The sequence below is a fragment of the Macaca mulatta genome, chromosome 4 (genome assembly GCF_049350105.2).
Source record: "Macaca mulatta isolate MMU2019108-1 chromosome 4, T2T-MMU8v2.0, whole genome shotgun sequence".
Lineage (NCBI taxonomy): Eukaryota > Metazoa > Chordata > Mammalia > Primates > Cercopithecidae > Macaca > Macaca mulatta.
The window spans coordinates 169,503,473-170,656,905 of NC_133409.1; the positions used below are offsets into that span (position 1 = coordinate 169,503,473).

Here is a 1,153,433-nt window from a genome sequence, read left to right on the forward strand (position 1 = left end):
GTTTCAAGGCAGGGAAGAGCCATTGCGCTGCCCTCCTCGGCTGGGATGGCGAGACAGGGCTGGCACGGCTCACTGTCCAGTGCTTAGAAAACCGGTAATAGCGGGTCCGAGGCGCTGCTCGCCGCAGTTTTTTGGCCCTGGGTTCCGTCAGGTGGATCCAGCTTATCAGTGTTTGTAGATTTGGCTGCGTTCGCTCCGCACTTCGGAGGAGATGGCGTTTCATGGGAAGAAATGCGCTCTAGCAGATGGCCGCCGTGGCCAGTCAGCCCTCCTGTGACGGACGAAGACGCTGGCCACAGACCTCGGCTCTAAAGAAATTTGCACAGCCCGGCGCCCTCGGCCTGCCCAGCCCCTTAGCCGCGGCGAGGCCCGTTAGGATGTGGGCCCTGTGGGAGCGATGCCCTTCCTGGTTCCTAACCCACGGCCTGGAGCAGCAGCTGGCCCGTGGCAATGCTGAGCAAATCTCCTGAAGGAATGGCTTCGCCGGTCCCTACAGAATGCACCCGAGTTTTGTCGTATATACACATACGTACTCTTTTTTTCCAAGTATATTTTATTTCTTGGCAAACATGGCCCTTTGTGATCGCCGTGTTTCTCTCCTCCCATCCATTATACAATACTAAATGATCCATCATTCTTTGAACAAATCAAGCCGTTTCACACCTGCAATGCAATTGTACCGACCGTGCTCTTCCCTCTACTGCTGCAATCCCCCAGGCAGAAGTCCTTTTCATACTTCAAAAATTCCCACCCAGGCAAACTTCAAGCACCTTACCCCCTACCCCATCCCACTCTGCCCACCTCTATCTGCTGTGGTCTGAACCCGCACAAATGTCTATGTAGTTTCTGCGCTGCGTAACAGTTTGTATGACAGTTGCTCCAGCCGTTCTGTGAACTCCCGAGGGGAAGGACCAGGTCTTGCTAGTCATTTTATTTCTAATGTCTATCATATGGCAGATGTTTAATAAATGCTAAGTTGAATAATTCTATCTCACACATATATTGTGTTTTTAATTCTCCTTTCATGTCTTCTGTTTTAGAAGCAGTTCCCAATTTAAAAACAACAAAACCAAATAGGAACAAAAATGGTAAAACTTAAGAACAACAACAAAAAAAGCTGCCGAACCAGAGGTTCATTATGAGAGGAATTGCAAAGAACAGTTTGAAATCTGTAGGCCTTAGTCTAAGATAGATTACAAATCAAAAATATAATCAGACTCCCTGAGATACTGTGCTAACACTAGGAAAATGAATACAGTTAACTTGGAGCAGCCCAGGAACAAACTTCTTATAAGCGCATGACGGTATTTTATGTGCAAAACTGCTTTATAAGTACTATAAGACTATTACAGGTATTACCAGTGCCCTCAGTGTAAACTCCTTGGCCCACCCATGTAAAGTGTAAATCGAGCCCTCAGGGTCCCTGACTAGTTCTCCAGCCACCCCATAGGCTATGAGCATCCCTCTTCCCCACAAAAAGTACCATTGGGATTTATTAAAGGTTATGCCTTGTAATGCAGTACAAAGTTTTATATGACAGTGTCTTGTTGCCTGTTTCTACAAAAGCCAAGGGTGTAACATTAAATGCAATTTTGCAAGGGGCTGAGGTGATGTGGTCCAAGTATGTAATCACTTCAGGGAGCCCACTGGATCCAAGGGACCCTGTCATGTATGACCTTCATACACTGTTGATAATGGCCATGCCTCCCAGTCAGGCCTCTGACACTTGTTGGGCAGCAGGCATTCCAAGGCCCCTAAGCACTGAGTTAGCTGGTAAAGGTTAGGGAAAAAGCTGTATTCTTGCTACTTTACTCCAAGGTAGTAAAGTGTATGGAAAATGTACCTGACGGAAATAACTTAAGCATTGCCTGAGAATGACCCTGTATGGCAGATGCATCTGACAGCAATAACTTAAGAAATGAGGTTTGCCATTGGAGGTTGCTGCGGGGAGGGTGCTGAGTGAAAGTGCTATATAAACTGCATGCTTTTTATAAGTGGTTGCAGTTCTGTCCAGCCCGCTGCCACTGGACCACCCTGTAAAGTTCCCCAAATATACCCTATGTTTCCTTCACTGGCTCCAGGTCTCTTCTTTGGCCCCTTGAACCTGGTGCCATCCCTACTGAAGTTAACAGAGGTCTGGCCCAACATAAGGGCATCAGTTTTTAAAGTCCCATGGAAAAAACTCCCAACAGAGTTCAGTGTCTGGGAACGGTTGGCAGGTCCCACAGGAACCATATGCTTCTGCATTTGTGACGATGAGAAACAGTCCACTGTTGACTCTTCCCCCTTCTAAGGGAGCCAGAGCTAAATTTTAGGCAGCTGTGTTTATCCTGGGGGTTCACATATTTGCATCGTTCTTTCTTCTCATCGTGATGTTCTACCTTGTTGGTACTATTCTCTTCCTTCTTTGCATGAGTTCCTGTTGTGAGCTGCCTCTTGTTCACTGAGGTAATGTAGCCAAATAAGGTTAAAAAGCCCCCAGTAAGCCTGGCGCGGTGGTTCATGCCTGTAATCCCAGCATTTTGGGAGGCCGAGGCGGGCGGATCACCTGAGGTTGGGAGTTCAAGACCAGCCTGACCAACATGGAGGAACCCCATCTCTACTAAAAATACAAAATTAGCCGGGCGTGGTGGTGCACGCCTGTAATCCCAGCTACTCAGCAGGCTGAGGCAGGAGAGTCTCTTGAACCCGGGAGATGGAGGTTGCAGTGAGCTGAGATCGCCCCATTGCACTCCAGCCTGGGCAACAAGAGTGAAACTCTGTCTCAAAAAAAAAAAAAAAAGTCCCCCATAAAGCCATATCCTGGGGTAACATCTTTATATAATAAATTACCTACTATAGAGTGTGATTTTATTTTCCACTAAAACTTGTGCAAAAATCAGAATTAAATAGTAGGGTTTTTACCCCTCAACTTCTACCTTGCCCAAATAACAAAAATATGATCAGGATAACTATATTTTTTTAAGACAATCTAATTTACAAAATTTTTCCCTCCCAATAACCAACCATACACATCCAAGATATCTTACGTTTCAGTTCAGACCAAATAATACGCATTAACTTTACAGTTCTGTGACTTTTGAATGTGGGTGCTCTTTGCTACTTCTACGCCCCCATCGCTTATCAACAGGTTGGATTCTAGCTAGGGAATCAGAGGCTATTTTTAGATTGTTCAATATTCAGCTCACCACCCGTAAGACCATTTCTCCTCTGCATGTGGCCTAGTTCTTAGATATACTCTAATTTCTTTCTTCCCCAGGACACTTAAGAAACAGTTTCATTTTCATGACGGGCAAGGGCTTCAGGAAGAGTCGTTCCACAGGGTCCCTGGAAATGAAACCTGAAAAAGAAGCAGCAAATACAGCAGTTATGAACTACGGGTTAGCTAAATGAATGCCCTACTTCAGCAAGCACTTATTTCTTAAGTAATACCCAAAGTAAAACCCAAATTCTCATTAATATGGTATTAATTCGTATGCCCACTTCTTTCATCTAGTTTCTAACAACTCTAGTTCCAACACTTCACTATGGGCTGGCCTCTGTGACTATGGGAATTTTGAGAAGCAAATGTCTAGAATTTATGTGCCATAAAGAAGAAGTTTATTTCAAGGCGTAAGAGACATGATTACAAAGTGTATTTTGTTTGTTCTTTTCAAATCCTGAGAACCTGTGCAAGTAAAGTGTATTTTGGGACTATACTGCCAAACTCATTGAAATTTTAAGTATAAAATATACATATATGTGTTATGTATGTATTTTATATACATACTTTTTTTTTTTTTTTTTTGAGACGGAGTCTTGCTCTGTCGCCCAGGCTGGAGTACAGTGGCGCGATCTCGACTCACTGCAAGCTCCGCCTCCTAGGTTCACACCATTCTCCTGCCTCAGCCTCCCCAGTAGCTGGGACTACAGGCAGATTATTTGAGCCAGGAGTTTGAAGCTATGATTATACCACTGTACAGACTCCAGCCTGGGTGACAGAGGGAGCCCCCATCTCTTAAAAAAAAAATTCCCTTGTGCCCAGAGTTTAGGTGGCCCAGGTCTTTCAGTACTTACATCTATAACAAACAAACACTGAGGATTACAACTGACATTGAAAAAGTAAAATGTAGCTTGGCTGGTCAAAATCTGCCCAGCGATTCTTTGGATCGGAATAAAAGACACAGGTAAAGCCAGCTGCAAAGTTCACAGGAAACTATCTATTTTCCCCAAGGGTAAGCTGCGAAGTGTCTTAATTCCATTATTTGAGTGACTACTGCTTTTGGATTTTGTTCCTTAAGATTATAAACTATTGGAAACTTTGCTATTTGAAATTATAGCAGTAAAGAATGAAATATTCCTCTAGCCTTGAGGATCTAAGTCACTCTGATACTGAGAAGCAGCCTGGATTTCCAACCCGGGTGCAGAGCTCCAGATAAGGTATTTCTGGACACAACATTCCACATTGATCTAAACTTTGTATTACAGTTTCTGGGGAAGTGGGACCCTGGCCTACTTCACCAGCCAGACATGATGTTGACCTCTTTACACTGTACAGCCCTGCTAGTTGCTTGAGTCTATCAAAAACTACTTCATTTAAATTTCACTTAAACTCCACCCTCCCACCAATTGCTTTAATAACTCTACCTTTCCCTTGTTGGGAAACACACTTCTCAGTTCTGCTGGGGTCTGGTCTCCCTCATGGCATTAAATCAATAAACCTGATCTGGACAGAATACTGGTTGGTTTATGGTGAGTACAGGAGGATTGGGCTAGAACAGGAGGAACTGTCTCCTTCCAACAATATGTAACACTCAGCCGTAGATACATGGACCAATTCAAAGTTTATGTCCCATTCATCTATTAAGGATGTATTTCCAGGCCGGGTGCGGTGGCTCATGCCTATAACCCCAGCACTTGGGGAGGCTGAGGTGGGCAAATCACTTGAGGTCAGGAGTTTGAGACCAGCCTGGCCAACATGGTGAAACCCTGTCTCTACTAGAAATACAAAAATGAGCTGGGTGTCGTGGCAGGCACCTGTGATCCCAGCTACTCGGGAGGCTGAGGCAGAAGAATCGCTTGAATCCAGGAGGTGGAGGTTGCAGTGAGCTGAGACTGCACCCCTGCACTCCAGCCTGGGCATCAAGAGTAAAACTCCATCTCAAAAAAAAAAAAAAAAAAAAGAATTTCCAAAAAAATTTTACTTGTTTAGAATTATTAATCTAAACTTATATATAGTTTTTGTTTTTACAATTATGCACTGCAGATTACTATAGTGATAATTCTATCTAGAAGTTTTTTAGTAAAACATTTTTTAACATTTTAAGGAATTTGAAAAAGTAAATAATTCATATGATATTTTGCTGTAGAAGTATAATAGGATAGTCAGTAAAATATTTTCTTTTCTTTTTTTCTTTTTTTTTTTTTAAACACAGAGTCTCACTCTGTCATCCACGCTGGAGTGCAGTGGCACGATCTCGGCTCACTGCAACTTCTGCCTCCCAGGCTTTAGGGATTCTCCCACTCAGCCTCCCGAGTAGCTGGGATTACAGTTGTGGACCACCACACCTGGCTAATTTTTGTATTTTTAGTAGAGATGGGGTTTTGCCATGTTGGCCAGGCTGGTCCCGAACTCCTGGCCTCAAGTGATCCTCCCGCCTCAGCCTCCCAAAGGGCTGGGATTACAGGCATGAGCCACTGCACCTGGCCAGTAAAAGATTTTCATGCATAAACACATATTACGTTAGTATAAATTCTGTAGTAGTGATAGAATGGAAATACAAGTTCAAAGAGAAAAGAAAAAATGTGAAATTTCCAATTGTTAAGGAAGGGCTGTATATTTATTTTGTAAATGGATGGTGGTGTGTACCAGATAGTTATAACATTCAGATTGGACTGCATACATTTAAAACCATGATATGGTAGCTTTTATTTTAAAATGTCAGTGTTTTGGCCACACGCAGTGGCTCATGCCTGTAATCCCAGCACTTTTGGGAGGTCGAGCTAGGCAGATTGCCTGATGTCAGTAGTTTTAGACCAGCCTGGGCAACGTGGTGAAAACCCATCTCTACTAAAAAAATACAAAAAATTAGCCGGGTGTGGTGGCGCACGCCTATGGTCCTAGCTACTCAGGAGGCTGAGGCAGGAGAATTGCTTGAACCAGGGAGGCAGAGGTTGCAGTGAGTTGAGATCGTGCCACTGCAGTCCAGCCTGGGCAACAGAGCCAGACTCTGTCTCAAAAATAAATAAATAAAAATAAATAAATAAATAAATAGTCAGTGTTTCCAATGCACTTGGAATGACATCTCCAACTGTAATATTTTTGATTAAAAAATCCTTAGATGTCAACTTGTAAAATGTGAAAGGCATACATGAACATTGTTTGAAAGCCTCTTTTCTAGCACATCTGTGCACTTTGCCTGCCCCCACCAGTTGCAGGACAACCAAGACTACAGTGTTAGTTCCACATCTGCTCATGCCACTTTTATTGGTTAACGTAATCATCTCGCTGAATTTAAAATTATGTAATAAACTGCAAAAATAGAGCTGTTAAAAGAGAGTTATTTCTAGGAAAACTAGCTGAATGCTTGGGAAAGACATACTGAGTCACTAAATATAATTCTGTTAAATTAGGTGTAGGTGTAAAAGACGGGGGAAGACAGCTTCACGTGTTTCTTTTCCTAAGTTCTTGCTCTCCTTTAAAAGAAAAAAACAAAACAAAACAGACAAATATCAAAAAACAGAAGTTGTAATCCAGTGTTTGCCAAGGTTTCTTGATAAGAATCACCTGGGTCATTTGCTAGCTACATAAACAGGCATCCCCCTGGAAATTCTGATTCAGGAAGTCTAGGTGGGGGGCCTTGGGATCTGATTTTCCTGGTTGTCTGTTTTTTTGTTTTTGTTTTTTTTTTTAATAGAATAAGGGCTGGAGTCATTCATATCTTCAGGGATATTTGGGGAACACGAGGAAGATTATGGATACGATTTATGTAAGAAAGGTGAGCTCCAATCAGCAGATCCCTACTCAAAACAAAAGGCCTTTAGCTCTATTCCAAAAAAAAAAAGCAGGCCAAGTGCGGTGGCTCACGCCTCTAATCCCAGCACTTCGGGAGGCCAAGGCAGATGGATCACTTGAGGCCAGGAGTTTGAGACCTGTCTGTCCAACATGGTGAAATCCCATCTCTACTAAAAATACAAAAATTAGCCAGGTGTGGTGGTGCACGCCTGTAAACCCAGCTACTCGGGAGGCTTAGGTGGGAGGATTGCTTGAGCCCGGGAGGCACAGATTCCAGTAAGCCGAGATTGTGCCAATGCACTCCAACCTGGGCAACAGAGCAAGACTGTCTCAAAAACAAAAAAAAAAAAGAAAAGAAAAAGGAAATGAAGGTACATTTATGCTTTAAATCAAAATGTTTAAAGTATGTATGTGCCCTTTTCTATTAGTCTTGTTTTCAGTGGCTTTTTGAATGAACAGACCAACTAAGCCCTGACTGCATAGACTAGGAGGGCTTCCCTACTCGCCCTTGACAGCACAGCCAGGGAGAGCGCTAGACCTCCCTAACACACACGGTCAACGATCACTTCAAAGCAGTGACCTCTTCACACCCTAGATAGGTAACTATATAACCACAACAATCTATAAAGCTCTCTTCCCTAACAATTCCTTAGACTTCTAAACTCCACCAGCAGATAGCCTGGGCATCTTCCCTCCCCAGGGCCCCCAACTCCATTACTTTACTGCTCGCCTCTCCTGGGACTTCTTCCTCACTCCACTCCAGCCACACTGAGGGGCCTCTGCTCCAGGTGGTCCCACTGTCTGGAAAGGTCTTATCCCAGATCACCTCTTTGGCTGCCTCCTTCACCTCCTTGAAGTGTTTGCTCAAATCTCTTCTTAATGAGGTTTGTGGTCTACCCAACTGGATCCTGCAACCTGTCAGCCCAACCCCCTCACATACAACTCCATCTTTGCTTTGTGCGGTCTCTTAGCACCTGCTCACATGCTGTAGAATGTGCACCTTATGTTCACTGCTTACCTGTCTGCCTCCGCCACTAGAATATAATCTTCCCTTGGGAGATTTTTGTTTTGTTTACTGCTATATCCCATCCTAAGCACTTAGAACAGTGTCTGGTACATAGTGGATACTTATAAATATTTGTGGACTTTGATTAAATTCCAATGTTTAGAGAAATTCAAAGATCAACAGGGCACAACATAGTGGCTGCAGGGCACGGTGGCCAGAAGGTGCTTTGAAGGCCCTGCGTACCAGCTCCCTGCAGCGACAGTCCCATTTTTGCCTCAGTCAATGTACAAATCCCAACAAGATAGGGCCCCCCTGGGGTTAACAGTCAAAACACTGAGGTTTAAATTCAAAAATGCCTAGGGTTTACTGGGATAGTCAGGGTTTATCAGAAATCATCCGATACAAGCATCGGGCATGGGGAAAATGACAAAACCAAAACTGGAACTAATTAACACCTTGAAAATATAAATACATTCCTGTGGGAGGAGAATTCTATGCCTTTGTCTCTGGATTAGAACTGGGGCAAAGAATCTGAACAAATTGTGCAAGGCCTAAGGTGTTTTGTGAGATCCAAATCCTTATCAAAATATAGGCAGCATTCTAGCTGCCTATTTAGGTAACAAAGAAAATCAGGTTAAAAGTAGCAGGGAACATTATTCCATTTTTTTTTCTCATTAACCTAGAGCAGGGGTTAGAAAACTTTTTCTGTAAAGGGCCACACAGGACAGATTTTAGGCTTTGCAGACCAGCCAGTCTCTGCTATCACTATTCACCTCTGTCATCCTAGTGCAAAAGCAGCCACACACAATATACAAATATAGGGCCACAGCTGTGTTCCAATGAAACCTTATTTACAGATACAGGTGGTGGGCAAATTTGGCCCACAGGCAGTAGTTTGCTGACCTCTGACCTAGGGTAAAGTTCAACCAAAATCTGTTAAGCATGAGATATAAAATTCTGCCATTGTTAAGCTCTGTGTTTAAACAGTCCTCTTAGTTGCTCCAGGGTTGGTTTGTGCCTTTGAAAAATTGAGTAGGAAGAGATGACTATCACGAGCATCTCTTCTAAATGTCTGCTTTCATGATGCCAAGAAAAAAGCATTGCTGGCTTCATTGATCAGTTACTCCTTCATTGATCAGATGACAGTTCCTGTGATCAGTCTGGTTGATAAGGAGCTTGTCAAATTGATAAGAATTTCTAACTAGCAAGTAGCCTGTTTGTCAGAGACAATCATAGGTTTTCAAGACAATATGAAGCTGAAGAATTTTGGCTGAAGTAGCAGCTGAAACAGGCCTGTGGTTTTAGGAGGCTTGACTTGTGCAATGATATATATTACATGACAAGAATCTCTTCTGAACTGGCAGGAAAAACCACCAAGTTCAGTTTCTTTCACATGAAAACACAGCCACCATATGCAAGGGATGCTGGGCCCCTGCTGGTCAGTCCATGGCACGGGAGATGGGGGCCAGCTTTAAACCTGGGTTGTGGAAATACTCCAGTTTTATTTTCTTCTTTTTCTCTATCTGCATTTTCTTGCTTTTCTACAATGGTGATTTGTTTTAATTCTTTATAATAATTAGAGATGAGACAGAGATCAAATGACTGAAAAGAAACCATATTAGAAGAACCAAACTGGGGACATAGCTCATGTCCTGCTTCACAAAGTTCATCCTGTCCCACTCTTTGAGTTTTCTGATGGTCTTTCAAACAGACAGGAGGCTTGAGCTACCTAGCTCTGGTATTACTACTCTTAGTCATGCTAAGTGGCCCAGCTGCTACCCATAGGTGCCACAACACAAATCAGAGGGAGGCCTAATGTGCATTTTTCAGGAGATAAGTTAGAAGATAATTTAATTTTTTATATAACAGCTTTATTGAGGTTTGATTCACATACACTCCACCTATTTCAAATATATAATTCAGTGTATTTTAGTGTATTCACAGAATTATATGACCATCACCACAATAGACTTTAAAGCATTTTTAACAACCTCGAAGAAACTTGTTCTCATTAGCACTCACTCCCCATTCCTCCCTACTCCCAGCCAAAACAACCACTCATCTACCTTCTCTCTATTGATCTGCCTATTCTGGATATTTCATATAAATGAAGTCATACCATATGTGGTCTTCTATGACTAGCTTCTTTCACTTAGCATAACGTTTTCAAGGGTCATCCATGTAGTAGCATATATGGATACCTCATTCTTCTTATGGCTAAAATATAATTCATTGTACAAACATACCAAATTTTATTTATTCATCCTTCAGTCGATGGACGTTTGGGTTGTTTCCACTTTTTCCATGAACAAGTTGCTATGAACATTTGTGTACAAATTTTTGTGTAGATGTATGATTTCATTTCTAGGACTATATACCAAGGAGTAGATTTGCTAGATCACATAGTAACTCTGTATTTAACTGCCACATTGTTTTCCAAAATGACTGCCCCATTGTACATTCCCATCAGCCATGTATAAGGGTTCAAGTTTCTTCACCAACACTTGTGATTTTCCTTTATCTTAAAAATTATAGCCACGCTTGTAACTATGAAGTGATATTTCATTGTGGTTTTATGATATTGAACATCATTTCAGTATGCTTATTGGCCATGTGTATATATTTGGAGAAATGTCGTTTCAAATATTTTGACCTGGTTTTTAATTGGATTGTCTTTTTATTATTTATAGTTGTAAGAGTTCTTTATATATCCTGGATACAAATCCCTTATCAAATATCAAATATTAGACTTACAAATATTTTCTCCCATTCTATGGGTTGTCTTTTTACTTAATCGACGGTACCCATTGGAGTATAAAAGTTTTAAATTTTGATAAAGTCCAATTTACCCTTTTTTCTTATGTTACTTGCATTTTTGGTGTCATATCTAAGAAAGCTTTCACTAACCCAAGGTTACAAAGATTTACTCCTACATTTTCTTTTGACATGTTATACTTTTAGTTCTTACATTTAGGTCTATGATCCATCTTGGGTTATTTTTTGTGTATGGTGTGACAGAGGGCTCCAAGCTCATTCTTTTGCGTGTGGATATCCAGCACTATTTCTTGAAAAAGACTGTATTTCATCAAATTGTCTTGCCACTCTTCTCAAAAATCAACTGACCATGAATGTGAGGTTTTGTGTTATTGTTCTGTTTTGTTTTTTACTGGACTCTCAATTCTACTCCACTGATTCTATATATCTATCCTATGCCAGTGCCACACTATCTTGATTACTCCAAGTTTGTAGTAAGGTTTTTTTTTTTTCTTTTGATGGAGTTTTGCTCTTGTTGCCCAGGCTGGAGTGCAGTGGCGCAATCTCGGCTCACCACAACCTCCACCTCCAGGGTTCAACTGATTCTCCTGCCTCAGCCTCCCAAGTAGCTAGGATTACAGGCATGTGCCACCATGCCCAGCTAATATATAGTAAGTTTTGAAATTGGGAAGTATGAGTTCTCCAACTTCATTTTTCATTTTGTTTTGGCTATTTTGGGTCACTTGCATTTTCATATGAATTTTAGAGTAATCTTTTCAATTAATTGCTGTAAAAAGCCAGTTGTGATTTTGATAAGGACTGAGTTGATTGAGCCCTTAGATCAATTTGGGGAGCATTGCCATCTTAATCATATTAAGTTGTCCAATCCATGAACATTGGATATGTTTCCATTCATTTAGGCCTTCTTTATTTCTTTCAACAATGTTCTGTAGTTTTCAAAGTATAAGTTTAGCATAGGAGGCAATTTTTTTTAGGCTATCTTCTTAGTTCCTACTACTCACACACAAATGAAGAACTATGGATCAAGAACACAGGCTATAGCTGATCAAAAAGACACATGGAAAAGAAGAGGCCCAGAGCCAGTTCACTCACCTGAGGAGGGGCCTACTTAAGTGTCTGTGGCCCCTTTTCTTTTTTCCTTTTTTTTTTTTAAATCCCAGCAGAGACTTTGAAGAGTGGTTCCTATCCTGGCTGCACACTGGAATCACCTAGGAAGCTTATCAAATGATGTCTGGGCTGCAACTCAGAGCAATGACACTGAAATTTCATGAAGTGGCCCCCAGGCATCAGTATTTTTAAAATATGCAGCCAAGGTTGGAAACTGCTGATTAAAGTAATGACAAGATGTTTCAATGAAGTTTTCTATTTTATTCATTTATATTCATTTACTACTTATTTATAGTCTAACTTATTCAAAAGGAATTAACTAGATGGACAAGAATAAGAAGTAAAGGCAAAAAAAAGTTGGAGTGAGAAAAAAGACAGAAGGGTGAAGACATAAAACAGACCCAGGAATAAGACTAAAAATGCATACTATGACAATCTACACTTCCCACCTAAACTTGGGAAGCAGGATCAGTGTCATAACATGGCCACAGATACAGATAACCTTGGCGATTAGACCAAAGGGGAATCTGCCAGGTGGCCTCCCAGTGAGAACGGCAGGTGATGAGGTTCTGCAAGGGCGTCTCCCAGGCTTACTTGCGGAGCATCTGGGTAACCTACAACTAAAGGCCATCACTGAGTCTAGCTTAAAAATGTAAGGGAAAGCAAAGCCTAAGGAATCAAAGAAGAGCTTTCAAAATGTGAACAAACAAAAGTCCCATGGCAAATGTCGTGTACAATGACAGAGCTACCCTACCTTAGTCTACAGTGAATGATTTTGTTCTTCCATAAAAGCAACTGCAGATCAAACAAAAAAACACAAACCCTGTGTCTTTTTTAAAAATTAGAGGAGTAGGTCAACTATGTTTAGATGACCATGTCTGCACCTGCCTCCCACATCGCCCTCTCCCATCAGGGTATCCCAGTACCTGAATCTGTTCGTAGCTGGGGTGGTCTCCGTATTAAATTCTGCCACTGGCACGCCCCTGGCAGCCACCTGGGGGGCAAACATGGCGGCTGGGTACACCACAGAGGAAGTGCCCACCTACAAGGCAAGCACATGGAGATGGACAAACGGCCACACGACAAGAAGGAACATTTTTTCAGAAAACCTTACACAAACTCAGATAGGTCTGTGGTTGCAGGTGTGAGAAAAGCCAAACAGGATGGGATAAAACAGGGTGTCCAAGGGATGAGGGAAAGTGAAGAGCTGTCCTTTGATCAATCACTAGAATCGACAAGAATATGTGACATGAAAAGGAGAGTTAACAAAAGAGTGACTTAGAAGTGACTCAACATGTTTTGGGGGTAGTTCTGGTTTTGTTTCTGCTTTAAAGTTAAGCAAATGATCCATAACTTTTTAAAACATATTTTCTTTTTGTTAAAGGTAGAAAATACGAAGAAAAAAAATAGATATCATCAATAATCTTACCCCAAGATAACCACTGTTAACATTTTCATGTATGTCCTCTTAGGTTTTCTCTCATAAATATTTGCTTATAAACATTCTTTGCAGGGATGGGAAGAGCATGACTGGTTTGTAAACCAGCTTTTCTCATTTAACAATCCATCATCAACAGTGATACTATACTCGACATTGGAAAGCATTCTTTAAATACTGGCTGAATGAATATGCACCACAAGAAAGTGCCTCTGCTTTTAAAGATGTGTCCAGAAAAATTTGAAATATGCATACAATCTGTCCAATTAATCCCACTTTTAGGAAATGTGTCTTAAGGAAATCATTTGAAGAGCATGGTAAGATTTCTATCTAAGGATATGTACGATATCATTGATTAAAATATCAAAATTTGAAATAGCCCAAATGTCTTACAGTAGAGAATTAGCTAAATATATCATTCCCTATCCATATAAAACACCATACAGTCAACTGAAAGATGATATTGATTTAGATGTACTGACATGGAATATGCTAAGTGAACTGCTGCGTGAATAAAGTAGTTTCAAAACAGAACATATGTCATGAAGTCAGTTTTGAATTTTAATTAATATGTGTACATCTGCATAAGAAAAGGTTTAGACCAGAGGTGGGCAAACTTATTCTGAAAAGGACCATAGAGTAAATTTTTCAGGCTTTGCAGCCATTCAGTCTCTGTCACAAGTACTCAACTCTGCCACTGTAGTTTGAAAGTAGTCATAGTGTGTGGAAGAATGAGTGCGGCTGAGTTCCAATAAAACTTTATTTACAAAAACAGGTAGCAGGCCCAATGTGGCCCAAAGGCTGCTGTTTGCTCACTCCTGGTCTAGAAGAAAATATACTAAACTGCTAATGGTAACTATTTCTGATTAGCAGAACTATGGGCGATTTCTAATTTCCTCTTTATAATGTGATAATTTTTGCATGTTCTCAATTACATTTAATCATAAGCACGTATTATTTTAAAAACCAATAGTATGTTCTTTTTTTTTGGTGGGGCTGGGGGAGAAGGCTTTGAGATGTCCAAGACATGCATGGTTTCCCATTTTAATATAAATTCTTATTCATTGTTTCTCAGTTTTTCTATAGGATGCCACAAAGACCTCTCAACATACATTTTAAGGAAAGGAAGAAGGGGAGGGGGGAGAGAAGGCGGGAAGGAAAGAAGCAAGGGAGCGAGGACGGAAAAGGGGAGAGGGGGAAGCAAAAAATAACTAACTCCAGTCCTGCTTGGGGTCAGGGAAAGCCGTGACCCACCACTAGACATAAATCACAGCGGCCGAGCTCTTTGTCAACCTCCTCCAGAATGGCAGGATCCAGGTTTTCTCCAAACCACACGACGTGAGGGCGCAGCAAGCCTCCGCAGCCTGCCTCTTCACACCTGGAAGAATGGGATCCTTGAGCCAACCCCGAGCAAAGTCTGCCCAGCTGGATCGGAGGGCGGCCAGGGGCTACCCCAAACCCAGTACGTCCAGATGGTTCACCTCTGATGCCTCTTATTCCCTACACTCTCCTCCCAGCCTATATAAAGTTGCCTTGCATGTGAAGCATCAGGTGTAACGGTCCTTTTTTTTTTTTTTTTTTTTTTAATTTATTTTTTTTGAGACGGAGTCTCGCTCTGTTAGCAGCCCAGGCTGGAGTGCAGTGGCGTGGTCTCGGCTCACTGCAAGCTCCGCCTCCCGGGTTCACGCCATTCTCCTGCCTCAGCCTACCGAGTAGCTGGGACTACAGGCGTATGCGACCACACCCGGCTAATTTTTGTATTTTTAGTAGAGATGGGGTTTCACTATATTGGCCAGGCTGGTCTCGAACTCCTGACCTCATGATATGCCTGCCTCAGCCTCCCAAAGTGCTGGGATGACAGGCGTGAGCCACCGCGCCCTGCCGAACTGTCCTTGTTTTTTATCTTGTCTCTGTGTACTTGATGTGCTGACAGATTGTTTCAGCTAAGCTTTCCCGGTTCCTTCATTATGCTCACACTTGTGCTCACAGCCACCCAGACCTGGGAGTCATACTGGACTCAGGTTTGCCTCCCACCCCAAGCATCCCCTAATTTCATCGATGACCTTTCATGTGCTCTCAGGTTCACGTCTCTCTGGTCCCGTATGTAGTCAGCTTTCCTGTATCCATTACTAAAAATCTCTTTCTTTCACTCCCTCCTACCTCAGGGTCACCTTCTATACACCTCCTAAAATCATCCCTCAAACACCATTTTCATCATCGTAATCTCCTGCATCATAGAAGTCCTCCAGGTCTCCCTATTCCTTCAGAAGAAAACTTTAATATTTAGCAATTAAAACCCTCATAAGGAAAATTTAAAAGGTTCTGTGGTTAAATAAGTCAGTAAAGCATTAACATACATTTTATAACCACTTTTTAGAAGGCAGCAATGTGGAATAAATGCTCTGAAAAGTCCTGCAGTAGAGCAAACATATTTTAACTTTGTTTAGTCTAACATTTCTGTAATTTGAGTGCCTAACATGTTTTTATCAAGTAATGTCTCTCAACGTAATATTAAATTAATATTCTATGAAACACTTTTAGAAGTGCTGTTTTATTTTACCTTAAAAACACTCTAATCCAGCCAGGCGCGGTGGCTCATGCCTGTAATCCCAGCATGTTGGGAGGCCGAGGTGGGTGGATCACCTGAGGTCAAGAGCTCAAGACCAGCCTGGCCAACATGGCAAAACCTCGTCTCTACTAAAAACACAAAAAATAGCCGGGCATGCTGGCGGGCGCCTGTAATCCCAGCTACTCGAGAGGCTGAGGCAAGAGAATCATTTGAATCCAGAAGGCGGAGGTTACAGTGAGCCAAGATCGCGCCACTGCACTCCAGCCTGGACATCAAGTGAGATTCCATCTCAAAAAAAACCCAAAAAAACAAAAAAACCCGCAACAAAAAAACCTCTGATCCAATTACAGATTATAGAAGTGCTGTTTTAATGTCTGGTTTTGAAAAATTGGCATCAAAATCTTCCTTTTTTTTTTTTTTTTTTTTATCTATGAACATTCTGTTGGGTCCTGTAACCTCTCCTATTCACGTCCTTTCATTGCCTCCTTATTCATTGCCTCCTTAACCATGGATTAATAATGCCAGTGATGTTATTTGACCAGTTATAGGTCAGCCCATATGCTTTCTGTACACTGGGTAACCACCTGTCACACAACAGCTTCAGAAACTTTCCCGACCTGAAATGATCCCGCCAGAACACAAAGCAAAAAGGGGTTGGAAAGAAATCATTTTTTTCATCCTACTTTGGTTCATCCTTTGTCCTTTCACTTTTGGTCTTAGAGGTCAAGGCTAGTTTTCACATTTGTGCATTTGATTTAAGAGGCATCTTGCCAAATACATGTTTAGATTTTGATGTCTATTTTTTTTGTAACCAGGAACACTGGTACAAATCAGAGCTTTTTACCCACCGGGGAAGTTTCTCAACTGGGATGCTGGCATCTTGAGTTCCAGGTTCTGGAGCACTGAAGCAAATAATATTAGAAAAGAAAGATTGTTATTGGCATAATAAAAAATAAAGAAACAACATAACTCAGTTTGTATATTTGCCTGGTAGTATGTGGTGTAAAACTCCTAATTAATACATGCTCACTTGGAAGGGCATTAGAAGGAAGGACCCCAGGCCATTAATTACCAGTGGTACTGGGCATAGTGGCTCATGCCTATAATCCCAGCATTTGGTGAGGCCAGAGTGGGAGGACTGCTTGAGGCCAGAAGATCAAGACCAGCCTGGGCAATATAGTGAGACTGCATTTCTACTAGAAATACAAAAATTAGCTCAGTGTGGTGTGTGCCTATAGTCCTAGCTACTTGGGAGGCTAAGGCAGGAGGATTGCTTGAGCCCAGGAGTTGGAGGCTGCAGTAAGGTGTGATTGTGCCACTGTACTCCAGCCTGGGAAACAGAGCAAGACTCTGTCTCAGAAAAAAAAAAAAAAAAAATCACCAGTGGTTGTACTGCCAGTGAGAGAATTCCTGTGTAGGGAGGGCTGGAGTAGCTGGGTGTGCTAAGAGGGAACTTCATGTTTACCTTTATACATCATCATCATTTGTATCCTCTGCAATGACATTATACATTCCTTGTATAATTTATACTGTTTTGAAATGGAATTTTCCTCAATATTGTGTCTACCCTCAAATGTTTCCCTTATTGTAATAATAGTGCTTGTTCATCATAGAAATGTAGGAAAATTCAGAAAGATATAAAGAAGAAATTAAAAATTACCCATAATCCCTCCACTCCTGATATTCCTTGTTAATATTTTGTTATATTTTCTTCTGGTCTTTTAACTATATGCAGTTATACAAACTCATGTGTGTATAAATTCAGGACCCTGTGGTTTTCACTTAACACTGTAAGTTGTGAGCAAAATATTTCTTTTATCACAAGGCTATATTTGTTTTTTTTTTTTTTTGAGACAGGGTCTCCCTGTCACCCAGGCTGTGGTGCGGTGGCATGATCTCAGCTCACTGCAGCCTCGACTTCCCAGGTTCAAATAACCCTCCCACTTCAGCCTCTCTAGTAGCTGGGACTACAGGCATGTGCCACCATACCCAGCTAATTTTTTTTTTTTTTTTTGTAGAGACAGGTTTCTCACTATGTTGCCCAGGCTGATCTTGAACTCCTGAACTCAAGCAATCTTCCCACCTTGTAACCCCAAAGTGCTGGGATTACAGGCATGAGCCACCGCACCCAGCCTTGTATTTAGTCTTATTTCTCATATCAATGGGAATCTTTGATGAATGTTCAATTTCCTCACATTTATGTCCGACCTAAAGGAGAAAACAACATATACTTATTCTGTAGTGTGGTATAATTACCCTTTTCCTGATAAAGCTGGACAAATTGGACTCTTGTAATTCTCAGCCACAACGCCACAAGAGGTACATCGAGTTTTAAATAAGCTACCTGAAAAATACATATGAAGGAAATCCAGAATTTAGTCTAATCAAGAGCAATCATCTCCACATCTGAAAGGGTGTAAGATACTTCACTTTCCACACTTCATTTCATTTTCTGGTCTCACCCAGTTACCCCGGCTGGAGTATAGTAGTACGATCATAGCTCACTGCAGCTTCCAACTCCTGGGCTCGAGCGATCCTCCTACCTTTGCCTCCTGAGCAGCTGGGACTATAGGTGTGCACCGCCACACTGAGCCATACTTCATTTTAGCAAATGGGCCTACCCTAGCTTTCATGGGAAACAGAGGCATGCAGTACTCTTAAGCCAGTCAAGAACATATGCCCTCAAGGACTTTATAATCTGGAGGAAAAATAACTAACTCCATGACTAACGTGCCGTCAGATGACCTTGGAGTGGTGTTCAAGTGGGCAGAAGTGGCCAATAGGGTAGAGGGAGCTCAACGTAAATCTGAGGGCATGATTTATTGATATGACTGATAAAGGTTCAACGGCATGGGATATGTTTACAAAATCTTAACTTTGATTTCAGAAAGCTTCAATCTTTTATACAAAAGCACCTCAATAAATAAGTAATCAACTACTAAGTGAAAAAAGTAATTGTTAATACTAATGACTACTTATTGAGCTGAAGGGGGCCAGAGTTTATGAAATGGGTACTAGGCACCTGGTACCATGCAGAGCACTTTCAACCACGGTGGACATGCGCTGCTCCGTTCTGCCCCCGAGTCCTTCCTTCGGGACCACCATCCCTGCTCTCTCGCGTGCTGAGCCAATAGAGCTGTGGGTCACATCCCAAATACAAGTTCGGCCACATGCTCCACACGGCCCCCATGTGGGGCCCATCCCTCTGCAGTCATGTTTGGTCAGAAGGGTGGGCATGTGGACCAAGCAAGCCCACCCAGAGGTTTATTTTCTGAGCCGGTGGCTGAGCTGGAGAGCCTGGAGCTGTCGGAGGCACTCTCCCCTGGCACGTGGAGGCAGATCAATTGCAGAGGGAGAAGGGAGGCCACCTCAAAGAGTGAGTAAAGCTGAGAGAAGGAGGGGGCCAGGGGCCAGGAGGAAAGATGACACAAGCTGCACCCCCAGGCTCCTCGGTTTTGTCAGTTTTAGTATAGACGTTTTTCCCCATTTTCACATCTCTGAAATTCAGATGTGTCCTGCAATTGCTACTAGCCAGATGTGAGTGTGACATCACCATCATGCTTGCACAGACTTGCTGAAGGAGAACACTGAAAAGTGGGGTGACTTGGTTGTTATTCTCCATGGCCTGACCAGGCAGATTCAGCCCCTGGATCCTTCCACCAACAAACCATTCAAGGGCCGCTTCAGGAAGGAAAGCGGGTTTTGGCTGTTGTCTACAGCCTTTCCACTGATGGCCTCTTGGTAAGAGTATGTCAGGCCCAATAGCGAACCTGCGGAAGGTATGCCAGGAGCTTGCACGAGAATCGCAGCTCTAACAGAGGGGCATTCTCTCTGGAAAGGCCGCATCATCCATGTCCTGAGGCACAGAGCATGAAACTGCATGGAAAACACAGACATCCATGCTCTGAGACACTCAGAATTCAGAAGAGCTAGATAATGAGAAATATTTGGACCAGTTTATTATACTCATTTTAACAAGCTCTCTAAGTATAAAATAACAATTCTAAGGGATAATAAAATAGTATATCATGGTTTAGGCAGACTATATTCTAAATGCCACATTAAAAACACGATGCATCTTAAAACACCCTTCATCAGACTGAAGATGCCATTGATTTTTTTTTAACCTAAGTTAGAAGAGAGTTCTCATCATTTGAAACTAAAAAAAGTCCTAACACACATATATGATCTTATTTAATCCTTACAACAATTCTGTAACATAGGCATTGTCATCTCAGTTTTATGCTGATGACATAGGCCACATTCTGACATTGCAGGGAAATAAGCAGAGGCACGTGGAAAGTGGCTCAGACCCAGTAGATGTAGGTACCAAAAAGATGCTCAGTTAATAGATGGCTGGCTGTTCCTGGCAAACAAAAGAGAGGCAGAGTCGAAATAAGTAATGCCTCGCTTTCCTTATCAGGGTGACCTAAGTAAAAGCAGGCAGCTTTACCACACACACGCAAAAACAAACATCCCCACTGGTGCACTGCCTCTGGAAATGCTACACTTAGAAATGCATTCTTGGCTGGCGCAATGGCTCACGCCTGTAATCCCAAAACTTTGGGAGGCTGAGGAAGGAGGATTGCTTGAGGCCAAGAGTTCGAGACCAGCCTGGACAACATGGTGAGACACTGTCTCCACAAAAATTTAAAAAATTATCTGGGCATGGTGGCATGTGCTTGTAGTCCCAGCTACTCTGGAGGCTGAGGTGGGAGGATCCCTTAAGGCCAGGAGTTCAAGCCTGCAATGAGCTATGATCGAGCTACTGTACCCCAGCCTGGGCAAGAGTGAAACCCCCATTGCTAAAAAAAGTAAATTAATTAATTGAATAAAATTAAGAGAAATAAATGCTTAAAAAATACGAAATGCATTCCTTGAATCTGAATGCAGACTCTTTAAATGCAAATGGCCTTGGGAGAAACCCTAGTTTGCCCATTATGACTGTGGACAGCTGGATGTATTAGACTTGTGGTGACAGTAAAGAAGGGAGGAACCAGAAGACAAGAGTGAAGGAGTGAGGGGTCACCCAGGACAGAGGAAGGAGCCCAGAGGGACCCCAGACAAACTCCACCGACATCACAGGCTTGGTGGGTTTGGTGGTGTCCAGCACTGAGCTGGCAGCTCTCTGAGGCTCCAGGGCGGGGCGGAAGCGCAGCCTCAGTGGGGAGTGACCACCAGGATGAAGGGAGAGTGACAGGAGACCCCAAGATGCTGCAGTCTGCCCCTGCCCAATCCTGCTCAAGCCCTGGCTGTCCAATGAGCCAGGCCTCCTGTTCCTCGGCTCATTGAGGCCATTGTCTCACAGCACCGTGCCCCTCCACAAAGGAAGGGGTCATGCAGCTGTGCACCCCAGCGTTCCTCCAGTAGCACACCAGCCACCTGGGCTCATGGGAAAATGCAGATTCTGATTCGGTGGGTCCTATGGGGCCTGAGATTCCGCATTTCTAACAAGTTCTTGGGGGACGCCGAATGTCGCTGGCTCTCAGACCATACTGAGCAGCGAGGATGCAGGAACTGCTAAGTAAATAATGCTATGGGTCAGAGGCTCCTCCCATGGCTAAAGGGAGCTGCCCAGGTGCCACGGGGCACTGACATGTCTCCAAAGGAAATGCCACAGCATCCTATGGGAACGGGACAGGTGTCCACCAGGGAGGGAGGGAAGGCACCAGGGGTGATGCTGAAATGGCAGGACAGGTGTTTTAAAGTTGGTTCCCTGAACGTGAGGCTGGGGGTCTCTCACCATGGATCTCCAGAAGGTTCTTGGTGCCAGCCTTGCGGTGCAACTCATCGATGTTCTGGGTGATGACCACGACTCGCCGGCCCTGCTTACCCAGCCGGGTCTCACACTCGGCTATGGCGCGGTGCCCGGCGTTGGGCTCCTTGCTCCCCATGACCTCCCGCCGGTAGTGGTAGAACTCCCACACCCGGGACGGGTTGTGGGCAAAGGCCAGGGGAGTCGCCAGGTCCTGGGGGTGGGAGAGGAGGCGGGAGTGAGGGAGGCAGGGGCAGCCAGGATGCTGAACTCTGGGGCACAGGCCCTTCCTCCCTAAGGTAGAGATAGGCAGCGTCAGGAGGGTGCAGGCTGGAGATGGCAGCACTAGGTTCAAACAACAGGGCAGATGCCAGGCAGGGCCTGGGTACCAGCCTACGTCCCCATCCTGGGACTGCCCAGGGGTCTTGGAGAAATCAGTCAATTTCCTTAGTGACAAAGCAGGGACGATGCAACCTGTCCCATTTATCTCCCAAGTAAGCTGTGAAGATGAAGTAAAATAATATGCAGGAAGGTATTTTGGGTCGAATCCCCTTTTTCATGGAGCCCTAAAACATATGAAGTGGATCTCATTTTGACCTACACCCAGGGAAAACATGAAATGCGAAATGCCCATTGAAGTCTAATGACCATGGTTAAGAAACTCAGTTTTGATAACTATAGCTATGGCTATACACACACACATACAACTACACACATCTACATCCACACACATCTACACACATACAACTAAACACATACACACAACTCAACATACATACACACTATACACATCGACACACACAACTGCACACACATACATATAACTAGACATACACACGACTATACACATCTACATCCACACACATCTACACACATACAACACACACAACCACACACATCTATACACATACAACTGAACACATACAACCACACACACACAACTCAACATACATACACACTACACACTGACACACACACAACTGCACACACATACACATAACTAGACATACACACGACTACACACATCTACATCCACACACATCTACACACATACAAATAAACACATACAACCACACACAACTCAACATACACACTACACACATTGACACACAACTGCACACACATACACACAACTAGACATACGACTACACACATCTACATCCACACACATCTACACACATACAAATAAACACATACACACAACCACACACACAACATACATACACACTACACACATCGACACACAAAACTGCACACACATACACACAACTAGACATACACACGACTACACACATCTACATCCACATACATCTACACACATACAAATAAACACATACACACAACCACACAAACTCAACATATATACACACTACACACGTCGACACACACACAACTGCACACACATACACACAACTAGACATACACATGACTACACACATCTACATCCATACACATCTACACATATACAACTAAACACATACACACAACCACACACACAACTCGACATACATACACACTACACACATTGACACACAACTGCACACACATACAACTAGACATACACAGGACTACATACATCTACATACACACAACTACATACATATAACTACACACACACTAAAGATATACACACACAACTACACACATCTACATCCACACAACTATACACACATACACACAACTACACACACAAACTAAACACACACAACTACACACATCTACATATAAACTGTACACACACAGCTAAACACACATACACTACTACACAAACTACACACATCTACATACACAACTGCACACACACACTACACACACAGCTAAACATACACACACTACACACATACACACAACTGCATACACACAACTAAACATATACACGCAAGTACACACATCTACATACACACTATACACACACAACTAAACATACACACAACTACATACACAACTATACACACAACTAAACATACACACAACTACATACACAACTATACACACAACCAAACATACACACAACTACATACACAACTACACACACAACTAAACATACACACACATCTACATACACAGCTACACACATCTACATACACACAACTGCACACACACAACATACAATTACACAACATACACACAACTAAATATACACATATACAACCACACGTATCTGTTAATATGCACACAACTAAACATACACAATTATACACATCTACATACACACACCTACACACAAAACCACACACACCTACACACACAGAAATACACACATCATACATACACAGCTACACACATACATGCAACTACACACACAGCTAAACACATACACGGCTACATATAAAAAGTGTATATTATATATAAACAGAATAGATAAAATACATATACTTTAAATATGATTCTGGGAGAAACAAACCTCCTTTCTGGTAAAGGAGCCGAGTAGGGGTTGTCTGGGGCCGGAAGCTGGCAGGGAAAGGCACAGGGAACTTTCAGCGATCACTGAAATTTCTGTTTCTTGACAGTGGAGGTGGGGGTGTTATGCAGGTGCATGCACCTGTCAAAACTCATCAACCTGTACACACAATGCACGTGGGTGCATTTTATTCTAAGGAAATTCTGCCTCAATAACATTAATTTTAAAAAGAAGTATGGCTTCTCTATCAAGGAGACGCTTCCTACATTGAACACATGTGCGTTTCATTCTACTGTAAAGGCCCCTCTGCTTGGTGGCAATGTCAGTCTTTGCCAAATGAGGGGTTGGCCCACACCGACCCTGCTCTCCACCTAGAACACACGGCCTGGAACAGTTTATAGGCGGCACAGCAACATGTCCACAGGTGTCCCTGGGAGGGTACTGGAGTCAAATGCATTCTATCGACTTCTTTGCTTTGTCCACAAACTCTGAGCCTTTTTGGACACAACTAAGCGCCCCTCCTCCAAGCTCCTCCCACACCTTCTGACCTCCCACCCTCTGCTGCTGCTAATCCAGGGAATGCCCTGTGGCCCCTCTTTCTTCCTGGCCCCTAATGTTCTCTGCTCTCCTTTTTCCTCCACCTCACCTTTAAGGTGATGACCCCCACCCTTCACCCAGAGGGCAGCAGGCAGGAGGCAGAGCACCCAAACATCTGCCAGGCTCAGATGTTCAGGAGAAGAAGGAGGGGGCAGGTTCATGAACTCTGCGTTCAATGAGAAATGAGCTACTAACCATGGAAGACATGTATTGCAGTACTTATTTATGACTGCTTTTGTTCAGCCAATGAAAATCCATTAAGCACTGATAATGTGCCAGAGTTCTGGGAGCTGGAGACAGTGCAATGAATAAAACAAACAGAGGCCGGGCATGGTGGCTCATGCCTGTAATCTCAGCATTTTAGGAGGCCAAGATGGGTGGATCACCTGAGGTCAGGAGTTTGAGACCAGCCTGACCAACATGGTAAAACCCCATCTCTATTAAAAAATACAAAAATTAGCTGGGTATGGCGGTGCATGCCTGTAATCCCAGCTACTAGGGAGGCTGAGGCAGAAGAATTGCTTGAACCTGGGAGGTGGTGGTTGCAGTGAGCTGATATCACGCCATTGTACTCCAGCCGGGCAGCAAGAGCAAAACTCCGTCTCAAACAAACAAACAAACAAACAATTCCTTGTCTTCCAAAGCTAGGGATTTCCTGAGCCAGTGGGACGGGAGAGCACAGACTGCAAAGGGCCATGAAGGAATATTCTAGAGGGACAGAAATGTTCTACACTGTGATTATGGTGCTGGCTATACAACTATGTCCATTTGTTAAAACTCATTAAATTGTACACTTAAAACTGGTGACTTTTACTTTATGTAAATTAGATCTCAATAAAAATTGAATTTAAAAAATCCGCACCTTCACAGAACTTACATTCTGAAGGCTTTCCTATAAATTTTTGAATATCAAATCCTAACCCTTCAATAATCAACATTAGTTTTAACATGAAAAGTTCACAGAAACTCTGTGTCATACTTAAGTTCAATAACTTTAGAAAAGTAATGAATGATGCTAACGAAAGTTTTCTGATTTAACTTTAACACAATTATTCGGAGAAACTGTTATCTGAATAAATGCAATCCATACATATCTAGAAAGGAAAGTGGCAGCCTTGCTTAAATTTTGAACTTAATCATAGGAAATTTGTGTTTATGCCAAAAATCAATGAGACAATAGGGTCACAGTTAACTTAAAAACATTTCCCCGGGGTTTCAGGGATAGGAACAGGATTTGAGTTAAACTCTGTTACGGTTTCATTCGACAGAAGCTTTTCATGTTCTGGAAACATTACAAACCTGGGCTTGCCATTTTCTCCAGTAACCTCCAGCTCCTCTGAAAGTCGGAACACCACTTTCCGCACTAACACCTGCGCCTGAGATGATGACTATGTGCTTTGCTTTTGCAAAACACTTCCGAAAATCTGCCATACCTAAACAGAGTAAAATCTTTATCAATCCGGTGTACCATTTGGACATTTGTATCCCATATCAATTGTCTGTATCTTGAAACTTGACCCAGTGTGAAGTTATACTTTAAGATAAACAAACATCTTTCCTGTACCATGAAAACACCATCCCATGTGACCTGCTGGGTGAGTGTACAGTGTTTTAAAGAAGTAGGGGCTTTGGGCACACACAGCTGGCTCTGCACCGCAGCTATGCCTCCCAACCAAATGTATGATCTTATGCACATTATGTACCTTTCTCTGTCCTCACTTTCCTTGGCTCTTTGAGGTGCACAGTAATGCCTTTCCTAGAGCAGGCATATTACGAAGATTAAAAAAGCCTAGTGCGAAGGAATCCATCTTCCTTCACAAAAGTAAAAACAAGCCTGTATGTTTGTGTGAGTGCTGAGTTGAGGCCCACTGGACCCCAAAGCCTACCCTTCCTCCCCAAGTTCACCTTCCCTTTGCGGATCGTGCTAATTTCAGCTTCCCTCAGCACAGCGACTGAAGGTGAGGGCAAGGACACATGGCCTTCTCCTTGACAACTCAAATAAGAGCCAAACTTTTCAACAGGACACTGCCAGAGACTTGGGGTAGCAAAGGGAACTGAAGACAGAGAATAACACGAGACAAAGTAATTGTGGACACAGACCATGGCTCGCCCTCCCGTCCTGCAATTCCAGGCAGTTCTCCTGCCTGAACATAGACCCACAGGGACAGCAGCTATGGTGGTGAGGGCTCCCTGCACCCCAAGTGCTATGCCAAGCACTTTACATGGATCACAAGGTAGGAGTTTTTCCCCTGAAACAAATGTCCTCATCCTAGGACAACAAGCAGGAGCCAGACTTGGAACTCATGATGGGGTCTCCTGGGCAGCAGAAACTGGGAAAGGGAGGTCGGCTGGGGACACAGCTTGTCTCCCCTTCTCTCCTAGGCGCTACAGCTCTGCAGGCCCTCGTAAGGTCAGCAGCATGGCCCTGGAAAGCCAGAATTAAGGGGTATAACACTGAACATAGTCTGCCAGGAGGAGAAGAGAGAGCCCCTTTTCTGCCCTCCCCCTGGAGAAGCAAATGCTGCACCTCACTGCCCACTGCAGGCCTAAGACACTGAATGAAGCCAGGAATGCCCCACCCTGGATATGGAGATCTTTCAAGGATGACCAACCTGTATTAAAGCACTAAGGATTCCAGCAAATGTGGAACTGAATTCCTCAGCTCACTAAGCAAGCTTCCTGACCTTCCTCTCTTGAAGGAATGGCAACCAAGGCTAACCCTTGGATGGAATGAATGAGGGGAGGCTAACCCTCCCCTGAGAGATGGAACCGGGGACAGGCAGGAAGCAGGCAAGGAAGAAACATAGTGAGATGGGGGCTCAGAGATAGTGAGCTTGAATATTAAAGGGAATGTGGCCTCATTTTGTATCCCAGCTGTAAGGAGCATCCTACTGGCTTCTCATGTATGGCTGACTCTCTCTAAGCAGGGAAGGGACTTCCTCATCCTCATAAGCCCAGAGCCACACACTACGCCCAGTCGAGGATAGAGACTATCAATAAAGGCTCAACCCCTCCTCCCCTTCCTTTCCTCTCTTCCCTGCCATGGACTCCTGATAAAAATAAACTCAGAAGAAGAGTAGGCTTTTTCCTCTCTGGCTCTATTCATGTTTTGGCAGCACAACGCTGAGAGAAATTAAGACGGTCACAATGGAACAGAACAGAGTCCTCAGAAATAACACCACCCATCTACAAACATCTGATCTTTGATAAACCTGACAAAAACAAGCAAGGGGGAAAAGATTCCCTATTTAATAAAGGGTGCTGGGAAAACCGGCTAGCCATATGTAGAAAGTTGAAACTGGGTCCCTTCCTTACACCTTATACAAAAATTAACTCAAGATGAAGTAAAGACTTAAATGTTAGACCTAAAACCATAAAAATCCTAGAAGAAAACCTAGGCAGTACCATTCAGGACATAGGCATGGGCAAAGACTTCATGACTAAAACACCAAAAGCAATGGCAACAAAAGCCAAAAATAAACAAATGGGATCGAATTAAACTAAAGAGCTTCTGCACAGCAAAAGAAACTACCATCAGAGTGAACAGGCAACCTACAGAATGGGAGGAAATTTTTGCAATCTACCCATCTGACAAAGCGCTAATATCCAGAATCTACAGAGAACTTAACCAAATATACAAGAAAAAAACACCCCATCTAAAAATAGGCAAAGGATATGAACAGACACTTCTCAAAAGAAGACATTTATGCAGCCAACAGACACATGAAAAAATGCTCATCATCACTGGTCATCAGAGAAAGGCAAATCAAAACCACAATGAGATGCCATCTCACACCAGTTAGAACGGCGATCATTAAAAAGTCAGGAAACAACAGATGCTGGAGAGGATGTGGAGAAATAGGAATGCTTTTATACTGTTGGTGGGACTGTAAACTAGTTCAACCATTGTGGAAGACAGTGTGGCGATTCCTCAAGGATCTAGAACGAGAAATATCATTTGACCCAGCCATCCCATTACTGGGTATATACCCAAAGGATTATAAATCATGCTACTATAAAGACACATACACATGTATGTTTATTGTGGCACTAGTCACAATAGCAAAGACTTGGAACCAACCCAAATGTCCATCAGTGACAGACTGGATTAAGAAAATGTGGTACATATACACCTGGAATACTATGCAGCCATAAAAAAGGATGAGTTCGTGTCCTTTACAGAGACATGGATGAAGCTGGAAACCATCATTCTCAGCAAATTATCACAAGGACAGAAAACCAAACACCACATGTTCTCACTCATAAGTGGGAATTGAACAATGAGAACACATGGACACAGGGTGAGTAACATCACACACTGGGGCCTGCCTGGGGGTGGTGGGCTTGGGGAGGGATAGCATTAGGAGAAATACCTAATGTAAATGACAAGTTGATGGGTGCAGCAAACCAACATGGCACTTGTATACCTATGTAACAAATCTGCACGTTGTACACATGTACCCTAGAACTTAAATTATAATAAAATATAAATAATAAAAAAGTTAAAAAAATAAAAAAAAAAGGAATAACAAAAGGCAGTCACAACACGCCATTCTTGTGAGGTGCACCCAACCCAACTACACCCCCAATCACACTAAAGCTCTGCCTGAACTCACATCCCTTCCAGAGATAGGCTGCTCTCTATCAGCAGATAGATAAGGCCTACTGCAGGCAGACTAACGTTCTCCAAACAGGAAGCATTTGGAAAAATTACAAACATGATCTGGGTGGATTCCAGTTTCTAACCTGATGTAATTTCTTGAAAGAACAAGATGCTTAATAAAAAGCGTGCACATAGTTTTCTAGGAACTATCTGTATGAATCCTGGGCTCAACCCATAGGAACATCCTTAAGGACTTCAGAGTCTACCCCTAAAACTCCCTCCAGCTCCAAAGGTCTTTCCTATCCCAAATGGAAACTGTCATCCTCCTGATGAATATATTTCTAGATCAGAGTGACTTCTATTAAGGTACTCCTTAAAGCAACTTTTAGAAACATATTTAAAAAGTCAATGTATATTTGGTTTTTAGGAAACAGGATGTAAAACATAGTAATGTTAATGTGGTGTGAAATCTTAAAAAAGAAAAAAAAAAGGCCAGGCATGGTGGCTCATGCCTCTAATCCCAGCACTTTGGGAGGCTGAGGTGGGCAGATCACCTGAGACCAGCTTTGCCAACATGGTGAAACCCCATCTCTGCTAAAGATACAAAAATTAGCCTGGCATGGTGGTGGGCACCTGTAATCCCAGCTACTCTGGAGGCTCAGGCAGGAGAATTGCTTGAATCTAGGATATGGAGGTTGCAGTGAGCCAAGAACGTGCCACTGCACCCCAGCCTGAGCAGCACAGCAAGACTCCATCTCCAAAAAAAAAAAAAAAAAAGAAAGACAGACATTTCCCAATGGTTAAAGGAAAACACGCCAGCATGTTTTGTGGTTCCAGCGTCAGCGGCCCACTTTTAACCAAGGTCAGGCACACACTTCTGAATCCCGCCACAGACTCTAGCAGCCTGCTCTGCACGCTGGGAACACCAAGGGGTGGCACAGTTGAGTGGAACTGGGTTCTTTGGGTTCCTTTCCATTCCTGGGGCAAAATGGAAGCAGGAGTTATTATTCCTGAACAGAAGAATTATCCAAAAGTTGAAAATGAAGCAAAAAGAATTCAGCTTGGCCTTTCAGTTTCATTCTGAAGCACTGTTACACAGGCCCACCTAAGAGTCACTGAATTATAAACACTTGTTAGAATTTATATTCACTATAGACTAAGGGCCCAGATAGGTTAATCTGTAGGTTTTTGCCACATAGAGCTACAAAGTATTTCTGTCCAGGAGAAAATTTAACCTCATACTGCCCTGTAGGACAATACTAGTTTTCCTCCCCTGCAGAGAGATAAGGATTTTAAAGTACAAAACATGTGTAAAAAGCTTAAATGCAAATATTCTGGCAGAAGCAACAAAATGTCCTAGATGGACTTGAGTATAAGGATATGGGCTCTTAAGGTGCCACAGAAGGGGTTACCTAAAAGGGAAGAGGACAGGCCGAGCGCGGTGGCTCATGACTGTAATCCCAGCACTTTGGGAGGCCGAGGCAGGCAGATTACGAGGTCAAGAGATCGAGCCCATCCTGGCCAACATGGTGAAACCCCGTTTCTACTAAAAATACAAAAATTAGCTGGGTGTGGTGGCACGCACCCAGTAAGTATACAAAAAGTAGCTGGCCTGTAGACCCAGGTACTCGGGAGGTTGAGGCAAGAGAATCGCTTGAACCCAGGAGGCGGAGGTTGCAGTGAGCCGAGATCGCGCCACTGCACTCCAGCCTGACGACAGAGCAAGACTCTGTGTCAAAAAAAAAAAGAAGAGGAGGACAGAGTGGCTTTCTCCAAAACCTTGTCCAATACCTAATTTGATAGAGACATCCCCCTCAAAGTGTAGGACTTTCAGGTACTTCACATTTGGCTGCAGGTGAGGCAATGGGTAAGAATGACTTACTTGAACTTGGCCGAGCCATTTTCAGGCAAATCTGGTTTCGTGTGGAGGCTGGAGGCTTCAGGCCACAATATAGCTGGGAAATCAATCGACTTGGGACAATCTGGAGAGGTCGCATCAGGGTTGTTTGTTGGTAGTTCTAATGCTTGAGGTGGCCTTTAGAAAAATCACAAAAAAAAATATTGTAGAAGCAATCAGCAAATAGTTTTATATATGGAAATATTTATAAATATATATATTTTCTATATTATAGAAACACATCATGTATATTATATTATACACACATGCACACATACACGAACGTCCTTTAAAAAATCTTTAGTACAGATCATCCTCTAAACTGGCTGTTTTCCATTTGTATTCTCAAGTGTTCCTAGAAGTACAGAGGTGCCTTGGAGCAGTGCTTCTCAAAGTATGTTCCCTAGACTAGCAGCGTCGCCATCACCTGAAATCTTGTTAGAAATGCAGCCTCTGGTTCCTCAGCCTCAGATCTACTGAATCAGAAACTCTGGGGGTGGACCCCATCATCTATTTCCAGGTGATTCTAGTAACTACTCAAGTTTGAGGACCACTAAAATGCACGAGAAAGGGTTAGATGTGAGAATTCATTTGAAAACTTGCTGCTTTTCAAAAGGTATGAAGCCAGGTGCAGTGGCTCACGCCTATAATCCCACCACTTTGGGAGGCCGAGGTGGGTGGATCACCTGAGGTCAGGAGTTAAGAGACCAGCCTGACCAACATGGTGAAACCTTGTCTCTACTAAATACAAAATATTAGCTGAGAGTGGTGGTGCATGCCTGTAATCCCTGCTACTCGGGAAACTGAGGCAGGAGAACTGCTTGAACCCCAGAGGCAGAGGTTGCAGTGAGCTGAGATTGTACCATTGCACTTCAGCGTGGGCAACAAGAGTGAAAACTCCATCTCAAAAAAAAAAAAAAAAAGTATGAAAACCACCACTAGTCTCTCAACTTGTGGTCAAAGTACAGTTTCTTTCTTTTATTTCAGACAGGGTCTCGCTCCGTCACCCAGGCTGGAGTGCAGTGGTGTGCAGTGGCGTGATCACGGCCCACCACAGCCTTGACTTCCTGGGCTCCAGTGATCCTTCCACCCCAACCTCCCCAGTAGCTGGGACAACAGGCACCCGCCACCACGCCCGGCTAATTTTTGTATTTTTGGTAGAGACAGGGTTTCACCATGTTGGCCAGGCCGGTCTTCATCTCCTGAGCTCAAGCCATACACCCACCTAGGCCTCCCAAAGTGCTGGGATTACAAGCATGAGCCACCGCACCCAGCCCAAAGTACAGTTTCTATGAGAATGTAATTTCTAACTGAGAACTAAACTCTGAAGGGAAGAAGTGTACGGTGACAATAGTATTAAGATGACACTGTGTCAAAGAAACTCGTGGATCTTAAGGCACATTCAGTAAATCTTTGTCTATACCTGAGGAATGTTATAAAAGGAAAACAAACACAGAGAAACACAACATTTGGAACAATGACACTGATTATCCAACAAAACTGTGGGGGCAGAAAACATAACAGTGGTTGGCAGAAAGGGGAGGAGTGAATAAAAAGTGGCATGCTGGAACTTTTTTTTTTTTTTGGTGGGAGGCAATGGTATTGTTATATATCTTGATTACGGTGTTAGTTACATGATTGTATCTGTCAAAACTCATAGAACTCAATACTAACAAAGGGTTAATTTTACTAGACACAAATTTTACTTAAAAATAATGAGTGTAGCGCTTCAGTTTTAGGAAATGAGTTCAGGGGATGAGCTGCACAACAATGTGGTTGTACTGAACTGTACCCTTAATAATGGTTAGAATGCTACATTGTGTTACATGTGTTTTACCACAATTGTATTTTGTAAGAGAAAGGCAAGGGGATAAAAGAATATACCTCAACTCCGGTGGTAGGGTCTGGGGAAGGGGCAGCAGGCGCCATGTCCGGCCATGAAGGTGGCATGAAGAAGCCACTGAAACAGCCCAACAAGCAGGCCAAGGAGATGGACGAGGAAGATAAGGCTTTCAAGCAGAAGCAAAAAGAGGAGCAGAAGAAAGTCGAGGAGCTCAAAGCAAAGGCCGTGGGGAAGGGGCCCTTGGCCACAGGTGGAATTAAGAAATCTGGCAAAAAGTAAGCTGTTCCTTGTGCCTGAGGAGATGGTGACCCTTTATTGCATCCGTATTTAAACATCTGTATTCCCTGCCATAACATCGTCTGCCACCTATAGCTGGAATTAAGTGTTGTCTTCGGGCTGTTGTACATTTAAGAAGAAACTTTTGTAAAAAAAAAAAAAAAGAATATACTTTAACTTTCTTGCATTTGCTGTTTAAAAAAAAAAGAATTCACAAAAAATTAGTAAAAAGAATTGAGTACAGGGTGGGAAACGCTATGTAAGGAGATTAGAACTGAGCAAGGATTTTCAATATACGTGTTTATATATTGTTTGGATTGTCAATGCCTTCCAGTCCAAGGAACACACTTGTACTCTCGAGCAAGTTGCAAGAGACAGAACACGCCATGAAGTACTGCAGCATCTGTTAGGAACCTGGAATGGATTGATCAGAGGATTTGGGCTTGTGTTGGATCATGTTGGGGAGAGGTTCACGGAAGTGGGGCTTTGTTCTGGATTGGATGCTGTAATGGATCTCATCTAAAAGGTGGAAGGAATGAAGTGAGGCTAAAGCTGTGAGTGGCCAAGAAGCAGGAGTCCCTCACGTTAGCGGCATGGGAGGATGTTTTGTCATTTTTGTGGTTTCAACAGTGTTCTAGTTTCTGCCCGCTCTGACGGGATTACTGAGTGGCCTTGTTCTTTCTTGTCTTGGCCCATCGTGGTCAGAGTGGCCCTGTCTGATACTGATGCTCTGTGACATGGTTTATGTTCAATAGAACACCAAGGCCTATCAGACAGTGCCAGGCCCAAGACTAGAAGCAAACCAAATGTCCATCAAATTTATAAATGGGTAAACAAAGTGTGGTTTATCCATGCCATGAAGACTCTTCAGCCATAAGAAGAACAAACTGCTAATACATTCAACAGCATGAATGAATCTTTAAAAGTGTTATGCAATAATAACTCTATAGTAGGAAACCTGGCAGCTACCACCTTAACCAAGTGATCAAAGTTAACATCACCAGTAATAAGACATGGCGACTCCACCTACCTCCTCATATGATGCAATGAGAAGGGCAAAGCATCACCTGTGTGGCATTCATGACTGCAATTTAGTTATAAGAAAACACCAAACTCAAGCTGAGGGACGTTCTACACACTCTACAGCAAAACTGGCCAATACTCTTCAGAAAAGTATCGAAGTTTTGAAAGATAAGAACTGGAGAACTCTCCCAAGTCCTAATGAGACATGACAAGTAAATGCTACATGGGATCCTCAGTTGGATTCAAGATCTGAAAAGGGACATTTGTAGGACAAATGGCGAAATTTGAATGAAGCCTGTAAATCAGTTACTAGTACTGTATATGTAAATGTCTAGGTGTAATACTTGTCCTGGTTTAGATCATTACACTCTAGTTAGGTAAGATGTGGACATTAGAGGAAATTGGGTAAATGGTATATGAGAACTCTGTGTACCATTTTTGCAACATTTCTGTAAGCCTAAAATTATTTCAAAATAAAATTGCTTAACAACAAGAAAAAAAAGGGCCAGCCATGGTGGCTCACACCTGTAGTTCCAGGACTTTGGGAGGTTCAGGCAGGAGGATCACTTGAGCCCAGAGTTCGAGACCAGCCTGGGCAACAAAGTGAGACCCTGTCTCAACAAAAGAGTAGCCAGCATGGCAGTGCATGTCTATGGTCCCAGCTACTCATGAGGCTGAGGTAGGAGGATCACTTGAGCCCAGAAGGTTTGAGGCTGCAGTGAGCCATGATCGTGCCACTGTACTCCCTACCTGGGTGAGTGAGACCCTTTCAAAGAAAGGAGAGAAGGCCAGAGCAAGAAGCAAGAGTGAGGGAGAAACAGAGAAAAAGAGAGGAAGAAACAGAGGGAGAGGGAAAGAGAGAGAGAGAAAAGCATTATGCTAAGTGAAAGAAGCCAGATATAAAAGGCTACATAGTTCTGAGACCATTTGTAAGACATTTTGAAAAGGCAAAACTGTTGGTACAGAAATCACATCAGTGGTTTCCAGGGACAGGGGTCGGGGAGTGAAGGGGAGCAGAGAAATTTTTAGAGCAATGGAAAATTCTACTATATTTTTGTGATTTTTTTCAACACTCATAGAATTGTATAATAAAAAGGGTGAATTTTATAGTGTCTAAGGAGTAATATGATAAATCTCACCTGCAAATAAGCAAGCAAGTCAACACGTTTTCAATGTATCCTGTCTCTTCTGCAATCAAAAAGACTGCAGAAGAAGATTGACACTGAAAAGAGAACAGGTTAGAGAAACATGGTGTAGTGTCTCCAGAACAACCTCAGGGGACAGGGCTGTCTGGCTGCCTAAAGTCATTTCTGCAGGGAAGGCAGGCAGACTGGCTGCTAGAGGGAAGTGAACAGACTCATGGGCCCCAGCAGCTACTCTGGTGAGCAGCTCCGAGACTCAGTGACAATGGTGACATCCAACCAACATGAATATCACCCCAGTGCTTGATTTAAAAAAAGCTTGGGGAAAATGGATTGCCATGACCTTCAACTAGCATGGGCACGATAAACTTTTAACAAACTTCAATTTACCTGGAAAACTCAGTAAGGAACAAATGAGGTGTTACTATAGTTTGTGGGTTTTTTGTTAAAATCTGGAAAAACTTAAATATATACAAAAATAAACAGTGTAGTATAGGGAACCCTTATATTCTCATCACCCAGCTTCAGTAATTAGGGGCATGAAGTTTTAAAAATATCGTTACAGATGACAATTATTAAACTTGCATGTCTTGAAAAGTGTGAAGATTAAAACTCTGAGTACTGCCTAACCGTAACTAAAAGCTTCTTATACGCTGTGTGAAGTTACTTAGGCTATCATCTTGAGCTTAATACATATCTTTAATTATTTCTCCCAAAGATGAATATGGTTGTCTCCACTGCTGCTTTCTAATATATTTGAATCTGGAGATAACAATATAATACAGACTTCTAATTTGATCCAGAAAATTATTTTCTTCTTCTGTAGGTTTTTTTATTTTAAATATTAGAAAACATTTCCACTTACTGTAAAAGAATTTTAAAAAACTACTGAATAAACTGTCATATTTTTTATCAGGCATGAAGATAGGATTGTAAGTCATTAAGAATTTAAAAGAAATTAAGAACAATGATGCCTGGAATTATTCCCAAGATCATAAATGTTCATAACATAAAACTATTTTCTTAGTCTTTATTTGTGACTACAAAGTATTTTAAGACTAGACTAAAAGTCTAAATACATTTTAGTATTTGCTACTAAATAGTCTTTTAAGATACTACTACAAAGTCTTTATTGAAAACATCCTTTGTGCCAACATGTATCTGCTTTTCTAGGGGGTCAGGGCAGGCAGTGGTTCTAGTTTCCACAAGGTTACAACCCTGTTCAAATTTAGAAGCAATGTCAGAAGGGTGCCAGGGCATCACTGTAAGAGTTAGAGGAGAGGGGACTCAGGTTATCCAGCCCACTAGCCTCAGGGGTGAAAACTACCCTGGGTGAAGACTCCTGCCTTGATTTTATCTTCCAGGTGGGAAAAGAGGCCTTAGGGGAGGAAATAAACTCATTGATCAGTCATTGGGAGCTTTCTGGATGCTAGGCAGGTTCTTATAAACTGACATTAATCCAAGTAATGTCATTTAATGATGCCTTTTCATGAAATCTGCAACTCGCCTAACAGATTTTTTTTAAAAGCCTGTATGTTCTCTGTGAAAAAGGGGGACACCCTACCAATTCTAAAAGACAGAAGTGAAATATTATATCAGAAATTTGAGAGAAAAAAATTTACAGAAAACTCAGGACCTGACGGCTTCACTGATGACCTGAATTCTACCAAATATTTAAAGAAGAACTAATACCAATTCTTTTCAAACTCTTCTAAAAAACTAAAGAGAAGGAAATACTTCTAAACTCATTTTAGGAGGCCAGTATTACCCTGATACCAAGGACGTTACAAGAAGAAAAACTACAGACCAACATCTCAGATGAACACAGACGAAAAATCCTCAACAAAATACTAACAAACTGAATTCACTGACACATTAAAAGCATCATTCATCATGATTAAGTGAGATTTATCCCTGGAATCCAAAGATGGCTCAACATACACAAATCAATTAACGAGATATACCATATTAACAAAATGGAGGACAAAAACTGTATCATCACCTCAACAGATGCAGTAAAAGCATGTGACAAAATTCAACATCCTTTCATAATAAAAACTCTCAATAAAATAAGTGCAGAAAGAAAGTACTGTGACACAGTAAGACCAAATATGACAAACTCACAGCTAAATCATACTCAACAGTAAAAAGTTGAATGCTTTTCCTCTAAGATCAGGAACAAGACAATGATGTTCACTCTCACAATGTCTATTCAGTGTAGTACTAGATGTCCTAGCCAGAGCAATTATGCAAGGAAAGGAAGTAAGAGTCACCCAAATAGGAAGGGAAGAATTTTTCTATATATAAGTTTTCTACATATAAGATAGTTATCTGTATAAAATATAGATATATAAGATGTATATAAGATATACAGAGAGATATATAGAGATATATAAAATATATAATATACAGAAACATAGATGTATAAGATATATGAGATTTCTATATATAAGACCATGTTATCAGCATGATCCCTGTTTGATGATAATATGATTTTATATACAGAATACCCTAAAGATCCAACCAAAAAAAACTGTTAGAACTAATAAACAAATTCAGGGAAGTTGCAGGATACAAAATCAACATATAAAAATCAGTGGTGTTTCTATACACTAACAACAAACTCTATGAAAAAGAAAATAATAAAACAATTTCATTTATAATAGCATTAAAAAAAAAACTTTAGGTAAATTTAACCAAAGAGGTATAAGACCTGTACACTGAAAACCATAAAACATTGATGTGAGAAAAGAGACACAAATAAACGTAAAGGTATCCCATGTTCATGGATTAGAAAAATTAATGGTTGTTAAAATGTCCATACTACCCAAAGCAATCTACAGATTCAATGTAATCTCTAGCAAAATTCCAATATTTTTCACAGAAATAGAAAAAACAATCCTAAAGTTCATATGGAATTGCAAAAGACCCTAAATAGCCAAAGCAGTCTTGAGCAAAAGGAACAAAGCCAAAGACATCACACTCCCTAATCTCAAAATATATTATAGGACTATAGTAATCAAAACTGCATGGCACTGGCATAAAAATGGGCACATCAACCAATGGAATAGGATAGAAAGCCCAGAAATAAGCCCAAGTATTTACAGTCAATTGATTTTTGACAAAGGTGCTAAGAACACACAATGGGGAAAGGAAAGTCTCTTTAATAAATAGTATCAGGAAAACTGAATATCCACATGCTGGATAACAAAATTGAATCCTTATTTCACACCATATACAAAAATCAACTCAAAATAGATTAAAGTCTCAAACGTAAGACCTGAAACTGTAAAACTAATAGAAGACAACATAGGTGAAAACTTCGTATTAGTTTGGGCAATCATTTCTTGGATAGGACCCCAAAAGCAACAAAAGCAAAAATAGACACGTGGGATTGCATTAAACTAAAAAGCCTCTGCACAGCAAAGAAAATAATTAACAGAGTAAAGAGACAATCCGCAGACTGGGAGAAAATATTTGCAAACCATGCATCTGATAAGGGGCTCATATCTAAAATATATAAGAAACTCAATAGCAAAACAAAACGAATAACCCAGTTAAAAAATGGACAAAGGACCTGAACAGGTATTCCTCAAAAGAAGACATATGAATGGTCAACAAATACATGAAAAAATGCTCAACATCGCTAATCACCAGGGAAATGCAAGTTAAATCACACTGAGCTACCACCTCACGCGTGTTAGAATGGCTATTATAAAAAGGATGAAAGACAACAAGTGTTGTCCAGAACGTGGAGAAAAGGGAACCCTGGTACACTGTTGGTGGAATGTAAATTAGTACAGCCATTTTGGAAAACAGTATGGAGGCTCCTCAAAAATCTAAAAATAGAATTACCATATGACCCAGAAATCCTACTTCTGGGTATATATACAAAGGAATTGAAATCAGTATGTTGAAGAGATATCTGCATTCCTGTGTTCTTTTCAGCATTATTCACAATAACCAAGATACAGAAGCAACTAAGTATCTATCAACTGAGGACGGGATAAAGAAAATGTGGCACATATATACAATGGAATACTATACAGTCTTAAAACAGAAGGCAATTCTGTCATTTGCAACAACGTGGATGAACCTGGAGGGCATTAGGCCAAGTAAAATTAGCCAGGCAGAGAAGGACAAATAGCATATGATCTCACTTATATACTTGGGGTCTAATAAAGTTGAACTCATAGAAGCAGAGTAGAATGATGGTTACCAGGGGCCTGGGGGAGGGCAGATGGGGAAGGGAGGGATGTTGGTCAAAGGATACAAAGTTTTAGTTAGATAAGAGGACTAAGTTTTAGCGATCTACTGCACAGCATCGTGACCACGGTTGATGACGTATTGTATATTTCCAGGAGAGTAGATTTTCACCACAAAAAATAAGTAGGTGAGGTGATGGATATGTCAATTAGCTTGATTTAATCTTTCTACAAATGTATACGTATATCAAAACACTACATTGTACCCTATATATAAATTTGTCAATATTAAATATATAAATATATATTTACATATTTATATAAAACATAATACATGCTAAGTATAATGCAATGAACTGCAAAAAGTTGTACAGCCTCCGAATAAATACTTTTTGAACGCCTATGAGCTAAATAAATGCAATACATCAGTCCCAGGTGTCTCTACTAGGGGGCCCCACTCCCGCCCGTTCCATCATCTGCTTTCCTCAAGGTCGTCTCCACCCTCCTATCTGCTGACAGCCGGCCTCTGACCCAGTTCATCACTTTCCCGGGTTTCCGGGCGCCACCCCCTTCAGGTTTTCCTCCTACTCCTCCAGCCCTGCCTCTCTGGATCTCCCATCTTCCCAGCGCTCCAGACTGCATGCGGCCTCCCCGCCCCCTGGGTCCAAGAGGCAGCTTCCACTCCACGCGGGCAAGCCTGAGCTCCAGAGCCGTCCTCAAGCCTCCTCCTCCCGAAGCACTGGGGCACCATCCTCCCGGCTGCTACTCGGGCCCAGGGACTAGGCCCTGAGCCTTCCCTTCTCGTACGCCCCATAGCCAAGCTGCTCAGCAGATCCCGACGGCTCGACCTTCAAACTACGTCCGGAATCCCACCCCTCTCCACGCCCACTGCCTCCACCCCGGCCACCTTCCTCGGTCATCCTGGCTGCCGCAGTGACCAGGGTGACCTTTCTGAAAAGGGAGGCTCTGTTCGGAGCCCTCGTGGAGCTCCCCAGCACAGCGGCCTCGCAGGCCCACCCGCTCGGGTGGGATTACTTTCCAACTCCGTTTCCTGCCCCCTCCCTGATCTCCAGCCGCAACGACCCCACGCAGAGCCCGGATGACCTTGGGCCCCGCACGTGCTGCCGGCCCGCTAAGAGCTCGGGGTCCCCCTGGAGCGCGCCTTCCAGGCTTTCTCCTAGAGGCGCTTTGTCCTGACCGCGCACCCGACCTGAGGCACGGCTCACCTGGGGCAGCTCGCGCCCCCGAAGACAGTCTCCCACGCCCCGCCCCCCGGGGTGCCTCCCTCCCAGCTCTCCGTACCCACCCACCATCCCCCACATCCCCTCCTCCAACCGCTACCCAATCACCAGCCCAGGACCGCAGGGCAGAGGCCGGGCTGCGCATGCGCACCGCGGACCAGCGCTACCTCCGCCCGCCAGCCCGCGGCCGGCCCTGGGCTGTGCGCGCAACCCCGGGAGAGCAATGCGCGGTCGGGACCCAGTAGCTGGAGCCAGAGCCGGAGAGGCCTCGGAGACCCGGGCCCGGCGCGGGCAAGGACGCACCTGCAGGAGGCGGGCGCGGCGGCTGGAGAGGAGGCCGCGGGGCGGAGCGGCTCAGCGTTCTGCTCGGCTGCAGCGGCCCCTGCCGGAGACCCGGGCGCCGGGGTTGTCTTTATAATTGAAGGATTGTCTGTGCTTTATTTGGGGTGGGGGTGGGGGTGGGAGTGGGAGTAGGGGTAGGGGGCGGCGGGTCGGAAGAGGCGCGGTGACTTTCTTCGTCTTTGTCACCTTCCAGGGTTCATTCCACTGCCCAAATATGTAGTGAGTTACTATCGGCTTTGCTTCCTCCTTCAGCAAACAGCTGGATCACACAACTTCAGGACAGAGGATTTTAAGTGTTGGGGTCATTTTCCCTGAAACGATTTCAAATGATGGTGAGTTGGTTCCCAGGCCAGCCCACCTAACCTCGAACGCAGTGATGAGTGCGCTCTGACTGCTGAGCTGAGAGCCCCGGTGACTCAAGTGGCTCCGCAGGTCCCCGTTCCCTTAAAATCGGAGTCTTTCCTTTTCTTGGATTTGGGCTTACCACCAGCACCTCTTGGCAGAATGGAATTGCTTGCGGGCATGTCAATGGACTAGAAAGGGAAGTAAGTGGTCTGAGAACTTGGGGGCCAAAAATGTTACATTAACATTTTTTGCCTACCTAAAATCTCAGCCACTTTCCACAGTTTGGCTGGAAATTCAGCCCATATTGAAGCCCCTCTCACTCCTGCAGGTGTTACCAGCAACTTAGGGGTTTATGGAGTAACGAAATTGGGGAGGGCCTCACATCCCGCTGCTTTTTTTTCCCCTAACGTGTATGGTGCTTACTCTGAGCCAGACACTTTTAAGAACTTCACATTATTAACCAATTTAAATCATACCCACCACCTGATGAAATAGGTACTGTTGTCCCCACTTTATGGGTGGGGAAACTGAGAGCCAGGGAGGTCAAATAACTGCTCAAAGCACAAAACTGTTGAATAGTAGTGTTAACTAGGGCAGTCCTGGAGAAATCGCTCAGAGGGCAAAACAGAGTTCATTGTTTTCTTAAACAGTAGACAGCTGAGAATGCTCGTTTCTTTTTTTCTTTTTATTTATTTTTTATTATACTTTAAGTTCTAGGGTACACGTGCACAACATGCAGGTTTGTTACATATGTATACATGTGCTATGTTGGTGTGCTGCACCCATTAACTCGTCATTTACATTAGGTATATCTCCTAATGCTATCCCTCCCCCTCTACCCCAAAACAGGCCCCAGTGTGTGATGTTCCCCTTCCTGTGTCCAAGTGTTCTCATTGTTCAATTCCTACCTATGACTGAGAACATGCAGTGTTTCGTTTTCTGTTCTTGTGATAGTTTGCTGAGAATGATGGTTTCCAGCTGCACCCATGTCACTACAAAGGACATGAACTCATCCTTTTTTATGGCTGCATAGTATTCCATGGTGTATATGTGCCACATTTTCTTAATCCAGTCTGTCATTGATGGACATTTGGGTTGGTTCCAAGTCTTTGCTATTGTGAATAGTGCTGCAGTAAACATACGTGTTCATGTGTCTTTATAGCAGCATGATTTATAATCCTTTGGGTGCATACCCAGTAATGGGATGGCTGGGTCAAATGGTATTTCTCGTTCTAGATCCTTGAGGAATCGCCACACTGTCTTCACAATGGTTGAACTAGGCTCATTGTTTCTTAAACCGTTTTGTTTCTTCGTTGTTCGTTTGTGTTTTCCTAGTCTCTTTATCTATAGGTAACCTAGCTTAAAGGAACTGCGGTTGGCCCAGGAGCTTCACTGCCCTTTGCCAAGTACCAGAGAAAGATAAGGCCTACTAGGAACCAGAGAAAACCAGAACCAGCCACCCCTTGTTATTTTTAGATCATTAATACATCATTATATGCTCAACTCCCGACCCACAGAAGAGAATCACCGCCATTTTCTGACAGTGCATTGTATGAAGAGGCATGTTTATGAAATGCACCTGTGCATCTAGAGTTCCCTTGCACACCTCCCCACTCCACATCTAATGCCTTACAATTCCCCAGCTTCCCAAAGCTCTGGAAGAAGGGGGTCTTTAACGTGAAAGTTTACTCCTTCTCCATTCCTGGCGAGGAATGAAACCCGCTTGCCTTTTTTTCCAGTTGATGTTCTTTCTTCGCAACCGAGACAGAGTAGGAAAAGAACGCAATTTACCAGTAACAGTAGAGCTGGGATTTGAATCTAAGTGCTTTGACTTCAAAGACAAGGTTCCAAGCTGCTACACATACCTCTTCTCATGAAAGTGTATTCCATTTCTTTTGTGCTTTCATATTGACCATTGTGAGTTAATCCTTTCAGTTGGAAGAAGAGGGAGACAGTGTCCATTACTGCAAACTTTCATGGTCCACAGGCCCAATATGTAGCCTTCACCACCCACAGGTTCTGCCACTTCTGGGGCATTGTATTCCATCAAGATCCAGGCACCTGCCATCCACATACCAGCCCTGGAACTCATCCCTTCTCCCAGGCTTGGAAACGCCAACTCTCCCTGACCAGTGTCGAGCCACGTCCTCATCTTGATACATCAGCCACTATCCTTTCCATCTTTCAGGCAACTCCAGCTTAATTTCTCGATGGCCTTGCCCTTCTGAAACAAAGGCTGTTCCCTTTTCCCAGAATGACTTTTCCTACTCCCTCCACATTAACTCCCCTCATCCTTCCAGTCTCAATTCATTTGTCCCTTGGTGGGGCAGGGGGACGGGCAGCCTTAAACCCTCCTCCCTCCCAACTAGGTAAGGTCCCTTGTCTCTAATATAAGCACCTGTAGCACTATGGCACTTATCCCAGTTGAGATTTTAAATGTATTTCTGTGTATTTGATTAAAGTTTCTCTCCTCCACCAGGCTGTGTAGGTGGCTTCTTGTTTTGTTTTGCTCCCCGTGGTATTCCCAGCACCTCAGGATCCCTTATAGTAGATGCTGAATTAGTAAATACATATTAAATAAATGAATGAACAATCTCACAGGAAAAGCAGCCTCAAACTCAGAAGATAATGACTTGGCTATCTTTACTAAAATTTAAGAGGCAAATGACCTTTTCTTTCTTTCTACTGATGAGTCTGTCTATAGCAGGACAAAACAAAAAATAAATAAACAAGATAGAGTTCATTGATAACGCCATCCTATTTACAGAGGTTTTCCTGGGACAGATGAGTAGGTGATAGAGAAGTTCAGAAGCACATACACGATAAAATAATTTTGCCTATTTCCTTTGGTGAAATTCAGACATGTCAAGCTTTAACTCTGGAAAGAGAATCTCTCTCCATCCTGAGTTTTACATCCTCTTGGGATCTCTCACTTTACTAGTTATCACTTCCGTCTTTCAGGGGTGAACTGTCCTCTTTAAGTTTCCAGTGCAAATATAAATATGGAAATAAATGCCTAGGGATGGCTGACACCAAGAATGACCCTGCCCTGAGATGGAGGGTCACACACAGCACCATGAGTTGTGACTCTAACCTCCATCAGTTGGTCAGTGCATCTGCATGTAACATGTAGCCACAGCATTCTCCCAAACCTGCTACACAGAACAACATTGCACACACCACATCTTCAGAAATAAAATTGACATGAATAACTGAGATGTGGCAGACAGGAAAACGGGGATTGCAGAGGTTTGCATGCTCTGCAGTGAGGAAAGCTAGGTTGTCAGGACAAGTCTGCAACAGAAGGCAGTCTGGGGCCATGAGAACCAACACACTGTCTTTCAATGGCTGGATGGTTGGATGATGAGCCCATATTCTTTTTTTGGGGGGACAGAGTCTTGCTCTGTCACCAGGCTGGAGTGCAGTGGCGTAATCTCGGCTCACTGCAACCTCTGCCTCCCGGGTTCAAGCGATTCTCCTGACTCAGCCTCCCAAGTAGCTGGGACTACAGGCACCTGCCACCACGCCCAACTAATGTTTTTGTATTTTTAGTAGAGACGGTTTCACCATGTTGGCCAATCTGGTTTCGAACTCCTGACCTCAGGTGATCCACTTGCTTCAGCCTCTGAAAGTGCTAGGATTACAGGCGTGAGTCACCATACCCAGCCAATTAGCCCATATTTTTTTTTTTTTTCCTTTTTTTCTTTTTCTTTTCTTTTTGAGATGGAGTTTCACTCTTGTTGACCAGGCTGGAGTGGAGTGCAATGGCACGATCTTGGCTCACTGCAACCTCTGCCTCCTGGGTTCAAGCGATTCTCCTGCTTCAGTCTCCCTAGTAGCTGGGATTACAGGCATGCGTCACCACGCCCCGCTAAACCTTTTTTGTATTTTTAGCAGAGACGGGGTTTCTCCATGTTGGTCAGGCTGGTCTCGAACTCCCAACCTCAGGTGATCCGCCCGCCTCGGCCTCCGAAAGTGCTGGGATTACAGGCGTGAGCCACCGCGCCTGGTCCCATATTCTTAATATCTAGGAGCTCTGTTCTTCCTTTTTCACATTTATACCACCCAGTTTGTTGTTTATGTTTGTTTTGGTGGAGGCAACCACGTTGATCTTTTGAAAATATTTAATGGAATAATGACAATGTGTCCCCCACTGCCCCACTGGAACAGAATTTCTCAAGTGGTCTTTTTTGTTTCCACCTTTATCAGCAGATGTGGTTCTCCTTTCATATCTGCTATGGTTTGAACGTGTCCCCTCCAAATTTGTATTGAAACTTAATCCCCATTATGGTGGTATTGAGGTGGGGCCTTTTGGAAAGCGATTAAGTCATCAGTGCCCCGCCCTTGGGAATGGGTTAATGCCCTTATAAAAGAGGCTTCAGAGAGAGTTTACTTCTCTTGCTCTTATGCCTTCTGCCAGTGAGGATACAGTAAGGCACCATCTTGGAAGCAGAGAACATCCCTTATCAGACAGCAGTGTCAGTGCCTCCTTGATCTTGGACTCCCCAGACCCCAGAAATGTAAGAAATTTCTGTTTTGTTTGTTTTTTGAGACAGAGTCTCGCTCTGTCACCAGGCCGGAGTGCAGTGGCACTATCTCGACTCAACTGCAACCTTCACCTCCCGGGTTCAAGCGATTCTCCTGCCTCAGCCTACCAAGTAGCTATGACTACAGTGCCACCACGCCCGGTTAATTTGTGTATTTTTAGCAGAGACGCAGTTTCACCATGTTGGCCAGGGCGGTCTCAATCTCTTGACCTCATGATCCACCTGCCTCGGCCTCCCAAAGTGCTGGGATTACAGGCGTGAGCCACCATGCCCAGCTGAAATTTCTGTTCTTTATAAGTTACCCAGTCTGTGGTATTTTGTGACAGCAGCACAAATGGACTAAGACAGTACCCCAATCCATCTCCAATTAGGTGTCCAAGTTCTCTACTCTCCCTAGTGTTTACCGTTGGATGGAAGGTTGTCCATAGTTATTGGGTGGGGGTAGGAGAGAGTTTAATGGGGAAGGTCCATGCTTTGGGACCTCTTGTCTCTGATACCTTTCCACCCTGGTCCTTGGTCTCTACAATAGTTCAAGGATAAGGATCAAAGTCCTAGCAGGTTCCAAATGCTGATTTTCTCTCTGATGAGAGACTCGTGTAGTTTGGGGGGATTCTTTTAACCTTAGCTCCCTTGACATTGTCTGCTTAGATTCTGCATCTTGGTAGGTTTGGATCTTTTCCAGCAGAGGGCCCTTCTCTTGGCAGAAAGCTGGTAGAACAGGATTCTTTCCAAGAAAACTAGAAGCCAACTCCTTTTCCCATGGGGCCACATCAAGTCCGTGGAAAACGTGCCTGAATCTTTTCACTGCTGAATCCTGGAAACAGAGGCATTCCTAACACAACCCAAACTCTCTTGGGTCTGTTCCCTCAGGCCCACCTTTCCTGTGGGCTTTCACAGGTACATACCAGCTACCAGTCCCTGAGGTCCTCCAGCTCCAGGGACACAGGTCAAGCTCTCTGGGTGGCTTTCTGAAGCCCTCCTCGCTTGCCTTGAGGTGTAGGGAAAAGCTCTGTTCTGCTCCCCAGGGAGACATAAGAAACATACCTGCATTTTAACAACGATATCCAGAGAATTTTTTTCCTTTTACGTGTCTGCGGTGAGCGAGGGGCTAATAATGGCATACCAGTAATGATGGCTAATGTTCGCTGAGCTTTAAGCACCAGGCACTGTTCTGAACATTTCCCATGGATTATTGTAGTCTTCAGTCCTCACAATGACCCAGTGAGGTAGAGGCTTTGACTTTCTTCATTTTACCGTGTGGACAGATGAACTAATCTGCTCCTGGTCACGGAGCTGCTAAGTGCAGAGTCAGAATTTGGACCCAGGCCTTCTGGCTCCTGAGCCCATGCTGTTGGCCACTGTGAATAGTCTAGCACCTCTCTTTAAAAGGTGCGGGTGCTTGTCACCTCTTTTCTTTTTCTTTCTTTTCTTTTTTTTTTTTTTGAGACAGAGTCGTGCTCTGTAGTCCAGGCTGGAGTGCAGTGGCACAATCTCGGCTCACTGCAAACTCCGCCTCCTGGGTTCACACCATTCTCCTGCCTCAACCTACCGAGTAGCTGGGACTACAGGTGCCCACCACCACGCCTGGCTAATTTTTTGTATTTTCAGTAGAGACGGGGTTTCACTGTGTTAGCTAGGATGGTCTCAATCTCCTGACCTCATGATCTGCCCACTTCGGCCTCCCAAAAGTGCTGGGATTACAGGTGTGAGCCACCACGCCTGGCATACCTCTTTTCTTCTCAGCCTTCTGAACTTAAGCAACATTTTGAGGCAAACAGGGACATTGCATATAATATCTTGGCACATGAAAACATATATATAATGTTGTACATTGTGTGTGTGTGTATATATATAAAAAACGTGCATTTTCTTCTTTTGCTCCCTACATTGTCTCTATTTTCTCCTGCTTCCTTTTGTGTTTGTTTTGGTCTCTCATGTTGGAGACTTTCCCCAAGTATCTGATGATCTTTGACTGTCTGTTCATAGTAAGACACCAAAAATGGATAGGATGATGCCAGGTGGGGGTGGGGGTTGAGGAATGGCTCCACTGTTGGGCAAGGATAGAGCTAGTTCATTGGAGGACACAAAAAATGTCAGTCTTTGAGGCTTTCAGGTATTTAAAGAAGCATCATACAGTATCCTGTTGGTGGAAGGTATTTGCCTGTTGGCCAGAGTTTTCCTGACTGAGTTGTGGAAGAGGGTTTGGGATATGGTGGGATATTAAAATGTAGACTTTCTCTTAGTCCTTTTGTTTTTTTTTTTTTTTTTTGCAGCATCTCTCCCTCACTCTCCTCTGCTTGCCGTCCCCAAGTTGTCCCCAAGAGTGGTGCAGTTTTTCAAACGAAGAAACCTTTTGCTTTGTACAAGCATGTGGGGAGGCGAAGGAGAGGAGGAGATGGGAGGGAGGGGGAAGGAAGCAGAATTTTTTAAAAAGCTATGCAGCTCTAGAAACTGAATCCTACTGATATTTTTGAAGGGATCGAGTTAAATGTATCAATCGCTTTAAGGAGAATTAACAGATTTATGATAGTGAACTTTCCTATTTAAAAACAATGTTTACCTTTCCATTTATTCAAGTCATCTTGTAAATCTCTCAGGAATGTTTTCAACTTTCTTCATATGAATTTTCCACATTTCCTATTTAATTTATTCCTAAATGTTTTATAATTAAAATTAAGTTGTGGAAGTTAACCAAAAGATGTGTTCATTTTGAAAAGTCATCTTTACATGAATAATTGAACAAAACAAAAGATAGTAGGTCATAAGCTAAGAAACATGAGAATGAAAATCCAGTATTCAAACTGACTGGGTAGATGCGGCCACCTCTAGTTTAATCTCATCCATCCATCCATCTATACATCCATCACGGCATCCATCTATTTATATAGTCATTCATTTATCTTTTATGTGCCAAAAACTGGCTAAGCCTTCAGTGTGAGCTCTGTATGAGTACTGATAATATTAGCAGTGCATGGATGAAATAATAAAACTTTGCTATTGTAGCAGGACGAACCGCAGACAAAACTCCTCAGACACCGGATTAAAGGAGGAAGAGGTTTTTCATTCGGCTGAAGGCGTTGGCAGACTCGTGTCTTAAGAGCTGAGCTCCCCGAAAAAGAAATTCTTGGCCTTTTTAAAGGCTTACAACTTTAAGGGGTCCATGTGAAAGGGTCGTGATAAATCGAGCAAGCGTGGAAAACGTGACTGGGGGCCACATGCATCAGCTAACAGAACAAAACGTTTTACAATGCTTTTTTCATACAGTGTCTGGAATTTACAGATAACACAAGTAGTTTAAGTCAGGGGTTGATATTATTACCTTTTTTTTAACTCCTAGGGTCGGGTGGTGGTGCCAAGGTTGTCTGGCTATTTATTTTACTTTTGTTTCTTTCTAACTTTTTGCTTTCTCTCTTTCCTCATGTCTTGTGAACTAGGCAAGGTGGGGGGAGGAGGGCAGCAGCAGTAGCAGTGATCTCCTTCCTTACTATCAAACATACTCTATTTTTTTCTCTTTAGCCCCCCTCAAAACTTTAAATACTGAAATTTAGTCTTTGCTTTTTCGCCCTTCCTTTCTAATACAGAGCTCTACAGGGTACCTGTTGTAAATGTTAACATTTTCCTTAGGCACATAAAGCATTTAAAATGTTTTTTCATTGGTGTCTTTAAGAAGTTTAATATAATCCAGTGAGAGGTCAAGGCAAAAGATTGAAGTTGAGGCAAAACTAGTGCATCGGCACTGTCCCTAATCATGACACTTTATTAGAGCAGTAGGAACAAAAAATGCCCTCAGGAACCACAAAGAAAAGAGCTTGAGTTTTAGTCTACTTCAGCGGACATTTGTCCATTTTATTACATATTTGATCTGTATTTATTTCATAAACAGATGTGATCACTTACTCCACTGAGTGTGTGATAAACACTGGAGGGCATGTAGAAGTGTGTTGTAGGCAATGTTCTGTGGGGCTGAAAAGCACAGGATTTAAGAATCCAGTCTTCACCAATTCTGTCTTAGCATCTTGAACCTCAGATTTTTCACCGTTCAGATGGTGCTAATAATGCTCATTCTCAATGCATTGTTGTAAGGATTAAATGAAATAATGTATGAAGAGTATTTAACATAGTGCCTAGCATACAGTACCTCCCAATAGGCAGTTGCTGTTCATTTACTACTTTCCAGGACTAGGTTATGAAATTACTTTATATATTTCACTTTGAAATAACATCTGAGTAGTTATTAGCAACTATCAACCCCCTCATCTTTGTACTGTTTCATCAATCTCCTTGAAAAAGAAACCATATATCAACCCTCTTCGAAAGGCATAAAATGAATATTAACCAGATTCTGAAATTTCCGTCATGTCGAACAAGTGTGATTCTAAAACCAGCAGCATCAGCAACACCTGGAAGTTTTTTAGAAATGCTGAATATAAATCCCTACTCTAAAATGCTCCATCAGAATCTGCATTTTCAGATCCTAAGGTGACTCTATGCACTTTACGGTTTGAGAGTTGCTGCCCTTGTTTACCTACCAGTGGAAGTTCAAGAGGGCATTCACCTGATGATTTTTGGAAGCAGAGGAGGAGAATTAGACATAAGATGAGAAAAAAGCAGTGGAAACTCTTGGGACTTACCATATGTCCTGGCCTCACCCGGGTCCACAGTCCTTTGAACTTGCTTATCCTCCCCATGATGGATCTGCGTGGTATGAGATACAACCAAGAAAGGCATATCTGGTGAACTGGCAGGAAAACGGGGAAGGGGGCTCTCTAGAAGACACAGCACAGACTACGTGCAATAACACGACATAATCTGATTAGATCCTACCATGCGGTGCACACCAAAGGTTGATCAGTTTGGATCCTTAATCCTGCCACACAGTGCTTTGAAATCCACGTTTCACTATCCCATCTTAAGACTCCCCTAGCAGTTAAACACTTGGTTCCACATGGCCTGCTCAAATTGTGTCCAACTTGACACCATTTGGTGCTTGGTCTCACTAACAATTGAAACTGCCAACCATCTCAGTGACTCTTACAAATCTTAACGTCAGCTGTCCAGGGTTTAGTTTCTTCAGATGTGCTTAAAACTTTATTCTTTCTGGTAGGGTTATGTTATCTACACTGACAAAAATTAACCTACAAATCTTCCTAATGAGTGTCACAGCCGTAGCTTTTAAACATGGGGCGTCTGAAACTTAGTTCCTCCCAACGGTTTTGGGTTCTGCACTGAATACTACAGATCATACACACAAATGCCAAAACACACAATAAGTCACTACAAAAACCAAAAGTAAAGCTCACCCACAAACCACTAACTTATCAAGTCCTCGCTGTGCCGCTGGGCAGCCTGCTTTTATTCCCTTATCGGACCCCACCCACATCCTGCTGATTGGTCCATTTTACAGAGAGCTGATTGGCTTATTTTACAGAGAGTTGATTGGGCCATTTTGCAGAGAGCTGATTGGTCCGTTTTACAGAGAGCTGATTGGTCCATTTTGACAGCATGCTGATTGGTGCACTTACAATCCCTGAGCTAGACACAGAGTGCTGATTGGTGCGTTTACAATCCTTTAGCTAGACACAGTGCTAGACAGAAAAGTTCCCCAAGTCCCCACTAGATTAGTTAGATACAGAGCACTGCTTGGTGCATTTACAAACCTTGAGCTAGACACAGGGTGCTGATTGGTGTATTTACAATCCCTTAGCTAGACATAAAGGTTCTCCAAGTCCCCACTAGACTCAAGCCCAGCTGGTTCATCTAGTAGCTCGCTCTCCAGGGCTCCAGGCGGAGCTGCCCGCCAGTCCCGCGCCATGGGGCGGTCGATGGGACCGACCGGCAGCCACGGAGTCGGGGGCGGCTCCCGTTGGGGAGGCTCGGACGGCGGGAGCCCACCGCAGTGGCGGAGGGGTGGGTGGGGGTGGGTGGGGGTGGGTGGGGGTGGGAGGGGCAGCGGGGTCGGGCATGGTTGGGCATGGTCGGGCATGGCCGGGCATGGCGGCTTGCAGGTCCTGAGCTTTGCTCCGCGGGGAGGCAGCTGAAGCCCAGCGAGAATTCGAGCGCAGCGCCGGCGGGTCAGCACTGTTGGGGGACCCGGCGCACCCTCCTCAGCTGCTGGCGTGGGTGCTAAGCTTCTCACTGCCCGGGGCCGGTGGCGCCAGCCAGCTACTACGAGTGCGGGGGCCCTCCGAGCCCACGCGCACCCGGAACTCGGGCTGGCCCGTGAGTGCCGCGCGCAGCCCTGGTTCCCGCCCAAGGCTCTTTCTTCACACCTCCCCGCAAACGGAGGGAGCCGGCTCCCGCCTTGGGCAGCCCAGAAAGGGGCTCCCAGAGTGCAGCGGTGGGCTGAAAGGCTCCTAGAGCGCGGCCAGAGAGGGCGCCGAGAGCGAGCGAGGGCTGCCAGCACGCTGTCACCTCTCAAGATTATGTCACCTTCAACTTGGGAGTCTATGGTTACTGAAAAGCAGTTTACAGCATTGTTACATAAAAATTGAACCAGAGTAGTCTAATATTACAATGCCTGTTTCACAGAATTAAATAAAATGACATCTAAAGCATTTGCTACGTTCAACACATAGTAAGCTTGTGGTTATTATAAAGTTATACTAACAAGTAATTTTAGTATTATAACTCATTATTTTTGGCCTTGCTTCAAAACCCGTAACTATCTAAAGATATCAGTCTATTTTGGCAAGAATTACTAGTAAATTTAGACATGTATAACTAATTGATGTAGCGTTATAAGACCCTACATAAGTGAAAATAAAGTTTAGAAGTTTGATTAATTCTGATTATATGCTTCCTACTATTTTCTGGTGGCCATCTTTCTGTTGGAAGTACTACCTATCTTTTGCCCTATTCCACTTTTAAACTTTTTTTTTTTAATGTCATCTTCCTATTCTGTCGATGAGTGGCCCTGACCCCAGGGCAAAGCTCTGGTCTCTGGCTTGTGTTGGTAACGATTTTCACCTGTGAGTGAGGATTTTGGCACAGCCTCTTAAGCCCTCATTTCACTCATTCTTAATTCAGTTTGAGTAACAAGGTTGTCAGACACGGAAGGAGACACTTAATGATGATTTATAATTCAAACCATGTATGTTCAGTTTTGAAGCAAAACAATAGACATCAGTCAAGACTTTTCCCGTTTCCAAACTGTAGCTCTTTTATTCCAAAGGAATAGCGATGACCTCTGTCATGAGATTACTCAGATATAAGGTGACCCAGAAGCCAGGCTTACAGCACTGTTCTTTTTATTAGTCTGATTTTTCTTGGGAGTGTTTTAAGGACTGGAGAATGTATGCTGTTCTTAAAGAAAAAGGGGAATACCTTAATCATGTCGAGAGTTTACATATAGGATTGTCTGTTGATTTTTAAAGATATATTGTCTTGTGATAATCAGTTTCATTAATAACAATATGTTATTGTTGAAATCGGTTAATCTTCAATCCAGTGTCAGGTTGTGAGCCAAATTAATTCCTCCCTGTGCCTGGCACTCCTGTGCCTGACAGCCCAGCTCTGTCCCACCCGTTTCCTGCAGCCTGCTGTCTGCATCTCAGCCTGGATCTCTGCCAGAGGAAAGCAATGCCTAACAGTCAGCCACACCACTTCTCCCACTGCTTTTGTGTGGGCCAAACTGTTGCCAAGGGTGCTACCAGCCCACCTCTGGGAGAGTTCTGGGGCAGGGGTGATAGGAGGACAGACTCTTGTCTGTCTCAGCTTGGAGACTATACTTCAAGAGGACCTTGAGCACCTGGCAGCGCCTGGAAGGAAATCAGAGAAATACAAGGATGATCCAAGGGGTTAAAAAAAGAAGATGAAAAGGAAAAAAACAAATGGTTGGGTCAACCGTGGTGGCTCACACCTGTAATCCCAGCACTTTGGGAGGCCGAGGCAGGCGGGTCACTTGAGGTCAGGAGTTTGAGACCAGCCTGGCCAACGTGGTGAAACGCCGTCTCTACTAAAAAGACAAAAATTAGTTGGGCGTGGTGGCAGCTACTCAGGAAGCTGAGGCAGGAGAATGGCTTGAATCCGGGAGGCAGAGGTTGCAGTGAATGGAGATTGGGCCTCTGTACTCCAGCCTGGGAGACAGAGTGTGACTCCCTCTGAAAAATAAATAAATAAATAAATAGTTGTTAGCTCACTTGGAGAAAAGTAGCCCGAGAGTAGTTCTAATTAGATATTTTAAATATCAACTTTAATAAAGAAATATTTATTAAGAGCCCACCATGTCCTGGGCAGGTGTTATACATGAAGAATCGTCACCTGGAAAACAATGCCTAGCCACTCTGTCTCTGCTGAGGATGGAACAAAAGCAAATAGATTTGCATAGCAGAATAAGAGTTTCAAATTAGCTGTAATGAAGAATTTTCTACATCACATAATGAGAGCTATTAAATGCTGAATGGCTTGCCAAGGGAATGGAGCAGCCAGGAGGGGGCCTGGGGCTGGCTTTGCTAATCAGTTCTGGGTGGGTTGAGACCCACAGCTCACAGCAATAAATCGTTTAAGTAAAGCTGGGGTTGTGTTGTTTGTCTCTCTGTATTATTTTGAACTATAATTTTTACAAATACTACTGAGTAATCTCTGAGAAGTGTTAAAAACAGGTTACTCAGAGAAAAGAGAAATGAATATCTGAACTCTAGGTGAGAAATCTCACAATAAAAACAGCAAGAGGTTTCAGTAAACATTTTCAAATATGTAAAAAAAAATGTTAAAGGGAAATAGCAACTTGAGGACAATACTAAGACTGTAACAAATGACAAATATTTGCTATCTATCTAATTCTTCATTCAAATTGATTAGAAAAACATTAACTCCCCAATAGATAACTGTATTAAAACAAAAACAATCCATAAAAGGAGACTTAGTCTGGCCAACAAATGAATGAAAAAAAATTGGACCTGATTACTTATAAAATACAATTAAGTCCAAACAACTCACTAATTCTTGATTTTAAAAACTATATTTTTAAGTAATACTTTTTATTGCTGATGAGGATAGAGAGAAAGGGGTCTAGATGGACATTAGTATGACTCTTTATATGTAAAGCTACTTGAAAACATTTATAGCAATTCCATTTTCATTTTTGGAAATCCGTCTATCCTAAAGAAAATCTAAATCTAAATATAGTTTTGCTCAAAGATGTTCATTGCTTTATCCACAATCACAAGAAAAGTTCAATATTATCTACAACCAGGAAAAATGGGAAGTAACCCAAATGTCCATTAATAGGTGAATGATCTCATAAATTGTGATAAAGCATCTCAAAACATTGGACAACAGCTACAATTATGTTTAAGTAGAGTTATTATAACATGGTAAAGGTCACGTTCAATATTAAGTGAAAAATGCATGATATGCCTGGTTGTGCCACTTTCTAGCTCTGTGGCTAGTAAGAGACTCCATTTCTCATCTGTAAAACAGGAAGTAACAAAAGTGTCTTTCCATCAGTTTGTTTTGATCATTAGGTAAAATTATCCCAGCATTTTGGGGAGCTGAGGCAGGAGGGTTGTTTGAAGCCAGGATTTAGAGATCAGCCTGGGAAACATAGCAAGACCCTCTACAAAAAACAAACCAAAATACAAAAAAATTAGTCAAATTGGTGGTGCACGTCTGTAGTCCCAGCTACACAGGAGGCTGAGTTGGGAGGATCACTTGGGCCCAGCAGTTTGAGGCTGCAGGGGGCTATGATTGTGCCACTGTACTGAAGCCTGGGAAAGAGTGAGATACTGTCTCTAAAATATATACTTATATAGATATATAATTATGTACACAAAGTGCTTAGCAAAATGTCTGGAAAATACCCAGTGCTCAATACATTATAGCTTTTTTTTCTTCTGAGATGGAGTCTCGCTCTGTTGCCAGGCTGGAGTGCAGTGGCACCATCTCAGCTCACTGCAACCTCCGCCTCCCGGGTTCAAGTGATTCTCCTGCCTCAGCCTCCCAAGTAGCTGGGACTGCAGGCAAACGCCACCACGCCCAACTAATTTTTGTATTTTTAGTGAAGATGGGGCTTCACCATGTTGGCCAGGATGGTCTCGATCTCTTGACGTCGTGATCCACCCACCTCGGCCTCCCCGAGTGCTGGGATAACAGGCATGAGCCACTGTGCCCAGCTAGCTTTTTTTTGTTTTTTTTTGTTTGTTTGTTTGTTTTAAAGTGAGATATAACCTTGCATTTAAGGAGTCATCACAAGTATTTAAATTCAAAAACTAAGCCTACAGGAAACCTTAGAAAGAAACAGGTCAGAGTCAGGGGTGGTGTCTGTAAGTGAACCTAACTATAGGTTCAAATATGGTTCAACTATTATATTCTCTACTTTTTCCTTTTTTTGAACTTTCAAACTTTTTTTCCCCCTTCTGTATCTCCACTACTTGTATAATGGATGAAAAAAGACAGGTTCTTTTCCTTCTTTTTAAAAAAATTTAGTTAAGTTTTTAACAATAGTTTCCAAGGATGAGTGGCAGAAATAGCCACTAAAGTTCAGGTAGACATTACAAACATTATTTGGCAGTAAACTCAGTGACTTCACTGGTCATGGAGAAGGGAGGGGTTGCCACCCTCAGGCCCCCAGCTCCTCTCCCCCTGCTCTGCTATCTAGGCCATGCCAGGACACAGCTGAGCCTAAAAAGGGCTTTTCTAGTGTTTATAAAGCTCCCTCACGGCCTGTCTTCTTCTGCTTCTTGCATTCTTTTCTCCCGCAAGCAGAGAACTGCAAAGACAGATTTTCCATAAAAAGCTGAGCTTTTATATAACCAAAAGCCTGATTCATCTTGCTTTACTTAATGAACGCCCAAATGGATTTTTATTTTTATATCCTCAAAAAAAAAAAAAACTCCCTTCTTTATCCTTGAGTTAGACGTAAGTGATATTTTTGTTTTTGTTTTTCAGTTGTCATATTCTTTATTGAAAAATAAAATATAGGGGAAAACTCTGCTAGTCATTCTTTTCCCAGGGCCATCGTCTACAAACTGGGGGGATAAGGGTGCATGCTCACTCTGTTTGCACAATCCTCACAGGTGTGGCGGAATAAAGGGATCTGTGGGGAGGGAAGAAAATGGGGGCAAGTCATTGTAGAAAAGTCACGATCATCCCTGAATTCTAATGTTCTGGTATTCACTTCAAGGACAACCGTGAATAAGACTTGGGATAAATATCCTCAAATAACCTCCCATGAATTTATACACATTTCATAACCAGAAAACATTCAGAACTTTCTCCACCCATTGCTTCCTTCCTCTCCAGTCTTTTTTAAAGTTGTTTGATTCACAGCCATGTCATACTGTCCCCTCCTAGCGCTGCCTGCTCCCCTCTACCCCGGCACCTGCAAAGAAAGCGGCTCTTCATGGAAAGGCAACTGCGTGTGGTTTCCCTCCCTCCCATGGGCTGGGAAGGTAGGACTCCCGCCTGGAGGAGCTGGGCAAGCCTGGCGCCAACCCCATCCCCAGCCCAGCTCTTCCCAGCTGCTTGGTGAGGCAGGCTCTGAGCCTGGGATTTACCAGGAAAAGGCTCAAGGAGCATAGGCGGGTTGGCCTTCATGCCCCTGAACTTGAGATAAATGCTGTCTCCTCTTGACCAGCACTTCCTTGGAATGCCTGTTAGATAGGGAGGAAAACTAACAAGAAAGGCTATTTCAGTATCTGCTGTGACCATGGAAAAAAGATCCTGCTGAGATTTAAAAAATAGATGAACGTGCCCCAACCCAGACACAAGAACTTTGCCTTAGAGTGGGGTTTCTCAACCTTGGCACAACTGGCATGTAGGGCCAGATGATTATTTGTTTTAAGAGGCTGTTCTGTGTGTTGTGAGATATTTAGCAGCATCCTTGGCCTCTACCCACCAGATGCCAGTAGCAACCCCCACGCCAAGCTGTAACAACCAAAAACATCCCCAGACATTGCCAAATGTCTTCTGGGAGGCAGATAAAATACAAGGTGCCCAATTAAATTTGTATTTCAGATAAATAATGTGATATTTGGAACGTACTTATGCAAACACATTTTCTGTTGTTTTCTGAAATTTAAATTTAACTGAGCACCGTGTATTTTTATGTGCTAAATCTGGCAACCTTACCTGGGGAACAAAATCATTCCCGGTTGAAAACCACTGCCTTAAAGATACCAGGAACTGGGCAAAAGTCTCGGGGCTTGGGTTTCTCATCAGGGGGATTGATCATCTGCTCAATCTAATGATTCTGAAAGCCGGGGATTGGAATAGTCTGACCCCTGAGCCCCTCCATCTTGCATGCTCCCCAGCCTCCCCTGCCCCAAGGCAGACTTGCAGGGAAGAATTTCTCTCTGTAGAAACTGACTGGGGACACAGAAACCGCCTCAAATATTAGAATATATATTGTATTTGGGCTGAGTGTGGTGGCTCACGTCTGTATTCCCAGTACTTTGGGAATTGATATTTGGGATTCTGCAAAAAAAGAGGGCAGACCCTCTGGTTGATCAATCTAGCAAGAGGTCTGCCCTGTGGTAAGCCTCGCCCAATGAAAGATTGCTTCCCACTAGCAATTTTTGATGCCTCACTCCTGGATAAAAATGGACAACCAGTGATTTAGGAGGGAAATCCCCCAATATGACGGACATAGACTGTAGCCTATCCTGCTGGTCTCGTTTCTTTGTTTTAACAAAGCCCTAAATATATTCAAGGTAGTAATGTGCCCAGTTCTAGATGATGAATCATCATTGGGTCACGCCAGAAATGGCTGGCACTCCCTTTTCCATTATTTTTTCTTGCTATGAATGCAGATATGATGCTTGGAGCTATGGCAACAATATTATGGTCATGAGGAAAAAGCCAAAAGTACTCTAGTGCTACCAGCCAATATCTAGTTGGCATTAACCAATGCCAACATCTACCTATTACTGAATTTCTTGTGATAAGAGAAAAACAAACTTCTTAACTGATACAAAGACCAAAGTGAATAATTCAGGACACAGAAAAACAAAAAAATGCACAACTTACTCAAATCTATGTAACATCCTTAGAGAAATCAAATATTGTTTAATTATTCCTCCAAAATAAGTATTTTTATGAGTTTCTCATTTCTAGTATTTCTTTAAGTACAATATATATTCCTTTTTTTTTTTTTTTTTTTTTTTGAGACAGAATCTTGCTCTGTCACCCAGGCTGGGGTGCAGTGGCACAATCTCAGCTCACTGCAGTCTTGGGCTCAGCAGTTCTCCTGCCTCAGCCACCCAAGTGTCTGGGACCACAGGCATGCACCACCATGCTTGGCTAATTTTTTTTGTATTTTTAGTAGAGATGGAGTTTGGACATGTTGGCCAGGCTGTCTTAAATTCCTGACCAAAAGTGATCCACCCACCTCGGTCTCCCAAAGTACTGGGCATACAGACATGAGCCACCACATCCAGCCCAAATACAATATATATTCTTATTCCCTCCTTTTTACACTAAAGGTAGCATACTATATACATTCAATCAAATAATATTCTGTACAGTGTTCTGAATTTTGCTTTCATCTCTTAACAATACAGTCTGTGATCTCTGCATCAGCATGAGATCTACCATATTTCTTTTTACAGCTCCATCAAATTGGTGTACCCTAGTTTGTTCAGCCAGTATTTGACTACTCGATGCCTGGGTTGTTTATAATCTTTACATTTTGCATATTATGCCACGATGAATAGACTCGTACATATGTTCTTTCATACTTATGTACAAGATTGTGTAGGATATATTCTCAGAGCGGAAAATATGTCTGTATTTTTGGTAGCTAGTGCCAGATTCCCCTCCATAAGGAGTTGTATGATTTTGCAATAAGAAAATACAAGACCAGCCTGGCCAACATGGTGAAATGCCATCTCTACTAAAAATACAAGAAGTAGCTGGGCATGGTGGTGGGCACCTGTAATCCCAGCTACTCAGGAGGCTGAGGCAAGAGAATCGCTTGAACCCGGGAGGCAGAGGTTGCAGTGAGCCGCCGAGATCATGCCACTAAACTCCAGCCTGGGTGACAGAGGGAGACTCGGTCTCATAAAAAAAAAAAAAAAGAAAGAAAGAAAGATAGAAAAAGAAAATACAAGACTGCCTATTTCTCTTCAGCCTTCCCAACAAAATGTGATGTCAAATATTCAGGATTCTTTTCCCCCCCCCACCATATTAGGGAAAAAATGGCAGCTTGGTATAGTTTATATCTATATTTTTCTTATTATAAGTGAAATTGTTCATATTTTTATATGTTTAAGGGTCATTTGTAGTTCTTTCTTCCATGAACTCTCCATTGCTTCTGCTTTTTATTTTTGTCTCGATTTCTAGGAACGCTATAAAGGGAGATTAGCCCTTTGTGATACAATTTACAAATGTTTTCCTACTCTGTCTTCTGATTGCACTTTTGATGTTTTTGCCATGTAAAAGTCTTTGCTATTTTATGTGGTTATCAATCTTTTCTTTGATGACTTCTGAATTCTGAATCATAATTAAAAATGCCTTCTCTGTCCCTTAAAGAGGAGTTTACCCTATTCTCTTTTGTTAGATATTCATATATTTTGCAGTTTAATTATTTACATTTAAATATTTGATCCATTTTGAGTCTACCTGGCCATATGGTGTGAAGCGTGGATCTAGCTGTATCTTATTTCAAATGGCTGACCAGTTATCCCAATACCTTTTGCTAAAAAGTTGGTCTTTATTCCATGGATTGGAGATGACACCTTTGTCATATATTAAATTTCTCTGTAAAGTTGAATCTATCTCTGGGCCTTCCATTCTACTCCATGTATCTGTCTGTCTTTCATGCATAATATCATACTGCTTTTATTATTAAGGCTTTGTGTGTTTTAATATCTGATAGGACTTGTCCTCTCTCAATATGTTTCCTCTTAGAATTTCTCTGGTTTTTCTTGCTTATTTATTTTCCCATATGAATGTCAAAATCAACTTCAATATTTCCAGAAAAAAATGGTTATGTTTACTGAAATAACATTAAAAACAAATTAAGAATGTTGGCTGAAATAAGAAAATTAATGATGAAGTTTGAAAATAATCAAATAAATCTTTCAGAAAAAAATGGACAAAAAGAAAATTTCAGAGAGAGAAAAAATATCTGAAAGCTCAATTCAGGAGGTCAAATGATCAACTGGTAGGCATTCCAGAAAGTGAACATAGAGAAAATGAAAGAAAGGAAATTATTAAGGAAATAACTTCATAAATGTTTAACATGAGTTTCCTGACTAAAACAGCCCAGTATATTCCCAACATATTCCCACAATATGTAAACACATATTCTCTCTCCCTACTTATTCCCACCCTCTCCCCAGGAATAATTTGAAAATACCAGAGGTAAAGATTATAAAATCTTCCAGAAAAAATAATAGGTCACAATCAATTTAATGAAAATTACAACAGCATTAGGCTTCTCAACAGCTGCACGGGGTTCTTGAAGAATCTCTAAGAACAACACAGGATTCTTGAGCAATGCCTTAAAATTCTGAAGAATAATTATTTTCCACATAAACTTCTATGCAAACTACTAGTCAAGAGTAAGAACCAAATAAAGACATTTTAGTTAGACATTTAAGGACTCAGAAAAATTTATATCTGATGCACACATCTTTCTGAGAGGGTTACTGGAGGATGTACTCTATCAAAGTGAGGAAATAAACCAAGGAATAGTGAAAGATAAGGAAGTCAGTGGCTACAGCAGGCCACAGCAGGCCTCAGCAGGCCTTATGGTTCTTAGATCTGGCTGTACATTAAAACTGACTGGGGAAACTTATTAAACATATGACTATATCCCTCCCCATCTCCAAATTCTGATTTAATTTCTCTGGAGTGGATCCCAGGTATAAGTGTTTCTTCAAAGTTTCCCAGGTAATTCTATTGAGCCTCAAAGGTGAGAAACACCAAATTATGAAGAAAAGTATCTTTCTGTATACAGACTTTTAGTCATTATGGATGGAACAACCATTTTCTGCTTTTACTGTGTTTTTCAGCCAGATCTGTAGGTCAGAACTTTAAACCATAGGTGAATTCCATGTATGTTACAGAGTGTTTATGTATTAACTGCTAGCTTTAAATGGTCAATACTCACAGGGGAAATACAATATGTTTTTAGAGTTTTTCAATGTATCAGAGAAAAAACAAAAAAAGGTAAGAAGGCTGGATGCAGTGGCTCACGCCTGTAATATCAATACTTTGGGAGGCCGAGGTGGGAGATCATGAGGTCAGGAGTTTGAGACCAGCTTGACCAACGTAGTGAAACCCCATCTCTACTAAAAATACAACAAAGGTAGCTGGATGTGGTGGCGGGCACCTGTAATCCCAGCTACTTGGGAGGCTGAGGAAAGGAGAATCCCTTGAACCTGGGAGGCAGAGGTTGCAGTGAGCCAAGATGGTGCCACTGTACTCCAGCCCAGGTGACAGTGTAAGACTCCGTCTGGAAAAAAAAAAAAAGATAAGAATAAGATGCAGTGTTTTGGGGGGCAGTTTGTAAATTTCTAACCTTTGTAAGAAAGTAGGGATGTCTTGAATTCTACTCTTTAATATTCTTTAAAAGAGCACACATAAGTAACCCCTCTCCTTTGGTAAATAGAGTGCTGTCATTAATTTCTTGGCAGGAAGATTCTCTCAATTAAGCTAAAGTGCACAAGTCACAGATCCTGTAAAACTAGGATTAACTAGTTTTTGCCTGGTGTGGCCGACACCAAGGCTTTTTCTGCCTTCTCCTGCTCCACTCAGCTATCAGTGTCTTTGGCAACACCAAGGTATCGGTTTCTAGAGCACAATTTTTGCCTGGATAACTAAGGGCCAGGGCCTGACTTGGTTTTTTGTCTTGCCAATTAATAGATACAGGACCAGTGCCTCTTGTGAACACTTCAGATGTTCTAAAAAGTGATAGGATGAATGATGTTTTTGGGCATCCTGAAGGAACATGACCATCCCAGGCCGGGCTTCTAGAGGAGCACCTCCATCTGCCCAGGCACCACCAGCCCTCTGGTGGGAAATGAGTAGAAGAAATTGGGGAAGATTTTAATTTCTTTTCTTTCCATGTTAGTTTGTTCTTGCACTGCTATAAAGAAATACCCGAGACTAGGTAATTTATAAAGAAAAGAGGTTTAATTGGCTCACAGTTCTGCACGCTATACAGAAAGCAGGCTGGGGAAACCTCAGGAAACTTACCACTGTAGTAGAAGGCAAAGGGGAAGCAGGCACACCTGATATGGCTGGAGCAGGAGGAAAAGAGTGAAGGAGGAGATGCTGTTACATATTTTTAAACAACCAGATCTCGTGAGAACTCACTCATTATCACGAGAGTAGCAAGGGGTCAGTCCACCCCCATGATCCAACCACCTCCCACCAAGCCCCTCCTCCAACACTGGGGATTACAATTCCACGTGAAATTTGGACGGGAACACGAATCCAAATCATATCTCTTTCTTTCTTTTATTTTTTTAGAGATGGAATCTCACTCTATTGCTTAGGCTGGTCTCAAACTCCTGGGCTCAAGTGTTGCTCCCCTCTCGGCCTCCCAAATAGTTGGGAGAGCATGTGTGTGCCACCTTTATTTTCATTTTTAGTTAACCTAAGGAATTTGGACTTTACACTTTAATTCACAAGGGTAAACATATTGGATTAGTTCCTTTGATCTGTAACATAAAATTCCTGGACTTTAACTTCTTTGAGATTTTAATCTTTGAATCCATGGTGACTTCATGACAAGAGGCATGTGTTGTTGGCATTTTATTGTCATTATGGTGTCATTTGAGCTCACTGCAGAACCTTTGGTAGGCTGTCCTGAACAACATGGTGAACTAAATTTGAGATGGAAAATAGAAGAGGAAGTAGATGTATAACTTTTTAGTACCTTAGAGTTAATTTGATTAATGGGGGTGGGGAGGGATCTAGATTTTGTGAGGCCTGATGTGTATACAATATGAGGGAAACTTTTAAGAACCAAATTATGAATATCAATTAGATATGAAAGTGAATATTTGTTTAGATTGAAAAGAGAAATCACAACAAATTATGATTTTATAAAACTGACAAAGACCACAAATACTGTACATCTAGAAATTAACATATTATTATTTTTAATCAAAACATATCTTTATTAAATACATATTAATAAATATTGTCACTCCTCTACATTATTTTGAAAGTTTGTTGGAGATTCTAGCAGGGGAGCGCAGCTACTCGTATACCCTTGACGGAAGACCCGTCCTCTATCGGGGATGGTCATCCTCTTCGGCCAAGCACGCTGCTTTGGGAGGGACACACACAGAGCGGTAAAGGAGGAAGGGGACACCCGCCTACCCAGCCAGATCGGCCGAATCAACCCTGGCGATCAATGGGGTGACATGTTGCAGCCAGATCGCCCTCACATCCTCTCTACATTATTTCGGCTGCATTCTCTTTGACTACCCCTTCACAAAACAATGGTTTTATAATATCATTTTGTGTAGAAAGAATAGAAAGATAATTCAGTCTTCTAGCATGGTTAAATAAAATTTTCCTCAATTGCACAACGTTTTTCATTAGCAACAAAACTTTACTTGGAGATCTTGAGCTTGATCTTAAACCAAATATAAAAGAGATGATGACTTCTGTATAACTCATTTCCCAAACAAAAAGGCACAAAGGGATTACCTGTATCAAATGCACCACTTTGCTGAATGACTTCTCTTTCCTGAGAATCAATGAGGAAGGCGTGGCAAGACCGTTTGGGAAAAAAAATTCCTCTTCACAGAACCAGAAAAATGGAGTTAGAGGATTCTCTCTCCTACTGTCGATGAAAAAAATTAAACTGTAAAATATTTGATGGGATTTATTATGAGCCAAATATAAGTGATCAATAGCCTGTGACATAGCTGTCAGGAGATCTTGACAACATGAGCCCAAGGGAGTCAGCCTACAACTTGGTTTTATACATTTTAGGGAGACATAAGACATTAATCAATACATATAAGATGTACATTGGTTTGGTCCAGAAAGGCAGGACAACTGGAAGTGGGGGCTTCCAGTCATAGGTAGATTCAAAGATTTTCTCATTGGAAATTGGTTGAGTTATTATCTAAAGACCTGTAATCAATAGGAATGTCTGGGTAAAGATAAGGGGTGGTGGAGACCAAGGTTTTATCATGCAGATGAAGCCTCCAGGTAGGACCTTCAGAGAGAATAGATTGTAACCATTTCTTATCAGACTTCTATCTCTTCTATCACCCTTAAGATGTGTTTTAATGTTACTGTTGATCAGATGTGTCTGAATTACAAAAGGGAGGAGGGAATAATGAGGCATGCCCAACTTCTGCTTCCTGTCATGGTCTGAACTAGTTTTTTCAGCTTAACTTTAGAATGCCCTTGGCTGAGAACAAGGGTTCATTCAAATGGTTGGAGGGCTTAGAATTTTATTTTTGGTTTACCTTACCTTCCCCAGCATTTTGCTCCAATAACTTTTTGGGCATAACCATTAAATCTATGGTCAAAAGAATGCTGTTGGTCCCTTTGGAGGAGAAGACCACAGTGGATCAGGGAGGTCCTGCTCCTACTTTCCTTCAAAACCAGGCCCTGCTGTTTTGCAGCTGATCTTGGCTATATTGGCAGGCAGCATTGATTTTTGTCCTCAGAAAAGTTCTCAAAGTGGCTCAGAAGCCCAGAAGTACATTTACTTTAAAGCAAATGAAATTTAAGTTCTAGAGCTCCTCCATTGTGCAGGCCTCTTCAGAGGCTCACTGTATTCCATAGAGAAAAAAGCTAGGTCTTTATTGCCTTCTGCAACATCACCAAAGATCTGAGCCTCAGGTGGCTCAAGCTGTCTATCTGCCTGGGGAGAAGTGAAATTTGTTACAGAAATAAGGCAAAGAGAAACATAATTCTCTGCTTCTGACATGGAAAACAAGATTATGCAGCAAGATTTCAGCCAGGGGAGGCAGGCTATAGTGTTAAGAAGGGATTTTCTAAATGCCTTTATCCACCTTCCTTTTCCCTCACCCTGAGACCAAGCATGTCTTTTTCCCTGCTAAATCCCTAGTGCTTCCAGAGCTCCTGGGACAAAGTTGGCACTCAATTAATACAAGTTGAATGGGTCAGTGAATATATCCAGAATCAAATCCTGTTATGCATCAGAGGATACTGTCAAGAGAGTGAAAAAGCAACACACAGAATGAAAGAAAATATTTGCAAATCACATATCTGATAAGGGATTTATACCCAGGATATATAAAGAACTCCTACAAAAAAACAAAAGACCTAAATTTATAAAATGGGCAATGGACTTGAATAGGCATGCCTCCAAAGAAGACACATAAATGGTCAATAAGCTCATGAAAAGATGCTTAACATCACTAGTCATCAGGGAAACACAAATCAAAACCACAGTGAAATGCCACATCATACCCATTAGGAAGGCTATTATGAAAAAAAAAAAAAAAGGCCAGACACGGTGGCTCGCACCTGTAATCTCAGCACTTTGGGAGGCCGAGTCGGGTGGATCACGAGGTCAGGAGATCGAGACCATCCTGGCTAACACGGTGAAACCCCACCTCTACTAAAAATACAAAAAATTAGCTGGGCATGGTGGCAGGTGCCTGTAGCTACTCGGGAGGCTGAGGCAGGAGAATGACTTGAACCTGGGAGGTGGAGCTTTCAGTGAGCCAAGATCGCGCCACTGCACTCCAGCCTGGGCGACAGAGTGAGACTCCATGTCAAAACAAAACAAAACAAAACAAAACAAATAAAAACACCAGAAAATAACAAATGTCGGCATGGATGTGGAAAAGCAGAAACCTTCTGCACTGCTGGCAGTAATGGAAAATGTGAAGTACTATGGAAAATAATTTGGCAGTTCAAAAATTTAACAGAATTAACATATGATCTAGCGGTTCTACTCCTAGGTGTATACACAAAGCAATTGAAAGCAGGGGATGGAACAGATACTTGTACATTCATGTTCATAGCAGCACTAGTTACAATAGCCAAAAGGTGAAACCAATGCATGTCCAACAACAGATGATTGAATAATCATCATGTGGTGTATGTATATATGTATGTAATATAACATCATGTGGTATATGTGTATATATGTGTATTGTAATATGTATATAATTAGACATATATGTGTGTATATATATACACACACAACAAAATATTATTCAGCCATAAAAAGGAATGGAGTTGTAATGTTAGCAGAGGTGAATTCATAGGGGTCTACAGCAACCTCGATTCTTGCCTCCTCAGAAGAAAGAATTCAACCGAGGGGCATAAAGCAGAGGGAGAGACTGAGGCAAGTTTTAGTGCAGGAGTGAAAGTTTATTAAAAAGTTTTAGAGCTGGAATGAAAGGAAGTAAAGTATACTTGGAAGAGGGCCAAACAGGTGACTTGAGAGACTCAAGTGCGTGGTTTGACCTTTGACTTGGGGTTTTATATGTTGGCATTCCACATGTGCAGTGGCCTGCCAGCACTTGGGAGGGGCTGCGTGCACAGTGTGTTTACTGGAGTTGTATGCATGCTCACTTGAGGCATTTTTCCCTTACCAGTTGAATGTTCCTAGAGGAAGGTCATATACCGGTTAAACTCTGCTATTTTGCCTTTTAGTGCAAATGCTGGAGCCCCATTTGCCTAACTCCTGAGATCTTATTGGGAAGCTGCTGATCACAGTTTCAGGTATTTCTATCTATTGGGAGACTGCCGTTCCCTGCCACCGGTTGTGACCCATTATTATTTTAGAGAAACAGTATGGCAACTGCCTGGCCATTGCCTGCTGGTTCCCTGACATTCCTGATGGGGGTGGGGGAGCCCTCTGCTGCCCTGCTCATGTCTACCTAACAACCTACTCTAACAGTGACACATGCCACATGGATGAACTTTGAAGACATTATGCTAAGAAGCCAGACACAGAAAGATTGTATAATTCCACTTATATGAGGAACCTAGAATAAGTATATTCATAAAGACAGAGAGTAGAATAGAGGTCACCAGGGGCTGGAGGAGGAGGAATAGGGATAGTTGTTCAATATGGGTAGAGTTTCTGTTTGGACAGATGAAAAATTTCTGTGAGTGAGTGGCAGTGAGCCAATGGTGTCAATGTCCTTAATGCCTCTGAACTGTACTCTTAAATATGATTAAAACGGTAAATTTTGTGTTATGTGTATTTTACCACCAAAAAAAAAAAAAAAAAAAAAAACAGAGAGAAAATCTGGGAGGCCTCTGGGGGAAAAAAGTCCAATCCTATTGACTTGACTTACATCTCTCTCAAATAGCTGTGCTCTTTTCTGTTCTCACTGCTACGGGCCTAGTGAGTCCAGCTCCCATGGCCTGTACCTAGATTATTGCAGTGGCCTCCTCATCTGTCTTCTGTGTTCATTCTTGCCCTTTCTAACTGATTCTCTGCAGAGCAGCCTGTGGGGACCTTCGAAACATAAATGGATCGTGTCAGCCCTCTGCCTAATAAGTGCAGGATGCTGGAAGGTTCAAGCCAGGAGTGCCATGACTAGATTGACCCTATTAAAAAAAACCGCGGCTTCTGTAGGGACATCAGATTTATAAGAAACCAAGAGAAGTGGTTCTCAGACTTTAGTGCCATCAGCTGGAGGGCTTGTTAAGACCCAGATTTCTAGGTCCCACCCCTAGAGTTTCTGACTCGGTAGGTCCGGGGTGAGGCCTGGAAATGTGCCTTTCTAACAAGCTCTCGGGTGATGCAGTTGCTTCTGGTCCTGGAACCACATGCTTTTTTTTTTTATTATTTTAAATTTTTATTTATTTCCTTTTTTATTGTATATACTTAAGGCATATCACATGTTTTGATGTACACATACATGGCAAAATGATTACTACAGTCAAGCAGATTAACATATCCATTATCTCACATGTTCTTTTTTGTGTACATGTGGTTAGAACACCTAAAATCTACTCTGTTAGCAAATTTCCAGTATACAACACATTATTATTAACTATTGTCCCCTGTGTGCAATAGATCTCAAAACTTATTCCTCCTGTCTAACTGAAACTGTTTGTTTGTTTTCTGTTTTGAGATAGGGTCTTGCTCTGTCACCCAGGCTGGAGTGCAGTGGTGTGATCTGGGCTCACTGCAACCTCCACCTCCCAGGTGCAGGTGATTCTCATGCCTCAACCTCCTGAGCAGCCAGGATTACAGGTGCCTCCTATGACACCCGGCAAATTTTTGTATTTTTAGTAGAGATGGGGTTTCACCATGTTGGTCAGGCTGTCCTTGAACTCCTGACCTCAAGTGATCTGCCCACTTCGGACTTGCAAAGTGTTGGGATTAAAGGCGTGAGCTTGAAACTTTGTCCCACTTGACAAACATCTCCCCGTTACCACCACCCCACCTGCCTAATTCCCGGCCCCTGGCAACCACCATTCTACTCTTTGTTTCTATGTATTCGACTTTTTTAGATTCCATATGTAAAGTGAGATCACGCAGTATCTGTCTTTCTGCACCCGGCTTGTTTCAGTTAGTATAATATCTTTTAGGGTCATCCATGTTTTCGCAAATGGCAGGATTACCTTCTCTTTAAAGGTCAAATAATATGACATTAATGTACATACCATAATTTCTTTATTCATTTACCCAACGACAGACACTTAGGTTGATTCCATCTCTTGGCTACTGTGAATAGTGCTGCAATGAAAATGGGAGTGCAGAGAGCTCTTCAATGCACTGATCTCAATTCCTCTGGATATCCATCCAGGAGTGGGATTGCTGCATCATGTGGTAGTTCTAGTTCTCATCTTTTGAGGAACCTCCAAACCATTTTGTGTAGTGACCAATTCACATTCTGGAACCACACTTTGAGAACCATTGTCCTTACATGTAAGCAGGGAGAGCGCAGCTCTTTGTGACCTGGTCTTACTGTCTTAATTCTTGCCCTTCTCTCCCTCAAATAGAATATTTGCCAACATATCCATTTTTTTTTTCATGTTCCCCAGGCCTTCATCTAGTAAGTTCTGTCTGCCAGGAACACTCTTCTTTCTCTATTCCTCCAATCTCCTCTCTACCCCCGTGTTCTGCCTGGTTAATTATCATTCATCCTGCAGGTATCTATCTATTTGGGTGTATGTTTGTGCATCTATTTTTAAAAAGCAAATGTATTGAGATAGAATTCACATCATACAATTCACCTGTTTAAAGTACACAGTTCAGTGGTTTTCGTAGAGTCACAGATATGTGCAGCTATCATGATCGTCAATTTTAGATGACGTTCACTGCCCTGAAAATAAATCCCTTAGTCTTAAGCTATCACCTCTCTGTCTCTCCCTTTTCCACTCCCAACCCTAAGTAACTACTAATCTAGTTTCTGTCTCTCTAACTTTGCCTGGTTAGGTTGTTTCATACAGACGGAATCTTATAGTATGTGGTCTTTTGTGACGGGCTTCTTTCACTTTGTATAATATTTTTAAGGTTCATCCTTGTTGAAGCATGTATCAATACTTTATTCCTTTTTATAGTGGAATGATATTCCATGCCACATTTTGGTTCTCCATTTGTCCATGTGTAACCATGGACATTTGGGTTGTTTTCATCTTTTGGCTATTACAAATAATGCTGCTGTAAACATTCTTATTTTGAGATGGAATTTCACTCTTGTAGTCCAGGCTGAAGTGCAGTGGCACGATCTCGGCTCACTGCAACCTCCACCTCCCAGGTTCAGGCGATCCTCCTGCCTCAGCCTCCTGAGTAGCCGGGATTACAGGTGCGTGCCACCATGCCCGGCTAATTTTTGTATTTTTAGTAGAGACGGGGTTTCAGCATGTTGGCCACGCTGGTCTTGAACTCTTGACCTCAGGTGATCGAACTGCCTCGGCCTCCCAAAGTGCTGAGATTACAGGCATGAGCCACTGCACCTGGCCCTGTAAACATTCTTGTACAAGTTTCTGTGGGGACAGATGGTTTTATCTCTCCTAGATATATATCTAGAAGTGGAATTGCTAGGTCATATGGTAACTCTGTGTTAATCGGTTGAGGAACTGCCATCTGTTTTCTAAAGCAGCTGCACCATTTTACATTCCTACCAGCAGTGTGCGAATGTCTGATTTATCTACATCTTGCTAACACTTATTATTATCTGCTATTTTAAAAATCATAATCATCCTAGTGTGTGTGAAATATTATCTTATCGTGGTTTTGATTTGCATTTCCTTGGTGTCCCGTGATGCTGAACATTTTGTCATGTGCTTTTTGGCCACTTGTATGTCTTCTTTGAGGAAGAGTGTATTCAGACATTTTACCCATTTCTAATTGGATTGTCTTTGTAAGAGTTCTTTAAATATCCTACATACAAGTCCCTTATCAGATGTATGATTTGCAAATATTTTCTCCCATTCGGTGGGTTGCCTTTCACTTTACTGGTGGTGTCCTTTGTAACATAAAAGCTTTTAATTGTGATGAAATTTAATTTATCTATTTTTTCTTTTGTTTTTCATGATTTTGTTGTCATATCTAAGAATCTTTTGCCAAATTTAAGGTCATGAAGATATACCTCTATTTTCTTCTAAGGGTTTTATAGCTCTTGCTTTTACATTTAGATCTTCGACCCATTTTGAGTTAATTTTTTGGATATGGTTTGGGTAGAGGATCCAACTCCATTCTTTTGCATGTAGCTATCCTGTTATCTCCAACACCATTTGTTGAAAAGACTGCCCTTTCCCCACTGAATGATCTCAGCACCCTTGTCAAAAATCAGTTAACCATGGGTGTATGGATTTATTTCTGGACTCTCTATTCTGTTCTATTGATTATACATGTCTCCGTGTGCCAGCACCACATCGTCTTGATTGCCCTTTCTGCTTAAATGTTGTTACAGTATTTCATCAAACGCATTGTGATCTTGGAGATGTTAAAGTGTAAAAAGGGAGGATCAGTGTTTATTGTATCCCAACGCCTGAGATGGTAAGGTCTTAGGATTGATTAAATGTATGTGTCTGGGAAAACTTTCTGTATCCTCATAGACTAGATTAATTTTCTGCTCTGTGCCCCTGTTTCACCCAGGACTCATCACAGCATTTATCATACTATTGTGACTGTTCCTCTTAAAGCCAGCAGTTCTCAAAGTGTGGCCCGCAGACCAGCAGTATCACCTTCACTTGGGAACTTGTTAGAAATGCAGACTCTCAGGCCTCGCCCCAGCCCACTGAATCAGATACTCTGGAGGTGGGGCCCAGCCATGTGTATCTTATCAAGGCCTGTGAGTGAATCTGACACACACTGAGGTTTGAAAGCCCCTTGATTCAGAAGGTCTGTGAGGGTAGGAAGCACACCTATCTGCCCACCATTGTGTCCCTAGCACCTGGCATGGTGCCTGGTATGGATTAACAATCAATAAATGTTGAATAAATAAATAAATGAAGTGACGTGATTTGCCCAAGCTCACATGGACAGTAGGGGAAAGCTGAGAGCTAAGTCACCTCTGTCTTGGTTGCCGGGCTTATGGTGTGAAGTTGACAGGAATATCCTAATTCATTCAACAAGCATTTGTTAAAGAATTACTGTGTTCTCAACATTTTGCAAAATTTGGCCAAATGCTCTAGCTTTGGTAATAAAATGTGAAGCATCAATAGATAACTTCGTAGGATCATTAGAAGCACTTCATGTTCAGAAAGAATTGGGGAAAGTTAGACCTTATTAAACAGCAGGGGGAGCTTTGTGAAGAAGAAAGCAGCCCACGTTGTAGGGCAAGCCAACCCAGCATAAGGACACTTACTTCTTTATTTAAGAATAAATTGGCTCGAAGCTGCTTATACACTGAATTCCTATAGACAAACCCTTCTTCCTACTGGATTTCATTATCTGGACATTCTCTTTACCTAGGCTTAATAAAATCACTCTTAAGACAACAACAAGCCGGGCGCGGTGGCTCACGCCTGTAATCCCAGCACTTTGGGAGGCCGAGGCGGGCGGATCACAAGGTCAGGAGATCAAGACCACGGTGAAACCCCGTCTCTACTAAAAATACAAAAAATTAGCCGGGCGCGGTTGTGGGCGCCTGTAGTCCCAGCTACTCGGGAGGCTGAGGCAGGAGAATGGCATGAACCCAGGAGGCGGAGCTTGCAGTGAGCCGAGATCGCGCCACTGCACTCCAGCCTGGGCGACAGAGCGAGACTCTGTCTCAAAAAAAAAAAAAAAAAAGACAACAACAAACCTTTAAAGAACATATTTGTGAAAAAAAAAAATATTCTAATATTCTGAAATAATAAAAAATTCAGTTAATCACAAAATAAATGCATGTCACTGGAGTTATATATGTTTTGCCTAATAGTTTTAAGTTCTAATGAGTCAAAAAAGGTGAAAGGTTAACTAAACAAAGGACATTGTTCTCCTTGATTTTTGAATCGTTATATGGATTCTGAGGATGTGATTTAATAATTATTAGAACATCGATGCTTTTCTTTTAAATCTTTGAGAGTATTTAAAGTGCATTCTAAACAATATTTGGCACAGTAGTAGGAAACCACTCCTGTAAATTTCATTAGATTGCTTTGGGAAGGTACAGGTTATCAGAACAGAGGAAACTGAGTTACGCAGAAGACAAAACACACTGTTTATGGCCAACTTCTGCATCCCCACACAGAGTCTCATTACTAAGCAAAAGCCTTCCTCAATCATCCAACTTTAATTTTACAATACTGTTTTAATAGAAATCCACATTGTATCCTGCTTTATTGGAAGTGGATCTCATTTTGGTGGAGCCAGTACTTTGCACAAGGTTTACCCTGAAACCTCCTGAGACTTTTATCAGTGTGCAAAGGAGAGAACCTACAGCTGTTTTGTGTGAATTGGCTGCTGTTAAAACAAGACAGGCAATAAAAAGAGAAGGCAACTTTAAAGCTGTAAAGCAAAGACTTTGAAATCAGAGTGCAGTGCCAGTCAGTCATTCTGGAAATATTTTAATCATTCAGTAAGAAAAAAAGGTTTTCTCTAGAGTGAATGATTCTACAAAACTTTTCAACTATAAGCTTTCAACTTCAATGGAGATGGAACAATGAGTGTATTTATTAGTCATATGACTTCGAACAAGTTACTTAGCCCATCCATGCCTGTTTCCTGATTTTTAGAATGGGGATAGTGATCAGTAGCACTTACCTTGCAAGCTGGTTGCAAGGGCCACACATGTACAGAGCTTTGCAGAAAGCCTGGCAAACATTCATCATCCAGTAGATGTTCGCCACTGTGTGCAATTGTTTTCTTTGATGCTCATGTTCACAATCCCTTATCTGCATTTCCCAAATCCCAAAAAAGCTCTATAAACCCCAAACTTGCTGGTACGATCTGTTCTGAATTGACAGGAGGCTGATGTGAGGCTTTTTCTTTTTTTTAAATTCCATTTGTGATAAATATTTATATGTTCTGCAGTACAGATATAAATGTATTTACCCTTCTAAAATCCAAAATGTTCTAAATTCCAAGCCGCTCTAGCCCCAGAGGTTTCAAATACATCATTTAGAGCCTATTTCTACAAGATGCCAATGCAACTCAGAGAAAAATGAACAAACGTTGGATTCATAGATACCTGGATTTGAATCCAGACGTGGTCATCTACGTTGTGGCCTTGGGCAAGCGACTTAACTTCTTTAAAGGCTCAAGTGATTGATAAACAATTCCTATTACAGCACAGGGTGCAAACTTCTTCAAATTCTTGCACCTCCCCTTACAAAGGTATCTTTCCCTTCATTCATCCTTACAACCAACCACTTTTGGGGATTGCCATATGCCTGGCTTGTTCAAGGCCACTCTCCCACTGCACCCTTAGCTAACTATACCACAGGTAAACGGCGTATGAGCCAATGAGAAAGTTCTGTGGATTCCAAGAATGGAGGGAATGATTCAGAGGAAGGAATTGGGTTGATACATTTCTGATATCAGCTAACAATCAGCTGGGATAAATTCCCAAAGGGCTGCTGCCCTACAGTTAATTTGCACCAAGGTAAAAACGGTTAACAGCTCAAAGTGGTGATGGGTTTAATTCACTTGCAAATTAAGAAGGGAAAAAGTAGAGTTTCACCTCACCCTATCATTGCTGGCTGCCAAAAGATTGGAGAATGGTGGAAAGGCAAGATCCAGAGGTGGTTCATTGGCCTGGACTGATTTATTAGAGAGGTCACTTCAGGCCAGAGAACCTCAACCCTGACTGCACAGTAGACTCCTCAGCCAGCACCTTAAACAATGCCCATCCAAGGCGAGCAGATCGATTGAGCCCAGGAGTTCAGGGTCAACCTGGGCAATATGAAACTCTATCTCTACAAAAGATAGAAACTCTATCTCTACAAAAAATACAAAAATACAAAAATTAGCCAGATGTGGTGGTGCGTGCCTGTGGTCCCAGCTACTCAGGAGACTGAGGTGGGAGGATTGCCTGAACCCAGGGAAGTCAAGGCTTCAGTGAGCTGTGATTGCACCACTGCACTCCAGCTGGGGCAACAGAGTGAGACCCTGTCTCAAAAAAAAAAAAAAAAAAAAAAAAAAGGCCAGGTCCCTGTTCAGATCAACTGGATCAGAAGCTCTGGCATGGTGTGTGCAGAGGTGGTGGGGGTAGGGGGTGCGCTGGGGGCTTGCAGGCAGATGTCAGTAGTGTAAAAAATCTCCAGGTGATTCTATATTCAGCTTGGTTGCTACCTGCTCACTGAAGACACCTGGGAGTTTTAGGCAATAAATATCCCCCAGAGATGCTGAGCCAACTGGCTTGAATATCAATGGCCTGGAGTGTGATGGATCATCAGGATTTTTTTTTAAAGTCCAGAGTGATTCTCAGTGATCCAGGTTATCTCCCAAGGTGCAGTATCCATTTCGCTTCACAACTAGGTTTCTTGGAATTTTTATCAAGAATTCCAGCTACCGTAACAATAATGTTCAGAGAATACAATTTGAGAGTTTATTTGGTTCCTTACTAAAAATTCACCTTTTCAGGAAAAGATTTAATTTTTGAAGTGCTTTAAATAGGTTGGGCATATTCTAGTGAAAATTGAAAATACAACTGACAGTCATTGAATTGATTACCTGCCTGGGTACTTTTCTCATTACCAAGAATCACTATAATCAGATGAAGGAATGGAAAGAACTGGGCAATACAGAACATGATTCATGATTGTTTTAAGTAAGTCTGCAAGGTTAGCGTGTATCACCTACACGACGTACCTTTACATATTACTATATATTTCATATTTGAGAATGTCTTATTTTTCACTGGCGCTAGTTTATTGACATCCTTGCCTTTATGGCACTTCACCGGGTACCTGAGACTGCTAGAAGTGAGATGACAAACCCTGCCTCTCAGAGCTGAGCAGTGACTAAGCAGTGGAGACTGAGCTCACTTTCTCTGCACTTTCTCATCATTCAATGACTTTGCTTTGCATCTACTGTTGGCAGCTGGAAGGGCCAAGGGTCCTTGCATTGCCTTGACCTTCAAGGGCTCCAGATTTCCTGTGAGAGATGTCCGAGCTCCTTATCTGGGCATGTATGGCCTCGTTGCATCATCAGCCTCTTCTCCTGCCAGCCCCAACCATGCCAGCCACGTCGGGCTGCCCCCTGCTCCTCCAGGCCTCTCCTGGCCCCTGAACCTTTGCCACTCTCCACATATGGTGCATATAAATACCTCTTTGGGGAAAATAATAATTAAAGCCCTAGTCCCTTTATGATCCAACAGAAGTGTACTCGTTTTGCTTAAGAGAGCCCTGGTTTGTATCAATATATGTCGGCACTTTAACTTTCCTAGCACAAGAGTGTTTTCTATTTATTTTGATAAAAACATAATTCAGAATATTAGGTGAGCCTTTTAGGAAGCTTCGATTTATTCAAGGCATTGGTGAACTCCAGAGTTGACACAAATATGCTCTTTTGGGTGAGAACTCATCCTGCCTCTTGTTTACAGGACCTAGTGAGATAGAATGATAATGTAATTTCTTATTTTTATTTTTATTTTTTTTTTAAGATGGAGTCTTGCTCCTGTCCCCCAGGCTGGAGTGCAATGGCATGATTTCGGCTCACTGTAACCTCCACCTCCTGGGTTCAAGCAATTCTCCTGCCTCAGCCTCCCAAGTAGCTGGGATTACAGGCACCCGCCACCATGCCTGGCTAAGTTTTTATATTTTTAGTAGAGATGGGGTTTCTCCATGTTGGCCAGGCTGGTCTCAACTCCTGACCTCAGGTGATCCGCCCACCTCAGCCTCCCAAAATGCTGGGATTGCAGGTGTGAGGGCCACTGCACCCGGCCAATGTTTTTTACATATAAGAATCCTTTCCATCCCGTCAAAACTCTAACACTGACTGAATGGTCATTGTGGAGTTTGAGAAGGAAATCCACTTAGAGGATGAAGGACTGGCCTGATACCCTGGGCCTTCTGATTTCTGGTTTGGAGACATGTTCTTTGCAGTGAGTACTCACTCTTTCCTCTGTCTTCTCCTTGACTTTATTTCTCTCTGTGGGCTTTATGCTCACTAGGTCAGTCTCCAAAATCCCCAGATATTGCTTTATTTTAAAAATAAAACACAATTGGTGGTACACATGAACATAAAGATGGAGAAAATAGACTCTGGGGACTCCAACAGGCTGGGAGGCTGGGTTGAAAAATTACCTACTGGGTAAAATGTCCAATATGTGGGTGATGAATACACTAGAAGCCCAACTCCCACCATTATGCATGTAATACCCATGTAATGAACAAGCACATGTACCTGCTGAATCTGAAATAAAAAAATAAAACACAATTGGTATTTGACAGGCAGTGTGGTCAGAACACAACTGGTATTTGACAGGCAGTGTGACAGGCAGTGACAGGCAATGGTAAGCACACAGAGCTGAATTCAGCCAGTTTGGGTTCACAGCCTGGTTCTGCCACTGACTAGTTCTATGATTGTGGCAGTGAACTTAATTTCTTTTTGCTTCAATGTGTGTGCGTGCGTGTGTGCGTGCATGTATGTGTATGTAATGTAGGTTTCAAGCTCTATGCTCTAACAAATTGAAAGTTCCCAAGGTGGGGAGTGGCTAAAGGCTTGTCTTTCTGGGTTCTGAAATCGTGCCTGGTCCATCACTCACCTGTCCCAAGAGACACACCACCACCAGGTGCTCACTCTTTATTTTGAAACCTAGCTCCTGCCCTGAAACTCACCTTCTTTCTCACCTGGTGATTGAGTTGAAAAACTAGAGCAGCCTGAGATGTCCACCTACTGGTTCCTTACTGGGGGTCCCAACTGGATCTCTTTTGGTTCCTGAAAATACAAGTCATTCTATATCCTGAAATGTACTTCCACCCTACAACAGTTTTCAAAAGACTATTGCCAAAAAATCCTTCCCTAATGTCTATTAGCTGTTATCATATGTCTTTCCTTTCAAATGTCTTACCCTCAGCTCAATCATTCATTCATTCAACCAACCAACCAACCAACCAACACACCCAACAACCCACCAACTAACCAGTATTTCCTGAGTTCTAGGCACTCTGGGAGAAGCCCATTCCCATTTGAAGTTAGGTATAAGTGATATAAGTTATAAGTTAGTAGGAAGCTCTGGTGACCTGGCAGCCTGGAGGAGAGACAGTCCAGCTGAAGGGTAAAGGGATAGCCATGGCAGGCTTTCTACAAGAGGTCACTTTGAGCTGAGTCCTAAGGGCAAGTGGGAATTAGTCCTGGGAGGGGCTGGGATATGCAAGAAAGGCTTTCCAGGTGGAAGACAAAACAACCAGGTTGGGAGAGGTTGCTGCAAGCCAACTCCCACGGCTCCTTCTGGGAGCTGCAGAGCCTGCAGAGGCTGAGTTCAAAGCTTAGTTCCACTCCTTTCTTGCCAAATGAGCTGAGGAGTGGAAGACAGAATAATGGCTCTCCAAAGATGCTGCCTCATCTCTATATCCTGTGACTATGTTACCTTACCTAGCAAAGGGATTTTGCAGATGTGATTAAGTTAAGGATCTTGAGAAGGGGAGATTATCCCGGATTATCTGAGTGAGCCTAATGTAATCACAATGGCCCTTAAAAAAAAGGAAGCAGAAGGTCAGAAAGCAGAAGAGGAAATGGATGATGGAATCATAGGTCGAGTGATTGTAGCCTCGTGGCAAGAATACAGGCTGCCCTAGAAGGTGGGAGCGGTAAGAAAATGGATTTGCCCCTAAAGCCTCCAGAAAGAACGCAGCCCTGCAGGCACCTTCATTTTAGCTCGGGGAAACTGACTGTGGACTTCTGACTTCAGAACAGTAAGATAACAAATCTGTGTTATTTTAAAGCACTAGCTTTGGGCCGCGTGTGGTGGCTCACACCTGTAATCCCAGTACTTTGGGAGGCCGAGGCGACAGATCACTTGAGGCCAGGAGTTCAAGACCAGCTTGGCCAACATGGCAAAACCCCATCTCTATTAAAAATACAAAAATTAGCCGGGCTTGGCGGTGCACACTTATAATCCCAGCTACTCCAGAGGCTGAGGCAGGAGAATAGTTTGAACACAGGAGGCAGAGGTTGCAGCAAGCCGGGATCGTGCCACTGAACTCCAGCCTGGGCTACAGAGTGAGACTCTGTCTCAAAAACAAACAAACAAAAATAATAATAACAACACATAAATAAATCACTAGGTTTGTGGTAATGTGTCACAGCAGCAATAGGAAACTTACATATGGACAAGATGAACATTCCAGCGCCCCATTGCCTCTCGTATAATGGGGCTAGAATAGCATTTCCATGGGAGTGCTGTTCTGAGAGGTAAGTTGAATAACACAGTAGATGGTGCTTAGAATAGTGCCCTGCATGTGGGAAGTACTAAATTATCATCTCTTGCTAAAAAGTTTGCCTTTTTATTCCACAGGAAGTAACGCTACAGGAGCATTTTAAGCAAGAAAATAACGTGAGGAGATTTGCATTTTAGGCAGATCCAATGGGAGGGTGTGGAAAATGGGTGCAGGGGGTGAGAGAGAGCAGGAGAGAGCTGCTAGTAACTGGAAAACCAGTCAGGGGGCTCCTGCCGTAGCCCCAGGCAGTGGCAATGGAGACAAGATCTAGGGCAGCCTTTCCCGAGCCCTCCGTCTCATTACCCTATTGGGTTTTTAAATGCCTTTTTAGTGTTGTCAATACCGTTGGCTGCCAACCCAGAATTTGTTTCCCTCTTCTTCCTCCTTAAAGGAACCCTAATTCTGGTCAGATTTCACCTTCCTACATACCTCCTTGGGGCAGAGACTCCATCCTGTCTGATCAAAAGTTAATTAGATTCCCTCCGCCAGTTTTTGGTTCTGGGATGCGCAAGTGACCCAATTCTAGTTAAGGAGACATGAAACGAAGTCTGTGAGATCTTTTAGCGAACAGTCCCTCTCTCCTTGGGGAGCCGTAGGAAGAAAAGGCCTTTTCTCCCTCTGGTCCTGGTTATACCTGAAGGGACGCCTGGAGCTCCTGCAGCCATCTTGCTTCTAATCTTAGGTTAAAGCAAAACAAGAGAGGTGGAAAGAACTCCAGTCCTTGATGACATTTTTGAACCACTAAGCATAACCCCTTGTAAGTTATTTCCATAGCTAGAATTAAGCCAGTTTCTTTTACCTAACAGAAAAGAGCAGGCTTCTGTACAACCTGAAGCAATTTTATTTATTTATGTGCTTATTATTGTCTCCCCTGACAAGATTGGAAACTCTTTGACTGTGAGGCCCTCATGCCTGCAACCCCCGAGTATCTTGATTGTGCTTGGCACATTGTCCCTTCACGGTAAATTTTTTTTTTTTTTTTTTTGAGATGGAGCCTTGAGTTCACACAATTCTCCTGCCTCAGCCTCCTGAGTATCTGGGACTGCAGGCGTGCACCACCACGCCCAGTTAATTTTTGTATTTTTAGTAGAGACGGGGTTTCACCATGTTGGCCAGGATGGTCTCGATCTCTTGACCTCATGATCCGCCTGTCTTGGCCTCCCAAAGTTCTGGGATGAGCCACCGTGCCCGGTTGTAAATATTTTTTATTTGACTTTTAAGACAAATCTGATGACTGTTGGATACGGAATGGTGAGGAAAGGGAAGAATCCAAGATGACTTTGTGGTTTGGGGCGTGAATGAGCAACCAAGTTGAAGAGTGTGCCATTAGCAGAGTGAAACTAGAGGTGGAATGGCCCAGACCTATGACCCCACTGGGCATTTTTATGGTGATCCTTTTGACTTCTATCTCTACTGAGTCCCTGGTTGTTACCACGGATGCTTTGTGAAAACAGTGAGTAAGGAAAAACATGTGGGACCCCAAAGACAAGGCTAAGAAACAGGGATTTGGCCATTTACAATTCCTCATCCCGCCTTTTCCCATACTCCAGTGTTTTGGGGACACACTAGTCTTTAAATACGGGCCTCATCCTGATTTGGCATTTTGTGAAATTGTTCTTCACTTGAGAGCAGTTCTTGTCAAACAGTATCAGGATTTTGATGTTAAAGGTGCCTTGGGAGATGAAGCTGACTGACAGGTGATACAGGAAGCAGGAAAGCCTCCCCACCCCATTCCAGTTAAATAAAACCCATTTTTATTGCTAACTATACACATAAATTCCTCTTCCAATCTGCCCCCCTCCCTTGCCTGCCCAAATGTTACAAAGCAGTTGTCACTTGGGCTTTGAGAGTCCGGGTCTCCTAAATGGCCTAGCAGGCTGGGAGGGCCGCCCCAGGTTGCTGTGGGCCTCATGGTTTGGCCATAAGCAGGTCCTCCATTGCCTGTATTGTTTTGGGGCCCTGGAGGTTGCTTTTTGTTTTCAAGCTTGCTTACCCCTACTCTCTGTTTTCCTGATTATCAGGAGGGGAGAAAGCCCTTCCTCTCCTCCTTCCATGGTGACAGCCTGAGCTGTGCATGCATTTCCCGCCCTCTCCTTTCCTCCTTTCCCACTCTAAACGCTTGGCAGGCAGACACAACTCCCTATCAGAGGTGTTGGTGCAGAAGTTGTCACCTCTGCCTACGTTGACAACTAGACGCTGTCTGCTCCAGGACTGTGTAAGCACAGCCGGTCTGGAAATTGATTTGCTCTTTGTTACTGCCTTCTTCTTGAATTACATTTTTTTTTTTTAAAGAAAAGTGAGAGAAGCTAACAGTAAAAAGACAGATGCAGAAGAGAAATACAGCTCTCAGATCTTGCTTTGACTCATCTTTCTTTTGGGAGAGGGGATTTTTTTTCCCTTGGCTTTATTGAAATATAATTGACAAATAAAACATATGAATTAAAGGCATACAACATGGTAATTTGATATAAATATATATTCTGAAATGACTACTAGCATCAAGTTAATCAACACAAATGTCACCTTATATAGTTACTGTTTCATTTCTTGTGTGATGAAAACACTCTACTTGCTCTCTTGGCAAATTTCAAGTATATAATACAGGATTATTAAATATAGCCACCAGGCTGTGCGTTACAGCCTCAGAACCGATTCCTCTTACAACTGCATGTTTGTATCCTTTGACCAAATCCCCATCTCCCCTCACTTCCCAGCTTCCCAAACCCCATTCTACTCTGAGTTTGACATTTTTAGATTCCACATATAAGTGAGGTCATGCAATATTTGTCTTTCTGTGTCTGGCTTATTTCATTTAGCATGATGTTCTCATCTATGTTACAAATAACAGGATTTCCTCCTTTTTATGAATGAAATATATATATACATACACATATATATAGCACTTTTATATACAAATTTTTAATATAAATTTAAATATATATATAAAAAAATGTGTGTGTGTGTCCCATTTTGTTTAACCATCCCTCTGTTAATAGGCACTTAGATTGTTTCTATATTTTGGCTACTGTGTGACTAATGCTGCAATGAACACAAAGGTGCAGATATCTCCTCCACACCCTGATTTCACTTTTTGTGGATATATACCTAGAAGTAGGAATGCTGGATCATATGGCAGTCCTATGATTATTTTTTTGAGGAACCAACCCATTCTTGATCAAGGTGGAGGAACCAAGAAGGAAGTCCTGTTTAATATATGAGGCCAGGCAGTAAGGCCCTGCAGTCACTGATTGAATGCCACAAGAAAGGGAAGACGGCACAGCCCCTAGGAAAAGATATTGGTGCTTCTTTTAATGTTTGGTGTGTCTAACATAGTTGCCTTTTTTTTTTTTTTTTTTTTTTTGAGACGGAGTTTCGCTCTTGTTGCGCAGGCTGGAGTGCGATGGTGTGATCTCGGCTCACCGCAACCTCCGCCTCCCAGGTTCAAGCGATTCTCCTGCCTTAGCCTCCTGAGTAGCTGGGATTACAGGCATGTGCCACCATGACTGGCTAATTTTGTATTTTTAGTAGAAATGGGGTTTCACCATATTGATCAGGCTGGTCTCCTACTCCTGACCTCAAGTGATCTGCCCACCTCAGCCTCCCAAAGTGCTGGGATTCGAGGTGTGAGCCACTGTGCCCGGCCCATAGTTGCATTTTTAGAGAAAACATGAGCCAGAGTATGTTGATAATGAAACAACTAGTGCTCAAACACTGTGTGGCTTTGGCTAAAGCCCTTGTGTGGGCAGGGTCAGGATGAGAGGGGCCATCCCCATTCATTCTCCACCTCTGTCTACCCTGACTGTGGCCCAGGAGATGCAGCTCTAGGGACAGCTTCACCAAAGCTCTTTGCCTGATAGCTTCTGGGTGTTCCTGACTAATGGGGGCACCTGGTGGGGATGGACGGGAGCAAGGCCGCCCTGGCAGTGGCTTTGTCCCACAGCTCCTGGGAAGCAGTCCCTCTCCTAGTTCTAGTGGTAGTACTGGGCTGCGGTACTACCTTCCATCCCTTTGCCCCTGCAGTGTTAGAGGGGGTAACCACTCCCAGCGTTTGTTGTCTCTGGTGCCACACCACCCCTGGTAGACTCCTTTCATCCTGCCTGCACTTCTGTAAATAGTCCCCTGATTACATTTTTTTTTTTTCAGTTGAGCAATTTGGAGTGTGCCATCTGTTTCCTGCCCGGCTCTGGCTGATACTGTGACTAACCTTTTCACTGAGGCTTAAAATAGGTTGGTGACGCCTGTTTACATGGATTTAGTAGCCAACACCTGCAGTTTGCTGTTTTAGGTCTGAGCTTGCAAATGAGCCCCTCTTGCCAGGGTCTTAACTGTTGACTCTGTACTTTCCAAACTTTTTTGGGGATGCTTATTATTTTGTTTCCTAGCCTGAGTTTGTGGTTTGCAGTGAAGTAGGAATAGCTAAAATATAGGAAGCTATAGGATAGAGTGGTATGGTTGTGTAACCTCAGCAATTGCTTAACTTCCTCATGCCTCAGTTTTCCTCATCTCTAAGATGGGCATAATAATATCTCAACCTTATCTTATAGGCTTTTCCTGAGGGTTAACTAAATTTAAGTGTGTTAAGTACATGGCATAGGGCATGACATAGTAAATGCTCGAAACAGGTAGCTCTTATTATTTTATTGGAGGAAGGATTTTACTCAGAATTATATGATAAGGTTAGAATCCCAGCTCTGCCATTGAGTTGATGGGTGACCTTGGAACTATTGCTTAAACTCTTAACTTAAACTCTTAAACTCTTCGAGTCTAAACGTCTACATGGGATTAGTAATACTTGTCTCACTTAGTGGTTGTCAGACCAAAATTTGATCATGTGTGGGAAAGGTCTTTGTAAATTTTTGTTCTGTTTTGTTTTGTTTTGTTTTGAGACAGGGTCTCACTCCAATGCCCACGCTGGAGTGCAGTAGCACAATCTGAGCTTACTGGGTTCATTCAAGTGAGTCTCCTGCCTCAGCCTCCCGAGTAGCTAGGATTACAGGCATCCGCCCCCACGCCTGGCTAATTTTTGTACTTTTAGTAGAGACAGGGTTTCACCATGTTGGACAGGCTGGTGTTGAACCCCTGTCCTCAAGTAATCTGCCTGCCTCAGCTTCCCAAAGTACTGGAATTACAGGTGTGAGCCACCGCGCCCAGCTGGTCTTTGTAAATTCTAAAGCAGAAATATGAAGTATAAATTGAAGATAATCTGACCTACATATTGTAGAAGATTCCTTTTTGTGCTGCATGGGTCTTTGCTCTGGTTCATAAGTTTGGACGGTTTTCTAACGGAAAAATGGGTGTTTGTTTCTCATCTAATCATTATGGCGAATGTAGTTTTATCCAGGGAAGACAGAGAAAAGCAGTGTGGTGATTTTGGAGGGAATTAGTCATGGGGATGGAGGACGAGTGAGCTTGTGTCAGGGAAGTATAATTTCTTTTTCAGCTTTCTGGAAGCATGATGCTCTTCAGAAGCCTGAGGCCAGCACTCCCTGGCTAGTTGGCAGGCATGCCTAGAAACCTGGGTGACAAGGAAGGATAAGGCAGGAGAAGACCTGTGTTAAAAGGAAAACTTGCGCCATGTTGGTGAGGCTGGTTTCGAACTCCTGACCTCAAATGATCCACCCGCCTCAGCCTCCCAAAGTGTGGGGGTTAGAGATGTGAGCCACCACGTTAGCCGGGCATGGTGGTGGGCACCTGTAATTCCAGCACTCAGGAGGCTGAGGCAGGAGAATCGCTTAAGCCTCGGAGGTGGAGGTTGCAGTGAGCAGAGATCACGCCACTGCACTCCAGCCTGGGCAACAGCGCAAGACTCTGTCTCAAAAAAAAGAAAAACTTTAGACAGGGTGAATTTATTGGAGTTTAATGGAGCAAAGAATGATTTGCAAATCTGGCAGCCTCCGAAATCAGAAAAGGTTTGGAGAAACTCTGGCAATTCCGCATGGTCAGAGAGGATTTAGGGACAGAAAAACGAGAGGGACAGTGACTACCGAAACAGCCAGATTGGTTACTGCCTGGCTTCTGCCTTATTTGCACATGGTGTGAACAGCTGGCTGCTTGTTGTGGTTGGCTGAGACTGCACTACTTCTTCCTAGAGTAATTTACAGTCTGTTTATACTTCTAGTTGGGTTACAGTTCACTGTATATGGAGACACCTTTAAGCTGAATGTAAACTATGTAAGGAGGCAACTGAGGCTAAACTGGAATATTCAGCCATGAGAAAAGAGTGCAGCTGGGGTGGAATGGACGGAGAGTTCATTCTGAGTCCCCTCTGAGGGGCTACAGAGACCCCTGCCGCTTATCTGAAGGGCCCAGCCTGGGAGGGGACACTAGACTGCATGGGTGCCGAAGGCTGTCCCGGGATGTTTGTTTGCGCGTTTCCTCTGAAGTGGGCCTCTCTCTACAGGAGCTGGTATATGGGACGCTGCTTAGATCGATCGTGCTCCCCACTCCCAAAAGTGGTCCTTGTCCACGTCTCCAGCTGTTTTTGGTACAGAGGTGCAGAAAAAAGGTTGCTGTTACAGTTTCCTGCTCTGGGATCCAACCGCCCACATATAATTTGCTCTGGTCTTCTTGCCGTAGGTGATTTCTGGAAAATCCTGCCAGCTCAGCTCCTCTGTGATCCTGCTGACTTTTCACAGCATGGCCTGAGGCCCATAGCACGCTCAGAGCCCGCAGCCCTCCTTGAGCATGGCCAGCTAGCCGCGGGACCTTGGTGGCCGGACACAAATGCTACCACTGGCAATGACTCAAAGGCCATTTATGAGGCTCTCCAAGCAGCTGTCTCCTAAAGGCCATCCTGCCAGCATTTAAGTGACTCTCATACAAGTTTTCTTCATCTCGGGGCTCTCCTGCCTGCTCCTGCTGCCTTTTTTTTTTCCTGGCAAACCTATTATTCTGTGACTTTCTCCTGATTGACACGGGGTGATGGGATGTTTCTATGCTCCTATTTGGGTATTTTTAGAAGCTGACTGCCTGACCTGCTCCTCCTTCCCAGAATGGTTTGTTTTTGTGTGTCACTTGGCAGAGACACTGCAGGGCACTGTGTGGCATCTGCCTGGTCTGTTTGTCAAACACCGGCTCGGGGTCACGGCTGTCAAGTCTGGAGGACGCAGAGCCCGGGCAGCCTTTTCCTGCAGCCCAGATGAGTTGACACGGGACCTGGGCTCTCGCCCGGCTCAGCCCACACCTCTCAGAACAGAAGGCGGTTGGAGGAGTGGAACAGCAGACTGAAATGTTACATCAGGGAGCCCCGAGGTTCTCTACCAAAAAATTCACACACCCTGATTCCCAATTTCACTTAGAAACAATTCTACTTAGTCTCGTCTTTCAAGCCCACTGGCCGCCACCTATGAACTATTAGGGGCACCAGGCAGATGAGCGACTTTCTTTCTGTCCACTTCAACATGTGACCCAGCCCTGGCTGGGGTGAAATTTTTAAATGATTTTTTCATTTGCATATTTCAATATGGACTATGAGATTCCTGAAAATGCCTATGCTTCAAATAATGAAAATGGAGAATTAAAAATAATTAAAATGCTTCAACCTTCAAGAGTGCAGTTATTATTAGATAAAAAGGCTCCCATTATTCTCAAGGAAAAAAATCAAAGATCCAAAATAACAACTTTGGTTTTGGTTGAGATATATATATATATTTTTTGTTTGTTTGTTTGTTTTTGAGATGGAGTTTCATTCTTGTTTCCCAGGCTGGAGTGCAATGGCACAATCTCAGCTCGCTGCAACCTCTGCCTCCCAGGTTCAAGAGATTCTTCTGCCTCAGCCTCTCAAGTAGCTGGGATTACAGGCATGTGCCACCATGCCTGGCTAATTTTTTTGTATTTTTAGTAGTGACGGGATTTCACCATGTTTTTCAGGCTGGTCTGGAACTCCTGACCTCCTACCTCAGGTGATCCACCCTCCTCGGCCTCCCAAAGTGTTGGGATTGCAGACATGAGCCACCGTGCCCGGCCTGATATATTTTTCTTTTTTGTTACAGGATGCATATGATAATGTGGTACACTATCAAGGTCTTTGGAAGGCAAATCTCAAAACAGGGTTTCAGTTGCAGAAAACTGTGAATGACACACTCTGCCGTAGGAAGGGAATTTTTTTTTTTTTTTTTTTACAGTATTCTTCCCACTATGTGATTTGATGATCACTGCAATGAACCGTATGTCCTTGAGTCATATCCTAATGAGAAATCGCTTGCTGACTAGGAAAAAGGAAGCTGCGAATCAGAGCTGTACAAAAGTACTTTAAAATTTTTATCATGAAAACATTAATCTTCCAAGGATACTTGGAAGAGGATGTATGAATTCTTCCTGTCATTGATGGGTTGGAACACGATGGTCTTGTGAATATTTATTTTAAGTGGTTTATGATAGAAAATTTCAGATGATAATGTGATGAAACTCCACCAATCTGTTGACCAATTTTAACAATTATCAACATTCTGCCAATCATGTTTCATCTACCCTTCTTGTTTTGGTGTGTGTGTTTTTTTCCCAGTATTTTAAAGCAAATCCCAGCCTATATAAATGCTTTTAAATGCTTTGATATGTATCTCTAACAGACAGGGGCCTCAAAACAAACAAACAAACAAACAAAAACAAAAAAACCCAAAAACAACAACAACAACAAAGAAAAGACTTATGCACAATTATACCTAACAACATTAACAGTAACTTAAAATATCATCTAACACAGATCATGGTCAATTTGTTACATTTGTTCAAAAAGTCTTTTTATCAATTGGTGTGTTTGAGTCAGCATTTAACAAGATCTACACAGAGCTACATATTGTGTATGGTCGAAATACTTCTTGAGTATTTTTCCCTTCCACTCCTTCTTGCATTAAAAAGATTTTTTATTATAATGAAAAATTTCAAACATACACAAATGCAGAAAGAATAGAGAAGTAGAGCCCCAAGTGCCCATAACCCAGTTTCAATTGTTTTGTTTTTTCTATTAATCATGCCACATTATTTTTAATTACGTACAAAGATCTAACATGTCACCCGGGGACCACTTCACCCACTGCTCTGTTTGGCCACCAGTCTTTTGTCTATCTCTTCAGCAATGGTGAGGTGGATACCCTTTCCTCAGGGAAGAGAAATCCATGGTTTTTTGCCCTTGCCAATAACAAAAATGTTGGAAAGTCGAGTGGCAAAGCTGTGGCCATTGGCATCTTTCACGTGAACCACGTCAAAAGATCCAGGGTGCCTCTCCCTCTTGGTGATCACACCAATTCTTCCCAGGTTAGCACCTTCAGTCACCATACACAGGTTACCAGTGTAACGATGAAATCAAGTAATCTTGCCAGGTCTCCAAATCAATCTGAATGGTATCATTCACCTTGATGAAGGGATCAGGGTAGCAGATGGTACGAGTATCATGAGTCACCAGATGAGGGATTCCTTTTGTGCCCACAAACATTTTTCTCACTTCGCACAACTTGTACTTGGCTTCCTCAGGTGTAATACAATGTTCAGCAAAGCAACCCTTGGTGTCATACATCAGACAAAAATTCTCTCCCATCTTGTCAATGCTGATGACATCCATGAATCCAGCAGGGTAGGTTATATCATTTCGGACCTTGCCAGCGATCTTAATGAACTGCTGCATGCAAATCTTCTTCACCTCCTGTCAGGGGATACTTAAGTCTGTTCCTTAGGAAAATGATGAGGGGGAGACACTCTCTCAACTTGTGTGGACCGGCGGATGGACGATGAGCAAACACATCAGTCAATTTATCCAGTATCCAATGCTTTGGAGCTGCTACCCACTTCAGATGCTTCTTGGGACCATGAGCCATGGCTGCGTTAGGCAAGGAAAGATGACCTCGGTCTTCCGGTGCATGTAGAAATTCTTTTTTTTTTTTTTTTTTTTTTGAGACAGGTTCTCATTCTGTTGCCCAGGCTAGAGTGCAGTGGTGCAATCACAGCTCACTGCAGCCTTGACTTCCCAGGGCTCAAGCAATCCCTCCAGCTCAGCCTCCTAAGTAGCTGGGACTACACGTCTGAGCCACCATCTCCAGCTAAGTTTTTATATCTTTTTTAGAGATTGGATATCACTTTGTTGACCAGGCTGGTCTTGAATTCCTGGTCTCAAGTGATCCTCTCACCTCTGCCTCCCAAAGTGCTAGGATTACAGACGTAAGACACAGTGCCTGGCCTTCACTAGTTATTGATATATGGATGATCTGGTTTCATCTATATCTCCTTTCCAACCTCTACTCCTACCCCTAATATGTTATTTTAAAACAAATCCCAGGCTTTATATAATTTCAAAGGTAAATACTTTTGTATGTATCTCTAAAAGATAAAGAATTTTAAGAAAGCAACCACAACATTTTTGTTACATCTACAAAAAATTAATGATTCCTTAGTATCATATAGTATCCAATAGGTGGGACGTTACCATTTCCCTGATGAGGCTAGGTGTAGTGGCTCACAACTGTAACACCAGCACTTTGGGAGGCCAAGGCAGGAGAATCACTTGAGCCCAACAGTTTTAGACTAGCCTTGGCAACACAGGGAAACCCCCTCTCTACAAAGAAAAAAAAAGAAAGAAATTAGCCAGGCCTGATGGTGTGTACCTATAATTCCAGCAACTTGGGAAGCTGAGGTAGGAGGATCACTTGAGCCCAGGAGTTTGAGACTGCTGTGAGACAGCCCTTCAGCCTGGGTGACAGATGAGATCCTATCTCAAACCACCACCACCACCACAACAACAACAAAGACAATTTCCCTGATTGTCCCATAAATGTCTTTTTACAGTTGGTTTCTTGCAAGCAGGATTCAAAAAAGGTCCATACATGGCATATGGCTGATACACGCTATGGACTGAATTGTGTCCCTGCTAAATTCATATGTTAAAGTCCTAACCTCTAACATGACTATATTTGGAGATAGGGCTTTTGAGGTCATAAGGGTCTTAATCCCATAGGATCGGTGGCCTTATAAGAGGAAGAGGGACAGAGAGATCTTGCTCTCTCCACAAGCATGTGCTGAGGAAAGGTCATGTGAGCACGCATGAGAAGGCAGCCGTCTATAAGCCAGAAAGAGAGCCCTCACCTGAACCCAACCCTGCTGTCACCTTGAGCTCAGACTTCTAGTCTCCAGAACTGTGAGAAATATATTTTTGTTGTTTAAGCCACCCAGTCTGTTGTATTTTATTACGGCAGCCAAACCAATACAATATGCTTCTTAAGTCTCTTACATTCCCCCACTATCATGCCCTTTTTATGCCATTCATTCATCAGAGAAACTGGATCACTTGTCCTATAGAAATTCCCACATTCCAGATTTCACTGGTTGTAAACGAGTCATTTAACTTGTTTCTCTATCCCTGTATTTCTTGTGAACAGGTAGACAGACCTTGGTTTGATTTAGGTTCATTCTGGTAAGACATAAAGGTGGTTTGGTATGCATTCTGATTGTATTATATCAGGAAAAATATGATGCCTGATTTTTCTATCCTTACAGGTTTAAGCTGATGGGTTAGTGCTAGATGTTCTCAACCTGATCCATCCATAATAAAAATCCTCATCAACCTATCATCTAATGGTCTTTGCAGCCATTGCAGTTCATTGCCAGAATCCATTAATTCAATAGTGACTTGGAACCGATAATTTTCTAGTTCTGTTATTTCTTTTTCTTAGCTGTGATCCTTACATAAAGAAGAAATTTCTCATATCAACTACTCAGTTATACTGAAATACAGCTTATACAGAAAAAGGCAGAATAAGATCCTTTCCTTTTATTTATCAGCCTGTCAGGAGTTGGTGCCCTTCCAATCTCCATAGGTGACCATGGATTTGTTTTTAAATAATCATTATGTGAACTATTGGATTTGTATATATTTGATGTGTTCCACTCTATTATCTTTTTCCATGAAACTGACGCAACTATGGCCAGAGAGAACCCCTTCAAGTTGGCCTTTGCATTCTTTGGCTGTCATCCCAAGATTCTTTCACAGTGCCTTTGCTTTGGGGCATAATAAGATGTTCTAGCCTTATATCGAAAAACTCCCGTCCCAGATCATGACTCAGTTGTTTTTGCAAGGATCCCTGGTGTCTTTTTAGTAAGAGGTAGTATTTAGAAGTCATATCTGGTGCTAGGATTGCTCACTGCTGCTGAATTGTCATTGCTTCTAGGTCTGATGGACAGTGCTGAGGACTGCAAATGTCTTCCATCACCAGTGAAACTGTAAATAGCTCTTTGAAACTTAGTAAATTGCTCAAAGACTTTTTTGTTTTGATTCAGGGTCTTACTCTGTTGCTCAGGCTGAGTGCAGTGGTGTGATCGTGGCACACTGCAGCCTTGAACTCTGGAGCTTAAGTGATCCTCCTGCCTCAGCCTCCTGAGGTAGCTGGGATACAGGAGTGTGCCCCCATGCTTGGCTAATTTTTTATTTTTTGTAGAGACAGGCTCTCGATGTGTTGCCCAGGCTGGCCTCGAACTCCTGGACTCAAATGATCCTCCTGCCTCTGCCTCCCAAAGTGCTAGGATGACAGGCATGAGCCATAGTGCCCCATCAAAGACTTCTTAAGAGATTTTTCATTTTACTAAGAGGAGAGGGCCAGGCATGGTGGCTCACGCCTGCAATTCCAGAACTTTGGGAGGCCAAGGCAGGCGGATCACCTGAGGTCAGGAGTTCGAGACTAGCCTGACCAACATGGAAAACCTAATTTCTACTAAAAATACAAAATTAGCTGGGTGCATGCCTGTAATCCCAGCTACTCAGGAGGCTGAGGCAAGAGAATCGCTTGAACCTGGGAGGCAGAGGTTGCAGTGAGCCGAGATCGCGCCATTGTGCTCCAACCTGGGCAACAAGAGTGAAACTCCATCTCAAAAAAAAAAAAAGAGAAGAAATAATAATTGAGAAAATTGAGCACTGGTAGAAAAATAAGTACTAAAAGATAGTCAAAGTATCACCATGCAGAGATAAATGTTGGATACAAATGATGGCACAAAAAGTAAATTAAAATATATGTTACTGAATATTATATTTCTTTTCATGTTATTTTACTCTTTCTAATAATGATGGTTTATCCAATATATAACAAAATATTATTTAAGTATTTATACTTGTTAGTAAAGGCCCAATAATGACAGTTAAATGCATGAATGACACTCATAAATCAGGCTAAAGTTCTTTGTCAAGCCCTGTGTTCTGATTTGGGGTTCAGACATATGCTTACCTCTAGTGGAGAATGGTGCGTCAAATGACCATAGCTGGAATATTTGACTGGTAGCCCTTGTTCTAATGCTTTACTCACACATTAACCTTTTGATCATTATTTGCATTCCCCTACAGATTGCTTCATAGGGAAATGCATTGACCAACAGACTTGAATATTTCAATCTGCTAGGCAGTGGTATTTCCTGTGTCAAAACTATACATAGGCATTTTGATTTATACATCTGTTTTCTGTGACTTTGGTCAGTGTGAGTCAATACTCTGAATCTAATTGACCAGATGAACTGGAAAAACTGGATTTTCTGACATTCTCAAATCAAACTCTGGACTGACAACCCCATCAAGATTCCACCATCCTGGATAAGTGCTGCGTATGAAGCCAGCCTGCCTCTCTTTTTAAGGTAGTACATTACTTTTGTCCTTTTAGGAGAGGGTGTGGTCACCATTTAGAACAATGGATGGAGCATTAGCTTTGTTTCCAATCATGCTGACCGTAACTCTGTGTGCTGTGGCCCTGCATTATTCTGCCTCATTCCTCCATGGTTCTGCCTCAGTCTTTGCACTGCTTTCTTTGGCCTGGAGCCAAGGCCACCTACAATACACACTGTAACACAGCCACCTCCTGGTCATTCTCCAGGTCTCGACTCAATTATCCCTTCTTGGGGAAAACTTCCCCAACCCTCAGACTAGGCGACGTTCTGCGTTCTCATGGCACGCTGCACCTTTCCTTCCCACTGCCTGTGACAACTCATCATTAAACATTAATGCATGATAATTAGATTAGGGTTGAGAGATAGGGACTCCCTCTGTTGTATGAACCTTTTATCTTCTGTGCCTATCATAGGACCTGGGATGACAGTAAGTGCCAATTACCCATGTCAGTACCTGAATGAATGAATGACGTCTGCCCGAGAGAGGCCAGTGACGAGAGGCCAGTGAATGTGGCACACTGGGAAACCAGCTCATGGGGGCCCACATGAGGGGGAAATTCAGCCTCACCCATACTCTCTTTTCCTCTCCTGTAGCTCAGCAACTCTTAAGCCTGGGCCAGAAGTTCATTAGCATCCTCAGACCCACCGGCTGGCTTATCCACGGGGCGTAATCCTTCATCCTAGTTAGTCCTGTGCTGAGGCTGGGATCGAGTGTGTTCTTGGAGTACTATGCTCACTACTCTTACCTCTGCCGTTTTCTGATAGTTCCTTCCTTAAATCCAGTGTTCTTCCGTGACAGGCACCCTGCCCCAAACGTCAATGCACTAGATGCTCTGCTCAGCATCCTCTCTCCTGTTCCTTCAGGGGATTTCTCCACCATCATGGGACTTCGGTTTTAGTCTGTCCCTTATTTGTTGTGTGATCTTGGACATACTGCACTGGCTCTTGAGCCCTTCGTTTCCTTAATTAGAATACCGTATAGGGCTTATCACGTGCCATTCTACTACCATGCCCTGGTGCTTGAGGAACTAACTAGATAATAAAGACAGCAGCACTTCTTTACTGAAGGTAACAAAAGAGTGCCTGGCCAGTCTAGATTTGGGGAAAGCATCTCTAAAGAGGTCACCTTGGAGGTGAGAGCTGAAAGACAAACAGGAGGTACTTTAAAAGGTGTGAGGTGGCATGATGACAACTTAATCCTTTTCAACAAGTATTTAATGGAGCAATTTCTGTTTCTGGAATTGGGTTATTAGTCAATTTAGAGAAAACAAAAAGGCACATTATACTCCTGGGCTTCCTGCTGCTGACAACTGAGCTCTAGAGACCACATATACACACAGACCCGTGGTTCTCAGCCACGGGGGGTTTCTGCCCCACATAGGAGGAAAATCTGGAGACATTTTTAGTTGTCATAGCAAGGGTGGCATGCCACCGGTACCTAGGGGGTAGAGACCAAGGATGCTGTTAAACATCCTGCGATGCACAGGACAGTCCCCCATGACAAATGTGAAGTGTTGAGAATTAGAAACCCTGACACAGCCAAAGCAATGAGCCAAAATCACAATACCGAACATCAAGGGCCAAAATCAGGGCTGCAGACATTTCCACTCCTAAAAATGTTTACTCATTTTCAAAATTTGTCTCAGATATTCTCTCACCCTTGCAGCCACCCCCAATGCCCCCTAGTCAGCCTTCCTAAGGCCCATTGTTTAAGAGCACAGGGCTTGAAGGCAGACACAGCTGGGCTCACATCCCAGCTGCACAACTGATTGACTGGGTGGCTTTGGGTGAGTCCCCTCATCTCTTGAAGCCTCTTTCTCATCCATAAAACAGAGGTAACAGCACTGGTAGTACCACAGTAGTAATACCACAGAGTGTTCGAGTGGCAAGCACATGTTAAGTCATAGCATCCGACGCCCAGTGTGCATCCAAGAAAGGGGACAATTCTTTTCTTTGTATTCCCACAGGGGCTTTGCCTGTAAGCTGCTGAGGTGACTTGGCTAATTTCACCGTGTACCAAGTATTGCTCTACTGCTTAACGAATTTTAATCCATTTAATTTTTATAACAACTGTTTGTGTTCCCCTCCAAATTCGTATGTTGAAGCGCTACTCCCAATATGATAGTATTTGGAAATGGGGTCTTTGGGAGGTCATCAAGTTTACATCACGTCGTTAGAGTCGAGTCCCCATTATAGGATTAAGAAGACGAAGAGACACTAGAACTCTCTCTCCTCTATGTGAGGATTTGGCAAAAAGGTGGCCATCCTCAGACCAGGAAGAGAGCCCTCACCAGTTATCAAATCTGCCAGCACCTTCATCTCGGACTTTCAGTCTCTAGAACTGTGAGAAATAAATCTTTTTTAAAGCACCCAGTCTATGGTTTTTTCATAGCAACATGGACTAAGACAACAGCCTCATGAAATGGGAAGCATTTTTATACCCTTTTTACAAATACGAAAACCGACGGCAGGAGAGTGTGCGTGGTCTCTGACCTTCAGCTGAGAGAGCTGCAGGATTATAGGCAGGACTCTTCCTTTCATTCTTTCAGGAACCTTTTTGAGCATATGCTATTTATCAAGGACTTTAGTAAGGATTGGGATATGGAATCAACTGAGACGCTTCCAATTTTTACCATCTAGTCACGGAGTCATGCAAATAATGATCACAGGATCTTGTGACAATTCCAAAGCTGTCACACACGGAGCTGCGGGGTAGCGGAGCACGGAGAGTTAGGTCATAGGGCTATGGGATGGGTACAAGACAAAACCCGGCTTTGAATCTCACCTCTGCCACTTACTAATGTTTTGGCCTTTTGTGAACCACTTAACCTCTCCAAATTTTGGTTTCCTCATCTGAAGAAAGGGCATAGCACTTACTGGCACCTGGTGAAGATTAAATTGAATTTTGTATGTGGGACTCCCTAAAATGCCAGTGAGAGCCCTGTGGCACCGCGTAGCCGGGAAGGCTTTCTGAAACATGAGACGTGCGTGTTGGGTTTGCAGTGAAGCGGTTGCTGTATGAGGACAGCATCTGGGTCTAGAGGGTTGTGGTTCATAACAATTCAATCACTAGTCTTGAGTTGAAACTGCCTCTATGAACTGACACGGTTTAAGGTGGCCTCACTAGCCCACAGCTGGGCACTCTTCGTAATGCATCGTCCCTTTCTTTCGCCCAGCAGCTGTGGTAAGCTGGAAAGCATTTTCACCTGGCTAATGTAATGAGGAAAGTGGCAATAAATTGTTGAACGTGAAAAAAGTTAAGGGCCTGCCCCTGTGGCTCCTGCCTGTAATACCAATACTCTGAGAAGACAAGTTAGGTGGATCACTTAAGGTCAGGAGTTCAAGACCAGCCTGGCCAACATGGCAAAACCCCATCTCTACTAAAAATACGACAAAGTCAGCCAGTTGCGGTAGCCCATGCCTGTAATCCCAGCTACTCGGGAAGCTAAGGCAAGAAAATCACTCAAACCCGACAGACTGCAGTGAGCCCACGTTGGGTCCAGAGTTGATAGGTTCTTGATCTCACTGACTTAAAAAACGAAGCTACTAACTCTCGTGGTGTTACACTTCTTAAAAACATTACATCTCAAGTTTGTTACTTCAGATATTCACTTCTTAAAAATACCACACCTAAAGTTTGTTACTTCAGATACTCAGATATGTCCAAAATTTTTTTTTCCAGCGAATTTGGGACCTTGCTTGCCTCAAAAATAAAGCTGCAAACCTCAGTAGTATCACATTGCAAGAACAGAGCACGTCTGAAGTTTTTCCTCTCTCCTGGCAGTTTCACTGCCTCAAGAAATAAACCCACAGACCTTCGCGGGGAGTGTTACAACTCACGAAAAAAATACTAACCCAAAATACAAAGAACCGTCACTTCCACCACACAGAAGAAAACCGGAAAGATTTGCAGGTGGCAACGCACGTGGCCGGCTTTTATTCCCTTATCTGGCTCCACCCACATCCTGCTGATTGGTCCATTTTACAGAGAGCTGATTGGTCCCTTTTACAGAGAGCTGATTGGTCCCTTTTACAGAGAGCTGATTGGTCCCTTTTACAGAGCGCTGATGGTCCATTTACAGAGAGCTGATTGGTCCGTTTTGACAGAGTGCTGATTGGTGCATTTACAAACCTTTAGCTAGACACAGGGTGCTGATTGGTGCGTTTACAATCCTTTAGCTAGACACAAAAATTCTCCAAGTCCCCACTCATCCCAGAAACTCAATCGGGTTCACCTTCCGCTGGTACTTACGTGTGGACTTTGTGGCACGTAGTCCGGGGACTTTTGGCAATGCAGAGGGAGCTCAACCTAGATAACCAAGACGAAAAAAGGAGAAGCGAGAAAAAGAGGGAGACCCACTGTCGTGGCCAGCGACCCCGCGAAGAGGGAATGACGGTCCACGCACGGGTCTTAGACTCTGATCAAGCCCAGTAGGTGCCGCCCGCACCCCTCCCGCGCCTCTCTCTCCACATCTTCCTGGGAGCAGAATGAGCCGGCTCCGGCCTAGGCCAGCCCTAGAGAGGGGCCACCACAATGCAGCGGTGGGCTGAAGGGCTCCCCAAGTGCGGCCAGAGTGGACACCGAGACCGAGGAGGCGCCGGGAGCGAGCGAGGGTTGCTAGCACGTTGTTATCTCTCAAGATCACGCCACTATACTCCAGCCTGGGAGACAGAGACTCCATCTTTTAAAAAAAACAAAAAACAAAAAAAACAAAGAGGAACTAAGGTTTCTGCAGCACCAGTGAGGCAGGCAGCCTTGCCCCCACTGGTCATCAGATGACACATTGCCATCGCGTGTTGGCCTTCAGAGTCCAGCCCTCTTCAAGATGGCTCTGGATGTTGAGCTTGTGCAGGAGGTTCCTCGCAGTGGGAAATAGCGCTGGGCCCACACAGTGACATTTTGCCCCACTTGGACTTCAGGAGGGAGCCTGGGCTTTGGAGCAGATGCTGGCTAGCTGCCTAGCTCTGGGCAAAGGTTAAACATCTCTCTCTTTTTTTTTTTTTTTTTGTTTCAGAGCTGGGGACAGTGTTAGCTATTTTGAGCGTCTGTTGTAAGGACTGGAGTTAATCTATGTATCGGACCTAACACAAAGCCCAATACACAGTTGTTATGCCGTAAAACGGTAACCGTTCCTGCTAAAGATTTGCGGAGGTATTGTGCTCCTGAGCAAGGAATGAGCTATCTAGTATTCTAAGCTGCTGGACGGTTGAAAAAAAATTCATGCTTATAGTCAGCCCACACTTTCCTCTCAACAGCAATCTTTTTTTTTTCAGAATACTAAAGTCTGTCCGGGGACGGTGACTCACACCTGTAATCCCAGCACCTTGAGAGACCGAGGCAGGCAAATCACCTGAGGGCAGGAGTTCAAGACCAGCCTGGCTAAGATGGCGAAACTCCGTTTTTTCTAAAAATACAAAAATTAGCTACCCAGGAGGCAGAGGCAGGAGAATCGCTTGAATATGGGAGGCGGAGGTTGCAGTGAGCCGAGATTGCACCACTGTACTCCAGCCTGGACGACAGCGGGAGATTCCGTCTAAAATATATGTATATGTCTATCTCATAACAGAAAAGTGCGCCAGTCATCACATACATCACGCAAATATCACAAACTGTTACAAAATAAATACACTCCTGTGACCAATATGCAGATGAAGTAACAGAACACGACCAGCACCCCAGAAGACAAGCTCAAAACCCCTCCCAATCAACCCTTCTTTTAGCACACGATTCTGACCTGTGCCGCCATAAATTAGTTTCCTATAAATGAAATCACACAATATGCGCTCTTTCGTGTTTGGCTTCTTTCACTACGTATGTGAGGTTTGTCTATATCATTTCTAGTAGTTGTAGTTCATTCGTTCTCATTGCTACGTAGTATCCCACTGAGTGAATATACTTGTTTGTTTATCCCTTTTAATCACAACTCTTAAAAAACATGTTTAATGTGAGGTATCAGGATAATTTTCTTAACCGGCTATTTAACCTTGTATTTAAACTTGTACGTACAAAAAAGTTAATGTCTTAATCATGGGACCTTGCTAAACTTGGCATGAAATAGGTTAAGTAACCCAAGGGGTGCTGGTGAGCCCATTCTCTCACGATCCTGCCAGAGAATAACTTCAGAGCTTTACAGGGGTAATAAATACAGCTGTACACGGAAAAATCAAGTTTCGGTGGGGGGAACAGCACCAGTGGGTATTTTAGTATCTTTTGGAAACCTTACCCACTGTATTTCCAATTACAATTGCTTATTTCATATCAGGAAGAAGGAAGCTTCCAACCTTAGATACTGTGGTGGTTTATTTTTTATTTTTTTAATCTTCAAACCTGTCCTACTTCTTGGTGGAACTATGGGAACTATGGTTATATTTAAAATGTTTGCTTATTTACTTAAGCTCTAGTGAGTGACATTGCTTGACAGTGGTGAGTCTAGCGTCTCTCAGTGTTTTGTTTGTTTTATTGAAATCCCCAAGATACGAAAAACTCAGAGGTTGTCCAGCCTAGCTGTGAATTATTTGAGCTTAACATCTGGAATTCCTTTTCAGCTATTTTGGCAACAAGGAAATCCCCAGTGTATTTTGCCCCAAGCACTTTTGCACTTCTTTTTTTAAAAAAATCTGTGGTTTAGAAAGTAATTTAATCTCGAAACCTCTAATTATAGTATTTTAAACTTACTCATTCAAATGGTGTTTGTAAAAAGATACTTGTTCCAAGAAACCTGTAAGACACTAAAAATCCTACTCACTCGACTTTCCCTTGCCAGAAATAGAAAGAGTGACTGCCAAGAATAAATGAAGCTGTACAACCACTTTGTAAAACTATTTGGCATTATTTCTCAAAATTGAACATTCGTACAACCTATGACCCAGCAATTTCATTCCTGGGTATCCACCCAAGAGAAATCCATGCAGAGATACGCACCAAAAGACATGTGCCAGAACATTCATCCCAGCACAATTTGTAACAACCTCCAATTGTAACCAAAGCCGAATATCTCTGAATAGTAGAATCAATGAAGAAATTGTGGTTTAGTCATATGATGGAATATTACACAGCAATCAAATAAATGAACTGCAGCTGTGCATAGCACACTGGCTGAATTTCCAAAACATCATGTTGAATAAAGGAAGTCGTATGAAACAGAGTACATATTATATCATTCCATTATATGATGTTAAAAAAAAAAAAAAAAAAAAACCTTTGTCATTAGAGGTGAGAATAGTGGTTGCCTTTGGGGAGAGGAGAACACATAATGATAGAGGGGCTGGAAGGGAACTTCTTGGGTGCTGATAATGTTCCATTTCTTGACCTGGAAGGTGGTTACACAGATGTGAGCACTTTGTGATAATTGACGAACATCACTTTTGGTTAGTGTACTTTTTAATAAACAAGTCTTTAAAAGTAAAACAGAGAATAAATGCATGCTAAACCTCATGAATTTTAATATTTTTGAACACCAATCTAACTCTGAGAAAATATATGTATTTCACCCCCACATCTCATCTTCTTTACTTCATCTAATTAGAAGGTAGCCTCCATTATAAAGTACATAGTTGTGTGCCTTAATCATTTGCAATACCCAAATGAACCGTCAGTATAACAGTGTAGTTATGACAAAAATAGCTCATCAGTTGGTCTCCTGATTGGAGCAGATCAAAGATCCTTACAGCTCTCTTTACAAATAAACCATGGTTTTCTTATAATTCATTGAAAATAATTCTCTATTAGTTAAAAAATAAAAACTAGAAAGAATTCCACTATAGACAGCTCATCTCATTTCTAGAGCAGTATGGTTTTTTGAATCGTGACACAATTTTGACATGGGATTATATGTATAGAAATACATGTGTAGAAACTTTCCACGTCTCCAGATGATAAAATATATTCTGTGCATTTCATTTGCTTCCTGATGAGTTACAGGCTCCTGCTAAGAGTAACTGTGAATTGAGTTTTGAAGGATTAAAACCAACCACCCAGATTTTCCTTCAAAGCTGCTGGGTCTTTGGTCAGGTTGTGAATATTAATGAGGTTGGCATAGTGTCCAGCATAGGTATATGTAGGTAGTTAGGTCTCCATGCAGTGGATACAGTGATAAGTGCTTCCACTGTTCTCAGAGAAAAAAAAAATGTGGCTATTGCATTTTGGAGCCAACTTTCAGGGAATGTTCTGCTTAACCACAAAGCCTGGGCGCACACAGGTTTTATAAAGAATATGCGATGGTTAGAGGGAGTGAGAGGGAAGAAAAGCAAAGCCAGGCTTCTGCGTTCCAGATCAACATGTGGACTGATCTGAACTTCCACTACGGACCACTTATTTCTGTGTACTTTTTTTTTTTTTTTTTTGAGACAGAGTTTCGGTCTTCTTGCCCAGGCTGGAGTGCAGTGGCGTGATCGTGGTTCACTGCAACCTCTGCCTTCCGGGTTCAAGTGATTCTCCTGCCTCAGCCTCCTGAGTAGCTGGGATTATAGGCATCCGCCACCACGGCCAGCTAATTTTTGTATTTTTAGTGGAGACGGGGTTTTACCGTGTTGGCCAGGCTGGTCTTGAACTCCTGACCTCAGACGATCTGCCCGCCTCGGCCTCCCAAAGTGCAGGGATTACAGGCATAAGCCACCACGCCCAGCCTTATTTCTGTGTACATTTTTAAAATATTGATTGAGTCAGTGACTTTTACAGTTTCTCTTTGCCCCTATGGCACAAGCTTGGATTTCCAAAATAGTCCAGCATGGTACCTGGCAGGTATTTACTCTTCATGGAATGAATGGATACAAGGCAGGGGATACTGGGACTGGCCGGGACCTTGGGCACCCACTAACATTTTCAGATAAGGAAACTGCGGCCAGAACAGTCTTGAGGGTAACTGGACATAGAGGTGCAGAGAGGCTGCAGGTTTCCCTGCTTCTTGTCTAGTTTTCTCGCTGAGCCCCTGCCTGGTAGAGTTGGGCATATGTCTGTTACCCTATTTGGCAGAACTTTGGGTCGGGAAGCCGATCAAAGAACCAGGACTTTTCTCCCCAGCACTGGGCACAGTGTCCAGCCCATACTAGGTTCTCAATAAACACTTGAGTAATGAATATGTGGGGGCTTAAGAAGCACATTCTTGGCCAGGCTTGGGAGCTCATACCTGTAATTCCAGGGCTTTGGGAGGCAAAGGTGGAAAGATTCTTGAGGCCAGGAGTTTGAGACCAGCCTGGGCAACATAGCAAGATGCTGTCTCTACAAAAAGTTCAGAGAAATCAACTGAAAAAAACAAAAAAATCTCCAAAATACAACAACAACAAAAAACTTAGCCAGATGTGGTGGTGTGGGCCTGTAGTCCCTGCTACTTGGGAGGCTGAGGTGAGAAGGTCACTTGAGTTCAGGAGTTTGAGGCTGCTCTGAGCTATGATTGTGCTATGGCACTCACTCCAGCCTGGGCGACAGAGTAAGACCAGGTCATATATATATATATATATATATGTGTATATATACACACACACACACACACACACACACACACACACACAAATTTGTTCTAACTGGTTAAGGTCACAGCACAGGGTTTCTCAGCCCTCGGCGTCTGCCACCCACTCATACTTGGTGTTGCTGCCTTTAGAAGCTTCTTTTTTTTCTAACTTTTATTTTAAGTTCAGGGCACAAGTGCAGGTTTGTTACATAGGTAAACTTGTGACATGGGGGTTTGTTGTACAGATTATTTCATCACCCAGGTATTAAGCCAAGTACTCACCAGTTGTTTTTCTTTCCTCTCCCTCCTCCCACTCTTAACCCTCTGAAGGGCCCCAGTGTGTGTTGTTCCCTTCTATGCGTCCATGTGTTCTCATCATTTAGCTCCCACTTATACATGAGAACATGCAGTATTCAGTTTTCTGTTCCTGCACTAGTTTGCTAAGGATAATGGTCTCCAGCTCCATCCATGTCCCGGCAGAGGACACCATCTCGTTCTTTTTTATAAGAAGCCTGTCCCTGTGGTCTCACACTTCCATCCCAGGGCTCTAGTCTGTGCGTCTATTTCCAAAGCTTGGCTTTCAAGTCACTGTCTCAGATGTTGCCAGTAAAAGTCCTACACCCTTATCTCTACTGAGCATTCTAAATAGATGCTGTGATTGCCATTAGACTTTGTACCCAGCTTCATTCTAGTGAGTGTTTTTTCCCTGCTACTCTTAACTATTCTACTGACTCTTCTACAATAAAACCGTGACCTCGTTGTGTTTCTGCAACCTGGGCAAGAAGAGATAGGTCACCTGCTTGACACTCAGTCTGAACAGAATCCTTCACAAGTTGAAAATTGAAAACAAAACTTATCCAGAGAAGGAAGAGATTCTGAGCAGTTGAAGGGCCAACTAATTACAAATAAAACTGGTGCTTCTAATTCTGGAGTCCCTTGAATAAATAGCATGGAACGCCACTGCTGGAGCAAGCTCCAGCCTTTAGTCTGGGGGCTCAGTGGTCACTGGTGCATAGCCCTGGCAGGAGCCAGGCCAGGTAACTTACACAGAGGCCGATGTGAACACCTGTATGTCCCGTGACCTCCACAAATGCAGGCCTCATTTCAAAAGGAGCCAGAATTTGGTTAGCAATTCTGGGTGCCTTCCAAGAGTGATGGAAATGAAAATATGTGGCTCCTAAACAAGAGGAAATTCCATTAGGCTAAGGAGAAATGGGACCTTAGGACCATTGAGAACACATATAATTAACTCAATACACATTTACTCAATACATATCCATCCATTCTTGAAACATATGTATGTTATAAATATAAATTAGTATTTTAAAGATTTTTCAGGTTGGTGTTGGTACAAACAAAAACTATGTTATTGATTAAAGATTTGAGATTTTATTAAGAATTCCAGGAAGTTAGATGTTTCCTGGAGGTAATACAAAAGCCGCAGAGATGTCTGTCCAGATAGTGTTGAAAGGTCTAGTTTTTGGTGTTGGCGAGGGTGTGGGAAAGTGTAAACTGGGACAACCTTTCTGGAAGGGAGGGTAATTTGCCAGTGTGTTTCAAAAGTGATTAAAATACAGCTATTCTTTGATGAAGCAATTTCACTTTAGGAATCTATACTTAAGGAAATAAAAAGATAAAAACGTGTCTATTTGAGGATTTTCATTGCAATAATATTTGTTAAAGAAAAACCCAAAAAACAAATCTGGAAACAACTAAAATAGCTATAAATAAGAGAACGGTTAAATAAATTAGACTTCAACTATTCTCTGAAAGACATTATTCAGTGTTTCAAAATATTGATGTGGAAAGATGTCTGTTAAGACTGTTTAAAAATTATTTTAAAATTATTATTATTTTTTAGAGACAGGGTTTCTCCACGTTGTCCAGGCTGGTCTTGAACTCCTGGGCTCAAGCAATCCTCCTGTCTTGGCCTCCCAAAGCGTTGGGATTGCAGGCATGAGCCACCGTGCCTGGCCTTGCTAAGACTCTTGATTGCTAAAAGCAGGCTATAAAACAGCTATTTTTATAAGGTGGAGGGAGTATATATATATATGCAGATGTGCCCTATGTATATGTAAAGAAAAGGTCTAGAAATATATACGCCAAAATGTCAATAATTTTGGAATCATGAGTAATTTTTACTTTCTGCATTATACTTTACTTTCTGAATTTTGTATAGAGAGCAGTTTATTTCTTTTTGGAGAAATTTCAAAAATAGAGAAAAGTATGAGGAATGATATAACAACAGCTGTCAATCCACAACCCAGAAATGATTATCATTAGCACTTTGTTACATTTGTTTCAGTCTTTTTAAATTATAGAAATGAAATATTGAAGTTTTAGTGGCCGTTCCCATTCCCCTTTCCTTATCTGAAGAACCAATTGCTACTGGCTATTTAGTGTATGTACAGAGGACATACACTGAGATTGGTCAGGGTTTCACAGAGGGGAAAAAGAACTAGAACTAATGTAACATATATACATTATATATACTAATGTATATTGTACATATAATTGTCTATACTAATGTGCAACGTATATACATTATATATACTAATGTATACTGCATATATACTATATATACTATGCATATAACACATATAATACTCCTAATATATACTACATATATGCTACTAACATATACATCTATAACTGTAGTATATTATTTTACTCTGGTATTATATATACTAATGTACTAATATACTCTGGTATAGCATATGCTTTTACTCTGGTATTATATATACTAATGTATATATGTTGCACATTAGTATATATAATGTACATATACATTTTACATTTGTTAATTTTTGTCAGTCTGGTGGATAGGAAATAGAATGTCACCCTGGTTTAATTGGCATTGCTCTTGTTACTAAAGATGGCTTAATGGTCATTTAGGTTTCCTCTTCCATGGATTATCTATTTATTTATTTTACTTGTTTTTCTATTGGGATGCTTATCTTTTACTTAATAATGGATTCTTTTTATGTTCTGGATATTGTATGATGCAAAAATACAATATACTAATGTATATATAGTGTATGTATGTTGCATTATAATGAATATACATATATTATATATACAAATTTACTAATGTTATATGTATATTTTATAGGTAATATCACATGATTATGCAGGTGAGAAAGTCCTAGGACCTGCAGGGTGAGCTGGCAAGCTGGAGACCCAGGAGAGCTGATGGTATAGTTCCAATCTGAAGGTGGCAGGTTCTGCACCCAGAAAGTGGTGATGTTTCAGTTTGAGTCCACAGGCAGGAAAAAAGCCAATGTCCCAGTTTGAAGGCAGTCAGGCAGGAGAAATTCTCTTTTACACAGGGGAGAGCTGGCCTTTTTGTTCTAATCAGGCCTTCAAGAGATTGGATGAGACCAAGCTCCACCTCTACCAGAGTGAAGGCAATCTGCTAAATTCAGTCTATGGATTCAAATGTTCATCTCATTAAATGGTATTCTATTATTCAAACATCTACAATAATGTTTGACCAAATATCTGGACACTTTCTGGCCCAGTCATTTTTACATTTGACATATAAAATTAACCACTGCTGTCTTCCCAGTCTATTTTTTAAGCCGTGTATTGAAGTTTAATTTACATATGGCTTTAGCACACAGTCCTATGAGTTCTTCCAATTTATTTTAAACAGACAGACACACACACACATGCACACACACATATACATTCATTAAAATGTAGAATTGTTTGCATGTGGTTTTAACATCAATATAAAAGTAATCACATTTTTATTTTAATCAATGTTATGTTTCTGAGACCAATGCATATTGAAATCTATATTCTTTTAGTCTGGCATAGTATTGCTTTAAATATACTATCTTTTTTTTTCTTTTTAAGTTGTTCTTTTTTTGAGACAGAGTCTTGCTCTGTCACCCAGGCTGGAGAGCAGTGGTGCAGTCTCAGCTCACTGCAACCTCTGCCTCCTGGGTTCAAGCGATTATCCTGCCTCAGCCTCCCAAGTAGCTGGGATTACAGGAATGTGCCACCATACCCAGCTATTTTTTTGTATTTTTAGTAGAGACAGGGTTTCATCATGTTGGCCAGACTGGTCTTGAACTCCAGGTCATCTGCCTGTCTCAGCCTCCCAAAGTGCTGGGATGACAGGCGTGAGCCACCGTGCTTGGCCTTAAATATACTGTATTTTATTTATTCATTTTATAAATGGGCATTTAGGTTGTTTCCAATATTTCTCTACTGCAATCAATTCAGCAATAACTACCTTGTATGGGCCTTCTTGTGCTATTGTGCCAGAAATGCTCGATGGAATCTCTGGAACTGCTAAAAGTGGACTTGTCAGCTCACAGAGTATGTACATATTCGGTTTAACTACATACTGCCAAATTGCTTCCATAATGGCTGTAACAATATGTATTCTCACCAGCAATGTCTGAGAATTCCCATTTTCCACATCCTGATCAACCCTTGATATTTTTATATTTGTTAACTTTTGTCATTCTGATGCATGGAAAAGAGAATCTCACTCTGGTTTAATTGGCATTGCTCTTGTTACTAAAGATGGCTTAATGGTCATTTAGATTTCCTCTTCTGTGGATTATCTGTTTATTTATTTTACTTGTTTTTCTATTGGGCTGCTTGTCTTTTACTTAATAATTGATTCTTCTTATATTCTGGATACTGTAGGATGCAAATATCTTTGCCTTGTTTGTCATTAATCTTTTAACCTTGGTCATCGTGTCTTTTTCTTTATTGCATGTGTCTATTGTATGTGGATATGTGTCTGGTTTAAGAAATATTTTCTACAACCACAGATATTCTCACTGCAAGCTCTGCCTCCTGGGTTCATGCCATTCTCCTGCCTCAGCCTCCCAAGTAGCTGGGACTACAGGCACTCACCACCACACCCGGCTAATGTCTTGTATTTTTAGTAGAGACGGGATTGGGATTGCAGGCATGAGCCACCGCGCCCATCCTCTTATTTTATTTTCTAAAAAGTTTTAAAGTTTTTTGTGTAAGGTGTGATCCAATTTTACTTCGTTTTAGGGATAAGGCATTATATTAGTTATCTACTGCTGCATAACAAACAATCCCCAACCTAGCAGCATAAACATTTATTATCTCATAGTGTCTGAGTGTCAGGAACCTGGGAACAACTCAGTGGGTAGCTCTGACTCAGCAGTTAAGCTGTGGGACAGAGCTGCAGTCATCTTGCTGTGGACTAAATGTTTGTGTCCCCCCAAGTTCATGTGTTGAAGCCTTAATCCCCAGTGTGATGGTGTTTGGAGGTGGTGTCTTTGGGCAGTGATTAGGTTTAGATGAGGTCATGAGAATGGAGCTCTCATGATGAGATTAGTGCACTCATGAAAAGAGATCTGCTGGCATCTTGATCTTGGACTTCCCAGTCTCCAGAACTGTGAGAAACAAACGTCTATTGCTTAAGGCATCCAGCTTGTGGTTGTTGTTGCTGGTTTTTTTGTTTGTTTGTTTGTTTGAGAAAGAGTTTCACTCTTGTTGCCCAGGCTGGAGTGCAATGATATGATCTTGGCTCACTGCAACCTCTGCCTCCCAGGTTCAAGCGATTCTCCTGCCTCAGCCTCCTGAGTAGCTGGGATTACAGGTGCCCGCCACCACACTCAGCTAATTTTTTGTATTTTTAGTAGAGATGGGATTTCACCATGTTGGCCAGGCTGGTCTTGAACTCCTGACCTCAGGTGATCCCCCCGCCTTGGCCTCACAAAGTGCTGGGATTACAGGCGTGAGCCACTGCGCCCGGCCTGTGTGTGTGTGTATATATATATATATATATATATATATTTTTTTTTAATAACAACCTGAGCAGACTAAGACACATCTGAAGGCCATGCTGGAAGATCTGCTTCCAAGATCTTCAAAGCTGCTGGCTTCCCCCAGAGTGAGTGAGGCAAGACAGAGGGAAAGTGTGAGTAAGTAGGAAGCTGCAGTGCCTTTTATGACAGTTTCTAGAGTCACTCACTGTCCCTTCCACTTTATCCTGTTCATTAGAAGTGAGTCACCAAGTCTAGCCCACACTCCATGGGAGGGGAATTACACTCCATATCTTAGAGGGAGGAGTATCAAAGAATTATAGCAGTTGAAATTCATCATGGGTACAAAGTATCATTTGTCCCACCCCTACTTTTAAAAGTCTACCCTTTTCTTGCTGATGTATAATGACACTTCTTTCATCAAGTTTCCACATATGCAGACATGTTTTGGGGTTCTCTGTGCTGATCCATTGACTGATTTATCTAGTCTTGCACCAACACTACAATGTAACTTTACAAACACTACACTATACTGTAACTTTACAAATCTTGATGGGTGATAGGCCCCTGGTGGCAGATTCAATGATGAGCACACCTCCTGTATACAAACCCTTGGTAGTCCCCTCCCCTCAAATCTAGGTTGGCCTTGTGACTTGTTTTAATCTTAGGATGAACTAGAAGTAATACTGTGTCAGTTCCTGATCTAAACCTTAGGCAAGGGGCCGGGCCTGGTGGCTCATGCCTGTAAACCCAGCACTTTGGGAGTCCGAGGAGGGTAGATCACCTGAAGTCAGGAGTTCGAGACCAGCCTGGCCAACATGGCAAAACTCCGTCTCTACTGAAAAAACAAACAAACAAAAAAATTAGGCGGGCATGCTGGCAGGCACCTGTAATCCCAACTACTAGGGAGGCTGAGGCCTGAGAATCGCTTGAACCCAGGAGGCAGAGGTTGCAGTGAGCCAAGATCGTGCCACTATACTCTAGGCTGGGGGAGAGAGCGAGACTCTGTCTCCAAAAAAAAAAAAAAAAAAAAATTAATAAAAATAAATAAATAAAAATGAAAAATAAACCTTAGGCAGGCCTTGCACTCTTGGAGACCTGAGCCACCATGTGAGTAGTCTGGCTACCCTGCTGGAGAGACCCGCAGGACGAGACCACAGGCCCTGAGACTTGCTAGGCAAAGAGAGGAGCCCAGCCATCCTAGCAACCCAGACGAGTGGTCCCCAGCTAACTGTGGCCACCTGAGTGACTGCCTGCAAGCACACTAGCACTGCATAGCTGAGCCCATTCCAGACTGCAGAATCACAATGGTTGCTTCAAGCCATTACGTTGTAGGAGGTTTGTTATACACCAATAGATAATTGAAACAACTCTTTTCCCATCCTTGTACTTCTTTTTCCAAATTACCTTTATTGAGCTATTGACTCATCTGGGGAAAGAGTATTAAGCCTTTCTTTTTATTCATGTATTCAGCTTTTCTTTTTCCTTTTTCAGCAACTTTTGATATTTTCCCTATAAAGCCCTGAACGTAATTTGCTTAACTTATTCTCAGGATCAATATCTTTTCTGTTGCTATTGTGAATGATAATATTTTCTTCACTGTGTTTTCTAATTGGTATCAAAGAATGCTGTTGATTTATATATGTTGATCTTGTATCCAGAAACTTTGCTGAATCCTCTAACAGTTTGCCTGAAGATTCTCTTGGGTTTCAAGTAGACAATCTGAAAATAATAGCCATATCAGTCGGCGCGGTGGCTCACACCTGTAATCCCAGCACTTTGGGAGGCCAAGGCGGGTGGACCACCTGAGGTCAGGAGTTGAGACCAGCCTGGCAAACATGGAGAAACCCCATGTCTACTTAAAATACAAGATTAGCCGGATGTGGTGGCACATGCCTGTAATCCCAGCTACTCGGGAGGCGGAGGTTGCGGTGAGCCAAGATCAGGTCATTGCACTCCAGCCTAGATTAGGTCATTGCACTTCAGCCTGGGCAACAGGAGTGAAACTCTGTCTCAAAAAAAAATGGCCATAGTATCTTTTCCTCCAAGATTCTTCTGCCTTTTCTTTTCTTGTCCCTTTTCATTGGGAAGAACCTCCAGTGTGATACCAGGTAGTAGGAATGATAATGAATACACTGGCTTAAGTAGAAATGTGTTTGAAGTTTCATCAGTTATTGTAACATTATTACAGTTTCAAAAAAAATCTTGATCAAGTTAAAATCTCCACGTATTCCAAGTTTGCTAAAAGTTTTACTACTTTTTTAAATAAATGGGTGTTGAATTTTATTGCCAACAATTTATGGCTCTCCTCCCTTTAATATCTTCATATTTTAAAGTAACTTAATATAGTCTTCTAATGTTGAGTCATGGATATTTTTATAGGATAAACCCCACTGTTATGATTACTTTTATATACTGCTAAATTAGATTTGTAAGGTTTTTATTCAGAATTCTTTATATTCATAAATGATATTGGCTTATAATTTTCTGTTGTTTTTATTTAAAAATACATACTTTTATGTCTATAGTAACCTCAAAAAATGAGTTAAATAGCTTTTCCCTTTTGTTCTATTATCTGGAACTGCTTGCCTAAAATAAAATTGTCTGTTCTTTGAAAGTTTGGTTAAACCTGCCTGTAAAGTTGTCAGAACATACTGCCTTGCTTGAGGAGAGGTATTTGACTAGCCATTCAATTATTTTAATAGTTACTAGCATATTAAGGTTTTCTATTTCCTTTTGTGTCCATTTTATAATTTCTGTGAAGTTGACCATATCAGGAAAGTTTTCACAATTATAGGCAAAGATTTGTTTATAGTGTTTTTATCCCAAATATTGTTTTTAGCCTTTTCTCTTTTTTCTAATCGGTTTTTCCAGAAATTTGTCTGTTTTATTAGTCTTTTTTATTAACAACCTTTTGGTTTATAAATAATATTTATATTCTTGGTTTTAGATTCTTTTTATGGTTTTACATTTATTTCTCTTTTCTTCTAGTTTTTTCTTTCTAGATTCTTTATTATTATTTCTTTCTAGATCATTAAGTTGAATGCTTAATTCCTTAAATTTCAAACCTGTTTTGTTATCTAAAAAAATGAATTTAAGCTCCAAGTTTCCACTCAGGTACAGTTTTAGCTGTACCTAATATGTTTTTATGTGGGTGCTTTTATTGTGTTTCATTTCTAAATATTTTCTATTTTCATCACGGTTTATTTTCTAATCCAGAACTTACTTAGAATAATATTTTTAATTGTCAAATTTATGGGGTGAGGGGATACGTTCCTACTGTTGGTTTCTATTTTCAGTGCCCTGTGGTGAAAGAACATGACCTAATTACCTCATTCCTTTGGAATTTTTTGTGATTTCCTTTGTGGCCCAATAAATTGTGTGTAAATGTTCCGGTTAAGTTTATAAAAAATGTGTATTCTTTGTTGGGTAAAGATTGTTTTTTTCTAAATATCGATTATTGTTTCTAAATATAATGTAAATTTATTGTTTGGAAAAGAGGAAGAGAAAGAGCCTACATCTCAGGAATCTAGTCTTATCAGAAAGGGAAGAAGGATTGCAGAAGCAGAACTTGAATAATATCCTGGGAAACCAAGGGAGCTAATGGTTTGCAGTGTGTGTGTGTGCACGCGCATGTGTGGAAGAGAAACAGAGAGGAGGCTCCCATAGAACTGTAGCTTACCTCTGTGATTGCACTTCTCACACACTATATTGCAGTTATCTGTTTAATTGTTTGATGCACAAAGCCATGAGCTCCTTAAGGGACAGCTTAAGGATGGAGCTTTTAGCTCTGTATTCTCAGTGAGTATCTCCAGGACTCAAACACAGCAGGCAGTAAATGAACAGAAGTGGAAAGAAGGTAAGGCTGCTGGTCAGCTGGTATACGCATATCAGATATGATCGTGCTGCTTGGTGAAATATTCAGCTGCTGCCCTGAGCTTTGAGTACCGCTTTGCCACCCACTGCCTTGACCTCTTCCCAAGATTCCCCCAAGCCTTACTGTGATCTAGTGAACGAAAGTGTTGAGGCTTGGTCTAGCAAGGAACCTCCAGGACTCTGCTCCAGAAATATAGATATTTGTTCTGATGGTTCGGTACCCATGGCATATCAGTTGTTAAATATTTTTCTATAAGCTGTGGTTGAAGAAATGAATAGTCTTGGTTTCCTTCTACTCCTTTCTTGCTGAGTTGTGTGATGTGTTCTCTCTGCCATCCATCTCCCAGGCTGCACTTTGGCCCTGGTTACTTCTATACAAAAACAGACCCAGTGTCTTTCAGCCTTTTGAGCGGCTTTCCTTTGGACTTCATAATTACAAGGCCACAGCCTATGTAGGGTGTTACTGCCTAGATACTTCTAGGTCAAGTGATCTATCTTGGATTCTGCATGTTGCATCTATTAATAAACAGGTGAGATGAGGCTGGGCGCGGTGGCTCACGCCTGTAATCCCAGCACTTTGGGAGGCCGAGGTGGGCAGATCACGAGGTCAGGAAATCGAGACCATCCTGGCTAACACGCTGAAACCCCGACTCTACTAAAAAATACAAAAAATTAGCCAGGCGTGGTGGCGGGCGCCTATAGTCCCAGCCACTCGGGAGGCTGAGGCAGAGAATTGCTTGAACCAGGGAGGTGGAGGTTGCAGTGAGCTGAGATGGCACCACACCACTCCAGTCTGGACGACAGTGTGAGACTCCGTCTTAAATAAATAAATAAATAAGTGAGATGTTTGAAATGGAGCATGTATTGTTGTACGTATCTACTCTTTAAACCAGAAACTAAGGGCATAAAATAGTGCTCTTAATTTGAATTGCAGATGTTATGTCATTCTCCTCTCTCAATTGGAAATTAAAAATTTGAATAGTATTTACTTTCTTTTTTTTTTTTTTTTGAGACGGAGTCTTGCTTTGTCACCCAACCTGGAGTGCAGTGACCGCCCAACCTGGAGTGCAGTGGCCGGATCTCAGCTCACTGCAAGCTCCGCCTCCCGGGTTTACGCCATTCTCCTGCCTCAGCCTCCCGAGTAGCTGGGACTACAGGCGCCCACCACCTCGCCCGGCTAGTTTTTTGTACTTTTTAGTAGAGAGGGGGTTTAACCATGTTAGTCAGGATGGTCTCGATCTCCTGACCTCGTGATCCGCCCGTCTCGGCCTCCCAAAGTGCTGGGATTACAGGCTTGAGCCACCGTGCCCGGCCAATATTTACTTTCTGCCAGACTGTTACAAAGGTTATTTTTCTGGTGTGCTAAATCTGTGTGTATAAGCAGCGTGTTAATGACTTGGGATGCTAAATAGTTTTCCTGTGTGCTTATTGATCTGCCTGGAAAGGGCACCATCCTTACTGTCTGCTTATTTATAGCGCAATTATATCATCTGCCCTACACACCTTAATAGGCTGACGGAGGCAGCAGAAACATCCGCTGAACGGCATTACCCCAGAGAAGTTGTGTGCATGAAGAGGCCAAGCACCTGAGAGCTTCACACACCAAAAAGAAAAGTTCTGTATTTTGCACAGAAGCTTCTGGAATGCCTAAACTCCTATGCATTGACGTAAGCGCATTCCCACTCTCCAAGAGCCATGGATTGGCTGGTGGTAAGTCAAAGAGTGTCTAGGCTTCTCTTGGCCTGGTGGGTGACACAGATAAGGAACGTGTTGCAGTACAACCTAGTTGAGTCAACTATTATTTTTGGCATTTCAGAGGACTAGTGACTAGCTAGACTCTTTTTTTTTTTTTTTTTTTTTTTTTGAGACGGAGTCTCGCTCTGTCGCCCAGGCTGGAGTACAGTGGCCGGATCTCAGCTCACTGCAAGCTCCGCCTCCCAGGTTCACGCCATTCTCCTGCCTCAGCCTCCCGAGTAGCTGGGACTACAGGCGCCCGCCACCTCGCCCGGCTAATTTTTTTGTATTTTTTAGTAGAGACGGGGTTTCACTGTGCTAGCCAGGATGGTCTCGATCTCCTGACCTCGTGATCCGCCCGTCTCGGCCTCCCAAAGTGCTGGGATTACAGGCGTGAGCCACCGCGCCCAGCCGACTAGCTAGACTCTTTTAGGTCTTGACAAATTCATGTACTCAGAATGGGAGAGGAAAGAGATACTTCAGCATCTGACCAGAACTGTTAGTTCACTTGCACATTTAAATGATTTCTTTTCCTTATTGTGACTGTAAAAAAAAAAAAGGAAAAACCAGAAATGTAGATAAAGGTGTATTACTTTTCATTTTATAGGCTATTTATTCTTAAAAATTTATAGTTGTATGCACAAGAATGTGAATTACTTAATGTCACTGTACAGTTAAAATAATTAAGATGGTAGCTTTTGTCTTATATATATGTTATCATAACACAAAGACAAAAATATGTGGTCGTGATCATATTATATATACAATACTGACTGGCCTTGTAACCCCAATATCATGCTATAAGCATTTTGTCATGCTATTACATGACATTAGAAAATGTTCTCATGGCCAGGTGCAGTGGCTCACGCCTGTAATCCCAGCACTGTGGGAGGCCGAGGCGGGCAAGACCACTTGAAGGTCAGGAGTTCGAGACCAGCCTGGCCAACATGGTGAAACCTTGTCTCTACTAAAAATACAAAAATTAGTAATCCCAGCTTCTTGGGAGGCTGAGGCAGGAGAATTGCTTGAGCCTGGGAGGCAGAGGTTGCAGTGAGCCAAGATTGCACCACTCACTGCACTCCAGCCTGGCCAACAGAGCCAGACTCTGTCTCAAAAAAAAATTTTTTTTTCATGCCTGTGTGGCTAATTTGTTCATCTAACAAGTATATATTATTAGTGAGGTACCGAGTACTGTTTTAGGCCCTGGGATATAGCAATAAATAAACCAATTGATCCCTTGCCCCAATAGGCTTACATTCCAGCCAGGGGCCAAGGAAGTGAACTCAAAGCAGACTGTGGTAAGTGCTGTGAATGGAATTAAATGGGGTGGTGTTGGAGAGCAACATCAGGGGTTTGGGAAGAATGACTACCTCAATAGGCTGGGAAGGATGCAACATGTGAATTGAGCCCAAATGGCCTCTCCTTCCAGGAGAGTGAAGGGCTGAGGGAAGAGCACTTCCCAGAAGAGAAAACAGAAAGTCTAAGTGTCCTGAGACAGGAAAGATCCAGGCAAGACCGGGGAACCAAGGGGAGGGGAGTGTGACCGAGGCAGAAGGGGCATCAGGCCAAGAGTGGGTGGCACTAGAAGTGCAGACGACAGAGCCACCTGGGATATGCTGAGGGGTTTAGATGGCATTGTCAGTGCAGCGCAGCGAGCAGGGGAGGGCTGTAAACAAGTCAGTGTCATGAGTGATGCTTTTGAAAGCTCTCTGATTACCTATGAATTGCAGAAGTCAAGAGAGTGACAGTGAGTCCTGATAGAAGGCTACTGTGGTAGTCCAAGGCAGAGATGATGGTGGCCGATATTGTCCCATGCCTCTGTCCCCGAGGAGCAGCACCACAAGCACAGTGTTGCTTTTCCTGACCTGGACGGCAGCTCTAGTAACCCCCTGCTTAGGGAGCCTGTTGACCTGTGTTAGAAGGGGAATTAAGTGTGCTTCCCTTCCCTACAGGGACCAAGTGCTTGCAGGGGAAAATAGGGGCTGTGGTACCCTATTGTACCCAATGTAAGTTCAAGGGCAACATGCTCAGTGGTCACATACTCTGATTTTGAAGTCAGGTGATTTAGTCCAAATGCTTGCCTTTATGATCGCAGGAAAATTACTGAACTTAAAAAAAAAAATCTATCAGTTTCTTTTGTAATAATGGGGATAATTGTATTCTCCTGAAAGAGCTAAATGTAAATATATGCAAAGTGCTTAGCTTAAATACAAATTGGGCCTGGTGTGTTGGCTCACACTTGTAATCCCAGCACTTTGTGAGGCTGCAGCGGGAGGATCACTTGAGCCCAGGAGTTCAAGACCAGCCTGGGCAACATAGTGAGATCCCATCTCTCAGAAAAAAGAAAAGTGCTTAGCTTAGCACCTCATGTATAATGAACACTTAGTAAGTGGCACCTATTATTAACAACAAAAAGAACAAAGAGTTGAATGTATAATGATGAATGGGTGCTTTTAAAACTCTCCTAATGAAAACTAGTTCTGGAACATATCTCAGTGCTATGAATATTAGACCTGTTTATAGACCTGCTTAAAGATCTTCAGCAGTCATAACTATTCAAGTTTCTCAACCTGACAAAGCTATAATTCCACAAAGAGCAAAAGTATTTCACTCCACAGATATTAAGATTTATAAGAACACTGGGCATTTACAGACAGTCAACTAAAAAGAAAGCCTCTTTCTACTTTGTGTCATAAAGAACAATAAACAAATCTAACTAAAGAGCAAAACCTTTCTATTTCATTGAAATAGTAACATATTTCCAATATTGTGGAAACAAGTAAACCAAACTATTTACAGTGGCTATGTAAGGATAGAATGATTAAGGCTGACTTCATCTTATTTTCTAAAATGTCTGTAATATGTACAAATGACTCTTACAGTGAAAAATACTATAAATTGTTATTAAACTAAATTAGTATAAGAAGAAATTCCATTTTATCATCATCTTAGAGATAGGAATAAAATTATTTCATTTATTTTATTTCATTTTATTATTATTATTATTATTAAGATTTGAGACAGGATCTTGCTCTGTCTCCCAAGCTGGAGTGCAGTCAATCATAGCTCCTGCAACTTTCAGCCCCTGGGATTATGCAATCCTCCTCCCTCAGGCTCTCAAGTCAGTTTCATGAGTGAAACTCTCAAGTAGCTGGGACTACCAGCACACACACCATTCCTAGCTAATTTCAAAAAAGTTTTTGTAAAGACAGGATGTTTTTAAGTTGTCCAGGGTGGACATTTATTTTTCATGACATTCAAATGGGCCTAAAATCTTCACATAAATGCAAATAGTAGAGGCTGGGCAGCTAAATCATGGATGGAGGGGAAAGACAATTTTAGGCTTATTTTCAGAACTGTTTTAAAACGTCAAAACCTCAGGTTGTGTTACAGGTTGGGATTCAGGATCCACGGTTTAAGAGGGTTTCACATGAAGAACTTGAAGAACAAGACTGTCTGTGGGGACCATGTGCACAGGCACTGTATGTGCAAAGGTCTGTGTCCTCAGAACCTTAGAATAGATGCATGCTCAGAGTAATCCTCCCGTGCTCAGGACGGATGAAGCAAGACCTGTCTAACTAGTGAGGACACAAGTGCACACCCAGCTTCTCCACTAGCCTCAAGCTGAGAAGTCACGCCAACGTTGTTTTACTCTCCTCCCATGTCCAATTAGCTGCCAGGCCCAGGAGACTTCATCTCCTTGTTATCTCATGATATTTCTGTGCAGGTATCTTCATTCCCATAGCTGCCACCTTTCTTAGTCCTCTTTCCCTCACTTTGGGGTCACTGTAGTGGGCTCCCTGCAGGGCTGGGTCTAGTGGCCCCTCACAAGACACCTTCCGTACTAGAGGTTGAATAATGGCTCTAAAACACCAATCTAATTATTCATTCTCCCCACCATGTTCTGGCCTCCACATACACCTTTCCACCTTGAGTTAGTCTGTCCATAGCTTTCCTCTGTCTAGACTATTATTCTCTCTTTCTTCTGGCTAACTCCAGCAAATCTTTCAAAATCTGGGCCCAACCCACTTCTCTCAGTGCATGTCTTCACAATCTTCCCATTCAGATTTCAGAACCCTCCTCTGTTCTCAAATCAACCCATGCAGACCAGTCTTCCGGGTGTGTTATGCTGTGTTGCCATGGCCAATTCATGTCATCAACCAACGGGCTACCAGGCATAAGCAACGTGGGTGCAGGGACTCTGTCCTTCTCCACTGTGCATCTCCATTGCATGCGCCATTCTTGCACATGGCACTTGGCATGGTTCTGATGACTGACTTTATAAATATCAACTCATAACAGCACACGTTTGTTAGAAGAATGTGCAAACATTTATTCAACAAATGGGTACTGAATATCTAGCAGGTGCCAGGCACAATTTTAGGTGTTTGGGACTCAGAAGCGAATGAGACACCCAAACTTCTTATCTCAGTGAGTTTGGAACCTGTCAAGGCAAATGAATGATAAACAGATAGGCAGGCATATAATATAATGTGAGGCAGTGACAGGAGGTATAAAGAAAAATAAAGCTGGACAAAGGGATGAAATATGACAGAGGTGTCATTTTAGAGGAGATGGTCAGGCCAGGCAGTCTGAGCAGAGGCTTGAGCAATGTGAGCAGAGAGCCCCATGGATTTGTGTGTGTGTGTGTGTGTGTGTGTGTGTGTGTGTGTGTGTGTTGGGGGGGAATGAGGTGTCAGGCAGATGAAACAGCAAGTGCAAAGGCCCTGGGGCAAGAACAAACTCAGCCTGTAAACGGCATAGCAAAGAGGCCAGGGTGCTGGAATGCAGGGTATGGTGCGCTATGCAATAGGCTATGAGATGCAAGGCGCTGTGGGTTAGGCCAGATAGAGTCTTTCAGGCATGCTGAGGCCTTTGGAGTTGATTCAAAGTGAGATGGGAATTCACTGGCAGGTGCCAAGCATGATGGGAGATGATTCAACTTATCTTTTATGGGATCTATGGACTATGAGGGGCATCACTGGAAGCAGGGAGACCAGTAAGGACAGTGGTCCTGATAGTGATGATGGTGACTTGGACTCCCCAACCATGGTAGGGAGAGGTGGGCAGACTCTGCATGCATTCTGCAAGTGGAGCAGACAGGATTTGCTGATGGTTGACTATAAAGGATATGAAGACCAGATGATTCCAAGGCTTTTGACCAACTGGTAAACTGATGATTTTATTTGTTGAGGGAGGAATGGCTTGAGAGTAAGGTTGGAAATGAAATGTTCTGTTTTAAACCTTTAAGTTGGACTTGCTAGCAGGACGTAGTTTTGCCTTCTATGAAATGGAGATAATAATGTTTATTTACAAATTTTAATGAGAATAAAATGTGATCACTTTCTTTGATGTTATATAGATGGAAGTTCTCTTTTATTTTCTTTCTTTTTTAGAGACAAGGTCTCTCTCTGTCGCTGAGGCTGGAGTGCAGTGGCATGATCAAGGCTAGGCCCACTGCAGCCTTAAACTCCTGGGCTCAACCCCACCTCAGTCTCCCGAGTAGCTGGGACTATGGACACATAACACACCACCATGCCCAATGAATGTTTTAATTTTTAGGAAATGGGGTCTTGTTATGTTGCCCAAGGTGGTCTAGAACTTCTGGCTTAAGCGATACCCCTGGTTAGGCTTCCCCAGTCAGTGGGATTATAGGTGTGAGCCACGACTGCAGGCTTAGAAGGTCCATTTTATTCACATTCAAGCTAGGGGTAGAGTTCCCTTTAAAAGAACACAAACAAAACTCCATCTTATTAGCTAGATATTGCTGCACTGTACAAGGTTCTCTCTCATCAAGAAATGACATCGGTAGCAGACCCATTTTCTATATTTATTTATTTAACATTTATATAGAACTTACTATGTACCATGCCTTATTCTCAGGACTTTGTAAATGTTAATGAATCCAATCCTCTAAAACCCCTTGTGGTATGTACCATTATTACCCACCCATTTTACAGATGAAACTATGCTGCAGAGAAGTGATTTGCTCAAGGTCCTACAGCTAATAAATGGCAGAGCCAGAAGTCAACGCCAGTGGCTCTGGCTGTGCTCTGACCGCTACTGCACATCCTCGGCTCCCTGAGAGCCTGGCCTTCTCTGACATGTGACAAGTCTGTGATGTATCCAGTCCCTTGGGTCCGACACCACTGCCTGCTCCTGTGCCCAGATAGGCGTTCCTGCCTTGGTTCTTACAAAACCCCTGCTCAAAAGAAGCCTGTTAGTGTTGAGGTCAACACCCCCTTTGTCTCTCAGTCCTCCCCAGGCTGCTGCCAGCCACCCAGCACCGTGTCCTTTGTGCGTTTCTTCTAATGCCCTAGGTCAGCCTCCACTCCGCATTGCCACACACAGCTTTTTTGATATCCTGCTCTCTCCACGCGCGCCCCGCCTCACTGCCAGTTGTTACAAGTTGTTTTAAACGCTTGCAAGTATCACGTTTTCCACTCGTGTTGCGGCAGACATTGAGCCCAGTGCTGAAGACAGGAGATGAACATGACCTGACCCATGACCTCTCCAAAGACCTTCAGCTAGAAGACGTGCCTTTCAATTTTTAGTCCCCGCTCCCGGCATCAAATGGGTGCGAAGCGGGCATTCGATGAATATGCATTCATTTATTTAGCAAATGTTTATTGAGGGCCTACTACATACAGGCAGGCAGTGTGCCAGGTGCCAAGGATATGGTGGAAAACCAGACAGACGCAGAGTCCCCACGGCTCCAGAGGTGCGGGGCCAGCCTTGGCCAGTTCCCCTCAGTCCCCCCTCAAGGGCCTGACAAGGGTGCAGGGGGGTCGAGGTGGGGGCAAGCTGGGAGAAGTAAAGGCTGCTGGAAGTGGCGATGGCAACAGGAGCCGAAGCAAGAAGCGGGCGTGGCATCTGGCCAGGGCGACATATCCGTCTCGAAACCTAGACACGAGACGCACGCGCCGCAGCGGCCTCGGAGACCCCTGCGCCGCTGCGGCAGTCCAGACCACAGCCTCTACGCGGCGGCGGGCACGGGCCTAGGGGCAGGGGAGGTGGGAGGCAGATGGGAGCCCGCCAAGACTGGACTGTCTGGGAAGAAGGCGGCTGAACCGTGCGTGCGCGGCCGGAGCGGGGGCGCGCGATTGGAGCAGGCTAGCTTGGAAGGGGACCGGAGAAGTCTGCGGTTCCATGCCCAGACTCTGGGGCCTGGATTCCAATCGCAGGCCTGTTGCTTACATATGTCACCTTGCGCAAGTCCCTTAGCCTTCACTGGGACTCATTTACATCACTGGTAAAATGGGTTTCCAATAACCTTAGGTTGCTGCGAGGACTAAAAGGGACAATGCCTGGAAAGGCTTCAGTATGATGCTCAGCACGCAGGTAACGCTCCGGGGACCGAGGTTGTTAATACCGGCTGTTCGCACCTCGCCGGGTCCCCTCACTGCCCCCAGGCCAAGGCGCCCACTGCTCTCTTCCAAGGGACAGGCGACTAACCTATTGGGGCGCGCCCTGCCTAGATAGATTTATTTGCTTGCTTGGGGCGGGGTTTGGAGTGAAGCAGGGAGGAGAAGAAGATGGTGAGGGCAAAGAAAGGGAAGAAGCGGAGGGGCAGGAGGCGAGCGAGGCGGGGCCGGGGAGGAGCCGGGCTGGGCTCCCAGGGCCCCGGCGCAGCGCGCACCCGGAGCTGGCGGCGGCGGGGGCGGGGGCGGCGCGCGGCGGCCAATGGCGCGCGGCGCTGCGGTGAGGGCGGTGCAGGAACACCGGCCGCTGACAGCCAAACTCGCCAACTCCGCCCTCGTCCCCGCGGGATCCCGGAGCCTGAGCCGGCCTGGGGCCGAGGCCGCCCGAGCCGCGAGGCGAGCGAACATGGCAGCAAAATGAGGAGGCTGGCGCCGGGTCGTGGCAGCCGCTGCAGCGCTGCAGCTTGAGATCCCCGTCCGGCGCGCTCCGGGCCGCATCCTTAGCCGGCCTCCTGGCGGTCGCGGGATTATTTCATTCCGAGCGGAGGGCGAGGGATAAAGGAGACTCCCCAGCGGAGCGGGTCCGTGCCCAGACTCTGGGGCAGGGTGTAGACGTTTGTGTGTGCGATTCGCCGGCTGCGCAAACGACGCGGGAGAGAGACGGTCCCGGGCTGCGGCGGCGCGGCCGCGGGGATGAGCCGGCCATGGAGCGGCCTTGGCTGGGCGCACGCAGCGGACTGGCGCTGCCGCCCGAACGCCGCCTGAGCCGGGGCTCCAGGGGGCTTCGAAGCCTCCGGCGCCCTGGGGGGGTCCCTGTCGCCGACTCCGGGAAGGACGCAAGCCCCGCGTGGCGGACACTGCCGCAGTCACCGTACTGAGGCGCCCCGAGCTTGCTCCGCCTGCAGCTCGGTGCGCGCTGGGCACCCGGGCGCCTTGCCCGGTGCACGGCGGCTGGCGCACAGCGGCTAGATTGGCTGCAGGAGCCGGGTGCAGGACTAGCTGGAGGTGGGTGTGTGCGCGTGTTGGACTGGAGATCCGAGTAGAAGCAGAACCAGGCGGCTCTGAGCAGCCATGCTTCCCGGGGTGGGCGTGTTCGGCACCAGCCTCACGGCCCGTGTCATCATCCCGCTGCTAAAAGACGAGGGCTTCGCGGTGAAGGCGCTGTGGGGCCGCACGCAGGAAGAAGCGGAGGAGCTGGCCAAGGAGATGAGTGTCCCCTTCTACACTAGCCGCATTGATGAGGTGCTGCTACATCAGGACGTGGACTTGGTGTGCATTAACCTGCCGCCGCCTCTCACCAGACAGATCGCTGTCAAAACCCTAGGTGAGCGACCCCTACCCTGAATCCTCCGTCCCACACCCGCCCTTTAACCTTCCCTGGGTTCCTTCCCCGCTGCCTTTCCCTTTCCGTGTCCCAGAAGCTTACCCTGCATCTACGCTGCCCCAGGGATCTGAGATCCCAGATCCGACTCAGAGCTCCCTCCTTCCTTGTCCCGGGCCTTCCCCACCTTTGCACTTCCCTCCTGCCTCCTGGCACCACTTGGACGCGCTTCCCCACGTGTGTGGCTGGCAGGCTGGAGGAGGAGTGTGTTCCGGGGATCCGAACTAGGAAGATCAGATGCCGATATCAGGGGATGGGGTGCTCCGCAAGAAGAGGAAAGTTAGTCCTCAGCTGTGTGTGTCGTGTACGTGTGTGTGTGAGTGTGTGTGTGTGTGTGCGCGCGCGCGCCTGGGAGACGCGAGTGCGCGCCCAGAAACGCCTGAATAAAGGGCCGCACACGTGTCTCGGGGTTCTTGGGTTCGACAGAGGACCTGCCCTTCAGCAACTGTGGCGCCCTGTTGGGGTCGTTTGTTTCTTTCTACTGTGAGTTAGTTTAGCGTGACATTGGAGGTGTGACCATCGGCTGGAATTATTTCGTCTGCGCTGGAGGCAAGGATGATGGGAGTGGTTGGATGGGGGTGATGATTTAGAATGTTTTCAGAAGCGTCATAGGTTAGTAAAGACTGATTTGATAAAACCAGGGGTTTTAACTTTTGAATGCAGCCTTCCGGGAAATGTCTTCTGCCACAGTTTGGAGTAATCGATTTTAAATTTTTACGGGGATGGGCGCAGTAGCTCCAGAGGCATGGACGCTTTGCATCAGAAAAGGCCCTCGCTAATCGCCTTCAGGAATAGTTTCTGAAGGCACAGTGTTGACCCGCGGGGGCCGGAGATGAGTTCAGGGTGCCTCACCATCTGGTCCCTGCTCCCCTCAACTCCCAGGCAGTCTGAACAATCTCTGAGCACAGAGTAGCAACCTCTTAGCCCATGCTCAGGGGAAAGAGAAGGGCATGTTTTGTTCATCATCAGTTCTTACATATAACCTAAAACAATCCCAGGAAGCTTGCTTGATCTTACAATTCCAAGAAAATTAGCAGCTCACCTTTGAAAGCTGAAGTTTCTATTGGTGAGGAAAACACAAAGCTTATAACAAGAACAAAGCTTATAACCAGATGAAGCGAATAGTAGAACAGATTAGAAGGGAGGAACTGCCAAGGAACAGAGACCATCCAGAAACCAACCGGAAGTTATGTAGTCTTGGAAAGACTGTTTTATTTTTTAAAAATAGGTGTGGATTCAGGGTGGGTGAAATATATATATGTGTTTTAATTCTGCCTTCGAAGAGCTCTGAACAGAATGTAGAAACTCTCCATAGAAAGGCATTTTTATCAGGCCATTTGGCTGTTGACTCAGATGCGACATCTGATGGAATTCCTAAGGAGGCTGCTCACATTGTCAGTTTTAATTGTCAGTTAATTTTATTAAGTGTCTGCCCTTTGTGGCCTGTTTCTTTGGCCTTGAACTGAATGCCATTGAGTCTGGCCAATATTTATTTTCTGTTTGATGGAACATGTGTATTGGGTGGATAACTCCCTGGTTTACATTGGCTATTTGCATATTAAATATTTTATAACCATCTTGTGGTATAATTCTATTGGTGCAGTTTGTACAAAACTGGTCCCTCATGAGCCCTGGGTATACTGGAGAGCTTAGGACTGGTCATATCTGAAAGACCATGTTGTAACTTCGTTTCTCCACCATAGAGATGGTGGTTCCTGTCCTGGGTACAGACCCACAGAGCAAACCTAGAGCAGGAGGGTGGCGATTTGGGGAACAAGGATGACCTTGTTTTCTGGCTGTCTCTGGGAAGTTGGCCATGAAAGTATCTGGGGGCTCTGGTTTCAAGAGATGTGACACAAATTAGACATTTCTGGATACTTCTTCTGTTCTTATTTTTCAAATATCCCTGTGACTTTTCTTTAATTAACAAGACATGTCTGTTATCTCTTCAAAGCCAATGATAAGAGGCATAATAGACCTAGTTGAATAATGGTGATGACAGAATAGGGTTTTGTTCATGTTTTTAGGGTAGGTTTTGAGCTTCTTTCTTCTTTCTTTTTTTAACTCCTTCTTTTGCAGGCTGCCCCTGCGAGTGCACAGTGGGGTGGTCGTCTTCGTTTGCTTTACAGTCACTATTGAAGGTTCAACACATACAACACAGGAAGTGAAAAACCCCAAACAGTTACCAGGCTGGTCTGGCTGTTGGGAGTGTATAGATACGAGTGTTTGCCTGGACTCTGACTTGTCCGAGTAAATTGTCCTTTTAGCAAAGTCCTGGACTTTGGCTTGCTTGCCCAGTAATGGTGACAGGTCTGTGACTCTTGATCCACACTGATAACTGGTCACAGGCCTGTCAAAGTAAGGGGCTGGTCTAGGGACCACAGTGAATAGAAACTTAAGATCAATTGAATCACACACGTCCTCCTTTAATTTATTATTATTATTATTATACTTTAAGTTCTAGGGTACATGTGCACAACGTGCAGGTTTATAACGTGTGTATACTTGTGCCATGTTGGTGTGCTGCACCCATCAACTCGTAAGCACCCCTGTCATTTACATCAGGTATAACTCCCAATGCCATCCCTCTCCCCTCCCCCTCCCCATAATAGGCACTGGTGTGTGATGTTCCCCTTCCCGAGTCCAAGTGATCTCATTGTTCAGTTCCCACCTATGAGTGAGAACATGTGGTGTTTGGTTTTCTGTTCTTGTGATAGTTTGCTGAGAATGATGGTTTCCACCTGCATCCATGTCCCTACAAAGGACACAAACTCATCCTTTTTTATGGCTGCATAGTATTCCATGGTGTATGTGTGCCACATTTTCTTAATGCAGTCTGTCACTGATGGACATTTGGGTTGATTCCAAGTCTTTGCTATTGTGAATAGTGCTGCAATAAACATACGTATGCATGTGTCTTTATAGCAGCATGATTTATAATCCTTTGGGTATATACCCAGTAATGGGATGGCTGGGTCATATGGTATTTCTAGTTCTAGGTCCTTGAGGAATGGCCATACTGTGTTCCACAATGGTTGAACTATTTTACAATCCCACCAACAGTGTAAAAGTGTTCCTATTTCTCCACATCCTCTCCAGCACCTGTTGTTTCCTGACTTTTTAATGATTGCCATCCTAACTGGTGTGAGATGGTATCTCATTGTTGTTTTGATTTGCATTTCTCTGATGGCCAGTGATGACGAGCATTTTTTCATGTGTCTGTTGGCTGTATGAATGTCTTCTTTTGAGAAATGTCTGTTCATATCCTTTGCCCACTTTTTGATGGGGTTGTTTGTTTTTTTCTTGTAAATTTGTTTGAGTTCTTTGTAGGTTCTGGATATTAGCCCTTTGTCAGATGAGTAGATTGCAAAAATTTTCTCCCATTCTGTAGGTTGCCTGTTCACTCTGATGGTAGTTTCTTTTGCTGTGCAGAAGCTCTTTAGTTTAATTAGATCCCATTTGTCAATTTTGGCTTTTCTTGCCATTGCTTTTGGTGTTTTAGACATGAAGTCCTTGCCCATGCCTATGTCCTGAATGGTATTACCTAGGTTTTCTTCTAGAGTTTTTGTGGTATTAGGTCTAACATTTAAGTCTCTAATCCATCTTGAATTAATTTTCGTATAAGGAGTAGGGAAAGGATCCAGTTTCAGCTTTCTACTTATGGCTAGCCAATTTTCCCAGCACCATTTATTAAACAGGGAATCCTTTCCCCATTTCTTGTTTTTCTCAGGTTTGTCAAAGATCAGATGGCTGTAGATGTGTGGTGTTATTTCTGAGGGCTCTGTTCTGTTCCATTGGTCTATATCTCTGTTTTGGTACCAGTACCATGCTGTTTTGGTTACTGTAGCCTTGCAGTGTAGTTTGAAGTCAGGTAGCGTGATGCCTCCAGCTTTGTTCTTTTGACTTAGGATTGTCTTGGCAATGCGGGCTCTTTTTTGGTTCCATATGAACTTTAAAGCAGTTTTTTCCAATTCTGTGAAGAAAGTCATTGGTAGCTTGATGGGGATGGCATTGAATCTATAAATTACCTTGGGCAGTATGGCCATTTTCACAATATTGATTCTTCCTATCCATGAGCATGGTATGTTCTTCCATTTGTTTGTGTCCTCTTTTTTTTTTTTTTTTTTGACACGGAGTCTTGCTCTGTGCCCCAGGCTGGAGTGCAGTGGCGCGATCTCGGCTCACTGCAAGCTCCGCTCCCCCGGGTTCACGCCATTCTCCTGCCTCAGCCTCCCGAGTAGCTGGGACTACAGGCGCCCGCCACCTCGCCCGGCTAATTTTCTTGTATTTTTAGTAGAGACGGGGTTTCACCGTGTTAGCCAGGATGGTCTCGATCTCCTGAGCTCATGATCCGCCCGTCTCGGCCTCCCAAAGTGCTGGGATTACAGGCTTGAGCCACCGCCCCCGGCCATTGTGTCCTCTTTTATTTCACTGAGCAGTGGTTTGTAGTTCTCCTTGAAGAGGTCCTTTACATCCCTTGTAAGTTGGATTCCTAAGTATTTTATTCTCTTTGAAGCAATTGTGAATGGAAGTTTATTCATGATTTCGCTCTCTGTTTGTCTGTTACTGCTGTATAAGAATTTTTGCATGTTAATTTTATATCCTGAGACTTTGCTGAAGTTGCTTATCAGCTTAAGGAGATTTTGGGCTGAGACGATGGGGTTTTCTAAATATACAATCATGTCATCTGCAAAGAGGGACAATTTGACTTCTTTTCCTAACTGAATACCCTTTATTTCTTTCTCTTGCCTGATTGCCCTAGCCAGAACTTCCAACACTATGTTGAATAGGAGTGGTGAGAGAGGGCATCCCTGTCTTGTGCCACTTTTCAAAGGGAATGCTTCCAGTTTTTGCCCTTTCAGTATGATATTGGCTGTGGGTTTGTCATAAATAGCTCTTATTGTTTGGAGATACGTTCCACCAATACCGAATTTATTGAGAGTTTTTAGCATGAAGGGCTGTTGAATTTCGTCAAAGGCTTTTTCTGCATCTATTGAGATAATCATGTGGTTTTTGTCTTTGGTTCTCTTTATATGCTGGATTACGTTTATTGATTTGCGTATGTTGAACCAGCCTTTGCATCCCCTGGATGAAGCCCACTTGATCATCCTCCTTTAATTTTTAAAAATTTCCTCGAAATTCCTACCTTAGTGAATGAGGCATTCCTCTGTTATAGAGGCATTTCTACCAAGTGTCTACACTGTCCAAGGCTGCCTCTTTTAAGTACATACTGTGTGCCAGGCAGCATGATAAGTGCTGTGTATAAAGCATTTCATTTCATGACTAAAATAATCCTCTAAGATAGATATTAACTCCATTTCACAAATGAAGCAACTGAGATTCAGAGACCTGAGTCACATTGCTCCTGGCTAGAGATTTGAACCCAGCACTCTACCTCCCCCTGAGTCATTTCTTCCTCTTCCATCAGCTGTACCTGTTCCTCTGCCATAGATCATGGCAGCCTAGGTGAGACTGTTGGAGTTGTCCTTTGTTCCTTTTTCATCCCAGTCCTGGAATCGGTTCCCAAACCTGGTTGATGCCATCTGAAACTCTCTGTGTCTGTTCCCCATAGAAGTCAGGTCCTTACGTAGTTTTGATTTAGGTTCCAGTCCACCCCACCCAACCCTGCCTCTAGCCACTATCCACACTGCTGCCAGGTATGCTGGAGTGCTAGAGACCTGGTCGTATCATTGTTTCCTGTTTCAGGAAAAGCCCCAGCTGATTGGCATGACATGCCCAGCCTCACGTCCTGGTGGCCATTCCCGAACCCAGGGGCTTCAGCGAGCCCCCACACTGCTGGGGTTTCCTTGAAGGGGCCCTGTTAGAGCACATATCCGGGTCTCTGTCAGGAACGCCCCTGTCCCTTGAGGTCTTCTTCCATGTTTGGCCTTCAATACTCAGCCCAAGTGTTACCGCTTCCTCTCCCTGAAACCCGTCACCCTACATACCCTTCTGTCGTCTCTACACTGTGTGCCGCCATCTTGCCCAGCACCTATTTTAAGGCATTCATTTAACATTTAAATTTTATTTAGTTATTTTGAATTGCCTATATATTCATGCGGTACAAATTTCAAATGCTATAAAAGTACACATGGAAGACCTTATGTCCCCCAGTCCCTGTCTTCGGACAGGAGGCAATCGTTATTACCAGTTGTTTATGTCTCCCATTCAAGGCCATATATATATGTCTATATAATGTATAATATATACATATATTTTACATATACACAAATACATGAAACTCTGAATGTGAAAGTATTATTGTTCCTATTTTTGGCTACCTAGTGTTTCATTGTATGGATACATCAAAGTTTATTTAAGCAGTTCCCTGTTACTCAACATTCAGGTTGTTTCCAATTTTTGCTTATACAACCATGTAATGAATAATCTTGAGCATATGTCATTTTGCACACATGCCAGCCTGTTTGTGGGATAGATGTGTAAACTGCTGGTCAGAGAATACATGCTGATTACATTTAACAAAGATATTGCCTCATTAACTGGCACCTAAAATGACACTGTATTTTTTGTCAATTTCCTTGTTGCCTCTCCCAGCAAGCGTCCTGATGGTCAGGATACAGCCAAGGCAAAGGAACCTCACTCACCTTTGTGTCCCCAGCAGCGCGGGGCTCCAGGCCAGCACAGGCCCAAGCCAACCTGCCTGGGTCCAGTCTTGTTTCTTATGCAGTCTACTCTGTACAATGGGGAAAGTGAGCACATGTGCACACACGTGTGTGTGTGTGTGTGTGTGTGTGTAAGGTGTCACTCTTCACTTTCAGTGGCTCCCATAGCACCTGAAATAACATCCACGCTCCTTGCCATGACTTTCTTGGCCTGAAATGGCCCTGCCTTGTCCATCTCTTCCACTTCTTGGATGGCTTCACACATTCCTGGACTCTCTCTATTCCGGCCACTTGGCCTCTTTTCTGTTCCTCAGATGCCAATCTCTTTCCTGACTCTTGGCCTTTGCACCAGCTCATCCCTTTGCCCAGAAGGTTCTTGCCTCACTTTTTGGAAAGGCTAGCTCATTTTACTTTCAGGTCTCAGCTTACATGTTACTTTGGGCAAGAGGCCTTTCTGGATCCTCCCCTCCCAATTAAAAGGTTCTCCCCCAACCTCAGTCCTGCCTCTGTCATCCTCTTTCTCTTCCTGGTAACACTCTTCACGGTGTGTGATGATCTCTTTCATTTGCTTGGTTGTTTTCTTGCTTGCTATTTGTTTCCCCAGCTAGAATGTGCATTATTGGAAGGTAGGACCCTTGTCTGCTTGGTTCATCAGGGTACCCTTATCTCCCTTAGACAGTGCCAGACACTTAGTCACGTAGAAGACACACTATAAATATTTATTGAATGACAAATGAATGCATTTTCATTGAATACATGTATGCCTGGGGGAAGGCAAAAGGTTCTAAACAGAATGTGTGAATTAACACATAATATTCTTATCCTCCTGTATGCAGTAGCTGAATGCCTCTCAAACTTTCAGATGTGGTTGCATCACCTGGGGATCTTATCAAAAACCAGATTCCAGGTCAGGCACAGTGGCTTACGCCTATAATCCCAGCACTTTGGGAGACCAAGGCAGGAGGATTGCTTGAGCTCTCGAGATCAGCCTGGGCAACATAGTGAGATCCTGTCTCTAGCCAGGCATGATGGTGCATGCCTGTAGTCCCAGCTACTTGGGAGACTGAGGTGGGAGGATCACCTGAGGCCTGGAGGTCAAGGCTGCAGTGAGCCAAGATCATACCACTACACTCCAGTCTGGGTGACAGAGTAAGACCCTGTCTCAAAATAAAATAAAAAACAGATTCCTGGGTGGGACCTGAGATTCAGAATTTCTATCCAGCCCTCAGGCAGTGTGGATGCTGGAAGAGTCAGACACTAGAGATGAGATAGCTCTCTGCCTTTGGGAACAGAAGACATCCCCTGCTGTGAGTAATTAACCTGTCAGGGGAACTGTGCTGAAATGCCTGTTGCCTTGTGTGGAATGTGATGACATCTGTTTTCACGATCCCTGTATTTGGAGACAGCAGTGCAGACTCTCTTGGTGAAACTTCTCCATGGGAGTGCAAGGCTCCTTTGGGATGGTGAGTAAGGCCATAGGTTTTCCTTGAGCTTTGATCTTGCTGCACACTGATCTTGTCACAACTTGTTTGGCATCATCAGCTGAGGACCTGGAGCAATTGGCCCTTTTCTGTCCTTCTTCATGGTGTCAGCAGTTGCTTCATGTTGAGGAGGGCTGCTAGGATCATGGGTGAGGGAGTGAAGAGGAAATGGGGTTGAGAGAGGTCTTTGCAAGCCAGCATTGCCACACCAGTAGAAATAAGGCTGCAGATAATGCTCACAATGTACTTGACAGCAGACATTCTGACATCCTAGCAAACCCTGCATTTCCAGTTCTTGCTTGAGATCTCTTCTGGATCTATTCCTGTCTCCACACTGTGTGAAAAAGGTGATTGCCTATTTCTCTTTGGGTTCCTGCCCCTGAGCACTGAGTGAAATGATTTTTGGTCTATCAATTTGTTGTAGGGCCGAGGAAGCCCTTGGGCATTACGTAAATGAAAGAAATTACTCTATTTATCGTTGGGAGAAGTCAAGCCTCACCAATCTCATTTCATCTAACTGAAATTAGGTGCAGTTGAACGATTATTTTGTTGATGATATCTGGCTTTGATAATGTGCAATTCTGCAGAAGTTTCCATTGGAGTGAGAAGAAGCTAAATGAAGAAGCCATTTTGATATCTTCATTTTGATATCTTCATTTTGATACCTTAAACTGGGGAAGAAGAACAACAAAAAGTGGAAGTCAATAGCATGTTTTAAGAGTTTCACCAAGAATGAAATATACAGGCACTTAATTATATATTTGATTCAGGGCAATCATAGCCCAGTAAAGAGCATCATTATATAAGATGTTGTGCTTCATAACACTCATCAATGAAAGGAAAGGTTGACAGGTTACTACTGTGTGACTTTGGGAGTCATACCCATCCTTCCTGAGCCTCAGTCTTCTTACCAATAACACACAGCTAATACTATCATATAGGGTTGGTGTGACAACTAAAATGAGAGGGAAAATATAAGGACCTACCCTGTGGCTGCCCTCAGCTATCTGCATCAAGCTCAATAAACAGTAGTTTTTACTTTGCCCTGATGCAATGAGTTCTTTTTTTAAAAAAATTAAATTTTTAAGTGAGTAGTTCTTTAGCCTCTTCCAAATGGTGCTTTTGAAGATTTTTTAAAAATATTTTTTGAAGAGATGATTCCTTCCTGCAAGACTCAGAGAATGTATTTAATTTTTTTGTAAAGGGACGGTACCTAAGCCAAGCTTCAGGTGTCATATTTGCTGTGATTCCAATACTTGCTTCACAGCTACGTGATCACTCAAAGGTACTGATGGGGTTACCAAGAGCTCACCATGCTGCTGTGAAGATTTACTATCCCTTGCAGTGTGGGTGCTTAGGGGGGGTCCCACATGACGCAGGCACAGGGCTGCAGCAGGGGCTTTAGTAGACACCTGGAAAACAGAAATCCTCTGAATTTTATTCTGCTTCTCTCCGTGTGTCTGCTTCCTCATCCACCCCTCTCTACACCAGCCTGCTCTGCTTCACAGGCTCATGTGGTGGGTGAAAAATTGTCCACACGCACTCCCAAATATGAACATGACAGGTTCAACCACCTGAAAGGTGCAGCCCTGCCCCCGCACCCAGCTCTCCCTGCTTGTACCAGATGCTTTCTCCCGGCTCAGTCTTTCCTGTGGTTACCCACAGTGTGGGGGATACATCACCAAATGCTGCTGAGACCACTCTGCTGGAGGGGTGGAGGGATTGTTAAGAGCAGTCATTCTGATCTGGGCTGCACTCTCCAAAAAAAAGTGCTGATTCTAAGAATATAGACAGTGGAAGTTGTTACAAATGTAGACTTTGGCCGGGCGCGGTGGCTCACGCCTGTAATCCCAGCACTTTGGGAGGCCGAGGCGGGCGGATCACAAGGTCAGGAGATCGAGACCATCCTGGCTAACACGGTGAAACCCCGTCTCTACTAAAAATACAAAAAATTAGCCGGGCGCGGTGGCGGGCGCCTGTAGTCCCAGCTACTCAGGAGGCTGAGGCAGGAGAATGGCGTGAACCTGGGAGGCGGAGCTTTCAGTGAGCTGAAATTGCGCCACTGCACTCCAGCCTGGGGCACAGAGCGAGACTCCGTCTCAAAAAAACAAAAAACAAAAAACAAAAAAAAAAACAAATGTAGACTTTTCGGCCGGGCCTGGTGGCTCACACCTGTAATCCCAGCACTTTGGGAGGCTGAGGTGAGTGGATCATCTGAGGTCAGGAGTTCGAGACCAGCCTGGCCAACATGGTGAAACCCCATCTCTACTAAAAATACAAAAATTAGCAGGGGGTGGTGGCGTGCACCTGTAATCCTAGCTACTCGGGGGGCTGAGACAGGAGAATCACTTGAACCCGGAGGTGGAGGCTGCAGTGAGCTGAGATTGCACCATTGCACTCTAGCCTGGGCAACAAGAATGAAAAAAACTCCTTCTCAAAACAAAACAACAAACAAAAAACCAAATATAGACATTTCTTGATTGTGTAGGTAGGGGTTTTTTTTTTTGATTTTTTGTTTTTGTTTTTTTTTTCTGTTTGTTTTTTAGATAGATTCTCACTCTGTTGCCCAGGCTGGAGTGCAGTGGCTCCATCTCAGCTCACTACAACCTCCACCTCCCAGGTTCAAGTGATTCCTGTGCCTCAGTCTCCCAAGTAGCTGGGACTACAGGCATGTGCCACCACGCCTGGCTAATTTTTGTATTTTTGATAGAGATGGGGTCACCATATTGGCCAGGCTGGTCTCGAACTCCTGGCCTCAAGTAATCCACCCACCTCGGCCTCCCAAAGTGCTCATAGGAGTGAGCCACCACACCTGGCCTGATCGTGTAGGTTTTTTATCTGCTTTGTGAATTACACACTTGGAATTTCACTGCTTTGATAATAACCATAGCAAAAAAGAAATAATAGATGTGATGATCTATTAATACCAACGTTGTTATTATTATTATTAAATTATTAAATTTAAGACATATATATTTTGAAGAGTGTGTTGGAGAGTAGATAAACATGACCAACTGCATGGAGTTCTATGGTCTTGATAGGTTTGCAGACCTTTACCAAGAGCCTCTTGGATAGCACGTGCAGCAGGTCGCAAGAGTGCCATGAGACATAGTCGCTTTCTGCTCAAGTACTGTCTTAAGGGCTTGAAGGAGCCAGGAGTCAGGAAAAGATTGAGGGAGATGGATTTCTGCCTTCAGACTGCCTTTTTACTGGAAACTGCAACATCAACTCTTCCCTGGGTCTCCAGCCTGCCTGTCTGCCTGCCTGTCCTGCACCTTTTAGACTTGCCAGCCCCACAATTATGTGAGCCAATTCCTTAAAACAAATCTCTCTATCTATATATGCACACACACACACACACACACACACACACACACCCTATTGGTTCTATTTCTCTGGAGAACCCCCGACTAATACAGATTTTGCCTGGATCAAGGCCATCTGGCTAGACAAGCTCAGAGAGGAGACACCTGGAAGACGCTCCAGTGGAGAAACTGCTCTGGTTAGTTCAGCTGGTGGGTGTGGGGCCCTAGGAGAGCAGCAGGCCTCTGAGCACTTGTCCTCAAAGCAGGAGACCTGGAAAGCCAGCGTTCGTTCTTTTGGGTTCACACTTGAGCTAGGTAGAATGTTGGGAAAGAGGCTGTCACACCGCTGAGAGCCACAGTGACACTTCACCCTGAGCAATTCTATACCCACCTACAGTTCTTTGATTCTAGGGTTTGGGCGAGTCTGGGATGCCTTGGGGTTTAGACCTTCCTTGAGAATTGTTAATATCCTACAGTGGACAATTAAAAAGTGCAGGAAAATAACTTTACATTAAAATGTTATGATTTAAAGAAATTTTCCAGTCTCTAATTTTAATAGCCCTCAGAGTATTAAGATGCTTCTTTGATTAATGTCCTTAAACTGAAACTATAAATTTCTCCAAAATTTTTAAAGCTCCAATTAAGTTGGTTTGTAGTTTTAACACTACTTTTTTAAAAATAGCTTTATTGAACTATATATACCATACAATTCTCCATTCTTTTTATTTCGCAAGATTCACCCATTGTAAGTGATTCCATTACTTTTAGTACATTTATATATTTAGAACATTTTCAACACACTAAAACGTTTCCTCATGCCAATTTGTAATCAATCCTCACTCCCACTTCTGTCTGGCTCCAGGTAACTACTAATCTACTTTCTGTCTCTGTAGCTTCCCTTTCCTAGAACTTTCAATTAAATGGAATCATGAAGTATGGAGTCATTTGTGCTTGAGTTCCTTTACTTAGCATAATGTTTTTGATGTTCAGCCATGTTGTTGCACGGATAAGAAGTTCATTTATCTTTATTGCTGGGTAATATTCCATTGTGTGGACATACCACATTTTGTTTATCCATTCACCATCTGATGGATGTTTGTATTGTTTCCGGTATTTAGTGATTGCTAATAATGCTGCTGTGACCATTTGCATATAAGTCTTGTGGAGCCATGTTTTCATTTCTCTTGGTTAAATACCTGGGATTGAAATTGCTCAGTTGTATGGTGTGTATATATTTAACTTTTTAAGAAACTACCAAACTGTTTTCCAGAGCAGTGGCACCGTATTACATTCCCACCAGCAACGTAGGAGAGTTCTAATTTTCTGATATCATCAGCAACACTTGGTATGGTCAGTCTTTTTTTGAGACAGTTTCACTCCATTGCCCAGGTTGGAGTACAGGGGCATGATCTTGGCTCCCTGCAACCTCTGTCTCCTGGGTTCAAGTGATTCTCCTGCCTCAGCCTCCCAAGTAGCTGGGATGACAGGTGTGTGCCACCATGCCCAGCTAATTTTTGTATTATTATCATTATTATTATTATTTTTGAGACAGAGTCTTCCACCGTCACCCAGGCTGGAGTGCAATCGTGTGATCTTGGCTCACTGCAGCTTTCACCTCCAGGGTTCAAGCAATTCTCCTGCCTCAGCCTCCTGAGTAGCTGAGATTACAGGCGCCTGCCACCAAACTCGGCTGAATTTTTTTTTTTTTTTTTGTATTTTTAGTAGAGATGGGGTTTCACCATGTTGGTCAGGCTGGTCTCAAACTCCTGACCTCGTGATCTGCCCGCCTTGGCCTACCAAAGTGCTGGGATTACAGGCGTGAGCCACTGCACCCGGCCTAATTTTTGTATTTTTAGTAGAGATGGGGTTTTGCCATGTCAGCCAGGCTGGTCTCGAACTCCTGACCTCAAGTGATCTACCCACCTCGGCCTCCCAAACTGCTGGGATTACAAGTGTGAGCCACCATGCCCAGCCTTGTCAGTCTTTTTTATCATAGCCATTATAGTTGGTGTGTAGAAGTATCTTGTTAGGACTTTGATTTGCATTTTGTTAATAACAATTAATGATGTTGAACAGCTTTTCATGTGTTTATTAGACAGTCACATTTTTCTTTGATAAAATGACTGTTCAAATCTAATACCCATTTTTAAATAGGGTTGTTTGTCATTTATTGATTTGTAAGCATTGGTTTTGTGATTTTCTGATTTTGTTGAGGTAGCAGACTTCACTTGGGGAAGGGGTAGAGTTTTTTTTTTGTTGTTGTTTTCATATACTTCCTCTTATTTTTGATTTTGGAACTAGTACAGCAGAACTACTTCTCCAACCCAAGTAAAATTCATTTTGCCAAGTATTCATTGAAATGGTTCATGGAGTAGAAGAGCAAGACTACCAGGTGAGGGGGTGCTCATGCCTGGGACTCTGGCATTGCCCTGGGCTGTGAGAATGCACTGAACCCTCTGCCAGGGGCGTTTCCAACTTGAAGATTGTCTTCCAGTAGGGTTTTCTAACCACCTGTTCTGCCTAGTGTCTGGAGAGTGGTTTTTTGTTTTTGTTTTTTTTTCATTTATTTTTAGTTAGTAAATGCCTTTTGAATCCCTGTAGCAGTATGTTAGCTGTGGTGAGAAATGCCCTATCAAGTAAGACATAGTCTTTGTCCTTGAAAGAAGAGTGCACAGGCAAACACAGAGCAATGCAATGAGATACATGACTTAGTGCAGAGTGAATGGTTATATTGCAATGCCAGGAAGAGTTTGCTGGAGGCAGCTGAGTAATCCCTCAAAAACCATTATTGGATTAAGGGTCAGTCACCTGGGTAGGCTTCCCGTGCCAGTCTACAAAAGGCACTAAGGCAAAGGGAAAAAAATGGCATTTAAATTTAAATTTTATTTTATTTTATTATTTTTTCCCAAGATGGAGTTTTGCTCTTGTCACCCAGGCCGGAGTGCAGTGGTGCGATCTTGGCTCACTGCAACCTCCGCCTCCCAGGTTCAAGCGATTCTCCTGCCTCAGCCTCCCGAGTAGCTGGAATTACAGGCATATACCACCACACCTAGCTAATTTTGTATTTTTAGTAGAGACGGGATTTTTCCATGTTGGTCAGGCTGGTCTTGAACTCCCGACCTCAGTGATCCACCCACCTCGGCCTCCCAGAGTGCTGGGATTACAGGTGTGAGCCACCGCGCCTGCCTGCAGAAAATGTTTTAACAGGATCCCCCTCATAAAAAGTGTTGTGTGTTTGAATGAGACACTTGCAGCACAACGGCCTGGAAGGGGCTTCCTCTAAGAGCTGGTGAATTATTGCTTCCAGTTTACTGCTGCATATTTGTTTTGTTGAGTGGGGAACATGAACTTGACGTCAGAGATAAAATGAGTGGGGCCAGTGAGAGGGGCCCCACTCGTCCCAGACGCCCTTCCCCTCTTTGGTGGGTTACTGAGAAGGTGGCACTACAGAGAGTGGATGCTGCCTGAAAGCTGAGGAAAGGGGTGTTCTGAGAGCTGGAAGGGTCCCGGAAGACCTCTTGGAAAAAGTGAGTTGGTCTTCAACTGGGCCCAGAAGAGGGGGTAGGATTTAAATAATTGAAAAGGAAGACGTGGGAGGCTCTGTGATGTAAAGTCCTCCTCAAGGAACCACTGGTTCTGCGAGATAAACTGTGTGGCTTGAGTTGACCTCCTAGAGCAAAGTTAGAATGGTTTAAGAATGTCTGAAATTCTACAAATACTTTTCTTCATCAGCAGTAAGTGTCAGTTGCATCTTTCCCTTCATATCTCAAGTGGTGACAGCCACAAATGACAGAGCTCTGGGGTCAGTTAAGGCAAACAGCTTGCTGGAGTGTTGGAAAGGACCCTGTTGAGAGGAGCCCAAATGGCCGCCTTAGAGGGCATGGGAAGAACTGCAAAAGTTGATTCAGCTAGTAATGCTGTCAAGACAGCTCTGTGTGTGATGGAGTCAGGGGCATGCTATGGTAAACAGAGTCAGCTGAGGAGAGGATGCCTTGAAGGGTGCCCAGCCCCTGGTTTGGTGCTTACATCTGATGGTGGTGGGAGCACATGTTCTCTTGTTATATAACTGAGCCCTGATGGTGCAAGGGTCAGGGCTGGCTGCAGCTATAATTTACTAGATGAGCAAGGATGCAATAATCTCCTTGGAGAAGGACATTTGCGTATGACATGTGGACATGCCTCTCCCATCTTTCATGGTGGGAGGGGCTGCAAACTCTGGATTTGGGTCACTGGTGTTTCAAATCCCTTTCTCACCTCCCTTTCTCCTCCCTTTCTCACCTCTCTGCATTCAGAGGTGAGAGCTCGTGGACATGATGATTGTGAGGCTCTCTCAGAGTAGTCTGCCATCTTGGGAGATGGTTTGAGGGGGAGGCCACAGTGGTGGAATGAATAGTTAACTCTTGACTTGGGACCCAGAAGTCGGACAACAGAGCCTTGCGAAGTTACTGCTCTGGCTAGACTTTTAAAAGATCCCTAGATGTGACAACAATTGTCTATCTTCATTTTTTTCTATTTCAAAAGGAAAAGTTCCTTGACTAATTTGATGTCATTGTGGTGAAAGTAAAGTGATGCTCCTTAAGGATTTTTTTGGTCAATGGAAAAGGTAGTTTGAAGAGGCTGTCCCATCAGACTACAGAAAGCTGGAGGCATGCAGAAATGGGTGTATGGGCACAATCCTTGGCTGGCCGTGTGCTATGTGGCTGTGGGCTCCTTACTTAACTATTTGAAGCCCCAGTTTCCTTATCTGTATAATTGGGATAACAGAAGTACCCATCTCAGAAGGTTGTTGACCTAAACAGGGCTTTGTTTAAAATGAGGACTCAATAAATATGAGAATCCTATTTGATCAGAACTTATTATGGTGAACAACTGTCCATTTATGTTTTTCCTTGAACAAAGATTTATTGAGTGTGAGCTACATACCAGAGATGCTCTCTGGGTCTGTGCTATGCAGTACGGTAGCCATTAGCCACATGTGGCTGCTTAAATTTACATAAAACTAAATAAAATGAAAAATGCAGTTTTGATGTGGTTTGGCTGTGTCCCCGCTAAAATCTCAACTTGAATTTATCTCCCAGAATTCCCATGTGTTGTGGAAGGGACCTGGGGGAGGTACTTGAATCATGGGGGCTGGTCTTTCCTGTACTATTCTGTTGATGGTGAATAAGTCTCATAAGATCTGATGGGTTTATCAGGGGTTTCCACTTTTGTGTCTTCATCATTTTCTCTTGCCGCCACCACGTAAGAAGTGCTTTTCACCTCCCGCCATGATTCTGAGGCCTCCCCAGCCATGTGGAACTGTAAGTCCAATTAAACCTCTTTTTCTTCCCAGTCTTGGGTATGTCTTTATCAGCAGCTTGAAAACAGACTAATACAGTTTCCTCAGTTGTCCTAGCCACATTTCAAGCACTCAAAGGCCACGTGTGGCTGACTGGTAGCTACCATATTGGACCGTGCAACATAGAACATTTCCATCATTGCAGACAGTTCTACTGGACAGCATTAATGGATATAGCAATGGGCAAATCAGTCACTTATGTGAGATCCAAACATGGATTTTTGAGCAACCCCAACTTGTGGGTGTGTTTCATTTTCTCCTGGGAATGTGTTGATAGCCTCCACATTGGGCTATGGACGTTTCAAAACTAATTAGTAGAGGTTTAACAAGGTCTGGGTGCTGCTTTCTGGATTTATTAGTAAGGACTCTATTATTAATGGGAAGAAGATGTGCTGTGGGAAGTTTCCTAAATTCTTTATTAGACACAGGGACTGAGCAACGAGATAAATGACAGTGCCCCTCCCTGCTCCACCCGCCTTCCCTCAGGTTTATTACAGGACTTTAGGTAGCAGATGGCACGGACCTGGGGTCCGTGGGGTGATTCCAGGGCAGGAATTCTGCCTTTGCTCACAGGTAGCGTCTTCCTTAACCCTCTCAGCCATCCTCTGGGGGAGGTAAGAAAGACATTTTCCCTCCTCAAAGCACCAAGAAGCAAAGGGTCTTAGTAGATGGCCCAGGAAGGTGGTGAGGGGAAGGAAATAGATGCCAGGCCTCTTTGTCCTGCAGGAACCTTCGAGAACACCTGGCAGCTAGCTCCTGAGGACCTGGGCCAGGGCAAGGAATTTTGACTTCAGAGTAAGGTACTTTCTGCCCTACTGCCAACATGCTGTGCACTTCCATGGGCAATGGGCTTTCCAACTTTCTTCCTCCTCTCTCCACTCCCTTGTCCTTTCCTTCAGCCGAGGGGAGAGGCTACATAAATACGAAAGCATGAAACCTCAACTGATACATACTTACTGTTTTGCTAATTATTATTGCTTTTTTTTTTTTTTCCTTCTAGTCCCATTAATGTTGTGAAAGCCACATCCATCTGTGTGAGCAATCTTTAGGGAACTGGGACTGCTAAGTTCCAGCTTGTGGGGCTTGGAGGGAGAGGTGAGTGTGCATTTGTGAGGGTGTGAGTGCACACACACTACAGTGTGCTGCCCACAGAATGTCTCTTGACTGTAGTCAAGGGCAAAGTGATGATTTTAGAGTACTTGTTATTTAAATGTGTCCCTGGCAGACTCTTCTCATCTCCCACATGAATATGAATAATCAAAAGTGGGTGGTGGAAAATGAGATGTGTTCCTCTTCTCTGTCTCTTCTCCCTTTCCAACAGAACCGGGACATCAGAGGAAGAAAATCAGCAGGCAGAACAATATTGGGGGAAAAACAATGCCACGTGGTTCTGTTCAGCTGAGCTTCTGCTCCCTCCAGCACCCCCACATGGGACGTTTGTTTACCCCCATGATGCTGCTCTTGGAGAGTCCCAGGGGACAGGTTTAAGCCCTTGGGGATGCAGCCTGTCTAACTTAATATGCACAGCCGTTCACATCCAGGGCACAGAGGCAGCCTGGCTTTCCCCGAAGGCCCACGGGGACCACAATGCTGCATTTGTCTGTGGAACTGAGATTTAGCCGCAGGTTCTTGCCTGAATGCAGCGGGCCTCCAGCCACAGCCTGCCGGCATGGGGGATTCCAGGAGGGATGTGCTTCATGACCCGGCATTTGCTCTTCTTTCCAGTCCCCAGACCCAGCCAAGATTATAGATAGATGTGCTCATTACATGCAGGTGCTGGGGAAGCCAGTGGGACATCACTGGCTACATCCACCAATGGGATTTTCCAACTTCAGTGTTTATCGGTTTTTCAAACAAATTCATCATCTGTATTCCTCACCCATTTACTGAATGGCTACAATATGTAAGGCAATATTCTCGATCATGGGGAGTTAGAAAAGGTCAAATGCATATAAGATATGGCATGTACTCTGAGATAACTCATAATCTATCCAGAACCTACTCATCACATTTGGAAAGGGAAGAGAAACTAGCATTCTGTGGAGTACTTACTATGTGCCAGATCTGGAGTGAGGCATAGTACAAGTGTTACTCATTTACATCTCATGGCCAACCTCCAATGTGGACATTTAGCATCTCCATCTTACAAGTGAGAAATTTCACTGTAGAGAGATTAGATATCACATGTCATTGATTCTGTGACATGTATTATTTTCACATTGAACACCTGAAATATAGATATGTCTAAAAGGGCTTTTCTTTCTTGGTAGTAAGATAGCTGTAGGTCTTTGCAGTGGTGTCTTAGATTCTGTGAAATATGATATTTTGGCAAGTGTACACAGCTAAGAGCAAGTGGAATCAGAATTCAACTTAAGTTTGCCTGACTCCAAAGCTTGTGTGTTTTCCAGTATAACGTGGTGCAGTATCAATGGTCTGTATGAACAAAGGCCATATCATTTTTATTGACAAAGTATAAAAAGGGGGAAATGGTGACTGAACTGGAACTTGCATCATCTAATTCCATAACTGAGGAGACAATAGCCTGGGGACTGCATGTATCCCACAGGATATTAAAAAATTGAGAAAATGTTATTTCATAATCTTTACTTCTCTGTTGATTATAACTTATTTTTGGGAAACAGGATAGTCACAACAAGGCATTAGAGTGGCATCCAACAGCTTTTTTTTTTTTTTTTTGAAATGGAGTTTCACTCTTGTTGCCCATGCAATGCAAATGGCACAATCTCAGCTCACTGCAACCGCCACCTCCTGGGTTCAAGCGATTCTCCTGCCTCAGCCTCCTGAGTAGCTGGGATTACAGGTGTGTGCCACCATGCCCAGCTAATTTTTGTATTTTTAGTAGAGATGAGGTTTCACCATGTTGGCCAGGCTAGTCTTGAACTGCTGACATCAGGTGATCCACCTGCCTCAGCCTCCCAGAATGCTGGGATTACAGGCGTGAGCCACTGCACTTGGCCTATAACTTATTTTTGAAGAGGCCAAAATAAATGGCAAACTGTCAAATGGATAAGATATGAAAGGCGAGTGTGATGTATTCCTCCATCTGTTCTGCTGTGCTCCAGGCTAAGTGTGGTGCTGTTACCAACAGGGATTATTTAGGGGATGTGACCAGTGGCCTCTTTACTGTCCTGGAGGGGCTTGATAGGAGACACAGGCCGACTCCCTCTCCTACATAACTGAGTTCTGGGAGAAGTCGCCAAGAGCAGGCGCATGTGTGTTTATTATTGTCACAGTGCCCTGTGGCCAGCACTTGCAGAGAAGAAGCAAGGTCTGTTGAATTCCATGGATGACCTGGATTCAGAAAACAGTGGCAAGGGCTCCATAGAGGGGTAAATAGGCAATCCTGCTGCTGGCTTTCGCACACCACAGGCTTGATCTGCTTGGCTCCCACATGCTTAACACATTTGGTTCCATAATGGGCTTTGACTAAGTCATTTTCCTGAGCAGCTGATGTGAAAAGCAGAGAAGTGGAAGGGAGATTGGTTAGGGGCCTTGGTATCTCAGATGGGCGGCTGTGGGGAACAGTGGAAAGAGAACACCACTGGTAATCAGAACACCCAGGACAGGCCTGGAGCTCCCCTCTCCTAACACCCAGGGGAAACCGGGTCTCAGAGGAAGTGAGTGGCTTATCCGGGTTGTCACAGATGATCACTGACAGCTAAGTCAGGACCAAACCCAGGTCTCTGGAGAGTGTGCCTATTACCTTATCAGGTTGTTTAATCACTGGGGAACTGTGTTTTTCCAGCAATGAAGAAAACGAGGTGGTTGACTTCTTAGAAGTCTCTGAAGGAAATGACCTAAAATAACAACAATGAAAACACCTACATGCACAATAGTGTTCAGTGAAGCCTTATTTATGATTACTGAAACACTAGAAACAACCAGAAATGTTCCACAGTAGGAGAACAGTTAGGTAAATATGATAAATATAATTGATAAAATACTAAATAGCTGTTAGAATTATGTGTAGGAAGACTGTACCAATATAGGAAATTTTCTTATGATATAGGTAAAGAAAAAGGACACAGAAGCATTTGCATATTATGATGATAGCCTTGTTTAAAATACACACACACACGTACACACACACACACACACACACGCCTAGAAAATTAAAGTCTGGTAAGAAGCCCAAATCCTAATGATGTTTGTTATCAAATAATGGGATTATGAATTTTTTTCTTCGCTAAATTTCTTGTTTTAAAAAATATCATAATGAAAAAATGTATTTTTCAAAAGAAAGAGACAATAAGATGGGAAAAAATGGTTTGGTTGGGGTGACTCTCCAGTTCTTATATTCTGTGATCCTTTGGCTCTGGACTGGCTGTTCCCAGCTGGAGGTACATGTTTTTCATGGGGCAAAAATGAGTTTAGCCTTGGCCAAAGGAAAAAGGCAGTCTTCTAGGAAGTGGAAGTGATTGAATAAAGGTCTAGAGACTCTCCTGTTATTTAGGAGAATAATTGGACATGACTCTGAATTGGGGGAGAAACCATAGACTCTTGGCTGCAGGGCAATTTATTTGTATTTCTAACCTTGTGTGCCCAAAACCCAAACATGGCAGAAATAGCTGGAACGCTCCTGTCATTTTTCTCTGCCTCCTGAATTTGCCCCAGGGTGGGAAGTGAAGCTCTTGTTGGCTTCATTCAGCCTTCCAAAGAAAATGTACAATTGCAACGTTTCCATTTATTATTTCCCCTTTTCTTTGCAGGCAGGTTTCTTTTCGGTCAGACCTGCGTTGGTTTAAATGGTTAGCAGTTTTAGAACCCTGGGCCTGAGAAAATTCATCACCATCTGCTTGAATCTCTTTATGGGCGGCGTGTGTGGTGGTGTGCAGCCAAAAGGGTGTTGGCCAGAGAGCCTGGACAGGCGGTTCTTGTCCTGACACCATACTAATTAGCTGTGTGACCTTGGGCAAGTGACTTCACCCTGCTAGACTTTCATTTCCTTACCTATATAACGCAGGCACCAGAGTCCATTTTTGAGAGTTCCTTTTAGCTCCTGCCTTTTATGTTTATTCTAATAACTCACTTTAAAAGCTTGGTATTGACTTAGCCAAATTATTTAATTTGGTAAATGTTTTTATGTGCTGTTTTATTACAACTGCTGTCATATGGTTGGTTCACTTGGCTTCTGCTATTGCTTCTTCTTTTTTTAAAATCAGTTACACAAATATACATAGCTCTCCTTTATACCAGGAGGCATTCTTCCTTTTATCTGCAAAGGAGATGTATTCCAGGGCAAACTAGCATGGCTCATTGTGGGTTAGTGGGACGGCTGCTTGCCAGTAGTGTGTGTGTATGTGTACGTGTGTGTATGTGTGCATATGTGTATGTGTGTGCCCATGGGTGTGTGTGCACACCTGCCCAGTGTGTCGTGCCTTGTTTTTTTACCCCTCTTTAATGGCACTGCTGAGAACACATCTGCATGAATAACTGCTAATACCAACTGTCAAGCTTGCAATTCCGTGGGGTTGGGTATAATTTTCTAGCACAAATTTATCAGCACAGTGGGCGTTTGGGGTTAGCTTCTCCTGCAGATGCCTCATGAAGCAGGTTGTGGTCCACTGCACCAATGAAAGATGTAGTTTTGCCAGAGAAGAAGTACTGCATCGTCAATAGCAGATCAAGGGGATATCCGTCCCAAGCAACTGCAGGTCAGAAATTGTATCGTGGACAGTTCACAGGAGGCCACAGGGAGGGAGGTGATTGAGAATGTCACCCTGTCACACTTGAGTCATTGGCAGGTACAACCACTTTTTATGTGGGAGCCTGCCACTGACAGGATCCCTCAGCATGTAGTCACCCTTCTTCAAAGGTAGAGGATGTGACATTAATCATCTCTCTGTGGGTGGAAAGCCTGTTGTTACTGGTTATAACCCTGATGGAAGAATTAGTGGACCTCACCAGGCCAGTATAAATGTAAAACCCAGAGAGGGTCTTGAAAGGAAAAGAAATCTGTTTACTTTACTTCTTTCATCTTTTCTATTATCTTCTAACTCAGATCAAAACTCCATGCCATATGGCAATAAAAAGAAGCCACTATATCATCATCTTGTACCTTCCAAAGAAGTTACATAACCAAAGCATCCCAGGCTCAGCAGAGAATGAAGGAGCCAGTGGAGACTTGCCTGTATCCACATGGGACATTTTTGGGTCACGCTAGATCAGGGGTGGCACCCATCTGCCCTAGCAGTAACTTTACCCTTGGTGTAAATTTGTCAAATTTGGTCTTTGACAGTCATTTTAAATGAGAAGTGTTCCTAAGATCTAACCTAGGCTGAGTCATTTCTTTTCTTTCTAGAGAATCCTGCTGGTTCCTCCCTACAGAGGAGATATTTGGTATGATGACAGTTTCCTGTGTCAGCTGGGTGTTGGATGACCCAGGTTTCATTATAAATTTGCTGATAGTGCACATGGATCTTTGTCCTCTTTCCTTAAAACATTTTTAGGGAGACAGAAAACCTTAGTAGGATTCTCATTCCTGATACTAACTCACTTTATGACCTTACAGGGGTCCCTCAGCTTCACTGGGCTCAATTCTCCTTCTAAGACAAGGGGTTTGTGACAGTGGTTCTCAAGCTTGGCTGTGAGTTAGGAATACCTGGGAAAGTGGCGAACATCCTGAAGCCCAGGCCGCACCCCAGACCAGTTACATCAGAGTCTCTGAGGGTAGGAACTAGGCATATGTATTTTTTAAAGCCACTCAGTGTTAAGAAGCACTTGTTTACAGCAGTGCTGCTTACGTTTTAATGTGCATGCGAATCACCTAGGCATCTGTTAAAATGCAGATTCTGATTCTGTAGGTCTAGGGTGGAGCCCGAGATTCTACATGTCTAGCAAGCTTCCAGGGCATACTGATGCTGCTGGTTCACGGACCAAGATTTGAGCCACAAGATTTAGAATCCAAGCTTCAGATCAAGCTTGTCCAACCCCTGCCCGTGGGATGCATGTGGCCTGGGACAGCTTTGAATGCAGCCCAACACGCAATAAACTTTCTTAAAACATTATGAACATTTTTTGCCTTTTTTTTTCAGCTCATCAGCTATCGTTAATGTTAGTGTATTTTATGAGTGGCCCAAGACAATTCTTCTTCCAATATGGCCCAGGGAAGCCGAAAGATTGGACACCCCTGCTTTAGATGATCAATTAAGGATAGTACAAAGCATAGTAATTGTTTGCAAAAATGTGGCACAAGAAATGTACTATAAGAATGAGCACAGAAGAAGGAGCAATTATATCTGGCAGAAGAAATCAGGTGTGGCTGCACAGAGGAGGTAGCATTTGAGAGAGTCTTGAATGACGAGGAAGGTAGTAGTCAAGGAAGCTTCTGTTTCTTCAGAGAAACAGAACCAAAAGGATACACACACACATACATACACATACACACACACACACACACGCACACACAGAGCAAGAGGAAGAGAGGGTACAGGGAAGCCCTGCAGGGTAGACCTGGCCAGTGGGCTAGAGACCTAGAGAAGAGTTAATGTTGCAGTTCAAGTCCAAAGCAATCTGCTGATGGAATTCCTCCTCTTCGGAAGAAATTTGTCTGTTTCTCATAAAGCCTTCAACTGATTGGATGAGGCCCAGCACATTATACAGGGTGTCTGCTTTGCTTAGCATCTACTGCTTTAAATGTTAATCTCATCTAAAAAATACTTTCACAGAAGCATCTGGAAAAGTGTGTGACCCAATATCTGGCTATTGTGGCATAGCCAAGTTGACATATTGAAATTATCCATCACAGTGAAGGAAAGAGTATTCCAGTTTCTTCTGACCTCTGAGAACTGTAGAACTATAGCTGGACAGGGAGGAGCTTGTGGTCCCAGGGAGCAAGAATGATTTCTGGACACTGTTGACATTCCAACAAGTCTTTGTTCTCTGGTAAGGATAGAAGAGCAGGACTTCACAAGCCCTAGCATGGATGCCAGCTCAGCTGTGGTCTCCCTGCCCACTGCCTTGTGCCCTTACTCGTGCTGGGGGCACTGGAACCTAGATGAGCGTCTGCAGCCTTCCAGTTGCCTGGCTGTGTGCCCAGAGGAAATGGATTTACAGGGAAGAGTGCATGGAAAAGCAGGTCTGCAGGAAAAGCCATGTGTGGCACTGTGGAGCAGGCACTTTGCCTCCCTCTCTCGTGATCTGAGTCATTTGGGAAAGGGGAGAATGACTGGGGGTGAAATCACCCAAACATCTGCAGGCCAGCAGAGTAACTTTTTCTGACCCTGACTTACAGGGAGAACAAATTTTCTACTAAGATCCAGTATATATGTATAGATGGTTTGTTTTTTGTTGTATGTTGTTCGTAAAGCCAGTGATTAAGTTTGAGGTTTGGCAGATAGGATTTGTTTAAATTCCAGCAGATGGAACTAGAAAAGACCCACGATTTCACTGACCTCAGGACCCTACTGGAAAGATATATATTTATCTTTGTATTTATATACTGAATCATAATTAATATTATATATAGTATACATATGTAGCATATATATACTGTATCAGTGTTAAAAATATTTACAGATAACCTACATATGTATGTATGAATATAAATAAAAATGAACATAAGGTTTATGACCTGATACTTACCCTTGTTTCATTGGCTTGTGAAATGCTATTGTATTTTCTTTCTTTCATTTCATTAACAAGAGAAGGAAAAGCTGGCTGTGACCCACTGAAATGATTTCACGATGCTTAATGGATGGATAACTGTGGGTAAAGAAAAGACCCACACCCTGGTGACGTGGAAAGAGCTCGTGATCTGGAGCAGTCCTGTCCATAGAAGTTTCCAAGACAATGAAAATATTCTGTTTTGCGCTGTCCAACACGGTAGCCACTGGCCCCGTATGGCTACTGAGCATGTGAACTGAGGTCAGTGTGAATGAGGAGCTGGATTTTAAATTGTCTCTCATTTTAATTAATTTGTGGCTCCTGTGTTGGACAGCACAGATCTGGGATGCTGCCCCTGCGCCTGCCCCTAACTCGCTAATTGGCAGTGAGACCCTTTTTTCCAAGGGCAGCATCTGTAAACTGGGAGGCCAGACTCAGTCACCTCCCCAGGGGCTGACAGCCCCACTCTTCTGCATTCCGGTGGTCTGGAAGGCCAGGCTTTGGGCTTACACTGGGCATGGAGTTAATTAAGTACCCTGGGCGGTGTCACAGATAATGTGCTTTGCATTTTTAAATGCTCTTTAAGAAGCCGTGTCCTTCTTCCCTTTCAGTTGCTTAATTGCTCACCTGTACGCCTTGACAGTTTGAAAAGAGAGCCGCTCTCTGCCTAGTGAAATCTTAGCAGCCCGTCTTCGCTGACTTGCTGAGCTCTGAGATGGCATTTGCAACCTGAACAGGAGATGCTTCACTTTTCTCTCTCTGTTGCTTTCTTCTCAAGGATAAGAAAGCTCTCAGCAGAGAGGCGGAATGTTCCGAACGAAGATGACAGTGGGAGTTTGGTGCATAGGTTAACCATCGGGTTGAGTTTGGTTTGTTTTTGTTGTTTGTTGTTTTTAAAGTCAGTAATTCTATTGGAGGTTTGGTGGATAGGATTTGTTTAAATTCCAGCAGCTGGAACTAGAACGGACCTATGATTTCACTGACCTCAGGACCCTGCTGGGAAAATTAAGGAGCCCAGGAAAGGATGGGGGAGGGCTGATTTCTTCCTCACTGTCAGTAAGAAGAAAAGTAATGATAGTCAACCTTGACGGAGGAGGTGGGTTTGGCAGAGTGTATCACTTGGCTTATTTGACTTCTCAGAAAGCGGTCCCTTCTCCCAGGTGCTCACAGTTGACCCGACTGAAGATGAATTGGGTGTGAGGCTCACAGCCCACTAATTCGTGCTGAGCCCAGAAGTGATCTGAGACGTTCTGACAATTCCTTGTGGCTCTGATGGGTGGGGTACAAATAGGGGCAGAAATCCTAGGAAGAACCCTAATTTATGACACTCACAGATTTGGAACAAAAGTATCCATCCCCTGATTAGAATGAAGCGGTCCAAGGTTGCAAGGACCTTGTTTGCTGCTTATTATCTCTGTATAGAGATAATGAGGGGCATTTTAAAAAACAGTGCAATAGCATTGAAGACACGCTATATCAGATCCTTCCGCACCCCCGACATAAATGCAATCCCATGGTATTTGCCATGTGCCAAGCATCTCACTTAATTCTTACCACTGCAGTCTGAGGGAGTGACTCTTCACTTGCAGATGGAGAAACCGAGAGGTTAAGGACCTTGCCCAGCGTTACACAGCGAGGAGCTGGTGGTGTCAGAGCTTGACTCCCAGCATTTGTGCTGTTGCGCTGCTGTGCTGCCTCTCCAATTGAGGCCTGACCAGCTGGAGGTGGCCTACTGTGTCCCAGGGTATTGGTGACTCATTGCACCATGCTTGGTACACATGGTGTGTACCAAGAAAGAGCTGAGCCTGGGCTGAGGTGGGATGATGGAGAAGGAGCCTCCTTTCTCTCTGAAGTCAGAGGAAAGGAGATCATGTGAAGGAGAGTGAACCCTGGTACACACCAGCTTAAGGGAAAAATACCAGCACACCACTTCCAGATGCAGTTGGCAGCAGACAGCCACGGAGGCAACCGGGCAATGTGGGGGCAGAGTGGTGCTGCCCTGCTGCGGAGGGTGGAAGGTATGAGCTGACAGTGGATGTAAAAACAAGTGGGGGCTGGCGGCTTGGGCTCAGCTGACTGAGGCCACGGTGATGGTGACAAGGCTGCACTGGAGGAATTCCAGCTGTGGTAGCTGACTTGGAAGCCTCAGCACATTTCAGATGGCATTGGAGCTAGGCCAATGTGTGGGGCTGGGCCTGTAAAGGCTGGATGCCTCCCTTCTCCTTCGAAGCCAGCGTCCCCCCTTCTCCCTAGCAGCCCTGGCTCAATGATACTACAAAGAGGGCCGAGGGCTGCTCCTGATCAAGACAGCAGCGCACTTACTGAGGGCCCACCATGTACGAGATACCTCACCAAGGGCTGTGAGGGAGACTGCAAACACGGTGAGGTGGACTCTGGGCTTCTAGGGAGTCAGTGTGGAAGGTTAAAAGTAGACAGTACACACTCTCATAACCCATGCCAATGGACAAAGATACATCTTAGACAGTCTTGTGCTACTGTAACAGAATAGCACAGGCCAGATAATTGATAACAAACAGAAATGTATTTTTCACAGTTCTGGAGGACTGGAGTCCAGGACCAAGTGCCTGCATCTAGTGTATGCTGAGGGCCTTCTTGAGGTGTCCTCACATGGCAGAACAGGGCAAAAATTGGCAAACTGTGTTCTCACACAGTAGAAGGGCAGAAGAGGGTGGACCCACTCCTGCAAACCCTTTTAAAAAGATGTTATTTTAAGTTCTGGAATACGTGTGCAGGACGTGCAGATTTGTTACACAGGTAAATGTGTGCCACAGTGGTTTGCTGCACCTATCAACCCATCACCTAGCTATTAATATGCATTAGATATTTATCCTGCATGCATTAGATATTTATTCTGATGCTCCCCCTTCCCTGGCACCCCCGACAGGCCCCAGTATGTGTTGTTGCCCTCCCTGTGTCCATGTGTTCTCATTATTCAGCTCCCACTTACAACTGAGAACATGCGGTGTTTGGTTTTCTGTTCACAGGGATAGAAGTTTGCTGAGGATGATGGCTTCCAGCTCCCTCCATGTTTCTGCAAAGGACATGATCTTGATCCTTTTTATGGCTGCATAATATTCCATGGTGTATATGTACCACATTTTCTTTATCCAGTCTATCATTGATGGACATTTGGGTTGATTCCATGTCTTTGCTACTGTGAATAGTGTGGCAGTAAACATATGCATGCGTGTGTCTTTATAACAGTGATTTATATTCCTTTGGGTATATACCTAGTAATGGGATTGCTGGGCCAAATGGTATTTGTGGCTCTAGATTCTTGAGGAATCGCCACAGTGTCTTCCACAATGGTTGAACTAATTCACATTCCCATCAACAGTGTAAAAGTGTTCCTATGTCTCCACAGCCTTGCCAGCATCTGTTGTTTCTTGACTTTCTATTTTTATTTTTATTTTTTGAGATGAAGTCTCACATTGTCTCCCAAGCTGGAGTGCAGTGGTGCAATCTCGGCTCACTGTAACCTCTGTCTCCTGAGTTCAAGTGATTCTCCTGCCTCAGCCTCCCGAGTAGCTGGGATTACAGGCACACACCACCATGCCCAGTTAATTTTTATATTTTTGGTAGAGATGGGGTTTTACCATGTTGGCCAGGCTGATCTTGAACTCCTGACTTCAGGTGGTCTGCCCACCTCAGCCTCCCAAAGTGCTGGGATTACAGGCGTGAGCCACCGTGCCTGTAATGAGCCTCTTGACTTTTTAATAATCACCATTCTGACTGGCTGGAGATGGTATCTCATTGTGGTTTCAATTTGCATTTCTCTAATGGTCAGTGGTACTGAGCTTTTTTTCATGTTTGTTGGCTGCATAAATGTCCTCTTTTGAGAAGTGTCTGTTTATGTCCTTTGCCTACTTTTTGATGGGGTTGTTTTTTTCTTGTAAATTTAAGTTCCTTATAGGTTCTGGATATTAAACCTTTTGTCAGATGGGCAGATTGCAAAAATTTTTTCCCATTCTGTAGGTTGTCTGTTTGCTCCGATGATAGTTTCTTTTGCTGTGTAGAAGCTCGTTAGTTTAATTAGATCCCATTGGTCAATTTTTGCTTTCGTTGCAATTGCTTTTGTCAGTTTCATCATCAAATCTTTGCCCATGCCTATGTCCTGAATGGTATTGCTTAGATTTTCTTCTAGGGTTTTTATGGTTTTGGGTTTTATATTTGTCTTTAATCCATCTTGAGTTAATTTTTTGTAAGGTGTAAGGAAGGGTGCAGTTTCAGTTTTCTGCATATGGCTAGCTGGTTTCCCCAGCACCTTTTATAAAATAGGGAATCTTTCCCTATTGCTTTTTTTGAACAGGTTTGTTGAAGGTTAGATGGTTGGAAATGTGTGGTCTTATTTCCGAGATCTCTATTCTGTTCCATTGGTCTATGTGTCTATTTTGGTACCAGTACCACTGCAAGCCCTTTTGATAGCAGCATTAATCCATTCATCAGAGCAGAGCCCTTGTGGCCCTGGCACCTGCCATTAGACCTCACCTCCCAACACTGTTGCGTTGTGGATTAAATTCCCGAAATGTGTATTTTGGAGGGGACACAAACATTCAAACCACAGCAAGACAGGACAAAATCTCTGGATCCTTTCTGCATGTGCCTTTCTTCTTGCTGTCCACCTGCCTTTGATGAACAAACACAGGCATTATCTATCAGTTACCATCCTGGCTGTTCTTCAGGCTTCTCTTCTCACTATTCCATCATCACTTCTTACAAGAAATCATGCCCCAAATTCTCTTCATCCCCCTCTCACTTATTATTTTTTTGCTCAAGGGGAAATGGAGTATTTTGCTGGCTGCCTTAGTGACAATACCACCTGCACAAAGCCCTTTCATATCATCTTATTTTTGTCCCAACAACCCTATAATGCAGGTATTAGTACCATTTTGTAGAAGAGGAAAATGGGGCTTAGAGAGTTTAGGTCACATGTTGAAGGTCACACAGATAGTACAGGAAGGGCTCTGGGACTGAAGTCAAGGTCAGTGTGACTCCTCCACCATGCGAGATCACCTGATGAGTTCAGCGGACAGCATTATTGATTACCTCTTCATTTCAAAGGGGTTTGGAAATAGTTTGTAAAACATTGTATAATACAGGCCGGGTGTGGGGGCTCATGCTTGTAATCTCAGCACTTTGGGAGGCCAAGATGAGTGGATCACGAGGTCAGGGGTTCAAGACAAGGCTGGCCAACATGGTGAAACCCTGTCTCTACTAAAAATACAAAAATTAGCTGGGCATGGTGGCAGGCGCCTGTGATCCCAGCTACTTGGGAGGCTGAGGCAGGAGAATCACTTGAACCCGGGAGGCAGAGGTTGCAGTAAGCTGAGATCGCACCACTGCACTCCAGCCTGGACAACAGAGCAAGACTCCGTCTCAAATAACAAGAACAAGAACAACAACAACAACAACAAATCACTGTATAATACAAAGAGGGTTTAAAATTATAGATGAGGAAAACAGGGCTAAGGGACTAGGAAAAAATACTTTTGCATTTTAATTGTCATTAGTTCAAATATGAGTTTTTGGATGAGGTGAGACTTCTGGGTTGATGAGAAGGAATGAAATAATCCTTTTGAGCCACTGACTCCAGTCAGAACCCCAGGCATCACACTGGGACCTGTGCCGTTGGCTGGATAGAAAATGCTTCTTGATTTCAGCTGCAGGATCCTGCTGGAACTGGCCAAGTGAATGATGAAGAGCACTCTGAGCCAAGCCAGCGGAAGCCCCCAAGTTCATTTTTCTTGCAAGAACAGGCCGACAGCCACTTTCAAAGAACATTTGTCATAGAGTCCAGTTTAGAACTGCGTTAAGGATGACTTGCTTACTCTGAATCACATCCAACTGCAGAACTTTGTTACAGATGGTTGTTAGCACTGAGAGAGAAATACCTGGTCTCTGTCAATAATGAGTCGTGCTTTGGCACAGGAGAAGCAGCACTGAGTGGGGCATTATCCGACCATGTTCTAGTCCCAACTCCATCATCCCTGGGTGTGTGACATCACAGGATGAGTGTCTCTCAAAGTGTATCTGAGGACCACTTCAGGAGGACCCTGGGTTGGGGGTAGCAGGGAGACTCTAGGTCCTGCCCCAGAATATTGGGTGCTCCTGGTGCTGTGGATCCAAGTTTCTTGGTTGGCTCTCTGCTTGTGGCAGGCTGATTTCTTATCATCCCCAAATGTGTATTGAGTGCCTGTTATCTATAGGGCACAGTTTGGGATATTGTGGAACTTTCTAGACACCTTTCCTCCATTTTAGACTCTGGAAAATTTCGGAAAGTCCAGGTCACCTCTCAGATCCCTGGCAGGTGCCCATTTGCTTCTGGCAAGGTCTGACTCAGGATCCGCAGGAAGGATTGTGTCTGGGAAGGTTAAGTTCCCTTTGCAGTTTGTTTTCACTTTCCATGTTGGGCAGATATGGAGCTGCTCTGCTAGCTGTGGGCTGTGGGCAGCATTGCCCATTTGCTTCCTGTTTGTGAGAGAAAAGCCCCATCTTTGATTTTCCCAGGTGGGCCACTGAAATCACCTGAATGCTCTGAAACTGTCCCTGACTTCTTTGCTCAGGTGCCCCCGAGTTGGGGAGTGGCTTAGCTCAAAGCCTCCCACAAGGCACCACAGTCTCTATGAGGTCTCTTGTTCTTATTTGAAAAGTTCATGTGAACTTTCTGTTCTACTCAATAATGTCCCTGTGATTATCTGAATAGGAAGGTTTTCATTCCCAGGAGACTTAGACCTCCTGACTCCCAAGACAGATCTGTGCAGGGCCAAGACGAGCAACATGCAGGCCGCCCACTCTATACGGTGCAGCGCTAGGAGACTGTGTGTCATGACCTGTCATCTGTTCAGGCTTAACCACCTGCAGTAAGAGAGCAGCCCAATCTGTCTATATATTTATTTAGATTCTTGCTTTGGTCTAGAAAGGATTAGAGGTGACCATGATGGGTAGTTCAAAATTTAACCTGTATTTAATGAGGAAAAGAAAGTGGAATAAGTCTGCATCTGTAGTCGTGACAATATTCATGAGAAAGTTTAAAAAGCTAAAGGAAGCCGAGCGTGGTGGCTTACACCTGTAATCCCAGCACTTTGGGAGGTCAAGGCGGGTGGATCACTTGAGCTCAGGAGTGTGAGACCAGCCTGGGCAACATGGCAAAAAATACAAAAATTAGCCAGGTGTGGTAGTGGATGCCTGTAGTCCCAGCTACTCGGGAGACTGAGGTGGGAAGATCGCTTGAGCCCAGGAGGTGGACACTGCAGTGAGCCAAGATCATGCCACTGCACTCCAACCTGGCATGAGAGAGGGTGACAGAGCCAGACCCTGTCTCAAAAAATAAGGAAAATAATAATAACAATTTAAAAACATTAAAAAGAAGGAGTCTCTTAAAAGCCTCATTTCCTTTCAAGCCTCTGAGATCTTGCTTCGAGATAGGGCTATTCCACTTTAAAACCGACCTCTGAGACCCACGTCCTTCTTCGAATGATGGAGCTTAGCCAGATGAGGAGACAGCCCCCAGCCTGTCGGGCCTGCTATGGCAAAATCATGCCCCGCAATCTTGTCTGAATAAGCAGCAGTCAAGACCGAGGTATGCATCTAGTAAACTCCCATCCTTTCTATTGGACAGTGCAGTCCCAAGAGGGTTGACGAGGCCAGTGATAAACTGTGACCGACCGGGAGTTGAAGATGCTTCGGGTAATGAGTCCCCCTCCCTGTTAGCAGAGTTCCAGTAGGTGGGTGTTCCAGCGCCTAAGTGCAGGCAGGTCATGGGGCAAGTTGACCTTCTGTGCCTGTCATGATCTAATAGAGCTCTTTGTGTGGGTGTCTGTGCTTAATTTGGCTGAAACGTTTATTTCTCTTCTGAATGGGCTTCCTTGTTTCACACAGAAAGTTGGCCCATGTGGGGTGCTGCTGACAGGCAGTAGCAGGGCGTCTGGTGGGTTACCGTTTTGGCTTAATGTGACTCCTTTGCCTGCAGTTTTAGGCGTCCCTCTGTCAAACTGTCAGCTCTTGGTGAATATCTTAGGATTTTCTCTTTAGAATAACCTGTGTTCATGTCCCAGGTGTTTCTGTAACTCAGTTCAAACCAATGACAAGGTGACTTTCCCATTCATGGTAGCCATCCTGCCGGGGACCATTCCCCACGGTTTCTGTGAGTCCAGGGTTGGCTTCACTGTCAGGAAACAAAATCCCTGATGGGCATCTGGAATTACCAAGGTGATTTAGTGATAGGGACTTCTGAAAGAACTAACCCCTAGCGTAAAACTCAGTTGGGGTTGGGTCAGAAACCTGACCCACCCTGCACCTCTCTGGGTGTATCGCTCACTGCCAGTTCTTTGGGGATCTTTCAGGAGGTTATGTTCTTGCAGGGACGGGAGCCAGTGTGTGTGTGTGTGTTTGTGTGTAGAGCCCTGGTGTGTCAGGCACACGTGCAGAGAGATTTCGATCAGGAGACCTCAGATGCCGAAACCCTAAACTCTAGTGGAAGCAACTGCATCAGATGGTGGAAAATCTCATCCAAATGCCTGTACAGTCTATTTGAGGTTTTTGATATCAAGGCAACCAGAGATTTGCTGTGAGTGACAGCCAGAGGGTGACGCTAATATCCTGGGGTCTGAACATTCCTCCCCTCCCTCTACAAAACTCTTGCTCTGGTGTCCATTTGTGGGGCCACCTCCCTCTCCCTCTTGCAGCCCACAAGAGGACTGGGAAGCATTGACAGCGGTCCCCAGCTGCCACCTGCCGTCTCTGACTCACGCGCTGTCTGTGGGAGGGTGGAGAATATCGTCAGTGGGTTGCAGGGCAGAGAGTGGGAAGTGTCTGCTTTCTGGCTGATGTGTGAGTGTGGGAACGTGTGTGCTCCTGGACGGGATTGGTGGCGTTGCTCATTCTGAGGCGCTGGTGGGTAGCATGGAAATGTGTCTTCACTTGGTTTTTTGGGTTTCTGGTTTCCTTTTTTCTTTTTTCTAAGACATAGCTACTGAAAGGCCAGGAAGTAGGACTTGGGGGCATGCCAGTGAGTTAGAAGCCCCATTAATGTCCTGTATCTTTGCTCTTCAGTCCAGCAAGGGTACGATTATTATGTTATGCACGTGCCTTCTGCAGGATTATGTATTGGCATTGCTGATTCTAGCTAATTTCTTTTAGCAGTTTGATGGGCTCATATTAGTTTCTAGGAGTTGCTGTAACAAAGTATCATCAGCTGGGTGGCTTAAACAACAGAAATTAATTTTTTTTCAGTTCTGGAGGCTGGAAGCTGGAGGTATCAAGGTGTGGGCAGGGCTGGTTCCTTCTGAGGGCTGTGAGGGAGTCTGTACCAGCCCTGTCCTGGCTTCTGCTGGCCTGCGGGCAGTCTTTGATGCTCCTTGGCCTGAGGATGCATCACCTCATCTCTGCTTTCATGTTCAGTGGGGTTCTGCCTGTGTGCGTGCCTGTGTCTGAATTTTTCCTTTATATAGGTAGGAACACCAGTCATATTGGATTAGGGCCAACCCTCATGACTTCATCCTGACTAATTACATCTGCAACAACTCTGTTTCCAAATAAGGTCACATTCACAGGTACTGGACGTGAGGACTGTGACATCTTTTGGGGAAACACAAACCCATAATGAAGGCAAAAGGAGGCTTTGTGTTCCTTTTATGTGAGAGGCCATGTGATCATAGGTTATGGAGGCTGATGGCCTGGGATTGACAGCTGCCATCTACTAGCTGTGTGTCTTTAGGCAACTTGCCTGTCTTGTTTCCATATCAGTAAAATGAACAAATTTTAAAATATGGTTGACAGGTTATAATTTAATACACATAAAGTTCTTTAAAGAATACTTGGCATATTGTAGTTTTCACTAAATCTAAGTTGCTTCTGTCACTTTTGCTGCTACCTCTGTTTCACTTGCTTGTTTAGAATTATGGGAATGTAGTTTTATTGGGGATAATTTAAAAAGGGTGAATTGAAAGGAATAAGGACATTGCCACCTGAATTTTTAGATTTATATATCTTCAAATGACTCACTCTAGGAAATCTGCAACTGTTCATTGTGTTTTGAATACTGAAAAGAAATTATCTTTGAAACCACATTTATTCATTTGATAAACATTTATTCAAGCCTTGCAATACATGAAGCACTTTGCTAGGTAGTGAGGTGCATACAAAAATGACTGTGATGATATCTCTGGGTTTTAAAGAGCTTGTAGCCCAGTGAGAACCAGAGACACAGAGCGATGCAATAATGGAAGGTAACAGGCATTCTTCAAAATGCTGCCCCTGGATCGACCTGGAAGCAGGATGGGATTTTCAAAAGAACCCAATGAGATAAACACAGTTCCTTATCTTCAGTTCCGAATTTAAAAAACAAAACAAAATGAACCTTTGAAAATTGAATTCTTTCTTTGATAGGTTTGATGCAAACTCAATTGCTTACAAAACCTGAGCTGAACTGATGCGAGGCAATAGTTTTATCTTCTTTCCTAGCATGTGAATGTTTACCAAGTTTGCTGAAAAACACCAGGGATGATACGTAACATCCAGTAAATGCATCACCAGATTCCCTTTCACATCTGGCCCAGAATCCTGGAAAAGGGATGGCGGGCCTGTCTAACTAAATATTTTACAGCCAAAGAATACTGAGCTTCAGAAGAGCTGGACGGTGTGCTCCAGTCCCAAAGCTTGGGAGCAGTGCGATCGTCTCTTTAGTCTCCTTTTATCTGGAACACTTCCACAAGCTTTATTTGTCATAAAGAGTGACGAAGCTAAGTCTGCCTGCCTGGCTCAGGCGATCCTAATGGTAAATGTTAGGCCTGCTTTGCTTTCAAGTAACAGAAGCCTGCTTGAGGAGTAGACAGAAAGGGGGCAGGGTGGGTAAGGTATGATTAGGATATGGGGTGCTCTGGTTGGAAAGTTTGTTTCTTCACAAAATTTATATGTTGCTGTGAGGACGCAGTGAGAAGGCACCCCCTGTAAACAGGAAGAGAGCGAGCCCTCACCAGACACCGAATCTGCGGGCGCCATGATCTCAGACTTCCCAACTCCAGAACTGTGAGCTACAACTGCCTGTTGTTCATAAACCACCCAGTTTATGGCATTTTGTTATAACAGCCAGGATGGATGTCATTAGTCCGTCCGTTTAGTCTGAAATACTTCAGGTGTGTGGTTCCTCAAGAACTGGGATGTTTTCTTCCATAACCACAGGAGAATGATCAACTTTAGTGATTTTTAATATCGATGCAATGCTTTTATCCAATTCAACATCCATATGCCAGTGCCTCCAGTTGACCCACTACAGCCCCCTTCCCCCCTCAATAGGATCCAGTCTCGAGTCAGGTATTGCATTTGGTTGGATCTCATGGAGCCCCAGACAGAGCCATGGCTTAGCCTCAGGAAGGATCAGAATCAGGGACACAGGGAACCTGGGAGTTTTCTTCCTTTGCTTCCCACCTGAGCATCTCTCTTTGACCATTCACTTTTTCTGCTTCCCAGTGCACGTGATAGAAAACAGCTGCTACCCGCCAAACCTGAGTTTTTATCTCTCAAGTTAAGACCGTGCTGAGCTGAACTGGAGTCTTTTAAATCCAACCCAAATCCCCATGTGTCTGCTTCCCTTTTGCATGAGGATGGAAATTGTGGTGGTGAGTGGGGCCCTAGTCAAAGAAAACAGGACACGGACCACACACATGAATGCAGCGGAAACCCTCACTCCCGTGGTGCATTCGACCCAGGATCATTCATTTGCCGACCTTAACCTGGTGTCCAGCGTGTCTTTGGGGTGAGCATTCCCAACTCTGGTTCTTACCACTCAGGCTGCCACCTTCTGCAATTGCTGACTTGCCCGCCTGCTCCCCTGGTGCATCCTGTTTGCCTGAGGCCTTTGGCCTCCCCTCTCCCCCAAGCTACTGGTTTCAAATTGATGGACCCCTAGAGCACCCACGCCACCACCTGCTTGACAGCTGCTTGGAGGGCTTTGCTGATGAAGTGTCAAGATACCGCAAGGTGACCGTGTGTTGATCAGAGTGGACTGACCCTGAGCCTGTGTTCTCTGTGAGCTCTCATGCATCATGACTGAACTGCTGGCGAGGTCTCCTTGACCTCACCAGGCCTGGTTGCACAGCCAGACCACTCCCTAGGCTTGGGCCTCTGTGTTGCTGGTCTGTTTCCCTCCTCTCAGGCCTGTGTGTCATGGATGAGGGCTGTGGATGAAGACCTCATCAATATCAAAGCCCTTGCCATATTTGGGGCCAGGAGAGTCTGGTGAAAGAGGAAGGTTTTCAAAGCCAGATTTAGTCCGGGCAGGTCACTAAACCTCGCCACATCTGTATCCCGAGGGGAATGAACCAAATGTTCTTTCATGGCCTTGTGGCTCCAAGAAATTCTGTGATGTCACTAAAAACTCCAGCAGGAGTTGCCCAGAGTGTGCAAAGAATGAGCAGCATTGCATCACATGGGCCAGCCCAGAGGTGAGGGCTACTCTTAAGGCGTGGTAGGAAACCTTAACAAGGACAACCAATCACAAAGCAGCTGAGGCCTGGGATTTACATACCTCACCGGAGTCTTGGTTTGTTCATTGTGCAGGCCCTAGACTGCTGTCCTTATAAGGGCCTGCCTGCAAAGTTGACCCTTGGCTGGTGTCTGGCAACTTAACTAATAAACAGTTTCCTTCACCAATATACAATTGTCCTTAAATCATAAGATGGGCTTGCTGTGCCGAAGCAGTTTTTGCAGACGGTATGATTTATACTGAACACTTGCTTTCCATCTGGGAGTCTGGAATTTTGGGACATGGTAGGCAGAGGCTGCCTCCGTCAGTAGCCCCACAATAAGGTCCCTGGGTGATGAGTTTCTACCAAGCTTCCCTGGTTGACAACGCTTCACATCTGTAGCCACCGCTATTTGCTGGAGGGGTTAAGCACATCCAGTGTGATCCACTGGAAGAGGACTCTTAGGAGCTTGTGCCTGGTGTGCTTCAGTCTTCATCCCATGCACCTTTTCTTTGCTGGTTGTGCTTCATCCTCTTTCACTGTCATAAATCTTAGCCATAGGCACAGCTGTATGCTGAGTCCTGCTACCAATTCGCCTCTTACCCAACCTGGGGGTGATCTTGGAGACCGCAAACACACTCATAGATTTTCAAAGTGACTAAGAGCAAGTGACGATAAGCCTGGTGCAGTTGGTACTAATTCATGCTACAGAGGATCCGGCCCCTCTGCCTGTGCTAAGAGGAGCTTTAGCTTAGTTGAAATCTGCAACTGTGGCGTCATGATTACTTATGTCCCCCTCAGCCCCACCTAGAATCCAAATGTTGTGCTGTCCATTGAGAGGCCAGATCGTTCATGGTCCAGGAGTAAAAAACTCACAGAAACCTTGGCCTGGTTTGACATTCTGGAATATGGAGGAAATTCTCAGGAACAGAACTTGGCTGGTGTGCCTCTCACCTGGGCAGCTCTGGCAGCGTGCTTCAGGAAGAGCAGCAGCATCATTCCTTAATTGAACAGTGGTGACAGTTCTCCAGAACTAAGTCAGGAAAGCTAGTTAGTCTTATAGAAGTTGGGAAAAATTACTGCTGGGGGAAATATTATTTGAAAGGAAGTACAAGGTCTTAACCTTAGTGTATTAGTGTGTTTTCATGTTGTTGATAAAGACATATCTGAGACTGGCTAATTTATAAAGAAAAAGAGGTTTAACGGACTCACAGTTCCACGTGGCCGGGGAGGCCTCACAATCATGGTGGAAGGCAAAAGGCACATCTTACATGGTAGCAGGCAAAAGAGAATGATAGCCAAGCAAAAGGAGAAACCTGTTATAAAACTATCAGATCTCATGAGACTTATTCACGACCAGGAGAACAATATGAGGGAAACCGCCCCCATGATTCAATTATCTCCCACCGGGTCCCTCCCACAACACATGGGAATTATGGGAGCTACAATTCAAGATGAGATTTGGATGGGGACACAGCCAAACCATATCGCTTAGCATATTTAGACTGTTTCTATAGAAATAGAAATAGAAAACACATAACTTTTTCTGAATGTTTTAGGTACCCATAGAGTTCTGTTCTGTGGAGGTAGAGTTTTTGCACCCTTCCTAGCAAGAACTGTGGGTCTGTAACTAAGGAGAGGAGAGTATGCACTGTCATGCTTGGCTGTCACATTGTTTATGGACCATGAGAATGCAACAAAAGCTGTTGTTTGGTTTTCTTTGAGATAGGGTCTCCCTCTGTCACCCAGGCTAGAGTACACTGGCACAGTCATAGCTCACTGTAGCCCCAACCTCCTGGGCTCAAACAATCCTCCTACCTCAGCCTCCCAAGTAGCTGAGACTGTGGGCATGTGCCACCATGCCTGGCTCATTAAAAAACTTTTTTTTGTAGAGACGGTGTCTCACTACATTGCCCAGGCTGGTGTCAAACTCCTGGTTTCAAGCGATCCTCCTGCCTCAGCCTCCCAAAGTGCTGGGATTACAGGCACCAAATCAGTTTTTGTTTTTTTGAGTAGCCCTTTCTTATTCTTGCAGTTGCCCTGGGTTGCCCAGGTGGCTCTCCAAGGGCAGAGGGAGTCACTCCACCTCTCTGTATTCCAGCATTAAAATTAGCCGCTGCTTTAGAGAGACTTTGGCTCTGTCTCCAGAGCTAGGGCTAGAAGTCAGCAGCTTTAAGAACAGAGCATCTCAGGAAGTACAGCCAGATCTCTGTCCACCAGGTTACCAGAAGCATGACTCTCAGAGGCTGTTTTGGAAATGTCTGTAAGTTCTTTGGTAGTTTAATGGTGCGAGACACTGACTTTAGTTGTATGCCCAGGAGCTGCTGCAAACAACATGCAGGGAGTAGGCAGATATTGTGCCTCTGTTGACACTTATGAGGAAGACTGAGTGTTGCAATGGCATTTGGAAACTTGCATTATCTTTTCAAAATTGTTCACCAGATCCTTATCAGGTGGAAGACTAATAAGAGCACAAACAGCAAAGGGGACCTGAGACTTACCCTTTCCTTGAGGCTGAAACAAGAAAAGGAAACCATTAGCCAGCCACTTTTGTCAAGCACTTCCTTTGTGCAGAGGACGCACTGTGCTCTGTGCCTTATGGGGGTGGAGGATAAACAATTGGGAGGAGGGGCTCCCTTCCAGAGCATCCCATGGGCTGCATGAGAGGGCGACACTGAAGCCCTCACCATCATTTGCAAGAAATGACTGATGGGCACTTACAAAACAACAGGTAAATGAACGCATACATTAGCATTCCACGTATATGATGATGGTCCCCAGAGTCAGTTGTGGCCAATTAGAGAAGTTGCTAAGAATGAGGTTTTTGAAGGAACTGCCGAAGCCAGACCTTTATAACAAGCATCATCTTGTTCCCTGCTGCGTCAGCTTGCTCCACTCCTTTCTTCCCTGCCTCTGTTCAAGGCACCACGAGTGCCCCCTCCATCCCTCCACCCAGGCACACACCAGATACTTGGAAGCCATGCTAGATGTCCACCTCCCTCCTCCCTCCAAATCCACCCCAAATTCTACCCCCTCCATTCTCTCCATTGTGGCCAGTAATGCCCAATGCTTCCGGTGGCTCCATTTCACCCTTAGAATACAGTTCCAGCTCTCCTCAGCCCTCTGTGCCTCTTTCATCCTCACCTCCTACCCTCAAATGTTTGAGGCTTTATACCTCTGTTCTCTTTACTTTCTTGATTGGAGTACCTTTTCCCTAAAGACTTTGACCAGAAAACTCCCTTCCTTCCTTCCTTCCTTCCTTCCTTCCTTCCTTCCTTCCTTCCTTCCTTCCTTCCTTCCTTCCTTCCTTCCTTCCTTCCTCCCTCCCTCCCTCCCTCCCTCCCTTCCTTGCTTCCCTCCCTCCCTCCCTCCCTCCTTCCTTCTTTCTTTCTTCCTTTCTTTCAGACAGAGTCTCACTCATTGTTGCCCATGCTGGAGTGCCGTGGCACTATGTCAGCTCACTACAACTTCTGCCTCCCAGGTTCAAGTGGTTCTCCTGCCTCAGCCTCCCAAGTAGCTGGGATTACAGGTGCCCACCACCATGCCTGGCTCGTTTTTCTTGTTGTTTTTAGTAGAGACGGAGTTTCACCATGTTGGCCAGGCTGGTCTCAAACTCCCTAACCTCAAGTGATCTGCCTGCCTCGGCCTCCCAAAGTGCTGGGATTACAGGCATGAGCCACTGCACCCGGCCTCAGAATATCTTAAGTTAATATTTTAATATCTTAAAGGTAAAATGAGTTCACTAGGGCCCTGATCCACCACATCTGCTGTTCTTATAAAAAGGGGGAAGTTTGGACACAGACACACAGAGAGAGCACCGGCACCTGGCTTGTAGGCTGAGGCATCTACCAGCCAAGGATTGCCAATGATTGCCAGCAAACTACCAGGAGATAGGAGAGAGGCCTGGAGCAGATTTTCCTTTCCAACCTTAAGAAGCATCCAGCCCTGCTTCTTTGAGCTCAGATTTCAGCCTCTAGAGCTAAGACAATACCTCTGTTTTTTGAGCCACTTGCTTTGTGGTCCTTTGTTATAGCAGTCCTAGGATGCTAATAAACCTTGCAACACCAGTCTTCTCTGATCTTTAGGGATGGTGGTGAAATCAGTGGATTGTTTATTTTAACATCTAGGAGATCAGACAGGTTCCAAAAGCATCCCTTACAGATAAGCCCATTTTTGCCAATACTCTTTGTTACTTAGAGCTGGATGGACTCAGAGTTGGGGAAGCCATCTCTGTTCTGGACACCTAGAAGATGGGCAGAGAAATGTCTGGTGGGGATGAAGGATGTGTTGCTGCCAGTTGGTAAAAGGAGAAAAGGCTCAAATATGTGCTTCTGATGTCTAAAATCCCTTTCCACCATCAGCAGGACAGATGAGTGGGATCACATTGGCCCTTACCCTTTTTCTTGGGACCCCTGTTTCCGTGCAAGGCTCACCTTACTGTAGCTGGCGGCCACGTGCATACATGTGCTTGGGGCAGTGGATGTGGCCTACGCATGTGATTCTGCCAGTGTCAGGGGTGTGTTTGCTGGCACTGCTTGATAAGCCACTTTAGGATTAGCAGGTGGCCAGAGTGGGCCTGGTGTAACCCTTGGCCGTTGCTCAGACTCTCCCGGCTTCACCATGTCCTGTGTCTGAATCTCAGGCTCTTTCCAGGCTTTTCAGGATGTGGATCCTCCCCATGCTGTGGCAACCTCCAACTTAGAGATCACAGCCACCAGTCAATATAATTGATGACCCCAGTGGTCCCCAGGGCTCTAACACGTGCAGTTCTCTGTCTTGTTGCTTTCCCCCTCATTCTCCTGGGGCAGCCTGGGCATGCTGGTTCTTAGGATTCAGTTCTGGGAGTTGCAAGCGAACAGGCCTGTGTTTGGAGGTTTTAAAGGTGATTTGAAACAAATTCCATTTCATGATGTGGCTGTTTCAAAAGCCTGTCCCTGTCGTGTTAGAATCCCCAGAGCTGCAGCTTTGTTAACTTTCCGTTTGTTATTGGGCTAGGAATGAGCTGTGATTATTAGCAAAGTGGACAGAACGATTGGTCCAGACTCCAGCATGGTGGTTTTGAGATCCCTTCTCCCTCTGCTAGTCTATTTTTGACCCTGTCAGCATCACTTTTTTCCTTTTGAGGTTGAACAAACAGACATTCTCTAACCTTCCTCCTGCCACCCAGCGCACCCCTTCTAATCCAGGTTGATGCACTTAGGCCACTCTGGGGTGTGATGCTCTGAAAAGATCAGACCTACATTGTGGCATCCACCCGAGAGGCATAGGACAGCCGAGGTTGGACATCTGGACTGTGCAACCCAGCAGAACAAGCCTGTGCCACACATGGCTGGAAGCTATTGGTCTCTTAAAGATTAGTCCTGAGTTTTACTTGGTTTGTGTGTCTTCTAAGTGGGCGGCAGTATTAAGCTTTCTTGTTTTAGAGCAAACCTCTTGATTCTGCAGAAATGAGGGGAAAATGTTGCCTTTCTTTTGAAAGCAAGCCTGTTAGGAAGAACAGAGATGCCAGACCCAGCTGTCGTTTCCTCCTGGTTCTTTGGCTGTAAGAATCTTCTTCCCACTTCAGAACCATACTCGGAGGGGAAAGGAGCCAGGCATTGCCAAATGACGAGATCTGTTTGTCCTTGGCTCTGGAAAATGTGAAACAAGAGCTTGTTTCCCTGAATAGTTTTAATTCTATGGCTATTCTGATAGGGACACGGTGGGATTGGATCTTGGTCTCTTCAGACTGAGGGCCCAGTACAAGTACAGAACATTGTTACTGTGATCAGTAGGAGATTATAGCCATGGGCAGTCTCTGGAACTCATTTAGATGCATATTATTTCCTTAGTATTCAGATATGAATATGAGAAGTGGTGCTCAACAAGCACCAGGAAATCTGGCTTCTGATGAAGACAGGAGTTGGTGAACATCCGCAAGCTTGGAAGGCTGCCGGCCGACACCTTCACCGGAGTGCTAACTCCTCCCTCCTCCCTGTTCAGCCTCGGCGCCTGTGGCTGGCTCCTGAGCCCTCTTCCTTTGCCGTGTTTAGTCCCCGCCAGTGTATGCAGAAGTTGGTGTGTGACTGATCATTAATGTGATGTTATTGCCAGACTGGTATTTGTATTCTCAATCAATTTCCTTTAGAAGGGGATTCATTTACTACTTAGAGGGGGTTGACTTTTATGGTGGAGCTTGGGAGGTGAAAAGATACATATTTAATTTTTATGTTTTTAATTAACAAATAAAAATTGTATATATCGATCATGTACAATGTGTTGTTTTGCAATATGTGTAGGCTTACCCTGGAGAATTGTGGGTGCGGTTCCAGGCCACTGCAATAAAGCAAATATCACAATAAAGCAAGTCAGACACATTTTTATATTTCCCAGTGCATATAAAAGTTATGTTTACACTACACGTAAGTGTGCAGTAGTATGATGTCTAAAAAACAATGTACATACTTTCATTAAATTTTTTTTTATTTTTAAGTTTCCAGTTACTTAGACATCAAATGTTCTATGTTAAATAATTGAAATTCAATTCCAATAAAAATATCAAACGTAAGTATAAAGCACTATCTTAGATGTGAACATATATTTTCATTAGGATAAAGAATTTTTCAGATTTTGTTTAAACTCTAGGGAAATGTTCTTTTTTTTTTTAACGGGAGCATATGTAGATTTGTTAGATAGGTAAACTGATGTCACAAGGGTTTGTCATACAGATTATTTTGTCACCCAGATACTAAACTTAGTACCCAATAGTTACTTTTTTTTTTGCTTCTCTCCCTCCTCCCACCCTCCACCCTCAAGGAGGCCCAGGTATCTGTTGTTACCTTCTTTGTGTCCATGAATTCTCATCATTTAGCTTTCACTTGTAAGTAAGAACATGTGGTATTTGGTTTTCTGTTCCTGTGTTAGTTTACTAAGGATAATAGCCTCCAGCTCCATTCATGTTCCCGCAAAATACATGATCTCTTCCTTTTTTTATGGCTGCATAGCATTCCATGGTGTTTATGTACCACATTTTCTTTACCCATTGTACCACATTTTCTTTACCCATGTCATCGATGGGCATTTAGATTGATTCCATGTCGTTGCTGTTGTGAATAGTGCTGCAGTGAACATTTGTGTGCACGTATCTTTATGGTGGAATGATTTATATTCCTCTGGGTATACCCAGTAATGGGATTGCTGGGTCCCAAATATTTTAATTTGCTACAAAATGTAACGATCATCTGAGCCTTGAGCAAGTTGTAATCCTTTTGCTGGTAGAGGGTCTTACCTTGATGTTGATGGCTGCTGACTGGTTAGGGTACTAGTTGCTGAAGGTTGGGGTAACTGTGACAAATTTTTTTTTTTTTTTTTAAGACAGAGTCTTGCTCTTGTCGCCCAGGCGGGAGTACAATGGCGCAATCTCAGCTCACTGGAACCTCCACCTCCTGGGTCCAAGTGATTGTCTTGCCTCAGCCTCCCGAGTAGCTGGAATTACAGATGCCTGACACCACGCCCAGCTAATTTTTGTATTTCTAGTCGAGACAGGGTTTCACCATGTTGGCCAGGCTGGTCTTAAACTCCTGACATCAGATGATCCACCTACCCCGGCCTCCCAAAGTGCTGCGTTTATAGGCATGAGCCACCACTCCTGGCCGGAAATTTCTCAAAATAAGACAGCAATGAAGTTTGCAGCATTGATTTCCTTTCAAGAAAGATTTCTCAATATCATGTGATACTGTTTGATAGTTCTACCCACGGTAGAACTTCTTTCAAAATTGGAGTCACTCCTTTCAAACCCTGCTGCAGCTTTATCGACTAAGTTTATGTAATATTCTAAACCTTTTCTTGTCATTGCAACAATGTTCAGAGCATCTTCAACAGGAGTAGGTTCTACCTCAAGAAACCACTTTCTTTGCTCATCCATAAGAAGCAACTTCTCATCCATTCAAGCTTTATCATGAGATTGCAGCAATTCAGTCACATCTTGAGGCTCCACTTCTAATTCTAGTTCTCTTGCTATTTCCATCACATCTGCAGTGATTTTCCCCACCAAAGTCTTGGATCCCTCAAAGTCATTCATGGGGATTTGAATCACTTTCTTCTGAACTCCTGTCAGTGTTGAGATTTTGACCTCCTCCCTTGAATCACTAATGTTCTTAATGGCATCTAGAATAGGGAATTCTTTCCAGAAGGTTTTCAGTGTACTTTGCACAGATCCTTCAGAGGAATCACTATCTGTGGCAGGTATCATTTTACAAAGTACATTTCTTAAATAGTAAGATTTGAAAGTCAAAATTGCTCTTTGATCCATAAGCTACAGGCATGAAAACAACATTCATTTCCTTGGATATCTCCATGAAAGCTCTTGGGTGACCAGGTGGATTGTCAATAAGCAGTAACAGTTTGAGAGGAATCGTTTTTTCTGAGTAGTAGCTCTCAACAGTTGGCTTAAAATATTGTACTGTCATCCAAGCTTGGTCGTTCCATGTATAGAGCACAGGCAGAGTAGATTTAGCATAATTATTAAGGATTCTAAGACTTTTGGAATGGTAAATAAATTTTGGCTTCAACTTAAAGTCACCAGCTGCATTGGCCCCTAACAAGAAAATCAGCCTGTCCTTTGAAGCTTTGAAGCCAGGCATTGACTTCTCTCTAGCTATGAAAATCCTAGATGACATCTTTTTCCAAGAGAAGGCTGTTTCATCTACATTGAAAATCTGTTGCTTAGATCACTATAACACCAGTAATGAAAAAGTCTGAAATATTGTGAGAATTACCAAAATGTGATAGAGAGACATAAAGGGATCACATGCTATTGGAAAAATGGTGCTGATAGACTTGTTTGATGCAGGGTTGCATAAACCTTCAATTTATATATATAAAAAAAATGCAATAGCTGAAAAGTACAATAAAGCAAAGCACAGTAAAGTGAGGTGTGCCTGTATATACTGTGGAATGGCTAAGTCAAGCTAATTTACATAAGCAGTACTTCACATACAATGTTCAGCATACTTTCATTATAACGATTAGAAAAAACATTGATTCCCGGCCATGGCCACTGTCTGTGTGGAGTTTGCATGCTCTCCCCATGTTTGCTTGGGTTTTCCCCAGGTGCTGTAGTTGCTTCCTACATCCCAAAGCTGTGCCTATTAGGAGAATTCGCGTGTCTACACGGTCCCCATCTGAGTGAGTGTGGGGTGTGTGTGTGTGGGTGTGTCTGGCCATGGGATGATATCCTGTCCAGGACTGGTTCTCTCCTTGTGTCCTGAGCAGCCAGAACAGGCTGCAGCCACACTTGCCCCTAAACTGGAATAATTGGGTAAATAACTGTCTGACTTGTTTTTATTAATCTTTCTTAAATATGTATCTATCTATGACATTTACTTCAATATTTAACATTATAAGTGTTTTGGGTGTTTATTTAGAAGTTTGGTGATATTTTTGTGACCAGAAATATGCTGTAGGAACATAACTCTTGTTTATATCAATTAGTCTATGTCGAATTGGTTTCGCGTTGGTATATTGTTATACCAATACAATATACTCAATATACTTCAAGTGCAAAGTTGCAGTTGCCAAGAACGTATTGATGAAGGGAGAACTTACTATATGTACCATTTATTTTTGCAGTGAGAACAGTTGAAAATCTACTATCTTACCAATTTTCAAGAAAAGATACATTTTTTTTAACACTAAGTATGAGATCAGTGAGAACTCTAGATTCAGTTATTTTCTCCTTTGTGTTGGGTAAGTGTTTATGTGATGTGTAAGCTACGTGTGCCACATTTCATTTGAAAGAAATATATCACTTGCAGTGATCTCAGATTTGTCATTTTACAGGGAGCTTTTCACCCCGAATCCCACTCATTTAGAAAGAAGAAAAGTCAGAACCCATAGGTGTGTGGTGGCAGCGTGGATGTGGGAGGATGAAGAAGGGCAGACATCCGTGGTAGACCTTATGCATCTTCAGAGCTGGAGGGAGGTCTCAGATTCCAGAAATAAACTTGGGCCCAGTGTGGGCACAGCACTACCCTAGCTTTTGTGGGAAGGGCTGGGGAAGGAGATCTTACCATTAAATGCTTATTGTACCAAATTCTATCAACCTTAGTGGATGTGGACTGTGTGATGACTTCTTCACGATGATCTGATGGACTTTTAGGTTAGCAGATGAAGTAATCAGTGTAACAGGCCAAACCCTATTCTTTTTATTCCCATCCGTCTGAATACGCAGCAAATTGCAGCAGTTCCTTCTGTCTGTGGGGAGGAACAGTAGGAGAAGAGCAGTGGAGAATGTATCCAGAGCAGGACAGACACACACCAGGGAAATTCTGGCAAAGCTGAGGCTTTAAAAATAACAAAATAAGCACTATTTTAAAGTATTTAAAGAGCTCTGCATTTCTTGAAGTGAACTAGGCATGTTAGGGTAATTACCCAAGTACTGTTTACATTGAAAGCTGTTCTCTGATTTAATAGGAAACATATCTGGTTTTGATTTCTGAAAACATTTGTTAGCAAGATTGCTGCCAGGAGACCCAGCCAGTCCTGAAATGGGAGGAAGTCTGAACTCTTGGTTTTCTAGAGATGAGGAGTGCTGCCCAAGAATAGGGCTCTGAGAGCAGTCATTGTAGATGGACTGATTACAGTCCAGGAGGTGTACATGGTTCACAAATAAAGAATTCATGTTGGTCACACTCGGTGGCTCATGCCTGTAATCCCAGCACTTTGGAAGGCCAAGGCCGGCGGATCTCCTGAGGTCGGGAGTTCGAGACCAGCCTGGCCAACATGGTGAAACCCTGTCTCTACTAAAAATATACAAAATTTAGCTGAGTGTGGTGGTGGGTGCCTATAATCCCAGCTACTTGGGAGGCTGAGGCAGAAGAATTGCTTGAACCCAGGTGGCGGAGGTTGCAACCAACTGAGATTGTGTCATTGTACTCCAGCCTGGGTAACAAAAGCGAAACTCCATCTCAAAAAAAAAAAAAAAAAAAAAAAAAAAGAACTAATGTTAACCCTTAAATGGAAAGACCTGGCACTCGATGGAAGAACTGGGCAGCCTGGAATGCTAGGATTAGTCAAGCTTAGATTTCCTATAACAATTATCATTGATTGCCAACATCCAGTGTTCTCAATTTCAGCTTTAGGGCAGTATAGGGCAAGCAGTCAAGGTCTCAGGTTCTGGGATTAGAGAGGTCTGGATTCAAATCCTGTCTCCTCTACTGACTTGCTTTTGTGCCATGGTTCTTAGTCTTTGCTGCACATTAGAATCGCCCGTGAAATTCTTAAAACTCTGGATGCCCAGTCTGTATCCTAGAGCAAGGGTGTAACAATCTCTAGGGGTGAATCATAGACATTGGTATCTTTGAAAGTATTCTCCCTTCTTCTCACCCTGGGAAAACATGTTGAGAGCTACTATTTAGTAAGACTTGAAAAGTTTCATAGCTCTATAGTGGGGTTTCATTGTCTAGAAACTGGGCATAGTATTATCTAACATACATGTTTCCCATGAAGATTAAAAGAGATAATACATGCATGGTGATTAGTCCACTGCCAGGACATAGTAAATGCTCAATAAATGACAACCAACATCCCTAGCTCAGCTTCTTGAACTCCTGGCCTCAAGCAGTCCTCCTGCCTAAGTCTTCTGAGTAGCTGGGTTACAAGATGAGCTACTGTGTCCAGCGAGCTCAGTTTCTCTACCTGTAAAGAAAACTTCTGAAATGCCAATGTGGTGGTTCCCACATATGCTAGAAGGGAGGCACAGGAGTGCAATTCTTGCATTTATTTGACAGAGACAGTCAGATACTCTAAGCCTATGGTGTTGTTGCAGAGAAGCATTGAGGGAAATGGCTGAGCCTCAGAGCCTCTTCTGACAACTGTGCCACTTTCTTAGACCTGCAGGTGCACCCAAATCCACTTGAAATTACAGAATCTTCTTTCAATTTTCAATTGTTTGTTCCCAGATTCTCCTTCTTATTATTTTGATACGTTTTTAAAATGTGACTTTATTGTAGTGTTAGACAAGGGGCAGTCTTGAGAAAATTAAATGTGAGGAAGGTTTGGGGAATATATCTCTAATCTTCTATCTAGCACATCTAGACCAGTTAATTCCTGAGTACCCTGATTGCAGAAATGAATGTTTCTAGAAGTCAATAATGCAAATTGGCTTTCATTTCTATGATTCTGTTCTCATTCGCTGGTATAAAATCATGTCTACTTGTAGGATATCAATTTCTGTCAATGTTTCATAAGCATTAATTATAAAATCCATTGTGTCTGGATTAACAATTCTGCTCTCAGAACATTACCAGCTAACACCTTCACCTTAGTACCAGCTCCAATACACATTCACGTATTCAGGGGTTTTCACTGGCATTTATTAGTGTTAGGATGTTCACCATGGGCTGGGGTATGGACTTCAGACCTCAGAAGGTCTGGGTTGAGTCGTAGATCAGTACTTGGTCACCGAACCTTGGTTTCTTTATCTATAAAATGTTAACAGTGGGTGCTCATTTTACAGGGTGATGGGTGATGAAGATTAGAGATGTTATAAATAATACATATGTCAGGTCCATTATAAGCACTCAGCAGTGTAGATTAATATATATTACTATGTTACTAATTGAGAGACTAGTCATTCATGTTTTCAAATTTAATTTTTTTTCATTCATTTTTGAGAAGGTATAATTTTACATTCCGAGATGGTACTGAATTTTCTGTGAGGCTTGGGAACTACTCTTGAATGGTTACAGGCTATAGTAAAACTTTGTGTGTGATTACAATCGGCTTTCTTTGTAAAGAGGGTAATTGCATCCTCAGTTCCTCAACATTTTTGTTGCCTTCTTGCCTTCCATGTTGAAATAAACTTCCCTTTTTGTTCATTCTTATGTAAACACAATGCACACAGCTTTTGTATTCTAAGTTTTAACAGAATGATCACAACTGTGCACTGGAGTTATTCAGGGCTGGGCTCATCAATACTAAATCTTCAAAATCTCACTTTGGAATGGAAGAGGAGGCTCAAATCAGTGTATGCTCTTAGACGCTCCCAGAGTTCTTTGTGGATAGCCTAGTAAACCCTTAATCACATAACATGGCCATTTGGCATTTATATGTCTCATCCACTAAATTAAATAAATGAAATAACATGTTAAAAAGTGCGCACTGAATGCTAACCACATAGTTGTATTTTTCTCTCTTTCTCTCTCTGTCCATATTTTATTTATTTTATTTTTCTTCCTTCCTCCTTTACCCATTTTCTCCCTCAGCATTTTATTTCTCTGTAACCCCAGGGCCCAGCACAGCAGAGCTGAAATAGATGTTTGCTGAGCAAAGAATGAGTAAAGTATCTTTACTCTTGCAAACTCAAGTACACCAGTAATGATTTCTGTCTGGTATATGGCAGTGTGCTGACCAGACATAGCAGTGACTGCCAAAGGTCATGATCAGTATTTTGGCCCATTGTGTATGCATTGCTGTATATCTATACACATCCATCTGTTACATGATTGCTAGAGGGTTGGTTTGTCTTTTTGAATGGGCTGATTGTAAGAGGTTTGAACTAAGAAGGCACCTATACTTTAAAAACAATGATAGCTGCTCTGCCTAACACAGTAGCCACTAGTCACAAGCAATTATTTACATTTAAATTAATTAAAAGAAAATGAGATGAAAAATTCAGTCCCTCAGTTGCATTAACCACATTTCAAGTGCTCAGTGGTCATGTGTGGAGTGACTTCTATATTGAACAGCACAGATAAAGAGCAATTCTAGCCTTGCAGAAAGTTCTATTGGCTGCATGTGAGGGACTGTGAAGGGATTTCAGAGTGACTTTTAGAGTTGAGAGGGTCCTACTCAAGCCTGTCTCCTGAATTTACTGTGGTTAGAGAAAGGATGATTTCAAAGATAAAATCTTCAGAGAGGCTTGGTATGTCATCAAGGGAACTCGATGATGGAGCAGGGAGAGGCAGAAACCCAATACCAGTTTGGAGCTTTGAAGGTGGAGCTTCCTGGCTTTTCATCATTGCCTTCACCAAGACCCACCTCATTTGGGTCAGCCTTTCCCTTTTTCTCATACCTTACTCACACTTTCCCTCTGAAAGTGATTTTAGGAGGTAAACACAACTTGGCCATGGGATGTCCAGGCCCTGCTTTTCGAGGGCCTCTGAGGCTGATGCTGTTGGACAAGCAGCTTGGCCTGGAGCTGTCCATATGAGCTGGCTCTGCACAAAGCTCTGAATTGGAGTTCTGAATGAACACAATGCCTTTGACCGAATGTCACATAAAATGATCTCGCTTCATATTTCTCAGGCTAGCCAAGCCTTTTGTAGGAGTAATCCGATAGCTCGTCAATACTTTTCTGATATACGAAATGGAAAAAATAAAGCCACAGAATGATTGTGTGCCCAGCAATTCAGCAATAGTGGTCAAGGTGAAAATCATCACCCTTCACCTTTGCAAATCTACTTGTGGGAATTCATTTAGCTATATTAGCAGAACTATTTATTGCAGCATTGGTTATAATATTGAATAACTGGAAACACTGTATGTGTCTATGTTAATGGAGGAATGGGTTAAGTGAATTGTGTCATATTAATACAACACACTGTTATGCAGCCTATAAAACCATAATTTAGATTTGCATGTGCTGATATGGAAAGATCTCTAAGATACAGTAAGTGAAAAATTAATATATGAAATTGAATGCAGAGCATAACCCATTTGTGTTAATTATATTTAAAAGATAGATATCCAGGAGAATATACAAGAAACTTTTACAACCATTTTATTTGGGGAATGAACAGAAGTTGGCAAGGGAAACACTTAATTTCATTTTATTTCCTACTGTAGTGTTAGACCTTTTTTTTTTTTTTTTTACAAGGAATATATTCTTGTTTTACCTTCATTTTAAAATTAAATTTTATTTACGTACTTTCAAAGTTTAATTTTTAAAAACATGTTTGTATACTTTTAGCCCAGGTAATACACATATGCATTCAAAATTCAAAAGTACAAAAGAATAAAGAATGAAATGTTAATCTTCCTGTTTCTCCATCCTCTGGTCACCCAACTCTCCTTCTTGGAGAAAACACTGTTACTCCCTGAATTCAGAGATTAAAGTTTCTAGAAGTCAAGAATGCAAACTGGCTTTCATTTCTATGATTCTGGTATCTTGTAAATCCTTCCAGACATTCTACTAATGTAAGGTAAAATTCCTTTTAGTTTCTAATTATATGTGTAAACATGAATGTGTGCTAAAATCTCCTTTGACCGTCACTCCTAACCCCTCTCCTCCATTCCTATATTTAAAATATTAGAGTTTTAAAAACATAGCTAGCTGGAGAAGAAACCCAACTTTTCCAAGTTTATTAGTCAAGAACAGCAGGCAAAAGTTCAGAGTTCCCGGCTAGCCTGTTACTTACAGCCAACACTTTGTGCACAGGAAATGCTATGAAACCATATTATAAAGAGTCATCACATGGTTTGGATCGAGTCTAGCTTCTGGGGAAGGCATGCAGTAGGCTTGGAGCAGTAGCTGTTTACCAACCAGCACAGAAGTTTCTCAACAATGCAACAAGCTGCTTGGATGTACTGGGGGTCTTACTGGAGCAAACCCACCTGGAGGGATGGTGCCCATGACTGGTGCAGCCTTGTTTCTTTGGAGCTAACAGTCTAGTACAGGAAAACACACCATTGATTATTTAATTACAATTAAGAGAGATGAAGGAGAATCAAGAGCATATGCCAGGGATCTGAAGTAGTTCATGAGTAAAGGAAGTCTTATTTGAGAGGAGAGTATGAGTAGGAAATTAACTCAGAGAGGGAAGAAAAGTGTATTCCAGGCAGAGGGAACAGCATGTACAAAGGTAACTTGTTCATGATGCAAGTAGGGAATTAGCGCCTCTACCACAACCAGCATTTCACAAGTCAAAGACACATTCTTCAAGTGTTCTCTGCTGCTCTGTGTTTGAGTTCCATTGCTTGTCGTTTCTCTATTAGCACTCTATTCCCAGGTAGGTATATAGAGACGGCAGTTGTAGCTCAAGGCTGCAGTTCCCAAAACCCCTTCTGTAAGGACACGAAGGCTGGGATGTTCGTGAGTATAGCACAGCATGTGCTTGGAGGTGCTCAGAAAGAGAAAGCTCTAGAAAGAGGCAGGTCTACGGTTGCCCTGGAGGTGTTTGGTTTGAGACATGTGCCCTTCAAGATGTACGAGTTTGTGCGGTGACCTTGCTGCTGCAGGTGGCCTCTTGAAGCGAGTCAGATGCTGGTTGAACATGTAGCAAATTCTCTAGGCCTCTTATTTTCCAGCCACATTTTGCCTTGCTGTTTTTGGTTCTTCTGCTGTGTTCTGGCCTGTAGCCTGCTGTTCTGAAAACCTACTATGCTTCTATTTACTCTGTCTTCAAGGAGTACCTTCCCTGTTTCATGTCGGGCTGATTTTTACTGGTCTTTTATGTTTTGCTTTTCTGGATGTCTAATTCTCCTTCCAGTTCAAGAGTTAGGTGCTTGACTTCTGTGCTCCCATGTACCCTGTACTTAACTTTTGTGTTGCCATAATGCCCCACACTTGACTTCTGTGTTCCCATAAAGCCCTGCACTTGACTTCTGTGTTCCCATAATGCTCTGCACTTGACTTCTGTGTTCCTGTAATGCCCTGCAGTTGACTTCTGTGTTCCCATAATGCCCTGCACTTGACTTCTGTGTTCCCATAATGCCCTGCACTTGATTTGTGTTCCCATAACGCCCTGCACTTGATTCCTGTGTTTCCATAATGCCCTGCACTTGACCTCTATATTCCCCTAATGCCTTGCACCTGACTTCTGTGTTCCCATAATGCCCTGTACTTGACTTCCCTGTTCCCATTGTGCCCTCCACTTGCCCCACACAGGCTGTAACACTGGCTGTGACTCTGATGCTCTCATAGATCATGGTGCTCCTCAGGACTGTGCTTACTTCCTCTTAGTATTCAGGGGCCTGATGCAGGCCTTACAAGAAGACTCTGAAAATGTTTGTTGAGACAGTAGTCTGCAGATAAGTGCCTTTGGGAACTGGAGCAGGTGATCTGTGCGGGCTGAGGGAGCCTTGATGGAAGAGTCGGCTCTCTGGCTGACTCTCATGGTTTGGGCAGAGGAGAGAAGTTGTAGGCATTCTGGGTGAAGGTGTTGGCAGTGCACTGAAGAGAGAGGGAATGCAATGTGGTGTGGTGGAGGACAAAGAAAACTCCCCACCCCCCAACACCACATGAAAACTCCCCTCAAGGCTTTCTTCCATGGAAGTTCTCCTTTAGCTTAACCCAGTGATGTTCAACTGGGGAATATTTTGCCCTCCAGGGAATATTTGGCAATGTCTGGAGACATTTTTGGTTGTCCCAATTGAAGAGCTATCAGCATCTAGGAGTAGAGGCCAGGGATGCTGCTAAATATCCTATGATGCACAGGACAGTCAGCTCCCTACAACAAAAAGTGACCCAAAGGCCAGGCATGGTGGCTCACACCTGTAATCTCAGCACTTTGGGAGGCTGAGGCGGGCAGATCACCTGAGGTCAGGAGTTTGAGACCAGCCTGACCAACATGGTGAAACCCCATCTCTACTAAATAGAAACAATTAGCCAGGCATGGTGGTGGGTGCCATGCCTGTAATCCCAGCTACTTGAGAGGTTGAGGCAGGAGAATTGCTTGAACCCTGGAGGCGGAGGTTGCAGTGAGCTGAGATTGCGCCATTGCACTCCAGCCTGGGCGACAAGAGCGAAACTCCATCTCAAAGAAAAAAAAATAAACAGTGACCTAGCACAAAATGTCAGTCATGCTGCCGTTGAAAAACCCTAAATTAGGCAGACTGCGGCTTAGCCGAATGTTGATCATAGACTAGGGCTGCATGAGTAAATGTTGGATGTTTCTAATTAACTTGTACATGTGACCAGCGATGTTCTATGGGCAGTGTTACATGACCAGAGATATAGGAGAGGAAGTTGGTTTGGGGCAAGTTGCTGCTTTGTTTATTGACACTCTGTCTTCTCTCACTGCGTGGATGAAGGTTTGGTGGGATATGCAGTCGGGGTGTAGGAAGGGGAGACAGATGCACAGGAGACAGAGCAACATGTGAGGAGAGGCTACAATAGCCTCTGTGCTGCCCACTCAGGGAACAACCATAGTGATATGGCAGGATGTGCACAGGCCACAGGCTGGAACCTCAAGGGAAACCAGGTAGCTGGGTGTTGTGATAAGAGGAAAGTAAGGGACTGGATGGGATTACTTTCTTTTTTGATGCGCTTTCCTGCAGTTTTCTTCTAGCAGAAGTGTCACCTTTGGCTGACATGGAAATAGGAATTTTACCCTGCCTTTCTCTTCTGTATTCTTCCTAAGGTTCTTGTCTGTTTAGAATATCATGAAGCTGGGCATGGTAGCTCACACCATAATCCTAGCGCTTTGGGAGGCCAAGGTGGGAAGATTGCGTGAGCCGAGGAGTTTGAGACCAGCCTGGGCAACCTAGTGAGGTGCCATCTCTACAAATAATAACAATAATAAAAACTAGCCAGGCATGGTGGTACACGCCTGTGGTCCCAGCTTCTTGGGAGGTTAAGGTGGGAGGATCACTTGAGCCCAGGAGGTTGAGGCTGCAGTGAGTCATAACTGCATGACTGCATGCCAGCCTGAGTCCCCATCTCAAAAAAAAAAAAAAAAGAAAAAAAAAAAAGAAAAGAATATTACTTAACCAGGAAGAAATCTGGTGATTAGTTGTGTGGAAAATGGCTGTCTTCTGTTTCTGAATGAACCTGTGCCGTTACACCTGTTGGTTTGTTGTTTTGATGTTTGCCTGCTCAGAGTGGGTTCAGAAGCTATGTGGTGTGTGACTTGGGCCATGCTTGGGCTGAGTCACTGGGTAATGAGAACCCTCTCCTCCCTGAGCTGTGTTAACAGAGTAGAGGCAGAATGCTGCTGAGGAAATGGCCCCTTAGTGATTTTCAATACCCAGGGTGGAGAGAATTGCTTTTTTCATGAAATCTGCCATTAGAGGCACAGGCTCTGAACAATCAACTGTTTCTGCCAAGCTTTGGATTTTGAAGGCAGGCAAAAGGAAGGAGGGACTTTGGGAAAATGAGTTTAATTACAGATTTTTAGCTGGTGACATTTCACACTTGGTGGCAACCTGGGAACTAAATGTAAGCGGTCATTTAAGTTTGTATTGAGGTGCTGGGTGCTTTATTGCTTTGGGTTCTTTCTCATCACAGATGAAAAGCTTCATTCTTAAAATAAAATTTGCATAATGCTAATTAGAGTAGGGCGGTTCAGAGAAGAGAGTGGGTGCAGTTTTTTAGTTAGAAAAGTGCCACCAAGCTCTGTAGCTAAAAGGGCATTTGGCCCTATTGGTGAGTGTGGAATTATCTGGAGGGAAGGCTCTTTCAGCATATGACTTTAAAGAAAGATCACAGAGAAAATGAAAGTCCAAAAGAACCTGTGTGAAAGTGTGGCTAGTCAAGACGAGGTGGGACCATCGTGTTCCTTTTGGACGAGGAGAGAATATGAGTGGTAGTGTAGAAAGAATGGGAGGTCTAGGATGGAATCTTGACTCTGACTAAATGACCTTGGAACAATTGCTTAACATATCCGAGCCTCAGTTTCTTCATCTGCAAAATGGGCAATGATAATAATCTTACTTGCCTAGAGTGGTGAAGACTGGACACCACGACTGTGTGGTACACAGTACAGACTGTGGCAGAGCAGGTGCTACCATCATAGTCCCCACCACCACTACCTTCAGGCCCACAGATTTCAGTTTCCCTTCTCCAGCTCATTCTTCTTTGCAGAATGTAGCATAGTGATTCAAAATAAGCAATGCAAAATTAAATGGCCCTCATTCAGTCCCAAACCCAAACTTATTAGCTGTTTGACCTGAGATGAATGCCTTCACTGCTTTCTTCATGCCTTGGTTTCCCAATGTATAAATATGGCTGTGAATATCAAAAGAGATGAAGCACATGTAAGGCATTCATATGATGGCTGGACTGTAGAGAGGGCAGGGGAAGGTTACTTGAAAAGTTGGAGATGGAGAGTCCTCAGGTAGGTATCCTGACGAGAGGGAGTCCTGGAGACAGAGGATGTGAGGAGTAGAGTCTGGTAGCGAGCCTGACAGTAGGAGGAGGGAGTGGGGCAGGCCACCCAAGACCCACAGATAGCCCTGGTTTCCACTGTCTGGAGGCTGTGCTGGAGGCCACAAGGATACTCTTCCCCACCTGCTGTCCCAGTACTCCTGCCGTAGGTGGACTCCAAGAGCTTCTTTTGTTTCCTTTCATTGAGTCTTCCCCATTGTACACAAGTTGCCTGTCTCTATGGGAACCCCATAATAGGAGTGTTGGGAATATGGATAACACCGTGGCCAATCCCTTCCGTCTGTTTATACTTGATGGACAGCATCCCATACCATATGTGGCTTGGGTTTCTTCGCAGCGCAATGGCTGGATTTTATTTTTTAATTTTTATTTATTTATTTTTTTGAGATGGAGTCTCATTCTGTCACCCAGGCTGGAGTGCAGAGGCATGATCTCGGATCACTGCAACCTCTGCCTCCCAGGTTCAAGCGATTCTCCTGCCTTAGCTTCCTGAGTAACTGGGATTATAGATGTGTGCTACCACACCCGGCTAATTTTTGTATATTTAGTAGAGAGGGGGTTTCGCCACATTGGCCAGGCTGGTCTTGACCTCCTGACCTCAAGTCCTCCACCTGCCTCTGCTTCCTGAAGTGCTGGGGTTAGTTACAGGCATGAGCCACCGTGCCAGGCCTGGCTGGATTTTAAAAGCAAGCATTCCTACAGAGTGCAGCTACACAGAAGCTGTGATCAGCTTTTACAGTTGACCCTTGGAAGTCACATGGTGCCATTTCCACTGCATATTTTTTCATTAAGCTGGTGCCAAAGACCCATCCAAATTCGAGGGGAAGGACATATATTTCACCTCTTCGTCAGGAAATGGCAAGGTTCTGGAAGAAGATGTGAGATGAGAAGTAGTGTGATCACTTTTGAAAAATACAACCTGCCATACCACTCTATACATGCATGTGTGTGTATATATATTTATGGTCGTATATTTGTATAATAATGTATATATTACATACATCTATCTGTATATAATATTCATACATAAGAATATATAAAACTTAAATGTTTTACAAAATAATGGAATATATAAAACTTAAATGTTTTACAAAATAATACTTCCCTTATTACATAGGGTACACTCTGTGTCTTCTTCTATTCTTTTAAGAAAGATGCTCTTTGCCAACCCACTCAGTTGATTTTCCACCACACTATTGTGTTGCGCCCTGTTCTGTTTCTTCCAGATAGCCTTGGGCAAAGGGCTGTTTCTTAGAGCGCCAGTGTCTGGGCTGTGCTCAGGGCACTACCTGACTACGTTTCTGGCCAAGCTTTATGACGTCAGCAGTTCCTGTCGCACTCCTAGTTTTTGGCTAGCAGTAAACCCAAACTTTTCTGTCTGAGAGGACCATGGAACTCACCCTCTCCCTGTCTCTGAAATCCTCTGAGGTCTTTGCATTCAAGTGCATTCAACAGTTGGTCATTAAAGCAGCAAGCTGACAGAACATCCTGGTTGATGGTATGTAAACAAACCAATTCATAAGTACAGCCATCATTTCATGTTGGGGCCACACAACCCTTTGACAGCCAGTGTCTGCTGCATAGGGGACCAGCTCCTCCAGGCAGCCTGTGGGGCTGTTTCCCTCTACAGGCAGCTGTGCTGTGGCCAGCCAGGGCTTCTCAGCCCCCATTGAGATAGTCCAGTGTTTTCACTCTCATGAAAAGAACAGATCCCCACCCCTCTTGACTTCTGCTGGGGTCTTTCCTCTTTGTGCCATGTGGGAGCCACCTGGGAGCACATCTTTGTAAATATATGACCTGGGCTTATGTTTGTAGAGTCCTTTCTGAGCATCCAGCAAGCTGGCTCACGTGCTTAGGGACTTGGTACCAATTAAGGTATTTATTCCCACTTTTCATGTGATCGAGAAGATGTATGTCCAACACAGTGCTTTTAACTAGGTCAGAGAAAAAGCAGGCGGGAAGCTATACATTTTACAATACTTCGTGGACCTTACTGGAATTACTGAATGATCAGAAAGTCTGCTTCTGATGGAGGGCCAAAGGGAGCTCTTTCAGCTCACAGCCGGGCTGTGGTGTTTGGGGAGGGAAGTGGGAAAGTGGCCGTAGAAGTACAGATGATCAAAAGCAGTACTCTTGCCCCCTGCCCTGGGAGGGGGCCTGGACTCCCTCAGGGAAGGCTTTTTTGGTGCTTTGGGTAGAGAAGCTGGAGACAGCAACTGTTGAATTTCCCCAGGCTTCATGATTTAAAGCCCATAGCCTTTTTCCACTGTTGGTCTTGCAGAGGCCTTTAATGTGCTGGGTGTGAAAGGGAGTGGAAATGAAAAGCCAGCGCATCGCACTGGGGGCCTGAGATCAGAAGGCGATGGAAAATGGAAATGTCAAGTTTGTGTTTCCACTGCTGGCCGCAAGGGCCTCAGGCAGCACCCCTCCTCCCGCCTCGGCTTTCGCATCCTTCTCACTTCCTCCCCAGCCCCCCAGTTTTCACACGGCCCAGGCCTAGTGACGAGTGTCACTCTGGGCTGAGTGAGGCTCACGGCTTGTCAAAAGAGGTGCTAGGACGAGAACAGAGAAGTTCAGCATGGGCTTGAGAGGCACAGAAAGGAACTGGCCTTCTAAAGACACCGCAGAGAGACTGCAAAGTGGGTTGGTTTTCCTTTTCTAACACTGAGAAGAAAAGGAGTTCAGAATTCACACGTGGTTCATGGAAAAGGCAATCTGTTTCCATGTGGACCCTCCTATCTCTGTGGTGCCCAGGATGCTTAGACCTGTGCGTCTTTGAACCCAGCTTGTGTTGATGTAGCTCGGGACACTGTCAGGCCTTTGTGCCCAGCCAGGCTTGGAGGTGTTTGAAAAGAGAGCCATCAACACCTTTCCATCGGGGACTTGCCGTTTTTCTCTTTTGGTTGAGTCAGCTTTGAAGTTTAGTAATTCCTTCCCACACTTGGTGGCCACAATGTCACGAGGCTCAGCCTGGTGTCGTGGGTCTGCTAAAGATTCCGTAGAGGCTGGAAAGGTGCCTGTCAGGGGCACCAGGAATTATGTACAAGTCTAAGGAAGCTCCAGGCATAGGAAATAGTGGGATAAACCTTCCTTTATTATCGCATGCGATAATCACATTTGTCAAATGTAGATGTCTCAAATTTATACAAATTGAATTCTGAAAAGCATCAGAAAAGTTTATTACGAAGCCTTTTTTTTTTTTTTTTTTTTTTTTTTTTGGAGACAGGCTTTTACTCTGTCACCCAGGCTGGAGTGCAGTGGTACAATCACAGCTCACTGTAGCGTTGAACTCCTGGGCTCACGCGATCCTCCTGCCTCAGTCTGCTGAGTAGCTGGGACTAGAGGTGCACACCACCATGCCGGGCTAATTTTTTTGTAGCGATGAGGTTTCACCATATTGCCCAGGGTGGTTTCAAACTCCTAGGCTCAAAGGATTCGCCTGCCTTAGCTTCTCAAAGTGCTGGGATTACAGGCATGAGCCACTGTGCCTGGCCGGCAAAGTCCTTTTTTATCATCATGTTTTTAATTCTTCACAGTTTTCTATGTCTGTTATTTCACTTGAGCCCACTTGGATTTTTGTCTATTTGGATCACAGTTACTGGATTTTTCTGGAAGTCTCTACATGCATGTTCTGTGTTCAACGGCTTGAGGTGGACAAATTATGAATGACCTTCAGTTTTGGGAAGACTCTGTATGATCCTGATAAATGTAATTTCAAGATGATTATATCAAACTGAAAAAAGTGCATTGTGATCCTCTGTTACCTTAGTTTTGTCCTGTGAGGTCCAATCACATAAAACATTGGAGCCACTGCCAGCTTCCTTGTAGTTTACAAAAAATGCTTTGCCATGCTCATCACAATAACTGTGAGATATGATTCTATTTCTGCTGTACAGAGGAGAAAACTGAGGTCCAGAGAAGTTAAGTAACCTCCCCCAGGACACAGATATGAGAAAGAGATGAGACTCAAACCCCAGCCTTCTAGCACCGGGGGTGTGCCCTTCCACCAGTAGACACTGACAGCCGCGGCCAGAACAAGAGAAAGCTGGGCAGAAGTTGAAACCTTTGGCAAAGGGCTCCCCGTCCTCTGGCCTTGCTGGTTCTCAGCCCCTCTTCCGCTCATAAGGTCCTGCACTATCCCTTGCTCAGGACTGCCTTGCGGTGGGCCTGGTCACTCTGCTTCCACATCCTCAGGGGGATTGTTCCTTCTGCTTGTCCCAGGCGCTCCCGGGTGCCTTCAGAACACCAGCAGGGGATTCACTCATCTTCTCCAGGGGCAGAGGCCATTTCCCAGGGTTTTAAGGGACAGGCAATGGAAGTGAGATCCTTGAGAGACCTAAGGACAGTGAAGGAGAGGTCATAGTTACTTTCCTGGGAACAGGGTAGGTTTGTGTCTGGTTCCTGGTCGATCTCCACTTCACTGCTCCCATTTCCCTTGTGACCCAGATGACACAGTAAGAGCTGGAGTCTGATGAATCTGGGGTTGTGTGTGGGACACCAAGCCCCATTGATGGCTGTTTCTATGGCTTCCTGGCCTCATGTCTTCTGTATTATAGGACTAGGCAGTCTGGGCCTGTGGCCTGCCTAGGGGCGTGTGTGGCCTTCTTGGCCCAGAACTCCCCCTTAGGAGGCACAGCCAAGCCAGGGGAGAAGGGAGGGAACTGGAGACTGAACCGTAGCCTGACTAACCTGCTTCCCATGTCTGCTGGCTGCCTAGAAAGCTCTTGTGATGTCTGCATCTCGCATCGTGTGCCCTGGAGACTTAGAGGTAGAGCTACTTCACAGCGGGCAGAAAGCTAACTGGCACTCCCTGGCCTGAGCCTGCTTCTGTGTGAGCAGCATGGCAGACCAAACTCGTCCCACCTGCAGCCCCGCACGGCTTTCAATATGGCCCAACACAAACTCATAAACTTTCTTAAAACATGAATTATTTTCTTTTTGCGAGTTCTTTCTCTCTCTCTTTCTTTCTCTCCTTCCTTCCTTCCTTCCTTCCTTCCTTCCTTCCTTCCTTCCTTCCTTCCTTCCTTTCTTTCTTTTCTTTCTTTCTTTTTTCCTAGCTCATCAGCTATTATCAGTATATTTTATGTGTGGCCCAGACACTTTTTTCTTCTTCCAATGTGGCCCAGGGAAGCCAAAAGAGTGGACACCCCTGGCCTAGACCCTTTTCCTGAACCTCACTGTCATCATAATTTCTGTCAGTGCTGCGTGGAGACTATTTTTAGTTGGCTTTCTGGGTGAGATTTGACAGAGGCCAGGGTGGGAGATGTCAGACTGTGTACACTGGTGAGGAAGCTGCATGGGATGAAGATCTTGAAGCTTTCAGATGTGAATGAGGACTGCCAATTCTGGTTTATCTCTCTGAGCAACCCCATGAAGGACTTTAACAAGCTCACAATTTTCAGATAGGTTTTTGAGCCATTTCCCAATCTTCTAATCCCGTCTATTTTAGCTCTGGCCTGGGGAACATCAGCCCCAGGGTAGTGGCCAAGAACACAGGACACCTGGGGCCAGACTGCCTGGATTTAAGCCTGGGCTCTTCCTCTTACTAGTTCTGGGACCTGGAACAAGTGACTTAATCTTTCCGATCTCAGTGTTCTCATCTTTAAAATGGTGGCAACAATGGTAACTGACTCAACAGGTTGTGGTAAGAATTAAATGTGTTAGGCCAGGCTCAGGGGCTCATACTTGTAATCCTAGCACTTTGGAAAGCTGAGGTGGGAGAATTGCTTGAGCTCAGGAGTTTGAGACCAGCCTGGGCAACAGAGTGAGACCCCCATCTCGACAAAAAATAAACAAAAAATTAGCCCAGTATTGTGGCATGTGCCTGTAGTCTCAACTGCTTGGGAAGCTGAGGTGGGAGAATAGCTTGAGCCCAGGAGGTCAAGGCTGCAATGAGCCTAGATTGTACCACTGCACTCCAGCCGGGACTACAGAATGAGACCCTATCTCAAAAAAAAAAAAAAAAAAAAAGAATTAAATGTGTTAATATATACAAAGCCCTCAGAATACTGCTTGGCATATGCTAGGTGCAATATACATTTTGGAGCTGCTACAGTTATTGTTATTACTATTATAATGTTTATATGATTTGTACTCTCATGACACGTTCTCTAGATTGAATGGATAATTCCAAATTTGTTTTTAAAACCTTTGCAAAATTTCAAAATGATACAAAAATATAAAAGGAAGACTTTTTAAAAGAAAAAAAGCCCTTGTATCAATGAAGAATAACCACTATTAATATTTTTGCATTTCTTTCTATATTCTATATATTTTTATATGCACACAGTTCTTAAAACAAAATAATTATCATACTGTTTTTCCAATTTTCTCCTTAAGAGCATGTGGGTATCTTCACATGGTATAGAGTCTTCTTTGAAACCTGATTTTAATAGTTTTATGATGTTCCATTGTTTAGGGTAAGTCTTAAAGTATTCTCTTTTGTTCACCTCCACATGTCCAATATGTACTCGATGGGGTGTTAAGTTTGAGAGGGAACCCCTTGACATATGGCTTCTCTGTTTAAAGAGGATTTAAGATAAGCATTGATGTCATCACCATGGTCACCATCATCGTCATCATCATCGTCTTCTAACGTTTGGCAAATCTGTTAAAGAAATGAGCACACCCAGAACCAATGCATCAGGGTTATGTGAGGGCAGCCTCCAACCCACTGTAGAAGCAAAATTTTTGGCCACTAGACCTCAGCTCAGTGATGGAGTAGTGACTCTCTGAGCCCATTGTAATTATTTAAAGAAAGGGTGAATGACCTGGCCAGGCACAGTGGCTCACGCCTGTAATCCCAGCACTTTGGGAGGCCGAGGTAGGCAGATCTCCTGAGGTCCGGAGTTCGAGACCAGCCTGACTAACATGGAGAAATCCCGTCTCTGCTAAAAATACAAAATTAGCTGGGTGTTTTGGTACATGCCTGTAATCCCAGCTACTCGGGAGGCTGAGGCAAGAGAATCACTGGAACCCAGGAGGCAGAGGTTGTGGTAAGCCAAGATCACACCGTTGCACGCTAGCCTGGGCAAGAAGAGCGAAGCTCTGTCTCAAAAAAAAAAGAGAAAGGAAGGGTGAAAAACGATCTGCTGAGGATGCTCCTGCTTTGGGTGGGAGGTGGATCAAAGAGGATCTCTAAGGAAGGACTCATCTCTGAAATACTTCAAGTGAAGGAACTTCATGTAGGGTCATGTAGTGGGAAGAGGATGCCTCCCATATCAAAGTGAGCCCAGCCCCCATTCTGCTGCTGACTCACTGAATGCGCTTGGCTCAGTAACCTGCATCCTAAGCACCCTCCTCCTCTGTATGGTAAAGTGGACCTGACCACATTCTCAAGGCGACCTGTGACAATCATGGAGAGCGGCTTGCCTCGAGCTTTGCACATGGCAGGTGCTCAATGAACAGAACTATCATATATTTCGGAGTGTCTGTGTGAGTGTCATTGTGCATGAGTTTCATCTGTCATTGGAAATCTGGCCTCAATGCTCGAGTGAGGAGTTTGGGTATTTATACGTTGCTTTCTGTGTGCCAGGTGCTGTGTCAGGCGCATTATACAGATAAATGCTCCTTGACCTAAGATGGGGTCAACATGCTAATGAACTCATTGTCAGTTAAAATATTTTTAAGTTGAAAATACATTTAATATCCCCAATAAACCCATCTTAACGTCAAAACATTGTAAATCAAACTGTTCTTAAGTAGGGGACTGTCTATGTTTATCTTGAAATCTAATGCTGTCTGGGGTTTCATTCCCTTATTGTCTTTTGGAAATGAGACAGACTTTCAAAGGCATTCACTTGGCTGGTGTTCAAGAATGTGTTCAGTAACCCAGCTGCAAGGGGGTGTCTCTGCCACCCTTGGACATGCAGCACTTTGTAAGTGCCCTGTTCATTCCTCGGCTTGCTCTTCTACCTGGAGGATGTGTGTGTAAAATGAGGTAGATGTAGGAGAAATAGCCAATTAAAGCAAGCTGGGTTTAAAATAGCTCCTTGGGTGAACCTGCTAGTCACACACATTCACACAAAGCCTACCTCGCCACACTGAATTTCCAGAATTGTCAAACCAGGCCAAGACATTCCCACCAGGGCACTTCCTGTTTCACTAAGAAAAAATTCCTGCTAAGAATTCCTGCCTTCTGGTTCCCTGGAGCTTTCAGGAAAGCTTTTGTTTAAACAAAAGAACCAGCCTACTGGTATCTGGGTGAACACAGGCTTCCTACTTAGAGGGAAATGATCTGAATGGAGGGGGACATGGGTTTCTTTTTCCTTTCCTTTTTTACCTCTCATCCACTGAAAGCTAGTGACTTAAAGGATTGGAGTAGAGACACGTAAAAGACACCTTGACTTTTGGGGAAGTGACTTTCTGCTTCTGTCTGACATCATTTTAAATAAATTGAGTAAGCAGGAAAGTGGAGGGTGAAGGATTTGTTGAATGACATTGAAGCTGGGGAGAAAATAGACACTCTCTGTGTAGCATCTTGGGGATGCTAAGTGTCACTTGGTGGACCCCAGTTTCCTCCATAGGGTGGATGGGGTCTCAAGCCCTCTCCGGCTATGCCATTTTCTGCATTTGCAGAGTCAGATTTTCTCTCCTGAGAATCCGTTTGGGCAGCACGTGTTTTAGGGTTCTTCGACTCCACTTGGGGTTTTTGCAACACAACAAAACCTACAAATGAGCTTCTTGTTCATTTTGTTGTCACCAGAACCTAAGGATTGAATGTCAGCCTTAATTGGAAAAGGGCATGATTAGAAGAAAGGGAGAGTGTGTGTGTGTGTGAGCATGTGTTCTTGTCCTGTGTGTGCGTGTGTGTTTGTGAGTGTGTGTGTGAATGAGGGTGAAAAAGGGGAGGGGACCCAACCAATCCCTAGTTTTCTGAAAGCCTGTTGATGTATTTTCCTCCTTCCCTGTGGATATATTTCTCCCCCAAAGGAATTATATAGCTCGTGATTTCAGATTTTGGCTCACTGGTGCTTTCCAGATAAAAAATCCAGCCGTTGCTTTATTCATCACAGATTGTTGTGCCTGTTTGATTTATAGCCCCCGGGAAAGGCCTTGCATGCCTGGCAAATCCTCTGCTCCCTCACTAGAGATCCTCCGTGGGTGGGATGAGCTTCCGGCCTGATCTTCTCAACAGTCCCTCCTGTGATGTTCATCCTAGTCAGGCCTTAAAACATAATAGATCCTAAACATGCTGATTGAATTACAGAAGATTTTTTTTTCACTTGCTTCTGGGAGGGAAGGCTAATAAAGATTGCAGTGGTAGAGTGGAGAGAGTATCTGGTGGGTGGCATATGCCTTTTGTGCAGTTGTCAAATATAGAGGTTGGGATAGCATAGAAATACTGATGGTTTTTTGTTAAATATGGATGGATATCCTGCAGAACGTGTAATTTTTTAAGCTTTTCTTTTCTTTTTTTTCTTTTCTTTTTTTTTTTTTTTGGAGACAGGGTCTCACTTTGTCACCCAGGCTGGAGTGCAGTGGTGTGATCATGGCTTACTGCAACTTCCATCTCCTGGGCTCAAGTGGTCTTCCAACCTCAGCCTCCCGAGTGCCTGGGACTACCAGGAGCATGCTACCATGCCTGGCTAATATTTGTTTTTAACTTTTTATAGGGACGGGGTCTTGCTGTGTTGCCCAGGCTGGTCTCAAACTCGTGGGCTCAAGCGGTCATGCTGCCTCCACCTCCCAGAGTGCTGGGATTATAAGCATGAGCCAACATGCCTGGGCAGTTTATGTTTTACTCACATTTTTATATGCATGTGATAACACCAACAGAAAAGCAAAAGCTTCAAAAATATCCATCATAGAAATGTACCATACTCTCTTTAATTATTCAAAATGACAATGTTATATCTACCCCTTATTGAATACTCACTGTGTGCCGGGCACTGGCTAATAATTTTACATGCATTATTATTTTTAGACATTTAGGTGGTTTGTGGCTCTCCCTCGCCACTATAAATAGTGCTTAGATGAATATCTTTGCAGATAACATTTTGTCTGATATATGACATCCTATTTAGAGTGAATTCATCTATGTACAACTACTGGGCATGGAATTTTAAAAAATATACTTGAAACACAGCACAACCTGCTTTAGTGCCATGTTATCCTCCCACACAAAGGAAGAATGTGCCCAGGCCTATGTCCTCTCAAAGACCCGAAAAAAAATCAGTCCTTTGTTGAAGTAGAGCCATTGGCCTGCTGGATAACTAGAAGTCTCGTGAATTTAAGATAAATACCTGGCAGTTTATTCTAGAGACTTAGGAAAAAAGACGGTGGCTCTTGACTGGGTTTTCACTGGGTGCATTTCGAGGTACTGCACAGGAAAGAGAAAACGCGTACCTTTTGTCTCAGGGAGGTCAGGAGTTTTCAGGAGGGCTCTGGGATCCATCTCGGTTGGTGACAGTTTTTCTCTTTCCCCTGCTTTTCTATTCCATTCCTAATTCCCTTAGTGTTCCACTCTCAAGCTGTCTGTATCTAGGAAGTGGGTGGGATGAGCTCTTCCTTGGAAAGATGCCCAAGAATTGGACTACGCTTGGGATCTGAGAGTAGGATGCCCTCTTCCTGCTGGAAGCCGACGGCTCTTCCCTCGCCCCCGGACCCCCGCCAGGCCTCCATGTGATGTGTCCTGAGGCTTGGTTGTCACTCTTTAAAACAGGGCTGCATGGATAGATGGGAGGATATCTATTTGGAAATGAACCTGTGTATACAAAGAAACTAGAGGGCCCACTGGCCTTGGATTTTCCACTACAAACTGTGTTTTCTCCATCCAGACCTCATTCAAAGGCACGGATCCCATGTGAGCCAGAAGGTATGGACCGAGCCCCTTCTCTGTGCTGGCCATTGTCCCAGACACCGGAGGGAGACAGGGCAGTGAACAGGCAGACCACAGCCTGCCTGCATGGAGCTCATACACCTTCTCGGAGGGGAGAGAGATGACTGCATCCCCTCAGCAGGTGACAAGCACACTGCCCCAGAGCTCAGCCGGCGGGCACAGGGGTGATAGGGGTGAGGGGTGAGCAAAGTGCCAACCTCCATGGGGTGGACAGAGAAGGGCTGTCTGAAGAGGGGACGTTTAAGTAGAGATTTGAAGGAAGCAAGGGAGGGAGACATGAACATTTATGGACAGCAGGTTTCAGGTGGAAGCAACAGTGAGTGCAAAAGGGGTGGGAATGGGTTTGTGTGTCCCGCAACGGTGAGGAGGCAGTGAGCTGGAAAGAAACCAGCAAGGGGGAGAAGTCAGAGGAGCGGCGGCATGGGCGCTGTGGAGGAGGAAGCAGATTGTGGAGGGCCCTGCAAGCCACAGGGGTGACTCGGGGTTCTAGATCAGATGTGTTCAAAGCCATCGGAAGGCAGGTAGCAGGGCAGTCACAGGATCCAATGCCCTGTTTTGAGGTTGGCTCTGGCTCTGGTTTAGCCATCAGCAGGGATAGAAGCAAGGAGACCAGCAGCCATAGTCCAGGAGAGAGAGGATGGTGGTCTCTGTGGGGAGTGGAAGTGGCCCATTTAAGAGCACATATTGTAGGATGATCAATGTCATTTGCTTTCACTCATCCCTTGGGAGGAAATCTGTGCCCTTTAGAGGCCTCTGGCATCCTTCCTTCCCCCAGGGAAGAGTAGAAACTTTAAAAATAGTCTGTTCCCTCTTTGGAATCTTGATCTCCAGATCTCAGTCATAGTTTTTAATAATCCTTGCCTCCATCTCCTTTTGGAAAGACGCTCACCTCTCAAATGGGCATGAATCTTCCACGTTCTTTCATCAACAGGAAATGCAGTGGAAGTCCAATATGGCAACCTGGACTTCAGCAAGAACCATCTGCTGCTTCTCCTCATGCCAAGCCTTCTGCTTAATGGGAACTTGAGAAAAACACAAAGCCAGGAACCACCTGGTGGGGCTCCCAAACTCCATGGTCTGACCAGGAAACGCCGACCGGACAATTGGCAGGATACATTTGAAATCTGTTAGCTCCAGCACCTGTTTGACTTCCTTCTAGGGCTTTGCATTATTGATTATATTAATGAAAAGGACTGACAAACATTTCCCAGTGTGGCAGGAAGGCTCTCGCTGGACCAGTGCTCGAGGGACCTTTTTTTTTTAATTCAAATTCTGTCGTTGGCCAGGTGGGTGGCGACAGGCACCCATCCTTGCTGGGACTGCTTCTTTATCTTCAACATGAGTCCCAGACAGCTTGATTTCTAAGATGTGTGTCAGCTTTAACATCTCACAGTTCTAAGCTAAGAGTATGAATAAGAAATGAGGAGCAGAGGTGACAGATGACACCAATACTCTGGGCTTCTGGTGATTCCTTAAAGTGGTGTCTCAGGTTCAAGTTCAGAGCAGACTCCCATGTGTCACCTTTTAGGCCTCTGCATTCATGATTTTCACAGGCTGCATAACTTAATTCATTCCATTAAAGGAGACATGAGCAAACAGAAGGCTGAGATAAGAAAATAAGGCTTCTTCATGCAAGGAGAATCATCCCTGATGGCTGCATATTCTGCAAATGGACCTAGTTTGATCAGTCATGTGTCAATCAGACCGTGTGCCCAGATTGGATTTTTGCAGCTCCAGTGGGTAATTAATGAGAATGGGACAATTCCCCATCCAAGAGGTGGCTGTTTCCTCCAGTTCCAGCCTTCAGTTTTCTTTTGTCCCTTCTCCATCTTGTTATGATTTATAATCCTGCCTGTCCCCTGCAGTGGCTCCGGTGTAAGATTTTTACTAAGTAGGTGAATGGCTAGCTTCCAAAAATGACAACCTTTGTCCAGGTCTGGGACTGAGACCAGGTCAGATAAGCGTGATACCTGTCTCTCTTCTTACCTGCAAGTTAACACATTCTTTCCAGGTACAGGAGGATGACAGACCCAAGGCATTCAGCTTTAGAAAGTGCTTTTCTCCTCTCACTTTGTTTTTGTTTTCTCACTTGGACTGCTGCATACTGTTGTGAAATTCACCCATGCATGGATGACAATGGCCAAGGTTTTCCAGAATGCCTGCCGGAGTATACGTGTTCTCCATGGTGAGGGGTGGGTTAGACCCTTTCAGCTTAATCTTTTCCCAGCAGGTTCTGAACCCAGACATGCATTATTGTTTCCACCAAAATGTGGCAACTGATATTGTTATTCATGCTATGGTTGAAAGAATCCATGTTTCGGGAATTATTTTCCTGCTCTACTTATGAGAAGCCATTCCTGGGCTCAAGGCTCTGTGACTGTTTTGAGCCTGATGTTGTTCTGCGTCTCTGCCTGACAGGCTGTGTGACGTCGTAAGAAGCCCTTTGTGCTTGGTTACACTGACTATACTAGCAACACTGTTGTAGTTGGTAAATAGCACTAGGACTTTGGTTCTCTAGTTTAATTCTCTGATTTTGTCCTTGGAGCTGATTTAAGTCCATTGGCTCATTGAGCAATTGTCAGGCTCTTTTGGAAAATATTTCTAGACTCAGCCATTGGAAATAGGTTAATAAAAAGTCCCCAAGCATGGAGTACTAGAGTTCTCTAGAGTACAGAATAACTTCGCGTGTGCTTCTTACTGAGCACATTGTGCAGTGTTTATAGTGGTTTTAAAGAAGCTGGCTAATTGATTTAATCTTGTCTTGTTCTTTGGTTAAATGATAGTTCTGATAGGGAGATGATAAGAATGATGATGATGGGATAGCTTGAGAAGCCAGTGGCAGTGTCTGAGCCGGGCTCTACCCTGGGTCCTCTTCACTCTGCCAGCAAAGCCTGACCACTTTCTTTTCCTTTATTCACTTCTCAAATCTCTGCACTTTTCTCCATCCCCATCTCCATCACTCTAGTCCCCATTGCTACCATGCCCTGCCTGAATAATGCATGCACAATTTTTAGCCTAGAACCTAGCACACAGTAAGTGCTCAGTAGGAGTCAACAGGAATTTTTATTGTGAATAATTAAAGAAAGTCTGGTACATCTATATGAGATACCCTCTCCTGTTTAAAACCTTTCAGAGACTTCCTGTTACCCTTAGGATAAAATTTAAGCTTCTTACCAAGGCCTACAGACCTACCCCTGCTCAGCTCTTTCCCTCACCAAATGACACTATCCCTTTTGTGACAGCACAGCAGCCATACTGACTTTTTCATTTCTTGAACCCATCAAGCCACTCCTCTCCACATGGCTAGCTTCTTCTCGTGGTTAAATGTCACCTCAGAGAGGCCTTCCCTGACTGCCCTATCTAAAATAAGTTCCTTCTTGTTATCCTCTGTCACAAACTACATTGGTTTCTTTCATAGCATTTTCACAACCTGAAATGATATTTCTTTCTTTCTTTCTTTAATTGTTTTCTGGCTGTCTCCCTGTATTAGTCCATTTTCATACTGCTATAAAGAACTACTTGGGACTGGGCAATTTATAAGGGAAAGAATCCGTTTATAATTGACTCACAGTTCTGCATGGCCGAGGAGTCCTCAGGAAACTTACAATCATGGTGGAAGGCAAAGAGGAAGCAAGGACCTTCTTCACAAGGCAGGAGGAGAGAGACAGCATGAAGGGGGGACAGCCAAACACTTTTAAACCATCAGATCTCATGAGAATTCACTCACTATCATGAGAGTGGCATGGGGGAAACCACCTCGTTTATCCAGTCACTTCCCATCAGGTCCTTTCCTTGACATATGGAGATTACAGTTTGAGATGAGATTTGGGTGGGGACACAGAGCCAAACCATATCACTCCCCAACTAGACCCTAAATTCCTTGAGGGATGGGACCACGTTTGTCTGTTACCACTGTGTGCCAGAAACATGGTTGATGCTAGAAAAAATATGTCAATATTCGTTGAATGAATGAATAGAAAACTAGACGACAATCTCCATAGCCATATAGATAATAACGGTGGTCAGTTAGGTGGATGGCCATCATGGCTCAAACTCTATGTGCTTTGCATTCATGATCACGTTTAACCATTTCCACATACCCATCTGATGAGTAAGTGGACCATCGAAGAGGTCAGCTTGCCCAGCTAGTGAATCCGGACACACAGAAGGTCTGCTGTCACTGGATGCTCTGTAGAACTTAACCCAAACATCCCCCTGACCCAGGACATGGGCAGATGCCTCCCCTTAAGGAAAAATGAGGGGTAGGAAGGCTTCTGAAATCTGCAGCCACCCCCAGGACTGGACTGTGCCCAGTAGCATCCACTTTTTGAGAGCCGTGTTGTATTCTGATCTGGAGTGGCCAAGGCAAGGTGGTTAGAGGAGGTGGGGATGACTCAACGACCCCTCCTTCGCTCCCATAACGACAATGCCCTCCCTCAGTGGGGACATTGATGTTGAAAGGAAGGGGGCAGAAGGGCAGGCCAACTGGAAGGCAAAGAAAGACTGTGCTTTCCACAGTCAAGCATGTTCTAGAACTGTCCCATGAGGAGCCCTGTGTGGTCAAGTTCTGGAAAGAGTGGAAGAGGGGAGGGGATTGGCTTTAGGAGGACCTGAGAAAAGTTGGGTGTTGGTGCCTAGTCTGTGAGGAATATTTTAAGTGTCCTCACCACACAGGGCATGAGGGCTGGGGAGGAACCTGGATATAGCAGTGAAGGATGAAGAGGGGGTCCTGCCAGCAGGTAGCTGGGCTTGTGCCCTGTTGCTAGCTGTTCTGGGATATTATGGCTGATGTGCTTTCTCACTGGTGCCTAATTCCCTTCCCTGCTTGGATACTACAGCTGCTGTTCCCTGGCAGGAAAAGCAGGCCTCATTCTGTTTCTAGCCCTTGCATTTGTTGGGATTACAATGGCCTTTACCTTGAGTCACAGTGTCTTTTGACTTATGCCATGTTCATAGGATTCTAAGGCCTCCTCCACTACCACCCAAGAAAATCTAATTTAACATGAAAATTACTTTGAGCTACATAATCTGTCTTTTGACTCAGAGTGGATATTCTGATTCCTGCCATAAACAAAAGGGAACCCCTTTAGAAGTTCAGGCCCAGGATAATAGCCAACATTTATTAAGCATTTCCGACATGCCAGGCACCGTGCTGACATTTTTCCCAACAAGCCCATGATACACATGCTGTTTATTGGTCTCCATTTTACAGATGGGCCTATGGAGGCACAGAGAGATCACATGAGGGACCTAGGTGGCCATGCCAGGAATTGAACCCAAGCAGAGTAGCTCTTGGACTTGATCTCATCAACTCTGTGCTGTGCTACCTGCCTGGCCAGAGATAGCTGTATTCACCCTGGGCTACCAAATGCATCACACTCCTCACCTAAGACAAACAGCTCAGCTTCTCGGCCTCTTAAGCCTCTGCTGGCTAGTTTTGTTCTGTTGGTTGGATTTGCAGGGGTCTGGCTGACTCTGCCCAGTGCTTCCAGCACTCACAGACCTGCATCACAAGCCTGGCACTCCAGCCAGTGTGACTGCACTGCCATCTCAAGTCATCTCCAAATATGCACATCTTTTCTCACCACCCGCATTGCAAGATGCTAAGGAACAGGGCCCATGCTTTGTTTGTGTCCAGCTTCCCCGGGCTACCTAGCTTGTTAGTGGGTACTTAGAAGTGGTTTAATGCCAGTTAGCCTGACTGGGGAACACAATAGACTCTGCTGAAGAGGCAGTCTACTAATAGTAGATAAAAACCTGCCTTTGACTGGTATGAGCAAGCCCTTATCTGTTTTTAGAATAAACGTGGTTTGCTTTGGCAGTTGTAAAGCAGATGGAAAGCATCATCTGTAGAATCTAGAAACTGATTTCTGGGAGAGCCTTAGGGGCTTGGCCCTGTTACGCATTCTATATTGGCCTCTAGAATCAGGCATCTCTGTGCCGCATAATTCCTAAGGTGACTGTTGCTCCCATTAACCTGTGCAAGGGACAGAAGCAAACTAAGCTTTGAGATTGAACCTGGTTTGCTTGCTAGAGCCTTGGGGTCTTATGTGCCAAGTTGTTTGTTTGGCTTTGCTGTGGGTTGCTTTGCACACATGCTTGTTTGGACAAGGCAGCACAGGCTGTCCCATGGTCCAGGGGATGGTAGCTGGTGCAGCCTTGGAGGACAGAGTGAATGCTTGCTTCAGAGTGGTGCTTTTTTTCCCATCTGGCCAGGGAACGCTCATACATTCTTTTCAGGCTGCCTCACCCTTGGCTTACCTTAGGTAAGGAGAGTACAGAGCCAAACCACAGCCAGCTGGGAGTTCCCTGCCCTTCTAGAGCTGAATGCCACTGTGGGGACCATTCATTAGAGAGGATCATGTCGGTTTTTCTTGGATCGGACCTCTTCTTTTGATTATCCTTTGGACGAGGCATGTGTGCTCATTACTTGTCATTGTGCATGCTGACTCCGGCTGTGCTGACATGCCTTGGTGGCAGGAGAGAAAACTGGAGGCCAATGACAGGCTGAACAACCCCTCACAAATGGGTGGCCTACTCCCCATAGTGCCAGTCCCCAGGTAGATTTTTAAGACTGGCAGGTCATCTCCGTTCTTTCTTCCTGCTACCCAGGAGAGTGTGGAAGGGTCAAGGCCCTGTGGGCAGATTCAGTGACAAATTGTGTGGCTGGTAACTGAAGAAAGAGGGCAAAACATCAGGTACAAGTGGCCCCTAAGTCTAGGGTGCAGGCACTCCAGGGGAACATGTAGGCAAAGGCTGACTCAATGGCAGAGCCAAGAGAGTGGGCCATCTGTCTGGGCAAAACTTCATTCCCAGTTCAGATTTCCCTGGGCCTCTCATGTATACAGTACCTGCCGCTGAGACCACTTGAAAGACTGAATGATGCTGGGCAAACAGGATCATGCTTATCGCCATAGCAACACACATACTCTGAGGCAGACAGGATCCCCAAGGCCTTCTCAGATGAGCATTTGATAATAGCTTTGCTCAGAGGAGCCCCCTCCACCCCATCACTACACTTGGTCATTACAACCTTTGTGCTTCAAAGTAGGGTGGGGAAAGCACTCAGAGCACAGGACATGCTGCGTTGTGTTAGCCCAGAAGGGAAGGCAAGAGGAGGGAGCAGAAGGCAGGCCTGTTGCCGCTGATTTCTGCAGCTCATGCTGGTTCTCCCATCCCAGGGTTGACACCCCTGGAATAACACTAACGAATGGGGGAAGGGAGTGGACGTTAAAGGTATTTGAAATATTTCATAACTGATACCGCCAACTAGAAGTGACATTGGCTCTGCTTCCACACTGGTTGAATATCAGTTCTGCTAAAAATACCAGTCAGCCTTTGTATTCGTTTGCTAAGGCTGTTTACGCTGGGTGGACTAAACAACAGAAATTTATCTTCTCATAGTTTTGGAGGCTGGAAGTTCAAGATCAAGGTGTCAGCAGGGTTGGTTTCTCCTGAGGCCTCCCTCATTGCCTTGTAGGTGGTGTCTTCTCTGTGTCCTCATAGGGTCTTCCTTCTGTTGTGTCTGCATGCACCTGTCATCCCAGCTACTTGGGAGGCTGAGACAGGAGAATCACTTGAACCCAGGAGGCAGAGGTTGCTGTGAGCTAATATCACACCACTGCACTCCAGCCTGGGCGACAGAGTGAGACTCTAAAGAAAAGAAAAGAAAATGGACAACTGATGTCTTTGTGGATCTTACTTGGTAATGAAGGAGGCAGGCCCTGGAGCCAGAGGTTGGAGTCTACACAGCTGGCTTCTCTGTTCTCCTCTGTGTTTCAAGGTGTCCCTTTGCCTGGAGCCTTCCTTCTGTTTTTTACCCTTCTTTCTGACAGTCTCATTTGTCCTATAACGCAATGACAGCATACTCAAAGGTCTGCATACGTGCTGGCTGTTTTCAGGAACTGGGCTCTTCCTGGTGAAAGTTCAAGTTTACCATACAATTATGTGAGGCTTCCTTGTTACTTTGAAAGCTTTCCCCCTGCCTCCAAGAAATTAAACTCTATTTTGCTGTGTGAGTAATTATGTGGCCCTTTCTTGCTGAGGCAGAGGGTGAAGGGTGAGGTGTAGGGGCAGGTAAGGTGTTGATTCTCAGCATTAGTGTAGGGAGTCAGGTCTCTCTCCTCTACCCTCCTTCCTTTTTCTCCTCACTTTTTCTCCTTCCATCCAAATTGGTCAGACCTATATTGGTCTGTCCTGGGATCCCATGACACTGATTCTGAGCTTACAAATTGTTCTCTACTTCTTTTCTGCCAGCATATTGGGTAATTAATGCTCTTCTTTCCAACTAATTTTCTTTCTCTCCCTCTCTCTCTTTTCTTTCTTTCTTTTCTTTTCTTTTCTTTTCTTTCGGACGGAGTTTTGCTCTTCTTGCCCAGGTTGGAGTGCAATGACACTATCTAAGCTCACTGCAACCTCTACCTCCTGGGTTCAGGTGATTCTCCTGCCTCAACCTCCCGAGTAGCTGGGATTATAGACATGTACCATCACCCCCGGCTAATTTTGTATTTTTAGTGGAGATGGGGTTTCGTTATGTTGGTTAGGCTAGTCTCGAACACCTGACCTCAGGTGATCCACTCACCTTGGCCTCCTAAACCTTCTTTCCAACTTTCATTGTTTCATTGTTCCAACTTTCATTTCATTGTTACAAAGCATTAGGTAGAGTCTCCTTCCTATAAAGATGAGATAACCTATCCAAACACAGGAGCAAGCTAGCTGCGTTGCCAGAGCCAGGGCTCCCAGAACACAGATTCCAGAGTAGCTTGCTATATTTATCTGAAGTTAAGGAATCTTCCCAGAGTGCCAAAGAAAACATTTTTTCATCATCTGGGGCCTTACTTCCTTCTGGTACCTGCTTTTCTGATGTCGTTTACCTCAGTTGGCCTTAGAGGGTACCCTGCCAATCTTAAAAAAAACAAAAAAAAACAAAAAAAAAACAAACTAAAACTCTGTATCGTTTTATAAATTCAATAGCAGATCCTATTTCAATTCACCTTCCTCCCTCCCTACCTCCTTTCTTTTCCTTTCCTTCCTTCCTTCCTTCCTTCCTTCCTTCCTCCCTCCCTCCCTCCCTCCCTCCCTCCCTCTCTCTCTCTCTCTCTTTCTTTCTTTCTTTCTTTCTTTCTCTCTCTCCCTCTCTCTCTCTCTCTCTCCCTCTCTCCTCTCTCTCTCTCTCTCTCCCTCTCTCCTCTCTCTCTCTCTCTCTCTCTCCCCCTTCCTTTCTTTCTTTCTTTTTTGAGACGGAGTCTCGCTCTGTCACCCAAGCTGGAGTGCAGTGGCGTGATCTCGGCTCACTGCAACCTCTGCCTCTCGGGTTCACGCCATTCTCCTGCCTCATCCTCCCAAGTAGCTGGGACCACAGGTGCCCGCCACTATGCCTGGCTAATTTTTTGTATTTTTACTAGAGACAGGGTTTCACCGTGTTAACCAGGATGGTCTCGATCTCCTGACCTTGTGATCTGCCCACCTCAGCCTCCCAGAGTGCTGGGATTACAGGCGTGAGCCACCACGCTGGCCTGTGTTAATTTTTAAAAAATGAATTGTCATTTTTCTAAAAACAATGCAGTCATTCAAGATAAGTGACTATAGAAGTGAACAAATCTATCAGCCCGACTCTTCCCTTAACAAAGCTGTGTTACCCGGGTGAGCACAGAGTGCCTTCGGACATGAAATTGCTGAAGGTAGAGGGCCCCAGGCAGCAGGTGATCTCCTGTTCATTAACTCTTTTGTTTGCTCGTGGCTGGATTTTATTTCCACCCACTAGCCTACTTTCCTCAGGTGCTGAGTTGTTCACCTGAGCTCCTCATTATCTTTTCTCCCTGCCAGGTCACATGGGGAGGTCCTTGCAGGCAGACATTTTTACTAGAATAGCAGCCATCAGTAGAAAAGCTATTCTCACTTCACAATTAATGTTTTTTTTAAGCAAAATGTGCCCCTCCTCAAAGTTCCACTGGGAACCACAAGGAGGAACAAGGGGAAGCTTTTCCCTCGATGCCCAAGATAAGGAGCTTGCTATATTGTGCGGAAAATTGAGTTAGGCAAAGCGAGACAATTGGAACTAGGTCCTGCCCTAAGAAGGAAAGGAAATTAACCTTTGCCTGTCATAGCCGGGCCCAAGGTCACATTCAGTTGTGTTCTGATCAGGCAGCGGCTATTGCCTGAGCCGGAGAGATAAGATGTCAGTTCATAAAGACTGTCTTTGTGGAGGACAGATGCTACCGTGGCCAAGCTCTCCGCCACGTTCTTCTGCAGTGTGTAGTAGGGAAGGGCACATTTCTCACATACCTTCACAAGAGTATAATTTTCTGGGAGCAAAGCCAAGTGCTCCCACCTTTGGGTGCTGACCCAAGAAGAGATATTCTATGAACTTCTGCTCTTTGGTTGGGCAATCACCGAGAGTCCGTTGGGTGAGTACCAGGAGGAGGGTGGTTGAGATGGAGTCACCCTATTTATTTCATCACCGTCTACATTAAACAAAGGGTTTGTGTTTGCAGTTCTCTTCTGATGAAATCCAGTGGCTCAAGAAAAGCCATCTGACTGAGGCCTGTTGTAACAGTTGATCCTCTGAGCCCCATTTGATCTTAATTTTACTCCAAGTTTGCTACATAGAACCTCAAAACTGGGCAGATGATGATGTTTGAACAAAACCCCATTCCTGCTTTTGATTCAAAGATAAGCCCTTTGAACTTGGCCATCTTAGGCAATTTTCTCGGCCATTGTAACAGGGTGTTTTGAAGACACTCCCTAGAGACATAACAAAGGGCTCTATTTTAATGTCATCCTTTATTCCAACTGTCTGGGCCATTCCGGTCAAGGAGTGCTGCTCTGTGCCAGCCTGGGAGTAGGCAGCATACAGAAGGAAGTGGGGACAAAGAAAGGCGAGGAGGAAGATGTAGTCTCCAAGGTCCGGGAGCTGGCAGGGATGTAAGATTCTTCATCAATAAGAAAGGTAGGAAGAGCTGAGGCTGGCTTTTCAATGTGAAAGCCAAATGGTGGGGTCATCTATTTTAAGGGTATCCTCCTTTCTTCTCTTCAGCAGATAGATCCCAAGCATGCAATTTCAGCTGCAGTAACCCAGATCCAAAATAAAAACTTCTACCTCCCATAGCAGTCCCTCTGTAAGCAGTCTGGCAGCTCTACAGCGTCTGGGATCCAGGATTCTCTGTCTTGTGCCACCATCCCTAGAGTATTGTTTTTGCCTACATGGCCCAATATGGCCTCATGCTTGTCACACAGGAAAAGGGAAATGGAGGGTGCACCATGGGAAGTTTACACAGCTCTTCCATTCACATCCCATTGGGCAGAACTTAGTCACATGACCACACTTAATGGCAAGGGAAACTGGGAAATGGAGTTTTTTATTCTTGGCAACCATGGGTCTAGCTGAAATGAGTGGTTCTGCTGCTGGAGAAGAAGGAGAGAACTGACAAGGGGAGAGGAAGGACAGCCAGAGGTCTTTATACTTGCTCTCACACTGTGTACAAAATGCCAACATGGGGATAAATACAGGCAGCCAACCAGAACAGGACTGTCAAAGAAGGCTTCCCAATCACCTACTGTCAGACATTTTAAAGGCCCAGTGGATGAGAGTCCACTTTCTTAAACCCCAGTTTCAGCTGGACCTGTATTTCCCCTTCTTTGTCAGGGTAACTGAATTTGGAGGTTGAGGTTTGATGAGCTACTCTAGATCTTTGCACTTAGCATCAAGTAAGGATATGGAAAATATTCCTGGAAGCATGAATTTAAAGCAAATAGAATTCTTCTCTTCTCACTCTCGATTGTGCTCTTGCTCTCTTCTTTCTGCCTTCCCCTCCTGTCTGTTTAGGATTAAGGAGTTGTACGATCCTAACATGTATACAGGTGCCCTTTCTGAAGCCATGTTACCTTGTACTTGTAGAGCGCTTGCAGGCTTTGCACAAGCTGTCCTTCAGAGGGTTTCAGGGCAGGGGTCAGGGGAGGAGGGGTGGTACAGAGAGCTCTTATGTAATGTGGTAAACAAACAGCAAACGGTCGTTTCATTTTCCATTAGCCAGAGAGGCATTTTATTTCCACTAGAAATGGGAGCAGACGTGAAAGCAATTAGTGTTAGTGGGTTTACAGTGACGTCCCTGGAGCCAGCAAAATCCTGGGGCCAGATGTCTGTACTTTACTGGTTCCTTGTTCCGAGAACATTCGTGGGTTCTTTCCACCCCTGCCCATCTCCACCTCCTGCCAAAAGGACCCAAAATATCACAGTTTGGAGAACATAATATTCCCTGAATAGAAGAGGCAGGAGGCCTGTTCTTTAGAGATAGAGGATGCTGCCTCAGAAGTTGAGGTGGGGAGGCCAAGAATGGAAGGAGAATCCTTGCCAGTGTCCCCAGATTCCTTCTGGCCCTGGAACCCTTCAAGCCACTGGTGAGTTGAGGCCGGGGCTTGAAAGTGTCTCTCAGGAGTGGCAGTCTCTCAATTCCGTCGTTTATGCTGCTTTGTTCACTTTGTCTTCAACTCTGGCCCCATCCCACCCACGATACACATAGAGTGGGAAAGACGAAGGAGAAACAGCAGCAAAAATAGAAGCCGTGAATGTCCTCCCCTCCTCCTCTATGCTGGACTAATATGATCTAAGTTTCATTCTATCTCAAGCTTTACCATAGCCATGGTCACCAGCATGACCACCAAAGCCCTGGAATCTGCCACTTACGTGTTTTCTAATGTAGAGGTTCTCTTCCTGTGTAACCTCACATCTTCTTTCAAGGCCTCATATTGGATGATTTATCACTGGTCATCTCAATCTGTGCTGTCCCATTCAGAGCCACTAGCCGCTTGTTGGCTATCAGCACTTGAGCCAGTCCAAATTAAGATGTGCTGTAAATATAAAACATACACTGGATTTCAAATACTTCATTTGAAAGAGAAACGTTTATACTGATTACATGTTAATACAATTTTGGATATATTGGGTTAAGGAAAATATATTATTAAAATTAATTCCACCTGTTTTTTCCCCCTTAATTAACATAGCTCTTAGAAAATTTAGAACTATGCAGGTGGCTTGTATTTGCAGCTTGTATTTTTCTCCTATTGGGAAAATACTGGTCTATGTTATCTTTTAAAATATTTTAGTGCTTTTTTAAGTTATGGAAAATATTTAAATGACCTTTTAAAAACTTTCTAAAGCTTGAAAGGACTTCGAAAGAAAAGAAGATGCTCTGCAAACCTTTATAAGAGGAAAGTTGGATAGCCAACAAAGAGATTTCCTAGCATTTGAGATAGAGTCTAGAAACGTAATCACCTTCAGGGACCAGGTAATGATGTAAGGTGAGATGGGGTTGAGGATAGACAACAGAGAATGGTGGGGCTTGTGGTGTACTGGGTAGAGAGGTACCCTATATAGAGACATTTAAATTCAAAAATTTTTAAACACTGGATGCCCCATAAAGCAATGGTGGAATTTGACCCAAAGGTGGAATTTGGCACAGAGGACTCTAGCATGTTATTCTTGGAACCTTTAAAAGCAAACTATTTTACATGGCAGATCCCATGAAAATTACTCATGCAGACAACTCAAACCAGGTTTTGTAAATGAGAATTTCCTCTTTACATCTTGAAATGACATTACCTTAAATTTTGCACCCAAGTCTGCATGCAGGCTCCACTGTGTAGTTCACATGTTCTTTTGCTAAGAGCGCAGCTAACCTTTAATCCACACCGAGTTTCTGTTCTGGGAGATGCTGGGATAGTGTTGCCTCATTTAGTTCTTGTAACACCCTTTTGAGGCTGGTGGTATCTCATTTTTATTGAGGCTCAAGGAAATGAAGCCACACACTTGGCCGTAGCGAGAAAGTGGCAGAACTGAGGTCCAAGCTCACATATTCCACATACTACAGTTGTAATCCAAAGCATTTACAAAACTTCATCATACACATTGTCTCACTTGATCCTTAGAAGAATTTTATGAAAGGCAGGAACCTTAGGCAAATTCCTCAGTCTTCCTGGCTGGCTGCAGTTTCCCTCAATTCTAAGAAGGGGCTGGACTAGATGACTGCTTGATGAGTCCACGGCTTTGTGACTTCCTAGTGCAAGAAAAGGCCAATCCTGGGTCAGACTTGGTCCCTTGGGACCCCTTAAATTGTTCCCCATCTCAGAATATTTTGCAAACTCTTTTCCGGTAATTTTCTATGTGCATTAAAATGATAGTCAATATTTTAGACATCACAGAAATATATTACAAGTTTCATTTAAAATTAGGCTGATTTCAAACTATTGTTGTTTACTTTTTAACTTTTAAAAATATATAAACATTCAAACATTTTGATATTAATATTTCATTTGTAACTTCCCACTTTTTTCCTGCCAAAAATGCCATGTATTCACAGAGTTGTACAACCATCTCCATAATCAATTTTAGAACATTTCATCACCCTAGAAATAAACCATATATCTGTTAGTAATCACTATTCCAACATCCTTCCACTGCAACCTTAGGCAACCACTAATTTTTCTGTTTGGATACATTTGCCTGTTCTAGAGATTTTATATAAATGAAACCATAAAATAAGTGGTCTTTTGTGAGACTTCTTTCACATGTCATAATATTTTCAAGGTTCATCCATGTTGCAGCATGTATCAGTACTTCATTCCTTTTATGACTGAATATATTTCATCCTATGGTTATACAGTCCTGTAACAAATAACAATGTTTCAGTTAATGATGGACCATATATATAATGGTGGTCTCATAGTATTATAATATAATTTTTAGTATACATTTTTACAGATACACAAGTACTTACCCCTGTGTTATAATTGCCTACAGTATTTAGTACAATAATGTGCTATACAGCTTTGTAGCCTAGGAGCGATAGGCTGTACCATATAGCCTAGGTATATGGTAAGAACATAAAAACCTACCATCAGGCTGGGCACAGTGGCTCATGCCTGTAATCCTGGCACTTTGGGAGGCCGAGGCAGGCGGATCACCTAAGGTCAGGAGTTTGAGACCAGCCTGGCCAACATGGTGAAACCCCGTCTCTACTAAAAATACAAAATTAGCCGGGTGTGGTGGTGCTTGCCTGTAATCCCAGCTACTCAGGAGGCTGAGGCGGGAGAATCGTTTGAACCCAGGAGGTAGAGGTTGCAGTGAGTTGAGATTGCACCACTGCGCTCCAACCTGGGCGACAGAGCGAGACTCCATCTCAAAAAACAAAAACATACACACGCAAAAAAAGTACAAAAAAACAAAACAAAGCAAAAAAACCCTACCATTTAGGTTTGCGTAAGTACACTCTATAATGTTTGCACAGCAAAATCGCCTAATGATGCATATCGCAGAACATATTCCCATGAGAAAATGATGCATGACTGTACCACCTTTTGTTTATTTGTTCATCAGTTGATGGACGTTTCGGTGGTTTCCACCTTTTGGCTATAGTGAACAGTGCTACTATGAATATTTATGTACAAGTATTTGTTTAAGTACCTTTCTTCATTTCTTTTGGCTGTATACCTGGGATTAGCATTGCTGGGTCATATGGTCACTCTATGATTAACTTTTTGAGGAGCTGCCAGGATGTTTTTCAAAGTGGCTACACCATTGTACATTCTTATGAGCAGTGTTTGAGGGTTCCAATTACTCTACAACCATGCCAACACTTGTTATTTTCTGTCTTTTTTATTATAGTGATCCTAATGGGTATAAAGTAGCATCTTATTGTGGTTTAGATTTGCATTTCCCTAAAGACTAATGACGTTGAGCATCTTTTCATATGCTTATTGGCCACTTATATGCCCTCTTTGGAGAAATGTCCATTCAGATCCTGTCTCATTTTTTATTTGAGTTGTCTTCTTATTGAATTGTTAAGTTATTTACATGTTATAGATACTGTTTTTCTTCTCACACCTGTGATTTGCAAATATATTTTACCATTCAGTCGGTGGTTTTATATCTTCATGATGTCCTCTAAAGTACAATGTTTTGTTTTGATGAAGTTCAAGTTATGTATATTATATATAGTCACTTGTCTTTTGGTATTATATCTAGAGAAGGCTTTGCCTAAACCCGAGATGTCAAAGTTTTACTCCTGTGTTTCCTTTGAAGAGTTTTATAGTTTTAGCGTTTACATTTAGGCTTTGATCCCTATTGAGTTAATTTTTGCCTATGATATGAGGTAGGCCTCCAACTTCATTTTTTTGCATGTGGATAGCCAGTTATTCTAGCACCACTTGTTAAAAAGACTATTCTTTTCCCATTGAATTTTTTTGGCACTTTTGTTGAAAATCTGTTGATCATAAGATGAAATTTATTTCTAAACTCTTAATTCTTCTCATTGATCTATTTGTTCATCCTTATGCCAGTAGTACACCATTGTGATTACTGTAGCTTTGAGGTAAGTTTTGAAATCATGAAGTGTAAAAGTAGTTTTCCTGCTACTTTTAAAGAGGATACTCTTTCAAGATGATGTTTGCTATTCTGCCATCCTAGCATTTTCATGTGAATTGTAGGACCAGCTTGTGAATTTCTACATAAAAAGCAGCTGGAATTTTGGTAGCAGTTGTTTTGACTCTGTAGGTCAATTTGGATAATATTACTGTCTTGTCAATATTGGGTTTTCTGATCCATGGACACAGGATGTCATTCCAGTTATTAAGATCTTCTTTAATTTTTTTCAAATATATATTTTAATTTTCATAGTACATATTTTACACCTCTTAAATGTATTTCTAAGTATTCTGTTTGATACTGTTGTAAATGGACTTGTTTTCTGAATTCATATTCAGATTGTTCATTTTTCTGCAAAATCTTAAAGTAAATAGTGCCCCATTATCCATAAATACTTATATGACATTCCATCTGTAAATACCATAGCTAGAATCTCTAATTGATAAGGACTGGTTCCTTCCCTTTTTCCCTTTTTCTCTTCCCTTCCCTTCCCTTTCCGCTACTGGACCCATGAAAATTAACAAGAATTCCCTGCTCTCATCTACTATGCGGCTCAGATTCAGATATCCTGGATTATCTATAAAATGTCTTCTCGTGGTTGGTCTTCTGGAATAGGGATCCAAACAGGCCCACACCTTATACCTGGCAATCAGACCTTTCAAGTCTCCTCCATTTTCTAAGAGCCGCTCTTTTTTCCTTTTTGTGCTTTAAAGGTTTAAATTCATCTGTCACCTCACATAGGCTAACATCTGTAGTCAGACATCCTCCTTAAATGGATCTCAGCTCTCTCGCACCTCACTTCATAGAAAGGGATTTGAAACATAGACTTATGGTCTTCATAAGGGTGTGATGCTGTTGTTGGCTCTCCAGGCACCTGTTGAGGGGAAGTAATCCTTGCTGAGGATACTGACAGAACATCGTTGTTTCCTGTCCCCACCCCCTATACTTGAGAGTCAGTGACTAATAGTTATAAAGAATGGTGGAGAGGACTCTTGTGCCCCTTTCTTTAATAGGGTGGAAAACCAGTCTCTCCTGCCCCACAGAACAGTTTGTCATTCAGAGCCTCCTGTGTTCCCTCACCATCTTTACTCTCAGTTACCTGATATGGTGTTCTCTCTGGTCTCCCAAGACTCTTCCCTTTTGCTTTAAAATGTTCATCTGCATGTGAGACATAAGTCTGTGACTAGGGTCAAAGCAGAGCTTAAAAGTGGAAAGATTCTCCCACTTTTATGTATTTTTCTATGGGCAGCACTTCATTCTGATGAAATGTGTGCTCTTTTGATCACTATCTGCTTTCGAATTACTCCTAAATTAAATTGTTCTCAGGAGGAGTGCGACATCCGAAATATCTTTTTATTGAGTATGACCAGTCACCAACCTATCAACACAGAGGTGCCTTGGAGCTGGAGTGGGATCTTGTTGGCTCCCGCTGTGGTAGCCACCAACTCTTCAAGTTGCTGGACTTTGGAGAGATAGGAAGGGTTCCTGGATAATGGAGACATATTCAGGCATCTCAGGGCAGTGGCTACTTACCAACTGATAAATAGATATCTTAACATTTATCCCACTTCCAATGTGACTGCCATTGTGCTGGCTGAATCCCTGCCCAGTTCTGCATGTCTTAATGTGTTGGCCTGCACTATGTCTATTTTAGAGCTTTTGCCATCCAGGAAGTCTTTACTTTCTCTTCAATGTATCAGGAAGCCAGAGATCTCTTTAAAAATAAAATAACATCAGTATCCCCACAGTTTTATAGATTAAAACAGCTTCTCAGTGACTGTGTGACCACGTGGAGGATCTTAGGAGAAAGAAATGATGTATCGGCCTCCCAAAAAGGGAGCACCCCTCAGAGACATCAGGTCACCCTTCTCTTTCTCCTTGCTACTTTTGTTGAGGTAATTTACATGCAATAAAATGTACCTATTTTAAATGTTGTATAGCTTTGTGAGTTTTGGTAAATGTATATACCTGTGCAATGCCACTGCAATTTCAAGATACGGAAGTTTTCATCATTCCAGATAGTTGCCTGAGTTGACTTTTTGGTGCATTCTCTACCCTCCCAGGCTCAGCCTCTGTCCCAGCCCTGGTAACCACTGCTGTGCTTTCTGCCATGATAGCTCGCTTTGCCTATTTCACAATTGCAGGTAAATGGAGTGCCTGCATCCTTTTGCCTCTGGCTTCTTTTCACTCCGCATACCATTTCTGAGATTTCTCCATATTGTTTGCAGGTCTCAGTAGTTTATCTTTACTGCTGAGTAGTATTATATTTTATGAAGGTATCACGATTTATTTATCTATTCAGCTGCTGTTGGATGTTGAGTTGTTGCCAGTTTCTGGCAATTGTAAATACAACTGCAAGGAACATTCACATTTGGTTCTTTTGTGTAGATATATGTTTTCATTTCTGTCTGGTAAATTTCTAGGAGTGGAATTGCTGAGCTTTAGAGTAAGCCTTTGTTTTGCTTTATTAAGAGTCTGTCTTGCTGGGCGCCATGGCTTGCACCTATAATCCCAGCACTTTGGGAGGCCAATCACTTGAGTCCAGGAGTTCGAGACCGGCCTGGGGAACATGGAAAAACTCTGTCTCTACGCCCCCCCCCCCGACCCCCACCATCCCCACATTAATCCAGGCATGGTGGTATGCTTCTGGAAGCTGAGGTGAGAGAATCACCTGAGTCCAGGAGGTCAAGGCTGAAGTGAGCTTTGATCACACCACTGCACTCCAGCCTAGGTGACATAGTGAGACCCTGTCTCAGGACAAAACAAAAAAACCTGTTTTCCAAAGTGGTAAAGTGCTTGTCTAGCACCTGCCTTTTAAATGCCCAGTGTTACTGTAACTGGCTTATGATTTGTGCTAGAAGAAATAACAATAATGAGTCAAATCAACTGGTATCTGTGGCACCCTTGTCAATAGAGAGCTTTCAAAAGCAGCTGAGTCCCTGGATGTCCCTCCCTACCTCCTCCTCTGGGATGCTGCCTCATGGTGGCCACTGGCTGGCCTGAGCCCTGACCTGCAGGAAAGTGGAGTCGCCATTTATTGAGAAGACCAGGAGGCTGAGCAGGCGGCAGTGAGGTGCTGATGGCTCAACAGAGCCCCTCTCTGCCTGCGGGCAGCTGGGATCCTAAATTACCTCCTTTCTGAGTCCAGGAAAGCCCATTAATCAAAACTAAACACCCCATGTGAGCTCCTTGGATGCTGCATTTGAGCACTGGGCTGCACATTCTGGGTTAAATATACAAAATAGGTGTTTAAGGACAGAGGAGCAATTTTTTTTAGAAACAATGTTTTATTCAGGTAAATTTACATACTGTGAAATAAGCAGATAGTAAGTGTATACTTTAATGAGCTTTGCTAAATACATACACTCAAATCACCACCAATCAAGATTTGGAACATTTCAAAAGGATAAACTTGAAATGGAGGTCCTACTTGGTCTTGTATAAGCATTTTCCTGATCCCTGCTAAGGAAGTGAGCCTCGTAACAGAACCAAGTTAGGTGTCTGTGAATGCTGTTAACAGTAACAACTGACTAATATGTGCAAGGCATGTACATACCTGATCTCATTTTATCCTGAGAACAGCCCTAGGAGGTAATAGTTCTCATTGCCATTTTGAAGATGAGGAAGCCGAGGCCCAGAGCAGTCACTGACGTAGTACATAACATAATCTGTGGCATAGTGCAGTAACTGACATGAAACAGCTCGTGCTGGCAGCCCCCGGAGTCAAACCCAGCAGCAGAGGCTCCAGGCTTGCCCTTTCCCCTCTATGCAGCTTCCCAGACTTCCTTCTGCAATAGCAGTTAAGGACAGGGGAAGCAAGACGCATACTTTGGAAGATAGAGGGAGTATCTGGGGATGTGGCCTGTAGTCGGAAATGTCTTCTTTTAAAAATTAATGCAAAATTTGTTTTCAGTTCCAAATGTGCCAGTGTTTATTTTCATATAAAATGTGTTACACTTACAAAGGTTTGCCCCTGCCCCCATTCAAATTGTTAGTAATAGAATGTGCCAGGATAATGCCACGTGGGCTGTGTGTTATTCCTGGTATGCCCACTGCAAGACACTACCATCTTCTGCTCATTCCTAAGACTGACTTGGTATTTGGCCAAATATTTGTCCCGTTCCTCACCCTGCTCTCCTGTTTTGCATCGGCTTCTAATGTGGAAGCAGGTGGAGGCAAATATCTTCCCTCCCAGGTGGTAGCAGGGCCTTCTGTTCTCCCCAGTGGGCCAGCCCCTAGATTTTATGATGCAAGGCTGGGCCTCCACCCTTCCAGGTTATGGCAGAGGCTGCCCCAGAGATGATAGAGGGCCTAGAGGTGAAAGAGGAAGTGAAAAGTGAAGATGCAGATCACTTTCTAACGGCAGGCCCCAGTCCTCAAATGGAGAGACAAGGGGCCTGAGCTGGACACTGCTTTTCATTTTGAGGGTGGCTTCACATTTGGATCTTTTGTGTAGACATAGGTTTCATTTTTCTTTGGTAAATTTCTAGGAGTGGAATTGCTGGGCTTTAGAGTAAGACTTTGTTTTACTTTATTAAAAATCTGTCTTGCTGGGCGCCATGGCTTGCACCTGTAATCCCAGCACTTTGGGAGGCCAAGGCAGGCCAATCAGTCCAGGAGTTCGAGACCACTGTGGGCACCCACAGTGGGTCTGCTTCTGCTCTGGGTGCTCTTGTGCCTTCTCTGAGCACTGTCTCCAACATCTGGCTTCTCTGTGGCTCTGAAGGTGTCAGTTACTGCACACCTGTGATTGCCACCACTCAGGAAGCCCTACCTTCCTCCTGGGAGGTAAATACCCCTTCCTCTGACTTGAAACATCCCCAGGTATATGAGTTTCCTTTGCTGTTGTAACAAATTGTCACAGATTTCGTGGCTTAAAACAATACAGATTATTCTCTTCACAGTTGTAGAGGTAGAAAGTCTAAACTCAGTGTGCTGGCAGGGCTGTGTTCTTGCTGGAAGCTTCTGGAAAGAATCCATACCCTTGTCTTTTCCAGCTTCTAGAAGCTGCCTTGGCTCATTACCCCTTTCTCAAGTCCCTCCAACCTCTTGCTTCCAGGGCACATCTCCTATGACCCATTCTGATCTCCTGCCTCCTTGTAAGGGTGATATGCTTACATCCCACCCACCTGGCTAATCCAGGATAATCCTCTAGCTCATGATCCTTAACTTCATCCCACCTACAAAGTCTCTTTTGCCATTCTATAAGAAAACATTCGCAGGCTCTGGGGATCAGGATGTTGACATTCAGTCTGCCACACAGGAGTACTCAGAATCCTTGGCACCAGCTCCTAGGAAAAGGCCACCTGCCCTGTAGGTGATGATGTTATGGGCACAGCTCTCTGTGACTCAGTGTGGCACTCACTTCAAGAGGTGCACTGGAAAGCACATGGCCCCTCAGACCCAAGTTCAAATCCTGACCCAATTATTAGCTCTGTTGACGTGGCACAGATTAAATATGCTATCTCAGAGCCTCCATTTTCTGATCCATAAGATGGAGGTAGAGATCTGCAGGGAAGATTGAAGATAAAGCATCTAGTACTGTTGCTGGCAAACAGTAGGTGCTCAGCAAATGATGGCTATAGTTGTTTGGAGGATTTCTAGTGAGCTACATAGAGGCAGAAGTGACACTGTTTCTCGGCTTAGTTTGCATGGGTAATTACATGTTTTCTAAAAACAAACAAATGAAACATGTAAATGCTGTTCCCCAGGCCTCCAAATTCTAAAACCCAGAGCTACAAGTTTGGAAAGGGCAGATGACAGTGACCTGCAAGGATGACATTCCTACATCCCCGTCTGCCTGCCTTCTGCTCGTCCCAGGCTCAGATCCCCCATGGAGTGAACAAAGCACAGCTAGACTAGAATCGCGCCAGTGCCCTGGACCGGGGCTACCATGGCCTGAGTGGGACTCTCAGAGGCAGGTCCTCAGCTTCTGTGCTCATGGCTGGGAACTAACTGGTGCACGGTGGAGTGGCCGTAGCATTGATGCCAAGGAAGTTTCTTCAGTGGGAACAAAGACCAGGGAACTCATAAAGCCTCTGGGCTCATTATCTCAAGTGGAAAGGGGCTAACATTTCTGACTGAGTACTCGCAGCCAGTTACTTTACATAAGTTATCTTGATTTGATCCATCAGGATATTGCTGTCTACATTTTACTGATGAGGAAGCTGGAGCACCAAGAGCTTAACTCCCTTATCTGAGCTCACACAGCTAGGAAGGGGCTGGCATCTGTCCAACCAGCCTATGACACAGCAGTATCTGAATTTCTGGCTAATTTACAAATCTCTATTGTATTGCAAGAAAGGAAAAACAAGATTCCCTTATCAGAGGCAAGGCAATGATATATGAGTTTTATCGGGTGGTTTATAGGCTCTTTATCATGGATCCAGTGCCTCTTGGGAGACGGCCATGCCAAGGCCATGGCTGTCATGCTGATGGATGTGCCATTCCTTGTTTAATCCAGCCTGCCCTTCTCTCCTGAAACATTAGCCCCCATTTCCGATCTAAGGTACATTGTAAGGGCATATTTTTTCATTTTTAAATACAAATTTTAATTTTATCTATGTATTTTTGAACTGGCAATGTAGTTACCTTGTTCAAAATTAAAATAAGCCTGGGCAACATAGCAAAGCCACAGTCTCTACGAGAAAAAAGAAAGAAACCCAGCCAGGCACAGTGGCTCACACCTGTAATCTCAACACTTTGAGAGGCTAAAGTCGGGGGATTCTTTGAGGCCAAGAGTTCAAGACCAGTCAGGGAAACACAGTGAGACCCTATCTCTACAAAAATTTTTAAAAATTAGCCAGGTATGAAAGGCCAGGCACAGTGGCTCACGCCTGTAATTCCAGCACTTTGGGAGGCCCAGGTGGGTGGATCACTTGAGCCCAGGAGTTCAAGACCAGCCTGGCCAATATGGTGAAACCCCATCTCTACTAAAAATACAAAAATTAGCCAGGCATGGTGGCATGCACCTATAATCCCAGCTACTCGGGAAGCTGAGGCAGAAGAATCACTTGAACCCAGGAGGTGGAGGTTGCAGTGAGCTGAGATCGCACCACTGCACTCCAGCCTGAGTAACAGAGCGAGACCGTCTCAAAAAAAAAAAAAAAAAAAAAAAAAAAAAAAAATTGCCAGGTATGGTAGCATGCACCTGTAGTCCCAGTTACTTGGGAGGCTGAGGCAGAAGGATTGCTTGGACCCAGGAGTTTAAGGCTGCAGTGAGCTATGATCCCCTCACTGCACTCCAGCCTGGGCAAAAGAGCAAGACCCCATCTCAAAAAAAAAAAAAATTATAAGAGTACAAAAGCAGATATGCTGAAAAGCTCCTTCCATCCTCCTCCCCAAGACACCCATTCTCCTGCCCAGAGACAACCAAAGTTATCAGTGTTCCTTCCGAGAGATATTTTACATAAATTCAAGCAAATGTATATTTATTCTTTTTTTCTGTACAGATGATAGTATACCATGCACATTCTTCTGCATCTTGCCCGTTTTTGTCTAACTTGTTATATAATACATGAAGAACTTTCTCATTTTTTCATGTGAAGCACAAATTTTATATAAAATTATGAAAAAGATAATGTGTGACTAAGAACAAGGTACATGTTTTTAAATGAGTCTGCTTATCAGTTAGCTAACTAGCACAATAACTATACATTATTTAAGAAATTGGCCAAGGAAAATAATGTACTATTTTGTAGAGTCCATACCAATTGAATAGGCAACAACTTCCTCTCCAAAAAAAAAAAAGTTGTTTGTAATCAGTGATTTTTTTAAAAAAATTAAAAACTCAAGCACTGGTTGGCACTATTGAAAAGAAATGTTTCAGCAAGTTTTGTTATCACCAGACTTGAGAAATGAGAGGAGGAGACTCTGTTTTCAGGAACCCCTGTTATATACCCTGATGGAGAGCTCTGCAGGAGCTGCCCTGTTGCTGTGAGTACAGGGTCTCTCTGGACTGGTTCATGGTCCTTTCTACAAGGATGGCAAGCAGGGGAAGGGGCATGACTACAAAGGCTTTTGTCACATCTTCTCACTTCTTTTCCTTTCCTTTCCTTTCCTTCTTTCCTTCCTTCCTTCCTTCCTTCCTTCCTTCCTTCCTTCCTTCCTTCCTTCCTTCCTTCCTTCCTTCTTTCTTTCTTTTTTGTTGTTGTTGTTGTTTTTAAGATGGGGTCCCGCTCTGTTACTCAAGCTAGAGTGCAGTGGGCGATGCAACCTCCGTCTCCCACGTTCAAGTGATTCTCCTCCCTCAGCCTCCTGAGTAGCTGGGATTACAGGCATGCACTAGCATGCTCAGCTAATTTTTATATTTTTAGTAGAAACAGAGTTTCACCATGTTGCCCAGGCTGGTCTTGAAATCCTGACCTCAAGTAATGCACCCACCTCGGCCTCCCAGAGTGCTGGGATTACAGGCATGAGTCACCACACCCAGCCCTTTTCCTTTTTTAGATAAGATCTCACTCTGTTGCCCAGGGTGGAATGCAGTGGCACAGTCATAGCTCACTGCAACCTTGAAGTCCTGGGCTTAAGCAATGCTCCTGCCTCGGCCTCCCAAGTGGCTGGGGTTACAGGCACATGCCACAATGCCTGGCTAATTTTTATTTTATTTTATTTTATTTTATTTTATTTTTTGTAGGGACAGCATCTTGCTATGTTGCCCAGCCTGGACTCAAACTCCTGGCCTCAAGCGATCCTCTTACCTTGTCCTCTCAAAATGCTGGGATTATAGGTGCGAGCCATTGCACCTAGCCCTTCTTACTTTTCTTCTTCTCTAGAAATCTTCCTGACTTCTTTGTTTCTATCTACCCAGCTCATCTGCTTATCCCCTCTCTCCCAATATGAAATGACAAGAGTCAGTTATCTGAGAGGATCAGCAGCAGCAGCTACAGGCCAGCTCCGGCAGGCTCTCTCTCCATCAGGGTACAGCAACAGGGTCTGCTGAAGACAGTCTCCTCCTCTCTCATTTCTCCCGTGTGGTGATACAAAAACTTGCTGAAGTATTTGAAATACCAAAACTCTTTTCAATACTGCCAACCAGTGCTTGAGTTTTTAAATTAAAAAAAGATAATTAAAAACAGCTTTTTATTTTTTGGTGGGGGAGTTGTTACCTATTCAAAACACACTGACCAGAGGAAACAAGTTTTCTGGGTTTTTTTGTTTTGTTTTGTTTTTTTTCTTGAGACAGGGTCTGGCTCTTTCACCCAGGCTGGAGTGCAGTGCAACCTCAGCCTCCCGCATCAAGTGATTCTCCCGTCTCAGCCTCCCAAGTAGCTGGGACCACAGGTGCACACCACCACACCTGGCTAATTTTTGTATTTTTTTAGTAGAGGTGCCATCTTGTTATGTCACCCAGGCTGGTCTTGAACTGCTGGGCCAAGGGATCCATCCACCTCAGCCTCCCGAGCTGGGATTATGGGCATGAGCCAACCGCATCCAGCCTAGGAAGCAGCTCTTAGCGCGGCAAGAGGAGTCGGGCTGTCTCGTCGTGTCCACCAGAGTAGTCCCTGGTCTACAAATTTCAGAACCTTGAGTAGTTCCCTGTTATGCCATGGGCAGGCCTGTTCACCAACTGTCTACTACAAGTAACTGTTTATCAACTGTTTTAAAGAAATAACCCACAACAGCCATTGGTAACAACAACATTATGACCATCGGTAGAATTGATTGAACATGGACTGTGTCCCAGACTCTGTGCTAAGCTCTCAGGATGGTTCTCACCACTCCAGTGAAGTTGGTACCCTTATTATCCCCATTTAACAGATGAGGAAATTGAGGATTAGGGAAATTATTTGTCCAAATACGTGGTAGAGCTTTGAGGTCAGACTCAGCCCTTGGTCTGGCTCCCCTGCTGGCATCCTTTCCCAGTATTCTCTACTGAAGCTTTCTTTTTTCTTTTTGAAAAGAAAAAAGGGAGTTATTACCTATTCAATTGATATGGACTCTACAAAACAGTACACTGTTTTCCTTGGCCAATTTCTTTTTTTTTTTTTTTGAGATGGAGTCTCACTCTGTCGCCCAGGCTGAAGTGCAGTGGCACAACCTCGGCTCACTGCAACCTCCACCTCCCGGGTTCAAGCGATTCTCCTGCCTCTGCCTCCCAAGTAACTGGGATTATGGGCGCCCACCACCGCGCCTAGCTAATTTTTGTATTTTTAGTAGAGACGGGGTTTTGCCACGTTGGCCAGGCTAGTTTTGAATGGCCAATTTCTTAAATAATGTATAGTTATTTTGCTAGCTAGCTAGCACCGTCAGATAGTTCGAGCCAGGATTACTGGAATTGAAGTCCATTTCTCACCTTCTGCTTTCACCCAAACAAAAAAATCTAATGTTCACCATCCACTGTGAAATAACCAATCATATCCTTGAAAATAAGTGTCCTATGAGACTTTCCTTCTCTGGGCTTCTTTCTTCCTTTCCCTGTTATGCTAACTTCAAGCAACAAAGGTTTATTGAAGATGGTCATTGTGCTGGGCCAGTGGGGGACACCAAGAAATAGGTATGATTCCTGGTTGTGCTCAAGGGTTTCAGCAGCTGGTTAAAAAGAGCTGAGCTAGTGTTTATTCGGCACTTCCTGTGCCAGTCACTGTGCTAAGTAGCCTGCGTGCATTGCCTCATGTAATCCTCACAACAACCTTTTGAGATCGATACTCTTATTTTCCTTCCTTTCTTCTTTCTTTCCTTCCTTCCTTCCTTCCTTCCTTCCTTCCTTCCTTCCTTCCTTCCTTCCTTCCTTCCTTCCTCCCTCCCTCCCTCCCTCCCTCCCTCCCTCCCTCCCTCCCTTCCTCCCTCCCTTCCTTCCTTTTTTTTTTTGACAGGGTCTCACTGTGTCACCACGCTGGAGTATAGGGGTGCTAGCACGGCTCACTACACACTACAGCCTCAAACTCCTAGGCTGAAGCAATCCTCCTGCCTCAGCCTCCCTAGTCGCTGGACTATAGGCATACACCACCACATCTGGCTAATTTTTAAATTTTTTGGTAGAGATGAGGTTTCGCTGTGTTGCCCAGGTTGGTCTCAAACTCCTGGGCTCAAGGAATCCTCCCACCTCAGCTTCCAGAGCTGCTAGGACTACAAGTGCATGCCACAGCACCTGGCTATCTTTTGTATTTTTGTAGAGACAGGGTCTCACTGTGTTGCCCAGGTGGGTCTCAAACTCCTGGGTTCAAGTGATCTTCCTGCCTCGGCCTCTCAAAGTGCTGGGATTACAGGCCTGAGCCACCATGCCTAGCCCCTATTTTATATAAGCAACAACAACAATAAAATGGAAGCCCGGAAGGTTTGGAGGAACTACCGCACTGTAATAGAGTTCACAAGTGGTTGGGGACCTCAATATTCCACAGGAAAATATGCCTAAGAGTTCCAGATGTCATATGATTAAGGCTCGGAAAGTCATAACTGGCTTAGGCAGCAAGTATTAGAGAAGGAGAGATAACCCAAGGCTTGGGGTCCTCATGGGGGGATCTCCCAGAGGAGGTGGGACTTAAGTTGGACCTTGGAGTGGCACAATGGGGACTGGAGAGGCAGGGAGCAAAGGAGGGAAGGTGGGAATATGCATGGGGGCCTGAACCTGTTTGAACTTGATGACTGAGTAGAGGAAATGCAGGGGGTCCTTTTGGAGAGGTAAACCATGGTTGACACGGGAAAGTAAAAACTGCATATCATGGGCAATGGCAAAGATTAAGTTCTAAACAGGAGGGATGTGCATGTGTGTGCGTGTGTCAGTATTGGGAAAAGATTAATAATATGGTAGTTTGGAAAGGGGTGTTAGTTTTTTTTATTATTATACTTTAAGTTCTAGGGTACACGTGCAGAATGTGCAGGTTTGTTACATAGGTATACAATGTGCAGGTTTGTTACATAGGTATACAATGTGCAGGTTTGTTACATAGGTATACGTGTACCATGTTGGTTTGCTGCACCTATCAACCCATCATCTACATTAGGTATTTCTCCTAATGCTATCCCTCCCCCAGTCCCCCACACCCCAACAGGCCGCAGTGTGTAATGTTCCCTGCCCTGTGTCCATGTGTTCTCATTGTTCAGCTCCCACCTATGAGTGAGATCATGTGGTGTTTGGTTTTCTGTCCTTGTGATAGTTTGCTCAGAATGATGGTTTCCAGCTTCATCCATGTCCCTGCAAAGGACATGAACTCATCCTTCTTTATGGCTGCATAGTATTCCATGGTGTATATGTGTCACATTTTCTTAATTCAGTCTATCATTGATAGACATTTGGGTTGGTTCCAAGACCTTGCTATTGTGAATAGTGCCTCAATAAACATACGTGTGCAAGTGTCTTTATAGTAGCATGATTTATAATCCTTTATATATACCCTGTAATGGGTTCACTGGATCAGATGGTTTTTCTAGTTCTAGATCCTTGAGGAATTGCCACACTGTCTTCCACAATGGTTGAACTAATTTACACCCCCACTAACAGTGTAAAAGCATTCCTATTTCTCCACATCCTCTCCAGCATTTGTTGTTTCCCTACTTTTTAATGATCGCCATTCTAACTGACGTGAGATGGTATCTCATTGTGGTTTTGATTTGCATTTATCTGATGACCAGTGATGATGAGCATTTTTTCATATGTCTGTTGCCTGCATAAATGTCTTCTTTTGAGAAGTGTCTGTTCATGTCTTTTGCTCACTTTTTGATGGGGTAGTTTGTTTTTTTCTTGTAAATTTGTTTGAGTTATTTGTAGATTCTGGCTATTAGCCCTTTGTCAAATGGGTAAATTGCAAAAATTTTCTCCCATTCTGTAGGTTGCCTGTTCACTCTGATGATAGTTTCTTTTGCTGTGCAGAAGCTCTTTATTTAATTGGATCCCATTTGTCTTTTTGGCTTTTGTTGCCATTGCTTTTGGTGTTTTAGTCATGAAGTCTTTGCCCATGCCTATGTCCTGAATGGTATTGCGTAGGTTTTCTTCTAGGGTTTTTATGGTTTTAGGTCTTACATTTAAGTCTTTAATCCATCTTGAGTTAATTTTTGCATAAGGTGTAAGGAAGAGATCCAGTTTTAGCTTTCTACATATGACTAGCCAGTTTTCCCAGCACCATTTATTAAATAGGGAATTCTTTCCCCATTGCTTGTTTTTGTCAGATTTGTCAAAGATCAGATGATTGTAGATGTGTGGTGTTATTTCTGAGGCATCTGTTCTGTCCATTGGTCTATATATCTGTTTTGGTACCAGTACCATGCTGTTTTGGTTACTGTAGCCTTGTAGTATATTTGAAGTCAGGTAGTGTGATGCCTCCAGCTTTGTTCTTTTTGCTTAGGATTGTCTTGGCTATGCGGGCTCTTTTATGATTCCATATGAACTTTAAAGTAGTTTTTTCCAATTCTGTGAAGAAAGTCATTGGTAACTTGATGGAGATAGCATTGAATCTATGAATTCCCTTGAGTAGTATGGCCATTTTCACGATATTGATTTTTCCTATCCAAGAGCTTGGAATGGTCTTCCATTTGTTTGTGTCCTCTTTTATTTCGTTGAGCAGTGGTTTGTAGTTCTCCTTGAAGAGGTTCTTCACATCCCTTGTAAGTTGGACTCCTAGGTATTTTATTCTCTTTGTAGTAATTATGAATGGGAGTTTACCCATGATTTAGCTCTCTGTCTGTAATTGTTGTATAGGAATGCTTGTGATTTTTGCACATTGATTTTGTATCCTGAGACTTTGCTGAAGTTGCTTATCAGTTTAAGGAGATTTGGGGCTGAGACGATGGGGTTTTCTAAATATACAATCATGTCATCTGCAAACAGAGACAATTTGACTTCCTCTTTTCCTAATTGAATATCCTTTATTTCTTTTTCTTGCCTGATTGCCTTGGCCAGAACTTCCAACACTGTGTTGAATAGGAGTGGTGAGAGAGGACATCCTTGTCTTTTGCCAGTTTTCAAAGGGAATGCTTCCAGTTTCTGCCCATTCAGTATGATATTGGCTGTGGGTTTGTCATAAATAGCTCTTATTATTTTGAGATACATCCCATCAATACCTAGTTTATTGAGAGTTTTTAGCACGAAGAGCTGTTGAATTTTGTCAAAGGCCTTTTCTGCATCTATTGAGATAATTATGTGATTTTTGTTGTTGGTTCTGTTTATGTGATGGATTACATTTGTTGATTTGCATATGTTGAACCAGCCTTGCATCCCAGGGTTGAAACTGACTTGATCATGGTGGATAAGCTTTTTGATGTGCTGCTGGATTTGGTTTGCCAGTATTTTATTGAGGATTTTTGCTTCGATGTTCATCAGGGATATTGGCATAAAAATTCTCTTTTTTGGTTGCATCTCTCCCAGGCTTTGGTATCAGGATGATGCTGGCCTCATAAAATGAGTTAGGGAGGATTCCTTCTTTTTCTATTGATTGGAATAGTTTCAGAAGGAATGGTACCAGCTCCTCTTTGTACCTCTGGTAGAATTCATCTATGAATCTGTCTGGTCCTGGACTTTTTTTGGTTGGTAGGCTATTAATTATTGCCTCAATTTCAGAACCTATTATTGATCTATTCAGAGATTCCACTTCTTCCTGATTTAGTCTTGGGAGGGTGTATATATCCAAGAATTTATCCATTTCTTCTAGGGTTTTGTTTGTTTGTTTGTTGTTTGTTTGTTTTTTAGAGGACTTTTTGCTCTTGTTGCCCAGACTGGAGTGCAATGGTGCAACCTCCGCCTCCAGGGTTCAAGCAATTCTCTTGTCTCAGCCTCCAGAGTAGCTGGGATTACAGGCATGCACCACCATGGCTGGCTAATTTTGTATTTTTAGTACAGACGAGGTTTCTCCATGTTAGTCAGACTGGTCTCAAACTCCAACCTCAGGTGATCCACCTGCCTTGGCCTCTGTTTGAATTTGGGAATGGGCTATTTGCATGCCTGAGTGCTAAGATTTTTCCTGAGTGGCTTACGGACACATCTCACTTCTACTCATTCAGCTTTAAGGTGTGTGTGCAATGGGGTGTGGGGGTGGGTGGCACCCGCTCCCCAACATGTTCTTAAGGTGCTTTCACATCCCCACCTGCCTTGAACTATAGCTTCTAGAATTGCTATGAGTTCTAGATATAGAGTGCTATTCTCCCTTGAGGTCATGTGCAGGCCCAGCTGGTGGGACCACGGATAGCCCTAACTCAGCACCAAAACCTTGCTGGCCCTCCTGTCCCTTCTCTGCTCTCATGCCCCTGAAACAAATGCAGAGTGTTCATTTAGTTAATAAGGTGGCATTTTATGGAGAACAGATACCATGGGATGTTATACTTGGAAGGACCCTATAGAACATCCAGTCCAATCACTATCTGCCTTTTTCTCACGAGCATTCTCTCCAACATTCCCTTGACTATGAAAAGGAATGGTCAGATCATCTGGGCATTGCTCTATGTTGCTGCTTGGATGCTCATGTAAACATTAATGGCTCTGAGAAGTATTAATACTGTGCTGCATTAGAGAAACCTCTTCCATGTGGGAAAGCGGCTTGCAATTCAGTTTCTTGTGCGCATGCCTATGTAGCTGAGTGTTTAAAATTGCTTCAGAAACTATCAAAACAGAAGCACACGGAAGCACACCTATGAGGCGAGGGTCTTGTTGGTCTTATCATCTGTGCTGGGACTGTGAGACATGAGATGGAGGCTGGTAATGGGATGGAATGCAGAATGGATGCTTTTTAACATTTTTCGCCAGCATTTCCCAAACTTCTCGACCCTAGCTTCTGTTTTTTAATGCATGGCACCATCTTGAATCCCCTTTATGGCCGGTGTTCCTCAGAAACGCTTCGGAACAGCTGTTGTAGTCCCGTCCCCTTGCTTTGTCAATGAGAAATGGAGCCCGAGACCACACAGATGGTAGCTGAGTCAGGCCTGGGAAATGGGGCCAGGGGTGCACATGAAGTCTACACCTGCCACATGCCCATATGTGCTGATTATTCAGCCTCTGAAAGTAAAAGTGTGTGTTGAGGTGAGCACCACCCATTGAAAGCCCTCAGGAAGAATGGCAGAGCTTTGTGCCATTCTGTTGGGGAGCAGAGCTTTGTGGGCAGCTGAGCTCTGTGGGCAGCTGGTGCTCACTGGCATGGGAGCCAATGATGGCTGGGAAAAAGAGATTCTGCCGCAAACTCTAGGCCACCTGCCTGCCCAGGCAAGTGGCACTTCTTCTGACTCTGGCTGCTGGCAGGGATAGTTGCTTGTACCCCGAGGTGCGCGAGATTCCTCCGCAGTCAGGCCAGGTGCTACCTGGAGTCAGCTTTCACCCATGCGGCATGTATCCAGTGCACAGGTATATCAGTTTGCTTGCTTATATATGAGAAGGGGAATTTTGACCTGATGGATAGGAGGCTCCTTAGAACACCTCGACATCATGTTCCTTTAGGATCTAGAAATACAAGGAGAACCAAGGATTCTGAACACTGAGGCTGTTGTTTTAAAAAATAAAGTAATTCGGGAAACTGAAGCAGGAGAATCACTTGAACCTGGGAGGCAGAGGTTGTGGTGAACCTAGATCGTGCCATTGCACTCCAGCCTGGGTGACAAGAGCAAAACTCCGTCTCAAAAAAAAAAAAAAAATGGAATTACCCAAATTCCCTGGCCTGGGGCAACAGATAGGATAAGGGCATGGAGTCTTATAAGCTGGTGATCGAGGGAAAGAGTAAGGGAATCTAAAGGAGAAAAGAATTGCGTAGACCTGAGTACTTTTTCTGTGCTGAGTACTTTTTCTGTGCTGAGTACTTTTTCTGTAGAGCAGAGAGGGGACTGGAAGGGAATAATTCAGTGGCTTTATCCTTAGAAGTTGGGATTTAATGTACTCTATCAGTGCTTTGACTTCCACAGAGTACATTCTGTGGACTTTAAGCCCTTGAAGAAGGCAGGTAGCTTTGTTTTAGTCACTGTGTTTTACCTATACCTCACTTATACTCTATTTAAATAAATACTTACATTTCTTTTTATTCTTCAAATAGAAATTAACCTGCATACAAAAATTGCTCGATGAGCTAACAGAATAATTTGGCAAGTTCTACTCATAAAACCCTTGATGATTGGCTCGTCTTGCTGCACTGAGAAAGCAGAAAAATGATTCTGTGGTTTTCTTCCCTTGTCTAGCAAAAATACAGGACGAGAGTTCTCTTTGGACCCACATTCCTATCTTCTGTCCCCAGTACAGCCGCTTGTTGCAGATTGGTTGGTCTTTAAGAGAGGCTCCCACCATAACTATTTGCCAATGCTGAACGACAGTTCCATTAGCTGTGTCACATGGTTCCCAATGGCACTTTTACGTTACGGATGTCATCTTCCAGTTTCGTGGGACCAGAGCTCCATGGGAGCAGGTACCTGGGTGGAATCTCTCCTGCCTGTCCTGTCTTGAGATACCTACACAGAAGGCTGGCGCATGCCCCAGATTAGACTGTCAACTTCACACCGGACACACACCTCCTCTGCTGGCCCCAGTATTGGATGGCAGTGGTTGCCAAGCAACCGGGTTATCTGCACTCTCCTGGTCAGTGAGCAGATACAGAAGACAGGCCTGCAACTCTCATAGGCAGGGTCCAGCTGTGAGATACCCCAGGGGGCTGGAACTTGAACTCTGCTGCCACCAGCTAATCTTCCCCTGTGACCTAAGGGCCTCTGCCGTCTGGATCTGTAAGTCTGCCTTTTGAGACTGGAAATAACCATCTAAATAGATGAAATGATAATAGATTCAAGCTTCAATAAAACGGAGCTTCAACCTCATGGGCAAGGAAGTCTCCTAAATCCAGAGGAGTTTAAACTGATTTATAACTAAATTTTCTATCTTCATTTGTATGCAAAAGCCCACTAAGAGGCAATTGATTATTTTACAGTACATCAGAGAGCTCAGAAAAATGGATTTATTCTTGAGGTCAGAAAGGCACTGTGCGCATCTCTGCTTCCCAGCCTGTGGAACCGGTGAGTTAGTGTGTCAGTGGTCTCCCTGTAATCACTCACACCTCACCGTGCTACTGTGGATCACCGAGGGCCTCTCATGGCCACATTCTACTGTAAATCATCAACAAGTACTAAAAAGTCTCTATAGCAAGTGAAGTATGCTGAGGAAAAACCGAAGTATTGACCAGTATGAGAAGGCTCCTGCTTTTCAGGAACTTATAATTATGGTTGGGAGTAGGAGGACGCGGACATTCTGGAATAGACGTGCCCAAACATTCTCCATGCACAGCGCCTTTAACATCTCAGTAATCTTTTTCATGGTGCTCCTAGGCCAAAAGAAAGACTTCACAAGTTCATAGAGTAGGTGACTAAGTCCAAATAATAAGTATTAATCCTAATAACTTAGCAGGTGCTTTAAAAAATAACTCATAAATCGAAAGAGTAAAGATATTTTTAGTTTAGTTTAGTTTAGTTTAGTTTAGTTTAGTTTTTGAGATGGAGTCTCACTCTGTCGCCCAGGCTGAAGTGAAGTGGCGCAATCTCGGCTCACTGCAACCTCCATCCCCGCGTTCAAATGACTCTCCTGCCTCAGCCTGCTGAGTAGCTGGGATTATAGACGCCTGCCACCACACCTGGCTAATTTTTGTATTTTTAGTAGAGACGGAGTTTCACCATGTTGGCCAGACTGCTTTTGAACTCCTGACCTCAGGTAATCCACCTGCCTTGGCCTCTCAAAGTGTTAGGATTTATAGATGTGAGCCACTGCACCCTACCAATATTTTTATTTTATTCTTAATCACAGTGTTAATGGTGTTAAAAGATAAATATAGGCCCATTAACATTTTAAAGCACTTACTTGAACATTCAGCAATTCGTGAATCCAGCAGTACCAGACCAAAAGTGGTTTAGTGCTCCACCCAGGGGTGTGAAGAAGCAAGTCAAAGAAAACATTTGATTGGTTAAAGTGGAAAGTCCCTATTAGATGTTAGTTGGCATTTCTAATTGGTTAAGCTTAAGTTTCATTTTACTATTTATATAGGGTTGAGTTTTGATTTGCTTACGTAGGAACCCAAGGCATGAGAGCCATCTGGCCTTCCTAATGGCCTTCCCATTAATTATTTTGACAATGAGATATGTATGCCTGTGGGGCACTGCACAACTTCTCAAACTTGGAATCAGATAGAACTCTGCCACCCACAGTTCCATCCCACATCTTGATTTTTTCCTGGTGTGTGTTTGTTCTAATCATAGCAACTGCCAAAAACTCAGCTTCACAGAGATAGGCTGTCACTGAAAGGAATCCCGTGTAACCCAGTGTTGAAACTGTGAACTTTCTCCAGTTAGCAGTTCCTGCAGTATCCAATAGATGTCAAGTAACAGAATGTTTCCCTCTAAATTTTAAAACACACTACAGTTACCCTGAGTTCACCATGGGACCCCTGGATGCCTTAGGTTGGGAACCATGGTTCTAAAGCACGGAAACTAGTTGTGGAACATACAAGACTTGACGGCAACCTGGGTGACCTCCCATCTCTTCTCCAGTAGGCTCTTAATAAATGTTTATGGGATTACAAAGGAATATAAATCATTCTGTTACAAAGATACGTGCACACATATCTTCATTGCAGCACTGTTCACAATAGCAAAGACATGGAATCAACCCAAATACCCATCAAAGATAAACTAGATGAAGAAAATGTGCTACATGTACACCATGGAATACTCTGCAGCCATAAAAAGGAATGAGATCATGTCCTTTGCAGGGACATGGTTGGAGCTGGAAGCCATTATCCTCAGCAAACTAACACAGGAACAGAAAACCAAACACCACATGTTTTCACTTACAAGTGGGAGCCAAACAATGAGAACACATGGACACAGGAAGGGGAACAACACACACTGGGGCCTGTTGGGGAGTAGGGTTCGGGGAGGGAGAGCATTAGGAAAAATAGCTAATGCATGCTGGGCTTAATACCTAGATGATGGGTTGATAGGTTCAGAAACCACCATGGCACACATTTACCTGTGTAACAAACCTGCACATCCTGCACATGTACCCTGGAACTTAAAATTAAAAATTTTTTTAAAAGTCTGTAGGGTCGAATGGTTACATGAAAATCCACATTTCCAACTTGTATTAGTCTGTTCTCACACTGCTAATAAAGACATACCTGAGACTGGGTAATTTATAAAGGAAAGAGGTTTATTGACTCACAGTATCACATGGCTGGGGAGACCTCACAATCATGGTGGAAGGTGAAGGAGAAGCAAAGTCACATCTTACATGGTGGCAGGCAAGAGAGTGAGTGCAGGGGAACTCCTCTTTATAAAACCATCAGCTCTCATGAGATTTATTCACTATCACGAAAACAGCACAGAAAAGAACCACCTCCATGATTCAATGACCTCGCACCAGGTCCCTTCCATGATACCTGGGAATTATGGGAGCTAGAGTTCAAGATGAGATTTGGGTGGGGACACAGCCAGACCATATCACAACTTGATTTCTTTGCCATCATATTTGACTGGCTGCCAGATTGCATTCAATGTTGTAATATAATCAACATGAGCACAGATACACAGAGCCAGATTGTGGGGGTTTGGATCCTGGCTCAACCACTTACTAGGATGTGAACTTGGGCCTTGACTCTTGAGGGTTTGACTTTGTTTGTGAAATGAGAATGACAATAACCTCTTCAGGTTTTGGGAGGATTCAGTGAGATGATTCCTACAAAGCACTTCGCAGGTACTTGGTGGTAGTAACTGCTTCCATCAGTAAGAGTGTGTGTGTGTGTGTGTGTGTGTGTGTGTGTGTGTGTGTGTGTGTGTTTCTCTTACTCCAGGGGACACTTTTAGACTTCAGTGTGATTGAGCATGGTGACCTGTCTCAGGAGGAGGTGTTCATGAGAGGAGGGTGGTTGAGGGCTGACGGGGAGGAGGAGGGGAGGGGATAAATCACCTGTCCATGCCCCTTCCCACTGGAGCACAAAGCAAGCCACACCTGGACTTCTGTCCTTGTTCTCTGCATCTGACACACCTTTAGGGCATTACTGTGTCTGAGACATCTAGACATCTCCCACGTGCTCCACCCAAGTCCTGTGCAAGTGTGATGAGTGGCTGATTGTCCAGGAGCCCCAGGCCAGACTTGTTCCAGCACTGTCTCCATGCAGAACCCTTTCCTGGGACTCAGTGAGTCCTTTCCATATAGAAGCATCCCCAGGATGTACAAGGGAACCTTTTCAGCTCTGCTGGGACCCTTTTCTCAGGGGCTGGAGCCTTTCTTGCCTGTATCCTGGCCTCTTCTAGGGCCTCACGTTATTATGTGGAAGAGAAAGTATGAAAACTTAACTCCCAGCCCATTTCCTTGTCTGTAAAATGGGGCTTCTGCCACCTGACATCACCAAGCAGGCTGTGGGCTTCCAGATTTTCAGATTTTGAACAAATGTTGCTGGGGCCGACACAGATTCAGGCGCGCCCAGTTTTCTGGGAGTTCTTGCCAACTAGGTTTCTGTCTTCAAAAACAGTCTGCATTATTTTTGCATATTGTTGCAAAAGAAAACAAAGCACCAGGACTCAGCCCAGCCAGCACCCGGGGCAGCATGACTGCTGTCCACCCCCAGGAGTGAGCAGTGTTTCAGCCTTTCAGCCTTGGATGGCTGGGCTTGTTGACACCCCCATGCCATTCAGCTCAGCGGTAGTCATGGGGTCCCTAGGTGAAACATTAAGCACTGTCCCTTGGAGATAAGAGGTTGTAGGAGGGAAGAAATCTGCTGGCTTCTGGGCTGCAGGAGGAAAGCTTGGCTCTCTGGGGTCAGATGCTTTGTAAACATTCCCTTACACTCCCCACTTCTGTGTCTCGCCTTGCCCATTTCTGAGGTTTCTGAGCTCTGTTGATAAGACTAATTTCTCAGCGATCCTCAGCCTAGTGAGGATGGTAGCATAGACCTATGAAAATATCAGCTTGCAACCAAGAGTGAGGTTTTGTGATTTGGAAAGAGGAGTTTTAATGTGCAGCCTTCCATATAGCTAGCTAAGCCTTCCTTATTTCCTGGGAGCAGTTAATAATGTGTGCAGCTAAGTCCTCACGCAACCTCTACCCTCCATTTTTCCAGCCTTGACTCCCTTTGGCCACCCCAGCCAGCCAGCAATGCCAACCCAGGTCTCCGCCAGGGGTGTGTGTATGGCATAAATTGAACTTGACATTTGCTAAGCTGTTCCCGCTAGCACCCCATCATGATATTCACGTGGGCAGATCTGGGGGCTGCAGTTTTGCATTTTGTTTTCATTCATAAGAGCATCTGCCCAGGGATCCCTGGCAGAGAGCGCTACAGTAAGTGTATTCTTTGGTTTTATTTGTAACTACATCTCAGTAGTAACTTTCTTCTTGTGGTAGGCCTATTCCTTCCAGCAAAGTTTCCCATGCACTATTCATTTCATACTGTCAGCAGTCTTAACAAAGCTGGCAGGACCGGATATCAGCTCTCTTTCACAGACGGTTTTTGCACATGGAATGAGTGGCAAAGCCAGATCTAGAACCCACGTAGCTTTCGAGTCTGTATCTTTCCCACCCCCTGTGCTGCCACGCACTTACCTGCCTGCCACCAACTTGTTTTGAATTCTTGCAGCTCTAAGAGCTGACCTGTGCAGGTTTTATTTGGGTCTGTTATTGACTAGAGCAGACATTTATAAGCACTTTCCATGGGTCAGGACAGTGCCCATCTGTCCTTTCATCCTCAAAGCAGCCTTTTGAAGAAGGCGTTATTATTCCAATTTTATAGGTAAGTGCACTAAGCTTCTTTGGGTCACATGGCTTGCAAATGCCAGGTGAGGATTTCAGTCCATATCCCCTGACCCTCATTTCACCTCCTGTCTGAAAAATCACACTAGATCTTGGGCTGCTTTATTAATAGGCACTCAGAGCTTCCTCCGTGTCCAAATCAATCTTTTCAGAAAGGGGTCCAGAAAGCTTGGAAACCTGTTGTACTCAAGAGGCATTTAAATTGCCAACAACAGAAACTAGCTGGCTGATTTTAGCAGAAGGGAATTATCTGAAAGGACCTTAGTTCCTCACAGAAATGTACGAGAGGCTGGGGAAGTCGGCTTGAAAAACACAAGGAACAAAGAAAGGCTTGGCAGCGGGAACCACTGTCCGGATCACACCAGAGAACCCATCTGGTGTAGACAGACTCGGTTGCTGGCAGTGGTGCTGGCGCTGGGTGATAGAAGCCGTCATTGCATCGTGGGCCTCACAGCCCTAGAAACTAGATGCTACTACCCCTGCTGCCAGCACAGATCTCCACCTTCCTCCATTCTCATGTTCCAGGCCCGGGTGGTGTCCCTGGTTGGCCAAACCCGGGTGGGTGCCCATGGCTTTGCTGCAAAGGCTGCTGGGAAAGCAAACAGCCGGCGTGGCTTCTACGGGGGGAGGCTGTACCCCACCAAGACTCTCAGGTGGGGAATTTCCCAATCACAGCAAGGAGACTCAGGGGCTGGGCAGCTCCCCAGAATCACACATCTCTACTACCTTTCCTCCCACAAACACACACACACACTCAATTATTGCCCTGTAGGTTACTTGTCAGTTGCTACAATTACTATCTTCCCACCACTCCCTGGGCCTTGGCACAGACTGCGTCTACCGTGGGGAGCTGGTGCAGGTGAAAGTGCTCTGGGAAGTAGCATGTTAATCATGTTCACCACCTGCTGGGGGTGGAGCCCTGGAGCTGGTTTGCCTCCTGGCTGCAGGAGGGGTTTATTGCCTCTGTTAGGCCACACCAGCAGCAGATGGGGTTCGCATAAGCTGATTGTTTCCCTCTGCTTCTGGCTGAAGCAGGAGGATCTCTTGTTTCTTGGGGAGGATGCGTGGAGCATTGGGATGCTTTCCTTTCTTGGGCAGGCTTTGGCCACTCTCAGTGTTTTTATCCCTCCAAGGACGTGCGTTACTAGGCTGCAGGAGGCGGGGTTAGCATGGTCCCGCAGTGGCTTTCCTTCTGGCACCTAGGTTCACAGAAGTGGAGTATGTGGCATGCCCGTCACTGCCTGGTTCCTTTGGCTGAGATGAGAGGTGCCCACTTGCAGAAGGCTGGGGCCCTGGGAAGGCTTCCTTTATTCAGCTGTGGGAATCCCATAGGAACCCCAGCACTATAATGGCTGGTTTCCCCAGCCTCTCTCTTTCTCGATAATAATCTTTCAGTTGTCCTGGCAGGTTCACTGCCATGGATGTGGAGAAACCAGCTATTCACCTTCAAAGAGAAGAACCACTGTGTTCTCCCATGTCAAGCCTCCAGCCCTTCTTGCTTTCCAGTTCTTTTGTCTTCAAGCTCTCGACTCTGCCCTCCTTTCATTGCTTTCCCAAATCTTCTCAATACAATGCTGGGACCTGGTGGGGCGGGGCCTGAGGGGTTGGTGCTTCATTTATTAACCCACCTGGTAGTTCTGAGGCTCAGTCGTTTCATCCTATCCCCCATTCTACTCATGTGAAAAATGGAAAATGCGGGGCTTTGGGACCACAGAACTGAATTTGCACCCTGGATCTGCACATATCTCTGACCTTGGGCAATTATAATCTCTAAGCCTTAGTTCCCCATTTTCTACAAATGACGGTGCTGGAGTGGTGCTTAAGTGAGCCAAAGGGAAGCCCCTGATGCCACGTGGATACATAAAATTTTAGCTCCTCTTCTCTTCCCTGTGCTCTTTTCTGCCCCAAGACTGAGGCTGTGGCTCTGCCCTGCACCTGTTTCTGTTGCTACTGCCTCCAGGGAGCCCAGAGCTGGGGGACACAATCTCATGATAACAAGGAGACTAAAAAAGATCTTAAAAACCCTAGAGCACCTCACCGAGTCTTTCTTTTTGATGGAGTAAAAACTACTGAAGGAACTTAGAAACAAAGAGAGGTTTGGAAGGAATGTAGACATGTCTGAGAATACTTGAGACTCTTCCTCTGTGGGGGTTTCTAGAGTTTGCAGGCAGGTAACACAATGAGTAGACGGGGCTGGAGGAACTGTGAGAGGTAGAATTCTAAGAGGACCTTTGCCACTTGGTGTTACTTCTGTGATTAGCTCTATGGCAAAAAGGGGATCATCTGGGTGGGCCTAATCTAATCACAGGAGCTCTTGAAAGGCAGCAAATTGTCTCTTGCTGGTGGCAAAAGAGGAAGTCCAAGAGCTTCCAAGTATGAGAAGGATCCAACTTCCACATGCTATTGCTGGCTTGAAGATGGCAGGACACATGGCAGGAAAGTGGGCTCTGTAGAAGCTGACAGCCAGCAAGGAGATGGGGACCTCAGTCCTACAGCCACAAGGAACCAAGTTCAGCCAACAGCCTGAATGAGCTTGAAAGCAGATTCTTCTCTAGAACGATTTTGTGAAAACCTAATCAGGGACCCAGCTGAGCCCACCTGAACTTCTGATCTAGAGAACTGAAAAATAGTAAATGGATGTTATTTTAAGCTGTTCAGTTTGTGCTGGTTTATTATAGCAACAATACAAAACTAATACAGGACAGCAGTGCACCGGGGACTGGTGAGGACTGTGGTATTCTGCAGATGTACATGCCATCTAACTGTGGAAGCCACTAGACAGCTACAACTGAGTGTTGTCATGCAGGAGGTTCTGCAGAAGAACCCAGTGTTTCTGAATTTTTGCATTTTTTGAGACCAAAACTTCAGACTGTGTGAAATATCTTGACTTTAAAAAAAAGACAAAAAACATATCTGCTGGGTAAATGCACTTGTGATCTCGTCACTAAAGCACAACCTGCCTTGAATGGAGAATTTCCTACATTTATTTTGAGATGTTGCCTAGTTTAAAGTCTCTTGCCTTCCCACTATACACAGTGAGGATAGTGTTTCTTTTGAAGTATTGACTTGCAATCAACAAGGAGATTCTGAGGTTTGTTGGGGACTGCGTGGGGGTTTTGGGAGATGACAAGAGGTTCCCAGCCTTTTGGATGTGTGATGAGGTTTCACACCATACTTGGGAAGAGAAAGCCTAGATTCCTTTATTTCTCAACAGCTAGGCTGACCACCATTCTAGTCCTCCATCCTGTTAGGTGGGTGGGCAGGAAATAGAATTGTAGTTCAACCCAGCAATCTCACCCAACCCAATCATTTGTGTTTTCTTGTAAATATCTCAGCCTCTTTTACATGACTCTGGTGACCCAGTGTTTGACATTGTGCTTTTTCCTCTTCCACTCCAGAAATTGACTCTTTCTATGGGGACAGTGTGGCTTATGAGACTCTGGCTATGCCCCTTGGATCCGGGGGGTACACCCTGAATCCTGACTTGTCCAAGCATGGAATGGTGGTGTAGGCTCAAGAATGGCTGTTCTAGGCCACTCTCTAGAATAGTGACCACTGAGGTATAGTGGATGTCATTTGGCTATTTTCGACCAATATAGTAGGACTCAACTGCTGGAGTTCACAGTCCTGGCCATTTTCCTCTGTCCCCAAGTCCCTGACCACTGTGCCCACTGTATCAATTCCAAGCCTCTGTTCTCCCATGGGCCCTCTTGCCCTCTTCCCACCTCCCTGCCCCCTCACACTCTGGTCTGTATGTGCCACCGACACGAAGGGGAGGGCTGCCCCAGGCCTCCCTGCATGGGAAGCTGGCCACTAACTTGGAAGGTCTGTTGGTGCTACATACCTACCTGTTGTTTCTAGACCTCTACCCTTGGTCTCCCTTGGGCTGGAAGTAGCAAGCTTTTCTTTTCTCTCCTGGAGAATGGCCCTGCTGGAAGGAGCTGGCTAGTGACTCCCCAGTATCATATCTGCATTCTCAACTGTAGCCTCAAATATAAGCTGTAGAGATGGAGATGTTTGGGATTTACCAATAAGGTAACAGAAATTGGAAAGTGTTTCAGGAGTGAATGCTCATTACACATGTGATAGTTTCCATCATTAGATGACCAAATGCACACAAAGAAATCTGAGAAAATCCCCATGCTGATGGGTGTTCCTGGGCAATAAAAGGGCCCAGGTAACAGGCTAGAGTCATGGGGGAAGGTCCACAAAAGGGTTGGTGGGATAGGAGCTGGGCCTTATGGGTGGGTTGAATGTAGAAAGCACTTGAACAATTAATTCAGTTCAACACCAAGTCCCATCACCATCAGCCATCCTGACTTCCTTTCATTGGCTGTGACCCTCTTTCAGAGCCCACTAATAGCCCCAGGAGCTTCAACACAGGAGCTGAATATGGGTCACTCTGACCCACTTCCGTTTCAAGTGTGAAATTAGGATGGAAACTTAATCAAATTGCCCTGAGACTTCAGATGTCACCCAGCTGAACATCGGGCCTCCCACCCCCACTGCCCTGGTTTCTGAAGCTCACTGCAGTCGGTTGCATGATTGTCTTCAGAGCCCTCCTTTTGTGCTGTGTGCTGCAGACATTGCACATACGTGCACAGGCACGTGTAGCCAGCAAGAATGGGAGCGCGTATCTCTGGGTGACATGGGTGCAAAGAATAACCTCGCCAGCCTTAAGAGAAGGGTGGTCAGAAGGCAGTAAGAGTGCGAAAGTTAAGATCAGACCCAAAGTACAGCTTGATGGGAAGAGTAAGTCCTAGCGTTCTATAGCACTGTAGGGTGACTGTAATTAGCAACAATTTATTGTATATTTTCAAATAGCTATAAGGAGGATACTGAATGTTCCCAACACAAAGAAATCATAAAGATTTGATTTCTTTGGCATGGGCGCAGTGGCTCACACCTGTAGTCCTAGCACTTTTGGAGGTTGAGGTGGGCAGATCACCTGAGGTTGGCAGTTCGAGACCAGTCTGACCAACATGGAGAAACCTCATCTCTGCTAAAAAAAAAAGTACAAAATTAGCCGGGGTTAGTGGCACATGCCTGTAATCCCAGCTACTTGGGAGGCTAAGGCAGAATTGCTTGAGTCCGGGAGGCAGAGGTGGCAGTGAGCCAAGATTGTACTATTGCACTCCAACCTGGGCAACAAGAGACAAGAGTGAAACTCCATCTCAAAAAAAAAAAAAAAAAAAAAAAGATTTGAGATGATGAATATGCTAATTACCTTGATCTGATCACTGTACATTATATGTATTGAAATATCACTTATATACCCCAGAAATATGTGTAAATATTATGTGTCAATTAAAAAAACTTATTTTTGGCTGGGCTCACACCTTTAATCTCAGCACTTTGGGAGGCCGAGATGGGCGGATCTCTTGAGGTCAGGAGTTCAAGACCAGCCTGGCTAACATGGTGAAACTCTGTCTCTACTAAAATTACAAAAATTAGCCAGGTACATTACAGGGGCATGCCTGTAATCCCAGCTACTAAGGAGACCGAGGCAGGAGAATGACTTGAACCTGGGAGGCGGAGGTTGCAGTGAGTCAAGATTGCACCACTGCACTCCAGCCTAGGCGATAGAGCAAAACTCCATCTTAAAAAAAAAACAAAAACAAAAAAAAAAAAAAACCATATTTTTAAAAAGACTAGGCTGGCTTTGTGGCTAGACAATCTGGGTTCAAATTCCAGATTTGACTCTACTGCTATTGAGTTGTGGAATCAGAAGCAAGTTGCTTACGCCTCAGAGGCTCAGTTTCCACATCTGTAAGATGGGAACAGGACAAGTACCTGGTTGTGTAGACCAAAACATGAAAATGCATGCAAAAAACTCAGCCTCCTCTGGCACAAAGTAAGTACTCAATAAATGACTGTTCTTGCTATTTGAAATTGTGCCATTTGTACTATGAGCAGATCAGACTAGTCTTTTGAGTTGGGAAGTTGTATTTATGTTAAGAACTTTCATGGGGATTGAAAATCGGGGATTTAGTCTCTCCAAATGGCCTCTTTTAATGTATATGGAGGAAAGGACAGAGGGAAGAGTGGGATTTAGACAAGTCAACCCTGATGATACTTCTACTTCTCTTACAGTTTGTAAGTTCAAAAAAAAAAAAAAAAGTGTAGTGTGTATGTGTGTGTGTGTGTGTGTGTGTGTGTGTGTGTTGGGGGAGCAGGAAGGAGATTAGCAGGAAGAAAAATAAAAGAGGAAAAAGAGCTGGGCTAAATGGAGTGTTGCAGTAAGTGAGTGAGAGAGTGAAAGTAACTAAATGTCCCATGTCTCAGGGTGCAGGGATGGAGGGATTATAAATAGCCCTGTCCGTTCATATGCTTAGTTCTGTTGAAACCAGAGATTTGTCTTTGACCTGGCTTTTTTCTTTTTCTTTGGTCTAAATTCCAATTCTGCTTAATCTTTCTTGAATCACAGATTATTTTAAGATTCTAATGAACCTCTCTCAGAAAATTGTGCATCAGCATATACACACAACAGTTTTTTTTTTTGAGATGGAATCTTGCTCTGTCGCCCAGGCTGGAGGGCAGTGGCACAATCTCGGCTCACGGCAAGCTCCACCTCCCAGGTTCACACCATTCTCCTGCCACAGCCTCCCGAGTAGCTGGGACTACAGGCCCCCGCCACCACGCCCGGCTCATTTTTTGTATAGTAGAGACGGGGTTTCACTGTGTTAGCCAGGATGGTCTCGATCTCCTGACCTTGTGATCCGCCCACCTTGGCCTCCCAGAGTACTGGGATTACAGGCGTGAGCCACCGCGCCCAGTCATACACACAACAGTTTTTATAAACAGTCCAGTATTAGCAGTTCCCCGATTCCACATTAAACACCATTAATCTTATTTTAGACCATTTTTTATACCTGACCCAAACTTCTAAATGATGAATAGTCAAGCTCCTATGCATGCTTCAGAACCCAGCTCAAATGTTCTCTGTCCAGCAAAACTTTCTTCCATGCCCAAATTGGTTGGGCAGCCCTTCCTTCATGGTTTCATTGTTTATCACTTTCTGAGATCTGCATCCCATAATCGCCCCTTTCCCGATTGGTCTCCTCTACTAGACTGTGAGCTCGTACTCATCTTACTCATTTTTTGGTTCCAGTGCCTAGCACAGAAATGTTGAAGGAACAGAGTATAAATGAAGATAATGAGTTCCCTACTTGAAATGTAAAGCAAGCCGTCTCTACCTTCTGCAAATGCGAGGAAAAAATAGGAAGCCGTATCTGATGGGACTTCTTTCAGGGGCTCTGCCAGTCTGCTGGGACAGCTGCAAGCCAGCCTGCAGAACTAGCATCCGTTTTGGCTTCGAGAAGATAAGGGGCTGTCAACACAAGTGGAATGATGGGGAGGAACCGGTGGGAAAGTAGCATTGCCTCCGAGATTTCCACCATGATTAGATCAGGGAGTGCATGATTGGAAACGTGCTCATGGGGAGGGATGCTTGAGGTTCCAGGCTGATTATGTTAGGGAACAGCCCTGGTCCCTGGGTGGCCAGGTGTCAGCCATCCTCCAGGTACCCAGGGATAACTTCCCTGATGAAGGGCAGCAACAGGTGCCTGCTCTGTGGGACAACAGAGCTCCGTCTTTCCCTGGAGGTGTGAATGGGAAGCCCCTTGCCCAGACTCGTGGGGGTACCATTTGGATCAAGTGTCAGTCCCACCAGAGCTCTGATCTGTCCTGAGGTAGGAGCAGAGACTCAGCCACAACTTGGAGACCCTGAGCTTGGAGGATGTCAGGGGAGCAGCTGCCTGAAGGGCTTTAGGGTCTCTGGGCTGGAAACTCTTCCCTATAGCACAGATTTCTCAGGAGGGCCGTGAATGTTTTGGCTCAGTTACAGAGAGCACATTCAGCAGGCTTCGGAGGGAGCCGATTTTCCATTTCCCTATGAAGGATCTCAGGAGGGCAGTAAAGCTCCTTCTGAAATTATTTAACTTAAAAGCTTCTGACGAAGAGCAGGCACACTGCCTTGCACATAGCACTCTCACCCGCCAGAAGTTTCCCACGGATCTCATTTTGTTCCGAACTGCAGCACGGCGATAGAGGTCGGAAGGTGCCTCTCAGCTCCACCATTTTAAGGACAGATAGCTTTGCTTTATTTGCTGCTGAGAGGATCTTGTCTTAAAAATTTAAGTTGGTTCAAGCCCCAAAGCCTCCAAAAGACCTAGGTTTAGCTCTTTGTTCTCACACAAAGGGCTGCCTGGGCTTTGTGGGGTGAGTTGTAAAGTCCTCCCCAGAAGACCCAGGCCAGTCCCCGTGTGCTCTCTGCCACTCACCCGTGGCCAGGCTGCATCACATTGACAAATGCGGCAACCCTCCAAGACAGTCATTTCTGGATGCAGGGACAGGGCCCTCACTGGAGCTGAGCATGGAGCCATGGCATGATGGCTCACAGTCCTGGATGGACGCAGCAGAGTGACCCTCATCCATCATACCCGCATGTGCGCAGAAAGCCCCTCCCATTCCTCTACCATCATTGTGAGCACCAGGGGACTTTGCCAGACCTCTCCTACCACTCGGGAAATGTTTGGGGCTTGGCAAAACACAACACATACTTTCTCAGGCACTTCTTGTTTTCATATTTTTCATTTTTCGCTGCCTGTTAATCTGGAGTGAAATAGAGTCCATATGTTCCAAGTCCCTTTGCCTAATTCTCTGCAGCATGATTTTTATCTCTGAAATTGTTTGAAGTCCCAAAGTTTTTGATCTTTTGCCTTAGAAACAGGGCACCACATTTTGCCACGAAAGGATGTAAACCTGAGACCTAAAGAACGTGTGTTGGCCTGGTGCCCCCAGAGGCGTGTGGATGCAGCATGGGACAAGTGGCTCCCTCGTCCTTTCAGGGAAGTTGTTCACCCAGGAGTGAGAAAGTGCAGATGGCCTCCTTAGGCTGTGCGGAGTGACCTAGGGCAGTATTCTTTTCTCATGGCAAAAGGAGGAAAGCCTTTGTAGGTTTCCCCATTAGGAAATTAGCCATGGCTGGTAAGGGGCTTATAAAAAAGGGCCTCTGCCTCTGCCTGAACCCCTCATTTTCCAGCTCCCTGGTAGAATCTATTTACCATCAAGTCAAAGAAATGTCATAGCCATGTGCTTAGGGAAGAGTGCAAGACTGCCTCTACTTATTTCCTACATTAAATGGAGAGAGAGTGCTTTTCTCTAAAGAGCCATTTTGGTGCTTTCTCTGGGGTGGAGAGAGAGGCACCATGCTAAGAGAGATGATCGTCATGAGGACATCAAAGACCTGTGGTATTTGCTGGAGGCCGAACCCAAAGCCCAGGCTGACAGACAGGCAGTTTGCAGAACAGGTATCTGTGTGCTTTTTTCAGGAGAAATCCCAGCATACGGTGAATGGCATCTGACACACCCAGGATTGTGGGGTATGTCAACCACACACTCAGATAATGCAAGTTCCCTTTACATTGCAAGTGGTTTCAGGGATGAGAGGAATGCTCTGTGTCACACTAATCCACCTACACACACACACACGTGCACACACACACACAGACATACAGTGTCTGACTAGAAGTCTATACTTAGAATTATGCTCCTTTAGCAAGAAACTTTTGATAGGGAATATTTGGGTGGGGAAAAGCTGGGAAAAAGAAAGAATCTGAGGATCTTGAGGATCCCAGAGTGGGCTTTTCAGAAGCCCCCTGAGAGAGGTAGGGTAAGGGAAGACTGTCCAGAATGCAGAGAAAACAAACTTCGCTTAGCAATCTGATTAGTAGGAGTGGTTGGATTAGTAGGATTATGATTGATTTTCTTTTCTTCACTATATTTTTCCACATTTTCTAAATTTGTCATTTTATGGTCAGAAAAAAAATGCTAATTTAAAAAATCCACAAAGAGACAGGAAGATCTTTGAAGGGCAGCGCTCACAATCATGGGAAAAGGGTTCTCCAAAGTCTAGGGGAGCTGGCAGGTTCCAGCTCTCATGGGCCCATCCCAGTCAGTTCCTGAGCCCCGGAGAGCTGGTAGAAGGCTCTGCTGACCCTGAACCTTGAAAGCTTCAGAGGCCTGGGCTCTGCATTTTGGGTTCCTTTTGGAACTGGAAGGATTATCTTATTTTTGTGCCACATATCTTAATATGTGCCAAAGGCTTTAAGAAGTTACTGTGCAATGTACGATGATGCCTGGGTCTCAGAACCGGAGGGGATCCGTGCATGGGCTTCAGGTTGTGGCGGAGTTTTGTGCATCTGTCTGAGTTGCATGTTTCAGAGAGAGACTCCACAGCTTTCACTAAGAATCATAAAGAGGTCTTGAGCAAATGGAGCAACAAGACCTGGCAACAGAGCCCAGACCTCTGAAGCTTTCAGGGTCAGCAGAGCCTTCTACCAGCTCTTCGGGGCTCAGGAACTGGGATCAGTTAACCTCCTAGGGTTTTTCTTTTCCTTTTGTCATTTTAGAGAGAGTTGAGATCATATATGTCTATGAATAGAGCCCTTTTCATTTAACATTACATCATAATCATCTTACTTGCCATTGAAAGGTCTTCATAAGCATCATTTTCTATGTTTGCACAATATTCTATTATATGGCTGCATGACAGTTGACTTACCCCTTTTTCTGTTGTGTATTTGTGTTGTTCACAGTTGTTTGTTTTTTGTTTTGAGACAAGGTCTCACTGTCACCTAGGCTGGAGTGCAGTGACCCAATCATAGCTCACTGTAGCCTTTAACTCCTGGGCTTAAGTGATCCTCCCACCTCAGCCTCCTGAGTGGCTGGGACTACAGGCATGCATCACCACACTTGGCCTTTTTTAAGAAATGGGATCCTGCTCTGTTGCCCAGACTGGTCTCAAACTCCTGGCCTCAAGTGATCTTCCCAAAACTCTGGAATTATGGACGTGAAGCCACTGCATCCAGCCTCTGTTCCCAGTTTTTTGCTATAATAAATAATGCAGTCAAAACTATCTTTGGGCAAGATGCCATGCTTGCATATTGGATTATTTCTTTATGATAAATTCCTAGAAGTCTCGTTTGACTTTTGAAGATGCTGTGTGTTAAGGTGTTGCTGAGATTCATCTGTAAAGCGTGAATGTTGCAAAAGACTGTGGGCAAAGAGGTGGGGCAGGCAACAAGGTTTGCTGGGTTCCTGTTGCACATTGGATGCACCACAAGGTGCTGTGGGTATTAATGAAGACTTAAGCATTAAAAGACCCAGCCCTTATCCTCGAGGACCTTACTGTATAATGTGGAGCCATATCATATGTATTAGGTTGGTGCAAAAGTAATTGCGGTTTTACCATTAAAAAGAGGGCACCACAATTACTTTTAATGGCAAAACCGCAATTACTTTTGCACCAACCTAATAAATAGCCTAAAGAGACGTCTGTATCTCAGATCCCTGGGGAATCCACACGGGAGTCTAGGGATGGAGTTGCATTTTTGTGTATCATGTCATGTTCATGTTACATTTTCTGAAGCTTTCATCAGAATCTTTTTATCTATGGAGCTGCAAAGAATTCCATGCAATCATTATTTTGGGTGTGTAGGGAAGAGGTGTGGATCATTTATCTCTAATTATTCTTTTCTTCTTTTGTTATTTTATTTTATAGTTTTTATAATATAAAAAAATAAACTTTTCTTAAGTACCATTAATATGACCAATAGCGTATACTGAGGAGATGGCAGTCAGGGTCCTGCTTTTGGGGACCTTGAGGTAGAGTGTAGCAGAGGCCAGAGCCTATACCAATGGCTGTGAGGCAGATTTCGGCAGTATTTGTCACCTGTCCCTGCAGTGACCTACCACTCTATTTACATATAAATCTGTTCCTGGTAGCATGAGCCGGTTTTAGATGAGCTTCATGCCTACAGGATCATGTTGTCAGAACATAGTGTTACACGGGTGTGTGAGACTTTTGGTGATACAAACCAATGTTATCTCATCTCTCTGCCGGAGCCTCAGTCCTCACCGGGTTGCTAAGCATTAAAAGAGCTTCTCACTGCTATTTGATGCCCATCAGGGGGACCAGCCCAGCTCTGCCAACACAGAAGAAAAGGCAAGGAGGTGTGGTCATTCTGTAGGCTCCAGGCTTTTCGCTTAGGGCCAGAACTGGATGTGCACATGGAAACTGACAGCCATCGTTTGTATTTCCTTTCTCCAATCTGCACTGACCATTTCTAGGATGTGGCTAGCTCTTCCAGTGGGAAAATGAGAAAGCCATGTGCCAGGCCGTGGCCCTGGACAGACATCTGCAATCGCACAACTTCTACAAAACCCCATCTTAGCTCAGCATGTTGTAAGGGTTCGTGGATTTTGGCAACTGAGTGGCTGTAGTCAGGACAAGTGGGATAGGGTGGGGTGTGTCTCATTACCCCATTTCTCTTGAAGTCTCTCCCACATCTGTGACTGGAGTGCCCAGGTCTCCTTTAGAGGGTCTATGGGTGAGCATGCCTAGACCACAGAGACCTGCCCCAGGACAGGTGCTTTGACTCCCAAGTCTTTTTGCCTAGCATCTATTTTATCTGACTTGCTAAGAAATCTGTCATTTTTTTTTTTTTTTCCCTCAAGTTGGCCGTTTCTCCAGGTCTAGCCGAGTTGTTTTTCTTCTTCCTTGACTCTCGGCTTCCATGGAATAAATCTCTTTCTCATTTCCCTGTCACTCTCCTTTCCTTTGATCCTTTGTTTTCCCCAGACCCAGAACCACTTAGTCTCCTAAAGGGTTCAGAGAGGCACTTTGGTCTCCCTGTAATTTATACACACATTACAGTCATCACGTAAGAGTAATTCTTATTTGGCCTGACCTCCACTGGCCAAAAGCAACACACCCCACCCTGAAGCAGATGGGGGTCGGGGAGGAAACAGGTACTGCCAACTCCTCAGATTTAGGTAATATCCGCTCTTTATAGGAAAAGAAAAACTTTAAACAAACACATCTGTGACCACTGCCAGCCCTAATCCGGAATGCAAAATAAACAAGCACGATAATGCTCAAAATACAATCCTGGGGAATCGTCGGGGGCAGAGAGGGGAAGACGTCAGCCAAAAGCTTAGACCTTCAAAGGGTATCATTAAGAAATTCTTCACACTTAATTAGACTCACCTTGGCTAGGATTTAAGCTTATGTATTCTGATTCTTCCAAATACAGATACTCTTCTCCTTTCACTATGTGATTTTTAATAATAATATATTTTTACTAAAAATGATATTTTAAATATAAAATACAACATATAAAACATTTTATATATAAGATAACTGTAATGATATATTTTATATGTAAAAAGATTATATCATATACTTTAATAGTACTATCTTATATTTTGTATTTAAATAATATAAAAGCAAAATCTATTTCTGTTTAAAATGTTATAGATTTATATACATAAACTATAAAATGAAGCATTTTATACTACCTTAGCAAATATTATTAAACATTTCTAAAATATAGATTACTTAAATATCTTAAAATAAATCTTACTATTTAAATCAATACCAGATGTTTAACATTAAAATTAAGTAATTAATTGCCTTTTGGGACCAGGACACCTGTAATCCCAGCACTTTGGGGATTTAGGGGGTAGGGGACCACTTAAGACCAGGAATTTGAGACCAACCTGAGCAATATAAGGAGACCCCTGTCTCTTAAAAAAAAAAAAAAAAAAAAAAATTGGAGACCCCATCTCTTTAAAAAAAAAAAAAATAGCTGAGCATGGTGGCTCACGCCTGTAATCCCAGAACTTTGGGAGGCTGAGTTGGGCGGATCATGAGGTCAGAAGTTTGAGACTAGCCTGGCCAACATGGTGAAACCCGCCTCTACTAAAAATACAAAAATTAACTGGGCATGGTGTCAGGCGCCTGTAATCCCAGCTACTCAGGATGCTGAGGCAGGAGAATCGTTTGAACCCAGGAGGCAGAGGTTGCAGTGAGCCAAGATGGTGCCATTGCACTCCAGCCTGGGTGATACGGTCCATCTCAAAAAAAAAGTTTAGCTGGGTATGGTAGCACCTACTGTCTTAGCTACTCAGGAGGCTGAGACAGGAGGATTGCTTGAGCCCAGAGGTTTGAGACTGCAGTTAGCTATGATCGCACTACTGCAATGCAGCCTGGGGAACAGTGAGATTCTGTCTCAAAAACAAACAAAAAACAAATTAAGTAATGCAACATAAATATTTAAAGTAATATTGAAATATATAGACTATCTTCTTTTTATTTTCATTATTTTTTAGTTTTTGAGACAGAGTCTTGCTGTCCCCAGGCTGGAGTGCAGTGGTCAGAACATAGCTCACTGCAGCCTCGACCTCCTGGGCTCTAGTGATCCTCCCATCTTAGCCTCCTGAGTTGCTGGGACCACAGGCATGCACCACCAGCCCGGCTCATTATTATTATTATTATTATCATCATCATCATCATCATCATTATTATTATTATTGAGACAGGATCTCTCTGTGTTACCCAAGCTGGCCTCCAACTCCTGGGCTCAAGGCCTCCTCCGGCCTTGGCCTCCCAAAGTGCTGGGACAACAGGCATGAGCCACCACAACTGGCCTTCTTTTTCTATTAATGTGAAATATTTTAAGATCTGACCCAGGGATGCGCGCTCAGACATGGTCCCGCCCCGCTGACCGCTGTCTTCCTCCCACCCGCAGGTATCGGCAAGAACGTCATATGCGACCGCACGGCCACGCCGCTGGACGCCTTCCGCATGACCTCGGCCGCGCACTACTATCCCAAGCTCATGAGCATCATGGGCAACGTGCTGCGCTTCCTGCCGGCTTTCGTGCGCATGAAGCAGCTGATCGAGGAGGGCTACGTGGGCGAGCCGCTGGTGTGCGAGGTGCAGGTGCACGGCGGCAGCCTGCTGGGCAAGAAGTACAACTGGAGCTGCGACGACCTGATGGGCGGCGGTGGCCTGCACTCCGTGGGCACCTACATCATCGACCTGCTCACCTTCCTCACCGGCCAGAAGGCCGTCAAGGTCCACGGGCTGCTCAAGACCTTCGTGAAGCAGACTGACCACATCAAGGGCATCCGCCAGATCACCAGCGACGACTTCTGCACCTTCCAGATGGTGCTGGAGGGCGGGGTGTGCTGCACCGTCACCCTCAACTTCAACGTGCCCGGCGAGTTCAAGCAGGATGTCACTGTGGTGGGCTCCGCCGGGCGCCTGCTGGCCGTGGGCACCGACTTGTACGGGCAGCGCAACAGTGCCCCGGAGCAGGAGCTGCTGGTGCAGGACGCTACGCCGGTGAGCAACTCCCTGCTTCCGGAGAAGGCCTTCAGCGACATCCCCTCGCCCTACCTGCGCGGCACCATCAAGATGATGCAGGCGGTGCGCCAGGCCTTCCAGGACCAGGACGACCGGCGCACGTGGGACGGGCGGCCCCTCACCATGGCCGCCACCTTCGACGACTGCCTGTATGCCTTGTGCGTGGTGGACACCATCAAGAGGTCCAGCCAGACGGGGGAGTGGCAGAACATTGCCATCATGACCGAGGAGCCGGAGCTGAGCCCTGCCTACCTGATCAGCGAGGCCATGCGCCGCAGCAGGATGTCCCTCTACTGTTAGCACAGACTGAGAACCTCGGGGACTTGAGCCTTCTGCAGGGGATATCCACAGAGAGGGAAAGGCCGAGGGGAGAGTGTGGCCATGGGGAACGTGGGGATCAGGGAGGTGAAAGGACACTGTGAATAAATGGCATGTAGGAAGGTAAACTTCAGTCCCGGTGACTGATCCCAAACCAGACTGTTTGTGGGCTGAGCTCCTAGCCTGGAAGCATTTAGGAGAGCCTGCCATTCCTGGGATGATCCTTGCTGGGTATTTGCACGGGAGTGGTTTGGTATAGCTGCCTCTGCTGCCCTTTACTGTGACAAGCAAGGAGGGGTTGCTTCCCTCCCTACCTCATGCACCCGACACACCTTGGCCTTCTGCAAGCCAAATGGTTCTGCAGGGTCAAGACACTAGTACCAGATGGCAAGCTCAGTGCCCGGGACACCCACTGCTGGCAGGAGAAGGCCCATTTTCACAGTCCGCATAAGCCTGTTAGGCTGGGGTTGGGGGCGGGATGGGCTGGTGAGAAAGTTCAAATTCCAGGAAGCTACTTTTATTGGATGTAAGGTATCTAAAGGCAAAAGTACTTAGAAGCGAAGTGGCCACCTTTTGACTAATTGGGCTTCCTTATAGGAAGAACTGAGGGTGTGTCTTTGCACTTGGTTCATTGCCCTTCACCTGGTGGAGAAAGAGAGGTCAGAAATAGTAAGCAAAAAGCAGGACTCCCAGAAGCCACAAGGAAGGAGCACAGGCTGCACCAAAGCAGGGGCAGCGGAGAATAAAATATCTCTTTGAACTTGTCAACAATTAAAAAACTGAAAGGAGTCACCTTATAACACTATTTCCAGTAAAGGTGGAATTGAGTGTCTGAGGGATTATTGAGGTGTTCAGGTAGCCTTGCCACATGGCTCTCCAGGCAGGGCCGAGGAGATAGCACAAAGTATGGGTTTGACCATAAGCTCATATGCTGCCCCCAAAGACTGGGAACGGCTGTGTGCCTCAGTGTTACAGTGTGAATTCCTAAACAGGGTAAAGTGAGCCTAGCTAGGGAGTTGTCTGGGGCTCCATCACCCATCTCTCCTACCAAGCTGGGCAAGAGCTTTTAGGAAATCCATCCAGCTTTGTGGATTTAAAAAGGAAGCCTTCAGATCCAATTAGAATCCCCTTTCCTTAAAAATCAATCAATCAATAAATAAGTATTTTCCTTAGCTCCAGCATTTGCTTTCAGGATTCTGACACCTGAGAATTTGGGGGTAGGTATTAAGCAAAACAAAAGGACAACAAGGAACATTATTCCTAGTGTTTCTAAAATAGGGGTTTAGAACCCCCCAAGGGGCCATTCTTAGGCTTGAGAAGGCTAACGTTGGAAAAAACATATTCTTCTCATTGGTCTCCTGTCTTGTCTTTGCACACTCTGCTTACAGAGCTTTTGTTAGAGATGCTGAACTGCAGGCTGGGAGCAGGCAATGCCAAAAGGGAACAGACACACACACATGCATATACACACACACATAGATTTTTGAATGCTTGCTGCCATCAAATGTCGCTTGAAATCATTCTTTAAAAATTCAGATCTGGTCTTGAAAGAAGTATCAAATCAAGTACATTCAGAGAACAGGGAATTATCCTTTGTTATCTTTGCTTAATTCTTCACCCTATGTAATTATCTTTGTTATCTTTGCTTAATTCTTCACCTCATGTAAGATGTTTGTCAAGGGTGGACGTGGAAGCCATTCCTTGTAAGTCTATGTAGCTTTTGTTCACAGGCTCACTGAAGTCCAACAGGTGTCTTTACATGCAACTGAGGTTTAGAGTTCTTTTCAGATAGCTGCCATTAGAACTAGAAGGGAATCTAGGAGGCCTGGAGTCCACCCCCAGCCTGGGTAGGCAAAATCTGAGAGTGAACAGCCCAATCAATTGCATCCTTCATTGTCCTCCCTAGGGTCAATATTCTTTGAAGCCCAGGCTACTCATAGGTGCAAGTGTGGTGGTCCAAATGCTAGGGGAATGCTGGGCGTTTTCTAGAACAGAGAAGTAAGTACTGCCTTGCTGGAAAGAGTCACCCTCCTTCCTGAGGCTTTGCTACAGTACTGCAGGTTGGCTCAGCTGAAACTCCATGCTTGGTTCATTGTGGTCCCTGACCTGTTGCTGACAGACTTCATGGTCAGCATTCCAGCTCTTGGCAACTATCAGTTCCAAACCAGAGATTTGCTGGAATGGAAGTCTCCCAATAATAGTTTGAACAGAGGCCCATGTCACGGACTCCTTTGCTTCTCATTCTTTTTTTTTTTTTTTTTTTCGAGACAGAGTCTCACTCTGTTGCCCAGGCTGGAGTGCAGTGGTGGCACCATCTTGTCTCACTGCAACCTCCGCCTCCGGGTTCAAGTGATTCTCCTGTCTCTGCCTCCCAGGTAGCTGGGACTGCAGGCGCGCGCCACCACACCCAGCCAATCTTCTGTATTTTTAGTAGAGACGGGGTTTCACCGTATTAGCCAGCATGGTCTCAATCTCCTGACCTCGTGATCCACTCGCCTCAGCCTCCCAAAGTGCTGGGATTGCAGGCGTGAGCCACCGCACCCAGCCGGTTCTCGTTCTTCTAAATTGCTCTCTGGGAAAGTAGTTTTTGTGGAAACATTGGAATTATTGTTATTATTATTTTGTAGCTAGCCTGAAGGGCTCTGATGAAGGATGAAGGGAAAGCAAACAAAATTACTCTGTGGGTTTCATTTTTCTAAGTCATTCATAACCTAAATAGGGATATTCCTGGGGTTTCAATTGTATGTTTCTGTACTAAACCTTAATACTTGGGAAATCTTTTCCCAATACTTGGGGTTTTGGAGAGAGGTTCCCACAAAGGCCTCTAAGCTCTGTAATAAATATTTAATGTCTAAAACAAAAATTCTCATTTGAAGCTGTGGTATATAGAAAGAACATATACTTTTTAAAAGAGGCATGAAAAAATAGTAAGTGTACTCAAATTTTATCTACTGAAATGCATGTAGTAGGTAGATGAAGGAACAAGAGAAAGAAAAGAGCTAGATAGTTCATTTTCTTTAAATATAAAATATAGCAAATGGGTTTGAAATACTCCTTTAGTGCTGCACTTGCCCCTATCCCAGCACATGCATTTGGGGTAGCTATATGAAGCTGAAATCTCTAGCCTTCAACAGCATTCTGCAGAAGGACTTTGTTTCAGCCCAGCACCCTTCATCAGCCCAGCCCTTAGGGGTTTGGGTACCCACAGCTGACTTTGACCTAGGACTAAAACCCAGCAATGGCTCCTTTCTGCTTTGTTTAATGTGTTTCAAGGGCCTTGATGTAAGGAGGCAGTGCTTTAAGAGTCTTCCCGTTTAGTTCCCGCTTGCCTGTTTTGTTCCCATCAATGTGTGAATGGCCTAGATTCCAAGTTCTGAGGGAGGGTGTGGGTTAGGGTTCTTATCTGGTATCTAAAAATGTTTGGGAGTTCCCTGGGCCTATTTGAAAAATTTTAATCTGTGATCGCTCTCAGCTCCTCCAAGACTTCTCTCAACAGACAATTGCATTGGAGGGCACCCCAGACCCACCTTAGCCTACATGGCAGCAAATACCACTGTGCCAGGTATATCTGGACTCTAGGGTAGTCTTGGCCGACTCCAAGACTGGCCAACTCCAAGACTTGTCCACTGTGGGCAGAGTATTTTAAGTATGTTATCTCATGCAATCCATAAAAACAACCCTATAGTGTTGGGTATTGCTATTTCTTGTATACACATGAGAAAATGGAGGCAGTAAGAGGAAGAGGAACTTGTTCAAAGTCACACAACTGTTAGGCAGAAATGAGGTCATTCAAATCCATAATCTTCTCCTCCAGACCACACTGCCTCCCAAGAAGAGATGTGGGCACCTCCTGCTCTTGCCAGGCAGGAGATCGCTCCTTGTCAACGTCTACAGGGGTCTGCTCTCACACCCCGGAAGGACTGTGACAAACATGGACTGGCCTGCAGCTCCACTCAGCCTGCTGTCAGCATCCTCCCGTTCAGCAGGATGTGACATCTGATGTTCTGCCAGGAGGCTATAGAGCTGCACATACAAGTAGCCAGTGTTGCTTCCTCTTCCAAAATGGGAATATCACTCAGTCTCTTTTCAAATTAACTTCCTAAGTTGATTTTGATTGTAGGTGATGCAGCAAGCCTCAGGACTGGGAATTTTCAAAATCTTGTTGGTCGACTATTATAGATGGCCTTGGAATTTGCTCTTGGGGGTCTGAATATAACATAGGAAAATGTCCTTTCTCAGGGAGTGGGGCTTTAAAGTTCGTTTGTTTGTGACTCAAATTTTAGCTGCGCACTGCACCTTGACACTCTTACTCTCTTTGTCTTGTCTTTTAGCCACAGCTATTGAATTTGACCTGTGATCGTAAGTTGGGTTTCTGATCTGATCTCTTGCATTCTGATGGGTACTGGGGGCAGAATCAGCTTTGTTAATGATTTTCTGGGCAGAAAGTAAATTCAGCTGCATCTGAAGGGGCTTCACAGTCCAATATATGCTGTCCCTTTGTTTTACATAATAGAGTGATGGTCAAGGCCACCCACATCTTTAGTGGTAGAGTCAGGATGAAAAGTCACGTTTTCTGCATCTTAAGTCTCATGCTGCCTCACACAGCACCTCCAGAGCTCTAGAGAAAGGAGGCTCAGAGAGATGAAGTGACTTGTGTGAAGTCCTGTGGCTAGTGGGTAGAGAAGTTGGAATTAGACCTGCATTTGACCTGGATTCCCTGAGCAGTTGCAGGGAAATCTGGAAATCCTTTTTTTTTCTTTTGAGACCAAGTCTCACTCTGTCACCCAGGCTGGAGTGCAGTGGTGTGATCTCAGCTCACTGCAACCTCCGCCTCCCGGGTTCAAGCGATTCTCCTGCCTCAGCCTCCTGAGTAGCTGGGATTACAGACACGCACCACTGCGCCCAGCTAATTTTTGTATTTTTAGTAGAGGCAAGGTTTCACCATATTAGTCAGGCTGGTCTTGAACTCCTGCCATTGTGATCCACCCGCCTCGACCTCCCAAAGTGCTGGGATGACAGGCGTGACCAACCGTACCCAGCCGGGAAATTCATTTTTTAAAATAAACTCAATTATGTCTTGAATGTACTCAGAAAACGAGCTGTTTAAAATGTCCCATTGTGATTGTAATGTGAACAATGATCTCTAACTTGTATTTTATTTGGCAAGGATGGGGGATGTGCATCAAATCTTCACCTCTGGGATTTCCTGAGACTTGCTCTACTTGGATCACCCTCCACCCATATCCCCACCCCACTCCTAGATATTAATACAAATCTAGCCCTGACCATTGCCTACTGCTCCACCACCGCCTACTTTCTTTGGCCATCAGAGCTTTGGAGTTTACAGAGCAGAGGCCATGACATTGGGGAGCTTGTTTAAAAATCAATGATCAGAGCCCCACATTTTAATTTCCTTTTAGGGAGAGAGAGAAGGGCCATGGAAGAACAGGGGTGTGCAGCTGGAGTGTTATATCAGCCTTTCTCAGCGGCAGGCATGCCGGCCCCTCCACCTTCTCCCCGCCAGGCACAGGAGCCAGCAGCTGGACTGTCCTCTGAGTTTCAGGGGACCCCCACCCAGACTGACTGGGGCTTCCGGGACTTCTCATAGGAGGAGTCAAGACCTCCTGCACTTCTTTAAAAGGCAATGGGCTCAGTGTTCCCATTGGCGTCTGGAGGTGAAGCTGGTACTGTCTCAGGAGTGGAAGGCAATGGCCCACTGGCCTTTTTCTCCCCAACGTCACAGTCCCCATTTGCTGGAGCCCTTGAGGGGGCCACCAAAACATGTGGCTCTCATTCAGCCTCCTAAAGTGTTGCACTACTGAATCCTCCTTTCTGTTTACACCAGCAGTGAATAGAGTAATGAAAAGAACATGTTATATGCAATGGCTTGATGCTTAGTGTGGCAATCAAAAGCTTGCCTGGGCAGATGTAGGCAGGGGCTAGAAAATAGTCATGGAGTCGTCACCAGGTTGCTGTCTCTGTCCTTCCCCTTCCAGGTCTCTACTGTCCCCTGCAGCCACCACAAGGGCTAAGCTGATCAATGAGCCCCTTGGTTTTTCCTTATAAATGCAATGACTTATTTGTGATTCTTAGTCTAATCCCAGGCTAAGAAACAAAACAAAAGCTTGTGACCTGACCTATTCCTTTGCCGCCTTCCTTCTCTTTCAGGCACCTGGACGGTTTACTATTCTGCCCTGTGCCTTGCCCAGGGGAGGGAGAAGTTTCTAGCAATTATGGCTTTCTGTCTGCTGCCTGGTGCTTTTATAGTACTTCATCTGCTTTTTATTGTTGTTGTTGTTGTGTTTTTTAACCAAAACGGCATTTGTTTGGCTGTCATTGTTAAGTATATATTTATTGTGTCTTACAAACATGAGTATATATGTATGCATATGTATATAACCAAACATATATATAAGAAGTCAAGGCATGTATACTAGATATTTTAAAGAGTTATTTATCACGGGAAAAAAGATGTGTGTTATAAAGTAAACAGAGTCTATATTTTCTATATAATGTAGATAGTCAAACATAGCTTATAAATTATAGGAGGTTTTGGTTTTCTTTTTTATTATTAAAGGAAAAAAAGAAGAAAAAAAAAAGACAATGAATGCAACTGTTCTTAGTGTTTTTAAGGCCAAACTACTGTGGGAGCTGGGAGGCGCCCTCCCTGCGGGCCTGCAGTGGCCCTGTGTCTATCGCTCCGAGCTCCGGAGCTGATGCCCATTGTGACCTCTGCGATGCTCGATGCTCGGGGCCAGCAGTCAGCATCACTCAGCCAGCTGGCCTGTGCCGCTCTGACGTGGCTTCCAGCTGTTCTCCGCAATTTGCATTGGTGGGATAAAGGAATGAAAAGGATAAATAAAGATTTAAAAGAAAATACAATTCCAGCTCTTTGCCTGTTTTTTTTTTTACACCGTGCCACTCTCAATATAGGCGCCTGATCAGTTTGTGGGATCTGAAGCATGAATAGGTGCATCCAAGGTAGAGGGGTGTGTGTGCCTGTGGTGTTTGTGCGTGTGGTGGGGGAGGCTGTTCGTGAGTCAGCATCCGTGAAGCTGAACAATAGAAATCAACAGACCTACAATTTTGATTGAAAATCAGCGCATGTGAGAACTGGAGGCACTTCAAAGCCATCTGGTTCAAACCCTCATTTTGGAAATGTGAAAATGAAAGGGAAGCAACCTACTGATGGCCTCTTGGTATGTATATATGTGTATGTGTGTCCAAAGCTAGTGTGGACAACAAAAGCTAGTGTAGACAACAAGAGGATGAGAACATAGCTCTTAGATTGGGGGAGCAAATTTTAGAATTCTCTAGTATTTTAACACTGTAACCTAATACTTCACACCAAGCACTGGAAGACACTTTTTTTTTTTTTTTTTTTTTTGAAACAGGATCTTACTCTGTCACCCAGGCTGGAGTGCAGTGCCACGATCATGGCTCACTGCACCCTCTACCTCCTGTGGCTCAGGCAATCCTACCATTTCAGGCTCTTGGATTGCTGGGACTGCAGGCACATGCCACCACGCCCCGCTATTTTTTATTTTTTTTCTGTATTTTGTAGAGATGGGGTTTCATCATGTTGCCCAGGCTGATCTCGAAATCCTGGACTCAGGCGATCTGCCTGCCTCAGCCTCCCAAAGTGCTGGGATTACAGGCGTGAGCCACCATGCCCAACACTGACCGTTTAAAGGAGCATCTTTACTTACTTCCGTCTTAGCAGTGTTAAGGGCAACCATCTAAGATTGAGCTCAGCCTAATTTCAAATTTGCATGACATAGAGTGTTTTATGGAGGGGCTGGCCTTTCCTTTCTATCTTTTGCGGAGTCAGAGAATGCTCATGAATGTTCCTTCTGGTCTATGGTTTCCCCTTCACTTAAAAATAAGATTTAATACTACAAAATCTGAAATCTCATTCACTCCTTCATGAGCAGGTCCTGATATAAATACATCCAGAATTCAGTCCGTCTATTATGATAAAATTGTAGCAACCCCCTGTATCCACATAGATTATTATCTTGAACATATGACATTCTCATACCATATGATTCTGCAGTAAATCTAAGAGCAGTTCTAAATAAGGCCAAAAAGGAGAGTGCTTGGTCAAAACTAAAAGCACCATCTACCCAAATGTCAAGTGTCATCATGATGGGATCCATTCCCCTAAGTTTCTTCCAGCAAAGTGACCTGAGAACCAACCCTCAATGAAAACTCAAATCTCCTAAGCAGTTATATAAATTTTTAATCTAGGAGCTAGTTCTTCCTTCATGGGTTTTGGATTCTCTTTGTGATGTTGTTTGTCTCAATTTAGTCCCATTTCTTGCTTTGTAAACCTGGGATTATATGCCTCCTAGTAAATCATAGGATATGATCAACACCGCTTTCATAGTCTCTGAACTGTTGCTTAAAAAGAACAGATATAATTGCATGGTAAGTCGTTCAGGTTGCTCTTTACTGGTGAAATGAAGAGAAACCTGGGTGTCCTCCAATGTCGGTCTACACACCCCACCTCCCAGATTCACAGAACCATTTTCCGGTTTCACTTCCTGCTTCTTTTATCTTGTGCATTTTTAGCACCTGTTGTGACAAGCCTGGGTGACTCGATCTAAAAAATGAAATGACTGCTACAATTACTGTAAGAATGAGTTACAGATACATGATGTATGCAGAACTCTGTATGGAAATGAAAACAAAAATAACTTCACCTCACTCTAAGTCATAGGCTCCCATGTTATTGACCCTTATTTACCTAACTTTTGCTTAAGCAGGAAAGATCCCTCTACCTAGACATCCCCTAGGCTTGGCGCCCCCCGCCCCCCACCCCAGCCCTTATGCATTTTGCAGTAGCAATGGCCCCTGGAGGAAATGTTGTCCAAGAAGTCTAGATGATAGAGATGAAGAAGGCACATCACTTCACGAGTTTGTGCCAAGTCACCGCCAGAAGCTCAGTGTTACAGTTTACTTGAGCCAAGACTGCTACAAAAAGCTGATGCAAATGGAAACTACTCAAAATCCTTTGCCTTGTGCATTCAAGTTGAGGCTTCCTTTTGAATCCTATCTCTGAGTCTACATCTGCTGGGTAAATTCCTGAACGATGACTTGAGCTGGGACAGCTTTCGTAGCATTGCTGTGGTCCAACCACAACTCTGTCAGATAAACTCCAGCATACCTAAGCTGGTTGTTGGACTTCCTCTAAAATGTCATTCTAATTACAGAAACACCTTTCTCTCCTAATTTTATACAGATTCTAATCACCTTAACTCCTTCTCGTCAGCCATGAATGAAAGTGAAAGATTAAGTAACTTTTAGAAGCCTTCTTGGGCAATTAGATTAATTAATTTCTCACTCATTGAAGGGACTCAATCCTAGAACAGCAGTCTGGAATACATGTGTATGTATGTCCCTTTGTCTCTGACCTACTCATCATTGGCCATCAATGCCCTGGGAAGGAGGGACCCTAGGAAGGCCTGAGGGACTGCAGCTGATGTGCAGACCATGTGCACAGACCCCACAGGTTCAGGCTCAGCATTGAACTTTCCCATGTCACTAACTCCCTTGTAGAAAGAACGAAAGGGTCTGACTCAGGTTTAAGTCAGACATAGGCCGTTTGAGGCTCCCGTGGGAACGGCAAATCACTCCAGACTCCCCAGAAGCAAAGGCCAAGCAGGCCTGAGAGCTAGTGAAACTCCAGGGAAAGGAGCAAGACCTCTTGCGCTTTCTCAGCTTCCCAAACCTGCCTGTCTTGGAGAAAACAGATGAGGCTGACTCTTCAGAGTTCTAGGCCAAGGGATCTGGACTTGACAGTCAAGTTTCCGCCATGAAGCAAAAGACAGAGCTAGCCTCGAAAGAGCAGCTCAGCATCACTCTGGCTAAGTGCTAAAACTCTACATCTCCCTGAGGAAACAGGAGAGAGGAAAGGACGGGGAGAAAAAAAAGAGAGGAAGGAGCTGGCATTAATGGACCAGCAAGGGAAGGAGAGGGGAGCAGGAAAAGTGGTAGTTCATGTAGGGTAAATTAGATGAAGGGGAACAAACAGACGAAAGGTCAGAGGGCTCTGCACTTAAAATAAGGAAGGTTGTGAAGATAAGTAAATGTTGCCTGAGATATCTGAAGTATGGTTCCTCTTTGGCTGACAAGCCTTAATCTGCACTCTGGAAACAGCTTGTATGAGGAGGAGGATGGCAGACAAGGAGGCATGAGGGAAGAATTCTTACAGGAACCATCTGGCTGAGTCACTTTTAGGGCTGTTCAAAGCTATCAAACTATTGACATTTCCTGGAAATTCTTTAATGCCAACAACTGTGTTAAATGAGCAACATCCCTAAGACCCCAATTGCACTTTGGATCCCCTCCTCCTTTCTTGTTACTTTTGCGATTTGCAAATCCCCCAAACTTGAAGTCTTCAAGGATTCAGCATCTGCCATTTCCCCATGTGTTAGTCCCCTCCCTTGGCCCCTTCAAACACACTCTCCACTCAGAAATCTACCATTTAGCCTTATTTATTTATTCTTTTTTTTTTTTTTTGATGCACACACAGGCTTCTCACTCCTCCTCATCTTTCAAAGAATCCACCCACTAGGCTGTCACTTCAATCTGCTGTCTCCTTCTGCAGCACAGAATTTCTGAAGAAAGTCCCCAGGTGAGCCAGCCTGGCCAGCAGAAATGGATGCTCACCCACTCCATCTAGCCCCTGGCCTCTGCTCTCCTGGACTCCCTGGCTCAGTCCTCAGATTAGTTCCAGATCTTCTCTCCTTAGGTTTCCTGTAACATCTGGGTTTCTCCCTTACTTGCTTACAACAACCTCTTGCTTTCATTCATCCATTCATTCACTCTGAGGCCATCTGAAGAAAGCTTCCTTACCTGTTTTCCTGATGACCTAATATATGCTGTACCCGACTACTTCCTCTTCCTTGCATGGGGAAACCAAGTCAGAGGGAAAGATACATCTTTCGCTTCTAAAGCTGAATCTCATTCCTTCCAAGCCCACTCTCATTCTCCACCTCCAATCTCTCTGTGTCCATTCTTCTCTTCCTTTCATCTGTCAGTTACGCCAGTGGCTTCCAGCCTGGAGTATGAATTTGGGGCCATCTAAGTCTCTGAACTTAGATGGGAAAAAAAATGCGTCTTGATTTTCACTAACTCTAAGGGAAATTTAGCATTTTCTTTGATTATGACAACAAATCACAATTATGTAAGCAATATCTGTGACTTTATCATCAATAGAAATCACATCTATTTTCATCTTTTTTTAAATTTTTTTTTAGAGGTGAGGGTCTTGCTCTGTAGGAGTGCAGTGGTGCGAACACAGCTCACTGCAGCCTCAAACTCCTGGGCTCAGGCAGTTCTCCTGCTTCTCCTCTTGAGTAGCTGGGACTACTTATGTGGACCCATGCCTAGGTAATGTTTTTAAAAAATGTTTTGTAGAGACGAGGTCTTACCATCTTGCTTAGGCTTCACATCTATTTTCAGATCTCATCACTGGTTTTGTGATATCTTAAAGTGGCATTTACACTCATTACTCCTCTGAGATTATGGAAATCAGTAGACCACAAACAGCTTTTGTTATTTAATACTTCAATGAAGGGCTTATACGTTGTTTTATTGATAATTTTTTTTAAAATTTGGAGAACTATACATCAATATAATTTATTATTTTATACTTATATACATATTATTTTGCACACTTAAAAACCTTATTGGAGGCCAAGACAGGAGGATCCCTTGAGGCCAAGAGATTGAGATTAGCCTGGACAACATAACCAGATCCCATCTCTCCAAAAAAATTTTTTTTAATTAGCCAAACATGGCGGTGTGTGCCTATAGTCCCAGCTACTCAGAAGTTGAAGGTGGGAGGATTGCTTGAGTCCAGGAGTTTGAGGTTACTGCAAACTATGATCATGCCACTGCACTCCAGCCTGGGTGAAACAGCAAGACCCTGTCTCAAAAATAATGGTAATAAAAATCATTTCTTTAAGAAAAAGAACCTTATTGGGCAGGGAGGGGGACCATTATTCCCAAAATTGGTCATTAGCTTCACCAGATTGCCAAAGATACATTTCTTAGTCTGTTTTGTGTTACTGTAACTGAATACCTGAGGCTGGGTAATTTATAAAGAACAGAGATTCATTTCTTACAGTTCTGGAGGCTGAGAAGTCCAACAGCATGGCACTGGCATCTGGTGAGAGTCTTCTTGCTGTGGCATAACCTGGCAAAGGTCATTACACTGTGAGAGGGTGTATTAGTCAGGGTTCTTTAGAGGGACAGAACTAATGGAATATATGTGTGTGTGTGTGTGTGTATATGTATGTGTATATATACACATATATAAAGGGGAGTTTATTAAGTATTGTTTTTATAAGTGTATATATGTGTATATACATAAACACACACACATGCAGATTTCATTCATTCAGATTTCATTCAGTGAAGTCATTGAAAAAGAATGAGATTGTTCTTCTGTGCTGATGTGGACAGGTGTTAAAAATCCTTATTAGAGATTTAGAGAACAACAGCAAGCCACAGAACTATGTGTGCTTATATATATATAAAGGGGAGTTTACTAAGTATTAACTCACACAATCATAAGGTCCCACAATAGTCTGTCTGCAGGCTGAGGAGCAAGGAGAGCCAGTCTCAGTTCCAAAACTGAAGAACTTGGAGTGTAATGTTCGAAGGCAGGAAGCATCCAACACAGGAGAAAGATGTAGGCTGGGAGGTTAAGCCAGTTTCTCTTTTCACATTTTTCTGCTTTCTGATTAGATTGTGCCTACCCAGATGAAGGGTGGGTCTGCCTTTCCCAGCCCACTGACTGAAATGTTATCCCTTTTTGGCAACACCCTTACAGACACACCCAGGATCCTTTAATCCAATCAAGTTGACAGAATTCACCATCACAAAGGGCAAGAGGGTTTGTGCCAGCTCAGGGCTCTCCTCTTTGTCTTATAAAGCCACCAGTCCTGACATAAGGAGCCTACCCTGATGAACTTCTCTAATCCCAGTTACTGTCCAAAGACCCCAACTCCAATCAAAATATGAATTTGGGGATTAAGTTTTTAACACATGAAATTTGGAGGACACATTCAAATCATAGCAGTAAACATGGCACACAAAAAGTTAAGAACCCCTGCGTATAGTAGAAGTCGCCTTGTCTTGATCCTTACTCCCAACTATAAAATTTTTCCCGTGTTTATTGAATACGATTTGAATAATGACACAATTCATTTAAAATAGATATTCTGACACCAAAGACCCCTCTGGGCATCCAAACCTTTGTCTGGAAGATCTTGTTACAAAGCGATGTTTCTAAACATAGCAGTGTGTCAGAATCAAAAAGGCATCCCAACATGAACAGGTCCTGAGGCACTGCTCCATACTATCTGCATCGATTTCAGGCAGAATAGGTGGCTGGAAAACTTTTAAATGTGAACACCACAGGCATCTATTAAAACGCTTAAACTGTACCAAAAAAAAAAAAAAAAAAAGTATACAATGAAAGTTAAAATTCCTTCCATTCCAGAGCTTCACTCCCATTTCTAGAGGTAATCACCATTAACAATTTGTGTTCTCCTCCTGAAGTCATCTGAGTGCATACACACCCATTACATGTACTATACACACAGTTCTGTGGCTTGCTGTTTTTCTCTAAATCTCTAATAAGGATTTTTAACATCTCTCCACATCAGAACAGAAGAACAATCTCATTCTTTTTCAATGGCTTTACTGAATGAAATCTTCATTAAAAAATTATAATTTAAAATATTTGAAGTACTGGGCAAGGTGTGGTGGCTCGCCCTCGTAATCCCAGCACTTTGGGATGCCAAGGTGTGCAATCACATGAGGCCAGGAGTTCAAGACCAGCCTGGCGGACGTGGTGAAACCCCATCTCTATTAAAATTATAAAAATCAAAAATTAGCTGAGTATGGTGGCACACACCTATAATCCCAGCTATTTGGGTGGTTGAGGCATGAGAATCACTTGAACCCAAGAGATAGAGGTTGCAGAGAGCCAAGATCATGCCACTGTACTCCATCCTGGGCAACAGAACAAGACCTATCTCAAAACAAAACAAAATAAAACTGAGATTCTAGTGATCGACAGTGGTCATGGTTGCACAATCATGCGAATGTACCAACTACTACTGAAATGTACACTTAAAATGGTTAAAATGGGCTGCCTGCAGTGGCTCACATCTGTAATCCCTGCACTTTGGGAGGCTGAGGTGGGTGGATCACTTGAGCCCAGGAGTTCGAGACCAGTCCAGGAAACATGGTAAAACCCCATCTCTACCAAAAATATGAAAATTAGCCAGGCATGGTGGTGTGCACTTGTAGTCCCAGCTGCTTGGGAGGCTGAGGTGGGAAGATCGCTTGAGCCTGGGAAGCGGAGGTTGATGAGCCGAGATTGCACCCCTGTACTTCAGCCTGGGCAACAGAGAGAGACCCTATCTCCAAAAATATACAAATAAATAAAATGGTTAAATGGTAAATTTTATGTTACATACATTTTACAACAATTAAAAAAACAAAAACAAAAACAAAAAATATTTTTGAAGCTCCCCAGGTAATTGAGCTGCATTGCTCCTCTCGCCCCTGGTCCAGTCACCAGCCTGACATTTTGGAGACGCCTACTCTCATTTTGCCTCTTTTGCCACCATTCTGAGTCCGCTTATTCTAGAGAAATTAAAAGCAAAAAGACGAGTTGTATTTCTTCCTGGAAACGATTCCCTCCTCTCCACGGGCGGCTGCTAACATGGAGCTGTAGTGGCACGAAAGGCACCTTCCTAAGCCTGTCAGGAGTCGGCAGACGGCTGCTATGCTGTTGGTGCCACCGACAACCCCAGTACTGCGGGAGGACAGAATCCCTTTCAGCTCCGGAATGCCTTTCATCCTCCGTGTTGAAAAGCTCTGTAGAAATTAGGCCAGAGCTTGTGAAGCGATTCAAGCCCAGGCCCAAACAGCCCAAAGAGTCTGCTGTGGCAGAAGTCTGCATGGAAACCTTACCCTCCCTGTCCCTGCTAAAGCCTCCTTGTACTTTCTTTCCTTGCATTTCCACATCCTTGACTCAGCTACAGGTCTCGGAAAAAGTCTTTTCATACATGATATGTTCAGATAAGTTAAATCCCCTGAAATTCTGTGTGATGTGGTGTATCTGTGCCGTTTAGTGTCATTCCATTGATCCACAGACTTGGGAGCAGTTCAGATCTGAGGGAACAAAAGCTGGTCCGAGGACATCATTGTCAAATCTTCAATCCACAGGAAGGCTCTCCTAGCACCTCGGGCACTCTGTGTCACGGAAGTCCATGCAAGTACTGCCTTGGCTACAGGTAGACACTTCACAAAGAGGATTTTGTGACCTGGACAGGTTACTGTGGTGCACAAAATTCTTGCATCTGCCTGTTAAGGAATCACTTGAATGTCTGGGAGGATCTGTCTTGATATTTTCCACATTCATGCAGTGTGGCTCAAAGGTCTATCCGAGGCTCATTGGTTGGGTCCTGGCAGGGAGATGACTCCATTGGAGACCCAGAATTTTCCTCTCCCTGGCTGTTTACTCCCAGGTCATTGTACATACCAACATTCCATCATTTCATAGAAGTTTTCTTAGGTGTGGTGAAGCGCGGCTCTGACCTCATCTCATAGGTTCATTCGAGATTCCTCTCCATTTTCTCCTTCCTACACAGCAGCCACTATAGTAAGTTACTTCACTGGAGCCTCTCACTATGCACCACTGCCACCCACTGCACTGCCAACACTGTCCACGCACTCAGGAACTGTCCCTTTGGTTGGGTTTTTACCTGCTCAAACATCATTCCTTTCAGCTATGGTGGCCTTGCCTGTCAGGCCTGGTTCATCTTTAAGAAGTGGAACCCAGGGAGTGGTGAGACCTGGCTGTTCTATTTGAAGAACTGGGGGCCACCACTCTCAATGTGTTTTCTTTTTCCTGCTGCCTTCTCTCTGAGATCAGACGTTCTCAGACTCCATCCTACGGTTGAAATCCTGGCAATTGCCCTATGAGGTGTGGGAGTTGGGAACATGCCCTGTGGAGGTCAAAACAGGCTCCCAAGCTCCTGGAAACTGGGTTTCCCAAGATAAAGGTCTTGCTTCTGGTTGCTGGCTTGCCGTGGTGCCAAATAGCCGCTTTACAGCCTTCTTATGGCACGGCTGTTTTCCGAACATTAACCAGTTCTAGTGTGCATTTCTTTTTCTTTTTCTTTTTTTTTTTTTTGAGACGGAGTCTGGCTCTGTCGCCCAGGCTGGAGTGCAGTGGCCAGATCTCAGCTCACTGCAAGCTCCGCCTCCCGGGCTTAGCCATTCTCCTGCCTCAGCCTCCGGAGTAGCTGGGACTACAGGCGCCCGCCACGTCGCCCGGCTAGTTTTTTGTATTTTTTTTTAGTAGAGATGGGGTTTCAACGTGTTAGCCAGGATGGTCTCGATCTCCTGACCTCGTGATCCGCCCATCTCGGCCTCCCAAAGTGCTGGGATTACAGGCTTGAGCCACCGTGCCCGGCCTAGTGTGCATTTCAAGAAACTCTACTTTCAGCACAGGAAACAAATATCAGCATCTCATTCTGGTTTTCACGCTCTGGGTTGCTAGCTGGTAACTTTTACCTGCCCTGAGACTCCTGAGAGATGTCACACCCTCCACCACCAGAGTTGTGTGTTCTGTAGTCGGTTTCACTTGGATTCTCAATCAGAGCTACCATCTTCCCCACCTGTGCACCCCAAGTCCACCTGAGTGATACAGCAATCTTTAAGGATGGGAACTGGACAGGTGTGGTGTGGCACGTTACCTCTAGGTCAGCAGTTCTTAAAGTATGGCCCCTACTCAGCAGCATCAGCATCGCATAGAGAACTTGTTGTAAATGCAAATCCTCAGACCCACCCCAGATGTGTCGAATCTGAGGCTGGATCCAGCAAGCCCCCCAGCTGAGCCTAATGCATGCTCACTGGGGCCACATCTCTCGGTGAGGCTTTGTTTGCCCTCCACCTGTCCCTTATCACAGGGGTCTGCAACCTCCAGGCCACGGATGGGTACTGGCATTATACTCTCACAGGAATGCAAACCCTATTGTGAACTGTGCATGTGAAGGATCTAGGGTGCATGCTTTTTATGAGAATCTAATGCCTGATGATCTGTCGCTGTCTCCCATCACCCCCAGATGGGACCATCTAGTTGCAGGAAAACAAGCTCAGGCTCCTACTGATTCCACATTACGGTGAGTTGTATTATTATTTCATTTTATATTACAATGTAATAATAATAGAAATAAAGTGCACAATAAGTGTAATGCACTTGAATCATCCGGAAACCATGCCCCCTGACCCCTGGTGCATGGAAAAATTGTCTTCCACAAAAACCATTCCTGATGCCAAAAACGTTGCAAACTGCTGCCTTATAAGAATCACAGTTTTAGGCTGGGTGAGGTGGTGAAGCCTGTAATCCTGGCGCTTTGGGAGGCTGAGATGGGAGGATCACTTGAGGCCAGGAGTTAGAGACCAGCCTGGTAAACATATCAAGACCCCATCTCTAATTAAAAAAAAAAAAAAAAAAAGAGTCACAGTTTTAGAACAGAGGCTCTCAGCCCTGGCTGCATCTTAGGATCACCTGGGGAGCTTTTATAAAGTATAGATACCCTGACCTCACACCCAGAGGCTCTGATTGAATTCATCTGCTTGGTCATAGCTCTTCAGGTGATTCTAATGTTCAGATAGGGCTTTAAGAACCACTCACGGTCAGGCGCGGTGGCTCATGTCTATAATCCCAGCACTTTGGGAGGCTGAAGCGGGTGGATCACCTGAGGTCAGGAGTTGGAGACCAGCCGGGCCAACATGGTGAAACCCCATCTCTACTAAAAATGCAAAAATTAGCTGGGCGTGGTGGTGCACGCCTGTAGTCCAAGCTATTCTGGAGGCTGAGGCAGAGGAATTGCTTGAACCTGGGAGGCAGAGGTTGCAGTGAGCTAAGATCACGCCATTGCACTCCAGACTGGGCTACAAGAGTGAAACTCCATCTCAAAAAAAAAAAACAAAAACAACAACAACAAAAAAACACCCACAAGATTCTCCATGCAGAGTTTGGCAGCCTTGCAAGTAACCACCCATTTGTTCCTCACCACCTCCTCCCAGCATAGAAGTAATTTATGTTTTGCAATTCATCATGATCACTCGTCAGCCAGAGAGGTAACAAAATGTAGGACAGAGTATTGCCAGGTTCAAGGAGAGACCTGGATTTCTAGCCCAACCCCTCACTGGCTGCAAGCCTTTGGGAAAATTAAATCATCTAATCTGTCTAGGCCTCAGTGGCTTCCTCTATAAAATAGGAATTATATGAACATTTATTGGATAGTCTCTTAAGGTCTTTTCCAGGAAAAAAATAAATCTTTGGTTCTAAGAGCTTCTGAAAGATCTGAACTTGTCTTCAGCATAGAATTGCTAATATTGAGTTTTCATCCTTCAGGATGAGCAGAAAATATTGTGAGCCAGTCCATTTTGTGTTTTTTTCCCCAGTATTTACAAATATGGGCCAAGTCTAAAAGAGACTGGCACTCAGCACCCAGATGCCAAGAAGGAAGCCATGACCGTGGTATGTTTGTACTCCTGCTCCGTGCCCTAGAATGTTCCAGCGGGCGCTCAGCCGCTGAGGAGAGAGACTTCCACGCTTAGTATGCCCCCCACTGCCACCCACCATGTTCACAGACATCCTCATCCCTTCACTGCCACTTAGCTAACCACCCTTCCTCCTGACTCCTCTTCATTTTCCTTTTTTTTTTTTTGAGGCAGAGTCTCACTCTGCTGCCCAGGCAGGAGTGCAGTGGTGCGATCTCGACTCACTGCAACCTCTGCCTCCCAGGTTCAGGTGATTCTCCTGCCTTAGCCTCATGAGTAGCTGGAATTACAGGTGCCCGCCATCATGCCGGGCTAATTTTGTGTTTTTAGTAGAGATGGGGTTTCACCATGTTGGCCAGGCTGGTCTCGAACTCCTGACCTCAAGTGATCTGCCCACCTCAGCCTCCCAAAGTGCTGGGATTACACGCATGAGTCAGTGCGCCCAGTTCCTCTTTGCTTTTCTTTTTGGCCCTGGAAAGACTACAGTAATCAGCCTGTGATTATCTTCACGGAGCTCATCCATCCAACCCTACTAACACAAAGACTCCTATGAAAAACAAGTCCAGTGTTCCAGGAAGGAGAAGGTGAATAGGTCAAGTGTTTCCTGAGTCAGTTGCTTAAATTAAACAACAACAAAAATTTTGCATATTCACTTTCTTCCCTGAAAACAAAATAGTTTGGTATTCCCCTCCCTCCTATACCCCCACATGAGGAAGTAATGGGATTAGAAGGCTGAGAGAAGATGGTAAGTTGTTTCAAATTGATAGAGTGTCCTTAATACTATGTTAAAAGTCAAGTAAAACTGTAATTTTTAGGAATCTCTTCACAGACAGAAAAAAAACTACACAAGGACCCCAGGAATTTGGCTAAAGGACACAGCCAAGCCTTCCCATGGTCCAGGTCACCACGGAGAGGCAGGGATGGTTCCACATGCTGGTGTCCCAACTTCAATTCTTCTGCCCACTCTGGACTCCATTTCTGTAATCAGGGAACACCCATCCCTTCTCTGGAGGACCGGTGCAGTAAAGGGCTTCGACAGGCACTGGGCTGTACAAGTTCTAGTCCTTTTCCCAGCCTGAATTTGGGAGACTCAAGTGCAGTTGGCCAAGAATGACAGTTATGCTTTTTATCCACAGGGGATTAGGTGTGTTCTGATCAAGAAGAGAGGCTTTTATTCTCTTTTCCAGATCCTTCCCTTGCTACTGGCAAGATTTATGCATATTCCGGATCCCAGGTCTGTCGTCCCCTCACGCCATGTGGAAGTTTCCCAGGAATATAGAGAAACGTTCAGATGTGCAGATGCCACACACTAATTCTCAGAGTTTCTACAGCCATTATGATTAAAGAGATTTTTGTATAGTGTTTACTTTTTTGGTTGGGTCTTTGTTTCACTTTTTTTTCTAATTGAGGGGGATTTTTAAATTGTAGCCATTGTTACACCCTGAGCAGACACAGTACCTTCAAGACAACTTCTCCATCCTTTTGGTTTTATCATATGTGCATTCTAAGGCACCCTTTTCAAAGTTACTCAGGTGTCAACCTCACTGTACAATTCTACAACGAGTAGAACCTGCATCACAGTGAAATAAACTGGTCCAGCTGGTATGATTCAATGGTTCTGGCATTTCCCAAGCACAATATTCCTCTCTTCCATTCTGTCATTCATACCTGAAACTCCACCCTACTGATTAATGACATATCCAGCCTAAAGTACAAATATCCCAGGAGAAAGCAGCTCATTGATGTTGCGTGAGTGATACTTTATTTATCAGACTCTTCAATGCGGCATCCGCTTGAGAGCCGGTTTACAAAGTGGGGAAAAGTGGGCAAGAGCATGGTTTATGCAGAGACGGCCTGAGATAGGGCCCTATTTGGCCAGGGAAGTGTGACCATGCCCTCATGTAATCCTCACCACCATAGCAGCTATTGTTTAATGCCTCCCCAGCCCCCTCTTTTGTTTTTTTGGGGTTTTTTCAAATTCAAAGCTCAGAAAGGTTAACTAACTTACTAAGAGTAGCACAGATGGCAAATGATAGAGGAGGTGTCTAAATCCACATCTCAACAGGAAGCCAGATTCCACCATGAAATGCCAGTGAATTCTGACACAATCCTACCTTTTTCTTATAACATCACTTATCTAATCAATGTCGAGAGTTTCCCACTGTCCTGGTGATGAGGCAAAGGGCCAAGAAACACGGAGCTCCATGCAGGACCTGAGCGACTACAACCAAGGAAAAAGTACTCAGTGATCCAAAGAAAAGAAGCCTCTGTGAGATCTCCAACATGCAAACTGCAGTTTTGTATTGTTTCTTTAAAATAATTAATCAGGTCAGTGTGGCTTCCTATTGAACTTACTTGAGGTCTGTAACGGTGCTAATGAAAGGAAATAAATGAATGTTTGAGGATGAAGAGGACATGCTGGTGCCCTAGCATGTAGACTTCCAGAAATGTTCTAAGTCCTAAATTAGTTTTCCTTGATGGATACCTGCCAACTACCTGTTTGAAATTAGACTTTAATTTTTTATATTGTGTTGAAATTCTGATTCCATCCTATGAAGAAAGAGTTTTTCCCATGATCATTCATGCTTTGCACTTGCAGGGGCGGGTGTCTGTATAGGTTAGAACCTGGTATGATCCCTGGAAGAGAATAAATAAGAGCCTAATCCATGTTTGTGGGGAGAGGAAGACAGGCTGAACGTGTATTAGGAAAAAAATGTCTGTTGGTTTCAGAAATAATTTGGGGGCCCTTCTGGGAACTACACACCAGAGGAATCTAATCCAGAATAGTGAGAAGATGCAGAGGAGGAAATGAGTTGAAAGTTTTTCAGGAGACCAGAGTTGAGTTTCTTCTGATTTAAACTCAGGATAATTGAGTCAATTATAAGAACTGAGGAATGGCTGGGCACGGTGGCTCACACCTGTAATCCCAGCACTTTGGGAGGCTGAGGCAGGTGGATCACAAGGTCAAGAGATCGAGACCATCCTGGCCAACATGGTGAAACCCTGTCTCTACTAAAAATACAAAAAATTAGCTGGGTGTAGTGACACATGCTTGTAGTCCCAGCTACCAGGGAGGCTGAGGCAGGAGAATCACTTGAACCTCGGAGGCAGAGGTTGTAGTGAGCCGAGATTGCGCCACTGCACTCCAGTCTGTCAACAGTGTGAGACTCTATCTCAAACAAAGAACCAAGGAATTATATTGTGTTGCAGGCATTTTGAAGGTGAGTTGGTGGCAAGATAGCTTAGGCATGAGAAGAAGAATGAAGAAAGTCTACGTTTCTCAATGAAGAAGGGAGACAAGGATGAGATCAAGAATGAATGTAACAGGACCAGAAGGCCAAAGGTGCCCAGGATTGTGGGAGCAGGGCCTCTCATAAAGTCTGTTTTTCTTAATTGGCGAAGAGCTGGGCTCTCTGCCCTCTGCAGCTGCACTTTCCTACGAATGTAAGATTGGCATCTTTACATCTGCTCACATCTCTGTTCTAGGGGTTTCATGGCATTCAAAGAAGTCCTGCAGGCATATTTTTATGGAAATCGATATTTTTTTTGGATATAAGTTTGGTTGCATAAAACAGAGTCTCAAAGTAATAGAAGCTTAATCAAGATACAGGTCTCCTTCTCCCTCATGCAGCAGGGGAAGCTCAAATGGCGGCTGTTCTGACGAGCTGCCCGGGGCTGGACTTACCTATCTGGTTGTTCCATTTTTCCTATGGAGTTGTCTTTGTCTGGATGGTTCTGAATGGCTCACCCCTGTGATTGTATTCCAGCCATCAGGAAAAAGGGCAAGGGAGGGTCTCTTCCCTTGAAGAGTATGACCCCAAAGTTTCACATAAAACATTCCTTTCCCATCCTTTGACCAAGACTTAGTCTCATGGTCACAGAAACCTGCACGGGAGGCTGAGAAAAGGGGTTGACTTGGCTCACGGTTCTTCAGGCTGTACAGGAAGCACAGGGGCATCTGTTTCCGGGGAGACCTCAGGAAGCCTTTACCCATAGAGGAAGGCAAAGGGGGAGCAAGCCACTTCACAAGTCCCGGGTAGGAGGAAGAGAGGGAGGGGGGAAGTGCTACACGCTTTTAAACAGCCAGATCTCACGATAACTCACTCACTCACTATCATGAGAACAGCATCGAGGGGATGGTGTAACCCGTTTATGAGAAACTGCCCCCATGATCCAGTCACCTCCCACCAGGCCCCACCCCCAACACTGGGGGTTACAATTCGATACGAGATTTGGGTGGGGACACAGATCCAAACCATGTCACCCTATTATACCCACAAGAGGTTTCCCTACTCTAGGCCACTTTGACCTAAACTTCTACGTTCTCAATTGTTACCATACTTGACTTTCCATTTAGATCGCTCCCTAAAGACCCAACTTCAGCTATCCTAGTATAGAAATGGACATATCCCCCTTAAAATTTTTTTTCTTAATTCATATAAGACATTTTTGAAAAAGGAAACGAGGCCGGGTGCAGTGGCTCATGCCTGTAATCTCAGCACTTTGGGAGGTCGAGGCGGGTGGGTCACTTGAGGTCAGGAGTTCGAGACCAGCCTGGCCAACATGGTGAAACCCCATCTCCACTAAAAATACAAAAATTAACCGGGTATCGTGGTGCACACCTGTAATCCCAGCTACTCAGGAGGCTGAGGCAGGAGAATTGCTTGAGCCTGGGAAGCAGAGGTTGCAGTGAGCCAACATTGCGCCACTGCACTCCAGCCTGAGCGATAAGGCAAGACTCCATCTCAAAAACAAAAAACAGAAAACACACAAAAAACAAAGAAAAAGGAAACTAAAACTAAGGGAAAAGCAACATTAAAAATACTAACTGGTATGATCTAGTGCTCATTATTTATATAGTGTCAGCTACTGTTCTACATGTTTTAGATACTTAACTCATTTAATCCTCACAACAGTCTGTGGTGCATATGTAATAATTATCAAGATTGTTCTTTATAAGTGAAATAGAAAGAAATCAAGTTTTTGTTTTGTTTTGTTTTGTTTTTATCCTTTGTCATAGAGCATGTGAAAGCAGAGTTGTGATTCAATCCCAGTGATCTGCTCTGGAGGTTGTACTCATTCTCCAGGTCTCCATTCTCTGGGTCTCATTCTCTCCCCGTTCACCAAAACATGAAGACAGGCACTCACGGGGCATGCTTTCCTTGGCTAAGCTGCCTTGTTAGTAGCTGTAGTTGGCTTGGAGGGCATGGCTTCCTGGCAATTCTGTTCCATTCCCAAGTCACACTTCCCATTGTCTAGGCTGTCTCCACCTTTGGATAAGCCCAACTTTTTCTTCGGTTGTTTCAATCTGGCCCTCGGGCAGACCTCGGAGGCCCGGTGTATTATCCCTTCACTTGCACTCCTGATTCTAGGCCAACCATCCTCTACTCAAAAATGAGGCTCCAGCATTTCTCCCCCTTCTTGCCATATCAGCAATTATTCCTTCGCTACTAGACCATTTTCATAATCTCAGAAACGTGCAGCTTCTTCCTCTTGGCACCACCTCCTTATGCCCCCACACCCGGCTACCACCATTTATTTGCTTTTCTTTGCAACAAAACTTCTCAAAAGAATTTCTGAAGGTCTCTATCTCAATTCTTCCCCTTCCATTCTCTCTTAAAAACACCTCCATTAGTCTTCTTCCTCACTGACCTTGTCAAGGTCACAATGATGTCCCATGCTCATCTCTCAGAACTTTTACTTGATGTATCAGCAGACTTTGACATGGTGGATCACTCCCTCCCTGATACACTTTTTAAACTTGGTTGCCAGAAAAATCTCTTGATTTGCCTCCTGCCTTACTGTTGCTCCTTCCCTGTCATTTAAGCAAATTCCTCTTTTTCTCCCTGATCTTTTAATATTGGGGTCTCTTTTTTTCTCCTCTTTCATCTCTCCACTCCATTAGTGATCTCATGGCTCCATGTGCCTTTATTTTCTGACAATTCCTAAGGATATACATTCTGCCTGAAGCTCTCTGCTGAACCCCAGATATCAGCCAGGGTCCACTCAGGAGGCAAAAGCCACAGAGTAGTTTGCACAGGAACAGTTTAATATAACCAGGGACTGGAGTAATGGATGATGGGCTAGCAATTGGTAAAGAAAATGCCAAAGGATACATAAATAGCAGATAAAGGGAGCTTCTTCCATCCATAAGGCTGAGATAGAGTGTTCAAGAAGAGAACAAATCTGGAAGAGGAGGACCTCCACTCATACTCTAGGGCTGAAATCCAGACCTTATTGGAAGGGGTGCAGCTGTGGCTCATGGGAAGGTGGAAAGGTTTGCTGAGCTGCTACACTGATGGTACGAGAATTGGCCCTCTCTGTTGCTGGGGGAGCTGCCTGCTGGTTGGTGCTACATCTTGGAACTTGCTGTAAAGTCTGCTGACTGGTGCTGTGCTTTGGCACTTGCTGCAAAGGTATGGAGGGAAGCCATCCATAAGAGGTGTCTTATGCTGCCAGCTGCCAGGTACCAGCTGCAGCTCACTGCAGGACTTGGGGGCTGCACAGACTATGCACACTGCAGGGGCCTGCCACGAAGCATTCCCCAGGATTGGGAAGATAATCCTTTCCTCCTGCAGCATCCCTCCAGCGCACTCTGCTGAGAAACTTTCACATCATGCCAGAGGACAAAGTCAAGCTATTACACGGCCCAGCTCCATTTTCGCAGAGCAGATAATGAAAGGTGGATCTGGAGCTGAGAGGTAGTTAATTGATAACTGGTGTACTCCAGAGTTGGACCAGCCATCTACTTGACCCTTCTACTGGATATCGTATAATCTCAGAAGCGCCAAGTCCAAGCCTGTTCTACGTACACCTTTTGCCATTCTTCCGGTTGCTTAGGTTCGATAAAAGAGGTCACAGTTGACTCCCATCTTCTCTCACATCCCACCTGTAACTTGTGGGGAATGCCTATTGGCTCTACCTTAAACATATATCTATAATCCCACAACTTGTCACTCCACCCACTGCTGTCCCCTGGTCCTGGTCATCGTCATCATCCCTTGCTTGAATTGCAGGAATAGCTCTCTGTCTCTGTTTCTTTCCATATGCCCTGGCATCTATTTTCAACATAGCAACAAATGCAGTTCTTTGAAAATATGAGTCATATTATATCAATTCTCTGCTCAAAACTCCACATTTCACTTAAAGAAAAGGCCAAAGTGCTCACAGTGACCAAAGTGATCTAACTTCTATCTCTCACTCTGTCACCTTTCTGCCACTATACATCTACTCTCTCCTTCTGTGGCTCCAGTTCAATACTGGTCCCCTTGTCATTCCTGAAATAAACAGACATGCAACCTTACCCGCAAATACCGAATCAGCATTTCCCTGATCAACTCTTTTCTTTCTGAAAAATAAATGTCCTTATTTATTACATCCATTGTTCGTTGCCTGTTTGCCCCACTAGACTATATATCCCTATCCTCCATGGGGCAGGATGTTTTTTATGTATGCATTTGGGCATACCCAAGCACTTAGAAAAGCCCCTGGAACATAGTGGGAACTCAAGAAACATTAAGTGAATATCGAAGATCTAGCTCTGCGTCCTCAACAGAGGATGGGGTCCCATGGCCACACCTCCTGCCAGCTTCCTACGTGCCTGAAGAAAGTTACTTTCTCTTCCTATTAAAAGCTTGTGTTTCTACCGAAGCCTCTTCTCAAGTACCTGCTTCTGATCTGGGAGCACCTTTGTTCCATCCCTCTGTCAGTGGCTCCAAGCTCTCTCTGCAGACCCATTCAGGTGTTCACATGCTAGCTACTTCTTCCTTTCAACCTTCTCATCCCAGGCCCTCTTAGGCACAGTGAGAGAAGAGGCCTTCCCACCCGCAACAGCCCCTCAGGTCATCAAACCATCGGGTGTGGATTAGCAATCAAAGTAATCATAGGTGCCTTATGGGTTTATTTATTTTAATCCTCATGATAACCTTGCGAGGCAAATAGTGCCGATATGCCCATTCTACAGAAGAGACAAATGAGGCACTGAGAAGTTGAGTATTTTGCTTAACTAGCACACTGAGGAGCTGGAATGTGTCTGTGCCTTGTTGCCAAAATGCAGTTTTATGTCATGAAAATGACAATGACAAATTTGGAGGGAGCTAAATCTGACTTGAACTTGAATTAAACATTGGTTTTGAGCTGAAATGTGAAGGGATGGAAGTCAAAATGTGATTTTCCAAAGTAAACAGTCCTTAATCAGTCTTAATAGGCTACAATGGGAGCCAAATCAGAACAGCCTGACATCATCCTGGGCTTCGTGTCCATACCCCCAAGACTGGGTGGTGTGCAGGATCTCCGGTTCCTATTTTTATGCCAGTTGTGCCACCTCCTGGCATTATCTGAGCAATTGCTTCCCATTGCTCTGAAATCCTCCACGTATGCATTAGAAGTTAATTCTTTCTCATTTTCTACTACCTCTCACATCTGAATGCATTCTTCTCTAACCCTTAGGTAACCACCTACTGTGTACATTAAAGCGTTGGATCTCTGCATGGTTTTCTGGATTCACTCACGTCTCTTTCAGTAGATTACAAGCTCCTTGAGGGTAGGGGCGTGAGTTCCCAGTGCTTGGCATGTAGGGACTCAAATGTTTGCTGAAGAAGGAACGCCTGGAGCCCCCTCCAGTCCCCTCTATCCCTCTTATCAAATCAAGCTCTCTGGAGAGGATCTGGTAAACTCATACCAAATGATCCATTTGGTTGAATGTATTAATCCTTCCAGGATTCTTTGGCTTTTTAATAGTGAAGAGAGCCTTAAGCCAAGGAAATGGTATTAAATACAGAGGAGGGGCAGGGAAGAAAGATTTGGGGGCAACTGGGGAAGACTGCCTGGCAAATCATATTATATAGTTGGACATCTCCTTTATCTTTGCGCACTGCAAAGCAAGTACTCTTGAGTCTAAACCGAGCCAGTCATTTTTCAGTTTACATCTTCAGAGAAAGAAAGTGCCTGCAAGTGAACAAACAATGCTGCTTCCCCGACTCCTTTACTCTAACAAACTCTCCCTCCCATTTTAAAAGTTTACATTTGCCGTGACAAGTTCCTTTATTGTTTTGATTTTTGTTTTCCCCTAAGACATGCTACTTCTCCTAAAAGAACTTTTTTCTTTCTTATTCCTAAATGGCGATCTTTTTTTTTTTTTTTTTTTTTTTTTTTTTTTTTTTTTTTTTTTTTTTTTGAGACAGGGTCTCACTCTGTTGCCCAACTTGGAGTGCAGTGGCACAATCATAGTTCATTGCAGCCTTGGCCTCCTGGGCTCAAGCAATCCTCCCATCTCAGCCTCCTGAGTAGCTGGAACCACAGGTGTACGCCACCATGCCCAGCCAATTTTTTTGTATTTTTTGTAGAGGCTGGATTTCGCTATGTGCCCAGGCTTGTCTTGAACTCCCGAGCTCAAGTAATCTGCCTCCCTTGGCTTCCCAAAATGCTGGGATTACAGGTGTGAGCCGCCTCATCCCACTCTTAATGGCGACTTCTGACTTGCAGCTTGTTGAAAATCAAGTATTGATTAGTATAAGTGAATGGAATCAATGAATGTGGAAGCCTAGCCTAGTACATGGACTTCAGGATAATTTGCTGTATCAAACGTATATGCAAAAGGTGCAGCAGTCATATCTAAGAGCAGGGTTTTGTTTTGGTTTTCTTTTTAGAAAAAGTATTCCTTATTCCATTTGCTTCTTTTTAATTTTGTGCTTTTCCTATACTCATCGCAGTGACGTGGCCCAAGTCCTCCTGCGAGAGTTGTCAAGACTGTCCCTCGAGTTCCTCTTCTCCCATTCCTCCCTCTCTGCCACTTTCTCCCTCTTTATTGTATTTTAATCTCGACAATCAGTGAAGCTGTTGGAGGATTTAGAGGAGCAACTCCTCCCTGTCTTAATAATTGTGCAAGGCCGGGCGCGGTGGCTTAAGCCTATAATCCCAGCACTTTGGGAGGCCGAGACGGGCGGATCACAAGGTCAGGAGATCGAGACCATCCTGGCTAACACGGTGAAACCCCGTCTCTACTAAAAATACAAAAAACTAGCCGGGCGAGGTGGCGGGCGCCTGTAGTCCCAGCTACTCCGGAGGCTGAGGCAGGAGAATGGCGTGAACCCGGGAGGCGGAGCTTGCAGTGAGCTGAGACCCGGCCACTGCACTCCAGCCTGGGCGACAGAGCGAGACTCCGTCTCAAAAAAAAAAAAAAAATAATAATAATAATAATAATTGTGCTGGGTTTCATTTCCCCTGTGAAAGGAACTAGCTAAAATCCTCTAGACTTTTACATGTGTGTTATAAACTAAACTGCAGTGCTTCTCAAGCAATCCTGTGGGCAAGGAACTAGCCTCAAATTACTAGAAAAACCAAATGAAAAAGACATGTAAAATACAAGCCCACAATTTTTATTATGAGATTCAATAGACATAAAATGAATCTGTCAAATTGCTATCAAAGTATCTAAATGCTCTCAATTTCTGTGCTGACCTCACAGGTCCCTGACCAACAGCTCATGGACAGCACCAGAGAGGGGAACACACTTGAAACAGCACTGCTCCAGCAAAGTATGTTGTTAATGCCTTACAGTGTTTTGGTTTAAAAGAAGAGATGAAGACTGGGCACAGAGGCTCATGCCTGTAATCCCAGCACTTTGGGAGGTGAGGTGGGTGGATCACCTGAGGTCAGGAGTTCGAGACCAGCCTGGCCAACATGGTGAAACTCCGTCTCTACTAAAAATACAAAAATTAGCCGGGCATGGTGGCGGGTGCCTGTAATCCCAGCTACTCGGGAGGCTGAGGCAGGAGAATCACTTGAACCCGGGAGGCGGAGGTTGCAGTGAGCCAAGATTATGCCATTGCACTCCAGCCTGGGCGACAGAGCAAGACTCTGTCTCAAAAGAAAAAAAAAAAAAAAAAAAGAGATGAAAAGACGCATAAGTTCTTCACCTTTCCGCAAAATCTAAATAAGCTAACAAAAACTCTGTGTGCACCAGAGAGCATGTGTGCACGTACACACACTCGAATAACAACACTTTGTAGACAGGTAATACAGTGGAAGGGTTAATTAAACCAATGGACTCAGGAGCAAGATATCCACCATCTATAAGTTGCTTCTACTTAAACTTATTTACAATAAAATGTGGATAGTAATAATAATGCCAGCTTCTTAGTGTTGTTAAGACAATTAATGGCATAGCATGCATGCAGCTCTTAGAATAGGCACTTAATACCTTGAACTATTCTTTTTTTTTTTTTTTTTTTTGGAGACAAGTCTCAATCTGTCACCCAGACTGGAGTGCAGTGGCACAGTCTCAGCTCACTGCAACCTTTGCCTCCCAGGTTCAAGCAATTCTCCTGCCTCAGCAGCCCGAGCAGCTGGGATTACAGGCACACCCCTCACACCCGGTTAATTTTTTGCATTTTTAGTAGAGAGGGGGTTTCACCGTGCTGCCCAGGTTGGTCTCGAACTCCTGAGCTCAGGCAATCCGCCCGCCTTGGCCTCCCAAAGCATTAGGATTACAGGCATGAGCCACCGTGCCAAGCCTATTATTATTCTTTTTGCTTGGTGGAATAAAGAGATCCCTGTTGCTGGAATAAAGAGATCTCTGTTGCTTTGCTTAGAGTTTCCATCTGGAAGGTGTAGATGAATCTGCGGTTTACTTGGCAAGCCAGGGCCAGTCATCTCTTCCCCAGCATCTGGAAACATCTACCGTCAGTGGGTGGAGGTAGAATCCCAATTCTCACTGAGGAATGAAGTTTCCCTTAACTTGGTGTGAGGAATATCCCAACCGTCTACTGCTGCTGCCCTCTGCTGCTACCACTAAGAATTACACTAAGCCAAGTTTCTGCCATAAGACCAGCAAAATGTAACCACATATGGAGGGAGTTGGCAATACGGGTTGGGTATCCCGTATCTAAAATGCTCGCGACAAGATGTGTCTTGGATTTTGGATTTTTAAAGATTTTGGAATACTTGCATATACACATTGAGGTATCTTGGGGATGGGACCCAAGTCTAAACATGAAATTAATTTATGTTTCATATATACCTTGTTCACATAGCTTGAAGGTAATTTTATGCAATATTTTAAATAAATTTTTGCATTAAACAAAGTTTTGGCTATGTTTTGACTGCAACCCATTGCATGAGGTCAGGTGTAATATTTTCCACTGGTGACATCATGTCAGTTCTCAAAAAGTTTTGGATTTTCTAGCATTTCAGATTTCCAATTTTCAGATTAGGGGTGCTCAAACTGTATGGACTTTGTTTAGGATTTCATTGAATATCCGCAAATTCATTTTTCACAGTGACTTTAACATAATAGCACTGCATTTTTATAATCTATAACTGTTTCTGGACATTTTCATGGAATATTTTCTATTTTCAATTTTTAAAATATTCTATTATTATTTTAGAGACAGTCTTGCTTTGTCACCCAGGCTGAAGTGTAGTGGCACAATCATAGCTCACTGTAACCTGGAACTCCTGGACTCAAGCAATCCTCCTGCCTTAGCCTCCCAAGTAGCTGAGACTACAGTCATGCAACTACCACACCCAGCTAATTTTTTTATTGTTTGTAGAGACAGAGTCTCACTCTGTTGTTCAGGCTGATCTCAAACTCCTGGCTTCAAGTGATCCTCCTGCCTTGGCCTCCCAAAGCATGCTGGGATGCGCCACTGTGCCCGGACATCAAATGTTGCTCTATGTTACCTCAAACAGGCTTCTGAACATGGCCAATTCTCAAAGCTACTCTTCTCTGACTTTCTCATTTTGGTTTTCTGTACCCCTGTATCCCAGACACTTACGTCCCCCAGTAGCTGTGACCTCTCTTTTTTTCACGTCCTCTCAGTGGCTCAAACCAATCCCTCCCTCCCTCTGCAAGAGCTTTTAGCACCTCAAGAGAGGCACTCCTGCCTCCAAGCCTCTCCCTTTTACAGGTCATGGAGATCCATCGTTCAAAAGCTCTCTCTGCTCTGAGTCATCTCTCCATAGCCCGTGCTTGGCCCACGCTCCTTGGGCCTCCTGCAACCTACCCTGCCAGCTCCAAGCCTGATCTCTCATGACCCCAACACAGCTGCCAGGCCGGCTCCCATCATCCACATACACACTGTCACTTCCTGCCTCTGTAGTTTAGTGATTGCTCTTTCTTGTGTTGAAAAGGCACACTTTTCTACAAAAATTATTCACTGCTCAGCTCAAATGCTATTTCGTATATAGCGCCTTCTTTAAGCACTCCAGGGAGTACCTTAACTTCTATGACATTTCTTATGTCTTACCTGGGTTGCCCTTATCAAATGCATTGTTACTTGGGCACATTACTTCTTAAAATTTTTTCTATTGTCATATGACCCAGCAATCCACTACTAGGTATCCACAGAATACCATATATATATCCACAGAAATTGAAACCAGCATGCTGAAGAGCTGTTTGCACTCCTATCTCCATTGCAGCATTCATTACAATAGCCAATGTATGAAACAACTCAAGTGTCTAGCAACAGATTAATGGATAAACACCTACTGTCAGTGGGTGGAGGCAGAATCCCAACCACTGTTTAGGAATGAAGTTTTCCTAAGCTCACGGTGTGAGAAATATCCCAATCATGGGTAAAGAAAATGTGGTCCACATATGTACAGCCTTTATAAAGAAGGAAATCCTGCCATTTGCAGTAACATGGATAAACCTGGAGGACTTATTATGCAGAGTGTAATAAGCCAGGCCCAGAAAGAGAAATCCTGCATGATCTCACTTACATGTGGAATCTTAAAACATTGAACTAATGGAGCAGTGAGCAGAATGGAGGGTATCGGGGCTGGGGTGGGCAGGTGTTGGAGAGATGGTGGTCAAAGGGTAAAATATTTTAGACAGCAGGAATAAATTTAAGAGTTCTATTGTCCATAATGGTGACTAAAGTTAATAACAATGTATTGTGTTCCTGAATTTAATGCAATACATTTAAAAACTTAAGTGAAATAGAAAAATTTCTTCAGAGACCTAAACTACCAAATCTTTTTCTGTTTTCTTTTTGAGACGAAGTTTCACTCTGTCGCCCAGGCTGGAGTGCAGGGGTGCGATCTCGGCTCACTGCAAGCTCCGCATCCTGGGTTCATGCCATTCTCCTGCGTCAGCCTCCTGCGTAGCTGGGACTGCAGGGGCCCGCCACCACACCTGGCTAATTTTTTGTATTTTTGGTAGAGACGGGGTTTCACCATGTTAGCCAGGATGGTCTCGATCTCCTGACCTCGTGATCTGCCCACCTCGGCCTCCCAAAGTGCTGAGATTACAGGTGTGAGCCACCGTGCCTGGCTTTTTTTTTTTTTTTTTTGAGATGGAGTTTTGCTGTTGTCACCCAGGTTGGAGTGCAATGGTGTAATCTCAGCTCACTGCAACCTCCATCTCCCAGGTTCAAGTGATTCTCCCACCTCAGTCTCCTGAGTAGCTGGGATTACAGGCAACTGCCACCGTGCTGACTAATTTTTTTTTTTTTTTGAGATGGAGTCTCACTCTATTGCCCAGGCTGGAGTGCAGTGGCACGATCTTGGCTTACTGCAAGCTCCGCCTCCCGGGTTCACGCCATTCTCCTACCTCAGCCTCCCAAGTAGCTGAGACTACAGGTGTGTGCCACCACGCCCAGCTAATTTTTGTATTTTTAGTAGAGACGGGGTTTCACCATGTTAGCCAGGATGGTCTCGATCTCCTGACCTCGTGATCCACCCACCTTGGCCTCCCAAAGTGCTGGGATTACAGGCATGAGCCACCACGCCCGGCCAATTTTTTTTTTTTTTTTTTTAAATTTTTAGGATAGACGGGGTTTCACCATGTTGGCCAGGGTGGTCTCGAACTCCTGATCTCAAGTGATCCAACCACCTCGGCCTCCCAAAGTGCTGGGATTACAGGCGTAAGCCACCGTGCCCAGCCCTAAACTACCAAATCTTAATAAAGAAGAAACGTATCTCCTGACCTCTATCTATTGAAGAAATTGCATGTGTAGTTTAACACCTTCTCACAAAGAAAACTCTAGACCCAGATAGTTTCATTGGTGTATTCTACCAAACATTTAAGGAAGAGACAATACCAATTCTACACATACTATTCCACAATACAGAAGGGGAGGGAACACTTGGAATCTGTCCACTTTCTACCAGTTCCATCGCCCTCCTTCTTCTCTTGCCTCCAGCTCCATGACTGGGAGTTCCCGTGCATGTGTACAGACATCCCAGACTGCAGGTCCAAGCTTCAGGCACAGGCCCTGCAAACAACTGCCACACCCCCCAAGGCCAAAGGGAGAGCCCTCCAGTGGCTTTGAAAATGGGAAACTTACCTGGTGCTGTTCCATTCTCCCAAAGCTCAACATCCCACAAGAATCCAGCTGCTCTCAGTTACACTAAAACACCTGCAAGTATTTGCTTTTTATATGTCGTCCGGATTTTATCACTGTTATCTTCAGGAGAGTGGCCTGTTTTTTGCATCACAGAATCTAACTTGGTTGTGAGATGCCCTCGTCACCAGCCTGGTTGTTCTATTCCCAAGACTGCACACAAAAGAAATGTATATTGCTTCTCAAGGTAAACCCCTCACCTTTGAGAAGTGTGTGTTTTGCTGGCTATTTCTGAGATGTGCAGCTTTGGACCTCTCTCTCTCTCTGCCTTTTCCTACACGTACCCTGCTTGGTTTCCACTGCTTTTGGAAACTTCTTCACCTACTCGATATATTGTTTTCTAGTTTCGCTGCAAATAGCGTTTGCTTTTATACCCTGCTGACTGTACCTGTTGTTTTGACACTAGAACTATCAAAGATTCATGCAAAGAAGACAGGGCCGAGGTCAGACAATTATCAGTGGTTAATGGAATCATTATTTGTTAAATGACCCCATACGCACTAGGAAACCTATGGCTGTAACCAGAGGTTTCCATATACCAGGACAGTATTGGAAGTCTATAATCACATCTACATAAGACGTATGCCACCCGTTTTGACAGGTGAACCAATGTTTCCTCTCTGTAACAGGACATTTCTGGGGTACAGTTATGCATGCTCAGAAAGGGCCATGAAAACACACCACTGTGTTAAGTGATACAGGTATAAGTTTGGGTTTATTAGAGGAAAAGCATACAAGCAGAAAGTAGTAGAGTGCATGCCATCCCTGGAATCGAATTATCCCTCAGCTGAGGCCAGGCATAGAGGTTTACACGCACTGTGACCAACATTCCAATAAAGACTGATCTCCATGCCCTTAATACTGTAAATATCTATAGCAATGAGGTGGTTCTGCCTATTTGACTAACATGGACCTGCTGAGCCAGTTTTCTGCCAAATTACCAAAATGGAGGAGGAAATGAGTGTCCAGGACCATCCAGATTTGTCTCTCTTCAGCTGTTTTGGAGATGTGGTTTAACCTATGAACTATCTGAATGTTCTTACAGTTCTCATGTTCACCAATTATGCTGTGATGGGATTTTTACTACGTTCACTTTAATGGCTCCTTAACGTGAAGATAGTTGCCCTACAGCCGTAACCTCACTCCATCTCCATTTCCTTATCTCTAGAAAACGAGGCGCAAGGATCGAGGCCAGTGGTATGTGACAATTACTATTCTGCCAAAGTAAATTTAGAAGCTGAAAGATAGGACGCCACTTCTAAAGCTATGTGGCTGTTTTTATGCCCTGAAGCTTAGCTCTCTGCGCCACATTTAATGAGACTGGCTGACCTTTAAGTCCCTTCTAACCTTGAGATTTGATTCTGTAACTAACAGTACAGTGTAATTAAAAAATAATAATAATTTAGCAAAAAAGGCTAACCACTAGAGGGCAGAAATATTACAAGTCAGAAAGGAGCGATGGCTGCTACAGTGAAGTACACCTGTGACTTTTACAATTCTTATTTCAATTAAATCCCACAAAAATTTTATTGCCTGCCAACTCTATTCTATAATTTGTGTCATGCTAAGAGTCCAGTGACTAATAATGCTAACAGTTCACAACTCAAATATGCAACTGTAAGAACAAATGGCCACGTGGTAACCCATTTCTTTTGTTTAGAAGTCTATATTAAGCACTTACTGTGTGCCAGGTGCTGTTCCATGGACTCAGGATATATCCACTACCAAAGCAAAGATCCCTAACCTGTGAAACTGACATTCTGGTGGGAGGACATATCCAATAAAAACTAAAATAAGCCAAGTGCGGTGGCTCACGCCTGTAATCCCAACACTTTGGGAGGCTGAGGCTGGCGGATCACGAGGTCAGGAGATCGAGACCATCCTGGCTAACACGGTGCAACCCCATCTCTACTAAAAATACAAAAAATTATCTGGGCGCGGTGGTGGGCGCCTGTAGTCCCAGCTACTCGGGAGGCTGAGGCAGGAGAATGGCGTGAACCTGGGAGGTGGAGTTTGCATGAGCCGAGATCGTGCCACTGCACTCCAGGCTGGGCGATAGAGCAAGACTCCGTGCAAAAACAAAAAAACAAAAACAACAGAAGAAACCCTAAAATAAATAAGTCAATGATGTAGTGTGTTAAAAAGTGATCAATGCTAGCCGGGCACTGTGGCTCACGCCTGTAATGCCAGCACTTTGGGAGGCTGAGGCGGGTGGATCACCTGAGGTCAGGAGTTTGAGACCAGCCTGGCTAACATGGTGAAACTCCATCTCTACTAAAAATACGAAAAATTAGCTGGGTGTGGTGGTGGGTGCCTGTAATCCCAGCTACTCCAGAGGCTGAGACAGGAGAATCGCTTGAACCCAGGAGGCAAAGGCTGCAATGAGCTGAGGTCGCAACATTTTGCACTCCAGCTTGGGCAACAAGAGCAAAACTGTCTCAAAAAAAAAAAAAAAAAAAAAAAAAAAAAAGGATCAGTGCTGTGGAAAAAGGAAAAGGTAGAACTGCATACAGGGGATTGGGATTCGAGTAAAGTGTTGCAATTTTAGGTGGGGTGGGGAGAGTAGCCTCTGGGAGGGGACATTTGATCACAACTGAGGTAAGTGAGTGGCCCATGCGGCAAGCAGAGGGTAACGTGTTGCAGGCACAGGGAATGTGAGAAGGTCCTAAGGTAAGGCAGTCACTCATAGTAGCTGAGATTGAGGTAAGAGAAGGTAGACCATGAGAAGTGTTGTTAGGCTGTTGTGAGTACTTCAGTTTTTCCTGTGAGAGAAATGGGGAGCCACTGAAGGATTTTGTGCAGAGGAGGGATATTTTTAGATTCATTCTGGCTGCAGAGTTGACCAAAGTCTCAGGGTGTTATCTCTTAGGGAAGCTTCCACATATTCTGTTAGCAGCTCATCAAAAAACAGAATGAAGGGCAGTTGAAGGCACCAATATTGCTGTCACCATTCAGTGAATAGCAGCCTTGAAAACTGATTATATGAATTGGAGTTATCTTGTCATACCCAGATAAATTAGAGTCCAGAAATGAGGGAGAAGAGAAAGTATTTGGGGCACAAAGTGCCTGCCCAGGAATTATATTGAAAGCCAGCTGCCAAGGTGACCTGCTATATAACCTGAAGACCAGTTTTACCTAGTAGCTGCTGAAACTCTAAGACTAGTTTTACTTACCACCTTCTCTCACAAATTAGAGCTTGCCTGCTCCTAAAAACTTTGCTTAGGGTCAATGAGCTATCTTTCAAGGCAATACATAACATTTCTCTAATGAAACCTCCAACCATCTCTTTGTTCTTCTGAAGACCACCCAAGTCTGTGTGTATGCCCTGAACTGCAATTCTGTTTTCCCAAATAAAATGATTTAGAGACTCATCTTTGTATTTTTAATTGATCTTGACACAGCCAATTCACATATATCCCTACTGTGCCACATGCCAGGCACCATGCCAAGTACATTACATACTTTCTCATTTAACCCTTCCCACCTTCTATATAATCACCACTATTGGTGATGATTTTATTCTATTATTATTTTTTGAGACGGAATTTTACTGTTGTTGCCCAGGCTGGTGCCATCTCGGCTCACTGCAACCTCCGCCTCCTGGGTTCAAGTGATCCTCCTGACTCAGCCTCCGGAGTAGCTGGGATTACAGGTGTGCACCATCACGCCCGGCTAATTTTGTATTTTTAGTAGAGATGGGGTTTCACCATGTTGGCCAGGCTGGTCTCGAGCTCCTGACTTCAGGCGATCCGCCTGCCTCAGCCTCCCAAAGTGCTGGGATTACAGGCGTGAGCCACCGCGCCCAGTCTTGGTGATGATTTAAAGACAAGAAAATGAAATTGTAAAAGTTAGTGACCGGCCCAAGGTTTAGATCAAGTAAACGGAACCTGTGTAAGGTAACTTGAAGAACTCTGCTTACTCATGTGAACACTACCCAAGTAAGGTTTAGTACCCCAGTACTGAGGAACTAAAGATGGTGGTGGTAAGGGGGTGGGGAGAGGCATCAGTGTTTGAGTTCAACCACCACACGTTTCTTTTTTTAAGTTCTGTCTAGCCATTATACCACACATTTGTCTGCACTATAACCGGACTTCTGCACTGTTGATAGTCCTAAGTTTCCTCTAAAGCTTGGCATCTGTGTGGTTTATTTGGTAGAGATTTGGACTTTCAAAGGGACGATACCCATCACTGGGGATTTCTCTCAAACCCTGGCGGTTTAAAAACCTACTTGGGCACTGCTGCTCAGCCGGTGGACCAGTGAGGCAAGCACAGAAATAGAAAGCAAGCATTTGTAAGCGTTAGTAGCTACTTTAAAGAGTAACTTTGTTCTGTTAGACCTACTAATAACAAATCGGAGCTTGTATTTAGCACATATATATTTTTTTAACTTTCATTTTTCTCCCATTTTATAGTATTTTACCTGAGAGGCTGAATATACTAAGACAATGGCCAAACCTAATATAAAAACAGACCTCTAATCCACAACCTGCAGCAACCTGCCCGGAAAACCAGTCCGTTATCTACAATAAGCAACCCAGGGAGCCTGCCTGCTCTAAATCAGACTTGCAGGAAGCCAGATTGCCGTCTCTAGCAACAGTCTAGGAAGCTGAACAATAACTTCTGTAACAACTGGGCTCCAGTGGCCAGGACTTAATAACTGATCGCTTTCTTAATTTTTGTCCTTGCTTCCAAGTTAGGACCGACCAGAGAAAGGCAACTATGCCCCCTAACCAATCCCTGGGATATTTCACTTCTAGGGAGCTGCCTCCAGACTCCGGTCTGCGCACACCTAAAGCCTTCCCTTTTGTCCACCCTAAAGCGTCCCCACTCCTCTGTCTGCCTTTGCGTCCCTCCCCAAAGGCAAGGGACAGTGGCTGACGCCTTTGCTCTTCTCGTTCAGATGGTCTTCCATTTATTCCCACACACCCGGGGCGGGGAGGAAATTAGCAAAAGCAAAACTCGGGTCCTGCACGCAGGCAGCTTAAGTATGGCCCTAGGGCTCGGGTCTCCCCTAGGTAGGAAACTCGAGGGCCGGAGACGGCAGTGCAACCCAGGCACGCGCCTTCGGACGGCCGGAGTAAATGGTCGCGAGATTTTGCAGGGTAGCAAGGGCCCGGGTGCCTAGGGTGGGAGAAACTACACAAGCCTGGAGGCGAGTCTAGCCCTTTATCCCGTCGGGTTTCACCAACGAAACCCCGAGCTTCCCGGAGTGAGGGTGGAGCTTCCTGCGCGCGCCCTCTGCGCATGCGCCGGCCCAGTGCCCGCCCCTCGACCTGGAGTTGATGTCACATCCGGCGGCGGCGGCGGCGGCGGTGCTGAGTTTTGTCTCCCGGGCCGTCGGGGCGCGCACGGGTGTCCCAGGTGTCCCGCCATCTCCCTCCTTCCCGCAGGACTCGCCCCTCCTGGCCCTGGGCTCCAACGGTGCCCGCCTGCCCGGCGGTCAGTCAGCGCACAGGGCACGGCTTCCTCTGCTTCTCCGGACCACTTAGTCTCAACCCGGGCGTGTTTCCACTTCTAGAGGTGAAGCATCCATCAGAGAGAGAATGGGACCTGGGGTCTTGGACCACGGTGTTTTTACTTTTCCCATCAGGTGGACGCGCATGGGCAGGAGATTTTATTTGCAATGTTTCCTCCTAGAGGATGCCTTTGTCATTGTAGTGCAATCTAAGAATGGGTGTCCTTAGACAACAGGGACCGACCGAATCGTCATGCAACTGTTTGGATGCCTTAAAAAAAAAATAAATCCCCACACTCATTACGCGTTTTATGCTGCTGACTTTTTTATTTTTAAGACATCTGCTCCCGAAAGCTCAGAGCCATTTAGCATTTCATTTACTAAACGAATCCTAATCTTTCCTGTGACTGGATCAGTTCAGAGGATATCTTTTCAATAAGGAAGGAAGCCCTCCCCTGCTCACTGGGGACGTCTCAGGATGTTTAAACCTGAAGATTTACTCTTGTGCACAGAGCCTGGAAGCATTTGCGTGAGGCAGTGCCGTGCTTTTTTGGGAAATGCATCACATCTTTTCTGTTCTTGAAACGCCAAATCTAACTTGGTCTTTTTTTGGATGAGTTACCTCCAGTATTATGAAGGTTACTATGAAGGAACCTGAGACCACTGAACTTTTTGAGTTCTTGCGATAGATTTTAAATCGTTTTTCTGGCTTCAACTCTGACTTTAGGATCACTGTCAATCGGCTACATTCTTTACTCTCTTCTCCTTATAATTTAATGCAATTTATCTGTTGTAAGTTTTGAATTTTGATAGTTACACTTAATAGAATTGTGTTTAAAAGAAAAGTGAGGAACTCGTGGCTTTTTACTTTTATATAACTTAATTTTTCATTTTGCAAAATGCCCATTTAAAAAAACAACTAAGCTAAAGAAAGGAAATTAAAATCATCTGGAATCCTACTACCTAAAGATAACCATTGCTAACATTTTGGAATAGAGTGTTAATTTTTAAAATACATGAAATTTGTAAAAAAACAATGAAATCATAGTGTATACTGTTGGAGTATAGTTTTTTTTGACATATCTTGCCTGGCTTCCATTTCACTTATTTTTTTTTCTTTGCACATTTATAATAACTACAGAATGTTCTATTGTGCTAGGCATTCATAGGTATAGTGGGAAACCTAGTGCATAAACCTTGTGCCATGTATTTTAGCAGCTCAGAGAACTTTTAACGTATATCTTGGGTTTTGGCCAAGATGCATAGGTGGATGGTTGTAGAACTGAGTAAAAGGAAATCTTTAATATTGGGTCCTATGCAAGGGTACATCAGATTTATTGAAAAGGTGGAGAACATCATTGAAAATTATTCTAATTCTTGACTCATTGTTTCTACATTCACTTTTCTCCTTCGTCTCTCTCTCTTTCTGTGTCTCCTCCAAGAATGAAATATGACTGACGACTCTCAGAGAAACTTTCGTTCAGTATATTATGAGAAAGTGGGGTTTCGTGGAGTTGAAGAAAAGAAATCATTAGAAATTCTCCTAAAAGATGACCGTCTGGGTGAGTGCTTTTTAAAATTAATCTCATTGGTTCTCAGTCATTCCACATGTTCTTAAGTAAGTATTTTCTTAAAAGACATCCAGAAGCATTGGTTGTTTGTTGTATTTTTTAGTGATGTGTTGAAGCAGAATGGTGTATTTTGAGAAAAGTTATAGATTTTTCAAATTTATATTTCACTGAGGGTCAGAAGTTTTTGAAAGGTTTCTTAAGAAAGTCGTTAATATTTTTTCTTTAATTGAACCTATATGTATTATCTAGGTAAATTTGCAATAACTCTGGTCATGATTTTTTTCTTCTTTTTTTTGAGACCGAGTCTGACTCTGTTGCCCAGGCTGTAGTGCAGTGGTGCGATCTGGGCTCACTGCAACCTACACTTCCTGGGTTCAAGCGATTCTCCTGCCTCAGCCTCCTAAGTAGCTGGGACTACAGGCATGCGCCACCATTCCTAGCTATTTTTTGTGTTTTTAGTAGAGACAGTCACCATGTTGGCCAGGCTGGTCTCAAACTCCTGACCTCAAGTGATCCACCCACCTCGACCTCCCAAAGTGCTGGGATTACAGGCATTAGTTACCACGCTCAGCCCATGATTTTCTTCTATGGAAATACTAAGAGTGCATTGTATATTGACATTTTAGTTTATTTTAAGCCAATCTGAATAAGGTCTGTTGTTGACTAAAGTAAAATAAACTGAACCATATTTAAAGATAATACTTTATTTGCATAGAGTACTTTTAAAGTTTCTGAAACACTTCTCACCTTATCTTTGATCTTCAACTGTACAGTCTTTGCTTTAGTATGTCTGGTATTCTCCTTTGATAAGTAGAAGAATTGAGGGTCAGGGAACTAACTGTAATTTACTGGAAAATGTAGGGTTTTGAAGGTGGACTGCACCACTTACTAGCTGTGTTAGTTTGATCAAATCATTTAACTGCTTTGAACTTCAGTTTCTGCATTTTTAGAACAAGAACTACCTAACAGGCTTGCAATGTGAATTAAATGAAATAACCCTGTAATTAATAACTACCACTGTTATAGGGAATGTAGTAATATATGCAAAATGCATCTCCAATGCTGTAAAATGCAAATTGTTTTTATTTTTATTATTATTTTTTAAGACAGCGTCTCACTCTGTTGCCCAGGCTGGAGTGCAGTGGCATGATCTTGGCTCACTACAACTTCTGCCTCCTGGGTTCAGGTGATTCTTCTGTCTCAGCCTCCTGACTAGCTGGGACTACAGGTGTGTGCCACCATACCTGGCCGATTTTCGTATTTTTAGTAGAGATGGTGTTTCGCCATGGTGGCCAGGCTGGTCCCAAACTCCTGACCTCTAGTGATTTGCCCGCCTCAGCCTCCCAAAGTGCTGAGATTACAGGTGTGAGCCACTGCGCCTGGCCGCAAATTGTTTTTAAATAACTTAGTTGGCAGAAGTCTTGGGCTAGAAATCAGACTAGTATTACTTCTTCTAAACTTACTGACCATATGGTAGACATCCCCTGAAGAAATGTCTTAACTATTCTTTCAGTTTTAAAAAATGAAATGTGCTTTGACATACTGTGATCAGCATGAAAAGCTTCTAACAATTGTTTTCTTCTTCCTCTAGATACAGAGAAACTTTGTACTTTTAGTCAGAGGTTCCCTCTCCCGTCCATGTACCGTGCATTGGTATGGAAGGTGCTTCTCGGTATGAGACCCAGGAGTTGGAAGATTTATCTTCAAAAATATTGAATAATGGAATCATTTGCTATCTTATCAGTCAGAAAAAGGAAAATTTGTTTAGGCCTTTTATTGAATGTTGGATCTTCCCCAGGAGGTTCAATTACCGCTCATTATTTTCTGTTCTATTAATGATACTATAGAAGAGAAAATAGTGTATGTTCCTGAGACAAGATCTGGGAAGAGCACTGGACTAGGAGAAATGATAATTGGTTTAGGCTTTGCTATCAGCTGGGTAACCTGGAGGAAGGCAACCCCTCTGGGACTCATTTTTTGCATCTATAAACTGAGACTTTTGAGCTAAATTACTCCTAGTTTTTAGCTCTAAATTTGTAATGTTTTGTGATTCTCAGCTATAGAGGTATAACTTCCTAATGAGTCAAAGAGGAATTGGAGACTTAATACTCCCTAGAAGTGTGAATGACTAAATTCCAGCGGTGTGAGTGGCTGAATGAGAAGGAAAACTGATCTTACTTAGTTTCTATGGAGGAAAACATGAATTAAGTGCCATGAGTAACTGGCAGCATCCCTTCTGAGCCCAAGATTTTCTTTCCCCTACCATTGCTAAGCTTGCTGGAGCATATAATTCCTATCCATTACCATCCTCCTTTTCTTTCATTAAAAAAAAGTATTTTTGGCTGGGTGCAGTGGCTCACACCTGTAATCCCAGCACTCTGGGAGGCCAAGGAGGGCAGATCACGAGGTCAGGAGATTGAGACCGTCCTGACCAACATGGTGAAATCCCCTTTCTACTAAAAATACAAAAAATGAGCTGGGTGTGGTGGCATGCGCCTGTAGTACCAGCTACTTGGGTGGCTGAGGCAGGAGAATCTCTTGAAGCCAGGAGGTGAAGGTTGCAGTGAGACAAGATGGCACCGCTGCACTCCAGCCTGGGAACAGAGCGAGACTCCGTCTCCAAACAAAACAAAACAAAACAAAACAAAAAACAAAAAACAAAACTTACAGTTTGTTAACTGTAACATAGTGGTGAGGACTAAATTCCTTGAAGAATATAAACTATGATTGCTCCTTATTGGGCATCCCTGTGTGCCTATCAGTAGGCTGAGTCCTTTACACAGATTGTACAGAGTAATCCTAGAATCCCCTGTGAGGTATTGGTATCCTAATTTTGCAGGTGGGGAAAAAGACTCTCTGAGGCTAAATAACTTGCCTAAGGCATTATAGCCTGTAAATGGCAGAGCTAGGATTTGAGCTTACGTTTCTGAAACTCATTTGAAGGTAAGATAGATTGTGATTCTCCTGCCTCAGTCTCCCAAGTAGCTGGGACTACAGGTGCGCACTACCATGCCCGGCTAATTTTTTGTATTTTGGTAGAGATGGGGTTTCACCATGTTGCCCAGGCTGGTCACGAACTCCTGAGCTCAGGCAGTCCATCCGCCTTGGCCTCCCAAAGTGCTGGGATTACAGGCATGAGCCACCGCACCCAGCCCACCTTCCTTTATCATGTCATAGTTATTTTTTGAGGAAAAGGCACTGGAAGTTTAGAGCCTGCCACGCTGTGTAGGACACAGCCTGACTCTTCCTAGCCCAGAGTTTTGATTATTTAGGGATCTTTACTTCAAATGCCTACTTCCTGATACTATTTTAGTTAAATATCAGAAAGAGGGTTTTTAGGACCAGCTCTTAGAATACAGGTTTAAGGGTTAACGTGCTGCCTCTACAAGTGTGATGAGGGTTTGGTCACAGCTGTTTAATCTGTATTAATCGAGATGTAGGAGACTCTTTAGCATGTTCCCTTGGCTTTTCTGGAAGCCTGGCTCACAGTCTCATAGCAATGATGAGTTACAGATTTATTTCAGGGAAAAGAACATTTAAGCAAGTCTTTTTTCTAACATTAACATGGTATCATATTAGCTACTATTGTTTTTGTTTTCTGGGGTATTCTTTAGAATACTAAACCTGTGGCATTTTGCACCAAAGAGGGATTCATAGTCAAATGTACTAGCTCACACTTACACTAGCTTAGTGTTTGCCGAGTACTCTCCTGAATGCTTTGTGTATATTGATCTGTTTATTCATCTCAACAACTGTATGATATTAGGTATTGTTATTCCCGTTTCTCAGATGGGGAAGCTAAGACATAGGGAGATAAAGCGATTGCTAGAGCTCACCACCCAGCCAGTTAATTGTAGAGCTGGAATTTAAACCCAGCAACTTTGATCCAGAGTCTGTGCTTCTGTGGAGCCTCATTAAGTTTAATGAGGCTCGAGTAAATAAAATGTTTTTTTGTTTTGTTTTGTTTTCTTTGAGACAGGGTCTTACTCTGTTTCCCAGGCTGGAGTGCAGTGGTACGATCACAGCTCACTATGGCCTTGACTTCCCAGGCTCAGGTGATCCTCCCACGTCAGCCTCCTGAGTAGCTGGGACTACAGGCATGTGCCACCGGACCTGGCTAATTTTTCTGTAGAGACAGGGTTTCTCAGAAACCTTCACTCAGTTGCCCAGGCTGGTCTCAAACTCCTGGGCTCAAGTGATCTGCCTGCCTTGGCCTCTCAAACTGCTGGCATTATAGGCATGAGCCACCATACCTGGCCTAAAATGTTTTTCTTTATGGCAAAACTTAGAGCCATGAAAATTCATTGTCACCATTTCCCAAATCTGTTTGACGGTGGCGTTTTGTTTTCTCTTGGGGTTAGCATTCTGTGGAGAAGCATTTGGTGAATGCTTATCCCGTTTCCTGCCTCTGACAGATGGGGAAACAAATGCCCAGAAAGACAAACACATTTGAGAGTCCTAGTATTATCCAGTCTGAGTCTAGAACCCGGATGGCTGGCCTGTCTAGTGGTCTTTCCACTGTGTTTTCTCAGAGCCGTTTGTTTGTAAAAAAGATATGACACCATGTTTAAATGGGTTAATGAGCTTAATGTGTCATAGAAATGTCATGTAAGGTGACCTCACCAATGAAGGTTAAGGTCTTTTGTGACCTGGAGGATAGGATACTTAGTGAGCAAGTTTTAACTGTTGGGGAAGAGAAGAATTCAATGGGCTGTGGGTGGTTCTGAGATGTAGGGGTCAAGTACAAAGACTAGGGTGAGACCCTCTGGGAGCTAAAGGCAGCCTGAGGCTGCCATAAATTAAATTAAACCATTGTTATGATTGATGTGGTTGTTAATCTTGAATGTATGCGGCACACTTATTCAAGGGCTTTGCCAGTGTTCTTATATCAATGATGCCTCAGCATTCAAACATTGATAATATTTCACATTTAAAATTGTTTTATAGTGAGAATTTCTAAAAGAGATTCTATATGGTACTTAAATATCTGTGTGAATTCTAGCCTAACCGTGTTGGGTCGCTTCTCACAGCATCCTCTTTCATAGATGAGGGATTTGGAGTGATGGCTCAGTATTTTGTCCTTTTTTCGTTTTTTTCGTTTTTCCTATTCTCTCCAGGAATCCTGCCTCCACACCATGAGTCCCATGCCAAGGTGATGATGTATCGTAAGGAGCAGTACTCGGATGTCCTTCATGCCCTGAAAGTCGTTCGCTTTGTTAGTGATGCCACACCTCAGGCTGAAGTCTGTCTCCGCATGTATCAGCTGGAGTCTGGGAAGTTACCTCGAAGTCCCTCTTTTCCACTGGTTAGTGGTCGCTTTTGTTGGACACTAAACTCAACTCTAGACTGTTCCATCTTGCCAGCCTTTGATTACATCATGCTTTGCCTTAAAACCTTTCGGTGGCTCCCTATTGTTATTAGTATAAAAGTGACACATCTTTACTTGGCATTCATGGCCATGCACATTCTGACCCAACCTTCCTTTTTTTTGTTTTTTTAAAATACGTTTTATTTTGAAGTAATTTCAAACTTCTAGAAAAGTTGCAAGAATACTACCAAGAATTTGCATATACCCTTTACTCAGATTCTCCAGTTGTTAACATTATGTGCATCTGTTTTGCTTTGTCATTTTAAGACGTATTTTTTAAGCACATTTTTTTTTTTTCCTAAATCATTTGAGAATAAGATGCAGACAGGGTTCCCTACTACCTCAAATTCCTTCAGTGTACACTTCCTAAAGACAGGACACCCCTGTAGATAGCCATAGTACAGTCCTCAAAACTAAGACGTTAACATTGATACAATAGTAACATCTCATCTACCAACTCCATTTGAATTTGACCAATAATGCCTTCACAAATAAGCAAACAGTCAAAGTTCTGGGTGAGGATTGGATCCTGGTTTAGGCTTTGCACTGGGTAATCATGTTGCTTTAGTCTTCTTTGACTTGGGACAGTTCTGTCTTGTTTTAATCTTTCATGGCTTGGACATTTTTCAAGGACATAATCAGATGCTTTGAAGAAAGCCCCTCAATTTAGGTTTGTCTGGTGCTCCCTCCTGATTAGATTCAGGCTATTCATTTTTGGTGGGGATACCAGGTGGGTGATGCTATCTCCTTTTCTGTGACTCTTATCAGGAGACACATAGTGTGGATTTGCCCCATAAGAGGTAGTGTTAACTTGGATCACTTGGCGAGGGTGGTGCCTGCTGGAGTTTTCCACTGGAAATTGTTTATTTTTCCCTTTTTAATTACTGTTTCTCTTTGTGGGGAGACACTTGAAAACCGCTATGTAAGTATCCTATTCCTTATTGAACTTTTGCTCATGAGTATTCTCACTTGACTATTTCTAAAAAAGTTTTATTTTTTAACTTTTAAAATAATGTTGGATGTAGAAAAAAGTTGCAAAAATAGTAAAGTGTTCTCAAATACCTTCTCCCAGTGTCCTCAAATGTTACATCTCATACAACCATAATGTAATGATCAAAACCAGAGAGTCACAATACTGGGAGCTACTCTGTAGGCCTCATTGGGATTTTGCTGATGTCCCACTGATGCTCTTCTTCTGATCCAAGATCCAGTTCCAGATCACACATTACATTTAGCTGCCACGTCTTAGTCTTTAATCTGGAAAATTTTTTTTTTTTTTTGAGACGGAGTTTTGAACTCCCGACCTCAGGTGAGTCACCCGCCTTGGCCTCCCAAAGTACTGGGATTGCAGGCGTGAGCCACTGTGCCCGGCCTGGAACAGTTCTTCGGTCTTTGTCTTTCATGACCTTGACACTTTTGAAGAGTCCTGGCCAGTAGAGCATTTCTCAGTTTGGGTTTGTCTCATGTTTCTCCATGATTAAACTCTGGTCACGCATTATTGGCAGGAATACTACAGAAGTATGAGACTCATTACTGTTGCTGCTAACTGTGATCACTTGGGTAAGATGGTGTCTGTGGAGTTTCTCCACTATAAGGTTACTATTTTCCTCTTTGTAATTAATAAGTAACTGTGGGGAAGTACTTTGAGACTTGTAAATAGCCATCCACTAATGGTTCTTATTCTTGCCTGAGCCAGTTTTTACCATGCTGGTTGCCAAATGGTGATCTAACTCCCTCATTCTTTTTGCATGTATTAGTTGGCATTCTTCTCTAAGGAAGAGTTTTCCCTTCTCCTTCTTTATTTCTATCAGTATGAAATTGAAGTGTTATTTGTTTGGCTAAAACAGTGAATTGTTCAAATGGATTTGCTGGAACACTCCTATTTTACAAAATTTATTTTTATTGCATAGCTTATATTTTTTGAAGTTAATGATGGGGTATCCATGGACAAACCTTAGAGCTAATAAAGATCATTTGTATTTATTATGTTTATCAAGAGAGAGAAGGTCCCTAAAAAATAATTGGAATAATTTAAGCAATCATCTTTAAATGTCACTTATTGGCAAAGGGAAGTTGATAGTACTACACAAGTTCTTAAATTACATATCAAATTAAATTAGATCATCTGTTAGTTCAAGGAACTGAGATGACAGGGTATAGGTTCCCCCTCACCGCTACTCAGCTTGTCTGTGTTCCAAGCTGAGACACCTTTACTGCAGCCTCAGGCAGACACGCTTCTGAGTGAGTGTTTTGGACTCTGCCACCCCACGTCTCCCCAGTCATGGTCCTCATTGTGTTAGTCTGTTTTTGGTTGCTTATAACAGAATACCTGAAATTGGATAATTTATTTTAAAAAGAAATTTATTTCTTACAATTCTAGAAGCTGGGAAGTCCAGGATTCAGGGGCTACATCTGGTGAGGGCCTTCTTGCTGATGAGGACTCTCTGCAGGGTCCTGAGGTGGCACAGGTTATCGCATGGTGAGGGGGCTGAACGTGCCAACATGCTCACCCAGGACTCTCTTCTTCTTAGGAAGCCACCAGTCCCATTCCTGTGATAACCCGTTAATCTATGAATTGACCCACTGATGAGGGCGGAGCCCTCATGATCCAGTCACCTCTTAAAGGCCCCACTTCTCAATACTGCCACATTGGGGATTAAATTTCAACGTAAATTTTGGAGCGGACAGATGTTTGAACCATAGCACCTACTTAGCGCCCACTCTGCCTCATTTTTTAATTCATTAATAAGAGGGTGCAGCAGTGCTCGGCACAGGGCCAGGAAGGATGACCTGGGTCCTCTTCTCTTGACCTGTCAATGGTCAGGAGCAGTCAGTGATATGCCACCTTTGTGGGTGCCAAGCACAGTGCACAGAACTGCACGGGAGTCCAAGAAAGGAGATTTTTCCTTTCCCTTTTCTTCCTACTTATTTTCCATTCTCCTCTGACACATTAATAAAATGCTTAGAGAAAATTTATTCCCTATGATTTAAATTCTGTTTTTCTTGACATTTTATAGAATGTTAACAAGTTGAAAGAAGGGCTTAGAATGAAATAATACATTAAAATGACAATTTTGATTTAAGTTGGTACTTTTTAGGGGAAACTGTGATACTTCTTAGTTTCTTTTTAACATTAAAATCCTTCAGCTATTAAATCCTAGATGAAAATGTAAAGCTTTTTGTATACGATATGGTGTTTGAAAACAGAAGAGGTTTTCAAATAAGGTCCCAGTTTTTCTAAGATCTCTCTGTTGAAATTTCCCTGAGAGTTTACTTTCGCATTCTGAGTATTGACACAAGGTTTGAGAAATGCCATTTTTTGATTCCCAAAATTCTGATTCTAGGAACATTTTAACTTTTTTACTGCTTAAGATGGAACAAAATTCTGAAGGTATGCGTGAATGCTTTGAAATAAAGCAAATGCTTTATTAGTCTTTTTTGGAGCTCTTCAGTATTTGCAAATTACTGTGCTGAAAAATGTCTCCAGTTACTGATGGTGCCGTTTGCTACACCCTTTTCAAAGACATTCTCACCTAGTACTGAGGATATTTTTGGGTGGAGAGAGTCAGTGACTTGCTTATCATTTATGTTGACTCTGTGAGGGGCTTAATGTTAGAAGCTGGAGCATCTCTGTATACTCAGCCTGAAACCTGGTCATTCATAAGCAGCACTGACCCTGTAGTTACTCATCCTTTTCTCCCCCTTGCTCCCTTCTTCAGGGATGGACTCTGTGCTTTTTGATCCCGCTTTGATTTATTAATGTAGCCTTTTCAAAATTTAGGGAGCAAGGTTTCATTTTTTATTAAAGAAACATGTATTCCTCTCTTTCACTGCCTTCCTCTTGAGATGTATTATTAATCTTTCAGGAGCCAGAAGATGAAGTATTTCTTGCTATAGCTAAAGCCATGGAGGAAATGGTGGAAGACAGCGTCGACTGTTACTGGATCACCCGACGCTTTGTGAACCAATTAAATACCAAGTACCGGGATTCTTTACCCCAGTTGGTGAGGACTTTTTTTTTTTTAGGCTATTGGAGAGTGAACAATGGTATTGGGGGTCTTCAGGGAGTGCTCTTACCTCCTGAGGCTGCTACAATTATGAATAACCCTTTACAGTAGGACTCAGCAAGTGTTTTCTGTAAAAGGCCATATAATCTAAATATTTCCAGCTTGGTGGGCCAGATGGTCTCTATTGTAACCACTCAACTCTGCTGTTGTTGCACAAAAGCAACCTTAGACAATGCATAAAATAATGTTCCTGGCTGGATTTGCCCTGCTGCAGGCCATAGGTGGCCAGTCCTGCTCTATAGTATTCCTTATTCTGGTCTATTAATCCGCTGGTCTAGAGTAATCCATCTGTATAAGTTAAGGTTTTCATTTGGCTGCATATAATGGGAAGCCCAAATACCAGAAGCTAAGAATCCAGGCAGTGCAGAGCTGGTGCTGCAGAACCACAGTATGGAGAGGGCTGCAGACTCCTGCCATTCTGCTCCAGTATTCGTAGGCATGATCTTTCCCCTCCTGCTCACAAGGTGGCTCTTGGACCAGTGGCCATGACATTTGTGTTCTGGACAGAAGGAAAGGGAAGGCAAAGGTAAACACAAAGGAATAAGAGGGACAGGCCAGCCAAGTCTGTGGCCCATTAGGCTTTCTCTCTGCATGTACAGCTGACCTTTGAGTAGTGGAGGGTTAAGAGAACTGACCCAACCCCAGCATAGTTGATACTCTGCATATAACTTTTGACTCCCCCAAAACCTAACTACTAATAACTTGCTGTTGACTGGAGCCTTACTGATAACATAGACTGTCATTTAACACATATTTTGTACACATATTTTGTTTCCGTTTGTGTTTTTTTAAGATGGAGTCTCATGCTGTCGCCCAGGCTGGAGTGCAATGGCGTGATCTCAGCTCACTGCAACCTCTGCCTCCTGGGTTCAAATGATTCTCCTGCCTTAGCCTGCCAAGTAACTGGGATTACAGGTGTCTGCCACCATGCCTGGCTAATTTTTGTATCTTTTTTAGTAGAGACAGGATTTCATCATGTTGGTCAGGCTGGTCTCGAACTCCTGACCTCAAGTGATCCGCCCACCTTGGCCTCCCAAAGTGCTGGGATTTACAGGCATGAGCCACCACACCCAGCCACATGTTTTGTTATATGTGTATTCACTATATTCCTGTAATGAAGTAAGCTAGAGAAAAGAAAATGTGAAGAAAATCCTAAGGAAAATGAAATATATTTTCTATTTATGAAGTGGAAGTGGGTCATCACAAAGTCTTCATTCTCTTTGTCTTCACGTAGAGTAGGCTGAGCGGGAGGAGGGAGAGAAAGATGGTCTTGCTGTCTCAGGGGTTGGCAAAAGTGGAAAAAAATCCATGTTTAAGGGGACCTTTGCAATTCAAACCTGTGTTGCTCAAGGGTCAACTAGATGTTAGTGACCAGGACTGTGTCACTTGGCTGCCTTGTCTACAGTAGAGGCTGGGAAAGGTGTTCTTTTTTAAAAAAAGCCGTGTGATCTCCTACTAAACCAGGGGCTCTGTGAGTGACATGGAAGGAGCACATGGGAGTGTGGCAGGCACGAGCTGTTTCTGTCATAGCCTTGCTTGGGAAGGCAGAGCACTGAATGGTGCTTGCTGCATCGCACAAGCTAGTCTTCCTTTGCCATTTTCTTTTTTTTTTTCTAGTTTTTTTTCTCTTATTTATCTCATTTATAAAAATAAATCTGTTTATCTTAAATCATTGGGTTATTTCTTTTTAAAATTCTACTGAAAGTGGTAATTGTGGTATAGGGTGAAAGACCAGATGCGGGGCAGTGATGATGGTTGAATGGGCATTGAGGATCACTGCAGTTAATTGTTAATAAGGCAATGTGCAAGACTCTTCAGCTTCTGAGAACACTTACAAGAGCAGTTTTTATATATTTCAACTAAGCAAAATTTGATTTTTAAGAGTTTGAAATTTGATCCACTTTGTTGATTTCAGTAAAAATAATTTAAGCATGGAAATGGAGCTTATGTAAATATATCAGTTGCCTAATTAAGTGAGGAGGTCTCAGTTTTATCATACCATGATCTAATTAGCTTTTCTTATTTAATATTTGAGTAAGTCAGTAGCATTTTGATAGTTTATGCTATTCTTTAAAAATTCATCCTTTATTTTTCATAACATAAGCAGTGAATGCATTCTCAAAAGAAATTAAGCAATTCAGATGAATCCATATTTCCCTAGACCTGGACTAACCACCCGATCCCTGCAATTGCCCACTTCCCCTTCTAAGAAGTAAACATCATTTGTCATTAGCTTTTGTGTATTATTCAAGATTCTCTTATGTGCATGTATATATGATTTTTCTTTTTCTTTTTTTTTTTTTTTTGAGTTGGAGTCTAGCTCTGTCACCAAGGCAGGAGTGCAGTGGTGTGATCTCGGCTCACGGGTTCACGCCATTCTCTTGCCTCAGCCTCCCGAGTAGCAGGCTCCCGCCACCACGCCTGGCTAATTTTTTGTATTTTTTTTTTTTTTTGAGACGGAGTCTCGCTTTGTCACCCAGGCTGGAGTGCAGTGGCGCGATCTCGGCTCACTGCAAGCTCCGCCTCCCGGGTTCCCGCCATTTTCCTGCCTCAGCCTCCCCAGTAGCTGGGACTACAGGCGCCCGCCACCACGCCCGGCTAATTTTTTGTATTTTTAGTAGAGACGGGGTTTCACTGGGTTAGCCAGGATGGTCTCGATCTCCTGACCTCGTGATCCGCCCGCCTTGGCCTCCCAAAGTGCTGGGATTATTCACATTAAGTAGTATACTGTTAATATGGCCCTATGGTTCTATTTTTGTTTTTAACTTACTGCCTTGGAGAACTTTCCAAGGCAGTATAGACAAATCACTAGTTTTCAGTCCTGACTTCCTATTAGTACCACCTGGGAGCTTTTAAAAATTACCATCACTGGCCGGGCGTGGTGGCTCACACCTGTAATCCCAGCACTTTGGGAGGCCAAGGTGGGCGGATCACAAGGTCAGGAGATCGAGACCACGGTGAAACCCCGTCTCTACTAAAAATACAAAAAATTAGCCAGGCGAGGTGGCGGGCGCCTATAGTCCCAGCTACTCGGGAGGCTGAGGCAGGAGAATGGCGTAAACCCGGGAGGCGGAGCTTGCAGTGAGCTGAGATCCGGCCACTGCACTCCAGCCTGGGGAACAGAGCGAGACTCCGTCTCAAAAAAAAAAAAAAAAAAAAAAAATTACCATCACCTTTCCTCTACCTAGACAAGTGAAATCTGAATCTCTGAAGGTAGGGCCCTGGAATTCTAAATTCTTAAAAGCTCCAGCCAATTCTGAAGTGTAGTTAAAGATTGGAAGGCATTCGTTAAGAACCACCTATTAAAAAATATTTACTCCTAGCATTTCCTGTTACGAATTTCCCGTATTTAAACATAAGAGATCCATGCTGAGAGTAAGCATGCCCTTGTACAGGCTCCCTGTGTGTACGCGTATCTCTTTAGGCTTGGTACCTATGAGCAGAAGCAGATGCTCAAGCGGAGGGGAGACATATGTAAAATCTATTCATTAATTTTTGTCATATTTAAAATTTAAACTGCCTGACTGCTCATCCAAAGACCATATCAATTTATGCTCCCGCCAAACAGATGATGAGATTTCCCATTTTCCACCCCATTGCCAATATGTGATAGTATCAATGTCTTACATTTTTCTCCACCTGATGGTAAAATGGTATCTCATTTTAATTTACCTGTCCTCAGTTTCTAGTGAAGTTGAGTATGTTTGCATATTACTATTGTTTTGTTGACATTTTTCTTTGTAAGAGTTACTGGTATATAGTCACTCTGTGTAGGGGATTAGTTCTAGGACTCCTTGAAATAGTAAAATTCATGGGTGTTCAAGTCCCTTACATAAAATGGCATAGTATTTGCATATAACCTACACATCTCTTCTTGTATACTTTAAATCTAGATTACTTATAATACGTAATGCAATGTAAATGCTATGTAAATTGTTATACTGTATTATTTAGGGAATAATGACAAAAAAATCTTTGTCTGTTTGGTACAGACACAACTATCCATTTTTTATTTCCCAAATATTTTTGGCCCATGGTTGGTTGAGTCCATGGATACGAGGGTCGACTATACCCTGGATATTTATCCTTATCCCTTATGTTTGTTGAAAATACTTTCTGTTTGTTGTACAAAATTTTAGGTTTTGATACAATGAGACTGGTCAGCATTTTTTTTTTTTTTCTGCTTTTTTGTGTCTTACTGGTTAATTAACCCTTTCCAACCCCAAGATTAAATATATATATATATATATATATTTTTTTTTTTTCTCTCCCTTTTTTTTTTTTTCTAAGATGGAGTCTTGCTCTGTCACCCAGGCTGGAGTGCAGTGGTATGATCTCGGCTCACTGCATCCTCCGCCTCTTGGGTTCAAGGGATTCTCCTGCCTCAGCCTCCTGAGTAGCTGGGACTATAGGCACGTGTGTGGCACCATGCCTGGCTAATTTTTAAGAGACAGGATTTCCCTATCTTGGCCAGGCTGGTCTCAAACTCCTGACCTCAGGTGATCCACCCCCTCTCGGCCTCCCAAAGTGCTGAGATTACAGGCGTGAGCCACTGCACCCAGCCTGTTTTTTCCTAACTTTTAAAAATGCTTAAACATTTTAAATTTAGCTCTTTGTCAGGGATTTATCTTTCTGATTGGCATCAGACACATATTGGATTTCACTCTTACACTCACCTGCAACACCACTACTTCTACCAACACGTCACTCCTCCTCCTCTTCTTCTCCCCTCTGGTTTATGTGTTACTGAGAATGTACTTCATATCAGGCAGTGCTGAATTTATATTGTTAGTGAGCTGCTTCATTCAAGCATATTATCTTTGTTTTTACAGATGAGGAAACTGAAGCACAGAGAAGTTAAGTAAGACCAAGGTCTCAGTAAGCAGTAGAACAGCACTTACACTGTGAATTTGTCAGTTCATCCTTTTTCCACAGATTTGAAATGCCACCTTATCATATACTGGATTTCCATATATATTTCCATATGTGTGTATATATATGTGTGTGTGTGTATATATATGTACATACATATATACATACATATATACACACACACACATATATATATTTATGTCTCTTTCTGGACTCCTTTTTATTCCATTGAGTTATTTGTCTATTCCTGGGCCAATATCACATGATTTATTTAGTACAACTTTCTAGCGTATTTTGATAGCTGATAAGGAAAGTCTGTTATTGTTGCTCTTTTTAAAAAATGTCTTGGCTATTCTTGAACTTGCCTTTTTCTTTTCAGAAATGAATTTTAGAATCAGCAAGATACTTCATGTCCCTTAAACCTTAGTTTCCTCATCTTTAAAAATAGGGCTTCTTTTAGTGTATGCATTACAGTGTCTAGCACGTAGTTTTAAGTAGTTATGAAGTTTTAAAAAAAGTCATCCAGAATGTATAAAAAACTTAAATTTCCTTTGTCTCGCTTGCTGTTTGATTTAGGCATTAAGTGATTTGCTTAAACTTTTCTCTCTAGTGAAACCGTCTTTAGTCTATCTTATAACACACAGTTTAGGTTGCTGCTTAGTTCTATGGAAATGTGTGTATGGTGGACAATGATAGGCTCAGAAGAAGATAAGGATACCCCTGAGTGATGATGTGTTTATTCTACCATACTATTCTGATTCCGAGGATTGCATCATAGCCTCTCTCCTTACAAACTTTTCATATTGAATTCTGCTTTTTTTGACAAGGTCTCTCTTTGTCAAGGAGAATAGAGGCCAACTTCAATTGTGTGGCATGGAAGGTTCCTATTAAACCATCTCAAACTTAATTGTGTTAATCATTAACGTAAGTGATCTTTGTTTTATTGCTATAGACACAGTTTTTTAAAGCTCTGCTAAAGAGGTTTTTTTTATATTCACTATTAGCAACTTCTTCCTAAGTTTGATATAAATTCCTCTCAGAGTGATTAAGTACCTATTTTTGTCACATTTTTCCTTCTGTTGATGATGTGTATTTATTGTCTTCATAAAGTAAGAATATGGGGGTCATAGAAATACTGAAAATAACCTAAATGTTTAGAAGTAAAACATAATTATGGTTATAATAAATTACATCTATCTATTATAAATCACATCTATGGTATCTATCATTTGCTAAGTATGAAAAAGGTCAGGCAATATAAATATTAGCTCCTTCCATTAAAAAACATATATACACGTATGTATTTGAATTCACCTTCTTTCTTAGATGAAGCAGTAGCATACAGTACACATTCTTCCCATCTTGTTCTTTTTACCTGCTATATGCTGGAGATCATGCCATATTAGTATACAGAGATACTCCTCATTCCTGTCATGATTTCATACTACTGTCCTGTGTACATTCTTACACAATATTCTTTTTTTTTTTTTTTTTTTGAGACGGAGTCTCACTCTGTCACCTAGGCTGAAGTGCAGTGGTGTAATCTCGGCTCACTGCAACCTCTGCCTCCCAGGTTCAAGTGATTCTCCTGCCTCAGCCTCCCAAGTAGCTGGAATCACTGGCACATGCCACCACGGCCAGCTAATTTTTGTATTTTTAGTAGAGACGGGGTTTTACCATGTTGGCCAGGCTGGTCTCGAACTCCTGACCTCAAGTGATCCACCCACCTCAGCCTCCCAAAGTGCTAGGATTACAGGTATGAGCCACCACGCCCAGCCTACACAATATTCTCAGGTTAGTATATTCATACTGTTCTATTGTGAATGTAGTTTATTCAACCCGTCTTTTATTGTTGGCTGTTTGGGATGTTTTCAGTCTTTTGCTGTTATACACAGTGTTACTGGTAAATAGACTTGTGCATGCAGCTTCTCATGTGCTTACTAGTGTATTGAGTTGGATTCCTTAAAAATAGATCAGCTGGATCAAAGGGTAAATGCATATATTGCTTTGCTAAATATTGCCAAATTCCCCTTCATAGAGCTCATGGTCTTTTGCATCCTCAAAACCAGTAGATTGTTTCCCTACAGCCTTGCCAACATGGTATGTCATTAGTCTTGAATTTTTGCCATTCTGATAGGTAGGAAGTGATACTTCAGTGGAATTTTATATTGCGTTTATTCTGTTGTAAGTAGGTTGAGCATGTTTTTATATGGGTAAGAGGCAGGTGCATTTTTTTTTTTTCCTATAGAGTTCTTGACTTTTTTCCTTCTCCACTTTAAAAAGCTCTCTTTTGGTAGGGATATTAACCCTTTAAGATTATTCATTAACCTGGGAAAATGTCCACAATTTGTTGAGTGCAAACAGAAAAATACTAAATCATGTATTCAGTGTGAGTTCAACTAATAAAAGAAAGAGAAGTGTGTCTGTATGTATGCAGGATAGATGCACTATAACCTAAGTATTACCAGTAGTTATCATTGGGAGTGTGATTATACTTGATGTCTATATGCTCTTTATTCTTTCATATAGTTTCAAGATTTCTTATAATAGGCTATAATAAACCAGGAAAAAGTTTAAAAAATTAATTAGATATTGGCAAAAAGATGTACATTGAGCAATTGTTAAGATGTCGATTGATGTATTCACAACTTTATATTAATTCACGGTATTGATTTGTTCACTCAACAGTTATATATTGAGTGCTTACCATGCCAAGTGATGTGCTAGGTACTGAAGAACCAGCAGTGAACAAAACAGATACAGTACCTTCCCCCTGTGAGCTTATTGTCTGATAAAGGAAAAAGGCAATACATAGTTTTAAAATGTTCACACATCTCCATCTTGTCTATTATTTGTACTGACTTTTGGATGAAATTTTCTTTCCTCTGAGACATAATATATAACTCTGTGTGTGTGTTTTCAACCGAGTCACTTTGCAAAACCAACCACAATTCCTTGTTTGGGAAGTTGTCTGCAGTGTTATTGAGAAACTCTAGGAACTGTTGGGTAGTATAGGGAGGTTGGATAAACAGGAAAAAGAGATATCCTGAAAAAGAAAGGGGAAAGCTGGACCAGATATTATGATATGGGCCTCTCTTTGCCTGGCTAACTCCTGTCCGTTCTTCAGAGGTCAGCTCAAATGTCACCTCTCCTGAGAAACTGCTTCTGCTTCCTACAGCCCAGGTTAGGATTTTCTCCTGGATGTACCCAACATCTTGTGCTTGTTCCCATCATAGCATCACAGTATTACAGTGTATTGTAGTTACCTCTTTACTTGTATGTCTCAAGCTGTAAGCTCCTTGAAGGCAGGGATTTTCTCTTACCTTTCACTTTATTCATTGTATGAAATGCAGTCTCTGACTATAGTGGCCCTTGTAAAGGTGATGAATTTCCTCTTTGACAGAAGCAGAGAGTTATAGATATTGAGTAAAATAAACGTTTACATTTGCTTAAGTGATGCGGGCTCTGGTTGTACTCCTGCAGATAGTGAGTGTGGACTTTAGGGTTTGACTCTTAGACCCCTTCTCAGCCAGTGGACCCTAAATATAGCAGCCAACCTAAATATAGCAGCCAATGCAAGATGGATTTGGTCAGGTTTGGGGAGCTGGCTTTATTAGCTCTCCAGTCCTCTAGTGTTGGCTGCCACCTGGCCTCATGAGACAGAGGCTACCAAGTGGAATCCAGGTGCTTTGTTCCCTCTGAGTTATCCCTTGAATTCTAAGAAATCTTAGTCACATTTGTGTTGAATACAGAGTTCACCCTCTGGACATCCCTGTTGTGGGAGCCTGCTTGGCACTGGTGCACAGTGGTGCTCAATCCAGGGCAGTGTATGGATGGTTGGTGACTGGTCAGCCCCTTCTCATCAGCATCACTTTTTGTCTTATTCTTCCTAGTGCCCTCTCCCCACTCCAATCCCACTCTATTTCTTTGGTTTCACCTTTCCTCTTTCCCCCTTTTTTCCTTAGTATATAATCTGCTGCTCGTTAGACCAGCCAGTAATATAATGGGCCTTCCTTAGCTCCTCAGAACAATTGGATTTTGCTTTGGACTTTTGCCTTAGGTTGTTGAATCTGGCTAGTGAGGTTAGTATTAGGGTGACCAACCATTCCATTTTGCCTGGGACCGCCCCTGTTTTAGCACTGAAAGAGCCCTGTGTCCTGGGAAACTCCTCAGTCTTGCATGGTTTGTTACTTTAGTTAGGGCTGACCTAGGAAACTGCTGTGTCACAAGTGACTTGGATAATTCTGAAGTTTTGTTTTCTAATACTTCCTTGAATTCAGCATGTAATTTTTTTTTCCATCAGAGACTATAATATCAGATGATGCTATGACACAGGAAATGAATCATCTCTGTTCTTGCTTAATCTTTAGCCAAAAGCGTTTGAACAATACTTGAATCTGGAAGATGGCAGACTGCTGACTCATCTGAAGATGTGTTGCGCGGCGCCCAAACTTCCTTATGATCTCTGGTTCAAGAGGTGCTTTGCGGGATGTTTGCCCGAATCCAGTTTACAGAGGCAAGTATGTCTTTCAAAGACATATTGAAGGCTTGGCATTAGAGCAGAGTTCTGGCCTTTCATGCGGTCATCCCTCAGAGTATAAATTTGCTTTAGAACGATACAGTAATTTGAAGCTCAGTCCTCCAGCAGCTACCATAACAGCACATGATTATGCTTATTCTTGAATATATAGTTAGAAAAATTGAGGGCCCTCAGTGCGTTAGATGCCGTGAAATAGTCACACCTAAAATGGTCTCCACCAGTTTATATAAGCGTCAGCTCCTCTTTTCCAGAAATGTGACAAATCCTCCTCTAGCAGAAATCTGAGTATTAGTTTCATCATGGTATCTTTAAAGAAGCTGAAGGCAGTCAAAGATTTGAGACTCAAACCAAGTTCTTCCAGTCAGTTTCAGACATGTCTGGGTATTTCGGAGTCCAGGTGCCACCCATTAAGACTTTGTGTTGTAGTAGAACAGTAACTCTTAAAATAAGTTATGGCACTGAATAGTGCAGTACACAGAGAACATTATAAGGTAATATGTAACTAAGTATATCAAGTAGAATACCAACTTTTAGGAGTTATGGGAATGATCAGAATTATTATTTTAGAGTGGTTATAGATCAGTAACTGGCTCCTTAAGCCCTTAGAGAAGTTTAAGGAGTCTGTCCCCAGAATCACTGGCAATGAAACTGAATTTATCTCATTTCATGTACATCTTTTGTTGTCCCTTAGTAGGCTATAATTATAGCATTACGGAATATTAGCAGAATATATACCATTAGTTTAGGATTTTGTTTTTCTTCCTCAAAAATGTCAGGTTCACAACATGAGGGAGTATGATTTTGGTGGATACCTAGTGGAGCAGTAATTTTTAGTGAACTTCCCTTTTTCCTTCTAGTGCTGATTGTATCTAGAATAGATTTCAAATGGCTTCTGTATTTTGTTCTTGTTTTGATGATTATTTCATAAAAGTTGTTCTTTGAAACTTTTACTTAAAATTGGAGCAATTTGATTTTATTTTGTAATTTGAGATGTCTAGGCTAAGCATATTCTCAAACTCATGTAATTTGATTATATCTCCTTATTTTTGTAGGGTTTGGGATAAAGTTGTGAGTGGATCCTGTAAGATCCTAGTTTTTGTAGCTGTCGAAATTTTATTAACCTTTAAAATAAAAGTTATGGCACTGAACAGTGCAGAGAAGATAACAAAGTTTCTGGAAAATGTAAGTGTGCTTTGATTTGATTTTGAATCTGGAAATGAAGTTATCTTAGCAAGTCAGATTTTCCTACTACATTAGATTATTTCAGAGAAATAATAATTAGATTATTTCAGAGAAATAATACCTTAGACTGTTTCAGAGAATAATTATAATAATGATTATTTTAGAGAAATTATTTAAGAGAAATAATAATTTGATTTGATTTTGAATCTAGAAATGAAGTCACCTTAGCAAGTCAGATTTTCCTGTTACATTAGATTATTCCAGAGAAATCATACAGTATATTTTTACATTATAAGAAACATTTTTCCCTGAAAAAGTTTGGCCTAAAGTTGGCCTGAGGATTAGTTTGCATCCTGTCTTTGGGAGATGATGGTCTGAGACCATCTTGTGAATGTGTCCACTTAGAACCAGAGTCTCATCCTCCATGTGACTATCATCAGTCATGTCAGGAAAAGGAAAAGGTGAGATCTGTCATTTTACAATGAGTAATTTTTGTCAGTTCAAAAGGGATTCTGTATTTTGGAGGATTTTGTAAGCCATTTCATTTCTGTTACTGTCTCTGGTGTAATCCCAGTTGGGTTTATTAATATACAGTATTAACCTGGCATATTGCTGAAAAAGGCAATGGTAATGAAATTAACTTTTCCCTCCCTATGTATCTTGGAATACCCTTTACCAGGCAAGAAATAGGATTAAAGAGACTTGTGCCTGAATGATTTTCACAGAATCACAAATCTATTCATTTTTAAAATAGTATGAACATTTGAATAATGGCCTGGTAAATTATAATAAAGTACTGAGTCAATATGTGTTGAATAAACGAATAATCATCATTATAACCAGAAGTGGCTAACAGTGCCAGGCCTGTGCTAAGTGTTTTCCATGGGTTATCTCATGTCATAGTGTGAACAGCTCTGCGAAGTCGGGCTATCATTTCCCCCATTTTAGAGATGGGGATTTGAAACCCAGGTAGCTTAGGTAACCCGCCTGGGGATGCACAGTTAGTGAGCAGTGCAGGATTTGAACCCAGGCGGGCTGACATTGGAGCCCTTTCGTGTCCTCAGGTAGCATGTGATACAGCCTTTTATGCTGTCACTTTCTGAAAAACAGTGAAAACTCCCATGGTAGTGAATTTTATGCCACAGCGAATGAGGGAAGACACTGAAGTTGTCAACACTACAATTTCACAAAGACTGGTTTGCTTGTCCACAGATTCCCCAGGACAGCTCAGACGCGATCGTGAGCAAGGCCATTGACTTGTGGCACAAACACTGTGGAACCCCGGTCCATTCAAGCTGAACGCACCTGCTGGTTGTGGACCGTCTGCCAGGCCCACCCTGAGCGTTGTGTTCTTGGCATGTGATCTGGGAAACTGATTGAATAATACACTTTTCTTGCTCTGGTGCTCACAGTGGTTTTTTTTTTTCCCCCAATAAAGTTATTTAATTGAAATGCCTGGTGTTGCTGTGTTGGGGAGCAGCATCTTGCAGTGACATAGAAATGTAAAGTTCATCTCTGAATAGCATTTCAAAAGGGTTGTTAGAAAATAGCTCCCCGATTTTAAAGTGGTTTAGTCAGGGCGAGTGGGTGTGTTAACCAGCAGTGCGTAAGTAAGCTTGCCCTGCCTCTAATTGGCACCAAGCTAGTTACTTTTAAGGTCTATTTCTAGAATAAGAGTGACTTCCTTTTGTTGACACCTCAGATTTGGCTTTTGTTGATGCAGTACGTGTTTAAATATAAGCCAACTGCCTTCTGAGGCTTCATCTTGCTAAGCAGGCTTTAAAAAATTCCTTACTCTTTTTTCTCTTTGGGCCAGTTGGAATGAAACCATTATTGAACAAAACGTGTTTGAATTGCTCCTAGGAGCAAGTACTTGTTGGATATTTTGCTGCACTCCTGTTTTACTTGATGGGGCGTTAAATGTGGGATGTTAGGGAGCACTGTGCCACACACTAAAGAAGTGAGAGAAATGACCAGTGAAGGTGAACAGCTCATCACCCCAGGCCAGCTTGTGCCGCGTAAATGGCATGGCCGCTCTTCACTGGCTAGTTCCCGGCTTTGGGAGTAGTGAGTGAAAGGGGACCCTGTGTTTCACACGGCTTCAGCCTTCAGACCTGCAAGAGCCTGAGTGGTGAGTTGGATTTTCCACCCACCCCCTGAAAGAGGAGGGCAGCTATGAAGTTATAGAGGTACAATTCTGAGAATTCAGGCCCTCCCTAGTATGTGAAATATCTGTTGAAAAAAAGTTCAGAGAAAGTGTGAGTTGTTGAAATCTGCTGCTTCTGAATACTAACATATCTAAGAGTATTTAATTTTTTAAAATAAAAATGCACTCCAAAGAAAAACCTTTTAAAGCAAAATTGCTGCCTAGAGTTAAAACTTTAATAAAAAATGACTTATCGCCAACCATTTATGCCAGAGCCAGGCAGGAGCGCTGGTACTCTTAGGGAGCAGGAAGGCTTAGGGGCTGAAGTTCCTCTGAGTTCGCTGTTTTGGCTGGAGGCCAGCTGATCTGAAATGGAAGACTTACTCTACTGTGAAGGGATCTAAAAATAAATATTCTGCAAGTATATTCTGTCAAACCCAGTTTGGTAAAATCTTTCTGGCTCTAGGGTGTGGGGCGGCGATATTTTCTGGAAGTTAGTCAGTCTGAGAGTTTTTCCTTATTAAAACACTGGTTGGAGGAATGATGTTTTTAAGGCCCACCATGAGAAAGTGGTGGAGAGGATGAGCATCCAGTTTCGCTTTCATAGCAGAATTTCACTTCGCTGAGAGCTAAGTGTTTTGAAAATGTTTGTGCCTGCTGTCTTGGGTAAGGAGCGTAGTTCCTGATAAAAATACATTCATATGCCTTTTCTTCAAAACATTTTGTCAGGATACTGCAGAATTTTTCCTTCAACCTACGGTTCCTGTCACAAACTATTGTGGCTAAAATGTGGGATTCTTCCTTGCCCTTGGAAAGCTGGAATTTAACATGATCACATGTAGTTTCTGCTCTTTCCCTTCTAGAGATTTGTCTTAAACACGAATGAGAAAACATCTCAGTCCTTTTGGCCAGGAGAAAGGAAGGCCAAGGAAGGTTGGAGAGTGTGTGTGTGTTGGGGGTGTGGCTTTGGTCTGCTGACAAATCGAATGGATGGATTGCGTAGAGGTACAATTGTGTAGAGGATTGTGTGTACACAGGCTTGTGTGCAAGGCTGTTTCAGGAAATAAGGTCAGGGTTCATGAGAATGAAGCACTTTCTTTGTTAATGGAAAGTTCGCCTCAAAATTATGGGGCAACACTGAAATCATATGATGCGTTGAAGGAGCTCCGAGGACCTTCTTCCACTGTAGCTCTGGGTATGACAGGCACTTGCCCTCTCTTGAATTGCGTAAGTTCCCTGTCATGTGGTCATCACCTCCCCATGGTGACTCAAGGTTATGATGTTTTCCCTCTGAAAATGAAGAACCTGGAGGGAAGCCAGTGGGGATGAGGAGGGTAAGCAAAGAGCTTAGATGTCCGGGACCAGATCCTAAAATGAGTCGCTGGCTCACGTGGCCCAAGTGACAGCACCTGCTCCTTTTCTGTGACATAAGCAGCAGAGTGACATACCAAGTTCTCCAGCCAAGGCAGCCTTTGGGGAGCCTGGTGAGGGGTGTGGGGTGTGGACAGTGAATCTGCCCGGGTCACATAGGGTCAGCAGCTTTTGTCTTTAGCTGGGTGTTTTGGGTCTAGAAGGGCCAGAAGATGCTTTTCTCTGCCCTTGACAGAGAGGGAAAGGAGTGTGGGAATTTGGGGAGCAGGAGTTGATGGCATTCCCTCTGTTGGTGGAAACAAAGAGCCATTTCTCCTTGAGACTGTGTGCTAAATGAAACTGCCTGTGGCTCTTGGCACAAGCTGTGGCTCCTAGATCAGCTGGTGTTCCTCCAGAGCTGGCGCCGGTTTGAGTAGGAGGGAGGGGTGAGGGATGGTGGAAAGGAGAACAGAGGGCAGTAGTGATTTCTGGGGGACCATGGCGGGGGTGCTGACCTTTCACAGCTTTCCTGACCAGTCGCCTTTTCCACTTTGGTCCCTCTGTCAGCCTTGCCTTGGGGACGTTAAAAAGTGAGTAGACAGTTGCTAGATGAGGTGATAACTCCCCATAAGGGGAGACCCCGCCCAGGGACTGATTTTACTCCGGGACAATGACAAAGGGAGTCAGTGTCATCAGAGGACACACGAGAATCCTAGAAGCTCATCCTGACTAAGCACAACTCCAAATTGAATATCGTTGCAAGCGCTTAAGGTTCACACCTCCAACTCACACCTAATACTGACGTTTTCCTTTGCAGTTTACCAGAACTTACACGGCAGGCACTGGAGACTGCCAGAGCTCATGCTAAGCACTGGCTTTATCACAGAGTCACTTCCTGGTCTCTATCACCCTTTCCTAGAGTCTTAATAAGTAGCAACCTGGTACTTGCTGGAAATTTTAGCATCTCTTTTCCCTGCTTCTGCCTGCCCTCTGGACATAATACTAAGAAGATTTGGGAGAGGGGCAGCAAAGAGGAGAAGCTTTGGAAGATTCACTGCTAAACATCAGGTGGCTGCACGCTACACCACAGTGGCCCTGCGATCCCACCTCCCATTTCTCCCTCCTCTGACCAATCTGTTTGGTTCACTTGTCCTTTTATTTGTTTTCATTCAATCACGAAATATATGTGAATACACTCTTAATTCTGGGCCAGATGCTGAGCTTAATTGCGGAACAAGACATGGTATCTGCCCTCTTGGAGTGTACAAGCATGCAGGGAGGACATATTAACAGATACATGGTTTGTTCCAGACGTCTTTAGGAGAAACTCTCAACTCCTGTGCTGCCACACCAGGGAGAAATTAGACTGAGTCTGTCCAAAAGCTCCAGAGGAAGGATAGAACTGCTCTGAGATGTGTGATTCTGTGTCCCCTTCCCTTTATTAATGGAAGAGGTGACAGGAAGAGCCTTGGATCAGGGAGGGGGCATGAGCATCTGCCCCACTCACTAGTTTCGCGAACCAAACCAATCACTTAGTCTGTGTCTTGGTTTCCCCATCATCAAACAGCAATTCTGTTACATCCCTTCCTCCTCAGCATGCTTGTGGGCATCACATGAGTTGGCTGTGAAAGCACTTTTAGAAGCATGGAACTCTGTGGATATTTAATATTTTCAAGAGCATCATTTGCAAGAGTGTGGCTGGGCACTGTCTCTATTTGAACCTACTCTATGCTTGGAGGCCTAACTCAGCTCTACCTGCTCTGAAAATTTGTTAACTGCCAAGCTCAAAGTTCATTTTCCTGACTCTGAGCTTCTGAGACATTTCAGGGACCGCTCATTTAGCAATAATTGTTTGGAAGTCTCTTGTTCGGTTGTCTTGAACTTTTATTAAGTGTTCCATGTGGTTTCCCTCTAAGATGCAAGATTCTTGAAGCCAGGGGCTGCCTTTAGCACACCCGAGGCACTGGCAGATTCAGCGTCTGGGGAGGGCCCTCTGTGTGGTTCATAGATGGTGCCTTCCTGCTGTGTCCTGGTGGAAGGAATGAATTCTGGTCTTTCAGCCCCTTCTAAGTGTCCTAATCCCATGCATGAGGAACCACCCCATGACCTCACCCCTTCCAAAGGCCCCACCTCCAAATACCATCACCCTGGGGGCTAGGATTTCAGCATACACATTTTAGGGGAAGACAAACATTGAGACTAATACATTGGTTTAGAATGATCTGTTTACATCCCAGATTTATGAGCCCTCCTTGAGATTAGTAATAATGACGTACTTTTTTTTTTTCATTCCCCCAGTGTCAAGCACATCTCCTAACCCATGTGGGCTCTTCATGAATATTTGTTGAATATGGGAAGGCCTGGTTCAGCATTAAGACGCCTCCATTGACAAGTAATAGAGTTGTTCTGAAGCAGGCTTGCTTATAGGAGACTTTATTATAGGATGCAGGGGTGAGGCTGAGAACCTAAAGAAGGAGGGCTTGGAATCTGGGATGGGACTAAAGAGACCCTGGACCCTCTCGTCCTCTTATCTATGATCCACATTGTGTGTGGGCTCTGTCTGGAGTCTGTGTCTCTGCAGTCTGGATCGCTCTGGTAGAAGATGTCCCACCCTAAGACACTAAATGTATATGTTACAGGTCCAGCCTCTGGAGACAGAGTCTTGTGGCCCAATTCCTAAATCCATGGGAAAGAGGCTGTGGTCTGGCCTGGGGTTCGGGCTGCCTATGGGCCATTCACGTAGAGCTGAGTGGGTGGAGGCATCCCACAGCAGATGCAGGGCCACCAGGAGCCTCCCTTGTGACACTGCAGTGCAGGGAGTGGTGAGCAAGGGGCTTGGTGGACGGGTCCACTGTGAACTGCGAAGAGACTCTCAAAGACTATCTGCTCCACTTAGATCTGTTGACCAGATAAGTGCCCTCAGAAGTGCCAGGGGGCAACAAGAAGCCGTCTGCCTCCACTAGGTCTCAGTGACTTTTCCTGCACCACTTCTTTCTGGTTTCTGCCAGCCAGTCTGTAGGTGGACAGCCAGCCCTTTCCGATGGGGGCAGGCAGAGGGGTAATATCACACCAGCAGCCTTGGTGAACTCATTCACGTGGCCAGGTGCTTCCTTTGTGAACTTTCATACCAAGTCTAATTCAGTCCGAAAGTCTACAGGAAGTCGACTTTGCCCGGCTCCTTGCCCTCCACCTGGGTCAACTCGGGGGCTTCGCTGGCAGCAGCTGTGTTTGTCTTTGATTGCTCAGGAGGGTGTATAGTTTACTCGCAGGGTGTCCAACATCTGGGTGCCTAGACCAAGTTGGGCTGTGGCCAGACTGGGTGGCAGTTGAGTGAACCTGAATACAGCCAGTTAGGGGAGGCAGCTGCTAAGGCTGACTGATTTTCAGATCATACAGAAGGCATGTCCGGACCCGAGGAATGTCAGAGCTGGAGGGGAGCTTGCATATCACCCCATATACAGATAAGAGAAGTGAGGTTCCAGGTGGTCTAGTGAGTTATTTATACAAGGTCACAGTAGCTGAGCAAGCTCTGGAACCCAGGCATCCCAGCTACCTGTCCAGAGTATATTTCACCAAGCTGCTCCCTCATTCGGAAACACTGACCCATCTTTCTCTGAACCTTAAAATCTCTCCATCTGGGCAAAACATTCCAGAGAGGCAGAATCTGCTTGGACCCATTGCTGGCTGGCTGGCTGGGTAACTCAGCACCACGTCCTTATCTGCACCCCAGGGGAGGGGATGAGAGTAAGAGCTCCCACTTCACAGAGTGGGTAGAACGATGAGCTACAGAAACAGATATGAAATCCTTAGACCAGTGTCTGGCACAGAAGTTGGTAAATACTAGGTATTATAGTTCTACAAGTGTTTTAATGTATATTCTCCTCAGAGAGTGGCACCGTGATGCAGAGTCTCACCAAAGACTAAGATTCCTAGAGCACACTGCTTCCTGAGAAAAGGTTTTTAGGAGAGCGGAGTCCCATTGCAGACTCTTTAGGGCATTGCATTGGAACAGGGCTTCTCAGACTTGAATGTGCACTGGGAGCCCCTGGGGTCTTGGTGAACTGCAGATTCTGTCTGTGGGTCAGGGGTGGGCATGACTGTCTGCATTTCTAACAAGGTCCATGACGATGCTGATGCTGCTGGTCCAGGGGAACCACAGTTTGAGTAGCAAGGGCCCAGGGAATGTAGATTTCACCTAATGATGAAAGGTTTAACGCTGATTGCAAAAGAAAGAAATATGCCACTTGCCTGTGCCTTTTTTTCATTTTTAAACTACTCTGACCTCGTTTCTAAGCTATTGCTAAAGTTTATAAAACACTTCATCACACCTGGAATAAAATCTCGGTACTGAAATGTGAATGTTTTCCACAAATTGTTCCCTTTCCATGCTAGGAAGTGGTGTCAAACTTTATTACCAATCAGCTCATTACCAAGGACAGCTCTGTGGCAGCTCACCAACCACCAACTACCTCATAGTTGCCTATGCATTCTTCATCCTCTCCTCTTCCTTACTAATGAGACCCCAATTTTATTTGAGGCAGGAGTGTGTTCACATAACCTTATTCCCCTGGCCCTCTTGCTAAAGGCAGGACCAGTAAGATGGAAGGTTAAAGTCATTAGGTAGGACTTGCAGAAAGGGTTTTTAAAGAGAATTTAAAAGCTGGCAGGTAAATTTTCTCTTCCTGGTATTTCCTGTTACTTTCTGCCTGGAACACATACATAATGGTGGGAGCTTCAGCAGCTATCTTGGAATGTGAGGCAACATCAAGAATGGAAGCCACATGATAAGGATGGTGGGGCCAACAAATAGAGCTATACATTGATGGTGTCACTACCACACAAGCTGTTTTCTGCTTAATTCCAGACTGCCTTTACATTTTAAAAAATCTCAATTTGTTTCAGCCACTTGTTTTTGGTTATGTGAAGACTGTTGGATCTAATGCTAACAGACACTATCAAAGCAGATGCAGTTTAGCAAGGCAGATATGGGTTTTAATCTATGTCTAAAACTATCATCTTTCTGACTGCCCTTTCTGGGATTCACTAGTGGTGTAGGGTCAAGGGAACTGGATTGAGAGTTCTTTGCTCAGCTCTGCTATTTCCTAGCTGTGTGATTGTTTTTTCTTGGCCTCAGCCCCTTCATCTGTAAAACGGGGATGAGAGATGAAAGTGACCAGCACAGTGCTGGGGTGCAAAACTCATTCCACTGGTGCTGGGGGCAGGGTATCTCAGGATGATGGTGTGGGGATGTGATGCAGGGGCCAGTGCTAATGCAGCAGGGAGGGGCCTCGTGGGGTGAAGCTTGAGTGCTGGCAGCAATGCAGCTTCTAGTCCTTGCTTAAAAAAAATTTTTTTTGAGATAGGGTCTCACTGTCTCACCCAGGCTGGAGTGCAATGGTGTAATCACAGCTCATTGCAGCCTCAAGATCCTGGGCTCAGGTGATCCTCCCACCTCAACTTCCCCGGTAGCTGGTAGCTGGGACTACAGACACATGGCCAGCTAGTTTTTTCCATTTTTTTTTTGTAGAGATGGGGTTTCGCCATGTTGCCCAGGCTGGTCTCAAACTCCTGGGCTCAAGAGGTTCACCCATCTCAGCCTCCCAAAATGCTGAGATTACAGGTGTGAGCCACTGCACCCCACCTTCTAGTGCTTTCTTTAGGGGTGTCCCCCTTGGTGTACTGAGGGCGGCAGAGCACCTTCCTCTGTTGTGGCCAGAAGGGTTGGACCAGGTGACCCTTTTAGCATGAATGGTCTTTGGTTTTGTTGGGAGGGAGCTGGGGGCAGAACAAGCAGCTTTCCACTGGGCTCGAGAAACCTGCCTTGCCGTCTTCCTCCACCAGCTCCTAGGCGTGACACTGAGGCCTGGGAGGCAGCCCAGGCAACGTCTTGCCTCCCCGCACAGCTTTGCTGCTGAAATCTAAGTGACTCTACCCCAGCTGCTTGCTCTGAGCCGGCCGAATGTCTGGTCAACAAAGAGCGTTTGTGCTGTCCTGTTGACTGTAGCCTATAGTAAGATTGAAACCACAGCAGAACTGTGCACACCTCTGCTGGCCAAATCAGAGATGCTTTTTGCTTCTAATGTGACTCAACTACTCTCCAAACCTGAAGCCATCACTCTTTGTCCTTCCCCTCCTCCCCACTCCAATCAGTTACGTTCGGCACCTGCACGGTTTCCGCTCACGCATAGCTAGCTGATTCCTGGAGGGCAAAAACCATGTCTTTACAGTGAACTAAAAATATCAAGAGATGCACTTACCTCCCCGCACAGAGGGGGGTCACCAGGGAGACCTGAACTAGGATGGCTCAATTGGAGCCTCTCACTGTTTGGCCCAGTGGGTCTCCGTTTTTCTGCCCAGCTGCTGGACAGCCTGAAACATGCCTGCCTTTCCTTACTGTGGCCGGTTCCTGGATTTTAAAATTGGACATGATTGAAATAAGGTCTGTCTGGGTGTGCATGTTACACACAAGTTGTTTCCCTGTTCATGTTTTGTCCTATAAAAGGCAGCCAACCCTGTGTGTTCTTTCTGGTCTTCTTATTTAAAAAAAAAAAATTGTAACTAAATTTTTTGATGGAAAAGGAACATGTGCCAATAGAGGGGAAGGGCAGCCAGGATAAAAGGGTCTGCAGTGACCGGTGGCTGTTCTCCATGTCCCAGCCCCAAGGACCCTTCCTTAGCACCAACTCCTGGGAGTCTAAAAATGAGCGTGTTATTTCAGGTACTTTTCTAGGAAGAAAGAAGGGCTTTGTCCTGCCTGCTTTGGGGCTGTCGTCACCAAGTCAGTGAGATGGAATTGAGGAGAACACAAGGTGGCTCAGCTGCCACAGGGGCTCCTGCCATGATTGCGTGGATGCTGACGAGTGGGCTGGGGGCATGGAGGGCTGGGGTTGGCCCAGGTGGCAGCTCACATTGTTATGGTGGCTTGGTAAATGTCCCCACCACCCCAGCAACAAGGCAGCGCACAGTCTGAACAAAGCCAGCCTCTTGCCAGATGGCATTTTTGCTATTTTAACCCCAGGGCCTTGCAGAGCCAGTACGCTGGGGCTTCGGTGAGGTGGCCAAGGCCTTCCAGGAGGCTCAGGTGTTGAGCCATAAAGCCCCGGACGTGCTTCATGCATGACGGCCTCGGTCAGCACAGTGGCAGGCCTGCCGGACTGCGGGGACTGGCCACAGGGTTGCTGCGTGAGACCAAAGCCTTTATTCTGATTCCGTCCCTGGTCGGGACTGAGATAAGAAGTTCAGTTCATGTGTGAAGTATTTTTTTTTTTTAACCTGTGTAGCTGGAGACTGGCTTGTCCTCTTCTGGGTGGAGGCTTTGAATGGACCCCAGGACCATGGACCCCAGGGACCCCCCTGCCCCACCCCCACCACACTGGGACAAGGTGTCAGTGGCCACTCCAGGTTGGTGATTGGTGATTAAGGAACTGACAGCATTTTCCTCCCTCCCTCTACCATTTCTGTCTGTTTTTTTTTTTTTTATTGTTGGTGTTTTTAAATTTTTTATCAAAGGCAGAACAGCAATGGTATCTCCACACAGGAAACACCACGCCTTTGTGACCACATGAGACGCAACGTCTTCATCATGGATGAGGAAGGGAACCAGGTCTGGAATTCTGGCTCAGAGTAGATGCATCTTAATGGAAGAAGAATTAGTCAATTCTGTTTCCATGGTTTACTCTTCCTGTCTCCTGCAGATGAATTCATTAGTTTAATTAATGAGAGCCTTTTGCCTTCTCTGCAGTGTTGCCCATGGAAATAGTGGATGATCATGTCTCCCTATTATGAAATGTGGAGAGCATTGTTTGATTAGGACCAGAACCCTTTTAACCCCCAGAAAATAGCTTCTAGGTAAGGGACTGGACACTCACACACGATGAAGACGTGAGTGTCTGGTGTTCTTCCCTCTCATTAGGCAGCATGCCCTTCTCTTCCTGCCTTTGCAACAGCTCTAGGTAGGACCACACGGTACAAGTGCCTCGTGTGTGACTTCTGCTTCCCTTGCAGGAAGTCATAAATGTTGGCTGACTGTCAGATGCTTGTGGGAGGTCCCCATGGTGTGGGGAAGGGGGAGACTCAGCTTAACCACAGACAAAGGTGTGCATGGGAGGCGAGGAGGAGGAGCTGGGAGCTAGGGCTTGAAGGCAGTCGGTGATCTTTCCCAGTCTACGATCCTCGGTGTCGGAAGACTATGTAATCCCTCAGGACAGGCAAATGGGATAACTGGATGGATGCTGCGGAAGTGTGAACTCAAGAAGGTAGAGAGAAAGCCACAACACATCGGCGTAGCAGGGAGGTTAAGGGCATTGCCTTAGAGTCAGGCAGTCCTGGGTGTGGAAGCCCCTCCACCACTTACCATCTGTGTGACTTTGCCCACGTTGTTGTTTGGGGACCTGAGTTTCCTCATCGGTGACCAAGGTGTTGTAAGGGTTAAGGAAAATGGTGCATGACGGTGGCCTAACACAGTGCCTGGGGTATGCAAAGTGTTTACTGTGTGGGAGCTGTTAGTGGTGCTACTGGTAGGAATCAAGTGACCAGCCAGCCAGAGTTAGACCTCAGGGCTGCCACCTGCCAGGAGGCAGAGGAGACAGCTATTTATTCATCCTTTTTTCGTTTTGTATGCTCCTCATTGTGTTCCAAGGTTGCCTACGTGAGACCTCTCTTGGACTCCTTTCAGGGAAGCTTCATTGCTCAGTGCCCGAAGACCCTTGTTAAAAACCCTGGTTGTCCCTGAGGTGGTCACCACAACATGGCCACATCAACAGCGTCCCTCACAGGACTCCCAGACCACACACACCAGAAGGGTCTGCCCGGGAAGCCTGAGCAGAGTGATGGAGCAGGGGACGGGAGGTGAGGCTGGCAGAAGTGAGCAAGGACCACAGTGTCACTGCGGATGCCACACTGCAGAGTGGAGCTTGACGGGTAAGATTGTGGGGGCTGCTGCAGGCACCAAGCAGGAGGGTGGGGTGAGCCCATCTGAGTTTGGAGACATGACTCTGGCGGCAGGGACTGGATGCTGGGGCCGCAGGCAGAAAGACCATGGCTGCCGTTATCCGGGGGGGAGACACTTTTTCAAAAATTAGTATATCTGTATTTTATTATTTATTTATGTTTCAATAACTTTTCGGGTGGTACAGGTGGCTTTTTTTTTTTTTTTTTTTTTTTGGAGATAAGAGTTTCGCTCTTGTTGCCCAGGCTGGAGTGCAATGATGTGATCTCAGCTCACTGCAACCTCTGCCTCCCGGGTTCAAGTGATTCTCCTGCCTCAGCCTCCCAAGTGGCTAGGATTACAGGCGACCGCCACCACACCTGGCTAATTTTTTGTACTTTTAGTAGAGATGAGGTTTCACCACGTTGGCCAGGCTGGTCTTGAACTCCTGACCTCAGGTGATCCACCTGCCTCGGCCTCCCAAAGTGTTGGGATTACAGGCATGAGCCACTGTGCCCCGCCCTTCAAGTGACTTTTTGTTACATGGGTAAATTATATAGTAGTTTATTCTGAGATTTGTGCTCCCATCACCCGAGTAGTGTACATTGTACCTAATGTGTACTTTTTATCCCTACCCCCCTCGCACCCTCCCCCTTCTGAGTCCCCAAAGTCCATTATATCATTTTTAGGCCTTTGTGTCCTTACAGCTTAGCTCCCACTTATAAGTGAGAACATATGATACTTGGTTTTTCACTCCTGTGTTGCTTCACTTAGCATAATGGCCTCCAGCTCCATCCAAGTTGTGGAACGTTCTATGATACCCTGCTGCTTTTTAGAAAACCTGCGCCAGGGGCTCGGGACAGATCTGAGCTATAGCCATAGACAGGGAGTCATCTGAAGCCACATGCGTGGAGGAGATCACTTAGCACCTGTGGAGAGTGAGCCAGGGAGCGCTTCCCGAGTCAAACTTGTCCTTCAGATTAACAGGTTAAGTAGCCACATCCGTGGAGCACCCTGAAACCTGCGATGCGTAGGGGACAACGCACTGTGTTGTAGACATCACCCCCAACATCACCCCAGGGTGTTTTGCGCAAGGGCAGGGGGAGGCAGAGGATGTCAGATAACCTGATTGATGGCGGCTTCGGGATGAGGCCCCACAAAGGCACTTGGGAGGGTAGGTCCCAGGGCCACCCAGCTCTCCAGGAGGGCGGTGCGTGGCAGGGAGGGACCGCAGGGAGAGATGGCAGATTTGTGGTGACCTGAAGGAGAGGAATCTAAACTGTTCGAGAGACAGACCTCAGGAGGACTTGCTTTAAAGCGAACTCTTTCTTAACAACTAAGTTGAATGTTTTAAAAATTTCGGCCGGACACGGTGGCTCATGCCTGTAATCCCAGCACTTTGGGAGGCCGAGGTGGGCAAATCATGAGGTCAGGAGATCGAGACCATCCTGGCTAACACGGTGAAACCCCATCTCTACTAAAAGATACCAAAAATTAGCCGGGCGTGGTGTCGGGCGCCTGTAGTCTCAGCTACCTGAGAGGCTGAGGCAGGAGAATGGCGTGAACCCGGGAGGCGGAGCTTGCAGTGAGTGGAGATCACGCCACTGCACTCCAGCCTGGGCGACAGAGCGAGACTCCATCTCAAAAAAAAAAAAAAAAAATTCCGATATTCCCAAATCGTGGGCAAGCTGATGCTCCAAAGAACATTAGGAACATCTATTTCAATGTCTCTGTTTTCCAGATGAGGAAATTGAGGCCCAGATAAGCAGATGCGATGGACACACCAGGCTGCCCCTTCCTGCGGAGAATGTGTAGCCGCAGCCTTTGTTTCCTTAGGAAAGGGCTCCCTCCTCAGCAGGATTATGACCAGTTTCCTTCCCTCTTGCCAGACAGTCTGTTTGGAGCTTTATCGAAGCTTTTTCTTTCTAGTCCTTTCGCTGCCCTAAAACTTGCAATCAAGTTCTCAGATTAATTTATCACAAGTTAGAGAGCGGCGGGCGAGGTGGCTCAAGCCTGTAATACCAGCACTTTGGGAGGCCGAGGCGGGTGGATCACGAGGTCAGGAGTTCGAGACTGCCCTGACCAATGTGAAACCCTGTCTCTACTAAAATACAAAAATTAGCCAGGCGCGGTGGTGCAGGCCTGTAATCCCAGCTACTCAAGAGGCTGAGGCAGGAGAGCCGCTTTAACCCAGGAGGCGGAGGTTGCAGTGAGCTGAGATCGCACCACTGCGCTCCAGCCTGGGTGACAGAGTGAGACTCTGTCTCAAAAAAAAAAAAAAAAAAAAGAGAGAGCTCTGGAAGGAAGGGGTTCTTCTCACAGCCTTTGAGACTCAGAAGTGGGATTCCTGGACCAGCAGTATCAGCAGGCCCTGAGAGCTTGTTAGAAATGCAGACTCCCAGGCCCCATCCAGCCCTACTGACTCAGCACCTGCATGTTAACAAGACCCCCAGGTGATTCCTAGGCAAGGTGGTTTGAGCAGCACGGTGCGAGGTTGCCCTTTCCCAAAACAGCCTTTCTACACTGCTGGACCAAGGATATGCTACCCAGCAATGTCACCCACCTAAAATGCAGCCCCTCTGCTTCCCTCAAAAGCCTTCAAAGTGACGAATTAGTAACCAGAAGGTTATGCAATGAAGTTCTTTGCTTTATAGATCAAATACTCAGGCTTTTCAAGAACGGAGATAGAGGCCAGGCACAGTGGCTCACACCTGTAATCTCAGCACTTTGGGAGGCCGAGGAGGGTGGATTGACTGAGGCCAGGAGTTTGAGACCAGCCTGGCCAACATGGTGAAACCTGTTTCTACTAAAAATAAAAATACAACAACAACAACAAAATAGCCAGATTTGGTGGTGCACACCTCCAGTCCCAGCTATTCAGGAGGCTGAGGCAGGAGAATCACTTGAACCAGGGAGGCGGAGGTTGCAGTGAGCCAAGATCTCCAGCCTGGGAGACAAAGTGAGATTCTGTCTCAAAAAAACCCAAAAAAACAGAGATAGAGATTAGGACGAGAAGGACTCAAAAAACAAAGTAGTCTGGGGCTTTTCTTTAGGGGCAGTGACAGTCCAAAGGCCCCCAAGGCATTGCTATTCTAAGACTGTCTGATACCTGACACTACAGAGATGACCCTGAGTGATTTCACAAAAAGTTAAATTTATGTTCATTATTCCTGGATCATTACAAGGAGAATTGACATTTTAGATATTCTTATAAAAATGTTGAGGAAGGCTGAATGCAGTGGCTCACGCCTGTAATCCCAGCACTTTGGGAGGCTGAGGCGGGCGGATAACGAGGTCGAGATCGAGAACATCCTGGCAAACATGGTGAAACCCCGTCTCTACTAAAAATACAAAAATTAGCCAGGTATGGTGGCATGTGCCTGTAGTACCAGCTACTTGGGAGGCTGAGGCAGGAGAATGTCTTGAACCCGGGAGGCAGAGGTTGCAGTGAGCTGAGATCGCGCCACTGCACTCTAGCCTGGTGATGGAGCAAGACTCCGTCTCAAAAAAAAAAAAAAAAGCAACAAAAACAAACAAACAAAAAAAAACAACAGTTGAGGAAAAAACTCCTAGTACACAAAAGTCTTCTAGAAAGTTAATGTATGTGCTACAATACTTCCTTCCCCCAATAATACCAGAGACATGCGGTTGTCCCGTATGTCCACTCACTCTCACTATGTATGTTGCAGATGAGCTGACCTCTCCCATTCCTGAAACCTCCCTTTCCCAGTCAAAGTATTTTGGGTGGTTTCTGCTGCTGGTTGATAAAACACACAAGAGTCAAGAGGTTTTTTTTTTTTGACTTTTTTTTTTTTTGGTTTGTTTTTAAAGAAACTGCATACATCATCAGAGACAAACAATAATTTAAATGCCATGCAGTTTCTGTATGTACAAAACCTAGGCCACAGAGATCCAGTTTAATTCGTATTCTCTATTTACATCGTTTTCCTCATACAGCCATCATCTGTTAAATTAGAACCCGGGAGATCAGGGGATTGACGGTCACCACACTCACTCCTATACAAAGACAAACTATGTACAGACACCCAGGAAGCAACTGGAAAATGCAACCGGTCTGGGGATTAACAGACAGATAGGGAGAAAAAGTCATTGAAGGTGACCTTTGCCCACCGGCTGTGCACAGGGAGAACCTGAAATTCCATTCATCGAAGCAACACACCACGATTTTCATTCGGCAAATAAAAATACATGTTGATAAGCGGGAGAAAAATAAAATCAGAGCTTTTCATCACATTTACCGTCACGTTGTTTGGTTTCTCTAATCTTACATAAAGGCTAAAGTTTTAAAAGTTTTACAGGGCTTTGAGGGCCTCTGGAGATGAATATATCAGCCATTTTAAAAAAGCTAGTAGGCTGATGGCGATCTCTTCTGTCATTGATTGGGGGCAGGGGGCAGGATCGGGCAATGTCTAATCTTTAGAAGGAAGCATTTGATTTGAGACATTTCACATTTTTCCTCTCACACTAATCCAAATGCAAAAATGCTCAACTGGGAATTTATACACATACAATAAACTTTGACTTGCCAGCTGCAGCTTTTTCAAAAAAGAGATGCATTTTAAGTCATCTAGCTCACCCTTTTATTTTTTCCCTTAATTAATGTCAAATTGTCATCTTGGAAAGTAACACAAATTGCTACAGTCGTCATGATGTTGTAGCCGAAAAAAAAAAAAGAAAATTGAATAGGTCTCTAGAAAGACCTTAAGGTTTTAAGAAAGGAAAGAGACAGCAGAAGGCCCATCCTGCAGGCCACAGAGGTTGCTGAGCCTGTGTAAGAGCCACTTAAAACAGGCTTGAAAGAGCCCGTCCTGAAGGCGCAGGACCTGTCAATGGCAGGGGAGGTGCACCCCTCAGTCTGAGCAAGTGACTTCTGGAGAAGAGGACCTGCAGGAAGAGCAGTGGAAATTGTGTTCAATATCTTCCATGCACAAAGTGGACTGCAACACGAGGGCACTTTGGGCGGAAACCCTGGGCTGTTTGCTGGCTGGCTGCAGGGAGATCCACTTGGGCCTTATATCCCCAGGGAATCTGAAGGGCCAAGAACCAAGGCCAGCAGAGAAGCCATGGGCCTATCATGGGAGGGAGTCCGGTCAATGGAATGAATTTCCTTAGGACTCGCTCCTGGCCAGGGAGGACCACCATGCCAGGGCACCGCGTGTGCCAGGAACCCAGCTGCAGTTAGAGGAAGTTCAGACTCAAAGCCTGGCCGGCAGGCACCTCCACCTGGAACACATGCCCGCCCGCCCGCCGTAGAGAAGTTCAACGAAAGAGCCCTACATCTTTCGTCATACCATTTGCACATTCAAACGTCAGTAAGCCTTTCGGGAAGACTGTGTTTACAGCCACACTAAAATCCCGATCACATTTTCCCTGAACAATACCTCTCCCCACGGCAGGAACTATTCAGATTCAAGAGTTAAAAAAAAAAAAAAAAAAAGGATCTAGTGATGGCACCCTCCTTGGGTTGGGCAGAGGCGTGCTGGCTCCAGGTGGCAAGGCAAAGCTGCAGCTGGAGGCACCGCCCAAAGAGCTGCCCTGAAGAACTCTCCCCAGCAGTTGTCCGGCTCCTTGGTTAGTGCCTACATGAGAGCCGTTCATGCCTGCAAAAAAATGCAATGGCCTCGTTGACAGGTGTGCATCCTAAGAGTAACCTGCTCCCACAGGGTTCGTGGTGGGAGACTGGTTAACTTTTTGGAAAGGCCAAGCTGGCATCTTTCTAAATGGCATGTGTGGTGGAGAGTGTGCCACCACCTAGAAAGACTGGGGTAACGATGGAGTCACTCCAGAAAGTGAGAGAACTCTGCGACTGAGGGCCTGCGAGCTCTGTTAGGAAGGAAAACGAAAGCTGCAATGGGCCTCATTAGGATGCTTGTTAGGGTTTAGGAAGGTCCTGGCCTCATTGCACACCCTACCCTGGGTATCCCAGTCAGAGACATACCCACAATCATGCTTCCCGGCATCATGAGGGAGAGGGAAGAGCTCTCTGGATCAACTGGAGCAGGAAGGGGCACTGTGGGCAGGTGTGGCTGGTGTTGGCCTGATTCTGGCACATGCCCAACTCCGGGGCTCCTTCACAGAAACTCTTCAGTGCAAAAACAAAAAAGAGAAGGCCATGGAGTGTTTCTGGAGTACCAGTCCCTCAGTGGCTGGAAAGCCAGTCCTATGGGAAGGTTTCTGGCCTGTATGCACTGGTCCTATACACAGAAGGTAGGAACTCCCAAGCCATGTAATCACCGGCTCCAAGACACACAGAGAAAATAAATGTCAGCCAAGCAATTTCTGACCCCACAGGGTTCAATAGGGTCCTCCCACTCAGACTTATAAACAGCACAGGAGTACCTTAGCAATGGCTATGTGTGTGCGTGGGTCACTCATGACACTGGACTCTCTGAACACAGATGGGTTGATTATTTGAACTGAGCAGATGACAACTTTCCCCTTCTAAACCAGAGCTTCCCAAAAGGCAGCTCAGCTCAGGCAGAGGGGGCAGGATGGGTGCTCAGTGCCAGCCTTCGTAGCCAAGAGGCAGCCAGACTCCCCCAGAAATGGGCCCTTCCCTTTTGTTCACTGTGTGGGTGGTGGCTGAACGGACTGAAAAGCCAGGGACAACTGAGAAGTGCTCCCTCCTTCTTGGCATCAACTTCAAAGGGCCCCCAAACCAGATGTCATGTCTGGAGCCAGCACATTTGGCCAAGTGTAGGAGTCCAACCAGATCATTAGCTTTGCGCAGTACCCCCCAAAACAAACCCACCCCTTCAGCTTTCTTTGGACTCAGGTGACAGACACTTGTGAGGAAGAGGTTTGCTGGAGACTTCATGAAGGCAGTGCCTGCTGGGCCTGGCTGGAGAGAACAAGGACCATTCCACCTGCTGGAAAGTCTTCAGTCAGGGCCCTGCCGGTGCCCTTGGCACTGCTGGGGTTTGGGATGCATTTTGGTGTCAGAAGTGGGACCAGCAGCTCGGACCGCCGAGCCATCACTTTTGCGTTTTCACACATAAAATCCTGATTGTGTTTCCTTGATTTTTCTTCTTTTTAAAAAAAAAGGCAGTTCAGAAGATTTACATCATAATGGGGAAGTGAATAAATACCAGCACTTATGGTTCTTATAAATTTATGTTTTGAAGACAGCATAGCACTCAAGAGGAATTCGACTGTTAAGGTCGGTGAAACCTAAGGAAACAAATAATTACATCAAGACCAAGGGGCTGCCAAAGGTGCAGGATTCAACAGTCCAATCTCCCATCCTCAGGGAGTTTCTTGACCGTGAGAGGGAGGGGTGAGCTTCCCACCATCATCCCCACAGGAGCGCCACTGAACACACACCTGGTTTTGAAATAGTTTCATCAGGGGCAGCCCTGGTGGCCTCCACCTCCTGCCATCAGCCTGGATCCAGCAGCAAGGTGCAGAACCCAATCTGTGTCTCTGAGTCTCTAGACTAAATACTTGCTATGTCCTATTTCTCTAAATGTTCCCCTCAAAAGAAAGTCAGAATTAAATCAATAGCACTATTGCTAACTAGCAATGCAACCTTATATAAGTCTCTTAATCACTCTGTGCCTCAGTTTCCCCAAATATCATCATCATGCTGGACTGTCAGGGAGAATGTCAGGGAATAACAGAAGTGGTCCACTTTGGAAGTCCCACATGGACTTGGTATTTTGTTCAGGTTTGGCCTCTGCTGACTGGTTGCAAATTGGCAACAATCTTTTCTCCTTGACTTGAGTTTTCACGAAAACTCACCTTGGAGTTGTTGGTAGTCTGGTGCTTATCAGACCTTTAGTTTAAATGAGTGAACCTCAGACTTTGCAGAAAGTTGCTTTTAGCCCGGGCCATCTGTGTTCTGCTTCCTCATTTCAGTAACCTAAAGTGGAACTGCATGCCTACCTTCCTATTATCTTCCCTCCCACGGCACCCACCAACCCATTCGTAACCCACAAGTGGGAGAGTTTCATTTGGAAATAAATATTGCAACTTGAAGGAAAAAAAAAAAAAACCCTCAATACTAACCTTGTTAAGTGTCTACTCAATTCATGAACTTCCATCTCAGTGCTTTTGAATTCATTGAGCTCCTTTCGGATGGCAGCCTGGAATCAACAGAAGCCCATCAATGTGCAATGGGAGAGAGTCAGAAAAAAAGTCCCCTTTCAGTTCATTCCTAACAACATGTTTTTCTTCTTCAACAAAGACAAACAGGTTTAAGATGAATTCTTTCATTGGGAGGAAGAAAAATCACCTGAGATGTCCTTTAAAACAAAGATTCCCCTCCTTCCCTAAATCTAAGTTGCAAATGATGGCAGGCTATTGCCCAAAGTGTGTTTTTTCTTCTTCTTTTCACAGAGCTGTGGCATTGAGGCATCAGTGGTGGTGTACGCCTACCCCACACTCCTGGGGGCCCAAGAACACATTCAATGTCAACCTCTCATCTTCCGTAAATAAACAGAGCTCAGCACAGGCACACTGATGCCTCGAGGTGGAGACCTCAGAAGGCATGGATCAAATTCTCCAACCAAATTAGGGGGAAAGGTGATGGCCAGCTCCCTACCAACCCTTTGCTTTTGCTCTTTTACAACTTGCCTGACTCTTCAGTGATGTATTTCACCATGTAAGATATGTTTTGAATAACCTCACATGTTCTGAGATGATCCCAAATCACTCCCTCTTTACAATACTGCCACTGAGGAGGCAGGGCCTGGAATCAGACAGCAAAGAGAGGCCATGAGAGAGCAGGGGAGGAGGAGGGGCTGGTAGAGAAGGCAGCTGGGGCCGGAGACAACCTCACTCCTTCCTCAAGGGTGGAAATCGCAAACGCGTGCCTTCTTGCACAGCTCTGTCTACGGCCAATACCTGCTTTGATGGGAATATCAAGGCCCCAGGAGTTTGAGAACAGAAAAGTCTTCATGTAGGATTAGAATGGCCCTCCCCAGGAAAAGAAGGCTGGCTTAGGTTTAAGTGCCTGGGGAGCAGCTGTGGGGCGGGGGCAGGGGTCACCCCGTGCTTCCTGTTTTTTGTCCCCCGCAGCCATTGAGAAACTGGATATGTTTTCGGCCTAAGAGCTACTCAGAACTCTATGAGGGTGCAAGTAGAGACGTCTGTGGTTTCCTTGCACACTTGCGAATATCCTTATCCTTGCACGCATACCACAGTGAGAGTGTGGACAGGAGAGGACAAGAGCGAAAGCTCCTTCCTCTTCGTATTTAGATGACACACTCCTGGGGAGCTGGGTTTGTCTGTCTGGGGCATGGCAGTGCCAGTTCCTGGGTTGCTCTCACAAATTCCCTTGCAGGGAAGATGTGAATGCTGTGTTGACAGAGGAGGGCATAGTCTTCCACACATTGTGTCTGTGGGTTGACCCGCCACAGGCGAGGTCATCTCTGGAAGTCTATCTGCCTCTGGCTGCTTCAGTCCCACCCGAGTGCGGCAATGTGCCTGCATCCATGTTTCCTGCAACTCCTGGATCCAGGGTTGGTGATAATGTAGCCAGCCTGGGCCGTAGATGACTTCCTGCTGAATCATATAAGAAAACCCCAGGTCCCTGAAACGGACAGAGTGAAGGCAGGACTGTTGAGACTGTTGACTTCTATCGTCACCTACACATTAGGCTGAATCATTATTCCAGACTCTCTCTCTCTATATATATTATATATAATAAATATATATATTTATAAATATATTTAACAAATATACATATTTGTTATATATATAATAAATTTATATATATGTTTGTTTGTTTGTTTTTGAGATGGAGTTTCACTCTTGTCATCCAGGCTGGAGTGCAGTGGTGCGATCTTGGCTCCCTGCAACCTCCGCCTCCTGGGTTCAAGCAATTCTCCTGCCTCAGCCTCCCGAGCAGCTGGGATTACAGGTGCGTGCCATCACGCCCGGCTAATTTTGTATTTTTAACAGAGATGGGGTTTCATCATGTTGGTCAGGCTGGTCTTGAACTCCTGACCTCAAGTGATTTACCCGCCTCAGCCTCCCAAAGTGCTGGGATTACAGGCGTGAGCCACCGCGCCCGGCGCACAGACTACATTTTACAAAAGGCCCTTAACCCTCCAGCTCCTCATGGTGACCAGACTAGAATCAGAGAGGATTACCAAACAGAGGTTCATTCTGATGCCTCGTCTAGTGGACAGAGAAAATGATTTCTCATTGGCATCACTGCTTTTCCTAAAAAACAAACTGAACTTCAGATTATTCTTTTTGTTTTCTGAATCGGCGAGGGTCTAGTGCAGTGAGATATGTTTTGCGACGTCTCTTTGATTTGTGCCTATTTCTCTCCTGAGGTTACGTGTCCACTTTGTCTTTTCTTTTGGTTTGGTGAATCCCCCGTTGGATGCCGGCAGCAGTGTCCCCTACACGGAAGGACTGTGATGAGCCCAGAGCCTCGTGCCTTCACCTGTCTACGCCTATCCAGTGCTATTCTCGTTCTCTGGGCACAGCCTCCTAGGCTGCTGCTCCTCCTCCTGTAAAACGGGCACAGTATTATGTGCCTTGTGTTTTCTTCGATTCAGCAGCCTTTCTGCAGATTATCTGTGGCCCCTGGGGAAAGGTGTTGGGGTCCCAACACTCCATTACGGGAACTGCAGCTGAGGCCTGGATGCGGGTCTCCCTACACACTCCCCAGCGGTGAGCCCGGCGGGACACCCAGCAGATGATCTTGCCTCCCACTCTCCAGCACTCCCCTCTGCTTACTTTGTCTGCAGCAGTGAGGCGGGTCCACGGCTTATCTGCCCTGCGGTCATAGTCCTGAGCGTCAGCCACCTCCACGTAGTCACTGAAGCGGATGAGGATCTTTCTTTCCCGAAGCTCTTCCACGGTGGGCCTTTGACTGAGCTGCAGGGAGGGAGAGAGACAGACCCAGTCAGCCAGACGGGTTGACCATGGCACTCGGTCCTGTCTGTGAACTTGCAGGTGTGGAAAATAAGGTTCAGTGAGGCAATGGATGCGTTGCATAGTGAGTGAGGGGCAGGGGCAGGGGGAGGGCCGGGGTAGGGGGACCCAAGTCTCCTGACTCTTGGGACCGGGCCCTTTCTCAGTCCTAAGAGAGAGCTTTGTTATCCCTTACATACCCTCTAGGCCAACCTCTATCTTTTTTTTTTTTCAACTTAAAAAAAAACTTTTATTATGTAAATTTTCAAAAGAAGGAAGGAGACTAATATCATAAATTTGGTGTACTATCACCAACAATGATCGACTCTTGACTACATTCACATGTGGATTTCTTTGAAACAAATTGCAGGCATCATATCATTTTACCTGTGCATATTTCAGTATAGAATATAAAAAGATCAGGACTAAAGCATATTCACAATACTGTGTTTACACCTATACAAATCGATAGTAAACAGTCTCTATCTTCATGACATTGCTGAGTCCCAGTCGTTACTAGAAGCTTGTCTTTCTGTTTGGCTGTGGGCTCCTGTTGTGGATTTCTTCTTATCTGTCCTACTCCCGCCAGGTGACAGGGATATTCTACAATGATTCTGTCTTATTTTGGATTTGCAAGTCCACATCTGTGTGTCACATTGAATGCCTTCTGCAAGATGGGTTTGCAATACATTTTGTGTGTATTTTAGATGCAAAAAAGCGTATGTGAAAATGGTATGCAAACTCGGGGTATGTGGGATGGGAATCTGCTGGCTGAAGAGGTCAGCCCAAACGTTGGTGACAGCCCTCTGCAAGAAGTTCAAGGGGAAGGTCAGTCAACAAATGCGGAGCTGAGTAAGTACAGAAAAAGGCCACATTTATGCCAAAGGTGACTCAGGACCAGCCCTTTGGATGGTCCCTGATGAAGGACTGCAGGAATGAGAGATGAGGCAAGTAAAAGGAAGATTCATATGTATTTTGCCATCTCCCGATATTAGCCATAAGGACCCCTTCCTCTACTTTAGCAACACAAGGCTGACATTTCTATTATCTCTTCCTGTCACTAGGTTTATTTCTCCTGGAGCAACACAATTGCTGTCTTTAAGATGCTGTCAACTGATGTTCAACCAGTGCTACTTAAAAGCAATTTTCCCTCCAAGCCCTAAACGCTGTGTAATTCTATTATTAGAAGACACTGTCTCATAGAATCTTGCAACTCAGGCCCATAAAACAAACACAGTGGAGTCCAAACTACCCTGGCAGTTTCAACTCTGCAACAGGCAGCTTCCAGACACCCTTGGCTGGTGCGAGAATGTTCCAACTTGCTCCCATGCTGGCAGAGCACAATTAGAGGATGGCTGGCAGGTATCAAATAGATGGCTGGCAGGTATCAAATAGAGTGGTGACAGATCCCGGACAGGGCCAAGGCAGGCCTGCAGCTCCCTCTCAGCCAAAGGCAGGAATCTCTGGGGATCAGGGGCTCAGCCGCCTCTGGTGCCGTCCCCCCTGCCTAGACTGCACGTAGCCCTCCCTTGGCTTTCTTGGGCAGGACAACGTTCTGGCACCAGTGTGGGCCTGTCGCGAGAACCCACAGGCTTCCCAGGCTGTTATGGCTATGGTCACCGTAAACAAAAACAGCAGTCATCCTGGCTCCAAAACGTGATCTCCACAATGTGAGTGCAGGGAGATTTTGTGCTATAATTAAAATACATAAAGACATGCAATATTTGTCATATTTCCTCCAGCTAAACAGACTCCTACTCAGAATCCTGTCTGTGTTCCTCAGGACTTGCTGGGTTTACCCCAAGGGGCTGGACAAAGTGTTATTTTCTTTTCTTCATTTTTCTTTTTTTAGATGGAGGCTCACTCTGTTGCCCAGGCTGGAGTTCAATGGTGCAATGAGCTCGGCTCACTGCAACCTCCACCTCTTGGGTTCAAGTAATTCTCCTGCCTCAGCCTCCGAGCAGCTGGGATTACAGGTATGCACCACATTGCCCAGCTAATTTTTGTATTTTTAATAGAGATAGGGTTCACCATATTGCCCAAGCTGGTCTCGAACTCCTGATCTCAAATGATCTGCCGTTCTCAGCCTCCCAAAGTGCGGGGATTACAGGTGTGAGCCACCGAGCCTGGCCCAAAGTGGTATTTTCTAAGTGTGCCATGATGTGAGGAAAATTGTTAAGCCCTGACTTTCAAATTTCTCTTCCTGGAAATTATGACCTGGATTTTACTAATATGCTATCTATGGCAGGATCTGGAGTGAACTGAAGACTAAGCATAAACGCTGCCGGTCAGGGGCTGTTTCTTGTGCCTGAAAATCGTGGGGCCTTGGACACCGCCTTTCCAAATCAAGATGGCACTGCACCCAAGTGCTCAGAGGGAATGAGTGAGGATGCAGCTGGCTGCTGCCTCTGAGAGCCACAGTTGGTGCAAGGACCCCAGCACTAACAAACGGCCACCAGGACACTCCTCCGTGTGCATGGGGTTATGCCCCTGAGCACGAAGGGCTCAGAAGATCCACCTTTGGCCTGGTGCTGGCTGTAGCCCTTGGGGCATCTGGAACCTGAAGTGCTTCCTTGAATGCTGCAAAAATAATCTTTGCATTCAAAGTCAGGCCCGCCTCGGCCTCCCAAAGTGCTGGGATTACAGGCATGAGCCACTGCGCCTCGCCGCAGGCATGTTTTTTAAAAGGCAAAGCATGTAATTTTTATATTAGTCTCAATTTGGTCAAAGAAAATGACTGATCTGTTGCTATCAGCCTCAGTTACTACGTTTTATTTTTTAGTTTTCTTACTAGTGCATTACAATGAAATAGAACTTTATTGAAGAAGTTCTTGGGCTGAGGGCAAGTCACTGTAAAGCAGCCACCATCACTGGCATCTGGTCTTGGTGTGATAAATGCTCAAGAGAAAAACCTACACAGGGCCAGGAAGTGATGATGTAGGTTCCCTACCTGCCGGAAGGCACCACATCTCTGCCCACAAAAGCAGATGTGGAAGTTGCCGCTCTGTTCTTCCAGTCTTTCTCTCTCAGAAGCAGTTGTCCCCCTCAAGCTCATTATTTCTAACCCCCTCAGCCAGTCCCAGGGGAGGGTAAATGCTAAAATTCCAAGGCCATTTCCCGGGGAGAAGAAAGGAGAGGTGAGCAGGAACAAAGTTAGGTAATTATTTGATTGTGGAGACTTGCAAAACCTATGAACTATTTGCGGTCCCCATCCCTAGTGTTACCCACCCTAGGGAGATGGGTGTGGAAAGGAAGACCCTTTACTCACTCATTGCCAAATCATGCCATTAGTCAAGTTCTCCACAAAATCATACCAACTTTGTTAAGAGATAGGAATTAAGTAAATGTCTAAGTATTTCTCTATGACCTTCTTTAACAAGCAACCTTTAAAATTGGGGGAATCTTGGGGATCCAGCAACCAATTCTGAAAAATCTGATGAAAATCTGATTTAAACGGTTTTTTTTTTCCTAAGTTTCTAGACCTTTCCATATCAGAAATGAAGGTTTATCACAGTGTCTTTTTGCAAGCCCCTGTCGTTTCAAGGACACGATGAGAAAAAGCTAATGCATCTCCCCTGCTCTTCTCACTACCCAAGCTCAGGAAAAACTGCACCCTGCATCCAGAGAGTGGGTGGGCGTTAGGATGTAAAGGGTCCAACCTTGACGGGTAGGGCAGCGACTGGCTGGTGAAATCACTTAGCTCTTGCTCTAGTCTCCGCCAGGGTGACGCCAGCCAGTCGTCTGACCATTCAGGCACTTGTTTATCCTGCTCTTGCTAATTGGGTTGGCATTTGGCTTGTCACCAGGTATCTGGGATGCTCGCAGGGAGAGAAAGTGTTGAGAAATACAAACCATCTCCTTAATAATTGGTATGATATTTCAGGATCTCTGAATTTCTTCCTTTGTGTGATATTTCTGGAGAGAAAAATCCAGTAATAAACCTTTTTACAATGAATGTTAATGGACCTCTTAACTGTCGCTAAGATATGAGTATCTTTCTCTCAAGATGGTCACTGTAGGAGGCTGATTAAAAACACTTTGACTTCGTCAGACAGAAGGTAGTATTATATCTTGCATGTCATCAATTAATTAAACTTTTCAGCATCATCCAAGAATAGCCTTAACAATGCATTTGTTGTTAAAGAGGACACTCGTGTGGAATGAGATGCATGCGAGGCTACAGTGCATTGCCAAACCATCTATTTTTGGGGTTAAGAATATATTAAAATTCCAGTTTTATGACTTTTATCTATGTGCTTCTCAAACATCTGCTTTAAATTTGTCAGCACTTTCATAATTTAGCCTAATAAAGTTGCATAGTTCTTAATTCCTAGGGAAAGAACAGTGTCAGGGAAGCAAAAAAAAAAAAAAAAAAAAAAAAAAAAAAAAAAGTCTATACTTTCCCAGGGTCATAGCAAATAATTGTGTAATATTTGAACTAGTAATTTTTCTTTTATTTTGAGACAGTCTTGCTTTGTTGCCCAGGCTGGAGTGCAGCGGTGTGATCTCGGCTAACTGCAACCTCTGCCTTCCTGGGCTCAAGCAATTATTCAATCTCAGACTCCCATGTATCTGGGACTACAGGTGCACATCACCACGCCCAACTAGTTTTTGTATATTTACTTTGGCAAAGACAGCATTTTACCATGTTGCCCAGGCTGGTCTCGAACTCCTGGCTTCAAGCTATCCACTCACCTTGGCTACCCAAAGTGCTGGGTTTATAGACATAAACCACTGAACCTGGCCTTTGAACTACTGATTTTGATTATGAATTTCCCATTGCTTAATGGGATTATAGTGAATTTTTAAAAACAAAACATTTAGTGTGATCAAAAATATAACACAATAGCCATCAAGTTATTTGGGAGTAGGTGGGTGTCACAAAATTAAACAACATTGAATGTCACCAGCTCAAAGGACTGAGGGTCATGAAACTGAGTGGAGAGGTCTTATAGAGTAAGAGAGTGGCGCTCTCTGACACAGGAGGAGAGGAATCAGGCAGCGGTGAGGCCACTGAGGCCAGCAGAGGTGTGGCGGGCAGCCCACCCTCGCCTGTCCCAGCTCTTGGCATGGAGAACCACCTACCTTTCGGGTTAGCCTCCTCTTGATCTCTCTCTTCTCCTCCTGTTCCTCTTGTTCATTCCGAGCTGAAAGAAATATTTAAGATGTTTTTTATTTCAGTAAACAGTGTTGTATACAGGTGCATCCTCTGGACCTTGGCAGGCTCTAGGCCAAGCATTGCAGTTTGAAAAAGGGAAGAGAGAGCTCCTGTCCCCTCCCCCAGCTGCCCTTCTCCTTATGGGGATTGCTTTCCAAACTACCTGCGTTATTTCCAATTGCTACTGAGCAGGTCGACCTTATCATTCTGCCTTCTTTACATCACATGGGGTTTCAGGTCTCCAGGCAGAGATGCTGGGGTGGAGAAACATGGCTACAAGGAGGGTAGGCTTTTTTTTTTTTTTTTTTTTTTTTGACAGGGTCTCATTCTGTCTCCCAGGCTAAAGTGCAGTGGCACAATCACAGCTTACTGTAGCCTGGAACTCCTGGGCTCAAGTGATTCTCCTACTTCAGCCTCCTGAGTAGCTAGGACTTCACATGCACGCCACCACACCTGACTAATTTAAAAAATGTTTTATTGAGATGGGGGTCTCATTATGTTGTTCAGGCCGGTCTTGAACTCCTGGCATCAAGCGATCCTCCTGCCTTGGCCTCTCAGAGTGCTAGGATTACAGGTGCAAACCACCGAACAGCGCAAGGAGGTGGGTGGGAATGTTGACGCAGGGACACAGGCATTTGGGGAGATGTGAGGATCCTTTCTTTGGATAAAACTGGGGCTCACTCATTCTCTATGGAGCCTCCCAAACACTGAAGGAGGCTCATTGTGATGTAGTCCTTGTGTCTGGTGCCCTGTGGGGGTAGAGAGAGCAGAAGACCGACCTCAACCTGCTGCAGGAACAAGACAAGGCAGGAGGAATTTCAAAACGCTCACCTTTCACAAGCCCTGATTCCATCGATTCTTTGAATCTTCCAAGAAGTCCACAGAGCATGGGTGAGGCCAGAGTGTGGGATACAACTGCCTGCATGTAGACTTTTTAGGAGTGGCTCAGAAGAGTAGACTGCAGAGCCTAAAAGCTCTTGGCTTAATACATGGGTGATTTACTCAGATTTTTAAAGAGCTGTATATATAAGAGAGTCTGGGGAAGGGGGCAGATATTTGAAGGGCAGAGAATCTGGGCTTATTTCTCCTTTTAAGCTAACTGGATGACCTAGGGTAGAGCATTTCCCTTCTGAACCTTGGAAGAATTCCTTGATATCTGTGGAAGCACAGACATCAGCGTAGCATTGTTGGACTTGAAAAAACTATGGAAGTCAGCTTGTATCAAAGAAGGCCTGTGATTCTCAGCTGTTACATTTCAAATGGTGTTAGTAAAAGGAAACACGTTGATTTCTGGCATAGGGTGCATCATGACTGCCTGGGACACTAGTTGGCTCATTTTGAAAATCACAGTTGTTGAATTATATTTTGGTAACTTCATTAGTTTGTTGTATTGGAGCACACATGCAATTCAGATATGGTTGCTTTTTGTCTTCATATGGGACAAGTCTTTAAAGGAAGGAAACCCCCTGTGCCTAGAAAGGGGTGAGGACCATCTGATAACTGTGTCACCTTTACACTGAAGGTGACTATACCTCCCACTAGCACAAGTGGTGTGAGGTCAGAGCAGAACTCAGGCCCTTGAGGGCCACCCCCACGGGCCTGATTTGGCCCCCCGACTGCCTGTGGGCATAAGGCTTTGTAGAAAGGCAGCACAAGAAACAGCCACATCTTGCTGTGGGCTGAGGTCACCAGAGGTCCCTGCTCCAGCCTACGCTACAGTGCCTGAAACCATCACCATGAGTGTGCTTTCCTTTGGATTAGAGATCTTATCTCCCACCCGGAGTGTGTTTTTTTTTTTTTAATGCAAATTTCTCTTGAATAAAAGCCCATTAAACTAGTCAGCCATTAATAGCTCAGTATGAATTAATCTAGCAGAGATAAACTGGGGGGGCAGACAGCAAAACCGGGAAGCAGGGAGCCCCCAGACAGTGACATTTGTACAAATGCAAATTTCAGTGGGATAAAACCTATTAAACCGGTCAGCCATTAATATCTTAGTATGAATTAATCTAGCAGAGACAAATGGGGAGGCAGACAGCAAGAACCAGAAGGAGGGAACTCCCATTTGGAGATGTCTCAGGTGGGAGAACGGATGGAAGGAAAGGTGGTCTGGATGTTGGGTCACTGGGGACAGCTAGAGGGCACACGGTGAAAATTTACAGAAGCACAGAATACCAGGGCCATGAGGGGCCTAGTGACCACCTCATCTACCACCACTGGTTTATAACTGAGGATCTGAAGGCCCAGGGGTGTTAAGTGGCTAGTCACACCCTACCTGGCTCAGTGGTTACACAGAGGGGCTTTTTCCTGTGGTCATGTTTTGCTTGGGGCCGGCTCTACTCCTCATTACTAGCCTCAGACTTCTGATCCTACAGGCCTCTTCGGAGCCGTGAAAGCAGGCATCCTGTGACACAGCTGACAGAGCATGGAGCCTTCATCTCCTATGTGCATTTCTTAGGTCACTCTTGGGGGTGGGGCCACAAGCTACCGCCTACGGAATCGATACCTTTAGTTCAAAGCCATTGACCAACTCAGGTTCATGAATTTTCAGGCAGAAGGTACCAAGACAACCCCATTAGGCAACTGGGAAGACAGGCCAGGAAAGGCCTACGATGTCATCATTACAGCTGCCACCATCAGAGGGTTCATTATGTGCTCAGAGGTGCACAGGGCCTCACTGGCTGCTGGACAGAACAGGGGCTGCTCCCAGGGCCAGGCAGGGTGAGGCTGGAAACCAGTCCAAGGCTCTCAAAGCTCCAGGGCTGAGCCATGGCACCTCTGTGCCCTGTTCCCCACCACCCACCACCGAGCAGTTCCTCAAATGGCTGAAAGCTCAGAAAATCAGTTTTAAAACAAACTCTTGGAGGATGTTTTCTTATATGACTAGACATTTTTGTTTGTTTGTTTGTTTAACAATCGCGATAGATTAAATTTAAAAAAATATTTAGGAGAACATAGTTCCAGAATACAGGGAAAAATAAGAACCTATGGGAAAACAGTTGATTTCTGAAAAGTTTCAAAACTATGAAATGATCCATCTGTTTGAATTGGTCAAGTAGTTCTTTAACTTGCAACTGGGTGGCCGGGACAAGTGGGATTAGGGAAGAGAATAAAAGAGAACCATGGGAACAATCTTTCACAACTCCTTTTTGGTTCCCTGAATCTAAGTTCCCTGCTTGATGGCGGTGAAAACCCAAGCTCAAAGGACCTGTGGTCTCCCAGGGATCTGGACAAGCCACAGAGGGGATCTGATGCCTTTGAGAGAACCCAGAGCTGAGCTAGGGGATTTTAGATCTCTTTGCAGAAACCGTATTCCCGGTGTGATAAGCACTATTTTCTGAAACCTAAATAATCCCCGGAGGCTTTTAGCTTCTTTGAGTTTAGGCCTCAGGTCAGAGGCCACAAGTACAGCAGGGGGCTGTGAGTAAGTTGTACCAGCTCACCTGGCTGTTTATCTTTCTCTCCAACAACGAAGTTTATAATCGCTCAGGTACCAGATTGGGGCAGAAAGGAAGACATCATACAGGCCAAATGCTTCCCTGACCTTGGAAATCCTTTGAAAAAGCTCTAAATTCATTCTATAGAATATTAAGCTTGGAAACTTTGAAGGATACCCCTTGGGCAGAAAAAAAATAAACGCACATTCCTAGAGACCTAGGCAATGCTTAGGGTTCCCCGAGGACCGAGGAAGGCCCAGTCCTGAAAATAACTTCCACTGAGAGTTGAGGAAGTGGTGGCTGGCATGGGGATGGGAGGCAAGATGTTGATAAAGGCCGGGTTGACATAAACGGACATGCGGGGGTGTCGGGTGGGGGTGGGTGCTGTAGGCAACAGGCCTCCCCATCAGAGCGGAACTCAGCACCGACCATCAGCAGACTACGAAATACCAAGCAAGTCACAAGGCCACAGTGAGCACGGTAGAAAGGTAAAGTCAAGAATATTTTAGTGTGGTTACAGTGGAAATTCCCGGCAAACTCACACTGCGGTTGCATATGATTTACTGGGCACGGGGGGCGGGGGAGCTGGGGGAGGCGAGGAGTCAGTCTGTATACCATAGCATTTCTAGAAAACTCTGCGTAGTATATATCTTTCTTTTCTGGAGAGAAATTAGAAGTGTGTTGTGGGGTAGGGGGAACAGGGTCATGAATTAAGCCAGAAATATTTGTTCACTATCTTGAGGCAATGTTGGTGAGAATGGTAGCAATGACTGAATGGAATGGTTTGATTTTTAAGTTATTTAATATCCACCACTAAACTGACGCATACTGGTGTCCATCAAATGCTTGATCTGTTTTAGTATTTTGTATCCTTTTTTTTTTTTAAAGCACCAAGTGGATCCTCTGTACATATTCAAATGTCTCTGTGTCTTAAACCAAACAAGGGGCTCATTTATATTTTTCTGTCTGCAGCAATGGTGAAAGGCAGTTTTCCTCGAATGAGACCATCAGACAGGCATGCCCGGGACCAGCTGTGGGAATCCTGAGAGACAGACATGAAGCACTCCACTTGGAAATGCTTTCTTAGTCTTTAAATTTAACGTTCAAAGGGATGAGGGATTTTTATCAACAAGCAGCCAGCTGCAATGCAAAGTCATGCTTTCTTGTCTCAGTTCAAATGGCCATTAGCCGCCCATATCACAGTCTCCATTTTCAAGCCAATTTTGGTTTAAAGGTGACCCTACTCTCAAAAATCATTAAATAATAAGTGGTCTCACTCTAATTTTTCAGCTTCTCTCTGACTTTGCAACTCACTAAAAGGAAGGCTCTGCCTGCCGCCTGTGAGCTTCTGAAGTGGAATAAAATTTGCTTTCTCTTTGGGGAGGTCGTCTTTGGTGTTCTAACACACACGGAGGAAGCCTCAACCGTTAGAAAGGTTTTCAGTGCTTTCCGCACAGGCGCAAGGTAGAAACCTCGTGGCCTACCATTAAATAATAACAAAAGCCGCCACAAAACATCAGGGATTGCCATGGGCTTAGTCACTTACGTTTCAAAATGTTCCTCTGTTCCAGTTCTTCCGCAGTTGGCCTCTGGCTCAGCCGCCTACGGAAAAAATCCAGGAAAAGTTTTTGGACCATATCATAGCCTCCTTGGGTCATTAATCTCCTCGGCCCTTGCAGATACATGAGACAGAGTCAGTGGCTGGAGTTCTTGTTCCATCCTGTGCTCTGAAAGACTGACTCTCGCCACCACCGCCTCCTCAGTTCCTCAATTTCAAGCCCAGGAGAGGCACGTGCGTCATGTCACAGCCGCTGACCCCCGCCCTCCTCCCTGCAGCGGCCCCTCCCCAGCCCCGTCTCCTCCAGTGGCCCCAGGCAAGTGGACTGCAACTTAGACGGGACTCTTGTCTTCACAGAAGTCCTTTTCTTTCCTTGTGGCCTCCTAACTTGGGGACTGTGGCCTCTTGCCTCTCCCTCCCTTGAGGCTAAAGCCTGTCTTGTGCGTCTTCTGTGCAGACTCAGAACATAAAGAGGCCTGTGGCCTCGGGGACATGTGAGAGCGTGTGTCTGTCTGCAGAGAACAACGGCTGCTCTTCTTTTGGTCCTGCTCCTCTTATTCCAGAGCCTTAGAGGACATGAGTGGCAAAGGCACAGAAATGACACTCCTGTGGCCAGGCATGAAATTTAGCCACCGTAAGTGAAGCATCATAGCCAGGGCATGAGCCTGCAATGATGCAATGCGTGGAGGCAGGGACAGGCAGTGGATGGCACGTAGTGACAGAAGTAGCCAGGGAACGGGCATGGCATCCGAGGGGGGAATGCCTGCATTAGGTCCCAGGAATGACTGACACGGACTCAGGAGCCTGAGCAGGAACAGAGACGTCTGTACCTTTGAAGTTTTGGTAATTATTTAACAACGCTGCAATTATCCAGCATTCCACTTCACCCACTGGGATGAGGTGTGTGAGACTGAATCATTGCAGAGGAAATTTTAGGCTTCTCAGACTCCTCTACTGGGATCTAAGGGATAGAGAGGATGCTCTCCTAGTTACGGAAGTTGCAGTTCCTCCCTGGGTATTAGAAACTGGTGTCCATAGTTGGCAAGATGTTCACATCTTAAAATCTGAAGAGAGATCCTAGAGTGAAAATATAAGTCAATGAAGTCTCCAAACATAACTACAGTTGGTTCTCTGTATCCATGAATTCCACATTCTTCGGTTCTACCAACTGCAGATGGAAAATATTTTAAAAATACAAACAAAAACAATAGTCTAATAATTACTGATACAGCATTTATCTTGTATTAGATATAAGTAATTTAGAGATGATTTAAAGGATATGGGAGGGTATGCGTAGTTTTTTTGCAAATACTAAGCCATTTCATACAAGGGGCTTGAGCATCCTTGGATTTTGGTATCCAAGGGAGTCCTGGACTCAGTCTCCCAGAAAGGACTATATTTTTAATTCAAAGCTTGTTGTCATTTGTGTTTTTCTTTATTGCATTAGGCCAGAATCAATTGCTTCTGTGACATTCCCGTGTCACTACCACATATCCTATATAGGGAATGGGCTTCAATGTCTCATATAGTTTGGATATTTGTCTCATGTTGAATGGTAACCCCCATTGCTTGGGGTGAGGCCTGGTGTAAGGCGCTTGGATGGGGAGCCCTCATGGCTTGGTTCTGTCTTCTTGACAGGGAGTTCTTGCAATATCTGGTCATTTAAAACTTTGTGGCGAAACCCTGTCTCTATTAAAAACACAAAAATTTGCCGGGCATGGTGGCACATGCCTGTAATCCCAGCTACTTGGGAGGCTGAGGCAGGAGAAGTGCTGGAACCTGGGAGGTGGAGGTTGCAGTGAGTCGACATTGTGCCACTGCACTCCAGCCTGGGCAACAAAGTGAGACTCTGTCTCAACAACAACAACAACAACAACAACAACAACAACAAAAAGCGTGTGGCAACTCCCTGCCCACTCTCTCTCTTGCTCCTGCTTTTGCCATGTGATGTGCCTTCCTCTCCTTCACCTTCCTCCATGATTGGAAGCTTCCTGAGGCTTCCCTAGAAGTCAAGCAAATGCCAGGGCCATGCTGCCTGGATAGCCTGCAGAACCATGAGCCAATTAAACCTCTTTTCTTTATAAATTACCCAGTCTGAAGTATTCCTTTATAGTAATGCAAGAATGGCCTAATACAATGTCAGAGAAAGGATTTTTTTTTTTTTTTTTTTGAGACGGAGTCTCGTTCTGCCGCCCAGGCTGGAGTACAGTGGCCTGATCTCAGCTCACTGCAAGCTTCCGCCTCCTGGGTTTACGCCATTCTCCTGCCTCAGCCTCCCGAGTAGCTGGGACTACAGGCGCCCGCCACCTCGCCCGGCTAGTTTTTTGTGTTTTTAGTAGAGACGGGGTTTCACCGTGTTAGCCAGGATAGTCTTGATCTCCTGACCTCGTGATCCGCCCGTCTCGGCCTCCCAAAGTGCCGGGATTACAGGCTTGAGCCACCGCGCCCGGCCAGAGAAAGGATTTTTGGTCATATACCTGCCTGTCAAACCTACAGTACCCTGAAACTGTTGGAAATTGCATTCCAAAGTGTTTTTAAGAGTATAAGAACATTTTCATATTTATTATTCCTTTTCAAAATATCCCCATGGCATAATATAAAACATTTGTTTTTGACCCAGTTCCTATCACAGAGCACCTAAAATGCTTGGAATTTCCGGAGTGTCAGGAGTGTATTTTGTTACTTGGAATGAGTCCCTTTGGATCACACCAGAGTTTGTGCCAATTAGGTGACTTAGGATGGGGCTGGCTACTAGAAAGACTACATGGTTAGAGGCGTGGAGCTTTCAGCTGGGAAGCGGGAGGGTAGGGGGCTGGAGGTGAAGTTCTATGGAAATTCTTGAACCACAAGATTAGATGAGCTTCCTGGTGGCTGACCACAGGGCTGGGGGCCACTTCTGGGAGGGTGGCACCTGGACAGTGCACAGAAGCTCTGCCTCTGTCCCCCAATACCTTGCCCCATCCATTTCTTCATCTGGCTGTTCATCTGTGACCTCTGTAAGGAACTGGTAAAGTAAGTGTTTCCCTGAGTTCTGTGTGAGTAGTCTTAGCAAATTATTTAAACACAAAGAGGGAGTTGTGAGAATCCCAATTTACAGCTAGTGGGTCGTAAGTATCGGTGACAACCTGCGACTTGGTATTGGCATCTGAAGTGGGGGGCAGTTCTGTGGGACTGAGTCCTTAACCTGTGTAATCTGACGCTATCCCAGTAGAAAGGGACAGAATCAAATGGAATTACAGGACGCCTAGTTCGTGTCTGCTGGAGAATTGCTTGGTGTATGGGGAACTGTGTCACACAGAAGTGTGTGGGGTCACGCAAGTGTGCTAAGTGTGAGAGTAGAGTGAAAAAAGTTGTTGTTTTTTCCTTTTTTTGAGACGGAGTTTAGCTTTTGTTACCCAGGCTGGAGTGCAGTGGTGTGATCTCAGCTCACTGCAACCTCTGCCTCCCAGGTTCAAGCGATTCTCCTGCCTCAGCCTCCTGAGTAGCTGGGATTACAGGTGCGCGCCACCATGCCCCACGCTAATTTTTTGTATTTTTAGTACAGACAGGGTTTCACCATGTTGGCCAGGCTGGTCTTGAACTCCTGACTTCAGGTGATCCACCTGCTTCAGCCTTCCAAAGTGTTGGGATTACAGGCGTGAGCCGCTGCACCCAAAGTTTGTTTTTTTTCTTTGCAATCCCATTAAGACATTTTTCATCCCCATTGACAAGGGCCAGCTGTGTATTTGGAAATTCACAATATTAGAGGGTCTAAATTTGGACGCAGCATCGTTTGAGTCCTTTCTAAAATAGCATTCTCATGCTGCAGGAGGAAAATGGTGATTATACAACTGAGTGAGCCGGTGTCAGAGGTCTGGAATGCAGCTTACCGACTCCACGTTGAAAGATCTTAACAGCTCTTTCTCACCTGCCAGTTTATTTTCCCTAAAAATACTTGCTGCTTTTATAAGGGATGGGAGCCACTTTTATGGAATGGTTTGGTAATACCCAGGCTTTAAGTCGAGCTAAGTTTTGGGGGCACTATGTTTTGAGAAAGCCTTGTAAATGCGGGTGGCGCCTACATCTTGGAGGTCAGGCCAGTGTTTCAGAGTCTTATGCAAAGTGTCTGCAGACTACACTGTTTCCTCATCAGCTTTGACGGTGCCATCCCATTGATCTCATCACTGAACATGACAACTGGCTCTGTAGTGGCCCCCTTTTTTTTTAAATGGGTGGTCATATTTGGAGGGGGTGAAACTGAGTGACTAGACTCTGATCCGAGAAAATTCTGTTATTAACTAGGCTGCTTTATAGTCAAACACCCATAATTTCAAATGAGGTCCTCTGTTTATGTTTTATTTCTCTGGAAAGCGACTGAGAACATCAAGACTAATCATCACTATAAAATGCAGCTGAGCGCGCCAGAAGGGCCTGTGCTATAGTTAGTTTGACCTTGAAAATGAGATTTGGGAAGAAAATGATATGGTGGCATTGTAATGACAAAGCACTAAGTAGCTCAGGAGCTAGAAGATTTGGGTTCTAGTCCTGGCTCTGCTCTGAACTTATTTACCTCGGACAAGGTATCGGATCCTGCTAGGCCTGTGTTCTTTTCTCTGCAAATAATAAATACTAATTTAATAAGCTAAGGCTGATTTAATGCCTATAATGTAAGGGTGTGGTTCCAAGCACTGTACATATGTTCATTCATTTAATCTTTATCTCAAGATTTTTAACCGAATTCCAGTTGCAAAGTCTCCTTTGCCCTGGAAGGTTACATATTCATAGATTTGGGGATGAATATGTGGACGTCTTGTGGAAGGGTAGTCAATATTTTGTCTGCCATAACCACGGTACTTTAAGTCAGAGGTTGCAAACTGATGTCTGGTGCACTGGATTTGACTCTATCAGTTCTCTTTGGCATGCTCAGAGGTTACACTTTTTCTCTCTTTTTTTGAGGCGGAGTCTTGCCCTGTTGCCCACGCTGGAGTGCAGTGGTGCAATCTCAGCTCACTGCAACCTCCACCTCTTGGGTTCAAGCGATTCTCCTGCCTCAGCTTCCCAAGTAGCTGGGATTACAGGTGCGTGCCACCATGCCCAGCTAATTTTTGTATTTTTAGTAGACATGGGGTTTCACCATGTTGGCCAGGCTGGTCTCAAACTCCTGACCTCAAGTGATCACCCACCTTGGCCTCCCAAAGTGCTGGGATTCCAGGCATAAGCCACTGAGCCCAGCTGGTTTCACTTTTTTTTGAGCCTGAATGCCTTCAGACAGAGTGTGTGTGATCTAATTAGCCCACTCCCCAGGCCTCACTTAGATAGTACAGGTGAGCATGCTCACATCTGTCCTGCTTTTTTTTTTTTTTTTTTTCAGATCATTCCTGGACCCCCGAGGGCCTCTGAGTTTGAGACGCTGGATGAGATCATCAAATGATAAGAATTCCAATTTTTGTTTTCCTAAGTCTTTCATCCGCCAATCTACCCAACAGGAACCAGGGGCCACCTGGAGGCCAGGCACGTTTTTAAGATGATCACAGCCCAGAGGTGCACATCGGTGATTACAATGTACGAGGTAAAACTGGATCAGCAGTTTCCAAGGACTGGCGTGTAATAAAATATCCTCAAAACAACAAGCAAGTTGGGCATGACTTAGACTTTCACTGCCCATGTGGAAGGCACTGTTCATTCTTGCAGCATCTCAGTTGGCCATCAAGAGCTGAGTCAGACAAAAACCATTCAGCAGCCACACGGAAGTGGGGCTGGCTGGGCACAAGGCAAAACTGTGAAGGAGATAAAGTGTCTGTGGTTCTGCCTTGACTCTACTCCCTGGAGTCCTCCCCTCTCGAGTTCCTAGAATTCTGTCATCACTCTTGCTCTATCTCATTCCTGTCAAGACTTGTTTTAGAAATGGGTGCCAGAGACTCAGCTACATTCAAATGTAAACCCATTCATTCATTTAGCAAGTTACTTATTAGTGCCAGTGCTGTGTCAGGTTCTATGTTAGGTACCAGGGTACAGTGATGAGCAAAACCAGTCCCTGCCCTTCTGGAACAGAGAAGATTGGAAGAGGATGGGGGGTAGCCATTAATCAAACAGTCACAGAAATGAGTGTAAAATGTAGCTGGAGTAAGGGCTTCCATGGTGAGGTACTTGGTGCAGGGATCTCTGGATCTGACCAAATCGGAAGGTCAGGAAAGGCTTCCAGGAGGAAGCGACACTGTGCTCAGAGCTCAGGGATGGAAGAAGGACGCTCTCTCTGGGCAGAGAGGAAGGAGAGAAGGTTGGTGGGAAGGAGGGCAGGGGCCAGATGCTGTGGGTGTGATTTGGATCTGTGTCCCCGCCCAAATCACATGTTGAATTGTAATCCCCAGTGTTGGAGGTGAAGCCTAGTGGGAGGTGATTGGATCATGGGGGGTAGTTTTTCATGAACGGTTTAGCACCAACCCCTTGGTGCTGTTCTGGTGAGAGTGAGTGCATTCTCGCGAGATCTGGTTGTTTAAAGGTGTGTAGACCCTTCCCCCTTGCTTCTGCTCCTCCAATGTAAGACACCTTGCTTTCCCTTTGTTTTCCACCATGACTGGAAGCTTCCTGAGGCCTCACCAGAAGTAGATGCCAGCATCATGCTTCCTGTACAGCCTGCAGAACTGTGAGCCAATTAAACCTCTTTTCTTTATAAACTACCCAGTCTCAGGTATTTCTTCACAGCAGTGTGGGAATGGCCTAATACAGCTGCTTCTAGGACTTTGATCTTCTTTTTCTAGGAGCAATGTGAAACCGCTGAAAAGTTTAAGTTTTAGGGTGTGGGAGGGGAGGAGTGAATGAAATGATCAGACTTACAGTGGAAAAAGATCACGCTGGTTGTTATACAGAGAAGGGATTGGAGGAAGCAAGAGGCAACCTGAGGAGAGGCTTCGGGAGGCTTGGCACACCTGGTAAGAGATGGTGGAGGCTTGGGCGAGGCCGTGGCGGTGACGTGCAAGCTCTTAGGAAGTCATGTAGCCACAGCATACATGAATGGACAGGAAGAAGCAGGTGTACAGGATATCTCCTTAGGTTTTCTAACTATTGCGACTAGATGGATGGGAATGCTGTTCACTGAGGCAGGGGCACTGCAAGAGAACCAGGGCATTTGTGAAGGAAGAGTAGAAGAAAATAATGAATTTGAGTTTGGATCTCTTATATCAGAATGCTCCTGAGACATGTGAATGAAGCTGTCATGTAGGCAGCAGGATACGTTTAGCTCAGTGGAGAGGAGAGGACTTGGCCAGTGATAGAAATCTGAGACTAGTCTGCAATATAGACAATATTTGAAGCCATGAGTATGGACAGAGTAGAGAATGGGAAGAGGAGAGGGCTTGGGATGGAACCTTGCAGAACTCCAATATTTAATGCATGGACTAAGGAGGATGAACTTGCCATGGATTCTGGGGAGGGGCAGTTCTTGGAGATAGCATAAGGACTAAAATGTCATATCATGGAAGCAACGTAATGGGAAAGAAAATATAGTTACTAATGCTAAGGCTTTCTGAAGTGGAGTCAAAGAGGATCACACTCACACCTGCTGAAGGTCAAACCAGGGGATGTTCCAGTAGACTCGGTGAAACAACTGAAGTCAGCATCTGCTGGCCTTCAGCACCTCAGCTGAGAGTACCCTCATTAACTAACCAATCACAACGGCTTTGTGATTTAGGATTTCTGCCTGGCCAATGAACTACTTCTGAAGATAACTTTTTGTGACAATCCTCTATTTTAAAAATTCTCTCCTGCAGCCAGCTTTGTGGGGCACTCTTCAGGGCTGCCCTGATCCGGTGGACCCCAACTGCCATTCTTTGTCTCCCAAATAAGTGCTATGTGCTTTGACCTGTGTGTCAATCTTTTCGTTAACAGTAAGACAATAGGTATGGCCCACAAAGAGTGCTGAGAGCTGCTGTAAGGTTAGATGAGGCCTGAAAAAAAATGCCCACTGGGTTTAGCACCATGGAGGCTGTTACTAGAGCCCATTCAGTGGGGTGGCAGGAAGAGAAACAAGATTGGAGAGGGCTGAGGACAGGAGTGGGAAAATGGATGCACCGAAGGTGAAGGACTCGGCCACGAAGCCTGGCTTTGAAAGGGGTGAGAGAAGTAGAAGTGAAGGAGGCTGTGGTGGAATTTTATTTTATTTATTTTATTGTTTTTTTTTTTTCAGAGATGGGGCCTCACATGGTCACCCAAGCTGGAGTGCAGTGGCACCACCTTGGTTCACTGCAGCCTCAACCTCCCGGGCTCAAGTGATCCTCTCACCTCAGCCTCCTGAGCAGCTGGGACTATAGGCATGCATCACCATGTCTAGCTAATTTTTAATTTTTGGTAGAGATGGGTCTTTCTATGCTGCCCAGGCCAGTCTCAAACTCCTGGGTTCAAGCTGTCCTCCTGTCTTGGCCTCCCAAAGTGCTGGGATTACTGCTATAAGCACCACACCTGGCCAAATTGTATTGTATTTTTATCTCAGACGAGGGTTCACTCTGTGTCCCAGGCTGGAGTGCAGTGGCACCATCTCGGCTCACTATAACCTCCACCTCCCAGGTTCAAGTGATTCTCCTGCCTCAGCCTCCCGAGTAGCTGGGATTACAGGGACGTGCCACCACACCAGCTAATTTTTGTATTTTTAGTAGAGATGGGGGTTTTGCCATGTTGGCCAGGCTGGTCTCGAACTCCTGACCTCAGGTGATCCACCCAACCTCAGCCTCCCAAAGTGCTGGGATTACAGGCATGAGCCACCGCACTTGGCCCAAATTTTATTTTTTAATGGAAGAAAATGGGGCATGTTTAATGGAAAGAATCCAGATTAGATGGCGGGGGGTGGAGGGAGAAGCTGAATACATAAAAAGGAAGAGGCCCACTCGGGAGGCTGAGGCAGGAGAATGGCGTGAACCCGGGAGGCGGGGCTTGCAGTGAGCTGAGATCCGGCCACTGCACTCCAGCCTGGGCAACAGAGCCAGACTCCGCCTCAAAAAAATAAATAAATAAATAAAAAGGAAGAGGCCCAATTGATAGTGCATGAGTCCTGAGAAGGTAGGAGGGCTTGGGATCCAAGGGATGGGGTGGCGTTATTTTTGAGTAGAAGAGGAACAGCTCTTTCTACTGGGACAGTGGGGAAGCAGGACAGAGTGGGTTGTATGTAGATTTGCAATGTTCAGTATTGGAATTATAGAGGAGTTCCAAATTGATAGCTTTTGCTTATTCATTCAAGTTGAAGATGACTTATTTTAGTTTAAAATTTTACTTTTCATTGGGAGATTTGTCTTTGAACAGAGACAAATTTACAAACCCAAGGCATAAAGCTCCAGCTTTGGAATTCTAGTCATCAAAGTTTTCAGGGGACACCCAGGGCATCTTGCCGTCTTCACCAAGCAAAGCAGCCATCTGTTTGGCTCATTTGATGATTGATGTACCTGGTGCATCTATTAAGTATTGGTTAACACAGAAAACTGAGCAGCAGAGCACAATGACGTGGTCACCTGTATCAATCATCCCAAGGAGCTGATAACTCCAAGAATCAAAGTCAAGACGCCTTCTGAATTTACTGTATCTCCTTTGTTCCTATCTTGCCAGTAGATTTCACTAGTTGTATCTGATTAAAACTAACATTAAATTAAAAACAATTCCTGACTATATATCTAAACATGATCACTTTGCTAGGTGTCAAAGGCAATGATTTTTGGAGATAAATTTTTATAGAAAATGAATCATCCAAAATTAAATGTTTAATGTACTTTCAAGTGATCTTAAGTAGCTTTGCTACTACTATATATGTGACCCTGGTTTATAAAATATGTCTGAGCGGCAAAATGGTTTCCATGCCTCAAATGGTTTTTTCTTTACCATGGACTATGGCTAAATGATTCTCCATTTACAGTGAACTGAAAAATCTCTGGGTTCCTGTTTAAATGCCACGTGCCATCAATTGCCATATGTGAGCCTTCTATTTTCTTTAAAAATTTAAGAATGGATCTTGCCTTTTTTTTCAGTCTGAACACTGCTGTCTCTACTGCTGAGCATAAGAAATAATCAAATAAATTGAAGTTTTCTTTTTTGCATAGAAAGACTGAAAACAAAACAAAACAAAACAAAACAATAAAAGCCCAAAATAAAGGACACTTCAGTTTTGACCTTGGAAAAAGAAGACTGGTAGAGAATGCAGTGGCAAAATGCTTTAAATGTATGCAGAGCAGGTAGCATTGTCTTTGCATATTACAGCATCTCCCTAGAGAAGTGACAAAACCCTTGTAGGTTTTGTTGGTCTGGCTTGTTGAGGCCGACAGAGATTAGTTCTGCTGCAGAGAGCTAATGGGCTTTCTGCCAGTTCCAGAACACCAAGGTCACAGCTTTCATTAGCATTTACAACTGCTTATTGTTTTGAGGGCCTTGATTTTAAAGTCTGGATCTCTGAAACCGTATCTGCATTTCAGGACAAAGGAAACACAGAATTAACTTGGGTTTTCTGCAACTCAGCACCAGAGGAAGGTAACTGCATTTTCAGACAGATGGAAAGAGGAAATGCAAAAGTCCTCATGGAGAATGACAGAAAATAAGGTCCTCTCTCTAAAAGTAGGAGGAGATGGGGTTTTCTAAGAGGTATCCTAGATGGAAGACTGAACAAGCGTAGATGGACTTGGTGGGATCAGGGGAAAGGGAGAAGCGCTGAATTCTATCCCCTCTATATCCTTTGGAAACTTCCTCCTGAGAACCTGTGAGTTCCATGAGGATTGGGGCATTTCTGTCCAGCCTTGGTTATTACCACATCCCCAGTTCCTAAGAGAGCATAGAGAGCATAATAGATGCTCATTTAGTAGCTATTTAACCCAGATCCCACCAGTTCAGATGCCACACATGCTCCTTGGATGATCTCATCAACACTCGTGACTTCCAAAGCATCAATATGCTCATGATTCCAAAATCTAAACCTCCAGTCATGTTTCTGAGTTCCTGGCCACCTTCTAACTGCTGTCTTGTACTCCTATGGGCCATCAGACTTCAAGGGTCCCAAATGAATTAATTCATCTTCTTCCCCCATACGTCTTCCTCTCCAAGTAGTCTTGCATGGAGTCCCAATGAGATGTCCAGGCCATGAAACTGGGAATCATCCTCTCTGAACTTCACTCTTAATGGTCAATCAACTACCAAGAGTCCTGTATCCACACCATCTCTGATTCCATCCACCACCACCTTGGGAAAGCAGCCCGTCAGCATCTCTCCCAGTTGCTGTCAGCCTATCCCACTCTGGTCCTCCTCCAGCCCATAAAGAATGATCTGTCTAAGGGACTGATCTGATCATACCACTCTGTGCTTGAAAAGTTAAGTATGCCTTTACAGTGCTCACAGGACAGAGTCAAAACACTCAATGTTCTGAAAGATTCTTCATGATCTGGCTACCTGTCAAGAACCTGCCCATCCTGTCCTTCACCCAGAACCATCTCTTCTTGGTTCCTTCCAGATTTGCATGCCCTTCCTCATAGCCTTACCATTCTTTTCCTTCCTCTCTGTCTGGCTAACCGACAATAATCCCGAACGTTACAGCTTAAAGCTTCAGTATCACTTCCTCTGTCTGCTAATCTCTTGGTTTAGGTGTGCTACAGTGTGCAACAATATTCTTGCATGTTCCATACCCCAGTGCTTGTTACACTTCCATTTATTGTCTATCCTGTTCACCAGACAATGAGGCTTATGCTCCGTGAGGCCAGGGCCACCTCTGCCTCACTCACAACCAGGGATGGCTTCCTGTGCATAGGATCTGAGCAGGTGCACAGAACACCCTCCCACTCCACCCCTGCACAGAAGGGCTTCGTGCTTGGGGTTTAATGCTCCGTTGCCATTTCAAACTTTTCAATATTTTTGATTTTTTGAACAAGGAACCTCTCACTTGTTCACCATGACATCTGCAGAGCCTGGCACAGGGTCTGGTAACTGGAGATGCTTAATGTTTGTGAAATAATTAAATGGATGCTACTCCGTGACTTTCCCTTACCTTTAACCTTTACCTCTTTCTTGCTTCTTTCCTTAGGGCAAACAAATATATTCTCCATTAGAAATTAAACTCATTAAAACAATAGCAAATGAACAAAGCTGTCCTCTTACAACCAGCCTCCTTCTCCAGCTCATGCTTCTCACTTGTCTGCTTTTGGCTGCCAGACCTCTCGAAAGGGTGGTCCAGGTTTGAGGCCTCAGTAACCCTCCAATCTGGCTTCTGTTCACACAGCTCTACTGTGCTGGTCCTCAGCAGGGGCGGTTTTAGCTCCAAGGATCCATTTGGTAATGTCTGAATTGAGAGGGTGCTATTGGCATCCAGTAGATAGAGGCCAGGGTGCTGCTAAACATCCTCCAATGCATGGGACAGCCCCCACCGCAAAGATCATTCAATCCAAAGCATCCACAGTGCTTAGATTGAGAAGCCCTGCTCTACTGAATCAGTTCTTGATAGGGTCATCAATGATTTAATTGTCTAATCCAGTGGCCTTTTAGAGCCCTTATTTTACTAAACCTTTCTCTATTATATGATACCTTTGACTAATAGTCTCCTATTTTCCTCTTCGTATTTCCCAGTTTCTGCTACTTAGCAGATCTCAGGTGTGATAAAAAGCCCAGGGGTGCCCTATCCTTCAGAGTGGCTTTGGGCAGTATGATGCATGCCCGTCACCAGCTTGGGTCAGCCTGCTGTTTAACAAGTGTGAGATCTTGAATGAGATGGCATTCCTCTCTAAGCCTCAGCTTTTTCATCTTTGTGTGATGGAATAAAGAGAATGCTTTAACTGCCAGTCCTGGTCAAACTTCCTAGTATTTTAGTGCTAAGAAGGGGCAGAGGAGAAGTTGGGAAGCAGGGAGGACATAGCTTGGTTGTTTTATTCCTCTGCTAACAGCCTTCTACCACCTGACATTGCACTAAGAATAATGCTTGAATTCACTCCACACCACACCCTGGCCACAATGCCTCATTTACCTTCACTCCCTTATGCACAGTAGGACAGCCCAGTAGCACATTCACTGTTTAAGGAAGCTGAGATGCCTCCTCTGATTCTATCAGGCAGAGGTAGTAGTTCTGTCTATGGAGTTCCCCATTTTGACGATGGCCTTATCCATTACATTGATGATACCTGTGTACATGAAGATCTGCTCAGTTGGACTATGAATGCTCCAAAACCACAAATTACATCTTATTTATCTCTGTGTTCTTAGTACTTAGTACAGCGGCTGGCACATAATAGGGGCTCATTTGATTTTTTATGTTAAACAAATTAATAATCTCTCACGCCTGGAGTCGTGCCCATGGGATGAATGAGAATGCTGGGCTTATGGGAAGGCATTCCTGCTACAGAAGAGGGGCTGCTGGGAGGGCTGAACAGCAGTTTTGCTTTTATTCCTCAGTACTATGCCCTTTTCTCTCTGCAAACTGAGCAGAACAACTCTTAATACTATTGATCCGCATGCCCAGCTCTTCCCAGGCATTTCCATCAGTGATTTTCAAATTTCTCTCTGTCATTGCCCTCAAGCTAGGAACAGTTAGCCTGGCTAAAGGAGAGAGCACAGAGAGAGGAAGATGGACTGGGGCCCTGAGGCCCGCATCCTGGCCTGCCTGCACCACTCAACAGCAGGTCCCTTGAGCGCAAGTCAGCCCCTTACCCCTCCACACCCAATTTCACTAATGACAAATGGTCGTAATGACATCTAACCCGCCTGCTGTGTAGGACAGTCAGGAAGATCAAAGGAGCATTAGATGTGAAAGTCCCTTTTAAAAATAAGCACAAAGCATGAAATACTATTTTTGGTAACTTGAAAAAAATCCCTTACCTGAAATAGGTAAACAGGTTACGCTTGAAAGAATATTTTTGGCTTTATTCTCTGGAGGCTATGGCCCCAGTGCAATGGCCTGTGGCTAAGATATGACACTGTGAGATAATAATCCAAAAAAGCATTCTAACATTACTGGTCATGTTGAGTGAAAATCACTTTTGGAGTAACGATGGGATTGTGTGTATTGCTAGGCATCAAATCCATTACAAAACAAGACAGTAAGACAGTTGAGAGCCTGCACAGTGAACACTTTCAGTATTATTAGGATTATTGGACATAAACCCCATGTCAGGATGATTCCACTTTGAAAGAGTATCTGAGTTGTTATAACAGAAATTAAGATAGTTAATTATAACAGAAATTAAGATAGTCATTTCAACAAGGCTATTTTTACAAGAAGAGTCAATCAAAATGAGTGCCAAAACAATGTGATGCCAGAAAGCTAAGAAATACAGAATAAAAGACAAATGTCCAATGCTCCACCACTTTGAAGTGACTAAGGAGATTTGGTCACCTTTAGCTTAACTCATCCAACCATCCTTGCATGTATTAGATGCCAGAAATTGGGCTAGACCTTCAGTGAGAGCTATATATAAAAACAACATCAGCAAGAATGGCCATGCACAGATGGTTTAAAAAGCTCTGCCATCAAATACATACCATGTTTTATCTTTTGCTGTTAGCTTCTCCTCACACCTTAAAAACTAAAATTTAGCCTTTGCTTTTCCCTGCTCCTTTCCAATAAAGAGCTCTACTAGGTACCTTTGGCAAAAAATTAACCTTTCTAGGAGCACAAAGTATTTTTTAAATAACCTTCTGTCAGAGTCTTCGACAAGCTTAACATGATCTGATCAAGGGAAAAGACTGAGATTGAGGCAAAACTGGTGCAGGGACACCACTGCTAATCATCACACTTCACTAGACTAGTGAGAACAAAAACCACACTGAACTTGTAACTTGGAACCCATCGCTTGTCCTCTTCCTACGGCCTTTTGTCTCTTTTCCTGATCTCTGCTGTTTCCCATGGTCTCTGTGTCAGTGGTTCTCAATCCCATAGCACCTTAGAATAACCTGTGTTACCTTAAACCTGGGCCGCATTCTTAATCAATTAAATCAGAATGTATGAAAGTAGAGCTTAAGCAGTTTTCTCTTTTGACAAATGGTCAAAATGACACTGTTTTCTCTTTTCACTAATGACAAATGGTCATAATGGCATCTAACCCGCCTGCTGTGTAGGACTGTCAGGAAGATCAAAGGAGAATTAGATGTGAAAGTCCCTTTTAAAAAGAAGTACAAAGCATGAAATACTATTTTTGGTAACTTGAAAAAAACTTTTTTTTTCTTTGATGGTGTCTCTCTGTCACCCATGCTGGAGTGCAGTGGCACGATCTCGGCTCACTACAACCTCCGCCTCCAGGTTCAAGCAATCCTCCTGCCTCAGCCCCCCTAGAAGCTGGAATTACAGGCATGCACTACCATGCCCAGCTAATTTTTGTATTTTTAGTAGAGACAGGGTTTTACTGTGTTGGCCAGGCTGGTCTCGAACTCCTGACCTCAGGTGATCCATCCGCCTTGGCCTCCCAAAGTGCTAGGATCACAGGCATGAACCACTGTGCCCAGCCTGTTGTATTTCTTTTTTTTTTTTAAGCTTCCCAGGTAATTCAAACCTGCAGTGAGGATTGTGAACAATCCCAAGTCAGTGCTTCTCACAGCGTGGACCCCAGCATCAGCATCACCTGGGTGCTCTTTAACCTGCAAACCACTGGCTTGAATCAGAAGGTCTGAGAGGGGGGCACAGCCATCTGTGCTGTTTTTACAAGCTCTCTCCAGGAGATGCATGTGCATGCTAAAGTTTGAGAACAACAGCTCTAGATGCTATCATAAAATGTTGAAGGAGGCTGCTTCAATAGGTGGGTGGACATGCAAGCAGGTGTAAGGTTAGAGAGAGGTGAAGATTTGGAGAAAGCCTGCATATCACTCTACTGAGAAGACGGAGGTCACTGAGCAATAAGGAAAGAAATAGCATGCGCAAAGTATCAGCCTACATCTACAGGGGAAAAGTGAGATTTGTCTTCTCTCCTGTGGAAATAAGAAGATCCCACAGGAGTCGATAGCTATAATTTAGACCAATGGGTTTAACATTTATTTAGTATTCATTTTATTTCAATTTTACTCAATTCAATATGATTTAAGATATATCTGTTGAATGTTTTCCGGATTAGGTGCTAGATGGGTGGGAATTAGAAAGATGATTATGATGTGTAATAAAGCTCTATGAAGTTAGGGATTGATATGGTTTGGATCTGTGTCCCCACGCAAATCTCATGTTCAGTTGTAATACCCAGTGTTGGAGGTGCAGCCTAGTGGGAGGTGACTGGATCATGGGGGTGGTTTCTTATGAATGGTTTAGGACCATTCCCTTGGTGCTGTTTTCCTGATAGTGAATGGGTTCTCACAAGATCTGGTTGTTGAAAAGTGCGTGGCACCGCCTCCTCTCTCTCTTGCTCCTGCTCTTGCCATGTAAGATGCCTCAGTCCCCCTTTGTTTTCTGCCATGATTGGCAGCTTCCTGAGGACTCCCCAGAAGCAGAAGCTGCTATGCTTCCTGTACAGCCTTCAGAACCAGGAGCCAATTCAACCTCTTTTCTTTAAAAACTACCCAGTCTCAGGTATTTCTCTGTAGCAGTTCAAGAACCGACTAATGCAGAAATTTGAAACTGAGGAGTGGGGTATTGCTACAAAGATACCTGGATATGTGGAAGTGACTCTGGAACTGGGTAATGGATAGAGATTAGAAGAGTGTGTAGGGCTCAGAACAAGAGAGGAAGATGAGGGAATATTTGGAACTTCCTAGAGACTGGTTGCATGGCTGTGACCAAAATGCTCATAGTGATATGGACAGTGAAGGCCAGGATGATGAAATCTCAAATGGAAATGAGGAACTTATTGGGAACTGGGGCAAAGGTCACTTTTGTTATGCTTTAGTAAAAACTTGGCTGCACTGTGCCCCTGCCCCAGGGATCTGTGGAACTTTGAACTTGAGAGTGATGATTTAGAGTATCTGGCAGAAGAAATTTCTAAGCAGCCAAATTCAAAATGTAGCCTGGCTGTTTCTAACAATATATGCTCACCTGCATGAGCAAAAAAAATGACCTAAAACTGGAACTTATATTTAAAGGGGAAACAGGGTAAAAGTGGAAACTTTGCAGCCTGGTCATGTGGTAGAAAAGAAAAGCCCGTTTTCAGGGGAGGAATTCAAGTAGGCTGCAGAAATTTGCATAAGTAAAAAGGAGCCAAGTGCTAATAGCCAAGACAATGGGGAAAAGACCTGAAAAGCATTTCAGAGACCTTCACAGTAGCTCCTCCCATCACAGGCCCAGAGGCCTAGGAAGGAAGAATGGTTTCATGGTCCAGGCCTAGGGCCCCACTGCCCTGTGCAGCCTTGGGACACTGCTCCCCGCATCTCAGTCACTCTAGCTCTAGCCTTGGCTCAAAGGGGCCCAGGTACAGCTCAGGCTGCTGCTTCAGAGGGTGCAAACTGTATGCCTTGGTGGCTTCCATGTGATGGTAAGTCTGTGGGTGTGCAGAGTACAAGAGTTGAGGCCTATACTTTAGAGGATGTATGGAAAAGCCTAGGTGTCCAGGCAAAAGCCTGCTGCAGGGGCAGAGCCCTCATGGAGAACCTCTACTAGGGAGCACAGAGGGAAAATGTGGGGTTGAGCCCCCACACAGAGTCCCCACTGGGGCACTGCCTAGTGGAGCTGTGAGAAGAGGGTCACTGTCCTCTAGGCCCCAGAAGAGCCATTGGCAGCTTGCACCCTGTGCCTAGAAAAGCCTCAGGCACTCAACATCAGTCCATGAGGGCAGCTGTGGAGGCTAAACCCTGAAAAGCCACAGAGGCAGCATTGGCCAAGGCTTTGGGAGCCCACCATCCACACCAGTATGGTTGGGATGTGGGACATGGAGTCAAAAGAGATTTTGGAGCATTAAGATTTAATGACTGCCCTGCTGGATTTAGGACTTACATGGGGCCTGTAGCCCCTTTCTTTTGGCTGATGTCTCCCTTTTGGAATGGAAGTATTTACCCAATGTCTATACCCCCATTGTATCTAGGAAGTAAATAACTTGTTTTTGATTTTACAGGTTCATAGGCAGAAGGGACCAGCCTTGTCTCAGATGAGACTTTTGAGTTAATGTTGGAATGAGTGAAGACTGGGGATTGGTGGGAACGAATGATTTTATTTTGCAATGTAAGAAGGACATGAGATTTGAGAGATACCAGGGGCAGAATGATATTGTTTGGATCTGTGTCCCTACCCAAATCTCATGTTCAATTGTAATACCCAGTGTTGGAGGTGGGACCTGGTGGGAGGTGACTGAATGATGGGAGTAGTTTCTTATGAATGGGTTAGCACCATCCCCTTGGTGCTGCTCTCCTGATAGTGAATGAGTTCTCATGAGATCTGGTTGTTTAAAAGTGTGTGGCATCTCCCCCTCACTGCCTCTTGCTCCTGTTCCTGGCATGTATGACACCTTGCACCCACTTTGTTTTCTGCCATGATTGGAAACTTCCTGAGGCCTCCCCAGAAGCAGAAGCTGCTATGCTTCCTGTACAGCCTGCAGAATCAGAAGCCAATTCAACCTCTTTTCTTTATAAATTACCCAGTCTCAGGCATGTCTTTATAGCAGTGCAAGAATGGACTAATACAGAGATGTGTTGGTTTCCTGCCTTGGGCAGCTAAGAAGTGGGTCTTTCTCAGTTCAGAATTTATGTCCTCTCTTAACTTGTTGCATATGAGAATTTCCTGCCTATCTATAATGTCTTTATATAAAAATAGATAAGTAGTCTATTGCTTTCTTGGCTCTTAGGGAAGATGCAACTAACAGTAATCTACGAGTCACACTGAAAAACAGGTACAGTTCATTTGTCAACTCTGGTTGGTTGGTTAAGGCAGCCTGCAGCTCTGTGTTGAGAAGGATTCTGAAGCCTGCCCACACCTTTATAATTAGTTCTGTTGTAAATAAGCCCTCCTCAGGTTATCATAATTAGGAACCATCTGTTTCCTGCTGGAACCTTGACTGATGGGAAGATCATGATAGAGAACGTCTTCCTTTTTGATGAAGGTATTCAGATTTGAGACACAAAGGATATCCAAAGAGGAAGGAGACATTTGCTTTGATAGTCATATAACCACATCAATCCTGGCAATCAACAGTGACAGATAATGGCAATCAGATTAGATGATCTTTGCACCATTTCCCTTTAAGGGTAGAGAGTTACACTAGGCCCAATATTCCAACTAAGAGGACTAAGCCAAAAAATATTCAGATGACTTACAAATAACAATTTTCCATGTCACAAAAATGCATAACCTGTAATGTTTGCAACGTATCTCAATTAATTCTGGGATATCCCAGTTGTTTTTTTAAAAAAATTATTTTATTTTATTTATTTTATTTTTGTAATGGAGTCTTGCTCTATTGCCCAGGCTGGAATGCAGTGTTGCAATCTTAGCTCACTGCAACCTCCACCTCCCAGGTTCAAGTGATTCTCCTGCCTCAGCCTCCCGAGTATCTGGGACTACAGTCATCTGCCACCATGCCTGGCTAATTTTTGTATTTTTACTAGAGACAGGGTTTCACCATGTTAGCCAGGCTGGTCTTGAACTTCTGACCTCAGGCTATCTGCCTGCCTTGGCGTCCCAAAGTGCTGGGATTACAGGCGTGAGCCACTGCACCCAGCCACCCCAGTTGGTTTTTAATGTGTGCCCCAAATCAAGTCCTGCCATTATCAAATGGCATTGGGCATTTTCCTCCTTTACTGTCTTAGCCCTTCAGTGAGGTCTCCTGACAATGCCTAATTACTGCCACTGCCCAATGTGGAGGCACAGATGTCCACGTCCATGCAGCTGACCTCCTGCAGGAAAGGAGACTGCTGGTGGACCCAGGATACACCCACCGAACATGCCCACCACTGTGGGCATGTTTAGGCTCTGCTGAGTCTATAGCAGGTCTTTTGCTGAGATTCAGATGGTGGTGGGCATCCAGATTTCCTTTCCTTAACTGAAGGCTTACTCTGGGTATCACTGTACTTACTGTCCTTACTTCTCTAAGCAGTGTGCTTCTGATGATTACAGCACTCTGGGGCAAGGACAAAGAGTGATCAGATAAAGAGAGGAAGTTCTGGCGTTTGCTACTGAGAGGGACTGTCATGGGCAATATTGTGGTTAGGTTGATATGCACAGCCCAGACAACAGGAACATGTCATCATTCATTCATTTATTCACAAAGTACCATGGTTCTAGATTTCTCCAATGCCTGGGCTTAGTTGGGACTCAATAAACAACACGTGCGCCCACCAATCATTGTTCAAAGATAGGCAAGGGATGAAACGTTAAAAATAGGCAACAAGGTGCCTCCTTCCATGTCTTTCTCTGACTGCAACACGTGGATTCCTCCTAGGAGCTACAGAACATGTGCAGCTCATGTTTTTTAAATGTCACCCACAAAGGGCCAATCTCTCATCTTGGGGTTATCACACTTCCCAAGGAGAGGGCTGAGGATAGAGGGTGGGGAAGAAGCCAGGAGACGGGTGGCAGGAATCCCGATCCTTTCCTTCCTCATTCAATGGGGCCACAGCTGTTTTCCTTCCAACTGTTTCCCAAAGTCTCTTCTGAACTTCTATTTCTGGAAACAACCACAACTCAAGTTCAGATGAGATCTCATGCTATTTAGAAACCTGGAAATGAAAACACGAAAATCCCAAGAAGTCTCAGGTGCTCAAGTCGGGGGGGGGTTTGGCTGCATTATTCTGCTAAGTTTTCTATAATTCTCCTCTAATAAAAGTCTCATTTTCCCTACTCTTTCCTGACCCACGGTCCATAAATTTAAACATAAAGCTTCATTTTTAAGCCAATAGCCTCGTAGCCCAAAGGAATGGTATGAATATAGATACTCTCATTAATCTCTAAGTGTTTTCCTGCGGCCCAGTCCTCTTTCACAAAATACATTTTTCTGCAGATGTGACGCAACAACAAAGAGACCCCTCTCCTCTCCCTCGAAACTTTTTTTTTTTTTTTTTTTAAACAGCAGCATGGCAGATTTTAGGAACGTCTAACCAGTCTAGATTTGTATTTTTCCGTTCTTTGAAAATTGGTTAATTATAATGAGATCAGGATAGATGGAATTTTAATGATGGAAATAATGGAATGAGTTATTTATCCGGGAGAGGATCTATTTATACAGGAAAGGGAAAGAAGGAAAAGAATGGAAAATGGAGAGTAAAATGGAAGTTTCAAATAGACTTTATCCTTTTCTTTTTCTTTTTTAGACTTTTTTCTTTTTCTTTTACTTTCTTTTCTCTTTTCTTTCTTCTTCTTCTTCTTCTTCTTTTTTTTTTTTTTTGAGACAGGATCTTGCTCTGTTGCTCAGGCTGGAGTGCAGTGGTGCGATCTTGGTTCACTGCAACCTCTGTCTCCCAGGCACCTGGCTAATTTTTTTTTCTAGTTTTTGTAAAGGCAGGGTTTTGCTATGTTGCTCAGGCTGGTCTAAAACTCCTGGGCTCAGGTGATCTGTCCACCTCAGCCTCCCAAAGTGCTGGGATTATGGACATAAGTCACCTCACCTGGCCTTTTTTTTTTTTTTTTTTTTTTTTTTTTTTTTAAGAGGCAGGGTCTTGCTGTGTTGTTCAGGCTGGAGTACAGTGGTTCAGTCACAGCTCACTGCAGCCTCAAACGGCTGAGCTCAAGTGATCCTCCCACTTCAGCCTCCCCAGTAGCTGGGACTATAGGTGTGTGCCACCCTGCCCAGCTAATGTTTTAATTTTTGTAGAGATGGGGGGTCTTGCTATGTTGCTCAGGCTGGTCTTGAACTCCTGGCCTCAAGCAATCCTCCTGCTTCAGCCTCCCAATCCCCTTATCATAGATATAAATTTAAATGATGTTCCACTAATTCTTCAGCTAATCTACTCCATGGCTTGAGAGAACCCTTGAGAGTGGAGATAGCTGCTTTCAAATAGGAGACTTAAAGAGAGGCTGAATTTAGAGCTCGTATCTGCCATTAGATCTCAGCCTAGTCCACATTAGCCCATGTTCTTTTCCCTTCCTTATGGTTTTTTGTTTTATTTTCTCACATTCTGGTCACATCAAATACATTCAACACACACATGCACTGTGTATACATCCTCACCCTCCCCTATACAAGGCCAGACAGACATCAGAGGCCCCAGGACCCCCAGCACATGGGCAGGCAGTTTCTTGATGCTGAAATGCCACAGCTGGAGGCCAGGGAAAACCTGGACAGATCCTATTTGCAGCCCTGCACCCGTGATTGTAATGTCCCTCTCAGGGAGCACCAGCCAAACCAACTCCTGCAGTGAAAATAAACACCCACCTCCATCCCGAGGGGATGATCGATTGTGTGACATTCCCCTCGGTCAGAGGAGCCATCGCCTCCTTCCAGGAGAGTGCCCGCCGATGGCCGGCATCCCACCTGATGTGTCTCTAACAAGAGGTCACTGGGAGGCTGGGTGTGCCTGGCAGGCAGAATCCCACACACAGCAGACAGGGACACATGGCCACTCGGGGTCCTGAAAGTCGCCCTTCTCAGGTGGCTGCCACTCATGGGAGAGGCACATGGACCACACACAGGGACCATTGTCAGTAGCTCCTTTCACTGATCAGAAGATCGATTGTGTGTGTGTATGTGTGTGTGTGTGTGTGTGTGTAAAATGGATATGTTTTCTTCATGCAATAAGTGTCGTGTAGAGGATTTGTCAGCCTCTCTTCACCACAGTGTTACACACATTCCAAGCATATTCTACAGTTTTGCAATTTGCCAGAGCTCTTGCCGCATCTCTTCCTATCTGTGTGACACTCCATTTGTGTACCACCTGTCTTGAGGCTAAGCCTGTCTTGCGCCCAAGGAGTCATGTTCTAGTATCTGGCTCTTACTCGTTGGCGACCCTCCTTCCAGCCCCCACCTTTTCCTGCAGGACTTGGCATCTAGCTTCAGCTGCCAAAACAGGAACATATTTCTCATACCTGCTGATATTTATTTTCAAGCTAAGCCTGCCTGGCGTGGCTGTGGCCTTCCTTTCTTGAGGACAACACACATTTTCTGCTTACACAGATTCCTTCTCTCAGTCTGTCTGCACAGCCAGCCCCTTCTTAGCTGGCCGACAGCTGAGCTGAGCTGCTTTCAATGATACCTGGTTGTCCTTGAAGTAGCTTTTCTAACTGCTCAGGTAATAAATCAAGTTTGAAAAACTGGACCATATTCCCAGCATAATCTGTATGCTACATACAGGCGGATCTGGACTAAGAAGTAAAGGTAAATGGGATCATTCTGATGATTAGAGAAATGAGTACAAAGAAAATCCTTATGTGTGTGAGGATGAATTCAGTTTCTCTAATGGAGATATTTCAGGCACATGCATTTTCTAAATAGATCTAGGATCAATACTGTGAGAGCAAGGCCACATTCTCTAATGTCCTCACTCTAGGTCCTTAAATGTCTCATTTCTTTCTTCTTCAAAGAGACAGATAGTAAATACTTTGGGCTTTGTGGGCCATACAGTTTCTGTTGCAGCTATTCAACACTGCCATTATAGTGTGTAAGCAGCCACAGAGAGTAGGTAAGTGAATTAGTGTGACTGTGTTCCAATAAAGCTTTACTGACAAAGATAGGCAGTGGAGTGGGTTTAGTCTGTGGGCCACAGCTGGTGGGCTCCTACCATGGAGTGTCACCAATGTCTGAAAACTACTTTCTTGAAGCATCCATGGAGCAGAATCACACAAACGGTCATAACTTATAAGATGGAAATTATTTTGGTTCCCCAGTGAAAAATGAAATGGGTGATTCTTTACTCACCATACTTTTTTTTTGTTTTCTTTTTGAGATGGAGTTTTGCTATGTTGCCTAGGCTGGAGTGCAGTGGTGCAATCTTGGCCCACTGCAACCTCCGCCTCCCAGGTTCAAGCGATTCTCCTGCCTCAGCCTCCTGAGTAGCTGGGATTACAGGCACCTGCCAACACACCCGGCTAATTTTTGTAATTTTAGTAGAGACGGGGTTTCACCATGTTAGCCAGGCTGTTCTTGAACTCCTGACCTCAGGTGATCCACCCGCTTTGGCCTCCCAAAGTGCTAGGATTACAGGCGTGAGCCACCGCGCCCGGCCTAGTCACCATACATTTTAGTGTGTAGTTCATAACCCTGACCAGAAAGATGTAATCTGCTGGGGCCTTTAACACACTAGACCAGCTGTCCCCAACCTTTATGGCACCAGGGACTGCTTTCATGGAAGACAGTTTTTCTATGGATGGGGGTGTGGGGGGAAGGTGGTTTCAGGGGTAGGGTGACTCCACCTCAGATCATCAGGCGTTAGTTAGAGTCTCATAAGGAACGTGCAACCTAGATCCCTCGCATGGGCAGCTCACAACAGGGTTTGCGCTCCTATGAGAATCTAATGCCACCACTGATCTGACAGAAGGTGGGGCTCAGGCAGTAACGCTCGCTCCCACCACTCATCTCCTGCTGTGGGGCCTGTTTCCTAACAGGCCACAGACTGATACCAGTCCACCGCCTGGAGGTTGGGGACCCCTGCACGAGCATGGCCAGAAGGCTACAAAGAATAATGCTGATAGGCCACGAACGGTTAATCAAACCTTTAAGAATGGTAGAGTTTGGAACTGTGGCTGGCCAGTGAGGACGGAAGGCCTAACTTCTCCTCCTCTTGTTCTTCATCACCCTCATCATCGTGAATAAAATATCTAGAAGACATTATAGCTTATGCATTGGCTTTGCTTAGCTGGCACACGATTTTGATATTTGCAGAGTGCTTTTTATGCCAACTTCCTCTCCGCTGTGGCTTCCAGTCTTCTGTCCCTTGCTTGTGCTTTACCCCACACATGCGGATTAGATTTTTGGTAGCTCTGCAGTCTGATCAGAGCTGCTGGGATGTGGCTGCAACTATGAGTTCCTCCATTTATGGCAGCTAAAGGCATGCTTCTCCCAATATGAGTTATTGCCCTGTCTACTAATTGGCCTTACAATGATGATTGATCTCCTCTAACAGGGTCCCTCAGTTTGGGGCTTTGTGATCACCTCAACATGAGGATAACCGTGATCACACACAAGAGACCAGAATTTCCCCCGAAATCAAGTTTATTTGCCAAACAGGCAGTTTGAAAGATTTTATAGAAATGACAAGTTTTCATGTTCAAAACACGTGCCATAGAATTTTACAAATACCTCGATGCTATATTATAAACAAATTAGTGCATAGAGATCACTTAATATGTGATCTACATTTATGATACATTTTAACTAATTTCTTAGGTAGCCTGCAGCTGACATGATACAATGCTTTTCATTGTTTTGTTTTGAATGAATGAGCTCATTTTATTTTTGCCTAGACAAAGCTATATGCATTTACGGTTTCCTACTGGGAGCTGCCTGAGCATATCCCAGTGGCTCTGTTTGCTGACTGTGTGAAGAGAATCAGATTTCACAGGCTGTGGCCGCAGATGGCTCTGTTCATTAAGAACTGTGAAGAGATTGGGAAATTTGACAGGGAACCACCACAGAGCGAGGGCCAAGGCTGCTCTGCAGAAATGCTTCAAGGATGTGCTGGACTGATATGGCAGGCTTTAGGGAGAAGCTGCTCGCTCACAGTTCCATGAATATAAAGGCAGTGCTGAGTAACTGAAGGAGGATGTGCTGGGGGCTTCACCTGAAATGCCACATTAACCAGGCTTCTTTGGGTAGAATGGGCAGGTGGTAGATTCATTGGTTGAACCAAATTTGTAGACGGCAGCTCCTTTATAATGTCATTTAAAAGTTTGGTTATTTTTTTAAAGAGGCAGGGTCTCACTATTTGCCCAGGCTGGAGTGCAGTGGCTATTCACAGGTGTGATCATCACAGACTACAACCTTGAAGTCCTGACCTCAAGTGATTCTCTAGCCTCAGCCTCCTGAGCAGCTGGGGCTATAGGTGCATGCCTAGCTTCCACAATGTCATGTTAATGCACAGGAAGATGCAATTACCTGTCTTGGCATCTTTTAAGAGGGAACTTGGGCTGGGCACGGTGGCTCACACCTATAATCCCAGCACTTTGGGAGGCTAAGGCAGGCAGATCACCTGAGGTCAGGAGTTCCCCCAGCCTGGCCAATGTGGTAAAACCCTGTGTCTATTAAAACTACAAAAATTAGCCAGGCATGGTGGCGGGCACCTGTAATAGCAGCTACTCAGGAGGCTGAGGCAGGAGAATCGTTTTAACCCAGGAGGTGGAGGTTGCAGTCAGCTGAGATGGAGCCATTGCACTCCAGCCTGGGGGACAAAAATGAAACTCCATCACATACACACACACACGCACACACGCGCACACGCACACATGCAAAAGAGGAAACTTAATAAGTTACAATGTGAAGATGAGCAAAACAAGGAAAATCCTAACAGTCAAAAGGAGGGTTGGATTTACAGGAGAGGCGAACCTCTTTTCAATACACCGATGACCTGTCTGCACCCACTGTTTATCTGTCTACCTATTTCTTTTCAGAGGAACTAAAGAGGCTGCCCAGTTTGAATAACTACTGTTTTAATGAGTTGAAGGGCACAGAAGATCAAATTTTCATTATCACACTTCCTAAAATAGAAGTGTATTCACTTATATTTCAAAGGAATTGCTTTTAGAATGAGAGGAAAAGCGATTTTCCAGGGTTGCATCTTTGGATGCTTTTCCGTGTTTACATTCTGCTTCAAAATTACTATTTAGTTAGGCATGTATGCAATTTTTGAGGCCATTATAAAAATCTTGGCATCCCAGGAGGAGTGAAATGAACATAATGAAGATAAATAAAATGAATCACTCCTATTAGCATTTTGCATGAGATTCGAGGTGTTTTGCCAGTAAGCAAAGATACATGGGGACACATGAAGAACAACTGTACTGCAAATTTCTCAGTTGTAATCCCATTCTGCTCTTTCAATATTCAGGTCCATGTGCAAGCTCTGTATAGGGGCTACAGAAAAATCATATCCCATCAAGCTTGAAGCCACATTTGGTGGGTGAGGGAGAAGGAGCACTGTATGCAATGGAAATTATAGATGGAAATGCCAACTTCACCACTGAAACAAAGAACAGATAATTCTTAATAAGTATAGATGATTAGAGTTTCACTTATCATTTGAAAGACAGAATCACAAGAACAGGCCAACTCTAAATTAAGGTACCGGCCAAAGAATTTTCTAGAGTACCTGCCTAGTTTTCAAAATGATTAACGAGACTTTGCTCGGCTGTAATGAACCATCAGCTATCCATATAGGGAAACATCTTTCATTGACACATTTAATTTCAGTGGTCTTTTGGCTAAGTGGGATCAAGGAAGATAATGCTGGCTGTGAAAGAACGTATCTATGGGAGAATTCAAGGATTCCTTTTACTGATTTTTTTTTTTAAAGATTTCACTCAAAACCTCTACATTATTTATTTTTCTTTTGAGAAAATCAACTAAGGTATATGATTTGTTATGGTTGCTAACAAACAACTGGCCTGTTTCTTCTGGTAAAATGTGATATATTTCTCCCTTTTTTGAGAGATATTAATTTTAAGCACTGGCTGGGTCAGAGGACTTTATTTTAAATCCTAGTTGTCAGAAATTACTATGTGAACTTGACTAGTAGCGTAGCGTCTATCAGCTGTTTACCTGTAAAATTAAGGCTAGACACAGTGATAGTAAATGTCCATTTAAGTTCTAAAATGTTCTATTACACTCTCAGATCCTAATGATACAGTTGTGAAGTGGGTGAAGAAATGCACGAAAGAGCTGGAATAACTGGCTGGCTATATGCAGGAAATTGAAACTAGACCTCCTCCTTATACCATATACAAAAATCAACTTGAGATAGATTAAAAGACTTAAAACCTAAAACTATAGAAACCCTGGAAGATAACCTAGGAAATACCATTCTGAACACAAGACCTGGCAAAGATTTCATAAAGATGCCAAAGGCAATTGCAATGAAAACAAAAATTGACAAATGGCACCTAATTAAACCAAAGAGCTTCTGTACAGCAGAAGAAACTGTCAACAGAGTAAACAGACAACCTACTGAATGGGAGAAAATATTTGCAAACTATTTGTCCAACAAAGGTCTAATATCCAGCTCTATAAGAAACTTAAATTTACAAGCAAAAACCAAACAAACCCATTAAAAAGGACATGAACAGACACTTTTCAAAAACAGACATACACGTGGCCAACAAACATGAAAAAATGCTCAACATCGTTAATCATTAGAGAAATGCAAATCAAAACCAAGTATCACCTCACACCAATTGGAATGGCTATTATTAAAAAGTCAAAAAATAATAGATGCTGGCAAGGTTGTGGAGAAGATAGAACATTTATATGCTGCTGGTGGGACTGTAAACAGCCATGGTGGAGAGCAGTTGCTATTTCTCAAACACCTTAAAACAGAATTACCCGTCGACTTTGCAATCCCGTTACTGGGTATATACCCAAAGGAATAGAAATCAGTCTACCATAAAGACACATGCATATGTGTGTTCATCACAGCACTATTCACTGCCCATAGTGAAGACATGGAATCAACCTAAATACCCATCAACGGCAGACTGGATAAAGAAAATGCAGTACATATACACATATACACCATGGAATACTATGCAGCCATAAAAAAGAATGAGATCGGCCGGGCGCGGTGGCTCAAGCCTGTAATCCCAGCACTTTGGGAGGCCGAGACGGGCGGATCACGAGGTCAGGAGACCGAGACCATCCTGGCTAACACAGTGAAACCCCGTCTCTACTAAAAAGTACAAAAAACTAGCCGGGCGAGGTGGCGGGCGCCTGTAGTCCCAGCTACTCAGGAGGCTGAGGCAGGAGAATGGCGTAAACCCGGGAGGCGGAGCTTGCAGTGAGCTGAGATCCGGCCACTGCACTCCAGCCTGGGCGACAGAGCGAGACTCGGTCTCAAAAAAAAAAAAAAAAAAAAAAAAAGAATGAGATCATGTTCTTTGCAGTAACATGGATGGAGCTGGAGGCCATTATCCTAAGCAAACTAACACAGGAACAGAAAACCAAACACCACATGTTCTCACTTATAAGTAGGAGCTAAACACTGAGTACACAGACACAAAAAAGGAAACAACAGGCACTGGGGTCTACTTGAGGGTGGAGGGTAGGAGCAGGTTGAGGATCAAAAAACTACCAAACTACCTATCAGGTACTATGCTTATTACCTGGGTGACAAAATAATCTGCACACCAAACCCCCGCTATATGCAATTTACCTCTCTAATAAACCTGCACATATACCCTTGAACCTAAGTTTTTTTTTCTTTTAAAAGAAACTCATCAAAGAGTCTCCAACAAGTCATAGGCCCAAAGTCCACACAGTGACAAAAATCTCGGAGCCAGTCTGAAAGGCCTAGAAGAGATATTTGAATATTCCATGCAGTAAAATTGCCTTTTAACCAAGGTTTAGACCATTATTTGAATGCTTCATAAAATGATTTACATCAGAGTTTATTCACTGCCTCCTGGTAAGTTCACAAGTGACTAAGAAATCCTTTCATGGTAAATTTATGAGAGAAATGACACATCTTTGTGGCTGTTATAAGCTTATAAGTGGTTAAAAGGTTGTAGAAAAGACAAGAACATCTTGCAAAAAAAAAAAAAAGTGGTCTGACAACTCAAGTTGAAGTTGTTCACATTAATGCACAAGTTTAAGAGAAAAGAACCTCAGAAACAGATGTTTAGATTATTCAGTGTTTACATGATCAGAGCCCTGACTCATTTCCATTCTTTTGGGGACATTTTAAAGGGAAAAAAAATGGCGAGAGAAATAATCTAAAATAAATTTGCACCCATGAAAGAATTTGCTACAGAGAGATCTGCACCTTCTTCATGGAACTTGCTGCATCTTTTCTGGATGAAACCAGAGAACAGTAAGCACACCGTGACTCACTCATCTAAACCTTCTGAGAAGCATAATTATCTAGCTGCCTTTTAAATAACACCCACTACAGAGCTGTGAACACGGTTGGTGCTTAATCAACAGTTTCCAATTGAATCAACTGGCTGAAGCTGAGGTTCCCATGGTCTCCCTTAGTAACTTGTTTCCCTGGAAATTTAACCTTAAACTCATATAAAACAAACTCACTCAGGTTCAAAGTCTACTGTTCCTTTTTGTGATTTCTCAGTTGTAGTTAAGCTAGTTTTTCCTTTAAGCAAAAGCAATGTTGATTTTTTTGAGTCTGTTTTTTCTAATTGAGATAATTTTGATTTCCATAAGTTGCTTTACTAAACTTAACCTCAGGCGCAAATTCATTGATACAGACCATGGGTATTAGTGACCTCCATATACTGGCCCCAAGACAGACCCCTCTGGCAATCCACGTGATATGCTCCATTCAGATGTACCTGGTGCCCCTGAATTCCAACTGCTAACTGTGAAAAGTCTTAATCAAGTCTCTTATAGCTGTGACAGTCCCTTTTACACAACTGCAAGAACCATGACCTAAAGACCTATGTGGCAACTGTAGGCTCAGTGGAATTGTGGAAAAGGTCCTTTATGTTCTTCCAACACTGCGTGTGCTTCTCTATGTTTTCCACACTCCCTTGAAGTGAGATTGGGTTCTGATGAATGGACTGTGAGCAGAAGTGATGTGTGTGCCTCCTCTACTTGCTCTTCCCTTGAAACTGAGATTGGAGCCATGTGTTCTAGAAGTATGTAATAGCTACCTGAAGGATCAAGGCTACCAGATCCACATTAGGCTTAACTCCAGTGAGAAATAAACCTTTGCTGCTTTAGGTGACTGGGATTTAGGATTTTCCTGTTAGGGTAACTAGCATTCCTTATTCTTTTTTTTTTTTTGGCCCAGACTGGAGGAGTGCAGTGGTGCAAACTCAGTTCACTGCAACCTCCATCTCCTGGGTTCAAGCGATTCTCCTGCCTCAGCCTACCACGTAGCTGGGACTACAGGCCTGTGCCACCACACCTGGCTAGTTTTTGTTGCATTTTTAGTAGAGATGGGGTTTTACCTTGCTCAACAGGCTGGTCTTGAACTCCTGATCTCAAGTGATCGACCTGCCTCGGCCTCCCAAAATGCAGGGATTACAGCTGTGTGTCACCGTGCCTGCCCAGCATTACTTATTCTAATAAGAGTCTAGCATGATACAGTATTCAAACTCACCAGGAGAAGGAAGGAACTAGCATTCATTATCTACTACAATTGAAAGTCTTACTCATTTGGTGCTCTGGATGACCTTGTGTGGGAGGTCCATCTTACAGACGTGGAAACTAAGGCTTGACAGGGGCCCAGTTAGTAAATGGTGAAGAGCTTTCAAGTTCAGGTCCAGCTCCAAAGTCTTTGATTGCTCTTCTTACTAGCCCACTGCTTCTCAAACTTGAGTGTGCATCGGAATTATGCTAGTTAAAATGCAGATTCCTGCACACCACCCCCGTCCCCAGCCCAAGAATTTCTGATTCTGAGTCTGGGGCGGGGCCTGACAATATGCATTTTCAACAAATTCCCAGGGGAAGATGATGCCATTAGCCCATGGGCCACACCAGGAGAACCACTGCATCGAACCTCTGTTCCCCACATTGCAACAGGCACAGGTATTACTGAAATGCAATAAAAAGCCCAGTTAAGCCCGAGATAGAAGAATATCTCCTTTCCTCTTCTTCATTCCATGCCTTATCTCTCCCTTGAGGACATTTGCATGTACAAGCTTGACCCACTGGTCTAGAACTTTACAGTCCACCAGGATACCTACTAAACCACAGGTCCTTGGGAGGGAAGCTCTGTTCAACATGAAAACTAAACCAAACTAAACATTTTTTTCCAGTGGGTTTGCCAGAAATAGGAAAACCCTGGATTTAGAAGATGTGCTTCTCTTTGCCCTTTATCATCTCTAAGATAATTGGTTCTGTTTCCTCATCTACAGAATGGGATTCCCAGTAGCAGCCGCCTTGCAGGGTTGCATGGGGATTATTAGATGAGGTGCTGACGGGGAAACACTTTATCTACAGCAACAGGCTTTAAAGTTATATATAGCATGTGTCAGGGACCTTCGCCCTGAGAGGTCTTTAAATGTAGATGGGTTGATTCTTCTTTCACTTCGCCAAATATCCTGGCTGGTTACAGTGGCTCATGCCTGTAATCCCAGCTCTTTAGGAGGCTGAGGCAGGCGGATCACTTGAGTCTAGGAGTTTGAGAACAGCCCGACCAACAGGTTGAAACCCCATCTCTACTAAAAACACAAAAATTAGCCAGGTGTGGTGGCACATGCCTGTAGTCCCAGCTACTCAGAAGGCTGAGGCATGACAATCACTTGAACCCGGGGAGGTGGAGGTTGCAGTGAGCCAAGATTGTGCCACTGCACTCCAGCCTGGGCAACAAAGTGAGACTCCATCTCAAAACAAAACAAACAAAAAAATCAAAAAACGACAACAACAATAACAAACCACAGCGAATATCCTCAGAAACACAGCCTTTCTTTCTGCCATCTGCTTAGATGAACAACAAACAAGAACAATCATTACAGATTAGGGGAAAATCACCTGAGAACAAAAAGGGGCTGTGAGTAACAAACAGCTCAGTCTTTGAAGCTTCCTCTTCATCTACCCTAAGAGGAGCCTCTTAAAATGTGACCATGCAGCCCAGAAGATTCCTCCATTCCCTGCTTAGTCTGCAGTTGAGTATAGCTGTGCTCTCCCCACCCCCTGCACCCAAAATTTGAAATGCTGCTGGAATAATCAGTCATTTAAAACAGCTCTGAAATATAAAACAAAGTAAGACTCACAACCTCCAAGAATGGCCACTTTTTTTTCTTTTTTTTTTTTAAAAAAAGAACCTGTGCAAGTTTAAACACTAAGATCGATTGTGTTCCCACTGGGTAAAAGGCAGCTCTTTGTCCACCACACTTACTATATCACTGAAAAATGTATAGGCTGCCGGGGCAGCCGCAAGTCACAGATGCAGAGAACTAGCGGTGCTCCCCAAGATGTGGCTCTGCTCCTCAACATGCAGACCTGGGCTTGCAGGCTGGGCCTCCTCTCCTCCTGACACACAGGCATGCACATACACACACAGAGTCAAGGCTTAGAAACTTTGTCCTAGCAACAGGATGTCAAGAGTTCAGTCTTTGCTGCAGCTCTTAACAGCTAGAGGCTGGAGGGAGAGAGTAAGAGGCCATGCACGTCCCTGCAAGGGCTCTGAGACATGTTCAATGGCTGTACGGCCCTGTGATGGCTGTGACCCATGGCTCAATGCCAGAACCTCTACATGTGTGGTTTTAAAGTTTTCTTCTACCTCCTTCCAATGCATCTTGCACAAATCTTGTTATCCAGACAGCTTTCTCACCTTCCATTGATTTTTTTTTTCTAAAATAAGCCCCAGTGAACATGTGGTTTCTTTAACTTTCTATCAAACAGGTAGTGCTGTAGCCTAGGTTCATCTGAGCACCTTTCGGAAGATGTCAGTATTCCCGAAGGACTCTCAAAAAGGATTTTCTACTGTGTGCAGTGAGTTCATAAAAGATGTCAAATTATCTGAAAGCAGCTTAGCTCCTCTAAGAGTCCATGCATTTGTGGTACAAATGTTGTAGGACTCAATAAATACATTCAAGTCATGCTCACCCTGACCTGACTTGTTCCCAACACACAGTTTCAGTTTGGTGACTGGCGTCTTCCTTCGGTTTTATGGGAGGTCTCAGAATCCTCCTAGTTTATGGGAGGTCTCCCTGGCCTGAGCCACTCCCACCCAGGCTTTGTGGATCTGAAGATGAGCGAATACCAGGGCCCTGTTTCCATTTCTCTTCTGTGCTCTCTAAGCTGTGCCCCACTCCCTGCTCCTCCACAGCTGAGATGAGGATGATGATGATGAGGAGGAGGAGGATGATGATGATGGCGATGATAATGGCACACAACTGCAAGGGCTAGGCCTACAAGCATGGCCTCCAAAACTTCACTCCAGTCTATTTTCCTTCCTTTTTTCTTTGCAGTGGTAATTCACAGTGACATGTATCCAGGGACACTGAGTAAGTCCAAGTTGAATTGAATTCATAGAGCCTTTTATTGTTATTCCTATTTTTAGAAAGTGTTTCTGCAGCAGAAGAAATTACCTAGCCTGGGGAGATGCCAGCTCACACTCAGCATTAGTCCTTAGATTCCTGGGGAGACACTATTTGGCACTTTGGAGCTAGGTGTCGGTGTGTCAGACTCACCACACCAATTTTCCCCAACCATAAACACTACTTAAACTACATTTAGAAGTCGAGATTACTGTATTTTATTGGCTGTGCTACAAGCATAAAAAATGGATTTCAATTTTCTCTCTTGAATACTGTATCATGATTTAAAGCAGCGCATAATCCTTGGTACATATTATTTCATATTCTGCTTGTAGCAACAATGGTGTAGACTACTTAGGAGTATAGAATACAGATTTAGGATACTTTTTCTATCTAGCATATTATAAAATTCTAAATAAGGCAGAGTAACATACTAGGTTTCATGGAGATGATCAGACTATTATCTCACTATCTTATTCACTATGCCCCACTTGCCAGCCTTTAAAGTCATGGTAATGATAAAGTAGTGAGGAGGAGAGAAAAGAGGAAGAATTTTGGCCATTTACGAAGGAGAAAACCACATCTGATCTACCACGTGGGGCTTAGTGCCAGTTTCCATGCCTTAAGTGTAGATTCAAGCTATCAGTGTCACTAGGTGCTTTAACCTTAAACCCTTCTGATTCCCAGGCTGTGGGTGTTAAGGAAAAGAAAGCAGGGAAGCTACTTCACCAGCTTCATCCAACTTAATGTGTTCTTTAGGAGTCACTTATAGACATTCTGCAGCAACCTAACTGAATTCCTAAAACAAAGACCTGGAACAAGTGTTCATTTTTAGGAATATGGCATATTGATTGAAGATCAATCCACACAAATGAGCAAAGTCACACACCTCATAACCACCTTTTGGTTAATGGACTGCATATGGGACTGTGGTCCCAAAATAATATAATACTGTACTTATATTTTACCTTTTCTATGTTTAGATGCACAAATACCATGTGTTATAATTGCTACAGTATTCAGTACTGTAACATAGCATACAGGTTTCTAGTCGAGGAGCAATAGTCTCTACCATCTAGCCTAGGAGTGTAGTACACTCTACCATCTAGGTTTGTGTGAATACACTTCATGATGGCCACACAATGACAAAATTGCCTGACACATTTCTCAGAATGTAATCCCATCATTAAGCAATGTATAGTTACATTCAAACTAATTTGAATTCTACAGATGCTAATTTTAAATTGCTACTGATAGACACATACACATGTTCACATTTACATTTACAACACACCTACTATTCCTGTCTCATTGTCTCCTCGGCATGTGCAGTGCACGAACAAAGACTTCATGAATATACTATAAACAGAATAAACTACACCATCCAGGTCCAAGATTTAAAATAGGTGGCCCAGGACTGAGATGGAGTCATTGCGCCGAATTCAGTCTACAAATATATATTTTTGCCTATCTCAGTTAAAGAGGGGTCTCATTCTGATGCTCAGGTTAGAGTGCAGTGGCACAATTATAGCTCACTGCAGCCTCGACCTCCTGGGCTCAAGGGATCCTCCTACCTTAGCCTCCCAAGTAGCTGGGACTACAGGTGGATGCCAACATGCCCAGTTAATTTTTAAGAATTTGTTTTGTTATCATGGGGTCTATGCTGGTCTCAGACTCCTGGGCTCAAGTGATCCTTCCACTTTGGCCTCCCAAAGTGCTGGGATTATAGGTGTGAGCCACTGTGCCAGTACTATAAAGTCTAAAACAATTGAAATTGTCATTTTAAAAATCCAGATTCTTTTCTCAGAAGAGCTAACAAACTAGTCCTTCATTTTTGCAAAACAACATGGGGTTGAAGCTGAACAGCGATGGCCTCTTGATGCAAGGGTGGACTTTTCATCTTGCCCCTGTTCCCAACACTCCCTCTTTATCTCCTCACTGTCTGCTTCACTTCTGTGCAATATCTCTCTGTCTCCACATGCAACTGGGGTCATGGTCCCTTCTCTAGGTAAACCCACTTGACACTTCTCCAAGTGTTATGGATTGAATTCTGTCTTCCTAAAACTTCCAGGTTGAAATCCTAATCCCAGCACCTCACAAGGTCTTTACAGGGATAATCATGTTAAAATGAGGTCTTCAGGATGGGGTGGTGGGCCCTAATCCAGCATAACTGGTGTCCTTATAGAAAGGGGAAATCTGAACACAGAGATACACACACAGGGAGAGCATCATGCAGAGACGAAGGCAGAGATTGAGGTGATGCATCTACAAGCCAAGGAAGGCCAAAGATTCCCAGCAAACACAAGAGGCCGGCAGAGACGCCCGGAACAGAGCCTCCCTCACAGCCCTCAGAAGGAACCAACTCTGTTGACACCTGGATCTCAGACTTCCAGCCTCTAGAACTCTGAGACAATGCATTTCTGTTGTGCCACTTGATTTGTGGGACTCTGTTATGGCAGCCCCAGCAAATGAATACACCAAGTAGCTTAAATGAAGTCAGTATCTTCCTTTGATCATTGGGAATAATCATAGGTGAGTGGTCTGCATTAGTGGCTATGTCTAGCTTAGGAAAAGGACATCACAAGGAGAAATGTTCTTTCCCAAACCAAGTGGCCAGGCTTCCAAGAGCTTCTACATAGAGATGCATCCGACTAGAAGCGAGGGGTCTGCCTGCTCCAGCTCAGTTGATGAAAAAATTCTGGTCAACTCTGACTGCCAAAAAAAAAAAAAAAAAAAAAAAGCCCATAGTTCATTCCTGAGTAGGAGGGTGATATTTTAAGGGTAAAGGGATATTTTAGAGGAAGGAGTATGTCAGGGAGGTAGACGGCCCCAATCCTCATTTACTCCTGTGCTCACTTTAGATGATAAACTCCTGTGTGTATGGTGAGGCACTTTCCATTTTATTTTTCTTTTGCAGGCTTTTTCATCTGGTCCAAACAACCAAGAGGGTATGAGTGGGGACAGAGGACCGCAGTTGGAGAGGACTGGGCCAGTCGATCCTCTGTTGGGTCTGAAGAGCTAGCTGTTCCCTAGGTGAGGTCCCAAGTAGACTGGCTGTTGACTGACCACAAATAGGTCATGTTTTGGAGTCTTAATCTCCTTCCTTTAAACATGAGTAGCCCTATCAACTTACTGAATGACTCACTTTTTATAGGATGTTTCAGAATCAAAAGCACAGCTTGTTAGGCATCAGGTTTCTCTTTAGTTCCAGAACACCCCATAACTAGTGATCCGAAGCTCCAACCTCTGGGGGTTTCACTTCACCAATCAGTCAGTGCCACAGGCTGGAACGTGAGGAAGTGCCAGAGCATGCTGGTTCTGGCTGATCACGAGGTCGCCCTGACAGGGCACCCTAACTATGAACTTTGAGAAGCATGGCTCCATGTCTAATTTTTTTAATACTGATATTTTGGGGTAGTATGTTCAATTATATTTCAAATAAACAAAATGGGGTCATGAGGGAACATTACTCTTGTGGGAATAAAAAGCTTGACAAATGAACAGAACTAGAAGTAGATATGATGGCTAAGATCCCATAGTCAGGGCACCTCCTAGGGTTCAGGATGTGGAATCCCAAGAGGAGATGTAGAGAGAACACAGAATGGTTTCTCATGGGGCAGGGTAGGTGGGGCGAGGGATTGCCCTGAGGTCTCTGTGTGTCCACTGGAGATGAAAAGTGTTACTCACGTAGCACTGAGAAGTGACCCTCAAATCAGGGGACTCCAAGAGAACTTCATCAATACGAATCTAATCACATGTCCTCATATGTACCATTTCTTTTTGTATAAGACACAGGTACTACTGCAATGATACACCATGCACAGTACAATCCGGGCACAAATAACCATGTTAAAAAGGATGACATGAAATGAATGTAAACAGAAGCTCTACTATTTTCACCTGGCACCCCAGTGGATGGCATCATTCACCACTCCTTGGTCCTCTGTGCCATCCCAAAGTTCAAAGTCTGTATACATATGGAGGAGGAGCCACAGGAACCCTGCTGACCAACCTTCATGTCCCTAGGGTAGTCCATACGTTTCCAATGGCAGTTAATTGAAATAGTTATTTCTTTAAAAATCCAGATGACTTGCTGACTGAGACTTAGGAGAGTCTGCCCAATAGCCTCAACAAGTAAACGTTTTTGGAAGCACAGGGATTATTCTTAGAATGCTGCACATTGTGGTCTTTTTTTTTTCTTATGTTACTGGAACTTTCAGGCTAAAATTATGTTTTCTATCTTGCTGACTCCATGAGGACCACAGACTTGGCCACATGCTTTTCAAAGAGCCTAACATTTCCAGTACATTAATAGCCAGAGAATGCTGCGGCCTTGTAGCTTCAGAAATGTCAACTCTACAGCACACGTCTGCATTCCTTTAGTTGCTTTTTGTGATCATAAAGCACATGGTTTACACATAGTAATCAGATGACCTAGTCTAATGCCCTCAGGGCAAATGACTAGGAAATGAAAGAATCAGAGCTAGAACCCAAACTCCTGACTCCAGAGTAGCTCACTCTCTACCACAGTCACTTTTTGGTTCTCAGATTTCCCCTTCATTCTTCCCTGGCTTCAGGATGAATGGGTGGCTGGAAGCACAGAGCTGAGCTCTCAATTCTAAAGGGAATAGTCCCTAAAACTCTTTGGGTCTGCATTAATGGCTGTGCTACCTCAAAAATGGCCTTGAGGTATAGATATGACCTATCTGCCATATGGAGACATGTGCTAAGCTCTGTACAACTTTGCCAATTTGCTAGACATTCCTGACAGTCTGTCCTTTAGGCACAGTCCCTGCAATCTGGCTAGAGCTTCCAAGGGTCCTACCACAAAGAAAGAAACTCCCTAGTTGAAAGAGTGAAGGACAAAGTGGGTTCAGAGGAAGGACGCAGGTCATCTCAATCGCTTGAATATGCTGCCTTCTCTACTTTGTCTTTCTGTCCCTAGTTGACGTGTCTTCTTCTGCTGATAAGGTTTGGTTCTGTGTCCCCACCCAAATCTCACCTTGAATTTAATCCCCATAATCCCCACATGTCAAGGGCAGGACCAGGTGGAGGTAACTGAATCTTGGGGGCAGTTTCCCTCATGCTGTTCTTGTGATAATGAGTGGGTCTCATGAGATCTGATGGTTTTATAACTGTCTGGCATTTCCCCTGCTTGCACTCATTCTCTCTCCTGCCACCCTGTGAAGAGGTGCCTTCTGCCATGATTGTAAGTTTCCTGAGACCTCCCCAGCCATGCAGAACTGTGAGTCAATTAAACCTCTTTTCTTTATAAATTACCCAGTCTCAAGTATTTCTTCATAGCAGTGAACTGAATAACACACCTGCTATCGGCCATAATGAAAGAGGGCTGGGAACGAAGTATACTATGGTAAACGTTCAGTGGATGTCACAAATTCCAAGCAGTATTTAAGCATCCTTATTAGGGGAAGAGTTGGGAAAGGGCTGATTTACCAGAATAAGATTTCAGATACAGAGAACCTCTTTCAGGACATGGATGGTTTGTCTCTTCCCACCTCTGGGTTTTGCAGCTGCCTTTGCTAGCCAGTCATGGTGGTGGCTTGTGGATATGTATTCAGGCAGGACAGGCAGGGGTTGTCTCTCTTTTTAGGAGTATGCTCTCAGACAACGGTGCCCTTTTTTACTGTGCTAGTCTAAACCAGGTGCAAGGACCCCACAGTGAAAAAGCAGGTGGCCAGGCTCACAGGCCAACTTCCTCTGCTTCCCATCTCTCTCTCACACTTGCCAAAGAAGAAGTCACTCAGGCAGCCAGATGCTCTGGCATCTCACTCCCACCTGCAGATAAATTTTCATTTGCCCCTCACATACCTGGGGCTCTGCTTGTACTGTAGCAGAGCTGGAGGAATGGGAAGTGAGGGGAAGGAGCTATGATAAAAGATCTGCTCCTTCTCTTTTTTCTAATCCCCTAGAGGATAATGTGTAAACTTGAACAAGCTGGGTCAGGAGTAGCCCAGAACCCTACCCACCCACCCCAACCAATCTCAGAATTGACATATGGTTCTATGTAATGTGAGAGAGATCAGGGAGGCCAGGATCATTATCTTCAAGTATGCTAAAGCATGCCGTGTTACAGGGGATGAAGGTGCAGAAAACACAGAATAAGACCAATGGATGGGAGTGGCATGGACAGATTTCAGTTCAATATTGGAAAAATGCCTAACAATAAGGCTCTCCAACAATGGGACAGGCTCTCTAGAGAGCTGCAACTATCACTGAGGTATTAAAAGAGAAGGCCGTGTTACTCCAATCAATGAGAGAAAGTATGTATGTGTGTGTGGCAGGTGGTTAGATGTTTTCATTCTATGACTCTAAAGACTGCATAATACTCTGTCCAATCATCCATCAGTGTTGACCATTTTACAAAGCCCTGTACCATTACAACATCCTCCAAGAGGAAACCATGTTAATTTTGGAAAAGAAGCTACCCTTAGGTAACAAAGTAAATCAGGTGGGAGGGAAGAATACTGGCATACAGTTGGATGATGCCTATGTCTACATAATCTCTATGCACCACCTTCCTCACTTGTACATTGCAAAGGTGATGGTAACAACAGGTAACTGATTGCTTGCTATGGGCCAGACACTGTTTTAAATACTTCTATTAACTTGCTTAATTTTCACAACTCACTCTTTTACTTATGCAGCAACACAGAGAAGAAACTAAGTGACTTACTTAAGGTCATACAGCTAGTAAGAGGGAGAATCAGAAATTAAGCCCTGGTAGACATCCACACATTATGTCCAGGCACTCACAACAGTGTCTGGTACAAAGTAAGGGCTCAAGAGAGAGAATTCCAGAGCTGTGCTGTGTGACATTATGCAAAGCAACCAAAGTTCTCTATGCCTGGTGTTCTCATCTGTAAAATGGGTGTACGAATGTGTATCTTATAGAGAGGCCCAAAGACAAATGATTTAATACATATAAAATGTTTAGAGAATGGTGGCAAATAATAAGTAATCAACAAAGGTTACCTAATGTCACATAAACATGCCCTTGATTACAAATACATAGATAGGTGGTTAATATCTTAACATAATATAAAGCTATGCCTATGTCTGTAATATCCATACATAAAGGGCAATCACTCAAAAAGAGTCCCAGTGGAGTAATGAGGCATCACTACCAACCACTTAACCGTGTAGCAGAAAGTTTGTTTATCTGACTGCTTTGTGCTTAGTCAAACCACACCTTATCTCTCCATAGGTCAATTCTATTACATGATGGAGGCCTTCCTTTCCTTCCTTCCCCTCCCTTCCCCTTCCCCTTCCCCTCCCCTTCTCCTTCTCCCTTCTCTTCTCTTCTCTTCTCTTTTCTCTTTTCTTTTTCTTTTTTCTTTCTCACTCTGTCACCTGGGCTGGGAGTGCAGTGACATAATAATGGCTCACTGCAGCCTTGACCTCCTATGCTCAAGCCATCCTCCTGCCTCAACCTCCCATGTAGCTGGGACCATAGGCATGTGCCACCACATCTAGCTAATTTTTTATGTAGAGATGGGGTTTTACTTTGTTGCTCAGGCTGGCCTCAAACTCCTGGGCTGAAACAATCTGCCCTCCTTGGCCACCCAATATGTTAGGACTACAGGCATGAGTCACCGTGCCTGGCCAGATGATGGAGGCTTTTCTACAGATGATTATTCTCCCTGGAAAACTGCCTCTCAATTTCTCCCTGAACCTTGAATCAAGTGAATTTTCCAAGATTTGTATAAATGAAAGAGAGAGCACTATCGAAACAACCTTGGAGACAAAATGGGATGTTTTCCATTGCATCTTTTTTTTTTTTTTTGAGACAGAGTCTTGCTCTGTCACACAGGCGCAATCTCAGCTCCCTGGAACCTATACCTCCCGGATTCAAGTGATCCTCCTGCTTCAGCCTCCTGAGTAGCTGGGATTAGAGGCCACCATGCCTGGCTAATTTTTGCATTTTTAGTAGAGATGGGGTTTCACCACGTTGGTCAGGCTGGTCTTGAACTCCTAACCTCATGTGATCCACCTGCCTTGGCGTCCCAAAGTTCTGGAATTACAGGCATAGGCTACTGCGCCTGGCCGAGAGTGAATTCTTTTGCTAGAATCTGGAAAGCTAAAGGCCCACTGCCAGGGAGGCAGAAGGTGCCGCTGTCCTACCTGGTGAGCTTGGTGCCAATCTGTTGCCTCAGCTCCAGCCGCTCCTCATCTGTCTGCCTGGGAAGGATGTTCTTTTCTTCCAGCTCTCGCTTGGAGGGCCTGTTGCTGAGTTTGATGGCTAAGGAGTCCTTCCTGCAGACCTTCATGGCCAGGGAGCCTATAGGAGAGAGAAATGAGTCAACTAAGGCTGACGTATCTGCCTGGGCTCCCACAGGGCCAACCCTGGGCCATAAGATCCAAGGCAGGAAGGAAGTCATCAATGCTTTAACACCTGAAAGTGGTTAAGGCCTCAGTTCCTAGAGTTCCTGCCATTGCCACACACTCTACCCCCCTAGCACTGTGTGGGGCACATGGACAGCACACGGGGAGCCTGTGATTGGGTCTCTGCTCTCCAGGAACACCTAGCATGCAGGTGACATCACAAAGGAGGGCAGGACTGGCTGTGGGGTGCAGTGGACTGCAAAGGGGGAGACAGGACAGCAGCTTTTAGCAATTAGGGGAAGTTTCACGAGGAGGAGGGGCTGACACCTGAAGCAGAGATGAGAGTCCAACAGGCAGCAGGTGGGCGGGGATCTGTGTCTGCAAAAGTTCAGGGGTGAAGGCTACACCAGGAAATCTCAAGAGACAGAAAAGATCAACTACACTGGAGCTGGGGGCATGTGAAGGAGAAAAAAGGTAGGTGGACGAAGTGGGGCTGGTTGGGGGTGGGAGTGGAGGTGAGGGCTTTGAAACAGGCAATATCCTGGGGTGGGTTTTTTCTTTTTAACCCCGGGGTTTCTGAGCAGCTGAGGCAGGGCTTCCCTACATCTGGTATAAATCAGTGGTTCTCAACCAGTGGTGATTTTGCTCCCCAGGGGACACCTGGCAATATCTCAAGGCATTTTTGATTGTCAAAACTAAGGTGCCAGGCAGAGGGTGCTACTGGCATCTAGTGGACAGAGGCCAGGGATGCCTGTAAACACCCCACAGTGCACAGTATGGCCCACACCAAAGAGTTATCTGGTCCCACATGCCGGGAGTGCTGAGGTTGAGAAACCCCGTTATAAAACATTCAGTTCTCTGGATACTGAACAGCAAAACAGGGGCTGAGCAGTTGCTCCCTCCATTCATGGATCATTGAGGTCTTTGGCTGCCCTGTGTGGTTCTTTCCTTGACATCATTTGGATCCCTTCATAGCTTGCCAGGTCTCACACGGAGCCAGCTATTTGAAGCCTGGTAAGTAGAGAGCAAGAGAAAATGCCAGCAGGCAACAAGTCTGAGGATGCCTTTGGGCTTTATTGTGTAGTGCTTTTCTTCTTTCTTCCTCCGCTGGTTTTAGAACATGGGCTTTAGAATGTGACAGAGCCTGCATCAAACCCCAGCATTGCCCCTTAGCAGATGTGAGGCCCTGGGCCTGTGCCTTGCTTCTCCATTTTCTGCCCTTATCTGTAAAATGAGGCAATAGCATCCATGCCTCAGGGTTGTGAGATGTAGGTGAGAGATTAAAACCATAGCCCATTGTCAGGCACACAGTACATGTTCAATGCATGGTTGCTATTCTCGTAAGTTCATTTATTAAAAAGTTGGCCAAATATCAGGCTGTACTCACGTAACTAAAATTTATTTACTGTTCATGGCTAGAGTGATAGGTTTTGAACTTTGCTTTCTTCATTTCTTCTCTTGTCTCTTAGCACATTTAAAGGTCATAAATAAGAAATTTAAATTGAGGCCTTCAAAGTTGCTGAGGTATGCTTAAAAACTGAATTTGTTGCATATACAGTGGGTAGTATTTGAGTGTTTGCTAGACAGACAGAGTTTTAAACTTTTTTTTTTTTTGGGTCGTGGGAGAAGTTGCATCCTAAGGGAAGCAACAAAGAATAAGCCGTTTAAAGAGGTAGGAGGTGGTGGTAATTTTTAGAGCTAGGAGGGCATTTACCCTCTCTTCTTACTGATGTAGGAACTGAGGCCCCAAGAGGTAGAATAAGCTGCCCTACGACCCAGGACCAGTCAACACCAGAGTGGGGATTAGAACCCAGAATGCTGGGCTGCTGGGTCCGCTCTCTGCTCTCTTTCCACAATAGCATGCTTCCCCACCCCTGGTGAAGAGTTAAGATGAACGCACTGGTGTATAATGAGCTGTCATCGTCTTCGTCCTCCTCCTCTTCCTCCTCTTCTCTTGTGTACAGGCAAGAAGAGTCTTCGTAGTCTGACTCGTGAGGCACATTTTCTTTATTGTCATCACATTCAATCACAACAGTTGGCACTTGTCTTATTTCTGGAAGGCCCATAGGTCCTGCTTTGGTGACCCCGTCACCCGAGTGCAACCCAGAGCTGTGGTAAGAAGTGGAACAGGGGACCCGCTGCTCAGAGCTGTTTAAAGACAAGGAGGAAAGAGGAAATTCATTTTGGCAAACGTGCTCTATAAATGCATCAAAACTATTTTAAAACTCAGTTGTTTAGTCCTAAGAGACAAAGGGTCTACTGGGCAAGTAAAGTTCCACTGCTCATCTTACAGGGAATCATTTTAAGACGGCACCATTTCCTGATGGGAATAGAAAATAATAAATGCAGCTCCTCGTGAGTGGTGTGATGGTTGCACAATGATGTGAACGTACTTAATGTCATTGAACTGTATGCTTTAGAATGGTTAAGATGGCAAATTTTATGTTTTCTGTATTTGCCATAATTAAAAAAATTAAAAGCAAAGGTAAAGCATTAATCTGCTAGTGAAGCTTCAGTTTCAGGAGAGAAAGATAATAATTGAGGTTCTAGTTTTCTAAAGCTACACAGGGCGACTGATAGGGACTAAGTGTGTGAAAGACTGAAATGCTGTGGCTGGAGATGCTGAGAAAGGGAAGAGGGGGATGGACAGAAGGCTGGAGACCCATGCATGACATCATCAGCGATGACCTACAGAAAGTTATCTCCCACAGGGAGCCACAGGTAATGCCAGTCTGGATATTTTGCAGGTCAATTTTCTAAGAGGCATCGAGGATGATGTTTTTGGTTCTACTTCTTAAGTTGAACCAACTTGGATCAAATATCTTTATTAACTAAAAAAGCTATACTGCTGGGCGTGGTGGCTCATGCCTGTAATCGCAGCACTTTGGGAGGCCAAGGCAGGCGGATCATGGGGTCAAGAGATCGAGACCATCCTGGCCAACATGGTGAAACCCCGTCTCTACTAAAAATACAAAAATTAGCTGGGCGTGGTGGCACACACCTGTAGTCTCAGCTACTTGGGAGGCTGAGGCAGGAGAATCACTTGAGCCTGGGAGGCAGAGGTTGCAGTGAGCTGATATCATGTCACTGCACTCCAGCCTGGCAACAGAGCGAGACTCCATCTCAAAAAGAAAAAAAAAAATCTATACAAGTTTGTTGTTCGAAAGTTAGTAAATGCATGTCATCAAAAATAAAGAAAATAATTATTTTCTGAATCCTCTAGCTGAGGATTATGTAGTAACTTAGAACCCTTTTTATGACGGGCTTTGCATGAAATCTAGCAAGTATCATAAGAATATGAAGCCAGAAACCACAGTTAAATTTTGTAATTCTTTTTCAGATTAACTGGAAGTGGAATTTATATCTTTCATTTAAGGAATTTCTAAACACAGGAAACTCAATGCATTTTACCATCCAAAAGTGTTTGACATGCATAAGGAAAATGGAGCATGAGGTTATATTATATATCAGTAAGTTCTACATTTGAATATTTTATCCAAAAGAAATCTGACTTAGGACATATGAATACATGCCTCTCCTCTGAAACTTTCAATTATGCTTTAAATTATTGCTATGCCTAATGTAAATTCAATTAACTTCCTTCCTTCCATTGTTTCCAAAGAGCTGTTTTTCTCTTTGTAGTTTTCACATAACTCTTCAGTGACACAAATGGAAAAATCTAGTTAACACATTATGAGCTATGATGTTCAATGCAATGAACTAAATCAACTTAAAAAAAGCCAACTACTGAATAGTATTAAATCATATATTTATAAAAATGCAGCATCTTATTAGTGGTTTACCACATTAGTGGTTTACGTCGGTCCATTTCCCACCTAATTTAATACAAATGACAATGGGAGCAGGAGGGTGAAGTCCCCAGAGTGGCAAAGGGTGATGGGAGTGGGGCTAGGGACTTGGTGCTCACCCTGCAAAAGCAGCCCTTTTATCAGTGACAGCCACTCCATTCCAACTGTGCTTGGATTTCCACATTGGGTATTATAGGAAGTAAGGATGGAAGAGGCAAAAAAATGTAATTCCACGGCTCATATTTTGCCCAAATCCTGTCTTTCCTCTCTCCACTTTCTAATTAGCAATGGTTTAATTAGCAATGGTTCCTATAAAGGCACAGAGCTAGGGATAACAGAAGCCGGGAGCTGGGGATGAAAGCAGTCAATAGATATTCTTGTTTGGTGGGAAGAATCTTTTAAGGAAAAAAGTTGGAAACCAGAAAGCATGAGTTTCCTTAAGGTAGAAGGCTCCAAGTTGATTCAAGAAGATAAAGAAGAGCGAAAAACGCAAAGGAAGATAAGAAACTCCACCTCATAGGTAGTGTGTGATCAACGAGAGGCTGTGGTTTCTTCTCTTTCAAAGATACATGGGCAGCGTGAGACCTTCTTCAATAGGATGGGATTAAATGGAGGGCAGCTGGCTACTTTGAAAGGTACCAGGTACCATGCTACTGGGTTTGTCAAATAGGGATTGGTCAAGTGCCCAATGACTGCCTGTTGGGGCACTAGAGAAACAGCTAAAGACCTCTGGGACCAATCAGGTCATCTTCTTGATGTGTGAACCCTAGCATGTTCTTGAATGCCTAATTTTCCTTAAGAATGAAGGAGGTAGTTTTCCAGGAAGCTACGTGAATCCACCAAAAGAATTGTAAAACATTCTATTAATAAATATCCACTGAATGCCAACTACACATCAGGAAGAGTCCTGAGAAGAAGACAAATGCCCCGATAAACCCACCCCTTTTGTAACTATGGAGAACCACAGGAGAGCAAGAAAAGAAAGGAGAGTACAGGAGTTAGCTGAGAAGGAGGCTGGGAAGGTTAACATGTGGCCTCAGTTTGGGGAGTCAAGACAGATCTGGGTCCATGTTTTGCCACTTACTGTCTTCTTGACACTGGTCACATTGTTTAACCTCTGAATCTTGGCTTCCTCAACTGCAAAACGGGGTAAATCATGCCTTTTTTGTAGGGCTGGTGCATGTGAAGTCGCCTGTTGACACGGCCTCAAATGAGACCCTCACTGGTTATTGACAGACATGGCCTTTCAAGTGGTTTCACAGCATACTCAGTTTCAGTCCAGTCTCCAGAGCTGTTGGAGCGACTTTCTAAAACTCGGATCTAAGAGCCTCACCCAAGAGAACTTTGAAAGCCTCTCAAGTCTACAAAACTACTGCTCTGGGAGTGATGCAAATGAAAATTCAGTTAACGCATCATGAACTGTACTATTTGAGGCAAAGAACCAAATCAACTCAAATGCAGCATCTTATGACACGTGGCCTCTGTCCCGCTGGTGACGGACACCCAGCAGAACATCAGTCTCTGTAGCACGAGTTTTATATAATATAGTTATCCCCTAGATCTGCTCTAAATACAGGCTCTAATTCCAAAAGGAAGGTGAAAACCATTAGCCTGCAAAGAGTAGCTTAAACATAGTGTCATGTGCCTGCCACACCCTACATAATTTGGCCCAAATTATTAACACAAACTCATTCCCACTTCTTTACTTCTGTCTCCAAACAACTAACCCCTTGATCACCTGCAACTATGCATTCAATGCTCTTGCCCTGGAATGTGTTCCCAAACCATCTTCACCTCATTCATTCCTATTTCTCAATACTTGTCTCAGTCAATGCCTTGCCTGTGTTTACAGGAGAGTCGTCAGGTGTGAAAACCATGATCATCTGTTTGCTTACTATCTTCTCTTCACCACCCAAGGCTGTAGGCTCCTTGGGGCAGAAGCCATGTCTTCTGTTTGTATCTGGGGCAGAAGCCATGTCTTCTGTTTGTATCTGGTACCTATTACCATGCTTAGTGCCTAGTATCGTGCCTGACACAAAATAGATGCTCAGTAATTGTCTATTACTTTAGCCGAAGGAAAGAAATACAGGCTGGAATGACTGATGTTTAGGTACATTTGTAAGCAGTTGGCAAAACATGTTCAAAAGGTATTAACTAAGGGATTGTTTTTTAATTTTCAGAGAGGCATCTAGTGGTGTGCTGCAGGGATGTGGTGCTCTAGACTTGGTTAGCATCTTTATCAATGGCAATGATAAAAAGGGCATCCTCAATGAATAAGTGGAAGAATTGAAGGAGAGAAGGAAAGAAGCGAGAGTGAATAGAGAGAACATTTACTAAATGTGTAATTTTCACCCACAGTGTTGCATTTCACCTTTCCAACAACTGTACAGGACAGGTGCTGTTCTCCCCATTTTACAAAGCAGGAAATTGAAGCTCTGAAAGGGTAATTGAATAGGCCCACAAGGACACAGTTGGTAAAGGAAGGGCTTGAAATTTGAACCCACTCTATTACAAATTCTGCATGCAAAAGTTGAACTGTGATACTTATGAGATGTGTTTTTTGATAAAACACAAACCCCACTAAATGTACCCATGCAAGATGGAGGAAATATCATGCCTTGTCAACGTGTGTGAAAAATGGGCATTATTACTTTATAACTATTTTAAGTCCTACTAACTAGTGTTCTACCCTGCCATGACCAGGCCACTCCTGGGGCACTGAGTTTAATACTCAGGGCATTCAGGAGACCAATCCATTCACCGATCACCTTGGCTGCTTTTGCACCAAAATAGCAGAGTGGAGTAGTTGCAACAGAGCTGAAAATATTTACTATCTATCTGGTTCTTTACAGAAAATGTTTTCTGAGCCCTGATCCGAACCAATGTTTTCTAAACCTTGATTATACTCCTACCTCCTTAATTTTTTGTGTATGGCATCTTTGAAGTCCATTTACACTACTATTTACTTTGTAATTTTTTAAGTCAGTGTGGTACTTTTAAAAAAACTTAAACACTATTGTAACCTCATCCTAAGCAAATGCTATCTTTGTAATAACAGGTTTTATATGTAAATCATATAGGTTTATAACATGTTAAGATATATTTTTATATTTGTAATACATATATTTTCAATACTGATATATGCATAAGTGCATATAATATTCAATAAAATATTAAAACTAATAAAAGGTTGTCCTAAACTCATTTTCTGTACCACCAATGATGCAGGTATCCCATTTTGGTTAAATGTTGGTCTAGCGCAGGCTTTTTCAACACAGGCATGACTGACATTTTGGGCCAGAAAATTCATTGCTTTGAGAGTTGTCCTGTGCATTGTAGTATACTTAGCAGTACCCCTGGCCTCCACCCACCGGATACCAGCAGCACTTCCTCCAACTGTGACAGCCAAAACAATCTTCAGACATTGCCAAATGTCCTCTGGGGGACGAAAATCATCTCAGATTAGGAGGCACTGGCCTAGAGCATCCACAGTGGCTTTGCTGCTTGCTGCATTCTCAGCACTATACCATGTGAGTCTCCTCAAAAGCCACTTAGGTATTATCAGGAATCTGCAGCATTCGCTGAATGATGAAGAACTGTCCAGATCCTCTCACGTGAGTTCCTGACTTGTCAGGTCTGAGGCTGGCACTCTGGGGGCTGTACCAAGACGCTGATGCTCTTGGGGTTCTACTTACTCAGCTACTTGCACGCCTGCTTTCAGTTCCTGAGCTGTTACCTCATGAATGCAAGAGCTCCAAGCTGATGCTTGAGTGAAACAGGTTTTCTCATTCTGTTGCCCAGATCAGTGATTTACTGAATGACACTCAGTGGCCTGAGAGTCACATCTTCCAGAGTACCTATCAACCTCCCTGAGGAATTGCTGACTCGTGTAATAAGATCTATTCTAGACCATTCACATCAAAATTCTTTGGCATTAGGCATTTAGTTGGCTTCAGATTCAAATGGACTTCATTGCATATGGGTTGTTTTCACCCTCCCTCTTCCTAAGGGCTAACTAGCTTCTAAAACCACAGGTAAACGTGAAGAATCTCATCCTAACCTCCGAGATGGAGCCTTTGTTCATTCTTTTTTTTTTTTTTTTTGAGACAGAGTCTCACTCTCACCCAGGCTGGAGTGCAGTGGCGCGATCTTGGCTCACTGCAACCTCTGCCTCCTGAGTTCAAGCAGTTCTCTGCCTCAGCCTCCCAAGTAGCTGGGATTACAGGTGCCCACCATCAAGCCCAGCTAATTATTGTATTTTTAGTAGAGGCAGGGTTTCACCATCTTGGCCAGGCTGGTCTTGAATTCCCGACCTCGTGATCCACCTGCCTTGGCCTCCCAAAGTGCTGGGATTACAGGCATGAGCCACTGGGCCCGGCCACCTTTGTTCATTCTAACTGGATTATTGCAGATGATACCAGAAGTTAACATTTCTAAATGCTCACACTGTCCCATGTGTTGATTTACTTGAGCTTCACAAGGATCCTAAAAGATAGGTACTATTGTGATCTTCCCATTTTAGACGGGAAAACACAAAGGCACGTGGCCAAGGTCACACAACCAGAGGGATGCAGACATTGAATTCAGGCTGTCAGACTATAGGACCTGATCTACTGATGTCACTATACTACTGCCTATGTAGAGGCAGTGGTCCCCCAGTGGCTCCAAACCTTACTCTCCTTCTAGAACCTCCCCCTCCGCATCCACCCAGTCCACCCTCTATTCTGCTGTCAAACCGGTCTGATCATGTAATTCTCCTAATCAAAAGAGTCAGGAAAGGCCTCACTGTAAACTGGGTCAACGCCACCCTCTATAGCATGGACTAAGAGGTGCTTCACGATCTGACCCCCCAACTCCTTTCAATCTCATTTGTTATAATTCTTTACTGTCTCCCCAGTGTTCCAGCCACATCAGACCACGTGCCACTGCCCAAGTACAATGTGGACTTTCTTGCTTCCTCCCTCTGCTCCTGCAGTTGCTCCACCCCAGAACTCACCCTTCAGGTTTTGGCCTAGAAAGAGTATCCTGCCTATCCTTCAGGGATGGCTCAAATCTCATTTCATTTGAGCATCCTTTTCTGATTTTTAAAAATGGAAATCAGTCCCTTCTCTGCACATCCATAGCCTCTGTTCCCAGCTTTGTTACAGCATCTGCCACATTAGGTTATAATTACAGGCTAAGCATTTACCCCCACCCCCATTAACTGCGAGCCTCTCCAAGACAGAGGCTGATGATCTTCCTGCCTCAACCTCATCATGGCACGTGTGTTTGGAACTGATGGATAAGTTGATCAAATATTTGAATTGAAGTCACACGCAATCAGAGTACATCACATGACATTTCCAATTACTTAATTTGCTAAAATTAGGATCCCTGACCCTTAGATAGAGTCTTGCTGTTGTAGGGAAATTCTCTTTGTGAAAGGAGCATTAGGATTTTGGGAATAGTGCTCTAGAGTTCTTTTGCCTAAGAAGACAACTCGAGGAGCAAAGGCACAGAGATCTATGCAAGCAAGAGCACGTTGGTATGGTGTGGCCTTCATTCCAGGACTGTGTGTCCACAGAAGAGGTAACAGAGAGAGCTTATGGTATTCCAGTTTCCAATTCTATACTCACAGGCCCTCAGCCCACTTCAATTCAGACTGTCCAAAGTTAGGCTGCTTTGTAAGGTGACGTCATTGAGCTTGATATGATCTATATGGTTTCTTCTTATACTAACATCCTATAATGAATTTAAACAAAGACCAAAGGCCTTAAATTATTTTCCAGGGGAAAAACAGATGAATTTCTGCTCCCTGTCATCTAGGTAGCACTCAATAACGTCATTTTCTTGACAAACATAAGAGGGATGAACGTGCAGAAACTAAAGAGCATTCCATGATGTTCACAGGATGTTGGACAGATGCACCATTTCAGAATATTCCCACACAATGTCTTACAGATACCAGCGGGTTCCACAGCTCAGGATGAAGGAGCAGGGGCATCTTTCAAAACAACCACACGGCAACCACAGATGGTCCTTTAGTGTCCCATGAAAGTGTGTTGTAAATGTTCATCATCTCATTTAATCGCCACAAAAACTTGCAGAGTTAAGAAGGGTATTGTTATTATCTTGATTTGCATGAATGGGCACATGAAGTCTCTGAGAACACAAGTGATCTCTCGGTGGTGATCACAGCAGGATGTGAACTCAGGTCTTCCCACCCAGGCCCTGTGTTCTTTCCATGAACCACGTTGCCTTCTCCTGGAGAATCAGCAAAGCCCATCATTTTTTTCCATAGATGTATATGCTGACTATGAAATGCAATTTATACTGCAAATTTTAAAAACCATGGAATATAATATTTTTATAACAAAAAGCAAGGATAACAGATGTTCACACAATCCAGCTACTCTCTCGCTATGAATTTTGCTGTGAAGAGTCCCATGATGAGGGCTATTGTGGAACACGTAGGGAGGGGGTTTGAATTCTAGACTTGGGGATACAAGTTTTGTGTAAGTAGTACACGGCTGAGGGTGAGTAGGTGTGCAGAAAGAATAGGCGACAAGAGGGAGGACAGAATAATTACCAGGCTGGATAATCCAGCCTTGCACAATGGAGCGCTGGTGATGAAAAGGGGCATGCGGTGGGTTTCGTGTCTATTGTGGCCACTTTAATGACACATCTCCTGGAGGATAGAGAGGCATCACCACCACACTCCTCCCAGGACCCTGCATGATGGTTCTTCAGTGCCCTGTCCCCGCCTGACATCATATTACATATTCATAGGCTTATTACCTGTTGCTCCCACTAATGAGTAAGCTCACAAGGATGAGGACGTTGTTTCGTCCTTATTTTCCCCTAGAGGATGGAACAGCTTAAATGAACAGAAAAGAATGAACAGAAGTATCCCTAAAACAGAAGGCTTGCTATTTGCACAACACTGAAAAGAGATGTATTTGGAAAGCTTGAGAGGAAAATGGCAGTCCCGAATCGATAAAAGGCACACATTTAAAACTGCCTTCCTCTCATCACATCTACAGGACACCTTAGGGAGGTGAAAAGCTGTACTCTCTTCACCTGGTCTTGTTCACACCAAGAATGACCTTTACCAAGACTTCTTCTTGGAACACTCAACTCTTCTCTTTGACTCTGTTAAACTAAGTAGGAGATGCACAGGTTGAGAGCCCAGGCAGATAACCATTTCTGTCTCCCTTCCCTTTTTCTACCACTTCTTTTCTTTTCTTTTCTTTTCTTTTTTAATAGCTCATTGCAGCCTTGGACCTTTGGGCTCAAGCAATCCTCCTGCCTCAGTCTCCTGAGTAGCTGGGACTAACAGGTGCATGTCACCACACCTGGCTAATTTTTTGATTTTTTTTTGTAGAGATGGGGTCTCGCTATGTTGCCCAGACTGGTCTCAAACTCCTGGGCTCCCGAAGTTGTTAGGATTACAGGAGTGAGCCACCGTGCCTGGACTTTTCCTACCATTTCAATGGCTGAATGTTTTTAAGGGTTCTCTAGACTTCAAAAATGAAGAGACTGACTTACCTTTCATGTTCATTACTGGATAAGGGTAAAGCACAGACCTTACTTTCAGTCATTCATACAGGAATGAATGCCAAGACATCTACCGTGAGTCCAGGTCATTATAAGAGTCACTCCCTTTTCAAGGGAGCTTTGTAATAATCACTTTATCTCCATTCCATGGTACAGGCTGATGAGTAGGAAATCACTGTGACCCATCCATGGGAGGAGAATTACTGGCTGGCAAACACCTTTGAAACTGTTGTAGGGAATCAAGTGCAGGTCATAAAATTGAAAATCATTGTCTCTTTTAAATCCTTAATCTTTCTCTAAAGTAGGTGGGATCCATTTCACTATCATTTCTAAAGAAAAACATGTAATAAAGGGAATATTGCTTTCTGGTATCTGATTTTAAATGCATCCATTGTTAAAAAAAAAAAGACATTAATCTCCTCAAAGGACAGAGAAAATTTATAATCTACAAATATGACACTGAAAACCAAATTAAACTTCAACAGGAACAGCTTTTGTAATTTAATCTGCACGAGTTAGGAAGTGAGTTTTCAGAGGAGAGAGAGAACAATCAGCCACTTTCCTCCTGGAGACCAAAAATGTGTGAGAAATTATGCTGCAAATTGCAGTGCCTGAGGCTGAAAAATAGCAGAAATAACCACTGTAGCCCAAGAAAATAGTTAATCAGCTTCTTTTTAGGAAAGCAGGCATACATCGTGTGGTTTATCATGGCCTAGGATTGGCCTTCTAAGATAAGACATGTAACATTAAAGCTTTTGTTTTTTGTTGAACTTTAGTCAGCAAGAAACTATGCTGTTCTATATATAGACGAGGGCACTGAGCCTTCCTGAATAGAAAACGTATTTTGAGTTTTTTTTTTCCATCAGTGGTAATGGATTTAAATTAATTTGTTCACAGCCTCTGTCCTTTCAGGGACCAATGAATGACCCACATTTCTGAAATACTGTCTGGGATTGGGATGTGATGAACAAAACCATAAGACACACAGAGTCTGACCAACAGCCCATCCCTCCCAGCATTCTCTATTTCTGATGGAGAAACCGGCGGTGGCTTTTCTATTTGACTTTGTCCCTAGATGCTGGTGGGTGTTCTAGCATGCTTGGTTGAGCATGGGTACTAAAAAGGCAGGACACAGAGTCAGCAGGACTGCGCAAGTCCCAGTTGGACCATTCGCTAACCTAGTCTCTTGGTCTTTGGCTCCTCATCAGTTAAATGGAGAAACCTAGGTGCCCACCTCACAGGCAATTGCGAAATTAGAAGGCAATGCTGGTGCAGTGTGCTTCCTGGACATCAACGCTGAGAGCTGCTGTTTTAACTAGGAGTGCATGTCAACACCAACAATTTATCATAAATTAGTCATTATAGATATTATCCGCTAATTTATTAAAATATTTCCTTTAGTATTTTAATAGTTTTGATTCACAAAACTTTCTGGACAACGGTTTCTAAGATCAAATAATCAATATTTGTGCACTGGAAAAGGGCAGGATTTCTATTGAAGGAAACCAAAAAAAAAAAAATCAAAAGCAGATTCACTTTCTTTTGAAAACACACTTCCTTTTTTTTTCATCTTTTTAGCCTTAAAAAGGTGTTAATGGTTTGTACGGTCTCATTTTAACTTTCCTTAAACAATTAACTTAGGAAATTGGTTAGACAGTTTCCTTGCCAACCTTATAGGGAAGGACAGGTCTTGCTCATAATGACATTATTTTGCACTAAAACCACATCTGTACCTTGGAATAGCAGTTAAATCTGAAAAACAACATGTACGTGTAGCCAATTAAAGATGATAAATTTAGGCTTTAAAAGCAAATAACTGACCTAAAGTAAGAGATTGACAGTGCTGGCTTCCAAGGGGCAAGGACAAATGTCTAACTGGAATTGTGTGAGATGCTGAAGAGATGATCATCACCATAAGAAGAGAATCTTTCCCTGGAAACATATTTCATTTAACAATGTAGGCCATTTGTTATGTCATGAAGAAACACGGAACTTCACAGCAACACCACTTCACAAGCAAATAACACCTAGGTATTCAGAGTTTCATTCTTGCTGAGGCACTGATTCACATCTGTGTATTATCAGGGAACACCCTAATTAGCAGGTGAAACATTACAGACACAAGCCAATACAATAATTATGTTAGACTGTTAAGGCTAAAAGAAACCCTAGGGATCATCTAGTTTAGCAGCCAGAATTATTCTTTAGAATTTCCTGTGACCTTTGAGGCAACATGAAGAAAAGTAATTGTCACCATGAAATGTATTTATCCAAGGATTATAAATTGTATTACACTCTTTGAAAGGCCTAAAAATAATCATGGGATAATAGAATTCTAGAGCTTGGAGGGATTTCGGGGTCTACTGATTTCAATTTCTTCTGTCTAATGTAAAAACTATTCCTTTTTCAATATTCTTGACAATCTCCAGCTAATATGTAAATGCAAAAAGGGGAAATTATAAGAAATAATAAACTATTTGTATGAACTTATCAATGTCATTATGTTAAAGGAAAGATTGCTTTGTCATTCTGTGCCTATTACAATGCTTGGCATGCAGTGATCAATGGGTGTTGCTAAGAGTTCAAGACGATTCTGGAACTTTCCTGCATCTAGTTGACCATCCAGATTGGACTGGCTTATCCATGCTAACACAGATGTACATCAAATATGCCAGCAGAGGTAAAGCCATTCTATTTCTCCAAAATTTCACATGAGAGTTAACCTACTTCAATATATCTAATCTGCAGTTACAGAGTTGAATATGTCCTTAGCAGCTGATCCCACCTGTATGTTTTTTCTCTACATAAATACATGAGTAAACCATTTGGGACTCCTGTTGGCCTGATTTTTCTTAAAAATCTTCAGTGTCGGGGGGCGGAGCAAGATGGCCGAATAGGAGCAGCTCCAGTCTCCAACTCCCAGCGCGAGCGACACAGAAGACCGGTGATTTCTGCATTTTCAACTGAGGTACTGGGTTCATCTCACTGGGGAGTGCCGGACGATCGGTGCTGGTCAGCTGCTGCAGCCCGACCAGCGAGAGCTGAAGCAGGGCGAGGCATTGCCTCACCTGGGAAGCGCAAGGGGGAAGGGAGTCCCTTTTCCCAGCCAGGGGAACTGAGACACACAACACCTGGAAAATCGGGTAACTCCCACCCCAATACTGCGCTTTAGGAAACAGGCACACCAGGAGATCATATCCCACACCTGGCCGGGAGGGTCCCACACCCACGGAGCCTCCCTCATTGCTAGCACAGCAGTCTGTGATCTACCGGCAAGGCAGCAGCGAGGCTGGGGGAGGGGCGCCCGCCATTGCTGAGGCTTAAGTAGGTAAACAAAGCTGCTGGGAAGCTCGAACTGGGTGGAGCTCACAGCAGCTCAAGGAAACCTGCCTGTCTCCGTAGACTCCACCTCTGGGGACAGGGCACAGTAAACTAAGACACACAGACACCTCTGCACAGACGCAAACGACTCTGTCTGACAGCTTTGAAGAGAGCAGTGGATCTCCCAACACGGAGGTTGAGATCTGAGAAGGGACAGACTCCCTGCTCAAGTGGGTCCCTGACCCCTGAGTAGCCTAACTGGGAGACATCCCCCACTAGGGGCAGTCTGACACCCCACACCTCACAGGGAGGAGTACACCCCTGAGAGGAAGCTTCCAAAGCAAGAATCAGACAGGTACACTCGCTGTTCAGAAATATTCTATCTTCTGCAGCCTCTGCTGCTGATACCCAGGCAAACAGGGTCTGGAGTGGACCTCAAGCAATCTCCAACAGACCTACAGCTGAGGGTCCTGACTGTTAGAAGGAAAACTATCAAACAGGAAGGACACCTACACCAAAACCCCATCAGTACATCACCATCATCAAAGACCAGAGGCAGATAAAACCACAAAGATGGGGAAAAAGCAGGGCAGAAAAGCTGGAAATTCCAAAAATAAGAGCGCATCTCCCCCGGCAAAGGAGCGCAGCTCATCGCCAGCAACGGATCAAAGCTGGACGGAGAATGACTTTGATGAGATGAGAGAAGAAGGCTTCAGTCCATCAAATTTCTCAGAGCTAAAGGAGGAATTACGTACCCAGCGCAAAGAAACTAAAAATCTTGAAAAAAAAGTGGAAGAATTGATGGCTAGAGTAATTAATGCAGAGAAGGTCCTAAACGAAATGAAAGAGATGAAAACCATGACACGAGAAATACGTGACAAATGCACAAGCTTCAGTAACCGACTCGATCAACTGGAAGAAAGAGTATCAGCGATTGAGGATCAAATGAATGAAATGAAGCGAGAAGAGAAACCAAAAGAAAAAAGAAGAAAAAGAAATGAACAAAGCCTGCAAGAAGTATGGGATTATGTAAAAAGACCAAATCTACGTCTGATTGGGGTGCCTGAAAGTGAGGGGGAAAATGGAACCAAGTTGGAAAACACTCTTCAGGATATCATCCAGGAGAACTTCCCCAACCTAGTAGGGCAGGCCAACATTCAAATCCAGGAAATACAGAGAACGCCACAAAGATACTCCTCGAGAAGAGCAACTCCAAGACACATAATTGCCAGATTCACCAAAGTTGAAATGAAGGAAAAAATCTTAAGGGCAGCCAGAGAGAAAGGTCGGGTTACCCACAAAGGGAAGCCCATCAGACTAACAGCAGATCTCTCAGCAGAAACTCTACAAGCCAGAAGAGAGTGGGGGCCAATATTCAACATTCTTAAAGAAAAGAATTTTAAACCCAGAATTTCATATCCAGCCAAACTAAGTTTCATAAGTGAAGGAGAAATAAAATCCTTTACAGATAAGCAAATGCTTAGAGATTTTGTCACCACTAGGCCTGCCTTACAAGAGACCCTGAAGGAAGCACTCAACATGGAAAGGAACAACCGGTACCAGCCATTGCAAAAACATGCCAAAATGTAAAGACCATTGAGGCTAGGAAGAAACTGCATCAACTAATGAGCAAAATAACCAGTTAATATCATAATGGCAGGATCAAGTTCACACATAACAATATTAACCTTAAATGTAAATGGACTAAATGCTCCAATTAAAAGACACAGACTGGCAAACTGGATAAAGAGTCAAGACCCATCAGTCTGCTGTATTCAGGAGACCCATCTCACATGCAGAGACATACATAGGCTCAAAATAAAGGGATGGAGGAAGATTTACCAAGCAAATGGAGAACAAAAAAAAGCAGGGGTTGCAATACTAGTCTCTGATAAAACAGACTTTAAACCATCAAAGATCAAAAGAGACAAAGAAGGCCATTACATAATGGTAAAGGGATCAATTCAACAGGAAGAGCTAACTCTCCTAAATATATATGCACCCAATACAGGAGCACCCAGATTCATAAAGCAAGTCCTTAGAGACTTACAAAGAGACTTAGACTCCCATACAATAATAATGGGAGACTTCAACACTCCACTGTCAACATTAGACAGATCAACGAGACAGAAAGTTAACAAGGATATCCAGGAATTGAACTCATCTCTGCAGCAAGCAGACCTAATAGACATCTATAGAACTCTCCACCCCAAATCAACAGAATATACATTCTTCTCAGCACCACATCATACTTACTCCAAAATTGACCACGTAATTGGAAGTAAAGCACTCCTCAGCAAATGTACAAGAACAGAAATTATAACAAACTGTCTCTCAGACCACAGTGCAATCAAACTAGAACTCAGGACTAAGAAACTCACTCAAAACCGCTCAACTACATGGAAACTGAACAACCTGCTCCTGAATGACTACTGGGTACATAACGAAATGAAGGCAGAAATAAAGATGTTCTTTGAAACCAATGAGAACAAAGATACAACATACCAGAATCTCTGGGACACATTTAAAGCAGTGTGTAGAGGGAAATTTATAGCACTAAATGCCCACAAGAGAAAGCAGGAAAGATGCAAAATTGACACTCTAACATCACAATTAAAAGAACTAGAGAAGCAAGAGCAAACACATTCGAAAGCTAGCAGAAGGCAAGAAATAACTAAGATCAGAGCAGAACTGAAGGAGATAGAGACACAAAAAACCCTCCAAAAAATCAATGAATCCAGGAGTTGGTTTTTTGAAAAGATCAACAAAATTGACAGACCACTAGCCAGACTAATAAAGAAGAAAAGAGAGAAGAATCAAATCGACGCAATTAAAAATGATAAAGGGGATATCACCACCGACCCCACAGAAATACAAACTACCATCAGAGAATACTATAAACACCTCTACGCAAATAAACTGGAAAATCTAGAAGAAATGGATAATTTCCTGGACACTTACACTCTTCCAAGACTAAACCAGGAAGAAGTTGAATCCCTGAATAGACCAATAGCAGGCTCTGAAATTGAGGCAACAATTAATAGCCTACCAACCAAAAAAAGTCCAGGACCAGATGGATTCACAGCTGAATTCTACCAGAGGTACAAGGAGGAGTTGGTACCATTCCTTCTGAAACTATTCCAATCAATAGAAAAAGAGGGAATCCTCCCTAACTCATTTTATGAGGCCAATATCATCCTGATACCAAAGCCTGGCAAGGACACAACAAAAAAAGAGAATTTTAGACCAATATCTCTGATGAACATCGATGCAAAAATCCTCAATAAAATACTGGCAAACCGGATTCAGCAACACATCAAAAAGCTTATCCACCATGATCAAGTGGGCTTCATCCCTGGGATGCAAGGCTGATTCAACATTCGCAAATCAATAAACATAATCCAGCATATAAACAGAACCAAAGACAAGAACCACATGATTATCTCAATAGATGCAGAAAAGGCTTTTGACAAAATTCAACAGCCCTTCATGCTAAAAACGCTCAATAAATTCGGTATTGATGGAACGTACCTCAAAATAATAAGAGCTATTTATGACAAACCCACAGCCAATATCATACTGAATGGGCAAAAACTGGAAAAATTCCCTTTGAAAACTGGCACAAGACAGGGATGCCCTCTCTCACCACTCCTATTCAACATAGTGTTGGAAGTTCTGGCTAGGGCAATCAGGCAAGAGAAAGAAATCAAGGGTATTCAGTTAGGAAAAGAAGAAGTCAAATTGTCCCTGTTTGCAGATGACATGATTGTATATTTAGAAAACCCCATTGTCTCAGCCCAAAATCTCCTTAAGCTGATAAGCAACTTCAGCAAAGTCTCAGGATACAAAATTAATGTGCAAAAATCACAAGCATTCTTATACACCAGTAACAGACAAACAGAGAGCCAAATCAGGAATGAACTTCCATTCACAATTGCTTCAAAGAGAATAAAATACCTAGGAATCCAACTTACAAGGGATGTAAAGGACCTCTTCAAGGAGAACTACAAACCACTGCTCAGTGAAATCAAAGAGGACACAAACAAATGGAAGAACATACCATGCTCATGGATAGGAAGAATCAATATCGTGAAAATGGCCATACTGCCCAAGGTAATTTATAGATTCAATGCCATCCCCATCAAGCTACCAATGAGTTTCTTCACAGAATTGGAAAAAACTGCTTTAAAGTTCATATGGAACCAAAAAAGAGCCCGCATCTCCAAGACAATCCTAAGTCAAAAGAACAAAGCTGGAGGCATCACGCTACCTGACTTCAAACTATACTACAAGGCTACAGTAACCAAAACAGCATGGTACTGGTACCAAAACAGAGATATAGACCAATGGAACAGAACAGAGTCCTCAGAAATAATACCACACATCTACAGCCATTTGATCTTTGACAAACCTGAGAGAAACAAGAAATGGGGAAAGGATTCCCTATTTAATAAATGGTGCTGGGAAAATTGGCTAGCCATAAGTAGAAAGCTGAAACTGGATCCTTTCCTTACTCCTTATACGAAAATTAATTCAAGATGGATTAGAGACTTAAATGTTAGACCTAATACCATAAAAATCCTAGAGGAAAACCTAGGTAGTACCATTCAGGACATAGGCATAGGCAAAGATTTCATGTCTAAAACACCAAAAGCAACGGCAGCAAAAGCCAAAATTGACAAATGGGATCTCATTAAACTAAAGAGCTTCTGCACAGCAAAAGATACTACCATCAGAGTGAACAGGCAACCTACAGAATGGGAGAAAATTTTTGCAATCTACTCATCTGACAAAGGGCTAATATCCAGAACCTACAAAGAACTCAAACAAATTTACAAGAAAAAAACAAACAACCCCGTCAAAAAGTGGGCAAAGGACATGAACAGACAGTTCTCAAAAGAAGACATTCATACAGCCAACAGACACATGAAAAAATGCTCATCATCACTGGCCATCAGAGAAATGCAAATCAAAACCACAATGAGATACCATCTCACACCAGTTAGAATGGCAATCATTAAAAAGTCAGGAAACAACAGGTGCTGGAGAGGATGTGGAGAAATAGGAACACTTTTACACTGTTGGTGGGATTGTAAGCTAGTTCAACCATTATGGAAAACAGTATGGCGATTCCTCAAGGATCTAGAACTAGATGTACCATATGACCCAGCCATCCCATTACTGGGTATATACCCAAAGGATTATAAATTATGCTGCTATAAAGACACATGCACACGTATGTTTATTGCAGCACTATTCACAATAGCAAAGACTTGGAATCAACCCAGATGTCCCTCAGTGACAGATTGGATTAAGAAAATGTGGCACATATACACCATGGAATACTATGCAGCCATAAAAAAGGATGAGTTTGAGTCCTTTGTAGGGACTTGGATGCAGCTGGAATCCATCATTCTTAGCAAACTATCACAAGAACAGAAAACCAAACACCGCATGTTCTCACTCATAGGTGGGAACTGAACAATGAGATCACTCGGACTCAGGAAGGGGAACATCACACACCGGGGCCTATCATGGGGAGGGGGGAGGGGGGAGGGATTGCATTGGGAGTTATACCTGATGTAAATGACGAGTTGATGGGTGCAGCACAGCAACATGGCACAAGTATACATATGTAACAAAACTGCACATTATGCACATGTACCCTACAACTTAAAGTATAATAATAATAAATAAATTAAAAAAAAAAAAAAAAAATCTTCAGTGTCCTCTCTGTTGGTTCTTCCTTATATCTGATTACAATGTTATGTCATCAATCTCATTCTCTATGCTACGTCTTCTAAAAACCTGGAGAATAAATGCCAACTTCCTTTTCTTATTAAAAACCTCATTCACTATCTGGAGATAGTATATCACCCCTTCCTCTAATCTGCCTATATGTTCTCTCATTCCCTTTCTCCTCTCCATCTGGTTATTCCTTTCTTTTAGCTTTTAGTTTAAATGCAGTTCTTCAGAGAAGACAACTCCGAATTTCATAGACCAGTTGACATTCCTGTTGTCCATTCTTCTCCTTCCCTGTACTCTCACGGGTACTGATCTGCCCAGTCTATACTCCCAGCAGGTTCTAAGCTGCACTGAGGGTATCTTCTGTATTTTATTCACTGTTACATCCCCAGTGCCAAGCACGGAGCCTGGTCTAGAAAATGCACTGAGCAAAGAATTGGTGGATCTTGTTTGCTAAGCAAACACAGGTACCATCCTTTCTTTTCACAGGGCCTGTTTTCATTCAAGATTTACAAGTCAGTAATTGCCTGAATTTTTTTCCTAGCAAATATCAGAGCTTTCTTCATCTAGCTGCTCAGGGACTTTGGACAGGAAGAGGTAGATAAAGAATGAATTTATTAGAAACGTATTTACTTTTTCATTTATAAGGCCCATAGGTGGCAATTTCCATCAGAACTAAATGTATGATACTTAAAATTTTCCTAAACTAAAACTCACTGGGTGTAAATAAGGCATCATTAAAAATATCTACTGATATTTTGCATCAGTTGATAGCATGCATGAATGATACTAGTAGCAAAAACTCATTCATATTTTGCCTTTTTAGATCAAACTCAGAGATTTCAATTATTCTTCCCATGTGAACTCACCTGGTCTACCAACACACTCCTTCCTCTAATCCGTCTAGGATGTACCAGCATTGCCTTTCTCCTCCTTACATGATTGCTCCTATTTTTGAGGTCTCAGCATAAAATGCTGGAAGTTAACTTTCAGGTTTAGTTTGAGGACACCGGATAGAGCTGGACTATCAAATACGATTCCCTACACCTTAGCAATCTTAGCATCCCTACCTTAGCTGAGGATGATAACCTCTCTCCCATTTTATCATTCATTAAGGATTTGCTCCAAGAGAATTAATAAGAAGGGAAAATGTACTTCAATGATGACTTAGGTTCATAATCAAAATTATAGTATCTGGAGCTCTAGTTTGATATTACCAGACATGACAAGCAAAGACCTAGGTTTAACTTGAAGGGAGGAACTTTGTATGTTGCTTCTAACATCAAACACAACACAACAGGAATGGCCCAACTGGGGAAGCAGGAGTGGATCCACACAAAAGCCTGTTTCTTTTCTTCCTTTGTTTTTTTTCAGGGGAAAGCACGAACACAGTCCCCCACTACCACAAATTATGCAGTCAAGTTTCCCACATTTGGGAAAGTCACAGGGGTCAGCACATACGGAGTGCAATGAATAAGCCTGCTTGGGAAAACGACTTTTGTGATCATGTATCTCCACTGCCAGATAAGTATGCAAAAGCCTGTTTCTATAATTGAGACAGTTTATAACAAAACATTGATCGTAATAGTAAGATATTTTTCTATTTCAAAGATTAGAGTAACTTTGAATGAAACCCACTCCACAAATAGTTTCACAATACTTCCTACATGAGAGGTACTATGGCAGATTAAGGGTCGAGAGCCATTGTGGCCCATTTGTGCTGCTATAATAAAATACCCGAGACTGGGTAATTTAAAAAGAACAGAAATGTGTTTCCTCACAGTTCTGGGGGCTGGAAAGTCCAAGATCAAGGCGCTGACAGGTTTGGCTGTCTGGTGAGGGTTGCATCCTCCGGCTGGGAGAAATGCAACATCCTCCCATGGTGGAAGGCCAAGAGAGCTTTATGCTGCTGTTTGAAGTCCCTTTCACAAGGGTCTTAATGTCATTCACGAGGGAGGAGCCCTCATGGCCTAATCATCTCTTAAAGGCCCCACTCATTAATACTATCACATTGGCCATTAAGTTTCAACTCCTGAATTTTGGAAGAGAGATACTCAAACCATACCATATGGGCAGACAAGGATGGTTCTTGTCCACATTAAAGAGAGAATATCTAGAGAAACACATAACCTGATGCAAGCATGCAAAAGGGGTGTGTGCAGGAGGGCAAAGCTCTGTATAGGAATCTGAGAAGGGATCACAGAGGACCTGGTATTTTAATAATGTCTTGAAGAACAAGAATTTTTCTTTGTGAAAGAAGCTGCTGTGGGTAGTAGAGGATGGGATGGAAGAGAATGCATTCCAAACAGAGGGAATAGTTCAAATTGTTAGAATAAAGAAAATATAAAAGGTTAAAGACCACTAATACTGCTTAATATTTATATAACATATGCCTTGTGAGAACTCAATCCATCGATAGGAAGCAGATTAATAAGCGAAAGAATATCACTGTAGCTATGAGAGGCTCTCCATTCATTCAGTTATTTTTTCACTCACCCACTCACTCACTCACTCACTCACTCACTCACTCACTCACTCACTCACTCAAACCTATAAGCCAGGCCCTGTTGTAGGCACTCTGGATACGGCCATGAACAAAACAGTTCCTGCCCTTGTGGACTGTATGTTCTATTAGGTGAGAAGAGCAACAAACTGAACGAAAGGCAAATGACACAAAATATTAGATGGTGAAAAATGCTTTGATAAGAATACAAGGAGCTGGGGAACAGGCTGGGTTGCGAGGACGGTTGCCATTTTGAACAGGAAGGGCCTCGTTGAGTACGTGACATTTGAGTAGAGACCCGGGGCAGGTGAGTGTAGGAGCCCTGAGGATATCTGAGGGAAGGGCAATCCATCCAGGGGAACAGACGGTGCCAAGTCCCCATCAGAAGGCATCTAGCATGTCTAAGAATGTGCGAGAATAGCGGGAAGGTTGCTGTGTGAGGGAGGAGGGAGCAACACAGAGGGGAGCCGATGAAGCGAGGGAGACCACAGGGGCAGTCCATTAATACTCAGGTTTCAACCCCTGAATTTTGGAGGAGAGATGCTCAAACCATAGCAGGTGAGGAGACAAGGACGGTTCCTGTCCACATTAAACAGAGAATATAGAGAGAAACACATAACCCAATGCAAGGGTGCAACAGGGGTGTGTGCAGGAGGGCAGAGCTCTGTACCAGAGTCTGAGAAGGGGTCACAGAGGACCTGGAATTTTACTAATGTCTTGAAGAGTAAGTAGATTTTTCTTTGCAAAAGAACTGGGAGTGGGAGTGGGCTTCTGGGTCACGGGGAGGATTTCGCTTTTTACTCTTAGCGAGCTGGATGGTAACAGGAGTATTTTGGGCACAGCCATTGTTAAGAGCTGAGCTGTGTCCCCAGATAAATTCGTACGTTGAAGTCCTAAGTCCCAGTGCCTCAGAATGCGACTGTATTTGGAAGCAGGGTCTTTAAGGAGGTGAGGGAGTTACAATGATGTCACTGGTGTGGGCCCTAATCCACCATCACTGGTGTCCTTATAAGCAGAGATGAGGAACAGCCACACACAGAGGGAAGACCACGTGAGGACACAGAGAGGAGACATCACCTCTACAAGCCAAGGAGAGAGGCCCCGAAGAAAAAAACCCTACTGACACCTTGATCTCAGACTTCGAGCCTCCAGAACTGAAAGACAATAAATTTCTGTCATCTAAGTCACCCATTCTGTGTGTGTGTGTGTGTTTTTTTTTTTTTTTTTTTTTTTGAGATGGAGTCTTGCTCTGTCACCCAGGCTGGAGTGCAGTGGCATGGCCTGGGCTCACTGCAAGCTCCGCCTCCCGGGTTCATGCCATTCTCCTGCCTCAGCCTCCCAAGTAGCTGGGACTACAGGTGCCTGCCACTATGCCTGGCTCATTTTTTATATTTTTAGTAGACGGAGTTTCACCGTGTTAGCCAGGATGGTCTCGATCTCCTGACGTCATGATCCGCCCACCTCGGCCTCCCAAAGTGCTGGGATTACAGGTGTGAGCCACCATGCCCGGCCGTGTGTGGTTTTTTTGTAATGGCAGTCCTAGCTGACAAAGACAGTCACTATCTGACTTTCTCAAACCCTGTCTCCTGGGCTGCTGTGGTGGGGACAGGCTGCAGAGCAGATGTGGACACAGAAGAACAGGTGGGGGAAACTGCAGCAAGCCAGGCAAGGCCAACTGAGGTTCAGGCCGGGGAAGCAGGAGCACGTGGAAGTGTTGATCTTATCCCTGTGTGTGTACAGTGTGGACCAGATAGGATTTGCAGATGGTTAGATGTGGGGGACCAGAGAAAGGAAAGGGTCAAGGGTGACTCCAGGTTTTTGGCATGAGCGACTGAGAGTATGAAGTTGCCTCTAATTGAGAAGGGAAAGACTTCTTTAAAGTGCAGTCCATTAAGAATCTTCCTAAAATTCTTTCAGGGTCAACATGGGTCCACATTCCACCTTCATTTTACTAATAGGAGACTAGAACACACAGAACAGAGCAGCCGAATTAAGATCAGAAAGAAAAGGAGTCCTGATTAGGACTTTACATCTGACTTCTAGGATCAATGCCAACTAGATCATGGAGCTTACTGCAGATATTTAAAAATAAAAACACTGCATCATCTTTGAAATGATAACAAAGGCATAAAAATGATACAATGGACGCTGGGGACTCAGGGGGAAGGGTGCGAGGCAGGTGAGGGATAAAAGACTACACATTGGGTACAGTGTACACTTCTCAGATGACGGGTGCACCCAAACCTCAGAAATCACCACTAAAGAACTTATCCATGTAACCAAACACTACCTGTTCCCCAAAAACTATTGAAATAAAAATAAACAAATAAAAGGTCTTTCCACAACGGGGTCACTAAATAACCATGAATTCAACTCTTTAATGACTTTAAGAAAAGCTTGTTTCTTAAAAACAAGAGTAAAGGCTAGCAAAGATTTAAGTACAAAAATGGGAAAAAATGCAGTGTTATTTATTAGAATGGAAAGTTGAGGGGAAATCTAAACGCCAAAAAAAAAAAAAAATTTGAAACGATAAAACATCACCTTCAAAAAGATGTGGCTCACCACAAAAAGTGTGAGGGGAATGAAGATAATCTAATTTGAGGAAACTTACCCAAACAAACAAAAATCTCCAACAAGTTTGGATCAAAACCATTCTAGCGTCACTGAAGACAAATTTTCCATGCCGGCTAATGTTCAACACCATTTGTTAGCTGCTTACTGTGTGACATGCAATAACCTCACTGATTGGATTCATTAAATAATCTGATCCTCACAAATGACCCTAATGAGGCTGCTGGCATTATGATTATCTTTATTTTACAGACAAGGAATGAAAATCAAAAAGAGGTTGAGCTACACGCTTTGGGTCACACAGCTAATACGTGGTGTGTCTAAGATTCAAGCTCTGGCAGTTAATTCTGGAACCCACATACTTGGTCCTGAAGTAGGGGTGGGTGATGTCACCAGCTTGGCCCCCACTGCCTAGGGCAGCCCTGTGATTCTGAATAAATATGACCCTTTAAATTTGCTTCAGGTGAACTCTAGCTCCTTCCCCCAAATTTTGTGAGGCAAAGCTGTAAATAAACACACCATTGTTTAGTGCCATCAAGCAGGCTTAGGCAGGGTAATGTCTAAGAACTTCTCTGCAGGTGTGTGCCATGGCTTACACCTGTAATGCCAGAACTTTGGAAGGCTGAGGCAGGAGGATCACTTTAGACCATGAGTTTGATGCCAGCCTGGGCAACATGACAAAACTCCATCTCTACACAAAATATAATAAAAAATAATTAACTGGGCGTGGTGGCATGCGCCTGTGGTCCCAGTTACTCAGGAGGCTGAGGTGGGAGAATTGCTTGAGCCTGGAAGGTTGAGACTGCAGAGAGCCACGATCATGCCACTGCACTACGGCCTGGGTGCCAGAGTGAGATACTGTCTCAAAAATAAAAAATATAAATGAAACAATATCTTCTCCATATAAATCAGAGCAGATTTGGTATAATCTCAGGGGAACATAAACAAGATGGCATAAGATCTAGAGAAGTCCTTAGATGAAGGGAGTGGTAGCTATCTTCAAAGATTTAAAAATCTTTTACAGGAAAGGAAGATTAGAAGTAAGATCAGGAAGGGGCAGATACAAATTTCAATAAGTAAAACTTTTAATAGAGAGGGGACTTTGTACAGACCTTCTTGACAATGGAGCAGGCTATGTTGGGAGCTGGGGAAGGTCCTGTTGGAGAAGAGACCAGGGGATAAATGGTCAGGAACACTGCTGTGGGCAGTGACCTGGATGGTCTTCAAGGCCCCCTTCAGTGATAAGAGGACTTGTGCAAATGTACAGTCCAGTGTCAGGCATTGATGCTGTTTAATTCACCATTCAACTTTTTACATTACCTATAACTTTTTCATCAGGATTGGACTGTCTGTCTGGACCAATGACCTATGGTGACATTCTCTGAGATTTCAGGGGGCAGCAATGGCACAAACGGGGGTCGGTCCAAGGAACTCTGAAGGCAGGATGTCTGAGTGTTTGGTAATGCCTCTCCCTTCTTGCAGAGTTTTTTTTGGGGTCACTGGAAATTGCCAGGAGGATAGAGAAATGATTCTTCCTTTCTGTATAAAACTTGGTTAGAACAAGAATGAAATCATGTTGACAGGCAACAGGGAGAATTTTTAGGTAGTAAAAATCAGGGGGAAATTACCCAGGACAGCTAGTGATTCCCTCCCCACACTGAAAAGTGTGGCCTGTGACCTTGGCCTACTCTCAGACTCTTCCTGGAGATGATTGGGGACACTCAGAAAAATCTCTCCAATCTTTGTTTGGGAGGAGGGCCACTCTTTCTCTGGGGTGGCGATCTTGTCAAACTGATGCATGCATGAATCTCTGCATCCTGGTTGATCTGTTAGGACAACCGTATGCTTTGACCTCTAGTGGGAAGTGAAGGAGATGGAAGGAGGAAATGAATCTGGGTTGGGACAAAGCACAGAGACTGCCTTGGCTCTGCAGCTGAGATCATGCTGCATATCCAGCCCCCCACAAAATTCCCATATCCCACTAGATCTACCCATTGGTCTAAATTAAACTGAAATATCCCACAAATACGCACAGGTATTACAAAACTTGTCAGTTAGCATCTTTAACTAAACCTTTTAATATGGTGTTTGTTTTAAGTGGAAGCATATTTAGCAATATCTTATTAATATACTATCTAAGTATCTTTTCTGATGATTGAAACTCATGAGTGATATGAAAACTTACTGGGTGCATGTAGACATGGGGTTGGGGGCGGCGGCAATGACATTGGCTGCTACTTGTCCTTAGGAAGCAGCTGTGTGTTAATACAAAGAGCTCTGGACTTGGAGAGGCCCAGGCTGGAGGCTTGGCCTCTCAACTTACTACCTAGGGTAGTGTTTTCCAAATGTCTACAGGGAAGAAACAGTTCTTACTGTTTAGTTCTTTCAATTTTCAATCCATCACAAACTGATGCTTTTGTAAAATATAACACAAATATAAAAATAATGAAGCCCTTTATAATGACAAGATTCAAAAGACATGAAATTATTCTGTCATATTGCTATAAGAGTATGTAAAAGCTTGTTCTCAATGTCTGCACTTACATGGTTGCAGACATGAGATAAGCTATTTGTGGGCCACCCTTTGAGAAGGTGGCTTTGGGGAACTTAGTGAACCTCCCTTAGTTTCTCCATCTGCTCAGTTTCCGTAGGTGATGTGAGGATTAAATAAGATGACAATGACAGTGACAATAATGTGTATGTGTAATAGATTAAAAGGTACCACCCACATTTTAAATTATTATTGTTCTAATTAATAAAACGAATAGTTGCAAATGATAGCAAGGGGCCAAATTAAATTTTGTGTTTTTCCTTTTGCAGCAAGGGCAGGTGTTAACAACAAGTAATCCAGTCAGAATTCCTAGACACGGCAACCTCCAGATGAATTGCTCCTTTCCCAAACGCAGAGCACTCAGCTGACAGGCAGGAGTAGAGAAAGCTGCCCAGAGTCAGGAAAACACAACCTGAAGCTCCCGCCTGTGCATCTCACTTTTGGCTCTCTGGTGATTCGCTGGGACCTCCAGACTGCCATTTTCCATCCATAGGACCCAGTGGCCAGCAGCCACCACTCCAGGACAAGCATTCAGCTCCCAGTCAGACACATCCTTTGCACCTCATAGACACACTCTCTTTTTATCACACCAGGGCACTCAGTCAAGCACTGTGCCTCAGAGCCCCAGTGGGAAATCCCAGTCCCTTCTTGGATGAGAGGTAGGTGGCGGTATTTGAACACACACACATGATCATGCGTGCACACACGATCAAGAGTAATTGAGAACCAGTTTGAAAGATCTCCCTAGGTGGTGGTGAGTTAGGGTCGTGGCTGCAGGCCTGCCTGTGGGGTCGTCTTTGCAACTCTCCCAGAAGAGCGATTGGAGGCAGATTCTGGTGAAAGAGGGAGCTGCCTTGATAATGGCCAAATATTAGTGGCACATGCGCATATAATCAGAGCCTGGGACTCTGCTTCCTCCATCAGCAAGAACAGGGTGTATCTTCCCACCTTCCCCAGCCCTCCTGTTTCCCTCCAACACCTGCCAACCCTCATCTTTTCTTATTTTACATTTGAATTCTTTTGAGTATCATAAAAGTCATATTCACAGAATTAAAAAGTAGTATAGAAAGATATGAAATATAAAAGTATTTTCTCCCCATTTCTCCACCCCAGGAATAAATGCTATTAACGACTATGTATACATATTTTCACAAAATGTTAATGCTTATAGAGACGTAATTTGTGCGTGCATGTGTGTGTGTACACATGTGTATATGTGTATACACTCACATGTATGCAAAGATGGATATACAGCAGGTCCTTGAATAAGGTAATTTCGTTCAATGTCATTTTACCATAACATTGATGAGAAAAAAAAAAACAAAAAAAACTGATTCCCAGCTTGGGCCATCGTCTGTGTGGAGTTTGCACGTTCTCCCCACGACTGCATGGGTTTTCTCCATGTACTCAGGTTTCCTCTCACATCCCTAAGATGTACATGTCAGGTGAAACGGTGTGTCTACACTGCCCTACGTCTGAGTGAGTGTGGGTGTGGGTATGGGTGTGAGTGCGCCCTGCGAGGGGATGATGTCTGACCAGGGCCAGATCTCGCCTTGTGCCCTGGGCTGCTGGGACACGCTCTGGCTGGCCACCACCCTGAACAGGAATAATTGGGTAATCACCTACCTTGTTTTTATTAATCTTTCTTAAACATACGTACAGCTCACATTTATTTCAATGTTTAATATTAGAAGTGTTCTGGTCTTTATTAATAAGTTTGGTGATATTTTTGTGACCAGAAATATGCTGTAGGAACTTAAGTCTTGTTTGTATCAATTAGTCTATGGTTAAATTGGTTTTGTGAGATTTTATTTTATTGAAGTTGCAATTTTCATGAACCTACTGATGACACTGAGGACGGTGTGTATATATAAGCATATACATATATATGAATGTTAGTTTTCTTTCGGATAAATGTGATTATTCTAGAGCTTTACAATTGGCAACATTTTTCTTCTTCCACACTTTGACTTTCAGTTTTTTGTCTCATTTTACTTTCAAATATTTCCCCCCCAGTGGGGATGACCCCTTGTTCACATTCCTAAGTCATGGTCCAAATCCCTAAGCCCCCCTCCCCAGCCAATCCCTCTCCTCCCGTCTTCCCTCCTGGTGCCCACTTTTACCTTTCCAGCCTCTGCATGGTCATGGCCAGCGTTTTGTTGAGCTCGTCTATCATCCTGCAGCCCGAGGGGTGCATGGGGAGGGAGCCGGTGGTGGAGGGGAGGTGCTGGCCATGGCTGCCATACTGCAGCTGGTGCTGGATCTGGGAGGGCAGGACAGTGTGGTGATGCTGGGCCACGCCCTGCTGGCCGCTCTTCTGGGCTGTGTAGGACACCAGTGAGAGGTCTGGCCCCCCCACGGGCATACAGATCATGACTTTCTTTGGAGGTAGCGGAGGCGACAGTTTCACTGGCAGACAAGGCAATTTCACAGGGGCGCCAGGATCTACGGCAGAAAGAGGGTGAGAGGGGGACGTGAGTTAGGGGGCATCAGAATAAACCCAGAACACCAGATGCGCTCACCTGGAAACTGTGGCCACTGAGGTGGGCCTCTTAGGTAAAATGTGTCAACTGGAGACACCAGCATGATGAGTGCTATTCAGCAAGCATCCGTTGACTCTTGTTTCCTACTCCAAGTGCACTTGCACTGGCCGTTAGGGCCTTCAGGAACCCAGACATTAGTGGTGTCTAATGCACAGTATGTCAAACAGAGACTTGGGAGCAGCCCAGATAGTGAGGCAGGAGCAAGGAGGCATGTGACGAGCTCTTCTGCTCATGGACACCCATGGACCATCAAGGAAACCTTTGCTAGGATATGCCAAACTATGGTTTGGATGCAGTTTGTCCCTGCAAAAACTCATGGTGAAATTTAATTGTCAATGTAAGGATGTCAGGAGGTAGAACCTTTAACAGGTGGGGCCTAGTGGGAGGTGCCTGGGAAACGGGTGTGGATCCCTCATGAATAGGTTAGTGGTGGGTGTGAATGAGTTCTAGCTCTCCCAGGAACGGATTAGTTCCCAAGGGAGGGTGGGTTGTTAAAAAGAGTCTGGGTTCCTCAGTTTCTCTCCTTTGCTTCCTCTCTTGCCATATGCTCTCTGCACATACCAGCTCCCCTTCCGCTTTCCTCCATAGGTGGAAGCAGCCAGAGGCCCTCACCAGAAGCACAATGTTTCTCATAATTCCTAGTCTGCAGAACTGTGAACTAAAGAAATCTCTTTTCTTCATAAATTACCTAGCCTCAGGTATTGTTACAGCAACACAAAACAGACCGAGACATGCCAGTCTACAAGATATGTCTACAATTTTGCCAGTATGATGTGAACAGATCCTTTCAAAGCTGGAACTTCCCAACAGGGACGGGATTTAAAGCCAGCCCTAGGGTCAAGTCCACCAACACCATGTCACTCTGCAAGTGCCTTTACTGCTGCCAACCTTAATTCCCTCTTCTGTCACCTAGGGACGACCATCCTGCCTTGAGAGGATGCTTTGTGAAGATTAGCTTTTGCAGATCCTGGCTTGGGTGCACGACTGGGGCAGGAGTGACAGTGACTGCTGGAGAGGTGGGCCCAGGCAAGTGTGGGCTGCTGAAACAGTTAAGGAGGCTCCCGCAGGGGACTCTAGGCTGCTGGACTCTAGGACCAACTGCTGGGTTCCATGACAATGCCATTGAGCTTCCTAGAGATCCTCCACGTTTGAGGGGCTCAGGGTCAGACTAGACCCCAGGGTATTTTTGGGAAGATGTAGTCTGCCGCTGTACCCCACATTTCTGGAAATCATCTAGCACCGGAGGGGAACCTGGTTGAACCCTGTGGATTGCAGGCTTGCCTGGGAGAAGCATGGTCTGGAAAAGCACAGCAGGGAGGAGTGGAGAGTCTCAGTGCTGCACTGGCACTCCCTGCTGGGGAGCACCACACAGTTCTGACTCTCCATCTCAGAGGATGTAATGATCTATCTGCCTTAAACGTGGACTTCCTCCAGTCTAACTCACAGTCCTGCCAAAATGACATTCCTAGAGCACAAATCTGATCACGTTGCTCCTCAGTTTAAAACCAATCCACGGACTAAACCTTCCTGATACATCATTCAAGGCCTTCCATGGGCTGGCTGCTGCTTGGTTCATCTCTTCATGTCCACAGTATACCTCTATGAAGTCTTCTCTGGTTCCCTCAGTTGGAAATAACCTTACCCATGGCACCTGAAAAGCCAGAGCAGAATCTCTCCTATGGCCCAGATCACTCTTCTCCTGTGGATTCTACTTATTTGGTGGCCCATGGATTCAGGGTCTCCACCCTCAACAAAGTTGACCAGGTGGCCTTGGCCATTCTCCCAAGAGCTGCTGCAGTCTTCCCCAGCTTCTCCAGGATCCTCACCTTCCAGAGATGCCTCTCCCTGTCACTAAGGAACTGAAGAGAAGCACTCACGGCTTCCCCACCTCCTTTTTAGTTCCAGCCCACTTTTCTCACCATTACCCATACCATCCACCCTCACTCCTGAACTGCTGAGTTTCCTAAACTGCCTGATATTTCCATAAACCTAGGCCTTTGCATGTCACTTTCCCTCAGTTTGGAATATTCTCCTCTGTTTGTCTTCTTGGTCAATTACTAGTCGCCCTTCAAGATCCAACTCACAAATAATCCCCCCTGAAAAGCCTTCCTTGATCATCTCTCTTCCCCCTCTGTGGAAAGAGAGTGGGAACGTGGATGTACATTATGTCTGTGTTAATTATGTTAATGATGATAGCAGGAATGATGAGTCATGATAATCAAGACTTCTATCATGCTTACTATGTGCCAGATACTGTTCTAAGGGCTCTTTGTATTCCAACCAGTTGAATCCTTACAATGATTCTGAGGTAGATGCCATTATTATCTCATGTTTGCAGATGACGAAACAGGGTCTCTGAAGACACTATGCTGCACTTCCTGTTTACACAACTGTCTCCTTTCCTGGAGAACAGTGACGGTGTGTAATTTATTATTGTATCTCAAACCTCAGCATCTTTTTCAGTGCCCAGCTCACATCACAAGAGACGCAAAACGTGTTTACAGAATGAGCCAAAGTTACGATGCTCTGCTGTGGGATGAATTCACACCTTCCCCAGAAATAGATACTCTAGGAGGGACATATGAGCCTGAAACGGATTACAATTTTAGGATCACGCAGTTGTGGCGTATGGACTGATCCTACAGCTAAGACACAGAAAATTCATGTGAAAAATCATTTCAGGGGGCCTGATAAGATTGCTCCCCAACACCAGAATGCAAACCAGTCATAACCACAAGGCTTCCGCATATTCATTCCCAAGGGCTTATCCTGTTCATTGTGACCCCTCATGCACATGGTGCAAAGTCACCACATTCAGGAACTTAACAGGCAGTGCTAGCTAGTTCCAAAGTGCTGAGACACAGAAAAACTCAACACCATTGTCCAGTTCCTCTTACTGAAGGATCCACTTACACGGCTCTTAGAAGCTTCAGTGCAGGTGGACACAGTGGTCCACGCCTGTAATCCCAGCACTTCGGGAGGCCGGGGCGGGTGGATTACTTGAGGTCAGGAGTTCGAGACCAGCCTGACCAACATGGTGAAACCCCATCTCTACTAAAAATGCAAAATTAGCCAGGCATGGTGGCAGGTGCCTGTAATCCCAGCTACTTGGGAGGCTGAGTCAGGAGAATCACTTAAACCTGAGAGGTGGACTTTGCAGTGAGCCAAGATTGCACCATTGCACTCCAGCATGGGTTAGGGAAACTCTGCCTCAAAAAAAAAAAAAAAAAAAAAAAGAAGCTTCAGTGCAAACCTAGCAAATGCAATATGTCCTGAAGTGTTAAGGATTTTGCTCCAGGACCCTTAACCCATAGTCCTTCATTTGAAAACTCTGGTTCTCTAAGGCGGGTAGGTGCTCATTTGCTTGGTCAGGAGAAAGAACCAGGAGGGCAGAGTGGAATTCTCTGCCTAGGAAGGGGCACTGATTATACTGAGTTCTGCCCATCTTGTTAATCAATAGCTTCTTATAACATTCCACCACTTCTTGTGACTACTTCCATAGCAAAACCTACTTGGTTTAATCACTAGAAAATTGGCCAAGTGAGCCCCAGCAATTCTATGAAAACAGGCAAGAGAAAAAAGGCCAACTGGACCAAGTTAGTGGAGATGGTTATTCTTATAGTTCCAGGAAAGGCATGCTGGGGCCGTGGAGAACCCGCCTCCTACTTTCCTGCTACATCTCCTTTCCGGTTGTTTTGATGCACATGGCTATGAATTAAAGAAAGGCAGAGAATAAAAGTGAATCATTTAAAATCATTTTTGGCTTAGTGGATTTCATAAAATTAACGAAAGTGAGGAAAAGGCTAAAATCAGGTGGAATTACCTGCTTTCTGTGAATTAGCCATGCAGTCCCTATCTTTCCCCAACATTGTGGATAACTGAGGAGAGGCTGGGCAGCTCATGTCTTTGTTAGAGCGGCAATGCCTATTTGCATATTTTTACAAAATCTTAACACCAAGTCATTCCCCATAACATAACTAGTGGCACGATTTGGAACCAGCTGCATCTTATGTCATTCTGAACTTCCATCTAAGCTTTTATCCTCCTTTCCCACTCAAACTTCTGTATTCTCCGGCTTCTTGACCACTACACCAGCCTAGGACACTCATCTTCTCTTATCATGTGGATAATGTGGTCTCTTTATCCCCATTGGGGACAAAACCCTCTGATCTGTCCCCACTCTGTACCAGATATCTATCTCCCTACAGTACCTGCTGGGCATGCGTGAGGTCCATGATGGCTCCACGCTCAGTCCATGTTGCAGATCCAAGTGCGACTCTGTCTGAGCTCTACTAAAAGTCTCCCACTTACATCTCTCTCGTCCACTCTGGCCTCTGGGTTTCCCTACACCCATGCTCCTTCTCTCTTCAGGGCCTTCGCTGTACTCACCTCCTGAAATGCCTTCCTGTTCCTTGATTATAAAAACTGCATTTGCCCTTCAAGCAGCAAACCAAGACTCACTTTCCTCTGGCAGCCTCGCCTCCTTAACTTCTACAACCCAGGTGGTCGGCAACGCCAGGGAATTTGGCTCTATTTTGTGCTAGTTACTGCCGGCTCCATTTGGGTCAGCCTTGTCTTCCCAACTAGGTCCCGGATGGCTCCTTGTACACACGCTGCAGCAGGATTCTGAGACTGGGCAGTGATAGAATGTGCTCACTGCCCTGAGGTCCTCAGGCCCAGGGCTGGGGGCGTGCCTCAGAATCACACGGACGCTCATTCCTCTTCTTACGGATTCTAGATTGGGTCCAGCAGTGAATTTCTTTCTTTCTTTTCTTTTTTTCTTTTGAGACAGAGTTTCGCTCTTGTTGCCCAGGCAAGAGTGCAATGGTGCAAGCTCGGTCCACTGCAACCTCCCCCTCCCGGGCTGTTCAAGTGATTCTCCTGCCTCAGCCTCTGATTAGCTGGGACTTCAGGTGCCCACCACCACGCCTGGTCGATTTTTTATTTTTTTAATTTTGTTTTTATTTTTAGTAGAGATGGGGCTTCACCATGTTGGCCAGGCTGCTCTCAAACTCCTGACCTCAGGTGATCCACCCACCTGATCCTCCCAAAGTGGAAGGCCACCCTGTCCTGGCCATCTGGCCCAGCATTGCATTTCTAAAAAGCCACAGTCAAAAATAACTCTTGGCCTCTTACTTTTGCCCTTTTCTCTGAAGAAAAGGGCGCTATTTCTTAGAGCAGAGTCCTTGGAACACCTGTAATATTTGCCTGATGCAACTTCATGTTCCTGGGCTTTACTTTGGACCTACTGAACCAGAATCTTTGGACCAGACATTTGGATTTAAGATGCTTCCTGACCAGGCACAGTGGCGGCACATGCCTGTAATCCCAGCACTTTGACCCTGTCTCTACTAAAAATACAAAAATTAGCTGGGCGTGGTGCCGCACGACTGTAATCCCAGCTACTCGGGAGGCTGAGGCAGGAGTATCGCTTGAACTTGGGAGGTGGAGGTTGCAGTGAGCCGAGATTGAGCCACTGCACTCCAGCCTGGGCGACAGAGTGAGACTCTGTCTCAAAAAAAAGAAAAAAAAAAAAAAAAAGAAAGATGCTCCCCAAATGCTCAGCCCATACAAGGAGCTGAGAATCATTGGCTCAGGGTGCTAAACTGCTTGGTGTATGGTGCTGCCTGAGGGAGGGATACTGCAGCACTCGAGGTCAGGATACATCAGTTCCATCCAGCGTCTGGACCAGTGTCCATCCTGGGGGGGTCACTGGGATAATTTCCAGACTCTATTTCTATGCCCCCAACATGTAAAAAGTAAAAGACCAATTTTTCCTAAACCAATTTACTAAAAGCCAATTTGCCTAAAATCTATTCACCTAATGATTATCTTGTCCACATTTAGAATGTGCAATTAAAGGATACTTCTTAAACCAATTTGTCTAATGGCACTTCCAATCGAGTTTTATAAAAATCAGTTGTCACTGAGCCTTTTGTAAATGATAAGATGTCTAAAACCCTTGTGGGTGAATTTTTCTATTTTATTTCTATCTGTAGAAATAAAATCTTTTATTCTATTTCTATCTATATCTTGTCTAAACTTTAAGGATGTTTTAGACAAGTTTGCAAAAAGTCTTTCTTCAAAATTTTGTGTCAAGCAATAAGTACTTCATCAAGTGATTAGCTTTTCCTACATATTGATTCAATGCATTTAGGTTCTTCTGCCTTCTTTCTGATGTTTTATTTACCCTGTGTGTACTCTGTACGTTTACTAAACAAACCAAGAAATATATCCCTAGTACCCATTTCTGTTTAGTGAGGCTATTACATTTTTATAATGAGGATGACAAAGGGAATTGGGTAAATCAGGATTCTACTGCATGACACCCACTTTTCAGGATGTCAATTTTTTTTTTTTTTCAGATCGAGTCTCACTTTATCACCTAGGCTGGAGTGCAGTGGTGTGATCTTGGTTCACTGCAACCTCCACCTCCCGGGTTCAAGCAATTCTGCTTCAGCCTCCCGAGTAGCTGGGATTACAGGCACATACCACCATGCCCGGCTAATTTTTTGTATTTTTAGTAGACATGGGGCTTCACCATGTTAGCCTGGCTGGTCTCGAACTCTTGACCTCATGATCTACCTGCCTTGGCCTCCCAAAGTGCTGGGATTACAGGCATGAGCCACTGCTCCCAGCAGCCAATTTCTTAAAGTAGCATTTCATCAGTCTTATTAGGGAAGCCTGGGAGAGGCAGATTCCTGGGCCTCACCTTCAGAGTTCAGATTCAGTAGGTCCACAGTGGTGCCCAGGAATCTGCTTTGTAAACAAACTCCCAGATCACTCTGATCTACCTGGATGGAAATGACACTTGGTGTTGCAAGTTCTTATTGGGCACAGAGGCATAAAATCGTTACCAAAATTTATTGGGCTAAAAAGTATAAGATACACTATAAAATCATGCACCGATTCAGTTCTGTTGGCTTCAGCAAATTGCTTAATCTTTTTGATGTTCAGTTTTCTAATCTGCGAAATAATGTGTTATGGCAAGGTTGTCCAACTGGCAGCATGCATGCAACCCAGGACGGCCTTGAATGTGGCCCAACACAAATTCGTAAACTTTCTTAAAACATGATGAGATTTATGCATGAATCTTTTTCTTTTCTTTCCTTTTTTTCTTTCTTTCTTTTTGCTCATCAGGTATCGTTAATGTTTGAATCTTATGTGTAGCCCAAGACAATTCTTCTTCATCCAGTGTGGCCCAGGGAAGCCAAAAGGTTGGACACTCCTGTGCTGCAGGACAATTGTAAAATTAAATAAAGTACATAAACTGTGTGGCATAGCGTCTGACACTCCAGACACTCCAGACAGTTATTCCACAGAGAGTAACCGTAATTCTTGATGCTATCACCATCCTCATTATTAATTGTCTCCTTCAGGAAGCCCATCCTCCCGAGGCTGGCTGAGGCGCCTGCCCACAGGACCCCCAAGGCCTCATGCTTTCCTGTGTCACAGCATTGCCTCTTGAGTCAATTCATTCCCTTTCATTTTTCTTAACTTGTTGCTGATTTTTCCTTGCAAGGGGTATGTGTGATGTCGTAATTATTAAATTTCACTGAGCGTGGCTATTTCCTCCCATTTTACCTGCTAGAATGAACTGAGTCTAGTGCATAGTAGATGCCCAATAAACACTTCTTTATCTTTTCATCATGTCTTCAGGGCAATGGGAAAAGGTGGAAATTAGTGACGGGTTTCTGCTATATTAAGGGTCTGCTAGTCAAAGTGTGGTCCACGGACTAGCAGGAGCCACATGGCCTGGGACCTTATCAGAAATGCAGATGCTCAGGGCCCAGCCCAGACCCTCTGACAAGATCCCCAGGGGACGCTGATCTATCAAGTCTGAGAAGCACCCCTGAAAGAGGCATTCCTTTCTGAAGAGGCTACTCCCTCCATAGGCAAAATGACAAATGCCTAGAGCCTTCTGGAGGAGGAGATTCATCCCAGCACTGCTCTGGGAGGGCTGGGATGGAGGTGCAGAGGCTTCTGCTGTGGGCCGGGGGCAGAATGTCCTGGTGAAACCACCACTGGCTTAGAACTCAGAAGAGCTGGGGTTTAAGTTCAGCTCCAAGACCAAGAAACTTTGTTACTCTTCCTAACACATTTAGGTTTCCTGAGCCTCAGGTTTTCTCATCTGTAGAAAGGGAGTATTGTCTACAGTATAGATCTGTAAGGAGAAGTAAATAGATTTATAACTACACGCTCCATGTAAGGTGCTGAGGGGAACTTAGGGTTGAAATCTAGCTTGAGGCCTGCCCTGGCACGGGGCTGAGTCACTCTAGAGGAAGGGGCATCTGCTACAGGGCACTTTTTCTAATTTTACAAAGTCTCCATATAGGTTAGCAGAAGGCCTGAGAATAAAATACCCCCAGTACACTCCTTGATGCACCACAGGAGTTCAACAAATGTAGTCTTGATTCTGAGACAAACATCCTAATACATTCCCCACCTCTGCCATAGCTTGTTTGGAGGGTCAGACAGGATCACGTGAATATGCTTTGTAAATTGCAGAGTACCTTATATAGCTGCAGTGTTGCTAATAGGGCTTTCACCACACTTCTGAAAATCCACCTATCCTGATGCTTTCCAGCCTGGGGTGGGAAGGTAGAAGCCAAAAAAACAACAGAGTGTTTAACATGTGGTGGTAGTATCATAAGTAGGCAGTGGAAAAAAGCAGAGGTGATTGGAAAGTGAATCGATAGTAGAGCAGAGAGGCTTGCAAAGGACTACCACGGCGGTTCTCCAGGCTTCCAACAAAACACCACCACGAAACGCTCCAGCAGAGGTTTCTAGATTTCAGTGCATTGTTCTGATGCACACTGCACTACATCAGTATTGAAAACTAGTGAATGGGGCCGGGTGCAGTGGGTCAAGCCTGTAATCCCAGTACTTTGGGAGGCCGAGGCAGGCAGATCACGAGGTCAGGAGTTCGAGACCAGCCTGACCAACATGGTGAAACCCTGTCTCTAAAAAAAGTACAAAAATTAGCTGGGCGCAGTGGCGCATGCCTGTAGTTCCAGCTACTTGGGAGGCTGAGGCAGGAGAATTGCTTGAACCCGGGAAGCGGAGGTTGCAGTGAGCCGAGATTGTACCACCGCACTTCACCCTGGGCACAGAGTGAGACTCTGTCTCCAAAAAAAAAAGAAATAAAAACTAGTGGGTGACCTAGAAGTCTGAAAACCTGCATGCTTTGCTTTTAACTACCTGAGGAAGACATCTAACCTTCCTGGGATTTAGTCTCTTTACCGCTAAATATCCTGGGATAAAAATACCTCTTTTCCCTTGATAGCACCTCCCTGAATAAATGGTTTTGCATCTATCAGATGCATGATATTTATTAATTGTTGGAGTACACGCGCTACCTCTTGCCTTTCTAATGATGATGGTGGCTGCTCCTGCCAGGACACACGCAGAGCTCTCTGCTTGCTGACTTGTTTCGGCAGCCAGACTGATTGAGATGCAGTGTATTCATAAAACTGTCTCTGTTGATGGAGTAGAAGAAGCAAAAACGACCAGTTGCAGAGAACAAGGAAAATAAACCCAAACCGTGAATGTCACAGAACCATAAATCCCAAGAGGGCTGTATTTCCAAACGTGACACAGCCCTGGCTTATGACTTCAGACAAGGAAAGAAAAAAGCAAAGATGACTTCTAAAGTCGGTCCTCGTGCCGTATGGCTGTAGCCTACACATGGAATAAGTGTGGGCTAAATAAATACACCTCTAGCCTCTCTTCTCACCACCGCAAATGAACTTTTTTTTTTTTTTTTAATTGAGACGGTGTCTCTCTCTGTTGTCCAGGCTGGAGTGCAGTAGTGCGATCTCGGCTCACTGCAACCTCCGCCTTCCGGGTTCAAGCAATTTTCATGCTTCAGCCTCCTGAGTAGCTGGGACTACAGGTGCTTGCCACCACGCCCAGCAAATTTTTGTATTTTAGTAGAGATGGGGTTTCACTATGGTGACAAGGCTGGTCGCCAACTCCTGACCTCAGGTGATCCACTCATTTCAGCCTCCCGAAGTGCTGGGATTGCAGGCGTGAGCCACCACGCCCAGCCACAAATGAACTTTTTAATCAGCACCTGCTGTAGAGGCCCATTTGTAACTGCTGCTGTATCGACGGTTACTTGTCAATGAGCACAGCACTTAGTAACTAATGAATAAACGTGATGCAAGATTGTCTCAGTCATTTGCCAACTGATTGCAGTGATGGGAATTACTTATCTCCTTTAATTACTTAACCTTAGATATAGGTACTGCACCTGAAGATATAAAGGGCCTATTGGCAGTATATTTGGAACAGAAATGAGAGTCCAGCATCACTAATCTACTAAATCAGATTCCCCTTGGTTGCAAAAAAGAGCTCAACAGGGGATCCATCAGTTCCTTCAGAACACCAGACCTGCCTAGGGATGATCACGTTGCCTGGCGTTTTACCTTGGTCGAAGGCAAAATGTGCTGACTGACCCCTTGTGGTGAGAGGGATGATGTCGAGGGAAACAAGAGTAATGAAAAAATGTTATTTTTGTGAAATGTCCCAAACCTGGCTTTCCCTTCCAAGCCAGGTCAGCATGTGAAAACCACAGCAGACACCTGGTCTTTGTGAGGACCGTCCTCAGATCTGGAATCATAACCTCAAGGGCCATGAGAACATACACAACCCTGGCACCCTCAGCTGACTTAGTTTCAGAGCCACTTTCCACAAAGAAACATTAATTTTTTAAAAAACATTTTTACTAGACAAATAATAATTGTAGCTATTCATGGGATGACATTTTGATACATATTTGTAATGTGGGACGATTAAATCAGGCTAATTAACAAATCCATCACCTTACATACTTACCACGTTTTGGCAGTGAAAACATTTAAAATCTTCTGTCTTAGCAATTTTGAAATATACAATGCATTATTAAATGTACCCTGGGAAGATGGCCATGAGTAGGGAAGGACTATAGATGACAGTCACTCTCCAGCTAACAGTCATTTAGGCACGTCACCCTTGCAGGGCATGTAATTCAGTTAGTTTTTTTTTTTTTTTCAATAAAATTACACATTATTAATTGCCAGGGAATTGCTCTCTTTGCTTTTTTCTTCTTTTCTTTTTTTTTTTTTTTTTTTTTTGAGACGGAGTCTCGCTCTGTCACCAGGTTGGAGTGCAGTGGTGTGATCTTGGCTCACTGCAACCTACACCTCCTGGGTTCAAGCATTTCTCCTGCCTCAGCCTCCTGAGTAGCTGGGACTGCAGGCATGCGCCACCATGCCCAGCTAATTTTTGTATTTTTAGTAGAGACGGGGTTTCACTACGCTGGCCAGGAAGGTCTCGATCTCTGGACCTCGTGATCCGCCCACCTCGGCCTTCCAAAGTGCTGGATTACAGGTGTGAGCCACTGCGCCCAGCCCAGGGAACTGCTCTCAAAGAGTCAAAATGGTAGATGTCCTTCTAATCATGGAACAAACACCTGTTGAGAGGATCCGTAAGTATTTTGTAAGAAATAATAAATCACCTATATAAAAGCACATCATACTGTTTATGTCTGCAGCCATGAACTGGTGCTGCTGCTCCTAGGGAGACCGGAAGAGAAGAGTGCCCTTCAATTGATCACTGTGCTGTTGAACCTGGGCCTTCTGCAGGACAGGTATAAAGGAGGGTGAGACGTGCAGAAATGGGGAGATGAAAGGAACATTCATTCATCCAAGAGGACAGGGAATCGAATCAAAGTCACCACGTCCTCAGGGTGAGCATCGACACATTCATCTGCTCTCAAAACAGGCAAAACAGGAGATACATATATGAAGTTTGAAAGTAAAATGAGATCATATAAAAGAAAATACTGAGCTGGGTGTGGCAGATCTCACCTGTAGTCCCAGTTACTTGGGAGGCTGAGGCAGGAAGATTGCTTGGGCCCAGGAGTTGGAGATCAGCCTGGGCAACATGGCGAGACCTTGTCTCTAAAAAATTTTTTAAAACTTAGCCGGGAGTAGTGGTGCATGCCTATAGTCCCAGCTACTTGGGAGGCTGAGGTGTGGTGGTCACTTGAGCCAGGAATTTGAGGATGCAGTGATGTGCCACTGTACTCCAAGCTGGACAACACAGTGAGACTGCATTTCAACATACACTCCCCCAAACCATATATATATATATACAGAGCTATTAAGAGGTAGAATATTCATGGTGACGGTGTAAGTTCAAGCTAGATCCATAAATACTTTAAAGGAAAAACAAGGATGGCTGCAGCTCATCTCTTACATTGCATCTCTTGGATGCAGGATGGTATTTATTCACTGTTGGAGGTCACACTCGTATGTTTTGCATTTACAATAATGTTAATGGCTGGTCTGTCTTTAGTTGGTGTGTGTAAGAGCATGCCTGTTTCCTTTCAAAATTCTTAGTGCACAGCCTGAGACCTAGGGCTGGACCACAAGTTTGACCAATATGGGTGACTGTCATGTTCTAACTGCTACTCTTAGAAGGGGTTGCTTTTACATCTAGGTTATCACTCTTCCTTCAAACACTACAGAACACAGGGGAATAGGTTTCATTTACGGCAGAACTTAGAACGGAGAACATTTTGCTAACTCCCCTAAAATGCAAGTATTCTGCTATGAAGATACAGGCAAAAGACCATCAAACTCCTCCTTCAGCAGCAAGGCTTCTCTCCCTGCATTAGCTAAGGACTCAGCAGGGAACACATCAGATTAAATCCCTGCCCTCATGAAACTGACCCCTGGGATGTTTAGAAAAAATCCAAGAGGAAGGAAGCTTGGTGCCCTTTGCAATTTCATGTTGATGTTGGATATGCCCCAGTTAATTTATACATCCAGTTATAAATCTATCCAACAGCATTACTGTCCATCTTATTCACAGGAACATTGAGGAGACATGCTTGGCTGAAATCAAGCAATTGCTGCTAAAAAGTGCACAAAAGATGCTCACTTCCTCCTACAAAGTTATATGGTTATATCCTTCCTCGTGGCATGCACGGCTCTCCACAGTTTCACCACTATCCACTTTTCAGGCCTAATTTTCCTTACTACACCACAAGAATCCTACATCCCTGCTGACTGGACTATTTGCTATTTTTTGAACATAATGAGCCTTGTACCCATGTCCCTGTGTGTCCTTTGTGTCTTGTTTAAAAACAACCTCCTCCTCCAATCCTACCTGTCAAAATCCTACTCATCTTTAAGGCTTGTCTTAAATAAATCCTCCTCAGTAATGCTTTCTCTTGATTCCTCCCAAAGGATTTGACCTCTTATACTTGAATTTCTTTAGAGCCATGTTTACATCTCCTCCTATTAAACACTTTCTGTAGCTTATCACAGCCTGCAGCTCCTCCCGCTGATGGCCTTAACCATTTTTGTTCATTGTATGAGGGCTGGCAGAGCACCTTGCACATAGCAGGCACTAAAAACACAAGTGCCGAGTGAATTAAATCTCCAACCTAACAGTGCTAAAAAAAAAAAGACAGGTATTTTGCTACGATCTTTGCCCAGGTTATAGAAATCAGAGCAGAAAGCATCCTTTAAAAAGTGTTTTAATCAACAGATAGTCCTTGTATGCACTACAGAAAAAAAATCTGCATTTTGAGAATAGAAACAAGACTGGAAAAACAAGGAGAAATGGGTAGAAAAGTGAGTATAAAAAGTAAACGCAGCTAACTCCCCCATTCTTTCTGTGTTGTTTCCATTTTTTATTTTTCGTATGAGTTTTGACATCTTAAAAACCTTTCTGGCTGGGGAGACTGTCCCTCCCGGGGCTGGCCAATTCTCAGAGTTAGCAAGGGCCAAGCCAGGAGCAGCCCTCTGATATGCAAATGAACCAGTCCAGAGCCAGACTTCCTCTATCAGGCCTGTCCACCCCAGGATACATTATTCCTCTGCCTTAATCATCCCATGGCCAGGTACCTGGCAACTAGTATAGCTTAGAGCCTGCTGACACTATGCAAACTAGCCATTCCTAAAGTGTTCAGTCTGCCCTGCTTTGCCTTTCTGCAGAAACCCCAACAATGGCTCTGGCCTCAGCTTTCCCCTCTCCTTGCTTTCTGCCTCCTGACCACCCTGAGGCTCCCCACGCACCCTGTGTGGTGAGCTGTTTCTCCCGTCTCTAGGGCCTGTGATTATAATAAACCTTATGGCCGCACTTGACTCACCATCTCATAAAGAACACAGAACACCTTCAACGTATCAGTTACCAAGAGAGTGTAAACTTTAAACCTCTGAGACTTCTATGCAAACTTCATTTTTTTCCATTTAAAGGCATAAAGTCCAAATTCACAGTGGTCTAATCTTTGGTTTTACTGCGCTGGGATTACTGGGAAGGAAGGCAGGGGCAGAGGCAGAAGTAGCCAGGTGATTCTGGAGGGTTGGAGAGGAGGACGTGGAGGGTGGGGAATGTGGGGATCAATGGGGGTGAGAGAGCATCAGAGAAAAACAGAGACACATAGTGAAATTACACAGCAGCATGTGACTGTAGAACAGTGAAAATGCCCACAAAACTAAAGAGATGGCTATAACCAGGAATATTGGTCAAGCATGGAGACAGGATCCTCACGACACAGGTACACATGCTGGAGCTGAAAATAACACAGGGCATGGACACCATTTGTCAGGCAAAGTTGTGGTAGCAAATACTTTGGTAATACTGAAATGAGCAGACAACTAAGCTCTGAGAACATATTAAGTTTCCTTGTGTTTTGAATTCTAACCATTGTGCAAATAAGTCCTGGGTAGGTGTGTATTATCACTTGTTTTTGAGGATAAGCCGCAGTTTCCTTTCTTTGCTGAAGTGTCAGTCATCTCTAATGTGGTCAGATGCTTCCCACGTGGTTTGCCCCGCCTCCTGACTCTTACACAAACTGTCTCCTTTGGGTCTGTTCTTTGAAACCCGACCCAACTGAACTCAGATCCTCCTCTTTATAACCAAGTGCCTTGAGTATATGACTAATTTTTGAAGAACTAGATAATTTTCGTCCTTGAGTCACGCTGTTGTGTCCCCCCACCCCCTAAATTCATCTGTTGAAACCCTCACCCTCAATGTGACTGTATTTGGAGTAAGGAAGTAATCAAGGTCAAATGAGGTCATGAAGATGGAACCCTAATATGATAAGATTAATGTCCTTATAAGAAGAGACATCAGGCCGGGCTCGGTGGCTCAAGCCTGTAATCCCAGCATTTTGGGAGGCTGAGGCGGGCAGAACACTTCAGGCCAGGAGTTCAAGACCAGCCTGGCCAACATGGTGAAATCCCACCTCTATTAAAAAAAGATACGAAAATTAGCTGAGCGTGGTGGCACAAGCCTGTAATCCCAGCTACTCGGGAGGCTGAGGCAGGAGAATCGCTTGAACCCAGGAGGCAGAGGTTGCAGTCAGCCGAGATCATGCCACTGCACTCCAGCCTGGGCGAGCAGAAACTGTTAAAAAAAAAAAAAAAAAAGAAGAGATATCAGAGATCTCTTTCTCTCTCCCTGTTATGTGAGAACATAGCGAGAAGGCAGCTGTCTACAGACAGCAAAAGAGATGTCACTAGGAACCGAACCCTACGGACCTTGATCTTGGACTTTCCAGCCTCCAGAACTAAGAAAAATACATTTCTGCTGTGTAAACTACCCAATCTACATTCTTTTGTTGTGGCAGCCCAAGCAGAATAATACAACTTATAAAAACAAAGGAGCAGATTTTCTAACTTCTTAAGCAGATTAAAACATACAAAGCTAAAACACAAAGAAAGCTGATGGTTTTTTAAGATTTGGGAATAGGCTGGGTAAAGTGGCTCATTCCTGTAATCCCAGCACTTTGGGAGACAGAGGTGGGCAGATCACTTGAGCCCAGGAGTTCCAGACCAGCCTGGGCAACTTGGTGAAATTCCTTCTCTACAAAAAATACAAAAATTAGCCAGGCGTGGTGGCATGTGCCTGTAGTTCTAGCTACTCAGGAGGCTGGGGTGGGAGGATCGCTTGTGCCTGGGAGGTGGAGGCTGCAGTGAGCTGTGATTGTGCTACTGCACTCCAGACTGGAAGACACAGTGAGACCCTGTCTCAAAAACAGAAAAGAAAAAAAAAAGGGGGGGGTGGGGGAGGGAATCTTGGTGGAGACAGTATAAACAAATGGTTATAAATGAGGATTCTGGAGTCAAACAAAATAGGTTCATGCTTATCTGTCACTTACTAGCTAAGTAACTATGATCAAGTCCTTTAATTTCTCCAAATTTCACGTTCATCTGTGAAAAGAGGTAATAATGATAACAGTATCAAAGAGTATGTGGTAAAGTTCTCAAAAAAGGCTAACTGCCATTATTATTACCCGAATGTGAACATCTGACTGTGAAGTCCAACTAAATTGATTTATCCTTCACTCAACTGTCATGCCAGGGCACCTGCCACAGGTACCTTATGCAGAAGGCATAGGTTATTCATGCGGCATTGAACATCTGACTTCTGAAGCCAGGATGCCATGGATAAGTGATCGATGATGACTTAGAGAGGTAGGAGACAGTGGCTTTTGCCTTCATCACCCTTTTGGGGTCATCCATCACTGCAAGGATTCCAAGAAGGATGCATTTCACTTCAGATCACATTCATTACATGACAAGCTCTGTCGGACACTGTACTTCTAGAAACAAAGGAAATGGATGCCCAACAACTCCTGGCCCCGTATCACATGCTGTTGCATAGCTGATGTTGGAGGAGGTGAGATGGAAGGAGATGTTAACAAGAAACGAAGCAAGACAGACAGGGAGAGTGAGAGAACTTCTCTCCGCGTGGCTGATGAACAGAACAAATCTGTAAGACAAATACTCTCCAAATTAATTACGTTTTCCTGATAAAGTGGAAGCAAATGCCACAGTAGAGGTATTTCTGCATGACTTTCCCTGGCTGTGAACTTGGAAGTAGTTCCAGTTCAGGCTCGCATTTCCTCCAGCATTCTACCAGACCATTAGCCACTGTCACTCCCCATTAGTCACGCCTGGTGTCTTTCAATTGTCCTGTGTTTCCTTTCAAACATGTCAACAGCAGCAGACACTGAGAACAGACTAAAACTCATGAGTCTCAATTTACAGTTCTAGAATTCTTAGTTTATTAATTCCCTCTGACATGGCCCAGATGTCTTCAGAGCAATTAGTAAAGGAACAGGGTTAATGTAGCTACCTCATGGAGCTGCAGATTCATTATGACTGATTGCTCACTTATAAAAATTAAGCAAGTCTAATTGAGTTTAAGCCCAAAAGGATAGCACTAGATTTGCAGTCCACGAATTTCTCTACCTGTCTTGCTTTATCATGTTTAAGAGGTTACCAGGTACTACAGAGTAAGGATATTAGCTTTTTGTGTATTTTTATTCATTTGATCCAAGCTGTATAGAGGTGAAGTATACAGATAATAGAGTCTACTCTCCCAGGAAAGGACCAGGGAAGCCAGAGAGATGGGGCCAATTGAGATATCTTCGGTCTCTCACATGTAAAGAACCCTGTAGATACCAGGCTACCTGAGCTCGTGGGCTCATAGATGAAACTCAAGTTTGCCTCCATTAATGAGATAACTAGATAAGTGAGAGGTGTTGTTAGTTAAGAAATTCTGCTGACTCTTCTTTTTGCAATGTCATATCTACTGGTCTGCTCTCTCTCTTCTCACTGATAATCAGTCAGATGCTTGTTAGCTCATATTTCAATGATTGGAGAAGCCACTACAATATTCTCCCTGGCTCAGATCAGTCCATTTAACTGATCTGACTTTGGAGTATGTGGCCCAGAGCTGGCCTCGGTGGTGGCTTCTCTGATAGGCCTTCAACCTTTCTGCTCATTCTACATGGTGATCCAAGAAGATCTCTTAAAGGTTAGTTTTTGTCATATCACTCCTCTGCTCAAAAACCTCCAAAGTCTTTTCACTGCGTAGGGATTAAAATCTAAATCTTTTTATGCCTTTTTCTAGTGGGTCCCGTCTCTCAGTATACCTCAGAATGAAGCTTCCACCCCTGTTCAGCCAACTCTTCAACGACCCAAAATATTGCCACCTCTGAGGCTTTGTCTGGGGTCTTCTTTCCTGGAATACTCTTCCCTCACTTTCTATAAATGCCATTCATGCTTGAAAAGTCAGTTCAAGCTTCAGACTTCTCTTTATCAGACTGCATTGAACTGCAAGTGTTACTGCTAACAGTAGTTATGTTAGTACTCTCTATGTATACATATGCGTTCATTAAACCAGGGGTCCCCAACCACCCGGGCCACGAACCTGTACTGGTCTGTGGCCTATTAGGAACCGGGCCGCACAGCAGGAGGTAAGGGGCAGGTGAGTGAGCGAAGCTTCATTTGTATTTACAGCCACTCCCCATTGCTTACCATTACCTCCTGAGCTCCGCCCCCTGTCAAATCAGCAGCAGCATTAGATGAGCGCGAACCCTATTGTGAACTGCACATTCGAGGAATCCAGGTTGCCTGTTCCTTATGAAAATCTACAGGCCGGGCGCGGTGGCTCAAGCCTGTAATCCCAGCACTTTGGGAGGCCGAGGCGGGCGGATCACGAGGTCAGGAGATCGAGACCATCCTGGCTAACACGGTGAAACCCCGTCTCTACTAAGAAATACAAAAAACTAGCCGGGCGAGGTGGCGGGCGCCTGTAGTCCCAGCTACTTGGGAGGCTGAGGCCAGAGAATGGCGTGAACCCGGGAGGCGGAGCTTGCAGTGAGCTGAGATCTGGCCACTGCACTCCAGCCTGGGCGACAGAGCGAGACTCCGTCTCAAAAAAAAAAAAAAAAAAAAAAAAAAGAAAATCTACTGCCTGACGATCTGTCACTGTCTCCCACCACCTTTACATGGGACTGTCTAGTTGCAGGAAAACAAGCTCAGGGCTCCCACAGATTCTATATTATGGTGAACTGTATAATGATTTAATTATATATTACAACGTAATAATAATAGAAATAAAGTGCAGAATAAATGTAATGCACTTGAATCATCCCGAACTAATCTCTCCACTCCACCTCTGGTCGGTAGAAAAATGGTCTTCCACAAAACTGGTCCTTGGTGCCAAAAAGGTTGGGGACAGCTGCATTAAACTGTTATATATTCCTATCTACTTTGATACTTATTACAGCATTCCGCCTATTGTAGATATGCTGAATAAATATGTATTAATGTAGGGGCTTATTTTGTACAATGTTTAATCTTTCTTAAGGGAAATTTGACATCAAAGCCTTAAAGGGTGCATAATCTTTGACTCAACAGTTCTTATTTTAGAAACAAATTAAAGAAAACTCAGAACAGCTTATGAAGATATATGCAGGCTGTTGCAGTTGTTTGTTGTTGTGGTTTAACGATAAGGAAGATGGAAAAGCCTTAAGGGGTCAGTCAAGTAAACCCTGATCCATCCAAGCAGCTAATAAAATCATGTCGTGGAATACTTACTAACATGAAAATCACTTTACAACATATCATCAAGTGCAAAAAGCAGGTGACAAAACAATACGTACAGCAACATTCAATTTTTATTCAATAGACAGACAGATGGACAGTGGATATTCCCTAGAAGCAGACCTATGGGACCTTTTCTCCTTTGTAGTTTTCTGTGAATTTCAATTTTTGGACACCGGACTAAAGTGTTATTGATGTGTTAGACGGTTCCGTTAGATGGAAATTTGCTCTTTCAAGCCATACACATCTGACATGGATGGACATATACATTAATAGATTAGTTTGACATGAGCTTATGTCTAAGATGGACTCTTATAGAACTCAGTATCACGTGAAAGACAGCCTGCTATGGAAACAACATTAGCCAAACTCGGAGTTGAGAAACATAGCATCGATTGTGCCTCTATTACAGAATTCCTGTCAGCCTTGGAAGTCACTTATTTTTCTTGAACCTCAGTGTTTTTCCTATAAGATAGGTGAATATTTTTCCCTAATTCCACCCCCATTACATGTTACCAAATGGTATAGTGATGACCTAGGTATTATTTGTCAAAATACCGAACACTTTTTAAAAAGGCAGTCAGTCAGCATCAGGTGAAACTACTATCAAAGTTAGAGAAATGACCCTCTGAAATCTTTTAATCTCTGATTATACCACAGCCTTAAATCGCAAAGTGGTATCTAATTCATGTGCCAAAGTGCAGTGAAGTACAGTTTCACTGAGTGCTCAATTTAATACCTGCGGATACATTCATTAAGTAACACTTCAAAAACACTGCAAAGTATGCGTGCAATCATTTTAGGACAACATTGCTAGGCTTACTCTTCTTTTAAAAGTATTTACCACATAATTTGCAGATTGTCTTTTTTTTTTTTTTTCCCCTAAGAGAACAGAACTGACATGAATTTTAATAGGAGAAATACACTAGGCTTCAGGTCAATAACTTAAAGACAAAAAATTTAAAACCTTGACAAACTCATATGAAGAAGGCACTATTCTTCATCTTTGCAAAAATGTTGACATTGAATCGACTTCACCTGGATGAGCAAACAATCTTGAATCAGTCACTTAAATACAATGTACACATTTACAGACACACATGACTGAAAGCTCTTGGCATAGGCCTGGTAGGTGGATATCAAATGCTGCTTGACACAAAAACACAAACCCTGGTCATGACTGCAGATATCAAGACACACACAGAAACACCCAAACATCCCACAGGGCAACCTCCCCAGAGAGCTGCCTTCAGGCCTCAGTTAAAAGAACAAGAGAAAAAGAAAATCCCTTGAAGGGAAGGAGGGACTGCTTGCCCCAGAAGACGTCTGCACTCACCTGTTAAGTGGTTGGCAATCCTGGTAGTGGGTTTGGGAGGCAGGGCCGGGGGCTGCTTGAGAAGGGGCAGCTGCTTCACTGGGGTCTCTTCATGGTCTCCAGGGAAAGCAGCAGGTTTTTTGGGGGGCAGTAGCAGGACTGGTTTGGCTGAAGGATCTTGGGACAGGAGGACTCCAGATTCACTGGCAGAGGGACTCTCTTCAGACACTGAGGGGACAACCACATGATACACAGGAGACATTACACAAACGCAGTGCAGGTGGGGCCAGCGGAGAACACAGGACAGGGACTCGGGTTGGCAACACAGCAGAGCACTGATGCTTCAGGCCGCCGCGCATGTGTAGAGAGCTACAGCAAGGACACCAGAAATCCAGTGAAGCAGGAGGGACAGATAGAGGAGGCAGAGGAAAAGAGATAGAGGAGGCAGAGGAAAAGAGAGGGTGGAGGCAGGAAGAACAACAGGGAGAAAGAGGAGGATGTTTTCTCAAACCATCAAACACTTCACCATTTCAAACTCAGCATTGGTCATACAAATCCTACGCATGCTCTAAGATGTGACTCATGGAGCATAGTAGGAATCACCAGGGTGGCCAGTGCAGAAGGCCCAGGGTGCAGAGCCCCTCTAAACCAAACCAGAACTGAATGCCAGCACCCTCGCTGGGGCCTGCTTGCCCTTGGCTGAGGGGCAAGAGGGAGTGGGTTCAAACAAGTGGAGGGGCTCAGTTTTGTCCACTGGGTCCGCTCTGTCTCTGCTCTCAGATCTGCAACACTGGGTACAGATGACAGCCTGGAATGCTGACATCACACAGGCTGCACCCCCAGGCGCTGGACGGCTGCTCCTCCAGGTTCTGGGGTGCCCAGCACTGAGCAGCAGCCTCTTAGCCCAAATTCTGTAGTTTTAGCAACAGCATCCTGCCCCTGCCAGCTCCTGTAAACTTTGACGAGGCAGAACATGCTTTAAGTCAACCTTCTAATCTTCCACTTTCCTCTCTCTTCTTGCTCACCACAACGTTAGTTTTCTTTTGTCAATTCCTCCATTTCTCTTTGCACTGCATTGGACCTGCCTCTTCCTTTCCTTCATGGGGGAACCCCTGACTGGCTTTCATGAAGAGCTGTCATTGGGTGGTGGCACACACCTTCCTACCATGCAGGTAGCTTGGCTGATGACAGAGTGAAGCTCTGTGATTTTGCTGGAATGACAGATGTTTACTATAACAATCAAATCCACCTGACTTCAATGTCACAAGGACGCCTGGATTATTTTTTTAAATGCACAGCTTTCACTGGGAAACCCTCCCTGGGGTAGGAGGGTGTAACTCCGCTGCATCTCCTCTCACCTCCCGCCACAGCCTCAGTGAGAAAGCCTGTAAGGGACTCCTCCCCTCCCCAACCTCCTTCCTCCTCCCTGATCAGGTGTTCTGTGCGGCACCAAAGCCCTGCACAAATTCCTCATGAGCACTATATTCTCCTGTCTCAGGGAAACTATTATTATCAATGTGGCACACAGTGATGGAGCAGTGACTCGCCAGGTCCCACGGCGAAGCATGGGAATTAACCCTGTGAAACCCCATCCCTCCCACCGTCCCACGTGACTGCCTGTGGATGTGGATTTTGCACATGATGAGGAGAAATGCCTTCTACCTATACGCTGGATATTGCAAGAGGTTCCTCCTCCCAGACTCATCTCCTGACAACAAGTACCACTGCTCCCTAGCTGTCAGGAGGGACCTATTTTGGGGCAAATTAGGACCAGTCTGCAAACCTTCTGAGAAAATGAGTATTGGCCACTCAGCCACCTTTGGACCAAAGAAGGAGATGACAGTCAGATGGCGTCAAAAATCAGCTATCGGCAGGATACAATTCAATCAGTAAATTATATACAATTTAATTGACAATTAAATTAATTGACTATATCCAGTAAATTGATACAAGTATTATCTGGCATACTGGGACGAAGACTAAAGGACCTTTCAAACAGAAGAATTAGATATGTATCATATAGAAATGTAGGATTCCTCAGCTTTATCTTAACAGAGATGAGTGTTAAAAAACAAAATAATAATATTTTAAATCATTAATGTTACAAAAATAAGCCATATCTTCTTTAAAGAGATGAAGGTAATAAAGAGTTTTTTTAAACACTGTAGAATAATAAGTGTAAATATATTCCATTTTTAAAAATACTCAGTATGTACTAAAAGCTAATCTGTTTTACTAAATTTCCAGATCCTTATGCTCAGGATAGTCCAAAATAGAATTCCAAGTCCAGCCAGGCCAAAGATCCCTGGTGTGTGGCTGGACTCGGTGTCTGGGACCTGCTCTACAATCCTGCCAGGGGCATTACCTGGCCCATCCATGATGTCTGACGGTTGGAGCACCTCATATGAGCAGGGATCCCGGGGCATTGGGACTGGCTCCATTTCGGACAGCGCAGGCAGAGACAGCTGGCTGGAGCTCAGGGACTGCCCATTTTCTAGGGAGTCCTCTTCATTGGATATGGAAAGTTCCCCATCTGTCAGAGAGAAAAGGAGATTGCAGAGTTAGACTAGGTCTGCCTTTCAAGAAGGAGTGACACTTATTGCCTGCTGAGTCTAGATGCTGCTGAACAATCTCTATCAAGGTCAGCCTCTAAAACCAACATCTGTTCTTTTGCTTTTAAGACATTTAGTTGATCATTAGAGATATGTTGTCTAATCATCAGGGCAACAATTTCCAATAGTCTTCAGCATTTTGCCTATTTTCTCTCTTTCTAACCTGAATCCATCACATTTTCTATGTTTTTGTTTGTTTGTTTGTTTGTTTTTGGTTTTTGTTTTTTTTGAGACAGAGTTTCACTCTTATTGTCCAAGCTGGAGTGCAATGGCATGATCTTGGCTCACTGCAACCTTTGCCTTCCAGGTTCAAGCAATTCTCCTGCCTCAGCCTCCTGAGTAGCTGAGATTACAGGCATGCACCACCACACCCGGCTAATTTTGTATCTTTAGTAGAGACGGGGTTTCTCCATGTTGGTCAGGCTGATCTCAAACTCCCCACCTCAGGTGATCCGCCCCCCTGGGCCTCCCAAAGTGCTGGGATTACAGGCGTGAGCCACCGTGCCTGGCCATTTTCTATGTATTTTTAAAAATAAAAAGTAAATTAACAATTTTTTTTTCTCATAATTTCTAAAAACTTGGGAAAAAACTCAGCAGGCCTCAGGGATTGGAAGACCAGGATTGGGAATTCTTACTTGAGGGAGCAAAGGGCTTCACGTCACTCAACAGGCACCAAGGTCCTAGGAAAAACTCATCCCCTCTTCTGTTTGCCTCCACCCTCGTCCAATTTCTCTACTTGGGTAAAGGATTAGGACAGCTCTCATCTGCACCTAACAGGCTGCGGCCCCCCAGGGATGCTGGGAAGTGCCAGAATTCTCCCGGCATCGACCACCAATCATGCCGCGTAGCGTAAACTTTGATGTTGCTTAAAGCTCAGCAAAACAAGGACCACGGTGCAGGATCAAAGGCTCCCACACAATGGCCATTTGTCAAATCAAAATTCCCCCCGTGTGATTTCATCCTAGCCCAGGGGAGTCTTAGATAACTAGACATTAAAGTCAAATTAATTTTTAAAGAGGACTGAAAGCTGTTCCATCGAGATGAATAAACACCAGATGAAAGACTAAGTTCTGCCGAGTCAGAAACACAGAAAGCAGCAGAGCAATTACCTGACTTAAAACCAGAAGCAAGATGACGACTCGTAGAAAAGAAACAGTGAAGTGACTCCAAGGTGATTCTTGGGTAAATAATCCTTTCCTTTTGCTATGTTCCACCTCTAGTTTAATTTTATATATCAGTGATCTACAGTGGCACCGAATCCCTCCATGGTCCACCCCCCATTAGAGTCGGTCCAGTGAATATCTGTTTAACAGAGTAATCAACAAATCAAAAGGCCGGAAATAGCATATGATTCAAGGGCATATGGTGTTTGACCTGAATCTTCTATAAGCATAGAAAAAATATAATGAATGCCAAAAAAAAAAAAAAAAAACCATCTGAAGCTGACAGTGTAAAAGCACTAGCATTTGAAGAGTGTGTGTGTGTTTTTTTTTTCTTTTTTAAATTCAGCTTTTTTCTATGCCCAAAATGGTAGTAAAAGTTATTATAATTGGGATCAATAATATGATGATTACTCATTAATAAGAAAGCAAAAGCAGTGCAGACTGTAAGCCCATGCAATGGAAACCACACAGATGAACTGGAAGTCTCTGGGATGGGAAGGGCTAAGCGTCAGTATGTTGCTATCCCACCATGGATGCTCCCCAGTCTTCTTAACGTGCCTTTATGTAGCATGTTCAAACAGATGCCGTGGGAAGTAGCTCTGTTTCAATTTCCCAGTTGGTGGAATAATGATGCAGCTGCCATTCAGCCTAACACATCTCTAGGAAACCACTTTGATTCTTGATGTTCCGAGTATAATAAAAGTCCTGGATGAGACAACCAGAGGGGACAGAGGTCTCAGGGCTCTTGCCAAGTTCTGCTTCTTTGGGAGAAGGATGCAATCGAATGATTGCCATACATTTTAATAGTTAAAAGTATCAGAGAAGCAACATTAGAAAAAAGAGATGCAACTGCAGTCGGATGACTGTAGACTCTCTCCATGAATCCTGGGCTTTGCCGGTAACAGAGAAGCAATATTGCTCGCTCCTCTTGGGACATATTAACTCTTGAAAAATTGGGCTCTCTATAGATTAAAAATAATGTTGTCAAATCACAAAGGCCCAAACCACTTTGGAGAGGAAATAATCTTGGGAATTCCATTGTTATAATTGCTAAATATACATTTCCTTTGAAAAAGTAAAAACAGGAGAAGAAGGTGTAAGACGCTGATCATATCACCACCCTACCTAACAGAAACAGTTTCCTCTTTTTGCACATATTTTTCAAGATTGTAATCCTACTGTGAGCCAAATTTTGTGTCTTTCTTCCCCCATACTATTATAAACAGAACGATCATCTTAATGATTCTACTGGATGATTGTATATCGATATTTACTTGGCTAGCTCCCATTTGGTTGGTCACAAAGGGATAGATTTATGCTATTATGAAAAAAATGCAATGAGGACCATCATCCTACATGCAATTTTTCTGCAATTAGAATTCTCCCCCATTAGGATAAATTCCAGTAAATGAAATTTTCATGTATTACTATTCCAATGTCGAGTGACACATACATGGATCTTGTGAAATTGTTTTATTAAAGGATTTTCCAATTTACACAATTAGAAGAAATGTACAGACCATACACATTGTTTAGCTTTTGGCAATTTCTTCAACATTAATATTGACAACCATGTTCTGTCTGTCTCTATCTATCTATCTATCTATCTATCTATCTATCTATCTATCTATACCTATCTACCTACCTATCTATCAACCACCCATCCATCCATATATGTATATATGTAGCTAGTAGAAATAAATGAAAATCATTCAATAAGTACAAATTCATTATTAATATCATTTATGACCAAGGTGGGTAGCAACAAAAGTAAAAACTATTTGACTTGGATTTATTTAAGGATGGAATAATACTGCCACTTTTAAGTAATATTTTAAATTTTTTATTATGACATTTTCAAACACACACACACACACGAAACATTAATGTAATGGACCGTATATACCCATCATTAAGCTAAGGAATGATCTGGGAATTCCTAATGCTTGGTAATTCCAAGTGTTATGAATTTGAAGACTAGTCTCTCCATGTCCTGCTAGTATTTATCAGTACTGGGTTTTTTGTTGTTGTTATTGTTGTTGCTGTTTGTTTGATACAGGGTCTCACTCTCTTGCCCAGGCTGGAGTGCAGTGGCATGAACATGGCTCACTGCAGCTTCCATCTCCCAGGCTCCAGTGATACTCTCACCTCAGCCCCAAGAATAGCTGGGACCACAGGCCCACACCACTGTGCCCCACTAATTTTTATATTTTTTGTAGAGACAGGGTTTCGCCATGTTGCCCAGCCTGGTCTGGAACTCCTGGACTCAAGCGATCCACCCACCTCGGCCTCCCAAAGTGCTGGGATTACAGGTGTGAGCCACTGCGTCCAGCCTACCGATAATGTTTATTAGCATCTTTACCAGCATTTAAAAATTCATATTATTAAAAAAAACCTCCCCAGGAAGAATGCAACTTGCCCGACTAAGGTGAGGCTTAGGCATTTTTTGTATCCCCATCTAGCTAGGTCATCACCATCTTGTTAGTGTGGATGAGACAGTGTTCACTGAGTGTTGGAAATTATGCTGATGTTTTACATAACCTTCTAAAGTTATCTGTGATAATGGCTTTGAAAAATGGTACGCAATAACCTCCAATCATGAACTGCTTCCTACTAGAATTAGTAAAATGCACACAGCAGGAAGAAAGAAGGCAGGACAAGACATGGGTTAAGGCAGTGGTTCTCAAACTGTAGCTGGCATAGCAACCCGCTGGAAGCTATTAAAACACAGATTGCTGGGCTCCACCCCCAGAGTTTCTGACCTAGTAGTTTCTGGGTGAGACTCAAGAATGTGCACATCTAACAAGTCCTTGGGTGATGTTAGTGCTCCTTTTGTTGGTCAGGGTTCCACACTTTGAGAAAACACTGAATTAAGGATAAAGAGTCAAGGAGCCAAGAGAAACTGCAATGTAATTGTGCCTCATCCTGATGAGGTTTAGGGCAGGAAATGCTGGCTGTGTGGCTAACATGGGACAGAGAGTATGAGGAAGCAGGAGGTTGCATTGTCTAACCGTGGATCATGAATATGAATTTGGCACAAAGGACAATGGGGCTGGAGAGAGCAGAAGTGGAAAAGAAAAATGTGTTTCAGAGGCAGACATGTCTAACAAGGTAGAAGCAGGTTACAGAAGCAGCAGAGAATAGTATGCAGACGTCAGTGTAGGTCAATGTCATAAATTTTAAATCATGAGACATAGAAAGCAATGGATCTAAGATACAGAACTGGCCACCAAGATTGTGCCAGCCTTACTCTCCTTTTCTGGTGAAGCATAAGAAACAAAGATGTTAGGAGAGTCAAAGTTAACACCAAATGAGAGAGAGTGAACAAAATATTTCAATATACAAACATCTGTTGATGACAACGTGCATCATGTATCAGAAACCTCCAACCCCCCACAACGACCTCACGGAGAAGCCAGAGGTTTGCTGTTAGCTCATTATGATACTCATAGAAACTCATAGAAACAACTGCCCAGTAGGCTGCTGCCAGGGCCCTGGAGCTTATCCACACCCCAGCCTGCCTCTCCTCCCATAAGTGAGGCGTGAGTCAAACACCTCAAATGGATCTTGTCCAAATGGCTTAAAAGAATGGTTTGTTGCTACGTTATTGTTCTTTGTTTTGCTTTAGGGACACTCCCTGGTTTTGGGGTGATCAATATCAACTTCTGCTCAATTACATTTTCTCAAAGCTCATGGTTAACTGAAGTTGTTTTTTATAGATGACTGTCACTATGGAGAATGGGTGACAGGAATTCTTTCAGGCTCTCATGTAACAAAAGTTTCTATTTAAAAATAGATATATATATCTGATACGTGTATATATATACGCACACACACATATATACACACATACATATATGTGTGTGCATGTCTGTGTGTGTGTGTATATATACATATATATATATATATATAGAGAGAGAGAGAGAGAGAGAGAACGAGAGAGAAACAGACAGATAGACAAACAGACAATGTCTTGCACTCAGGGTCTTGCTCCATCACCCAGGCTGGAGTGCAGACTCTACCTCCTAGGTTCAAGTGATCCTCCCACTTCAGCCTCCCAAGTAGCTGGGACTACAGGTGCACACTACCATGCCTGGCTAATTTTTCTTTTTTTTTTTTAGAGATGGGTTCTTGCTATGTTGCCAAGGCTGGTCTTGAACTCCTGGGCTCAAGTGATCCTCCTGCCTCGGTCTCCCAAAGTGCTGAAATTACAGGCATGAGCCACCGTATCTGGTAAAATATTGTATGAAGGAAGGACATTTTGTTCTGAAAAGGCTCAGGGTTGAGGACCCTCTGGAGTTTAGGATTTTTAGAAGTGTCAACTCTAATTCTGAAAAACAAAAGTACATTAATGAATGTAAGCTCACCACTAAATCTGATTTTCTATGATATGAATTATGGTTTATATTTTTGAAAACCCATGTTTAAAATGTATCTCTAGTGAGCTAAGACATCCTTATTTAATAAATAACCATTGAATATGACTATGAAGAATTGCTTTATATCTATATATTGAACCAATATGGCAATACATTTCATACAGATCCAAAAACTGAAAATAAAATTTTAAAACCAGAATAAAAAAGCAGGAAAAATAGAATAGTAGAAACAAATATATATATATATATTTATTTATTTATTTGGGTTGTTCAAGAGGGAAGCCAGATGGATAGTTCTGACTTCCTCATAAAACTTTTTGATTTTTAATTTGCAAAAGGAAATGCTGTACACCAGATAGAAGAACAAAAGCAGCACAATGGAAACATATGTGCTACACAGAACTAATAAAAGAACAAACTCTTCCAAGTAGGAACAGTATTTGTTCTGGTAAATAAAAAATCAAGTCCCAGGTGCTACTTGTAAAGTGCAAAACCTTGCTAGGAATTAGAGAAATGCAAATGAAATGACCATGTGAGTCATGTGGATGCATGAAATTGTGTTTGAAATAATGTCAACTACAAAAGCAGGAATGGAGGACAGTATGCATATGTGGATTACAATGACATGAAAATGAAATATGTGTGCAGGTTGGCAAAGCTCTGAAGTGAATCTGGCATGATGTAGAACTTAATGATCGTTCACTTTTTTTCCCCTGCAAGATGCTTACACTTATTTTTAAAAATACAAAAACAATTGCATGCTGCCGTGTTGCATTCAAACAATAATAGTTTGGTTAGAGGGGAAACCCATTCCTCATTCCTCTGGTTTCTACTCGGAGACATTTTCCCCACGGCTCCTGATGCTTGCTTACCCTCTTGCCCCTCTCCACTGCTGCCTCTTGCTGGGTATAAGCACTGGCCCCTGTGTCTCCACTGTGGGAGCCAATCCATCCTTTCCCTCCTGCCCTGGACCCGTGTTGATTCCAGATTCAGACTTTCCCAGTTGGGGGGTTGATTCCAGGTCAAGGCTGGGGGAGGAGCATGATCAGACCCATCAATGACTTCCTCCAGCCCAGCTTTTGCCAGTGATAAAGGAGATCCCCTACTTTGATCTCCCATTTGTCTTATTTCTCACATGGTTCAGAAACTCAGAGACAGAAGAAGAGTGCTAATAGAGGGCCCCTCAAATCCTTAACAGTCTGGAGACTCAAGGGAAGAGAATGCTTTTTCCACCTCAGGTAAAAAGAAATTGAAGGAGGCATTGACAGGTGATAGAAAGGATGGTGTTAGAAACCATGCTCTCCTGGGGGGCCTGCTAACCTCAGTTAACAGAGGTGTGCTGATGAGCGGCTCTAATTTATTCTCAGGAGAGACAGGTGGGGTGAAGTGCAGTTGCAGTGGAAAGGAGCCCTTTTATCAGAGCACAGGGAGAGCCCTGTTATCATCCTGGCCATCACTAGGTTGCAACAAGCCACTTAACTTCTGGGAACCTTAGTGTCTGCTCCTTGAAAAGAAAAGGACTGTGTTGGATGATGCCTGACTTCCTTGCAGATCAAAGTATTCTCTAGGGCTGGAAGAGACAAGAAAAAGCGCCCCCACCCAAACTTGCAAATCATCCTGAAATATCAGATGAGCTAACACAGCACAACATTTTATATTCAGGTTTTCTTTTTCTTGTCTGACATACTGTTTAGACCTATTACAGCAAGAACTAGAAAGTAAATGAATGAATTTTCTGCTTTATTGTTGGCTAAATAAAATTTTATATTTTTACTTTTTAAAAACTTGTAAGTAAAGTTTTCACATAGATCTAGAAATCTGTGCTCTGCATAAAAAGCCTCTGTACACAGTAGAGAGGGAGGAAGAAATGAAAGGAGAAAGAAACATTGCTGGAGCATATTCGGTGTCCAGCATTATGGTGGACTTTTTATATATGATAGTAATAATAACAACCTCTGAAACAATATTTCAGAGAACTTACTATGTGCCAGGCTGTGTTTACTTTTTCCTTCCTTCCTTCCTTCCTTCCTTCCTTCCTTCCTTCCTTCCTTCCTTCCTTCCTTCCTTCCTTCCTTCCTTCCTTCTTTCCACTCATCCATCCTATGAAGTTAGTACCAAAATCACTCTTATTGTTTAGAGAAAAGTGAACATTAGAAAGTTAAATAACTTGTGTGAAGTCCCTAGCTCAGTAGATGCTGAACTAGTACTATATGGTGAGAGAGAGAGAGAAAGAAAGAGAGAGAGAGAGAGAGAGAGAGAGAATGTGATTTAACTTAAAATGACTTATTTGGAAATTCTAATTCCTTAAGGATGGCAAGAACAATATAGAATCCTTTATAAATAAGACATGTACTTGTCATTAACAAAACTCAAACTCTCTTAACTGTTAGTCCTTGTAGCAGAGGATAATGAACATCATGAAACCATGACGACATTTATGCTTCCATTGTAAAGAAACATTATGTAAGTGAAGTGCCATGTGACAATTTTAGACTAAAAATGATAAGAAGAATTAGCTACACTGCATCTTTTTTGGTAATGCAAATGTGTTGAATTTACACATGCATGCTTGCAAAAATTCAAACACATTTTAATTTACTGATGATCACCTATGGCTATAGTTAGCAAAATAAAAAAGTCGAGCCACCTTATGTTAAAGCAAATAATTATCCTTGTGAAGACACAGAAGAGGAGCCTAACGCAAGCATTTGCTAATTGCCTTTTCTCTCTGAGACAAGAGCTGCTGTTCAGCAAATTCTGTGTTCCCATTTTAGCTTCCCAGACATGCCCTTTGTGCATCTCAAATGGAAAGTCTAAGGTGCTTCCCACACAAGTGTCATTCTGGTGTTAGTGGTCCTAACATTAGTGAGGCTGAAATAGAGACTTCGTCTTATGTACTTTTTTGACATTGATATATGTTTTCTATGTGACTAGAAAAAAAATCCACTCATTAAGGGGCATAGCCATTGTTTTGTATCTCAGAGAGGTGTCGTTTTAGCAACAAGATGCAGAGCTTTGAAAAAGCTTCCGTTAATCCCAATGACCTTTTAGATCACTGTAATCGAAGCTACCAATTGCCCTGATAGTCAGTAAAATACTGTAAAATGACGTGTTGAATAACAGTTAATTAAGTAATAATTTATTTAAGGATTAAGGATTTCCTCGATGGATTAAAAGCTCTAAGCCTAAGAAACTGGAAATGTTTCTGTGGCATTTGTCGATCTCTGTTGGAGATATTTTCTCCAGTTTGCCTGAGTTTAGGGAGTTGGTGTGATTACATGGTGCCATAGTTGTCATTTTAAAGAATTTTAAATGTAGAGCATAGAAAGCAATATATTCTTATTAAATGTTGCCTATTTACTAATGAGTGTTACTATAATTTGATGCTTGGGTGGTTAAAAAGACTTGAGAGTCTTACCTGGAAAAAAAACAAAAAACAAAAAACTAAGTCAGTGCAAAAGTAATTGCAATTTTTGCCATGACTTTTAATTAAAGCTGCAATTATATTTGTACCAACCGAATACATTAGCTATTTGGCATTTCTGGAGTTTTCCAAGTGAGGAAAAGTCATTTTGTGTGTGTGTGTACGTGTTTAAAAGTCTCTGTGCACTGTCAGGATTTGAGGCAGACGCTGTAGGGTTCTGTAGGACCAGGGAACCTGTATTTTCAGAATCCACAAGTCAGAGAATCTTTCAGTTTCTTACCCCTACCTGCAGCCAAGTCTTTGGATTATTCTGACGAGTATATATGCAAGAACAATCTTGCAAGAGCCATGATGTTCTTTTCTGTCTCATGCAGGCATCTCACAAAATCCTTCTGAATCCAACTACCTTGAAAAGCTGTGCAAAATTTATTTTCATTCTCAGAATTTAATTGATTCTCTGTTACTTGGAGTGGATATTTTCACACATGGAATGAAATGGTACCTGTTTTTGTACTCAAAGGATCTTCTTGCTTTTTGTTATTGTGGTTATTGTTCTGAGTTTAATATCCTATTTTGATTTTAATAGGCTTTTCCTCTTGCTGAGAAGCCTTTGCCTAAAACATTAAATAGGTGAGATGCAATGACTTTCCATCACAAGAGTGGCAAAGACATTGACCCCGGGTAGCTTGTTTCAGCTGCACTTCCCTGGAGCTGTGTCCTGCTGAATTCATTAGTATCTGCTGCCACTGACTGCATCTCATGGTCAATAAACCATGGCTCATGTGGAGTCTGGGCTGCTTCCCCTGCCTTCAGCCTCCTGGTAACCTGAGCACCTCATTACATGGAATTGTGTGGTGCCTGTCTCCCAGGTATGGTTATGCCTCCTCAGCAGTCTGCACGCCAAGTGCATTGGTTCTCAGATGATGTATCCTCATGAACTATCAGGGCTCTGACCACTATTTCCAAATAATGACTCTGACTCCAAGGTTTGTAGCTGAAAGAGGAGTTACCATCTTGCTATTTCTGGGCATTTTGATATAAAAAATGCAACTGGGGCACAGATTGAATAGAAAATGAACACAATGTCACAGTTTCTCTCTTATGGAATATGATAGTCTGAATCTCACAGAATCAATCATTGTGCAAGGGGCCTCTTTCATCATTAATAGGGTAGCCCAACTGAGCCTAGCATTCAAGATTTTAGAAAAGGCTAGAGTTGGCTGGGCGCGGTGGCTCACACCTGTAATCCTAGCACTTTCGGAGGCCGAGGTGAGCGGATCATCTGAGGTCAGGAGTTCAAGACCAGCCTTGCCAACATGATGAAACCCCATCTCTACTAAAAATACAAAAATTAGCTGGGTGTGTTGGCACATGCCTGTAATCCCAGATACTTGGGAAGCTGAGGCAGGAGAATTGATTGAACCACGGAGGTAGTGGTTGCAGTGAGCCCAGATTGTGCTATTGCACTCCAGCCTGGGCAACAAGAATGAAACTCCATCTAAAAAAACAAAAAAAAAGTGGCTAGAGTTGGGGGAGGGAAATTATAGGGGATGGCCATTTCAAAATTTGCACAGCTCTGTTTCTGTAAGCTGGGCTCTCAAATAGGACATTCACTAGACACATGTAGTGGTATTCAACTTCATTAAAATTGAATAAAATTCACAAAGCAGTTCCTCAATCAGAGTAACCACGTTTTAAGTGCTCCACCACCACACATAGCTAGAGGCGACTGCATTGGTCGACGCAGATGACAGAACATTTCTGTTCCAGTTGAAAGTTCTACGGGACAGCATCGCTCAAGGTAGACTTGAAAATCACAACCATGGGACTTACGTGTATGCAAAAGTCAATCCATTTCTGGAACACAGAGGTTAAAATGATGCTGCTACACTGATCTCCACCATAACGAGTGTCTGGCTCAGTGTACTGTAGTCCTATTAGAGAAATGGCAGTTGTGGGAAACCTGGAGTGCTGGGATGGGGGATGAGCTCCAGGGCACACATGGACAGCGGGAGTCCTGAGAGCAGTGAGACAGAACTACAGAGGCAGACGTGGCCCTTGGAGGAGTCCTGAGCCTTCAGTGGATCTCGGTTCTACCTGAGCAGAAGTGAGGTGGGGTGGGGATTGTGAAGAGGGCTTGAGAAAAGTATCAAAGGAAAGCAGAAGAGCAGGGAGAGCAGGTGGCTGGTGGAGACCAGAGCTAACCTTGATGGAGCACCTGCTTTAAGCAGGTGGTGACCTCACTTCCCACATTGGATGATGTCCTTTAAGCCCAAATGCGATTATGTCTTTTATGAGATGACAGGCAAGGGCCAGAATGGAGCTGAAGAGTTCATCATTCCATGGGAGGATGGAATGATTCCCAGAGACTCTAGGAGGATCACCCGGTTGGTAACAGACTGCCTTCAATCAAGCCAGGCTTGGGCCTGGTAATAGCGAGAGGGGATCAAAGGAAAGCATGGCCTTGCTGGGGTCCTGGGGTTATATTCAATCAGAAAGCAGAGTCTAGAGAGATGAAAAGATGCCCTGTATCTTCCATAGACAGAACACGAGGGAGCCAGAACCGGAATCCCTGGCTCAGGACTCCTACAAGAGTACTGTCCATTTGGACATTATTATTGGGGTGGCGTGCCCCATTGACTTGTCTAACTTTACACAAGTCTGGGGCAAAAGCATGAAATCTGGAACCTTTTTCTAAGCTATTTCCAGCTTTTCCTTCATCAGCTACTAGATTCCCAAAGTTTGGCTGCTTTCTAGTTATAAAGGTCAATGCATGTCAGTGACTGGGGAGTAATAAAGCATTGGAAGGCAGGGGACACGTGGATGAGGCAGTGATGCCCACCATGCCCCATGTACCCTGCCCTGCCGTGAGTTCACAGGAGGGGTCCAGGTAAGCAGTTAGAAAGGGGGGTTTCATGGTGGATATTCCAATATGAATTTTCATTATGCAGCAGCACTCAGGGAGTTGACTGTACTTGTAATACTTTAAGTTTATGGAAACATTTGTCAAAATTAGGGGAAAAATATCTGGTGGTTATCTGCCCAAATTTTCATCTATGAGACATGAGGGCAATCCTGAAAAACCTTTGGTGCAAAATTTTCATGCTATCGTCAAGATGCCAAGAAGATATAGCCTTCGTTTGTTCCCTGTACACTGTGGTATACACATGTGATGCAGGAATTACTGCAGCCATCTTGTCACCATGAGGAGTTACAGCCAGAGGATGGCATCCATTAGCCATGGTATACAGCTGATGAATGAACCAGCCCTGGAGCTGCCCTACCATTGGACTTTATTATGTGAGTTTCATTCTTTCATGCAATAAATATGAAATGAGCACCAACAAACTCTAAGATTGTTGAAGGCATTTGGAATACCTCAGAGGACAAACATACAAAAATTATTAGCCTGTGGACTTTCTGAATTTGCTTATTGTTTTAGTCTCTTTAACCTTTTTATTACCTGCATCCAGAGCATCTTAACTTACACCCTGCTGACTGCATATTGGCTTCACAGGTAACTGAAGAATCTACATAATAGCATAAACGTAATCAAAAGGGCACTTCTTATTCCTGATCGTTTTCTCATTCCTTGTCTTATCTGATGTGTCTGCATTTGACCATGCGAGCAATTTTGCCTCCAGCTGAGCAACAGTCTCTTGCCTTGGCTTCCATAATGCTATACATTTCTGGTTAACCCTCTTATTTTTTGAACACTTCTTAGTTTTTGAGGGTCCTTCTTACTCCTAGATCATTTTTTTACTCCCCAAACATTAAATGTTGGGGTTCCATGGAGTTTTCTATCAGGGCCACCTTATTTTCCTACTCTACATTCTCTCTGAGAAATACCATCAATTTACATGACTTTACAGGATGTATACACTGACCAGTCCAAACCATCTCCAGCCCAGCCCAGCCCAGATCTCCCTTGAGTTTCATGTCTGTATATTTAATGGTCTACTTAGCTATTTGGATATCTGAGACTCAATGGAGACAAATCATCACAATGTTTTGTGTCCTAAACTCACTTCTCTTGGGATCCCAGCTCAGGGAATGGTCTACCCAGTCGTCCAAGGCCAAATCCTAAGTCTCAGCCCTGCCTACTCCCTTTCCTCACTTCCCCAAATCTAAGTGGTCACAGGGCCCTTTTGACCTCACCTCCTAGAACTCTCCAGTCCTCTCTTTTTCCCCACGCTTACTACTCTTTTCCCACTACCCACCATCACATCATCTGAATCCCAGCAACAGTCAGCTAGCTGGTATCCCTGATTCATGTCTTGCTCTCCTTGCAAGTCAGTCTCCCTGCAGGCAGTGTGATGAGGCTGCAAATCTGATTATGTGGAAAACCCTCCCAAAGCACCTCACCATTCTCAAGATGAAGAATAAACAATGAACATAACTTTCCAGCCTGCATGATCTGTCCTGACTCTGCCTTTCCTTACAGACATGCTGGGCACTCTTACCCCTTCCCTTCATTTATTCCTGACTCTGTGTCTCCAACTGTACTGGCCCTTCGGCTTGTAACATTCCCTTACCCCTCCGATCTTCTCCAGCATAATTCTTACTCACCCCGCAGGGTTCCTCTAAGATACTGCTCCTTCCAAGATGCCTTCCCTAAGTCCCCAGACCTGGGTGAGTGATGCTTCCACATGCACCTGAAAATCCTATCCTTTCTCCATTGTAACTGCCAAGCAGCCTAAACCCATCACCAGCACTGTAAGTTCTATTAGCCAGAGATGCCTGGCTTGGCCTTCCTAGTATTCCTGGTGCCCAGAATGGTGCCTGAAACACAACAGGTACTCACAAATATATAATGAATGAGTACATTTAAGGGGAATGCTTACTCATTACAATAATAATGATTATTACTTCATTCATTCTTTAGGCTTGGGATAGTGGTTTTCTGAGAGAACAGTGTTGCTTAAGAGAACTTTTTATCACAATTGCTCTTTATTCTTATTGTTTAAGCCACTTTCCATCTGTCTTAATGTAACACCTTTACATTTTTAAAGGTGGATTTTGTTTAAAAAGCAAGTCCAAGTAAACCTATTGTATTAAGTGCTTAGGTGCTACACAAATGATTATAGGTTGTTGATGCTGAAAGTAAACACTCTTTTCATTTTCACATGGTTACTCCAAATCACAGCTTTCAGAAAATGCCATTTCTAGGTGAGACATCAGAAACAGCTAAAAATGTGACAAACAACAGTGCCTGGGAAAGGTTGTGAAAAGCATTTCCTATAAACGTCAAGATTTAAGTCTATGCACCTGGAATACCAGATAAACTATGGGATTTAAGAAGGCTCGAGTCTACATTTGTCTCCTCTAATACAGAGGAGAAGTTTTATTTTTATTTTTAAAATATGATGACCTTTTAATTTAAATATCGGGCTTTTTCATCTTGAATGTCAGAAGAGGAAAACTGCGATCCCCTGTGTAAAAGAGTTGTCCATCTCAGAAAGCTTCTGTTTGTGTTTATAATTAAAAATAACACCTTCCAAAATGTTGCTCCAACCTGATTAGGGAAAACAACATACCTCAATGCACTTTATTACTTGCTGTGGCATGTTATCTCTAATTCCCAGCACACAGTGGAAAGCAAAGTTGCTCGCTGGCATGCCGTCAGTTTTATTCTTTCCTTGCAGGATACATGCCCTCCTGATCTCTTTTCCCCTCCCTGTGGGATTACCTCTTCCCCCAGGTCTAGGTAGGACTGCAGTGGAAACTGCTAGGTGAGCTGTGGCAGCCTCAATGATCTCACTGCAGCCTGCCACATTTAGGGTGTGGAATTGTCCAACATGCAGGGACAATGCCATTTCATCGGATGGTAGAGAACTGGTCTTCTTTTCTTTCCCCATCCTCCCAACAAAAGATACATCCATGTGAATTAAACATACCCATACTACACAAAGCGAGTGACATTGTGATAGAATTGAGGCTTCACAGAGAAATTCAGTGATGGAAATAGCACAACTACCAACATTTTACAAATATAGCATCATGTTTATTTGTAGAGATTACTTGCAACAGCCACTAATAGCAATATTTATTAAGATTCTCTGACAACCAATGGGCATAGCTTTCCTGTGTCCCTATAAATCCCAAATGAAGAACATATGATCTCAGCAGGGGTTTTAAGAGTTCACACGCACTGGCTGTGACTTAGGTTGCATCAGTAACCTTTCTTGGCTTCAGCTGCTTCCTGTCTACATTGGAATAATCAGTAGCTAGCCAGGTGACTTCTTGAGATTCTTGTTAAGTCTGAGAAATATTATCACTATTTTACTAACAGCCAAACAATATACAGTTGATCCTTGAATGACACGGGTTTGAGCTGCATAGGTCCATTTGTATGTGAATTTTTTTCAACCACAGATTGAAAGACCTGTGTTTGGGGGGCTGATGTTCTGCATACATGGGTTTCACAGGGCTGACTATGGGCCTGGAGTATGTGCAAAATTTGGTATGGGAGGTGGTTCTGGAACCAATCCCTTGCGTACACCTTGGGATGACTATATTATTGACTGACATTGCTATATTTTTCCCATAACACTTAAAGACACTATCTGAAAGTAGGGCATTTGGCATCCATGTATACAAATATATGCATAATATAATATCACCTATTTAAATAACTGGTAGTAAAGTTTTATGGACCATAAAACTGAATAAACAAGGGGGATCGGTGTTGTTAGTATTCTGGATTTCACCAGTGCAGTGAATAAACCAGGTCACGTGAACATGCAGAAATTACCTCATGCCTGCATTCACTGCTTTCTATTAGCATTTGCTGAACATCGATTTTGTCCCAGGCACTGCTATAGACACTTGGGCTACAACAGGGAACAAATTAGATGAAGACCCCTGCCCTGCTTGGTGGAGATTATGAAGTGAGGAGAGAGAGACAAGAACAAATTAACATAATAAATAGATAATTTAGAGGCGTTTGAAGGTGGAAGGCGATAGGAGATAGAAGAAAAAAAGGAAGAAGGAGGGTAAGGGGTCCAAGAACTTAGAGAAGGTGGCAGCAATTTTAAACTTGGTGGTCGCAGAGTAAGCTTCACTGAGAAGGTGACACTGAGAAGGTGACACCTCCGCCGGGAACGAGGAGCAGCCATCTGGATATCTGGGGGAAGAGGCTTCTGGAAGACGGTGCAGCCAACACAAACCTCAAGGGCCAGGAAGCAGGGCTGAAGTGGCACTAGGGAAAGGGAATTTGTAGAGGGATGAAGAGAGTGAAAATAAAAGTTAGGGGTTGCGGGGCAGATCATGCAGGGCTTTAGGCTGTTGTAGAGACCTGGAATTTCTGAGTGAAATGTGGAGCCACTGCAGGCTTTGAGCAGGCAGTGACATGCTCTGATTTACCTGGTAATGAGAGAGAAGCAAATGCCACAGAGAGGCCTTCATTGAAAAGAAACATCCCGGGGCAATCTGAAGAACTTAAGGGCTCATGAATGAAGTTACAAGTTGCCTTAAAGTCGTAGTAGGATCAGGTTTCAGAATCTGGGTGCCCATGCCCCTGTTTGAGTCACTCGGTCACTTCATTTAGATCTCTGTGAAAATATCACCTCCTGCAAGAGGTTCTCCATGATTGCATTGACCTAAAATCACAACCCCCTTCTCTTGACTTTATTTCCTTACCCTGCTGTTTCGTTCTTCTTCAGAGTGCTCATCACTCCTTGGCAATAAATACTATATGTATTATTTCCTATTTCTGAGTAGAAGGTAAACTCTGAAATGGTAAGATTTTGCAATTTTGGTTATCACTGTAGCTCCATACTGAGACAACTCCTTGGCATGGAGGGAGCACCTGGTGCCAATTTGTTGAATGAATAAATACATGCAGTAGTCCAGGAGCCAAGGACAACTTTGTTTAATTAAACTTTGTTTAGTTTGTTTAAATTAAGTTCAAATTTAAGCAAATAGGTCATAAGATTGAGGAATAAATAAAAATAAACTGTCGAACTACAGATTATTTTACACCATTAATTGGTTTAACACTTTTACTATTTAGAGTGTTGGCGGTTCATCTTAATGTTTAAGTTGTGTTCTTTATAAGACAATCATATTGTAGAAAATCGGGAAAATGGGAAAAAAAGAACCTATAATTTTACGTCTGTGTTACCATCACAACTAACATAATTTAAAATTTCCTTTTATGTGGTTTTCAAAGTGCGTTGCATTCCTACCTGGCCTATTATGTCTAGAGATCAAACTATTTCCTCTGATTCTAAAACTTTTGTCTAAATCTCTGGACTGTAAAATTATGTGATTCAATATGGAAGCCAGTAATAATAACAATAAAAGAAAACTGTCGAATAACTACGCTCTGCTTGTCTAACACACTCTGTTAAATGAGGAATCTCTGCGCTAGTTCAGTCGACATTTGAGATTATTTTTCTTAGACCCAAGCTCTCATTTTGCCTGAATTAAATTCATTGACCAGTTTGGGATTTTAACCCACCAAGAAAAATGGAAAGAATTTTGAGAACTGTCAGAGTAATAAAACCTCATTAATTCTGTGTGTGCTCCGTCCAAATAATTATGATTCTCAAATCACTACAGTTTATTTTCATGGTTTCTATGAACAAGTGGGGCATTATCAAGCAAAATCAATAATGTAAAAAGCACTGGAAGGGAAAATCCTACCCACTAAAGACAAATTATTTTCCACCACATTAGCAGTATCGTGCACACAAACAGGATAACTGCAGCACAAACAGAGGCGGGGCCTGGAGGCTGCATGCAGGTGGATGGGCTGACACAGTCATTACGAATCAATGCGGCAGCTGTCAGGGTCCATGCATCTCTGGTGGAAACGATTTTGCTGCTGGTAACTAGTTAGAGTCATGTGTGCTAACACAAGGAGGTGGTGCAAAATGAGGAATTACCAGCCAGGCAACATGGAACGGTTGTTCAAAAGCTATGAGATTTATTCTTGAAACGAACAACTTAAGAAAACAATTACAGTCTCTGCCATTTGCTGTTCATCATGCTGTGGCAATAAAATGTTATTTGCTTTACCCCCCAGAATCTCAGATACAGGAAAAAGAATGACATTATAGAAAGGGAAGAACAAATGACAGGAAAATGACTTGCTTAGAGGCTAAGAGGAAAGCCAGGTGGAACCGAATTCAGCTACAGAAGAGTGGGTTCTCGGTGGACACTGACACGAAGGCCATTCTGAGGAGGTCATAGATCTTTGTACTTTTTTAATCCTCAGACAAAAGGGGACAGTGATGTCTACCCTTCTGACTTCTTGGACCTGTTGACAGGGTCACCTAGGATGAGGCACATAAAGGGTTTGAAGGAAATATAAAGGACGATGATGACGATGATGAGACTAATAATCACAGCATGTTAACCCTTATTGAGAATTTATAGATTGCTATAAAGTCACTGTTATAAAAAAAGTCACTGTTCTATTTCATATGCGCGATCTCCTGTAATCCTCATCACACCATCACCCATACTTTCAGATAAAGAAAGAGAAGCACAGAGAAGTTAAGCAACTTGATTGAAGTCGCACAGCTAGTCAACAGTAGAACTAGAATTGAATCTGATTCTAGGGCTCATGCTCCTAACTGTCGATATACTATAATATAAGGCAATGAGATTAATATCCATGGTGATAAAAAATGAATGCTTTTATCAGAAAATCCCACAGAAAACACAAAACTATACACTACTATGTGCAATGAAGTTTTCATTTAACCCGTCTCTTCTTCTCCTCTTCCAATCATCCAAACAGTAAACATTTTTGAGCATCTAAACTATATCAGACATGATTCGGGGCTTGGGGAATCGCAGCCTCTGAGGCCCCTGCTCTCCTACAGTTTATGTGCTAGTGAGGAAAGTCAGTCAACAAACAACAGAAAGAGCAAACAGTGATAAGTGCAAGGATCAAAGTAAAACAGGAAGTTGTGGTGGCAAGTGACAGGTGGGGACTATACTGGTCCTTCCCTCTGCAATCACTAAGCTATCTATCTATCTATCTATCTATCTATCTATCTATCTATCTTTCTTTCTTTCTATCTATCTATTTATTTATTTCCTTTATTGAGGCAGAGTCTTGCTCTGTTGCCCAGGCCAGAGTACAGTGCACAATCTTGACTCACTGCAACCTCCACCTCCTGGGTTCAAGTGATCCTCCTGCCTCAGCCTCCCAAGTATCTGGGGCTACAGGTGCATGCCACCACACCTGACAAATTTTTGTATTTTTAGTAGAGACAAGGTTTCACCATGTTGGCCAGGCTGGTCTCAAACTCCTGTCCTCACGTAATCCACCACCTTGGCCTCCTAAAGTGCTGGGATTACAGGCGTGACTCACCGCACCCGGCCTGCAGCCACTAACGGAGTGCAGGTCCTGTGTCAGCTCCCTGTGTGCTGATGGAGAAAGAAGCAAGTGTGACAGAGGCACATTGCCTGCTCTTGGGGAACTGTTGGTGAGGTCTTGGGGCACCAACAGTCAGGAGTTCCTTAAGAGCAGCCTCAGGGACCCTCCAGTCTCAGGGACCTTCTCTTTCTTTCCCTATCAAATGAGGCTTTTGCTCCAACAGTTTGTGACTTCTTTTCATAAGTCAGGAAGCCACTTAGGCAATTCTTACCTTATCCCAGTTATTAGATGTAATGGAAATAATAAATGCTACAGTAGATGTATTCTCTACTTCAGAATATTCCTGAGGGAGAAGAGGAATTGTTTAACTGGATCTGAACAAATTTTGGCTGTAACAATAATATTTATTTGAGCACTTGGGTGCTTATTATATAATATTATACCTTTAGTTAAGTTTATTTTCCATCTCTCCTGGGGGGTGAATATGGGGAAAGGAGCTTATGATGAAGCATGGAGATTTAAAGTCAGAACAAGGGTTGGGCTGGGTACGGTGGCTCATGCCTGTAATCCCAGCACTTTGGGAGGCCAAGGTGGGTGGATCACCTGAGGTCAAGAGTTTGAGACCAGCCTGGCCAACATGGTGAAACCCCATGTCTACAAAAAAAAAAAAAAAAAGAAAAAAAAAGAAAGTAGCCAGGCATGATGGTATACACCTGTGGTCCCAGCTACTCAGGAGACTGATGCAGGAGAATCACTGGAACCCAAGAGGTGGAGGTTTCAGTGAGCTGAGATCGCGCCATTGCACTCCAGCCTGGGAGATAGAGGGAGGCTCTGTCTCAAAACAACAACAACAACAACAAACACAAGGGAGGTTTGGGGGATCATACACGCAGCAAGACATTGAAGAAATGCAACAAAAGTATGGATTCTTTTCCCCTGGAGAGCTTAATCCATCAAAAAAGTGGTATTCTGGTATGGCCGTACACAGAAGTTGATGGATAAAGCTGGCTTACCATAGGGCTTGCTTGACCCCGGGAGGCTCTGATAATGACAGAACGTAGTTTGGAATCGTGCATCTTCACATCTTGCCTCCATTATGCCTTGCCACCAGGGCAGGGCAAGAGCTAGGCCACTTTTTGCTTGCATTTCAGGCTACTAATTTGTGCTAAGAGAAAATACTTCAAAAGTACCACGGGGAAGGCCCATGACAGGAATGATGGAGGTCAGATGCACCAGAGGAATAAGAACCAACCCACAAAACAGTAGAGTCTGAAACATGTGCCAGAACCCAGAAATACAACCTGCCTTGCTGTAGTAGAACACACGAGGCATGTAGAAGACCTACAAAAACACAGTAAACGGACTGTGTCGGCAGATTCCAGGAGCACTTTGACTATCAGAATGGATCGTTAAAGTAGAATATTATGTGATTTAATAATCTGGCCCACAAGATAACACCTGCCTGAAATAATCAGGAGACCTGACATAGACACTGTTGATGATTGTAACAAGATTGGAAGTGACAGTCTGTTATTTCACTTAAAGCGCTAACAGAGGGAGTACGGGCCTCAGAATGAGAGAGAGAGAGAAGAAGGAGACAAGGGAGGAGGAAGAAGAGGAGGGAGGAGGACGAAGAGAAGGTGCACTCATGCAAATTCAATTGAAAATTGCAAAGGCCGGGCGCGGTGGCTCATGCCTGTAATCCCAGCACTTTGGGAGGCTGAGGTGGGAAGACTGCTTGAGCCCAGGAGTTTGAGATCAGCCTGGGCAACATAGTGGGATCCTGTCTGCACAAAAATACAAAAATTGACCAGGTGAGGTGATGCACACCTGTGGTCTCAGCTACTCAGGAGGCTGAGGTGAGAGGATTCCTTGAACCTGGGAGGTCAAGGCTGCAGTGAGCGTGATCGCACCACTGCACTCCAGCCTGGGCAATAGAGCAAGACCCTGTCTCAAAAAAAAAAAAAACATATATATATGTAAAATAAAATATCACAAAGCTCTTAGAAAAGAGGAGTGAAGGATACTTGATATGCCATATAGATCACTGCATACGTTCATATTTAAAGGCAATAATTCGATAAGCAAAGGACACGTGGTATTCACCAGCAAATATCTGTGGACATATTTACAGAGCATTTGAAGCCTGTAATATTATCATTTACAATATCTTAAATGCATAGTTACACATCACAAATTTATCTCCTTTAATTTATTCTGTTGTGGGATATGGACCACCAAAAAAAAAAAAAAAGACACATGTTAAGGAAATCCTAGATGAGTATGGATTTTTCACATTTGTCTTGGGAATCCCTAGTGCCTGAAAGGGCCTAAACAGCTGACTGCACCCCAGTCGTGTGTATTTGCACACGACAGACTCACGACCAGTGCCTGCATCATTCCTGGGGCCACATCATTTTGCTTAGCCTCCTATGGCTTGATTCCAACGCTCAGAAAAGGGAGTTTTGTTTCCCTCGTCTCATATAATGCTGATAGCTTCAGCACTGTCTGTTACGTTCTCTTTTCTCTGCAGAACTGTCTGGAGTTTTAATGGTTCAAATCCTGATATATGGTGATATAGGAAACGAAATGGAACCGAGAAATATGCAGGCAGATTCTACGCATGACTCTTTGGCCTGTGGACGGCAGACCAAACCTCCTTACCTTTATCATAGATTTCCTTCAGGACTCCTCGCTTTATCAGCTCTTCTCTGCTTTGCCTCATAGATATTTTCCTTTCCAGGGCTACAAATAAAAGACAAACGGGGAAGCAGATGTGAGTAGGAAACCAAGCTGTCTTCTAAAGAATCCTATGTTAACACATATGGCAATGTAATGTACAAGAAAGCTTCTGTAAATTGTGCTTTGCTAATGTGAGCTAATGAGACATACCGATTAATATGTTTTGATACTATCATAAGCCTTTTAATCAGATTATGTCATTTAAGTTAACAAATAATCTTCAAATTATCACGAATGAGAGGGTAGGTATTCTTTTTTTTTTTTTTTTTTTTTGAGACAGAGTCTCACTCTTGCCCAGGCTGGAGTACAGTGGCGTGATCTCAGCTCACTGCCACTCCTGCCTCCCAGGTTCAAGTGATTCCCCTGCCTTAGCCTTCTGAGTAGCTGGGACTACAGGCACAGGTCACCGTGCCCAGCTAATTTTTGTATTTTTAGTAGAGAGGGGGTTTCATGGTTTTAGCCAGGATGGTCTCGATTTCCTGACCTCATAATCCACTGGTCTTGGCCTCCCAAAGTGCTGGGATTACAGGCGTAAGCCATCGTGCCCAGCCAAGGTAGGCATTCTTATTTAATTGAACCCCGGTTTATGGTTGAACCTGTAGCACAGAAAAGCTCAACGACTTGTCAGAGTCACATTGCTACTGAGTAAAGGAACTAAGATTCAATGCCAGAAACACCACCTTGGATGTCAGCCGAACCTCACGTCTTACTGAACTTTCCTGAACATGGCACTTCCTCCCAGGAGGGACTGCTGTTTCAATGATCCAGTTCATAGAGATCAGGCCTCACTGAGGATTCCGTTGTTTTCCAACTATTTTAAAAAATGGTGTGAAAATACCTTCTGAGAAGCTCTCTGGTGTGGCCTCCCATGGTCCGGAGGCGATACTGTCTAAAGGTAGGGGTGGCTTCCATGGCACGGCCCCTCCACTGCCTTTTTCTCTTAGGCTCCAAGCTGGAGCAGCCAAGTAGAGAAGGAACTATTCAGTTACCCAATGCACCTCCGCCATGGCCCCGCCATGCACCTAGGTCGAGAGCTTGGGAAGGTGGCAGCAGGGCTGGAGGAGGGAAGAGGGAACAGTGGGTGCGCTGGGGGGCACATCAAGTAGAAACAGCCCAGGAGTGGGAAAGTGAGGGGCTACCCAAGAGGCAGGCCTGTGCCTCGAAGGAGGGACACCGGCAAACATGGGGAGGAAAGAAGGCTATTCTAGCAGATGGCGGAGTCTCTGGTACACACTGACTCAACCTCCACAGCCTTCGAAAACATATTCAGGGGAAAATCACCAGCTATAAAATAAGGAAACTACTTTATGCAGACAAATTCAGACACAGATATTAAACACACACTGCCCTCAACGGAATTTAGTCCAAAGAATATGTTTTTTTTTTTTTTTTTTTTTGAGACGGAGCCAAAGAATATGAAGAAGAATTAGGAAGAAAGCAAGCAAATGAGGATTGTGGTTCTAACTCTGTCACCCTCTAAGCTATGGGACATGAGTCAAGTGACCTTAGTCAAGTCACTTTGCCACACTGGGAAAACACTGATGCCTCAGCCCAACCATTCCAATTTCATAGGCCCAGGGTAGGACCAGGACATCTCCATTGTGATAAAAAAGCTCTCTGGGTTATTTTCAGGCATGACTCGGCTGAGAATCACTAATTATATATTTTGGAACTTACTATTTTAAAAATGTTACATTCTAGTTCCCTCTCTTAAATTATAATGAATTAACTGGTATGAGGGAGAAAAATAAATGTTAGGTTAGGATGCACTCACATAGAGCTGACGGAGAACATATTAATCCTAAAATAGAGACATAAATCTGCACCTACGGAAGTGGTGGCAGGAAGGCTGTATGGGAGGACAAGGGGGAAAGCTGGGTGCAGGAAACATGGAAACAGTGTTTGGGGGTTGAAGAGTTTTATTTGTCAAACCAGATGACATGATATGGTGGCAGGAAGGCAGAAAGATGTTCTCTTCGCAGAAGAGAGCTTGGGGAAGGGCTGGAGAAGGGATACGGAATTGCATGCAGTTAGGTTAGAAAGTTCTGCCTGATGTGAAAAGATCTGCTAAGCAGAGTCAGGCATGGTGGTTCACACCTGTAATCTCAGCACTTTGGGAGGCTGAGGTGGGTGGATCATTTGAGGTCAGGAGTTTTAGAGCAGCCTGGTCAACATGGTGAAACCTTGTCTCTACTAAAAATACAAAAATTAGTCAGCAGTGGTGGCGCATGCCTGTAGTCCCAGCTACTTGGGAGGCTGAAACAGGAGAATTGCTTGAATCCATGAGGCAGAGGTTGCAGTGAGCGAGATTGCACCACTGCACTCCAGCCTGGGCAGCACAGGGAGACTCTATCTCAAAACAACAACAACAACAACAACAACAAACAAACAAACAAAAAAAAAAAAAAGGGGGAAAAGAAAAGATCTGCTAAGCAGCACAGTAGGAAAGGACCGGACAGGTAAGGTAAAGCAGGGGGGCTTTAAGTATGGGGTTTGTTACAGATATTTGGGTGACATAAAGCCATCCAAATGTAAAGAGATGCTTTCCCCTTCTGTACTTAACCACATAAATAAAACAGATTTCTCTCAGACAAAATGAGGTTTCCCAGGTGTTCTAAACCACAGACTAAAGCAGAGAGACCTGGTCTACAGCATTAAAGGAAGATCTGCGATGAAGTGAGCAGAACCCTGGAGTTGGAGGTCCAAGATCCTGAGCTATTAGGAGAAATGTGGATGTTCTCAGGCTAAGCACTCAGCCATCTGGACATCAGCTGTCACTGACAACTGTGGATCCGCTGTCCACAGTCAAAGGCACTGGTTGGGGCTGGAGATAACGGTAACCAAAGAGCCAGCCGTTGCTGTGATAGAGTTTACAGACTCGTGTGACATTCAGACCATTGTCAAATGATGATATTACTTAATGTGTGATCACAAGTTGAGATAAGTCCTCCTGAAGAAAAGGGACAAGTTCCTATCAGAGCATATGGTAAATATTGTCCCTGATTGGGGTGTTGGAAAAGGCTTTTCTGAAGAAGAGATCTTTGAGCTGAGGGGGGCTGGGTAGGGGCCAAGGGAAATGCTCCAGATAGAGCAGCCTGCTCTAGATGGAGAAATCATGGTGCCAGGAAGGAACAGAAAGAAAGCTGGTGTGGCTGCAGCTGCCAGAATCAGATGAAGAATGTTTGAGATGGGGTAGGAGGCTGGGCCATGAAAGGCCTCATGGACCATGTTATTCTAAGAGCAACGGGAAGAAGTGATCAGCTTTGAGGAAATGAAAGATGAACATTCACTTTAGTATAGAGAATGGATTGGAAAGAGGCCAATGACTAGGTGATTATAGGCATCTAGGCAGGGGATGATGGTAGCTGAGACGAAGATGCTGTTGACAGTGACAAAAGATGCACCCAAGACATGTGAAGGTGGCAATGTAGACACGATTAGATGTGAACGCTTGGACACGGATATGCAGGAAAGAGAAAGGCCAAGGAGGATGCCTTGGTTCCTGATCTGCATAACTCAATGGATGGTGCTGTCCATGACTAAGGCAAGGAGTACAGGGTGAGAATCGGGGTTGGAGGATGCATGACAAGTTCAGTGCTAGCCACATCCAAGAGACGTGATCAAGCATGTCCCAGGGAAATGCAGTTGGATACTTTATAAAACAGACATGGGAGGTTAAATAAGAATGTGCTACATGGCACAGACTATGCCAGATGCTTTCATGCACCAGTGCTTCTCAGTCTCTTCCATGGAAACATTCCTTATGACAAAGGGAGAATACTAGGGGCTCCAAGGGTATGACTCAAAGTTGCCCAGGCCAAGCATTAAAGAAAGTATGTTTCTTTAATGTACTAAGTTTCCTTTGAAAGTAAATGTAGAAATCACATAATATATCTGTTTTAATTTAAATAAGAAAATACTCCCGCTCCATCACCACCAATTTCCAAGTTAAAGTGACATACTGGAGATGGCTTTTTTCTTCTATGGCTTTGTCCATTCCTGGTAAAGAATCCTAAGCCCACAGCGAATGCACAGATCATCTTGAGAAGCGTGAAAAATTATGTTACTTAATCTTCACCACAATCCTGTAAAGCATAATCATTCTCATTTTACAATGAGGTACCTAAGGCCCAGCAAAATGAACTTGCTCAGAGTCCCACAGCAGTAAGTGGAAGGGCAGAAAGAGATTTTAATGCTCTTCCCTTTTTCTCCATGATGCAACGTTGTTATGAGAATGATCATAATGTATAGGAAAACTGCAAGGATCTAAAAACAGAAGGCAATCTGATTGTTAGTTTACTTGGGGTTGAAAGTCACGGTAAAGTGACATAATTCCACTTTACTCTCAGGAGCTTCTTCCTTGTAAGGAACTCTTCAGTTTTTTTGTTTGTTTTTGTTTTCGTTTTTTGAGAAGGAGTCCTGCTCTGTTGCCCAGGCTAGAGTGCAATGGCGTGGTCTCGGCTCACTCCAACCTCTGCCTCCTGGGTTCAAGCGATTCTCCTGCCTCAGCCTCTTCAGTAGCTGGGATTACAGGTGCCCGCTGCCACACCTGGCTAATTTTTGTATTTTTAGTAGAGACGGGGTTTCACCATGTTGGCCAGGCTGGTCTTGAACTCCTGACCTCGTGATCCGCTCGCCGTGGCCTCCCAAAGTGCTGGGATTACAGGTGTGAACCACTGCGCCCAGCCAGGAACTCTTTTCTTCTTACCATCTCTCTTAACAAGGTATGCATGATGCCTCTCTTCTGATCTCACTTCAGCAGCTCTTCCAAAGTCGCCTAAGTTTAAGTGAGTTCAAAGTGTTCTGCAGCAGGCAGGTGTATGCACATCTACCCCCCACGTCTGAGGAAGCCGAGAGGACAAAGAAAGGCTAACAAATTCATCTTCTGAATTTGTAGTAGGGACTCATAAACAGAAGCCATGGCTGGGTCTTGGGCAGCAGTGAGATGAGATAGTGGACCCCCTAGCCATTATTCTCCCAGACCCAGATGGAAAGGGTCTGCATGATTGAAAATAAAGTGTAGGACAACCGAAGCATGGTAACATCAAGGTTGTTTTGACCTAAGGGCACCACTCATGGTAAGTACGTGCTCTTGCACAGAGAACAGTAGATAAAGTGGAAGTCTCAGAGGCCTTCTAAGACCTGGGGTTAATCAGAGGCCAACATGGTGGATTAGCATCCAAGATGAAGTTGCTTTAATTTTTACACTAGGACAAGCTCACTACTGCTCCAGGAAGTAAAATACTGTGGGCTGTCTGGTACAAAGGGACAACCATTGGACCTGGTTTATGACTGACCCGTAAAACACAGGGGAAAATGGGGTTAATATGGGGAAAAAAAGAAAATACAGTGGTTTCCCTTTTCACAAACCAGGTATGGTATGACCCTCCTTCCTCGATAATTTTGGCTTTGGGTAGAACAAACATGAACAAGGAAGAAAAAGGAAGGAATTATGAAAAAGTTAAAGAATTTAGAAGAAGAGGAGTGAGGCGTTGGGAAAGAGAGAAGGTGTGATGTGTAGTGCGCCAGCCTGACGGATGGCAGGGATAAGATAAATCAGGTAAATGAGAACCGACGTGTGAGGGTGAGCTGACTGCCTGGGAGTGTTTGGCCTTTGGGAGGTAGAAAATGAAAGTGAACAGAACAAAGCAATCCATTCCTTTAAGCAAAAATCTGCATTGCTAGAGGTGCTGGAAAAGCATGAGAGCAGATATTATTTTTACATAAAGAAATAAAGTCACAAGGATTTATTTTAAAACAAGAAAATCTATTCTCAAATCCAAAAATCACTCTGATATTATACAGTTATTAAAATACAGGGCAGGCCAGGCATGATGGCTAATGCTTGTAATCTCAGCACTTTGGGAGGTTGAGGTGGGCCTCATTTGAGGTCAGGAGTTCAAGACCAACCTGGCCAACATGGTGAAACCTCATTTCTACTAAAAATACAAAAATTAGCCAGGCATGGTGGCCTGCTTACTCAAGAGGGTGAGGCAGGAAAACTGCTTGAACCCAGGAGGTGGAGGTTGCCGTGAGCTGAGATTGCACCACTACACTCCAGCCTGGGCAACAGAGTGAGACTCCATCTCAACAAACAAAATAAAATAAAATAAAATAAAAAATAAAATGCAGGGCAGTATAAAATTCAAGTGTCCACACAAGGGGGTGTTTTGGTGTAAACCATTTGGTTTAAAACTGGATTGCGGTGATGGTTGCACAACCCTTTAAATTTACTGAAATCATTGAGTTGTTTACTTACAATGGGTTCATTTTATGGTATGTATATTATACTTCAATAAAGTTGTTAAAGAAAAATGCCTGTAATAGCAAAAGCATTAGTTAAAAAAATGAAAATAGTAAATCTAAGCAGACAATTAAGAAATTAATAAACTTTAGACCACAGAAAGCTAGGAGGCCAACATTAAAATTTAAAAATTAGAAATACAGCATATAAAGGTAAATTTCTTTTCAGCAGTGTTTTAAACCTCTAACACCTAATTAGTCAGTAGAACCAAAATAGAAAAATCAGGAATCTGGTTCTCTCTAAGATGAATATGCAGCTTAGAAGGTGGCCAATGTAACTCCCTGATCTTTAGAAAATAACCAAATTTCCAGCCTGCAGTCAATGCAGAAAACCATCAGAGGCTTTACAATGTGATGCTGGCAACTGAAACACCAAAACAAAACTACATAAACCAGCAAAGGTGCAAAGACTCCTTCTAGAAACATCTAGTCTGTAATTCAAAGCCAACATATGAGATAGCCTGAAGAGAGAAAGGAAAAAAGCAAATTGTGCTTTGCTTTTACAGACCAACAAAGTTAGCTGAGAAGACCCAGACATGTAAAAAAAGAGGTTTCACATATCTCTCTTGCCTAAAATATGACTGGGAGAATGATTTCTCAATTATGGTGCCAAACATAGCCAAAAATAGCCCCAAGAAACTGTATTGAAAGGTTGGCATGTCCAAGGAAGGCTCTCTAAATTTGCCTTCAAACTCTGCCTTAATATAAAAACTAGTCATGAAACCTCAAAAGGCATGGCTATTCTTGCATCCTTACCACTGTGTATTCACCATGGACTTTTATTCTGTATTACTGATGCTCTGACATCTCGGAGCCTTGCTGACCCTGGATGGACTACCTTTCCTATGGCTGGCTGATTCCCAGAGAGAGTGAATAGAATTCTTTGAATGTGCCTTTCACATCCAAATGAATCAATTCAGAGCCCACAGTCCTGACCACCTCCTTTAATGAGATAGTACATTCCCAGCCACTGTGCACCTGTCCTCAGCACCCCAGGGCCAGGTACTAGATGACTAGAGACCGCTCCTATGTGACAGAGCCCACTGAAAGTATTCCTGCTGGCCAATCCTAACCCTGCTTATTCTGTCTTGCCTGTTCCTTCCCATGGAAACCACAAAAAAGGCTCATGCCCACATTTTCCTCCCATACCTCCCCCTGTGTGGCCCTGCTTGGGTGGCATGCCCCTTGCTCTTGGGATTTGGGAGGAAAACAGTCTTTTCAATGGCAGGTGTCTTCTTATCTGTTGGCCTCACTATACCTGAAAAATAATCAAATCTCCAGTTTAAAACACACCAATCTTTGCACCGGTTTGTAAAAGAAGGAAAAAACAGGAGAACTAGGGAAATTCTCACAGCTTTCTGTTGCACTTTGTTGTTCTGAAATCTGTCTGCATGTGAGCCAGTAGTTTAGAAATGAGGAGTCTGGAGATAAAAGACCAAAGACCACCTCTACTAATAGTGACAGTAGTTCTAGTTTAGTAATTTTTTAAACTCCTATTCTGAGCCACCATGTCAGTCTATGCTGTATTTACTGAAAGCCAGTTCCCCATGATACCTCCTTAATGTATTTTCCCAGTCTCCTCATTTTCCACATGAATTTGTGATGAACCAGGGAATCCTATGCCTTTGACATTGATGAAATTTTTGTTGTTGTTGTTGTTTTTCCTCTGTCGCCCAGGCTGGAGTGCAATGGCTCAATCTTGACACACTGCTACCTCTGCCTCCCGGGCTTAAGGGTTTAAGCGTTTCTCCTGCCTCAGCCTCCCAAGTAGCTGGAACTACAGGAGCCCACCACCACGCCTGGTTAATTTTTTGTATCTTTAGTAGAGCTATAGTTTCACCATGTTGGCCAGGCTGATCTCGAACTCCTGACTTCAGGTGATCTGCCCACCTCCACCTCCCAGAGTGCTGGGATTACAGGTGTGCACCACTGTGCCCAGTTTGACACTGATGAATTTAAAATAAGCATCTTAGATGGGCTCATTCTCCTTGGTGGAATACCTAGGTTAGATGAATTTGTTAAAAATAGGGTATTTTAAAAAATCTCTTGCACACACACACACATGCACATACTTATTTATAAAAATAATACATGAAAATATTTTACTGTAAAAAACTTCAAGAAATAAAGAGAAAACAGTCCTTTTCACTATCTCTCCCTCCATAGCCTAACTCATCAAACCCACTACTGCCTCCATCTTTTTCCCTGCCTCTCCCCTGCAACAGTCATACCTTCCCACACCATATACAAATACCATTTAAAAAGCATAAATGAAATCATTCTATGCATGTTGTTCTACAAGTCTTTTTCTTCCTCTAACTTATCAAATGGTTCCATAGCTCTTCCCAACTCATTCTTTTTAAGTACTGCATGCCATTTCATGGGATATATGTACTGTGATTTATTTAACCAGCCTGCAGCTGAAGGCAAGTTAAGTTGTTCCCACATTGTGGCATACAAACATCGCTACTGTGTTCATATTTGTTCAGGTACTCATGTAAACATGTATAAGGATTTTTCTAGAATATATAGCTAGATGTACAATTTCTGGACTGCATATTTTCTATGTGCTCCCAGTACTGATGGAAGAAAGCAACTCTTAAGTTCCATAACTTTTAAGTATTGCTTGCTTTATTTAAAAAAAAAAAAGATGAAGAAGTTGGAGAAAAAGCAATATTGATGTTGGAACAAGTCGTTTGGTCCTGCTCAGATTACCAGAGCAGAAACTTATTTAGATTTCTCTCCAGGGTAATCTATCTCTGTTGAATTCTCTGCTCAATTGCCTTTAAATTACATTCTGAAGGGAATAGAAAGTTGAAGGGGGAAAAGCAATTAAGAAATGATGAAATTTGTGGTAGCTTACTGCTGAGTAGTTTACTTGCAAGTAAAATCTATAGCTTTTATCCTTTGTAAATCTTACAACTCCAGTGAAAGGAACTTTTTAGGCTGGAAATCTACAAGCGACAAATGCAATGAGCCTCAAGAACCTAGAACATGCCTCCACTTCCCATCTGGCTTCATGAGTAATGAGAATTATTCCCATGATGCAATAATTGCAGCCTAGAAAGACTCAAAACAAAATAACCAACCCACGTATTAGTATGACGCAACAACTATAGCCTAGAAGGATTCCAAATGAAACAATCAGTCCACATTTATGCTATCTCTAGAGAAAAATGCTTTCTTAAGATAAACAGATGTTTCAAAATTAAGTTTATATAAACAATATATAAAAGAGGATAAAGGGGAGCAATGAGAAAAATGTAGTGGTCTTCCATTGTAAAAGACCAGGTGGCAAACGTCTGTTGATCTTTTATTTCATAAGGAAGTTAATGAGAAAATAAACAAGGTTGTCAATCTAATGATATGTTGAAAAGGGAAAGGAATGTAAAAAAGAAAAAAGAATGCAACTCTGAATGTCCAATTTTAGACAACATGATATGATAAACATATGTTCAAGAAAAACATATCACTTTCAAGAAAAACACATCATGTTTAAGGAAAAGTCACATTAATCTAGAGGCAATTTGTATGAGTACCACATACTGGGTCTTTCACTACCTCAGGTACCATGAATATCTAAACATTTTGCCAGTAACCCAGTTATTACTAGGTAAGAAGGTTTTCAATTACTTGATAATCCAAGGAAAGCTTATCAAATCACTAATTCAAAATGAAAGAAAATTTATTATTATTATTATTATTATTTTCTGAAGCAGAGTCTCACTCTGTTGCCAAGGCTGGAATGCAGTGGTGCAATCTTGGCTCACTGGAAACTCCACCTGCCAGGCTTAAGTGATCCTCTCACCTCAGCCTCCCAAGTTGTTGGGACAGGTGTGCGGTACCACACCCTGCTAACTTTTTTATTTTCTGTAGAGGTGCGGTTTTGCCATGTTGCCCAGTCTGGTCTCGAACTCCTGGGCTCAAACGATCTGCCTGCCTCGGCCTTCCAAACTGTTGGGATTACAGGTGTGAGCCACTGTGCCCAGGCAGAAAATTCTTTTTATATTTGGCAACTAAAGCCAAGTGATTCTCAAAAGCAGAGAGAGGCAGGTCAGTTTAGAACTTTTTTCCCCTCGAAAAATCCAAACCACATGGAACTTCTATCTAAATCAGGGATGTCCATACTTTTGGTTTCCCTGGGCCACATTATAAGAATTGTCTTGAGCCACATACAAAATTGAGCTAAAAAAAATCAAAAATTGCAAAAAAAAAAAAAAAATCTCATAACGTTTTAAGAAAGTTCACAAATTTGTGTTGGGCTGCATTCAAAGCTGTCCTGGGCTGCATGTGGCCCAGGGGCTGCAGGTTGGACAAGCTTGAAATCTGAGGGCTCACTGTCCTTGTTGAAAGACAACAAGCACAGGTCCTGATCTCTGCTCTATGTTAACCCCTCCCCCATGATCACAGTAGGAACTTTAGCGGAGTCTATATGAACAAAATTCCTCATTTTCAACACCGACACCCAACCACTCTACTTGTGCAAAGCTATATAGTGAGCTTGGATAAATTCTTCATGGCCCCTGAGGTAGGAGATGAGACTTTATTTACTATGGTTTGCAATTATATACAAGTCATCTACATCAGCACTTTCTAAAGTCTGTTTTTGCAGAATAGTGACCCATAGAGATGCTCTGAGAAAAGGGTTCTGTGCACAAATAATTTTGGGAAATGCCATGTACTGCTGGAGAATCACCGTGTTCATTAGCACATTGAAGGCCTCGAGAAGACTTGGAATAAAGAAAGCAGTGTATCTCAGTTTCACCATTTCTCCCCAGTTCGTTGGACAATATGACCCTTTTACGGAGTACCATGGGGCTAGTACTCTGAGAAAAAGCCTCTGGGAGATGCTGATCTAAATACCAGATTATAGAAAGCAAATGAGGTGTTCTGTTGTAAAAAGGCACCAGGGAGGTCAGCTTGCTCAGCAGGGGCTGTGCTCTTCCATCAAGAGCTTTCTGGTAAACATTTGAAACAAACACAACTGAAAACCCTAAGTCCAGCAATATCAAGTTAGGAAGACATGACTGACCCGGATCTGAACGACCAACCATCTATCTACCTGCACTCCTGTGGTCTTGGTAGAGACTTCAGTCAGTAGAGACCTGCATTCCAATGAGCTCCCTAGGCTGGGCCGGCCTTCATGTGCATTCCCCTAATAAAGAAAGCTATAGACTTGCTGAAGACCCTCAAGCAGCTCAGTACTACAGAGTATCTCCTCAAGATAACAACTTTGGTTTTGATCTCATCTCTGTTAGGCTTGTCTTCCGACAGTAATTCAGATAGCATACTTTCCTCTGGAGTGATACAGTATGAGGTAGACCATGTCATTAACATAGAGGAGGCTACTTATTTTCCTCTTGACTATGGGAGAAGTACCTGAAGCCAGGTCCCATGGGAGCTCTGTTAACTGAGTAGGTACATGTGAGAAAAAAAGGAAGGGAAACAACCTCATTTTCAGCATGCTGTCAAAAATGCATTCTTCATGAATTTTGATTGGATCTTAGTTTGAACAAACCAGCTGTTGAAGCATTTTGGGGTCACCTGGGTAAATATGAATATGAACTGGGTATTAGATCATATTAGGGAATTAGTTTTGCTACATATGATAATGGTCTTGGAATATACAGAACACTTCCCTTATTTTTTTGGGAGACGTATGATTACAGATGTCTGTAATTTACATTAAAACACTTCAGAAGGAAAAAGCAATAGATATAGGCAAATTTTAGTTATGTGATGGCAATGCAATTATAGAATATATAGTTATATCATTATACAATTCTCTCAACTTCTCTTACATTTGCAAATTTTCAAAAGAAACCAGTAAACACACAAATGAATCTTACAAGCCATGTTGAGTGAAAAAAAAAAAAAAAAAAGCAAGGGAAAAGAACACATATACTATGGTTCCATTTATATAAAGTTCAAAAACCAGAAAAACTCAATATATGGCTTAGAGAAATTTATCTCTAAGCTTTAGAACTACAAAGAAAAGGAAGGCTATGATTACAATAAAATATCAGGACAGTGGCTACCTCTGGTGGGGAGGGGAATTACAATTAGAAAGGTACATTAAGGGGCTTCCAGGTGCTGGCAGTATTTAAGTTTTTTGACTGGGGCAGTGGTTACACGGTATTCACTTTATGACCAATTGTTAAACTGTATATTGATGCTTAACCCCTTTTTCTCAATTTGTATTTTATTTCCCAAATAAAAAAATTTAAATGACATTCTTACTAACTCTGCTTCTTTGTACTATTGCAATAGTTTCTGAGGGGGAATAAAACACTCAGCCATCATATAATAAAATCATGCAGCTGGCCAGTAAACTAACTCCTGTTAATGAAAGAAAGGATGGTTATAAGGCAATAAATGCCATAATAAGTCTTTTCCTGGTCATTTCTTCAAATAGGTCAGATAAGAGTGTAGAAGGGTTGCTCTTAACAAACATTTGCTTAGTCTCTTTCCAAGTCTCCTGAGAGCAAGATGGAAACTTGAAGTATTGGGGGAAGAAAGCCAGCAGGAAGTTTTAGAGGTGAGTAATTTTACAGAAGTAAGGATTCTGAATTTGGAAAAAAGAATTGACTATCCTTGAAGACCATCCTTAACGTGACAAGTCAGAAGCAACTAAGAGAAGATAGCTTTGCAAGGACCAAGCTGCACATTCTTGGAAGTGCACCAAGGAAAATTTATGTTACAACTTACAGATTCCATTTTCTATCTCTCTGCACCAACCTGCACAGGGAACTTCAAAAATCAAATTGGAACAGAGTAAATAACAGTTGTCTTTTCTGAGAACGATGAGACACAAGAGAGATAATTCCTTCTCCATTTATTGGTCCCCTATTACGGGAACGTGATAAAACATGACTTGATAAAACTAAGATCTAAAAAATAAACTATGTTAAGCCCCACATACAACCTTCACTTTGTTCTTTCACCTATATATCACCTATTAGGATAGACTTTTTCATTAAATGTGAAACAGGTGACCCTGCAGTAAAAGAGAATGTCATGTGATGAAGTGTTGATGTTAGACACAAACGCTCGATGCTCTGGGGCTTGCTTCTATTACTTGTATGCGGGTGTATCATAACATCTGATTTTTTTTGTGATTGTGCTCAGATCCACAATTCACGTTTCCACCCTGTTCTCTGCTGCCTTTAACACTACCCCCAGGAATAAAAAGAAAATTCATTGATTCAGAGCTAGTTAAGTGGGTTTCTCCTTCCAGATGTAGGAAGTATAATGGTGTACTGTATTTCATTCCAGACACCTAATTATTATTGATCGCCTTATGATAGAAGTGTATTGCCCAAAGCACTGAAGAATGAAAATCTGAAATCATGCCCAGAACAGCTTAATACCCCAGCTACCACCTGTTACCTAAAAGATAATAGCGCCCTTGTTCAAAGTGTTTTGTGGTGCCAAGTTAATGGAAATAAGCTTGCCTGCTTGGCGGCTTGCTTTTCTACTCATGGTTGGATCAACCCTGCTGCAATGAAGTCTTCAGAAGACAGTGTTAAGATAGTCAGGTTTTACATTCTTACTGCTTTGACTTCTTATCAGACAAAGACAGCAGTGTTAGACTGAGGGTTTTTGGTTGTTCTTATTATCTATGGTTAGAACCAAGGTTAGCTAATAATTTTGAACCAAAATTTAAAAAATCGTAACTATGCATAGCTATGTCAGATGTCTATCCAGACAAATATTTTGCCTGAAGGGGACGTTTTGTGTGAAGACTTGATTTCTCCCCATCATCACCATGGTAACACTTATTAAGTATTAGGAACCATGCACTCTGTGCCTTCCACATAGTACTTTATGTAAGGCTTACAACAACTCTGAGAGGTTGGCACTATTATCTACACATGACAGATAAAGAAGATGTTACATGACCTGCCCAAGGTGCAGAGTTGCACTTGAACCCAAGCCATGGGATTCCAGTGTGAGAACACTTAGGGATGACATTATCACTGCCTTTTTAAGCCTTACAAGCTAGGGATATGGCCCACCGTTTGTCAAGCTGATCCGCAAATGAACAAATTTGTACAGATAGGCTTTCATGTATATACAGAAGAACTAAAGATACAATATTTTGCTCTCTCCTAGGCAGAATTTTGGCTTGATATATTAGTCTGCTAGGGCTGCCACGACAAAATAGACAGGCTTAAACAAGAGAAATTTATTTCCTCACAGTTTTAAAGACCAGAGGTCCAAGATAAAGATCTTGACCCTTTTGACTTCTGATGAGGGCTCACTTCCTGGCTTGCAGATGGCTGCCTTCTTGCTGTGTGCTCATGAGGCCTTTCCTTGGTTCGTGTGCTCTTTGGTATCTCTTCTTGCAAAGACATTAATTCTATCAGATCAGGGATCCACATTTATAACCTCATTTAACTTCAGTTACTTCCTTACACCAAATACAGCTACGTGTGAGTTAGGGCTCCAACACATGAATTTGGTGGTGGGGCGGGCACAAACATTCAGTCTATAACATTTATAAACTGTGATTACTTCTTAAATCATTTTTATTAAATTTAGCAGTTAATTGTCATTGAATGAGATTTCACATATCAAGACCAAGCACATTGCCTTAAATATAAAACTCAATCAGCTGTGACTGTTATCATTAGCACTCTCCTACTTTAGGAAAAAATTAAACTATTCAGAGGAAATAAGTCACAAATGTATAATTTAACTTTCTTCTTGTATATGTATATGATAAGGTAATATCCATATTTAGGAAGGCAAATATTTGCTCAGCTACTTCTCAAGAGTCATTTCAGGTGGTGAGAACTACACAGGGAACAAATATGCAGATTTTCTGTTGATTCTGATGCCTATCCTTGAAATACTGAGCTATAACAAGACTTTTATACCAAAGCAGAGTAGACATGCTCAGGGAGGATATGCATAATAACTGCTTTTTAAAAATAGATAACCAATTGATTAAGCATCATTTATTTTACAGAGCCTATTTCATTGCAACAGTAATTTTCCCTTGAATTAGATGGTTATATATGTTTGAATTGAAATCTAGGCCCTTTCTTATTTTCTACTGGTAGCTTTGCCTATCCTGCACCTGTACTACATTGTTCTAATCACTGTAGCCTGAATATCTAGTAGTATACATCCTTTAACCTGGTTCTTCAATTACTCTTACTATTCTTGGTCCTTTGAATTTCCATACATACTTTTTTTTTTTTTTTTTGGAGACAGGGTCTCACTCTGTTGCCCAGGCTGGAGTATAGTGGCATGATCATGGCTCACTGCAGCCTGTACTTCCCAGGCTCAGGCAATCTTCCCACTTCAGCCTCCCAGGCAGCTGGGACTATAGGCATGTGCCACCACATTTGGCTAATTCACACATATTTTAGAATCAGTTTGTCAATTTCCATAAAAAAACCTATTGGGGTTTTTATTTGAATTACACTGAATCTTGAGATCAATTTAGGGAGAACTCGTATCTTTACAATATTGAGTCTTCTAGTCCATGAATATGCTCCATCTCTTCATTTCATTTTTATGTGGCTAAAAATAGGATTTAAAAGTTATTTTCAATACGTGTTGCTGGTATATAGTAATACAATTTATTTTTATATATTGACCTTGTATCCAGAGATCTTGCTAAATTCATTTAGTTGTAATAGTTTCTGAGTAGATTTGATTGTATCTTGTAGGTACATAATTATGTCATTCACAAATAATGGTTTTATTTATTGCTTTTCAATCTTTTAACCTTTATTACCTTCTTGTCCTTTATTGCTCTGACTGGGTCCTCTAGTGTCATGCTGAGCAGAAGAGGTGAAAACAGTCCATCTTTTCTTATTCTAACTTCAGGAGAATATCCTTCACTATTTCACAATTAAGTTTGTTATCTACCGTGAGTTTTCTCTTTAGTTTTTGTAAGTAACATATCAGAGTTTTAGAAGTTCCCTTCTATTTCTACCTTGCTTAAAGTTTTAATGATGAATGTAAAATTTTATTAAATTGTATCTGCACCTACGAATTGATCATAAGATACTCCCCTTTATTCTGCTAATAGTATAAATAATATTGGTTGAGTTTGAACATTAAACAAGCTATGCATTCACAGGACCAATCCAACTTTAACTGTGACATGTTATTCTTTTAAATATATCATCAGATTCAATTTCCTAATATTTTATATAAATTGTTTAGGTTTATATAATGAGAGACATTGGCATATAATTTTTCTGTCTTATGGTATCATTACCATGTTATGAAATCCAATTTATGCTGGTCTTTTAAAACAAGTTGAGAAGTCTTTTGTCATTTTATTTTTTAATTTATATTTATTTTTATCACTCAAGCGTTTGAGCACCAGTGGTATCAATATCACTTGATGGTTTATTTTGAAATGCAAATTTCTACAATTGAAAATGTAAGAACAGTTTTTTTAATGTGGAATCTCAGGCCCCAGCCCAGAACTACTGAATCAATATCTGTGTTTCAACGAGATCCCCAGGACATATCTGCACACATAGTTTGAGAAGAAAAGGATTTATACATCTTTTTAAATTTTAAATTTTTGTGGCTATATAGTAGGTGTATATATTTATGGGGTATTTGGGATGTTTTCATATAGGCATGCAATGTGTAATGATCACATCAGAGTAAATGGGTATCTATCACCTCAAGCATTTATCCTTTGAGTTACAAACCATCCAATTATACTTTTAGTTATTTTAAAATGTACTATTAAATTATTATTGACTATAGTCACTCTGTTGTGCTAGCAAATGCTAGTTCTTATTCATTTTCAGCTATTTTTTTGGACCCATTAACCATCTCTACTTCCCTTCCTTTCCAACCCCAAATACCCTTCCCAGCCTCTGGTAACCATCATTCTATTATCTATCTCTATGAGTTCAATTGTGGAAATTTTGAGCTCTCCAAAATAAGTGAGAACATGTGAAGTGTGTCTTTCTGTGCCTGACACTTTCCTCTTTTTATATTATCTAGAGTCAGTTTGTGTAAAACTAGTATTATTTCTTTATTAAACATCCGGGAGACTTCATCAGTGAATCAAGCTGGGCCTAAAGTTTTCTTTTGGCAAGGTTTTTAATTACCAATACAATTTGTTCAATAGGTATAGTAGTTGTGTTTTCTATTTCTTCTTTTTTTCTTCTTAAATTTCTTTAAACTGCTTTTATTTTAATTGAATAATGAAACCTTCAACCTTAATGTCCAAGTAATTTAGAAATGTGCTTTCCCATTCTGCACACTAAGCATATTATGTTTTGTTCAGCCTCAGCCCTCTCCCCTTGTATGGCAAGAGGTTTCAACCAGAAGCAGGGTTTGGGTTTAGCTGGATTGCACCCAAGCATTTGTCACTTAATGATAAAAATAGTATGGAAGATATCCATTGTCTTCAAATAGGGGCAATGAATTATTCTTCTGTATTCGGGAAAAATCAACCTTTAGTAACTGCATACTATAACAACCCCAGAATATTTAAGTGGCAGGTTTGAGAATCAAATGTTTACCCTAACTGCAATTGAAAAAAAACTGAAAAAAAAAAAAAAAGCACAACAACAAAAAGAAAGAAGAAATCTAAAAATGTATGGAATACAGAAAATAGAGAAGAAAGGTCTAAAAGCACAGGGATACTCAAAGCTCTCGTTGAGGCGTTCTTGATCTTACAGAATGCCATCATCCTCACGGTAATGACAAGGCAGCGAGACAGGGCAGGAAGCACACTGATCCCTTACCTGAGCACCCAGACTTCTCTGCTCATTTTTTTGTGACTGCAACTTCTGAGTTTTGTTGTTGATGAGCATTTTTACACTTATTTTGAAATAAATGTCACACGCATAGTGGAAGCTGAAGAACAGGCAATCCTTAATGCACAAACAAAAATAGCAGACATCATATTCTTTCATTGGCTTGAGTCAGGTTCTTTATGACACCATGAATGGAGCTTTGTTCCATAATATTGTCCAGCAGTTTCTTAGTTCTAGAGACTGACCCCCAGTTGATTTGAGTCAGGTTGATCTGAGTAAAGGTCTGAGCCAAGGCAGCAATTTAGAATTCAAATTCTGCTTCTTAGTACAATCTTGGCTGGAGTTAGGGAGGGGATAAAGGATTTGGCCATGGGGCTGATGGGAACCCAGCTGATCTCAATGGTGTTCAAAGGCAAATGCAAACCATCAAACCCATTTTTTTTTTTTTTTTCTTTTTGGCATACTCATAGAAAGGACTCTGCTGGTCCTCGTCATTGGGTTAATAGAAACTCTTGCCCAAGGTTATAGTCTACACAATACTACAGGAACAAGTGATGAAAACAGATCAATCAACTTGATTTGATTTCTCCCCTCATTAAAACATCCTGTCACCTGACAGAGCCAAATAGATTAATTTCTGTGAAACCATGAAGATAGAGGCTAAATAGAAAGTTTGTCTGGACTCTGTCATGCATTATATCAAAGCTATTGGTTCCGTGGTACTGACAGCTTCATTTTTTACAAACATTTTGGTAGACTATAAATAACAAAATTTATCATCTTAACCATTTATAAATGCACAGTTCAGTAGTGTTAAATATATTCACATCATTGTGCAACCATCTCCAGAACTTTTTCAACTTGTAAAACGAAAACTTTTATTCACCAAACAGTAACTCCTCATTCCCCTACAACCCAGTCCCTGGCAACCACCATTTTACTTCCTGTCTCCATGAGCTTGGCTATGCTAGGTATCTCATTAAGTGGAATCATATAGTATTTGTCTTCTTTGTGACTGGCTTATTTCATTTAAAATAATGTCCTCAGGGTTCATCCATGCTATACAATGTGTCAGAATTTCCTTTCTTTTTTAATGATGAGTAATACTCCATTGTATGTATAGACCACTTTTTAAAATCCATTCATCTGTCAATAGACACTTGGGTTGCTTCCAGCTCTTGGCTTCTGTGAACAGTGCTGCTATGTACATGGATATGCAACTCTCTCTCCAAGATCCTGTTTTCAATTGTTTTGGATATATACTTAGAAGTGGAATTGCTGGGTTATATGGTAATTCCATTTTTAATTTTTTGAGGAAATGCCACACACACTGCTTTCCATAGCAGCTGCCACATTGTATTTTGATTAGCAACAGTGTACAAGGGTTCAAATTTCTCCACATCCTCATCAATACTTGTTATTATCTGTGTTTTTAACAATCCTAGGGATATGAAGTGATCACTTAGTTTTAATATGTCAAAATTCAGAGAGAGGAAGATCATAAGAATCTAGTATTACATATATTTGGCTGTGAGCTTAAATACTTTTACAAGTTGCCCTTTGTTCACCTCAGAGCACAGAAACAACAATATTAAAACTAAAGGCCTCCTTTGACCCTTTTGGAGTATAATACTTTTGAATTCTCTGCACAGGGAAAGTGGGGATGAATTTTGTCAAAAGCATGAGTAAAGTAGGAGGAAGGGTTACATTTTTTATTTTCCAGAAAAGGAAATGAAGGTTTTTATTTTTGTGGTTTTATTTTTTTCAAAATAGAGACTTAGCCACAAAGTTCCTTATAATTAATGAAGAACAGTAGCTTTGCTGAAATTATTTATATCTTCCTCTGTTGTGTGTGATGAAAGACTTTAATTATGTGAGCCAATCAAAGTTTCTAGTTTATGAGGAAACCTGCTTAGCTTAGCTTGGTATGTACTTGATCTCTGTCTTTGAAGCTTCACTGGGGCTTGAAACAATGCTGTTCTTCCAAGTTCAGTTCCTCAAATGAAAGTTTTTTGGGAACACAAAGGTAGCAATATGGGTTCTGTAAGTCTTCTAGTTCAAGTAGATTCAAATAGATAGAAAATATAAATATAATGGAAAAAACAATTTGTCTGTGAATAAATAGAACAGGTGTTGGTAAACTTTTTGTGAAGAGGAGCAAATAGCTGATACTTAAGGTTTTACAGGTCACACTGTCTCTGTGGAAATGACTCAATTCATCTGCAGTAGCTGCAGACAGTATGCAAATGGATGTATGTGGCTGTGTTCCAATAAAACTTTATTTACAAAAACAGGTGGTGGGATGGATTTGGCCCATGGGTTATAGTTTGTTAACCCCTGTTGTGGAAGACCCAAAGGAAAGAACTTTGAAAACTGGAGTCTTTCCAAAAGTAGAAGAAGTAGAAGAATAAGCTTTCAAACTCTGTGGCAAAAAAAAAAAAAAAAAAAAAAAAAAAAAAAAAGGCAAATGGCAAAATTAACCCTCTTGATATGATTTCTCTAAGAACTAAGTATAAAACTGTGGCTTTCATGTAAAAAAGTTATTTCATGGCTCCATGTCATGTTCAAGCTTCTGATCCTTGATCTAAAGAAGCTCAAGATGGATGAAAATCAACATAAGCTTGTATGTGAAACCCTAAATCCTAACTCTTCCTCACAAGATCATATTTAACTTGACAAAGAAGAAAATGTCAGGGGACAGCCAGGAGGTGCATCCTTAAACAGAAGTCACTCAACGAATGCTTTTTGGCATATAAGGAAACAACATTTTCCTCATCAACATACGATCAAAGGCTCCAAGGTCACCACTGGAAGGAAATGCACCTAGTTAGTGGGTGGCTGGGCCAAGGTGCCTCTGACAACCATCTCATTTTCCCCTTTGAGTTTATCCCAAGGTGGTGACAAAGACTTTCTCCTTGACCAAACTTGAGTCAGTTCCTCTGAGGTCTCTTTCTAACTAGGCTTCAACCTTGGCCTGTAAGAACTACAACTTTCAGTACAAATGAGTTCATCCACTTTTCAACATTTGAACAAATACTACTACCATGGTTTCTAGCAGCTCAAAGCCATGTCCCTAGGAAGATAATCCCAGTAACCTTAAAATGCCTGCCTGAGAAGGTTCAACACCACCAAAAATATTTGCTGTTTGTTCTAATCAATACTTGAAAATAGACCCCTAAATTCCTGTTTCTTGGAGCATTTACTTTAGAAAGCTGACAATTGTAAATCCTTTCTCTGTCCCTTTGAGATGTACGTGTATCTTCTACAACCCAGGAACATCTTTCTCGGAGACCTGGGAACCATCTCTTTGACATGTAATCATCGAGAAGTATAAAGCCCCCATCTTCCAGTCTCTGGGGGAGGGTAGGACCCTAATTTCAATAAGCACCAGTTAGCACACACAGATGGCCTCATCACATCCCTTAAGGCCCTTCCGTTCATTTCCTTTAGTAGCTCCCAGTGCTTATGAGGACTCCTACATTTTAGTTTCCATAGAGTTGAGCTCAGTATACACCGAGGTCTCTCTCCTATTGCAGTAGTACTGGAGAAAATCCCTCTCATTGTCTTTAATTAGTGTCTGGCTTTCTTTCTCTTTGACAATGGTTGCTGCTCCATGCTGCCTTCAGAGGAAACTGCTCTGTCTTTAATGCTCAGGACACAAGAGAGTGAGAATTCCCTCCCCTTATTTTCCTTAGCATGTCTTGAGATATAGTACCATTCGTATTCCAGGAGGCCCAAGCAGACTTTCTGAATGAGGTTTTACAGGTGAGCCCAACCGACATATTTTTCTCTTCTACCAAGAGTTTGTCCTCTCAGTTTTGTATTTCTGGAGAAACAAGACTCTCTCCCTAGTGAATGATGCCGGCAATGGCCTCAATCATTTCCATTCCCAGCACACAAATGCATGGGTCACCTGTGTAGCATAAACACATCTTAGCATGAAAACAGTTACATGGGATTCAAACGACAGGAACTGCTAAACATAGAAACTTGAATGTTATTTAATCTTTATTTTAGATAACAGAGGGTAGAAAATGGTACATAGATGAATTAATCCAAATAGTTTACCTTTGAAAAATTCCATTCTGAATGTAGAATTTCTTAATTAAGTTGACATTTCCAAAACCAGTTCAGTTATTCATTTATTCCATCAGCACATACCAAGTTTCTTCATAGTTAAGACATTGGAATAGCTTTAGGTAATAGGCACACTCCATTAACTCAATGCCTAGGTACATCTTGAAAAATTACTTTTTATGTTCTATAAAAAGAAAAACAGAGCAGAAACAACCAAACCAAAATGGAAGGCCTCCTGTTTCTAGGCTTTGAAAAGATTCTTGCATATTCTGAGAAGAAAAGATTGTCCATTGATTAACTCGGCTGCCTTAGTGACTAATGTGCCCCTAATGCTCTCCAAACACAGCTTTCCCCCATAACAAAATACAAGCATACCTTGTCTTAGTGCTTAGAAGACAGAATTTTATACAAATTGAAAGCTGGTGACAACTCTGGATTGAGCAAGTCTATCGGCACTATTTGTTCAACAGCATGTTGAAATTGGGCCAATTAACAACCCTACAATGATCTCTAAATGTTCAAGTGAAAGAAGGAGTCGCATACTTTTCACATTAAATCAAAAGCTAGAAATGATTAAGCTTAGTGAGGAAGGCATGTTGAAAGCTGAGATAGGCCAAAAGCCAGGGCTTCTTGTGCCAATTGGCTAACTGGCCAAAGTGCTACTTCAGTGAATACGTGAATGATAAAAAAGTGAGACAGCCTTATTGCTGATATGGAGAAAGTCTAAATAGTTTGGATAGAAGATCAAACCCAGTCAGAATATTCCCTTAAGCCAAAGACTAATCCAGAGCAAAGCCTAACTCTCTTCAATTCTATGAAGGTTGAGGGAGGTGAGGAAGCTGCAGAAGAAAAGTCTAAAACCAGTAGAGTTTTGTTCATGAAGTTTAAGGAAAGAAGCTGTCTCCGTAACATAAAAGTGCAAGGTGAAGCAGCAAGTGCTGATGGAGAAGCTGCAGCAAGTTATTCAGAAAACCTAGCTAAGAGCATTGAGGTGGCTACACCAAATAGACTTTCAATGAAGACGAAATAATCTTCTACTGGAAGATGCCATCTAGGATTTCCTACGGGGGAGCAAAGAAAGCAGTTTCTGGAAATGGGAGTCTACTTCTGATAAAGATGCTGGGAACATTCTTAAAATTACAAAAAAGGATTGAGAATATTAAATTAACTTAGTTGAGAAAACAGCAGCAGGGTTTGAGAGGATTGACTCCAATTTTGAAAGAAGTTCTACTGTGGGTAAAATGCTATCAAACAGCGTCACATAGTGCCAAAAAATCTTTCATGAAAGGAAGCGTCAATCAATGCTACCAGCTCCATTGTTGTCTTATTTCAAGAAATTGCCATAGCCACCCCAACCGTTAGCAACCATGATCAGTCAGTAGCCATCAACATAGAAGCAAGACCGTCCATTAGCAAGATTATGACTTGCTGAAGGCTCAGACGATCATTAGCATTTTTTTTTGCAACATGGTATTTTAAAATTAAGGTATGTACATTTTTTTTAGACATAATGCTTAATAGCTACAGTATAGTGTAAACATAACTGTTATATGCACTGGGAAACACCAAAATTCGTGTGACTTGCTTTACTGAAATATTCACTTTATTTCAGTGGTCTGGAACCAAGCCTGCAATGTCTCAGTGGTCTCTCTAAAAATAGTAATCACCATCACTATGTCACAAACCATGACATCGTGAATAGACACTTGCTAAGCATCTGCTATGGGCAAGACATGGAGGACAGTGGGAGAGCATGGGTGTCTGCAGAACATACAGTCTAACTAGGGCACAGGTCTCTAGAGATAGCTGATAAACTGAGGGCCATGTGACGAGGAGAGAGACTAGGGGCTGCTATGGGCTTAGAGGAGGGAGCAGTCACCACATGGAGGTGCCAGCAGGTGAGACTTGAGCTGGAACTGGAAGGGAAAGAGTTTAGCTCCATGACGACCTGAGCCAGGAAGTTCCACTAGTTGATGAGAACTAGAACAAAGACCTCAACCAGTTCTCTCAGAGAGTTATTGTAACTCCTCTGAGTTACTAAATCTGAAAGATTCTTTTGAGTGGGTTAGTACTTAAACCTCTATTGTAATAGATGAATCTGATGTCTGAGATGAGAGTCAATTTTTTACAGTCATGGAGTGGGTGACTCTTTGAATTTCTTCAAATTTAAAGGGGTCTAGTGCACTGTTTTACTTACAGTGGTTCTTGGAAAGCATGCTGGAAAAAAGGAGATTAGGAAATATGAAGGTCAGACTTTGAATGACAGCTGAGTTCAGCTTCTTTTTCTAAACTTCCAGCTTTGTGAAATCCCTTTCTACATTAATAAAATAACAGGAAAGGATTAAGGGAGGTTATGTTTGTGTTTGAGGTACAGTCAAATGATTGAAATGCATCCTCTAAAATATTTAACAGGTCTACCCAACCATTCTGAGCAAGCTTTAAAAATATTTTAACCATTTTCAAAGCAGAATGTCACATGTTACCAAATTAAAGGAAGATAAAATCTCTCAAAAATTTGAACAGGATTTTGAACTGAAGGAATTTAAAAATAAACATTGCTCTTAACTTATTGAGAGTTACAGAAATTTTTTTATTTCAATTGTTTTTGGGGAACAGGTAGCTTTTGGTTACATGGATAAGTTCTTCAGTGATAATTATTGAGATTTTGGTGCACCCATTCACCCAAGCAGTGTATGCTGTACTCAATGTGTAGTTTTTCACCTGTCATCTCCCTCCAACCCTTCCCCGCAAGTACCCAAAGCCCATTATAGCATTCTTATGCCTTTGCATCCTCATAGCTTAGCTCCCACTTATAAATAAGAACATACTATACACACACACACATATATATATATTTACACACAACTATATATATATATCGTGGTTTTAATCATAAAGGGATGCTGGATTTTGTCAAATGCTTTTTCTGAATCTATTGAGATGATCATATGATTTTTGTTTTTAATTCTGTTGATGTGCTATATCACATTTATTGACTTGTTAAACCAACCCCACATCCCCGGTATGAAACCCACTTGATCATGGTGTATTATCTTTTTGATATGCAACTGGATTCAGTTAGCTAGGATTTTCTTAAGGATTTTTGCATCTATATTCATCAGGGATATTGGTCTATAGTTTTCTTTTTTTGTTATTTCCTTTTCTGGTTTTGGAATTAGAGTGATACTGGCTTCACAGAATGATTTAGGGAGGAGTCCCTCTTTCTCTATCTTTTGGAATATTTTCAGTAAGATTGGTACCAATTCTCCTTTGAATATCTGATAGAATTCAGCTGTGAATCCATCTGGTCCTGGACCTTTTTTTTTTTAATTGGAAATTTTAAAATTACTTTTTCAATCTCACTGCTTGTTATTGGTCTGTTCAGAGTTTCTATTTCTTTCTGATTTAATCTGGGAGGGTTGTATATTTCCAGGAATTTACCCATCTCCTCTAAATTTTCTAGTTTGTGTGTGTAAAGGTGTTCATAGTAGCCTTGAATAATCTTTTGTATTTCTGTGGTATTGGTTGTAATATCTTCTGTTTCCTTTCTAATTGAGCTTATTTGGATCTTGGATCTTTTCTTTTCTTGGTTAATCTCACTAGAGGTCTATCAACTGTGTTTATCTTTTCAAAGAACCAGTTTTTTCTTTTATTTATCCTTTGCAATTTTTTTTTGTTTCGATTTCATTTAGTTCTGCTCTGACCTTTATTTACTTATTTATTTTTTTCTGCTGGGTTTGGGTTTGGTTTGTTCTTGTTTTTCTAGTTCCTTGTGGTGTGACATTAGATTGTCTATTTGCACTCTTTCAGACTTTTTGATGTAGGCTATGAACTTTCCTCTTTGCACCACTTTTGCTGAAGCCTAGAAGTTTTGGTAAATTGTGTCACTATTATCGTTCAGCTCAAAGAATTTTTAAATTTCCATCTTGATTTCATTGTTGACCCAAAGAGCATTTAAGAGCAGATTATTTAATTTCCATGTATTCGTATAGTTTGAGGGGTTCCATTTGGAGTTAATTTCCAGCTTTATTCCATTGTGGTTTGAAAGGGTACCTGATGTACTATCAATTTTCTTAAATTTACTGAGACTTGTGTTGTGACCCATCATATGGCCTATCTTGGAGAATGCTCCATGTGTTAAAAAAATGTATATTCTACAGTTGTTGGGTAGAATGTTCTGTAAATATCTGTTAAGTCCACTTGTTTTAGTGTATATAATTTAAGTCCATTGTGTCTTTGTTGACTTTCTATTGCGATAACCTGTCTAGTGTTGTCAGTGGAGTATTGAAGCCCCCCCACTATTAGTGTGTTGCTGTCAATTCTTAGGTCTCAATTCTTAGGTCTAGTAGTAATTGTTTTATAAATTTGGGAGCTCCAGTGTTAGTTGTGTACATAATTAGGATTGTGATATTTTCCTGCTGGACTATTCCTTTTATCATTATGTAAGTCCCTATTTTTTTTTTTAACTGTTGTTGCTTTAAAGTCTGTTTTGTCTGATACAACAATAGCTACTCCTGATCACTTTTGATGTCCATTTGCATGGAATATCTTTTTCCACTCCTTTATCTTAAGTTTACATAAGTTCTTACGTGTTAGATAGGTCTCTTGAGGACAGCAGATATTTGGTTGGTGGATTTTTATTCATTCTGCCATTATATTTTAAGTGGAGCATTTAGGCCACTTACATTCAATGTTAGTATTAAGATGTGAGGTACTGTTCTATTCATCATGTATGTTGGTGCCTTAATACTTTGTGTTTTTTTTTTTCCATTGTGTCATTGTTTTATAGGCCCTATGAGATTTGTGCTTTAAGGAGGTTCTATTTTGCTGTATTTTGAGGTTTTGTTTCAAGATTTGGAACTCTTTTTAGTATTTCTTGTAGTAATGGCTTAGTAGTGGCAAATTCTCTCAGCATTTGTTTGTCTGAAAAAAGGCTTTATCTCTCCTTCATTTATGAAGCTTAGTTTCACTGAATGTAAAATCCTTGGCTGACAATTATTTTGTTTCAGGAGGGTGAAGATGGGGCCCCGATCCCTTCTGACTTGTAAGGTTTCTGCTGAGAAATCTGCTGTTAATCTGATGGGTTTACTTTATAGGCTACCTGATACTTTTGTCTCACAGCTCTTAAGATTCTTCCCTTCATCTTGACTTTAGATAACTCGATGAATGTGTGCCTAGGTGATAATCTTTATGCAATGAATTTTCCAGGTGTTCTTTGAGCTTTTTGTATTTGGATGTCTAGATCTCTAGCAAGGGCAGGGAATTTTTCCAGACTTTTAGATTTCTCTTCTTCCTCAGGTATGCCAATTATTATTAGGTTTGGTGATTTAACATAATCCCAATTTTCTTGGAGGCTTTGTTCACTTAAAATGTTTTTTTCATTGTCTTTGATTGGGTTAATTCAAAAGCCTTGTCTTCAAGCTCTGAAGTTCTTTCTTCTACTTCTTCTAGACTATTGAAACTTTTAACTGCATTTTGTATTTATCTAAGTGTATCTTTCACTTCCAGAAGTTGTGATTGTTTTTTCTTTATGGTATCTGTTTCTCTAGGGCATTTTTAATCCATATCCTACACTTAAAAAATTTTCTTTAAGTTGGTTTTCACCTTTCTCTGGTATCTCCTTGAGTAGCTTAATATTAATAATTAAACTTCTAAATTCTTTACCTGACAGTTCAGCTTTTTTATTTTGGTTTGGATCTGTTGCTGGGAAGCTGGTGTGATCAGGGGGTATTATAGAACCCTGTTTTATTTTACTACCAGAACTAGTTTTCTGGCTTCTTCTCATTTGGGTAGACTAATTCCATGGAGAGGTCTGAAACTCAAGGGCTGCTATTCAGATTTTCTTGTCCCAAGGGGTGATCCTTTGATGTTGTGCTCTCTCCCTTCCCCTAGGGATGGGGCTTCCTGAGACCTGGATGGCAGTAACTGTTATTGTTCTTCTGGGTCAAGCCACTCAGTAGGGCAACAGGCTCTGTCTGAGCTGGTGCTGGGGGATGTCTGCAAAGAGTCCTGTGATGTGATTTGTCTTCAGGTCTCCCAGCACCTGCTCTTGTAGAGGTGGCAGGGAAGTAAAGTAGACTCTATGAGAATCTTTCGTTATAAATATGTCTGGTGTGCTGGCTTTCTTGAATGTTGGTTATGCTAGTGCTGAAGTTGTCAAGTGGATACCCGCAGGACCTCTAGTTAGCCAGGATATTGCAGGCCGTGGAATTAGATGTTGTCTTCTCCTTCCTGGAATCAGGGTAATTTTGTTCTGAGTTGCTGTAATGGCCTAAGTTGGTTGGCCTCTAGCCAGGAGGTGGAACTTTCGAAAGACTACCAACTGCAGTAGTAGTAGGGGGCTCTAAGCTTGCCCTAAGATGGCCAGGGTAAGTATTTTGGTTTCTTAGGTGATGGGTCGGGCCATAAAGCTCCCAAGAGTTTCTTTGCTTTGTGTTCAGCTACCAGGGCAAGTAGGGAAATACCATCAGGTGGGGGCAGGGTTAGGCGAGTCTGGGCTCAAACTCTTCTTGGGTGGGGCTTGCCAAGACCACTGTGGGGGATAGCGGAGCGGTTCTCAGGCCAATGGGGTTACGTTCCAGAGGGGATCTTGGCCACCTCTGCTGTGTCATATAGTTGAGCCTCACTCAGCTCCCATGCAGTTGATGAGGCCGATCTTGATCCTACAGTGTCCCCCTGGCACTGCGCCGTGCCATTTCTTTCAAAGGATCTGTGAGTTATTTTGGTTTTCCTGGTACATTCCTGCAATGGTTCTTGAGCAAAAGATAATGTGTGAGTCTCCACATGCTGTTTTGTCTATTCATGTCGGAGCTACACGTTAGCCCTGTTTCCTATCTGCCATCTTCCCCCTCCTGAGAGTCACAGAAATTAAATGCAGTACCCATGTCTCTTCTCTTGTGACTTAAGTTAATTTTACAGGAATATCAGGGGCTGGTCTCACTAGTTGTGCTTTACTTCCATAAGATTCAGCCCAAACAGGAGGCTGATCCTGCCCTGGTTCCAGGACTTCACGTCACCCAGGAAGGGCAACCAGATCTCAACTCTCCGTTCTGCTTGAAGTCAGTGAGCACATTTTGAATGAGTTGCCTTTGAATTTCATTCATTCTTTTGACAATTTTTATCTTGGTTTCAGCACATCCCATGTCCTAACACAGACCTAGTTCTGGAAATATAGTGGTGAATAAGACACCTATTCTGGTATTTAAAATGCAGAGCAAACCAGGGCTAATACTGCTCTGTTCAAGTATTCTGATTCTAGTACCTCAGTTTCAGTAACTCAGTGTTTTTCTTAGTTTCATTCTTGAACTCCTATTCTTACGGACTAAGAGCCTCCTATTTCTTCTATGTTTGCCATGGATTTTTTTTCCTAAGGATTTTGCTTGAGAATGCAATCATGTACTTGAAGCTAAAGGCCTGTGGCTGAGTCTCGACTGGGTATCTCCCCAACCCTGATTACCCACCCACCTATATTATACTCTAATTGTTTGCATTCAGGCAACTGTCTATAATTTTTCCATTCCCCTAATCATGTAAGCACATAATTTTCTATATTTCAATCCCATACTGCACTGACATTGAGTGATATACCTCAACCATGATGGGGAGGTTGAAAAGAGGTCTGCTTTGGGCTGGAGGTGGGATGAAAGAGGTCATATTATCTTTTGTATGAATTGGGATTTTCAAATGAAAATTTTTTATGGTCAACTGAATATATTTAGAGAAATGGCAAGAAATCAGAAGAAAAGAGACAATCAAACAGAGCTCAGTATAAAATCAGGGGAAGGAAATTAGAGAAATAAATTAGATGAGAAACCACCAATGGGCAATGACTGGGTCTTAGAGGCAACCACAGTGATGAGGCTTGTCGAAAAACATTCAGGAGAAGGTACAGGGGGAGAAAGCTGTTGCTTTAATATATTTTAGGTTAGAATGTTATATGTAAGGCATACTACTAACAAGGGTTGTGTAACTATTTTGAACACCTTTAGTGGGATTTACCATATCACCAGTAAAAGTATAATTTTTAGATTTTTAAACGTTCATTTTAAAGTTACTGTTATTTCCTAATTTGTGTAGTTAAGAAAAGGCATTTTAATTTTCCAAATAAGGAATTTTCACATTCAAAAACATGTATGGAGACTCCATTTACGAAAACTGCCTGCAATGAACTTATTCCGATATAGGGAAAACACAATTTTCTTCTACTACCAAGACTCCAAAGACAAGAAACAGATTTGTAGAAGAAAAAGGGGTTAAAAAACTTTAAGTCTCAGGTTATAAACTTGAGGTGGGGATTTGACAGAACTGGCTTTATTTTAAGGCATATCAGTCTTTGTTAATTTAGAAGGTACCTAAAAAGTTATTTTAAAATGCACCTGTGCAAAACTACAGGTTTGATGAGTTTTTAAATGAGGTCATTAAACTATTTTCAAGCCTCATATTGTTAGTTTATGAGAAAGTTCAGTTAAAATTTTAATTTGCCTCAATAGAGTTACAAAATGTATACTGAGCTCGTAATTGCTTAACAAAAATATGCAAGAAAAAAAAGTCCTCCAGAATGTGAGCTGAAGCGAATGGAAGAAAAAGTCTTCCCTACTGAGTTCATTTTTTCCCAATTCAAAGAAACCACTGGAATAGGTGATCCAATTAATTTTGAGAATGATTTTGAAACTCAGTTAATATTTTTTCTTTTTTATTGTTGTATTTTAAATTAGAGGAATTTCACTGTTATTATTCATTTGAAATGGATTTAACACATTTTCTTCCTCTATGTGAACCCAGGAATTACTTGAAAATGCTTTCAGGAGTTTTGAGTCACCGTAGCATTCACTTGTCTAACCACATGGTCAAGTTTCTAGCTAGCAGGAAGCCAAGAAGCAAAGGAGCTAGCAGCACAAATCATGCATTAAAACTCACCCAGTTAAAGCATTTTGAGCATTCCCCTAGCTCCTACTCTTAGCTAGTTTACTTTAATTTTAGTTGCAATTTAAATAGGCTTTTGTAGTCTGGTTTCCCAGCCCATATCCACTTAGAAACATAAATTAGAAAGCAAGAGGCTGGCTGAAAGGAGAAGCAGCAGCTTGCAGATACGAAGATGAATGAGGGGCTTTTAAAGCAAAAAAACCAAAATCCTCCTACACCATTTATTAGCCCCTCTGAGCATCATTATTCTGGGCATGGCATGGTAAGAAACACTTTAATAAGGACCCTGAAGCATTAGGAAAATGTAAAACTAGGTTTACTTTACACTAAGGAGAAACGGGAAAGTCCATATTTTAGAGACGTCTATTGAAGATTGGAAATTTAAAAATTCTTTAATGCATTTAAAAGAGATAGGCCTTTGGTAAAAACAGAACATCTAATTTCCTAATGCTTAATGAAGCATTATATTTCCATAATGATGTAAACTGACATAAATCATTTGGAGACATGATTATCCACAAAGCTATAAAACTGTGTGCTTGATTAAGACATCAAAGAAATTAATAATTTAATAAAGGCAGATTTATGCTACTATTTTCAAAGCACTTCAACAATTTTAACACATATTCTCTGAAATTCAGAATAATCAATTTTTGAAAGTGATGAGGCCAGAACACAGTTCTCTTAATTTTATAACATTATGTCCTTCAAACCTACTTCATTTAAATCTAGATTCCTAAAGGCCAGTGGCTAAAATTTCTGGCTGCTGTCATTAGAGCAATCTACTATTTAGAGAAGAAGAGGATACTCTGGCGGGTCCCATGTGGTCTCTTAATTCTTAGTCATATCTTCTTCGGTCAAACATGAGAGAATGTAAATATGGCTCCAATTAAGCCAAGATTTGTATAAACCACCCAACCCAAAGACAGGGCAAAATCTAGTACAGAAAAAAGTGTCATGGCTTTCAAGCATAATATATCATCTACCCACAACACCGCATTAGAGATACATATGTTTATATTCTTGTATAAAAAAGTCACTTTAAATTCTTTCTGTACATTATATAGAGCACATCTTCATACTATATGAATATATGGTAAATATCAAAGAGATATGAAATCAAATGTTTTTCAAATAAGTGAGAAGTCAATGATTTTCTATTCCAACCTTCTGAGCCACAGAGGCTGCTAGAGGTTTCAATAAAGCACATGTAACAGGTGCTGGAGAGGATGTGGAGAAATAGGAACACTTTTACACTGTTGGTGGGATTGTAAACTAGTTCAACCATTATGGAAAACAGTATGGCGATTCCTCAAGGATCTAGAACTAGAAGTACCATATGACCCAGCCATCCCATTACTGGGTATATACCCAAAGGATGATAAATCATGCTGCTATAAAGACACATGCACACGTATGTTTATTGCAGCACTATTCACAATAGCAAAGACTTGGAATCAACCCAAATATCCATCAGTGACAGACTGGATTAAGAAAATGTGGCACATATACACCATGGAATACTATGCAGCCATAAAAAAGGAGGAGTTTGTGTCCTTTGTAGGGACATGGATGCAGCTGGAAACCATCATTCTCAGCAAACTATCGCAAGCACAGAAAACCAAACACCGCATGTTCTCACTCATAGGTGGGAACTGAACAATGAGATCACTTGGACTCAGGAAGGGGAACATCACACACCGGGGCCTATCACGCGGAGGGGGGAGGGGGGAGGGGGGAGGGATTGCATTGGGAGTTATACCTGATGTAAATGAGGAGTTGATGGGTGCTGACGAGTTGATGGGTGCAGCACGCCAACATGGCACAGGTATACATATGTAACAAACCTGCACGTTATCCACATGTACCCTAGAACTTAACGTATAATAAATAAATAAATAAATAATAAATAAAGCACATGCTTAAGGTTAACACTTAGCAAAGTGTGCAACTAAGACAAAAAGCTAAACTCCAGCAACCACACCGTGAATCAATCCTATCAATGTCAGATGCACATTAACATGTTGGACACAAAATTCTCTCACTTTGCATTTTTATTCTTTGAATCTTATTCCCTCAAAATAACCCGATAGACATTTCATATGGACCTTACATCATGGAGTCAGGTGGGAGAAATGGAAACGGGAAAAGGAACTTTCCCATAATCAATGGTTAAAAATTTCTCCAGGTAGGGCCGGGCGCCGTGGCTCACGCCTGTAATCCCAGCACTTTGGGAGGCCGAGGCAGGCAGATAACGAGGTCAGGAGATCCAGAACATCCTGGCTAACACGGTGAAACCCCGTCTCTACTAAAAATACAAAAAAATTAGCCAGGCGCTGTGGCGGGTGCCTGTAGTCCCAGCTACTCGGGAGGCTGAGGCAGGAGAATGGCGTGAACCCGGGAGGCAGAGCTTGCAGTGAGCTGAGATCGCACCACTGCGCTCCAGCCTGGGTGACAGAGCGAGACTCCGTCTCAAAAAATAAAATAAAATAAAAATAAATAAATAAATTCTCCAGGTAGTCAGTATTGCCAAAACCTAAAAAAATCTCTAGTCAGGTGCTTTACTTCTACAGCCAACTTCCACACGATTCATTAGAAATAGTGTCAGTTGTTTTCATTATATGGTTTGGCTGTGTCCCCACCCAAATCTCATCTTGAATTGTAATTCCCATAATCCCCACCTGTTGTGGGAGGGACCCCATGGGAGGTATTTGAATCATGGGGATGTTTACCCCCATGCTGCTGTTCTCATGATAGTGAGTGACTTTTCACAAGATCTGATGGTTTTATATGGGTTTTTTCCTCCTTTTGCTTATACTTCTCCTTCCGGCGGCCATGTGAAGAAGGATGTGTTTGCTTCCCCTTCCGCCATAATTGTAAGTTTGCTGAGGCCTCCCTAGCCATGCGGAACTGAGTCAATTAAACTTCTTTCCTTTATAAATTACCCAGTCTCGGGCAGTCCTTTATAGCTGCGTGAGGACGGACTAATACAATGCATATGTATGAAACACTGAAAAAATATATTATCCTATGCTGCCAACTACAGCTTCTACTACAGATAGAAAGGACAAACAAGAGTACTGAAGCACTGTGAATCAAATGGGCATCCAGAAAAATGTGTGGGTGCTGAAGGGGTTAAGAACATACCACCCCCAAAATAGCACTCTGACATTTTGAGTTAAAGGGACTTAAAAACCAGCAGGTACACAAATACCATTGGTGATCTTCCTTCTATTTTCCTGTCTTTCTTTTTTACAGGGTCTCTCTCTGTCACACAGCCCAGACTGCAGTGGCATGACCACAGCTCACTGCAATCTCAACCTCCTGGGCTCAAGTAATCCTCCTGCCTCAGCCTCCTGAGTAGCTGAGACTACAGGCATGTGCCACCACACCCAGCTATTTTTTTTTTTGGTAGAGATGGGGTCTCACTGTGTTGCCCAGGCTGGTCTCAAGCCCCTGGCCTCAAGCAGTTCTCCCACCTCTGCCTCGCAAAGTGTTGGGATTACAGGCATGAGCTACCACTCCCGGCTTCTTCCTTCTGTTTCTTAAAAGCAGGTGATAATTTCCATGCAAAAGATGCCCTTCTTACACCAGAAGGAAATTATTCTTATCATCAAGCACAGGAGATTGAGGCCCACAGAAATCTATTTAAACCAACTTTGTTAAACGAACCCTTATCTTCCTAGCCACTTCTCCACCCAATTAACTACCCTAGCCCAAACCGCTTTACCTTGTCATATTTTCATAATTTACTGCTCTGTCCAATTCAGCATATAAACATTCATTTCTGTGTCTTAATTTTCATTTCTTCACGAAGGCTCCCATTGTAGACTTGCATTAAATAAATCTGTATGCTTTTCTCCTGTTGATTCTGTCTTATATCAATGTAACTCTCAGGCCCAGCCAAAAAAGTTGAAAAGAATAGAGGTAAAAATTTGCCTCTCCTACGATGTATATGCTAAAGTTTTGACAACTAGTTAGAAGTACAGATTTCTGTAGTCCAATAGACCTGAGCACAAATTCCATATATACTATTTACTAATTGTGTGATCCTGGGCAAGTTACTGAACCTCTTTGCATTTTAGTTTCCTTGTTTGTAGAGTAGAAAAATATTTATCACACAAGGTGGTTGTGATGTTTAAATGAGCCCAGATATGCACTTAACACATGGTGGATATTTAGCTTGGATACCATGGTGGGTGACCTTTTTAAATGAGCCAAGAAATGCACTCAATATGTGATAGATATTTAGCTTGGATACCATTGTGGGCCACCTTTTTGGTTCTAGGGCTAAGAGGCTTGTTCAGGGCCATTCTTTAGTGGGAAGAGTTTGGTCTCTTAATGCAAACCAGCTCTCCATTCTGCTAACTTACAGAGATTTAGCTAGGATTTAGTACACTTTCAATAGCAAGTAATATTTTATAGGCATCTGGGTTTGTCTTTCTTGCACATTTTAAGAAGTAAATAGTGAAATTCTTTCTTCCTTCCTTGCCTCCCCTTCTCTTCCTCCTGGCCTGTCCAGACATTTATTTGGCACTTACTAGGTTCCAGATACACTGATGTTTATTGTTACTTAAATGTAAATGCACTACTTTTGCCAATTAGTGAACTGACTAACATAAATTCTAATTTACACACACTCACACACAGCCAATTCAGTTGTATGATTTGAACCATTTTTCTTTCTTCTTGCATCATTATTTGGTCTGAGTCCCAAGAAGGAAATCTTACTTGAATAACATAAACGTTTTTAAATATTATTAAATTCTTAATATCAAATATTAACCAAGCACAGATGCACAATCTGGACATCTTCCATGTGGAAATATCTTCATACAAAAGGCATTTATTTAATTTGGACTATGTTTAACCTATTTGTTTTTGAGACAGGGTCTCACTCCTGCTGCCCAGGATGGAGCACAGTGGCGCGATCACGGCTCACTGCAGCCTCAACTTCCCAGGCTCAGGCAATCCTCCCACCTCAGCCTCCCAAGTAGCTGGGACTATAAGTGTGCACCACCAAGACTGGCTAATTTTTTGGATTTTTAGTAAAGATGGGGTCTTGCCATGTTGCCCAGGCTGGTCTCAAACTCCTGGGCTCAAGTGATTTGCATGCATTGGCCTCCCAAAGTGCTAGGATTACAAGCATGAGCTGCCATGCCCAGGAACATAATATTTTTTAAATCACAAGAAATATACCACGAGATATTGGGGATTTTTAATTTAAATTCTTTAAATTTTAATGAATTTTTAAGTGACATATTTCTTCCTTTGCTGGAGGGAGATAGAAGATAAAGTCATAGGAGTAGAAATTATAAGTTACTTTTCAGTAGGTTTCTTCCATTGAAGCTAGCATTAAAAAATGACTAAAAGGTAAATGAGAACAACTTCAAAAAGCTGCTGGTCTTAAAAACAGATAAAATCAAGCTACACACCCCAAAAAATAAATCCAGGGCAACAGGAAGACTACCATAGTGTTTACAAATCAGAATACAAATACAAATTAGAAGCAGGGCAGATATTTGAGAATTTTCAGGAAAAATCCCTTCTAAAACCATCCAAGACTGCCACTATAGCAGGAAATTATTACAATCGATTCTCGTTACTCTTGATCTGTCCCTGGCTTCTCCACTCCTCAGCAGTTGGTTTTCAACTTTCTCTGGTTTACTCAGTTAATTCACCTGCTTCCCAGCCGTGAAAGTTTGTAGACTTTTCTCTTTCCTTTTGCCTCTTCCACTGTTCTCATTGTCCTGTGGATTCATGCCTCTATGCCCCTTTATCATTTTACTGGTGCTTCAGGAGTAGATGGAGACAGAGTTCCATGTTCAGCACCCTACCTAGACATCTTTAGCTTGAATCTCTAGATTTGTGTCATGCTAAGGACTGGCCATTTGTGTCCTCTCAAATTCCTATGCTTAAGATCTAACCTCCAGTGGCAGATGGGATTATAAGAAAAGACACCATAAGAGACATAGAGATACTTATAAGAAGAGACATCAGAGAGCTTGCTGGCTTTCTCTACCACGTGAGCACACAGTGAGAAGGCGTCCGTTTGCAAGCCAAAGAGAGAGCCCTCACCTGAACCCCACCATGTGGGCACCCTTATCTCAGACTTCCAGTCTCTAAAACTGTGAGAAATAAATTTCTGTTGTTTAAGCCACCTAGACTGTGGTATTTTGTTATGGCAGACCAAGCTAACCAATATGAGTTTTTGTCTGTAATCTAAAGGCCTTTAGAGATATGAAGGAAACAACGTTTGACTAAGGATAAAGGCAATTTTGAACTGTCTTAGTGGCCAAAATGTCCACAGGTGAGGCAGGTACCAATGAACAATAAAATGACCAAATGACTGAGTCATGTGAGCCTGTTCATTGGACGCCAACTACTGCATGTGCACACCTAAATGCTCTCAGATGGTTTTGTGTTATAGGGAACATACATATTTTATTGACTCATTTCAGAAAATAAATGGAAACAGATGTTATTATAGCCTTCAGTGACATGAGCCCCAGAAGCACAATTTATTGGGACCTCCACGGTATGGGAAGCTGTGCTCTGTGGCTCCTCCAAGTTGGGTGGGATGCATCCCTCTCCCAGCATCAACAAGAGGTCCCAATAGTAGCTTCTGGTTAAAATGCTGTGGGGAGGGAGACCTGCTTAGATTTTAGAGCAGTGCTCATAACCCAGCTCTCTGCAGTTCAATACTCCCACGTCCCTTGGATTCTTTTGATGAGGATCTTAGCTCAGCCTTTTGGATAGTGGGGGCATTCTATCTCCTTGGATCATCTGCACATGGGAGGACCTGCATCCCCCGCCCAGCTAAGATGGCAAGTTCCCTGACTCCTTTGAGACTTGGGCTGTCTGACTTCGGATGCAGGGTTCTTCATCTTCAAACCTGCCATTTGAAACACTGCCCCTCAGGACTGCCTGTGTCCCCAGCCTCTGCCTCAGACAACACACCACTGTGAAGCCTGAAAGCATGCAAATCCTACCTGGCCAGGGGCACAGGTAACACAAGGGATGTGATGGAAGCCTTTAGTGTGTGTGAGTGGCAACATATACAAACACAATTCATCATGGTTTTGATTTCAACCTGCTGTTCTTTTTTCTGTTTCAGAGGAATGGTTATGCACATTGGCGCTCTTGTCAAAATTTCAGTGATTCACAACTACAACACAACACCCCAACTATACCCCTCCACCCTCAAATTGGCAAGAATGAAAGATAGCTGCTAATTTCATGGAGGATATTAATGACTTTCATTTTCCCTCATCAAAGCTGGCTGTAGGATCTAAATCTAGGTGACCTTCCTGTTCCCCATTTTAAGATACACACCCATTATAAGCCTTTAAATGTTTAATGCTTTGCACCTGGGTGAGAGAAAGGGCCAAGCCGTTAAGCTTCTTGCTCTCCTTCTTGTCCTTCATTTATATTTCTATGACAGCCCCATTCAATGCTAACTCTGCTCCTCACTGTAAGAATATACAGATTTGGAGATTCCCTCAAAACCTTTAAAATGTTCCCACTACTAAATCTGATCCCTGGGGAGCTCAGCTGGGATCTCCCCACGCAGAGGAGAAAGGCAATGGGATCCTCTCCTAAGTCACTACCTACACCCAGGAGCTGGATACAGGCTGAGCTGGCTTTAGGTGAAATTAAATAAGAAATGTTTTTCTTCCTATCCAAGTTACTTATTCTTTCACTTTTTTTCGGGGGGCCCTTTTCTCCTCCCGGGTTCTGAGAGCCACACTCTGTGAAGTTTGCTACATTCTTGATTTTTTTGTGTGTTACTTCCAAATTCATCCTGTGAGCATTTCCTGAGACACTTCCTCCCTGGTTTCCGAGAAGCCAGGTAATTAACAAAATGAAAGAAACAAAAAACACAGAATACGTGCTGCCTCGAATGAATATTTGTATGGCACTGTGCGAGCTCATAGGTAGCAACCCTTGTTTGTTTTTAAAAGAACTAAAAACAGTGACTTTAACTAATGGACTTGATCCCATGCTGAGAGCATCAGGCTAGACTGGATAAGTGGTCCTTCCGATGGCTCTAAAATCATGCCATGTACTCTCTAAGGGAATGGTTCCTAACAGTATCTTCCAATTTCCAAAAGTTGAATTCTCCTTAAAAATAAAAAGTACACATACAAAGGATTTTAGGTATTTAAAAGTAGAGAGATCAGTACAATGAACCCCCATCTACTCATTCCCCATTTCAACAACTGTCACTAAAATTCTTACAAGTTTGACAAACAAATTGCCCTCATTCTAGCGGAAAGTCCTGTATTGGGTAAGACAATATATCAATAGCTTCATATTGTCAGGACACGTTAACCTACAAGCACCGTGCTGATGTGCACACATATTTTTAAAGCTTTACTTCTTCTGGCAATTACGAAGCTCTTCTGAGATCAGGTGTGGAGGAAGCTCACCACCTCTCTTCCGTTGGGAGGGTTCAACTTCACCTAATTACAGACATAAGCTGAATCTGAATTTAGGGAATTAATCAGTAGCAGGTTATGCAATACCAATTAAAAATAACCTTTGAAAATACAAGATACCTAGATGTAAAACACAGAGTCCTTACATGCAGAAACTCTTAAAAATGTTTTTTTTTAAAAACACTTGTTTCAATCCTCGTTGGATTGCCTACCATTTGGAAAGTACGGGCAAGTATTCTATCACGGAGGATGGGTCTTTACTGAAGAGTGGCAGCTGTCAGGCTCAGGAACGGACTGCCTCAGTATCACACAGAAGCAAAGGCAGTCACACCATAAATGTGTGGCACGTCGGTCGTAATACTGCCTATAATATTTCTTACGAGACTTTATGTATATATTTACACATGCATACTTACATATGCATATACACATGTATGTATTTAAAACTCATGCAGTCCTGAACTTCACATTGCATGACTCACTTTCTGAACTCAGTAAGTCCCTCTTTCCAAGATTCCCACGCTGGTTCACTGTGAAGCCTTGCTCATATGATCACCATCATTTCATGCACAGCCTGCTTTCCATGAAGATTGCTGCAGCCCTGGGAGAGGCCCTGTCTAGATTGAGAGAGACATCTGACATGTCTTCCTGAAGCCAGTCTTACCCGTTCCCACCTAGCCTTCACACAGTACTATATTACCATTTCCAGCCAGATCTATTTGCTGGAAACCATGTCAGATCATATAAAATGGACCTTGAGTCCCTCTCATGTCTCTCTGCTGCTTATAGAATAAGTACACATTCATCAAATCGGCACGTGAGACCCCATGCAAACAATGTCTCAAATAATAATAGCTACGATAGTATAGTATAATATTTAACTCGTGTTTAATAGTTAACTATAGACTTATATGTTATAATTATGTAATTAGTATATATGGTCAATAATATGAGAAGACACGACCTATCTGAAGGAAGTACTATATTACCATTTTACAGAGGGGAAAACTGAGGCCGAAAGTGATTAGGTAGCTTTCCCAAGGTCACCTAGCTATTAAGTGACAGGATTGGGAGTTGGACCCAGGCAGCCTGGCTCTGGAGTCTGTGCCTCTCACTATTCTGTCCCCTGCCAGATCTCCCTTCTAAGTGCCTCCATCCCCAACCCATCCATATTCTAATGATTCCCTCCAGGCACACTGTACTTCTTTGCTGGCATCACTTCCCCTACCTGGAAAACGCATCCATCTTGAGCTAGTGAAAGTTCTTTCTGCAGACCACCCAAGACCTAAGTTAACATCACTCTCTCCGCATGGTGGGTGCCCACGCTTCCTTTACAGTCTTATCTTGTTCTGTCTTGTGTAGCTGGCTGTCAGCTGCACCTGTCTGAATGCCCTGCAGACCTCATGTTCTTTAGACTAGGGTGCCAGGCTTGTTCTTTATCATCTTGGGGTTGGCACAGAGCTCCCAACCACCCTGTCACTGAGTTTAATGATACAAATGTAAGGAAATACAGAGGCATCACACACTGCAATGCTGGGTAAAAGTTTTCTCTACAAGAGGCAAACATATGCTTTAAAATGACAACAATAGTGAAGACTGCATGGAGTCCTTGCAGATGATGTCTGGCCTTTCCCCATGCCCCCTGTTTTTCCTACAAGCGGGGGCAGGGAAGAGAAGAGAGGAAGGGCAGCATGCCCTCTGCAGCCACAGCCATCCTGGCTTGCAGGATTACATAAAAGAGATGAGCCCAGCACTCTGTCAAGGAAGCAAGGAGGTCTCACACTCGATGGCTAGCGAGAAGAAAAGAGAAAACCAGCCATCCCCACCTTCGGCCTCCTCTAAATTGCCACCATCCCAAACCACTCCCACACTTTCTCCTCCCCACCCTATGAAGACAGAAGCGGCCAGCAGCGTGCTTCAACAGTCAGCCTTCCTGGACTCTGTCTTTAACTCATTTAAGATCATCATTTTCCTATTAACTCTCCGTGCCAAGAAGTCCTATCTCAGCAGTGCGGGTTTAGGATGTCACAGTGGGGCCCCTTGTTATTTAATTTCACTGGGTCTTCTGTTTTCCTACTTTGTTTAAATGGAATGCTTTTCTCCAGGAAAAAAAAAAGGAGGGGAGGAAGAGAAGGAGAGAGGGAGGAGCAGGGAGGGAGAAGAAATGAAGAAGGAGGAAAGGAAGTTAGTTTGCAAAGCTAGATTGTAGACCAGGAGGGAAGTCCTTCATATGTGGCAAGAATGAATAAAATATTTGTAAACTCTTGAGAGACTGGCAAGGGAAAGTATTTTCTCCACAGAGAAGAGGAGGCACCAGGAGAAGCATTTCCAGAACTAATGGACCATGTGTCCACGGGGCCCCTTCACCACGTATTTCATCCAGCAGGTCGATCTGATGCGACAGGCAGGGTGCATCTCCAGGAAGCAACTCCCTAATAAATAAAGGTGGCTTTGAGTTGGATGTTTCCATACAAGGAAAAAACTGTGGCACACGCTCTTACCACTCAGACTTTGTCTCTACAAGTTTAGATTGCTGGGAAATGACACAGGGAAGGGTGAGTGGGAAAAAGAACACCCGTCGGCTTCTCATGGAAACATCTGTTCTGCTGGAAGTGTTCCCGGAGCTGAAGGTGAGCTGTTGAGACTCCAGGCACTAAAGCATTTATCCGCTCAGCCTCTCCCAGGCCCTGCCCTTCAGGGATGACCTGCTGGAGCGCAGGCAGAGATCTGAACCTCCTCCTCAGTAGGAAGCAGACATGCAAAAGCAACAAACCTGGGATGTGAGTTGTAGCTGCAGGGGCTGGGAGCTCGGGGGGGCCTCTTCCCCAGAGTCTGTTCTGGGCTAGTGGGTCCCTGAGAGGCCTTCTTAGGGGACACCCTCAGCACTCCCCATATATTACAGAACCTCACCTTCCTCTAATGTGGAGAAAATTCATTTTCCCACTAATGAGGTCAGTATGTGTAGGACTATATGGTAGCTTTCTGATGTTATGAGAAAAGTGATCAAATTATCATGAAATTGGTAAACTTTATACATGAAAAATCTCAAGTCAATTCTGAAGCCAAATGCTGTTTTCCAACTACTGTTAGGTAAGTTTAAATTAATCCCAACGGGTTTTCCAAAGTGTATTACATGATGCTAGTCTGTTTGGGTATTGCTCTGGAAGAGAAGCTTTTCTTACCATGCACTAGGCCTAATTTGCTATCTTCCACCACGTGAGAAATATGCTTGGGAAGAAACAGAAATGAAGTTTAAAAAAACTCGCTCTTTTTTTTATGAGGTAGAAAAAGAGAGAGGCTCAAAAGAGAAGACAAAGAGAGGAGGTTTTTCGTAAACCCTCTAATAAGGCGGGATGAAACCTTTTTCAGGGTCTATTATGTGCTAGGTGCTTTTTGACTCATAGGAACTCTCAACAGTACCTAGCATTAGAAGTAGTATCATTCCCATTTCACAGATGAGGCAACTGAGGCTCAGAGCACTGCAAGAATCATCCAAAAGCAAGTCTAGTATGTGGCTCAGTAGAGTTGCAAACCCAGGTACTTCTAGCTGCAGTGCCTGAGCTCTTTCCACTGTGCCATACTGCCCTTCTTAGAAAGGGCCCTGGGCCAGGCACAGTGGCTCACACCTGTAATCCCAGCACTTTGGGAGGCTGAGGTGGGTGGATCACGAGATCAGGAGTTTGAGACCAGCTTGGCAAACATGGTGAAACCCCGTGTCTAATAAAAATACAAAAAGTAGCCGGGTGTAGTGGTGCACATCTGTAGTCTCAGCTACTTGGGAAGCTGAGGCAGGAGAATTGCTTGAACCCGGGAGGTGGAGGTTGCAGTGAGCAGAGATCGTGCCACTACACTCCAGCCTGGGTGACAGAGCAAGACTCCGTCTAAAAAAAAAAAAAAAAAAAAAAAAAAGAAACAAAGAAAAAAGAAAGGGCCCTGGTTGGGCAAGCTTCAGAGCAATGAAATCACAGAGGAGCTTCACAAGGATGTTATCTGATAAGCCAGCGGGACTTGGGTAGAACTCCCAGGCAAGCAGCTTCTTGATTCCTTGCTTCCCTGAGGCCAGTACAGTTCTGACCTTTCTGAGGATGTGAAGGGAGCCCAAGCATAACTGGGGAACAGGTGCCACCTTCACATACATCCATGAAGCCTAGGTCCATGAAGCCTAGGTCCATGAAGCCTAGGTGCTTCTGGATGTATGTGAAGAATGGTGCACGTTCAAGCTAGGTGCTTCTGGCAGGAACGATGGAGGAAGCAGAAGACCCGTCCACACATTCAGCTTACATTCCATTTCCATTTTAGAAAAGTTTAAAATATTTCTAGGAAGCTTTAATTCATCAGTAGAAACAGACCAAATATTGAATTTCTTATTTGATTCCATCTAGCTTCTAGGACCAGCATTGAGCACTAAATATTGGTTTAAGGAGGAGAGTAATATGAGGTTCTGTGTGCAACATAAATATTTAAAATTATCCTCCGGCTTGTAAAAATCAAGAGTTGAGTGGTGAGGGTATGGTTGCATTAATTTATTTGAGACATCTGTTGCATGCTTAGCACATGCAGAGCTCTGTGTTAGGTGGGATATAAGTGTAGGAAAGGAGATAGCTAAGGAAGGAGATTACAGTTGCTGGGGGATGATGGATGGATACGGTGCTACCATCACTGATGAACATAATGGAGAGAGAAAGTGATGTGATCTGTGTGGGCTAAAATTATAAGGTGAATTACTGCAAATTATGTTACATGCCATTTTAAAAGCCTGTCTCAGTGGGATTTAAAATATACACACATTCACATATATCCCAGCTCCTTGACCAGAGACTACATTTTTTGTGAAACTTACAGTGTGTACTAACTGGTTACTAACCAGTGTGTACCTGGTTACACAACAGGTACAAAATAAAAACTTGTTTGATTGAATTAAGCAGGACAGGTGGTGACGAGAATTCAAATTTTTGCCCTTTACAAGCCAAGGATGTATTTTAATTTGACATTTCCTGCCCTTTATTAATAGTCCTCTGAGATTATTCACAGATATCCATTTCCCAAACAAATCCACATGACATCAATACTGAAAAAGAGCCCAAGTTTCAAAAAATGACCAGATATGACATACAACGAAAAGGATATCAACTGAAACCAAACCCTAAACTCACTAAACATGGCATCTTGCCTAGGTCAAGTCTGCAGAAAGTAAACCAAGTGGTCTCTTGTCTTTATTGCTCCAAATAACCAGTGACCTTTAATTTAAAGGGGAATCCAAGAGACTGGGGAAAAGAGGCAAGTTTCCAAAGAAAAGTGTCAGCGGTTCTGAAACAACACGGTGGCTGACTTCTTCCCATGGGACACCTTGTCCTTGGCATTTCTGGGCTTCAGCGTTCTGCAGATCTAAGGCTCGGTCTGAGTGACTAAGCCAGCTCAACCTCACTCAGGTTTTGAAGAAACCAAGAAGCTATTGAGCACCTCACTTCAATAGGCAAGCTCTGACAACTTTAAAAAGTGAAAATAACATGTCTACATATCAAGCCTTACCACCTACTAGCAGTGTCACCTGGGACAAGTAATTTAATCTATATGCCTCATTTCCTCATCTGATGATGAGGATAATAATACTGTCATGTACTTCACAGGGTATTGTGAAGATGAAATGAGATCACTCATATAGAAGGCTCAAAAATTTCTCACCATTATTATTCTCTCTCCAGCAGTTATTTTTCCATTTAGTCATTAAACTTAATAATTGAACATTCTTTAAATTGCAAAATATTACACACTTACAAAAAAGTATACAGCAAGTGGATGTATGTTTATTTAAAAGGGCATACCTCTGTATCTATCACCTGGAGATAAGAAATAGAACCCTGCCAGTTCCCCAGAAGAGTCTCACACAGCCCCTCCCCACCAATTTCCTCCATGCTCCCTAAAAGTAAACACTGCTATGCTTTCTAAAATACTTTAATATTTTTTCAAGGCAGCCTTAAATGATTTAATGCATGGGCATGGTAAGTGCTCAACAAATGTTGGCTACTTTTTAAAAAAGATAATATAAGGTACACTCAAGAAGTTTACCACCTCCACATTTGACATTGCTCTCACTTCATAATTGCACTTACATGCAATGCTTCTCACTTTCAGCTACAAAATAAATATGTCTCAGGGTATAAGCAGTTTGCATTTATCACTCTGCATATGGCTGTGGGACTTCACACCATGCTGGATTTGTAATGCTGGCTTTTGTTAATTGAATGCATGTTCCTCCGATTTCAGTTCAGTTAACTGCCTATTGTTAGCCTCCTCAATAGTGTCCATGAGGACTGGAGCCATAATGATTGCATCTTGTTGACTGAATTCATCTAGAACTTTTACAGAAAAACCAGATAGTTCTAGTACAATTGTGGAAGAAAAAAGTGGAGAACTAGTGTGTCAAGAGTCAATCTGCAGCACACTAAGCATCCCAGGGCCACTCGGTCACATACCATGGCAGATCCTTGTCACACCAGCACATCTTTGTCTAGTCATCTGAAGCAGAAAATTGACAGCTTAGTTGAGAAATCCCCTATGCACCTGCTGTTCTGTCACTGGGCTTGGTGAACCTTTTTAGAAGAAATGGGTTCTCATCTCTTAGGCTTAACTCTGAATTCATCTGGAGCTGCGGTGGACAGTTCTGCGTCAGCGCAGACACAACCTCACTGAACGCACCCCTTCTCAAGCATGCAGTGCTCACATGCATTTTTCCATTATCTGCCCCAAGCCCTTTACACAGCCTAAGTGGAGCCTGGACACCCATGGGTTTAAAGCCATGAGGATGGGAGCTCCAACCGTGGCAACCTTAGTAACTAAACACATTTTGATGGTGGCTTTTCTTCCTCCCTGACTTTGCCTCACTCCTGTTTCCTGAGACCACCCCCCAAATAAACTACCTGCATACAAACCTTCATCTCAGGCTCTGTTTTCAGGCCAATGCTAAGTAAGACAAGGGTAGAAGGGAGAAGAAGGTGTAGTTTCAAAAGGAACCTCTTTGGGAGGCAGAATCAAGTGCAATGAAGACTGATACCCTGCTAGAGAGAGAGAGAGAGAGAGAGAGAGAAAGGGAGAGAGAGAGAGTGTGTGTGTTGAAGGTTTGAGAGAGGGGGTTTTTCTCAGTTCTTCCTGAACATACTGTGTAGCCGTAGGTTGGTCATTTTATGTTGAGTCAGATTGCAGTAAAAGAAGAGATGCACAAGTCTTCAACCAAACAGTTCTCTGGCAGCGTAAAAATAATTCTGGGCTGAGCCTGTCCCAAGTCATTATAGCATTTAACTTTAAGGACAGAAAGAGAAACAAACCTATGTTAAGATCTCACACAGTTCTCTTATCTATAAAATGAGGGCATTGGTCCCAACTTGGGAAGCAGTTTAGCCTAGTTAAATTTTCTGGCCCTGAAGTCAGACCAGTCTGAATTCCAGCTTTATGCATCAGTCACTAAGTGACCTTACATAATTTTTGTAACCTCCCTAAGGCTGGTTTCTTATATGTAAAATAAGTATAAGACTAGCTCTGTGAGAATATGTATGCAGTTTACTTAGAACCATGCCTGGGATATAGTAAGTGCTCAACAAATGTGCATTTTTATTATTGTGATGATGGTTTAGATTTCTAACTTTTAATCCAGGGCTTTCCGTCTCAGAACTATTGACATTTTGGGCCAGATATTTCTTTGTTGTTGGGGGGCAGGTCTCTCCCATGTAGTGTAGGCTGTTGAGCCATATCCCTGGCTTCTATCTACTATTTGACAGTAGCACATCCCCTACAAGCAGTGAAAACAAGTGGCACCTCCAGATATTGGCAAATGTCTGCTGGGGCGGAGGAGTAGGTGGCAAAAATGCCCTGGATTGAGAACTGCTGAGCTAGAGAAAGTATATTTTGACTCTAAATCTGTTGATTACTGATTGTTTTGAAATTTAACTTATCACATAGTATATGTGTATATTTGCTACTTTACGTTTATGCTATGTTGAAGCTCTCATCCTCTAATAGAAGAATATTTCCCTGGGGGAAAGGAGCTTTGACTCAATGCTGCAGGTCAAGTCAGACAGGATCACCTGAGCCTGGAGAGACTATCCGTTATTCCGGAGAATGTACCAAGAATATGAGCTCTAGGGATGAACTCAGACCGGATGACTTCTCTCTCCACTCCAGAGACTTAAATTCAGAGGTCTCCAGGAAACATGGAGTTTTTAGAAACGAAAAAAAAAAAAAAACCTGCATTCTTTTCTGATCTTGCGCCAACTAGTGAGAGCAGCTGGAGCAGGTCTTGGCAGAGGAGAGGGAGGGAAAGTAAAGCCATCAGAGCCAGTCTGCTTCTGGGAGGCTGGGAACTACAGGGCAGGGAAGCCGTGGATGAAGCAGCACCAGCAACCTGTGTGCATTCAGCTACTTTTAGGACCAGAAATCTGCCCTGTGCATGGCTGTTAGTGAAATAGTTTTGCAGACCTTTATATTTCCTTTTTGGATTTTCTTAGCATTTTATGTTTCTAAAATTAATATAGTTTTATTGCTTTTTCTCCAGTTGGAACCTGGTTTTTGATACTTGCAGGTTACTTTGCTCAATACTTTCAATATTTCTAACAACGAGCCTTACAACTTTAGTCTTAGAACTATCATAGAGTCTGCAAATAATAGTAGTTGGTTCCTTCCTTTCCAGTCCTCATAACTGTAAAGTAGTTTCCTTGACTTACTACACCGGCCAGGGCCATAGGTACGTCGGTGAGACGGAAGCCCGATTAGTTGACAGCCTTGTCTTGTAAATGCTGAAAAGCATTAAAATGATGCTTGCTCCCATTTTGTGTGGTATCTGGTTTTGTTTTTATTGTTATCAGGACCCTTTGTGAAGATAAGGAATCTCCCTTTCTACTTCTGTCATGTTGGCTGTTAATCATGAGCAGGTGCTAAATTCTGTAATATAATTTTTTCTGTGTCTACTGAAATGATCATATCTATGTTCTCTTTTGTTGATGTGAATTATTAATCGAGTCTAATGGAATGAGGTAGGGTGCGTCCCTTGCTTTTCCTTTCTTTGGAAGAGATTGGTTGAAATTTTAACGATCTGTTTCTTGGAAGTCTGGTAAAACTTGTTTTAAAATCTTTGATGTATTCTCCCTTGAAAGAATTCTAATGATTCAATTTGTTTAATGGTTACAGATTACTCGGATTCCTATTTCTTCTTGGATCAGTTTTGATCAGTTATCTTTTACTAGAAATTTATTTCATCCAAGTTTTTTTTGTTTTGTTTTGAGACAGGATCTTGCTCTGCCACTCAGGCTGGAGTGCAGTGGCACGATCATAGCTCGCTGCACCCTGCAACTCTTGGACTCAAGTGATCCTCACACTTCAGGGCACCTCATGTGCAGATGATTGAAACTGGACCCCTTCCTTAAACCATATACAAAAGTTAAATCAAGATGGATTAAAGACTTAAATGTAAAATCCAAGACCATAAAAACCCAGGAAGGCAACCTAGGTAATACCATTCTCGATACAGGAATGGGCAAAGATTTCATGAAGAAGATGTCAAAAACAATTGCAACACATGTAAAAACTGACAAATGGGATCTAATTATACTTAAGAGCTTCTGCACAGCAAAAGAAACTAACAACAGAGTGAACAGACAACCTACAGAATGGGAGAAAATTTTTGCAACTATGCATCTGACAAAGGTCTAATACATAGCATCTATAAGAAACTTCAATTTACAAGATTAAAAAACCCCATTAAAAAGTGGACAAAGGACATGAAAAGACACTTCAAAAAATGACAAGTGGCCAACTATTTTTTATATGAAAAAAGTTCAACATCACTGATCACTAGACAAATGCAAATCACAACCACAATGAGATACCATCTTACACCAGTCAGACTGACTATCATTACAAAGTCAAAAAATACCAGATGCTGGTGTGGTTGCGGAGAAAATGAAACACTTATACACTGCTGGTGGGAATGTAAATTATTTAATAGTTCAACCATTGCGGGAGACAGTGTGGCAATTCCTCAAAGACCTAAAAGCAGAACTACCATTTGACTCAATCCTATTAGTGGGTGTATACCCAAAGGAATTTAAATCATTTTATTATAAAGACCTATGTACACGTATGTTCACTGCAGCACTATTCACAATAGCAAAGACATGGAATCAACCTTAAAGCTCATCAATGATAGACCAGATAAAAAACATGTGGTACATATATACCATGGAATACTATGCAGCCACAAAAAAGAAAGAGATCATGTCTTTTGCAGGAACATGGATGGAAGTGGAGGCCGTTATCCTTAGCAAACTAATGCAGGAACTGAAAACCAAATACTGCATGTTTTCACTTATAAGTGGGAGCTAAATGATAAGAATACATGGACACATAGAGGGGAGCAGCACACACTAGGGCCTATTGGAGAGTGAAGGATGGGAACGGGGAGAGGATCAGGAAAAGTAATAGGTACTAGGCTTAATACCTGGGTGATGAAATAATCTGTACAAAGAACCCCCATGACACAAGTTTACCTATATAACAAATCTGTACATATATTTGTTGAACTTAACAGTTAAAAAAAATGAAGACACTTTGTAAATATCCCAGAGCTAAAAAAGAAAATCATAGGGAAATATTGCAGGAAGAAAAGAAAAACTATTAAATACTTCTGGAAGGAAAAAACCATGCAAGAATAGAACTGAAATGAGACAATTATTAGCTCTGTAGAGAATATCATTACACAGGCACAGTGATGTGAACACTCATTATTGATTTAACTATATACCTATATTGAGAGGATGGGGGAAGGAACACAGAGAGTTGGAGTAAGAGTCTAACCTAAGAGTAGGAAGTAAACATCTCAAATTAATAACTGAGGTTGTAACATTATAAGATCTAATTTAGAAACCTAAAAAGAGTTAAAATTGGTTTCCTTTGAGCAATAGGACTAAAATAATGAGGTGTGCAATAGGGAATGGCTGTTTTCATTGTAAGATTTTCTCTACTATTTGATATTATAAAACATATACATATTTTAACTTGACAGAATTTAAAATAACAGATGCAAATAACCAGAAGACACTATGCAAATTCAAGCATAGCAATAATAAAATAAATGGAGTTCCAAATAAAGTTCCAAAAATAAGATACAAATTTTTACTTAAATTGGAAATTTAAAAAAATTTGAATATCCACTACTAAAGAGATCATTGTAGTAAGCACACTTTGAGTTTAAATAATCTATCTATATGGCAATATGGTAATTTGTACAAAGAGATAGTCAAATACCTACTTCCTTTGACACAGTAATTTCATTTTATCCTATGGATATAACAAAAATGTGCATTAATACTAATGCAGTGTAACTGAAGGTCTATGTTCTTATCTGAATTGTGGGGATTCTTATGTAAATTGTGGTATATCCATTCAAAGGACTATTCTCCAGTCATTAAAATAAAAATTCCTGAATATTATAGAAAAGACTTAAAATATAAAGAGAGAGAGAGAAAAGGGGAAAAAAAAAAAAACCAAAAAAAAAAAAAAAAAAAAACCCAGGACACAAACTCTGCAGGAAAAACAGAATTTCAGTTTCCAGTCATGATATAGTAGCCAGATCCGACCTTCAACTGTAAAAAAGTAGGAATCTGGACAAAACTTAAAAACCAACTATTTTTAGATAGTTCAGACATGCAGAGCAGTTCTGTCAGACATAAGAAAAGAAAACAAATGAAGTGAGCCCTATGATCTCCCCAGTTTTCTGTCTGGAGACACTTTCCAGTCTGTGGTACAGGAACGGGAATACCAAAGAGCTTAGCAGTCCTACTGAGTTGAAGAGATGGAGGTTGTAATTCACAAGGAGACCAAGGTAACTGGAATATGAGAACCAGAGTACTCAGAGTACTAGAGAGGAGAGAGCTGCACAGAGCAGAACTACAGAAATCCTCCTGAGTTTTTAGCTGCAATTCAAAACTGTTGAGCACATCACAACCTTTGGGGAAAGAAAAACTACCAGAAAGCTGAAGTCATTCAAATTCTGACCCTTAAAAGTGAAGAAAACTCAGTGAATACCTGCAGCATTCTGCACAGACCCCAGAATGCCTTAATAGAAGGGTTAAACTACGCATAGAGGAAAAACTACCTTATGTCCATCCCAAACAAACTTAAAAGCAAGCTTTGGAGGGATCATGCAAATTACTGCTAGCCAGAACAAAACTTAATACTCTGTACAGAACTAAAATAAATGCTTGGTACTTAATAAAAAACTACAAGATACACAGAAAAACAAGAAAACATGAACCATAATCAGGGAAAAAAATCAGTCCATAGAAACAGATGCAGAAATAACAGGGATAATGAAATCTGCAAATGAGGACTTAAAAACAGCTGTTTTATTTATGTCCAAGGATTTAAAATAGGAACATAAAAGAAACTGAGGGAAGCTTAAGATATTAAAAAACCAACAAAGATATATAGAACTGAAAAATACTATATCTAAATTAAAAGTTTCCCTGGATGAGATTAACAGATTAGACAACATGAGAGAAAAGATCAGTGAACTTGAAGACACAGGAATAGAAACTTTCCAAACTGAAACACACACACACACACACACACACACACATGCACACACACTGAAAAAATTGAACAGAGGTTAAATGATCTCTGAAACAATATGAGTGGTCATAATATACATACAATTTTTGTTCCAAAAGAAAAGGAGACACAGGGAGGAGCAGAAAACTTTTGTAAAAATAATAGTTAAAATTTATAAAATTTGATAAAAATGATTAAGTATAAATCTACAAATTCAAAAAGCATAACAAACCTAAAGCAGGATAAATATAAAAAAAGACACCAATGCATACCTTAATCAAACTATTCCAGATTAGTGATAAGAAGAAAATTTTAAGAGTAGTCAGAGAGAAACAATATTAGATACAGGTGAAAAAAGATAAGAATCATCTTTGACTTCTTATTAGAAATAATGTAATCCAGAAGACAATGAATGAGTAAGTTTATATTATAGAAAAAAACACATCACATATAATTCTATACTCAGAGAAAATTCCCACAAAATTAAGGTAAAATCAAGAACTTTTCAGATAAACAGAAGTTATAACAATTTATCATTAGTAGGTCTGCACTATAAGACATATTAGAGGAAGTTTTTTAGGGCTGAAGAAAATAATATGAGATGAAACTCAGATTTACATAAAAATAAAAAGCAGGATGGAAAAAATACCTTTTACTCAGTTTTAAATTTATTTAGAAGATAATTAGCTGTTTAAAAAGTAATAATGCATTGTGAGGTTTACATGTTGAAATAAAGTGTATTTCCACAATAGCACAAGGAGTGAGGAGGAAAATGGAGGTTTACCGTTTTAAGGCACTGATATTACACATATAGTAGTATAATATTATCTGAAGGTAGACTACGAAAAAATTAAGACGAATATAGTAAATCCCAGAGTAATCAATAAAATAACAAAAGAATAGAACTACTAAGCAAATAGAGCACATAAAATGTCTTTTAAAAACTAAAAACAAAACTAAATTCAAAAGATGGCAAAACAGAGGAAAGGAACAAAGAACAGATGAGACAAATAGAAAATAAGTAGCAAGAATGGTAGATTAAATCCAACCATATTGATAAATGCACAAAAATAAAATCCTGATCACTATATGCCATCTACTGGAAACCAAACATAATTTAAATGTAAAGACATAGATTTGTTAAAAGTGAAAGATTAGAATAAAGATATACTATTTAGACACTAACAGGAGACACCTGGAATGCTATATTAATGTCAGATAAAATAACCTGCATGACAAGAAATAGTTCCAGATATAAAGAATATCATTACATAACAATATAAGTCAATTTTTAAAGACAACATATATAATAATGGTAAACAACAGAATTTGAAAATGCATTAATCAAAAATTAACAGTATGAAAGGAGGAAAAAACAAAGTCCATAATTATACTGAGAAATTTTCAGTATTTTCTAGAAAGGTAGACAAAAACACAGTAATGACATGGACAACTTGAAGAACACTTTAAACCAGCTTGATCTAATTGTCATTTATCAGATACTTTACGCCAAACTGCAACATACACATTCTTTTTAAGGACACATAAAATATTCACCAAGTTATTCTATACATTGGGTCATAAAAAAGTCTCATTAAATTTAAAATGGCTCCAATCTATGGAATATGTTCTATGGCTACAATGAAATTAAATTAGAAATCAAAACCAAAAATATTTGAAAAATAGCTATATATTACAAAATTAAACACTAGCATTACATAATCAATGAGTCCAAGAAGAAGCCATAAAAGAAACTAGAAAATATTCAGAAGTGGATGATAATGAAAATGTAAACTACCAAATTTATGAGATGCAGCTGAAGCAGTGCTTTATGTGAAAATCTGAAAACCTTAAATCCTTTTGTAATATAAGAAAATCAATGATATCAACATCCCATTTTAAAGAAATGGAAGCGGCAAAATCAAATTGAATGGCAATAGAGGAAAATGATATAATAAAGACTGGAAATCAATGAGAAAGGAAATGAACAAACACTAGAAAGAAAAATGAATGAAACTAAAGGCTGTGTATTTGAAAAGATGAGAAAAAGTGATAACCTCTAGGAAACTGATCATGAACAAAAGATAATTTTAAAAATTATGAATATCAGGAATGGAAGAAGACCTAAGGGACATCACTACAGATACTATAGACAGTAAAAGGATAATAATGGAATATTGTGAACAACTTTTGGTTAATAAACTCAACAGCTAACATGAGATGACGAAATGGTTTGAAAGACATAAATTATCAAAAGTAACACAAGAAGAAAGAAAGCAAATAGTTCTATATCTATTAAAGATAGTGACTTTGAAATTGAATCCCTTCCCACAAAGAATACTCCAGGTCCAGATGCCTTCTTTGCTGAATTCTGCATTAAAGAATAAATAATAACAAATTTACACAAACTTATTTAGATAAAAAGAGAAAGAGACCAAGCACGGTGGCTCACACCTATAATCCCAGCACTTTGGGAGACCAAGGTGGGAGGATCCCTTCAGCCCAAGAGCTCAAGCCCAGCCCTAGCAACATAACGACCCTATCTCTACCAGAAACTTAAAAAATTAGCCAGGCATGGTTGCACGTGCCTATAATCCCAGCTACTCAGGAGTCTGAGGCAGGAGGATTGCTCGAGCCTCGGAGGTCAAGGCTGCAGTGAGCTGTGAATGTACCACTGCACTCCAGCCTGGGCAACAGAGCAACAGTCTGTCTGGAAAGTGTGAGAGAGAGAAAGAGAGAGAAAGAGAGAAAGAGAGAGAGAGAGAGAGAGAGAGAGAGAGAGAGAGAGAGATAAAGAGAGAAGGAAACATCTCCTAACACATTTTATAATGTCAACTTTCCTCTGATAACAAAACCTAACAAAACATTACAAGAAAACTACAGGCCATTATCTCTCATGAACATAAACATGAAAATCTTTAACAAAATATTCTCAAATTTAATCCAGTAACATATAAAGCAAGTATAATACAGTATAACCCAAAATATTTAAACCAACTGATGTTTATCTCAGTCATGCAAGGTTGGTGAAACATTCAAAAGGCATTGAATTGCAATTCATCTTTTTGATAGATAAAAAGAGAAAAATCATCTGATCATCCCAAAAGATGAAAAAAAATTGGACAATATTCAATATCCATTCATGATTTTTAAAGAAAACTAGAGATGAAAAAAATTCCTTAACTTAATAAAGGCAGTCTGGGCAACAAAGTGAGACCCCATCTCTACAAAAAATAAAATAATTAGCCAGGCATGGTGGCACATGCCTGTAGTCCCAGCTACTCAGGAGGCTGAGGTGGGAGGATTGCTTGAGCATGGAGGTCAAGGCTGCCGTGAGCTATGATTGCACCATTGCACTCCAGCCCAGGTGACAGAGCAATACCTCGTTTTTCAAGAAATAAAAGAACACAAAATAAACAAAGGACACCTGCAAATAACCTGTAGCTAACATCATACTTAATGATGAAAGACTGAACAACTCTCCGCTAAGAACAGCAACAGGGCAAGGATGTCCTCACTCACTACTTCTATTTAACACTGTGCTGTATCATAAAATGCTCTTAAAACTATCCTAGTTAGCCAGCACAATCAAGCAAGATAAAAATAAATAAATCAAAGGAATCCAGATTTAAAGGAAGAAATAAATATTTATTTGCAGGCAATATGATTGTTTATATAGAATATCCTAAAAGCAACATCAATGAGAAAGGAAAATAACTTTTATCTGAGGAATGTGAGACCTTTTAAATTATCAGACCCATAGAAACATTAAAATGAGACAGCAATCATATCCTACTTCCTCCTTTAACTATATACTCATCCTTAAAACTGTTTGTATTGCCACAAGTAGTTATAAATTAACTTACTAATGCTGCACCAGACACTATAACTCACACCCTGTAGCTTAACAATAGATAGCCAATCACTGATCAATGTTATTTCTGTAAACCAATGAGAATTACTGATAAACAACTTTATATTAGCCCACTCCCCATTCCCCCTTGTATTCTTTTAAAATCCACTTGTAACTGCTGCTAATGGAGTCTATATTCAGAGCAACTTGAATCTATGCTCCTGGTTGCAATCCTCAAGCTTGGTCCAAATAAACTTTCTACTTATATTAATTTTGTCTCAGCTTTTTCCTTTAATTGGGTATAAGTGCTTCCCTGAGTTCTGTGAGTCCTTCTGGAGAATTACTGAGCCAAAGGTAGAAACATTAGATTTGCAGGCAGTCAGTCAGAAGCATGGGTGGTCGGGGTACTACTTGTGGCCAGCATGTTTAGTAAGGGCAGTCGTGTTAGGGACCACAACCATGCCCTACAACTTGTGGGGTTTGCGCTAACTCGATGGTTAGTGTCAGAATTGAACTGCTGTATACTCAATGCCAGAAGTGTTGAAACAGAATTAAAGGGGGAAAAAAACTTTTTGGAACTGCGGCGTGTGTATCTCCATTTAATAGTATACTTCCCCCCACCCCCACCCCCGCCCCACACACACCAGAGACAGTGTCTCACTCTGTCACCCAGGGTGGAACGCAGTGGCATAATCATGGCTCACTGTAGCCTCAACCCTCTGGGCACAAGTGATCCCCCCATTTGAGCCACCAGAGTAGCTGGGACTGCAGGTGTGCACCACCACGCTCAGCTAATTTTTAAATTTTTTTTGTAGAGACAAGGTCTCCCTATGTTGTCCAAGGCTAGTCTCAAACTCCTGGGCTCAAGCAATCTTCCCTCCTTGGCCTCTCAAAGTGGTTGAATTACAGGTGTGAGCAGCATGCTGGCCCAACAGTCATTCTCAAGGAGAGGTGAAGTGTTGAGAATTACTGCCAAATTTACCTACCAGACCATGCACATGATCCTCTTGCATACATATGACTGTGGTGATGGAAAAAGGACAGAGGATAATATACTAAGAGTAGATTAGTTTATAAATAGTTCAAATGTTCTCCAAAATCATATTCCAGCACAAAACTTTAAGATTCTCAGACAATAAAAACCTGTTAATTTGAATGATATTAATTTGAAATTTATAGAATATAGGTAAGATTCAGGCTTTGGTTTATCTTTGCATAACCAATACCTTTTTATAGTGGAATAAAAATGGTAAGCTCCTTCTTAGGGAGAATATTTAAGGAACAAAATTACTTTCTGAAATGGACATAATCTACCACATACAACTAATACTTATGCTAATTCTAAATTGGCCTTATATATTCAATGGGATCTCCTAGACAACAATGAGAATGAAAGGCTATATCAATTAAGACTTTTATAAGTTAATGGAATAAAACTTGATCTATTTGCAAAATATAATTTAAAGTAAAATTCAGACTCTTTTAAAAAAACTAAATTTAGTAGCTTTTTTCAAGTAATCTGAATTAGTAAAGTTTGATGAATTAGGCTAAGTTGTCACATATCATTAACATATTGGCAAGGTCCCTGTCATATTTCTCACAAACAAGGAGTTCAAATGTCTCCTGTTCAGTCACCATGTGTACCCCTCAACACACACACAGGTATGATCTTGCATATATATTTCACCAGATTACATAAAACATTTGCCTTAAGAAATTTTTTTTTCTTTTTTATGTTTCCTGTGGTGCTGAAGGAAATATTTTTTATGAAAGAGAAAGACTGGTAAGTTGTTACAGACTACAGGAGACTAAAGAGAAAGAGAAATATTAACTAAATTCAATTTGAAGTCCTGGATAGGATCCAGGAAAGAAAATAAACTTTAATGGAAAAAATAGGTGAAATACTTTTCCAAAAAAATTTCTTCATTTTTTATTTTTTTGAGACGGAGTCTCACTCTGTCGCCCAGGCTGGAATGCAGTAGTGCGATCTCAGCCCACTATAACTTTCATCTCCTGGGGTCAAGCGATCTTCCTGCCTCAACCTCCCGAGCAGCTGAGACTACAGGTGTGTGCCACCATGCCCAGCTAACTTTTGTATTTTTAGCAGAGATGTGGTTTCGCCATGTTGGCCAGGCTGGTTTCGACCTCCTGACCTCAAGTGATCTGCCCATCTTGGCCTCCCAAAGTGCTGGGATTACAAGCATGAGCCACACTGCACCCTGCCAAAACAGGTGACATTTTAATGAATGCTGTAGTTGATAATATGGCACCAATGTTAAGATCCTGCTCTTGATCACTTTACTATGGTTTTGTCAAATGCTAACAATGGCTATCACAAGGTATGGGGTATAAGGATCCTATAGGCTATCTTCACAACTTTTCTGTAAGTTTAAAATCAGTTCAAAATTAAAAGTTCAGAACAAAGAAACACTTTTACCCCATATTAACAATTATATATACTTTTGGTTTTGGAAAAAGAAAAGCAGCTCATCTCAAGAAACTACTACAGGTACTGGGAAATGAATGAAATTATAGTAGTCCTAAAGATTTTAACACCTGTTATTTCAAGAATAATTTCTTCTTATAAAAGTAACATAATCACCTTTCAAACACTACAGAAAGTATTTGCAAATTCTCACAACAATAACAAACCACAGTCAGCATTTTTTAGCAACTTTCCTGTTTTTCCTTGGAAAAGAATTCAGATACTCTATATCCTATATCCAAAGCTAGTAAAGATCTCATGCTTAGGAGTGGCCATCCCATCTCTAATTTATAATGTGCCTCCAATTATATCTTCTGCTGAACACTAATATGCTTGCTGGAAAAGCAATACAATTAACAGCATGGCATTTTTTCCCAACAGGATGAAGTAATTTATTTTGCATGTTTCCAAGCCACATTTGCGACAAACATTAATAGGTGGAAATAAGTAGAAAAATTTCTCTCTTTTGTTTTGATGGTATCATAAAATGAATTCCAATCAATTCAAGCTGAGGAAAACTGAGCCTCTTAAGTTCCAGAAAGAAAGAAAATAGCGTGGGTTGGACTGCCTCACACTACAAAGAACGAAGCAAAGGTTGTGAGCTCCTTTTACAAGCTGGTTTCTTGGACCAAGGTTGGCTGGCCATAAAGGAAGCAATGGGGGTCTGTCTGTCACATTAGAGATTATTTTTCAAGGTGTGATTTGCATATGAATAACGTAATGCAACATCAACTACATTTTCAAAATAGTATACACTGCTATCACACCAGGATGTTTTGTGAGCTTTTCAAAATAAGAACAGTTTTCACTACTAATGTAGACATTTAGAAACTGGAAACAATGGCACCACTTTTTTTTCTCCCAAGGTGATTTTGTACATTCTTGAGGTCCCACACAGTCTACCTAGGTACCTAAAACAGATGTGGCAATAGCATTGGTTGCTCTGTAATGTTACCAAGCCAAAAGAAACCACACCAAAATTGACACAAAAATATGCATAATTCATAGTGGAATTGCTGTGAATGGATGGGCTATGATGTTAAATGCTAAAATTCTCCCTGCCTTTCACTTATAATTACAAAACCTACTGTGGGGATTTACAATTTTTAATTCATTGTGTTTTCGGTTCCTTGAGAGTAAGAAAATATTCCAAATTTCAGAATCATGGTTTTTCATAAGGCCAATAACCTTCTCCAAAAACCCAGAAACTCCTTTACTCAGAGCCAAAGAGAGGGGTTTTAATGAGTCTCCAGGACAACTTGGTCAATGTTGAATTCTGATGATTAGTCTGAAACTTGATTGTACTTGTTTTTCCTCCAGCCCAATCAATAGTTCCTTCCATGGGGCTTGTTAGATGCTGGTTGCTAAATACTTGGCAACTCCTTTGCCCTCTGGGAAAACAAAGAAAAGTGCTATTCTAATTACAGAGGTGAAACTCTGGGTCAGTAAGCAATGCAAGTGTTTTTTAAGTTAGCCGAATTTTGACGAGCATCCTCTGGCTAGTGAGAAAAGCCTTTTCAGATAATTTTTGGGGTATTTAGAGAATGGATGTTCAGCAAGACCTCTTTGAAACCTAGTGATATTAACCCTTCAGCAGCAAGCATGCTGTAGGGAAACCCAGTATTCTATGCATCTGGCTTTACCCAAGGAGGCTCCCTCCATGAATAGGTGGGTCTTCCCTGAGTTAACAGCTGATTATGAGCAGCATCACTGAGACGTACCACTGAGTTTGTGACTGGCATTCTTATTGCAAGAGTTAAGCTCCTTTTTATCTTTTCAGAAATGTCTTGTCCTTTTCTACTTATTCAGATTCTGGCAACATACTTTTTGCATCTGGTCAGCCCACGTGCTGCTTGTACCAATGGTGAAATACTGACCACTACTCAATATACTGTTTTGAGTACGATATCCACCACGTTCTGACCACATCATTCTGTGAGTTACAAAACTAGAGGTTCTTCTACATTTTTTTCAGCTATTCTTTCAATTCTTACAACACAGGTTTATTGCAAAAGTGGTAGAGGGAAATCATGTGACTCAGCTGCTCCTGCTGTTGGCTAGACTAAATCAGGTCTACTCTGGGTGTGGTCAGACCAGCAACATCCATATCTCCTGGAAGCAAACTTCTATGGTCTAAATGTGTGCCCCAAAGTTCATGTGTTGGAAACTTAATCCCTAGTGAAATGGTCTTGCGAAGTGGGGTTAATAAGAAGTGATCAGGTCATGAGGACTCTGCTCTCATGAATGGATTGATGTGGTTAATGTGAGAGTGGACTGTTACAGAAGTGAGTTCTGCCCTCTCTTGCTCTTGCCCTTACTTGCCCTTTGGCCTTTCATCATGAGCTGATACAGCATGAAGGCCCTCAAAAGATGCCAGCACCATGCTCTTGAAATTCCCAGCCTTCAGAACCATAAGTCAAATACATTTTCGTTCATTATAAATTACTTGTGGTCTGTGGTATTCTGTTATTCTGTTATAACAACATAAAATGGACTAAGACACTTATAAAAATGAAAGTTTATGAGACTATTCAAGATTTACTAAATCAGGATTTCTGGAGGGTTGGGGGAGTTGAGCCCAGGAACATCAGCTTTAACAAAATCTTTAAGAAATTGTAATGTACTGTATACTACTATCTGAGAACTAGCTTAAACAAGCTAGTCATTGAAATTGCAATCTGGAACACCTGGTCACCTCTTCTTTTTACCCTTTCCTTATTATCAGCATTATCTTAACCTCCTTAAGTAACTGAGGAGGTATAAACAGGGCACAAGCATCAATCATCTTACATTCTGCAGAATCCTTCCTCTAATTCATAGTTAAAGAAATGCTTGTTGATTGATTAACTCAATTCCACAGAGGATTTCCTAAAGTTAATAATCACACAGTTTGGTGAGGTTAATCAAACTAAAACACAACCATCCAGCCAGCTCACAATTTGGGAATTTAAGAAGCCAAGAGATGGAAATACAAAGACTTCCATTGCAAGGTAAGAGAGGAATAACTGAATAAATATAATGTGCAACAGTGTGGTACTCAGGTATGGAGACAGAGAATTTTAGAGGTAAGCGAGTGGAGAGCTGAAAAAAGAATTTTTTTCCTCCAGTCCTTTACTGAATGGTGTGTCTTTGTAGTTTTGTGACATACCTACTACAGGCAGACAATTTACCAAGTTTAAGGGTTGGGGTTTATAAACATGTATAAATAGTTCTTTTTTGCAAATACTAGAAAAAAACCACTACAGACCCTTTTGCCTCCAATCATATTTCCCTATGACTATCCACTTCTTCATCAAACCTAAGCACAAAAATATACAAGTTTACCTGTTTCTCAAGGTCTTTATCCCCCAAAGCTTATAGTAAACTTAACATTAAATAAATTTATATATTCTTTTGCTTGCGAATCTATCTTTTGATTGATATAGGGGCGTCAGCCAGAAACCTAGTGATGGTTGAGGACTAGATATTTTCCTCTCCTACAGTATTTGGCTTCCTCTTCTAGTTTTATTGTTATTCTTTCCCCCACCACCAGGGTTTCATAACACACTCAATATTTGCTTGTTTGAATATTGTTGATTATTATGCAGTCAAGCAGACTAAAACTAGCCCTTGCTGTGACATTAAATTAACAACCCTTCCTGATTTATATCATCCATAAGGCTTACAAATTACAGAAGACTTTGACTGAGGCAGGTGCTAATTTTTAAATGTGTGTCTTGTTTGTTTCTCAATTTAAAAAACAAGCAAACAAACTATAAACAATCTTGGTAAAGAGAAAGCTGAAAAGTGTGTTTATGCATTAATATCTCTTGTTGAAACATTCCAAGTTAATGTCATTTTATTGGGTCAATGTCATTATGTTTGGATTTTACCTAAGTTATCTTTCAAGTTCATTTAGAATTCTTCAAGATTAAACACTCTTTAGAGGTAAAAGGGTATACACCCACATCCACACCCACAACCACAGAGTATCTCCACTAGGAGTGATTTTTGATGGAAAACAGGAACACTCTACCTCACAAGCAAGCTGCACCCCATGGGAATGGGATGCATTCCCATGCATCCCAGGGGAATAATGAGAATGGGAGCCTATCCCATCACCAGTGGCTCTAAAACATCCAGTCTTAGTGACCAGAGAATTCAGTCCATTCCAGAAGATGTTCCTATTCAACACTTACTCACTGATTCACTTGACTACCATCAGTGGGCATCCACCATGTGCCAGGAATATCTAAGACTGAATAGACAGCCTACCACTTGCAGTCTATTGGAGGTGACAAATGTTAGATCATCAGAAGAGGTGACATATGATAGCGAATGGAGAAAAGTTCGAGGGAAACTAAAAGGCATGATGAACAACTGTGATAATGGTGCCTGATTTAACTCAGAGGATGTCTGAGCAAGTTACATTTAGACAGAGATGGAAGGGATAACTAAGACTTTTCCAGGTGAAGACTGGGAGGTCATGTGCAGAGGCCACAGAGCTGGAAACATAGAGCATTGAGGTGGCTGTGTGGCTGGAGTGACCAAGCCAGGGAAGCAGGCAGGGCCTCATAGGCCACATCAAGGACTCTGGACTTTGTGTGTTATAAGTTACTGAAGTGTATTAAACAGGAAATGACATGACTATGTTTTTGCTTTCATACCATTACCATGGCTACAGGGCAGAGACTTGATTGCAGGTTGCCCACATGGATGTAAGAAGATGATAGGAGGCTGTTGTGATGGCCCAGGCAAGAGACCTTAGTGGATAGCCTAGGAAGGAGTCACTGGAATTAGAAAAAAGTGAACACATCCCAGAAATAATGCAGAGCTATGATCAGCAGGATTTAGAGACTGACTGGATGTGAGAGGTGCCAGCCAGGGAGGTGTTCAGAATTACTGTTTTCATCCTGAGTGAAAGAGTGGACATCAGGCCATTTATGGAGGAAGGAGACACAGAAGGTGGATCAGGTCTGAGAAGTGAATGATGAGTTTAGTTTTGGTCATCTTGAATCCGAGGTCCTCACAACAGACTGGGGATATCAAGCAGGGGTTTGGTGCTTAGAAGGAAATCCAGTTGGAAATATAAACTTGGGTTGTATCAGCGGGTAGATAACACTCGAAGCCAAGTGTGTGATGAAAATTCTCAAAAGAGGGAGTCCCAAAGAGAAGGCCTACAAAGAAATCAACAGGGATATAACAGGTAGAGGTTGGGGAGAGGTGGAGGAGTAGCTAGGGAGAGGGAAAAACAGGAAGGCACAGTGAAACGGAAGCCAAGAGAAGAGGGCCTTGAATAGGAAGGACTGTTCAACTGGGTAAACATCTCTGGGATGCTAAGTAAGAGGAAATCTTTCAAGTAGCAACATGGAGGGTGTGGAACTTACAAGGGCAGTTTCAGTAAAGCAGTGAGCAACTTGAGAAGTTCCATAATGAGAGGTGAAACTACTAGTAGCCAGAGGAAAATATAAAGTCAAAGGAGTATTTTCTAACATGGGAGGTGCTTCGGTATGTTTTGACTGAGTAGAGGAAGGATCCAGTAATAAATGAAAACTGAGATCCACAAGAGAGACGAGAGGACGTGGGATTCTGAGTAGGTGGGAGAACAGGACACACGCTGATCTTTAAAAAGTAGAGGGACATTTCTTCTATTGCAACGGGAAGAGCAACCCAGAGAAAAGGTAGATTGGACGGTGGGAAGTTGGGGCATTCCTGTCTGAGGGCTGCTGTTTTCTACATTAGGCTCCTAAGGCAAAAATCACATAGTGGGGATGGGAGTAGGAAACTGAAAATGGAAAGGGAGGAGATCTGGGGATACTAGAGGAGGAATAAGTCTCTGGGGACAAAGGGAAAGTGAATGTTCTAGAGAAACACAGTAGGATGGCTAAAGTGGTATGGAGGCCTCACTGAGGCTGCCAAGTTTGCAGTAGGGCAATGTGCCATGGTTGAATGGGAATCTGGTTATTAACTACTCAGTGCCAGGCTAGATGGTTAGCCAGGGCAAGAGGGGCATTCTTCAGCTTTAAATTAGTTTCCTTGCATGAAGTTAAATGGCTTTGTAAGGCTCAAAAATAAAATAACTTTTCCTCTGCTCTTACAATCAAGAAAATGTCAGAATACTACTACAAATAACTCACAATCAGTGCAACAACAACAATAAATTACCACAATGAATTATTTTAGAATACAAGCATTCCTTTATACTATTTCTGGTGGAACCAGGGGCAGGAGGTGAAGAGGGGTGGGGGCAGGAGGCCAACACATGGATTGATTTGCATCAACAAGAATAATGTTTTTTAAGAAATGTATCCGCCTTAAATAAGCACAATGCTTTCCATTTTCCATACAAAACATAAAACCCATAGACCATTTGAAGATCCAGAAATAGTATTCCTTAGCTAGAATGCCAGCGCCTCAAGGGAATTCAAACTGACCCTGTCTATAACTGTGTGGGTTACAAGGAGTTAACTTTGTTCTGGAACAAGACTGTAAACCTGACTTGTCAACATTTGCATTTATGTTTCCAATTATTTATCCTCTACCTTATTAATGTTTATAGTAACAGAGAGCTTAAGTCCTTTTCTTTTTAAATATCAGATTAATTATTCACGATACATTTAAAAACTTATATTATGCTGCCTTTCTATGTCACCTTTGTTTTTTCTTATTGCACACAGATGCAATTAAAAGCTCTTTCTGTATTCCAGAAGTCACACATGATAGGAGGGAGAAGCTACATGCCTCTTGAAACTATTCATAGAATAGTTCCAATCTCTCCTTGTTATTTTTCCTGGCATCTCTAGACACACAGACTTTCCTTAAAAATAACACTTGCAAAAGCTATGCTTAATAAATAAATTTGTCACTATGCTGACATATCCAAATCAGAATGCTTTAAAGACAAACAGAAAACTAAGACCATTGGAGTTTCTTCACGAGTTTCAATTCCCTGAGTCTCATCACATCCTCAGTCTTTGCACTTGTTCTTTTCCCTAGAGGACAAAATGACATCTTTCTCAAGTGTCCACAGCCTCCCAAGTGTAATTACTAATATTATATTAATCTGCACTCACAGTGTCACCAACACTTGATTTGCTTTCCTGAGAAGATTCCCTAGTATGATTTCCCCAAGTTTAAAGAATAGAAAAGAAGACACAAGAAGAAGTTTTGCCCGCTCTGGCTGCCCAACGGTTTCTAATTAGCATATGTATTTGAAAGATCTGAAGCATTGGTTTAATCTCTAATCAGAGAAGGAATTTCTCTTGTACCTTTAGAGAGGCTTGTGAATGAGCCAGTCGCTTGTTTGGCTCCTAGGATACCAGAACTAACACCAGGGGCTGGAAAAGAAACGATCAAATTTATTTCTTTTAGTTATCAATTTGATTTCTATCCAGCAAAGTCTGTTGTTTAAAAAAGGAGGGGTGAGGGAAACTGTGGTTTGGAAATATTCTCATTTCAACCTCTGTAGGCTGTCTATGTAGAATGACATAAAACTCAAAAGTTAACAACATTGGTGGGGATGTGGTTAAAAAAAATAGGGAGCTCAAAGGAGAAGAAGGTCATTCCCAGTTGTGATTATTTCAGACTCTAACTACTGGAAAGCACACAGTTAAAAGAAAGGGCACACAGATCAAAAGGGACCACCCTGCTACCTTTTGGGTTTCAAAACCTGCAATTGTTCCTATCCACTTGTTTTCTTGTACTTGCATGACTTAACACATAAAACGTGAAATGTGATAAGCCAATGGGTCAAAACCCAGTTCTTCCTCTTGATGGGTTACCCAGTAAGCTTTACAAGCCTGGTCTAATTAAAAAAAAAAAAAAAAAAAACCCTTCAAAATAATTCACTTTAGAGTTTAGTATCAATTTACATTTCTAAAGTTCAAGGTCACGTCCCTTCCTCCACCCTTTGCCTTCATCCTCCATTCACTTCAATCTTTGTATGACCTTCCAGCTGTGGGCAGATTTATGTTTTAAGACTGCCTATTCCGATTTAGGATTGCCAGAGTAAAGTTAGGATAGTAGGAGGATTCCACAATACACATTTTTTTTTTCTGGTTAAAACAGAAATTATCAAACCTAGAATGAATCAACAGAATACTCTGCAAGGCAGAGACCACGTCTATTTTACTTGCATCCTGCAGACCTAGCAGAACATCACCCAAAAGTGAACAAAAGTGAGTGCTGAGGATGGTGATGCAGGCTGCCATTGATTCAAAATTTAAATCACTCACCCTGAAAAGTAACATGCTCTGTTCTCTATTTGCTTATTTTATAAATTAATAGGCCATTAACAGTGCACCATCTTCTACAGGGCTTCCTCTCTTAGGAGTGACACTGGAAATAGAGAGTGTATCAGTCTGCTCAAGCTGCTGTAACAAAACACCACAGATTAGGCAGCTTAAACAACAGAAACTTATTTCTCATGGTTCTGGAGACTGGGAATTCCAAGATCAAGTTGCTGGCAAGGTAAGTTTCATTCTGAAGCCTCTTCTCTTGGCTTGCAGGTGGCAGCCACAGTGCTGTGTGTTCACATGACCTCTTTTTTAAGAGAGAGAGACACTAGGCTAGCAAGCTCTCTGGTGTCTCTTCTTATCTAATCCTTCCACATCAGGGCCCTGCTTTGACCTCATTTAGCCTTAATAACTTCTTTAGAGGTACCATGTTCAAATACAGCCACACTGGTGGTAAGGACTTCCATGTATGAATTTGTGGGAAGACACAAACATTCAGTCCATAAAAGGGAGAAAGAAGGGGTGAGTGATGAAATAATGCTGGATATTTTTTTCTCCGAACTTTGTATTATATTAGTGTAATATATGTAGGTAATAATAAAATGTACTTAATCTAATGCTCTCTTTTGCATCAAAAGATTGTAGTATAATTGTGCTGTCAAACACAGCTATCAACTTTATGCTCCCATCTCTGTCGCCTTCAGCCTCATTCCTGGGCTCCTTAGCTGTCTCCTGCTTCCTTCTCTAAACTAGAAAGATAATTTATCACTGGGTACAGTGGCTCACGCCTGTAATCTCAGCACTTTGGGAGGCCGAGGCGGGTGGACCGCCTGAGGTCAGGAGTTCGAGACCTGCCTGGCTAACATGGTGAAACCCTGTCTCTATTAAAAATACAAAAATTAGCCAGGCATGGTGGCAGGCAGCTATAATCCCAGCTACTTGGGAGGCTAAGGCAGGAGAATCGCTTGAACCCGGGAGGGGGAGGTTGCAGTGAGCCGAGATCATGCCACTGCACTCCAGCCTGGACGACAGAGTGAGTCTCCATCTCAAAAAAAAAGATAATTTATCTTTTTTTTAAAATAATAGAACCATGGAAAAAGTATAATAAAGGTAATACGTTTTGATTTTAAAATAGAAAATCTATTTAGCTAATTTTAACCTAAAATAGAAAAATAGCTGGCCATGTGTGGTGGCTCACATTTGTAATCCCAGCACTTTGGGAGGCTGAGGCGAGAGGACTGCTTGAGCCCTTGAGCCCAGGAGTTTGAGATCAGCCTGGGCAACATAGTGAGACCCTGTCTCTATAAAAACAAAAATAAATTAGTCAGGTATGGTGGCACGCATCTGAGGCCCCAGCTATTCGGGAGGCTGAGGAGGGAGAATTGCTTGAACCTGGGAGTTTAAGTTGTGATTGCACCACTGCACCCCAGCCTGGGTGACAGAGCAAAACCCTGTCTCAAAATAGAAAGAAAATCGTAATATCTGACCCTGGTGAAAGAATGGCTCTTCAGAATCAGATTCTGTCCAGCATTCAAGGCTATCTACTTACCAGACTACTTTAGCTTTCACTCCTAGTGTTTAGTCCATTCTTGATACTTTTTGTCTTTGCTGAACAGAAGTGAATAAATGTAATATTAACAAAGAACTGGACTAAAACCCAGTATAGAGGATAAGGACTGGAACACATTTGATTCAAAACCTACCAGGAATTCACTTGAGGCAAGGAGGCCCAGTTACCAGTCTCCTGAATGCCTTATTTGTACTAAGTTGTCTATGTTAGTGTGGAGGGTATAACCACTAACTAAATTGGCCTGAAATGTGTAATACAACTGCGATTTTGCTGACACAGTGTTAGAGTGGCATGCTGGATGGAACAGTATTAACCGTGATAAGGAGAATGATGATGGCGGTGGGAGGCTGATCATTTCTAATAATCAAAATGGTCTTTCTTACAGAACATTTGGCTCAACTCTCAATTTATGGACTTGGATACATTTGGTTCTTCTGGCTAAATACAGCTGAATGCTAACATATTTTTAAGTTGTTGCAATAAATAAAACTATATGGCTGGCTCAGAAGATGCCTCTTTTTAATTCATATTAATGCATTAAAAACTCAATTCAAGAAAATTTGACTTACTTGTTGTATCTTGCCTATAGTTCATAAAACCTAATATCAGTTTCAAATATTGTAATGCCTGTTTCTAAATCACAAAGTAGATACATATTGCCCAAGATCGCTAAGAATTCTGTCAACCATATGAACGCAAATCACGCTTGGACTGATCCTGAAGAGTTCCCCAGTTTGTCACTCACAGACACAAACAAGATCATGGCTAGACCACCCTAGGCCTGTGGGTCTACTGTAAAGATCATCAGACAATATTCCATAATCTCCTCTAGATGCTTATTTTCTATTATAAAAACTTTCAGACATATGGAAATGCTGCTTTCCTGCCGGAATCCCTCAGGCTGGAGTTTACTTTGTTCTCAGTGAAGGCAAAAAGCATCAGTCTTCATCCACGTTCTATAGCAAAGCACGTATTCTGGCATCTCGGCCACAGTGTGCTAATGGGTAGAGTTCCCTTCTGCTTTTTGGCTCCATCAGGAGCTTCCTGCATTCTTGGTTTAGCTCTTTTCCACGTTCCCATTCCTTCACTGTCTCCCATCACCACCAGATGGGACTGACTGGTTGCAGAAAAATAAGCTCAGGACTCCCACTGATTCCATATTATGATGAGTTGTATAATTATGTCATTATATATTGCAATGTAATAATAATAGCAATAAAGTGTACAACAAATGTAATGTGCTTAAATCATCCAAAAGCCATCTGCTGTCCCCAGTCCACAGAAAAATTGTCTGGCTTCTGACATTGAGATCTTGACGATCTCAAATGATTCTTTACCATTAGACTGGAAGCTACTTAACAGCAGGAATGACATCTGCCTGATTCACTTCTATATTCTTAGGACCCAGCACAGGAGTTAATAAATGGCAACTGTTCAATAAATATTTGTTAAAAGAACAAATCATATGCAAAAGAATGAACATTGGGAGGCCCTAAGCCGGGAGTCCCCAACCCCCAGGCCTCAGGACTGGTCCGTGGCCTGTTAGGAACTGTGTGCCGCATAGCGGGAGATGAGCGGCAGCTGAGCGCAGCTTCATCTGTATTTACAGCCACTGCCCATCACTTGCATTACCGCCTGAGCTCCGCCTCCTGTCAGATCAGCGGTATTAGATTCTCAAAGAAGTGCGGGGCACGGTGGCTCACGCCTGCAATCCCAACACTTTGGGAGGCTGAGGCGGGCGGATCATGAGGTCAGGAAATTGAGACTATCCTGCGTAACACAGTGAAACCCCGTATCTACTAAAGATACAAAAAAATTAGCCAGCCGTGGTCGTTCGCGCCTGTAGTCCCAGGTACTCGGGAGGCTGAGGCAGGAGAACCGCTTGAACCCAGGAGGCGGAGGTTGCAGTGAACCGAGATAGAGCCATTGCACTCCAGCCTGGGCCACAGAGCGAGACTCCGTCTCAAAAAGAAAAGAAGGGCGACCCCTATTGTGAGCTGCGCATGCAAGGGGTCTAGGTTGCCTGCTTCTTACGAGAATCTAATTCCTGATGATCTGTCACTGTCTCCGATTGCCGCCAGATGGAACTGACTAGTTGTAGAAAAACAAGCTCAGGGCTTCCACTGATTCTACATTATGGTGAGTTGTATAATTATTTCATTATATATTACAATGTAATAATAATAGAAATAAAATGTACAACAGATGTAATGTGCTTAAATCATCCTAAAACCATCTGCTACCCTCAGTCGGCAGAAAAACTGTCTTCCACACAACTGGTCCCTGGTGCCAAAAAAGCTGGGGACCGCTGCCCTAAGCTATGTTCTCATTCTTGTCTCAGGTCACTAAAGAACAAACGCAGTGAATTACAGCTGAAGTATTCAAGGCCAAATGCTGGCTGACCTAAGAGGCCAAGTTTGGTCCAATATAGTCATCTTGGGGACATTACTCTGAAGGGAACCTTGCAGGGATAAAAATGAACAATTTTAGTAGAAGTCAACAATGCAGTGCTGGCCAGGTGTGGTGGCTCATGCCTGTAATCCCAACACTTTGGGAGGCTGAGGTGGGCAGATCGCCCGAGGTCAGGAGTTCAAGACCAGCCTGGGCAACATGGTGAAACCCTGTCTCTACTAAAAATACAAAAAAATTAGCCGGGCATGGTGACATGCACCTGTAATCCCAGTTACTCAGAAGGTTGAGGCAGGAGAATTGCTTGAACACAGGAGGCGGAGGTTGCAGTGAGCCAAGATCGCGTCATTGCACTCCAGCCTAGGCAACAAGAGTGAAACTCCATCTCAAAAAAACATAACCAATGGAGTGCTGTTGTTCCTTTCTATTATATTACTTAGCTTCTGGCATTTCAGCTTACCTGATACCCCACTGTTGTCCACTTCTGATTCTAAATGACATTTCCTATGCATTTCAGGAAAATTATTATGTCACAAGGAGGACAAATCCAAGTGATGCAGATGCTGCGGGGCATGTGGCTGCATTTTCCTTTGGCCTCATCTCACCAGTTTGTTCCACTGTGGTTACCGTTTGTCAGTTTTATTCACTAGCAACAAAATTGGCACATACATTTGTCGACCCATTTAGGAAATCCCGCGATAGGTGTTATGAATATATAGCTAGGACACGAACCAGAAGCATCATCCGGACTCCAGAAATCTGGTTTTCTATCAATTGTCTAATGCGACCCTGTCACATGACCATCAGTAAATGAATTCATTATTTTTTGGCCTTGGTTTCCCCACTTAATGAACACTTTGGATGAGGCAATTTCTAAGGTCTCTTCAAGTTCTCAAATGCTACAATTCTACGTAAAAAATGATGATAGCATATTGAGTCAGAATTCTTCAGGAAACAAGTTGACGTGCTCCTGGCTGCACACTGACACCCAAAAAAGCCTGCCCTGAGCCAGGCACCTAAGTAGACCTCTCCCCAGATCTGCCCTTCTGTACAAAGTGAGATGTCTGGGCCAATAGAGTGCAACCCCCTGGAGCCTGCGTCCTCTCAGATATCCCACTCCGTGTACTCGGGACCCCTGGGTTCTCTGCCCAGATAGCCAAGAGCTTCCAGGGGATGAAGCTTGAGCAGATGTACTGGTAAGTGTCCCACCTGTGCCCCAGGGGTTTCTTGTCGTAGAGGGATGGGTCCAGGGCAGGAAGAGAAGGGGGCAAACCAAGAGCTAAGGGGGAGGGGACTGTGTTTGTAATCTTGTCCAGTCTGTCCTCTTGTTAGTGGAGGACCTGTAGGACGTCCCTGTATGATTGCACAGTGACAGAGAAGGTAAAGGAGACAGAGGAGACGAAGCAGTCCCTTCCTATCACCTCTTGGCAAATCTAAAATAAATTGCCTGTTTTCTGGATGTTTGAAGTTTTGTATAATCCATTTCTAAATATAACTGGCACCCTCTTTTTGCAAGACTGTCTGTTAGGCTCAGAGGATACAAAGCTGAACAGCAGAATGTCCGTACTCTTGAGAGCCCAGGAGGAAATATTTCCATGTGCATTGCATTGTATCCCTGTTTTCCTGCAGACAAGGGTCATTTAAATGTTGAAGCTGACCTTAGAAGGGCTCTTCAAGGTGACTATGGGGACAGCTTTGTGATATCCAAAAGGCTGAGAATCAATGGTGAGCAAAAATAAGGAGAAAGGAACATCTTATACAGAAACTAGGGTCAAAACAAAGCCTATCTGAGCCATGTTTAGGGGGCTCTGGCGAGCAGCTGCTGGGAGCAAATTTTCCAGATCTGAAAAAGAAAACCTGCTAAATAGATGCTGGTCAAAAAAAAAAATGCCTGAAATATAGTCATTACTCAAAAAAAGTTTGGGAATATAATTAAATGGATCCATAAACACTCGGAGTACAGAATCACCTAGGTAGATCTTTGAAGTTAGAAGGTATAGGGAGAATCAAATTTCTCCCAGGTGGCAAGATAAAGAACCACGTCCAGGGTGAAATGGAGAATCAGCTACAGAAGCCAGAAGCACAGCTCTTGAGTACTGAGGGTTTTTTTGGAGGGGTGGGGGTGGGGGTGGGGAAATAGAATTGAAAAGAATAGAATCTTTTAAAAAATATTATGTTTTATTATTACTTGTAGCTGTTATATATGAATTCAACTGTTTCTAAAATCTATTATATTTTATTTACAGCAAACTTGCCAGGCCCTGCATATTAGTTCTAAGTTTGTTTGGATTATCTTGCACTCTCTGTGCAGGAATTGTGTCTCATTTTTCTGGGTAGGAGCTCAAGAGCTATGTTAAATAGAGGTGGTAAGGATGAACACTCTTCTCTTTTACCTGTCATCAAAGAGAAGGTTTCTAGTGTTTCACCCTTCAATATGGTGCTTTTTGTAGGGATACATTACCAGGTGAAAGATGTCTGCTTTTGGCTGGGTGCAGTGGCTCATGCTTGTAATCCTAGCACCTTGGGAGGCCAAGGTGGGAGGATTGCTTGAGCCCAGGACTTCCAGATTAGCCTGGGCAGCATGGTGAAACCCCATCTCTACAAAAAATACAAAATATTAGACAAGCGTGACGGTGTGCACCTGTAGTTCCAGCTACTAGGGAGGCTCAGGTGGGAGGATCACCTGAGCCCAGGAGGCAAAAGCTGCAGTGAGCTGCCATCACACCACTGCACACCAGCCTGTGCAACAGGGTGAAACCCTGTTTCAAAAAAAAAAAAAAAATCTGCTTTTATTTATAATTTGCTAATATTGTTTCTTTCTTTAAATCATGAATATTAGATATCCTCAGTGCTTTTTCTTCTTTTGAGATAATTATATGATCTTCTTCTTAACATAGTCAGGCAGTAAGTTATGTTAATAAACTGTCTAATGTTAACCCATCATTGGATGCAAAAAACTCACTTGAACATAAATTTAGTTTGATAGTATTTCATCTATGTTGCAAGTAAAATTGCTCTACAAATTTTCCTTTCTCATACTATGTGCTTCAGTATCATAGTTATACAATAAAATGATTGAGGACTTTTATTTCATTTTCCAGAATAATTTGTAGTTTTTCCTCGATGGTTTGGTAGAATGGTTAAATCACCACCACCTAAGGCTTCACTTTTTTAAACGAAGGATGATTTTAAGCTACTGTATGTAATTTTTACCCAGAATATATATATATATTAGATATCTAAATATATTCATATATTTTATATATATATAACAATCTGAAAACTCAGTAAGAAAATGAACAACCCAGTTTTAAAAATGGTCAAAATATTTGAACAAAGATATAAAAATGGCAAATAAGAACATGAAAAGATGCTCATTAGTCATTATGAAAATGCAAATTTGAATTACAGTGAGATTCATACCTATTAGAATGGATAAAATAAATGAATGGATAATACCAAGTGTTGACAAGAATACAGAGCCACTGGAACTCTATCACCTTGTTGATGGGAATGCAAAGTGGTACAAACACAGTGTGACAATTTCTTATAAAGTTAAACATACCCTTACCATATAACCCAGAAATCTTACTCCTAGTTATTTACCTAGGTGAAATAAAAACATGTATGTACATAATAATAGCCTAAACCTAGAAACAACCCAAAAGTCTTTCAACTGGTCAAATGGGTAAACTATGGGATATCCATGTAAGGAAATACTACTCAGCATGAAAAAGGAATAAACGACAGATACACACCATAACACAGATGAACCTGAAATGCATTCTCAAAATGCTGCCTACTATATAATTCCATTCTTATCACACTCTGGAAAGCACAAAATCATAGTGGCAGAAAAAAGAGCACTGTTTACTGGGGCCTAGGGGTGAACAAAAGTTGTCTACAGAGGGGAATGAGGAAATTTTTAGGACAATAAAACTGTTCTGTATCTTGATTATGGAGGTGGTTACATGTCTGTATATATCTGCCAAACTCCTGAAACTGTACATGAAAATGGGTTAATTTTGCTGAGTGTAAATTACATCTCAATAAAAAATGTTTTAAAAGAAAATAAAGATTTTTAAACTATTAATGTAATTGCACACTGGCTGGAGTTTAGTTGCCTTTTCTATTTTTACTAGTATGCATTTAGGCAATTTATATTATGTTATAGAAAGTCTTATTAACCTAGGTTTTCAAATTTTGGCATAAAGTTGTTCTGTTTTTCCTTTTGATTAAAAACTCTGAGTTCTATCTGTAGTTATGTTGTTTTCCTTCTAGTTTTCTTTTTTTAGAAATTTGTATCTCCTTTATTTTTAGGCAATTACTTTGCCTAGATTTTTATCCAATTTGGAAGTGTTTTCAAACATCTATTTTTAGGCTTTATGGATCTTATTTTTTTAATTGTTTTTGATTCATTAATTTTAGCTCTTGCAATCTTTCTTCTTTTCTAAGGTATACATTTAAGGTTATAAATTTACTTCTACCTACTGTTTTATGCTATATCTCACATGTGTTTGACACATAATATATTTATTTTCAGTCAGTTCTAAATATTTTTTTAATGCTGAGTATATAATTTATTCTTTAATCCATAAAACATTTTAATGTTCATTTTTAAATTTCCAAACCTATGATAGATTTTGGCTGTCTTACAGCTTGTTAATCATGCATTTTAGCTTTCTATATCCTCACTTCTTTTTGTCTGTCTCATCTGCCAGTTCTTGAGAGGTTTAAGTTAATAGATTTGTTCATTTATCCTCGTATTCTGCCAATTTATGCTGTATATATTTTAAGACTATAAAGTTAGATACATACATATTTTGAATTGTTGCATCTTCCTAATAAACTGTTCCTTTTATCAACTTTATAGCTGCTTTTTGCCTGAAAGTATATTTGATTAATATTTATGTAGATAAATCTTCTAAAAAATATTAGAATAGCATTCTTCTAAAAAAGTTTAGTTAGCATATCCTTTTATGACCTTCTAAACTTTTCCATGTCCTTATGTTTAAAGTATGTTTTATAAACAGGATATATTTGAATTTTGTTATATACTTTTTAACATCCATCTTTTAATTGGTATATATTGAATACTTACATATATTTTAATTGCTGATATATTTGGATTTATTAATATCTCTACCCTTTTATTCTATGCTAATTGCCATAATTTTCTTAGAGTTTTCATTACTTTCTATTAGAATGAAAAAGTTTTCTTTATCCTGTTCCCTCTTCACTGGTTTAAGTTACATGTTCTACTTCTATTCTTTTAGTATTTAGCCTTAAATGTTTAATATGCTTACTTGACTCAGAAAGTTCAAAATGAATCCCTATCACCACCTTCCTTCAGAATAACACAGTGAACTTAGAATGTCATCATTCATGCCACTACCTCTTCTTATACGTTGTTATGTAGGATACTGGTTCTTCCTTTTAAAATTGCTCATAATAATTATTTTTACTATTTTTAAACAGGGAGCACTTATTTACATTGATAAAAGAATGTTGCCAATTTATTTGCTCGCTATTGCTTCCTCCATTCAAGTCCTTTATTATGGGTTCATTTTTCTTCTTCCTGAACTGTTTCTTTCACATTCCTTTTGGGAACTATCTCTTCACGGTCAACTCTTTCAGATTCCTATGGCTAACACATCTTTATTTTACCTGAATGCTGGTTTACCTAGGCATAAAACTGTTGACTAATGGCATTTTCCCTCAGCACACTGAAGATATAATAATATTCATGGCCAGCCATCTCCAGTGTGTTGACTTTGAGCAAAGTGATACCCATTGGAGCCATTGGTGACTCAGTGGAGGAGAAGGAAACATACAGAGACCAGCATACACTCCAAGGGTGGAAGAAAAAAGGACGAAGGCATCGCGATGAGTAGAAGTAGGAGGCAGAATAACATGGAGTGAATGGGGTGGGGGGGCATCAGTGAAATTCCCAAAGTCTGCACCTAGCCCTGATGATCTCACCTAGGCCCCTAATTGTTCTTTCCTTTAAGTATTAATATCTATTCTTGCTCAAAAGAAAGTATGGCAAGATTGATCTTACGTGCAATTCTTTGTGAATTGTTAAACTAGGAAAGAAACAGCAATGATGAAAGAGGCATCACTCGTTCTAGTATTCCTAAATTCCGGTAAATGAAGTAGATTGCTGTAGCATTTAAAGAGGGCAAACCACGCTTCCCTTTGACTTCTTATTCTTATTGTTTGAGAGACAGGGTCTTACTCCATCACCTAGGCTAAAGTGCAGTGGTACAATCATAGCCTACTGCAGTCTCATCCTCCTGGGCTGAAGTGGTCCTCCTGCTTCAGCTTCCCAAGTGGCTGGGATTACATGTGCACATCTGCACACCTGGCTAATTAATTAATTTTTTTTTTCTAGAGATGGGGTCTCACTATGTTGTCCAGGCTAGTCTCGAACTTCTGGCCTAAAGTGATCCTCCTGCTTTGGCCTCCCAAAGATCTGGGATTACAGGCATAAGCCCGGCCTGGCTTCTTCTTTAAGTAAGCTTTTAGATAACATCGTTCAGTACTTTCAAATAGCTGTAACCAGGAACAGTGATTGGGAAGGGCATTGAGCAAAGAGATATTTTGCTAACAGAACAGATACATGTTGTGTCTATCATTTCTGCTGCTACTATATTTTAATGCAACTGAAAACATAAAATTCAATGCATTTTTCTTAAATTTGTTGTTTTAAAATCCAAGAATATTACGGTTGTCAGGAGCCTCAGAGACCATCTATTCTAAACCCATCACTTCATGCATGAGGAAACAGCTCTAGGGGAGTTCATCTTCTAGTAGAACCCAGTTCAGAAAGTACAATGGAGTTATGCCAAGAACTTCAAATACTGGCAGAGCTCTGCTCAAAGTAATTACTACTATAACCCACTGTTTTATTTTTCAACCTTTGGGGTACATGAAAAGACTGACACTTTTAGGGTTTTCATGCTCGGTGTTTTAAATACTGCGCTCTGGACTACTCTCTATTCTTATGAAGAAAATAATCCATTGGTTATTCAACATGTTCTGATTTAATGTTGATGTAACAAATTGTCTGTACTCCAAGTGCTTGCTGTATTTTTCCAAAAATATTCTCCTTTTTAGCTTAGCCTGAAAATTTCTCTGGTTTTCTATTAGTCATGGAAGCAAGCCATTAAAAACTTTTTTTTCTTTTACAAAAAGTTCTTTCCTAGGATGACATAAATTTAGGTGGAGAAGGCTCTATCATTACTGTAGTACTTAATTCCTAACACATATTTATTGTCTTTTCTGCCAGGTTTTCTTTTTGTATTTTCCTTCTTGTGACATCATTTATTATTATCCTCAAGGACAATGTAAGGGAATTTATTTGTCACAGACAGCATTCCTGGCTGCTGATCAAATGAGTTCATTCCCAAGATAATTACCTCTGGACAGCAAATACAGGCCACAGAAGGTGACAAAACCCGGCTCTTGTCCTATTTTGTTCACTGGTTATTTGAATTATTAGTTCTTGGAAGACCATCTATACATTCAGAAGGTTATCTCATTTTAGAAGACTTTGCAGAAGCAAATCACATGCACCATTGGTTTAGTTGGTTAATGAACTAATCAATGAAAAGTCTTATCCATTTTGACCCTTACACACCCCAGTTCCAATTAAACCAGCTGGGTAAAAACTTCAATAGGGTTATTTTGCCAGCTGAATAAGTTCATGCTCACCAAGACTCTAGGCTTATTACAGAGCTCTCTAGATGCACTCGTCCTACAGAATTCTAAACTCCAGAGCTTGAAATGACTTTTTTTTTTTTTTTTTTTTTTTTTTTTTTTGTGAGACAGAATCTTGCTCTGTCCCCCAGGCTGGAGTGCAGTGGCGCGATCTCGGCTCACTGCAAGCTCCGCCTCCCGGGTTCACGCCATTCTCCTGCCTCAGCCTCCTGAGTAGCTGGGACTACAGGCGCCCGCCACCACGCCCGGCTAATTTTTTGTATTTTTTTTAGTAGAGACGGGGTTCCACCGTGGTCTCGATCTCCTGACCTTGTGATCCGCCCGTCTCGGCCTCCCAAAGTGCTGGGATTACAGGCGTGAGCCACTGCACCCGGCCGAAATGACTTTTTTAAAGGCCTCTTAAGAAATGCATTCAGGGCCGGGCGCGGTGGCTCAAGCCTGTAATCCCAGCACTATGGGAGGCCGAGACGGGCGGATCACGAGGTCAGGAGATCGAGACCATCCTGGCTAACCCGGTAAAACCCCGTCTCTACTAAAAAAAATACAAAAAACTAGCCGGGCGAGGTGGCGGGCGCCTGTAGTCCCAGCTACTCTGGAGGCTGAGGCAGGAGAATGGCATAAACCCGAGAGGCGGAGCTTGCAGTGAACTGAGATCGAGCCACTGCACTCCAGCCTGGGCGACAGAGCGAGACACAGTCTCAAAAAAAAAAAAAAAAAAAAGAAATGCATTCAAATCTTCTAAATCAGGATAGTTGTGTTGGGTGGGGGTGGGGGGCCAGGTGGAAAGGAGGGGGAGTGAAGTTCAGAGACAGCATCCGATGTCACGACATTGGATGACAGAGTTGCCCTAAGTGGAAAACGCATGTCCTGTGTGGCATGTTTCTTACACAAAACTGGGTGTGGGTGAATTTTTGAGCCTTCCAACACACAAATCCTGTTCATGGCTAGAGAAACAGACACGAAGGGAGACTGCTTACATGCCGTTTCTCTGTATTTGTAGAAAAGAATGCTCGGTGGCTGTCAAAATGAGAGGAAGGTTAGATGTGATAAAATCTTGGAGGTGGTCTAGCCTAGGATACATATTTTGAAGATGAAGTGAGACGGTTTGAAGAGGTGAACTCATTTGTTCAAGGTCATATGGCTAGTTATAGCCAGAGTGGTGATCCTGCTAGTATATCACACTGCTACTTTTAATTTAACATCCAATTAAAAAAGAATGAACAAATCACTGCACACCCTGAGATTGGTACATAATGCAACCTTCTCAGGGTCTCATGGGAACCCCATAATTAGAATGCAAGCAGGTACTGGGCATTTTACTCATCAAAATCCCTTGAGGTATGTTTCTGAAACTTATTGCTGGATGCAGTAGTGGCTTGCCAAGCATTCCTTGGCCGGCAATCCCAGTGCTGTCTATCTGTGAGTCTCCTGCAGGGAGAGGAGTGAAAAATTAATGAGAAGTTCAGAAAAGCTTATTTTCAAGGCTGTAGAGATTGGGAGGGCAATGAAAACTGGAAGGGAAGGGAAAGGTTTTAAGCTATCAGCCTCAAGCTCTGACAAATCACATAAATGGAGTGTAAATGTAAATATGCCCGCATGGAAACGGAATATCACCTAAGAGCTATTCAGGGAAGGGCTGGATCTGAATTATCAACACCCAGGGCAGAGGTCCTTGTGGTTCACTCATGGGTATCTGTCCATCTCTGCGATGCCCAAACCTCCAGTCATCGCCTGTAAGCAGTAAGGCCTGTATCTCCATGAGTTGGCATTGCCTCTTCATGAGGAAGGACCATGATCATGAGTCAAATGTGTTTTTCTCTGATCCTGCTTGGGCACAACAGCCTATATGCCTTATAAGGATGAAGGTGAATCTGGAAAAATCAAATATCTTTTAAAAATTTGCTCTTGGAAAACTTTTTTTTCTTTTCAACATGGCGATAAAATTCATTTTCCAAGAAGAAAAAAATTGAGTTTGGGTTAAAGACTGTAAACTATTTTATTGACAAAGCTAGACCCCCGCAAACAGCAAAATGGGCACAGATCTATTCCTAATAGGAACTGAATGTGGTGGGACTTTATTTGCACCTGAATGCCCCGGTTACCCACAGCTCAGGTTTTCGCCTTTACTTGTTTTTGTCTTAAGCAGCTTCTCTCCCAAAGAAGAGTTCTCTAGCCACCGGGCATGTGCTGCTGGCTATATAGCTATTCTGCAATATGATCTCTGGGGGAAGGAATACTATTACTCAGAAGAACTCTTGAGCTGGGAAACCAAGAGGATGCTAATCATAGGAACAATTCTTTTGCTGATTAAATGTATCTGTCAGTCTGGTAATGAGTTGCTAATAGACCAGAGCACTTGAAAATATTTTTAAGATAATAATGAATTGCTCGCAAACTTCCAGAAAATGCCTACAGAAAATAGAAACCTGGCTATCTTTTGAGAGCAATAGTTCTTCATCTCACTCACTGCTGTTATGGTTAGAATTATATTCCTCCAAAATTCACGTTGATGTCTTAATCCCTAGTGTTTAGAATGCGACTTTATTTGGAATAGGGTTGTTGAAGATGTCAGCAGTTGGATTAGGATAAGGTCATGTTGGAATAGTATAAGTCCCTAATCCAATATGACTGGTGTCTTTACAAAAAAGGGAAATTTGGAGACAGACAGGCACATAGGGAGAACGCCATGTGAGGCCAAAGGCAGAGGTCAGGGTGATGCTTCTACAAGCCAAGGAATGACCAAGATGGTCAGCAAACCACCAGAAGCTAGGGGAGATGCATGGAACAGATTCTTCCTCACGGCCCTTAAAAAATAAATAAATAAATAAATAAATAAATAAATAAATAAATAAAATAAAAACAGCTCTAGGAAACTGATACAGCTGCCCCACAGGGTTAAGAGTGTTCCCGTCCTTTCTGAGACATGGTGAAATCCAGCCTTGGCGTCCTGCACTCCCAGTAGATGACCTCTCCTTCATTGTGTGATGGGGGGCCCCTGGATCCTCTTTGGCCCTGAGGGTTCCTTGTCATAAGCAGATTCCCCTTCTCTTCTCATCTTAATTCAACTCTTATCCATGGCTGTTAAAAAAGCACCACCAATCATCAGTCACCCAGGGTCAGAACCTCTGGGCTACCTTTGATTTCTCTTTCTCCCTCACCCCAACATTTTGTCTCACGAGTCTTGTCATTTCTTCCTCCTCTGTGCCTCTATTTCTTGGCTTCCATTCATTCCGGCTGCCACCACCTCATGCTAGCTCCATTGTCTCTTGCCTAGACTGTTACCATAGTCCCCTAACTAGCCTCCCTGGCCAGGCTCCCACTTTCCTGTTGGTTGTATCTCTAACTGCTAGTGAGTCACCCAAAGGCCAGCTGTGATCATGTCACCTCCTTGCTCAAAAGCTTCCAGTGGAATGAAAGCCCAATTCTGTAGCTGTTACTGCTTTCCATAATCTAAACCCAACTTATATCTCCCAGCAGTTGCCTGTTATAACCCCTGATCCAACTGAGTCAAACTTCTAAAACACGCTTCTGATCTGTGCCTTTGTTTATCCTACTGGCTGTATCTGAACATCCTCTCCCCTAATTCTGCTGTTCAAAATCCTGGCCATTCTGCAAGGACTGTAGCTGTGGTGGTGCCATGGTTAGGTGTGCAGGCCCTGGAGTGCAATGAACCAGATCAACTCACTGAGATACAAGCTTGGCAAGTTATCAAACTTCCCTGTGTTTCAGTTTCCACTAATGCAAGATGGGAGTACATAATACTTCATCGGGCTACAGTGAGAATTAAACAAGTGAATGCATAAACCACACTTAGACAGCTAAGCATGCAATCACTTTCAACTATTATTATTGAAAGCAATAACCCTCTGCCCTGACCTCTCGGAGCATTCCAACTAATCTGCTCTTATGGCCCTTAAGTTCCTTCTATCATTCCTTTTGGACATGCTTCTCCTTAACTCTATGACTTTGCAGCACTTCTTCCTGCATCTGGAATGTCCCTTCTCTCTTTCCAACCTCGAACACCAGCTTCAAAGGCCTCAGGGAACCTCATTCCATCTTCTTTGCCTCTCAGTGCTCTGTTGCCATCTCCACTCCAGCTCCAACTGGGACACACTCAAGTCTCTCAGAGGAAGGAATTGCATTTTTTCATCTTTGTAACCAAGGGCCTAATTCAGGGTTTAGCACTTAGTATGTACAAAATGAATGCTTGCAAAACATGCAGAAGACCAAATGTTGGTGTGAATTCCCCAATGAACGTAACTCTATCACATTTTTCTCTATGCAGCCACCAAGGCCAGTGTTGCCAGGTGTTCCGTGTTTGTTGCATGCATGCATGAACAGGTGAAAGGCTGAAATAACCCAAGGCATTCATATTCCCAAAGGAGACGGAGGCCATTTCCCTGGCAAATACTTATCAATTGGGACTAAATTAAGACAATTAAAGCATTACTTACTTCGTGGTTCCAGAGTACTTTGTATATGCTTCATAATCACTTATCTTGCAGCCTTGTAATTATTGGCTGCCAGTTCTATTTCTTTCATTAGTGTGTGCTCAGTGTGGGCGACTGTGTCTTATTTAGCTCTCTATTTTTTGTACCTGGCATTAAGGAGATCTTAGGTAAGTGTTTGTTGAACAAAGGAATTTGCTCAGAAAACTGAGCCAAATAATGGGGCACTATGAGCCATTAAGTAACATCAACCAATCGGGGGGGGGGGGAAGATGCTCCCTTGCATTTTTTTTTTTCAAATAATTCATTGCTAGGAAGGTATTTCTGATCAAATCCTATTGTCATTTCCATGACGTAACTCTGAAAAGAGAAAAATTCTTAGCTGTATTAATCTAGTTATCCTGGCCTTGAATCTAGCTTGACTTACAGTATTCTGTTTTCCAAGCTTGCTGCAGGGAGTCGGAGGGCAGAAAGATCCCTTGGCATATGACCTTGAGCTATAAAGCATTCTGCTAAGGGGTATTCAGGGAGCCCAGGATGGGAGTCTAGAAGACTCAAACATAGCCTGGCCAACTGCTGGGCTCTCAGCATGCCTGGAAGGGATAAATCCTCTGTGTATTTCCCTTTCAGAAAGCACAACTAGGATTGAGAAAGCGGGAGGGCGGCAAGGGGCACCTGTGGCCTTTATGTATTGGACTCGTTGTCTTCAGATGAAAGCTGAGCAAATTCTGCATGGAGAAAAGAGGCACTTGTTGGAGCAGGTGCCAGAACCAACTTTAACCCCTTACTAAATACAACTACTCACTGACTGAACTAAAAGAACCTCAAATCAGTAACAAGTAACAGTACAAGGGTCATTACGAAGACCTTACTCAAGGGATCAGCTTCCTGTTTCGATGGTGGCAAGTCAAAATCATTGAGGGAAGCTGTAGTGGGCTGGGGTGCCAGGCTACTAGAGTTCAAATCCTGGATTTGTTCCTTAAGAGCCACGTGATCTTGGGGCAAGTTGCCTAACCTCTCTGTGTCTCAGTTCCTTCTTCCACAAAATGAGACTCTATGAAATAGTTCTTATCTCATATGGGTTTGTGATAATAGGAGTTAATATATGTGACGAACTTGGAAGAGTGAATGACACATAAGTAATATATATGTTGAAAAACCAACATTAAATTAGGCAAAGGTGATGTGTGGCTAATAGTCAATGAAAATGTCTTTTGTAATTACTTTTTATAGAAGCAATGCATACATATGACAATAATTGAAATAATTCTAATCTCAATACCCAATTATATTTCCCAATGACCACCACACTCTTAAATGTTTCTTTCATGTTTTTACAGAAAAAAATTATTCAGAAATCAATATGTGGATATATACAGTCTATCCCTTCAAATGAATAGGATCACAATATTCATACTGTTCTCCACCTCATCTTGCTTTTTTCCATTAACTGTGCATCTTAAAGTCCTCTCCGTATCTGAAGATATACATCTTCTTCATACTTCTGCATACTATGACTCATTGGTACTCCACTGTGTAGAAAGATCATGATTTGTATAACCAGCCCCCATTGATGGCATTTACCTTGTTTCCAGTTTTTTTGTGTGTAATTATAAACATTCTGTAACAAACAACCTTGTACATCCTTCTTCTTATATTTCTGCAAGTATATATATGTAGGTTAAATTCCTGGCAATTTACCATTTCTTCTGGGCATGGCCTTCCTCAAATCTGAAACTTTGCAGCATCTCTTTTTCCTGCGTGTGGGATGTTCTTCCTGTCTTACTATCCTTTGGCGGGTTGATGAATTACAAGGTCAAGGGTAAGTGTATCTAAAATTTTGATTATTTTTGCCACATTGTATTCCAAAAATCTTGCACTGACTCCTCTTTCCACCAATGCTGTATGAGTAGCTGTTTCCTAGTCTACCTTAACACTAGCTGAAAACTACACTCTGTAGTTTATCGATTTTCTTATCTTTGGCAAAGTCATAAGTGACAAATTGTATCTCAGTGGTTTCAATTTGTATCTCCTTAGTTATACTATGAGTGAGGATAAGATCTTTTTTTATGTTTTTGGGGCATTTGCATTTTTATTTGATTTGCTGGTTCATATCCTTTGCCCAGACAATTTATCTTGAATTGAAAATATGGGCCAGGTGCGGTAGCTCATGCCTGTAATCCCAGCACTTTGGGAGGCCAAGGTGGGTGGATCATGACATCAGGAGTTCGAGACCAGCCTGACCAACATGGTGAAACCCCGTCTCTACTAAAAATACAAAAATTAGCTGGGCATGGTGGCGTGTGCCTGTAATCCCAGCTACTCGGGAGGCTGAGGCAGGAGAATCGCTTGAACCCAGGAGGTGGAGGTTGCAGTGAGCCGAGATCGCGCTGCTCTACAGCCTGGGTGACAGAGCAAGACTCCGTCTCAGAAAAAAAAAAAAAAAAAGAAAGAAAAAAGAAAATATGAACTCTACTACTTCCCTGCTTAAAGCCTTTCACAGTGACCTACTGCCTATGGGATAGTCTGGAATCCCTAATATGAAAAAAAAAGGGGGGCTTGTGTGTGATCTGGTCCCATCTATGCCACTTCTCTCAATGGTTGATTCCTCTTGTCTCAAGCTTGATGGCACAGAAACACCTGGCCACTTGTGGTCCCAGATCTCTTGTCAATGAAAATTCATAGAATGGGCCAGGCGTGGTGGCTCACGCCAGTAATCCCAGCACTTTGGGAGGCTGAGGCGGGCAGATCACAAGGTCAGGAGTTCGAGACCAGCCCGGATAACATGGTGAAATGGCTTCTCTACTAAAAATACAAAAATTAGCCAGGCGTCGTGACATGCACCTGTAGTCCCAGCCACTCAGGAGGTTGAGGCAGAAGAATCACTTGGACCCAAGAGGCGGAGGTTGCAGTGAGCCAAGATTGTACCACTGCACTCCAGCCTGGGCAACAGAGTGAGACTATGTCTCAAAAAAAAAAAAAATCATGGAATGACTGGTTGAAGGAATTCCAATTTTCACATAATTCATCTTAAGGAACTACCTAAGAAACATTAAACTATTTTCCTCAAGTATTTTCTTTCTTTCTTTCTTTTTTTTTTGTTAATCCTGTTATCAGAGACCATTTGTAAATATTATATCTTTTCTGGTTTCCGCTTGTTTATGATCCAGAGATTTTCCAGCTGGCTCTTACTAACGTTCGCACATACCAAACTTCAGTTACTCTGATAGGGAAAATGTGAGACTACGGTGGATTGGTCCTTTGCAACATTCACAGCAGGAGTATAATAAACTACAAAAGAAGAAATCAGTCCAAATAAAGGCCAATGATCACGGCTTCCCTGAGACCACTCCGGACATACTGTCTAATGCTGGAACATCCTACTTCCCTACTTGATTTCTCACTAACCACCTTAACTTCACACCATTATACATCTCTGTCTTCCAGCCCTGCTGAGTGTGAAGTCATTACTCTCCATATCACAGGAGGTGTAAATTGTTACAACCTTTTTGGAAAGCAAGGGCCCATAAAACCATAAAACTATTCACACTCAATGCACCCCAGAAGCAGATCTCTATCCCAAGGAAAAAAAAGTACAAATAAAGGAGAAATGCATAAAGAACAAATAAAGAAAAGAAACACATACATGTTTGTGGCAAGGTTATTTATAATGGCACACAATCAAGGGACTGTTTTAGAATTAGGAGGGTGACTACTCAGCAATGAGCTAGAGTTTCTGCTATGACATAAGGTCGACTTTAAAAAACAAAAAAGAGAGAGGTAAAATTGATCTATATTTTGATTTCAACTATGTGGAATTATGAAAAAAGGAAAGCAAGTATGTATAAACGATCATAATGTATAAGACTGTCAGAATTAAGGGTGCATTTTTGTCTCTGCTTTCAAACTCTAATATCTATTATTTATATATTTTTAAAAATCTCAAGTTTTCTTCTAGTCAGAATCTACATACCAAATTATGACAATAAAGACCTTCCATAGGCATGCTATTGGTGACAAACAAGTTAAATGATTGATTTAAAGGCATTTAATTAATGTATCCACGATTAGGATTCAACATGACAAGAGCTCACCAGTCTTTCCAGAACTACCGGAAGCAGATGTGATAATGGGCACTGGGGAAAGGCACATGGTTGTTGGGTATCCCTGTAAATATCTGACCTACTTCTATCAAGTGACGTTTCAGCCATTCACTAGAAAAACAAAGATCATCCTTGTTGTAACAATAGACTTTCTAGTGAATCTTTTCAGTTGTCCATGGATGAAATAGAGTTTTGTGCTACAACAGATAAATTGCATAACCTTTTTTTCATATAAACATTATTATAAAATGATGCTGCTGAATTACAGTTCGTAGTTGCTTCATATAATCTTCATAGAAACATCTGGAAATATAATTAACATGATGCTCAAACTACAGCATTAAACAACCCCGTTGTGTATGCTGGGAAGCATTTAGTAGCCCTTTCTAACCACAACAACATGCAGTGGTAGCAGGCAGCTCCTACATGTTAACAGAGGTTTTCATGTCCCTCAGGACGCCGGAGAAGGTAAACCCCATCAATATGGAACAAAACCACCATTTAGAGGACCTAAAAATGCTGCTATGCCATAGAAGAGATTTTTTATTTTAGAAACTCCCATTTGGTTAATTTGAGGACCAAAATAGACTGAACATTACAATAGTCTTCTACAGCCAAATTACATCTGCATCTGAACATCATTAGCACTCTGACTTCTACTCCACACAGACCTCTCCCAGCTTTGTGCTAATTTGATTCGACAGGAAAAGTCCTCAGAGGCATTTGAGGTTATCACCCCATCCTCCTAACTCAGGTCAGAATACCATGCAATGTGGGTTCTTGGTATACAACTTTCTTTCTTTCTTTTTTTTTTTTTTTTGAAATGGAGTCTCACTCTGTCGCCCAAGCTGGAGTGCAGTAGCGTCTTTTTTTTTTTTTTTTTTTTTTTTGAAATGGAGTCTCACTCTGTCGCCCAAGCTGGAGTGCAGTAGCATCGTGATCTCAGCTCACTGCAACCTCCACCTCCCAGGTTCAAGCAATTCTCTTGCCTCAGCCTCCCATGTAGCTGGGATTACAGGTGCACACTGCCACGCCTGGCTAATTTCTTGCATTTTTAGTAGAGACAGGGTTTTACCATATGGGTCAGGCTGGTCTCGAACTCCTGATCTCAGGTGATCTGCCTGCCTTGGCCTCCCAAAGTGCGGGGATTACAGGCACAAGCCACTGCGCCCGGCATAACTTTTTCATTCATGTGATGTCATTAATATTCTACATGTTTTATATTCACAAATTGCCCCCACTCAACTCTCCTTCAGGGTAACAAAAAGAAGAAAGACCTTTAAACCTGACCTTCCAGAACTATTTGATTCAGTTTTTTTTTTTTTTTTAATTATTAAGGTTACTTTATATTTGTTTTAGTCAAACAAGTTCCAAATCCTCATTAATTCATTGCCTAATGTTATTTCTCTATCTCCTTCAACTTAAGGAAACCACCACTAACAAAACCAACCAAGCAACAAAAACCTTGTTTTAGTTTTGCTTTGTTTTTTTTTAAGCAGGCAAGTTCATACACATCATGTAGGTATCTTTCTCTGCCTTGGGAATCCAGAATTAGTCACCCAAATCGCCAAGTCCTATTTCCAATAGTTTCTGTTTTCTCAATGAGATTAGATTTCTGAATTCCAGTAAGTTTAAAACTTACCTACCCAGATATGCATACATCTTAACCTTTTCACTCTGTATGTTTTCAAGTCATGGTTAACTGTGATATTTCCAAGTAAAGCCCAGAAGACTTTGGGGTGAGACACCCTTGCAATTCTAATCCTCTGGGGCTATATCATTAACCAGTCCTGTGACCCTGGGCAAGTTACTGGCCCCTCCTAAGCCTCATTACCCTCACCTATCAAACAGGTATTAGGAATAACTAAGTAACCGCCTCAGAGGACTGCTGGGACGCTGAGAGCCAGACTGCAGCTAGTTCACACTTGTCAGGTGGGCACTCAAGCACTAGCTATTACCATTGTTACTAGTAGCGCTAATGTATATTAATAACATAATTATTAAGTTTTTAGTGAATAAAAGTCAAAGGGAAAAGGTAAAAGAATTCTGGGGAAACCCACAGGACCCCAATGAATATCTAGATTAAAGTGAAGAAATGAAAGGGCACATCTGTAATTCGACTAGATAGGGAAATGAAACTGAGGCTTAATTCAGAAGTGTCCTCAAAGGCAATGATAACCATTTCATAGAGTCAGGGTGCTATCGGAGGGGAAGCCTGCTAGGGTGAAAATGAGGAATTTGGTGTACACATACGTATTTGAGGTTCTGCAGAGGGCTGGTCTCGGGCAGAAGTTGGACCTGCCAACAGAGATCTGAGTCCAGTGCGGCCATGTAGTTGGAAACCAGCACTGTAGCCTTAGACTACAGGCTAAGTTCAAATTCCAGCTTGGTCATTTCTAACTGGCAATTATCTAGTTTCCCTAAGCTTCAGTTTTCTCACTTGTCAAATGAAGTTAATAAAACTATATAGGCCCGTTGCAAGATTCAAGTCCATAAGGCACGGAAAGGGTCACGTGTATTTCATATTATTAATACATAGTAATAGGAGCAGAGTACAACAGAAGATTGCTCCTGCTCCAGTCAATCGATATGACATTGTTGAAGCACATTCTCCCTGGGAAGAAGGAAACCAAAAGAACTTAGGAGACATCTAAGCTTTAGGTGGAATAAATGAGTGTTCCAAGAAGAAAAGGAGAGGGAAAGAATAGAAAGAAAACTAGAGCAGAGGAAGAGGAATAAAGAAAGAACAACGTGTTGAACATGAAGAGAAGTACTCAAGGAGAGTCAGGCATGACTCCCAGGTTGGTCCAAGGAGAGGCAGTGGTAAGACATGCGTGTCATGCATGTCTAGGGGCCTGGAAGTGGGGCAGAGGCACTAGACCTAGTGGCATGGGAGCTGATGACAGGAGCCATCAGAACTTTGGAGAGAAAAAGAAGTGTTAAAGGAATAGAGAATAAATTATTAGTGAAAGAAACTGCACTGGGACAGAATTTCCAGACAAGACATTCAGCAGAAGAGGTACAAGAGAGGTGGCAGAAACAGTGTGAGGACTGGGAACAAAGAAATTCAATTCTGTACAGAAGCAAAGATACTCAACTCCATTAATTAATTTAACTGAGATGGTAGACAGTGGAGGGCCATCTTAATGTTCTGCTGTGTCTGGGATCCAGTGATGCCTTCTGTTTTCTTTTGAAAGTTAACTGGCACAGGCCGGGCGCGGTGGCTCAAGCCTGTAATCCCAGCACTTTGGGAGGCCGAGACGGGCGGATCACGAGGTCAGGAGTTCGAGACCATCCTGGCTAACACGGTGAAACCCCGTCTCTACTAAAAAATACAAAAAACTAGCCGGGCGAGGTGGCGGGCGCCTGTAGTCCCGGCTACTTGGGAGGCTGAGGCAGGAGAATGGCATAAAAACCCGGGAGGCAGAGCTTGCAGTGAGCTGAGATCCGGCCACTGCACTCCAGCCTGGGCGACAGAGCGAGACTCCGTCTCAAAAAAAAAAAAAAAAAAAAAAGAAAGTTAACTGGCACTTCTTCTTTGTAAAACAGCACTGGCCTCAGGGCCTGCACTTCTGTCTCTGTGGTTTTGTATAGGGTGACCATATTCTCCCTGCTTTCCTTAGCATAGGCCTCATTCAGATTATTGTTCAGCCTAAGGAGTTATAGCACCCCATTTCACTCTCGGAAATGCCCAGGTTTGGAACGTAAAGTACAAGGTCGCTCCACTTAAATACCTTCTGTTTTCGAGCCTTCTGACTTGCTACCAATTTCTGCGTTTTGAAAGGATACAGTGTTCACCTTCCCTCCCAAGAATATCTCTTCCTCTATTGTGCATATTTCTGCCCGTGACATAGCAAAGGAGAAACAGGATAAGGCACTTCCTCAGTGGCCATTGTGTTTGTTCACTTAATTGTAAATTCACAGAGAAAAGGAAATACTTTAGTGAAGAAACTTGCTTGTACCCAGGAAAATAAGGAACAAAACTCCAGCTTTGTGGAATTGTACAATGTGTCTAAAGGCAGGCTCCTAAACTCAGCACTGAAGTGAACACTGCCTAGATCTAAGAGAAGCTTATCAGAATCATGAAGTTATCCATACACCATCCACAGACTGAAAATAGGAAATAAACCTTTCCTTACTCTAAGATGTCTGTTGTGTTTTTCAAATGCATGTATAGAAGAAAAAATAATGGTAGATAAAACTTACGTGCAAGGTACTATTCTAAGAGATTTCCATCAATTAACTTCTTTTTGAATCCTTCAAACAAATTTATAGGATGCCAGTTTTTGTTGTTGTTGTTGTTGTTTGTTTGTTTGTTTTTGAGGCAGAGTCTCACTCTGTCACCCAGGCTGGAGTGCAGTGGTGCCATCTTGGCTCACTGCAACCTCCATCCCCCAGGTTTAAGCAATTCTCATGCTTCAGCCTCCAGAGTAGGTGGGGCTATAGGCACACGCCACTATGCTCAGCTAATTTTTGTAGTTTTAGTAGAGGTGGGGTTTCACCGTGTTGGCCAGGCTGGTCTCAAATTCCAGACCTCAGGAGATCCACCTGCCTTGGCCTCCCAAAGGTGCTGGGGCACCGTGCCTGGCCTAAGGTGCCAGTTTTATCCCTATGTTAAAGTTGAAGGAACTAAGGCAGAGAGAATACAAAAAACTTGGCCAAGGTAACTCAGCAGTCAGGCTCCAGAATTTGACCCCTAACCACTAGTCTATATCACCTCTCCCATAAAACTCCTTATCTTAGAAGTAGCCACACATACATCATACAATAAAAAGTTTGTATCTTTTTATAGAAATATTTCTGTGCCTAGCCCCAAATCTAGCAACCACTGAGGCCTCTGTAATTACTGTCTGATTACCTAATCTATGCATATTTTGTTCCTATATATCATACAGCAGAAAGAGATAGTTATATTGAAAACATAAATGGAATGATTTTGAATGTTTGTTTCGTGCCAGTATCAATTTACTCTTTCTTAGCCATTCAACAAATAGAGTGCATCCTCCAAGTACATGGCATTGAACTAGATGCTGTGGGGTTCCTACAAAGATGAGTATGCTACACCTTGACTTTCCCCTTTAAAGGTTTTCCATAAAGACTCGTATCATGGCTTCCAGTGTCAGTTTTTTGATTTTCTCTTCCTTCACATTTCTTTATAGACATATGTTTAAAAAGGAAAGTATCTTGTAATATCATTGTTATGTGCAGAAGAATTACGTTTTAAAACATCTGAATTATTGATTTCCACCCTCATGGATCTGAAATGTGATACAGTTGAGAAGACTATGGGCTAAGTTCAAATTCTAGCTCTGTTATTTCTAACTGGCAATTATTTAATCTCCCTAAGCTTCAGTTTCCTCGTCTGTCAAGTGAAGTTAATAATACTATATAGGTCTGGTACAAGATTCAAGTCCATAAGTCATGGAAAAGGTCAAGTATACTTCGTATTACACAGTAACATGAGCAGAGCACAACGGAAGATTGCTCCTGCTGTTGTCATCAATATAACATTGTTGAAGCACATCCTACCTGGGAAGAAGGAAACAAGGAGCAGCTGTTGTCTTGCCACACCTTGAACAATGGTAGTAGCTGGCTTCCAAAGACGGGCCCCACTGAACCTTGTTCTGGCATCCGCACCCTTGTTTAGTCCACCCAACAACGAATCTGGGCTGGCCCCATGGCTTGCTTTAACCATTAGAATAATGTGACTATAATACTAAGCCAATGTTGTACCTAAGCCTTTAAAAGGCATGGAAGCATCTTATTTTGTGCTTTTAGGGGCCCTCAACTCCCTGCTGGAGAGACCATAGGAAGAAACCACATGGAAAAGCCCTGAGACTACATAAACAGGGAAAGCGGCCCAGCTTTCCTCGCACCTTAGTGAGCCTCCAGATAACTCCAATGCAATCTACCTGAAAATGCATGAGAGACCCCAAGAGAGACCAGCAGAAGAACAATCTCACTGAGCCCAGTCAATCCCCAAGCCATAAGCGATAATACAGAGGTTGCTGTTTTCAAGCCATTATGTTTTAGGGGGTTTTGTAACACAGCAATAGATAACCCAAATTGTCCAAATTGGACAATAATTCTGTGCAAACAACCTGAGCTTTTAACACACGCTGTCATTTAGCCTAACCTGTGCACGACTATGAAAAACTGAAAAACAATCATGAATGATGACAAATTCTTCAAAGATTGGGACCTTCCATCGTATGCATCCATAAGTACCCTAAGTATCCTACCTCCTCTCCTCTTTCAGATCTTAGTAAACAGAGAAACTTAAAAATATATTAATATCTGGCTGGCTTATTGACTTTCAGTTCAATATGTACTTATCTGGTACCTATTCTGTACCAGGTGCTCCGCTCAACACTAGAAGACAAAAGGATATCAGCAGAGTCAATGCGATTAAGGATTTCATAGCCTGGACTTACAAGCAGAAAGTGCTGGATAAAGTTCGCTTTGAGAAGAAATAATTACATATTTTACAATCCACCCCTAGAAGGTAACGGATTGCCATAGTCTTTTAGCCTGTACCTGTTAGAGATGTTTTTAAAAACATAAAACAGGACCATTAAGTCTACTTTGCTTTCTAACCACTAGATGTTCCCTTTCTGAGTCATGATGAATACGCAGCTAAGAATATTCCTTGCTTATCTATGCTGGATCTTTTTTTTTTTTTTTTTTTTTTTTTTAAGAAGAAATGAAATGCTCCCTCCAATGAAATGCTCCAATCACTCACCCAAAGGGAATATGTGATCTGGCCAGATGCTGAAGGCTATTCAACTTGGTTTGATAGTTTCTTATTAAAATCAGATGCTAACTAGTGCTGATTATTTGCATGTTTGTTTTTCCTAGTCACGAGAATTGTCATTGCTGAAAAATGTGTGCAAATATATTTATTTGGCTTAACAGTCACTTTGCTGATGTTTCAATTTCCCTGGGAATGCCACAGCCATGTTAAGGCAAATTTTGCAGCTTGACACAATCTAACCAATCTTAAAATCTCCCTCAAGCTCATATCCTCTTTTGATGTTTACTATCTAACCAATCTTAAAAAACATCTCCCTCAAGCTCACATCCTCTTTTGATGTTTACTATATATTTCTCATTTCCCCTCTCAACCCAACATCTTAAAAGAAGATGACTACTTCCTCTCCTCTCAATTACTCCTCAACCATATGCTATCTAAATCCCAGCCACGTGGCTTCCCTAAAGTCATAATCCCAAAGGACAGCAATGATGAGCTGTCTATGCCCACCAGACACGTCTCAGTCCTTACCATCTTGTCAAGATCTGCCAGAGTAGACTCTTCTTTCTGGAGCCCTCTCCTCCTCTGGTTCACCGAGACCACCAGTCCCTCCTAGTTTTCCTCCAAACTCTAGTGGGCCATCTGCCTTCTCTGATAAATTCATCTTTTTCCCTCACAAATCTGCTCCTCTTCAGTGTCCCTGACTTAGTCAATGGTACAATGTGGAGGGAAAGTTAAATATTAAACTCGAACTCAATTGTACATGGACACAAACAATGGTCACCAAGTCCCGGAACAGGTGAGTTAAGGCATTCATCCAGCGCTGTTTTGGAGAAATCTCTATTTCAATCTATTCCTATACATTAGTTATTGAAAAACAACAGACAATCGCGAAAATCAAGTTGACTTTTGTGTTCCTTGAGCCCAGTCGCGAAGGGCCTTCTTGACTGGGCTTCATGCCAAACAACTCGTTACAAAAAGACCTAGGGTCCCAGATCGCGCTGAAGCTTCATGAGACCTCTCCTCATCTGTGCACGCACGAGTGGCTGACTCTGGAGCCCAGGCTGTTCCTTCCCGGTCTGGTGGTGAATCCTCCATAGTCTGGCGAGTGTGTATATATACATACATATATATATATATGTATATTCCCTTCTCCCCTTCCTGTTGCAATTTATTATATTCATTTGCATATTATACAATTTGCTTATTATAGCTGCATTGCCATTTACGTGGGATAAAACTTGTTTACCCTTAAAGGTATCGTGGGTGTGTCTTTTCTTCTCCCCTCGCGCAACTCCCGCACAGAACATACCTCCATCCATTTAATTGCTCAGTGAGAAACGAAAGAGTGGTTTTTTTTGTTCTTCTCCCCACTTCCACATCCAATCTGTAATCAAGTCTTGCTCATTCTGTCTCCTAAATATCTCTTGGATCTGTTCACAGTCTTCAGTTCCTAATGTCACTATTTTAGTCTAGGCTATCTCCCTCTCTCCCCAACATTATAATCAACCACCTGCTAACCAGTTTCCTTGTTATCAGAATCAATAAGGACGCGATATTCCATTTGATGTGACAGGAATGAGGTATCATCTTAATTCTATCACAAGTAAATTTTCTCTCATTACCAACACAACATCAACATTTATAGAAGTTGTTATGTTATAAACTTGTAAACACCACTTGGTGCCACGCCAAGCTTTTCCCATAATATAGAGAATAATTGTTCTAAAATGCAAGTCCTCTCATAATTTCCTATTGCATTAGGATAACACCCAGACTCCTTAACATACCTCATAAGACCCTTTACGAGCAGATTCTTGTCCATCTCTTCAGCCTCATCTCTCACTACTCTCTGTCCTTCCCCCAACAATCCTTTTCAAGTCATAATTTATTTTATTTTTTTGAGACAGGGTCTTGCTCCATTGCCCAGGCTGGAGTGTGGTAGTGCAAACATGACTCACTGCAGCCTTGATCTCCTGGACTGATGTGATCCTCCCACCTTAGCCTCTCCAGTAGCTGGGACTTCAGGCATACGCCATCACACTCAGCTAATTTTTATTTTTTCATTTCATTTCATTTCATTTCATTTTGCAGTGATGATGGGGGCTTGCTGTGTTGTCAAGGTTAGTCTCAAACTCGTGGGCTCAAGTAATTCTCCCGCTTTGGCCTCCCAAAGTGCTGGGATTACAGGCATAAGTCAAGGTGCCCGGCCATAATTTCTTTTTAAGCTGTAGACTGTTAACGTCTCCTCTCTTCCCTGGTTCTCCTACATTCCGTTCTGCCTACCAGGAGAGATTTCTTCACATGCATTGCTAACCCCTTGGTGAAACATCCCTTTGTCTAGCAAACCTTTCCCGGTAACTTGCCACTCAATTGGGTATGTCTCCTTCAAGCTCTCAAAGCCCCTGTACATCTCTTATCACTTCACTTCTACTTTATTGTAATTGCTGGCTTTATTATCTGTTTTCCCTTTAAGACCATAACCTTTGGGAGGTAGGGGCCATGTCCGTCCTCACTATTGCAATGGTATGGATTTCGTATGAACAATGGCAGCATCTGGCACATAAATAAATTCAATACAGTAAGCTAGTATCGTGTATGAACCTCCTATAGTTTACAGAAGTCCAACAGCCTAGGCTCTGAACAAGTAGACTATGTTATTCTGTTAGACTGAGAAACAGGAACACCAAGGGAGCACTTAAGTTAGAGTGCAAGGCCTGTAATCCTTCATCTTTCAAGCACATCAGAACCTATTCATAATCATTCATTTTTTTCAACCTATCAATTTTGTCTCTTTGCTTTAAGCTTCCAGCTCAAGAGTTATGCCAGTGACGGGGCATGGAGTCTTCATGGTGGACGTAGCTAGTCTTATGCTGGATAAGAGGCCATGTTTCCCTTTACTAACAATGATCTTCCATCCCACACTACAAAGATGTCAAGGCAAGACATGATGTAACTATGGGTTTATTTTTCTACTCCAAGAATTGCAGATGTACTCTGTCAATGAGATGGAATGCTAGGGTTTCCTGACAGAAGAATGAGAAATCTGGGGTTAGCGTGGAGGGCAACCATCCTGGACACGAGGAACAGACTCTTCCAGAACAGCCCAGAAGCCTATCACCATCAGGTCCAAAGGCAGAATCCAATGTAGACTGCCTTGGCTATCCAAGAATTTTTATTTAAAGAAGAATAATCCTAGATATGTGGGCTTCCATGGAAGTGATTCCTGGGACATAGTGGTTGTTAAAGTCATAAGCAACTCTGGGTGAACTGATGGAAGAAATAAGGGAAGCAGAGTCTAGCCCTGTGGGAAAGGGGAAGCTAGGAAACTAGGCGAAGTGTTTGGCTAACAGGCCAGGGTTAAGGGCTGGTTCTTGTTTGATTGGGGGATTTCAGGATAAACAGAACCTACGGCAAAATGACAATTAGGCAGAGGGGGCTTAGGGAGAGGGCTGGAGCTCTATGCTCACCTGAGTGCCTAAAGACTTTCCTGTGCATACATACTGTTACATCAGTCTTGTGTTGCAAATAAAATACTGGGCAAAAGCAAGGAGACTGTTTCTGGACACTGTCGTGAGTATCAGGAAAGTTTCCAACGTATTTCCGGCCCAGCCCTTCATTATTGCCATCATTTAGGTGAGGCTGACACAGGCAGACTAAGGCTACGTTTCACAGGTTCCCAATTGCATGGAAGATGAACAAGCAATCAATTATTTGTATCTGAAGCTGCTGCCTAATTATCGTACTACTTTACCTATATCAGGTGGCTATGCTAATAGCTGGAGTGAAACATTCAAAAGCAAATTATGGTTTTGATTTTCTATGAATCAATTGAACTGCAGTACTTTATTGCTTAAAAATATGATGGACCAAAACATCTTAATTTGGAAAAAGAAAAACAGAAAATTTTTCCGAGAAAATATCAATTCAAAATTAGTTGAATGCAAAAACCAAAGAGGAAATTTCCTTTTTTTCCTCGATTGAAAATGGCAAATTAAGTCAGCACAAAACTCAGCAAATAACATATATAGTTGTTAGTCTACTAGTAAGTAGGATCATTTACCATGTTTTCAATAAGGCAATTTCCAGTTTCCTAACTTTTTCCTCTACCTCAACTGTCCACTCCCATGGTCTGAGTTTTTATCTTGTCTCTATAACTGTACCACCTTAAAAACCACTAATTCAAGAATGCAGCTGTTTACCTATCAGCTCGTGATCTGTATTGCTTCTGCAATTGTCCCCACTGACCAATTTAAACTTCTTTGACCTCTTTGGAAATTAATATTTATTGATTTTTTCTAATTCCTCTGAACTCCCCTGGACCTTTCCTGTGCTATCTAAAATTCAGTACTGCAGTGGGTCCCCTGCCAAACTGTGTCCCCCAAAAGATACATCCAAGTCCCAACCCTTGGTGCCCATGAATGTGATCTTATTTGGAAATAAGGTCTTTGCAGATATAACAAATTCAAGGATATCTGAATGAGAATATCCTGGATATGCAGGTGGTCCCTAAATCCAATTTCTGGTATCCTTATAAGAGAAAAGGAGAAAGAGAGAGACTTGAGACACAGAGAGATGCCATGTGAAGGTGGTGGCAGAGATTCAAATTATGCAGCTGCCAGCTAAGGAACACCAAGGATTACCAGTGGCCACTGGCAGGGAGGAGAGAGGCACGAACAGATTCTCCCTTAGAGTTTCCAGAATGAACCCACCCTGCCAACACTTTGACTTTAGATTTCTGGAACTGCAGGAGAAGCTCTGTTGTTTTAAGCCACCAAGTTTATAGTAATTTGTTATAGCAGCTTAGGAAACTAACTCAATCTCCCTTGCCCTCCTTTTCTTTCTACTTATCTGGCAAAACTCCAGTTCTGGATGGACCCAACTATTAGCTGTACCAGGACAGCCAAAAGCCAGTGAAAAAAAGTCATCAGTATCATGCAGAGTCATAATCATCAATCTGGAATGGACTTCACCCTGTACGTTCTTCTCCTCCTCTCCCTGTTAGGAGATAACCTCGCTTATTACCTAGACAAACTCAGTCACCACTGGATGAGCTCACCAAATGTAATCATTCTATCTACTGCTGCAGCTTCCCTCTGATTGCAGTGGAGTTCATTCCTTTTCTGATACCGGCCCTTCTTTCTGTGTCTTGTAACCCATCTACTCCTCACTTCTCAGCACCCTTACCCTATCTCTTCTGTCTGATATATTCTAACTCCTTCTACTGCCTCTTTCACATTTGCTTTTCCTCTTGATTTCTCTTGCATGATGACAAACAATGGTGACAAATCAGAAGGCACACATACAACCCCCTACAGACACAAATAGATTTCCTCCATCATCCATCTTGTCCTATTTCTTACCCACTTAACTGCTGAACTTCTCAAAAATTTAATCCCATTTTCACCCAGTTCCCACTAACTTCTCACTCTACACTAATCTGACATCTGCCCCAAACAATCCATCCAGGCAGCACTTGCTAAGTCACCAATAATCTCTAGTTGAGTGGAACCACTAGTGTCAATGGACATTTTTCTGTACTTCTTCCACTTGACTTCATCGTATTAAACACAGTTAACTGTAGCCTCCTGGATGCCTTCTGTTCTTGGTGTCCACCTCATCTTAGGCTTATGGTTTTCCTCCTACCTCTCTGGCCACTGCCTCTCTATCTCCTTTACAGGCTCCTCCTCCTCTATCTAGTCTTAGGGACAATAATCTTCCCTTGTCTATAAGACTGTCCTTGGCCCTCTTTTCTTTCCATTCTGTTCTTGTTTCCTAGCCAATCTTATATGTAATCATCACTCTAATTATTATACATATGCAAATGACCTGAAATTTACATAACCGGCCCAGACCTCTCTTTTGCATTCCATATATTCAACTGCCAACTCTGGATATCACAAAGTTGACTCAAGCACATACCTACACATCTAAAATTGGAATCATACCCCCAAACCTGTCACTCTTCTAAAGTACTCATCTCACGTAAAGTCACCACCATAAACCAACATTAGGGTGTCAAACTTTACACTTTAAAACAATTTTTTTATTTTTAAAATTGCCAACTTTATTGAGGTATAATTGTATACAAACTGCATGTTTACATATACAAGTAGATGAGTTTGGACGTATGCATCCAACCAAGATATCACCACAATCAAGGTAATAAACACATCCATCACCTTCAAAAGTTTCCTTGTGTCCCTCTGTGGGCTTTTTGCGTGTGTATGTGTGTGTGTGTGTGTGTGTGTGGTAAGAACATTTAACATAAAATCTACCACCTTAAATTTTTAAGTGCATAATACTGGATTGTTAATTAGAGACACCGTATTATACAGTAGACCTCTAGAACTAATTCATCTTGCATAACTGAGCTTTTATGGCCACTGAGAAACAACTCCCCACTTCCCCGTCCCCTGGCAACCACCCTTCTACTTGACTCTTTCAGATACCTCATGGAAGTGGGCTCATGCCACATTTGTCCATCTGTACCCAGTATATTTCACTTGGCCTGGTGCCCTCCAGGTTTACCCATTTTGTCACAAATGGTAGGATTTCCTTCTCTTTTAAGACTAAATAATATTGCCCCCAAATGTCAAAATGGAACATTCCTTTCCAAAGGTGACACTGCTTCTATCTCTCCTTTCCATGTTTGCCCCGTTACTAAGTCTTTTGTTCCTTATAAAATCTCTCAAATCCATCCCTTTCTACTACCACACATTAGTTCAGGCTACTATCATCTGCAAAATGCCTCGCACTGGTTGTCTGCAGCCACTCACACGCCTGAATCTGCTCTAAACAAGGCAGAATCAGTGGGGAGCTGGTGTTTGGTTACCTCTCCAGCCTCAGCCCGCACCACACTCAGCTCTCCATTCTCTAGCCACTGGTCTTTCTCGCTCTCCTAGACTGCTCACCTCTCCTTCTTCTACTACAGGGCCTTTGCACAAGCTCTTTCTGCTGCTCATTTTCTACATTTCTATACTTTCCTCAGACTCTAGCCCAAACCTCTCTTCCTTAGGAAAGTTTCCCTGACCCCTCAAGACTAAGTGAAGTCCCCCCTCTCATTCTCCCAAGTACCTTTCCTTCATTGCCCTTATCACAGGTGTGACTTTACCTTTACTTTTGTAATTTCAACATTTGACCAGCTGTCTCTCCACTATATCGTGCATGCCAGGAGGTCACCGACTAGGTCTGGTTTAGCTCACAGCTATATACCCGGAGCCAGGTGACATTCGGCATGTGGTAGACACTTAGTAAAAGTTTTTCATGTTTTTCTCTCCCCACCAAAACCCAAGACCCTAGGTGTGCAGAAAAATCTTAGAAGCACAAAGGGAATTCTGACATATTGTAGATTTCCAGGGCCAACCCCTGCAGCTTATGATTTTCTGTCAAGAGGAAATAAAAGCATAACTCAGTGGTGTCTTCACAGTTTCTGCCTGCCAGTTCTACTTTTCTATAAATACAGTCCTCATTTTCAAGGATTTTGGATAAGATCGCTGCAGTTGACTATTTTGGGGAGGCACTGCCTGTTCTATTTCAGAGGGGATGTTATCATCTGTCTTCATTCCTGGGGCAGGTGTGGAGACGCATTGTGGACAACACTGCAGATTCACATAAGAAGCTGAATGTATCAGGCTCACAGGTTCACATGCCCTGGGCAGGGCCTCAGAGGGCAGACTGAAAGGCATGTGGGGATCGTCTCCCTGAAGACCCATTACTTTATGTTTCACCCATTCCTGTTTTCCTCCTGCCATCCTGTGATGCAGGACTGCTGCTGAGAGCTGCTCCTTGTCTTAATAGTGCTTTCACCACCACCTGGAGCTCAGCCTCTGGGTCTTAACGCTCAGGACCTTTTAAGGATGGCAGCCTTCAGCTTAGAATAGGAAAGATGTAAGAGTAGCATTCGAAGTGGAGGTCTAAGTTCAAAACATTCATGTAAACGTTGATGTCAAAATTGAGGGAAACGTTGAAATCATAATTTTCCAATGTAGTTTTCTTATCGCTATACAAGAGCAAACAAGATTTCTGAGTGTCCCCTTGTATAAGGTACACTATTTACTATCAAATATTGCAATTTATTCCTTGTATAAAGGTATACCCAGAAATTTAATTACAAAGAGACACATAAGCCCCTGTAACAAGTTACAGTTAAACCACAGTATACCTAATCATGGCAAATTATAAATGTAACCCAGTCTGTAAACAATAACAAGCCAAGTAAACACTGTATTGATGCCTTTTTGTGTGTTCAAAGAAGGATATACTTTTAAATACAAATAAATAATACAATTATATGGACTTATCCTTTGTATTTAAAAAGGTGGATAATATTGTATATATGAAAGGATATGACATAGACTGAGTAAGATTTTCTCATTAACCAAAGTCTACTCAGGCTCCCCTGAACTCCTTTTTCCTTTTTTCTAAATTAATACACAATAGTTGTATATATTTTGGGGGTACATTTTGATATATATTTGTATATAAATACATACATTTTGTATATATTTAGGGGTGATATTTGGATGCATGTATACAATGTATAGTCATCAAATCAGGATAATTGGGAATATCCATCATCTCAAACAGTTATCTTTTCTTTGTTAGAACATTCCAATTCTTCTCTTCCAGCTAGTTGAAATTTATAAAAAATTCTTAACTATAGTCTAATCTATTATATTTTATTCCTTCTAACTAACTGTAGTTTTGTACTCATTAACCAACTTCTCTTCATTCTCCCTTCCCCCACCCTGAACTCTTTTTCACTGAGCCTGACTTTGGCCTTCCATGTTCTTCTTTCCATTGTCCAATTTCAGCAAGGATCCTGGTAAGTCAGTTTAACCAGAATCTCCCCATCTTCAATATCAGATCATTCTCATTATTTAATCATCAGGTTCCTCAGTCCCCACCATCTCCCAGGTGATAGCTGATCACCCTGGCCTGTCTTCAGCAAGAATCCTGTTACATTGGCTTAGCCAGAATCCCCCTTACTCTTGATGTTTCCTTTTAGTAATTTTCCACCCAGGGACCCTCACTCTGCTCCTTGGTTGTAAATTCCCACTTGCCCATGCTGTATCAGAGTTGAGTCCTGACCATTTCTCCCACTGCAAGACCTGATCGCAGTGGTCCCTATACTTCTCTCAGTGGTCTTGAATAAAGGCTGCCTTATCTTCAACAAGCATCAATGAATAACTTTTCCTTTAACAACACATACATACAAGACAAAGATATGTATACCAGCTAAAATTGGCTAACCAACGAACATTCCCTCAATCAACCAATTCTCATGTATATTTATTTAGATATGACTCTTATACACACATGGAAAAGTTTGCTTTTTGTATGTGTGAGATAGTGTCTCCGCTGGTCACCCAAGCTAGAGTATAGCGGCACGAGCACAGCTCACTGCAGCCTTGAACTCCTGGGTTCAAGCAATCCTCTCACCTCAGCCTCCTGAGTACCTGGGACTACAGACATGTGTCCCCATGCTAATTTTATGTTTTGTAGAGATGAGGTCTCACTATGTCGCCCAAGCTGATCTTTAACTTCTGGGCTCAAGGGATCCTCTTACCTGGGCTGCCCAAAATGTTGAGATTGCAAGAGAGAGCTACTGTGTCTGGCCAACTTTTTTAAAACTAGCATATCTTTAGTTACGTCATGTGCTCATCCATCTATCATGATATAAAGGTATTCTCCAGTGTATTCTCTACTTTCTCTAATTCAGGAGCAGAATGTCTCTAAGAAAACAAAACAAAACTGCATACAAATATCGCATTCACCTGCCACGTTCATCAGTCTGGCCATAGAGATCACAAGAACTTGCTATGATCGTTAATGATAAAAATGATTTAAGGTTAGCAACTCTGTTTGTCGCATGTTTTTATTCTTTCTCCCAAATGAGCTTAAAACAAAATTTTTGAAGATGTTTAATAATTCCTGAGTAATCTGATGCCATTGTATTTGCACCTATCAGGTGATAAGTTTTCCAATGTCTTGAAGAAGTTGGCATAACGGGTCATGTGAGAAGCCTCAGGGCTTTGCCTTGTGGCCTTGTCAAATGTACTAAACAAAGCCCTTGACTTGCCAGGAGGAAATGCATCCACCACTCCATCATTCAGGGATTCATGCTGACAAATGACAATTACCGAAATGTATATACAAACCATTTCGCTTAGCAAAGTCAGGAAGAGACCTTATGGCATCTTTGTTTTATATATATATATATATATATATATATATATATATATATATATATTTCAATGCTTATAAAACACTCCCATTTTCTTTCTTGTTTCAGTGTCTTACATCTTACTTTGCCTAAAGAATGTATTTCATTTAGAGTTCTTCTCTCTGAGACAATGACCTAAGTGCCCTTTCCTGTCTCACTCAGCAGAGGATACGCATTTGGAGTTTTGTTCACTTGTAAATCACTCAGTTGTTTTTAGGGATGCACAAATGACCTACAGGTTTTGCGACACCTTAAGGAACCAGTACAACGACTGAGAGAGTAGAGAATGCAGAGCCAGAGTGGTGGGACTTATATGAGAAATGATTTAGAAATTTATGAAATTCAGAGATTCATTCTTATCTCAGGAATTAACAAATATAACATCAGCATGGTGGGGCTTCCATCTAAGAAACAGAGTCAGAAAACATGAGCTAGTCAGAAAACATGGCTACCATGAGAATTAAGATTTCAAGACTCTGCCGCTTTTCTATGTTATTCTCTTTATTTTCCAAAAGTGATTAGCATTAAAATTCTCAGATCTGTGGACTGATATTCAGGTACAAGAAGCACATCTCCTATTTCAAGGTTAGTTTGGGTGTGAGGCAAAGCAGGAGGAAACCCAAGAAATGGAAGAGGTGATGATTCTGAGCAGGCGAGAAGGCAGGTTGAGTTTTTGAGGATGTAGAGGGAAGAAGGAAATGAAAGCCTTCAAGCCAGGGTAGCCTTGGCAATGACTGGGCACGTGATTAGAAAAATCAAAATGAAGTTCCATGGACTTAGTTGTGACCCTCCCACATTCATATGTTGAAACCCTCACTCCCCATGTGTTGGTATCTGGAGAAAGGGGACTTTGGGAGGTGATTAGGATTAGATGAGGTCATGTAGGTAGGGCACTCATGATGGATTTAGTGTCTTTATAAGGAGAGACTCTCGCCAGCCTGCTCACACTCACTTACGCACATGCTCTCTCTGTGCACACAAAAATGAAGAGGTGATGTGAGTGTACAGCAAGATGGCTGCCGCCCACAAGACAAGAGAAGAGGCCTCAGAAGGAAACCTATCTTGCAGCAACTTGATCTTGGTCTTCCAGCCTCCAGAACTGTGAGAAACACATTTCTGTTGTTTAAGCCACCCAGTCTATGGTGTTTTGTTATGGCAGCCCAAACCGACCAAAACCAAAGAGAATCTATATAGCTCTTCCACTATCTGACTGCAGACCCAATGGGGCGAAGTCAAAACTCTGTGTCTTTCCCTGTAGCACATTTCCCTCTGCACACCCTTACTTATTGAAAAAATATCCACCTAAGATGCCACACGAACTCTCCACAAACATTAACTCATGTAAGGTATTTTTCTTACTTCTATTTTTATAGATGAGGAAGCTAAAGTACAGCATTAATAAACTGAGCAAGATCATATAACCAGCAAGTATCAGATTTGGGATTCCACCCCAGGAAGTCTGGCTCCAGGATCTGTGCTCTTAACCCCTCAGCTGTGCTGACTTTCCCCACATTTCTTTGGTGTTCATTGAGCCACAAACTGTACAGTTATCTTTGCCACTACAATGATTCATTTGTATTCTTTGTTTTCCTGCTATGCCCAAGAATCACTTATTCAAGATTTTTCCTCCATGAAATAACCTATTCTTATCTGCCAGTAACCATATAACTTGTTTTCTGCTATGTGTTCACTTTTACTGGAATAGTGAAAATAACATTGAATATAATAAATGGATCATCAATGCCAGAATAAAAGCATTCAATTATAGAAAAGGTGGAGTTCTAAATTCAGATTATTCATAGATCATATAAAAAGGATGGTTCTTTAATTTAAAAACAAACAAAAAAACATGAGAAATGAGAAAACACATATAGGATATAAAAGTCATTCTTGGTCATATTGAAGAATTTTTAAAGACAAGGGCAAGTCCAAGGCTTGATATTTTTTTCCCTTTGGTTCAAAAAGTCTATTGCAATTAAATTCTATTAATTAAGATAATAGAGTTGAAGGCAACAAACACCCAATGAGAAATGAAAAAACAAATCATCCTACCTGCTGACGTGTGTTTGAACTTTTCGCTTTTCTTCTTCCTCCATTTCCAAGGCTTGAAAATCCTTCCCAGGTTGGCAAACTTACTTCTCCTGCGGATGGGTGGGGTGTGGGTGCCTGGGACGAGGGAGTCAGAACGCATCGCCGCCAGCCTCTCCACTTCCTCAGCTTGTTATTTCCAAGAAAGAGATGAAAATAAAGAGAGAAAAAGAGTGTTAAAATGAGAGCCTCACAGATGGCCAACATTTTCCATGGTTACAGATAACAGAAACCACGTGACCAGAGTTTCTTTTTGCCTTTTGGAATGGAAGTCATACCAGTGTGTTCTGAAGGCTGAGGACAGTTGGCCAAACCGTAGAGATTCAGAACACCCCAGCCAAATTTGCTCAACTACTACCTAGGCTGGAGGAGGAAGAGAAAGAGGAGGAGAGCTCTCTGGACAAGTCAAGGACTCCCGCCCAAAACAGGGAGAGGCCACCAGAAGATTCAAATGAGAGTCAGTGTAACTACTGGTCCAGCAATTTCTCAAATGAGACTTGGCAAATGCAATCACTACAGCACTGTCTGCTGAGAAAAAAGAAGACAGAAAACATTTATCAACTGTCTATTCCAAAGCCAATGTCTCCAACACCCACTGCTCTCTACTTCCTACTACCTGGCTTTACCTAGACCTTCAGCAGCACTGAAATCTGTTAAGCAAGTGACTGTACTTTAGGATTACTGATTTATTTTAGAATCACTCACACTTCCATTAGATTTTACAATTGTCTTAATTCCACTAGTTTTTCTTTCCCTAGAGTCTTGCTAAAAAAAAAAATTCTTAGAAATTGAGAGCTGGGGGTATCTTTAGGGAAAATCTACGCTAATCCCAATAACGGAACACTTGAGCATATTCAGACTTTTAATCTCATAATGCCTAGTGGACCCTTCTTTAAAGGTCACAATCATCCCAACCTCTTTTTACCACATGAAATAAAACTAACTCTTTTCCATATTTACAGAGTCCAATACTCCAACTTGAATTTTTAAGAAAGGAATAATCGGAGAAAACAAGCTCTTTGGCAAAATTGAGGGCATGGATTCAACTTCCCAGAAAGCAAAACGGTATCTGAAGCCATGGCAAATTCCAAACCACTTTGTTTGGCCTTGACCATAGTCTCTCAAAAAAAAATCATCCAGACTTCTGCAACCTATGCATTCCTTGCAAGTTCAACCTGTCAATGACCACATAAAAATGATAGTCTGCTTGTTGTGGTCTGAACATAGTTTTAACTCAGGAGATCCATTCATTCAATACATATGGAATTTTGAGTGTGTGCTGTGGCAGTTTTATTGGTGACAGATGTGATAAGCTAGTAAGAGCTCCCCACAGCAGGACTGAAAGAAAGCAGATGGAATTGAGAGACACGTCGGAAGCAAAGTCAAAAGAACTTAGTGACTGATTGAGTGACCTGAAGGACTGGAGGCAGATCATTGGCAATTCCCAGATTCAGGTCAGCAGAGTAGTACCCTTCATTCATAGAGATAAGGGAGACAGGGGAGGGCACAGGTTTAGGGGTGAGGACAGCCATGATTTGGACATATTGCAATGAAGAAGGCACTTAAACCTTTTACTACCTGGTTCAACGCACTGGGAGGTCCTTTTTTCAATCATTTAATTAAGTGGCCACTTAAATCTCTGCCAGACACTATGACCATTTCTGGGGAAGACACATAGGAAAACCAGTCTTGAGCACAGAGTTCCAAGGAGGAGATAGAGGGATCAGTGTATAAGAACATACCACAACAGAGCTACGATGTAAAACTCAATGGAGGTGAAGAGGAGAGAGCAACTAATTCTGCTTCACAGCATTGGAGAAGACCTTGAGGGAGGTCACTTTGGGCTTAAGTTTTGAAAGACGAGGGACTGTTCTCCCTGCAAAGGGAAGAGGGAGAAGTGGATCCCTGGGAGGAGAAACAGACCCAACAGGAACAGAGAGGGCTGAAAGTACAGAACGTCTGGGGACTTGAAGGAACTCAGTCAACTGTGAGCCTCAGTGACGTTAGGTGAGATGAAGCACTAATGGAGAGAGAGTGGGGTTGGAGGGTCTGTAACCAGATCATGCAAGCTCTTGAAATGAATTGGCATTTGGGGTTCACCCTCTGAGCAGAGGGACAAGGAGAATTTGAAAATGGGAAACTGGTATTATTACATTCAACCAAAATGTATTGCATGCTCACTCTGTACCAGATGCTTAGGCTATGAGGTAAACAAAACAGATAAAAACACCAATTCATAGAGTTCACATGCGGAGGTAGGGTGAAGGGCAGACAGCAAACACTGAAACCAAATAAATTATAGAGTGTGCCAGAAGATACTTGCTTTGGGGAAAAAAATAATGAGTGGAACCCGGTAAAGTAGATCAAGAGTACCTGGCATGGAATGGGGTGGTCAGCCTGATCGAGAAGGGCCAACCCCCACATTCCATGCCAGGTACTCGAGAATGGGGGAGTCGGCCTGATCAGGATGCAACTAGCTTTGTTTCTTAGGAATATCATTGCAGCGGCAAAGGTAACCTGACTCGGAATATGGAGAAATCCTTGACAGCGAGAACCATCAGGAGGACACTGCAATCACAGTGACTAGGATTCAAGCAGGAGCCTGATAGAAGGATAGGAAGAAAAGATGAGATTCAGCCAGGTGGGAGAATCAGCAGATTTGGTAACTCTCTGGATAAACATGAGCAAGTGCCAGGAAGTGAGAATGGCTACCATTTTTAGTTTTCATGACTAGGTCAATGTGATGATTTTACATGTTTTAAAGAACTTGATGATAAAGGAAGAAGCAGAATAGGATGGCAGCTCAATGGGGACAAGAACTTTGCAGCCAGATAATTCAGTATTTTTGCAAAGGCTCTTTAGGGCTTAGAACTTTATTTCCTGAGGTAATGAAGAACTATTGAGAGGAAATTGGCCAAGGTAGGAAGGAGAGACGTGATTTGGGGGTCAGTAGGCTGAGCTGCCAGAGCCAGGGGAAAGTGAGAGACCGAAGATGTAGAATAAAGGCTGAGACATGTATGAAAACATGGTTCTTAGGAAGGAGGAGAAGTGGGATCAAAAGTACACAAAAGTATAAGTGATCAGAAGATTTTATGCTGAGTGATTGAAAGTCTGAACTGAAGTGTCTGATCACAAATGGCATAGATCAGATGTGGGCCTCAGGGAGAATAATCTAGCAGCAGTGGTAAAATAACGGATTATTGGAGGCTAAAGGAGGAAGATAAAAGATTCAGAAGGTTTTAAGTACGGCTGTGGAATGGCTGAGGAGAGTGGTAACAATATCAACAACACAGCTACGACAAGGAATAAAAAAGAAATCAAATCAGGCAAGTAAATGGCCTCAGAAGTAACACTGAATTTGAGCATCCTGCTTTTTAAATGGCATCAGCTGCTCGAGTTGGTGCTTCTTCAACAATGTCAGCAGAGCCACATAAGTAGTGATAATTGCGGGAAACCAAAGCAAAGAGGTATTGAGTCGAGGAGGGAAGCAAAGTCACCACAGTCCAGAGGTCTGATTCTCCCAAGGTCACCTCTTCCATACTCATCACTTTCCCCCGCATTTCTTACCTTGGTGAATAGTCTTTTTGTTGCTTTTGTCCAGATTTTACAAGTCTCCAAACCTACATTGCCAGACTTACTCTCCTGCCTTCAAACCTGTATTGGATACTTTCACTAGAAGTCTGTTCCTTGTAGGAACTACAAGTGGCTTCCCACAGCATACGGTAGGAAGTTCTAATGTCCTATATTAGCCTTCAGACAAGGCCAATAACCACTTATTCAAGCTTTTTTCCTCCATGAAATAACCTATTTTTTGTATTAAAACAGCCTGACTTATTACTCTCAACCTGAGTAAGCTGCTCAGAATGATCTTCTAGCACTTCTCTAAACACGGGTTGTAGTCAAAATGAAATGCTCCCTGTAGAAGCAGCTCATCCCGGGATCTCTGGATGCCAGCGGTCTTCAAGGGGATGGGTATCTGCATTTGGTTGGAAGATTTCCTATCATTCTTTGATTCTCAAGAGAGCCTAAGACACAAAAGGTGAAGTTGTAAAAATATTCAGTTTGAGAATTCTCTGAGTTCAGCCAACATAAAACATCTGCTAAAGGTTAAAGAGAGATTATACACAGAATCCTTTAAAAAAATCAAGAGAGGAATTATTCAGGGTTGATACTGAGTTTGCTTCTCACGGTTGGCACTCAATAATGACTTATTAAATAGATAACTGGATAACTGCATTTGATTCAATTCATTCCCTCACATCTTCAGAGGTAAGAAAATAAGTATCGTTATTTGTCTTTTAAAAAAAGTGCCATGAGAACCAAAAGGCTGTTCCACAATCACATCTTTAAGAAATGGATACAAATTATTCTGAAATTGCCCCATTAAAATAATGATATGAAATTAGAAGTGTCTTTGAAAAACCAAGAGTGGCAAGGAACAGAGGGTATTATAAAGGTATAATTATAACTCAGTAGTTAAATGAATCCTTAATAAGTATTATTATGAAATTCATGATGTTTAGCTCTTAAATTCAGTAGATTATTGAGCAGACTGGATCACATTAGGTTTAGTTGATTTATATTTTAATCACCCCATTACATTTTTCTTCAATTCATTTGATGATGGGGGCTAGCTTTGCCATGAGATAATGATATTGGAAGGCTTAAGTGTGAGGATGGCTCAAGAATGAGCCAATTTGTGAATACAGTTTGAAAAGGAAGGGAAGGCTTGGTGCAGTGGCTCACGCCTATAATTACAGCACTTTGGGAGGTCGAGGCAGGTGGATCACCTGAGATCAGGAGTTCAAGACCAGCCTGGCCGACATGGTGAAACCCTGTCTCTACTAAAAATACAAAAAATAAGCTGGGTGTGGTGGCAGGTGCCTGTAATCCCAGCTACTTAGGCTAAGGCAGGAGAATCGCTTGAATCCAAGAGGTGGAGATTGCAGTGAGCGGAGATTGCACCATTGCACTCCAGCCTGGGTGACAAAAGTGAAACTCCATCACACACACACACACAAATAAAAATAAAAAAATAAAAAAAGAGAAAGAGAGAGAAAAGAAAAGGAAGGGTTAAAAAAACAAAACAAACAAACAAAAAAAACAAGGGTTCAGAATAAAGTGTTCTCCCACTGCAGGAACCAGAGAAAGAAAGGGATGAAGGCAAGTGGGAGAGCAAGGTGCAGCCTGCCATGTTTTGGAATCACAAACAGCCTTCCTTGGAAATGGAGCATGTAAAGACAGCTTCGCTTCGGCCTGCTCAAAGGTGGCTACCTTATGCTGTCTGGAGAAAATGCTGAGCCACACATGAATCAGCTTGAATGTCAACTGCCAGGACTGAGCATGTTGAATCAAAACGTTGGAAGCTGGGCAGCTGAGCTCCTTCAGAAGGGTGAAGTAAGGAGCGAGCCATGGGCAAGCAAACTCCTGGGGTCTTTCCTGCTCTACCACCCAAGAGAATGCTCTTTAAAGGACCACACAGTTTGGGCTCCCATTTATGACAAAACTGGATTTTGTTTTATCCATAGGGTGGAAATGATTAGGAGATTATTTTTCTTCCTCCTTAGAAAGGCTAGAAAGAAAATACTTGATGTGTGCATGATTTTAATGAACAAGAACCAAAGCACCTAGGCCTGATGGTGTTCTGAACCCCAGCCCTTGTGGCAGCTTGGGATGACTCTTGGTGGGCTCCTAGGGCCAAATAGTAAGTACTTTAGGCTTTATGGACCATATGGTCTCTGTTGAAGTGGGAGGAGCTGGGCCAGGGGCACTCCTCAGGTACACCATATTTCTCATGGTGGTTTGGCTTTCAAAAGGCATGTGCAAGGATGGCACCACCTTGGCTTCCTGCTGGCCTAGAAAGTGCTAGTCATACAGTGTCCCAGAGAGCAACCTGGAATGAAGGAAGCACGGTGTCTGTGCCATCTCATGTCTAGTCAGAGTCAGCACCAGAGGCAGGAGCGCAGCCCATTTGGGACCCTAGTGGAGAGCTCTCCATGTGCTAAGTGCTCCTAGGGTTTTTGGAGGACCTAAGATTCTCATAGATTGGATTCTTGTTTCTTAATCCTAAGTGAACTCAATAACAGAACGTTTCTGTTGCAGGATCTGATAACCTTCACTTTTGCTTGTAATTAGAAGGGGTTATATATCCCCCTTATTTCACCACCCTAGGAATGGGAACCAAAGATCAGAGTGGAGGTAAGCTAGGCTGTCAGCTCACTATGCTGAAGCAGCACTGCCTTTTTTTTTTTTTTTTTTTTTTGAGACAGGGTTTTGCTCTGTCACCCAGGCTGGAGGCTGGAGTGCAGTGACACGATCTCAGTTCACTGCAACCTCCACCTCCCAGGTTCAAGCCATTCTCATGCCTCAGCCTCCCGAGTAGCCAGGACTACAGGAATGCACCACCACGCTCGGCTAATTTTTGTATTTTTAGCAGAGACAAGGTTTCACCATGTTGTCCAGGCTGGTCTTGAACTCCTAGCCTCATGTGATCCGCCTGCCTTGGCCTCCCAAAGTGCTGGGACTATAGGTGTGAGCCACCACGGCTGGCGTGCACTGCCTTTTCCTGTCCTGCAAAATGATGCCGCACAGGTGCCCAGACATTCAGAAAGGTCCCTTTTATAAATGTACTGTCACTTTCAGAGCTACCTTATCATAAACAAATGAAGGGTTAATATGAATTATCATATGAGGACACTATTTTTCCTTTTTCACTCTAGAATAAGTCATACCATACTCTTATAGAGGCTGGATCTCTTGGAAGAGTTTCTGACAAGCTAGAATTGATTAACCAGAAGATTTTTTTGTTTTTTGATTTTTATTTAAAAAAGAGTAAAACATGTTTATTCTAAAACTCCAGAGTGCCTATCTGGTTTCATTAGGAATGGGATGGGGACTTAAAGTGGGGAGTGGGTGGGACAACGATTGGGTATTAAAGAGGGAAAACAATGGGGACAACAGAGACTCTTTTAGCACAGAGAGGCTGCCTGGTTAAAGGAAAAATATACGCCACGAAGGAGCTAGGAGATAAATCAACAAGGCTGTGTTGTCCAAGAGCTATTAAACACAGAAACGATGCCTGAGTGCTCATGTTAACATTGGTGAGTACGAGGATCACTGACCTTCACTGCCCTCACCTCCTCCTTTGAGGCTCTTTTGCACCTCTGTGCACCACCCTCCTCCTCCCCATCCCTTAGCGTCCAGTCAAAGAGGGATCCAATTTATGTATTAGCACCAAGCTGTGGACACTGATACTGGCTGAGCACGTGGTAATGAGACAGCAACATTTAACTAAGGGGTTATCTGTCTGAATCCAAAGACTGGATGACTTGAGTAACGCAAGTCCTGGTGGGGATGGAGAGGAGGAGGGAGCTCTGGTGCTCCTCAGCTGCTTGGACACACAGGTGGCTATGTTTTCTACCTGGGAACCATCAGAGGAAATTCCATTTACATTCCACACAAAACACCACCCACACCCCAGACGCAACCATTACGCCACATCATGACATTTGGCAGTCTTCCCCACTATGTCTCTGGAGGGGGAGGTCAGCGTTTACATTGAGAGAGTTCAATCTTATTGCTTACAAGAATGGTAGTCCTCATGCGGGATGAAGCAATAATGTGTGCATGCCTATACGACAGAGTCCTGTGGGCTGGGAGGTGGTGGGAGAAGGGAGGGAAGCTGCATATACCTGGACCCAAACTTCTCAACAGATTTGCTCAGGTGATTGGCCAACCTCCTCCTTTGTCTCTGGCTTCTACAGAGTTCTGCCTGGTAAAGGCAGCTCTAGTCACTGCCAGGAGCAAGTCCCTAGGGATGCTTTCATCATAGGTGTGCTGCCGCCTCCTGCACTGTGAACAGGCAGAGCTGCCCTTTAGTGGTCGCCTGGGAAAACACTGTGCTGACATACAATGCGGGGAGATGGGAAGGAAGGGAAACTCAGGGGTCCATGGGTCCAAAGATGGCCCAAGTCATGTTTCTGTTAATTTGCTCCTGAAGCATGAATTGACAGCTAAGAAGAATACAAGAACATCCATAAATCCTGGTGCCCTAAGATGTATCAATTTTAAAGAAAGCAAGAAGGTAGCTCTACTGGTTTTGGAATCATAGGCCACTGTATCAGAAAGAGGCCACATGACCAATGTGGTTTATGGCACTCTGCATTTCCTCCTAACAGGAGGGGGGATTCTAAATGGTATAGTGCTTCCTTAGGTATCAGTGCTGATGACTACTATGATGGTAAAGATCAAAATTGATGATGATGATGATGAGGAGGAGAACAGCATTCATAACAGCTAACATTTTTCAGTCGCTAAGTCTATTCCACTGATCTAAGCACTTAAAATGTGTTACCTTATATAATCCTCAAATTAAACTTGTGAGCTAGGGCTATATATTATCCCCATTTTAGAGCTGAAGAAATTGAGAAGGGACTAATGAAGAGGAAAAAGTGATTCTCGAAAGAAGAGAAACACATGCTTTTAATTAAGACATGCCTATTTGCAAGAATATCTCCTCAATGTGTGCCAGTCTGGCTTTTTGAATCTTTGTATTATTCACTAAAGTAGTAAGAGGGCTTCAGGGATGAGGGAGGAAATGAGCTGCTTTTTCAAAAAGGCTGCAAAACAGATGTCAATTATAAATTGATCCTACTGTAGCAAGAGAAAAGAGGTGCTGTCTTACCCTAAAATGTCATAATATAGATGTACACCTGTCTGTAGGTGCCCTGGAGAATACCCGCCCTAGATCACTAGGACAAAAGAACCGGTAGGACATTATCTACTAAGGACCTGTGCCACAAGCTACAATCATGAACTCAGCAGGTGCCAGTCAGGCCTGGAACAGGCTCAGATCTGCTTCACTTAGAAAATGCTAACCATCGTGTATAGGGGAAAAATATCATGAAACCAGGAGGATGAGGGTCCAGATCCGGAATCTACCACCTAATAGCTACTGGTGGAGATGAGTTCTTTCTGGCCCCCACCAGGTTGCAAGGGCTTCCTAATTCTCCTCTGGAGAGTCACTCCTCCTCTCCTTGCACTCTGGGTGGTTCAGGAAGTTCATTTCCATCCTGACGCCAAAAGCAGGCATGTGACCCAGTGCTGGCCAATCAGAGCATTGCATCTCCAAACTCCACCCACAGTAATTCATTCAGGGATGAGCCATGGAGCTTGGCTAGACAATGAGACTCAATGCTGGATTTTGCTGGAACCACTGATAAACATGCTCTTTCAACTGGGATTGCAGATTACATAGGCTCTAAGCCTAGTCAATGTAGGGGTCACAAACTAAAACACCTTCATTTAGCCTTAGTTAATGTTAAAAGAATCTCCAGGTCACAATGATGATTCATAAGCTTTGAGAAGAAACAGCCCTATTATGTCAAATACTTCATATTTCCTAAGAGCTGTGTTGGAAGGATGAAGATATTTCCATTCCATGAACACAGGGCAATGAAGAGAGCATATTGTGAATGGACCAGCCAGGTAGGCAGGAAAGTTTCTATTCACATTTAAAATTATAAAATGTAAAATATTTAAATTTAAAATTATAAAATGTAAAATATTTAAATTTAAAATTATAAAATGTAAAATATTTAAATTTAAAATTATACAAGTTCTATATTGTTAGACTTATTGAGCTAATAGATATTATTATCAAAATTCTTCCTTAGATATTCAGTACAAAATTCTTGTTTTATCTCCCAGGAATGTATCTTTCAACCACTAACACATATAATGACTACAAAAACTTATAAAACATTCTGTTGTTCATTTAATCTATAGAATACATTTGTGTTGGGAACAGAACTTATTTAAAATGTAGATAAACTCCCAAGTCTTGTGTTAAACCAAAGCAACAATCTTTAAATAACGTAGACCCTTTTTTCATCTTAAATTCATAGACCCTAGGGTCTGATATTCTCTTTGCAGTTAAATAAATAGTGTCTTTCACAGACTCAAATCCCACCTCAACAAAGCCTGGTTTCCCCTGCAGGGGTGAGCAAACTCTTTCTGTTAAGCCAAACAGTAAGTACTTTAGGCTTTATGGACCATATAATCTCTGTTGCAGTACTCTACTCTGCTGATGCACTGTAAAAGCAGCGGTAGACTAATATGCCCAAATGGGCATGTCTGTGTTCCAATAAAACTTTATTTATAAAAACAAGCATCTGGCCTGCATGGCCATAGCTTGTCAACCCTTGTCCTATAGAGCTATGGGTAATCTTTCAGACCCCACAACCCTTTTCTTTTTCTTTCTTTTTTTTTGAGACATAATCTCACTTTGTCACCCAGGCTGAAGTGCAGTAGCTCAATCTCAGCTCACTGCAGCCTCCACTTCCCGGGTTCAAGCAGTTCTTGTGTCTCCACCTCCCAAGTAGCTTGGATTACAGGTGCACACCACCACACCCAGCTAATTTTTGTATTTTTAGTAGAGACAGGGTTTTGCCATATTGGCCAGGCTGGTCTCGAACCCCTGACCTCAAGTGATCCTCCCACCTCGGCCTCTCAAAGTGCTGGGATTACAGGCGCAAACCACCATGCCCAGCCCTTTCAGTCACTTTAATGGCAGAGGCTGCCTAAGAATGGAGCCACAACAGAGACAAAGAGAACAGAGATGACTCAATGAAACTGAAACCTCATTACATCACTTGGTCTTCTGGATCCAGCCCTACCTGAAACCATTATAACCCTGAATATTTACCTTATACAAAGCAATAAATTCTCTTTTTCACTTACACTAGGTTGAGTGGGGTTCTCTTTTACTTGCAACTAAAAAGCTTCTAACAAATTTACTGTGTGACCTTAGGAAAGTCCCATCAGCTTCCTCTCTGTAAAATGGGGATAATACAGACTTATAAAGATTAATAGGCATGTACTACAATCACTCTTTTGGGGCACAGAACATGGGCTCCACTAAAGTTAACTGAAAGTGAAAAGTCTCCTCTGGTATCAGTCAGACCACCTGGCTAATAAGGGTTCCACTAGGGGTGAAGTTCATTACCACTTCACCACTAGAATATCCCTTACGGACTTACATGAATTTAAAAAGTTTTGGAGGCTCTCAACTGTGCTGTCTCTTCAGACTAGTGGATCTCAAAATTTAGTGCATATAAGAATCAACTGAAGTACCTGTTAAAAATTTTAATCCCATTTCACAGCTACAGAACCAGGAATATGAATGCATAAATAGGCAGCCCAGGTAAGTTTGACGGCAGTGTTCTGAGAATCACTCTTTGAGACGTGCAGCACTCCTACTGAACCCTAGGATCCTACTCCCTTCTTACCAACTATATCCATTGCCTTCAGGTGGCTGGCTAAGAAGAAAGATCCTTAGTATAGAAAATTCAGTCATACTTCAGTGGTGTCTGCCAGTCCCTAAAACCTGAAATTATTTTAAAATGCCTAATGTTCATGTAGTGCTTTATTCTAAGTGCTTTCAGATCTATTATCTCATTAGATCTTCACAACACCCCCATTATGTAGGTAGGGCATAACATTTCATTTGTTTCTCTATATATGACTATGGTACTATTTTCTCCAAGAATTGAATTACAATTTAGCCTTTTAATGGCTCTCAGAAGGTCTGCAGTAAACCTTTTAAACTCTGTTAAACCCTTTATTTTCCAAACTTAACTTAATCACAAATACGGTTGGCTGGTGGTTTTTTTGTGGGACACCATTAAGATCTCACAGACTTGTGTTCCATGAAACACAATTTATCAAATGTTGAGTATCTTTTTGTACCATTCTATAGTTAAAGGAACCGAGATACAGAGGAGTCAAGGGATTTGCCTAGAATGTGTCAACTCACACAAAGTTACCATGGTCCAGGACTGAGTCTAGAGACTTGTCATTCACATGTCTTTTCCTGTGGATGGTTTGAGGCTGCTCAAGACCAGGCGGTGCAGGCTTTTTGATTACACCTTTGCAAAATCTTTCCCTCCATTAATACTGTCAAGGTTAACACACTCCTGGACATTTTTTTCTCTCTTGAACTCATTCCAAAATCTCATGATAACAGCCACTCTGTTACCTATTAAGTGTAGGATGATAGAGAACCTGATGAAACTTTACATTCCATTTGAGAATCATTTCTTGAGTCTACTTCCTTTTAAGCTCAGATTTCTCATTTTCTCTCCCTGATGACATTACCCTGTTTCCTTATGTAGCTCCCATTACCTCCCAGATGAGTTTTTCAGTGCCATTTGTCATTTGTGTAGTGATGAGGTGAAATCCAAATAGTACTTCTGAAGTGAATATTTTTGCAAGGGTGTTGATCCTTGCTATAATATTCTTTTCTTCTTCTCTTCTCTCTCTCTCTCTCTCTCTCTCTCTCTCTCTCTGTGTGTGTGTGTGTGTGTGTGTGTGTGTGTATTTTAATTACCACCAGTGGCTCTAACTTGGACCTGTTTTGATTATTACTCAGAAAGTAAGGAGCCGTGCTCATATCTTTGTCAAGACTTTCACAAGGAATTCTTAATTGTCCTTGTCTCAGAACACAGAAATTGACTTCCATTAGTCTTTTTTTCAGAGGTAAATGTCGTATTCTTTTTGTCCTGTTGATTCCTTTGGGGACTTTTTATTATTCTTCTGCATGAAAGATGTTAAATTTTTAAAGAGGTCTCAACAGAGAAAGTCACCTGTTAATTTTGCCCCAAAGGAAGTTCTGAATTCACATTTGATTTAGTGTTTATTTTTAAATTATTACTTTCCTTATTTTTGATTTCTTTTCCCCAAATATCTGGATGTATTGACCTCAGAGCCTAGAATTGGGACTTTGAACATCAGGTTTATAAGTGCACTTAATCATCACTTGCTCTGTAACCACAGGCAAGTTAATCAGCCTCTCAAAACTACGTTTCCCTAACTATAAAAATGGAAATAGCAATATCTACCTCTCTGATTGCATATAAAACCATTATACTAATACATGGAAGCTCTGGTATAATAAGTGGCATTTTGTGGGTGCTCATTAAATATTTCCTGACTCCAAATTTAGAGTGTTGATTGCTTATAACCATTTCAGTCTGTATACACTCTTGATTTTACTTGAATCTCACAGGAAGGTGGTGGCTGGTGGGCAGGGTCCTGTGTCTCCGCTGGAGGGTATGAGAAAGAGCAGCTAATGACTATCCAGTAAGACTCATCGATGAAACTAACTAAGCCACACCAGATCTAAGTGGGAATTTTCCCCAAGTTGAATTGTTGGCTACAATTTGGGCTTATCATCTGTCAAACATTTTCCTGCATTACTTGCAATATGGTTTTTTAATGTATATAGCATCTTTTCCGTTTTCCTTTAGGCCACATAATGAAACTCATCTTAACTAAATCAGCTCTATTTGTGCTTGTTCCTTTTTCCCTTTCCAAAATTTAAGCATTAAATTATAAGGCAACAGGTCAAGGAAAGAAAAAAGGACAGTCACAAGAAATAGAGAAACAGGCTGATGTCGAGGGTCCTGCTCTCAGACCTGTCCCTTCAGGAACTTTTGGGGAGTACTTTTGGGAACTTTTGGGAAGCATGAGTACAGGAGGTTATGATGCATTGATGTGGCAAAAATTTGTTAAGCATTTATTGTACAATTCAAATTATGAGGGTAGGGATTTTGAAGAAAGAGGAAATTGCTACTCTTTAAAATCCTAAAATGCAAAGTACCGTACAAGAGCAAACATTATTTTATTTTTAGAGGAATTAACATATAAAGCATGTATATAATGAAAGATAATAGAAACTGCCCTGTGTGGTGGAATAATCTTAAAGGTCTCATTATTTAATGCAAAAGCATCATCCGTTTCTGGGGCCAAGCTCAAAAGTTAAAAAGATCATCAGTATTCACAGATAATTCCTGACTACCCCAGATTTATTTTAATAGGAAAAGAAACTTCATTTACTTTTATCCATGCCTGGGAATCTCTAAGCACAATAAGTAGCTACAGTTTCCAGAGTGCCCTGCTATCTTTGCACTCTGTTTCCTAATGATCATTTCAACTGGTTTCTGAATTAAAGAGCCATTCCCTTAAAAACAGTCACCACAAGGGACCTTGGTCTGGAATCCTTGTTATGTTTGCCAGGAAGTCAGAATTGTGAGGACCGGGTGGGTTAATGACATGAGCTGCAATCCCCACAAATAATTCTTCTACTTTATCTACCAGAAAAACTCAGGAGAGTGCCTGAGTTCATCAGAGAGTAGGCAATATTGATGGGAACTTTACGGCAGAGCTAATCAAATATCAATCTTGGCTATCCTGAAATGGATTCCGAAGGCAAAGAAAGGCTTTGCCACTGAAATGCAAGATTTGTCGAAAAAAAAAAAATCTCTGTTATCAGTCCACATTTCCTGCTTTAGACCCTACAAATAGAAAATATTTTTTAAGGTTTTCTCATTGAAAACATATTTAAGTGCTTACTGTGTGCAAGAGGAGTAAATGGCCATCCTCACAGCAACTATCTGAATAGTGTTTTATCATTTATCAAGGACTTGCCCAGTTATTTTATCATTTGATCCCTACAACAAACCAATAAGAAAGGTGAAGTGAATATTTTAAATCCTATTTTACACAAGAACAAATTGACAATGGCCACCTGCCAAATCCATTCTTCTATTTAGTGAATACATTTTGATTTTTTGCCCCACTAAAAGAATGTTTCCCAGCCTCCTGTGAGGGTAGGTGGGGCCTATTATAAAGCTTTTACCAATGAGATATGAACCAAAGGGTTCCAAGTAACTTCTGGGAAATCTGCTTAAAGATAAGAGATGTGCCATTTCTTTGGTTTGCTTTTCCCTTCATCCAGTTTTCTAGATCAGAGAAGTGATGGCTGGAACATGGAAGGCACTGTGAGGACAAGGGCCACTTCATAGTAATAACGTAGTTGTAAGCTAGGAGGCATCTTGGTCTTTAAGAACTTTGTGGAGCCATCATGCATAGCAGCCTTAAACTGACCACCTCTGTGCTTCTTTTATATGAGAGAAAAATTCATCCCTATCTTGTGTTAGTTATTACTATTTTGAGTTGGTTTTATGCAGCTGAACCTAATCCTAATGCAAAGAAGTAACTTGCCTGAGTTTATACAAACTCTATAGTTTCTAAGTGGCAGAACATCAAGTGCTGACATACATGTCCATATTTCACACACTCTCTCTCTCTCTGGCAGAATTTCAGAACCTTTTATAAACTGCTTTTTAGTTTGTAAAGGAGCCAAGTCCTTCCTTTTTTTTTTTTTTATTTTAACACTTGAACACTCATGCAAAAGAAGCTGATCCCCAGGAAGGCTTCCTCCCTTTCCCTTTCCCCTGTCTCTAGAGTATTTTGTACCTCTCAGGCCTTGAGTTAAATTATGGAATTTCCCATGGTTCAGTTCTCCCTAGACCATTTCATTTGTACCTATGGCTCTAATTACCATTGATAATCTTAATATTTTTAAATTTCTATTTCCAGCCCAGAAAGCTCTTCTCATTGACACAGTTCTTACTAGCTGTGTAACACCAGCCAAGTTTTTAACTTCTCTAGGTCTCAGTTACCACATCTGGAATATGGGGATAATAACAGCCTCTGCTTCATGGGTTATTGTGAGAATTATATTATTTCATACAAAATAATATTTGGAAAAATATCTGAATTAATACTAGCCTCATCATGACTCTGCATCTCCAAATAACATTTCATAGGCACCTCATCTTCACTTTATCTAAAGTGAATTATTCTTACCCTTAACTGGATCATTCTTCAGTAATGGCAATGACAGTGATCTAATTGCTCAGAGAGAAACCCACAAGTTGTCCTTGATACCACCTTTTTCCTTATGGCCACCAGCTCTAACTCATCACCAAAACTGGTCAAAGGTAACTCTTAACTATTTGCCAACTCTCCCCACTTCTCTCCTCATGTAGATCAGTTATCCATATCATCAGTTTCTGTGTTCTGACTTTCGTTACTTGCCCTCAAGTCTTCCACACGGCAGCCAGGAACGTAGCTTCTAAAGATGAATCAAAGCATGCCATGGCTCCTCTATGAATCCCCCAGTGGGTCCTCCTTGCTCTTAAGGCCCTGGAGGCTTCACATCAGCGCACAAGGACATGGTCTCTCCCATCTCCAATCACTCACTGGCTCCAGTTCTGCTCCTCATTCTAGCCTTCAAATACAAGAAACCCATCATTTCTGCCTCAAGGCCATTCGGTCTGCCTGGCTAATTAATTTTTACCAGTCACTGCTGCATGCTAGTTTCCTCTGTAAAAAACAATGCTGCACCCTTATCTGTCCATCTTCCTTTTTAATATAACCCAGACTGTGCTCCAACATTTAGCTTCTTCACCAGACCATGAGCTTCCTAGAAGTTGATCCCACCCAAGCTCTAGTGCGTGATCTCTGGTTAGGAATTGGTTAATGGGTGGGTTAATGGGGGGTGGTGGGGGTACCTGTAGGTAGTGAGGCTTCTAAGAATGGCTTCCTCACACTTAGAGAGAGACACCTATTCTGTATCTCTAAGTCCTACTTCTGCCTCTGATCACTATGGTGTCAGGATGTGAGGCCCGAACTATTGTAGCCACCTTGCAACGGGCCTGAGGATAGAGTCCTGAAGCAAAGGTGAGCAGAGCAGAGAATCATGGGGTAATCAGGCCTAGAACCTGCCTCACTGACACATTTGCTATATAAGATAATAAGTGACCTTACTTTTTGGGCCAAGATGCAGGAGAACTTCTGTGACTGCAGCCAAAAGCATCCTAATTGACATGACCCTATGCTTGCTGTGGGGGACAAGGATCATTTATGCCACATAGGAAGTAATCAATGATTATTTTTTGAATGGATACATGAAAGAATGTTTCCCAGAGAAAGGATAGGCTCTGGTTTCAGTATGTACAATATTTCCCATCTCCTGGAATATTCATGGTTAGGACAAACCACTGTAGTTAAGATTTATCCTTTATTTACCTCCAAGCAGAGCCATGGCTGGAGATGGGGCTATGGAATAAGAGACAGCATCCACCTCCAAACCACAGGTAAGAAATGACATGTGGAGAATTTTCTCACATGACAGGATAAGATTAGAGGCTACCATGAGTCCTTAGAAATTTCTCTTGGTTGTAAGTTTATCTCGAGTTTGAACTGAGGCTGTTGTTTCAAGGTGACCATTGGCTTTTCACATGAGTTTGTCCCATATACCACAAGAGGATTTGCTAATTTTGGTCAGGTTTGACATATTATTGAAGAGTGACATCACAAATTAAGCTCTATTTGTATTTAATACTGTAAAAAGATAATGACCCCAATGTTCAACCATGACAGATTGATTAAATTAAGAAACAACTATTTAATGCGTGTCTACACAGCCATTAAAAATTATAAACAGCTCTCATTATTGACATGAAAAATTGCCATAGTTTGTTGCTTAGTTTTGCCAAATATTATGTATAATTCTATTTTTCTACAAGAATGGCTTACTTGCCTATCTTCATATCCATTTATGCATAGGGATAGGATTTGGAAGAAGAAACTCAGCTGATAGTGGTTCTATTTGGGTGATAAAGTTATAGACAATTTTAAGCTTCTCTATAATTTTCTTTTCTTCAGTCTTCTTTTTTATTTTTTGGAATGAGGGAGTGGATTTAATCCCATCACTGTCAGCTACTAGCCATATGCTAAGCCTCAGTAACCACCTTTGTATAATAGAGAAAATAAGAGAACCTATCTCTTAAATTGCTATGAGGAATGAATATATGTAAACATTTAGTAATGGATTTAACATGTGGTAAGTACTAATAAATATTAGCTATATGAACATTATATATCATCACTGTAATATAAATATTACATTTGTATTTAAGCCTAACAAATTTACAGATGGTACTTAGTGGAAGTTGTGGTTGAATGTGCAGGGCATAAAGGAATGACCGATGACCTTGAATGTGACCTTTCCTCCCCGAGGCTATCACTGAACTATGTGCAATGCAGCATGTAAAAGCATGGCTTCAGCATGGAGAGTCATGAGTCCCATGACCTAAGGCAAATTTCATCACTTTACAATGAGAATAATAATAGTTTCTTCATAGGGCTCTTGTATTCCAAAAGATTATGTACTTAAATACTGAACACAGTTCCTGGCCATAGTTAAGTGCCCAGCAAATATTAGTATTATAATTCATCATAAAATTATATTTTAAATATAATAAATTCTGCCTTGATATTCCACTAGTTATATTTTTACCTGGAGAATTGCTTACATTTTAAAATAAGGTTGTAGAATTATTTAAACAGAAACTAGAACAATGCAGTAAAATGGGTTGTTAGGTTTAAAAAAAAAAACACATAGAACTTTTCTGGAATGTTTATATTTTGAAAAGATAAACTGCTACCTAAAAATGGGAGGGGGGAATAAGGAGATTCTGAGAGGAGGGTATATAATAAAATAAGTTCAGGCTTAATTGGATGCCAAATTCATTTTTATCTGTTAGGATTTAATTTATGTGAAAATTGCACTCTAATGAAAAATGGAAGTATTTATAGATTAATAACAACAACAGAGCACATTTGCTGGTGTAATAAGACATATCTATGATTAATTTTTGTCTTGGGAATATAAAATAATTTGGGTTTTAATCCTATAGCTAAATTGACTAACAAAGCCAAGAGTAACTCAAATACATTCACAATGTTATCATGCAAGGCACAAAGCAAACACCCCATGAATACTTTGAAGGCTTTAGGGCATTTATTTAAATAGAAATTGCCTGAGATCTGGTGTAGAGCCACTAAGCAGAAAGAAATTAGACAACATGAAGTCAATATTTTCATAGGTCTTCTAACAGCATTTGATATTTGTTGAACTATCCTTCAAGAAACATTGAAAGTAATTTATCTATTTCCTGGCTTTTCACTACCAGAAAAGGACTTTTTCTGTGTGCCATTTATACTGCCTCAAATGCAAATACAATTGTTCCCTTTGATACTTATAAAAATTAGTTGCTGGTTCCAGATTGAGCTGGTTCAAGAAAGATTCAATTCAGGAGGACGAGCCAGGCTAAGGAAATCTTTATTTGCAAATACAGAAGTCATAGTCAGAAAATTTAAGTCTGACAAACAAGTCCTCTCTATAACACTCAGATAATAACCCAGCCCCAACCCCAATACCAATAACAGGAATTTTTCTTTTCATTATCTGCAGAACTCAGCCACACGTCCACTGGGGGAGAAACAGTAGCTTTTCATCTTGAGCTCTTTCTCAGCTCACACCAAGAGAGTAATTACTGAACCTCCAAGATAAAATATGAGAGGAAGTGGTTTGGAGGGGAAAAATCTATATTAAGTACTTTAACAAAAGTTGGTTTCTCCAACAAACTGCCTTTTATGAATTTAATTCCACAACCATTTATTGAGCATCTGCTCTGTGTGTGGCTTTGTGGATTAGACAAAGAAAAGTCCTGTCCTTCAGAAGTACTCACAACACTGTGGGACACACACTCATGTATTGGTTTAGACAAGACAACAATTTCAGATTTTCTTGAAGATAAGTTTGTAGGGAGGTTTTAAAAGAATTATTTCTTTGGACCATTTTGCTTTATTATAATTGGTGTAAAGTATGAATAATTTTATTAAAAGTCATAAACTAGCTCTTTGTTTAGGGCACTCTATGGGACAGGAAGAAAGTAAGTCAGTTCTATCTTTATAACACTGAGAAAGTTCTTTTCTAGAATAGTTCATATGAAAAAAGTTGAAACAATTTTTATGCCAGTAGCCATGTTTGCATTAATTAAGTTTCAAAATTCTGACAGATTGAATCAATCCTGTATATAGCATTTTCCTTTCTGGTTCTCAGGCTGACCACCTAGGATAAATGGCTAGAAATAAACAGCATTTTACAGTTGCCTTAAATTCTTTTTTCTTTATCTAATTGCCAATAACTGCTAAGTATGGCTGTCCATCGAAGGAATCAATGATATAATGGTGTATTTTAACAGAGCATGGCCATATAAGACAACTTGTTCCTAAAACAGGCAGTAATACTCTCATGTATAATAGTATGATGATAACCTGCTAGCTAGAGTATGTCAAGTGCATGCAGTCATTGCACAGTGAAAATGAAAAGTCACTTCAAACAGTTGCATGTCTACGGTTTGGTTAGGGCTGGAAACAAGTACAGAGGGGAAAATAGTCTTATTTCATTCTTCCAAATCATGGCCCTGCCAAAAAGCAATGAGGAGAATTTTGTTGACATTAAACATCTAAAGTTTAAGTAAGAGAGTTTAAAGGCAATTTTGTGTAATTCCTAATTTCGCGGGTCTGGATGGGGTATTCTTCACATATATGTAGTTGCAAGTTAGGATGAATGCCTTAGCACTCTGGAAAAACAATGAAACCATAAGAATGGGAAAAGAGAAGTCAGGTTCATTTTTACGACTTTCGGAAATAGAGGCAGTACTTTTTTTTTTTTTAATTTCACAAAATTGAGACTTCCTCTAATGGGAAATTTTGACCAAAACTAAAAATAACAACATAAAAGAATAACAAAATGTCTCTAATATCACTGGGCACAGTAGCTCATATCTGTAATCCCAGCACTTTGGGAGGCCATGGAGAGTGGATTGCGTGAGCCCAAGAGTTCAAGATCAACCTGGGTAACATGGAGAGACTCTGTCTCTACAAAAAAATAAAAATTAGGCAGGGCATGGTGGTGCATGCCTATAGTCCTCATGAGGCTGAGGCAAGAGGATCACCTAAGCCCAGAGTTCAAGGCTGCAGTGAGCCATGCTCGTGCCACTGCATTCCAGTCTGGGCAACAGAGCTAGACCCCATGTCAAAAAAAAAAAAATCGTTCATATCATCTTCCATATTCTCAAACAATAAAAATTTTATGACAAAGTAAACATCACATACATATATAAGGCACAGGGATATCCTATATGCACAAATAAAAAGAATCTATAAAACACTGCTGTAAACACAGCAACAATAGGATTTATTCTACTGCATAATCATGACCTCACAAGGACTAAGGGCTCAAAGCTAACAGAGATGCTTTGTCATTTGTTTATATAGGTCCTCTGTTACAGTAAAATGCTATAAAATAAAATGGAGAGGAGAATGAAAGCAAATTATTACATATAAACAGATTCTGAATAAATAAGCTGAACTTAAAATAATGTTTTAGGATAGCCAACATTTAAAATACTATGGGCCACAATTATTTTTCAAGGTACTGATGTTCAGTATATAATGTGTCTCTTTAATAAATGGTAAATATAGAACAGACTAAGGAACGAGTTGGCAAAGTTAGTCACAGGCTATATAATATCTGAAATATATCTTCATGGGTAATTATTCTACCCATGAAGGTAAATATTATACCTAGGTAAATATTATATTCTAGAATTGCTTTTCCTGATGCTGAAATTTGGGTGTTTCATTACACTAGTAAATTCCATAAGGGTCAGAATAGTAATACAGAAAACTACATATGTTCTTATCGTAAATATTTTCAAGATAATTTAAATACTGACATCTTTCTCCATATCCTCTATAAGTGACTATCTTATTACAAGTTAAGCAGACATTTCCATTTAGCACTTGGTGTCAATCTAGTAAGAAATGCAAACTTTGATTTCATTTTTCTTACTATCATTGTATTCCTCGGGCAAAGGTGAGTCAAAAAGAAAAGTGGCAATTTTTAATACTTGTTTTAAAGACATGAGTAATGTCAACTTTATTTTACAAAAGAAATGCATCCTAAAAATAAATTAACTTGTTTCAGGGACTATAGCCCATGTGCCAGAATTTACCTGAAAAGGTGTCCTGGTAGACAGGTAGAACAATACCTTCCTCATGCACCTAGAAAGTCATCCCTTCCCAGCTACATGTAATGTGGCATATTACCAAAAACAGTCAATGACTATGCTTTAATATGAGAAGAATCAGACCAAAAAATTGTATCACTCTGCATATTAAAGTTTTAATAGAATTCGTTTCAATTAAACTAGTGGTAGACTTATATCACTCTTGGGATATAACCACATTCAATGTTGCTAACCAGTATGAAGTACATCAACTATTTGTCTCAGCAAAATTCACAAAGTCTAAAAGTGAATGGTGGCACAATAAACATATTCCAACTAAGTATTCCAACTAAGTCCTAAAATAGACAAACACTGCATAGGGACGGTCACTCTATTTTCAAATTGAAAAAAATATCAGAATACATGGGGTTTCAATTACATTAGATCAGTGGGGCAGAATACCTGAAATGAAGACTATCCTGAGAAATCAGGCATATATTCCAATATGAGTAAGTTATTATTGCTTGGATATGTTGGGACATAATGTCTCCAGGCACTGTTAAACAGCAATCTACATCAGTGGTTCTGGACCAGGGGTAGTCTTGTCTCCCATGAGACATTTTGCCAAATATCTGGAAATATTTTTGATTATCGCCACTGGGGTGGGGTGGGGGACATCTGCTACTGGTATCTAGTAGGTGGAGGCCAGGATGCTGCTGAACATCCTGCAATGCACCAGACAGTCTTCCATAACAAAGAATGATCTGGCCCAAAATGTCAATAGTGCTCAGGCGAATAAATCCTGTTTTCTGTATCCTCTGAACACATGATCCCAAAGAAACTAGACCTAGTTGAGTGAGTTCTCCTTTCACCTCTTCTATACATTACTGAACGATCATTGTCTCAGCACATGAATGAGTGTTTGTAATGAGTATTCTCAAGGTGTAGAACAGAAACTATTCTTCAACCAACAGACAGCTGTTTCTCTTGTGTGATTTATCTTGTTTCAGCTACAATACAAACAGATCATTTTGAAAAGCAAATGCCTTGACTGGCTTTAACATTCCTAGTTTATGAGCAATGGATTCTACTTCAGGGAATCCCTAATTAACAAAGCCAAGCAATTAATTGATTCCAAACGTGAAAAACTAAGCTGTTTATGTACACTGAATGCTAAAATCTCCCCCATCAGATTTATTTAATTGAAATTCCACAAGATTTCTAAGTAATTAATTTTTTTATGTTCTGCATTTTAATACTTTATTTTTCAACATATTCTCTTCTCCCCATTAGCTGTAATATATTGTGTGCGAAGTGACAGGAAACTGTGTAAGTTTCTTCACATGAATTTTATACTTACAACAATCCTCACTGGTAGGAACTACAGATATTTTCCTTATTATTCTTTAAACTCAAGAAATCTAGAGATAACAAGTGCAAATAAAACGTCAGTTGCACTCACAAGCATGAATTCAGTGTGAATTCATTTAATACAATGAAAAACAAGAAGGAAAAAGTCAGGAGTATAAAAATAATACTTGTAACCACAGTAAAAGCCACCATTTATTCAGCACTTACTATATGCTAGGGTCCGTGCCAAGCACTTCACATTATCTCACTTAATCCTACCATCAACTCTACATGTGGATGCTATCAGATTCACCATTTTACAGATGCAGAAACTGAGGCTTAGTCTGAGAAGGTCACACAACTAGCAAGTGGCACATCTGGGGTCTGTGCCTTGTTCTGTCTGTCATACTTGAGAGTCCACCAGGGGTGCACAAATCTGACCTTCAGTTCAAATCTGGCCTGCTGCCTCTCCTTATAAATAAAGTTTTATTGGAACACAGCCATTCTTATTTACATATGCACTGCTTCTCACTGCATTTGCACTAGAATAGCCGAGTAGAGTTGTTCCAAAAGAGACCATACGGTGAAAGCCTAAAATATTTACTATCTGGCCCTTTACGGAAAAAGTTTGCCAACACCTGTTGAAACTCTTCAATAATACGTAATGTCAACTCAACACTGTACTCCTAGCTACGTAGCTTCATTTCATCTCAGTATGCTCCTCCATCTATTTTTATAGTCATCTTGAGAGCTAGTAATTACCTTTTCTTTGTATTTTGCCTGCTGAATGATGGTGATACTATATGAGTGAAGCCCATTAAATTCTGCCGTCACTAGTCATGGCCAAGCCCCACTCCTCCACACTGTACTGCAGCTTGCTCAGCTCCACATCATCTCAGCCCACTTCCAATCATTCCCCCATCCCTTCTGCATGGCTGATGCGGCGAGATGAATCCAACATGCCCTTTTCACCAAACCATTCCTCTGCTGATGACTCTGCCATTACTTTAGGCAGCGCATCCCCTGAAGTCCAGACACTTCTGTCTATAATTTAACATTCTTTAATCTTACCTGATGTTCTTTCAAATTCATATCATTTTAATACAATCTTGTAACTAAAAGAAACCTGGTTTCAAACTCTAACGCCAACACTTACTACCAGTGAGATTCAGGCGTACTGTCTAGTTCCACTGAGCCTCATTTTCCTTTTCCACTAAATTGAGATAAATAGTATCTATCTTGGGAAGATTAGATTAATTCTCATAATTGGCACATAATAAGTGAATAAGCAATGTTATTACTGCTAATATCCAAAAAGCCAGTACAGTAACTCTTCCTTCCTTCCCTCTGCCGGTGTTCATGTTATTCTCCCCACTTAGCATTTCTCCCTTCCTCACTCTACTAATCCAAACCAGCCTCTTCACACAAAGCCTCCTCCTAGACACTAGTCCACACTGATCTCTTGCTTTGGGGAACTCACTCGTGGTCAGCAGTACCCACCTGGCCCCTTAATCAGTGGCTCTCAACTCAGGAGCAATCTTGTCTCCAAGGTGACATTTGGCAATGTCTAGAGATACTTAATGGTTGCCACAAATGGGAGGTGGGTGCTACTAGCCTCTAGTGGATACAGTCCAGGGATGCTGCTAAACATCCTACAATGTATAGGATGCACCTGACACTCCCCAATAGTAAAGAATTATCCAGCATAAAATGTCAACAGTCCTCGGCCTGAAAAACCCTGATCCAAAATATTCCACGCGTTGCAATCACAAGGTCTCTAGAAGCATCAACCCTGTCCTATCATTCTGTCATACTGCCTGCTATGGAAAAGAGGAAGCTGCTGATTCCTGGATTGACTGAAGCAAAAGTATGATTGATACAATATTTTAATTTGCATTTATATCTCTGTTACCTAAAAATCACTGAATACATACGTTCAGCCACAGTGGAAACATTTCTTCTCAATTACTAGGCTATAGTTTCAAGCTAATAGCTTCTGGTAGAAAAGAACAAATCACAAAGGAATCTCAGTGTTGTGTGTGTTTCTTTATCTCTCACAAGTGGGAACATAGTCAATCAATACAGTACTTTCTACTGGAAGATTCTAATGCAGCACATTAATTTTCCTCTAGGACGTTAGTCACCTGAGCCACTCCGCAAACAAACAAACAAACAAACAAAACATATGTGTGACAAAATACATTTGGGTAAAGAAGCATCTATACCCTGTTCTTAGAGATTTACAATACACATTTTCACACCAGGGGCTCTGAGATAAAAACATTTGCTTAACTTTGTTCCGCTCAGTTTTCCACCCTAGTGTGATCTTGAAATTTTCCATATATCAGGCCGGGCGCACTGGCTCACACCTGTAATCCCAGCACTTTGGGAGGCCAAGATGGGTGGATCACCTGAAGTCAGGAGTTCAAGACCAGCCTGGCCAACATGGTGAAACCCCGTCTCTACTAAAAATACAAAAAATTAGCTGGGCGTGGTAGCAGGCGCCTGTATTCCCAGCTGCTTGGGAGACTGAGGAAGGAGAATCGTTTGAACCCAGGAGGCGGAGGTTGCAGTCAGCCTAGATTGTGCCACTGCACTCCAGCCTGGGTGACAGAGTGAGACTCTGTCTCAAAAAAAAAAAAAAAAAAATTCCACATATTATTGTTACTATCCTGGGCAGCAAGTATTCGGTGGAACACATTTTGGAAAACATCTCATTGAAGTTGACAAAAACCTCAACATTGAACCATAGAACTTGAATTACAGTTTCTCACAGTGTAATCAGAGCTGCTCTGAGACACTAAATAGCAAAGAAGGACAACATAACTTCAGAAGTGTTAGTAGGAAGAGCACTACTTCTGCTGGTTTCTGTTGCAATAACATGGACCTGAGGACCAGCCAGACCACACTTCCCGTCGGCATAAAAGACAAATGAAGGAACTTGTCTTTTCTGCCTTCTCACCTTGGACTGGATACAACAGTACTGACCTCAATATATTTAAACACTAGGCAGAAAATTATTATTTTCTCACAAGCAATAAGGCTAATTCAAACTTTTGCAGGACAAAGAAAGAAAAAGCCCCGACAAATAGTGACTCTGAATATCTGTAAGCAAGCAAAGTAAGAGAGCATTTGCAAGAGACCAAAGGAGCAGGTACTCGGTACCCTGTTTCTCCCCATCCACTTCCCAACCAGTCCCTAATCCTCTCTAATCCCTTATATCCCTAAGTCACAGACCCAGTTGTTCATTTTTTAAATTCTGTGATATCTATGGATTTAGCTGTATTGCAGAGGACTGAATTCTGAAGAGGATCTGCACTTTCTAGAAGACCTCAGCCCAACCACCCTTGCTTCAGACTGTGTAGACTTTTTTTTTTTTTTTTTGGCAGGGGACTGGCCATCAGCAAGGTACTCTGGTGTCTAGAGCAGCCTTCAGGACATTGATCTTTAGAGGTGGCCATTACTCTGTGACCTGCACAGTCTTAAGAGGCTTGGCTGGGCACGGGATGAGGACATGCACAGCCAGAAGCAATGTAGCAGCAACAACGCTGCCATCTGTTCCTCTAGCTCTGGGGCTCCCTCTGCGCTTTCACCTTGAGATGAAAGGGCTATCATCCTCCCGCCCTGTGAATCACACATACGTGCCTGTTTGGCCCTCCATTCTCCTCCCCACCACCACCATGAACTGAGAGGAGAAGAAAAGAGAAATCCATCTCCTTCCTCCCTCTGTACAAGCCAGCACCATGGATATAAAAGCACCAGACCCCCTGCGTTTTTTGTTTTTGAAAAGTCTCCAGATACCTCCTACGTATCTTCAAGACCCTCTGGAAAAAAAAAGCTTGACCCTCCTATACCTGGGCCCCGTTTGCAAGAAGGAAAACAGAGAATTTTTAAATATCACAGAATTTTAAAATTCAAGGAGACTGAATGACCCGAGCCCAGTTGGTTCGGAGGCTACTGGAACTGAAACTTAAGAGCCTGATTCCCAGGGGTGCTCTGTTTTCCTAACCCTTCCTGGAGGCTGCTAATTCCTTCTCTCTGGTAAACATTGCCAGGAATTGCACTCTTAGGTTTCTGCAATAAAAACAAGCCATACTTGCTTTCTAAAATCATGGTGGAAATTCTCCCAGTTAAATCTGACTGTGATTTAGGCTATGATATTTTCAAAGTAAATTTGTACCATTTTATTATGGCTAATTATGTATTTGGAGTTAGCAATGTACACTGACCCATCTGTCATAATTGTGGCTTAAAAGCTAAATGTCATTCCTGTCTGGTCCTCAACTCTTGTTTATGAAACCAGTGGTGCATTTTGGAACCATCAACAATGTTAAGAGGAGAGCACAGGGACTATACAACTGCTCCAACTTCATTCCGAGCAGTTGCTTTTTTTAAGGAGGTGATTATTCATGTTGGCATGAGATTAAACATTCCTCTGGAAATAATTTGAACCTAAAAATGTCACATTCCTACCGATTTCTATATGATGTAATTAATCCTTTAGCCAATACATACATGTTTCCAAAACTAACTCTGCCCTAGGACATACCATACATACCACACACACCCATACACAAACAGACACACACACATACCTGTGACTTACATCACAGGTTATTCTATTAGATGTCATCTTCCTAGAATTAAATTTTGGATATAATGTCCACTGTTATGAGGTGATGCTTATATTCTAGAGATACAAGTGTTACCCTACAATACAGTATATCTCATCTAAATGGAGGACAGCATAGAACAACTTTTAAACTATAGTTCTGAAAATTCCAGGACTCTATGGCACCATGTGAGGGCAGGCCCGCCAATCTGGCCTAAACCAAAGCAATCTCCCTTTTATCTGGTTTATATATGGGGGTCTTTCAAGATGCTTGTTAAGTTTTCTCTTTCCTAAGAACAACTCTCCTATTATATGTTTCTTTACTTTTTATTTTTCTGTAGATACTCTTTTTTGCTTTTTGTTTTGTTTTTGAGATGGAGTGTTGCTCTGTCACCCAGGCTAGAATGTAGTGGCACAATCTTGGCTCACTACAGCCTCAACCTCCCCAGCTCAAGCAATCCTCCTACCTCAGCCTCCCAAGTAGCTGGGACTGTAGGCACGTAGCACCATGCCCGGCTAAATTTTGTATTTTTGTAGCAATGGGGTTTCACTATGTTGCCCAGGCTGGTCTTGAACTCCTGGGCTCAAGCGATTTACCAGCTTGGGCCTGGCCTGATGCCCCTTTTTGTATAGGTTCTCCTTCTTTTGCCTTCTAGAAAAACGAAAAAAATTAATCTAGATATGCAGCCCAACGACTACTACACTTTTCAGGTATTCCAAGCCATTTCCAGTGTCTTACCACAGGAATCTGCATCGATATTCACAGATTCAACCTCAAAGACCTGGCACAAGGATGGGAGGGGTCCAGTAGCCCATCGTTTCTACTCTCATGGCAAAGGGCATTTTCAGCTGCAGATATTAAAGCCTCTTCTTTTGTATTCAGTTTTACTTTGGGTAGTGGTGTTCTGACCACAGGCTGCTTAATAGTGCATGAATAATTCATATCATGACTAGTAGAAAACAGCCACATACTATTTGTTCTGGATATGAGCACATTAAGGCTTTGGGCAGGCAAAAAAGTTCACAGTATGTTCATTTTGAGAATGATGAGCTCCTGTCTGGTGGCCTGTTTGACTTTTCAGGGGGATGGTAAAGGGATGCATAAATCAGTGAGTCACTGAAATTTGCAGAGGTGATTCTTGAAAATGTAGTAGATCAGCAATGTTCCTGTGGCCAAGATCTGCTTCTCTACACATCCTCTCATCATGTGGATTAGGTCAGTCCATCAGACCGGTGACAATTTCCAAACACATAAATAAACACAATCTATAGTTTCCACTGGCTATGTCAGACAAACACTTGCCCATAAACAGACTTCAAGTCTTTCAAGAAAGAACCTAATTCTGGTAGATGCCCAGCCTGTCAGAGAGGGATGGTCCCTAACTGTGCAGCAGATTTCAGCCTTCAAGTTGTGCCAGGACATACTGGTGCCAACTCTTACTGAGAACACCTTCAGAATCAGCAACATCTCCCTATAATGCATCTCTCAATAATTCAAAGTAATATGCAATCGAGTCTGGTAGGCTGTTATTCCCATTTTTTACTTTGAGACAGAGTCTCGCTCTGTCACCCAGGCTGGAGTGCAGTGGCTCGATCTCAGCTCACTCCAAACTCTGCCTCCGGGGGTTCAAGCAATTCTTCAGCTGCTGCCTCCCAAGTAGCTGGAATTATAGGCAAGTGCCACCATGCCCAGCTAACTTTTGTATTTTTAGTAGAGACAGGGTTTTGCTAACTTGGCGAGGCTGGTCTTGAACTCCTGGTCTCAAGTAATCTGCCCGCCTCGGCCTCCCAAAGTGCTGGGATTACAGGCATGAGCCACCGTGCCTGACCCCATTTTTTTCTTTTACTTCCCATTGCCAGAAGAATTTCATTCACTTTTGTTTTCCTCTTCTGTAACTTGTTCCTCACTCTTTCCACTCATAGACATGGAGCAGTGCTACTGTATCAAGGAGATTGCATCAAAAGAAGAATGTTCTTCACTACAGATTGCCACTGTACTTGAAATAACCTCAGAACTGAGGTAAGGGGACAAGGGAAGCAGAATGTTACAGCCCAAAAAATGAGAATGAAAGAATGGGAACTTTCCCCCCCAAGAGCCTCTGCTGAGGTTACAGCTTGTTTAGAAGATAATTATTTGATTTTATAATTACTTTTGTGGGTTGCAAAATAATTACTGTGGAGGCAAATCTCCAGTGCCAAAATAGCAGAGGCAATTGTTCTAAAGTTCACATCGAAACAATAACAGAGTCAAGATGGTTAACTCTTAGGTGGGGATTAGAAAAGCCATTCCTCTTTGTAACATGTGCCAGCCTGAAGCCCACATAAAGGTCAGGGTGGGAGTGGGAACACTAAAGATATTCCGCAAACTGAATTCAGATCAGTTATTTCTTTGTAGGCTGATTTTCATTTTAAACCTGTCCCTTTGAGTACACCACAACATTAAATAACTTTTGAAAAGACCAAAGCTGCAATTCAGGTGAACGACACAGATATGTAATTGGACACTGGATAATCTACAGGATCCTTTTCAATTCTAAAATCAGACTATGATGCTAAAATGGTCAGGAGTGGTACTTTATTTATTATTATTATTATTATTACTATTATTTTGAGACAGGATCTCCCTCTATGGTCCAGCCTGGAGTGCAGTGGTGTGATCTCAGCTCACTGCAACTTTTGCCTCTTGGGCTCAGGTGATCTTCCCACCTCAGTCACCCAAGTAGCTGGGATTACAAGCATGCATCACCACGCCTGGCTAATTTTATAATTTTTTGTAGAGACGGGGTTTCGCTGTGTTGCCCAGGCTGGTCTCAAACTCCTGGGCTCAGCCTCCCAAGGTGCTGGATTACAGGTGTGAGCCACTGGTGGCACCCAGTCAGGAGAGATACTTTCTATTACAGCAACTTTGATGTCACCAGGGGTTGGCAAAGTTTGTTTACTTTTTTAAGGCCAGAGAATAAATATCTTAAGTTTGCGAGTCTCTGTGGCAACAACTTAAGTCCAGTTGTAACTTGAAAGGTGCCATAGACAGTGTGCAAACAATTGTGCATGGTTGTTTCCCAATAAGACTGTATTTACAGACACTAAAATCTGAATTTCCTATAAGTATCTTGTGTCATAAATTATTTTTCTTCTTTTGATTTTTCTCCAGCCATTTAAAATCGCAAACAACATTCTCAACCTACAAACACAGGCAGAGGGCCCATGGGCCATAGTTTACTAACTCCTGATCCAGGTAGGTTTTAGGCACCTCCTGTGGAATGGAAGTAAATTCATTTTACAGGTGGAAGAAACTCAAAGGCAGGTAGAGGCATTGGAGGTCCCCTCGGCCTCCTAATTCTAACCAAACACTCTCTTCATCAGATAATTTCCACTTCAACTTTTCAATGAATTGACGGTTTGCTTTGGGTGTTCATCTTTGCCCAAATTTCTCTGAATGATCACAATCACATTTAATTAATTGCCTTAAGAAGTTAAACTTCATGGGCCAAAATAAACAGTCCCTCCTTAGAGGTTCAGTAAAGTGTGAGTCTCCAGGCAGCTGAAAGTGGCTTGATGACCCGAAGGTGGGAGCCAGAGCTGGAGAGACAGCTCAGCTGCAACAGCATGGGCAGGTGACATTAGGAAGCCAAGAGCTACTCTGAGTCTCTGACCCTCTTCTCTTCAATGGTCACAAGAATAATTCTAACTGTAAAAGGTTGTTCTGATGACCGCAAGGAAGTAAGACACAAGCTATAAAGTGTAATGTAAATACATTTATGTAAGGTGTCTAAAATCACTAGTTTTCTTAAATGGACTGAATTAACTCTTTTTCTTGACCCCCAACTCAGTTAGAACCTTCTAACTTGCTTTCTTAAAAGTCCTGCAGGGTGACTATCACCCATAACAGATAATAACAAGTGTCAGGAAAATTGTAGAGAAACTGAACTTTTATATACTATTCATTGCTGGGGGGGGATGTAAAATGGTACAGCCGGTTTGGAAAGGGTCTGGCAGACCCTCAAATGGTTAAACATGGAGTTACAATGTGATCTAGCAATTCTACTCCTAGGTACATACATAAGAGAGATGAAAACCTGTGCCCGTGCTAAAGCTTGCACATGAATGTTTATAGTGGCATATTCAGCAGAGCCAAAGAGTGGAAACAACCCAAATGTCTATCAGCAGATGAATGGGTGAATAGATATTCACACAATGAAATACTATTCAGCCATAAAAAGCAATGAAATTCTGATACATACTACAGCATGAATACATTTTGAAAACACTGTGCTAAGTGAAAGAAGCCATATATTGCATGGCTACCAAATATAAGGTACCATATATTGCATGGTTCCATTTATGTGAAATGTCCAGAATAGGGAAACCTATAGATGAGTGGCTGCCTGGGATTTGGGAACAGGGTGTAGGAAATGGAATAATGAATGGATATGTTAAGGGGAACAGAGTTGCTTTTTAGGTGTAATGAAAACGTTCGAAAATTGATTGTGGTGATGGATGACAATTCTATGACTTAAATGCTATTAAATTACATACCTTAAATTAGTGAACTCTCTGGTGTGTGAATTATATCTCAATAAAAATGCTTTTTAAAGAATCCTCCAGGGAATACTACAACTCGTCATGGAGCAAGTCCCAGCTCCTTAGCGTGGTATCCCAGGCCCTTGGTATGTGGTTTCTGTCCATCTCCCCAGGCGCCCTTGTCACCATCCCCCAGCCACATCACACCACTGTCCTTACAGCCGCTGTAATAAAGGGACACATATTCATTGACTAGATCCATAATAAAAGAACATGTACATTCATGTATTGAACATATCTTAAGTGGATAATACCTGTGCACTGTTCTCAGCACTAGAAACATAGCAGTCATGAGAGGACAGGACAGACCCTTGCTGGAAGAGCAGCATTCAATGCCCTCCCCTGGCCTTTGACCTTTCCTACCCTTGCTCTTTGTCCCGCTTCCAGTGATTCTTTCCTTCAGGTATCTGCCAGCCCAACCCTATTCATCCCACTCAATTCAGCCCAAGTACCATCTCCTCCTACATGACCTGCTGGCCTTCTCCCCCAGGGAGGAGATGGGTTCCCCACCTGTGTGTCCATGACATCCTGAGTCTACCTGTCACAGCAACGTCCCTCAATGGACTGTTTCTCTCAGGGCAGGAACTCATCTTCTACCTCTCTGCTCACACGTAACTTCACCGTAGGCATCAATGCTTGATACACGAATAAACAAATGACCATGTTCTCTCCTTCCTCTGGCCTTGGGTATAAAAACAATACAACACTAAAAACAATCATCATATGATTTCTCTTGAATGGTCTACTGCTAACCTTCTGGCTGGTTTTTTTTCCCTGGGCTGAAAATCTCTATAATTCATTTCTTCTCTTCCAAACCAACAACTAGATTCTTGTTTAGTTCCCGGTTCTATTCCAACTTTTGCCTCTTTGGACTTACCTTTTCTCCCTTGCAACCTGTGGGGTGAAGTAAGGTCACCTCTGCCCCTCTCTCTGGCTACTTGGCCTTCAACAAACTCACCTTTATCTCTTGGCTTTTAGCTCAGCTGTCCCCCTGGCACAGGTAGCCTGTGCACCAGCAGTACCTCATTGAACATCATCAATGGTGGCTCCTAACTGGCTCAATGGACCACCACCCTTCAGGCTTTTAGACACTTCTAGCAGGCCCCAAAGCCTAGTCAAGTCCAAAAAGTTCTCACCATTCATATGTAAGTTAGTGAACCAAAGAAATAGAAGTTTAGGGCTAGGAAACAAGTAATGATCCTTTCCACCTACCCCCATTAAAGTTTTACGGATATATTTTATCTATTACCTTTTTCAATGTGATTGTTTTTATCTCCTTTAGACAAATAAGGATATTTTAAGCTATAGATTTCACAAATTGTTTAAATATGTCCTCTCCTAAACTAAGTGACTATTTACAGATGTCTGTAAAGTGTCAGAGCAATATTAGAACAGAAGGGGAAATTATTAGTAAAATTATATACGAGCTCAAAGTTATGCTAAAAATAAGACAAGCTGATTTTGAATTGCTGGTGATTGAAAGTGTATTATTGGACACATTCTGAGCCTGAAACAGATATTGCAGAATCTTGGTCTTTTGGCTGCTCAAGGTCTTGAAACATCTTTTGTTGAGCTATAAGCAGCATGGAGCTGGGTCCTTGTCTTGTCTAGTCCTTGCCTAGGCACTAACAGCAACACCATTGTAAAAACTCACTTATATTTGCTTTAATGTAATACAAGAGTGGGGGAATCTGAGTGATATGCCTATGGGGATTAATTATCCTATTGCGCCTACTTTCACATATGTGTACAATTTTTCATAATAAACTTTTTTTAAAAGGGCATTTAAAAGGGCCTTTTTTTAAAAGGCCACAGGCACTGTGGCTCATGCTTGTAATCCCAGCACTTTGGGAGGCTGAGGCTGGTGGACTGCTTGAGCCTAGGAGTTCAAGATCAGTCTGGGCAACGTGGGGGAAATCCTGTCTCTACAAAAAGAAAATGTATATATATATATATACACACATACACACAAAAATTAGTCAATGTGGTAGTGCATGCCTGTAGTCCCAGCTACCAGGTGGAAGGATAGCCTGAACCATGACTTTGCCTCCGCACTCTAGCCTGGACAACAGAGTGAGGCCCTATCTCAAATAAATAAATATACAAACAAACAGATGAGTTGATCACATCGTCTCTGCTTAAAAACCCTGTGCCATCTTTGGTACTTGCAATCTCAATTCCTTTGGAAGTGGATGCAATCTGAACTGCTTCTGAAACTCTGAGAGGCTTTTTCTGACCTTCCTTCTCCTGCCCAGGGTGGAACCTACCACTGTGTCCTCAATCTGACCCTTACCTTATTTGTCTTGTTAGAAAAATATGTTTAAATATAGAGAAGAATTGGGTGCTCTCATCTTGGACTCAATCCAAGGAAGTTTAATTACAGAAGAGGCAAAGCAGCACAGTATAGCAGGGGGAAATGCCCAAGGCAAAACTGGACTTGGGGGGTAACAGTACAAACGCTAGCAATTGCAGCTAATGTTTCTCAAGCACTTTCTCTTGCAAGGCACCATGCTAAATGCTTTGTACCAAATATCTCATTTAATCCTCACAACTAAAATAGTAATATCCCCAAACCACCCAACCAGCAAGCAGAGGAGACACTGAAAACAGGCAGGACATTTCCAGGATCCAGCTGTGAACCCCAGTTGAAAACTGCTTCCCTCTTCAAGGACAGGTTCTGTTAGCAGCCCTGATACAGAATGGTGGTTTGACCCTGGTAGACTGCTCACTTAATCCTTATGCATCTTCATTTTCTCACCTGCAAAATGAGGCAGGTGACCCACAGAAACTCCCAGGGCATTCTCTCCTAAAAGGCTGTCTTGATGGATGAACTCTACAGTCAGTACAGCAGAAAAATAGTATGACAAATTGTTATTCCTAAAGTTCACATTGGAATCCATTAGAAAATACGCTAAATATTTCTAATCCCTAAAACAAAACTTGGGAAAACATCTAGCATGTCCACGGATTAGTAAATTTCTATATAAATGTTTAAAAAATAGGAACCATATATAGTAAAATGAAGACAACTGTGATCTACTGATTAATTACATGTAAAAGGCACTGAGTAGCAGTTGCAATCAATATGTCTTGTTTCTAAATCCATCATTTTATTAAGTGTCATTATAAAATAAGACTGAGAGGCTTCAAGATATTTTTAAAAACTGTTAAAATATTTTATTTCTATTGAAATTACATCTTAATACATAATTATTACATATATTATAATTCCTGAACTTATTCCTCACTATTAATGGACTCAAAACGAATTCAAATGAAAATAGAAACGCGTTTGAAATTAAATACATAAATACTTCACTTTCTAGAATCGATTTTCTCTAAATTTCATTTTTAACTATTTGTAAATTAAATCATATTCTCCTATTAACTTCTAATATAAGTTCAGTGATGACTTAGCTATGTTTCTTATGGCTTTACGATGTCCATAACTTCTAATCTACCTGGTTGTAAATTCCTCTCTATTCCCACTAAAGTCAGCCTCTCTATCAAGTAGGTAAGGTGGGGGAAAAAAAATGCATCAGAAAATTCTGCAATTCCTTCTAATTCTTTACTATAATAAACCTAGCTTGTTGAGACTGCACATGTATATATCACACACGCATACAGATATAAACAGACACAACAATACCTAATGTTCCACATTCAGTGTAGGTGGCAGAGATAAATGGCCATTAAAAAACAATCAACTTGATGGTACAGTGGAAAGCGTCTTGGTTATTGTGGCTTTTTTTGAGATAAGAGTCTCGCTTCTTATGGTGCGATCTTGGCTCACTGCAACCTCTGCCTCCTGCATTCAAGCAATTCTCCTGCCTCAGTCTCCCTAGTAGCTGGGATTACAGGCATGTGCTACCATGCCTGGCTAATTTTTGTATTTTTAGTAGAGACAGGGTTTCACCCTGTTGGCCATGCTGGTCTCAAACTACTGACCTCAAGTGATCCACAGGCCTCAGCCTCCCGAAGTGCTGGGATTACAGGAATGAGCCACTGCACCCGGCCGCGTCTTGGTTTTAAAGTGAAACAGATGAGAGTGTGAGTCTTTGTTTTCCCCTGTATTTACTGTGTGGCTTTCCTATGTAAGCTTGTTTCCTCACCTGAAAATGGCTTTAGTATTGAACCAAAACAGCAAAGATGGAAGGAAACACAGTCTTTGGCCATTAATGGTGAATTGTGTTCTATGGTTTCTTAACAATAGAGAATTACTTAAAATAAGCTTAGCAAAACATCTTTAATACTAGTTAGTAGATATCAGGAAAAAAAAAAAAAACTCGAGTAAAAAGATAATTGCTGAAATGTAATTTCACCTTTTATATACCTCTCAAGAGCCAGAAATATTTTATCCTTTAAAGTTTATTCTTTAGTTATAGATTGTCTTTAAACTGCAAGTTATTAAAATATGCTTTAAATAATGATTTCACATGCAAAGAAATTAAGTGTGAAAGAAACTCAGTGAACGGTACCTTTGTAAAATTTCATCTGTGTAAAATTTCTAGAAGGGCTTTCAAGCTGTACCAGCATTTTCTGTGGGTGCCACCAAGTGGCCTACTCAGTGCTGAATGAAGAACCTGGCACACTTACGGTACTGGACATAATACAGGTGTGCCTCTCCTTGAGAAGCACCTTCCTCTATAGAGCCTGAGCAAACAGGATGTTGGGGAAATCTGTTTGCCTCACTATGATCTTGAGCATACAAATGTTTTAAAATAGCTGGTGCTCCTGGCATGTAGAAAATATGACTCAAATTGCAAACTGCTTGTAGAGAATTTATCCAAAAGAACATCCACTCCCTGCAGACTATCATGGGAGGGCAGTCTTTGCCCAAAGTGAAATTTATTGGAACTTCCACAGTGGGCAGTGCTGCTTTGGTTTCTGGCAGTAAAAGAAGAAGGGTTAAGCTCCTGACCTCATTCCATTTTGGTGATTAAATGAGTGCACCACACAATAGATTGGCAGGATTAGCAGTATGAAATTAGGTAAAAATGAGGCACTATAACATAATTCCCCACTTAAGAATCCTTTGAGGGTAAATAATCCTATCAGGTAATATGTGAGCATCCATACATAGCTCCTTGGGACATTCTGAAATGTGTGAGGCTGTGGAGATGACGCACGTTTCAAGAAGAACTATGTGCTGTAGGTTAAAATACGTACGTGTATCCATTGACAGGGTATACCTCATTTACCAGTGACAGCACTCATAATGACATTTGTAAGCACACATCCTTGAGTATGGACATATACCTTTCCTTACCGGAGCAGCATTTACAGACGCTAATTTAAGTAAACTCCCAGGGTTGTGGAAGCAGCCCATTTGGGCAGCAATTCAGTCAAGACAGCAACTGACATTTAATAACCATTTTAGCCTGCATATCAAGCTTTGTTGCGTTACATGGGAAAGGTCTGGCTTTGGGTCATCTGATTAATCCATTTGTATTCCATAGGTCTCGATGTTATCAGCTGATATAGTAACCAACACATGTCAGTCAGTGTGTGCCCCTCAGAAACATATATCCCCCCTACACCTAACAGCAGGGGCGTTCATGTGTTTTGTGGGTGCGCCTTCCTCCACTGCCGTCCCAGTTTTCCTCTTGGATGCCTGGTGGTGTCCTGCACAGCCTCTCTTGCAGTTTAATCAAAGAAAACGATAATGACGCTAGCAGGACTCTAATTTTGAAAAGACATTAGCCAAGCCAGAGTCATTTCATTACTCTGCACTTCAGAGGCTGACTAAGAACGGGAGGGATCCTAAGTAATGTTTCTTCTTCCAAAAGGAACAGCAAAACCTGCCTAGGTGATAGGAAAATCTGCCTGCCCAAGCAGGTGTGCGTGTCAGGCATGGAGATGAGCTTCAGGCCGGCCAGTAGCTAAGGCTTTCAATGTAAAATCTGCTGCCTAAAACTTTTCCATGACCTCCAGCGGCCCTGCAGAGCCTGTTCGGTGAGCTGCTCAGGAACCGCCTGGAGGCTCGCGCGAATGCACAGCCACACCGGGGCGTCCACAGCTGCAGAGGCTTCTGCCTCGTCCGCGTCAGCTGTCCCTCGCTCTGGGCTCCTCCTGCCCAGAGTCGCTAGCAGCCCGGCACCCCTTCACTGCCCTGTTTCAGATTAGACTGCGGGAGCTCTGGCTCGCACACGCCCAGGCTCACCTGGAAGATGCCGCTGCGCGCCCCCTCCCCCACCTCTCCACATGTTGGCCTTCGGGCATCATTCCAGCAGGGACCAGCAGCGGCACTCCAAAAATCACAGCCATGTTTTACTCTAAACAGGCATCATTCAACAACTCCACAAGTCTCTAGGGCTCTGGGCGCCGCCGCCAAACCGCCTCTCCAAACTGATGCCACCCGAAGAAAGCCCATGTCCGTAACGCAGCCCAGCAAACCCCGTATCCCATCATAATACGAGGACGGGGCAACAGTTCAGAAGCCCATGGAAGGAAAAAGCAGGAGTCAGCTCTTTTACCACCGACAAATCGCCTAAGCCTCGGCTTCCAAATGAAAATCCCAGACTTGCTCTTTTAACTGTTTCAAAACCCTCATTTTGGGGACCATATACATCAATGGGATGTACAGGGTTGCGAGCCCGGGTTGGGCTGTGGGTGTCACTCTGCAAAGTGCTCGGCGGGCGGGTGTCATGTCTGGGTGGAGTGCGGATGTCCCCGCAGTTCTCCAGGCGACAGACGCCGACGGTGCCCCCAAACTGAGACAGCCCGAACCACCTCCCCGCCTCCCGCGCTCGCCGCTGCCGCCCCGACGGGCCCCGGCACTCACCGTCCCGGGCGTCCTCCCCCCGACTGCAGTTGCTGCAAATGTGTTTGATCTCCTTGCCTAGTTGACAGTGGATCACAAAGGACACGTTGTTGTTGTTGTTGGGGGCGGGCTCCTTCAGGGGCTTCATCCTCAGCAAATAAAAAGCTTTCTTTTTTGGTTTCTCGGCGCTCGCGCCTGGCACCGCGCCCTCCCTGCAGCGCGGCGAGCGGAGCGCAAACCTCCCCGGCTTCGCTGCGCGCGTGGGCTCCGCCATCCGGTCCCCGGGCGCCCGGGGCCGGGCGCTGCTCCGGCCCCCGCGCGCTGCCACTCGCGCCCCTCGGCCTCGCCAGCATGCCCCCGCCCCGCCCGCGCCGGTCGCTCTACATAAGCACCGCCGCGGCGGGGCGGGTCGGGGAGGGCGCCGAAAGGGTCTTGACCTCGCCGACCTCGCTGCCCGAGCCAATCCGGATCCCGAGGCCGGAGGCGGTGGCACGCAGGGCGCTCCTCGATTCTACCTGAGACGCTCCACTCCCACCTCTCTTGGGGTCTCACGTGCACATCCTCCTCTGGAGGCCCCACCCCTCTGGAAATCTCAGCACCAGCTACTGAGAGCCTGCCGGGTTTGCAGCTACCTTCACTCTCAAGAGCTCCAGGGCGGAACGCCAACCCCCTCCCCCTTTTCTTCACGCCTAAAGCTGCCGAATGAAAGCAAAATGTTTCACACGGAAAGCGCTGCGCTGGGAGCCCTCGGGTGCAAGCGCCCCTCCAGGGCCACAGCAAATTACCCTCTCCAGCGGATCCAACCCATAGCCCTTGACTTTCACTGGAGCAGACAACCTGTTACAACATAATTGATGTTTTCACCTCCCATAGAAATTCTCCGACCCGAAGGAGATTGTTTAACGCCAGGGTCATTAAAAAGGAAAATAAAATGCTGATTTTATCAAGACTCAGAAACAACAATTTGCGACTTTGGGACTGTCAGCTAATTTGGTCAAATCACTCTCCAGCTGTTTTAGCACAGTAACTAAGGCTTAGCAAAGCAAGGGACATCTACCAGGCTTTCCAAAGGGAGAACAGGGTCTTTTCTTTAAAAAACAAACAAACAAAAAATTGTTTTTAGAGATCGGCTGTCACTCTGTCGCCTAGGCTAGAGTGCTGTGGCACAATGACAATTCGCTGCAGCCTCGAACTCCCGGGCTCAAGCGATCCTCCTGCCTCAGTTTCCTGAGTAGCTGGCATTGCAGGGAGAACAGTGCCTTTAACGAACCATGCAGAACAAATCAAAGCTCAATAACTTGTAAATATTATTCTTCAGCCACGGATGTGCCTTATTAAAATCATGCTATTTCTAAAAACCACCAATTCACACAACAATCCCGACTCAGATATCGCCAATCCTATATCACCTTTTAGAGAACTAAGGCTTAGAGAAGGCCTAGATCACAATCACCTTGTGTGCTTATTTTAAAAATAGAGATTACAGAGCCCTAAATCCTGATATTCTGATTTAGTAGGTCAGTGCAGGGTCCAGGAATCTGTACCTTTAACGAGCTCCCCAGGTGACTTTGATGCAAAGCATAAATGGAGAAACAGGTGTTTACAGCCAGGTGTGTCTGCCCCCAAGCCTGTGTTCTTTCTACCCTACTGCATTCACTCTGAGTCACACCCTTGTCCTCTTTTCCAACCTACCAGAATAATGTCAGTTAAAGAATGCACTGTCACTACCAGTTGTTTCTAGGAACTTCCTCAAAGCTAATTTCACAATTCCCTGTCACTGCCTCTTCCACAAAAGGCAGGTCTTTGCTAGTCTCTCCTCCAACCGGGCAAATTCTACACATACAGTTGCCTCACAGGTAACAGGGTCAACGATCCACTGAGGATATTAAATTACTGTATTACAATAAGCTTCTGATCACTCCAATGCTACCACTCTATCATTTCTACTACTTCTCATCTGCAAAATAGTGTGCACAAATCAGCACGATAAGAGCTTCATTTTCATTCTGGAGTTCGGAAAGTCAGTGTCCAGCTGCCATCGCCTCCTCCAGAGGGGGATGGACGTAGAATGCAGGTTTCTGTAATTAGATCTCGATCCCTCTTGGTGCCCATTGAGGGCTTCAGCAACCGCCCCCTTTTACTGGATTCCCAGCCAGGCCGATCACAGGTGAATCCACTACGCCTGCTCATGTCAGATTCATGTCACTTGGTCCCTGGCTAATTATAAGCCTCATCTTAGAGGTTACAAAAGACCTGTTTGTAATACTGGTTGAGTGCACCAGGGAATTTACTGCATTGTGTTCTGAGCAAACATTTGTTATTCTCTTGTGTAATTCCTTGGGCCCCTCTCCCAAACTATCATCCCTTAACTCCCTTCTGAAAAGAGGAGGTTGTGTATTTACCAGCAAAGAACATGTTTCCTTAAATGTGTATTTTAAATTGCATACCTTTTCCGACTTACTCTCTGCCCCACAGGTTAGAACAGTGGACCTGCAGAAACCCCATCTGACCTTATTAAAGCAACTGAGAGTGAAGCAATCTTTTATTCCCTTGCAGAATACTAAGGGGCTCTGTATGTTTCTATCTTAATTGGCCATCAGGCATTGTGATTGTGTCATACAAAAAAACTGACAGAGCCACCAGCTAAGCCTCAAATATTAAGGGATGTGCCCTGGGCTGTAGGGGCCCTTTGTTCAAGTTAAGTGTATAAAAGCCACAAAGTTTACCTGGGAGAGCCATTTCTCTTGTTTGAGGATCCATCTTTCTAAACTGTCCTCCCTGAGTTTGCAGCCTCTGATAGTGCTGTCCAATATAGTATCCACTAGCAACATGTGACTGTTTACATTTAAATGAATTAAAATTCAATAAAATTCAAATTCAGTTCCTCAGCTGCACTAACCACAATCCACATGCTCAATGGCCACACGTGGCTAGTGGCTACTGCATTGGGTAGGGCAGATTGTAGAACACTTCCATCACCATTGAAAGTTGTATGAGACCATGCTGTTCTTAGCAGATGTGTGCCTTTTAGTGTCTCAGATTGAATTCGAGAATGATTCGCTTAAGTTTCAGAAGCTAAGAAGTGCCATTTCTTATTGTTACAACAGAAGGTGTGTGAAGAAGGGCCCAGGATGGAATATAGCTTAGTGTGGGCAGCAGTTTGGAAGGTGGCTTCCAGCACCACCTCCTTGCCTCAGCGGGCAGCAGGGCTGATGTGCACACTGTCCCGCATTTCCTCTTGACTCTGCTCTGTACCCTGAATGCCACCTCAGTGAAGAATCACTACTGGTGTCCATTATTATTATTTCCTTGTAGCATTTATTTATTTATTTACTTTTTTTTTTTTTTTTTTTACCAAGATGATCTAAATGAGGATGAGCTCCTGTGATCGCGCTCAGCGTCACTTAGCTGTATGACAGTCTCCTTCCCATCCCTGATTTAGGATACACTTAACTTGCAGATCCCCTTGTGAGACTTGTTTAGTGCTCTAAGACCCCACTACCCAAAATATGACCCCCAGGACCAGCAGATTCCAGGTACCTGCGAGCCTGTTAGAAATGCAGCACTTCAAGCTCTAGCCCAGAATCTGCATTTAAACCATACCTCCGGGTGATTTGGATGCATATTGAGGTTTCAGATGCACCCTCTAGAAATCAGCCTACCAGAGCAACGCATATTTTCATTCCAAAATAAGTCGTGGATAGGATTCTTGATCTCATGGAACCTGAAACTTAATGGGAAGGGCTGGGTGGGTGGCTCACCTCTGTAATCCCAGCACTTCGGGACACTGTGGCGGGTGGACCACCTGAGGTCAGGAGTTTGAGACCAGCCTGGCCAACATGGTGAAACCCTGTCTGTACTAAAAATACAAAAAATTAGTGTGGGGCATGGTGACCCACACCTGTAATCCCAGCTACTCAGGAGGCTGAGGCAGGAGAATCGCTTGAACACAGGAGGCAGAGGTTGCAGTGAGCCAAAATCGTGCCACTGCACTCCAGCCTGGGCAACAAGAGCAAAACTCCGTCTCAAAAAAAAAAAAAAAAAAAAAAAAAGAAATTAATGGGAAAGAGGGTGCACTCAATACGAGGGCATATAAGAATAACAGGAGACACCGAGCTGAAAACATGTGCAAATTTGTAACCAGGAGTAGCCACGGAGATCTATGAATTTAACATCGGGGGTGTGGGGTGGGCCATATGTAAAGGGATTTCTGCAGTGATTATTGTGGAAGAGATGGCGTATATGCAGGAGGAGTCCCCTGGGAAAGTTGATCTGAAGCAGTAGGGGACAGAGGGTGGTAGTGGCGGTGGTGGTAGTGTAGGGAGACTGCAAGCTCGCAAACTAGGAGTTCATGGGGTGGGGAGGTCAAGGATGGGCAGCCATTGGCCTGGCAGGACCTGTTACAGCCAGCAAATTGACTTTTCCAGAAGATCCCACCATTAGGCTGATGTGAGGGCAACTGTAGACCTTGAAATCCCCCAAGTCTGAATGTGAGAAGCAGTGTGTGATCTCCTGTGAACTGAGGCTTTGTTCTGCTTTCTACCTGCCTATGCTCCTCCCCAATTTTAATGCCCAGCTATTAGGAGACTTTAAAGAAACCTACAATCAAAATTAAGGATAGAAAATTTAAAATGCTCACAAAAATGCTTTCACTCTTATGGGAAAAGACACAGCAGAAACACAAAATATTAAGGTCAACACAGGGCAAAGCAATGGAAGTGTACTCAGATAGAAATTACTACACATATTTAATGTAAGAAAAGATTGTTATAAAAATCTTCTTTTCCTCTCTCAGTATTTTTTCTTTGATTTGAACTCAAGCTATTCATTCAACGTCTGCCCTGCTTCTGTGTCTCCTTTCTTGTTCCTCTCCGCCCTGCAGTGGGTTGAATGGTGTCCGCCTCTCTCAGAGATATGTCCCTGTCAAATCCCTGGAATATATGGGTGTGACCTTATTTGGGAAAAGTGTCTTTGCAGGTTTAATTAAGTTAAGGATCTTGAGATGAGGAGATCATCCTAGATTCTCTGCATGGGTCCTAAATCCAGTGATAAGTGCTTTTTATAAAAGGCACACAAGGGAGAGACACACAGACAGAGGAGGAGAACACAATGTGAAGATGGACTTGGAGACGGGAAATGACACCGCTGCCACAGGAATGCCAACAGTCACCAGAAGCTGGAGGAAGGGGAGGAACAGGCTCTCCCCAAGAGCCTCTGGAGGGATCTTGGTCCACCTTGAACTTGAACTTCTGGTCTCCAGAACTGAGTGAGAGAATAAATATCTGTTGTTTTAAGCCACTAACTTTGGGATAATTTGTTACATCATCCCTAGGAAAAACACGCTCCCTAAACATTAACAATATGTGATATTCTTATTACAAGAATAGCATCTATATTTTTCCAGGTTTTCTCTAAATGTGCAGTATGTTAAAACCAGAACTGCAAGCTCATCTACAAAGTGTAGGTTAAGAACAAGGTTAAAAAGTACTTCCAAATGGTTCATGGACACAGAATGGTGCAGCACTGCTGCTGTGTGTGTGTGTGTTGTTGTTGTTGTTGTTGTTTTGGGGGTATTTTTTGGTTTGAGTTTTTTGTTAGTTTTTTGCAGATGCTAGACTGGAAGTATGGAAAGGAATGGAAGAGAAGACTATGATTAAGAGGAGATATAGCTTCCAGGCTGTCTCATATTTGGTGTAATACATTTATATTTTGAGCAAGGAGATGTGATCAGAGCTTGCTGTGAATGGCTAGTGAAAATTCTTTAGGAAATTTAGGGGTATGTAAGTGGAGGTCATATTCAGGGCCTGAGCACTGGTCCACTGTATGAATGGTTTATGGCTGGCATCTGTTCTAATAGACTGAATATTCTTTCTGACTCTTATATGTCTAGTTATTAAACATTTTGAATGTCACTCCTGCATATGATTGACAAGCTTTGATTGCCCCACAAGTAAGGCTTTTCCACCACAGTGTTTTTCTGCCAACTGTGATTTGAAGCCTCAAGCGAAAGATCCTTTGGCTTTAGCTTTTCCCTTATTATCTCTTGATCAAATCTGGCAGACTTTTGGTATAAGCCCCAGGGAGAGGTTAGTGGACAAGGGGTTTACAGAAACAATTCTGTAAAACAATCTAGTTGAAATATCTAAATGTGTGAGCAGTTTTTTTGTGTTAAGTGGGGTTTTGTTTTTTATTTTTTATTTGTTTATTTTAGATGAGGGTTGTTTCCCTAAAACTTTGAATGGAAAGTAGTTTTACTTCTAGGTTTATGATAATTATGCTTACTAAGGGGATTGCTCTGTGAAAATTATCCTGTGAACACTTAGCAGATAGCAACATGATGAGAAGGAAGATTGGAATCACTTTAGATAAAACAGGTGGAGAAAGAGGTAATTGAGGGAGAACTATCTAGAATATGATTCCTGTAGTTCTTTGATTGAAACATTACTTTGGAAGACTCCTTTCTCTTTCCGCATTACCACTGAAGAGAAGAGGGCTGGGGTAGACTAGCTCTTAAGTTCAAAAAAAAAAAAAAAAAAAAGGATCTTCTCCAAAATAGGCCATGTTCTCAGAGTGAATACCATTGTTGTGGCCATGACAGAAAGAAGATCAGGTATGGTGGAAATTTTTCTGCAAAGTCTTGTAACATCAAGCATCTTTAAAGCCTATATTACTAATATCCAAGGAAGACTCTTATTCTAAGTTAATAAATTTAGGATCAGGTATTGCTGCTCATGTCTGGGGATAAATAGGAGAGAGATTAGGTAGAGGCTGAAAATTATCAGAGATTAGTGAGACTTCTAGTTGTTCCAAAGTATTCAGTTTCTTTACATTTTGCTCCCAACTATAAATCCCATTCTAAATGAGATTTATAGACGGATAAACACAGCCTTATGTTTTCTTCTTGAAATCGTTCTTCTTTTTGGCAGATTTAGACACTTCTAGATATTTGTCTTATAGTCATAAAAGTACCAGAATATAAAGGTGGTATTAAGTGTGTTTATATTACAATAAAATAAAATAAAGCAGCTGGGAAGTCCAGCAATAACGGAATGACTTCATAAATTGTGGTATATTTATAGCATGATGCCACTAAAAAGAATGAGTTAGACCTAAATAAGTGGACCTGGAAGAATTTCCACAATATGTTGTTAAATGAGAAAATTAAAGTTCACAAAACTGACTATAATATGATCTCATTTTTGTGAAACAGATATTGTAGACATTACTAGTGCCCTCCAAATATTTCTGACTTGCTGTCTTCAGGCACATGGTAGGATTGCAGTTGGCACAGCCAGAACCCTTTGTGAGTGGGGCCATTCCAACCTTTAAATGATAGCTGAAGTTCAAGATAGCAGCTACTGCTTCCCTTTGGGTTCTGAAGTGAGGCAGTGATCAGCTCAGACTACCTAACGACCCACAACAGTCCTGTAGTATGAGACACAAACTTGTGTTGTGTCACGCTGCTGAAATTTAGGAGTTGTTTTCACTGCAGTACAATCTAGCCTATCAAGACTAATAAAACAATGAGAAGTGTGTGTGTGTGTATCATATATCACCTTCTTTAATATAAGTTGTGTATATATCACCTTATTTAATATAAGGTGTGTATGTATCACCTTATTTAAACATTATACCAATATCACAAGATGGAAGTAGTATTTCCACTTTTTACACTTCACAAAACAGAAGTTCAGTGAGATTAAATGAATTTCCCAGGTCACACAATTAGCATTTGGCCAAGTAGAACTCTGAGTCAAAATGAGTTTACAGCAAAGCTCACCTTTCTGTCTCTAAACATTCCTCTGACATTGAGAAAGCGGCTAGGTAGTTTTTCTTCAGAGGACCCTCAGCACTATTTTAGGAGAGAGCATATGGCATCATAAAACACAACCAAGAAAGGTTATCAGACTACAGGCACAGGACATAGAAACCTTGGCTGCCATGCCGAGCATCGCTGCTGGTGGTAAATAGAACAGGGATAAAAATAGGATGCATAGGTTCTTATCTATCATCTGTATTGGCAGATCCCTGCTCTTTTAATCTTTAAAACAGACTGCAGTTGTGTACTGGCTGATGTGATCCTTTTAGGGCTGGGATTGTATCTACATTGTAGTGAATCCCTCAGGGCTGTTTAACAAAAGCTCACCATCAGCTAATGATAATTGGCCTTTAGGACAGAATCCCAATTGTTTATACTGAGCAGGTGCTGGAACAAGGTAATAGGATAATGTAACATTGGCGAGAAATGGAGGGTGGAGTGGCCCTTTTTCCAAGTGTGAGAACTTTAGTTACACATGCAACATAATGGTGGGGGGTGGGGTGGGGCAGGGAGTTGTAGGTAGCCAGCTCTGGGAAGATTTAAAGTGGATGTCACTGGTGTATTCAAGTGGGATGTGCAATTTATTTCTTCCATGGAACATATGATGTCTAATTCACCGAGGAAAACAATGGAATATGCTCTAAGACTTGTGAAGTGAATGATCAAAGGAACATCTCTACTTCTAACAAGGCAGGTTGTATCTTGATTCCACACTCCAGGGTCCTGTGATCCCTGAGCTTCCAAAACAATTTTTTACAGTACAGAAGCCATGCTGAAGAGAAAAGATATTTATATTTATACATTATATGTCAATAGAGCTTTTCCTCCATGATACATATTATATCCACACAAATTAATATAACAGTTTGTAGCCATTTTACATGTAAGAGCAATATTGCCTGCAAGAATCAAGGGTAAGTCAAAAGCTAAGAGGAGTCTAAAGAGAGCTCATATAAAGGGAGCTTAAGTGTAGGAGAGCAATACATGCATGTTGTATGTATGTTGTAGAGATGCACGTGGATATATATGGAGAGATATATACTCTTATGTATAGAGACATTATATGTATATACTCTATATACTCCATACTCCATAGAGATATAGTCTAAGTTCAAGATCAGCCTAGGCAACAGTGAGACCCGGTCTAAAAAAAATAAAAATAAAAAGAGACACACAAAGAGAGATTTTAAAAACCCATTCGGGTTCACAACAATGAGTTTGCAGGGAAAGAAAGACCACCAGCGGGAAGAAGGGGAAGGATGTAAACGATGTATCATTTAGTGAGCTTCTGGTGTGTCTGAGAAACTACTGGGCTTTTTATTAATAAAAAATTTAAAGATATTCATTTGTAAAATATATTTAAAGAATAAGAAATATACTAAATATATATTACAAACAAATGGTATGTAGTATTTTATATTTTACATAGATTTTATATTTTTAACTGCAAATTTTATCACTTAATGTTCACAATGGTTACAAGGTTTGAGGTATTTCCCTTATAAGGAAAAAGCTGGTGAGAGGAAGTTGTGCAAAGCTATATTGCACAGATGTGCAAAGTCCAAATCTGAAGTGAATGCAGACCAGACATATCCACTCTCCACCATATCATGCTGCTGTCCAGAACTTTGCACATAAGAAAGAGGTAAGGGGAGGGAGAGTATTAGTACAAATACCTAATGCATATGGGGCTTAAAACCTAGATGAGAGGTTGATAGGTGCAGCAAACCGCCATTGCACATGTATACCTATGTAACAAACCTTCACGTAAAATAAAATAAAAAAAGAGGCTATATTGACAAAGGACTAATATTCAGAATCTACAAGGAACTCAAATAACTCAACAATAACAACAACAAAAAGCAAATAAACCCATTAAAAATTGGGCAAATGACACAAACAGACATTTTGCAAAAGAAAACATACAAAGGGACAACAAACATATGAAAAATGTTCAACATCACTAATCAGAGAAATGCTTACTAAAATCACAATGAGATACCATCTCACACCTGTCAGAATGGCTATTATTAATACTAAAAAATAAAAAAAAATTAACAGATGTTGGTGAGGATGTAGAGAAAAGGGAGTACTTATACACTGTTGATGGGAATGTCAATTAATACAACCTCTGTGGAAAACAGATGGAGATGTCGTAAAGAACTAAAAATAGATCTACCATTCAATCCAGCAATCCTACTACTGGGTATATACACAAAGGAAAATAAATCATTATATTAAACAGATACCTGCACCCATATGTTTATCACAGCACTATTCACAATAGCAAAGATATGGAATCAACCTAAATGTTCATCAACAGATGATGGATAAAGAAAATGTGATAATGTGATATATACACACACACACACACACACACACACAAAGGAATACTACTGAGCCATAACAAAAGAATAAAATTATGTCTTTTGCAGCAACCTGGATGGAACTGCAGGCCATTATCTTAAGTCAAATAACTCAGAGACAGAAAGTCAAATACCACATGTTCTCACTTATAAGTTGGAGCTCAACAGTGGTTACCAATGGACATGGACATAGAGAGTGGAATAATAGACACTGAAGACTCAGAAGGGTGGGAGGATGTGGGAGTGAGAAATGAGAAGTTATTTGGTGGGTACAATGTGCTTTTAGGGTGATGGCTACACTCAAAGTCCAGGCTTCACTTCTCCATAATATATCCATGTAATAAAAAATGACACTTGCACTTCCTAAATCTATTAAAAAATTTTTAAAAGAAGCAATAATGAATGAAAAATATCTTTCCAAGGCACCCTAGAAAAAAAATTCCTGGAAGGCTTCCTAAAGATGAAGGGTCCATCTATCCATCTACTTATTTATACTGGGAGTAAATCTATCTTGTCAGTTTATAGATTATTTTTAAAGTACTGAAACAAATACTCTTTCTATCTCAAATCTTGTAATTTATTTTTAAAAGCATTTTTTTTTTTTTTTTTTTTTTTGAGACGGAGTCTCGCTCTGTCGCCCGGGCTGGAGTGCAGTGGCCGGATCTCAGCTCACTGCAAGCTCCGCCTCCTGGGTTCACGCCATTCTCCTGCCTCAGCCTCCCGAATAGCTGGGACTACAGGCGCCCGCCACCTCGCCCGGCTAGTTTTTTGTATTTTTTTTAGTAGAGACGGGGTTTCACCGTGTTAGCCAGGATGGTCTCGATCTCCTGACCTCGTGATCCGCCCGCCTCGGCCTCCCAGAGTGCTGGGATTACAGGCTTGAGCCACCGCGCCCGGCCTTAAAAGCATTTTAAAACATGCTATTTTTCTTGGCAGTCAGCAGGTTGAAAAACAGAATTATTAAATTTTGACAAAAGAATCAATCCTTAGAGAAAGTCTGAGTTATGATAAAAAATAGATAATAAATCAACATATATTTATATTTTACCAAATCTAATGCATAGAAACAGTTTAAAGGAATCTTGCAAAAATTTTAACTATGTGAAGTCCTTCTTTCAGTTTCTCTTTTTTTAGTTCCCTTTCTCTTTCTTTTCCCAAATTGGCAATATGTCAGGGATACCTGAGGTCTCAGGTTAAAATCCTCTGATCTCATGAGATAAACCTTCAAATCTGTCCATTTCTTAAAGGCAAAGAAGCCCTATCATTTCCACTTAACTAAATCCTAATCTAAAATTTACCTTAAAAATGAAACACACTTGTTTTGCATGCAAGGTAAATGTATAGGCACTGCTCCATTACCTAAACCTGATGCTCAAAAGTTTAAATTCTCAGACATACTTCAGGGCATTAATGCATATGACTTACCAGCATAACTCCTCAAGCTTTTCTGTTAATACATTCATGAGCCCACAGAGGGCATATTATCATGTTTGCATATTCAGATCAGCTAATTTTTCTTAAATGGTGCAAATTAAGACAACTGGGAACTGTTTAGAACATTTTATACACAGTTTGGGAACTATTACCCATCATTATATGCATTTAGAGTTGACTCTCCAGGCAGGCATTGGTACAGACAAGTTTGGTTTTTGACAGGTGCACATGATCAACCAATAGGTCACACTGCTTCGATCTTATCTATATTTTCCAACAGAGAAAGAGTTTAGCCTTTTCCTTATGCTGCTTTTAAGCCTGAGGGTAATACAGAAGACACATGATAATCACAGGAAATGCTTTCTCCTAAAATTTTTCCTAGGTTTTGTTAACAAATAAACAATAAGAGAGAGAGGTATTTCCACGTAGAGTACTGAAATGAAAAAAGAGAGCTGAGATATTTTCCTGTGAATACATATTTGTAACTGCTAACCCCCCCCCCAAAAAAAAGTAGACATGTATATAATGCTTTATAGTATATGTTGACATTTTATCAGGCCGTGAAAGAAATAGGATAGCCGAGCTAATAGAGCAGGCATTTTTCCCTTTACCTGAGACACAATGTTGCTTGCTGAAAGAAATGAACAATGTGCCACTGTGCTCTCCAAAATGATCTTAGCTCAAACTGTATAAAAGAGGGAAAAGCGAGGTGACTCAGGAAGGAAAGTGCTCGTTCCCTGCAAATGCATAGTTCAGTGTTCATTGTAAATACCAGCATATGCTTGGTAACATAAAGAGACTGCTGAGAACTGTTTAGACCAATAAGTATTGGGTGGAGGAATGAACGAGTCAATAAAATCTTCACAGTTCAAATCCAAATCAGTCTGAATCCAGGTTGATACTATTCTCCATGTTGCTACCCGCATTAATTACCTGTCAGTTACCCAGACTGAAACTTCCAGTGATGACAGTCTTAGAAATTAGGGAAATTCCTCATGGATATTCTATTAAAATCTACCTATCGCTCAAGCATGATCAGGAGGATTAGGAATCACAAAGGTTTCACACCAAAGTGAGAAGGAGGAGAGAAGACAGAAACAAGACAGTACTTCCCCAAAGTGGGGGACACACTATTTATTGGATGTCACTTTCTAGGCTGCCAGGTTTCTGTTGACAGGTGGCACTGAATCAAGAAAAGAGACTGACCTTTTCTGGGAGAAACTGAATTTCAGAATACTACAGAGAAGCCTTGAGAAAGACTTCTGGGCTATTGCAGGTCACGGTGGGGAGAGGGCAATGAATAAACTGGAGTTGGAATCTGTAGTCATATGCTGAATTTCAAGTCCAGCTCCAAACCATTCTCATTGTCCTCTTGTGCAAACCACCCTCCTTTCAAGGTCACCCTTTCTTCTCTGCACTTGAACCTTCTGCACTATTCTTCTGAATACAGTGCCAAACCTTGTTAATTTTTCTTCCCAATTTTTATCTCATTTATGATGAAAAAATGCCCCAAAGCTGAGAGTGGGATGAGATGGCATCCTCATTTCATTCTTTAGAAAATGAATTAAAGTAACAACCTCTTTAATTATTGATTTTCACAACTAAAAATCCATCAACATCATTTGTAATTTATTAAATACCTGTCTTTATTTATCACAATATTACGTGCATGAAATTTTCTATCAGTGGAACCACTTCTGACACAGTCTATCCCCTGATTCCATCATAAACTTTTCCTAGGAATCAATTATTCCAGAAAGTCAACTAAGTTAGATTTGATTACAAAGACCAAACCTTTCAGAGGGGTTAATCCTCAAAGTGATCAATACATTCTTCGGTTGGTAAAATGAGGGCATTGGACTAGGAGAAGATTGCTAAGGCCTTTCCAAAAACGTAATTCTTTGACTCTAACAGATGCTAAATTGCAACTGGAAGATTGTCTTGGGGAAGAAAGAAACATAAATAACCTTGTTGGAAGAGGAAGAATGACACTCTAGATTGAAGTGAGAGCTTGCAGTGAGCATTTACCTTTCTAAGACATCAAATCGTGACCTACAGCCAAGGCAGGCTTAATCTTCCTCTATAGCTGCACCTTCTACCACCTTTGTTTTTCTCTCTTCCTTCCATCCTTCCTTCCTTCCATCCATCCATCCTTCCTTCCTTCCTTCCTTCCTTCCTCCCTCCCTCCCTCCCTCCCTCCCTCCCACCCTCTTCCCTCCCTTCCTTCCTCCTTCCCTCCCTCCCTCCCTCCCTCCCTCCCTTCCTCCCCTTCCTCCTTTCCTTCCTTCCTTCCTTCCTTCCTTCCTTCCTTCCTTCCTTCCTTCCTTCCTTCCTTCCTTCCTTCCCTCCCTCCCTTCCTGCCTCCCTCCCTGCCTCCCTTCCTTCCTTCCTTCACTCTTTCCTTCCTTCCTTCCTTCCCTCTCTTCTCTTTCTCCCCCTCCCCGTCTCTCTTTGTCTCTCCCTCCCCCATGTTTTTTTTTGGAGACTCTGTCACTGAGGCTGGAGTGCAGTGGTGCAATCATGGCTCACTGCAGCCTGAACCTCCTGAGCTCGAGAGGTCCTCTCACCTCAGCCTCCTGTGTAGCTGGGACCACAGATGTGCACCATCACACCTAGATAAGTTCTACATTTTTTATAGAGATGGGGTCTCACAATGTTGCCCAGGCTAGTCTTGAACTCCTGGGCTCAAGGGATCCTCCTCTGGCCTCAGCCTCCCAAAGTGCTGGGATTCCAGGTGTGAGCCACAGCACAGGGCCATCCAGCACCTTTGCTATATGCCACCGTTTCAAGCTTAGCTGCTCCAGATAACTTACAGTTCCCCAAAACACCATGCCTTGTCATGGCTTCCCACATGCCCTTTCCTAGTCTTTCTTGTTTTTCTGATCGTAGCAGTGAGAGTGCCATTTTGGAAGACATCTGCAGCACACCCTGACCAGCAGAGTTCCCTGCCCAGTCCTTTGTGCCACCTTAGAACTTACTGCTAACTGAACATTTATTGTAACATTCTGTAAGTATTTAAGTTTTTCTTTATGAAATATTTCAAATACAAGACAAAAAATGATGAATATAATACTCTCCACCTGGGCATTATTTAGGTTTAGAAATGTTAACATTGTGTCCTACCTGCTTTAGTGTTTCAAAAATAATGTAAAGGAATACAAATTACAGATATAGCCGGACATCACGGACGCTCCCTTTTCCCACACCTTTTCCCGGAGGCAAGTACTACCCTGAAGTTAATGTTTGTGTATCCTGTTGTACTTTTACCATATAGGTATGCATTTGCAAGCATTAATGTAAAATATTTTTTCATAGGCTTCCAACGTCCATACATGGTATCACACTTTAAGAATCATTTGTAACATTCTACATTTAATTCAACATTATGTTTGCTTTTTTGTTTTTTTGAGACAGAGTCTCGCTCTATCACCCAGGCTGGAGTGCAGTGGTGTGATCTCAGCTCTCTGCAACCTCCGCCTCAGCTCTCTGCAACCTCTGCCTCCAGGGTTCAAGCAATTCTCTGCCTCAGCCTCCCGAGTAGCTGGGATTACAGGCACCTGACACCATGCCCGGCTAATTTTTGTATTTTGTTAGTAGAGACAGGGTTTCACCATCTTGGTCAGGTTGGTCTTGAACTCCTAATCTCGTGATCCACCCACCTTGGCCTCCCAAAAGTGCTGGGATTACAGGCGTGAGCCACCACGCCCAGTCTCAACATGTTTTAAGATTATTGCATGTTGGTTCATGTAAATCTAGTTCATTCATATTTCCTGCTGCATTAGTGTTCCAATAGATGATTATATCACAAGATTCTTCAACTCTTACAGAGGGTTTTTTAGTTGGTATGTAAATTTTTTTGCAATGACAATCCTCCAGTGAGCATCCTGATCAATTCTCTTTTGTACCCATGTGCAAAGGTTTCTCTAAACAATATAAGTAGAACTGAAATAGCTGTGTCATGGGGTATGCGCAACTTTAGCTTAACTAGATATTGACAGACAGCTCTTAAAGTGATCGTAACAATTACCATCTCATCAACAGTGTATGAAAGTTTCTCTTTCCACTTCATCATTACTTGGTATTACCATTATTTCATTTGGGTTTTCAGAATGCTGGGTGATTTAATTCCTGTATCTTGATTATCTGCAGAGTATTCAGGTTTCTCTGTCTACAAATTACTTGCTCATATTTTGTCCACTTGTATATTGAGGTTTTTTTCCTCATTGATTTATACAAACTCTTTTCTTCTGGTATAACCATTGTTGTTGGCTTTATGTGTAGTACCAGTCTTTCAGTCATAATTTTGTTTGTGAGTCCTTTGTCATATAAACGTTTTTTTAAAGTTAAACTTACCAGTTGTTGATTTGATGTTTTGGTGCTGTCTTGGGACTTTTCCTTTTCCTTTTCTTTTCTGTTTGAACAGGTCTTGCTCTGTCGCCCAGGCCAGAGTGCAGTGGCAATATCATAGCTCATGGCAGCCCTGAACTCCAGGGTTCAGACAATCCTCTTGCCTCGGTCTCTCGAGTAAGTTGGGACCAGAGGTGTGCACCACCACACCTGGCCAATTTTTCTTTAAGTAGAGATGAGATCTCGCTATGTTGTCCAGGCAGGTTTCTAACTCCTGAGCTCAAGCAATTCCTCTGCCTCAGCCTCCCTAAGTGCTGGGATTACAGGCATGAGCCACTGTGCCTTGCCTATTTTTGGACTTTTAAATACATTCTTTTCTATGACGAGGTTATGCAATCTTCACCTATATTCTCCTTTTAAAGTTTCAATGCTTTGCTTTACATATTTAGGTTGTTAATCCATCTGGAATTTGTTTTTATATAAGACGTGAGCCAGAAAGCCAATTTATTTTTTACAATATGGAAAAAAATTTTTTTCCTGAGTACTGCTTATTGCATAGTTTATTTTTTCTATACTGATTTATAAAGCTACTTTTGTGATATACCAATGAGCCGAGTTATACTGAATATTTTAAATATATTTTTATGTATAAGTCCTGGCATTCTTTGCACACTAGGGTAACTATAGTTAATAATAATGTGTTGCATATTTCAAAATAGCTAGAAGAGAGGATTTTGAATATGCTAGCCACAAAAAATGATACATGTTTGAGGTGATGGATATGCTAATTATCCTGATTTAGTCATCACACAATGTATAAGTGTATTGAAGCATCTCATTTGTACCCCATAAATACGTGGAACTATTATGTGTCAATTAAAAATAGAATAAAACTTGAAAAAATGGCAGGCAGAAGAATAAAAACTCTCTTTTTCCCATCCCCCATATATTTATTTATATATAAATATATACAATATTTACTTTAAATATATATTATATATAATATAGATTTACTTATATATAAAATATAGATTTACTTATATACAAATATATAATATAGATTTACTTATATATAGATTTACTTATATATTAACATATAATATATATTTACTTATATGTAAATATATAATATGTAATATATATTTATTATATAATAAATCATATATAAATGTATTAGAAACTTATAATGTATTATAAATTTATAATATATAAATATATATAAATATAATATATATAAATCATATATAAATGTATTATAAGTTTATAATACATTTATTATTATGGTTTTTTTTGAGACAGCGTTTCGCTCTTGTTGCCCGGGCTGGAGTGCAATGGCGGGCGATCTCAGCTCACTGCAACCTCCACCTCCCAGGTTCAGGCAATTCTCCTGCCTCAGCCTCCCGAGTAGCTGGGATTACAGGCATGTACCACCATGCCTGGCTAATTTTGTGCTTTTAGTAGAGACGGGGTTTCACCATGTTGGTCAGGCTGGTCTCAAACTCCTGACCTCAGGTGATCCGCCTGCCTTGGCCTTCCAAAGTGCTGGGATCACAGGAGTGAGCCATCGCAACTGGCGATACATTTATAAATTTTAGAAATTTACCAAATAGTTTGATGACTTGGGTTAAAATATTATATTTAGAATTTCTGAATTTAATTTATGTTCATAAATTAGATTGATCTGTACGTTTTCTCTCTTACATGGTCCTTCTCCAGTTTTTAGATCAAGGGTTGTATTACTCTAATAAAAAGATTTGTTAAACATTCCTTCTCTTTCTATTGTCTTGAAAAGTTTATGTAAAATAGAGGTCACCTATTTAGTCTCTGGAATAGCTTATATAAGTTAAGGGTAACCCTTCTTAAATGTTTATTAAAACTCATCAGCCTAATTGATTTTTACTGTAGATCTGATTTCTTCAGTGATTGTTGTGATTTATTTTCTATTGCTTCTTCAGTCAATATTGGTAGTTTATAGTTCATCTAGAAAATTTTCTATTTTATTTAAGTTTTCCAATTTACTTGCAAGAAGTTGATCATAATATTTCCTTCAGATATTTTAAAATTATCTGTTAACTGTGCCCCTCCAATACTCTGTGTTTGTGCCTTCTTTTGTTTTGTTTTTGATGGCTCTTGCCAGAGATCTGCCTGTTTTATTAACATTTTCAAAACAAGAAACTTTTTGTTTTCTTTGATCTTTGAGTGTCGATTGTATCTTGGATTTTCTTTCCATTAATTTCATCTCTTATTTCTATAATTTCTTTCTTCAGTCTTTGGGATAGTGCTGCTGTATCTTCTCTTATTTACTGAGTTGACTGTGTGGCTAATTCACTTTAAATATTACCTATTTCCTAACATATGCATGCAAGGCTACAAATTTCTCTCAAAGTACTACTTGCAAATCTCATGTATTTTGTAAGTAGTTTTAAGTTATCATTCAGTTCTAAATATTTCATATTTAGAAATGATTTACTTTTGATGTATTAATTTCTTAGGTAGTTATTTAATTTCAAACATATGTTTTAAGCAATATCTTTGACATATATATCACTTTATTGCTATTTTTTAGAGAAAATACTTTGCATATTAATAGTTTGGAATTTACTAACTTTTTTATGATCTAGCTTGTAACTAGTTTTCTTACGGGTCCATACATTATTTCAAAAAATATGTAGGCTTCAATTGTTAATGTGTACATTAAAGAAAACATGTTACTTGAGTTGTTTAAATCTCCACTAAAATTACTAATCTAACTAATGTATAAGTTACTGTGAAAAGTGTGTTTTAAAAAATATTCATTTATAATTTTGGATTAGTTTTCCCTTGTAATTTTAATCATTTATGCATTTTATATTTGGAGGCTATTTTGTTAAATTTTTATATCTTCTTATGAAATATTCCTTTTGTCATTATTAATGAAATTATTAAGTATTAATCATTTATCATTATTAATACATAATTATTTATCTATAATCATTTACCATTAAGTACTGATACATAATTAAGTATTAACAAGTATCATTAAGTAACAATTTTCCTTATCTTTAATATTGTTGTTAGCTTTAAAATCTATTTTATTTAATAGTAATATTGGTATGCTAGTTTGATTTACTTTTGGTTAATATTTGCCTATTGTATCATTGGTGCATCATGGTTTTTTTCTACTTTTAGCATAGAAGTTTAATCTATTTATAGTTGTTGTGACTCATTTGTTTCATATTATTTTGGTTTTCCATTTGTCTTTTCACCTCTTGATCTCTGACTGATGGAGTTTTCTTTATTCTTTCTTTTCCTTTCCTCTAATTTGGAAGTTACATATTTTGTTTCTTTTTTTTTTTAATAGTTGTCATTACAACTTTAACATATTCTTATGCTTCTGGCCAGTATATCCAGAACAAGCCCAGAATGCTGAAATCTGATCACCCTTCTCTGTTACTTAGGTTTGCTTTTAGTTCTACCTTGTCTGTAATCCCATCCCTTTAGAAAAAAATTCCATCATTGTTTTATGTTGTTTTACTTTTACAAACACATTTATCAACTTCACATCTGCTTCTTCAATCTCACTCCTTCCTTCTTGGTTCAATTTTCTTCTTTCTGAATGACAGGCGATTCCTTCGTTTAGTGAGGGTCTATGATTAATGAACTCAGACCCTGAGTTTACTAGCATGAATCTTTATATATTTTAATTATTATTAGCTAATAAATGTATGTAAGTAGTTAAAAATTTAAATAGTGCTAAAAGTAGTAGTCTCCTGTTCCTCACTTCCCCAGACATAACAATTTCCACTGTTTTTTCTTTCTGATCTATTCCGTATGGTATTTAGCTCTAAGTTTCTAAATAGTATAATAGTCTCTTAATTCATTAATTTATAATTCTATTTACTAACTGTATACTATAGTAGCAGACTGAGCTCTCTTAAGCCATTCCATTCCCCTTTCCCTCCTCCATTTTTATATCATATTTTGTTAAATATTCAATTTTCACATATTTTAATTTTGTTAAAATTCGTTCTTTGGAATTCTACGATTACACTTCCATTTTAAACAAATTTTCATTTTTCCTGGAGTTAATAATCTCTTAATTTTTTTCCTGAGTCTTCTTTGAACTGATCTCTAATTTCTTCCACACCCTTCAACAGCTTCTCAGTATAATACCCCAATCAGCCAAATATTTCAGACAGGGTGCCTCATTTTGGAGCTATGATTATGTGCCTAAATCCAGATGCTTTTGGATTTAACTTCTCCAAGGGGGGGAAAAATCCCACCTCTTGAGGGAGTGATAGTGAAGTTGCTTTACACCACCCCCTTTTACTATCTTTTGTGTCACCTAATATATCGTATTCTTCATCTCATTTCTCAGGGCTTCGTTCTGATTTTCTTTGATCTTCCAGTTTATTAATTCTTTCTTTGGCTGTGTCCACTGTGCTATTTAATCAGTGTTTAATTTCAAAGACTATATTTTTCATTTCTAGATATTATATTTATTTCTCTTCTAGTCTGTCTTTTTTTGCTGTTGTTTTTCATAGTGGTTTCTTTTTCACTATGGCTCCTATTTATTCTCTATTTCTTTTCTTATTGTAAGCATATGTATTTGATAGAAACCTTTATATCTTATTTCTAGTTCTTCATTTGTTGAATCTGCTGACTTTATTCTAGTCTATTTCTTCATGTGATTTGGAGTTTTTTCATTGCGAGTTTATACTTAACAGGATTCTTTTCCATTCCTTAAAGAGTAATTTTTTATTTGCTTCTATCAATATCCCAATGACCCTAATGGCCTGGAGGGTGGGAAATATGTTCACTTTTAGCTCTAGGATTCCCAAATCCTCTGGGTACTAAAAATTTGGATCACATAGGCTTTCAGTTTCAATTTCTCGTAGGGACTTTCCTGTCTCTACAGAGATCCCCTGGGCTTATAGCTCCTTGCTATTTTCCTTACAGGCAAAGTTATTGTTTTGCCTTTTTTTCCCAATATCCAGTTTTATCTATGGGTAGGACTTCGAGGAGTCTTCCCTTAATCAGAGTCTTAGCTCTGCCCTTAAATGAGAATTGAAACTCTAGCCCTCAGTGTCTCAGGCATGTATCCAGGTCAGACACCCCAGAGTAAAGTCAGTTCAGTCTATTATGCTGCTGAAAGTTCTTCTGATTATTTCTTTACGTGTTTGTTTCTCTCAACTAGTGAATGAGCATTTCAAAGGCAAGAATCAACTTACTAACCATTTTTTCTCTCTGCTCTACTATCCCAACTCCTAGCAAAAAACTTGGCAGAGAGTAAACAAAAGCATGGTTCATACTGATAGAAGAGCTAGAAAGAAATTATTTAGGCAGATAGCGAGGATGAGAGTCCTCAGTAAGATTTCCTTTTAATAAAAAGCAGTCCTGAAATCATTTCTTTTCTAACAAAAAACAGTCTGAAAAATCAAGCTGCAAGCATAGATAAGTAAGCTAGAAGCTTACATAGGTGAATGCTGGCAGCTGTGCCAATAAGAAGAGGCCACCTGGGGGTTAGGCATGTTCAACATGGAGGCTCTATCTTCCTTTTTCTTTGTCGACCATGTGTGCAGTATAGAAGCAGGCAACATGGCGTCGGCCAGGTAGAGAATCCATTTGCATAATAAAAGATTAAGGTGAGGAGGCCAGCTTCTTCACTCACTATGTAAATGGCATACCTGGTCTGACCAATCTTTTGTGCCCTATGTAAATCAGACGCTGCCTTCTATGTAAATCAGACGCTGCCTTCTGCCTTCTCAAGCTTGTCTATAGACCTCCCCACCCCCCAACCCCGTGCATTTCACCACAGAACCGGAAGACCCACAGGGGAGCCCCCCTCTCGCTGTAGGAGAAAGAGCTTTTCTCTTTCTTTCGCCTATTAAACCTTTGCTCTTAAACTCATTCTTTGTGTGCATCTGCATCCTCAGTTTCCTTGGTGTAAGGCAATGAAAAACAGCACCGCTTCAATATTTGGTAAATGAACGGGTGTAATTTAGATGAGTTTGACATCTACTAAGAAGTTCTGTACAACTTGTCACTTGCAATATGGTGTCCAAGACACAGATGAGAGATACGTCAGAGAATAAAGAGAACTGGAGAGCAATAATTGGGAGATGTCTGTGGAACCTGATTGCTCTGACCTCTTCTTCAACTGGTTTTCTTCCTCATTATTTGAAATATTGTTTAAATTAAATAATTAACACTATATTAAGACCCAAGACTAGTACTCAGAGGCTATATTTAGCTTCTGGCTACCTGGTTATGCCATGCAGTGAAATGAGGCAAGAAGCTTTTTGACAATTTAATTAACATCTTTCTAGATTTTCAATTTTTAAAATATGAAGCCCTATGAAGGGGCTTCATTTTCAATGTATTTACAGTGCAAGAGGAGGAAACTCTGATTTCTCCTTCAACATTTATCACTGGGGATTTGGGTAGGGGATTGGAGGAGGGAGAAAGAAGGAAGAAAGGCCTTGTCTTCTATTAACCTAGAGTTCATCCTTCTTTGCAGCTTCCTTTAAGTCAGTGGTTTAACTTTGGGACATGGTAAAATAACAATGTGTGTGTTGTCAGTGGATTTAGGGTGTGAGAAAATAGCAGATACTAATTAGGATTTTGAAAGACCTTTCATACTGGTGAAAAAAAAAAAAAGACACAGAAACATACTTATGTCATTGCCATAATTGGGTAAGCCTGTGTATTCTGTTTGGAAATTTGCAAGGCTTATCACGTTGAATACTTGACGTTTTCATTATTTGAGGTCTTGAGCAAGCTTTAAATGAAGTGTGTTTAGAAAGTACTGTGCACGTGATCTCCCCCTCCACAAACACAAAACCATTATAGTTTTATCTAATTAAACTACTTCCATTTCTTCTTCAGTGCCTACCATAAGAGTGCTGGCCTGTCTCAATAGTGGTCCTCATCATCCAGCTTATTTCTCCATATGGCGACAAAATGCTGATGAGGAGGTTTCAGTTCAGTTACAGTTATTTTTTTCTTAAGAAGAAAATGATGTAGGACAGGACTTTGTAAAAGAAGAATAAACTAAAAAGTAGAAGGGAATATTTTTAATGACATCAGAGAAACTGCATAAGACCATTTTCTGTATTGCTGGCCTCTTTAGAAAGTATTTAGTTGGCAGGTATTTGTGGTGTAATGGAATGAGCTGTTGTAATCACTGAGCACTGACATAGTCGTTGGCTCTGTAAGGGGAAAATTTTCCAGCATGGGGCAGTCCTGTGGAGATACAAGCTAAACATGCCCATCTACTGCCCTGCAAACCAGGGCCACCCCTTGGGTGCTAGGGTCCTCATCTATAGCAGCAATTTGTGTCACCCTGGGTCAGTGTGTTAGCACTGATCTCACTTGATTTATAGAAGGAATGGCATCCTGGTCAGCAGGGGTAAACAAGGGACAGGTAATAGTGATATGGACAGGAGGCAGGGAAATACTGTGTAGAAGAGGGTGGTTCCCTGGCAAAAGCCCTATCCTCAAGCCTGGAAACTACGGCCCTAAATGAGGAACGTTATCCCTGCTTTCCTGCCCAAATGTTGCCTTTTTGGCCTACCTCACCCCCCTATCCTGTGCCCATATAAACCTCAGACCCCAGCTGGCAAAGAGACAAGTGGCTGAACATCCAGAGAAGAAGCAACTGAGCATGAAGACTATAGAGAGATGTGGCTTAACTTCAGATGGCACGACTTCAGAGAGGAGCCTGGTCATCTCTGGAAAAGATCACCTTCATCCTACACCATCCCCTTTCCAGCTCCTGATTCTCTGAGAGCCACTTCCACTGCTTAATAAAATCCTCTACATTCATCACCTTTCAAACAGTTCATGTGATCTGATTCTTCTGGATGCCAAACAAGAACTTGGGTATCAAAGGGGCAGGTGCAGAAGGCTGTCACCCTGACCTACCACTGAGCTGTCAACACTTAGCCATCCATAGACAGCAAAGCTAAAATTGTAGCTAAAATTGTAATACACCCATAGAATGCTGCCATGGGGCTGGAACCCAAAAGCACTCAGCCCGGCCCTGGCACCCACACTCCTGTGTGCTCTCTCCTGTGAATGTGTCAACCTAACAAGTTCAAGTGAGTGAAATTCATTTCTGCTGGTGCTGAAGTGGTCAGCTTGTCCAAGAGCTGGTGCACTCCAGTTCCCGCCCACAACGAGGTCAAGTCAAGGGTACTCTTCAGTCTCAACAGGGCCCAAAGTCAACCACAGGTGGGAGTGCTGAGCTCCTTGGGACATCTGATCAACTCCCAAGGCTGGGGGTAGATACAATGGAGTTGGAAGGTTGAAGTGTATCCCAAAAAGCAGAAACAGAGGTCTAAGGGTGGCACAGGTCTGGTCTGGGCCCAGGGCTCCTAGCTAAGACAACTACTGCTTTGCCATCCAAGCATCTCATAAAGCCTTAGAAAACTGGTGGTAAAAGGACTTGCGGGGTGCCTGTATAAACTGGCCATAAAAATATGGGATAAGAAGTTGTGGAAAGCCACAAGAGGCCTCTGAGGAGGAAAGCCTCCTAACTGCCATCATGTTCCCATGCTCAGAGCGAGACCCGCTCTTTTACCTGTAAACACTGTGTTCAAGGAGAAAGACACTCCTTTAAAACACTGAAATGTGGACAGATGTACAGGCTCCTAATTAAGCCCACTCCCACCAGCTACTCCCCGAGAAGTTAAAGAGATGCTGTTTGAGCACAAAGGAGATTCATTTAAACCACTGTTGCTATAGATTACGCCTATGACACATTGCCCCCCTTTCACTGTTTCATCCTGAACATCTGCTTCTTAGATCTAAGTGATTGTACTCAATAAATAGTGTGGAGACCAGAACTCTGGTCCCTTTACAGCCTCCATTTTGCAACTGGCCCCCTGGCTCCCACCTTTATAAACTCTTAACTTGTCTCTTCTCAATCCTTTGTCGCCACCGGACTTCGGATCCCCTATGGGTGGTGTTGAGACTGGTCTCCAACAGAAAACATCAGAAGAAACTCTCCAAAGTGGGAGTTGCAGGGGTGAGGTGCTTCTGGCCTGGGTCAGAAACTCTGAAGTTGCATTGGAATGAGCAACAAACCCAACAAACCCAACATCTATCTTGCTGGCCTCCCAGACTATATGTTGGTATAAACTGCAACTCAGACAGCACTTCCTGGATGAAACTTTCTTGACTACCCAAAGTTATTCATTCTACCCTCCGTGACCCGGAAGCATTTTCTTCATGCCTCACCTCTCACTTGGCTTTGTGAATATGTGTTTATATCTCTATCTCCCCCTGTAGACTTTGAGTCTCTGTGGAAAGCACTTATATCTTCTTTATATTTGTGCCTTTAGTTCCTGGACACATGAATAGCAGTGATGTTTGGAAAATTAATGAATAGATGGCTTGTCCGCCTGGAAGTCACTTTTTTGTATTAGTATTTCATAGCAGATTACTAATTACCATGCTAATGCAATTAGATTACTAATTAGCATGCAAAGTTATAAGATAGGCATTATGATGCCAGGGTAAATACTCATCTTGAGCGGTTAAATACAGTAATTTCCTTCTTGAATCTTTGTTGCAGCAACAGGTGGAGTGAGACACACATTGTTCTAGGAGATCTGTATTCCTTGGAGGACTCTGTCAAGTTCAAAAATGTATAGGAGCTTTACCTTCTAGTCACACTGATGGTACCTTACACCTAAATCCTGCTTTCACATATGTTATCTCTTTGATCCTCTCAAAAGCCCTGTGAGATGAGTAGGCTCTTACTGTGATTATCATTTTATGGCAGGAGACAGCAAGGCGGACTGGTTAAGTGATGTATCTCTGGTTCCACATATGAGAGCGGTGTTGAAATTCGAACATGACTGTCTTGGCCAACCAGTGCTTTTCCCACTATCTATTCACCACCATGATGCTGGCCAAATTGCTTAACCTCTCAGCTTCAGGTTTCTTATCTGAAAAGAGGAATAATATGCTCTACACACTGGGGAGGTAAGGTCAAGGAATTTAAAGGATGCTTAGGTACTTTGCAAACATTATACTTTTGTGTCTTGGTGGTTTTCCATGATTGCCTGATGGACATATCTTCATTCATAATGCATCACCTCTATTAGCATCGCTGATAACTTTGTAGCCAAGGATCAAAGGGGAGCCTCTGCTTCAATACTTCATTATGAATATTTAGCATGGCATCCAGACAGTTTTCATACCCTTCTGCTACCTACCCATGGTAATTGGTGATCAGTGTGATGTGGCTTCATGCCACATAATACTTTGAGATGATTTCCAGGTCAGCTCCAGCAATCAGTCTGGATGAAGACTATTTAATTTGTAATTGCTTATGACAATTCTTCCATCTTTTAAGAAGCTCTGAAGGAAACGGTACTCTTATTCCTCTACGTCTTTTGCCTGCCAACAAGTACTGCAAATGGACCCTAAAGCATTCAATTTCCAATATTAATTCACATTGATGACCTTAGTTGGCTGCCACTTGATATACTTAAGATTAGAGTTGGAGGCCCGCCCCCGTGATCAGCTAAGTTGACTTGTTCCCATGGCCACAGGTTAGCCAACCCTCTTAGAAATGTGCACCAGTGGCTGCCAAGGGGCCCCAGCAGGAGAGTGTAAGTGGCTAGTCCCATCTAGCAAAAGTGCTGGAAAATTCACAACATCCATGCAGTCATAGTGGGAACTGGTGTTGCCACTTTCATGTGAGTGAGATTCTCTGGCAATTTATAATTATCATCAGGACTTTAGAATTCTGCTCTACAGTAGAAACACCATTAACCCTTCCCTCTTATTCTAGCACATCTTCACCCTTCTATTGATTTTCAAATTTTAAAATGGGTTAACGCTGCTGTTCTATTCCTACTGCTTCCACTGCCAGCACCCCACATACAGACTAGTGCTTCTCCTGCTGGATCTCCCTAAACACTGCTGCTGAATGAGCTTTATTTGCTCAAGAACTATCTTTATCCCATCATTCTGCTTGAAGATCTCCACTGGCTTACACAATCAAGTCCAAAGCCATCCTTTTGGAACTAGAAGCTGCCTTAAGCTCCCATGGTTCCACCTGTGCATCCCCAGGTCTCATTATTTCCAAACAGAAACATTTGTCTTCAGCACTTTGCTTTTGCTCATGCTTTGCTTCAGCTAAAATGCCTTCTCCCTCTACCTAACTATTACAAATTGTTCCAAGTTGAGCTCTGATCTCATGTCTTTCTACAAAGCCTTTCATTAACGTTCTGGTCCGCAAAGCTATTTTCTTTTCTGACTTGCTGCATATGTTGATATTACATATTTTGGAGCTGAATCAAATACTCTTTTGAGCTGTTCTCTAAATGTTTTTCAATGAGTAATGTCATTCTGCTGTAAAAAGGCCTTTCTTATCTCCTACTCACCTGCAGAATAAAATAAAAATCCTTAATATTCTGGATCTTTCTAAACCTAATCATAATATTGACTATAATCATAATATTCATATATTTCTTTTAAAATCATATACACTTACATGTGTGTATATATATGTGTGTGTGTATATGTGTGTGTGTATATATATATTACAGTTGTGAATACAGTACATTCCTATTGTAAAAAAACACATAAATGACAGTCTTACATAAAGTAGGAAAAATCATGTACAAATCAACCACTCTGAGGCAGCCCCTATTAGCATCTTGATAGGTGTCTTTCAGATGAGTTTCTTAGCAAACTATGGGCTTTCACTTCTCTAAACCTTTGCTTACCTTGTTCTCTCTGAACTATATTGCCCTTCTGAGTCCTCTCTGATAAGCATACTGGTGGATCAAGGACTGCTCAAATACTGCCTCCCCTTCGAAGCTCTCCATACACCCGTCCTCACAAGTAAGATGGATCCCCCTCCTCACCAATCTTCCATAGGTGTCTTCTCTGCTGGCATGGTGAGGTCTGGCATGCATGTGCACATCTATCTGGCATGCACACATATCTGTCCCCCAGTCGAGACTAAAAGCTCTCTGATGGCAAAGTGTGTTTTATCCATCCCTTTCTTTAGCATCTGCCTAGCGTAGAGCTGGCATCAAACAAACACTGGGGGAATAATGAACGCAAGAGCAGAAAGTATGGCTTCTCATCTAGTGAGCTGAAGACTGAAACCACACGGTAGTAGGCCCCTTGCGCTCCATGAATACTTGTCTGCTGTGTTTCTAGCACATCAGATCTTTTATGTTAGAACTATTGTCTATTTAGGAATGAAAGGTCTGAAAAGACTCTAGGCAATACTCTTTTAGCCCCATAATACACAAATATGTGCGTCACCAGTGCAAGGTCCTGGGATGCCCATGCGGACATCACCCAGATCAAGAAAACAAACTTTGCCAGTGTCTCTGAAGCCCCCACTGATGCCTCATCATAATCTCTACCCACCGCTGCTCCTGAAAGCTCAGGGCAAGTTGTTTCTAACATTATAGTTTAATTTAGCATGTTTTTAGGCCGGGCATGGTGGCTCACGCCTCTAATCCCAGCACTTTGGGAGGCCGAGGCAGGTGGATCACCTGAGATCAGGAGTTTGAGACCAGCCTGACTAACATGGTGAAATCCCCTTTCTACCAGAAATACAAAAATTAGCCAGCATGGTGGCAGGTGCCTGTAATCCCAGCTACTCGGGAGGCTGAGACAGGAGGCAGAGGTTGCAGTGAGTTGAGATGGTGCCTTTGCACTCCAGCCTAGGCGACAAGAGTGAAACTCTGTCTCAAAAAAAAAAAAAAAAAAAGAAAAAAATTAGCATGTTTTTGAACTTAACATAAATTGAATTATACAATATGTGTTCTAGCTTCTTTCCCTTAATATTGTGTTTATAAGATTCATCTATATAATTGTGATTTTATTACTTCTATTTCTGTGAACTGTACCTTTGCATGATTATACCATAATTAATTTATCCATTCTACTCTTAATGGACATTGAGTTGTTTCCAGGTTTTAGCCTTTATAAAAAATACTACTAACTTTCATATTTGTGTTTGTGTGTGTATGCATCTCTCTCTCTCTCCCCCCACCTCTCTCTCTCTCTCTCTCTCTCTCTCTCTCTCTCTCTATATATATATATATATATATATAAAACTTAATTTGTAATACTTTACAAACTTCTGATGATGTAGTATGGTCAACGTAAACAGTAGCCACACTCAAATGCACTGAAGTACAAAAGAACTTGGTTTTTTATTGGGAAGAAAATTACAGGAGGCACTTACTGGAACACAGGGCATCCCACTGCATCTACCTTCAATCAATTATAAACCTATGCCTGCTATTTGAGCCCATGCAAAATCTAGTCTCTACAGTTAATTTCTCAATTGGAGTAAGACCTTAGGCTTATATTTTTCCTATGGTTCAAGAAAATTGAACCATAGAAAATTTGGATTATTGAGCTAATTTATGGAGATGAGGTGTGAAATAGAGAAATTATAAACAGTACTTTTCAAAGTGCTTCTTAAAGTATCAACTTAGAATGATGATGATGCCTATGAACCTCATATCCTATTAATAAAAAATAAATTTTAGTTGGTTTCAGTTCGGTGAAATTGTAACTATATATAATAGTGGAAGATTGTGGTTTAGATGATTTTAACTTAAGGGACAACCCGGCTTTTGCCAAGTATAGAAGCAGTTCCAAAACTTGTAAGTGAGAAGTCTCAAACTCAAAATAACTATTTTAGTCATTTGGTCTTGCTCAAAATTTGTTCTTACATTTCCATGAATGTATAAAAATCTCATGGGCTTCCTGTTTATTAAGAGCATGTTCTGAAACTGTGATTGATGAATACTCCAGTATTATAGATTCACCATTAGAAGGTTTGCTTTTTCCTTATGAAACAAACTGCTCAGCTGGGGCAGGTGCAGACAACATGACCCATCCTCTCCCCACTAATGATCCCAAAATTATTTGGAAACTAGTTGTAGCTAATATCCTATAAATGAAAGGTGTAACTAGGTTAGTACCCATGGAATGACAAAATCAAAAGTGGTGACCATATTGAAAGAGATTCTTTCTTGGAACACCAGAGGGGATAACTTAGAAATGAACAATGATATAAGTTCCTAAGGTTAGAATTGTTGATTTAAATCTAGCCCTGACATGGCACGTTTCCAGAACTAGCCCTTCTTTCTGTTCCCCCTGTCTATGCCCTCTGACTCTTCAATCTATCCAAACATCAGTTCTAGAAGGAGCTACTTTATTGAAAGATTAAATAATCTCATATCGCCTGCCTCCTTAAATACCTCCAATGGTTATCAATTTGGAAAAAAAAAAAAAAAGCCACATTCTTGACTTTGTGGCCCCAGACTAGTTATATTTTAATCTAAATTCTAAATACATCTCCTTAGAATTCCTACCCTCTACTTAACATTAGCCCCTTCTGTATTCCAGGTCCCCACTATGTACCTTCAAGACTCTTTGGTTTTACTTTTGTAATTATTTTTGTCTGGAGTGCTCTTTCAGCCCTCTACTTCTCCATGTATTCAAATCTTTCATAACTGTCAAGGTCCAGGTTAAATGTCACCTCCTCTTTTGAATTAGATAAATTACAACCAGATTTTGCTTTATTTAGCATTTACTTCACTCTTCCCTGTATTAATTAGTTAATGACCTATTTTTATCCTCTACTTGTTCATAATCTTTTTGCAAATAGAAACTAGGCTTCTTTTTGTATTTTCAGTGCTATCCACAGTTCCTTGCAGCAAGCACTAAATTAATTTGTATCTACTTGAGTTTGCAAATTCAACATACAGGAAAAACAAATCAAGGGACTGGAAATCTGAAGCATGGGTTTTGTTCTCAGCTTTTCTGCTAACTAAATGATGGGGGTATGGTGGAGCACTTTCTTCATATGTAAAATCAAGAAATTGGTCTTCATATCTTTAGGGGTCTTAGCCTTAATGATCAAAGAAGAAATTCAAAAATTCTCTCATTTACACTAGATGTAACATCTCTAATTGCACAGTTATTGTGAATATACATCTCATTAATTATAGCTAGAAAAGAAGAGCATTTTTTGAGAATCAGGAACTGATCCACTGGATGGATGAGAAAGCAGAGTCTCTAAAAGTGATAGAAGCAGGAAGGAGTTTGGACCCCAGTTGTTCAATTTCAAGTCCAGTGATTCTTAGGAAAGTAAACTGAGTCTTGAGAGCAAGCCTGGAAAGGAAACTTTAGACAGGTTTGTTTGTTTATGTATTTATTTATTTTGACATGGAGTCTTGCTCTGTCACCCAGGCTGGAATGCAGTGGCACAATCTAGGCTCACTGCAACCTCCACCTCCCGGGTTCAAGCAGTTCTCTGCCTCAGCCTCCCGAGTAGCTGGGATTACAGGGGCCCACCACCATGCCTGGCTAATTTTTGTATTTTTAATAGAGATAGGGTTTCACCATGTTGGCCAGGCTGGTCTTGAACTCCTGAGCTCATGATCCACCCACCTCGGCCTCCCAAAGTGTTGGGATTACAGGTGTGAGCCACTGTCCCCGGCTGATAGGTTAATTTTAACAACGAGTAAACAACTGCCAAGCAGTAGAAAAGTCATTCATGTCTCAGAGGAAAGGACTAAACAGAGTTTTAAGCAGTAGCCGGAAAAAGTTGCTTTAGGGACTAGAACCTGGGCACTTCTAGCTAAAGGACTATTAGGGGTTGTCAGGAGCTGCAGAGAGCTGCCAGGAGGGGCTGGCTAACTTGGGGGAAGTCACATGAGGAAAGCCTAAGAACGAGGATATTAAGACCTGTTGATTAGGTGAAAAGCAACTTTACAATTTACCTGTTTCAGTTCTGGAATTTCAAGTCAATATGCAAACATGTAATCTCCTCTTAAAGATCATTAGCAAAAGAGGCTCACTGGGATTTGGGAAGGGAGAGAGTAAGCAAAAAAGATGTAGAACAGTCTAGCAAGAAATCAAACTGGTGGCAGAGAGGGGCTTAGAGAAAGAAAGCAAGCGCAGGTGGATTCAGGAGATACAAATAATTTGATGGGGTTCAAGTAACCGCCAACTCATTTGGACCTGATCTAGGCCCTGGGAACAAAGCAGAAAATATTGAAAATACATATAAAAATACATATGCCAAGATGCACTGAGGCATACATTTAAGCTACCTACTACAAACTGCCCACTTATACATGGTTCGTACCCAGAAGCTTTCTTCCCTTGTAGTTCAGAGTCTTCCTGGTTCAACCAGTTTGCTGGTCATGTGATGCCCAATTGAGGGTGGGAAATGAATATGGGTCAAGACAGTGATCCCATGGTAAAATTCTGAATGGGAAAACTCATAACCTCTTAACCTGGAAAAAAGATTTGGCAATTCAAATAATAGGTAAAGAAAAGTGCCTGCATTTGGGGATGCTTTGTGGAATTTTTCCTACGTAAGCATGATAAACATCTTTCCAGTGTGAGATTTTCTCAGATTGTTCACATTCTAATAGGAGAAAGAAGGGAAATAACGTCTATTTCATTTAATTTAAAGGTTTTCTTTCTATTCATGGTAGTAATCAGAAAACGCCAAGACACACAATCATATCAGCAATAAGACATTTGGCTGGACAGTTCCGATTAGCTTGCTTTGCAAGGGAGGCAGGGATGGGGAAAAGTTTTTATGCTATTGTTTTTAGCATCCTTTTTTGGATTACTTTTTCACTAGTATTTTATACTATTATATTTATGAAATCAGCTCTAAAAAAAATTATGACGTTCTTGGCGATTCTAGTCACATTCACTTATTGAAAAGGCCAGTTTCCTAAATGCAACACTCATGCAAGAAGGTAGATTAAATGCAATGTTGCTGGAATAAGCCGACTGTTGCAGGCTGCATAGCCTGCAGAGACTGTTGCAGAGCATTCCCACGGTTATCCTGAGGGAAGCTGAGCAGGTTTATGTCAAGGAGAATGGAAGCGTATCCCCAGGCATCCGTATAGTCTGCACACACCTCAAAAATGGGAGGAAGAGTAGGCGGAGCTATGAATACTGATGCGCAAGTTTAATTTTAAAGAAATCGTGTAGGCAGATTCAGTCCTACTTGGGGATTTCTGAAAAATAAAAATATGACTAAGGAGAGACTTCATAAAAATATATAAATAACAGCAAGGATATCTCTCTTCCGGGCTGTCTTTGTCTTTGGTCTGCACCGGTGTCTCCAGAATGGAGTAAAAAGAATGTATCTAAGACTTAGGACATGGGAGTCTCAAATAGTTTTCACAGATGTTTTAATAAAACTGCCCATTTCATCCTATCCTCCTTGCCACAATCACACATAGAAGTCATTCTGTTTGTGACTCAAAAATAGTGAATCTAAAACCACACTTTTAAGCACTAACTCTCCTATGGATTCATTCCAATGTCTATTGGGCACTATTGGGTAAGTGCAAGTCACCGTACTATTTGACAAAACACACTTGGCTCTCTGGGAGCATATAATCTCACTTGTACGGGACATGCTTGACACTCCAGATCCTGGTGCCCTGAGTCTAGGTCTGGAAGGGTGATGAGGGGAGATAATGAATCCTTTTCTCCTCCTGGTCACTTTAAGGCCAGTGGGAAGCTGGATTTGCAAGAGCAAATAGAAATGAACAGACTAAATAATAAACCTTTTAGCATCTGTCATTTGTCACAGACGTGCACACGTGCATGTGCACACACACACATACACACACACACATACACTCCATGCTTCTTCTGTATGCACTTAGAATAATGAGTTTCCACTATTAGATAAAAACTGTTATCTTGAGGACTTATGCCACCCTCCTTTTGCTATGACACAAAACAAAATAATTTGACCAGGATCTCATAATTACGTCATTGGCTTTTCCATCAGTAGATTGAACATTTCTATATACCATAAAGAGAACTATCTCCACTTGTGGCTAACAAAGCATGCTAATTGTGAAAGTGATTTCATCCTTATGCAAACAAAAAAGAACATTTTGGAGAGCCATTTTCTGGAGGAAAAGCAGGTCTTCTTAAATCAGTCATTCCAAATAAACTGTGTTATTTACCAGGTATTCAACAACGAAAGGATGAGACAACCTTTTAGCATTTGATTTCGTTCTAGAAAGAATCACAGTGGCTTACAGAATTCTCTAAATACACTGTAACACTTGTTGTGTGGGTTTTTTTTTTTTTTTGGAGGGGGAGTCATTTTCTTTAAAGGAAAACTCACTGCATTGGAGCTCCTCCGCATACAAACATGGAAAGGGGATGTTTCTCTAAACAACAATGCCTGTATGTGAGGCTCACAATGCTACAAAAGTTACACCAGAACAACACAACACAAGCAATGAAAACCTGCAGGTGCATTCTAATTGGGTATGCTACCATTCTGTGGATGACAGTAGGGTCTCTTCAGAATGTCAGATCACCAGAGACCCACTGCAACTGCAAAACAGAGCTCAGGAGGGGTCTCTGGACCTCGCCAGCTCTTCTCTCATAGCCACATGTGCACTGTGAACTGCTGAAGGTAGGATCTGCTGGCTGACTTGCATCCTTTGGTCAATGCTTGGTGCAGCACTGCCATGTTTAGAGATGCACCTAATGGATTCAGAAACATGCTTAATGATTATGATAACCATTAGAGGGAATCTGCCCAACGTGAAGAATAAGGGGCCAGGTGAACTTTTCAAGCAGCAAAAAGAAAGCAGAATTCACTCTTCCGCCTCCTCCACCTGAAGAAAAGTGAAATATGACAGTCTCTGGCCAACACAGACCGTGGTCCACCAGGGACAATGTACTCAGTGGCTGGGTTGGAGGTGGGAGGGGAGTGGTCTCCTGGTCACTCTCTTCTTCAGCTTCTTCTAAAGAAAGGGCCTTAAAATCAACAATCATTTTCAGCATATTAAGGACAAAACAGCACTAGGAGCCTCTCCCTCCTCTTTTCACCAGATGCCCTTTATTATTCCTGCTGCAAAGGTCTGCAAAAGCAGAAGACCAAGCCCAGTGATCACTGGGAATATTCCAGTTAAAATCTACAATGATCCTGGTGGTCCAACAACTCAGACGGAGGCATTTTGAGTTTCATAACTTGTTAGTACTTAATTTCACCCTGAAAAGCTGGAAAACACTTCTTTCCCTTGGGACTTGATACTGCTGTGGTAAGTAAGGAGTTAAATCTGAAGTCGACCCCATGCCACAAACACGTGTCATCAACTACGAGCCAGCACCATTCCAGCAGGCACTGCAAATACAAAGAAGACATATGTGACTATTGTCAAGCTTTGTAGGCGGGAGAAGCTCATCAGAGCAACGATGTATCCCAGATGTCAAGACACAGGGTGCAGGGAGGGAAAGAATACTTATTTTTATGGGGGAGCCCAGAGAGACATCACTATTGGGTGTCTTGGGAGCAAAGCCTTCAAAGAGAGATATGGCAGTCAAGAGTGCTGAGGAGGCAGAGCAGGCCAGCAGGCATGGAGGCAGGAGAGCCCTGACTCCATGGAACAACATGAGTGACTGGGGTGTGGACATGGTCCTGAGAGCCTGGCAAGAGCAAGTATTGGAAGGGTAAGGACTGGACCCTCCTAGAAGGCCTTGGATGCCTTTCTAAGGAATTAGTGATTATTCTTGAGATGATGGAAAATCAGGGAAAGAGGATTTTCACAAGGTGGGTGGGGGGGGGTGACATAATGAGATTCAGATTTTGAACACTGACTCTGGAGGCCAGTGGGAGATGGAGCAGTGGAGTGGATGGGACTCAGGGGCCTAGCCAAGGGCGCTGCTGCAAACCAGGCCAGGCAGGGTGTGGTCGGATTTCTAGAGATGGAAGGAAATATCATGCCGGATGCTGAAACATACAGACAGATTGCCCTTGAAGATACAGGAGCTGAAATTAGGCCTGGGCCCCTTTCCAAAGGCCTTGGGAGAGGACCTAGCCACGTGTTCACATGCACATATGGTTTTCCTAATTTTCAAAATCAGATATTTCTATATTTTTCCTTAGGAAGACCTCCTCCAAAACAAGATCTACCCCAGCCAAGAAATGTTATTTCAACAGAGGGAGGCTGAGGTTCAGAGATGTTAAATGACAAAGACATGGAACAGATCAGGCGAAGAGAAGCTGAGAGAAACAGGACAGAGCCACACTTTTAAAAGCTAAATAACCCACTATGTTTCTCAAGATGGAGATCTAGAAAAAGGTCTAGAGAAAGACTTTGCATGAAAACATCACCTTTTCCCATTAGCAGCATGCTCATTTAACTTCGATCCTTACATTACACTAATTACTGGGCTCTCAATGTTAAACAAATGATTCACACAAATCCTTGCAGACTTTGTTTGACTGGAGGATTCCAGTGTTTTACTTCCATCCTTGTAAAGCCAAGGATAACTTTACAACTTTTAGAGGGAGAGAGTGTGTGAAGCTATTACATATAGGGATAAACTAAAAGAAATGGGTCCTAGATAGTTGTCCTTTCAAGTCGAATGTCTTGTTTAAATGAGTTTGTGTGTGTGTGTGTGTGTGTCTGTGAAAGGGAGAGAGAGAGGAGGAGAGAGAGCGAGAGAGAGAGAGACAGAAGTAGAAGGAAGAGGAGGAAGAGGAACAGCAGCAATATATAGCAGTACCCCCTTACCTGCAGGGAGGTACATTCCAAGACCCTCAGTGGATGTCCTAAAACTATAGATCATTTTTGGCCGGGCACAGCAGCTCACGCCTATAATCCTAGCACTTTGGAAGGCCAAGGTGGGTGGATCACCTGAGGTCAAGACCATCCTGGCCAACTTGGTGAAATCCCATCTCTACTAAAATACAAAATTAGGTGAGCACCTCTAATTCCAGCTACTCAGGAGGCTGAGGCAGGAGAATAGCTTGAACCCAGGAGGCAGAGATTGCAGTGAGCCAAGATTGCACCATTGCACTCTAGACTGGGCAACAGAGCGAGACTCCTTCTCAAAACAAACGAACAAACAAACAAACCAACAAACACTGTAGATCATAGCGAACCCTATACATACTATTTTTTTTCCTATACATACATAGCTATAATAAAATTTAACTTATAAATTATACTCAGTAAGAGATTAGCAATAATTACTTATAATAAAACAGAGCAATTAAGTAAAATCAGTTATGTGAACACAAGCACTGTGACACTAGGACAGTTGATCTGATGACTGAGATGGCTACTAAGTGGCTTACAGGTGGGAAGCATTTTCAGGGAGAGACACCGGATAAAGGAATGATCCATGACCCAGGCAGGACAGAGTGGACAGAGCAAGATTTCATCACAATATTCAGAATGGTGTGAAATTTAAAACTTATGAATTGTTCATTTCTGGAATTTGCCATTTAATATTTTCAGATTGCGGTTGACCATGAGTAACTAAAACTACAGAAAGTAAAATTGCTGATAAGCAGGAAAGACTGTAGCAATGGGGTGGGGCAGAAGGAGCACTGAACAAGTATGAGAACACTTTAGTCCACAAGTTCTGGAGTCCTGTTGACCAAATCTCTGAAACTTTCAAGGTCCTGGTTTCTTCTTGAGTCAAATGAAAGGGTTGAATCAGATGTTTTACAAGGTTCCTTTTTATTCTAAGATCCCAGGTTACACATAAGTCAAATCTTACTTAAAATTCACCCAAGGACTTTCACATTTTACCTGTTTGATTGTTTCCTAAAGGAGTTAAACCTATACCTGACTTTTATTAGAATATTCCACATGCCATTCACGCATCACCTCTCAAAGGAAATCTAAAAGTCAGCAATCCTGCTCTCTTGTTCTGAACTACAAAATGATTGAAGCCTAGAATTCCTTGGCCAGCTGTCTCCTTCCCCTTCCATCAACCCCTCCCCCAGTGATTGATTGCTAAGCCTCTTCTATTTTTCATAGATGTTGGCAAGTTGAGTTCTCAGAAATAAAGTTCAGAAGAGGGAAAAGGAATTGAATTATCCCATTCCTCCCACCCCATATATTTCTAAAAGCACATCTAAATGCCAAATCTTTTCAATGGATGATCATAAGACCAATCGGCCCATTTTACCTATAGCACTGGCTGTGCATTTAAAGAAAGATTCGACCTGCCAAGGTAGCTCATGCCTGTAATCCCAGCACTTTGGAAGGCTGAGGCAGGAGGATTACTTGAGCCCAGAAATTAGACCAACCTGGGCAACAGTGTTTAGTGAGATTCCATCTCTACAAAAAGATTTACAAATAGCCAGGCATTTTGGTGTGTTTCTCTAGTCCCAGCTACTTAGGAGGCTGGGGTGGGAGGGTTGCTTGAGCCTGGCAGGTCAAGGTTGCAGTGAGCAGTTGATCACACCACTGCACTCCAGCCTGGGTGACAGAGTGAGACCCTGTCTCAAAAAAGAAAAGAAAGGCCCAAAATACATAAAGAAAGGCTTTTGGCCAAACTGAACCTTCTATACCAAGCAATTGAAAATGAGCTCCTTAATAGTTAAAATATCTTAGCGCTATAACATTTTAATGTCATTTCTGAAGAATGGATATAGAGAAAAAATTCATTGCAGATTTTTGCAGAGTGAAGTTTTAAGAGTATTTTCATATAAATAATACAGAGCACCCATAATTTATTAACATACCACCCTTTTCACTCTGGTCAGGATCTTTTTGAGCTCTTCTTTAACATGTAGCTGCAAATTAATTTTCTGGTCCATGTCCGTCGTGGAGGTAGCAAGTTTATGCTGCTAAACACAGCAGAACAATGCCTTGTAATCTCTAGAAATGTCATAGCAAGTTTAAAAGCATGCAAAACACAGGTCATGGGCTTTCCTATTTCCTAATGTATTATTCATTTCCCATACTTCCCCCACACCTCTCACACTCATTGTAACAGATAGAGTCAGCACTCCCTCGGTCCATAACCCAGTAGCACTTACTTCTCTAATTAGAAGCTTACTGGGAACATCTACAACTGTACAGAGGGCTTTCTTCCCTGGCCGTAGGAGTATGGGAGACAATGCTCAATGAAGCAGTGATCATCCAATGATGGAGAGACAGTAAGTAAATATATACCCCAATTTCTACACACTTAAATTGGAATAACTTGGAGGTATGTTTCACACAGTGGTCAGTGGCATGAAAATAACACTTTTTACTGACTTTCTTCTCTTTTCTGTCATACTTTCCAAAATCTCTGCTGGTATTTTCTGTGTGAACCTCCCAAAATCTCGCTTGCACTCAAAATCTTATCTCTGGGTCAGCCTTTTTGAAACCCCAAACCCCGAGACCCAGCACATACTTCCTGTATCCACCAAATGTTCTGAGTTTATGAGATTGGAATTGAAAGGCACCGCAATCAAGTTGTCACCCAATTGAGTTTTCACCCAATTAGACATTGTTGGTGAATTTTGATTTTTATCTGTAAAAAGTGAGATCTTAACAAACAAGGTCACATGAGTAGTTAATGTCAGAGAGCAGATATCCTGAGTCCCCCAGGATTTTACTCTGTGAGTGAGACAAATCTGGTTAACAGGCCGGGACATTTGTGAGCTAAAATACTACTTCTAGCAGAAGCCTGTCATGAGATTTGAATCTAAGGATAGAAAAAGTCCATGGTGATATGCTCAGTGTAAGAAGAGAATGAAAGATTAAGAGGATGAAATAGTATGTGAAGGTGACAGAGTTACAGAGAATGGCATTGCTTGCATTGGTCAAGGAGAAATGAGAATATATAGGGAAACTGAAAAGGAGCTTAAAAAATCCCACACCTGTGGCCGGGTGCGGTGGCTCACACCTGTAATCCCAGCACTTTGGGAGACCGAGGAGGACAGATCACGAGGTCAGGAGTTTGAGACCAGCCTGGCCAATATGGTGAAATCCCGTCTCTACTAAAAATACAAAAATTAGCTGGGCGTGGTGGCTCATGCCTGTAGTCCCTGCTACTCGGGAGGCTGAGGCAGGAGAATCTCTTGAACCCAGGAGGTGGAGGTTGCAGTGAGTCGAGATCGCACCATTGTACTCTAGCCTGGGCGAGACAGTAAGACTCCGCCTCAAAAAAAAATCCCAGCCTCTTCAACCCCCAATATATTTGTTTGTTTGTTTAAAGATGGTTAGTTCTCCCACCTTTGAACAAACAACCCTTAGAACCCAGGACCCTTGAATAACAATCAATAAGCTCCTTTCTTTGCAGTGTGCCTTTGGTCAGAACAGTCAAGGCTGGCTCATGGCCTCTGGTTTTGTTCCTCTTCTGATGGTGCCTTGACATTGACAATTTACAGCTCTGGCAGTAAATGAGCAACCTTAGAGCCAAATAGATAACACAGATCCTTTAAAAAACAACACACTGACCTGTTGAAAAAGAGCTTTACGAAGCTTATATTTGTCTCGAATGAAGTGGTAGAAGAGAAAGCATGCCTCAAAACAGTTTATGATGCAATGTAAACATTATTCTCCGTGCCTGTTTGTTCTCATTTGTCCACATTTCCACATTCCTTTGGCATGAGACCTCTCTGAGGGCTGAACATATGAAAGTTATTCTGTAATTTATTAAATAATAATAATACTTTCCAAGGAAAATGATATTCTTAATGGCACATGATCAAGTCTTTATTTCATTCCTCTAAAATTTCGAGTGGAGGAGATTTAAAATTGGAGACAAATAAATAATGGTATTATTTAATCTAGTCTTGCTTGTGTTGTTATAAATAAAGAAAAAGTTTTGAGCTTATGTTCAAGGTCAAGATGTGGAAGACTACATTTATTTTCAGACTCCTTTTAAACAAAGGGTTTCTAGAGCAGGGTGGTGGCCTAGTCCTGACCCTGTGAACATGGTACCTTCCATGGCAGAGGGACCTTGCGGCTATAATTAAATTAAAGGTCCTGAGAAAAGGTTATCCTGGATCATCCAAATGGGCCCAATGTAATCACAAGGGTGTCTATAAGAGGAAGGCAAGAGGCCCAAAGTCAGAGAAGAAGGAGTTGTGATGGTGGAAGCAGAAGTTAGAGTGATATAGGCTGGGTGTGGTGAAACCGCACCTGTAATCCCAACACTTTGGGTGGCCGAGGCGGGTGGGTCACTTGAGGTCAGGAATTTGAGACCAGCCTGATCAATATGGTGAAACCCCATCTCTAGTGAAAATACAAAAATTAGCTGGGTGTGGTGGCAGGCGTCTGTAGTCTCAGCCACTTGGGAGGCTGAGACAGGAGAATCGCTTGAACCCGGGAGGTGGAGGTTGCAGTGAGCCGAGATCGTGCCACTGCACTCCAGCCTAGGTAACAGAGCGAGACTCTGTCTCAATAAATAAATAAATAAATAAATAAATAAATAAATAAATAAGTTAGAGTGATACAGTGCAAGGAAAAGGCCATGAGTCACGGAACGCAGGCAGGCCAGAGAAGCTGAAAAAGACACAGAAATGGATTGTCTTCTAGAGCCTCCAGGATGATCCAGCTATGCCTATACCTTGACTTAATTCCAGTGAGATTGATTTTGGTCTTCTGACCTTCAGAACTGTGAATAAATCTAGTGTTGCTTTAGGCCACTAAGTCTGTGGTAATTTATTATAACAGCAACAGAAAACTAAAAGAAGGGGTATGTGTAAGAGTTAATGCTGGGAAATCTACCAAACTGTTCAACCTCATGCTGCGCACGTGAATTCACCCAATGTCAAGGCAGCAGAGTGGAGTAGAAAGAGCAAAGCTTTAGATGAGACATCCCCTGAGTTCCAGTTCTGGTTCTGTCACTTCCGGTCTGGTCTGCGTGCCTCTGGGCTATTTACCTCTCTGAGTCCTAATTACCTCACAGGTAAAGCAGTAGTTGTTTATACTATATCACATCCAATAGAATCACACCCCTACTGCAACGGCAACAAACCATCCAAATATAGTAAAAGGTATCAGTAGGTTGTTGTGAAGTTTAAATGAGATAATTTGAGTATGGAGTCTTTACACAGTGTTTCTTATACAGCAGGTGCTCAACGGAAGTCAGTTCTCTTCCTCTCACCTCAACCTTACATAGCAGGGGCTGTGTATAATACCCCAGGGAGCTTTCTAAAATGTAAAGGCTTGTATCTGCATCATTAATACCTTCCTGCTTCAACTAGGATAACAACAAAACTCCTTAGCAAGGTGTGTGAAATGCTTTTTATATTTTAACAGCTTATTAAGACATAATTTACCTATCATGAAATTCACCTGTATGTGATTCACAATAATTTCATGGGTTTTTTTTAGCATATTTGCAAAAATTGTATTATGTATAGTGCAGAATTGCCACCACTACAGTCTAATTTTAGAACAGTTCCATCATCCTAAAAAGGAATCGGGTGGTGATTTACCACCATTCTTTATTTCCACCCTACCCCTCAGTAACTACTCATTCATGTTCTGTCCCTATGGATTTGTCTTTTGGGACAAATACATGGAATCATGCAATATGCGGACTTTTGTCCTGGGTCATATTTACCTTTCCAGGCTTACCTTACCAATTTCCCATCCCTTAGTGATAGGACAGCAAAACTGTAATTACTTTTAGTTGTTTGAGTTTCCACAGTTCCCACCCTTCTGCCTTCAGCCCTATGTACGTGCATGTGCTTTGCCTGGAACAACCTCTGCATCTCTCAGGTATCAAACAAGACTCATTTTCCTCAGGAAGTCTTCACTGACTGCCTTTGAGACACAATTCCTTAGCTCTTTATACTATGTCATGATGCTACACTGTAATTGCCTGTTTGTGTTCCCTGTAAGCTCTGAGAAAGTAGGACCTGTGTCCATCTTATTCATTGTTGCCTCCTTAGCACCTTGCATAGTATTTGTACCACAGATATTTGTTAATGGAAAGCATGAGGAATGTCTCCAATTTGAAAAAGTTCCAGGTTTCAAATGCAGAATTCAAAGAAGCTAAACTTAGGCTGAAACTTCATAGGTTTCCCTGCTTCCATTTGTCATCCACACATACTAATGGATATTTGACTGGGGTATGTGTGTCTGTGTGTGCTCCAGAAAATAGATTAACTATTAAGGAATATATAGCATTATACAGCATTTCATTTTCCTTGTCTAATTTCTGGACAAATCATGACTAAATGATTCACACAGCAGTATTCTACTTAATTCAGGAAATATTTCCGGGTGGGGCAGGTTAGGGAGAATCTTTCATTTCTAAATCTCTGTTGACTAACGTTTCAACCTTTGTGCAGAAAGTTATCTACTGAAGGATAGGGAAATGCAAGATTTGGGGCTTAAATAAATTAAATTTAAACAATATCTTTGGATTCATTTGTTGTTTTTTTGGGACGGAGTCTTGCTCTGTCACCCAGGCTGGAGTGTAGTGGCACGATCTCGGCTCACTGTGATGTCCACCTCCTGGGTTCAAGAGATTCTCCTGCCTCAGCCTCCCGAATAGCTGGGATTGCAGGTGCTCACTAACACGCCTGGCTAATTTTTGTATTTTTAGTAGAGATGGGGTTTCACCATGTTGGCCAGACTGGTTTTGAACTCCTCAACTCAGGTAATCTGCCTGCCTCAGCCTACCAAAGTGCAAGGATTACAGGTGCCGCCATCACACCTGGCTAATTTTTGTATTTTTAGTAGATGGAATTTCTCCATGGTGGCCAGGCTGATGTCAAACTCCTGACTTCAGGTGATCTGCCCTCCTCGACCTTCCAAAGTGCTGAGATTACAGGTGTGAGCCACCATGCCTGGCCTTAAATAATATCTTTGAATACAAAAACTAAACAATAAATCCATACCAAAAAATTTTCCTGTGTTCTCCTCTTGCTCTGTGGTCTTACCTGTGGGCTCTGGGACAGCACAGTCCTACAGAAATATAGTGTGAGTTACATAGGTAATTTAAACTATTCTAGTAGCCACATTAAAAAAGTTAAAAAAAAAAGGTGAAATTAATTTTTGAAGTATATTTTATTTAACCCAGTATACCCAAAATACTATTTTGACATATAGCCAATATAAAATTTATTGAGATGTTTTATACTTTTTTTTTCTCATACTATATCTTGAAGATCCAGTGTGTATTTAACACAGCATACGGCCATTTGACAAGGCACATTTCAAGTGCTCTTTGGCCACATGTGGCCAGTGGGTGGCAGCTTGACAGTGAAGCAAGCTATAGAATGTCCATCTTCCAAAACTATTATCCTAACAGAGACTACAACACAGGCTTCCTGGTTAGGCTAGTCCTGGATTCCCAGCTCTTGATGTGCATTTGATTTTCCTGAGGGACATTTAAACAAAGTTCCGATCCGATCCTCGTGTTTGACATCTAGAAATTTTGATTCAGTTGGCCTGGGATGAAGCCCGTAATTAGTGTTTTGAAAGTGCTCCCAAGCTATTCAAATGAGAATGACTGAAGAACTGGCCTCAGTTCCTTTGTTTTGTCTTATTGCTGGTTTTCTTAATCAATTTTGGCTTGTTTCTGTCTATCGCAGGTAATTTGTTAAGCTTTTGGAATACCCATCTCCTTGAGTTTCTTTTTGGGTTCCTGACCTCCTCAGTGGACCCAGTCTTTAGGCTCTGGAGATGACCTTCCGCTTCTTATTTTCTTGCCTTAATTCTTGGTATTATTGCTGCCTGGCTGTGAACCGGCCTATCCTTTGTTATTACAATATTTGTTTTTATTGTTTATAGCAGTTTTCTACTCCCTTATTTAGCCTACCCCCTTAGTGAAAATGCATCCACTTTAAAAATCCGATCAGTCATCAAAAACTGAACACAATCTCTGGCTCTGAGAATTAGGAGGTCTATCTCAGCAACTGCCGTGGATGCGATCTTAGGCATTGTTTTTTTAGATGGGATCCAAATGTGGTTCATGCTTGCTTCAAGAAGAAAATTGCACTATCTAAGCAAACTGATGAGTTTATTGGCCATCACCTCAAAATTTCACATCACCTTTTTTCCCTTCAAAAGTAAAAACTGGGTCCGCCTGAAAGTAACCTTCAGGGGAACTGGATTATATTCATCAGAGCTTCTAGTATTACAGGGAACTTAAATTTAAAGGTTACATTTTCCAATCATGATTTTAACAGAATACACAAATTTAAAGGTCTCCCTCCTCATGCTGCCTTCCCAAACCTCAACTTCAAAACTCTAGTCCCAGTAATGAGAAGTGGCCAGGTGTTCTAGAGGAGGGTATACATGGACCCAAATTCAAGGGGGTCCATCGGCTCCCTCAGGCATGCGAGGGCACCTCTATCCCGCTGGCCTCTCTTCTTTCCCATCCTTTTGCCCACACATAGGTGTCTTCAGTAACCTGGAGGCCAGATTCATTTAGTTTCATTTACCCCAGGTTTGTTGATAGTTTATTGTAATTGCTGCTGTACTGGTCTCGCTACTGTTGTTATACTGGGAATGGGTTTCTTGGGGCTGAGGTGGGGGTGGGAATTCTTAGCTGAGGGGGCAGTAGGGGATATTTTAAGCCCCTTTTAAGGGTGGCAAAGCCTAAGTCTATGAGAAAATCTGAATTCTAAGTACTAAAAAGAACACAGCTAAGTATGATATGCAAAGAGGCCAAGAAAGATGGTCTGGGCCCTAGGGCTAGTGTTGGGTGAAGATGGAATTGGAGAAGAAACAAGCAAGAGGGACCCTGATTTGTTTCTTCCAGCCCTAGCTGGTTTGTGCTGCTCAGCCCTGGGACATGAGTGGGTTACATTAACTCAAAGGGCCAGGTCAGAGCACACAGGTCTCAAAACGGTGTATTGCAATGAATAACAGGAAACACTTCTTCATGACTATTCTGGCCATGTCTATTCTATTAATGATCATTCTACTACTTATCACTACTACACAGTTCCAGTTTCTGGAGAAAATGGTTGAGAAGACGTTGGCAATGATGATTGTTTTTGGTCAGTCTTTGGTTCATGCACATGAGCTACCCATGGCATAAAATGGGAAATGTTTATATGGCATCAACATCTTTCATTCTAATTTTTAATTAATTGTAATGTTTGATTAAAGTCTGCCATCATAATACTACTGGCAAAAAGATGGTGGTAAATAAGAATGACTTTTTGTTTGTTCGTTTGTTTGAGACAGAATCTTGCTCTGTCACCCAGGCTGGAGTGCAGTGGCGAGATCTCTGCTCACTGCAACCTCCACCCCACCCCGGGTTCAAACGATTCTCGTGCCTCAGCCTCCCAAGTAGCTGGGACTATAGGTGCCCACCACCATGCCCGACTAAGTTTTGTACTTTTAGTAGAGATGGGATTTCACCATGTTGGCCAGGATAGTTTCGATCTCCTGACCTTGTGATCCTTCCACCTCGGCCTCACAAAGTACTCGGATTACAGGTGTGAGTCACCACGCCTGGCCAAGAATGGCTTTTTGGTGGATTAAATTTAAATTCTAAAATACTGCCGTGCACTGAATTCTTCTCCTTTTGGGTTCAATATTTAAATAAGTTGATGTGCTTATTAGCTACATTGGGTCTGCATTCATCTGCCAGAATAAACAGGGGTATGTTCTTTTCTACATTGCCATAGTTTTACTATCAGAAATTAGGAATGGCCTTAAAAATAACTGCTCCTGTTGGCTAATTATTGTGAGGAAGAGTTTAGTCTCAATTAAGCTAAACTGAAATAATTGTCTTTGGCAGGCATTCTCTAATGTTTAAGTCCACAGTATTTAATTACCCCAACCACAGACAGCACATTCAGCTTCTTAGAGGTGCACTTTGCAGGTGACTCATCCAAGAAGATCCATCAGGATGCAGATAAAAGTAGAATCAGATGTTCCACAGAAGTAATATTATATTTATTTTATGCTAGAGACAAGTGGATTGTAACATTTGTTTTTCGTTTTATTTTTTGTTTGTTTTGTTTTGTTTTTGAGATGGAGTCTTACTCTATCGCCCAGGCTGGAGTGCAGTGGCATGATCTCGGCTCACTGCAACCTCCACCTCCTGGGTTCAAGCAATTCTCCTGCCTCAGCCTCCTGAGTAGCTGGGAATACAGGTGCATGCCACCATGCCCAGTTAATTTTTTGTATTTTTAGTAGAGATAGTTTTTCACCATGTTGGCCAGGCTGGTCCCTGATTCCTGACCTCAAGTGAACCCCCTGCCTTGGCCTCCCCAAGTGCTGGGATTACAGGCATGAGCCACTACACTTGTCCTGTTCTTAACATTTTTAAGATAACATTTTCTCTTGATTTTTTTTTTTTTTTTTTTTTTTTTTTGGTACAAGATTCTGAGTTCTCAATTATGTGTCTAAGTATTTGAGCATGTATTTTTGGTAGCGATGGGGTTTCACCACATTGCCTGGGCTGGTCTCAAACTCCTGGGCTCAAGTGATCCTCCCACCTCAGCCTCCCAAAGTGCTGGGATTACAAGCATGAGTCACCGTATCCGGCCTAGGAATACCCTCTGCAGTGGTGAAAATACAAGACAGGTTGCTAGATTTTCATAGCTGAATGTCAACTCCGTAGTTAGTGTGTCTGGAATCTAAAGCATTTAGCTCTTTCTTTTATCAGGAACACAGAAATAGCCACTTAAGGCTCTTACTAGAGAAGTCGAGTATGAATTCCCTGCAATCTAATACTCAACGACTCAGATGAGATATCTGATTTTAAGAGAGGCAGACAAAAAAATTAACTCAATTTCTCAGGTCAGAGGTTCTCAATGCTAGCTATACATTAGGATTGCCTGAGGTACTTTAAAAATACCTATGCCCAAGTCCCACCCAGAATATTTGAGTTAGAATTTTAAAAAGGCTGTCAAGGGTCATGAACCACTCTTCTAGAACCTTGTTTCTCCAAGTGTGGTGCATGGATTAGCAGCATTACCATCACTTGGGAGGTTGTTAGAAATGTAACATCTTGAGCCCCACTTCAGACCTGCTGAATCAGAATCTGTGGATTAACAAGATTCCCAGGAGATTCTAATGCATTTGAAAGTTTGACGACCACCTTTTTTTTTTTTTTTTAAAAAAAGAAGATTCTATACATTTTTACTATCAGATCATCAAAAAGCAGCACAGCGGCAGAACTCCCTGGTGAAATGCCTTCACTGAACTCTAGTTTCATGATTTGCCTGAGGATCAGGGGAGTCTATTTGTGTCAATTATACAATTCTTATCAAAGACATTTTCCCACTATATATCCAAAATCCCTTGTACAAGAATCCACACAACAAAAGTCCTTTCACATTTTAGTGACAAAAAAAGCTCATGTCACCAGATGAATTTAGTTACTCCTTAGTTCAGACAGAAAGTTGAACGATGTTTGCAAGGGGCTGCGGGGAAGGGGAATGAAAAGTTATTGTTTAACGGGCACAGTGTTTCACTCTTGCAAATGAAGAGTTCTGGAGAGGGATGGATGGTGATGATGGTTGCACAATACTGCGAATGTACTTTATGCCACAAGCCTGAAGACTTCAATATAGTCACGATGCTAAATTTCATGTTATGTGTATTTTGCCATGAAAAAAAAAATTAAAGAAACTCAGGAAGAAAGAGAATTTTTCTTTTCCTTTTCCTGGAGTCAATGGCTCCTTTGAAGCTGCTGTTTTCCAAGCTCCTTTGTGAAATTTTACCTTAGGCTTTTAAGGGCTACAATGCTAACATGATTTCAGTAGAGAAGTTATCTCTGAACCATCATTTAGCAAATGGAATGTGGGGAAGGGGGCATGAGATTCCACGAAGGGCGATGAGTTTGGGTGGAAATCATGGAAGCCCGTGATCACCCTTCCCTTGGGTTATTTTCCCTGGAAGAGTTCTATAATTCTGGTGAGTGGAGAGAGCACACAACACAGACTCCCTGAAGGAATTCTAAAGCCAGCTCGGTCATGTTGGAAACCTCGGTATCCAGGGCTTCTGCCCCCACAACCAAATCCAGAACCACTGCTCAGGCCTCTGTTAGCTCTTGGCAAAATGGAACTTCCTGTTTTCAAGATAGTGTTTTAAAATGGCTCATAAAAGCTTTCTTGGACAAAACTAGTCCTTGCAAAACAATATTTTGATGATTAAACTATAAATGAATCAGAAACATATGGAGCGATTTTCCCTTGGGTTTGGCAAAGTACACTTTGGACTTGATTCCGTCCAGGATACTTGAAAGATGGTTTCAAGTGTTTGTGGAATCAAATGCGGCTTAGCTTTTCCCAGTTCCATTTCTAGGGAATGGAAGTTTAAGAAGAGGACGAAGATTTCTTGGGTTTCTTTGTCATAGCCTTTGTTTCTACACTACCAGGTCTCTACACAGATGCAGAATTTACTCACCTAAGAGTTACAGTTGAATGAGTATATAGCACAGTTGCCAGCAGCATTGCTTTTCTCTCTCTCCCTGGTTTCAGTATAGTTCAGCAGGTTTCTTCTTTAATTTATAAATGAAGGGTTTCAGACTTGCTTATTTCAAAGAATAGAGACTCCCTTGTAGGAGAATTCTTTCCCACTTAGCTACAAAGATTCAAGCTTACTTTTCTTCTTGCAACCCTCAGCATTTGAACTCTGTGGGCAGACGTGTTTTAATGGAGTGCCACAGCTTCGGAGAGAGCACTTTCCATGTGGTCAGAAAGAATGCTCACCTCCTTGGACATCTTGGAGGGCCATTTGAGAAACAAGGAAGGGGCCCAATATTCTGATAAGAGTTTTTCCCTATTCTGTATTGTCCACATTTTTTAATATATGAAGATGAAACACTTGCTGTATTTGGAATCACTTTTATCCATAAGAACAGTACTAAGAGGGCTGTGGGAATAGCCCTTAATACCTAAGTATTGAGGATTATTTAATTTTGTCATATCTCAGGAACATGGGCAAGTAATTCTCAGCAATACAAATTTGGGAAACTTAAAGAGAGACTTCAGGTCTTTAAAAAGGTTCAGAGATAATTCACATCAGAGACGAAATGTAAAGCGAGGACCATATCATTTTATTCCAGATTCTCCAAATCTAGTAGAAAAATAGCATAACCATGCTTCTCCTCTGTTAATGAGCACATCTGTAAGTCACATGTAGCTCCATTAATGTGAAATGCCAAGAGTGACTTCTTAGTAATACATATTATATTCTAGGAAACACTGAAATGTTCACATATTTTTACCAAATAGCACAATATAACATAACACAAATAAAATGTCCAAATTTTTCAGCAATATCAACAAAACAAAACAAGAAAACCTAAAGGCTAGGAGAGAAGAACAACCTTCCCGTGGAAGAAAAGAATTTGAACAAAAACATGAAGGTAGAAAAACATGTGGTGTAGGCAGAATGTTGGAAAAAGTAAAAATAAAAACAAGAAACTAGAGAACGAGGTCAGGTATCATTAACATTAGTGCATCTCTTCCTCCAAGATCTGAAACTCCAAAACGTCTCACTGTGATCACAACCAGCCAGGGTCCCCTTGCCTGGCTTTGCGTTCCCTGTTCTGTGCTTTATCAGCAGGATGTCCAGGGACAAGTTACTTTACTTCTTTGAGCCTCACTATCCTCATCTGTAACATGGGTATAACAGTCCCTCTTTCTCTCCCATAGGGTCGTGAGGATTCAATGAGATCATTTAGCAAGATTCTCTCAGCGGCATCTGAACATAGTGAGTGCTCAGGAAGTAATAGCTGGCCCGTCTGCCCCCTGCCTGAGTCCTTACTTGCTGCTGGAGCTGCTTCTTACCCTCCCTGCAACTTTGACTCTCAGGCCCTCCAGACTCGACCTTTCATCACCTCCACCTGACTTCAGGGTTCTCCTGCACCCCTTCCTCCTCGTAGCCTTCCCCATGTGCAGTCACTGGCCAAAGCCTATTGATTCTACTCCCTCAGTCGTTTACACTTTGCCTCTTCTCTTCCATTCCTTGCCATCACCATGTCCAGGCCCTTTATTGTCTTTAGAAATGTGTGCCATTTATGACATTCCATTCTGAGTTCATGCTAACTGTGCAGCTTCTGACAAATTTCTTATTTCTGCAACCCTCAGTTTATTCCTCTGTGGGAAGGAAATAACTAATGGATTCTCACTGTTTATGGCAGTTTTGTCTCATAAAGTCACTGTGAACACTGAATTGGTGAATACTGAACCATTGCTACTGGAGGAAATGCAAGGCGAAGTCTCTGTGAGCATGTTTTCTTCAGCCCACCTGTACATACCTTAGGTTTACTGTTTGTTTCTGTTGAACCACACCAGATTTAACACATACTGTTGATTCATCAACATTGAAGCCACACGGCCAACAGCACTATCACTCAAGCCTGAGCCACGCTCATTGCATGTTCTCTCTCCACAAAGCTCGTCACAGCTTCCCTGAAGTTTAGAAGCACTGCATGGCACTTCAGCATGACGCTTGGGGCCATTCTAAACAGCAAAACCACCAACAAAAAGCACCAAAATGCAAAAAAAAAAAAATATGGCACAAAATAGACTGTAAAAAGGACACATCAACAGGATGAAATCTCAAACAAGGAGGCAGAGCCTCGCTTTGTTCCATCTCAGCTCAAATTTTTGCTGCTCTGCACATGTCTGTAAATGGCTGTGAAAACGCCACAAGGACTGATTTTTGGGGTTACAAATACATTCTAGTGAGTAGGCAAATTTTTCAAAAGCAGAATCCAAGAAAAATGAGGATTGACTGTACAGTCAGCCCTCTCTGTTCAATCCATGGGGGGATTAAAAATGTGAGGAAAAAATAAAAAATAACAATACAGCAATAAAAATAACACAAATTTAATAAACGATACAGTATAACAACTATTTACATAGCATTTCCATTCTGTTAGGTATTATACATAAGCTAGAGATGATTTAAACTATGTGTGAGGATGTGCATAGATTATATACAAATACTATGCTATTTTATATCAGGAACTTGAGCATGGCGGGGGTAGGGGGGCTGCGGGAGAGAGTGGAGGTGTCCAGGAACCTGCACTGTGGTTCCCTGTGGATATCGAGGGAAGACTGTGTTCATACCTAAACAGACCTTGGAAAAATGAGGACTGGCTGTATGTGTCATGCAGGCTTGCTGTGCAGATTAAAGGACATAATCTAAGAAGCAACTACTAGGCAATTAACAAGTGAGAGCTGTTACTATTATTTATTGTCATTATTATTTATTACCATTATGTTCCTCACTGCTACAGTTGCATTTGTAACTGATAGTGCCTCCATCTCCTTCCATTCAGTCCACCTGACACATAGATTTAAACTCTGACCATGTCACTTCTGGACTTGGTAGTCAAATTCTTTTCAATGCATCTACTATCGATCCCTTTCTCTCTACCTTCTCGTTTAACAAAACTGGCCTGGCCACCATGCCTCATGTACACTCCAGGCATGCCTTCCCCTCTGAATTGGCATTCCACTTACTCTCCTTCCTTTGTTGAAAATGTCTCCTGCTCCCTCCTTCCCTCCCCCATTCTCCTATATTAAAATATACCTATTCAGCTCTCAAGACTCTTAGGTTAAAAACATCTCTAAAACCTTTTCTAGCCAGAATTAATATCTCCCTTTTATCATCCTCAATAATCTTTTTTTTTCTGTTCTCATGGAAGCTGTCATTTTCCACATTTTGTTAAAACTTTTATGTACATGTTTTATTTCCCTGAATAGGTATGAGTAGATCTGATTCCTTTTCTCATATACTGTGGAACTCTTTGCACAATACCATGTCTTTAGTACAGTAGATAATAAATGCTTACTGATTAAATACAATAACAAAAATACTCACAAGGTAGTTGGTTTTGCTTTACTGAAAAAGACATGATATTTATAAAAACACTTCTTTTTTTACTTGAGAAATTCTACATATGAACAAACCAACTTTAAATTAAAAAGAGAGTTCCTAATTTATATGAAAGCCAAAGGGAGCCAATACTAACTAGTTTTCTTAAAGTCTGGTGACTCATTCCTGAACGTTTGTCCTAAACATTTTCAGCCTCCAGGCCCTTTTTCGGGCAAGTCATGAACCTTGAAATCAGAGCTAAATAATACAGGTGCCAACATACTCCGAATTACATCACAGGGTCTTTCAACAGCCTCATTCTAATAACAACAAGAGCACTTCACACTTGGTGAGATCACTGAATCTAAATAGCTTGAAGCTTGGGCAAACTAATTTTGTACACTAACCTGTTGCTTCTCTGCCTCTGAACTGAGCCTGGTATAGGGTAAGTCTGTCTACTCACGACTGAGTGTGTTCCTGTTTGTGAGAATCCGGAGGTGGGATCATAACGCCCAGGGAACGAATACTTCCTTCTTGGGCACTGGAAGCAGACTGTATTTTTAATGAAGAAAGACATAGCAGGGTGTTTTACAAGTTACTAAATGTGTGCTCCTTTGTTCCTCCTGATATATTTTTTCACCATCATCAGTTGTTTTTTTGTTTTTTTTTTTTTTTTTTTTTAAAGAAAATCAAAGTAATGTCTTGCCTGGATGATTTCCTCCTTTATGTTGCATTTTCCTGTTTGAATGGAGGATCCAGGCTGCTACCAGGGAACTGGTCTATGCCTTACCAAAGTGTGCAAATGATCTCGGTAATGGTGCAGCTGTGGAGGGGAAGAGGAAGCAGTGAGCAGGCTCACCCTCATCTGTGGGTGCCTGCAAATCACCTGCTCCACTCTTGTTATTACTTTCTCGTCCATGCCTTTTCATGTCTGTTAATTTGGAAGAGGCGTCAGTTCCCCTGCACTTCCCATATTTGTGAGAATACTTCAGCTATGAGCTGCACTTCCTGTCTCTTTCTCTGAATTCTGAGATCCAACACTTAGAAAGGAAGTGACTTGTAAATATCACTTGCAAATCATCTTCCTTTGTACTGACCAATTCTGTTTCAAAAATATATAAATCAATGTGTGTGTGTGTGTGCGCACGCGCACGCATGTGCTGAGGTGTGTGTATTTCAAGTAACCATGTCCTTGAATATCACTGTTCATGCTGAATGGAGACAGGGAGAGCTGCGGACTGACCAGAAACGCAGAAGGCCATGAATGATTCTGCAGAACATGGCAAGAACCTGGATGATAGGATCAATCTTTTTTTAAGTGATGAAACAGTGAAAGGAAGTGGGAAATTATCCAGAGACATGCCATAATCCTTTTGACCCCAAAGGAACATCTAATTCAAAACTATGTTAAATCCATTCTCCAAGAACAGCTGTCACCAAAGAGCTGCAAAACTTGTTAGGTACAATCTACCAGTGCTTTGACAGAATGCCCAGGTGGAAGTCAATAAAACAAGGTCCTCCCTTTCCCTTGTGATTAATATACTCTAGGGGGTGAAGCTCCTCTGGAAGCTTGGCCCAGTTCTACCAGGCTGCCTTTCCCGGAGTCTCCTCATAGCAGTTTGGCAATACCATTTTCTTCTAAGGTGGTACCATGTTCCCTAATGGATCTGATCATTTCCTAAAACAAGAAGAATGCATCTTTTAATGAGTTTTCTTAATTAACTTGATAGCTGTTTGGAGTCAAATTGTGCTCCCTCCCAAATTCATATGTTGAGGCTCTGACCCCTAGTATGTGACCTGAGAATGTGACTATATTTGGAGAAAGGGCCTTGAAAGAGATGATTAATGTTAAATGGGGTCATAAGGGTGGGGGCAAATCCAAGACGACTGGTGTCTTTATAGAAGAGATTAGGGCCAGGCACGGTGGCTTATCCCAGCATTTTGGGAGGCCAAGGAGGGAGATCTCTTGAGCCCAGGAGTTCGAGACCAGCCTGGACAACATAGCAAGGCTCTGTCCCTACAAAACATTAAAAAATAAAGAAATTAGCTTGGGTGGTGTCACACCCCTGTAGTCCCAGCTACACAGAAGGCTTAGGCGGGAGGTTCACTTGAGCCCAGGAGATCAAGGCTGCAGAGAGCTGAGATCACACCTCTGCACCCAAGCCCGGGTGACAGAGACAGATCCTGACTCAAAACCAAAAACAAAAACAACAAAAAAAGAGAAGAAGATTAGGGCACAGACAGCCACAGACCAAGGGGCAACTGTGTGGGAGGACAAGGTGAGAATGAGGCCATCTACAAGCCAAGGAGCAAGACCTCAGGAAAAATCAACCTTACCAGTACCTCAGTCTTGGACCTCCCAGTCTCCAAAACTGTGAGAAAACAAATTACTATTGTTTCAGCGACCCAGTAGTATTTTGTTATGGCAGCCTTAGCCAATGAATACATTAAGTATGGACTATCCAAGGTGATTTTCTTCATTACTATCTATAAGAAAATCCTGGTTTTCAGTAACATACATATTCCTTTGGGAGGTCAGTTTCTTTAATCCCAAATAGTTATTAACACAAGTTTGTACTTTAGGTTCTTGTCTTCATTTCAGTTTGGGCACAGGATATCATTTGTTCCTCTTCAATACCCTGACAGTAGGGTAGGAATTATTTTTACTATTTTATAAGTGAAGAAACTGACTCTGGCATGATTTACCCAGGGCGTATGAATTTATACCAAGTCTTTCAATACCACTTTCTCTGCTGCTTCTCCAACATTCCACTCCTTCTTCTTTCCCCTAACATTAGAATACACCCAAGTTTGGGTGTTTTTCCATCCCAATTGTTTCTGAAACTTGTGTCTCATCTTTCTGTATTCCGTTGGATTATTTTTTTCTATTTCTCTTAATTTTAGACATTTGTGTTATCGTTGCGATGGATTTCTTAGAAGAAGACACCCTACACTGTTTTTCACTCTTCCTTGTTTAGGACAAGTTCCAGGAGAGGTTTTTTTATCCAGTTAGTTTCCTAGAGAAGCTCAAGCTACACCTAGAGAACCTTTTATGAAACCTTTTCCCAGCAACTGTGGATCCTGAACTTTGTAGGAAGCTGAAATACTCATGGAATGCCAAAAACTTAAGGGCCTTTGGCATCTTTACCCTTTAGAGTAATTATGCTACTGTCTTTGGACTTTACAGTATGTGATCAGGAGCTTGCTTTATGGGAGGCATTAAATCCCCATGTTAGGAGACTGCAAAAAGAAAATAAAAACACAGTCATTGAGGGGCCATTTAAGGGTAGTAGATTCTGTGTTGTCCCTAGTGGAGGCTTGGAAGTGTAGAGTCATGGATCACTATAGCCCATCTGCAGTAATTTTCCAAGTGGGGTAAAAGCCTACAGGAGGCCGGGCGCGGTGGCTCATGCCTGTAATCTCAGCACTTTGGGAGGCTGAGGCAGGTGGATCACGAGGTCAGGAGATCGAGACCATCCTGGCTAACATGGTGAAACCCCATCTCTACTAAAAATACAAAAAATTAGCTGGGCGTGGTGGCAAGCTCCTGTAGTCCCAGCTACTTGGGAGGCTGAGTTAGGAAAATGGTGTGAACCCGGGAGGCGGAGCTTGCAATGAGCCGAGATTGCGCCACTGCTCTCCAGCCTGGGCAACAAAGGGAGACTCCGTCTCAAAAAACAATAACAACAACAACAACAACAACAACAAGCCTACATGAGCCCTGAGCCCATCAGATTCAGGATGAGAAAAGGGCAGAATCACAACTTATAGCATGGGTGAAGCAGGAAAAATCAAACCTACTACATCCATTAGAAGGTGTTTGGGGCTGTCCAGAGACAAGGGCTACTTTGTCCTTGTTGGACCCTCCCTGGTGTGGCATCGCTGTGACCCAGTGGTAGAGTGCAGGGAGTCTGGCGACAAATGTTGTTTATCTGGTGCTGCCACTGATGCCCTCCTCTGTGGCTTAAACCAGTTCAATTGCCCTTTCTGTCCAAAACACGCAGACAATCATGCCTTCTCATATAGAGAAATACAAGTGTTATTGAATTAATTCCAAAATATTTGTAGGAGCCCAAATGTGAGCTAAAGTTTCACACATATTCTTTACTCACTGGCACATTCAAGGGAAAAAGTGATCTGGTTTTTCAAGTACTTTGTGGTCACTAGATACCATAAATGATAACAAAAATAGTAGCAGGTACTTTTTCAGGCACTAAGTGTGCCAGGCACAGCACTATGGGATGTTCTATATAATTTACTTCCCATACAGCCTATGAGGTAAAGCACTGTTACTCTCCAATTTTATGGATGAGGAAACTGAGCCTTAGAAAGGTCAACAAACTTGCTCAATGTCACTCACTGAAAAGGTAGCATAATTGGAATGGAAACCTCAGTCAACCTAACTAAAAACATTAAGCTTTTAAGCAAAGCACCTTGATTTCCATAAAGACTGAATTTTCAAAATCTGTCCTATTTCACCAGTTGTCCCATAACCTGTTGGACTATCCCAGAAATGAACAAAACCTGGCATCCAAACTGCATTTCTCAGACCATCTCTTACGCTGAAAGTAACATAAAAGTCCTCTGTAAGGTCACAAGTCCTGGTCCTTGACATAGAAAATGTGGGCACCACGATCTATGCAGATGAGCAAATTTTAGAGAATTAGAGTGGAAGGCAATGCACTCAAAACCAAGACTCTTTTGAGCATCATGTTATCTTCTGTGATTTGGGAGGCACCAATGAGCTTTGTAGTACCTGGAGGTCATCCTCGTGAATCTCAGTCCTCATAATATTATTGAAGTGTAGAAAGGTAGGTTTCCAGCAAGTTTCAACAGATGGAAATCCAGATAAAACTCACTCTGCTGATATTAATTATTTAAGCAATGTTTTCTCGAGAGACTGCCATGGCCTTAAAAAGGGGCTCTATGAGCTGTTCTTTTACATTACGAATATTTATAATATTACAGCATCTCCATTTCAAGTATGTGCTTTAGTGAAAAACTTTGTTACGCTTTTTTAGCTTTGTTGTTTAGTTTTGTTTGTTGAGCATCAGAAGAGGTGGGAGTGATAGGGCCACAGTAGAGAAAAGACTAGAAATTCATGATCCACAGTCTTTTTGCTTCCCAAATGTGGTCCATGGTTTTGAAGATTTAAGAACCACAGATTTAAGATCATTTTTTAATTCCAATATTCAAATGTCCTCTTAAAAGATAAATTATACCACTTTAAAGAGTTGTTTCCATTTTCTTTTCTTTTTTCTTTTTTCTTTTTTCGAGATATAGTCTCACTCCATCACCTAGATAAGGTGCAGTGGTGAAATCTGGGCTCACTGCAACCTCTACCTCCTGGGTTCAAGCTGTTCTCGTGCCACAGCCTCCCCAGTAGCTGGGACTACAGGCGTGCACCACCACGCCCAGCTAAGTTTTGTATTTTTAGTAGATACAGGGTTTCACCATGTTGGCTAGGCTGGTCTCGAACTCCTGACCTCAAGTAATCCATCCACCTCGGCCTGCCACAGTGCTGGGATTACAGGCGTAAGCCACCGTGCCCGGCTCCTCTTTAAAGAGTTGTTTCTATTGGATACATTCAAATCATATAATTTGCCCAAACTGAGAGAAAGGCAGAAAAAGAAGGAGAAAGGCAGTGAAAACTTGAATACCTCCTCTTTATAGATACTATTCTAAGGACACTTTCCTTTTGGTTCTAACATCACCATATTTTGCTTAGAGCAGCTCATGGGGGCAAACAATAAAAAATAAATAACAATTAGAAATAAACTCTTCCAAACTAACACCTTGCCTATTTCTCAGGCTCTTTAGAAGTCAGTGTTGAAAGAATCCATGTAGCATTTCTCATTCATGCTGAGTGAGCTGTTATCGGTTCCCATATTGATTTTTATCTCCATGCAGCAAGCCTCAAAATGCCACTGCCCCGAGCTGGAATCCCACCAAGCCGATCCCTTACGTTTCCGTTTGTTTTCCAAGTCCTCTTTCCTTTTTCTTCAGCCACAAATTCTCCCAGAACCCACTTTCCCCAAAATAACAGCTGCGGATTGGATTTTTTCCTTTCGTGTCTCTTTAAGTCAGAAACTTCCTGAGGTTCCTAAGAGCTGCCTGCCTCAGCAGGCACCAGGACTCCCAGCAAGGCTCCATTGCAGTGGGATTTGCAAGTGAATCTCCTTTAAAAACCATCACCAGTTTTGTATCCATCTCCTCTAACTTTGAGGCGTCTACACTAACACCGTGGGCTCCAGGATATCCTATGAACCCGGTCTGAGGATTTCAAAACCAAATCTATTCATATTGGCAGCTCCATCAAAGGAAAATTCTCTAAACCGAACAAAGCATAAAACCAATACAAAATCCACCTAACAAATAAACAAAAGGCAATAACATGATTTCCGATGCCAATGCCTACCTTAAAGGCTGCCCAAAGCTCTTTGCTCCCACATGCATCTGCCTCTCTGGGTCTGTTTCCTGGCTTTCCAATAGCTATGCTTTCTTAAATTGAGCAACAGTCTCCTCAAGTGTCGGGCTCTGAAAATACACATGCTACACACGCCCATGCAGCCTCTCGGTGCCAGGCAGCCCCTTCGCCTTCCTTCCCGGCTGTGCCAGTTCCCTGGCCGCTGACCAGCTCCCACGTGGGATGGAATGGAGAAGGGGAGGGTGTCAACCAAAGTCGGGGGATGGATTCAACTCACCGTGGACTAGGTGGCCACCCATCTGGCAGGAAGGGTCCATTTTATCCCTTTTCTAACCTGAAACCGCCTCCACGATGGTCTCTCCAGCCTCATTCAGAGCCCAGAACAGTTGGCAGGCACACCAACCCCTCCTGGGCGTGACCTGCGGGTACTCAGACCTCTCTAAAGTGGCAGCCTCCAGCCGGTGGGGCACAGACTGCCTCTTACCTTCACAGAGCCCCAGTCCTTAAAAGCCCAGCTGGCGTCTCCAAGGAGTCCTGTGTTTTACTTGACATCGGAGGCAACCGGTTTCAGAAACAGGGAACATTTCCAAATGAAACAGAAAGTAACCCGGGGATCCACACCAGACCCCCGACCTGCCTCGGCCATCCCCAATCTCTGGGAGTCTTCTGACTCAGCAAGCCTGTACAGCTGTTTCAGCCTGGAGAGGATTCAGAGGAAACTGCAGCTTGGAAGTCTGGAACTCACGGCCTGGGCTTTTTTTTTTTTTTTTAAGAGTATTTGTTGAGCTTTTTAACATGCAGTTTGTCTCCTTCTGCAGGGAATTACTCAGTGATCCCGTCACCTGACTCAGGGCAGTTCCATTATATAATTCTAACTGCTATTTGATCTCTGATCGGAAAACCACACTTGCCTCCCCTTTCCCCCACCCCCTGGCATCATCCACCCCACCCCATCCCCTAGGAAGGGAAGAGGGAGGGAGACCTCAAAACGTGAACCAATGACAATTAACTTTCCTTGAACCTTCCCTGGAAGGACTGCATTTTTGCAATGCACTTTATTTGCCTTCAGTTCAATTCTTGAGTAGAGGACCTCCCAAATGCCCATGAGGAGTGAGTGGGAATTTCTCAAGATGGGACGGTAGCATCTTTCTTGATTTAATTTTAGGATGGTTCTCCGTAGATGGGATAAATTGCTGAATGGATTTTCAAACGATCAAACGCATCGTCAGTTGAACAGCTTCAGGTAAATTTATAAAACATGTGCAAATAAAACCTAAAACCGAGAATCTCTTATTACTTTTGCCACATTTCCATGAAATGCCAAAGGGGTGGCTTGGATTGAGGGGTCTTGAGCCAAAATCCCTGCCCTGACCTTGATCTTCATAAACCCACTCCAGCCACCACAAATAAGCATAATGCCCAAGGGACAACATCTTGCTTTGCTAGGCAAACACCTCTGAAAGGGCAAGCCCCCAGCCTCCACTTTCAACCATATTGTAACCCCTAAGGCCACTCTATATAGACATTTTGAAGCCACGCCTGTCCTAGGTGAAGGTAGTAGTAATAATTCCTCAATGTCCCCCGAGTCCCTGTCTTAGCATCTGTTATCTCCGTCCGGATGTTACCCACTAAGGAGCAAGCATGTTCAAACATAATCGTCCCATGAATGGAACTTAAATGGCAATCAATGAGGGTAACACCTAAAGTATCATACAGTATGATGTAAAAAACACTCCAACCCGTTTGCTTTTTCCATGTCAAAGCCAAGATGAACTATCTGCGTAGCTCTGGACTCCCAATCTTCTCCCAGCCAGTGGAGCCTTGTTGCTGAATACAGGAAAAGAACTATTTATGTTGATGAGAACAAATGCTAATGTTGGTCAGCCTTCTATGGGATTTTCTAGTCTCACTGCTTTTCTCTCCCCTGGATCTTCCCAACCCATAATCACTGGAGGAAACTACTTTCTCCCTCCTGCCTTCCTCCATTATTGTAAGTAATGTCAGATACTATTTTCATGTTAAAATATGTGACATTAGATACTGTACCCTAAGAATCACATTCAAAATTCTTTGTAACTATTGTATCTATCCACATAGCCCCCTGAGGTCAGCATGGGGTAATGACTGTTCTTTTTATTTATTTATTTTTATTATTATACTTTAAGTTCTAGGGTAAATGTGCACTACGTGCAGGTTTGTTACATATGTATACTTGTGCCATGTTGGTTGTCTGCACCCATCAACTCGTCAGCACCCATCAACTCGTCATTTACATCAGGTATAACTCCCAGTGCAATCCCTCCCCGCTCCCCCTTCCCCATAATAGGCCCTGGTGTGTGATGTTCCCCTTCCCGAGTCCAAGTGATCTCATTGTTCAGTTCCCACCTATGAGTGAGAACATGCGGTGTTTGGTTTTCTGTTCTTGTGATAGTTTGCTGAGAATGATGGTTTCCAGCTGCATCCATGTCCCTACAAAGGACACAGACTCATCCTTTTTTATGGCTGCATAGTATTCCATGGTGTATATGTGCCACATTTTCTTAATCCAGTCTGTCACTGATGGACATTTGGATTGATCCCAAGTCTTTGCTATTGTGAATAGTACCGCAATGAACATACGTGTGCATGTGTCTTTATAGCAGCATGATTTATAATCTTCTGGGTATATACCCAGTAATGGGATGGCTGGGTCATATGGTGCATCTAGTTCTAGATCCTTATGGAGACCCAGAGATGCCAGTGTCATAGATGGGAGTTAGAAGACGGGTCTTCTGCTCTTGTTGTTCCGCTTTGCAGAGGAAAACCCAGATAAACATGAGAAAAATATAAATATGTAAACCTGAAAACCTGAATGACAGATTGATGTCTGTTTATGTCTCTCCCTCCAGGTGTAGTAAATACAAGGTATTGTGGCAGTTGCTATGGTAACTACTTTCTTAATAAGAATAAAGACACATAGGAAGGTGTTAGAAAACATCAGGCGGTGAGACATTCCTCAGTAACGGGAAGAGGAGGCAGTAATAAAAAACATACCCTTGGCCTGTACATAATCATTAAATACTGGCACTGCAAAACTCAAATTTCTTAGACCAGCACGTTCAATAGAAATATAATGTGGGGCCGGGCACGGTGGCTCAATCCTGTAATCCCAGCGCTTTGGGAGGCCAGGTGAGAATAGGAGTTTGAGACCAGTCTGGGCAACATAGCAAGACCCCATTGCTACAAAAAAATTTTTTTTAATTAAAAAATTAGCTGGTTGGGTGCACGTGTAATTCCAGCTACTGGGGAGGTTGAGATGGGAGGATCCCTTGAGCCCAGGAGGAAAAAGCTACAGTGAACCACGACTGTACTACTGCACTCCAGCCTGGGCAACAGAGCAAGACACCATCTCTCTCTCTCTCAAAAAAAAAAAAAAAAAAAAGGGAAATATAATGTGAGCCATAGCTGTGATTTTAAATTTTCTAGTAGTCACATTAAAATTTTTTAAGGGAAGTTGTTTTTGTAATATAGCTTATTTAATCCCATATACCCAAAACATTATTTCAACATGTAATCAATATAAAAATTAATGAAATATTATGTATTATTTTCATACTGAATATCTGAATATTGGTAAGTGTTTTATACCCTCATCACATCTCAAATAAGTCTAGCCACATTTCAAATACCCAGTAGCCACATGTGGTTAGTGGTTATCACATTAGATGGCCAAGCCCTGGATTATATTTGGCCATTTTGAGGTTAGAATTTATTTTGGGGGAGCAAATTTGTCTATCCCTACTTGCATATTTTAGAAAAATAAACTGCATTAATTTGATTCTAGCCCTATGGCATAATTCAAGTGGTAATCTCTTGAGTGGAACAAGAAAACATCAAATAAGCCTGGAATTGAAATAGTATTAAAGATTCAACTTCTTTCTTGCCGCTAGAGGATCATGAAGATTAAAACATCAATCTTGGGTTTGTAAAAAGTTCTTTCCTTGTGTTGCCCCAGTTGCCCAAGCTCAGGCCCCCAAAGTCTTATCTTGACTTGACTCTACTTTCTACACATCCTCTCTCTCTCCCCATTTCCCCTAGCCCTCCTAATAGACCTCTCAATCTTTTTCTTTTTTTTTTTTTTTTTTGAGACAGAGTCTCACTCTGTCGCCCAGGCTGGAGTGCAGTGGCATGATCTTGGCTCACTGCAAGCTCCACCTCCCAGGTTCACGCCATTCTCCTGCCTCAGCCTCCTGAGTAGCTGGGACTGCAGGCGCCTGCCACCACGCCCGGCTAATTTTTTGTATTTTTAGTAGAGACAGGGTTTCGCTGTGTGAGCCGGGATTACAGGCATGAGCCACTGTGCCCAGCCAGACCCCTCAATCTTATCAAGTCTACCTGTCACCTTTTCTCAAGTGGCAGGGCCTCAGCCAGTACCCAAACTATCACGAGCACCCCTGCCTGGCCCTCCTGACTTCACTTTCTGACCACTTGAGTTCATTTTCTACCCTGCCTTCAGCGTGAGCATGTGTCCAAGCAGACATTTAATCCTATAGCTACTCAGCTTAAAACTTTTAATGGCAACCTACCGCCTTTCAAATGAAATCCACACTCCTTGCAGTGATATGCTAGGCAATCATAAACCGGCCCTGGGAGCATTTCCAGCTCATCTCTTTGCTGCACATTCTTTGAATTTACCCTAGTCTGCATGCTTAACTGTGGCATGACTTCTCAATCTCCCTGCCTTTGTTGAAAGTCTGTTTCGTTTGCCCGGAATGTTCTTCCTTGAAATGCCTACCCCTTACCAAATAGCAAAATCTTTCAAGCCTCGCTCAGCTATCTCCTGTAGTTTTTCCTAATCTTGTGGTCAAAATTAACAGCTTCTTCACCTATGCCATCACGCCACTTTTATAAGTCAATGTGTTATAACATTTATCACATTCAACTATAATCATATAATATGCTATACAAGGACCTTTCCAAGAAGACGAATTGTGTGTCATTTACCTGTGAACTCACCTTGGGACATAAGACTATTTCAATGAATGTCTGAGGAATTCCAATTCTCTCCTACTCTTCCTTCTGATTCTCTAATCCCTTGATGTATCATGGTTATCACCATCATCATTCTCGTCATTACACAGCAGCCAATATTATCAGCACTTACTAGGTATCAAACATTGTGCTAAGCATTTTACACAGATTTCATTTAATTCTAACAAAAAATCTATAAGGCAGGGACTTATAATATCCCCAATTTCTAATAGCTGTGGCATCTCAAATATAGTTTCATTCTTTCAGCCAGTGTTTTGAGGTTATTGTTATCAACACCAGTTTAGACAAGTTGATGTGTAGTTATGTCTCCAAAGTGCACAGGGTTACATATTTGTTAACTTATTTGTGAACAGGCTAAGGCATGTGTTTTTGTTTTATATTTTTAGTGTCTCTGACTCTTTAAAGCCTCCAAATTTTAGTGGGATGGGAAAATAGAAAACTAGCTTACTAGCATTTTGTGTAGAATGAGAATATTGTAGCTTTATTTATTTATTTATTTATTTGTTTGTTTTTGAGATGGAATCTTGCTCTGTTGCCCAGGCTGGAGTGCAATGCCACGATCTCGGCTCACTGCAACCTTCACCTCCTGGGTTCAAGAGATTCTCCTGCCTCAGCCTCTCAAGTAGCTGGGATTACAGGTGCCAGCCACCACGCCCCGCTAATTTTTATGTTTTTAGTAGAGACGAGGTTTCACCACATTGGCCAGGGTAATCTCGGACTCCTGACCTCAGGTGATCCACGTGCCTCAGCCTCCCAAAGTGCTGGGATTACAGGCATGAGCCACCCCACCTGGCAAGAATATTGTAGCTTTGAGTAAGGGCACAAGGGGCGCTGCTCTGTGGATGTCACAGGACTTGACATTCAGCCTTTTTCTCAGAGTCATTTTTGGCACTATTTTTGGCTCTCTAGTAGTTTCTACCATAATTCGGTTTATTGGTGCTTTAAAAAACGAACAGACCAACCATCCAATGCTGGCAAGGATAGGAAGGAACTCTCATTTATTGCTGGTGGGGACTCAAAATGGTACAGACACTTTGGAAGACAATTTGGAAATTTCTTACAAAACTAAACATGTTCTTATCATATGATCCAGACATCCTGTTCCTTGGTATCTACACAAAGGAGTTGAAAACTTCATATCCACACAAAAGTCTGCACATGGATAGCAGCTTTATGCATAATTGCCAAAAGTTGGAAGCAATCAAGATGTCCTTCAGGAGGCGTATGGATAAATAAACTGGTACATCCGGACAATAGAGTATTATTTAGCATTAAAAGCAAATGAGCTCTCAAGCCATGAAAAGACATGGAGGAAATCTAAATGCCTCCATGGAAAAAAGCCAGTCTGGAAAGGCCACACACTGTTTGAGTCTGACTACATGATATTCTGGAAAAGGTAAACACTACGGAGACAATGAAAAGATCAGGGTTGGGGGAGGGAGTGATGAATGAGTGGAGCACAGAGGATTTTTTGGGCAGGGAAATTACTTTGCTCAGATGATACTATAGTGGTTAGAACATGTCATTAAACATCTATCCAAACCCACAGAATGTTCAGCACCAAGAGCACCAAGAGTGAACCCTAATGCAGGCTGTGGACTCAGAGATGATGACATAGGTTCATCAATTGTCACAAAGGAACCACTCTGCTGGGGACTATCGATAGGGAGGCTGTGCACTTGTAGGGTAGGAGGTACATGAGAAATCTCTGTTCCTTCCTCTCAACTTTGCTGTGAACCTAAAACTGCTCTAAAGCCTGTTTTTTAAAACACGAAGGGACCAGAGAACGTCTTGCTCACGGGTGCCCAGGGCTGCGCTCACTGGCTCGAGTGCAATGCACCAGTTGTTTTTTACTGGGTTGTCAGTTACTCAAGAGTATTCATTGCTTTCTGCACTTTGTTTCCGCAATGCCACTACATAAGCAGCAGTGCAGGTACTAAAGGTTTAACAAACTCTTGTTGAAATAAAATGAAGATAAAATACACTTGATGCTTCTCATAATAAATACGTATTTTCACCTACTTAAACAGTATCATAGCCTTGATGTCAACAGAAAACTATTACCAATGGGGTTTCTGGAGGCTCTGGAGCCTGGGATAGCCTCAGACTTGCACAGGGCATGGTGCTAGGAGGCCAGGCTCAGGGCTAGAAGAGAAGCTGAGTTCTGTAAAAGCCTAATTCCCTCAGGAACTTGATCCAGGAAGAGGCTTTTTGCTCTGTGTGCTCTAAGGGTCAGCCTTTGGCCACCACTGCCTGGCTTTACAACACAGTGCACAGAGCAGAGCTGTCTCTGCTGGGCAAAGTCCTTTACCCTCTGAGAGCCTCAGTTTCCTCATCTATAAAAAGGGGATGAGGATATTGCAGATTACTCTGGGCACTGCACGAGATCATGTCTATAAATAAAGGGCTTGGCAGAGTGAGTGGCTAATATGAGTGTCAATGAATGGAAATTGTTTATTCTCAACATCAAATATTAGGAGATATTTCATGATCATAATAAAGTGTTGGAGATGGAATTAGGGTGTGAACTCCTCCTATCTCACCCCACCTTCTCTCTATCCCACTTGCTGTTGGCACATATTAAGATGGCGAATTTATTGACTTTCACAACCTGTCTTCCTTCTTTCCCTCTTTCTTCATTCTACCTCTTTCTCCCCCTTCTTTATTTTCCTTTACCTCTCTCTCTTTTTCTTTAACTTCCTCCTTTTCTTTTATTATCTTAAAAATGAGTTTATTTTGTCTCCTTGCTATTTCTGGCCAACTAACTAAGGGTCTTGTATGGAGATCTTTTTGCCAAGGCCATATTAACCTCACCAGGTTGCTAAACTTAGACTAGCCTGTTTCTGCTCTCCCTTGGAAGGTCTGCAATACCATAAACAAGAAAGGTATGAGGTCAAAGGATTCTTGTTCTGAGCAAAGGGGACAGTTTCACACAGAGCTTCCCAGAATGAAGGCAGGGCCTGACAGGAACGAGATGGGAGGCCTCCGGCATAATCTAAACAGAGCAGTTATTACCTTCCTCCCTGCCAAGTCAATGCCACTGCCCATCTCGGAAGCCATTTTTCAAATTGCTTTTTGGCCAGCTCAGCACAAAACCTACGTGACAGCTTTACTTTGGGAGAGCAACAGAAAAAGGCAGTCTCCTGCAGGATCAGGCCCTTTTGTTGGTCCCTCTAATTCTCTCCAAAGCACCATGTGGAATTTTTGTCATGACTTGTGCCCAAATAGGACGAAGACCCAGGGAAGATACAAGCACTCAGTGGCCCATGTAATGGTGCAAATGAATGAGGTGTTATAAGGTAGAAACTGCAGTAGGAAGAGGCCCGGGATGGAATTCTAGTTCTGCCACTTGCTCACGGGGGGCAGGTGAGTTAGCCTCTGTTTCGTAAACTGGGGGGAAGTTCTAAGGTGATGTTTGTAAAGCACCCGTCAGGTACCTAGGGCAGAGCAGGTGCTGAATGATCCTAGCCAGGCTGGTTTCTTAGTCTCCTTTTTCTCATGTATAAAAGGGAGAAAGACAACAATGCCCCTTTTGTAGAGTTCTTTGGGAAATTAAATGAGCTCTCTAGCAAATGGTGAGTACCACATGTGTGTGCCTCTCCTCCTCCCTTCTCCTGGAAAACCTCCAAGTTGCAGACTGTATTTTCCAAAGATGAACACAATCATGTCTCCTATCCCACCTTCTCTTCTAGAATCCTACCACTCCCCCATCAAATGGTGGAATCTAATTCCTCTCTCTGAATCTGAGTAGGCTTGGAACTTGCTTACACACCGTATGGTAGAAGTAATTCTGTGGGACTGCAGAGATGCCATCATAAAAGGCAATGTAGCTTCTCTCAAATTAGTTGGGATCCTTGCTATTGAAGCCTTCAGATGACACGTAAGCAGTTAACTGCTTTGAGGCCGCCATGCTATAAGGAAGCCCAACTTAGCCTGCGTGGAGAGACCAGAGAGTTCCCAGATGCTCCAGCCCCACCCTTCAACAGTTGCTGCCTGAACTGCAACCTCATGAGAGACTGAAACAAAAACTATTCAGGTGAGTCCTCCCAAATCCTGGTTCACAGAAACATGAGAGATTATCAAAATGATTATTGTTTTAAACAGCTAAGTGTTGGGGTGATTTGTTATGCAGTGAAAGAGACTTGGGACACTCCAGTAGCTATTTAATAAAAATCATAAGCAGCCCAGGATTGGAGCATTAGGTGCGAGACAGCAGGGGTCTATATAAGGCTTGGCCTCTTAGACATTCTATCAGCCGTGGGGATGGGCAACTCCATTTTCAAGTAGTAATCTAATCCTTCTCTTCCTCAGAGCACTGTGTACTTGTGTGTGTAGTGGTATGAGAAAATCCCACCATTGATCCAGATTGATTCGTGATTTTTTTTTTTCAAACCACAGAAGCTGTTTACGTTTATACTAAATCTTAAAGTTACCAAACCATTTTTGGTTTAAAAGGACATTAATACTAAACACTTTTTCAAAGTGTTTTATATCAGAGTTTATATATTCTTTAAATTTATTTTAAATAAAACCACCATAGCACTATATTCAGACCCCCTTCCTTGTTAGAATATCCTCTCCGACTCCCATGCCTTTTTGGCCAATGTATGTCTATACCACATTTGCCTCCACAGACTCACCTCTTCCAGGAAGCTCCCAAACAACCACAATGGACTTGGATCATTTACTTATTCTTCCTTCCCAATGAGCACTTATGCTAAGAGAGTGGTGTCTGTGCTGGAAGATGTTGCCCTTGAGTTACTGTTTACTGGACTTTCCTAGGTGTTTCATTGACATAGGTTGTATGTCCACTGTGGTGAAAATTCCTGGAGAATGTGGACCATTTTTCTTTTCTTTCTTTCTTTCTTTTTTTTTTTTGATGAAGTTTCGCTTTTGTTGCCCAGGTTGGAGTGCAATAGCACGATCCAGGTCACTGCAATCTCCACCTCCTGGGTTCAAGTGATTCTCCTGCCTCAGTCTCCCAAGTAGCTAGGATTACAGGTAGGCGCCACCATGCCGGGCTAATTTTGTATTTTTAGTAGCTATGGGGTTTCTCCATGTTGGTCAGACTGGCCTGGCACTCCGGACCTCAGGTGATCTGCCTGCCTCAGCCTCCCAAAGTGCTGGGATTACAGGCGTGAGCCACCATGCCCAGCCCCATTTTTCTATTTCTTTGTACTCCACTGTCACAAGGATTCCTTGCATCTGACCTTCAAGCATGTCTGTTATAAAAATTTATTTTGAAATGCTTTTATGACTTTCCACGCAAACAAAGAAAAACAGCTATAAATTGCCTGGAAGTAAAATTTAATATATTACTAAATTGTCAAATATTCAAATATTTCAGAATGTGAGAGCAGCTTTGAGTAAGGGCATGCGGATGAAAAATAGATGTTGAACACATTTTTAAAAAAACCTAATTGAAAGATAAATATGGCCTCAATTACCTCTTCCTAGAGGAAAATAACATGGGGTTCAAAGCTTAGGCACTGGAATCGGGCAAGGTCAGAATTTAAATCTTGACCATTATTACTTTAACTGTGTGACCTTTGATGAATTCACAAGTCTTGAAGGGGGATAAAAATAAAGCCTAGATCATAGGATTATTGTTAAGATAAATGCGGTGGTTTGTGTTAAATACTTAGCATCATAACTGGCACAGAGAAGGCATATATCTTACAGTTTATTATCATCATCAGCATCACCACCATGACCACCACCAACAACCCTATCCTAGTCACCATGATGGGTTTTGCTCTTAAGGCCTTAGAGCTGGCTGGGATATACCCCTTTCTTTAATCACCTTTCCTTCCACTGAGACATTTTCCCTTCAACCCAACTATATTTCTCAGCTTTTATGTTAATGTGATGATCATAATTGTTTCAAACAATCCAAATAATCTCAGCTGCTCTGTACAGCTTACCAACACCCAGCCATGACTTGACACTGGGTGTTTTCAACTGTCTCAGTCAGCATCACCTACTGACCAGATTAACCTAGAACAGGAAGTCTCTTTTGACTAATGATGCAGAACCATCCAGCTCCTAAGTCTGTTGCCAATCAGCTCGGCCTTTCCTTTAGGGATATGGAAAGGTTCATGGTGCACCTACAATGAGCCAACAGAGGAGAACATTGGGGTTGAAAAAGATAAAGTCTATTGGAAATAACATTACAGATTAGTTGTTCATTCACTTAATCATTTATATATTAATTCATCCATTCAACAAATAGTTATTAACAGCCTGCTATGGATCTGTAGGATATACAAACATGAAGAAAACAGAAGTGATTTCTGCCTCACAGTTTTCAGACTGGTGGAAAATAACTGCTTTGTCATCAAATGACCCTGAGTTTGAATCTGACTCTGTCACTTACTACATATTTAAATTGCTTAGACCTTTCTGAGCCTCACTTTTCCTTAGGGTGATTGTGAGGATTAAATGAATTCACAGAAGTTTACTGCTTACCACAGCCCCTGGCAAGATCTACCATTTCTTTCCCCAAAGGTCATATAATTTATAGCCACTAGAGTCAGGATACAAACCCAGGAGCGTCTGGCTCCCACATTTCTGCTTTCAAAGAAATGTTCTAAATATTTCTTTTAAGTTTCACTACTTTTGATTTAGTTTTTTCCTCCCAAGTCATTAATTCATCATCCATTCAAAAATAAGAGCATTGTTTTTCATATTTTTCCCATGTCTTCTTTATTTCTCTTTGAACCCTCTGCAGTAAACCACTTCCCTCTATATTAACTGATGTGAAAATCACGAGGCAACTGGTGTCATCACAGAAAAAAAAAAGCAGAATAGTTATGTTTCTTCAGGTTATACTTGGGAAGCCAGATAAAGTGCTGGGGTATGCAGACCATCGTATCTCAACAGTGCAGTAGAAAGAAGCATAGTAAGCATCTAGCAGAAAGAACTTAGCTTGCCAAGCAGTAATTTATGGGTATTTCTTTTTTTTCTTTTTGAGACAGAGTCTTGCTCTGTCGCCCAGGCTGGAGTGTAGTGGCCGGATCTCAGCTCACTGCAAGCTCCACCTCCCAGGTTTATGCCATTGTCCTGCCTCAGCCTCCCGAGTAGCTGGAACTACAGGTGCCCGCCACCTCGCCCGGCTAGTTTTTTTTTTTTTTTTTTTTTTTTTTTGTATTTTTTTAGTAGAGACGGGGTTTCACCGTGTTAGCCAGGATGGTCTCGATCTCCTGACCTCGTGATCCGCCCGTCTCGGCCTCCCAAAGTGCTGGGATTACAGGCTTGAGCCACCGCGCCCGGCCAGTATTCCTTTTTTAAGTCTAGAAGTTGGACTGTTACAAAATTATATTAGCGATCTAGGGGAGCTCCACTAAAAATCCAGCACCGTCGGCCGAGCGTGGTACCTCACACCTGTAATCCCAGCACTTTCGGAGGCTGAGGTGGGCGGATCATGACATCAGGAGTTTGAGACCAGCCTGACCAACATGGTGAAACACCATCTCTACTAGAAACACAAAAATTAGCCAGGCATGGTGGCGGGTGCCTTTAATCCCAGCTACTCAGGAGGCTGAGGCAGGAGAATTGCTTGAACCAGGGAGGTGGAGGGTTCCAGTGAGCCGAGATCTTGCCACTGCACTCCAGCCTGAACAACAGAGCAAGACTCCGTCTCAAAAAAAAAAAAAAAAAAAAAAAAAAAAAAAAAAAAAAATTCCAGCACCATCATTGCATTGTATGTGCAATGATTTTTTAGACTCTGAGCCCTCTACCATATTGGATACCACGCTGCAGTTCTGTTCTTGCTTTCTGCAATACCACTTACTATCTAAGCTACTTTTTCATTTGTTTGCTTGAACTGTACTTCTTATTTCTTTGTTTTATTCTCCATTTATCTACTTCTTAAATGCTGGGTTCTCTCTCAAGCCATTTTTTGGTCTTACCCCTCCCTGGATGGTCTCACTTCTGATCTTTTAATCTATTTTTCTAGAGCCTTCTCTTTTATACCACTTGCAATTTTCCTAATTCGCATCCTTACCCTCTCTTACCAGGTCTACTGCAATAATCTAACTGGTTTCCCATTTGCAAATTGCTCATATCTGGGAGCTTTGTTTTTCACACTGCCACCAGAATTGGCTTCCTAAAACCAGGTTAGTACATGACACCCTTTCTCAAAGGTTAACATCACTCCCTTACAGGGTAGTGTTCAAGTTGTTTAGCATGGCACCCAACGTCCTTCACTACGTTCCTGTTCATTTTTTTCATTGCATCCTTCCCTGATGCCACATTTTCTGCTATTATAGTCTACTTAGTGTTCTACACACGTTTCATCTTTCTCTACCCACCTTCTCACTGGATGATGCATTTCTTTATTCTTTATCTTTGTGGCATTTCCCAATATATGCTCCTCAGAATACTGGTCTTGCGAGATGTCTACTAAAGAAAAGGAATCTGGTAATCTGGTGTAATACAGTATACTAGATCTACTTCCACCCCTGCCTTGGAGGTTTCATGAACTTTAGCATTTATTTATTTATTTGTGAGACAGTGTCTTGCTCTGTTACCCAGGCTGGAGTGCGGTGTTACGATCTTGGCCACTGCAACCTCCACCTCCTGAGTTCAAGCAATTCTTCTGCCTCAGTCTCCTGAGTAGCTGGGACTCCAGGCACCTACCACCACACCCGGCTAATTTTTGTATTTTTGGTAGAATCGGGGTTTTGCCATATTGGCCTGGCTGGTCTCAAACTCGTGACCTCAGGTGATCTGCCTACCTCGGCCTCCCAAAATGCTGGGATTACAGTCATGAGCCACTGCACCCGACTAAACTTTAGCATTTAAAATGCTCTGAGAAGTCCTGCAGCAAGTAAATCAGGTTAGCTTTGCTACTCAGTGTTTCCCAAACACCAGATTCCTCTTTTTCTAGAAACCCGTAAGAATTAGCATTTAATGACCGTACTTTGGGAATCCCTGATCTATTCAAATCTTCTTCATTCATTCACATTTCATTTCATCTGTCCTTATTCATTGACTTGGAAAATATGTATTTAGCACCATGCCAGGCACTGGTGAATATACTGAGAAAATATTCTCTTGACAGCAAGATGAACATAATTCCTGCTTTGATGAAACTTACAGTTTTGACTGAACAGTGGATAAGTAAACATGCAATGACCACAAAATGTGGTAAGAGCTATCATAGGGGAAACAGAGACAATGTGGCAGTGCATAGCAGAAAGACAATGAATCTTGGGGAGTGATTAGGGAGAGCTTCCTGGAGGAAGTGGTTTTATACAGGGACCTAAAAGAGAAGTAGAAGTTAGATGGGAATAAGGGGGGGCAAAAGGGGAAGAGTGTATTCAGGGGCAACTACTTGTATGAAGCTGCTAAAACCAGAGACAGCATGGCATGTCTGAGGGACTAAAGAAATCTCAACTCTCACGCCTGTAAACCCAGCACTTTGGGAGGCCGAGGCGGGCAGATCATGAGGTCAGGAGATCAAGATCATTTTGGCTAACACGGTGAAACCCCGTCTCTACTGAAAATACAAAAAATTAGCCGGGCGTGGTGGCGGGCGCCTGTAGTCCCAGCTACTCGGGAGGCTGAGGCAGGAGAATGGCATGAACCTGGGAGGCGGAGCTTGCAGTGAGCCGAGATCCCACCACTGCACTCTAGCCTGGGCAACCCAGCAAGACTCTGTCTCAAAAAAAAAAAAAAGAAAATCTTATTTCAAAGGTGAAGACATCTTCACCGCTCCGTTCATCCCCATTCACGGGAACTTCCTCCGTCTTCTCTACGTTATCTAGCTTGCAAAGTGGATGTTCAGAACATGCTTAGGCATTACAGTAATCTGATCAAACAATTGTTTTAGGGGGACAGATATGATCTTTTGAAACACAGAGCTACACACATACCCACTTCCAAACTCTTCAATAAAGTCAGAATAAGGAAGTTTATTTTTTTAAAGGGTTTACTATTAAAGGGCACTTATAGATGTATTAATTTTGTTTCTAATTTATTTTTTAAATGAAAGGATTAACATAGGTATGTAATTGTGGATGGCGAGGGATTTTCTTAATCAACTCCATTGTTATTTTATTCTCCTTAGTAAGTTTTGCATTTTTAGGCAGCTTGCTTTTGTCAACTAGCAAACAGGCAGGCCAAATTGTAATTGGGCAGATTGAACTAGAAGCTTAGAATTAAGCATACTTAAGAGCCCAGGATTTGGACTCAGCGTCTCTCTCGGTAGCCACCATACCGAGATGCATGCCCTCGATCACTGCCTTAATTCTCAGACACACTGTGCTTCCTGCCTTCCCTTCCATGGCTGCTGTCTGGCAATAAAAGAGTCATCCTTTTTGTTATCAGTAGAACAGAGGGTAATGTCTCTTAATTAACAAAAGGAAGTGGTGCAATGTAGTAAGAACACTGCAATTGTTTCCAATTAATCCCACATGCAGTTTGGCAAAGTTAATAATCCATAAAATGACCTGAGACCTAAATATGCAGAAGAGTCATCTTTTGTCTGTCATTTTTTCTATTGATCCAGCAAAAGCAAGAAAATTCCAAGACTACATGCAAGGCCTACAGATTTAGAATATCATAAATTCTTAAGTATTATCTCAAATATAAAATAAATTTACCTGTGCCATTCAGATCATATGAATTTCTAAATGTTTTACAACCTTTATAAATCATAACATGTTGACAGGTGTCAATTCAACCGCAGTGAAGCAATTATTTACTTGGATATACCATTTGTCACCAAAGCAACAGCACCTTCCCATTCATATAAAAGCAAGAAGGACATTTGCATTTTAATTTCATCATCAGTGTATTTCTAAATTATTTGAGGATAGAGAATGTGTCTTACACATCTATGAACCCCTAAAAATGCCACATGGAACCTACTATCCCAGGTCCAATAACTTTTTCTTTCCATTGTGGCAGAATACACATATGTAAAATTCATTATTGTAACCATTTTAAGGTGTATAATTCAGTGCCATTTAGTACATTCACAGTGTTGTGCAGCCATCAACACTACGTAGTGCTATAATATTTTCATCAACCCAAAAGGAAACCCTGTAGCCAAGAAACAATCATACCTAATTCTCCAATTTTCCTTAGCCCCTGGTAGAACCAACCTACCTTCAGGTCTCTGTGAATTTGTCTATTCTGGACATTTCATATAAATGGAATCCAACATATGTGGCTTCTTTCTGTTGGCATAGTATTTTCAAGGTTCATCCATAAAGTACATATGTCAGTACTTTCTTTCTTTCTATGGCTGAATAATATTTCATTATATGGATATGCCACATATTTTTTGTCCACACTTTGTTTATTGATGAACATTTGTGGGTTTTCTACCTTTTGGCTACTGTGAGTAACGCTGCTATGAACATTCCTGTACAAGTTTTTGTTTGAGCATCTGTTTCTAATTCTTTAGGATATCTGTCTAGGAGCGGAATTACTGGTAATTCTATGTTTAACCTATAGAGGAATGAATAATACTTTTTTATTGAATATTACCAGGATTCTGCAAAGATTGAATGTGGTTGGTAGGGCAGATCTATACCTGCTGAAATGCCTGGATGAAAGAGCTATGGAGCTTTGGGATATGTGTGCTTGTATCAGCCTGGGTCAGGAAGATTGACTTGGATGATTCATTTCTCCACTAGCTCGTAAGCTACTTTCTTCAGTGGAACTGTGTTGCCAAACACTCGGGCATTGGAGTTGGACTGTATGAATTCCAGTCCCAGGCTTGTCATGTATCAGTGTGACCTTATTTACATTTGTTTATTTATTTATTTATTTATTTGAGACAGAGTCTCGTTCTGTCGCCCAGGCTGAAGCGCAGTGGTATGATCTCGGCTCACTGCATCCGCCGCCTCCTGAGTTCAAGCGATTCTCCTGCCTCAGCCTCCCGAGTGACTAGGATTACAGGTGTGAGCCACCGCACCTGGCCACTGTGTGACCTTAAACTAGTTGTTTGACCTTTAAGACTTAGTTTCATCACTTGTAAATGAAAGAACTAGCTCTAACTACAACATGAAGTTGTGGTTACTTTAAACAGGGCAGGGTATTTCAAAAGTGTAGTATATCACTTGGCAATAAATACTCAAAAAGTATTAGCTTGAATTGTGTTTCTACTACTTGATATCCCTGTGGTGTTTAAGTAGCACAGTGCTAGGCACACTAAAAGGCACTTAATCGTATGGAAATAATGACATATTTAATGGGAAATGACAGATCATTTTGAGGATTATCAGTTTTTTCTCTTTTTTTCTTCCTTTTCTGTTGTTGCATGTTTGTTGGAATATTCTGTTTCCTGAAGGGTGAGCAAAAGATGGGATGTGGCATTGGAAAGTCAATGTCAATGAATGTAGGCAGAGATTTTCTTATGGGTACCTTTCCTGTAATCCCACACTGGATGAGGTTAGTTGCTGGCAGAATGGGGGGAATTGATGAGCCATTTATTTCCTGCTCAAAGTTTTTCATACCTTGGGGAGGAGCTTCTCCAAAAGAAAACATCAAAGAACTCTCTGTCTGTGTTAGAAAATGCGTTTTCCTTAATTCAGGTCCACTCATGATGTTTTGATTGCAAGCCCCATATACTGACCTTTGAGTTCACTTTACGTATTTTTCTATGCCAGTGCAAGCCTTCAGCATTACAAACATCAGATTGCATAGACCTTTGCTTGTATGCTTGCTTCTGGCTGCGAATCTGCCCTGGGCTCTGACTATGCTGTATTCCTGACTCATGCTGCTTCGAGGCTCGCCTGTCCTGACGTACACCCATAATTCACAACTCTGCAGCTTCCCAGAACCCCAATGCTACACTTCAAGGACATTTGGCTCCTACTTACTGAAGGTAGGAGCAGATTCAAGAGGAGAGGCAGGAAGTGGCAAGTGAGAGGTAGTGACATCCGGTCACGAACTCTCCCTGCTGAAAAAAGGTCTCAGAGCAATGTGCTGTGTGATGAGACCCCTCCACCTCTTCTTTCTTACAATCAGCCTGACACTACTATGGTTTTCTGCTTGCTTCTCTTCACAGCTGTGACTTGTAAGAAAGACCCTTCATCATTTTACAGAGGTGATTTGTGCCATAACAAACGGCTATAAAGAGCGCCACAACTGCAGTGGGCCAAGCACCAGATGTGACACAGAATATGTGATGTAGGTTAAATATCAAGTACCTGTCAGTAATTTGCTACTACTCTGAGGATACTTTTTAAAGAGGACTTTACTGTTGGTCTGGTTTAGCCTTTCACCAGCTGAAGAAAGTTTACCCAAACGTATTGGGACCCAAAGGTTTTCTGTAGGTGAAATACAAGGGTGAGTGCCCTTGACCCTGAGCCTCACTGGTAGGTAGAAAAGGATTGCTTATATGAGATTGGTGCCATAAAGAGCCCAGAAAACATAACATCCAAGTGAAAATCATATGCTTACTATGCAATCACCTCTTTAAGGCCAAGCCCCCAGGCTCTCCTTCCAAGAATATTATAATTACTAAGGACAATCTATACAGACACCTTGAAACCATTGCTACATGGGGTGACAATAGTAAGAATCATTTCTGTCTATCCCAATTTCTCTGTCTTAGCATCTGTCCTGAGCAGATAGTAAGCGTCTGTGTCCAAATGATACATATTAAGGGACAAGTGTGTTCAAACGTTAGAATAGTCCCACTAATGGGAGGCTGAGAACCATTGATGGCACAGATGAGCAGCACACCACTCAGAGAGTCATTAAAAGTGAAGATCAACATAAAAATCTCCAACCTGCTTGCTTTACCCATGTCAAAGCCAGGATGAGACGTATTTAGGACATGACACACAGAGGCGAGAATGTGTATTTCCATCACTTCTGAGCAACTTCCTAGCAAAAAGCTCCGTGAGGACTTCCACCTCCTTATAGTCAAGGCTTTTCATCTATTATGAATTCTCAACTGACTTCTGGGGCAAACATCATAAAGCAATTTTATCTCCACTGAATATTTCACCATTCTAAATAGAAAGTCTTCCAGCCTCTTACCTTATTGCTGAAGTTGCCCTAAAGAAAAGTAACTCTAAACCAACATATGCAGGCTCCCATGAGTTAAAACACAAACCCCTTACAACCATGTTATATATAAAAAAATTCATCTTTTAACACCAAAAGCTGAAAAGCAGTTTTAAGAAGCTATCACAATGCCATCCCACACTGTGAGTTATTTAATTGCAATAGGAATACATGTACCAAAAATCATTCCCTAATTAGCTTGAACCTAAAACAGCAGTTGTTAAATGTGTGATTGGTGCTGATGCAAGAGGATATGCTTTTGCCATTGTGCGGCAGGGGCTGTGATGGTGTTCAGGTTTTATTTTTAAAGTTTGGGTAATTATAACTTAAACTAACAGCAGGGGGGAAATGAATCATTTATTTGTCTCTCTTATTACAGCTTCTCTCCCCAAAAGTGTTTCCTTTCTTGCTGCATTTACCTACCTAGCAAGGTGTTACTCTGGGTCCTGAGGATGGAAGCATCTGGGATTTGATCACAAATTGTATAGTAAACATTCTGAGACAGGTGACTGCCACCCAACTTCATTATAAAGTGGAAAAAATGCACTCAATTAATTCAGCATGTTTGCCGGATATAAAACTTGAACAATCAACAAGAAACAGTTTGGCATTGGTGGTAAAGTTCTGGACTGGATGTCAGAAAACCTGGATTTGAGCCCATCTCTGCCAGTGACTAGCGGGGCACCTCTGGCGCCCCCTAGCTCCCTGGATTCTCGGTTCTCTTTTATGCGCTCTCAGGTTGCTTGCAGCTCTGAGATGTAGAATTCCACATCAATAAAGAAGAGTGGAATGGTGTGAATGTCATGAATATACAGCTACTTGTATAATCTACTGCTTTTCTCCAATTACTACGAGCCATGCGTCAGCCTTAGACTTGGCTGGGATTTTGACTGATGAGGAAAGAGTTCTAGAAAGGAGAAGTGACTGATTAATAGTTACACTGTTGGTCAATGTGGGAGAGAGAGTACAAACCAGGGATTTCTATGTTAGGTGGGCTCAAATCCAGGTTTTCTGACATCCAGTCCAGAACTTTTCTTCCTATGCCAAACTGCTTCTTGTTGATTGTTCAACTTTTATATCAAGCAAATGTACTGAATTAATTGATGCTAGATTACCTAAGGCAATCTCTCCTTAGATTATGGAGACACCAGGTGACATTGAATTAAAGGCTTTACCGATGTATTTTCCAATGGCTACTCATTATTCTTAGACTAGGGGACAGTATCTGGAATCCAGCAGTCTTAGTTCCGGTTCAGCATGATTTTGCCACACAATGAAGCACCTATATGTCCTAGGTTTATCTTTGTTCAGAAAAGCTGGATTATGTAATAATTAAGAGTATGGGCTTGATACCAAGATTTGTATATGACTGTTCATAGCAGCTTAATTTGTAATAGTCAAAAACTGGAAACTTCCCCACTATTCATTAACAGGTAAATGGACAAACTGTGGTATATCCATACAATGAAACACTACTCAGTGATTAAAAATGCATGAACTGTTGAGGTCTGCAACAACATGAATAAATCAGAAAATAATTATACCAAGTGAAAGAAGCCAAGCAAAAATAAAAAGTTCATCCTTTAGCATTCCATTTACATAAAATTATAGAAAATGTAGGCTAATCTATAGCAACAGAATGCAGATCCTTGTTGCTTGGAGATGGGAGTCTGGGGAGGGATGAAAAAGAAGCAGGAGGAAGCTTTTGGGAGTGAGGGATATGTTCATTATCTTGACTGTGACGGTTTCATGGGTGTATATACATGTTAAAAGCTTTCAAATTATATACCTGAAATATGTGCAGTTTATTATATACCAATTATACCTTATTTTAGCTGTTCCAAAAAATAAACACCAGACAGGGCTTGGAGTTGAAAAACCAGATGGGGCCATGTCGTGTTATTGTCGTTGTTATTATTGTCATCAGGTGGTGCTGCTGCTGACCGTGTGCACGGGTCTATGCTCCCTTATGATTCCATGCAGCTAGCCTGACATAGAGAGGTGGCTGGGCAGAAAAAAGACCTGGAATCAGTTAGATCAGGGAAGGCTAATCTCATTTTATTCCTGGCTCTGTGGGTTTTGCTACCCACTATCTGTGTAACCTTTGGTGAGTTATAAACATCATCTGAAAAAGAGTAGGGCGGGAAATAACAATTCCTACATCATCAAGTTGCCTTGAGGATGAAATAAGTTAATGTTTGTTAGGTGCTTAATAAAAATTAACTTGTATTATTATTTTCTCAGAACACTGAGAAAGGATTCTGTTTTTTTGTTTTGTTTTGTTTTTATTTATTTATTTATTTTTTTGACTGAGTCTCACTCTGTTGCCCAGGCTGGAATGCAGTGGTGTGACCTCGCCCCACTGCAACCTCCACCTCCTAGGTTCAAGCAATTCTCATGCCTCAGCCTCCCGAGTAGCTGGCATTACAGGCATGCACTACCATGCCTGACTACTTTTTGTATTTTTAGTAGTGATGGGATTTCACCGTGTTGGCTATGCTGGTCTTGAACTCCTGACCTCAAGTGATCCGCATACCTCGGCCACCCAAAGTGCTGGGATAATAGGCATGAGCCACGGAGCCCGGCCAGGATTCTCTTTATCTTTTGCATTGCATTTTGTTTTCATAAAATTTAAGTTCATCAGTCTATTTAAAGAATACTAATGTGAAGCAATTCATACAGGTTTCCAGATTGCTACTCAGCACCCTGTCTGGGAGCTTTTGTTCTGCCCACACTCTCTAAAATAGTAGGCCTTTCCCAGTCACTCTTTAGACCTTGCCCTGTTTTATCTTTCTTCATAACACTTACCACCACCTGAAATATTATATATTTGCTTGTTTATTTGTTTACTCTCTGTATCCCTCCACTGGAACATAAGCTCGCTGAGGCTAGGGACTTTGTCTGTTTGGCTCACTGAAATATAAAGTTCACTCAGTTGGAGACAGGAGAATCGCTTGAACCTAGCAGGTGGAGGTTGCAGTGAGCTGAGATTGTACCATTGCACTCCAGCCTGGGCAACAAGAGTGAAACTCCGTCAAAAGAAAAAAAAAATCCACTCAATTAGTATGTGTTGGGTGTTGAATAAATGAATGACTGCATTATCTTCAAGGGCCTTCCTTTGAGATGGTGACAGTGTGGTGGTAGCCATTTTTATTATTGTCTTTGTGTGGTACTGTTGCTGATGGTGTCCACATGTTTATGCACCCCTATGATTCCATGCAGCTAGCCTAACACAGAAAGCTGGCTAGGCAGAAAAAAGACCTGAAATCAGTTATATCAGTGAAGTCCTAATCTCATTTTATTCCTGGCTCTGTGGGAGTAAGAGACTGCATAGGCTGAATAAGATATTTGAGAAAATAAGATCAGGGCCTGAGACTGTTCCTTAAATGATAAACAAAGAACAGAAATCTTAAGTCTTGGATACTTGGAAACACGATGGCTCTGATGTAACTCATCCTCAGACCCTTTAAAAAAATAGTCAGTAAGAAAAAAGACTGAAAGGAAGTTAAGTCCAGGGCAAAAAGTCATCCCAGGCCTCCAGTGGGCCTCTAAACTGCAGCCAATTTGTTCTGTTTTGGGTTACTCAAGACTTACCACAATTGTCGTTTTCCTTCTTTTTAATTTTGTGAATGCAAATTACATGACTAAATCTCAAAGGAGCTAATTCTTGACCTGCTTCCAGTCACCTGCCTTGCCCTCCTGCTGCCACGTTTCCTATAGATGCTATTTCTTCAAGTTTGTTGCTTTAGAAAAAATGTGAAAAGTGCAATAATGCATCAAAACAATATTCTCTGGAACTTGTGCTTGGACCTAAAATTGTACTGCCATCAATCCTCATGTGAGTGTAATACACTCAGATATAAACAGTCACTTAACTTATTCTACCTTGAACCTTCTCCTTAGCAATCTGCAAACAACGCTGTATAAATGAGTGGCAAATGCTTCAGTGCATACAAAAGACTTCGTGAGTTAGCATTTGTCATCTTTTATGTTTTAATTATCTCATTTGATTTCTTTATTGTTGCAATTACATTCTAATTTTGTGTGCAGACACTTCAGTGCCTCAGGCTAGATTAATCAATTAATACTAAAATTATTATTATACCAGTATAGATACAAGTGGATAGGTGGCTAGCACAACTCCAGATCCACGTTGGATTCTGAATAAAGAAATTCTAGCTGTGGAAAATTACTTTAGACTACTTTGAAGTGAAAAATGAGACTCTTCCTAAAATCCTAAAGTAACAAAAGGGATTTGGATGGATTGTGTTTGTTTTGGTGCTATATCAACATTCATTGTTTGTTGCAAATATGTACATATCTTCAAGAGGGCAACAAGATTATCTATTTTTTTTTTTAATGACACTCAAGCTGAAATCATTAGGCAGTAGCCTTGATCAAAGGCTCTAGGTGAGCAGGGAGTTTTAGTAGGTTGTGAGAACATTAGGTTTCAGACAAAATGAGAAAACATACCTCCCAGTCATGAGATGACTTCCCGGTTCAATGCACAGGACTAACAGATTTTTCAGGAGTCTGTGCATGCAATGCACACAGGCTCACAGCTCCCATGAGTGAAGGGCCAAACACAGAACTGAGCTAGTCCTTGGGGCTTTGCAAAAACCATGTGGTTAGATGGAAATAAAACAAGAAAGAAAGGGCCCTAGGTTCTTCATCAGTCTCAGGAAAGAATCCCTTCCTCCAGGTTACTGCTCCCCTACCACACTACCCCGAAACCCCAAAACGTACATTTACACACACACGTACACACACACACATGCATACCATAAATAACATAGTATGTCATTGTCTGATATGCTATTTTCTTTATCTGAACTTCTCTGTTATAACATCAGTGTAGGCCAGGCACAGTAGCTCATGCCTGTAATCCCAGCACTTTGGGAGGCTGAGGCAGGCAGATCACTTGAAGTCAAAAGTTTGAGACCAGCCTGGTCAACATGGTGAAAGCCCGTTTCTACTAAAAATACAGAAATTGGCTGGATGTGGTGGCAGGCACCTGTAATCCCAGCTGCTTGGGAGGTAGAAGCAGGAAAATCGCTTGAACCCAGCAGGGAGAGGTTGCAGTGAGCCGAGATTGTACCACTGCACTACAGCCTGGGCGACAGAGTGAGACTCAGTCTTAAACAAATAAAAATAAATAACATCAGTGGGTAAGTTAAATCATACTTTTGGCCCTTGTTTGTTCTTCAAACCATGGAGGTGTTTGGTTCACACATTAAATTATAGGCTCTTAGAATATAGTAATAGCAATTGGTAATATTTATTGAGCTTTGCTATGGCCCCCCACAGTGTCTATTATCTCATTTAATCCTCACAGCAACCATATGAGGAAAGTGCCATAGCTATCCCCATTTTAAAGATAGAGAAAGTGAGGCACAGATAGTTGATGGTACATGACCTGGTGAGGGATAGAGCTGGGATTGAAAGTAGAGACAGGGTCTCATTCTGTTGCCCAGACTGGAGTGAAGTAGCATGATCTTGGCTCACCACAACCTCTGCCTCCCAGGCTCAGGCGATTCTCCTGCCTCAGTCTCCTGAATAGCTGGGATTACAGGCACGTGCTACCATACCAGACTAATTTTTGTATTTTTAGTAGAGATGGGGTTTCACCATGTTGGCCAGGCTAGTCTCAAACTCCTGACCTCAAATGATATGCCCACTTTGGCCTCCCAAAGTGCTGGGAATACCGGCGTGAGCCACCACACCCAGCCCTACTAATTGGAGTTTTAACACATCTGGTGAGTAAATGCATGCTCTGTTACGGTCCTGGAAGAGTTGACGCAGATCTGATAGCTCCTCAAAGCCATCACTCCAGAGCCATGGAGTAAGTCTTACACCCTGACATGGGTTGAATTTGTTCTCCTAAAAGATATGTTGACATTCTAACACCCGGTACTTGTGAATGTGACCTTATTTGGAAATAGCGTCTTTACAGATATAGTCAATTTAAAACAAGTCATTAGGTTAGGTCCTAATCTAATTTAACTGGTGACTTTATAAGAAGAGAAGAGCCCCAGAGACTGACCTGGACAAAAGAAAGACAATGTGAACACAGAGAGAGAGACAGCCATAGGATGACAGGGTCAGAGATTGGGGTGATGCATTTTTGAGCCCAGTTAACACCAAGGATTGCCAACTGCTGCCGGAAGCTGGGAGACAGAAGGAAGGTTCTTCCCTAGAGCCTGTCAAAGGAGCATGGCACCACCAACACTTTGATTTGGGACTTCAAGACTCCAGAACTATCAGAGAACAAATTGATGTTGTTTTATGTCATGTAGTTTGTGGTACTTTGTTACAGCAACTCTAGGAAATGAATACACACAACAACCTTCATTTTCCCTTCCCATATGGACCAAAGAGTAAACGTCCTCTCAGCCAAACTCTTCCCCATCTAAAGGCAGGCAAACCACCCTCCTTCTCTTAGCTCCTTGAACAGGGCTCATACCCTGAGTAGAGAATTGTCTACCTGTACAGGGGCCTGAGCAGATGTGGGCTGATGTAGTGTATGTAGGGGCTGTCTTCAGGAGGCTGTGGTTTTCTAGGGAACACAGCTCGAGTCCAATAGGACACCCAAGAGTTGACACTGCTGGTCCCATTCTTGCTTCATCCATATCCCCAAAGAGGGAAACGCCTGGACATTGTGGGAACATGAAGACATTAAGGTGTGAGCCCAGGTCAGATAACAAAGAGATAACAAGAAGAATCACCCTGGTGAGATCCATTATATTAAATAGTCATCAGTTCTATCTGATCTGTTTGCTGCCTTTGTGTCTGTCTTCTAGTTTCTCCTCGTTTTGGTGTCATTTGGATCCTCGTGTTATGATTATATGGAGATTGTTTTTTAAATTATCCCTTTAAACATCTAGTTTATTAAATATGTCATTTTCCATGAACATTTTAATTTATATAATCATTATTCTGTATGCAGTTATTTGTAGGATATTTAAAGCATAAAACTTACAATTGAATTTCCAACACTAAGAAAAATGTGAAACCATTACTTCACCAAGATTTGGAATAAGTCCAGGTGCAGTGGCTCATGCCTGTAACCCCAGCACTTTGGGAGGGTGAGGCAGAGGGATAACCTGAGGTCGGGGGTTCAAGACCAGCCTGGCCAACATGGCTAAACCCCATCTCTACTAAAATTACAAACATTAGCCGGGCTTGGTTGTCTGTAATCCAGCTACTTGGGAGGCTGAGGCAGTAGAATCACTTGACCTCAGGAGGCAGCCATCGCAGTAAGCCAAGATGGTGCCACTGCACTCCAGCTTACATGACAGAGTTAGACTCAATCTCAAAAAAAAAAAAGAAAGAAAGATTTGGAATAAATTAAATGCTGGTGATATAGTTAGATACATAATAGCAAAGGTAGAGACTCTCTGCTTGTGAATTTTGGCCCAGTCATTTCTAAGCTCCATAACCAAGGTCAATTGTTTAACTTACTGAACCTCAGTTTCTTCATATATAAAATAGGGTAAAGCTGCAGCTTCTACTTCTTAGGATTACTCTATGGATCATTGAGATAATGCAGACAAAAGCTTAGGAAACCACTGAGATCATTCGGAATTAAAAGAAAGATATTGTTTAAGGGGTTAGAATTGTTTAGCTTAAGAGAGAAGAATAAACAATGATTTAATGTGTCTTTGTGTATACAAACAATAACTAGAATGATCTAAGATTGAAGATTTCTTGACAAGATTATTCAAGAATAAGCAGACTTATAAGTAGAAGGAGTTTGGTTATTTTTTTTAAAAGCCTATATATTAAGTAAATGTTGGAAGTAGATAACAAGGAGCACTTAATGATTTTTTTTTTTTTTTTTTTTTTTTTCTGAGACGGAGTCTCGCTCTTTCACCCAGGCTGGAGTGCAGTGGTGCAATCTCAGCTCACTGCAAGCTCCGCCTCCCGGGTTTACACCATTCTCCTGACTCAGCCTCCGGAGTAGCTGAATGATTTTTATCCTTGGAGATATTTGGGAATAGCATTGGCCATACTTGCTATCTTGGAGGGCTTACATATTTACTAGCACAGAGACAGGCTGACGAATGAGGGATTTTTTCCAAATTCCTTCCTAGACTAGGATTCTAGGACCGGATCTGTCAGTCTCTTCTTGTGAGATCCAGGTGAAACCAAGCTACATTCATGGGCTTCACTGTTTCTCTCCAAAGATATAAAGTGGTAATGGCCTCAGTAGCAGGCAGGAGAAACAGGTTATTGAAGCAAAGTCGTTGTCTAGAGTTGTGGTCCTCAGAACTGAATGTGCATCAGAATAATTTGGAAGACTTATTTAACACAGATTTCGGGTCCTACCTCCAGAGTTTCTGATTCAGTAGGTTTTGGGTGGGCCTGAGAATCTGCTTTTCTAATATATTACTAGATGATGCTGATACAGCTGGCCTGAGATCATACTCTTGGAACCACCAGTCTATGGAGGAAGAGATGCTGAGAGTGGAAGACTCTTATTACCTGAGTGAAATCTGAATGCCAAGGTATTGGCCTGGGTCTCAGCTGGCTGAACCTCCCAGCTGTGAGATGTTGCGACCACAATTGAAACGCATGTTAAGCCCTTTCCTCAGCACACATTTGCCATCCTCTGCTTGCCTGCACTAACAGAAAGAATACGAGGACAATTCAGGGCGTACACTCCCCTCCTTTTTTACTTATGTGAATGTTTGTGTGATTCTGCTTTGTGACTATCACTGCTGTTTAATTAAAGGCCCCGGATGCTGACGTGAGCAGTCCTCCCATTTATCATCTACTCATTCACCCATCAATCCAGACTTAAAAAATGTATTTGATATTTACATATGCAACGCCCCACGGTATGAGCTTACTTCGACTGCACCTCCAGTTTTCTCCTGGATTTATTTTGGGTCTCTGGATATTTATATTAACTTGCCACGATAGTGACTGCTGACCTCTTTCTTTGTGTAACAGAGCCCCCTGAATTTAGCTGGACACATAGCTATTGTGCTTATAACTAGAGTTGCCAACTTTCCCTGCAGGTAGGTATGACCATGAGACTAAACTTAGGCTAAAAGGAGATGAACCAAAATAATGTATGTAACTTTTGGGTTATCTTATTGAAGGAGAAAGATACTTCCCTAAACTTCCTTTACCTCCTTCTCACTCTCTGAAAAGTGACAATAGCTGGAGAAATACCAGAAGCCACTTGTTAAGGATGGCACTGGACCACTCTCTTCCAGGTTATTATGTGACAGAAAAGCAAATTTCTATCTTAAGCTACTATATTTAAGGCCTGTTTGTTATAGAAACTTAGCCTTTACCTTGACCACTAAAATTGCCTACATGGCTGTCCTGTGCATTTGTCACCTTATTCTTCTTTTGTCACCTCCTTCTCCTTCTCCTTCTCCTTCTTCTTCTTCTTCCAGAGTTGTGCTCTTATTGCCCCAGGTTCAACAGGTTCAAGTGATTCTCCTGCCTCAGCTTCCCTGAGTAGCTGGGACTACAGGCATGGGCCACCATGTCCAACTACTTTTTGTATTTTTAGTAGAGATAGGGTTTTACCATGTTGATCAGGCCAGTCTTGAACTCCTGACCTCAGGTGATCTGCCCACCTTGGCCTCCCAAAATGTTGGGATTACAGCCATGAGCCACTGTGCCCAGCCCATTTGTCACCTTTCTGGACTCAAGATTCGGCTGAAACTTCTAGATTCATGGTATTCATACATTTTAGATTCATGGTAACCATATACCCTTTCTCCTACTGAATTACTTGCCAACTAGCCTTGAATTGATGTTTATTTCCACCCCTTCCAACCAGTTAGAGTCTTAGCTCCTGTGCTCTCCTCTGCAGTGATTCACCACCTAGGATAAGATGGGATAACTTTCTGGGGACCAAGTTGACGCTGTGGAGCAGGTGTGGCTGGCAGTGCTGTACGCAATTCTGTTATAACAGCACAAAGACAATGATTATCCACGTACTGGTGTAATTGTTTGAAGACCTAGCCTCAGCTCTCTTGAACTTCTCTTTCTTTCCATATATTCCCAAAGAGGTTCTCCACATACCCAAAAAAATTCTCTTGGCCAGTGCAGTGGCTCACGTCTCTAATCTCAGCATTTCGGGAGGCCAAGGTGGGAGAACTGCTTGAGCCCAGGAGTTCGAGACCAGCCTGGGTAATAGAGCAAGACCCTGTCTCCATAATAATCTCCCCAAATTAGCCAGGTGTCGGGGCACACAACTGTAGTCCTAGTTACTCAGAAGGCCTGGGTGGGAGGATCGCTTGAGCCAAGGAAGTCAAGGCTGCAGTGTGCCATGATTGCACCAGGTTCACTCCAGCCTGGGTGACAGAGCAAGATACCCGTCTCAAAAAACAAAACAAAAAAACGTTCTTTCTGTTCACAGGCAGTGTTTGGAGATTAACTAAGATATTGCAGTATTTGGGGGATAAGATATTTTATTTTTTAAAAAAGTGGTGCAAAAAAATTGTGTAGACAATAGCCATGCTGTTGTCTCAAAAGACTGTCATTTGCAATAACATCTTAAAACAATGGTTATGCAAGCAGGAAGTGCCATGAAGGCATTCACAGAAAATTAAAATTATTATTTCTGACAAACTTGAATGAAGGAGCAATCTCAGTAGAGGCTGATCAGTTAGAAACTATTCCAGAATATTATCTGGGGGTGCTGAGTGTATTTTTCTAAACTAAGATAACACAGTGAAGAAGTTCCAGGCTTTGGCTGTGAATAAATAGTACTCAAAAGAGGTGAGATTGGCAGCTATTGAAGTGGTGTGACTGAGGAACAATGAGTCATTTGTTCTTCGCATTTGTCTGTTTCAACCCTGAGAGTCACCTTGTTGTTGCGTCTTCCTTGGATTAAACCATGGTCCTTCAAGCTCTTCCAATAAAGGGCCAATGCATCATCTGAGGATAACATTTGAGAGCTTATAGTTCCTCTCCCTGGGAAATTTAATCACCATCACTGCCAATAAATCCACATTAAATTTCTGTAATGAATAGTTTGAAGGACTGGGGTGTCTGGAGTCAGGTGCTCCAAAGCAGAGGACAGACAGAGACTTGGGTGCATGTGACTTACTAGATAAATGCTCTCAAAGCAAGGGAGTAGGTAGGAGGACTAGGTTAGGGCAGGAGAAGGGGCTACACCAAGGATGAGATCTTAGTTGGATTCTAGCTTCAGCCTAACCACGTGGGGAAGCTCTGAAGCATCAGTTGCTTCTCAGAGTTGTTCCCAGCTTTAGGCAAGGGGTCCCTCCTTTTGTTCCTGTGTGCCAGTTGGTCATGCGTTGGCTGTGAGCCATCTTGGGTGAGGGGGATGGGAGGTAAAGGGTGGAACATGAAGTCCCAAATGGAGCTGATCCTGCTTTGCTTAGCATAGTTCTCTAAAGTAGTGCTTCTCAAACTTTGCTGCACATTGGAATTGCCTGGAGATCTTTGAAAAAACACCAATGCCTTGCTCCTACACTCAGACATTCTGATTTAAGGAGCTTTTGCCTGAACCACCTCACTTTCCTCTCTTCTCCTTCAAGACTCATGTGTCCTTCCTCAGTGTAACCTTTCTTTAGTCCTGCCTTGGCGCCTTTGCCTGTCTCTGTTATAGAATCGAACACCCTCTATTGAATTTCCCTGTCCATGCATCTGCCTTGCTCAGGGGGCTGGGTTCTCCCTTTGAGAATATGAGTAGAGCTTTAATTTTCTCTCTGTCCTGCCCCCTACCATGGTGCCTGCCACGTAGGACAACTTCAGGGCTCATCACATGAATGGATGGATGGATGGATGGATGGATGGATGGATGGATGGATGGGTGGGTGGATGTATGGATGGATGGATGGATGGAACGAATTGCAATTTTCAAGTAAGTTGCACAGATGCAAATACTCTGTGAACTCGGAAGAGGAAGCAATCCTTCAGGGCTGGAACGGGCTTTGAGGAAAAGATAGAAATCAAACCAGGATTCTGAAGATAAAAGAAAGACAAATCCCTGTCATGTCCTAGTTTCTAGGACTACCTAGAACCCTAGAGGTTAATTTCAAGCCAGTCCTGTTCGTAGGTAGTGGGATGAATGTTGAACACACCGGGCATTTTGAGGGGTTTCGTTCAGCAGCCTGCCATAAGGATCAACTATAGTTTCTAACACATGCAGCGAAAACAGCTTTGGAAACAGATCTTGCCCTTCTCCCATGGTTGTTTGAAGATGATTGCTCATCCTTCAGCAGGTCTTTCTCTCACGAGGTGTCTGCCGCATCTCTTGTTCTATGTGTTAATGAGCCCTGGGTGAAATTGGGGGGCATGCAGCGACTGGCATGATCAAACTGGGATGATGGATAGCTGTGCTGCCCCTCCTATTCTGAGTCTGACAGAGGGGCTCCATGGCTTATTCAGAGTGGCTATGCCAGAAATTGAATGTGAGCCGACAACCTGGCTGCCGTTCAAAACAGGTGAGAGAGAAACGATGCTGGTGGCAGAGCAAGAGACACCCACGGTCAGCAGTCGGAGGTGCAGCCCTGTTAACGCTGTGCGGTGCTAACCTACCGGGAGGATAATTCCTCTTAGACTCTCATGAAACAGCAGGGGCTGAGCTCGTCCTGTTCCTGTGCAGAAAGGTTATGTCTATCTTTTTATAGGTGGACATCAGGATGCCTCTGGGTTTGTTCTTCAGCAGACTGCATTCTATAAAAACACTTCAGATTCTCAAATGGTCCTGAGCCCCAGGCATTGTCATCATGGGCATGTGAATTCTTTTTTGGTGTATGCATGCATGGTACCTACGCTGTTTAAAGTTGCTATAGTGTTTAAAGGCCCAGATTCTGGAATTAGACAGGCTTGGATTCCAATCCTGGTTGTGTGACTTTAAGCAAATAACTGAGTTTCCTCGAGCTCCAGTTTTATAATCCACAAAATGGGAATACTAATAGTACCTTCTTGATAGGCTTAATGTGGCAACTCAGATGATCCATGCAAAGCACTTAAGAGTTGTTCCTACAATACAAGAGATTTTTTAATGCTTATACAGTATTATTGTTGTTGTTGTTAATCTTCCAAAATTGATCATCTTTGCAAGCCTATGCAAGAAAGTGCGCTAGACATTGAAGATACAAAGACAAAGAAAACCTAGCCCCAAAGTCTAGACAGGCAGATGTCCTCATGAAGCACTAAACTGAAGTCCCTTTTGGCACTGGATCACCATACTCTATATTGCACCTTTATGTGAATTAGAAAAATAGATGCTCCCTTCTGCCACTGGCCTGGATTTTAGACCCTTGCCCTCTAGGCTAGGTGTCCTTGTTCAGCAAACAATCTGAATAACTGTGCATAATGACCCAATGTGATATGTGCTACACCAGCAGCATTAGCAAAGTTGTGATTACTGTATTGCTTGTGGAAAAGTGAAATAAATCTTCACAGAGAAGGTGACATCTGAGCTGGATCTTAAGCAATTGACTAGATTTAACAAGGCTTGCAGGAGCCGGCCAAAATGAGAGCTAAACAAAGGCACAGAGGCATGAAAAGAGTTGGTAACTTCAAAGACGAGAAGGCCAGGCAGGATCAGCGCAAGTAGGGACTTCAATGCTGCACAAAAGAGATTGGTCTTTTGTCTATGTACTGTGTTAAGTACTGTGAGCTCGTGATTAGCTCTGCTTGAGCACAGCATCTGCTAGATATTTGTAAGACGGTTTGTAAACAGATAATCAGAAGAGAAAGTCACTCTATAAATCCCGATGGGAGGAATGAGGGTCCATACCAGATTGTGATGGAGAAGGTGCCAAAGCCAGAAATGCTACAAAGGCAGAATCTGCAGGACTTGATGGCCAGCGTTCTATGGGGACAAGGATATGAGTCACGAGGCTTAGTGAATGTTGATGTTGTGAGACAGTGTGGAGCAGGTGGAGCCTGGACTGTGGACAATAACACAAGTTGGGAGCATAAGGAATTCGAAGTACCTGTAGGGTATCCAAACATAGATATGGATCTAGAATTCATGTGAGGAATCAAGTTATAGATTTGGAAGTCACTGGTTAACAAGGTAGAACTGAAGCCATGGGAATTGACAAGATTCCCCAGAGAGGGTATATAACCAGAAGAGAAGAGGATCTAAGACAAAATCTTAGGAAATGTAAACAAAGGGCTGAGAGAAAAGACAAGAGTCAAAGGGAAAAAAAATGTGAAACCCAAAAGATGGAGAAGATCCAAGAGAGAGACTGGAAAGAATGAAAGCATCAATGGTAGCTATAATTCTAGAAGAGGAAGAAGTCAGGGCATTGGGCCATTAGCTGCACAGAGTTCCATCTAGTAGTAAGAGGTCTGAGAGGCAGCATTTAGGAGTTCAGAGGGGACACAACCAAAGAAGCTTCAGTAGCAAGGTAAAGGCAAAAGCCACACTGCAGAGGGGATTGCATGTGAATTTAAAGGAAGAATGCGGAAGAAGGATTATAGACTATTTTCAAAGGTATTAGTGAAGAAAGGAAAAGAGATAGGTGATAATGGCTTGAGGGCCAGGCAGGGTTCACGTTAGGATGGACAGTGGAGTGACGGAGTTTGAAGATACATGAGAGAGAGCATGAGAGAGAGGCCCCTGAAAATGCTTTTTTTTTTTTTTTTTTTTTTTTTCTCTTTCTGCTTTGGGTTGCAGGGAACTGGGAGACCCTTTTTTGGGGAGCAGAGAAATGGGAGCTCCCAGGCCATTTTGTTCTCTGGGATACTTCATGTTATTCACCTTTGGAGTTGAATTCTGGGCTTTCTGTAATATCAATGTAAACTGCAAGAAGGGAAACTATTTTTAAGTTTTACTAGTGGAATTGCATTTAGTCACCAGCCAAATCCAGGACCTTTGAAATAAAATATGAATTCCGCATAACAAGAGGAGTGGAGAAAATGTACCAATATTTACTGCAAATCTGCTAAAGCCCACGCCATGGCTTAGAAGTTTTATGTACATGATCTAATATAATCTTCACAATTGCTATATGATATAGAAAGTATTCTCTTAGAACAGTTTCTTACCTTAGAAAGACATTAAGTTATTAAAATTTTATCCAACTTTTTGTGTGTATGTCATATGAAAGAATGTTCATAGGTTTAATGAAATGATGAACAGGGTCCAAAATATTAAGACTTGTTGACCTAGATGACCAATATATTTATAACCTAGAGGAAAATGATGGCAGAAAAAAATTTACTTTGAACCTATAGCTAATATCACAACATAACCATGTTGAATCAACAAGTCAGTTGAGCCCTCAACCGAAAGGTGATAAAGTTGTTGGGACACATTTTTCTTGAAGTTTGCATTGCACATTTCCTATGAGACATTTGATTGTACATAAAATACAAATGACATCTGCTGTGTGTGCATTTTAGCAGCTACTGCCAGAGAAGCATATGCCAGGATAAATAAGAAACTTAGGTGATGGATCTGAATGTGAATCAAAACCAGAAAAACATTCCATGCTGGGATAATGAGCTTCTCACAGATGATTTCTGTCATAAATGGTATGTACTGAGGGGTAATGCTAATGAAATGACTTGAAAATATGTCTATTTTCATTATGATCATCAATTTGCAATACAAATACATAAGAAAAACCACTTCTTCATTTTAAAGATGGGTCCAAATGAGTGTAAGCAACTGCCAAAAATGATTACTTACTATAGTTTAAAATTTTAAATCTCATTGTATATCTCATTAAGAGTTCATGGAAATTAGTGCATTGCCAAAAGATTGGCAAATCAGTGTCAATAGAAAATTTAACAAGTTTGGGATGGTTGCTTGTAGAAACACATAAAAACCAATAATAAAACTTGAATTGTTGTTTGCATATACTTTAAGTAACCTAAATATAATTACAAATTAACACATGTTGGCACATGTGTGGACACACACGTTTTTCTGTACCTATATGTAAATATATTTATGTATACATGTATTTACATACATACACATGTATTATCTAGAAACACATAGTTTCAGCAGTTTAGAAAGTAGGTCAATTTAGCCTTAAAGGCAAATATTTTGTATAATCTAAACTACTGCCTCCAAAACTTACCCCAATACAACAGCAACAAAAAGCACAGTTTGTATTTGGAGATCATGTCTTTCAAGACTGAATTAGTAAATTAAAGTGTTTGATGTTCAGTTTACTTTGGAATATTACCTTATTACCATGAACAGAAGCTCTTCATTATCCAAACCTCCACCATTATGGAGGTAATAACCTCCATAGAGAGGCAAACAACCATTGTAACATCAACATGTGACACATGAACCTACTGCTTATACAATTAGTCATCATCTCTCTCACTTCCTTACACTACTGCCTCTTCAGGCATATCCTGTCTTTGAAGATCAGTTCCTCATTCATGTCTAACGTTACCTGACAACACAATGAAAATCAATTGCAAACAGAAAGAGCAAATCTGGTGAAGAATGCACGGTTTCTTGAAGTTAGTGAAAATGATGGGGAGAACAGCAAAACTAGAGAATCATGAGCTTCTGAGAGAGATTCATTTGTAACTGAAAAGGAAGAAAAAGAATTGGCAAGGATAATGATAAGATAGAGGCTTCCATGGGAATAATTTTAATATCAAAGTATTGGTATTAAGAAAATGGAGGGGGTTCTCATAAAATCTTGCAAATGCGATTCTCTTTTGGATCATGCTGCAGAAATCATACATGATGTCAAGGATGTTGCACTGTGCTATCATAATATTTGTTGCAAAATTGTTTTTAGTGAATATTATTTTGTGTTCTATGAATTGTAGCATAGTAATATTTTATCCTAAATTTCATTCAATAGAGGATGAGAGATACTTACATAGATTCATTGTCCAAAGCAAATTCTCAATCATACATTTTTTTTACTATTTATTATTAAAGCATAGGTCCTTCGGAGTAGATTCATTTCCATGACCTTTGATAAGGACTTGTCTATCATATCTAGACCCCTGTCTCCTCTCATCTCTTCTAGTTTGGGCACATCCTTAGTCTCCTTTGCATTAACTTTTGAGTTACTGGAAGTCTCTGTAACTATTCCTAGCTGCAGAGGCAATAGATTTATGGGGGAAGGCTCCGTTTCTATTTTTGTAATCAAAATTGCATAGGGGATTTTTGCAATCAGAATTAAGGCAGATTACATATCTCCTGACATAGTGTCTTGTAGAAAACATTCAGTAAGTATTTACTAAAGGAATATAGTTCTTTCAATTTACTCCAGGGTCTGATGCAGAGTTCTAGGAATAGGGTGGGTTGTGGGAGGAGGTGCTATTCCTTTTAATTCCTGTACCCTGACTCCAAAGGCAATGCCAATCTTAATAGACAATGGTCTCAGTGGATAATGTATACTTCATCAGAACTGCAGATAATTTATTCATAGAATTAGTGAATTAGTAAGCAACTAGTAAGTCTATCAGGTCTACTTAGAAGGTATTTACTTCCATACTCCTTTCTGCCACCCACTGACTAGGAGTGCACATTATTGAAAATGAACAGGTAAAGGATAGTAGGAGGAGTGAAAAATGGAAAGTTGAAGTCAATGCATGGAGAATCAGCTAGGAGATATATGTTCTTGTTTCCATCTCCATGTTTATGGATGTGACTTCTAAACACCATCTAGCTGTTCCATGTATATTCAAATTCTCATTTTAGGTTAGGATGAGAAGTTTGCTTTATTCCTTTATGGATGCTGATGGCTCTGCACAAGCTAATTCACATGCCTTCGCTTTATTTTCCCTGGGCTCCAGCACCATACACTGCATGCAGTTCTCTAAAGCCAATATTATTAATGTGTACTGATCTATGTAAAATAAGACAGAGCTATGAATAATTTTATATGCTTTTACTAAACATTACCCTCAATACTTCAGTCACAATTATGAAGTCTTAGAGTCATTTTTTATTTCAATTTTCCCATTTAATGAATGAGGAAGCAAGATCTTGCAAGGAGAAGAGTCCTTTGTGAGGTCATACTGCCAATAAAAGTCAACCCAGAAATTAGAACCCAGGGATCCCAACTCCCTATTCAATGTTCTGCAAATGACATGAGGTATTTCTTATCAAAGTAGCTCACAGAAGTTCTCTGCTTTATAGTGCCACAAAGCAAAGTGTATCATCTCCTTTTGATACTTGTTTTTACTGTGACTTTGTGATTTGGATAGTGCAGGTGCCATCATTCTTATTTGCAGATGTGGAGAATGAATCTCAGAGAGAGTAAGGGCCCTTTTCACAAGGTTTGCTGGCACTAGAGCCAGACAACACTGAGATGCAATACACAGCAATGCATGGACCAGCCTGCTTGCCTGCCTACTTCCCTCCCTCCCTGTCTTCCTTTCCTTCCTTCCTTCCTTCCTTCCTTCCCCCTTCTTCCTTCCTTCTTCCCTTTTTTCCGTCCTTCTTCCTCCTTTCCCTCCTCCCTCCCTTCCTTCCTCCCTCTTCCTTCCTTCCTTCCCTTCCCCCTTCTCCCTTCCTCCTTTCCCTCCCCCCTCTCTCCTTCCTTCCTTCCTTTCTTCCTCCCTTCCTTCTCCCTCCTTCCCTCCCTCCCTCTCTTCTTCCCTTCTTCCTTCCTTCTTTCCTTTCTTCTCTTCCATTCCTTCTTCCTCCCTCCCTTCTTCCTTCCTTCCTTCTTCCTCCCTCCCTTCCTCCTTCCTTCCTTCCTTCTTCCTCCCTCCCTTCCTCCTTCCTCCCTCCCTTCCTCCTTCCTCCCTCCCTTCTTTCTTCCTTCCTTCCTTCCTTCCTTCCTTCCTTCCTTCCTTCCTTCCCTCCCGCATGGGTAGGATGTCAGTCTTTTTCATTTCTGTGTGCCCTGCACACCCAGCCCCGTGCCCAGCATTGGCAGATACTCATTAGGTATCAAATTTATTCTCCAGAAAGCTGAGTGTGAATGCCTGTGCCGGTTCCTAACAAAGTAGTCAAGAACATGAACTTTGGACATGATCTAAAAAATAACTTGGCCATTTTCTTTCTAGTTGTGTGATCATGGCAGGGCAGGGATAGAGTGAAGCAAGTGACAAGCTTAGGGTGCTTGGTTTAAGGAGGTGCCCATTCCCAGGTGCACTGCACCAACCTCAGAATGGGCACATCCTGAAAGTCTGCACCCTACGTGCCTCATTTGTCTCACCCTAGTCCTGGGTCTGAACTGGGGATAAGTGCCTTCATTCTCTAAACTTCATGTATCAAGCAAGGGTAGCAGGACCAAACTCAAATGCCAAACTCATTCTGGCATATAAGTCAAAAGGCTGACTTATAGCTAAATGAGATGTTTGCTGACTTGCAGCTAAATGAGATGTTTTGTACGGTGTTTGAAACAGGATTAATCACTCAAAAGTGGTAGCAGTTATTATTAGGGGTTCTATTTTCCAGCCCCTTAAATTTTACAGCATAATCCCCACCCATCCCCAAAAGCTGCTTGACATAATAATGCACACCTTCTTACAGCTACTTTCTTTCTTTTGTTTATTTTGCTCCTACTTTACCTTGGCCTGACCTTGGCCTTGTTCAAAGGGGCACTTTGATAATGACAGTACTTTTACATTCACTATAATTCCACAATTATGAATTCCACATTCTGCCTCACTCCTTATAGTGCCTGGCAGGGAAAATAGGAACAGGAAAAGAAGCAAAAACGTGATAATGAATGGATTACCATTAATGAAGAGATAATGAAAAACATTCATTAACATCACTGCAAAGTCAGACTCCTTGACAGTTTATTTCAGATGACAGATTTTTAAAAGTTCTTAATCTGCTCTGTTAAACTGATGAGTGATTCACACTGGGGAAGAAAGAAGCAACTGAAGTTTCACAATGCTAACGGTACGAAATGTTCCCTCCATGTGGATTTTGAGTCTTCTACAATTTATTGGAAATTTTCACAGGTTTATGAGTATAAAACACTTTATGCTTCACTGTACTCATTGTCAGGTAAATTGGAGGCAGGACAAAAACAAATTTAGTTATTTTCTTTATCTCTCCTCTTTTGTTCACCATCCATTAAGCTTATTTGGAAACTTTCAGAAAATTTGAGCAGATATTTATCTGTTAACAATAACAACAGCAATAATAATAACGCCAATGTTTCTTGAGCAAATAGTGTTTCAGGCTAAATATTTACATGTTAGTTTCTCTCTTTTTGATAATTATCCTTAAGGTAGATATTACTTATTACAATGTTTTGAAGATGGAAAAACTAATGTAGACTGAGGTCAAAAAGTGATTTTGTCAATGTTACACAGGCAGTGATGTGTGTGAATTGAATTTATGCCCTTATGACACTAAAACCATTGCTCTTTCCATTGTACTCCAGGGCTCCTAGAGTCCCAGGCACAGTGCTGGACTCCAGGAATAAAAACAAAAGATGCAAAAGATGTAGGGCTCTCTCCTTAAGATCAGGGTCCAGCAGGGATACCAACACTGACTACAGGCATAATACATATTTAACTCTCTACACATAAAACGATGACTTAACTTGACTTTGGAATTAGATTGCAGTGAGGAATGCCAAGTGCACCAGAGCCCAAAGTCATGGGCTCATGGGAAGCATCACAGTGGAAAAACTCTCCAGAACCTTTTGCATGAGGAAGTTAATTCTAAGTTTTGGAAGGCACTTGGGTAAAATATTGATCATATTTCCTTGATTCTGAAACACGACGTCTAGATTGTAGGGATCCTGCAGGATCTTAGTACCAGTGTGCATATCCGATGTGATTGTGTTTCTTTTTTTCCGTGAAGTCTTTACAGGTCAGGCACGGTGGCTCATGCCTGTAATCCCAGCACTTTGGGAGGCTGAGGCAGGCAGATCACGAGATCAGGAGTTTGAGACTAGCCTGGCCAACATGATGAAACTCCATCTCTACTAAAACTACAAAAATTAGCCAGACATGGTGGTGCGTGCCTGTAGTCCCAGCTACTCGGGAGGCTGAAGCAGGAGAATCACTTGAACCTGGGAGGCGGAGGTTGCAGTGAGCCAAGATTGCACCATTGCACTCCAGCCTGGGCAACAGAGTAAGACTCAATCTCAAAAAAAAAAAAAAAAAAAAAAACCAAAAAAACAGTCTTTACAGGCTGGGTGTGTGCAGTGGCTCACACCTGTAATCCCAGCACTTTAGGAGGCTGAGGCAAGTGGATCACTTGAGCTCAGGAGTTCTAGACCAGCCTGGGCAAAATGGCGAAATCCCATCTCTGTCTCTATTTCAAAAAAATTAAAAATAAAAAGTCTTTACAAAGCCAGCGGTGAGCCCTATAAAACAACGGCATTTTAAAAATCAGAGAAATTTCACAACTTTTTCTTGTTCCTGGACTACCACTAAAAGGTCAAAGTTAAAGCTCAGGTGATCTGAACGAATGGTTGCTTCCATCCTGAGTGCAAATTACATTCAAATGGTTTCTTTCACCAAAACACACCTGGTCCACTTCTAGGGGTCTGGCTGGGATTGTGCTTTTTGCTTCTATCTTTAGATTTATAATGTCTCGCAATGGTTTTAGGCATTGGCTGGTATTTTATATGATGGGGCACGATTTAGGAAGCTTAATCACCTATGACATGTGACGCATTGTTTTACGCTCAGAAGACATCACATCAAATTAATGAATGTCTACAAATACAACCAGACAACCTCTGTATGCTAATGAAACAATGATAATGATGGCATCTCTCATAACACATGGGTAATTTTATGTACCACAACAGAAGTAATGTCAACAAACATGATTATAAATGCACTGTCAAAATTTGTGCTCAAATCCTTTCACTAGGTAGAGATGCAATTACGTATAAAACAAAATTGTGTTTGCAATGTGAAGTACGGATATGTGTGCGTGATTACAATGGCTACAGCATAAAAATTAACTCTAGGCTGTTCAAAAAGAGTAATAGAAATTTTAAAATGTCAGCCTAGTGTTTCCCCAGAACTCTCTGATAATTCCTAGATGAGGAGGAAATGGGAGATTTGAAAATGGGCCAAATAGCCAGCCCTCAACCTAAGGCAAGCCCTGTCTGGTGGGAATATACTTGGGGCTCTTTATAGGGATGGTTACCTGGAATGACTTATAAAGGTGATCCATGGTGCAATGCTTTTGTTTGCCTGGGAATAACACAGCATGGGAGAGCACAGGATGAAAGCTAAGAGTGACATGCTGTTCCTGTTGTCATTGTATCTGTTTCACGTCACTATGAATGGTGCCAAAGCTCCACACCATAGAAGGCAGGATAGCGTTTTTTTGGTTCTTTTTAGTGACCATTGAACACGAATTGCATTCTATGTTTGGCGCACCATCAGAATAGTGATGCCTGAATTGCCAGTCACCCTAAATTTCTGAGTTCTGAGTTCCTGAGTACAACTCAGTGAGACTCAGTATTGACATGAGGGGTGATATCCACCTCTCGGTTTGTGCTGCTTTTCCTTTGTTTGTTCATTCATTCATTTTTATTTAGTTTATGGATGGGGTCTTGCTGTTGCCCAGACTGGAGTGCAGTGGCACAATTGCAATTCACTGTAATCTCAAACTCCTGGGCTCAAGCGAACCTCCCACCTCTGTCTCCTGAATAGCTGGGACTGTAGGCTCATGATGCCACCTGGCTAATTTTTACTTTTAATTTGTTTACATACAGGGCCTCACTTTGTTGCCCAGGCTTATCTCAAACTCCTGGCTTCAAGTGATCCTCCCACCTCAGACTCCCAAAGCACTGGGATTATAGGTGTGAGCCGGTGCGCCTGGTCTGCCTGTCATTTATGACTCTCCTTGAGGTTGAACAAAGGGAGCAAGCACAACATGAACATGAATGCTGTTGGGAAGGCATGATCCCTCCTGAGGGTCAACCTAAACTGAAGGTCTGGAGCTAGGCTCCAACTCATCCCAAGCAAGGCCATCCTGAGATGCTGACTGGCTGGAGAAAAATCCAGGCTATGCTACAAGTCTTATGACTACTTCACTCAACAACGCTTATTAGCACCTTCACTAACAGAGAGGCTGATCTGAAAAACATAAACTGGTGTACAACTTGAAAAACTGTCCCCAGCCATGGAAAACATAATTGATTAAGCCTATATGAAGATTAAGTGAAGAATGCAAGTGCAGCATTGAACTTGGAGCCTGGCACACTTGCTTTGGAAGCCACAATTATAACCACCGATCACCTCTGCTACAACCAACCTTAGAAAGGTAATAGTATCCTTCAACTAGAAGTCGTTTGGATTTCTGGGTGAGCATGAGTGGAGCACTACAGTACCCTTGAATGCTGATAAGTTGAAAGTAAAAAACATTAGTCATTCATCACTTTGACAATTTATTCTACTCAAGAACCCAGGCCCAGGAATATCCAATTCTGCTGAGATTTATTAGTTATTAATCATTTTGAGTTAGCAAATGAAAATTTACTGAGTGTCAACATTATGCTTTATATCAAGGGTGCATATATTGGAAGATCTAGCATTTTAATTTTGATCTATTTTTGTCTCCTACAAGATTGGTATCCTGACCATCTAAATGATATCGCTCTCCCAACTGCAGAGATATGGCAATAAATTTGTCATATGGGCTGCTGGTGCTCGTTTCATCATTCATCCATTCATCATTCAGCAAACATATACAGAGTGCCTACTCTGTACCAGGTGCTGGGCATAAATTGTCAAAAAATAAACAGTCTGTGCCCTCTAGTGTATAAACACATGAGAAAGCCTGACACGTAAACAAGTCATTTAAAATATTGCATGTTGGGAAATAAAATGAGAGCAGGGAGAGAAAAATGACTAGCTGGCTGGGAAGATTTTAATAAGAATTGACATCTGAGCTGGAACTTGAAGGATGAATAGAAGTTTTCCACTGGAGAAAAGCAAGGTGGGTGACTTGGTTTGAAGTAGAGCTGTGGAAATTCAGGGTTTTGTAGGAGAAATTCAGTCTGAAGGGAACTGAAAGATGAGGCCGTACAGACATGAAGATTGTGAGTAACCTCCTGCCAAGATGAGGAGTTTGGAAAAGGGAAGTCATAGAGGGAGGGTGGTTTGGTTTTGTTTTAAGTTAATGAAGTAGTTTTTGGAGCAGTTTTAGGCTTACAGAAAACTGAGCAGGCAGAGATGCTGATACGTTACCCTTTTCCCCACGCATTACAGAGACACCCATGTATCGCCCTTTTCTCCATGCACAGGTTTTCCTGGTATTAACATCTCACGCTAGCCAATCAGGCACCAGAGGTTTTCAATCAAGGGCGTAATACAGATAATTTTGTTATTTTGGGAAGCTACCTGGTAGTCATGCAGGTATGGGGCTGGAGTGAGAATGTACTGGTGGCAGGACGACCAGTCATGAGGCTGTGACCAAAGTCCATGTGACAGCAAAGAAGAGGATGAACTAACTCAGAGGCGGTAGGGGTGACAAAGAAGATGGGTTCAATTCTAGAGACATTTATCTGCTAAGTTGTTAGCAAGATTTGGCAACCAACTGTGAGGAGTGAGTAGGAAGGAGTTTAGTTTGGGCAACTGTGCCGGTCAGATTTATTATAGCTCAGCTCCAAATTCACCTTTCAGTACCTGCTCTGTGATAATAAACTGGACTCTAAGCATTTCTCTTCTACTGTGTCCATGGAGGGTACTGGAGGGACATTGCAGGAAGAAGGGCACTTCTCCTCCTGTGTTTTTCTGTTTGTTTGTTTGTTTGTTTGTTTGTTTTTGAGAGAGAGTTTCACTCTATCGCCCAGGCTGGAGTGCAGTGGCGTGATCTCGGCTCACTGCAACCTCCACCTCCTGGGTTCAAGCGATTCTCTTGCCTTAGCCTCCTAAGTATCTGAGATGACAGGTGTGCATCACCTCACCCTACTAATTTTTGTATTTTTAGTAGAGACAGGGTTTTGCCATGTTGCCCAGGCTGATCTCGAATTCTAGAGCTCAAAGTGATCCACCTGCCTCGGCCTCCCAAAGTGTTGGGATTATAGGCGTGAGCCACTGCCCCTGGCTCCTTCTGGTTTTGATGCTAAGTTTTGCATTTTCTTGCTCTTGCTCTGGTGGTGCAGATGTGTGCGTGTGGACATCCAAAGGTTCCCTGCCCCAGCTGCACACCCAGAATATGCAGTCCCTGGGTCACCTCGCTGCTCTGGCCTGGCCTGGCATCACATTGCTCAAGCCATCTTTATGCAGACAAGACATACTCCGGGACTTGATCTCCAACTCCCTTGTGAACTGCCCATCAACCTGGGCTCACCTGCATCACAGAGGGTCGCTTCCTGCTGCTGAGTGACTGCTGATCAGCTCTGGTGTGGACAACCCAGCCAAATTCTCCATCATCCAGTGGACTGTAAGAACACTTCCTCCAGTGGACCTGAACCTCGGTCCTTATGAGGGAACCCAGTTCCAAATTTGTCCTTACTTGCGGACTTTTCCTTAGCTCTAGACTGCCCTTGAGAGTCCTCTTTATAGTTACTCCACTGTCATAGTTTAATGATTTTTTAAATATTGTTCATTTTTTTTCAATTGGCCGTGTGATTTCTGTCTCCTAATTGCTCCCCCTGAGAGAGGAACTGAGTGGATGGTGGTCCTTACTGAGACAGAGAAGGAGGAAAACCTTTTGGTGGTAAAGATAATGAATTCATATTTGCAACTGCTACGTTTAAGGTTTGTGTGGGACCTCCAGGCAGAGAAATCAAATAAGTGATTAGGGCAAGAATGTAGAACTCAGGTTAGTGATACAGATGTCTTGAGCACATCTGTAGTAGTTGAAGTGAATTGCCCCGGAGAGGACATATAGAGTTTCAGAGCTAAGCAAGGTCAAGAACAGAATCCTTAGGATTCCCCAAGTTTAAGGACTAGGCAGAATGAAGGAGTGAGCAAAAGAGGTGAGAAGGAGCAGTCTCAGAGGTAGGAGGAGACCTAGCAGAGCTGGAAGAATAAGTTATCTCAGTCAGGCGCAGTGGCTCACACCTGTAATCCCAGCACTTTGGGAGGCCGAGGCAGGCAAATCATGAGGTCAAGAGATTGAGACCATCCTGGCCAACATGGTGAAACCCCATCTCTACTACAAATACAAAAATTAGCTGGGCATGGTGGTGTGTGCCTGTAATCCCAGCTACCTGGGAGGCTGAGGCAGGAGAATTGCTTGAATCCAGGAGGCAGAGGTTGCAGTAAGCTGAAATGGCACCACTGCACTCCAGCCTGGCGACACAGCAAGACCCCTTATCAAAAAAAAAAAAAAAAAAAAAAAAAAGGAAAAGAAAAAGAAAAAAGAAAGAAAGAAAAAGAAAGGAAGTTGTCTCAGACCACTCGGTACAATTGAGTGTCTTCAGAGTCTGCTTCAGGATGTTCCCAGAAACAACATCTTCAAAAGTATCAAAAATGAGTAGGGTGTAAACAGGTCACCTCTGTGACCACTTCCTGTTTGTGAGCAGTGATGTGTTATTCAGGAATACCCGGGATATCACTTCCTCTTCATCACGAAACATGCGCAAAGGTTTGCAGCTCAGCTGCTGATGATTCTGGGCCACAAAGATCATCAGACCCCCCAGGATTTGAGGCCCTAAGATCCTCTCTGATTTTGAGAGGGGCTGAGATAAATGTGCGATGCATGATGTTACTCCAGAGCTGGAGTTTGATAAGGATACCAGAAAAATCATCCCACCTCTAAGGAGTTCTCTCGTACTTGAGGGCACGCAGGGTGGGCCTCTGGAGACAGCTGGGAGCCCCTGAAATGATTGGAGAACAGTTTTATCCATTCAGACATTTCCTGGGGAGACATGGTCTCAGATGGAAGCTGTTAGTGTTTAATCAGTCCTACCAAGTTCAAGGTTGCCCAGTGCCTAACCGCCACATGGCTCTTTGGATTTGCAGCAAGGGGGTCGTGGGACTTTGTGTGCTAAAATCCGAGTGAAGGTTTTGACATTTTAAGTGCTCTTGGGACACAGTGAGAGCTCACAGCCAATTTGCCTGACAGCCTAGCCTCACAGGCTAGTCACCTGATGACCTCTGGAGCCAGCACTGTTCCATATTCTGCATGATCTTTCCAAGGAGACATCATCCTTTGTGCTTTTATCAGATGGGAACAATTTAAAATGTTTTCGTCGTATGTCCACCTAGGGTTTTTCTGTAGGAAACTTGGTTTTTAATCTGATATTGCTAAAGTATGCATGCTGGGAGATAGGGGAACAGGTATGAAGCTTTTTCAGGCATGACAAATCCCTCCTACAAAACATACTTACGATGGCTTTAAAAGCCAGGTTTTTGTTTGTTGTTTTTTGTTTGTTTTGAGATAGGGTCTCATTCCAGTTGCCCAGGCTGTAGTGCAGTGGCATAATCTCAGCTCACTGCAGCCTTGACCTCCTGGGCTCAGGTGATCCTCCCACCTCAGCCTCCTGAGTAGCTGGGGCTACAGGCATGCACCACCATGCCTGGCTAATTTTTTGTATTTTTAGTAGAGATGGGGTTTTGCCATGTTGCCCGGGCTAGTTTCGAACTCCTAGGCTCAAGCAATCTGCCCATTTCAGCCTCCCAAAGTGATGGGATTACAGGCGTGAGCCATTGCGCCCTGCCTAAAAGCCAAAGTTTTAGAACCTTCATTTCTTAGATAAATGAGGATGAAACAAATCTATTCCTTAGCGAAGGTATGCTATCAGGGTGGGGGAGTGGAAGGCGTGGGAGAGACAGGCCCAACGTGAGTAACATCTACATCCCTTGCATGTTCACTTTTACACCAGGCATAGCCTCACTTTAGAGATAGGCCCAAAATTACCAGCCAGAAAAACCTTTTCAAAACTGCACAACAGAGTCTCTCTTTGCATAATATGATGTATGCACCACAGATAATGGAAAAAAATCACCAACATAGGCCCTCTGATTAGTGTTACAAATGGGGTACCCTGGGAGCCTATCCTTGTCTGCTCTTGAGATTAAATGCTGTTTTGGGTCAAGCATGGTGGCTCACGCCTATAATCCCAGCACTTTGGGAGGTCAAGGTGGGTGGATCACCTGAGGTCAGGAGTTCAAGACCAGCCTGGCCAACATGGCGAAATCCCGTCTCTATTAAAAATACAAAAAAAAAAAAAAATAGCCAAGCGTGGTGGTGCATACCTGTAATTCCAACTACTGAAGAGGCTGAGGCTGGAGAATCGCTCGAACCCAGGAGGCGGAGGTTGCAGTGAGCCAAGATCTCGCCACTGCACTCCAGCCTGGGTGACAGAGCGAGATTCCATCTTAAATAAATAAATAAATAAATAAATAAATAAATAAATAAAATGCTGTTTTGAAGTACAACACTCATCACATGTCTCTCTGTCCTCGACGATGTATTTTCCTTTCACCTTCCTCTTTGATCAGTTTGTTTTCAGGTACTAAAGTTAATAGAGCTTTCTGGAGAGGATTTCACAGTTGGTGGTGGAGAAGGCTTAGCTACTTTAAATAACAACGAGATTATTTTGTAAAGCTGTTTGGAAAGGGTACAAAGGCACTTATTAAGGTGTTCATTATAAACCCCTTGAAAAGTAGCAAAACTGCAAGGGCTGTTGGTTTTCAGTTGAGATGCCAGTGGTCACCCTGGATTTTGTTTAAACAAAAAATCATTTGAGTATCGTAGGCTCTGGACTTTGCTTTTGAACTAGATAAACTTTGTGCCATCCTGCAGAAAAACAGCCACATTATTATTTAACATATGTTGCCCTCTAGCAGACACCTCAGTATTGCAAGCATTTTATTCAGAAATTGTTTCTACTTACCAGCTCTCCGGCAAGTTCACGGAAAGGCTAGATTTTCTCAGCAACTAAGAGTAAGGATATGCAATATTTCAAAAAGTATATTTTCCTCTGGGGAGTCTTTTTCCAAAGTAAGATACGGTGTGATATATATTCTAATTCTTTTTCTTTCTTTCTTTTCTTTTTTTTTTTTTGAAGACATAAAGCCCCAATGTTGATTTCTGAGACACAAAGCCCCCAGTGTTGATTTCTGCAGGGACTAGAAGAAACATAGAAAATTGAAACGAACCTACAAAGAATTTGGAAATCACTTATGGCCGTAAGATCTATGCCCAGGCAGAATCCACAACACGCGAAGTTAGGAAATGAAAGGTAGTGAGGTTTCTAAGTCAATAGGGATTTCCTGAGCACCAGTTTTGCACAGCTTTGTTAAGTTTTGTGGGGGATTGGCTTGCAAACTGTTTGTGAGGTTGTGATTAGACACCTTGGAGACTGTTCCTCACCATCTCCATGCAGCCCCTTTGCCAGCCAAACTGAGCTTTCATGCCAGTCAGAAATGGTGTTTCCCTCTGAGCTCCTGTGCCACTTTGCCACCCTTGGGATGCCTGCCACATGACACCATGCACCACAGTTCTACGTGTACATGTCCCATCTTCCCATCTCTAAGGTTCCCAGAGACTTACTTGCTGAACTGCCATAGTGCAGCCAGATCTGATTCAGATCCAGGCTTCGCCACTTAACCTGTCTTTGCACCTTAGTTTTCTCGTTTGCAAAATGGGAAAATGCCCATCTTCATGACTATGTGGAAGATTAGAGAAGGGCCCACTCATATTGGGCATCCAGTAGACGGCGGATATTACTGACAAAAGGGGAATTCTGTCAATACTAACACGTACATGTCCATGGTGCTGATGAACAAAGCTGAAACTGGATCCTTGTTACTGCTTCCTAATTTACTTAAAGAGGAACAAGTTGCAGGTATTTATTTTCACGTGGTAAAGCCTGTTTGTTTTGCTTAGCAATACATTTTCCTAGAGAAAAAAAGAATTTGATCAAGCAGATTTTCTTTTCCTATTTTTCAAAACAAGTACTATATTTTGTTAGTGCCTGAGTCTGCCAATTCTCATTGGCCTGGTATCCTCCTATGATTATGCTTAGGCACCTATCACTGGACACCTAAGGGTTTATAAGACATGAACTGGTAAGTAGGAGACAAATGCATCCTGGGGGGCCGTTATTAGAGTTTCAGTGGTTATGGCACGTTGCTGCTGATGGATATACTAAAGGGCCTGATGTAATCCTTGGTCTATCAGCTTATACAGTAGAGCTCATCTAGGAAGATGTGCAGCGGAAAACCTGCCTACTCCTCCCTCTTGGCTGGTCTGGGGCCCCAAGTGTTTTATACAAAGGCTGGACTTGGCTGTGATCTACACAGAATTGAAGAGCAGATGGGCTCATATAAAGGAGCTGAGCCAAGGGAGATTAAGCAGCTCTGTTCTCTAGAACTCACTGCCACCACCAGGAGAAGGCTGCGGGGTTTGCCAGGGCAGGGCTGGACAGATACTGCAGACAATTGGGATCTTAGGATGTGGGGCTTGGAGAGATCACCAATGGATGTTTGCTAGAAGTTGAAGAATAGTGGGAATCATAGGCCCTGGGTATGCAAGAGTGGTGAGATTAGACCCTACTGGGCATGTCTTCTAGGGAAATTTCAAATATTCATGGGGGAGGTCCAAGGGAATGCTGCAGGTCTTAAGTCGCAGCAGCAGCCAGGATGCTCTCCCCTTGATTTGGGCATTGGCCCAGTTTCAAATGAGCTCTCATGAAGACTCCACATGGCAACCGTACTATGCTGGCATTCAACCGGGAGGGGATACATGGGTCATTGTATTTACACTGCACTTTTACAAATGAGCAAGATTTGTTTTCACCTACTCATAACAATCATTTCTTTCATCTACTTCTTATGAAGACATTGCATCAGGCTCGATGCCATGCCCTTCATACTTTTAAATTCATATCCATGTTCAATTAGTGTAATTACAAAAATAAATTTAAAACTAATTACTGTCGCATATAATTATATATCTCACAACTCAGCATTTGCAGATAAAGGAAGCCATAGCTGTTATGACAATAGTTCCTAATAGCCTGGAACTGTGAATTAATTGCAGTTTAAGATGGCACCACAATGTAAATAGTGACATCGTTATTATTGCAAGATCACTGCACCATGAGGAAGAATAGGTTGCAGTGAAATTGTGGGAGAAGGCTCACTAGTTTCCATCAATATGTAACCAAATGGTGAGGAGATGGGCAAGAGTATGACATGAGATGACTGAAAAAGTTGGAGTCTTTAAGGATACTTATTTTTAAATCTTTCTGACCATTTGTTTCACTCACATCCATTCAAGTACTGAATGTACTCTACCTGTGTGACAATGTGGGTCTACACCTTGCCTCTCCACCTCCATTGCCTAAGTACTGCTATGCCCTGATCATTTCTGTTTTGCCCCTTGTCCCCTCATGCCATCATCTTCTCTCTATGCAGCCACCTGATGCATTTTACTAAATTGAAATTTGACAGTGTCATTTCCAGGCTTAAAATCATCCAGTGGGTCTTTATGGCTAGCAGATAGCTGTTTTCATGTTGTCAAGCAAACCTGCCATGACCTACAAGGAGATGTGCGGCTTCCTGCCTGCCATGGGTCATCTCCTTTCTCCTGTTCCTCCTACCACTTGTGCATCCAGCACCTGGCTGACCTGCACTTAACCTTAATCCGTGAGCACACTGTTCTTAACCTTTGCATGTGCCTGTGCTCCCTCTTTGTGGAGGACCACACAGAGGCTCCCCCACTTCCCTGCCCAGCTCCATGCCATAGTCACCTGCCCCATTCTTATCTGCCTTTTAAGATTCAGCTCACATTTCACCTCCTTTGCCAGACATTCCTTGACTGCTGCAGGCAGAATTGTCTCCTCCATCATATTTGCACAGCATCCTTTTTCTTTTAATCTCTGCAACTGCACTTAGCACATTTTATTATTCTTTCCACTTATGCATTGGCTTCTTCACTAGACTGTGAATGTGTTAAAGACAGCCACTAAGCTTTCCATCCTATTTATCCCTGGAACTGAGCTCACTGCTTCATCTATAATAGGCAGCCTCCATATTATTGTCCAATTCTATTTCTAATTTCAGTTTATTTTCTTTACATAAACTCATAAAGTAAAACAGGAAAAGTTTGGTCTGGAGAAGCAAAGATGAAGGGGAACTTGATAACCATCTTGAAGAATTTGAAGGGTTGTCCTATGAAAAAGGATTTGGGCTTGTTCTACCAGGCTCAGATGCGATTCTTGGTCGATGGATGGAAGGCATAGTGCAATAGATATTAGATCAATATAAAGAAGAACATCCTAAATGTCAACTATTCAAAAAAAGAATCAGCTGTCTCTTGAGTTAGTTGGTGAATGTCTCATAGCTACGTAGGCTAAGCTGGAGATTTTGTGGGAATTATTCAAGTATCACATAGATGGACACACAGGTTGTCTTTTTATATTGTGAAATAATAATTAAAACACGACATTGATGTTCCATTATACTACCTCTCTGCATCGTAAGAAAAGGCCTCAAGGAGCCTCTAACAAGGCAGAACCAAACTGATAGAAGGAACCTGGACATCTTTCTTGAAAGCTCCCTCTCATAAACTTTAATAGTGACCAAGCCCTCCCAATTCTATCTTCTTACCACTTTCCATTCTCATTCTCCCTTATTTAACCCCTTTACCTCTGGTGTGTAGAGGCCCTCGCAATCTCCAACCTAGACTATTGTTCTACTCTTCTAATATCCTGAATGAGTAGCCACTCCTTCGTCTTCAAGAAAGATGTTCAGGTTCCTTCTGTGAGTTTGGTACCAGGCTGATCTGGAGATAGTGATCATGTTTGAATGTACTGGGGAAAAATTAATCAAATTTCTAGATCTTCAAAACGGAGTACCAACCTTAGATCAAAATGACCTCCACAAGTAGTTCTACCTTGTTGGAGGCTCCTTGAGTGGAAATGAATGCTTTCAAATTGCAATAACTACACAGAGCAATTAGTGGAGAGCACAAAAGTGAAATTGCTCATAATTTCCAAACTTCTCTCCTTCTTCCCCTATCTGGCTCTCTGGAGAAACAAAAAATTCAAGCTGATTAGGTTTGGTTAACTTATTTCTACTTTAAACTATAATTATTTTTCTGATGCACTAGTAATATGAGCTTCTAACAGTTGCCTCAGACAGTTGACTAACCAAAGAGAATTTTGTAATGTAATAGAAAAAGCCAATTGCTCATTGAAGGGAAATATGTCAGTAGCTGAAAGGACTTTAAAAAGAGGAAATGCCAACTATAGAATCCCGTTAATATTTCAAATTAAATCTTCATTTTTATCTAGTGGAAATATTCAAATTTTGAAGGAGGAAATAGAGAAACCTTATAATAACATGATTACCAGTATTGGCCAACTCTTAGTCTATCTGCCTCAATTCTTTTCTCAGGGAACTTTTCTGTGCCTCTTCATGTGATTCTGATGGGTACATCCTTCAAGTGTGCTGTCCAACCACGGTGGTCGAGCCAAGTGTCAATCAGAAAGCCTCATTTCTCTAAACGTAATGATTGGTCCAGAGTGGGCATGTGACCCAACCAGAACCAATTGGAATTCTTTTGGGGGACTGGAAAGCTTCACTGAGAGTGGGTTTCCCATTAAAAGGTCATGAAATATATTCAGTTTCCTCTGTGTAGAAGGATCCTGCTAGAAAACAAAGACAACAGAACCAAGAGATAGAGGCACACAGAAAGGGTCATGAAGACATTTGAGGGTCTGTGTTCATCCTTGCCTAAGCTAGTACTATCCCTAGAGCCAAAAAATTCTCCTTTTATGTGTTTGTTTATTTTTAGTTAATTTTGGATTTTAAAGGAGAGAATACTGACTGATTTCATACCCTGCATTGAATAGTGCTTTTTAGTTTTCAAAGCTAAAAACATACAGATGATCTGAGAGAAGGAAATATTTTAGTTTATTATCAAGAGTGCTTTTTATTGAAAGCTCTGAAAGCATCTTTAAGCATGAGGTTTTTGGAGGGGGAAAAGGCTGACCCCTTGAGCACTCTAGCGCTATGATCATAGGAAATGAGAAAATAGAAACACATAATTTATGTGTATTGTAAGCCAAGTATCAATTCTGAAATGTTTTGATATCCCTCCCAAATCTCTAGATTGCAGTAATTCTATAGTCGAATGCCACTGAGCATAAGAAGTAATATATTTTTAAGTCATTCTGTCTAACTGGTTAAAACCAGAGCTGTCAATAGGCCAACTACCACAGATTTAATTTTACACTCAGACCGCAAGTGACATTTCCATGAATCTGACTATCTCATATATAGACAATGACAGACACACAAAATGTGCCTTAATTAGTCTGTTATATAAATAGAAAAGCAGAAATAAAGTGAGAGAAAGGCAACTTGCAAAACCATTCTACTTCTGTTCTAGAACTTTAAAGTAGTTAGAAGCAATACTAAAAGTTATTCACTCAACCCCTTTAATATGCTATGTTGGGACATTGTCACACACGCATCCCAGGAAATTCAATTAATGAGATGTTGCCATGTAGGAATATTCTAAGCCCCTATTATCCTAATTTTCATCTTAAATGTACAAAAGGTGCTCACTCACTTAAACTGGTAAGTTAAATATAAAGCAATATTAATTTATGGTTGTTTTATGAAACTGGCAAACACTCCTCCTCACTCGAGCCACCAAAATCCTGTCTTTGGATTTCTCTTCTCTGCCTGGTTAATTCCTTGTCATCACCTTCTCTGGATGTCCTGTCAGGCCCTCTCCCTCCTGAGCCTGTTTTAGTGATCCGTCTCCTACTGTCTGTCACACAGAACTGTCAGTGTCCTCTATCTCCTTCACTAGACCAGAAATGACGGCAAAGACCGTGTTACCCGCAGTTCCGGACCCCAGAAGAATAGCACAATTCCTGGCATATAGGAGGGGTTCGATAAATTTTGTGCTTAAATGAATATATGGCTGCTAATTAGACACATAGTATGAGAACAGGCGGCTCTAGAACCCGTGCTGAAGGTCTTATTAAAAGATACCCATCATTTTACACTAGATTGAGTTTAAGGACAGGAATATACATTCCAATGGATCTCATCTTGAAAATGTGCTTCAGTGGTCGTTTACCACCAAACCTTTGACTTCCTTTGAGGACACTGGTCCTGCACCCCCGTTAGCTCCATGCTTTTCCACCCTGGTTGGTCATTAGAATCCCCTGGAGAAACTTGAAAAATCCATAGCTATCTTGTCCCCATTTAAACCAGGCTCCATGGGGTTGGGACCAGGCATCATAATTTTTCAAAAGTTCCCCAGGTGATTTTAACATTCAGTGCAGGGTTGAGAAACATGGAATTAGCTGGTGGGTAGAAGCCTCCCCTACCATCAAGTCGGCTTTCCATTTGACTTTCCTGCTATTTTTATGAAAGTAGTTGGAATCTTGGCCCAATAAATAACACTTATTGCTTAGTGCTCACTGCATGCCAGGGACTTCGCATACCTCATCTCGACAAAATCACTATTGTTCCCCTTTGATACAAAAAGAAATTGAGGCTTAAAGGGGTTAAGAAGCAGCAGCGATGAGATTGAGATCCATCTCTCTCAGAAGCCAGACTGTGCCCTTTACACAACATATTAGGTTGGTTGGATGGGGTTCTGATTATGCTAGACTGAGTCCTGGTCAGTGCCTCGGGGAATGTAACTAGTTCACCCTGCAGATAAAGAGTCATTTGTCCTTCCCCAAGTCAAAGAGATGTTATGAAAATGAAGATGGAAAGGTTTAATGTTCAATGTGATTCTTACAGCAAGTAAACTATTGTCATGAGTAGTTTCTTTTCTTTCTTTCCTTTTTTTTTTTTTTTTGAGACAGAATTTCAGTCTTGTTGCCCAGGCTGGTGTGCAGTGGCACAATCTCGGCTCACCTCAACCTCCGCCTCCCGGGTTCGAGCGATTTTCCTGCCTCAGGCTCCGGAGTAGCTGGGATTACAGGCACCTGCCACCACGCCTGGCTAATTTTTTTGTATTTTTAGTAGAAACGAGGTTTCACTATGTTGGGCAGGCTGGTCTCGAACTCTTGACCTCAGGTGAGCCGCTCGCCTGGGCCTCCCAGATTGCTGGGATTACAGATGTGAGCCACTGTGCCCAGCCATAATGAGTAGTTTCTATAAAAGGAACTAGTTTAAAGACAAAAGGAAATGCTAAAAGAAGCCCTAACTATTGCCTTTATATATAGTTTATTTGCTAATTCATATGTATGTTTTGGTTATTTAATAAACATAAATGAAAATGTCTTCTCTGTTCCAGATGCTGCTTGATATGCTGGAGATATGAAAAAGAGTAGCTCAATAATCCCCTAAATCTTAAAATGAATGTAGGCATTCTGTCAAAATAATAATAAGCAAATTCTCCACTAAAAATAATTTGTATAGTTAAAAACAAGAATTGACTTTAAAAGTTTTAAGGCTCTTACCTCCTTAATAAGATGCTAAATTATAAAACATATGGCATTATCAGGAAATAAGAAGAAACAAAAAAACCCATAGATATTCCAGTTGAATTCCTGACCCATTTAGAACGGTTTAGGAATGTTAGTGGGCTGAAATCTCTCTTAATTTACCACAGACTTTATACTATTTTAAAACTCAGCTCGTGGAAAAATATAACTATGGCCAATGATTTTTAAACTATTTTGTTTTATATGACCTTAAGGGCATAGACATATTTATTACCTTTAATGAAGTCATTAAAATCCCATTTTACTCGTGCTTCTTAATGATTATGTACTGAGTTATTAGGGAAAAGGCTATAAACCTCTCTAAGGGCAAAGGCCAGGAGGGAAGAATAAACCAGTGGGGAGCCTTGGAGAATTGCACCCAATGTGCTCATTCTTAAACAGGAAAGAGGAAACAATCCACGTCAAGAAGGATGGAGTCCAGTCCTGTTGCCCTTGTAAGGAAGTGAAATTAGTTTAGCTTCTTCTTTAACCTTGCAGTGAGGCAACCTTTGGCTATGCTGACCACGTGCATGATACATTTGGACTAATGCTATTTTAGGTTGGTATTAGTGATGGGAACATTCACTTCTTGGCTCCTACTTGAAGACCTGTCTCCCTTTAATAATGTCCACCCTTTACCACACAGGTGCTTTGTGCCTTATACTGTTCTAAGTGCTTTCCTTATCCTTATTCATTTGATCCTCTAGGGAACCTTGACGGTATTCCCACCTTATAAATAAGGAAACTGAGGCACATAGTGGTTAAAGAAGGTGGCCAAGTCTCCCAGGCAATGCATGGCAGAGCTGGGAGCCGAATGCAGGCATCTGGCTGCAGGACCCTCGCTCTTCACCGCCACACTTTGTCCCCTCCCATGAAGACATTTGTTTCTCTTCTTCTTTCACCTCAAATTCCTAAGTTGAAAGAGCCACCAGGGACGTTTGGAACTCATGGAGGAAGGCAGTCACAAGGGGCCTGCTGGGTCTGGACAAATGGTGTCATTGCCCTAAGGAAGCTGAGTGTCTTCTGGGGACGGGGCTGCTGGGGGCTTAAGTGGCCTGTTGAGATGGACAGTGTGGGTTTGTTCAGCTTTATCAAAACATGGATAGTTCATCCTGCTTTGAGAGAGTAGTGAGCGAATCTGCACATTCTGCAGGCCTGTTATACATTCTTCATGACATTTGATTGATTGAGTAATCGAACATTCAAGAGGAAGAAAATGAATGCTGGGAAAAGAAAATCCAGGTCTATCCCCCTCAGCCTAGGAAAGATGTGGAGAAAAGTGATACCACAGAGATGACTGGGATACTGGAACTGACACTGTGTTTACCCAAGGAGATGTTGTATGATCATCCAGTAGAAGAGCCTAGAAGTATTGGAAGGTAAGGGGAAGATTGTCAGGAAAACTCATTGTAGTAGGTTCTTTATTTTTGGAGACAGGATCTTGCTCTGTCGCCCAGGCTGGAGTGCAGTGGTGCGCTCTCAGATCACTGCAACTTCTGCCTCCTGAGTTCAAATGATTCTCCTGTCTCAGCCTCCTGAGTAGTTGAGATTACAGGCACGTGCCACAGTACCCAGCTAATTTTTGTATTTTTAATAGAGACGGGGTTTCGCCATTTTGGCCAGGCTGGTCTCGAACTCCTGACCTTAGGTGATCCGCCCCCTTCCGTCCTCCAAAGTGCTGGGATTATAAGCATGAGCCCACCACGCCTGGCCTATAGCAGGTTCTTAACCTCCCCTCTACTGACCTTGAGGGCTAGATCATTTGCATTGTCTGCAAGGGGCGGTCCTGTGCATGTAGGGGGCTTAGCAACTCCCTAGCTTCACCATTAGATGGCAGTAGCATTCTCCAGCCTCTCCCAAGTTATGGCAACCAAAAATGTCCCAGACATTGCCAAATGTCCCTTGGAGAGCAAAATTCTCCCCACTTCCCTTGTTGAGAAGCCACTGTTAAGCATAGACACTGGAGTTTATTTTTCAGGGATTCCAGGCTAAGGTGGTTGATTCTTTTTTCTGTCTTAGTCTGTACAATAAGAAAGCTGATATAAAAACACTTGGGTCGGGTGCGATGGCTCACGCCTGTAATCTCAACACTTTGAGAGGCTGAGGCAGGTGGATCACCTGAGGTCAAGAGTTCAAGACTAACCTGACCAACATGGTGAAACCCTGTTTCTACTAAAAAATACAAAAATTAGCCAGGCATGGTGGTGGGCGCCAGTAATCCCAGCTACTCGGGAGGCTGAGGCAGGAGAATCGCTTGAACCCAGGAGGTGGAGGTTGCCGTGAGCCGAGATAGTGCCATTGCACTTCAGCCTGGGCGACAGAGCAGGACTCTGTCTCAAAACAAACAAACAAAAAATTGCATGAAATCCATTTTATTTTCTCTGCCTTCTCTCCCTCCCTCTTTCCTCCTTTCCTCCAACCTTACCTTCCTTCCTTCCTTTCTCTTTGCTTTCTTCCTTTGCATTCGCTTTTTGGATCACATTACCATCTTTGGGGAGGATTACAAGAGGAGCCTCTTGTTCTTAGGTCTCCTCTACTTTCTTCACTTACAATGAAAGCCAAGAAGCAGCTGTCTATGCAGAAATAGGCTGTAGTAATGGTTTTGGTACTGGTATGTAGATACTTTTGCAAAAATCACTGTTATAAGCAGAAAATAGAATCTTCATTCTCCAGTAGCCCAACAGGGCTTCCATCAGCCCATGGTTTGCCTCACTTCCTGACTCAGTGCTCCTTATTTCTTTACTTACAAAGAAACAAAGTGAAGGAACGTGCCTAGAATGGGCTCTGGCTCCCCTTACCCTCTCCCCTAGGAAGTACCCTCGGCAAGAGAAAACACATCCTCCCAAGAGCAGGACTGCCTTCAGATGGTCCCTTTATCAGCATGCCTCCTCAACCGCCCTTCGTAAAACAAGAAAAAGATCACATCTAAACGTAAAAGTGGAAGGTAACACTTACCTGAGCAATGAAAGAAAAAACAAGCAAAAGAGGTTTAAACCTCAAGCGAAACGTCGGGTTAAAATGACAACACACACACAAGAGTTAGGAACGATTAGTGAAACAGTAGATAAAGTAAAAATGAGGCAAAGAGTAATTCATATACAAGTCAGAAACTGAACATGGACTGTAATATAAAAATTGATGTGTATATATATATTTTGAGACAGAGTCTCACTGTGTTGCCCAGGCTGGAGTACAATGGCACAAACTCTACTCACTGCAACCTCTACCTCCTGGGCTCAGGTAATCCTCCCTCCTCAGCCTCCCAAGTAGCTGGGACTATAGGCATGAGTCACTATGCCTGGCTAATTTTTGTATTTTTTGTAGAGACGGGGTTTCACCATGTTGCCCAGGCTGATCTCAAACTCCTGGACTTAAGCAATCCACCCACCTCAGCCTCCCATGATAAAATATTAAAATAAGCCAAGGCAATGCAAAAGAACAAACAGTTTTAGAGATCAGAAAATGTAAAGCTTGAAAGCCTCTCAGCACAAGATGAGTGGGAGTTAAAGTAAGACGAAAGTAACAATAAATCATAAGATAAAGGTATCCACTTAGAAAAAAAATGATGAGGTAAATGGAAGTCGTTTAAAAACAACAGAAAGTAAAACAAAGAATGAGGGGGAGGGAGGGATTCAGACAAGTTGAAAATAATAAAGAAAAAAATCTTAAGTTCAAGCAATTTAAGAGGCTAATCTTTAAGAGGAAGAACAAGTGGCTTGAAGAAGTGAAGCAAGGAGACCAGAAGGTGAGACAGTGGGGTTAGGTATGTCAGAGATAGGGTTGCCAGATAAAATATTTGTTGAATGTTTGCTGAATCTGGCCAATGTGCTTCAGGGAGGGTCCACTAGACAGAGGAGGTCCCCTGGCTTGGTTTTCTGGCTGCTAGGGCAGGGGCCACTGGTGGTGTAAGGGGACAAGCTGTGTCCCTAGTGATGACGGCCCCCGGGTGACCACCATGGAGCCCATCCCTCTCAGTGGGATGGACACAGGAAGCACCACACAGCACAGACCCGGGCGTGCAGTCTCCTGTGCAGTGAGCTCATGTCATGCTGGAAAAAAGCAGTTTCCTGATCAAGCATAATGTCATACACTTTCTTTCCCAGATTTTCAACTACTCATTCTCATTTAGAAAGACAGAGTTGATCTGAATCTGGAACCACACTGCTGGGTTTATCCTAAGCATAAAGACCTCCTTCGGGAGTCTTTTCAACACTTAAGCTATTCTCAGTCAACCCAGAAGAGGGCGCAGGCAAACACACAGTGACCCCAGTACCTGGAAATAGCAGCTTGCCTCTCTTGTTGCTGGCTGCTTTATTCCTTTAGTGTCTGATTTTTATGAATACTTGCAAGTAACTACAAGGCACATCCTTTTAATTATAGTTTTCTTCTTTCCCTCAGACAAATTAAAGGAACCATATTAAATGCTGGGCTATTTGAACTGTTTATGGCATATAGACATGTCTAAAAATTATATTAACGGGTAAAAGGTTGATCTATCATCTTTCTCTGGGGGTGCTTTCATTACTTTAATGCCTTTACAATGATTATTTCCATCACTATTCCCCATAACAACCCTGCATTAGGAAAGTAAAACCTTGCTGCAATGAATATTTCTTGATCCCTTACTGTATGTCAGGCATGTGATAGGTGTGGGCAAATCATGAATAAGATTTGGCCCCTACTGTAAGGAAGGTACAGCCCTTTTAAAGTGGGGAAACCACAGACAAGCAGCAATTTCAGTCCAAGGTAAGAAGTGATGTGAGGGGAGCACGCACAGGTGCTCTGGGAGAATGCAGGGAGGCCACTGTCACAGATACTGGGGACCCAAGGAGGCTTTACCAGGGAGGCTGCATATGAGGAGGTGTTAGCCAGAAGTGGAGTGGGGGAGCTTTGCTGGTGGAAGCACATTTCAGGCAGGCCCAGGGGAACAGCATGTACAAAGGGCATGGGGTGAGATACAGGGAGGCAACTTGAAGGAACTGCAAGTACTGGGAACAGGGTTGCAGTGCGGTGCAGGGGAGCTGATCGACATATAGTAGGCTGGAAGGCAAGCAGATAGATTACAGAGAACCTCACAAAGCATAAGCTAAGGAATTTGCATTCTGACATCGATGGGGAAGTCCTGACAACAAGGACATATAGTGGCCCAGGGAGAGAGAGTGTGTGTTCTGGCTGTAGCGCGAGACTGGATCCGAAAGAATGGAAGCAATGAGTCCTGCCGGGAGCTGGCCAAGGTGGTCCCAGTGCGAGTCAGTAGCCTGGATTAAACGTAGCAGTGGCCAAGACAAAAGGAGGCAGATATGTCTGAGGCATTTAGGAAGCCGACTTGACAGGAGTTGGCCTTTTGGTCATGAAGGAGGATTGCCAGGTTTCTGGTTTGGCAAATAGGCCCTTGGCGTTGCTGCTGCTGGAGACAGGAATGATAGAAGTGGGCTGAGGGCGAGTGGAGGCTGAGTCGGGGACAAGTTGGGGTTGTGGGGTCTGTTGAACATAAGGTTTTAGGACTCAGGAGGGCAATCTCGAATAAAGTGGAGCTTTTAGTCATCAGCTCCCAGTTGGTATTTGGAGATGAAGGAGTGGATGGATCCCTCGGGCAGGGAAACTTTCCAGAGAAGAGAAAATGGTAGAGGGCAGGACAGTGTGTAAACATAAGGTTTAGGAGAACAAAAGGAAGGAGAAGTGGCAAAAATGGACAGAGAGGTAGGAAAAAGAGAAACTAAGAGAATGTGGCGGACTGAGGTCAAATAAAAGGAGTGATTCAAGGGAGAGAGTGGTCCACAGTGATAAATGCTGCCCCAAAAGTTCAGTAGAATAAAGATTTCAGTTCAAGTCCTTTGCAGGGACGTGGATGAAGCTGGAAACCATTATTCTCAGCAAACTAACACAAGAACAGAAAACCAAACACTGCATATTCTCACTTATAAGTGGGAGTTGAACAATGAGAACACATGGACACAAGGAGGGGAACATCACACACCAGGGCCTGTTGGAGGGTGGGGGGTAGGGGAGGGAGCACATTAGGAAAAATACCTAATGTAGGTGATGGGTTGATGAGTGCAGCAAACCACCATGGCACGTGTATACCTATGTAATAAAACTACACGTTCTGCACATGTACCCTAGAACTTAAAGTATAATAATAATAAAGATTGCAAAGTGTCTGTTGCATGTTAGAACAAAGACACAATAAGTCATTCTGGCTGGAGAGGGCTTAGTGGAATGGGAGAGGTTACAGCCAAATTGAGGATATAAAAAAAAGAGAGGATGTGGACGCTATAAATTAGGTGAAGTCTGTGTGTGCCAGAGTAGGGGGAGTTAGGATGATAGCCTATGGCAATAATGAGAGGAGGCAGGATTGGTGGAGGCTTTTTGTAGCATGGGAGAGACTGGGCATGTTTAATGTCAATGGAAAACACTCTTAAAAGCAGAGGAATGATAGAGAAGGTCCCCAAAAGAAGCAGGATGGGTGGAGTCTGTGGCCAGAGGGGTGGGATTGGCTTAAAGCGGGAGGATGAACCCGTTGCGCTGCAAGAATGGGTATTTTCTATGGGATCATTTGACTTAAGGACATATATACCACTAAATCTCCTCCTCACATGGAGAGGAAGTGAAAGTAAGAGACAAGGTTATGACATATTTTCCACGTCCACTATGCAACAGAGGGACACAGAAGCCAAGGGTGGCGAGGATTCTCATTATTATTCAGTTGAATTATGTGTTGTTTTCAGAAATGGCCCCTTTAAAAAGGATGTGTGTGATCATCCTTACTAGGGAACTTTTATTTTGGTCCCACATTTCCACGTCTGCCATTGATCCAAGTGATGGATGTAGGTGGAACTCTTTGTGACAGTGAACTACTCAAGATGGCATCCTGGGTGCTTAAACTTCACTATCAGGAAGGGATCAATAGAATTTCCAGCTACACTACTTTGAATTCTACCCTTAGCACATTGGAGATAACTGACCTTTCCAGTTCTCTAGAGAGACCCACCAACCCTCCAAAAAAAATACAAGAGGGACACTTAAAAGGCAAGAAAGAACCACACGGATCAAAACCAATTGTGTGGGAAGAAAAACATAACGAACCGTCAGTTCACTGTAGTTTTCTAAAGGAGACACTTTATTGCCTAAAGAAATATGTTTAGAACTGCTTTCAGCACTGGAGAATGCTTCTCTGCTGTTTACTTTTATTATTAACTAGAATCTCCCAGGGAACAGGGATCCCATCCAATGCCCTATGGTGTTTTCTGTCCCATGGGACTGTCTGGCAATTCAGTCCCCTGTGAAGCACTTAATTGTACCTTAGTGTTGGGTTGGGGCTTCGTGATCCGGGCATGCTCAGTTCAGAGGGGCTAGCTCAGAAGTCTGATAAACATAAAATGAGAGCTGAGAGTAAGCAGGCGAAGGGAATTGTCAAGGGAATATGTGGTCTATGTTTCTGAAGAATCTGTGAGAAGAAACACCGTAACAAATCTGTCAAATGGTGCTAAATCAATTACAGCACGTGTATGCAGTTCCCAAGTTAATTTCTCCTACCCTACCATTGAAGCCTATTCTGATACTTATGTTGAGTTACAAGGGTAATGCCTGCTAAAGGGTTTACTGTATTACAATAGCAATGTGTAGTTTATGTCTTTATGTACACAAGGCCCTAAAGTCATTGTGGTATTCACATGTTATCTACTAGGCGTTTGCTCCATTTGCATTAATTCTGTTAATTCCCTAAAGTAGGTTTGAAGGGTTCCAGTCAGCATTAGCATGCAGAACTCGAAGCACTGGATCTGAGAAGCTACAATACACATGGCATTGTGTGTTAATTTGAGCTGCACGCACTCAGAGAGCTTTTTCACCAGGAAACAAGTACTTTAATGAGGTCTCCCTGACATGCTCCCCGTGGGTCACTCTATTTAAAGCAGAGTTTCTCAGTCCCAGTTGCACATCAGAGTTACCCAGGAGTTCTGGAAAATCCTTGTGGGTGAGACCCACCCAGACCAATTAAGTCAGAATCTCTGGGGCCTGGGACCCAGGCATCCCTAGTTCTGAAATTCCCGTAGGCGATGCTAATTTGCAGCTAGGCTCGAGAATCCATATTTAGAGTTCTGACGAAGAGGATGTCACTTTGGTTTCATTTTGATGGATAAAAGGTACAGAGTATGCAATCCGCCATAGCAGAGCTTGCGTTTTCTTTAGAAAGCAGTTACCACCGTTGCTGCACCTGGTCTCATAATCACAAGGTTGACTGAGGGACCCCTTTACCATGCTACTATCTAGTAAAACTCACAAACTCCACTACCTTTGCTTATTATAGTTTTGTTAACAATAAAAATAGAAAGAATCGGCCAGGCACGGTGGTTCATGCCTGTAATCCCAGCACTTTGGGAGGCCGAGACAGGTGGATCACCTTAGGTCAGGAGTATGAGACTAGCCTGGCCAACATGGCAAAACCCCATCTCTACTAAAAATACAAAAAAAATTAGCCAGATGTGGTGGCAGGCACCTGTAATCCCAGCTACTCGGGAGGCTGAGGCAGGAGAATCGCTTGAACCCGAGAGGCAGAGGTTGCAGTAAGCCAAGATCGTGCCATTGCACTCCAGCGTGGGCAACAAGAGGGAAACTTTGTCTCAAAAGGAAAAAAAAAAAAAAAAGAGTCATAATATCAGACAAGAGTAGATTAGTTAAATATATATAGAATATCCTAAGAGTAGAATATTATACAGATATTAAAAGCAATTCTGCAGATTGGTTTATTTACATTCATTCATTCATTTAATGAGTATTTATAGAGAAACCCTGGTGTGCCAAACAGTGTTCTAGGCTCTAGGGATATAGTAATGAACAAAAAAGAGACATTCACATTTTTTAAAGAGAAGGTTTAAAAACAGCATGCATAGTATTTTATAACATATAAGCATAAAATATGGAAGGATCCACATTAAAATATTAATCAAGATCTCTGCATGATGAAATTAAAATGATATTAATTTTTTTCCTTTTTGGATATTTTTTCTATGCTGGGTATTTATTCCTCATGTAATTCTAGGTATATAAAATAGACATTCGATTCCATTTCTCAGATGTCTTATAGCTCTAATGGAAACATGTTAAGTGACTTATCATGTAGCAGGACCTGTCTAACTCTAGTATGTGGTTAGGGGTGACAGCACGGCTGGGCAGAAAAGTCAATGAAAAGTTTTTTTGTTTCTTTTTTCAGAAGGAGTCTCACTCTGTCGCCCAGGCTGAAGTGCAGTGGTGTGACCTCGGCTCACTGCAACATCCGCCTCACGAGTTCAAAAGATTCTCATGCCTCAGCCTCCCAAGTAGGTGGGATTATAGGCGTGTGCCACCACACCCGGCTAATTTTTGTGGTTTTTAGTACAGATGGGGTACCACCATGTTGGCCAGGCTGGTCTCGAACTCCTGACCTCAAGTGATCTGCCTGCCTTGGCCTCCCAAAGTGCTGGGATTATAGGCATGAGCCACTGTGTCCCACCCAAATGAAAAGTTTTGATGGCCTTTGGAAACCTGGCAGCGACAAGCCTGGCTCCTGAGATTTAAAGTGTAGTGAAAAATAATTGCATTAATTATCCTAGGCTTTTCTTATTATTTGCTTTTATCTGCTTGCTTTTCTGTGTAAGTACTTGAGATATTAGAGTCTCAAAAAGTACTTGAATAGATGAGTTAATGATTTCCAAGGTGGTTGAACCTGTGCCCACTCATTCACATGCAATATTGAAAGTAGCCACGAGATGGCGAGAATGCTTAAAAAGTAAAGAGACCAATAAAAATCCCACAGTCAGCCAGTGGGTGACGTGTTCCCTTGCAAATTGCCATTAATGTGAGCTCACTGACAGACATGTAATCGTCAGCCTGAGGTGTCTTGTCTCCTTTGCCCCCGCTCAGCAGAGAGTGGAGCTGATGTCAGTTAAACAGAGGGGTTCCAGAATCTTCTCTCCCTGAAACAACAGGGCTGCTTTGCTAAATATGGAAGCCCATGTGACACTTGACTTAGCAAAAGGCTTTAGCCTTGAATGAACTGCCTGCATGGAGAGCTGCTTGTCCCTGAGGGAGAAGTAACATCTGCAGTCATGGTGGAAGAAGAGAAAAGGAAACCAAACTGTATATATATATTTTTTTTCTTGCCTTTGGTCAATCTGAGGGCTGGAAAAGAGGGGCTGACAGACTGGTTGAAAGATAATAATAGTGTGATCAGCCTGCAGGCTTCAGAGGCTGGGTGTACAGCAGGTCACAAGGGAGGAGGAAAAAGGGGCCCCCCAAAATACTAGTTGTAAAAGAATAATATAGTATGTAATAATGAAGGAATCACAGGATCATCTTGCATATATCTAGAACCTCTCCAGGGATTCGCTTTCCAGTTTAAGAATGAAAGCAAGTGAACCTTAAAGCAGCATTTAAAAAAATTGTTGATGGATTAAGGTTTATTAGAAGATATAAATATAATAATCTTGCTCTTGTTAACTTTCTTTTTTTGATTTCTGTGCCCCAGCCTACCTAGCATTTGTGTGCCTAATGTGAAGGGCATAGGCTCTGGAGCCACACAGCTGTGTTTGGCTTCAGCTTTGCATACGTCTGTCTATGTGACCCTTTTGACCTCTCAGAGCCCTGCTTTTCATGCCTGTAAGATATGGTTTACAGAAAGAATCAGAGAAGCATGTTTGTAAAGTGCCTGACATGGCCCAGCATATAGTAGGGGTTCAAATAAAATGATTTTTCTTTCTTTCCAATCTCACCTTCAACCACTTTACTTTCAAGTGTTGCCTGGACACTCTATATTGTCAAGGCTGTGTGCCTTCTCTCTCTCTCTTCCTTCTCTGGAGATCTCTATCTTCCTTTGTCTTGGAAATCCCACCATTACTTCAAGGTCTGGTTCAAGTAAGGGTGTTCCTCATAGTCCCACTGCCCCAATGCCAAAGAGTATTCTGATGAAGTCTATTCTCCTTATCAATCATGATATCTCTTGTGGAACTTATGCTGCTTAATCAGAGATGATAGTTTCCATGTCTGCCATCTTCCTTTACTCCACATTGTGTGTTCCTGCAGCATGAGTTACGACAAGGTCTTACATGTCTTCATATCTCTGAATAAATGGAAGAATGAACTTCAGTTTCTCACACTGTCCTGTTCCTTTTTTTCCATGGGGGAAAAAAAAGATGTCTACAAATGTGTCTGAAATAGTAACTGCCATTGTTTTTCCTCTGCTTGACTCAAGTGATAGTCAAAGAAAACAAAATATTTAGATAAGACCATATTATTATGTCAACAACCAAACTCGGTCCTTCACTTGAAGATTTTGCAATTGAGTCTGCAAAAGCTCTAACTAGCTATAAATCCATATGGGAGCGTATGTTTCATCACTTCCCTCTGACAGACCCAGATGCAGCTCTGTATTAATTAAATCCAGGTCTGAAGAGCCACTATCCAAGCAAAAGAAGTTATGCATGTGTAGCTTATTACTTACATAAAGTGAAACCCTTCCTCACTAAATGCATTGTATGATAAATGAGCTGGACACTGTCCCAGGCCTTGCAGTTTTTACAAAGAGGATAATTTTCTTTAATGTCCTCCTTTGGCAAGGACTACTAAGTTCGACAAGAAAATTCAAACTGAGTGAAACTGCTTGCTGTCTCATATCACTGGGTTTCTCAAGGCAAGAGGAGCTCAAAGTTGTTAGTAACATATTTGGGAAGGTTGAGGGTTCATGAGAAGCACAATATCACTAATGTATTAAATATGGATTTTTAGCATAAGCTAATAGCTTCCCAGGGAAAGCATGTCTCTTTACTGTAGAACCTTTACATTCTACTAGGGAATGATGGATGGAATTGCTAATAGCAGCCTTATAAGTATTATCTCATTCAATCATCCTGAGCACCTTCTATAGTGGCCCTAATATTATCCCCGTTTCACAGATAAGGAGACTAAAGCTTAGGAGTTTAAATGACTTGCTGAGAGTTACACAGCATGTAGGTGAATTGAATTCAAAGCTGGTTTTATCTCAGAGTAAACTGTTATTACTATGTACAAAACCTTGCAAGGCTGTTAGTGAAACTGAGTTCCTCTGGTTTGCTGTTCATAGCGTAAACAAGGATAGGTCACGTGTTCATAAAACGCAGACTCTGAAAAATGCTGCCACAGGGCACAAATGCTCTCTAATGGAAAGCACCAAGCATTGTGGAACTTGGTCAGAAGAGGAGGGGGATCATAAAGTGTTTTTGACAGGAGCATAAGTGAGGTCATGAAAACCAGGAGTAATCTGGAGTAGCCATTGGTAAGGTTTATCCATCTTGAGGCTTTGATTCACGTAGCATCTTCAAACTTCATTTCTTTGTTTCCTCATGATAAAAATGCAAACATGTCTCAATCTAAGTAATGACAGCACCATATTTATAAGAAAGTCAGAGCATTTAGGGAGGTCTCCTTTGTATGTTTGACTTTCAACTCACATTTGAATAACTCACTGGAAAGGGGCAGTCAGGGACAAGATATGGATTAAACTACAACATCATGTTACCCCCTTAGCATGTTAACATAATTTGTAAAAAAAAAAAATGGTAGGAGTACTGACTAGCTTTTCACACTAATCACCCAAATGTTACATGATCATATATTATCATATTAAAAATGGTGATATTTTTCCCCCAAGAAAAATTGATACTACTTTGTAAATTACTACCTCCTCAAACATGAATGAGCAAAAAAAAAAAAGAACTTTCATTTGAAATGCAAGTAAAATGATAAAGGAAGTAGCCTAGTGATCTACAAATTTTTTTTTACAAGTTTGTATTTCAAGGAATGACAATCAGGGCTCAAGTGGTCATTTAAGGAATGATTATTGAGCATTACTTTGTCCCAAGCATTATTGTCAGCAACTGGGATACATCAGTGAACAAAATAGACAAAGATATCTGGTCTCATCAAACCTACATCAGTGAGGGGAAAATAGATATTACACAGTAAATATAATAGGCAAATTATTAGGAAGGTTAAAAGGTAATATAGAGCTACTGAAAAAAGAATAAGTAAAACAGAGTTGGAAGGACCAGAAGTGTGGTGGGGCTGTGTTCATTTTCAAAAATGGTGATCCACATGTATATCCCTGAGAAGGGGAGATCTGAGTAAACACTTAAATGAAGTGAGGGATTTAACCAAGCGGGTATCTGCAGGAAGATCACTCCAGGCAAAGGCAAACGGAATGCCTAGAGCAAAGGCCCTAAGAAGGGAATGTGTTTGATATGTTTGTGTTCAGGAATAAGGTGGCCCATGAGGTTGGGTCAAGCGAGTCAGGGGTGGATGAAGAACAGAAACATGGGGAATCAGGGCCCAGAACGGGTATGACCCGGACACGATGGGGGCGGCTTGGCTTTTCTCTGAGTGAAATGGAAGCCATTTCAGGGTTTTGAAGAGAGGAGGCTCATACTCTGCCTTGCAACTGAAAAGGCTCCCTCTGGCTGCAGTACTGGGGACTGCAGGGAGTGAAAGCATAGCAGGAGGCCTGTTAGCACAGCCGGTCCCAACCTTTTTGGCAACAGGGACACAATTTTTCCATGGACTTGGGGGCGGGGATGTTTTCGGTATGAAACCGCTCCACCTCAAGTCATCAGGCATTAGTCAAATTCTCATAAGGGGCATGCAACCTAGATCCCTCACATGCACAGTTCACAATATAGGGTTCGTGCTCCTATGAGAATCTAATGCTGCTGCTGATGTGACAGGAGGCCCTCGCTCACCTCCTGCTGTGCCACCCACTTCCTAACAGGCCACGGCCCAGTACTGGCCCACGGCCTGGGGGTTGGGGACCCCTGTGTTAGGGGACAATGGCAGAACACAGGTGATTTGAGGGTGCCCTGGACTAGGTAGTAGCAGTGAAGGTAAACTGGCAGGATGTGGTTTCCCAGGTGGGACTACATGTTTGCAAGCCCCCAAATAGCTTGACTCCAATCTATCTCTGCCAGTTTCAGAGTAGTTAAAAAAAAAAAAGGAAGAAGAAGGAGAAGAAGGAGAAGCAGAAGGAGAAGGACAAGGAGAAGGAGAAGGAGAAGAAGAGGAAGAGGAAAGAGGAGGAGGATTCGGAGAATTTGGAGGAGGAGGAGGATTTGGAGGAAGATGAGGAGAAGAAGAAGAAGGAGGAGGAGGAGAAGGAGGAGGAGGAGGAGGAGGAAGAGGAAGAAGAAGAAGATTGAACCTTGGAAGATTTTTGCTCTAATCAAATTTCAAGTCCATCTTTCAGTTACATCATTTGTTAAATGAGTGAATCTATGAACATAAAAACTTGAAATGCATCAAAATGGCAACAAAACAAAACAAAACACTGAAACACTAGCTAAAGAAAGATTGGTTAGCTCATTGGTAGATCTTTCTTGCTGCCAAACTACTCCCATATGTCACTGAAATTTGAGAGAAGGCTGACAAAATCATTTTAATTCCTTTCCAAGCCTCCAAAGTGCAAGATGGAAGAGTGTTAGAATCCTGGTGTCAAATGAGTGTGCATTCCCAAGTATCATGTTTTCTTTATATTTGTAATTCTCCCAGCATGCATTGATTAGTACATGTTGAGTCATTCTATGTCTTTGAGACAGGCAGAGATAGAGGCTCATTCATCTTACTGAAGTAAACATTTGCTTTCCTCTCTCACCCCTTGTCTGTGGGAAGAGTGTACTCCGCCCCACTGATTTTGTTTGTTTTTGAGATTGGGTTTCACTCTGTAGCTCTGGCTGGAGTGCAGTGGCATAAACACAGCTAATAGAGGCTTTGATCTCTTGGCTGAAACCATCCTCCAGCCTCAGCCTCCCAACTCAGCCTCCCAAGGCTCAAGACACCATGTCTGGCTAATTATTTTGATTTTTTGTAGGGACAGGGTCTCATTATGTTGCCCAGACATCTTGAACTCCTGAGTTCAAGTTATCCTTCCACCTTGGCCTCCCAAAGTGCTGGGATTACAGGTGTGAGCCACCATGCCTGGCCTTACCCCATTGACTTTGACCTTGATCTTGTAACCTGCTTTGGGCAATGAAACATAATTGGGTATGACATACATCTCATCAAAGAAGAAACTTCAAGAAGCATTGTACATTTCCGTCAGTTTTCTTATTCTTTCCCTCTCAGATACCTTTGGCAGCCGTTCTGAAATCAGAAGACCTGTGGGACTGAGCCACAGGTGACCACCAAACCCACATATAACATGAGAGAGAAATACATATTGCAAGTTACTGAGATTTTGGAGTTGTTTGTACTGCAGCAAAACTGACTAATATGAAGTCATTTTGGATGGATGCATTCTCTAGATAGCTGAATGGCTTCTTTCTTAGAGTGCAAAACACTTAAAAAACACACATTTTATTTAGAAAATTCAAAAGTTGTTCCATTAATGGGCACTTAAAAGAGTTAAATAAAGCTAATTTTCATGACTTGAGGTTTTAAAAAATTATGATTAATTATAAATGCTAACATAGGCATAGTTTATTAAAATTTGGATTTCCATTCAAAACTTTTCTGTTAAATGATACATATCTTTGTCTATTTGTGCTGCTGTAACAAAATACTTGACACTGGGTAATTTATAAAGAATATAAATATATTTCTCAGTGTTCTGGAGGCTGGGAAGTCCAAGATCAAGGCACCCACAGGTTTGGTGTCTGGTGAGGGGCCATTCCTAATAGATGGCACCAGCTAGGCATGATCACGTCATAGAAGGAACAAAAGGGCAAAAGGAGATGAATGAATGCTGTATCCCCATATGGCAGAAGAGCAAAAATGGCCTCAGCTGGTTCCCTCCAGCCCTGTACTAAGGCACTAATCCATTTATGGAAGCAGAGCCTTCATGACTTAATCACTTCCCCAAAGACCCCATCCACCTCTTTTGTTTTGTTTTGTTTTGGTTTTGTTTTGGTTTTTTGAGATGGAGTCTCACTCTTTCACCCAGGCTGGAGTGCAGTGGCTCAATCTTGGCTCACTGCAACTTCTGCCTCCTGGGTTCAAACAATTCTCCTGCTTTAGACTCATGAATAGCTGGGACTACAGGCGCCCACTACCATGCCTGGCTAATTTTTTTTTGTATTTTAGTAGAGACGGGGTTGCCCAGGCTGTTCTCGAATTCCTGAGCTCAGGTAATCCAGCTGCCTTTGTCTCCCAAAGTGCTGGGATTACAGGTGTAAGCCACGGCGCCTGGCCAACATCCCACCTCTTAATACTACCATGATAAAGATTAAGTTTCAACCCATAACTTTTGGGGACATTCAGACCATAGCAATATGCTTCTTGAGATTAGAGATAGTGTTGTACCCATCTGTGTATCCTGAGCACCTAGAGTAATGCCTGGCACATAGTGGACTCTATAAATGTTTGTTGAAAGCATTTGGCAAATGAGGGCATGAGTAAAAAAACAACAAAGAATGAATATCATGCTCTGTGTTGGGGGTTTCCAACTTTTCTGACTGAGAAGGTGATGTTCTATGGATAGACGCTGCTAGATGACAAGGGTCAGTGATAGGATGGAGGAAGGAGGTTATGAATGCTTAGCTTAGCCGGCAGATTTTCAATTCACCGGGAAGTTTGGGGAAAATGAAGAACAGGGGCATGTGAGCTACATTCCAACCCTATAAGGACTCAGCAGAAAGCTGCAACTTATTAAACCTGTTATAAGGTTAAACCTCCCTTTACTGTCTTCGGGCGCCTGGCATTTTAGCATGAAAGTCCCTCCATTCTTCCTTTTGGTGCATGTTCAAAGGAGCAGAGGATTCCAAAAGGAGAAGAAGAGTTGGAGTGGAACCTGAGGAGCACAGGAAGGGGTCTTGATTCTCCTAAACTTGGGAGGGACTGACTGAAGTAAAGTAAAAGGAGGCCCCTTGGTGCTGGCCAACTGAGTGGAACAGCACATGGCTGGCTGGGAAAGTCTCCAGCTCATTAAAAAGAAAAGGAGGAGGAGGGGGCGGAGGACAAGGGGAAGAGGAGGAAGAGGGGGAGAAGGAGCCATTTTATCACATTGGAGCTGCACGCTGCTGCTCTGAAACCGACCACCACCTTCTGTTGGGATCCCATGCTTGGAATCAAACTTTTTTGCTTCATGATTCACACCTCCCATCCCTCCTGCTACTGTTTTTTGAAGTGACAGCTAAGGCATTTTTTCTTTTTTTTTCTTGGATCTGCATTCCCTAAGATTCCACCTGCCTCCTAATCATGAGAGTCCCTGCAGAAAGGAAGTGCCAGACACAAAAAATGAAAGAGCGCTTCTCCCCAGTCTTCTCTCCTTTCAGCATCAGGTGTCTCCATGAGCTGTGAATGGGTTTCCTCTGGAGTGTTCTCTGTTGGGTCCTGTGTTGTTGGGTTGTGGTGTTTCCTTTTCTTCCCCAACCATGCACCGATGTGGGAATAGCAGATGTGACATTTGAGAGTTCAAGTTCAGCTGATCCTTTGGGTGCATGTCTTTGGGGAACATATCTAATCTCTCTACGTGTCTCAAGTAACTCTTCTGTAAAATGGGGATAAAATATGACTCCAAAGAGTTGTTTTGAACATTTAATATGAAAAAATATTAAAAGTGGTTAGTAGAAACAAGTAAGAATGTGTCTAATAGTAACAAGTATGATTGAAATGCTTTTCTCTGATATGGGAATTGCTCTCATTGAGACTGACCTTTTAACTTTCAAAAGTTGTCCTTCATTTTCAGGAAAGTGTAAGACTGTGACCTTTGAATATTTTTTCTTAAGTTGCTTTTTTTTTAACAATCAGACAAAAATTTCAACATGAGGATTACATGCACTTGTGGTTTGCTTCATAACAAGGCAACAATGAGCCAATATATTGCGGTAAAGGTAGAATCAGTTATGAAATTTCCTTGGAGAGGGTTTTTAAATTTTGTTTAGTTTTTTTGTTTGTTTGTTTTGTTGAGATGGAGTCTCACCCTGTCACCCATGCTGGAGTGCAATGGTGTGATCTCAGCTCACTGCAACCTCCGCCTCCCAGGTTCAAGCCATTCTCCTGCCTCAGCCTCCCGAGTAGCTGGGATTACAGGTGCCAGCCACCAGGTCTGGCTAATTTTTGTATTTGTAGTAGAGACAGGGTTTCCCCATGTTGGCCAGGCTGGTCTTGAACTCCTGACCTGAGGTGCTATGCCCGCCTTGGCCTCCCAAAGTGCCAGGATTACAGGCGTGGGCCACTGTCCCCGGTCTCTTGGACAGGGTTTTAAATGGCCAATTGTGTTTCCAGATCTTATTCCCTGTGCCTGCCATCGCTAGCATCGAGTGAGAACTGCCCCCTTGATTTCCACGTTTGTAAGGGTGTAAATAAAGAACAGTATTTTTTTCTAGGAATAAAGCTACATGCAAGTGGCGCGTCATTGCGAGGGAAACTTTCAAACTGGAATCCTTCTGGTGAAATGGTTCATTAAACAAACCCTGCAAGGGGAGGGCCAGAGAAACAGAAAGGAAATGCATCTTTGCTATTTCTAAAGCCAGGCTGCAATTTCCAACTTCAAAGGGGGAAAAAATAGCCAAAGCCTCACACATCCTCTATCCCAGCTTACTAGAAAACCAATTTTCCAGATAATAGGAATTCTTTGATCAAAGGCATGCAGGCATTTCCCTTTAAATGGGTCAAATGATAATTGCCTACAGGAACACCCACGTTAATAAATTCATCAGTATTCTGACAGCCTGCAAGGGATTTGGACAGATGCTTGAGGGCAGCCTTCCCCCAGAAGTTTTCTCAGACAGTACCAGATGCACATGGAAAGGCCACTCCGGAGCTGGATGAAAGCATTTCTTTACCATGGGGCTGTCTGGGTCTGACGCAAGGCGGTTCCACGGGGCTTTTCCTGCATTCCCCAGGGATGTGTGGCAACCTCACTCTAGGCTGTAGGCAGAAGCAAGCATCAGTGGTGCCCTCAGCTCTCCACTGTCTCTGAGTGGGTTGAAGAGGGATGGTGTTAGCATTACTAGGCACAAAGAAGGCTTTCCACAAGGTAGACGGTCCTGTTCATCCTCTAGGACTCGACTCCAATCATTTAGCAGATTGTTAAATTATCAGGACAACCCCAGTGGTTCTTTTATCCAGCTCTTCTATTAAAGTAAGCCATCTTATAATTATTTATTTATTTATGATTAGTATTTTTCAAAATTGAGTTACTAGAGAGCAAGGATTTGTGTGTGTATGTGTTTGTGTTTGTGAGTGTGTGTGTAGAGTGTACACAGTACCAGGTATTCAGTGGTGTTTAATGAGTGAATGAATAAATGAATGAATGAATGAATGATGCATTGATGCCTGTGATGATTTTGACATATACAAAATTCCAAAGGCCAGGCGCAGTGGCTCACACCTGTAATCCCAGCACTTTGGGAGGCTGAGGTGGGCAGATCAGGAGGTCAGGAGATGGAGACACGGTGAAACCCTGTCTCTATTAAAAATACAAAAAAATTAGCTGGGCATGGTGGTGGGCACCTGTATTCCCAGCTACTTGGGAGGCTGAGGCAAGAGAATGGTGTGAACCCAGGAGGCGGAGTTTGCAGTGAGCCGAGATTGCGCCACTGCACTCCAGCCTCCAGCCTGGGTGACAGAGCAAGACTCCATCTAAAAAAAAAAAAAATTCCAAAAATTCAGTAAACCAATTCTATACTTGTCTGGACTGAACCACAATGCCCATCGCTGCATGTATGTGTCCCTTTAACCAAAGTTTGTGCTAAGTTACCAATGTACAGAGAGACATGAAAAATGAAATAAAAACCATAAATATTGACTGAGCATAGCAGTGGGACAGATACTGGCAAATAAAAATGTATGGGTCAGGTCCCTGCCCTTAAGTGCTTATGATATGCTGGAGAAAATGTATGTATGTATATGTGTTTGCATAGGTACATATATGCATGTGTGTATGTGGGTACACGTGTGTGGTTATGTGTGTATATTTGTGTATGTGTGTGTATGTGGGTATGTGTGTGACTGTGTGTATATGTATGCATGTGCATGTGCATGCACGTGTGTGTGCATGTGAGTGGGCAGACGAAGAAATACATGTGCTGGAATCTTATAAGACAATACCTAATTAGGCCAAAGGACTGGTACCAGTGAAAAGAGAATTATGATATGTATGCAGGAGGAAAGGAAAAAGAGTAGGAGAAGGTACAGAATGGGATGTGAGCACTATCAAGATGCCAGTATCCTTCAGTCCCAGAGTCGGACCTTATCAACTTATTCCAGTTCTCAGACCCGCAGGGAGAAGGAGAAAACAGGACCCTAGCCATTCCCAGACAGCACAGGACTCAGGACTCAGGACTCAGGACTCGGGTCTCCTGGGGCCTGGAGTTGGGACATTTCTTTTTCTCTTCTGTGTGGTTTTAGTTTTTCAGACTTTCTACCTTACAAAAAAAAAAAAAAAAAAAAAAAAAAAAAAAAAGCTTAGCTGGGCGCGGTGGCTCACACCTGTAATCCTAGCACTTTGGGAGGCCGAGGCAGACAGATCACCTGAGGTCAGGAGTTTGAGACCTGCCTGGCATATATGGCAAAACCCTGTCTCTGCTACAAATACAAAAATTAGCTGGGCGCAGTGGCGGGTGCCTGTAATCCCAGGTACTTGGGAGGCTGAGGCAGGGAGAATTGCTTGAATTCAGGAGGTGGAGGTTGCAGTGAACAAAGATCGCACCACTGCACTCCAGCCTGGGTGATAGAACGAGACTCTGTCTCAAAACAAAAAAAAAAAAAAAAAGAAAGAAAAGAAAAGAAAAAAAAAAAGCCTGACATTCTTGTTTTGATATACCTGAGAATGTTGCAATCCAGCTGGCTCTCCCTCAGGCAGAGGATGGGGTGGGGTGGGGGGTCCTCTTGTCGAGCTCCCAACTCCTTAACTCTGACTTATCTCAGCCTACCTGTGGGGACTGTGCTGCTGGCAGCGTCTGATTACTTCCCCCAGGGCAGCAGCATCACTAGAATCATTAAACTTCCTGCTGGCCTAATACCTCCTCCAAACAGGTGCTTTTAAAGACCTTTGCAGGAGGGTGCTGGGGCTCCATTAATCACTTCTCCATGGGTGCACATAAAGCTGTCGTGTTATATCTGGGATAATAAAATCACTTTCAAGCATTACTACACCAGCTCACACTCATTTATAACATACTTCTAAGTGCTTTACAGAGCAGTATTTTTTTCTGTTGAACCCACACAAAAACCTCACAAGGAGGGTAAGAGGCCAGGAAACTATCCAATTTTCCAGGGTAGACAGCCGCCTTTCCAGAAGGGCGATGGGGTTTGCTCCAATCTGGGGGCTAGTCTCTATGGTGATGACAGTCCTCATACATTGCTTTCCTTTTTTTGTTTTTATTTTACTTTTTAAAATTTTAACCACTTTCATCTCTCTGATTATTTTCACATTCTGCCTCAGATGCTCTTACTTTGCCCCTAAATTGATTTTAAACAGATGAAAACAGTTCTTTCCACACTGCCAAGGCATCGGTTAGCATTCTTTTTTTTTTGTATTTTTATATTTCTTTTCATAGGTTTGTGGTTGTGACTGTATGGTAATGAGATAAATTGCCACAAGTCATAAAAAGTCACTGTGGATCTAGGAGTCAATTTCATGGATCTGCTCAATCTGTCTTCCCTCTTCTTGGGGGCAAAGTCCTCTTCTTATTATCATCGTCCCTATTTCTTAATCATCTCCAACCTCTCCCTTCTCAGGCCAAGTTCTCTCCAGTCGAGGAGCCACTTTCACCTTCATTCTTTCTTCCATAAGCTACTATCCTATTTTTCACCCTGTTTCCCACTTGAAGACTCCTAACTATGGGCAATAGGTGGGTAGCAGCACCTGCTCTCTCCATCCTCCTGTCCCTCTCAGCCTCAGGTGCGTCCTCACAGTCAACGAAGCCCCAGTCCCCAGTCAAATGCCCTATTCTTATGTTTCATTCTCTTTAATTCTCCTGCAGCATTTGACCATATTGAATTTGTCTTTAACACACCTTATGCCCTTGGTCTTCAGGACACTTCTGTACCCTGGTTCATTTCCCACCTCTCTGACTTCATTTTTACTCTTCCTTTATCCCATTCCTGCCTCCTGCATCATGGAGGTTTCCAAGGGGTTGGATCCTGACCTTTTGCCCTTCTTTCTCACTCTCTGCCTACATGGGACATCATAGCTTTATTTATTCACGTATTCAAGTGTATGTCTATTTACTGAGTTTAATAGTGTTTAGTACCATTTACTTAGGACATCGTGGGTCCTACTGTGTCCCAGACACTTTTCTGGGCCCTAGAGATTCAGTGGGGAACAGGACCAAGCTCCTGCCTGCTTGCGGCTCCCACTCTCCTGGGGGAAGAAGAGTGATGACGTTATGAAGTAAACAAATTGGGGTGATGAAATGGAGGGGGAAGAGGGTCGTTCCCTCTTAAGAGATGACATTAGAGCTAAGCCCTGAATGATAGGAAGAGCCAGTCATGGGTGTGTCTGGGGGAAGCGTATTCCAGGGAGTGGAGCAAGGAGGTACATGGCATCTATACAGACAACTCCAAACTCAGGACCACACATCGTGACATTTTAAAGAGCTCTTCTTATCTCCATTCGCCTCCTAGCTATCACCATTGTCCCTGCAGGTTCAGTGCCAAATGCAACCCTTCCACAAAAATGGGCTCACTCCATCTTAAATTCTCCACTTCTTCCATGAGTGCCAGTTAGGCTGGAAACTTAAGAGTCACTCAGCATATAGCATCGCCCTCTTCCTTAACATTCACCATGGCAACAAGAGCCCCCACTGTCCTTCCTTTTTCACATCTGCCGCCTTTCACGCAGCTCCCTGTTGTCAAGTTATTCCCTACACAATTCACCTCTTAGTCCACAGTCAGATAACTACCATTTATTGCAGACTTACACTATTCCTGGCACTGTGCTTGGCACTTGACACACCTTGGCCCAGACTACCTGTCAGGTACTCTTAATAGCTCCATTTTACAGATGAAGAAACTGAGGCTCAATATCCCCCTTAGATAATGACCTTCACTACACCATTTCATTTCTTTTTTAAAAATCTACAGGAAAAAAGATCACATTTCGTAGCATGATCACCAAAAGCTCCAAATTTCCTTTTGAGCCACAGCTTGCCTGTTCCACCAACATGAATCCTCTGACCCTGCCAATCAATAAATTTGCTTTTACCCATTGTCTTTTCTCATGCTGACCTCCATACCTGGAGTGTTTTTCTTTTTTTTCCTTTTCCTTTGTTCAAATCTTTCCTAATCTTTGCACATTTGCTTAGTTCATAAAAACCCATATTATATATTTTGGGATCCATTTTTGGACTCATGTTTATGTATAAATTTCCTTTATACAACTATGAACTCTTGGTGGGCACAACTGTATTAAAGCAGAGAATGGTGGTTAAAAGTATGAATTCTAGGCCAGGTGTGGTGGCTCACACCTGTAATCCTAGCACTTTGGGATGCCAATGTGGACAGATCACGTGAGCTGAAAAGTTCCAGATGAGCCTGGACAGCATGGTGAAACCCCTTCTCTAGAAAAAATACAAGAATTAGTCAAGTAGTGTGTGCCTGTATCAAGTCTCTGACAGGGACACAAAGGTCCTGTAGTTCTAGCTACTCAGGAGGCTGAAGTGGGAGGATCATTTGAGCCAGGCAGGTCAAGGCTGCAGTAAGCTGAGATCACATCTCTGCACTCTAGCCTAAGTGACAGAGTGAGATCCTGTCAAAAAAAAAAAAAAAGTATGAATTCTAGAGACAGTCTGAGAGTATGAATCTCCAAATCTATCCCTGAATTGGCATGTGATCTCTGGAGTTCCATTTCCTCATCTATGAAATACAGTTGGTGATCATAGTACCTACCTCAAAGGGTTGCTGTGAGGTTTCGGTGAATGCATGCACATAAGCATGTGGCGATCTTGGTGCATAATAAACACTCAATAGATGTTAGCTCTTCGCACCTCACATTCTGGGAATAACGTGGCCTTAATGAGTATCCTTTCACTAGTGATCTATTCAGATTATTAGATATGTGTACAACAGTGTCCTAGCTACTACAAGGATAGAGGAAAGTGCCCATATGAGAGTAGAAGAATGGCCACTGTGGATCTGATTCATCCCCTGTTGTTTGTGGGAGAGGTGAGGTATAGAAGTAAAGGTTAGGAAGTCAAACTGCCTGGGTTCAAATCTTGACCCTTCATTTCTGTGTTGCTGGTTTTACCATCTGAAAAAAATGGGAATAATATTATTTTCTGTTTCAGAGAGTTCTTGTAAGGACCAAATAATAGGAAAATAATTGGAAAATGCTTAATACTCAGTATTGGCTATTGATATTATCACGAGTTAGTGTTGACCTAGCTCTGTATCAAGTCTCTGACAGGGACAAAAAAGCTTCCAAGAAAAAGGTCACAAATCAGGTCTAAGAAAGCCAGAGAAAAAAAGAATAAGAAGACAAGACTTGCTACTTCTGGTGACTTCTAGAAAATACTGGGTACCTGGGGAAGGTGAGTGCAGATGCAGAAAAAAACCCCAGGGATCTCCGAGGGTCCCCCAGTTGCCTGTCCCACAAGGCTTCCCTACTTAGGGTGACATTTAAATGCATTGAGTGGTCTTGAGCAATGGCATTATTTTTTATTCCACCCTCGTTCTCAATTTCCACATTCAACTGGGCAAGACAGACCCATGTTCTTTCTTCAGAGAGCTCAGTCTTCTCTCAGGTCTATCCTTTCACCGTCTGCGCTACTGTCTCTCCCTTGGTTCACACTCAAGGTTCAAATTTCTTCCTCAGATGATTGTCATAGCCTCCTAAACTTTTCATCGCCTCCAGCAATAGCCTCTGTAATACACTCCACACAAACAAAACCAACCTGCTTGAGAAACATGACTGTAAGCAAGAACTGTATTAAAATATTGAAACTGTGAGCCACCACACTACATCTCCAGACTATTAACAACCCCCTGCGGATCCACGTGCCATTTCAATGCTGTTGATAAAGGCAGAGGCAGAGGTGAAATTTTAAATGAGGGAAAGATTGATTGCATGGAGCCATAAATTCCAAATGAGTCCACTGAAAACAGTGCCTCTAAATCTGTCTCACGCCTCTTTATCTACCTCCTCCCGTTTTGGACAACAGTTTCAAAGTAGAATATAAAACACTTTCAGGACCCAAGGAAGTTTAAAGGGAGACGAGGCAACTTAGTGACACTGAGCAGCTCACTGGCGCTGTAAATATTTCCAAAGTGAAATATTCACTTTTCGATATTTGTCAGAAGCCCACTAAAAAATCCCCAGAGCAACCACTGTATCACCAGCCTGAGCTCCAACTTCATTTGTCGATTTTTGACTCACCGCTCAGCTCCTGGTAATACAGAGCTTTATGTTTCTTCCGAAGTATCTGATACGTGAGCTAGCTGGGGTTTCCCTGTAAGACGATAATCTCCCTGAGAGGAAGGGCGAGGGCTTCAAGAGACTTACTTTCTTATTCCGACTCTACCGTCACTTGGTTCTATGACCTAAGAAAAGCCATCAATGTTGATGTCTTTCTGTCTTTAAAGTACAGGAGTTGAATTAGATGTGTGGCCCCAAGCTGGGGATTGTAAGCACATGGTGGGTAGCAGAGATTTTTTTTCAAAAGTTCATCAAATCCATAGCAGCTTATTCTATTCTCAACCTGCAGATATTAAAAATAACTATGATTTTGTGGGGACCATCAAATTAGATTTTTGAAATGCGTCCTTGTACTCACGGCAAAACATCAGCTAAGAGCCCCTGTAAGGTCCTTGGCTGCTCTAACGCTTATTCATTCCTTTGTTTAATGTGTATTCACTGAAGGCTTCTCCTCACCAGGTACTTGGCTAAGTGCACTGGAATCTGAGGTGGACAGCGTATAATTTTGGCCTCAAAGAGCAAAGAACATTTAGCTGACAACTGCAACCCAGCATGATATGAGTGGGAAGCACATATTGGAGCTTTTCTGAGCTTTTAAGTGAGTATATCACTTGATCTTTCCCCACTGTGAGAGGGGGGCTCTGATCATCTTCATCTAAGGAAGAGTCAGCTGATGCCAGAGAGTCAAGGAGCCCAGGAGGGAGAAAATTCCATTAAACTCCAAAGCCTGAATTGTGGACACTGAGTCTAAATTGCTGTGATGAAGGTAAGCATGCAGTGCAGTTGAGAACTTACGTTGGAAGGAAGATCTTGGGGGAATTAGAGAAAGCATCACAGGGTGGGGACATGAGTCCTCTGATAAAGGAGGAGTAGTTTGCCAGACGGACAATCAAGAAGATCATTCCAAAAAGAGGTGGGAGCAGACGCAAAGCCACACAAATGGGGAACCCCAGGGCACATCTAGGGACCCTCTAGAGTTCTGTAGGCAAGGGCAGGATGATGGGGGTGGACCAGGCTCAGGAGTAAACAGACAACTGTGATTGGGCACATTGCAGTTCTGTATGCTGGATGCTCTGGTATATAGTGGGCGGTCTCTATCCTCAGTTGATTAGGGTTGGATGGTGTGCATCCAGTTCAGTGACACAGTGTTTACCAGTATTTTCTTCCAGGAGATACATTATCTCAAAAACTACTCTACCATCACCCTAGATGGCCATCAAAGCCTTTGTTGATCATATACTGACCTTCAGAAGGCAATGGCTTCATATACCCTGAAGCATCCACATTACAGGTGTGACAATCACACAAAAAGCATACATACAAGTCATTCTACTGCAGTCCTTTCAGTGGTCACCCCGAAGCCTTTGCTTTGTTGTGAACCTTATCATGATGGTTAATTCTATGTGTCAACTTGACTGGGCCACAGAGCGCCCAGGTTAAACACTGTTTCTACATGTGTCTGTGAGGGTGCATTGGGATGAGATTAGCATTTGAGTAGATTCTGTAAAGCAGATTTCTCTCCTCAATGTGGAAGAGCACCATCCAATCTGTTTGGGGTCTGAGAAGAACAAAAGGTGAAGGAAGGAGAAATTTGCACCCCCTCTTTATTCCCTGCTAGAAACAGCTCATCTTATCTTCTCTTGACTTTGTACTGGGATTTATACAATCAGCACCCCTGGTTCTCAGGCCTTTGGACTCAGACTGAATTACACCACCAGCTTTCCTGTGTCTCCAGCTTATAGATGGCAGATTATAGGACTTCTCAGCCTCTATATCCTATGGGCCAATTCTTCATAATAAACCTAACTATAGCTAATCTATACCTATATCTAGCCTATTGGTTCTGTTTCTCTGGAGAACCTTGACTAATATACTTACCTAAGGATGATGCAAGTTTAGGAATTTTTTTTTGTTGTTGATGTGAATTTTGGAATCAATGCTTCTTAGTCTGTGTATAGTCTTCTAAGTCAGACAATACAGATTAAATATCTGCATGCTTGGCCTTGCAGGAGAAGTCCTCCCTGAGAAGACATTGGTGTGTTTTTAATGCTCCTGAGAAGATAGTGATGTGTTTTTAATGCTCCAAAGGCAGGAGTAAGCTGAAATTTAGAAGATCATTTTCTCTTTAGAGCAGATTCCTGACTGCAGTTTCCTAGCTGTGTGAACTTGGATAAGTCTCTTAACTGCTTCTTGTCTCAGCTTCTTTATCTGTAAACTGGGAATGATAATGATATTAACCTGAGTATTGTTACTATTGTACATAATAATCAGGTGGTTGGATCATTATGAAGATTACATAATTAATATATATGCTTATATTTAGAATAGTCTCAGGCATATCGTAAGCAGGGTATAAATATTTGTTCCTTGTATCAGGAGGTTCTGCAGAAGGTGTGACTGAAATCCAGACTATGCTTTCTTCACTAAGCCCTGTGTCCTGCAGAGAGGCACCTTTTCCTAAGTGGCACAAAGGTGCTCAATGGGCTAAGTAGCCCTTCTTCTAGAGGAGATGAATCTGCCCTTACCTGCTCACACACTTTTGTTCTCTTTATTTTGAGTTAATTGAGAAACAATTTGTAAAAGCTTCAATAGATTGATTATCGTGTCCGCATCTTCTCGTTCTTGTTCCTAACCTCCTAGCTTTATTGTAACATCGGGCCCAGAACGCTGGAGCAGACCTTCTTGGTTTTTCCACGCAGCGCCCCTGGTCCTCCTCTTTACACACTTGTAAACAGCATGGTGGAGATTCATAAGCAACAGAGAAGGCATGTGTTGTCACACGGTCATATTTAGTTTCTGCAGTCCCTCTCAGAAAAGCTCGAGAAATATTGACAACACAAGCCAGGTTTATCTAACAAATTCTCCATTAATTCGAAGGAACTACAAATCTTCAGCGCTGCCTGGGAGCTCACAGAAATCTCCACAACAGTGATTTCCAAATGTTACGGCAGAAAACAGCATAGCAACTCAACAATGTTTGGGGTTATAGGTTTAGGTCAAATTGGACTGGGTAGTTTTTTTACTGGTCTTTCAAGAACAAGATAATAAAGACATGGTTTTTACTTACAGGGCAGCTCAAAACATTGCAAAAAGCTTTTCACTTGGGATCAAAAGACCAAGGCGTCATGACTCTTGGTTCTGCTTGGCTCTAGGTGATCTTGGGGACAAATCTACCTGATTCTGCTTTTTCAGAGCTAGCATGGGCCTTAGGGGGCACAACGCAAATACTGAGGTGATGAGTTTAAGTGACTTGAGAAATGTTGCTGAGTTAGCAGAGCAGGGACCTTCAGTCTTGACTCCTGGCCCAGGGCTCATGGAGAACTAAGAACTCTGTGGAGTCACGATGAGTAATAAATGATTTTTCCAGATAAATTGTAACATGTACGCCATTGAATACATTAACTACAATGTCCATATGTAAAGTTTCTGTGAGAATTCAATCCTTATGTTTCTGAGTCATTTCGCATTAATTCATGTAAATGTTACTCTTTTGAGAGCTATTTGATGTCCAATGTGCCCTGTAAGCTTGGTTCTTTTTACATAAACCTAATTTATTTATTCGTTCATTTATTTATTTGGTGCAAAATCAGGAAATTCTTCTTTGCCAAGGATAAACACATTTGAATACCAGATGATTCAAAATTCTCTCAAACTCAAGGTTTGCCAGATGAATTAGCTCTAATCCTCTAAATAATAAATAAAAGGAGGGGTGGGGGCATTCTCAACTCCAACCTTCAAAATGACAAGCTGACATAAGAAAGCATACCTTAAGTCATTCAAGTGAGTTTTCTTATCTTCCTGCAATGTTATAAGGATTTGGGAAGGGGGAGGTGGAAATTGGCATTATTATAATTGTTGGCTCAAGGCAGAGACTCACTGAATTTGCTCTTTTTGTGTTTTGCAAGCGGTTCTTTCAGTTTGATACCACATTTGGAAATGTGTTTGATCACATTTAATTGCAGATAGGAGGAGGATGTAGATGGTGGTGGCTCGATGGGGATTAGGAACTTGTGGGAGCCTTATGTAGCCTACCAATTACATCTTTAGCTAAAAGGAATAGAAATGGAGACACAAAGAATAGATGCAAGTCCTAGGGTGTCTATGCTATAACCCTTGTTTTGAGGAAGAAGAAAGATATGATGAATACACAGGCATTTATACAGCTGTTCTAAAAAAGTAAACTGCAATTACTGAAATGAGGCTTTTCATCTCTAAACTTTAGTAAGCCAAGTTGTGTCTAGCCATGAGTTCAGCTCTCCCCTTATTCTCAACTCTCAGATGCCCCTTACTGGATTGCTATTCTGGAGGAACAAGCCCTGAGGATCCAGAGTTTCTCTAGATCCTTGGTACTAAAAGTGTGTCAAGCCATCTATCAACACTAACATTACCTGGATCATCACAAAAGATGAAGGAAGGAGAAATCTTAGAATTTCAGAACTCTTAGAACTTCAGATCTTTAGGCTCACCCAGTCCTACTGAATCACAATCTGCATTTAAATAAGATTCCTAAGTGATTTATATGCACATTAAAGTTTGAGAACTATTGCTTTAGAGGCAGAGAGTTGGCAAACATTTTCTGTAAAGTGCTAGATAGTACATATATCAGCCTTGTAAGACCAAAAGGTCTCTGTTGCAACTACTCAACTCTGCCTTGTAGTGCAAAAGCAGCCATGGACAATCTGCACACCCACAGGCATGGCAGTGTTCCAGTAAGTATTATTTACAAAAACCAAGTAGAGGCTGCATTTAGACTGCAGGGCCCAGAGTTACAGGCTTCTGTTGTGACTGTACCAAACAGGAAACCAAGTCCTCTCCCTTACATCCTTCTCCACCCATTCACACTCTTTGGCCTTTGTACATCTACTTTTTCCTGTCCCTAATATCTCCTCCCTCTTCCCTTGACTCCAGGCCCTTTCATTGTCTGGGGAATTCACATGCTACCTCTTCTCTCTAGGCTTCCTCGTCTGGGTTTCCCTAGAATTAACTGATCCTTTTTTGTGTGGCTTGAAATCCCTGTACATGAACATCTGATGTAAAACTTGTACTTACCTGTACTGAAACTTTTTTTCTCTTCCACTAACTTCTTAAAGGCTTAAGGCTTAAGACTTAAAGGCTCGGTAATGCACTTATGTGTTTATATCCTTCTCTCTCACTAAAACATAATGTCTTTGAGAACTGGCATTGAGTTTTATTTATGTTTGCATATCTAGTGGCCAGCACAGTGACACAGCATATATTGAATAAATGTTTATTGCTTTTTTCATCTCTGATCCAGACTGGTCTTATCTTAAGAAATATATTAGGCCAGGCAAGTTGGCTTATGCCTGTAATCCCAGCACTTTGGGAGACTAATGTGGGAAGATCACTTGAGCCCACGAGTTTGAGACCAGCCTGGGCAATGTGGCAAGATCCTGTCTCTACAAAAGAATTTTTAAAAAGTTAGCTGGGTGTGGTGGTGTACACCTATAGTCCCAGCTACTCAGGAGGCTGAGGTGAGAGGATCACTTGAGGCCAGCAGTTGAGGCTGCATGAGACATAACCGTGCCGCACTGCACTCCAGTCTGGGTGACAGAATAAGATCCTGTTGAAAATTAAAAAAAGAAAGAAAACAGAAGGAGGGAGGGAGGGAGGGAGGAAGGGAAGGAAGGACGGAAGGAAGAAAAGAAGGAAGGAAGGAAGGAAGGAAGGAAAAGAAAGAAGGGGAAAGAGAAAGAAAGAAAAGAAAGAAAGAAGGAAGGAATGAAGGAAGGAAGGAAAGAAAGAATTGATGTAAGGAAAGAACAAGAAATATATTTAGAATTAAAGAGAAAAATGGACCTGGAAGAGCTGTACAACCACAGGAGTGCCAGGGGTCGATGGCACAAAGATTTGGGCCCTGCCCCCTTGAGGAGGACGTACCTGGATGCAGCGTGTCTAAAGGACTGTGGTGATGAACACGAATGATGAGGAACTTTGGGGGCATTTGATGTCATGAGGGAAAGAAGTTGAACTACAAACTACAGGACTGAAAGGAACCAGGCTCACAATTGATTAACGTATAATAGGAATTTCTCCTTTTTGAAATTTAAATAGTTACATCCTATATCCTCTATATTCTTTCCTGTATCAACATACATGGAGAGTTGAGTAACTAAGTGGTTATGCACATATGTACATAAAATCAAAGAGCAGAGAAGTGAAAAGGTAGGTGTATATTTGCATGTGTGTGTGTGTGTCTGTGTGTTTGTGAGATATTATCCCTTTCTTAAGCTTTTTATCACAGAGAATTTCAAACATTCAGTAAGAGTAAATAGTATAATAAACTTCCATGCATCCATCATCCATCTTTAACATTTTCCGAGTTTATTATTTTTCATTCTTCTACTTCTAGTTTTTAGTTAGGGTATTTAAAAACAAATCCAAGCTCTTGTTCTGTATATCACTAATAGTTATTGCAGTGTGTACCACTAATAGATTAAAAACAAGTCTTCTTTTAATGTAGCCATAATACACTTATGTATTCCTAGCTTGGACCTAGCTGATAAAGCTTAGAGGCAATGGAAATCCAGTAGCAATTAGAAATCTTAGCATCTAGATTACGGGCAGCCGAGTGAGATTCTGTCTCAAAATAAATAACTAAACAAATAAATAAAACTCATGTCCGTAATGGTAAAAAACTCATTGGTCACTAACTCATTCTGAAAATTGGTAGATAAAAGGAAAAAAAAATCAATCACATGTCCTCTCTTTCACATACAAACTATTTCAGGGTAACCAAATGTTTGATGAGGGAATGTTTTCCTTTGTAGAACAATACCAGCTAATCAATGCAGGGGAAATGGGAGAATTAGAAAATAACCATTAGTAACTACTAATAAAATAGTGAATCTAGGTGACAGTCATCCACAGTTGTGAAAATGTTTAGGTGAAAGATTGGCGAGGAACTTCAGAACGGATGGATCAGGCTGACACTACCTAACTAAGCCCATGAATCAACCTTCACATCACCAAATAGGGGACAATCAGACCTTAGATGACTACCCATGAAGTATTCTTGGCAAAGAACTGAACCTGAATCTTATCAGGCCAGTTTTCAGGAAATATCGGGTATAGAGAAACATGGTAAATGACACTATGGGAATAAAACAAGCTAAATCTAGAATGCAGGAAATGCTACAGATTAAAGGATCCAATTATTTCCATAAGAGACCACATAATCAAAGGGGGAACGCTTATACATTGAGACTTAAAAGGCTTATAAGTCAAACGCAATGTGAGCATCTCTTTTAGGATCATGATTATGAGAAACCAACTGTAAAAAACCATTTGTAAGACTATTAGAGCATTTGGACACAGGGAAGGCTTTTGAGGCATTTTTTCTTTTTTTTTTTTGAGATGGAGTCTCGCTCTGTTGCCCAGGCTGGAGTGCAGTGGTAGTTTTGAGGCATTTTTAGGGTGGGGCTGGGACATGTAAATGTCTAGTGAATCAGGTGTGTGATCCATACTTATGTCCCAAAGTCCAATAGCACATAGTGGTGAGCAAATACCAACATATTCTTTTCATCTGGCCCCCTTTCCTTGGATCTATGAAGTCCATTTTCTGTTAGGAAATCTTTCTTCTTCATCAGTTTTCAACTTTCTTAGTTGCTATCATATACTTTTCATCCCTTCCTAGATAGATGAGATTTGGGTCTTTCCATGAAGTTGCAGCCACACATTTGCTAAGAGTCTCTTAAATTACTTCTACACAAGCCTAAATTCATTGATTACAGATGAGTACTCGAGTCTTAGTCCCAAGACAGTCATTTTATTTTCTGAGAATGAGGATTAACTACTTTCCCCACGTACTGATATTAGCTCTTGTTTTTGTAGAGTTAGTTTATAAAAAACAAAAACAATTTAGAAGCTGATAAAAGTCAGCCTCCCAACTCACCAGTCCAAGGCAATCCTGTCACTGAGTGTATGTGGCTGCTGACTCCCAGCTGGAAATGGAAGTATGAGGATGGGCTTAGGAGGTTTAGATGTACCCAGAAGGAGAGGCTTCATGTACTTCAGCATGCAGAGGTGGAGAAAGAGAAAAATGCACGTGGTTGTCTGGACCTGTGTATCTGTATATGTACAATTACAGATGTGCAATTATATGTATATGTGCAATTATAGATGTGCCTGATGTAGAGACACAGACCCTTCAAATAAAATTCCCAAGGAATCAGGCTCCAGCGTGTTTTCTAGATGATTGTAATTTTAAATGTTTCACAGGCTGACATTTTCTAATAAAAATCATTCTACCAAATTCCTCTCCAAATGGGGAGTTGACAAAATCTCCTTGATGAAACATGTAATCATACATTAATGAATCTTCCATTTAAAAGAATTGAATTAGATTACATAGCAATAGTCTAAAAAAGAGAAGAAAGAAAAGGGGAAGCATTCTAAGCAAGATACACATTTCTTTGCCTGAAATGAGAGTGTCAAAGAATGTCTTTGAATGACAGAGCACTGTGTTATTACACCTACATGTACTGCTGCATTCTCCGACATCTTATTGAAGAAAATGTGCATGTTTGCCTTGAGCCAATTAGAGATGTTGTTGATACAGGGAAAGCATTGGAGTTTTTTTTCCATGCCCTTATTCAGCCACAGTGATCATTGAGCCAGCTAATTTGCTTCTCCTCTTTCATTCGATCCAATAAAATGTGTGAGGGCTTGTTACAGGCACTTAGCCGGGTGCTGCAGGGGAATATAAATAATCAGACTATCACATACGGTCATCTAAGGTCACAGTTTAGTCACCGTATAACCCTAGCACCAGGGACAATGCCTGACACAGAGGAAGAGCTCAGGAACTGTTGCTAAAAAGATCTGTGGCACTGTACTCAAGTTCATTGACTTTACACTCTCGTATGTGTGAAAGATACACTCAAATGTATAGAACTACAAAATAGAATGTGCTAAGTACTCAAAGCGAGGTGGCTAAAAAGAGCCACAGACAGAGAAGATAGAGAAATTCTGATCCAAAAGAATTTCACGTAGGTGGGGAGATTTCAAGAATAGAGACTGTGAAGGACATTCAGGCAGAGTGAACGTGATTAACAAAAGCACTATGGTCAGCAGGAAGGAGGAGGATGGGTTTGCAATGCAGTAAAGAGCCCAGTTTAGTTGGAGTGTCAAGCATAGGGCTGGATGATCAGAGGAAAGTGCAGGGGGTGGTAGATAGGGCTGGTTCATCAGGGAACGCTGCAGGAGGACCAGTATTTTGGTACAAAGTGGGGGCTAGGGCTAGACAGGAAGGTGGAGGTGCAGAAGAGGGACTATTAGGAAGAGGCACAGGTGGTTGAGGCTAGGACTGGATCATCAGGAGGAGGTGCAAGAGATTGGGATAGGGCTGGACTCTTAGGTAGAGGTGCATGGAATGTGAGACAGGACTGGATTTGTAGGCAGGTGGTGCTAGCGGTGGGAAATAGGATGGGGCTATGAGGCGGAGGTGGGTGATAGGGGAATCTACATGTTCTACTAAATTTGTCCCTCATTCTGTATGCCTTGGGGAACCGCTGTCGGTCACAGGCTGGGAATATATCAATGCCCTGTGAGTCTCTCATGGCCTAGGGTTGTTCTACCTGAAGCACAGTAAGCTCTGAGGGGGCTGCAGATTAGGAGGAGGATGTGGGTGGCAGTAGAAAGGGCCTTGGATGAAGGGAAGAGTATGTTGAACTTTGCTATTGATTGTAAAGCAGAATTCACAAGGATCTGCTATCCAAGACCTGGAACTGACTAATGGGCAAGTTTTAGGATATGCTCATCTAAAAGGGGTTCTCCAAAGTGGAGACTCCAAGCAGAAATGAGTTTCCTATATTTTCCCGGCTTTTGGTGAAAAGACAACTAGAAGATATTAATTTATTTTTGTTCTAAATGAATAGAATGCCTGCCTGGGGTCTAGGTCCTGGCCATCTTTTAAACTGTCCTTAAGTTTTCATAAGCTGTTGCTACACTTTCTCTGTGATCCTCTGGGAAAAGGCCAGGACATATGTCTTTTGCTATTTTCAGAGCAGTAAGAAAGAATTAGACAACTTTCTTCTCTTTCCCCTCCCCTCACCCTTTCCCACTGCTCCTTTCTTTCTGTCTGCCATTATGTGTTTCTCTGCAGTATCTCCATCTTCTTCCCCAAGTGCTATTTTGGGGAAATCGATGAAAGGGTCTTGATTCACTCATCTTGATAAACTGTGGACTGTCTCCCACCCATTCCTGGCTTCACGTGTCCTCTCCCCTTTCTCTACTGGGGTTGACATCTCCAGAATATATCTTTTCATACCACATACATCTTTAGAAATGCATACACTGTCATCATGAACAACAAGAAAAAAAGACGGTTATCCTTCCTTAAGGAACTTCAGAAATATGGAAGAGTAAGAAGGGTTGACATGTGCACTGGTCAGCACTCGAACTTTTTTTTTTTCTTTTGGAGACGGAGTCTTGCTCTGTCACCAGGCTGGAGTGCAATGGCATGATCTTGGTTCACTGCAACCTCCGACTCCCTGGTTCAAGCGATTCTTCTGCTTCAGCCTCCCGAGTAGCTGGGATTACAGGCACATGGCACCACTCCCAATTAACTTTTGTATTTTTAGTAGAGACGGGGTTTCACCATGTTGGCCAGGATGGTCTCCACCTCCTGACCTCGTGATCCTCCCGCCTTGGCCTCCCAAAGTGCTGGGATTACAGGCATGAGCCACCGCGCCCAGCCTTAGCACCCGAACTTCTTATTCCCAGCAAATATATATATAGAACTGTGGCAATGTTAGTCTAAAATAGAGGGGTCTAGGCATACAGACTGTCTTATATGTCTACCCACACACAGACAATAGGCTAGTTCCTCCCTTCCCTTGCTTCATTCCTCTGGTAATCTAGTTAAATCATGCAAGAAACAAAAGGAGGAAAAATACCCAACAGATACCTCTTGATATTTTACCATCTTGCAGTGTAGTCACCATGACTTGAAAATTCTTACTACTGATAATGACAGCGAATTTGTATTTTGTGAAGTGCTGCTATGTATTAGGCATTGAGAGAGGGCTGGGATAATGAACTGGGTTTCTCCAGCAAGAGGGCTAGTGTTAAAACTATAATTCCTCCATTCATTAGTGCCTTGTCAAACATCAAATTAATTAACCTCTGGGACAAGTCGATTGCTGTCTCTGTACCTCATTCTCCCTTTCAATGAAGTGGGGTAATAACTGAGCTGGAATTCATTATAGTTACTAACAAATGAATTGGTGCATGTTAAGAATTTAGAAAAGAGCATAACAAATAGGAGTAACTTGTACCTTACGTAATTCAATTGTTGGAAGAACCTGATCATTTAGGTATTGTTATTTCTGGTTTGCAAAGAGCCTAGTGAGGTTCAACTCTCCTTTGCCTTCTAGAAGCAGCCAGCATAGAAGATGCAGAAGATAGACAAGTGTCTACTGTGAAGGCTAGAGGGCTAGGATGGGGATCAAGTGACCTGGGTTTTGATCTTGACCTCTGAACTGAAGAGACCAGTACAAATACCCAGGCTGGAGGTCCAAAACTGAGCCTTTGCCTAAGTATGTTGAAAACCCCCCTTTGCTGGAGGCCTGAATTTTTTTCCTTTTACCAGTGCCTGATGCAGCTTGTAGCCTGGTGAACTCCTCTCTCAATCAGCTGTGTGACCCCAGACAAACCATGAAATCTCTCCAAGATCTCTTTTCATTTCAGCTTTAAAAGTCGGTGTTAAACTGGATTCCTGACCTTTAAATTCTGTTTTTTTTTTTTTTTTTTTTTTTTTTTTTTTTGAGATGGAGTCTCACTCTGTTGCCCAGGCTGGAGTGCAGTGGCACGATCTTGGCTTATTGCAACCTCCACCTCCTGGGTTCAAGCAATTCTCCTCCCTCAGCCTCCCAAGTAGCTGCGACTACAGCTGTGTGCCACCACGCCCGGCTAATTTTTTGTATTTTTAGTAGAGACGGGGTTTTACCATGGTAGCCAGGATGGTCTCAATCTCCTGACCTCGTGATCCACCCGCCTTGGCCTCCCAAAGTGCTGGGATTACAGGTATGAGCCACCGCGCCCAGCCAATTCTGTGGTTCTTTAGTCTAGTATTTACATAAGTCAGGTTCAGCGCTTCCTGGTTGACTTCCTGCCTACTCTCCCTAGAGGACTGTTCCCATAGAGGTCAGCCTTCATCCCCAGGACAGAAGAAACTTGTGTCCAGTTCTCCCCCACCTCCCTATCTCCACCTCTACCTCTGCCTCTATGTCTCTATCTCTCTATCTTATCTCTCTCTCTCTCATCTCTACTTCTATCTTTCTCTATCTTTATCTCCTGTCTCTCTCACTTTCCCTCTGTCTATTCTTTCTGTTTCCCTAGTTCTCTTTCTCTCTTCTCTCTCCCTGTATCTCTATGTCTCCCTCCCTTCTTTATATCTATATCTCTGTCTATCTCTCCACAACTCTCTCTGTGTCTCTATTTCTTCTCTCTCTCTCTCTCTTCACTACAGCTCCCAAACTATTAGCTAAGCTTAAAACTTAGCAAACACAAGAGGCAATTGGGGGGAGGGAGAGAGGAGGATAAAAAAGCATTTTGCAAAATGGCATTCTAGCCCTGTAATCTATAAGGTACCACGTATTTCCTTTGAAAGCTTTGTTTCAGTTCAACAGCAGTGAGAAACAGAAAGCAGTTTAGCACCTACGGGCCACTTGGTTTCCCAGCATACAATCCCACTGAAAACACCTCCCATCTATTGTTGGTATTTCTTTTCTGTCACCAAAGCACAGAGTCTCTTCTCAGCAAGGCAACTTGCATAACATTTTATTTGCAGAGGGAAGTTGGGCATCCTGCAGAGCCTCCTTAACCATTGTGAACATAAATGGTACCTTGTGAATATGACTTCTCAATTACCCCCAAATCAGCCTACAAAGACATGGCATGTGCGTGGGAGGAAAGAAGATTGAGTGGGCGGAGCCTTGTAGGTACCAATTCTTTCTGACATGAAAAAAAAATAGCAGTCCTGGGGTGCAGGGGGAAAATTCTTGAAGCTTTCCCATTCTTTTTCGGGGAGAGAGAAATGGATGAGGGAATTTCAGAGTTGCATGGAACCAGTCCTCTACCAGGGATGCGGGTGGAAGGGTGGGGAGAGAGGAAGAGGTTAAAATAGCCCACAGGTTAAGTTTAAAATGCAACCCAAATATTTTTCTCTCTTTTTCTTTACCAGGAAAACCTCGGGGCCTATAATATATGCAATCTGCTTGCTTGATATACCATTTGTTCTGGATGAGAGGAAGTGAAAAGCTCTCAGTCTGTTACCATAAACACCACCATCAGGTCGAATTACTTAGGCACAGGGAAAGAATAAATTCTGGCATTATTATCATTATGGTTCTTCCCCAAAACTGTTGCTTGGGCTGAAATTTGCTGAGTACCATGACTATCCGCAGACGATATAAAATCTAATTAAACGAGTTGTAAATCTCCTTCCGGAATCACTCTCTCAGGCAGAAAGGGGGTGACTCTGAGACTCCCTCAGCTGTTCCTGTTGGAAGTGGTGCCTTTCTTAGGGTGGGGAGGGAGGAGGGAAAAGACAAAAAGCGAAGGATGGAACCTAGGGCCAAAGCATTGCTCTCCTACTGAACTTCATCACTGAGCCATCTGCATTCCCTAGGGGAAGAGAATCATTAGGTTTATAGCTGGAAGAAAACATACCAAACTCCTCATGCAAGAAATGAAACCCCCAAATCCAACAAGATCAAGGACATTTGTGGGAACAACATAGCAGGCTGTCTAGAAGCGGGACTGTCCTGGAACATCAAGAAGTTCAAACCTGCCATTTTACAGCTTTGCAAACTGTTCTATTTGAACAGTTCTAATAAGCAGAGGATGACAGCGCTTTCACAATGGTGAAGCTTTGTTACAGCTTCAGACTACTGAGCACGCCACTGCCTATAGGAATAGTGTACAAAGATGCCCATTAAAGAGAGTGAAAAGACCAGAGAATCTAAGATTAAAAGAGCCTGGGGATGAAGGATTGTCTACACACACACACACACACACACACACACACACACACCCATTAACCAATTACGTGGTATCTCAGCAATAGCCTCATACTGGAATCCAGACAGAAGACAGCAGATATGATCTTGCTGGTATTTGTTAAATTAGTGCATCAGTATTGAAGGATATTTTTCTGTTCCCATGATACCGTCATTGTCAAGATATTTCACTTGTCTGAAGCGGTGATATCAGGATGTCAGTATAAATAACATTATCAGTGGACTCTATCCTTCCTCCCTCTGCCTAGTCCTCCCAGTGCCCACAGGTCACTGGCAAGCTGTGCCTCTGCTACGGTGGCTCTTCATCATATTTGCTGGGGACTGGGGGTTTTCCTGGGATGAGGAACTTCCCATTTTTAAAGCTGGGATAGTCCCAGGAAAACTGGGAAGGGTTGGTCACCCTGTCTCTTGCCTTTTCTTTCCTACCCTCCACTTCTTGCCCTTGGCTAGCAGTAACCAGCATTAACACAGTGGCACTAACACACCACACTTAGTTGTGTATCTAGAGATGAAGAACAGTCTATAAGGGCCACAAACAAGAAAATCAAGAAGAGAATGAAGTGGATTATAAATGCTGGGCTGTATAAGTCAACCATGAAATCCTCTCAGCTACCGAAGAAATCCACACTGGAAGCTAAGTCCTATGCTCCAGTCCATGGAGGTCTCCATGTTTATCTCATGAATTTTCATCGAATCTGTTCAAAAGGACAAATTAACTGAAGGAACTATTTCTTAGAATGTAAGACAGTGTAGGGTGTGATTTCCTTCTTTTTTTTTTTGACAGAGTCCCGCTTTGTGGCCCAGGCTGGAGTGCAGTGGTGGCTCACTGCAAGCTCCTCCTCCCGGGTTCACGCCATTCTCCTGCCTCAGCCTCCCGAGTAGCTGGGACTATAGGTGCCCGCCACCACGCCCGGCTAATTTTTTTGGATTTTTAATAGAGACAGGGTTTCACCGTGTTACCCAGGATGGTCTCGATCTCCTGACCTCGTGATCTGCCTGCCTCGGCCTCCCGAAGTGCTGGGATTACAGGCGTGAGCCACTGCACCTGGCCTGATTTCCCTCTTAATTACATGGAGTTCGCAAACAGCAACACCCTTTTGAATCAGCAGCATCAATATCACCTGTGAGCATGTTAAAAATGGAAATTCAGTTGATCCCCACATCAATCAACTGAATCTGACACTGTGGGGATGGGGCCCAGAAATCTGTTTGGACAGGTCCTTCAGGCAATTCACACACATGCAGTAAAAGTTTGAGAACCACTGAATTTGTGTGCCCACATCCTCGCTTCCTTATTTGTGAGTGACACTCAGTGGATTAGTAAGACAGTCCAATAAATTGGGTGTTGAGTCTAGCTTTCCTATTACCACTCCATGTCAGATCAGGAAATTAAAGGTATTGAATACCACCAGCAACGGGAACTATTTCACATGGTACCAGATTCACAACACCTTAGTATTAGTGCATGAAACTCGAACAACAGTATTCTCTCTGCTACCCATTTACCTTTCCTACGTCTACCTATAAGTTAATCTCATGAATCATGAATTGACACAGAATTTACCTTCACTGAACTGACCCTCAGCAATTATTGCTACTGTGGCTCTACAAAAAAAAAAAAAAAAAAAAAAAAATCACCTGGGCCTTTTTATTTTATTTTCAAAGATGTTTTATTACTTGAAAAGCTGGGCAAACGTAACAAATACATTTTATGAAGAAGGTAAGCATCAAATCAATTATCATCGTATATTGTAGCATGAAATTGTGATTACCCAAACCTGATTTTCTTAACCTTTAAAAAACATATTTATTTCCTAAGAATGTCCTCCCAGGACTGCACTTCCGTGATCAGCTCCTGTGTGAGGCTCTTGGCCTTTGAATGGGAAAAGCTCATTCAGGGCATTTCATAATCTCACCTCCTTATCTGTTTTCTGCTGGCTTAATAAAAACAATGGTCATCTCGATAGTACAGTATTATGGACTAAATGTTTATGTCTCCCTCAAAAGTCCTAACCCGAATATGGCAGTATTTAGAGGTGGGGCCTTTGGGAAGTAATCAGGTTTATAGGAGGTCATGATAGTGGAATCCCCGTGATGGGATTGGTGCCTTATAGAAAAAGAAAGAGAGAACAGAGCTTACTCAGTGTCCATTACATGAAGACACAATGAGAAGGCAGCTGTCTGTAAGCCAGGAAGAGGGCCCTCAAGGGAGCTGGCACCTTGATCTTAGACATCCAGCTGTCAGAACTGTGAGAAATAAATATCTGTTCTTTGAATCACCCAGTCTGTGATACTTCATTACAGCAGCCTGAGCCAACTAATCCACACAGTAAAGACTTCAACTTCATAACTTCTCTACATACTGTATATGTTAGCAAATGCTGCTGACAATCATACAGCTGTAGAGTTCATAAAGCCCTTTAATGGATTATTGTGATGTATTTGTCAGAATCCCCATTTAAAGGTGAAAAGCTATGGTTCTGAAAGTTTCAATGACCTGCTCAAGGACACAGGTGGTAAGGGGTAGGTAGCTCTGCGGTGGAAACCATGTCTTCCAAGGCAGAGGTCACTGTTCTGTCCATGCAACACAGTTGCTTCAATTGCACAGGGGTCTTCCTGGCCACTTCTAGACTCTTACATATAGAATCTGGTACAAGGTTATTTATATATTGTAGGTTGCTCTAATTAATTAGTAGTAGGAGGTGCATGGAGATATATTTTTGGTCCCAAAAGTCTCTCAGTTGTGCACACACATAAGAAAAGATGTGATTTTTTTCAGTTTCCTTTCTTCCTTGTCCTAGACCCTGCTGACCATGAAAAGCATGTTGCATCATGATCCCTGTGGTGTGTGAAAACGCAGAAGTGTTTACTGAAACTCTGTTGGACTTTTTAATGGCTGCATCAGTAATAACTTACCACTGATCATTCTCCTCTTGTCTCGGACTTGTAAGGGAGAGGGACGTGGCCCTAAACAGTAAGCATCTCTGTGATAAGAGCAATCCCTCAGTGTATGCTGGTGACCCTGAGATGGACAGTAGAGATGTGTTTCTTCCTTCCTCATTGTCTTCCAGATCTAGCGCTTTCCAGTTGACCTAGACTGTGACTCCAGGGGCATTATTTCTTCCTGATGTCTCACTAGGATCCCCTGTGCTCAAGGTCAGGCCATTCTGGCTCCAAATCTCCACAGGACTCTCCAACATTGGCCAACCATGTAACTTGTGCTGAATTTACAAGTGCTCTCGCTGCCTATACCCCAATGCTGGTGTTTTCATATGGAATACTGAAGTTGGCTGCTTTATAGTCAGCCCACACACAAGTCTTTCTCCTTCCACCTGCTCTCTACTTTCACACTTCCATATTATATTAGAATTCATGTTTGGTCTCTCTTCCTAGAATATAAGCTTCTTTAAAAGCACAGACAATATTTATCTGCAGATCCCTCACCTTTACTTTCACTAACATATAAATTATTGGCATAGTATCTTACACATAGTAATCATAGTTTTATGATATACATACACACATACACACACACACACACACACACATTTTGTAATACATACATGGTACTTTACATATACTGATACATATGTCCACATCCATCCACATATATTTACATATATGTGTGTTTTTGTGTACATGTATGTATTTATTCCCAATGTTAATTTTTAAAAAAAATCACACTGATTGAAATGAGCTATTCTGTTATAGAGCCAAGTTTTTGGCTCTGGTCAGAATGTGTATCTCTTGCCAGAAATGATACTGTTAGATGTCCTACATATTATTTATATACTGGAGACTATGGTTAATTGCAGTCTAAAGAGAAGAAATGAAAAGACAAACTTTTGTAAATTACATGTTCATAACTGACTTACTTAAAACAAAGAAAACCACTGCTCCTCCTTTACTTACAGCACAGAGCCCCTGTCCTGTTTCAAGGAGCTATTATTCTTCTAACAGCAGCAGAGCAATACAGTGATGGGAAGTCATTGGTAAAGGAGTTTAGCTTCTCTGTTTCTTCTTTTCAATTCAGTATATATTTCATTACAACACATGGCTAACATGCCTGTTTCAACTTGAGATTTATGCATGGGATGTCCTAGTCTAAGGAAGACTATAGGGTTAGCATTATTATTGTTTTTGTCATTTGGTTAACAGGACCTATGTACAGTCTAAAGAATATCCAGATTGGCAAACCACAGTGCAAAGTCCATTTTTGTCTTCTGAACAGTAGTGTTGGGTGACTTGCTAAGCCTTTTTATGGAACCTTCTTTTTAAGAAATTAGAACCTTCACAATTGCCTAACAGGCAAGTCCCTGCAGCTCAAGAGAAAGTCCCTGAACAGACAAAGTGTGTTCTCTATTAAATGTCAACACAACCAAAAATGTTTACATTTTGGTAGTTCATTACTAATTTATTTAGGAAATACTGATTAGTCAATAATACATCAAAAGATGTGTGTTGAGTGTTTTGGGAAGAAAGGCGTGGCCACTATGATGGCACTATCTGTGGACCACATGTCCAGGGCAATGACATTTTGAGGATGGTCTGAAATTATAAAACCAATTTATAGTGTTGCCTTACTTGCCCATAAAAATTAGTAGAGCTTGTATAATACATCAGCAATGAATTTTGTAATTGTCAAGCAATCCTTATATCATAACCTTGGAAGAACAGTACACTTAAGATATCCTTCTTATATGAACAGGCACTTTTCAAAAGAAGACATTTATGTGGCCAATGAACATATGAAAAAAAGCTCATCATCACTGGTCATTAGAGAAATGCAAATCAAAACCATAATGAGATACCATCTCACACCAGTTAGAATGGCGATCATTAAAAAGTCAGGAAGCAACAGATCCTGGAAAGGATGTGGAGAAACAGGAATGCTTTTACACTGCTGGTGGGAGTGTAAATTAGTTCAACCATTGTGGAAGACAGTGTGGCAATTCCTCAAGGATCTAGCACCAGAAATACCATTTGACCCAGCAATTCCATTACTGGGTATATACCCAAAGGATTATAAATCATTCTATTATAAAGACACATGCACACGTATGTTTACTGCAGCACTATTCACAATAGCAAAGACTTGTAACCGACCCAAATGTTCATCAATGATAGAATGGATAAAGAAAATGTGGCACATACACTGTGGAATCCTATGCAGCCACAAACAAGAATGAGTTTGCAGGGACATGGATGAAGCTGGAAACCATCATTCTCAGCAAACTAACATAGGAACAGAAAACCAAACACCACATGTTCTCACTCATAAGTGGGAGTTGAACAGTGGGAACATATGGGCACAGAGAGGGGAACATCACACACCCGGGCCTGTCAGGGAGTTGGGGCATAAGGGGAGGGATAGCAATAGGAGAAATACCTAATGTAGATGATGGGTTGATGGGTGTGGCAAACCACCATGGCACATGTACACCTATGTACCAAACCTACACTTTCTGCACATGTATCCCAGAACTTAATAATAATAATAATAATAATAATAATAATAATAATAATATAATAAAAATATATCCTTCTTAAGCCATTAGTTAAGAATTTTTATAGGAAGTGCAATGGTACCTTAGCGGGATTGGTGCTGCCTAGCTCTAAAAACTTTCTGCAGAATATCAGCAACATTTTACAGGTTTTCTCTGGAGAATTTCTTGTGTATTTGGAATTAACATCTGTTGTCCTCATGTATTAGAGCCCATGTTAGTTAATAACGTTAAACACACTGGTTTTGGGCAAGGGCACAAAGATGAGGTATCATCCCTAACTAAGAAGAGAGCTCAGTGAGCATTTGAGGGACAGGCAGGCTACTTGGTGATGGCCTAGTTCAGAGCCCTGCTCTCAAAGACTCAACATTGCACACATGGTTCTTGAGATGTGTTTGCTGCTGCTACTTAAAAAACCCTTCAAATCCTCGACTGCTATCATTTCTCATTGCCTCTGGACTTTTACCTGCATAAAACCCATCATAAGTGTCAAATTTAGGTATCACTTAGCATGGCATCACTGGTACAATATTCAGTTCATGAAATATATTTGAAACATTCAAGTCATGGTGAACACTACCAATATGTACAAGAAGGAAAAACTATAAATTGCTACATATACATAGTGTCCATATACTATATTTATAATACACACATTAGCTGTAAGTATCATTTGCTGATGTGGATCATGTTGGCCAGCTCTTTTATGGTTATATCCCAAGTGCTGTACATTTCATTAGGCAAAAAAGTATGTGTAGGGTATTAAAAAAGAACGGCCAGCAACTTGTGATAGTAGTGTTTAAAACCAGCCATTATTTTCATTAGCTTACCCTTGTTTCTTGCCACATCCTATTAAGTCATGTTTGTAAAGGCCTTTGTAGCTCCTAAAGTTCTTTCAGATTTATTTTTATCATTTCATGAGAAATTGTATATTCAGGGTCCAACAGCACACAAAGGCAGCCAGGTTCAAATCTTAGATGTGAATCATAATTGTGTGGTCTTGATTAAGCTATTTAAATTCTCCAAGCTTTAGTTTTCTTGCTTATGAAATTGACATCATAATATCTACATCTTAACATTGAAGAACACTGAACATCTCAACAATAGACAAAATGCAAATGAAACACTCAATGAATAGTTGATGTTTTGATAGCTGCACTTTGTGTGTGTGTGTGTGTGTATGTATGTATGTATGTGTTGGCTCTTTTCTTAAAGAAAAATAAAAGCAGTCGAATGCAGTGGCATGATCATAACTCACTGCATACTGAAACTCTTGGGCAAAAGGGATCCTCCCACCTCAGCCTACCAAGTAGCTGGGACTATAGGCACACACCACCATGTCCTGCAAGTTTTAATTTTTTTGTGAAGATGGGGGTCTCACTATGTTACCCAGGCTGGTCTTGAACTCCTGGCCTCAAGCAATCCTTCCACCTAGGCCTTCCAAAGCACTGGGATTACAGGTGTGAGCCTCTGCACCCCAGCCTATAGATAGACTTTATCTCCACACTTAGCCACATTCTTATGAAGTATATAGCAAATGTGCCATTATTATCATTATTGCTATGTTGACAGATGAGAATTTAAAGCTGGGATTGTAAATAACTAGGGCACTGGACAGTTATATATTTACCTCTAAATTAACAAATTGGTTTTATGATTTGTATATTACAGCCTTCTGAGAGTATAATCAGCAAGCGTCAGCCTCCGCAAGCCTGATGTGCACTGGGACCCTGACCAGAAAGAATTTCTGTGCCTCTAACAATAAGGGTCAGATGCAGACTGCTGGAAACTTTGTCAATATAAATGTCACCTCGTGAGGTCCCTTTTAAAGGCCTTCCCAGCCTTCTGCTAAACTCATTGTGTGCCTTGCACTCCAACTTCTGCAATTTACATTATTTTAACTTTCATATGGCAGGGAGATTGCATATCTGTTTCTCCGCTCTACTGTAAACTTATTGAGAACAGGTTGTATCTGTTTATCTTTACCTCCCAAATGCCTGGAACAGTATGGCATGGGTGAAGCATTCAATACATGTCTGCTGAATGACTGAAATGACCTCACTAAGATGACTATCAATAAGTGGTAAATTCCCAACTTTAAACCTAGATCTTGTGACTACAAATCCCTTGTTTCGCTTCTGTAGACTTTGGTTGAAGCAAGGCAATTGAGTCTCATTTCTTTACCTAAGGGTGGAAGAATCATTACTAATCCTGAGAGACATTAATCCCGATCAAGTGCTGAAAAGTACAGTCCAAGGCTTTGGTGACAGAAAACAACAATGGCAGCAGCAACAACAAAAGAACCCAAATTCATATTGTTAGTTCATTCAGCGAGATCGTCTTCATCACCAATGACTGCTATTTCTGCCTGGGAGAATGCTTTTTTTTTTTTTTTTTTTTTTTTTTTGAGACGGAGTCTCACTCTGTCCCTAGGCTGTAGTGCAGGGGCGTGATCTCAGCTCATTGCAACCTCTGCCTCTGGGGTTCAAGCAATTGTCTTGCTTCAGCCTCCTGAGTAGCTGGGACTACAGGCACGCACCACCACACACAGTTAATTTTTGTATTTTTAGCAGAGGGGGCCATGTTGGCCGGGATGGTCTCCATCTCTTAACCTCGTGATCTCCATCTCTTGACCTTGTGATCTGCCGGCCTCGGCCTCCCAAAGTGCTGGGATTACAGGCGTGAGCCACCGCACCTGGCAGGAATGTTGATTTTTTTCTAATGAGCATGCAAGTATATTAATCTCACTTTAAGTGTAAATTTTAGATCCTTTTTGTAGAATAACATTTGACCTAATTTTTATCTAAGGAATGAATTCCCATCGCACTGTGGCCCACAGGCAGAAAATAGCTCATAGGAAAAATAAAGACAAACAACCCTGTGAAGAAAATTAGTATTTGATCTACTACATACACAGAAGTCCTTATTAAGAAAAGGAAATTGTTTTTTCCAGGTTCTGCATTCAGGAGTCACACTTTTTTTAGTTGGTTGTTTGAATCTATCTGAAACACAGTATTCCTCAAACAGAATAACCCTCCGTTTCAAAAGAGAATGGAAATAACCGAGGTCTCCATTTTCATAGGTTGAGAAGGATTCTGAGATTTCGTTGCTGCTGCAGAGTCCTTTACTACAGGCACATTGTTCAGGAAAACAAGGTCTCTATCTCTGATCATTAGCGAAGATGACAATCCTCTGGGTACTTCTGGCTTATTTCTCAAATAAGTACCGGCATTTTGTTTACATTGGCCAAGGACATACCACTGTTCTTTCACCACAGCTTCTGAGAGCTGGTTGAAGTGAACAGCCAATTGGGGACATAGGATCTTGAAAGCCTTAGTGCTGGTGATGGTTATAACAAAAACCCAGCAGGAAGTGGGATTCGCTGTAATCACAGGACTCCCGTATATTTGGCTGATCATAGATTTGCATTTGGTCCTGCAATTATTTTTCAGATAATTTAAGAACAGGTGAATTTGGGCCAGGTGCAGTGGCTCACGCCTGTAATCCCAGCACTTTGGGAGGCTGAGGCGGGCGGATCACAAGGTCAGGAGATCGAGACCATCCTGGCTAACGATGAAACACCGCCTCTACTAAAAAATACAAAAAAATTAGCCAGGCGTGGTGGTGGGCGCCTGTAGTCTCAGCTCCTTGGGAGGCTGAGGCAGGAGAATGGTGTGAACCCGGGAGGCGGTGCTTGCAAGTGAGCCGAGATCGCACCACTGCACTCCAGCCTGGGCAACAACGAGAAGGGGGAGGGGGAGGGGTAAGGGGAGGGGGAGGGGGAGGGGGAGGGGGGAGGAGGAGGAGGAGGAGGAGGAGGAGGAGAAGAAGAAGAAGAAGAAGAAGAAGAAGAAGAAGAAGAAGAAGAAGAAGAAGAAGAAGAAGAAGAAAAAAAGGTGAATTTTAGATTTAAGCTTAAGTATACAGTGACTTAATGAGTTGAATGGACCAAACAATTCTATTCCCCTAGGGTCCCAAGAAGACAGGGTTGTAGTTGAATTTAGATTCACTGAGTTTTTCCATTGCTTGCCTCTCTTAAAACCAGCATTATTAAGGATATATGTTAACTTTAGTCACAATTTCTTCCAGTTTAGCAGCTTTTGTTTGTGACTGTTAATTTTAAAGTTTACATGCCCTGGGCTGTAAGGCTCTGGAATTAAAAGAACCAGGATTCACTCTAAGCCATTTTGCCAGGAAGTAACCAAAGTAAGAAATCTTTAATTAATGTTTTTATTCTCATGTAATACTGTTTTTATCACATTTTCAGATTCTGAGCCAATTTTTAAATTTTAATTGTTTTTTAAATTTCCATTTTATTTTAGACTCAGGGGGTACCTGTCCAGGCTTGTTACAAGGGTACATTGTATTATGCCGAGGTTTGGGCTTCTATTAATCCTATCACCCAGATAGTGAACCTAGTACCCAATAGGAATCTTTTCAGCCGCTACCTCCCTTCCTCCCTCCCTCCTTCTAGAGTGCCCAGTGTCTGTTGTTCCCATCTTTATGACCCTGTGAACCCAAAATTTAGCTCCCACTTATAAATGGGAACATGCCATATTTTATTTTCTGTTTCTGTGTTAATTCGCTTAGGATAATGGCCTGCAGCTGCATCAATATTGCTGCAAAAGACATAATTTTAGGGTTTGTTTTTTGTTTTATAGAGACAGGGTCTTGTCCTGTCTCCCAGGCTAGGGTGCATTGGTATAATCATAACTAACTGCAGCCTCAAACTTCTGGACTGAAGAGATCCTCTGGCCTCAGCCTCCTGAAAAGCTGGAACTACAGACATGCACCACCACACCCAGCTAGTCTCAAACTCCTGGAGTCAAGTCATCCTCCTGCCTAGGCCTCCCAGCATGCTGGGATTACAGGCGTGGGCCATGGCACCCGGCCAATTTTGTTTTTTATGGCTGTGCAGTATTCCACGGTGTATATATACCACATTTTCTTTATTCAGTCCACCATTGATGGGCACCTAGGTTGATTACATGTCTTTACTATTGTGAATAATGTTGTGATAAACTTGAGTACATGTGTCCTTTTGGTAGAATGATTAATTTCCTTTGAATGTATAACCAGTAATGGGTTGCTGGGTCGAATGGTAGTTCTATGTATTTTTAGTTCTTTGAGAAATCTGCAAACTGCTTTCCACAGAGGCTGAACTAATTTGCATTCCCACCAACAATATATATTCCCTTTTCTCTACAACCTTGCCAACAGCTGATATTCTTTGACTTTTTAATAATAGCCATTCTGACTGGCGTGAGATACTATCCCATTGTAGTTTTGGCTTGTGTCTCTCTGAAGCAAGTCAAAATGTTGAGCATTTTTTCAGATGTTTCTTGGCCTCTTGTATGTCTTTTGAGAAGTGTTTGTTCCCATCCTTTGCCCACTTTTTAATGGGCTTGTTTGTTTTCTTCTCGTTGATTAGTTTCATTTCTTTATAGATTCTGGATATTAGACCCTTGTTGGATGCATAGTTTGCAAATATTTTCTCCCATTCTGTAGGTTGTCTGTTTACTCTTGAGTTTCTTTTACTGTGTAGAAACTGAGCAAAATTTTTAAAAAGTAGGTATTCAGGAAGTCCCTGGACAAAAATTCATCCATCTCACAGTGGTATTTCCTTAGGTACACAACAAAGCATTCTATCCTGATTTGATAGAAATGAGGAAAATGCTAACAAGGTACAAACATCCTCTGAGACAAGTTGTTCAACCAAAAGTACATCCTATTAGCCTGGCCTAGTACCCTCCATCTGAGGGAATGACATAAAAAAGAAACATACATATTTCCATGACAGAGCTTTAAGCAGATTTTGGAGAAATTGTGCTTTGCAGCTCTTTGGAGAAATGGGTACTTTGGGCATTTATTGTTCAAACTGATCAAAGTAGTACATTGCTACTTTCCCTCAAAAGGATTTCCATCATCTCAGAATTAGAAGTTAAATTTCCTAAGACATTGAAGGTTTTTCACGGCATAACTCTAGGTTACGTTTTGCTTCCCACTATAGCCTTATATACATCCATAACCCGGTCACCTGGGGTTGTCAATACATGTAGTTCCACCTATACGTATTGACAACTCCTATATGTCTTTGTTCCTGCTGTTGTGCCAGTCAGGAATATTCATGCCCTAAACATCTACCTATTGACATCATATTAATTTTGTAAAGTCTCTTGTAAGTACCTTCTCATCCATGAAGCCCTCTGATATGGTTTGGCTGTGTCCCCACCCACATCTCATCTTGAATCGTATACAGCTCCCATGATCCTCACATGTCATGGGAGGGACCAGGTGGAGATAACTGAATCACGGGGACAGTTTCCCCATCCTGTTCTCATGCGAGTGGGTTAGTTCTCACAACAGCTGATGGTTTTATAAGTGGCTTCCCCCTTCACTGGGCACTCATTCTCCCTCCTGCCAGCCTGTGAGGAGGTGCCTTCCGCCATGATTGTAAGTTTCCTGAGGCTTCCCCAGCAATGAGAAACCATGAGTCACTCAAACCTCTTTCCTTTATAAATTACCCAGTCTCGGGTATGTCTTTATTAGCAGTGTGAGAATGGACTAATACACCCTCGCTGCTCCTTTCATTCAGAATAAATTGTCCTTCATTTTCACTCTCTCAGCACATTGCACATTATTTGAATTCCTACTGAGCATTTAAAAAAATTGTCTTGACTCATGACATGACATGCCAACCAGAGTTAACAAATAGATCTTATCTCCTGTGCCAAATCTGATCAGCTTCTTTTGCCTGTCTAGGTGTTTTGTCGGAGATTCTGAAGCTGCGTCCATCAATAGGAAAGAAAAAAAAAGTCTGTAAGGGACACTGGAGGAGGGCGGTGGCAGCACACGTGACGTAGGTTTACCATTTCTGCAAGAGACTACACTTTTTGAGCCCAGGATGGTTTTTTACTCAATTTTATACATTTTACAATGTTTGCTTCTTGACAGTAGGTACTTAACATGTGCCTTTTGAATAAACTGAATTGAAATAGGCAGTGCTGGAGACTTAGGTTAGAAGTAAGGCTGGATTATTGATGTTTCAGGTTGCAGTAAGATAGTGAAGGTTCTCATAGGTGCGAAGGCACCTAGAGATTTTAGGACCTAGGTTACAATTTCTTCACGTAGGATGCATTATGCCCAGTGCTGACAAAGAAAGGTGATGAATTTGGGTACTCACCAGATCCAAGAGTCAATGATTTCCAGAGATTGCCATGATTTCAGCATGTTTGGATGAGGAGTTTGTATCCTAAAAGCAAGTTCTATAAGCTTTGCTGTCATAAACTATCAGAGTGAGGAATGATTTTTTTTGTAACATCAGTGCCCTCTTTGAATACTTTCTGAGCAACGTTTAGTTTTTTCATTTCCTACCGCAATGATTGTATGCTTTTGTGATCCACTGAGAAGCATATATCACATAAAGCTTTCCAGGATATTGGAAGGCTTTAGGCCACAGACCAAGGGGGCTTTTCAGGGTTTTTGTATGCTGCCTAGAAATATATCAGTAAATATAAAAATAACGGGACTTCATAAATGGTCTGGTCTGACTCTGTTGTTTGACAGGTGAAAGAAACGGAGTCTCAGGGAACAAGCTGTCTTGCTCAATTCTGCCACTTTGGGAATCTGGTTCCCGACTTCTGTACCATCCCATTCTGCCTTCCTCCATATTTCTATGTCTGGTATTATTATTTCTTAAGTTAGATTCTTCTGATTGAGATTATGACTTTCTTTGGTAAGATTTTTATTGCTTTCTGCTGTTAGATGTGTTTGTTTTTATAGGATAGGGAGGAAGAAAAGGAGAAAGGCATAGGTCACCCCAGCTCTGGGCCATTGCTTGGCCCTTGTCAATTTACTTTAAATTGGCTTCACAATTATTTCTCTTAGGGCCTCAATACCTCTTACCACATATTAGAACATAATAAAAATGATTTTTGGCCTGGCATGGTGGCTCATGCCTGTAATCCCAGCACTCTGGGAGGCTGAGGTGGGCGAATCACCTGAGGTCAGGAGTTTGAGACCAGCCTGGCCAACATGGCAAAACCCTGTCTCTACTAAAAATACAAAAGTTAGCTGGGCGTATTGGCGCACACCAGTAATCTCAGCTACTCGGGAGGCTGAGGTGGGAGAATCGCTTGAACCCAGGAGGCAGAGATTGCAGTGAGCCAAAATCGCACCACGGCACTCCAGTCTGGGTAACAGAGTGAGACTCTGTATCAAATAATAATAATAAATAAAATAAAATAATAAAATAAAATAATTAAAATGTTGTTTTTCAGTGGTAGTACCAAAGATCACGGAATACGTGACAAAAGAAAACATTCGGCAAAGCAATGCTTGATTGTTTCAGATTTTTATTTTTTAAAGGAAAATTCAGAGTTTAAACTTCCAACTGCTTTAGAATATGTAGAAGAATCTAACAGATTATTAAGGATTTGGGAAATCAAAGTAGAGGCATGTGAAGTGTGTTAATGACATATATGCCAGACTCTGTATTCCAACCCAGCTTCCCTATTGCTATGCATGATGAGTTACTGGGTGCTTGTGTAATTAAAGATAAAAGGGGACCTTTTATTGCATTAGACTGTTCTTACTCATGTCTGTTTCTCTCAGGAAATTTGTAGGCTGTTGGCTGATTGAAAGGCAAAATCTGAGTATTGTTGGATTCCCTTGAGGCAACATCTTCTAATGCCATCAAAACCCACTGCTATTCTCAACAGCACTGCATTTCCTTGCATCCCCTTATTAATGTCGTAGATTGTTATTTAAATGTTCGCCCATGTATTGTTTCCCAAGCCTCCCTTGAACTAGGCTATTTAAAGTTCAAAGCCTCACTTTATACTTGTTGCATCCCTTGCTCAGCACCCACTTCCCTGGTATAATTCTTGTTAATCAGTCTGACCAAGGATATGTCTGATTTACTAAATCTATTGCCTTTGTATGAATTTGCAATAACTATGTCCAGTTTGTGGAATCAGGGTGAGGCAGAATTTTTCAGATGTGTGAACACATGAACTCTCTTAAAATTGGGAAGATTAAGATATACTACATAGGTGTATGAAAACATTGGAATACAGTTATGGGTTTAATTGCGTTCCCCCCCACCCTCCACCAAGAAGACATATTAAAGTCCTAAATTCCAGTACCTTGGAATGTGATCTTATTTGGAAACAAGGTCTTGGCAGAGTGAAGGGAGTTAAGCTGAGGTCACGAAGTGGGACCTAATCCAATACAATTGGTGTTCTTATAAGGAGAGAAGAAGAGACACAGAGGCACATGCAGGAAGAGGGTGTGAAGACACACAGGGAGAAGGCAGCCACATAACTGGGATGATGCATTTACAAGCCAAGAAATGCCAAGGACTGCCAAACATCAGGAGCTGGAAGAGGCAAGGGAGGTTCCTCCCCCACAGCCATTAGATAGAGCATGGCCCTGCCGACACCTTGGTTTCAGACTGAGACAATACATTTCTATGATTTTAAGCCAATCAGATTTTGGTACTTTGTTACAGCAGTCCTGGGAAACAAATACCAAGACTGAATGAAGCCAAAGGCTACTGGAGACCCAATTGGGAAAGAGTGATCTTCTGCTAAAGTGAGAACAAATGATGAATAAGTAAAGTTTCCCTTCCCCAGGCAATGCCATACAGAAGGGATGGCAAAAAATTTCACCTTGTGTGCAAAGTTGATTAACTAGCAGTGGCTCCCTGGAGCAAGAGTGAAGGAGGACTTTGCATCTGCACGCGGGCCTGGTGGGCAAGAGTGCAGGCATCAATCAGCAGTATCTGCGGTGAATGTAGATGAGGGAGGAGTTAGAGTGTAGGCTAGGGCAGCAGTAACCATTGTTATTCTGGTGGCTTCTTGGAAGTTGTGAAGGACGAAGGAGATCCAATATCTGGCATAGGCTTGGGGATAAGAATAGGGAGTGGAGATGAAGAGGGACCATTTGACTGGGACAAGGGGGAAAAAAGAACTCATGACTATACCAAGTTTCAGCCCATGCAGTCAAATGCCATGACATGACAGGACAAAGGACATAGAAGACAAGGCATCCCATAAGATCTCAAAGCCAGAGCAGGAAAAAGAAGCAGGCATTAATTTTTGTAGCATGAAGTCACCCGGGAAATCTCAGTGACCCAGCCATGTATGACTCACCCAGTTTTGAATAAATATGGGTTTATTTATTTTCTGGAAATTAAAACCTCCTACTGTAAGGCTTAATTAATAATTAATTAATAGTTTCATTAACACAATTCTTGGGAGTATGAATTGTGTATTTTTGTTTTATATTTCAAATATTCCTAGGAATTCCGGGGGAAAAAGAAGAAAGACATTTCCCTGATTATTATTTCATTATCTGGGGGATGGGAAAACTACTAAATGCTGCACAGATGATGGTTTATGACATCATAGTTCGTGGGACCTGAACTATGCCAGGCCTCATCGGTTCTGCAATGAAATCATAACATCAGCAAAATCTCAAAATTCCCTAGCTCTTGCACTTCCTGCCCATATGGACTCTGTGCCAGCCCCAGGCTGTCTGACCTACATGCTCACAGTCTGTCCACTACCATTACTGTGTGCTATCTAGACTATTTTTTCTCTTCCAGTCAGACCCATCATCCATGTCTCCAAAGAGTTCTGCCGGAAGCTCCTTTCCATAGGCGGTTGCAGACCACTCAGCATCCTCTCATTCCCTGACACAGGATACCTTCTCTTCCTAGCAAGTATATGTGTTCACACAAGGAAATGAAGGTCTGGCTGACCAAATCACTGACGTGGGACCTCACCACACTGAAGCCCAAGTGCTTTATTGTTAATTGTGAGGGCTCTGTTGTTAAGTCTTCCAGAACTACTAGCGATGTGGCAAGGCCTTCCTAATTGGCTCATTCTTTCACACGCTCCTAGGGAGCTTCTGTCATTACTCTTGTGTTGGGAAAACTGCAGCGTCTAACTCAGAGCAGTCTCCTCATGCCACACTGGAGACTTTCTGCTGGGGAGAGAGGGCATCAGTGTCACCTTTAGAGAACTTTCACTGTGAGATGAATCAGGCGCCATCTGCAAAGTCATTTGACTTCTGTTTAAGAAGAATAGTGCCTGTCTTTGAAATTCTAGAAAGAACAATCATTGATACTGAGAGGCAATAAGATTAAATGTGCTTTGAGAAATGAAAAAAAAAAAAGTCTCATTTCCTTGGCATTTTAGTGGTTCTAATGAATGTCCTTTGATTGTGAGCCATTAATCCAAGAATTTACAACGCTTTCTTAAAAAAAGAAAAGAAAAAGATTTGCTTCCTTTAAATTGAGGTAGACTTCTTTCTCAGGGGAGTTCATTTAGTGTTCTCTGACAGCAGAAAGCCATTTGAAAAAACAGTCAGAACCAGAAACCTAGCTATTTTCCTCATTTTTGCTCAAGTTCCCAAGTCTTATTTTCAAAGTGATCAGTAACACCGAAATGTTTATCAGGATGTGGAAGAAAAACCTATTAAATGTCATTTAAAGTAAGATAATCTTCAGGCATGTTGCAAACCAATTGTCTTGAGAAACCTTTTATCAAATGCCCCTCCCCCGCTTTCTAAATGAAATGCTATTAAATTTCCAGATAAAAGTCTCTACGAGTTACATTAGATTTTTAATAGAAATGAGTTTGGTGCCTTGATTCAGTCTAATGGATCCTAAAGAAGCTTGGGAAAAAAATGATAGTAGGAGAAAAGAAAAATGAGCAAGTACCCTTATGCATATTTGTGTTTATAGAAAATCTTGTATTTTAACACATGTATATGCACATATATGTATATTGGTAAGAGTATGTGAGAGAAAATGGACAAATCTTGATCTTCCATTAGCAAGTGCTCATTTCTGACGGTTAAGATAAAAATGTTAGCACACAGGTCTGATTTCTTGTGTGGGTTAGTTAGTTACTCTGTTTATAACCAATATGTGCTATTGATCTAGCCTAGTTATGGATGGATTAATGAAAATCTTGGTGCATTGCACTGATGATAATATTTAATTATCATGGATCATTTATTATCCTTTTCTTCTTTATGGTGTTCAATTCTAGCACTGCCCAATGATCAGCTGTTGTCTCAGGAAAGGCTGTTCTTTTAACCACATCGAGACGGTGAGATGTATCAAAGTTCAAATAAAGGATAATATACAGGAAATAGTGAATATTTTTAAAACCTCAGTTAATTGGTATCAGTGAGATAGAAATTGTTTCAAAGGGGCAAATTTTGAGGAGTTTTGTTCCTTTAAGACTTAGCTTTAATTTTTAAAAATTAATTTTGGATGGAAACATCTCAAGATCTATTAGCTGTTTTCCTGCCTTTGGAAACACAGCATCTTGAATATAAAGTAGCACCTTTTTAAATAGTTTATTACCATGAATCTTAATTAGGATACTGTGCCACTGAAACACCTCGAGATGTATTCAGTAATGTTTCTCTTATACTAGATGGCTGCAAGCTGCTGTTCTCACTGAGGTAGTCTGATTGTTTTCATAGTTTTTCTGTTTTCTTTGGGCTCATAGTTTCTAGCCACTGCAAATATTAATACTAACGCTAAAATCAAGACTAATAACCAAATGTGTTGGATTTACACGTAAATTAACACTCACAGATTATCAGTAAGTATTGAGAAGTACTGTGTTTAAGATTTATGAGCTTTGTGTCATATAATTTGACTACTCAAAGACCTTTGGGGTTTGTTTCCTGGTTTTTGACTCATCTCTTTTGTCATAGATGAGATTGCTGAATCTAGTTTACAAATAGTGAGTGGCTATTATTTATCCATATCTTCTACCTACCTACCTATCTATATCTGTATATTTATACACACGTATATAATGCTGATGTTAAAAATTACTTCTATGAATGTGATTATACCAGGTGCGGTGGAATTCCTACAACTATGAAGACCATGCAGCAACATAAAATGCTGATAAGAGAACATTATCTTTAACAAAAGAAAAAAAAAAAAGCAAGTTGCTGCTGGGCACGGTGGGTGGCTCACGCCTATAATCCCAGCACTTTAGGAGGCCAACACGGGCAGATCCCTTGAGCTCAGGAGTTTGAGACCAGCTTGGGCTACATGGTGAAACCCCATCTCTACCAAAAAAAAAAAAAAAAAAAAAACACAAAGAAAAAAATTTAGCAGGGTGTGGTGGCATGTGTCCTAGCTGTGGTCCTAGCTACTCAGGAGGCTGAGGTGGGAAGACTGCTTGAGCTTGGGAGGCGGAAGCTGCAGTGAGCTGAGAGTGGGCCACTGCACTCCAACCTGGGTGGCAGAGTGAGACCCTGTCTCAAAAAAATAAAAATAAAAAATAAAAAGCAACTTGCTAAGTGGCATATAAACTGTAGTGGCAATTATCACAAATTTCCTAAGGCTACAAAAAAATAAAAATGAAAAGAATGAAAAAAGCATTAATTATTAAGGTGATGATGTTATACATTCCTATATTTCCAAAATTCTTGTAAGATTAATATGACTTCAAAAGTTAACAAGCAAATCTATGACTAAAAAGCTCAATAAAGAGCCAAATGTTCCTGCCACACCTTACACGTAAGGAATCTGATTTGGTTTGTAAGTAACATCAGCGCATGCCTTGCAGCTCTGAATCTTAGACTCAAGGTCTACCCAGTTTTGTTAGGAAACATCTGCCCATACAGTTTATTACCTAACAGTAAGGATCCTTAAGATGCTGAATGGAAATTGGGTTTAATAGAACACAGAGACCTTAAAACTATCACTATTTGGAAGGAAATTTGCAGTATTATCTCAAGAAAAATATCTGACACGTGTTGGTACCAACTTAAAATTTTCCATTTACAGAGTAGTTAAGATGATATTCTCTGTATCAGCCATCAACATTTATCGACCCATTCATTGATAAGTATTGATAAATGCACATGTTTACTAAGCTCTCATTATGTGCCAAGCAGTCCACTGGGCACAGTGACCAACAATTAAATATCAACATGTGGCTAAAGTCATCCTTCCAAGTGGAGAGTGGAAGTTTTCATGTTATGTGTTTGGAACTCTGTTTGTTTGTTCGTTTGTTTTTAAAGAAATGGCTTCAGTATCATTATTAGCTCCCTCCTCTCCACAGTTTTGCTAACTGCAAACAAATTACATTTAAACTGTTCACGTTGCTGGCTTGGTTTAGGAATTGGCAGGGAAGAGATGCATAGTTTCAGCAGGTGCATGAAATCTGCACCCAATTAAATTGCATACTTTGACAGATGAAATGTTAAGGACAATAAGGGAGCTATTTTAAACAAAGAAGTCAAAGTTACTCTTGCAGAACCTAAGAGAATGCTGCCTTCTGGTGAGACAAATCACCTTTTAAAAGGAATAAGATAACGTACATTTCAGGGATGCATGTGCACAATTCCGTAGCAGAGCCCACAAAAGGAACTTTAATAAACACAGAATTCTGGTACTCAGATGTGCAGGGAGCACACTAAAGAGATGCATTAACCTCAGTCTATCTTCCTTTCGGAGGTTTTTTTTTTTTTTTTTTTTGGTAAATAGTACACGAAAGTCTTATATATGATAATAATTTCAGCACATTAGACTGTGTCGGTGCTGAACAGAAATAGTAATCCCTGAGGGGAAATACCTGCCATGCTATGGATGATAATGCTGCCATCTGAAGCTGCAAAGCAGCAGAAACACTGCCCAGCACGGCGGGGCGGGGAAGCGGGGGGGTTCCCAATGACATCTTGGCACTCTTCTCCTTTCTCTCCGCAAAAGAATGCGCAAGCCCCTGGCAGTGGAGACTGCAATGCAAAGGGGAGAGTGGGGAAGGATTTACAAAAGATCTGGTGGCCTATGTGATGGGTAACACTTATGCATCAAGAGATCTGGTGAAGAAGAAAAGAGACCGAAGTAACTGAGGGCACTTCTCCACCTTCCCTCTTATAAATCATGCATTGATGTATAAGCAGCCCAAACACATAATCATGCTGTACATTTTTTAAAAACTCATAATTTTGAAAAATGTCGATCCAACACTCAGATGCGGATATGCATAAATATACACGCAAACACACACATGCTACATGTATACCACTATGGTTTTATTTATTTATTTTTTCTTTAAAATCTTATACCAGGGGAGAATGGAAACATAATAGGTGGCTTTTCTCTAACCAGTTAATTTGTGGTTGCCTGTGCTGCTCAAATATTGATGTTGTTATTCCTTCCCACCACTAGAGGGCTAAGCAGAGGGGACTGGCTTTTCTTACAGGCCCACGGATTGCTTTAACAGTAGCCCAATTTCCTCCCCAAGCCACTTTCCCATCGTTTCTTTAGTGATACCTTCTGCTGCTGATTTGCTTGCTTTTCTTGTTTTCTTTCACCTTTAATTCTTTCCTTCTTACCTCAAATGCTTCTTGAAACACTGCAGGCTCCAGAAGGCGGATGTTCCATCTAGTATTTCTCCGTGCTTTATAGTGCAGTGTTTGCAAATAGTAATAAACTCTAACAGGCATCAGGACCTGGGTGCCTTACCTACATTTTCTCTGAGCCTCACAGTGGGATAGTTGCTTCTTGTTATTTATTTTTTAGTTTTTATTTTCTTTAGGGATAGGGTCTTGCTCTGTCACTTAGGCTGGAGTGCAGTGGTATGATCACAGTTCATTGCAACCTCAACCTCCTGGGCTCAGGGGGTTCTCCTGCTTCAGCCTCCCAAGTAGCTGGGACGACAGGTGTGTGCTACTACACCTGGCTAACGTTTTAAAATTTTTTGTAGGATGGAATCTTACTATGTTGCCCAGGCTGATCTCAAACTCCTGGCCTCAAGTGATTATCCTGCCCCAGCTTCTCAATGTGCTGGGATTACAGGTGTGAGCCACTGTGCTTGGCCTGATTCTTGTTAAATTTTAAATCTCATTTCACATAAGAGGAACCTGGGGTTCAGAGATATCAACTAAGAAATAACTTTTATTTTCATGTCTTCAAAGATGGACACAAAGTGATTATTGCTCAAGGTCACATAGCAAGTGAGGATAGAGCTGAAATTCATACCTACATCTGTTTGACTTTAAAACTTATTTTGTTTCTGCTGCACTCCATCAATACAAAGAAACCAACGACTTTCATGACCAGCTAAAACATTTTATACAAATATTAATACAGACTTGACCTGTTTTCAGTGAAGAGCAAAGGGAACTTTATTGATTGATAGTCTACCACATGTCATACCTACTATGAAGTCTGTTACTCATACCATCTCCTTCATTTAATGTCAGTTTACCATCTTTGAATATTCAGAGTTAACCATCTTTGAATACCTGCAAAGCTAAGTTGCCCATGCGGGTCTGAAATCCTTCATCTTATTCTTACTGGCGCTGAGAAGTTGTCAATTTCTGATGCATGGTTTAACACATTATTTTTGAGGAATCAATGGTTTCCAAGCAACTGGTTTGCTCACCAGCTTCAAAAGAAATACGTATTTCTAGGTAAATCAGTCTTTCTATCTGTTTATCTATTTCTCTGTCTATATACACACACATGTGCATAACTGCTCTTTTCCACTCTCTGGACTCTGCTCTCCCCACCTGCCATCCCCAACCTGCAAGCTTCTACACCGGATTCTAGGCCTCCTCATTTGTGTCTCCTTTTTTCCTTCTAGGCTGTCATAAAATTGTCACTGAAATGGGAAGCAATGAAAAGAAAGTGAACCAAAAGACTAGACGGTTCAGGCACCTGCTGTCCAAACCCCTGGAGCTAAAGTCCTTATTGGAGCTACAGAAATAACTTTTATTTTCATGTCTTCAAAGATCAACTCAAAGTGATTATTGCTCTTAAGTAATAATAGAAAAGTTTTGAATATTCTCCTTGCTATAGGGAATTTTAACAAGAGAAAAGTGTCCTAGTTCCCACATTAAGATACTTGGACCATCAAAACATCAACTCAAAGTCTTCCTACATTTCAATGACAAAAAGAAACTGTTAAGAAAATGTTTAATTTAGATAGCATATCAAGGGGAGATAAGTCAAATTGTGACCTCTAAAACAATTATAATTATGTGCTAGATGTCCACGTAATGGTTACATTGACATTCTTTAAATAATCAATAGGGACATTACATTAATGTTGATTTTGCAAGATTTAGAAAAAAAACACCTTTAGGCTAGGTGTGGTAGCTCACACCTGTAATCCCAGCACTTTGAAAGGCCAAGGCGTGGGGATTGTTTCAGGCCAGGAGTTTGAGACCAGCCTTGGCAACAGAGTGAGACCCTGTCTCTAACAACGACAACAAAAAAAATCAGCTGGGCATGATGGTATTCGCCTACAGTCCCAGCTACTCAGGAGGCTGAGCTGGGAGGATCACCTAGGCCCAGAAGGTGGAGGCTGCAGTGAGCCTTGATCACACCACTGCACTCCAGCCTAGGTGAGAGTGAGACTTTATCTCAAAATAAAAAAAAAAACAAAAACCTTTACTCTTTAAACTCATTTATTAAAATGTATTTTACTCTTTGAAATAATCTCAAAATTATACATTACATCCTTTCAACAGTTCACCAGTAATTTATGACATTGACCCTTTGGGCAAAATTACACAGCCTCCTACTTACAACACTGTCCTTACAGGAAAATATGACACCTTTACTATCATATGTTTCCCCAGTAACATTGGCAAAGTTGAAGACTGTCTATGTAGTGTGTCACACTGAGAGAAGTAATACTCATAAGTCATGAAATTATGCTTTAAATAATCAAGTCAACTATATTTGAATAAAGTAAATTACTCATTGGGATGTTTTCAGAAATTTTTCAATAGAATTTTTAAGGGTAGAACATAAAACAGGCATCGTTTGTTCTCATTAAATATAGATTTTTTCCAATGTTATTTTACAGATTTATTTTTATTTTATTTATTTTATTCATATATGCCTTATATTAAAAGGTAGAAAAACAGTTGTCTTAGAATAAATCTCCTTATTACTAGTGGCATAAAAATAACATGATTGTTTTGAGTGATGCCAGAAACTTGTATAGATTCAAGATGAGATCAAAAGATTCTAAAGGACATTCTTTAATTTTTTTAAAAAATAAAGGTGTAAGAAGCCCTTGGGCAACTGAAATAAGCTGCTTAATTAAATGATAATATTATAGGAAAGAACATTGTCAGGGGTTAAGATTCCCACAACAGATATGCCAGATAAAGCAGGATAATTATCAGAATGATTTTTGGCATAAACTTGAAATGTTGACTGCACTCATTCTTGGCCACCTCTTTTAATTCTTTAAATAGAACACTGATTTTTAAAACTCTCTAGTCTCCCTTTTTGATAGCTAGATAGCTACAGTAAACATTGAAAAGCTGAATTACTCTGTTTGACTAATACTTCTTCCTGAGCATGCTGGAAATTTGATTTTGCATTTAGTCATTAGCATTTAAAAAATAATTCTTATCTTCCTAGTGATGTAACAAAAAAGAAGATCTTGATATCTGATGCTCAATTCATTTGTATAATGCTCTTGTCCCCTCCATTAGAAATACATGGAGCTGAGATATTGTGAAGCCCCACTCATTTTAATGAGAGTTTCCTAGAATTTAACAGGTTCAAGCTGGTGGCCTCTCAAATCATCCTGGTGCAACTATGGTAGGGGCACACTCTTTAGGTAGAACGATGTGATTCTGCACAGCAAACAACAAAAAGGAGGAAGCAACACATTGGTCCAATGGAAAGAACAGGGTCTTAGGGTCAGGGCTCCATCTGACAACTTACTAAATGTGGGACGTTGGATGTGTCATTTAACTTCTCCAAATCTCAGTTTTCTTATCTCGTACCATAAGGAATTGCTGTGGGGATTAAGTAAAGTAACTCTATCCAAAGAGCTTAATGCAGCGCCTACTATGCAACAGACAGTAAAAAAACGAAGTTAGTTCTTATATGTCTCACCACTTTAATGCAGCAAGGAGACCCTGTCCTGCGAAGTGCCACTTTTGTGAGTTCCATGTTCCCACTTAGACTCCTATTTAAGGCTGTGTCTCAGCATGACTGAAAGAGTGACCATGCCATCCACAAAATCAGCTCAACCAAAGTCTGCAGCAGTATGTCCTTATCAGCTCAATGCAACAAGCATTGATTAAATGCTTCCTTCATGCACAGTACTTTCCTTTAAAGCAGTGATAACATCCCTGGAAATTTGAAGAAAAAGAGCAAGAGAAAATGGTCACTATCTTCGAATAGACATAAATTTGGGGGTGGAGGTATAGACCTATGCACTTTCCTTTTGATAGAGATAGTGAGAATTGTGTTGATGTGTGGGTATAGGAAACCTATGTCTAAATTACCCATTTCTATCTAGGATTTTACTGAGAGCTGCATCATAAAGTTCCAGAAAGTTCCACTGCTGTGATACATTGCTGCTGCTCTTCCTGGATGAGAGAGTGGGTCCAGGCAGCAATACAGAAAAGAGCTTCTGGCAGGCTCTTTCTCCTGTCTGGAGTCTTCTTCTACAAGTTAATCCCTGGACACAGACTCCACTAGCCCCTTTCTCATGGACACAAGCTTCTTTTCTGTTATGTTTAGGTTTTGAGCATGATGGAACAAGTTAAAGGAACAAATGGGCAGTATTTAAAGATAACAAGCTAGATATGCCTAGATCATGGCTGACTAAAGCCAGTTGTTTTGCATTTTTAGATAAATGTCTATGAAGATCCATACCATGCATTTTTGAATGAATTAGCATCAAAAAAGTATAAAATACAAATGGTTTATATTTTTAAAATAATTTTTAAAGTCAGTGATCTGTAATCAGATCCCCTTGAAGTCTCCTACATGACAACTACATAAAAACTCTGCTTGTGATTTCTCATCAGTATCTAATTCTCCTACACTGGTGCTGGGAGTACTCTCTGAATACATAAAAAAATTGTAAGTCAACGATCCTCTGTTCTTGCTTTATGGCTGTGTTCCCTCCACATTCTCGTCTTCTAGTCACAGCACTGTTTTCTCCTTCTGCACAGCCTATCTTCACCACATCTGATCAAGGTGTTAAATGTTACTCAGCATCAGCATGCCACAGACAGTTGATCTTACTTCATTCATTATAATTTAATGAATCGTGTGTTATGCGTAAGGGTGAACTCACTGTCTCGTGTGTACATCTTGATCTATTGGTGACCAGTATTCTGTTTCTGTTAACTTCATCAGACTTTGGAATCAAGTTGGGAGGCTGAGGCTTGAGGAGACCAAGATAATCCTGGTACCCCTAATGAGGGGTCAATGGGACCAGGCAGAAGGAACCCAGCCCACAGGGCCCATGACATATTGAGAAGGGCCAGCCTACCTCAGAAGTAGCCTGGCTACTCTGCTTTATGGCATGGTATAACCTGACTTTACTGAACCCCACAAAGGACTCGCTGTGGGGTTGGGTAGGGGGGATGAAAAATATCCTAATTACTCCCTGCTGATTGACTTGAAGGGAAGGAATGATAGCTTGCTTGATGCCTGGGCAGCAGCAAGGATGGGGCAAGTACAGAAGTAAGGGCTGATGCCATTCCTTGGTCACAGATACAATGTATGCATCTTCAACATGTAGTCCTGTGACATTTTGAAGAGAGTATTTAGACCCACTGTTAGCCGTCTTATTTGCATCTTCAAGTTCCTTGTTCCTCAAAGCAAATTCTGAGGTTCTGAGGTTGAACTTCTCTATGATTAGAATCCAGGCCCTGCTACTCGCTAGCCATGTGACCTAATTCTCTCTAAGGCTGTTTCTACATTTGTGAAATAGAAATAAAAACAGTTCCTTTTTGTATTAAACTGCATAAATGAACCATTTAGAGTAAATGACATGCAGTAAGTACACAGTAAATATTAGCTAGTACCATCATCTTTGGCAGCAGCAGCATCAGCAGCAGCAGCCTTATAATTTAAAGACCCCAACATTTTCTGAAGACCCGAGACACCAGAGACCTGAGATGCAGATAAGGCTTATCAAACATGGCCAAACCGCCCAGGATGATTCACACCGGCATTAATGCCATTCTGCTTCATGTGGGGGTTGTGGTTATTTTTAATCACCCTTAGGGGAACACAAATTCACAACCATTTTGAGGCTATTGAATGAAATTATTTTGTAGTGCTCATATTTCATGAGTGCTTTTGTACTCATTGATTTAGAGTCGCAATCATTTTCCAAACATATCCAACAAAATGGCATCAAAAGCACAAACAAGAGAACACGACAGCCTCCCATTTTATGAAATTTTACTTGTTTATTTTACCAAAGACGGCTTAACTTGTTATAAACTACCACTTTTAATATTTTCCAGCATGAATTGTCTTCTCCTATTTTATTTCTACGAAATTCTAAAGTACTGCCTTTAACTGAATAGACAAGATTTTGCTGGACAGCAGGGGTTATGCATGACTTTTCAATCTAGGAATCAAAACAAGGAATGGTGGTGAGCTAGGAAAGGAGGAAAGAGGCATTGGATACGGTGGCATTAAACACAGACACAGTGCCTGGAGGAACCAGGCATCAGACACAACCAGGCTCCGGGGTAGCTGCTGTGATCCCTGCCTTCAGATTTTCACACCCTCGTGTGACCCTTTTCTCTTGTGTGTGAGCAGGAACTGTTTTTACTCAGTACAATATAACCAAGGGGATGGGCTGTCACTTCTGTAATTACACAATATAGGAAGACACTTTCACTTGCTGGTTAATGCAGCTAGTAGTCATGTTGGGGTGGCCTACTTGGTGAAGAATTGAGGGTGGCCTCTTGCAACTGAGGATCCTCCAGTTGAGAGCAGGTGAGAAACCAAGTCCCACAGTCCTGCAACTGCAAGGAACTGAATTCTGCTGACAATGACATGTGCTTGGAAATGGCTCCTTCCCCAGCTGGGTCTTCAGATGAGAATGTAGCCCTGGCTAACATCTTTGCAGCTTTGTGAGACACTGAAGCAGAGGATCCAGCTAAGCCTGTGAGGTGATAAATATGTGTTATTTTAAGCCACTAAGTTTGAGGCCACATTGCCGTGCAGCACTGGAAAACTAACACACACACTTATTACTGTTAGTTACTGGCTTGTTACTTTAACATGTATATCTCTGCAGTACTCCCAATAATTTTGTGAAGGTTTTATCCACATTTTATAGAGAATGTTGCTGCTTAGGTTGTTAAGACTTGCCCAGGGCCACATAGCTACTTTGGGGTAGGGCTGTGATTCATAGAGAAAACGAGATTTTTGTGGTTTGTTTGTCTCATTTAGGTAAACTGCGTTAAGTTGGACAAATGATGTCTCTTCCTTATCTTTATATTTCAGAAGTAGAATGGAAAAGATGCTAAATATCTGCTTCATTTTTTCATTACACTGGACCTAATAGGACTGATGAGACAATGCCTTTAAGAAACTCCTGGCTCCCTGGAGAAAGGTTTGTTAATGCAGTTACTATTTGAAATAATTTTGAAGAGTTAAATTATAAAGTGAATTACTGAGGAGGTGCTTGCTTTCTTAGAACAATTCTTTCCTCTTTGTAACTAAAAGACTGCAATTTTAAAAGTATATAATGTATATCTCTAGCAATATTACACAGATAGTATTTCAATGATCATTTCTAGAAATGGACCTTTAAGCTAAACGAGTCACACTCTGGTATTTGTAATTTTTTAAAATTATCATTATTTACTGCATTGGTTCTGGAAAACCTGCAAAGACCCTATTATAGGACCAACAGGTTTGTGTGCCTGCTGTACTGTAACAGACCAATTACACTGAGACAGCAGGGTTTGTAGCAGAAAAAGACTTTAATGATTGCAGGACACTGAGCAAAGAGATGGGAGGAGGATCTCAAATCCGTCTCCTCAAGGAGTTCTGGGCTGGTGTTTTAAGGAGGAACATAGTGGAGGAGGGGCTGGAAAATGGAGGTCGTTGATTGGTTGGGGTAAGAGGGATGCAATTATCAGAACGTGGAAACTGCATTTCTTGATGAGCTAGCTTCTGGTGGGGTCCTTTACACCAGCTGATGTCAGTAGTTTTACCAGCATATAGGACCTGAAAGAACATCTCAAAGGGAAAACTTAACATTTCGTGATGTTCAGGTTGTTATCTATGGAGCAGTTAAAGGAAACTATAATTTTGTACTAGGCCTACATGATTCTAGGACAACGGGCACCAAACAACTGTGAGGAAGCAGGTCAGAGAACAGCTGACCTAGCGATTAATGCTGAATGTGCTGCAGGCTTGGATTATTTTTATTTTTTCTTTCTCTCTTCTTCCCTGATTAATTTAATAAAGTTTACAGGAGTAGTTTCAATGATAGCCTGATTAGTACCTGAAGATGCCTCTTCACTTCCCAGCTCCCTAAATATTGCTGGAGATATTCCATTCTTCTATTCAGCCTAGTATCCTTTGTGCTATTGACGTCAATAAAAGGATACAACAAGGGAATAATCCTGATAATGAATACTCTAAAGAATCCAAGTTTTTGACTTTGATTTCTTTAGGTTTACCAAACTGTGCCACCAAAAGAATTCAGGTAAATTGCTTGTCCAAAGGAAAAAGAAAATCTTGTTCCATCATTTGTCCTGAAATTGAAACTGAAAAAAGAAACAGAGTTGGCAGGAGAGAGAAGAGGGAGACAGCAGCTGAAACTCAGAACCAGGCTGATACTTCATATTTTAAGGCTCTGTGGGTGCACTTTCTGATGCCTTTAGAAGTCAGGTGAGGCTGATGGCTTCCTTACAGGTTTCAGAAAGTAATTCAAGCTGAAACAAAGGCCTCGGTACTTAATTCAAAAGCATTGCAACTATTAATATTGTTGCTTTTGTGGTTTTAAATAAAAGGCCATTATGTTTTACAGGATTTTATAAGGAAACAATGTGGGCACACTGAGGATTTAATTTTTTTAAATTTATGTTTCAAAAAGAATTTAAAACTTTGTGCTTTGTAGCTATTCAAAAACTGAGGATGAAATTAGTATATGTGAAATTTCATTTGCAGTTATCTTTAAGTATTTTCTTTTGTGTGTGTCCCAAAAACCTGAATCTTAATTTAGGTATTTCCAGTAAAAAATTACTAACTTTTTATGTTACTTAACTTTTCTGATCCTCTTTCCTTGTCAGCAAAATAGAAATAAAACATCCATCCTATCTACCTTAAAGGGTGTTGGTAACATAAAACTATGGTGAAGAATAAACTATTGTATAAAACATAGCAAATTATTAATATTTAGTCTGTCCCTATTTATACTTTCTTCTCTAAAATATGTCTTAAAATGGGTATCAAAAAAATGTATGACATTAGTTGGTGGGAAGGAGATTCATTTTTTCCTGAATACCCTTTTAAAACTCTTGAATTTTGAATGATAATGTATAGTCTATTAAAAATAAGTAAAGAAAATTAAAGCCAATAAATAAGTGTTTAGAAGTATTTCCTCAACTGGCCTTTCTTCTCAAGGTCAAATCCTTCAGGCCTGTCACACTGCAACAGTCGTCGCCTTGATTAAGGGTTAGGCCAGGGAGCAGTGCAGCCTCCCTCTATCCTATCCACACCTGCTCCCCAAGCCTCACACTCTGACATAGGTGTCCCCAGAAATATCTCATTTTCCTCTGCCCACATTTTTCTGACTGCTGGAAAGGAAGAAATGTCTTTGTAATGTGACTACACCCAAGGTTCTCCACCTGACTTCTCACCTCTTACTCCAGGCTTATCCACACTCAATTCTACGTTCCACAAGAGGTCTGCACTCTCCTCAGGTTCTCTCCATTTGGGGTGCCTGCCTTTGTCCTGCCAGCTCTTCGCATCCCACCCAGGTCAACTCTCACCTCTTCTCTAGCTTTTCATCCTAAGCTCCTTGCTCGCTTTTTCTGAATTCTCTTCATTGCTAATTGGTCGTGAGGCACAAATAAATCATTTTGCCTTTCAAGCATACATTTTTACCAAGAGGGTATTTGAAGAGGTACAGATGTTTCCACCACTGATAATAATCATTCTGTTCTAGGAGGTTCTAGAATGTTCTAAGTTGTTCTAGCAACCTACCAAAAACAAGTCACTTGAATCAATCCATACGCCTATTTAAGCAGAATATATTGTATGGTGTTCTGAAGACCATATTGAGAGAAATATTTATTTGGATGTACACACTCTGAGTTTTGTTTTTATCTCTTTACCTTATGACTCTGACTACTACATCTCTAAAATAGGGTAAACTATTTTTGGTGTTAGGTTTTGCTTGTAATACTCAAGTTTTTGTTTCCACCCACTGCTATAGTTATCTGGACTTGTGTGTGCACCTGGCCATAGCTACATCGATATAAATTTTATTCATGGGTGCACATTTTGCATATACCTTTGTGTAATTTAAAAATGTAAGTTATGTGCTTATACCCTGCATTCTCTATTTTAACTTCTTGGATAACACTGCCATTTTACTTTATCAATTTAAACCTACTTAACTCTACCCAATCTGCAGAAATGTCAACCTAGAGAGTCAGACTTCACAAGCTCAAACTCCCCAGGGAAGAAGGTTGAGACATTTCTACTCATATCTATAGATGTATTACGCCAATCAGGCCCCAGGGTTGACAAAATCCAATTACTTCAGCCAAAGAGAATATATTTTTATTATCTTCCAGAATCTTTTGAAAAATTGTTATTGAGTACCCACGTGCTAGACATTGTTCTAGTGACACCCATCAATGGAAAGAATAAGCAAAGTCTTGTCGAATATTTTAGGGGAATGGGTGGGAATAAAAGCAGTGGACAAGTATAAAATTATGATTTTGGAGAACAGTAACTGCTATTGCAGAACTGTAGCTGGTTGATCAGAGCCAAGAGTGACCATAGCCTCCTGTCAGGATGGGGTTCAGGAAGCTCTCTCTAAGGGGGGCAGCCCCAAACTGAGACCTTGAGTGACAAAAACAACCCAGCTACAGGATAATCAAGGAAGACCATTCCAGCTGGAGGGAGTTACTGGTGCAAACATCAGAGTGCCCAAGCATGGTAAGTATGGGCAGGAGTAGAAGGAGAGGGAGTCTGGGCCAGCCCAGGCACTGTCAACGGCAGGCTAGGGGATGGGATTTTATTCCAATGTAGTAAGAGGCCATTAGAGGATTTATACTTAAAAGTGTGCACCCCAGCTGCCCTATGAAGAATAAACTGTGTCCGCATGTGTGTGCATGTGTGTATATGCAAGAGTGGAAGCAGGAGACCAGTAAATAACTGGGATGAGAAAGGTGATGTTTTCAAATACAATGAACATGGTGATGAACATGGACAGAAGCAGATATTCAGATGTCATTCAAGAACTGGAGATTTGGCCCGGCACGGTGGCTCACGCCTGTAATCCCAGCACTTTGGAAGGCTGAGGCAGGCAGATCAACTGAAGTCAGGAGTTCAAGACCAGCCTGGCCAACATGGCAAAACCCCGTCTCAACTAAAAATACAAAAATTAGCCAGGTGTGGTGGTGGACACCTGTAATCCCAGCTACTCAGGAGGATGAGGCAGGAGAATCACTTGTACCCAGGACGCCGAGGTTGCAGTAAGCTGAGATCACGCCACTGTACTCCAGCCTGGGTGACAGAGCGGAACTCCATCTCAAAAAAAAAAAAAAAAAAAAAAGAAGAAGGACTGCAGATATGCAGGTTTGTGTAGCAGAGATTATCTAGTATATCAAAGATTCCTTAGATGTGCCCAGCTTTAACACAAAAAGGAAGCCAAAACCCAAGTAGCACATGGATAGTTCCTTTACATCATAGCATTCCAGAGGTAGGAGGCACCTCAGAGTGGGAAGACAGTGAACCTAATAGGTGAAGTGACTTCCTCATGGACACGCAATCAATTGGCTCCACAATTGAGACTGTCTCCTCATATTCTGTCTACCTCACCATATTTGGCACCATTGCTAATATGGAAGTTGCTCTTTTGATCACATTGCAGTTGATCATCTAAAGCTGCAGGTTGCTTACCTCACGTGTCCTAAGACTTTGCGATGGAAAAGAAGTCAAATGTCTTGGCTCAGAGAAGGCATTTTAGCATTTAGCATATTACTCCACACCCCTGCGTCTATTACTGATATATCTACGTGCCTGACAACATAAGAGGAACAAAAGATGGGGGGTGGGGGCTGTTCGCTTCCAAATAACAGCTTAAAGGTCTGAAACTAAATTATTTATTGAGGCAGAGGGCTTTGAAACAAGCAATGGGGTAAGCGAAATCTTGAGTATTACACTCCATTTAATAAAAGCATTCCAATTTTGCTTGCTTTGAGAGTTCATTGGCTTTCATATGAGGAGTTCTTGACTCCCTAAAGAGCTTAGTATTTGCATCCCAGTTACCAAGGCCAGGTTGAAAAAAAACCCCAAAGTGCTTCCTGTTGACAAGAGATGAACTGGCTGATTATTTGAGACATGTTAAGCCATAAATTATTTTTAGTGCTTATAGTTCTAGAGTGGCTTATTTTTTTCTTTTTATTTTCATGCTACAGTGTGACAAATATGCTGGCCTAGCAAGGAGAGCAGCATTCTAAAGCAAAATGTATCAGAACGTTCAGCTCAGTTTTAGGGTATATGAAATGAATTCCATTTCAGACTCTTAGATAACATAAGATGTTCTTTCCAAGTGTTTTCCTTTTAATAAGTGCTGTACCCTGGAATTTCAGACTGCTATCTTGAGAATGTGGGAGAGAATCCCTAGATTTCACCATCATTCTGATAGAAATGAGCATCACCTTAGTTGGCACACTCATTAAACCTTTTCAGTGCCTACTTTTCATAATTTTTATGAGCCCGGGTCTTGCTCTGTCACCCAGGCTGGAGTGTATTGGCACAATCATGGCTCCCTGCAGCCTTAAACTCTTGGGCTCAAGTGATCCTTCCACCTTGGCCTCTTGAATCGCTGTGACTACGGATGGATGTGCCGTCAAGTCTGGCTAAAATGTTGTGTTTTTGTTTCCTCCTCCATAAAATAAGGAGGGTGCTCAGATCACACAGTCTAAGATCCCTTTCTTCCTTCTCCCAAGTAAAAATATATACTAACTATTTTAAGAACTCATTAAACATTGTGTGTGTGTCTGAAAAGAACAAGACCATATTAATGAGAAGTGTATTTTCCAACTCTTAGATTTAATCTTCTCTTCCCTTATATCTCCAAATAGCCGAGAGGAAGAAAAGTCATGACTGTATGAGCATTAACATAGGTGGTTCCAAATCACATCACAGCTGTCATTCTTGTGTCTGTCAAGGAATCCGATGAAACATGGAACAATTTCAGACTGGTTGAGGCCTCCTATGAGGTAAGAAACACTTTGAGGGAAGTCACACTTGGAGTGTGCAATAGTGCAATGTGAATTTAAACAAGGGAGCAGACTTCTCACCTAGGCTGTAGGTCTTTCTATCCAAGTAGGCCTATATTTCAGCTACTGAGTTATGAAATAATAGATGACATTTTCTTCTATTTTTAAGCCCATTCCTTGCTCTTAGGTCGCTGAAGTGCAAACTGTAACCAATATATACCTGAGGTCCTGAGTGACGGTTTCTTGTCTGGATGATTTTTCTCATTTGGGTACCATGATCCTTTCTATTTTCTGACAAGCCTAATGTCTATAAAGTGCAAAGACTATAGACCCCAGTGTTCACATAGATTATAAAAATGCATTGTAATTTCAATGTTCATTCATTTATTTGTTCATGTAGCCAGTTAATCAATGGGTATTTCTTGAGCAACTACTATGCACAGAGCAATGATTTTTAATAAGAAAACATAGAGAAATGTTTCATCTTTATTTTCTTTTTCTAGAAGAAGCTCAAATACAATAGTTCTTTGATAATTTTGTATGTTTTAGGTTTGTGGAATTCAACTTTTTAAAATGTTATTCACACCGTTCAGTTGATAGTTACACTAAAACCCGAGACTTCACCACTATGCAATATATCCGTGTAACAAAAGTACACTTGTACCCCCTAAATCCATAGACATTTTTTTCAAAATAAAATTTTTTTTGAGGCCAGGTGCGATGGCTCACGCCTATAATCCCAGCACTTCGGGAGGCCAAGGTGGGCGGATCCCCTGAGGTTGGGAGTTCGAGACCAGCCCAGCCAACATGATGAAATCCCATTTCTACTAAAAAAAAAAAAAAATACAAAAAATGAGCTGGGTGTGGTGGCAGGTCCTGTAATCCCAGCTACTCGGGAGGCTGAGGAAGTAGAATCACTTGAACCCGGGAGGTGGAGTTTGCAGTGAGCCGAGATCGCACCACTGCACTCCAGCCTGGGCAACAAGAGTGAAACTCTGTCTCAAAAAAAATTTTTTTTGAAAATTAAAAATATGTATTACTCAGAATAAACGAGTCTTCAGTTAGCATATTCTGCCCCTATGTGAAAATAGACTGGTAGGTAGGCTCTTCGGTTTCCCTCCCCCTCTCTCCCTCTAGTCATCATTTCTATTAACAAGTTCAACATAGAATTCATCAAGGTGAGCTTAAATATGTGGATTCCATAAAGCAAAAATTGAAAGAAATAAGTACCTTGCCATCAACACCTTTTTCACAGATTTTTTTTTTTTTCCTAGAGCCCTTGAATCTCATCTTAAGGGCAATCCACTAAGGGAGTAGAGTAAGAGTCTGGGAACTCAGGTCCACTGCGTATGAAATTTGACTGGAGTTTTTAGTTCATTTTCAATTTTCAGCCTTCAGTTAGTTGTGAATTAAATAATTAAATACATGGAGTGTCTTAAGTAAAGTGAAGATGCCTTTCTCTTTTCTTTTCTTTTTTAAGATGGAGACTTGCTCTGTTGCCCAGGCTGGAGTGCAGTGGTGCGATCTTGGCTCACTGCAACCTCCGCCTCCAGAGTTCAAGCCATTCTCCTGTCTCTGCCTCCCCAGTAGCTGGGATTACAGGTGCCTGTCACCACACCTGGCTAATTTTTTTTTTTTTTTAAATTTTTAGTAGAGATGGGGTTTCACCAGGTTGGCCAGCTTGATCTTGAACTCCAGGCCTCAGGTGATCCTCCCATCTCGGCCTAACAAGGTGCTGAGATTACAGGCATGAGCCACCACGCCTGGCCTCATTTTCTTTTAATATCTTTTTCTCATCTTACCCATTCCACTCATAAAATTGAAGCCTAAGTTAAGATCTCATCTGGACTATTTTAAAGAGTTTCAATTACTAAACTCTTTCTACTGTTATTCCGTACTCCAAGCCGCTAATCCAGGTTGCCAGTCAATGTTTCTAAAGCTTAGTAGTAATCTGATCACTCACCTACTCAAATACTTTCAAATGAGTTTTCATCACCTCCTAAGTCAAGCAAAAAACTCCTTCATCTTGTACTTGAGGCAATAATTTGGTCCTAAACTGCTCCTCTATGAAACCTAAGAGTTCCTCAAGGCTGCGCTAGGCTGAGATACAACTTCATGTAAACAGTTGTTTCTGCTGCTGGAAAGAGCTTTTTCCCTAGCCTCTATGCTGTTGCTTTTCTCTCTTTTTCCTTTTGAGAGATCACACTCATGTGCACTGTGATCAGGCATTGCCTTGCTAGGATAATAACTCCCCTGGGCCAAGAGCTACAATGTATGTCTTGCTTCTATTCCAAATTGCTTTTTTTGTTGTTGTTTTGGTTTAGTTTGGTTCGGTTTCATTATTTTCCTTTTATTTTTAGTTGACCCATAATAATGGTACACATTTACGGGGTACAGAGTGATATTTCAATACGTGTATAATGTGTAATGAACAAATCAGGGCGATTAGGACATCCATCACCTCAGACATTCACGATTCCTTTCAAAATCCTCTGTTCTAGATTTTCGAACATATACAATAAATTATGGTTTGCTATATTCACTCTACAGTGCTATACAACCCCAGAACTTATTCCTCCTATCCAGCTATAATTTTGTATTCATTAACCAGTCTCTCCATATCAACCCCACCCCCACTTCCTAGCCTCTAAAAACCATACAAATTGCTTTCTAAAAGAGCTTGTGTGTTTGTTTTTCTTTTTTTTACAGGAAGCATTGTTTTTCCCCAAAACTAATTTTTTGGTCGATTTTTGTTTATTGCAAAAGCAATCCATTTTCATTCCAGAAAAAGAAAACAAAGATAAAGAAACAGAGGGAAACAGAAATCATCCATAATCCTACTCCTTCAAAGACAGCTACAGTCAAATTCTCATGTAACTCCTTCTCTTTTTGCAAGAATATTATACCCTACAAAGGTCTCTAATGTGGTTTTAAAATACTACTAAATCACCCAATATTACAAATTAAAAAAACAAAAAGAATAGAAATTCCACCAAAGAGTATACTTGATATCTACTTTTGATGATTATTTTCTTATAAAAAGAACACAGCCACATAATTTTACATCCTTCTATACCATCAAAGTTTACTTTAATCTTTGCGTTTTCGTGCGTAGTTTTTACATTGAATACATATAAACATGCTATAGGAAATGTACTGTATAAGAATCAATGCTATTTAAGTAGGTAACTGCAAAAGTCAGTGACAATTCCTAATTAGTGGGAAGAGTAGAGAAGCAAAATGTCCCACTTTAAGCTGAGAATTTTATGATCTTCTATAAATAAATCCTTTTGACGCATCGGCATCATACGCAGCAAAATCACAGAATGACAACTCTATTGCCTACCCACTCAGCCAACTGGGATTGGTTAAGGTTAGGTAGGTAATCAAAGCCCACAGCTATTTCTTTGTATAGATAATTCTAGCTCTGATTAACCTGACAATCACATTCCAAAATTAAGTTTTTTACTGCAAAAGAAGGATGTTAAACAATTGCTGAAAACCAAAGTGACTAATGAGTATCAAAAAAGCCCAACTAACAAACCATAATTTCTCCAAATATTCTTTGTATTGCAAGCCTCCCTCACCCTCACATAAGAGAGAAAAAGAAAGCTCTTCTTGTCAATTTCATATTATCATGTAACGTGGTTGAAGGAAATTACATTAAAATTCACTTCCGCTTTCTTTATATCATCAGTATGCTTGCCAAGGGCCAGTCTTTTCAGGAAAAATGGACAATTTGAAGCTGGTATGTGCTTCCACAAAAATACTAGATTTTGTCAGCTCCAAGAGTATCTGTCATAAACATCAGGTTCTGCCAATCCCAGTAAATCGGATTTGCATCTGTGTGAGGATTTATGTTGCCTTTTTCATGAATAAAATACCTCTCTTGACTCTGTCTATTGACTCTGATGTAGTGGTCATTTCAAATTATCTTCCAGAGGTAGATTCTCCATACACAGGCTTTCATTTACATGGATATATCTTAAAATAAGCAGAGCTGTCTATTACTTAAGTTAAAATGAGTGGCATCTTTGGGTTAGAAGGCCTTTGTGTAAGCTCTAAGAGGTCTATAAGATCCTTGAAATGGTACATAAAATGTAATGTTATGAATCAGTGCATTTTTCTGGGGATGGAGTCTATAGATTTCAACATTTTCTCAATGGATTTGTGACCCCAAAATGTCTAAGAATACTTGCCCTACATTAAATACAACTGAGCGAATTTGCTTTCTTATCTATGTGGTGAAGTTATAGCAGCTATTTGGGAAGTCCTTACCTCTAAAGTAATGAAGTAAAAGACAGAAAAAGTCCTTTCAAGAAAACTCCAGGGATGTTAGCCAATAACATTATTTCAAGATGGGTCGTTTTCTTAAATAATCAATAGCATAATGACTATCAGCCTTACGCACAGAAACAATCAGGAAGGATGACAAGTGAGGGAAAGTGGGTATCCCACAGAATTGCCTTTATTTAGGTGGTTATTAGGATGTTCTTAGCATTCAGTTCTTAAGACTGTTAAGAATTAGTCCAATGGAACTCGTTGGTCCTTCTACAGTCAGTCAGGGTGTCGTGGAGAAAGTGATTCACTGAACAAAGTGTGTCCATAATGAGTCCCAGGTGAAATCCCTGCTTGATCTTCATTTCAAGATTAATCGTCCTTAACCTGAGTTATTATTTCCTTTATGTTGATTTATGGACAATGTGAATTGTGCAAACCTAGGAGTTCTTTAGTATGGTATATTTAAGATGCACTGCAAGGGATTTTTATTATTATGATTAAAGTAATGAAGTTTGTAAATTACATACACAAGATATAAATTAGAAAAGATTCAAGGACACCCTATAACAATGTCACAGTAACTTGAATTCCTGTGTGCTTTCTTCCTGAAAGGCAGAAAAGTAGAATAGCAAGAGGCAAACTGGCTACAGCTATTTCCCCGTGGAGACGATAATTTCGCAGGCAAAAGTCATCTGTTCTATAAGTTGAAGTAGGGAAAACATTGGGAATTGTTGCTAAATTTGATCAAGTTTTTAATTTTCCTAGCCAATTATGTAACCACATCTAAAAAAGACATGTGGGTCATCATGATATAAATGTTTAGTCTCCCTGGCTCTACTTTGCCCAATACTTTATTTTTACTTTTTTGTGTGGGGGGAGACACACTTTAAATTCACATTATCTTATTGGGGAGTATATATCTTTGTAAGCTCTTAATTCCTTTCCAGAAAAAAAGTGGTAAGTACATGAATGGAAATACTGCGTTAAATATACCCTCTATTGGCTTCCTTGGTTCTAAGTCACTCAGCAAAATGTCTGCATTTTTGGAGTTAGCCATGGGGAAAAATTACTTTCAGTCTCTACATTGCAAAATCTTGTAATCTATGCGCACGTACAGAATCATACTGAGAAACACTCCCAATCTATTAAAATGATTACTTTGTTGTTTTTTTTTTTTTTTTTTTTTTTGAGACGGAGTCTCGCTCTGTCACCCAGGCTGGAGTGCAGTGGCCGGATCTCAGCTCACTGCAAGCTCCACCTCCCGGGTTTATGCCATTCTCCTGCCTCAGCCTCCCGAGTAGCTGGGACTACAGGCACCCACCACCTTAAAATGATTACTTTAAATACAAACAAAATCGTAATCTAGGAAAAACACATGGAGTTGTGAAAAGTCTCCTTCTAAATGTTTCTTTTCTTTTCTTTCCATGTGCTATTTGTAATGCTTATCTCCTTGTGAGTGGAGAGTTTACCAAGAGTAAAGGTGAGTTTGGGAAAGCTGAATTTTATGAGATGTAGATAGGAAAGGCAGTACCCTAGCAAATGAGAATGAGACAACCAGACATGCAGAGGAACTGATGGTGAAGGAAAGAGAAAAATGGAGACAGGAGAACACTCTAGAAAGAAATTGAAAGGAAGAGTCTGGTAGAGGGAAATGACTGGGACAGGAAAAAGGCAGGAACCAGACCTTTGAGATTCACTGCTTCTTTGGGTACAACTTCCACAATCCAAACACAAAAACAAGAACAATGAGATTGATCATCACAACCAGCACCTGACCTTCAAAATACAAATTGGCTGTATTAACACAAACTTAGGTTTTTAAATTAACTTACTGTATTCATTTGTAATATGCTGCTCTGTCTCCAAATAACATGGAGAAACAACACTAAACAAGAAGCCATCCTTTCATTCAGAAATGAGCAGAAAAATAAAAGAAATAATAAGAACTAAGATTTATTAAGTGCCACCATGTGCCCCTTACTCTTCTAAACATTCTTTTTTTTTTTTTTTTTTGAGACAGGGTTTTGTTCTGTTGCCCAGGCTGGAGTGCAGAGGCACACTCATAGCTCTCTGTAGCCTCAAACTCTGGGGCTCAAGCAATCCTCCTGATTCAGCCTCTTGAGTAGCTAGGACTACAGGTGTGCACCCCCACACTCAACTAATTTTCAAATTAAATTAAATGTGTGTGTGTGTGCATGTATGCACACGTGTGTGGAGATTGGGGTCTTGCTATGTTGCCCAGGCTGGTCTCGAACTTCTGACCTCAAGTTATTATCCTGCCTTGGCCCCTCAAATTGCTGGGATTACAGGTGTGAGCTACTGCTCCTGGCCCCTTTCTCAGCACTTTAAATATAAGAACTTAATACCTTTTCCATTGATTTTACAGATGTGGAAACCCCAGCACAGACAGCACAAGTCACCTGCCCAAGGTTACTGCGGTAGTGAGCCAGGATAGAGCCCCTTTCAGACCCAAGTACTTTGGTTGCAGAATCCTTGCTCTTCACCACTACCCTCTGTGTTAGACTGAAACATACATGGACAAACTACAGATTAAAGTTAATTTCCTGAAATATCAGAACCTAAGTATTAATATATCAGTAGATCCCATTATGACATGGTTGAGAAGAAATGAAGTGTGCTGTGAAAATAGAGCTAGGAAAAGAACAACATTATCTACTTTCTTTCTAGCCTCCATGCCTTTCTTCATTATTTGCTCTAAACTTTCTGAATTTCATTAAGTCACCTCCTTTCAGAAAGGTAAACTAAAAAGTCTTTATATGGCTTTTCTTTCGTTAACAGTATGCAGATTTATAATGTCATTAGGGACATTAGGTAGGCCAGCAGTCCCTAACCTTTTTGGCACCAGGGACCAGTTTCATGGAAGACAATTTTTCCATGGACCAGGGTGGGGGGATGGTTTTGGGATGATTCAAGTGCATTACATTTATTGTGCATTTTATTTCTATTATTAGTATGTTGTAATATATAATTAAATACAGCTCATCATTATGCAGAATCAGTGAGGGTGCTGAGCTTGCTTTCTTGCAACGAGACGGTCCCATCTGGGGGTGATGGGAGACAGTGACAGCTCATCACGCATTAGATTCTCATTAGGAGCACGCAACCTAGATCCTTTGCACGTGCCATTCATGATAGGATTCTCGCTTCTGTGAAAATCTAATGCTGCCACTGATCTGACAGGAGGCGGAACTCAGGCAGTAATGTAAGTGATGGGGAGCGGCTGTGAACACAGATGAAGTTCTGCCTGCTTGCCCATCGCTCACCTCCTGCTGTGCAGCTCACTTCCTAACACATCACAGCCCAGTACCAGTCCCTGGCCCGGGGGTTGGGGACCTCTGAGGTAGGCAATAGAATTTTCCTCCCAAAGGAAGGAAAAATGTAATGCAGGAATGTATGAAATCAATATGTGGTCACATCCCAACGAAGCAGTGAACGATCCCAGTAGCTAATGAACTTGAGTTTATATTTGTTTGCAAAATAAAGGAAATGAATATGATGAATTAACACTAAGTAGAAGCTTCTAAATTGGCAGCAAATGACTTCTGCCCCATTATAAAAACAGACCAACTGACAGAATCAAAATGTAGAGTGAACCTGAAGCTCTAACTGATAAAGGGATTTTATAAAAATCAGTTAGCATAATTCAATACAAAACTGTGTTCTGAAACTGTAAGAGGGTCATTTGGTTCCAGGATATTCACCGGAACTCCAATTGCTATGAAAATCTACAAGACAGATCTGTCCAAGTCCAGAGATGGGCTTGCTATGTTCGTAATAACCAAGAAAATACAGTTAACCTTTAATTTTTTTCACTTCACTCAAAAAATTCCACGAGTCTTATTTGTTTTTGAACTATTGGAACATTTCTTATATTTTATTGTTTTAAAACTCACTGTTCAATTAATGAATGGGTGCTTTCAAATGAACTGCTTGAATTCACTGTGTGTTGATTTTAATAAAACTCATTTAAAATATCAAATTAAGCACTCACCATGTGTCATTTCTTATTCTAAACACTTTAAATATATTGACTTTACTTCCTTCCCAAAATCTTATGACTAAGTGACCTAATCCTCCATTTTGCAAATGTAGAAATCTAAGCACGTAGAATGTAAGTAACTTGTCCCTGGTTACGTGGGTGGTAGGTGACAGAGGCCCCATAATTAGGTGGTGTCTGCGGATAAGTAGGTTTTGCAATTTTGCCTCGATATATAATTCTTTTCTAATCAGAAGCCAAGGTGCCCATTACCACAATATTGTTCAGTAAATCTATGAAGGAGGCACCATGGGGTTTATTTGTTGTTACTGCTAAGCCCACTCATATCCCTGACCCAGATGTTACTGTTAAAGGACTTAAAGAGTAAAATCAAAAGGCATTGTCTGCTGCCCTAACCTCTCTTGCAAACTTTCTCCGTGGCCTTATGGCTCATCTACCTTCTCAGAGGTAACAAAACAAAACGAAAATCCTCTCACTTTTGACCTCAGTCTCCATGCATGTTAAATGATGTTAAAGCTGTGGTTTGGGGCTGCTGTTGGCTAGAAGCCTATTCTGGAAAAGCAAGCAGGTCTGGTTCTGTTTTTTCCTGATGGACTTCTGTCCCTCCATCCTGCCCTTGCCCTCAACCTCCAGCCATACCCTTGCTAGATGCCCCGACTCCTCTAACACTTGGAAGAGCAGGGAAGGGAGAGAAGGCCTGGGACGAGGAACGTATTCGTTGCTTAGAACTCTTAGGAGCTGGCTGTGGTTTCTCCTGACCGTAGCAGACACTTATAGTCAGCTCTGACTCATGGAGGGCATGGTGGATTGTCAGGCATCTCCTAGCATCTGGCTGGGACCCAGCCCTCATTCGTGTGGTATCGGTCCCTTGTGCCTCCCTGACTAGAATGTCTGGCTGGCTCCTTGTGGCCTTCCCTTAGGTCTCTGGTTCTTAGAAGTCCATCATCACACAGGTTCTCTCTGCTGGGGACTCTGTCCTTCCAGGTGGCTCTCTCTAGCAAAGATCATGTGGAACAGCTCCAGGCCAGTTTCTATTTCTGCCAATGTCTCCTCTTCTCAAAACATACACCTTTGACCTTTAGTCAACAGGAGTCCAGTGACTCCAAAACCTCTGTTGTGCTGCCACAGCCAGGTTCTTGTCCCTTGTATTTCCAGACCTGTGTCCTCCAGCAGCCCAGAGTGTTCTACCAACACCACAGGCCACATGATAAACTCCCCTGGGGGTTTCTTAAAGCTCCTCTTACTTGGCCCCAGGCTGAAGGGATGTGTTTGAACTATGGTCTCCTCATGGGGCTTACAATTAAAATGATTTTCCCCAAAGTTTCCTTTCAAGGAGTTTTCAGAATACTGAACGATATTTACAAAGACGCAGTCAAGCCTGCGACCCAAAGTCATTTGCTCACGGCAAAGATGCAGTCAAGCCTGCGACCCAAAGTCATTTGCTCACGGCAAAGATGCAGTCAAGCCTGCGACCCAAAGTCATTTGCTCACGGCAAAGATGCAGTCAAGCCTGCGACCCAAAGTCATTTGCTCACGGATCTGGGCTGGAATTTGGAACAGTTCGTGTGACCTTTGACAACTTATTTAGCCTCCCTTCTTACTTCTAAATCCAACGTGCTAAAAATATCTAGAGATGTTTTAGAAGTTGACAAAAACATTTCTAAAACCCTTAACCCAATGTCCTGGCCCAGAGTAGAAAGTCAATAGATAACATATATTATCATTTTTAAAAACCTTAATTTTTTCCCCACAGAATATCTTGTGAGTCCCTTCCGTTCATACAGAGACACTGAAAGACTAAATGACTGACTACATATTGGAGCGTAGGATGATAGAGGCATGGAGCTTCCTGGGGTTTCAACCTGCGGTTTAGGAGCTGAGCCACATTCATTGATGCTTAACTTCTCTCTCTCTCTCTCTCTTTTTTTTCTTTTGATATGGAGCCTCGGTCTGTCACCCAGGCTGGAGTGCAGTGGCACGATCTCAGCTCACTGCAACCTCCACCTCCCGGGTTCAAGCAATTCTCCTGCCTCAGCCTCCTGAATAGCTAGAATTACAGACGTGTGCTACTATGCCAGGCTAATTTTTGTATTTTTTAGTAGAGACGGGGTTTCACCATGTTGGCCAGGATGCTCTCAAATTCCTGACCTCAGGTGATCCAACTGCCTCGGCCTCACAAAGTGCTAGGATTACAGGCATGAGCCACCGCGCCTGGCCCATGGTCAACTTCTCATGCACTTCTCCTTTATATGTGAGTATGGAAGACACAAATACATTGAATAACCACATTGGAAGACCTCAGAAAGATTTTGTGTCTATCCTACACAAAAACAAGTAAACTAAAGGTCCTTCCTGAAAATCTTAGATCTCCATACCAGGTTTTTCAGTGAGAAAATATTTGGAAGTGGTTTGAAAAGGTGAAAGTGATAAACAAAAGTAAAGGCATTGTTCTCATTTCTCAACAGCACCTAGGGCAGGTTTCTTTTTGTCTATTTTTCCCTTTCTTGGGGAGCTCGGTTTTGGTGATGGTAATGATGATTTTTTAAAAATAAAGAGTTTATATTAACATTCTCATATCTTAGCATCTCAGCTTCTTTTCTCAATCAGAAGAGGTACACTTGAATATGTTAAGTTTGAAACAATAACAAATTCAAGTTTTAAATTAAATGTCTCGTGCTTTGATTTCTAATTAATTTCTGTTTTCCCTTCCCAAAGTAGAACCTGTGCATTTGTAAATCTCCTGGTTGAGTAACGCTTAGGTAAAGACACTCAAAGTATACAAGGCACTCCAAGATAAGAGAGGATGAGAGGAGAAAGCAGAGAAGGGAATGGAGAAGAGGGATGTTATATAAAGCATCTCTGCTCTGAAACAAGTTTTCATTGTACTTAGACCATTAGAAATACTAGTTGGCTGGGCGCGGTGGCTCACACCTGTAATCCCAGCACTTTGGGAGGCTGAGGCGGGCAGATCACGAGGTCATGGAGATTGAGACCATCCTGGCTAACGCAGTGAAACCCCATCTCTACTAAAAATACAAAAAATTAGTCAGAATTGGTGGCACACACCTGTAGTTCTATCTCCTCGGGAGGCTGAGGCAGGAGACTTGCTTGACCTGGAAGGCGGAGGTTGCAGTGAACCGAGATCCCACCACTGCACTCCAGCCTGGGTGACAGAGCGAGACTCCATCTCAAAAAAAAAAAAAACAAAAACAAAAACAAAAAAAACAAAAAAAACAAGCAAACAAACACAAAACTTGTTTACCGATGAGTGAATACTCAGTATTTACGCCAAAGAGGTTAGGGAGGTAATACATGATTTACACTTGTATGCAATAATCACCCCCATCCCATTCCTCCATATAGTTAAGTTCTGAGTTTTTACTTTCTCTCCCATGTTTGAATCAAGTGCTGCTAGGGTGTGGAGTTGTTTCCTAGGAAATCAGTTGCTACATATTAGGCAGCAGCAGAAAGGAAGTAATCCATGCTTGGGGTGATTAGTCTCTAAATAACTGTAAATTCTGGTATCTTGATAATCCCAAGAATAAGCTAGAATGAGGATGGTTACTGAACTGGAATCGAGGATACTTGACCCATAGAAGTGGCTTTCCTGCTCCCATCTGATGTTAATTACTCATCCTAAACTCAAATCAGTGAAACAGACCTGCATCTCTCACTCCTTTGAATGATTATGGACATGACCTTTTTAAAGCTAAAAATAATAATATCATCTCTATACAGATTTTTAAAATTACAAATCACTTTCCCAAACGTGATTTCATTTGATCATTAGAACAACACTTCTTTGGATAGACAATAATTCATATTTCCATTTTATGGAAGAAAAAATCGAGACACAGTGAAGTTGTCTTTATTGTCCAAATTCACAAGTAATAAAGGGCGCATTAGGAGGAGGAAGCAACAGCTTTTCCTAACTCCTACATTACTGCATTAAGTGTGATGTTACCACCTGTATCAAATAAACATCCTGTCTGGTTGAAATATATGAGAGACTCAGACCAGCCGATTGAGCTGCTCTAGTGTTCACCACAAGAGCTACTGTAGAACAAAAGAGCAAACTGAATAACTCCATGAAATATTTTGTTTGCAGAAAATAAAGCAATACGTTGTAATTGCAGAGAATTTTCCTTTCACAATTACATAATGCCCATTCTCTGACTGTCACTCTAGGATATTAAATCAGGAGCCCCAGAAGACCTATAAAAATCCCTAAAATTCAACAAAAGAAAAGCACTATGGTATGGAAATAGAGTGGGAGATGAGACACACTGATCAGTTGGAAGATGCCGAGGTTTTGGCAGTGGAATGCCCAGTGTTCATGGTCTTCAAGTCACCATGAGTCAATGCTTTGACTGAGAAGTTGCAAAAGGTGCAGTTGTAGTGTTGTTTTGTTTGCTTCAAATGTTTTCCAAACTCTGTGCTTTATTTCCAGCTCATATCTCCTGCAAAGACACTTCTGGCATTTCCTATGCCTGCATTTTCTTGAATAAACATAGAAATACAAAACTGCTGTACTTTCCAACAGTTCCAAATAGTAAAAAGGCAGCTGACTTGTGTGGAGAATTCTGGACCAATCTGTTTTGGCTACAATCACCTGGGAAATTTTATACCTATGTTGGTATGGGTGAGAGGCCAAGAATCAGATGCAGATAATGACTCTGTATTTTAAGAAGTGATGTCCTTTTTCCGAAAGGTTTTTTTTTTTTTTTATTGGAGCAAAGCTGTCAACTCATTAGAGAAAATCCTAAAGAATTTTTTTCATAGCTGTGTATGAACATGGGAAGGACTGGCCAATGTCAATTCCTCATATCGTAGAATCCGAGTGGCCACAAATTCTTTGCAGCAACTCCCATCACGTGGAATCTACTTCCCACTCCTTGTGTCTGGGTTGCTCACATGACTGACTTTGGCTGATTAGCAAACCGAGGCTTGAAATGTACTTACCTGCTGGAGTTTGCCCTCTGTAGCTGCTAGAACTCTTTGGCCATTGGATGAACAAGCCTGGGCTGGCCTCCTGGAAGATGAAATACTACCTGGATACAGGCCCAAGCTAGCTCAGACATCTCAGTTGACCCAGCAGAGTCCCCAGACATGTGAGTGAGGCCACCCTTGACCATCAAGCCCCAAAAGGACTGTCCTAGACTGGAAGAACCACCCAGCCAGGTCACAGATTGCTGAGAAATAATAAACATCGTTTTACGCTAACTTCTGGGTAGGTTTGTGACATAGCAAACACTAACTGATACACACCTGACTCCCCTAAAAAAATACAATTTTAGGCCGGGCGCGGTGGCTCACGCCTGTAATCCCAGCACTTTGGGAGGCAGAGACAGGAGGATCACAAGGCCAGGAGATCGAGACCATCCTGACTAACACGGTGAAACCCCGTCTCTACTAAAAATACAAAAACAATTAGCCAGGCATGGTGGCAGGCACCTGTAATCCTAGCTACTCAGGAGACTGAGGCAGGAGAATGGCGTGAACCCAGGAGGTGGAGCTTGCAGTGAGCTGAGATCACACCACTGCACTCCAGCCTGGGCGACAGAGCGACGGTCCATCTCAAAAATATATATATATTTAAAAGCAAACATTTCCTCATCTTTAATTGGTGGTGATCTTCCACAATATATAGTTTACCTTACTAATAGATGGTAGAATGATTTCAGTACTCATCCTTCCTGAAAAATGTAACCCACAGCTTCCACCTTACTGTTAGAAAAAGTACAAAGGTTTGAGCTCTTTTCTCTCATTTCAGGAAGATATATCAGTAATAAACACTATCATCTATATAAACAGTTACTCCATCCCAGCTACTGTGCTCAGTGTTTTAGATGCATTAACTCACTCAACTGTAGCAAGAGCACTAAGATGATTTCATTATTCCCATTTTCCAGGTTAAAAAACTGAGGATCAGAAAGATAAACTTGTCCAAGGTCCCACAGTGTATGGCAGAGCCCGGTTTCAATCTCAGATCTTTCTGAATCTCAACCACTTTAACTTGTGGTTTCCCAAGCCATTTATTATTGCTATGAATATGTTTATAACTTTCCTTGGTTTTGGTGGGTAGAAAGGTCTGGAAAAGGTACAGAGAGGAGTAAAAGTTACCAGAAAAGGGATACATATGATGTGATGATAAATTTCACCTGCTTCGTAATTTTACCTTCTATCACTCTCCTTGGTTAAAGTCCCCTTTGGAAAAAAGTCCACTCTCTCAAAATTCACTAAAAATGAGAAAAGGCAGTCAAGGTTTACAAATGATCATCATCTTTAGGCAACTTCACAAGTATGATCCTAATCCTATCTTCCTGACAATCAAAGAAGCCATATTACCACCACAAAAATCCTGTCGTTACATGCATGCACATATATTTAATAGATTCACACACAGGCAGGCACACACATGTACCCACACACACAGAACCCTGTGTATTCTTCCTCTCCCTTCTGCAATAAAAATTATGAGTGTCCTTCTGAGTTGGCAAAGTTTTTTTTTTCTCCTTTCTTTGTGGCTAGACCCAGTGTGGATGCTCACAGCAAAGACAAGCCATAATTCTATTGCACATCCTTCTGTAATCTAAATATTGTCCTGATAATTTGGTCATCTTCCTCAAAATGGGACTCCTAAATTCTTTTGACACTGGTCAACACATCTTTCTGACCCCCTCTAGCTTGTTACTGGGATAGGGAAGATTTTTAAAACAAAGGAAACAAAAGTCAAAGCCTGTCTTCTAGGCTGTGTCTATTGCTATTTTTATAGGCAAAAACAAGATTCATTGCTTCTGAAAAACTATATGGTACCCTAAAGTTTTGAGAATAGAAGAAAGGTATAAGCTGTGATTTCACCAGATAATGACACACTGACAAATGTCTCCAAACCATGATGCAGTGTAATGCACGGCCCTCAAGAACAAAGAGTAACATGTCTCAGAGTAATGATTCTTCCCCCTGGGGAGCAAACCTAATCAGGCTTTATCTCTCCCTGACATGAAACCCTGGATACACACCCACAGAGTTTAATTACATAAGACTAATAGACTAAGGGGAATAGCTGAATTTACCTTAGAGAGAACTTCAGATTAAGAGAGGGATAAAATGTTCAAGAGATGACATAGTTCTTTGAAAGTCAAAAAGCATGGGGCTTCCCATAAGAGGGTAAGTGGTTCACATCTCTTTTGCATATATCAGGTATCATCAAGTACATTAAGGACATACGTTAACAGCTTCTTTACGTTAATGCCAATGTTCATGAATCTCTAAATTAAGAGCCTTTTATGCAGTTCCAATTCAGAGTCAGACATTTAAGGTAGCATTGGTGGAAAGTTCCAGAATCTGGTAATATTGTATAACTGTTGTTTACTTCCCTAATATGATCCACCTGCATGGGTGAAGAGGTGTGCTGAGTTAACATTCTCTTGCCTTACCCATATTGGAGGGATCCTTCTCTTTGGAAGCTGAGCTAGGCCCAGGAAATATTGATTCTTGCACTTGGAAATGGAGCATAAGCCCATGGTAACCTGCCTTGCTCCCCTAGAAGATGGATATACACCAGGAGAAGAAAAAGGACGTTTTTCATGAAAACCTTTAGTTTCCTGTGGAAAGGCACTACCTAATATTTGGTGTTCAGTTAAGTAATACAAGTAGGCTAGACTGGGGAAAGGGACAAACAGTTTACATAGAGAGAAGAAGAAAATAACAGAAGACAAGGAAACAGATCCACCCTTTACCGCTTTTTCCAGGGAACTGTATTTTCCCCGTTTTGGATGTGAGCTGTAGTTTCACAAACGTGACTTAATTTGGGAGAAGGTGAAGGAGTTAAGTAGCATCACGGCCTGCCAACCCACACTCAGTAAAAAGGGGAGGGTGATTATTTTCTTCCTTTCCCATTTCTAAAGGACAAAGTAAGAACAAGCTTCATTAGCAACCACTGAGTACATGGGAACAGATTAATTTGTCACCTTTGCTGTTTAGTAGCAGCGATCTGGTTTCAGAGGGAATGATCAAAACAGGTAAGTTTGGTGTAGGGAGATGCAAGTAGAGAAAATTCCAGAGTATGAGGTTCTCAACAGAGATAGGAATCTTGGGAAGCAAATTTGGTGCTGGGGAGGGGCAGTTCCAGGGTCTAGAAACAGAGGGAAAAGAAATACAGGCACTATCAAAACAAAACAATCATTTGCATTGCTTCAGTTTTAAGAGGCCTCTTGAGATGTTTTAGAGTGAAAAAGCAGTATCTACAGGTTATTAAAATTTTCCCAAAACTGCAAAGAGTGTGGTGGCCCTCCTTATGGCATGGGGGATGTTTCTACATTGAACTGAAACTCAAAGCAAAGCAATTTGAACAGATTCTTTGAGCATGATTTTTAATTGTCTGCATGGGAGACTGTATCATTACCGTGACAGTTGGCACCATGATGGATAAACACAAAGTACTGAAGCTCAAAATTAATCTTCATTTTGTCACAGAGGAATTTGCAACTGTGCTCAATTCACTTGAAGCATGTTGTGTTTTGAGACAGACTTAATGGAGGATCTCTCACAAAGGACCAAGGATTTGGGCTCTTGGTTGCATAAAGCAGCCTCAGCAACTCAGAATCACTAAGGGCGGGGGATTAATGTCCATGGAAGTGGAACAATTAAAACATATTGTCTCAAGGGATACCCTTCAAGTGTGAGACTAAGTGTATCGAGTATAGATTTTTTTTTTTTTACCATTTGTAGAACATCTGGTGGGTGATGGCTTTCTCTAGGAGGCAATATATAATATGGCAGAGGTATAATACAGAATCTTAGCAAGTCCTGTGTGGTCAAAGCCTTATTTTACAGGTTGGGAAACTGAGGGGCAAGGAACTTACTCAAGTTCACACGGAACTAGGCAAAGCCTGATCAGGTACAAGAAGAGCAGACTGGCTAACTCCCAATTCAGTGCCCTTTCCAGAGAGTATCTGTGGCCTTTGCCAAATGACTCAAACAGCAAAGAGACATTTTTGGAGCCTCTGTACTGTGCCAGGCACACAGCACTTTTCATAAATATCTTTGTTTAATTCTTGCCACAAGCTAATGAAGATTGGGAGGTTGAGGCACAGGAGGCGGTAACTTGCTCATGACTCTGCGGCTCGTGAGGAAGGTGACTGGAGAACCCTGATCTTTGGATTCCTTCCTCTTTCATCACAACACCATCAACATAGTGCAGCAAGAGGAGTTCGTGCTCCAGAAATGGGCTGAAGCTTAGACCATGGGGCCGCAACAGGAAACATGCACTAGAAATTGCTGCTTCCTAAGGGGACACGAGAGAACAGAAATTCCACCTGACACTGAGGAGCTAAAATCAGGGTAAAGTTAAACGAGGGATGTGTCTTCACAGGGGAGATGGAACAGAAGGAGCTGGACTGAGAATGAATAGCAGTGCTCAGAACTGGGCATCCACTGAACCGATGCTTCTTAAACTAAGGTGTTTACGAATCCCCTGGGCAGCTTGTCAAAGTGCAGATTCTGATTCAGTAGGTCTGGGGTGAGGACCTGAGATCCTGTGTTCCTAGCAAGCTCCCCAAAGATGCTGATGCTGCTGGCCTGTGGGCCACACTTGGAGTGGCAAGGTTCTGGCTCTGATAATTTTCTTCTGAACCTCTAGAGCACTAGTTCCAGTGGTGACTTGCGCCTAGTGTTGGCCTTCGTCTAGCTGCTCTTAGTTTTTGCTGCAGTCTCTGGCCTGATTGTACAGCTTAGTTTACTAGTAAGAGAGGGATAGGCAGAAACTACAGAGTGACTTTTCCAAGGCTATTATCACAGGCAGGGCTCTGAGCCTCTGCTAAGGGGCTGGTTGGTCATTAGCAGTTTGGGATGGCAGGAGCATACTCACACACTCTGGATGCAGCCTTCTCTAATTGCAGAGGGACTTGGTGTCTCTAAACTGTTAGGCTGTCGTCTGCTGACTACTCAGATAATTGGAAAGATTGCAGTAGAGTAGTGGTTCCTAAACCATGAGAATCTGGCAAAATCTCTGCCCGCTCAGCCTAGAAAACTGCACACATATGTAACCTTTTCCAGATAATTTCAAGGCATTCATAGACCCCCTGAAGCCGGTTCATGAAGCTAAGGTTAGTATAAGGCCCTTCAACTCTAAAAGGACTCTCAGAACTTGTGTGTGAAATCAATATCCTCGCACACATTTAGACAACACACATTTATAAAAATAAAAATGAGTTTCAGTGAAGTGCAATTTGTAAATATTTAAACACTTATTGAAGAGATGATTGGGGCTTCCTGTCTGTTTTTTCTCTCTCTGTGCATCCTTAATACCTAAGCTCCACCAAGTTGTAAAAAAATAATTTGAATTTTTAATTGTTTTTACTATCTCCTAGTTGACAAAGCTTCACAACCAATTAGAGAAATAAATTGGCTTAATGAATTAATTATTAAAATTCACCTCTGCTGCTACTGCCTCAGTCATGCTCATGCATATTCAAGGTACTCCCTCTCCTCAATGGTTTAAACACAGCTGAAGAGGCCTTCTTCTCTGAGGATTGCCAGGCCATGAAAGAAAATTGCTTATGGGCTTCAATTTGATGAAAGTCCAATTACACACCGCTGAAATGCAATGGGAATTTCTGTAACAAGTCTCTCTTTTGAGTCCTAACAAACGTGCGATTTCAAACACAGGAAACCACGAGCAAGGGTCTGTTTGGCCTACTTGGAAATGTTGTGCTGAAATCACTAACATATCAGCAGAGAAAGGAGAAAGGCATGAGGATGGGAAGTAAGGAGCCTACAGACAGCAGGGCTGAATAAGCGAGGGGCATTCACCAGAGTTCCGAGAGACGACTCAGTGGAGTGCAGGAACACTGGGCGTGGGCTCAGGAATTTGGATCCTAGACCTTGCTGGGTGGTTTATTTGCTTTATAAACTTGCGCTAGACACTTCGCTTCTTTTAACCTTAGTTTTCAGATCAGTGACACAGGGTGAATAATTCCTTTATCTTAGCGCTCTTACAAGGACTCCATGTGATTACACACTTAAAATATCAAACCTGGTGTTTTGTTTGTGATTCAAAAATGTTAGCACTTTAGCCACAAAAAGAAATGAAGCACTGAGAACATGCTACAGTGTGGACGAACCTAGGAAACACTATGCTAAGTAAGAGAAGTCCGACACAAAAGTCACATACTGTAGGATTCCATTTATATAAAATATCCAGAATAGGTAATCTGCAGAGACAGAAAGAGGAGTGAGTGATCGTTGCTAGAACTGGGGTGAGGGACAACAGGCAGTGACTGCTAAGTGGATACATGGTTTTCTTTTGGGGTAATGAAAACATTTGGGACTAGATAGAGATGGTGTCTGCACAACATTGTGAATGGACAAAATGCTATTGAATTGCACAGTTTAAAATAGTTAATTTTATGTTATGTGCATTTGCCTCATTTAAAAAAAAAAAAAAAGTAACTCTTGCTTGTCTCTTCCCCAGGCACCCTGTAGATCAACTTCCTCTTTCCGAAAAAACAAAGGACCATGAATCTCTTTGACATCCTTAATGAAATCTTACCGTGAACCAAGTCCTGTGTCGGCTGCCACAGAGACATAAGGGAAACTGAGTATGGACGATGCCTTCAGAAAGTCTACTACTAAGTAGCCAATCAGAGGCAGAACACTGAGTTATTTAAACAACAGTACCCGATGAAGACAGGCCCAGACCACAGCTGCTTCAGAAAGGGTGATCTGTGTGGGGTAGAATAAAAAGACAAAAAACAATGCAGCATGGGATATATTTGGGCTAACAGCCTCAAACTGGAGATGTGGTCAAGATAAGAATAGAAAGTAAGAAAGAAATCAAGCCATATCTTTCTAAATTGAAAGATAGCAAACATAAAATAAAATACATCAAGTACACTCATCTTAAGTGCACAATTCAATGTTTTTACATTTTTATATACCCTACTAACCACCACCATGTCAAGATATATAGCATTTCCAGGAGATCGAGACCATCCTGGTGAACACGGTGAAACCCAGTCTCTACTGAAAATAAAAAAAATTAGCCGGGCGTGGTGGTGGGCACCTGTAGTCCCAGCTTCTAGGGAGGCTGAGGCAGGAGAATGGCGTTAACCCGGGAGGTGGTGGAGCTTGCAGTGAGCGGAAATCGTGCCACTGCACTCCAGCCCGGGAGACAGAGCGAGACTCTATCTCAAAAAAAAAAGAAAACATGTATACTTTCAAAAAGTCAAATTACTAAAACCCACAAGTCATTTTCAGCAATGAAACTATATTCTCCAGTGTAGCCTTATATAATCAAGGATTCATTTTATGTAATGGTTTTAAATAAACCCAGTGCTACATCTTGCCCAATCTCAATTGCATTTATTTAGGAGGTTTATGTGACCAGGAAAATTGTAATCTACTACATTTTTCAATGTTGTCTTCAAATTATCACACTTCCTTCCTTCTATGATTTGTGAAACTCCCTTATGTAATCTATGACTGACAATAAAACAAGCTAACAGAGCATCTTACTCTATCATGCTAAATCTCATGTCACTTTAAAGCCCATGAAATAACCCAAGAAATCAATCTCACATTGGATAGGCTATGGAAGAAGTCCTCAGAGCACCTGCTGAATCTACACATGAGGCAAAGAAACATCTAAGAGGAGTGAGGACAGGCAACTGACACAAAGCCCGCCAATGAAGAAACGGACTGTTCCCCAAGTGTGCCCTGCCTGATACTCACGGTGACTGGGTGACCAAGCAGGCTCTTTCTTGAGGAGCTAGAATGTGAGAGGCATAGGAAGAAGACATACAATAGCGTAGTGCAGGGACAAAGAAGCACAGAGAGAAAAGGAAGTGAGCAGAAAGGAGCCGAAGGAGAAAGGAGATAGATACACGGAGGTAGTTGGTGGGAGGGGAGGAAGAAGATGCATGAGTGGTGAGAAAAGCAGAGTCAACCACCCCAGTTATGAGCAGGGTACACCGCGGCAGTCACTACCTGGACACTATGGGGAGGATGCTGGAACAAAAGCCTTTGATGACACTTTCTGGTAGATGGAGCAGCCTCCCTGTCCTGCAGCTGCTGAGACCTCCCAGGTATGGAGTCTCAGGATGGGGTCTCATGTTGGCATCCCAGGATGGGGTGCCAAAAACCCCATCCACTGAGAGAACACAATGCATCTCTGCATCTGGAAACCTGAAGAGCTTCACACAAATTCTGCCTTATATACGATTCAAAGACAGCGTTTTTCTAGATGCCAGGGGATGTGGAGGGATGGAAGAGCAGTATAAATTATCTTACGCAAAAACAAACAAACAAACAACAAACAAACCCACCACAATGCAGGAACAAGAATACTTTGGCATGAAGCCGGGAGCAATTTTGGCCCCTTTGTATCTTATTATCAGTGAGAAAAAAATGGGTTTAAGAATACCTAACTTTGAAATGTGTACATTTTATGAAGAGAAAAATAATATGAAGGTGACATTTCATTTTAAACCTACATAGATTTCATTTGATTAATTTCATTCTGTAACCACCAAAACAGAACGTGAATAATAACTAAAAGACTTGTTGGGAAGCAAATGTAACTATCCAGGCAATGGATCTGTCTACACACAGATTTTAAGAAAATTTGGTTCATTTATTCCACAGTTTCATCTCCTAGTATTAGAGTCCTGGACGCCTTCCTTTTGAGTATGAGGCCTTAGACTGTAATATCAAGTCTATAAGAATTATTTTAAAATGTATTTATTGTTTTAGCCATTAGTTAGAAGAATAACAGAATCATACATTTTGCTGTCCAAAAGGGACAATTTTTGATACAACTTATTTTTTATTATTTTGGATGGAGGGCAAGTTCCAATCCATAGGCCTTCCATATGTATCTGATCTTGTAAAGATGATTGTGAACTATAAAGCTTACTTAAAGCATCATTTTTTTTTTCTCTAAGAAAGACACCTGCACTCACATCTACCATTTTATTAGTGGGCATAATATTCCCTAGAAGTAAACAGAAGTTTTTATAAATGGAGAAACTGAAATGCTTGTTAGAGGAAAAGCCGAATGAAAGAAAATCCTTAAATGTAAATTCCTGGGAACAGAGTTTTGTTTTGTTTTGTTTTATCTGATAGAGCAGGGTTGATAAATAGGTTTCATCTCTCATGCCAGTTTGGATAAATGGATAGTGGCTGCCAAGAATAACTGAGGTTTCACTGGGGCCTCTCAGGGCAGAATTCTAGGATTGATGAGTGATACCTGTTGTGGGCACAGGAGTGGGGCTGGGTGTGGAATATCTGTATTCCTGCATTAGGGTGATTGATTTTTTTCAATGTCATAATAAAAGCACGTATGTAATATCAACAGTAGCTTTTATTTTCCATATTACCGAAGCAATAACTTCCACTGTAGAAAGTTAGAAAACACAGATAGCTTAAAAATAAGACAGTAGATGACTGGGCATGGTGGCTCACTCCTGTAACATCACTTTGGGATGCTGAGGCAGGAGGATTGCTTCACCCCGGGAGTTTGAGACCAGCCTGGGCAACACAGTGTAATTCCATCTCTACAAAAAAATATACACAAAACAAACCTTAGCTGGGAGTGGTGGCACATGCCTATAGTTCCAGCTACTCAGGAGGCTGAAGTGGGAGGATCACTTGAGCCCGAGAAGTGAAGGTTGCAGTGAGCCAAGATTGTACCACTGTTGCCTGGGCAACAGAATGAGAGAGAAACCCTATCGCCCCCCACCAAGGAAAGAAGAAAAGAAGATGAAGAAGAAGAAAAAGGAGAAGAGGAAGAAGGAGGAGGAGGAGGAGGAGGAGGAGGGGGAGGAGGAAGAGGAGGGGAAGGAGAAGGAAGGAGGAGGAGGAGGAGGAGATGACGAAACAAAAAATCACTACTATTTTATCACCTAGAGATGTGGCAACAACAGTGATAGGTATTCTCTTTTCTCACTGAATTACTATTTTCTGAAAGTGGGATACTCATGTAGTTTTGTAACCTGATTTTTAAAAATCTTCATCTTATCTCATGAAAATCTTTCTGTCACTTACAGTATCTTCCTTGTATTCCTTCGTACAAGTTCTATGTAGTTTTACCACTATTCTCATACATTATGACGGGTTCTAATTTTTACTCTTTTAATTGCCCCAATTCCATAAAACATCTGTAGCCAAATCTTTTGGAAACATTATTAAATTGGGATAAATTTTTATGGGTGGATTTGTTGGAACAAAGTGAATGCAAATTACTTTCCATATGTACTGATGAATAGCCCTCCTGAAATGTTTCAAAAATGTATTCTCCACTAATTTTTTTAAAGTTAAAATATATACTTTTAAATCTATCCAAGACTGAAAAATAGTGCCCAAAGACTGAATAAGATTTAGGAGACTGATAAAGCATCCTGTTGTATAGATCAGCAATCAGTGCTCCAAAAACTGGTTTCTGTTCGTGTGCTTACAATGAATCATATTAATGTCATATTGAGAACTATATAGGTGACAAAATAGTTTTTTAAACATGAAGATAAAAATGGAAAAGTTACCTGCTTGTCTTGAGTATCTTGACTCATTAGGTGGACTCATTAGGTCCAGTAGACTAAGTGGAAAATTCAGTCTCTAGATTACACTTGTTGACTGTAAATCTGCCTAAAGTAACCAAAGCTGAGGTGTGAGTATCTAAATCTTTACTCTCCTCAAAGCAAATTCAACACACTTTGTTGGGCAACGACATCATATGAGACACAGTGATGCAAAGAATACTGAAACGTGATCTCAGTTTTTAAAGCTATCACAACGCTATTGGGTGTTCAGCGTAACAAATACTAGAATAGATGTAAGGAAGCTCAAGATCTAGGGAGAAGAGGAAGCAACAAGCTATGCCTGTGATGCTCAGCGAAGGTTTATAAAGGAAGGACAATTTAAGATGGGTTCATTGGGAAGACTGGGTGATACGAGAGTTTCGATCAGAGTTCTTGTCTGCTCTTTGTAAGAATTTCACATGCTTCTGTTCTAAACAAAACAGTCTGCCGACAAACTAAAATACCTGAAATAAGCACCGATGAACAGGATCCTTCTATCTACTCTCTGTCCTGTCTTTCTCAGGTCCTTATATTTCCTGGGGTTGGCACAATAATTAACATGGAGAATCAACTCCTCAGTGTACACTAGCATCCCTCTTGTTGTAAAATTTTCCAAAGTAGCACTATCTACCTCTTCAATGCCATCAGCCTATTGAGGAATAAAAGAAAATGGAGTAAATAAATACTTCATTTTGTCTCTTCTAGTTACTATCAACATACACAAAAAATCCATTTTAGAAAGATATGATTAAATAATCCAAATAATATTCATTCCCACATCCATTTATGAACTACTCATTGGGTACCCACTCTGTACTAAGTACTGTGTGAGATTTTTTTTAAAAAAGCCCATCTCTATGAGATAATTAAGCACTGAAAAATCTATGAAAGCACACATGTGTTACAACATCATCTTTCAGAATCAGGCTCTTTATGTTTTGGGAAACAGAGATTTGTTTGCCAAAATACTGTAGCATGGAAGGAAAAAATAAGAATCTTTGTGTTTTTAACCACAACAGCTGCTTTGAAAAAAATGTCATCATAAAAATAGTTATGCATGAAATGGTAATTGCTCAACTTGTCATCTGATTGCTAGATTAAAAACTCCAGATTTGTAATTGCAGCTATCATGCAAACAAATTCACAATTCTGAAAATATATGTCCTGCTGGCTATGTTTTTTAAGGACAGCCATTTTGCCCAGGGATTTTGATGTAAAGTATTTTAATCATCCTAAAGATTGAAATTTATAGCTGTTACTGGTGAAAATGTATAACGCAGATCTGTTTTATAAAAAAATTATTGCTTCACTAAATAATAGTGTATAAAAGATAATTTTCTAGTATTAAAACATGCTAGGAATGGCAGAAGTTATACTCTCTAAAAAAGGCTTTAAAACATTTGATTATAGCTGGGCGAGGTTGATGAGCCTGTAATCCCAGCTAGGAGGGAGACTGAGGCAGGAGGTCACTTGATCCCAGGATTTTGAGGTCAGCCTGGGCAACATAACAAGACCCCCTTCTCTAACAGATTATAAAAGAGAAAATTAGGGAGGTTCTTAGTCCATAAGCGAGGGAACAAGGGCCTGAATTAGGATTAAGTGACTGAAAAGGAAGGGAAGTGAAATTAGTCTTTACAAAAGTGCCTCATACATGATTGGCAACGGATACAATGTACAGTAGGAGAGAAAAAGAGAAATGAACGTTTTCTTCCAGACTGAAAGTCTGTGTGATGACAAAGATGGTGCTGATGTCATGGGACCAGAATAGAGGGAAAATAAATATATTTAAGTGAGAGGATGGTAGACTGGCAGACATTGTGGTTGAAAATGGAGTCCCATCTAGGTTATGAAATGCAGATGAGGATCACAGAAGGTGTGGATTTTGGAGGCAGGTATCAAAGCCTTGAGACTGGAGAGGATTTCTACAAAGACAGTGTAGAGAGAGAACTGAATCAAATACAGAATACTGAGCTATATTTGGGAAGAAGGGGTAGGAGAGTGTAAAATTGGGATTTGGGAAGTGGGAGAATAACAAGAAGGCAGCATTATGACACCAAGGAATGAAAGCTTCATGATAGAAGTTGTAGTCAACATTGGCAAATGCTGCTAGAAATTTGAGGATAAGAAAATAGGCCGGGCATGCTGGCTCACGCCTGTAGTCCCAGCACTTTGGGAACCTGCAGCAAGCAGATCACCTGAGGTCAGGAGATTGAGACCATCTTGGCCAACATGGTGAAACCTCATCCCTGCCAAAAATTCAAAAATTAGCTAGGAGTAGTAGTGGGTGCCTATAATTCCAGCTACTCAGGAAACTGAGGCAGGAGAATTGCTTGAGCCCAGGAGCTGGTGGTTGCAGTTAGCCGAGATCCTGCCATTGCACTCCAGCCTGGGCAACAGAGCAAGACCCCATCTCCAAAAAAAAAAAAAAAAAAAAAAAAAGGAAGGAAAGAAGGAAGGAAGGAAGGAGTGATTCAAGTTGACAATCAATAGGTCATTGGTATCTTTCAGAGAATAGCCATTCCAGGAGTATTGTGGGGCAGACATCAGAGATGGAAGTAGAACGAAAAGGAGGTGACTAAGTGGAGGCTGCTGAGTGGTGATGAGGATTGTTTGAGACTGGGAGAAGTGAGACAGAATTTAAAGCTACACAAATATGTCGCACTTCTTGAAAAGTGAGATAGGGGACTGACAATTATTTGAAGAATTATGACCTCAAGTAAACCAGATTATTTTAGAAGACATTTATTTTAAGGAGAAGTTAAAGAGTTTGGCACCTAAAAATGTATTGTTAAATAAATTCCATACAATGTGTTAATTGATGAATTTCAAGTGTGATATTTTTGAAGCACAGACGAGTCATTTCCTTTGTGATAAGAATTTCTAACTCAACTAACAAGATAACTTGATAGGTTTTAGCCCCAAACTTCACCAAAAAATGTTAAAAAGCCAAATCCCAGCAACCCACGTATAACCCAAAAGGCAAATTCTTTTTTTTGCCTTTTGCATGTATTGAGGATAAAAGAGGGGTAAAATTCTGAATAGCATGTGAAGCAATGATTGCTGTTTTGTACAATTTTGTAGTGGTAATCATTAAGATACAATTTTTTGAATGTATGTCTATAGATTAATTGTCATCCATTTTTGGAGTATTTATTTTCACATATGTAAGTTACTACTATGCTCAATTGAGGCCTATTCAAAGTTTGACAGAATGATTTAATAAAATATTGATTTATTTATTTTGAAACAGGGTGCCACTCTGTCACCCAGGCTGGATTGCAGTGGCACAATTTCAGCTCACTGCAACCTTAACATCCCAGACTCAGCAATCTTTCCACCTCAGCCTCCCGAGTAGCTGGGACTACAGGCACACACCACCACATCAGGCTAATTTTTGTACTTTTTGTAGAAATGGGGTTTCACCATGTTGCCCAGGCTCATCTCGAACTCCTGGGCTGAAGGGATCCACCCGCCTCCCAAAGTGCTGGGATTATAGGCGTGAGCCACTGGGCCCAACCCGATAAAATAATATTTAATAAAATTCCTACAAGAAAATATTTTATATCTCAAATAATCATTCTGTAATGGGACCAGCCATCTTCTTTCAGTGAATTGTTCCCTTTCAGGTCGTTAAGCCCAAACACTGTTTCATCACGTCTCTTAGGTTATCACCCGCTGGGCCATTCCAAGTAAGAAAGAACATGAGAAGAAATCAGAAAATTTTATGAGACAAAAGCCATCTGACATAAGTCAAAAATGAAAAGAGCCTCCCACAATTCACTGAATAAGAGGCAGAGTTGTTGTCTTCAATTCAAATATAGGATGATTAGATGATTCAAGGAGCAGATAATTCCATGGGCATTTGGTTTTAAACTAAAAAGGCAGAAGAAATCTAATAGCCACAAGATGGTACCAGATAATGTTTTATAGGTGGTGTTCATATTCTTTGAAATAGAGTGAATTTAGTCATGCTAAGGTCGGATGAATGGTATAAAACACCTCTAAGCCTAATTTTTCTCTCTATGCATGGCCTTGGAGAATTCCAGAAAATGAATCCTATTTAGCCCTTTCCGAGGACCAACTGATAATTTGTTACTATTTGGAATTTTGCTATTTTCCCTGGAGATTTTCTTTCTGAAGAGATTAGAGCACAAGTTCTCAAATGGGGTGGGGTTGAGGGGCAATTTCGTCTCCCAGGGACACCTGTCAATGTCTGAAGAAACTTTTTGTTTGTCACAACTGGGAAAGCCCTGCTACTGGCATCTGGTGTGTAGAGGCCGGAGATGCTGCTAAATAACCTGCAAGGCGCGAGGCAGCTCCACTCCTTCACCAAATAATTATCCTGCCCAAAATGTCAATAGTGCCAGAGTTGAGAAACTCTAGATCACAGCACAGTTCAGAGGAATTTAGAAAAAAGAAATAGTTGCATTCCTGATATGTGTGGCTTTGTTTGGTACGAATAAACAGGAATATTTCTTTGTTCTATTTATTCAAACACATTTTACACTCTAAGAGTGCAAGAAGTATAGTGTAAGGTGAGGCTGCTTGAGAGTACCATGGTTTTGGCACATTTTTGCGACCCTTAATTTCCTCTTCTTCCTTTCGGGAGGCTTGACCTGCTGTAGAGTGTTCTTTAGTCTTCCTCACCTTCCCTAATGTGTCTCCTCCTCCTTCTCTATGAGGGGCTATGAACCCAGCCAGAGGAATGGTGCAGGTGCAAGGATGAGAGGGGAAGAAGTGAAAAAGAGAGACCACCAATCTCAGTCCTGCTACAGCCTCCTCTCAGCTTATGGCTCAAGGGTGCCAGAGATCTGTAAATTATTGAATGCAGCAGGGTTGATACATAGAACTTTCAAACAAGAGAACCTGTAGAGAAGTGACACAATAATAGGACCAAGTAGAAGCGGGCTTATGCAGTGCACAGATAAGACAGTGTGGCTTGTCAGCAGATCACAGTTTAACACACAATCTTTGAAAGGGGAAAAGTTATGGCAGCCTGGAATTTTAACACACGTGTTCACCTTCATCATATCATGGAAGGTGGCTCCTCTGCAAAGTCACATACATTAGCTATCTTCACATAGGGTTTTTCTCTTGCCACTTTTGTCATTCAAGAGTAAGGAATACATTGAATTGATTGTCTTTTAAAATAGGAAACCAAACCCAAGACTTGTGGTCACTTTTAAAACGCCTTCTCTCGGAATAAAATGATAGAGATGAGAATCTTGGGTGCCAAGGGGCTTTCCATCAAGATTGTAAACACTGAGCTTAGAGAGGTAATCCATTCTTATGGAGTTAAGCTTAAAATTTTATATTTTATAGATTCCAAATTCACAGTTGTAAAAGCATTTTAGCATTTAAGAAATCAGAATGTATCTTGTACCTGATGGGATAAAAAAGCATTGCGTCATAGTTTAATTGGTTTTCTCTTTTTTGGTGGCAGAGAAAATAATGGTACATCCTCCAGTTGATGGCATTTTAGATTCAGTGCAATAAAGAAAATGCATTCCACATTTCTTAGAATCACTCTGATCTGGCAGGTCATCTCTAATTGCTCCGCTTCTGATACTTGTATATACATCATTTTTCTTGTTTTAATTTGTTCCTGTTCTGCTTTTATTTTAGCCTAATTATATATCCCATTTGCCCACACACAAAAATGACTAATTTTGTGTGCAGCTTTTTGCTCGTAAGACTTTTCCTTTTTCTTTTACATTATGGTAAATTGCTAATGAGGAGTATGAACTTATAAGAACTAAGAAATAATTGTTTTATTCAATAAGTTATTGTGTTGGAAAAAGAAAAGCATAGGTGAAAGTCAGATCTACTCATCACCTTTGGCATTAACCAGCTATTAATGCCAGTTATATTTATATGCCCTTTAAGTCATAGGAAAATTGAGCTACATATTATTTTGTATAATAAAATACATTTATAATATAAAACAAAATTATTTTATATAAAATAATACGTAGCTCAATTTTCCTACGACTTAAAGGGAATATAAATTCAAAGGTTCTGTAAGGTTTAATTATCACACCAAGCCTATGCAATTTCCTAAATTTGAATCAGATGAGGCTACCAGTATAAGTAATGGTAAACAAAGTCATCAGAAGACAGTGTCTGACAGTTTATTTAGTCACTCCTCAGAAATCTAATTCCTGATTCCTATAAGTAAAGGCATTAGCTGAAATGTTACAAGAGGACATCAAATTCTAGGAATCTAATATATTGGTAAAGAACTGAGGCAGAGTTTCTTCTTTGCTCAGTAAAGCTATATTAAACAATTCTCATTTGCAGACAGTTTTTCTTGCTTTTTATGTCAAGCTTTCTTAGCTTAATTTAGCCTCATTAATTCCAACCAAATCTCCAGATGATCTCTAAGATGCCTTACAGCTTTAAAATCCCAAGATTCTACTAAATGCTTCCTTCCTAAACTTCTACAGACTTCTTAGCTCCTTCTCTGCAATTAATTCCTCCTCCTTCTGCCATCCATACCCCGTCATAGTCTATCAGCCAAGCAGTGAGAATATTCTGTTCCTTTTTATTTTCATTCTTATGCGTGAACCCTTATGATCACTTTCATGGCCCCTTCTGAACTTGCTCTAGTTTGCCTACATTCTTTTGATAATCAGATAGCCAAGCCGTACATAGTTGGGTAGTGAAGTACCGACAACATTTTTCTCAAGAGAGTATGTGGCAACAATGCTGCTGGGCAGACTAGGAGGCATGTGGCCACTGCTGACCATCTCACTAACTTCACATGCACAATGAGGCTTTATCAGCCAGTTAGATTGTGTTCTTCTATGACTCATCTGTACCGACCTTTTGAGTCTTTTGTATAATACATTGCCCCTTCTACATTATTATCAAAATATATCAACCTGCTCTAAATCTTTGACTAAGTTACTTCACCAATACAAATGATTAATTTAAGGCACATCATTACATCTATTTTCAGCATTAGTATCTTGAGAACAAAAATCAAAGGCCCTAAAGAATCCCACTAAATAATTACCATATACTGTACTGTTTTCCCAATAACTTCATGTTATTTAAAACATTATTAAACTCAAGAATGTATTGGCATAATTCACCATTTAGAAAATGAACTAATCAAATTGGCTTTTAACCTTCTTTTTTTTTTTTTTTTTTTTTTTGAGATGGGTTCTCATTCTGACACCCAGGCTGGAGTACAGTGGCATAATCAGGGCTCACTGTAGCCTTGGACCTCTAGGTCTCAGGTGATCCTCCAACCTCAGCCTCCCAAAGAGCTGGGACTATAGGCATATGCTACCAGGCTGTGCTAAATTTTATTTTACTTTTGTAGAGCTGGGGTTTCACTATGTTGCCCAGGCTGGTCTTGAACTCCTGGCCTTAAGGAATCTGTCCTCCTTGGCCTCCCAAAGTACTGGGATTCCAGGTATGAGGCACGGCACCTGGCTTTGACTTCCAACCTTTCTTAACTCAATATTTTCTAGATCGAACAACTCATGCTCTTCATTATGACTTCCCTAATGAACTCTATACATATTAAAATTAGGAGTCACTCTGCTAACTTTAAGAGAAAAAACAATGGCATACAATGAGACATAAAATCAATTCGTTTAACTGGAGTCTAGGAAAAAGTTTGTAATAGGGAGAAAATACCGAAAAAATAAAGTTAGTCTCCCTGCATGTGTTGCCCACTCACTTTTCATCTTCTTGGGTTGTAGCCTTTTGGTGAAGTGCCCAGACTTTGAGATTTTCCTCTTGCACATATGGAATGATGATCTTTATATTTTAAAAATGAACTCCAGGGATTTACATCCTTTGAAACTCATTCTAACCAAAGACTAAACATCTAGCCTCGAAAATGGTTGGATTTGAGATTTTTCTTTGCCATTGCTTCTTGCTTATATGACTGTTCTATTTCATTTCTCCATAGGGTAATGAAATACATATGGAGTTTGAGATAAGAAGACCTGGGTTTGCTGTGCCTGTCATTTATTTATTTGGGTTTCAATGTCTTTAGCAATATAATGGAAATAATAAGAATAATGAAAAGCTATCACACAGTGTTGATGGAAAAATTAAAGTAAATAATGCCTGTCAAATTTTTTTGTAATTGCAAAAGAGTGTAACTATAGTATTAGTGCAAAACTAGTTCTGAGTTCTGAGTTGTACCAGCGTCATTTTTCACCACCTTTTTTCTATGTCTATTCATCGTTGTGAATGTATCTGTAAGTATGCCTAGCAAAAATTCTATAAGAATCCACCTTTACTTCATTATATTCAAGGTCATACTAAATTTGGGTTAAAACATCATGGACACTAGATTATAAGAAAGTCTAACCACATGGCTGTACAGCTTGGCCAGACTACCAAGGTTATTGACACATCAGAAATGTGTAATATGTCAGTGTCTAGCAATGATGTTTGGGTTAGAGGAGGCAGGTGCCTTTCTCACTGGTCTCTTGTCCAACCCAAAACAAATGTAATTAGTTTTTTTTCATTTCCTGTGAAATTACTTTGAATGTTGGTAAGTATCAGAGCAACTGGTATTGCGAATGCCTTTTTTTTTTTCATGTTAGCAGGAAGACAATATAGTTACTTTTCATGAAGAAAAGTAATTTGAAAAAATCTAGTATTTTGAAAACCTAGCAACTGGCTCTAGCTTTGAATGCTAACAATGTCTCATTGACATATTCATCTTGATTCTGGTGGCATTACACACCAGAGCCCAGCTGGTTCCCAACCACCTATTGTGACCCAGCTTGATATATGACCTCACCTTGCATCCATCCTATCTGTAGATCACGATGACTATTAGACGGGTAAAGATCTTTTTATAAATCTTATGACTTGAGCAAAATTGATTTGAATCACATGTACCAAACACGCTCCACAGAAAGGTCAAATTAAAAAATAGATATTCCTTTTCCCAAAAGTGACTAAGGTAGAATATGACATTTAGAAGTTGTCACTTAGCCTTTTCACTATTTGACATAGTCTTAAGTCAGTGAAATGCTTTCATTTGCTACCTAGAGATCTTCACAAAGGAAAGAAAAGAGAACAACTTCAGAGAAGAAAGAATCTGAATACACTTTTGGGTGCAACTGGTGGAATTTGGTTCTTGGAGAAAAACAATCAACTATAATAAAATAACAGAGAGAATGTTCCCTTCCACTATATAGATTCAGGCAAGGGCCATGCTGTTTGCATTTTGAAACCATATGAATTTATTCTAAACACTGTGCCATGGTATGCATCCTGATTATGCATCAAAAAAAGCCAGTTGAAATCTATGCTCTGAAAGAAAATCCAGCATGAAAAACAGCTTCCTTTGTGATACTCTGACCTCTTCAGTGACTATCCAAAGCATACAGGACAAGTCACCACACCCCCACTTAGAAAGCAGGGTGTGCACTCTTTATGACAAACCTTCAGAAGTAAGCAGCTGGTGGCATCACCTAAGCACTGACTTTAAATTGCTCATTCATTACTCAGTCTGTTGTTCCATCATGCTTTATTTACTTAAGACTTAAGTAGTGCTATCTAGGCTGTTCCTTGAGTCTAGAATGCCTTTCCAATATTCACCACCTTTTTGAATCATTAATCCCTTGAAATCTTAAGTCACTTCCTACCTTTTCCCTAGGTTTCTCCTACCATCTCAAGCAGTTGTAATCTCCACCCCTCAAGTTCAATTTCACCTGCATTATTCTATCACTGCCATCCATTATATTGGACAGCTCTCCCCCTCTACTCATGTAATTAAACAAATACCCACTCAAACCTCCAGGTTTCTGGAACGAAACCTTCCTTTCTTTTTCTTTCTTCCTTCCCTCCCTTTCTTTCTCCTTTCCTTTCTCCTTCCCTCATTCATTTAGTGAATATTTATTGATGGGTGATTCTGTGCTAACCACAGTGTGGTAAAAGACACTGAAGATACAGTAATCAACCAAAGTCCCTCTCTTTATAGAGCTTATGTAGGGAGGTGTGTGTGTGTGTGTGTGTGTGTGTGTGTGTCTGTGTGTGTGTCTAGGAAATGGTGAGGGATTGACAGTCCAAGAAAACAACCATGGAAATATAAAGAAACAATATTACGTTAAATAGTGGCAGGTGTCACAAATATGTAACGCAAACTGAGAAGAGAGGGAGGCTACTTGTAATACGGTGGTTTGAAATGGCCTCTTTGATGAAGTGACATTTGAGATGTGACCTAAATCACAGAAAGAAAAGCAACTCCAACTCCTGTGACCATCAAAGGAAGAAGTGTTCTATGTAGAGGGAACAGGTGGCACAAAACCACTAAGGAAGAATAAGCTTGATGCGTTGACAGACAAAAAGGACAGTGTGGCTGGAGTGTGACGAGTGAGGAAGAGGGGGTCCAGGAATAGGTTGGTGTGGCAGGTGGGTGAGGCGGCCCAGAGTCTCCGCAGGCCATGGAAGGGTATGACTTACACGTGCTTTCCCCTATGCTCCCACTGTACTGGCTACCTCCTCCATCAAAGCAGCTATCCTCCTGCATTATTGTTTATTTCCTTTTCCTCCTAATCTGTAGGCTCCAAAATACTATGGAGAAGGTGCACAGGAATGACTGCTGGAAAGAAGTACTGGATGAGTTACCTTCCACTTGGATGTCCCATAGGTAAAGCCACTGCAGTTATCAAACTCTGCAGGGCCAGTCAGTGACAAATGTACTGATCACCAGATTGAAAACTCAGTGGAAGTACTTGCCTTTGAATCACTGCACAATATGCAGCTCATGAATGTATGTCTTTTGGTTGTTGAACTTTGTTATAGAATCTTTTCCCTGGAGCCACTGGAAGCGCTTGGTTGCCCTTTAGCTGCTTGCAAGTGGACTGCTACAGAATTTGCAGTGGGTTTTTCCATGTTATCAATATGTCCTGCTTCATCCATTGTGCACACCTAGACTAGGCATCTCCATTACTCCTGGAAGGCCTCAGGATTTGCAGGATCAGTTCTCTTCTCCAACTGGAGTCCTACATTATTCACACCTCTCTCTCTCTCTCGCTCTCTCTCTCTCTCTCTCTCTCTCTCTCTCACACACACACACACACACACACACACACACACACACACTCCTAGGCTTTAGAGTTGGACACCCTGCGCCTAATGTCTGGCTCTTCCACTGACAAACTTTGTGTCCTTGAGCAAGTTTGTTAGCACATTTCTGAGTCTCAACTTTCTCTTCTGTAAAATGGAGGCAATAATAACGGCTCTTCACTGTCAGCACACAGAGTATGTGAGAATTTTACAAAAGTGTCCAGCACAGCCTCTGGAAATTAATGGGAAAACATAGATGTTAGTTGCCACTTTGTGTATCTGCTTATCCGTTGCTATGGATTCTGCTTTGGGGTTCTCCATTGTTCATCGGCCGTGTGGTCCAACAAAAGTTCTTTTCTGTGTGATGCTACCTTCGTTTACTGCAAACCACATCTCCCACCTTACTTCTCTCCTTAAGTGTCTGCAGAGACTCTGCACACCAATGCCTAGCAGGTATGTGGGGAATCTGATCTTAAAATCTAAGATTAGAAATCAAATTGGTTGTCAATTAAAGACTGCATGTCAAAAAATCAAGACATCCAAACTCAAGCGTTCATTTTGCAGAGACATCTTAAAGATCCATCTTGCTGTGCATAGCATTACTACTAGTAAAATGTAGTCAGTTAACAGTCAGGATAAATACTGCTGCTGGTTCAGAGTCTGTGCTGGGAATAAGGTCTCATGAAATACATAGCAACAGAGCAGACAGTCTGAGGCATCAAGCAGTCTTCCAAGTAGCATGCCCTGGGAAAAATATTATGTTTTATTTCTCAAATTGTTTTGATTCAAATTGGGCATATATATAATTGCTACAAAACAAACAGCATGCCCATGCTTACGTAAGTCAAAGGGCACCCAACTATTGTAAAGGCAAATGCATATTTAGAAATGACAGCAATTAAATCTCCCTACCCTATATGCCCCCAAATGTTATTCTTTTTCCTTCTTTCCCAAGTCTTTTCAACTTAATCTAGAAAAAAATAAGTCAACTTCGTTGGTTTTGGCAAAGTTTCAGTATGCTACAGAGTTAAAATCTTTGGGTTCTTTTTTGTTTGTTTGTTTGTTTTTTGTTTTTTGAGACGGAGTCTCGCTCTGTCGCCCAGGCTGGAGTGCAGTGGCGCGATCTCGGCTCACTGCAAGCTCCGCCTCCTGGGTTTACGCCATTCTCCTGCCTCAGCCTCCTGAGTAGCTGGGACTACAGGCGCCCGCCACCGCGCCCGGCTAATTTTTTTTTGTATTTTTAGTAGAGACGTGGTTTCACCGTGGTCTTGATCTCCTGACCTTGTGATCCGCCCGCCTCGGCCTCCCAAAGTGCTGGGATTACAGGCGTGAGCCACCGCGCCCGGCCAAATCTTTGGGTTCTAAAGGAACACAGATGTATATGTTGAAAATTTTCTAACTTAGAATATTAATTCTTTATTTACCTAAAGTTACTGAATGGCCAAAAATATCATTTGGCAGTCTTTAATAAAATTTTAAGAAAAGGAATTGATTCTTTTTTAAAAATGTAAGGTCTGGCTAAGAGGAGACAGTATTCAATAAGAATTCCCCTGAAGAAAATTTTCACTCTGTTCCAAAAAAAGGTTAATACATTTGGCTAAGTTACCTAAGTATTTAAAAGGCAGAAGAATTAAAAATAAAAAACCCTCAAAAACCATGATGTTGTTCCTTATATAGATCAACTGACCTCTCTCAAATTGTTTAATATGTATGGGCACAATGAAAAATTCACTGATTCTATTTCCATACCCTTCTCGCCCTCCCCTCTTCCCACATTGCTTGGTTGAATGTTACCTGACTCAAACAGTAGCACCTATTAATCATACATCCAACCTTCAGATGGCCAATTTTGTTACAGTCCTGTGGTTCCCAACTCATTTGTGAATCAAAATGTTCTTCCCCACGAGCATTAAATCACAGGCACTTTGTGCTCAAAATGTCTTTATCCTTTTAACACAAATTAATGAGTTTCCTGGAAAGGTTAAAAAAATTAAAATGCAAGCTAATGGTTGTCATTCACATCCTTAATTGACACAGCTAGTTACCCGAGAAGGGCAACTTCAATGCGGGGCTCAGTGCCAAGAGTAGTTTACCTCTAGACTGCAAAGTACCCATGTCATTTGTTTTCAGTGGGATTATTAACTAGAATTTCTCTTCTCTCTGTAGGAAATACCATCTTGTAAATGATTTCTTAGTTTTTATTCTAGATCCTTGCTACTGTAAGTGTGATCCATGGATCAGTGGCATGAGCATCACCCAGGAGCTTGTTAGAAATACAGAACCTCTGGCTCCACCCCAGGCCTAGAAAACCAGAATCTGCATTTTAACAAGATCCTCAGATGAGTCATGTGCACAGTAGAGTTTAGGAAGAAGCAAGAGTCTGTCTAGGTCATTTGTGACAACCTCCTGAGTGATGGCCCCCTTCCCTCTTCACAGCCCCCTAGAGTGATCTCTGTCAAAAACAGATCTGGTCATATAATTTCCCTACTTAAAAGTCATTTCCATAACTCTTCCTGCAATGCCCTCTGTCATCTGGTCCCTGCCTCTCCTCTACATTCCCCACTCTCTGTAATCCCTATGCTGCTAACACTCACACCGCTTACTCTACCTGTGCTGAGCAATATGGCAGTCACCAGACAAACAGTAGACACCACATGTGTCTGCTGAGCACTTGAAATGGGGCTAGCATGAATTCAGACATGCAGATCTAGGCCCAGCATATTCAGGCTTGTGATCTGCTTGGGCAGTTGCCTTGGTTTGGAATTATCCTCCTTACCCTGTCTGCCTGGCAAATTTCTTCCCCATCCAAGTACTTCCTCTGCTTTCCCTGGCACCATCTTCCAGGAGAAAGCAAAGATACCCTTAACACTTCAGCAGTAACTCCACTGTATTTTTATAAAATGGTATCATAGTCACCTGTTCATAGTCTGGTTTCCCTTACTAGATTAATTAATCTATGACTTAAAGGAAGAAGAAGGGGTCTCATATTTGAGGGTCTACTGCATGTGCAAAGTGCTAAGAATTTTACAATGGATTATGTTCCATTTTGTTCTCATAAGTAGGCCAAGTGGGTTGAGGCTCAGAAAGATTAATTTATTTTTCTAAGTTCACACAGCTGCTAAGTGACTGAACCAGGATTTCAACTGAAAGCTCTCTGACTTTAAACTCTGCACCCTACATTTTATTTCTCTTTATAGCTCCAGGACTTAGCAGAGTGCCTGGCATTTTGTTGGTGCATAATAAAGGCTTTTTGGATTAAATTTCTTTCTGGTTCACATGAATTCACACTATACTCTCACTCAGATTACTAGCTACCATTGGGTAGTTTGAGAGGATGCTTTGGGAAAGTGATATTGATTACACTGGAAATGTGATGACTCATTAAAGAAAACAGAAACATGAGTCTGTTTCAAAAGGCTGATTCAGACCGTATATTTATCTACAGCCTTTGGAAAACAGAGTGTTATGGTTGAAACACCACTCATTTGAGAATCATAAATCCTGGATTCTGATGTGCATCCCACCACTGAATTCTACCACCAACTTTCAAAAGTCATTCTTTTTTTCTGAGTTTGGTTTGTTACTCAATACAATCAGAGCTTACAGCACTAGGTATCTTCCAGTTCAGAGTTTCACAAAAATTTTATTTTCCCTGTGATTTTGAATTTCCTTTCAAATCTTGAAGCATAAAGAACAACATCATTTATTAAATTTAGCTTTTGTTCACTTGATATACAAAAAGATGGAGAAAAACCCACTAGGACAGAAATCTTGCACTATCCCATTCAGTTAAGACTTGTTCCTTGCCAAATAGCATTCTTCAAAAAATGCCAATTGGGAAAAAAATAACAAATCTGAATAAAAAAAATATGCAAAGCTTTGCAGTTACAAGATTTTATAACCCAATAAAACTCAAGAATCGCTACTAGCGGAAGTGGTTGCCAACTTTCACATAAGGGAAACACTCGACATTTGTTCAGCTTTAATTCTGAAACACTCATAAAATACTGACTTAGTAACTTCCCATTCAGAGCACTTGAGAAATACTGCAGCAAAGAATAAAAACATTAATGTGAATGCTACTAATAATTGTCCCTTTATTTAATTCTAACAGGGAGTGAGGGTTGATCATGTCTTTAGGGGGAAAATACAACTTTGAAGATAAAATTAAAATGGCTAATCTCATGAACTTGACTGGGAGCAAGCAAAATGTAAAATCTAAGCAATGTCTCTGACTAGGAGGGAGCTTGCTGAAAATAGCAACCCTGTAGGTGTAGTCAAGATAGAAATGCTTCAGAATTCCTTTGATGATTATTCCAAAAAAAAAAAAAAAAAAAAAAAAAGCTTCTCCTTAAAGCACAAACATAGTGGGAAACATCAAGCTTGAATAATCTACAGCTCTATTTAATATTACTTAATCTTGAATTCCATTTTAATGAAATCTAAAAAGCCCCAGAGTCCAAAAGACATACTAGGCCAAGTTAAATTTTCAGGATTTTGAGCAAAAATTGGAAGATCATGATCACAATGGAGTAGTTTCTAAGACACAAATAGCACTGAAATTTTCACAACCCTGGACAGCTTGAAATGCATGGGCATGACTGTGAGGTCTATAGCATTGCATTTGAGTTTTCTTAGTAATAAAACCACTCTCTATATTTTTATTTTTTCAGGATGATGTCAGAAATCTTCAGTTTTTTTGTGTTTTGTTTTGTTTTGTTTTTTTGAGATGGAGTTTTGCTCTTGTTGCCCAGGCTAGAGTGCAATGGCACAATCTCTGCTCACTGCAACCTCCACCTCCTGGGTTCAAGTGATTCTCCTGTCTCAGCCTCCCAGATAGCTGGGATTACAGGCATGCACCACCACGTCCGGCTAATTTTGTATTTTTAGTAGAGACAGGGTTTGTTCGTGTTGGTCAGGCTGGTCTCAAACTCCCGACCTCAGGTGATCTGCCCACCTCGGCTTCCCAAAGTGCTGGGATTACAGGCGTGAGCTACAGCACCTGGCCCATTTTCTTATTTCTAACCACAAACTATGGTGCAATTGCATTGATATATAATGATATACATATGAAACACACACACATATGCCTATGTCTACTTTCATATCCATACATATACACATGCATGTATATTAACACTTTCTTGGGACCCTGTTCAAATGTCACATTATCGGGGCTGCCTTCCTTGACACCCTTTATTAGATATCACCCATTACTTTATATCCCTCTTGCTTTGCTTTATTTTCCTCCATGACTCTTAACACAACCTGCATATTATGAAACACATTATGTATTTACTGTCTGCTTTCCCCACTATGGTGCAACCCCCAAGCAAGGAGGGATTTTTTTTCTGTCTTATTCATTGCTACACCTAGAACAGAATGTGTACACAGAGGTGGTTAGCAAGCATTCACTGAAAGAACAAACACTTAACAGCTGTTTATTTTGTGGTGGAACTGTGCTATTCATTCTACACACAGTCATTCATGGTCTCATGTAATCTTCTGAATAAAAGTTGATGCATTACTATATCCTTTTTAGAGGTGAGTCGTAGAGCAGTGAAGAAACTCTCTCAAGCATGAGGCTTCAAAGAGAGCCTGCCAGTGCATTTCACCACACATCATTTCTGCCTCATTTCTCTGTCCTTTGCTAAGGTTACTGAGTGTACATCTCCTTTTGGTGAAGGACTGGCTTCTTCGCTCTAAGGACACCATGCTCATACTTCACTGTGAGGCTTTGCTCCGGTTGCTTCATTGTGGAGTGGGATCAGTGACAAGTTCCTGGGATATTATTCATCTCTGAACAACTGGGCTGATCTAGTTCCTCCAGTATATTCCTCCATCCCAGGGCGGGAAATAGGAGCAAGGACCTTAGATGGGCTCCTTAGCAGCTATAGATGAGAAGGCTGAAGGTTAATATTGCTAAGATCCTCATTCAAAAAACATCTCCATGTCCTCTAAAAACTTCTACCTGCTTCCTTCTCCGTCTGCAGATGGAAGCAGTCACTCGCTTTTCTGTGTTCCCATAGCACTTTGTATAAATCTCTGGGACATTTGTCTTTTCTATTATACAAAATTGCTTACATGACTGTCCTTATGCTGTCACCTCCTCTGTGTGTCCCAATGTATGATATATAATTAGTGCTCAATGAATGTGGATTGCATAATGGCTGAATAGGATGTCTATTGTGTTTGCCTTCCAATTATTCATTCTGCCTTCTTTTAATAACAGCACACTGATTTCAAAGGGGGAAATTAGTCTTTCCCCATTTGAACCAATCTTGACAGAACTGTCAATCAAGCTGCCCCACCCACCCACGGCCAAGGATCAGGCAGGTGACCAAGCTAGACCAGCAAGGCTCTCTTCCTGGAATTTCAACACTGAGCTGGATGAACCTCCTGATCCAGCCTGATGGCAGGGACCTACAGAGATGGATTCTAATCCTTTCCCAAACCTAGTTCTTCACTTTCCTTAAGATTCTCTGATCCATCCTATGTACTTCCAATAATATCCTCTTTTCCATAAATTGGCCATGATCAGTCTGTCTCCATTCACCAGCAAATATTTACTGAGCACACACTATGTCATCTTGGTTACTGAACAAAACAGACAAGGATCGCTGGTCTAAAGGAGCCTACATTTTATTAGGGAGACAGACAATGAACAACGCAAAAGCAAGAGGGCTGGGAATGAGTCAGTTTGCAATTTTAAATAGGGTGGTCAGAGGAGGCCTTACTTCAGCAAGAACTTGAGGGAGGAGAAGGAGTGTGCTACATGATACCTGGAAAAGGGCATTCCAGGCAGAGGGAACAAAAGTGAAAAGCATCTAAAGCACCAGTATCCCTGATGTGCTGGAGAAAAGGAAACAGGTGATTGTGGCCCATCAGGGTGAGTGAGCAGGGCAATTCTAGGGAATGCCATCAGAGAGGTTAATAGGCTTCTAGATTATGAAGGGCCTTGAGGTCATGTCAGGATTTTGGCTTTTACTCTAAGTGAAAGTAGGAATTGACTAAGGGGTTTTGCACAGAGGAGTGATATGACCTGCCTTTCATTTAAAAAGGATAGCGCTGGTTTCTGTTTTGAGAATAGATGTTGAGAAAAAAAAATGGAATGGAAAAAAGTAGAAACGGCGACTTATTCAGAGGTTATCAGAGTAAACCAGGTTAATGGCAATGGAGGTGGTAAGATGTGGTCAGATACTGGAAATATTCTTAAGAAATAGCCAACAGAATTTCCAGATGTAGGCAGTGAAAGAAAAAGAATACTAGGGAAAGATTCCAAGTTTGTAGTCCAAGTACCCAGAAAGATGGAGTAGCCATCGACTGGGATGGGAAACCTGAGGGTGGGGCAAATTTTGGTGGGAATGAAGAGTCCAGGTTAGGATGAATGTTGGTCACTTGAGTGAGGATGTCAAAAAGGAGTCAGATGTGTGAGTATAGAGTCTGGAAGAGTGTTCCGGGCTCAGAATATAAATTTTGGAGTCATCTCTTCATATATAGTATTTAAAAATCATAATAGCAATTGAGATCATCACGGGAGTTGGTGTGGATGGAGGAGAGGAGAGAACCACAGACCTGGCCTTGAGATACTCCAATATTAAAAAAAATCAGGGATAGGATGAGGACTGTGAGAGGGGACTTGGAATAAGTAATCAATGACTTGAGAGAATCTAACAGAGGGGGCTGTCCTGGAAGCCAGGCACATGAGGAAGGTTTACCAATGGGGTAGAGGGAGGGTCTGAAGTACCAAATGTTGCTGATCAGTCAAGTAAGATGAGGTGTGAAAATTTCACTTTAGATTTAATAGCATGGAAGTAAGTTATTAGTGATCTTGGCAAAATCAGTGTCAGGGAAGTGGGAAGACAAAAACCTAAACCTGGGTGATTCAAGAGGAAATGGGAGCAGAGGCGTTATGCGCGAAACTGACACACAAAAGAAGAACAAAGAAATGGTGGTTGTATTATCCAAATGACCTCAGCTGATGCAAATGACATACATTCATTTCTCCTTGAATGATTTCTTCCTTTCTTCTCCAAATACTCTCTCTACTTCAGCTCCTACCTTCCTTTCAAAGTCTAACTCACATTATTTCTTTCATCTTGCAATGTTTGCACTGGCATTTATTTCCTATGCCTTCAAGTCTTCAATGCAGAATTTAATCAAGTCTGCCTCCTCTTGTTACTCTACTGTTCTCTTATGTGTCTTATCTCCCTCCAGAATTATTAGCTCCTAGAAGGCAGAGTCAATGATTTAGATTTCTTTTGTGTTCTTAGAAATGATCACTAGAATATTATGGGCACAACAGGCAACCAAACAAGGCCTTGGCCACTTTTCTCTGTCAGATATATTGATATCCTTAAATAAATTAACTAATTTCTCACTTTATTAGTATTTTGATAGGTAAGGATAATAACAACTATTGCAAAATTAATGTTGGAATCTTTTTTCCATCTAAAAATCAGAACAGTCCATCTAGGTGAAATAAAATTTTACAGCCCAATATATTCTCAGTGTCCTGATGAATTTATTCTCATTTATTATATTTCCTTCCTCTCCATCACCTATGAGGTCCTCATTAAAAATAGGTGATTTTGTATATCATCACTAAGTCAATCAAAATCCTCAGAAATAACTCTGACAAGATAATATTTCTCTCCTGACCATGCCTCTAGATTTTCATTTCTGCAAAGCAAAGCCCTCATCTCGCTAAGTGGTACAAATTGGAAATATCACCACTAGTTACATCAGCTGATGAGGTAGGGAACTTGGGGAGGGGAGCGTGGATCTGTGGTGCTCAGTTTCCTTTGTTGAGGTGTTTTTTTGTTTGTTTGTTTTTTTAAATTTGAGATGGAGTCTCATTTTGTCACCCAGGCTGGAGTGCAGTGGGGTGATCTTGGCTCACTGCAACCTCCACTGCCCAGGCTCACGCTATCCTCCGCCTCAGCCTACCGAGTAGCTGGGACTATAGGTGAGTGCTCCAACGCCTGGCTGATTTTTCTGTTTTTCACTAGAGACAGGGTTTCACCATGTTGGCCAGGCTGGAGTTGGCCAGGAGTTCGAGACTCCTGACCTCAGATGATCCGCCCACCTCATCCTCCCAAAGTGCTGGGATTATAGGCGTGAGCCACCGTGCCTGGCCTCCTTTGTTGAGTTTGCCTAAGGCTGTTGGACATGGCCCCAAGTGCCCTCTTGAATACCAGAGCTTGGGTTGGGGCAGAAGTTGCTGTCATGGTCTCTACAATTTGCCACCGTACTGATCCTGAGAAGCTGGTTCAGAGTCCAGGAGGGTCACTCTGGACAGGTAGCACAATTAAGAAAGGTCCTGGAAACCCATCAGCACACCAGCTTTGGCCTTCCAGAATCCCTCCAAGAGCAGGAGCTGAGCTGCAAATTAGAGCCACGCTGAGCTTTCCCCCATAGTCTCCCTAACTTTTGTCAAAAGGCAAGTTGGAATAAACTCCCAGAATCTATCTCTGACTGTTCTTCTGATCAGCATCCTGGGAAACCACTTGCCCAGGACACATCAGAACTTTTCCAATCTTGGCCTCGGAGATACAGGATTTGCCACACAAAAGAGCCTTCTGCCTTTCACACTCAAGTCATGGGAAGATATTGTTGTCTTTTTCTAAGGAAGTATTTCTCTATGGATAAAGTTTAACTGCGTAGCACTGAAATAAATATTCAAAATGCCTATGCTTTACACTTGCTTTTAATTTCATACCTACTTGGCTCTAACCTGAAATAACAGTAATAAGTTCTAACTTTAAAACGGCAACCTTATTAGTAGAAAGAAACTGGCATCAAAGGTTAGCAGCAAACCCTGATTCAGCCTCACACATTGCCCTAATTTCACCAGCTGTTTAAGGATGGGGTGCGCTCTAAGCTCCCTTCGATTCTAATATTTTATAAGAACTTTCCATTCCAATCATCTCTTTTTCAGTCAGTTGAAAAATGGTTCCTAACTTTCCATTGCTTCAATGATTGAAATATTTTCCTTGGCAGTATTTTGCTCCTGCTTTAACAGTGTATTTCCTAGCCTCTCTGAATTTATACAAAACTTATCATTTTCCCTCAGTAATAGAAGGTAGGGCATAGTGTCCTTGCTGCTCTCTATTTCCCAAAATTCACTACTATCAGTGATTTAACCAGGAGTTATGAAATATGTAATTTTATAGATGGAATATTTTTATACATGACTATGGTTTCAAGCATGCCTTGTTCTGCCACAAGGGTTCAGTTAAGTGGTTTTAAAGTAGAAGAAATAAACAAAATGACTGCTTTTATCAAGGCTGATGATGATGGACCTTGAAGAGCTTTGCTCTTGTACGCCTGAACCAGCTGTCATTTTGAACTCAACTTCAGAGCAACAATTTCCAGGTCTCTAGCTTCTGTGATACTTAAATTCTTCAAAGAGTGTGGGAAGAACCTGTCAGTTAATTCTGATTACAAGCCAACCTTAAGCACATACGCACAACCATTAACAATTTGCACTTTCCAGAAACTCAGAGAGTTCAATTTTTCCCCTTTTGCTTCCTCTTATTTGAGTACTGATTTCTGAATCTCAGGCAGACATTGCACTCTGGACTGTATTCATCTGCATATTTGGTGCTTTGAAATCGATTGTTAACAAAAGATCAGAATTTGTATTAAGAATTATTTTCCTATTCAAGAGTCATCTTAGCTATGAATTTTTAATGCTGGATGTATACACGCACATGCATGGATGTGCAAGAAACATGAGATAAAAGAGAAGCTCCTGGTGTGGGATTGCCATCAGTTCATGAGTAGCACGAGAAACCCAATTACATTCCTATATAATTGAACATTGTATTATGTTTAAAGACACAAAAAGCTATCTAGCCAGGCCACTACTACAAAGGTCCCATTCACTGGGGAAGAATATGCAGTCTTTCTAATCACTATGTTGATATTTTTGAGTACCAAGGGCGGAGGGAGAAAATGCACTGGGAAGAAGTTTTTATTTTCCCTTTGACTAATGGCTTTAACATTTCAAAATGACCATGACGTTATTAGCACAATACAATCCTTGACATTTGACAGGTCAGCTTTTCAAGAAAGAATTCCCTTCAGGAATGTCAGAATAAATCTCAGCAATAGGGTGAGTACATTCAGTGGACACACCCCACTAAATAAATAAATAAATAAAGCTATGACGAGTGAATATAATGATAAGGAATATAATGTGGGTAATGTAATACATATTATATATAATATAAACAAATGAATAAGCCATATTAGCAAGGCAAAAACAGTTTATTCTAACAAAACGTGTTAAAGGGCACCTTGTACCTGGGAGATCAGGCCTGCTTTAAGGATCTGTTTTCTACGATGTCCGGTTTCTAAGAAACCTCTAACTAGTTTTGGAATGCCAGAGAGCCTTGACCCAACACATTGCAAAACTACTTTTGCTTCAACACAAGAGAATAAATCTGAATTTTCCTTCTGGTTTTCTGCTCCCTTCAGCAACTGGCCTGGCAGGTTTGTGATGATTAGTCAACCATTGTACCACTTCTGTATGTTGCTTCGAGACATCCAGGCATAAGACATTAACTGTGTCTAAGGTTTCCTTCCTGAGCAAAACAGGGAAAAGCTCTGCCTACCCATATGTGTCAACCTAATACAGGTACCTCCATTTATTGTCTTTCATTACAGCTCTGCCATGGAGTGGAAATCGGACTGGTGGTGGATACAGCCACCTTTTCTGTATTTGTATGACAATACAAAATAAAAACTATAATGACAGTTATTGTTGGTGAGGTTCAGTATTTGTCTATATGGCAGCTCTGATGAATTGCATTTTTTGCATGGGTATGTTCTACATATCTTCTTAGACTATACACTCCTGTGGGGAGTTCAATCTTCCTTTTCTCTTTCTTTTGCTGTAATACATGTGTGTATGTATGTGTATAAATATGTAAGCATAATATATGTATATGTGTGTATGTGTATAGATATATATGTATAAATATATATGTATAATATAAAATATGGCCCAGTGCAGTGGCTCACGCCTGTAATCCCAGCACTTTGGGAGACTGAGGTGGGTGGATCACCTGAGGTTGGGAGTTCAAGACCAGCCTGACCAACATGGAGAAACTCCGTCTCTGCTAAAAAAATTAGCCAGGCGTGGTGGCGCATACCTGTAATCCCAGCTACTCAGGAGGCTGAGGCAGGAGAATCACTTGAATCTGGGAGGCGGAGGGTGCAGTGAGCCAAGATCGTGCCATTGCACTCCCATTTGGGCAACAAGAGCAAAACTCCTTCTCAAAAAATAAAACAAAATAAAAATAAAACATGAGTAAATACATATATATACATCTGTGTGGATGTGTATGTATATATCCTTACATGTATGTATATATCATTATGTATATATGCATGTTTATCATATGTGTATAGAGATACATGACCTCTATACACATATGTGTGTATGTATATATCATCACATATATGTGTAGATATATGTGTATGTGTATATATCATATATATGTGTATCTAGATACATATGTATATATGTGTGTATATGTATATGTGTATGCATTTAGATATGTGTGTATATGTATATATCATGTATCTGTATGTATAGATATATATGTGTATATGTATATATCATCATGTATATGTGTGTATAGCTATATATGTATATCTGTGTGTGCATATATATATCATGTATCTGTGAGTGTGTAAAGATATGTATGTGTATATATAATCATGTATATGTGTGTATAGATATATATACTCTGTATATATGTATATTCATCAAGTATATGTGTATACATATGTATATGTGTATATGTATATATCATCATGTATGTATGTGTATAGATATATGTGTATGTGTATGCATATATCATGTGCATGTGTGTATAGATATATGCATGTGCATATGTACATATCGCCATGCATATGTGTGTATGTGTATAGACATATGTGTGTGTATATGTACATATCATCATGTATACATGTAAGTGTGTGTGTCTACCAAGCAAGCATAAAACTAAGTGGTCTCTTGTGTTGATCTTCCCTTTATCTGAATTTCTACAGCAATTACCTGCAGTGCTGATATTTATTATTTCACTATTTTATTTATTTAACATGATATAGTAGAAAAATGTAGATTTGAAGTCAGTTACCTAAATCTAAGTGCTATGTCTAGTTACTTGCACTTAAGCCTGCTAACCTTCAATTTCTTCCTTTATGAAAAGGAGGTAATAATTTCCAAGACTTTTGTGTAATGCTTAGAAATATACGTGAAATATCTACCATGCAATAAATGTTAACTGTTACAGAAGCTGCTGTGGTTTTATTATCGTCTTTCTTCACAATTTGATCAAAAGCTCTCTGAGGCTGAAAAGTGCTAATTTGGAGTACACCATGAATTTGCTCATCAGAGCAGCAAGCACCTGATGGCACTCTAGAAATACGTGTTTACTTGCCTTGAAAAATCCATAGTGTTTGGACTGGAACTAAGTACGTTTAAAGTTGAGGTAAAAAGTTACCTCATAAGGACATAGGTGAAGCCCATTCGTATTCCTTGTGTCCTTGTCACCTAAATATTGCACCTCAGTTGTCATTGAGCCCCATGTATTGCTATGCACAAAATAGCAAACAAATGTGTATTTATTTATTTATTTATTTATTTATTTTTTATTTTTTGAGACAGAGTCTCGCCGTCGCCTGGGCTGGAGTGCAGGGGCGAGATCTCTGCTCACTGCAAGCTCCACCTCCCGGGTTCCCGCCATTCTCCTGCTTCAGCCTCCAGAGTAGCAAGGACTACAAGTCGCCCGCCACCACGCACGGCTAATTTTTTGTATTTTCAGTCGAGACGGGGTTTCACCGTGTTAGCCAGGATGGTCTCCATCTCCTGACCTCGTGATCTGCCCGTCTCGGCCTCCCAAATTGCTGGGATTACAGGCGTAAGCCACCACACCCAGCCAGAAATGTGTCTTTGAAAAAGCAAATTAATAAATGAGTGTTATTAAATGTTGTTGTTATAGTTTGAACCAACACTAATCCAATTTTTTTAATGAAAGGCATTTGACCCTCATACAGATTCTGGTCAGTGTATTCCTATATATCTGTTAGGATGAACAGCAAAAATAGTATGTGCCTTTGCACAACAAAAATAGTATGTGCCTTTCGTGCAACCTACTTGGGCAATGGATGCAGGGAGATGACAATATAACATGATGACGTGTGACTTGAAAACAGGGTTCTGACATTAAACAAGTCATACACAAGCAAAGCAACAGGTTGTCGACAGCCTTTCATTTTCTGTCAACAGCTCAGATGTTCTCCTAACTCATATAAACTGAAAGTGTTTCATTTGTCATGCTTAAATTATGATTAAACTAAACATACGGGGCCATAGTTCGCAAGGAATATTCATAACTGAACATGGTAAATGTTTGAGTCCAGGAATGATCTAGGTTGAACACAAATATTTATCTTTTTTCGCCCCTCTAAATTTCCCAACTGAGTTTCCAGCGGCTATATATTTCATAACAGAATAGGCAATAAGGTAATTACTGTGTCTACTTGAATAATTCTTTTTGATAGCTACATGGCCCCTCATTTCCCATAATCAGGGTGCCATCCAGAACCTATATTTTCTGTTTCTCTGTTACTTTGCCTGTCTAATTAATAGTAATCCTCTTTTTTAATTCTATGGCTGGCCATTATCCAGCTTTATCTGACATTCCCTAAAGCCTAAACACATCTCATTTTATTTCTTGTAAGTTGTTATTAGTTCTTTTCCTATAATTATCCCATGTGCCACCACAATCCAAGCTCATAAAATGTAAAATAATAGATTTAAAGGCCTAGGTGGGAAAATTTACATTTTCCAGTCAATATTTCTATGGAAAACATTAATCATGTCCCCAATATTGCAGATCTATATGCAAACATGAGAAACGCAAGCTGATTACAGCTTGTCCCTGTGAATACAGCCTCCTTATGGCCCCACATTATAACGGAAGGGTCAGTTAAGGTAACTGACACATCGCATGTGTCCTCTCTAGACACTGGCCCAACTTGCTTGCCCTGCCGAAGACAGTAGCCAGAGCTAGTATGCTACGTAAGGGGTCATGTTCTGTGTCATGTTTTAAACCCCCCAGATCTAATGAATTTGATCCAGAAGCGGCACCTGACTGTCAACCCTTGGGTTGACCAGAAGCCTATGAGATGCCGTGATACAAAAGCTCAGCCTCAATTTTTTTTTAAGTTTATCCCTAATGGACTGGGAAATGTTCTTTGTTGAAAACACTGAGCCAGACCAAGAAGTATCTAGGTCCCTCAGAAACATGGCAGACAGAACAAGAGGGAGGACAGAGCAGAGGCCAGAGCCCAGGCAGGAGACAGCACAATTCCACTGCCATGGGCATTAGGGAATGAGTGGCAAATGGGTGACTTGGCCAGAGAGGCCATCGTTTGAGTGACAGAGATCCTTGACACATCAGGTTCCCAGCTTCTTCTCCATCACTGTGTCATAGTGCGGGTAAATGCATTCTTTTACTTGGGATTTTGAAAAGAAAATTTTTAAATACGCAGTTGGTTGGTAGTGAGAGAACAGCACAAATTTACCACCCTCCCTCCCTCCAAGAAGAGGTCAAGACAGTCAGAAGCAGAACACCAAATAAAAGATTCGGGAACACTCTTGCCGCTAACATGGTGATGTGATGGGTCCTGGAGCCCCTTGAAGGTGTGTAGACAGTGGCTGATCTCTGCCATGTGACATCTCCCTCCCTGTGACTAGGCTTTTCATTAAGCCCCTGTGGATTAGGATGACAACATTAAGCCTCTGTTCCTTCCCAGTGGAAAGTCTATCTAACAGTGGATAGACTTTCTTTAATGAAATATTAAAGAAATATTAATGAAAATAAAAATATGCTTATTTTCTTTGCTTAATGAAAATATTCTTTCGAAGTGCAAAACCCTAGAGCCCATGTAGGCCCATTTGGAAAATAGTTTGCTAAGCATTTGCGGGCAGCAAACACTTTCTTATGACCGTAGGCATTGATTTGAAAACGGCTCCAGTGCTAGAGATTCACGTCCTGGGTGGAACGAGTATTTAGTAATGAAGGAGCAATCACAGACCTTATCACTGACAGCAGGTGGACAAGTGGTCTGGATTCTGTCCTGTAAAGTTATCACAGACCAGGGGACTCACAGTGAAGCCAGAATCATCCCAGATCCAGCATGTGGGCGAAAGGAGACGCTCAGCAGGGGATGCCTCTAGGTCTGTGCACGGAACACAGTAAGGACTCAAAACCACTCGAAGAATTTTTTGATTTTTCATTATTCAAGCTCCACAGGACAGAGTGGAGAGTGACAAGGAAGGGGCAGGCTCTGCATCCTGAGTTGAGAAGAAGAATTTCAGTTTTTCAAAAATGAGTACTAGTAATTTGCCTGAGAATAGTATGACTGCCAAACTGTGCAAAAGGTCCTTCAGCGGCCTCTTCTGATAGCTGAAGGGGAAACAGAGAGGAAAGGAGAGCTGAGGGGGAAGCACTAATATGTCTCTCCCCATTCCTTCCCCCACTTCATCTGTCCTCCAAAGCCATCTAGCACAGAGGGGCTGACAGACGTGAAGGGTGAATGAGGTCAGTTTGCACTCTAGTATTTCAGAAATTGTCCATTTAAGCTTTGTGTATGTTTTTAGAGTTTTGGGATCACATTCCGAAACAGTACCTGGATGCCTTTTTCAGCTGACCGTCGGGCAGCTTGAATGCGTGCCCTCAAATACAGGGCAGGCAGCTTACAAAAGCATCCGCTTTGAGCGTGTCGCTGTTCAGGCTCAGAGGAGGTCATTATGCATGCACATTGAGAGAGGTACTAGGGATGCACACTAGGCTTTGATTCTTTAGGTAAACGGCAGCTCCTAGTGCTCTATTCCTTTCACAAGGATCTGGCAAAGATTTACTCTGTGATAAATGGCTTTAATCCACTAAGTAAAATTGCCTCTGTGTAATTTTGCTGGGTATGAAGTTTAGAGGAGAGTGGATTTACAATTTAAGCTCATAATTGCAAAACAGCAATTACCTGTTTCTGTATGTCAGGCCCTGATTCTTACACATGAAGCTGCATCTGCAGAATACTTAGGTATGTATATGCACACGCACACACAATGGAATGGCCTCTCTCTCTCTGTGTGTCACATACACACACACACACACACACACAGAGACAGAGAGAGAGAGAAAGAGAAACAGAGAGAGAGAGAGAGAGAGAGAGAGAGAGAGAAAATGTTTCCACCACTCTATCTTCTAGATATTGGGCTTTTATTAAGCACATACTTGCCAAAGATTTTAAATTTAAAGCGACAAACAATAATACTAAAATACAGTCAGGTTCTTGAGACCCTACATTATTCTAAACTTCCTGGCTTCTACTTCCAGCATCATCCAGTTTCCTGCCACGGGTTCTTAATGCGTTTCTCTCCTCTCCTTTTCTCTGGGCTAGAGCAGGGTGGGCACACACATGGACCTCAAGTACTTGCATATTTAGAAATAACCTCTAAACAGCATTTAAAGCGCAGTGAGTAATATTCATGAAAACAGCGTTACATAATTCACCATCATGTATTCCTACTTGAGATGCTCTATCTATATGGAAAGGGCTTTGCTTAAATTAAGCTACATATAATATATATATAGTAAGCAAATGAGAATGTGAGTATATATAGCTGCATTGCTGCTGGGCAACCCTGCCATAGAGGACACTAAAAATATTTCTTTCTAGACCCTATGGCATACCAACAAAATAGACTTTTTGATAAACAGAAACTGATCAAGAAGGGGTCAGGAAACTTGAAATTAGGGTTTGACTACTTGGTCAATTACACCAAATGGGTTAAAATGGGAAGACTGCCGTGAAATTAGGGAAATAAGTGGAAAATTGAACTAATGAGTTAGAAGGTTTTGTTTTGTTTTGTTGTTATTTTATTTAAGAAGAGGTCACCAGGAATATTTTCCCAAGGGAAGTATCTCCCAAAGCTTTTGCCTTAATTAACAGAAGTAAATATGACATTACAAAGAAGTTTGACTTAGCTAATGAGTCAATTTGAGAGTCTGGATTTCTTTTTTTGAAAAATTAAATGAAAAAACAGGAAACTTGCCTCTCCAACTTTTTTATTTTTGAGAAGGAGTTTTGCTCTTGTTGCCCAGGCTAGAGTGCAGTGGCGCGATCTAGGCTCACTGCAACCTCTGCCTCCCAGATTCAAGCGATTCTCCTGCCTCAGCCTCCCGAGTAGCTGAGATTACAGGCATACGCTACCACACCCAGCTAATTTAGTATTTTAAGTAGAGACGGGGCTTCTCCATGTTGGTCAGGCTGGTCTTGAACTCCCGACCTCAGGTGACCCGTGTGCCTCGGCCTCTCACAGTGCTGGAATTACAGGCATGAGCCACCGTGCAAGGCCGCTTCTCTGACTTTTAATATAAAGGGTCTGCCATGTACAGTTATGCAGGATGTCATACCATGAGGGCACTGAGCCAAGGGCAAGTAGGGCTGAAATCCTGCCTGGTCCCTGTGGCTTAAGCCATGAGCCCTGGCTTGGGGCTGCGTCTGCAGGGAGGGGGACCCTTTTCTAATTTGCACAAAGGCATAACGTAGGTTAGTCGTGACCCTCTAATGTACTATATAGAAAAATCAAACTGTGCATTTAAGTGTTTTATGGCATTGAATTTTAAAAGTTTGTGCTATTGGCCAGGCGCGGTGGCTCAAGCCTGTAATTCCAGCACTTTGGGAGGCCGAGGCGGGTGGATCACGAGGTCAGGAGATGGAGACCACCCTGGCTAACACGGTGAAACCCCGTCTCTACTAAAAATACAAAAAACTAACCGGGCGAGATGGCGGGCGCCTGTGGTCCCAGCTACTTGAGGCTGAGGCAGGAGAATGGCGTAAACCCAGGAGGCGGAGCTTGCAGTGAGCCGATCGCGCCACTGCACTCCTGGCTGGGCAACAGAGCGAGACTCCGTCTCAAAAAAAAAAAAAAAAAAAAAGTTTGTGCTATTATGTAGAGACTACTCTTTCATATAGTACAGTTTCATAATGAGTTTTACTATCTTCCAAGGTACTCTTTTCAAACTGGTATCCATGGTCATCAGAAATGAGAGAGAGGAAGTGCTTGGCCATGTTTTTAAGTTTCTGCACATTTTCTAAGGGATTCGATTTATAATTCCTTTATGCTTTGATTTTGATGATAAAAAATTAAACAATCCTTTTGTGTGTAATAGCAACAAGTAGTATAGGCAAGAATTAAAAAGTGGACTTAATAAATAAATGATTTATTTGCACCAAGTAAATCTAAAGAATAAATGAAGACTTTACTGTGTTCTTCCAGAAAACTATCACACCAAACTTGAAATATATAGGCACGCTGAGCTCAAAAGCACTGTTGCCACAGCAGTCAGTACCATATTCACATTTTAAGCAGTAATTTAATTTCAGCCAAACAACATCTTCTGCCACATTAAATTAGTTTTGTTAACTTGGTTTTAAGTGATTTTGTAGCCTGTATTTGATTTTAATTTGTTTGGATTTTATGGTTTCACAAGGGCTCTCAGAATCAGTTTATAACCAGGTTTGTATAGGTACATGTTTAACATGTTTGTTATGCCACATATGTGTGTAACAAAAATAATTAAGTCAATGCCAGAGATACAATAATTTATTTCTTTTTCTTTTAAAAGGATCCACACCTGACTCAACCTTGAGAATTCCCCTTGTACCTCCCGCACCACACCTACAGCTTGTGAGCTGCTGTGGGGCCAACAGAGTCACTGAGAGAAGTCATCCCATTCATATGCCCATACCAGTTAATAACTGTAGTCTAGATAAAGAAAAGGTGGGGCCGAGTGTGGTGGCTCATGCCTGTGATCCCAGCACTTTGGGAGGCCAAGAATAGATCACCTGATGTCAGGAGTTTGAGACCAGCCTGACCAACATGGCGAAACCCCGTCTCTACCAAAAATAGAAAAATTAGCCAGCCATGGTGGCAGGCACCTGCACTTGAGAGGCTGAGGCAGGAGAATCGCTTGAACCTGGGAGGCAGAGTTTGCAGTGAGCCGAGATCACACCACTGTACTCCGGCCTGGGCAACAGAGCAAGACTCTGTCAAAAAAAAAAAAAAAAAAAGAAGTAAAGAAAAGGTGGTATGTATACACCACGGAACACTATGCAGCCATAAAAAAGAATGAGGTCATGTCCTCTGAAGCAACATGGATAAAGGTGAAGGCCATCATCCTCAGCAAACTAACTCCAGAACAGAAAACCAAATATCATATGTTCTCACTCATAAGTAAGAGCTAAACACTGACCACACATGGACACAAAGAAGGACACCTGGGCCTACTTAAGAGTGGAGGTTGAGAGGAGGCTGAGGATTGTAAAACTACCCATTGGGTAGTTTTTTATACTTTTTATTATATTATACTATATATTGTATATATAATATATACTATATATAATATGATAATTATTATTATAGTATACTATACTTATTACTTGGGTGATGAAATAATCTGTACACCAAACCCCTGTGACACACAATGTACCTATATAACAAACCTGCACATGTACCCCTGAACATAAAATAAAAATTTAAAAATATATATTATATATATGTGTGTGTATATATATATAACTGTAGCCTGAATAAACCTCAGATGTGTCTACACTATCATTCTTCGGAAGTATGCAAGTGCTGATGTATTGAATAAAGAACAAAATGTTGGCATATTACCCAATTCTTCATCATTTCCAGCAATCAATGGATATTAAACATAGATGCTATGAGCACACCACACACATTTTTGTGGGACAATTAAAATTTTCTAATCTTGAACACGAGTGTATTTTAAAATGAATGAAAATTACTGCTGTTAGAGCCTTCTATACACCACTATTATTTTGACTTAACGGAAAAAGGATTGTATTAAAGGTGATATTTTGTAACGGGCTATATCTTGTAAAGAGTCCTAACTAGTTTTCTACATTTGCTAAAGAATTTAAGACTCTTGCATGTTATTCTATCATTGAACGTCTTATTTCCTCAATCTGTAAGCGAGCAGTAAGAAGAACGTAAGGATCCATTTGCTTACATAACTAGTACTTGAGGTTTCTTACATTCTTAAGTTAGGGAAGATAAGTATATACGGTTAGTGAAGATAAAAACAAACTTTAAAATAATACATCCATTCTGCTTAATCGTTAAGTGGGATTTTACTTAGGATATGTGAAATTCCAAATATTAAAATGGAGTACTATAACTGCTTCTAAACAACACAAGGCATTTCTCAGTTCCCCTTAGAAGCTGAGCTCACAGATGCCCAGTGACAATGGCTGTGGAATGCTCTGCAAAGCCAAGTGCAAGTCTTTGCAGGATGATGGCATTCAGATCACCAGGGACAGGAGTGTCAGCTGCTGTGAGTGATTAAGTTTCTGGTTTACCAGAGGCTGCTGAAAGTACTGATTCCGACTCCCAAGTAAGCTTTTTCGGGGGAAGTAGAAAGATTATTTTCTTATTTTGGACCAAATTAAATTTGTAAGTGGTAACGAGGAGTGTGTTAAGACAACAGAAAAAAATTCTCACGTTTTTCTTCTATCAACAAGGACAAGGAAAATAAAGACAGTGTTGGCTACATAATCAGCACTTTCTAGGCTGATGTGGATTTGTGTATTTTTAAAAAATATCCCATTTAAAGCCAAAAGATATAAAAATAAACTCATGTTTGCTTAAATATCATATGCATTTTAAAGAGAAAACATCTTTAGACAGTAGTTTGTTTATTTCTTTAAATTTTCAAGAGTCACTTAAGCGTTTAGACTCGGGGGACTCTTAAGACTGGAAGATCTCTTAGAACAAAGAGCGTGACTACATAGTTCACCATTATCTTTACATTTCCTGGCAGAATGCCTGGTATAAAGTAAGCATTTAATAAATCATTATTTTAAAAAGTAATTATTTTTATTAATTTATGTATATAATTAATGAATGGTTTCTCATCCATAGAATCAATGAAAGTGGTTGATAATTTGTCTTCTGTCTGGAGGTAGGTGAGCTTGGTTGTACACTATGTTCCAGGCAAAACTATTGGCAGAAGAGAATCTTGGAATGTGAGATCCTCAAATACCAAGCCTCTAAAAAATAGACTAGAGTTAGAGCAAAAGAAGACCACCTGCTCCAAGATTCCCATATGTACCAATTGCATTTCATCCCATTTTGTATCTCATATAAATCTGCATATTTTCTCCACCACAATGGGTTTTTTAATAAAGCACAATATAAAATTTTATTTTAATTTGTTGCTTGGCAATCAAAAATAAATGAAATATCCCAAGATTAGCCTTTGCCACCATGGTACAAATTTAAAATGTGAGAGGCACTGTGCAGTCATATTAGGCCAATGATTAATGAGTTCAGTGAGTGGAAACAGATGTATGTTCTCATACTGTATTTACTACATTACTAGTTAACTACGTGGCAACAGATGGCCAGATTCAACTTTGCCTAAATAAATGTTTTTTTAAAAACAATTAAGATATTTATTTTAACTTTTAAAAATAAGAAGTGTTATTTCATTAGGGGTATTTTTTGAGAGTAGAACATTGATTTATCATAGGGTTACAAGTATTAAAGACCTCTTTACTTGAAAAAGTGAATAAAATGTGGTACAGTGTGTGTGTCCCTGAGTGATAAATTAATGTGTCAAAAAGATGAAGGAAGACTAGGTTGATCCTGGAAAGATGACACAGCGAGGGCACTGAAAACTTTCCCTGCTCACCCTCTTCACAGGCCACTCCAGCTAGTGAGGCCCTGAGAGGCTTCTGCCCGACACTCTCATCGCCTGGACACTTCACAAGTGGGACATCTCCTTGGAAAGACAATAGAAAGTTTCGGGACCCTCACTTCTAGCCATGTTCTAGAATTGACTCGGGAACTTCATAGGAACATCTTACTTCACTTTATTTGGAAATGGCTTTGCCTTTTAAAAACTTAACTGGATCTGACACCAAGGCCTGCACCTCCCGCTTCTATACCCTTTCCTGCAAACTATCAGAAGTAATGTGTCTGTGTCTGTGGATGTGATACTGCATTTAAACATTCTACAGATACTTAAAGCCTTGATGAAGTATTGCTTTGAATATATTTGAATATGTTGAATATATTCAAGTATTGGTCAGGCATGGCGGCTCACACCTGTAATCCCAGCACTTTGGGTGGACGAGACAGGTGGATCAGGAGGTCAGGAGGTCAGGAGTTCGAGACCAGCCTGGTCAACATGGTGAAGCCCTGTCTCTACTAAAAATACAAAAGAATTAGCCAGGTGTGGTGGTGGGCGCCTGTAATCCCAGCTACTTGGGAGGCTGAAGCAGAAGAATTGCTTGAACCCTGGAGGCAGTGGGTACAGTGAGCCAAGATTGCGGCATTATACTCCAGCCTGGGCAACGAGGGCGAAATGCCATCCAAAAAAAACGAACAACGAAAAAACCAAATATGTTCAAATTATTGGTTTGAACATATTTCCTTTTAAGTATCGGCGAAATGAAATACACGCCTCCAGGTTTCAAGGAGTTTACTCTGCTGTTGAGAAGACAAGATCTGAGAGCATTTTACAAACTGTAGAGTGTTAAGCAAACATTAATCATGAACATTATATACAAAGATAGCTAATAATACCAAAAATATATGAAAGGCTAAAATAAAGAATATTTCCAATACAAACTATGTATCTGTCTCATCTGGACAAAACACTACTACCAATATTTTACATTTTATTAACTCTTCGGCCTTCCAGTTGAACACCTTTATTTTTACCCATCTTACTCTCTCTTGTTCTTTTTCCTTCCGGATGTACTCTTTAGATTCCCAGAGTGAAAGCCTTAAGCACAAATCCTAAGAGGAAACTGTTGTTGGAGTTTAGAATATACTTTCTGGGCAGTAATTTTAATTACCAAATCATTAACCAATTAATCCAAAGTGAGTGACAAGTGTGTTCTAGCCTAGAAATGAAAAAAGAAGATGAGCCCACCAAACAGGAAGTGATTTCTGACTTGCAGAATGGGAAAAAAATTAGGTATTTTTGTCAAAGTTTGGTATTTTTTAAGCATAATATGAGAAGTAGATATTCTGGCAAAGTGAAACGTCCATGTGGTTTTAAATATATTTTTTTAATGCCAAGTTGATGCCTGAAGCAAATATTCATGGCTCAGATATTATGAGATCTTTGAAATCTTAAGTTTTATACTAGAATTGGGCCATGAGAGTAACTAACAGCCTTCTGGTTCCATTACACATGATTATTGGGGATAGTTCAAAGTGTGTGTTTTTCAAGTATCTGACTTAAAACTAAGTAACGGAATAAGTAAAATTGCATTTCTTATACTTTCAGGAAAGTGATAAATTGTTTAAACTCTGACAAATACACTAGTGAATCAGGTGAGGCTACATGGTATAAGTTATAGTAACTGGAAGTTAATTGGGGAAAATATACCATTTGTCACGTTACTGTTAAAATATTGAGTTGATGCAGGGTGTGAACATCGCTTGGTTCACACAAGGGGCAACTCCCAAATGTGAAACTTCAATTGTTGCATGCCCATTGAGAAATCCTGGCATCAAATAAAATGGAGCTGAAATTACCAGTCTTTTTATCTGGAGATATAAACTTTTTTTTTTTTTAAAAAAAAGCTCTGCAAAATTTTATTTCGGAAAAATGCACACAGAAATCACTGAACACCAATGACCGGACACCAATGACCGGACACCAATGACCGGACACCAATGACTGGACACCAATGACCGGACACCAATGACTGGACACCAATGACTGGACACCAATGACTGGACACCAATGACCGGACACCAATGACTGGCTGCCACTTCTACAAAAGAGAGACTTCTGCTGTGTGCTCAATCAATTCACCAGAATTATTCTATTCCTTTCATTATTTTAAAGGGCATATTTTCTTATTCAAAGGTCTCATTATTATCACATCCGTATTGTATCTTCATGTAAATGTCTGGAAATCCTTCTGGATTTGCTAGAAGTTTAAATTAAAAATGGGAGTTGAAAATAGAGTCCATTTGTTATGATCTGTAATCACTTCTAACGCTTTTCTGCGATTCAATGACACATCCTAGTGCAAACAGAAACTTTAAACACGGACTATCGTGTTTTGTTTGGCATGCTTTATGCAGTATAAATTAACATAGACCTTTCCATTTAAGTGCAATGGTAAGGGTGGTATTTTTGATCAATAAGTTGTCGGAAGAGCTGATCTTACACTTAAGCTCAATTAGTATATTTGCTCAGTATTTGAGAATGATGAGACCCATCCTCAAGTACCATTTATCTCACAAAAAAAGTCAAAAACACTGCAGAAGGGGACCATATGGTCTGAGTACTATGGGAGAGAAAATGTTATTTAACAGATGAATGCAGGAGAAAGGCCATTGTGGAGAGTAAAGTAGGCACAAAATATCTTTAAAATAAATCTAGGCGAAAGAAAATCTCCACAGAAAGAGGATAATTGTCCATTGAATCCCAGGATTTTTAATAGATTCCTTATTGCTACCTAAAATCATCAAATCTGTTCTCTCCCCTTATGAAATGTGTATATGTAACATATGTATAAACCTATCAAGAAATTACATTTGGAATTGGTGCACACATAATTAATGCTGTTTGAATAATTCTGTGACAAAAATCAATATGTGAACCTACACGTCCTGAATTAGCATCTGAATATGCCCAGAACCTTAGAAAACAGGATTTCATCTTTGGAGAGCATGTAACCTAACTGGGGAAATCAGATTAGCCACACCTCTGTGCATAACTGAAAAACAAAATCAAACCTCTCCTGACATCTGTCTCCCTCTAACTGGGGCAGTTGTTCTCACCTTTCACTCATAGCCAGTGTCCTGGAATGAATGGGAAATCAACTTTCAGTGCCTCTACTTTCTCTCCTCTCTCGACTCTTCTGCCCACTGAAACTGGGCGTCTACGGCTTGCCTGAAAGAACATTTGATGGAGTCACTAGCCATTTTCTCTCTTCCAAGGGACAGGAACATGGTCTCCCTGGGCTCTCTGCTGCATTTGAACCTGCTGTTTCTTCCATTTCCCCAGAACACCCCTTCCCCGAGTCTTACCCTTGTCTACCTTCTGTCCCTTCCCAGCAGTTGTGCTGGCTCCTATTTTTCTGCAGTGCTTTAAAATTGATGTTCTGCGGGAATCTAATCCCAATTCCCTTCCATCTCTTCCCATGGTTTCCCTAGCATAGAGCTTCCTTAATATTTTGCCATGTCATGGCAAATATAGGAAAGGGTGGTATTTTTAAGGTACAGTAGGGTAAAGCGATAGCCTGATTGTATATGGCGGACCCTGGTGTGGGAACTTGAGCTGGTCCGACTGGAGCATCCCGGATCCATACTTTGAAGGGATGCACACTTTGGCACAATTCAATCCAATGAGCAAGAATCTTTGACCCAGATCTTACCTGTTTCTGATTTTAGTGAGGATGACTATTTCTCCTGAGTTCCCAATCCATGTATTCACTGCCTGCTTGAATCCTTCACAACAATGTTGCCCCAAAACTCCCCTGTATAAGTGTGAGCTCATTAACCAGTCCTGTGAGCATCTGCCCCTTTCTCTGATTTCTGAACAGGTAAGTAGACCCACTAGTCTACCTAAGGTGGAAACTCATCTGCCCCTCTCCCTAACCCTTCATGGTCATTGTTTACTAGGTCCTGGGTATCTCACCTCTTAAAAATGTCTTAATCCTACTGCTCTAACTCAAGCCTTTATCATGTCTTGCCAAATGTTTAAGATCAACCCAGTACCTCCCTGCCTCTAGTTTCAGGCTGCTCTGATCCATCTTCCTCATGTTGCTATCACGAGCTTTTTAGAGCAAAAACCTCTGGGGCCCTGCCTTGTCCAGCTCCCTCTCCAGTCTCATCCTTTGCATGTCTTTGCTCCCATGACAGGTTCGAGTCCTACCAGCTTTCTTGTTCTTTGCAATGTGTGCATGCAATTTGCACTCATGCCTTTACACACACTCTCTCCTCTGCCTTTCTGGGGGAAACTGCTCTTTCCTGAAGCCTTGCTCAAGCACAGCCTTCACCAAGAAGCCACACTGAGTCCCCAGGCTCTGCTGGACAGGCTCCCCATTTTCTGTCGCTCCCTCTAACCCCCCAGCACAGAGGATGCTCAAGCTCTTATGCTACGTCGCATTCACCTTCCACACCTGTCTTTGCTGTCACGTGTGCTCCTCAACAGCAGAGAGGTCTTTGTCTTGCCATGGCCAGTTCAGTGCACTGTAGATATCTATGAACGTTTTTGAAGGAATACATATGCAATCTTGTGAGCCAGGGGGACTTAAATGCCAAATGAATTTTGTGCAGAGTGTCTTCTCTGATTAGAATGCCCCTCAACTCTTGAAGCTCTTCCTCCATGTCCCTCCACACATTCCCAGGCTTCATCCCTGGGAAATATCCTACTCATCCTTTGAGGACCAACCTCAGTGCCTTCCTCTCTAAAAATCCCTCACTCTCCCAGACAGGGACAGCCTCTTCATTTCCTGTATCCAGTGATGCTTTGTCTGTATCTCAATTATGTCACCATCCAAAAACGAGGAGCATGTTTACCTATCTTTGTGTCCATAGTGTCCACACAGGGTCTGGGCATAGAAGATGCTAAATAGATGACTGTTGTAAAAACAAATGTATTAATACCTGGAGTGCTAGTCCTGCTATCCCCACTCTGGAATAATTGTAAAATCAGTTTAAGAGTCCCCATAATGGGAGGGCACAGCAAGGAGGCTTTCCAAAGGAAAGGGCAAGAGGACCCGAAGTCTTCACTGACTCATACCCTGCTTCCCACATCCTGTGACATTTCAAATCACATCAGCATCCCAAACAGTTAGAATTGTAAGTGACTAAACACTGGTATATCACATCTTTTATCTGCCTCCTGAGTTAAATGATTTACCCCCTAAGTTGAGTTACCTAAAAGAGATTCGAGTCTTCCCAGTCGCAGCCTGAACTATAGTGTGGGAAAGGTTGCTTCAGCCAAGGCTCGACTTAGGGGGTTAAAGAGATTTTCCTCTGAGCCTCTACACAGATCTGTACAGAAGGAGAAGCAATGCGAAAACATCGCCTCACAGAGGGATCTCACAGCTGAGCCAGCTGGCTCTGCTCAGCCCAAGTCTGTCTGTGGCTCTTCTCCCAGCAGGTGCTGAGTCTCTAAAGCTTATTAGCATCCTGGGCTGACTGGGCCAATGAACATTTCCTCAGTGCTCACTATGTACCCACGACCGTTCTAAGACCTTTATTCATATTGCCTTATCATAATCCTCACAACTGTGAAATAGATGTTATTATAATATTATCCCCAGTTTATCCCAGAAGAAGTAAGACACAGAGCATTCATCAATTAACTCAAGGTCCCATACATAGTGAGGCTATAGGTGGCATTCAAACCCAGTAGGCTAGACTCTGTAAAACCCACAGACCCCAACTCAAATCAAGACTGGAATTCATTCCTTTCTCAAAGAGAGAAAGAAGGTGCAAATGTTTTAATTTAACTTTTAAATTTATACTTGACACATAATAATTGTGCATATTTATGAGATGTGTTGTTTCAATGCATGCATACGTAGCATAAATGATCAAATCAGGGCACACATATCCACCACTTTAAACACTTAATTTTTTGTGGTGACAACATTCAAAATCTTCTCTTTTATGTCTTAAAATACACAATACATTGTTATTTGCTATAGTCACCCTACTGTGTATATCCTCCTGTTTAACTGTAACTGTACCGACTGACCAACCTCTCCCAGTCCTCTCCAATGACAATCCTTATCTCCTCTATGCTCCTCAGCCTCTGGTAATCACCATCCCACTCTCTGCTAACATGAAATCAACTTTTTAAGACTCTACATAGGAGTAAGATCATGTTGATATTTGTCTTTCTGTGCCTGGTTTATTTCACTTAATATAATGTCCTCCAAGTTTGCCCATCTTGCTGCAAATGGCAGGATTTCATTCTGTTTTATGGCTCAATAGTATTCCATTGTGTGTGGGTGTGGGTGTGTGTGCGTGTGTCTGTGTAGACAGACAGCACATTTTCTTTATCCATTCATCTGTAGATGGGTCATTAAGGAAAACAGTATGGATGTTCCTTTAAAAATTAAAAATATAACTACTATATGATCCACCATTTTCCTTCTGGGTATATACCAAAGAAATGAAATCAATATGTGAAAAAATATCTGTACCCCCATGTTTACTGCAGTGGTAGCCACAATAGCTGAGATATGGAGTCAACCTAAATGCCCAGCTACAGATGAAAAAAAAATGTTGACCCTTCATACTAATTCACCCAACCAAACCCCTAAATAAAGTAAAATCCAATCTGCATTCTAAAGGTCTCTCTTCCCAGGATCTGTTGCACCACCGGGGTTTGATGGTGATAACTGTTTCTTCCAGTATGTGTTTCTTAAAAAGGGTTTGATAGTGTTCTAAGAGATTGTCCCCATAGAGAGAGATGCTATTGTACCTAGGCATATCAAACTTGTCAAAATCAGGTAATTCTAGTTCCCAGCTGACAAACCTAATTGTCCTAATGCGCCAGGTCTCACTTTCTATATCAAAGAAAAATGCCAAGCCCATTATGCAGTAATATTTAAGCCAAGTACCACTAAAAATTTCTGCTTGATTCACTTGTTCGGGTAGAATATGCTACAGTAATTTAAACAAGATTTATCAATGTCTTTTAAGTTTGACTTGCCATTTTTCCTGGAATTCTCTACCCTTTGGCTATTTTCTTCATCATGATCTTCCACTCTGAATCATTTTCCTCTGCATATCAGAATGCTCGAAAATGCCCTGGAGAACTTTAAAACACACCAAGAGGACAAATGGTCTCACGTATTACCCTACACCATCTTTGTGCATAAATGTAAAATTCTAATCTGGTTTCTTGGTGTATGCACAGGTCATCATCGAGTCACATTTTCTAAAAAACAAGTGCAAAGGAGATTTCTCATGTCTCCTTGCAGCAAGTCAGGTGCTCACCCGGAACCCCCATTTCATCTGCAGCTGCGTTTACTCTAAGTTAGCAACTATTTGGAAAGCAAATGAACAAAGGAAACCCTTCTCTCCATTGCTTAACAAACACATGTGTCTTGCAGAAACTGAAATATGATTTCTAGAGGCTTCCTTTGGAAGGCCTACATATAATGACTTTCATAAAGTTCTGATCTAGTCAAGTAATGGTGCTGAGGAGAGCAAGGCTGGGGGAATTCTGAACAGTTGTTGACTTATTGCTTCCAGATGCACCTTGCCAGCTGGCAAGTCTTGTGTGGGGGCGCTGCAAATGACTCACCATTTATTTGATTGAAACTGGATTGCAAACAGAGTTAATGTGTAACAGTGGCATTAGCTGGCAAATGTGGAAATGCTGTATAATATGTTGAGACGCTGACCCACCTGACTTATCGAACGGACTGCAAAAGGCAATCCATTTTCATCTTCATACATGACCAAAATACAATGTGAGGGGATCAAATATCTTCTATGAAAAATTGTTTGAATATGCCTATATCATGTAGATTTATATGTATTCTAAAGATGGAAGCCTATTTTCAATAGACACACTTATAGTCTTTCACTTTAGTCATACTGGTTTCTCCATATTAAAATAGCAGTAAAGCAATAATAAAGTTATCTATCAACATGCTTCTAGATCCTTTGAAATAAATATTTGAACATTAAGTTGCCACATTAAGTTGGTTGAGCAAAACCATTCTGATACTTTTCTTTTCAATATTTTTAGCAGCAAAAAAAAATGCCTAAACTATTCGTGTGTGTACTTAGCTAGTGCAGACAATATTTCTATTAAATATCATACTCAACTCTGTGAACTGAGCACTGGTGTGCTGGTAAATGTTTAACAACCAACTCTCCAATTTATAGTTGTTTTTGCTGACTTCCATGGTGTACATGTTGCCCTCCATGACCAATTTCAAGCTACCAATATGATGTCACTAATCTTGAAATTAGGAAGAGATGTGCACAGTCAGCTCTCATGAACTTAGAGAGTCAGCCCAACATACCCCTGGAACTAAGTTACTATGAAATTTCTAGATTCTGGGGTTTTTTCCTTTTCACTTTCTTTGTCTCTTCTTATGGACCTCAGAGTTCTGTAGGACACCATTTCCTCACCTGCAAGATATGTTCACTGGAATAGGTAATATCTCAGCTTTCTTTCTGCTCAATTCTTTAAATATTTTAATAATTTTCCTTCTACGAATTGTAAGGCAACCTGAGCATGACAACAGAATGAAAGAAAAATTCTGTTTCATCCAAGTTTATATTCTCAGGACATGGAGATGAAGGACAGCCTCTGAGGTGGAGCACATCATTTCCATTTCAGTAAGGTTTATTTTTAAAAGTTCAGGTATCATTTTCAGAAATATATCAAATGGGAGGCACCCATGATTTTTGTGACAGTGATGATAGTTCTAGGGTCCAGGTCAAAAAGAAAAAAGTTTCTGAGTCAATGAGGAGAAACACAGTATGGTCAGGCTGTACCTGCCTCATTTCCACTTCTTCATTTTCAAAATTGGCAAAATCAAAGGCATTCCTGTTTTTGAAGTATAGGGGAAGTAACATCTAGTGTTCTTTGCAAGAATTGCATGTTAAATCGTCCTTCATGTCTAGGAAGTCACTGGGAGGAGGCCATGAGCTGAATATTGATGAGGAAAAGCTAATGGTATGTATCATTGCAAGTGATATTGCAACCATAATATAACATGAGTAAAAATCAAAATAACCCTTTCTTTCCATATGACCTAAATACAAACTCGTTAGAGAAGATCAGGTCTCTAGATTATTCCGGGGGCTGAAGAAGCGGAAACGAAAATGCTAAAAGGCCTGACGGGCTTGTAGGCCCCTCTGAGGGGACAGGTTTGTCTCCTTGCTCTAGAGCTTCTGCATATAGAAATTGCCATAATAAATCAAGGACCAGATATATGAAGATGTTTGTAGATATTACTAGATAATGAAGAAGAAATCCAATAAGTCTGGTCTAAAGATGGACGTATGGGGAAGTGGTCATTACCCTCATGCATTCCTTCATTCAATGAATACTCTTTGAGCATCTATTACAGGCCAAGACCTCTGCTAGTTACTGAGGATTTACAGGTGAATTAGGCAGATGTTGTCTCTTGCTTTGGAAAGGAAATCTCTCTCATGGATGTTGATATTTCTACTGATAGATTTAGTAGTTGACGAAACTGTTAACTTGTATTGCATACATAGCAAGCTTCTGATGAATGTTTGTTAGATTAATATTTCATGCAATAAGCCAAAATAAAAGATAGCAAGTCATCTTTCCTTATCACGGTGATACAACATGAAGGTTTTATGTTGATAAACAAAACTGAGCCTCCTTCTTGCTTGAGTTGTTTGAAAGGTGCTTATAAAGCACTGACTATGCCAGGTACTTCATTTCCTATCCCCTTTTAACTCAATCCTCATAACTCTGAGTTATGAGAATTTCCATTGTATAAGTAAGCAAGCTAACATTCAGAAAGGTAATAAACTTGCTCTATAATTGCACAATAGTGTCAGAATTCAAACCCACTTCTATGCCTCAAATCCACACTTATCTCCTGATACTGCAATGCTTCCCAGCACCATCAAGAGAACTCAGACCATCATTTCACCTTCACCTGACCAGAGCACCTCCCATATGTATCCATGAACTCTAGACATTTTCTCCTTCTATGCATAATGATAGATTGCAAATCGGTGGGAGCCCCACTTCCCAAGGAAGGCTAGAACTCTACCTTTTACTTTCAACACCACTGTTTTCATCTGCTCCTGATTGTACAGCCTCTAAACCTTCACTACCATAAGGAATTTTATCCATATCCTAAGCAGGGCCATGAAAGTAATGAAAGAAGTTATGAGAACCCAAGCCTTGAAACCATGTTCTCCCACTCAAGGGAGAAAAATAATTGAACCTCAGCAAGAGGTTTACAGAAACGAAGGACTTCAGGGAAAAAATAATAATGTTTTTATGAACCCACATAAATAACACCATTATTTTTTCTTAAGTCACCAAGAAAAACCACAAGAGAAATGAAACTAGTTCTAATATAGAAAAGATACGAGACTGTGCCCAAGATTCATTATGACTATTAGGTTCTATGTGAGCTTTTCAGAGATTGACAGAGAATAAAGACCTGCAGCAATCAGCAACTGGAAAGAAAAATTGCACTAGGCTTAATACACAGTAATATTAGTTTTAATGCACATTTGCTCCACAATACTTTGTGTGCAGCAAATGCAGTAAAAACTTGAATCAATGCACTAGTATTCATAGCAAGATTCTCATTTCCCTCTACTTTTGAATGATAAGTCTTGGCAGCAGAAAAGTTTTCATTTGTGTGTTAACATCTACTTCTCTTCTTGGACCCCTTCTGTGCCTTTTTATTATAACATGTTATTTCTTTTCCAAATTAGTGTTACCATTTCAACTTTGTGTGGAACAACAAATTTGGTATGAATACCTTCTGCTTTGAGCTTTAGTATAAGGTTAAAAGAAATCATATATTTCTCAGTTGGGCTTTTTCTTTCCAAACAATATATTTTTATTAATTATTAATTAATAATATGTTTTATTAATCACTATTCTTATTTTCCTTCTGCCCCTTGCCACCAAAGATCTTAGTTAACAAAGTACTGTGATGATTAAATTTAAACTGTGATGATGATTAAATAGCCAGTTGATTTTTTAATGAATCATGCACAATTTTGTCCAAATAAATTGGTGAGATACTGACATGACATTCATATTTGTATATAAAAGGGCTGCTTATAGCTTTTACTTAGGATGAAACATCTATAATAAATGAATCTGGAAACACAGCAATAGAGGAGAGAACTAAAGTTATGCCTGGTTGAGTAATTATGCCAGTCTTTTCTGTGTTGGCTAAATTCAGTCATTGTTTCTTTCTCACCTCAATATTTTCACTTCACTGTCTTTAATAAGCAGAACCATGGAGGAGGTAGAACCCAGATCCCAGTAGCTATAACTCTGCTGAATTGTTCCTATAATTGGGTTTATGAAAGGACTCCATAGGTGATATATTTCTTTATGAGGTAGCTTTACAACAGAAATTGTTCATACAGATCATGTTATATGAGCCATAACCCAGAGGCCAATGAAGTGAGTTTAAGGTTGATTTGACCTTACTTTGTGTTGACCTGGTATTTTTTTTGTGGATGGTTTCAGTTGGTCTTAGACTTAACATATGTTGCCATTTATTTGGCTGCTGTTCTTTTTTTTCCATTTTGATTTGATTTTATTTTTTTGAGATGGAGTTTCCTCTTGTTGCCCAGGCTGGAGTGCAATGGCACAAACTCAGCTCACCGCAACCTCCACCTCCCAGGTTCAAGCGATTCTCCTGCCCCAGCCTCCCAAGTGGCTGGGATTACAGGCACACACCACAACGTCCAGCTAATTTTGTATTTTTAGTAGAGGCGGGGCTTCTCCATGTTGGTCAGGCTGGTCTCAAACTCCTGACCTCAGGTGATCCACCCACCTCAGCCTCTCAAAGTGCTGGGATTACAAGCATTAGCCATCACGCCTGGCCTGGCTGCTGTTCTATGAATCAAGTGGTGACATGGTTTGACTCAGATTTAGGCTGTCAAGACAAACAACGGCAAATCTTTTATTTCTAGAAATTTAAATGTTCTTAAGATACCTGAAAGGACTTGACCTATAGATGCAAACATGTATATCAACTTTGAAAAACAAAGAAGAATTTTCTAATCCACTAGACAGCAAACCAAGTGTCATTTACAGTGATTGCTGGCAAGGCTGTCTGGTTGTTTCATGGCACAGGGAGGAGTTCTGAGGTGAGGAAAGAGTGGTATCTGGAGTGTAAGGACCATCTCTGGCTAAGATTTCAGAAACCACACTAATGATTTATTCCTGCATATTTAAAATGAACTCCTTACTTGAGAGGTTAAAAGACAACTACCTCAGGCATTTTATAGCTTGAAAAACTATTTAGTCATTGTGAAATTTTCCCCAGTTGTAACGATGTATCAAGCATCTAGTTTGCTCAAAGCCTATTAACCAAGTGTTATTTATGTCAAATGCAATAAAATACACCCATGAAAATCATGTGGAATCACAAATCATGGATAACAGAGAAGCAGTGACTAACCAAAATTTGGTGTGGTCTGCTTTATCTGTCACAGCTTCAGCCCCAGACAATTGGCTGAAATAGTTTGCCTTTTTAAATGAATAAAATTCATAGTTTAGGAGGGTCTTCTAAACTGTCAAATTCAAAGACCAAATAAATAAACAAATAAATAAGTAAAAACCCAGTCAGTCATAAATTTGCTTCTGCCTGTTCTATTCCAATTGAATAACTTTAACCTGCAGAAACTGTTTCTAGAACCAACTCTCCTTACACATGGAAGGCATTTAGAGGTCCCGCGCCAAAACTGTGGGGAGAAATCATTTTTGTTATTGAAAAAGTTGTTTCTTCGCTGATTACAGCCAGGGTCATGAGCAGCTAGAGCAAGGATATTGCTGGAAGGCAGCGTGGCGTGAGGTCTGGAAGAAATGCAGGGCAGCTGGCTTCACAGCTGTGCAAACTGTGTCATTCTATAGTTTGAGTGGTAGGTAGTGAACAGCCCTACACTTCTGCAGATCCACAGGGGATCTTTAAGTCTCCCCACCTCAGAAAGGAAGGGTTTGCCTTGAACCTTCGGTTGTGTTTTTGTAATGTCAAACCAAATAATTAGGGCATTCAGTTGGGCAAAGAGGGAGAGGATGAAGAAAAGGGGAGAGGTGATTGTAAAAGAAGGATGCTCCCTGGCTACTTGGCTGAGTGTCTGCCTTGGGCTAAGTTGGACTAGCAGCCTACATGGCAAATCACATGGTTCTAGAAGGAAATACAGTTGCTTCTACAGTTGCTTCATGCCAAGTGCCTTTTTGATGGCTGTTATCAAGTGAAAAGATGAAGTGAGGTCAGGACCACACTAAGAAGTTAAAAGTGTCTGTGACTCAAAAAACGCTTGTAAAATTCAAGCACTGTGTCTCTTACTAATGGAACATAATATCCTGAGACCGTATTTCATATAATGATGAGAGTTGACAGTGGAAGCATGGAAATGGCTTAAATGTACAAATTGTTAAATGCTGGAGTCAGTGTTTCTGGTCTATTAGGCTGTATTGTTTTTGGCCATAGCAAAGGCAACACTTTAAGGTAAATCAGTCTGTTTCACATTTTTATTTTAGTGCCTTAGTTTTGCCAGAGCTAGGCATCTAAAGCTGTCCCATTCACCCAGACCACATCTGTTTCTTGCCTTTGTAAGGCACTTGGCTGTTGGCAAAGCATTTTTACATTTGGTTTTCAAAGTAGCAATGAAAATTAGGCAGAAAGTGTTATCCACACGTTACAAGTTTCAGAGGTTCAGAGAAATGATTCAATTCACAAGTAGCCGACTTGGGTTTTGGAACTAGCAGGTCTCCAAACCCATCACAGAATGCTTGTGTCCATTATCCAGACAAGAGAAGAGGCTCCACTGGACTTTAGAAAGCTAAGATTCTGTTTTTTGTTTGTTTGTTTGTTTGTTTGTTTGTTTGTTTGTTTTGAGATGGAGTTTCACTCTTGTTGCCCAGGCTGGAGTGCAATGGCACAATCTCAGCTCACTGCAACTTCTGCCTCCTGTATTCAAGCGATTCTCCTGCCTCAGCCTCTTGAGTAGCTGGGATTACAGATGTGCACCATCACGCCCAGCTAATTTTTGTACTTTTAGTAAAGACGGGGTTTCACCATGTTGGCCAGGCTGGTCTCTAACTGCTGACCTCAGGTGATCCACCCACCTCGACCTCCCACAGTGCTGGGATTATAGGCATGAGTCACCAGGCCTGGCCTCTGTTGTTTTTGATGTGATCTTCTGATCAATATGTATGGCCTCCCAAACTGAAAGGCTGTGTTCTATTTCTCCTTCCCTTTCTCTTTGCCTCCCTCTTTTCTTCTCCCTGTATCTCTTTCTCTAGACTTCTTTTATTTCCCTTTCCACACTACACTTATAAGTTCAAAGGATTATTGGAATTTCCAGTAGGTGTTTCTCATTTCCACGTGGCCATCTGCAAGAGATATTTCAAGGCTGATTCATTCAACTTTACTCAGAGGATGACGTATTCTTAATGTAAATTTTCGTAACTTTCAGAGTCTGGGGGTGACTGCCTTTCTCATTTGGGGCTACTCATATTCATTCTGTTGCCTAAGTAAGAAGGATTGAATAGGGGTAGCAGGAAAATTTTCTCCTTCTGTGAGTGTTTCTGAATTTGTAACTCATTTGGTCTGCCCTGAAGAGTAAGATGTGGTCATCAGAAAAGAATCATTTTTTAAATTTTTGGTAGAATCCTGGAGGAAGAGAACAAGCATGAAGCAGAAAGTGAAACAGAGGACCTCATTGTCCACTTTGTGCTAACAAACACTCACTATGTGTCAGGCGTTATTCTAAGTGCTTTACACCTATTTAATTATTTGCTCTTTAGAACAACTCTCTAAGATGATTACTATCATTAGTCCTATTTTACAAGTGAGAGAACTGAGGCAGGGAGAGGTTAAACGCGTTGCTCAAGGTCATACAGCCAGTAAGTGGCAGACTGAGGATCAGAACCCAGGAAGTCTGGCTCTATCCTCATAACCACTGTGCTACCTCAGAAAAGAGTGGTCATTGTCACTGCTCCTCTTTCGCTCTTTGCAGGGCCCGTGATGACTTCCATGGCCCTAGGTCCTTTTGCCTTTGTGGGCCCCTTTCACTACATGAAGTATCAAAAACTCTATGTGGACTGTGTGGGTAACAAGACAAATATAATCCATGGGTTAGATTATATTCATTTTTTTTCCTTCTGACTGTAAAAGAAATTAAAACTTCTTTCTTGGCCCCTAAAAGTATCATCAGTGTGACCCCATGCCCACTGTGCCCAAGGGCTAGGTCGGTACTTACTCTTTGGGATTTTCCTTTTTCACCTTGACTCATGTCCAGGTAAGAGAATAAATTTACCACACTCTCAGCCATTCAGTACCAAAGTAGGATTTTTTTTTTTTTTTGCAAATGCTTTTTCTGAGTTTAGAAGTAGCCCCAAGAAATCCACCAATTAAGTAAATGTTTTTCAAATTGTAGGTTGTAAAGTCATTTATGTAGGTCATAATTAGCATTTTTATAATAAAAATATATTAGAGTGGAGTGGAGTGGAGTGGCAAGGGATGGGATAGGATAACATAGAAACATCAGAGTAATCTGCACCTTAAGGGTATTTTGGAGAATATTTTATTTCAATTATAATAAATATGTATGTGTGTTATGTGGGGCACCATAAAGTGCATTTCTCACAGTGAGTCCCAGCCATTTTTTCTTTCTTTCTTTTTTTTTGAGATGGAGTCTTACTTCTTCACCCAGGCTGGAGTGCAATGGCATGATCTTGGCTCACTGCAACCTCTGCCTCCCAGGTTCAAGCGATTATCCTGCCTCAGCCTCCAGAGGAGCTGGGACTACAGGTACACGTCACCACATCTGAATGATTTTTTGTATTTTAGTAGAGATGGGGTTTCACCATGTTGGCCAGGCTGGTCTCAAACTCCTGACCTCAGGTGATTCGCCTGCCTAGGCCTTCCAAAGTGCTAGAATTAGAGGTGTGAGTCACCGCACCTGGCCATAACTGCTTTTTAAATGTAGCCACTTGGGTGTCTGATAGAGGTCTTACACTTGACACGTCTGTCTCTGAGCTCCTGACCAATCCTCCGCTCCCTCAAATGATCCTTCTATCCTTCCTATTGCTCTGGTGAAAACTGTGAATTACTGCTTGCTCTTCTTCTCTCACAACCTACATTCAATCCATCATGAATGCGTACTGGCTATATCTTCAAATACACAAGGACTCTTACCACTTTTCACTGCTTCTGCTGTACCACGCTGATGAGCCACCACCGTTTCTCTGGCTCTCCATTGTAGCCTCCAAACTGGCTTCTCTGCTTCTTTGGTGCCCCTCTCTAGTCTGTTCTGAACTCAACAGCCCCAGTGATCCTTTAAAAAACCTATCAGACGGTGTTACTCCTATGCGCAAATCCCTGCAGTGCTCTACACTTCACTGATAGTAAAGTCAAAGTCTTTACAAGGTAGACCAAATTTTGTCTGGTCTCCATTCCTTCTTAATCCCCCTCTTCATCTCTCTTCCTTACTCCTCTCCAGCCACACTGGTCTCCTTGCCATGCCAGGAACACTCTGGTTTAGGTCCTTTCCACTTGCTTGTCCTCAGCTCTCTCCTCACTCTGCTCCCCACACCATATTGGTATTGTTCATTCTTTTACCTGCACTGAAGAACTGTGTTCAAATCCCTTCTGCTCATGTGGCCTGTCTCGAAATCCTCTCCTCTTCCTGCTCCCATATGCTGTACCCTCTTAACCTGCCTTATTCATTTTTGTCTTAACACATTGACTTATAACATACAATACAATTTACTGATATATTCTAATGTTTCTTGCTTATAATCCACTTTTGGTAGTAAAAATTCATGAAAATAAGATGCTATTTGTTTTGATCACTGATGTATCCCAAGTGTCTAAAAAATGGTCTAAAAAAGGGCCCAGGTGGAATAAGAGAGAAATTCATGAATAATACAGGTTTTTCTGTACCTTTGATTAAACCATGATTTAATATTCGACCACCTAGTGGTTTGGTTGATAGAGATCTGGCAATAGTGGCCTTTCCATGTCTATAAATGGCAAATGAACATATTGATAAAGTTCAGAATTATCTCAAAACAAGATGGATATTAAAGTCTCACCTACAGCTATAGCCCAGGTATTTGCTATCAAAGATTCTGCTGCTGAATTGCTAGTTTAATGTATACAAAGGTGGCAAAAAGGATCAATAGAAAGCCTACAGGCTTTTACACCACACTTACATTTACAAATGTAAATAAACAACTACTAGTGTGATATTATTCCTGTTGTCCTTCAGTAACTGTGTAGAAAGTCATGCTAATCTGTCGTCATTCAACAAGGCCATAAAATTGATTTTGTCTTTTATTTTAACTACCCTTCATTATATAGGAGACTTGTAAATTAAAGCAATTAAAATGTCAACATTGCCCACTCCCCCACCCTGAAATCACATCCACTTTAGCACCTACCAAAGTGGGTAAGGAAAGTGAGGAACAAAACATGAAATACTAGAGTGTCTCTTGTACCATACAATGAAGAAAATGTTACCTCAACTGTTCTTTCAGGCCCTTTTGTTTACATAACACAAGACATTGGCTGTAATGTTCTCCCATTTTTCACCCCATGAACTCAAGGAGAAAAAAAGCTCTACAAATTGTCTTCTGTTACCACCTGAATTTTAATTCTTGTACTCTAAATAACAATCATGAATTCAAGTTGCATACGTCAAAAAGTGACTCCATAAATAACTTGCCATTTCTTTTTTGCTTTAGTGTTAGAATCTATGTATGAAAATGTTAATGTGCCTCTGCTGCATTTATTATGACCGGTAGGTGATGAACCTGTCAGTTATATGCCCGTGAAGAAAAAGGGAAATAAGTTTCTTTGTAGTTCATGGCTAGGTCGGTGCTTAAAGGTTAGGATCCTTCTTTCTGTGAATTCCAGAGATACTTTGCTGCTTTGCAGGATTCTGCCATTTAGCTGGTCTGCCTATATGTTTACCTTCCCTGGTAATCTAAAAGGGTAAAGGAGAAGTATAGATCTTACACACCTGTTTAATTTTAGTTATAAAGGAGAACAGGTTAAAAGACTTGAAATGCCAATTAGGAGCCGAATTAGTATTTAGTTTCCTCACTCTCCATTTATTGCTAAAATTTCTTTAATACCTTATTCTATTACACAACAAATATCTAGAGGTCATCAACTGTATTAAGGCTCTAATCCCTGAATACTCAAATTAAAAATATTTAAACTAATATTTTGTATATAAATGTGCCTATATAATATTCATTCTTCTTTTAACTCAAAAATTTCCATAACTTTGCTGTGATCAAATATTTTCATTCTTATGGTAATGAGGCTATTTTATATGTTTTATACAACAAATAAGACTATTTATAAAATCAGGTATAGTATGTATCCAGTAATACAGCTAGAGTTAGAAGTATCATTTATTTTTAGATTGAATGGGACTTCAGAGACTTTATATCTAAAACCCTTATCTTAGAGCTGAGTGAATCAAACCCCAAAAGGTTAAATGACTTGCCCATGGTCTTAGGAGAGTGATGCATTAGAATCAAATTCTTCTGACTCTTGCCTCACATATTGCCTATAAAACACGCCTCTGTGGGATTTTATAGAATTAAATTATACAGGCATATATAGACAAACCAAAAAAGTAATTTACCATGTAGCCATAAGATAATTGTAAATACCATACTTACGTGTTTAAAAACAACAATAATACTCTGACCAAAGATTCTAAGAAAATGTAATTGCCCAACATAGATTCTGTGTTCGATTTGTTTCATAAATTAAATATTTATGGGAAAGGGCCTCCCATTTATTCATAGTGTTAATTACTGCCATCCCTTGGTATCCATGAGATTGGTTCCAAGATCCCCTGCGAATAACAAAATCCATAGATACTCAAATCCCTTACATAAAATGGTGTAGTATTTGCATATAACCTATGCACATCCTCCTGTATACTTTAAATTATCTCTAGATTACTTACAATACCTAATACAGTGTAAATGTTATATAAATAGCTGTTACACTGTATCATTTAGGAAATAATGAAATAACTCTTTACATGCTCAGTACAGATGCAGCTATTCATTTTTAAAAAATATATCCCATCCCTGGTTGGTTGAATCCACAGATGTGGAACCCATGAATGCCGAAGGCCAACTGTACTTACTTTCTTGTACCTTTTAAATATTCATTACACTATCTGGGGTGATCTTCACTGGTACCATCTTAATGCATGACATAATGAGATTGTCAGGTTAGCTAGCTTTAACTATATATAGCACAGAAGGAGGGAAGACTTCCACACTAGAGGCTCCTGGTGAGCTGTGAGATCCATCATTTGAATTCTGCCTACCAAATACAGGAAGCAATAATTAAAAGAAGCGTTTGGGCCACCAAATAAAAGCCAGACCCACATGGTCCACCTTCAATTTACAATCAGTAACAAAAAATATAGTGAGGAACACATTGGCATTCTTCAGTAAAAGAGTGAGTGAAGGAGGATGCCTATCAAAACCTTTAGGTTGGTGAAGCAATCTCAGATCAGCATGGCAATAATACTTACAATTTGCCTAGAAGCAGTTCTCATTGCTAAGTGATGATGGCACGTTCTGAGCTGTCACTTCTCAATATCATAGATCTCCATTATTTAGCTAAGCGATAAGGCTGGAAGAGAGGTAGCCTGGGACCTAGTTTATAACTTCTTTTGATAGACCCATTCATCCTTACAGGAAACCAGAGCAAGCCAGTTCTGACTGCCATTATCCTCTGGGCCTGAAAGGGTAAAAGAGACCAGCGAAGGCCAGAAACAGCTATCCTTCGTGGACATCCAGAACCAAAACAGATCTCAGTTTTCCAAAGAGAATAATTATGCTGGTGTTGACCATACTGTTAATTTAAAATCTCCCCCATACAAAGCAATTCTGATATATCAACAGAAGTTAAACCTCCTTATGATTAGAAAAGGACACATTTTTCTGAATAGTGTCTAATACTGGTTTTGTGTTTTAAACTATTCTAAATCATCAGGATGACTTGCTTTCCTTCTGTTGACATCCATTTAAGAAATATAAGAAGTGCTTAATTTTTCTGCTTACTATAACACTTTCATTCACTTTAGCGTGTAATTATAGAGTGTTTCAGTTTCAGCAACTTCTATGTATCAGTTAAACCTCCATATACTGTCAATATAAAGATAAATAGAATACACTACCCTCATGGGAAAGTACTTGCCAGATGAGCTGCAACTCTTCATTGCACTGACTGCAATGCAGTGAATGAATGACTTCATAAGGCAGGCTACACTCTTACAAGATAAATGTCAGTGTTGTTCATTCTAAGTGAGAATACAATTAGAAACACTTGCTACTAATAGTGCGAACAGACTCTTCTGTTCCAGGATGTCCTTTTAACACATTTGAATTCCTTAGGGGAAAAAATCCCTTTTTGAATGTTTTAATCTTTGATGTGTCTGGGTAACCTTCAACAGATATATTGACTTAATTTCTTTTGCATTCATACCATCTTCAAACAATCATCTATCCATGTCTGTGTCTACTAAATGCTGAACAGAAGCTAAAAACCTAGAAAAGGGACTCTTAGAAAAATAAGTCATGGTTCAGAAAGTTTCTGTTCTCTATGCTCTCAATTTTAGCTGAAACTTGAAATTAATATCTTCATACATTGATGAAAGACCCACATTTTGGTGCTATTCTTTGACTGACTTGCCACTGTAGGTGAAGAAGTATATCCTTCACTCAAGCTGTGGTATTATTTCTGAAATGATATTATTAAGTACTGTTGGAGATAGGGTGTAGCTGAAAAATGCTTAAGTGCTTAATTAGTATTCAAAATACCCAGTCCACTTTATTTGGCAACTGGACAGATTAGTTTAATGATTTCATGATAGCCAAGTAAAATGAATGTATGTATATGTATTTCCTTGAAGCATTGCTAAACCTCTAAAATATCAAACATGGGTTTATGTATAATTAGTGGCGTGGGAAAGCAAATATTAAACATAAATAGTTTAAGCCAATAAAACATTAATCTGGAAAGAATAAACAATAAGTAACTGGTTGGGGGCAGGAGAGGAGTGGAAAGAAAGGGCACAGGACTGCTTCCTTGCTTAAGTGTTCATAAATTGTGGTTAAGACATAAACAAAATTATCTCTATGCCCAGATTATGTAATTTACTGGGAGTGTGCATGCTTCTCTGTTCAGCAATGCTGATAACAACGCTAATAGTTTAATTACAACTTGCTGCTTAAGGAGATAAACAAGGCTGTTTGCTTTTAAAACCAGGGGTTACAATTACTCTTAAATGCAGGGGAAAGGCACTTCTGCGAGTGGATCTTACTTTGTTAGGGAAGCAACCAAAAACCAGCTGGAAAATAAACAAAGCCCCAAGAGTGAGCAGTTTGTGCAAAATTAGAGCATAAACGCCCGATTTGAGCAGCGGAGCAGTAGGCGTGATGCATAGCAAATAGGCAGCAAATGTAGGTAGAGAGGGATGAGAAAGTTTTTGGTAGCCAGATCTTATGCATTTTCTTTGGAATTCCATCACAGCAGGGAAAGAGTACCCATCCCTCCACTGTCCACCTTACAGTCACTGCTCTGTCTCGCTTCAGCACCACCAAGGGAGGACAGCTCCCCTGACGGCAGTACAGAGCAGGCTGCTAACGCCCTTCCTCCTTTAACAATATCATCTCTGCATTTCTCTTACTGGTGTCTTTCTTGCCACTTTAGGAGTATTTTAAGGGACATATAGAAGGGACTGAGTGCTTGTCTCGCTTATTTATTTCCAGATGAAATAGAGATAAGTCCTGTCTGAGCCAATCTTTAAACTGGACTCCAGGGCAATTTAACCAGAATAAAAGATTGCAAGTCACTAGGTTTAACCTGGTGACAAAGTGGCTCAATGTAATTGAGTAGTAGCTGAAACTTGAAACTCTTGTTTAGCGCTTTATTTTATTGTTTTGTTAGAAAAGTACTAGTAGAAGGTAAATAACCTTTACTAAATGCTGCTTTGGCTCTATTCCTCCTGGGCTAAGCAAAGGGATTAATAGACTAATTTCCAATATCACTGGGTTGGGAAAACAATCTTGCTCCTAAAAGAAACTTGTATCGGTCCTTTGTAAGACCCCTCACAACCATATGCTGAATCTGGAACACAGAAGTAGGGGATTAACTGTTCCAAAGTGGGAACCATGGAGTAATACAGCATGCCATAGAAAATGCCAAAGCTTCCTAAGTAAACTTGTCTTGTCTTCAGCTCCAAAGCCAGAGGCAAACATTTGAGAAGTGACAAGATATACATGATTAAAACAACAAATCATCAAGACAGGAAAATTATATTCCAAGGCAGTTGGTCACTTTGGCACATTCAGTTACCATTCTTCCAGCCATAGGGTATGGTTGCTTAGTCAGTGCATCTTGTTTTTCTCTGCAGTTTTCTCTTTTGTTGAAACTTCTCAACAGGGCATAAAATACCCATCATCTGAAGGTTCTCTTTGCTCCAACACATGCACCATGCACACACACACACACATTTTGTTCGATTTAGTCCCATTTCCAAGAGTTCAGTTTCCTAAAGCAAAAAGTATCATCTGCTTTTTAAACTTATTGTGAAAAGTAGTCTTCAGGAAAATGCCCTCACTTTTATCGTAGTTGCTAGAATAATAAGGGACCTTGGAGAGGAAGAGAAAACAAACTAGGACGGAAGCTTAGGATTCATTCAGAAAAGGCAGAGCTCTGAAGTTAGTGGTGAGCAACTTCTTCCCAGTGATAGTGACCACACAGGAGTAAGGCACTCTAGAGGCGAGTTGGGAGCAGCAGCAGCAGCAGAGGGAACAGTAGATTCTGGGCTTTTCTCATTGAGTAACCTTCAGTGGACTCAACTGAGGCATTTTTTGACTCTGAATCCCTCAGTCCTCCTTTTGTTGCTTTCCTTCCCTCCTTCCCTCCTTCCTTCCTTGTTTCCTTCCTTGTTTCCTTCCTTCCTTCCTTCCTTCCTTCCTTCCTTCCTTCCTTCCTTCCTTCCTTCCTTCTTTTCTTCCCTGGCACCCCACTACCTTTCCTCCGTGTTTCCTTCCTTTCCTCCCTATCTTCCTTTCTCATTTCGTCTCTCCTTCATGTACCTCAGTTACCCTTTTCACTTAATTCGATCTGGGCCACTTTGGGCACCAGTTCCAGGGACAGCATCAAGTCACCTAACGTGCATTCTCCAGACCATGCTATTGTGACCAGCACGGTAGCTTCCCAGCTGCCCGGTGCAAGGAAAAGGTTCCGTTCCTGGCGGCCAGCCCCGCCCCCTCTCCCCACTCCAACACCGCAACGGCGGCGTCAACCCGTCAAAGCCAACAGAGTCTGAATGTCACCAACAAGTTCCACCCCGTAGTAGCCGCGCCAGCCAACCTCGCCCGGCGAGCCTCGCCAGACCCCGCGCCCACAGCCTGCGCTCGGGCGCGCGGCCCGGGCTCCGGGTTATTCCCGGGATCACTGTGGTCACTGACAGCACTTCCTCCTCCCAGTGCCGGGGAAGCCCGCGTGGGACTCGGGCGGATGCGGCGCTGCACGCGCCGCCCTCCCCCACCTCGCAGCTCACACACACGCCCTCCGCGCACCGGAGACACAAAGAGCGCGAGTGCTGAGCGCCCGACTGCGGGGGGCGGCGGGGAGGGCGCCCGGGAGGGGCGGGGGCGCAGCAGCCGGGGAGGGAGGGAGCAGGGCGGGGGCGGGGGCGCGGCGCCAGGGGCTTCCTTACCTGCCCCCAGGTTAAAGGAGATCCTGGCCTCCGCGAGGTACGGCGTGTCGCTCTTGGAGCGCACTCTCCGGATGGGCCGCCGGTCTATATCATCCTCCGAGGATGCCGCCATTAATGTGGGAGGCAGGAGCAGGGTCGCCCGGCGAGCTGAGAGGGAGAAGGAGACGGAGGGAGAGGGAGAGAGGCGGAAGGGGGAGGAGGGGAGAGGAAGAGGCTCGCACACGGGGGAGGGGGAGGGGAAGGGGGAGGGGAGAGGAAGGGAAGGAGTGGGGAGGGAGTGGGAAAGAGAGGGAAAAAGGGGGAAAAAAGAGGGAGAGAGAAAGAAAGAGAGCAAAGGAGAGAAAGGGGTGAAGGGAGAGAAAGAAAATCCGTTAAGGATCTGTGGACTGGAGCAGAGATCAGGCTGTCCCTGGCTGGCGCCCGGGGCTCCCCCAGACTCCTCTCCCAGCCACAGGGCCAAGGGGCCAGTGCTCTAGGCTGACACCCCGCCTCCCGCCTGCAGCCCCAGTTTCCAGCCCTTGGCACAGATAAGCTCATGCGAAAGGGACGACTCCAACGCAGAGATGCCCAGTCAGCACTGTGCCCTCTCCCGCCAAACGCGCTTACTCTGTCCAAGTGCACACTACAGTCTCCTTCGCCCAGAGGCTGCTCTATGTGAGCGGGCCGCGCCAGCAGTCCCAGCTTCCTGCGTGGAGTTACCACTCCTGGGGTGCAAACCCTGGTCCCGCTGGTCATGGAGGAGGGCATTGTGCCCAGCCCAGCCCTCTCTACTCCCTTACTCCCAGCCAGGAGCTCAAATAAAGATAGAACTACTTCTGAAATCCTCAGAAGTTTTCTTATCTGCTCCCTTACAACTTAGAGGTGGGGAATGGAGGAAAATTGTCTACAAGTTTGGGAGCAGTTTGGCAGTAATGTTTCTAGAGTTGGTATTTTGAATGTAGAGTAGGCATATGTATGCCGAATTGAGTGGCCTTTTTTAACCACTAACACTGGGATGTGTTTATCTCTACATGAGTACCCATTCATTTTAACCGCATTCCTCTTTATTTGGTCACTTAGAGCACAAATAATAGTGTTTGGGTTGGACTTGTAACCTCTACAACCTGGCACCATTGTTTCTGCAGGAGAGGTGATCAAGGGGACTTTACATTTCTTTGAATGCCTGCACTACCACCTGCAACCCTCCCTGTAACACAGCAGAAGAACCTAGAAAGGTTTCTAGGGTGTGAATAAGAATGGTTTGATGCTCCTGCTGAACCTATTGATGGGCTAAACCTTTCATGTTTGTCTTTCTGCAGCTGTTAAGTACTTAGTCTTTTTGTGGCCGGAGTTTGCCACTCTTCTATCTAGTAAGTGCCCACCTGGAGTACACAGATAAATCTTACCTTGGTTCCCTCCCTGCTACAAAGGGCATCTCAGTGTGGACTCGGCGGAAGTGCTGATCTGAGTGTGCAAGCCCTCCCTCTCTACTTCAGCGGTCAGTTCTAATTCTCCACTTGCCTTTTCTCATTCTAGAATCTTCTTCTCTCTTCATTGATCTTTTACCTTCACACATACACAGTAACTACTCATTTTAGGAAAAATAAACCTGCCTTTGGCCTTGCTGCTTCCTCTGTCTGTACCATACTGTTTCCTTCCCGTTCTGTTTAACCTTCCCATGGAACTCTTGGCCATCAGTCTCTGTGTTTACACTCCAATCTCGTCCTTTCATCCCCATCGTTGGTTTCTTTCCTCACCACGCAACCAAAGTTATTTTAAAAGCCTTCCATCAATGTCCTAATAGTCAAAACTAATTATTTCTTGGCTTCTCTGAAATACTTAGTAATCCATCATTCTTGAAATAATCCCATCCTTTGCTAGGCTATCTCCCTAATCTGATTTCTAATTGTTGGCCAGTTCTCTGTGTTAATCTGAAACTGCTTTTTCTGGCATTCAGGGCCCTCTACAACCTGTCTTTCCCATCCTCATCTCCCATTATTTACCTCCACTCTGCTTGGAGCCACCCCAACAAAGCTGGCTCATTTTTGCATCTGCACCTTAGCTTAAGTGACACACCACAAATTTCTTACCTATAATCATTTCCTGTTCTCTCTCAGAAATGTGAAGTGACTAGCTCATTAGTTTATGGCATGAACCCACCATATAGTAATGAAATGTGCAGCAGTTTTGTTTGTTTGTTTGTTTTGAGACAAGGTCTCTCTCTGTCTCCCAAGCTGGAGTGCAGTGGCGTGACCTTAACTGACTACAGCCGTGACCTCCTTGGGCTCAAGCAGTCCTCCCACCCAAGCCTCCTGAGTAGCTAGGATTATAGGCGTGCACCACCATGCGCAACTAATATATATATATTTTTTTTTTGTAAAGATGCGGTCTCAATATGTTGTCCAGGTTGATCTCACATCCTTGGCCTCAAAGTCTCCTCCTGCCTGGGTCTCTCAAAGTGGTGGGAATACAAGCATGAACCACCACAGCTGGCCAACAGCTATTTTTGAATAAAGTAAAGGAAGAGAGGGAGGGAGAGAAGAAGGAGAAGAAAAAGAAGCAAAGGCGGGTTGTGAGTACTCATAACTAATGAGTGGCTGAACTGGGGGCCAAATCCATGTATGCCTGATTTCAAATCCTGTGCCCTTAACTAGTATTTGGGTTTGCTAAGTATATATATTTGACTGATTAGCCACCTTTCAGATTCACTTTTTTATGACATATACCTCATTATTATGTCCCATTTATCACTGTTAAACATAGTTTTTAAGTGAAGCCCTCCTCTTCCAAGAGGTGCAACAGAGTCCCATGGCTCATCAAATGAATTATGAACATTAATACTGTTAAAGGACTAACAGGCTGTAAACCAATCTATTGGTTACAATCAGGTTCAGGTTCTTAAGGAAGTATAAAATGTAAGGAAATAATTCTAAATCCTGTATAAATGGTGCCTCCTGTGAATTAATGCAATCTATTTGATTGTTCAGAATTTGGAATTCCCCATTCTTTTGTACTCTCATTCATCAGCCTTGTCTCTGGAAAAATGATAAAGTCATCTGGAGAAATATCTACACTTAGCTCTACCATTTCAGAGAAGTACATCTTTGAATTTCTGTTTCTTATTCATTTAACATTTTAGAGGATTAGCAACTTAATATTGCTACCACTTTAGGTTTATCCTTCTTCAAAGGAGTTTAAATGCACCTTTGTATTATTTCATTATAGGCTATTTTATATTGAAATAATTCCAGATAGCTAAACTTTTGACAAAAATGGGCATAGAAATACTACATTTATCTCCGTGTTCTTTTTGAGACAGGCCCTCGCTCTGTCACCCAAGTTGGAGTGCAGTAATGCAATCTCAACTCACTGCAGCCTCCACCTCCCCAGGCTCAAGCAATCCTTCCACCTCAACCTCCTAAGTAGCTGGGACCACAGCTACATGCCACCATCTAGCCTGGCTAATTTTTGTAATTTCTGTAGAGACAGAGTTTCGCCATGTTGACCTAGCTGGTCTCAAACTCCTGGTTTCCAGCAATCCACCCAACTCAGCCTCCCAAAGTGTTGGCATCACAGGCCTGAACCATTGTGTCCAGTCTTGAATTTTTTTTATCACATTTTTATTTCTAATTGTTATCTTCCATTTCTTGACTTGTGTGATTTACTTTCTTTTTCTTTGTCTTTCATCTAATTTTTTCTATTCTCTTTTTACTTTGCCTTTCTCTTCTCATACCCTTCCTTAGTCTTCATAACAGTTCCACACAGAGTCAGTCAGTCCCTTTTTATGCATCCCCTGCTAGCCTATACAAAGGACTCACTTTTAAGGGGTTGTCCCAATATTTCCACATTCTTTAATCTCTGGCACTCCTTTCATATTCATGACCTCTTATCATAAAACATCTGGCTGCATGACATCAGTGGAAGAGCCCTAGGGGCAGGCATCAAGATGGTAGGTGCCACTGCCAGTAGTACTACTACCCCACCCAAGTGACACTGGGCAAGTCACTCTACCAGCATGGGTCCCATTCACCTCCACTATAAAAATGCAAGAGTCAGATATCATGATCTTAAAGGCACTGCCTAACTCCAATACTCTAGTATTATTTGTAGCTATTCTTGTATCTTTGCTTTCCATAAATATCTGTGGTGTATTTTGTCTCTTAATCTAAGAAAATACATCAGTCCTTTGTAATGAATTATATTTAGAAAACCACATGGCATCCATACTTCTACCCAGGTGATTTCCTATTTTTTAAGTCTATTTTATGTAACTCTGCATCCTTTAGAATCTATTTTTCCCCCTCATGCTGTTTCCATCATGTGGCAACACCCACATGATTGTTTATATGTGTGCATATGTGGATCTAGGTGTCTGTACAGAAGCATTGAATTCAACTGTAACCTCAATGACTTCCAAATGTAGTTTTTATGCCCCCCCCCCCAATCCTGCACCGCCACCCATGATTGCTTCTTTCTAAATATGACTCCTGACTTGGGAAGAAGGCATTTTCTCTTTTTCTTTTCCTAAAACCAGTCAACATTTTAACACTGTAGACTCTTAAATGTATGTTAAATCCAGAACTACAGTCAAAGAAAAAGCAGCAGCCCAATAGAGTGCTCAGGAAAATTACACTTCATACACATCTGCTATGGAAGAGGATGGAGGTGAGAAGGGGAGGGAGAAAGAAGGATGTGATATTCCATCCCCATTAAGAAAAATTTTCAAGTGAGTAAAGCTTACCCTTTAAAAATATTACTCAAAGTGTGTTTCTAGGACACCCCTACATCAGAATCACTTGAATACTTGTTAAAATGTCCATTTTGCAGGCCCCCAATCTGAACCTACTGTATCAGAATTTGAGGAGATGGGACCTGTGTACTTAGATTTTCAAAAGACTCTCAACTCTATCCACTCTCACCACTTCTATTTAACATTATACTGGAGGTCCTGGCCAGAGAAGTAAGGCAAGTAAAAAAAAAATTAGAGATATAATGATTGGAAGGCAAGAATAAAATTGTTATTAGTCATTTATGTTATGATTTTATACCTATAGAATTCATAAGAATCCACAGACTGTTAGAAATAAGCAATTTTCACAATGTCATTGATATAATATCAGCTTACAACATCATATTTTTGCTGCTCTGCCTACAGAGTAGCCATTCTTTTATTCCTTTGGATTCTTAATAAACTTGTTTTTACTTTATGGATTTGCCTCAAATTCTTTCTTGGGTGAAATCCAAGAACCCTCTCTTGGGGTCTGGATCGGGACCCCTTTCTGGTAACATCTTCCTTATGAACCATGAAGGGATGATATTGAGAAGACTCCAGACCCGAAGGAAATAGATTGCAGCACTGATTGGCTGATTTTGGAATCAAGGAAACTTTTCTTTTATTGACAGCTTTTAACGATTGAGTAAAGTATATTCCTGTGAACGAAATTTGGAGTACATTTCTTTCTCTCTTCCTGATTTCTCCAAAATTTAGAAACTATTTGTGAATATTCTTAACTTACGGCAATATAGTTGTTTGCATAAGTGCAATAAAATCTGCTTTCTTTTGCAACAGGACACAATTGGAGAAACTGGTTATTTTACCAAGGCTTTGATGGGAATGGTGTGGTTCCCTTTAAGGAAGCAAATTCGACTTATAGAGCCAATAAAAGCCCCTTGGGAAAACTGGCCTCATACCTTGTCTACATAGTACCTGTACAGGGCTCCTGACTTGTGGTAAGTAAAGAATAACACTTTCTGACAGGCCTAGCAGCCCCAGGTTTTCTAGGGACCTCAAGAAGAGAGGAATCATATAGATATTTAATGGTACAAAGCCATGGCTGGACTCGAATTTAGAAAACTCTTATCTGAGTTTCTTTATGGAATAAAGTTCCATCAAAGTCAATTTAAAAGCCTTTGTGAAAAGTAATTATTCTTGCTGCACTTCATACAAATAATCAGGGCAAGTATAAGACTAAGATTTACTTTGGCAAACAAATTGGTTCTATCATGATTTGTCTTTAGCAAAAGTGGGAGACTGGAGAGAGAAAAATTATGTTTCAAGAACTATGGTTCACCTGTTATTAGATTCTAGTCTCATCAGTTGTTTTTACATTTTTTTCCCCCTGCAATTTAGACTAACCCTGCTTATTCTTGTGAACCAACCAGTGATCTCTGGGTGCTGCTCAGAAGAAACAAAAGGGATGGGTAATGTAACAATCTGGATCAATACTCTAATTCTGGGCACATATTGGAATCAGCTAGTGACTCCATATCAGGTTGGTTCCAACAATTGCCCAGTTCATGGAAAGCCTTCTTATTTAGTTTATTTGGAATAATTTTCCTTTACTCTTGTGGAATATATTTGCTGTTGTACTCTTTGTGTAGGAATGCAGGATAAGCTTACTGAATATTGTATTAAACTGAACACTTATTCTTCTTCCAAATATCATCTTTTGTCAGATCTGAGAGTTATGAATGGCCCTTGCCATGTGTATGCTTTCTAACTGTGCTCCTCTCTACCCTGAGTACTAGAGACCCTAATAATTAAGAATATCACCACCCCAATTCAACCTGAAGAAGTTATGGAAGCTGGATCTTTGTCCTTCTGCAACCCTTAGGATTAAGGGTTCCCTTGTAAAAAGGGAGGGGGGAATGTCAGAGGCATTTGAACCAGAGCGAATCCTTCTTGAATAAGGGCTGGGTAAAATAAGGCTGAGACCTACCAGGCTGCATTCCCAGAAAGTTAGGCATTCTAAGTCACAGGAAGAGATATGAAGCTGGTACAAGATACAGGTCACAAAGACCTTGCTGATAAAACAGGTTGTGGTAAAGACGTCAGCCAGAACCCACCAAAACCAGGGTGGCAACCAGATTGACCTCTGGTCGTCCTCACTGCTCATTATACACTAATTATAATGAATTAGCATGCTAAAAGACACTCCCATCAGAGCCATGACAGTTTACACATGCCATACCAACATCCAGAAGTCACCCTATATGGTCTAAAAAGGAGAAGAGGAGCCCTAAGCTCTGGGAACCTCCCTCCCCCTTTCTCCAAAAACACGTGAATAATCCACCCATTGTTTAGCATATAATCAGGAAGTAACAGTAAGTATAAGCAACTGAGTGGCTCATGCCTCTGCCGATAGAGTAGCCATTCCTTTATTCCTTTACTTTCTTAACAAACTTGCTTTTGCTTTATAAAAACAGACAAAAAATCCACCCCAAAATCATTTTTTTCTATATATTAACAAAATTAGAAAATGAAAAAATTAAAGTACCATTTACAATAGCATCAAAACCATCAAATATCTATCAATAAATTTTTAAAAAGATGAGCAAGTCCTCTGCATGAAAAACTATAAAACATTACTGAAAAAATTAAGAAGACCTGAGTAAGTGAAAAGTGAGATAATATGCAATAATCGTGCTCATGGATTGAAAGACACAATATGATCAAGGCATCAATCTTGTCAAATTGACCCATGGGTTCAGTGTAATTCCAATCGAAATCTCAATGGGGTTTCTTTTTTTTTTTTTCTTTTGGAATTTAACAAGTGGATTCTAACATGTATATGAAAATGCAGAGGGAGAAGACCAGCACAATCTTGACAAATAAGAATAAAGTTGGAGGATTACAGTAGGAGATATCAAGACTTATTATAAAGACATAGAACACAAAAAGAAAGTAAGATAAATAGATCAACAGAAGAGCATACAGAATCTACAAACAGACCTAGATATGAACAGTCACTTGACTATGACGAGGGTTCCACTACAAGATCATGGGGAAAGGATGGACTTTTCAAGAAGTAGTTTGTGGTTACACAAGTATATATATGGTGGAAGAAAATAAACCTTGATCCCTGCCTCACACAAAACTAAATTCCACATGGATCATGGACTTAAATATGAAAGGTTAATAATAACATTTCTAAAAGAAAAATTTTTCATAAAAGAATATTTTCATGACCTTCAAAAAATTTTTAAGCAGGGCATAAAAATCACTAATCACAAAAGACTAGATAGACATGCCAATGCCATTAAAATTAAGAACTTCTGGGAGGGGCGGAGCAAGATGGCCGAATAGGAGGAGGGGCGGAGCAAGATGGCCGAATAGGAACAGCTCCAGTCTCCAACTCCCAGCGTGAGCGGCACAGAAGACTGGTGATTTCTGCATTTTCAACTGAGGTACTGGGTTCATCTCACTGAGGAGTGCCGGACGATCGGTGCTGGTCAGCTGCTGCAGCCCGACCAGCGAGAGCTGAAGCAGGGCGAGGCATCACCTCACCTGGGAAGCGCAAGGGGGAAGGGAATCCCTTTTCCTAGCCAGGGGAACTGAGACACACAACACCTGGAAAATCGGGTAACTCCCACCCCAATACCGCGCTTTAAGCAAACAGGCACACCAGGAGATCATATCCCACACCTGGCCGGGAGGGTCCCACGCCCACGGAGCCTCCCTCATTGCTAGCACAGCAGTCTGTGATCTACCAGCAAGGCAGCAGCGAGGCTGGGGGAGGGGCGCCCGCCATTGCTGAGGCTTAAGTAGGTAAACAAAGCTGCTGGGAAGCTCGAACTGGGTGGAGCTCACAGCAGCTCAAGGAAACCTGCCTGTCTCTGTAGACTCCACCTCTGGGGACAGGGCACAGTAAACAATAACAAACACAGCAGAAGCCTCTGCAGATGCAAACGACTCTGTCTGACAGCTTTGAAGAGAGCAGTGGATCTCCCAACATGGAGGTTGAGATCTGAGAAGGGACAGACTGCCTGCTCAAGTGGGTCCCTGACCCCTGAGTAGCCTAACTGGGAGACATCCCCCACTAGGGGCAGTCTGACACCCCACACCTCACAGGGTGGAGTACACCCCTGAGAGGAAGCTTCCAAAGCAAGAATCAGACAGGTACACTCGCTGTTCAGAAATATTCTATCTTCTGCAGCCTCTGCTGCTGATACCCAGGCAAACAGGGTCTGGAGTGGACCTCAAGCAATCTCCAACAGACCTACAGCTGAGGGTCCTGACTGTTAGAAGGAAAACTATCAAACAGGAAGGACACCTACACCAAAACCCCATCAGTACATCACCATCATCAAAGACCAGAGGCAGATAAAACCACAAAGATGGGGAAAAGGCAGGGCAGAAAAGCTGGAAATTCAAAAAATAAGAGTGCATCTCCCCCGGCAAAGGAGCGCAGCTCATTGCCAGCAACGGATCAAAGCTGGACGGAGAATGACTTTGATGAGATGAGAGAAGAAGGCTTCAGTCCATCAAATCTCTCAGAGCTAAAGGAGGAATTACGTACCCAGCGTAAAGAAACTAAAAATCTTGAAAAAAAAGTGGAAGAATTGATGGCTAGAGTAATTAATGCAGAGAAGGTCATAAACGAAATGAAAGAGATGAAAACCATGACACGAGAAATACGTGACAAATGCACAAGTTTCAGTAACCGACTCGATCAACTGGAAGAAAGAGTATCAGCGATTGAGGATCAAATGAATGAAATGAAGCGAGAAGAGAAACCAAAAGAAAAAAGAAGAAAAAGAAATGAACAAAGCCTGCAAGAAGTATGGGATTATGTAAAAAGACCAAATCTACGTCTGATTGGGGTGCCTGAAAGTGAGGGGGAAAATGGAACCAAGTTGGAAAACACTCTTCAGGATATCATCCAGGAGAACTTCCCCAACCTAGTAGGGCAGGCCAACATTCAAATCCAGGAAATACAGAGAACGCCACAAAGATACTCCTCGAGAAGAGCAACTCCAAGACACATAATTGCCAGATTCACCAAAGTTGAAATGAAGGAAAAAATCTTAAGGGCAGCCAGAGAGAAAGGTCGGGTTACCCACGAAGGGAAGCCCATCAGACTAACAGCAGATCTCTCGGCAGAAACTCTCCAAGCCAGAAGAGAGTGGGGGCCAATATTCAACATTCTTAAAGAAAAGAATTTTAAACCCAGAATTTCATATCCAGCCAAACTAAGTTTCATAAGTGAAGGAGAAATAAAATCCTTTACAGATAAGCAAATGCTTAGAGATTTTGTCACCACTAGGCCTGCCTTACAAGAGACCCTGAAGGAAGCACTAAACATGGAAAGGAACAACCGGTACCAGCCATTGCAAAAACATGCCAAAATGTAAAGACCATCGAGGCTAGGAAGAAACTGCATCAACTAACGAGCACAATAACCAGTTAATATCATAATGGCAGGATCAAGTTCACACATAACAATCTTAACCTTAAATGTAAATGGACTAAATGCTCCAATTAAAAGACACAGACTGGCAAACTGGATAAAGAGTCAAGACCCATCAGTATGCTGTATTCAGGAGACCCATCTCACACGCAGAGACATACATAGGCTCAAAATAAAGGGATGGAGGAAGATTTACCAAGCAAATGGAGACCAAAAAAAAGCGGGGGTTGCAATACTAGTCTCTGATAAAACAGACTTTAAACCATCAAAGATCAAAAGAGACAAAGAAGGCCATTACATAATGGTAAAGGGATCAATTCAACAGGAAGAGCTAACTATCCTAAATATATATGCACCCAATACAGGAGCACCCAGATTCATCAAGCAAGTCCTTAGAGACTTACAAAGAGACTTAGACTCCCATACAATAATAATGGGAGACTTCAACACTCCACTGTCAACATTAGACAGATCAACGAGACAGAAAGTTAACAAGGATATCCAGGAATTGAACTCATCTCTGCAGCAAGCAGACCTAATAGACATCTATAGAACTCTCCACCCCAAATCAACAGAATATACATTCTTCTCAGCACCACATCGTACTTACTCCAAAATGGACCACGTAATTGGAAGTAAATCACTCCTCAGCAAATGTACAAGAACAGAAATTATAACAAACTGTCTCTCAGACCACAGTGCAATCAAACTAGAACTCAGGACTAAGAAACTCAATCAAAACCGCTCAACTACATGGAAACTGAACAACCTGCTCCTGAATGACTACTGGGTACATAACGAAATGAAGGCAGAAATAAAGATGTTCTTTGAAACCAATGAGAACAAAGATACAACATACCAGAATCTCTGGGACACATTTAAAGCAGTGTGTAGAGGGAAATTTATAGCACTAAATGCCCACAAGAGAAAGCAGGAAAGATCTAAAATTGACACTCTAACATTGCAATTAAAAGAACTAGAGAAGCAAGAGCAAACACATTCGAAAGCTAGCAGAAGGCAAGAAATAACTAAGATCAGAGCAGAACTGAAGGAGATAGAGACACAAAAAACCCTCCAAAAAATCAATGAATCCAGGAGTTGGTTTTTTGAAAAGATCAACAAAATTGACAGACCGCTAGCAAGACTAATAAAGAAGAAAAGAGAGAAGAATCAAATCGATGCAATTAAAAATGATAAAGGGGATATCACCACCGACCCCACAGAAATACAAACTACCATCAGAGAATACTATAAACACCTCTACGCAAATAAACTGGAAAATCTAGAAGAAATGGATAATTTCCTGGACACTTACACTCTTCCAAGACTAAACCAGGAAGAAGTTGAATCCCTGAATAGACCAATAGCAGGCTCTGAAATTGAGGCAATAATTAATAGCCTACCAACCAAAAAAAGTCCAGGACCAGATGGATTCACAGCTGAATTCTACCAGAGGTACAAGGAGGAGTTGGTACCATTCCTTCTGAAACTATTCCAATCAATAGAAAAAGAGGGAATCCTCCCTAACTCATTTTATGAGGCCAACATCATCCTGATACCAAAGCCTGGCAGAGACACAACTAAAAAAGAGAATTTTAGACCAATATCCCTGATGAACATCGATGCAAAAATCCTCAATAAAATACTGGCAAACCGGATTCAGCAACACATCAAAAAGCTTATCCACCATGATCAAGTGGGCTTCATCCCTGGGATGCAAGGCTGGTTCAACATTCGCAAATCAATAAACATAATCCAGCATATAAACAGAACCAAAGACAAGAACCACATGATTATCTCAATAGATGCAGAAAAGGCTTTTGACAAAATTCAACAGCCCTTCATGCTAAAAACGCTCAATAAATTCGGTATTGATGGAACGTACCTCAAAATAATAAGAGCTATTTATGACAAACCCACAGCCAATATCATACTGAATGGGCAAAAACTGGAAAAATTCCCTTTGAAAACTGGCACAAGGCAGGAATGCCCTCTCTCACCACTCCTATTCAACATAGTGTTGGAAGTTCTGGCTAGGGCAATTAGGCAAGAGAAAGAAATCAAGGGTATTCAGTTAGGAAAAGAAGAAGTCAAATTGTCCCTGTTTGCAGATGACATGATTGTATATTTAGAAAACCCCATTGTCTCAGCCCAAAATCTCCTTAAGCTGATAAGCAACTTCAGCAAAGTCTCAGGATACAAAATTAATGTGCAAAAATCACAAGCATTCATATACACCAGTAACAGACAAACAGAGAGCCAAATCAGGAATGAACTTCCATTCACAATTGCTTCAAAGAGAATAAAATACCTAGGAATCCAACTTACAAGGGATGTAAAGGACCTCTTCAAGGAGAACTACAAACCACTGCTAAGTGAAATAAAAGAGGACACAAACAAATGGAAGAACATACCATGCTCATAGATAGGAAGAATCAATATCGTGAAAATGGCCATACTGCCCAAGGTAATTTATAGATTCAATGCCATCCCCATCAAGCTACCAATGACTTTCTTCACAGAATTGGAAAAAACTGCTTTAAAGTTCATATGGAACCAAAAAAGAGCCCGTATCTCCAAGACAATCCTAAGTCAAAAGAACAAAGCTGGAGGCATCACGCTACCTGACTTCAAACTATACTACAAGGCTACAGTAACCAAAACAGCATGGTACTGGTACCAAAACAGAGATATAGACCAATGGAACAGAACAGAGTCCTCAGAAATAATACCACACATCTACAGCCATCTGATCTTTGACAAACCTGACAAAAACAAGAAATGGGGAAAGGATTCCCTATTTAATAAATGGTGCTGGGAAAATTGGCTAGCCATAAGTAGAAAGCTGAAACTGGATCCTTTCCTTACTCCTTATACGAAAATTAATTCAAGATGGATTAGAGACTTAAATGTTAGACCTAATACCATAAAAATCCTAGAGGAAAACCTAGGTAGTACCATTCAGGACATAGGCATGGGCAAAGACTTCATGTCTAAAACACCAAAAGCAACAGCAGCAAAAGCCAAAATTGACAAATGGGATCTAATAAAACTAAAGAGCTTCTGCACAGCAAAAGAAACTACCATCAGAGTGAACAGGCAACCTACGGAATGGGAGAAAATTTTTGCAATCTACTCATCTGACAAAGGGCTAATATCCAGAACCTACAAAGAACTCAAACAAATTTACAAGAAAAAAACAAACAACCCCATCAAAAAGTGGGCAAAGGATATGAACAGACATTTCTCAAAAGAAGACATTCATACAGCCAACAGACACATGAAAAAATGCTCATCATCACTGGCCATCAGAGAAATGCAAATCAAAACCACAATGAGATACCATCTCACACCAGTTAGAATGGCGATCATTAAAAAGTCAGGAAACAACAGGTGCTGGAGAGGATGTGGAGAAATAGGAACGCTTTTACACTGTTGGTCGGATTGTAAACTAGTTCAACCACTATGGAAAACAGTATGGCGATTCCTCAAGGATCTAGAACTAGATGTACCATATGACCCAGCCATCCCATTACTGGGTATATACCCAAAGGATTATAAATTATGCTGCTATAAAGACACATGCACACGTATGTTTATTGCAGCACTATTCACAATAGCAAAGACTTGGAATCAACCCAAATGTCCATCAGTGACAGATTGGATTAAGAAAATGTGGCACATATACACCATGGAATACTATGCAGCCATCAAAAAGGATGAGTTTGTGTCCTTTGTAGGGACATGGATGCAGCTGGAAACCATCATTCTTAGCAAACTATCACAAGAACAGAAAACCAAACACCACATGTTCTCACTCATAGGTGGGAACTGAACAATGAGATCACTTGGACTCAGGAAGGGGAACATCACACACCGGGGCCTATCATGGGGAGGGGGGAGGGGGGAGGGATTGCATTGGGAGCTATACCTGATGTAAATGACGAGTTGATGGGTGCAGCACACCAACATGGCACAAGTATACATATGTAACAAACCTGCACGTTATGCACATGTACCCTACAACTTAAAGTATAATAATAATAAATAAATTAAAAAAAAAAGAACTTCTGTTCGTCATAAGACACTATTAAAAATGTAACATATTAAAGTATGTGAGATAAACAGTGCTGGTTTGGGCATTATTGCACTAAATGTTTATTTAGATAAGAGAAAATATTTCAAATCAATAAGGTAAGTTTCTATCTTAGAAACTTAAAAGAAGAAGGAAAAATAAATCTAACGCAAACAGGAGGAAGGAGTTAATAAAGATAAAAGCAGGTCAAGGAAATTAAAAATTTTAGGAGTTGAAAAATAAATGACACAAAAATATCATTTTTCCAAAAAAACAATGATTATTTAAGCCCTAGCAAGACTTGTAAAGATAAAAGGAAGATATGAATCATCAATATCAGGAATTAAATAGGAGTTATCACTATGGATTCTAAAACTATTAAAAGGATATAAGAAAATATTACAAGCATCTTTCTGTTTATATATTCAACAACTTGGTAAAAATAAACTACATGCCCACTTAGAAAAAAAGAAACAAAAATGAGAAAGACACCATTAGGAGATTGGAAAAGCAAGCCACAGACTGGGAGAAGATATTTTCAATACATATGTAACAAAGGAATTATAACCAGAATATGTAAAAGATCTCCTTAAACAGCAACAAAAAGATAGCTCAATCCAATTTTTTTTAAATGGACCAAAAACTTGAACAGACAGTTCATACAAAAAATGATTTTCAAATGTTCAAATAAGCGTATGAGAAGATACTCCGCAACATTACTTAAAGCTAGATTCAAATTATAGCCTCAATGAAGCTATAATCTGGCTAAAATTTTAAAATCGCTTAATGCCATTATTGGTGAGAATAAGGGGGAAATGGAGCATCCATGCAATGCTGATGGGAACATAACTTGTAAAGGTCACCTTGGAAGACTTTGTTTACATAAACATGGGTAAACATACTAGACCCAGGACATGAACCAGCAAGTCCACAGCAGATTTATTCATAATGACCCCAACCTGGGAACAATCCATCAACAAGAAAATGTGTAAACATAATTGTAATGTCTTCATACAGTGTCAGACATAAAAAACAAAAACAAAAAAAAACCACTACTGCTACAGGCAGCAACATGGACGAATCTCTTAGATATGATGTCAAACAAAAGATGCCAGACCCAAAAGACTACATATCACATGATTCCATTTACATGAAGTTCAAGAATAAGCAAATCTCAAATATCATAATAAAAGGTTGATGAGAGACATGTCTTGGAAGGGGCACAAAGAAATCTTTTGAAATGTAAGAAATTGTATGTGGATTTGGGTCATGGTTGTAATTTTTAGAAAAGGTGATAGCTTTTGTAAAAGTTCAAATCACACATTTTATATTTGTGCATGTTGCTCTACACATGTTATATATCATTGAAAAATAAGGCCCGGTGAAGTGACCCATGCCTGTAATCCCTTTGGATTTACTTTGGAAGGCTATGGCAGGATGATTGCTTGAGCCCAGGAGTTTGAGACTAGCTTGGGCAACATTGCAACACTCCATCTCTACAAAATTTAAACATTAGCTGGGCATGGTGGTACGTGCCTGTCGTCAAGTTACTGGTGAGGCTGAGACAGGAGGATCACTTGTGCCAAGAGGTTAAGTATGCAGTGAACCATTTTTGTGCCACTGCACTCTAGTGTGGACAACAGAGTGAGACCCTGTCTCAAAAATAAATAAATAAATAAATTATTTATTTATTTATTTATAAAAATCTTCCAACTTATAAAGATGCAGAAATCAGTTTGAGAATTACTGGTAAGAATTAAGGTAAGTACCAATACTTAGAAAAACACACTATTAATAAATATGAAATTTAATTAATCAATTATATAATGTAATGATGACTTGGGCTATCTTTATACATATCAGTATTTCACTATTTCAAAATTCTGTCTTTTTTTAAGGTGTGTCTCACCCTTATTTTTAGGCTATCATTATATCTATTTGTGATAACGATGATCTTTTAAAGATTCAGCTCCCAGCATTTTGCGCTGCATTAAAAATAACAGAACAGCAGATAACTGAATTGGAAGTATATGTAAGGCATAAGAAAAGAATGTTGACAGTGGGCTTCTTGCTGTGGACAGTTAAGCTTTGCTATGTCTTGTTAAAACAGCATTCCCCAAAATGCAGAGGACGTGTCACAAGAATGCAGCAGTCAACTTGAAGGGGCTTATATGGGTCCAATCTGGAACAATTTGAACACAAAAATAATGACGTCCACTAGTGAATAATAAACCATTAGGTATGGGTAGTCATTGGTTTTTATAATAAATGGATAGATTAAAACTGGTTTCAAAAATCATAAATAATATAATAAGTTGAGGATGGGGAAGGCTCTTGGTTTTGTTTGTTTGTTTTTGTGTTTGTTTTTGAGACAGAGTTTCACTCTTGTTGCCCAGGCTGGAGTGCATTGGCATGATCTCGACTCACTGCAACTTCCGCTTCCCAGGTTCAAGGGGATTCTCCTGCCTCAGCCCACTTGAGTAGCTGGTACTACAAGCGCACACCATGACATCTGGCTAATCTTTGTATTTTTGGTAGAGACGGGGTTTCACCATGTTGGCCAGGCTGGTCTCCAACTCCTGACCTCAAGTGACCAGCCTGCCTCGGCCTCCCAAAGTGCCGGGATTACAGGAGTAAGCCACCACGCCTAGCCTGGCTCTTGCTTATACTAGAATACATACAGATGTATATATACATATATACACACACAGTGTATAAACGTGTGTGTATGTGTGTATATATTATATGTGTGTGTATGTACACACACATACACGCACACACATGCTTTTACACTCCTCTCTAGACAAATAGATCAATAGAGAAAAGCGAGAGCAAATGGAGTAAGACTTTATTAATAGGTGAATCTACACTTGATCTTAGCCAAAAGACCAAGAAGCAATTTGTAATAGGTGAACCTGAGAAAAGAGTACATATCTATTCTTTGTACTATATCATTTTTGCAAATTTCTGATTTTTAAATTTTTTTAAGTTAAAAAGTGATTGTAAAAAAACATATGCTTATTCTTTTCTATTTAGGAGAGTTTCCAAAGGTTAGAGATGATGCCCCATCCTTACTTTGAAGTTTCTCTGAAATATTATCATTGTCAGATAGTCCCACAGGCTGTGGACAAATACAGTATTGATATTAAGGGTAGTATATCTTAGACTTACTGGCAGTCTTTGAATTTTTGTATTGATTCTAGTATATTCTAGTCAGGCAGATTTAGAATCTGGGCTGTATAGATGAAGTATATTTCACCATTTTGCACATCTGAGTTAGAAATATAAGAACTTTTACACCTCACAATTAAACCCAGTACAATATCACTAATTATAGTGGCAATATTGAAAATCATTCATGAAAAGCTACAAAATGTAAATGATGGGGATGAATATCATTAACTATAATAACCCAACTTTCAGTAATAACTTGCTAATCTTAAATAGGTTTCACAAAAATACACCAAAAAGTTTTTTGTACTTTTTATTACAACTAAATTTAGTACATAGATCCTGGAACATTTTTCTTTTCTATGCATATGCATACTTTGCTAGAAAACAAAACATCTGAGGAAATGTTTTTGGTACATCTCAGTTCTCTCTGCTTAAACTTGTCATTAAAGGAGCTGTCCACCACACAAAGTTCTGATATTTGTTCCCTTTTATATGTGGCTGATTCTGTGGGCTACATGGGGAGAGGAAGTGGCTGCCTTGTTTCTACTATTGCAGCTCAGGATTCCAGCTCTACTGTGTTCCCCTGGGCCCCAACTTAGGTCTTTAATGTTGCACAGCTTCAGGGATACATCATTCACTTTATAGAAAGAGTCAAGTCCACAACTTGTGCAGCCATACCTTGAAGGACGTAGCTCCCAAAGAGATGGAAGCCAGCCCTGTTTCCTATAACAATATGGGTCTAATATTGACTTTGCTCTAACTCTTCTCTAAAGTGTGAATACCTAGCTTTTCTTGTTGCCTGTATATAGATGAATGCAAGACAATTCAATAGCTACCCTAACACTGGTATGGTGACTTCTTTCCCAGAGAGCCTACATAATTGTGCAATATTGTGCCTAATTTGAAACCACTTGATGATGTGAGACATATTAACAAAAACTGTTTACATGCATGAGCTATGTCCCCTCTTTTGAAATTGTCCTGCCCCTGTAAAAACATGTGTATTGCGGTAGCCAGCTTCCAAAATGGCCCTTGATGAACCCCTACTCTTGGCACTCATGCCCTTGTGTAGTCTCTTCCTACACTGAATTAGGCTTGGTCTCTGTGACCACAAGAATATACTGTAAGTGATGGTATATCACTTCTGAGGTTAGGTCATAAACATAAAATGTCTTGTGGCTTCTGCCTTGCTTCCTCTTTGGGATCTTGCTTTGGGGAAGGTCAGTGGCAACATGATGAGATACACCAGCAGCCTATGGAGAGGCTCGTGTAACAAGGCATCAAACCCTCCTGCTAGATGTCATGGGCATAAGCCACATGACTTATTTAACTTGAAAGCCTCAGTTAAATTTTTCAGCTAACTACAGCCCCAGCCAGCCACCTGACTGTCACCTCAGACCCTAAACCCAAACAGCCCAGCTAAGACTCTCCTTCATTCTTGACCCACAGAAACTGTCAGATAGTGTGTTTGTTGTTTTAAGTCACTAAGTTTTGGGGTAATTTGATACGCAGCAATAGAAAAGTAATAACTGTGGGTTCACAATGGACTCAGAGCATCAATTGTTAATGCCAAATACTAGCTATGTCTATCAGAAAACTGAAATCTTAACCAGTTTGATTGAACTATTAGCAAATTTTAAGAGAGAAAACAAAAATTAAATGACAGTACAAATCTTTCCAGTGGAAAACCTTTGTTTTCCTTCTCCCCATCTTAACATAGCTAAACTCCGCCCATCCTCTATGGCTGGAATGTTTTTATTACCGTCTCCAGTACCACCATGAGAGTGTAGTACCTCTCTTCCTTTGTCTCTGCTCACCTTGTGGCAGATTATAATTTTCACTTTGTATGAATATATTAACAAAATAATATGGATATTATTTTTCTTCCAGACAATAGGAAGTAATGGCTAACAGCACAATCTTTGAGGTTAGCCCTCCTGAGTTTGTATCCAAATGTCATACTTAATAGTTGCATGATTTCATGCAGGTCGCTTACCTCTATACATCTATAAGATGGGACTAACATAGTACCTACAACTTGGGGCCATTACAAGGATTCAGACATATAATTTACATAATCTTTGGCAAAGGAAATTCCTGATAAACATTTATTGTGTTAAGACTATTATTACTAGCCAGCTCCAAGCAAGGCTGTGGCTGAGAAATTAAACCTTGGCATAATTCCCAAGCTTATTAGACCTTGTAAAAAAGTTAGTGAGCTCTCCAAGCTTTGGTTTCCTTATATGTAAACTCAAAATAAAATAAACTCTCTCACTGGGCCTTGGGAGGATAAAACATTATATAATAAATGCAAAACACCTAACATAGAGCCTGACAAATGGTAGGCGGGAAACAAATGTTCGTTGCTTCCTTTCCTCCCAGTTTCTTAAAGTAGACACTGTGCAGAGGGGCTGGGGGCTGGCTGCTAAATCATGCTAGATGCAGAAAAAGAAAATGTGCTTCAGGCTTTGTATGTTGAACTGAGTTGGGCAGAGACTCAAGCAGATTTCTATTATTTAAATGTTGAGCATTCCTTCTTTAGATATATAAGTCACTCTTCCAATCTTGTTTGATAGTACAAGTAACATTAAGACTCATATATTTTGATTTTATATCTTCCATGTGACTGATTTTCAATATAGTTGCTGTAATTAATGACGTCATTTGAAATCTAAAGGTTCTAGTATTTCTAATTCATATTCAGTGTACACACCAGTGATATATAATAGGATATATCTTTGCGTGGCAAACTTCTGGGCTTGGTTACTTGCAAAATAACTTCAGAGGGAAAGGCTGCAGGGGCTTTAATCCCATTTGAGCCCCATATACAAGAAGACAACAGGATGCAGAGATATGGGCACGGATGAGACATTGAGAAACTGGGTTCTGGCTCCTGCTCTGCTACCATCTACCTCCATCTGGTTTAGCTAAGCTATTTCTCTCCAGAAAGGCAGGATGTTGTAGGGGAAAGCTGTGAAGCCAGAAAGACTCATGTTTGAATCCTGGCTTGACCTCTTCATAGTTGTGTGGTATTCGGTCAGTTTTTGATCATTCCGAGGTTTAATTTCTTATAAATTGGGGGCAATAATATCTAACTCATAGGTTTATAGTTTCAAATGAAACAAATATGCATAGATTCTGTTATATGTTAGGTATTTAATGAACAGTGTTTGCTTTTCCTGTCTTCCCTAAGCCTCAGTTTTACCACCTGTAAAATGAGCTAATTAAATTAAGTCCCTTCCAGCTCTGATGTTCTACTACTGTAGTAATTATACCACTAAATGAAACATTACAAATATTTGGCATTTTCTCATGATGCATAATAAAATGCATCTATCTATGATGAGGAGAAGACATATTGTGCTTGTGGAGGGGAAAAAACATAAACATTTCTAAATGTATGAGTCTAAGAGGGAAGAACAACCCAATATAGGTTACACAGATATTTTATTTGCATTCTGTTGTGTCTACAGATGGGCTGATGACAGTGATTAGATCACAGGGTATTAGTCAGAGCCTCTGTCTAGTAAATAATGGCAGAACAGATCCAGGGACATCAACCCAGCTGGCAAAGTCACCCTTTGGGGAAAAACAAAGCATGGTTGCCCTTTCCATCATAGCCCAAACTATGTCTGATTATTTCATAATTCAGTTAGAATGAACTACTTCAAGGTAAAAGGAATTATTTTATTGTTTAAATTAAGACACAGAAAAATTAAAAGCAATAAATCTGAGGAGCTTAACTTAGGTTAAAAAAAATCTGTGTGTGCCATGGAATACTATGCAACCATAAAAAAGAATGAGATCATGTCCTTTGTCGGGACATGGATGAAGCTGGAAGCCATCATCCTCAGCAAACTGACACAGGAACAGAAACCCAAACACCACATGTTCTCACTCACAAGTGGGAGTTGAACAATGAGAACACATGGACACAGGGAGGGGAACATCACATACCAGGGCCTATTTTGGGGTGAGGGGTGAGGGGAGGGAACTTAGAGAATGGGTCAATAGGTGCAGCAAACCACCATGACACACATTTACCTATGTAACAAACCTGCACGTTCTACACATGTATCCCATTTTTCAGAAGAAATAAAAATAGATAATAATAATAATAAATAAATAATAAAAATAACACCAAAAAAAATCTGTGTGCTTCCATGTGTATAAAAAGAATATAAGAATATTCACCAGGTTGTAAAGAATACCTGTTTTTAGATGATGGGGCTAGTTGAGTTTTGTTTTGTTGTTTGCCTATTTTTTTTTAAATTTTCTATAATAACTATATGTCGCTTTGGTAGTGAAAGGGAAAAACAAGTTACGTGTATCATAAGAAACTCCCATGGAGACTTGGGCCGGTTGCCCTCCTCCCCCACCTCCCGGGAGCTGCAAGAAAATCACATATTCTGCAACTCAGTTTAAGGGCCAGAGGCCCCACCATTCCATTTTGATAGTTTCCCCCCACTCCAAAAAAAAAAAGGTAAAACTTTCCTTTAAGAAGTTGAACCTGAGTATAATGACATAAAATGGCTCCATTGCCACATTTGTATCGCACAACATTGAGACATTCTACTTTTGAGTGTGTGGTGACACATGAACATCTGTCCATCCCCACCTGCCCGTACATGGATGTCTTTGCTAGTATTTCCATGGTCTCCACTATAACATAGGACCACCAGTTGCAGTGGGAAGAATCCAAAAGCTGAAGATTATAATTCTGGCTCCATTACTAACAGCTGTGACCTTGGGAAGTCACCTGATTATTAGAAACATAGATTACTTCATCTGTAAAATGGGGTCAACATCATGTGCCCAATAATTTTCCTTTTTATAGATAAAATGAGATAATAAATACAAAGCCCTTGGCACATAGTCTGAGTCTGCTTACTCTCCTTTCCTTTTGCAATTTCAGTGTACATATCCAGACTATTAAGCTAGCATCAGATATGAGGCTAATGTAAAAATAGCTCTTGCAGTATGATGTTTGGAATGTGGTCTTGCTTTTCAGAGACAAGAAATCAATTGGGCTAAGCCAAGTAGTTTCTTCTCTGCCGTTCACCTATCAAATTTAGTCAAACAGTGCATAATCAACTAAATGAAACAATATATGCCTGCGTGGGTTTTAAAAAGGTAATATGGCCGGGCATGGTGGCTCACACCTGTAATCCCAGCACTTTGGCAGACCAAGGAGGGTGGATCACGAGGTCAGGAGTTCAAGACCAGCCTGGCCAACATGGTGAAACTCCATCTCTACTAAAAATACAAAAATTAGCCAGGCATGGTGGTTGGCACCTGTAATCCCAGCTACTTGGGAGGCTGAGGCAGGAGAATTGCTTGAACCCGGGAGGCAGAGGTTGCAGTGAGCCAATATCATGCCACTGCACTCCAGCCTGGGCAACACAGCAAAACTCCATCTCAAAAATAAATAAATAAAAAGGTAATATTCTGCATAGTATTCCATGGTGTATATGTACCACAGCCATAAGAAAGAACAAGATCATGTCCCTTGCAGGGACATAGACAGAGCTAGAGGCCATTATCCTTACCAAACTAATGCAGTGACAAATACCACATGTTCTCACTTATAAATGGGAGCTAAATGATGAGAACGCATGGACACATAAAGGGGAACAACACTCACTGGGGCCTATTGGAGGCTGGAGGGTGGGAGGAGGGAGAGGGTCAGAAAAAATAACAAGTGAGTAGTAAGCTTAATACCTTGGTAATGAAATAATCTGTACAACAAACCCTCATGACACAAGTTTACCTATGTAACAGACCTGCACATGTATCCCTGAACTTCAAATAAATGTTTTTAAAAAGGAAGGTCTATTTTTAACCAACTCCAGCTAAATCCCCTTTTTCCTCTTCCTTTGCAGCATTTTGGAACAAGCTATAGTTCTATACAGTGATCGAGCTGCATTGAATTTTTTCTTAAAAAACACGTTTTTTTTTTTAAATGACCTTATAAGTGTTAACTGAGAATTTTGCTTATTATAAAAATACAAACCAGAATTTGCAATAATCTTAGTGACTTCAAACATTTGACTCATGTCAATATTTCAAATAGAGTATTAATTGTAAGTACTGGTGCTAGAAAGAAAATTTTGTATTTATAGAAAAAACTTTTCATTTAGAAAATATGTTGTTTAAACAATCTCCCAATCTTCTAAATAATGTGAAAGGAAAATTAAAGGCCCAGTAGAACCACATATTCAGAGGCCAATGTAAAACATATTAGAGAAATTATTTTAGGCATTACCGAGGAATATAGAATATTTTGGATGGTTTTCCAAGGTCTCCATACCAAGCTTTAGATCCGTGGAACTTATTCCATACTGGTAATCAAGGATTGGCTATTCCATAGGATCTCCAAACTCAATATGCTTTAAATAGAATTTCTTTTTCCTGCCTTCATCTTGGTCATCTTCCTGTACTGTCCCATCAGGGAAGGGCTGTCTCATTCACCGAGCAGGTCCGAAGATAACATGTGGGAGCATTCAAAGAACCTCTCTTTCACTTTCTGTCTGCCTACCTTGTCACCATATAATCAGGAAAAGAATCTTCTTAATATTTCTAGAATCCTCTCCCCTTTTGAATTCTCCCAGTCAGTTCCCTCTTTAGGCTTTCTTCTTGTTTGAATCACTGCAATAGCCTCCTGATGCCTCTCCTTGCCTCTGGTCTTCCTCCCCAGTCTGTCCTCTATATTAATGATCTCTATAAAAGCAGACCTGATAACATCTCCTCTGTATTCGCTGCTTTAATGGATTCAGTATCAGCTTTGGGATTCCTTGGTCTGGCATGGTACAGCCTCACGTGCCATGACCCCGGCCTGCTGTTCTAGTCTTCTCTTTTGCCATTCTCCATCTCTACAATATAACCTGTCAGCCTAGGCAGAGTCTAACATGTGCAGTTCTCCTGATGGATCACCATCACCCTCTTCCCAACGCCTGTTCATGCCTTATCACAGGCCACTTCACACCGCCCAGAGCGTTCTTTTTTATCCTCCCTCAAATGCAAGTGAATTGTCATCTCACCTTGAAGCCAACTTAGAAACAAAGCTGCATCTGTGATAAACTATAGAGTTTGCTCTGATGTCAGAGGAAATCAATACAGTTTAGCTAATGTTACCCGGAGGCAGAACGATACAGAGAATACTTTTGGAATTTGTTAGTAATTTTATTTTAAAATCAAAGTTGTGCTGCTTGTTCTTGTTCTTGAGTTTTAAGGCTGTTTCATGTCTCCAAAGGGCTTAGAAATTTGAATCGGAAATAAACGGCATCAGAGAAAAGAAGTGATGGGCTGGGTGGGGGTCTTTCTTGGGAAGCAGAAGTCCTGCCTGTTTCCTCTGGGGCTTGACAACATTGAAGCATAATTAACATAAGGGCTGACATGTATTAAACATGTATCAGGTGCTTGACGTCTTGCTTGGTGCTTTACATTTGTCTGTTTCTAAATTTCAGTCATTCCTATATGACGTTTTGTGTATTTTGCCGTAGCTAAGTGCCATCTAGCCTATTATTTACTTAATATTATTCCTTAAATGGACTTAATCAGCCTACTTTTTCTTTTTCTTGTACTGCTTACTCTAAGCAGTGGTCTGTAAGTGTGCAGTGCTGGCTATATATTCTTATATTTTAATTAGTTTTTCTATTTATGGTTTTCTAAAACCCCATAAAATAAATACATTATTATTATGAAAGAGTTTCCGTATTATCTGAAAATTATATATCGTACCATAGTTTGTGAAACTGTGGTTCATTTAATCCTCAAAATAACCTGTTGGGTTAAGAATTCTTATTACTGCCATTTGCATTCAAGAGGGAAAGGTGAGGCAGAGAGAGATTAAATAACTTGCCTAAAGTCACAAGCTAGGAAGTGAAAATCATCCTTTGAACTCAGAGCTGTGCAATTCTAAAATTTAAGTCCTAAACACTATGATATTCTTAAGCAGATATGGGAAACTATTTTATTCGTACCCCCAGTTTTGTATGTGCCATAAATATAACTTTGTAAAATTCCAAAGGTACGTAAAAGGAATTAAAAGTAAATACAAAAAATTTAAATAGTTGTGTAGGGTTGATTTTATTCTTCCTCGTGTTTTTAAAGACAGAATCTCGCTCCATTGCCCAGGCTGATGCAGTGGCGTGATCACAGCTCGCTACGACCTGGAAGTCCAGGGTTCAAGCGATCCACCTGCCTCAGCCTCCTGAGTAGCTGGGACTACAGGTGTGCACTACTATGCCTGACTAAATTTTAAAATATAAATGTATTTAAAAAATAAATGTATTTTGTAGAGATGGCATCTTGTTATTTTGCCCAGGGTAATAATCTCTAGCTCTTGGCCTCAAGCCATCCACCAGCCTCGGCCTCCTAAAGTGCTGGAATTACAGGTGTGAGCCACTGTACCTGGCCCTCTCCTTTCTTTTCCCTTTTGGTCAAAGGCATTAACACTCCCCTTGCTTTGCTTTTATGATTGAACAAGGATATATAGATCTTGAAGATAATTCTGTTCAGTCCTAGTATTTCAGAAGTCCAATTTAACACAAATATTCATTCCATGGTTTTGCATAAGTGTGTGTGTCTAACTGCTTACTGAGAAATTCTTAAAAATATTAAAAATGATGTTGGCATGGGCTGATTTTGAAGTGGTAGGCTCCCTATCCTTGCTGCCACAGGCACAAAGGGTGGTACCAACATTTTTGAAAAAAACAGATTTGTTTGGGCAAATGAGGAGTGAGAATAATTTCCCCAGCACCTGGTGAATTGTTTATGCTAATTGGGTCATGGCTGGCACTGGGTGAGTGTGGGCTGCCTGTCATGTGTGGTATGAGAGAGCAGGAATGATTAATTGATTGAAATTAGTTCATTGTATTTTCACATCATTTTCTTCCTTTCTGGCTCTCATTCTCTCATTTTCTCTCCCTCTTCCTCTCATCCCCATGCCCTACTTTATGTATGAGTCCTGAATCACAATACGTGGCAAAGCAGATCCTTGCTGGGGGCAAAGGCACTAAGAGCATCGAAAGGCTGTGTGCAGTTACATTGTGGGCACCAAGAATAGGACTTTGTGTGCAGAGAATCATCCTGTTCCCAGGACACACTCCAGAACAGGAGGGTTGGATTCAATGGTCATCTATGTATCTATAGAGTTGGCAGGCTGCCTAGCTCCACGATGTTTTTTCTCTTGATCTTCCTTCACTGTCTTTTTCACACATTATGTTCCCTGTATCAAACATAGGTTTGGAAAGCCTGGGTGTCAGCAATTAGAGGTCTGAAATGGAATGAGTGGGCAGTTAGGACGGTAGGCTTGGTAGTTAGTTTGTCAGCTGTGAGTGAAGTGCCATATACTGCTTCCTGACTAGAGTGATGGAGAAACAACAACAACAACAATAAAATAAAAAAATAAAATAAAACAACAAGTATTTGTTGAGGGTGATGGCTCAAGCACCACGACTGGAAACAATAAAAAATAAGTTCTCATCTGAAGCACTTCTCAGAGACAAGGGTCTGGAAAACAGTATGATTATATATCAACTATTTGGATAGCAAACCAACAAAAATATAGGATATTGCCTAGCAGGACTCTGAGGGGCAGGTGGGAGGACATTAGAAGGGAGAATGGAAGAAGTTATAACCTAGTTGACTAATCATATCCAGATGGGGATTGGGTTGGCTCACAAGCACTGATCCTGCCTCTGCCCTTCTGAAGCGAATCAGACCTGTAGGTTCAGATATGAGCCATACGTAAGGTCATGACGTGAAGGGCTCAGGAGACAGGCATGGAGGAAGAAGACAACCCAACTTCCACTATGCAAGGCTCCTAAAACACCATGGCCAGGCTTCCAGTGAGTGGTTCTCAAGGTGTGTGTTTCCAGTGTGTGGTTTAGATGGGTGTCTACACCCGCCTTCCTTCGAGTCTGGTTAGAAGCTGAGTGGGATGGTAACTAGTTTGAGGATTAATCAGCCAAAAAGTATAAAAACTAGACTAAGCAGTAAACATCTAAGAAGGAAGGGAAAAGGGGATCTCAAGGTACAGCTCAGAGCTGGCTTTCTGGACATGTTCAGAGCAGCTTTTGAACTGAACTCAATTAAGCTCACCGCAGTAAAAGTTGGGCGTTTGCCTATTCCATAACTCTGCTTTTAGGCAAAATGAAAACTCTATCATCCAAGACTATTCTACATCAAAAAGCCCTTTTCAGAAGAATACTACTCAGGGATTCCCTGGAAATCTGTTTTAAAGGATTGATTTTTTCAAAAAGAGACCTAAATTCCCCTGCTGTATATTCTTTTTTGTTCTGTCTTATACGAGTTGCAGCAGAGTTGATGACTTGCTTCCATTACCTATATCTCGATGTATTTGAATACTATTTTTGCATGTCCTTCCCTTCAGTCTTATGCAGGCTCCATTTTCAACTAAAGATTTTAATTCTTTAAAAGTCTTAGGAGATTCTATTTTCTCAAACTTGAATCATCACACCCTTTCCTGCAGTCCAAAATGTATCTTTATACTATGTACCCATAAAAATGTTAAAAACATAATAATTTTTTAAAAAATTATTTTTATAGTGCAGATTTAAGTGTTCTCACCCCATCAGTTCAATAGAGACATTTAATAATTGTTAATGCCTCTACTGTATAAGAAGGATGATACTAAGCACCGAGAAGATGCTATTTAAGGAGATCACTGTGATTGAGGTAAGTCACAGATGCTTAAGTTATCATAAAACAAGAGTATCAATAACTAATCAATAACAATAGACAAGGCACTAAACACTTTATAGGCATACTTCACTTAATTCCCAAAGTCTCCTATGGATTCTGAGCTAGCATTATATCTATTTTGATGAGGAATCTGAGGTTTAAAGAAGTAAAGCCATTTATATGAGCTCATGCATCTAGCAGGTGGTGGAGGCAGAATCATAGATGATGACAGTGGCTGTAGTGTAGGTGTGAACAGCTGTAGTATAGACAATGGAAGGAAGGCCTGGGCAAGTCAAGCAAAGCTTTACAGGGGAGGTGACAATGGGCCTGGGTCTCCCTGCAAGCACAGTAAAGGAAATAGTAAGAGCGCATTCTGTGTTTGTTACTACTGTTCCTGATTTTGACCTAATGTCTTTGTCTCTTGGGGCCATGTTTAGAAGTCCCAGAGGTTTAGAGTCAGGTTTAGAGTATATTTAACTCAAAACTAAAGGTTCAAAAGTCAGCTGTTCTGACCGATTTCACAGAGTGGGCAAAGAGTGGAGGTGGGTGGAGGTGTGAGGGGAGAGAGGGGATTTGGATGAATTCCTCTTTATTTTTAAAAACAACTTAAAGAGACTCTTAGCTGCTCACTGTGGCATTCATCAGTTGTCAAAACTGGCATTTCCCTTTGTTGAACAAGACAATGTAGATGACAGAAAAGGTGCATTATGACAAGTAACAGTGACGACTGCGCCTGGTTCTAATGCCAAGTGTTATTTTAAATGATAAAAGAGGAGGAATCATTAGCAGGAGTCACTAGGATTGCCTAGTGACTTTTGTCACTTGGCTACCTTTTAACGTATTTTTCCTTTAGAAGGTAATTTAAATGTCCAAGGATATTGATGGTTTTTGAGAAAAGAAACCTCACGCAGTGGACAGGGCATGGATGTGGTAAAATGAGATCTGGTTCTCTCTCTGGTGTCTTGTTTTAAGCTGTGTGATTTGAGGTCCCGGCGGAATGACTCTGAACTACAGGTCGACCATCCCTGGAAGTGTGGTTTGGTCAGGGAAGTTACCTTCACTGATCTGCTAACTAGATGAGAGGCTGCCTCCGCCTGGCAAGCAGCATGAGATAACTTAAAATAGCGTGGGCTTTGGAGTCGGATATGTTTAAATGAAAATCCTGACTCTGCTGCTGTCTAAATGTACAGCCCTTTCAAGATACTTCACCTGATCAGTCTTCAGTTTTCTAGTCTGCAACATGAGCATAGGATTCCCGCTTCCCCAAGTTCCTTTGAGGATTAACAGATACAATGAATATACAAGGGGCGGCCCTTGATACATAGTCCTTTTTATTTTTATATTTATTTTTATATTTATTTATTTATTTGTTGAGATGGAATCTCACTCTGTCACTCAGGCTGAAGTGCAGTAGCGCCATCTCGGTTCACTGCAACCTCTGCCTCCTGGGTTCAAGTGATTCTCCTGCCTCAGTCTCCCGAGTAGCTGGGATTACAGGTGCCCACTAGCACGCCCAGCTAACTTTTGTATTTTTAGTAGGGTTGGGTTTCACCATGTTGGCCAGACTGGTCTCGAACTCCTGACCTCAGGTGATCTGCCCGCCTCGGCCTCCCAAAGTGCTGAGATTACAGGCATGAGCCACCGCGCCAGCCCATAGTCCTTTTTAAAAGTCCATTTGCATCTTCCCCGTGGTTGGAATTCATTTAAAAGGGAAGACCTAGATAGAAAAAGTTATTCAGGTAAGAATAGCTGCATGATGCTAAAACCTTTTACTATGAAACAAAGGTCAGTAGCTCTCAGCCCTGGCTCCACATTTGAATCTCGTGGGGGCAATTTAAAAGATTCCCATGTGTGGGGCTTATCCCCGGAGATTCAGATTTAATTGGTCCATAGTAGACTCTAGCATTTAGGTTGTGAAAGCTCCCACATGTGGCCTATAATCCCAGCACTTTGGGAGGCTGAGGTAAGAGGACTGCTTGAGGCCAGGAGTTTAAGACCAGCCTGGGAAGCATTGCAAGATTCTGTCTGTACAAAAACTTAAGAAATTAGCCAGGCATGGTGGTATGTGCCTAAACGTACTTGGGAGAACGAGGCTGGAGGATTGCTTGAGCCCAGGAGTTTGAGGCTGCAGTGAGCTATGATCCTGCCATTGTACTTTAGCCTGAGATGACAGAGCCAGACCCCTCTCTCAAACAAAACAAAAAAAGAAAAAAGACCAAAACAAGGATTCCAGGTGGTGTTTGTAATGTGCCCTGAATTCAATTGCTGCTTCTCAAACTTTAACATAAATTACCTGGAGATTTTGTTAAAACGCAGATTCTGATTCTCTAGGTCTGGGGTGGGGCCTGAGATTCTACAGGCCTAACAAGCCCCAGATGAATGAAGCTGGTGCTGTCAGTCTGGGACCACACTCTGGGTAGCAAGTGACTGATGATCCGTAACGGTGGTTCTCAAGCTCCAGTATTCATCATAAAAACCCATGGGCTAGTTGAAAATATAGCACTGGAGCCTGGGGCTGGCCTTCCCAGGGTCTTTTTCTCTTGGTTTAGGAAGAGAGCTAAGAGAGTTCCTAGCCTATAATGTCCATTTTAACCTAAAAATCTCATGATGTTAATTTTGTGATTTTATAATATGTCTTCTCTTCCAGTTCAATTGTTCACTACAAAATTACAGAGTCTGAAGTTGAGTGTGTGGAGTAGCATTGTCAGAAACGCGAAACACGGATGAGCTCAAATTATGTGATGCCAAGACATGTTGATATTTGAAGCCATGTGTATCTCTAACCTCTGGAGTTCTCCTTTTCAGTTAAAGGGGACTTCCGCAGAACTCCCTTCGTGTTAGGATTTACCATTGGCAAACGACTCACTGGTTAGTCAAGAGAGCCTCCTTCACTGACAGGAGGCAAACAGGATGACCCTGTACATTTTCTGCTCTCTGCAACACATCATACCTTCTAAAGCAGAATCATGAAAGAGGCAGCAGATCTCCCCCATCTTGAGGTCAAACCAAGGGAAAATGGAGGTGGGAGAAGAGAACAGGTTCTTTATTCAGAAGAATAGACCAGGCACCTTTGAAAACCTCGGGGACTTCCAAAAGAACTTGTCTCATGATAAATTGCCTTTTTCCTTCTTTTTCTTCTCACCCTCCTGGATTCCTCTTGCTTTAACTAGCTAAAACATCCTCTATTCAAGGAAAGGCTATTGTCACTTTCCAAGAAAAATCTGAAAAACCAACCCTGTGGGGATTAAAAGCAAAATTCTGGCATTGTTGCTTTGGATAAATATTTTGCACATGACAAATACGGAAGGTGTTATCTTCCTGGAACTTTATGAATTTCTAAATAAATTGATATGAGGCTGTCATGTGGGAAATGAGAGAGAGGAACTCAGATTTTCTTGCTTTCCCCTTTAAAAACATTTACATCTGTAAAAACGCTTGATCAGTCAACAGAAATCTTTGCATGACAGTGAGAATGGACCACTCAAAAACGCAATAATCACACAACAGTTTAGCCAACCAAGCCTTAGGTCACCCAAGTTTTAGATACTGAATCCCATACTGTACTTTCAACTGGGCCTTCTTTTTAGAACAAGTTATCAAAATGGGGCTACTTGGCCTTACTAATATCCTCTGCACTGGCTGGATTGGCTGAATAGAGAACTGCCATGTGGAGTGATTCAGCAACAGCATGAGACCCTAATTGTCTCAAATGTGTTTCTCAAGAGCTGGCCACCAACTTGCCCTCCTTTACTGGTCCTCGGGGCCTTGCCATTGGTTAGATACAAGCTCGAGTCAGGCCAATGTATGCCTCTGGTTTGGATGGGAAGGGTGCAGGCCATGGTACTCAGGCCTTCACCCATCCACTGTTCCTTTATTAGGTCTAAGGTCTAAGGGGTGCTGGTTGTCCAGGACAGACTGTGGAGTCTGTGCAAAGGGGAGGGAAGCTACAGTGGAGGAACCCATGCAAGGCAGTGACAAGCCCCAAGGAATGGTAAAAGCAGAACTTGAGAAAGGAGCCTCCCAAGGTAGTAGGTCCTGTGTGCTGGGGATCTAGGGAAGGTGTTGGAGGGAGAGGGGCTCTCATTTTAAAATGAAATGAAGGACAAGACAGATGGGAAGCAGCAGGATGAGCTATTTTTCAGTTTTGCCCTGAGTTGGGTTTTGACAAGACAAGAAATGAATCACTGCATTTTTAAATGTATTTAAAATTTCTATTTTTTTATTGCTAGAAATAGGTTTAACTTTTATCAGACCACATTGCTTGTTTGCAAGGCAGTGGCTTCATTGTGAAGTGTTCTGTTTGTTGTTTGTTTTGTTGACAGAGTCTTACTCTGTCTCCCAGCTGGAGTGCAGTAGTGTAACCCCCACTCACCGCAACCTCTGCCTCCTGGGTTCAAGCGATTCTCCTACCTCAGCCTCCCGAGTAGCTGGGATTACAGGCGTGCCACTGCGCCTGGCTAATTTTTGTATTTTTAGTAGAGATGGAGGTTTCACCATGTTGGTTAGGCTGGTCTTGAACTCCTGACCTCCGGTGATCCACCCACCTCGGCCTCCCAAAGTGCTGGGATTACAGGTGTGAGCCACTGTGCCCGGCCCATTATGAAGTTTTAAATAGCAGAGGATGGCCTTTTGCCCGGGATTTTTACTTTATTGATTTGCTCGTGTGTAGCATTTCTTATGTGGCAGACACTGTTTTAAGCACTTTAAAATCTTACCTCATTAATTCTCTTAACAACCTATGAATTAGGAACTATTACTGTTTCCATTTTACAGAGGAGACTGCAACCACTATATCATCCTGCCTCTAATGTTGAGGACAATGTTCCTGTTCTGAGGTGGAAGAAGAGAAAATGGGATTAGGTGTGCTGGTTCGTAAATGCTGTCACTAGACTGATGAACTGGCTAGGTAGTCATCCCTGGGGCTCTTGCTTAAAATGCAAATTTACAGGCCTTACACCGGGATGTCCGATTCAGGAAGACTGGGGGTTTTGAAACACTGACCTAGACAATGTGTGGGGGAACCCTTGCCCTTCCTGCAAATCCAGGAATCCTTGATTGAAACATCATCTGATTACTCTAATATGAACGTGACTCCAGGGAGCAACAGTAGCTTATGCTGCCACCTCCCATGCATTTTCTAGTCCTTCCAGCTCCGGTGTCTAAACCACAGTCACTGATGGTGACAATTCTGACCACTCCACCCCCAGCTCCATCTGCTGACAACCAGAAGGCTGCCTTGAGTCCTCCGAGCCTCCCACATCCTGCCTGCTTTCCTTCCGTAAGAGCTTGGAGCCCACGGTCTTCTTAAAGTCTTAAACCATCCCCACAGCAAGACAAAGTGTGCATCTTTATTCTCTATAATTAACCGCTGCCCCCCTTTCTGTTTTGCCAACAGCTATGCGGTTCAGCGGGACGACCCTGCCACAGAGCATTATTGTCTCATTCCAGTCGAATGGACCAATGATGTAGCAATGTGTGACCTTGAGACTGGAGAAGGGATTGAGCCTAACCTCATCTCTCACCCTCTTCCAGCCTCCATTCTACATCTACTTCCAGCATCTTCTTACTTGCAGAAACAGAAGAGGTTGGAGATCCTGGCCAGTCTCTCACTCCTTTCCTTCTTCACTCACATTTTTATGTCTCTTTAAGTGGCTGAGAACAGCCATGTTGACTTCGTACACCCAGAAGGTTGAGGAGAGTTTGTTATTATATCACTTTTGCTAATTTCAGGTCTGCTGATGATGACCTCAGCAAATCAACCAGATCATTTCTAACCCATCTTGACTTTAAGAAGACTGGGTCATGCTCTGGGAAATGGAAACAGAGAAGGAGATGGCTTGCAAGACCCCTGAGGTTATCACGATAAATTGGCTTAAAAGGGAGGTAAAAGCAATTCAGAGGACCACTTGGGAAAGCCCAGACAGGATATTATCGGTGGCCTGTGTGAAGTTCCCATCACCATCTAAAGTGAAAGATGCCAGAATTATAAAAACTGACTGCATTTTTTTTCTCAGCTCTGCTTTGTGACTTCAAGAATTCAACTGCTTTTCTATTTTAAAATAGGGACATTGTCCTCCTTCTCAATGCATCACCTGCATCATTTGGGACATGCCCATCATCAGGTTGCTTTGACTGAACACCTTAAACATTTCATGGAAAACAGAAAATATGTGTAAAAAAAAATCTCCTTGTCACGAGATCCCATATAACACTCCAGCTTCTTTCTTTAATATGGTGGAAAAACATTCTAAATTCCCCAACAGAAGGGCAAGAAAACTGGAACCTAATTGACCATCTTGAAACATGTAATAAAAACAGACACATTAGCCACAATTCACAACAGGCTTGCTCCCTGAATATACACTAGTAATTATCTGAAGCAGTAACTGAATTCAGCTAAAATAGAGAAGGCAGCTATAGAGAAGCTCAGCGCTTCTCTCAGAAGCCCTAATCCTGCTGGATTCCAGTCCACTAGGTCATGATGCCCTAAGATTTCAGGTGCAGTGGCTGCAAACTGGAAAATCTCCAAGGGGAAGAGCATTCCTGATTCTTTTTGGACATAAGTGTTGGACACAAGGCGGTAGGAAATCATTTCTAACATAGCTTTCTGAGTGGCACTTGCACCAAAAGTTGGGTATTTTTTTTAACCACATCCAAGAAGTGTGGATTTATTTATTCTATTATATGCCTGCCTCAATTCCAGCAGCAGTTTGGTAGAGGTTATCAATTTAGAAATACCGGTTATTAAACTTTCAGAGCAAAGCTTTAACAGCTACAGCCTACACGGCTGTTCATATAAAACCGACGTGCAGATAAGAGGAGTTTCTTTTTCTTGTTTTATTACCTTGAGCTCCTTGACTGTAGAAGAATCTTTGAGCTGACTCAACATCCAAGAGTCTATGAGCAGACTCCACATCCAGAAAATAATCCATTTTGGGATAATCCATCCTTGAGGTTCCAAACACAGAGTTTTGAGAGAAAATGTTTACTGGAACACCTATACAGAGGAAAAAAATCCGCAACGTTTTAGATGTCAAGTATAAAGTGTATATATAGATGTACTTTAAAATGATTGAAGAAGAATATCCCATTATAATATTCTACTACTTGATTGACATTTCCAATTCTAAAGCCACCCCTCAGCATAGCTTTCCTACCATATGAGAAAATGCAGCATTTAGCCAACATTCATTAAAAGTAATATATGCTACCCTGGAAAAACAGATGATCTGATCTAAAGAGAGATAACATACCAGCCTTTCCTTGCTTTATATTCGCTGGAACATGTATTGTTAAATTCACATGCTATCCGTTTTATAAAGGTCTATTTGATAAATAGCATGATTAAGTGTCCGCCGTTGTGAGTGCTGATCCTCAGCTGATCCTGCGACTTTCGGATTCCCCTGGAGCAGGGAAAATCGCCTGGGAATCTGAGCCTCCACTCATAGATGCCTTGCGTTTATGACACTCGCTGACATATTTGCTGTACAAATGCTTTGAATTCCTTCCTTTCCAGCGATTCCCTTCAGCACATTTTATAGAGTGCTAGAGGATCGTCACCTGCCTGGCAGGGGCTGGTTTTGAGAAATAATTGTGGTTGGTAGAGCAGCAACAATGATTGCAACATTACAATGATCCCTATGATATTATCATACACTAGCCTGTCACAAAGCTAATATACTTCCCCAGAAAACATTCAGCTTGTTGGGTTCTTTTTTCAAGCCTATGTAACCTTTCCCTGATACTTGCACAAATGACTTATTTCTATTTCTGCAGAATATTTTTTTGGAAAGAATTAACAAGACAAATTCATTAAAACCAAGCTTAGAAGGCTAATCCAATTGGTTTCTCTTTCTAACAGTATGTATTTTAATTTAAGAAACCAAGTCCGGTAAGACAAAACTTTTAAAAATACTCAAAGGTACCCCAATAGCAAATATACTTACTGCAAAAAATAAAAATCAAGGGCTATCTGTCAGCGGTAAAACAAGAGTCGTTCCAGCCAGTAGTGTCTTTGATCTTGCTAAATATTCCCGGTGAAAGTAAACGATTTTGATTGTTTGATTAGAACAGTGATGAATAATGCATACAGTCCACTGGACTTCCTTTATCAGATAAAATGGCCAGAGCACGTTACCTTAGCAACGGAAGGTGACGCCAGCCTCAGCCTCTGCACCCTCCCCTGCGAAGGAAGAAAATTACCAGTTTCCCGTGTAAAACTTTGGCAGAAAATCATCAAATCCACATGTATACATCATGCAGGGCTATTCCCCAGCCCCCTATCTCTTATGCAGAGAAGTGTCATAGTCATTAAAAAAAAAAAAGATTTATGTCTTCATAGTTTATTTTTATAATCCCAAATCTTAGTTTGATTTGTAGCTACAAAAGAATAGAATATTAAATGATTAAAAATTTAACATATAGAAAAGTTGTCTAGAAATTTTTGTGGGGGCACCAGTTCTCACCCTAATGCTGGCCTAAGAGTGGCAGGGAATGGGGGAGTTTAGGGAAAGGCCATTTTAGCTTAGCATATGTTAGACATTCTCCTGTTATAATTAATACACAGAACAGCCACCGGCATCTAGGCTGAAAATAACTCTTCCCTTCTGCGAATCAGTCACTGGAAGAAGCTTAAAAAGCTGTCTGAAATTTCCCAGATTCTGAAAGATGCATTATAGCATAGATCTTGTGGGAGATACTCCCCAACTCCCATCCCCGGCAAAGGAAAATTAGCCAAAAAGGTATTTGAAAGGAAGAATCTAGAAGTTAGCGGATACTCACCGGCACTTGTTGACCCCTTTCAACAGGACACGGTAGAGTACAAAACAAAGCAGTGCGACGCTTCTGAGCCCGCAAGCCCAAATGAACAGCTTCTAATTTTCCCTTCAATCTCGCTTTAAGAGCACTGAGCAGAGGGAAGTGATGGATTTGCCCATTTATACTGTGATGAAATGCAACCCTTAAGAAGCGATCTGAGTGGAGCTGCTCTTTAGAACACATTAGACTGCTAATTTAAGAAAATTGAAAGGTTTTGTTTTACTGTCTTTTATGTGTTCTTCTCTGCTACCCCCTCAATTTAATTTGCATTTAAAATTATTCTCATGTCTCCTCGGCTCTCCAATGTGTGGAGTACTTTCTAATCACGAAGGCTGCTCCAGTAGGGTTTGGTGCAACACCACTTTTATTCTGAGCTGCAAAACAAGGCAGGTAGTCATAATTGTGAGCTGTTTTCTGTAACGAAATACAGAAGGCACGTTTGATGTCACCCCTTCCCCCTTGCCTGGCTTTCTTCCTTTCCTTGCTTCTGATTGCCTGGTCAAATATCCAGCGCAAATCATGCCAGCCTGCCTAAATGCATTTCTCTCTGTCCGAATGTAGCAAAATAATCCCAACCACAAAAATAAACTTTGGCTAGTATCTCAAGTTATTCTGGTTTAATATCCTTCCTACCAAACCTCAGTAAGGACTTTTAGGCACAATGCTTTGAGATCTACATGCAGGGCATAGTGATAGCCAAATGTAAGCCCTACTGTGGGTTTTCCACAACCTCTTGCACCCTTTGTTGACCAAGCAGAATTGCTCATTAGTATGGCATGGTGTGCAGTGGGTCAGCTTGTTAAGAAAAGAGCATTTACATTTGAGAAGCCTCGGAAGGAAGACCATCAACACCACCCCTGTCCTCCCACTCCCTATACACAGCCCAGTTGGCTGCCCTTGAAACCAACCTGAAAATCCTCTGCTGTTTGTCTTGTGGGCTCTCCCTCTCCCACCCGATCAGAACAAATCAGACACCAAACTGGTGCTGCAGATAGTTAAGCCTCATGAAAAAGGAAGCTGAAACTACCAATCATATGCCCTTGTAGGAAAGTCAACTATGGACTCTAATTCTCAAAGCTTTGCTCCAACCCAAGGACTGACTTCTTTCAGGTTACTTTTCTATTCAGCACCCACTGGAGACATGCTGAACACTTGACATTTATAAGAGGAGAAAGCTGTCTTCTGGTTCCTTTTACTTACTGTGAGGTGTGGGCGACAGGTTCTGAACTCATTATTGTAATGCTACTGAAATTGTAATGACTCATAGGTGAGAGAAAGAGAGAGAGAGAGAGTGTGTGAGAGTATAAGTCTATGCTGCTGACCAAACCTTTAGGTGAGTGCAAATGAATGTGTGATTGAAGAAAGAGAAGCTAAACTGGAAATGTGAAAAATAGAGTTGATTCCCAGGGGGTAGGTGGTGGATTTGGAAGTCAGTCATTTCTGGAGAGTTGACCAAGAAAGGGAAATTTAAAATACTTTACAAAGTGAACAAACAATTTGAAGGGGTCATGATTTAAGAAAACTCAGGAGGGAAAATTTCGACTTAAAGAAATATATTTGGGGCTGGGCACAGAGGTTCATGTCTGTAATCCCAGCACTATGGGAGGTCAGTGCAGGTGGATCACCTGAGGTCAGGAGTTCAAGACTAGCCTGGCCAACATGGTGAAACCCCCATCTCTACTAAAAATGCAAAAAGTTAGCTAGGCGTGGTGATGGGCACCTATAATCCCAGCTACTCAGGAGGCTGAGCAGGAGAATCGCTTGAACCTGGGAGGTGGAGGTTGTGGTGAGCTGAGATCATGCCATTGCACTCTAGCCTGGGTGACAGAGTCTATCTTTAAAAAAAAAAAAAGAGAGACTCAAAAGAAAGAAAGAAAGAAAGAAAGAAAGAAAGAGAAAGAAAGAGAGACAGAGAAAGAAAGAAAGAAAGAAAGAGAAAGAAAGAAAGAAAGAAAGAAAGAAAGAGAAAAGGAAGGAAGGAAGGAAGGAAGGAAGAAAGATGTATTTGGGAAGGGGATGATTATTCATTGGCAAACAGGGACTTACTTTTATGAAATAATCACTGTGTTCTGTAGCATATGACCAACTTCTGAAATAGGTTTTCAAAATTGATCTCACTCTCTGGGGAATATAGCTATAGATTTCATATAGGGGTGTGTGTGTGTGTGTGTGTGTGTGTGTGTGTGTGTTCGAAAATTATTTTTAAAGATGGTGAAGCATAGTAATGTTCAAAAGCCAATGTCAAAATCTGATTAGCTCAATTCTGTTTCGTAACTTTAAACTCCTCCAAAACAACACTTATAATGGTCTATTGTTCTGAAAAACAGTAAAATCGTAGAGGAAGGCAAGGTTACATCAAGTATTCAAACTAACACGTATTCAGCACTGAACAATTCAACCCAAAACATCCTCAAGATTTCAGCTCCGCAAAACTTAACTCAGTGTTAACATATCTCTATGACCTAGAAATAAAAGATTATTTTGAAAAATTCCAAAATAGATTCATATCTTTTACATTGATGGCATTAAAATATGAAAGTGTAGAACTGTAAGGTTGAAACATATAATCTAGAATTATTAAAAATATGTGAGATGGCAGAGAGATACATACTTTTCTCTTTTCAGTTTGATTGGAAGAGGATACATATGTGAGTATTCTATACACAAGCAGATGTATTCAATTAATTCAAAATAGAGGTGTATTTCATGATGGAATCTAGAGGCAAGTAAAGATATTGGCTTGTATTTGTTTTGGGGTGTGCTTATTTATTGTGTTGGATAGCAAAAGACCCAAACATTCTGGGAGAGATCACATAATTTGTAAGTAGATAACTTGCTCTTTTTATATTATCCTGTTGACTTCCATTGGAACCAGCCTGGGTTTATCCTTTTTGCTAAGAGATAAAGCAGTTCTTCTTATTTATAATTTTACAATCAATTTTCCTTGTTTAATTGCTTTATATTCCTGAGCTCTCTAGAAGACCACGTTTTATATTTGTGTTGGACTATTGAGGTTTGGCCTTCTACCTAAATGACATCCTGGAGAAGATTCTTTTTTCTGCTAATAAACCCAACTAGCTTTAACTTTAAAATATTAGAGGCTTTCTTAAAGTGTGATGATATTTTGGATCTGTTGGTTTGGTATCTAGATTAATAATCTTTGGTGAAGTGCTAGCTTGCTAGACAACCACAGAAAACAATATTCATTCATTTTTGCAAAGACCTGACCCCAGAATGTTTCAATAGCAGTAGTTCCCTCTGCTTGATAAGTCACTTTATCTCTCAACCCCTCCCTTGAAAGAAATTTCTTTCCTCTTTCTTTCATTAAAAAAATTAACAGTGATGGAGTCTTGCTATATTGCCCAGGCTGGTCTAGAACCCCTGACCTCAATTGATTCTCCTATCTCAGCCTTTCAAAGTGCTAGGATTACAGGTGTGGCCTCCTTTCCTTTCTTTGTAAAGCTTATCATTAATTGATAGGGTACTGCAAATATTTTATCTAAGGCTTTATTTGTATTGAAATCTTGCTGGCAGAGAAAACATGTTAAGCCATCATCAGTTCTTTTTGCTTTAGAGTAATGGAACTTCCAGTTGTTTCTTGTGAATAAGTTTTGATGATACTTAGAAAGCTAAAGAAGGCTGGGAAGATTGGAAAAGTGTGTGGAGAACGAAGTCTCAGGGAAGAGGACCTTAAGTCTATTCCGTACAAGCCTATGGCCATGTTTTGAGGGCTTTCTTAAGTTTAAGATACCTGGTGTTCTGCTGGCAGAAAAGGGTATTAAATTTGTTAGCATCTCCGTTTGAACCACGGCCTGAAGCTGCCTTATAGATTCAGAGGTGGATTCATTAATTCGATTCAACAACGTTATGCCAAAGGAGTTTCCCCTTGGGCCAACCTCAGTTAGCAGGAAAAGTCTTCACACCAAAACCACAAAGCCCTCTGCTCTTGAAACTGCACTAGAGAGAGCCATACTGGTCAAGGCGCATGCTGGACAAGGTGCACACTGGACAATATGGTGGGGCCAGGGCCAGGCAGAGGACATCCTTTGGCTCCACTCGCTGCCCACTTCTGAAAATATCTTTTCCCCTCTGTTAATACTTTTTAGAAAAGTCAGTTGAGAGAGGAAAGAACAAGAGTTCACATGTCATCTTACCCTTCTGCCAACTGGATTCTAGTAAGTTGATCTTACTTATGAAAACCTTTTTGTTTCAAAGAAAAAATAGTCAGATTCAGTCCCCATCTCAGTGCACAGGTCATTCATCTGGAAATAGGGGAAGGGGGAAATGTTGAGTAAGGAAACAAGAAGTTCTCTAGCAACTGTTTACTTACTATAACTCAAATATCTAAATACGAAAACATTAAAATGACCACCCAATGATGGAGAAGTACATTGACAATAGTAATTTTTTACATGAATTTCAGGATATATAATAATGATACTTGACTTATTCCCTCTGGCAAGAAAATCACATTGCTCTCAATTCTTTCATTCTCTCTCTCTCTCTCTCTCTCTCTCTCTTTCTGTTTCTCTCTCTCTCTCCCCCTCTGTGTGTGTGTGTGATTTATTTTCAACTCTCCTGGAGAAGGCTGACAAATTAGTCACAAGTTCCCTAGTGGGAGGACTAGCCCTTTCCTAGTCCCCCTAAAAATTCATATAGTAACCTGAAAACATCCAAACACATATTCAAGAAAGAAAGAACAATAATCTCTAAGAGCCACAAGTCTAATAGACCCTACGTTGATGGTATGGCCCTTGAGCCTCCAAAGCATATTGAGCAAATAGGACTGAACATAGCAGTGAGAGCCCACGGGGAGGGAGGGAGGGAGTGTGGGTCGTTTCTAAATAATAAAGGACATAGATGACTCATTCCTTTTAGGTTTAAAATACACGGACACATTCTACGGCAAAGTCTGTATGCTTAAATATCAACACTTAATGGTTTTCTTATGTATATGTGCAAGAACATTCAATGCGTATCTTTGTATAGCAAACAATTATTATTATTCATGACATAGTCCCCAGTTTAATTTGTTGTTCAAAGGTAAATGCTTTTAGGATCTGTCACCTGAAGGCATTGAAGAGTATCATATCACAGGGATTCAGTTTCCAAGTAATAATTCTCTGCTCCTTGTGGATTAAAGATAACAGAAGACTAAACTCCTCCCTCATAAGAGGAATGGCTTTATTTGTCTTTTCTGAAACAAAGAGAACCTTGTTGGTATTTATTGCATTTTAATATATCATAAATATTATCAGTAAATGAAAGAAAAATAATCTGTCATATTTAGCCTCAAAACACTCATTGCTGTATAATGAGCGCCAAAGAAATGTTAGCTAACCATTTAGGAGATAATGCAGTGAAGTAGTTTAAAATATCATCTAGGGGATCCTAGTTCTGCAGCAGAACCGTGCACACTAATCTCCTTGGGTCTCAGTTTCCATCTCTAGCAGAGGAATAAAAATCAGGGCCAAATGAGACAACACAGAGCCTAAACACAGGAAATATATAGGTTAGGTAGTATTTAACAATATTTCTTGAACAGCCTACATGTATGCAAGGAGTTGAGGCAATAGAGCACCCCTTCCCATCCACCCTAACTATATCCATCTAATATGTTGAAACATTGCCTCCATCACTCCAATTGCAAATAAACTCTTAGTCCTCTGAAATTCAGTAGTATTTTGTCTATATCTCTAACGTATGTTGTAGTTAACTATGTATGTATACATGAAGATTAAATGAGTTAATATGTGTGAAGCAGCTGGAGTAGTGCCTGGCTCATCGTACACACCCAAGGAGTGTTAGATATTATCATTATTTTTCTTCACAGACAGTGCTTCAAGGCACATTTTTTTTTTTCCTGGTGGGCCATATAAAGTAGGAAAGCATTGAGGACGCATGCCAAGACATCTTCACCAAAAGGACATCTGTTATTCTTTTTACTATCCTGCTTTCCTGAGAGAAGTTTGCAACAGTGAATGACAAACGAGAGCAGAATTTTCATGAATTCATCTTCTCTTTCCTCAGCCAAATTAAATGACTCGATATATGTAGATGCTTGGCACAGAGTGGGCACTTTATACACTGGGTAATTGCTCAACAACTGACGTTCCGGCAGGGTGCAGTGGCTCATGTCTGTAATCCCAGCACTTTGGGAGACTGAGGTGACAGGAGAGAGGACTGATTGAGCCCAGGAGGTTGGGGCTGCAGTGAGCTGTGATTGCGCCACTGCACTCTAGCCTGGGCGACAGAGCAAGACCGTATCTCAAAACGAACAAACAAAACAACTGAAGTTTCTATTTTTCCAGGGATTGGTCCACAGATCTTGCCCACTATAAATGTTCAGGTATTATTCATTTCTTCATCATTGTTTCATTAGCAGATGATAGTTTATCACTCAATATGTGCCAGACACTGTAAATAGTTGCTGGGAATACAACAATAAGCTAGTTTGATTCCTTCCTCAGGAGATTACAGTTTAGCCTGATCTTTGATTCTCTTAACATTTTTTCATGTGAAGGCATACACTGAGAACAAATCCTATCTGTAAATGAGCAGAGATGTCTAGAAGCAGTCAGGTCCAGGGTCTCAGCCACCAACAACCGAGAGAGAGGTATTTTGGTATGCTGGTTGGGAACCTTTGTGTGGTGTTCAACCTTTAATGTTTTTAATTTCTCCTTAGCTTTTCAAATTAGATGGGAATACGGTACTTAGTTGGTGGTAGGGGAGGAAGGAGTAGACACTCAAACTTGGTACTGTGTTTAAGGCTGAAATTGTAGGGTGGCACTCTCATGTCTGAACTTTGAATAGCAACACAAAGGATTACCGGGCTGGCTGATGAAAAACAACACGCACACAAAAACCAAACAAACAAAACAGAAACATGTACCACCATGTTTTAAACGAATAATCTTTAAAAATGGTTTCAAGAGCTGTTGGTTTTAAACCAATTGATTTTTAAATGTGCTTTCACAGTACTAGGATGATAATTACCTTGAGTGAGTTACCATCCATCACAGGCTCTTTTGTGTATTTCACAGATCTCTCTTGGGAGGAAAAATAACAGAACTGCATTGCATTTCACTAGCCTGGGAATTGTGGGACCCAAGGTACTTGGGAGAAGTTCATGTTCTTTAGCCCTTAGAGCCTTGGGAGTAACATTTTTCAGGTTAGTATAACCTCCTCTAGCAGGGTAAACATTTGGGCTGCATTTTTTTTAAAGAGCCCTTGATTTAAAAAGCTGGTAGCGGCAAATAGCAAGAATCTACCATCACATTTTTAACATAGCTCTGGAGGAGCTATGATTTAAAATCAAAAGTCTTCTCATTCCTATGGCAACCAACGAAGTATTCAACCAATGTTACATGCTGTGTCCATTAAGCGCTGTGTTCCTCCCCCACCTTCTGCTGCCTCCCTCCCTCTGGATCAACCTGAACCTCACTAAACTGTATACCTGGAAAAAGGCTCTTTTCCAGATGCAGAATTGGTTTGCAACATGCAAGCCATCAAACCCATGAATGTAAAAGGGAAGAGTCCTCCCAGAGGAAACCTTTACAAACCCAAAGGGAAAAAGCACCCCAAAATAGAGACACCGTCTGCTTCCTTGATTTGACATGTTTGAGAGCTCCTTGTTTTAAAGCCAGACACAAATCTGTGAAGAGATTCCCTTGAGTTACAACCCTTTTTGGGAGCAGCTACCATGAAGATAACATATGTGGTGAGACAGAGCCAACAGCACCCACTGTGCTGCAGCACAGCCATGGGAACATTTATCACACATTCCCAGGAAGCTGGAGTGGTTACTCATGCTTATAGAGAAATACCCTCCCTGAAGCCACTGTCTCATGGGTGGTGGGGGTTGGCTGCCACCACTACTGCCTACACTTCGAGGAGGACTCCAGTGGCTTTATGCTCTCCTAGAGGGCTCCATTTTTCAGTTCAAAGCTGAAGACTGAGATTCAAAGGCCCCAAAATCAAGGAAACGCAGAGTCTGAATTCTGGCTGTTTCTTTGAAATTTCCAAGAAAGAAAATAATTTTCAGGGTGGAGATGGCCAGGGATGCTTTACATAAAGTCTTGCATAGATTCCAATGTGGATGGACTAGTCATTTGCTTCTGGTTCTTTGGAGAGGTTCAGAGGAACATTCTGAATTACAAAGAAGCATCATACAGCCATTGGCTTCTCTTTGGACTCCAATCCCTGTCCTTGCGTTCCTGGGCTTCCTCAGTGAGGGTGTGTGTTTAAGAGGAAATTGGGTGAAGACTGTCCTCAATCATTGCATTTGTGTAAGTGTAAGAACTGAGAGGTCTGTTGCTCTGTGACTTTAGGCACAGTGCTTCCCAGCTCTGGGCTTTCCCCCCGTCATTTGTACGACAGTGATGTTAAACTTTTTAAGTTTAAAGTAAGTCCAAGTCTAAGGTATCTATTGCTCAAAAAGTTTAGAACTTTTAGAACTGAAGTTAATAGAATTGAGGCCTGATTAAAACTTCCTATTTCTTTCTTTTTATAAAACGGGACTAGGTTATGTACAAGCAGACTCTACTGTGAGACCCACGGTGCGGGGTCTTGATGCTCAAAATGTGTCCCTACATGGGCAGCATCACTGGGACCTGGGAGCTTGGGAACGGCAGAAGCTTGAGCCCTAGTCCAGACCTCCTGTTTCAGAATCTGCATTTTAATAAGATCTTCAGGAAATTCGTGGGCACATTAAAATGTGAAAACCACTAACAGAGTTCTTACAGAGGCTGTGTTTCTCTAAATTTGTTGGCAGCAGGATCAGCTGTTTTAAGCACCTTGACTTACTTTCCCCCTATCCCTGGTGATGTTATTAATGATTATTTTTTCCCATCTAACAGGTGAGAAAACTTAAACTCATAGAGATTAGGTAACTTGCCTATAGTCACACAATAGATTATTAGATGTTGGGGCCGAGATGGATTTAAGATAGACTTCCTTCTACGGCCAATTAGCTAAGAGGGAGAAGAAACCAGGTCTTCTTCAGAATGTCCACCATAAACCTCCCTTGTTTATTAACAATAGCATCCCCTGGTATAAAACCCTTTATCTAGCCTTACCCATCTCCCTGCCAACTTGACATTGTACTTTTCATTTTAAAGATGATCATTGGATTCTCAAGACAGCCACATGAAAATCAACGGAGGGATTCTCCATTTTACTCAATTCTGCAGAAGAGGACAGAAAGTCTAGAGAACCTAATGGACTAGTTGGAGCTATGAAGTGCCAGAGCAAAAGCTAAAGCCCAGATGTTTTGGAGTCAAGCCCATTGTGACAGCACCATCTCCACATTGTGTCTGATTCAGAGTGTTTATCCTGCTGGCTGCTCTGTGCCCATGCTTACCTTAAAGACCGGGACAACTGGTGATGCCTTCTTGGTGATTCTTCTTTTTTTTTTTTTAATTACAAAAATTTTATTGTGGTAAAACACACATAATACAAAACTTACCATCTTAACCATTTTTTACTGTATGGATCAATGGTATTAAGTACTACACATGAGTGTACAAATATCTCTTTGAGACTCTGCTTTCCATTCTTTTGAGTAGTCCAGAAGTGGAATTGCTGAACCATATGATAATTGTGCTTTTAATTTTTTGAAAAACTGTCATACTGTTTTCCACAGAGGCTGCACCATTTTACATTTCCACCAAGAGTGCAGAAGTGTTCCAGATTTTCTACATCTTTGCCAACACTTGTTATTTTCTCTTTTTAAAAAAAAAAAATCCAAATGAGTATGAAGTTCTTTGTGATTTTTGAAGGAGCATTGCTCTTTGAATGTCCCCACTTGCACACTGGCCAATGGGTGTCTGACACAAAGGCCAAAGCACTTTGATTTGAGCTGGTTATAGAGTCAAGATCACAAGCATACTGTTAAGATAGAGCAAAGACAAGCCACACACTAGGAGAAAATATGTGCAAAGCATATATTTGAGAAAGGGATTGTATCTGGTAAGATAAACTCTCAAACCTTAAAAATAAGAATACAAAAATGCAATAAGAATATGGGCAAGACATTTGAATAGACACATTGCCAAAAGAGACACGTGATGACAAATAAGCGCATAAAAAGATGTCCAACATCATCACTCAATAGAGAAGTGGAAATTAAAATGTATTAGAATGTCTAAGGCAAAAAAGGATGACCATACCGGTGCTGGCAAGGATGTAGAGCAACTGGAATTCTTACATTGTTTGTGGCAAGGTAAAATTATTACAATTATGTTGGAAGCATTTTGACAGCTTCTTGAGTAAATGTTCACCTACCATATCATCCAGTAACTCAACTCCTAGAGGGTACCCAAGAAAAATGAAGGCATATGTCTGTTAAAAGATTGTTCATAGCAGCTTTATTTTTAACAAAGTGGAAATAAGCCAAATGTTCCTCAACAGATGAATGGATAAAATAATTGTGGTATATACATACAATGAGATACTACTTGGAAATAATAGGGAATGGACCACTGATACCTGCAACTACACGGATGAATCTCAGAAGCATTTTGCTGATTGAAAGAAGCCGGACAAAAAAAAAAAAAAAAAAAAAAAAAAAAAAAAAAAAAAGGAGTACATGCTGTATGATTCAATTTATATAAAATCGTAGAAAATGCAAACTAATACATACTGACAGGAGATTAGTGGCTGCCTGAGAATGAAGTTGGGTAAAACAGGGGAGATGAGATTACAAAGGGCATAAGGAAATTTTGGGGGATAATGGTTGTGTTCATGATCTTGATAGTGGTGATAGTCTCAACAGTGTATGTAATTCAAGAGTGAATTAACCATATTACACACTTTAAATATACAGCATTTGTTGTATGTTAGTTATTTTTCCAGAAAAGCTATTTTTAAGAATTGAAGGAAACTTCATACCATAATGGATGTTTTCTCTTTTGTTATTTCAACTTTTATTTTAGATTAAGGAGGTACATGTGCAGGTTTGTTACAAGGATGTACTGCATGATTTTGAGGTTTGGGGTATGATTGACCCTGTCACTACTGAGCATAGTACCCAATAGTTAGTTTTTCAGCCTCCTCCACCCATTTGTCCCCAGTGTCTATTGTTGCCATCTTTTTGTCTATGTATTCTCAATGTTTAGCTCTCACTCATAAGTAAGAACATGTCATATTTGGTTTTATTCCTGTGTTAATTGGCTTAGGATAATGGTCTCCAACAGCATCCATGTTTGATGCAGCCACAGTTTATGACTGTGTAGTATTCCATGGTGTACATATACCATATTTTTTCTTTATCCAGTCCACCATTGATGGTCACCTATGTTGATTCCATGTCTTTGCTATTGTGAATAGTGCTGCAATGAATATACGAGTGAAAGGATCTTACTGGTGGAACATTTCTTTTGGATAAATACTCAGTAATGGGAGTGCTGGATCAAATAATAATTCTAAGTTCTTTGAGAAATCTCCAAACTGCATTCCACAGTGGCCAAACTAATTTACATTCCCACCAATAGTGTATAAGCGTTCCCTATCCTTTGCAGCCTTAATAGTATCTGTTGCTTTTTGACTTTTGATAGTAGCTATTCTGACTGGTGTGAGATGGTATCTCACTGTGATTTTGATTTGCATTTCTCTGATGATTAGTGATGCTGAACATTTTTTTCATGTTTGTCGACTGCTTGTATGTCTTCGTTTGAGAAGTGTCTATTCATGTCTTTTGCCCATTTTTTAATGGGGTTATTTGTTTTTTGTTTGTTCAATTATTTAAGTTTCTTATAGATTCTGGATATTACACCTTGGTTGGATGCATAGTTTTCAAATATTTTCTTTCATTCTATAGGTTGTCTGTTTATTCTGTTTTTCTGTTGAGTATTTACTCCTTCCTTTCTCTCTCCCTCCCTCTCTCCCTCCCTCCCTCCTTCCCTCCTTCCTTCCTTCTTCTTCCCTTCCTCCCTCCCTACCTTTTCTCCTTCTTTCCTTCCTTCCTCCCTCCCTCCCTCCCTTCCTTCCTTTTCTGCCTCCCTTCCTTCCTCCCTCCCTCCCTTCTTCCTTCCTTCCTCCCTCCCTCCCTTCCTTCCTTTTCTGCCTTCCTTCCTTCCTCCCTCCCTTCCTTCCTCCCTCCCTCCCTTCTTCCTTCCTTCCTTCTTTCCTTCCTTCCTTTCTCTCTTTCTCTCTTTTTCCTTCTTTCTTTCAACAGGGTCTCACTCTGTGTCACCCAGGCTGGAATGCAGTGGTGCAAACATGGCTTACTGCAGCCTGGACCCTCCTGGGATCAAGCGATCCTCCTGCCTCAGCTTCCCGAGTAGCTGTTAGTACAGACGCACCACCATACCCGGCTAATTTTTTTTTTAAATCTTTTGTAGAGATGGGGGATAGTTTCTTTTGCTGTGCGGAAGCTCTTTAGTTTAATTAGTTCCAATCTGTCAATTTTTGTTTTTGTTGCAATTGCTTTTGAGGACTTAGTCATAAATTATTTCCCAAGGCTGATACTCACAATGGTGTTTCCTAGGTTTTCCCCAAATATTCATATAGTTTGAAGTCTTACATTAAAATCTTTAACCCATCTTGAGTTAATTTTTGTATACGGTGAAAGGTGGGGGTCCAGTATTCTTTTGCATATGACTAGCCATCTATTCCAGCACCATTTATTGAATATGGAGTACTTTCTCCATTGCTTATTTTTGTCAACTTTGTCTAAGATAAGATGGCTGTAGATGTGTGGGTTTATTTCTGGGTTCTCTATTCTGTTTCATTGGTCTATGTGTCTTTGCACTGGTACCATGCTCTTTTGGTTATTACAGCCTTTTAGAATAGTTTTAAGTCTGGTAATGTGATGTCTCCAGCTTTGTGCTTTTTGCTTATGATTGCTTTGGCTATTTGGGCTCCTGTGTGATTCCTTATGAATTTTAGATTAGCTTTTTCTAGTTCTGTGAAAAATGACATTGGTAGTTTGACAGGAGTAGTATTGAAACTGTAAATTACTTTGGGCAGTATGGCCGTTTTAATGATATTGATTCTTTTAATATATGTACAGGAAATATTTTTCCATTTGTTTGTGTCATCTATGATTTCTTTCAGCAGTGTTTTGTTGTTCTCCTTATAGAGAACTTTTACTGCCTTGGTTAAATGTATTCCCAAGTATTTATTTTATTTTATTTTTTTGCAGTTATTGTAAATGAGATTGCATTATTGATTTGACTCTAAGCTTGAGTATTATTAGTATATAGAAATAGATCCTTTGATACTGTATCCTGAAACTTCACTGAAGTCATTTATCAATTCCAGGAGCCTTTTGGCAGAATCTTTAGAGTTCTCTACATATAAAATAATATTGTCTAAAAAGAAAAATAGACTTTTTCTTTTCCTGTTTGGATGCCTTTGATTTCTTTCTTTTGCCTGATTGCTTGACTGGGACTGACCCATAATTGATCTTAATGTCCATTTTTCTATTTTATTTCTTTTAGTTAATGTTATGAGAAATTGGAAAGGTGATTTCTGAAGATTTAATTCAGCCTACAAGCATTTTCTCCATTCCGAAAGTAGTTATACCATGTATTTCTTACTTTTAAACATGCACAAATGATTGTGAAGCTTCTGCATTAGACATGAAACAATTCTTGCTGTGATTATTATTTTTCATAGCATCAAGCCATCTTGACCACTGATGCTAGAAGTAAACTGGCCTTAGTGTAGTAGTGGAAGTCAAATAGTACATCCACGAGTGGCTTAGCACTAAGCAAACCCAAATGAGGTATTTCTCAGAGAGAGGAAATATAAAAAGGAAAGTACATTTTTGAGATTTTAGATTAAAATGTAGTGGTTTCAAGGCCAAATTTTATTGAAATGAGATAGAAGCATACATCAAAAAGGGAAAATGGGTCTTTGGAATGGTTATAGGGTTATTTTGTGTCACTGAATGAGCTATTGTTGAAACAAGTTGTTGAACGGTAATAAGAATTTCTCATATGATCACTTGAGCAACACAATTAAAAAATATATCTCTATCCAATTTGATTTTGACTCCAGTATCCTTTAGCTTACTGGTCGGTCTGAACTTCTCTGAAGTTGTCTTCAGAAGGAGGCATCTTCCCCAAAGCTCGCTTAAACATAGGAGAAAATCTTACGTCTTTTAGAGGTCAATAGAATGACGTGTTTTTCCATTTTAGTTTCTTGTTTATCTTTAAGAAATATTGAGAAAAGCCAAAAGCTATGTATATATATCTAACATACAAACATGAACACACAATGAAAAACTGTTCTTAGAACAAACATTTTCATATTCAAAAGAGATATAAAAATTTAACTTATTTATCAGAAAAAATGAAGCACAGAGTTCTTATTTGATATCTATGAGAACAGAGTTGTTTATGCCATAAAAACTGGGCCAATCGCTATAGTATCAAGCTGACTTTATCTGATTAATCGGCTAATTGACATTTGTTATTGATTTATAAACATCATAAAACACGAAAGTCATGGAATAAATGATCACTTTTTCTTGAACAGTTCAATTCTGATAAATGGAATGAAGTAATTCATCGAGCATTGTTTATTAAATATTGAACAGTTATTAAACAATATGACATCGCTGGTATTAAACCACTTTTGGCCTACAAAAGCATCAGGCACTGGTGAGGTGCTAAACGTTAAAATACGATTAAAAATAAAATTCCTGCATTCAAAGAACTCAGTCTACTGAAGCAAACACACTCAAAATCTAATAAGCGTGAGTGTTCTATAAGACAGGTGTGTGCATAGAAGTAGGGAAAGTGGAAAAACTAACTTTGCTTCAGCAGAAACTAACTGCTATTCACCAGTAGTGGTAAAGTATTTTAATAGAATAATCTACATGTTCTTTTCTGGACTCACAAATTCATTCTGAAGGTAATAACATCAATAACTGTATACAGAATGATAGAGGATAATTGCCTGGGAATGTTTTCAGCTTTTGTGCTCAAAAATTTTAGATCGATCTGTTCTTCCATCTTCTTAACAAATCCATTTGGAAATTTTTTGGATATCAGCAAAGAGGCTGTCATCAAAGGATTTATGCAGAACCAAGCAGTGGTGTAGTTCCTTGGCAGTTCGTTTTGTTGATAGTCATGAATAGATCAACACTCCAGGGGCCTCTTCTGTATACTTGGGATTATTATCATAATCCCCAAATCATAAGAGCTTTTGGGAGATAGCTACCATCTTTCTTGATATCCCTGTTTTTAGCCATAAACACATTTTAAATTCATTGGCACTCCCATAGCTTATAATCCTTATAGAGAACTTCTTCCATGTTAAAAACATTATATTAAAAAAAAAAAAAACCAAGCTGAGCCACTTTCTAAACATTTAAAAGTTTTAAAACACCCACTCACCTAAAAAAAAAAAAAAAAAAGTAATAGCACACCAAAACTTCTGATGTCACTTTCCATGGATGTTGACGCATTTAGGTTGTCAGTTCTATTTCTGTTCACTTAACTGTAGCCTCCAATTTCCACTTATAGCATTTAGCTTGGAAATTTGGCATTGTTCAAACTTCAATGGCTGCAAAGCCATGTAAAACACGATACAATAAAAATACGCCTGAAACTGCCTCACCTTTTTTGGACAAGTTTTGAGTTGGTTTTATAATGGTGAACGTGATGCTTTATTATTTTTTTTCCTAAGGCTAAACTGTGGAATGAAGGATACAGAAACAGCTACCACATTGCCTAATAAAAACTATCATTTATACATTTGAATTCATCCTAATACATGACTCTTTGTTTTTTCTATTTGCTAAATCGACATCTCTTAATTCTGTTGCTCTCTAGGGCAGCTAAGCAATCAATTTGAGCTTAAACAAATAAATGTTTATTGAGCAAGCTGAATTCTTATAGAGAGTCAGAGGTGGCAACATGAAGAATCATTTAGTGCAAGCCATTCATTCTGCAATTCCTTTAGTGAAGCTAACAATCAAAACAAAAAAGAAATAATAGAGTTCCTCTTCTGGGGAGAGGGAGAGGGGGGTTTCAATTTTGTGGAAGGAGAGACTTGTAAGACAAATAATTGCAATTCAGTTTAAAGTGCTATTTTTTAACAGAGGCGTGGAGGAGGGAATTTAACCCACTCATCTTGGGCTTTAGAGAGTATTTGACTTAAACTTTGAGGAACTGAGTTTAACAGGAAGATAAAGTGGAGAAGAGAACCTTTGACAGATGGGGCATCCTGAGTAAAGTTGTGGAAGCTAGGGAGAGTCCAGCTTATCTCAGGAAGCATAAGAAGTTGGACAGATTATTGTAAGGAGAGGTTCAGATATTGGCAGAAGAGGATGAAAAGGTAAGCAGGAACCATGCTGTGAAGGATATAGTTTGGCTTCCTTCTCTAGAGTCAAGATCGAGGCAGGTAATCTTGTTAAGAGGCAACTGACAGAGTCCAGGCGTAATATGAGGAGGATTTGACTTAAGACGGTGAAATCCTATTTGAACCACTTTTAATTTCAAGTCCCTCAGAAACATTCTAGAGTAGATGTTTTAAAGACAGTAGGAAATTTGGGTGTAAAGGGAGAGGTCACACCTAAAGATATGGATTCTCAATCAGCATATTTGGAAGTTGAAGCACTGAGAATGAATGTCATCTCTTCTGTAATCGTTTACAGATGAACCCTTGAAGGAAGCAAACACTAAAGGAGGAAAGAGGAGGCTTTGACATAAATTGAGAGGAACAAGGAGAAAGAGGTTGGTTGCTCCGGAAACCAAGGAAGAATTAAAGAGGAGAATGGAAGATGTCACAGATCTACTAAGAATTCTTTATTGGATTGGGCAATTAAGGGTTCACAGATAATCAGAGGAGCCAGAGACAAATCAACTTGGTCAGTCTCTGCCTACCAAATTCAGAATCTCTTGACAGGGTTCTGGTTTGGGTATGACTACATTAGTAGCTAGGGTTATGCTGCCCCGTCTCTACTAAAAATACAAAAAATTAGCCAGGTATGGTGGTGCGCGCCTGTAGTCCCAGCTACTCGGGAGGCTGAGGCAGGAGAATGGCATGATCCCAGGAGGCGTAGCTTACAGTGAACCAAGATCACGCCACTGCACTCCAGCCTGGGCGACAGTGTGAGACTCTGTCTAAAAAAAAAAAAAAAAAAAAAATACTTTGATGAGATTATTTTTTTAATGCCAGTAGTCAGTGAAGCATTCTTCAATGTCTTCTTCCTGAATTTCTCCCACCTTTTGATGTGAAATGAAACGTTAGGGGAACTCACCCAATTAGCCTCAATGCCATAGTCTAAACCTCCAAATTCTAGCAATTGAGTATTTTGTAGTAGCAAATGCAATTCGTTTCCCCAAGATAGGTTACATAAGGTAGGCTAGAACATTCTGGTTTCAGTCACTTATTGTCCTTTGGACTCAGCTGAGGAGCTTCTTGAGCCTATGTCCTTCCCCAGAGATTCTGATTTAGACTAATCAGTCCAGTTAAATTTGCACAAGGGTTAGGCCCAGTCATCATTATTTTTTAGGATCTCAGAATACAGAAGGAGTTAAGAACCACAAAGTGGAACATTCAAATGCATTATATCCTTGATAGTCAAAGTGATCCCCACAGCATAATTTGTATCATTCACCTGCAGCTTATTAGACATGCAGACTCCCAGGCACCACCCAGACCTACTGAATCCAAATCTGCATTTTAATGAAATTAAAAAAAAAATTGTAATTATTTTCTATTAAAAAATTTTTTTAGGGAGAGGGTCTCGCTCTGTTGCCCAGGCTAGAGTACAGTGGTGCAATCATGGCTCACTGGAGCCTCAAACTCATGGGCTCAAGCGGCCCTCCTGCCTCACCGTCCTGAGTAGCTGGGACTACAGTCCCATACTACTGTTCTCAACTAATTTTTTAGAAACCATTTTTGTAAAGATGAGATCTGGCTATGTTGCCTGGCTGGTCTGAGATTTAAACAAAGTTTAAAATCCTGCATTATATGTTATACTTGAGCAAAGTGTTTCCTTTGTACTGCCCTGAAGATAATTGGGCAGACCTGGCTAGACCCAACTTAAGCACCCTCTAAATTGCTAAAACACTAGTTTAAACCCTGGCTGCACCTTCCAAGCACCTTCAGACCTTTAACAATATACTGAAGCTCAGACTTTACCCATAGAGATTCTGATTTATTTGTTCAGGGGTGAGGAACAGGCATCAGTATTTTAAAAGCTCCCCTAGATGGATTCTATTGTATAGCTAGGGAAAACAATTCATTGCACTAAGAAGTCCTAAAGGGAAGCAGAAATCTAAATTCAATTTAAATTTAACGGAATTTTTTAAACATAATGAGAGCATAATGCTAGGAGTGTATTCATAATTGGAGCCTCAGTTGCTGTGCAGCAGGATGGTGTGAAGGCAATTTCTGAAGGTCCTACTGATGACATGAATGATGGCATGTTCTTTAAGAAACATGCGAGGCTGGGTGCAGAGGCTCACTCCTGTAATCCCACCACTTTGGGAGGCCGAGGCATGCAGATTACGAGGTCAGGAGATCGAGACCTTCCTGGCTAACACAGTGAAACCTTGTCTCTACTAAAAATACAAAAAATTAGCCAGGCGTAGTGGCACACACCTGTAATCCCAGCTACTCAGGAAGCTGAGGCAGGAGAATCGCTTGAACCTGGGAGGTGGAGGTTTCAGTGAGCCGAGATGGTGCCACTGCACTCCAGCCTGGGCGACAGAGCAAGACTCCATCTCAAAAAAACAAAAAACAAAAAACAAAAAACAAAAAAGAACCATTCAAGTTTTTAGTAAGCTCTTGTGAGAGTTTCAATTAACTTAAAACACTTATAACAACAATTTTTAAAAGTTGGTAGAGACAGCACTAGCATAAAAACTTGTCTTATGTTGAAGTAGTTTGAGGGAGCAGGAGGGAGCAAGAAGTTGGGAGAGGGAGAGGTACTTTTCTCCTGGTGAGAAAGATCTGTAGGCCTACATTTGCTAAACCCTGAAACAGTGGCATTTTGCAAGACTGAAAGACTTTGTGTAGGTGTACGTAGAATGTCAAGGATGAGTCAAAGATTAATACCTAAATTATAGAGTATGAAATGGGAATTTTATGCCTCTGACTTGGAAAGTTGGAAATAAGGAAATATGGACAGATTCTAAAGTACAGTTGACCATTAAGCAACATGGGGGTTAGGGGCGCCACCCCCCTGCGAAGTCGAAAATCTGTGTATGACTTTTGAATCCCCCAAAACGTAATTACTAATAGCCTACTGTTGACTGGAAGCCTTACCAATAACATAAACAGTCAGTTAGTACATATTTCCTATGTTATATGTATTATGTACTCTATTCTTACAATAAAGTAAGCTAGAGAAAGAAAATGTTATTTTAAAAATCTTAAGGGAGAGAAAATCTATTTACTATTCATTAAGTAGAAATAGATTATCATGAAGGTCTTCATCCTCATCATCCTCACATTGAGTGGCTGAGGAGGAGGAGAAAAAGGAGGGATTGGTCTTGCTGTCTCAAGGGTGACAGAGGCAGAGGAAACTCCATACATAAAGTGACCCTGGCAGTTTAAACTGTTGTTCAAGAATCAACATACTACTTATTATAGTTTAATCAAGTGGATTATAACCAATTTCACTAATGAGAAAGATTGAAGCTATACATTTAAAAATAGTTTAAAAATTTAAACTATTTAAAAATAGTTCTGCCAAATTTCTCAAAGCTTATTCACTGGCAAGTTTTCCCAAATGCCCAAATCATGCTACAATTTAAGTACAGCAGTGATCCCAAAAGTGACCTTCTAGCAGGATGATTCTTTATGAAATGTGTGTAGCATATATTTTTGTATTCAATAACCACTTGTCAAGCTTTCCAAACTGTCCTGGGTACCTAAGGATGGTATTAAATAATTGCAAGACATTCTCTCTGTACTTGAGACACTTAAACCTTTGTTCGATAAAAACAATTAAAGAGTTGTGTATTTAGGGAAAATCTTCTGTTTTCAAGATACAATAAAACTGCACTTAAATTGAGAAAAACTGTGAAGTCATAATGCTCAAGGTTTTAAAAATTAAATGACAGCAATAATACTCTTGACGATATGAGAATGCAAAATAGCTGCAGATGTTTTAATATACAACATCTTAATGAAATTACACTTAGCTCTCCATATCCAGAGGTTCTGAATCAGTAGATTCAACCCACTGCAGATCAAAAATATTTTAAAAGAAAACCAAAAAGTAATAATACAACCATAAAAAGATACAAATAAAATATCAACACAGCATAACAGCTACTTCCACAGCATTTATATTGCATTAGGTATTATAGATAATCTAAAGATGATTCAAAATACAAGGGAGGATGTATGTAGGTTATATACAAATACTATACCATTCTATATTAAGGGCTTGAGCATCCTGGATTTTGGTACCTGCAGGGGTCCTGGAATCAATCCTGGTGGATACTGAGGAATGACTATGCTATGTAGCTATAGTATGCAGAGTCAGTACTGGCCTGAGAAGTTGTAACACTTCATAATTCTCCTTTCTCTAAGACAGAGACATAATCACCTATTCACTCCAATTCTTGAAATAGGGTGGATAAAAATATTCTTGCTTTACTTTCTTACCTGAATGTGTTAATTTTGAAAAAAAAAAAAAAAAAAGACATAAAAGGAGAGCAGTTTGCAATCCCATCTTTCCCCCACTGTTCTCTGTATTTTGTGATGGTGGTTACTTTCAGAAGTGAATAGGCTATTGGAGACTTAGGAGAGTTGAATTTATGATCGACTTTTAGGGAGTGCTCACTATGTGCTGCACTTTCAAATAAATTCATTTTATTTCATTCTTGAAAAGTTCTTTGGGTATATTATGCAACTTTGACAAATGAAGGAGAAAATGGAAGCTCACAAAGATAAATTTACTTGTCTAAAATCATACAAAGGAAAATTTCAAACCCAGTTTTTAAAACTAAATTCCCTACAGGACATGACATTTGCTGCCTGGGTTGTAGAATATCAGTACACAAATGAAAATGCCATAGAGTGAATCTGCTGTTAGAGCCCCGGTGTGGTCCAGGGTTCTTACTTTGGCTACTTTCTTTGAGTCTTCAACTTTAAGGTTGAGGAATTAAGAATATGATCCCTGATTCAGATTCTGGCTCAGCTGTATACTAGCTCTGTGACCTTGGCAAGGCAGCTAGCATTCAATATTGAACCTCTTTTTCCTATTTCATGAAAAAAAAAATTCATGATTCATAATGAATTCATTCCTACCTCCTATGGGTGTTGTGAGAATTAAACGGGTAAATTACATAAGTGCTTAGAACAGTGCCAGGCATGTGGTAAGCATTCAATACATGTTAGCTATTCTTATCATCAGGACTCCAAAAGTTTGATTCCAAACCAACCAGCTCTTCTAAGCTGCAGGCTCATATGTCCTAGGTGCGGATGGTGAGGATGTTGACCTGGATAGTTGTGGACCTCCCAAACTCATCATGCTCCAAATCGAAATCGATTTGGACATAAGATAATACAAAGCGTTTAACACAGTGAATGATCAAGAAGTGCGCAATAAATTGTAGCTGTTATCACTATAGATTTCAAAACTGTTCTTTCCCCTGGTTTTTTTTTTTTTTTTTTTTTTTTTTTTTTTTGTAGAAGCTGCTTTCTTACCCAGAGGATACAATGAAGGAAGCTTGGGGTCATCTTAAATTCCTGAATTTTCTCCGTTCTGCAAGGTCCAGCCAATAATTAAGTCTAGTCACTGTTTCCTCCTCATAAGTATCTTTTTTTTTTTTTTTTTTTTTTTTTGAGACGGAGTCTCGCTCTGTCGCCCAGGCTGGAGTGCAGTGGCCGAATCTCAGCTCACTGCAAGCTCCGCCTCCCGCGTTCACGCCATTCTCCTGCCTCAGCCTCCCGAGTAGCTGGGACTACAGGTGCCCGCCACCTCGCCCGGCTAATTTTTTGTATTTTTAATAGAGATGGAGTTTCACCATGTTAGCCAGGATGGTCTCCATCTCCTGACCTCGTGATCTGCCCACCTCGGCCTCCCAAAGTGCTGGGATTACAGGCGTGAGCCACCGCTCTCAGCCCTCATAGGTATCTTCTATACCTTCAATTCCCACTGCCTCATCATTTTTTGTTCTGGGTATTTGAATAGGTTTCTAGTGGTCTCCAGAATCCAAGGCATGCTCTCTTCAATCCGTTCTCTTCAATAATACAGGAATGAATCCTCAAAATTCAAATTGAGCACGTCATTGACTTACCCTGAAGTCCTTCATTCACACTCATCCGCCTCCAGGAAGCGCCCCTCACTCCCATCTTTCTGTGGTGTAGGAGACCACCTCCTGCTGGAGGCTTACCTCTCAGATGTACCAGTCGTTGTGGCCACGGTGGGGGAATTTTCTGTACACTCTCATTCCTGAGAGTCATTGCTTACGCTCTTTTTCAGACATAGAATGGTTTTCCCATCTCTGTAAAGAAACATTTTCATCCGAAAAACAGGGAAACACAATGATTATTTGACACATTTAAAAAATGTCAAGTATATGAAATTAAATTGGATAGAATGATTCTTGGGGGGAGCTAAAGAATTGCCAATTAGTGAATACACAGAATTCCCAGAAGAGAAGCTTTGCAAAAATTGTTAGGGTGGAAACTGTTATTACTGACAGTTTTCTGTGTAGAAATTAGTATAATCTTTTGGATGCTAAGGAAGCTGTAATCTGGAATTACAAACCGAAGACAAAACCAAACTTCAGACATTGCTGGTGCTACCACCATGGAGAAGGAGAGAAATTCATATGTAATTGAAATGGATTGGTCTTTTTCTATGCCTTAGGTGTCTTACCGGGTGAGGTGTCAGTTTTTACACTGCTTTTTGGCATTGTTTCAAACTACAAGGGCCTCTGTGCGCCACCTAACATGGAAACTTACCCCTGGTACCCGGAGAGGGACGGATGACTTGGATTTGATCCTAAATGGGACTATTAGAGAAAAATGGCAGTTAATACATCAACAGAAAAAAAGATTAATTGTCTAGTAATCTGGAAAGGGATAAGTATGCCAACAATTTCAAGGAAGAGAAGAAGTTTTTCAGTAAGTGGTTGAGATAAATATTTTGCAGACTAAAATTCTGCAAGTCATTTTCCTTGGGTCAAGCTGACTGTCTTTTACACACAGCTTGTCAATGTAAAAACTTAGGTCATTTAAAATGTATTTCCTTTTAGAATCTTCTATCTCAAACAATCCTAAATTTAAAAATCATCCTAAAACATTCAAAACAAGCAGATGTTTGCTTTGCCTAGCAACAGTGGTCTTTGGTGATTTCTTATTTCTCTGTGATGCAGTTCAGATTCCCTAGCATGACATTCAGGTGCCCCAGATTTTTCCCATTCAGCAATTGCCCTCCATCATCCCATTTCCACAAGCATCACCCCTTCTAGTCAGACCACACTTGCTGGCCTCTAATGACATTTTGCTTTCTGTCACCTCCTCATCCTTGTGCATGCTCTTCTTTCTGCCTAGTATGTTCTTCTTTCCATATATAAGTCTCTTTTATCCTTCAATATTCTCACACCAGCTCCTAAAGACTGAGTTCATAGCCTTGTTATGTTTCTTTCCCTGACACTTGCATAATGCCAGGTCCGTGCTTCCACTGTCTGTATCCACTGTATTGTAATCATGATGATGAGAAAAAGTATTTCCTTCTAGGCTATGACCTTCTTTTCCTTATCCCCAGTTTCTAACACAGGGCCTTGAACATAATACTGTCTATAAATAGAATGAATAAAACGTCATAGTATTTGCTGGTTGACTTTTAGGCAGTTCATAGTAAGTGCTATCTATAGAATGAATGAGTAAAGCATCACAGTACTTGCTAGGTATTTGACATTTAGTTGGATGGCTCCTACTAAGAACTGTCTAAATGTATGGCTGGCTTTTAAGATGGTCCAGTTATAATTGTCATAAATCTACAACACATGTCTGACACATTATTTGTATCTGTCGTTTGCAATTTGTGCTCGATTTCGGGATTTGAGCAAACCTCCTCTCCTCCACCTTTCATCGAGTCCATGCCCTGTGGATAGAATGAACTGTATGTGAACTCCAAATGTCACTTTTGCTTTGACATCTGAATTGGTATAATATCCATTTATACCATCATCCATGATTCACTCATACATATTTATTGGGCACTTTCTTTTAGAATTGGGCACCAATTCTAAAATCAATTGTGTTCTGATTTACATGTTACATTACATCTTCTTATGTGATATTATATAATAGTTATTTGTGAATGCTTTTCATTTTGCCCCCGGTACAGTTCCTGATATACAGGCATTCAATAAATGTTAGGTGAATAATTAAATTGAACAATTCATAATCCAATGGCTAAATTTGGTTATCTATTCACTAGTTTAAATTCCAGATTTAATTATCAAACTCAATAGGTAGCTTAGATTTATTTTCCAATTCAAATGCTCTCTGTTCACACATTATCTGAGATGATAAGGTGCCATATAATTAGGTTGGTGGCTTTCAAATATGTTTTTAAAGCATCAGAACTTTATTTTAGGATATAGTTAAAATACAGAAGACTGTATCGAAAAAGTTAAAAAAAAGAAGACACAGTTCTGTCATCCAAAAGCAATGTTTTGAATTTCAGTGATGTGTATATTACCTGCAGATCTACAGTTTTGTAAAACACCAGGATGCACCGTTTACATAGAATTCAGCGTGAATTCACCATTTACATAGAATTCAACATCTACGGTTGTCCAACCTGGTATCCCTCATTGCCTTACTACCTTTTATATATGTATATCTATGTATATAGTTCAGTGAACATAGCATTCTGCTTTTCTAGTTTTTATTAGTATTTCCATATTATTAAATTTATTATACTAGTTAACCTTGTATTTAATTTACCATCCTTCTGATAAAAAAATTTAGACATGTAACATTTGTAGAGCTCCCAGAGAGCTGAGCTCATGCTTTCTGTTAGTTTTGGGTGGCTCCCATTAGGAACCTGGCATATAGAAGTATTTCATATGACCTCATGACCCTATCAAAACAGTCTTGGTTCTCATGAATAAAATCATTTCCATCTCTCATAGCACTTCTCAGAATAGGGAGTGAAAAGGTATACAAAACAAAGCCTTATAGAACTACTTGCCAACAACATGCATTACTAGTTACATTTCAGTTAATATAATTATTCTGGAAAATATGGTTAAGAGCCAAAGATACCTTTGACTAGTGATACTAAGAATTTATCAGAAGGAACGTTTCAGCAGTGGCAAAAATATGCTAATGGTTTTTATTGCTTTATTATGTATAATAAGAGACTGATGCACCCTGTCTCTACATCTTTATATATATATATACACACACACACATATACATATATACATATAATACATTGCAGCAGGGTTGTTTTCCTTTATGTATATATTCTTCTTCAATCAAATATATTTTTCATATAGTTATAATAACATCACATGCATCATATTTTTAAATTTTTAATTACAATTTTCATATAATTTGATTATAAAGTTCATATAATTTGAATATAATTATAATATTCTCTCTGTATTATATATATATACACACATATACATAACAAAAAACTCTGCATGGACTTAACAACCTTGCACATTCTGCACATGTATGCCAGAACTTAAAGTATAATAAAAAAATAAAATTAAAAATTAAAAAAAAATGTGTGTGAATAATGAAGCCACCAAAAACAACAGAAAGTTTTACAATACCATTTAATAAATCTGTAGGTGTGGAAAACTTATGATACGTCAAAACAACAGAAATAATAACTAATGACAATGCTAGAATATTTGGGGCTATATAAAAACCAAAAACTTCTATAAACAGGAAACATCTTAGAGTGGGACAATAAAGATTAACATCCCTTCTGTATAAGAACAGTTGTAACTCAATAGAAGAATTGGCAAAGGGCATGAAACAAGCAGAAGTACAAATGACTAGTAGCCAATTAGTAAGTGGCTACTAAGTGACTAATAGAAGTGTGACTCAAGGACTGCCACCCAAGCCAGGATTCCTAGATTCCTCTGTCCTAATATGACTTATATAAGCAGAAAAAAAATTGAATATTTTTTCATCAGTGCATATAATGTTATTATAACTATATGAAGTTATAATACATGAAGTTCTTTGTATCAGTGCATATGTTATTATAACTGTATGAAAAATGTAAGTGGCTAATAGAAGTGACTTTAACAAATGGAAATCTCTACTCTATGCCTCTTTTTCTCTTTTTCCAGTGTCTTAACAGTTTTGACAGTCATGCATAAACCCATTTGCCTTTAGCCCTATATCATCTATAAATTCGTTTGTCCCAGATCTTGATGCAGATTTTCCTGTGCTTTGTGATTCCTTCCCCATCTCTCCACCAGCATTGTATATAACAATGCATACATAACTTTCCCTCCTCAGCCTGGTGCCTGCGCTGTCTTTGGGGAGCCCAAGGTCCAGTACTTGGGGCCAGCGCTCCTTCTAGCAGTCAATGTCACTTGTCCAACTTTTTGAGTAATCTCATCAGAGACTGAAAGTAAGAGGGACTCATGGACTGCCTCCCAAGCCAGGATTCCCAGATTCCTCTGTCCTAATATGACTTATACAAGCAGAAAAAAATATTGAAAAATATGATGCATGTGATGTTATTATAACTATATGAAAAATATATTTTCATAAAGAAGAATATATACATAAAGGAAAACAGCCATGCTGCAATGACAGAGTTATAAGTTATTTATATATAGTTTACTGTAAAGCAATATTTTTTAAGCCGGTTGTTTTTAACTTTTAATAGAAAGTTAAGAAAAGCATTCACAGGTGTGGCATCACGTAATGAACTTGAACTTCCGAGGGGTGGATGTAGCTGCCCCTTTCTGGGGTTCACTAAGCCCCCTCTCCTGTTCATCTCTTCATCCTGAGCTTAAAACAGCTCTCCTTGAAGGGCAAGGTAATGAGAGAGTTAGCCATTCTGGTCCAGTACATCTTAGTCTATTTTAAGCCATAAAATCAAGTTATTAAAAATCTTTACAGAGCACTAAGAGACATCAGGAGGAAACTAATGAACTATTGGTGAGAGAGTTTATTTTATTCTGTATTTTACTTTAGATGTCAAGTAAACAGTAAAAAAAGTATTTTGGGTAACTTGTGAATAAACGTTTTTTTTGTTGTTGTTGTTGTTAGAAAAATTAACATAAGCTGCTGTGAGGTTTTTACTTGGTAATTCCATGAGTAACCTTCCAAAACTGTGCTCCACAAGTTGATGGCTTCTCTATATTTTCTGATTGTTCAGTTCATGGCTGAGAGAGGACACATATGCAATTCTTCTGCACACATTTATTTCTCCCAAAAGGGTTATTTTATTTTATTTTTTAAGGGTTATTTTAAAGACACATGTCATAGTAATTCTTTGAACAATAGGGTGATTATTTTGTTTCCCCTCACAAAAACCCACCAAATATGCGATTTTGAAAATGTTAGTCTAGACCCTAGCCTGGGAAGAACTTGTACAAACCTCTTTCTCTTATAGAATCCAGGGTGAATCTACCCATCTGTTTCAGTAAAATTTTTTGAGAGGAACAGGATCTAGAAATATCCAGTTAATAAATTTTCAAGCTTCTAACATTAAAGGAATAGGTTTTTACTTCATTTAAATGGGTAGACACTCTCAGTTATTAAAAAAAAAAACAATGGCATTATCTTTTCTCATGTGTAGAGAACAATATATTTAAACTTTGTATTTGAACGGTCTTACCATTATAAGGATAAAGACGTCTCTGGTGGTCAGACTTTTATTTATTTGTAAGTCTTTATAGTGCATCTTGCAATTGATCGAATCACCGCTATAACAAGCTGTAAAGAGGTAATGGTGAAAATGTTGAGCGATCAGAAGGAAGAAAAGCCAACTTTTCAATGAAAGAGCATTGCATCTGTCTTGGTTATTGGTCTCTTTGGGGCATTGTGATAGAAAACCATGAAAGTAATGCCATTCTGTACTTACAGAGACCAGGTTTATAACCTGAATATTTCACCATTTGTTGTAAGATTTCATCTTTCCACAAACAGTTTTTAAATTTGAGCAATGACTAAGTTTTACAAACAATTTACAGGTAAAACACATTTTATGCCTTAGTTTCAAAAGAGTCCAAAAGCTCCTTCTATGCAAACTGACAAGGGAAACTCAGAAGCAGTGCCAAAACCGGGCATGCTCACTTGGGCATTAATGGACGCTAAATGCCTTACTATGTTCTGAAACACTGTCTCCCCAACAACAGTGAGTCGGGGGACCCTCCTGCATGATCGATGCTCTCCTTCTCCTCCCAGTCTCTCTCCCCACATACTAAGGAGGAGGCTTATGGGCTCACACAGTCCACTTAAACCTTTCCTTTGCATATCCTAAGACTCAGTGTTCCCTCTGCTCCAAGCTCATGCTTACTTCTTTTTTCATCGATTTTCAGAAGTGGAAATGACCAATATGGAGACTAATTTCCTTGCTGATAAAATGATAAAACCAACTCTTTCCTCCCCCAACTCAACCAATACAGAAAATGGACATCAGAACCCGTCTATCCCCCTTTCCTCCTTTTACAATGGTCAAAGAAATGCTCCTCCAATCTCAGGTTTTTCCTTCTGCATGAACTTTAAATCCCATTATCTTTCATCTCCTCAGTGACCTCAGTCCATCAGTCATCCCTCTTCTCTCCCTTAACTTTCTATTTTGATGTTATTTCAAACTTACAAAACTGGTGCAGCCATAGTACAAGAAAATCCCATTTATCCAAATCACCAAGTATTTTCATTTGCCTCACCTACTTTAGAACTCCCTGTCTCTCCATGAGGAATTATTTCAGATCCATTGGAGAGAGATGGCTTACCTCTTAACTCCTAAATACTTCAGGTTTCTTTCCTAAGAACAATGATATTCTCTCTATAATCATAGCGCAATGATCAAAATCACAAAGTTAAACATTGACATAATACTATTATTTAATCCAGGGTTCAAATTCAAATTCCATCAGTTTTCCTCTTAATGTCCTTTGTAGTTATTTTCTTTATTAAAGAAAACATTTATTTTAGGTTTAGGGATACATATGAAAGTTTGTTATACAGGTAAAGTCATGTCACGGGGGTTTATTATACAGATTATTCTATCACTCAGGCACTAAGTTGAAAACCTAATAGTTATTTTTTCTGCTCCTCTCTCTCCTCCTACCCTCCGCCCTCAAGTAGGTTAGAGTGCCTGTTGTTCCTCACTTTGAGTCCATGAATTGTCATCATTTAGTTCACATTTATAAGTGAGAACATTAGGTATTTGTTTTTCTCTTTCTATGTTAGTTTGCTAAGGATGATGGCCTCCAGCTCCATTCATGTCCCTGCAAAGGACATAATCTCATTCTTTTTTATGGCTGCATAGTATTCCATGGTGTATATGTACCACATTTTCTTTATCAAATCTGACATTTATGAGCATTTAAGTTGATTCCATGTCTTTGCTATTGTGAATAGTACTGTAATACATATACATATGCATGTGTCTTTATGATAAAATGATTTATATTCCTTTGGGTACATACCCAGTAATGGAATTGCTGGGTTGAATGGTAGTTCTGCTTTTAGCTCTTTGAGGAATTACCACACCTTTATCGTTATTTCCTTTTCTTGCTGTAGGATCCAGTCTGGGAGGACTCTTGCATTTAATTGTCATATAGCTTTAGTTTCCTTAATCTGAACTAGTTCCTCAATAGTTCTTCACCCTTTCTTTTGTCTTTCTTGACTTTAACAATTTTATAAAGTAAATACCAATTAATTTTTAGAATGTCCTTTAATTTGGGTTTGTCTGTGGCTTCTTCATGATCTGAATTTAAGTTTTTCATTTTTGGAAGGGATATCACAGGTATGATTTTGTGTCTCTTTCAGTATATTTTACAGAAGGTACTTGATACTGGTTTGCTCCAGTCCAATATTGGTAATATTCACTTGGTTAAAGTGATGTCTGCCATATAATTACTATACTGTGAAGTTATTATTCTTCCCATTGTAATGAATAAGGTATTGGTTGGGGGATAATTTGAGACTATATTAATATTCTGTTCTTCATTAATCTTTCACTCACTACCTTCCAACGCTACCATTCCTTCCGCATTTATTAGTTGATATTTTACTGGAAGCAAGAGCTTTCCCTTCTTCTTCTCTGCTGAGTGAATGAATGAATAACATTACTATGGACTCACAGGTTTTACTTTTTAAAAAAATGGATTATCTAGTTCTATGATAATTAATTTCAGTTGTCACATTTCTTAAGTTTTGGCCATTGAGTCCCTCCCCTATATCCTTTTACCTCTCTCTGCTGACTGCTTCCCACGGCATTTAAACACTTCTCTCTCTTTTCTAGACGTAACTCTCTATGCATTGCCATATCTCTCAGTTTCCTTCACAGCTCTATTTCTTGAAAGAGTTATCTATACTGGTGCTTTCCACTTCCTCCTTTCCCATTCACACTTCACCCTACTTATGTCTATTTTATAGCTATATTTCTCCACCAAAACTGACCAAAATTACCAAAACCAAAACTGATAAAACCATGAAAAAAAAAGGACCACTCTGTCACTAATTGAGTAGATTTAGAAATATTCTTTTTGATAACAACTTCTCCCACCTCTCTCTGTTTTAATCTTTACATTATCAAATAAAAACAGGCTGGGCATAGTGACACAAACCTGTAGTCCCAGCTACTGGGGAGGCTGAGCCTGGAGGATCCCTTGAGCCCAGAAGTTAAGAGGCTGCAGTGAGCTATCATCATGCCACTGTATTCTGGTCTGAGTGACAGAGCAAGACCCTGTTTCTACAAAAATAAAATAAAATAAAAACAGATACAGAAAATCACAGAGAATAAGTGCATAAGAGTGATTATTACAAATTAGACATCCTGGTAAACATCACTCAGGCCAAGAAATAGAACTATGCCTGCCACCCCGGAAGACTTTTCTTCCACAAGTAGCCACTAACCTGACATTTCTTTGTTTTTGTCCCACATATTTCTAAGCATCCATCCTGACGTTTCTGTAAGTTTTTGTCACACATGTGTGTATCCCTAGATACTATAGCTTAGTCTTGCCCACTAAAGAAAAATCAATATATCATTTAGGTCTCTTTTCATCTTCAGATTATTCATCTCTTTCATCTCTTCCACACCTTTCTGTCCTTAACAATTTTACTGTGGAAGAACTGGGGCCCCTTGTTGTAGAATTTTCTAACAATCTGAATTTTGCTAACTGCATATTCCTGGTGCAGTTTAGCATGTTACTCTGTCCTCCTTATTTCCTGCAAATTGACAGCTGGGCCTAAAACACTTGGTCAGATTTGGATGTGATTTCTTTGGCAAGACCGTAGGTGGTGGTGTGTTCTTTTATCAAGAGGCATAGTATGTCTGGTTATTTATCTTTTTGCACTATTAACAGGCATTGATTCTCAACATCTAGATCCATTAGATCACTGGGGTCTGCAAAATGGTTATATTCTAATCTGTCATTTCTTTTTTATTTATTAGTTTGAAAGGTTTTTAAAAGAGACACTTTCACCCATCTACTATTTGGTTAGTAGAGGAAAAGCTGGATAAATTCTTGATTCATTTCTTTATAAGTTTTCAAGATAATGACTTGGTTCCCTATTGCCTTCTGAAGATAATCAACTGTTTTAAAAAATATTATTATGAACTCATGAATTTAAACATATTTAAATAGTTTCATTATATTGTAAGTGTTATATTTATTGAATATCAAGTTACTACACCTCTGACTAGTTTGAGCCTTCTCAGGTTAGATCCTGAGTCTTTTTAACATGGCTAGTGGGCTTTAATTTCTTTCTTTTTTTTTTTTTTTTTGAGACGGAGTCTTGCTCTGTCGCCCAGGCTGGGGTGCAGTGGCCGGATCTCAGCTCACTGCAAGCTCCACCTCCCGGGTTTACGCCATTCTCCTGCCTCAGCCTCCCGAGTAGCTGGGACTACAGGCGCCCGCCACCTCGCCCGGCTAGTTTTTTGTATTTTTTAGTAGAGATGGGGTTTCACCGTGTTAGCCAGGATGGTCTCGATCTCCTGACCTCGTGATCCACCCGTCTCGGCCTCCCAAAGTGCTGGGATTACAGGCTTGAGCCACCGCGCCCGGCCTAATTTCTTTCTTGCTATCTGGTAGACCAAGATATTCCAGGAACATCTTGTACAGTTCCTGCTCCATACCTGAAGCCCAGCATGTTCCCTACAATGTCTGGATTTTTATTTCTTACTTTTTTTAGAGAAAAGGTCTCCTTCTGTTGCCCAGGCTGGAATGCAATTTTGTGAGCACAGCTCACTGCAGCTTCAACTTCTTGGGTCCAATTAATCCTCCCACCTCAGCCTCCCAAGTAACTGGTACTACAAGTGTGTGCCAACATGACTGGCTAATTTTTAAAAAAATTTTTAGTAGATATAGGGGTCTTGTTATGCTGCCCAAAATGGTCTTGAACTCCTGAGCTCAAGTCATTTTCCCATCTCAGCCTTCCAACGTGCTGGGATTACAAGCAAGAGCCACCATGCCTGGGCTGGTTTCTTTCTTTCTTTTCCTTCTTTCTTTCTTTCCTTCTTTCCCTCTTTCCCTCTTTCCCTCCTTCCCTCTTTCCCTCTTTCCTTCCTTCCTTCCTTCCTTCCTTCCTTCCTTCCTTCCTTCCTTCCTTCCTTCCTTCCTTCCTCCCTCCCTCCCTCCCTCCCTCCCTCTCTCCCTCCCTTCCTCCCTTCTCCCTCCTCCTTCCTCCCTCCTCCCTCCTCCTTCCTCCTTCTTCTTTCCTTCCTTCCTTCTTTCCTTCCCTCCTCCTTCCTTCCTTCCTTCTTTCCTTCCTTCCTTCCCTCCTTCCTTCCCTCCGTCCTTTCTTTCCTTTTCTTTTCTGAGACAGGTGTCCCACCTGCCTCAGCCTCCCAAAGTGCTGGGATTACAGGCATCAGGCCTATATTGATGAAGGGAATTATATCTATATATCTATATCTATATCTATATATAATATTATTAAGTATATACATAGATATGTGTATATAGGTGAGTGTAAATATGTATATATATGGTGGTGTGTGTGTATATATATGAGTATATATAGGCGTGTGTGTGTGTGTGTATATATATATACTCTCTCATAGTATACACATATGATAGTCTCAGAGTAATAATATTGATGCTACAACCATTAGTTAGTGATGTTTACCAGGATGTCTAATTTATAATTATAATTACCAGGATGTCTAATTTAGAATTATCACCAAAGCAGTTTAAGATGTGTTTTCATAAGCCAATCTGCCCATCCCCACCCCATAATGACTGTATCATGTCTACATTGTCAAATTATACTGCTAATTACATACTATACAGCCTCTCTCTTTTAACTCCATTTTGGTTCTACAAGTTGCTGTATATTTCATGCCCATCACTTGTCCTTATGTCAATGTCTCTGTAGTCATCTTTGTTGTTCAAAGCTTGTTTTCTATTCTTCTGGAAGAAATCATAAGAGCACTATTTCCTTAGTCCTTTGCTAGCGATCATAGTTTTTCTGTGCCGTTTGCCCTTGATGGTCTGTTTTGCTAGATATAAAATCTCTTGTTCACAATCATTTTATCTGAAAATCTAAACTATTTTATTCCTTATTTATCTGCTGAAATGCACTGCTCCCAACAAATGTTATGATAACCTAATTTCATTTCTTTTATAAATTCCTTTAAAGTTCAACAATTTTACTAGATTGCATCTTAACATCGGTTGCTTTGGGTTAATATCCTCAGGTGGATTTGTGCTCTTTTAATATGTAACTTCAAATCTTTCTAAAAAACTTTTAGTACCAACCTCTGAAATTGTAGTTTTGAGTATTTCTTTGGCTTTTTTGCTTTTGGTTTTATTTCTCTTCTTCGGAACTGTCTGCTTGTTGGATCATCTTTGCATATCTCCAATATTTGTCACTTTCTCCTGAGTCCCTTTCGAATGTCTTTGTTTCCTTTTGAATTTAAAAAAATATTTTAATTTTTTACTTCTCTTAAGACATTATTTGGTGTGTTATTCCTCTTGTGTTCCTTCTAGTTTGGTCCTCGTTTCTATATTGACTTTTTTCTTTTGTTTCTAACTCTTCTTTTCCTTTTTTTTTTTTTTTTTTTGAGACGGAGTCTTGCTCTGTCGCCCAGGCTGGAGTGCAGTGGCGTGATCTCGGCTCACTACAAGCTCTGCATCCCGGGTTCACACCATTCTCCTGCCTCAGCCTCCTGAGTAGCTGGGACTACAGGCGCCCACCACCACACCCGGCTAATTTTTTCTATTTTTTAGTAGAGACAGGGTTTCACCGTGTTAGCCAGGATGGTCTCGATCTCCTGACCTCGTGATCTGCCCGCCTCGGCCTCCCAAAGTGCTGGGATTACAGGGGTGAGCCACCGTGCCCAGCCTCTAACTCTTCTTGAGTTCTATCATCCTATGTAAGTTTTTCTAATTCTGATATATGTTGATCTTTTATGTCTTGTGTCATTTTCTTAATGTCTTTTAGCTCATTGCACATATGTAACCGTTTTCATTTATTTATTTTTTAATCATTTTATGATGAAGGCTCACTTTGTCACCCAGGCTAGAGTGCAGTGGCATGATCTTGTCTCACTGTAGACTCTGCCTCCCAGGTTCAAGTGATCCTCCCACCTCAGCCTCCTAAGTAGTTGGGATTACAAGCGTGTGTCACCATGCCCGGCTAATTTTTGTATTTTCAGTAGAGATAGAGTTTCACCATGTTGGCCAGGCTGGTCTTGAACTCCTGACCTCAAGTGATCCACCCACTTTGGCTCCCACAGTGGTGGGATTGCAGGCGTGAGCCACTGCGCCTGGCTCCATTTTGATTTATTTTTGAAACATGTCTTTTGGCATGTTTTACTCTCTACAGCATACTATTCTGCTTATTATTCTCTTTTGTCTTATAGAAACATTGTAAGAAATTTGAACTTGATAATTCTCTGTTGCTCGTTTTGGTGAAAAATTTACTTTTTCTGAACTTTTAGAAAGAGGCATGGTTCTGGTAACTTTTCTAATGTTATAAAGCACCTTCGGTTAGTCTCATACAAGGTTAAACATTTTGGGGGGCATGATTTAAAATATTTCTTGTCCCTAATTTGAGCTAGACCTTTCTTTCCTATGCTCAATTTTGATTTCACTTGTCTAGTGTGGAGGCCTTTCCTGTGAGGAGCTCTGAAGCTTCAGCTTCAGGAGTTAAGATGGGTTAAGCCACTCCAGCCTCTTGAGACCTTCCTACTGTGGGTTTCTGTCTTTTAGAAATGAAGAGCATCAGAGTGAGGAAACCCCTGTCAGTTTCAGCCGCTGTTCTCCAACTGCCTCACAGTAACTTCCGGTGAATTCCTTGGGCTAAATTGCGGTTCTGTCCTCAGATGTGTCAGGGACCTTGTTGCTCCCACCTGCCTTCGCCCACACAGAAGCTGAAACCATGTGGTGTCTGTGACTGTTGACGGCTTGTTGTCACCCGCCTTGTGTTATGGGGGTCTTCAGGGTATCTCATGATTGATTCTCATTCTCCATATGTTTTGTTTTGCGATTTCATTTCTCTCTCTCCCTTTATGTGGGAAATTTGAGAAGATCCAAATACTATTCCACTGTGTGCCCTGCCACCATCTGCTAGGCATTCTTAAAACATTCTATTACCTTAATTTTCATTCCAGCAATTTCTTCTAGTCTTTCTTCTTCCTTCTCTTACCACCCTTTTTCAGTTTTCTTTCCAGGCTCTTCCTTCTACCAGTCCCCTAAATGTTGGGGTTCCCTGTAGCCCTTTTGTTTTTCTAACTCTGTATTTTCTGTGTGGTCTCTCTGGGAGTTTGGATATAATCCCACAGATTTCATTGCCACCTAAATTCTGATAACTCCCAAAAACCCGTGTTTACACGGATAACCTGTAAATACAGATCATTCTGCCTTCTGAGCCTCAGACATATATATACACATACACATATATATACACATATACACACAGATGTATACACAGATATATATATATATATCTGTGTGTGTATATATATTTAGTCACAATTGCCTATGGAATTGTCTTATTTGTACCTCTTTTAGGCCCCTCAAACGCGATGTATTCAGAACTGAATTAATCATCTCACACCAAAATCTCCTTCTCTTTTTTCCCCTATGTCAGTAACAAGCACTATATGCATTCATTTACTCAAGCCATGCATCGCTTGCTTTTTCTTTCTCATCCTAACCCAATTAATTCTTATCGTTACCTTCTAAGTAGTTTCCAAGTTTGTTTCTTTGTCTCTGTTCTATCCTGGAATACCACAATATTTTCCCAGGTGATATCCTGAGTTCCGAAACTGCCTCTAGCAACATGCATTGGAGTTGTGATGGGTAATATGGAAGCATTTCCTCCTGTTTCCCCACTTTCTCCCTCTTACTCTTGCCCTCTGGAACCCAGGACAAGACAGGGTTGAAAGAAGCACAATAAGCAGGTAGAGCTGGGGTCCTGTGGGATGATGTCACCGGCACGCCACATCTAGGCTGAGTTAGGCAAATCAGCCTAATGCAAAAAATCTCAGTCCGGATGCGGTGCCTCATGCCTGTCATCCCAGCATTTTGGGAGGCTGAGGTGGAAGGATCACTTGAAGCCAGAAGTTGAGACCAGCCTGGGCAACAGAGCAAGACACCATCTCTACCAAAATAAATAAATATATATATATATGAATGAATAAATAAATAAATTAGCTGGACATGATGCTGTGCACCTGTAGTCCTAGCAACTTGGGAGGCTGAAGCAGGAAGATTGCCAGAGCCCAGGGAGTTGAGGCTGCAGTGAACTGTGATGTGGCACTGCACCCTAGCTCGGGTAACAGAGGAGACCCTCTCTCAAAAAAAAAAAAAAAATGAAAGAAAAGAAAAAAAGAAAACATTCTGTGCTCAGAAGCTGTGGAGGAGAAAAAAATATAAATCGGCTCTGTTATATAATGGCTTAGTTGCTTCTTATGACATAGAATTAAATCTGTTCAAGTCTTAAACTGATGACTAATAGAAATAGAGCAATGGCAGTTTACTTGAGGAGCTGGTTGACATTTGGGGAACAAGAGCTTGGAGCAAGATAAGATAGTAGCATATTTACCATTACTAACTTTTATCTGATCACTTTCAGTGATTGGAATTTACATTGTTTTTTGCCAGTAATCTCTGCCTTTAAATTTTTTTTAAAAGATAGTATTACAATGAGTTAACTATTATCCATCACTAACTTATGAACAAGGTTTATGTGATTTGACTATCATGTGTCTCATGTGTTTCCTTCCAACTCCTTTTTATGGAGACTGGGTCTCACAATGTTGCCCAGGCTATTCTTAAACTCCTGGGCTCAAGTGATCTGATCCCCTGCCTCAGCCTCCCAAATAGCTGGGATTACAGGTAAGCAGAACCAAAACTGACTATTGCCTTCCAACTCTTGCACTTTCTCCATGCCTGCCCTTCCACGCACAACTTTCTTGTCTTTTGCTCCCTCTTCCTGTCCTTGTTTTCATCCCACCTGGCTGTCCCTTTCTTCTTGTCATCTCCAATCCCTTCCCAATCCCAGTTTTCATTCTCTCCTTCCCTGGTATTCCATTAAAGTCATCCTGATTGGCTTTTCCATGGAAGTTGTATTTGTCACTTGACCACTGTCTGGTCAGTTTTCACTCTCATGTTTCCACTCCATTTCTGGGTGCATTTTCTTTCTTTTCTATTTATTTATTTATTTATTTATTTATTTATTTATTTATTTTTGAGACAGAGTCTTGCTCTGTCGCCCAGGTTGGAGTGCAGTGGCCCGATCTTGGCTCACTGCAACCTCCGCCTCCCGGGTTCAAGCAATTCTCCTGCCTCAGCTTCCTGATTATCTGGGATTACAAGCACACACCACCAGGCCCAGCTAATTTTTGCATTTTTGGTAACGACAGGGTCTCACCATGTTGATCAGACTGTCTCAAACTCCTGGCCTCAGGTGATCTGCCCACCTTGGCCTCCCAAAATGCTGGGATTACAGGCGTGAGCTATGGCTCCCGTTATCTGGGTGCATTTTCTATGGTGGCTGCATTGCTTCCTCAATGGATACTCATATGAAGGCCTCGTTATGCCAGACTCTCACTCTTTTGCATATTCCTTCTGCCTTCTCATGTTTGTGTGTCAGGTAAGGAAAATGGCCTTCAAAGTAGGACTGCATTTCCAATTTTGCAAAGGAAGAAAAAATTATATTAATCCTCTTAGATGTGTGTAGAATTATATTCCATTAGACTTTCCTTATTGGATTTTCTTCTCAACAGTGCGTTTCTAGCCTTTCTTAAGTCAGTTCTGGTCCCTTGGAGCTATATCAGAATTCACTGTTGAGCAGGAGACCTGTCCCCCTTTCGTAAACTGGACTCTGGGGGCCAGGAATCTGTTACTGCTGGTATCGTGGGTTGAAACTAACTCTGTACACATAGCAATCCAACCTGGGCTGCTGGTTATTGGAAGACAGCTGGGGTTTGGGGTGTTATGGGTGTTTGTGTGTTGGGGGAGAACAATCACAATTTAGTCTCTGCCTTGAACACATCTGTTGGTGGCAGGATTGGCTGTGTTGATTGCCTGGTGAGGAGTCTCTGCACAGCATGAGCTTGTTATGCCAGGAACTCCTGCTGGGCACCTTGCTGCTCTTTGCTGCTCCAGCAAAGAAAACCAGAGGGATTGACATTTCTTCTTAAACACGCAAGGACCTGAGCCAAGTGAAGGAAAAAAGATGTCAACAAATTTCATAGAGTCTTCTCTTGGTGCACAAGGTCTGTTAGTTTTATAGGCAACATTTTCAGTATTTCTTAATCAGGTAACACATCATGGCCATCCACAGTTACCACTTGCCCAGTCTGAGATCTCTGCAGTGATGGGATATAGGCTACTGAGAAGTCAATGAATCCCCGCCAATTCCTGACAGGTGAGAAGGTGAACCTACAAACCAAATGGAGGTGTGAAGACTGCGTTCCTGAAATAGGAGGGTGTGCTGAGCATGGAGAAGGTAACTTTAGAGATGTAAGTAAAGGACTCTGAGAAACTGTACAGGCTTCCGGTAGAGAACAGCCTTCCCCCTCCCATTGTGCCTCATATTGGGTCATTTCCAGCCTCCAGGGAGCAAACAAGCAGGGTCTATGCTAGACAGTACAATGGAGTCCCCAGAATTCACATCCAGGCGGCCCAGCATTCAGAGTAGTGAAAGAGAAGAAACTGTTCTTGCTTAAGTCAGAGTGGACTTTTAATCCCACCTAGATCCTCATGTAGGCTCTCAACCTAGGTTGAGTACAGAGGCTGATGCCTGTAATCCCAGCAGGAGTGAGATCGAGGAAGGAGGATCACTTGAGGCTAGGAGTTCAAGACCAGGACCGCCCTGGGCAACATAGTGAGGCCTTATCTCTACAAAAAATCAAAAATAAAATATAGCCATGGGTTGTGGTACACACCTATAGTCCTAGCTACTCAGGAGGTTGAGGAGGGAGGATCACTTGGGTCCAGGAGGTTAAGGCTACAGTGAGCCATGATTACGCCACTGCACTCCAGCCTGGGTGACAGAGTGAGACCCTGTATCAAGGAAGGAAGGAAGGAAGGAAGGAAGGAAGGAAGGAAGGAAGGAAGGATGGAAGGAAAGAAAAAGGAGGAAAGAAGAAAAGAATCTCAGCCTTCTTCTCAGGGCTTTAAAGTCCTGCATTTCAAAGTGTATTAGTCTGTTTTCATGCTGCTAATGAAGACATACCTGAGACTGGGCAATTTACAAAAGAAAGAGGTTTAATTACTTCCACATGGCTGGGGAAGCCTCACAATCATAGCGAAAGGTGAGGAGGAGCAAGTCACATCTTATGCGGATGGCAGCAGGCAAAAAAAGAGAACTTGTTCATTGAAACTCCCATTTTTAAAACCATCGGATCTCGTGAGACTTATTCACTATCATGAGAACAGCACGGGAAAGACCCGCCCCCATGATTCAATCAACTCCCACCAGGTTTCGCCCATGGCACATGGGAATTGTGGGAGTTAAAATTCAAGGTGAGATTTGTGTGGGGACACAGCCAAACCATATCACAAGGTCAATGAAATGCAGTCCTACTGACCCAAAAGTGTTTCAGATTTGGCAATGAAAAACAAAAAAGTATCAGTCCCCTAGGACTGGTTTCTTCAGGCTAGCACTTAAAATTTAGATCTGTCTTTTTCAATATTGAAAGAGATCCCAATGCTCATTATAAATACTTATCAGAAAAAGCTGGAAGAAAACAGAGAAAATGACTTTTACTATTGGACATCATTTGGTGTGACAGCACCCGTAAATATGTCTCAAAATAGGACCCTGGAGACAATGACAGCGATGTGAGGCCAGGACGGGGCGAAGTTAGTCTGAGGACATGAGAAGGCAGCAAAAATAGCACAGGCTAGGATACGAATCAAAAAGCCTTTTTATATGGCTGGTCTTCTCTTTAATTGCCTATTTGCCTGGTTTTCATGGCAAAGTGTGTCTGTGGGAAATGCCTGAGCAGAGAACCAAGGCCTAATGATTCAGCTTGACAGCAATGCTGACTGGAGAAAACTGCAAATGCACACATGGTTTGTCTGTCTATTTTAATCATCTTTGCTAGACAGTTGCCTAACCATCCACATCTATTCACCAGTTTGATCCATCTTAAGAGCACCTGCTATGGGCTGTGTCCAATTATCTGAGTGATGGCCGGAGTTCCAGGGTTAATGGATGGCTCGAACATTGTGGTCAGGTGCTCCTACGGGTGATTTGCACACATGGCAGTTTAAACTTTGCAGAGCTGATTCGTACGAACTCCCGATCATCTTTCACCATCCATTTGCCCTCCATTCCTCACCAGCTAAGCTTCTTGAAAGAATTGACTTCACATGGCTTCTCACTTCCTCACCTCACATGGACTACTCAGCACCCTAGAGTTTGGCTTTAGCCACCACCTCATGGACATGTTGCCATATTTAGCAGAATCTCCTCAGTTCTTATCGGATCTGACATGACAGTTCACTTCCTCACTTGACATCTCAGCTTTTTTGGTTCTCTTTATACATCACTGAACATTTTAGCTCCATGTCCTGTGTGGCCCCTTTGTTTGCCCCATTGCCATTGGTATCCGCATGTTAGCTTCAGCCCAGTGGTTTTCTCTCATCAGATATCTCTGTACCCATATGCCCATTCTCATGTGCTCAACCACGTCCTAGATACTGATGAGCCCCACATCTGCCCAGCACAGAATTCTCCCCTGAAATTTAGATTGTTTACCTAATTCTTGATAAACCTAATGACTCAATCTCCATCTAGGCACTAGCTCCGCTTCAGCTAAACTCAACTGATCCATGCTGATGGCATCATCTTTGGCTCTGTATTTATTCTAAGTTGATTCTATATCCCAGTCAACAAACCGTGAAAGCATCTGCGAATGTTTACTGCCATCCTTCTAACTCTCTCACAAAAATATATCCCCCAAAGCAATCAATTTTTACTTTATAATTATCTCTATAATTATTTCTTCAAGCCGTCACTGCCTGTTTCACCTTATGCTATCCTAGAACAGAAACTCTCTGGTGGGGAATATTGTATCAGCCCCTGATTATGTTACCATCATTTGATCTTTTTCCTATCACATTCATTTTTCACAAAGCAAATTGTGAAAAATGCCTTAAAATCTTTCATTGGCTTTCCAGGACCAGCAGAATAAACCCCAAGCTCTTTGACATGGTGTACATATATCTGACTCTGACCTGGCCTCTGCCTTCCCTCAAATTTCATCTTTTGTATTTTATACTCTAGCAACACTAAACACTGAACATAGACCATTGTTTACTTCCCTGCCTTTGCTCATGCCATTCCTCTACTGGGAAGGTCTCTTCCACCATCCATACATTTTGATTTTTTTTTCTATGCATCTTTTTTTTTTTTTTTTTTTTTTTTTTTGAGATGAAGTCTTGCTCTGCCACCCTGGCTGGAGTACAGTGACACGATCTCAGCTCAGTGCAACTTCCATCTCCCCAGTGCAAGCAATTCTTCTGCCTCAGCCTCCCAAATAGCTGGAACTACAGGGGCATGCCACCACACCAGGCTAGTTTTTGTATTTTTAGTAGCAATGGGGCACCATATTGGCCAGGCTGGTCTTTAACTCCTGACCTTATGATCCACTCCCCTTGGCCTCTCAAAGTGCTGGGATTACAGGCTTGAGCCACCATGCCCAGCCTTTTCTATGCATCTTTTAAAAAGGACTTCAAGTTATACCTCCTTAGGAAGTCTTTGCAGCTCCGTCCTCCCCACTCCCCAAACCCACTCTGGTAGATTATGAGATCTTCTGTAATCCCATAACTTGCACATTTCTCCTTGCTAGAACTTACAATAACGTGTTGCAATGTTAATGCCTCTCTCTCCCACTAGGCTTTGAATTCCTTGAAGTCGAAGTCTGATCCCTTCATCACTGTATGTTCAAATTCAAGCACAATTCTTGACCAAGTGAGCACTCAACTAGTGATTGTTGAATGACTAACTTAGTCTGTAAACAGGTCTGGTTCTTAGTTTCCTTTGGTAAATTAAAGTATAGGAAGGGGTAAAGAATGGGATCACTATAAAAGGAGTACACATCATTTGTAATTGTTACAGTTATTTTAAATGCAATTACTTTAAGAGAAACACTAATGGATGTGGAATTTAAAAAAAAAGAGGAGATTGCATGCAGTAGGGGATGAGAAATGAGCAGGAGAGGGGTCAGAAAATACACTGAGGAGGGTCTATCATTTAAATGGGAGGTTGAGGAGTACAGCAAGAGGTCTGGCTAGTAAAAATGGCCTCTGGGGCACCATCTAATTAGGGCCCTTTTTTATGTGTAACGAAAGAAACAGCAGTAACAAATATACGGGGGGAAAAAAGCTAACTCCTTTTTCCATTCCAGCAGGGGGCGGGTGCATCAGCCGATGAAGTACAAGGTTCTTGTTTAGGGTGGCACTTGGGAGAGAGAATCTCCATGAGGAGAAGGAGAGAAGTGGTAGGGAAGTACCTAGGAGGAGATTCACACTCTTGGATGGCAAGATGGCCTTTCCCTTTGATTGCTAGGAATGGAGGAAGTTTACTCAGTTTAAGCCATGAGCCAGTCTGCCTTGCTCTCTGGGGAGATGGTCAATGCTCTGCTACCTAGGAATCAGGAGGAAGCTGTCACTCATCAAAAACACAAATTAGTTTCTCTCCCGACCCACCTGTACAGTCATTTTAGGGTCCAAGGACTCACGCAACCAGCGCCTTTGGCTTATTTGTCAAAGGAGGGTAAGTTTTCGACAAGCGGAAGTCACTGGAGAGAAGAGGAGATCTTATCCCAGGCAAGAGGAGCAGGAATATCAGGAACCTGAAAGCGGAAAAGTGTAGGGTACAAGTTATCTAACCTGTAGAGTGTAGTAAAATTGGAAGCTACAACTGAAAAGCTATATTAAGTGAAACGGTATATTTGAGTTCCAGAATTTTCCTTTTGTGCTATGCGAATACATATATATGCATACATTCTGCAGACTTGTCTGTGAATTTCCAGAGACCACAGTGGTAGATAAATGGGTGGCTGGGCAGGGAGCCAGCATGAAAATCACTGCTACAATCACACTGCAATTGTCAGGAGAAGACACTGCAAATGTCACCACGAAACAATTGATGCCACGAGTTGGGCCACCACTGCCCAGCACTGGCTGTGGGGTCTCCTCTGTACTTTAGCCACTGTGGTCCCTGGAAACTCAAAGCAACTGCTACTATTGAGGTTGCCCACAACCACCAAAGCTTCCCTGTAGCTTTCCTCTTTTCATCGTGAACTCCTAAGTCATTCTTGACTTGGTACAATTGATGGGCCAAACCTGTTAGGTGCCCAAGCTGTCTTCAAGGGAGCCTGGCAAACAGGCATTTGGGAAATGACTGTCTCTCAGCAAAACTCATCAGGTGGAGATTTTTCCAAACATACAAGGCACAAGACAGTGAAACTAAAAATAAAATAAAAAATTTTTAAAGCGGCAAATTCCTACATGTGGTCATTTAAGTCAGGCTGTTAAAGTTGTAATCAATCATTCCTTCACTAAGGGTAATGTTAGAAATTGAAGTAATACACTGTATCAATCACATGATAACTCAGTAATATGACAAGCTCTTTTTGTTTTTTACAGTAAAGGTAGTTTTCAACCTTTGAATACATTTGTTTCACAAATTCTACTTAAACATTGGTTTGAAACTAGTTTTGTTGTCCAAAGGAATGAAATATTTCACATGTAGTTTGTTTTCTTGGCCATGACACTTCCATTTAACTCCAAATGTTATCTGAAGTATAAGAGAAAAAGGAAGGGATATTTACGTATGTGTTAATTGCTTTTCAAACACGGTTTCTCTCTCCCCTGTTTTGCAATTGCTTAATTCTTTTTTATGCAGTATAACTGGGGCTATAGTCACGGGGTCTTTTGCATCTTCCAAAACATTTGTCTCTGTCATTATACATGACAGACAGCTTGAATGGATGGGTCATTTGTAGGTCCTGCTGTCTTTCTTGAGGACTTTGGGACAGAACTCCAACTGGTTCTAACATTACGCAGAGAATGAGACCAGTCTGGATCTTTTTCCCTTGATATTTTTACTTGCAGGTTCAATGATTCTTTATCTTTGTAGTCCAGTTATATTTACTGATACATTATCTAATGTCTGCTGCTTTCAACTTTACTTCTCCATCCTCGAATTAATTCCCTGTTTTCTTCTCCTCTCCAAGAAGAAGAGTGAAGCCCAGCCTGGGACTGGTGCTCCCACCCCATTACATGTGCCTGCTATTGGGCTGCTCTTTTCCATCCTCCTCTCTCTCACCTGACTTGTCTTGCCTTCTTGTGGGCACCTTTTCTCTGAATAATCATGCCTGCATCCTCTCCCTCATTAAAAACAATCAATTTTTGTCTGCCCCTGCTAAACCTGAAAGCTACTACCTTTCCCCACTTGGCATCACCACCTTTGCACACCTCCAATCCAGCTTTTACCCTTTCTCCCCTATAGAATTGAAAGTTTATTCATTAAAATGGAGGATCCTTCAAGCTCAGGTTCCCCATGTATCTCAACTTCTAACACAACGCCTGGAATACGTGTGTGTGTGTGTGTGTGTGTGTGTGTGTGTATCTTTAAAAGATTTATTCAAATTCAGACCTACCCCAGAATTCTCTGTGGCCATCCACTTCAATGAGTTTGAAATGAGCTAAACTAATAGTCAAAGAATAAAAAATAAGTATATGGGGAGGGAGAGGAAGGGCCTGTTTTGCTACAAAAGCATTCTTCAGAGATTAAATTTATGAAGTCTGTTGGAGGGTATGGAAGAGAGCTCAAAGAGGAACTAGTTATTAATAAATGAAGACTCCCAGCACCATCCCATCTCATCGTTGTTTTCTTTCCTTTTCTTCCGTAAAGGCAAATAAATCCCCAGAGCTTCCATTGTCACCTCTGTCTGGCTCCATGACTCCTGACCCTGGAGTCACAGCTGCACTACACACCTTCTCCTCTACTTGTCTGACATCCTCACCTGGTGTTCTTAAATCTCAGTATATTGAAATCCCAACCTCAAACTCCCACCAAAACAGTTCCTATTTTCCTCTTGAGGACTCTATTTTCCTGGCTGATTTCATTGGCCTCTTGATTGCCCAAGCTCAAGACCTAACTGCCCTCTGACTTCTTCCAACTTGTCCCTCCATGCAGTCTCGTGCCAGGTTATTTTATTCTACTTTTGTAATATCCATGGATTCCTCCTTTCTATTCCCACACACATTGTGTTGCTTTTGCTCCTTTTTATTCCTTGGCTCACATATTAAAACTGGCTTCTACTGCACCTCTTGTCTATTCATCTTCCTAGCCATTGTATGCACACTGCTGCCAGAATAATATTCTGCTGAAACCCATTCGGTCCTCTCAATTGCCACCAAGTGCAGAAGAGGGAAAAAAACAAAAACATCAACAAAACAAACACTTCCTTCTGTGTCCAAAGTGACAAAGCAATATGATCTCATCTTACATTTCTGTCCACTACTCTACTAAAGCAAACTGTATTCAGTGTTCCTGCCCTTCCCCTGGGCACAGTGTCTGTGCTGGGAATGCACTTTATAGAACATTCATTTCTGATATAACATAACTCAGTGCTCAATACAGACTTCACCCCCTTAGCAAAACCTTTCATGCTCCCCACACCTGGTTATGACACCTTTTGCTATAAGCTGCTTTAGACCATTGTCAGAATTCTTCTTGGGACATTTTTCTTCAGAGTATATTGTGGTAACTAATGAACGTGTGATATCTCCCATGGACTGCTAGCATGTTAACACCACATCTGATGTACACCTGTGTCTGCCATGGTACTAATCCTAGAGATTCACCCTGGGGGTCTACGGTTTTTTAGATTGTATACTTCCATTATATTTTTTAAAAACTTTTAGCATATATTCACTGTCTTGGGTTGAATATGGTGAAGTCCTGAACCCCATTATTGTTACTGTGACCTTTGTTGGAAATGGGGGTTTTGCAAATACATTCAAGTTAAGAAGTCATGCTGGATTAGGGCGGGTTATAAATCCAATGACTATTATCCCTATCATGAGGAGGAGATTTGGAGGCCCAGAGACACGCAGGGGAAGAGGCCTTGTGACGATGGAGGCAGGGATTGGAGTGATGCAGCTGCAATGCAAGCCAAGGACCGCCATGAGTTGCTGGTAAACACTAGAAGCTAGGAAGAGGAGAGCAAGTGCTCTTTCCTAGGGCCTTCTGAGGCTGTGTAGCCCAGCTGACACCTTTGGGTTTGAACTTGTAGCCCCTTGAATTGTGAGAATAAATGTCTGCTGTTTTAAGCCATCCAGTTTATGGTAATTTGTTATGGCAGCCCTAGGAAACTAATATAACTACTTCTATGGTAATTAATATAACCACACATATAGGTGGTTATATTAATCATATATATGTGTGTATGTGTATAATTTTATGTATACATTATATACTTGAAATACTATACTAATATATACATTACAAAGCACATAAAAGCACAGAAGTTTTTAAAGTACAGGAGAAAAATAAATAAATTATATTTTTTGTGTTCTAATGGGCATCACTGAAACTCTGAGGGTATTCAAGGACAGCAGCTTAGTTAGATGCCTAATAAATGTCTGTTGCATTTAATGAGCCTGTGGAAACTAGATATAACCATTTTGACCTTTCAGATTAGACCTCCTTTAGATTTTGCTTTCTAATTATATGGCATTATAATCAGAAAATATAATCTGTATGATACTGATTTTGAGGAATTTTTAAAACTTTCTTTTTTGCCTAACTCATGTCAATTACTATGACTATTGACATGTGTTTGAAGGAGCGTGTATTTTCTGATATGTAAGTACCTGTCCATATCTACATCTATATCTATACCTCTATCTGTCCATCTATATTTATAAGTTGTGTTGTTAAGTCTTTCTTGTGTGTGTGCATCATCTATCTAATCTATTTTGGAGGAGGGGCCATTAAAATCTTCAACTCCAAGCAGATGAATCTCTATTGGTTTTCCTTTATGTATTTAAGGCTATATTGTTGGATGCAATTACATTCCAGATAAGTTTGGAGCCTCACTGAGTTATCCTTCTTTTGTTTGAGATGGAGTCTCACTCTGTCACCCAGGCTGGAGTGCAGTTGCTTGATCTCAGCTCACTGCAACCTCCGCCTCCCGGGTTCAAGCGATATTCCTGCCTCAGCCTCCTGAGTAGCTGGGATTACAGGCACCCTCTACGCTCGGCTAATTTTTGTATTTTTAGTAGAGACGGGGTTTCACCATGTTGGTCAGGCTGGCCTTGAACTCCTGACCTCGTGATTCTCCTGGCTTGGCCTCCCAAAGTGCTGGGATTACAGGCATGAGCCACCACGCCTGGCCAAATTCTTTTTCTTATAGTAAATGATGCATCTCTTTGATCCTTATTTGTTTGTCTTAAATTTTATTTTGACTAATGATAAAATACAGTACGTTATTTTAACTTGTATTTATTTGATATTCCCATGTTTTTAATCTTAGATATCCTTTTATTGTAAATACATCTCATAGACTATATTGTTGGCTTATATTGTTTTGTTTGTGTTGTTTTTAATCCAGTCTGAGATGCTTTATTCTTTGATCTGCATTTACACCACTTACTCTTATTGTGAATACTTCTTTCTGTCATTTTTTTAATTTACTGTATTTTGTTTTTAAAAGTATTCTCCATTTCTACTTTCTCTCCATTAAATTATATACATTTTTTCTTCTCCTTCTGGGACTTCTGTATTATACAAATGTTTACATTTTTCTACTTCTTCTTGCATACATTAAATTTTTCCTCCCTCTCTAGGACTCGTATTAAATAAGCTTTTTTCACTTTGTCCTTTTCTCTGTATCTCTTAACTTTTCTACTTTTTATCTCTTATTAATGTCTTCTTGGAGAGTTTCTATACCTAATATTACAATTTAGTAATTGTTTTCCACTCTATCTGTTCCGCAAATTCACCACCTTTTAAAGACTTTACGTAGCTATAAAGTTTTTCTTGTCTGTTTTCACCAAATGCTGCTCAATTATAATTGCTGACCTCAGCTCTATGTTTGCGATATTCTCCCTTATGGAAAATACAATGGAAAACTGTCATTATGCTTATTTTAAATTCTTGTTCTCTGTGCTTGTTAATTCTGCTGACTTTAGCATAGTTTTTCCGTATATGAACTAAATTCTTTGCCGCTTGTGCTTGCCAGATACCTCCTTATTTTCTCTGGGAGCTCATATCTTTTTGGATCTATTAACTCATATTGGTTGGTGATGTGTACACAGTGGGAGGGATAAATGCCTCAGCCCTAGCTTCTACCCCCTGGTTGGTTAGGAAAAGGAGCATATGCTCAGATTGGAGAGCCTCTGATGGCACAATCCGAGTTACTCCACGCCCATCCCCTACCACGAAGCGACTTTGCCTCTTAAGAATTCCCCTCCCTGAGCACCTCTGTTCCATAAACCACTTATTTTGAAAAGCCTTCAAATTCTCAGTTAGTTATAATTATCTAGCCAAGGGCAGAAGTGGGGTGAGGGGGGGCAGAGGGAATGTATAGAGGGCTGGCCAGTTTATCGCACCTGTTTTCATACTCTTTCCTCCCAAAGCCTGTTTCAGAGATTCTCTGATGTTACCATTCCTCTCCCTGACAATGGGCCGGAACTGTAGTTTTTCCACTCCATAGTGACAGCAGATAAAATAATGGAAGAGAGGCCGGGCGCGGTGGCTCAAGCCTGTACTCCCAACACTTTCGGAGGCCAAGGCAGGTGGATCACCTAAGGCCGGGAGTTCAAGACCAGCCTGGCCAACATGGTGAAACCCTGTCTCCACTGAAAATACAAGAAGTAGCCAGGCTGGTGGCGGGCGCCTGTAATCCCAGCTACTCGGCAGGCTGAGGTAGGAGAATTGCTTGAACCCGGGAGGCGGAGTTTGCAGTGAGCCAGATCGCGGCACTGCACTCCAGCCTCGGCGACAGAGCGAGACCCCACCTGAAAAAAAAAAAGAAAAAATAGGAGGAGAGAAAAGTCCACCGCTAACACATGCTCCCCACCTGGCTCCCTTTCTTCCTCCTGTCCTGACTCCTCACTGCCACTTCTGCCACATGCACCGCAACACTCAGCAACTTCTCTCTCCGCGGGGATTTCCTCTGGTTCTTTGTTAGGTTCTAGGATCTATCAGCCTCCCCTCTCCTGTGGCATCTACCTCTTTGGGCACGTGGGAAGGAGCCAGCAGCCTTTATTAGCTCTTGCCTTTAATATTTGTATGATTTAAAGATGCCAGTATCCTGGACATCCCCCCAGGAAAAATCAACTCTGTCACAATACATGCATCTTCCACAGTTGCTATTCAATAGTTGAGGATCTCACAAATAAGCTTGGGTTGCTTAAAGCTTCAATAAAACCATCCGAAGAGAATCGCTATATAAAGGGATCATTAAAACAGGGGTTAGATCCCACCACTAAGTGACGTTAAGGCAGATAGCCTGGTGAAGCATTTGAAAAATCAGAAAAATTCTCAAGTGGAAACTAAACATTAGCCAAGTATTGCTAGTGAGCTTTAATATCTCCAACAAACAGGCAAGCCTGCCTCACATCATCTGTAGAAGGAAAAACACAGCAAAGGCGAATGTTCTGTCAGCCCAGAGTTTCAAGGACGAATGAAGTACAGTGACTGACATGCCTTAATGAAGCTTGTGTATGTGTGTGCGTGCCAGAGCCAAAGAGAGAAAACATATATCTTTCCTCAATTCCCTTTTAGAAAAATGAAACTGCTGCATTAGCAGGGTCACTTGAAAAAGATTATTACCTATTCTTTTTTTTTTTTTCTTTATTTTTGAGACCAAATCTCACTGTTGCCCAGGCTGGAGTGCAGTGACGTGGTCTCAGTTCACTGCAACCTCCAAGCGATTCTCCTGCCTCAGCCTCCAAAGTAGTTGGGATTGCAGGAGCGCGCCACCACGCCTGGCTAATTTTTGTATTTTTAGTAGAGACAGGATTTCACTGTGTTGGCCATGCTGGTCTCAAACTCCTGACCTCAAGTGATCTGCCCTTCTTGGCCTCCCAAAGTGCAGGCATTACCATGCCCGGCCTGTTACCTATTCTTTTAAGAAGGTTGTCCCAAATAGTTTTCTTTGAGAGTTACTCTTTGCTTATTTAAGGCTGGTTTGTTTGTTTTTACCTTCTTCTCCTTGAGCTGTGAAATCAAAAGACAAGTGGAATGGAGAAAACCAACGCAAGGTAACTCAGCCAACACTGACAGCTGTCAGTCACTGGAGTTCTTGAAAGAGGAAGCACTTGTGTTCCATTGCACTGGAAAAAAAAGTTATATAAGCAAGCTTGATGGCAAGGTTCTGCTATGTTACTAAAAAAGGAAATATTGCCTGGGCATGGTGGCTCAGGCCTGTAATCCCAGCACTTTGGGAGGCCAAGTTGGGCAGATTGCCTGAGGTCAGGAGTTCCAGACCAGCCTGGGCAACATGACGAAACTCTGTCTCTACTAAAAATACAAAAAATTAGCCTGGCATGATGGTGGGTGCCTGTAATCGCAGCTACTCGGGAGGCTGAGGCAAGAGAATCGCTTGAGCCCCGGAGGCAGAGGTTGCAGTGAGCCGAGATCCGCCACTGCAGTCCAGCCTGGGTGACAGAATAAGACTCTGTCTCAAAAAAAAAAAAAAAAAGGGAAATGCTTTATTTCTTTTCTTTGCTTTATTTCAAGATTGTCTTAAGAATAGTGAGATCATTTGAAAAGAAAATGAACAAAAAAGGTCTATAATTGTTTGAAAATAAAATAATTTAGAAGTGTTTATTTAGTTACTGATATTAAGGATAATAATGGAATTCATTAGCAATCAGTTGCCCTGAAAATAAACATGATTCTAAAATAGCCAGAAAAGAACAAATACTCTCAGTTTTCATTTTAGTAAAATTAGAGTACCATTTGGATAAATAAAAAATTTTTCTATGAAAAATACAGTGAGGTTCTAAGTGCTTCTGAGTGTAATTTTTATGCACATTAATTCACATCATGTTTATCAAACAGACACACATGACTTATGTGCGTACTTAGGGGTTTTGTAATATATAGGGTAAAAACTCCATTTAAAAGAATGTATCTTTTTTGCAATATTTTATTGTTTAGTATAGTATAGTTGATATTATAACATACAGAAAATTTTACACATACAGAAAAACTGAAAGAATTTTAGAGCAGACACTGAATACACACCAAGATTCTACCATTAACCTTTTGCTATACTCACTTTATCACATAGGTATCCACCCCACTAACCATGTAGAAATGACCATACTCGCAGAAGCCCCCTCATGCCTTTCTCCGCCAGTCTCCACCCCTTCCTCCCACAGGCAAAGACTCTAGATTGTCATCCACCTCACATTTAAAACTCAAATTTAAACACCACTAATGGCTTCCTGGATGCTTATATCATTTTGATATAGTTGGAAATTTACATAATCCTTTCAATTTTTAAAGTCATCTATCTAATGGGTATTGTCCTTTCTGGTCAAACAAATCGGAACCCACTGTTCAGGAAGAATCATCAGTCCTCAAATACAGCATCACTTTGGGTGACAGTTGATCTGTGGGACTCAGTTCTTCATTTGTAAAATGAGGATATCTATACTAGCCTCAGACTCACCTCCGGGATGTGGTAGGTAAGAAAAAGAAGAAGGAGTTAAAGCTTCTACCAAAATGTAAAATATTTTCCTTAGATGTAGTGGTTAGGCAAATCGAATTATTAATGGCACATTGCAGGTGCAGCCTTGGCAATCACATGTTTTTCTAAATAAACATTATGAGCTTTATTTCCTGGAAGATTTGGTAGAATTATGTAACTGGCTGAGTGTGCTATAGTTCCACTTTTCTCATTAAGGACTTTTAAATTCTTGCTCTAACAAAGCATGTAGAAACACCCTTTATGATAGTGGTATTTAATAATAATACACTTATTTTCTGTCCACCCTAATAATTCAAATACATTTTATTTATTTCGTCTTTGTTATTTATGAAATAAGCATTTAAGAATAAAATAAAAGAACGTTGAGGTTTTTTCTCTACATACAAATGGTAGATCATTTTTAAATTCTTGCCTAAACCACCACAAAAAATAAATAAATAAATAAATAAAAGTTGACAGCTGATCATTGTGAACCAAAGAAATTTCTGGCTAAATTACTCTAGGTCTCAAGCACATGAAATATTTCAGATATAAGTCAATTTGAAAATAAGGTTGGAAATCAGTACCCTGAAGGGGCAACGCAGAACATTTAAATCACATGGTCTTTGGTTTCCAAATTTGGTGTGTAAATGATACTGCCTTTAGATGTGACTTTAGAGAAGTCAGTTTCCATCTCTGAATTGTGGCTTTGTAGGTTCCAAAGCATTTATTTGTCCAGGGTATGGTTTGTGGTGAGGAGTGTGGGTGAGTTCTTCCTGTGAGTCTATTCACTTCTCGGCCCGGGGCACTCCTTTGTGGCATGTGGGGTCTCTTCCATTGAAGGTGCATGATTCTCTAACCTTGATGCAGTTCCCATTTAACTAACCCCAGCAGAGCACAGAGAAACAGGATCATGATGCTCTCAAGTCAGTGATTCTCACGCTTTAATGCACCGAAGGAACCCCTAGGATGTTGATAAAAGCAAGGCTGATGTGGGATTCAAGCTTCTGCATTTCTAATAAGCTTCCTGGTGAGACCTATGCTGCTGTTCCCCAAACCCACTTTAAGTAGCAAGGTCTTTAGAGAAGGATCAAGAATGACGTGTTCCCTAAGCAGACTAGCCCATGAGGACAATCTTGCCACAGCTGGTCAAATTCATCTAATTGAGCAGCAACAGGTCAAAATATAATCAATTCCTTTCTTGTCGTTCAACTTGCCCCAGAGCATTATTTTTCCCTCTCAGGCAAAATGACTCAATGCTGAAAGGCTTCTGCTGTCTTAAATCTCAAAGTAAGTAATCAAAGCCAGGTTTTAGGCAATCATCAGCAAAGAAAAAAATATAGTGGAAAAAAATCCAAACACTCACACATCTGCCTAACACCACGAGTGGAGTAATCAAGGTGCCTCTCTGAGGGACAAGCAAAAATGCATATTTTACCTTTACTATTCCCCAACTGAATATACAAATTCTAATTAAGTTAATAAAGTGCTTATGGTTCATAATTGAATCATCACTAAAAGCAATAAAGAATAGAGTAAAAATTATCTAAAGTCCCAGCATTCAGATATAACCACTGCCAATAGTTATAGAAAGCATGCTTCTATGTCTGTCTCTAAATATATACACGCATAAAACATATTTAATTTTACATAATTAAAATGCACTTTTTATATTGTATCACAAAGTGGCTGTTTTTACAAAAATAAGGTTACCCATCAGTAAGTGTTACCAGCAATGTTACTTTAAAAAGCTGCTTAAAATTTCATGGTGTAGGTGCAAAATCATAACTTTTTTTCCTAAAAATTTGAAGACATGCATTTAATATTTTATTAATTTTATATATTACACAATTATAAAAGTTAGAACAGCATAGATAATTACAGAGCAGAGAGCAAAACGTCACCCCCAATTTTAACTCCAGAAGTACATTGTAATGTTAGTTGAGCCGCATTCCTGACATTTTCCTATGCATATGTATAGTTGGAAAAATAGCTATATAAAAGAAATCATTTTTATAAAAATGAATTTTTGCCATACACATTATTTTAAGTAAAATATTTCCAACTTAATTATAATTGAACATAATAGGGAGGGAAATAAAGTCAAATTTTGTAGAATTGTTTCTGTACATGAAAAAGTACTACCTCCAGGATCCATCACTTAAACTTTCGGTGGGAACTTGAGCAAATTACTTAACATTTCTGTGCTTTGGAATTCTGACCTGCAAAATGGGATTTAAAGTATCGAAATCATAGGATGTTGTGAGGAGTAAAAAGATATAAGGTAGAACATTGAGAATAGCCCCTGGAATATAATGATTCATGAATGCTATTTATTTTTATATTAGCTCAATTATATAGATTCATTTTTTAAAATATGAATTATGAAAAACAACAGAGGTGGGAATCATATTTCTGGGTTGAGTCCATTTTTGAAAAAATTTTAGACAGTTTTATTTGGTTTTCTGCTCTGAAGAGTGGAGAAATTTATCATGCTTTCTTTCCCTCCCTCCTACTTCCTTCCCAACCACATCCTGACTTCTATTTTACTATTTTTATTTAACTAAGAATATTAACATCTGCATTCTGCTCTCTATCTATAATTCTGATAGTTGTTTCATCATGATTTCACATTGAAATGAATGCAATACTCAATACTCATTGTTTGAGTTCAGTGTCCACCTGTCTGAGACCTTTATTTTGATTCATCTTTTGATTTATTTCACTTTGGAGCCACTGCTTTCATCAAAGCCTCGTGGGTATGTTCTCCTCTGATTATTGCCTGACCAAGAATATCTGTTAGTTTAGTACCTGAGCAATCATTTTAACTGAATATTATATTCTTCAGTAATATTTTTCTGCAGATTTTATGTATGTTTTTGTATTACTTCCTGGAATTTAATGGCAGTTACTTTTCCTTTTTGTAAGTGAATTGCATTTCCCTTGGATAAGTAAAGCTTTCTTTTCTCTCATTACACTTAATGTTCAGTAACCTCTTTATGACATATCTTCATGCAGATCTTCTATTAATAGAAATCTTCCACAGAACACAAAATGTCCTTGTGTTCTGTAGATTTAGTGCTATCTATATTTAGATAAATTTTCTTCTGTTAGATCTTTTCAAAAATTAATTGTGAAAGACACATACAGCTGCAGTTTGGGGGTCTCTAAGGCCACCCTGAGGTTCAGTGATTCACTGGAAGGACTCACAGAACTCAACAAAGCTGTTATACTCACAATTACAGTTTATTATGGCAAAAGGATACAGACTAAATTCAGCAAAGGGAAGGGGCATGTGAGGCAGCATTCCAGACACCAGAGGTGGGCTTCCAGTTGTCTTCCTCTATGGGAGCTGTGCAGACAGGGCTCACCTGTCCCAACAATGACATGTGTCAACATGCATGGGTACTGCTAAACAGGCAGTTCAACCAGGCTCAGGATTTATGCGCTTGTGTCCAGACACATACACAGGCGTGGTCGACCACCCACATGGCTGACCTTCAGCTCCAGCTCCTCCAGAGGTCAAGCTGCTATCTCCAGCCCTGGGCTACCACCATAAATCACATTGTTAGCATGGACTGTCTGGTCTGGACCCAGGCCTGGGTAAAGAAACATACTCTTACCACGCAGGACATTTTAAGGGATTAGAGGTTACCTACTTCTCAGGAGCTGCCCAAGGGCCAGGCCTTTTTAGGGGCAAGGTTAGTAAGGCACAACAGGAAACTGCATAAAAAACACATGTAGATTAGATAGATCAGTAGATAGGTAGATAGATAGATAGATAATAGGTAGATAGGTAGATAGATAGATAATAGGTAGGTAGATAGATGATAGTTAAGTAGGTAGATAGATAAATAGATCATAGGTAGATAGATGATAGGTATGCAGGTAGATAGGTAGGTAGATAGATAAACGATTGAGAGATATGTAGATAGATGATAGGCGAGTGGATAGATAGGTAGGTAGGTACATAGATAGGTACGTAGATAGGTAGGTAGATGACAGATAGATAGATTTCAGAACATTAGTAGAACAAATACACCTCCATTCATTCCCTACTACCCAGGTTAGGAAATAGACTATAATACCAGAACTTCTCCCAGTTGTATCACTTCCCCTCTCCACCAGAGGCAACCACTGCTTTGACTTTTGTGTTAGCCTTTCTTTGCTTTTATTTATTTATTTATTTATTTATTTTGAGACAGAGTCTCGCTCTGTCACCCAGGCTGGAGTGCAGTGGCCAGATCTCAGCTCACTGCAAGCTCCTCTTCCCAGGTTCACGCCATTCTCCTGCCTCAGCCTCCCGAGTAGCTGGGACTACAGGAGCCTGCCACCTCTCCTGGCTAGTTTTTTGTATTTTTTAGTAGAGATGGGGTTTCACCGTGTTAGCCAGGATGGTCTTGATCTCCTGACCTTGTGATCTGCCCATCTCGGCCTCCCAAAGTGCTGGGATTACAGGCTTGAGCCACCGCGCCCGGCCTCTTTGCTTTTAAAAGCAGTTTTTTAAATCCATGTTTGAATCTCCAGTCCCTCTCTCTCCCTTTTTCTTCTCTGTCTCCTATCTATCTGCCCTTAGTTTAAAAAATCTCAGTAGCAAGTACAAGCCTATTTATGTTAGGAAAGGCCCACACTGCGTGAAGGAACCATAGCTGAACATTCTCTGGGTCATATTCTGGCTTCAGCTTCCCTTGGAATTAACAGCAGCCTCCTCTGAGGAAGTAAGTGGGCGAGATCATGACTGAGTCCTGGGAAACTCAGGGCTTGCCAAGGTAGGGCGTCTGGCGGAGATGAACTGCGGGCCACATTCTAGGTATCTGACAAAAATACCTAGGATTGGGCTGCTCGGTATTTTCTGCTTCTCAGCTTGTGCAGCAGAGATATAGATTGCTCACCATCTGTTCATGTGGTCTGCCACATTTCCTAGAGCCCTTGCAGTTAGTTGGGGCCATGTTTCTGGTTCTTGCTGATGTACTGGGAGTGCAGGAGATGTATTGTCATTTCTGAGTAAAAGATCACAAGCTGGTGCTAGGCTAACTCTTTCTCCTTCTGTCTTTTTTTTGTTGTTGTTGGGGAAAAAGACCTCGCTCTGTCTCCCAGGTTGGAGTGCAGTGGTGTGATCATGGCTCACTGCAGCCTCAACCTCCTGCGCTCAAGCATTCCTCCCACCTCAACCCCCCAAGTAGCTGGGACTACAGGTACACCATCACGCCCAGCTATTTTTTTTGTGTGTATATATATATATATATATATATATATATATATATATTTTTTTTTTTTTTTTTTTTTTTTTTTTAATAGAGATGGTGTTTCACCTTGTTGCTTTGCCATGTTGCCCAGGCTGGTCTCGAACTCCTGAGCTCAAGTGATCCACCTACCTCAGCTTCCCAAAGTGCTGGGATTACAGGCCTGAGCCACCGTGCCCAGTCCACTGGCTAACTCTCTTTAAAACTGCCGCAGCAACTGTGGAAACAGCACATTAAGAATAAGCTTGGCCTGGTGCGGTGGCTCACTCCTGTATTCCCAGCTCTTCGAGAGGCTGAGACTGGTAGATCACTTGAACTCAGGTATTTGAGACCAGCCTGGGCAACATGGTGAGACCCCGTCTCTACAAAAAGATACAAAAAATTAGCCAGATATGCACCCCAGTCTGGGCGACAGAGCAAGAACCTGTTTCAAAAAAACAAAAAAGAAGAAGAAGAATTAGCATGCTTATCAGCCTAGGTGCCTCAGAGACTTTGAATGTGCAGCGTGAGAGTGAAAGTTCACTGAGGTTTGGAGTTAATTTGTTATACAGCATAACCACGGATACTTTGACGAAAGCATCTCATCATGGCATACTTTTAGTTCCCAGGTAAAGGTGAATTAAGCTCCCTTTTGTGTTTTGAAATGAGAGTCTTTAGATGTGTCAAAACATGAACCAGCATTGAGCATGGAGGAGAGAGCAGGAATTTTATGCAACATGTGGGGAAACAACCCAAGGCATGGAATCTGGAGTGGGCTTACCCAGACGTTCTGGGTTGAAGGCCGTAGGGATCTTGGTGGAGAAAGATTTCTGTGTATTTGTTGTTTGGGACATACTACTGCAGACTGGACCGTTGCTTTCTAATCTAGAGCATAACTACCATTCTGAGATTTTCCCTCTTCCTTGGAATTCCCTGGGAATTCTCTTTGTCTCTCTCCTGCATTGGATGATCTATTTTCCATGTCCCTATGTCTTCCTGTTTCTTGGTATATGCACTCATTTCAAGGAGCGTATCCTCCTGCAGCTTCTTGTCAAAGCGTGCACAAAGTTAATTTTTTAAGACTTTACGGCTGGACGTGGTGGCTCAAGCCTGTAATCCCAGCACTTTGGGAGGCCGAGACGGGCGGATCACGAGGTCAGGAGATCGAGACCATCCTGGCTAACACGGTGAAACCCCGTCTCTACTAAAAAATACAAAAAAACTAGCCGGGCGAGGTGGTGGGCGCCTGTAGTCCCAGCTACTCAGGAGGCTGAGGCAGGAGAATGGCGTAAACCTGGGAGGCGGAGCTTGCAGTGAGCTGAAATCCGGCCACTGCACTCCAGCCTGGGCGACAGAGCCAGACTCCGTCTCAAAAAAAAAAAAAAAAAGACTTTACATGCCTGAAATGTTTTCGTCTTACTCTCTCATACTGGATTTATAGTTTGGCTAATAATTGAATTCTAGCTTAGGGATATTTTTATTCAGGTTATTGATGGAATTGCTGTATTTTCTTCATGCTTATGGTTGCTGTTGGAAAAACTCATGCCATTCAGATTTCTGATTCAAAAGAGGTTGAACCTGTTTTTCTCCCTTTGGAAGTCTACAAAATCTTGTCTTTGTCTTTGGTATTTTGAAAAGGGGACAACAATGAAGGTTGGTTGCATCTGTTTTCATCCATTATTCTGGAAAATCAACAAATCGTTTTTTTTCTTCTAATAGTTTAAAAAAATTTTCTTTTTTATTACACTTTAAGTTCTGGGATACATGTGCAGAACCTACAGGTTTGTTACATGGGAATACATGTGCCATGGTGGTTTGCTGCACCTATCAAACAAATCATTTTTTAAAAGAGAACAACTTAAATGAAATGTAATTCACATGCTATACAATTCACTTAAAGTACAATGAAATGATTTTAATACATTCAAACGGTTGTGAAACTGTCACCACTATTAAATTTGGAATTTTTTCATGACCACAAAAAGAAAACCCATATCTATTAGCACTAAGTTCTTATTTTCCCAACCCCCACTCCCACCCCCACCTCCAGCCCTAAAAAGCCCACTAATCTACCTTCTGTTTCTATGGATTTGTCTCTTCTGGCCATTTTATATAGATGGGATGATACAATATGTAACCTTTTGTGACTGGCTTCTTTTACAAGCATGATACTTTCTAGATTTATCCATGTTGTAGCATGTACCAGTACTTTATTCCTTTTTATTGTCATTACCACATTTTGCTTATCCATTCATCAGTTGACGGACGTTGAGTTTCCAAATTTTGAGTATTGTGAATTATGTATCATTTGTGTACAAGTTTTGTGTGGACATATACTTTCAATTTCCTTGGGTATATACCTAGGAGTAGAATTGCTGGGTCATAAAATAACTATGTTTAACTTTTGATGAACTGCCAGACTGTTTTCCAAAGCAGCTGTACTATTTTACATTCCCATCAACAATGTATAAGGGTTCCAATTTCTTCATATCCTCTTGGACGTCTGGTATTGTCTGTCTTTTTGACTATATACATCTAAGTGGTGTGAAGTGGTGTCTAATTGTGGTTTTGATTTGCATTTCCCTGACGGCTGCTAATGTTGAGTCTCTTTTCTTGTGATTGTTGACCATTTGTATATCTTCTTTGCAAACAACTCTGTCAGTCATCCTCTTCATTTTGGCATCTCTTCCATTTTGTCTCCAGTTCTAAAGGGATGTGAGGCTGCCGCTTCATGCACCTTGTCGGAATTCTGTGAAGTAAACTGTGTTGAACCTCAACTTTCCCAGCTGCAGCCTTGAGGTCTGTATTTCTGGTACTTGCCAAATTAGTTATCATTGATCCATTTGCTTTTCAGCTACTGAATTTTTTTTCAGTTTTCTCATCTTTGTTCTGTCTGGCATAGCATTATTATTACTGAATAGTAATAATAGTAGTTGTTATTATTCTGTGATTATAGTGGGGCATTAGGATGAAAAAAATTATTTGCATGTATTCAGAGCACTATTCGGACCTATAATACCTTTAAACATATTTTTGTTGTATTTTGTTTGTTGTTTTCTACCTAGGGGTAGGAACTATCTTGATGATGGATTGTGTTTGTCTCTCTTTTATATATCTTATCATTTTTCTAATTGCCTTATCTGTTTGCCTGTTTCCTTAGCATTCATTACGTTCAAAGGCTTTCCCCTTCGTCAGTAATTTAATTTGCAGTCATACTTAATCTATTCCTTAACATTTTTAATTAATTTATTTATTTGCTAGGTAAGGGTGGATTTTTGGCTCTCAATTTGTTTTATTGGCTGGAAAGAGCACTCACATTTCCTCTTACTCTATGGTGTTATTATTTTAACTCTGAGTACTTAACATATTAAATTCGTATTCTTCTAAAACTTTTCCATGACATGAGGCACCCACTAGGAATTTTTGTCTGTTCTTGGTTTGTGCTTTCTTTTATTGTTGTATCTTTTCTTTTCTTTTCTTTTGTTCTTGTTAAGGTGGGCCACTCTGTCTAGGCTTGAATTTTTCTAATACAGTATGAATTAACACTCACTAATGATACTTCTAATTCATCTGATAGCAATGTAAGAATGTGTCTTTCCCTTGACTCACACTTTGAAGCAGGGGGATTTTTGTTTGATTTGCTTTTCTGAGTTTGTGGACACTAGATGGGGGACAAACATTGGAAGTGATAGAGAGACTTCTACTGCAGACTTTGTTAAATGGCAAAGACTGTCTTCTCATTTCTAAGGTTGTCTCAAGTGTCCTGTTTCAGAGTTTACTCCTTCTATGTGGGGGATGTACCCAGTTATCTTCATAGGTTCTCCGGGATACTTCATTAAGCATGTAGTGCCAACAAATAAGTGATGATGATTTTTCTTGTCTTTGTAGAGATCCTGTTATCTTAGATTGTTTCATTTATGATTGTTTTTCCTTGAATTTTTTTGAGTTGTCTACTTACTGCCAGTCTGGACTTACCTAAATTGGGAAGTGAGTATTAGTGAGAATTTTCAGGATTTGGTAACATTTTATTCACTAGTATGTGAGGTCAGGAGATGTGAAGTCACAAACAAATTTTGAGATTCTTGATTGCCAGTTTTCTGAAAAATTTATTTGCCTTTTCTTTGCTTGGTTTCTGTTGATAATTGTTTTGCCTTAAGTTTTAGGGTAACTTATATTTGTGAAAATTGATAGATATTTTGTTAAGATATATTGCTAAGAAAAAATAATGCAATTTATTCAACAGCATGTATTAACAGTATTAACGAAAAGAGATTGTGATCTGGTTTTGTGTTGACATTTCAACCTAGAAATTTCATTTTTCCTACTACTTGGTCATTTTGATACTTTTTTATAGATCTCAGTCTCCAGTGGATTAATCCTAAAACAAAAACTAGCCTGATGACAACCAGATTCCTAATTTTATCATCTTATGCACTTCACAGTTCCCCTCACATCTTCTGGAGTTGCCAATCCCTTGAATACAATCTCTAAATCTAGAATTCCCATAAAAATTCTCTTCTCTTTCTCATTTTGGTGTAAGTAAATGGCAGATATTAATTCAATATGTGACTGACTCTAAAAAAATTTTATATTTTCTTTTTTAAATTAAAAAACCTATTACTTATTATTTATACTTGGTTGATGGCATATTAGCTTGTTTTTCATGAATCCTTGACCTGAAAACAGTAGAAAAGCTGAAGAGTAAGGATTTATATACCTAAGACAAGAAAAACAAGGCAACCCCAGAAAGCTGATTCTTCAAAGCATTTGCACATTTCCAAAGCAATGTTGAAAGGCTGAGAAGCTAAGTAAGGCTCTCAACAGACTCACATGGCTGTCATGGGTGTGAAGGTGAACAATTGGCATTCAGGGTCCACCAATGTGGAGAGGCCCTCACAAACATCCCAGATACTTGCTTGGAACCCTCAAAGGTAAAAGAAAAAGGGACTGGGAATAGAAAATTCCTTATAGAGAATCAAGCCCAGTTTCAGATCATCTTAATTCCTGATTGGAAAAGTGAATTGAGAAACAAAATTAAATCTTCTCTGGAGAAAGATAATATTATACAGAATCTCAAAATATCTCTGCAGGTCTTTGTGTAGAATGTATAACTCTCAATGAAAAATAATCAGACATGTAAAAAATAAGAGAAAAGCCAAAAAATCATTATTCAGATACAGATAAAAGAGTTATCAGGGATTTCAAAATATGTAATATATATTCAAGGCATTAAAATTAATAAATGAGAATCCTGAAAGGAAACTGTAAAAAAAAGAATCAAATGGAGATGCTAGGACTGAAAATACAACATCTGAAACTACAAACTCAATGGACAGTTTAAAGATTAGAAATAGCTAAAGATAGAATTAGTAAACTTGAGGATTAGTAAGAAGAAAATATCCAGACCAAAGCACAAAAAACTAAAAGGATAGAAAACACAGAAAAGAGTAAGACAAATGGAATATGGTGAAAAAGTCTAAAACATGCATAATCACTGTGACAGAGGAGAAAGAAAGGGACAGAGGAGAAAGAAAGGGACAGAGGAGAAAGAAAGGGACAGGGATGATAGTTCAAGAGGTAATGGTTGAGAATTTTCCAAAATTGATGAAAGACATCAAGCTACAGATTCAAGAAGTGCTCAGATCTCTAAGCGATGAAATACAAAACACATTATACCTAGGCCTATCATACTAAAGCTGTGGAAAACAAAGAGGAAATGTAAAATCAGGCCAGAAAAACAAAAAAGTAATTCTTGCTTGTTTAAAAAAGATGACAATATTGAAATGCAAAATCTCTTTACCAAGTATGTTCCTCAGCTTTATTTTTCCTTCATGTTTAAAAGAAAAATAAGATGATACTACATACACCATTAAAAAACTTGCGTTTTCTTTTTGGAACAATATATTTTTCAATGTCAGCAAATGTAAACCTAGATTGTTCTTTTTGTTTGCTGCAGGGTGTTCTGATATATCAATGTCCACAATTAATTGAACAAATCTTCTATTGAGGGAGATAAAAAAAAAAAGAACAAAATAAATTGCACCAATAACAAAACAACACTACATATTAATTTAACATTTACTATAGTTGGCACTGTTCAGTTCAGCAGGTATCAATTGTTATTTAAGTTAAAAATTATTTCTAAGTTTTTAAAAATAATGCTGGTATGAATATATGTATTTCCAGAGAAGTGTGCAAAGATACACAAATGCACATACATATGCACACATAGAAATACTTCCATAAGTACTTACACAGACAGGAATATCTTTGCATAGTATTTCTAGAAGTATTCTATGGCCTAAATTCCTAGAGGAAATATTACACTGTGTTAGACTTTTGCATTTAAGTTTTGGCAGATACTCATCATCACTGGTGAGGTTGATTTGCTTCTCATATACTTATGCTAATTTTGTTTGTGATTTAATGATTGATATCTGTTATTTATTTTCTACCTGCTTGCCTTTAGGGTCTAGCAAACATTTGAGTTTTCAGGAATACCCAATCTCTGTTTCTTTTCTCTTTATGTATTTCTGAACTGCACTAAGCATATGGTCATTTCACTGTTCATTAACACCTCTACCAGACAGTAGGTTGAAGAAGGAAGAGAAGATGAACTCCTAGCCATCCATCTGTGGTTTTGACGCACGAATCTTACCTCCCTCGCATGTATTGCTAGAGCATTGTTGAATTCATGGTGTAAAGTAGAATTGCTTTTCACTGAGAAATCATTCTTACGCAACTCAAGAATAAAACTCATGGGAAGAGAATAGAGACCAGAAGTAGAATAACGTTCTTCTGCAAAGTAAACAAAAAGAGTGTGCACAAGTGTGTTTGTCATAGGTACAGGCATGTTTAAAACCAATTCAGTGTTTTATTGTGGTGTTTTCTAGTATCAGTAACTATTTGAAATAATTATATAAGATTTGTACAATCACAGAGACAAATTACTGTGCAATAGGTATAAATTGTAATGTTGATAACTCTTACATATTTACAGCTCTTTTTGTTTTCTATCAATTAGTTGATGATATGCATGATATGTTATGCATAGTACTAAGTTGCAATTTAAAACCCAAGTTTTTTACTTGGTAGTGCTTGTTCTGTGCCCTGCCTAAATTCTACTAGTCTTCTTAGCACTAACCAACGATAAGACCAGCCCTCGGGCTGGGCACAGTGGCTCATGTGTATAATCCCAGCATTTTGGGAGGTTAAAGCAGGGCGATTGCTTGAGCTCAGTAATTTGAGACCAGCCTTGGAAACAGTGAGATATTATCTCTATTGAAAAAAACAAAACAAAACAAAACAAAAACTAGCCGGGTGTGGTGGTGTGTGCCTGTAGTCGCAGCTACTTGGGAGGCTAAGGTGGGAGGATCACTTGAGCCTGGGAGGTTGAGACTGCAGTGAGCTGTGATAGCACCACTGCACTCCAGCATGGGAGACAGAGTGAGATCCTGTCTAAAATAAATAAAAATACAAATAAAAAAACTAGCCTTCAAGCAAGTCTTAATTTATTCCAAGGTTTTCTCCACACCTATTTTCAACATTCTCTCAACAGCATTTCCTTATTATAAAAATTAATTCTAGTTGTTAAAAAAGTCTATATTCACATCTATATTCATCTATCTGTCCATCTGACAGTCATTTATTATTTGTTCTGATAAACAGACTATTTTTCCTATTACATGTATAAGAATATGGTTGTTTGAAGTTGTATAAATATCTATAAGCTGGTGTTTGTAAATATATAAAATAAATATGTTTTTATTATATGTATTATATATAATTTTATATATAATATATATGTCCAAATATTAAATAGCAATTCTCCCAAATTATCACCCAATAAAAAGGGCATTGCCTTATATTCAAGTCCTTACAAATTTATCTACTAAATATCGTTTCTTCGTATTTTGAATACCAAAGTGTTGGTTGGGAAAAGGTGTATTTTTTCCAGATGATTTCAATCAATTCTTAATTACATATATTGAAATGTTGTGGTGGATGTCTGATGTCAACTGATTTACATCTGTGCTTCAATCAGCTACCTTATATAACTTTTTAAAACTTTGAATAATTTTATTGATATTCTTGAATATGTTACATTGAAAATTGTATTACTTTCAAATAGTGATAAATGTATTTTTTCTGATGTCTTTCTTCTTTTATCATATGATTTCTCACTTCTAGACTATTGATAAATAATGGTGCTATCATTATACATTTTGCTTTTCTATTTCTGATCTAAGTGTGACAGAACAAGTATTTCCTCATTAAGTATGATGTGGCTTCTAGTTTCAAACTAAAAGCTCTTCATGTATGAAATATACTGTTAGGCCTAGTTCTCTAAGAGTTTTTGAGAATTATTTTCTGTTTGACATAAAAAGATTTTAAAATGGAGTTTTAAAGTAATTTGATGCTTTTGGTTTAATATTTTTATACATTTCTGGTGTTAATGTATCAGATAGGAGAAAACAGCTAGTATAATTTGATTTCTTAAAATTTATTGATTCATTTTCTTTGCAGACTAGTGTATTATTCTTCTAAAAATATTTCAAGGGCATATACACACACATATATACATATACCTACACACATATTAATGAATCCAGGTTTATTGGATGAATGGATTTCACTTAGAAATTGATTTTGGAGACTCTAAAAATAAGCCTGACAGCATTTGAATGCAGCCATGTCTGCTTGTGTTTTATAGACCCACACCTGACAGATCGTGCAGTCTATTTGTGACAATGATTGTGATCACACTTACAGAAGAAATCTGTTTGCAAGCTAGTGTGCCCAAGGTTCTAATGATATGCAGGGAAACAAAAGCAGTTCAGGGAGTATTTTCAATGTGTTTAAAAGTGTGATGGGTATATTATATCACCTGCAGGAAAGTTCACAAGAAAATTGTACCAGTTACTTGTTGTCAAACAGCCATATCACAACAAACAACCATCTAGCTCTGTTATTTCATAGAGATGTGTTTACCCTATGGAGTCAGCCTTAGGTTAACCAGGAGTCTTGCTCATCTTGTCTGAGCTCACTCATGCATTGGGAGTTGGGTGGTCTAGGCTTGCTGTGACTGAGATAATGGGCAACTCAGGTGTGGTGGATAGGTCTCTTATCTTCCAGAGGACTAGCATGGGTGTATTAGTCCATTACTGTATTGCTATAAAGAACTGCCTGAGGCTGGGTAATTTATAAAGACAATAGGTTTAATTGACTGGCAGTTCCATACGCTGCATTGGTACCATGGCTGGGGAGGCCTCTTTAAACTTACAATCATGGTGGAAGGCAAAAGGGAAACAAGGACATCTGACATGGCAGGAGCTGGAGAAAGAGAGAAAGCTAAGGGAGAGGTGCTACACACTTTCAAAAAACCAGATCTCCTGAGAACTCTATTAGAAGACATCACTGGGGGATGCTGCTAAACCATCAGAAACTATCCCCATGATCCGATCACCTCCCACCAGGCCCCACCTCCAACACTAGGGATCACAATTCAACATGAAATTTGAGTGTGGACAGAGAGCCAAACCATATCCGTGGTCATGTTCTTTTGTTGATGGCAGGGACACAAGAGACAGCAAGCAAACACTTGCAAAGCTCCTGCAGTACCAGGCGTAGAACCCACTGCCATGTCCACTTATTCCAGAGGTAAAAGCAAGGCACATGGAATGGAGAAATACTCCATCTTTACAGGATGAGCTCCAAAGTCACTTGACAAAGTGTGTGGGTTCAAGGAGAGGTAAAGAATTGGAGTCATAGTGCAATTAATTGCATTGTTCTTAGTTATGAACTAAGATATGAGCTAGGAGGAATTCTATCAATTTAACCTCTTAAGCCAATCAGAAGCTCTGACTATTACTTATAAAGGTCCTTGATGCATACAACATGGTATAATAAATTATTTAATATTTTGTGTTGTATTGATACATTGTTTCAAAATACGGTGAGAAGACATGATAAAAGAGGAGCTTCACTGTGAAGAGCTTGTGTGCAGTGGATGCATTTGATGCTCATTAATATGCATCAGGCTACAAAGTAATAAATACAATGATGCTATAGTTGTTCTGTATTTTAAAGTTTCTATTTGTAGTCTGATTCCCTATATCATGGCCTAATTTCCCTCCAGCCTTGGACCTGTGGGACCTAGTTAATTCCGTTTGCAGGGGAAAAAAATGTACCTCTTTTCTTCAAGCTATTTTATCTTTTTATTTGTATTATTCTGGAGCAAGGCACTTAGTGCCTTTGGAGTTGGAAGATTGTTTTTTTCACTTACAGAGATGACAAAGAAAAGTAAACTTTGATTCTCCTTTTATTTCAGTATTTAAATTCGTGATCTATTCATAGGCTATTTTGGCTTGAGAAGCTGTGAATTTTTTTGTGATGTAAGTTTTCAAGTGTTCTACTGAGTTCTTGCAAGCTTTCCACAGAATCACGAACTTGCAGAGCTAGAAGGGATTTTGCATCCCCTCTAAACAAATTACCCATTGCAGGAATCTTTTATTATTATTATTATTATTATTACACTTTAAGTTCTGGGATACATGTGCAGAACATGCAGGTTTGTTACATAGATATGCATGTGCCATGGTGGTTTGCTGTGCCCATCAACTTGTCATCTACATTAGATGTTTCTCCTAATGCTATCCCTCCCTTAGCCCCCTGCTCCCCGACAGGCCCCAGTGTGTGATGTTTCCCTCCATGTGTCCATGTGTTCTCTCTGTTCAACTCCCACTTATGAGTAAGAATAAGCAGTGTTTGGTTTTCTGTTCCTGTGCTAGTTTGCTGAGAATGATGGTTTCCAGCTTCATTCATGTCCCTGCAAAGGTCATGGACTCATCCTTTTTATGGCTGCATAGTATTCCATGGTGCTTATGTGCCACATTTTCTTTATCCAGTCTATCACTGATGGACATTTGGGTTGCTTCCAAGTCTTTGCTATTGTGAACAGTGCTGCAGTAAACATACCCATGCATGTGTCTTTATAGTAGCATGATTTATAATCCTTTGGGTATATACCCAGTAATGGGATTGCTGGGTCAAATGGTATTTCTGGTGCTAGATCCTTGAGGAATCACCCCACTGTCTTCCACAATTGTTGAATTTACACTCCCACCAACAGTGTAAAAGCATTCCTATTTCTCTACACCCTCTCCAGCATGTGTTGTTTCCTGACTTTTTAATGATAACCATTCTAACTGGCGTGAGATGGTATCTCATTGTGGCTTTGATTTGCATTTTTCTAACAACCAGTAATGAAGAGCATGTTTTCATATATTTGTTGGCCACATAAATGTCTTCTTTTGAGAAGTGTCTGTTCATATCCATTGCCCACTTTTTGATGGGGTTGTTTTTTACTTGTTGATTTGTTTAAGTTCCTTATAGATTCTGGATATTAGCCCTTTGTCAGATGGATAGATTGCAAAAATTTCCTCCCATTCTGTAGGTTGCCTGTTCACTTTGGTGATAGTTTCTTTCACTGTGCAGAAGCTCTTTAGTTTAATTAGATCCCATTTGTCAATTTTGGCTTTTGATGCCATTGTTTTTGGTGTTTTAGTCATGAAGTCTTTGACGATGGCTATGTCCTGAATGGTATTGCCTAGGTTTTCTTCATGGATTTTTATGGTTTGGGGTTTGACATTTAAGTATTTAATCCATCTCGAGTTAATTTTTGTATAAGGTATAAGGAAGGGGTCCAGTTTCAGTTTTCTGCATATGGCTAGCCAGTTTTCCCAACGCAATTTATTAAATAGGGAATCCTTTCCCCATTGCTTGTTTTTGTCAGGTTTCTCGAAGATCAGACGGTTGTAGATGCATGGCATTATTTCTGAGGCCTCTGTTCTGTTCTATTGGTCTATATATCTGTTTTGATACCAGTATCATGCTGCTTTGGTTACTGTAGGCTTGTAGTATAGTTTGAAGTCAGGTAGTGTGATGCCTCCAGCTTTGTTCTTTTTGCTTAGGATTGTCTTGGCTATACAGCCTCTTTTTTGGTTCTATATGAAATTTAAAGAATTTTTTTTTGTAATTCTGTGAAGAGAGTCAATAGTAGCTTGATGGGGATAGCATTGAATCTATAAATTACTTTGGGCAGTGTGGTCATTTTCACGATATTGATTCTTCCTATCCATGAGCATGGAATGTTCTTCCATTTGTTTGTGTCCTCTTTTATTCATTGAGCAGTGGTTTGTAGTTCTCCTTGAAAAGGTCCTTCACATCCCTTGTAAGTTGTATTCCAAAGTTTATTTTATTCTCTCTGTAGCAATTGTGAATGGGAGTTCACTCATGATTTGACTCTCTGTTTGTCTATTATTGGTCTATTATTATAGGAAGGCTTGTGATTTTTGCCCACTGATTTTGTATCCTGAGACTTTGCTGAAGTTGTTTGTCAGCTTAAGGAGATTTGGAGCTGAGATGATGGGGTTTTCTAAATATGCAATTATGTCATCTGCAAACAGAGACATGTCATCTGCAAACAGAGACAAGGACTCTTTTACAGAACATTATTGCTAAATGATGATCTGACATTGGCTTGAACACTTCCAGTGGTGGGAGCTTACTGTTGTAAAGAGAGGACTATTCCATAAATACAGTCAACAGATGAATGTGCATTATAATAATCTGTCTCTTTCCCCAATAATATTCTCTGCTTGATTCTAGTAGTATCATCTGGAGCAAGTAATCTGTTCACTTTTCCAATGTGACAGAGATCCAAAAGTTGAAGCTCATTAGAGTTGATGATTCCTGCTGTAAGGATAGATATATAGGTCAATGCAACAAAATAGCCAATCGAGAAGTGGACTGTTCAGGAAACAACAGATGCTGGAGAGTATGTGGAGAAATAGGAATGCTTTTACACTGTTGGTGGGAGTGTAAATTAGTTCATTTGTGGAAGATAGTGTGGCAATTCCTCAAGACAGTGTGGCAATTCCCATTCCTCACCACCAGGATAGCTAAAATTAAAAAGACTGACAATATTCAAGGATCTAAAACTAGAAATACCGTTTCACCCAGCAATCCCATTACTGGGTATATACCCAAAGGATTATAAATCATTCTACTATAAAGACACAGGCATATGTATGTTTATTGCAGCACTGTTCACAACAGCAAAGACTTGGAAGCAACCCAAATGCCCATCAATGATAGACTGGATAAAGAAAATGTGGCACATAAACACCATGGAAAACCATGCAGCCATAAAAAGGTTGAGTCCATGTCCTTTGAAGGGACATGGGTGAAGGTGGAAACCATCATTCACAGTAAACTAACACAAGAACAGAAAACCAAAAACGGCATGTTCTCACTCATAAGTGGGAGTTGAACAATGAGAACACATGGACACAGGGAGGGGAACATCACACACCAGGGCTTGTCAGGGGATGGGGGGTTGGGGGTGGGGGAAGGGATAGCAATAGGAGAAATATCTAATGTAAATGATAGGTTGATGGGTGCAGCAAACCACTATGGCATATGTATACCTATGTAACAAACTGGCACGTTCTGCACATGTGCCCCAGAACTTAAATTATAATTAAAAAAAAAAAAAGAAAAACTCTTTTTCAATAAAATGTAAAAATACAACAACAACAAAAAAGTGAACTGTTACATTTACAGGTGGTTTTTTTGTTTTTGTTTTTGTTTTAATGGATTCTCTCTGTGTTGCCAGGCTGGAGTGCAGTGGTACGGTCTCGGTTCACTGCAACCTCTGACTCCCGAGTTCATGCCATTCTCCTGCCTCAGCCTCCCAAGTAGGTGGGATTACAGGCATGCACCACCACACCTAGCTAAGTTTTGTATTTTTTTTTTTTTTAGTAGAGACGGAGTTTCACCTTATTGGCCAGAATGGTCTTGATCTCCTGACCTCATGATCTACCCACCTTGGCCTCCCATAATGCTGGGATTACAGGCGTGAGCCACTGTGCCCAGCCAGGTGGTTGACTTTTAACAAACATTTCAGGATAATTAACTGGTGAAAAACTCATCTTTTCAACAAATGGTGCCAGAATAGTTAGATATCCACATAAAAAAAATGAATCTTCAAATCACCTCACAACGTATATAAAAATGAACAGAAATAGACATTCACATAAACATAAAAGCTGAAAGTATGATACTTTAAAATGAAAGCATAGAAGCATATTTTCTTCCCTTGTAGGAGGAAGATATTTCTTAAATATGATACCAAAAACAAACTATAAAAGAAAAAATTGATGAATTACATGACATTAAAATTCAAAAATGTTCTTCGAAAGATACTGTTAAGAAAATGAGAAATCAAGTCATATACTAGGAAAAAATTCACAATACATATATCTGACAAAGGACTTTAGAACTTAACAGTGTACTCCTACAACTCAATAATAAGTTTTTGAACATACCAGGTACAAATAGGGAAAAGATTTGAGCAGACTCTTGACCAAAAAAAGTGTATACAGATGGTCAATAAGCACATGAAAAGATGCTCAACATCATAGTCACCAGGGAAATAAAAATTAAGAGATCCCATTCCTCAGCACCAGGATAACTAAAATTAAAAAGACTGACAATACCAAGTGTTGGTGAGAATGTGGAACAGCTGAAACTCTCATGCATTACTGTTGCAAAGGTAAATTGTTATAATTACATTGAAACACAATTTGATGCTTCGTTATAAATTTAAATATTGTCTTACAGTGCTAGCCAGAAATTTTACTCCACTGTATGTACCTAAGACAAAATAAAGCATAAGTTCACAGGAAGAATTTTACATAAATGTAATTGGAAGCTTTATTTATAATTACTCCAGATAGGAAACAACCCAAATGTCCATCATTAGTTGATTAGATAAACAAATTGTTACTTATGTTAAAATCAACACTTCTCAACAATAAAAAGGAACAAACTATTAACCTGTGCATCATCCTGTTTAAATCTCAAAAACATTATGCTGAGAGAAAGAAGACAAGCAAAAAGATTATATATTGTATAATTTCATTTACATTAAATTTTAGTAAAATCTAAACTGGTCTATAGTGACAGAATATTGCCCATGTGTTGATGGGGTTTGAAGTGGTGAAATTTGACTGCAAATATTCTGTATCTCTATTGTGGTGGGTGTTACATGATTGTTACATTAGGATATCGTTTGTCAAAAGTCACTAAATTCTACACTTAAGATTGTTTTGTTGTAAGGTAATTGTGACTCAAGTTGATTTTTGAAATTGTTTTTTTCTGATCGTAAAAGTAATACAATCTTTTTTACAAAGTGTGAGAAATAAAATGTAAAGCTAAAAACAAAAACTGTGACCCAATACCCAGAGAAAACAAATACAGAAGATATGATATATTTTCATTTCCTTTTCCTTCTGATATATATGTACATTAAAGATTATGTGGCATTATTGGATATTTGGTGGTATATAATTTATTGTTAGAATAAAGAATGCCAGAATAAACTTTTCACATATATTCTTTGACTAAGATTCCAATAATTTCCAGAGATATATTACCAGTCAAAGGGTATTACATTTTTTTTAAATTATACTTTAAGTTCTGGGGTACATGTGCAGTATGTGCAGGTTTGTTACATAGGTATACACGTGCCATGGTGGTTTGCTGCACCTATCAACCCGTCATCTACATTAGGCATTTCTCTAATGCTATCCCTCTCCTTGTCCCCCACCCCCGACAGGCCCTGGTGTGTGATGTTCCCCTCCCTGTCTCCTTGCTATGCTTTGTAAAATTTTTCCTAGAATGATGATCTATTTCTACTAACTATATGTAAAGCATGACTTTGATCTTTGCCAGATCCCAAGTATAATTACTAATTACTGAATTAGTCTTTGCCAATTTGAACAAAGGTCATTTTAATTTGCATTTTTTCTATAAGTAATTAGATCACATTTTTTCTTAAAATGTGCTTATAGTTACTTATGTTTCTGTAAATTCTGTTCAGGCACCATGCCCATTTTTTCTGTTATAATTTTATTTTATTTATTTTGAGACCGAGTCTGGGTCTGTCACCCAAGGTGGAGTGCAGTGGCACAATCACCGTTCACTGTAGCCTTGACCTTCCAGGTTCATGAGATCCTCTCATTTGTGCCTCCCAAAGTGCTGGGATTACAGGCATCAGCCACCATGCCTGACCCAGTATTTTATTTTGAATAGATCTATGCACTCCCTTATCTCTTAAGGACATCACATTTTGTGGGTCGTATTGGTTTTAAATATTTTTCTCAGATTTTTTCCCTGGTATTTTGGTTGTTCAGACCAAATTTAACAATTAAAATACCAAAAATTTCTATTTTTGTGCAGTCAATTTTTAATTTGAACTCTGCTTTTCAAGATGTTAGCAACCAAACTATACAGGAATTTAAAATTTTTCTGTGTTAAGCACAAGGCAGTATGATTATTCCATATATAAAACCATAAAAGAAAAATAGACTGGACTCTACTAGAAAGGAAAATATGGAGAAACTTTTACCTGCCTCAGCCTTGCAACAAATCACATAAGTTATCTACTTTTCAAGTAAGAAATATGTAATTGTTGAAGGAAAGTAAAATACAGAAAAGAGAGAGCATGAGGTGGTTTTTGGCATATGCCACTTGTTACAGGCAAGGAGTATAGATACGGAGTTGGTGGTTAAGGTTGTGATATATGTTTAAGATTGGATACTTAAAAACTTACCTGCCTGGGTCCTAGGGAGCTATTGGTAGTATGCATACATGGATCTCACTCATAGTCAAGAATATTTGGACATTGCTCACATGACTCTTCCTAAGATATTGGTATAAGAATAAGAACCTGAATTTCAGAGAGTATTGAATAAACCATACTATAAGGTTCGAGCAATCAGGTGGTTTTCACAGGCCGCGTAGTGTTATCCAAGGGTTTGAGGTGATGTGAACGAAGCCTTTTGCCTTAGAGAATCAAAGTGACCACATAGATCTTTCTAATTTGTGTGTGAGCACCGCCTGCTGGCCACCATAGGGAAAATTGATCTTGGGAAGCTGGTCTACAGAGAAGCATTGGTGCCTAGACAGGGTATCACAGTCTTTAAAGAAGTTTGGCTATATGGAAATTACAGTGATGACTCACTATGGAAAGAGATTTTTTGCTTTCAAAGTGTCTTGGAATGTGAGACTTTAAGAATTATCTTTCTGAAGGGAGCGAGTGTGGAAAAGTTATTCTAATGTACTGTTTGTAGGAGAGTAGGTTGGCTTAATCTTCAGGAAGTGCATTTTGGCAATGTGTGCTGAAAAATTAAATTGAACTCCCAAATCCTACTTTTAGGAATTTATACTAAACAAGCAGTAAAAAAATTAGCAAAGATAATTGCAAGGGTTCTTTTTGTTTTCAAGATAATATTATAGTGGTGAAAAAATGTATTCCATTATGAATAGACTGTTTATGTAAACTATGGTACGACCACCTAATGGAATACTATGTTGCCATAAAAAGGATGTATGTATTTTGATATGTGTCAATATGGCAAGGTATCTATGGTATGTCGTTAGGTGATAAAATGCATGTCCATTAAACCGCGTGTAGTGTATCATGAGCTCTGGAGTCAAATGGCCTTGTTTCAAATTCTGGCTTCTCCACTTGCTATCACATGACTTTGGCCAATCTGACCTTTTCTGTCCTCAATTTTTTAATCTCTAAATAGGAAATGATGATAGTACATACTTTATAAGGTGGCTTTAAATATGAAAAAGGAATTCAAATAAAGGGCTAAAGCTCACTACACCTAAAAAAAAAGTCAATTCTTTTAATGGTATTTTTGTGCTCATATATTCCCACTTGTGTTTCTATCCAGGAAGCGAAGTAAAGAATATATCAACATAATGGGGCTATTTATCTCATAGTGTTGTAATTAAAGGTAATTTTTAAATATTTTCTTTATACCATTTTATATATTTTAGTTTATACTTTAAATATGTATCACACATAAAACTTAAAATAATCAAAGCTATTGTCTATACAAAAAAAGAAAAGCAGCCTTCTTACTGCAGGAACAGGAGGGCATAATTAACAACATACGTTTTGAACTGAAATTGAATTGAATTTGAAATTTCAGACCAGATTTAGAGCTTCATAATCGGTTTGGCCGGGTGGTGTTAGCAGTCACTGAAATTTACAGATGAAAGTATGAATCCTGAGTACCCAGATAGAGTTCTAATTTTTCTTTAATGAAATATCTATGAAAGCTGGTAAACAAACTAAATTCTCCAAAGGAATGTTTTTCTCATAATCTCCATGATTTAAGCAAAAGTAGGGCATGTACTGTTGATGTGCATATAATCATAATAATGAGTATGAAATCTGATTTAATGCTACAGAATGTTCCTCTTTTGTCATATATCATCCATGGAGAGGAAAAGATAAAGGAAGAGAAGGAAAGAGGCCATGTATGATCGTTTCCAAAGTGCTACCTAAATTATCTGACTTTTATTCTTAATGGATTCTCATTTGAAGTTTGATGTCACTGTATGTTGAAATAAGAAATTATCTTCATGTGACATTTCTAAATTTCCATTTGTGTTTCTCTACAGGGTTCTACTTCATGATACTTGTTTGCAAATCTTAGTGTCTGCACATTGCCTCATACTCAAAATAGATAGCAGGGGGCAATTTCTTTCATGATTGCCTTTGCTAAAATCTTTGTGTTGTTAAAACCAGAAGAACAATCCAGCCATAAAAGTATTGACCAACCTATGTATAAGTTTCACAGTTGGGCTTATATGAGTATTAAAGTTCATAGTGGAACATGGACATTTAACCATGTGCAAGGATTTGTTTTGTTTCAGATCAAGAAAATTATCTTGACTTTTCATATTAGATGACAAGATGACTACAACACAGTCATCTAATACTCTTTTTCCCCAAATTCCTTCAAAATAAGCAACAGAAAACCCACATGGCCATTGGAAAGTAGGAAGGGCACTACCGAATTTGCACTACCTTTGGAGAATTTATGGGAGAGGTGGTGAGATGAACCCAGATTGATGAAAGTTCTAGAGTGACTCACACCACTCCTCCTGTACAAAAGCCATGCTCCTGGAGAAGAGGGGAGGAGATTCTGCCAGACCCAGGCTAACATCCAAAACTAATCAAGCAAGAACTGGAGATAAGCAAGGCCTGTTTTGTAAGATTTGGACCCCACCAGCTAAGTTCCATTGTGGAATGTGAAATGTCAAATAGACATCAACTCACATGTCAACAGCAGTTGATTTATACTGAGTGCATGCTTGTGTTGAGAAGAATTTAATGCTGTGACTGGGCTGAGCAGTAGGGTTGCCAGATAAAATACAAAATGCCCAGACAAATTTGAATTTCAAATAAACAACGCATACTTGTTTAAGTATATGTTATGTCCCAAGTATTACACAGGACATGCTAAAATTAAAAACCTGTTTGTTGTTTCTTCAAATTTGACTAAGTACCTTGTATTTTTATTTATCAACTTTGGCAATCACGTGTAACAGTGAAGAACATGCTGACTATTGGTTTTGTCTGCCATGATTACTGAAAAAAGAAATGGCTCCACAGTCCCAAGGAGACATGGAGTCAATTCTACTGTCCAGCATCCACAATTGCATGTGAAAATGACAGGTGCAATATTCAATGCAGAGAATATTTATAGCTCCGCCTTCTTCCCCACTGCCCAGTATTCAGATGTGCTCAAATAACAATGTAAATTTATCACAAGAAAAACACTCTCTCACCCCTCCCTAATTCATTTTATGAAACCAGAATCATCCTGATGCCAAAACTGGGAAGAGACACAACAAAAGAAGAAACCTTCAGGCCAATATCCCTGATGAATACCGATGCAAAAATCCTCAATAAAATACTAGCAAACCGAATCTAGCAGCATGCCAATAAACACACCACGATCAAGTTGGCTTTATCCCTGGGATGCAAAGCTTGTTCAGCATACACAGATCAATAAATGTAATCCATCACATAAACAGAACCAAAGACAAAAACCACATGATTATCTCAATACATAAAAAGCCTTTAATAAAATTCAACATCTCTTCATGTTAAAAACTCTCAATTAACTAGGTATTGATGGATCATATCACAAAATAATAAGAACTATTTATGGCAAACCAACAGCCAATATCATATTGAGTGGGCAAAAGCTGGAAGCGTTTCTTTTGAAAACTCATGCAAGACAAAGGTGCCCTCTCTCACCACTCCTATTCAACATAGTATTGGCAGTTCTGCCCAGGGCAATCAGAGAAAGAAACAAAGGGTATTCAAACAGGAATAGAGGAAGTCAAGTTGTCTGCAGATGACAGGACTTTATATTTAGAAAACCCCATCATCTTAGCCCCAAAACTCCATAAGCTGATAAGCAACTTCAGCAAAGTCTCAGGATACAAAATCATGTGCAAAAATCACAAGCATTCCTTTATACCAATAGAAAAGCAGAGAGCCATATCATGAATGAACTCCCATTCACAATTGTTACAAAGAGAATAAAATACCTAGGGATGCAGCTAACAAGGAATGTAAAGGACCTTATCAAGGAGAACTACAAACCACTACTGGAGGAAATAAGAGAGGATGCAAACAAATGGAAAAACATTCCATGCTCAAGGATAGGAAGAATCGATATTGTGAAAATGGCCATACTGCGCAAAGCAATTTATAGATTCAATGCTATTCCCATCAAAGTACCATTGACATTCTTCACAGAATTAGAAAAATCTATTTTAAACTTCACAGGGAATCAAAGAAGACCCCGTATAGCCAAGACAATCCTAAGCAAAAAGATCAAAGTCAGAGGCATCATGTTACTTGACTTCAAACTATACTATAAGGCTACAGTAACCAAAACAGCATGGCACTGGTACCAAAACAGATATACACACCAATGGAGCAGAACAGAGACCTCAGAAATAACACCACACGTCTACAACCATCTGATCTTCAACAAACCTGACAAAAACAAGCAATGGGGAAAGGATCTCCTATTCAGTAAATGGTGCTGGGAAAACTGGCTAGCCATATGTAGAAAACTAAAACTGGACCCCTTCCTTACACGGTATACAAAAATTAACTCAAAATGGATTAAAGACTTAGATGTCAAGCCCAAAATAAAAACGCTAGACGAAAACCTAGGCAATACAATTCAGGATATAAGCATGGGCAAAGAGTTAATGACAAAAGCGCCAAAAGGAATTGCAACAAAAGCCAAAATTGACAAGTGGGATCTAATTATACTAAAGAGCTTCTGCACAGCAAAAAGAAACTATCATCAGAGTGAACAGGCAACCTACAGAACGGGAGAAAAATTTTGCAATCTACCCATTTGACAAAGGTGTAATATCCAGAATTTACAAGGAACTCAAATAAATTTACAAGAAAAAACAACCCCATTAAAAAGTGGGCAAAGCATATGAACAGACACTTCTCAAAAGAAGACATGTATATGGCCAACAAACATATGCAAAAAAGCTCATCATCCCTGGTCATTAGAGAAATGCAAATCAAAATCACAATGAGATACCATCTCATGCTAGTCAGAATGGCAATTATTAAAAAGTAGGGAAACAATAGATGCTGGCGAGGCTGTGGAGAAATAGGAATGCTTTTACACTGTTGGTGGGAATGTAAATTCGTTCAACCACTGTGGAAGACAGTATGATGATTCCTCAAGAATCTAGAACCAGAAATACCATTTAACCCAGCAATCCCATTATTTGGGTATATACCTAAAGCAATATAAATCATTCTACTATAAAGACACATGCACATGTATGTTGATTGCAGCACTATTAACAATAGCAAAGACTTGGAACCTACACAAATTACCATCAATGGTAGACAGGATAAACAAAAGGTGGTACATATACAATGTGGAATACTATGCAGCCATAAAAAGTAATGAGATTATGTCCTTTGCAGAGACATGGATGAAGCTGGAAGTAATCATCCTTAGCAAACTAACACAGGAACAGAAAACCAAATACTGTATGTTCTCACTCACAAATAGGAGTTGAACAATGAGAACACATGGACGCAGAGAGGGGAAAATCATACACTAGGGCCTCTTGGGGGGTGGTGGGTGAGGGGAGGGAACTTAGAGGATGGGTCAATAGGTGCAGCAAACCACCATGGCACACATATACCTATGTAACAAACCTACACATTCTGCACATGGATCCTGTTTTTTGTTTTGTTATTTTTTTTTTTGAAGGAATTAAAACAAAAAGAAAGAAAAAGGAAAACACTCCTCTCCCTATGCACCTGGACTTGAAGAATTAGCAACAAAACCATAAACAAATCCCATAAACTCATCTTAACTTCAACTTGCCTATAAGCCAATCTGGGCAGCAGAGACTTGCTTCTAAAAAGATGAATAAGTCACACATCTTAGAAAAGATGAAGCATTTATTTTAGATTAAATCTTGTAAAATTGCCACGTTCGTAAGTAAAAACTTGTTGAAATACTGGCAACTTTGTATGCTTCAACCTAATGTAAGAACTGCTCTGAAGAATGAAAGCAAGAGCTTCCCCCGAAACAGATTTACCTCAAGGAGCAGTCGGGAAAAAGTCTAATGGCTTTGACTATGTTATCAATATGCCTTAAAAGAATTTGCATACATGAATCCAAAATAAGGAGCCATGAAGTTCTAAAATCAGAGTTGTATATAAAGAGATTAAAGATACAAGTATTCAAATAAAAAACCATGATGTATGCAATGCATAGTAGATTTGATACTGAAAATATGAAATTTTTGAAGTAGAAAAAAAACCCCTCAAAACTGTTCCTGAAATTAAGACAGAAAATACAGAGATAAAAATGAAAGAAGGAAGAAAAGAAATGCTGAGCCACACAGAACATAATGAGGAGCTCACGTTTATTCCTTCCAGAAGAAGAGTGTCACTGATGGACCCAAGGCAATGATGAAAGGAAGAAGAAAGTTTCCCGAAACACCAGATTCTAGATGAAAAGGGCTCACCAGGTGCTGAGGAAAAGAGAGCGATGCCACATACCCGTATGCCGTGCACAGGGTGATGGGACATAAACTTGGATCTCCACCAGGTGGCCCATGTAACTGAACAAGAAATCAAAATAGACAACTGGACAATGTGTGGGTTATGGCAACAAAAGAAATAGTAATGAGCAGGAGCATTGAAACTAATTTAATATGAGACAGACACCCAATTTACAGAAATGTGCAGCTACAACACGATAAAAATATCAGCAGACCTTGACAGAGAAGTTTTCTATAATATTAAAACACAAATAATTAGTTAATTAAATATTAATGACATAATGATAACTGAGATCTAAAATTTCAGGTTAGATCAAGCTGAGGAAAGGACAGGAGGTAATGCTATATTTTTTCATCTTACACAAGAGGAATTGAAAGATAATTCTTTTCAGTTTTGACATTAAAAAGCAGAGAAAAAAGATTAAGTATTAAGGAAAATGTGGGCCAGGTGTGGTGGCTCATGCCTGTAATCCCAACACTTTGAGAGGCCAAGGCAGGAGGACTGCTTGAGTCCAGGAGTTTGAGACCAGTCTGAGCAACATAGTGAGATCTGTGTCTCTACAAAAAATAAAAATAGAAAATTAGCCAGGTATAGTGGCACAGGCTTGTAATCCCAGCTACTTGGGAGGCTGAGGTGGGAGGATGGCTTGAGTCTAAGAGGTTGAGGCTGCAGTGACCTGTGATTGTACTGCCACACTCCAGCTTGGGAGACAGAGTGAGATTTTGTCAAAAAAAAGAAAAAGAAAAAAAAGAAAAAGAGAAAGAAAGAAAAAAGAAAGGAAGAGACAAGGAAAAAAAGAAAAGAGAGAAGAAAATGTGATTAATAATAAAACAAAAAAGGCTGTATGTCGAAATAAAATACAGAGAAAGAGAGGGAAAGATGAGTGGGAGAAACAAACAGTCTTTTTGGAAAACGACTGAAACACAGAAATAGAAAGGGGGAAAACCTGTTAGAAGGGTACATGGATTTAACTGTCTGTCAAGTCTCTCAAATAGGAGAAAAAAAAAGCAAAAAACACAGAATTGAATTATGTGGAGATTGTAATTCACAGACCTGAAGTAAAAGGGCATAGCTAAGTGCAAAATAAAAAAGAGTGAGCAACGATCCTCAGGTAAGGATAGTCAAGGGAAATATGTGCACATGTAGGTGAAAGCATCAGGAAAGATGTATTTTCTAATTCCTAGTTGCTAGGTATTAGTAGTGGTCATCTCTAGGTGTAGGTTAATGTGGACTTTTCTTTTTCAGCAAGCTCTGTTTGCTTACTGATATTTGCTATTTCTTTTTTGCAGTGATACTTTTTGCTTATGCCATTCAAAAAAATTATAGTTACTTTTACTTTTAAAAAACCTAATAAATTAAAAGACCAAGAACACACCAGTCACAAAGTCACTATATCTATGATAAGATGTTACTATCCTTAATAGATGATTAGGGTTTGCAATTCAATCAGAAAAAGATGAATTCCTGCTTTAAAATTTGGGCAAAGGATTGTTGCTAACATAAAATCTAAATAAGTAAATAACGAAGCACCAATCCATTTGATATTCATGTGGACATCCAGCAATTGGATTTAGGTTATTAACCTATTTACTTATTCACATAGATTCCAGTTGTGAATGTGACTGACTTTCTCTCAGATTATATTTTCAAAGTAAAGATTGTTTTAAAAGTTAATGTGTCTAAATAACAATCAAAAACTTTTCTAACAGTTCAGAAAACTAGAATATCTATAAATCTTTTTCGAATACTTGGTTGTAAGACATGATTTCTTTTTGTTTGTTTGTTTTGTTTTGTTTTGAGTTGGAGTCTTGCTCTGTCTCCCAGGCTAGAGTGCAGTGGTGCAATCTCGGCTCACTGCAACCGTCGCCTCCTGGTTTCAAGCGATTCTTTTGTCTCAGCCTTCCGAGAAGCTGGGACTACAGGAGCGTGCCACCACACTCGGTTAATTTTTGTATTTTTAGTAGAGACAGGGTTTCACCATATTGGCCAGGCTGGTCTCGAACTCCTGACCTCATGATCTGCCTGCTTCAGCCTCAAAATGCTAGAATTACAGGCATAAGACCACCAAGTCTGGCCTTTTTGGTGTTTTAATTAGTACAATTTAGGGGCACAGAATTTGTCGGTACTTTTGTCAAACCTTGCTAGAAGCAGAACATTGCCATCAATATATTTGTCAAAATAGGAAATTAGAATAGTTTGTATAGGTTATTTTTAAGATAAAAAATAATGGATATAGAAAATCAAGTCCAGTTTAAAAGGTTTTTAAAATGATTTTGAAGTACTAATAAGTCTTCTCTTGGCTTTTCCTTAAGTTATCTCCAGGCTCTCCTTTGGCTTTCCTGAAACATATTGATATATGTCCATCCACCACAGGCTATAGCAGACATTCTTACAATATCAACCTAAAATTAGAAGACTCCAGAAAATGTACTTGTGCTGAATTTATCATCAGTAAGTGTTATATCTCTATTGGTTTACAACTGATACATAAAATTTGCATTGCAAGTTCTTTTGAATCAATTAGAACATATTTAGCCAATAGTTTTTAAAATCAAGTACATTATGCTGTCACTATAAGTAAATCATTCAATAATTGCTTCATCAGAAAGAAGAATTAAGTTTTGCGGTTAGGGTAAAGGTTTCTGACAAGAAGGATGTCTTGTCTCTGTAATTAGAAGCATGGTAATTTATGAATTCTGCAAAATTGGAAGTTATTAATCAGTATTTTGTATATCCTTTTAATAAAGATTTAAAATGTTCCCCCTGTCAAAAAATAAAATTGGTCAAAGGACATGAACAGTTTAGACAAGACATGCCAATGTCCAATGACTCTGTGTTAGGATTTTGATTTTGATTTTTAAATTTTATATTTATTTATTTATTTTGAGATGGAATCTTGCTGTGTCACCCAGGCTGGAGTACAAGTGGCATGATCTCAGCTCACTGCAACCTCCGCCTCCCAGGTTCAAGTGATTCTCCTGCCTCAACCTTCCGAGTAGCTAGGATTACAGGTACCTGCCACCACGCTCAGCTAATTTTTGTATTTTTAGTAGAGACGGGGTTTCACCATGTTGGCCAGGCTGGTTTCAAACTCCTGGCCTTAGGTGATCTACCCACCTCTGTCTCCCGAAGTGCTGGGATTACAGGCGTGAGCCACCATGACCTACTAGAATTCTGATTTGTAAATACACAAATATGCATAGCTAAAAGTCATGAAAGGTGACTTTTAAAATGTTCACAAAGGTTATTTTTATTATCCTCTTTGTATCTACCTTTGTTCTCTGGAAATGAGCATGTATTACTGTGTAATTGTGAGATAATATGAAAATAATCATCTCTCTTAACAGAAAAGAAGTGACGTGTCATGGCACACACCTGTAGTCTCTGCCACTTGGAGGCTAAGGCAGGAGGATCTCTTGCAACCAGCGTGTGCTATGATCATGCCCATGAATAGCCACTGCACTCCAGCCTGGCCAACATAGTGAGATCCCATGGAAGGAAGGGTGGAAGGAAGGAAGGAAGGAAGGAAAACAAGAAAAGGAATGTGCCCTAAAATTTGCAAGTGAGTTTGTGAGAGTGAACAAACTCTCTCAAAGCTAAAGGAAAGATTGGAGCTGAGGTTGTTCTCATCTCCTTAGAATATTTATCCATCTTTTCCATCTCTACCTAAGTTTCCTTGAATACCAGCAAGGCAAGATGCTGGTCTACCAGCTGTACAGTCGGTGGTAGGCCTGGAATCAGAGGCCACATGTGTGAACTCTCAAACTTGGGCAGAATATATTAGAACACATTATCTAGAATAATCTCTAGGAAAACACACTTTTAATGCCTGTTTGCCAACATACCCTTTCCTGAGAGGTACTATTCTTGGAGCCTTAAAGTGGTAATGCATTCTGTGTCTCCAACTTGACAATTCCTGTGCCCCAAGGTTGACTCAAGCTCCCCACTTGTCCACACGACAAGGAGAATGCAGTAGCAATTTAAAGGAAAATTGTCTGTATCGAGCAGTTGCAAGAAAAAAAAAAACTAAAAAAGACAACTTCGGGTACTTTTTAGGGGTAGAAGTCTGCATGATTTATCCATATGCAGTGCGTGGCTTACATTCTACAATGGAAGTGGCATTTCTATATCCAAACCTACTACAAGAGTTTCAAGTCCAGATGAAGGCATTATTTTCTATTTTTATAAATAGCCCATTAAGGATCTAAAATCTAGACCTGTATATTTGTCTCTCCCCAAATGGTTTACCGGCACAGATGGCAAATAAACCAAAGATAGAGGTAATCTTGGTCCCAAATGAAAGGAATGTAATTACTTGAGTTACTTCCAGCTCTCAAGTAGTCATCACTAGAGTTAATCCGCATTTCTTGAAAGCTCCTGCAGATTCTCCAAGTGGAAGAGGAAAGTGAACCAGAACCGAGCACACAGATCCTCTAAGATGTACACGTTTTTGTATTCTGTGTAAGATCTTACTATGCAAAATGGATAATTATTTATGATGAAATTTTGACACTCCTCCATAGGCAATTTGCAACTTGAGCTCAAAAGTCCAGAAGTACGCCCATAAGAAAATAGGAGACCAGCAGTCAAGTCAGTAGTCAGGATGGGGCTCCACTGTACTGTGAGATTCCAGGGTTCAGAGAAGGCCTTCAGACATTTCCACAAAACTAGTGATTGAGCAACAACAGAAACAAACCAGAGTATGTTACTTTCGTATAGAATTTTATAGTGTATAAAGTGTATTCACAATTGTTTTCCTTCAGCCTCAACAGTGTTTGTGAAGCCTTCATTCCCAACTCACAGATTTGCAAATTTACTCAGAGAGGTTACCTGATTTGCCCAAGATCACACAGCCAGTCAGTATTGGAACTTCAACTTCTTTTTGCTATATAAAAGTCATCATCCTCTTGCCAATTTCTGGTACCTTAACAGCTGGATGATACAGCAATTACATATTAGGACTTCATCCCTTTAACTGAGATAGTGCTCCTAAAATGTTTCTGCAGATGCCTGTCTCGTAGCAAAGGGTCATGACATCAATGGTAGAGGAATGGGTGACTTTGAGGGCTTTGGCTCAAATACCCTATCACAAATATAAGCTTTCTTTTTACAGTTTTGTGTTTTATCTTTAAAATTGTGGGGTACTTTGCCATCCCCACTTATAATGTAGCTATGCTTATTTTAGCATACAAATATTTAAAATGAGGTACAGTTAATCTTTACATTCAAGAAGATGTATCATGTTTATCCTGTGACTTTGCATACTCTGGCAGCCAAATGTACCATAGGATTAAAGATACCCTGATATGATAAGCTCAAGCATTGCTTCTTATTAAAATTCAGTGTGGGGAAAATCATCAAACTAAAAAGACATGATGGAACGTTAATTTCAGTTACTTCCTCTAAGAAGTTTTGATGGGTTAAATCAGGTGGGTGGTGTAGACACAGTTTGCTTTGGGGGACAGGGAAGAAAGTGGAAGGTGGGAGTTGAGGAAGGCTAAGAAAACAGATTGGGTAAACTGGTGGAATCAAACCAAATGCTGTCTTTTTACAATTTTATCTAAAGCCAACCCTGAGTCTGTGTCCTTGGTAAGCATGACTCAAGAAAAATATACTTAAACACCTTGATTAAGGTAAAAATAGTTAGATGAATAAGTTTTTAGAAATGAAAAATTAAAATCATATCCTCAAGCATTAAAAACATTCTAATTCAAGATATATAGAAACAATGTGCTGCAGTAACAAATAAGAGAGGCAAGACTTGTAAGGATTTCATTATTTATACTGTAAATATTCCCCTGACTTGAACTGGTTATTGGCTACCTGTTTGAAATAGTCGTCATAGCAAAAACAAACAAACAAAAGATCGGGCTATTTATAATTCTGCCATATAAAGGCTACTTTATTTTTTATTGTTGAAATTTCAACTTTTAGATTCAGGGGATACTTGTGCAGGTTGGTTACATAATGTGATGCCGAGGTTTGGGGCATGCATGATCCCGTCACCCAAGTAAAACGCAGAATACCCAACCTGAAGTTTTTCAACCCTGTCCCCCTCTCTACCTCTCTCTCTCTTCCAGTGATCCGCAGCATCTGTTCTCCCCATCTTTATGTCCATGGGTACTCAATGTTTAGCTCATACTTATAAGTGAGAACACGTGGTATTTGGTTTTCTGTTCTTGAATTAGTTTGCTTAGACTAATGGTCTCCAGCTGCATCCATGTCACTGCAAAGAACATGATTTCATTCTTTTTAATGGCTGTGTATATGGTTTCCATAGTGTATATGTACCACATTTTCTTTATTCCATCCACTGTTGACGGGCATCTAAGTTGATTCCATGTCTTTTCTATTGTGAATATAGCTGCAAGGAACATAAGAGTACACATGTCTTTTTGGTAGAACAATTTATTTTCCCTTGGGTATACCCAGTAATGAGATGGCTGGGTTGAATGGTGGTTAAGTTCTTTGAGAACTCTCTGGATTGCTTGCCACAGTAGCTGGACTAATTTACATTCCCACCAACAACGTATAAGTGTCCCCTTTTCTCCACACCCTCCAAGCATCTCTTATTTTTGACTTTTGAATAACAGTAAAGCTGTTTTAAAAATTACAATCTCAGTATCACTTAGAAGCCTACAGAAAACTTTGTTACAACGAATTTGGGGGTTTTATTTCACTTGTTGGTACTCCAGGATTAGAATAACACAACATTATTTTTTCTTCTTTTTTAAGCTTTATTGAGGTGTAATTGACAAGTGAGAATGGTATATATGGCTGGGCACAGTGGCTCACACCTGTAATCCCAGAATTTTGGGAGGCTGAGGCGGGTGGATCATGAGGTCAGGAGATCAAGACCATCCTGGCCAACATGGTGAAACCCCATCTCTACTAAAAATATGAAAATGAGCTGGGTATGGTGGCGCACACCTGTTATCCCAGCTACTCGGGAGGCTGAGGCAGGAGAATCACTTGAAACCGGGAGGTGGAAGTTGCAGTGAGCTGAGGTCGCACCACTGCACTCCAGCCTGGTGACAGAGTGAGATTTCGTCTCAAACAAACAAACAAACAAAAAAGAATTGTATATATTCAAGGTGTACAATATGATTTTTAATTGACATATTATAATTGAACATATTTATGGGGTGTGGTTTGATGTTTTTATACATATCTATATTGTATAATGATAAAATCAGGATAGTGTATGTATCACTTTATCCATTTATCATTTATTTGTGGTGAGAATATTCAAAAGTCTCTCTTTTAGCTATTTTGTAATATACAATACTTTACCATTAACTGTAGTCAACCTACTGTGCATTAGAACACCAGAACTTACTCCTCTGGGCTAATTCTAATTTTGTATCCTTTGCCCAAACCGTGTCTTCTCTTCCTGCCCCCACACACCCTAGCCTTTGGTAACCACTGTTCTACTCTCTGCTTCTATGTAGCATGATGTTTTGATACACATATTCATTGTAAAATGATTTCCATATGTTAATCAGTCAAGCTAATTAACATATCCGTCACCTCACATTGTTACTGTTTTTGTGTGGGAACATATAAAATCTACTCTCTTAGCAAATTTCAAGTATGCAATACATTATTATTACTATAGTCACCATGCTGTACAGTAAGTCTCCACAACTTACTCATCTTATAGCTAAAAGCTTGTGCCTTTGACCAACATCTCCCCTTTCCCCCCAACCCCCAGTCCCTGGTCATCACTTTTCTACTCTCTGATTTTGTGAGTTCAATCTTTTTCAGTTTCACATATAAGTGAGATCATGCAGTATTTTCTTTCTGTGTCTGGCTTATTTCACGTAGCATAATGTCCTCCAGGTTCATCCAATTTGTCACAAATGACAGGCTTTCCTTCTTTTTTAAAGGTTGAATAATATCCCATTGTGTGTGTGTGTGTGTGTGTGTGTGTGTGTGTGTGATATATACACACACCACATTTTCATTTCCATTCCTCTGAGGATGAACACCTAGCAACAACCACAACAACAATAACAGACATAACCAGCATATAAAGCACATGCTATACTGGGCACTGGAATATGTGCTTTTCATTGTTAACTCATTTAATTCTTATATAACCCAATGAGGTAAATGCTATTGTTAACCTCATTTTGCAGATGAGGAAACTGAGGCATAGGGAGAGTCAATAACTTGGCCAAGTTCACACAGTTAGAGGATGGGTTTACTAATTTTTTCCCATTCCAATGAATAACTTAGTAAAAATGTTCAGTTACAGAGATCTGTACTGAACATCTGTAAATGTTCAGTTACAGATAAAGAATTGTTTTAATTCAAACTCTAACAGGTTGTTTGTACTTTTCATTCATTATATATATTTATTTCAGCATATATACACATACACTATGTATATAAGTGCTAGTTCACACACACATGTGCACACACATGCACACATGTGTATGTTAAAATACATATATAGATGTCTATAACAGCTGTACATACATACCTCTCAAGTCCTGCTATGGGAGGATGCAATCTAAATTCATAGCAAGTGACTTCATGATGTCTACATCTCCTTATTAAGGTCACAGTGGCAATTATTGTAGACACTGTCTTATGTATCTTCTTCCTTATAGCAGTTATTCATAGCAGTTATTCTATTTTTATGCCAAGAATCACTATGACATTTTCCAAAATCAATTTAACACTTATTTATCAAGAGCCCACTAGGTTTAAGGCACTGTCAGGCAATTTCCTTTGAGCAAAGGGCTATTTGCAATGCCTGAATCTGGGTGGATTGGATCGCTACCATTTAAGCAAAGTACAACCAAGCACTGTGGGCTGTGTTAGCCACTGTCCATATGTAGGAGGCAAATTCATCCTCAAATTATTTCTTAGACAGTTTGCCTCTAGTCATTAAGAGGTTAAAATTTTCTCACATCTCTGTTGGAAAGTTTCTTTTTATTTGATTCTCCCAGGTGTGAAATAATTTAATACTAGTCTCTATCTCCAAGCCTCTCTGCTGGGGTTCTGAGCTCACTCAGATAATATTTGGAAAGCACTTTGTTCTCAGAAGAAAGGTCACACTTAGAAGGGTTAGTATCATCCACCTGCCTGCACCAGGGGCAAATGTTGTCCCTACCTAAGCTTCTGCCTTCAGATGCTATATACCAAAAGCATACGTAATAAAGAGAAACTCACTTTTCAAGCTTGAGTACAAAAGAATAAAGCAACTCCTGTGCCTGAGGGAGTCTTGGAAGCCATGTGAAATAAAGCAGAAAGCAGTGGTTAGTATTGCAAATCAGTGGAAAAATCATCAGACCACAATATCCATGATAGCCCAGAACCTTGCATTGGCCTTACTCAGGCTTACAAACGACGCTCAGTACTCTCTATATGCTGCCTTTGCGAATTGTTTTCTTTTTCTGCTTTCTTGAGCTGGAGATTAAAAGAGTCAATAAGACAACTATTTGGTGGCACTTTGGATTTTAACGAACTACACAGTCACAAGGCAATCATACTGCTAAATCATCAATTGCCTTTGAGAGTTCAACATATGTTTATCATGTCTAGTATATTTTGATCATTGTTAGTGGAGGAGCTTCTTGAATTATAGTAATGAAAAAGAAGTGAATGAGTTTTTACATATGAAATGCATGAAAGTTAACTGAACCATTTAATGATTTCAATTTTCTTGTAGCCAACTAATATTAACTGCAGTGTGATAAAAAGTTTTTCAATTGACTATTGTTACAACTTAAAACCTATTCTCAATACCTGGCACAGTGTCTGGGACATAGAATGTGTTCAACAAGTGTTATCACCTTCATTTTTGATATTGTTTGGCTCAGCATCCACAGCCAAATCTCATCTCTTATAATCCCCATGTGCCAAGGCAGGGACCTGCAATCCCTATATGTCAAGGGAGGGAGGTGATTGGGTCACGGGGGGGTTTTCCCCCAGGCTTTTCTCGTGATAGTGAGTGAGTTCTCACGAGATCTGATGGTTTTATAAGTGTTTGGAAGTTCCTCCTTTTCTCTTCTCTCTCCTGCCACCTTGTGAATTTTAACTGTGTATGTTAGGCAGCTTCTAAGATGGCCCCCAATTATGTTCACCTCCTGGTATTCATGGCCTTGTGTAATCTCATCTCTTGGAGTAACTGGCTTCTAATCAATAAAAGAGGGCAACATTTGAAAGAATGCCGCATCTGTGATTATATTACATAAGATTGTACCTTCTGGCTTTCTAGTAGACTCCCTATGTTGCTTTCTTGGCTTTGGTGAATCACACCGCCATATTGGAGAGGCCCACACGGCTAGGATTTGAAGGTGGCCTCTGGCCAACATCCAGTGAGGGACTGGAGCTCTTTCTAACAGCCTGTGAGAAACCAAATGCTGCCAACAACTATTGAGTGACTGCGAAAGCGCTTCCTTCCCCACTCAATTCTTTAGCTTACACTATAGTGTTTGAGTTGAGACCTTGACTACAGCCTGTGAGAAACTACGAAGCTTAAGATCCAGTTAAATCATGCTCCAATTCCATTAGGAACCAAATTAGGATAACTAAAAGTCTATGTAAATATTGTTTACTCTATCTTATTGTATACTGTGATTATGTTTCTTCTTATATAACTTTTCTTTCTGTAATTAATAATTTCATCGTTTCATTTGCTTAGTTTTCTTTTTTAATTTCAATAATTTTTGGAGAACAGGTGCTTTTTAGTTATGTGGATGAGTTCTTTAGTAGAGAATTCTGAGATTTTAGTTCATCCATCACCTGAGCAGTGTACTCTTTACCCAGTATGTAGTCTTTTATTTATTTATTTATTTATTTATTTATTTACTTATTTATTTTTGAGATAGAGTCTCACTCTGTTGCCCAGGCTGGAGTGCCGTGGTGTGATCTCGGCTCACTGCAAGCTCTGCCTCCTGGGTTCGCACCATTCTCCTGCCACGGCCTCCCGAGTAGCTGGCACAGGCACGTGCCACCACACCCGGCTAATTTTTGTAATTTCAGTAGAGATGGGGTTTCACTGTCTTAGCTAGTCTCAAACTCCTGACCTTGTGATCCACCTGCCTCGGCCTCCCAAAATGCTGGGATTACAGCGCAATATGTAGTCTTTTATCTTTCACCTCTCTGCTTAGTTTTCTCTGACCTTGTAGTTTTGCCATATTACCCACTAGTTACGTTAAACACTTCTCAATAAAAGTTTTTCATATGGTAAAGTCTGTTTTGATAATCAGCTCCACTTTCCTTTTTTTTCTCAAGACAACCCCTCCTGCTGACTTCTGTTCCATTTCTCAATATGTATTTGTTTGTCTGTGGGCCTGCTACATAACTCTTACACTGAGGCATCTCTTTGCCATCCTTCTAAGACTTTTCTGCACCTCTTTCTTCCTGTTTTGGGTGCCCTATTTCTTGAATCCTGTGTTTACCTCCTTCTTTTCTTGTTTTGCTTGTTTTTGTTTCTTCTCTTTGTTAGTGGCTTTCTAAGTAAGGACTGATGGAAGATCAATGTTTTGAAGCTTTGCATGTCTGACATTTCTTAATTTTGTCCTCACATTTAGTTAATCATTTGGCTGGGAGGATACTTTACTCAAAGTTTTGAGGATATTGATCTCTTGCTTCTAACTTGCAGTGCTGATGTTAAAATGGTCTTTACATCTCTTCATATAAATTTTTTCTTTCCTTTCTTTTTATTCTTCTCATCTCTGTTTATTCCCACTTCTGTGAGATTTCTTTAGTTTTATTTTTCAACATTTTAATTGAATGTTTTATTTTGGCTTTAATACTTTTAATTTCCAAAAATCCTTTCTAGTTATTCTATTTGTATTGTGCCCTACTCTTGTTTCATGGATGCTTGTTTATATTTGACCAGGCCTGTGCACTAAAAGCCTCTCTGCAGAGACAGGGCTTACTGAGTGGAGGGCTGTGGCAAGTCATTAGTCACGGAACCAGCTATTTGGTTGAGTGTGGCAAAAACGTCCAGCTGCTCACCAAAATCCATTCCTAGCCTCCTTGTAGTTAAGAATACCTTTATGGGCCTGGCACGGTGGCTCACACCTGTAATCCCAGCACTTTGGGAGGACGAGGCGGGTGGATCACCTGAGGTCAGGAGTTCAAGACCAGCCTGGCCAGCATGGTGAAACCCAGTCTCTACTAAAAATACAAAAAAATTAGCTGAGCCTGACACATGCCTGTAATTCCAGCTACTCAGGAGGCTGAGGCAGGAGAATCACTTGAACCCAGGAGGCAGAGGTTGCAGTGAGCCGAGATCATGCCACTGCACTCCAGCCTGGGTGACAGAGTGAGATCTTGTCTCAAAAAAAAAAAAAAAAAAAAAAAAATGCCTTCATGACTGAGTTCTGTACAATGGAATATTAGCAGAAGTGATTTTTGCCACTTCCAGACCTGGCCTATTAAAATACCCTAATCTACTGCTTTATGGCTGGAATAAAAAAGAGCTTCAGAAAATGACCTTAGAAATCATATGTTGAAAATGGTAGAGATTCTATCAGCTCAGGTGCCTGCATGATGGCATGGCTCTTACACAGCAAGAATTAAACATAAATGTGTTTGCACCATCAAGCTTTTTTTTTTAGTCTATTTGCTATGGCAGCTAACTATCTCTGAGGCCCCAAAATGTCAGTGTCTGGGTTTCTTTTCTGGCTTGATTCACTTTCTCCAGAGATGGATCCTCTCATCTCTCATCTGGAAGGATGTATAAGCCTGACTGCTGGCGTTCTGTCAGTTGGGAATTGACAGAGGTAGGTATGTAGGATACAGACTTTTCTTCTGATTGCAGTGTAGTGATTTATTACCACCTTCCTCTGTGCTTGGTGTTTCTGAATATCGAGCCTCTTTAATTTTCTTTCCCTAAACAAATTACCTCTTATATTCAGTAGCAGAAGTGGAAGAAAAGTGGCCTGCTTGTCTGGAAAGGATGAAACACTGGTATCTAATTGCTTTTGAAACAGATTTCCAGTAAAATTGCTGTATTTAGCAGCTCCCCCTGACCTTCACTTTTCAAAGTATCCAGTGCCTCCAATTCCTAAGCCTTTCCTTGGGTCTGTAAAGCAAATTGGCTTGTTGCTTGCTGGCATCACCTTCTGCAAAATTTAGCTTTGACCGTTCACTCTCCTGTTAAGTTATACTATCCCAGCAACTGTTTTCTCTCTTCCTACTTTGTGGATGGGGATTGAACATTTCATCAAAACAGGAGTTTGTGTTTCTTTTTCTGGTTAATATGAAGTGGTTGTCAAGAGGAAAGACATAAAAAAATGTCTCTACTTGACCATCCTAAAGCCAGAAGTCTCTTATAATTTCAATGAATCTAAATTAACTACGCAAAGAATTATTTTAAAAAGACAAAGAGATCCAAGGTGAGTTATTTCCAAATAAATTAACAGAATACTTTAAGTTCTTTTTTATTTTATTTAATTAATTTATTTATTTGAGACAGGGTCTTGCTCTGTTGCCCAGGCTAGAGAATGACGTGATCTCAGCTCACTGCAGCCTCCATCTCCTGGGTTCAAGTGATTCTCCTGCCTCAGTCTCCCAAGTAGCTGGGATTACAGGTGCCCGCCACCATGCCAGGCTAATTTTTGTATTTTTAGTAGAGATGGGGTTTCACCATGTTGGCCAGGCTAGTCTTGAACTCCTGAACTCAAGTGATCCATCTGCCTCGGCCTCCCAAAGTGCTGGAATTACAGGCGTGAGCCACCATGCCTAGCCTTTAAGTTTTTTTTGCTCATTTAACTGCTTAGTAGAACAATAAGTCAGATGTCACAGAAAAGGAATGGAAACAGTGCATTCCATCACAAACTCAGAGGTCTCACAATCTAACACGGACATTTTGCAGTCTTGAGACTTGCTGTCTTGCAGTCTTGTGGTCTCAACGTCTCATCATCGCCTTGTTCCACTTTGTCATGGTCTTCAGTCTCACAGGCTCATGGTCTGTGGATGTGCCTAGTACTGTAGTCTCACGGTCTCACAGTGCTGTGGTCTTGCAGAGTTGAGGGCTTACTGTTTAAACAAATTTTGATTATGTTTTAAATTTACTCTGGAAATAATTTTCTGAATATAAAGCACCCTCCATTAATGGATGAGCTTTTGGAGTTCCTTGTGTGTTTTGATTTGCAATTGAACATGTATCTCTTTTTATCAGTAGTTAGGTCTCTGTTTTTATTTTTTCCAATATTGCCTGACATAATCTATCTCTTTGCCTTCAAAAAGACATAGTCAAAGATTAGTGTAATATTTCTAATATTTCTAGTAATAATACTTGTAATAGTTCTGTATTTAGGATTAATAGAAAGCAGCCCTCTTCTGAGCACATTGACAACAGTAATAATATGAAATGCCCAAGAAAGAAATTACCAAACCCAATTTAATTGCCTCTAATACCACAGCTGAATTTGGGTGCCAGTAGTCTCTTTTGGAACTGTAGCTCTTTTTATAATAAAAAAGTACTTTAGCAATAACAAGTTTCAACAGAAGCAGTAGATACGTGGGAGGACGTTGAAAACAGGGACAGGCATAACATTTTATTGTAGGTGGTTTTTTTTCCTTTCCCCCTACATGATGTCAGTTCTGTAGGAACTGAATCCTAGCACATGACTTTTTCTTTGGGGATTTTTGTGTCTTTTAAAACCCACTTGATTGTTAATGTCAATTCCCTTTTTTGAAGAAAGAAGAATTGTTAATAGTTTTGGGATGCTTATCTGAAAATGTTCAAATCTGCTGGGTTCAAGTGGGGTCAACTGAAACTGTATTCTTGACTTTGGCCAGAGATTGTCTCGAGGTAACTTGGTTCACCCTGCATCACAGATGATTTCCCAGAATTGCAGAATTATTATTATCCTTTTCTGAAGAGCCCAGTGATGACCACAAATATTAGACATGAAAGGGGCTTAAGGGAGCAATTCTTTTTTTTTGCCTTATGTATTGTAGGGAAAAAATGGGGCTTCCAGTCAATCTAGGAGTTTATTTATAGTCATGTAAGTAGTTAATGACAAAGGTAGGGCACTAACCTTCTGAACTATATTCTTTGTCATCATATGCCTACATACATTCTTTCCTTGCCTTTATGTGTTGTAGAGAAGAAATGGGGTTCCCAGTCAATCTGGGAGTTTATTTACAGTCACATTAGTTAATGACCAAGGTAGGGCACTAACCTTCTGAACTGTATTCTTTGTCATCATATGCCTACATACAGGGTTGAAAGGGTGAGCTTTCCGATTGATTGTTTTTATGCATGCACAGGCCACCAACAGCCCAATGGGAGGAAGCTGTGCATGGCATTGTGTTGCCACTCATCTTGCTTTCCTTGGTCTTTCAAAACCTCTTGGTTAGATGTGTATATTTATCCATGAGACAAATTTAACAGCTTTTACTGAATGACATGAGAATTGATGAGTGAGCAGAGGATTTGGGAGCAAATGCATCTCAGACAATGCCAATCACCCACCCCTTCTTCCATGGGCTACAATTTACCTACGTTAAGCAGGAATCAAAAAGGTGAGAAATATTGTACCTTCCAGTTAATGCCTGAAGCTTGAATATCCACCAAATAAATTCTATAATTAGATTAGTTACTTAAAGAAATTGAGATATAATTAACATACAAAAATATGCACATCTTAGGTGTTTGTTTTGATGAGTTTTTATATTATTTGTAAACATTTTTATTATGAAAAATTTTAAACAAAGAAAAATGGAAAGATTTGTATGGCGAATATTCATATCCGATCGCCTAGATTTAGGGTTGGCTGAGATTCTTGCGTCTAAAAATTTTGTGTTTCGTCAAATATGGAAACATTTCAGCCATTATTTCTTCAAATATTTTTCTGGTTGTGGGATGCTCATTTTCTCTTTCCTCTCTTTCTTGAACTCTAAAGATCCTGTGTATGTTACATCTTTTAATATTGCCCTGCAGGTCTCTGAGATTTTATTCATTATTTGCAAAATTTTTTCCACTGTTTTTTGTTCAGATTAAATCATTAGTGTTTTTCTGTTTTAAAAGTCAGCAACTCTTTTCTTTTAAAATTTCCAATCAGCTATTAAGCCCATCCATTGAATTTGTATTTCAGGTATTTGATTTTTCAGATACAGAATTTCCACTTCGTTCTTTTTATCTAGTGTTGATTTATTGGCTGCATTTATTATATTTTTCTTCATTCTGACCACTGTCCTTTACATCCTATAGCATAGTTGTAATAGGTGCTTGAAATTCCTTACCTGCTAATTCCAATATTTGGAACACCTCAGCATCAGTCTCCGTTGATTGCCTTTTCTCTTGAGTGTGGGTAATGCTTTCCTCTTTCTTTATTGAGTAATTTTGGATTATATTCTGGGCAAATGATATGTTGTAGAGACATGCTAGCAGGCAGATGTCTAGACTTAAACTGCAAACTGTGTGCCCCACAGTTGGAGGCAGTTAAAATTTCAGCTGTTTCTTTGGCCTCAGCTAGATGGCTGGAGTCTGCAGGTGTAGTCTGGGGGCTAAGAGATGGTTTGAGCGGAGTGTATATACAGTATTTGAGGCTCCCTGTCTCTGTCTGTCTTTTTCGGGGGATGATTTCCACATTTCTAGCTGTAGAAGTCAACCCAACTTCTGATATTGTGTTCTCCAAGCTAGTAAGGCAGCACATGCCCAAGCTTTAGCTGCTCTGCATGGTATAGACTGTGGTACACCCTCAGGGTAAAGCCATACAAATACCAAATTCTCTCACTTGTATTCTGTCTATCCAAACAATACTCGCCTTCCAGTATATGTCCGATTTCCTCACTCTCTAGGAGTTTCGGATAGTTTTTTGTTGTTGTTGTTGTTGACATTTTCCCCAGAGTTTATAGTTATTATTAGAGGGTAGAATAACCTGGTAGGAGCTAGTTGGCTATTAGCAGAAGTGGAGCCCTTTCAGTCATTGAGACTTAACATTTGTATACACCCTTGTAACCTCCATCCAAAGCAAGATGAGAACATCTCCATCCCCACTAAAAATGTCTCTGTGCTTCTTTCCAGCCACATTCTCCTCTCACCACTAGCCGATTTTTAGAACCATACGTTCATTTTGTCTGAATTTGGATTTCACAGAAGTGGAGTCATACCCTCTGTAGCCTTTTGTACCCATCTTCTCGCATTCAACATGATGCTTTTGAGATGCATCCAGGTGGTAGTGTACGTCAGCAGTGCTTTTCTTTTTATTACTGAAGAGTGCTCCATTATGGGAAAATACCACAATGTGTGTACTATTTTCCTGTTAAGGGACACTGGAGCTATTTTTAGTTTGGGGCTATTATAAATAAAACTGCTATGAATATGCTTGTACAAGTCAATTTTTTTGTGTGTGTGTGTGGGCATGGATTATCACTCCTCTTTTGTAAATAGGTAGGAGAGGAATTGCTGGAAGTCAAATAGTTCTCCAAAGTGGTTTACTGTACGCCATCACCACCAGCAAGGTCCGAGAGCTCCAAATTCCAAATGCTGCATGTCCTTGCTGACACTTGGTGTTGTCATTGCTTTCAATATTTGCCTTTCTAGTGAGTATAAATGGTATTTTATTTATTTTAAATTGCATTTTACTGGCCAGGCACGCTGGCTCACTCGTGTAATCCCAGCACTTTGGAAGGCTGAGGTGGGTGGATTGCTTGAGCCCAGGAGTTTGAGACCAGCTTGGGTAACATGGCAAAATCCAGTCTCTGCAAAAAATACAAAAATTAGCTGGGCATGGTGGTGTGCACCTGCAGTTCCAGCTACTCGGGAGACTGAGGTAGGAGGATTGCTTGAACCAGAGAGGTCAAGGCTTCGGTGAGTTGAGATTGTACTACTGTACTCCAGCCTAAGAGACAGAGCAAGGCCCTGTCTCACTAAATAAATAAATTGCATTTTGTGGATGACTAATGATGTTGAAAACTCTTTCATGTGGTTATTGGCTACTTGTATATCTTCTTATGGAATGTGTCTATTCAAAACTTTTGCTAATATTTATTACACTTTTAAAATTGGTGACTTGTAGCAATTTTGAAATATGTTCTGAATATATGTTCATCTTCACATATGTATTATGAACATTTTCTCTGATTCTGTGGTATGTCTATTTACTTTCTGAATGGAGTCTCTTGATAATCAGACATTTTTAGTTTTTATAAAGTCTAATTTATCAAAACTTTTTTCTTTTTGGGAGTGCTTTTACTGTGCAGTTGAAGAAATCCTTGCCTGTCTAAGATTTACTTCTAATAAAACCATAGTAAATATTGGTAGGTTTCTGAAATATTTCTTCTTTCTTTGAAGCTTTGAAACTTTGTATGTGTTCTCTTTATCTGGCATAAAATGCTTTTTGAGGTAAAATTAAATATTTTCTGCAGCTTTTTTGGGCTCTGGGCAAGATAGCTGAAAAGTTAAATAATATTTATACAGTGACTTACATGAAAAGATGCTTAATAGATGTTTGCAAAAGTAAATCAACTTACAGATCCAGTAGCAAACTTTGTTCAGTAGATTTGAAATTTCTGATTTATTGTTGCAAATCTATGTGGTGACGTGCTTGGAATACGCCCCAGAGCACTGATCTGTGCAGCTGCTATGCCAAGCCATGGAGGGCTTTGCGCTGAATCTTACAGATGCACCAATTCTGCCAAAACATATGGGAGGAACTCACTTCAGCTCTTGCTTAAAAGATAACAACACTTTTGGATCAATGGCAATAATGCCAAATTAACACAAAAGTCCTTAATCGTATATTTCTGATGAATGATTAGTCTCCTCATTCAAAAAGGTAGTGAAACAACCTCCAATTAAAAGTAATGTACGTTACTTAGATTGAGTAATAGACAGCATTCTCAATATTCCAATCTGGCATGTAGCAAAGAGGTGATGGAAATTCATATTTGCCAAGACTGCGTGGCAGTTCAGAAAGTTGATTTTAAGAAGGATGATTTCAGAATAACACTTTCCCCGTGAGCACTACTTTTTACAGAACCTCTTATGAAAGGGCCTTTCAAATACATATCTGAGATGAAACAGACTATGGTAGAGTGACTTCAATTAAGGACAGCTCTGCCTTCACAAAGCTCAACTCCCATAATGCCCTTTATAACGTTTATAGATGTGCTCTAGGTACTTTTTTGCATATTATCTCTAGTTCCTCACACAATACAATTAGGTATAGATTTTATACTCATTTTATAATGAAGAAGTTCAGATTCATTAAAAAATTGTAGAAACCATTCACCTGGTAAGTAGACTTTGGAGGATTCAAACCGAGATTTGTTTATCAGCAAATCCCGTGTTCCCCCCCGCACAGCACACTGCTTCCTTGGTTCAAGGGCATCATAAAACTTACTACAGTGGAAGGAACCTCCAGAGTTTAAGTTATTGTCAAGGTAAGTCATATATGTGGTCTTCCATTGGTCATCTTGACAAGCTGTGTACAGCTTCATAGATATTTCCTGTTGTTTCTCTATAGTAAACCTTGACTGGCAGGTTTATCATTAGTCTTTCTGGCCAACCCCATTTCTCTTCTCCAGTGAAAGGTTTAGCTGTGACACTAAGTCCCTTTTCATTGAAACAAGGAATAAGGTCCTTTCTAGTTTGATTTATGCAGGTCGATCGGAAAGATTGGGCAAACAGCTGGCTTTCTTTGTTTAGGCTATCTTTGGTTGAGAGTGTGGAAGGAAAGGTTCAAAGTTCCAGAAATGGTAAGAAGAAACAAGAAAGCCATCAAGTTTGGTTTATTTTCTCAAGTTGATTATTTATGGCTAGTAGTCCACAGATGAAGAATTTTAATGATCAAAACCTAGAAATATGTGTTGTGCTATTTTGAGCCTGTTTCATTAAAATGTAAGACTGCTAGATGTATGAAGAGAAACTTTGGTTGTTTAAAAATAGCATTTGATATTGACAATCTTTTCAAAGTTGCTCATAATCACCATTTAACTGAGTGGATTTTATTTCTGGATACCAAAAGATATGATGATGCTTTTGTTTCTTTTTTTGCTTCTCTTTTTACAGATAACGCACACCCTGTCCACATGCACTTTCATTATGCTCTGTTGCAGGAAATTAGCTAGCATTTGTCGAATGTGTCATCTTTTACTGCTCAAGGGTTTTGTTCTTCATCTTTTTACAGAAAGGATTGTTCTTAGCACCTTACCAAGAGCACAACAGTATAGTCACTGCCACAATTGATGGGTATTGTCTGTTATATTCATAAAACAGTGTGCAAAAGGATTCTCGGCCTTCTTTACATAATACAGGAAGTGTCAATAAACAGAGGGTTTTTTTTCCAACAAGCGTAGACATTTTATTGGCCAGCTGTGGTAATTCAGGCCTGTAATCCAAGTGTTTTGGCAGGAGGATGGTTTGAGGCCAGGAGTTCGAGACCAGCCTGGGCAACATAATGAGACTCATCTCTATGAGAAAAAAAAAAAAAGTAAAAAGTAAAAACTTAGCTGGGTGTGTCTCACATGCCTGTGATCCGAGCTACTCGGGAGGCTGAAGCAGAAGGCTTGAGCCCAGGAGTCTGAGGTTACAGTGAGCTATGATTGTGCCACTGTACTCCAGCCTGGGTGACAGAGTGAGATCCTGTCTCTAAAAAACAAAAAATGGACATTTTATTATCATCAGGCTTACTATGAACACTATCCATTGGTAACTCAAGTTCTGCACTGAAAATTTGTATTTTAAGGTGGTTTTTTTTCACAAAAGGAGCTTTTCTTTGTCTAATATTTAAGTTAAGATTCTTGTTCCTGGCTTCAGTATCTCTGTAGTATGTTCATATATTTTTTCCTCTGTGTGTGTGTGTGTGTGTGTGTGTGTGTGTGTGTCTATACATATGCATATACACATATATACTCATACCTGCATGCGGGTTGCCTTGCTGTTTATCATCTAGGAATTTTTTCTCATGAGTGACATAGGTTTAGTCACCCATCTTCATTAACTATATCATTGAACATTCAGGGATACAACAAAGCTAACACGATCACAAAAAAATCTTCATCTAAAATCCAGTTTTCCTTCTGGTAACCAAGTACTTAATGATCAGAACAGAGAAAGAGTCTTGCCTTTGCTAGAGGTTAAACTTAATAAATGAGATTGTTTAAATGAAAATATTCAGGACTGTAGAAGAAAAGATAAATATTATGTTTGCTCTGTTTACAGATCCTGTGTATGATGCTGTAGCATTTAAAGCCCATATCCATGTAGGAAATGATGAGGAAGATTGGCAATCAATTGGGAAATTGAATGGGGATGGGTAAATGTTATAGCTGTGGGTTTTAACTGAACTCAATGGTTGTTTCACTACCAGAAGAGTGATTCTGTGGCATATATTTCTTGCAGAAAAGAAAGAGGAGGGATAAATATGTGAGTGCATGTGTCTGTGTATGACAGGGACAAAGAATAGGGAAGTATAAGAATGTTGAGATAATCAGTAGGGAGGGGAAGGGAGAGATGAGCAGGGAGGGAGATGTTAGATTGGCTGTCACGGTGAGGCTGGTATTTTTAATTTCTCTTTTTTATTCCCTGTGCTCATTTTGGCTCCAAGTTGCTGAGGCCATTTCTTCATGAGTTCTAGTATTCTAGTCTAGTGAGACACACAGTGAGATGAGCAAACAAGCCTTCATTGTGAGCCCATCAACTGCTGAAGGGAACCTCATCTGGCAACATCATTCCTGCATTCTGAGGTCAGCAGTTTTCAGGAAGCCAGGCTGGCTTAGTGCTTGGGATCCACAGTGGAGGCTGATGCTCCCCACCAATCATCCAGCTAGCACAGGCAATTCTATCTTCCCACTGCTCTAATGATAATGCATTCTTTCCTCTTGAAGCACTTGATTTTCAGATTTCGATAACTTCTGCCCACCTTAACTCCTATCAATCAGACTTTATGTAACAGCACTGTGTTTGGTTCCTGAAGTGAAATATATTCTTCAGAACAGCTATAAGTGGAACAGGCTCAGGAAGAAGAGTGGATGTCAAATACTGGTTGTCATATCCTAGTAACAAGTAGACTTTCATACGTAACACATGATCCCACTGTAGCTTGATATAAATGGAAGATTTAAGGGAAAGAGGCCTATAATTTTGTTGGCAAGATAAAGAGAAATTTCCCTTATGCTAAGACCGAGTAGCCAAAAGTATCTCTGAAAATGGAAGACCTAATTCAATGTAAATCCCTCAGAAATTCTACAAGAGCTTTTGTGATCGTGTTAGTGAAACTCATCAGGTAAGGCTGGAGTCATGAGGATTCTCATCATTAACTTAATGGGGTTTGAGACTCAGATGCTTGAAAATGTGTAAGGTGGTTTGCTGATTTAATGTGAAACTGGAACTGTTGCCACCAGACCCTCCTACCCACCCCACGTCCTGCCATTCCCATTGTAAGACATGTGTTGATGAGAACTGAATATCATGTGATGGCATCATTAGATCAGTTTGGGAGCCATTATCATAGCACCCATGTGTGCTTGCTTTTGTAGTATGTACTTTCTGGTGAGCAGTTGGAGTTCTTCCTTCAGTCACCAAGTGTGAGTTAATAGACGACACTCTATCCTAGACACTAGGTGGCAGCAGACTGCTGAGCTAAACCATTAGCCAAGGGACCAAGAGGCTCTAACCTGTTCCCCAATACTCGAAAGGGAGGTTAAAATGGCAGGTGGATAAAACTGAATGGTATGAAACAACACACCCAATTGCAAAAATTTCAAAGGCATGAATCACTATTGCCTCTCTGATAATCGTGTGAAGCTGCTTAAAGTTAACTTTACTTTCTTTAAAACGTCCTGGAGCAGTTATCACCCAATGACCCTAACACCGTATTCAGTTTTGTTACTTCTCTGGAGTCAAAGTTAGACACCCAAATATCATAGCTTCTCTCATTTATCATGAAGGGTTAATTCTAAATCTGTATTGTCAACCAGTCTCTTTTTTGTTTTAAACATGTTTATAGTTGTTTTAAGTGGTAATATTTAAGTTCGAATAATTAATAGCAGTATTTGTTAATACTATCAGCCCAATGCTTGAGTAAAAATGCTGAAAAAAGTGTAAGATGTTCAACTTTGTACAAAGCACCACTCAATCAATGTTTGCTAAGAATATTAATTTCTTATGAAAGGCTAATAGATTGTCAATATAGTTTTAAATACTAAATATAGAACCCAATAAGATTTGACAATGAGAATTCAAAGACCATCATATTGTATTGATGTAGATGACATTCTAATTTTCATTTTTTTACTATAAATGTTTCCTGTAATATGTCTTTGTGAATTGTTTTTTTCCACTCAGTTTTAACTCCTAATCAGGCCCAGCCCCACCTTGGAGAGGTCAACATCTTTAAGATGTGAAACATTTTAAGGTTTATTTAAACTGATGACCAGCTAAAGATAAATAAGATAAATCATAAATATAATAAAAATAAAAAAGAATAAGAAAACAAATAAAGAAATAAATAATTTTAAAAGAATAAAAACAAATTTAAAAATAAGTTTTAAAAACAGAACATTTTATATACTCTCAACTGGCTATTTCTGTACTCCCAGGGCATAAGCTGAACATAAATGACATTAAATAGAAACCCTAAAAAGAAATGGAACAGAATGCCCAATGATGAAACCCAGTGCTTCAGGAAAATTCCAGCGTTAGAAGACATTGTGTTTGCAATGAATCCCCCTACACACTATTACCAAATAAAGTTTTGCCAGGGCAGAATTTGAAGTTTTGTGAATTTGTTTTGAGGTTTTTAGATTGATTTAGGCTTCAGGAATTTCTAAATTTCTGCCAAGTCTAAATAGCTCTTTGTGGTAAGGCTATTAGCCTGTCAACTAGACATCACCAAAGGTCTTCATGAAGTACAAGTGGAAAAATAAGAGACAATTGCACTTTGCATGGATAGCTAAAAATATTTTTCAGTTTCAAATACCCGTCAAGTAAAAAAAAAAATCAGAGTATGGGCCTTATATCAGGACACTAGTATTTTCTTTGGGACTCTTACTTTTTATACATTGGCCATATGTACATTGCTAACATTCTACAGTGTATAACAGAATTTGGCAATATAAATAACTTATGGACTTATTTAAATAAAAATCATATAAATGTATAAAAAGTTTTCATTTTCACTTGCATATTTAAGGCAATGCTGTTGTAAAAAGGAGTACATTTATTTAAAGATAGAATTACCTAGAACATAAATGATGTATGGTTGCGGAATAAACACATTTAAAATGACTTCTTTAATTAATTTTTGAATTTTGAATTTTGCTTTATTTAATGTTTTTTTTTTTTTTTTTTCTTAAACCATAGCAGGATACATTTTTCCTTTGCTACCTGGCTCTGCTCTTGGCCAAACCTCCCAGCCCATGGGTGAGAATTCTCTTGTGTATCAATGGATATGCATGCTTTATTTTGTTTTATTCTGAGGGGATCTGTTTCTTCCCATAGCAGAAAAAGCAAAGTTGCCCACAAAGCCATAAGGCATAAGATGGTGGTAATTCTTTGTGTCGACATCTATTTTAGCACGTTTTAAGAGTAGGTACTTCTTTAGTATTTTCAAAGGGATCTGTCCATATTTCATCTTGATATGTTCTTTTCTGCCTAGCACAGTGTCTTGCCCATGGGAAGCATCCTATACATTTTAAATACATCTATACATTTTAATTGAATGCTAATAAATTACTCCCCCAACTCAGTAATAATGGACAGAAGGCCAAATGGAAGTGAGGGTGTGGTCATACTGGGAAGAGATTCTTGAAACTATCTGGTAGAAATAAGGCTTCTATTAATAAATCAGTCAATTCAATTAAACACTAGACTAATTTCCATTTAATCAGCTTCTGAATTTTGAGTGCAAGCAAAACAGTGTACAGTTTGGGTGAGTCTGGTTTGTTTTGTGTTTTCCACTATGAAAAAAATCAGAACCACTAGAGGTCACTCCAGTTATTAGCAAGAGACTGGTTAGGCTAGTCTTTTGTCTTATAGGACAAGGCAGCTCTTGCAAGCCTGCCTAAATTTTGCCATCAGCAGAAGCAGAATAAAAGTTAACTTAAATGCTCATAAATGGTCAGTACAAGTCTATGGTTTGCTCTGTCCCATTACGCCATCCTGATTGACCTTCCTCCGTACCATTTCTTTCCGCTGTACCACTTCAATAATAACCTCAGCAGCTGTGTCTACTGTGTGTTTATTATGCATCAGGCAACATTCCAAGGATTTTACATCATTATCATCTTTACTTTGTACAGCAACCCTATGAGGGCTGTACCATTACTGCTACCATTTTACAGAAGATAAAGTCAAGGCTCAGAGATTTCACAGAGCTGAGTGACAAGGCTGAGATTCAAACCCAGAGCCCACACTGGTAAACACAAATCGGATCCCATGAGCAACAACGGGATATGTTTGACTCTTATTTTCTATTTAAACAACAGGTTTAAATGTTGTAACAGGAGAAATATTTAGGAATGCATATATGTGGCAACAGGAAGCACTTTGGCATCCCTCAGATCATACTCTACAGGTCAGGCAAATGCAGAGATATGTGTGTGTGTGTGTGTTGTGTGTGTGTGTGTATTTGGGAGGTGAGAGAGAATAGAGGGGAGTATAGAAAATGAATCTAACAAGTTAAAGGTGGGATTGCTGTTCGACATAGTCAAATGGCCAGGTCAGCAGGCCCATAAGTCCATCACTTCCAAGTGACTTATCCAAAAGAAAAATGAAACACACCTTCCTAACCCTGCCATTAAAGAGATACTACTCAATCTGAGCAGCTGTTGTGTACTGTTTCTAAAGCCATGAAAGCATCTTTTCTACAGCATCTCAGAACATCTTTAACAATTTGGTGAAAGACCCAGGAGCTCTTATTCACACCCTGCTTCAAGCAGTAGAGAGCGCTGCTGGCTCAACAAAGCATTTTTTTTCCCCCAAGGAATGATAGTATCCATGTATTTACACAATACCTGTGCCTGTGGCAAGCCTGACTTAGATGAAGAAGTGGAGGCTGAAGGAATTTAGAGACACTTGCCTCAGGTTACAAAGCAAATCAACATAGATGGAGTTTAGCATCCCCAGCCCTGGAGTTTCCACTCAGTTCTTGGACTGCTACGACCCTGCATTGTGCTTGTTGGTATTAAACCTGAAGATCTCCCTTGTAGAAGGTTCTCACAGGATCCCTCTCACCAAAAGGTGACGGAGGATTACAGTTTACCCTAACAAGGCCAACATCTTAATCTCATAATGAAACCTTCTGAGAATCCCCTCTGCTTTCACTCTGAGCCCCCATAAAAACCAATCATCATGTATGCCCCTCCACCAAATGGTCGCTGCGATTGGCACCTGTCCTGGCCTTTGCCTTTGGAATGGAAAGTCAGGATAGTTTCAAAGTTTCGTATACAATAACAGGAAAAAAAAATGAAACAAAGGAACATTTTAAGCAGCAGTCCCCACCTCTGAGCTGTTTCTTTCCAATCTCAGCCAAAGTTTTGCATACCTCAAATCCCTTGAGAGCAGAGAAGACTATAAAACCAACAGTTAAGATTTTTTGGAGGGGGGGGCGGGACCAGTGGGGAGGTCACAACAGAGAAAATAAAAATTGTTATAAGTTTTATCTTCTAGCATAGCTTGCTGCCTTTCACAGTGTTCTAAAATGGCAAACAGAATTGAGAAGGAGGAAAAATTGAACTCCAATTTATTTATCTCACACTCTCTAGCATTAGTACAAGAAGTAGTATTTGCTGGAAAGATGTTAAAGTAGCATTTGCATTTCAAGTCAATCTTCACATTTTAGTTTATATATAAGGAACAATAAAAGTCATAGATTAAAGACTCTTTTCAACTTGAAAGGTGGGAAAACAGGATTTAAAGGAAAAGAAAGAGGAAACCTGGTAATAGATTGTGTCCTATATAACAATCAATATTCTCTAGTTGACGGGTTCATTAGCTATTAAAACCAAGAGCCTTTCTGGAGAAAAATCATTATAAAAAGTACCATGGATGGGGCTTACTGTTGTCAGAGAGGTAATGGTTATGCTAGAAAGTTCTCTGAAGAAGAAATCTGAAGAACTGCATCTTAGTGCATGTCAGTTTCTCAGGACCTCAGTTTCTTCACTTATAAAACCTGAGTAATAATATTCTATCATTTCTTTCTTGTTAACCTTTCTTGTAGACATGTTTTATATCATAAATATTTTATTAGAATCAAACAAGCCTTTTAATGTAATAGACGCAAGAAAAAATTTTATTAGCTAGCATCTTTCAATTAAGGTCTTAAAAAAATTCTCAGTTGATTACTCCCATTTTATGATTTAGAAAGATACATAACAAAGGCAGATAAAGAGATCATGTTAAATAATTTGCTTTAAGTTTTCCCCAAATTGATCTAGTGTCACCAGTAGAGTTGTAATGGCCAGTACATTCTTTCATTTGCTAGAACAAACACCTTGCTGCCAATCGTGACTTCTTTCTTTCTCTAATGCTCCCAATTCATTCCAATAGGAAGTCCTGTGTGGTCTCTATTTATGACATATATCCAGAGTCTGACTACTTCGCATTGCTTCCATTGCCACCTCCCTGGTCCGAGGCACTAACTGCACTACTGCCACTGCCTCCTAACCGCTTCCACCTGGGCATCTCCCCACAAATCTATTCTCAAAACAGTAACTAGAGGGATACTTCAAGATGCAAGTTAGACCATGTTCCTCCTCTGCATCAAATGCTCCAATGGCTCTCATCTCCCTCAGAGAAGCGAATCCCTTCAATAGGCTCCAAGGCTGTATACGTCTCGCCCCCTGCTAACTCACTCTTTTCCACCATGCAGCCGTGCCGGCCTTTGCACTATTCCCTGAAAACACAGTTACATTTGCATCTCAAATCTCCCATGCCTTTTATTCTCTCTGCCTGGGTTGCTCTTTCTCCAGATATCCTCATGTTCTCACCTTATCTCACTCACCTCCTCATGTGCTTCTGAAAAGTCACTCTCTTTGTGAGGTCCTTTCTCAGCTTTATATTGAAAATCGAAATCCACCACAACCTGCAGGATTGCCTGGCCCCCTTCCCTGTTTTATTGTTCTCCACACTATCTCCCATCTTCCCATCTTCTAATACCTACTTTACTTAGTTTTTTGTTTGTTGCTTGCTTTTCTCCTCCCCCATTAAGTAACTTTTTAAAATTATAATTGCCACTTTTATTTTAGATTCAGGGGTTACATGTGCAGGTTTGTTACATGGGTACATTGCATGATGCTGAGGTTTGAGGTATGAATGATCTTGTCACCCAGGTAGTGAGTATAGCACCCAGTAGGTAGTTTCTCAGCCTTTGCCTTCCTCCACTTCTCCTCCCTCTAGGAGTCCCCAGAATTTTTGTCTCTTTAGTTGTCCGTTCATCCCCAGGGCTTAGACTAGTGCTTGACATATAACATGGGCTCAATGAGTCAATGATACAATAGAGACCCAGACACCTCAGCCTTAGAATGTTTGACTTCTCCTAAGAACCCAGGAAACTTCTATTTCACTTATCATACCTAATTCATAGTCTCTTTGAAAGGTAGGTGTTTTTAACCCATATTTTACTAGAGGAAAATGACATAGCAGGTGGTTGTCTTCCTTTAGGTCATAGAAGCAGTTAAAGAGGAACTTCATGAGAGGCCTAGGCTTTTGGACCCAAAATTTTCACATGCTTCATTCCCCCAGATCCCCCAAAGAGCACGGTACATTTTCAGAGCTGAAGTGCTAACATGTTTTGTGGATCATATCTTTTGCACATGACACCCAGAATTCTATTCCATATGATAAAACTATTGCTTAAAATAATTATTTATCCAAGGAACTTAAATTATTTACAAACAGTTCTATTTGCACAGGTAAGTGTGTCTTTTTATAGTTTACTTACAATTGGGTTTTCTAGTATCTGCAATTAGATTAAAATATGTAAGTTCACTAGATTTGTAACCACATCTCCATCCCAATTCCCATTTTAGAAAAGAAAAAGTTCTTTAGACTTTAGAAGGACTTTGATATTGGATTGATCTTCAGAAAGATCTTTGAACTAATAGCTAAATTAAGCACAATTAATTCATTCAACTACCCCATAAGCCACAGTAAATCAACACTCAGAAAACCCAACCACTTGGGTCACTGGGGCACTTTTCAAAATGATTCAGTTTATGGGGAAGCCCTAAAAATGTCATTCTGTTTATCCAGGCATCTAGGAATGATGGCAAGTCTGAACACTACCAAGATATCACCTTCATTAATGATGCCTATGATGTGGTGAGAGAGATGCTGTTTTTCCTGCTGCTGTTCCCAGGGTAGCCTTTAGAAAACAAAGGCATCAGCTATGTAGATTCTGTGGTGAAGCAACGTTTAAAGAGGTTGTTCATAGAATCATGGCGGTAGCAGATGGAGACTTACAGAGGTTATCAGCTCTGTGTCTTTCCCTTCCGGCAGGATGATATCAACCACACAGCATGGCCTAAGAGACGGTTAACTGGCTTACGCACTCTAGATCATTGTTGTTCTGGTTGTGACATTAACTGTCCATGTCATGCTGGATTAAGTCTTTAATTTCCCAGGAGGAACACAGCGATCATAGAGCCATAAAACAATCTGGTATGAGTGATAAGTAGTGGAAGGAAATAAATATGATAGGGGTATAGAGGAAATAATAACTAACTTTGGTTGGGATATGTGTATTTGCACAGTGGAACGAGTAAGGAGGAATATCAAGAAATGGTTCAGAGAGAAAGTATTTTATTTGTATTTTGAAGAATAAATGCAGTTTTTTTTCAAGTAAGTCAATTTAAGGTATTCCAGGCTCAACTTTAAGCAGAAGCAAAAGCATGAGGTTTGAAAATCATGGCATGATTGAAAAATCATGATGGAAAATCTTCCCAAGTACATGCTTGGTGAGTAAGGAAGGGGAGGAGACATCAGAAAAGTATATTGTCAAGTCTTAAATACTTTGCTGCATCACAATGAGAATTTTGATAAGGATATGGACTTTCTTCTGAAAGCAATGAGGAACTGCTCAAGTGTTTTAAGGATAGCAGAGAGATAAGATTTATCACTTAGAAACATCACTCTTGCACAGCGTTAAAGAATTGGAGCGTAGCCAGAAGAGGCAGAGAGATGCATTAGGAGGCTTTTATTCTAAACCAGGTGGGAGATGAGGATGGCCAAAGCTGAGTAATGACAGTAGATGGGATATAGAGAGGGGGTTAGAATTGATGTATGTTAGGAAGGAAGATCTAACATAAATTGCTGTTGGTTAAGTGTGAGAAGTCAGAGAGAGTAAGCCCTACAAGAATAAAATTGCTTGGGAAAGGTAATGGAGTGACAATTGGGTCAAGGTCTGAACCCTGGAGACTATGAACATTTAAGGGATAAGGAACAATAAGTTAGGAGGAGATAGCCGAAAGGAAGGGAACTGGTAAGGAGTCAATATTTCAGAAAGGAGAGTATTCCATGAGTGTCTTACTTAGAAAGGAGAGCATTCTGGCTGGGTGTGGTGGCTCACGCCTGTAATCCCAGCACTTTGGGAGGCTGAGGCGGGCAGATCACGAGGTCAGAAGATCAAGACCATCCTGGCTAATATGGTGAAACCCTGTCTCTACTAAAAATGCAAAAAATATATATATAATAGCCGGGCGTGGTGGCGGGTGCCTGTAGTCCCAGCTACTCAGGAGGCTGAGGCAGGAGAATGGCATGAACCTGGGAGGCAGAGCTTGCAGAGAGCCGATATCGCATCCATGCATTCCGGCCTGGGTGACAGAGCAAGACTCCGTCTCAAATAAAAAAAGAAAGAAAGGAGAGCATTCTAAGAAGGAAGAAAAGATCAGCAATATCCAATGGTGCAGAAAGGTCAATTAGAATGAGAATTAAGATGAGTTCATTGATTTTTCAATGAGGAGATTAATAAAACAATCTAAGTACTGGTAGGGGAAAAACAGTTTGGGATTATTTTAATAAGAGTTTCTCTGTGTGTGTGTGTGCATGTGTGTACATGCATGTTTGCTTTTTGAAATGGAGAGGATCTGAGCTTTTGTTCATACTGAACCTAAGGAAGAGGATAAAGATGCAAAGATAATGGAGACAATGATTTCATAGCTTTCAAGTGAGATATGAAAGGTCCGGGTCTCAGTGACTTGAAGAAAGCCTTGGTTTTTTTCAAGGAGGAAGAAGGAATACATTTTCCTATGAGACCAGGTGATGGGGTGGAGGGAGATATGGATGGATAGGTGATGGCAAAAAGAAATGGAAGATTTTCATGAACGGTGGTCCCTCTTTTTTTGAGAAACAGAAAATTAGTTTATATCCTGACAGTAAATAGACATAGGGCAGTGTTGAAGGCTCAACACTACAAAGTATAGAGTTAGTGACTCTGAGGAAGAGTTGAAAAACTACAAGCTATGTTTGAGTGTTCATTTGAGTTGGGAATCACAAATAGCCCCATCCTGCTCCATGCTACTGCCTCCTTTGTGAATGCTTATTCACTCTTCAAAGCTCATGTTAGATGCCATTTCCTCTAGCATGTTATCTGTGATAGAAGCCATCCCTATAACTTACTCACTTTTGAATCACTAGGTTTGAATTAAGTGCCTGGAACATTGCAGGTGGTCAATAAATGTCTGCCCCAGAACCACACATTGCATGGAAGAGCATGAGCAAATTCCCAGAATGGCCAGAATTAATTTAGACAAAATTTTTAAATCAGTGAAATTAATCTTCATCTTCTTCCCACTTCTCTTCTCTTCCATCGTTTTCTGTCTCCTGATGTCTCTGCCATCTGTCTTCAGTTCCACTTCCCATACCCATCAGTAGCCTTCCCCTTCTGAAAAAGTCATCTTTGCTCTCAGCTGACTGTATTCTAATTTGTCGCAAACACCACCTTAACAGTTAATCCAAAAGTCAACAACACTTAAAATAGGACTCCTCCCGAGTGTATTTGTTTTAAAAAGGAGAGAGACTACTCTTTGTCTAGAGAAGCAAATGAGCTCAAATATTAAAGAGAAAGAATCCGTCCTGACACATGGAACCCTTCCTTCTGAGTGGCTTCCCTGCTAATAGGCTCAGCTGGTTTCTCAAGGAGGAAGCCACCATCACCACCTTTTCCACTCTTGGAAAGAGATGACCTTGCTCATTATCTGGAGCAGTGGGAAAAACATAAACACTTGGTACACTGCCCTAATAAAAATTGAACAAGCATGTATATGAGGGACAGCCATACTCTAAAACACAAATTGTATGTCTCTCTTCCCTGCTCCATGCTAATCTCTGTCAATACCTTTCACCTCTCTGTAAATGTTCCACTCTACTATGACCTTTGCTGGAGTCTGTGTTGATAGGGAGAGATTTTTGTAGGTTTTCCTGCCATTCTCCTTTATATGTATTATTAATGTCAATACTGGGTCGATATTCCTTTTGCCATGAAATGTCCAGTGAAAGTCTAACATATGAATTGATTACTCTTATAGGAAGCAACTAAAAGAGAAAATTGAAGTGCTTGTATAGAAGAAAGACATCCTTAAAACCAAGAAAAATTAAGGCATCACTAATAATATTTACTGAGCCATCAGAGTGGGCATTCATCAGTTTAAACCTGTTGTGTGAGTCTTTTTGCTGACAAATATCTCTTGGATATGATGCAACTTTTTACAATAATTCTAGGTGATCCTCCTGCATCCAGGAAATTGGTATTCAGAGCTTAGCATGCCTGGGACCAGTAAATAAAATTTTCCTCCGTGTAACTAAACCATTTGATTGCTGTTATTTATCTTAACCACCATGAATAAATTTACAAATAGCAGGGTTTTTTTTTCCCTAGTGTGTCTGATTTTCTACCTATTCTTTTGAGTCAAATTACATTGTTTATCTCCTAGTGACTCCATCATTTATGATTTTCTGAGATTTCTGAAGGCTGAGAGATACTCAAGGCTGGGTTTGCCTGAAGAATACTGAAATCTGCTCATTTGAATCTCCTTCCTCCACGAGTTTCTTATCTGGTCCCATCCACAAATTCACAAAGATGTTGCATCTGGGGGGGGGAATCCCAATTAGATCTTACCCATCCCAATTTAGCCCCTGTTTCAAAAGAACAGAGGCAGGAAGAAAACGGAAGCACCACCATTATAATTTGTAGTTTCCTGGTTCCGGTGTGACTTGTTACTTTTTCTGTTTACTACTTCCTCCGTGTAGCTCTCCATCCCTTCCCCTTTTTCCTATAGGCTGTTATTTACCATATGGTTATATGCAAATTGATATTTCAAAAGAAAGGAAAAGAGACACAAAAGTTCTGCACCTTTTTCCTCCTTAAAGGACAACGTTTGCAAAAACAATAACTTCTGAGCTGAGACCACGTGTGGGAGCAACTACCTCACGGGACCACTTTTTAGAACCGCAACATGTGCTTGGGATGGTCTGGGTTCCTAAAAATAGTTTCTTTTCTTTTGTTAATAAAATTAGAGAATGCTGATAAAGTTCTCTTAAAGGGTCAAAAGAGGAAAGCTCATAAATTACAGCATGCCATTAATGAACAAAGCCACAAGAATGCAGATTGAGAAACAGCAAAAATTACAGGTCACAAGCTCTGCGATGTGAAGGAGTAGGAAGCTTCCAGCCTTTCCTCCAAAGGCAAGATGAAGAGCTGGAAATGAACTCACCCTAATCTCTAAATCAACTTAGATAATACCAGTTCCCATATATCTTTTACTTATCTCAGATGAAAACAAAATTGAGGTGAAAGAAAGCCCAGGCATGCTCTTCAGAAGCTCTACGCAGAAGACAAGTTGGTCAAAAAAATAATAACTACTTCCATTGTGTTTTTCTTTTTTTTCTATAGATCTAAATAAACACAAAAATAATTATCCTTCTCCTTCTTCTCTCCTTCTTCGTTTCCTCTCTCTAATTTTTTTTAGAGTTTTACCAGACTTCTTTGCCAATTAGAGCCACCGCAACTAAGCCCTAGATAGTCCCTTTTTAAGACGTCTTCCTGGATGAGCCCTTCTCCTCCCACAGCACATTACATTTCTTCCTGTATGTACAGGTTGACCACATTATTTACGGTCAAATTTGGACACTTTTGAAAGTGAAAGAAGTGTTACGGTAGGTAGTCAGGCAGAGATGACCAGGGCAAGAGAGGCTTCCCCACTCCCCCATTTGGGACAGTCAGACGACCATCAGGTGATAGGTAGTTGTTAATTGTCTCTCCAAAACAATAACTGGCTGCAACCCAGGCAGGGAAAGGCAGTCTCTCAATAGAAACACCTGAAACTGGTGATCAGCAGCTTCCCAGTAAGATCTCAGGAGCTGGGCGAGTAGGGTCACACCTGCAAACTAAGAGGCAAAATGGCAGAGTTTAACTGGATATGACCTTATGGGAACACTCGACCGGTAAGGAAAGAATGCTTCAAGTGAGCATGCGCACAACTCCATTAAACACACCGCGCATGTGGCTCCTCCCAAGAGCTGGAGGTCCCTGCTCATGCAGACAGCCTGCCCTAAGTAAAGGATCAGGGGAGAAGAGGCACAATGCCTCAGAAACGTGCCAACATATAAAACCCCAAGTCAAAAAAGTCAAACAGCGCACTAGATCTCTCACGTTACCCACTTGTCCCTCTTGTTGTGCTTTATTTCCTTTTGTTCCTGTTCCGAAGCTGTTTAACAAACCTTCACTCCTGCTCTCAAACTTACCTCGGTTCCTCACTCTGCTATAGGCCCCTCAGTCGAATGCTTTCTTCTGAGGAGGCAAGAGCTGAGGTTGCTGCAGACCCGTACGAATTTGCTGCCACTAACAAGAGTGCTGTTAATAATTACTCTGGGACAGGAATACATGGCGGGGGGGATTGCAGGCAAACTGGCACTTACATTCACCCCACTTCCAGGTACCCATTCAGCTGATTCAATGCTGGTTTCCCCTTGACCTGCTGCTTTTGGAGTCCTTCTCAAGTTGCTTCTTGTGCGTCAACTGGGTGGTAAACTCAGTGGCCTCTCCTCTAGGATTCCCCTCCCTTTCACTCAATAGGCAACATCTCAGCAAATGCTTTTCTTTCTCAAGGTCAAGGGAAAACATTCAAAACATCTCTTGTGAAAGTTATGTATTGAAAAGGCTGAAACCTGAAGAGTACAGGTGTACATGAAAAATCTCTCTCCGGATAAATGCTTGAGGAGACCCCATTCTCTGTGATGTGCTTATGTCACATTGCATGCCTGTATCAAAACGTCTCTTGAAACCTAGAAATATATACAGCCACTATCTACCCACAAAAATTAGAAATTAAAAATTAAAAAAAAGACAAACCTCTTCCCGCTGGTCTACTTCATTCTGATCCTGGTTCTTTGGAAACCCTTTTTTTACTTCTGCTTTTTTTTTTTTTTTTTTTGGCAACTAGATAGAACTTCAGGTAAAATAAATAAAAATGTATTGTGATATATACAATACGTACAAAGAAGACTATGAAACGTTTACGTGCCATTTAAAGAATAACACTTAAGAATAGAATATTGCCAGTATTTCAGAACCACCTTCCTCACCTGGTAAATCTCCATGATCATGTCCTCCTCCCTCCCCTTGCCAGAGGTGACAGCTCTCTTTAATTTTCTGTCCATTATTACCGGCTCTGCTTTTTCAGTTTTTCACACTTGTGTGCATCCCTACAAAAGATCTCTGCTTTTTAGGGGGTCAGAGGGTGCTTTCACGTAATAAGGGAAGAAAACTGTCATTCTTCTAAGAGCAAATTGTTCTTTTTAGAGAAAAGAATAATTACTAAAACCTGCTGTGCTTTCCAAATACTTAACCAACACATCACACATCAACACATGTGGAAGGGAAGAGGCTTTAGGGAAAATCCTCAGCACTCACACTCCACTTCTAGGGCTCTGTCTTTGTGTTCCATTTCCGTATGGATTAAAAGCCAACTTCCATTGTTCGGAATTTTACATGAACAACTAATGTCCCCAAGGAAGTGGTGACTGATGTGGGATTTCCAACTTGTGGCAATTCTGCAGGCAGAGACCATGTTAGGCAAAACTGCCAACTATGTGAAGTATGTTGACAGTGGCACTCACTAAATTCCTATCCTCTGAGCCTCTGTGCTCACCTGGACAGTCAGTACATTCTCTCGTGTTCTATCATTTTGTCCATTCAAACCTTAAAACTAATCCTTCACATCGATGAAGGAAGGAGGGAGGGAGGAGGACATGATCATGGAGATTTACCAGGTGAGGAAGATGGTTCTGAAATGCTGGCAATATTCTAGTTCTTAAGTGTTATTCCTTAAATGTCACATAAACGTTTTGTAGTCGCCTTTGTATGTATTGTTTATACTGAAGATATAAACATTTCCCACCCAAATGGTCCAGTGGTAAAGGATAAGGGTATTTTGAGGGGTTTCTGTACGTGACAAGGCCATGAAAAGTATAGATTTACTTTTATTGTGGACTATATCACATATACACAGAAGAATCTAAAATACAACTGTACTCTAAGGAATAGTGATGGGCCGGGCACGGTGACTCACTCCTGTAATACCAGCACTTTGGGAGGCCGAGGCAGGCGGATCACGAGATCAGGAAATCGAGACCATCCTGGCTAACATGGTGAAACCCCGTCTCTACTAAAAATACAAAAAATTAGCCAGGCGAGGTGGTGGGCGCCTATAGTCCCAGCTACTTGGGAGGCTGAGGCAGGAGAATGGTGTGAACCCGGGAGGCGGAGCTTTCAGTGAGCCGAGATCACACCACTGCACTCCAGCCTGGACGACAGAGCGAGACTCTGTCTCAAAAAAAAAGAATAGTGACAGAATGAACACCCACATACCCACCACTGAGCTTTAGAAATGGAATATATGCCACACCTTAAATCTTCCTGGGTAAACCTCAAAGGCTGCTTCTCCCGCCCCTCATCAGAGGTAACCACTGTCCCTAATTTTGTGTTCATCACTCCAAGCTTTTCTTTATGGTTTTAACACACGTGTATATAACCCAAAACAAAATACAGTTTAGTTTTTTCTTTGGTGGGAATTTATATGAATTGAAATTTTTATTTATATTTTCCTGGGACTTGCTCGTCTTGCTCAAAATTATGTCTTGGGAAGTTGTCCTGTTGATGCCTGTGCCTGTAGCTCACTAAATTTTCACTGTTGCACAATAATCCTTCCTATGAATGTATTCACTCTCCTTTTTTGTCTCTGAGGCAGGGTCTCACTTGTCACTGGGCTAGGGTGCTGTGGTGCTGCTATCACGGTGCACTGTAGCCTTGACTTCCTGGGCTCAAGCCATCCTCCCACCTCAGCCTCCCCAGTAGCTGGGATTACAGGTGTATGTTATCACACCTGGCTACTTTTTGTATTTTTTGTAGATATGGGTTTTTTGCCTTGTTGACCAGGCTGATCTGGAACTCTTGGCCTCAAATGAGCTGCAGGCCTCGGCTTCCCAAAGTGCTAGGATTACAGGCATGAACCACTGCACCCGGCCGGTTGTAGTACATAATATTTAAATTCCCACCAGATGTAGATGAGAAATCTCATTGCTCAACATCCTCTTAACATGTGCTACTGTCTGGTTTTACTCCCAATCTGGTGAGTGTGAATTGCAATATCATAAAACTTCACTGTAATTTGTATTTGTGCTTCTCTGATTAATGATGAAGCTGAGTTTCTTTCCATGTGTTTATGGGCCATATATGTTTCCTTTTCTTTGGAATTCCTTTTTTGGGTCTTTTGTCCATTTTTCTATTGGGTCATTTCTCTTTTTCTTAATAATTGCTTGGAGTTCTTTAAATAATCAAATTAGGAATAGTGATAGATTAAAATATTAACTAAATTTTATTTGCTTTTATATATGTGATTTGTTTATATTTGCTGTTCCATAGTTAATCATTTCACCCATTTGACAAAGAAGAGTTTTTAGTTTTAAAGTCATTGAATTCTTCAATTTTCTTCTACAGAGTTGTGCATTTTAAATTTTGTTTATAGATATATCCTACATTCTTCTTTGGGGATTATATGGTTTTGACTTTTACATTTACGCCTTAATCCTCTTTGAATTTGGTGTTTGTGTATGGTGCATTTGTTGAATAGTGTATCTTTTTCTCATTGATCTCAAATACTACCCCCTCCATAAATCAAATTTTCATATATCTGTGAATTTGTCTCTAAATGTCCCATTCTGTTCCTTTGGCCTATTTCTTTATTAATGTGCAATATCACATTGTTAATAAGTTAACAACTATAGTTTTACAATGTTTCAATATGTAATGGGACAAATTCCTTGTTTTTCTTCCTTAGGAGCATGTTGGCCATCCATTACCCTTTATCCTTTACAGAAATTTCAAAATCAACTTGCCATGTTCCATGAAAAAACCTGTTGGAGTTGTTATCATAATTACACTTGCATTTATGTCCGTTAGAAAAGAATGGACAACTTTATGATATGAATCGTTTTATCCAAGAACATGGTATATTTTTCCATAATTGAGTAATTTACTGAACTTCAAAAAGCTCTCTCCTTCTCTATAGGTGTCTTACATGCCTTTTCTTAGATTTATTCCTATGTGTTTATGTATTTTATATAATTTATTACTTTTGTAAAAGATATTTTAAATTGCATTTTCTATCTGATTTTTTGATATATATAAAATTGCTTTTGTTTATTCATTAATTTGTCAATTTTCTTAATTTAAATAATTTATTTGCTGATATTTATCTATTTAAACAATGTCACCTGTTAATAATGAGAGGTTGAGCTGGATGTGATGGCTCATGCTTGTAATCCCAGCACTCTGGGAGGCTGAGGTGGAAGGATTGCTTGAGTCCAGGAGTTCGAGACCATCCTGGGTAATATATGGAGATCCCCGTCCTTACAAAAATAAAGAAACAGTAGCCAGGCGTGGTGGCATATGCCTGTGGTCCCAGCTACTTGGGCGGCTGAGGTGGGAGAATCACTTGAACTCAGGAGCAAGGCTGCAGTAAGCTACGATGGCACCACTCCACTCCAGCCTGGGCCACAGAGTGAGATCTTGTCTCAAATAATAATAATAATAATAATAATAATAATAAGAAGAAGAAGAAGAAGAAGAAGAAGAAGAAGAAAAAGTTGATTTCTTTCCTTGTAATTCTTAGAACTTCTCTTTTTCTTGTTTTGTCTTGATAGTTGAGACTTCAACTGTAATGTGAAAAAGAAGTTGTAAGACTGGTCATCCTTGTCCTGTTCATGATCTTAAAAAGAATACTTGAAACTTTTACTATTATATATCATATTTGCCCTAGAGTTTTGTAGGTCTTCTTTATGAAGTTAAAGACATTTCCTTCCTAAGTCTTTTTACTCATTCTCTTTCTACTTTCGTGAAAGTACTATCATTAATGTTTATTGATTTTACTGAACATCTTTTTTGCAACTATGGATGTAATTATATGGTTTAATCTCTTTTAACTTGTTAAAGTAGTGAATTACAATAATCTTGATCTGTAGTTTTCCTATTTTGTTCTGTCCGTGGCTAGCATTTATATCAAGGTTATGCAACTCTCATAAAATATGCTGGGAAGTGTTCCTTTTTTTCTGTTTTAGAATTTATGTAAGAAATGTTTGGTAGCATGAGTAAACTCTTCTGGCATGGTATTTCCTGTGTGACAAGATTTTAAACTACAGATTGAATTAGATTTTACTATACAAGGGATTTCTAGTTCCTCTTAAGTTATTTTTATGTAATATTTTCTACAAATACATATATTTCATCTGTTCACAACTTGTTGGCCTGAGGTTGTTCATAATATTCTTTTTTATTCCTTTTTAATGCCTATGGAAAGAATAAGAATCTTCTCTTTTATGCCTAATGCTATTTTTTTTCATATTCTTTCCTTTTTTGGGGGTAAATATCACCAAACATTTATCTTTTTAAGGAACAACTTTTAGCTTTTTGAAATTTTACTTTCTGTTTCATTTGTTTTGGTACTTATTTCTATTACCTTTTTTTGTTCCTTTCTTTGGGTTTATTGTGCTCTTCTTTGTCAAATGTTTTTAGGTTGGGTATTTCGTTGACTCAATTTTAAGACTTTCCTCTTTTCTAATGTAAGAATTATAAACAATATTTTTTTCTCTGATAACTGTCTTAGTTGCTTCCTATAATTTTTAAATACAGCTTTTTTTTTTTTTTTTTTTTTTTTTTTTAAGTGAGAGAGATGGGGTCTTGCTGTGTTGCTCAAGCTAGACATGAACCTCTGGGCTCAAGCGATCCTCCTGTCACAGCCACCTGAGTAGCTGGGACTACAGGCATGCATCACCATGCCAAGACTAAATGTAGCATTTTTCTTAACTCTAGGTGCATAAACATTGAATAAATAAAGCAATTTGTCCAGGTATTTATTTACATAATCTGATAATGTGTTGAGAGCATTAGGGCATAGAATACAGTTTTCATAATTTCTAACGTACTTAAAAAAAAATCTTAGATATACCTCAAATAAATAACTCCATAATTTCCTTTCCCTCTCAAGTATACATGCCTTAACAGGGTAAAAAAATAAAATTAGCACGTTTAAAATCAGAAAACATTCTTACGCAGGGCCCATGACCTTTTGTATTTATGCTACCTAAAACATAGAGAAGACTGAACGTTATATGTATAGCTAGAAAAACCAAGACTGAATGTGCTTTTAGTTGATCCTCTTTCCAATTAGACACTTCCTCCCTCGCAGGTGGATCCTTTTAGGGGCCCTAGTTTTGGAGCCCAAGAGCTTGGTTGTAGACTCAACCTCTTAATCAAATGTATCTTTCGCAAGTCATTTAAGGACTTTACAAACTTCAGTTTCCTTATTTTGTTCATTAAAAATCATAATATCAAATTCCTAGAATTTTTCTAAGGATTTAATAAATGTGAAAAAATTATTAAAAATAATACTTCATATTTACAAAGTAAATAATTATTAATTATTGTTCTCCCTATGGTGGTATTTCTCCTCAAATTTTCATACCTTTTTTTTTTTCTCATTTGTTTTTCTACTTTCCTACTTCCCCTAGGAAGCTTTCACTTTCCCTCTCTAAATACTGGAAAGGGGTCCTGATCCAGACCACAAGAGAAGGTTCTCGGATCTTGCACAAGAAAGCATTTGAGGTGAGTCCATAGAGCAAAGTGAAGCAAGTTTATTAAAAAAGTAAAGGAATAAAAGAATGGCGTACATAAGCAGAGCAGCTCTGAGAGCTACTGGTTGTCCATTTTTATAGTTATATCTTGATGATATGCTAAGCAAGGGGTGGATTAATCATGCCTTCTCTTTTTAGACCATACAGGGTAACTTCCTGACATTGCCATGGCATTTGCAAACTATCATGGTGCTGGTGGGAATGTAGCAGTGAGGACAACCAGAAGTCACTCTTGTCTTGATTGTGTGGGTATTGGCAGGCTTTTTTACTGCAACCTGTTTTATCAGCAGTGTCTTTATGACCTGTATTTTGTGTAAGCTCCTATCTCATCCTATGACTTAGAATGCCTAACTCACTGAGAATGTAGCCCAGCAAGTCTCAGCCGCATTTTACCCAGCTGCTATTCAAGATGGAGTTGCTCTGGTCCAAACACCCCTGAGTCTTCTGGTTTAGAGGCCAAGTGTTAGAGATTCAATCTTCATAGATGGGAAATCCCCTATAGATCAATTATACATTTAAAGCACCTCTTTTTGCCAAGGAAAAACAAAGGTGCAAGGAATGATTATCCCAATATCTGTAATTGGGGGTGGTAAAATTTCCTAGGAGTTAATGGTAGAGTCAAGACCAAAACAGAGGTTTCAGGACTCTTCTTACCTGATGAGTGGCACTTTAAATTTTTATTTACTTAAGTGTTTTGGCCAGTAATTCGCAACCTTTTTTGAGGTAGTTATGCCCATAAGACATCCAACAATGGTCGTCTATGAGTCTACTGGAAAAAAATAACACTTTTATTAAAAGGCTTGATGATAGCTATGTGATGTTAGTCCACAGAGTACCTATTAAGTGATGAACTTCAAGATGCCTAAGAATTTAGAAATAAAATAAAAGTCAGTCAGTAAAATACAACCCTACATTGCAAAACCAGACATTCAAAAGCCAGTATGGGACACAGAATGTGGCAACTGGATAAAAAGTATTTCATTGTTGTCATTTATTTTGTCTCCCTTGAAGAAACAGTCTCTAATGGCAAGTCACTTGACTTATAAACTAACAGACTTCATTAAATAGATATTGATTGATTGGACATCAGCAGTCATTCACTGAGTTTCATTCAGTCCATCCAACTGAAAACACGGGATATCATGCTTGCCCCTAAGGTGCCATGACTTTGGTACACAACACCTAAATGTCTCCAGAAAGTTCACAGATGCCTGGCTAGCAGCCATCACTCCTAGTGGAAAGGATGCCCAGTACCCAGCTGATTCCATCACGACAGCGTCCTTAACAATAGCTATAGACTATTGCTTGTTTAACCTAGCTTCAGGGACCAACATCATTCACAGAGAGGGAGCAAGCAGGGGTCTGGTCAGTCACGTCCAGCCTCGCGCCTACAAAGAGATTAGGCAAGGCTGTGGAGTAACGTGAGCAGTTTGGGCGTCCACTGTCCGGCTCCAGTATCCCCGAGTCCAGAGGCAACAGGAGTCTCTAGACATTATGCACTGTAGAGAAATCAAAGAATTCGAGAGCAAGGCCCTGGAATGCCTGGCTGCCTCCCAATTCTCTTACGAAGAAATAAATTCCATTGTTGTCTCACTCTCCTTTCCGTACTCTCGGAATCAGCAGTTACTGTACTGCAGCACCTTTCCCTCTCCAAGGAGACTCTCAGCCACAGCAGGAAGCACAGGGATCTTAAAATACAAACTCACAGTGCTCCCCACATTGATCTCCCACATGAACCCATCTCTCTTGTCACGGACTGTGGGCTTCGTGACTTTCTCCATGTGCTGGACTGTTGCGTGGTCACTGTTGCCAGGGACTCTTTGAACTAATCCCAAGCCTATGTCAGAAAAGCCTGTGATCGATTCCCAGTGCCATCCTGAACCACGAGATTGGAATATCGCACCTTTCAACTGCCTGGGCTGATAAACAATACAGCATGTACTCAGCTTCATAAACACTCTGCCTTGTTACAAAGGGCATTGCAAACTCGCCGTGATAGGACTTGACCTTAAAAGCTATAGACAATCTAGCGGAGCACAGACGGTTTCATAAAGTACAATCACTTCCTGGAATTCTTGGGCCAGTGCAGTCGGAGCCGTGCAAATCCTGTTTTCCTTGCATTGTTTCCTGCATGTGAATATCATCAGTCTAGCAGGTCTGTAACCATGGCACTTGTAAATAGCCGAGGGGCGACTTCTGATAAAGGCATACAGTTTTAAGAAGCTTGCTTTTTTTTTTTTTTTTTTTTTTTTTTTTTTTTTTTTGTTGAGACAGAGTCTCGCTTTGTCGCCCAGACTGGAGTGCAGTGGCCGGATCTCAGCTCACTGCAAGCTCCGTCTCCCGGGTTCACGCCATTCTCCTGCCTCAGCCTCCCGAGTAGCTGGGACTACAGACGCCCGCCACCTCGCCCGGCTAGGTTTTTGTATTTTTAAGTAGAGACGGGGTTTCACCGTGTTAGCCAGGATGGTCTCGATCTCCTGACCTTGTGATCCGCCCGTCTCGGCCTCCCAAAGTGCTGGGATTACAGGCTTGAGCCACCGCGCCCGGCCCTTTTTTTTTTTTTTTTTTTTTTAAAGACAAGCCCAAGTCAAGCTCTACAAACACCATATAGCAACAACCAAGTTGACAAATGGCAGTTTCTAAAGCACATATATCCAGATCCAGATCCAGATTTGTTTTTAAATCACCAAAGGAAGCAGAATAATTGATGCCCATTGTATTGAGGGTACCGTCAGTTGTTTTTCACTTGTTGTAATGTAAATTTCCACACCAAATCCATAGAGATGGACACTGACTACAATTGCTAGCAATTCTTTCCACAGTATTTTTCCTTTTCCACTGAATGGGGCTGGGAAATTTTAAGTGCTCCGTCCTTCAGTTTCTCCAGCCGGCAAGAGGAAGAGGAAACACCAGTTATTTCTTGGAATGCTCGGTTTAAAACTTACTCTTCAAAAGTTTGACACCACTCTTCCTACTCCAACTTCATCCTGGGGCTCCACAGGCTCTTATTTAAGCTTTGAGATGATACAGTGAATGAAACATGTAGTCCCAGCTACTCAGGAGGCTGAGGTGAGAGGATCACCTGAGCCTGGGAGGCAGAGGCTGCTGTGAGCTCTGATTGCGCCACTGCCCTCCAGCCTGGGCAACAGAGTGAGACCCCACCTAAAAACCAACAACGAAACAAACAAACAAACAAACAAAACGGGGAGACACACACAAATAGACTGCTTTAAGTTTCTGGAAAATCCAAAGATTTTTACTAGATTTACTGCAAATGCCTCAGTATACAAAGTTTCAATTGGCTGAATCAATCCTGATTCTTCCGCCTTGTATATTATTGAAATGTTGGTTGAACTGAAAATGTAAGTTAATATTCTTAGCAGATGTAAAATGTGGTGGATATTGGGCTAACTGTCAACAAAAGTGTTTTAGGCTGAGAAGGATATCATTGGGAGAGAAAGAAAAGAAGAGACTACTCATACAATAGTATGAGACTATTGCTTATGTTTTCATAGAGACTTACGTTTAATTTTTTAAGATTCAGAAGTCTTTCTGAAACTTTAAATTATTTCTTTTTTTCTCTCTCTCTCTTTTTAGAGATAGGGTCTCTTTCTAGCTTTGGCTGGAGTGTAGTGGTGCAATCATGGCTCACTTCAGCCTCAATCTTCCAGGTCAAGTGATCTTCCCGCCTTGACTCCTAAAGTGCTGAGATTGTAGGCGTTAGCCACAGTGCCTCGCATATTTCTATTTCTGAATTTAAAATAAAAATCTGTAACATCTGACCAGTATCTTCACTTGAGCATCAAGGACAAGTTTGACGCCTTTGGGAAAAATTATGTCTCCTATTATGCCAACACATGGTAAACACTAAAAGTTTTAGGATAGTAATTAACAAAATATACCCCGGTTCAATCCTTTCTCTTAAAATAATTAGCAAAAGTATGTTTGATGAGTTGTTTTCTCATGACATATCTTAGAATGATGATCTGCTTTCAAATCTTCACTTTCCATGAAACTACTCTGTGTTTCAGGTGTCATCTAACTTTTTTTTTTTTTTTTTTTGACAGAGTCTCGCTCTGTCGCCAGGCTGGAGTGCAGTGGGGCAATCTCGGCTTACTGCAACCTCTGCCTCCTGCGTTCAAGCGATTCTCCTGCCTCAGCGTCCCGAGTAGCTGGGACTACAGGTGCCCACCACCATGCGCTGTTCATTTTTGTCTTTTTAGTAGAGACGAGGTTTCACCATGTTGGCCAGACTGGTCTCAATCTCTTGACCTCATGATCTGCTGGCCTTGGCCTCCCAAAGTGCTGGGATTATAGGCGTGAGCCACCGTGCCTGGCCCATCGAACTTTTTAATATAGATTGTATAATGTTTTCATTAAAAAAGCTGGGCTCAGAAAGGCTGTATAAAGCCACACAGCCAGCAAGCAGCAGAGTCTGCATTTTAATCCAGACATTCATGGCTTCAAAGCAATGTTATTTAACTCTAACAATGCAATTGAACTAACTGACATCAGACACAAATATTCTGAAGAACCTGGAGAAATAGAAAAGAATTGGATAGAACTGATGGCTCACGGGCAGAAATATAAATGGCATTGTTCAACCATGAAGCCATATAATTTCAACGTGACTTTCCTTCTCTATTGTCCTATCTCATTGTCTAGCTTGTAATGTGGTCACAATCATGTCACATGGCTGACTTCCTGCATATTTGGTTTCCTCATGGGAGTTTAGTAATTCCTGATTGATTTAGAGCAATAAAATAAACTAAAATAAATTCTAGTTTTTTCAACTTCCATGCCATAGAAGTGAAAATGTATTCTCACATTGATGTATTTAACCACTTCCCCTGCACGAACTAGTGATATGATGCCAATTCTCGAAGGATCTGACTTCTCTTTACATTTATGTAAGTTCTCTGAGCTCAAGGGTAAGGTAATATACACTTTCCTTGGCAGCCAGCTGGCTCAGAGACATTCTCTGTTGGTTAAAACCATTTCTCTGGGTCCCATTACCATATTGCCTGCAACCTAATAATGCCACACCAAATTCGGCCTTCTGATAAGCATGAGTAACTTCCTCTATAGCCAGAGGGAGGCACATAGCATGACTTTGGAACCAGACTTGGCTTTATATATTATATTTACTTTAGGGGGCAATTCGTTTACGGGCACAGGCAGGGACATAAATACTTCCTTTTCATGACGGTCCCAGAGGGACAGCAGGCATACAATGTGGCTTCATACCACACAAACAATTCAACATAGAAGACTCCTCCTAGCATAATAAACAACCCACAGTCACCGTGTTCTTGACATTGACAATGCTTTTTAAAGTTAGATCAAAAAGGTGCTTGGGCTTTTTAAAAATGTTTTTAAACTTGGTGTCTGTCTGGACAGGGCAAAAAGTCCTGTCCATCTGTTGGATGCAGTAGACCTGGAAGTCGGATGATTTAAATAAATTGTGCTTGCAGCATTTTGAAGGCATTTTTCCATAGGAGCTACATGGTAAAAAGAAATTATTTTGGGTTTTCGTTCTGTCCATAATGTTTAACCAGTTATAGTTTATATTACTTTTCTTTTGATAATTAGACTAAGCCGGGTAGAATAGAGAGAAATCCAATAGAGAAGTGAAATTCAAGCCTACATTTCTCAGAGGATCACTGAATACATCTAAGATTTATAATTTTAACTATAATTAACTATTAACTTGTAATTAATTATATAAAGTATTTTGATATTTTGATAGATTTCTTAGGAGTTTTATTTTTCTTTTTTAAGAGAGGCAGTAACTAACTTCTCTTTTAAAAGAAAACTAGCTTAAACATCAATTGGAAGTTAAGGCCAATATTAGAGAAACATCAAACTACTTCCAAAAATCAACCAGTCTGTCTCACTCTTTGTGTCTGTCCTGCATTTTGAAAGTTTGGAAAACCAATAATAGAAATTTTTCTCCAAAATAAATTAAATATCATTTACCCAGGAAAAGGAACAAAAAGTTTATCAGTCCTAAGAATGTAGTCATCAACATATGTCTCTCCGTATAAATGTATGCCTTTCTGTTTAGAAGAGACTAAACATTCTTCAGACAGTATCTACTTATACTCATTAACAATTTATTTACCAAGAGTATGCACTGTTGCTTACTAGAGTAATACTGAGTAAGGAAAAGGAATTCAGACCTGTATCCAGCCAACATGGGTATTAATGTCTCTAACCAGTCATATCCATGTTAGAGATTGTCTGGTTAGAGTTAGAGCAGGGACCCATATGTGACTGGGACATAAACTGAGATAGATAAATCCCCAAAGACAGACATGGATAAATTGCTAAGGGAAACCCTATTTGAATTTCAGTAGACTCGAATGTTAACTCCTGCCATCACAAGCAGAACAAAATATTGTATGCTCAGGTACCAGAGTGTTCATCAGCGGTTCTGTTGATCCACGTGTTGTATGGGATCTCCAAGATGCTCACTTTAGTGACCTACCTGCTCATGGAAACAACCAAACTTCAGTTTGATATGGCTTATCTCTTTATTCGTGATTGGCATGTGGAGGTTTTTTTTTTTTTTTTTGAGACGGAGTCTTGCTCTGTCGCTCAAGCTGAAGTGCAGTGGCGTGATCTCTGCTCACTGCAACCTCCACCTTCCTGGTTCAGGCGATTCTCCTGCCTCAGCCTCCCGAGTAGCTGGGATTACAGGCGTGCACCAGCATGCCCAGCTAATTTTTGTACTTTTAGTAGGGATGGGGGTTTCACTGTGTTGGCCAGGCTGGTCTCCAACTCCTGACCTCAACTGATCCACCCGCCTCGGCCCCGCAAAGTGCTGGCATTGCAGGTGTGAGCCACTGTGCCTGGCCTCATTTGGAGCTTCTTATAGACTTCTGAGAAATGATTTATCTCAGTTGAAGGAAGATGGATTGCATGTCACAGGCAACGTGTGTTTGGACAAGCTGTGTGAGAGTTTTCATGGCTAACAAATACATTGTCCCACAAAAGGTCATAGTAAAAAATATCTCACTCTAACACTCAGAAATACATTGATGTCATAGTTTTTAAATAACAATTTATGTAGCTGTGGTCTTGACCCACAACAGTCAGTTCTATCCAAAACTTGCGAGACTTGTTTCTAACTGTCTCTATAAACAGTGAGAGCATCATCCAGTGTCCTGAGGTAGTTGATTTAAGCTCAGAGGCAGGCCTTGCCCTCTTGAAAGAAGCTAAGGTATATTTCTCCTAATACAGGCTGGGAAGAAGAATTATCAAGTTACTCCACAACATTGACCAGCTCAAATCACACAAAAACAGAAACTTTCCACTATTTCCAAGCTGTGGTGCTTTCTAACAGACTTTTCTGCCTAATATTAATTATTTCCAAGAAGTTGGAAAGATTCTTTTCAAATTTATCTTTAAAGCAAAGGTGGAGCACCCTTTGAAAATTGTACGTTGTTTATGGTGTCCTTGTTGTACTGTGAAATAGTCAGAGGTAGTAAGAGTTTCGGTTATGGTTGGGGAAGAGTCTGTCTCCTCACCATCCCCCATCCCCCACACCCATCTGCCCTTCTTAGGGATTTTACTCCATCAGTGGTGGGAAGGATCATCTTCAAAGTCAATGAGAAAAATGACATTCACTAGAGATGTTAGAATTTGGAAAGAGTAGCCAGGCCCTGTGGCTCATACCTATAATCCAAGCACTTTGGGAGGCCGAGGTGAGTGGATCGCTTGAGGCCAGGAGTTTAAGACTAGCCTGGGCAACATAAAGAGACCCCCATATTAACAAAAAATTTTAAAAAGTTAGCCGAGCATGGTGGCGCCTGTGATCCCAGCTACTCAGGAGGCTAAGGTGGGAAGATCGCTTGAGCCTAAGAAGTTGAGACTGCAGTGAGCAGTGATTGCACAACTGCACTCCAGCCTGGGTGACACAGCAAGACCCTGTCTCAAAAAGAAAAAAAAGATTGAAAAGAGTTACTGGTGGGACCCCAAAACCCAATCTGTCAATGGGACCACTTTCAGAGTTTCAGGATTTACTGCTCCCAGAATAGGGTTGCAGTTGAATGATATGATATGTGGTAATTTATCAATAATATGATTAGTGCCTTTTCAACCAAGGTCCAAAAAATTCCATGGAAATTTATATGAAACAGATGTTCCCTGAGATAATTCCTGCCAATAAACACAAATGGGGCTCCAAAAAGCACCCATAAACAGAATAGGAGTTAAATAACTAAAACTGGGGACAGTGGAAGGATTATGAATACTCCGATGTACCATCTTTTTCTTCTGAAAGGCTTTGTATATTATTCATTTTTTTCTTTAAGAACAATAAATAATATTGATGACTTGTCTCTGACTCTTTTGGTCATTTCAAGTAAAAGCAGTCAAAAGAATTCTAGTAATGGCAGGGTGACCAACCAAGTCTATTCTATATAGTGTCATTGAAATAATTGCTATTTGCAAGCTGACAAATTGTACCCAGATTCCCTGGGTTTTGTTTTTCTTTGAATCACATTTGGAACAAGAATAAACAAATCTCATTGCAAAGTGATGAGTTGGATTTAGTCCTGGCTGATTCAGGCCTGGGCGATGGCTCTGAAATTCTGGTCTATGAGTCTGAACCTGTTGAGTCATTGAAAATCAGCAGTGCTAGGGTGCGCTATGCTGGTGTAGTGTAAACCCAAAGCCATTAAAGGACCTAACACAATACAATATTATGCTCTAGGTTGCCCAGGGGATGAGCAAACCTCAAAATGCCTAGACATGCACCTAAAAATAGGAGGGGTCTTGACATTCTTTAACAATGCCAATTCTCCTATTGTTGAGAAATGCAAGTTGGTGAATATTTCTGGGTGGGTTTTCTCAAGCTGACAAGTGATTTTCTGGCTCTTTGTTAGAGAGAGAGAAAAAGGAGAGGGAGAGAGAGAGAGAGAGAGAGAGAGAGAGAATTGCCCTAAGGATAAAGTATGGGGCTCAAGATCCAAAGTATAGTTAAGATAATTAATGTAAATTTTCTCGACTTCATTTATTTATTTGTAATAATGTTGTCATCTTTGTTCAATGGAATTCTTAGAAGTTTGTGGTATATGGCTTAAGTTACACTTGAATGACCTGACCTATACCTTCAAAATCTTGCACATGCACATTTTGGAAATTTTAATGAGTCAAATATCAATGATTTTTTTTTTAGCAGCCAGTCCTTAACACGAAACACATAAAACACAAAATTTACTTCCAAAAAGTCAATTTCATACTCTTCTGCAACTTAGGATTAAATCACTCATAGGAAGCAAGTAAACTCAGAGAATGATTCACTTTACAAGGGTTCTGCAGGAGGAAGCCTAAGAGATGTTTGCCTTGAAAAAAATAATACATCTCAGTTGTTTATCAACCTAAAATTCTGGGCACATTTTACGCTGAAATAGAGAGGAGTAGGATTTCATTTTTTCTGTAATCATTTTCCTTCACAGAAGCAATAAAAATCAGCCCCGATTATGCAAGAAGCCTCAACAGTCGATGTCATTCAGTGCTTCTTTTCACTATGAAATAGATAATATTTTGTTACCTTAAGGAGATTACAGTGCTATCTGTTTCTTCTCCTGTTCCTCTTTCTCCTCCTCTTTCCTTTTTCTGGGGATGGGGTGTGAGACTTGGGAGAAGGTTAACTGAATGGCATATGATGAGGGACAATTTTAAGACACTTCAAGCCCTTGTGTCTCAGGCAAATAAACAGCCCTATTTTTGTCTAAAGATTGTGGGTTAGGGTCTGCAACCTGCCCTTGGGCAAGGAGTGAAGGGAAAGGAGAATGACAGTTTCAGAGAACTCAACTCACCTAGGAGGGGCAAAATGTTCTTTGAATTCCTTCAAATCACTGAAGCTGCCTGTCAGATGGCATCTGAGTGTTCTAGCGTATCCCTGAGAGCCGCAGGCCATCCTTCGATGCGAGGGTCCTGCGTCATTCTGAGCAGCGGTGCCTGGAATGCAGGCCTGCTGACTTTGAGGAGTGTCAGTAGGCTTCTTTCCCCAGAAGCCACGCATGCCCTGGGGCAGACAGCCTCTGAAACCTAAGACTGGGAGCTGCTGGGCATGGAGGAAGAATAAGATAGAAAGGAAGGAGGGAGGGAAAAGAGAAAGGAGGAACATAGGGTAATAAGCAGAAGGAGATTAAGGAATAACAGAACATTTTGTTGTCAGGAATGAAACCTATTTCCATGCCAGCCTTCTAAGATTTGTTTACCCAGGTATTACTGCATACCTGTAGCTATACACATACACAGACGCATAGCCATACCTGTACATATACACATAACTACAGCTATACACATACACACAGACACACACACCTCCATACCCAGACATATACATATACCTGTAACCATGCACATACACAGACATATAGCGTAAACATGCCAATAAACATGCACACAGCCATACACATACATACATGCATGTCCATACCCATACATATACACAGATACCATCCATGTACACATACACAGATGCATAGCCATAGACGTACACACATACACACTCATACCCATACATATACACATACAAATACACATCCCCATACCTGTACACATGCATAGCTCTGTACATATATGCATATTAACCAGAATCATGATATTGTTCTTCTTATCAAAATAGATGAATATCACTACTTTCAGATAATTATACATATATCATTACTTTCAGATCCTCATGCATCATAACTGGAAACTAATAACTCTGTAAACTATAAACTGTGTAACACGTTTTTCTGAGCACACATGCCTTCCATTCCCATTTAGTAGTAAAAGCAGATCAGGGCTAAGTCCTTGTTAGCAAATCATGATTTCTTTTTATTTATGTGTTGCACGTACTGATTGGAAAGGTATTAAGCCTGTGGGACATTTAGTAGAATATTCTTCAAAATTCTTGAAATTGCTAATTCAGTTAGAGAATTCCACAGGCATGAGTTCTTACATGAACACTGCAGTACAAAGATTAATGACCTAAGAATTTCAGTTTTAGCTTCAAGTCTAAATGTGGAAAGGGGCTCACTTATAATTAATAAAGTGATGTTGACTTATATAGGCTGGTAGGCTTTTTGCCATAAATAGAATAACCACATCAGCTTTAAAAACAAAATTTCGGCCTTGTCTGTTCCAGTTAACTTGGTATACATGAGTTCCATCAATCTCTATTTCCTGTGTTAGATATTACAACTGAGGCATTTAAAAATATTTATTTACTCATTCATTTTAAAATAACAATAAGCAATTCTATTATATGTTAACCTAAGTGCATATTTTTATAAAAAGCTATATTTTCCAAAACAAGAAACAAATTTAGTGAGAAGAGTGGCATCACTTTATATTTTTGCAAGTCTCTTTAATGTCTGGCTTAACAGAAGACAGCTGGGTTCTCAAATCTGTTTCTGCATTCAATCTGCTGTGTTATGTTGATTTTGTTGAAATGTCTGAAAAAATCCAGTCTCACAGAGATAAGTAGTTGAAAAAGTGAAGAATTTGTAGCCTACCTGAAAGAGTACTGCTGCTGTAGACAGTAGCCTACCAGAATCTCACACCAGTTTCTAGCAAGATTTACATTTTCAGTAGATTATTCTAACAGGTCAATGAATTAGAATGAGTGAGACCACTGTTCAGAGGCTATTCTGTATAGTGAGGTGATAGAACTGAAAGGGTTAAGTGATCCATTCATGTTGAAGGTGACAGAAAGAAAAGAGAATAAGCTGACAGAGTGGAAGTTGAACATAGGTTTCTGTAGGGAATGACAAAGACTATGATGTTGCCATCAACCGTGGGAAGGATTACCCTTTGGAAGAGTCAATCTTTGTGAGATAGGAGGAAGGAATAAAGAATTCTATTTTGAATATGTTGAGTGTGAGTTCCTGTGATGTATCCAGATAAAGGTGTTGGGGAGACATTTGATTCCATGAGTCTGAGATACAGGGGAGATGTCCCTGCTAAAGACTGGCAATTGCCAGTCATTAGGAAACAAAAGGAGGCTAAATATTTGAGAATGGAATAAGTACTCCAGAAAGAACAAGTAGAGTGAGGAGTGTGAACAAGAACAGACACCAGGAAACACCAAAGTTAGGGTTGGATGGACAGAGAGAATCTCATGAAGTGACTGAGAATGAGAATAACCAAGAAACTGTGGTATAACTAAAACCATGAGAGTATATAATTCATGAAGACTCTGGCTAATGGATCTAGAGCAGCAGGAAAATCAAGCAGGATGATGACAGAGATATGGCTATTGGTGTTCGTAGAACAATACCAGTAGAGTGGGTTGGAGAAGCACGTGGTATAAACTAGATTGTAGGGGACTGAAGCATGAATTGGAGGTATAAGTAGAAATAGTAAAAATAAACTTTGCCTAGAAATTTGGCCAAAAATAGAATGAGAAGAACAATACTATAACCAAGCAGAGTCAAGAGAGTTTGATTTAGCACAAAGGAGACTTGTACATGTTTATGGGGTAAGGCAATGAAGGTAGTTGAGGGAAGAAATTGAAGACATGAGTTATTAATCATCACAAAATATTCTAGGGGATAAAGGGAGAAAAACTGTCAAGAGAGCAGGTATTATGTCTCTTTCATTCTCTCTCAAATATCACAGAATATTGATCTTGCAGAGAGAAAACAGACAAGTTGAAAAGATTAACAGATTCAGCAATAAGCAACAAGTCATTCCTGTGGTTATTAAAGGACATATTAATAATTTTTTGACATTTAGTAATATGGGATGAGAATCTGGAAATGAGTACTCCACTACAAGAAAGGACAGGCAAGACTGGTAAGCCGGGGGAGAAGGGGAAAAGATAAAAATTAGACAGCCTAGAAACTACTCCCTTACCCTGCTGGTTACAGGTTGGTGTCTGCTTCTCAGGAAGGAGAGACAGTGTACCAATGACACAGGCAGAGTAAACTGCATGTAGCTCTCATTACAGAGAGCAGCTGTGGTTTTCCTCAACAAGTCCCTTTGTTGTCATCAAAACAAACTGATTTAAAAAATAAACTCTTAGGGAACCTTTTCCAAATTGTGCTCCTTGGAACACGAGTGCCCTTTGAAAAATTCATAAGCCATTAAAAATTAAAGGGGGGTAGTCTGCAAGAATACACGAAGTTAAACAAAGTTAAGCAAATTTCTTAACAGAAGGACTTGATAGAATCATTACTATAATTATACACATTGAGAATTTTTCATATGAGTGATATAATAGGCACCATTTCCCAAACTCAGTCATTTAAACATTGTGTGCATAGAACATTTACTGATTTACTGATTTATGCTGTAACTGTGATACCAAAGAGGGCAGTTTGGGAAACACTGCTCTAAGGTATTGTTAAACTCAATAATACCTCCCTGATTATTACTGTCACGATTCTTGTGTCTTGTGAATAGTTAAATTAGTAGGTACCCCACTTAAATAACTCGATCTTAAGGCTTATTTCCAAATAAGTATACTACAAACCGTATTCACAAGACACAGTGATACCCAGTTTTGGTGTTATGTTATGACAGTCTGTTTTTTATTTTATAACAACTATAAGTTCTGATAAAATGGTCCATGGACATTAGAGACTCTTAATAACAATGTTTTGGTTGAAAAGATGATAATAAGATGCTGTGGGGGATCACAAAAGAGTAAAAAGCACGATCCCTGCTCTTAATGAGCTTAACAGTTGGCTTAGGTAGATAAGAGAATTACATGAAAAATTAAATGATATAAAAGCTATATTGTATTATAAAGTAAATAAGAATCATCATAATTAATTGTGATGCATGATTAACTGAGATTAAAAGGTAATAGACAAGGTGGTACTTGTCACATCTAAGTGCATATATTTGTATGAATTGAATCGCTACCCACACTCCAAAAATATGAAATTCCAAAAATGTGCTGCATCGACTTGGAGCCCCACCAAGACACTAGGCAGGGCTGATTCTATTGTTTCAGGTTACAGACAAGAGTGTTGAGGCAAATCTGCTCCTTCCAAATTCACCCAACAGCTGAGAGCACAGCACCTTCCAACTCCCCTTGGAAGACCACAGTCTTCATCCCCAGATTGGACTGGATCTCTGCAAGCTTACACCAAGGTCTGGTCTGAAGGAAAGACACTAACCCTCAACCTGGATCCCCAGAAGCTGGTCTAACACCTCAACCAGCCATCTGCTAACAGCCATGCATTCCTGACATGATTGCTTGATGAGTCATTTTCAGAACTCTCAAATTTGTGAAGTGCATTGCTTTATTTCCATCCTCATTTTTTCTCCCAGCTAGAAAAGCTTCCTGGTGTCATTCTTCCTGTAAAAACATGATTAATTTTTAGCCTTTGATTAGATTCAAATTTCTGTAGAGGGCAATGAACAGGTTGCTTTGTTCTGTCTCCAGCTAAGAACACAAGGAAAGAAAGCCATTTAATGTGTTTTCTACCTTAGGGAAAATTCTGTGGACTTTATCCACTGTGCCATAGCATTGTAGTCACAGGGATGTGCCCTAGGCTTTCAACACAAACTTGCAACCCTTTGGAAATGGGCCAGTAAGAATATGTACTAAAGAGTTGGGCTACGGAGCATTGAAAGACTATAGACTTTGACTAGCAACTCCATTTTGATAGCTCTTTATCCACATTTTTAACATTTATAAAAATGTACAAAAATATAAAATGGCATTGTTTCTCATTGGGCTAGAAATTATAGATATCCTAGAACTACCATGGCATCAACACATATTTAAGACATGATTGGTCTAGACAAAAGTGATTAAACTAAAAGCCATTTGACGTATGTAAGCATATGGTTCACTGATCATAATCCAAGCATCTAATTTTAATAAAATATTATCAATTGTGGTTTCAGTTGTCTGTATCATCTCTTGAACACAGTAAAGCCTCTAAACTATATGCCGTAAATATATTTTCTACACTGTTTTTTGATTCATATTTTATTTATTAGATTTATTTGTACCTCATTCTTTTCGAAACTTATTTGTAGTTAACACTACAAATGACACTGTAGGTAGTACAATAAGGAAGGGATAAGCAAATCAGTAAACGCATGCAATTATCAGCAAACAGCAGTCATGGAAAGCTCAAATGAAATGGACAGCTATGGGAAAATAGAGTGACATAAATCAATAATATTTTATATTTTTATAATTGGATAAAAATAGATAATGATAATATACAGTGGTTGAAATATATATGTCTACGTAGATGTGTGGACATAGATTTTACAGTCTATTGTAAATATGTTTATTAATACACAAAATAAACACACATTTGTGGGGAAAGAAGGATATAAAAATTATTAGAACTATAGGAAAATAGGAACTAATTGTTTAGCTTTAGTTCATGTTGAACACAGTAACACAGAAAGCCAATAAGAATTTTGAGGGCATTTTATTTCCCTAATTAGCTTTTCCTGAACATAGAAAACAAAGTGCTCTAATTTTAAAGAACAAGAAGTAAAGCAAAGAGTTAGCAATAACCCGTGTAAATGTGTATAACAAAACCACGCTCTTCTATTCTTCTCAGATTTCAATAATTATTATTATTTTGAAATTGGAAGACATTTCAGAAGATACTGACAGGGCTAGGTCCTGAGTGAACAGGAGACAAAAATATGTGGGTTGCTATTATTGCTATTATGTTTCATGTATATGCCAGGTTATTGAGTTTTGAAAGGGAATCCATTATCAGGAATGGCAGATGATAGTTTAGCACTAAGCATATCCTCTGGAACATGGTACTGCTCATGGGGAGACATTTGGAGCATCTAGATACCATAATACTAAGAGAGTAATAGCATTTACATAAAGCTGAAAATACATGTATCCAATAATGTAAATTGGTTTTATACATCATGGGCAGAAAATTAATAATAGATCTTTGAGAGTCCCAGAATTAATTATTGCCTCCTTGAAAAACCAGATTCTTTTTGCCATTATTAAGAGGCAGATGATATGGGACTGGAAGGTAGGAACTTTCAATCAGAACATTGGCTATCTTCCGACATTTAGTACTATGTTTTAAATAATTATGTGCTTATATGACAATTTCTTGAATTTTATTTATTTTAAATTTATTTTTACTTTATTTTTTATATTTTGTTTTATTATAAGGATCTCCCTCCTTTGCTCAGACTGGAGTGCAGTGGTATAATCTCAGCTCACTGCAATCTTGATCTCCTGGGCTCAAGTGATCCTCCCACCTCAGCCACTCGAGTAGCTGGGATTACAGGCACATGCCACCACCCTAGGCTAATTTTGTTTATTTTTTTGTAGAGATAGGTCTCACTATGTTACCCAGCCTAGTCTCTAACTCCTGGTCTTAAATGATTCTACCACCTTGGCCTCCGAAAGTGCTGGAATTACAGGCATAAGCCTCCACACCCAGCATTTCTCGATTTTAAAGTTGTTAATTATTTATTGACATTTTGCTCAGAAAATGAGTGTTTAACATTCTTACATGCTTCTTCGTTCCCACCCTAATTATTAATAATTGAATCATGAAGGATACTACGATTTTGTTTCCCTTTTTGTATAGCTGATCATTTTTCCTGGAGTCAATTATTGCTCTACTTTTGAGTTCGCTTGGTTTTCTATGCAGCTAACACAAATTCATCCTCAAACTCACCAATAATCAGTAAAACTCCCTTTCATGTAGTTAAATATGTCAGTTAAACCTATCAGTTTCATCTTTTTCCTGAAGTCAATTATTCCAGAACCTTTCCCTCCTGCTCTCACATGAGTTGATTGCCCTTCAGGCCTGCTACATGATATCCTCTTGGAGCAAGCATTTCTTCTCTTCCATTAGGGAATTTCTTTCATTTCTCTCATGTGTTAGATTGCTTGTTACCTGGATCCCATATCTTCCTATTTCCTGATGCACTTACTCCTTTGAAAGTTCCTTTAATTAATTTCTGGGAATCCTTCCAGAATGTTCAGCCTAGAGCAGGACTTGGCAAACTGTAGCTTGCAGCACTGATTCATGGCATGTTTTTACGTAACCCTTGAGTTAAAAATGGTTTTTATATTTTTAAGGGGTTGTTAAAAATCAAAAACAAAAATAAAAACAAACAGAAGAATAATATGTGACAGAGATTGTATAGGACCCATAAAGCCTGAAACATTTACGATTTTTTCCTTTATAGAAAATGTTTGCCAACTCCTAGCCTTGAGTCTGCTCTTCAATCCTAGCAGAGATTTTAAAAAGATGAATACCCTACACCAAATCCTTTTCTGTGTAAATTAGGCTGATTTACATTAGCTACACTGATGTGCCTAGTGTTTTTTCTTTCTTTTTATAATTTTAAATTAATGATTTACTGTCATAAAAGGCTAGTTTTCTATTAAAAGTTTTCTGGAGTCAATTTTGATAACAGTTTTTTTAAAAAAAATGTGTCTTTTTGTCTTGATCAGTTCTGCCATGATGCTGTCAATTTTATTAGCATTTATACCGAGTAATAATGGTTCTGATAATTTCTCTAATTCATTTTTGCCTTCTATTTTAGTAATTTCAAATTCAGCTTTATCATTTCATTCTTCTCCTTTTTTCTTTGCTGTTCTTTTTTAACTTCCTAACTTGGTTGCTATTTACATTTTAGCTTTAAAAATTTTCTGATGTAAAGATTTCGGCTTTATCTCCTCAGCATTGATTTGTTTCAGTGTCTCATGTAATGATATGTTTTTGATGTTGAATCATTCTTTTGAGTACTCACATTCTATTTTTTTTGTAGCCATTACCATTTTCTTAAATGCTATTATTAATCTTTTTATTTGTTTACTTTATGTCTTTCCCCATTAAAATGTAAGCTTCTTGAGGGCAATTTTCTCAACTGCCTTGCTCACTGATACATGCATAGGCCGCAGAACCCAGTAGACCCTCTAAGGTATACAGGAATGATGAACAATTGCTCTCTTTTCCTTCAAGAGCCAGTCACAATTACTTTCAGATGCTTTTTTTTTTTTTTTTTTCAGACGGAGTTTGGCGTTTGTCACCCATGCTGGAGTGCAATGGCTCAATCTTGGCTCACTGCAACCTCCATCTCCTGAGTTCAAGTGATTCTTCTGCCTCAGCCTCCTGAGTAGCTGGGATTACAGGCACACCACACCCAGCTCATTTCTGTAGTTTTAGTAGAGACGGGGTTTCACCATGTTGGCCAGGCTGGTCTCAAATTCCTGACCTCAGGTGATCTGCCTGCCTCGACCTCCCAAAGTACTGGGATTACAGGCATACGCCACCGCGCCTGGCCTCTTTCAGATGCTTTAGTCACACTGAGACATTAATCTATAAATGAGGATAAATTATTACATTAAACTTCCTTTTACTGGGGCAGAGATTAAATACGGTAAAATGCAGTTACTACAATATGTATTATAATATATAATAGAGGACGTATTATTAACTATAGGGCAGCAAACAAGTTCTGATTTTTAAATTCTGCCATAATAATTGAATGTGTAGAAATGAGCTTAGTGAGGTAATGTATATAGTATACTAGAAACGTAGTTTGGCTTTACTTATTCTGACTTTAAGTGAGTTACTTTTACTTCATTACTATGCTTCAGTTGGCAATGGTAATAATAATGCTAACATGCACATTAGGAATTTTATTAAATTAAATAAGAAATCATTTTAATAGACACTTGATTCAAAATGTCAGTTCCAATTACCTTCCATTCCTTAACATGGTTCAGTCTTTGGGAATTGATAAATTCTGAGACTCAGAAGAATTCATTGCTTTAGCTATATTAACAGTTATAGATGGAGTCACAGTAGACACCAGCCTAATAATATCTTCATGTATTACTGATTTCCAGAGGTATTTACAATCTATAAGAAAGTGCAATGTTAAGATGAATAATTAGATAATTTATTATAAACTTTAGGTTTTGATCATTGAAGAGAAGAAGGACTTAGAGGGGTCAAGACTTATTTCCCAAGGCCTTGGATTGAATTCAGTTTTCTTCGTACCAAAGTGGAAGTGCAAAATTAGGTACCAAACCCACATACGTGATGGAATGCAATTATAAATTCTTCAGGGACATGTTTTCTCCGTTTTATCCAATGCCAAATTCAAGACAGGCAAATTTCCTCAATGTCTTCTTCTGTAGGCGAGTGTAATTCTAGTTCATCTTGATATGTCAGTTTCCAGTACTTTCTAGCAGATTATTAGCTATTTCATCCATGTTTAAAAAGCATCCTTTGTTTAAATGTTGATATGTGCACACCAGTGTCAGAGATCATTATTTTATATTTAACAGCAAGCCCCTTGACAATTTAGAGCACAAAAACCTTAGAAAGCTGATCTGAGCCACGTGTAGATGAGGAAAGTATTAGGTCTGCAGGACAACATTCAGTCACATCCTTCCCCATGGCATTGACCTTCCTTTTCTTCATCAACTGCCTGACCAAGGAGATATAAAATAACAGGATTGCACAGACGGTTTTTGAGAGCATTGTTAACAAGTTTGACTATCATTATTGAAACAGCTTCCAACTACTAACATCTTTGAGGTGAGATGTGTGAGGGAGAGCGGGTCAGGCTTTCCTTTTTTCCTGCTGGTATTTGTTTTTTGCCTCAGATGGTATTCCCTGCTTGGTAATATATGCCTTGACTTTGTGACCTGTCTTCCTGCAATAATTCTTTGGTGGAAAAATCCAGCAATACAGCCAAGAGTTAGTTCTCCCTCTGGCTTCATGTGCCTGGCCCAGAGATAACAGCTTGTAGGGTTAGCAAACACATGTAGCCCAGGTTACGGTGTTAGCCACTCAGGACTCCTTCTCCAGCACTAGGCCAATGGGGCATCATTCTGTTTCCAAGTTCAAGACTTCAGCTAATTTATGAATAGTGGAGAGGGACTGTAACTTGGCATGGATAACAATCAATGAGCTGGTGTACCTATCTTCTACGTTTTTGGAATGTAAGACAGGCTGGTGGTGCTGGAAGTGAACAGTAGCAGAATTGAGAAAGAAGGGGAAGGATTTAAACTCTCAAAATGTAGACAAATCCATTCACTGGAATTCTCACAGAGACTCTGACAGAGATAATCACACTTAGTCATGACAGAAAATAACATTTGTATCATTTACACCACTGAACATTTTGCTGCAGTAAATAGAATAATTCAAGGCACTAAATTGTGTTAAGACCTGGGGCATGTTTCAATTCCACCCTGTATTATCTGTAAGGCTGCAGCATATGTCTTGGTTTCTGCACATATAATATTGTGGTATTTAAGAATCAAGTTTGACCCTTTGTGCAATGTGGATACAAAGGTAAAATGGTGCAACCGCTATGGAAAATAGTATGGCAGGTCCTCAAAAAATTAAAGATAGAATTACTGTATGATCCAGCAATTCCACTTCTGAGTGAACTGTAACCAAAATAATTGAAAGCAGAGCAACAAAGACACATTTACACATCTATGCTCATAGCAGCATTATTAACAATAGCCAGGAAGAGGCAGAAGCAAGCCAAGTGTTCGTGGACAAATGAATGAATAAACAAAATATGGTACATATGTAGAGTGGAATACTATGCAGCCTTAAAAAGAAGAAAATCCTGTCATATGCTAAAACATAGATGAATCTTGAGGGCATAATGCTAGATGAAATAAGTCAGACACAAAAAGACAATTACACTATGATCCTTCTTACAAGAGGTAAAGTAGTGAAATTCATAGAAATAGAAAATAGAAAGGTGGTTTCCAGAGGTTGCTAAAAGGAGAAAGGGGAATTTGCTGTTTAACTGGTGTAAAATTGCAGTTCTGCAAGAGGAAAAAGTTCCAAAAATCTGTTTCACAATGATGGAAATATACTTTTTAAATAATTTCAGTAGTTTTGGTGGAACAGGCGGTGTTTGTTTACATTGATAAGTTCCTGAGAATTTGGTTCACCCATCACCCAAGCAGTGTATGCTGTACCCAATGTGTAGTCTTTTATCTCTCACTACCATCCCATTCTTCCCTCTGAGTCCCCAAAGTCCGTTGTATCATTCTTACGCCTTTGCATCTTCACAGTTTAGCTCCTACTTATAAGTGAGAACATACAATGTTTGCTTTTCCATTTCTGAGTTACTTCACTCAGAATAATGGTCTCCAACTCCATCCAGGTTGCTGCAAATGCCATTATTTTATTTTTCATGGCTGAGTAGTATTTCATGGTGTGTGTGTGGCTGTGTGTGTGTGTGTGTGTGTGTGTGTATCTCACATTTTTAAAATCCACTTGTTGATTAATGGGCATTTGGGCTGGTTCCATATTTTTTCAATTGCAAATTGTGCTGCTATAAACATTCATGTGCAAGTGTCTTTTTTCATATAATGACTTCCTCTGGGAAGACACTCAGTATTGGTATTGCTGGATCAAATGGTAGATGTGTTTTTAGTTCTTTAAGGAATCTCTGTACTGTTTTTCATTCCTACTAACAGTGTAAAAGTGTTCCCTTTTCACTACATCCATGCCAACATCTATAATTTTTTGATTTTTAAATTATGGCCATTCTTGCAGAAGTAAGGTGGTATTGCATTGTGGTTTTGATTTGCATTTCCCTGATAGTTAGTGATGTTGAGTATTTTTTTATATGTTCGTTGGCCATTTGTATATCTTCTTTTGATAATTTTCTATATATGTCTTCAGCCCATGTTTTGATGGGATTATTCTTTTTTTTTTCTTGCTGATTTGAGTTCCTTGTAGATTCTGGATATTAGTCCTTTGTCAGTTGAATAATTTGTGAAAATTTTCTTCCTCTTTCTGTGTTGTCTGTTTACTCTGCTGATCATTTCTTCTGCTGTGCAGAAACTTTTTAGTTTAATTAAGTCCCATCTATTTATCTTTTTTTCTGTTGCATTTGCTTTTGGGTTCTTGGTCATGAACTCTTTGCCTAAGTCAACATCTAGAAGAGTTTTTCTAGTGTCATCTTCTAGAATGTTTATGGTTTCAGGTCTTGGATTTAAGTCTTTGATCCATCTTGACTTAATTTTGTGTAAGATGAGAGATGAGAATCCAGTTTCATTCTTCTATATGTGGCTTGCCAATTATTTCAGCACCATTTGTTGAAAAGGGTGTCCTATCCCCTGCTTTATGTTTTTGTTTGCTTTGTCAAAGATCAGTTGGCTTTAAGTATTTGGCTTTATTTCTGGGTTCTCTATTCTGTTCCATTGGTCTATGTGCCTATTTTTACACCAGTCCCATGCTGTTTTGGTGACTATAGCCTTGTAGTATAATTTGAAGTCAGGTAATGTAATGCCTTCAGATTTGTCCTTTTTGCTTAGTCTTGCTTTGGCTATGCAGGCTCTTTTTTGGTTCCATATGAGTTTTAGGATGTTTTTTCCAGTTCTGTGAAGAATGATGATGGTATTTTGATGAAAATTGCATTGAATTTGTAGATTACTTTTGGCAGTATGGTCATTTTTATCGTATTGATTCTACCCATCCATGAGCATGGGGTGTGTTTCCATTTGTTTGTATCATCTATGATTTCTTTCAGCAGTGTTTTGTAGTTTTCATTGTGGAGGTCTTTCACCTCCTTGGTTAGGTATATTCCTAAGTTTTTTTGTTTTGTTTTGTTTTTTTGTAGCTATTGTAAAAGGAATTGAGTTTTTTATTTGATTCCTAGTTTGGTCACTGTTGGTGTATAGCAGTGCTACTGATTTGTGTACATTGATTTTGTATCCTGAAACTTTGCTGAATTCATTGATCAGATCTAGAAGCTTTTCAGATGAGTCTTGAAGGTTTTCTAGATATAAGATTGTATCATTGGCCAAAAAAGATGGTTGACTTCCTCTTTGCTGATTTGGATGCCCTTTATTTCTTTCTCTTACCTGACTACTCTGTCTAGGACTTTCAATACCATGTTGAATAGAATTGGTTAAAGTGCGCATCCTCGTCTTGTTCCAGTTCTCAGCGGGAATGCTTTCAAATTTTCCCCATTTAGTATAGTGTTGTCTGTGGATTTGTCACAGATGGCTTTTATTACCTTAAGCTATGACCCTTCTATGCCAATTTTGCTGAGGATTTTATTCATAAAAGGATGCTGGATTTTGTCAAATGCTTTTTCAGCATCTATTGTGATGATCATATGATTTTTGTTTTTAATTCTGCTTATGTGGTGTATCACATTTATTGACTTGTGTATGTTAAACCATCCCTGCATCCCTCGTATGAAACCCTCTTAATCATGGCAGATTATCTTTTTGATATGCTACTGGACTCAGCTAGTATTTTGTTGAGGAATTTTGCATATGTGTTCATCAGGGATATTGATCTGTAGTTTTCTTTTTCTGTTATGTTCTTTCCTGGTTTTGGTATTAGGGTGATACTGGTTTCATAGAATGATTTGGGGAGGATTCCCTCTTTTTCTATCTTTTGGAATAGTTTCAGTAGGATTAATATCAATACTTCTTTGAGTGTCTGATAGAATTCTGCTGTGAGTTCATCTGGTCCTGGACTTTTTTGTTGTTGGTAATTTGTTTATCACCATTTCAATCTTGCTGTTTGTTATCGGTCTGTTCAGAGTTTCTATTTCTTCCTGGTTTAATCTAGAAGGGTTGTATATTTCTGGAAATTTATTCATTTTCTATATGTTTTCTATTTTGTGGGCATAAAGGTATTCATAGTAGGCTTGAATAGTTTTTAGTGTGTCTGTTGTATTGGTTGTAATATCTCCCATTTCATTTCTAATTGAGCTTATTTGGCTCTTCTCTTTTCCTGGTTAATCTCATTAATGATCTATCAATTTTGTTTTTCTTTTCCAAAAACCAAGCTTTTCGTTTCATTTATCTTTTGTATTTTTTTCTTTCAATTTTGTTTAGTTCTGCTCTGATCTTTGTTATTTCCTTTCTTCTGGTAGAGTTGGGTTTGTTTTTTTTCTTGTTTCTTTAGTTCCTTGAGGTGTGACCTTATATTATCGATGTGCACTTTTTCAGACTTTCTGATGTAGGCATTTAATGCTATGAACTTTTCTCTTAGCACCACTTTTGCTATCTCAGAAGTTTTGATAGGTTGTGTTACTACTAGAGTTCAGTTCAAAGAATTTTTAAATTTCAATCTTGATTTCATTGTTGGCATAATGACCAGTCAAAAGTACATTGTTTAATTTCCATGTATTTGCATGGTTTTGCACATTCCTTTTGAAATTGAGCTCCAATTTTATTCCTTTGTGGTCTGAGAGAGTACTTGACATAATTTCAGTTTTCTTAAGTTTATTGAGACTTGTTTTGTGGCCTACAATATGGTCTGTCTTGAAGAATGTTTCAGGTACTAATGAATAGAATGTATATTCTGCACTTATTGGGTAGAATATTCTGTTGGGTAGATATTTATCTGTTAAGTCCATTTTTTCTAGGATATCTAGTTTAAGTCTATTGTTTCTAGTTTAAGTCTATTGTTTCTTTGTTGACTTTTTGTCTTGATGACCTGTCTTATGCTGTCAGTGGACTAATGAAGTTTGCCACTATTATTGTGTTCTGTCTGTCTAATTTCTTAAGTCTAGTAGTAATTGTTTTACAAACTTGAGAGCTCCAGTGTTAGGTGCATATATATTTAGGACTGTGATATTTTCCAGTTGGACTAGTCCTTTCATCATTATATAATGTCCCCCTTTGACTTTTTTTACTGTTGTTGCTTTAAAATCAGTTTTGTCTGATATAAGAATAGCTATTTCTGCTTGCTTTTGTCAGCCATTTGCATGGAATATTTTTTCCATCCCTTTATATTAAATTTATGTGAGTCCTTGTATGAGTTTGTTGAAGATAGCAGATACTTGGTTGGTGTATTCTTATCCATTCTGCCATTCTGTATCTTTTAAGTGAAGAATTTAGGTCATTTATATTCAATGTTAGTATTGAGATGTTAGGTACTATTCTATTCATCATGCTAGTTGTTGCCTGAATAATATCTTGCTTTTTTTCCCACTGTGGGTTTCTTTTTTTTTTTTTTTTTTTTCATGGAGTCTCACTCTGTTGCCCAGGCTGGAGTACAGTGGTGTGGTCTTGGCTCACTGCAACCTCCATCTCCCAGGTTCAAGTGATTCTCCTGCCTCAGCCTTCTGAGTAGCTGGGATTACAGGCACACACCACCACGCATGGCTAATTTTTTGTATTTTTAGTAGAAGTGGGGTTTCACCATGTTTGTCAGGCTGGTCTCAAACTCCTGACCTTGTAATCCACTCACCTCAGCCTCCCAAAGTGTTGGGGTTACAGGCGTGAGCCACCATGCCCAGCCTTTGAGTTATTGTTTTATAAGATTTATACTTTAAGGAGATTCTATTTTGAGGTTTTATTTCAAGATTTATAACTCCATTTAGCAGTTTTTGTAGTGCTGGGTTGGTAGTGGCGAATACTCTCAGCATTTGTTTGTCTGAAAAACACTTTATCTTTCCTTCATTTATGAAGTTTAGTTTTGCTGGATTCAAAATTCTTGGCTGATAATTATTTTGTTTGAGGAGGCTAAGGATAGGACCCCATTCCCTTCTAGCTTGAAAGGTTTCTGCTGCAAAATCTGCTGTTAATCTGATAGGTTGCCCTTTATAGGTTATCTGATGCTTTTACCTCACAGCTCTTAAGATTCTTTCCTTCGTCTTGACTTTAGATAACCTGATAACTATGTGCTTAGGTGATGATCTTTTTGTGACACATTTCTTGGGTGTTATTTGAGCTTCTTATATAAGATGTCTAGATCTCTAGCAAGGCCAGGGAAGTTTTCCTCAATTATTCCAAACTTTTAGATTTCTCTTCTTTCTCAGAAACACCAGTTATTCTTAGGTTTGGTCATGTAACATACTCCCAAACTTCTTAAAGTCTTCAACCATTTATTTAAATTCTTTTTTCTTTGTCTTTGTCAGATTGGGTTAATTCAAAAGCCTTGTGTTTGAGCTCGGAAGTTTTTTTTCGACTTGTTCAATTCTATTGTTGTAACTTTCCAATGTATTTCACATTTCACTAAATAAGTCTTTCATTTCCAGAAGTTGTGATTGTTTTTTACTTATGCTACCTGTTTTTCTGAGGTTTTTTGGTCTATATCCTGTGTTATTTTATTAATTTCTTTAAGTTGGTTTTCATCTTTCTCAGGATCCTCCTTGAGTAGCTTAATAAAAGACCTTCTGAATTCTTTTTCTAGCAGTTCAGAGATTTCTTCTTGGTTTGCATCCATTGCTGGTGAGCCAGTGTGATCTTTTGAGGTGTTATAGAACCTTATTTTGTCATATTACCAGAATTGTTTCTTTGGTTCCTTCTCATTTGGGTAGATTATGTCCTAGGGAAGATCTGAGGCTCAAGAGCTGTTGTTCAGATTCTTTTGTCCCATCGGGTGATTCCCTGATGTGATACTCTTTCACTTACCCTAGGGATGGGGCTTCCTGAGAGCTGGACTGCAGAGACTGTTATTGCTCTTCTGGGTCTAGCTACCCAGTGGAGCTACTGGGCTTTGGGCTGGTACCGGGTAGTGTCTGCAAAGAGTCTTGTGATATGATTCATCTTCAGGTCTTCCAGTCCTGGATACCAGCACCTGCTCTGGTAGAGGTAGCAGGAGAATGAAATGGACTCTGTGAGAGTCCTTGGTTGTAGTCTTGTTTAGTGTGCTGGTTTTCTTGAATGGTAGTTATGCTAGCAGTGAAGTTGTCATGTGGACTGGTTCAGGACTTCTGGTTAGCTAGGATGTTACAGGTGATGGAATTAGCTATTGTCTTCTTCCTCGTTGGAGCAGGGTTGTTCTGTTATGAGTTGCTCTAATGATTTGAGTTGGTTACCCTCCAGTCAGGAGGTGGTGCTTTCAAGAGAGCATCAGCTGCAGTAGTATAGGGGGGATACAAGCTTGCCCTAACGTCACTTGGAAAAGTATTCAGGTTTCTCAGGTGATGGGTGGGGCCATAGAGTTCCCATGAGTTTATCTCTTTTGTTTTTGGCTACCACAACAGGTAGAGAAAGACCATCAGATAGGGACAGGTTTGGGCATGTCTGAGCTGAGATTTACCTTGGGCAGGGCTTGCTGCAGTTAATATGGGGAATGGTTTTCAGACCAATGGAGTTATGTTCCTAGGGGGATTATGGCTGCCTCTGCTGCTTTGTACAGGTCACCATGGACATAGGGGAAAGCTGAGAGTGACAGGCCTCATCCAGTTTCCACGCAGCCAGTAAGGCCAGTCTCACTTCCACCATGCTTCCCCAACAGCTGACAGAGCCGAACTTATATCCAGGTCTCCAGTGGGCAGGGCTGAGATCTTGCCTCAGGCTACAAGCCTCCCTGCTGAGAAAGTAAGCAGGGCTTTCAGGCTTCACTCCTCTTTGCCTGCCATGGTTTCTGGGCTTGTATCTGCACTTCCCATTTGCCACTCCAGGATTCCAGGAAAGTCACACTCAATCAAAATTATTACAAAGTTTAGCTGGAAATCTCCTTCTCCCTGTGGCTCTTCCACAATTCCACTGGCTGGTCTCTCCAAGGACTCCTGTGAGATACAGTCAGAAATGTCTTCCCTGGGCTTACTTGGGGACTGGGAGTGCCTACAGGGCTCTTTCCACCGCTTCTACTTTTACAGTTTGCTCGACTTTCTAAATTCATTTCAACACTAGGTAAGTTTAAATCCTTCTCCCACGATGTGGGTTTTCAGGTTCCCCAGTGAGGATGTGTGTTCAGAGGTGAATTTTCCCCCCTCACACTTTGGGCACTTGCAATTTTTTGGCTGTCTCAAGAGTTTGCAGCAGCAAGCTGCTTCTTTCAAAGGGTCTGTTAATTCTTTTGGTTTCCCTGGTATGTTCCTGCAGTACTTCTTGGAGCAAAAGTTCACCCACACACTGTTCTGCCCATCTGAGAGAGAGAGATGCAAGTTAGTGCTGCCTCCTATCTGCCATTTTCCCTGATAGCACTCCAATGAAAGTATACTTAACACTACTGAACTGTACATGTAAAAATGATTAATATGGTATATTTTGTAGGTGTCTTTTTTTGACACACACAAATAAAATAATTACATTTGTAAAGGCAGGAATGATCCTTTTTCCTGCTTATCTAATAGGATTGATGTGATGTGAGGATTAGATAAAGACAGTGAGGCTGGGGATGGTGGCACATGCCAGTAATCTCAGTTATTCATGAGGCTAAGAGAAGAGGATCCTTTGAGCCCAGGAATTTGAGGCTGCAGCAGTGAACCGTGATCCTGCTACTGTGAGCCATGACTGTGCTACTGCACTCCACCATGGGTGACACAGTGCGACTCTGTTTCTAAAAATAAACAAATAAGTAAATAAATAAATAAATAGGTAGATAGGCAGTGATTACACATTTGACATGACACATGGCTAATGCTAATTACTGCAGCCTTGCCTGCAGTAGTAAATTACTGGAAACAATACAAGGATAACATAATACCTTTTGTGTAAGAAATAGGAAAACATGAATGTGTATTTGTATATTCTTATATTTTCATAAAGAAATTCTGAAAGGATGCTGAAGAAACTAAAATATTTATCTGCAATGGGGAGGGGAAGGTTGTAGCAAGGCTGGGAATAAGACTGTTCACTATTTCCCTTTTGGGATTGTTTTGATTTTTGAAATATGGGAATATATTGCCAATTTTTTAAAAGGGCACTATGTGAAAAGCATTTTAAGAGTTACAAAACATGATATATGTATAAAGGATATTACTATTTTATAATTATTAATAACATGTCAAAGTAACTATGTGCTTTACAGATGATTAGTCAATCAATAAATAAGGAATCAAGTCCCTTTTTGCTGTATGATATACCTAAAGTAAAAAGATTTAATTGGACCACTCTTCCTCAAGTTTGTGTACAATTGGGTAGTTTTTATTTGAAATACTCTACTTCACCTCCACTCCCCCTCCCAAATCTTTCCTGTGTTCAGATAGTTTGATTCCTAAATTTCAGTTGGATGTGATGGTCACCTATCCATGACGCATGTCACTTCATTGAGAGCCTGACCTAGTATAGCAGATAAGAGTGGCTGGGCAGTTGTCATCTTGATTCTTCAGTGCCATGTCACTCTTCCTTTAGCTGCATGGAGTGAGGGAGGGACTGTCTCTCTAGAGAGAGTTGAGCTATTCTTTGATCACACAACAGAACCACCGCTGACACCAGTCTACACCAGTCTAAGGTGTAATATCTCCTAGGAAAATGGTTATCAGTGGGGGGCAATTTTACCTCCCAGAGGACATTTGAAAATGTCTGGGGACATTTTTAGTTGTTGTGACTTAGGGGCAGGCTGCTACTGGCATATAGTGGATAGAGGCTAGGGATGCTGCTAAATCCTGTAACACATGAAAGAAGTCCCACGACAAAAAGTTATCCAACCCAAAATGTCAGTCATGCCACCAAGGTTAAGAGACTCTGTTTTAGGAGAAATGGCATTTTACTTGAGGTCCTTCGAATACCAGAGAGTCTTTAAGATATCTAGGAATGACTTATTAATGGTGAAATGTCAGGGACCGTGGCAATTGGTGGTGGGATCTTCAGCCAGAAATCCTTTTTGGTTCTTTTCAAAACATATCACCGTGTGTGTCAGCTAGTCCTCTGATTCTTCATGCTTCCCTTGCTCACAGTAGACTGAGGATTAATGGATTAGTTTGCTTGTTGTTACCTGTTACAGTACAAGACATACCAATTCCTAACAGTACCTGTTTTTCAAACAATGCCACCCCCAATATGTGTTGTGCCACCTTGAATAGATAAGCTTCTAAGTCCCTCTCCTGCCATCTCTAACCTGACTACTCTTTTCTGGTTTCCCAGCATGGCTTACACAAATTTTTAGTCTTGCATGTGTTGCATTTATGGGTTTATGTGTCTGTCCTCTCTGTTGTGGTGTGAACTCCTTAAGGATGTACTCTTTGCTTTCCAATTACTTTACATATAGCAAATTCTCGGTAAACATTCATTGAATCAGGGAATGCATTCAGCTTTAAAATATGGGAAAAAGTTGAATTCAAAGACAATAACTGTATCATACATTTGGTTAGATAGCTAGTAAAACCATATTTTTTTGTATACACCTTTTTTCTCAATAACACGTAGTTAACCTAAAACAGCCCAGCTTTATGGCAAAGCAGTTATTTTAAAACAGCCCATCTTTATGGGAAAGCAGATATTTTATGATGGTGATAAGGTAATCTCTTTTGTTGGTATGAGTTGCCATTTCACTTATTTTTTACAGCTTTTTTCTTAAGTGTTTGTTTAGCTCTCAAATAATTCAGTGTTCATTTTATTCAAAGCACTATATTGTGTGCTTTAGAGATATGGGGATATATTATACATAGCTCATAGAGTTTGAACCGTGGTTGGAAATACAAGATATCCTACTTTTAAAGAGATAAATAATAGGTGAATAATAAAAGAAGATCATTTAAGTAACAAGTAATATAGGTGCAGAACTCTGTTGGCATTTAAAAAGCAGTCACCAATAAGAAAAGGTTGTTTTTGCGATTGCTGATGAGGGATGGCTGGGTTTTAATAGGTAGAGTTCCTTCTGGACTGGGCTGCAGAGGAATTTGATGCATGAGGAAGCAATCTGTAAGTGTGTTGGGAAACACAATGAATAAGCCAATGGGGATGGATTGCATTTAGGAACGATATAGTGAATATACTGAATGAGAAATGGTGGGGCCATTCCCTCTCCACATGAGTACCCCCTACTGTGGGCTGGACCTAATTCCATGGAACTGCTTGGTTGTAATTACTACATTGTCATCAGTCAATATGAAAGGATGCTTTGAGAAGAGGACCTGAGAAAGTGGGCCTTGCGTCTACAGCTATGGTTGTTGAAGTGTGGTCCCTGGAGCGAAGCAGCAGCAACAGCATTTGCCTGGGAGTATGTTAAAAATACAAATGCAAGGGTCCCACCCCAGACTTACTGCACCAGAAACTTTGGGGGTGGCATTGACAATCTGTGCTTTAGTAAGACTCCAGTTGATTCCAACGCTTGCTAAAGTTTGAGAAACACTGGTTGTATTAGGCCATTCTTGCATGGCTGTAAAGAAAAACTTGAGACTGGGTAATTTATTAAAAAAAAAACAGATTTAATTGGCTCACAATTCTGCAGGCTTTACAGGAATCATGATGCAGGTATATGTTCAGCTTCTAGGGAGTCCTCAGGAAGCTTACAATCACGGTGAAAGGTGAAGAGGGAGAAAGCACGTCACATGGTGAATGGAGGAGCAAGAGAGAAGAATGCGGGGAGGTGCTACACACTTTTAAGCAACTAGATCTCATGAAAACTCACTAACAATCACAAAGACAGCACCAAGGGGATGGTGTTATACCATTCTTGAGAAATTGGCTCCCATGATACAATCACCTCCTACCAGGACCCCACCTCCAACACTGGGTGTTATAATTCAACATGAGATTTGGCAGGGACATATACTCAAACTAAATCACTGGTCTATAGTAAGGATGTCCTTAGGGTTGTTACTTATTACTTACCCAGTACCCTCTTTATGAGGACTTACAAGACACATTTCTTTCTGGTACACTTTCTTGAGCATTAAAAAAATAAACAAATAAAAAGCCTGAGGAAGACAGTGAATTGCGTAATGGGTCAGTTTTTCCTTTTTCTCTTTGACTGCCAGAAAGCTAGGGGTCACCTCAATGTCTCCCATAACAACATATATTATGGTGTACATTGTTCTATTAGCTTCTCTCTTTGGTTTTATATCCCTATATGTTTTCTCATATACTTTTAATGTATCAATCTTATTTTTTATGTGTATCCTTATGTTATTCAATTAGAAATATAATGAATGTGAATATCTTAGTATCGAAATGTTACTGTTTTGTTATGTGTCTGTCAAGTCTATCTAGGATGAGGGCATTTGACATTCCAGTATAAAATAAAATGGTTTTTTTTTTCCCCCCATTCTTCCTTCATGAATCCCAATCCATCCCCATCTCTGGATTTAACTGACTGTGGAACATGAAGTAGATAAATTGTAAGCAGGAGTAATTTTAGGCTTTTCCTGGCCTGCAGGGCTTGAAAGAGTCTACATGCTTGAGAAGGCTTTGGAAGTCAGACTCCGGACCCCTGAGTCACTCCTAAAACATGCCTTACCAGTTGGATTTTTGCTTACTTCATGGTTGTCTCAGAAGTGTTACCCCAATTGCACAATAGTTATATTTCTAAGAAGATGTAAACTGAACCACATGTATATCCAAAACCAACACTTAAAGAAATCTTATGATGAATCCTTCAGTACTGCAAGGAATTGACCTCACTTGCAATTTATGATTTGAAATCATATTCCCTTGTATGAGAATTTATACACAGTGAGATTTACCTACATATGGCCCACAGTATTCTCAGCCTACTTTTACTACCAACCAAGGTAAAAGAGTTCCCTTACTGTGATGGAGGAAATTTTTAAGAAAGATTAGAGGGAAAGCCCGGGAATAAAAATGCTCAAAATTAGAAATACAAGATGATGCTTCTTCATTGGCAAAAGTTGAGTCACAGGATCACAATAGGGCTTTTGTGAAGGACTCATGCAGCCAAGCTCATTTTGTGAAAACAGAATTAAGTCAAACCACACCACTGCATACTAGGAATTTTTGGAAACACAGTGGAACATTCCAAGATAAAATATTAGGTCATTTCAGGGCTTGAGGTTGGGTGAAATGAGCTAAATTGGTCCTCCGATTATTGTTGTTGTTGTTTCTGGAGAGTTAAAACATGTACTGGAGCAGCAAGAGCAGTGGAAGGGATGTTAGAAATCATGGATTATTTGTTCATTCAACAGATATTTACTGAGTGCCTACTATGTGCCTGGCATCGTGCTAAATCCTGAAGAAGCAGCAGGAAAAAAAATGGGCACATGTCTTGCCCACCTGGAGTCAGTATTCTTGATGGTAAACCTAGCTCTGTTGCACTGGGGCAGAGGAATTTTGGTCTAGTCATTGATCTGCTCTGGGCCTCAGTTGCCCTTTTTTTTGAGATGGAGTGTCACTTTGTCACCCAGACTGGAGTGCAGTGGCGCAATCTTGGCTCACTGTAACCTCTGTCTCCTGGGTTCAAGCGATTCTCCTGCCTCAGCCTCCTGAGTAGCTGGGACTACAGGTGCACACCATCATGATTGGCTCATTTCTGTATTTTTAGTAGAGATGGAGTTTCGCCACGTTGACTGTGCTCACCTCAGCCTACCAAAGTGCTGGGATTATAGGTGTGAGCCACTGTGCCTGGCCTCAGTTGCCCATTTGTAAAATGAAGTTGTTAGACTGAATGTGCTAACTCTAAGCTCTCTTCCAGCTCAGGTTGCCTTTGATTCTGTAAACAAGGAATGAATACTTTTTCGATGATGTGAAAGAACTGACAGGTCCAGAGTTTCCAGAGTTTTAGGGTAGCAAATCGAAATGGGTTTGTGGTCTGGGGAATTTGTCTTAAAGCTACATTTCCACAGCCCAGATAGTACTTAGTTGAGTTTGAGGACCACTTAAGAAGATGTGGCAGTGGAGATGAAAACGAGGCTCAAGTCCCCAGCCACCTCCTTGGCACTGCCTCTACTTTTGCTTCTATCTTTCCCCTTTTCTTTCTGTCTTCCTCTCAGTCTGCTAAATCAGAATTAGTTCAGAGAAGGAGAAAAATAAACTCATTCAGTTCCATTTTGGGGGATAGAAAAGGAAGAAACAGTGGTCTGCCCCAACTTCAGAGTCAGTTACCATAGAGAGGTGAAAAGCCAGCACAACCTGAACCTGTGTCATCCTGATTGCCGTCTGTGTCCAGGAGGAGAGAAGAGGGCCCCAGGAGCTTTCAAACAGGGCATGGAGTCTCCTCTCCCAGAGCCCACAGAAACGTTAAGCTACATGTGTGCTTAAGAATCATCTAAATCTTGGATGCCACAATGGCATCCAAGCTAATCTACCAAGACAAAACATTTTGCATTTTCAAAGACTTTCAGGAATGATCATTACATTCCTAACCATACATTTTTGATGTTCAATAATTCTTACTATCATCAATCTCATCCTCTTGATTGACTCTAGTCTCTAGTTCTGTAATTCCCTTCTATCTTCTTCTTCCATTTGTTTTACCGATAAAGTAAAGGGAGCCCACCATATGCTTCCTCTCCAGTTAAACATTGTACATCACACATGTACAATCTTTGGAAACAGTACCATAGCTGAGCATCAGTGACCTAGGGGAACATGAAGTTTGCTGTAAATCCCAAAGGATTTTCTCCAGCCATGTTATTTTCTGTATGTGTTGCCTGGAACATGTCCTTAAAATCTTCACTAAGTTTCTCCCCACATTGAATAAAATCATTCTGAATTTTAATTTTCTCTGGGTCAACCTGGGGTCATCCATTAACATAATGAACTCATATTTGTTCTTGGTGCCATTACTGACTTGTTACTGAAAAAATGAAACCCCTACAGACCTAGGACCTACCCAGCAGATATCATTTCCCAATGTTATCACATTTCTTTCCTGGACTCCTTTACACATAGCTTTCTTACTCAGGAATTGCACTGCTAGTCCCTTTGGCTATGGACATCTGTTTTCTCAACGTTAATTTCATGTTCCTTTTCGTATTCCCCAGCTCCCTCTTGCAAAGAACGCTCCTTGACACCAGAGAGCATGCCTGAATGTGCTTATTTTTAATTCTTTCAAAGATTTCTGAAACCTCTTCAAGTCTATACAAATATCACTGATTTGCTGAGATTCACTGGGGACTTCTTACATAGAATGCAAACAGTTTCTGCATAGGAGAAGCACACTGTGTTATGTTTGTGTCTCTTAAATCCAAGAGGATGAATCAACTCCACAAAATATTTAATAAAAACAGTAACTCATTCAAGAGCCGGTTACTTCTAGGCAAGTGTCTAGGAGACATTTTGCCAGCTGAAACAGAATGCTTTGTTTTAGATGGTAGGTCCACTCTGCCGCTTTTGTCAGCATTTAGCAAGTTGACAAGCATGAGACAGAGTCAAAAAGTGACAGCAGCTCATCAAACAGTTCCCAGTTAGGCAGATGGTGCTCTTGACTATTTTAATGTGTTCCCTAACCTGTGAATGACTGCTGCCATTTTGACAGCAACTAAAAGATTTCTGAAATGTTCCTCTCATTTTCACACGAGATTTAGAACTCAAATAGAAGTCCTGTATTTACCTCAACTCATGTTATATTGGGGGCTGGTCAAAACCAGTTAACAGGCAGGTTGTCTGCAAACTGGAAGATATGACAACAAAGGCACGAAGGAATCTAAACACTGGTCTAATGCCACACAATGAGTCATCAGACAACCGAGGAAATGAATTAAGCTTCTTGCTTCATGATCCATGGCTTGCCATCTCACTTACATAGTGTGTACTAGAAAGAAAGAGACACAGCTGGGGTTAAATTGCAGCTGTCACCTGCAGGCAATTGGACCTTAGATAAGCCACTTCTCTGAGTTTCTGTTTTCTTATCAATAAAACTGTAATAAAAAAACCTATCACAGAGAGTTGTTGTGAACACCAATAAAGAAATAATATGTGGACAATGAGAGGTGCATAGCTGGATGCTCAATAAATGGTAGCTATTACATCAACGCATTTCCTCCTACTACTTATTTTTTCTTAATGCTTTCCACTTTTAAATAAATACATAAAAACGAAACCCCAAGCACTGCTAATTAGCTTCTAGAGATCTAATACTACGTACATAAAAGAGACAGGGCCGTCGAGCAGGGCACTGTAATGAGAATGAGAGACCTTGATTTTGGGCATAAGCCCAAAACACATTCAAAGCAGATACAAGAATGCAAGCAAATGTTTCTGGCTCTCTCCTCTCTATCTCTCTTCACGTATGTTAAGTTTCCAGTCACCACATTGCTGACATTATATTGTCATACTTAACTGTCTTATCTTTTCTTCTACAACATATTATTCTTTATAGGTGCTTTTAACATCTTAGCTTTTCTCTAGTTTTGCTTGTTCATTTCCTGTAAATACATTAAGCCATAAAACTGGTATGTCTTCAGTTGATGAGGTCATGATTTTAGAGTTCTGTATCCCAGAGAAGTATTTCACACTGTTTCCTGATATGATCATTTTATTAATAATCCATATTTCTGGGTTCCAACTTGTATCTAATGAGTCAATCTCATTGGTGAGGGTAGGTGGGTGAGAATGCTAGGAAGTTGTTTTTCACCGATGCCCACAGTAATCCTTCTGATCTGACAGATTTAAGAGGAAACATTTCCTCCCATGGCCAGGCAGCTTGGATTCCTGGCATGAGGCAGCCATACTGAGATCTTAAATCTCAGAGAACTAGGTGAGAGAATGTGAATGAATCCATACCAGTTCACACCTTTCCCAGAAAGTACGTTCTTTAATGCATATCCTACAGTTTTGGGGTTGGAGGAATCACTCTTTTTATTTATTGGACATTATGTTCTGAAAGCTTTAAAATTTATACATGCTAATCTTACAAAGAATTTTATTTTTTTACATTCCATATGCATATAAATCATTCTTAAAGAAGATAAGTATGTAATCCCAGCTACTCAGGAGGCTGAGACAGAAGAATTGCTTGAACCAGGGAGACGGAGGTTGCAGTGAGCCAAGACTGCAACACTGTACTCCAGCCTGGGTGACAGAGTGAGACTCCATCAAAAAAAAAAAAAAAAAAAAAAAAAGAAAAGCAAATTAAAACAATAAAAATCAATAAGGTGTTTTCCTTAAAATTCATATTGGTCCTTTCGTTGTTGCTGTCGTCCAACTTTTGATGTTTTACCTTGTCCTTTCCAATTGCTGACCTTTATGCTGGACACTATCTCTCAGGAAAGAAACTAATCAAAACGTGTTGGAGACAAGAAGAATTTAATACCTCCATATTTTTCAGGTTTGGGAGCCTAAGAATCCACCTGGCTAGTGGTGCCAATCCACACACAATACCATGTAGGATAATATTTCCTTAGAGGTGGAGTCAAAGATCTCTTTCAAAGGAGTTCATCACAAATTTTTCAGGTCCATAGAAAATTGTGAATATTCCATAAAGTTAGCTTTGATTAGTGTCTAATCTAAACAGAACACCCAAGTTGGAGGGAAATGAATGTGTAACTACTGCCTAACTAGGTCAAAGTATACTTTGAGAAATGTCCTATTTCATGTGAAATCATGCTCTCACTCTAAATAAGTTTACCTCTAGAGTTCACCAAAGCCCATTTTACCAATGAGTGACATTGGATCTCAAATGGTAAGTCCATTACCCAACTGCCTTTGACGATGGATAATTAAGAAGGGGTTTGTTAAAAGTCACTTTTGATAAATTGGTAAGAGTCAACACCAAGCAGCAGCAGCACATGAAATCAAGCCAGTCTGGTTAGCCAACACCAGCTATGCCAACCAAATCATTGTGTTCTGCTAGAAGGGTCAGAACAATAGTGGAACTCACCCTGCGGAGCAGACCACACACACCTCTTCTGCTGTGTGTGCCACTAAAGCTTTCCATTCACGTGTCACCAAAAGGCGAGCTTTTATTTTCAAGCATTTCTAGAAATCAGCTTATGCCATTTACTCCAGCAGGAATGGCAGTCAGCCATACTGGAAAATATTAACAGTTCTATCCAGTCTCAACAGAGACTCATTGTCTCAGGATAAAAACATTTGTTTAAATATTAAACAGTGAAATCTCGCTGGGTCATTAAAGCCTATAAAGAAAGAACAGGACGGAAATTCATTAATAATCTTAGACTTGAGCCAAGTGAGTGGCTCAGATGCCATTTGTCTTGATGGCATGTCATGCACCCAGAGGAAGCGCTGCACATCACACTCCCAGCTTCGTTCTCACACAATGTTTACAGGCCTCTCGTGGTACGTGCCTTTCTTCTCATAAAACGTGCAGATGCTGAGTAAGATCAATCACTTTCAGTTTTCTCCAGGATTGTCCTGAATAACCTTGTGAGTCTAGATTCTTAATTTCTCCTTGCTATAGATAGTGTTTTGATTTGGGAAAGCTATACCAAGTAAAATTACTTCTTAAATCAAACGCAACTCAGTTGAAATGTACCAGGTCTTTTGTTTCTTTGGTGGTTTTCAATTCAACTCAATTAAATACAATTCCAAAGTATTATTGGGTACCAGCAATGAGTATATTCTCTGTTTAATGGAGTGGGAAGTGGTTCAGAAGGATTATCTGACAAAGATGCCACATCTTATTTGGCCAAAAGGAATTCCACTCTAGTTAACATGTCATTCTAATCCTTGACTCTCTTCTTAGAGGGCTTTACTAATATAGCTGTATTTATCAGCAACTCCATCACTGATATATTCTCCAGGTCTTCTTACAACTTCTATCCAATGTTAAGTAAAGAAGAAAAATGTCAGGCCATGATTTCAAATCAGTGACCTCCCCAAATCTGTAACTTTCTCAAACATGGATGGATGGCATTTTCAGTAGAATACTGAGTCATATGCAGAAAACTGAAACTGGACCCCTTCCTTATGCCTTATACAAAAGTTAATTCAGGATGGATTAAAGACTTAAGTCTTTAATCCAAACCATAAAAACTCTAGAAGAAAACAGAGGCGATACCATTCAGGACAAAGGCATGGGCAAAGACTTCATGAGAAAAATGCCAAAAGCAATTGCAACAAAAGCCAAAATTGACAAATGGGATCCAATTAAACTAAAAAGCTTCTGCCAGGAAAAACAAAACAACAACAACAAAACTATCATCAGAGTAAACAGGCAACCTACAGAATGGGAGAAAATTTTTGCAATCTATCCATCTGACAAAGGGCTAATATCCAGAATTTATAAGGAACTTAAATATATTTACAAGAAAAAGACAAACCACCCCATCAAAAAGTGGGCAAAGGATGTGAACAGACACTTCTCAAAAGAAGACATTGATGCAACCAACAAACATGAAAAAAAGTCAACATCGCTGATCATCAGAGAAATGCAAATAAAAACCACAATGAGATACCATCTCACACCAGTCAGATTGGCAATTATTAAAAAGTCAGGAAACAATAGATGCTAGTGAGGCTGTAGAGATATAGGAATGCTTTTACACTGTTGGTGGGAATATAAATTAGTTCAACTATTGTGGAAGACAGCATGGCAATTCCTCAAGGATCTAGAACCAGAAACACCATTTGGCCCAGCAATCCCATTACTGGGTATATACCCAAATCAATATAAATCATTGTACTATAAAGACACATGCACATGTATGTTGATTGCAGCTCTATTTACAATAGCAAAGACTTGGAACCAACCCAAATGCCCATCAATGATAGACTGAATAAAGAAAATGTGGTGCATATATGCCATGGAATACTATGCAGCCATAAAAAGGAAGGATATCATGTCCTTTGCAGAGACATGGATGAAGCTGGATGCCATCATCCTCAGCAAACTAACACAGAAACAGAAAACCAAACACTGCATGTTCTCACCCATAAGTGGGAGTTGAACACTGAGAACACACGGAGACAGAGAGGGGAATGACACAGAGCAGGGCCTGTTGTGGGATGGGAGGTGAGGGGAAGGAACTTAGAGGATGGGTCAATAGCTGCAGCAAACCACCATGGCACACGTATACCTACGTAACAAACCTGCACATTCAGCCCTGGTATCCCATTTTTTTTTTTAGAAGAAATAAAGATTAAAAGAAAAAGAAAAGAATACTGGGATAAAGACTATGGCTTCCAAAGTATCTTAAGTGAAGATACTATATATATACTATACTATATATATATAAAGTATCTTAAGTGAAGATAACATACATATATATGTTTTATATATATAACATATTGATAAAAGATGGCTATTGTGCTAAAAGTACTTAGTATTTTTGTATTGAAATGTGATCATCTGGCTGTAACATAAGCATATTTTACTAACAAGCTTTCAAACAACTTCTAATAGTATCTTGATAGCAGTGGTGTGAATTTATTTTGCAATGCAACAGAAGTCTCAAGTTTCTTAAACAGTTATTTACTGAGCACCTACCATGTGCCAGGCACAGTTCTAAATGTGAACCCTGACAAAACAGAGATCACACCAGTGTGTGGTATAGAGTGGTATCTTGGAAGCCCAAGGAAGAAAGCGCATGAGGAAGAATACAGCAAACAAGTACCTCAGATGCTGCTGGTGGCAAGTCAGGTGGTATGAGGATTGAGAGTCGAATATGAATTTTGCAACAAGGTCGCTGGTATCCTTCTTGAGAACAGTTTTAGTACAATGGTTGGAGTGCGGGTGAGGAGTGGAGGCCAGATTGGAAGAGTTTGAAAGGGTATGAGAGAAGAGAAATTGAAGAAATTGCTGAAGAAGTTTTGCTTCATGGAGATCCTATGAAATGGGACAATAGAAAGCAAATTTGGTTAAGAGAAAATTTTGTCTCTAGATGAGAGAAATAATATTGGTAAGCCAGTATAAATGAATCGTAGGAAAAGAAAAATAGATGGTATTGGAAAGAGAAAGAATAAGTGCGTTTTACTAACTGGTTGACATTTCAGATACAGGAGAACGCAAGGGCTATCTATCTTTGAAGCTAAGAAGGAGAAATACAATACTTACTGTAGAGCCATAGCAAGCAACAGAAATCAAATTGTATAGGTGGCAGATTGGAAAACAAAAGAAAACATAAACCATGTTTAAATATGAATAAATGTGTTAACTTCATAACTAGTATGTAACTTTTAACTGTAGCAATTTGAGTTAAAGACTAGAGATTGTAGAGTACCATCACCTTAAGATTTTTACTATCCAGGATGCTTGGAGAATACAATGTTTTAGCTAAGAGAATTGTACTAAGTTCACCTAAAGTAGATATGAATGAGATAAAATATACTTACTCCTAAAACTGCAAGAAGTAGACTTGAGTCTTTCATTATTTGGAAGATACATTTGGAAGTTGCAAGTAGCTTCAGGGTTAGTATTTGAAGTATTGTAAAGTATTGAGTGAGTATAATATATAGACAGATAAACTCATTTTATAGTAACACTTTTAAACTATTCCGTACAGGGTCAGGTAGTGGATAATTTCAGCTTTGCAAGACCTATGGTTTCTGTTGCATCAATTTATTCTTGCCATTGTGGCTTGAAAGTAACCACAGATAATACACAAATGAATGAGCATATTCAATGACATTTCATTTGAAAACACAGGCAGAGGACAGGATTTGGACTGTGAGCAGTAGTTTGCCAACCCCTTCCATAGAGGATAATTTATTTCAAGAAATCCCTTAATTTTATATAATATTACATTATAGTTAAGGCTTCAGAGCCTGGGATAGTCTTAGGTGTCATTCCATTTTGGAAGCTGTGTGTCTGACGTAAATAAACTCCGGACATGAGACAGTATTGTTGTGTCTGTTGTCAGGCTTTGAAACCAGTTGAAAGGTGACTTGGGATGATCTTGTTCAAGTAGCTTTATCTCTTTAAACCTTAATTTCCTCATCTGTAAAATGAGATAACACCTATCCATAAAGTGGTTGTAAAGGGCTATGAGCTATTGTTTATTGAGAGCTGATTTTACTTAGAACAGCTGGTTTCCCTGGATTTGGGGCTCTTCACTGTCAATGTGAAATATTCTCCTGAGAGTCTTTCTAGCTTTTGTCATTTGGATGCCACATATGTGGTGATTGTTGTAAATCACTAGGATGAGAGACATTACTACTGGCTTCCAGCTCCCCAGATCTCTTCCTTCTACCTTGATCTTCCAGGTATAATAAAAAAGTTCAGGTTTCCTGTGGAAGTTTCTTATAGCAAGTGATTATTTCTTAAGAAGAGTTTAATCAGCTTCAGTTATTTGGTTCATTAGGATGGTAAACAACTACAGTTGAAGTCCTCATGTGGTAGTCTTTCTTCATGTGACCCATTGTGTTGAGGCATGGAAACCATGGGATATAGGGTCTTGTTTGTAAAGCAATGCTACCTTTTGCCCTCTTTACCCTTGGGTTTGTCTAGACATAAAACACTTAAAAGTGACTTATGCAGTCACTTTTAGCCAGGAGGCAATTCATGAAATGCCTGGATAGAAAATATTAGAGAGAGATGAAGGATTGTACCAGGTTAAGGATCCTTCCAGGTTAAGTGGTGCTCAAGATCATCCCTTCCAGGCCATCACACTGGGCTGTCCCTCAGACTGGGTCACTTTACTTCCTCTTGACCTCCGTAGCACTTACACATTGTAGTGTAATTGCCTGTTTTCTAGTCTCAGGGCTTAGCACAGTGCCTTGTGCTTAGTAGGGGTTCCATCAACTTTTGATGAATGCCCATGAGAATAAGTGTCATCAATGATATTAACTAAAAGGACTTGTGCAAGAAAGAACTGGCTGAGACAATATTTAAAATAAAGAGGAGTCATTGTTGTGAGGAGAGTCATTGCTAAACCCTGCATTTATTTTAGTATCAGCAGACCCGGACCCCTCCTGTAGCATAATTCTGTTTCAAAAAGTAAACTAGAATCAGCAACTTCACAAAGAAATGATAAGAATAGGGGCCAATAGGGACAGGGGGAAGACACTGCCCTAAACCCTTTTGTATTTTTCATTCCTTCTTAATTCATTCCATTTCTCAAGTCACTTCCCTTCTAAGGAATGGAGCAGAGATGCTCGGCATCTTCCTTTGGTTGCTACTTATCTAGATGGGTGGTAAGTCCATTGGGCAAAGGTCATGTCTACTCTCCACAAACCTTTCAAAAATATTTACTTTCTAGGTGGGAGCCAATCCTTGCTCACAAATCCGACCCACCAGAGAAAAGAATGCAGAGTCTGCAGAAACCAACCAGCTTCCCCTTGTGCTCAGGTTAAACTTTCCAACGTGATGCCAGACCACAGAGAACAGCCGCTTCCTGGCAATTAGGCAGCACTGAAATGACCTTCAGCCAGTGTTGCCTTGGACACCGTTGCGGTGTGTTGGAACCAGCCACGGGGCTGCGTGTCTCTGTGCTGACCTCACTGAAGGGAAGGGCAAGGTCAGGAGGCCACGGAAGAGCAAATTCTATGTGGTATGTTGATTTGGGCAAATATGTTTATACATCAAAACTGTGTTTTTGGTGCTTCCATTTTCTAACTAAATGTTCTCTTCTTCCAAATTGTAGCACAGTCACTTCTGTTCTCAGAAGGTTTCTCCCACACCAAATGGGAGAGGTCCATGTGATTGAGAGTTTGGGAGACCAAACTCTCCATAGCAGTGATTTGGGCATTTGAGGGGTAGTCAGAAGCTAACAGTGGAACCTGGCTTGCCTTTCTTTCATGCCACGTCAAGACTCTTGTCCTCAACCCTTTGCCCTCTATACCCTTAAAAGAAGACTGGGAATGGGGGCAGTGGCTCACACCTGTAATCCCAGTGATTTGTGAGGCCAAAGTAGGAAAGTCACTTGATGCCAGGAGTTTGAGACCAGCCTGGGCAAGAGTGAGACCCTGCCTCTGCAGAAAAAAAAAAAAAAAAAAAAAAAAGCAGGGTGCGATGGCTCATGCCTGCAATCCCAGCACTTCAGGGGGCCGAGGCGGGGGGACACCTGAGGTCAAGAGTTGCAGACCAGCCTGGACAACCTGGTGAAACTCCATCTCAATTAAAAATACAAAAATGAGCCGGGTGTGGTGGCCCATGCCAGTAATCCCAGCTACTCGGGAGACTGAAGCAGGAGAATTGCTTGAACCCGGGAGACGGTGGTTGCAGTGAGCCGAGATCGTACCATTGCACTCCAGCTTAGGTGACAAAGCGGGACTCCTTCTCAAAAACAAAACGAAACAAAACAAAACAAAACAAAACAAAAGTATCCAGGTCTTTTGGCATGTGCCTATAATCCCAGCTACTCAGGAGGCTGAGGTGGGAGGATCAATTGAGGCCAGGAGTTCAAGGTTAGAGTGAGCTATGATCTCACCACTGTACTCCACCCTGGGCAACAGAGTGAGACCCCATCTCAAAATAAATGCATACATACATTCATAAAATAAAAAATAAAATTTCACTTCTACTGCCCTTGCCTGAAATAAGAACTTGGAAGCTCAGCCTAGTTGACTGTAATATGGGCTTTTAGGTGTTTAGGATTTGTACTTAATGAACAAAGAACTTGCTATTTATCAGGTAGTAAAAAACACTTCAAGTCCTTAAACATTATTTTTACTGTAAGGGAAGCACTTGTCAGCCCCCAGTCATTTCAGATATGATTTCCGAAAGGGACATTCTTTCATTCTTCTCTCCTTACAGGCATAAACATTCTGCATTTTAAACTGGAAACATACAATGTTATCTACTTCTGGTGTCTTATGTAACTTTCCAGGAATGTTGAAAGACTTTCCGGCCTCCCTGAGGTTGGGAATGGGGGAAAGGCAGAGGGGGCTGAAGGTGGGGGTAGGGGCAGACTCGAGGGACGAGGAAAAAATCCACTTTTTCCATACATCACTACATTGGCTGTTTGTGACAAGAAGTTATTGCAATTAAGATACAAGCCGGATGTGTGGGCTAAAAACCTCAGCTGATATCACAAGCATTTATTGATAATGAAAACTTAGAGGAAGAGATCTGGAAAATTGTTGTCTTTAGTGGTTTCCTATGCAAGAGAACAAACCATATGGATTAATAAAAAAGTGCTCTACCTTATCTAGGAGAAGAAAAAACTGTTTATTTTGCTGCAAAAGGAATGTTTCTGTCAAGTCTTAAGTGTCAGTCTTCTAGGTTAGGGCTTTACATTGCATACACCACCACATAAGCACATTGTCTTGCTTTAAACAATCATTTTGGTGTTGCTAAATGACCCGGCCAAACAGCCTCAGCTATAAGAATAAGGGATAAACATTCAGAGTAAATCAGTATCTATAAATCCTTGATCACCTGAGCCACTTCAACACAACCAAACCTGAATTAGCCTATCAGAGTAGGTAAATGAGCCCTCTACACTTCATGAAGGAAAACAGGTTTCATTTGAGAATACGCTATTTTCAAGCAATACATTAGCAAGGAAATGCCTAATGTGTGTCCTGGAATATCTTTTGCAAATGCAATGAAAAGGTCATGGCAATAATGAGTGAAAAGAAGAACCCTCCAGGGACTAGTTTACCAGTACTATATAAGACAGAAAATATACCTTAGATAAATGCTAAGCAGAGAGTTAAATATCTGGAAATAATAATATCATGCAGACTAGAGATACAATAACAGAGTAGAGAAAGGCATGAAGCTTTCTGGAGAGTTAAGCTTTAAGATCTTTACTCAAAAACTAAATACTGCATACAATGAGCCTTCATAAATATACACTGACCACATTCTCTCTGTCTTCCTAAAGAGAGCACTTTGGAAATTACCATGTTTCTGGTTTTTCTTGGATGACCACATCAGCATATTTTCTGCATCATCCTGTATGTTGTGACTAAAAATGTCAGGTAGACTTACCACCAATAAAACAAAAATTGGATACAGATGGCTCCTTGAAAGGCACTGATCTACACACAAATATTGGTCTACCAGGTTAGTGATACCGATGAACTCAGGATTATACAAATGGGGTGCTTATCTCACTAGGACTTCGATGGAACTTAACAGCTCAAATCTAGTCTGCATCAGCTCACATACTCTCTAGAAATCACTCAGGTAACTTGTTTGAGTTGGAACAAACCTGAAATTACATTAAGAATTTAGGTTATTTCTAGGTGACCTTCCAATAAAAGCTGAGAGCCAGAGAATTCAGATGAGTGGCCACAGCCTGTGTCAATTCTAGTTGCAAAGTGGCCCAGGTTGAATTTACCTGAGTCATAGGAAAGAGTGATGCCCTCTTGGAAGATGAAATGCATACCTATGAGGAACAATAGTAAAGCTCCTTGGTCTCTGGAGAACTCCTTATCAGAAGGCACTCAGTGGAAAGAGCCAGTTCACACCATCTGCTCTTGGCGAATGGTGGTATGGTCTACTCTCTTTGTTTTCTCTCCTGTCACCCACAGTCCTAATCGGGTAACCAGGTACAGTCTTCTGTCTGGACCTTGCTGACAAAGCTGTGTGTGCAATGGATGCATATGAAGAAAATAACTTTCTTAGACATAAAGAGATTCATGTATGTTGTAGGTAAATGAAAAGACCCAGTAACTGGCACACTGGGACTTAATTCAGTTGCATTCTGACAAGGACCCCTGTTTCCCTGGCAACAGCAGCTCTGCAGACATAAAACTGAATTCCCTCCAATGTTATAGAGAAGTGTACATAAGTGACTGTAGAGGGGCTTTTATCCGGGTATGCTTGCAAATCTTCCTGCAGCTTCCCTCTAACAGGGGGAGAAAGAGATTTATAGTATTTTCTAGACATGGAACAAATAATTACACAGTTTAAAGGCCTTTATCCCAAGTGTTGTTGTTCCACTATTTCTAGAGTGTCTTTTAGATGATTCTTACGGAAGTTTCCAAAAACAAATTAACCATTAAATGGGCCAACCCATTAGTGCGACTCCTGCCATTAGTCACTTTCTATGTATGTATGCACACAGGCATTCACATGTGGGTCATACTCTATGGAAAGCTGATGGGAGAGAAGATTCTGCAGCCATTCAATTTCTTACTTACTTTCACCTACGTAATACAATTTATAGAGAAGGAATAAATGTCAATAAAACACCACTCTTTAATCCTTCCTACTCAATCCATTCCTCATTGGGTAAGGACCACTACTTAAAATCACACTTGTTCAATATGTTCTGCTTGCCTTCTCTAACCCCTAGTCTCGGGGTTAGAGAGGAATTTATTACCTTGCTTTTAATTTATTCTATTTAGTCTACATTATCCCTGTGGTTACTTTTCTATTGCATCACAGGATACCAAAATTGGAAGCAACTTTAGATACTGTCTACTCCAATATTCTTACCTAACTAAAGTACGCATGTCCTCTACCATCCATCATTCTGGATACACATGTAATTTGCAGCATGATGCCCCCAGTGGTAGGGAATCTTCTCCCACTTTTAGCAGCTTTAATTTTTAGAGGGGTTTCCTTGCATTGAAGTTCAGCTGTCTGGAGAGTTGCACAGAATAAGTGCTCTCTCTTTTAGTGAAGATTTTTAATTTAAAGACCAGAAATTGTGAATCCTACTCTCTCCCTACCATTTATATCATAATTTTTTATAGCAGTTTCTAATAAAGACTAGACAGGGCTAATTCCAGAAGATGTTGGCATAAATATATACTTGCCTCAATTTTTAGAAGTGACAGCTAGTGTTATTGGAGCCAATTCTGTCCCTCAGATTAGGACAATGGGGACAGGCTAAATTACTGTTTGTTTTATAATAATGTAAAGAGACAAACACCACCCCATCTCCCAAAGGTCTACGTGCTGCTTCTTGCAGTTTGGGAGGAATCACCCTGGCATGAGACCTACTCAGTCCTTTCAGAAATTGCGCTGAACAACCTCAAAGAGTGGTAGACTCCTAAACTGCAATTCAACACCAAGGTGATGCAAGAGAATAATCAGTAATGGTATCAGTTAGGACTAAATGTAACAGCAACAGCAGTAGCAAGAATTTATACTTTTGATTTCCCATAGTGGCAACTCAATCCTGGGTAAGGCCTGTGAGAAGGATACAGGGAGAGCTGTCAGAAGGGTCTCTAGAAATTCCCAGGCTCCAGACAGAGGCTCCCCATGGCACCAAGACACAGATGCAAGGCTTCCATCACCTTCAGGAAGTCTTCGAGAAAGAAGAGTTTTCCAGTCGATGTCAATGCTGCTGCAGAAATAATCAAACAAGGGATGATTGCAATCTATAAAACCATGTGGCATGAGATTTTCTTTCTTTATGTTGTAGAGTGTTTTTTTCCTTGTCGAAGAAAAGATTTCTCAGTATTAGTCATTAGGGAATTATAAGTGGAGATATATGTTCTTGCTTCCTTCTGACCACAGAAATTTATATCTAGCATCAATTCCACCTGCCAAGAAGGGAAGATGCAAATTTTGCAAGACAAAAATGTTACCTCCACTCCATCCCACCTGGGTTGAAAATAATCATCTCCTCTTCTGTGTATGTTGACATCATTTTTGGTAGAAGTGGTGATTCCCGTCTTGTATTGGAGTTAGTGGGGAGTGCATGTTTCTCCTCCACTGGCCTGTCAGTATCTTTAGAGTGAAACTCTGTTGACTGCTTGGTTGTATCCCCCAGCAATTTCCCAACCTCCCTCACATGCAGGCTCAGTAGCTAACTTAGAAGAGTTTTCTTTCAAAGACCAACAGCTTTCTCTAGGAGAAGTGGTGGTGGATTCCAGGAACCTCCAGGGTAATGAGAGAATGTACTCACCCAGCCCTGTAGGCCCAGAATGGCCCTGACAGACTCCAGCCTTTCTGGAAGGGAGGAGGGACAGAACATCCTCGAGGGTTTAAAGAGATGCTTATTGAAGTAATAGGCAACTGATCAGGGTAACACCAAGTATTTTCATGATTTTAGTACACCACAGATAATTTTGCTTTATTATCAAAAAAATTAAGCTGTCATGGGCTAGTGGTATTTTAATATTTTTACTCATGAATGATTATATGGAATGTGACATGCCTAGAAAGAGGTAGGAATGAGTCAACATTTTGTTTTCCCTCCATATGAAATAAGTCAGGGGAAAAAAAGAAGTAAAATTGATATTTATATAACATGACATCCTTAATTGCAGATATTTTTGTTTTAAAAAATATGAGGACTTCTAATGTGTATGTACAACTATGTAGAAACTATAAGAACAAGCACCCTCCCTAACACAGAGCGGAAAGAGAGGAAGCTCAGACAGATCTGCAAGATTGACATCGGAGTGATTCTACTCCATTTCTGGGTAGTCTAAGGCCTAAGCCCAAACACAAACAATTGTAATCTCAGAAAGTTACACACTGAAAGACTAAAGCACACTGGTCTGAGAACTGCAGGTTGAACTTCGCGCCCTGGAGAATGACCAAATTGGAAAGGATGAGAGGATTTGCCGTCACTCTAAAAATGAATCTCATTGGTTTGGCCTCCCCGCCTCTAAAAGGCATCAATTGTGTCCATAGAATTTGATGGTAACTCCATGTCACAGCCAGTACAGAAAATATATTGTCTAATAAAGCTTCCAGAAATGAGCTCATTGTACCGGCTCTTCAACATCCTATCAGTCTGATCAATGTTGCATTTGGATCTTTTCCTGAGCCACTGATTCAAGGAGAGACATGCCTAAAGTGGAGAACAGATGCACACATGGCAACACACAGGAGGACACACATTTATATTCACTTTCCAAACATAAAACAGCACAATGGGAGAAACAATGTCTGACAAAAGAGTTTACGCTTTGTTTTGAGAGATGCATGTTTCTGATTATTTTTACTTTCATTAAACATTATGTTCATCTCTGGTTATGATCTATGAGAAACAAGGTTTTTTCTTTTTTTATTTAAGCATTTGATATGCAGATTTGATTTTTGCCAAAGACAGAAAATAAGGAAAAAAATAGGATGTATTTATTGTAAGAAATCTTCAGGATGATCTTGGACTGAGAGTTATCAGAGGGTTCACTTTTAGTGGCTTTAGGAAAAGGCATGACCATCTACCTCAGTTTGGTTTTGGAGGACAGCAGATCCATCTACCAAAATCACGATTATGAGAAAGAAGTTAGAAGACGCTGGGTGCAGGGCCACACACTTGTTATCTCAATGCTTTGGGAGGCTGAGGTGGGAGGATCCCTGAGGTCAGGAGTTTGAGTCCAGCTTGCCCAACACAGGGAGACCCCGTCTCTACAAAAACATTAAAAAAAAAATAAACCGGGCGTTGTGGTGCACACCTGTGGTCCTGGCTACTCAGGAGGCTGAGGTGGGAGGATCACATCAGCCTGGGCATCAGAGCAAGTCCCTGACTCAAAAAAAAAAAAAAAAGAAAAATCTTGGCCAGATATGGTGGTTTATGCCTGTAATCCCACCACTCTGGGAGGCCAAGGTGGATGGATCACTTGAGGCTAGTAGTTCGAGACCAGTCTGGGTAACATCTCTACTAAAAATCCAAAAAATTAGCCTGGTTTGGTGGTGCATGCCTGTAATCCCAGCCACTCAGGAGGCTGAGGTGGGAGGATCACTTGAACCTGGGAAGCGGCAGTTACAGTGAGTTGAGATAATGCCACTGGGCTCTGGTCTGGGCGATCCAGCAAGACTCTGTCTCAAAAAATAAAAAATTGAAAAATTGACAATTTTCCTGAGATGATTGTGAATATAAAATTAGATTATATGTGAAAAGCACCTTTGCAAGTTAAAAGTGCTATAAAGATGGACTATACTATTATAAATAGAAGCTTCCTTGTAACTGACTGTCAATTTGACATTTTGTAAAACTTAAGCTTACTATAAAACAAACAGCTAAGTAGCAGTCTTAAAAGTATATTTCCACAATTATCTTGAAACCAGACTTTCTAAACCCTTTTACATGAACATTTGTTAAAGACAAATTCATTATATTATGTTTTTCTTCCATCTTTATCCCACCAAAGAAGTTACAACATTTCTCGCGATATGCTATTTCAAAAGCCCCTAATGGCTACCAGTCAAGACTGAATTTGTATGGACCAAATTCTCTAAGAATGGCATTATGTACGTGTTAATTTCCAACCCATTCTCCTCTCAGTCTGTAATAAATTCATTAGAAGGAGTTTTATTTCATAGAACTGACCTCTTTATAGGTCTTCATGGAAGCAGCATTAAATATTATCTCCTTTCGCTTGGGGGAAGGAAATGAAATATATTCTGCCAATACAGAGTTACACAATAAAAAGGCAGTTTTGAAAAAAAAAGCAAGGCATTGGTAACTGGAAAAAAATATGGATCTCTAGATGTTTTGACAATGTAATGGCACAAAATGACGGATTTTTTTTTGTCTTGTTACATATTTTGTATCTTATTTTTTAGAGCAGTTTTAGTTTTAAAGAAAAATTGAACACAAAGTACAGAAAGTTCCTATACACCTCCTCTATTATTAACATTTGCATTATTATGGTATGTTTGTTACAGTTAACGAGTCAATATTGATACACTATTATTAACTAAAGTCTGCAATTTACATTAGGGTTCACTCTTTGTGTTTACATTCCATGGGGTTTGACAATTGCATAATGGCAGGTGTCCACTATTACGTTATCATACAGAATAGTTCCACTCCTCTAAAAATCTTCTATATCACACCTATTCATTCCTCTCTCCCCCAGTACCCCTGGCAACCACTGATCTTTTTACTGTCTCAATAGTTCTGACTCTTCCAGTATGTCACATAATTAGAATCATTACAGTACACAGTCTTTTCAAGCTGGCTTCTTTCACTTACCAATATTCATTTAATATTCGTCCATGTCTTTTTGTGGATTGATAGCTCATTTTTTAGAAGTACTGAATAACATTCCATTGTATGGATGTCCCACAGTTTGTTCATTTACCAATTTAGCAAATGTTAATAAAACTTATATGAACATTTGTGTGCAGGTTTTTATGTGGACACATATTTTCAACTCATTTTGGTAAACACTTAGGAGTATGATTGTTGGGTTGTATGGAAAGACTATGTTTAGCTTTAGAATAACTGCCAAACTGTCTTCAAAGTAGTTGTTTGAGAAAAATATTTTAAAATAGTTTTGGAAGCAGTAAAAAACATATATTGCATTTTTTGAATTCAGCATTTATGTATTGCGTGCTATTAAAGATGAATTAGATAAAAATCTATAATTTTTGTGCTTATATCGAGGAAAAGCCTAATAGTATTCAAACATGAAGAAGAGATAAATACATATTATTTTATTATATAACCCTCAATTTAACTAACCAACACCATTGCATGCCTCGCTCCTGGAACAGTCCTTGGCAGAGCATGAGCCAATGATGAATGACTCTCTATTTGCCACTATTATTCCTGTCTTGGTTTTTATCTTATCCCATGTCCTTCCTAAGTCTCAAAGTCCTTCAACTTCCAATAAAAGCCCCCCAAAGAGTCACTTGCCACTGTCATGGCTTAACGTCTGTGCCAGAGAGCCCTAAGGAGCACAAGGACACCTCTGCCTTCTTACCCTATTAATCTTCCTCTCTGGTTGGGCTGGATCCATGTCCTTGATCTAAGGCAACATTGCTCCCAGGGCTGCATTGCTGTTGCTGTGAGGGTCAACCTTTTAGTTTGTCACAGTACTCAGCAGCCCCCACACCACCTTCCCCAATCACCCAGCGACCATATTATCCCCCTCCTCATAGAATGTATAGCATTTTCTGAAAGCAGAACTTTCTTTCCTCTTTCTCCTCCTTTCTGTCTTGCCCTTTCTCCTTAATTAATTGACAGTATCCTCCCGGAGTGATAGACATAAATAGGGCACTGGTCTGTTTAGAAGAGCCCTGAATTTTAAAGAGATGAACCTTTAACCAGAGAAGTATAGGACAATGTGCTAAGTGAGATACATCATCAGAATGTGCTCAGACCATAGAGAACCGCTGAAAGTTCTAGGGTGTAAGTGGGAAGAGAGGGCAAGATTTGAGCTGAGTCTTGTGGTGTGGGTAAATCTTGAGGTCTGTTTAACAGGTGGGGCTGTGAGTGAGTGAGCTATAGTGAGGGTGAACTAGAGTGAGAAGTCAGTCCCCCTGATTAACATATACGTGCAGAGGAAGTTACAAAAGTAGCTGGCTAAGAATATGTGGTGATGTGGAGGAAGAAAAGAACAAATGAGAATGTTCTCCTGAGGCCTCCCTAAAAGAGCAGAGGCCCAGCACTACTGGGAGCCACTGAGATTGAGCAGGCTGCCTGCTGGGCCCCCTGCTGCCTCTAGGTGTGTCTTTGTCCATGTGTGAGGGTTACTTATTCTCCAATTTTGCCTGAGGCAAACTCTGCATTCCATGAAGACAAAACCTCAAGATTCTGCAAAGCTCAGCATTCAGGAATAAGGTGATCACTTGCTGAAATACAAACTAAAAAGAAATATCCTTGGTTTCTTCAAAGGGAAGAACCAAACCAATGCTTTAAGTTCCTGGACCAAGCAACGTCAACATCCCAGGGATGTTGATAGAAATGCAAATTTCCAGCTCCACGACAGACTCCGGAAATCAGCAACTGTGGAGGTGGGGCTCCGTCATCTTTGTTTAACAAATTCTCCAGGAAATTCCGAGACCTGCTAAAAGTTTTGGAACTACTGCCTTAGACAAGTATAGTTGGCAATGAGAGCAAGACTGAAATTTTAATCAAGACTTTGTTTCTGTCAGTAATAAACCAGATTCTAATTAAAGAGAAAACACATCTAACTATAGGAATGGGGCAATTTCAGGACGTTAGTGCAACTGGGACTAAGTAACACGTGTAAAGTAATCTAATCTATTGCTTCAGTTTCTGGAGATAAAGCAAATCTTCTGGATCCATGCAAGAGCATAAAAGCATAATAAAGGGCACTGAACTGTAAAAATTTACAGTTCTTTATTTATACATGTTGACAGTTCAGTTGTAAATGTTTATAGCACCTCATAGAGCAGAGGAGAAAACACACGTGAAAGACATAACAGTCACAAAGGTTTGAGAAATGTTGGCGGTGTTGGGGGCTCACCACAATAAAGCCAGAGAAAGGGGGCGAAGGGCCAAGCCGTATTGATAAATATTTACAAGCAAATCATTGAAGAATGAGAGAGGTTTTATTATAGTCAAAAGGCAACAGGTCGTTTTTGAATAGTGGCATCTGAAACTGGAAACAAATTTGTTGCTGAAATACAAATTGGAGGAAATTGCTTTTGTGGGAAAACATTTCCTCTCCTCAGTGGGTTTCTCTTTTGTGTTCTGCCTGTTCTGATCGTGGAATTTCAGAGGCAACTGGGATCTCCTGATAGGGGACTGGCATCTGTTCCAAGCTCTCCTCAGTGGCCTTAGGCAAGGTGCCTTAGTCCTGTGTCTGCTTTTTCTCATGGAAGATAATGGCCTTACTCCCTCTCTGACAAAATGTTGTAAGATCTGTAGGTGACTGTTTCTAAATGCATACCATTGGGGTAAAAGAGGGAGAGAGAATCTGAGGAGTTCGCTAGGATTATCCCAATCTTTCCCTTCCCACTTCACAGGAATTTCATAATTATGAAGACATTAAAACATGGCCTTGAGCTCGACACTGTTGGGAATTTTTTTAAGGTAGCAAGAAGTGTGTGACTCTGAAGAATATGAACAACAGGAAACAAAGACAGCCTGTGCTGTTCTCTAAACACGATAATTACCAAACGCTGGCATAGTGCACAAGGGACTTTTTAATTTCAAAGTGCCTATTGAGTTCACTTTTTTGGAAGTTATCTTTCAGAGACTTGGAGAAAAATGATGTCACAGAATGAGGAGGAAAGGAAATGAGAGAGGTTTGCTGATTCACAGTATGGTTCAGCTAGGAACTTCAAGAAGAAGAGAGAATATAGAGCAACATCCTCAAAAATTAGTGTGAGAGCGTTAATCATACATGAAGAAAGTGCTAAATTGAACTGAATCAAAATTTTTAGTCTGCTCTTCAAAAGACACTATTAAGAAAGGAAGAGCTGGTCGGTCATGGTGGTTCATGCCTGTAATCCCAGCACTTTGGGAGACCAAGGCGGAAGGATCACTTGAGGTCAGGAGTTCGAGACCAGCCTGACCAACATGGTGAAACCCTGTTGCTACTAAAAGTGGAAAACTTAACTGGGTGTGGTGGCACTGGCCTGTAATCCCAGCTACTTCTGAGGCTGAGGCAGGAGAATTGCTTGAACCCGGGTGGCAGAGGTTTCAGTGAGCGGAGATAACGACACTGCACTTCAGCCTGGGTGACAGAGAGAGACTCTGTCTCAAAACAAAAATAAATAAATAAATAAATAAGAAAAGCTTAGATTGAGCAAAACTGTTTGCAAAATATATCTGGTGAAGGATATCTAGAGTCCTGAATATATTTTAAAAAAACTCTTATAACTTAAAAATAAAAAGACAACTCAATTAAAAATGGCTCAAGATTTAAATGGACACCTTACAGAAAAGAGAGTTGAATGTCCAATGGACATGCAAAAAGTGTTCAAAAGCAATAGTCTTCAGAGATATTCAAGTTAAAACCACAAAGAGTTATCACTGAATATCTACCTGAATGATTAAAATCAAATTTAAAAGACTCACTAAATGATGAGGATGAGGAGCAACCATCAGGATGGTTAGTGAGAGTATTAACTAATACAACCACGTTGGAAAAATAGCTTCTATTTTACAAAAGTAAATATACACTTGCTCTATGATCCCTCAATTCCATTTGTAAGTGTTTACACCGGAGAGATGAAAACCTAAATCTATAAAGGCTTGTACAAAAGTGTTCATAGCTTTATGTACAATAGCCTTCAATTAGAAACATCACAGATGTCTATCAGTAGGACAATGTATAAACAAATGGTAGTATATTGATATGGAGAGATACTGTTCGGAGATAAGACGGGACAAATTGCTGATACATGCAGCAACATGGATGGATCTCAAAAATCCTGAGGAATGAAAGGAACCTTGCAAGAAAGTGTACACACTTCATGATTCCTTTACATGAAGTTCTAAAACAGGCAAACAAATCTATGTTGGAAAAGATCTGAATGGTGGCTTTGTCTGAGAGACTGGACCTATCTATGTACCGGCAACGAGCATCAGGGTTAGAAAACTTTCTGGGGCTGATGATAATATTTTGGATCTAGACAGAGGTTCAGATGGCACAGATGTATGCATCTGTCGAGCTCAGTAAACGTGCACCTAAAATCTGTCCATTTCATTGCATGTAATTTTACCTCAGGAAAAAAAAAAACCCTATAAACAAATGATAAACTCTTATTTTTTTTTTTTTCAAGATGGAGTTTCCCTCTTGTTGCCCAGGTTAGAGTGCAATGGCACAATCTCAGCTCACCACAACCTCTGCCTCCCGGGTTCAAGTGATTCTCCTGCCTCAGCCTCCTGAGTAGCTGGGGTTATAGGCATGTGCCACCATGCCTGACTAATTTTGTATTTTTAATAGAGATGGAGTTTCTTCATGTTGGTCAGTGTGGGCTTGAACTCCCAACCTCGGGTGATCTGCCCACCTTGGCCTCTCAAAGTGCTGGGATTACAGGTGTGAGCCACCTTCCCCGGCTCAAATGCTAAACTCTTATAATATACAACCTAGAGTATTTAGGGATGAAGTACATGGATGTCTGCAATTCATTTTAAGATGAATTAGAAAAAAAGTCGATCGATTGACATACAGACTGAGGTTTGGATGGACGGATATGTGATAAAGCAAGTACCATTTGCCCCTTGTTATCCACAGGGAATTGGTATCATGACCCCCAGGATATCAAAATCCAGGGATGTTCAAGCCCTTTAAATACAAAGTATTTGCAAATAACCTATGCACATGCTGCCCTATACTTTAAATCATCTCTAGATTACTTATAATACCTAGTACAATGTAATGCTATGTCAATAGTTCTTACACTGTTTTATAATTTGTATTATTTTTATTGATGTATTTTTTTTCCCAAATGTTCTTGATCCTCCATTTGTTGAATCTATGATGCAGAACCTGCAGATACGGAAGGCAAACTGTGCAGCAAAATGGGAAAAGCAGAATCTAGGAGGAGAGCGTAAGAAGTGTTGAGAGAAAAATTTGTGTATGTGAATCAACTGAGAGATTTACAAAAAACATGAATTCCTGCATCTTATCTCCAGATACTCTGAGGGTGAAGTGCAGGATGTGGTGTCATCTAAGCCCTTCAGGCCCATCATGAACAGTGACTGAGAACCACTTTCCATGCGGTGTGGTTCAGGTGTAGGCTAAAAATCTAAAATTATCCCATGGCCATTTTTTCCACTTTACAACCCAACACAAAGCATATTAAAATAAGGCTTAGGGTTAAATTATCGAGTAAACTTTGAAAACATTTTTAAGCATTACCAAAATGTCCACTGAAATGTTGTATTGGGTCTTTTCTTTTAAGCAGTAGATATTTAACTTCTTGTAAAACAACAGAGTGCTTTGCTCTGAGATTTGGGTACATTACTTCTTAAGGTTCACTATAGCTTGACATGGTAGGTTTCATCATGCCCATTTTACAGGTGAAGACATTGAGGCTCAGATAAGTCAGGGGGACTTTTCTTAGGTCACAGAGTCAGGGCCAGCTTTGTGGGCTAGTGGCAAGGGCAGCCGCACTGGGCTCAAGACTCAGAAGAACCTTGTCCTTAGAATCAAAGCTTTGTGGTGTCTTCTTAAAATTCTTAATTATTTTATCATTGAATTTGTGTATTGTAAGAGAAGTCTGAAGGTACGATGACTGAACCAGGGACTTTTAGTCTCAGCTCAGAAGTGGTCCTGCTCCCATCATCTACTTGGATGCCACTGGATTTCCCTACGTTCCCATTCCTGCAATGGCTATGACTTTACAACCAGAGAGGACCCAAATAAACACAATCAGAAATGACAAAGGAGACATTACTACCAACCTCACAGAAATACAAAAAACCCTTCAGAGACTATTACGAACACCTTTAGGAACACAAACTAAAAAACCCACAAGAAATGGATAAAGAAATGGATAAATTCCTGGAGACATACAACCTCCCAAGATGGAACCAGGAAGAAATTAAAACCTTGAACAGACCAATAATGAGTTCTAAAATTGAATCAGTAATAAAAAACCTACCAACTAGAAAAAGCTCTGGACCAGATGGGTTCACAGCCAAATTCTACCAGGCATAAAAAGAAGAGCTGGTACCATTCCTACAGAAACTATTCCCAAAAAGTGAGGTAAAGGGACTCCTCTTTAACTCATTCTATGAGGCCAGCATCATCCTGATATCAAAATCTGGCCGACACAATGAAAACAGAAAACTTCAGGCCAATACCCTTGACATAGATACTAAAATTCTCAACAAAATACTAGTACACCAAATCCAGCAGCACATCAAAAAGTGAATCCACCACAATTAAGTAGGCTTTATTCCTGGGATGCAAGGTTGGTTCAACATATGCTAATCGGTATATGTGATTCATCACATAAACATAACTAAAAACAACAATAACAACAACAACAACAACAAAACACATTATCACCTCAATAGATGCAGAAAAGGCTTTTGGTAAAATTCAAAATACACTCATGTTAAAACTCTCACAAACTAGGCATTTAAGGAACATAGCTCAAAATAATAAGAGCCATCTGTGACAAACCTGCAGCCAATGTTATACCGAACAGGCAAATTTGGAAGCTTTCCCCTTGAAAACTGGCACAAAACAAGCATGCCCTCTCTCATCACTCTTATTCAACATAGTACTGAAAGTTCTAACGAGAGCAATCAGGCAAGAAAAAGAAATAAAAGGCATCCAAATAGGAAGAGAGAAGTCAGACTATCTCTGTTTGCAGATGGTATAATTCTGTACCTAGAAAACCCCACAGTCTCTGCCCAAAAGCTCCTTAAGCTGATAAACAACTTCAGCAAAGTTTCGGGATACAAAATCAACATACAAAAATCAGTGGCATTTCTACATACCAACAACATCCAAGCCGAGATCCAAATCAAGAACACAATCCCATTTACAACAGCCACTAAAAAGAATAAAATGAAATACCAAGGCATACAGCCAACCAAGGAAGTGAAAGAGCTCTACAACAAGGATTACAAAACACAGCTGAAAGAAATCAGAGAAAACACAATCAAATGGAAAAACATTCCATGCTCATGGACAGAAAGAAACAATGTTGCTAAAATGACCACACTGCCAAAAGAAATTTACAGATTCCATGTTATTCCTATCAAACTACCAATAACATTTTTTACAGAATTGGAAAAAACTATTCTAAAATTCATATGGAACCAAAAAAAAAATTCGAATAGCCAAAGCAATCCTAAGCAAAAAGAATAAAACTGGCGGCACTGCGTTACCCAACTTTAAACTATACTACAAGGTCACAGCAACCAAAATAGCATGATACTGGTATAAAAACAGACATATAGACCAATGGAATAGAATAGTGAGCCCAGAAGTAAAGCCACACACCTACAACCATGTGATCTTTGGCAAACCTGACAAAAATAAGCAATGAGAAAAGGACTCCCTATTCAATAAATGGTGCTGGGATAACTAGCAAGCCATGTACAGAAGATTGAAACTGGACGCCTTTGACTATATACAAAAATCAACTCAAGATAGATTAAAGACTTAAACATGAAACCTAAAGCTATAAAAACCCTAGAAGAAGACCTAGGAAATACCACTTAGGACATAGGTCCTGGCAAAAGTTTCATGAAGATGTCAGAAGCAATAGCAACAGAAAGAAAAATTGACAAATTGGACCTAATTAAACTAAAAAGCCTCTGCATAGCAAAAGAAACTATCAACAGAGTAAACAGGCAACCTACAGAATGGGAGAAAACATTAACAGACTATGTATTTGACAAAGAGCTAATAGCCAGAACCTATAAGAAACTTAAAAAAGCTAACAAGCAAAAAACAAGCAACCTATTAAAAAAGGAGCAAAGGACATGCACAGATACTTTTCAAAAAAAGACATATGCATGGCCAACAAGCATATGAAAAAGTACTCAACATCACTAATCATTAGAGAAATGCAAATCAAAACCACAATGAGACAACCTCTCACACCAGTCAGAATGACTATTACCAAAAAGTCAAAAATAACATGCTGATGAGGCTGCAGAGAAAAGAGAATGACTATACATTCTCTGATGTATATGTAACTGATGGAAATGTAAACTACTTCAGCCACTATGGGAAGTACTTTGGAGATTTTTCAAAAACTTAAAACAGAGCTACCATTTGACCCAGCAATCCAATTACTAGCTGTACACCCAAAGGAATATAAATCGTACTACTGTAAACACATACGCATGGAATTAGCTTAGATGCTTAACTTAGATGCCCATCAACAGTAGACTGGATAAAGAAAATGTGCTATATACTGTGGAATACTGTGCAGTCATAAAAAAAAGAACAAGATTATGTCCTTTACAGCAACATGGATGGAGCTGGAGGCCGCTATCCTGAATGAATTAATGCAGTAACAGAAAACTAAATACTGCATCTTCTTATTTATAAGTGGGAGCTAAACATTGAGTGCACATGGACACAAAAAAGAGAGCAATAGATACTGGGGCCTACTTGAAAGTGGAGGGTGAGAGGAGGGTGAGGATTGAAAAACTACCCATTGGGTACTATGTTTACTACCCGGGTGACAAAATAATCTGTATACAGCAAACCCTGGCAACATGAAATTTATCCATGTAATAAACTCATACGTATACCTCTGGAATCTAAGATAAAAGTTGGAAGAAAAAAGGAATATCCCTCACAAAATAAAGTAAAATAAAATAAATAAAAAGTAGGTACATATAAGATTAAAATGTAAATTTAAAAATTTCCTGTCTGGGTGCGGTGGCTCACACCGGTAATCCCAGCACTTTGGGAGGCCAAGGCAGGTGGATCATGAGGTCAGGAGATCGAGACCATCCTGGCTAACACAGTGAAACCCTGACTCTACTAAAAATACAAAAAATTAGCTGGGTGTGGTGGTGGGTGCCTGTAGTCCCAGCTACTTGGGAGGCTGAGGCAGGAGAATGGGGTGAACCCAGCAGGTGGAGCTTGCAGTAAGCTGAGATCACTCCAGCCTGGGCAACAGAGTGAGACTCTGTCTCAAAAAAAAAAAAAAAAAAAAATTCCCTCATAGCAGAAATAACTAATTATAACATATTTTGAATAAAAATGTTCTATTTTCCATAGTAGAAATAAAAATAGAAGTCCTATTAATAAACCCTAGAAATATATACGAAACCAATAAAATAAAACCATAAAAATGTAGTGGCAGATATTTAAAAAGACTTAAGTAATTACCCATGTCTTGGATGAGAAGATTCATTTTTGTAAAATAATTGTTCTTCTCCAAATTATTCTATGCAATCAATATATCCCTAATTGAAATCTCAATGGCATTTATCGTAGTACTTGACAAGCTGATTCACAATTTCATGAAAGTTTATAAAAGTAACCAAGTGAATTATTTAAAAGAAGAGTGAACTTGCATGACTAGATGTAAGAACATGTCGTTAAGCTGTAGAAATTAAAACACTGTGGTAATGACACAAAATATAAGAATATATTAGGGCAAAAGGCTGGCAGACCAGTAGCAGATTATGTGTACATGAGGTTGTAGTTTATTATTCAGCAGCACTTCACATAATTGGGGAAATGAAAACTATGCAATGTAAGAGCTTTGACCATTGCCAATGAATGATAAAAAAGATAGGACCCTCTTACTTTACATCATAAACAACATGCACTCCCAATGGATTATGGAGAGACAATATAGAAAAGTTTTTAAATCTATGGCCGGGACAGTCTACAGCATAAGAAAAAATAAAAAACTTTGTATGTCAGACAAAAGATTGACGGACGGACAGAATTCATACAGCTCAATTAATAAATCTATGAAAATAGACAAAAAGGCAGGTATTTGTCAAAACAAAGGAATAGACATATCAGTCAAAAACACAAAAGATGGTTGGTATCTCTAGAATTAATAATCAATATCTCTGGAATTAATAATTAAAGCAAAATTAAATATCATATTTTACCACTAGAATTGAAAACATTTAAAAGATAAACAAAATCAATTGTGTATGAGTATATGTAAAAACAGACACTTTTGTTGAAAGTGCTAATAAGTAAAGAAATTTTAGAATGTAATTCTGTGCAGTGTCTATCAAAAATGAAAGAATGCATACTCCTTCTTCCAGCATCCTACTTTTAGGAAGTGTATTCTACAAAAAATGAGTTTGCCACACAAATGCGGTATTTTAAATTCATTAATTATCTAATTTTAAAAGATGTTGCCCAGGCTGGTCTTGAATTGCGGGACTCAAGTGATCCTCCAGCCTCGGCCTCCCAAAGTGCTGGGATTACTGGTGTGAGCCACCACACCCAGCTTTAATTTATTATTTAATAGCAATGAATTAGAATCAGCCTGAATAGCTATCAATAAGTAAATTACAATATATTTATTCATGAAATAGTTTGCAGGAATTAAACAGATTAAGGCAGACCTTACATGAAAACTTCTATTAGTCAGATTAGTAAAGAGAAAATCAAGCTGCAGAATAATACATACAGTATAGTCGTATCATACATGGGGTATAACTTATTAATTTTTTTTCGAAAACTGACACTCAGTTGTGAGTATGTTAAGAAGCACAGGAAAGAGATGAGAGACGCATAATAAAACACTTACAGGGCTCCTGGGGAGAGGAATGGAATTTAGGACGGAGAATGTGTGGCGACGTGACATGGGAGGTCCATAAAGGAAATGGTTGAATAATTCAGTATCTTCTGAATATTCTACACTGAAAATCAGGTTATGCATAATATATAATTGTATAATACATAATTGTATAATTTAAAAATTAAAAAAGAATTATGGCTCAGGCATTAGCATGGATTTGGGGCTGCACTGAGATGGTGCAGGTGAACAAAAGTAGAAGCAGTGAGACCACTTAGAAGAGTACCTCAAAGCTGAAGTCAAAGATGTGTATGTTGTTTATGGTGTAAAGTAGGAGGTTTCTATCTTTTTTAATCAAATCCACAGGTCAACACTCATTTATTGCATAGTTTGTCATTTCCCCAATTATGTGAAGTGCTGCCACATAACCTTCCCTTGCCCAGACTAGGGAAGGTTCTGTGAGGATGACCGCTTCTCAAAATAGACAAATTCAAAAGTTATGAAGAAGACAATATGGAAAGGACTTGGTAATTGATTTAGATCTGGGTGGACAGGGAGTCAAAAATGATTCCAGCCTTCTGGCACTTCCTGTCTGTGCTCCTTCGTCGCCTGATTTCATACACTCTCCATCCCAAATTCGCCTCCCAGGAGCATTGCTCTTAAACATTTATTATGCATCCTTGTAATCTTTCACTCTACTTTTGATGCATTTTAACACATGGGATTATACCCTATGAATTATTTTTGCAAACTGACTTTTCATTTAATAAGATGCCTTGGAGAAATCTTTCTTTGTTTGTTTCTTTTTTCTTCTATCTATCTGTCTTTCTATCTATCCGTCTATCTATTTATGCTACTCCTTCTCTCCCTGTCTGTCTCTCTCTCTTTTAGAGACAGGTCTTGCTTTGTTACCCAGGCTGGAGTGCAGTGACGTGATCATAGTTCACTGCAGCCTTGAACTCCTGGGCTCAAGGAATCCTCCTGCCTCAAACTCCTGAATGGCTGGGACTACAGGCTCAATTCACCACACCTGACTAATTTTTAAATTTTTTATAGAGACGGAGGTCTTGCCATCTTGCCCAGGCTGGTCTTGAACTCCTGGGTTCAAGCGATTCCCCTGCCTCCGATTCCCAAAGTGCTTGGATTACATGTGTGAGCCACCGTGCCTGGCCTATGCTTCCCTTTGAATTCAGAGAATAGGGCATAAAACAAGAACAACCTATTCAATAATTGATGTTATGGATTCATGCAAGGGCTGTGTTCTCGGGCCCTGCCTTAAAGCCAGGAAAGGCGGGGTGGTTAAACCTCACAAATTTGATTTAGTAACAATGTTGAGTAGCCTATGTGAAACAGTGGTGGGAACATTTTAATGTGGCTTATAATTTCTTGTCACATGACCAAAAAAGAAGTACACTCAACAAATATGTGCCTATGCCACACAGTCTTCTAAGCTAACTCCAAGAACATTTTCATTATTCCCTATTTACTCAATTAGGGAATTATTGCTCAAGGTTTTTTAGTGTTAGTCCAACTTCTCTTGATGAATTACACATGGTGGGAGAATACACGTTTGATTCTATCTGAAAGTGTTCATTTGTTTAATTTTTAATTTTTTTAAATTTTTGTTTTTTGTGGGTGCATAGTAGGTGTATGTATTTATGGGGTACATGAGATGTATTGATACAGGCATGCAATGTAAAATAAGCACATCATGGAGAATGGGGTATCTATTCCCTCAAGCATTTATTCTTTGAGTTATAAACAATCCAATTACACTCTTTATTTTAAAATGTACAATTAAGTTAGTATTGACTACAGTCACCCTGTTGTGCTATCAAATAAATCTTATTCATTTCTTCTAACTATGTTTTGTACCCATTAACCATTCCCACCTCCCCCACACCCCAGCCCCTCACTACCCCTCCCAGCCTCTGGTAACGATCTTTCCACTCCTCTCTATGTCCATTAGCTCAATTGTTTTGGTTTTTAGATCCCACAAATAGGTGAGCACATGTGATGTTTGTCTTTCTGTAGCTGGCTTATTTCACTTAATATAATGATCTCCAGTTCTATCCATGTTGTTGCAAATGACTAGATCTCATTCATATTTATGGCTGAATAGTACTCCATTGTATATATGTACCACATATTTTTTTTATCCATTCATCTGTTGAGGGACACAGGTTGCTTCCAAATCTTAGCTACTGTGAACGATGCTGCAACAAACATAGAAGTGCAGGTATCTCTGTGATATACTGTCTTCCTTTATTTTGGGTATATACCCCGTAGTAGGAATGCTGGATCATACGGTAGCTCAATTTTTAGCTTTTTGAGGAACCTCCAAACTGCTCTCCACAGTAGTTGTACTCATTTACATTCCCACCAACAGTGTGTGAGGGTTCCCCTTTCTCCACATTCTTGCTAGCATTTGTTATTTACCTGGCTTTTGGCCATAAGCCATTTTAACTGGGGTGAGATAGTATCTCATTGTAGTTTTGACTGTCATTTCTCTGACAATCAATGATGTTGGCCACCTCTTCATATGCCTGTTTGCTGTTTGTGTGTCTTCTTTTGAGAAATGTCTATAAATCTTTTGCCCATTTTTTGATTGAATTATTAGATTTTTTTTTTCTATAGATTTGTTTGTGTTTCTTATATGTTTCCTTTACCTATTTTGAGGAAATTACTACACTTCATTTATCTGACATTATTTGTGGAATAAGGTGTTTTCATCCATTGCATTGTAAGCCTTTGAACTCCAAAATAATATCAATATTTATATTTTGTGTTTGTGTGTAATCGATTTCTGTGTCTGTATTATTTTTAGATTATACTTAATAATTGCATACGTCTAGTTTCTGATCAATATAATAAGAAAATATTAAACTAAATTTGCTCAAATTTAATATTAACCAGCAGTCAGTGATACCCTGAGTGTTCACCAGATGAAGACCTATGAGCATTATCAGGTGCTTGGTTCAAAAGTTTTGCTTTTTCTTAATTCCATATTAAGAGCTATAGCCAGGAAAGTTGATGATAAACAGAGCTTGACCTTTGAGTAGTGGAGTTGAGTGTATTTGCCAATACTGATGTATCATGTGTAATCTGCATGCCTACTGTACACTGATAATCACAAGGTAAAGTTTTATTTCATAAGGTAGTTACTGCCCAGGTTTTTTTTCCCCCATGGCTCCTTTAGGGCCACTAAGTAACAATGGCATGTACCAATCAGGTGTAAGTAAGGGATAACAGAAGCAGTAAGAGATTCAAAACAGAGAATGAGATCCTAGAGAAGCAAGCCCGATCTCTATCACAATCAAAAGGCATGGGAATCAGGAAGTCATTGTCCTAAACTTTCCTACAGTCCAGGGCTCAGATTGTCACTGCTATGTTTGCCTCTAGGATCACATGGCCTGAGCTGCGATCTGGGAATGAGGGAGACACCATTAGACTGACTGGCTCCAGAGCCAGATATTCCCTATGATATTTTCATCCGAAAAATGCATGTATGACCTGCCTTTCCATGGCTTTCCACTTGGTTGGTTCTAAATTCACGTCTTTTAGGAGTGATGCTGATCAATAGAACCTAGACTACGTCTATAAACCCCAGCTGCAAGGGAGTTTGGGAAATGTAGTTTCATTTTCTAACTTTGCAGTACAAGAGGAATGTTGTGGATTCCTGGGCAGGCTCCAGTTTTCATTTTCTGTGGCTGCCTCTGCCTCTGATATTTCCCTTTCTGCTGCACTGGGGCTACTGTCCACCTCTTCCACTTTAGAAAATCATTTCTTCCATTCCTTTCTTTTCTTCTTCTTCACCTGTTCCACCTTGTCCCTTTCTCTTCTACACTGACTCATACACTCTTCTAACTATAGTTTGGCAAACTGTCGAAAGATTCATGACAACAGACATGTACCTTTTCAAGAGAATTCAGGTAGCCTTATAGAATGGCTGGTTTATTACAGAATCATCTAAAGCTTCTAGCATCTAGACACATGTATTCATATAAATTTAAAACCTTAAGTGTTTAGATCTCCACTTATTACTACCACAATGCAGGAATTTTTCTAAGTTGTTTGCAATGTATCTTGAAGGCCAATGGAAAAAAAGGTTGTTGGCTTTAGGGAAAAAGTGATTTCAAAGCAGAAGCCCATAGCCTTGTCTTAGTCTACATAGTTATTTAGTTACGTGAATTTTATTTTATTTTACTTTTTGAGACAGTGTCTTAGTCTCACGGCTCACTGTAGCCTTGACCACCCAGGCTCAAGTGATCCTCATACCTCAGCATACCAAGGTGCTGGGACCACAGACATACACCACCATGCCCAGCTAATTTTTGTGTTTTGTAGAGACAGGGTTTTGCCATATTATGCAGGCTGATCTCAAACTCCTGGGCTCAAGTGATCCACCTGCTTTGGCCTCACAAAGTGCTAGGATTACAGGTGTGAGCCACTGTGACCAGACTCGTGAATTTTAAAATCAAGAATGGTACACCTTACAGGGAGTTTTCCCTTACTTTAACCTCCCGCTTATCCACAAAATTCCATTATACCTTAACAGCATGTATTTTTTTATACACCTGTAATACAGTCTTTTCTCAATTAAGATGATGTATTCAGCAAATGCCAATTTGTGCTTGCAGATAAGAAGTCTGCTTAAAAAGTCAGCTTTGCAAGTTAGAAAATGGATACCTTTGAATGCAAATTCTCTGTTTGATTATGTTCCAAAAATACTCCCTTGGAAAAAATGGAAGGTAACGTATTCAGGGCAAAAGTCATCTCACAAACTTAGTGAAGTTGGAGTATTAGTTGATAGTGGCCAGGCATTTTTATATGCAAACGTTCAAATTAATTTAGGTTATGTAGAATAAATAGCCAAAGGATTAAAAAATCACAACGCAGACACATTCCAACTCTCTATTGTGTTTCTTTAGCCTTCAAATATCTTTTAAGAGCTTATATGTGTATGTGACATTCACTGCTGCTGACCTCACTCATACTGCTGTGTACTACTAATCCCTCTTGAGGAATCTGTCAATTAAAAGCATTTTCTGCCCATCTTCTTTATTTGTATCTTTTTCCTAGGAAATGTGTGTGTGTGTGAGTGTATGTGTATGAGGCTGTTGCAGAAGGTCAGCAGAGGAGGTACCAAAAAACATTGTAAGGTGTGTCAGGGCAGGAATACTTTTCAGTATAGTTGTAGAGAGGAAAATCTGATGAATGTAATAACAATAGAACACCTAAGTGGAAAAATAAAGTTCTGACTATCAGCACAATGGAACTTTCAAGTAGAAAATGTGAGCTATGTTCTACCCCAAGAGCTGATACAATCTTCAACCTGTACTTTGCCTCCAACCTCACCTTATGCTTCTTCCAAAGATTTTTCTAAAACATACATCTTCTCATTTGCCCTCCTTGTTTAAAAACCTTCAGGGGCTCCCTAGTTTCTTGAGGACAATGCCTAACTTCTGTTGAATAAACAGAAAATTATCAGGATTTAGCATCTCTTACCTTTCCCTAAATTATCTCTTGTCTCACCCCTCTGTGTCTATCTCATGAAACTTTTTGCAGGTCCAAACGAGACAGGATGCTTCAAGCTCTTGTGTTTGCACACGTGACATCCCTCTTTGAGGAATATCCCTCTCCACTATCGTTTATATCCATTCTACTTGATGGACATCTGCTTGAGTGTAAGGGATACTTGTGTACACAGAGTCAGATTCGTGACCCCATATCCATGAAGTGTTTTCTGCACCATATCACCTTGACAAAGCTGAATTAACCATTTGGCCCAGTCTATGGTTTCCTAATCCCTTTAGTCTAGATTCTGTGATATTTGGCTACATCTACGTTTTTGTATTCCCGGCTCTTGAATTTAGACCTGTGGAAGGATTCACATGTTGTCTTCTTTGTCTCCATAGCGTGGTGCCCTGCATCTAGTGGTCCCTTTATTTGCTAAATAAGACAACAGTGGACGAACAGTCAGAGGAAATAGTACTTGATCTGAGTCTTGAGCCATTGGTAGGATTTGGGCAAGATTCTGGGGAAGAGAAAGCATATAAGCAAGAGTAAAGAGGTGTGTGGGGGGGAATTTATGTGCCTGTGTGTGAGAGAGAGGAAGAAAGAAATAGATAAACAGCTAGAATAGTGGAACTTAAGTTTGAATAAGGGGAATGATACCAAATTCTCAAACTCCAAGAAGTTACAACCTGATGCCACCACCATGAAACAGGTAAGTTGAGAAAAAGTGCCTGTGTCTCATGTAAAGTGTGAAAAATAAAATCACACTGATTGAGAGGTAAAGAAGCCCTATGAGCTATGGCTATGATATATTATTCTCCTGACATGTCATGTCCTGTTATAAAATCTTCCTGCCAGTGGAATTAATGTGCATATTAGAATTTTTATGTCACTGTAAATTAGCAAACTAGAATTGTATATATTTATGGGATACCAAGTGATGTTAGGATTTATAAACACATGTGGAGCCATTAAATCAAGCTACTTACTGTATCCGTCACCTCAAATACTTGCCTATTTGTGGTGAGAGCATTTGAACTTTATTCTCTTAGATGTGTGTGTGTGTGTGTGTGTATATATATACACATTCTTTTAGAGATACATATCTCTAAGATATCTATATATCTTTATTCTCTTAGATGTGTGTATACATATATTCTCTTAGAGATGTATTTTATATATCTCTCTAAGAATACATATATATAAATACATATATATAAGTACATACATATATATATATTTTTTTTTTGAGACAGAGTCTTGCTCTGTCACCAGGCTGGAGTGCACTGGCGCAATCTCGGCTCACTGCAACCTCCAACTCCCTGGTTCAAGCCATTCTCCTCTCTCAGCCTCCCGAGTAGCTGGGATTATAGGCATGCACCACCATGCCCAGCTAATTTTTGCATTTTTAGTAGAGATGGGGTTTCACCATGTTGGCCAGGATGGTCACCAACTCCTGACCTCGTGATCCGCCTGCCTCGGCCTCCCAGAATGCTGGAATTACAGGCGTGAGCCACTGCACCTGGCCTCCCCTAGATATTTTGAAATGTACAATATGCCATTTTCAACTATATTGACCATGCTGTGCAATAAATCGAAACAAACAGGTATTCCCCTGTCTAACTGAGACTTCGTACCCACTGACCATCATCTTCGGATTCCCTTCACCTCCAGCCTCTGTAACCACCATTCTACTCTCTGCTTCTATGAATGATTGTTTCAGATTCCACATGTAAGTGAGAACAAGAGGCATTTGTCTTTCTGTGCCTGGTTTATTTCACTTAGCACAATGTTGTCCAATTTCATCTGTGTTGTCACAAATGACAGAATTTTCTTCTTTTTAAAGGCTGAATAATGTTCCAGTGTGTATGCGTACCACGTTTTCTCTATCCATTTATCTGTTGAACCCTTAGGTTAATTCCATTACATGGCTATTGTGAATAATGTTGCAATGAACTTGGGAGTGTAGGCACCTCTTCCACAAACTGATTTCAAGTCTTTCGGGTAAATACCCAGAAGTGAAATTGCTGTATTACATGGTAATTCTATTTTTAGTTTTTTGAGGAACTTCCATATAATTTTTTGTAATGGCTATACTAATTGACATTTCCATCAGCAGGGTCCAGAAGTTCCCTTTTCTCTACATCTTGCCAATATTTGCTATCTTTAGTTTTTTGTTTTGAAAATAGCCATTTTGTCTATTGTGAATTGATGTCTCATTGTGGTTTTAATTTGCATTTCCCTAAGTGACTAGTGATGTTGAGTGTTTTTCCACAAATCTGTTAGCCATTTATATGTCTTCTTTTCTGATGTCTCTATTTAGATACCTTGCCCCGTTTTAAATTAACTTATTTTGTTTTTGGTTTCTTGCTATTGAATTCTTGAGTTCCTTTTATATTTTGGATATTAGTCCCTAATTGAATATATTGCTTATAAATATTTATTCCTTAATCTGTAGGTTGTCTTTTTGTTCTGTTATTTGTTCCTTTTGCTGTGCAGCTTTTTAGTTTGGTGTAATCCTATTTATCTATTTTTGCTTTTGTTGCATGTGGTTTTGTGGTCAAATTAAAAAAAATTATTGTACAGAGAAATACTGGGTAGTCTTTGCCCTATGTTTTCTTCCAGCAGTTTTACAGTTTCAAGTTTTACATTTAAATTTTTTATTCCATTTTGGGTTGATTTTTGCGTATGCTGTGAGATGTGTCCAATTGTATTCTTCTGCATGTGGATATCCAGGTTTACCAACACCATTTATTGAAGAGACTGTTTTTTTCCATTGTGTATTCTTGGCATCTTCGTCAACAATCAGTTGGCCATACTGTGTGGGTTCATTTATGAGCTCTCTACTCTATTCCACTGGTTGATGTTTTTATTTTTATACCAGTGCCATGCTGTTTTATGCATATTAGGATTTGATGAAGGGTTAATTAAGTACTCTCTGGCTGGAAAAATAATATTAAAGTATATTTCACCTACTTCCTTTGATAATGGTTATAACACTATCATAGACAATTTGCATACCATCCTTTGTTGATTAAATCCACTAATAATGAGTAAATGTTGTTGACACAGTAGCAAGGAAGACTGATACATAGTTGAGGTTGAATGGATTTTAGGGAAAACTAATATTGAGCACCTATTATAATCCAGGCACCAAAGAATTTGTATAGTTTATCCAATTAAATCCTCATGACAACCCTGGATGTTAGGAATCAACCTCATATGTATACATGAAGAAACTAAAATTCAGAGAATGGAAATAATATCTTCAAGGTAACCTAGCTATGAGTAGAAGAGCTTTTATTCAGTCTCAGGTCTGTAGAACTTAAAAATGAGAACAATGGTTCCACTAATTTATACTCCCTTGATTCTTCAAAGAGCAAAAAGCAGACTACCATTCAACCCCGCAATCCCATCACTGGGTATGAACCCAAAGGAATATAAATCTTTCTATCATAAAGATACATACACATATATGTTCATTGCAGCACTATTCACAGTAACAAAGACATGGAATCAACCTAAATGCCTATCAATGGTAGACTAGAGAATGAAAATGTGGTAAATATACATCATGGAATACTATGCAGCCATAAAAAAGAACAAGATCATGTCCTTTACAGCAACAAGGATGGAATCAGAGGCCATTCCTCTTAGCAGACTAACACAGGAACAGAACCACGTTCTCACTTATAAGTAGGAGCTAAATGATGAGAACACATGGACACAAAGAGGGGAACAACACACTCTGGGGCCTACTGTGAGGATGGAGGGTGAGAGGAGGAAGAGGATGAGGAAAAATAACTTTTGTGTACTAGGCTTAATACCCGGGCAATTAAATAATCTGTACAACAAACCTCCATGACATGAGTTTACCTATATTACAAACATACACATGTACCTCTGAACCTCAAATAAAAGCTTAAAAAAAAGAAAATGAGACACAAAAGTTATCTTTTTTAGCATCCTAGCAAAATTGTTAGCAATATGTCTTATACCAAAGAATATTTTAGCATCTTAGTTATCAGGAGAATGTTTCTTAAGGAAACTTCTAATTCTGATCAAGTCGATTTTAATACACACACACACACACACACACACACACACACACACACACACACCCATGTACTTTTTGTGAAAACTCTAGAAATGAAGGCTTGGGGTGAGGAGGAGGAAGGAAGAAGATCTGTCCAGAAACATTGATTAAATCACTATTTGTAGCTCCTAAAAAATTTGTAAGATTTGGCTACCTCCATTAATTTAGTTACTTTATATCACACATCCCCTCTGGAAAGTCTTAGCATATTTACAAAACTAAATCTGCAAGTCACATAGTGATGATTTAAAAGGTAGAATTCTTCTATAGGCTTTAAAGGAAGACTGTGTGTGTTGTTCTTTATCGAGATGTCTTCTTGCCTAATCCTTCCACCGCACCCCTACAGTTAAAATGGAAAATGACTAAAACTGTCTAGGCTCTCAATGCCATAAATCTTAATGTAAATAGTACAGAGCTTAGCAAAGAAAAGTATCAGGATTCTTGGATATTCCTTTAACTAATGCTGCTACTATTTGTAAGCCATTTGACTTTCACTCCTTATATCACTCTGTTTTCACATTATGAAGAACTGCCCAAGACTGGATAATTTATAAAGGAAGGAGGTTTAATTGACTCACAGTTCAGCATGGCTGAGGAGGCCTCAGGAAACTAACAATCGTGGTGGAAGACTAAGGGGAAGCAAACACGTCTTTCTTGGCATGGTAGCAGGAAGGAGAAGTGTTGAGCAAAGTGAGAAGAGACCCTTATAAAACCATCAGATCTTGTGAGAATTCACTCAGTATCACGAGAACAGCATGGAGGAAACTGCCCCCATGGTTCAATGACTTCCACCTAATCTCTCCCTTGACATGTGGGTATTATGGGGATTACAACTGAAGGTAAGATTTGGGTGGGGACATAAAGTCTAACCATATCACCTCTCTTACTCAAAATATAATTTAATTAAAATACAGTGTAGTCCAGTGAACTAAGTGGATGACCCTTAACTGGAATAATTAGTTCTATAACCAGTTTTCTGGATTTCACAGTCTTTTATAACTCAGTTACAGCGTTCTTGACATGGCCTTATTCCTTGGCTACAGCACTCAAGTGTTCATAGGCAACAATCATTTGCTATTTAAATAACATAATAAAATGACTTTGTGCATCTGTATGACTATATGTGACTGTTTTCCTTAGACTACAAGCCATTTAGGCAGCTTTTCCCCCAAGGAAGCAGCTTTTCATGATATTTCCAATTTATCATTTATGACTTTTCATGCTACTCTTTCTTAAAAAGAGACATCCCTGCATAATCACAACCTGTATTTTGAAAACTGTGTTGTGAACTACTGGAGTCTAAAATATAACCAAGCTCTGTTGATGTTTATTACTGTGTGTAATTTGTGTCCATTTAAGTCTTCTGTGCTAGAAGTTCAGGGCAGAATGGAAGGAAGAAATTGGATTTGAGAAGCTTTCTCTTTTTCCCTTTTAAATCTGTGTGAATATTTTCTAATGTTGTATTATTCTGGTGGGGCAGAAATTTTGATGTGTGTGACATCCCCGAGTGGACTCATTTAACACAGATAAATTCCATGAGTAGCTAGGAAGTGTCAGCCTCCTTGATAAGCTTCCCTAGTTCACAGAAATTGAGCCATAACATTCCCATTAACTCTGTTTGGAGCAGTGATTAATGATACCACATAGAGACAAATTCAAGTTAATATAGATAGGGAACTGTTATTTTCCTCATCCTCCAAAATTTGGCTATCATTGGATAAACATTCCCTTCTGTAGAAGCCTTCCTTCTCTCACACTGGTATGCCAGCAATGTTGTAGACTCTGTACAGAGGGACGCAGCCCCTCTCCTTGCCTGACTTAGTGCTCCCACACTTCAAAGCCAGTGTTCTCCCTACACCATTATCCCCTCAATTTCCCCAACATCCACCTCCAATTTCACAATTCTTTTGCTCACACAGCTTCTAAACTTCCTTACAACAAAAATACAAATAACATTGTAGGAATTTAGAATAGTCTCCAAATGATGATGCCTGAGAATTTCCCCTGGGGAGAAGACCGGTGGTCTGGCCACCCACAAAGGCCATGGAGAAATTACCTACCATGGAACAGAGTCAGGCTTTCAACTTTGTGGACTCTGAAACCAGATCTTGTTAATGCAAAGAGATCACCAGGCAGACTGACACTAACAAATGTAGCACATCATTCATATGTATCCAAAGTACTATGCTGCAATGAGAAACAGAACTGTCATAAAATCAGAATACTCATGCTGGCATCATTAGTGAATTTCTTCCCTGTAGTCAGACCTACTTGAGGAGACAAATGACAATCAGAATCTGTTTAGACTCAGAATACAAGGAGTTAGAGGAACAGAGGGTTAAAATACATCAAGCTCTCAATAGGGAGTGTCTGAATTTGCAAGGATTTCAGCATTTAATGATATACTGTATTTATTTATAAGGCTCCCGAGAAGACTTACTGAGGGTAAAACTTGAATTATAGATAACTAAGCAATTGTCTTCTGGTTAGTATAACACATAGAATGTTGCCAACACATGAATCCAACTTAAAGATGATTCCTGTGCAAATAAAAGTTTTCAAAATGTTCATGATCAGATAGGGGAAAACATTCTAATATAACCAATTCTACGAGGTACTGACAAACCAGAAGTTAACCCCAAAAGGTAGGTCCTGCCAGTTGACGGGAGGTCGCCTTAACAACCAACATCGGAGTATCAAGTTTCATGACTCCCGTAGTGGAGAAACAATATTGTCCAACTCATTTTTTCTGTCAGCCAGATAGGCAAGCTCTAGAAATGCCACCTGCAAGTACCAGGTAAATATACTAATAAATAATAATCGTTGATTTCATGCCCTCTTTCCCCACCTATCCCTAGGATGATGGAATTTGATAGATAATCTCAAATAGGCATTTTCATTTGTTTAAAGAATTTAGAGAAAGAGCAGAAAATGTTTAGCCTACAGGGCACTTTCCCCAGAAGGTTAATTGCTTGACAAAAATGAATATAGAAATATACCTCCTTGAGATAAACTGCAGCATTGGTTTTGCAGTTTATATAATGTGTAATCACTTCACATGTCAAAAAAGAAAAAAAATAGTTGGCTCTCTTAATGTCTGCAACAAGCCTTTGCATGCAGCTTAATCTCTGTTATTTCTTTCTAAGGTAAGATCGGGTCCAAGAAGTGGCAGAAGTTGAAATGGGTTTTTATGCCCATTGTTGCTATGCATATTCACACATATGGAAAATTCTTATTAGCCGTTGCCAAAAGGCTTTTCTAAAATATTTCATAGTGCATCGTTGCTTGGAAACATTGAGATCTCAAAATAAATAGTTCTGCCTTGTCCAAAATGTGTACAAATTGCACTAAACATAGATACTGAGACTCCTCCAAACTTCTAAGATTGATATCGTAAGGCCTGCCTCAAATGCATTTCTGGCAAAATCAAAGTCTTTAATTATCTTAAAAAGAGAAACATGTTAAAAATGCACATGCGATTATCTCTTAAAAATACCATAAGAATATAAAGAAGGCCTTTCTCCTGACAGTACTCCAGGGCTACTCATCTGAGTGTTGGGAAATCTAGGAGAATTTGCTGTTATTGACAGTTACAAATCACTCTGCAAGCACTTGTGTCCCGTTCCCTCCATCCCTGGATTTGACCCAATAGTACAGAGCAAAATGTTATGTTCTTTCTAGTAATCAGTGTTCGTGTTGCCACTGATAATCACCTGAATAGTAATTTTGCCATTGTACCACTGCACAAAGGCATGCCCAGCAAGTCTTGCTTAGATCTGACATGTCTGCTGTCTTAAGCAGAACAAATAATCAAGTAAACATGGAAGGTCTTGAGAGAAGTGCATGTGGATCAGTCTGGGGCTGAGGTAAGAACCTGGGTATGCTTCTGATAGTTCAGACAAAAGACAATGATAGTTTGAGTATTTCTACCAATCCTTCTTTTGGTAGTTATTAAGGGACACTGACTTAGTATTGCAAAACAAACTGAGCTACATCGATACATGGTCCAATTTTTAAGACACCCTTTCTAGGCCTATTTATCTCCTATAGTATGCTAGATAAAAGGCAGATAAACTGCTTCCCACTTATCTAAATTGAGATGATTTGTTCTGGCACCAAATACAATTTGCAATGGGGATGTCGCTGTGGCATCTCGTCTCATCAGGGTTGTCTCATCACTCTTGTCCACCCCTACTTGGAAATACTTGGAAATTCTACTGGAAGTTGAGAATAAAGGGCTCTTCATCTTCAAACAGATTTCCCTATTTATTATGCACTTTTTCTTTCCTTTGCTTCCAATCAAAATTCTGAGTTTCTCTCTGTTTATCTGTGAATCCCATGGCCTCAGACTTTAAAAATGGACTAAATAGTTATAAAATTTGAATTTAGGGCTGATTCGATTCAGAAACCAAGTAAGCACGGTCTCCAAACATGAAGCCATGTTTCTTTGTAACCAAGGCTGCCTGTTTAGCTGGAATTTCTGTCTAAGAAGAGCACCCCTGGGTAACTAACAATTGAGACGTATAACATTTTTGAAGATCAACTTTCCTCACTCAGTGTATTAAATTTTCAAATGTTCTCTTAGACAAGAGGAAAATAGCTTCAGATTTCATATTTGTACTAATGTATTTCTAATTCATTGATTTTAATTTGATTCTCTCTGTTTTCATCTTTGTAAGTTAATTCTGCTGTTTTCATACGTTTTAGGTAATGACCTTACTTTTGTTTGCCTGCCTACAACATAAATATCAGAAAGAAGAAAATCATCATTAACTTTAAATCATGGCCAACCCAGAGAGTTCATGTAATATGGGGGTTTTATGGTTCACTGAAAACAATCTCATCTTAAATTCATTTTCCAGCTGATCTTGAATTTTCCAAAAGTCTAGAAGGGCAGCTGCGTTGTAGGTCATCATTCTATGCAATAGTCATAACCAAGCTAGACACTAGGGGGCTGTGTGGAGTGAGGTGGTGATAAGCTTAGTCTTCTAAATCAGATTGACCAGGGTTAGCTTATCGGCGCTTAAACTGTTGTCTCTGTGAACTTCTCTGAGCCTCAGCATTCTCCTCTGTTAAATGGAAACAAAAATATGTATTCTGTCTCTGTTGAGGGACATTTACTGAAATCACCGTCTTCACATAATGATAACAAGTGCTATGTAAAAAGAGAAAAGCATCTTGTGGGTAATACTTGATTAAGTCCAATTAAAGTTAAATGGGGTTTTTCATTGCAGACGTTCCTGATACATTACTGCATAAGATAAACCTCCAATGGAGGTATGAATTACATAGCATTGTCCAGACTTATTGGGAGACTCGCAGAATACATGTTGGGAAGAGCTTATGGGCTTCCTAACATTGTTGTGATAATTAAGCATAATTATATACATTAAATGCTTATCTCAATATCTGCTGCGTAATAATGCAGGCCAACATTTACTGAGCATTTCCTGTGTGCCACATGTCATCTTATTGCATAATCATGGCAATCTCGTGAGGCAGGTACCCTCATTCTTATCTTACAGGTAAGAAAACTGAGCCTTAGAGATGTTGACTAACTGCCCGGGGTCATACGGCAAGACAGTGTCAAACTTGGGACTTTTGACTCCCCAGAGTCTGTCTGATACACTTTAATAAATGCTGTTCCCAGGCGGATGCATGGTTCACCCCCATAATCCCAGCACTTTGGAAGGCCGAGGCGGGTGGATCACCTGAGGTGAGGAGTTGGAGACCAGCCTGTTCAATGTGGTGTTACCCCAACCCTACTAAGAATACAAAAATTAGCCAGGCATGGTGGTGTGTGCCTGTAATCCCAGCTACTTGTGAGGCTGAGGCAGGAGAATTGCTCTAACCTGAGAGGCGGAGGCTGCAGTGATTCGAGATCGCGCCAGTGTACCCCAGCCTGGGTGACAGAGCGAGACTCCATCTCAAAAATAAACGAATATATAAATAAATAAATAAAAATAAAGGCTGTTCTCAGTCTCTTCTCTTCCTTAGCTATCACTGGGACACCTGTTACATTCTAATGTAAGCTATTAGCAGGACGGGCATCAAAGACAAAGGTTCCCCTTAAGAATACTATCTTGCTTTATAGCTTATCCAGATATATTGCTAGACAATTCCAGGCCCCACATTCATTTAGGCTTTCTTCTCTTTAACAAAGACATAGTAAGTAAGACCTTACTGTGTACCGGTCACTATTCTAGGTAACTGAAATACAACAGTGAATAAAACAGACAAAAACCCTTGCTCTCATGGGGTGCGTATTCTCCTGTGAGAAAACAGATGAAAACAAGTCACTAGGTAAAACAAACAAGCAAACAGAAGTCATGGTGGCGGGGAGAGGGGGGTGGCTACACTTCTAAGTAGGGTTATGCCGGAAGGCCTGGCTGAGATGGTGCCCTCTGAGCAAAGACTTGAAGGAAGAGAGCAAGGGATGGATCCAAGATGGCATTTGGGTAGAATGTTCCAGGCTAAGAAACAGCAAGTGGAAAAATCCCAAGGTAGGGATATGCCTGGTGTCTTCAGGGACCTGCAACATGCTCTCTTTTTTCCTACTTTTTTTTTCTTTTAAAATTCAACTTTTAGTTTACATGCAGTAAGTTCATGTGCAGATTTGTTACATGGATATATTGCACCCAGGTAGTGACCATAGTACCCAATAGGTAGTTTTTCAACCCATGCCCTCCTCTCTCACTCCCCATCTATTCATCCCTAGTATTTATTATTCCCGTCTTTACATCCCTTAGTACCCAATGTTAAGCTCCCACTTATAAGTGAGAACACATGATATATTTGGTTTTCTGTTCCTATGTTAATTTGCTTACTATTCTGGCCTCCAGCTTCATCCATGTTTCTGCAAAGGACACGATCTTATTCTCTTTTATGGCCGCATAGGTTTCCATGGTGTATATGTACCACATTTTCTTTATCCAATCCACCTTTAATGGGCACCTAGATCAATTCCATGTCTTTGATATTGTGAATAATATGGCAATGAGCATACATGTGCATCTGTCTTTTTCATATAATAATCTATTTTCCTTTGAGTATATACCCAATCATGGGATTTCTAGGTCGAATGGTAAATCAGTTTTAAGTTCCTTGTGAAATATCCAAACCACTTTCCACTGTGGCTGAATTAATTTACATTCCCACAGCAGTGTATAAACATTCTCTTTTCTCCAAAGCCTTACCAGCATCTGTTGTTTTGGGGCTTTTTAATAATAGGTATTCTGACTGGTGTGAGATGGTATGTCATCATAGTTTTAATTTGCATTTCTCTGATGATTAATGATACTGAGTATTTATTCCTATGCTTCTTGGCTGCTTGTATGTTCTTTTAAGAAGTGTTTGTTCACGATCTTTGCCCACTTTTTAATGGGATTGTTTTTCACTTGTTCCATTGTCGAAGTTCCTCATAGATTCTGGTTATTAGACTTTTGTCAATGCATAGCTTGTGACACTTTTCTCTGATTCTGTAGGTTGTCTGTTTACTCTGTTGATAGTTTCTTTTGCTGTGCAGAAGCTCTTTATTTTAATTAGGTTCTACATGTCAATTTTTGTTTTTGTTGCAATTGCTTGTGGGGAATTGTTCAAAATTCTTTGCCAAGATCAACATTGAAAAGGGTATTTTCTAAGTTTTCTTCTAGGATTTCTATAGTTTAAAGTCTTGCATTTAAATCTTTAATCCATGTTGAGTAAAGTTTTGCATATGGTGAAAAGTATAGGTCTAGTTTTATTCTTCTGCATATGGCTAGCCAGCTATCCTAGCACCATTTATTGAATAGGGAGTCCTTTGCCCATTGTTTGTTTTTGTCCGTCTTGTGGAGGATGGTTGTAGGCATGTGGCTTTACTTCTGAGATGTTTTTTTGTTTGTTTGTTTTTTGATTTTTCTGTTCCATTGGTCTATGTGTCTGTTTCTGTTCCAGAACCATGCTGTTTTGGTTACTGTAGACTTATAGTGTAGTTTAAAGTTGAGTAGTGTGATACTTCTGGCCTTGTTCTTTTTGCTTAAGATTGCTTTGGCTAATTTAGGGTCATTTTTGGTTCCATGTGAATTTTAGGAGAGTTTTTTTTTTCTAATTCCATGAAGAAAGATGTTGGTAGTTTGATAGGAATAGCATTGAATCTGTAAATTGCTTTGGGAAGTATAACCATTTTAATGATATTGATTCTTTCAATCCATGAATATTTGTCCTACTTTTGATATCAAGAAGATGCAAAGACAGATGGGAACAAACACACTATTCAGCCCATCCCCAAGGCCTACTTTCCCATGCTGCTTGAAAGAGAAAGAATCTTACCATAGAGTTTATCCTTTACCCAGAGGAGAGATCTTTCATGGGAATTTTTTTTTTTTTTTTTTTTTTTTTTTTTTTTTTTTGAGACAGAGTCTCTCACTCTGTCGCCCAGGCTGGAATGCAGCCGCGTGATCTCAGCTCACTGCAAGCTCCGCCTCGCGGGTTCACGCCATTCTCTTCCCTCAGCCTCTTGAGTAGCTAGGACTACAGGCGCCCGCCACCGTGCCTGGCTAAGTTTTTGTATTTTTAGTAGAGACGGGGTTTCACCATGGCCTCCATCTCCTGACCTTGTGATCCGTCTGCCTCGGCCTCCCAAAGTGCTGGGATTACAGACGTGAGCCACCGCACCCCGCCTGGGGAATATAAATTTTAAAACTCATGAAGAAAACAAATGTACAACACAAGACAATTTTGTAATATATTTTTGAAAATGATTTTGCATTTGAAGGTTTCTGGTAGGTCCTGAGTTATTTCAAGAAAATTTGCTAAAGTTCATGGTAATTAATAAAAGATAATTTATAATAGTATTTGGAAAACTCTTAAGCAGGCTGCAAATATAAGGGATTATTTTCATTATTAAAGAAATGAACTTTTAAAAATTGCTTGCAAAGTTTCCCCAGCTACAAATTATGTATATATATATTTGTGTGTGTGTTACCATATATTTTTTATTTTTATTTTTATTTATTTTTAACTTTTAGGTTCAGGAGTACATATGCAGGTTTGTTATACAGGTAAGTTTGTGTCATGGGGGTTTGTTGTACAGATTATTTCATCACTCAGGCATTACGCTTAGTACCCAATAGTTATCTTTCTGATCCTCTCCCTCCTCCCCACCTCTACACTGGTAGTGGACCTCAGTGTTTCTTGTTTCCCTCTTTGTGTTCATGTGTTCTCATCATTTAGCTCCCATTTATAAGTGAAAACATGCAATATTTTGTTTTCTATTCCTGCGTTAGTTTACTAAGGATAATGGCCTTTAGCTCCATCCATGTTTCTGCAAAGGACAATGATCTTGTTCTTTTTTATGGCTGCATAGTATTCCAAGATGTATATGCAGCACATTTTCTTTATCTAGTCTACCACTGATAGGCATTTAGGGTGATTCCGTGTGTTTTCTATTGTGAATAGTGCTGCAATGAACACAGGTGTACATGTGTTTCTATGACAGAATGATGTGTATTCCTTTGGGTATATACCCAGTAATGAGATAACTGGGTCGAATGGTAGCTCTGTTTTTAGCTCTTTGAGGAATCACCACACTACTTTTCACAATGTTTGAACTGATTTACACTCCTGCCAACAATGTATTAGCATTCCCTTTTCTCTGCAACCTTGCCAGCATCTGTTATTTTTGACTTGTTAATAATAGCCGTTCTGACTCGTGTGAGATGGTATCCCATTGTGGTTTTGATTTGCATTTCTCTAATGATTAGTGATATTGAGCTTTTCTTTATATGCTTGTTGGCCACAGGTATGTCCTTTTTTGAAAATGTCTGTTCATGTTCTTTGCTCACTTTTTAATGGGGTTGTTTATTTTTTTGTAAATTTAAGTTCCTCAGAGATGCTTGATATTAGACCTTAGTCAGATGAATAGTTTGCAAATATTTTCACCCATTTTGTAGGTTGTCTGTTTACTCTGTTGATAGTTTCTCTTGCTCTGCCAAAGCTGTTTAGTTTAATTTGATCCCACTTGTCAATTTTTGCTTTTGTTGCAATTGCTTTTGGTGTCTTCTTCATGAAATCTTTGCCAGTTCCTATGTCCAAAATTGTATTGCCTAAGTTGTCTTCCAGGGTTTTTAATAGTTTGGGGTTTTACATTTAAGTCTTTAATCCATCTTGAGTTGATTTTTCTATATGGTGTAGGGAAGGGGTTCAGTTTCAATCTTCTGCATATGGCTAGACAGTTATCCCCACACCATTTATTGAACAGAGTCCTTTCCCCATTTCTTTTTTATCAATGGACTTATTTCTGGGAAATTCTGTTCCACTGATCTATGTTTCTCTTTTTGTATCAGTACCATGCTGTTTTGGTTACTATAGCCTTGTAGTATTGTTTGAAGTCAAGTGATGCCTCCTGCTTTGTTGTTTTTGCTTAGAATTCCTTTGACTATTTAGGCTCTTTTTTGGTTCCATATGAATTTTAGAATAGTTTTTTCTAATTCTGTGAGGAACGTCATTGGTAGTTTGATAGTAATAGCACTGAATCTATAAATTGCTCTGAGCAGTACAGCTATTTCAATAATATTGATTCTTCCCATTCATGAGCACAGAATGTTTTTCAATTTGTTTGTGTCATATCTGATTTTTTTGAGCAGTGACTTATAATTCTCATTGTAGAGATCTTTCACCTCCCTGGTTAGCTGTATTCCTAAGTATTTTATACTTTTTGTGGCTATTGTGAATGGGATTGCCTTCCTGATTTAGCTCTCAGCTTGGCTGTTGTTGATGTATAGAAATGCTAGTAACTTTTATACATGAATTTTGTATCCTGAAACTTTGTTGAAGTCATTAGATGTAGGATCTTTTGAGCAGAGATGATAGGATTTTCTCGATATAGAACCATGTCATCTGCAAACAGGAATAGTTTGACTTCCTTTCATCCTACTTGGATGCCCTTTATTTTTTCTCTTGTCTGATTGCTCTGGTCAGGACTTCCAATACTATGTTGAGTAAGAGTGGTGAGAGAGGGCAACCTCATCTTGTGCCAGTTTTCAAGGGGAATTCTTCCAGCTTTTGCCATTCAATATGATGTTGGCTGTGAGTTTGCCATAGACGTCTCTTACTATTTTGTGCCACGTTCCTTCAATGCCTAGTTTGTTGATGGTTTTTAACATGAAAGGATGTTAAGTTTTACCAAAAGCCTATTTTGCATCTAGTGAGGTGATCATGTGGCTTTTGTCCTTAATTTGGTATATGTGAGGAATCACATTTATTGATTTGCGTTTGTTGAACCAACCTTGCGTCCCAGGGATAAGGTCTACTTGATTGTGGTGGATTAGCTTTTTAATGTGCTGCTGCATTCAGTTTGCTAGTATTTTTTTTTTTGAGGATTTTTGCATCTATATTCATCAAGGATATTGGCCTGAAGTTTTCTTTGTTGTTATGCCCCTGCCGGGTTTTGATATCAGAATGATGCTGGCCTGACAGAATGAGTTGGGGAAGAGTCCCTCCTCCTTATTATTATTATTATTGGAAGAGTTTCAGTAGGAATGGTGACAGCTCTTCTTTGTTCATCTAGGCTATTTATTATGAATGTAATTTCAGAGCTCATTACTGTTCTGTTCAGGCATTCGACTTCTTATTTGTTCAGTCTTGGGACGGGGTGTATGTGTCCAGGAATTTATCCATTTCTTCAAGATTTTGTAGTTTGTGTGCATATAGGTGTTCATAATAGTCTCTGTTGGTTATTTGTATTTCTGTGAGGTCAGTGGTAATTCTAATTTTTTTTAATCTCTCTTTTCTTCTATGTTAGTCTAGGTAGCAGCCTATTTTTTGAATTAATTTTTTTCAAAAACCCAGCTCCTGGCTTCATTGATCTTTTGAGTGTTTTTTTATGTCTCAGTCTCCTTCAGTTCAGCTCTTATTTTGGTCATTTCTTGTATTCATCTACCTTCGGGGTTGGTTTGCTCTTGTTTCTCTAGTTTTTAGTTGTGATGTTTGATTATTAATTTGATACCTTCTAACTTTTTAATATGGGCATTTAGTGCCATAAATTTTCCTCCTAACGGTGCCTAAACTGTGTTCCAGAGATTCTGGTATGTTCTTTACCCAAAAGTCATCCAGGAGCAGAATATTTAATTTCCATGTAAATTGTTTTTAACAATTTTCTTCATATTGAGTTCTATTTTTACTGTGCTGTGGTCCAAGAGTGTGGTCGATATAATGTATATTCTGTTGTTTCGGGGTGGAGAGTTCTATAGATCTCTCCAGATATCAGATCCATTTGGTCCAGTGTTGAGTTCAGGTTTTGAATATCTTTGTTAATTTTCTGCCTCAGTAATCTATCTAATACGGTCAGTGGAGTGTTGAAGGTTCACACTGTTATTGCGTGGGAGTCTAAGTCTCTTTGAAAGTCTCAAAGAACTTGCTTTATAAAGCCGGGTGCTCCTGTGTTGGGTGCATATATATTTAGGATAATTAGGTTTTCTTGTTGAAATGAACTATTTACCATTATGTAACGCCCTTCTTTGTCTTTCTTGTTCTTTGTTGGTTTAACTCTGTTTTGTCTGACATTAGGATTGCAACCCCTGCTTTTTTCAGTTTTCCACTTGCTTGGTAGATTTTTCTCCACACCTTTATTTTGAGCCTATAGGCCTCATTGCATGTGAGATGGGTCTCTTGAAGACAGTATATCATTCGGTTTTTATTTTTTATACAGCTTGCTACACTGTGTCTTTTAATTGGGGCATTTAGCCTATTTGCATTCAAGGTTAGTATTGATCTGTGTGGATTTGATCCTGTCATTGTGATTTTAGCTGTTTATTATGCTGGGTTGTTTGTGTGGTTGCTTTATGGTGTCACTGGTCTGTGAACTTAAGTGTGTTTTTGCAGTGGCTAGTAATAATCTTTCCTTTCCATATTTTGTGCTTCTTTCAAGAGCTCTTTTCAGGCAAGTCTGGTGGTAAAAAAACTCCCTCAGCATTTGCTAGTCTGAAAAGGATCTTATTTCTTTTTTGCTTATAAGCTTAGTTTGGCTGGATATAAAATTCTTGGTTGGAGTTTCTGTTTTTAAAGAATGTTGGATATAGGCCCCTAATCCCTTTTGGCCTGCAGGGTTTCTTTTGAGAGGTCTGCTGTTAGTCTAATGAGCTTCCCTTTGTAGGTGACCTGCCTTTTCTATCTAGCTGCTTTTAACATTTTTTCCTTTCATTTAGACCTTGGAGAATCTTATAATTATATGTCTTGGGGGTAATCTTCTTGTGAAGCATTTTGCTTGGGTTGTCTGCATTTCCTGAATTTGAATGTTGGCCTCTGTAGCTAAGTAGAGTGTTTTTCAGCTCTTTAAAGTCAGTTCCATATTTTTCCATACTGGTCATTTTGTCTGTTAGCTTCTGTATGGTTTTATTGTGATTCTTTTTTTTTTTTTTTTTGAGGTAGAGTCTTGCTCCCATCATGCAGGCTAGAGCGCAGTGGTGTGATCTTGGCTCACTGCAACTTCCACCTCCTAGGTTCAAGTGATTCTCCTTCCTCAATCTCCCGAGTAGCTGGGATTACAGGCGTGCACCACCAAGCCCAACTAATTTTTGTATTTTTAGTAGAGATGGGGTTTCGCCACATTGGCCAGGCTGGCCCGAATTCCTGACCTCAGGTGATCCACCCGCCTCAGCCTCCCAAAGTGCTGGGATTATAGATGTGAGCCACCACGCCCAACCCTTATTGTGACTTTTAACTTCCTTGGATTGAATTTCAACATTCTCCTGAATCTCAGTGATCTTCATTTCTGTCCATAATCTGAGTTCTGTTTCTGATGGCTGAAATGACAGAAACAGAACTCAGATTATGGACAGGAATGAAGTTAAGAACACTTGCTGAAGAACTAGTGCAGTTGTTTGGAGGAAAGAAGATATGGTGACTTTTTAAGTTGTCAGAGTTCTAGCACTGGTTCTTTCTCATCTTTCTGGGCTGATATTTCTTCAGTCTTTGAAGTTGCTGAACTTTGGATGAGTTTTCTGTGTTTTTTTACAATCTTATTTGATGACCTTGGAGTTTAACTATGGTGTAAGGTGGATTCAGTTGACTGGCTTCCTTACTGGAAGATATTAGGGGACCAAGGCTCAGCTCAGGACTCCCATACTGCATACTATAACTCTGGGAGCCTGGTATTAGGCCCTGGATTTGATCTCTGCCTCCTCGAGGCTAGGAACTTCTTGTGCTGGAGGGGCTAAGGTGCTCTAGGACTGCTGGCGACAACATTCTGATGGGTGGTGCCAGCTAAAGCACTTTGTAAGGTAGTGGCATCAGGATCCATTCTTGTTCACATGTGCCAGCAGCAGCGGCAGTGGCAGTGTCACAGGGTGCATGCTTGTTGGCTGCAGCAGGGGGCTACCCAGTGCCAGGGTGCTTGGCCTCCATGTGGGCCTTCCCAACAGTAGTGGTGGCAGTAGGGCTCAGGGGGAGTGGGGATCCCACCAGCAACTGTGCACACATTCACATCAGTGCAGTGGTGGTGTTAGCACAGGGACAGGGTGCTGGTGGGTGTAGGACTGTGTGCATCCTTTGTACTTATGCACATGGATGGTAGTGGCCATTCTGGGCTGGGGGCAGGTCCACTGTTCTCCACACCTGATTTCCCACTAGCAGCTCCAGTGCGGAGTGAAGTGTTGGCAGGGGTGGGGCTGGAGGGCTACATGCCTGCCAATGCGCCCATGACAATGGTGGTATGGTGGGAGGAAGGAGAGCAGGGTGCATTCACACTCGCAGTAGTGGCTTGGCAGGGTGCACATGCACCCACAGGCTGGCAGGGAAGGGAAAGCTAGGCCCACCCACACACATGTGCTGGCAAAGCAATGTAGGGGGTGAGCTTGGGCGAGTGTCTGTAGGCAAGGTGGCAAGGAGGAGGCTGCAGGGGGGCAGGGCGCAGGTGGGCTGGTGCCTGTCCACAGGGGCCACTCTACTGGAGCACTCTGCTGGTCAGGGACTCAGTCCACCAGTGCAGGAACTATGATGTGTGACCCCAGGAGGTATCTGGGGGCTGCATTGCAAGCAGGCATGGCCAGGCTGGGGCTCCAGGAGACACCAGCAGACTGAGGGGTGCTCAGATCAGACTGACTCCTTCTCATGGGCAAGATCGCCCTGCAACACACAGACCAGACAGTTTTCTTAGGGCTAAAGTCTCCTATGGGAGCAAGTCAAGCCTAGTGGGGTGGGCACCTCTGGACGTCCTCCACTACCAAATACTGTGGGCTCCACCCTGGCTGGAGTTCTGCCCCTATGACTTCTCTAAGCACCAACTCAAGAGTCTGTGGTGGTTGAGGGGTCTCCTCCAGTAGGGATTCAAGAGGCCCGTGTTGAAAGCTGGTTGCACCTTACCAGTTAACTCACCCCCTCCGCAGGAATTGTTGGAGGCTAGCAACAGTCCCAGGGCAGTGCAGCTCTGTGCAGGGTTCTCAGCTTCCTCCCTCTCCAGCCCAGCTTCTGCGTCTTCCCTCCACCTGTTCTCAATGCCTTCCCTCTGAAGATCTGCTAGGAGTGTGCCAGTCTTCCCGATGTCTAGTCTCTTGGAGAGAGACGTTCCTCCCAGCTGCATCTATGCAGGAGGAACACCCCCCACTGAGGGACACAGACATCGGGAAGACTGGCACACTCCTAGCAGATCTTTTTCAATTCTCAGCATTTCTTCGCATTTTAAGGATATCTTCTGCCTTCATTTTATCTGAAACACAAATATTTCGGTTGTTTATCTTTATCCAATGCTCTGTTTACCATAAGCATAAATTCTCACAGGACTATGACTAAATTAATGAAACCTAAGGATATTCTCTTTTTGTACCTTCATCAACTTCTGTTGGGACATAAACTGGTACAACCTTTCTATTTAGCAATTTGGCAATAAGTATGAATAGCTCCAAAAAGTTACACCTTTGACCTAATGATTTCACTCCTAAGGATCTCAATGAAATTATAAGTAACAAGGAAAGAGGTTTGTTTGCAAAGACATTTCACACAAAATTATTTATAATAAGAAACACTGGGGAGGCCGAGGCGGGTGGATCATCTGAGGTCAGGAGTTCAAGACCAGCCTAACCAACATGGTGAAACCCTGTTTCTACTAAAAATACAAAAATTAGCTGGGTTTGGTGGCAGGCACCTGTAATGTCAGCTACTCTGGAGGCTGAGGCAGGAGAATCGCTTGAACCCGGGAGGCGGAGGTTGCAGTGAGCCGAGATCGTGCCATTACACTCCAGCCTAGGCAACAAGAGCAAAACTCTGTCTCAAACAAAACAAAACAAAACAAAACAAAACAAAACAAAACAAAAACTGCCAACGACCTATATGTGTCAATTATATAAAGATCACTCTTTATGAAAGTGATCTTTACATATGATTTTAATAACCTGGTAACCTGCTGATGGTATTAAAGTTAAGTGTAATAAAAGCAAGATGCAAAATTGTGGATAAATGTGGTCTAGAACAAGCAAAAATAAAATACATAACAAAATATAGCAAAGTGTTAGCAGTGACTGAATCTGGGTGTGGAGATATGTTATTCTTGCATCTTTACAGTTATTTACTGGTTGTAGCAATAAGACATTCAACAAAGGTACTCATCTCACCCTCTTCTACTTGGATGCTCTCAGTAATGTTTCACAATTGTTGACATAATCAAATATTAAAAATTCTTTTCTCTGAGTCATGTCAACGGGAATGACATCAATAATCTCTTAGCAAACAAGGAAGCCAATAATCCATTGTTATGATTAAAAAGCTGAAAACCTTGACCATAAAAGAACCTTTGCATTGGCCGGGTGCGGTGGCTCATGCCTGTAATCCCAGCACTTTGGGAGTTCGAGGCGGGTGAATCACAAGGTCAGGAGATTGAGACCATCCTAGCTAACACAGTGAAACCCCGTCTCTACTGAAAAAAACAAAAAAAATAGTGAGTGTGGTGGCATGCGCCTGTGGTCACAGCTACTTGGGAGGCTGAGGCAGGAGAATCACTTGAACCGGGAGGCGGAAGTTGCAGTGAGCTGAGATCGTGCCACTGCACTCCAGCCTAGGGGACAGAGTAAGACTCCATCTCAAAAAAAAAAAAAAAAAAAAAAAAAAAGAGACTTTGCATTATAACCTAAAGAATCTCTCAATGTCCATATTTCCATATCACCATGTGCTCAGACAGTGTGTTTTGAGAGATTTATGTCTTAAATGGCCTGCTGGCTTTCTGACCTGACTTTCCTGTCCTTTTCAGAGCTGTTGAAGAGGATAAACTTTAAAATGAAACACACGTATCTCCCTAATTATGTTTGCTATTACAACACGACTTGTGAAAACTTTGGGGAAGTATATTGTAATAGACCAGCTAGCTATTGTACTTGAAGTATATAATTTGTAATTAGCAAATATGTTCTGAACTAACTGAGTAAAACACTTCTTTGCATATTCAAAGAAATAATCCCTTTTAAGGCAACTGAGTGCTAGCTTCCATGGAAGATCTGGTTGAGGGGAGCCTGGAGGTCTCAGGATCTCTCATGAGGTCTCATGCTGGAGGCATGAAGGTCTCAAGACTGTAAACAGTCACTGGCAACTCTTCAACTGATTTTCCTTCAACCTCCAAGCATCTGACCTTTATTATGAACATTCATTCATAGCATTGTCTCAATATTGGAATGCCCCATCATTCTTCACCAATATCTCTGCTTACGTCTTGTGCTTCCAGTGAACAGAAAGCATGCACAAGAAAATGCACACAGGGCCAGGCGCGGTGGCTCACGCCTGTAATCCCAGCACTTTGGGAGGCCGAGGCGGGTGGATCACCTGAGGTCAGGAGTTCGATACCAGCCTGACCAACACGGAGAAACCCCGTCTCTACTAAAAATACAAAAAAATTAGCCAGGCATGGTGGCTCATGCCTGTAATCTCAGCTACTTGGGAGGCTGAGGCAGAAGAATCACTTGAACCTGGGCGACAGAGGTTGCGGTGAGCCAAGATTTTGCCATTGCACTCCAGCCTGGGCAACAAGAGCGAAACTCAGTCTGAAAAAAAAAAAAAAGAAAATAAAATAAAATTCACACGGGGCAATGTTTCCTCATTCCTTGCACTGCACACTCTGGCACATCTTTCCATTGTTTCATCTACTCTTGGAGAGCATCTGAACTGCAGTAGTCTTAGGAGGCCACTAGAAATTGGCTCCAACTGCTTAGTAACTAGTTAGGCTTTGCTATGCCTCACATTCAGTCTAGAATGTTCTTGGGGCAGAGAGGTCCCATTGAATGAGCAAGCCTGAAATGGCCACATTGTTAGCAACAAATTCTCTGCCAATTTGTCATTTTTTACCATTTACTGGAGTCATGACAAATGTATCTGAGTCTCCCCCACCAGAAATAGAAGCTGCAATGTGAGTCACCCAGCCAAGCCTGTGCAATAGACATTAATTTATATGTCTTAAACAGTATTTGCCACATGCCTTCAAAAAAAATCCACTATTCAGTTCTTATCTGGAAAACTACAGAAATAGAAGTTTTGTTTCCTGTTATTGCAGGGCTTGTGGAGTTAGAGAAATGCTCTTGATTTCCTTTCATAAAGTTTTCTTTCTGAAACAATCAGGACTGTAGTAAACACTGACCCAAAAAAGAGGGTTCATTTCATGAATTTCCAGTAATGCCCGTGCTCAGAGTATTGTTTTTGTCATAACAGATATGAAAGTTTAATGATTAATGTCACAGAGAAATTTTATTTGTTTCGATTGCTGATACATTCACCAAAGATTTCCCATATCCAGGGGGCTGCTATGTTACAAGGGAAGTAACTGGGCAGAGTCACAGGTTCTGATCCCACTTACTCCAAGCTGAAATTAATCAGTTTAGAAATGACATAACTACATTTTATTGCAATGGGAGGTTAATCCTCAGGTACAAACTTCTGACAATCTTAAACACTGAGGAATTGCAGTCTTTCCCTGCTATTTTTCATCTTGGTAGGGATTATGACCTCTGTGTCATTCTATGATTTCCTCAGAACTCAGTCTGAGCTTTCTCTTTTGGTCTCTTGAGTCTCTAAAAAAGTCCTATTAATCCTAATCCAAGGCTCAGGCTCCGGGTTATATTTTAGGCCTAATTTGCTCTTAGTGTCTCTTAGTTGATTTGGCAGGGTTTCATGGTTCTACTAGATTTCAAATCTGTTGAGTAGCTGCAAAGGTTAAACCTCCATCTTGACTGACACCGCCTGGATTTCAAGCTTCCTCAGTTCCAATTACTCTTCTTCTTCTGCCCAGGCTTAATGCTGAGATTTTTTATGAGTGCTCCAACAAAGCCCTGCCCCTCTGCATTCAGCTAGTTTCCAGTTCTCCTGAGAGCCAGTCTATGTCTTTCTCCATGGTTTCACCAACATCTCTTCTTTTACTTTTAATGTTGCTTCCATGGTCATATTTGCATCCAAATGTGACTTTCTTACACTGTGGTTAATATGTGCCAGCAATGCAGCTCAAAGGATGAGAAAACATTAAAGACAACAGCCATTTTACTAGGGAAAAAAATCCTGTAAATTTCTTCCCTTCAGTTCTCATGTTTACAGTGTGGAACACTCCTTCCACTGCTAACATTCTAATTTTCATATTACAATTAGCTTGTCCTGTCCAGAGCTGCTGATATTCTGAAGCCAATAAAGTCCCTCCCTCTTACTCTTGTTTATCTTACACCTCATTTCTAGAATCTTGGGCCCTGACCTTTCTTCCAGGGAGCCCCTGTCTTGATAACCGACTCAGTAATACAGTGTTTCTGGGAGTAGGGTCTTCCCTTGACCTCATGAAAACTGCCTGAACACTGCCAAGCCCACAATATGGGTCTGGGTCCTTTTCACGGTCGCACATCCCAGGCACAACACCCTGATGGCCAGGCTGGAACTCTCTCCCCTAACATCGTTCCCTCTTGCAGAAGTGCACCGCCAGCCGGCTGGGACTCCTTCCCATCACCTATGGCCGTCTCCGCCACTTGGGCTTACCCAGGGGCATGTTCAGTCTTCAGAGGCGGACTCTCTGCCTTCAGTCTGAGTGTCAACTGAGTCCTGATTTGTAAAAGTTCTTTCTTGGCTATGCTATTTACGTACAGAATGTGACATTAGCCAAATTCCTTTACCTCCTGCATCTTGGTTTTCCCTTCTGTATAAAACGCAGGCTGTGCCGAGTGCTGAAAGGTCTCTGTTAGGGATGATGATTCAGATGTGTGTAAGTTCTACCAGAATCTGTGGCCTGGAACCAAGGTCATGCCTTTATAGAGAGAGGAATTTATATCTCCAAGTACAAAGGCACAGTGGCATAAAATTCTCCCACTGATGAGCCATGGCCCCACAGCTTCCATCATTAAACTCTCTGGAGTGAGGCTATGGTACCCAAAAACTCATCTTCAGCAAAGGCTGCTTTGGATAAAACATTAAATGATCTCTGGCTAATTTAGGACATTTCAGTGAGTTTTTAAAACACAGTGTAATTTTTTTAATTTAAGAGAGTTTCTTGTAATATGAAACTAAACTCTTTTCAAATATTTTGGTATTAAAATATCTTCTCTTTTATAATATGTTCATGGTATTAAATAGTAGTTTTGTTGTGGCTTTTTAAGGACCTTAACTTGGCAAAATAAAATGGTTAAAAACCCTACATTTTTTTCCTTAATCTTTCCTCTTTTTTCTTCCTCTCTCCCCTTTACTTCCTCAACATCTCTGAAGCCAGCACAAGTACCCTGATCCCCTCCTCCTCCTTTCTCTTGTTGTTGTTGTTGTTGTTCTTCTTCTTCTTCTCCTTCTTTCTTCTCCTTCTTCTCCTCCTCCTCCTCTTCCTCCTCCTCCTCCTCCTCCTCCTCCTCCTCCTCCTCCCCCTCCTCCTCCTCCTCCTCCTCCTTCTTCTTCTTCTTCTTCTTCTTCTTCTTCTTCTTCTTCTTCTTCTTCTTCTTCTTCTTCTTCTTCTTCTTCTTCTCTCTCTCTCTCTCTCTCTCTCTCTCTCTCTCTCTCTCTCTCCCCCCACCCCCTGCCCTTTCTTTCTGTCTCCTGTACAAATTGCAAAGTTTGGAAACCATAAGATTCTTCTTAAAATGTCAACAGTATCCTACCTTGTTACAAATAATGCTCATTTTCGTTGATATTAGTAATAAATTTCCCTGAAGGTCTTTACGGTTTAAAGCATAGGGTAGGTCATTTTGGGAGGGAACGAAGGGTAGAATGTTCATGCCATTGCTTAGCTGTGGGACATCAGGGTCAAATGGCTTGGGAATTGTAAGTGCTCTCATGAACAGTGTTAGAAAGGGAAAGAAAACAGGACCACAGAAACAAGAGATAAAAGCCCCAAACCCAAATATAACTGAGTCCACAGACTCACTCTGGACCAGATCACCCAGTAAAAGTGCAGTGAAATTGCTTGAAATGGAGTGTGTTTAAAATCCAATCCACAGCTCCACTTTCCAATTGACATTAAGATTTATGCAAGCTTCCTGTGGGATGCTCTACTTCTTAGAGCACCAAGACACCCTGGGTCTCTTTCAATTAATGCCTCATCAAAGTGTTTCCACATATGCAGAGGACATACGTTTTCTTGTGTGTCTGATAGATATTGCCTTAGAAAACAAACTCTTCCTGAATCTTCAATGATACGTTTCAGTCCAAGTAATCCGGAAGTCCCCATCTTTGTCCAACACCCCACTAGCCTGAGGAATGGACACTTGATTCAATTCTGACCATCCAGCTTGCTGGCCACTAAGATTGATTTAGGTATGGGCATATGGTTCAGGCCAACCTAATCAGAGCCCTTTCTTGGCCCTCGCCAGAGCTATTGGAAGAGATGGTCCTTTCTTTGAGATCATTCACATTCTTTTTCTGTTTGCTCTTGTTATTTTGGCTTAATCTGGGTTGATTTAGGGTGTCTGTCATTTGCAACCAAAAGTCTCCAGGAATGTACAGTATTTAGTATGACAGCCTTTCCTGTGAGGGCCCTCTTGCCTTAGGACAGTCGATCTGAGGTCCCTGGGATCTCCTGGAGCATTCTTGACCAGGTTGCTTCTGTCTGCATCTTCAGCATACTAACCTTCTTGAAACCCCATCAGTAAAGAGACTGGGGAATGAAGTGGAAAGAAAGAAACAGCTCTCTTTCCAGGGACCCTTTCCATCTCTGTTGGCATCTGGTTTAACTTGGAAGGAGGGCCTTGCTAGGCCAGTATCTCAGAGGACATGTTAAAAAATCGGCCCTATGGAACCCTCATGACAAAGACTCAGAATGGACTGTTAAGTTTTTCTTCTGCTTCTCTCTGGAATTATTTCTATTTCACTAAGAACTGACAGCTGAGCTATTTTCTTCTCCCTAAGTGCCAAATCCTCCACTGAAATGTGCCAAGCCAGCTCACTGGACATTTCTCTCAGAAGACCAAGAAGTCATCATGGGAGAAAAGACCCTGTTCTAACAGAATTGAAAGCTGGAGCAGGGCTTTTCCCACTGACTGTTTTCTTTCAGTAAACAGAGAGGAGGGCTGTAGACCACAGATGATTTCCCTGCTCGGGAGCTGGAAGACATTGCCGCTGCCTGCCTGAAAGCATTTTGGTGGATCTTTATTGGCTGTTTCATCCTTGGAAAAAGTAAGTTTTAACCACAATAAAATTTATTCCCACATCAAGGATTTCTTGAAAGCTTTTTCCAAGGAAAAAAAAAAGACAACAAGCAGAGAAAGGAACAAACGAAAAACACCCTGTAGGAAAAGGTGAACCATAGGACCTAACAGCTTGAATATTTTGTCTTGATGTCAACCCCCAACATATGGTAATTTTCAATGACTGCCAGATGAAATGATGAACTTGGAGGTAGAAGGAAAGTTGTTTATTCATGTTAGCAATGGGTAGAAATCTGTTTAATGAAAATTTTTAAAGAAGGGCATTGGTTGTTTCAGCAATGGAAAAAACTTCACTTGGGTAGGAAAGCTACCATAATCCTGAAATCTAAAGCACAAACACTAAAGCACAATCAAAATTAAACTTTACAATAAAATGTATAGATATATTTCTGAAGAGACTTAGTATTCTATTCACTCATACAAAGAAACTTTTGCTTGTATCTAAAATTATTTAGGATCTGGCCAACAACGTCATGATAAGGAGAAGTTAGGAAGATAAAAATGAAAAAAAAAAGTAGAATTCTTAACAGTATGGCACAGAGAGTGTTTTAAAATTAATATTAGGAAATGTATTATCTAAAATTTAAAAGCATAAAAGCATAATCCTTAAAATATCATACTGATTCACTCTGCTGCTAATAATTCCTAACATATATATATTCATCATAGTAATGAATTTAAAGTAATAGTTGTAGATCCGGATTAATTTGGACTCAGGTATATTCTTCATTGGATCTCCCAGGGCCAACTTTAACCTTCTGAATTGCATCCTAAGTAAATAGGACCAAGACTGAAATATCACACCTGAGCCTTGACAATCCAAACCTTCCTAGTAAAAGTTTGGCTTTAGTATGTACATAGCTTTGTTTCCCAGGGTTCAGTTTCAACAGTATAGCCAATATCTTGCCAATCTTCTTCCTTCCAGACAAATTTTCATGAAGCTTGCTTACAGTGAGAAGATTGCTTTCTGCTGCAACTCCTAAAAAAGAGAGTGATGATGACAGGGTTGTATCTTCTCATCATCAAGCCACCACCCGGAGAGGAGAAAATAGTAAATCCAGACATCATGCTTCCCTCCGCAGAATTCTCCCTGCATTGCGTTTTTTAAAAATCTGGGAATCAGTAACCATTCCTCTCCCCAACATCCGTCCTCTTTAAACAACAACTACGATTCAAGCTAACAATCTGTAAAGATGAAAATAGGAGGTTATTGAGGATTGATACCAAAAAATATTTTTTTCTTTCAGCTCTCAGAGGAGAGATGTATGTGGTCTCCCTGCTTGTTTAACTACTTTCTCCCTTTTGCCATGGAATTTGCAATGTCTTTATGAAATCTAGACTTTTTTTTCAATTATAAATATTGTTATGCATCTGGATCTTCAAATGTTGCTGCCCTTGACTGACCCACACACACCAGTGTTCTGCCTCTGGCTATGAAAGCTCTTCTACTTATGCCAAAGCCAAGAATGCAAGTAGAGAAATAGGAAAGAAGAATCCGAAAGCCTCGTGTTTCCCCCAGGATTGCTGACAGATTTTTTGTTTGTTCATTTGGTACGTATATGCAGATGTAGTTGTCTTTAACTTTATCATGCATTTCTATCGTTATTACAATGTTGGGTGAGAGAACCTGTTTATGTTACCTGCGACATTATGAGAAATGCAGATGTAGGAAAATAAACGTATTTGGTTTAGTTTCACAAAGCAAATTTACCATGGCACATCCCTCAGCTAAACCTGTTTTCAGACTCCTCAAGTTCTTTTTTTCTGTTTTCTTTTTTTCTGTCTGTTCATCAAGAACAGACTCATGTGCCTCTTTAGGCTTGGGATTTGTAGTGGAATTCGATGAGGAAAGAAAGTTGATATAATTATGTATGGTTATCAAAATTACAGTCAATGAAATCTTTCAAGTAAGTGGGTAGTTAATTGAGATCTAAAAGGGATTTGGGCTTTCTGGCTTCACTGGCCAGTTTGCAGTCACCTGAGTGAACAGAAAACTGCTTGTTTTCTGGAATATCTTCATGGTTGTGAAAACTGATAATGTATCACTGTCAGGTATGATTGTATGATTTTGTTTCCTGTCCAAAGAGGAAAGGTCATCCTCCTCCTTCTTATTAAATTTTAAAAAATAAATAACCACAGCAGTATCTCAATAGACTCAATGTGTTTATTTTACACTACAAGAATGTGAAATAATTGGACAGTATGTCACAGGGGAAAAAACTAGGAGAGCAGCTTGCTGGGTTTAATAAATTAACTTTGGCTCTATTTGCTGAAAAGATGATTATTGACAGTTGCATATCTTGTTTACGAGCACACACCTTAAGCTTGATCAGGAAAAATGGGAAAATACTCAAAATTCTCGCTGATGAAAGAGCTTTTCCCGGCTTAGGGCAATTGCTTCAAAGAAAAAGTACAAAGGTTTGAACTTCCCACCCATGTGTTATTGGACAGGGAAAAAGGAAACATTTCATAGAGATAAGCTACCGTTTTGAATATTGAAGGAATTTAAAAGCAAAAATATCAGTATTGACACAATTACAGATACCGGTCTACTTTAGAAAACATGTACCACTTTTTTTCTTTGTGACTTAAAGAAAAAATTAACTTCGTGAATACCAACCATCTATATGCATTAAATATAAGACAGGAAAACTTCTCTCTGCTCTTATCAAAAGTTAAGAATATTTTCTTTTAAATGCAACTTACCTTTTAAGATGAGTGAGTCTGAGTAAGTCAGGAAATGTTAAGAGGTAACTTTAAAAGAAACTTAACCATGGAATCTCTTATAGGTGACTCACCTGTGATGGAAGTTAATTACCATTATTAATTATAATTATTATTTTAAGTCTATGTTTTGAGGATCTTCCAGAACTTTCTAACTCTGACAGCACCTGTCAGTAGGGAGGTAATGGGAAGGAGCATGTACCCACGGTACAAAATGCTTCTGCTGCTTAAGTCACAAAGTCACAGAGGAAACCGGAAGTAGACCCACAACTTCTCCTCAAGAAGCATGCACTTCAGCGGTGAATATAGAGTTAGTCACCGAAGAGAGGTGAGGTCAGCAAACGACAGCAGATACAAGAATCCTCCAGATACCAGACCTATTACCCAGAAGGTGGTTTTCTGCCAAAAATATCAGCTTGTAGATTGCTTATCTGAAATGAGAGCTGCTGCCCGTAGGTGACATATGGCTTGAGGACCAAACTGGAAAGTGAAACCACTGTTTTAAGACAGAGAGCCCAAGAACCCACATGAGACGCTCTCCTCAGAGGAAGAAGTTTCTTGATTTCAGTCTAAATCCATAAAACACATGAGAATCTTTAATATGTTCTTATCCAAGTCAGTCATTATTGATCATCACCTGTAGTTCTAACTGCTGTACAATACCATCTATTGCTTTTATATCTGAAGTGCTGCACATCTAACAAATTTTTTCCATTAAAAGACGGCTGTCATTGGAAGCATTTTATAATTTGTGAAGCACTTTCACCAAAATAAACCTCTTCCTTTCTCAACAGTCCATAAAAATCAATTGACACGAAGTTAGAGTAGGGAATAGGTCTAGACCTAAGACCTGAAACTTTGGCCCCTTCCAAAAAAATGTCACATAGCCCAATGACACAATAAGAAGAACAACAAAAACTGTAACAGTAATAAAAGCTGCCACCTGGTACTTAGACCAGAGAAAGAAATTTCCTACAAACCTTACAAGCAAAATCTCATTTTACAGAGGTGGAAAGTGTTGTTCACATACTTGTGTAGCTCTCCTAAGGTCTTGAATCCTAAAAAATAGCAAAGCTCAGAGAGGAAACCAAGTCATCTGTATCTAATTTGTTCCTCTTTTCACTGCATAGACTGTCAGCTAGTGGAACTTGACATTTTCAGAGAAGAGGAATTTTCATAATTCTTGTCTGGCTATAAAAGGTTGAGAGAACATACTACCAAGTTAGTATATTCCTCTTGGAGCATGTATTGATATTTCGTTATTACTATTACTTTTAAAAATAGCTCTTCATTTGGTTCTATACTCTGGTGCAATTAAGGTAAACAATACACTATGAGTAGTGTGAACTCTCATGAATACAAAGGAAGTGCACAATTTTACGCACTTTAAGATGAGATGTGGTAAAGAGATCTAGATTTTAAAGACCATGAAAGCTAAAGCTATAACTATGCAAAATGGTATTTCATTAGCAAATTAAAAGTTCTGCAGCTCATTAACATCTTTGTTGATAGGTAGGCACGAAATCAGGAACTTAGGGTGCTGATTAATTTACACACTTGTCATAAGAGCATGTAACCTTCTCCCACCATTGTAAGACAGGCAAGAATAAACTATAAGACAGTGGCTGATACTGTGTCCCATCCCTCTTCCTAGGAACTATCCTAAGTAACCTTTGAAACAGCTTGTCCTGTGGGGGCCCCTCTGTGCCTGGGCATTCAGAATCACCTTTGTCTCTTCACTTCACTTTCCTTCATGTTTTGTTGTTCTGTTCAGTCTTCATGTCAATGTCTTCAGGATTCTTACTTTTTCCCCCATCACCCCTGTTGTTACAAACAATAGTATATAATCAGCTCTCACTCAGATGATCAAAATCTCACCTAGCCTGACTTTCTTCATCCCTCTTTGAAATACATTCTGAAGATAACTGCTAAAATAATTTTAATCAAATATAATTCACATCTTATTAGAAGCCAGCTCCAAGGATCCCAATAACTCCCCATCACATGTAAGATGAAAACTAAGTTCTAGATTGTAAGCTGGTCACTACCTGACATCTTCTCAGTATTTGCTTCCCTTGCTGTCCTTGTGCTTTTTTCCAATAAAGCTTCCTTCAATAGCCTCACTCATGAAGCTCCGGTCCAAGTTTCTAATAAGGAATAAAAGGTCACCAATTCGAGCTTTGTATGCCTCACTCTCTCTCCTCACCCCTCACTGGGGAAGATGCAGCTATCAGTTTTCTGCATGTCACACCATTCTCAACAAATCTATGACTTATTCTCTTTCACCGTCTTCAGAATCCCACCCTGTTCACCCTTTCTTACAATTTGAGTTACTGTTTTTTTTTTTCCAGCTGCCAGGGTTTTGAAGCCTCCATGGCTTTAATAGAACATATGTTCATCATCATCAATTATTTCATGGTTATTTCTTCCCCAAAACGAATTCTATGCATGGTAGAAACTCAATAACTATCTTTTGATATAATTCATAGAAAATGGAAAGCACAGTAAAATCTCATCATTTGGATAACTAGGGTAAAGGCCAATCTGAATTAAAAGCTTAAATTGTAAAATACAGCCATTGCTTTTAAGGACTTCCAGAATGGATTAAATAGGCCTGTGGGACAATGTCAAATGGCAATCCCTAGGATTTCTATTTTGGTGTAAAGGTTAAAAGGTACTTGGGAGGCTGAGGTAGAAAGACCACCTGAGCCCAGGAGTTCAAGGCTGTGTTGAGCCATGATCATGCTATTGCGCTTCAGCCTGGGTGACAAAGTGAGACTCTGTAATAAATAAATAAATAAATAAATAAAGTAAAGGGATTCACAATTGGAATGTTAGTTGGAATTAACTCTGGCATTTTAAAGCCCTGGAAGTATTTATTATGATATCTTTTTTATTCTGTTTACTTCTTTGGTAAATTTTTTCTTCCTAGATGGAGCAAAGTTAATTGCAAGCAATCTCTTTCTAAATAATCACAAGTGTCAGTGGGGTGGAATAGAATCATGAGGTTTCATTATCCAGGTCAGAAAGAGTACAAAGAAATGTCTTCTACTGGACAAAACATCCACTTGCCATAATAGAATTCATAATAGCCCTGATTGATTTTAATGGCTGGACAAGTTTCTTCTGCCTCCGACAACTAGTGAAATTACTTCATTAATTTTTATGGCCTATAAATAATTAATCTACAGACCTGACACCCAAAGGTGTTTGCTGCTGTATGCAAAGGGATCCACATTTATAAGCTGCTTCTCCGATTGTCCTTAAAACACATACTGCATTGTCTACCTCTTTACTTTTGCTTTAATCTGGAACACATCTGCTGCCATCTTGTTTTCATATACAGTGTCTCTATGCAACTCTCAAAAAATAAATCAATTTTACTTTTTCCTTGAAACCTTCTATGATCTTCCCAGTCTCAAGTTCCAGCTCTCCTTCTGGAAGGTTTACAGTCCTAACCCTTGAGTTCTCAGCATTTACCTGCCTCCTGGTTATATTTTCTTGCACACACAAATAAACGCTTTCCAAATGATTGTTAGGTCCTTCCTGAGGAAGGAGAACTGCTTTGCTTTCTTTTTCTAGAATCACTGATTCATTCAACAGAAAACTTTTTTCCATGGCCTAGATTCATATAGTAAAAGAAGATGAAATATCTCTGTGGTTGCCTCAAGGACTTCACGGCCCATTTTAGAGACGAGTAAATCGAGGTTCAGAAAGATTAAGTTGACTGTGATTGTGCAAATCTAAATGGGAGAGACCTGAGTGTGAAAATGCGGCACTACTTGTTTTTATCAAAACTTTCTGTCTTCCTTATCACCTTTACAACAGTTTTAACCTTATAGCTCTGAGTCACTGCTTTTCCACCTCTGAATATCTTTATTCTTCTGTCTCTGTATTAGCTATTACAGCTGCTATAACAAAGCACCTCAGACTGGGTGGTTTAAGCAACAAAAATTCATTTCTTCACATTTCTGGCTGGAAGTTCGAGAGCCAGGTATCAGTGGGATTCTTTTCTTCTGAGATGTCTCTGGTCTCTGGGGTCTCTTGTGGATGCCATCTTCTCCCTGTGTCCTCACATGGTCTTTTCTGTGTGTCTCTGTGTCCTAATCTCCTCTTCTTATAAGGACAACATTCATATTGGATTAGGGCCCACCCTCATGACCTCATTTTAACTTAATTACTTCCATAAAGATCCTGTCACCAAATATGGTCACATTAGAGCCTCGACATATGAGTTTGGTGGGGGGTGGGGGAGTGGAAATTCCACCCATAACAGTCTCCTTTAAATTTATGTTTCTTCCCTTTACTCTGTGGTGGAGGCTTTCCAGAACTACCCTTTACTCTGTGGTGGAGGCTTTCTGGAACTACTAAAATAAATGTACTAAAATAAATGTAAACTACACATATTGTGCCCCAAGTCAATTCAATATCTGATGCCAACTTTCCCCAATAGGTTAATTTTTCTGAAGACAAAAACAGATTCTTCAGATCCTAATAGAAATAGCAGTACTGTTATAGCTTTGAAATGTTCTCTGACATTTTAATGTCTACTGAGGTTCCACCCACTCTCTTTTTATATAATCTTTGATCCCTAGGAGCTGTGCCGCTACAATTTTTAGCACAGAGTGGACCCCAAAATGGAACCAAGTCACATGGGGTTTTGTTCAGAGCTAAGCCTTTGCTGGGATGTCTGGCAGTTGCAAAGACATGTCAGAAAATGTCTGTTGGGTTACCTCAGTCTCCACTCAATCAGGCAGGGAAACAGAACATCTGGAGCAATTACATGGAAGCACACTCCACCCCAGAGACTGTCTTTTCTACGCAAGAGCTTTCCAACCAAATTGCATTACAAACAGGCTTCACCACAGGTGATAGGGGGCGAGTTTTGTGCACCAACACCTAGATGCAACGCCATGGCTCTCTGAGTTTGAATAACAGACTGTAGCGCAGTTGGACTGTGCATACTTTTATTTTTCACCCCATATAATCTCAAATCTCAAAAGACATGTGTGACTGATACACTTTCCTTTCACCTTAATTATCCATTATAACTTAGGGCACAGGTCTGTCTTGTTCTATCCAGTTGGCCTGTGTGACAGCTAAATATCATAAGATTAAAAAAGAGGGAGACACATTGATCCAAACCACATTATGTTGTCTGAAAGAGGAAGGAAATCGGGGCTGACTAAAATGTACATCACAGGGGCTCGACAGAATCCCACGGGCACTGGCTCAGCCTCGGGATTATTCTCCAAGTCCTTTCACTTAATTTTCAATCAGATTATTGAATTTCTGGTAAAGTGATAATAAAAAGATGAAAGTATGGGTATCATCCATCTATATATTCATTTAATCTAGCTATTCATTCAACAAATAACTACTGAGTGTTTGCCATGTGCCTGACACTGTGCTCACAGAGTTTCTGTTGATGTAAATATTTTTATTTTTTATTTTTGAGACGGAGTCTTGCTCTGTCACCCAGGCTGGAGTGCAGTGGCGTGGACTCTGCTCACTGCAACCTCTGCCTCCTGGGTTCAAGCGATTCTCCTGCCTCAGCTTCTCTCAGCTGCACAGGTGTGCACCACCACGCCTAGCTAATTCTTGTATTTTTAGTAGAGACGGGGTTTCACCATGTTGGCCAGACTGATTTTGAATTCCTGACCTCAAATGATCCACCCACCTTGGCCTTCCAAAGTCTGGGATTACAGGCGTGAGCCACTGCGCCTGGCTGTGATGTAAATATTTTTAAATTTGCCAAGGCCTAGGCTTTACTCTGATCTGAAACAATAAAGTAAAAAAATGCCATTTTTGAGATAGTAATAACAAACACTTGCAGAGTGCTTCCTATGTTCCAAACATGCTACACGTATGAACTCATGTAGTAAACATAACCGCCCTCTAGGGTAAAAATTACTATTAACTCCACTTATGGTTGGGGAAACTGAGGCATAGGCAAGTGAAGTAAGCTGCCCATGGTCACACTGCTGATCAGTTAAAGGGATGATTTGGACCTAAACAGTTTGGCTCCGGGATCAATGCTTTTATTCTTTGTCAGGGAAAAACATCCTATTTACAAACCTTCAGGCACTTCGATGCCAAAATGTAATTTTATTGATTTGTTTATTCATTTATTTATACGTGGTCACTAGGTTGGGAGAAAAGTATAAGGGATAGCTTTCTAGCACATTCAAGTTATAGTATATAAGAATACATAGGTCAATATTAACAACAGCATGGATTACCAAAAGATATTGTCTAAGCATCTAAAAATGCCAAAATCCAAAGAGATACATATTTATCTCAATAAATAAATAGAACAGAATATACTCAGTTTACTTTCAACAGGCTAGGTTTTAAAGTTCTATCAAATACTGTAGGTTGGAAGCACAACCCACTGAAGCTTTTGCTATCTGAATAAATTTTGTATATCTAAGATTTATCGGGTTATTATCTTTCCTGGCTTGGGATTTGGAAATCATGAGTAAGAAAAATGAAAAAGATAAGAACATGCATTTTAGTAAGCAAGTATTTCTAGCTGTAAAAAGACAAAAACAACAACGACAAAACACTAGTCAATTGGTATTTATCTATCATTGAAAAAACCTTCATTGAACCAATTCCTTTTCTTTCCATCCCACATTTCTGGGGTACCCTTTAACATCAGTGAAGTTTAGAGACAACCTCCTACCAACCAGCTGTGTCTCACAAGCGGCCAATGCTCAGCTCAAGAGCTTCTTTCTCGACAAAGGAGAACAAACAACCTTCCTTCTGAGTATTCGCTTATTTTGGTATCTCTCTGTTTAAATCAACACTTTAAAACGAGAAATTTTATCTATTTTTCTTCTAAATCTTGTAATTGAATGTATTTTGCAAAGGCCTCCAACTGGTTTTCTACTTGATTTCCAACTTAATAACCTCAATTCAAATATTAATTTGTCACTTTAGAAAAAACGGGCATTTCTTTAAATTATTTATATAATAACATTTTATTTATATTATTATTATCATTGTATGATTATATTTATGAAAGTATTAACTGGGAAGGGAATCCATCATGTGAATTACGACTACATATTTGAAAGACAAATTCATACTCCAATGTTACTTTGGGGGGACCTATTGTATTTAATTTATATTATTTGACATGACGTGGACATTTGCCTAACAAAAATATGGGTGAATGAGAACAACTCATAATGCAGATCTCATGTTCTGCACATTTTGTGAACAGAGGTATTGGCTGCCTTTGGGACAATTGTTTCAACAACGTTTTATAGCAAATGGTCTTTTAAGACAGAGATGGTGCCTCCTTCTGGAGCACAAAGCAAACATGTTTACTGCTCATTCTAGAAGATTCTGGTTACCTATCCTGGCTTACTTTCTTGTAATGCAACCCTCTGTGTATACAGATGTCATTTAGCTCTCTTTGCACCGCACTGTGGCAATTAGGACTTTTGGATCTGGTATGGGAGAATTCTGATACTCTGCCTACTGTTTTTGCTGTGAGTCAGAAAGTTCTTTGTCTCTGAGCCAAGAGTCTTGTGTCTTCTGCCAATCTATGATTTGGGTGCTTGTCCCTTCCAAACCTCAGGTTGAAATTTAATCCCCAACATTGAAGGTGGGACCTAATGGGAGGTATTTCAGTTTTGGTGGTGGGTGCTAGATGAATGGGCGAATAAACAGGAAGGGCCCTGGGGAGACAGAGGGTGAATGAATTCTCACTCTTTTTGTTCCCTTGACAGCTGGTTGTTAAAAAGAACCTGGTACCTCCCCACCCCTTTCTTCCTCTTTCACCAAGTGATTTCTGCACATACTGGCCCTGCCTCATCTTCCACTATGAGTGGAAGCAGCCTGAGCTCTCACCAGATGCAGTTGCCCAATCTTGAACTTTCCAGTCCTCAGAATCGTGAGCCAAATAAAGCTTTTCTCTTTGTAAATTACCCAGCCTCAGGTATTTATAGCAACACAAAATGGACTAACACAGCCAGCATCCATGAAACTGTGGCAGGCTCAATTGTTAGCTTGCAAGGTGAAATCTCATACTCTTCTTCACAGTTTTCAACACACGGAAGACATAAAATCGTATCATTTTGAAGAAGTGCTCTTAATAATGAACCAAGCATAAACATTTCCTCTGAGATCTTATTTATAGATGCAATCTATTATTTGATCTGAAATCATATTTCAGAGAAGAATGAATATGTCAATTTAGCAACTGACTTTTCATCCCCAAAGCAGTACTGAAATATCCCTGAAAACACAGTTATTTCTGGAGGTAACAGAGGGAAGCAGAGGATGACATAACTTATAAAAGTTCTTTCTTACATATTGGCTTTAATATTCTTATGATAAATTTTCCAAAAGCAAGTGACATATCAGCCACAATTCCAGACATCTTCAAGCTTGTGGAAGTTGTAAGCAACAGGTGAAGCCTACCTGCCCATCTTTTTCCAGGTTTCTGATCTTTGTATTAACATAAGTATGATTTGGACCAAATGTCAAAAGATAAAAAAGAAAAACAAAGGTGGAGTTTGAAGGACTTATTTAAACAGGTGAAATCATTTCTTCATCTGGTGATTTTTTTTTTTTTTTTTTTTGAGATGGAGTTTCACTCTTGTTGCCCAGGCTGGAGTGCAATGGTGTGATCTCAGCTCACTGCAACTCTGCCTCCTGGGTTCAAGCAATTCTCCTGCCTCAGCCTCCTGAGTAGCTGGAACTACAGTACTCACCACCATGCCTGGATAATTGTTTGTATTTTTAGTAGAGACAAGGTTTCACCATGTTGGCCAGGTTGGTCTCAAACTCCTGACCTCAGGCTGGCCTTGGCCTTCCAAAGTGCTAGTATTACAGGCGTGAGCCATCTGATCTCCTGATTAAATGCATACTGTTATGTGCAACTGTTAATGATTAAGAGTGGCATGTATTAACTAAATCTCTGCTTTATAACCTCCCTTGCTCACACTGCAATCAACCTGTTAACCTTTGTCTTACTTGGCCAGCAAGAGAGGGTGGCCATAGTCAGCACAGTGTCTGAGGTCACTTGGAAAGTTCCACTTTATTTTTTATTTTGTTTTACAGACAGGTCTCACCCAGGCTGGAATGCAATGGTGTGATCATAGCTCACTGTAACCTTGAACTTCTGGGTTCAAGTCAGCCTCCTGCCTCAGCTTCTCAAGCAGCTGGGACTACAGGCATATGTCATCATGTCTGACTAATTTTTAAAATTATTTTGTAGAGATGGGGCCTTGCTCTATTGCTCAGGTTGGTCTTGAACTCCCGGACTCAAGCAATCACCTGCCTTAGCCTCCCAAAGCACTGGGATGACAGGTGTGAGCCACCATATCTAGCCAAGTTCCCCTTTAAGTAAATATAGTACTTTATGTGAGAGCAATAGTCCACTTCACCAATGTTACCAAACCTCCATCAGAATGTTTCCTTCTGTTCTTATTCTCTTTCAGTCTGGGAATTTATAACCATCCTGTCATTTCAGTAACCACAATCTTCCAAGGAGGGCAAAGAACATAGAAATGAAAAATGATATTCACATTATTCACTTAACTTGTTCAGGACTGACGCAGACTCCAAGCCTCTCCTCTCTCTCCACCCAGCATGCCCCTTGTCTGACAAGCTGTGTCCTGGAAAGAACTGCCTCACCAATGTTTTCTTCATACATGTTGGAGAAACTCCAAAAATCAGGTCAGACAAATCAGCCTCAACGTGTTGGAGCAAATAAGGTAACACTGAGTAATACGGTGAAATTTACTGGCTCACTGCACCTACTTGGACAACGAGGACCTTGCTTGCCACCCCAGATCTCTCCCAGTTATTTGTGGGATTCCCTCGATGGTTCTCCCATGTGCTCACCAGCAGCCCTCCCTCCTCTTCCACACTGGTGCATGTGATGCCCACTGTTGCCTGCCTGTGCCTGTCAGCACCTGGATCCACTGCCAGAGTTTTGATCCTATGTGCTTCCCCAGCTGCAGACTTGTGGGCACCCAAGCTGTGCTATTTGTGCCCCAAGTGTACATGATGGGAATGTCCCTTTCCTCATTCCCTCCCTGTCCCTACTATGTCCTGTTCTTTGTCACTGAGGCCTCAAAGCAGCGCTGCACTAGCCTTTGTATATCTTAAAGTTTCCTCTTCCTATTTTTGTTCAGGTTCTTTTGAGAACGCTCTCACCTAGTCCATGGGCCAGGTTGGGGGACAAGCATAGCTTCTCCAAGTCTAGCTTTTCCCCACTTCTAACTTAAGCCTTTTTGGGCAAACCTCTTCCTCAAAGGCCCTTCTCTGCCATGCAGAATGACATGCAAATAAGCCTTGGGGCTGTTTCTCCACCACCTGTTCATCATTCTGATGTTAATTTGAGTTCAGCCTCCCTAAAACCTGAGACTGTGTTTTATAACTCTTTTGTGTTTTTCACAGTAATCACAGAACTGAGACTAGAAGTCAAACAACATGAGACCTAGTAAATAAATGCCTGTTGTCTGGTCAGCTATACTAACCAATGCCTCTCCTGCTGTGAACAATCAGGAATTGAACGTCAAGGCAAGACCTAACTTCTAAAAACTTATGGCCGCGCACGGTGTCTCACGCCTGTAATCCCAGCACTTTGGGAGGCCAGGGCGGGTGGATCACTTGAGGTCAGGAGTTCGAGACCAGCCTGGCCAACATGGTGAAACCGTCTCCACTAAAAATACAAATATTAGCCAGGCATGGTGCCACATGCCTGTAGTCCCACCTATTCGGGAGTCTGAGGCAGGAGAATCACTTGAACTCGGGAGGCGGAAGTTGCAGTGAGCCAAGATCACGCCACTGCACTCCAGCCTGGGTGACAGAGTGAGACTCCATCTAAAAAACAGCAACAACAACAACAACAACAACAACAACAACAACAACAACTTATGTGCCCATGCACTGAGCAAACAAGAACTTCTGTGGATTGTTTTACCATTTCTAGAGAATACAACGAAACTGCATTAATCAGTATGACACAGAGAACCCCTTAGTCAGTGACACAGGGACTGCGCTGCCAACTGGCTTGTATGATCTCAACAAGTTTTTGTCCCCAAAGCCAACTCATGTGACTCATCTATGCTTATATCAGGCAAAGCATCCTGGATTTGAAATACCTGCCTCTTCATGTATGGGCAGGCAATCACTGGTTGTCCCTCATTCCTTAAAACCACCTGTTCACTGGGTGCTCAACAGTAAACATGGGCCAAAGAGGGCATTCCAATGGAGGTTACATGGTTTCAGCTCCTTCGGGGCTTCTGGGCAGGGCGAGTAGCCAGTGAGTCAGGAAGTTGCTAAGGCAACAGCCAATGCTCTCTGGCCAGTCTGCTCTGCCTCAAGTCCAAGAGGACTTACGAAAGACTTGCAGCTTAGAGAGTGAAGTCAATCCCCTCCCTCTTTTTTTTTTTTAATTTTTATTTTTTTGACTGTTAAAATTTCTCTAGTCGTCCAAGAAGATAGAAATCTGAGGAAAATGTTTTGGAGTTCTGCTCTGAATCGTCTGGAAATGGGAGAAGTGAAAACAAGACATACTAAACAAGGTTACATAGGTTTGGAAAGAGATAGGACAAAGACATAGAGAAAAACTCACCAGCTCTGCGTCTTTGGGAACCCACGTCCATGAGTTCATGGGAGTGATAAGAATTCCTTTGAAAGGTTTTTGGTAGTATAGTTCCTGCAGGAGAGCACTTCAATTTTGTTAAGTAAACACAGTAAAATAAAGAGAACATTAGAATAAAGCATGAAGACATCTCTTGAGCCCCCAGGTGACTGTGTAAACAGGAAACTAAGAGCAAATCTAACTTTCCCATTAGTCATGTAAAGAATGTCACAAAACGAAGATGATACCAAAAGACTTAGTGCAACTTGCAGTTTTCAAACACTTCGATGTTTCAGAGTGTGCAGAAAAATAGGTAATATCTAAAAATCAGGTTTGTTTATAGAAATTGTTAAGAATCGTGCTACATAGGATTGCTAGGTTTTAAGTTACAGTGTCTTCTGTCTAATGGCATTTAACAAACTAGGATGAATATTTTATCGCTAAAGTCCGTAACTTAGCATGCATGTTATTTAACGGCTCTAATAGGCAAAACCCCCCACTCAGAGACAATGCCCACTCACTGAAGGGCCATTGCTTCTCCTTTCCTGCTTCTCTTTCATCAAACCAAGGTTGGCCATTTAGTTCTCATCAGCCCCCTTCCCCAGAGGGCAGGCACATAAGCAAGTCTGCACAGACACTTTCCATAGCTGGGGCTTCCAGAAGGGTGCTTCCAATGAAGCCTTCCCCTTAAGAAGGTGCTCGCTGCCCTCCCTTCTGTCACATCTCTTGCCTCAATCCCTCTACTCTCTGGCTTGATAATACCCCCACCTCCACAGATTGTTAGGTTACAACAATATAATGTAAAACATTCAATAATTCATTCATTCAACAGTAATGTGTGGAGCACGTGGTGCGTTTCAGGCTCTATTGCAGGCCCTGGGAATAGAGTAATGAACAACACAGATAAAAGCCCTGACACTGGGGAGATTTCTATTGTGAGGGAAGACAGATAATAAGCAAAGAAGCAAACTATATGGAGGTGGGAACTGCTGTAGAGGAAAATAAACAAAGAAGGATGAGAGAGGGCACTGAGGAGATCCAAACTTAAGTTGGGGGGCTTAGGGAAGGCCCCAGTCAGAAGGTTTCAGCTGGGCAGAGGCTCTCTGAAGGTGAGGGAGCAAGCCAGGTATGAACTGGGGAAACATCCGGGGACTTGGAAGAGAAGAGTGAAGCCTGTGGCAGGAGGAGCCTGGCTGGTGCAGAGAAAGCCTGGAAACTGGAGAGGAGGGAATGGGGTAGGCTGGCAGCAGGGGATGAGGTCAGAGATGGAATGGGCTGGGAAGAAACAAGGGAGAGAAGGTGAGGGCCAGGACCTGCAGACCAGTGTCAGAGCTTCCATTACTAGCTCTTACAGTGAGGGAGACTGATTACTATTACTGATAACACCGCCAAATGCGCTAATGACCTACCAGGAACATTGCTCTGCCTGCATTTTCTCACTTCATCCTCACAGTGACCATAGCAGTTAGCTATCATTACGTCTACTTCACGAAAAGGAAAACTGAGAGCCTTCAGGTTAAAGAGATTTGCTCAGGATCACTCGGTTCATAAGGAGGTGACAGCAGGACATAGGCCTGTGTAGCTCTCAGGCATGCTCTGTGTCTTATGAAATTCATCTTGTTACGATCATAAATCAAGTAGGAAAAAAGGCATATTTGGTAAATACTGGGACAATTAATTAATTTGATGTCTTAAAAATTCAATTTATCTTAAAATTTCAATCTTATCTTAAAAGTTATCTTAAAAGTTGATATCTTAAAAGTCCATTTTGTGTGAACTCACACAAGGGACTAGAATAAATTCCAGATGTATTAAGAAATTAAATATAAGCTAAAGCTTTCAAAAACTAGGAGAAAATAGGAGTGTATGTTTAGCAGATTGCAAGGCAGAAAATGCACTAAGAATAGATGTGATAGAAAATAATTAGAAAGAAACAGTGTGATCAACCTAAGTACAGTTTGCTGTCTGGACCCATGGGTTTGCATTCGTGACTTCAACCAACCACCGATTGAAAATATTTAAAAAATTAAAAATAAAAACAGTAAAAATAAAAATAATATAAATAAGAAATATACCATATAACTACTTACATAACATTTACATTGTATTAGGTATTATAAATAAGCTAGAGATTATTGAAAGCATATGAGAGGATAGGCACAGATTATGTGTAAATACTACTTCATTTTACATAAGGGATTTCAGCACCTTTGAATTTTGGTATCCAGGGGATCCTAGAACCAATCCCCTTTGGAAACCAAGGGATGGCTATTTGCTAAAATCTTAAATTTCTGTTTGTACAAATTCAGATATCTATCAGAGGATCAGTTTATTATTTTATGTATTTATTATTATCATTATTTTTGAGACCAAGTTTCGCTCTACCACCCAGGCTTGAGTACAGTGGCGTGATCTCGGCTCACTGCAACCTCCGCCTCCTGGGTTCAAGTGATTCTCATGCCTCAGCCTCCCGAGCAGCTGGGATTACAGGTGCCCATCACAACATCCAGATTTTTTTTTGTATTTTTACTAGAGACTGGGTTTCACCATGTTGGCTAGGCTGGTCTCAAATTCCTGATCCCAGGTGATCCACCCACCTTGGCCTCTCAAAGTGCTGGGATTGCAGGTGTGAGCCACCACACCTGGCCCAGTTTATTTTATAAGAAATATGCACACATTTATGAGGAATATAGGTAAAAAGGGAAAAAATGGTCTACATCGCTAATCATCAGGGAAATGCAAATTAAAACCACAATGAGACATCACTTCACATCTGTCAGAATAACTGTTACCAAAAAGACCAAAGATACCAATGTGGTTGAAGATGTGGAGAAAAGGGAGAAATGTACACTGTTGGTGGGCATTTGGATTAATACAGAAATTATGAAAAACAGTGTGGAAGTTCCTCAAATAATTAAAAATACAACTATTATATGATCCAGCAATCCCACAAGTAGACATTTCTCCAAAGGAAAGAAAATTAGTGTATCAAAGAGACATCTGTACTTTGATGTTTTTTGCAGCACTATTTACAGTAGCCAAGATATGGAATCAATCTAAGTATCAATCAATAGATAAATGGATAAAGAAAATGTGGTATATATATACAATGGTATAACATTTAGTCATGAAAATAAGGAAACATGGTCATTAGTGACAACATGGATGACCCAGGAGGACATTAAGTGAAATAAGCCAGACACATAAATACAAATACTGCATGATCTCACTTATATGTGGAGCCTAAAAAAGTCAAAGTCATAAAAACAGAAAGTGAAATGGTGGTCACTAGAGGTTGGAGAACAGGGCTATGGGGAGATATTGGTCAAAGAACCCAAAATTTCGGTTACGAGGAGTAACATCAAGAGATTACAGTATGTCAATGGTAACTATAGTTAGTAAGAGTATCTTGTATGGTTGAAAATTGCTAAGAGTAGATTTTAAGTGTTCACAGCGCAAAAACATGATAAGTATGTGAGGTAATGCATATGATTTAGCCATTCCACAATGTGTACAAAGATCAAAACATCATGTTGTGTACCATAAATATATGCAATATATACTTGTCAATTTTAAAATATAAAAAATAAATATTTGTATATTGAACAAATGTGCAAAGGAAATATAAATGAAAATTCAATTAAAAATGTACAAAGGGTATTAACAAAATTTTAAAGGGAATGGGGCAGGCATTTGGTATGTGACATATAACTAGGTCACTAACATAATAAGTAGGTTACAAACATAGAAAACCATTCAGTCTTACACACAACCAAAGAAGGAATTAAAATATATTTCTTTCCTATAAAATTAGGAGTTTTTAAATGGTAATATTTAAAAAATACTAGCAAGGATGCCTAGGAGAAAGAACAGTTTAACTTCTATTGTTGTTGCTAGTTATGTACCTTATTAATGTCTGTGTTCCAGCCATAATCTCTCCCTGGCAGAGGTTTTGGCTTTTAGATTAAATGGAATTTGAAGTGACTGTTTTAGTCCATAAGAATGTTGGCTGTTGCAAAATCAGCACAAAGTAATAAAGTACACCTGGAGCTCTAGAAGGCCTTTTGCTGATGACTCCTCATGTCTGTGCTTATTTCTTCTTTCCTGGAGATAACAGGAAAGAAAAATCTTTGCAACCCACAAAATGGCTAGAGCTGACCACTTTACGTTTTCAAAGATGATTATTTCCTGTTTCAATCAGGGAGACCAAACAAGGAAGTTCCTTTGGATTGTTGTGGATGGTTAGGACTTTCTACACATCTGTATCCCAATCTCATGTAAAGGCTCTGTGAATAGCACCAAGAGTTTTTTCCACCTGTAGTCAAATATATGACTTCCCTGCTCACTTAGCCTCCCCTGAGTCTGGAGAGTGATGCTGATAGAAAAATCACATGGTATGTCCCAAATGAGGCCCTCCTGACCAAGAGTCCCACAGGAAATACCATTTCAGAAAAAAAAAATACCTCTCCTTGCATAAACTGCTGCGCCTCCAATTTACACATGCAAGGGATTTTTTTACAGTGGTTTTTGAAACATCACTTGGAATATCTTTATTATTCTGATGAAAGATGTTTTGATCAATCCTACTTCCCACCAGCCAAGTTGACTTTGGCAAAAAACAGCTTCTTGAGTTAGGATTGGGGATGTTTGGGAAGTGTTTCCTAGAAACTTCTACATTTGACCATTTGGTTTCCATAATAAATAAGAGTGACAAACTTATTTTACCTAGTAAGATTTTACAGTTCCTTATGAAATACACGCTCAGTACATGGAGAACAGTTAGTTTACTAGGAAAAGATACCTACCAGACTTAAAGATAATTCACACATAACAGGAGCTTTTTGGATCCAAAGCCCTAATTTACAATTTGGATAAACTAGAGTGTTTCGAGGAAATAGAATTCAAAGATGTTTCCATGCTTGGGTATAAGAAAACTCATCAGGAAAAAAATTGACACTAGAGAATATGCCAAACAAAACAAAACAAAACGAAGTCTGAAATACCATAGCTTGATTTATTTTTTAAAATTTTATTATTCAAACTATTTTATGATAAATCAAAATGTAAATCTAAGCTTAGAATAAGTATCTTTTAAGGTGTTAAGACAAATAAAATATTGGTCCAAAAATTTCTTATTCTTGATCATGTATTTGTATATCAGATTATGTGATGAGAAATAAGATTTCAAATGACAGTTCCCACTCTGGCAATCGGAATGTCTCCGATTCATTTTATATTTTCCAAAAGCTAGGCTGGGGGAGAAAAGAATAGGGAAGAGAAAGATGGACATTTATTAAGTGCCTAATCTGTGTCAGGAACTATCACATACTTTGTTTCATTTTAAGCCTCTCAAAAATTTTGCAAGGTATTTTTCTCATTTCACATGAAGGAATATTTTTCCTAGGATTACATACTTGATAGCCTAGGATTTTTAGACTCAAAGGTTTCACGCAATCTCCACTATCATAGCATTTTATAAAGTAGTATATTCTATTAGGCCATTAACATGTGTTTCACTGTATACTTTAAAAAAAAAGATTCCATAGTTACACACACTTAGTAAAGACAAAGTGAAATGGATATCTGCCACCCGCCATCTTTAAGATTTCAATATACACATGCAGCTTCTGTGTGCTAATGAATGTTAAGCAACTGACTGTCTTATTTAAATCTTATTTGAATATATCCAAAATAACATTCCCTGACTCATAGCATTTGCTGATTGCCACATGCCTATTTCCATGGTGTAAATACTCATAACACAGCAGATTTCCAGAAATGTGGAGTTGGAAATAGATGTGCACATTTTGTTCTGGTGAACCAGTAGGAACCAATGCTAGCAGCCCACAGAGTCATTTTAGTATTTTATTCTACCTAAGAACACTTATCTCACTAGGCTTGGAATTCTACAGAACATATTTTGGGGAACAAGGAATTTTTAACAGGATCCTGACCCTCAGTTTACAACTTTTTTATAAACAAGATTTGAATTCAAATGTTGATTCATTTTCCATGTAAATATTATGCATACACCATTGTTCAACTTTTTTTAAAAAGTCCATTTCTAGGGATAATGCTTCTTTTGATTTCTAGTATACATTTTCCATTATAATTGGTAAGTCGAACTTTGGAAAACTCACACTTCTCCCTTGGACTAGAGTGAGGGATTGGTGGGTGATAGATTCTCGGTTTAACATCTGTAATTTCTTCACAGAAGAGATGACTCTAACCTGTTTTTGAATCAGATTCAGTTAATTTCCAGTTCATTCATTCATTCATGTATTCAGAAAAGAGCTGTTAAGTGCCTACTATGTGTACATACTGTTCCACGCATTTGCAGTAATCACTGAGCAACACAGACAACATTCCTGCCCTCAAGAAGCCTATATTCTAATGGATGGAGGCAAACGATGTACGATAAGCATAATTAATAAGTAAATTATATTGAAAGTTTAAAAGGTTCAATGGGGAAAGAAAGAAGTAGATCACTTTAGGGAGGAATGGGAGTGCCGAACATGTGCTGGGAAGCATGTGAGGTGTTAAACAGAATGGTCTATTAAAATGTCACTGAGAGATGACATTTGTATGAAAACTCGAAGGAGGTAAGGGAGTTAACCAAATGGATATTGGAGGTAGAATGTTCCAGGCAAAGGAATAGCTAGAGAAAAGTCCCTGAGGGAAAGAGTGAGTGGCCTCTAAAAATAGAAAGGAGGCTAGTGTGGCTAGAATGCATGGATAGAGTACAAGAAAGTGGAGACAGAGAAGAAACCCGGGCTATATGACATTGGACCTAGTAGGCCATTTTAAGGACTTTGGCTTTTATTCTTTGTATAATGAAGATATACCATAAGTGACTGAGGAAAAGAGTGATGTGACCATCTCACACTTTAAAACGTCACTCTGGATTCAATTTAGGGATTAAGGGTAGAATTTGGGACGCTCTGGTGATAATCTGGGTGAGTGAACGGAGCCCAAACCAGTGGCCGCAGTAGAGGTGGTGAGAAGTAGTCAGATCCCAGTATATTTTAAAGATACGATTTCCTAAGTGATTGCTGTGAGAGAATAAAAAGTAAAGACGACTCCAAGGTTTTGGCTTTGAGCAACTGGAAGAACAAATTGCCATGGGAAAGGCTACAGGAAAAGCAGATCTCTGGGGACAGGGATAAGAGGCATTGGAATTTTAGTTTCAGACATGTTGAATTTGAGATCCTAATTTGATGTCCAAGTGGAGATGCCCATTAGGCAGTTTGCTCCTCCTGGGGGATTTGTATTCTAAACAGTGTCTCCCAGAAAGGTAAGAGAAAGTTGTTCCCAGAGATCTGGGTTCGAGTGCCAGGCGCACCTTTCCTAGCTGTGGGACCTCAGAAGTCATTTCATGGCTCTGAACCATATGTTTTTAACTGTAGACTGGAAAGAAGAATCTCTACCTTGCAGAGTTTTCGTAAAGGTTAGAGATCGCAAATAAAAAAGTACCATTTTGAGCATTCCATAAATTATTGATGTCTCCCATATCATTAAAAGTGATCGAACCAAAAGAATCTCTCTTCTGGTAGAATGACGTAATGTCAAGACATGTACCTTAGGGGTATTCTTCACAGAGAGAAAGATTCCAGCTCCTTCAAAGTCTGCCACACAACAAGGTGTTTAAAAAATTAATCTCAGGTCTAGAGTCCAATTCCTTCACGTTTTGAGGGTAGTCACATACCCTCTTTGAATCTCAGTTTCCTCATCTACAATTTTGAAAACCAATGTTTTCTAATTGCTTAGTAAAACGAAATGGAATGAAGACCATGAGCAGAAGAAGTTCTGGCAGGCTTATTCAGAACTGGCGTCTGGCTTTAGGGATCACCTCTATCCTTCTAGGTTCTGAAAGAACCTGGAAATTGCCTTTGTGCGAAGTGGCTTTTGTGGATAGGCAGTGAAATTAGCTCTGAAGATGTTTTCTGAATGATTCCACCTGGTCACTTAGGGAAGGTTCTAAGTATCAAAGAAAGCTGCTGATATCCAGATCCCTGGATATTATCAATATCAATCAGCCAGTTGTTCCTTTCTGAAGAGAATCCTTTCTTTTATTCTTTTTGCTGACAGTGTATAACTTTGTTAGATAAAGAGAATAGTATACATATTTCTGATTCAGATACTTTCACTGTTGTAGCTGTATGGCCTCAGGCTAATAGTCTGCAGGATTTATTATGGTATGTAAGAAACTTGCATTTATTTTATCTTTTGAGCTTCTATGACAAACACTACGTATGAGGTAAAATTTTACATTTTTTCATCAAAACTTTTACTGCCAAATACCAGGCTATTTCAGTTATTAGAAGTTTCTGTATCTGTAGAGCTCAAAGCTAATTCAGCTGGCACAGACAATATAAAAGCAAATACCATGCATCTTCCACTTAGTTAAGTTTTGTATTTCTAATCATCATTATTTCAGTATAACCTGAAATTGGTGGCCTGTTTTAGGTTGAATTGCCAACAGAAAATACTTATTTAAAAAGTTCTGGTTTCTTAGCACACCTTACGCATAGTTGAGGCCTATGGCACTCATGGAGAAGAAGTGGGAAGTGAGGTAAAGTGGAAAAAAGAATTTATACACAGAAAAGATAACCTGGCTGAGAAAGTGTCATGAAGCGCTTGGCATATCTTGTTGAGTAAAACAAATATAAGAAATTTTTGAAGGTTGCTTACTTTCTAGTGAGAAATATCCAAGCTTTTTCACTCCCTTTCCTTATTAACATGAATTTCTAAGCAACTCTAATGTGATTGCTTCCTGCTTTTCTCCAGTTATGTATTCGTAGACCTCTGACCCTCATTTAGGAGAACAAAGCTACCACTTTCTAAAAATTACCCAGGACTACTGCAACTTTGACATTGTTACTTATAAGGCCATGCATTACAGTGAAAATGGTCTAATAGAAAATGAATCAATACATGGTGGTATTTTGGTAAGATAGAATGGTGCCTACAATTAAGTTTTCAAAGAACCAATGATTACAGCAGATGATGCCTAAAACAGATGAAATGAAAGTTGATATAAAATAATTAATATAAAATAATTTGGGCCAGGCTCAGTGGCTCACGCCTGTAATCCCAGCCTTTGGGAGGCCGAGGAGGGCAGATCTACTGAGGTAAAGAGTTCGAGACCAGCCTGGCCAACATGGTGAAACCCCTTCTGTACTAAAAATACAAAATTAGCTGGGCATGGTGGCACATGCCTGTAACCCCAGCTACTCAGGAGGCTGAGGCAGAAGAATTACTTGAACCTGGGAGGCGGAGGTTGCAGTGAGCCGAGATTGTGCCATTGCACTCCAGCCTGGGCAAAAAAGAGTGAAACTCCGTCACAAAAATAAAATAAAATAAAATAAAATGGAATTTTGGATATATAATTATGGCTCTATACATATGTATGCATCGTAAACACATGTGTATAGATGTGTACATATAATAGGAAAACATATGTACAAAAAAGTTTAGAAGCAAACTGACATGAATAACTTTTTGCTGGGTTGTGGTATGAGAGGGACCTGCCACTACGCCCGGCTACTTTTTTTGTATTTTTAGTAGAGATGGGGTTTCACCACATTAGCCAGGATGGTCTTGATCTCTTGACCTCATTATCTGCCTGCCTCGGCCTCCCAAAGTGCTGGAATTACAGGCGTGAGCCATGGCTCCCGGCCTAAATTGGCTAGTTTTAGGTCATTAAAATGATCTAAATTGAGCATCAAGAAAGACTACAGTGTTTCAAAAACTAGAAAAAATAAATGTTTTCCAGGCTTTCAATGGCCACCGTCTAAATCCTTCACAAAAACACACTCACACACGCTCACAATATACAGCACCCCATGGCATTCACAAGGAAACAGCAATCCTTTATGCCAGGGGTTCTCAAGCTCCTGTCTGAGGGCCAAATCCAGCTTAGCTCCTGTTGTTGTGTGGTCTTCTGAGATAAAAATGGATTTTACATTTTCAAGGGGTTGTCACAGCAGAGGCCAGGGTTGGGGGGTGTGGCAAAGAAGAGTATGTGACAGAGACTGTATATGGTCCTAATATTCACTCCATGGCCTTTTGCAGGAAAAGTTTGCCAGTCCTTTCCCTATTTCCAAGTACACTTCTGGAACTTCTGTAGATCTTAGAGAAACCAGAAATACCCTTTGCCCTGGGCTTCATTAAAAGGAAAGAAAGTCATTGATATGTTGGGAGTTTATAGTATAATGTGAAGACAGTTCTCCACATATTCCTATATCCTGACCTTTCAATTCTGAGAACTGTAGGGGGCCTTACTTAGATTAATAGAAAAAGAAAAAGCAATAAAATGATCTGAATAGACATTGCTCAAAAAGAAGACAAACACATGGCTAACAAATATATGAAAAAAATGTTCAACATTACTAATCATCAGGGGAATGCAAATCAAAACCACAATGAAATATCAGCTCACCCCAATTAGGATGGCTATTATCAAAATACAAAAGATAGCAAATGCTGGTGAGGATGCAGAGAAAAGGTCACTCATACGCTGTTGGTGGGACCATAAACTAGTAAAGCCACCATGGAAAACAGTGTGGAGTTTCCTCAAAAAATTACAAATAGAACTACCATATGATCCAGAAATCCCACTACTGGGCACTTATTTGAAGGAAAGAAAATCGGTGTATCAAAGAGACATCTGCACCCCCACGTTTATTGCAGCACTGTTTACAATAGTCAAGATATGGAATCAACCTAGGTGTCCAATAACTGATGACTGTAGTTATTCCAATAGATACATAATGGAATACTATTCAACCATAAAAAGAATGAAATCCTGTCATTTGTGGTAACATGAATGGAACTGGAGGACCTTATGTTAAGTGAAATAAGCCAGGAACAGAAAGTTAAACACCGTGTGTTCTTACTCATATGTGGAAGCTAAAAAATGTTGATCTCATAGAAGTAAAAAGTAGAACAGAAGGTACAAGAGACCGGGAAGGGCAGGGGGTAGGGGGATAGAGAGAGATTTGTTAAAATATACAGAATTACAGACAGATGAGAGGAATAAGTTCTAGTCTTCTACCGTACTGCAGAAGACTATAGCTAACAATAATATGTAGTTTCAGAAGGCTAGAAGGAAACTATTGAATGTTCTCAATAGTTTGAGACTATTGAATGTTCTCAATAGTTTGAACCAAAAAACGATAAATGTTTGAGGTGATGGATATGCTAATTACCCTGATCTGATCATCATATTTTATATGTATGGAAATATCACTATGATCCTAGGGAAATGAACAATTACTGTCTATTTTTAAAAATTTAGAAGTATTTAAGTTAAAATATAAGTTATTGACATATTTTAAGAAGCATTTTTTGTTATTTTAACATTTTTAAGATAATGGAGGCAATTTTTGTAGGATGTTTCCAGATAGAGGTTTTGTTCATAACCAGAGAAAACTATACCTGATTAGCAGAATTCATTTGTTTTCAAAAATCATTCCTTCTTTAAAAGTTTTTCCTTTAAGGAGATTCACGATGATTTCAAACTATGCTGCTCTTCAAGTTTATTTAGGAAACTTCATATGAATAGAGAGTGCAAGGTTAAACTGCAGCCAAACTGGAATTTCCATAATTGTCCAAGAAATGGAGTTCAATGCAGAGGCCCACACAGAACATATCACACAAAGAACAGACAAGATAATTGCAGCAATGACTGGGAAGAAAGAATATGCACATGTGGTACAAAGTGCAGGGGTGACAATCTGAATTACAAAATCGTGCTATAGATCAAAATAGACTTAATATCCAAACAAACAGACAGACATTATTCTTTTCAGTGTGAGCAACATTTGGCTCCAAGCTAGAAGCAGAAAGCATGCACTCAGAGACAGATTATCTGTAACTTATTAAGAAGACTAAGATGTCTTCATTGACTCCTACCCTGACAGGAGAGAACATAGTTTAGGTGCCGATGACTAAATATTCTTAATCCTTGTCTCACAAAACAGTCACATCACCAGAACTGCCACACTGACAGGCAAGGCATTAGATTTCCCTATGCAAAGAAAAATTCCCCAGCCAACTGCTGAAGGAAAGAAAAATAGGTAGTAGCCCACTGAGTACACTCACATACAACTTTATGGGAAACTGAAGAGAACAGAGACTAATCAATCAATCAAATCTAAAGGCATTCCAGAATACATCAGCATGATCAAGCAGCAGTGTTGGGAAGAGCACAATTACACATTGGGAAGGGCAACCGTTCCTCCTGCTGGGATTTTACCAAGGAAATCCTTAGGCTGGGTTTGTATTACGCGACTGTGGATAACTCCGGGTTTTGATCCACACAGTTTAACATATGAATGCATGACTGAAGTGACAAATCAATTGGCAATCCAATCACTCATCCAGTAGTAATTCAGTAGAAATGGATTAAGGGAGGGTCTACCACATTCCAGGCACTACACTACAGTGTTAGGATTACAGAGATGGGTGAGAAGAGTCCCTTCTCTTAAGAAGTTCACAGAATAGGCCGGGCGCGTTGGCTCAAGCCTGTAATCCCAGCACTTTGGGAGGCCGAGACGGGCGGATCACGAGGTCAGGAGATGGAGACCATCCTGGCTAACACGGTGAAACCCCATCTCTACTAAAAAATACAAAAAAACTAGCCGGGCATGGTGGCGGGCCCCTGTAGTCCCAGCTACTTGGGAGGCTGAGGCAGGAGAAAGGCGTGAACCCGGGAGGCGCAGCTTGCAGTGAGCCGAGATCCAGCCACTGCACTACAGCCTGGGCGACAGAGTGAGACTCTGTCTTAAAAAAGAAAAAAAAAAGTTCACAGAATAACAAAAAGATGGTTGTGGACACAAATAGCCACCATCCTATACCACAGTACCACATAAGAGAATGCACAAAGTGCTGCATGATTATGGAACGAGAGGAACAGAACCACAAGTTTTGGATGGGAACCTATAGGAAATTGAGTGGCTCAGTGGGTCTGAAGTTGTAATTGAGGTTTCTCTGGTGAACAAGTGTGGGCTAAAATTGCATGGCAAGAGAAAGGGCTTAGTGTATTCCTACAGTAAATCACTGAGAATCAGCTATACCTTAGAAAGACTCAAGACAA

At 41.4% G+C, this 1,153,433-nt stretch overlaps 5 protein-coding genes, 6 long non-coding RNA genes, 1 other non-coding gene and 2 pseudogenes across 31 annotated transcripts; 8 read left to right on the plus strand and 6 right to left on the minus strand.

The window, feature by feature from the left end:
• Positions 1 to 2,833: 2,833 nt before the first annotated feature.
• Positions 2,834 to 50,803, minus strand: SIRT5 (sirtuin 5). 12 transcript variants are annotated; one of them, XM_015135582.3, is made up of 10 exons: positions 50,738 to 50,803; positions 41,176 to 41,525; positions 31,128 to 31,280; positions 25,942 to 26,075; positions 21,633 to 21,858; positions 18,146 to 18,233; positions 16,738 to 16,791; positions 14,575 to 14,698; positions 12,809 to 12,924; positions 2,834 to 3,340 (listed from the first exon to the last, which is right to left on the minus strand). In XM_015135582.3, exons 3-10 carry the CDS (start codon positions 31,240 to 31,242, stop codon positions 3,265 to 3,267), a joined length of 933 nt encoding a protein of 310 aa, XP_014991068.2. In that variant the 5' UTR covers positions 31,243 to 31,280; positions 41,176 to 41,525; positions 50,738 to 50,803; the 3' UTR covers positions 2,834 to 3,264. The 12 variants fall into 12 exon arrangements, with proteins under 12 accessions (XP_014991068.2, XP_077857076.1, XP_077857073.1 ...); XM_078000950.1 differs by lacking the exons at positions 41,176 to 41,525; positions 50,738 to 50,803 and adding exons at positions 35,424 to 35,506; positions 40,842 to 40,898; XM_078000947.1 differs by lacking the exons at positions 41,176 to 41,525; positions 50,738 to 50,803 and adding exons at positions 35,424 to 35,506; positions 40,736 to 40,898.
• On the plus strand, positions 32,953 to 33,428 carry LOC114677703 (translation machinery-associated protein 7 pseudogene; annotated as a pseudogene).
• LOC114677702 (uncharacterized) lies at positions 40,272 to 44,034 on the plus strand. Its single transcript, XM_028847834.2, has 5 exons — positions 40,272 to 40,322; positions 40,448 to 40,656; positions 40,924 to 41,277; positions 41,467 to 41,546; positions 43,576 to 44,034. Exons 1-5 carry the CDS (start codon positions 40,272 to 40,274, stop codon positions 43,686 to 43,688), a joined length of 807 nt encoding a protein of 268 aa, XP_028703667.2. The 3' UTR covers positions 43,689 to 44,034.
• Positions 50,804 to 88,767: 37,964 nt separating the features above from the next.
• Positions 88,768 to 89,611, minus strand: LOC706458 (small ribosomal subunit protein eS4, X isoform-like; annotated as a pseudogene).
• Positions 89,612 to 122,607: 32,996 nt separating this feature from the next.
• Positions 122,608 to 247,513, plus strand: GFOD1 (Gfo/Idh/MocA-like oxidoreductase domain containing 1). Its single transcript, NM_001266214.1, is given in 2 exon segments — positions 122,608 to 122,976; positions 245,509 to 247,513. Coding segments are annotated over 2 exon segments (1,173 nt in total). The 5' UTR covers positions 122,608 to 122,723; the 3' UTR covers positions 246,429 to 247,513.
• LOC144340565 (uncharacterized) lies at positions 203,826 to 205,889 on the minus strand. The gene is made up of 2 exons (XR_013416818.1): positions 205,414 to 205,889; positions 203,826 to 204,659 (listed from the first exon to the last, which is right to left on the minus strand). It is a non-coding gene; the product is annotated as an uncharacterized LOC144340565 (long non-coding RNA).
• Positions 247,514 to 253,129: 5,616 nt separating the features above from the next.
• Positions 253,130 to 268,994, minus strand: LOC144340564 (uncharacterized). The gene is made up of 3 exons (XR_013416817.1): positions 268,738 to 268,994; positions 258,581 to 258,651; positions 253,130 to 253,256 (listed from the first exon to the last, which is right to left on the minus strand). It is a non-coding gene; the product is annotated as an uncharacterized LOC144340564 (long non-coding RNA).
• A 16,719-nt stretch (positions 268,995 to 285,713) lies between these two features.
• Positions 285,714 to 308,909, plus strand: TBC1D7 (TBC1 domain family member 7). 2 transcript variants are annotated; one of them, XM_015135572.3, is made up of 8 exons: positions 285,714 to 285,922; positions 287,300 to 287,419; positions 289,020 to 289,100; positions 292,546 to 292,733; positions 296,663 to 296,800; positions 306,106 to 306,251; positions 307,328 to 307,457; positions 308,670 to 308,909. In XM_015135572.3, exons 2-8 carry the CDS (start codon positions 287,308 to 287,310, stop codon positions 308,754 to 308,756), a joined length of 882 nt encoding a protein of 293 aa, XP_014991058.1. In that variant the 5' UTR covers positions 285,714 to 285,922; positions 287,300 to 287,307; the 3' UTR covers positions 308,757 to 308,909. The 2 variants fall into 2 exon arrangements, with proteins under 2 accessions (XP_014991058.1, XP_014991060.1); XM_015135574.3 differs by lacking the exon at positions 289,020 to 289,100.
• A 14,849-nt stretch (positions 308,910 to 323,758) lies between these two features.
• Positions 323,759 to 909,278, minus strand: PHACTR1 (phosphatase and actin regulator 1). 8 transcript variants are annotated; one of them, XM_015135539.3, is made up of 15 exons: positions 909,137 to 909,274; positions 908,035 to 908,187; positions 873,066 to 873,212; positions 565,035 to 565,199; positions 459,033 to 459,113; positions 436,820 to 436,987; positions 434,476 to 434,682; positions 413,323 to 413,644; positions 385,064 to 385,311; positions 382,963 to 383,119; positions 340,911 to 340,966; positions 335,855 to 335,916; positions 330,593 to 330,733; positions 327,908 to 327,984; positions 323,759 to 327,070 (listed from the first exon to the last, which is right to left on the minus strand). In XM_015135539.3, exons 2-15 carry the CDS (start codon positions 908,135 to 908,137, stop codon positions 327,055 to 327,057), a joined length of 1,950 nt encoding a protein of 649 aa, XP_014991025.1. In that variant the 5' UTR covers positions 908,138 to 908,187; positions 909,137 to 909,274; the 3' UTR covers positions 323,759 to 327,054.
• Positions 332,622 to 334,720, plus strand: LOC144340567 (uncharacterized). Its single transcript, XR_013416820.1, has 2 exons — positions 332,622 to 332,745; positions 333,018 to 334,720. It is a non-coding gene; the product is annotated as an uncharacterized LOC144340567 (long non-coding RNA).
• Positions 339,733 to 347,576, plus strand: LOC144340566 (uncharacterized). The gene is made up of 2 exons (XR_013416819.1): positions 339,733 to 339,852; positions 346,273 to 347,576. It is a non-coding gene; the product is annotated as an uncharacterized LOC144340566 (long non-coding RNA).
• LOC114677928 (U1 spliceosomal RNA) lies at positions 404,946 to 405,106 on the minus strand. Its single transcript, XR_003729343.2, has one exon. It is a non-coding gene; the product is annotated as a U1 spliceosomal RNA (small nuclear RNA).
• Positions 909,279 to 1,032,762: 123,484 nt separating the features above from the next.
• Positions 1,032,763 to 1,036,412, plus strand: LOC106997800 (uncharacterized). Its single transcript, XR_001444050.3, has 2 exons — positions 1,032,763 to 1,033,778; positions 1,035,693 to 1,036,412. It is a non-coding gene; the product is annotated as an uncharacterized LOC106997800 (long non-coding RNA).
• An 89,390-nt stretch (positions 1,036,413 to 1,125,802) lies between these two features.
• On the plus strand, positions 1,125,803 to 1,127,300 carry LOC144340678 (uncharacterized). The gene is made up of 2 exons (XR_013416926.1): positions 1,125,803 to 1,125,967; positions 1,126,925 to 1,127,300. It is a non-coding gene; the product is annotated as an uncharacterized LOC144340678 (long non-coding RNA).
• Positions 1,127,301 to 1,153,433: the final 26,133 nt, after the last annotated feature.

Bases quoted from the DNA above. Each gene is read 5' to 3' on its own strand.
- SIRT5 (XM_015135582.3), bottom strand. From the start codon at position 31,242: ATGCGACCTCTCCAGATTGTCCCAAGTCGATTGATTTCCCAGCTATAT. The intron at 12,925-14,574 runs GTGGGTCACGGC...CTTGCCTTGTAG, and splicing joins GCTGTGATTTATGTCTAGTG to GTGGGCACTTCCTCTGTGGT. The intron at 3,341-12,808 runs GTACTGGGATAC...CTTCTTTTTCAG, and splicing joins CCAGCTACGAACAGATTCAG to GTTTCATTTCCAGGGACCCT.
- LOC114677702 (XM_028847834.2), top strand. From the start codon at position 40,272: ATGCGGCCTCCCCGCCCCCTGGGTCCAAGAGGCAGCTTCCACTCCACG. The intron at 40,657-40,923 runs GTGGGATTACTT...CCTCCCTCCCAG, and splicing joins TCGCAGGCCCACCCGCTCGG to CTCTCCGTACCCACCCACCA. The intron at 41,547-43,575 runs GTGAGTTGGTTC...CACCACCCACAG, and splicing joins TGAAACGATTTCAAATGATG to GTTCTGCCACTTCTGGGGCA.
- TBC1D7 (XM_015135572.3), top strand. From the start codon at position 287,308: ATGACTGACGACTCTCAGAGAAACTTTCGTTCAGTATATTATGAGAAA. The intron at 289,101-292,545 runs GTATGAGACCCA...TATTCTCTCCAG, and splicing joins GGTATGGAAGGTGCTTCTCG to GAATCCTGCCTCCACACCAT. The intron at 307,458-308,669 runs GTAAGTGTGCTT...GCTTGTCCACAG, and splicing joins TAACAAAGTTTCTGGAAAAT to ATTCCCCAGGACAGCTCAGA.
- PHACTR1 (XM_015135538.3), bottom strand. From the start codon at position 604,420: ATGGCGGAGCCCACGCGCGCAGCGAAGCCGGGGAGGTTTGCGCTCCGC. The intron at 436,988-459,032 runs GTAAGGAGGTTT...TCTCTCTGACAG, and splicing joins GAAGGAAATCTATGATAAAG to ATGGGGAACTTTCCATATCC. The intron at 340,967-382,962 runs GTAGGACAGCGG...TTTTTTCCGTAG, and splicing joins ATTGGCACCAAGCTCACCAG to GCGGCTGAGCCAGAGGCCAA.